Consider the following 1071431-nt stretch of genomic DNA (forward strand, 5'->3'; position numbering starts at 1 on the left):
GGAACCAACCCAAATGTCCAACAATGATAGACTGGATTAAGAAAATGTGGCACATATACACCATGGAATACTATGCAGCCATAAAAAATGATGAGTTCATGTCCTTTGTAGGGACATGGATGAAATTGGAAATCATCATTCTCAGTAAACAATCGCAAGAACAAAAAACCAAACACCGCATATTCTCACTCACAGGTAGGAATTGAACAATGAGATCACATGGACACAGGAAGGGGAATATCACACTCTGGGGACTGTAGTGGGGTGGGGGGAGGGGGGAGGGATAGCATTCGGAGATATACCTAATGCTAGATGACGAGTTAGTGGGTGCAGCGCACCAGCATGGCACATGTATACATATGTAACTAACCTGCACACTGTGCACATGTACCCTAAAACTTAAAGTATAATAAAAAAAAAAAGAGTATTTGTAGAATGAATGAAATGATATTGGAAATAGTGAAGTTACAATACAAAAAAAGAACCTTATAGTCTCTAAAGTTTTAACACTAATATGTTCATTTGATCCTAAAGACACCATTTTCATTCCTCTTTTATAGATGAGGAAATAGAAGCTTAAAAATTGCACTTAGACCAGACTTGAACTCACAGGACTCTTTCTACAGCACCTGGCTACCTTAAGCCTTGAGGCTTCATGCCCAACACTAATGTGATGAATTTGGGTAGTAAGTCCCCAGGATTAATAATTTCCCAATAGTGGTCTACCAGAACACAGGCAAAGCTCCCCTGGTGAAAGAAAAGTAGATCACAGGCTTAACTCGAATTTAAACAGTTCTCTGCCCCACCACAACCCCAATTTTTTTATTATACTTTAAGTTTTAGGGTACATGTGCACAATGTGCAGGCTAGTTACGTGTGTATACATGTGCCATGTTGGTGTGCTGCACCCATTAACTCATCATTTAACATTAGGTATATCTCCTAATGCTATCCCTCCCCCTTCCCCCCACCCCACAACAGGCCCCGGTGTGTGATGTTCCCCTTCCTGTGTCCATGTGTTCTCATTGTTCAATTCCCACCTATGAGTGAGAACATGCGGTGTTTGGTTTTTTGTCCTTGCGATAGTTTGCTGAGAATGATGGTTTCCAGCTTCATGCATGTTCCTACAAAGGACATGAACTCATCATTTTTTATGGCTGCATAGTATTCCATGGTGTATATGTGACACACTTTCTTAATCCAGTCTATCATTGCCCAACTTTTCTTTAGAGACAGGGTCTCACTCTGTTCCCCAGGCTGGAATGCAGTGGCATGATCATAGTTCACTGCAGCCTAAAACTCCTGGGCTCAGGCAATCCTCCCACCTCAGCCTCCTGAGTAGCTAGAAAAACAGGCATGCACCACCATGCCTGGCTAATTTTTAATTTTTGGTAGAGATGGGGGTCTCACTATGTTGATCAGGCTGGTCTCAAACTCCTGGCTTCAAGCAATCCTCCTGCCTTGGCTGGAAGGATTGTTGGGATTACAGGTGTGAGCCACTGTGCCAGTGCCCGACCAGCAGGGGTGCCTTTTAATGTTTCTCAGGTACATTCAAAGAGCACAAACATAAATCCACAAAAGACTTAAAACAAGTTTTTATTGTTTTAAATTTCAGAAATTGTATTTTTTATCTTTAAAGATCAACTTAGGTTTTATTTTCAATTTTTCTGACCATGCTTATACTTCGCTGTCTTCTTGAACACATGGAGAACGTTTATAAGTCTCTGTTTTCACATCCTTGTCTGTTAATTCTATCATTGTTTCCCTGAGAGAAAAACATCTGTTTTTCTGAGTCTGACTTTCCCTTTTTTGTTTTTAAGATGAAAAATTTAAGATTAATTACTAAGATCTCCTCTTGGGGTAATTAGTAATCTTGAAAGTTGCACTAAGTTATCAGTAGAGTATCAGAAAATAAGACCTTTGGAAAAAGATCTAAATATATTCAGCTCAATAGCACTCAATGCAATATGAAACCAGGGATGATACTGGACAGAAAACTTTAAGGAACAGGAATTCAATCCCTCATGTCAACATATGCATCAGACACAAACCATAATTTACCATGCACTGACTTCTTGTTTTTCTAAAGACAATGTTTAAAAGTTTGAGCTGAATTATATATTAGTGACAGAATTGCATTTCCACAAGTTTTTAATTTAAATAGCCTACATGTTAAAACAAGGACCTCTCAGATTTACTTAAGAGTTCTACATAAACACAAAAAATGTTCTAGACCAACCGTTTCAATTTTAGAGGCACCATGTGGACACATAGCCTTTAAAAGATATTAAAATTTTATAAAATACACATGCAGCTTAATCTTTACTTACTTGTTTTCAGAGCACTTTGTTTAAATAATTTTCTTCAAATTTGACCTGAAATAAGAACAGCTATCTCCACCAGTAGAAAACTGAGGCTAAGGCAGGACGAAGGTTAAGACTTGAATCCAGAGGTCCTGGGAAATTCCTTGGCTAATATTTTCACCAAGTTACAACTAAAATCCAGCTGCCACGGGTAGAGAGGAGTTTTGTCATTTGGTCATTTCAACCAAATTAAAAACTCATTGCTTTCACGAAGTTAAAATGGAATCCTGCTTAAGCCAGAGTCAGTCAAGATTCACTGAAGGTTTATTTACTTTTATATAGAAAACAGCCTAGATTTAAACAGTCTGCACTCATAAGATGGCATCACATCATGCCTGTAATCCCAATACTTTGGAAGGCCGAGGTGGGTGGGTCACCACCAGAGGTCAGGAGTCCGAGACCAGCCTGGCCAAGATGGCAAAACCCCGTCTCTACTAAAAATGCAAAAAATTAGCTGGGCGTGGTGGCAGGCACCTGTAATCCCAGCTACTGGGAAGGCTGAGGCAGGAGAATTGTTTGAACGCAGGAGGTGGGGAGGTTGCAGTGAGCCGAACTCCAGCCTGGGTGACAGAGAAAGACTCTGTCTCAAAAAAAAGAAAAAAAAAAAAAAACGACGGCATCACAAATGGGTTCTTGAAAACTATACTCCCAAGAGGATCCCACTGAGTACTGTGCATTTCTTCCACAGAATGTGGACTCTAACTACTATGGGCTTACGAAAATGCAACTGACAAACCATATACCCCCAAGCATGTGTAAAACATTACCCCAAATACTCATTCATTGGATGGATGTGGAAGAGACTAGTCCACGTCTGATTTTGTGTGTGAAGGACTATACTGTACCATCCATCAATTTTCTTATTTTAGCCAGGCACATAAATAACATTTTTATTTTACAGGTAAGGAACTTGAGTCCCAGAAAAGTTAAGTAACTATCCCAGGAAAATAATTGGTACTCAAACCTAGAATTGATCCCAAAGCCATGCTTCCAACAAAGTAGAGAAAAAAAACACCAAACAGGTGGATTGAAACTTTAAAGCTCACGAAACATCCCAAATGTGACATCCAAATCCTGTACATAAATATTTGTATGTAACATTTTGGAAATGGGCATGGTTTTCCTTTTCATAACCTCAGGTTTACTGCTTTAAACTGAAATACAACACAAATACAGAGCAGTGCACAAATCGTTAAGTGTACGGTTTCATGAATTTTCAAAACCTCAACACATCCAAGCAGCCAGCACTCTGATTAAGAAACAAAACTAGCCAGGCATGGTGGCTCACGCCTGTAATCCCAGCACTTTAAGAGGCTGAGGCAGGTGGATCACCTGAGGTCAGGAGTTTGAGACCGGCCTGGTCAATGTGGCAAAACCCCGTCTCTACTAAAAATACAAAAATTAACTTGTATTGGCGTGTTGGCACATACCTGTAGTCCCAGCTACTTGGGAGGCTGAAGCAGGATAATTGCTTGAACCCAGGAGGTGGAGGTTGCAGTGAGCCAAGATTGCACCACTGCACTCCAGCCTGGGTGGCAGAGTGAGACTCCGTCAAAAACAAATAAGCAAAACTATACCAGCCCTTTTCGTGCCATCATTCCTTATTTTTTTTTGGAGATGGGATCTTCCTTTGACACCCAGGCTGGAGTGCAATGGCGCAATCCTAGCTCACTACAGCCTCGAACTCTCAAGGCTCAAGTGATCCTCCCACCCCAGACTCCTGAGTAGCTGGGACTACAGGCTTGTGTCACTGCACCCAGTTGTTTAAATTTACTTTCTAAGGCAGCCTTTAGAGTTTACAATTTAAGTTAGATGTCTGTCAGAAGCAACAGAGAAACAATGTTTTATTCCCAAAAACCGAAATGAAAAAAGATAGGGTTTAAGGCTCAAGAGGTACATTTTAAAAAATTATCTTTATTTAGGTTTCTGATTCAGCACATGTATCAAAGACTAATCAACATAAAGGAGTAAATAAGACATTAATTGAAAGTCTTACATCTCTCTAAACTCTGACCAAGAATGTCAAGATTGCCACTATTACCAGAACTCCAACCTAGTCAAGTTGTAGACAAGCTATCATGAACAACATACAGTGTGCACAGATATGCAGAGGCAAAAGGCATGCTAGCGCTTGGCTCTCCTCTTTTCCTTGTTGACATCTTTCTGTTGGACAGTCCACTTTCGCTTTCCAGGCTAAGTTCCAAATCAAGTCCAAAGAAGGCTCAGGGGTCAACCTGACCAGATACTCTTCTGGAGGAATGCATTCTTAAACTGTTGTGCCTGCAACTTTGTTTTTGCCAGGATGAAGTTCAGACCGAGATGTACAATACAATCTAGATGACGGTGCAGACTAAGTCAAGAACTAAAGTTGTGCAGTAACCCGAGTTAAGGCATGAATGCAGACACACACATGCACACACACAGCACCCATGCTATCAAGACACAGGATTTTTTCAGTTGCCTCATGAGAGGCAACCTGGGCTTGGCAGTTAATCAGAACTGCTGAGCATTCCAGAAAATGCCCCCCACGACTTTATGCTAACAGCTGTGTGTATGTTTTAATCAAAAAATTAAAGAAGAAAAAAAAACCCTAAAAAACAAAGAAAAAAACAAACAAAAAATCACCAAAAACCTAGAAACCCCTTAATCTCTTACAATGGCTCTTGAGCATGGAACTCATGTAGCAGCATCAATGGCTGGCTCTTTAACAATTTGGAAATAAAAGGTTGTTTTACTATGTATTTCTTTGGTAGTCATCACTACAAAGTTTTCAGTGTTGGTTACCTATAAGACAAGTACTAGACAGAAGATCAAGTTACACAGAAATATTTCTTCTGTACTGATAAGATACAAATATTGAGCTCTCAAAGCACAAGTTACTATGCTTTTTCTTGCCTTATTGGGCATTCTCTAAAAGCAAGGCTTTGTGCAGGAAAAGTTCATGTCTACCTAACAAAGGGTGATACATGTTCTATTTTCCTACAAGTGAACAATTAACAAAAATTCACATTATCAATTATTTCTGGTTGAATTCTGTTAGAAGCCAATTACAAAGGGACAGTAGCACTTGGTGTCAAAGCCACTTTCTGGTCACACATTCATTCCATGGTTGCTAGTCAGTATCTCAGGAGCTCAGAATTTAAAACTCCTTTCAGTCAACGAAGGAGTAAGTTCAATTAAAGGCTTCCACTATCTGCCAAATTTCTAGAATTCTGTCTAGAGTGCTAGCATGCTTGATGAGAGAAAGCAGTTCAGAGCCCAAAGAGGTGTCAGGTATTAGGTAAGTTAATTTGGTTTTGTATAAAAGGCATGGTAATCTGGCAACAGAGTACTTATCCTATTAGCAGCACAGTGGTAGCCAAGGGTCTCTGTCTGCAAGACAGGAAAATGAAGCTACTGAAGCCCCTGTTGCTCCCACCTGCCTGCAGGACGGCTACTGATTTTACAAAGGCCTTCTGGGAGCCAATCCAGGGCTCACCTGGGAGAGTGGGTAACAGAATGGCAGGAACCATGTTCAGCCCCCATGAGAAGTGCCCGACTGAGGGAAGTCAGCTTCCCATAGGTGAGGGGGCTGTTGCCATTATGGGCTCAGAATCTAAATCTTACTGATCCCTAGTAGTAAGACAATTGCCAAGAAATTGTCCTAGCAGGTACTACCCAAGTGTTACAGGCTCTGCATAGGTCCTCAAACACTTTAAAGGACACGAACCATCAAATTCAAAAGAGTAGTGTTTGTTCTATCAGTTCTGAATGTCCACAGGGAGAGGCAACTAGATTTATGTGGAAAAAGTGCTGTTTGAAGGAGCTGTGTTTTATTTCGAAGTGAAATGACTTTGGGAACCAGAACATTTCTGCAGATGTCTGAATATCAAGAACCTATCTCTAAAAGGCATTTATCAGGAAATGTTCGCTCACTCCAAGTGCTTTTTAAAAATTCAACATATGGCAATGTTTTAATTTTTGTGCTTTCAAGAGGTAACTAAATCGATAGGAAGCTGAGGGAAGATCATTCCATTATGGACTTTCTTGTTTGGGTGCAAGACACTATCCACAGCATTGAAATCTATAATCTCATAAAAGATTCTTATAAACATATACCATATTTCTCCTATAAGAAAAACTGAGAACTGTACCATGAAGGCAAAATTTGTTTGCCTACTCTCAGAATTCCTTGGAATGGCAATGTACCAGGAGGGTGAGTGAACTGTTGGTGAAAATTCCGGGTTTGACATGGCCCAGTCTGATCACATCAAAAACCTAAAGCCTCAATGATTAAATGCCAAACTTCTTCCCTGCATCTGAGAACTGTATTATGATTATGTATATTACACATACATTATAAATAAAATTTATATAGACCTACAGTTTCTTCCAAACAATTGAGTGATGTTCTCAGTTTGGGGGTGGAAGCAGGAAGAGGTGAAAAAATCTTATTGTTGCTTTTACTCTCAAGTTCTTAAAACGCTAGTCAAACACTATTATCCAACAAGACTTTTTTTTTTCATTCTGTTAACTCTTAAATATGCATTCGAAGGCAAAAATGGAGGTTTCTATACTGTACAATATTAAATATCTACAATGTCATGGTTCCTTATTTTTAGGAGTGTGTTTAATAAAGAGTTGGCTATTAGAGATGGTTGTCACAAAACATGGACTCTTAAAAATTACTGATAAATTACTTTTCAGTTCTCTGATTATATCCAACAGATACACATTCTTGTCATAAAATATACATTCTCTAGTAAGTTATTTTCATCCACAGCATATATAAATATGCAAACACAGGTGGTAAAAATCACTTTACTACCAAAGTACAAAACAGCAACTGCTGAAAAACAAAAATTAAGATGTTGCACGTGTTAAGAAAAGAGTGACTCAGTGTTCCACTGCAAAGTGAAACCAAATGATTTATTTGTGCTAAATGAATGGAAATAATGTATTCAGAATATACTTCTTTGTACACTGCACTTGCTTATACTGGGTGAAATGAACAGCCATCAATGCTAATGTGCTACTTTCCTTTAGACCTTATTTTCTTTTCTGCCAAGCAATACAATATTTTCTGGCCATTATGCCAAGATAATGCGATAATGTCCATTTCAAATAGTATTTTCTAATGGTATTTTGCACCTTTAAAATATTTGTTCAAACTCTATTTTAAGAGAACACAAATGAAGTACGAAAGGGGGAAGCCGCATTGTTTTTGTTACAATCACACTGCCTTCTGCAGCAGAAATCAAATAACACATTCTAATTAGCCATTGAAACCACCGGTGAGTAGGACAACATTTATCGACTCATGTTAGAGGGGGCCAGGTTAAGTAGATTAACATTAAGGATAAAAAAGAGAATCACATCTTAATATACGATAATTATCCATCCCATTTATGTGGAGAAGGTACAGCCACATGATTCATTACTTTGGGCCATCTGTTTTACGAGAGACATGGATGTCAATAACACAATGAAAATAACCTGTAAAAAATGTATCTGTAGAAAGTTCTGTTAAACAGAAAATATGTCTTGGGCACTGATTCATCTAACTTTCTGTTCTACACTGAAAGCCAGATTTTCAAAGGTCTGAATTGTAGTGCTGAATTATTGGTATGTTTGGTAAACACTATTATAATGAGAGGAGGGTAACAACAGCTCAGTAATTTTCTGCAGATTCATGGAAAAAAATATAAAAAAGATATCCCTTTTTCTTTTACAAACCTAAAAGCCAGGAGAATGAAGCTCTGGGCCAAGCAAAAATTGCACACTGCTGCTGAAATACCAAATACCAAACAGCGAAGGTTCCAGCCAGGGAATGGACGTACATGAAGATTCAAGTAAAACACTGATGGAAAAAGTCGTCTGGTTAGTGTTGTAGACCCACAACACTGGCTGCATTTCTGACAAACATTTACAACACAATGGATAGTGAAGCCTAGATAACCTCAGTGCAAATAAGTCATATCCAAATATGCCAGAGAAGGAAGCCTTTGGCGTTGAGTAGACGGCTCCATTGGATGAGTCCCAACTTGAAATTCAGACTAAGCTCATGCATTAAGGCTGGGAGGAGGGGTGCGCCGAATGTTGCGAAGGAGTAGGCTGCGAGGTGGCTGCTGAGGGGACCGTGGGCTGCATGGGTGGCGGAGGTGGAGGCGGAGGTGGCTGGACTGGGGTCTGTGTGTTGGGAGATGGAGGCGGCGTGGGCCGTTTGAATTTGTCAGGACTGTTGCTTCTCCGTGGTGAAGGCCTCTGCAGAGGGGACAGGAACAGCAAGTCAGTCTAGGTACAGGTGGATCTCATTCTACCTAACACAGCCTGACTTGGCACTGGGGCTAATCAAACACTAACCAACAAAGACAAGAAACCAGGGATTTCTTTCTTCATCCCTACTGGTTTCTGAACTAGTAATAAAATTTAAATAAGGCAGTGTTTACACTTCCACCTATGAAAAAGCTACATAAAATTACTGCACAACTTGTGTTGAACAAACTGCTGGACTTGGGTCCTTCAACGAGAGCTGTAAAATATCCCCTTAAATCTTTCTTTCCGTGTGTGTCACCAATTCCCTCTATTGCTTATCTCCAATAAGTTGTCCACATCCTGAAAGATACAGCTCAACAGAAATGTTTCTATGTTTGAGGCCGGGTGCAGTGGCTCACACCTGTAATCCTAGCACTTTAGGAGGTAGAGGTGGGTGGATAACCTGAGGCCAGGAGTTCGAGACCAGCCTGGCCAACAGGGCAAAACCCCGTCTCTATTAAAAATACAAAAAGCAGCCAGGTGTGGTGCCGTGTGCCTGTAATACCAGCTACTCGGGAGGCTGAGGCAAGAGAATCCCTTGAGCTCCGGAGGCGGATGTTGCAGTGAGCAGACATCATGCTGCTGAACTCCAGCCTGGATGACAGAGTGAGGAAAAAAAAAAAAAAAGTTCCTACTTTTACATAAAGTCCATCAAACTGGCCAAACAGCTTCAGAAATACCTTAAGTGCATTCTTAGAATAGGGTTCTTCTTTAAAATATTATAATTTATTCTTTGAAATATTGGTATTTCTGTTATTGGAAATACCCTTAATAATACTCTCACTCTACTAGCTACATTTCTAATGGCTCTATTAGTCAACTATATTGCCGACTCTAAAGAAAAAACTCCCTTGGGTAGAGTTGGAACCAGATGCACTTAAGCTTCCTTGTAATTCGAGGAGAGAAAATTCTGAGTAACATTACAAACAAGGCTAACTTCAGGAAGAATACTGAAGGTCAGTGAACTGTGAAGGTGCAGACAATAAATATCTTTAGACATTATGGCAACCAACAATAATGCAAGGAGCTGGCCAGAGTTCAATCAAAGCACTGGCCAGAGTTCAAATTATATTTCACAAAGGGTAATTTTTCATAGGAAGTGAAGTTAAAGTTTTGTCTCCTGGGAAGGATTTTAGTTTCAATACCAGAATTTGGTATCAAACTGTTTAAGTCTCTACAGTTTCAAGGTGAACGGATGGAGGAGGCAGGAAGAAGGGCAAATGTCTAAGGGCACCGATCCTGTTCTCCAGAACACCAGTCGGTACCACTTTCAGGAGTAAAGTGCTGCTTCCTACCCCACGGACACTTACTGTGATACCATGGGATGTTCCCATGTGCTGCACGTGAAGACCCGGGGAATTGTAATAAGACATTCCAGCTCTAGTCAGTGAAGTTGGTGGCGTGAAACCAACCGTGTGACTTGCATATGATAGACCTAAAATATAACAACAAATTAAGTATCATTTTAAGCTCAACTATCTGGTGTCTTCAACTATCTAGGAGGTTTTAAATCGCAGTAGTTCTCTATCACCCACAAAAATACAAACAGATGAAAAGAATGATGGGCTCACTAAATGGTGTGGATAACAAGGGAAATAAATGTTAATTCCTAGGATAGAACAGAGAGCCCAGAAATAAACTCACACGTATATGGTCAACTGATCTTCAAAAAGGGCACCAAGAATACACAACGGGGAAAGAGAACAGTCTCTTCAACAGATGGTGTTGGGAAAACTGGATATTCACATGCAGAGGAGTGACACTGGACCTTATCTCTTACACTATATACAAAAGTCAACTCAAAATGGATTAAAGACTTAACTATAAGACCTTAAACTATAAAACTCTTAGAAGGAAAATAGGGGAAAAGCTCCCTGACATTGATCTTAGCAATGATTTCTTGGATATGACATAGGCAACAAAAAAAAAAAGCAAAAACAAATACGTGGGACTACATTCAACTAAAAAGTGTCTGCGCTAAGGAAACTTTCAGTCAACAGACTGAAAAGGCAACCTATAGAATGGGAGGAGATATTTGCAAACCATATACCTGGTATGGGGTGAATATGCGAAATACATAAGTAACTCCTATGACTCAAAGCAAACAAACACACTCAAATAGTCCAATGAAAAAATGCACAGAGAACTTGAATACACATTTCTCTAAAAAAGATACACAAATGTGCTAATAGATATATGAAAAGACGATTATCACCACTAACCATCAGGGAAATGCAAATCAAAACCACAGTGAGATATCACCTCATAACTGTTAAGTTGGCCATTATTATTTTTTTTCTTATTCATTTTTATTATTATTATTATTATACTTTAAGTTTTAGGGTACATGTGCACAATGTGCAGGTTAGTTACATATGTATACATGTGCCATGCTGGTGTGCTGCACCCATTAACTCGTTATTTAGCATTAGGTATATCTCCTAATGTTATGCCTCTCCCCTCCCCCCACCCCACAACAGTCCCTAGAGTGTGATGTTATTCCCCTTCCTGTGTCCATGTGTTCTCATTGTTCAATTCCCACCTATGAGTCAGAACATGTGGTGTTTCGTTTTTTGTCCTTGCGATAGTTTACTGAGAATGATGATTTCCAATTTCATCCATGTCTCTACAAAGGACATGAACTCATCATTTCTTATGGCTGCATAGTATTCCATGGTGTATATGTGCCACATTTTCTTAATCCAGTCTATCGTTGTTGGACATTTGGGTTGGTTCCAAGTCTTTGCTATTGTGAATAGTGCCACAATAAACATACCTGTGCATGTGTCTTTATAGCAGCATGATTTGTAGTCCTTTGGGTATATACCCAGTAATGGGATGGCTGGGTCAAATGGTATTTCTAGTTCTAGATCCCTGAGGAATCACCACACTGACTTTCACAATGGTTGAAATAGTTTACAGTCCCACCAACAGTGTAAAAGTGTTCCTCTTTCTCCACATCCTCTCCAGCACCTGTTGTTTCCTGACTTTTTAATGATTGCCATTCTAACTGGTGTAAGATGGTATCTCACTGTGGTTTTGATTTGCATTTCTCTGATGGCCAGTGATGGTGAGCATTTTTTCATGTGTTTTTTGGCTGCATAAATGTCTTCTTTTGAGAAGTGTCTGTTCATGTCCTTCGCCCACTTTTTGATGGGGTTGTTTTTTTCTTGTAAATTTGTTTGAGTTCATTGTAGATTCTGGATATTAGCCCTTTGTCAGATGAGTAGGTTGCAAAAATTTTCTCCCAATTTGTAGGTTGTATAAAAGAAAAAAAAAGGTAACAAGTGGTGGTGAGGATACGGAGAAAAAATCCTTATACACTGTTGGTAGGAATGTAAAATGGTGCATCCACTATGGAAATCAGTATGAAAATGCCTCAAAAGATTAAAACTAGAAGTACCACATGATCTAGCAATCCCACTTCTGGGTATTTATACAAAATAATTGAAATCAGGATCTCAAAGAGATATTAGCACTCCCATATTCACTACAGTGTTATTCACAATAGCAAAAATGTGGAGGCCTGGAGCGGTGGCTCACGCCTGTAATCCCAGCACTTTGGGAGGCTGAGGCAGGCAGGTCACAAGGTCAGGAGATCGAGACCATCTTGGCTAACATGGTGAAACCCCGTCTCTACTAAAAAAAATACAAAAAAATTAGCTGGGCATGGTGGCGGGTGCCTGTAGTCCTAGCTATTCGGGAGTCTGAGGCAGGAGAATGGCATGAACTCGGGAGGCGGAGCTTGCAGTGAGCTGAGATCGTGCCACTGCACTCCAGCCTGGGCGACAGAGCCAGATTCCATCTCAAAAAAAAAAAAAAAAAATGTGGAAACAACCTCACTGTCCATCAACGGATGAGCAGATAAAGAAAATGTGATATATATAGACATATAAAGGAATATTCAGTCTAAAAGGAGAAAATCCTGCCATATGCAACAACATATATTAACCTCGAGAATATTATGCTAAGTGAAATAAGCCAGTCACAGAAGGACAAATCCTGCCTGGTTCCACTTATATGAGGAGTTTAAATAGCCAATCTCATAGACACAGAGTAGAATGGCGGTGAACTGCTGCTCAACAGCCATCAAGTTTCAGTTAAGCAAAACGAATAAACTACAGAGAGTTGCTGCACAACATTATACTACAGTTAACAGTACTGTATTGTATTCTTAAAAATAAGAGGATAGATCTTATATTGAGAGGTCTCACCACAATAATGATTTTTTTAAGTCAAACCCTGTCAGGAATTCAACTGAGATTCAGGAAAGCAAAAGACATGAGAAAGAACAAGAATAAAGTGGAGAAAATCGAGCAAAGGAGTAAATATCAAATGCAAGAAAACCAGAAATGTCAAAAGATGTATCAACAATTGACCAAACTGGAGATAGATATTAAGTAGCCAATGAACTGAACCTCCTAGCAAAAAAAAAAAAAAAAAAAAAAAAAAAAAATCAACAAGAAGAAGACAGGGAGAGTGTGGGCATGAGTGAGTGAGAGAGAGAGAGAGTGAGAGTGTTGTGTGTGTGTGTGTGTGTGTGTGTGTCTCAGCCATAACAGCAAACAAAACCACTGGGAATATCACGACTTGAGAATATTCAATACAAGGAATGAAAGCCCTGCCAATGTTCCCTAAAAGAACCTGGTATTTAAGGAAGAAACAATCCCCAGTCCAATATAATGTTCTGTGTAGTCTTCATGTAGGAGTCCAGGATCATCTCCACTGTGTTTTAACATCTGTATGTCCAGACTCTCCTTACTGTTAGACAGGTTTGGATTGGGGTCCATATTTTGAGAACATCTAAAAGCGATCCTCACCTACATGTGGCATGTGAAGCCCTGCTCGTCAAGAGTCAGTGCAGAAGTCACCAGCCGGTCTGGGGAATTACTTGTTTTATCACTGCACAAATGTGGCTAGCTTTCTTTACACCTTTGAGTTCCCAACATCTACCACAATACCTTGCACAGGGTAGGTTCCATACTGGCAAAGTGAAAAGGGAAAACAGAGGAGCTGTCTGGGGAAATGTGGATAGGAATCACCTATTGACAATTACTCTGAACATACTATCAGCTATTAGAGGCCAAGCAATGTGAACTCCACTTACTGCTTTTCTGAATTACGTAAAAACAAGAAGCTGTTAAGTATGCTCTTCCATCTGTCTTTTTTGTTTCCATGACAGAGATATTCAGCCAAGCCTTCCTTTAGTTGTGCTATTATCGCAGGACTTTTCTGTGCCCTCAGCATCTAATACTAAAAGTTTATTTTGTGATTTGACTATGAATTAGTGATGCTTTCTATTTGACATATTTCCATTTCCAATTGTGGAGTTTTTATTCACATTTACAAAATGGAGGTCTGGGATAAAGGACAAGTCTTTGGGAACTAAGTGGTTTTTTAATGTGATATTTACTGGAATCACAAGAACTTTACTCATCTGGGAAAAGAAAGAAGTTGTTTTCTTTAAAAAAACATTGGAGAATAAAATCCTAATTTTATTTCTTATGAAAGTGATTACATTTAAGAGAAAGGCTATAAAATATAAAAGTGGGCTGGACGTGGTGGCTCACGCCTGTAATCCCACCACTTTGGGAGGCTGAGGTGGATGGATCACGAGGTCAGGAGTTCGAGACCAGCCTGACCAACATGGTGAAACCCCATCTCTACTAAAAATACAAAAACTAGGTGGGCGTGGTGGTTTGTGCTGATAAATCCCAGCTACTCAGGAGGCTGAGGCAGGAGAATCGCTTGAATCTGGGAGGTGGAGTTTATAGTGAGCTGAGATCATGCCACTGCACTCCAGCCTGCGCGACAGAGCAAGACTGTTTCAAAAAAAAAAAAAAAAAAAAAAAAAGTGGATCCTTGTCTTCAAATAGGGGATTCAGTTCATTTTTAAAAATATAGTCAATGTTCTAGTATTACTGAGTTAACTTTTCTGAAGGGTAATTATGAGTACTGCCTACTTACTTAAAAAAAAAAAAATCCTGGCCGGTCATGGTGGTTCATGCCTGTAATTCCAGCACTTTGGGAGGCTGAAGCGGGTGGATCACTTGAGGTCGGGAATTCAAGACCAGCCTGGTCAACACGGTGAAACCTTGTCTCTACTAAAAATACAAAAAATTAGCCAGGCATGGTGGCGGGTGCCTGTAATCCCAGCTACTTGGGAGCTGTAATCCCAGCTTAAACCCAGGAGGCGGAGGTTGCACTGAGCCAAGATCATGCCACTGCACTCCAGCCTGGGCAACAGAGCAAGACTCTATCTCGAAAAAAGAAATCTCCTTCTCTAGCTGTTACCAAGACTTCTGCATTTGGCTTCAAACTATATTCTGATGCTGCAGGTCAGTGGTTCTCAACAGTGAATATCAAAGTTCTGCTTGCCTTATCCCAAACCAATGAATCAGAATCTCCAGGGAGCTGAACCCCAGGGCAGCTGTGAAGAGAACTGCAGTGATTTTATTGCTCTTGATTCAGACCTCCATGCCTCTGTTAATGGTGTGCCCTAGCCTGAGAATGTCTTCTCTTTACCACAGCTTCTTCCTGCTCCCAGTGCCAATCAGCACCTCACTCATCCTTTGCAGAAGGCAAAGACCACAGAGTCTAGAGTCAGACTATGTTGGATCCTAGCTCTGACACTTGGCACTAAGTAGACAAGTTCCTTAATCTCATTGTGCTTTAGATTCCTGAGCTGTTCAATGGGAATACTGTAGCTACCTTGCAAGGTTGTCATGAGGATGAAAGGAGATAATATCACAAAGTGCTTTGAGAGTGCCTGGAAAAAGTAAGGGTTTGATGCACTTTAGCTCATTAACTCCTCTCAAAGCCCATCTCAAAAGCTCTCTAAGCTGGTCGCTCTCTCCTCTTTGAACCTCTTTTTAAACTATTTTACCTTGGGTTTATAAAAATTATAACTTTTTATTTTGAAATAGTTTACAATTCACAAGAAATTGCAAGAATATTACAGGGTTCCCATGTATCTTTCACTCAGCTTCCCCTGATTACACCCTACATAACAATAACACATTGTCAAAACCAGGAAATTGACATTGGTATAATATTAGTAACTAAGGCACAGACTTTGTGTGGATTTCATCAGCTTCCATGTGTGCTCTCTGTGTGCCTATGCATGTGTACAGCTCAACCATCCTTATCCTTCTACTACTCTTAACGCATCCTAGCAATGACTGATCTGTTCTCTATAATTTTGTCACTTTGTGAATGTTGTAGAAATGGTATCATATAGTAGGTAACCCTTTGAGATTAGGTCTTTTCATTCAGTTCAATGCCCTTGCAATCCATCCAAATTGTTCTAAGTGTCAATAGTTAATCTGTTTATTGCTGAACAGTATTCCATTGAATAGACATACTGCCATTTGTTTAACTACATAACTTTTTAAAGGGTATACAATATACACAATTTATGAAATTTATTACATTTAGCCTTGTATTAAAGTTTTTTTTTTTTTTTAAACCTGCTTCTGTAAGCCCTGCTGTTGATTATAAGCTCTTAGAGGTTGGAAATCATGTACTATTGATTTTTTTTTTCCTTAAGTTCTAATTATCATGCATCTTCACCCTCTGACCCAGGAATACAATAAAGGATAACCCCTCCCCACCAGAACCTAAGTTGAAATTGCCAAACCACAAACACCAGCTTACTAAATATAATACTATGGTTTTACATCAAGTCTTTGCTGGAATAAACTTCCCTTGCTTTGATATGGAAATGTATTAACAAAAGCCAAAATTCTAAGATTTATTTCACTGTCAAAACTGCAAACTTAAAAAATGATTAATTAAAAGCGACTCATGACTGAGAAAACACACTAAGCAATATAAAACAAGATACAAAAGCATTTCATAATATGTATGAAACCAACTACTTAAAAGAAAACTGCAAGGGGTGGGATAGGAGACACTTGAAAACACTAAAACATTAACACCGCCTTTGGATGAAAGAATTCTGGATGACTTTATTTCTGCTTTTTATACCCTTCTCACTGCCCCAAGTTTTAATATATCTTTGGCTAAAGAAAAAAAAAATTGTGGAAACAAATTAAAGGCAGGCACTTTTCCTTCCTATTTGACACACACAAGTTATATATGAAAACATCTTCCTTGTTAAAATTCAAACAATTTGGAAACAATATCCTCTTTAACTCTATCTGATCTGGCTTCTTTCCCTACCACTCCATCAAAAACTGCTCTAGCTAAGGTCAGTGGTAAGTTCTGTGCTGCCGGTCGCCATCACTGATCTCCACTCCTAATTGTACTTGACCTGGCAGCTAACCACTCCCTTCTTGGTGAAATTCTTTGCCTTGACCTCAGTGACATCATACATCAATTTTCTTTCCACTTTTCTGGTAGCAACTTCCTCATCTCCTTTGCCAGGTTTTCATCTTATACTTGACCTTACAGTCGCATATCCCACATTTAAGGAGTAGAGTTATTTCCATCTCCTTGAGGATGGAATATCTACGTATATTATCTGGAATTCTCTCCGTGAGGATCTGTGTCTTCTCCCTTGTTTATTTATTTAGTCATTTATTCATATCAGTATGGACTTTGGATATTTGTTTGATGTTTGAATTATATTTTATTATATTAAATAATGTTATAATATAGTAATTAATACTGCTCAAATTGTCCCAGTTTTGGTGTTTGGGAGCTCCTGTATCCCTCTGACATACCCTCATCACTTTGTTTTCTGGGCACTTGTTTACTCTTTTGCACTACAAGTTATCTCACCCAGCTCATCTCGTACATTCAGTGCCCCAGCTCTAGAAACATTCATTTCTCCAAGTAGCTCTAGTTCTTTTAACTGGATCGAAACCAATGTCTGTGGGGTACGTTCATTGCTATGAGGGTGCAGACCTATTTTTTAGACCTCATTATTGCCTATCCCTAATTCAGACACATCAAAACAGGCTAACTGGGAATATCCTTCATTATACTGCATAAAATGATGGACAAACTGAAAGATAACACTCTTCCTATATATAATTCATAAAAGCAGTCCAAATATAATAAAGATGATGCTCTTTCTTAGTTTTAGGCTATGTATTTTTCAAGTACATTTTCAATATGTAATTGCCAATATTTCAACAAGTTAGTGAAGTTAGTGAAAACACAAGATTTCCAATGTCAACCAGAAAAGGAGGAAAATTCAGAGCCAATATGTTTAAAATGGAAATGAATGCTATTCAAACAGCATATTTCCACTAAGGAAGTGATTAGATATTCTTAATGCTTACAGCCACAAATTTTTTCCAATAAAAACTAATGTGAAAAGAAAACTGGAATATTCAGGTTTTGGTGATCTACTATGTATAGCACTACAATGTACTAGATCAGAATAGAGTAATTCTGCTGCCAAATAGACAAAATCTCCTTTGGTGATGTTATAGAATTTAAAACAGGATAAAAATATTCTCATTTAGGCTAGCTGTAAGGAAAAAAAATCTAGGTGTTACTTATGACATAGTTTAAGAAAAGTCAAATAGCTTATCTATCCAAGCAAGCCCCACACTTGATGTAGGTCCCACTATGGGAACAGGTACAGTGAAAGTAAAAATTATGTAAATACAGTAAGATTTTCCTGAAGAATCTTTGTTAAAATAGAAGGAATATTCCTAACCAAGGTCTGACATTTGTTCTTTTTCTTTTCTCAATGATTGCAACAATCTCTTTAATCAATCGGAAATTACATGCCTCTAAGGCTTTACGTTTAAATAAATCAAACAGGGTATTAAATTATCTTTAATATGAATCAGCATCACCATCACAAAATAATGAAACAATCCTCCATTTTACTTCTTCTTGACTCATGACTTCCTTTTACATCAATAAATCAGAAGGCAAAAAAGACCTTTATCATGGTAATGAAACCCAAGTGCTATTTTGGGAAAATTGAGAGGCAGCTAGAAGAGAAGCTTCTGAAGAGAGATTTAATGGCACTGGAAGATGGAAGAAACAGGTTGGGGAACATCTTTTTGGCAAGAACAAGTTGTGATGATTGTGCCACTGATCTCTGATAGGAAGTCCTTCTGCTTTGGAATCAGCATCTTTACCCCTGCCTGACACCAGAGAGCACACTGGCCCATCGGTACAAAGGCGGCCACCCTTTGTGCTAGACTTTAACTTTTGATTGCCTCCTCTTAAAAAAAAAAAAAGTTAATGGCAGCACAGTGCTGTGAACTTTTGTTATCCTGATGCAACGCTGTTTTACTTTATAAAAACTTTATGCTGCCTTCCTTCAAAGCAGTCACCTCACTCTATTCTACTGCAAAACTCTGCCTCTGTCACAGTCCCCTCCATACTTTTCTCCCAACTCTGCTGAAAATCTGCTTACCAGCAAGCACAAGAAAATCAGTCTCATCATTTTGGTCACAAGATGTGATTCTTTGGCCCATCACCTTTTCTTTCCTCCCCCTACTCCACTGGCCACCCACTCCACCCTCTGCTCCTCTTTCTCTCTCACTGGATCAGCTACTTGCCTCCCTGGCCTGAGAGCCCCATGCCATGCTGGTATTGAGCCACAGAGCTCAGGAAACAGTTTTTGGGGTCAGATGGAGACAAGCAATCCTTTGAGGGAAAGGTTGTGAGGGCAAAGCCAGAAGCAGGCTGCCTGACAGAAGTTCGTTCCCTCTTCTGCAGCCTGCCTGCTAGGGCCAGGTCCCACTCACCAATCACTGGAAATATCAGGAGGCAGCTCATGCTAGAAAGAACACACAGGCTCTTTAAACAGATAGGCCCTGCCTTGCCACTTCCTGGCTGTGTAACCAGTAGTGACCCTCTGAATTGCTGCTTCCTCATTTTAACATGGGGAAAATGATGACTACATTAATTATTCTGAGGACAAAAATGAGATTAATGTATGTGGAATATGGTAAAAGAACCCATAAAAGGTGTGCTATGATGCATCTTGGAAATCTACCTAAGGCTTTTTTGTCTACCCATTAGCACTTAAAATCATAGTCAAAGACATTCTTCTTTTTAAAAGGTGTTTTACAGTCAAATTCCTTTTAGATTAAAAAAAAAAAAAGAAGAAGAAGAGAAACACCAGCTGACACTCTAGCATTTATGCTTAAAATTTTCAAACTCTTAGCCTTGAGAGTGATGAGTTTTTGATGTTTTTGAAAAAGACATGATTATTATCCCTGTTTCCAAGATTTTTATACACTAGAAGGGAACACAGTCAGGGTTGCCTATTCAATGTGCCAGGAATCAGTCACTGAAATAGCCAAAGACATATGCTCACCAGGTGATATAGGCCTGCTTGAACTCGGAGAAGGTGTGTAAGGGATCGGGCTGGACACAGTGCGAGGTCTTAATCCTTGTGCAGACATCTCATTAAAATACCTAAGAGGAGAGAGGAGGAAACGATAAAACCACCTGCATTTAAATAGGCCTTAGGAGAGTTTTTAAGAGAAAATGTTTGGGGTTCACACCTTGAGGTCAAAATCCTGAATGTTTAGAGTGATGTTATAGTTAAAAGGCATTTATAAAATGGACTCCTGAGTCACACCGCTCTGCTGTTTGACAAACCTCACTCCAAGGGTCACCAGTTGGGAGACCTAGGATGTTTTAGCTCAGGATGGAAGCCAGGTGAAAGAGGTGCACCACACCACAGAGAGGACCAGTTTTTCCTCCATCACACAACAGCTATGTTGAAATTCACCTCCACTGTCCCAAGAGTTACAAAGACACTCACATGTTAGTGGTGACATTTAAATTGTTATTTGAAACTCAAAACCAAGCAAGCCCTCTGAGATTTATGTCATCAAATTAAAGCCTACAGATACTTATTCCTATGAACTGAGTATCAACTGTTTACAAGCAAGCCCTGCTTAACAGACAGTCACACACTAGGATTTAATAAGCCTTGAGTACTGAACACCTACAGCAGGTCACGCTTAGTCACACCATGCTGAGTCTGCCTTTTTCCTGGATTCAGAAGTCACATCAGACCTGAAAATGCTGAAGTGTGATCATCAGGAACATCAGCTTACACTCTGTGAAATGAGCATGGTGCGCTGACGAGGAGAAATTGCTGCTTGAGAGACTTCCTGATAAACCATCCTGCACGAGCGACCCACCCTAGTGGCACCAGGTGGAACTTCTTGTACTCCACACATCCACTAGTAGACTAAGAGGCATCTTGTGGTCTCTTAAGTGCCGGACAATTTTCTTTCTCCCAAATGTAGTATCATTGTTCCTAGTAGGGAAAGTATTTATTGGGCAGCTGTGGATAATCTGACCTACAAAAGGTAGGGCAAACTTTCTGAAATGAATACCGGTTCTGGAAAAAAATATTTATCTGGAAGGCTGAAATTGCTTCACTATTGACACTGCAGTCAAAAGACATATTTCCTTAGAGTGTATCTTACCCCAAACTGGGTCCCAGATGCTATATATGATCTGTATCTGAAGATAGTTAATAAGCTATTTAGTATTCTAGCTGGCAGTTTTAGTCAAATGGTTCTTAAGGGATATAGATTTTAGGAAGAATGGGGAACTGTAGTTTTATAAGGCAAAGTTTTGAGAAAGAATAATCTTTATTATTTCCAAATGAAGAGGCATACACATAGGTATTTAAAATAGAATAACCTGTTACTGTTTTCCTTTTTTTCTCATTATAAAAATATAGACTTTCATTATAGATAATCTTAAATTTTTAACAATAAAGTCACTGTCCACAGCAAACTGATCAACAGCGTTGTTAGTCCTCTAGATCCATTCCATAATAGAAACAGAGTACAGATGTGCTAACATTGCCTACATGTTTTGGACAGCACGTATTGGCATCAACAGGCAGTACTACTCGTCACAGCCATGAGTAGGCCTGGTTTCAGACACTGAATGCCCAGTCCTGCTGGAGGGACCCCCAAGAATACTCAGTCTCACCTCTCACACTAAGATACCGCCCATGTAACGCCAGGGCATCGCTGATCCAGAATGGAGAATTTCCTTGCAGAAATGATCTGGTTCAGAGAAAGGTTAATTCTCTAACTTCTGGGTTTCTCTGCAGATTGAACATCTTTTTCCATTTATACTTGTTTGTTATCTTACCACTACCTTATCCCGAATTTAGAGAGGAGGAAGAGGGAAGAGAACTGGATGAGGCACAAATACTTGAGACCATTTCTGCTAGTTAACCAAAGGATGGGTCTGTTATTCCAGATCACTCACAGTGGGGCAATGAGGGGATTCATTGCTTAGGTTTGAACAGATGAATGCAATCCATTAGTTTTATTTTTTTTTAAGTGGCTACAAAAAGGCTCAAAAGTTATCAAGTGTGTTAAGGCAAGTCCTTGGGATTTCAACAACCCCCACCTGTGTCCCTACTGATTCTTTTCAACCTACGCATGCACTGTTTTCCTCGAGCTGCACTATAGCTTGCTTATCCTTATACAGTACAGGAATTAATATGTTCCCATGCTTTAAACAGATATGACACTGGATTAAACTAATTCAACAACAAATGCAAACTCTGCTGCTTCTCTAATATAACCCTGTCTCCATTTCTCTCCCCACCAAATGATTTTAGAGAGGTGATTTTTTTCATCTTTTTGTGTTTAAGGAAAATGTTCAATCTTTATCCCATTCTTGGCATCTACTATAACGCAGTGGCATTCATTAGCACAATAAATACATATTTAAGCCATCCCCTTATACACCTAACAGGATACCAAAGAAAACCTCTGTAGAACCTGGGTTTTATTTTTTAAACAAAAACAAGGCTCATAAGACATGCACACACCTTTCGTCGTCCATTTCTAAGCTGGACTCACTCTCGGAGAGCTGTCGACAGAGGGCTTCTCTTCTCTCCATCTCCCTCTGCAGCTTCCTCTGGAGCCTCAAGTTCTCTTCTCTCATGTGACGTTCCTCCTCCAGATACTGTGCCATTTTCTCTGAATCTGAAAAGTCAGAGTTTTCAATTAAACCATGTTTCATGCAATCATATCCAAATCTAAAAAAAAGGAGACTTCAGTTCAGCCCCTATGCCATAGACAGAGGGAATTGTTACAAGATGGTCTTTCTGGTCGGGTATGGTGGCTCACACTTGTAATCCTGGCACTTGGGGAGGCTGAGGAAGGCGGATCACCTGATGTCAGGAGTTCGAGACCAGCCTGGCTAACATGGTGAAACTCAGTCTCTACTAAAAATACAAACATTAGCTGGGCGTGGTGGCAGGCACCTGTAATCCCAGCTATTCGGGAGGCTGAGGCAGGAGAACTGCTTGAACTCAGGAGGTGGAGGTTGTAGTGAGCGAGACTGAGCTACTGCACTTCAGCCTGGGCAACACAGCAAGACTCTGTCTCAAAAAACAAAGAAACAAAAAAGATATCTGGTCTTTCTCATTCTCCCACACATAGATGAGATATGGATTTAAAGTTTATCTCAAGTATAAAAGTTTACCAATTATTTGCATTTAGAAAAAAATATAAAAGGCAGTGTTGGCAGGTTAGGCATCGTCACTCCCACTCATTTGCATTCTAAAGTGCTTTAAGTAGAAGAGGAAATGGTGGAATTGGAGTCTACAAGTAGCCACTACAAGAGCTCTTCTCTACATTGCCAGAGCTGGGAAAGGAGGGAGGCCCAGATTCTGCCCATGGGCTCTGCTCTAGACACCAGTTTGGCTGCCTCTCAACTCCAGACACAGCAAGCCATCTAGGGGAGCCTGTGACACTTGTTGGCATTCCCGCTGTGCACAGTGGTGGCGGCACACCAAGAACCACTGTACTAGAACATGTGATAACAGTTAACATTCTTTTCACGAGAATAGACATTGACATAGTAAACTAGAAAACTTCAGATTAATATTTCCAAGTCTAATTTGTGGTGTGTGTGTGGCTGTCTGTTACCCTGACTCACACACACGTAGCGGCAGAGGGCAGGTGAAGTCCTGTATATAGCTGGCACCTCTAGGGATGGCATCTTGCTTATGACAAATACCCCTTCCTCAGGAGCTCCCCCACAAATCCAGGTCTCTGCTACAGCACCCATCTCCCAGGACAGAGCTGACTAGCCCTGGCACTAGCTGTTGGACCCAGGCTGAGCCACTTAGACTACCTCTCCCAGGAATCTGAAATGGGGAACTGACATCTTTATGGGGATCCAGGGTCTGCTTCAGCTAAGTTCCCCGGAGCCATCAAAACTCTTGTCCTTCCAAGGTTATTCTTCACAGGATTCTGTGGCATACTCCACAACCTTCCAAAAAAAGAAAAACACGTCTTCCTTCCTCTTTTGACAACCTCCCCACCGCCCCCATTCCTTTCTGGTTTATCTCACACAGAATCTGCTACCAAGTAACCAGAATTATCTAATACAAAATGTGGTGTCTACCCATCTTCTTGCTTCATTTCTTTTCCTTGTCTTTGTCAATGAACTTGGGAAAAGTAAAATCTCCATATACTTCTCTTTTCTGAAAAGCAGCTACAAATTCAGTGGCCATGAGCACGTCTAAGAGAGTTTCCTGTAGGCTGCTGTTCCATATTGTCAGTTCGGTCCAAATTTAGGGAAGAAGGAGGGAGCTGAATGCCACAATGAGCATTTTTCTCCCACAGACTGACCCTATTTCAACTCTCAATGCCCATCAAATTAGTTTCAGTTTTAAGCAACTCTACAAAGGTCTGGCATTTTAGCCAATAAAGACTTCTGATAAGTATTCAATGATTTCCAAGACAGCATCATTACAGATATACAAAAGCTCTTGAATATCCTTATTTTAGAAATTCAAATAAAAATACCAAAATTATTAAACACTATTACGTGCACTAAACACTAAATCCCTTGGCTGTTTCAACATAGCCAGAAACCCCGCTGTCTAATCCAGACACAAAAATCTCTTTAATTGAAGGCATGCTGGGAAAATATTTACAAAGTACACTTTTAATATAAACGATTTAAATTATTTGATCCCAAATATGCAAGCATGCAGAATTTTTCACTTGGCTCTACAGGAAACAAAAGATTGACCCCTTGGAGTATTTGCTGTTTCTAGAACTAGAAGGGTGACTGTCAGAGCAAGCTGACTTTCTTTTCCATAATAGGACTCTTATAATGCCTTTTACAGGAAGGGTGCTGGAGACTACCATGAAATCCTTTGCAGAATTAACATTAGTGAGGCTCCAAGAACAATAACTTCAGAGAACATTGTCTTTCAAAGAAAAAATGGCAATCCTTTAGCATCGGGGAACTCAGCAGGGGGATCCTTAAACAATATATCTATAGATAAGAATGTCCCCTGCAGTGATCGGCTGGGAAGACTTCCTGGCAGTTCAGCAATTGACCTAGAAGACAGAGGCACAGAGAAGGCACCAGGTCCAACACCTCTGGGTGTCACTGACTCACACACAGAAGGCTGTCACCAGAGCATTCCTTGGCTGCCCCCTGCTGGCACACAGCCTCACCTGACCAGATTTGTTCCTATGAGTCCTCCTCCTTCCTCTTGCACACAGAACTCCCTAGTACTTAGGGGCCACAGCTTATATTTCCCCAGGTCTACAGCCATCTCCCAATATAGTAGGCCCTCACTTAACATCATCCACAGATCCTTGGAAACTGTGACTTTAAGTGAAACAACATATGTATGCCATAGGAACTTAACTCTTGTTTGTATCAGTTAGCCTACGGTAAAATTGGTTTGGTTATACAGAAAGTTGTTTCACTTAAAGTCTCAGTTTCCAAGAACCCAAGGATGATGTGAAGTAAGGACTTACTGTATTTTAGTCAAAGATGGTGTGAACTGCGGATGACTTCCACACAGATTCCAAAGAGGTGGCTCCCAAATGATCCAAAGATCTGCATGGCTTGCATTCCCTTCCAAGTTCACAGTTAGAAAATACCAGTGCCCAGACTATACCCCAAGCCAATTCAGTCAGAATTCCAAGGATGAGTCCTAGCCACTGGTCTATTAAAAGCTGGCCAGGCGATGCCAACGTTCAAACATTGCTGAGAACTGTTGAGAGAGAGGTTCAAGTTCAGATGCAGTCAAGCTTGGAGGGTGAGGAGCCACCTGCCATAGCTGCATCCAAAAGAGGCCCAGGTCATCTAACCTAAGGAGAATGCAAGGAATGGATGATGAAAAGTCACTAACACATCCTTTAGGCCCAATCCAATCACTGCAAGCAGCTAAGTGCCACTGCTGCTTCTTTAGTTCAGCTTTCTCTGTCCTCACAAAATCAGAAATAGCACTTACAAATGCCTCTGTTAGTATCTGCAGTCTCTTCAGACTAAACAGTGCAGTATGGAGATAGTAGTAAGCATACATTCTCCCCAAATTCCTTCTGAAATTTTTGCTAGGGGCACGATGGAGCAGTATAAAGGAGGAGGAAAAATGCAAACTGACAGCACGGGAAAAAGTTCAGGAAGGTGCTGAAAGATGTTTGTGTACTCACATGGTAAAAACTCAAAAATCTTAAAATAACTAATATTTGAGAACTATTTGATATATCTCATTTGATTTCCACCAAACACACATAGTAATTAACAACCTGAGGTCCACATCAGGATTACTTATATATATATTTTTTTAATATGCTCCTTTTTTACTCCATGGAGTAAGCCCAGAAACCTGTATGGTGCTAGAATAGTGATTCCCTAAAGATGTCCACATGCTAATCCCCAAAACCTATAAATGCTACTAACCTCACTTGACAGAAGGGCCTTTGCAGAAGTGATTAAGTTAAGGGGCTTGAGATGGGTAGATTATCCTAGATTATCACAGTGGGCCCAACATAATCACAAGGATCCTAATAAAGGGAGGCAGGGGAATCAGAGTGAAAAGAAGATGTAACAACAGAGGCAGAGGTGGGGTGGTACGACTGCAAGGAAGGGGCCACAAGCCAGGGAATCCAGGCAGCCTCTAGAGCTGGAAAAGGCGAGGAAACAGAGGCTCCCCAACAACCTCCAGAAGGATGGCTGCCCTGATGACACCCTGATTTTAGCCTAGTGAGTCCCATCTTAGAACTGTAAGATGGTTAAGTTTGTATTGTTTTGAGCCTCTAGGTTTGTGGTAATTTGTAATAGCAGAAATAGGAAAGTACTACACCATATTTCTCAAAGGCTCCAAGGATGATACTGATACACCATCCCAGATGCTCCACGGCACAAGAATTTGTAAGGAACTTCAGAGACGAAAACAAAGGTAGGAACCACTGAACTTTTTAAAATGCACATTCCATGTGGCCCAACAAATCCACTTCCTGGAATCTATCCTGAAGGTGTTCCTGCACAGGTATCAAACACGTGTATAGAGATGTTCATTGCGGTTGTAGCATAGCAACCAAAAAGGGTCCACTGGTATGGGACTAGTTGAATTATGGCATATTCATACAATCAAATACTATGCAGCCTTTAAATAAGGGATGAAGGCAGCTTTGTATGTATCAGCAGGGGAGAAAACTACAATGCATAGTAAGCGAAAAGAGAAAGGTGTAAATGAGTGTGCTCATTGTGTTACTACAGCTGTCCCTCAGAACCTGTGAATCCCAAGTATACCAATATGTGTGCATACTCAGGTCCTGTAGTCAGCCCTGAGGAACCCACAGATAGGAAAAGTCAGCCTTCCACATGTACAGGTTTGACATCCCATGAATACTGTATTTTCCATCCATCTTTGGTTGTGGATGCAGAACCTCCAGATACGAAGGGACAACTGTATTTATTGAAAAAAAAATCCACAATATAAGTAAACTAGCACAGTTCAAACCCGTGTTGTTCAAGGGTCAACTGTATGTGTATAAATAAGTTTATATACAAATATATCTGGAAGAATATAGTACAAATGTATAATTGTGGGAACAGGGTAGCTAGAGAATAGGAATGAGAGAAAGACCCATTTTTTCACTGCATACCTTTCACTGAATTATCTGTTCAAAAAAATAAATTTGAATAGCCAAAAAAAAAAAAAAAAAAAACCACAAATAGGAGAGACCCAAGAAACTACACAGGGACATAATCAAATATTCAGAAATCTAGTCCTTTGATTTTTCAACTCAACATCTTGGCCTCTTCCAAAATATTAAGTATAAATTTCAAAAGCATTTACTCTTCAAATAGCATGAACAAATGTCAGCTAAGGTTGAATGTAGTAGTAAGGAAGGTAAACACTACTCTCTGCCTTAATATTTTGAAAGTGCTTTGAGGTCTGCTGCAATATTTTTGTTAGCACAATCCTAGAGATAAACATGGCAGAGAAGATTAAAAATGTTACTTGTGATCCTGGATGTTCCTGAAATTACTTTAATTATTTTCTGGAAGTATTCTAAATGGTTTTGTTCTCCCCTACTATAACACTCAAAAAAAAAAAAAATTCCATTCCAGGATGATGAACTTAAGTAAACATGCATCAGTAATATATGAATTTAATTACTGCAAATTCAACAGTAATTAAATGTTGGTAATACCCTATATTTGGTAAAGTTATTAATTCTACAGGCATGAAACTAGTGAAACCAGAGGCTACGTACGCTGTAACTGAGCAGCTCTCAGTTGCTTCTTCAGCCGTTCCACTTCATTCTTTAAAAACCTGATGTGACGCATCATATTTTCTGGAGAATCAATCTCCATGGAGATATCTCTAGGCGATGGTGGAGCAGAGACGGGCTGGTCTAATTTTTCCTGCAGGATTCTTCATTGAAAAGAAAAATTCCAACAATGACTAACAGTTTTCCTTGAAAAGACAAAACAACATACTAGCTGGCAGGTTTGTTTTAAAAGCAAACTCCTGTTTACTGCCAGAATTCACAGGGTTGCTTAATTCCTCTGCCCATTTTACATCAAACTTCTGCCCTTACGTGGTGTCTCACTTCAAAGGGCAGAGCTGATTCTAATCTCCCTTTTTCCTTTTAAATGACTATTAAATGTTTTAAATTAAACAATACTGAAAAGTCTTTATTTAACAACAGGATCTGATAATTATGCCTGGAATACAGTATGCACTTAGAAATACCTGCTGACTCAATGTTCAACTTCTTGGGTTTAGTGCATGAAGATGCTGAGGAAATTCCATTTTCTTACGGCTTTTGATTGAAGCTTCTAAGCTACTATGAATCTCCTTGGAGGGTAAAGTAACACAGAGACTCAACTTCTAAAATTCCCTCCTGCAAAACTAATTGCAAGGGCATGGCAAACTGGACTAGCGGCCCTTTGCTTTTGGCCACAGCAAAGGTAAAAAGTTAAAAACAAAACCAAAATTGTTAGGTTAATAATTAGTAGTGCCACCTTCTTTACCAATTATTTTTATGTTGAAGGATATAAAATACTGATATTCAATAGCTCTGACCTACAAAATGCAAACTTCCATACTGTTCAACCCAATAATTTGGCACTAATACATGTAAAACCTCCAACTGCCTTTTACAAAGTCTTCCTTTGGCAGCAGATCTCTAAATCCCTTTCCATAGCTGCTGGGGTTTTTGTTTTGTTTTTGCTTTGTACCTTTGAGTTTGTCCAGGAGCAAACTGAGTTACCTCCATCCAGGTCTACCCTTGAGAAAACTAGTGTGTTAAATATTATAATGGTCCCTGCATTTATTACATAAAATGACTTTTCGTAATTCAACTTATTAGTACTGCTACAATAATACCTATCAGTAAAGCATAGTGGATATGATTATAACAAGTATTTCTTATAGATATAGCTCTAATTTTCACTTTTCTTAAAGCTATGTGGTATGCCTGTATTTTGCAAATGTAGACATGAACTCAAAACAATTACAAATATGCATCCAAACCAAATACTTAAGGAGGAAGGGCTCTGGGTAGCAAACAAAAGATCTTGGTGAAGTAGATTAATGACCATTTTTAAGAAACTCACTTTTTACACCCGTACACACATTCCACATACAGAATCTTCTTCCCATTCTTACAAGCCCTGCCTCACACACTCCAAAGTACTCAGTGCTTGAAAATAAGGGCTTAACTATCTTGCACAAAGAGGTTTAAGAAATGTTTGCTGTTGAGTGACATTCCACTTCCAAGTACATACATTTTATATAAAGAATCCTAGCCTTAAGTATGTAAAGGTATTTCTTTACAGTAGGTTTTAAAACAATTTTATTATTAAAATCTCAGGCTTCCTAAAGAAGTAAATTCCAGAGATGTATAAATAATAGTACGCAGTATACCCTATGTACTTTACAAAACAACTGAGGAAGCCAGTTCAATAAGGTGGAAAGTTGAAATTGCAACCATTCTTGAAAATACTTTAAAGGTGAACAATAGCAGCATGACTAATTCTCTCATAGCCTTGTAACACCAAATGAAAAGAAATTCTACTGGGACAGTATGATAGCAAAGAATAAAGAGGTGCCCAACATGGGAATAGTTCAGAAGGCTTTCAACATTTTTTTTCCTTTGGCCAATTAAAATGATGTGCATCACCAAAGAATTAAGGTGTCCTACTGCTATTCCTCAGTCACACCCAGAGCAGCAACACACACACACACACACACACACCCATACTGAACAGCAAGACTAAACAAACCGCTTTTCAGCTTCAAGCTTATCCATCCTTTTCCAGAGGCGATTAACTAGTGCTTCTTGTTCTTGTTCCAATGTATTTTCAAGGTCAATCTTCTCCCGTCTCAACTAAAGGAAGGAAAAAAGTGTTACCAAAGTGTCAGGCCACTTATACTTTGTTAATACATTTTTTGATTGAACAATTAGGACCCCTTTTCTTGGAGAATACTGCAAACATGTGGCCAATTTTCTGGCACAAACATATTAAGTGCATCTAGTTCTTAAACTTTGAAAAAAACTAGATAGGTTCATTCTTGGATGTTAATGCTTAATTGTTGTCTGGTACATGAAATGCATTGCTTGTTTCAGCATTTATTCAAGGCAAGTGGAAAGTCCTCCTTAGAGAGGTCTTTAGGGGAGTTCGGTGTACTAGTCATATCAGGACTTTTCTGGGCTTGTCCCTTACAGTTCTGGGCTTACAGTTATTCTTCCGGGCTTGTCCCTTACAGTAAGTCAGAAAGGTTATATTACTATTCATATAAATAACTCTTAAAAGCTCCCAAACACTCTACATACTGGCTAATGGAGATAAATAAACATGTACTAAGATATAAAAACACGCACAAAATATGATAAACACCAAATCCACAATACTGGTTACTCTAGGTTACTCTAAGGATTTAGGGAAGGAAGAAAATTTGATTTGGGGGAGGCTTTGCAGTTGCGGAGGGAACCCCAACAGTGTTCTATTTCAATGAAGCAAACATGGGAAAATTCAATTAATCAATATTGAGCAATATGTAATAAATACTGAGAACAATGACTGGATAATGGGGGCATAGCAGTGAATCAAGGAGTCAGGAATTTCTGCCCTCATGGATCTTCCTTTTAGTGGGGGTCAAGACAGTAAATGAAACAATTATATACTTGTGAAACAGTATGAAACAGATATGTAGAAAAAGAGGGCTGGTAAGAGAGACTGAAAGTGCAAGAGGTTTCATAGCAATGAGTAGAGGACATGTATTCTATCATTCTCCGTACTTGACATATTAAATAATTAAAAATTTTTTCTTAATGCAAAGAGCCTATGCTACTGCTTCCATGTTATTTCTTCAACCAGTGGCAATTCACCTTTCAATGGTTGAGTCAACAAATTATTCTTGATTGCACAAAGATGTTAATAGATTCCACATTTCCTTAGTGGGTCACAGAGGCAAGCTCCTCATCCAAAGATCCCGTGTGTATACATAAGGCAGAACCAAAAACATGAATAAAATGTAGTCTTTTAAAGCAATCAAACATCAGAAAATAATATCCAAAGTGCGGTTTTACTTTTACAGCCAAATGACATTCCCCTTTCTGAAACTCTTCGTAGCTTAGTCTTAAGAAGCAACAATCTCAACCTCCCGAGATGGTTAGTACTACCAACACCACCCAAGGTCCTTAAGGAGCTCACAGAGAGCAAAAGACTTGCCCATATTCACACAGGAGCACAGGACAGCCAATGAAGGTGAGCAGCTACTTGTTCCACATCTGAGCCAGAATGAATATGCATAAAATCAGCTGCCTCAGAACCTGAACAATCAAGACCTGAGAGGAAATGATATAAGGATAATGATATCATTATGTTCTAAGTTTAGAGAAAAAAAGGAGGTCTCAAACAGATGGGAAAAACTCTCCTGTGACGACACAGCTCTAGGCTTTTCTTTTCTCCTCTCAAAGCCATAAAAATAGCTGTAGAAACAACTGGCCATTTGAATATTTAAAATATTTCCTACAAACAGGTACAGTCACAAAACAGCAGCCAATGCATTGGGGGGAGACTCCTGTAATTACACTTCTGTCTTATGATCATAGACTTTGAGCCAAATGCCTAGGTTCAAATCCCAGCTCCATCAATCACTAGTTAGAAAATGTTGAGAAAATTACTAGATATAATTTTACCATTTGCAAAGTAAGGGACAAAAATAATGTCTGGCTCATTGGATTACAGTGAGCATTACATTTGTAAATCTAGGTAAACCATTGATAACTAATGGGCACTTAGAAAGCACTCAACACTTTTTGGCTATGATAATCACTATATCTGGATATCCGTTCTATTTCTGTTCCAGCCCTCCACAATGTAAGTCCTACAAGGGACTTGTCTTGTCTGTTTCATTCCTTAGTACATCCTCAGTATCTAGAATAACATCTGGCACCTTATAGGCCATCAATATATATTAGAGGGCTTATTTGACAAGTGAATAAGCCATGATTATGTAGCAAACTGGAAACAGAGCTTCAAAATATGTTGTTTTTGCATGGCAGAATTTGATTCTGAAGAACAGTTCAAGGGCAAAAAGGAGGAGGTGCAGGGTGTCAAAATAAGTCAAATATATTGTGCCGCAAAGTTGGGACCCCACTAACGTGCAAATGCTCCTCAGAATGTTAAACAATTCCTACCTGCAGCAACAATGAGAAATTGTGGGACCCTTATATGACTCCTATTAAACCTTGTGATTCTCTGCATTCATCATACACTTTGGCCAAGCTTTGAAGTACAATCCACAGTCATTTCTTTTCTTTTCTTGAGACAAGGTCTCGCTCTGTTGCCCAGGCTGGAGTGCAGTGGCACGATCATGGATCACTGTAGCCTTAACCCACTGGGCTCAGGCATTCCTCCTGCTTCAGCCTCCCAAGTGGCTGGGACTACAGGCACACACCACCACACCTGGTTAATTTTTTATTTTTTGTAGAGATGAGTTCTTGCTACGTTGCCCAGGCTGGTCTTGAATTCCTGGCCTCAAGCAATCCTCTGTCTAGGCCTCCCAAAGTGTTGAGATTACAGGTGTGAGCCACTGCCCCCAGCCTCAGAATTATGTTTATTTAAACAAATAACTATGAGGCATTTACCTTTAAGGATCCCAATTCCAGTGTTTAAAAGCATCATAGGAGGTAGAGGTAGTTGATAAGCAAGAAAAAAATTCAAGCAGGCATCATTTTGCGGTATGATGTCTAGTGGAGAAATGCATACTCAATTACTTTTAGAGTAAATACTCATAATACTAATCAATAACTCTGAGAAGCAAAATCAAGACAAAGCTGTCTTTACCCATATGTAACTAATGAGGCATGTGACTCTGAGCAGGTCACTCAGCTGCTGTAGCTCCGATGCCCTCATCTATGAAATGAGAAGTTTGGCCTGGATGATGCCTGTGGTCCCTTTCTGGCCTATCCATTCTGTCATTCCCTGCCCAATGTCAAGACAGTAGCTGTCTTCAGTCGGGGCTAGTTCCGTCACACGCATTTAGAGCCAGAAGCAGCATGGCAAATCATCATTTTAAAGCTGAGGAAACCACTAGCCTGCAAGATGACATGACTCAGGCAGTCATGCCACCAAGATAGGAACGGATATCGGTCACCATGGCAGCCAAAATTGCTGGGTCCTGTCCAACCAGCAAGTACAGAGGAACTTGAGGGAAACATGGATTTAGGGCAAATCAAGCTGTGGTTTGTGGGCCTATCTCCTTTGCCAACAATACTTGGGAGTAGCAGAGTTGGGGGTAGCTGATGCCAGGGAAATAAGGACAGTTTAGGGAGTCTATGAGCGATTTTGGAAACAGACGAGATCAGGAAACATGGGTTGGAGCTCTACGTGAATCTCGGCTCCTTCCTGGCATCTGTTGGTAGAGTTACCAGCTATCAATCTACTGCCCACCTCAGCAAACGTGGGCACCCTGAGTGTGAAACTTGGGTTTGCTGTCCCAATTTGCTCTACTAATTTATTTCCATGATGCAGGCAACACAGGAAGCCCCAGCTCAGCCGTGTGGATTCTCAAGTACAGTAGGTCCTTGAATGTTCAACGTCCTTTTATTATAATGTTGACGGGGGGGGGGGAAGCAGATTCTCAGTGGGGCCTCTGTCTATGTAGGGTTCACATGTTCTCCTTATGTCTGTGTGGGTTTTCTCCAGATACTCGAGTTTACTTCCATGTCCCAAAGATGTGCAATCGGCATGTCTACATAGTCCCTCTGGAGTGAGTAAGAGTGTGTGTATGAGTGTGTCCTACAATGAGTTGGTGCCCCATCCAGGATTGGGTCCTGCTTTGTGCCCTGAGCTGCCAGGACAGGCTCCAGCCACCCTTGATCTGAACTGGAATAAGCACGTTAGAAAATGAATGAGTACAAATTATTGTAAAATACAAATTCATAAAGTATATGCTAATCATACAAACACATGAAAATCAATGATGCAGTATGCAAGTATTCAGCAAGCCGCTGTAATTGTTACTATTTGCTTTTGAACTGTGAGTTGGGAGGAGGTGCTCCTTACAATTTTTACTTTGCAAACATTTATCCCTTGATTTAACACATCACTACTATGACCATCACTCACTGATTCACTAAAAATGGGGTAATTATACGGTTTTCATTAATCTTTAATATATGCATAACTCATATTTGTTTCAATATTTAATATCAGAAGTATGTTGGGTCTTTATTTAGAAGTGTGATAATGTTTTTGTGACCAGAAATATGTCATAGGAACTTAACTCTTGTTTATATCAATCAGCTTCTGGTAAAATTGATTTTCATATATGTTGTTTCACTTAAAGTCAGTTTCCAAGAACTATACTGACAATGTTAAGTGAGGACTTACTGTATTTCATTACATAGGCTGGCAGTGCTACAGGACTCTATATTATCTTTAACCCTGAAAAGAGCAGGGCCTCTTGTTTTTTCAGTTTTAAAAATCTCAACTTTTCAGCATTGTTGAGGAGCTCTGGCTGACATTAAAGAGCAGAGAAGTTAGAGGAAATCATATTGAGTCCCTTGGTTAATTTCCCCTGAAGTTCTTTATCAGTTTCCCCACCACTTCCTGCCCACCTAATTCCAAATCCTATATACTTAGAGCCAAAGTGAACATAACAGTTCCGCCAATTAAAACAGATTTTCAATGCTTACACTGTCCTGGTCATTGCACAAGCTCATAATATATGTTAAGTTTCCAGGGTAGTAAGTTGGAAATTCTTGCTTCAGGTGTAAAAAGCCAAGTGATACAGTGCTGTCAATATGCTGGTCTCTATCTGTAATAATCTCTCTTCCACATCCTTCCTAGTATCATCTGATCACTTTTTTAAAAAAATTGGTGTTCATGCAATACGTACCCCACTCATCCCTTACCAAACATCTAATTTTCAGGCTAACCCAAGCCCCGTACTGTGATTATTCTGCAAGCATCCAGCACCAAGGGATAGAGCTAATTTATTCATTGGAGCTGAATATTCATTGGAAAGACTGCTTTGTAATTAAGTCAGTTCAATGAACTGCCAAATTCTTTACTCCTCTTGAGTAGCTCTACTTTCCATTACAGGTTAATTAACATCAGACCAGGAGTTCTTATTATGTTCCCAAAATAAATTTAGAACTTCTTCAATGAATAAACTTAATATATAAAAATGCATCTGGCTTATTTGAATTCACAGCCGGTCCCACTTGTGTCTTCTCAGTAGACAGATCCTGACCAAAGAAGCAGAAAGGGAGTGGGCCAGCCCAGAGGTGGCTCCCAATGCTACCACAGTTCTTTCTTACTATTGCATTTTTCCATTTAAAGAGGACTACGATGCTGGGGTGGGAGTAAGGAACGTTTGGCAAAAAAAGCCGGATGAGAACTCTAGCTAAATCTAGCTCAGTTATAGGATTTTGAAAGGTTTTAGTGAACCTTTTCAATCTGCTTTGAAAGGTTTTAGTTTAAGGACCATATTATCATCATTACTATGGGAAAATCTGTTTTGAAACCCAAATATTTGATTTATAACACAAATTTTGGAAAGCAGTCCATTATAACTACGACATGTACTAATCCAGGCGTAATAAAGAAAAGGTAAAGCCTATGAAGTAAAGGCTATCATATAAATAGAACACAGTTTGCCAGGCACTTAAGCCTGGGAAACAGAGTGAGATCCCGTCTCTACAAAAAAAATAAAAAATTATTCAGATGCAGTGCCATGTGCTTCCAGTCCCAGCTACTCAAGAGGCTAAGGCAGGCGGATCTCTTGAGCCCAGAAGCTTGAGGCTGCAGTGAGCTATGACTGTGCCACTGTACTCCAGCCTGGGTGTCAGAGCAAGACTCTGTCTCAAAAAAAAAGAACGAATGAATGAACGAATGAAAGAAAGAAAGAAAAAAAAGAAAAAGATAGCAGAATACTTTAACAGCCACATTAACCAAACTCTAAAGTTGGCTAGATTTTTTTTTTTTTTTTTAAATAAGAGGCAAGTCCTAAGAAAACACGAGAGTGTGTTGGGGATTTAACACAACAACTTCCCAAAGCCTTTCAGCTTAGGTTATGTCTAATGCTATGTCTAAAGGCCATTAAAAGCTTAGCCCCATCTCCTATCACTTTACTATGTGATTTCATAGATGTTCAAGTGTTCAAAGTGCTGACCTGGGGGTACATCAACATCACCTGAGAAAATATAAGTACAATATTCAAAAAATAAATCAGTCAGAAAAATGGTCACAGTTTTGCTTCTACTACAAGAGCAGAGACAATCTCATTCCATCCTATTTTCCCATACACCTGAGTTAATCCAGATTGTACCTATATATTGGAAAGAAGTGACTAACAGAATTCATGAGGGGGCTATTAAAATACATCACGTGCATCTGACATGAAAATAGCTAAGAGCAATCCACAATGGTCCTTGACAAAGCCTTCACAAAGTAAAGCAATGGAGACAAGTCAGGTAAAACAAGCAATGTCTGTGTCAGCTGTCTGTTCAGGTGATCAGTGGAATTTTGCTCAGTCCTGGCAATTCTCCTAAGGTGGAAGACATCTGACCCTTGCATTCTGGAAAACTGTCTTTTAAAAAAAAGACAAAACAAGTAGTCAGTCTGTGTTACAGATAAACTAAGACAGGTGTTCATAGACCACAGAGTATCCCCAGGTGTCTATTTGATTAATCAAGCTGTGATTGCTTTCAGAATTTTAAGAACAAGTTCTAGGTCATCACACAGCTCATGCAATGCTGAGAACAGAAAGAGTTGAGGGAAGTCTGCCAGTGAGGAGCAAGGAAAAGGGGGAGGAAGAGTGGTCACTTCCTAGACTAGAAGATCAAAGTTATAATTGAAAAGAAACTTACCTACATATATCTAAAATACAGGAAAAAGGAGAAATACGCAAAAAAAATCAGAAAGAACTATACAGCAAGATAAATATGGTTGTCCCTTGGCTGAAAGTTATGCCGTTGATAATTTATCTTCCTATTTTTTCCTGGCCTGCCCAATTTCTTAATCAACATCTGCTATTTTTATTATAGAAAAAAACCCAGATATCTAATCTTAAAAAAACTGAGTTTCCTAGTATAATTGAATAGTACATCCAAAAACAGCAATCCATTAATATGGTATTATCTGGCATATTTAAAATACAGAATGAGCTAATCAACCTTCAGAAGAATAAATGACAGTGAAAGCTCAGTTATTTGGAAGATAGAATTTTCCAGATAGCTCAGAGTTTACTTTCTTTAATACAGCTTACATCTTTTTTCTTCTAAAAAATTATGTTCCTGTAAGAATTAGATTTGTTCTTTGAAACTGACATAATTTCAGGACAACATTAATATGCCATTATTAACATGAAAATGACACTATTTCATAACTTATCAGTTCAATAAATTTTGCTTTCAATGAGAAATAACTTTTGAAATAGACACACATTTAATTACTCAGATTAACACAGTTTCTAGTCTTAACATTTTCATCACTTTAACATCAACATAATATTACAGAAATTTGCATACTGGGTTCATTACTCGAGGGGATTCTTTTAACCGATAATTGCCGTTTAGGGAAAGCAAGTTTCACAGTATTGTGTATACATTCTTTTACTACATCAAGAGTTCAGTGGAGAAGTCCTCAGGAAAGAAATGACATCTGTAACTGTTGCAAATATACTATCAGATCAGTGGCTACCATCAGACTATTACCTAAAATAAGCATCTTGCTGGGTGTGGTGGTGCATGTCTGTAATCCCAGCTACTTGGGAGGCTCATGCAGGAGGACTGCTTGAACCGAGGAATTTGAGACCACCCTGGGCAACACAGTGACAGGGACAGGGGGGCAGAGAAATTCTAGGCAGAAAAGGGTAGGTCCCTGGCAAAACCCCATCCTCAAGCCAAAAAGCCTGAAACCACAGTCCAAAGTGAGAACTCATATCCCTGTTTTTCCACTCGAATGTTGCCTTTTCCTAAACCACCCATGGCCCTGTCCCACCCCACCCTATGCTTATAAAAAAAAAACAACCCCAGACTCAGCCGGTAGACAGGACTACAGCTGGAGGTTGGAGAGAAGCGGTTTGACTTCGGAGGGACAGCTTGCTGGCGTAACTTTGGAGAAGACTACAGGCAGACTTCAGGGGAAGATTACCTACCTGCCCCATCCCCTTTTCAGCTCCCCTTCCAGCTAAGAGCCACTTTCATCGGCAATAAAATCCCCCACATTTACCATCCTTCAATTCATTTGTGCAACCTCATTTTTCCTGGATGCCAGACAAGAGCTCAGGAGCTATGAGTGCAGATACAAAAGGCTGTCACACTGGCCCTTTGCCCTTGCTGGTGGAGGGCAGCCGACTCATGCAAAAAGGCAAAGGGCCCACTGAACTCTTAACACTTAAGCCGTCCATGGACAGCAGAGCTAAAAGAGTACAGTAACACACCCTCTGGGGCTTCAGGAGTTACAGGCACCCCCGCCTAGATGCTGCTACGGGGCCAGCACAGAGTTCGTTCCTGCCAGTACCTAAGCAGCCAGCCGGTGCCAGCACTTGTTCACTCCAGTTCCCACACTGGAGTTGAGAGTGGTGGGCTGAGTAAATGAGACACCCCTCTCACAACTACTGTGAAGGGGTCAGGGAAATATCCTGCTTCAATGGCAAGACTTTGTTGTCTCCCAACCCAAAATATTATTAAAGTTAAAACAAGCTTCTTTAAAAACAACAGGGCAACTTCTCTTGCCCTAATGTGATTTATCCAAAATGGAAGTTTTGGACAAACTTGATGTTCTTTATCCAAAATGGAAGTTTCCTTGATAAATCATTTCTTTCTTGTCATTACCACATTCATCCCACTTCCTTACATAGGGATGATGAGTTTATTTAGCCATTCATTCATTTGCTGTGTGTTCAGCTAGAGAGAACACCTAAGTCATCAAGCAAATTCTTGTTTTGATCATAAAGAAACAGACCTGTGCATTTCACAATTACAACTAGAAAGTCTCAGTACAGTATCCCTGGGTTTCACTGCTCTACTGCAGCAAACCACTGCCCTTCAATTTAACATGCAAGGTCTTTGTCCCCAGTGGGTAACCAGAAGATGCACATCATTGGATCATGATGAGCTGCCTCTCCTTTGACACAGGAAATACATTGAGTTTTTCCCCTTCCATCATGTAACATCATCTGTACAAGTTGACCTATATGTGGCATCTGATGCTTCAAAATAAAGTCTTACAAGACTTACAAGATGGAACACAGTGAGTTTTTCTATTTAATTGAAATTGAGTCTAGGAAAGGAATTCTGGGGGATTTTTTTCCTTTTTCATATCCTACAGAGAGACTTATCTGTGTCCCTTGACACAGCTCAGAGTCTATTTTCACAGGTCTGGAGTTGGCACCCCTAAGTTGGCTTCATCACATCCCAAAAAATGGATTCCAAAACAAATCAACTCAACAGACAGCCTCCTGAAGCTTCTTTTGAGTATGGTGTATTGACCCTAGTTTTCTCACTTCCAAGGCACAAAATTCCATTTATTTATCAGCTATTATCTGAGGTTTCTTCCCCACCTCTCTTGGACAAGCAGTGGGTGGGATGAATGCACCCAAGCTTCTCAGGCAACTGAAACATCACTGTGGATTCGCTATAATCAAATTCCCACCAAGCCGACTTCAGGGTTTACTATGATTATGTCTCCAATAGAGCTTATCTAAATGTGCAGACATAAGTTATGATGTTTTATTTTTTAAAAAGCAGGGCAGCCAATTACAAATCCACTTAAAAAAGAGAGGAAGAGAAAAGAGGAGGAGGAGGAGGAGAAGATGAAGAAAAACATCAATAGCTGTTTTTCTAGGGGAACGGCAATCTAGGTCATGTTTTCTCATTTTTGTACTTCTTTTTGTACTTGTTTTCCAAACTGTCTTGAAAGAACAATGGATTATTTGTACAATGCAAACGTTTGATTTGAAAAAAAATTCCAAGACTTCCATAATCTGAAATTTGTATTTATAACTAAACTACAAAGTATGCATGGTAGTCACTAAATTTCATTTCCTTAATGCAAGTGACTCCTCAAGGAACATGGTTGTTCTTTGTGTTTTCAAAATGGCACACAAAAATCGGTAGGTGCTCTACTCAGCACAATTTCATTGGATTCCTCTAGCTGTCAGAATCTGCAAGGGAAGCTTTTAGCATGAATGGAATTCTAAACAAGACCCAGTATGGTCACACTACCTGTGAATTTAAGAGAAACACCATTGATATGGTTTAGCTCTGTGTCCCAATGCAAATCTCATCTTGAATTGTACTCCCATAATTCCCACATGTTGTGGGAGGGAACTGGTGGGAGATAATTGAATCATAGGGGCAGTTTCCCCCATAGCGTTCTTGTGGTAGTGAATAAGTCTCACGAGATCTGATGGCTTTATCAGGGGTTTCTGCTTTTGCGTATTCTTCATTCTCTCTTTGCCTACTGCTGTCCATGTAAGACGGGACATGCTCCTCCTTGCCTTCTGCCATGATTGTGGGCCTTCCCCAGCTCCAAGGAACTAATCCAATTAAACCTCTTTCTTTTGTAAATTGCCCAGTCTAGGGTATGTCTTCATCAGCAGCGTGAAAAAGGACTAATACAACCATGTTTTACAGGAGTTAGTAAAACCACATCACCCAAGGATGCAAACTTGAATATGAGCCACTAGCCACTGAGTTCACTCATAAATCACAAGGACACAAAGATTATCTGTATAATTCACTAGAGTTAGTTGCTGTAGCTACTAAAACAAGTGGCATCAGAATTGTATGGGAACTGGCTATGATGTCAGTTTGGTTATATTTTTGAATGAATTGCCTTCTAGACAACCAAGGCAGAAAGGCCATCTTGTATCCTTAGCACTATCCTTAACTGTTTTTAACATCTTAAGAGCCACTATTCTAAGAACTGGAAATGTGAAAATTTTCTTTCCTTCCTGATAAGACTTTAAAATATACTAAATATTTTCCTGCTTAAGACAATGAATTTAAAAAATTTTGTCCTGAGGATTCAAATTCATTATTCTAAACCCTGGCCTCTGTGATTTGCTGCAGCTGTAGATGATGAGGGGCACTGAGATGAGTGAGGGTCACTCCCTGTACTGCCCCTGGAAGCTGGGGTCCCATCAAGCCCCTTTAAGTCATCCAGTGTCATCTAGTGGCTGAAGATAATCACTGAACATGGTTAGCACTGAGGCTTGCACAAGCCCTGGTAGAGCTATGTGGCTTCCTTCCATCTGGCATTCACTGTAAAGACAAGCCTAAACCCTCAAGTACACCACACAGCAGATACCAAAACCTCCTCTTACTCCATGACCCCCAAAGTAGAGGCAGGGAGTCAACTTCAAATCTCCTTCACAGCTCTTTTTCTGTTCTTGGCATCTTTACTCTATATAGTACCTGCAAATACTTTTTACTACCTATTTTCTCTCCTCATTTCTGCCTCCTCTCCCATCTCTGCTTCCCTGCAACATGGCTGAACATAGACCCACTTAACCAGTGGGTCTTTTCTCCTGCATCAATCTCAGAGCAGCTGCAGGCATTCTCTGCTGGCTAGGGGGCTGCTGTGCTATGGTGGGAGCACCACTACTCTCCTCCACTACAGTACTCTGCCCAGTGCATCCCTCAGCACTGGCCTCCCTGGACCAGGCTTCTCAAGGCCAGGGACCTCCCATCATCTTTCTTAGAAGAGTTTGTGACACACAGCAGACATGCAATACAGGTGTACTGGATTAATGCAGGATGCATGCCATACAAGGGCATCAACAGCAGCATGGGCAAAGAAGAAAGTTAAAGAGGCCAGATCACAAATGACATATGAGCATAAATATGTCCATACCTGAAGAGACAGATAACCAGTTCAAGGAAGGTAGTGAAACATTTGAGGCTTAAATGATATACACACTTATTTTCCTGGAAAATGGGTAGGGCAAAGGGCAAAGTACCATAGGAATTAGATGACATTTTTCAGTATAAATGGCAGCAGCTACAATTTTTGGAGAGCTAACAGATTAGAGTCACCAGGGATACAGTGTTAAGGTCAACCTTGTCTCGGCCCTCCTTCATCTTATAGGGAAGCTATTAGAAAGAAACAATTAAACAGAGTACTGAATGTTACAAGAGTAGTTCTGAATATTATAGAAATACCTCATAGCACAGACACCTAACTGACTGGAGGAGGGACGCTAGTAAGGCTTGAGCAGGGATAGGATAGAGGAGGGAGAAAGTGTTCCAGGCAGAGGAAACAGATCCATGAAGATCTGGAGGCACCAAAGCATTGGGCAAGGCAGAGCACTTTTTTCAAACTGAAGGTCAAGACCCATTACTGGATTTTGAAATTAGTCTAGTCTTTTATGACCTACATTTTAATAACAATGAAATATGATTAAATAGAAAATCAGTGCAAAGCATGTAAGTACCGTTTTATGAAAGTCATCACAGTGACACATACAATTATATATCATCAGTGACTAGGTTACCATATAAATGTATTTCTTGCTGTGTAGTCCACATTTGAATAATCCTGCATCAGAAAGAACTTTAGTACACATGGAGTGTGAGGACAGGCAGGAAGGACAACTAAGCCTCCCCAAAATATACAAATAAGAATTGCAACTGCTTCACAGAAGAGGTCAAATTGCATGCATGAGGCCACACTGTTTATTACAGATGAAAGGGAGATTTGAACCCAGGGAAGTTTCCCTAAACTACACGGGCTAAGATATCATTATAAATGGATGCTAATAAGCTAAAATTAATATACCAATCCTAAATCCAACCTTTATATATGGGTTTTAGTGCTATGGAAGAAGGGGGACATCTCAGATAAGAAAATATGTCCCTAAATTCCAGGAATAACTGAAAAAAAGACACAGGGCCAACTACAGGAAGGAAAAAGTAAGGGGTCTGGTACATGGTAGGCAATCCTGTTACACCATGTAAGTGTTAGCTGAATTAGATGACTAACCCTCCACGGATATAGTGCCCTATTTTTCTACAGTACTACTTAATAACCATGGAGTGTCTAAAACCCACGTACCGTATGCCACTGTTGTCTTCTTCCCCATCAGATAATTTTCAGAGCAGAGTACACAAAGGCCCTCATATCTGATGAGCTAAACTTCACTTATTATATAAACTAATGTGTGCCTTTTAATGCTAGACAAGTAAGGAAAATTTTCCCTAAGTGGCAGAACATATTATTCAGAATAAGATTTCTTGACATGAACAGAAAATTCCAAGTTCCAAATGTTCTTACCATTACCTAAGAAAATGTGAATAGCAAATAAGAGATGTATAGTGACCACGTTTGAAGAAAAATCTGCAAGTCAGGGTTTATAGGCACTGGCCACCAGTGTTTGTTTAGAAAGCCCCAATATCATTAAAGCCATGTTGACTAGATTAATCCAATTTACTAGACTAATACTGTGTGCTACAAAGACCACACAATTTTACATTATCCTGAATATGCTTTTTTACATCTGCTTATAAATTGACTTTTGGCATCAAGCATTTAAGATGCTAAATAAATGCCAAAAAGGTAACTAAAATAAATGATTAAGAACTAATGCAGGCTGTTTGAACAGGAAAGCAGTAGAGTTCTTTGAAGTATAAAAGAAAGATGACATTGCCTTTACTTTTGCAAAGGCTAAAGTCTTTCCAGGGTCTAAAAGACCACTAAGATGAGAACCAGGGGACCACGTTTGCCACTCATTAGCTGTGTGACTTAAGAAACCCTCCCAATCTCTCTCCGGATTTCCATTTCTGAAAAGGGAGCATGAGCAAGCTGGGCCACTCACAGGCCAAACTGATCTATCACTAAGCAGTGATTCCCACCAAGCCCAACTCTGCAGCAAACTCTGGAGGGAGAGGACATGAGAATAAGAGGCTGTTGTCCCAATTTCTAAGAGCAGAGCTGATGCCCCTACCCCTGGATTTATTTGTGATTTTCCCACTGTCTCATGTCCCCACTAGCGTCTGGGGAAAAAGGTAGTCTTCCCAACATCTTGGACTTCTAGCTCTACAATTCTGTGAATTATAATACTGCAAAACACCAACAGAACCATTTATAGCCCATAGACCTTCATGATCTAGCTGTGAACATTCCCTGTTTGAAGAATAAGTGGATTCCAGATTCAAGGCCTATGAAAAGAATGAATGATATCTGACTAATTGAAGTGTCCATACCAAAGGACTAACTTTCAGTGAGATAAACTTACAGTGAGGCCCTGCTGACATGTGAGTTAACTGGGGCCTTCCTAGGAAGAAACTCAGCCCAGTTAAGTTCTGCTTTACAGAGAACAGAAAGGAGCCAACTCAGAAACCATGATAACCCAAGCTCTACTTTCAAAACAAACACATCGTGACCAACTCAAATCTCTGGCAGAATGCCTTCCAATATCCCTTCTGCAGGTTCACCCACTACATGCAAAGTATGGATTATTTTAAAATTACATTTTGTTTCCACAATTTTAAGGAGAGTTACCATGTGACCCAGCAATTTCACTCCTTGGCATATGACTAAGAAAAATGAAAACATATGTCCACACAAAAAAATTATACGTGAATGTTCATAGCAGCATTCTTCATAATAACTAAAAGATGGAAACAACCTAAATGTCCATCAAACGATAAATGGATAATTGATGAGTGTGGTATATCCATACCATAGATGATTATTTAGCCAGAAAAAAAGAAGAGTACAGATACAACAGGGATGAAAACATTATGGTAAATGAAAGAAGCCAATCACAAAAGACCACATATTATGATTCTATTTACATGAAATGTCCAGAATAGGCAAATACACAGACAGAAAGTAGAACAGCAGTTGCTTAGAGGTTATAGGGGATTAGAGGTGACAGATGAATGGTACGGGGTTTCATTTTGAGTTCACAACAATGTCCTAAAATTGATTTGGTGATGGTTGCACAACTCCGAATACACTGAAAACCACTGGGTTGTACCTTTTAAGTGGGTGAATTGTAGGATATGTAAATTACATCTCACTAGGGCTGTTAAAAAGAAAGTGAACTGGTGAAAGGATTATTAAGTAGAGGGAACGGGTTCACAACTGGTTGCTTTGAAGTCAGAGCCCAGGCCCTGAACACTAGCCTGCGCTGCCTTCTGAAATACAGAGGACCACTCACCATTCACATGCCCAAACCTACACTTACTACTGATCTAACAAAGCAGTGGGACATGTGGGAGCATATGTGATAACTGCCTTCAAGTGGCTTATAGTTTAAAAGCATTGACTGTCAGTAAAGCAAAGACAAAAACTACATGTAAATCATGATAAGGCATAGTGTAGTGCATGCCTTTGCTCTTCTGACAATAATATAGAGTACAGGATATCCTTTATAATATAATATAGACTATAACATATACTACATCGTATCATACAATACAGATAATTCCAAGAGATGGGCTCAAGGGCTGGTCAGATCATATCCATGGAAACTAAGGGATTTATTTCTATTAGAGGGAAAAACCAAACATGCCCCCTAAATGCTGATTAAAATTATTTATAGTCAAAGAAAACACATTTAATTATCCCAGTCACACCCAAAGCAAAGTGGGGGAAATTTTTATGACAATGTTAAATTTTTCCACTTTAATTAAAACATAGGCTTCATATGCTGGATCTGAGGCTTACTTCTAGAATGGGCTTTGCATTAAACATATTTTATTGTGGAAATCTATTTCTTTACCATCGAGGACTGAAATAAGCCTAAAAGGTCACTAAGTTATTAACTTGGTATAGAGAATATACGCTTCAGACTTCATTTTAAAGAGGTTCAGCTACTAAAGTCTGCAAAGGGTCTTAAGACAGGGAGGCAGGACTTTTTCCCAGGAACAATAGGATGAGACTGCCCTTCTTTCTGACACTAGGCCACTACCTCCCCCTTGTGGCCATAGCTAAACCCTCTGGGTCACGGTCCTAGTTTCAAAGTCTCCTTTAGGAGCCTGTGAACAAATACCAGAGAGAAGCTATTATATTTAAAATATTGACAACCATCATTGTGAAGGGCATGGCCAGGCAAAGCTCTCCTAATACTAGCTTCTGTGAGGACTTCACTTGGTCACTTGGTTAACTCTTGATTAACAAGTAAATACTTGGTGTGTCAGGGACTTAAACACAAATCTTCGAAGCTTACCTTAACTTGAACAGAACTGGAGCTACTGCCTATCCTGGGAATTAAACGGGTGAAACTCAGAACAAAATGTTTTTAAACTGGTAGGGCACGGGGCATGGTGTCTGGTTAACTTAGACACTGAATTTAAATTTGGAAGATGAATGGTAAGAAGAAATTACTCGAGATGTATAAAATAGCCAGCACTTGAAAACTGAACTTTCATCACAGAAAGGATGACAACACTTTTAGGGTCATCATTCAGTGTTAGAAAACCTAGTACCATTCCCTGCTTTGCTACAGGTAAAAACAAGAATAACAGAATAACTAAAGTCAGTCTTACTTTAAGACAAACTCTAACTTCCCTTCAAACCTTGCAGCACGATCACTGTTTCATTCTCAGGTAAAATATTCAAACGAGAGCGGTCCTGAGAGTGACTGATGGAATGAGTTAACATGGAGTAAGGTGCACAGGGAGAAGCCTGAATGTGAGATAAATCAGACAACTTTAATGAGGCTTAGCCTAATCAGGGCAATCAGGATCTAAAATACAAACAGCTGGAAGATCTTCATCTACTGCATTTTACATGGAAACCCAGGTAGCAGTACACTAGCATCAGCCTCTTATAACTTAAGGGAACTAAAATTTCAGGACGCTAGCATGGGTGAAGGCATCGGGGAACACCGAGGCTAGCAATAATATAGTTTGACACACCCTGAATGGAGTGACAACAGCTGCCCAGAGTTCTCTGTGATAATGGGGCATACAGACCAAGTCTGGACTCCCAAGGCCAATGTTCCAACACCAATGCCTGCTGAGGGCAGAGGACAAAGGGATTGCGTGCTATTACTACTTCCCACCTTTGTCCCTTGTTAAGTTTGCCATTTCTGGTTTTAGTCTGTCCTGCTCTGTTTACAAATGGAGAACCTGAGCCCAGAGAAATTAATGAAGTTAATATAAGGTCATACAATCAGTCAGTGGTTGACTCAAGGTGAGTTACCAAGTCTATGACTCCATATTTGTACCAACAAGTCTGGACTGGGAGAAGAGAAGGCTCATGTAAGGTTGCCAATCAATCAAAGAGGAAAATGTTAATTGTTTATTCTGAAGAAGCTTTGAAAGACCAGTTTTAGTTCCATAGCAACATTGTCTTAGGAACTTTCACAGAAACTATCCTGTGGTCAAAAACATTCTTCTCCCTTTGCTTTGCAAAAAGGAAGCTGACATTTCCTGCTATAAATCAGTACATCACAACTTATCTCCTGAAACTTTATTAATTGTGGTTAAAAAAGAGAAAATGTGTGAGAGAATGATAGGAACTATGTAAACCTGTCAATGCTCACTTTAGAAATGAAGTCTCCACAGTGGGGAGAGAAAGCTGAAAACTACTTTTCACTTAAATTCCTCCAGGCATCTTAAAGCTTAAAAGAACAAGCTGAGAACGAGAAAATACAATGTAAAGGAAGAGCTACAGGTGCTTACCTGTTCTAATGTAAGTTGCTTAGAAATGGTGTCATTCTCCAGTTTTTTAATTTTCTTCATCAGTTTGTTGACCTGAAATTCCTGCTCTTGTTCAAGATGCTGTTCTAGTTCGGCTTTCTCATGCTGCAACTGGAAAATGAAAAACACCGAGATGTGGAAATCAGGCAACTCAAATGCCATGGAAACACTGGCTCCAAAAGGTGACTATACAAAGAAGCTATACCACAAAAGTTACATTACCCATTTTTGCTCAAATGTGCAAGTATATACCTAGTAATCTGTGCCTAACTGGTTCCTCTAACTTAAAACCAAAAGTCATAGGGAATGGAAATGCAATTTGTGTTTTGCAATATACTTTTTGCTACCTTTCAGGTTTTATACTATAGGCATACAAATAAATTTTTAAAAAATAGAAATTTCATACCAATTTTTATTAAATGAATTGCAGTTTATTCAGATTTGCATCATGTATGTAGACAGAGATGTCAAAATCACAGAACATACTTAGGTAAATTATTCAGAATGCTATTTCCAGTGTACAAGTAAGCATGCCTTCATAAAAATCAGCACAATTATTTTTCCATACAGAGACTGTATGCCACAGTTACTATATATTCCCTAAAAACCAAGAGGGAAAATGTTGGCTGGTCATGGTGGCTCACACCTGTAATCCTAGCACTTTGGGAGGCCAAGGCGGGTGGACCACCTGAAGTCAGGAGTTCAAGACCAGCCTGGCCAACACAGTGAAACTCTGTCTTTACTAAAAATATGAAAGTCAGCTGGGCGTGGTGACAGGCACCTGTAATCCCGGCTACTTGGGAGGCTGAGACAAGAGAATCGCTTGAACCCAGGAGGTGGAGGCTGCAGTGAGCTGAGATAGTGCCATTGCACTCCAGCTTGGACAACGAGAGCAAAACTCTGTCTCAAAAAAAGAATCTTATTCATGCAATTAAAAGATAAGGCTAAGGTGTCATTACCAGAGAAAATTTAAAAACAAAAACAAACCAAACTCCAACCTACAAAACCAAAGGAAAATAAAAGAAATCCAGTGGACCCATAGGGACTTGGGGAGGTTCTCATTAATAATCGCGCGTTATTTTTATAACACTCTCAACTGGGGGGGGGGGGGGTTTGTTGATCCACAGCAGGGGTTGGCCTGATGTTTCAGAATTAAGGGAAAAAAGTAAAAGCTACTAAAAACAATGAAGCACACAAAAGTTTTAGTTTTTGGCTGAATAGGACACTGCTCCCTAATTTTATGTTCAAAGCCATTTCTTTTGGCAGACACTATACACCAGGTTCTTCACATGCATTTAGACAGGCATGGTCACTTCCATTTTATATGTGACAAATCACATTATTAGACTGAAGCAATACAGCTGGAAAGTGGCAGAGCTTGGGACCCAGAACCCCAAACCAGTGCTCTCTCCCGCTGTATCACTGAGCAAAGCCAAGAGAGGTCGCCTTCAGACTGCTCCACCCATGAGCACCTACCACACCCTGTGCACCTGGAAAGCCAAATGATTAAACATAGAAAAAAAGCCACGTATGCTTGCCCAGGGGATGCAACGTTTCTTTGTAAACCCTCCTTAGGGTGGAGTGGACAACTGAGAGCTGAGGCAAGCCTGATCATCCTCAAAATGGCTACAAGTAACACTCTCCACATTTGACAGTGTCCACTGCCCTGAAAACACATACTCAGTTTAAGGAAAAAAAAAATTGTTTTGGCTAGGCGCAGGGGCTCACGCCTGTAATCCCAGCACTTTGGGAGGTCAAGGCAGGTGGATCACATGAGACCAGGAGTTCAAGACCAGCCTGACCAACATGGTGAAACCCTGTCTCTACTAAAAATACAAACAAACAAACAAACAAATAAATAAATAAGCCCGGTGTGGTGGCATGCACCAGCTACTCAGGAGGCTGAGGCAGGAGAATCCCTTGAACCCAGGAGGCAGGGGTTGCAGGGAGGCGGAGGTTGCAGTGAGCCAAGATCACACCATTGCACTCCAGCCTGGGCAACAGAGCGAGACTCTGTCTCAAAAAAGAAAAAAAAAAAAGAAAAAAAAATTTTAATCTGACGTAGTCTTCCAACACTGGAAATATTGACTAAATAGATGCTGTTTTCCTTCCAACTGTTTTTGATGTTCAAGGCCAAAAATAACCTCGTCAATCTTGCAGGGACCCAAGAGAAAAGCAGGTGTAAGGAGGTGCTTACAGTGACAAGTCTATATTTAGCTAGCTCTTTAAAACTCAGGTTCTGCAAGACCAAGCAGCAATTAAAAGAACTAAGACGAATGAATAGAGAACAAGAAGAGTTCCCAGCACTTTCGACAAAAAGAACCCAATGAAACAAGCATCGCTTAGGAGGAAAAATATAGCAAAGCATGTTCATCTGCGCCTAAGGCTTTCATTCAGTAAGCGTGCTGTGCTGTCTTCTATCTGCAGGTACTATGAGAATGGTAGGCGAGATCTATAGTTAACATATCATCCTTGCTCTAAAAATAGTTATGAACACTAAGCTTTAACAGTATCTACTAGTTATTGAGAGATGATAAGCTTAAGTCTTAAAACCTTTAAACTATTTGCATAGCTTTTTTAATATAGTAGCTATGTTTTCCTCCAATATGTTTTCAACTGCTGCCATTTTTATTTGAAAGAACCCTTCTTTTTTCTCAACATTATGCCTCTGCCCTGAGGTAAACTAAAACAATAAAGGATGTAATCTAACATTGAAAAATCTCTTGCCCACCAAGCAGCGTTTGTCATAGAATGTTGTAACATCTGAGGAAAGGCAAGGCTCTCACTGGCTTGCAGGAAAATATCCATATTTAGACAGATGGTCTAACACTGTCAGTAGCTTTAGGTACTTCCTTTAAGACTATAGATTGAACTAGTAACAAAGCCTAACAGAGCTCTCAATTTTAGGAGGCATTTTCCTCTCAAGAGCTGTACCCTAAGGAAAATTTGATGGTAAAGCTGTCATTACCAGAACTCAAGTAAGGTCACTGGGTTACACTAACCCATTTGGAAAATATCAAGCCATTCTGAGATCTAACTCTGTTTGCTAAAGATTCACAGTTTTTATCATCCCCCAAAGACAGTGCTAAAACAAACAGTTCTGCTGCCTGCTTTGTTCTGCCACCTCAGGTGACATGCAACAGAAGCAGAGCATGGAGTTCCTGAACAAAGACTAGAAACAGAAAATATAGTTCTTCCTGGAACAAAGAAACTGCCAATAAAAAGAGAAACACGGCCAGGCACAGTGGCTCATGCCTATAATCCCAGCACTTTTAGAGGCCGAAGCAAGAGGATCGCTTGAGCCCCAGAGTTTGCGACCAGCCTAGGCAACAGAGTGAGGCTCTGTCTCTACAAAAAAAGATTAGCTGGACACGGTGGTGCGCGCACCTGTAGTCCCAGCTACTCAGGAGACTGAGGTGAGAGGACTGCTGGAGCCCAGAAGGTCAAGGCTGCAGTGAGCATGAGTGCACCCCTGCAATCCAGCCTGGGTGACAGACTGCGACCCTGTCTAAAAAAAAAAAAAAAAAAAAAAGCTTGCTTGAGAGAAGCACAGAAGCACCTCAGTCCCCTAAAATCATGAGACAAGGGTTAAGATGAGCAAGAGGTAGGAGGCAAATGTGTGCATAGGGACCTTGAAGGACTAATAACTACAGAACTTGCCTCATATAGTTTGTCTAAGAAAAATTCAGATATTCTCTTTTAAACAGATACCATGTAAATTCAAGCAACGTGGCTCCAATAGGGTTTGAACCAACACCCTGAATTGACCTGCCTATTTTAAAGCTATAGCTCATGGCACCACAGACGTAAAAACCCTGGGAAGCCTGGTGCAGGGTGACTCAAGACTAGCTGTCAGTTTCACCTCTGATGCCCATCTTCAATATGGGCAAACTTTTCTAGGCACGACTTTAAATTTATAATCATAGGTCTTAATGTACTGTTACATGAACAATTTTAAATCTTCCAATAAAGTCAAAGATCCTGAACTAGAACAAGAATTATTCCATCTAATAATAATCAAGCATATTAATTAATATTTTGAAATGATACTTATGTGTCTGCCTTAAATATATATAAAGCTAAATGCCTAGGCAGATTAAATGGCTTTTTTCAAAAATCAATTTTCAACAAATACATTTTTTATATAAAGTCAATCTCAAAGATTATGGAACAGTTTTATAACCCTTATTTGTGCTATATGTTAACACTAATAAAAATATCCCTGTGGAATCAGAATCACATAACAATGATCCCTCAGCAGATCACATTTTCAACGGAATTAGGGTTATATAAATAAAAGTTTGTTCCTTGGGATACAAAAAGAAAAATATATTAACAGAACTGAAAAGGGCATAAATGAAAATGCAACTATATGCTCAACTATAAATCAGTATAATTTTAAATTCTAAGTCCTAAAGCAAGCATTTTCTTGTATCATCCACTGATTAGATATATAGTCTCAAAGCAAACTTCCAGCCCAATGAAATACACAAGTGTAGCATTAATTTGATCTTAAGCAGGCTAGCCTTAAGCATCATCCAATTACCAATAATTGTTGTGCTTATAATTTACAAAGGATTTCTGGAACCACTTCAATGAACCAGGCCTTTTACATAATAGATTCAAGAACTCTGCACCAAATGACTTTTTTCTCAATAAATTCTTTCTAGCAGGTAGAGGCATTGAAAATCATTTACCTGGGAGAACCTCCTCCAATAGGTACCACAGGTGCATGTGCACGCTGGATGCTGAGAGCACCTTCCCACCCAACATGCAGCAGGTTTGCTGGATCCTAGGTTTTGTAAAATGTCAATGTGCAGGTCTGGGCTTGTTGTCAAGTCAGTCCTTGCCAACCGAAGCAAGGCTTCTAGCCACTACCTCTAGGACCCAGCTTTTTCAAGACAACTTAAGAATAAACCAGGCCAGGCGCAGTGGCTCAAGCCTGTAATCCCAGCACTTGGGAGGCCGAGGTGGGCAGATGACCTGATGTCAGGAGTTTGAGTCCAGCCTGGCTAACATGGTGAAACCCTGTCTCTACCAAAAATACAAAAAAATTAGCCAGGCGTGGTGGCATGTGCCTGTAGTCCCAGCTACTCAGGAGGCTGAGGCAGGAGAATCACTTGAACCTGGGAAGTGGAGGTTGCAGTTAGCCGAGATCGCACCACTGCACTCTAGCCTGGGCAACAAGAGTGAGACTCTGTCTCAAAAAAAAAAAAAAAAAAAAAAAAGAAAGAAGAAGAAGCTTGAGAGGCCCCCAGCTTTGTTTTCACTAGTCAACTAATATCTGTTACCCACAGTACCACAACTAACATCCCTGGTTTATTGAAAATTACCAAGGAATGGAGCTACCTGCATTGGACCAAGTAAAGGCCACCCCAGGACAATAACTGCATTAAGCCATTAGACTGTCAAAAGCAATCATAATGTTATTAATATGAGCTTTGGAAAAAAGCTCAAAAATCTCTCTCAGAACATAGAAAGTCTCTCAAGAACCGACTTGTCAGCTGTGCTACTGAGCAGAAATTCAGACTCCCACTTCAAACTCAGTACTTCATCACTAAGGGCTTCTTGGGCCCACACTTATTCCCACCTCCTCCCCTTCTGTTACTGGTACCAGTATTCTGGGTCAATGCCTCACATCTCATGAGTTACCAAGGCCCATGAAGTCAGCCTCCATAACAGCTGTCACACACACACACACTCTCCTTTGTGTGTGCCATGTGCTCATGGCCCCAGTCTGGTTCAGGCCTTTTATTCCTTTTCCTTTGGGCTACTGCCAAAACCTCCTACTGGATCTCCCCAGGTCCACTGTAGATCATCCTAGCACAAGTCCTATTACTTCAATGTCCTGCTCAAAACTCTTCAATGGCTCCCTACTACCTGTGGACTAAGTCCAAACTCACTGGCATAACATTCAAGTCCTTCCATGATCCAATCCCTATGCAAGCTTCCCACGCCTTCCTCATACTATTTTCACACTACTCAGTTGATGTGACAGTCCAAGGTTTGCAAGCATAAATGCCTTCAGGGTTCATGCATGCAGCAAACAAAGAATGGATGGGTGTAAGCCAGGGAGTGGTAGCTATTGTGGTTAAAGGAAAAGCTCATGTCCTTTTCTGACTCTTGAAAAGAAAATCCCATCATGCCAACCAAACACTTTTGGTGACCATACTGGTCCGGGGCTTCTAGATCACAATACTTGCTAGTCATGCCAGATCACTCTTACAGAAACCATGCCACTCACTCTGCCCACATGCCCCACTCATGCTGTGCCTCTGCCTATAGGGTCTGAATCCCTCCCCTCAATTTACCAAGACTAGGGGATAGCATAAAAGACTTCCCCAATGCTTTCCCACAGGCCCTCAGCATAATGTGCACTCACCCTCCTTTAAGGGGTGAGAAGCACATTGTCATTCAAGTGCATTTTGATGTCCATTTCATGATGTGTTTCTGTATCTTTTCCATCAGCTACTTCTAAAGGCAGCTAATGCTTCAGGGCGATTACTACGTCTCAAGCACTTTATATACACGAACACACTTGATGGTTGAATCTTCATAACTCTACAGTAGAAACTGTTATCTGCATTTTGCAAAGAGTGAAATCACAGCTTAAAGGAATTAGGTGATCTGCCTGAAATTTCACACGTAAAGGGTAAATCCAGGGTTCAAACTGAGGTCCTTGGCTTCAAAGCCTTTGCCCTCATCTCTGATGTGTGCTGCCATCCTAGAACACCTGGGTACATTCTCAATCACTCTTTACAGGATTGAAAGCTCTAAGAAGGGCAGTGACTAGGATTTCCTTGATCCTACTCCAAAACATAGAAAATACATTGTGAATGCAAATACTGATTGAATAAATGATAACGTCCTCACTTCATATGGACTGTTTGCTCTAGATTAAGCCTGAGGATAAGCAAAACAACGGTTGGGGGTGGGGTGGATTAATCAAGATCTAGGACATTACCCATATATCATGGTCTGCCCCAAAGCCCCTGTTTCTCTTCCTGTTTATAGCCCCTCTCCAACTCCTAGACATAATCAATATCCTAATTCTTATGGTATTTACTTCCTTACATTTTTCCTAAAGTTGTTTTTTTAAACAACCTATGTATTCATTTACTTCCAAACATTGGTCTTGCTAGGTTTTGCATTCTTTCATATCCAGCTTCTTCTGCTAAATGAACTTGTTACTCATTGTGGTTTGTATTTTCATTGCTTCACAGTATCCAGCTATTTATACCACAGTCTATCCTCTCGACGGATGACAGGCATTTGGGTCATTTCTTTTCATTTATTTATTTTGAGACAGAGTCTCACTCTGTCGCCAGGCTGTAGTATAGTGGCGTGATCTTGGCTCACTACAACCTCCGACTCCCTGGTTCAACTGATTCTCCTGCCTCAGCCTCCCGAGTAGCTGGAATTACAGGCATGTGCCACCACACCCAGCTAATTTTTCTATTTTTAGTAGACACGGGGTTTCACCATGTTGGCCAGGCTGGTCTCAATCTCCTGACCTCGTGATCCCCCCACCTCGGCCTCCCAAAGTGCTGGGATTACAGGCATGAGCCACCATGCCTGGCCATTTCTAGTTTTTTATCATGATCAATGGCACAAAGAACATTCTTCTACATATCTGGTACACAGGTACATGTAATATGATATATACCCAGGAGAGAAACCACTGGGTCATAGAGAATAAGTATTTCCAACTTAATTAGGTACTACCAAATTGTTTTCAAATGCGTGTAATGATTTCAATTTTCTATCTGCAGTACATAAGAATTTATTAGTAGTCTGTTTAAATCATTTGCCATTTTTCCTCTGGGTTGTTTGCTTTCTTACTGATTTATAGTTCTTTGTCATTACATATGGTGCATATCTCTTCTCCCATTCTGTGGTTCATCCTTGCGTTTTCCTTATGATATGTCTCTGGTCCTCTCCTCTGGGCACACCTCCTGAGTAACAGCATTAATTTCCATGGGAATAAATAATTTCTAAAGAAAACACTCCCAAATTTATATCTCTAGCCCAGACTTCTCTGTTGAGAGTCAGAACCTCTGTCCCACTGCCTTGTCTGTTCTCTCCATATGGAAGCCCAGACATTGCAATTGAACTTCTGACCTTCTTACTCCAAACATACTCCACTTGCTGTCTTTTCCATCTTAAATGATGGTAACTATTCTTCCAGTCATTAAGACTCAAACCCCTAAGTCTTTCTTGATCCTTTTTTTCTACACCACTTCTAATCCATCCACAAATCCTATGAGGTTATTTCTTCAAAATGTACCCAGAATCCAAAGTTTACCATCTTCAGTACTACTTCCTGAATAATCCACTCCATCTCTTGGCATGTATTACAGAATATCCTTCTAATATGCATTGCTCCCACCTTGGCCCCCAATCCATAATCTCTTCATGACACAGCAACCAAAGCAATCATTTTAAGAGCTATGTAGGATCATTTTGCTACTCTGCTCAAAACCCTGTGGTGGCTCCTCCCATGCAGAATAAAAGCCAAAGTGCAGACAGTGGCTCCCAAACCTCTATCATATCAAGCCTCCAGACCCATTACCTCCCAATTTCATCTATCACTCTTCTCTCCCCATGACGTCAATCTAACCACACCAGTCTGTCTGCTGCTTCTCCAACATGGCAGGCACAATCTTACTTCAAGGCCTTAGCACTTTCCTATTCCTTCTGCCTACAATACTCTTCCCACAAAAATCTATTTGGCTAGCTTCTTCTCCCAGATTTTGCTTAAGTATTACCTCAATGACTTGAACTTACTTAGAACTTCAACTGTCCCTATGCCCTTTACAGTGTTCTATATCTTTCCATGGCACTTAATTCCTTCTCTTGGTTTTTGATGCTTTCATATTTTCACATTTAACTTCTTATTGCTGGTACACAGAAATACAATTTTTCATATGAGAAAACAGAATTCTAATCACTTACCTGTAGATTCTTAAGATTTAAAAGTTTTCCACTTACACAATAATAAGTAAATGGCAGTATTAGTTCCTCCTTTCAATCCTTACATCTTTTTCTTGCCTTTCTGCACTGGCTAGAAATCCACGACAACAATCAATATAGGTAAATGCAGCAGGCATCCGTGTCTTGTTTTTTTTGTTTGTTTTTTTTTTTTGAGACGGAGTCACTCTGTCGCCCAGGCTGGAGTGCGTTGGCGTGATCTCGGCTCACTGCAAGCTCTGCCTCCTGGGTTCAGGCCATTCTCCTGCCTCAGCCTCCCGAGTAGCTGGGACTACGGGCGCCTACAACCACGCCCGGCTAATTTTTTGTAATTTTAGTAGAGATGGGGTTTCACCACGTTAGCCAGGACGGTCTCGATCTCCTGACCTCATGATCCGCCAGCCTCAGCCTCCCAAAGTGCAGGATTACAGGTGTGAGCCACCGCGCCCGACCCCATGTCTTGTTCTTGATTTTAAAGGGAAAGTTAACTTTTCACAATCAAACACAATGGTTTGGGCAGCCTTTTTGTAAACACTTTATTTATGTTTGAGATGGAGTCTCCCTCTGTTGCCCAGGCTAGAGTGCAGTGGTACGATCTTGGCTCAATGCAACCTCTGCCTCCTGGTTCAACTGATTCTCCTGCCTCAGCATCCCGAGTAGCTGGGACTACAGGCGTGCACCATCACACCCCACTAACTTATTTTTGGTACTTTTAGTAGAGATGGGGTTTTACCATGCTGGTCAGGCTAGTCTTGAACTCCTGACCTCAAATGATCTGCCCATCTCGGCCTCCCAAAGTGCTAGGATTACAGGTGTGAGCCACCGTGCCTGGCCTATGTAAACACTTTTTTAAAAAGTCAGGTTTCAGTTCTATTCTTAGTTCACTAATTTTTATCATGAATTGTTACACTTTATCAAATCCTTTCTCTCCATCTATTAACATGATCATGACTTTTTCTTTTTATTCTGTGAATGTGGCAAATTACACTTACTGATTTTCTACTGGTAAACTAAACTTGCATTTCTTGTATAAACCCAGCATGGTCATGGTGCATTGTCCTTTTAATATATTGCTGACTTCATTTACTTATATTTTGTGTAGGATTTTTGCTCATGATTGAGGCTGTAGTATAATTTGCCTTTTCTGAACTACACTTAAGTTTGAGCTTTGAAGGTTATGTTACCCTTAAAATATGTTGGGGACCCATTTTTTTCCCTTTAGAATTTATGGAAGACAATTTTTTTTTTTTTTTTTTTTTGAGACAGAGTTTTGCTCTGTCACCCAGGCTGGAGTGCAGTGGCGCAATCTCAGCTCACAGCAAGCTCCGCCTCCCAGGTTCACGCTATTCTCCTGCCTCAACCTCCCGAGTAGCTGGGACTACAGGCACCTGCCACCGCCCCCGGCTAATTGCTTGTATTTTTAGTAGAGACGGGGTTTCACCGTGTTAGCCAGGATGGTCTCGATCTCCCGACTTCGTGATCCACCTGCCTCGGCCTCCCAAAGTGCTGGAATTACAAGCGTGAGCCACCACACCCGGCCTTTTTTTGTATTTTTAGTAGAGATGGGGTTTCACCGTGTTAGCCAGGATGGTCTCGATCTCCTGACCTCGTGATCTGCCCGCCTCAGCCTCCGAAAGTGTTGGGATTACAGGCGTGAGCCAACGCGCCCGGCCAGAAGACAAATTACTTTATCCTTGAATGTTTGGTACAACTCTCAATGAAACCATTTGGACCTGGAATTCATTGTTTATGAAGGCTGTTGATCTCTAATTCAATTTCTTTACGGGACAGAAGACAGTTTTCTTTTTCTTCCTCAGTCAGCTGGAGAAAGTTACGTTTTTCTAAGAATTTGTCCACATCATATAAATTTCAAACGTATTGCCCTATAGTTATTCATTAGTTTTTCACTTAACATTTGAATGTCTACAAGAAAAGTGATATGTTTCCAGTTTCCTGCCAAAGATTTCAAGGTTGGCTTTTACTTCTCTGAGTATAGTAAGCATGGTTGCTTTATAGTATACGCCCGGTAATTCCAATATTTGAAGAATCTGCGAAGTCCATTTCTTTTATTTCTAGTCACTTACATTCATGGAATCTCATATCTTCATGTGCATGGATCTTTAACTGTGGGCTGAATATTGTATTTGAAAATTTATCAGCAGGAGAAGCTTGTAGCCTAGGATGATAGTAACTTGCTCCAGAAAATTCCATCTCCTTTGGCTAAGCACCATAAGTCTGGGTTTACCTTAATCCAAAATCAAAGCCTTGTGTCTCTCATTTACCCAGCTGATGCAAAACTAGTTCACTCTTAGTCTAAGCATGCAGCCCTTCATGATTCCAGCTTGAGGTAGGGTTGACTGATCACTCTCTCTAAACTTTGACCAAAAGCAATCAACTGACTTCTGCAGCCCCAGCTCCATACAACGACCAAAACCACAATTTACTATCTCAGGTGTTTTTCTGGATGAATTCCAAGTGCCCTCTGAATAAAAGCAGCCTTGGGTGCTTCGTTCCCACCTTCCTTCAGATCTCTGCCCAACAGTTCTTCACCATCATGTTAATTATTTAACAAAGAAGGATTTTGTTAAGCTTTTGTTTATCTTCAGTGAGGTATGTCTGAGTGATCTAATCTGCTATTTTCTACAGGAAAAGCCACAATATAACTTTTATAAAGAGAAAAAATAGCTACGTTCTTCCAGAAATTAGTTATTTGTTATTTTGATTCCTTGTTAGCAACACTGAGGACCAGAGTCAGGCCCTCACTTCTGAGCAGATGGCTTCAGGATAATATCAGACTTCCTATCTACTTGGGTATATATCTAAAGGGTTAAGTTTGAGTTTCCTGGATTTCCAGGAGCATGATGCCACTAAAAGCATTAACATCTTTAAAAAAAATCTGGTTAGGAGGAATATTAAAAAAAAAAAAAAGCTCCATGGAAAAGATTTTTAAAGTCCTTGCAGGGCACGGTGGCTCATGCCTGTAATCCAGCACTTTGGGAGGCTTAGGCAGGCAGATCACTTGTGGTCAGGAATCCAAGACCGGCCTGGCCAACATGGTAAAACCCTGTCTCTACTTAAAAAAAAAAAAAAATACAAAAATTAGCTGGGCTAGTTAAAATTAGCCCAGTTACTCAGGAGGCTGAGGCATGAGAATCACTTGAATCACTTGAGCCCAAGAGACGGAGGTTGCAGTGAGCCAAGATCATGCCAGCCTGGGCAACAGAGACTATCTCCAAAAAAAAAAAAAAAAAGAGAGAGAGAGAGAGAAAATCCTTTAGGCTCTGGCATATTGAAAAATCCATTTTGTAAAAACTGGCATTTTCTCCTGAGGAAGAAAGAGTGTTTAGCCCAAAGAATTCATTCTAAGCTGAGGCATTATTGAAAATTACAATGAAAGGTCTCATCTTTCTTACCAAGTTTATGAGTGGAGGAAATAGGAAGGTGAGGACAGCAGCAGGATATAACTCCGTATTTTAAAGTAATTACTGACTGGGCTGACTGTAAATTGTTTAAAAATGAAATGCAAAACATTGTAACATTTAGAACTACAAAGTTTTAAAGTTATTTTAAAACTGTTCCTAGTGATAGCTAGGGTCCATCGATAGTGGGGCCTAGTATCCTTCAATAGACAAGATTTACCTTTCCAACTAGAAATAACAATATTTCTCCCATCTACTTTGGTAAATAAAGCAAGTTTAACTCCAGCTTCACCTAATTATTTTTATCTTTCTTTTCTTCTACCTTTGTTTTTCCCCTCTATCTACTTTTTCTCACATTTTATGTCAAAAAAGTCAGGATAGGAAGCTTCTGAGCCCTTACTTTTGCCCCTATGGGTTTTTTTTTTTTTTTTTTTTTTTGGGATGTTAGCACATCACATCTAGCCATAACCTTAGTACATGCACATGTGCACACACACTTTAAAAGAAACTCAGTAATTTCAACACTGAAGAACTACTTCAGTTTTATTGTATTATCTACTCATAACAAATTACATTGCAATGAGAGATTTTTGCCATGCTACTAACAGAATTCTGGCTTATAATTTGGCCACTGGTGGCTGTAGCATAAAATGCATTAAAAACAACTCAGTAGCTCTTTGTAGGCATACTGTGAATGCAATGTGTGAACCTCTTGCTCCTGAAAAGATCAGACAAAGCTGAGGTTCAGGTAATTTGGAATGAAAACAATAAGAAAAAGCTCTGTTCTGTTTTGAAAGCTATTTTGTGATAGCAAATTTCTCTGATCAGTATTAAGGGCCCTGAAAAACAAGCCAGGAGGGCCACAGATCTAGTCATCTAAATATAAAGGACATACTTCATTTAGATCTCTCCCCTAACACAGGGAGAACCAAGGTTTCATCTGAATGGATGCAATGGTGTCATAGTCTTGGCGCCTTTGAAATTAACTAAATGATATTTCATACATTATTTATCAGCTTGACATGTGATTTTGCTCCTTGCATAAACAAAATAATTTCATTGCCAACTTAGTGGCTTCGGAAACTTGAAGGGGAGCGAGGGTGAAGAGGATGCTTCAGATTCTAGTGTACATCCTGGAAAAGAAGAGAATTGGGAGTCTATACTCACTTCCTTTGCCTGCAGAAATGTCATGCTACTCAGAAAAAGAGTCTTTCAGGGGTTAAGTAAGCATACACTCTAGAAAAAAAAGAATCCAGTAAAATGGTATTAGGAGAAACCACTTCTCCAGAATTGACAGGACAAGTGAAAGAAGGCAAATGAAGTGCTAAGCCCTTTGTCCAGATGAACAGGCAGATCTGGAGACCTAGAAATTCTTCTTCCCAGTTTTATTTCTGTGTAAATGAGATAGAAGAATAATTCTGTTGCATGATATCCTTCTGAACTGCTCAGCTATAAATCATTTGGCAGAGGTAGTTTCAGCAGTTTTGCCCACAACTTCCTTCCTGTCCTCTCTCATCTTTCCATAGATGCTAGGAAAACTCCAACTATTTTAGTTCCAGGAAGCATTCTTACCTCAGGAGCCAAGTCAATAATAATAAAAATAAGCCGTATCATCTTAATAAGAGATCCAGGACTTTTCTTCTTAAGTATTTCAAACCATCAATGTGCCCCCTATTAGGATATGGCTACAATAATTTTTATTATAGTTAGAGCAGCATTATTTTCTCAGAATCAGATCCTATTTCAAATGTGAATTGAAAGTACCGTACTACAAATCTATTGATTATTTTAAGGTCTGAAATTTGCAAGCTGGATTAGATTGAAAAGATTAAGATATATGTAATATGCAGTACTCTTCCTACCCCAGTTGTAATCTATGGTTAAAAAAACAGTTTATTAACTTTTGGTAGTGGTATTTGTTGAGAAAAGTGTAGACAATCCAGAACAAGCTGAGTGTGCTCCCAAAGAGCAGAAAGCCAAGTTGATGCTTTGGCCCTGCATAAAAGCAGGTGGGAAAATCCACAATTGCTAAAACCATGATCAATCTCAGTGTCTGAGATAATTGATAAGTCTTCCAGTAGGCATTTGTGATTGGTGGTTAAGAGTTTGCCAGGGGAATTAGAAAATTTTTTTTTTTTTGAGACGGAGTCTCGCTCTGTCTCCCAGGATGGAGTGCAGTGGCGCTATCTCGGCTCACCACAAGGTCCGCCTCCTGGGTTCACGCCATTCTCCTGCCTCAGGCTCCCAAGTAGCTGGGACTACAGGTGCCTGCCACCACGCCGGGCTGATTTTTTTGTATTTTTAGTAGAGACAGGGTTTCACTATGTTAGCCAGGATGGTCTTGATCTCCTGACCTCGTGATCCGCCCGCCTCGGCCTCCCAAAGTGTTGGGATTACAGGCAGGAGCCACCGCGCCAGGCCTAGAAATTTTTTTTTAAATGAAAAGAAGTTTTACAATAGAGGACTAGTGGAGTGAATCATACAAAGACTGACAAGACAGTTAGGCTAATCATTAGAGCATTCTGATTATACTAGTTCTTAATGATGTGGGCAGTCAAGAATCTCCTGTCACTTGCAAATGAGCCTGACTCTGCAGGGGGGTTCAGTGCACTGCTGCCCATGACAAAGAGATGCTACTAGCATAGCAGGACTCTGAGCTCTCTAAGTCAAAGAAACAGAAGGAGGTGGTTTCAAAAGGTAAGGACAAACCAGGCATCACAATTTTTAAATTTCCTTTTCAAGAAATAAGATGTTTTCTAGTTACAAAAGTATCATGTTGCTGTTTCAGAATTAGAAGGACTAGGGCACAAAGAAAATAACATAACCTATAAGTTCAGCACCCAAGTATAATTACTCTATAACATTCTGGAGAATAGCCTTTTAGACTTTTTTTTTTTTTTTTTTTTTTTTACCCCTAATGTACATGTTATACAGCAGGTCCTCAAATAATGTCATTTCACTAAAACGTTAATAGGGAGTGGAGTTGATTCCCCCACTGGGGCCACTGTCTGTGTGGATTTCCTGTGTTCTCCCCACGTCTATGCGGGTTTTCTCCAGGTACTCCAGCGCCCTCCCACATCCCAAAGATGTGCACAACATGTTAACTAGCATTGTTTAAATGGTTCCAGTCTCAGCCAGTGTGAGTGAGTGTGCCCGTGTGCCCTGCGATAGAATAGATCCTGCCCAGGGCAGATTTCCGCCTTGTAACCTAAGCTACCCAGAACTGCCAAGACAGGTTCTGGCCACCTATGACCCTAAACTGGAATCACTGGGTAAGTAATTTTCTTACTTGTTCTTAACTAATCTCTTTTAAAGTATACATAGCTCAGTTTATTTTAATGTGTAACATTTAAAGTGTTTGGGGTCTTTATTTGGAAGTTTGGTGATGTTTTCGTGACCAGAAATATGCAGTAGGAACTTAACTCTTGTTTGTATCAATTAGTCTCTGGTAAAATTAGATTCATTGGCCAGGTGCAGTAGCTCACACCTATAATCCCAGCACTTTGGGATGCCAAGGCATGCAGATCACTTGAGGTCAGGAGTTCAAGACCAGCCTGGCCAATGTGGTGAAACCCTGTCTCTACAAAAATACAAAAATTAGCTGGGCATGGTGGTGGGTGCCTGTAATCCCAGCTACCTGGAAGGTGAACTGAGATCGCACCATTGCACTCCAGCCTAGGTGACAGTCTCAAAAATAAACAAATAAGATTCATTATATGTCATTTCACTTAAAGACACAGTTTCTAAGAACTTATCGGCAACATTAAGTGAGAACTTACTGTATAATAAATTCTTTCTTTGAGACAGAGTCTCACTCTATCCCCCAGGCTGGAGAGCAGCAGCGTGATCTCGGCTCACTGCAACCTCTGCCTCCCAGGTTCAAGCAATTATCCTGCCTCAGCCTCCTGAGTAGCTGAGATTACAGGCGTGTGCCACCACACCCAACTCATTTTTTGTATTTTTAGTAGAAATGGGGTCTCGCCATGTTGGCCAGGCTGGTCTTGAACTCCTGGCATCAAAGTGATCCACCTGCCTCGGCCTCCCAAAGTGCTGAGATTACAGGCGTGAGCCACCACGCTCAGCCTGTATATAAAATTCTGATAATTTTGCTCACAAACACTTCTTATAGGTTTTAATTACAAATAACGATTAAAGCACAACCTCTCTTCAAGGCATTCAAGAGTAGAATTTAGCTCTAATGTAGGTTCATGTTGAACTTACCAAAAGTAAGAGAGTTCTTTTTGGAACAATGTCTCACCAATCAGGTAGTGAATCCCATGGCCTGGGCTCAGAAAGATGTAGACTTCTCAGTCAAGAGTTCTCACGAGATAAAGATACAATTTTGTGTCTGTACTGGATAGACACAAAAGCAAGGGAGAAGAGCTGCATGCTCCCTTTTGTGTGTGTTTTCCTGTTGGTGAGGATGAACACATATGGAGGTGTTTAAGCCATCTCCCAAACTGGATCTTTTAAAGGGCAAAGGGATTTACTCTCATGTATCTTAAGCAAACTTGATTCTATTTTTTAAAGGTATTGGATACCCAACTTGGCCATAGCAGACAGGAAGGGACACGTCTCTTCTATAGCAAGTCTCATTTTGTTCTCAGGATCAAAAAATCCCTTTGAAATGCACATAAAAGCATTGTCCAATCACTATCAGAAATAACAGCCAAAGCACTCTGACAAAACAAAAATTGATCTGTATATAGCCTCTCAGTGGCCTTTGGGTGAAAAATGCTGAACACTTTCACAGTGAACAGGTCAATGCACCCATTTGTCTGTGAGTGACACTTGTAGCATGATTTCTCTTAGCAGGCTTTTTTTTAGCAAGGTCCTGTGCAGAAGCAAACATCCTAGAAAGCCATATTAAAATAATTACATAGTTGAAAAAGTCTATTGGTATCAATTACTCCAAGAATCTTCCAGATGGAAAACAGTATTTCCATGCTGGGTGGCACAAAATGTGGGCATTCAACAAAAGACTGGTTGAACCTATTAAGGAAATACATATTGGGAGCCTGAGGGATGAGTATCATAGGCTGAACAGCCCTTCCCCTGCTGCAGCTATGATATCCCTGAACTGGACAACAATAGAGGTCAGGTTCTTAGGCACTATCAAAAAATAGACATGTTGTGACACCTGGTGTCTAAAGCAACAGATCTCCTGTTATGCCTCAGAATGGCAACAGCTTCAGAACTTGCCAGAGACCTGAACCTAAAACTACCTGCTATCCATCCCTTTCAAACACCTAAAGACGAGGGGAAGAGAATGGGCATTATTGTTTAATGGGCACAGAGTTTCAGTTTGAAAAGGTTCTGGAGATGGACAGTGCTGACGGCTGCACAACAAGCTGAAAATGCTTAACGCCACCAAATTGTACACTCAAAAATGGCTAAAATGGTAAATTTTATGTTACGTAAAATTTACCACATTAAAATAAAAAGCCTAAAAACCAAGCTGGGATGCATGACAGATTGTCTCAGGGACATGCTAACCATCCATCTGTCCAGATTCTACAAGTTGAATCACCAACAAGCTACAGACCCATCTAGAGAACCCCAATGTTTTCACAGAATCACACCTTCATACTACGCCCTTTCTTTTGGCTGAGGGCAAACATAAGACATGCCCGCGTGAAGGCTAGGGCTACACATTGTATACCACTTTTGGAAATAACAGTTTATTTTGTTCAGTTTATATACTATTCAATCCCTTTAGAAAGATCCACTATCCACTGAAAAATTTTTCCAAGTTTTTAGTCTATGATTTTTTTTTCTCTTGACCAAGAACTACTGTTTTAGATATAAGAATTATGAAAACACAATCCCTACATTTCTATGTCATAGCATTATTTAGAGGATGCTTGGAGCTTCAATTTTAAGTTCAAGCCTTCTTACACCAAGTATACACAACTATAAATAACTTCCTTTGCTGTTGCATTATGTGCTTATGTTTTCATTCTTTTTTATGTTTTCATTCTTATGTTCTTATGTTTTCATTCTTTTTTAGTATCTTATTTTAAGGAACATCAATATCCTTAAAAGGTAGGTAGGTTACATAAGTGAACGAGAGGCCAATTACAGACTATACAATCACTCATACTGGAGATACATAGAGAAAAGGAACATGATCTGGCGAGGTCTTGACTGTCCTATAATGTACTTTGGTTAAAGACTCCAAAAAACAACCATGTAAATTGAAAAAAAAAAAAAAAAAAAAAAAAGGTTTCTTGCAGTGCCAAAAATTATGGCACCTGATTACACATACACCTAGGAAAAACAAACCATAATTACATCCCCATGATTCTAGAAGCACTAGGTAAAATAAGTCATTTAATGCTGCCCCAGTGAGACATACTAAAAGGTCAAACTAATCTTCTCCATCCATTTTTCTCTAAATCACAATGCAAATGAATAAACAAAAAGTTTCAGTACAAAAATTTTGCTATAAATCTCTGCTAGACAGTAATGCCTGGGTACCTATTCTTCACATTTCAGTAACTACCATATAAATCAAATTTTGTGCAAGATTAACAGTGTCTTTATTCAGTAATTAGGTAGAAAAATGAGACTAATAGAAAGACAGGGGTAAAAGCTGCCTGGAACATGTTATGGTCTTAACATTAAAGTTGCTACATCAGAGTTTCCAGTATCCTCTTACAGGATCATCTATGTGGGGAGGTAAGAAAAGAACTTAGGAAGATTTTTTAAAAAGCCTCGAATAACTTCTTATTACAACCTCACTAATATATATACTTCAAGCAAATTAATGAAATTGTTATTGATGATGTTAAAACATATGGGGGTGTTTCACAGACATCTAAAGACAAAATGGTAATAATGTTGATAATTTTATACCTGCTCACTATTTTGGACAAGCTATGTTAAATAATGAAAACTCAATATCCCACTTATTTTTAAGTTCATACTAACCCACAAACTATTGCCCCTAAGCAAATTTTACCTTGTACTTTACCAGTAAGCTTTGAAAGGGGGAAAAAAAAGGAGGGGGAGAGAATGAGCCTCTGAAGTAGAGAAATCAAACCTTCCTATATGTTTTGTGTGGCATCTTCTATATATTACTCGTGATCAACGTTGAGTTTTAATAGCAGTCTGATATTTGTTCAGTAACATATTACTCACCCATTTGAACACGGTTGATTGTGGGTAGTTTTAACTATCATGGATACCTTTCTACTTCCTAAAGATGTTTCACTTCATATCCTCATATTTTAGTGCAAAAGACCCACCTATGACTGCCAAAAAGTTTACGTACTTATTACAGGCTCAACATAAAAGGAGAAAAATTTCACATTTGGCATTAGTCCCCATACTTCCAAAATGCTACATTCAACATCTCATGCCAAGATCTTGTGCTCATCAGCAATTTTTTGGAAATGCTCGGGGTACAAAATAGCTTACCTAACATATGCAGATAAGCTAGAAAACCACAGTCTTGACTATTACACCGCTGCCACCCTTACCTGGTATTTTGAATCTCCAAAGAACTTAAGCTACAACCTCATCAGCAAATGTTACAAGCAAAGTGCTATATCAAAGTCATTTTCTCCTAGAAAGGAAAATAGGCAGGGAAGATGAGGGAGTAGAAAAGATAATTTACCTGCATCAATTTTCTGGAGAGCTCATTAGTGAGGAATTCTTCTTCTTTCTCATAATTTACAGCAAGGGTTTCTTTCTCCTTCTGCAAAGCCTGAATTTTCTTGAATAAAGTGTTACTAATGAATTCTTCTTCCTGCTCAGCCCTGGCTTGCTGTTTAAAAAAAAAAAAGGAAAGAACAAAACAAAACACATGTTAAGGAAACAGGAAATTTACTAATTGAAATATAGTTCTTATTTCCAGAAAGGGTACCCATTTTAAATAGAGCTCTATTTTTAGCTGTGAACCAACACACCCAAGAAATGCAAAACAGAGGAATTCAGCAGAGTCTACAGAAATGAATATCACTATTATGCCAAAGAGCCCCCCTTTACTATGTGTGGTCCTTATTCTTAAAGTGATATTTCAAAGAAATTAGCCAAGATCACATTGCAGTTTTTATGAAACTGTCCCAAATCAATAACCAGAATACAGAAAGATCCTTCTAATGTAGCAGACGGGTCCAGTCCTGTGCTATGGTACATCAATTCATGATAACTCTCACAGGTTGCTACATCTCCATGGTTTACAATTAAATATCTGGGCAACATTTTTTACTGGAGCAGAGCTCAACTCACTTAAAAGTAGAATTATATCACCTCCTTATGATGTCACTTAAAAGGTTTGGATAGGTTTGGATATGCCATTAAAAAGGCATTATGGGCCAGGTGCAGTGACTTACACATGTAATCCTAGCACTCTGGGAGGCAGAGGTGGGTGGATCACTTTGATCTCAAGAGTTGAGACCAGCCTGGGCAGCATGGCAAAACCCTGTCTCTATAAAAAATACAAAAAATTAGTCAGGCATGGTGGCACATGCCTGTGGTTCCAGCTATTCGGGAGGCTAAGGCAAGAGGATCACTTGAACCCGGAAGACAGAGGTTGCAGTGAGCCGAGATCATGCCACTGCACACCAGCCTGGGTGACAGAGTAAGATGTTGTCTCAAAATAATAAATAAAATAAAAAATAAAAGGCATTACAAATGTACATGGACACGTGTTCACTGAATAGCTGAATAATTACTAGAAAAAAAAAATTGCACCAAATGGCTGGAAACTAGTTATTAAGAGGTAGTGGAAATCTAGGGGTGAAGGGTAAAGGTGGGTGAGAGGGGCTTCATTTTTTACTTTATTTCCCTATTGGGAATTTTTTGGAGATGAAGTCAACGAGAGAGATTAGTGAATTGAATTTTAAAAACAGAAGAGAAGGGAGTCTTTTTTGAAGGCATTATTCAATGGAGATGAAAATATTCTTCTGTAGATACCCTCCTCTCTCCCTGAAAAAAATGTTTTAATAGATTAGGCTTATTATTATTCTGTCTAAACGGAAAAGCCTAACCATCTTTGAAGGAAATTAATCTTTTGGGAAAGGGCATCCATGTTTCAAACAAACTCAACTCTATTTAAATAACTTTTTAAACCACAACACTTTGATTTATACCAAATAATGCATTTGTTTTATCTGTCAAATCAAGGGAGGAAGAGCCACATGAATTCCAGGCCTCCAGAACCTGTTATTTATAATATTCCAAGAGAACCAGACAGGCAGAAGACGAAAGGGCACCCACATTAAACAATTACCACCTCTTACTGTAAAAGGCTCCGACAATCAATCCCAACTCTGGCAGTTTCGATTTCTGTATATACTCACCAGCTTCCCCAACATCCACACACTCTAATATCCACGGTTTCTGTGGAGTCCACCCTCCCTGCTCCCCATCACTGTGGCCCTAGAGGAGGTATGCCAGCTTCTGATACTGCTTGCTGAGCAATTCTACAAAGAGAGCCACACATAGTACACAGACTGAAAAACAGAGCTACACAAACACAAACAGTGGAGGCTTTGGGAGAAGGTCCAGTACTCACATTTTTAAAGCCATTCTGGGGTAGTCCAAGAGAGCTAAGCAACAAAGACAAAATCCTTCAGCTAATAAATCTGTATTACCAGCCAAGGCACCCAGTGAGCAGTCCATAGGTTCCCCCAGTGGTTCCCTTACATACCTCCTATTTCATTAACGCTTCTCAATGTCTTACTCTTTCCACTATAGTCAAGGAAAACTGCTGAGAACTCATACTTCTCCTCCCCCTTTAAATCAATCCCCACTTGCCTTCCGAACTCTCAAACTTCAGGATTTCACGCTAGTGCCATGGGCAGGAATCCAAAGTATTTATTTAAGACATATTTGACACATACATATCTAAGCCTGCCATCTATCCAAGCTACTTGTTTTTCTGGTTTTGACCGACAAAGTCCTATATGATTTGAATTCTGACTATTCTAAAAGTTAAAGAACAGAAAGGCTGAGAGGAACTGTAGTGCTCTTGCAGGTGATTCTAGACTTGGCATTCAAAAGGGTGTTTGCCATAAACTCATTTCATTATCAGATCAGACTCAACTTCTTGCACATTAACACACATTTAGTATTTTAGATAACTGGTAAATTTTATTATAAGCAGTAAAAGTGAAGTGGACTCAGAGACTAGGCAGATCACCTTTCCCTTTACACAGGGGCCTAGAAGTGATAAATAGAAAATAAGAAACTAAGAGATTATTCTTGTGAGAAGTTGAAAATCAACCTTAAGAGTTTATTTGTGAAGCCACCCCTCCCCAATTCATCTAGCTACTAAGTCATAGGGACAGGAGATTTCACCGTAACATAAAAAAGAACTTTCGGTAGAAAGTACATTGTGGCTCTAGGCCAGGCGCAGTGGCTCATGCCCGTAATCCCACCACTTTGGGAGGCCAAGGTGGGTGGATCACGAGGTCAGGAGTTCAAGACTAGACTGGCAAAGATGGTGAAACTCCATTTCTACTTAAAATAAAAAAAATTAGCTGAGCATGGTGGTGAGCGCCTGTAATCCCAGCTACTCGGGAGGCTGAGCCAGAGAATTGCTTGAACCCAGGAGGCGGAGATTGCAGTGAGCCAAGATCGTGCCACTGCACTCCAGGCTGTGTGACAGAGTGAGACTCTGTCTCAAAAAAACAAACCCCAAAAAGAAAGTAGATTAGTTGCTGAAGCGGAGGGGATGGGAATGACTGCTCATGGCTACACGGATTCTTTTTGGGGTGATGAAAATGTTCTGGAATTAGGGCTAATACTTTGTACAACCTTCCCAATATACTAAAAACCACAGAACTATATACTTTAAAAGGGTGAATGTTACAGCATGTGAATTGAATTATATCTTGATTTTTAAAAAAGGACTCATAATCAACACACTGTATTCACAGAGGACCAGTTTCCTTTGCATTTCTTCCCAAGGACAGCAGCAAAATGTAAAAATGAAGAGAGCTAGGCCTGCTCTAAATGTGCCTTCCAAAGATGTGTTACAGGTCCTGGGAGGCCGAGGCTTTGGCAAACAAAATTATTCACTGGTTTAGAATAGCTACTTATTTCTAAGCGAAGCTCATTAATAGAAAATGCCACTCTCAGGACCTCTGAATGAACATGAGAAACTGTTCTGGTGCAGCCTGTTAAAATCTGGCTAACTTAACAAAGGGTTAACATGGCCTAACACAGCTTTAATCACAGGGCTCCTTTAGCAAAGATTTTGCCAGTTCTTAGATCTAATTGGGGGGTGTTATTCTGCCTCTTATGGCATCTAAACACCCAGAGAAAACATCAGTACAAGATTTCCAGGTCCTCCAAACGTAAAACCCCAGCTCCCTCTTTTTCCAGTTGGTGCAGATCATCTAAGGAATGAGCATATAAACGAGTACAAAGGGCAAAATGCTATATCCAATACAGCCTTAGGTAAAAAAAAAAAAAAAAATTAAATGGATACAGTGTCCTGACAATATGCATAGAGTTAATTACCAGAGAATGAACCATGCATCATAAAAAAAGTATTAAGTGTCCATTTGACTTCTCCCTGCAGATTTCTCCCCATATTACACGCAGTATCATCTCAGTCTCTGTCTTAGTCCTGTTTATTCCCCCTTAATCCCAAGGCAAGACTTTTTATTTAAGCTGTAAAACAAATTACCTTTCCAAGGTATTTCCCCAAAATCAGCCAGCAAGGAGCCAGGTAGACAGTGGCCTACAAGCAAAGAAGCAAGCCCCAGGTACCATTCACAAGGCATGAAGGTGCACAGAGGGAAGAAAAAACAGGCTACCTCATGAAATCTCATTATCAGGTTTATCAATATATTTCCTTTTTACCTAAAATGCTTGCAAGTCTCAGCATATCTAAACACATCCCAATTCAAAATTAAAAATCCATTTCCAAAGCAAAATAAGTGAAGCAACATTTACCTATAGCTCTGTAAATTCTCAAATGAAAATGTGAACAAAAAAATTAGGAACTCTTTGAAGGAAGAAACATTTTCCTACTGTTTTCCCTTTTGTACGGTAGACTGGGAAAATCTGGAGGAAACAGAAAAATTTATGATATTTTCCTGTTCCATATTCAGGTTCTAGTTGCTATATTTAGAAATTTGGTATAATCATAATCAATTATTTGTGTAATTTAAAACATTGCCCCTCACCGAGCAGTAATCACTGTCTGTTAATGTGAGGACTAGACCACAAAGCGTCTCTTCATCATTCTTTTCCCATCCTACTAAAATCTAATAAAAAGGGAAATTAAAGGGAGAGTAGGATCAGGAGAAATTTACCAAGTCCTGTGGGAAAAATAAACACCAAAAAAATTACAGAAAATATTTTATCCTGAGTCACCACATATTTAGGCAACCACACTCTAAATTAAATTAGCATAATTTTCTGCAGATAAGGAAAACACAGTTTGTTCTGACCCACTGCTACCATGAACTGAGCACAAATTTGATAGGAGATTCTAATGTGATTGTTTATAGTGTTTCTGTTCTTTTATCAATGGCGTTTTGGAGATCAAGGGTTAGTACAGAAAGAATTTTAAAACCCTTCACAATAGCACTCAACCACTGAAGAGAAAATCCAAGTGCCAAAACCAAAATCACGTAGGGTGGTGCAATTCATAATCTATTAAGCATAAGAAAGAGAACGGTTCTCCAAAGCAAGAAATTACAAACATCTATTTGATAGCAGCCCTATGGATATGGTCAGGAGAAAGTTCAAGTGCCTACCAAGATAACACATTTGCACAGATTTTTTTTTTTTAAAGAATTACTTTTAAGTTAGTTGATGACTTGTTTTAATAACAAAGAATCATGAAACTAAGACATCCTGAAGCTTTAAGAGTCCAGGCAGGCTCTATTTATTATTCTCATTATTTAAGTTTACTAGTTTGTTGTCTAGTCACAAATTAATGATCTTAACATCTCAGTTTAAAATAGCATCTGAAACCACATTATTAGGATAGCAGGGACCACCCAACACACAGGCAACTGAATAAAAACTTGTTCTGTTTAAACTGTCCTTTCCTAGGTATACTACTGTACATAATGATTGTTGTGGGAGATGGTCAGAATTTAGCAGAATCCCTCATGACCAATGGCTGGCAATTCTTATAGGATTAGCTTGACTGTTGGTCACAGCAATGGGTTTATCAACACCAACCACTGTCCTGCAGACATCTGTTTAATATTTAAGTGCCGGTGCAGCAGGGGTAGGTAACAGATGACACAGAGGACAAGCCTGCATGTGCCTTTATTTTTTCTATTAGAAGAAGCAAGAAGAGGATTTCAGTCACATGCCTGAGAATTACAATTCTCCATTTAGTCTTTGGAAGCCCTAGACTAGTACACGCTTCCTCCGCATACTGCACACTAGCTCACAATAAAAGCAACTAATAGTTGATAACTGAAGCATTCATATTATTTACTCCATTCCAGTATTGCCAGCAAGTCACTAATATATACAGGGATTGGAGCAGAATCATTATTAGCCCTGGCAAATGCACTAATTCTGCCTCAGATACTAAGCCTAGGTCATTGTTACAGGACTGCAGAGCAAGAGAGAAAATAGCACCAAAGAGTGACTTTCTGGATAAGAATTCTTAAGTTACTAAATTTTACCAACTGTGGTTTCTCTCAAACCAGCTTTCATGAAAGACCAGGTAGTCGTCACTGCCCACCCCCATCTGCAGTGGACAGACACATGTCCTTCTGGGCATGTCCTAATGCACATGACTAGAACACAGCTTTGCATACACACCTCATCATGTCAGTTCAAAAACACTCAACCTGGTCCATACCTGGTTCAAGAAGATGGGTTCACTGGTCACTTACTTGGATACAGAGCAATGAAAAATTGCTAGAAAAGTAGCTAAATGTTTACGCTGGATTTATTAACTTATTTTCTTATGGGCAAGGGACACATAGTTGAAGTACTAGCCTGCAGACCACCCTTTAGAGGAGGTTTATAGACACTGTCAGACTTGACTCACACTGCCTGGTTTACAAGGTCGCTGTGCCTTTGTCCAGCTATATGACCCTAGCAGAGTCATAGAACCTCTTCAGGGTGCTGCTTTCTCCTCTAAAGTGAAAATAAGGGCAACTCCCTCTGGGTTAGTTGTGAAGATAAACTAAATAATTCACATAAAGAGCTTATCCTAGTGCCTTGCATGTGTTAGCACTAAAAAGATACAAAAAGGGTTAGGGAGGGAACATGAACACAAGGATTAATGAGAATACAAGGAAGGTTTCTGGAAAAAAAAATACATGTGTGTGCGTGTGTGTGTGTGTGTGTGTGTGTGTGTGTGTGTGTGTATGAAGGTAAAAGAATCTCATGTTGTGTTCTAAAACAAATCATACAAAAGACACAAACCACTATAAATAAGTTATAGCAGAAACAATCTATTTTGGATCCCATATATATGCACTAACTCCCCTAAATCCTCATCATTCACTAGCCTTCAGATATTCAAATTCTCAGAAACTATAAAATAACTTTATAAAACATTTAGAAAACAAAATATGATGAATGAGCAGCAAGAGACTAACACAAAAGATCAGGCAGGTTTGAAAAGAAAACAGAACTTCTTAAAATAAATGTTTAGATTCATCTTGGGTTTTCCATTTCAATAGCAAATCTGACACCACTGAATAGCAAAGCAAATAACCAAAGACAAACCTAACAATCCAAAATGTGGCACAAAGAAGCAAGATGATGGAAAATGAGAAAGATTATCAAAGCACATAGGAAGGAAAATGAAAAGATTTAATACACATGTAAGTAAAGACTAAGAAGACAAGTACAGAGAAAAAGAGGGAAAGAGTAACTGAAGACGATGGCTGGGAATTTCCCAGAACTAATGAAAGACATAAATCTAGAGATACAGAAACCACCTCTTTGGGAGGCTGAGGCGGGCATATCATTTGAGGCCGGCATATCACTTGAGGCCAAGAGTTCAAGACCAGGTGCCCAATGTGGCGAAAACCCATTACTACTAAAAATACAAAAATTAGCTGGGTGTGGTGGCGCACGCCTATAATCCCAGCTACTCGGAAAGCTGAGGCATAAGAATTGCTTGAACCTGGGAGGCAGAGGTTGCAGTGAGCCAGTTTTGTGCCACTGTACTCCAGTCTAGGCAACAGAGCGAGATTCTGTCTTGAAATAAAGTAAAATAAAATACCTCAAGCCACTCTGGGTGGAACAGTAAACCCTCCAATCCCAGAGTCCAGGCAAAAAGGCACTGCTTCAGCATGACAGGCATAAGCAAAACTGGTCTGTGTGTGATGCAAAGGTAGGAAACCCTCCCATCCCCAGGACTCAGACACAGATCCAATGCCCCCGAGGAAAGGCTGGAAACTCTTCTGCCCATATACACATCAGATTCAAGGCAGTTTGACTACCAGACGAAGAAAGGAAGAGGAATGCTGTGGAGACCCTATCTCCATGACCCAGGTACCAGGGCCTACCTTAAACTGGATCAGAAGAACTGAGAACCATTCCCCTGACTCTACAATGAGCCCAGATATGAGATCTAAACCACCAATGGTAATCTAATGCTGAAGAAGGGGCCAGGGCTAGATTATACTACAGCTCAGGCATTTGAGAACTACTAAAAAAGCTGAGAAAATAAAGCAAGAACACCGAGGAAAGTGGGGCACTCCAGGCACTATTTTAAGTATAAGGTAACAGCAGTTCACAGCTGGAAGAATTAAAAACCTGTGGTAGAATGAAGGAAATAACACAAAGACCCAAACCCAACTCAATTACTGATCAAATTAACTCACAATCCCATATACATGACCTAATAGAAAAAGAGGCGTGCTCATTTCCAGGCATAAAAACTACTGGGCGCGATGGCTTACGTCTGTAATCCCAGCACTTTAGGAGGCCAAGGCGGGTGGATCACTTGAGGTTCAGGAGTTCAAGACGAGACTGGGCAACATGGTGAAGTCCCATGTCTATGAAAAATTTAAAAAGTAAGCTGGGTATGGCTGGGCACGGTGACTCATGTCTGTAATCTCAGCACTTTGGGAGGGCAAGTTGGGTGGATCACTTGAGGTCAGGAGTTTGAGACCAGCCTGGCCAACATGGTGAAACCCCGTCTCTACTAAAAATGCAAAAACTTACCTGGCCGTGGTAGCGAGCACCTGTAATTGCAGGCACAAGAACTGCTTGAACTCGGGAAGTAGAGGTTGTAGTGAGCCAAGATCTCACCATTGCATTCCACCCTGGGTGATGGAGTTAGACTATCTCAAAAAATAATAAAAATAAATTTAAAAAAAATAATAATCCGGGTGCGGTGGTGTGTGCTTGTAGTCCACTTACTCAGCAGGCTGAGATGGAAGGATCACTTAAACCCAGAAAGGTTGAGGCTGCAGAGAGCCTTGATCGTGCCACTGCACTCTAGCCTGGGCAACGGAGTAAGACTTCATCTCAGAAAACAAAATAATTTACCTTGGTCTCTACTGGTCTTCTACACACAATGTCTGGCATTCAATCAAAAATTACCAAAAAAAAAAAAAAAAAAAAATCACAAGAATGTAAAAACAAAATCAAGATACAAGACAACAGAAAAGTCTCAGAGATGACCTAAATGTAGGAATTATCATACAGTGATCTTAAATAACCATGCTTAAGATGTTTAAAGATCTAATGGAAAAGGTAAACAACATACATAAACATATGGGAAATTTCACTGAGATAGAAACCAGAAGAGTTAAATGGAAATGACAGGAATTAAAAAACTAATTAGAGATGAAGAATTCCTTCAATGGGCTCATTAGTAGATTTGGCATGGCTTAAGAACCTTTACTCAGTAAACTGAAAGATAAGTCAACAGAAATTATTTTAACAAATAAATTGAAACAAAGAGTGATGGAGGTGAAGAACAAACAGATTATCCATGGGTTATCAAATGGTCCAACAATTCTTTTCTTCTAATACTCCAGTTACACTGGTAAGACAGAAGACTTGAGAAGATATGGCGAAAGTTTCTTCCAAAATTAATGAAACAGAATGAACCACAGATCCAAGAAGCTCAGAAAGTCCCAGTCAGGATAAATTCAAAAGAACAGAAAACAGACCCATCTCCCCAAATAATTATAACCAAACTAGAGAAAATCGAAGACAAAAGGAAAATCTTCAAGGCAGCCAGAGAAAAAGGACAGTATAAAAATAGTGAAAAGGCAGCCCTGAAACTGAAGGATACTTATAATACATTGTAACAAACAAGTGACTGGTATCCTACATAAAGAACAACTTGATAAAGAAATATAACCTCTGGCCCAGCATGGTGGCTCACCCCTATAAACCCAGCACTGTGTGACCCCGAGGCAGGTGGATCACCTGAGGACAGGAGTTCAAGACCAGCCTGCCCAACATAGTGAAACCGTGTCTCTGCTAAAAACACAAAAAATTAACCAGGCACGGTGGTGAACGCCTGTAGTCTCAGCTACTCAGGAGGTTGAGGCATAAGAATCGCTTGAACCCAGGAGGCAGAGGTTGCAGTGAGCTGAGATCATGCCCCTGCACTCCAGTATGGGTGACAGAGCCAGGTTCTGTCTCAAGAAAAAAAAAAGTATATATATATATATACACACACACACACACACACACACACACACACACACACACATATATATACACATACACACACACACACATATATAAAACCTCTGATGGGAAAATGACACAAGCAGGCATTTTTAAAAATGAAGATTAGAATGATAAATTATTAGAAGTTCATAATCACCCTCAGAAGTAGTTAAAAAGGTTTAAGATCACAGTATCTGACATCCCAGATTGACAAAAATTAACAAGTTTGATAATATCAAGTGTTGACAAGTATCAAGATCAGTGGGAATTCTTATATAACGTATATGGCAGTGTACATTGGTACAAATATTTTGAAAAACTAAATATTTTTGTACTCTACTATGTAGCAATTCTACTACGAGGTATATGCCCTACATAAAACTCTTCCATGTATAGAAGAAAGCAGTTGTAACATATTCATTGTGTTGTTGATCCTTAAATAAAATACTGGAAACACCCCGAATACCTACTCAGAAGAAAAACAGTATATTCACACAGAAAATTAAAAAGCAATGAAATCAAAAGAAATACATTAAATACAATATGAATAAAGCTAAGAAACACAGTATGGTGTGAAAGAAGCTGCAAAAAAAATACATTTTTTAATAAACTAAAAAAACAGAAGAAATGATATATTGCTTAGAGATAACTTATGAGATGAGGAGGTGGGAGGAACAGAATAGGAATGAAATTCACAGGTAGATGCAATGGTATCAGTACCATTCTTGAGTGGTAGGAATCCAGGTGCTCATTTTGTCATGCTTTATAACTTACACGTGTTATATGGTCCACTTTTGTTTGAATAAAATATTACATAATGAAAATGTTAAACAACGTTATAAATATAACTTGGTGGATAAATCATTTTCCCTCTTAGAATTCATAGATGTTACAATACAAAGCTCAAAAATATTATGCTACGTGATAGAAGCTTAATGCCAAAGACCACATATTATATGACCCCACTTATAGAAAATGCCCAGAATGGGCATATTTATAAAGACAGAAAGATTTGTGGTTGTGTAGGGTTGGGGCAGGGAAGGGTGGGTGGTGGGGAGAGGGATAGTGAGTGCTAAAACTAGATTATAGTTCAACTCTGTAAATATAATAAAAACCACTGAACTGTACATTTTACACGTGTAAATTTTATGGTATATAAAATTCTATCTCAATAAAGCTGTTTTTTAAAAAAGCATTCTCTATAACATGCACGCTTTTCATATATCAGAAATATCAATGAAATATAAAAATGTTAAATGACCTTAGAAAGCAAGGAGATACAGACTTAAATATATGACATAATTCAATAAAACATGAAAAAGCCCTAACTTTACATCACTATAACAATTCACTGTAAAAAATGGGGCATATCTAATACTTATCACTTTGATATATCTAGAAAAATAGCTAGCCCATCGTTCAAATATCATCTCTAATATAGTTACAGGCACATTCCAACTTATAAATGCTCTAAAAGTCACAAATGTTCTAATTTATAAGTTGGTTGTTGGGATAACATTTTCTATTGCAACAACATAAACTACAGTTAGTTCCCATGGCCAGCTTTAAAAAACTCATTCATGCCATGATGTAACTGAATTCTGCTATGAAATGTAGTCTGAATCTGGGTCCTAAAAGCAAAGATTCAAAGTAGAAGAAAGTTCCCCCCACCTTTAAGTATGGAACCAGTTTAAGGCATAATTTTCAAAAGCTACCTTGGTAGTTTCTTATTCTTCCTCTCAGAATTCTTTATCACCTACTGCTACACTTATCAGATGCAGAGTCCACTCAAACTGCTAAGTCCCTAACTCCAGTAAAGCATAACAACCAAACAATCCTTTCTCGAAAATAAATCATGCCCGCAAATCAGCAACCTTCTTTTCCTTACAAAACAAAGTTAGCACCTAACAACCCTTTCAGTGGGCAACTGAGAAGAAAGCAGACTGATCCAAATTATTAATATACTAAGATGTGAAAGGCTTTCTTAACCCTGATGATTGTTCTGCGGGGTGTAGGAGGGCAAGATAGGATCCCTGCCAGAGTATTTTCTGCCAGAACAAGCTTACTCAATCAGTTACCTATTGTTATGTAACAAACCATGCCAAAACTTAAGGCTATAAACAACAACAATGTACTGTCATTACTCTATGGGTTAATGGGTGGTTTCTTGGCTGGTTTCACTGGGCTCACTCACATGGCCGCATTCAGGGGGAGGTTCAGCTGAGACCCAAGATCAAAGCCAAGATCAAGGGATAGGAAACAGACTCCCACCTCTTAATGACAGAAACAGTATAGACCTCCTCAGATGTATGCATGATATATAAAAAAGAGATCAGACAAAAAAGGGCTGTGCCTAACAAGTCTCAAACCACACACATTTGTAAGAACAAGAGTCACAAACTACAAGGGAGCAATGAGTATATCGGTGTTCTGTGTTTGTGATTCACATCAACGATTAACTTAATACGCGATCTTCAAGTTGATCAAATTACTACCTCCAAAACGTTTTAGCTCAGAAGCTACTGGGGAAGTTCTTCACTGCCCTTGGAAGATGTGTTGTTAATTATGGAGGCCTCTAACCAGCTATTTACGAGAAACCTATCAATGTCCCACCCTCTACATCTCTACCTATACCTGACACCCGAGGTTTCCAACCCTGGCCCAGGGGCAATGACTAACACCTGAAGACCGGGATATAACATTCCAACAGCTATACATGCTTGGAAAACCTGCGGTGTTTCTCAGTTGCACCTGTGCAGAGAAAAGGAAGTAATCAAGCACCTCCTAACTTCAAAGAATCAACAGGGGGAGCTCTGTGATAAAGTGACCTCTGCAACAGAAAGTAGGGCCAATTACAGACAGAGATGACTGCCAAATCCAAGGCTCCTCCCACCCTTTCCCGGCAAGGTGCATTCCCCAAGACAGAGAAATCTTAAAGGAAATTAAAAACAACAAAACAAAATAAAAATCCAAACAAAGAATAAAACCCACTGGCAGTTGATCTCCATTTGGAGGTTGAATGATTGTAAATTGATTGCAAAAGAATATGATTCTAGCTGGGCACGGTGGCTCACGCCTGTAATCCCAGCACTTTGGGAGGCCGAGGCGGGCAGATCACGAGGTCAAGAGATAGAGACCATCCTGGCCAACATGGTGAAACTCTGTCTCTACTAAAAATACAAAAATTAGCTGGGTGTGGTGGCCCGTGCCTGCAGCCCCAGCTACTTAGGAGGCTAAAGCAGGAGAATCGCTTGAACCCAGGAGATAGAGGTTGCAGTGATCGAGACAGGGTCACTGCACTCCAGCCTGGTGACAGAGAGAGACTCCATCTCCACAAAAAAAAAAAAAAAAAAAAAAGAATACCATTCCAGATTAAATACTGGCCATGCATCATTCACTGTGTACCTACACCAGGAACCCTAAATTTCTAAATAAGTTCCTATGACTTCTGACATGGGCAGGGTGAACCTCAACACTAGCCCCAGAAGTTTATCTTCCATCTGCCTCCTCTCCCCACGCCCCATAATAAGTTCCCAACCAGAACTGCTGCCAAGTAGAAAAATAAGCTACAATCATTCGATTTCTAAAAGTTAACATCTGTGATGGAGAATCTCCTGCATGGGAAGCACCGTGTGGAATGTGACACTGCATACGACAGACACTGTCCCCACCCTGAAGGGGTATATAATCCTCCTAGCAATTAAAGAAAAGCAACATCATTAATCCATACATTTAGCAATTGGCCTTGGAATGATCTTGTCTTGGCTACATAAATAGCCTCAAGAATAAAGAGATTTAAAATGGGATTAAGCTGCACAGAGGAAAAAGCTAAGCATTTTTATCTACTACAGTAACAGAAGAAATACAAGAGACTACTCAAGGCCTAAGGTCTGGCACATAAGCATCCAAACACCTGCTGAATAGGGAGGAGCATAAACATACAGAAATATACCAGCTGTATATATGCATATACTCGTATAACACTGGACAATCATCCTTGATAATGGAGGAGAATGTTTAAGTATTGATTGTATTCCTGGCAACATGGCAGGCTCTTCCATACAGTATCACATCCATACACTGACTCCACACATTTCGGCCTCACGTCGTATATAGGGAAACTAGCTCAGAGAGGTCAAGCAACCTGCCTGAGGATCTCAGCTACAAAGTTATGAGGGCTATGATTCAAGCAAACCCTGGAATGGCTCCAAGGCTCCTAGTCCTTCTATGGTCTAAACTCAACAATCCAGTAACAATACCTTCCTCTGATCCAAAGGCTGCAGCATCATTCTCCAAAAGTCACTAACTTCCCACAAAAGTCAACATTATTTACGCTGCTGTCAGTGCCTGAACATCACAAAGCAGCTCATCTTCAGAATGACAAGCCCTGTAATTTGCTTTCTCAAACTGAGGGTAACTAAATGTTGGGTGACCAAGAGGTACTCTTTCAGACTTGCAAAAAAGCCACTTTCTGCTATCGCTGCCATCACTTCAAGTAGTAGAATACATATTCCCTGATGGCATACACGCCATACATAGTGTTCCTGTGTGTTGACAGCAAGCTTTTGTAGGGTAAATGCACCAGAGAGCAACAACTTAAGCATATCCCCAGAATGACCCATATGGCAGAGGCACCTGAATGTGTGTTCTGAGATAGGGAATTTGGGAGTGGCCAACCTGGAGGTTCACATCTTGTAGACCAAAAATAAAATTCTAAGCCTCCCCCAACCACCTGATGGACCCCTTCTCTCAGCCAAGGGCATTCCAAAGTTAGCCTGAAAAACTGATTCAGGCCATGATGGAAGAGAGGGTCACACATGCCTCATCATACCCTCCCTCCCTTTTTGAATTCAGGAAAAGCCAACCAGCATTAACATCAACATAGACCTTAAGTCTGATAAGAAACATTTATAATCTATTCTCTCTGAAGCCTGCTACTTTGGAGGCTTCATATGTATGATAAAACCGCAGTCTCCACAACTCCTTAACATAACGCAGACATTCCTTTCTATTGATAACTTTTTCAACCAATTGCCAATCATTTGTTTGTTTCTGAGACAAGGTCTCACTCTGTCACCCAGGCTGAAGTGCAGTGGCACTATCATGGCTCACTGCAACCTTGACTTCCCGGGCTTGAGTAATTTTCCCACCTCCGCCTCCGGAGTAGCTGGGACTACAGGTGCATGATACAATGCCCAGTTAGCTTTTGTATTATTATTATCACTATTTTGGTAGAGATGGGGTTTCGCCATGTTGCCCAGGCTGGTCTCGAACTCCCGGGCTCAAGCAATTCTGCTCATCTCAGCCTACCACAGTGCTGGGATTACAGGTGTGAGCCACTGTCCCCGGCCAAGAAAAATTTTAAATCTACCTATGACCTGGAAGCCCCCACTTTGAGTTGTCCTGCCCTTCCAGATCAAAACAATGTAAATCATACATGAATTGATTGATGTATTATGTTTCCCTAAAGTGTACCACAAACAAGCTGTACCACCTTGAGCACATGTCATCAGGACCTCCTGAAGCTTTGTTACAGGCGTGTCCTTAACCTTGGCAAAATAAACTTTCTAAATTGATTGAGACCTGCTTCACAGGCGTGTCCTTAACCTTGGCAAAATAAACTTTCTAAATTGATTGAGACCTGCTTCAGATACTTTTGAGCTCACAATCTGAGCTCATCCCATCCTGTGGAACATGCACTGTACAGAGGATTAAGGCCCTGAGTTTTGGGGTAAATGAAGGTTGCCAGGTAGAAGTTATTAAGGGGAAGGTGCTAAGTGAAAATTCTATACAAACTGCATGCTGTTTGCAAGGGTTGCTGTTTTCCTGCCAAGCCCACCACCACTGGACCGTGTGATTTTCCTGCCCAGCCCACCACCACTGGGCCATGCAGATACGTTGTCCAGCCCGCCGCCACTAGACCGTTCCTGTGATTAAGGTGGTTCTTCTATTCAGCTCACTGCCACTGGACACTCTTCCCTGGATGAAAGCCTCTAATAAAACCCCACATCTCATTTGCTGGCTCCAGGTCTCTTATTTGGCCTTTTGAACCTGGTGCCCTCCCTACTGAGGTTGATAGGGGTTTGGCATGACAACTCTAATTTAACTTTATTCTTCACGCTTTCCTCCCCTTCTCTTTCATGGCTCACTGTGCCTAAGCGTTACAAACAATATGGTTTATGATGAACACCTGCTTTCCTTTGAGATTCTGGAACTTTGGTACATGCTAAGCAGAGCCAGCCCCCAGTAAAAACCCTCGGCTCCAATGAGCTTCCCTGGTAGATGACACTTCACACGTGTGGTTACAATGCCACATTGGGGGAATTAAGCACATCCTGTGTGACTCTACTGGGAGAGGACTCTTGGAAGCTATGCTTGGTTTCCTCTGGACTTTGTCCCATGCACCTCTTTCTTATGCCAATTTTGCTTTGCGGCCTTTTGTTCTAATACATCTTAGCCATGAGTATTACTAGATACTGAGTCCTGAGTCTTTCTAGCAAATCACCAAACCTGAGGGTGGTCCTGGGGACTCCTGACACACCCTATATCTAAAAAGAATGCCTTTAACCTGTCTTTCAAAAGCCAATGGGAGCCATAGGAAAGAGCACACTTCATCCCTACCACGCCCTAATGATCTCAGTGTAGTGCTATAAACTATAGCCCAAAGTCTTCCAGTTAAGTGCAACTTTACTAAGAGGGACATGAGAGCACTTAGCCAGAAAAGCCTCCCTCAGATCTCCAGACTTAACCAACTGCCAACCTGTCGTCACCACCTGGACAGCATATAGGCACCTCCAACATAATCGACCCCAAACACCTCTCTGGATTCCTTCCCCTCTGTCCTAAGCAGTGAGACATGGACTTGCTCAGGCAAAAAAAAAAAAAAAAAAAAAAAAAAAAAACAGAAAAAAGAAAAAAAAAAAACAGAAACAAAAACAAACAAACAAAAAAACCAGCAAGAAGTAAGCCTTGGTTTTCTTTCCCTCACTACCCTTGTGCCTATTTAGCCCATCAGAAAGTCCTGTTTCTAATGGAAATAAATCTTGAATGTCTTTCTGGCCTTCTCATTGCCTTTGCTCCAGCCACTATCATTCCTCATCAGGCTTACAACAGCCGCCTACCTGGCCCTGCTGATCCTTCCACTCTTGTGCTCATACAACCCGTGCTCATTCTGCACACCCACAGTTTTAGAGATGGAAAACTGACCACTTTGTTACCCTGCTCAAACCCTCCAAAGGCTTCCCATCACACTAAGAAATAGTGATTCCTTGCCCTGGATCATCTACCGGCCCTCCCGTGGTCCAGCCTCTGCCTGCCTCTTGCCCCGACACCCACGACACTCCAGCCACTCCAGCATATCTGTTCCCACACATGCCACACTCATGATCCCTGTTGTGGTATCCAGGTACTAGCTAGATTCTCTGCCCCATAGCAGGCTGGCTACCTGTCATCTCAGATCCCCCTGAAGAGGCTGTCTCAGCCATCAAACCTAAAGAGCCCTCACCACCATTCACCACCCCATTACACTACCTTCTTTCCATCGAGGATGTATCTTGCCTACTGCCACAGAGATATCTTTTTACTGTTTGTCACCCCCACCAGAATGTAGGCTTATGAGCACAATCAGGGCCACTGGTGACTTCAGAACCTACAATTGTGCCTGGCATATGGCAAGTACTCCGATACTGGTTAACATATGGGCAACTCATTGAGACGTGGAAAAAGGCTTCTCTTAAACTCAACCTTTTCTCCCCACCCGCCTCTGCTGGTTAACTGAAGTTCAAAGCACTGAGTCAAGTTCTCATGACAGAAAAAATAAGGTACTATCACTGCTCTTGGAGGAGCTCAGAGTCTAGTAGTTCCAGATCCATCACCACTTTTCACACCCCCACATCCACTTGCACAGATGCCACTGATACCAAAACACAGCACTATACTTGGTAGCTCTAACTCTTCCATCCTGTCACCACTGTTGGATCATGAATAGAGCTGCAGTGGATGGTACGTGAGTGACCCCCAGCATTAACTTTCTTCATCCTCTTTTTGAAAAGAGGACTCTCCTACAATCTAGAGGACCACCCAGCTAGATTACATATCCCAGACTCCTGGACAGGTAGGTGGGGCTATGGGGCTAATTTCTGACAAACAGGAGATGGATGGAAGTGGTATGCAACTTTGGAGTCATAGCTTTTAAAAAGAAGCAGTTATCCATGCTGCTTCCCACTTTTCACAGGCTGGAATCGAACTAGAAGTTATAAGGCAGGTCCCACCACAATGGCAAGGCTAACATCCCGCAAGATGGTACAGCTATGAAATAGGAAGACCCCAGTGAACAACCTCATGGAGGAGTCAACCACCAGCCCGGGACTATTAAATGAGAGCACCATGAACTGAGCAGCTGTATTTGGGGGTCTCCCCATCAGCAGTTTAGCCTCTGCCATACACAATTCCTGAAATGAAAACTCATCAGTATGAGAGGAGAGTCAGTCAGATCTATGTTTAGAAATGAAAAGCTCGCCTGAGATACAGTAAATTGGAGAGGCAAAATGCTAAAGACTATGCACATTATGATCCCATGAGTGAAGTTTTATTTAACAAGAATATATAAATAAAATGCTTTCATGTATTATACATGAGGAGAGTTTATATTATATAAACATGTATAAGTATTATGTATATAATTGTAAATATTTTAAAAATTAATAGAACTGTGTCTAAGAAATGTTAACAGTGCCTCTGGAGTTGTTAAAGAGGCTAATCTGTCACACCACATTCGCAGAGCTAAGAACACCGCCTTGTATATACGAAGCACTCAAGTACGTAAAAATAAACATTCACCTTGTGTTTACATGTGTATACACGTACACACAAATCTCGGAGGGACTGCTTTGTAGGCAATGGATTCCCAAAGCTCAACATCAAGATTTCACTGGCATCACCTAATACTCATTAAAAAAAAAAAAAAAAAAAAAAAAAGTTGATGCACTACTGATGCCCAGACCCTTGCCCTGACAAACTGGGTCAGCTCTGAGGGATGGGGCCCCAAGGTTCCATTGAACAGTTTGGTTGGAGAGCCTGGAGCAGATAAAAAGATACAGCGCTAGCTAATCAGGAGACCTTAGCCCTCGTCCTGGTTTTGCTGTTAACTCTTAATTAACCTTGGCAAGCTACTTTCTTTCTTCAGCCTGCCTACATTTCCCCATCTGTAAAATGGGAGATAATATGAAGTCCTTTATGGCACAGCACACATCCTGCCTTGTGAGGGGGCAGGGGATCCACGCTGCTTTGAACAAAAATTCCCACTAAGTATTCCCCAAATTCAGTTGCTAATTGGCAAAAGAAAAAAAAATAGCACTCTGATTAAATATAAGGATACAAGTTCTCCTCCAAAAGTAAAAGGCTCCTCAAACAAGGGACTTAAAGGGAGGAAGAAGGGAAATGGATTACAGGAAACTAGAAAATTCTCAAGTATAAAGAAAATAAGGAGCCAATTATTAAAAGCACTGCTAATGTTATCCATCCCTTGTAACCTCTGTGCTTACACATTTTACAAAATTGGTTCACATTACACGCACACTGTATCCTCACTCCACTTACTAGATTTTAACTATCTCTATGATTAAATGTTCCTCCAATAATTTTTGATGTTGTAAACAACCTATCTCACTGATGTGCCAAAACCATCTCTCTACTGCCTGACATTCCTTCCAGTTGTTTCCAATGCTTCTGCCCTTTGAAGAATCGTTACAATGAACATGCTTGAACAGTCTGAGGCTGTGCTAGCTGGATGTTTCTTCCAGCAGATTCCCCAACCTTGGGTATCAGTATTCAGTTAAGATACGGAGACTTAAGCAAACAGCTGCCTACATTTGCAGCTACAAAGCTGTGTCTGTTTCCTGTGCTGTTGCAGGTAAGAAAATGGTAGCCAATTTACATCCTGTTCCTTGTCTCCTTGCTCGTGCGAAGGTGTCCAGGGGTTGGGCTTCTGAACTGACTTTCTATGGAAGCCAATTCCTCCGAAGAAGTAAAAGACACACTGCTTTAACTATAAGGCTGGCTTTGTGAGTTGGAGGTTATTGATGTATGAACATTTTCTAGTTTTCAGTGAGTAAAGAGGGACGGAAGGTTTAACCTCTAGCAAGGGGTTAACTTTCAGCATCAAGTTTCTATTCTAGTTGGACACAAGGATTTCATGGTCAAACTACATCTCACCACCTTGATACCTGGGGCTGCATCCAGTCAAAGAGGATAACTTTCCAGATGGGGGGGTGGGGGAAGGTAACAACATTAGAAAGTGCATAAGCAGTAACTCTTCCCTGCTAGAACTTCTAAGAAATATTGCTAAGCTGTCATTAGGAATTAAGGTGAAAATCTAGCACAGGTCCTCGATCCTTTAAACACAATTCCAAAACCCAGAAGACTGAAAACCGAAAGCTACATTTGGCAAGCAACCAAACAACTGCGTTCACTTGGTGGCAAGCCTGATCTGAATTGACATGAGGCTCTTTGCAGCTTTATCATCAAACTTAGCATGCCTGTTCACATGTTTTGCTGAGGTGGTTTGATGTGTCTGCTGTTTCAATCCTCTGGCGGTGCTACAGTATACGTGGTAGGTGCTCAGTACCTTTCCATAGCTCCACTCCCTTTTATGGGATGGACTGTGTCCTTGAAAAAGATATGTTCAATTCCTAACCCCACATACTTGTGAATGTGACCTTATTTGGAAATAGGTTCTTTGCAGATGTAATCAAGCTAAGATGAGATCACTGGAGTGGGCCCCAATCCAATACGACTGCTGTCCTTATAAGAAGGGAAAATACAGACAGAAACATACAAGGAGAAGATGACCACATGACTTCAGAGGCAGGAACTGAAGTGCTGCAGCTGCAAGCCAAGGAACGCCTGGAGATACTAGAAACTAGAAGAATCACAGAAGGATCTTCCCCGGCCAGAGGTTTCCAAGGGAGAACAACCCTTACCAACACCTTGATTTTGGACTTCTGGCCCCTCCAGAACTGTGAGAAAATTAATTTCTATTGTTTTATGCCACTCAGTCTGTGAAACATTGTTACAACAGCCTTGGGAAACAAACAGACCCAACTCCCACCACCAAAAAAACCTAAATTCTAAAACATATCTGGCCTCATGGGATAAGAGACTGTGGAGCTATATTTTAATATTTAGTATTTTAATATGCCACTTTATTCTGAATATTTCAAAGTAAATGCAGGTTTTTCAATCTTGGTTTCTGACAATGGTATTTACCTAAATTTGTGATGATTTTGTAATAGACTGCTAATTTTTAAAAAAAAAGAAGGACAGAGAACACATATGTAGCTTTTAAAATTATCAAAACAGAATAGTTAAAACAATCCAAGTACATCTTAAATCTTCTATATGAGAATGAATGTTCCCCATTCCTATGATGTTGAGGCAGTAGCACATTTAGACACAATACAGCTGTCAAAATCCCAAATGCTGCAAAATCAACCATGGTCAGTGAAGATCTATGACATCTAATACTGAAAGAAAACGAAGTGAAAGAATGGTGAAGCATGTCCGAAGCGTAGACATTCATTTCCTTACACATTTACCTAGCAAACACACACACACACACACACACACACGCACACACCCCTACATAGATTCCATATGCCAGAAGGCACAGGGAATATAATAAAACTATAATGAGACAGGACCTTACACTCTAACAGGAATGTAACAAAGGCACAAATTGATCTTCTCCCAGTTCTAAAATGTTTTCTTTGGCACTAAACTTGCCTTTTGTTCTCCTATCCAACCAAGACTAGAGTTTCTGTAATTTTATCATTTTTATCAAACATATTAAAATTATCACATTGAAATCCTCCGTTTACAGAAAGGTGGTTCATGGATTAACCAAAGATATACAGAGATCAATATACAAAGATATTCACAGAAATGCCATCCATACCAATGCAAACAACCAATTCACTAACAATACTCCTATTCTGCCAGTGAAGGCAGAATGCTCCCTCCTGCAAACTTTGCCTCAAGCTGTCTACATTTGAATCCCCAGAACCTATGAAAATGTTACTTACATGCAAAGGGGAATTAAGGGAACAGATAGAATTAAGGTTGCCCATCAACTGACTTTAAAATAAGGAAATTATCTTGGGTTCTCTGAATGGGACCCGTATAATCACAGAGGTCCTTTAAAATGGAAAATGGAGGCAGAGAAGAGATCAGAGTGATGCCTAATGATGACTTGACTTGCCATTGCTGGGTTTGAGGATGAGGAAGGGGCCATGAGATGCAGGTAGCCTCTAGAAGTTGGAGAGGCAAGAAAATGGACTCTCCTCTGGGACTTCCAGAAAAACTGCAGCCCTGTCACACTCTGATTTTAGCCCAGTGAGACCCATATTGGACTTCTAACCTATACAACTATGAGATGATAAATCTATGTTACTTCAGGCCACTACATTTGTAATAATTTGTTACAGCAGCAACAGGAAACCAATATAGGCACTAATAAATGACGGTGTATCCTGACAATGAAATAATATGTTGCCATGATTAAGAACAAGTGAAAATTGTCATGATACGTGTTCAGTTGGGAAAAAACATGGTGGGAACCACAACATGACCCAAATTTTGCTTTAAAGGTTCACACCAACCCTCAGATATGTTAGAAATGACTAGAAGCACATAAACCAGAATAGAGGTGGTTGTGAGGGATGGCACTGATGACCTATTATCTATATAATGAACCTGTTTTCCAAATTTTGTCCAAAAAATAGTTATTTATCATCACTAAAATATATTTAAAGTCTGGTAGAGATCTGCTCATCTAGGGTGGCTGTTACAGGGTACTCAGTGACTGAACCAGGAAAGATTTGGGAGAGGTGAAGTCTTTCTGAACACCAGAGGAAAAAGAAGGTTTGAAGGACACAGAAGTTCAAAGGTTCTTGTCCAGGTGAGCTTCAAGGACAAAGACCTTTTTTATGTTTCTATCTGTGAATGCTGAGTCCTGCATACAGTTGGCACCTCAAGCACTAGCAGTTCATCTTAAAGTTGCTGATCTGTTGAAAACTACATCACAAGTCCAAGTTGTACCTCCTAAGGAACCAAAAACTGTTTAATTCTCTAGTTACAACATGGCAAAGTTTGAGTTAGTGGTCTGCGCCGATGCTATTCTTCCATCAACCCTAATATTTTTAGTGTGTGATTCTGGAGAATGCAAAGGTTTTCAGGAACACATGCATCACATTAAGACAGAGACCTCTGTATGCAATTTGATGTTTAAGACCTACAAAGCAAGTTAACTAGGTAAACTAACGAAGACAAAAGCTCTGCCCAGCCCAAGCCTGCCACATGACATTCTGAATGTGTTTCATGATATTATGCAAAGGAAATTGCTATTTGGACATTAACCTGAGACTATATACTCCTATCAAAATACTAAATTCTGCAATCCCAAAAAAAATAACGGTTGTTAAAAAAATCTTAATAAATTCGCAATGCCAAGCACATGGCCAACAAGCCTACACACATACACGAGTGCATGCACAGATGTCTTTTTTTTTTTTTTTTTTCAGATCGAGTCTCGTTCTATCATCCAGGCTCACTGCAACCTCTGCCTCCCAGGTTCAAGTGATTCTCCTGCCTCAGCTTCCCTAGTAGCTGGTATTAAAGGCATGCACTACCATGCCCGGCTAGTTTTTGTATTTTTAGTAGAGACGGGGTTTCTCCATGTTGGCCAGGCTAGTCTCGAACTCCTGACCTCAGGCGATCCACCCGCCTTGGCCTCCCACAGTGCTGGGATCACAGGTGTGAGCCACCGCACCCAGCCTCACATATCATTTTTTTAAAAATCACTGATGCATTACATGCCCAGCTGCCTCACTAAATAGATTATTTGCCGTCACCATTCTGTCACCGTAAAAGTTTCTAACATTTTTGAAAAGGCTCCCTTACCCAGAAAGGATACCAGGCCCAGGTGTGACTTTTTTTTCCCTTAACTAGGCAAGGTCCACCAAACTTTTAAGATAAAGATAGCTGCCGTGTTATATAAACTACACCTGTTAAGGGGGAAAAAAAAAAAAAAAAAAAAGCTATCCAAAAGTAGCCCTGCTTCCAAACTGTCCTAGCAAAAAACCCAAAGGCCACTTTTACACAGCACATATACAGAACTCTTGAATAAAATATTAGCAGCATGAGCACAGCAATGTATTAAAATTAAAAAAAATTACAAGCTGGCAGAGTTTATCTCAGCAGTAAGTGGATAATTCAACATTAGACAATTGTATTTCATTACATTGAGATTTTTTGAATACAGTCATGTGTTGGTTAATGACAGGTTATGTTATGAGACATGCATTGTTAGGTGATTTCATCATTGTGTGAACATCAAAGTATACTTACATAAACCCAGATGGTATAGCCTACTACACACCTAGGCTATGTGGTATGGCCTATTGCTCCGAGGCCTGTACAGCACGTTATTATACTGAATACTGCAGGCAATTGTAACATAAGATTAGTATTTATGTATCTAAACATAGAAAAGGTACAGTAAAAATATAATATTTTAATCTTAAGGGACGACTGTCTTACACACAGTCCATCGCAGACTTAAATGCCATTACGCAGTGCATAATCATCTCAGCAGATGCAAAACATTTGACAAAATTCTGCTCATTCACGATGGCAAAACAAACATCCTCCATCTAGGCATCTACTAAGAGCTTTCCTCAGATAACGTATTTAATAAAGCACCAGAATCACTCCTGTAAAGTTTGAAACAAGAGTAGGATGTCTGCGATCATCAATATGACTCAACGTAGTACAGAACATCCTAGCTAATGCAGGAAATAGAAAGAAAATAAATGGAGGTGGTTCTTCTGTTAGGGCTAGGTTCCAAGGTTAGGATGTAAATGCGAAATGGCAGAAAGTCAGGTTCTCTTTGATTACGATACAGCTGGGGTAGGGTCAGGGAAAACATTTCTATAAAAAAAATCTGCACCAGTGGAAACCCGCACCAGGTCATGGAAACTGATGTGGCCATCTGAGGGAAGGAGACTGACTCAGGGCCTACAAATGTTTGTGGAGCAAGAGAGACAGTGGAGGAGCCAGCACTGTCTAAATTATCCCTCTCTTCTGTTTAGTAGGCATACACAACAGAATATGTTAAGTTAAATGTGAGTATGACCCCATTCTGTGGTAAGAGATTAAGAGATGCCAGAAAGGAAAAGACACAAAACTGTCACTCCAGACATCCACCTACAATGTGCAAGAAAACCAACCAATAATTGTTCATCAGGGTAACCAGAGCCAAGCAACAACAACAAAAACACAAAACAAAATCACTTCCAAATACAATGAGAAAGTAAAATTTTAAAAATCTTCACAATGGCAAGAGCAAAGCACCAGAGAAAATACTAAAAACCTGTAAATCCTGTAAAAGTGTTTTCAAAAATACTTGAAAGTGTTAAGAGGGTACACAACTAAGTTCGGGTATCTATGGAATTTAGATGCCATTTCAAAGCATTTCAATGGAATAAATGGCCATATACTGTGTTTAGACAAAATTAGACAGTACCTCAGTTCCTTAGTATCTTAAGGAATAAGAAGTTACTAAAGTTCAATCCTATTTTAAGAACACCCATATTATAAACTATAGATTTATGAAAAACAAGAGTTTAGAAATTTTTCTTGAGAAACAAATAAGTATCCAGGAGTTAATTGGATGCTCATAGCCAGACCTCATTATTACAAATATGCACAAGAAGCCCTACACTTGACAGCAAAATGTCTGCATTTCCAGCTCCCCCCTTGTTTATTTCATCTACTTGAATTGGTCTGAGTTTTGATTCCATTTATCCAAGCACTCCTCTTCACCTTCCTTCCCTTTCCTTTCTTGAATACTGTCAGGCTGGATACTGCAAGGGAAAACTCGCCATTTATATCAGCCAGTTTCACAATCTATCCCATGAAACCAAATGAGAAGGAATTCACAGCTGCAGTTTACGGATAAGGCTATGTAGCAAAACAGGGGTGCCAGAAATCAGAAGGTTCAATGCCCTGTTAGACAAGAAAATTAGAAAAGTATGTTCTGGTCAAGTCACATCCCAATCCATGTGAAAAGATTCAGGAGTCTAAGGTGACCCAGAATGTGACACACAAACCCCTACCCCTTCACAACCAATCATAACATTCAGCTTGCCAAAGTATCAAGTCTTCTACTCACACCCTGCCTTAAAAAGAGTCATAATGAGAGATTTCAGTGCCTCCATGGGGCATCCCAATGAAGTTTTTTTGGATGAAGAGCCCCCTTTCAGAAAATTTTTTTTCATAGGCAAGGAATTATTTAACAATTATGACTATTCATTTAGGCCAAGCCATAAGGGAAAGGAAAGGAAAAGATGCAGTTTGTGTGCTTGGAGGGAAGGGATATCTTCTTGGCCACCTCAAATCCATTTGAGAAGCAGGTACCGTATAAATTAGCAGTTATCATCTCACTGAGAGATCCAACAATTATTTCACAAGGGACCATTAAGAAATTTGGGTCACTATTATGATCATCCTCATTCAACAGGTAAGGAGTGAAGGGTCAAGTGTGATTACGCAATTGCCAAAGGTCCACATGACTTGACAAGGATTACCTAAAACCTTCAAAAGCAGTCCACACAAGGCAACCCCAGTCACTTAAGAAACCTGAAAACAAGGATCTAAAGGGTAATGTTCTAAATATACTTCCTGTTCAGAACACTTACTTAGTATCTTAAAGAATAAGAAGTTACTGAAGTTCAATCCCATTTTAAGAACACCCATATTATAAACTATAGATTTATGAAAAATAAGAGTCTAGAAATTTTTCTTGAGAAACAAATAAGTATCCAGGAGTTAATCAGATGCTCACAGCCAGACCTCATTATTACAAACTAATCTGACACAGCTAACTCACATCATTCTACTGTAGGAAGGACACAAGCAATCTCATTAAACATCTACACCAAACAAGGTCACTCTGAGACGATGACAAAGTGAGACAAAACAAGATCACTGTGAAACCCACAAAATACAAACATATCCCATCTCGGCAAAATTGAGTAACCACTACTTCTTTACTAATTACAGCTGTAGCCTGGCTCTAATCTGCCTTCCCTAAAGGTACTGAGATACCCAATCACAGAATCGCTCCCACTTTCTGAAAACACCCAATCTAAAAAGAACCTTTGCTTCCCTGCTTCCATCAACCCTTCCCAATATTACTCAACCAAAGCCCCAAGTTTCCAATAGGTTCTTTCTAACACCCCTTTCTGCTCTTTAATGTGTTTTCCCCTCAATGCAATGAACGATAAACCCAAGCTTGTTCAATATGTGCCTAGAGGTCTTTGAGGGCACAAATGATTCATCATTTTACCAATTTCCCTTTTCTTTCACCATCAGGCTCCCTCATACATTTACATTTTGATAAAACCGAATTTAACTTCATCTGCAAATAAACTTTTCAGGATCCTAGCTATTGCATAGAAGCATGCTACATCTATAAGAGAAAATGTCTCTGGCAGAGGCTCTGAGTGCATCAATATTTTTAATCCATTCTTTAAAAAATACCGAAGACATTTCCTTCTTAATATACAGAGAATCCTCTATACCAAGAACTCTGAAAACCAGGTAGCTTTTTCTTCTAATGCTCAAAGCATGGCAGACCACGATGACACCGAGAGGACCACATTTTCCAATTTTACAAGTTCTGAAAATACCAACTGTACACTCAGGGGACTTTACAGCCCTATAGTAACAAATGGTTTTGCCCTATAGTAACAAATGGTTTTTCTGGACACTCTAGGTTCTAAGACCCAATCTCAGACGGGAAGAGACCAACAATATAGATAAATCCCACAGACATAATGCTGGGAGAAAGACATTAAACACTTAAAAAGTACACACTGTCTAATTCCAGTTAAGCAGAGTTCAAACTCCACATAGTGGCTACCCTTGGAGGGATAATGGCCGGAAGGGGGCACAGTGGAGTCCAGGTATTAGTAATATTCTGTTTCGTGATCTGGGTGCAAGTTACACATGTGCCTTCAATCTGTGAAAATGAATCAAAATGTACACTTACCATATGTGTATAAGTTATACTCCAAAAAAAGTTTTTAAAAGGAAAAGATAAAGTGGTAGCATGTCACAGAGCAGCCTCCACTTAACTGAGGCTCTGAAAGTGGCATATGTCCACTATTTAGGCCAGTTCCTTAACCTCTCTGAGACACATCTTCCATCTGTAAATGAGGATAACTCTTATACTCACAGGCTCCTTTTGAGAGTTATGTGAGTTACTGCTTGTATTTAGCCTGGTGCACAGAGGATGGTGGTTCAAACCACTGATGTCCTGCTATCCAGTCTCTGCCCAGTGCCACCTCTGTGCAACTCAGGAAGGAACGATCAGTTCTGACATGATCAGAGATGACTACCTTTCTATAATCTGGCAGAGCAGAGCGTTGTCTGCCCGACCCCCTGCTGCACTCCCTTTATCTCCTCCTTCCCCAACCAAAGCCCTTCAGCCCCGCCCAGCAGGTCCCAACAGTCTCCTCAGCCATGTGCCTTCTGACTAAATCCACATCTTCCACCATAATAGCCATCTTCAACCAATATCTTGTCTACTGTTTTCACTGTATTATCACAGATGTCACCACTTCCTACCACTCACCACTGTTCCTGGGCCCCTGATACTGACAGTCACCCCAGCCCAGAGAATGAGAGGTCCAGGGCAATCCCCGAGAAGTGGGTGTGAGCCAGAGTGTGATGTGTCCTGTAAGACTTCAGAATGGTTTTAAGATGAACATCCCGGCAGCACATTCATAAGAAAAAAAGAAACTGTTGGGGCTTCACATGGGGGAAATTCCACCTTCTTTATCTTGGTGTCCCAGAAGGGGCATAACGAGGTGAGACAATTATGCCCCTTTCCTCTCTTAGGGATCAGCTGAGGGCCTACTAAAATTTCAGATTCATTTTGGGCTAATTTTTAATACATGAATTCATTCTAAAATTCACTGGGGGGTTCTTGCATAAATGTGTAAGATTTTAAAGGGAGAGGAGGCATGGATGGCCAGAGGAGAAAAAAAGTCCAATATTCAAATGAAGCCAAAAGTTGAAATTACACACATGCTGATCAACAGGTAGTATGCATTTTGAAAACTTCGCTGAACATCCTGGCTGCCTAAGCAGTTTTTGTTGCCCCAAAACTGAGGAGCTCTACTTGGTATTAAGACCAAAGAAAACAATTTTCTTGTGAGAGTCCCCATGAAGGGGACAATGTGTGATAGGGTAGACGTAACCTCAAAAATATCCTCACTCCACGTTCCTGTCCCTGGGAGGGGCACACTGAATACTTACGAATACTTAGGAATGAAGTGCTCTTGTATCCAAAACCTGCTTTCAGATGGTTGGGCAAAAGGGAACAGAAACAGAGAGGGAAGGAGAGGGAGGGAGAAGGAAAGCTGGGGAGAAGGAAAGGAAAGCCGCGGGGAGAAGGAAAGGAAAGCCAGGGGGAGAAGGAAAGGAAAGCCGCGGGGAGAAGGAAAGGAAAGCCGGGGGGAGAAGGAAAGGAAAGCCGGGGGGAGAAGGAAAGGAAAGCCGCGGGGAGAAGGAAAGGAAAGCCGGCGGGATGAAGGAATATGAAATGCCGGGGGGAGAAGGAAAGGTAAAGCCGCGGGGAGTAAGGAAAGGAAAGTCCGGGGTAGTAAGGAAAGGTAAAGCCGGGGGGATGAATGGAAAGGTAATGCTCGGCGGGAGAATGGAAAGGAAAGCCGGGGGGAGAAGGAAAGGAAAGCCGGCGGGAGAAGGAAAGGAAAGCCGCGGGGAGAAGGAAAGGAAAGCCGCGGGGAGAAGGAAAGGAAAGCCAGGGGGAGAAGGAAAGGAAAGCCAGGGGGAGAAGGAAAGGAAAGCCGGCGGGAGAAGGAAAGGAAAGCCAGGGGGAGAAGGAAAGGAAAGCCGGGGGGAGAAGGAAAGGAAAGCCAGGGGGAGAAGGAAAGGAAAGCCGCGGGGAGAAGGAAAGGAAAGCCGCGGGGAGAAGGAAAGGAAAGCCGCGGGGAGAAGGAAAGGAAAGCCGGCGGGAGAAGGAAAGCCAGGGAGAAGTGGTGACATGGAAGTGGTAACCTTAAACATTAGTGAAACTGGCCAGGAGCAGTGGCTCACGCCTGTAATCCCAACAGTTTGGGAGGCCGAGGCAGGCGGATTATGAGGTTAGGAGATCGAGACCATTCTGGGTAACACAGTGAAACCCCGCCTCTAGTAAAAACACAAAAAATTAGCCGGGCGTGGTGGCGCGCACCTGTAATCCCAGCTACTCAGCAGGCTGAGGCAGGAGAATCGCTTGAACCCGGGAGGCGGAGGTTGCAGTGAGCAGAGATCGCGCCACTGCACTCCAGCCTGGGCGACAGAGCAAGACTCTGCCTCAAAAAAAAAAATTAGTAAAATTAGGTGAGGGGTGTAAGGGTGTTTACCGTATTGATCGACTTTAACTGAAAAAAAAAGGTTTAATTCAGTAGGAAAAAGAAAAAAATGATATATTCGTACCCCCGAAACACAGTGAGTCCCAGGGACTTGGAAGGGTCCTATCAACTGGGTCCATTGCCCACTGTGGTCTCTCCAGTCTCTGTTCCATCAATGGACTCTGAGTCTTAGTCTTTGAGTTAAATACCATGTGTCTTTGCAATAAGCAGACAACACTGTCAGTTACGAAAAGGACTAAAGTATAGCAATGAGTGAAATGTGATACTGGAAGCTATGGGACAGGGAACAAGGAAAGGAAATAAACTCTCCCTTTTATGACCTCCAAGTGAAATGATGGTATCAATACCTTGCAAAGGTATTGCAGAATCAAAAACTAAGACGTACTCCGATGTCCCTGATGAGCCAACTGTCACACTTGATACAAGAAGCAATGCTAATACCATTCATGGCAGCCATCATCTCCCTCTCGCACTGTATTTAGAAGTCTAGACTTTTTCTTCTCTTTGCTCTTTTCAATTCTATCAGCTGAACTTATGTCAGCACAGGCTGATGACAGGGAAAAACTTAATGAATCACAAAGTTTTACTGGAAGGTTACTCAAAATTATAAATCCTATCCAACTGGACCATAATATTAAAAGTTTATATTCTTTTTGTTGGTTTCACGTACACAAATTGGAGTCAACTCAACTGATTATTTAATGAGGAAACACACTTTCCTCTAAAACTCCCTAAACTATATTTGAGAACAGAGGGCTAAGATCCCTATCACATATACTGATGGTGATCAGGGTAGAGCCTGCTTTAAGAAACTCTGTATGCAGTATAAACTGGATAAAGTTTAATGTATTGTTGTCAGAGTTCAAAACCCTCAAGTTTGACAGAAAGCCTCAAACTTTGAACAAATTTCCCAACATTTTCTAGCATTTTTACAAAGACCACCACCTTCTTATGTGACTTGAGAGAGTGACCCATACAAACAGGAGACATGTCTTTAATGGGCTCCAAAAACAGTTTTAAACTCCTAACATCAACCAATCTGTAGATTCTTACTAAGAGAAGCATTTGGTACTAAAAGCCATATTATCTCTGTTCTCTCACTTACTTCTAAGCCAATTAAGCAAAAGAGGAGTTTAATGTTAAGAAAGTTGACTAAGTTTCAGGAAAAAAATAAAGGTAAGTAACATGGCAATTTGTTCTAAGTAAAAGCAACCCCTTCAAAACAAACAAAAAAATAAGATGTTCCCTGCTACAGGACCAAAAAAAGAAGGCAAGAATATAAAAAGAAAGGATTTCAGGTCGAGACAGCGACGACAATAAGCAAAAGATGACTTACTGCTGCCCAAGTGAATACAAACAAAATTTCAAAAGCACATACTCTAAAAACTGGCAACTCTACTCCTAGATTATCCTACAGATAATAAAAACCATTGCTAAGACTTGTTAAAAACATTGTTAAAAGAATGTTTCCTTTAACTTGCTTTATAGAAAGAAGGAGACTGAAAACAATCAACAGAGGAAGAGTTAAAGAGAGTGCGCCCAGTTCCCAGAATACTTTACAGCAAGCCCTTGAAAAGAATGGGGCAATTCTATACCCAGTGCTGGGGATAAAACTCATGAGATGTGTAAAGTAGAAAAAAAAAATCAAGATATAGAACAGCATGTACAATGTGCTCCCATCGCTGGGTATCCTTTTAAGAGGACAATATAGGCACACACTTGTATTTGCATAATATGTATCCAGAAAAACACTTAGGGCATAAGGTGGCCCGGTGCAGTGGGTCATGCCTATAATCCCAGCACTTTGGGAGGCCGAGGCGGGCAGATCACTTGAAGTCAGGAATTTGAGACCAGCCTGGCCAACATGGTGAAACCCCATCTCTACTAAAAATACAAAAATTAGCCAGGCATGGTGACACACGCCTGTAGTCCCAGCTGCTTGGGAGGCTGAGGAAGGAGAACTGCTTGAACCCGGGAGACAGAGGTTGCAGTGAGTTGAGATCGTGCCACCGCACTCCAGCCTGGGTGACAGAGCGAGACTCCGTAACAACAACAACAACAGAAAGAAAGGAAAGAAAGGAAGGAAGGAAGGAAGAAAAGAAAAGGAGAAAAGGAAAGAAAGGACAGAGAATACGTGTGAATCAGGGAAAGGAAGAGCGAAATCTAGTTTGGATACATTTGTTATATCTACAATACTTCCATCTTCATTCTTTTTTCAATACCCCAGCCATGTCAGGAGGTTTGCTTAACAAGCAGTAAATTATTTTGCCACATCTAGATTTTAAAACACCAAGGCTGTTGGCAAAAACACATCCTAATGAAAAACTGTAAGAGAATGGATTAAAGTACCATTTTTGCAGGTCAAATTTATTCAACTAAAGAAAGTTCTAGACTGGCATGGTCCCCCGAATTTAAAAACCTACTCCTAATTTAAAAGCACATATGCCAACATTACCCCTTGAATTAAATTCAAGGAATAATTCAAGTCTAATTCAAGAGTGGTCTAATGCAGGTCCAATTCAAGATTCAGGACTGAGAGCCCTATCAGACCTGGCCCCACCTACTTCCAGCTTCAGGCCACATCCCGATCTCACTCTGACCACAACTCGTCTTTCAGTTCCTCAAACCTGCCCTGCAGTTCTGTCGCTTTCAGGATTTTTTGCATAGCCTCTTCCCTGGGCCCAGAACATTTTTTTACCAATTCTCTTCATGGTTAACTCCAAAAAAGATATACAGGGGATTGCAGCCTACATGTCACTTCAGGGAAGCTCCGTTGGCTGCCTTAAACTGGTCTGGTTCCCCCCATCATATCCTCCAAGAAACACATCTTTTGAAGGATTTATCACAGCTTCAATTCTATAACTGTGAAATCAGTTGTCTGATGTCTATTTCCAACCCCGCCCCCCGCCCCCCCAACTAGAATATCAGCTGCCAGAGGCAGGAACTGTCTCAAAACCTCTTAGCACAATGCATAGAACAGCCTTATATACAGAATAACCTCAGAAATATTAGCAGAATGAACAAAGTTTTGTAATATATACGTTATTTGTAATATCTGTGAGATGAACAAAGAAGACCGGCCAATATGAAAGAAGATTACATTTAAGGTCTGCAGCTTTAAATCTATCTTTAAGCAGGGGAAATGGAAAATACTGCAGAGTAAAATAAAACCACCAGATAAACAGAGCCCGAAACGGACCAGGATAGAAAAATAATGCCAATTACACTTGAATCCATTTAAGCAGCAGCTTCTGGAGGAAGAAGGAGGCTACAATAATAGTATCCAAAATAAACAATTCAGTAATTGATCAACTAGTCAGAGGAAATTATCCTAATTCAAGATCTCATATGAAATATAAAGTGTTATACAGACAAGAATGAGGAAAAAAGACACCAGGAGATGTATCTAATGTGCAGTTGTGAGTTCAATTGTTTATGCAATTTAAAAGAATATCTGGCATCGCTACTTCTACACACTCTTCTGAATCTGTCTTAAATGCACTATCATTTAAACAAAAACACAAAAGCAGTCTGTCCTACTTTTTTCCAAAGAAGTAAATATACAGAAAGGTTTTACCATAAAATGTTAGCAATATTTCCTGTAGATTATAAATGACATCAAGAAACCATAAAAATAAAAATTTTCACTGTGGCCAAAAAACACCAAAAGCCAAGTCAAAAGACAATTGACAGGTGGGAAATTTTTTTGCAACTCAAAATTGAAAAACAAGAGCAAGTCATTGTAACATATAGAGTTCTAAGAAAAATGGGTAAGAGAAAGACCAAGGTCCCCAAAGACAAACAAGAAAGGATATCAACTAGGCAGGTACAGAAAAAGAATACAAATGGCTCTTATAAACACAAGAAATGATGCTTATCCACCCCCTTGAGAGAAATGCAAAGACTGTACTAATATGTCACTGTCCATTTACCAGACTACCAAAATCCAGTTTGAGAAAACCCTCTGACAGTGTAGTATGGGGCCACATATCTCTCATATCCTACTAATGGAAGTGTAAATTGTAGAAGCAACATCTATTCGAATTACACATATATAGGGCAATCGACACAACAATGTCACTTCTGTGAATTTACCAAGAAAGGCAGCATCAAAAAGTGAGGGAATTCCCTAGAATCAGCTTGCTTAGCTAGGTGTCAATTCTGGCTCTCCTACTCTCTGCGGTATGACTTTAAGCAAGTCACCCAACCCTCTCTGAGCCTCAGTTTCCTGTCTGTAAACAAGGATAATATGCTACTGGCTACTTCACAAGACTGATGTAATGATTGAGTCAACATAAGGAAATGGTTGAAGAGAGTGGCTAGGAATTATCCCCTCTGATACACTCACCCACATACAAAATGACCTACGTTCAAGGTGACGGTGACATTTTGAGACAAAAGACTGAAAACAAATTAAATGCACAATGGTAAGAGATACCCACACAATGGCTTACCATGCAACTGTTAAAAAAAAAAAAAAAAAGAGAAGTATCCAAAATATAATTAAATGGCAGGGGGAGGGGCAGAACAGAATATAATATCATATACGCCACCTTTTGTGTTAAAGGGAAGGGGACCAAATACCAAGTGATGTCCTTCCTAGTCAAAAAAATTCAATTAAAAATATTTTTTAAATGGGGCATTATTTCAAATCTCAGAAGAAATATCATATGTACTCACAAATGTATAGACTAGTGGTTCCCAATTTTTGTTGCTGGGTCAAATGCGACATTGGAATTTCCTAGAAATTTTGGAATTGAATGCCCTTTGCTTGTAAGTGCTGAACTATCAGACCCTTTTTTTAACCTCCTCCTCTGCCAAGGAGCTAACAGAGGAGAAAGAACCCTAGCCTGGATGTGAGGCCACCTCCCTGGAAATGCCAACTGTCCCATTTACCAGCACTGTTCCCTGGCCAATAATTTAACAGCATTTCACCTGAGCCCCAGATCCTTTATTTTCTAAGGAGGTACACACTACCTACTCCCACAGACTTGCCGTGAGACTCAAATGAAATAATTTAGCTGAAACCACTCCATAGATGCTGCTCAAGCTGCAGATTTCAGAGCTGGAGATTCTGGGCAAAGACTGCTTGTTATTCTACCTGTCCAGAAAACGTGTCTGCACATACTGCTCACAGCTTCCTGTCTGGTGCTCTCCAGCCCTGAGTGGCTTCACACATAGCACCGCACCAGACTTTCTGGAAGCCATAGATGCCAGTCCATCTTCCGAGGGCATGACTCCCCACAGATGCTCAGACATTTCTCAGCTAGAAGCTTCCAGGGAAGGCTGGCTGCACAGGATGCCTCACTTCAGATTTCCTTATAGTAGAACCACATAAGCCAGGTCTGCTTCACACAGGTGAAGTGGTGACCTAAACTTTCTGCTGCTTCGTCATGGGGGCTGGGAAGCCAGTCTGCATACCTACTGAGGGCAGAACCAGCAAAACTGGGATGCTCGGAAGCTGGGGACCAGGAAACAGGGCAGCAGGTAAAAGGTCTCCAAGCCTGCTGTCAACAGCTTTAGGGAGGAAGGTTAGAGCTGGGGCCAGCAGCCTAAGGGCACAGGGCTTAATAGCAGAGGGGAGACAAGGATAATACCTTTGATCACAGAAAAGCCTGTGATGTTTACCTTTCAAACACTAATTTGCCAGGGGAAAAATTGCTAATTTTGTCTGGTATGATAATGGTATGGTGGTTATAAAGTCCTTATCAGAGAGGCAAACTGAACCATTTATGGTGAAAGCATTTTAAGACTATGTGTCAATAATCAGTGAAGCTGGTGGTTTGTGGATTCACTCTACTTTAGTATATGCTTGAAAATTTCCATAATAAAATAAGCTTAAACAAAATCCACTATCATCATAAAAATAAATTTCACAGCAGGGAAATGTGAGAAAAGTATTCTCACAGTCTGATTGCATGCCAGACAAGCAGGGCCACGAGATAAGGCCTCTAAGTCACTAACATGGGCAGCCATTTCTCCTCCCAGGGTATCAACATCCTCATCAGAGCTGGGGCCCTTGAATATCAGGGGACCCACGCACGCTTCACCCATCAAAACTAACTGGCACTGCCCATGAATTCCTTTTTAGGGCTATTGAGGCATCCCAAGATGCTCCCCACTGGCTACATGGTACATGCTCTGTGTCAGAAGCAGCTGGCCTGGAAGATATTCAGGTGCAGAGCTTCCCATCTGGCATTCCCTGCAGGAAAATGTGCATCAGCCATAAATGACAAATGACAACAGGGACACGTGAGAAAGCATTCTATGGGAGGGGCTTCTGAGGCAGGAGGAAGATGGATAGGAAAGACCTCAAACATCAATCCAGCCATTCTGGGCTGCATGGGATGCTACAAGTCAGCCTGCTGTTTCAAGCTGCCATGCCTTCATCCATGCTGATCCTTCTCCCTAGAATGCCCTTTATTCATGTTTTCCTGAGGGAATAAAAACCTTTGAGTCTTCCAACCTTCTGCTGTCCACAAAGTACTCAACAGCTGCCCAGGCCAAACACAGTCAGTTCCATATTCATTCATTTCTTCCTGGGCCAGCCCTGGGTCTGTCTGGCCCAAGATGCCTCACTGCCCTTCTCTCCTGCTCTGCAAGGTACAGGTGACCTCTGCAGGCTCCATCTCCCAGTTTCCAAAGTACGCCAATGAGATTCAGCCAATAAGAGGCACTAGCAAGAGATGGGAGGATGGAAGGGAGAACTCAGAGTATTTCTCCCCTTTCTCCAACTTGGGCAGCACCCACATCTCAAGGCCCAGGGGAGTTCCAACTTCTTGGTGACCGCAGCCCCTGGGCTCTGATGGCACTACCTCCTCCCTTTATCCTCCAGAGGGGTTGTGGGAGCAGCGTTCTGCTCCTGCTTATCCCTGGGTTGTCTCATCACCCACCCCACTTCAGCTTCTCAGCAACTCTACCACTGGGATGACCAATCTCTGAATTACATTCTTCTCTCTCAACTCCACATGGTTTGTTTTCACAACTCTAGAGCCAAACCCCTCACCTGGGGGCCAAATGCAAGCTGCCCTTCTGCAAACCCTAAATTCTAAACACACTTCTCTCAGGAAGCTGAGGCTCGTCAAGAAAGACATGACTGATGTCTCGTCCCACAGAGAAGGCAAGGCATAGATAGGCCCAGTTCTCCCAGTACCACTGCAGGCTGGCGAGGAAAGGAGACATAAAACAAGGGGTTTCGTAACATGTGGCCAAGTAACGGCAGATACCTGAGACATCCAGTCAACGATGGCTTTCAGAGAGGAGGAGACCAGGAAGCTGGTGTGGAAGAACAGGAACTGTGAAAGCAAACTGAGAGCCGCTGAGGAAGAAGTGGAGGCACCATCCTGAGAAGACTCCAAAGAGCCCCGCAAAAGGAGGGGATGCTGCCAAGGAGGGGATGCTGCGTCGGCTTCTTCTCAGACAGCAACCTGATCTCAGGTTTGTGGGGGAAGAAAACAGAAAAGGGAAGAAATGGGCAAGAAGCAAATCTATAATCATTGAATTGAGAAGGAAAAGGAAGAACTGTGCTGAATGCACCCTGAGAGCTTTCCTAAGTCACATCATTTATCCCCAAAACTGGAGAGCTAAGATACTATGATCGCTTTTTAGAGAAGAGGGCAAGATGGCTTAGAGGTTAGCTAAATTGCCCCAGGTTCACACAGCAAGGAAGGGGCAAACAGATTTTTGTTTTTTTTCTTTTTTATTTATTTATTTTTATTTTCTTTTTATTATTATACTTTAAGTTCTAGGGTACATGTGCACAACGTGCAGGTTTGTTGCATATGTATACATGTGCCATGTTGGTGTGCTGCACCCGTTAACTCGTCATTTACATTAGGTATATCTCCTAATGCTATCCCTCCCTCCTCCCCCAACCCCACGACAGGCCCCGGTGTGTGGTGTTCCCTACCCTGTGTCCAAGTGTTCTCTCATTGTTCAATTCCCACCTATGAGTGAGAACATGTGGTGTTTGGTTTTCTGTCCTTGCGATAGGGCAGACAGATTTTTAAACACAGGTCCTCTAGGTTTTAGGACTATCAAATAAAACACAGGAGGCCCAGTTAAATTCGAATTTCAGATCAACAACAAATAATTTTCTAGTATATATAGGTGCCATGCAACATGTGGGACATATGTATACTAAAAAATAATTCATTGTTTATTTCCAATTGAAATACAGTTGTGCATCCTGCATTTTTACTTGCTAACTGGTAATCCTACTTGGTTTCCAAGTGCTTCCGTTATTCCAAGTCAAGCCAAAGCACCCTAGGGTGGGAAAATCAGAAAGCAGTTAATGAATAAAATTGAAAGGAGGGAAAAATTCACACAGCCTAATAGAGAATGCTAATCTGCAACACATAAAATAAAGAAGCATAAAAACAAAAGCAATAGAAGCTATAGAAGACTTTGAGAACTGGGGAAAGAATACACTGTACTTATGGAAAGCAGTAAAGCCTACCGGTTTTCATTTGTGGCCTAACAAGCGAATCCCAGTTCCCTTTACACATCACTGTCAGGCAGCAATCACCCAGAGCTACAAGGCTCTGGGCCAAGTAAGAACCAACCACGGAAGGGATGACTGTCATTAGCACTAATCTTCCTTACCTGAAAAAGAGTTCAACAAGAAGGTGTTCAGACAAGTAGCAGAGAGGGAGGCAGAGAAACCAAAAGGCTCCAATAGTTTTGGCTAGAGGCCCCACAACTCTGATGGATAGACAACAGCAAAAGAGGGAAGGGCAGTCTTGAGCTTACTTTAACTTGTTTATTTACAATGCAAGCAGAGTTCATCAGATAAAATAGCCTCCTTGCCCTCTCTTACCATCCCAAAAGTCAATACAACCAAAATATTAATAGTAGTTTGGAGAAAAGCATGCTCCTCAATCTTCAAATGAAGTCCTCAGGCTAGAAAGCAACCCAGAGGCAACAAAGAAAAGAGGTCACTTGAGGAGTCCTTGGCAGAGAAAACTACTGCCTCCCACAGACCACCCTGGCCCATCACCAGGGGTTGTCCTTCCATCATTCGGCTACTGCAATCCTGCAAAGTCAGTCCATTTCAAAGATTCATGTTTTGGTTTCTGTTCTTTAAACCAGCAGCTAAGGAGAAGTGGCACTAGGGCGTTGCCCATCAAAGTCCACCTTCTAGAACCCATACCCCCATGAAAGAGGGTCAAAAGTCTCTATCAGAGAGGCCAGTTTTGACAGTCTTCTGTCTGCCGATAGTACTAAAGTCAGAAAACGTGTACTTTTTTAAAAAACACAATGGAAAGAGCTCTGTAACTGACCTATAGGGAAAAAAACCAGATCTTTTAGGAAGTGTGTTTACCTCCTGCAGTCCTGTTACTTTTACACAGCCACACAGACTGGTATAATCCTGGCTCACCAAACCCTTGGAAACCCACTCAGTTCCCAGGCATCCCCAAGCACCAGAGAAACATGGGTCGTTAGAAGCCAGGTTGCGAGGCTCCCCAACCTGCGGTGCACAGGGAGCTTGGTGCGGCCTCAACCACCCCCGCTCAGCTTTCAAGAGGTTATTTTTCTATCATAATCTTATAGGATTATCTAGAGCAGGACTGATTTTGAAATGTATTTTGGAGGACAATAGAAGGGGGTGGGGAAGTACTAATAATAGTTAATATCATTTTCTACAGGAATAACTCACACATTACCCCAAAACTTTCCTGTGTGTATCAATCTCATTTGATCTTCATTAACTGTGGGATGGGAGCAAGATTTGTGTTAACTCTACAGTCTCTCATAAGGTAAGTAACCAAGGCTCAAAGGCCCTAAATGCAATACAACTTAGCTAGTAGGGTAGCCAGAACCTAATTAATAAGCACATAAGTCCTGTAGGGCCTGAATGTCCTCTGCTGTGTCACACTCCTTTCACGTCATCCCGCTGCCCAGCACCAATACTGAGGGAAGGGGGTGGGGCCGCCCAGGAAGCTGACTCTAAAACTGAAAATAATTTCACAGATACTTATGCAGACCATTGCACAGCAATAAAAAATAACTCACTATATGCACTGCATGGATACTGTTTAATATTAGTGAAGGAACTAGGATAATCAAAGAATCCAGACACACAAAATACATTCTGTATAATTCCATTTATATGAAGTTCAAACACTAGCAAAACAAATCTATTAAATATATTGAGATAAATCAGAACAGGGTTACTTTTTGCGGGGGGAGGGATACTGACTGGAACAGAGCACATGACAGTTTCAGGGGTGTTGACAATTGCATGTATCCTAAGCAGGGTGGTGGTTACACCAGTGACTTCATTTTTAAATTCACTGAGCAGCCGGGTATGGTGGCTTATGCCTATAATCCCAGCACTTTGGGAAGCTGAGGTGGGAGTATCGCTTGAGCCTGGGAGCTGGAGATCAGCCTGGGCAACCATGTGAAACCATGTCTCTACAAAAAAAATCCAAGAAACAAATAGCTGGGCATGGTGGTGCACGCCTGTGGTCTCAGCAATTCAGGAGGCTGAGGTGGGAAGATCGCTTTGAGCCCAGGAGGCAGAGCCTGCAGTGGGCCAAGATCACCCCACTGCACTCCAGCCCGGGTGAAAGAGTGAGACTTTGTCTCAAACAAACAAATACATACATACATACATACATACATACATACATACATACATACATACATACAATGAGCACTGTTTGATAAATTTGTGCATTCAAAGTCTGTATACTTTAAAGTAAGTTATGGTTCTCCACCGAAGGCTTTACAAAGAAAAGTGAGCAGTTCCCAAAATCTATTCCACAAACTTTATTGAACAGCTGTGTTAAGGTTATGGAAAACACAAATGACCCTTCAAATGGTAGGGTCTTTACATGGCAGTCACCATGCAAGGTACCGTCCAACTGCTGTGTTCAATCCCCTGCTCTGCTGCTTACTGCGATCTTCAAGGGGTTGCTGGGACTCCCTGTGCCTCATGTCTTTCATCTGTGACACTGAGATCACAAAGGGTTGTCCTGAGGAGTCAATGAGTCCCTAACGGTAAAGGGTTGAGAACCATACCCAGAAACACCACAAGACTGCAATATGTGGCAACTGTTATCATGGAATAAGACAGGTCATCCTACTAATGATAAATAACAAGATACCTGCCTTCAAATATTTCATTAAAAAGACACAAATAAATGTCTGCACTGAGTAGCCAGAGTGGATTTCCAAGAGGCAGAAATGCTCTTACTCTTCCCCCGCCCTTCTGTAGTGAGCTCCTGAAGGGAATCCAGGCACACAGCCCAGAGTTGCCCAGCTGGTCACTGCTCTCCTCCCATCCTCATTTTTCTCGGCATTCAGGTTCTGCCTGGGTGTGGGAGGAGTGCCTTGTCCAATCATTACTCAGCCCCTACTTCTTTCAAATTAACTTCAATTTATCCTTTAGATCGTGACTAAGAAATCTCCTCATTCCAGAGCCTGCGCTCTCTAACTCTGCCTCCACTCCTGGATTGAATCAGGGGCCCACCACCAATGCCACCAGCACAAAATCATCCCAGTTGTTATATACAGGCACACTGCCTGGCATACAGCAGACACTCATGTTTGTTGAAAAAAATAAAAAAACCCACTTGTACTGTGCTAGTCAGGCTATTTTTAAGTAGAGATTGTAACATAAATGCAAAGGAAGAAACTGATTCCAGACTGGGATGGGGAGGGGTGGGGGGGAATCCATAAGGCTATGCCATGTGAAGAGGTGGCAATATCCTGGGGTAGCTGAACAGGGTGCAGGAGTGGAGTAGACCAAGGCCCAACTGGAGGGCAACTGAGCCAGGAAGGGGAGCACAGACTGTCCCCCATGCGATGAAGGAACCCTTCTCTAGTGTTATTTCTTTTCCAAGACAGGGAGTTTGCTACCCTGGCAACACTCCCTTAGGCCCAGCATCCTGGGAATTTGCTGTGGCAAAGGAGCAGCCCTGACTATCCTAACTGAACAGAACTGTATAGGAACTTCTAATAGGAAAATGCCCATGAGATGAAGATAAAACTGTCCCTGGGCTGTGCATGGTATCTTATGCCTGTAATCCCAGGACTTTGGGAGGCCAAGGTGAAAGGACGGCTTGAGCCCAGGAGTTCAAGACTAGCCTGGGCAACATAGTAAGACCCTCTATAAAAAATAATAATAATAGTGACCCAGGAGTGGTGGCACACATCTGCAGTCCCAGCTACTCTGGAAGCTGAGGTGGGAGGATCACCTGAGCTTAAGAGGTCGAGGCTGCAGTCAACAATGATGGCACCACTGCACTGCAGCCTGTGTGACAGAGCGAGACCCTGTCTCAAAGAAAACCGACCAAACAAAAAGGCCTGTCCCTAAATTAATTTATATGCCATCTTCCCACAGACTGTAGAAGCTCTGAGGTCAGACCTGGGCTCAAATCCCAGTCCCATCTGATAGTCATGGGACCTCAGGCAAGTGATACAAGCTTTCTGGGCCTAAATTTGTAGGCTTATGGCTATGGATAAACAGTAGTACTGATCGTATAGGACTGTGGTGAGGATTAAATGAGAGGATATACGCAAACCCCTTCCAATAGTGCCTAACCCATAGTAAGCACTGGATAAACATCCACTGTTATCACAGCAACACAAAAAGATTTGGAAGTGGGACAATGGTGGTGAATAAAAATTCTGTAAGCTTTCTTTTTCCTTCAAACCTTTTAAAACTCCGGTTTACCTTGCCTCAAAAGAGGTCTGGCTTTAGTCCTTGACGTTCTGGAGGCAATTTCTAACCCTTTCGAAGGTCATGCCTGATAAGAGTGTCTTTGTTTACCTGAGGGCGTTGGATCACACTGGAAAGCCTAACAGTGTGATTCAGCCTGAGCGCTTTAGGCCATGTGGTATCAGCACAGCCTACTCAGGGCCTGGAAACTGAGATCTGCCCTGTGGATAGGCGACCATGTCTATGTGATGAGCCCCAGTAAAAATTCTGCAGCCCAAGGCTTGGCCAAACTTCGCTGGTTGGCAATACTCCATGTGTATTGTCACACGTTGTTGCCAGGAAAGTAATGTTGTGCACACTCCACGGGGAGAGGATAACTAGAAGCTCCACAATGAAAAACGTTCCTGGACTCTGCCCTATATGCTTTTTCCCTTGACTGATTTTAACCTGCATCCTTTCCCTGTAATAAACTGTACCTGTGAGTATAAAAATAAGTAATTTAAAAAATAAAATTACAGTTTATTCCAAATGCTATCAAGGAAATTAAATGCATACATTTCATTAAAAATAAAAAATAAAAAGCAACCATGATCTGTGAAGTGTTGGGGGTAAGATATGGGGGGATGACCCTTCCCTCCTGGAGGACAAGCTCTTGCCATGGGTTATTCCCTCATCCAGCATCTCCACATCTGGGTGCTTACTGGCACCAAGCCCAGAGCTGGGCGTAGGGCTAGGGCACTGCACATTTGCTGAGTGACAGAAAAGAACCATATATGGGACAGCTAACAGGCAGTACAAACTTAAGTTAAAATAAGACATCAACACTTAAGGTCCAAATTTATAACTTCAAGACCAGGACAGTAAAAAGCAGCTAGCAGCTTTTGTAGACCAGAGTAAGTCTTTCTTTAAAAAAAAAAACAAACAAAAACAAGAACAAAAACAAACAAACAAAAAAAATTAAGTCACTAGGAATAGAGGTTTACCAGGGAGGAAAAAAAAATGGGTGTTATTGTTTAATGGGTACAGAGTTTCCTTTTGGGATGATGAAAAGTTCTGGATATGGATAATGGTGATGGTTGCAAAACACTGTGAATGTACTTAAAGCCACTGAATTGTACACTTACAAATGGTTAAAATGGTGAATTATATGTTGTGTATGTTTTTATCACAAAAAAAAATGCAAAAAAAGTCACTGGTACTCTTCTCTGGGTACCTAAGGTATTTCACAATATAAACCCCATGCATGCAAGGCTCAAAATGGCATAAAACAGTTAATATACTTTCCAAGGGACATAAACCCTTACCAGGTAGTGATTTGAACCTGAAGAAGTCTAACTCTACTTTATGGAGAATACACTTAAAACAGTACTCTTTGGTTAATAAAAACAATAAAATCACCTAGTCAATTTTTTCCTCAAAGATTAGTAGGGCTACTAAATGAAGTGAAGACACGATGTTTTGACTCAACGGATGTCTTTGTTTAGATAAACTCTGGTCTAGTGAAGAACTCCACCCCACAAAAAACATCTCTCAGTAGAATAAAAGTTATCATTTGAGTTGGTATATTAGGATAATTTTTTTTTTTTTTGAGATGGAGTTTCACTCCTGTTGCCCAGGCTGGAGTAAAATGGTGCAATCTCGGCTCACCGCAACCTCCACCTCCCGGGTTCAAGCGATTCTCCTGCCTCAGCCTCCCGAGTAGCTGGGATTACAGGCATGCACCACCATGCCCAGCTAATTTTTTGTATTTTTAGTAGAGAAGGGGTTTCTCCATGTTAGTCAGGCTGGTCTCAAACTCCCGACCTCAGGTGATCCGCCTGCCTCGGCCTCCCCAAAGTGCTGGGATTACAGGCGTGAGCCATCACACCTGGCCTATTAGGATAATTTTTAAAAAGTCAAGCTTGCATACAAGTAATTTCATGAGTTGAAAAGTTATCTATATGAAACTCCAGGTATAATTATTTTTCTCTCAGATCTGTCCCTTTTAGCCTCTCTAATTCAATCTCAACAAGCAGACAGCACAAAAGACTCAAACTGTTCACTTATAGAAGCAACAGGTGAAGTGTTTAACACAGGTAACTAGATTTCTAAGAATTTTCTTTAGGTCACCCATAATCCCTGCTGCTTTCATTCTTTTACTCTCGTCCTTCCTCCTATGGAAAACTTTTTGAATGATGACTTATGCCTGGCTGAACATCCCAACTCTGCTCTGCAGTACCAAGTGGCCTCATTTGATCCTCAGTGCCCTGAGATGCCCTGGTGGGTATTACCCAGATCACTTTGGACACACACCTGGCACCACAAGGCTGGATTGATCTGGAACAGATGCATGGAAGATTAGCCCATCAATCAGCACTGCTTTTGTAAAAAACTAGAATTCAAAATTTCCTATAAAATAGTACCTCTAATTTTACTGCAAGAAGTCTTTGCTTTCAGATAGTTTCGGATTAAAAACTTGAGAAATTCCGTCCATCCACCATTATTCCATGAAAGAAACAGGAATAGAGGGAAAAAAACCACCTAGATAATTTCCATGTACTGACAGATGCAGATTATGAAATTAAAATATCAATGACATTTCTTTTCAATCATCATCACATAAAAACAAAAATTAAAAACAAACCAAAAGCCTCCCAGTGCCACCTCAGCATAAATTGAGCAACAGCTCTCCCCATCTCTGCCTTACATAATAAACTACAAGCTAATTAAACTGTGAATGAATGTGATAACTTGTTACCCTTAAAGATATTCACAGAGATAGATGAACTTCATTTTGGAAGCTGGAAGGTAAAATTCCCCTCCCTGGGAACCCCTACAGGAGTCGGCCTAAGCTTCCCTTCCTGCATCCATGTGTGTGTTGGTTCCTTCTGCACTGCACAATCCCCAAGGCTGGAGAGAAAGGCTGTTTCCCTCTGCTCTGTATTCCCTACAGCACCAGGCCAGGGCCAGGCTGAATGAAAGTCAAGTGCAATCCTCGCTATGCTACCGGGAGAGCCCTAACATTCCTTTTGGATATTTGTATCCAGCACACAGTATTATAAGCACTTGACAGCTGAATCCTGCCTCTTTGAGGCTATATTTATTTTATTTATTACATGCCATTTTGTACCTTACTGAAGAAACAAAGGCGGGGGCAGAGAGGGGAGACCAGAAAAATCTCCCAGCAAAAAACAAATGAGTATTGTAATGAACTATAATCATTAAATTGCACTCCATATGTCTGATCCAGGAACCAATAAGTAAAGGGGAGGGTTAATTCTAAATGACCATCAATCATATTGTTAAGCCTTTTTTAAAAGAATACTTATCCCTAAAGAGAGAACCTACACAAAGTGACCTTTGCAATTTACTGGTATCAGGGTTGGAATAGACTTCACAGCTGTGCATTTCACAGCCATAAAAGATAAGAAAATTTGACAGCCTTGGAGAAGTAGGAAGAATCTGCAAGTTAACACCACCCCAAGATCCTCACAATTAAAAATATTTTCCAGAGGATTAGTTCCTCTGTCAAGAAAATTGCAACCATCACCAAGCAGGAACATATTGAACCTGTGAACATTTACTCTGCCAACTTTGACAATTCAATATACCTGAAAACAACCACAATGTGATTGAAAACAAAAAGCAACACCTACCCACTAAGGAAAAAAAGTATGCAGAGAGGACAGAAAAGATTACCATTATTCCTTACTCAGCCTGACTGCAGTTCAGTAGTTTGGATTAGCATTTTGAAGTGTAAACACAATTATTTCGGCAAGGCATGATTTAAGGAAAACACACACACACAAATACACTGTGGTGACACTTGTGTCTCTGCAAGACACAGCAGACGTAAGAATTCAACAATCCCCCTACCCTGTTTTCAGATGCTTCCCCCATCACTGCTACAGGTCACCAGTATTTATTTGCATTACTGCATCCCCCTGCAATGGGCCAGAGTTGTTTCCCAGTGGTGCATTTCAACATTAAAGAGTCATAGGAAACACCTGGAATGATCTGCCACCATCACCAAAACCAAGGCAGCAAATCTGAACACTTCCAATGGGGCTACTTTTTCCTCCAAGCCCTGCTCAGAAACACTTAGAAAGGAGAACCTGAAAATACTTTGTCCCCTTTCAGATAAAATGTTATCAGGAACACCCAGGTGTATGCTGCAAGGTAGCCCACATCACCCAAAGCTAGAAGGCAAGGGCACACTGATTGCAATGGTCCCCCAAAGTATACAATGCATCCATTCACATATCTGGTCTGTTTCATCAACTATGGTAAAGAAAGTGTTTGCTGTTGTGGCAGGGGAGTGGCTCTATGAAGACAAGGTCCCAGAGAGAGTGTTGGCACCTTCATCACAGAAAGAAACAAGTACATACATACCCGTGCCTCTGGAGCCAGCTCAACAAATTTCTGGGTGTTTCTCACATGCCAAGCACTGAGGAATGTGATGAACAAGGCAAATTCTGCCCCCAAAGAAATTTACACATGAACCGGGAAAGATCTCGATAGTCGAGTGTCAGTGACGTGGGGTGGGGGGGGTGGTGTCTATGGAACCACGGAAGTAGGTGCATACCCCAGTAGCAGGTGCATACCCCGGTGTGTGGCTGACAAAGAGGAAGTATCAGGGCATACCAGGAAGGGGTTCAGGTGGAGAAGGCAGTACAGTCTATTTCAACTGACAAGGTAGAAAAGAGGGGAGGAATACAGAAGAACATTTAAGGGGACGAGCGGCACCATTGAGGAGCCAGAGGAAATCTACTGAAGTTCTGGGTGCTAGTAGTAAAGGAGTGATGTGAGAGCTTAGAGAATGCACACTGGGCTAAACGCATGTAAGAGGTGTGGCTGTGAAGCAAGCAGGGCATTCCAATCATGCAGAGCCTGGTAAACCACCAGAAGGTTCACCTGGATCCAAGGACAATGGGGAGTCATTCAATATGTTTAAGCAAGCAATGGCTACCTTCAATTTTTGCTGTAGACCAGCCTCTCTGGTCCTGAACAAGAGTCACCACAAACCAGATACTGTGAATTCTCTAATGATTCCCCATCTCTAGCAAATAGGAAGCACTGTAAAAGACTGTCATGACCTTTAAAATTTCAGCTTTTGGCTGGGCATGGTAGCTCACACCTGTAATCCTAGCACTTTGGGAGGCAGAGGTGGGTGGATCACTTTAGGCCAGGAGTTCTGAGACCAGCCTGGACAACATGGTAAACACCACCTCCACTAAAAATACAAAACTAGGTGGGCATGGTGGCGCATGCCTGTAGTCCCAGCTAGTAGGGAGGCTGAGGCATGAGAATCACTTGAACCTGGGGGGCAGAGGTTGCAGTGAACTGAGATCGCACCACTGCACTCCAGTCTGGGTAATAAAGCTGTCACACACACACAAAAAAAACAAACGGTTTTTAAAAATTAAGTACAAATAGAGTATATGAAACACATAGAAGATACTTACAAATGTGAAAAAACTCGTAAATGCTGAAGAAATAGGAGAATGGCCTCTTTAAGAAGACTTGTGTACAGTTAGACCTAACTGTGAGGTCATATTTTCCTCAAAGTTGTGTCTAAAGTTGTGTGTTTCCATAAGAATCTAAGAAATACTTTTCTAAACGGGGGGAAAAAAGACATCACACTCTCATCGTCACATTTATAAAGGCAATATCGATTTGTAGCTTCAGAGTCTGACAAAAGTCTTAAAAATTGAAAATAACATATTAGACTTCCAGAGTAAATAATCCAAAATATACAACATCAACTATATGGCAGATTTTATTGGTTAATGAAACCATTACACTGTTGATGTTTAAAATAGCCAGGTTTTCTAATCATGCCAGACCAACATATTTTTCTATTATAACTTCAAAACACCTTGTACTTCTGTATTTCCCTTAACTTCTACAATAAAGGATTAATTTTACAGTCAGAGAGACACTTAAATATCAGTGATTTATTATAGGCCTTGATTTCCAAACCAAACACATACCAAAGGTCTGAAACTGCCTGGAAGAGGTACACACCCTAGAGAACCACCTGAGGCCCTGCTTATACACGGAGAATGCCAGCAACTAGCTGAGAACTTTGAAGCCATCCAATTACTGCCCACAATTGCATTTCCTCACCTTCTCTAAGACCACCACCCCACAATAACCCTCACTACACTGAATCATATAATCCACAATCACATTCTCACTCATAGGACAAACCAACAGATCTGGCCTAACATACAAAAGCTACTCAAAAAGGTGACTATGCATTTGTTTATTTCCCCTACTCCAAAAAAAAGAAATTATGATCTGTAATCAGTAGCCTGATTCCCCTGCTGACTTCATGGGGAAAATTGAATAATCACTCAAAATATTCTATTCCACTTTTAAGCCCCAAATAAAATGGCCTAGGGCAGGCTATAACTCACAGGTGCACTGGGCGCTTGTGGACACGACTGAAAGACTGCTTACTGTTGATTGTCTCCCACAGATGATGTTTACCACTATTATACAGATACTGAGAACACAGGCCCATGAAACTAGTCGTTCATTAAATGGGTAGTTTGACCAGAATAGCCGCTTACATACCAGAAGAGACCATTGGTTAAGAGCTTCTATTAGCCTTTGGACTTGGCTTTAAAAAGGGCATAACAGAGATATTACTATACACCTATTGGAATGGTCAAAATCTAGAACACTGACTACAGCAAATGTTGGTGAGCAACAGTAACTCTTTTTTTTTTTTTTTTTTTTTTTGAGATGAAGTCTGGCTCTGTCACCCAGACTGGAGTGCAGTGGTGCGACATTGGCTCACTGCAACCTCCACCTCCTGGGTTCACGCCATTCTCCTGCCTCAGCCTCCAAAGAGGCTGGGATTACAGGCATGCAACACCATCCCCAGCTAATTTTTCTGTATTTTTTTCAGTAGAGATGGGGTTTCACCATGTTGGCCAGGCTGGTCTCGAACTCTTGACCTGAGGTGATCCGCCTGCCTTGGCCTCCCCAAAGTGCTGGGATTACAGGCATGAGCCACCGCGCCCGGCCCCGCCAAAGCAACTCTTATTCACTGTTGGTGGGAATGAAAAACGATGCAGCCACTTTGGAAGACAGTTTGGCAATTTCTTATAAAACTAAACATACTCTTACCATATAATTCAGCAATCATGCTCTTTGGAATTTACCCAAATGAACTGATATCTTTCCAGACAAAACCCTTCATATGAATATTTCCAGCAGCTTTATTCATAATTGCCAAAAGGTGGAAACAACCAAGATGCCCTACAGGAGGTGAAGAGATAAATTATGATACATCCAAACAATGAAATACTATTTAACTCTGAACAGAAAACAAGATATAGGAGTTGGGGAACATGGAAGAAACTTAAATGCATTTACTAAGTGAAAAGTCTGCATACTGTATGATTCCAACTATATGACATTCTGGAAAAGGCAAAACTAAGGAGAGAGTAAAAAAAATCAGTGGTTGCCAGGAGTTTGCAGGGAGGGAAAGATGAACAGAGCGTGGAAGACTTCCAGGGCAGAAAAACTCTGCGTAATACTATAATGGTGGACACATGTCATTATACATTTGTCTAAACTCATAGAATATACAAGACCAAGTAAACTCTAGACTTTGGGTGATAATGATGTATCAACGTAGGTTCACTGACTATAACAAATGGACCACTATGATGAAAGATGTTGATGGTGGAGGAGGCTGTGCCCGTGTGAAGGCAGGGGTTACGTGGGAAATCTCTGTACTTTATGTTCAGTGTTACGTGAAGATAAAAGTGCTCTAAAAAAATAAAGTCTATTAAAAAACAAAACAAGTCGGGGGAAAAAAAGAGCCCGGCTCTTCCCCAGGGTGTGGCAAAAAGGCAATGTGTCTTCCTGAACTTGCTCAAGGAAAAAGAAGGCCACAATCACCTTTAGTGCCCAAGGACATGAACGTTAATATCATAATTAGAACTAAAAAGAGCCAGGAAGGCAATTACCAGAATTATGGTACCATCTTCCCTTCAAATTAACTAAAATAGTGAAAAATCTAACAAGGCCTTCACTTAATTATCAGAAACTTCCTAGCCTGCCACTAGCAAGGGTAATGCTTAAGTCAGCGATGTCAGGGATTGTACAGCTTAACCTTGACATAAACTACTTAAGTGTTGTTCAATGGACTCTACATTCACAGGCCCATTTCATGGAGTCACATAAATTTCTCCTCCCGCATTACATACCTGAGAGGTCAAACGTACCACCACAGAATCTGGATCCTAGGTCAGTTAACAAAACCTGCAAAATCTTGAAGGAATCTGTTTTCTGCATTTATCATTCAGCTCCTTAGTAACAACTGCCAAGTATTAGGAAACCAGGCGAACCACAAGCACTTTTTTATGTGTCTCCCTGAATATATTAGTCAGAAATTAAAGAAGAACTGAGAGGCTTCTGGTACTTGTGCAGTGTCATCTAAAACAATGTTAACTTTACTCATTAACACCACACGACATTTCACAAAGTATATTCGGTTGGATGTCAGTGTAGTTAAGGGTAAGTGCTAAGAAAGCAAGCCACCACCTTATACGCTCTTCTAGCCAAGTACTCAGAAGGCCTCTGATCTTAAACACCGGGAATGAACACATTTGTTCCTGCAAAGCCAACATGTTTAAGCACAATTTACAAACCTAGTTATAATACGGTCTAAGTGTCAAACAGATAACCCTTTCATAGTCTCTGCATCCCTCATTCCTCCCTCCCAAACAAAACCAGCCTGAATTGCCCACTGCATGCAAAAGGCTATTTTGCTTCATGCAAGTCTTACTACTTTCCATGGCTCACAGTCTCCAAGAGACTAACCCTCTCATTTACTAACTCAAACCTTAAACTGCCTCCAACAACTTCCCTCTCTTCTTAACCCCCACTCAGCAAAGACATCTCTGTCAGCGAAGAAAGCTGCATAGGAGGCTTGGAAGTGGCTGCCTCTGCAAATTCCCCGCCCCCCACCTTCCTACCAAAAGGGCACTTCAAGAACTTTACCATCTCACATGAAAGTTGCTCCAATTCCATTCTCCAAAATTGGATTTGAGCATGAAAAGTTTCTTTTTACAATCAACTGCTATTTAGGCTACTGATCACACTTAACTTGCAACTTGCTTTCTACACAAATTAAGAATGCCATCTAGTTCTCATGTATGAGCCAGCACTGGGGGTGTACACACGCGTGCGCACACATATACACAGCCTCCTCCACCGAAGGCATTTCCTGGCACAAGGGGCATCCTAAACTTGCTCCATTTCCAAGGTGTGACCCTCTATCCCCAAATTCATCCCTTTTTCTTCATTTCAAAGTTCAGCCTAATCCGCTATTTTGCAGCAGCTATGGCCATTTATCCCCCTTGATTTCTTGACATCATCTTCTCTGCTTCTGGCTGGGGAACTTTTGATTTGAATACAGTTGTCTGTGTGGGGATCCTTCATGTTAATGATGTGGTGAGCTGGCAGGGATGATAGGTGAGAGTACACAGTGTACTTTTTCTAGTTACGTTTCGCCTCATCACTGCTATAGGGGCCTTTCTAAACGCCTGCCACACCAGGAGAGAGACCTACAGACCCAAGCTTACCCGTTTCTGGGCAGCCTCCAGGGGACAGGTAGAAACAGAACAGATGGCCTGTTCTCCAGTATCTAGACTCAGAAGCAAGATACTTCTAACCACTCCACGAATGAAGCAAACACACGTACCTCTGGCTCAGCCAGGGAGTCACAGTCACTACCCTTCCCCTGGTTTCGGCCCCAGCCCTGTCCAGGCGTGGATGCTGCACTCTCCTCGCTGTAAACCGTCCACCCTCCCAACCCAAAGCAAAGAGCTTCCAACAGAGGTGGGAGCATTAGCGCCGTACCCGCCCTTCCCTCTCGATCCCGGCCAGAAAACTCCACTTCCCGGATTCCCGGCCACTCTCTCCCGCCCCCTCCCCGGGCGATCCAGCTAGCGCAGTCCAGATGCCAGCTTAGTGCCCAGTCCAGCTGCGAACCCCCACACTCCGAGCCAGGACCCAGTAAGAGATCCCAGCTTCCTCCCTCTTCCAGGACTGGGGTTCCCCAGATTCTGGACGCACCCCTCAAACATGCTAGGGCTGAAAAAAGTCCTACCCCGCCCCCCAGCCACGCCGCCAGCCTCCAGCCCAGCCCCGGAGGGGCCTCCTCTCCAGAGGCTAAAAGGGACCATGAATGGTTGCCACAGTAGCCTTCCCCCGCACCGCGCAAGGGTCCTCAGACCCCCGAGGAGGACAGACCCGCGTGGCCCCGAAGGGATACCTCCCTCTCCTCCCGGAAGCCAGCAGGTCCCCGCAGGGAGTGTGCTCTCAGAGGGTCCCCGGGAATCTGGGGAAGACTTGGGGGGTGGCTGGATTCGGGTGCAGCCCCTCCCGGGGCGGGCGGAGGTCGGCGCTGCGGCGCGTCCCCGGGGGGCACTCACGATGGTCACGCTGGCTTTGCGCAGGTCGCGGTTCTCCTCCTGCAGTGCCTTGCACTTCAGTTTGTAGGTCTCCAGCTCTATCTTCAGCACCTTGTTCTCTTGCTGCAGCGAGGCCAGGCGGTTGGTGAGCTCCTCCAGGCGGAACGGCGAGATGACAATGCCCCCCGACTTCCCACCGCCGCCGCCTCCCCCGCCGCCACCGCCGCCGCCCGAGGTCGACGAGCAGGACGACTGCATGGCGGCCGAGCTGCTGCTGTTGCCCCCCGCCCCGTCCGTGTCGCTCTCGCTGGCGCTGTCCGCCATGGCCGCGGCGGGCTGGGGAAAGGAGGAGGAGCAGCAGGGAGGCGGCGGCGACGAAGGCCGGGCTGCGAATGAGTGGGCGCCGGGCGAGCACAGGGGAGCGCCGAGCTGAGCGCCTGGCACCAGGGCGCAGACTCGGAGCGGCGGCGAGAGAAAGAGAGGGCGCTTCCCGCTGCCAAGGGACCTCCTCTGCCAGAGAACAGAGACCCCGCCCGGGCTTGGGCAGTATTGCACTGGGGCTCGCTCCAGCCGGGCTGGGCGCGCTCCCTAGGCCGCCCAGCAAAGCTGGCTGAAAGCTCCGGGACCCGCCCGCCGCCGTCTGGTGACCACGGGCGGGCTGGGAACGCGCAGGCACTGCGGGTGCGGGAAAGCCAAGGACTGCCCCCGCACCACCAGCTCGCCAGCCACACGTGTTCCAAGGGAGGGCCTCCGAGCCCCCTGATCTAAGCCCACGGCCGCCCAGCCTCTTCCGGGCTCGCGCCCGCCCCGAGAAAAAGGAAACCTGATGCCCCACCAGCCTCGCAGGTGCCGGGGACACGTGGAAAGGTCAGCCGGGCTCCGGCACCCATCCTCTACCGTGTTGTGGCCCCATCTTCCGCCGACTGTGTGTGCGCGTGTCTCCCTCTATCTGTTTCACACATACACGCAGTTTTATATTCTCAAAAGCAAGGTGTTTTTGACTAGGAAGGCTTGGATAAACCTAAGAGAACAAAGTTCCTCTACAAGAGGCCGAGGAGGATGAAACAACAGCAGCCACAGGTTAACCTTGTTAAGTAAGAATTTGCAGGAGAGACACACATCTCCTTTAATAACCTCATAAACCACACTGCGCTCAATTGTTTAAACAAGGTGCAACTGTTTTTTTCTTTTTCTCTTTGCATTTTGCAAACATTTCCAGCACATGTCTCGTAGTAGGATTAAGACAGTAACATTTACCTAATGAAGAAAAAAAAAAAGGAAGGCGAAACACTTTTAGTAGAAGATTGAAACACCTCTTTAAGTGCCAATTTTCCAAAGTAACTGCGGACATAACATTATGCTATACAAATAGTAATGATTGAGTGGGAGTGCAACATCACCCGTCTTTGCTATCCTCTTGCTCACTCCTAGAAAACTTTAGCATGTAAAAATAAAACAGTAATTACTGTAATGCGGTCTAATTCATGGTTCTAGCTTTGCAGTTTAAGAAATTAAAAATCAAAAACTTTTATTCCCCCTTCCTCTTCCCAAAGAAAGGCTTGCAGGAAATTGGCCCAGCAGGTGAGATGATTCTAAACACTTTGCCCTGTTGACACAAAACAGCTTTCACTTATGTATAAAAATTGGAAAGTGAAACTGACCAGACTAGTTTTATTACCCACGCTTAGTTAACATTACAACAAACACATGGTAATAGAAAATAGAAAAAAAAGTGTAATTTTTTTTTCTGTTGGGTTGAACTTTCTGAAAGATTTCTAAAGTGTTAGGAAGAAAGAAGAATGATTCTTATTCCCACTCCCTCATTATCTTTAAACCTAAATTTGATCTCATGATTAAACGGTGATTCAATGGCTCTTGGAAACTGGCACCTCAGAATAAACTCGAAAACACCAAGTGTTCCAAATGACATCATCTTTCACCAAGATGGCTGCTTTTAGCAAACAGCTTAAATGCCAACAGCAACTAAACCCCAGTTTCTCCCAGGTATTTTTTAGCTTAGTGCTGGAGGGCTTCTGAACTCTGTCACTGTTTGTATAGCAGGAGGGAGGAAATGCTTGGCTTTGCTCTTGAGAAACATATAGGCAATCTAAATCATTCTGTTACAAGTGATCCAGTTTAATTTGCACTGAAACTTAGTTCTCTCACTTTTTTGGGATCTAGTACATGAGACAATGAGTTAAATTGGAAACGGATTCTGGAAAGCTCACTTGAGGGTTGAAATGGAAGAGTAAAGCTAGCAGGGAGAAGCACCACAGGGGGAAACAGATTTAACAACATTCTTTCCCCTTTATTCAGCACTGTGATCGAATCTTAAGAGTAGGTCTGGCTGCCATACCTCACAAGTTTCTATTGCTCCCTATTCCATATTATCTTAAAGCTTCCACTTTTAGAGCTTATTGCAACAGGAACATTCCTTCCAGGCAGAGCAGGGGGCAAATTAACTCTCTCTTAGCGTCACCACAAAACTAACCGCCTTGGAAAGGCGGACTCACACTGCTTCAAGTCAGCAGAGGGGTGGAGTTTGAAGCGCCTGGTTTTCTTAAAGGGCCCAAGTCATGGTTAAGCTTAAGAATGTAGTGGCCTTCAGTGGAATTTGGAGGAAATTTGCATTTTGACATGGGACTTGTAGGTAGTAATCGTGGTTAGAAGACTTTAGGGAGAAAGCCATCTTCTAAAGCTTCCCTGCTGATACAGATGGGAATAAACTGGAGAATATTTTTTCACCGCGGTTTTTATTGTTATTGCAAAGCAGAAGCGTGTCTAATTTTCTACTTCTTGTAAAAGTGATTTCCCTTATAAACAGATCATTTATCACAACACTGGTTCCGTAATAGCATTACAATGGAAACACCAGTTACAAAACCAATAATATCATTATAAAATTCCTTCTCAGCTTTCTAGGGGAAATGAATCACAAGAACAAATGGTAGTATGTGCTGCCTGGAGGAAGAAGGGACAGATTTAGGTAATCACCTCCTTTGGAGAAATAATGAAATTTAGCTTTGCCCTCAATTTAAGCTGCAAAAACACATGAACAAAGGAAAAGAATACCTTGTAGTCTAACTGCAAGGCGCAACATCAAGATTTTTATTTGTCTAGTGCCATTTTTGCAAATCACTTACTCTATGGCCTTGGAACTTTAGTGTTTACAACAATAAAATAAAATAATAATGGCATAAATCATAGAGCAATTTTGTTAATTTTTAATATATATAAACAAATTGCTGTACATATCCAGTTACATTAATGTCAGATCTGAGTAATTTTATTCAAATTCTAAATGGATTTAGTTGTTGCAGGACCCACCATTACAGTTTTGAAAAAAATTAGGGTGAGCCAAGTATGAGCGGGATGTCACAGTGTCAGAAGTTGGATAGAAATATAGAAGAATGTGTCCATGTAGCCCTATCATTTCTCCTCCTTCTTTTTTTTTTTTAAGAGGCTAGGTCTCTCTATGTTGACCAGTCTCGTCTTGAATTCCTGGCTTTGAACTCCTGGCCTCAAGTGATCCTCCTGCCTTGGATTCCCAAAGTGTTGGGATGACCGGCGAGAGCCACTGTGCCCAGCCTAGGGCTATCATTTCTTGAAAAGTAGTTGATAGTTTCTTTATCTAATTACACCTTTAATTTAGAAGCTTTGTCTAGGTCTAGCAAGGCATTTCTGAACACTGACATTTGAGACTGGGTAATTTTTTGTTGTAGGGAGCTGTCCTGTGCATTGTAGGATGTTTAGCAGCCTCCCTAGCCTTTACCTAGTAGATTCCAGTAGTATGCCAGCCAAAAAATGTCTTCAGACATTGCCAAATATCCCCTGGGCAGCAAAATTACCTCCAGTTTGGAACCACTGAACTAGTAAAACAAAAGACAGCCCCATTTTGGAGTGGTTACACACTGATTAGATACCACTGAGTCACCAACAGAATTTCCTTCTCATTTTATCTTCTCAGTGTCAATTAGACAAGAGATCCTGGGCCCAAACAACCATATCCACACTTTATACTATTGCTGTCTTTAGCCACTCTATTTCTTTTTTTTTTTTTTCTTTTTTCTTTTTGAAGACCAAATTTCGCTCTATCACCCAGGCTGGAGTGCAATGGCACAATCTCTGCTCACTGCAACCTCCACCTCCTGGGTTCAAGCGATTCTCCTGCCTCAGCCTCCCGAGTAGCTGGGACTACAGGCACCAGCCACCACACCCAGCTAGTTTTTTGTATTTTCAGTAGAGACCAGGTTTCACCATGTTGGCCAGGCTTGTCTGAAACTCCTGACCTCAGGTGATCCACCCACCTCAGCCTCCCAAAGTAGGGGGATTACAGGCATGAGCCACCATGCCCGGCCCAGCCACTCTATTTCTACAACATGTTTTTTCAATATTTTACACTTTTTAACATTAAACTAGCCTTGCACATGCAACATCTCAACTTGTCAAGAGATCATGACTACAAGATTAATTACATATCTCATCCCTATGCTCCTGTTTTTATTCACTCATTATTGCTTCACAGGAACCAAAGCCATTAATACAGATGACAGTCTAAAGAAATAAGTCATCAGCTAAAGTAAATCATTTGAGAAGTAAGAATATCAGGCTGGGGGCAGTGGCTCATGCCTGTAATCCCAGCAATTTGGGAGGCTGAAGCAGGCGGATCACCTGAGGTCAGGAGTTTGAGACCAGCCTGACCAACATGGTGAAACCCCATCTCTACTAAAAATACAAAATTAGCTGGGCATGGTGGCACATGCCTGTAATCCCAGCTACTCGGGAGGCTGAGGCAGGACAATTGCTTGAACCCAGGAGGTGGAGGTTGCAGTGAGCCGAGAACACGTCACTGCACTCCAGCCTGGGCAACAAATGTGAAATTCAGTCTCGAAAAAAAAAAAAACAAAACACATATGATTTATGTGTCTGGAGCTTTGGCAGCCAGTAACATCTAAAACTTTGCCTGACACAGAACATCTAGAATTGCTGACCAGGAAATGCTGCTTTAATCCTATTCAATACACAGCAGAACTCAAAGAAAGTAAAGAGAAATCCCAGGCTCCAGTAGCAAAGAGGAAAATGAAACAACCCAAATGTCTGACTATAATACAAATCCTGTTGCGTTTGTGCAGTGGAATAATAACAGTAATGAGAATGAACAAACTGTGGCTACATGAAACAACATCAGTGAGCCTTACAAACATAATTATAAGCAAAGGAAGCCAGACACAAAAGAGTATATGCTGTATGATTGCATTTACATGCAGTTCAAAAATAGGCAAAATTCATCTATGGTGTCAGATGTCTGAATAATGATTCTTGTTGGAAGAAGGGAGTGATTGGAAGAATCCTAACAGCTTTCTAGTAATGTTCTTTTTCTTTATGTGAGTGCTTGTCACATAGGAATGTTCACTCATGAAGAGGTGTTGAGCTATATACTTATGATTGGTGTACCTTTCTGTATATACATTATACATCATTAAAATGTATGTATGAAAAAAGGGGAAGAGATAACCAAAAACCAAAGATGTAAACCTGGTAGCTTAAACTTGGGCAACAGGGACGGGTGCGGTGGCTCACATCTGTAATCTCAGCACTTTGGGAGGCCGAGGCGGGTGGATCGCCTGAGGTCAGGAGTTCGAGACCAACCTGACCAATATGGTGAAACCCCATCTCTACTAAAAATACAAAAATTAGCTGGGCATGGTGTCACGCGCCTGTAGTCTTAGTTACTCGGGAGGCTGAGGCAGAATTGCTTGAAACCAGGAGACGAAAGCTGCAGTGAGCCAAGATCGCACCACTGCACTCCAGCCTGGACGACAGAGCGACACTCCATCTCAAAAACTTGGGCAACAGCATTGTGGGTCTTATTAAACAAGGAGTTTTAGTTTAATATCCATCAAGAGCAGAACTTGAGGCCTTGGGGACATACAAGACAAGAAGATTTAACTAAGACATACACGGAATGCTGGAACCATCAAAAAGCTAAAAGCTACACCCACACCAAAAGGCTGAACTAAAGGGAAAAATCTCCATACCAACAATCAGGTAGAAAACAAGGAAGCTTGTTTGCCTTAAACAGAATTCAGAGTTTTGTTTCTTTTTTAAAAAACGTCTCTTTAGAAAAGTTATAACCCAGACCTAAGCCTGATGAAGTTAGAGGGTTCACATATGTACTTGATACTACCTACGTGGTCCAGAATTCTCCAAGATGGCATCTTATTTTGAAGGTTGACCTGAAATGGAAACTCTGAGTGACAGAAATGTTCAGTATCTTTTTTTTTTTTTTTTTTTTTGAGACGGAGTCTTGCTCTTTCGCCAGGCTGGAGTGCAGTGGTGCAATCTCGGCTCATTGCAACCTCCGCCTCCTGGGTTCAAGCGATTCTCCTGCCTCGGCCTCCCGAGTGTCTGGGACTACAGGTGCGCGCCACCACACCCAGCTAATTTTTGTATTTTTAGTAGAGACAGGGTTTCACCATGTTTGCCAGGATGGTCTTGATCTCTTGACCTCATGATCTGCCCACCTTGGTCTCCCAAAGTGCTGGGATTACAAGTGTGAGCCACCGCACCTGGCCACAAATGTTCAATATCTTGACTGTGGGGATGGTTACACAAATGTATGTATTTGTCAAATCTCCTCATACATAAAGAGTGAATTGCATTCTATGTAAAATATTCCTGAAAAAATAAACAGACTTTAAAAATAGTTGGTGCCGGAATAGTACTATATCTGCTGCACCTAGCAGAGGCAAACACAAATCCACCATGGAAGGACATAGTCTCAAAATGAAATGGGATTACAGTGGAAAAGTGTAAAACACACAGAAATAATCCATTTTTGAACAAAAATTAGCAAATAGTCAATAGTAGAATGATGTCCCACAACTTCAATCAATACAAGTGTTGGATAGACCTGGATTGGGAAAATTAAGTATGTTTAAAATAAGTGGAGCTATAAAAGAAAGAGTGGAAAATATAGAAAAGAAAAACACAGTCAAAATTAAAAACAAAACAGTCAGATTACAAACAAACCAAATAGAACACCTAGAAGTTAAAAATATAGTATATTAAAACCCACTTTGAAGCTATTTGAAAAAGCTAGCTTTATTTTGTTTCCTGCAGCAAAAAAGAAAACACACTGGAGGAATTGTGGGAGGGGGATTTGCACTTGAACTGGCTATTTGTAAGCAGGAGTTAAAAAAGCAAGGGTCAGCCAGGCACAGTGGCTCATGCCTGTAATCCCAGCACTTTGGGAGACTGAGGCAGGCAGATCATGAGGTCAGGAGTTTGAGACCAGCCTGACAAACATGGTGAAACCCCATCTCTACTACAAATACAAAAATTAGCCAGGCATGGTGGTGGCGCCTGTAATCACAGCTACTCAGGAGGCTGAGGCAGGAGAACTGCTTGAACCTGGGAGGCAGAGGTTGCAGTGAGCTGAGTTCATGCCATTGCACTCTAGCCTGGGTGACAAGAGCAAAACTCCATCTCAAAAAAAAAAAAGAAAAAGCAGGGGTCAGTTCTGGATCAGATATTGTCAAGAAATGGAAGAAATTTGGTGATTTAATAATTGATAAGTATCAGGAGTATTAAAGGAGGGCTAGAGTTATCACTGGCAAAAAAGCAGTAGTCACTTATATTAGTCAAGAGTAAGAAACTTAGTCATTTTTGTAGTTGCAAAGTGTCTTTTCTGTTCTGCTTTAACCATTGACATGAAGTATCCTTATATAGACATTTTCTATTCTGTTAGCATTGTTTTATTTGAGTTAGGAATATCATGATCTAGCTAGCAGCTGCTAGTTAGGAAGTTTTTAATTTTATCAAATGATTAAAATCTTAACCCCTTGAGGGGTAAATTAATCAGCAAATTAAACACAACTGAAGAAAGAGTTAGCAAAATAGAAGTTAGGTCTGAAGAAATTAGAATGTAGCAAAAAGACTTACAGAGATGGAAAATATAAGAGCAGATGAGAGATTCAGAGGATAGAGCAATGAGGTCCAACATACATATAATAGATATTCAGGAAGAACATAACATAGAGAAAGAAAGGAGCTGCAATATTTAAAGTGATGACATCTGAGAACTTTCCAGAATTGATAGAAGATATAAATGTTCATATTCAGGAGATACAATGAGAATGCAATAGAACAAATACAAATAAAACTGCATTGACAGTATTTAAGCATACACTGGTAAAATCTGTACACCAAACCCCCACAACACACAATTTACCTATTTAGTAAACCTGCACATGTACCCCCTGAAACCAAAATAACAGTTAAAAAAAATTGCTGGCCAGGCAAGGTGGCTCACACCTGTAATCCCAGCATTCTGGTAGGCCAAGGTGGGTGGATCACTTGAGGTCAGGAGTTCCAGACCAGCCTGACCAACATGGTGAAACATCGTCTCTACTAAAAATTCAAAAATTAGCTGGGCATGGTGGCGGGTGCCTGTAATCTCAGCTACTCAGGAGGCTGAGGCAGGCGAATCACTTCAACTCAGGAGGTGGAGATTACAGTGAGCCAAGATTGAGCCACTCTACTCTAGCCTCAGTGACAGAGAGAGACCCCATCTCAAAAAACAACAAAAAAAGTAAGTTTATAGAAATTACTACAAATTTATCAGGAAAGACAAACTGTAATTGAACCTACCTATTAAAACACAGAGATGATCAAATTGGAAAAAAAATATTCAGCCATGTGTTTTACAAGACTTAGAAGACACTAAAACCAAAACCTTGGAAAATTTGAAAGTAAAAGAATGAGAAATATATATTATGTAAACACCTACCAAAAAAACCTGGAGAAGCCCTATTAAAATAAGTTCCTTAAAGAAATAAAAAAACCCACTGTGATATAAGAAAGGGTAGACATCTAATAATTCAAAAAATAACCAGGGAAAATATAACAGTTCTAAGTTTTTATACACCTGGTAATATAGCCTCAAATATATAATATATATAAATATATAAAATTAACAGTATCATAGGAATAAGTTGACAAATCCACAATTACTGTAGGTGATCATAGCAGTTTTCTGTTGAAAAATTAAGCCAAAGAAAAATTTATAAGCATGTGGATGATTTGAACACTATTAACAAGCTTGATCTAATATACATATATAGAATTGCACTCAACACTTATAGAAAAAGCATTTTATTCAGGCACACAATATACAAAAACTGACAACAAACTTAGGCCACAAAGGAGGTCCCAGCAAAGTATACCTCATATGTATTAGGCATGTACCCTGTGCCAAACTAAATGCTTTAGTGCTTTGTATATATAATATGAAACAATATAACATTATATATAAAATCTAATCCTCACAACAACCCTACCTGGGTGGGCACTATTGTTATCCCCATTTTAAAGATGAGAAAACTCAAGCTAGAAGAAATCGCCGAAGTTTATCAACCAATAAATTGGAAGATGGGGTTTGAACTAGCACAATCTATAGATGTGCACTTTTTAGAAAAAAATTTTAAAGATACACACAAGCACATAGTCTCAACACCCTGAATTAATAAGTTCAGCTGTTTGGTTGTATTTCCTAGAATCTTTTCCTTTTTTCTAAAAGATATAGCACACTTATAGTCAAGTCCCCTTTGACAACCACTCACAGTTTGACTCCCAACTCCTCTTCTCCATGGGTATATATCCTTCAAGTTTACATTTTATATATTTTTAATAACCATTGCCACCATTAAAACCATACAATATTGCTTTGATGAGTATGCACATGTAAATGTGCATATATGTATGGTATCAATTTTAATAGTTACATGGAGAAGATAGGGTGGGCATTTTGAGTAGGAAAAAACAGCTTATGATATAAACCAAAAACAGTGAGAAATTTAGTGAGGCTGGAACGTAAGCTGTATGAAAGCAAGTGTCTAGAGACATAAATTGTGACCAGATAATAAAGCATTTTTTTTAAATACCGCACAGTAACAAGACTGGATTTTATCTTGTAGGAATAAGAACAGTTATTTTTTCTTTCTAAGCAAGAAAGTGGTATATTCAGATACTTTTAAGTAAAATAAAGACATCATAATGTCTTATCTCAAATAATGTTCCTATACAACCATAACACAATTATCCATAATACAATTAATAGTAATTTCCTTAATATAATAAAATATCCTATTGGTATCAAAATTTCCCCAATTATCTCCAGCATGTCTCCTGAAACTGGTTTATTCAAATCACATTCTAATCAAATACAACATTGCATTGCAATTGGTTCATCTCTTCAATCTCTTTTGTTTTAATAAAGCCCTCCTATCACTCTTTTCATGTCATTAAAATGCTGAAGACACTTACAGAACATCTCCCTTCTAGATTTTCCCCAACTTTTCCTTTTGATATTGTTTTAACTTTTTCCTCTGCCCTTTGTATTTCCTACAAAACAGAATTTAGGTCTAAAGCTTGTTTTGATTCAGGTTAAACATTTTTAGCAAGAATACTTCATAGGTGATGGTGTGTTCTCCACATTGTAATACATCAGAAGGTATATGATATCTGTTTATTGACTAAAAATGGATGCTAAGATTAATCACTGAGTTAAACATTGCAAGTCTCACCATTGCACTGTGGTAGTTTACGTTTTTCTCCCAGCAACTAATTTTTGGGGTGATGACTTGGCATTGGATACATTGTCATCCTGTCTCTCCTTATCACTTGACCAATGGCTTTAACATACATTGGTGATCCTAGTTTCAATCAGTAACTTCTTTCTTTCTTTCTTTCTTTTTTTCTTCCTTTCTTTCTTTCTTTTTTTTTTTTTTTTTTTTTTTGAGATGGAGTTTTGCTCTCGTTGCCCAAGCTGAAGTGCAATAGCGCGATCTCGGCTCACGGCAACCTCCGCCTCCCAGGTTCAAGCAATTCTCTTGCCTCAGTCTCCCAAGTAGTCAGGATTACAGGCATGCACCACCACACCCAGCTAATGTTGTATTTTTAGTAGAAACAGGGTTTCTCCGTGTTGGTCAGGCTGGTCTTGAACTCCTGACCTCAGGTGATCCACCTGCCTTGGCCTCCCAAAGTGTTGGGATTACAGGCGTGAGCCACCATGCCCGGCCTCAATCAGTAATTTCTTTAGGGGTTATAAAATGGTAATTTTCTAGTTTCGTTATTTCTTCTAGATGTATTTGCTGTCATTCCTTTGTAAAGTAGAGCCTTTTCTTATTAGCTGAGATTATTTAGTTGCCCTGATATATAAATCTTACTAAATACATACTTAGTTATAAATACTTAATTTATAGGACATATACTCTTAACAACCAGGCTATTTTGCCTCTGCAAAGAACCAGTATGAAGCTTTCTGATCATAATGCAATTGAATGAGAAATCATTAATAAAAATACCTGAAATAATATTTATATTTAGATTTAAAAATAGGTTCTAAATAAATTGTGGGTCAGAAGCAAATTGAACATGAAAATTGACCGATATTTATAAAAATAATAATCTTAAAGTAACAAAGTAACAAAATACCAGACAATGAGATTCAGAAAAAAAAAAGAGAAAATAACTATAAGGAATTTTACACCAAGAAATTAAAAAATGTAGACACAATGTACAACTTTTTAAGAAAAAATAATTTACCAAGAACAAGTAAAACACTTGAATATAACCATTGAATTAATTTAATCAGAAGTTTAAAATGTTCCTCCACTAAAAACACTGTCCACTGAGGTCAGAAAGATTTATGACAGAGTGCTACTGAACAATCAAAGAACAAATAATACTTGCCTTATGCAAACTGTTCCAGAGAATAGAAAACAAGGCAATAACCCACAACTATTTTATGAAAATAATATAAATCTAATACTAAAAACTGACAAGAGCAGTGTGAAAAAAAATTAAAGGCTATTAAACTGCTAACTGTTCACCAGAATTGTTCTCTCTTTTTGGGGGCATGCAACAAAACAATATTTCTTAATCTTCTTTATAGTCAGATGTGGGCATGTGACAATGTTCTCTATTGTGGAATAAAGTGGAAGTGATGTATCCCACTGACAAATATAGAGCATAAAAAACTCCAGCCACAGTCCTCCATGCTCTTCTCCTTTACGACTGACTGTAATGGTGACCCCCAAGGCCACCATAGAAGACACAAATTCAAGATGGCAGAGCCCCAGCCTGTGTCCCTGAGAAACTACATGCAGCAGATAAGATATTTACATTTCATATAACTGACAAAGGATTAGGATCCAGAGTATATAAACAACTCTTATAAGTGAGTAAAAAACAAAACAAAACAAAACAACCCATTGAGAAGACAAAGGATATTGATCAGATAATTCAGTAAAAGTAAACAAACAAACAAACAAACAAAAACCAGATGGCCAATAAAGAAATGCCAAAGTGCTCAATCTCACTAGTAACCACTGAACTCTAATGCAATACTACAGCCCTTGCTAAATTTTGTTTAGCAACAAAATTTATATCTAACAATAGCAAGTGTTGGTGAGACTAGGAAGCAACAAGAATTCTTTTCTTTTTTTTTTTTGAGACGGAGTCTAGCTCTGTCACCCAGGCTGGAGTGCAGTGGTGCAATCTCGGCTCAGTGCAACCTCTGCCTCCCGGGTTCAAGCAATTCCTTGCCTCAGCCTCCTGAGTAGCTGGGATTACTGGCGCATGCTACCACTCCCAGCTAATTTTTGTATTTTTGGTAGAGATGAAGTTTCACCATCTTGGCCAGGCTGGTCTTGAACTCCTGACCTCATGATCCACCCACCTTAGCCTCCCAAAGTGCTGGGATTACAGGCATGAGCCACCATGCCTGGCCAAAAACTCTTTTCTTTCATTCATTGATAATAGAGGTATAAATTGGAGAACAATTTAGTAAAATCTAATAAAGTTAAAAATAAATTATTTCTTATAATCCAGCAAGTCCATTCTTTGGTATACATTCTAGAAAACAATCACACATGTGCACAAGAAACATTAACAAGAATCTTTGCAGAATTTTATCTTTGCATACAGAGAAAAGCATAAAAACAAACAAACACCAGCAAGAGAATGGCTAAATGCAGATATACTATATAGCAAGAAAACCAAATTCTCTAAAGCAATATGTATGAACCTGGATAATTCTCAAAAACATTATGTTAAAGGTAACACAGGACAAGTAGCAGAAGCATAGTACAGAGGATATGCCTTACACAAAGTTCAAAAGCAGGCAAACCAATCATTGTGAGTACTTATATATGTAATCAGTATGTAAAGGCATACATAATGATAAACACCAAATTCAGGATAGTGGTTGCCTTTAGAAAGGGAAAAAAGTTGTATGGCCATATCACCCTGAATGTGTGATCTTGTTTGAGAGCAGAAGGTAATCAGGATTGGAAATGGTTAGTACTTGTATTGCAGGAATGAAGAAAGATGAAAACAGGGAACTTCGACTGAGTCTGTAATGTTTTATTTATTTATTATTTTTCTTTTTTTTTGAGGTGGAATCTCGCTGTGTTGCCCAGGTTGGAGTGCAATGGCGAGATCTCAGCTCACTGCAACCTCTGTCTCCCGGGTTCAAGCGATTCTCCTGCCTCAGCCTCCTGAGTAGCTGGAATTACAGGCATGCGCCACCATGCCTGGCTAATTTTGTGTATTTTTAGTAGAGATGGGGTTTCACCATGTTGGCCAGGCTGGTCTCAAACCCCTGACTTCATGATCTGCTTGCCTCAGCCTCCCAAAGTGCTGGGATTACAGGCGTGAGCCACCGTGCCTGGCCAATGTTTTATTTCTTTAAAAAATAAGTGTATGAAGGACCTGATATAAATATAACAAAATGTTAAGATTTGACAAGGCTAGATCGTGTATTTTAAGGTGTTCAATAATTTTTTTGCATGTTTAAAATGCAGTTGATCCCATTATTTATGGATGCCACATTCATTAATTTGCTTACCTGCTAAGATTTATTTGTAATTCCCAAGTCAATACCCATTGCACTTTTGCAACATTTGCAGATATGAACGTGGTGAAAAAATTACCACCCAATATGTACATTCTTACCTGAATCAGAATGAGATGACACTCTGCCTTCTTACTTTAGCTCTCATGCTGTGAAAAATGTCCTTTTCACAGTTTGTTTAGCACTACATTGCTATAGTTTGGATGTTTGTTCTGATGCAGGGCAGGTGAGTCCCCAGATTGGAGCTTATCCTGGGAGGGTTCCTGGCTTCACCCAGGAAAGAATTGATTGGTGTTAGACAGCAACTTATATTGGAGCAGCAGTGCACAGCAGCAGCAGAAATACTGCTACTTGCAGAGCAGGGCTACCCCATAAACAGTGTGCCCAGAGTAGCAGCTCAGAGGCAGTTCTGCAGCCATGTTTATGCCCACTTTTAATTATATGCAAATTAAGGGGAGGATTTTGCAGAAATTTCTAGAAAATGTGTGGTAACATCTGGGTTGGTTTGTTGCCATGGAAAAGGGTGGTAATTTCCAAGTGTTGCCATTGCAATGTAAGCTGACATGGTACTGGTGAGTATGCCTTGTGGAGGGTGCTTTCACCTCCTCCCTGTTTCAGCCAGTCTTCAGTCAGGTCTGCAGCCTGAGCCCTGCCTCTGGAGTCAAGTCCTGCCTCCTACCTCAGTTCCCTCAAACCTCATGTTGAAATTTGATCTCCAATATTGGAGGTGGGGCATAATGGGAGGAGTTTGGGCCATGGGGATAGATTCCTTATGAATGGCTTGGTTCCATCCATGAGAGTTGATAGTTAATGAGCCTGGCACCTCTCTCCCTTCTCTCTTTGCTTCCTCTCTCACAATGTGATCTCTGCACATGTTGGTCCCTTGTCACCTTCTGCCATAAGGAGAAGCAGCCTGTGGCTCGCACCAGAAGCAGATGCTAGTGCCTTGCTTCTTGTACAACCTGCAGAACCATGAGCCAAATAAACTTCTTTTCTTTATAAATTACTCAGCCTCAGGTATTCCTTTGTAACCACACTAAATGGACTAAAACATATGCATTTCACAATTTTGTGCTTTTTTTGGTAATTTCACTCTTTAAATAGCTCCCAAGCATAGTGCTGAAGTGATAGCTAGTGATTCTAAGTACAAAATGGCTGTGATATGCCTTAGGGAGAAAATATGATTGTTAGGTAAGTTACATTTAGGCATGAATTACAGTTTTCTTGGCCGTGAGTTCAATGTTAATGAATCAACAACATGTTAAGTAGGTGTGTTTAGATAGAAACACACATAAAACAAGCTTATGGATTGATTGGTTGATGAAAATAATGTGACCAGAAGCTTATTGGAGCCTAACCCTATATTTCCTCTAGGAGCAATGACTCAGTATTTACTAATTCTGTGTTTGCAGCAACAGTATAGAACATAACTACCATGAATAACAAGGATCAACTGCATTTAATTTAAAATAAGATAACATATGCTTCCAAGGAAGGGGCAGCCTTTCAAATTTTTTTCTCCCTGAAAAATTTGAAAATATATAAGAAAGAATACAAAACATATTCTAGGAAGATGCAGAGTAGGAAGCCCCAGGAATCTCTCTCTGCATATTGACAAAAATTGCACTAGCAGAATCTGTCTGATATAACTACTGTGGAACTCTGTAGTCTATTGAAAGTTTGCAACTACCAGAGGAAGGCTTAGATGGTAAATTGTAGCTAATTTTAGTCAATTTTAGCTTTTAGCACAGTAGCAGCCACTCATGCCCACACCCAGGCAAGTGTGCATGTGTTCCTGCAGCAGCTTGCTCTCAGCTTGTAGGAGCCAGGATGAACAAAAAGCATTCTGTTTTCCACATATTGAGGATTTGTGTTCTGATTGATGATTGCTGCTCTTGATCACTGTGGTACAGACAAGAAGCAGGCAGCCATCGTTTTTGCACTTCTCTCATTGTTTCAGGACTCTTTTCCTCCAGTGGAAGTGACCTCCAAAGAACTTAAAGGCCAGTGGCCTTTTCTTTCCCCCCTCATTTTCATTCTTTGTTTTTCCCCCTTTTGAGAGCCAGGCATTAAAGATTAGAACACTTATAAGACAACCATAAAATCTGGGAAAATTAGAAAGTGACCATGGATACCAAGGAGAAGATGCGGGCCCAGAAAAGACCTAAGAAGATCTTAAATTTATACCTCAGGCCTATCCTTGGCAAAGAGACACCCTCCAACAATCAAAAAACCCCCAAAACAATCTAAAAAAACACAATAACAAAAAGCAGCAAACCCTGGGAAGGAGAAAAATCTGATTTCCAGAATTACAACATTATTAGATTCAAATGTCCAGTTTTCAACAAAAAAAATCACAAGGCAAAACTAAAAAAAACCAAAAAACATAAAACAAAAATCACAAGGCACACAGATAAATTAAAAATGCATTGCTTGATATAGAAAAAAATAAACAGAAACTGTTCCTGGAAAGATCTGATGGAGGATCTACTAGACAAATATTTAAAAACAACTGCCTTAAAGATGCTCAGTGAACTAAAGAAGATGCAAAGAAAGCCAAGAAAACAATGTATGAAGAAATGAAAATATCAATTAAGAGATAGAAAGCCTAACAAGAAACCAAAAAGAAATACTGGAGCTAAAATGTTTAATAACTGAAATTAAAAACTCACTACAGGGACCCAAAGGCAGATTTGAGTAGGCAGAATAAATAATCAGGAATCTTGAAAATATGACAATGAAAATTATAGAGTCTGAGAAACAGAAAGAAATAAAATTAAAGGAAGAGAGCTGAAGGGACTTGTGGGACATCATCAAACAAACCAACATAACTAACATGAGAATCTCATAAGGAGAAGAGATAGAAAGAGGGGCAGAGAGAATATGCAAAAATAATAATGGCTGAAAACTTCCCAAATTTGATGAAACATATGCATATAAACATCCAAGAACCTCAATAAACCCCAAGTAGGATGAACTGAAAGAGACCCACAATAAGACACCTTATAATTAAACTTTTGAAAGAAAAAGTGAGAAAGTGGCGAGAGAGAAACAACATGTCACATACAAGGGATCCTTAATAACATTATCAGCATATTTCTCATCAGAATCTTCAGAGGTCGGTAGGCAGTGGGCCAACATATTCAAAGTACTAAATGGAAATAACTGCCAACCAGTAATTCTATATCTGACAAAACTGTCTTTCAAAAGTGAGGGAGAAAATAAGACATTCGCAGATGAGGGAGTTTGTGACCATGAGACCTTCTCTGCAAGAAGTGCTTAAGGGAGTTCTGCAGGATAAAATAAAAGGATATTAGTAACTAAAAGCTGTATGAAGAAACAGAGATCTCAATAAAGGTAATTACGTGGACAATTATAAAAGTTAGTATTATTATAATGGTTTGTAACTACATTTTTGTTTTCTATATGACTTGAGACTAATACATTAAAACATTATTAGATTAAAATCTAGTATTATTATAAATTGGTTTGTAACTTCATAATTTGTTCTCTACATAATTTAAGAGACTAACGCATTTTAAAAATCATTAGTTTATGTTTTGGGGTACATAATGTATAAATGTAATTTTGTGATATTGACAATTGAAAGTGATGAAAAACAAGCTGTAAAGGAGCAAAGTTTTTGTATGTTATTAAAGTTAAGCTACTATAAATTCAAATTAGAGCATTATAACTATAAGGTATTAAATGTAATCTCCATGGGAACCACAAATAAGAGATATTTGTACACTCAAGACTTTAGCAGCATTATTTTTAATAGCTAAAACATGGAAACAATCCAAGCGTCCATTGATGGATGAATGGATAAGCAAAATGCAGTATATACATACAATGAAATATTATTCAACCTTAAAAAGGAAGGAAATTTCAACATATGCTATAACATGAATGAACACTGAAGACATTATGCTACATGAAATAAGTCAGTCACAGAGGGACAAATACTATACGATTCCACTAATACGATGTGTTTAGAATAGTCAACACCATAGCGACAAAAAGAAGAGTGATGGTTGCCAGGGAATAATACAGCATTTCAATTTTACAAAATGAAAGGAGTTATGGAGATAGATGGTGGTGATGGTAGCACAACATTATGAATGTATTGAATATCACTGAACTGTGGTTAAGGTCATAAATTTTGTTATGTATACTTTACCACAATTACAAATTGTTTTAAAAAAAAAGAAAGAAGACAATATTCAGGTTGAGTCTAATCTAACTACAGAATGAGTTGGATTGGACCATATTTCCTCATTCTAAGATGTATTTTTATTATTTTATTATTTTTTATTTATTTATTTATTTTGAGACAGAATCTCGTTCTGTCACCCAGGCTGCAGTGCAGTGGCACAATCTTGGCTCACTGCAACTTCTGCCTCCCAGGGTCAAGCAATTCTCCTGCCTCAGCCTCCCAAGTAGATGGGATTAGAGGCATGTGCCACCATGCCCGGCTAATTTTTGTATTTTTAGTAGAGACGGGGTTTCACCATGTTGGTCAGGCTGGTCTCGAACTCCTGACCTCGTGATCCTCCCGCCTCAGCCTCCCAAAGTGCTGGGATTACAGGCGTGAGCCACTGCGCCCAGCCAAGATGTATTTTTATTTTATGCTTTTGGCACCTTCGAAACTGGAATGCATCCCACACAATCTATGGGCTCATTTAATGTGGACAGGTTTTTTTTATTCCCCTTAAAATGTGATCAAACTGATGATGGTTGTACTATTGCAGGTGTCTGGAATATAGGCAATATGGTCAGTTGAAGTAACTCTGATAAGCTGTATTGCTTGATATCCAGTGATTCCATGGAGTGGTGGGAGTGTGGTCTCTGATTGAGTAGACACGGGAATGTTCCACCTGAAGCCCTTGCTAGCCTCTGCTCTGCTTGGGCAGAATATATCATTAAGCTTCATCACAGTATTTTCCCCTTTCCTGATTAAAAACACAGGAGGAAAGAGGAAACAATCTCTGAAGAATCACTATTTCAGGTAGGAAAGGCTGAGGAATATATCAGCGTTTGGGGGTATCTGCAGATTAGTGGGAGTAAAAGAGTGGTTTTTCAAAGAGAAGAGAAAGAAGAGGAAGGTAAGATGGTATGAAGCCAAATCTTGGAATGTATCTGGTTTTACAATTTTGATTTTGGAACCATGTGAATGTTTTACAGAACTGAAACAAACAAAATAAAATATTTTACATAATTTAAAAAAACAACAAATTTCTAAAAGTCAAAACTAACCCAAACAAACGAATATGGGAATTATTGTATGTTCTATCTTTGCAACTCTTCTGTAAGTCTAAAATTATTCTGAAAGAAAATGTTTAAAAAATTACCTAAACAAATAATCTTAACTATGTTTTACGTTAGTGACATAATCACAGAGAAAATAATTTTTTTTTGAGACAGTCTCGCTCTGTTGCCCAGGCTGGAGTGCAGTGGCATGATCTCGGCTCACTGCAACCTCCACCTCCTGGGTTCACACCATTCTCCTGCCTCAGTCTCCCAAGTAGCTGGGACTACAGGTGCCCACCACCATGCCTGGCTAATTTTTTTTTTGTATTTTTTTTTAGTAGAGACAGGGTTTCACTGTGTTGGCCAGGATGATCTCAGTCTCCTGACCTCATGATCCGCCTGCCTCGGCCTCCTAAAGTGCTGGGATTACAGGAGTGAGCCAGTGTGCCTGGATGAGAAAATAATTTTTTAAATGTCTATATGTGGTAGGCAGAATAATGGTCTTCAAAGACATCCTCACTTTAATCCCTGGACCCTCTAAATAGGTTACATTAAAGTGGCAAAAAAGACTTTGCAGATGCAATTAAGGTTATAGATTTTATATCGGAAAATTAGCCTGAAATATTTAGGTGGGTCTGATCTAATCACATAAACCCTTTAAAGCAGAGAACGTTGACTGAAAGCAGAAGAAACGTTGCAGAAGTGGAAATCAGAGAGATTCCAAGCATAAAAAGGACTCAGTGTGCTGTGGCTGACACTGAGATGGAGAGACCCATTCCCCAAAACTAGAGGGTAGCCTCTAGGAGCTTACAGTGGTCCCAAGCTGACAGTCAGCAGAGAAATGGGGACCTCAGTCCTACAACCATAAGAAACTGATTTGTGTCAACAACCCAAGTGAGACTGGAAGTGGATTATTCCCCAGAGCATCCAGATAAGTGCCCAGGCTGGCCAACTCTTGATTTAGCCTTGCAAAACCTGAAGCAGAGAAACCAGCCAAGCCAACCTGGACTTCTGACCTATAGAACTGTGAGATGACACATTTGTGTTGTTTTACATTGCTAAGTTTGTGGTAGTATATTATGGTAGCAATAAAAAAGCAATACGCTTTAGAACACATTTTGGCTATGTTTTCCTGGAGGGATATTTTGTAAGGATAAAAAGAAGTACAAAAAATGGCGAAATGTTATACTGAGTAGTCTTATTTTAATAATTACAGTGGCATTGTTTTGAAACTTTTATCAATAAATATATATCAGTCATGGTTCTAGCAAGAAACAACAAACCTAAATTAGGAAAATTTGAGGAGAATTTAATAAAAAATACTACAGGTATATGGGTAGAATGTAGGGAAGCACACAAAGAGTGATGTAGGAATATACCTGAAGGAGCAAAGGACCTGTAAGGAGAGAACTGTGCAAACTCTGCTACCTGACAGAGTGGTAGCAGAGAGGTAAATGTTTGTTGAATGAGTGAATGAACTAATTTTGTTAAATAGCAGATCTGATCAAACTACCCATCCATAACGTATAAACAAAGAAAGCACTATGGATCTAATGCGAAAATACTTTCTCTAACTTGTCACTCACACCATCTTTACCCCCAGACTTTTTTCAATTGAGGTAGTTTGTCCCAGTTACTCATTTCTCTCTAATAAAAATACACATTTACCCCTCTTTCGCTTACCTTTGCAATACCCTGTCTCTGAGCAGAGTATATTTCCTGTCCCATTGACATAAGCAGAAACTATAGAGGTGTTTTCATGGCTTGGACTTAGCCTCTTGCACTCCAGTGATCCAACAAATATTGGTAGCTACAGGTTCAAAAAGACTGTAGAGAAGACTTAAACCCAACTTCCATTCTGGAGTCTAGTGCCTCAATCTAGAGCTATAGACGGTCATATGCAGTTGAACCCAGCTATGCCCAGACAAGCACAACAAAACTGGCCAACTTATAGACTCACACATTGATCCAGAAACATTGAGCTGGTGGCTCTAGCCATAGCAATTTAGCAAGAACAAGCAACAAAAGGCATCCAGATTGGAAAGGAAGAAATAAAAAAAACTCTTTTAACAGATAACATGGTCTTTCCTTAAAAAAAGTTTAAGGTATCCACTTAAATAAGGTATCCACTAGAAATTATTAATAAATAAATTTAAAAAGTTTGCAGAATTCTATATCAGTATGTAAAAATCAGTCATATTTCCATACACTAGCAATACAAATTTAAAAAAAAATTAATAAAGCAACTTTGTTTACAATGACATCAAAAAGAATAAGCACTTAGTAATAAATTTAACAAAAGAAGTGCAAGATTTTACACTAAAAACTGTAATACATGGCCGGGCGCAGTGACTCATGCCTGTAATACCAGCACTTTGGGAGGCCGAGTTCACTTTGGGAGGTCAGGAGTTCAAGACCAGCCTAGCCAAAATGGTGAAACCCCATCTCTACTGAAAATACAAAAATTAGCTGGGTGTGGTGGCACGTGCCTGTAATCCCAGCTACTCGGGAGGCTGAAGCAGGAGAATCGCTTGAACCCGGGAGGCAGAGGTTGCAGTGAGCCTCGCAACATTGCACTCCAGCCTAGGTGACAGAGCAAGACTCCATCTCAAAAAAGAAAAAAAAAAAGAACTGTAATACATTTTTAAGAAGATCTAAATAAATAGAAAGATGTCCTATGTTCGTGGATTGGGAGACTTAATATTGTTAGGATGGCAATACCTCCCAAATTGGCTAACAAAATCCTAGCTGCCTCTTTTCACAGAAAGTGTCAAGGTGATCACAAATTTCATATGGAAATTCAAGAGATCCAGAATATCCAAAATGATCTTGAAAAGAATAAATTTGGTGGACTCACACTTCCCGATTTCAAAACTTACTGCAAAGTTACAGTCATGTCATAGACAATGTGGTACTAGCATAAAGATAGACCTATAGATTAATAGAATAAAATTGAGAGTCCAGAAATAAACCCTTACATTTATATTCATTTGGTTTTTAAAAAAAAATGCCAAGACAATTCAGTATGGAAAGAATTCTTTTCTACAAATGATGCTGGGCAACTGAATATTCATGTTCAAATGGATGAAGCTGAACTCCTACCTCACCCCATATACAAAAAAAAAGAACTCAAAATAGATTTTAGACCCAAATGAAAAGGAATAAAACTTTCTTTCTTTTTTTTTTTTTTTTTTGAGGCGGAGTCTCACTCTGTTGCCCAGGCTGGAGTGCAGTGGTGCAGTCTTGGCTCACCGCAAGCTCTGCCTCCCGGGTTCAAGTGATTCTCCTGCCTCAGCCTCCCAAGTGGCTGGGATTACAGGTGCCTGCCACCATGCCAGGCTAATTTTGTATTTTTAGTAGAGATGGGTTTTCATCACGTTGGCCAGGCTGGTCTCAAACTCCTGACCTTGTGATCCGCCCACCTCAGCCTCCCAAAGTACTGGGATTACAGGTGTGAGCCACCACACCCAGCCAAAACTTTCTTTTAAGGATTCTCCTAAAAGAAAATATCTTCATAAAATTGTATTAAGCATTAAGGCCAGGTGCAGTGGCTCCCGCCTGTAATTCCAGCACTTTGGGAGGCCAAGGTGGGCAGATCACCTGAGGTCAGGAGTTCGAGACCAGCCTGGCCGACATGGTGAAACCCTGTCTCTACTAAAAATACATAAAATTGGCTGGGCATAGTGGTGGGTGCCTGTAATCCCAGCTATTTGGGAGGCTGAGGCAGGAGAATTGCTTGAACCCAGGAGATAGAGGTTGCAGTGAGCCAAGATGGTGCCATTGCACTCTAGCCTGGGCAATAAGAGTGGAACTCCACCTCAAAAAAAAAAATTTGTATTAAGATTGGTTTCTTAGACATGATAACAAAAGCACAAGTAAAACAAAAATAGATAAACTAGAATTCATTAGAATTTAAATACTTTTGCATTTCAAAGAACACCATCGAGAAAATGTAAAATAATTGCATAATGAGAGAAAATATTTGCAATTTATATAGCTAACAATGGAATGTATCTAGAATATCTAAAGGACTCTTATTACTTAACAATAAAAGAAAATTTCTCAATTTAAAAAATGAGCAAAGAAAAAAGAATAAAAGATTTACCTAGGCATCTTTCTAAAAGAAGACATACAAATAGCTAACAACACATGAAAAAATGCTCAATATCATTAGTCAGTAGGGAATTAAAAATCAAAACCATAAGATACTACTTCATAACACTGCAAACAAACAAAAACAGACATTATCAAGTGTTGGTTAGGAGGTGGATAAATTGGAATCTTCATACATTGATAGTTGGGTTATAAATTGGCAAACACTGGAAAACAGGTTGGCTGTCTCTCAAAATGTTAAACCTAGGGTTACTATAGTACCCAGTAATTCCATTTCTAGGTATTTAACAGAGAGAATTGAAAACATATATCCATACAAAAACTTGGAAACAAACGTTCATAGTAGCATTTTCAGAATAGTCAAAAAGTAGAAGCAACCTAAATGTCAATGTACTGATGAATGGATAAATAAAATGCTGTATATCCATACAATGGATATAGCCACTACAAGAAATTAAGTGCTGGTATATACTACGACATGAATGAACCTTGGAAACATTATGCTAAAAGAAAGAAGACATAAAATACACACATTGTATGATTCCATTTATATGAAATGTTCAGTTAGGGAGATCACAGGGGTAGAAAGCAGACTAATAGTTTTCAGGGACTTGGGAAAGGGAGGAATGAGAGACAAATACTAGTAGATATTGTTCAAAGTCACACACACACACACACACACACACACACACACACACAAAGGTAGGCTTCAGAGTTGTATTTGTTTTTATATGCATGTTCTCATATGATGAACAAAGCAGGGTATGTTAAGCCTGAGTGATTATTTTATGTATGTTTGTCACTCTATCTTTTCCTTCCTTCTTTCTTTCCTTTCTTCTTGCCTTCATTTTTCTCTTTCTTCTTTTCTTTTAATGTGAACTTTTCACTATAGATATTTTAATACAATAGAGATGACAATGGACTTCCTATTTTTTTGATAAATTTTATTTATTTATTTATTTATTTATTTATTTTTTTCTTTTTGAGACGGAGTCTCGCTGTCGCCCAAGCTGGAGTGCAGTGGCGCTATCTCGGCTCACTGCAGGCTCCACCCCCCGGGGTTCACGCCATTCTCCTGCCTCAGCCTCCCGAGTAGGTGGGACTACAGACGCCCGCCATTACGCCCGGCTAACTTTTTGTATTTTTTTTTAGTAGAGACGGGGTTTCACTTTGTTAGCCAGGATGGTCTCGATCTCCTGACCTCGTGATCCGCCCGCCTCGGCCTCCCAAAGTGCTGGGATTACAGGCGTGAGCCACCGCGTCCGGCCAAATTTTATTTATTTTTATTAGGCATTTTATTCCTTTTTTTTTTTTTTTTTTTTTTTAGATGGAGTCTCACTCTGTCGCCCAGGCTGGAGTGCAGTGGCGCAATCTCAGCTCACTGCAACCTCCACCTCCCAGGTTCAAGCAATCCTCCTGCCTCAGCCTCCTGTGTAGCTGGGATTGCAGGCATGTACAACCACACCCAGCTAATTTTTGTATTTTTAATAGAGACGAGGTTTCACTGTGTTGGCCAGGCTGGTCTCGAACTCCTGACCTTAGGTGATTCTCCCACCTCAGCTTCCCAAAGTGCTGGGATTACAGGTGTGAGCCACTGTGCCCAGTCAGCAAAAATTTTTAACTTTTATTTTGGTTTCTGGGGGTACACAGGCAGGTTTGTTAAATAAGTAAATTATGTGTTGTGGGGTTTGGTGTACAGTTTATTTCATCACCCATGTAATGAGCATAGTACCCAATAGGTAGTATTTCGATCCTCACTGTCCACCCTCAAGTAGGCCCTAGTGTCTGTTGTTCCATTTTTTGTGTTTATGCATACTCAGTGTTTAGCTCCCACTTATAAATGAGAACACGTGGTATTTGGTTTTCTGTTCCTGTGTTAGTTTACTTAGGATAATGGCCTCTGGCTCCATCCATGTTGCTGCAAATGACATGACCTTGTCTTTTTTATGGCTGCATAGTATTCCATGGTATACCACATTTTCTTTATCCAGTGTACTGTTGATGGGCATTTAGCTTTATTCCACGTCTTCACTATTGTGAATGGTACTGCAGTGACCATATGTGTGCATGTGTCTTTATGATAGAACAATCTATATTCCTTTGGGTATATACCCAATAATGGGATTGCTGGGTTGAATGGTAATCTGTTTTAAGTTTTTTGAGGTATTACCAAACTGCTATTCACAGTGGCTGAACTAATTTACACTGTCACCAGCAATGTATAAGCCTTCCCTTTTCTTTGCAGCCTCGCCAATATCTGTTATTTTTTACCTTTTAGTAATAGCTATTTTGACTGGTGTGAGATGGTATCTTATTGTGGTTTAGATTTGCGTTTCTCTAATGATTAGTGATGTTGAGCATTTTTTCATATGCTTATTGGCTGTATGTTAAGTTTTCTTTCTTTTTTTTTTTTTTTTTTTTTTTTTGAGACGGAGTCTCGCTCTGTCACCCAGGCTGGAGTGCAGTGGCAGCGATCTCGGCTCACTTCACGCTCCGCCTCCAGGGTTCACGCCATTCTCCTGCCTCAGACTCCCGAGTAGCTAGGACTACAGGCACCCGCCACCACACCCGGCTAACTTTTTTTTTGTATTTTTAGTAGAGACAGGGTTTCACCGTGTTAGCCAGGATGGTCTCAATCTCCTGATCTTGTGATCTGCCCGCCTCGGCCTCCCAAAGTGCTGGGATTACAGGCGTGAGCCACCGCGCCCGGCCCGGCTGCACGTTATGTTTTCTTTTGAAAAATGTTTGTTCATTTGACTTCCTATTTTTTAGACCGTACAGTGGATGATAAAATATACCCATCATTTACCTTTGACGATTATCATCAACAGATGGCCAATTTTGTGTGTGTGTGTGTGTGAGATGGAATCTTGCCCTGTTGCCCAGGCTGGAGTGCAGTGGTGCATCTTGGCTCACTGCAACCTCCGCCTCCTGGGTTCAAGTGATTGTTCTGTCTCAGTCTCCCGAGTAGCTGGGACTACAGGCGCGTGCCATCACTCCCAGCTAATTTTTTTTTTGTATTTTTAGTAGAGACGGGGTTTCACCGTGTTAGCCAGGATGGTCGCGATCTTCTGACCTCGTGATCTGCCCGCGTTGGCCTCCCAAAGTGCTGGGATTACAGGCGTGAGCCACTGTGCCCGGCCAGATGGCCAATTTTAAAAACTCAGTATCTCCGTTGATCTCTGTGTTAGTTTCAGAACTCTGAGAGACAAACGTGAAGATAGGATAAGATGCACAAGAGATTTATTGGGGAAAAAAAGGAAGGGAACTAGAGGGAGCTAACAGAACTGTCAGAATGAAATGCAGGTTTAACTCCTGTAGAGAAGAGAAGAGAGGAAGGAAAGTTGGGTAGGAAATGTCTTAGACCTCAGTGGAGTTTTCAAAAAGTTTCAGGAAAGCCAATGGGAAATTCTTAAGCCCAGGTGGCATGTGAGAAAAGTACCCCACTCCCTAAGAATAGGCCTGCCGAAGATCTCTGCTGCAAGAAGTCATTGACTGGGAATAGTCCATGAGAAACATGACCTCTGTGTAAACTGGTGATGAATTGATTTCAGAGCACAGCGGCTGGAGCTAGTCAATTGTGCTCTTGGCAGTGGAAGATCTGAGAGACATATTTTCATGACCACCATCACGCTTCTCTCACCCAAGTAATTATGAAGCAAACCCTTAGCATTATACAATCTCATCTTCACAGTTCTTTTTAGTGAAATCAGCCTATACCAAAATTTAGCAAAAGTATCTTGGGAGTGGGAGATGGGAAATAAAAGCAAACCTACAGATTAATTTCATTTTACTTATATAAAAACTTTCAATAAAATGTTAGCAAATAGAATTTAGTAGTAAAAAAAATTATAAAATAGGATTCATCTCAGGGATGCAAGGAAATTTATCAATAAAATTTACCACATTGGCAGTTCAAAGTAAAAATACAATAATAGTGGGAGATATAGAACTTATTTGTAAGATAACTCGTGAGATAACTTACACTATACTGGGGTGAGACAGGCAATAAACAAATAAACCTACAGTATAATGCAGGGATAGTACTGGTGCAGAAATAGCAATACGGGTTACCAGAAAAGAGGAAAAAGTACAGAAACGAACACAAGTTATACCTTGTGCATAACAAAAAAGGATTTCAAAGCACTTAGAAAATGATAGACTACACTAGAAACTGTGTTAGGATATTTTGCTAGCTACTTGGGATTTTATTTTTTATTTTATATATTTATTTTTGAGACAGGGTCTCACTCTGTTGCCCAGGCTGGAGTGCAGTGGCATGATCTCAGCTCACTGCAGACTTTATTTCCCAGGCTCAAGTGATCCTCCCACCTCAGCCTTTCAAGTAGCTGGGACTATAAGTGCATGCCACCATTCTTGGCTAATTTTTGTATTTTTTTGTAGAGATGGGGTCTTGCTATGTTGCCCAGGCTTGTCTCAAACTCCTGGGCTCAAGTAATCCTCCCACCTCAGCCTCCCAAAGTGCTGGGACAATAGTCATGAGCCACTGTACCCAGCCTCATTTGGAATTTTAAAAATAAATAGCTAGAACTACCTTATATCCTTATATGGAAATAAATTCCAGGTGGATTAAAACTTTGTCAACAGAGAAAAAACAATAAAATTACTAAAGTAAAATAAGTAAGCATTTATATTTTCTTGGAGGGAAGTTCAGTGACATGTTAAAAATTATAGAAACCTGATGAAAATGACAGCACAGATTTATGCACGTTAAAGAGTAAGAAATGTATACACTAAATACGGTATTTTACCTTGAGAAAGACTTGAAGTTTGGATGCAGAAATGGGCTCAGTAGAATTGCCTCTTGTGAATTCCTGTGTGGTGATCTAAGGAGGGTTTTCTGAAGTTAGAAAGTTTTAACATGAGATGTGGATGGGCCGGTTTGTAGCACACATAGTGATCTGAAGTAACTGGTAGATGTTTGATGTGTGTGCAGTATCTTTTGTGCATTCTTATTTGACTGTGTTCAGTTGGGTACAGTTTTCTAGTTACACCTAGTGTTTTACACAGATAAAAATCACACATAAACAAGCAAAAAATTGCCTTACACTCAAATTATTCTCTAATACATCAGTTGCATAGGAATAAATTCTCATTTTCAAAATAAGTGTCATAGCAAAACTGACAGAATAACAAAGATACCTCCACCTCTTCAAAGTAGCTCTGAGAAAATACATTGAAAAACTGTGGGAGTCTGATGGGTCGCTCAAGTCACTCCCTGTGTCCCAGGAAAGATTATGTGCCATGGATCTTCCTGGGCTAGAGTTCCATCTCATTTTCTTGAAGTGTATGCCTTTATCTACTTCTTTGTTAGAAAGGATGAGGTAGAATCAAACATGTCTTTGATATTAAGCTTCTGTGGTCCAAACTGAAAGGGAATTTTCTAGAGCAGTTTGTATCATCTGGAGAATTCTCTTTTTCGATTCATTGGTTTCCCAAGTTGTTCACTGTGGGCACATTTTTCTCTTCTTCCTCTTTCTTCCAAAAGTCATCAATTTCAAAAGAAATTTTACTAAAGTTCTCAGAAATGGCTAACCATTAGGAAATGATTTTTTTGTTGTTCAGAAAACTTTTAATCACAATTTTAAAAGGCTTTGAGTTCCTTATTCCCCAAAGGAAAAAATACTATAAGTCATATGTAATGTTGGCAGTATCGACACAGTATTTCCTTAGAGAGTAACACATTTTTGAAGAAAGTTTCTTAACATTTCTGTAATTCAGGAAGGAATGGGGTAGTCAGGAAAAGGTACCAAATGAACATAGGCAATTGAGTTACGCAGGTTTTGTTTTCAGTTTATTGTGATATAGTTATAATTTCAGGCCCCATAACATTGCCTGGAGTAAATATTTATTGGAGTCTATGACAAAATAAATTTTAGAGACTATATTGTAAGGAAAATGAAATATTTTTTCTCATCCATTGCCAGGTTTATGACTAAGGCCCTTATAACAAAAGACAAAATAACAAGAGAAAAGCAAATGCATTTATTTAATATAAGTTTTACTTGACATAGGAGCCTTCAAAAATGAAGACTCTCCCAAAGAGGGAAAGCTCAGTATTATTATGCTTAAGTTTGATGAAGAGGGAACAGTCATGGAGAAAGATGACTGGACAAAGGGTGTATGATGTTATGGTAATAAACTGGGGGTAATGTAGCAGCCTCATTTGTCAAATTATTCTCTGTGTTCCTTTCTTTAGAGATAAGAACATTCCTTGCCTCCACATATAGGATAGGCACCACTTACATGAGGGTCTTATGACCTACTTCAGGAGGTCAGGGAATTCTTTTATGGCCTGCTTCAGGGGGAAGGGCAGGAGAAGATCAGAGAGATCTTCCTGCTTCTGCAGTTTTTTCTCAAATGCCAAGCTGCCATATTTTGGGGTAGTGTATCCTGAAACCCATCAGTATATTCATCTCTACTGAAGTTTTGATTTGTTTCAACTATGGGAAACAATCAATTAATTGTTAAAGAAATACTGGTTCACTTTTTAACCTTCATATATTTATTATTATTTCATATATTTTTATTATTATTTCTGTCAATAACTTTTTATGATTTGGCTTCTTAAGATAACTTTATTGGATGGTAAAAGCACCAAACATAATATAATTTTATAGGTAATAATTTTTCATCTTTGCAAAAAAACTTCCACTAGTTCCAATTGGTTATTCATTCCTTTAATAAAGCAATATTTGATTCCTTAAATAATGTTTGGAAAAAAAAATGTTTGCAGCAGTAATTTATGGAAATGAATTACTAGCCACTTAAGTGCTGCTTTTTGAAACTTTGTTCTTGAAGAGGGTGAGTTTTCAGTTTTATTCTTATGTAATGACATAATAATTAGAGAAATAAATTGCATTTTGTAGATTGTAATTAAAATGTTGTTTTCCTCTTCTTTTATCGAGAAGATTAGAAAGAATTTCTTGCTTTTGGTTTGGAAATATTTACTCTGTTTGAAAGAATAGAAACTGTCTCCTTAAGAAAAACCATAAAAATTGCTTCTTCTTTTGAGACAGGGTCTCACTCTGTTGCCCAGGTTGGAGTGCAGTGGCACGATCACGGCTCATTGCAATCTCTACCATCCAAGCTCATGCAATCCTCTCACCTCAGCCTCCCTAGTAGCTGGGACCACAGTTATGCACCACACACCCAGCTTATTTTTTTTTTAATTATTCGTAGAGACACAGCCTCTCTATGTTGCCCAGACTGGTCTTGAACTCCTGGGCTCAAGCAATACTCCCGCCTAGGCCTCCCAAGGTGCTGGGATTATAGGTGTGAGTCACTGCACCTGGCCTCATTCTTTTTTTAATTAAAGGGAAAGAAATAAGCATTTACTTTGCCTGTATAAGAAGGAAATATAGTTTTGTTCCAGTTAATGAGAATAAATGCTCTTTTACAAAAGACTGCCAACTAATAAATGTAGAAGAGGTGATGTAATTACAAAGTCAGCATTCTGCACACCCTTCTGCCCCATGAAATAATAGACACAGGCAAGGGACATCAGTACATGCTAAATAACTCAGTGAAAGGTTGTTGGGAAACGGGATACTACCACGTTGCCAAAGCATTTCCCTAAGATAAACAGAAAACAGTATCTTTACTAGGAAACAACCTAACAGTTATCATCTTAAACAACTCACCTAATTTAGCAATACAAGTAATGGGATAGGGAAATATTGTGTGACTATTAATGGGATGCAATATGAACTACACAGTGTCATCTATGAAATATGTATGACAAAAATGTTTAACTCAAATTGAACCAGGTCTTTAGATGTAATAGGTCTTTAGATGTAATTTCCAGTTTATGGTAAATAAAGGTGATAGAGTTGAACACATCATAAACAGTAAATCAAATCCAGAAGGTAAGATATTCTACAACACAACTACCTGGTCTCATAAAATACTCATCATCAAAGAAGAGGTGGGGCAAGTACTAGATGAAAAGATACTTAAGAGACATACCAACCAAATGCAGTAGAGAAACTTGATTGCTTCCTACTTTAGAAGAAAAAAAACAGCTATAGAAGACTTTTTGAGATTGTTGGAGAAATTGGAAGGTTGACTGTGTATTGGATGATATAGAGGAATTAGTATGAATTTTTTACATGTGATAATGGTATTGTAGTTATGTAGGATAATTTTCTTACTTTTAGCAGATGCATGCTGAAGAGGTAAACCAATGTGTTGCCTATAACTTCTTTTGAAACGATTTCTCAAACAAAAATATAAATATGTATACAAACATACATATAAAAATATTTTTAAATGGCAAAATGTAAAAAAATTGCTGAATATAATAGTAGACATATAAATGACTATTGTACTATTCTTCCAACCTTTCATATTTAAAATTTTTCATAATAAAAACATGGGTGGAGGGGCAAGCTTCAATTTTTATTTTAATGAACTAGGCTTTATTTCCTACAGCCTGTATTACCATATCAGAGACTTAAGAATAAGTAGGAACTCTGTAGCCCAGAGGAAAATTGGCAGGGAGGTAAGGGATTTAGTCTGTTAGCATTGCATGCATCTATGGACCCAGTTCCTTGCATAGACCTAGAAGCTTTCTCTGAACGGAGGTAGCTCTTGGCATAAGTCCATGGGAGAAAATAATTCTCTCAGATGCTAAAATTATCTATGAATATAAATATAAATAGACAGGAAGAAAAGACAGGCTCAGGACTCTGAGGTGTCACCTTCAAGTGATTCTGTTGCTCTGGATCATTGCTCAGCTTGATAAATACTAGGAATCTTGGCCAGTTTTGAGTTGAAAGTACCCCATAGATATCATTGCAGCTTACTGAATTCCGGAGTGAAATGATCTTAAATAACATTAGTTTGAGTCCTAAGAAATTGCAGATATGTGACCATTGTTGACAAACAAAAACAGAAATTTCATGTGGTTCTACTCAGTACTTCACTCTCCTCTACAACATTCTTGACAAAGGGTCACCCAGTCTCTTCATACACAAGAGAAAGTTTCGAGAAGTTCATTTCGTTTTCAGACAGACTTGTTAGGATAGTCTTCCTTACATCCAGATGACATTTACCACTCTGTAAATACCAGCCTCTCTCCATTGGCCAGCTTGCTCCTTGACTCTTCAATTTTTTTTTTTTTTTTTTTTTTGAGACGGAGTTTCGCTCTTGTTGCCTAGGCTGGAGTGCAATGGCACTATCTCGGCTCACTGCAACCTCTGCCTCCGTCACTGCAAGCTCCGCCTCCCCGGTTCAAGCAATTCTCCTGCCTCAGCCTCCCGAGTAGCTGGGATTACAGGCGCCCGCCTCCACGCCCGGCTAATGTTTGTATTTTTAGTAGAGACGGGGTTTCTCTATGTTGGCCAGGCTGTTCTCAAACTCCTTACCACAAGTGAGCCGCCCGCCTCGGACTCCCAAAGTGCTGGGATTACAGGCGTGAGCCACGGCGCCCAGCTGACTCTTCAAAAAAAATTTTTTTTTTTAGAGGGAGTCTCACTCTGTTGCCCAGGCTGGAGTGCAGTGGCGTGATCTCCTCTCACTGCAGCCTCCGCCTCCCTGGTTCATGCCATTCTCCTGCCTCAGCCTCCTGAGTAGCTGGGACGACAGGTGCCCGCCACCACACCTGGCTAGTTTTTTTTGCATTTAGTAGAGACGGGATTTCACTGTGTTAGCCAGGATGGTCTCGATCTCCTGACCTCGTAATCCACCCTTCTCGGCCTCCCAAAGTGCTGGGATTAGGGCGTGAGCCACCGCGCCCGGCCTGACTCTTCAAATTTTTCAAAGCAGTTCTCATGCTCTGCGAAGTTTCCCCTTCTCTATATTAAACATTTATGGCTCCTTCAGCCATTCCTCTATCTAATACAATCTTAAGTTCTTTCATTATCATCTTTGAATTTCTCCTGGAGAAGCTTCTGTTCATCGATGACCTGGTGTTCCTCATGTTGGATCTATTGTTCTAGACCAGATCTATTATTGTGGACTGAATAACTCCTTGTTGTGGGGCGGCTGCCCTGTGCATTGTATGTTGCTTAGTAGCATCCTTGGCCTTTAAGGCTGGATGCCAGTAGTACCACTCCCTTTTCCCCTGATTTGACACCAAAAATATCTACAAATGTTGCCTGTGGGACAAATTGCCCTTAGTTGAGAATTGCCGGTCTAGCCACCAGAAAATAACATAGTTATTATTCCAAATGTAACAAATATTTAAATTTTCCATTGGAAAAGCAAGGGACTCTTGCAGTTTGGGAAGAGTTGATTGCTCTTTATAACAGAGGAAAGAAAATTTATAGTTTAAGAAGATGTGGTGAGGGTGAGAGGCGGAAGAGGGAGCATACTCAGAAGAAAGTCCTGTTTTTCTGCCTAAAGGGATTTCAGTACACAAATGTCTATCACGAGATTTTCAGAATTTGCTGCTGTGTTTATTCTGTAACAAATTATAATCAAGTTTACTATATTTTGGAAATCTTTGGGTCAGGTTGTATGTTTTGTGAACCAAAGAGGGAGGCTCAGTTCCTGGTCTGGGCTGATGTAGTGAAAATACAAACAAATTGTGTGCAACAGGAGCCCAGAGACAGTGGAATCTACAGAATTCTCATGGAGGACTTTGGCCTTTTGTGAGATATGGACTGTAGATTCAAACCAATCTGATCAGGTTCTTTTGGTTTTTCTTTCACCTCTCCCCGCCGCCTAGACAGAGTCTTGCTTTGTCACCCAGGCTGGAGTGCAGTGGTGCCATCTTAGCTCACGGCAACCTCTGCCTCTCAGATTCAAGCAATTCTCCGGCCTCAGCCTCTCGAGTAGCTGGGATTATAGGCACCCACCACCACTGCACCCTGCTAATTTTTGTATTTTTAGTAGAGATGGGGTTTCACTATGTTGGCCGGGCTGGTCTCAAGCTCCTGATCTAGTGATCCGCCCACCACCACCTCTCAAAGTGCTGGGATTACAGGTGTGAGGCACCGTGCCCAGCCTGTGATCAGGTTCTTAAGAGCCTGTGTAATCCCACCTGATATCCCTGTATTATGTACATCCTAACCATCAAAGCAGGGGAGAACTATAACCTCTCTTATTTAGATTTCTCTTTATATGAACTAGTGTTTTTCTCCCAGCCACATTACAGTGATGATTCCTTCTATTAATATATGTATCTTTTGTGAGAAGTATTATTTAATAGTCAAAAGAACTGACTCTGAAGTTAGACTGCTTGAATTCAACTATGGCATCATCACTTATCTCTGCTACTATGCAATGCTACTTCTTTAAGCTTCACTTTCCTCATCTTTAAAATAAGGACAATAAATCTCATGGGGATACTTCTGCGGATTAAATGAATTAGTGTACACAGCACATAGTAGAATCTGAAAAAGCATAAGCCCTCCATAAATGTTGGCTACTATTATTTAGTCTGTACTTATCTAAAAACTTGTGTTTTCTTCCACATGTGCTAACTATAATACTTCTATCATCCTGGGTTGTATTAGGCCATTCTTGCATTGCTATAAAGAAAACCTGAGACTGGGTAACTTATTAAAAAAGAGGTTTAATTGGCTCATGTTTCTGCAGGCTGTACAGGAAACATAGTGCTGACATCTGCTTATGGGGAGGCCTCAGGAAACTTACAATCATGGCAGAAGGGGAAGCAGGAGCAGGCATCTCACCTGGTGAAAGCAGAAGCAAGAGAAAGAGTGCGTGGTGGGAGGTGCCACATTTTTTTTTTTTGATGGAATTTCACTCTTGTTGCACAGGCTGGAGTGCAGTGGCATGATCTCAACTCACTGCAACCTCCACTTCCATTTCAAGCAATTCTCCCGCCTCAGCCTCTCGAGTAGCTGAGATTACAGGTGGATGCCACCACAGCTGGCTAACTTTTTCTTTTCCTTTTTTTTTTTTTTAACGGAGTCTCACTCTGTCGCTCAGGCTGGAGCGCAGTGGCATGATCTTGGCTCACTACAACCTCTGCTTCCTGAGTTCAAGCAATTCTCCCACCTCAGCCTCCCAAGCAGCTGGGATTACAGGTGCCTGCCGCTATGCCTGGCTAATTTTTTTTTTTTTGTATTTTTTAGTAGAGACAGGGTTTTGCCATGTTGGCCAGGCTGGTCTTGAACTCCTGACCTCAGGTGATCTGCCCGCCCCAGCCTCCCAAAGTGCTGGGATTACAGGCGTGAGCCACCATGCCCAGCCAAGTTTTGTACTTTTAGTAGAGACAGGGTTTCACCATGTTGGCCAGGCTGATCTCGAACTCCTGACCTCAGGTGATCCACCCACCTTGGCCTCCAAAAGTGCTGGGATTACAGGTGTGAGTCACCAGGCCTGGCCAGTGCCACACATTTTTAAACAACCAGATCTCCTGTGAGCTCAGAGTGAGAGCTCACTTATCACCAAGGCGCTGGCCCAAGCCATTCACGGGGGATCCACCCCCATAATCCAAAGAACCTCCCACAATTTCCCACCTCCGACATTGGGGATTACAATCCAACATGAGATTTAGGTGGGGACACATATTCAGACTATATCATGGGTTTATGCTGTGTTTTGTTTTAGTTTTGGGGTTTGTTTGTTTTGGCTCTAAGTGCAGAAATTTATATTCATCTCTTAATTTCATCTTGATGAGAGTATGCCACCTGGAAATCAGATAACTTTGGCTTCAATTTCAATCTACCTACCTCTTACCACAATTGTGAGAATTAATTATAAATAATATGTGGTAAAGACCAAGTCAGTTGTTCTCATCTGGGAGTAATTTTACCTCCCTGGTGACATTTGGCAATGTTTGGAGACATTTTGGTTTGTCGCAATTGGGAGCTGCCCCTAGTATCTAGTGGGTAGGCCAGGGATGCTGTTAACCATCTTACAATGTACTGGACAGCTCCTCACAAGAAAAAATTATCCAGCCCCAAGTGTTAATAACATCGAAGTTGAGAAACCTGCATTAAATTGAAAATGTTAGTTTTTATCTACTCCAGCACCAAACAAGCCTGATGAACTAATTTTGAATCCCGATTCTGTCCTTCAATACATTATCTCCTCCTCCCTGCTTTGGATTATGCTTAAATTTGCCCAGCATGCCATCCACATCTTCATCCAAAGTATTAACAGAAATAGTGTATAAGGACAAAGTCCTCAAGTCAGGTTGCAGTGGAGGCAGTATACATGGCCATTGAGCAGGAGTGCACTGATATGAATCTGCTGGAGTTTAATTCCCATGTCTATTGATTATTAACTACTGTGTGACCATGGAAAAGTTATTTAATGAATGTGTGCCTCAGCTTCCCTACCTGTAAGATAGAGAAAGAGTAATAATACTCCCATAGAGTTGTAGTGAGTGTTAAATGGAAGTAAAGCATGTAAAGCATTTAGTCTGATGACTAACCCATAGGAAGTGTTCAGTGTTAACCAATCATCGAATATTCTTTGTTGTTAATGTTGCTGTTGTTAGAGACAGAGTCTTGCTCTGTTGCTCAGGCTAGAGTGCAGGGCAGTGGTACGATCATGGCTTATTGCGGCCTCAAACTCCTGGGCTCAAGTGATCCTTCCACCTCAGCCCCCTGAGTAGCTAGACGTACAGGTGTGCACCACCATACACACCCAGCTAATTTTTTAAATTTTTTGTAGAGATGGGGGTCCCGCTATGTTGCCCAGGCTGGTCTCAAACTCCTGGCCTCAAGCAATCCTCCCACCTTGGCTTCACAAAGTGTTGGGATAACAGGTGTGAGCCACTGTGCCTGGCTGAGTATTCATTAGTTGTACTTGTTTAAGGAGTTGTATATTCCCTGCTCTGTAGCTCAATCAATAACATGATGATACTATTTGTCATATGCCTTGAAATCCTCTCATAATACACATTTTACTAAAAATATTCTCTAATGACTTCTTTTCTTTCCTTCCTTCTTTCTGTGGTTTTTGTTTATTTGTTTTTTGAGATGGAGTCTCACTCTGTCACTCAGGCTAGAGTCCAGTGGTGCGATCTCAGCTCACTGCAACCTCTGTCTCCCGGGTTCAAGTGATTCTTCTGCCTCAGCCAAGCAGATGAGACTACAGGTGTGCACCACCACACCCAGCTAATTTTTGTATTTTTTTTTTAGTGGAGACGGTGTTTCACCATATTGGCCAGGCTGGTCTTGAACTCCTGACCTCGTGATCCACCCACCTCAGCCTCCCAAAGTGCTGGGATTACAGGCATGAGCCACCCCGTCCGGCCCTTTCTGTGTTTTGAAAAGACAACTGTCAGAACTCCAGAAGCCTGAGCTTTTACTACCTTAAATGTTCTCTTTGAAATGACTGTAGGTGCTTTCTGATTTATGAGTTGAAAAATATGTGTTACAAATTTAATGAGACAATGCACGTAAACCACTTATCACTGAAATTGCCACATCCAATGCATTCAAAAATGTCAACTCATTGTTATTAAAAGTATCACTACTCTTTTTTTTTTTTTTTTTTTTTGAGACGGAGTCTTGCTGTGTAACCCAGGCTGGAGTGCAGTGGCGCGATCTCGGCTCACTGCAAGCTCTGCCTCCCGGGTTCACGCCATTCTCCTGCCTCAGGCTCCCAAGTAGCTGGGACTACAGGCGCCTGCCACCACGCCCGGCTAATTTTTTGTATTTTTAGTAGAAACGGGTTTTCACCGTTTTAGTCAGGATGGTCTCGATCTCCTGACCTTGTGATCCGCCCACCTTGGCCTCCCAAAGTGCTGGGGTTACAGGCGTGAGCCACCGCGCCCGGCCATTTATTTTTTTTAAAGATCTTATTTGGTTACACTGGATTTCTCAGTCATGAATATGCAGGATAGCAAGACTCTTCTTTTGAAGAGGTGTTCAAAATATTTTAAACCGCAAGTGCATCAGCCTGAGTTTCCTACTTGAGAGAAGTATTTGGGTTGAGAATCCTTAGAAAAGTGGCCAAGGGAGTCCAAGGAGGGGCTTAGGTGATGCAGGGGAAGGGCCACTGTCAAGGGATGGAGCTTGGATGTTGTAAAAAGATGGGGCTGGCCTTGGAGTTCTAGAGCCTAAGAGAAGGAAGACCTGAGCGATATAGGCAATCAGAGCTCCATAGAGAGGCAAGATTAGAGAGATGTAAGACCAAGAGCTGAGCCTCAGTCTCCCGCTGACCCCGCACCTCTAGCAGTGGCACAGTGCGAGAAAGCAGAGCTGACAGCCGCGCAGGCGCAGCGTGTACTCTTCAGGTGTGCCAGGACGACTGCTTCCAGAAGACACCGCGGGCCCAGAGGACGCTGGGAAAGACGACTAGATGCTTTCTGCAGATGCTAGTGCTTCATTGCCCGCTGCAACTGCCTTCTCCTGGGTATTGGGATCAGACAGTGGTGAGTCAATAGATGACTGCATCTACGAGTAAATAAACACACAGGGCTGATAGTCTGATGGCATCTTCAGAGGCACAGGTGCAAAAAGGCACCTGGCTGGCCTCAGGCTTGTCCACCTGGATCCCTGAGGTGCAGGTGGAATAGAGAAAGCCTCAGAGGCTGAAGAAGGTGATCTGCTGAAAAGACCAATTTTTATTTTATTTTGTTATATGATAAACCCATATGACGTAAAACAGCATTCTATCCATTTTAAAGGATACACTTTAAAATAAAATTTTTATTTTATTTTATTTTATTGTTGAAATAAATTTCAACAATAAAAAACATTTATTGATGTCTTACTGTGTTATGGTGCAACATTATGAATAAAATTCAGAGTCCTTATCCTGGCTTACAATGAGTTACTTTGACCTTCCTGCAGGATTGGAAAGTACTCCTTCTTCAAAATAGTATCTGTTCAGTTTAATTTGCATTTCATTTCCCTGGTGATTAGTGATGTTGAGCATTTTTTCACGTTTGTTGGCCATTTGTTTATCTTCTTTTGAGAAATGTCTGTTCACCTCATTTGCCCACTTTTTAATGGGATTGGTTTTTCCTTGCTGACTTTTTTTGAGTGCCCAGTAGATTTTGGATATTGGTCCTTTATTGGAGTATAGTTTGCAAATATTTTTTCCTATTCTGTAGGTTACTTATTTTCTCTGTTAATTCTTTTGCTGTCCAGAAGCTTTTTTGTTTAATTTGGTCCCATTTATTCATTTTTGTTTTTGTTGTCTTTGTTTTTGGGGGCTTGTTGGTCACCAGTTGGTCTAGGTGCAGCAGAGAGCATATCACTCAGCCCAGAGAAAGGGTGAGAATGCCTTTTACAAAGGGTAGTTGCATCTTGTTAGGAATAAGGTATTGCATGGAAATTTACATTATGTGTAAAAGGATGAGTAGCCAAAAAGTGAACAGTGCAGACTTTTAAACTATGGCTCTTAGCAGCCAATTTGCAGGAATCTCAAAGGGCAGAGGAATATTTGAAGTTTGTCATGTGTCAGCAAAACCAGGCGGTAGGAGATGCTGCGATTGTTATGACGAAACTTTAGACAAATTAAATTGAGCAAACTTTGGGTAAAGAATGATTCATGAACTGTGCAGCCTACAGAACCAGAACAGGTTCAGAGTGACTCCGGGGCTGCCACGTGATAAGACAACATTTATGTGCAGAAGATGGAAGTGAGAAATAGCTGAATTGGTTATTGCTTGGTGTTTGCCTTATGTCAACATGATTTTAACAGTTGGCAGCCTATGATTGGCCAAAACCCTGTAATTGGTACAAGAGTACCAATTATACATCCAGTTAGATTATTCTCACTATGTATGGAGAGACGTTTAGGCCAAACTTAAATAAGAAGGCAGCTTTAGTCTAAAATTAACAAGATAAAGACCTAAAGGAAGAGAAGCAACATGCATGGCAGGGGAATATCTAGGGGTTAGGGGAATGTGAATTCCAGGAAACAAGTGCAAGTTCCCTGAGACAGAAACATCCTAATGTGTTTGAGAAAGAGCCAGGAGGTTAATTTTATGGGGAGGGAGTAAGCAAGAGGGAGCATGAGAGCACTTGCATGCCACGGAAAAGATTTTGGATTTTGTTTTGAATGAGCCAGAAAGTCATTTAATGGTTTTTCCCCACCCCACTCTCCTTTGGGGTAAGGAGAAAGTGGACAGCGATGTAGATCAAACATAAATGGCCACAATTGTTGATGCCGATGATGAGAAGGTATGGGAGTTTTATTACATTATCCTTTCTTTTGTATTTGTTTGAAATTTTTCATAATAAAAATAAAGCAATCAAGAACCCTTCGCTGCTGTGTTAAAAGTACGTGGAAGAGGGGCAAGTGTAGAAGTAAAGGGGACCAGTTAGAAGGCTCCTATACTTATCCAGGGAAGGCTTGGGATGTTAACAGTGAAAGTGTTGAGAAGTGAGTGGATTCTGGATATATTCTTAAAGGGAGGAAGCAGAAAGGATTGGTTAATTAGCTGGTTGTGTTGCTGTGGGCATCCTGGGTGTTCCCAGCTACCCAGGAGGCTGAGGTGAAAGAATTACCTGAGCCCAGGAGGTCAAGGTTGCAGTGAGCGGTGATCACGCCACCAACGCACTGCAGCCTAGATGACAGAGTGAGACTCTGTCTCAAAAACAAACAAACAAAAGAAGAAAACGAAAGAAAGGGCTGCTTAAAGGATTTGGATGAGGAATGGGAGAGAAACAAGAATTAAGGATGACTGAGTACCTGGAAAAAAGGAGTACTATAAAATGAGATGGGAAAAAAAGGGGGATGCCTTATTTGCCATAAGCCTAGTCTTTTTTCATAAGGTTAGGTTTTTCTTTGTATAAGCCCTTTAAATAAGTTGGCTTCCAATAGGAAGCCACGTTTAAACATGGTCTTAGAGAAAAAAATGAAAAAGGAAGAGCTTTGCTATCATTAGTTGAGAATCCAAAGTTTAGTTTTAGTCTTGTAAACTTTTATATGTATATTAAAGTAAGTGTTGACGTCAAGTAAACCGTTAGGTATAAGAATCTGAGGATCAGGGGAAGGTCAGAGCTAGAGATATGAATTTGGAGCTGAAAGTATATAGATAGTATTTAAAGCCATGTGACTAGATGATACCGCCAATTCTAATTCTCTAATATTCTGTAATTATATTGCAAACAAAGAACCCTCTTTCTACAAAAAGGTTGCATGCACATATGTGCACATTTGTTTTGTTGTTTTTGTTGTTTGAGATGGAGTCTCGCTCTGTTGCCCAGGCTGGAACGCAGTGGCGCCATTTTGGCTCACTGCAACCTCCACCTCCCGGGTTTAAGCAATTCTGCTGTCTCAGCCTCCTGAGTAGCTGGGATTACAGGCACCCGCCACCACGCCTGGATAATTTTTGTATATTTAGTAGAGATGGGGTTTCGCCATGTTGGCCAGGCTGGTCTCGAACTCCTGATCTCAGGTGATCCACCTTGGCCTCCCACAGTGCTGGGATTACAGGCATGGGCCCCCACAGCCAGCCACACATATACACACACACAGACACACACACACAAACACAAAGTCAGTTCTCTGAATGTAGAAACAATAGATTATCTGAAAAATGTACTCAGAGCTTGGAGTGCACACATATTAATCACTTTTGTTAGGGTTTCCAAGTGTCATTTAATAAATTGTGTGGTCTTAGGCAACACCAAATGGAGTCCACTTGTTCTGGCAGCATGAAAGGAAATAATTTTACATCTTGAAGGGTACAATCGGAGATAAATAAGTCATTCTCTTTTTCAATATCAGTAATCTCAGCAGTTTCATTTAATATTAATTATGTAGTGTATGAATATGCTAGTCACCCTTCTAATAACCTGCCAGTGAAGATGCCCATAATTATTTAAAGCGAAAACCACATGTGAGAGCTATGAGAGTCAAATTGTACTTTCTCGAGTCTGAACCTGTTGAGTATTGTGCTCCATGGGTTCTTCTAGATTTTTTCCCCACAGATATTCTGTGTTTTCCAAACTGGCTGATTATTATAATTGCTAGCAATGATTCTTGGTTCCCACCTTTAGAAACTCCAAGTTAATGTGTCTAGGGTGGAGCAGAGGAATTTGTTTTTCACAAGTGCTCATGTTTGGGAAATACTGCTAAACAGTTTCAAGAAGCTTTTCATTCTTTCTCTCGAGATGTGCTTCCTAAGCCTCATTCTCCTGCCCTATTCCAAAATATTTTTTACTTCTGCTTTTCTTTTGCTGTTGGCAGCAGGGAGCCAAAATCACAGATAAGATGGGGTGGGCTATGGAGGTGCTAGGTTCAAGTTGTGGGGACTCTTCTAACCCGCCAAGTTACTCTCAATCTGGTCACCTTCCATAAGCCTAGGTTTCTCTTTGTATAAGTCCTTTATGCAAGTAGGCCTCCAATAGGATTTTGTTTTAAACACAATTATAGAGAAGAAACAGAAAAAGAAAGAATCTTGCTATCATAATTGAGGATCCCGCTACCCTCCTGAAGCCAGAGACAATTATTTAGATATTTTGGGAAGGTGAATTGTAGGGTTGACAAATAGAATAATTTTGAGGTTTTTTTCTTCTTTGAGGGGCTCACCAGGTAATTTTCTCCCATTCGAGATAATGAAGTTTCTGAATTCTATCTATGAATATCTTAGGAGTGTCTATGGATCTCATACTGGGAATCTCTGCCCAAAATCTATTTTCCACAGTCAAGCCAGAGTGAAAATGTGAAAAATATAAATCAGAGCATATCACTCCCCTGTTAATACTCTTCAGTAGCTTTCTCTTGCACTTAGAAACCAGACTTTCTTTTTCCTTTTTTCCTCTTTTTTTTTTTTTGAGATGAAGTTTCACTCTTGTTGCCCAGGCTGGAGTGCAATGGCATGATCTCGGCTCACTGCAACCGCCGCCTCCCAGGTTCAAGCAATTCTCCTGCCTCAGCCTCCCGAGTAGCTGGGATTACAGGCACCTGCCACTACGCCTGGCTAATTTTTGTATATTTAGTAGAGATGGGGTTTCACAATGTTGACTGGGCTGGTCTTGAACTTCTGACCTCAGATAATCCACCCACCTCGGCCTCCCAAAGTGCTGGGATTACAGGTGTGAACCACCGTGCCCGGCCGAAACCAGACTTTTTCAATACTTACCTTCCCCAAATCCCTCCACGAGTTGTCCCATGCTCACTTCTCATCTCATAACTCTCTCTTACTTTCTCCCTCCACTCCTATCATACTATAGAGCTACACACACTGGCCTTCTTTATCTACTTTAAGGCCTTTTTACTACTGTTTTCTGTACCTGCAATATCTTCCCTCAATCTTCACAGGGCTGATTTTCCTGTCATAGTTTAGTCTTAGGTATGATAGCACCTTTTTATTTTCTGCATAACACTTATTATTAGCTAGTATCTTTCTGTTTATTAACTTGTTTACTGATTTACTTTTTGTATTCTCTCACTAGAATTTATAAAACATGAGAACAGGGATCTTATTGGATTCAATGAAATACCAGTGTCTAGAATCATGTTTGGCTCAAGGTGCTCACTCAGTTAAGTATTTGCTGAATCAATAAATGAATAAACAGGAGAGAAATTGGCAAGACTGATAAGGACCAAACTGATAAAGGTGGCTATCTCAGGGATGGGGGTGGTGAGATTGGAGGGGAAGAGAGGAAAACGCTTACACATGTTTTACTTTATATTCTTTTCTACCATAAAAGGAGAGAAATGATTATATGTGATTTTAAATTTCCTTTTTGGGTTATAACTTATTTTTCAAATTTTCTAAAATAAACACTTTTTGCTTGGAAATTAGGAAAGTGAAATACAGTATAAATAGAGTATAATTACTTATCAAGTTTTGCATTTTTGGAGCATGGTAACCTCCACATTCTTGTACAAACACCATCGCTTTTTTTTTTTTTTTCCACAAAGGACCTAGTCATCTGTTTTGGTGTAAAGCCACATATTAGAATATTTTCTCAATAGGTACCTGTCTGGATCTTCTTAAACAATGCTAAGGGAAAAGCATAAGACTTAGTTGGTCTCCATGGTAACTAACTCACAGCCAAGACTGATCCCTGAGGATAACAACAGAAAATATTCCAGCACTGGAAAATTTTTAAAATTTCCCCCGGGTTGGGGAACACCCTGGGCATTTAGTTATCTGAGCATCCATCTCAAAAAACCTTCTTTAGTCAAAGGCTGCTTTCCAACTGTGATCTGAATCTAAACTGGGGAAGAACCTGCTATGCTGAAGCTGCCTCAATACAATAGTGTCCCCACTACACAAGTCCTCTCCTATCAAAATTTTACTTATGTTTTGCTCCTCAGAAAAGAAGTTAATTTTTAGATGGAGTGAAACTTGAATTCTGTATACCCCTCATTAGCCCTTATTTTATTCTGCTTTGTAAATATGACTCTTACATGTCTATTTATTTCCTGAGATACTGATGGAAAGACCAACTTATTTAACAAATATTAACAAATGTGATGGTTTTATTTATTTATTTATTTATATTTTTTGAGACAAAGTCTCGCTCTGTCACCAAGGCTGGAGTGCAGTGGCATGATCTCGGCTCACTGCAACCTCCGCCTCACAGGTTCAAGCAATTCTCCTGCCTCAGTCTCTCGAGTAGCTGGGGACTACAGGTGCACGCTGCCACGCCTGGCTAATGTTTTGTATTTTAGTAGAGACAGCATTTTACCGTGTTGCCCAGGCTGGTTGCAAACTCCTGAGCTCAGGCAATCTGCCTGCCTTGGCCTCCCAAAGTGTTGGGTTTATAGGCATGAGCCACTGCGCCGGGCTGTGATGGTTAATTTTAATGTATTACTTTGAGTGGCCCATTAGGCACCCAGATATTTGGTCAGATATTACTCTGTGTCTTTCTGTGAGGGTGTTTTTGGATCAGTTTAACATTTGAATCAATAGACTGAGTACAACAGGTTACCTTCTCTAATGTTGGTAGGCCTCATCCAATTAGTTGAAGGCCTAAATAGAACAAAAAGGCTGAATAAGAGGGAATTTCTCCTGCCTGACTGCTTTTGAGCTAGGACCTTGGTTTTTTCCTACCTTGACCTGAAACACGTGTGTGTGTGTGTGTGTTTGTGTGTGTGCATATACGTGTGTATACATATATACATATATAGCTCATATTCTGTTTTGCCAGAAAATGCTAATACAATAAATGAGATACTGTTATGTGTCAAGCCTTAGATGAGGAGATGGGTTCCCCAGCTGTCTAGCTTAAAAGAGATGATAGGCTAGCTCCAATGTGGTAAGTGCTTAACAAAATGTTATAATTGCCTAAGGAGTTGAGGGGACTTCACTGAAGAGATGACATAAGCAGGGTTGTGAAAAATGACACCAGATTGACAAGATTAAATAAAATAATTACTTGGTACATGTAACAACATGGATGAATTTCACAGTCATAATTTTGAGTGAAAAAAGTCAGACACAAAAGAGGATAGATGAATAAAGGTGCTATAGCCATCCTTGAAAAACAAATCCTTCCTAGCACTTTGGGAGGCCGGGGTGAGCGGATCACTTGATCCCAGGAGTTTGGGACCAGCCTGGACAACATGGTGAAACCTCCTTTCTACTAAAAATACAAAAATTATTCTGGCATGGTGGTATCACCTATATTCCCAGCTACTTGGGAGGCTGAAGTGGAAGGATCGCTTGAGTCTGGGAGGCTGAGGCTGCAGTGAGCGAAGATCATGCCACTGCACTCCAGCCTGGGTGACAGAGTGAGACTCTGTCTCAATGAAATACAACAACAACAATAAGTTCTTGATACTGAACTCAGGGAGAAAGCATCCCACATGTGACCATTCATTATGGTGTTAGCAGTGATATACCTGGTGTATATGATGCCCCAAGAGGATCTTTTGTTAACATGCCCCCCTCTATAAAAATTATTGTTTAATAATAATGTCATAATCAGTAAAAATTGTTTTCTTGCTATTTTAGCTTAAAAAACAATGAACAATTTAAAAATATATTCAGTTTTACAGATTCTATTACAATTTAGCAAAATATTTCATGTAGGAACTAAATTTACTCTTACTAAAACAATTACACTTCACAGTTAACATTGTTTAATTATTTTAAAATTTAAACAGAAATAAAAGCTCCAAATAGTCACATTGAATGACAGAATTGAAGTAACCTGTGTTCTGTTTGTTTTTACAATCACTTTTCTCATTGTTTTATTTTGAATTCACTGTTTAAATGCTGGAGTGTGTTGTACCATGGAAGTGGAGACAAGAACTATGTGTCAAGCAAGCTCAACTGTGGATCATTATGAACTTTTTCAAATGAAGGCATGTAGCTGAGACTATGTGTAATGAGCTAACTGTAGAAGTAGAGTTCTCCAAATTAACATATGCAAATAATAAAATGCTTAATTACACAGTAAGTGTTAATAATGTACTAATTTGATAATTACATGTATTACTAAAACTCAACAATAATAGCAGTTGTTTAAAACAGCAGTGATTAAACTTTTTGGTCTTAGAACATCATTGTACTCTTGTAAATTACTGAACTCTTTGCTTTTGTTTACGTTGGTTAAATCTATTGATATTTACCCTATTAGAAACTAAAACTCAGCAAAAGTATTAATTTTAAAATTAAGTTTACACCATAAAAATACATAAACTCATATTAACATACATAATATATATTTATGAAGAATAATTAATTTTCTGAAACAAAACAAAATTTAGTGAGAAGAGTGGTCTTGTTTTACATTGATGGAATTAGAGTCTCAAATATCCTTCTGCATCCAATCTGTTGCCATATATTGTTCTAAAGCAGATGAAACAAATCTGGCCTTACATGAATATGTAGTTCAAGGGGGGAGGGTATTTTAGTAGGCTCTTTAAATAATTGTAGGTATTCTTCTTTGACACTATATCAAAACTTGACAGAAGTTAGTTTCTTACAGGTTAGTTATAATGTGTTCTGAAACCATATAAGTGTACTTTTCATACTATCTCACATTAAAATCTGTTGACTTATCTTATATTCTGAATCAATCTTTTTACTCATGCCTGACTTTGTAGCATCAAGCATTGACAATTTGGAAAATATTACTTCCCTGGTTTAATTCAACTTTTCCACATGTTGACATATTTCTTTTTTTTTTATCAATATATACAAAAAGTTTATTTTAGAAATCACATATCTTTAAAAAATCACAGAGGATATAAGTTCTTATCCTGACCAGATAGTATTCATTATTTGAATGGCAGAGTGTTGTGTGGTACAATTAACGAGATGCAGATACCAAGTCCATATAATATTCCTGGCATTTACACCAGGCTCAAAACATTGTGACTTTTTTTTTTTTTAACTATACTTTAAGTTCTTGGATACATGTGCACAATGTGCAGATTTGTTACATAGGTATACACGTGCCATGGTGGTTTGCTGTACCCATCAACCAGTCATCTACAATAGGTATTTCTCCTAATGTTATCCCTCCCTTGGGCCCCAAGCCCCCGACAGGCCCTGGTGTGTGATGTTCCCCTCCCTGTGTCCATATGTTCTCATTGTTCAATTCCCAGTTATGAGTGAGAACATGTGGTGTTTGGTTTTCTGTTCCTGTGTTAGTTTGCTGAGAATGATGGTTTCCAGCTTCATCCATGTCCCTGCAAAGGACATGAACTCATCCTTTTTATGGCTGCATAGTATTCCATGCAAAGCAAACAAACAAACAAACAAACCCCCAAACCCACAAAAAACAAACCAAAAATAAAAAAGCCAGCTAATTTTGAAACACCTAAAACTATCTTGATCTTGTAAATACAGGTCCTGGAACTACAGATCCATTGCTGAGACTATTCCAAAAACTGTAAAACGTGGACATTATTTTAATTCATGAACAACTGAAAAGATCCAATAGAGTGCTGTGTAGTCATTTCAGTATGTGAGCCAAAGCAGAATAATAGGGAAATGTTAAAGCTCTGCTTTACAGTTTAATAGACTGAAAGCAAAAAGAAAGTCCGAAAAAAGAAGTGGGGAAATTTGGTTGGTAATGTTTTTGGTAGAACTGGTTATCCTTGTTACTATTTAGTGGGTGTCTTTTAGTCTTACAAGAGTAGCACTCACAGATGGCTGAGTTCAAATATCAGAGAATCAGAATGCAAAATACAACCGTAAATTTATACTCACTATGGACCAAAAAATATGTTTCTTTGAAAATCTGAGCTAAAACCCTGTGATTTAACATGTTAAGAATGCTTAAGATAATTTTACAGATCAAGGAGTTAAAACAATCCTCAAGGATGACTAAAGCAGAATTTTTACGCAATAACTTCAATAATTTCCTACAGATACTCCTACTCAGACCATAAGGTTTTTTTTGTTGTTGTTTGTTTGTGTTTAATTTTTATTTTTTTGAGATGGACTTTTACTCTTGTTGCCCAGGCTAGAGTGCAATGGTGTGATCTCGGCTCACTGCAACCTCTGCCTTCCAGTTTTAAGTGATTCTCCTGCCTCAGCCTCCAGAGTAGCTAGGATTACAGGTGCACGCCACCACACCCAGCTAATTTTTTTTATTTTTAGTAGAGATGGTGTTTCCCCATGTTGGCTAGGCTGGTCTCGATCACCTGACCTCGTGATCTGCCCACCTTGGCCTCCCAAAGTGCTGGGATTACAGGCATGAGCCATCGCACCCGGCTAGGTATTTGTTTTTTGGGATAAATATAAAGCAAAGTTTATGTTTGTATGGGGTATGAGTTTGTATGAGTTCAGGGTTCTCTGACTCAGCTAGAGCTGAATCCAGAGAAATATTGTCATCTTCTAAAAAGTTTCAAGAAAAATAAACCTTGTATCAATTGGTTAATTGCATAAATCTTCTGAGAATGCAGTTACTATGTGCATCCATGATGAGAAGTTACAGTTCATGCTGAAGAGAACTGAAAAGATTTAAAATCACCTAAGAACAAAGTCAATAGATATTAATCATTCGTGAAGATAAGCAACACCTGAGAGCAATAGCAAGCTGACTCAATTTGATTACATCGGATATATTTTCATTTGTTTCCCATGAAATCATAATCTTATCAGAAATACAGTTACTAAAGAAAAGTATTACAGGTAGTGGAGGATAATGTGGGCGGTATGATGAAAGATACTGTTCCTATAGTCAGGAAAAACCAGCCATTAATTTTATTGAAGTGAAAAATGTATAACATTAAAGTTGCAGATCTGGGCTTTATTATCAGAATAACATCATTTTGGATAGAATTGAGAGATTCTCTAAAATGCTATTGATAGACACATTTCATTTTATAGTAGCAAAAACACTATATTTATTAATATCATCACCAATCTCATCAGAAGAGTTTTCAAGCTCACAGCAGCTTTCAAGCTCACAGTAGCAGATACAAGTTTCCAACATGCAATTTAGGTTTAAAAGCTCAACTTTTAGATAACAGATATTTTAGTTCTTTTCCTTGAAGTGCCAGGCTTACTTTGGTCATTTTAAAGAAAATTTCTGCTGAATAACTAAGTCTGAATAACTACAGCCTATCAGTTGTTTTTTTAAAAGTCAAACTGGTGTTCCATAAAAAAAAAAAAGTGGCTGGATTAGCTCACAGTCAAATAATCACAAAGTGCTTTTCCTTGAGACAACAGAACTGCTTTATTTTCCATGTCATCACATAAAAAAGATGGGTATGCTAAGGTCCATATTTAATAAAATGTTTTATTTTAAAGTTAATTAATTCATTTTTTCCTAGCTTGAGGTATAGTTGATTAAAAGGTTATATATATATGTATATGTGTGTACTTTGTGAAAGGATTACCACAGTCAACCTAATTAATGTTTTCATCACCTCACACAGGCATAATTTTTTGGTGGTAAGAACATTTAGGATTTAATAAAGTTAAATGTTTTAGTAAATTTTTAAATTGTAATTGAAATTTTAATTAAAAAGTTAAATGACAATAATTTTTTTTTTTTTGTGTGTGATGGAGTTTCACTCTTATTGCCCAGGCTAGAGTGCAATGGTGTGATCTCTGCTCACTGCAACCTCTGCCTCCCAGGTTCAAGCAATTGTCCTGCCTCAGACTCTCTAGTAGCTGGGATTACAGGCATGTGCCACCACACCCGGCTAATTTTGTATTTTTAGTAGAGATGGGGTTTCTCTACTAAAGAGGTTGGTCAGGCTGGTCTCGAACTCCCAACTTCAGGTGATCTGCCCGCCTCAGCCTCCCAAAGTGCTGGGATTACAGGCGTGAGCCACCATGCCCGTCCATAAAAAAGTTAAATGATAATAAAATGTTTACTGCCTCATTAGATATATTTCTTAAGTAAAACTAGGTTTTTCTTATTGTTGTTAACTGTTCGTGTGTAGTGGTGAAGAATACAATGTATACTAGTATAATCTGTGCCACTGCCTTGATTCCTACTAAGGAATAAGTAGATTTAGTCACCATTGTCTTGAACCATCAGCGCACACAGTCAACACAATGAAAAAGGAAAACAATGTTTTAGTTATGAAAATATTCTGACTCCATGGACTCTCTGAAAAGATCTTGGATTACTCCAGATCTGTGGATCATACTTTCATTTAGAACTTAAACTAATAAAAGATATTTTTTCTAGATGAATATTTTATTATGATAATGTTTAGAATTCCAGTGCATGATAATAATAAAGTGCAGAGTGATTTTCAGTGAGTTTTAGTATTGCTTTTACATTTTCAGACAATGAACCCTTTTACTGTCTGCATACAAGGCAGACTTTCCCATTACCTTGCCCTTGGTACACCACTGGATGATGGCAAATATCTTCTCTCAGTTAGTGGTTTGTCTTTTCCTTCTCTGAACGGTATCTTTTGATGAACAGAAATTCTTAATTTTAGTGAAGTATAATTTGACAATCTTTTACAATTGTCCTTTTTATGCTGATCCCAAGATTGCATTCCTGGCATAAATCCCACTTGGTCATATTATCCCTTTTATATAAAGGAGAAAATATGTATATATAATCATCTCAATAGATACAGATTTTTTGTTTGTTTGTTTGTTTTTTGAGACAAGTCTCACTCTGTCACCCAGGCTGGAGTGCAGTGGCGCGATCTCGGCTTACTGCAAGCTCCGCCTCCTGTGTTCACGCCATTCTACTGCCTCAGCCTCCCGAGTAGCTGGGACTACAGGCACCCACCACCACGCCCGGCTAACTTTTTTTTATATTTTTAGTAGAGACGGGGTTTCACTGTGTTAGCCAGGATGGTCTTGATCTCCTGAACTCATGATCCGCCACCTCGGCCTCCCAAAGTGCTAGGATTACAGGCGTGAGCCACAGCACCTGGCCCAGAAAAATTTGTACATAAAATTTAATACTTCTTTATGAACTCTTAGTAATCTCGGAATAGAAGGAAGCTTCGAGGTTATGCTGATCTTATAAAATTAGTTGGAAATGATACCCTCCTCTTTTCAAGTCTCTGAGTTTTCTATAAGATTGGTATTATTTTTTGCTTAAATGTTCAGAATTCATCATTGAAGCTATTTTGATTTGAAGTTTACTTTGCGGGAAGGATTTTTAAATGAAGGAATCAATTTCATTGATATTTAATTTCATTCAGATTTTCTATTTCCTCCTGTATTAGTTTTGTTAAATTTTGTTTTTTAAGGAATTTGTCCATTTCATCTATTTTTTAACAGCTTTATTGAGATGTAATTCACATGTCATAAAATTCACCTATTTAAAGTATACAATTCAGTGTTTTTTTAGTATATTCTCAGAGTTGTGCAACCATTCCCACAACCTAATTTTAGAACATTTCCATCACCCCAAACAGAAATCTCATATCCATTTGCAATCACTCCCATTCCCAACCCCTAGCCCTAGACAACCACTCATTTACTTTCTGTCTTTATATATTTACTTTTTCAAGACATTTCTTAGAATATCTTGAAAATGTGCTGAGACAGCAGAAGTGCTGTATTTTTTCATTTCACCACATGAAAAAGATGGGTACAAAAGGGTACAGATTTAATAAAATGTCACTAAATGTCAGTGTATTTTCAAGGGGAGAGGAATTAGGCCATGCCTCTTACTAGGATGGGCAGCAAAGAATTTGTGGATGTATCTAATCCACCATACCAAATATACCACATCTGTTGGACCATAGTTCTGTTTTTATCTATTTGCATCTTTCCCAATTCCTCAGGTTGACAGATCCATATTTGCATCTTTCCCAATTCCTCAGGTTGACAGATCCATATTCTTCCAAACTTACCTCCAGTGTCACAAGGCCTTTCTTGAGTAAGGGGACACCTACATGTTGTTTTTTCTGTGATGTAGTTATAGACTACGTCCCTTAAAAAAAAGAATAAGCCAACCTCTGGCTGATGAACTATAAACCGTCTAAGCTGAGTTGATCTTTCTTTTTTGTACCATGACAGTGTGTTGTATTTATGCTTCATCACTTTTTTTTGCAATTATTTATGTATGTGGTTGCTGTGCTACTAAATTGACCTCAAATTCTCTGATTTTTATCTAAATGTTCTCAGTTTCAGGTAGTTAAGATCAGTGTAGTGAAAAGTATGCATGGGAGGAGGGCAAGAATTATTGCCTCAGGGTCATAAAATTGATTTTAAAAAAAGGGTGGTGGTGGTATTGGCTTGTGGCAGGACTGGATCCAGGCAAACAATGCCGAGTGGTATCCTTCTTATCTTCCTTTCCCTTCCCCCTTCTCTCTTTCTTCTTCCTCCTCCTTTTTTCCTCTCCCTTTCCCTTCCTTCCTCCTTTGTTTCCATCTGTGTGGTGGCTTCACTCCTGTAGGTGCTGTTCCTCCGAGATAGATAATTTGGCCATGACAGTACTAGGTTTCCAAAATGGCGTCCCCAGGGGTAACTGGAAGTCCTTCCTGATAGTTCCAGAGGAAAATTTCTGGAGCAAAGGTTCTGACTGAGGCCAGGGGGATGGAATACTGTGGTTGGCTAACCCTGTAGTGCTGAAGAAGGGCTTGTCTGTTATCAGAAGTGTGGTGGGCGATCGTCCCTAGTCAAAAGGCCACATTGAATTCATCTGTTTCTCCAGAGCTCTGTTGAGTTATTGGCAAACAGTAGGAGCTTCCTAAATGTTTATTGAAGAAAATGAATGAATGAGTAGAAATAAAAGAATGAATCTATGACTTGAAATGTTTTCCTTTTCGCAAAGAGGCTTTTGACCATATGACACACTCTCGGATGTTTCTCACTGACTACAGAAGTCAGGGATTTTGCTATTAACCATTTCATGGCCACCTCTGTGTGAGCTTACCTTAAAGGTACTAAGGCATGAAAGAACATGACTAAAATACCAAATCCCTTGGCTACCTTTGGGGTTTCATCTTCACTATAGGTCTGTTAGGTCAAGGGTTTAGTTAAGTGTGGTGTGTCCTCATGAAAGTTCCGTCTGGAAATCAAAGAGCTTCGTGGTGAGTCTGTGCTGGGGTTGGGGCTAAAACATAGCTTTGAGTCTCAGCAGCTTGTCATTATCAGCATGTGCTTGCCTTGAGAGCTATGGCAGTTTCTGGTGACTTTATTGCAGACAGCAGTCAATCCACAACTCCTCGCAAAGGCTGGTGATTGAGCAATAAGCTTTTTGAAAACTCTTCCTGAGATCTTTCATTCACATTCACTGTGTTCAGAGAGTAGAGAATTTCAAAGACCCTTCATCATTTCATTCTCACTAGAGGTTATTCCTTTTGTCATTAGTGAGAAAAATCACAGTCAGCGTCTTAGAGAAAAAGAGAAAGACAGGGTAAATGATTTCTGCAGCTCTCACACCTTCCCAGAATAACTCTTAACCGCACCAGCCAGGGCCTGGTACATTCTTTGTTTGTTTGTTTGTTTGTTTGTTTGTTTCCCCCTCTTGGTTTTATTTAGTTCTCATGTACTGTACAATAGTAAGGGAAAATAGTGAAAAATCAACCCACAGCCTCATTTCCTTTAAAAAGGTTTTCATGTTTTGATTTATTTTGATACCTCTCATTTGTATGCATTTCAGTATGAAGATGAAAATACCAATTAAGTTTTTCACTCAACTTTATTTCAGACCTTTCACCTCACTGTTTTATTTTGCTCTTAATGAATGTCTGTATTGTCTTCATAGATTTATTTAAAGGAACAACGTTATTGATACAGCTTAGTTGCTGTAGCCATTATAATGTTCCTTAATGTCATAAGAAGCAAAGCAGTCATTATGTCCACAGTAGCAAAAGGACAGAATCATATTTGTTATTTTTAAAAGCTGTTCTTTTTAAACTCTTCTGGTTTGAGAAGCATGTAACCATGAAGAGTTTGTTTATATTGTATGGATCATTCAGTTGAAAACTGCAAGTAATCTTTGCATTTAAGCATCCCTATTTTTCTTTTTTAGGAATTTTAACTGACACATAATAATTACACATAGTCATGGGGTACAATGTGATGTTTCTATAGATATATACATTGTGTAATGATCAAATCAGGGTAATGAGCACATTTGTCACTTCAAACATTTATCATTTCTTTGTAGTGTTAACATTCAAAATTCTTCTAGGTTTTTTGAAATATATATCACACTACTGTGCAATAGCACACCAGAACCTATTCCTCATAGCTAATTATAAATTTGTACCTGTTGACCAATCTTTCTCCATTCTCCCATCTGCCTTCCTCTCCCCAGTCTTTGGTAATCACTGTTCTATTCTCTACTTCTATGACATCAGCTGCTTAGATTCCACATATGAGTGAGATCATGTGGTATTTGTCTTTCTGTGTCTGGCTTATTTCACTTACCATGATGTCTTCCAGTTCCAACCCTGTTGTTGCAAATGACAGGATTCCATTCTTTTTTAAGGCTAAATAGTATTCAGTTGTGTATCTACATCACATTTTCTTTATCTGTTGATCTGTTGGTGGACAATTAGGCTGATTTTGTATCTTGGCTATTGTGATACACATAGAAGCACAGATATCTCTTGCACATACTTATTTCATTTCTTTTGGATATATACCAAGTAGTGGAATTGCTAAATTATACGGTAGTTCTATTTTTAATTTTTTTAAGGATCCTCCATACTGCTTTCCATAATGGCTGTAGTAATTTACACTCTCACCAATTCTCTCTCTACATTTTCCAATATTTGTTATCTTTTGTCTTTTTCATAGTAGCCATTCTAACTGGAGTAAGGTGATATCTCATTATGCTTTTGATTTGCATTTCCCTAATGATTAATGATATTTAGCATTTTTTCATAAGACTGTTGACTATTTGTATGTCTTTTGAGAAATGTCTATTAAGGTCTTTTGCCTATTTTAAAATTGTTTTTTTAACTATTGAGTTGTTTGAATTCCTTATATGTTCTGGATTCTTTTTTAGAACACATTGCCTGTCCTCTGTAAATGCTGTCATAGAAAAAAACAACATATTGATAACTTAGACTAGGTGCTTTGACAGTAGAGTTGGTGAGAAGTGCTTGTACTCAGGGTAGGTTTTCAGATAAAGCAAGACATTTGCTTATGAATTGGATATGGGGAAATGAAGGAAAGAGATAAATTAATTATGTTTGAAGGCCTACTTTGGTGTAGAGAGAAAGATTAGAAATGTTTGCCAAAAAAAAAAAAAATGGATCTCTTTTGGCTCAATGGGATAGAACTCATCTTTGAACTGTAAGAGAGCAAGAACCTTTAAAACTCACTGAGATACATATATGACTAAAAAAAATACCTGCAGGAATGGGTTCGGAAATGGTGGATTTTGGAACTTGTTAATACTTGTGATTGACAGGTCAGTGGGATCCATTGCCAAAGTGGTAGGAATCATTCTTAGGAAATTTTGATCACTACTGAGTCAGGTACATGGATACCCTGTAAATCTCACTTCTGATTACAAAGAGAAGATCTCTTTTCCAAGTCTCTACCAAGTAAATTATTTTCCTTGACAATTAAAACAAAAATTGCAGGCAGGGCACTGTGGATCACATCTATAATCCTAGCACTTTGGGAGGCTGAGGTGGGAGGATTGCTTGAGGCCAGAAGCTTGAGACCAGCCTGGGCAGAAAAATGAGACTCCATCTCTACAAAAAATACATAAATTGGCTGGATGTGGTGGCATGTATCTACAGTCCTAGGTACTTGGGAGGCTGAAGTGGGAGGATTGCTTGAGCCCAGGAATTCAAGGCTGCAGTGAGTTGAGATTGTGTCATTTATACTCCAGCTTAGGCAACAGAGTGAGAACTTGTCTCAAAATAATAATAATAATTGCTTTACTTACTTTTCTCAAGTTGACAAGTTTAACTCTACATTGTAGGTACTGAATGAAGGTCATTATCAGGAAAGACTTAGGTACGGGGAGGCTGATTAAGCACTTTGATGGGAAATTAGTAATTTGGAAACTATAAGCAAATATTGCACTGTGGCTCATTGTTTCTGTTCATGAAGGGATTTATTTTTGTAGAATAGGGCTGCCCAGGAGAGGAATTTATAAAAGCAAATTGTAAATGCTTACTTGATTTCTTAAAGACTATGTGATGTCAGGCAAAGCATTTACCATCTCTGGCCTTTTATTTCCCCACCTATGAAATGAGATTAGAAATTCCTGCTCTGTCTGCCTTATAGAAATCTTATGAGCTTTAAATTAAATGAAGATAATAATGATAACGCCATTACATTTGACATTTAGTAAGTACTTACTGTGTGCCAGGCATTGTGTTAAGCCAGACACCGTGCTAAATTTAGTGGCTTAAAACAACAACCATTGTATTTGCTCACAATTCTGTGAATCAGCAATTTGGGCTGGACTCCGCTGCATGGTATTTCTGCTTTTCTTGCCTGGGATCATGGATGTGACTGCAAATTATCTGCCAGCTCTGATGGCCTAACTAGTCTTCTCTTGTATGTGTGGTGATTGGAAATGGCTACAACTGGTTAGCCGAGGGGGCTTCAACGGGGAGTTTGTCTCTCTTCCATGTGATCTTTCATCCTTCTGTAGGTTAGATCAGGCTTCTTCACATGGGAGTTTCAGAGCAGAATTCCAAGAGGTGAGAGAAGCTGCAAGCTGCTTGTATTCTAGGCCTGGAATACATATCATTTCTACCATATTCTGTTGGTCAAAGCAAATCACAGGATCTAGGTATAACCTAGATCCATGGGGGAATAAAACATCACCTTTTGATGGGAGGAGTAGAAAAGTCACATTGCAAATGGATAGGTGTATAGGAACAGGAGGATCTATCATAGCCATCTTTGTGCACAATCTATTGTACTTGTCAACATACAATCTCACTTAATCTGAATAGCAACCCTATTATTCTCATTGGACAAGTGAGGAAACTGAGGCACAATGACTTGTTGAAAGTCACTTAGTCAATAAGTGTCTAAGCTGGGAGATGAACCCAGGCAGCCTGACTCTAGAGGCCATCCTCTATTTTAATGGTCTTCAAAATGGAAATCACATTGTGGTAGAGATTACTCGTGTTTATCTATATCCAGTTTTTGCCTTCTGGGGCACATGGAAACCACACTTCCCATCCTTTAGAATTTAATTGTGGCCATGTAACTTGTTCTGGGCCAATGAAGGCATTTAACAGCAGGTGTAAATTCTTCATTCTCTTTCATCCTCTGCCTCTGTGTCCCTAGAAACCGCTGGTTAAAATGGTGGAATTATAAGATAGAAGTAGACTGGATTGCCAAGTTCCTATTGGAAAGGAAGCTGCCTGACCTGCAGCAGAAAAGAAATAAAATTGCACGTGTTAAGCAGCAGATTTTCTGATTTATTATTTTAGTGAAGCCAGTTCTTTTCTAATACAAGCCTCATTGTATTATTGTGCTTATAAAGTGAATCTGTAATTATATAAAAATTGTAGTTAAAGGCTGGGCACAGTGGCTTATGCCTGTAATCCCAGCATTTTGGGAGGCCAAGGCGGGTGGATTATGAGGTCAGGAGATCGAGACCATCCTGGCCAATACAGTGAAACCCCATCTCTACTGAAAATACAAAAAAATTAGCCAGGTGTGGTGGCGCACGCCTGTAGTCCCAGCTACTCAGGAGGCTGAGACAGGAGAATCACTTGAACCCGGGAAGTGGAGGTTGCAGTGAGCCAAGATCACGCCACTGCACTCCAGCCTGGGCGACAGAGTGAGACTCCATCTCAAAAATAAGTAAATAAATTGTAGTTAAACAAAAAAGAATAAAGAAAAATTTAAAAGTCATTCTAAATCCTACTCCTCAGGGTCAACAATTCTCAATCTCTTGGCGAATGTCACTTCAGATAACTCTCTGTGTATAAAAATACACAATTTGTATAAATAATTTCATGCTTCCCATATTGTTAGGTAGTCTCCTTTTATCATCAAACAGTATTATTTCAAAATTCTTCTTAGTCAAATAAGAGAGGCGTATGTAGGAAACTCTTAATTATATAACACACAATAAGAAGGCTTTTGAGAATGTATGTAAGAGTACAGGTTCTGCATCAGAGTACTTGAGATCAAATCCTCATCCCATCATTGATTTAGAGAAAGTTACCTCATCATACTGTGCTTCAAGTTCTTCAACTGTAAAAGGAGGATAAGAATAGTAAGAATAGTACCTACTCCACAGTCAGGAGTAAATAAAATTAGGTTTTATTTAACATTTTGTACAATACCTGGCATGTTGTTGACATTCAATAAATGTTCATTTGATAACAGGGTAGCAAATTTACACATTCTATTGAAATGTGCAAAGAAAATATAGCTTCTTCCTTTTTTTTTTTCTTTTTTTTTTCAAACGGTCTTGTTCTGTTGCCCAGGCTGTAGTACAATGGCGCGATCTTGACTCACTGCAACCTCTGTCTCCCAGGTTCAAGCAATTCTTCCGCCTCAGCCTCCCAAGTTGCTGGGATTATAGGCATGTGCCCCCACACCTGGCTAATTTTTGTATTTTTAGTAGAGATGGGGTTTCACCATGTTGGTCAGGCTGGTCTTGAACTCCTGACCTCAAATTATCCACCTGCCTCAGCCTCCCAAAGTGCTGGGATTACAGGCATGAGCCACTGCACCTGGCCTACTTCTTTTAATAGATTTTTCTCCTAACCCTTTGCTGGATAGCAGGGTGTGGCTCATGGTGGTGGAAGAAACCATGTTACATTTTGGTTTTAAAATCCTTTCAAGGAAATATTTAATCAGTCTAAAGTCCATCTTTATAATGAGACTGTTGCCCCCACACTATGTAATTTTCTTTTAAAGATTTCTTTGTATAGGGTAAAAGCTTATGAGGTTTCCTGGTGACAGAGGAAATTTACCTGTTATCTTTCTTAATCTGTCTGGCCATGGAATGGATGATTAGTCACTGCACTGGCATCTATTGCAGGAAAACTGGTTCCTTTGGGTCTTTTGGTAAACAATGGTATCCGTTGCTGCCTTGACATGCCTGACTTGACATTGCCTCCAGTCACTGAAGGTCCTGAGCTTGCAGGCCTTCTTTTCCCAACTCTAGGCCTCTGCAATTCCAACAGTCTTCCCAGACTCTCCCTATTTCCTCACTGGCACACACAGGAACTTTCTAGATTCACTGCATACCATGTACAGACCATAGGGAACAAAGAGCACTACCTGCCTGTCCTATTTCTCTTCAACCCATCCACTCTAACCCTCTGCCAGAGGCTGGCAGAGTGCCTTGCATGGAGGTCTCATTCCAGTGTTTCAAAGTGGGAGTAGATCAAAACTCCCTCTGTTTTGGCTTTTTATTCAACCTAAGTAACAACCCTCTGCCATTCCGGCCAAATTCAGTTCACATGTCAGATAGCCTGCTTCCTTTACGTTTCCTTACTCTCTTGTCCATGCTTTTTAGGTGCTGATTGGGATAGGCCTTCTCCTTTATCTTCTTGTTTGCAGGAACTTCCCTTACACCATTAAGCTCCACTGCTCAACTTTGATGACAGAAAGGTTGAATCCCTACATGATAAGAAACTGCATGACTCTTGATATGAGAACTACGGGTCACTTAAGAACTAGAGTTAATTATAAATACAAATATATTTAATACTCTCTAATATTGCCCCATTATAATATTATCATTATCATCAGCATGTAGGACATGCTTATTTCTTTCTCAGTGCCCTTCGACTTTTCCTGTGATCTTGCATTGCCCACCACATTCTAGATTTTCTAGCTGATTTGCCTGTTAAAAGGCAGTAGGAAGGCAGTCCACCTGCTGTTTGCTTGGAATACAGGAAATGAACATCATACCATATGGGCTGTTTAACATCCACCCACATGGCCCCAGACACAAGCATCAGATCCTCTGGCAACTGTGGGCCAGGCACAACTGGGGTGGCTGCTTTACTTAGGAATGACATATTTTAAAAAATCTTCTTAATTAAATTTGTATCGCACTGAAACAAAATTAATTTTTGGTCTTTCTATTGACTACAAACTGACCGAGGGTCTCTCTGATTGTCCATTGTACATATAAGCCTAAAAATGAATAGTAAATGTTTATATCATTGGCAACTGCATAATTATCACTCTCACCTAGCAGTGCTGACCGTACATAGATTAAATAAAAAACTCTGAATGTGAGGCAAGGGGCTGCCACTGAGACCTTTCCTAAATGTGTACTCCTGCCTCAACTACCACACTTTGTCATTTATTTCTTTAAATCAAGACACAGTTTTTTATACCTTAATGTAAATGGGTTTGCCAAACAATTTAAAAGTTAATTTTTGTCAAGGGAAGGAAACTTAGGCTCCTATATCTCTGGGAGAATGAAGATTTATATACCAAAGGAGAGACAGGTATAGAAAAGGAAGTGTGGGGAAGCAACACAAACTTTACAGTTTATCAGAAGCAGGTGCTTAGGAGGAGTGCTATCTGGAAGAGAGGCCTACTGCATTGCCATAGCTCTGTAACAGGCCGCAAAGTGATCCCAGTTGTACAGGTCAGTTAGGGTGCTTCACCAGGTGCTTTTTCAGCTGATGTGGACCGGTATTGCCCCACAACAATTGAGAGGTGGTGGAAGCAGAGGGCCAGCATCTGCATGCTTGGGTAAACCTACCTAGTAAAGTTGAGATGGTATCTCTTGACTTCTCTTCATGGCTGCAGGCTCTCATTCTTTGAAACATGATCCCTTAATACCCAGCATGTAGCTAGCTGCAGGAATATGTCTGAATGAACTCCCTGCAGAGGCCAGGTGGGTCCTGTCAGTGCAACAATTATCAGCTGGACTTGGACACTATCTTCATATCTATCTTCATAGTTATCTATAGTAGTATATCTCCTCCCCATGTCTCTCAGATATACACAGGTATTCTCAATAAAAAGAGTCAAACGGGGAAGATATCTTAAGGAGGAGCTACTAAAAATACAAAAAATTAGCCGGGCGCGGTGGCGGGCGCCTGTAGTCCCAGCTACTCGGGAGGCTGAGGCAGGAGAATGGCGTGAACCCGGGAAGCGGAGCTTGCAGTGAGCCGAGATTGCGCCACTGCAGTCCGCAGTCCGGCCTGGGCGACAGAGCGAGACTCCGTCTCAAAAAAAAAAAAAAAAAAAAAAAAAGAGTGAACAGCAGAAAAGATCAAGGTAAGAGAGAGCTATCAATTGAGTGGAACCAGGAGTCAGAAAGAAGCTGGACAGCATCAGACCTGGAGAATTGGAATAGGCCTAGAACAGGCAACACAGGTATTGAACAATTATGGAGTGAATTCTCACAGCTGGGAGAATTTTATGAAGAGGGACCTGAATGTTTCATGGAGACTTTTCCATAGTGGAACCCTTTGAAATTAGAAAAAAAGTATGTATGTGTGTGTTTCCATAAACACATTGGTCTATGCTGTATATACGAATATACACTGGTTCTAAAGTGCTAGATATGGAAAGCCTGTTTCTTGTATGGCACTGGTAGTATCTCCTTTACGGTACTATCTGGAAACCAGTCCTTTCTGTCTTTTATGATGGAGTTTCCTCAGGGAAAATAAGCAACCTCAGGGAAAGAAAGAGAAAATATATAGGTAAGAGAGTGTAGAAGGGAGAGAGTAGCAGCATAAAGGGAGCAGAAAGGAAAAACCCAGCAAAACACAGTGCATACCTATGAAACAGAAATGGGGGTGTCAACCCTGCAGGAGGGAGAAAGCAGCCAGTTGCTGGGAAGAGGGATGTCACCATTGTTGGAATCTTGTATACAAGGGTGATATTCTGCAGGACCAGGGAGACATGCATTTAGAAACTTAGTCATGGCCAAAGTCCCGCAGAAGGAGTGACTGATAGTCACAGGAAGCTTAAATTGGTGGAGTGTACTCTTTGGCATTTTTCTAATTAGTTCGTGTTCATTAAATGATTCCAGAGTATAGTTAAGCTGTAGTACTTAGTCTGTGTAACAAATTATTCTCCCCTAAATGCCTCCTAAGAACCCTCGCCAGGTGCTGATTATGTCTCCCATACCTGAATCTAATGTGTCTGTCCCTCACCCTGATGATTTGCCAGAACTGATCACTGCTAGTCCCTCCTTCCAGAGAAACAAGGAGACAGAATTATTAACCAAACAGGAGGGCAAAAAGGGAAAAAAAGCCTATATAACACAAGAATAGATTACACTGCTGACCTGGGTTTCAGTTACATACAAATTGCATCTTCACAGAGGAGCTCAGCTCTTCAGGTTTAAATTAAACTTAGTCCAATAGACATTTATAGGGCACCTATTTTGTACTTGGCACTGGGCCATGTGGGAAAACAAACTGGCTTGGTCAGGTGCGGTGGCTTAGGCCTGTAACTCCAGCACTTTGGGAGGCAGAGGTGGGAGGATTGCTTGAGTCCAGGAGTTCCAGACCACCCTGGGCAACACGATGAACCCCTGTCTCTACAAAATATACAAAAAAATTAGCTGAGCATGGTGGCATGTGCCTATAGTCCTAGCTACTTAGGAGGCTGAGGTGGGAGGATCACCCGAGACTGGGAGGTTGAGGCTACAGTGAACTGAGCCATGATTGCACCACTGCACTCCAGCCTAGGTGACAGAGTGAGACCCTGTCTCAAAAACAAACTGTAAGGCATGGTTACTGCTCTTGAGAAGCTGAAAATATTCCCAAAGAGGCCAGTGTGAACAAGTATACAATAAAATTTGTAAATGAGAGAAAAATTCCTTGTGAGTAAAAATGCCAGGAAATTCAGAGAATGGAGGCACTAACTCAAACTGGAGTGAGAAAGCTCTGGGGAGAATTTGGGATTTGGGACCTAGGCCCTTGGAACATAAACCAGATTTTGAGGTGAGAATAAAAGAGATGAGAGCACCCAAATGGAGAAAACAGAATGATCTTATCAAGACAATCTCAGAACTACTGAAGAAGCTATTTGATAAAGGTAATCAGTAGGCATGAATCCCTCAGTGGACCATGAGTTCTTCAAGAGCTGGCATCATGGCCGGGCATGGTGGCTCAAGCCTGTAATCCCAGCACTTTGGGAGGTCGAACGGGGGAGATCACCTGAGGTCAGGAGTTCAAGACAAGCCTGGCCAACATGGTGTAACCCTGCCTCTACTACAAATACAAAAAATTAGCTGGGCGTGGTGGTGGGCGCCTGTAATCCTAGCTACTCGGAAGGCTGAGGCAGGAGAATTGCTTGAACCCCGGAGTTGCAGGTTTCAGTGAGCCAAGACTGCGCCATTGCACTCCAGCCTGGGTGATAAGAGTGGGACTCCCTTTCAAGAAAAAAAAAAAAAAAGTGCTGGCATCATGTCTTAGGCCTCTTGGAATTCATTCATTCAACAAATCTGGGTGTTGAGAATAAGCAATGAGTGAAACAGACAGCGTCTCTGCCCTCATGCAGTGCAGCTTACAGTCTTAATGGCAGAGGCAGACATAAACAATAGACAACTGGCCAGATGCGGTGGCTCACACCTGTAATCCCAGCACTTTGGGAGGCCGAGGTGGGCAGATCACCTGAGGTCAGGAGTTTGAGACCAGCCTGACCAACATGGCAAAACCCTGTCTCTACTAAAAATACAAAAATTAGCCGGGTGTGGTGGCAGGTGCCTGTAATCCCAGCTACTTGGGAGGCTGAGGCAGGAGATTCGCTTGAACCCGGGAGATGGACGTTGCAGTGAGCTGAGATCGCACCATTTCAATTCAGCCTGGGCAACAAGAGTGAAACTCTGTCTAAAAATAAAAAATAAAATAAAAATAAATTGCAGGAGGCTAGTTACAGACTTCTTTTGCTGGAAAGAAGAGAAAAATATCTACATTTTAGATTAATTTATTTCCACATCCAAAAAGTCCAGCTGAATGGACTCTGTGGAAGTAGTACACAAACATACATACCACTTACAAATCAAGCGGTCTGTAAAGATTATTTGCCTATGTTAACTTAGTGAGCCTGCAGCAAGACAAGTTCCTCTTTTTATTATTTCAGTGCTTACTACTCTTTTCCACATCATGCACACACTGAAGATGATAGTATTTGTCTGGCTCACTGGGGTAGAGGGAAGAGAGGGAATAGCCCTGGAGGTTCCACCCTCAGGCTCAAAGGGAGAAGTATTTCAGTACATCTCTAATCCATTTGGCTCATTAACTAGAAAGTTCTGTTTTATTTAATCACAGAAAAGTCTATTTTTGTAAAATACTTATAACCTTGATCTGTCCCTCCTACAAGCATCACCATCTCAGAGAATGACTACTCCACCTTTCTAATTGCTCAGGGCAGAAATCTTGGGATCATCTTTGATGCCTCTCTCTCTCTCACTTAGCATCCTTTCATTCCATTAGTAAATCCTGTTAGCTCTATATGGTCCAACACTTCTTACCACCTCCTCTGTGCTACAACCCTAGTCCACAGTCTTTTTGTGCCTGGATTACTTAAAATTCTTCTGTCTGGTCTCACTTCTTCCTCTCTTGCTCCTCTGCAGTCCCTTCTGTAAATAGCAGTGGGCACAATGCTGTTAAAACAGAAGTCTAATAATAACATATCTTCAAAATTCTCTCGTGACTCTCAATCTCACTTAAAGTGAAGTTCAGAGGTCTCACAATGGCCTGCAAGGCCTGCCCCCTAATGGCCTACCAGACCCTGCCCCATCTGCCGCCTCCTCCTTCCTCTCTGAACTCACGTTTTACCATTTTCTCCTTTGCTCAATTCTCTCGAGCTACTCTGGCTTACCTGTTCTGCCTTGAACACACCAGACAATTCCTGCCTCAGAAATTTTGCTTTTGATGTACTGCCTGCCTGCAATGCTCAGATATCTTCATGGCACTCTCTCACACCTGTTAGGTCTCAGTTTAAATGCCAGTTTCATAGTGGGACCTTCTTTGATCACACTATTTACCATCAGCTCCCACCTCCAAACTAACTCTGTTATATCCTATCCCTTTCCTCTATAGCACTTATTACTGTCCATTCTGTTTATTGTCTGACACCCTCACTGGAATGTAAGGTTCTTGAGGGCAGGGATTTTTTTCAGTTTTGTTCCCTGTTGTAGCTACAGTACACAGAACAGTACCCAACCTATAGTAAAAACTCAATAAATTTTTGTTGAATCGATGAATAAATTAATGAATGAATTCACATGTTACTTGGCTTTCTAAAACCTGAAGTTGTCAGTGTGATAAAAACTGTTTATTGTTTAGAACAAAGGCAGAGGACCTGGTTACAAGGTTAACCTAATGACTGTCTCTGAAATATTACAGTGTTAAAACTTTGCTAATGGATTATTTCCTGATGTTATCTGATCATTTCTTGTTCCATTATGATAATATAATGAAACATATCCAAAAGTGCCATGAAGAAAAATAAAGCAGGGAGAGAGGGCTTAGAGAATGATAGGACTGCTTTTTTAGTTAGTGTAATCAGGGAAGGCCATTTATCAGAGGCTGGAATGAAGGGAGGGACAACCCTCTAAAGGGCTGCGGGCAGAACATTCCAGGCAGAGTGAACAATGAGTGCAAAGTCCAAGCAGCTGGAACAAACTTGATGTTTTTGAGTAGCTGTAAGAAAGACAATGTGGTCAGACCAGAGTAAACATGCTGGAGAGTGGCAGCAGAAGGGTTTCAAAATGCAGCCAGAGGTCAGGTGGTGTAGGGGCTTTGATAAGGAGTTAGATTTTAAGTGTGATAGGAAGTCATAAGAGTATTTTGAGCAGGATAATAATATGGTCATATTTATGATTTTTTTATTTTTTGAGACGGGGTCTCACTCTGTCACTTAGGCTTGAGTTCAGTGGTGGGATCTCAGCTCATTGCAACCTCTACCTCCCAGGCTCAAGTGATCCTCCCACCTCAGCCTCCTGAGTAGCTGGGACAACAGGGGTGTGACATCACTCCCAGATATTTTTTGTATTTTTTGTAGAGATGGGGTTTCGCTGTGTTGCCCAAGCTGGTCTCGAACTCCTGGGCTGAAGCCATCCACCCGCCTTGGCCTCCCAATGTGCTGAGATTACAGGCCTTGGCCACCACATTCGGCTTGCTTTTTGTTTGTTGGTTGGTTTGTTGGTTTGTTGAGATGGTGTCTCCCTCTGTCACTCAGGCTGGAGTGCAGTGGCACAATCTCAGCTCACTGCAACCTCCCTTTCTGGGTTCAAGCGATTTCTGCCTCAGCCTCCCAAGTAGCTGGCATTACAGGTGCACACCACCATGCCTGGCTAATTTTTGTATTTTTAGTAGAGATGGGGTTTTACCACGCTGGCCAGGCTGGTCTCGAACTCCTGACCTCAAGTGATCCGCCCACCTCGGCCTTCCACAGTGCTGGGATTACAGGCATGAGCCACTGCACCCTGCCCTGGCCTGTATTTTTTATTTTAAGAGATCACTCTGGCTGCTGTGTGGAAATTGATAGTAGAGGCAAAAACCAGTTAGGAGGCTATTGCAGCAGTGTAAGTAAGCAAGGGAAGACAGCAGCTTGGACTAGGGTGATGGTGGTAGATTTGATGAGAAGTGGTTAGATTCAGGACCCAGGGGTTATTTATTTATTTTACCTTTTCATTTTGAAACAATTTTGATCTTACAGAATACTTGTAATAATAGTGAAAGGAACTTCAAACTGTATACACTTTAGAGGGTCTCACCACTAACTCTTAAAGTTTTGTCACATTGGCATTCTCTCTTGCCACACTCCCCGTTTTCTCTTTATTCACACACAGACTCAAACACACACATTTATAGATCCTTATCCATGTCAATATTTATATAAATTGTTTTCTGAACCATTTGGTTATAAGTTACATACATTATACCTCTTTACCTCAAAATTCTTTAGTGTGTATTTTCCAAGAACAAGACAATTCTCCACAGTACAGTTATCAATTCAGGAAATGTAAAACCAATACGATACTTGTATCCAAGCTGCAGTGCATGTTCCAATTTCATCAGTTGTCCCAATAACGTCCTTTATAATAAGTAGAATACAGTCCAAGACTTGTCTATTTTGTTGATTTTTACAAATTTATTACTTTGATCTATCTTTCTATTCTTCAGCGTAGTAACTTCTGATTTTTTTTTCCCCATCTTAAGTTTTTGTTTTTTTCCTAGTTTTTTGAGTTGTAGACTTGGAGATTTAATTCATTTATTTTTTGCTTTTTATTTTCCTTGATATAGATGTTTAAGGCTATGAATTTTCTTTTGATTATTGCTTTAAATCTATACTATTGATTTTTATATGAAGTGTTTTTCCTCATATAATTATCATTTTTCAGAAATTCTTTAATTTTTGCTTATATTCTATTTTACACGAGCTATTTAGTAGATTTTGCTTTTTAACTTCTAGTTTTATTAAATCATGATTTCAGAGTGTATTGCTATATATATATCCATATTTCCATAAAATATGGCTTATTTTCTCACTCTTTGTCTAATGGTCTCACTTTGTGCTGAGGGTGATATGTTAAAGGCTTCTATTATTACTGTTTCTGTTTCTTTTTTTTTTTTGAGATGGAGTCTCCCTCTGTTGCCAGGCTGGAGAGCAGTGGTGCGATCTCGGCTCACTACAACCTCCAACTCCCTGGTTCAAGTGATTCTCCTGCCTCAGCCTCCTGAGTAGCTGAGATTACAGGCATGCACCACCACACCCAACTAATTTTTTGTATTTTTAGTAGATGGGGTTGGCCAGGATGGTCTCGATCTCCTGAACTCGTGATCTGCCTACCTTGGCCTCCTAAAGTGCTGGGATTACAGGCGTGAGCCACAGTGCCTTGCCTATTACTGTTTCTGTTTCTAATTGTATCGCCTTAGTTTCTTCTGTGTCCTTTTTTTGGTCTCATTTAATACTTTTGGGGGCTGAATTTTATTTTGTTTGAGATAAGAATTGCAACCCTGCCTTTAAAAAACTTACACACAAACACACTTCAATTTTTAGAGCAATTTTAGGCTCATAGCAGAATTGAGTGGAAGATTTAGACATTTCCCATATATCCCCTATGCCTACAAATGCATAAGTCCCAACCTTTGTCAGCATCTCCCCACCAGAGTGGTACATTTCCTACAACTGATGGACCTACATTGAGATATTATAATCTCCCAAAGTCTGTAGTTTACATTGGGGTTCACTCTTGATAGTGTACATTCTGTGGGTTTAGATAAATGTTTAATGACATATATCTACCATTATAGTGTCATACAGAATAGTTTCACTGCCCTAAGAATCCTCTGTACTCCACTTATTCATCCTTACCTCCTACCTCCAACCCCTTGAAACCATGGATCTTTTTGTCCTCTCCATAGTTCTGCCTTTCTCAGAATGTCATACAGTTGGAATGTTATGGCATTCAGCCTTTTCAGATTGGCTCCTTTTATTTAGTAATATGCATTTAAGGTTCCTGCATGTGCTTTCATGGCTTGATAGCTAATTTTTTAAAGTGCCAAATAATATTCCATTGTCTGGATGTACGGCAGTTTAGGTATCCATACACCTACCAAAGGGCATCTTGGTTGCTTACACGTTTTGGCAATTATATATAGTCATACGCAGGTTTTTGTATGGACATCAGTTTTCGGTTAATTTGGGTAAGAACCAAGGAGCACAACTGCTGGATTTTAAAGTAAGAGTATGATTAGCTTTATAAGAAATCGCCAAACGGTGTTCCAAAGTGGTGGTATCTTTTTGCATTCCCACCAACCATGAGGGTTGCTGTTGCTCCCTATTCTTGCTAGCATTTGGTGTTGTCAGTGTTCTGGATTTGGGCCATTCTAGCAGGTATGTAGTGTTATCTCATTGTTGTGTGGGGTTTTTTTTGTTCTGTTTTGGTTTTTGTTGAGACAGAATCTTGCTCTGTCACCCAGGCTGGAGTGCAGTGGGGTGATCTCGGCTCACTGCAACTCTGCCTCTCAGGTTCAAATGATTCTCCTGTCTCAGCCTCCTGAGTAGCTGGGACTACAGGCACCCGCCACCATGCCCAGCTAATTTTTGTATTTTTAGTAGAGACGAGATTTCACCATGTTGGCCAGGCTGGTCTTAAACTTCTGACCTCAAGTGATTCGCCTGCCTCGACCTCCCAAAGTGCTGGGATTACAGGAGTGAGCCACCATGCCCGGCCTCGTTGTTTTAAGTTGCATTTCCCTGATGATGTATGATATCTTTTTGTATGTTTATTTGCCATCTCTATAGCTTCCTTGGTGAGGTGTCTGCTAAGATCTTTGCCCATTTTTTAATGCTTGTTTTCTTTTTATTGAGTTTTAATAGTCCTTTGTATATTTTGGATAATAGTTCTTTATCAGATATGTCTTTTGCAAATGTTTTCTCCTTTTGGTGTTATATCTAAAAAGCCATTACTAAACTCTAGGTCATCTAGATTTTCTCCTGTGCTATTGTATTAGTCCATATTCATGCTGCTTATAAAGATCTACCCAAGACTGGGCAATTTACAAAAGAAAGAGGTTTAATGGATTTACAATTCCACATGGCTGGGGAGGCCTCACAATCATGGCGGAAGGCAATGAGGAGCAAGTCACATCTTACATGGATGGCAACAAGCAAAGAGAGAGAAGGAGAGCCAAGCAAAAGGTGTTTCTCCATATAAAACCATAAGATTTCATGAGACTTATTTACTACCACAAGAAGAGTATGGAAGAAACTGCCCCCATGATTCAATTATCTGCCACTGAGTACCTCCTACAACACATGGGAATTATGGGATTACAATTCAAGGTGAGATTTGGGTGGGGACACAGCCAAACCATATCAGCTATTTTCCAGGAGTTTTATAGTATTGCATTTACATATTGGTTTATTTTCCAGTTTAAGTTAATTTTTGTGAAGAGTATAAGGTCTGTGTCTAGATTTTTTATTTTTTTGCATATGGACATCCATCTGTTCCAGCACCATTTGTTGAAAATACTATATTTTCTTCATTGTAATGCATTTATTTCTTTTTCTTTCTTTTCTTTCTTTCTTTCTTTTTTTTTTTTTTTTTTTTTTTTTTTTGAGATAGAGTCTCACTCTGTTACCCAGGATGGAGAGCAGTGGTACAATCTCAGCTCACTGCAACCTCCGCCTCCCTGGTTCAAGCAATTCTTCTGCCTCAGCCTCCCAAGTGGCTGGGACTACAGGTGTGCGCCACCACGCCCAGCTAATTTTTGTATTTTCAGTAGAGATGGGGTTTCACCATATTGGTCAGGCTGGTCTCAAACTCATGACCTTGTGACCCACCTGCCTCAGCCTTCCAAAGTGCTTGGATTACAGGCATGAGTCACCCCACCCAGCCACATTTATTAATGTAACTGATATGTTTGGCTTTGACTCCCACATTACTTTATATTATAGTTATTGTGTTTATTAGATATACTTTCTTTTTCTAAATGGTGTAACTTTGTGGCTCCTTCTTTAAACATTTTGTTTGATATTTAGGAAGGTTTGCATTTTTGTTCTAATGGTTAGCTTTGTATTTATAATTTAGATAGTGCTTAGTCATTTCTTGATTGGGTAAAGCTTTTCCTGTTGTACAGGAGTCAGCAAACATTGTCTGAAAGAGCTAGATAGTAAATATTTAGGTTCTATGGGTTAAGAAGCAAAACAGAGGCTATTAGGAAACTACTTATATAACAGTTTACAATATAATTGCTTAAAAATGTAAGTGCCATTCTTAGTTTACACACACACACACACACACACACACACACACACAATGGTAGCTGGTCAGGTTTGACCTATGTGCTGTGGTTTATTAACCCTGGCCAAATATATTTTCTAGGAAAGATCCATGAATAAATTATTCTGGAGTACTTATATGTTTAAAATTGTTTTTCTACATCTTAATGCTTGAAGCATAACTTGTGTGGATACAAAAGTCCTTGATATGTACTTTCTTTCATTGGCTTTTTTTAAAAAATGCTGTTCTACTGTTCTCATATTCATATTTTTGACACACTCTTGACATTTTGTGTCAGGTTTCCTATATACATAGTAGGACATTTCATTTTATAAATTTTGGATTAAAAATAGTTCTGGAAAGTTTTGATTACAGTTTTAAATATATAGTCCTCTTCCATTGTTTGGGTTATTGTCTTCAGGGTCTGCAATTATATGTATGTTGGATTATCTTTGTCTTCCCATCCAGCCACTTTTTTTCTGACCCTTTTTACTTCTTTCTTCATCTTATTTTCATTATCCTATAGGTGTTTTATGTTTGGTTGGTTTTGTTGTTGTTTTTTTCTTTTTCCTGTGTCCCTTATTACATTTTCATTGGACTCTATTCTCAGATACATTATAATGCATTCATTATTCTGAGATATCTGTCATTAAAAAACTCTTCGTTGTGTTCACTTGTTTCATTTCACTTATTCCTATTTTTTTTATTTTTTTGGAGACGAAGTCTCGCTCTGTCGCCCTGGCTGGAGTGCAGTGGCGCAATCTTGGCTCACTGTAAGCTCTGCCTCCCAGGTTCACGCCATTTTCCTGCCTCAGCCTCCCGAGTAGCTAGGACTACAGGCACCTGCCACCATGCCTGGCGAATGTTTTGTATTTTTTTTAGTAGAGACAGGTTTCACCATGTTAGCCAGGATGGTCTTGATCTCCTGACCTTGTGATCCACCTGCCTTGGCCTCCCAAAGTGCTGGGATTACAGGCGTGAGCCACTGTGCCTGGCCCATTTATTTATTTTTGACTATTTTTTTCTTTTTGATTTTAGTTGGTTTCTTTTTTCTTTTTCTTTCTTTCTTCTTTTTTTGAGGCAGAGTCTTGCTCTGTTGCCCTGGCTGGAGTGCCGTGGCAGAATCTTGGCTCACTGCAACCTCCGCCTCCCGGGTTCAAGCGATTCTCCTGCCTCAGCCTCCTGAGTAGTTAGGATTACATACACACACCACCACGCCCAGCTGATTTTTGTATTTTTAGTAGAGACAGGGTTTCACCATGTTGGTCAGGCCAGTCTCGAATTCCTGACCTCGTGATCCCCCTCCCTCGGCCTCCCAAAGTGCTGGGATTACAGGCATGAGCCACCATGCCTGGCCGATTTTAATTGGTTTCTTTATCTTCAAATACTTGTTTGAGGATATATTCAATTTGCAATGTTGTGTTACACTTTGATTTTGCTTCAGGGTTAGGTTTGGGTAAGTACATTTCATTAGCTGAAATGTTCAGCTTCTCAGTTTCTTTCATCTTCTTATGGTAGCTTCATATAGCATTGGTCTGATTATTTTTTAAGTCTAGGCATTTGTTGATAGGGTTTCTAATTTATGAGTGCTTAGTTCAGACAGCATAGTGAAATGTAATTTCTTTAATAAAATGTCTTAGTGGTGATGTCATGGAGGAGGGGAGAAGAGTTGGCATGTCTTGTAATTCTCTTCTGTTTTCATAGGATCCTTAATTTTTCTTCTTACTTTCTTTTTTCTCTCTGTGGCAGACATCTGAGGGGCATCACTACTTCTATATATTAATCTTCCTTTCCCCTAGAAGCAGTAATTCCTCTAGGCTGACATGTCTGATATCTCACTTTATTTATTTATTTTTTCAGAGGGAGTTTCGCTCTTGTCTCCCAGTCTGGAGTGCAGTGGCGTGATCTTGGCTCACTGCAACCTCTACCTCCCAGGTTCCAGCAATTCTCCTGCTTCAGGCTCCCAAGTAGCTAGGATTACAGGCGGCTGCCACCATGCCCAGCTAATTTTTTGTATTTTTAGTAGAGACGGGGCTTCACCGTGTTAGCCAGGTTGGTCTCAAACTCCTGATTTCAGGTTATCCGCCCACCTCAGCCTCCCAAATTGCTGGGATTTACAGGCATGAGCCACTGCACCCAGCTTGATATCTCACTTTCAAGCCCTTTCCTGTAGGTAGTGCTGTGTACTACTAAGTCCCAGATTTGTTTTCAGTATTTTAGCACTCAGTTTCAGAGTGTCTCTGTCTGAGGGTGATTTTCTCTGTGTTCTAAGTAGTAATCTCACTTCTTTCCTTTTCTCTTCTCTTTTCCACATAGAATTTTAACTCCCCTAACTTTCTGTATTCATAGGGTTGTAGCAGCAATGGAAATGCTATTGTAATTTTATGTTTATATCTTACAAGTAATTTGAAGTTGTTACAGTTGAAGGCATGGGTCATGTGAGACTTTATTTACACTTCTTCCACCTGTTAGGTTTATTATAGTTTGAGTGTGTCCCCCCGCCAAAGTTCAGGTGCTGCCAATGTGGTAATATTAAGAGGTGGGGCCTGGCCGGGCACGGTGGCTCACATCTGTAATCCCAGCACTTTGGGAGGCCGAGGCAGGTGGATCACGAGGTAAGGAGTTCAAGCCCAGCCTGGCCAAGATGGTGAAACCCCATCTGTACTGAAAATACAAAAAATTAGCCGGGCATGGTGGTGGGTGCCTGTAATCCCAGCTACTCGGGAGGCTGAGGCAGAGAATCCCTTGAACCAGGGAGGCAGAGGTTGCAGTGAGCTGAGATCGCACCACTGCACTCCAGTCTGGGCAACAGAGCAAGACCCCATTAAAAAAAAAAAAAAGAAGTGAGGCCTTTAAGAGGTGATTAGGCCATGAGGGCCCCTCCCTCCTAAATGCAATTTTGTGCCATTTTATAAAAGGACTTGATGTTAAGGGAGTTCCTTCTCTTTTGCCCTTCCATCTTCTGTTATGTGAGTATGCAGCAAGAAGACCCTCCCTAGAGGCTAGTGCCTTGATCTTGGACTTCTCAGCCTTCATAACTGTGAAAAAATAAATTCTATTTTTTATTATTCTAAAGAATAATTCTTTTCGTTATATGTTACCCAGTCTTAGATATTCTGTTACAGTAGCACAAAGTGCACTAAGCTGTGTAGATAGAAGCTGTATTTTAGGGCTGACTGAAACTCTGAGGATTTATTTTAAGATAGAAAAAAGTAGACTTGTTGACAATTTGGATATGAGCTTTGAGAAAAAGGGAAGCGTCAAAAGTACTTCTTAAATTATTGGCTGGCCAAATGAGGAAAAGGAGGTTGTGGAGGGGAATTGAGATAGAGGAAGTGAATAAAGATTTCAGTTTGGGATATATTAACTTTGGGAAATTTTTGAGACATCCAGTTGGAGATGTTGAGTAGGCAATTGGCTCTACAAATTTATATTCAGGGATAGGTTAGGACACATGTGGTATGGATATGATACATCTTTCACTCATTTTCTATTAAGAGAATTTTGAAAATGGATGCTTCTGAGTTGAGTTGGGAAACCATCTCTTTTAACCCCTAAGCTAAGTCTTGCTACCATTAGAAAAATGTGTTTTCCAGTTATGCTTTCTTCAGAAGATTAGCAGATAACTGATGTCTTTTGAAAAGTTTAAATGGTAAATAACTTTTAAAAATATGGTGCCTGTATTGTCTGGAAACATTTAAAAACAGAGAAAAGAAAAACACTAAATTCAGATGGAATCTTGCCACATAGAAATAATCACTACTGATATTTCTGTATATATTCCACTTTTTTGTATGCATATTTACAAATCAGAGACACACTTGAAATAAAACAAAGAAATGATAGATGCTTGAGGTGATGGATATCTCAATTACCCTGATTTGATCATTACACATTGTTTGCTTGTATCATAATATCACATGTGCCCCATAAAAATGTATAACTATTATGTGTTCATGATAAAGATGCAACCATGCTATTTGCTACGGTTCTTAACTTTGCACTTTTTTTTCCCCAAAAGTCAATGCTAAAAACCAAAAACCCAAAAAACCCACCAAAAAACCAAACCAAGTCAATATGCAATCTCACATTTCTGTATAATTAAATAAGAGCCTAAGGTCTGGATGATTCTTTACTTTTAACAAGAACTCCAGGTAATTAATATGATCAACCTCAACTTCAGCTTTTTTCCTGATGACTGCATATTATTTAAAAACAAAACCAAACCCTGCTATTTGTTTCTTCTTTCAGGTTAAATTATTCCAAGTGATTCCAATTAAGCAATCCTCATGTGTATCTCTTTAAGCTGTGACCAGGAAGATCTAAGAAGGTTCTATGGCATTTTGGAACTTTTCTCCCTGACTTGATTGTATTTGAAGTTTTGCCAAAATGAAAAATCAAGACCTGTGCCTTGGGGCAGAGCTGTAGAGCTACGTCATGACGCTTGGTTTTCATTTAAGACAGGGAGGCCATTCTGGAAATCAAACTTTAATTAAGCACACAGCTGGGAGTGGATAGGGGTCAAAGCCTGGAACTTGCCCCTCCTCCTCATACTACTATCCCAGGTGAGATGTATTTTCCTGGTATGATCCCCATTGCTGGCATGCCTGAACCTTTCCCCAGATAATTTCAGAAAGTGGCCTGTGATGCATGTTCTAAGGTAGGATTTATCTAATTTCTTTTGAATTGGTGAAGATTGTATTGGGAACTAGGGTTAGACTGTTTCTAACCTCAGGAGAGTCACTTCCATACTGTTCCAGCTGATAGCAAACACTGATAACAATTTCAAAGGAGGAAAATAAATGTTTAAATGGCAGTAACGTAGAAAAGTGCCTTGGTTTCAAAACATGTTGATAACTACTGCTCCTTTGTTATTCAGTTTTGCCCTCTATAAAAGTCTGCTATTATTTCTAGCGCTGTTTCCTGAGTAGTTTTCTAGTCAAGCAATATGAGGGATTAAAATGGTGCCTGGGGCGGGGGTGGAGGGGAGGGCAGGGGTGGGGGAGTCAAGCTGAAGTTTCAGTACCCAAGTCTCATTGTACTTTGCTAGGAATACCTATGGCATTAAAGTAGGAGATTTTCTTTTCTTTTCTTTTCTTTTTTTTTGAGATGGAGTCTCGTTCTGTTGCCCAGGCTGGAGTGCAGTGGCGTGATCTGGGCTCACTGCAGCCTCCGCCTTCTGGGTTCAAGCAATTCTCCTGCCTCAGCCTCCCGAGTAGCTGGGATTACAGTTGCCCGCCACCACACCCGGCTAATTTTTGTATTTTTGGTAGACACAGTGTTTCACCATGTTGGCCAGGCTGGTGTTGAACTCCTGACCTCAGGTGATCTGCCCACCTTGGCCTCCCAAAGTGCTGGGGTGACAGGTGTGAGCCACTGCACCCAGCATGAAGTAGGAGATTTTTATCTCTTAATATTAAGTGAAGTTTTGGGTCATCAAAAAAGAGGTGTGCATATATGTGCCTGTTGTGTATACACGCAGAGTGGAGATGTTGAAGCAGCTCTAGACTGGTAGAATCCAGAGGAAGAAGAGAGTGGGGAGTAGAGAAAGGGAAAAAACAGAGAACTATTAAAACCAATAGATGCTATAAAGTGCAAAGAACCATATTTTGTTTAGGACCTCCCTGCATCTTTAACTTTGTTATTCTCCATTTCAGGTTCCTGTGTGCTTCTGTCAGAGACATAATGTAATATTCTAATGAGTTTAATTTATTATACTCATTTATTCTATTATTCATTCTCCTCTTACTATTTTTTTTTTTTTCTTGAGACAGGGTCACGCTCTCTTGCCTAGGTTGGAGTGCAATGGTGGGATCATGGCTCACTGCAGCCACCATCTCCGAGGCTCAAGTGATCCTCCCACCTCGGCCTCCCCAGCAGTTGGAGTTATAGGCATGCACCACTACGCCAGGCTAATTTTTAATTTTTTTGGTATAGATGGGGTCTCACTATGTTACCCAGGCTGGTGTTAAACTCCTGGGCTCCAGAGATCATCCTGCCTCGGCTTCCCAAAGTGTTGGGATTACAGGCATGCATCACTGAGCCCTGCTGTTCCCTTATTCCACTTCTGAAAATGTGTTTTCAGAGGACAAAGATTTGTCTTTATTCAACACTGAATTTGTAGCACCTAGTAGGTGCTCAGCTTGTTGAATGAATGAAGATTTGAATACACTAAGCACATCGCTTACATGACCTCTTAATAATCTGAGCTTTACAATGTTTTGGACTAGAAACAGGACTTTCTCCCCCTTGTTATTGTTGTTATATGTATTTAAAGACAAAAACTTTTGGGTGACTAGTTTGAATTCAGGAGTTTAGGGTATGTATGGCATTTGGAATATGATCACTATATCACTAGGTATGTGCCACCATTCCATTATTTTTATGGAGTCCATACATTTCTCTGATACATGAGCTAGGAGTTGAAAACAGTCTATTAAGTTAGTATGCAACCTATTTTAGGACTGTTAGTCTCCACAGTCTGACCACAACTCTTTAAATTTGTCTGTCATTGTCAGTCTTCATTGTCTTAAGTCTAGCCCAGAGCTGCTACTCACTGTCAGCAGAATCCCAAAGTCAAAATGAAGAGTGTTCCAGAACCCATATCAAGGCCTCCTCATGTGGGCTCCTAACAGCCCAGCTTAGTCTGTTACTGCCTTCTAAATACAGCACCCTGGAGCTTTAGAGCTTCAATACTTCTTTTAAAGAAAGGTTAAAACTTGGAACAGGGAAAGTAGATGCATTCAGAGTAGAGAAACTGATAGGATATTTTTGGATGACAATTGGTTCATAAATTTTAATCCCTCTTCTCTGTTAAATCTCTCAAAGGAAATCTCTAGGTTTTGCACTCTTTGACTCTTATCCTCTGCTTAGTTTTGTCTTTTGTAAAGTATGTCCCCTTTTAAAAAATTATAAAAGGACACATTTGCAGTCTTGTTTTAGTACTCTGAAACCAGAATTGTTAACAGTAGGTTAACATGTGCATGCAAGATTACATTCTCCTCTGTACGTTACAGATCTGAAAAAGGGAAAAGAATTAAAAGAATTATAAATAGTTATACACTACTAATGTTCATCTATTTTTAAATCTATCATTCTATTTCTAAATTTCTTGATTTAGAAAAGGTTCTAAATTGCTTGATTTAGAAATAGAAAGTTTTTATACTTGCAAGCTTTTATTTTTGTCTTTCTTAGATTTTAATTATTCTTTGCAAAACTCAGAGTCTAATTTATTTGTTGCACACTGAGAAGGTAACATGTTATACCTGTTACATTAGAGGAAGAAAAAAAAAAGATAATACCAGAGGCAGGGTCTGCTGAATTAAAAGTGAAACATCCACATATGTATACTCACACTTGGCTGCTGGTAGGGATGACTCAGGAAAACTCATTTGAGAATCAATTTTACATAATAGCAAGAGCTGTTCACAGATTTTTGACCTGATAATTCCACTTTTTATTGGAGCATTTATAATATTTGGAAAAAATTGAAATATCCAAATATCAGAAAGTGTAAATTATGTAGTCGTATAAATTATATCTCTATTGGAAATAATAATATCTAGCTATTGAATTGTAAAGATCCTGCATGGGGCAAAGCCCTTTTTTTTTTTTTTTTTTTTTTTTTTGAGATTGAGTTTTGCTTTTGTTGCCCAGGCTGTAGTGCAATGGCGCAATCCCGGCTCACTGCAACCTCCACCTCCCGGGTTCAAGTGATTCTCCTGCCTCAGCCTCCTGAGTAGCTAGGGTTATAGGCATGTGCCACCACACCTGGCTAATTTTGTATTTTTAGTAGAGACAAGGTTTTTCCATGTTGGTAAGTCTGAACTCAAACTCCCGACCTCAGGTGATCCGCCTGCCTCAGCCTCCCAAAATGCTGGGATTACAGGAGTGAGCCACTGCGCCCGGCCCTGGCAAAGCCTATTTTTAAATGTAAGTGAATAAAGGAAATATAAAGTTACACCACTCTTATTCACCTGTGGAAAAAAATAAATACATTTGATGCAAACTAGAAGGAAATACTTGTTTTAGGGTGTTAGAATTAAGCATGGTTTTATTTTTTAATGTTTTTGTTTTTGAAATGGAAAAAAATTAAAAATGCTTATCCTAGAAGATCATGTGATTTTTTAGCAACTGTCTACACAAACTACATTGATATTGCAAAACTGGCATAAGCCTTTACTAGAAAACTGAAATAACAAATGCCTCTTGGTTACACAAAATATTCCATTTTTCAACTTCATTTATTCCAGCACTGCAAATGTTTGCAACTCAGCTTTTGTGACCCTCATAGTGTACATCCACTATTTTTGAAAGCTATTCAGAAATATTCAGAATTATATGTAGTACTGTTCAAGGTATATCCAACAACACTGTGAGGAAAATGAGGGCCCAGGTCACACAACTAGTGAGGGATACTTCATCCAGGAGTATAATATGTACCCCTTATTGGCCAACTTAAGGGAGAGAAGTTTGAGGAACACCAGCTGATATTACTACTAGGGGTACCCTTGGGAGACAGGGCCTAAGACAGAAAGGTGAAAACTCAGGGAAACCAGACAAAGGACTACTGGGTAACTAGGAAGGAGACAAGTCAGGACACAAACTAGTGGATCTGAGATTGATGCCATATTAGTCATAATCCTTAGTTTTTAGGGAACAAAAAACACAATTTGGACCATATTAAGTATAAAGAGACTGTACTGACTTATGTAAGTAGGAAGTACCTAACTTCTAAGAACTCAAATTACTTCAGAATTTTCTTTTCTCTCTGTCTCCATCTACCTTTCAGATCTGCTTATTTGTGCATTTTGGTTGGCCTCTCTCCTGTTTTATTTATTTTTATTTTAAGATATTTCTGTGCTTAAATTTTGTGGGTACAAACTAGGTATATATATTTATAGAGTATATGGGGTATTTTGATACAGGCATACAATGTATGATGATAACATTAGGGTAAATGTGGTATTTGTTTCCTCAAGCATTTATCTTTTGTGTTACAAATAACCTAGTTTTACTCTTTTAGTTATTATAAAATGTACAATTAAATTATTGGCTGTACTCTGTTGTGCTATCAAATACTAGATCTTATTCATTCTTTCTAACTATTTTTTTGTACCCACAGGCATCCCCACTCCCCCAGCCCCCACCCTTCCAGACTTTGGTAACCATCCTTCTACTCCCTGTCTCCATAAGCTAAATTGTTTTAATTTTTAGTTCCCACAAATAAGTGTAAACATGTGAAGTTTGTCTTTCTGTGCCTGGCTTTTTTCACTTAACATAATGACCTCCAGTTCCATCCATGTTGTTGCAAATGACAGGATCTCATTCTTTTTTATGACTGAATAGTACTGTATTGTGTATATGTACTCCATTTTCTTTATCCATTTTCCTGTTCATGGACACTTAGGTCACTTCCAAATCGTGGCTATTGTGAATAGTGCTGCAATAAATATGTGAATGAAGATATCTTTGATGTATTGATTTCCTTACTTTTGGGTATGTACCTAGCAGTGGGATTCTTGGATCATATGGTAGCTCTATTTTTAGTTTTGTGAAGAACTTTTAAACTGTTCTCCATAGTGGTTGTACTAATTTACATTCCCATCAACAGTGTACAAGGGTTCCTTTTTCTCTGCATCCTCACCAGCATTTGCTGTTGTCTGTCTTTTGGATAAATGTCATTTTACCTGGGGTGAGATGATATCTCATTGTAGTTTCGATTTGCATTTCTCTGATGATCAGTGATGATGAGCACCTTTTCGTATACCTGTTTGGCATTTGTATGTCTTCTTCTGAGAAATGTCTGTTCAGATATTTTGCCCATTTTTAATCAGATTATTAGATTTTGTTCCTATAGAGTTGTTTGAGCACCTTATATTCTGGTTATTAATCCTTTGTCAGATGGATAGTTTGCAAATATGTTCTTCCATTCTGTGTGTTGTCTCTTCACTTTGTTGATGATTTCCTTTGCTGTGCAGAAGCTTTTTAACTTGATGTGATTCCATTAGTTCATTTTTGCTTTGATTGCCTGTGCTTAAGGGTATTACTCAAGAAATCTTTGCCCAGTCCAATGTCCTGGAGAGTTCCCCTAATGTTTTCCTTTAGTGGCTTCATAGTTTGAGATCTTAGATTTAAGTCTTTAATTCATCTGGATTTGATTTTTGTATATGGTGAGAGATAGGGGACTAGTTTCATTCTTCTATATATGAATATCCAGTTTTCCCAGCACCATTTACTGAAGACTGTCCTTTCCCCAATGTATGTTCTTGGAATCTTTGTAAAAAATAAGTTAAATGTAGATGTATGGATTTGTTTCTGGGTTTCCTATTTTGTTTCATTGGTCTATGTGTCTGTTTATATGCCAGTACCATGCTGTTTTGCTTACTATAGCTCTGTAGTATAATTTGAAGTCGGGTAATGTGATGCCTCCATTTTTGTTCTTTTTGCTAAGGATAACTTTGGCTATTCCAGGTCTATTGTGGTTTTACAAAAGACCATCCTAAAATTTACAAATTTTGGGTTGTTTTTCTATTTCTGTGAAGAATGCCTTTGATATTTTGATAGGGATTACATTGAATCTGTAGATTGCATGGGTAGTATGGACATTTTAATAATATTGATTCCTCCAGTCCATGAACATGGAATATCTTTCCATTTTTTGTGTCCTCTTCCATTTCTTTCACCAGTGTTTTATAATTTTCGTTGTAGAGATGTTTCACTTCTTTGGTTAAATCCTAGGTATTTAATTTTATTTGTAGCTATGGTAAATGGGATTACGTTCTTGATTTTTTTTCAGATTGTTTACTGTTGGCATATAGAAATGCTACAGATTTTTGCATTTGACTTTCGTGTCCTGCAACTTTACTGAATTTATCAGTTCTAATAGTTTTTTGGTGGAGTCTTTACATTTTTCCAAATATAAAATCATGTCATCTGCAAACAAGGATAATTTGACTTCTGCTTTTCTAATTTGGATGCCCTTTATTTCTTTGTCTTATCTGTTTGCTCTAGCTAGGATTTCTAGTACTATGTTGAGTAATGGTGGTGAAAGTGGGCATTTTTGTTGTGTTTCAGATCTGAGAAGGAAGGCTTTTAGTTTTTTTCCCTATTCAGTATAATATTTGCCGTAGGTCTGTCATACATGGCTTCTATTATGTTGAGGCATTTTCCTTCCTTACCCAGTTTTTTGAGGGTTTTTATCATGAGGGATGTTGAATTTTATGAAATGCTTTTTTGGCATTAATTGAAATGATCTTACGGTTTTTGTCCTTTATTCTGTTTATATGGTGTATGATATTGACTGATTTGTGTATGTTGAATCATCCATGTATCACTGGGATAAATCCCACTCGGTCATGATGAATGATCTTTTTAATGTGTTGCTGAATTCTGTTTGCTAGTATTTTGTGGAAGACTTTTTTTTTTATCAATGTTCATCAGATATATTTGCCTATAGTTTTCTTGATGCGTCTTTGTCTGCTTTTGGTACTAGGGTAATACTGGCCTCATAGAATAATTCTGAAACTATTTTTTGAAATAATTTGAGTAGAATTGGTATTGGTTCTTTAAATGTATGATAAAATTAAGCAGTGAAGCCATCAGGCCCCAGGCTTTTCTTTGCTGGGAGACATTTTATTATGAGTTTAGTTGTAATGATCGTTACTTGTAGTGGTCTGTTCAGGGTTTAGATTTCTTCATGGTTCAATCTTTGTAGGTTGTGCATGTCTTGGAATTTATCCATTTCATCTAGATTTTCTAATTTATTGGCACATAGTTGCTCATAGAAGCCTCTAATGATTCTTTGAATTTCTGCAGTATTGGTTATCATTTCATCTCTGATTTTATATATTTGGATCTTCTCTTTTTATCTTAGTCTGGCTAAAGGTTTGTCCATTTTGTTTATCTTTTCAAAAAACCAACTTTTCATTTCATTTATCTTTTATATTGTTTTCTTCATTTCAGCTTCATTTATTTCTGTTCTGATCTTTATTATATTTTTTCTTCTACTAGCTTTGGGGTTGCTTTTCCAGTTCTCTAAGATGTCTCATTAGGTTGTGCATTTGAAGTTTTTCTTTTTTGATGTAGTCCCTTATAGCTGTAAACTTTCCTCTTAGTACAGTTTTGTTGTGTCCCATAGGTTTTGGTATGCTGTATTTCCATTATCTTTTCCTTCAAGAAATGTTTCTATTTCCTTCTTAATCTCTTCATTCACCCACTGGTCATTCAAGAGCATATTGTCTAATTATCATGTGTTTGTAAAGTTTCCAAAATTCTTCTTGTTATTGATTTCTAGTTTTATTTCATTGTGGTCAGAGAAGATACCTGAAATTGAATTTTTTTTGAATGTTTTGTCTCCTGTTTTAATTGGCTTTCCTCCGGGGAGGGGAAGGCTTTGCTATGGAGTACTCCAGCTTTGTCATCCATCTTAGAGACCCCAAAGAATAAAGGCTGCCCTTTCTCATTGTCCATATGTAATACATCAGAGGAGAACTCTGGCTAGATTTGAGATATGCCTTTCCTTAAGTGTGTCACTTATTGACAAGGGGCATGAAACATCATGATTAGCCAGGTCTGGGTCACAGGCCCATTCCACTTTTCCTGGAGATGAGTTGCTATCCTTGTCAGCCCCAGTACAACCATCTGACATGGTGGACTGGCAGCTTCCTAAAGGAAGAAGGTGTTCTTACCAGCAGAGAGGGGAAGGGATGTGTATTAAGTATCTAAGCCAGAAAAAGCTAAAGCAAATAAGCCAAATAAGAGAAGGAAAGGGAATACACCAAGATGGAATATCAGGTAGAACAGAGAGCGGGGATCCAGGCAAGCACTTGGCAATCACCTGTTGCAGCATCTGGACCCTTTTAAATATCAGTTGTCTTCCCCCTGGGAAACGTGGAGGAAGGCTTGATTTCTTTTTTTTCATAACCATATTTTGGTCAAGAGAAAGACTTTCAAGTGGAAAGTTCCAGTGGTATGGTCCTAGTTGAAAATCTTATCGTGGGTTTTGTCCACTCTATCTATGGATTGAGGTTTGTATAATGTCATTGCACTCATATGTTTGAAGATAATTTTTGGAAAACACAAACTTATGGAGTTCAGTTTGGCAGTCATGATAAACATTTTAATAGGCTTACTCATTGATGTAACAGTTTTACTTCTGAGAATTTACCTAACCAAAACGTTTTGTACAAATGTGTAAAGACATGCACAAGTATGTTTATTGCTTCATTGTTGTAAGATTGAAAAATTAATGGCACTAAGAGTTTGCCAATAGAAAACTGATTCATTTGTACAATAAACTACTAGACAGCCTTGAAAAAGGTGAAGTAACCATATATATATTAATGTGGAAAGGGTTCCAATATAAATTAAATAGAAAATAACAGGGCACTAGGTATAGTATATCCTTTGTGTGTATGTGAAAGTTATAGGTGTTTGCGTGTAGGATTGTGGGTATGAGTATATATGCCTTTTGTGGATAATGCCTGAAAGTATGCATAGCTGCCTTTAGGGGAGTGATATTTGGCTGGGGTGGGAATGAGAGGTGTTTTTTCCTAGTATGTTCCTGTATTGTTTTAATTTTTTAATGATCATGCATTATTTTAATAATATAAAAGGGTTTTAAAAATTGTGTTCAGTCAAATTTCAGAAGTGATAATAACTGCTTAAACATTCTTCGGAAAGATTTATTCTTTAAAAAAATCATTTTATGTATAGATACAGTGCCTGACTTGAAATTAGAAAAAAATACCTCTTTTACAGTTCATACCCACTCAGAGGTAAAAAAAAAAAAAAAAAAAAAAAAAAAGCCACTGGCTTGGGCAGATTTTTCTTTCAAGCTTTTAGTTCTCATAGTTTCCCCTAAGTAGCTTTGTATGACTGGTTTAGATGTAGCCCCCAAAGTGGTTATTTTGTCTATTTGATAAAATTCCAAATCCATTATTTCCCCTCTCTGTTGCACTAGGTTTTCATTACAAAACCTCCTTATGCTGCCAGCACTGAAGGGGCTGTTGATACTCAGGGCTACTGTGTTGTATAACTACCAGGTGTGCCTCACCTGTTATATCACATATGCAAATGATAGCTGGAGTTTGTGTACCTGGTGCCTGTGAATTGTATTTACAAGTGAATGTTTCTTGCTAAGGATGCTGTGCCTTGGATGCTGACTGCCAGTTGTGGTTAATAATATCAGAGCCATCTTTCTGTCTCTGATAAAAATACTGATACTAAGAATCTCCCCTTAGTGAAAAGTTAGCCCAGAAGTCATTGTGTATTATTGTAAAAACTCCCACTAGAAGTAGTTGTCTTAAAAAAAAAAAAAAAAAAAAAAAAGAGGGTTTTGCTAACCAGTGTCCTCTATGATTATAGAATTTCAGACAATGGAACAGAGCTCAGTGAACAAACTCGAGATAAGCTGGGGAAGACAAGCTATTTTACTTGTTTCGATTTCTTCCCTTTCTTTTATTCTGAACGCCCAGCTCCTGTAAAACCTTCCGTTTTCCTCCCCTCCCTACCTTGAGTGGTTCCCATGGCAACAGCAGTCTGGTGGGGTGGAGCAGTAGTGTGTGTCTGGGTCATTTGTAAGTTGAGTGTTTATGAGGTAGGAACTGTCTGTACTGCATTAGTCATTTGTATCTCAACATTAAAGTAGGTTGGCTCTCTTCTAATGAGGAAGTATCTGTTCTTTTAATATTCTGGCAAGCTTATGCATTCTCTTCCTCATACAAGTCATAGAGACAAATGTGTCACAGGATTTTGATCCCCAGGAGGTATATGGAGTGAAAGGAAACTTTGTGGATGAAAAAGAGGAACAGATGGGAATGGCAAGAATAGAAAACAGGAAAGAGTTTTCAATCTCTGTGAGAATGGTGGTAATTCCACAATGATTCAATCATATAGAGTAAACTATCACAAGTGAGCACTATCCACCCTCAGTCAGATTTTGCTTGAAAGTACAAATATTTGGTGGCTGTCCTTCCTAAAAGTTCTTCCCAGCAGGCTGTTAATGGGCCTTGACATCTTCATTAGCTGGTATTCCTTGAGGTTAAGACACTGACTGTTTTTGAAAAGGCAAAAGTGTGAGGGTGGAGGTCACATTTACATTTATTTTTATGCCTCCTGTGCCAGCTCCAGTGCCCTATAAATACTGAGTAAATGACCTGGCCAATATTATCACTAAGAATAGTTTACATTCTGTATTTTTAGCAGATTAATTCTAGTTATTTAATCATTCATTCAGCACATGTTTCCTAATGATGAAGATAATAAAGATAACTTTTGGCAGGGTGTGGTGGCTCACACCTGTAATCCCAGCACTTTGGGAGGTCGAGGTGGGCGGATCACGAGGTGAGGAGATGGAGACCATCCTGGCTAACATGGTGAAACCCCGTCTCTACTAAAAATACAAAAAATTAGCCAGGTATTGTGGCGCATGCCTGTAATCCCAGCTACTCAGGAGGCTGAGGCAGGAGAATTGCTTGAACCCAGGAGGCGGAGGTTGCAGTGAGTTGAGATTGTGCCACTGCATTCCAGATAGTGCCACTGCACTCCAGCCTGGGTGACGAGCAAGGCTCCATCTCAAAAAATAAAAATAATAAATATAGATAACTTTTATAGTACATGTACTATAAGCTGGGCAATTGTGTGTGCATTATTTCAAGCCTCAAAGCAACCCTATGGTAGGTACTGTTAGTATTACCATTTTACAGGTGAAGAAAAGTAAGCTTAAAGAGGTTAAATTAATTTCCCCATGCAAATGGCTCATAAATGGCAGAGGCAGAACTTGAGTGAGTCTTTCTATTGTGTAAAGTCTGTGCTTTAGGTCCCGTTGCTGTTGAGTGTTGGGAGACAATTTTTCATTGTTATCTTGCATCTTTTTCTTGTAATTTATTTGTTAACTGAGATGTTCTGTGAAGTTTCCTAGAGTTTGGGTTTTGTTGATTGCGTCCTTGAAGTATCATTTAATGTGTTTACTTTTCCTCTGTATTTTCTGTAAATTGGTAGTAGCATTATAGAAGCTTGATCAGATTCTAGTTTGGGTTTTTCTGGGGCAAATCTCCATAAGTGATACTGTGTTTTTCCATTTGCTGAGAGACATGATGTCTGATTGTCTCTCTTTTAATATTAGCAACTATTCATATTGAAATACTGGTTCAGCTACATTTTTGGAGGTTGTAGAATAGTGATTTTCTACTCTATTGATCATATATGTATTGTGTGTGTGTGTGTAAACCTCTTTTTAAATTTTATTTATTTATTTAGACAGGGTCTCACTCTGTCACCCAGGCTGAAGTACAGTGGGGCGATCTCAACTCACTGCAGCCTCCACCTCCTGAGTTCAAGGGATCCTCCCACCTCAGCCTCCTGAGTAGCTGAGACAACAAGTGTGCACCAACATGCCTGGCTAATTTTTTCTTTTTTATTTGTAGAGACAGGGTTTCGCCATGTTTCCCAGGCTGGTCTCGAACGCCTAGACTCAAGCAATCTGCCTGCCTTGGCCTCTCAAAGTGCTGGATTACAGGCATGAGCCACAGTACCCGGCCACAAACCATTTATTCACTAGAATACTTTTATAAAGAGAAACTTTCCCCTTATCTATTATTTGATTACCTAGCAGTACGCTTTCTTTAGGAAAGGACGGATGAATGCTTGATTCTTCCCCTTATAAATTTTCAAAATAATGAAATAGTTCTTAATCATCTTCCATGGTTATCAATTAACTGTTTTTTTATTATGATTATGAATTCACAGATTTAAATACACTTGATATTTTTCAATCCATTGCATTTATTCTTGTTGATGACTAACTCATCTCACTTTGATCTGTCATAGCCTCTTAGGTTCATTCCCTGAGTCATTTGACACACCCTAAGTAGTATGATAATTTCTTTTATCTCATATGGCAAGATGTTCCAGATTAGCTTTTAAAATTTCTTGCACCGACTAGGAATTGTCCATTTCTCCAGAGATCCCTTGTTCTCTTAACTGCAAAATGGTAATTGGAAACTCCTGGCTTTTATATTGATGACTAATTACAGGAAAATAATGTCTCTGATGGGATTCAGCTTATGGGTAGTCTGTTGGTGACCTCTGGCCAGAGTTATGATAGTAGCAGTGAGAATTTAAGAGAAAAGGATGGATAATAAAGAAGGCTCATGTTTCTTGTCCAAAAAGTAGGAAAAATTATTCATACTCCAGTAGGTTATTAGAATTAAATTACAGTTACACTACCTACTAGCTATGTGACCTTGGTCAACTTACTTAAGCTTTCTGTGCCTCCATTTCCCCATCTATGAAATGGTGTAATAATCTGACCTATCATATTTGGACTTGGTGACTACTTGGATAGGGAAGGGGAAAGAATATTTGATGTTTCAAATGAGAAGATTATAATTTTGTTTTCAAGTCATCATTGCTTGAAAACTTATGTAGTCTGCTTAATGTATTACATATATTATTTAATTTAACAGTGAAAGAGAGGGATTATTCCCATTTAAAGATGAAGAAATTGAGGCTCAAAGGAGGGGTCTCTGTGTGTGTGTCTCACTCATTTCTGGGGGGTTTTCTTGCTGCTCTCCCTTCCTTTCTCACACATAGAGTTAAGATATTGATGTGACCATTTTACAGAATAATGAAAATAACAGAGGCTTAATCAGGATTAAAGTTTATTTCCTTCATAATGATAGGCAAATGATCCGGGGATCTTCTGTTTTGCTGTTCCACCTTTCCTGGAGTTTTACCCTAATCCACATGTTTGAAATTGGTTTACCAGCACCCACTGAAGCAGGCAAAGGGAGTGGATGCCAAGTGGTTAGCTTTGAAGTAAAGAAGTTTTCAGAAGTTGCACCATTGTTCCTGTTCATATTTTATTTATTTATTTATTTATTGAGATGAAGTCTTGCTCTGTCACCAGGCAGGAGTGTAGTGGTGCCATCTCGGCTCACTGCAACCTCCAAATCCCTGGTTCAAGAGATTCTCCTGCCTCAGCCTCCCGAGTGGCTGGGATTACAGGCACGCACCACCACGCCCAGCTAATTTTTGTGTTTTTAGTAGAGATGGGGTTTCCCTATGTTGACCAGGATGGTCTCGATCTGCTGACCTCGTGATCCGCCCGCCTCGGCCTCCCAAAGTGCTGGGATTACAGGCATGAGCCACCATCCCCGGCCCCTGTTCATATTTTATTGGCAAATATTTAGCTACGTGGCGATGGCTAGGTGGAGACATGCTAGGTTGTATATCTCTAGCTGGGCAGAGGAGTTATATTACAAAAATATAGAAAGGATAAATGGATACTGGGGGGATATTTAGCAATCTTTCCACTCTTCCATTTCATATCTCTCTCCTCTGGAAAGCATACTCTAGTATTTTCTCTATTTAAGGGGGAGAAGAAGTCTTGGTTGTACAAAGAGAGAAGGAGACTTTGTTGTACAAACACACTGAACTTTTCAGGGAGGCAATTTTTATAGTTGTGGGATGGGGCCGATTGTGAACATCCCTGGGACAATATGTAAGTCCTAGGAACACACCTGGAGTTGGGGTGGTAGGTAAACTGGAGAGGTGCTGACAGCAAAATTTGGCTGTTTCACAAAGAACTGCCAAGAGCAAGATCTTTGTCTAAGCCCTGGTTTAATTCTAACTCTAAGCCTAATAAGTCATTCTGCCAAAAACATTTTATTTCCTCTAAGATTACAAACACTTGAGGTCAGTGAAAATGTCCTTATTATGCAGGGGTGAGTGCATTTTTTACAAATGACATTGTGCTTCAGAAGCAAGTTCTTCAACTCCAGTGTTTGCCAAGTTAAATAGTTCATTTATTAGAAATGAATTTCCAATATATTTCACCCTTAACTGAAATGAAGTAAGTTGGAATTCCTTTGTTCTTGCCAGGACATTGATAGGTATTTTCAACTGCTTTTCTGTGCTATTGGTATTTTTGTGTGTGTATGACTCTTCAAACTTGTTTGTTCTTGCCAGTGAAGCTTGAAGCAAGTGAGCATGCACATTAGTCTTCTGTAGTAATTGTTCACATATGGAGAGAACAAGAAACATACAGAACATTTTTATTTCCTGGAAGTTTTATTTCTAGATCCCTTATTTTCTGTCTGGATGAATGATTATTTTTGATATAAAGGAAACAAAGACCAAAGTAAGACATTTTTTAAAGGATTTAAGTGCTGCTATTGCTGTCGTTGGCCTGCAGAGAGGCATGGAGAAAGAATACTGATTGGCTTAGGGTGGATTCTAACTGCCACTTACTAATTGTGTGAATTTAGGTTAGTCACTTGACCTCTTCGAGGCTCATGATTCTTGTGCAAAAAGTAGGAAAAATTATTCATACTCCCATGGGTTATTAGAATTAAATAACAGTTATACTACTTACTAGCTATGTGACTTTGGTCAACTTAAGCTTTCTGTGCTTCCATTTCCTCATCTATGAAATGGTGTAATACTCCTATCGTACAGTGTTTGTGTGAAGTAAAGTGCTTACAATGGTGAACTCTATATAAATGTTAGCTATGGTTACTATTCCATGAATACGTAGTAGCCACCAGTGTGCACAGGCCTTGATTGGGACATTGACAAGGTAGAGAAGAGAGTCAGTCTCCAGCCTAGTTCTTCTGTGCAGGCCAGAATTCTTATCGGCTTCTGCATTTGCAGAAGACAATATGAAGGTTACTCAGAGGTGAGTTACACTGTTCTTGTAAGGATCTGCTGCGGATGCATCTGAGAGAATGTAAAACCATGAATTTTTGCTGAAAAAGTAAAAGAAAATTCTTAGAATGAAAATATTTTCTTGGGGTAAAACAAATGCCACAGATGTGTAAGTGGGAGCAATCCTAGAAATAGATTCCAGTGAAACCCATTCAGTGATAAGTTTTATTTCTTTTTAAACTTTTAATTATTTTTTTTTTTTGGTTTTATTTCTTATAGTCCTTGGTAACACAAGCCCCATCCTCCTCATGTGCATGATTTATTTTCCTCGGGTGATGAATGTTTCCTGGGATGAGGGGCCCAAACCTGTTAAAGTGATGCAGTTCTCATGTTAACAGGAAACAGCAGATAAAATGTTTCCTAGGGTACGGTTATCAAAGACCCTATCTCAAGATTTCACTCAATAGGCTGCCCAGAAACAGTCAATTCTTCAACATCCCCAATCCCCAAACTTTCTACTTTTGAGATTCAACATCTTCAGGGATGTTTAATTCAAGAAACAAGAACAGCATCTGATTTAGAAAAACATACTTTTTTTTTTTTTTTTTTTTTTTTTCTGAGACAGAGTCTCGTTCTGTCACCAGGCAGGAGTGCAGTGGCGTGATCTCGGCTCACTGCAACCTCCACCTCCTGGGTTCAAGCGATTCTCCTGCCTCAGCCTCCCGAGTAGCTAGGAGTACAGGTGCCTGCCACCATTTCTGGCTAATTTTTGTATTTTTAATAGAGATGGGATTTCACCATGTTGGCCAGGCTGGTCTTGAACTCCTGACCTCAGGTGATCTGCCCACCTCAGCCTCCCAAAGTGCTGGGATGACAGGCGTGAGCCACCACGCCCGGCCACACGTTTTTAGGTACAAAACTGTGTTGTCATTTCCCTTTTAGCTTTTTTTTAGTTCTTTCCTTGATCCTGGAAGAAGGTAGGGATTTACAATCACATTTTATTGGTACTTTTCTCTATCACACAGATGATAAATAAACGAGAAGCCGTTTGATCTATAAAAGTGAAATACACAGCTCATCCTTATCCAGCAGCCTGCTTGGACTGGTTCCAGCTGCTGTGAACTGCTAGGGCCCTGGAGTTGAAAAAGCAAAGCAAATCTCTTACACATTGTGGGCTTGGTTCTTTGTGGAGGGATAGAAACAACAATGACCTGATGGACTATTGGCTCAATGGGTGCTACTGAGGGCCACAGAGAGAGTCTGTTCTTTTATTGCCCCCAAGGAACTTTAATTCATCTGAATGTTGGAGTTCAGATTTTGTACCTATATTTTAGCTAGTTTTTGTTTTGGACTTTAATCAGAGATAGTCATAGCTTCCAGTAACTGACAAGGTTTTAACATTTTCTCATACTTTCCTACAGTCAATATCAACCCTCATGTGGGTCACATACACCTTTGAGAATCTGAAAAAATTACTAACTCCCTCCCCTCTTTTTCCACTGACGGCACTTACACACAAACACACAAAAGGCTTCAGAGTATTAGTGGACCCTCTGACCACTCAACTACTCAACTCTTTACAGATCCATGAATCTCTTATTAGATTATATTTTTCCCTGTGATTTTTAAAAAGCATATGTTTGAAAACATTGATATATTTTTTATTTTTCAAAAATAGAAGATTAGTTATTTTACCATGACCTTTTATGTGAAGATAAAATCAACTGAGGGTTTTTTTAAGAAATAAGATTTAATTTTAATTTTAGGACACCTACCTTTTAAAATTCTTAATATTTTAAATCTCAAATTTAGAAGCAGAGAAAGTTACTTCATATTCTAAAATCTATAACATTTTATAACTAAAATCCAGGAAATTAATTGAAACTGACCTAATAGTCCCATAGATAGTATTTGGATAAATATAGAAATTAACCCTTCTGGTCTTAAAGCTTGAAGTTTACATTTGTTATATCTGAGTTCCTTCCTCAGGAAATGACTTTCAGACCTCTCAAGAAAAAAAAAAAAAGTATCAAAATACTGAGACTTATCAGAATTTCAGGCTAAAGCAACCACATCCAGACAATGAGATATGGGATCCTCATCATGATTGCTTCTTTGCCCCTCCCTAGTTCGTATTTCCTTACACATTGTTAACATTTCTTCCCTGCTATATAAACCCCTAGTTTTTGTGGGTCAGGGAGTTGGATTTGAGACTGAGCTGCCTTGTCATTGGCTGCAACACCCAATTAAAATTTTCTTCCATGGCAATACTTGTCGTTTCAGTCATTGGCTTTCTGTGTGGTGATCAGCAGGACCTAGACCAAACCCCTGGTGTTTCAGTGATATAATCATTAGTTTAGTTTTCCCCCAACTTAAATTTTAATATATGTAAACTAATATGCCTGCAATATAATAGAATGGCATTTATTTTGTCCATTTAAGTAACCTCTAGTATTATATTAAAAGTTTTATGAGAACCATATTGATCAGATATTTTTGGTGAACTCCTGCTCACTTGTTTGAGCTGGAGGTGTGAAGGATTCCTTACTTTCCATTATCTCCTACTCATGTTCAGTGATGTTAACAGAATCATCACTTTGGGTTTTAGAAGGTAGTTTGTCATTGGCAGGCAGTTATGGGTATCTAAATCTTCCTTCTCACTATCACACTGAAAATATTTAACCTCTTAAGTGTTCCATTTAGGTGCTTCAGGTTGTTTGTGTGGTTTTTTTTTTTTTTGAGATGGGGTCTTGCTCTGTCACCCAGGCTGGAGTACAGTGGCACAATTATGACTCACTACAGCCTCAAACTCCTGGGCTCAAGTGATCCTCTTGCTTTTTAATTCAGTCTCCTGAGTAGCAAGGACTATAGGTGCATGCCACCATACTAGCCTAAGTTTTAAAGTTTTTTTGTAGAGATGGGATCTTGCTATGTTGCTCAGGCTAGTCTCAAACTTCTGGGCTGAAGAAACCCTCCTTCTTCCACTTTGCAAAGTGCTAGGATTACAGGCGTGAGTCGACTGTGCCTGGACTTAATGTTTTATGTCTAGGTATTGTATACTTGGGTGCCTTCAGGGTCTGGATTCCATCATGAAGATTGGCATCTGCTTTTTACTACTGCTGCATTGATATGTTATAGGCCATCACTTGCCTCCCTGTTCCTGCTGTGAATGGTGACACCAGGGCTAGTTGACCAACCAGTGAGACCTCATCTTTTAGTACATAATCATCACAAATCTTGGCATAGAGATAATGCTCAAAATAAGGATGTGAAGGGAGGGCAGAAATGAGTATGTGAGCAAATGTGCCTATTTATAACCTGAAAAACTAACTGGGGACATTGTTTCTTGTCAATATCTCTAATTTTTACTCCTGTCTCCCTTGGTGGATGCTATGGTTTGAAGGTTTCCCACAAAGTTCATGTGTTGGAAACCTAATCCCCAATGCAACAGTGTTGGGAAGTGATGCCTAATGAGGAGAGATTAAGTCATGGAGGCTCTGCCCTTATGGTTGGATTAATGTTGTTATCGAGGGAGTGGGCTCGGTATTTTGGGAGCATTTTTCTTATACAAGTGAGTTAGGCCTCTTGCTGTCTTGATCTTGGTCTTTCTTGCCCTTCTGCCTTATGCCATGGGATGACACAGCATGAAGGTCCTTGCCAGGTGCCAGCACTATGCTCTTGAACTTTACAGCATCTAGAATTGTGAACTAAATAACTCTGCTTGTTATTAAAAAGAAAATCTACTGGTCACCACTCCTCTGGCACATTTGGGATCCCCTACCAGTCATCACAGGAATTGTGCTTTGTGTGATGTCAAGTTGATAAAACTCCAGTTTTTTGTGAGTTAAGGATGCCTGTCTTCTCTGCTGTTAAGCTGACTTAGTGAGAAAGTTCATGGCCTAAGATCCTGGTCTTTCATCTTAGGTAGATGTGAGTTTAAATTTCAGTTTCAACACCTGCGGAAGCTAAAGCAACTCCATCTTGTATGCTAATCCACCATGTTGACTTCTGATTAACCCTAGTTCCAGGAATGCCTCTAAGATTTCTATTATATCATTTCCTGTGTAAAAGGATGTATTGACTCTTAGGTCTAAACATCCTTAACCAAAAATCCTGCCCTTATGCAGATTAACACAGCATTCTTGCCTTTCGCTATAACTATCCTACACATTACTCCCCTATGGTATGTAAGCCCTACGTCTGGAGGGTAATGGCATGGGGATCCACCATCTCATCTTGCCACCACCTGAGACGCAAGCATGGCTTCAGTTCTTAAGTCCCTATTAGGTGTTTCTTTCTGAGAAAGTGGCGATGTCAGTCTCTTTCTTCAACTTCTCCACTTTCTTGGACTTTGGGGCTAAGTTTGCACAGAGCTGTCCACCACGGAATAATACCTAATAATTCTGGCCAGGCATGTGGCTTACATCTATAATCCCAGCACTTTGCGAGGCCAAGGCGGGCGGATTGCCTGAGGTCAGGAGTTTGAGACCAGTCTGGCCAACATAGTGAAACCCCGTCTCTACTAAAAATACAAAAAAATTAGCTGGGCATGGTGGCATGCGCCTGTAATCCCAGCTACTCCAGAGGCTGAGGCAGGGGAATTGCTTGAACCAGGGTGGTGGAGGTTGCAGTGAGCTGAGATCGGGCCACTGTACTCCAGCCTGGGGTGACACAGCAAGACTCCGTCTCAAAAAAAAAAAAAAAAAAAGAGGAAAAAAAACCCTAATAAAAGTGCTACCACTTTTGCTGGGTTATTCTAAGAATTAAAGATAATGTATGTAAAACACTCTGAGGTACTCAATAAGTGGTAGCTGTTCCTACTATGACTTTCTAGCCGTATTCCCTATCTCTGAAATACTAAAGGGAACCAACAGGTGTTTGTTTGATTTGCTCAAATGTAAACTAGCAGAATATTTAATATTGGCCTGGGACAGCCATCATGGTATGGTAAGTGGGACAGAGAAAAAACAAGGGTTTCTGCCAATTGTTAATGCAGTTCTCATGTTGAAACAGTGCCCCTTTGGAAACACATTACAGTCGTTTAAGGACTAGATCATCCAAGGTGAAAGTTACTGTTACTCAGAAAAAAATGCAAGTGAGGTGAGGGGATCATTAGCTACAAGTGGAAGTTCTCACCAGTTTAGAAAAAATACTCCAGATCAGACTTTACCCGTGAGTGCAAATAGATTGCCTGTGATGGTTACAGTTATGGAGAAAATGGCTTCTTTGTATTTTGCAGCTTCACAGGAGACATAAGAAAAATTGATTTTTGCAGCTATAAAAACACAAAATCACGGTCTTTGCAGCAACATGGATACAGCTGGAGGCCATTATCTTAAGCAAATTAATGCAGGAACAGAAAACCAAATACTGCATGTTCTCACTTATAAGTGGGAGCTAAACACTGGGTATTCAGGGACATAAAGAAGGCAACAGTAGACACCAGGGACTACTAAGAGGAGGGGAGGGAGGAGAGCAAGGATTGAAAAATTAATAGTGGGTACTAGACTCACTCACTGCTGGATGATGGGGTCAATTGTATGCCACAACCATCGTGCAATATACCCATGTAACAAACCTGCACATGTACTGTAAAATAAAAGTTGAAATTATTAAAAAAGAAAAAGGAGAATTGATTTTGGGTTTGTCTTTCTTTCTTTCTTCCTTCCTTTTTTTTTTTTTTTTTTTTGAGATGGAGTTTTGCTCTTGTTGCCCAGGCTGGAGTGCAATGGCACAATCTCGGCTCACTGTAACCTCTGCCTCCCGGGTTCAAGCAATTCTCCTGCCCCAGCCTCCTGAGTAGCTGGGATTACAGGTATATGCCACCACGTCTAGCTAATTTTGTATTTTTAGTAGAGATGGGGTTTCACCATGTTGGCCAGGCTGGTCTTGAACTCCCAACCTCAGGCAGGTGATCCACCTGTCTCGGCCTCCCAAAGTGTTGAGATTACAGGCATGAGCCACCGTGCCCGGCCTATTTTTATTTATTTATTTTTTTCTGAGTGTGTGGGGGGGAAAGCTTAGTACTCTTTTCAGGATGCTGCTTTTATTAGTTTTAGGCTGGATTGCTTGGTCTTTGAGGCCCTACTCTGGGAAATTAAAGGCAATCTCTTCGTATTTCTCACATGGAATTGATAAGGGGCAAAGACCTGAATTTAGGCCTCATTTGGACACACTGTTCACATCATGAAAAGTAGACTCAATATCAGTCCTTGGAAAGATTTGGGGCAAATCTTTTCTGAACGTGCATATGAGCAGGCTATCTTAGCTATTTTTACTGTGTCCCACATCTGGAAGAGAAGGGGGCACAGTGGAATCCTGAGGGTTTAATTGTGACCCCAAACTGACTCTGTCCATATTTAAATTAAGTCCACTTGTTTTTTGTTTAAGTTGGCTCAGTACTATTTTTGCCCAAAAATCCAGGTGCTTTCTGGAGTACCAGTTGTTTTACTCAGTGTTTGCCCAAATTAGTCTTTTTAGGAAAGAGAGCATGTGGGGACTCAGACCAGGATGGACTGTTGAGTTATCCTTGGCCATGAACCCTGCCTCACATTTGCACTTTGGGACAAGGGCTCTGGGACAAAGTAGGTTCACACAGAAAACTCAGCTGGCTCCTTTCTGAATAACTGAAATGCTAAAGATTTTTGCTATCTGAACTGTTGCAAATGGTTTCTTTTCTCTCTTATCCTCTCTGTAGTTGACACAGATACAAAGTCTCTCTGTACTTGAGGGTCGATGGATGCTAATTTTCTCACTAATTAGCGAGTAGCTGCCAGGATCATTACATATGGCTGTGTAGGTTGAGCATGGCATAACTCCAAGGGATGCTATTCACATAACTACAATGTGTTTGGTGCCCCTGGAGTTGAGCACAACTGTGCCTAGAAGCCATTGTGTCTGCTTTAAATGCAGAGTAGCAGGGGTTTGCAACTCCATTTCTTATGGTAATTGCACTCCAGATGTTGCCTTTTTCTGGCAGAAAATGGTGGTTCCCATTTTTTAGTTTTTGCAGAACGGGAGCAGTCAGGGGTCCTTGCTCTAAGAATTCTAAGGATTATATGGTATCTCTCCTTCACAGCTGGTTCCCAGAAACCTTGATCCATCAGCAACAATTTGGTCCTGGCTCAGGGCCAAGCTGCTGAGATTCTGCAAGGTTCCTCACAGCCCCCTCTCAATGAATCAATCCTTTGGAGGACTAAGATGATAAGACACCTAAACTATTTTTTTTGGCTGAGTAGGGTGGGGGATAAGGCAAACTTTGAGATCCATGATCAGAGCTGGCTCCAGGCAAGGCTGAACTGAAACTGGTTTGCTTCCCACACCTCTCCATCCGCTGTTTCAAATTAGGGTTCTTTTGGCTAGAAGAGACCGAAATCCCAACTCTAAGTGGCTTAAATAAAGAGGATTTATTGGCTCACATTACTGAAAAGTATTTGTTGGCTTCAAGTGCTCAAATGATGTCATTAGAACCTAGCCACTTTCTCTCTTCTCCTCCTCTGCCCTCTTTTCCATCTCTCAGTTCTACTTTCCTATGCGCTGGCCTTATTCCCAGGCAAGCCTTCTGCATCTGGTGGTTTCCAGCACCTCCAGGCTTATGTCCTGCAATTTCAATAATACTAGAGGAAAGATAATTTCTCTTGGTAATCCCAGAGGAAAGGAGCTCAAAAGCTCTAAAAAAGACATCCTAATTCACACCAAACAAAAAGTACAACAAAAATATATGCCAACACCAAAGGATTGTGTCTCATGGTCTGGCTTGGGTTGTGGTTCATCACTGAATCAATTGCTATGGCCAAGGGAATGGAATCCTATGATTGGCCAGGTCTGAGTCATGTGTCCATGTGGTGGTTAGGGAATGTCTATCCTAAACCAAATAGACTCTGAGGGATGGAGGGTTAGTTGCTAAAGAAAAATCAAGATGCTGTCACCAGAAGAAGGAGGAATGTATATATTGACAACAAAACCAGAGTCATAAGGTTCAGGTCCTTTTCATCTTTTTTTCCTGAATCTATCATACAGGGTCAGTGGATTGGGCTTTTCACTGTGGACTCTACTTATATATGCCCTTCCTCAGATATATTTCCCTGTTTAGGGGTAACCACTGCCATTCATTAAGACTGTTTATACTGCTTTTACCAAAAGTCTAAAGGCCTTGTTAAATATCAATAAACATGTCTCTGCTCTTAACTTACTTGATCTTCCCATTACATACTGTTGACATCCATCTCCAATTAAAGTTGTCTCCTTTGTTGACTTTTATGACACTGGTATCCTTGTTCTCTTATTTTCCCTGATTTCCATAGATCTCTTTCCCTGATTTTCATAGATCTCTTTCAATGGCAGCACACTAGGTTAATCTACAAATTTATTAAACCACTAAACTTTTTTCCAGTCTTATCCCCATGATAGTCTTTAGATCTAGCATTTCTCCATCTCTACAGACACTTCATTGAAGCCCCATTATCTTTCATCTTTGATGTTGCTATCCCTTCTAATGGCTCTCTTTGCTTTTATTTTTATGCTTCCTTAAATCTTTCCTCCCAACTACTTCAGATCCTCTCAGTTTCCTCTGTTCTGTTCCCTACTTTTCTAAAGATAGTAATACCAGGTCCTCTATTAATTGACTCTAGATCTCCTCTCTAGTTTCATTTCTTCCTTGCTTTCCTCTGGATCTGTCACATTAAACATCTTATAGAGCCCATTATACATATTGCTTCAATCCTACATGTCTTTGCACATGATGTGTACTTCGCTTTTCTCCCACTTATCTACCTGGGGATCTCCTTTGGTCTTTCAAAACCATTTTCAGGCATCATGTCCTCTTGAAAGATTTTCTAACACCTTTACCATTCCACTCTGAGCAGAACGAATAGCTTTCTAGTCTCTGAATCAATTTATACATATGTTATTGCATATAATGTCCTATGTTTTAATTCCTTCTTTACATATATGACTTTTTTAAAAAACATGAGATTGAATACTTTTGGGTAGGACTTGCCATAGGCTCCACCACTCAATACTGATACATTAAAAAAAAAGCTGCCTCACACAGTTTCTCTTACCTTCTTAGCTACCAATGGCATTTGAGTTTTCATCCAAACTCTGATTAAACTATTAGTATGTAAGCTTCTTGAGGGTAGTAACCTTTGTCTTATTTGCTATGCTTATCAAATAGTAGTTACTCAATGAATAAGTAGATGAATGAGTGGGTAAAAAAGTCCATTGGATTGCTCAGAAACGCCTTACCTTTCATTATAGTCTTTTGTCAATTTAGCCACTTTGAGCACCATGATGGAGGTTAGATGGGATTCCTGTGGTCATCTCATTTCTAAGAGGTAAAGCCTTGAACTAGATATGGGTTTTTGAATGAGTCAGGCTAAAGCTCCTTCTTTCACAACACTTGGCCTCAATCACGGACTGGAAGATTTTGCTTTTAATACCTTGGCCAGTAACATGTATAGATTCTCAGCATTGTATATTAGTAGCCCTTTATATATAAACCTCAAGAAAACTGATCCAAGAAGACTGAAGAGCAAGTTCTAGAAACCCTGTGGGCCGGGAGTGCCTCTGTAAAATAACTTTTCACACTACTGAGAAGAATGTGAGAGGGAAAAGAATTAAAGAAAAAATAAGAAAAAATGTTCTCTTTCTCCCTCTAGCATCCTTTTGCTCTAATTTCCTAAGACCTTTCTGGCCTTGTCCCATGGCTTCTAGGTTTTATTCTTTTGTTTTAACACAGACATCGAATCAGTGTTTTTTATTGTTAGCCTTCGTTAAGTGTTCTCTGAAGATAGAGTATATAAATCAGAAACACAAAGGAAACCTTCTGTGAGGGAATCTTGGCATTTTGGGGAGGCTGCCAAACATCTAAGCCACCTTCTGTTTGGTGAGTCTGGTAGGAGGTGAGGGTTCCACCTTAAACTGTGGAAGTTGAAAAAGGCCAAATCCTTTAGACCGCTGACCACTAGGACACAACCTAAGTTCCTGAGCTTAGTCTGTCAGACCATCCCCGCCAGAACTTTGTGTCTGGAGTGAATGTCACAAAGAAGCAGGGACAGTTTCGGGTTCACACCAGTGCCAGCAGTGGTAGCATTGAGTGTCCTTCACAGTTGCAAGGTCTCCCTAACCAGGCTAACTGCAGCCTCGACCTCCCTGGGCTTCCTCCCAAATAGCTGGGACTTCAGCTTCCCGAATAACTGAGACCACAGGAATGTGCCACCATGCCTAGCTAATTTTTTGTATTTTTTGTAGAGATGCGGTTTTGCCATGTTGCCCAGGCTGGTCTTGAACTCCTGGGCTCAAGTGATCCACCAGTCTCAGCCTCCCAAAGTGTTAGGATTATAGGTGTGAGCCACTGCACTAGGTGATTTTTTTCTTACTCTTTTCCTCCTCCTCCTCGTCATTCTGTAGCCATCAATACCACTTCAGCTCCATTTCAGTTCAAGCTAGTGGATTACACTAGATACTTATATCTGAATCATGAATAATCAGCTTTCCTCCACATGGGATTGGCAAGTGTGACAAATACTGGTAATCACTTTGCACAGAATGCAAACATACCTAATACGATCCTCAGGGAATGTAGTTGCATGACAACAGCTTGAGACTTTAGACAAATGAGGGGATGTAAATATAAATATACTTAAAACCATTTTTTCCGTGCAGTACAGACAATAAGCAGACTTCAGATCTAATAGCAATCCACATAACTCAGTTTTAGAAGTCAATAAAATGTACTTAATAATGAGGTATCTTAAGCATTATGTGTTTTCTAAGATATAAACAAGTTTTACCCATTTTCCCCCTCTTTGGAGTAGGTGGTAAAGATGGACATTTTCAGTTCCATGTGTCAAGAATAGAAAGGCCTTTTTTGGTATACGTTTTGTTACAGTTTAATTTCTCTATAAACAATGTGAAATGTGTCTTAGTACTAATAGTTTTCAGAGTAGTTATAATGGGGCACATTTAAAGATAAAGAATGTTTTTGACTCACAATCCATTTGCTCCCTGCCATTTTTCTATCTTTTATTCCTACCCCACCAGGCTGCATTCCTGCCACAGTGCAAGGAACCTTTAAAATGACTTATTTGCTATGTCTGCATAGTGTTCAACCTGACTCTATTAGGGCCATGGTAATTTAATTTCTAATCAAAATTCTGTGTCTGACTAAAATAACAGCTACCATTTATTTTGAGGATCAATTATATGGTAGACTGGACAAGGATATATTCTCTTGAATCCTCAAATACCCATGCAAGGTAGGGTTAGTGTCCTAGCTATATATGGAAATAAAATTTGCCTACAATCCGAGTTAGGATTTGAACCCATATCTGTCACACTGAGAAGCCTGTGCCTGTTCACTTCTCCATACTTCTACCTACTTGCTTGATGTCTTCAGGAGACTTTGTGACAACAGAACAAGTTCCTTTTAACTAGTACTTAAATTAATCATTTTGTTGTTTTAAAACAGACTTAAAAAGAAAAAAGAAAAAAAAAAGAAAACTTATAGCACCCAGAAAACTAGAGAAATCAGAAGAAAATAACTCTTTGGAGTCTAATATTCCTACTTTCCCCTATTGGGTACAAAGTAGCAAAGAAATAAAAGCAGCAAAGCACTGGAATTAAGAATGTCTAGGCCAGGCGCGGTGGCTCACGCCTGTAATCCCAGCACTTTGGGAGGCTGAGGTGGGTGGATCACCTGAGGTCAGGAGTTCCAGACCAGCCTGGCCAACATGGAGAAACCCCGTCTCTACTAAAAATACAAAAATTAGCCGGGCGTGGTGGTGGGAGCCTGTAATCCCAGCTACCTAGGAGGCTGAGGCAGGAGAATCGCTGGAACCCAGGAGGCAGAGGCTGCGGTGAGCTGAGATTGCACCACTGCACTCCAGCCTGGGTGACAAAGCAAGACTATCTCAAAAGAAAAAAAAAAAAGAACACCTAGTCCCTTGGCCAAGAAAATAGTTGTGAAAAGCAAACAGACTTTGAATGATTTCTGATGAATCAGTGCCACTATACACTGTTGATAACAATAGCATTAAAAACAACCTGTGTTTTTGAGGCACTTTGTACTTTGCAGAAGACTTCGGAAGTCTAAAAGTGGTACCTTTAAGATGCTCCCAGAGTGAACAGCGCCACATTTGAAGGTGGCAGACCCAAGCAACAGGGAAAGCATTTAACAACAATCCTGAATTCTTTCCTGACTCACCTCCTATCCCAACTGCTTGGTTGCCAAACTCAGCGTTGCCTCTAGGTTAGTGCTGTCAGAAGCTTTCCAGTATCCTCATGAGAACACCCAAAGCCCGCCTTGACTTTGCTGCCTGCGATTACAGATCTTTAGTGTGGCATGGTCTCTCATCCATACCTGTAACTCAGCATGCTTTCTGGTTTGGGTCACTGCCCAGCTTGCACCCAGAAGAGGGAGTTCTCCCTTCCGATATCCTATTTTCTAGGGAATTCACTCATTTATGACTTGGTAAGCTTTGAACATTACCTCTTCATCATCCCAAATCGAATTAGATAAATCATCCAAGAACCAAAAGCTTCTTATCTTAATCAGTTGGCATAGTTAACTGATGTGGGCTCAACTCATAAAAATAAGTTCTGGATAGAAGTTTCCCATGACTCAACTGCTACTCCCCACCCAAGGTAGACACATATTTTATGACTCTGAACAACAACAACAAAATTTTCCCTTTTTCCTTGGAGCAGAAGTGGATTTAGAGAAATACAAATGAAATTGGAAACTATTATTCTAAGAGGGACCTTTCTACTTTAGAGAAGGGAGTCAGTGATTGACTTTAGAGAGGGGGAGCTGCATGGTAGAGAAGGGATAAAGTTTCTTAGGATCCTGCCTAAGGGGTCCTAAGGGTAAAGTTTCTTAGGATCCTGGGCTAGGAATGGAGCCCATTTGCCTTGGAGTGTGGGTGGGAGAGAGAAGACTGCTGGAGCCCTGAGGTCTTAGAAGCAGACTGGAGGCAGGACTGAAGTGGAGGGAAGCCAGAGTGGGTGTCCCCAGGCCTCTGCAGCAGCCTGTAGCATCCTAGAGCGTGAAAGGTTGTCATGAGCCTCCCACCTGCATGCACCACTACCCATAAGCCAGAGAGACCCAAGCAAGGCATTTTCCTCTGCTTTACCTCTAAGCATAATCCACCACCACTACCAGTAATAAAAAGCAGGTAACATTTATGGAGCACACTTACTCTGTGCCAGATATTTTTGAAGTGCTTTATATGGATGATCTCATCTTCACCATCTGTGGTTGGTAAAACTATCACCCCCATTTGCCAGATGAAGAAACATAACGGTTATGTAAATTGCCCTAGGTCATATAACTAGTACAGCAGGATATAAACTACATAAAATCATGTATGCACATGAAGCTCTGTTTTCCTTGTCCTTGAAATCTAAAAATTGGGACTGTTTTGAATATTAGTCTTACTCCAGCTGAATGGTCATAAATGCAATCTGGAAGGTTATAGAGAATAGGCCTTACATTGCACTCAAGTGCTTACTGTGATCCACATGGAATCATTCCCCACCCCACCCAAGAAAAACAGGAATAGTGATGGCTTCTCTACTCTGTTCAGCTCATTCTATTTAGTCCCTCACATATGATAGATTTTCCTTTTGAACTCTTGGGGCTGCCCATGCCATTGCTCTCACTGTTGCTGAGGAGCTTCTGCCCTCTATGGACTCCTTCATTTCTTTCCATCCCGATTCCTCCATCTCTGCTACACACCCACTCCTTTTTCTTCAAGGTCCAGCACCTGTTAACATTTAGCCTTTTTTGCACTGTCAAAAGTAACCAGCTTTGCAGTATTATGACAAAAAGGTTTCTGGCCCTTTCTTTGCTTGTAGTCACATGACAAATGTTCTCTTTAGTACAACTAGTTTAAAAGGGCACAGACCAAGAAGACATTGAGCAATTCTCCCAACACACACACACACACACACACACACACACACACACACACACACACACAGAATCATACAAATAACTGAGAGGGAAATTACAGAAACGAAATGTAGTTGTCTTGGTATCGGTGTGGGATTGGTTCCAGGACCCTTTGTGGATACCAAAATCCACAGATGTTCAAGTCCCTTATATAAAGTGATGTAGTATATACATATAATCTATGCATATCCTCTTATATAGAGGCATCCCTCAGAGATATTGCAGGGTTGGTTCTAGACCACTGTAATACAAATATCACAGTAAGTGAGTCGCACAAATTTTTTTGGTTTCCCAGTGCATATAAAAGTTACTTTTATGCTATACTGTAGTCTATTAACTGTGCAATAGCATAATGTCTAAAAGAGTGCATACCTTAATTAAAAAATACTGCTAAAAATACTAACAATCATCTGAGCCTTCAGTGAGTCATAATCTTTTTGCCTCAGTGTTGATGGCTGCTGACTGATCAGAGTGTGGCTGCTGAAGATTGGGGTGGCTGTGGCAATTTCTTAAAATAAGACAGTAATGAAGATTGCTGTATTGATTCACTCTTCCTTTCATGAAAGTTTCTCGGCCAGGCATGGTGGCTCACTCCTGTAATCCCAGCACTTTGGGAGGCCGAGGCGGGCGGATCACCTGAGGTCAGGAGTTCAAGACCAGCCTGATAAACATGGAGAAACCCCAACTCTACTAAAAATACAAAATTAGCTGGGCGTGGTGGCACATGCCTGTAATCCCAGCTACTTGGGAGGCTGAGGCAGGAGAATTGCTTGAACCTTAGAGGTGGAGGTTGTGATGAGCCGAGATCGTGCCATTGCACTCCAGCCTGGGCAACAAGAGCGAAACTCCATCTCAAAAAAAAAAAAAAAAGGAAAGTTTCTCTGCAGCATATGATGCTATTTGATAGATTTTTCCCACAGAACTTCTTTCAAAATTGGAGTCAGTCCTCTCTAATGCTGCCACTGCATTATCACCTAAAGTTTATGTAATATTCTAGATCCTTTGTCAGTTCAACAATGTTCACAGCATTTTACCAGTAGAATCCATCCCAGGAAAACCATTAAAAAGTTTTTTTTGCTCATCCATGAAAAGTAACTTCTCATCTGCTCAAGTTTTATCATGAGATTGCAGAAATTCAGTCACATCTTTATGCTCTACTTCTAACTCTAGTCCTCTTGCTAATTCCACCACATCTGCAGTTACTTCCTCCACTGAAGTCTTGAATCCTCATAGTCATCCATGAGGACTGGAGTCACCTTCTTCCAAACTTCTGTTAATGCTGCTATTTTGACCTCCCATGAATCATGAATGTTCTTAATGGCATCTAGAATGGTGAATCCTTTCCAGAAGGCATTCAATTTACTTTGCCCACATCCATCAGAGGAATCATTATCTATGGCAGCTGCAGCCTTATGAAGTATATTTCTTAAATAACAGGACTTGAAAGTTTAAGTTACTCTTTGATCCTTGGGCTGCAGAATGGATATTGTGTTAGGCATGAAAACAACATTAATCTCCTTGTACATCTCCATCAGAGCTCATGTGTGATGAGGTGCATTGTCAATGAGCAGTAATATTTTGAAAAAAATATTCTGAGCTGTGGGTCTAAACAGTGAGCTTAAAATGTTCAGTAAATTATGCTGTAAAAAGATATGCTTCATCCAGGCTTTGTTGTTCCATGTATAGAGCACCAGGAAGAGTAGATTTAGCATGATTCTTTTTTATTTTATTTTTTTTGAGATGGAGTCTCACTCTGTCACCTAGGCTGGAGTGCTGTGGTATGATCCTGGCTCACTGCAACCTCCACCTCCCAGGTTCAAGTGATTCTCATGCTTCAGCCTCCCGAGTAGCTGAGATTACAGGCACTTGCCACCACGCCTGGCTAATTTTTGTATTTTTAGCATAAACGGGTTTTCTCCATGTTGACCAGGCTGATCTTGAACTCCCGATCTCAAGTGACCTGCCTGCCTCAGCCTCCCAAAGTGCTGGGATTACAGGCGTGAGCGACCACACTCAGACTATTTAGCATGATTCTTAAGGGCCCTAGGATTTTTGGAATGGAAAATCAGCATTGGCTTCAACTTAAAGTCCCAAGTTGCATTAGCCCCCAACAAGAGAGCCATCCTGTCTTTCGAAGCTTTGAAGCCAGGCATTGACTTCTCCTCTTTAACTATGAAAATCCTAAATGCCTATTCTCCCAATATAAGGCTGTTCTGTCTACACTGAAAGTTTGTTGTTTAGTGTAGCCATCTTCATCAATGATTTTAACTGGATCTTCTAGATAACTTGCTGCAGCTTCCACATCAGCACTTGCTGCTTCGCTTTGCATTTTTGTTATGGAGACAGCTTTTTTCCTTAAACCTCAGGATTCCACCTCTGCTAACTACCAACTTTTCTTTTGTGGATTTCTCACCTCTCTCAACCTTCATAGAATTGAAGAGAGTTAGGGCCTTGCTCTGGAATAGGCTTTGGCTTAAAGGAATATCGTGGCTTCTTTGATCTTCTATCTAGACCACTAAAATTTTATCCATATCAGCAATAACGCTGTTTCACTTTCTTATCATTTTTCTGTTCACTGGAGGAGCACTTTTAATTTCTTCAAGGACTTTTCCTTTATATTCACAACTTGGCTAATTGCTTGGTGCAAGAGTCCTAGCTTTCAGATTATACTGGCTTTGGACATGCCTTACTTACTAAGCATAATTATTTCTAGCTTTTGATTTCCAGTGAGAGACATACAGCTCTTCCTTTTACTTGAACATTCAGAAGCCATTGAAGGGTTATTAATTAGCCTAATTTCAATATCATTGTGTCTCAGGGAACAGGGAGGCCCAAGGAGAGGGAGAGATATGGGGAACAGCTGATCAGTGGAACAGTCAGAACACAAAACATTTATCAATTAAGTTTACTGTCTTACATAAGAGTGGTTCATGGCACCCCAAAACAATTAAAATAGTAACATCAAAGATCATTTAATACAGATCACAGTAACAGATATAATAATAATGAAAAAGTTTGAAATATTGCAAGAACTACCAAAATGTGACACCAAGACATGAAGTGAGTGTGTACTGTTGGACAAATGGTGCTGATAAGCTTGCTAAATGCAGGGTTGCCACAAACCTTCAATTTTTTTTTTCTGAAGAGGAGTGTATGCAAAGCACAATAATATGAAGTATGCTTGCTGTATTAGTCAAGATTCTTTAGAGGGACAGAATTAGTAGGATATATATATATATATATATATATATATATATATATATATAAAGGGGAGTTTATTAAGTAGTATTAACTCTCACAATCACAAGGTCCTACAATAGACCATCTGCAAGCTGAGGAGCAGGAAAGCCAGTCCCAGTCCCAAAGCTGAAGAACTTGAAGTCCAATGTTTGAGGGCAGGATGCAGCCAGCACAGGAGAAAGATATAGGCTGGGAGGCTAAGCCAGTCTAGCCTTTTCACGTTTATTTTCTGCCTGCTTTATATTCTAGCCTTGGTGGCAGCTGATTAGACGGTGCCCACCCAGATTAAGGGTGGGTCTACCTTTCCCAGCCCAGTGACTCAAATGTTAATCTCTTTTGGCAACACCCTCACAGACACACCCAGGATCAATACTTTGCATCCTTCCATCCAATCAAGTTGACACTCAGTATTAACCATCACACTTGTGCTTTAAATAATCGCTAGGGCCTGTAATCCCAGCACTTTGGGAGACCGAGATGGGCAGATTGCCTGAGGTCAGGAGTTTAAGACCAGTCTGGCCAACATGGTGAAACCCCGTTTCTACTAAAAGTACAAAAAAAATTAGCTGGGCGTGGTGGCGTGCACCTGTAATCCCAGCTACTCGGGAGGCTGAAGCAGGGGAATTGCTTGAACGAGGGAGGTGGAGGTTGCAGTGAGCCAAGATCACTCCACTACACTCTAGCCTGGGCAACAGAGTGAGACTCCATCTCAAAAAAAATCTCTAGGTTAGATATAATACCTAATACAATGTAAATGCTATGTAAATAGTTGTTGTTCTGTATTGTTTAGAGAATAATTGACACAAAAAAAGTCTATAATTGTTCAATACAGGCGCAGCCATCTTTTTTTTTTTGAGACGGAGTCTTCCTCTGTCGCCCAGGCTGGAGTGTAGTGGCATGATCTCCGCTCACTGCAACCTCCGCTTCCCAGGTTCAAGCGATTCTCCTGCCTCAGCCTCCTGAGTAGCTGGGATTACAGGTGTGTACCACCATACCCAGCTGATTTTTGTATTTTTAGTAGAGATGGAGTTTCACCATGTTGGCCAGGCTGGTCTCGAACTCCTAACCGCAGGTGATCCACCCGCCTTGGCCTCCTAAAGTGCTGGGATTACAGGCGTGAGCCACTGTGCCTGGCCGCAACCACCCATTTTGTTAAAGACATTTTTGATCCATGCTTGGTTGAATCCACAGATGCAGAACACGTGGACTGGAGGGCCTGGTGTAGTCATGATGCTAGTAGGATTTTAGGTGGCTTTTTTCTTCTTTCAAAATATCCTTGATATTGTTATATTATTTCACTGGTAAAATATTAAGTATATTAAATCTATACACGTTTATTTGATTCATACTGGCCAGCTTTAATATATTCTATTTTATCCATTTCTTCTTTTCAAGTCCCTTCTGTCCCAGGATTTTCCCAGATGTCTGTGCAAATGGAAAACTAGGTTGATTTTGTTAAGTATCAATGACTTTCAAATGCAGTAAAGATGAATTGGGGATTTAAAAAATACATATTTCCATTTAAAGTCATTTTGAAACCAACCCAATTGCCCCATGGACTGTTCTATTTGATAATCATAGAAATTGACCCTTCTGGTCTTAAAAAGCCTGAAACTTACATTTGTTTTATCTGAGTTCATTCCTCAGGAAATGACCTTTAGGCCTCTCAGAAAAGTATGAAAGAACTGAAATCAGATCACCACACCAGATGCCGACCCCTAATTCCCCAAGATTGCTTCCTTGCCTCTCCCAGGTTCCTGTTTTCTTACACATTTTTATCTCTCTTGCCTGCCAAATGAACACCTGGTTTTAGTCAGGGAGATGGATTTGAGACTGAGCTCCCATCTCCTTGGCTGCAGCACCTGATTAAAGCCTTCTTCCTTGGCAATACTCGGCATCATAGTGATTGGCTTTCTGTGCAGCGAGCAGCAGGACCAAGACCGAACCCCTGGTTTTTCAGTAACAGGTTCTTCTACTCAGTATGAACACAGTAACCAGAAAAGATTTTCTCTGCTTTTACTGAAAGAATATTAAAATATTTCCTATATTTATAAATTAGATACTAGAAGACTTGAATGTGGAGAGGGAAGAAGAGTGGCCTGAATGCCAGACCCTACCACCCTGTGCCAAACACATCCTGGGATTAATGGAAAATCACTAAGATGGCCACAATTTCTTAGTATAGAATTTTTCCCTTACTCATCATGTAAAATACAACTGTAAACATAGGGCTTATGGGTCTCCTTGCTTGGAGATTCTGTCTTAATGGGCCTTGTATAGGCCCCAGAAATGATATTTTTGACAGGTACACTCCAGGTGATTCTTACGTCAGGGAACATTAGTAAATACTAATGTGACAAAAATAGCTACTATTTACTTGGTACTATTTTGTTCTAGGTATGATAAGTATTTTACAAGAATTATTTCATTTAAGCCTTATAACAATCCTCTTGATTTGAAATTATAAATTTTTTTTGCATTTAAAATTGACATGACAGTTTCAACTCTTCTTACACAGAAGCATTTATTTTGTTATTGTAGTAAAAGTTAGGGCAATTGTTTATAAGGTAGGGAAGTCCCTCATAATGCTGATATTTTAACTCCAATTTATGCCCAACCTACTCTTCTTTATCCTTCCTTGACTTTTTTCAGAGTGGCCTTCAGATTGGTGGTTTCTGAATAATTTCTAGTTCTCAGAAACTTTAATGGTTTCATCCTAATAAATGTATCCCATGTCCAAACCAATGGTACAAAAATTTCCCACTTAAAAAGGTCTTAAGAGTTACTAGAGAATGGAAAACCAGCCCTTGCTTTCCTGAGCCTTTGCATGTATTGGGAAAGTAGTTATTTAAAAAAATCTAATTATGGGTATGCATCTAGTTATGTATGACTGTACTAATAGCACTGGATCCGCCCAACTCTGCCACTGACTTGCTATGTGACTCCTGACACTCTTTGGTTTCTGCCCTGTCTACCTCCTAGGATGGTGAAATCAAACAAAAAAATGGCTGATAAAGAGGAGACAGAAGAAAGGAAGTGTATTATTACTGTTCGTAGAATTTTCTTTGGCCATATACAGTCTTCCCACCATATCCGTGGGCTGCACATCCACGAATCCAACCAACTGTAGATCAGAAATATTTTTTTGGGAAAAAAAAAACTGGATGGTTGCATCTGTCCTGAACATGTGTAGGCTTTTTTCTTGTCATTCACTAACTAGTACAGTATAACTATTTACATGACATGTACATTGTATTAGGTATTATAAGTAATCTAGAAATGATTTAAAGTATATAGGAGGGTGTGCATAGGTTATATGCAAATACTATGCCATTTTATATCAGGGACTTGAGCATCTGTGGATTTTGTTATCTCCTGGGGGTCCTGGAACAAATCCCCTATGGATTCTGAGGGATGACTGTATTAATAAAAGGAAGTGTATTTTGCAACAAAGTATGCTATGTTCAAAGAATTGGTTGAGCATACAGTAGGATGATAATCAGACAGTTGAAACACTGGGAGTGAGCTGTCATGGGGTAGGATGGGTAGTCCTCACATTTCATAGAGTATTTAGTACAGCAGAACAAATAAGGCATGATCACTTATCTTGAAGAGCTCACAATTAATAGAGAGGGCAGAGAGAAGGAAGAGATAGGAGAATAAACAATGCTGTTAAGCCACAGGGCAAGGAGAGGGAATCTAGAGAGGGGAGAATCTAAGTACTGCCAAAAGTACTCTTGTGAGGGAGCAGATTTTGGAACTGAGTTCCATCTCAGTTCCTGAGATCATTCCAGAATCACATTTTCTGAGAGGGTTTTAACAAAATATTTTAAAGGACCAGTGTGAGCCACATAAAGAATGAAAGATAATTGAGGGCCTACAGTTAGTAATAAACCCCAGTAGCTGCAATCTACTGAATGCTTCCTTTGTGTCAGGAACTTTGCCAATCATTTAACCTGCATCATTCAGTCTAATTCTCTGTATAATCCAGTGAAGTATGGATTATTGACCTATTACATGGATGAGGAAACTGAGGCTCAGAGAAATTAAGTGACATGTCAAAGGTCTTACCGCTAAGTTTTATATGATATTCAAAGGAGTTCATTCTTCAGAAGTAATATGATTAGAGGTTTTAAAAGAAATATATGCTCATGACCAAGCACGGTGGCTCACACCTGCAATCCCAGCACTTTTTTTTTTTTTTTTTTTTTGAGACAGAGTCTCGCTCTGTCGCCTAGGCTGGAGTGCAGTGGCATGATCTTGGCTCACTGCAACCTCTGCCTCCTGGGTTCAAGTGATTCTTCTGCCTCAGCCTCCCCAGTAGCTGGGACTATAGGCATGCATCACCACGCCTGGCCAATGTTTGTATTTTTACAAATACGAAATTATGGAGTTTCACCATATTGGCCAGGCTAGTCTTGAACTCCTGACCTTGTGATCCACCCACCTCAGCCTCCCAAAGTGCTGGGATTACAGGCGTGAGCCACCACACCCAGCCAATCCCAGCACTTTGGGAGGCCAAGGCAGGTGGATCACTTGAGATCAGGAGTTCAAGACCAGCCTGGGCAACATGGTGAAACCCCATCTCTCCTAAAAAAATACAAAAATTAGCTGGGCATTGTGGTGGGCGCCTATAATCCTAGCTACTCAGGAGGCTAAGGCAGGGAGAATTGCATGAACCTGGGAGGCAGAGGTTGCAGCAAGCCGAGATTGTGCCACTGCACTCCAGCCTGGGTGACAGAGCGAGACTCCGTCTCAAAAAAAAAAAAAAAAAAAAAAGCTATATTCAATTGTCAGAGGTAGAAATACCAGTTAGGAGGTTATTGCAGTTACTCAGATGAGAACTTAGGACCTAAGGTAGGGCTGTATGAATGGCGACAATTGAAGAGACTAGGAGATATGATGGACATGTTTTTGAACTGGATGGAGTAGCAGGGGGATTACCTGAGTGTTTCTCAAGTGTCTGACCTGGGCAAGAGATGGATGGTGATGCCATTCACAGAGAAGAGTATCTGAGCTGACTTCTTTTGAGGGGATGGGCATGTATTCATTTCTGGATATGAGGAGTTTGAAGAGCCTGTGGGGTATCTGAGTGGAGAGACCTTGAAGGCTGCTGATACATGAGTTCTGGAGCTTAGGGCAGAGATATGGTGGGGGGAGATAAAGACTAGGAATTGTCAGCACATTAATATTTACTAAAGTTTTGGGAATGGATAAGATCACTCAGAGTTTTGGTCTATCCCAATGGTAAAAGGATGGGTAGGAGAAGAGGATCTCGTTGGGACCAACTAATCAGGAGCACCTAGAGAAGTAGCAGGAGACCCAGCAAGAGGACTCTGAGGGAAGACAAAGGAAGAGAGAAGATGCTCAACAGGCTGAATGTTTAAAGGATACAAAATTGCAGCTAGAGGAGAAATGAGAAATAAGTTCTAGTGTTCTATACCACCGTAGGGTGACTATAGTTAACAATAATATATAGTTTCAAATAGGAGGATATTAAACTTTCACAACACCAAAAAATGACAAATATTTGAGATGATGTATATGATAACGACACTAATCGATCACTACATTATATGTATGAAAACATTGCTCTGTACCCTATGAATGCGTACAATTATTTGTCAGTTAAAATACACTTTAAAAATTCCTCTTAAATAAAAGATAAGGGCCAACGAGTCCTCATAACATTTTGATTTGCAGTCACAAAGACCTCAGGTGAATCCAGCTGGAGCGAGATACCTTTTTGCACCATCCCCTATACATGACTCTTTAGGTTCATCCATAAACCAAGTGGGAGGCAGTAGGGTGTGGTGCAATATGTGAATTCTAGTCTTGATTCTACCACAAGCTGTCTGTGAGACCTTGAAAGAGTCATTTAACTTCTCTGGGCCTTAGTTTGCTCATGTTGCCTCATGTCAGTCAGTCAACAATTAGGATTTCATAAGTAGTTGTTTCTTGTTCTGCAGTTGATCTTGATTAGCTTTTAAATCATGCAAATGACACACTCATCCAATGGCTTCTTTATTCTTATTCAACTGGCTTTAGAAAATGCATTTGGTGAAAACTATGCTTCACTTACTTGGGAGAGGGATGAGAAATTGCTTTGTTAAGGTTACGTGAAGATGGATTCCTATGGTACATGTCCAGAAAGATAGGTTTTCAAGCCCAGGTATATCTCCCACTTAACTCAGAAACACTTTTCAAATATGGACTCAGGTTCCCAAGCCTTAGAGTCTTGCATGGCGAGCCCAGTGTGTAATAGAGCCTTGCAGTCATTGAGCAGCTACTTTTTGCAAACATGCTGATGCGAGCAAATGCACACAAGATATGATTGATGAAGATGGCTGCTGAAAGCCGTGCCTACAATTCTTGTGATGTCTCTTAACGGTAAGTCACTCTTTTCCATCTTTGTTCCTCCTTTCTCCTCAAATTATGATCAAAACAAATTTTGCTCACACTTCTTTGGATGGCTTTATGCCTTCTAGCCTCTTATTCCTTTTGCCTAGACCTCCTTTCTTCACATATTAAAGTCATACTTGCTTCTCAAGTTCCAACTCAAATGCTGCTCTTCCACTAAGCATTCATTCATTAAACTAGTATTTACTGTGTGTCTAATATGTGCAAGGCTCTCTGCTAGGCCATTTCCAGTTCACTTCGTCAACCAATCCTGAGATCATTATGAAAATGGAATAATACTATTAACAATCATAACAGCCAACACATGTGGCACTTACTGTTTTGTGCTTTATACTAATATATGTTGTAATATTTTCTTGAGAAGAAAATGGTACAGAATTACAGGCTGGTACAAGTTCTTGATCTTGTTACTGGTTGATGCTCTGCATAGCACGGCTCTAGCCACACCAGCTTCTTCTTTCTGTTTCTCAAAAAATGTCAAGGGCCTTCTTTTCTCATCCTGTCTCATTTGTACTTATTGGCAGAGGGCTGCCAGGGAAGCTCCATCTCAGCTTCCAAATGTCACGCTCTCTATGCCTTCTTTGCATACCCTCTCTAGAGTATCTTGATTCCCCCCAATTATTCCGTCACATCACCATTTTTATTACCTTCATAGCATCTGCCACTATAATTACCTTGTTTATTTGTACACTTGTTTATTGTCCTTCTTATTCATTGCTGTATCCATAGCATTTAGCACAAGGCCTGGCACTAGTAGTCATGCAAACATTTATTGAATAAATAAATGAGGGATGAAGGGAAGCACAAATAAGTATAGCTTTGGATCAGTATCTTGTGAATGCTGTGAATGTCAAGGAAAACCACTCACATCTTCAGTGACTCACTGTAAGGTATCAAAACTTCAGTTTGCCTTTGAGGGTTGCTGTGCTTCCACCCCCAGTGAAGTCTTGCTGAGAAGAGCTTTATAACAACTCCCCCACCACAGTATTTCATGAGACTTCTGTTACTGTCAGGTGTCATCATAGTGTTTTTCCATTTTGTGCCAAGGACATGTGATGGGAAGGTTGTTAAAGTCATCTGGTATGTGTCATGGCATCAGATCTTTAGATGACTCTTTGAATCACCCAAGTACGCACAGCCTCTGCTAAATTGGTGTTAGAAAAATGAGCCATCTTTCTGGCTGAAATGAAAATCTTCCTGGTTAAACAATAACAGAAAAGAACTGTTCAGGCAGCCTGAGTGGCTACGTTCTATAATGGCTGCAACTCTTCTAACCCTAGTGGGGCAAAATGGTAGCTGCAATCTAAACTCTTTTGGCTTTACAATGGTCAAAAATCAAGTGCCACAGGGCCTTGTGCAAGGCATGATAGAATAGTAGAGACTGTAGAAAACTTGAGAGCACATGCTCCAACCAAAAACAGTGCTTAGTTAGCTCTAACAAAATACTGCAATGCAGGAATTCAGGCCTAGATTTGTCAGCTCTTCTGATTTTTCAAGAGAAGCTTGGAATCTGCATGAGGGGATGAAAGTGGGACATGGATGTATGGTGGGTATGGCTGTAAATCAAATTCAGCTCAAGTGGTATTTATTTAGTTTATACTGTGTCCAAGTCACCGCTCTAGACATATGTATGTATCAGGAATAAAAAGGAATAAGAGCTGAGACCCATGGACTCAAAAAAGCTTTATTCTAGTCATAAAACCAAGATATGTTCTGAAATAAATACAACGTAAGACTATATGGGGAGCACTATGTATTACATAAGTTAACATACTGTATTTTTTAGATCAGCTGAACTAAGGAATATGCTTAGTAATGCAGTCAATTTACATTCTGGCTCAGGTTTCTTGTCTCATTGCAGACAGGTAACAAGGGCTTCTCAGACTAAGCCCAGTCCATGGGCTACACTTTATCACTGGTCTAAAGTGTAATGAGAGAAAGAGATAAGGTGGCATGAGATGTGGTTATACAGGTAGGCAGGGAACCATACAAAGCCCAAATGGACTGGTGAAGTCTTCACTAAGAAGGCAATAAAATGTGAGTAAAAAAGCTTAAGTGACTCCTTGAGATCCTTAGAGTTCCAGGGTTTGAAATGGCGCATAGAGAAAAACCAAGCTGTATTGAGGTGGGGATAAGGGGTAGTCTGTGAATCCGACTCAGGAGTTATTTGCTTATGCACACTAGTCTCACAGGGTGTGATCAAAAATCATACATTAATAAATTTGTGTAGCATGATCTAAGAACGTGTCCATTTTGCAAATGCCAAGAGCTAGTGGCAGAGCTTGAAAACGGTGACCCACAGGCATGTTTCATTTGGCCCATACAATATTCTTAGGGAAAAAAAATTAGTTGCCAATATTTAGAAAACTTCAAAATCTGGCAGAGCTGGGCTTATATTCCCACAAGGCAGCCTCATTAGAAGAGGAATTTGCTTACCCAATACCCATCAGCCCTTAATGTCTTATACCTGACTTGTATATTAATTGGGGCAGTGGTTATGCCACAGTAACAAATGACTAAAACATCTCTGGCTTACTAGAAAGGTTTATTTCTTGCTCACATTGCTTATCTATGGTGGGTTGACTGTGGTTCTGCTCCACATCATCTTCACCCCAGCAGCAGAGCAGGGAGCAGTCTCTCTGGAGCATCACTGGAGTGAGGAAAGGGTACATTAACAAAAATACACTATCTCCTGAAGTATCTGCTGTTATTTCATTGCCCAAAGCAAGTTCCATGGCAAGGGTGAAGGCATTGGGGCTGGGAAGTGTAATCCACCCTCAGGGAGAGGCAGCTATTATTTATGTACAATAGTCTACAACAACCCCTTTGCTTAGATGACCTGCCTAGTCTCCACAGACACTTCAGTGTGACCACTCTGGCCTAAGGAACTTGAGAATCTAGTGTTATCATGGCCAGAAGCATGAGGGCTACTCTAAAGCTTACAATGCTACAGCTGTCACCACTACATCTGTTTTATTTTATTATTCTTTAGAGCCACATGTTCTTAAATAGGCTAATATTTCATAGGCTTTTCCCTAGATATTCTTTACTTATTTCAGGCTCCACCTGGGCAAGGCACACTATGATAGCAGTGTCAGAAAGCCAGGCTGTGTGATAGCTCTAGCTCCACTCTTCACTGCACTTAAGCACTGGCTTCCAGTGGGTGGGGTGTGCGCCCAGACTGAGCTATCAGATGTGTATTGCAGCATAGCTGAAGTCTAAGGCTTTACCATAAAGAACAGTTAAATGATTAGGCATGTGAAGCTCAACATTACAAACCGTCTGTATACCCAGCTCTGCTCATGGAAATGTGGAAAGCACAAGGCTTGTTGGAGAGCAAGGGGACTACCAGAGGATGTAGAGTTGAGTGCCACATTGTGAGGTATTCCTTTAGTTTACCAGTTGCCAGTGTGGACTGGCATCGGCAGGGACAGACTCTGTGAAGTGGTCTGATTTATGTAGGAGTTGACATATGGAAGGAGAACATCGTGCATGAGTTCAAAGTTACAACTGGTTTCACCTAAATTCAGAATCTCTGGAAGTCAAATGAGCTTATACAGTATTATAGAGTTGGTTAGCTACCTTTAAAATGTTTTTAAAGTTTTCTATTGAAATATTTTTGTCAGGCCTTGAGTCCCACTTAATTCTGACTAGCAGGCAGAATATGGAAGTGCAGTGGGGCTGGGCGGCTCACACCTGTAATCCCAATGCTTTGGGAGGCCGAGGCGGGCAGATCACCCGAGGTCAGGAGTTCGAGACCAGCCTGGCCTACATGGTGAAACCCCGTGTCTACTAAAAATACAAAAAAAATTAGCCGGGCATGGTGGCGAGTGCCTGTAATCTCATCTGCTTGGGAGGCTGAGGCAGGAAAATCGCTTGAACCCAGGAGGCGGAGGTTGCAGTGAGCCGAGATCACACCATTGCACTCCAGCCTGGGTGACAAGAGTGAAACTCCATCTCAAAAAAAGAGAAAGTGCATTGGTTACACTCAGCAGCCACAGGGCTGTTCCTCCCCATTCTACATGTCTTCTCACGTTCTTCAGCATGCACTCCCTATGATGTGCTGCGGTAGTTTTATTTCCACAAGTAATTCTACAGTTTCCTGTCCTGAGGAGCCCTAATTTAGATTTCACACAGAGGCTGGTGGTATTCTCCTCACTTTGACGGGAGTGGGTAGGGAACTGATGTATCCTGTGCCTGGGAGAGCACCTGGAAGGTGGTAGGCACTGAGTACATGTTGTGAAATGAGAAGAATGATTGGAGGGATGCATAGGTTTGGAGAACCACATGATCCATCTTTGTCTTCTCAGTTACATGCTCCTTTATTCCATCCTCCTCTTACTGGCATTGAGAGAGACGGGATGAAAATGAGGTAGATATCTGGCTTGCCAGAAAGAAGGATTTTAAACAGAATAGCATTCGTTTGCCTTCTTTTCCTTCCTCTAATGATATTAAACAGAGATGTGGGATAGAAATGAATAAAGTAAGTTGGATTTTAGAGGAAACAGGGAAAGGAAGAGGAGCTGTGGTGAATGGTGAAACACATTTACTCAGCAACACCAAGGTGGAGGCAACCAAACTAACTTTGTTATAGACAGGAAGGTTCATGATGGGTTCTCCACACTCTTGCCTGGTTTCTCAGTGGCCAGTCAGTGATTAGGATGAGCACCATAGCCCGTGGCCACAGGAAGGATGGCCACTTCAGCAGCATGACTGTGTGCTCTTTGCTCATGAGGTATTGGAACATCCATACCCCAATTACTAAGGACTCTTTGGCTAAGAAGGAGGTTGTGCAACTGGAATGGACCAGTGGAGGTTGGTGACACAAGTTAGTCCTTGGTGAATGAAGTCATTAGAATCAAAAGCTGTGCTTTCCTTCAATTTCCAAGTTGGTTGAGCCTGTAAAGAAAATGGTATAGAGTAACATTCCCTATTTACTGCTCCTTGCCCTCTGATGTTTGCTGACTCATTCATTCTTGCACTCAACAACTATTTCTTGAGCACTCATAAGGTGGCAAGCACCATCCTAGGTACTATAGATATAGCATAGAACAAAACAAAGTCCCTGTCCCCAGGGAGTGTACAGTCTAGTATGAAGACCTGGTGACATACGTCATGTGACAGAACATTTTTGAAAAGCTGGCAAGCCATCATTCTATCCCAGCTCTCAGAATTATGCCAATGGTTGAATTAGATGACAAAGGAGAAGCGGTAATTGAGGATGTTGGGGGAAATCAGGCAGGGAGATCACGTTTTTTGGGACATCAGAGTTCCATGGTGGTCCTAGAAAAAAAGTCCTCATAGGTATTGCCTCTGGTGTGCTTCCTGTGGCATTCTAAGGTGGTTCTTCTCACTGCCTTAGAATCCTCTGAGCATGTTCATCTCAACTTTGCTATGGAAAGCTTTTGGAATTGGTGAGGAGTCTCAGGATGTCCAGTTGGAAATGCAACCCTCAGGGCGTTTTACTCCCTAACTCAGGAAGCACTAGGGGCTGAAGAGTAAAAATTCTTCACTTCATGTTCACCTACTTGTACATATCATATGTAGCTAACAATGAATAAGTGCAGCAGATATAATGGTAAATTTCATTTTGCTCTATTTTTGAACTATCTGCATTTCATTCTATTAAAGAAATGAAAGCTGTTGGGCTTGTTACTAAGGATACTTATCAGAATCCGCTCTATTATTTAATTTTTGTATTGGTACATGTTTAGCCAGGTAACCGTGTAAAGAAATTACACCACTGCCTTCCACCTCTTATTAAAAGAACTCTTGAAAAGTTTGGTTCAAATCTCAATCTTGTAAATGTTTACTTCTGGACAATTTGATCAATTCATGAAACAGAAGCAGTGTGATATGCCTGGGAAATTACACACCTTGTAATATGTCACAGCCTCTTCAAGCAAATCAAGAATACCAAGACTCACTCAGATATGAAGTTAGTTTTTGGATCACTGGCTTCTTCAGAGAGACTCAGAAGATGCCTTATTATTTTTGTGATTTATTTCTGGGCTTCTCACATATCCCTGTCATACAGCCAAACGTGAGCTGATGCTGACAATAGTTTATTGGCCATGGAGAAAATCCTCAGTCTTGATGGAACTCCAGGATGATACCAAATGAACAGCGAGGAACATCAGGATGCCAAAAAGTCCTTATTTACAGAGGAAAGGAGGCTAGCTGCTTATGTGTTCAATGAAGTAATAGATGCCTCTTAAAGTATTGAAATAATACTGCATAGTGTATTGCCATAATTTGGCAATACAGTGATAGCACATTTTAATTTAACAAATTCAATAATTTAGTAAGAATATAAAATGAAAAAAACAGCAAATATCCAGAACTTCTCAATCATAATTCATTTTTTACAGTAATGTCAATCAATGAAAAGCTTAAATACATATTTATAAGCTGGCAGGCCAAATATTATGTTAGAAATACATAATGTCACATTCAATCTACATATACATGTATAAATATATGCATATACACACATATGCAAGTTAAATCTTGAATGTCATATTTTGGATACTTCTGAGTAAACTTATGACCTCCTGCTTGATCGGAACCAAAGCATATCACATATACCTAAAGTCAAATTTTTGGGCATATAAACACAACTATTTAATACCTAAACAGGTATACATCATTGAGTTTCTGGTTCAGGATAAACACCTTCTCTCAAAGACTGAGTCAGAAATTCGTAACTCTTAGATAGGAAGTTAGGACACCTATATTCTGATCCTGGCTTTACAGAGAGGCATTTTGGGAAAGTTTTTTTTTTTTTTTTTTTTTAAAAAAAAAACCTCTCAAGGGTCTAACTTTACCCATCATAAAATAATTTTGGTGCAAGGGTAGTGGCACATTTTATTTATTTGGGATACCATGCAGATGCAACCTAGCCCCATTCTTTATGCAAAGTAGATTATCCGTGCATTTCTTCTGCATTGATAGTGAATCCTTACTGGGGACAACTCACTCCATTTGGCAACAATCTTTAATGGACAGGCAATATATAACATTGCTGAAAGTCTCTTAGCACTAATTTAATTTTATAAAAGGATCATTACCATCAAAGAAAGACAGTACCTAATTCATAAAGTAGATATGAGGACTAAGTAAGTAAATGGAATGTGCTTAGAACAGAGAATAGCATGTAGTGAGCACTCCAGTTTTAGTGATGATGATCACAGTTACTACTATCACTACTACCATATGCTAAGCTGGTAACTAGAATAAAAGTTAAAACAGCCATGGTCTCTGCCTCAGTAGAATTTAGATTCACGCAGTGTATGGGTTGCAAATTCACAGTCAGGTTGTACAAATATAAGAAATGAGGCTGTGGCAGTGATACCTGTAGACCCCACACCTGGCTGGAGAGGGCAGGGACAACTTGGCTCTAGCAGGTTGTTACCTTCTGGGAATGAGGTCCATTGTTGCCAAATCTTGCTTTTTAAGAGATGTTAGCAACTTAATTATGTGAAATGTCCCAACTTGTAAGAATGGACAATAAATGTAAATTAATAAAACAAAACAAAAACAAGCTCTGTGGGCTAAAAGCAACTGCATGTTGATGGTTCCTAGAAGTGCCAGTCAACTTTTTGACATGCTGGCTATAGTATCTCCAATTCTTCACTTTTCAAGAAGGCCTGAACAGATGTGGGCAAAGCTTACTTGTCAATTAATCTTTAATTCTTGGCTCCCCCATGAAATGCACAGAATTTATAAGCTGGGAGCTTGCAGGGCACATATGAATGTTAGAGATTATCTCTTCAGTGACCACAGAGGCACAAAGAGGACCAATGGGGTGGATTGGCCAGGACTCATATGACAAGGGATTAGACAACTACCTTTTGCCAGAAAACACAAGGAGACTGTAGAGCACAGATAGGTGAAGAGTTTAACACAATTTATTTTATGCTTAAATAATCGACTAGGTCATCCAGTGTATGGTTTTTCATACATATGTCATTAGAGCTATGTGTCAATGAATGCTGATTTTATGTGAATATAATCAACAAATTAAAGAATTTCACCAAAACCCAAATAAAAATGCCCTTTAAAACACAGCAGCCTTATTAACCTAATATGACACTGCTAGAATGGTTACAAATGATTGGCTTACTGAAAGGTGTCTACATCTTATAGCCAGTACACAATACAGTAATAATTTTACAGCGTGCTGCCATTCTACTAGCTAAGGATTTCTGTTCAGTCCTTTTTAAATACCCCCGACTGGGGCCTTTTATGAGCACCATCCACCTCTAAAGCGGCAAGCATTTACCCCCTTTTAAGCACTAACAGATAGCATCCCCCCACCCCCTAAAGCAACTACCGTATAGGTTATTTTTTTTTGTTGTTTTTAGGTCATTTCATTGAAAAATTGGCAATAGCAACAAATATTAGATGAAGGGCTTTGTGTTTACAGATAAAATCTTTTGTGTTGCAGTATACTGTAGTGTTTGCAAAATTGGAAAAGATTTAATCAAAATAAGGTGATACACATGCATCAAAATATTAGTATTCTGAAGAAAAAAATTTTTCACAGAACTACAGAATTCCTCATTTTGGGAATTATTTAAATTTGCAGCAGATTTTAAAGATTTGTTTTTTTTTAAAATCAAGCTAGCAGTTTTGCATATACAAACATTATAATTGCTAATATACAAGAATCAGTGAAGAGTCACCCCCACCCAGAATCCCTCCCTCCTCTTCTAGGGTGAAGTCACTTGAGACCCCTATTTGTTAAATGCATTTGCAATATTCTGTTTGTGTTCTAAGAGGCAGTGCCTTATCAACATTTTATTCTATTTTTCTGTTAGAATTTATACAGTGTTATTATTTACAGCAAAACTATCGATGTTTTAAAAAAGAAACAAATAGTGTTTATACCCTGACAGTTTGGGTCCAAGAAAAATAAGGCGAGCTGTTGTAGATTTAGTAATTTTAGTGTTTCTCTGTGATTTGATCATTCCATCTCCTTCTGTCCCTTCTGATGGCAGGAATTTCTTCCTTTTGTAAATGACACCAAATTACTTGAGATAAACTGTTAACAGCATGGCTTCTTGTATATACACTGCATTGCTAATTGCACACGCGCCAATCCGGAAATGAAAGTGATTTCCATGCTCTGTAAATTGGCTCATGCTAAATTAAAATGTGGGTGGTTTTCTTTTCTTTTCTTTTTGCATAAAAAAAATCATGCCATTAATGTGTGGAAGCAGCGAACACACACACACTTCTCGGTGAATTTTTACTTCCTGCTGACATTTCTTCCACGAATTTCTCAATACTGGCAGTAAAAACTTATGATCCTGTGGAAAGAGACAGTAGATAGTGAGTTTAGCTTTCTTTTTCTTTTTCTTTTTTTTTTTTTTTTTTTTTTTTTTTTTTAAGACAACTAGTGTAAGCCTTACTTGCCATTCAATAGAAAAGTCTTAGGGAATAGAGGCCCTCCATTCCCTATGGGGTGGTTTAACATGATGCTGCTACCTGCTAGATGCCTTAGAGGACAAGGCCCTAAGGTGTACTGGAAAGCTCTTAGAAGGCAGTGAGCTTTTCTAGGTGACCTCCAGAGAGCCTTGCTTATTATTGTATCTGTGTTTTGTAATTGCACCAGACCACCTGGTTCAACTTTTTTTCTTTTTTGAGACGGAGTCTTGCTCTGTTGCCCAGGCTGGAGTGCAGTGGCCCGAAATTGGCTCACTGCAAGCTCTGCCTCCTGGGTTCACACCATTCTCCTGCCTCAGCCTCCCGAGTAGCTGGGACTACAGGTGCCCACCACCACGCCTGGCTAATTTTTTGTATTTTTAGTAGAGACGGGGTTTCACTATGTTAGTCAGGATGGTCTCGATCTCCTGACCTCGTGAGCCGCCCACCTTGGCCTCCCAAAGTGCTGGGATTACAGGCATGAGCCACCACGCCCGGCCCTCAACTTTTATGTAACAAAGTTGTGAGTTGTTTTTGAGTTGCCATGGACACCCCCAGGATGAAGGTCACATAATGTGAGCATGCCCAGATGAACTAAATATGCAACCATAGGAGGAACCTAAGTTCTCAGGCTGGGGAGCTAATTAAGAAGCTTATGTCTCATGGCAGGATCCAGTCAGATAGAGCCTTGGCGTCACCCCATTGCAGGATCCAGTCAGATCATGCCTCATTACCCTATGCTTCTGAAACATGACCCAGCCCCCAGCTTGGAGAGACAGATTTGAGTGGTTCCTCCTGTCTCCTTGTCAGTCAAGTGGCAATACACCTTTCTCCTGCAAAAACCTGGTGCTTTGGTGTTTGGTGTTCGACTGTCCATTGTGCACGGGCAAACACCCAGTTTGGTTTGGTGACAGTTTTAGACTGTGTTGGGAAGACCCTCTTCTAGTTCTGTCTGAAGCTCAGGTTATTCAGCTGCTTGGGGAAGCCATTTGTAGCCCTTTGGGCCTTAGTCTTATCTGTGAAATGAGGTGGCTGAGAGAGGTAATCTCTGAGACTTCCCTAAATATCAAAATGTAAGAAGTTTGGGACTTCCATGAGCAGAAAGGGCCAGAGATAAGGAGTCAGGATAGAGCATCTCAGCTATTTCTGAATGCTTTGTAAGTAAGTCTCTCACTTCTCCAAAAATTCAACTAATCTTTCAAAAGGAAGAAAAGCGTCATTACTTCATTACAATGAAATTTCTTTTCCATAACCAAATTAAAATTAGAGACAAACTTCTACCACTGCAAAGAACTTTCGCTTTTCCTGTCCATGTCAGTCATAATGGGATGAATTAATTGTATTTGAGCTTTTTAGTGGAGGCTCCACTGAGAATGTCTTGTCTTGCTGGAAGATTCCTGCATAAAGCATCTGTGTTTTATAACCAGTCTTACTGTGTCAAAATAAATCATTCTTTGGCAGAGGTTTTCATACTTTTGTGTGCTATTGTGGTATGAATTTGCCTTTTCCATAAAACAAAGTTCTTCCCATATATTGTCTCTCCTCCTTGTTTAGTGTGAAAAGCTGACAAACTTGCATGCCTACCTGCCTGAGAACAAGATACAGCTCCTATAGAAATCCTGAGTAAGGCAAGAACAATTTTAAGAATAACCCTGCTCACTCCCATATAAACAACAGACTATATTTGCAGATCTAGGACAACCTTTAGAATTCGACTTCTCTTGGGGCCCAGGAGTTCCAGTGACCTTGAAGATGTTTACTTACCTCAGACAAGTATCTTCCTCTTTAGATGGGTCACCTAGGACAGCCTGGCTTATGGAAACATGTTGGTAGAGCACTTCCTCTCTCTGCCCCCCTACAGGACCTGGCTTCCTTTTTAGTATTAAAAGTGCTACTGACCTCCATGCCCCAGGTCACTAATGCTTGGAGCCAAGAACATGAAAGTATCAATTCCTCCTATGTGATTTCAACACCCCTCCCCTGTGACTCTGCTGAGGTTCCAAAGAAGGAAAGTGACTCACTTGGGTAGATCATCTTGCAGAGGGTGGGCAAATCAGAAGATGATGATCAGGATTTTCTCACCTGTTTTTATCATTTAATCCTAATCTTGTAGGCACCAGGCTTCTTAGATGGTCCTATGATAATGTTACTACAGTCTCACTCCCTGCTTTCTCTAAACCCCTCCCCCTGACTTTTTGAAGCTTGATATATAATTTGTATATCATACTTCAGCTATTATAAATACACAGCTTCTTTTTTTTTTTTTTTTTTTTTTTTTGAGACGAAGTCTCACTCTGTCGCCCAGGCTGGAATGGAATGGAATGGCATGATCACGGCTAACTGCAACCTCCGCCTCCCGGGTTCAAGCAATTCTCCTGTCTCAGTCTCCCGAGTAGCTGGGATTATAGGTGTGTGCCACCAAGTCTGGCTAATTTTTTGTATTTTTAGTAGAGATGGAGTTTCACCATGTTGGCCAGGCTAGTCTTGTACTCCTGACCTCAAGTGATCCACCTGCCTCGGCCTCCCAAAGTGCTGGGATTATAGACATGAGCCACTGCGCCTGGCCTGGCTTGATAATTTTTAATATTTATGTAGATGTGTGATCATCACTACTTTTCTCCATGTCTCCTAAAAACCAATCCAACTTCCCAGGTTAATTTCGTAATGAGTAGCAAGGCCTTTCTCTTCTCACCTCAATCCAAGCAAATGTTATCTTTCTGGATATATTGGATATGTTTCTATCATTTAAAAAAATGCTGTGAATTATGCCCACTTATATTCCAGTGAGGATGTTTTGGGTGATTTTTTTTAAGTGGGAGTTAGTTCCTCTTATAACTTTTTCTTTTCTTGGTTATGCAATCAGAGCCTGTTGGCCCCAACCACACTGGGTACAGGAAGGTCATTCATTGGACAAAAGACTTTACACCAAGTACAATGTTGCATAAAAAGCATGAGAACCTTGGCTAAGTGACTGTGTACTTGCTATAAAAATATTGACACTTGGTATAAACTGTGATGACAGCGCCATCTGATGGGAAGGTGTGAGGGCAGAAGCCATCAAGATGACATTTCAGAAATAGAATTTTGACTCATCTCCCTTTTCTGGTTTAGATAATGGATATGAGATAGATGCAGTTGCACTTAGGAATCTGTCTTGCTTTGGGTTTTGTATGCCTTTCAAACCTAAAGGTGGGAGAAACTAAATCAGAAAACCAATCATTCCTTTTAGCCATTTCACTGTATTTTTAAGAAACATTTTAAAATATACGAAAACAGGGCCACGCACGGTGGCTCACGTCTGTAATCCCAGCACTTTGGGAGGCCAAGCCGGGGGCAGGGGAGGGGGGCGGATCACCTGAGATCAGGAGTTCAAGACCAGCCTGGACAACATGGTGAAACCCAGCCTCTACTAAAAATACAAAAATTGGCCGGGTGAGGTGGCAGGCACCTATAATCCCAACTACTCAGGAGGCTGAGGCAGGAGAATTGCTTGAACCCAGGAGGCGGAGGTTGCAGTGAGCTGAAATCGGGCCATCACACTCCAGCCTGGACAACATAGCGAGACTCAGTCTCAAAAAAAAAAAAAAAAAAAAAAAAACTTGGAAACAGCAATTCATTGGATTTTCATGGCAGCTGATACTTTACAGTTAAATATGTACTGCATACATCACATCTTCAAGTCAGCAGCATGCTCTGGTACAGAACTGACTTGTTTTTTATAGGCAAATGGACATACCTGTGGATTTTAGACCCTAATGCCTAGCTTTAAAAAGGGTCTCCTATCTTTAGTTTGGCATCTGAAGCTCTCTGGTCCAGCCCAATGAACCTTTTTTAGGCTTAATTCCCACTGTCCCTCACTGAAAAGCTGTTTTGCAATCTCCAGTGGTTCTCAAACTTGGTTGCACATTAGACTTACCTGGGAAGATTAAAACAACAACAATATCCAGGCCACATCCCATACCAGTTTATATAGAAGTTTTCGGGATGGGGCCAGCATCAAAAATTTTTTAAAACTCGATAATTTGAGAGCCAGTCAAATGTTCTGGAACAGTGCTTCTCAAAGTTTAATCTGCATTACACAGGAGTCTTTGAGTATAGATTCTGATTCAGTAGGTCAGTGTGTCTGAAATTCTGTTTTTGTTTTTTTTTTTGTTTTGTTTTTTGGTTTTTTTTTTTTTTTTTTGAGACAGAGTCTTGCTCTGTCGCCCATGCTGGAATGCAAAGGCATGATCTTGGCTCACTGCAACCTCCACCTCCCGGGCTCCAGTGATTCCCCTGCCTCAGCTTCCTGAGTAGCTGGGATTAAAGGCGCCCACCACCATGCCTGGCTAATTTTTTGCATTTTTGGTACAGATGGGGTTTCACCACGCTGGCCAGGGTGGTCTTGAACTCCTGACCGCAGGTGATCTGCCCGCCTCAACCTCCCAAAGTGCTGGGATTACAGGCGTGTCACCATGCCCAGCCTGAAATTCTGTGTTTCTAACAGACTTTTAGGCATGCTGATACTGTGGTCCACAGACTTCACTTTGAGGATCTAGATTACATGCCAGGTATCAACTACAAATTGTTTTCCAACTTCATTGTCTTTGCTCATGATTTTGTATCCACCTATACTTGCCTTCTCTGATTATCATCTGTGGCTAATTCCTCTTCTACCCTTCAAATTTGTTTCAAATGCCACCTCCTTGAAAGTTCAGATTTCTTTCCCTAATGAAATCCACCTTTGTAGTTCAACTCTTACTCATCTTTAAGACTTAGCTGTGTCATGGCTTAAGGAAAGCCTGAGCCCACTGAGGACAAAGAGGTCTTTACTCTAGTTCTTTGTTTCTCTCCCTACCCACCTCTCTCTTTCCCTTCTTTTCTCTTTTTCCTTCTCTGTAGTTACAGAAATCATGGACTAAGACTTTTTTCTAAACATTAATTTTAATTACTTTATGTAACTAAAATACACTACAGTGCAGTTTTAAAGTAATTCCCAATTCAGGTAGCTTTGTTTCTTCACTAATACCAATAAGTAGGGCTTTTTTGATTGTTCTTTTCTGTTCACTTGTGATTAAAAAGTATCTTAAGTCAAAGGGCTGGAAAAAAATACTGGAAAACTGTTCATTCGTGTTTTAGCAGTGAAAGAAAAACCTAACAGTAATAAAATTTTATTACTGTTATTATTTTTATTAGGTAAAGATATTTATTCTAAACTGTTCTAAAGTGGATTAGCTAATTTAATCCGAATAACCCTGAGGTACTATTATTTTTTCCATTTTGTAGATAAATAAAAGCTTTGTGGCTCTATTTTCTTATTTATTTTTTAATTAATTTAGTTCTTTCCAGATGGAGTCTTGCTCTGTCGCCCAGGCTGGAGTACAGTGGTACGATCTTGGCTTGCTGCAACCTCTGCCTCCTAGGTTCAAGCGATTCTCCTGCCTCAGCCTCCTGAGTAGCTGGGACCACAGGCATGTGCCACCATGCCTGGCTAATTTTTATCTTTTTAGTAGAAATGGGTGGGGTTTCACCATGTTGGCCAGGCTGGTCTCTAACTTCTGACCTCAGGTGATCCACCTGCCTTGGCCTCCCGAAGTGCTGGGATTACAGGTGTGAGCCACTGCGCCCGGCCAAAAAGAGAGCCACAAAGCTTTTAAATAGTGAGCTCAAGGTTACACAGCTAATATATAGTGGAGCCAGAACTGGAAATCAAGCCACCTGCCTCTAGCTCTTATCTTGAAGCCAAGGCTTTTGTTAACAGGAATTTTTTAAGGGTAAGAAAAAAAAGGCGGGGTGCGGTGGCTCACACCTATAATCCCAGCACTTTGGGATGCTGAGGCAGGCAGATTACCTGAGGTCGGGAGTTTGAGACCAGCCTGACCAACATGGAGAAACCCCATCGCTACTAAAAATACAAAATTAGCTGGGCTAATTTTATTTCTTAAAATAAAAAATATTATATATTTTTAAGAAAAATAAAAAATACATAATATAAAAACATATTTACTCTATATGAATTCCGGTAAAATATTCTGGAGGGCAGGGTCCTGAATTTGTAGTGAAGCAATTCAGCCCATAGCTCTGACTTCTGAGAATCAGAATCAGGAAATCCAGACCTGTCATTAACTGCACTCAGCCTTAGAGATTTTGCTCTCTCTTTGTCACTGTTCATTGCTTAGTAAAGAGGAATAAGGATACCTGTTGTACTAACTTCCTAGGGCTACTGTGAAAAACAAGTGATGTGAAATAGTGGAAACTTTTCTGAAGTGTAAACCACCATCACATGCAGAGGATTTCAGACACTGCTGTTCTCACTTCTCCCACTGTTATATTCTAGCCATCACTGGCTGCTGCTGCTTAGTCCACCAGCCTCTGTAATCCAAAGCTCTTCAAGGTTCTATTCTTGGTTTTTTTAATACTAGTAGCAATAGCTGACGCTTATTGAGTGCTTACTAAGGAGGGTCATGGTTGGAGCTCTGCGGAAGAGAGAGGTCAGAGGCAATTTTTTTTTTTTTTTTTTTTTTTTTTTTTTTGAGACGGAGTCTTGCTCTGTCGCCCAGGCTGGAGTGCAGTGGCAAGATCTAGGCTCACTGAAAGCTCCACCTCCCAGGTTCACGCCATTCTCCTGCCTCAGCCTCCCAAGTACCTGGGACTACAGGTGCCCGCCACCACACCTGGCTAGTCTTTTTGTATTTTTACTAGAGACAGGGTTTCACCGTGTTAGCCAGGATGGTCTACATCTCCTGACTTCGTGATCTGCCTGCCTCGGCCTCCTAAAGTGCTGGGAATACAGGCGTGAGCCACTGCATCTGGCTGAGGAAATTTTTTTAAACTCTGAAATGTTGCTTTTGAGGACTCAACTTTTGAGCCCCTTCTTGGCTTACTTCAGTTTTCTCCCTAGGTAATCACATCTGTTCACTGGTATTCAATACCCATTTCTTTTGTGATGATTCCCACATTTTTATATGCACAGCCCCAACTTTTCCTCAGAGCTTCGGACTTGCATATGTAACATAAATACTTGGATGTCTCATAGCATTTCAAACCCAAGTCCAAGCCTGAATGCCTGTCATTCTTCTTAAAACTCATTCCTCTTCCACTTCTGCTTCTTTCTCTATCATCCAGTTGCTTATGCCAGAAATCTAGGAGTCATTTTTGACTCAATGATTCTTCTCCACTCTACCCACCATGCTAATCTATCAAGTGCTGTCAATCTTCCCAGCTGAAGCCACCATTATGGCTTAGTTGAACTGAAGCAATAAGTTCCTAACTGGTTACCTTCATTTTATTCTTGTCCCCCTATCCATTCTCTAGATAGTCCGTGCTCTTGTGTTTTTTTTAAAGAGGGAAAAAAGACCAAGTTAGGTCCTTGCTTAAAATCCTTCAGAGGCTTCGAATTCCTCTAAACATGCACACAAACAATTATTTTATTAAGTTCAAGGGTACATGTGCAGGTTTGTTACACATTATTTTGCCACCCAGGTACTAAGCCTAGTACCCAATAGTTACTTTTTCCTCTCCTCTCCCCTCTCACCCTCAAGTAGATCCCAGTGTCTGTTTTTTCCCTTTTTGTGTCCATGTGTTCTCATCATTTAGCTTCCACTAAATGAGAACATATGGTATTTGGTTTTCTGTTCCTATGTTAGTTTGCTAAGGATAATGGTCTCTATCTATGTTCCGTTCCTGCAAAGGACATGCTCTCACTCTTTTTTTTATACCTGCATAGTATTCCATGGTGTATGTGTGTGTACATTTTCTTTATCCAGTCTACCATTGATGGGCATTTAGGTTGATTCCATTCTTTGCTATTGTGAATAGTGCTGCAGTGAACATACATGTGCAAGTGCCTTTGTGATAGAACAATTTATATTCCTTTGGTTTATACACCCAATAATGGGATTGCTGGGTTGAACGGTCGTTCTGTTTTTAGCTCTTTGAGGAATTGCCACACCACTTTCCATAATGGTTGAACTAATTTGCACTCCCACCAATAGTGTATAAATGTTTCCTTTTCTCCACAACCTTGCCAGCACCTGTTATTTTTTGAGTTTTTAATAATAGCCATTCTGACTGGTGTGACATGGTATCTCATTGTGGTTTTAATGTGCAATTCTCTAATGAACAGTGATGCTGAACTTTTATTCATATGCTTGTTGGCCACATGCCTGTCTTCTTTTGAAAAGTGTCTGTGCGTGGCTGGGCACAGTGGCTCACGCCCGTAATTCAAGCACTTTGGGAGGCCAAGGTGAGTGGATCACTTGAGGTCAGGAGTTTGAGACCACCCTGGCCAACATGGTGAAACCCCGTCTCTACTAAAAATACAAAAATTAGCGGGGCATGGTAGCATGTGCCTGTAATCCCAGTTACTCAGAAGGTTGGGGCATGAGAATTGCTTGAACCCAGGAGGCAGAGGTTGCAATGAGCCGATATTGTGCTACTGCACTCCAGCCTGGGCAACAGGTGAGACTGTCTCAAAAATAAAAGAAGAAACAAAAAGTGTCTGTTCATGTTCTTTGCCCACTTGTTAATGGGGTGGGTGGTTTTTTGCTTGTAAAAAGCAAAAATTGACAAACTGGACCTAATTAAGGAGCTTCTACACAGCAAAAGAAACTATCAACAGAATAAAGAGATAACCTACATAATGGGAGAAAATATTTGCAAACTATGTATCTGACAAAAGTCTAACATCGAGCATCTATAAGGAATTTAAATTCCCTTTAGAATGAAATCTAAATCCTTTCCTCTGGCCTACAGGGCTCTGAATGATGGTGTGTGTGTGTGTGTTTTAATGTTATCTTGTGCCTATCTTACCTACCACCAGCTCACCTAACATATTTGAAGAAATGAAAGATCACACACCAATCTTACATATTTGAAGAAATGAAAGATCATGCACTGATCTATCATTTCTTCAACTATGTTAGGCCTTTTCCCACCTCAGGGTGCTTGCACATGTTGTACCCTTTGCTTGGGGTCCTCTTCTTCTCCATTATTTTCATAATTGGTGCCACTGATGAGGTCTTAGCTTAAATGTCATGATTTCAGAGAGACCTTCCCTAGCCCCAAAGTCTAAGTACATTCTTACATTCTTTCATTGGATCCTGGACTTTGTATTTTCAGTGTTTAAACATTTGTCCCATTTCTTTTTCCCATTGCAGACTGGGAGATCCAGAAAGACAGGGACCATGAAGCATTTATTCACTATTGTATATCTAGTCCTTCCACTTTAAGCCAGGCAGATGGCCAAATATTCTTTGAAGAAATAAATGAAATGGGTTAACTTTTTGGCCTCAGGTAAAGGGCTGCCTTGACAAGCATGGGCACTCTTGCCACTCTTGGCTTACACATGGCTGTGAGAACCTGAGCATTTTCCTAGAGGAGGTTTAGAATACAGTATGTGTCATGCAAGTCTTTGCCATGGCTTAAATGACCTTTTATCTGGGGATCTTCCCTTGCCATGACCTCACAAATCAGCCCCCTTTTTTGGTATTTGAAGTAAAAATCTAGAGATTTAGAAATGAAGTCTTGCTTTGTTTAAGAAAAAAGAATAAAAAACTATGAGTCCTTTCACTGTGTAGAGTAAGAAGAAATTTACGACAGGTTGCTTTTGTGCTTGTATTTGATTCAGAATTTGCTTTTGGGTCTTTAATGATCAAATACTATTTATTAATATAAGTAGTAGTTAAGATCTATGTTCTAGATAAGTTCAAATTTTATTCTTTTGCTCCCTAGCTGTAGTACCTTGAGTAAATCATTTAAGTTTTCTGAACCTCAGTTTCCCTATTTTTTTAAAAAAGGGGTTGGGGGATAGTTGTATTTACCTTATAGCATTGTTTTGGGGATTTCCTAAGGTTATATATATAATTATTTACCTAGTGCCTGCCACATAGCAATCATTTCACAGAAGATGATTGTTATTATTCTTTGTAAATAATTTTAGAGAGATAGCTTAGTGTAACAGAACATTAGGCTGAGAATCAATAATCTTGACTTCAAGTCTTAGCTATACCAGTCATAAACTGTGTGAAGGCAGAAACATCATTTGAGCTGTCCGAGCCTTAATATCCTCATCTGTAAAAGGTCACAAGCAAAATTGCCTGACTTGCCTTAAGGCTTGTTGGAAGGATTAAATAAGACAAAAATGTAAAAGTACTTTGTAAACTATAAATCACTATATACTATGTACAAATCTTGAAAGTCATTGGCTTTTCTCTTTAAAAATAGGATGGCTATGACTCAATATTAAAGAAAAGCAGGGGCAGAGTTCAGATAGCTCAAAATTCAACTGCTTCTAAAATGGGAAATACAAATTTTGATGTTACCATCTAAGACTCAGTCATATTTGGCAGCATTCTACTTGCTTAGTTTTCTTTTTTTTTTTTTAAAGAGGCAGCCAGCATGACTATAAAAACTCTCAATATATTTGCAAATTGATTTTTCCGGAGCACATACATTCAGTCTCCTGGAATTCCAGGCAGTATTCTTGGACTCATTCCCTAAGTTCACTTACGGAAGGTAAACACTACCTGGAAAGTAAAATTAGGCTTGTCAAGTCACTGTTCTTTCAATCTGACACATTGTTTGCTTTAGCTGAAGTTATTTTCACATTCATATGAATCTACCCAACGTTCTCTCTCCTTTGAGTGGTGCAGCAAGTGAGTCTGACAACTTCTTTATAGGATGATTATTTAAAATTTTAAAACTTTCTTTATATTTAGTGAGCAAGCTGTTTTTAAATCAACACAGTCTAAAGGACCCTGGAAGCATAGCACTGTCATATTTTTTGGTGTCATTTATTCACAGGTATTAGGAATATGTCATTGTAGAAAATGGCTCAGCTGGTGTAGGTAACCCTTTTGGTTCTTTTCCACTAGGAGCCTGAGAATATGATTGAACAAGCTGCTAAACTTTAGGGGCATACTACAGATGACTGACCTCTTTTCTACTTTCGTTTCATTTTTCACTTAGAATTGCATAAATAGACGAATTCAAGATAACAAACTCATGCTTAGTATTTTGTGGATCTGCTATAGGGAGAAGTCTTTCACCAGGTTCAGCAGTAGGACATGCATAGGAGTGGGTTCATTCTAGCTACTGCTACATTGATGTCATCCTTCATTTTCTCATCTTGGATCCTTCTCATCCAATAAAAACCAAGTTGTGTTGAAATTTTTTTATTTAGCCATCCTCACTGCCAAGCTAGCTTCTGCAATAGTCTCTCAACAGGTTTTCTGTTCATCCACCAGTGCCCCTTCCAATTCATTAACAACTACCCTGCATTTAGAGCGAGTGATGCAGAACATATAAACTGGATCATACCACACTCTTGCCTAAAATCCCTTAGTGGTTTCCCACTGCTTTTCGGGTACAGCCCAGAATCCTTACAGGGATGACTGACTGCTACTCATTCTTTAAAATTCAGCTCAAACATCATATTCTCAAGGAAACCTTCCCCGTCACCTCCGACCCAGGTTAAGTCTCTGGCAAACAAGTGGACACTGGAGGCAGCTTGTTCGGGTTTGTATCCTAGTTCTGCCACTTTTTACTTATGTGAGCGTGGGCAATTTATTTAACCACTTTGGGCCTGTTTCCTCATCTATCAAATGGGGATGATGAAGGCCTTATCCAAGAGGGTTGGCTGTGAGGATTGCCTGAAGAGCACGCATGAAACACTGGGAAGAGGATGTGTAGTAAACATTCTTTCCAGAATGCTCTGCAGTTCTGAGTGGTCTTCTCAATGCCATTAAATGGTCATGTGAGAAAGTCTCACAGAAAGAAATGAAGTAAATGTTATACTGAATAAACAAATGATAAGGCTTGCGGGGAGGGAGAATTGAGAACTTACCTGGGCCTTAGTTAGCTCACACATAAAATTACAGGCAGTGAAACTAGATTACTTCCCAGTTCCTTCCCTCAGCACTCTGCATACCAGTATTCTGGCAAGCAGGGAACAGCAGATGCATGAAAATGAAAACTAGAATCTGTTTGCTCTTTCTTACTACTTTAACCTGTGGGGCTAAGAAGACTGGTGGTGAACTAAAGGAAGTGATTTTGCTTTACTTTACAGACTATAGAGGACTTTCTTTTTCACCCCATATGGCCTAATTGTAGCTAAGTAGAAATAAATAGGACAATGTAAAAGGAAAATAACGTGATCTGTAAAGAAAAGTCCAGGCAAATGTAAACAAAGCTCACTTACTAAACATTTAACTTAAAAAACAAACAACAGTGCCATTAACCTCCTATTTTTTCCTTTTGTTTCTATAAAACACCAGATAGATATGTCAGTCATTTAATTTAGACTTGGAAAGTCACTTATTTCAACCAAAATGATATCCTCAGATGCCGTTCTGCTAAAATGGTGAAAGTCTGGATCAATAAAACTCTGAGTATAACTGTAAGAAGTATTCGTTGCCAAATAGTCTTCCTGTTAGATTGTATAAGGCTATTGTATTTCATAGTGAGCCTTTACTCTTATCACTATTTATACTTGCTTCTGCAAACATAATTTACAATTAAATTGCTGCCTAATTTGTGAGGAGAAAGTTAATGGACTGTGAAACCGAAGTCAAGTTTCATTGTGTGTATATATGCAAACATCAACAGAACTTGAACAACTTCGTATTTGATTTTCAAAGCTGAAATTCAGTGAAAAGGAAAGGACGGGGAAAATCAGAATCACTTATTTAGTGAAAAATATAAGTTTCACAGGAATTTAAGTCCTACTGTTGTTGATATGAACACACCTCACCTTGACTGACCGTTCGCTGTTACGAGTGGCTCTTCTTTTCCACATGCCGGATTTCTTTCTTCGTTTTCACCTTAAAACCTTCTCCCTGCTTTGAAAGGAGTGTACATATTAAGATTTCACAGTGAAACAGTGTTAGTTATAAAGCAGTCCATTCTGATCCTTGGAGGCTGGATTAGGACAAGCGAAACAGTTTAAAGCATTTTGTCACTTCATGTCCAAAAATACGTACAATCTTTAGCTTAACCACACAGTTTAGCATCATCAAGCAAGCTAGAGAGCACTGTCAAAATGAATACAACATAATTGTACTTGACAATAATTCAGTAAGTTAGTGATAAATCAAAATAACGAGCAGCCTATCCATTTCCTATAGTAAGCTAAAAGAAATCAGCACCACAGCTCACAAGGCAGCAGAATTGTAAACAATCTGTTGCAATGAGATTCAGACTTCTTAGTTAAGTACTAATCCATGGAAATGCTGTTGATCTGAGGGACTTTTTTAAGTTAGTGGAATTGCCAATGACTTCCTCTTACTGTCAGACCAAGAAGGCATCTATTTTGCATAAACAAATCCTCTCTTCACTGAGCATCAGGAATACAGTTCCCCGAGAGCAAGGTTGTGGCACAAATACTCAGTTTTTACCCAATTTTTAACAGAAAACAAATGAAGCCTTTTCAATTTTGTGATTTGTACTTCTGATAAATTTTCAGTTTACTTTTTCTAATGTAAACATTGTCTATTGAAGTTTCTATTTTTAAATTGAAAAGGGTAGAGATCTGAGAAACAAGTGAAAAATAACCAGAGATGTTTTCTCTGAGAGAAAGGGGTTGACTGGAGGGATTCTTTAACTGGCACATTGGAAATGGGCTGTTATAAACCCAAAGAGGGGAACCCCCTCCTCAGACGAAGATGGAGGAATTCAGATTTCCCTGCAGAACATACTGGAAAGAGAAAATGTATGGATCCGATGTGCAGATCTTGAACTGAGCCTTTTGCCATTCTAACTTTTAAAGCCTGTGCTTTTGGAGTGCTCTCCGCCCCTGTCCCAACAGACACTCTGCTGAAGGCCAAGCCCTGGGTGGGGCTGAAGCACTGCTCTGAGGTTTGGTGGTGAATGGTGAAGGTTTTATCTTCTTTCTCCCTCAAACTGGCACATTCTGTCCCCTATAAATGACCTTATCTTTGTGAAAACTCTGAAGACAGTTAAAAAAAAAAAGTATGTAACAAAGAATGTTAGGAAGAAAAGTATTTTTCTTTGACCCTGATCAAATGCATAAGATGTCAAAAGCAGCAAACACTTCAAGCTGCCACACTGCAGATGCCAGCCTGTTAGCAGCAATTTCTAGGGAGTGCACAAAGCTTTTGTCCTCTACATTCTCTTTGGCAATCCCTCTCCATTACCACATCATCACGTTTTCTCTCTTGTGGGATAACAATTCGTCTTAATACTTTCCGAGTGATCTGTAGGAAGTAATGGTGAAAAGTAGAGATTTTTCTGTTTTAGGAGATGACACTACAGCACAAAAGTAGCAGAGTTTTTAATGCAGAAAATCTAAATTCCAAGAGAAGCATGAAATCTGAATGATGATTACTTTTCTGGTGATGAGGTTGCCTTCTTCATCAGTAAATTGTTCTTCTGTGACAGATTCACCAGGAATGTTTTTTGCTTCCTCTCCCTAAAGGATGTGGCATAAAGATTAGCAACATACTAGATGGAGAAATCTCCACACTACTCCAAACACCACACACATGCTCTGGAATTTTAGAGAAATAAGTTGTAAATTCTACTTGCTACTCCAGTGCAAGGGAAAAAGGCTGACTTCACTGACAGTTATTTAGCAGTCAACAACATTCAAGCATTAAACCTCAAGTATGTATAAGCGTGATGGTTAGCAACAGATTCCAGAAGGAAGAATTTGAAAATACATAATTATAGGATGCAGTTACACACTGTAAACCGAAAGGCTTCATATGTTGAGACAAATTTTAGCCAAGGATTAGAGCTCTGATTAGATCGTCTCACTTTAAGCACTGTTTCTTCATTAGTTCTACCGAATCTCTAGAGATTTTTGTGGATTGAGTTTTATCTAACTTGAACTAAGATAGTACCTTAGTTTGGGCATGATATTTATCACTCTGGTTTATTTAAAAATTCATTCACTAAAGATAATACACACATTTTTTGAAAGATTATGAGAAAAGTTGAGGGTACAGAGAGAATCTTGAAGACTGAATCTTTCATAGCTCTTAAGTGAGAATAATTGTGTCGGATATAGTACATAGTTTATACACTGAAGTATCTTCATTGCCATAGGCAAAAAAATAGATAAAATCAATACCAAGGGAATTTAAGATGATATCTTCTGATCTATGCACCCACAATCTATAAGAACACAAAGTTGTTTCGTAATAAAAAAAAATGAGAACAAAACAATAGTGTTTTAGTCTTTATTCTGTCATTTTTAAACCAGAACTGCTGCATCTCTATTGGCTGTAACATATGGCAGTCATAGAATGTGCTCACCATTGGCTGGCATTGACAAAATTATCAGAGTCACTATCTTTTACATTCCAGTAATACAGAGTTAGAATCTGGCTTTCTGATTTGTTATCTAATTTTGGAGGGGAAACTCTGAAAGGTCTCACTATGAGTTTTAAAAATAGAATACATTCTTAACTCTCCAGGGTGGGCGCCTATTTTCCTGTCATAGACAGCTTGGTGGATTTAGATGGCTCCATAGTATCTCTCCACTAGCTCTATGATTGTATAACACGACAAACTACTCAGCAGAAGTAGGACCATATCTGCAATACATTACCTTCATTTGTGTTTAACTTAAGATTTGTGCCACTTATAGTTCGGGAGAACAAGGATAAAGATCTTAAGGATGGACTAGTATTCCAGGGTCCTATTGATCTGTCAGTCAAACTTCTTACTGAAAAGGTGAAATGGATAATGCTGCTTGGCAGTGTACAGATGTGGTTTTGTTTTGTTTTAGGGAAAATGGCCAATCACAAAAACAGCTGCCTTCCTGGAAAAGTGAGATTCTAACTCTTTGTGTTACTGGCATGGAAAAGATAGTGGCTCTGATAATTTGGTCAGTGCCAGCCAATGGTGAGAACATTCTATGATTGCCATATGTCATGTGACCATATGTCACAATCAGTAGAAAGGCAGTTCTGGTTCAAAATAACAGAATAAAGACTAGAACACTATTGTTTTGCTAGCAAAGTTTTGTTCTCATTTTTTTTTTTTCTTATTACAAAGTGACTTTGTGTTCTTACAGTTTGTGGGTGCATAGTTCATGACAATGGGCGGGACATTTAACTTGTTTTTCCTCACTGTGGTATAGGTGGAATGAAAATAAAACAAGGTGTTGCTTGATCTTGTTTAGTGCATCTCCAATCTTGCTTATGACAAGTTTGAATCAGCGCAGTGAAGAGAGGGGAGAAAAACTGGAAAAATGTAGAGGTCTTGTGTAAATACACTAAAATTTGCAACACGTTTTTAATGGCAGTGTTATTTGTATTTTCTATGGTTGGTGGTTTCAAATGTTTGGAGAAAACCCAAAATTTTATTTTAAAAGTAAAGTCATAAGGACAGCAAAAAAAGCCAATAAAAAGTAATGAAAGTTTTCCTTATAGCTTAAACACGAATGACAAATATTTTTGAGCTAACTTTTGGAAATGTACACATCTTTGAGTGATAGACAATTAAAGAACCCAGGAAAATCCCTAAAATGGTATCCTATTGGGCAGGTACTGAATGAATCTTTTTGTGGGAAAAGATGTCAGTTAATTTTTGAATTGTTTGGACAATCTCTGAAAGGACTATGAAGTAAGCATATGTATAAGCATAGTGAATACATACAAGTATGTATTCATTGACTTAGATTCATTGACTTAGATTAATAGCCTTACAAAAAGCAAAACCTATTTATAAATAATAAGCCAAAATGAATAGGAGGAATAGATTAGATAGGAGTTGATTAAATAGATAGGAAAGACAGCAGGGAGTCATAAAATACATTTTTAAAAAATTTATCCATCTTTAATTCTGTCAACTATATTAGAGACCAAATGTTACCTAAGAGAGAGCTCTAAGGCCTCTCTTCAATGGGAGAAAGTAATCTCAATTTTTTTTTTTTTTTTGAGATGGAGTCTCGCTCTGTTGCCCCAGCTGGAGTGCAGTGGCGCGATCTTGGCTCACTGCAAGCTCCGCCTCCCGGGTTCATGCCATTCTCCTGCCTCAGCCTCCTGAGTAGCTGGGACTACAGGCGCCCGCCACCATGCCTGGCTAATTTTTTGTATTTTTTAGGAGAGACGGGGTTTCACCGTGTTAGCCAGGATGGTTTTGATCTCCTGACCTCGTGATCCACCCGCCTCGGGCTCCCAAAGTGCTGGGATTACAGGCCTGAGCCACCGCGCCCGGCCTCAATGAGGTTTTTAAAGTTCTTGAAAACACTTAGTATTTTTAAGTAAACAAAATTGTCCCCGTGGTCTTGTTGACAACATCATTTCTGGCAACCTCCCTTCCCTTCCCCCCAACCATTATAAAGGAAAATTATAGCACATGTGGTGTTACATTTTCACCTCTGGTGACGGTATTAATGAAAATTAACTGTACTTCCCTCTGGACTCCTGCTAGAAGCACTGCATTTTATAACTTTTATTTCTCTTAGAATTTTTGAATAAAATGGAAGAGTGACAATATGAAATGTACCAATTTGCTTTGATGGATACGTTAAAACTTGAATTGTCCAAAAATAGGATTGATGCGATATATTTTACAAAAAGCAAATACTAAGCAATATGAATAGTACGAAACCTACATATTTTACACACATATTTGTATATGTATGTAAAAACAATCTGAAGCTTGTGAAGAGTGGTTACCTCTGGGAAATGGAATGAACGGATAGAACTTACCATACGTTTGAACTGCCTGAGTTAGCAGAAACATACATGTAAGCTCTTATTTAGAAAACCAGTAAAAATGTTGAAAAATTGAAATAAAAATACAGTTGTACTATATAGTAAAAATTCAGTTATTTGAATTTTATGAAATTTCACAATAGTTTGGTTGTGTGTTGGTTTACAGTTTTTTACCTTTGCAGTTACTGGATTTGCTAAGCTAATAAGGTAAACTCACGACTGGTTAGTAACATAAATTGCTTCTAAGCATTTGAAACCACTGTATATTATCAAATTGTATAGAGATCAGAATTTTATCAGCACATTCATTTAAGTCCCATGACAAATGGGAGATTTTGTTGACTTGACTCATTCTATAGGAGTTTGAAAACATTAAATGTAAAAAAAAGGTTAAAACTTCATAGAAAAAGAATGGATCCACTTTGAAAGTAAAGAGAAAAATCGCCGTCACCTCATTTATTATACAAATGGAATTCTAAGAAGACAGATTTGCCCAGACTTTTGGCAATCCAATGCTTAGCATACATACTGCTTCCTCTGGGAGATACTTCCCAGCCAGAGCTAGCTCTGGGAGGGATGGAACCACCCCAGACTAGTTTTCAGAACTGGGATACTAAGTGCTAGGGGGCTTACTATGGCAAACAGTGTTAACTATGCTGGTTCAGTCCAGGTTTGGACAGCATCCATGAGGTAAGTCAAATTCCCAGCATTCCAGCCCCATCAAATGGTTCCCAGGAATGACAGCCCAATGCTGCCCTCTTCTGTGCTGCTGAAAAGATCTGAATGGTCAAATACCTGATTTAGCCTAGCAAAAAGGAATACTTTTTCATTTGTTCTGGAAGAGAATACACTTGTTCCTTAGTATCCACAGGGATTGGTTCCAGGACCCCTGCAGATAGCAAAATCTGCAGATGCTCAAGTCCCAGATATAAAATGGTGCAGTATTTGCATATAAGCTACACATATTCTCCCATATACTTTAAATCACCTCTAGATAACTTATAATACCTAATATAATGTAAATGCTATGTAAGTAATTGTTATACTATATTGCTTCTTACTTCTACTGTTTATTGTTTTATTTTCTCAAGGTTGGTTGAGTTTGTGCATGTGGAATGCCCAGATATGGAGGTCCAATTGTATAGTATTGAGGAAAAAGCACTTCACTAGAGGGCTAGGGATTAGGTTCTAGTCCCAGAGCTGCTGCTGTCTGGCTGTGTGATTTTGAGTAAATAAATTTATCTCCAATCTTCAGTTCTGAGATCTTGGAAACACAGTAATTTTAGTCTCAATGACCCATTTAGGTACTACATTCCCATTTTATGTTTTTGACAAGAGATGGTTCCCATGTCATATTCACCATATACTATTATAGTCCTCAAGCTCTTTTCCATTAGAAAGATAGATAGCAACATATGGAGTAAAGAGAAAAGCAACAGAAGTGTGACTCTTTGCAATTGCCCCAAAAATCTGAACAGAAAAATAATTTATAAAGTGTTTTTGTTATACCTATAGCTTCCAATGATGATTATAACTATTTTTTAGCCTTTGGTTTTTCCATCTCATATGAAAGATATCTCTCAAAGCTTGTTTGTGAATGATCCTATTGTTTATACAATGCCTTCCTCAGTTATAAAACCTATTCTCTGATGACTTCACTCAATCTCTCTAAAATTACATTAACTTCAAGAAGTAATGGGTCTGGGCGCAGTGGCTCACGCCTGTAATCCCAGCACTGTGGGAGGCCAAGGTGGGCAGATCACAAGGTCAAGAGATCGAGACCATCATGGCCAACATGGTGAAACCCCATCTCTATTAAAAATACAAAAATTAGCCGGGTGTGGTGTCGCACGCCTGTAGTCTCAGCTACTTGGGAGGCTGGGGCAGGAGAATTGCTTGAACTGGGGAGGTGGAGGTTGCAGTGAGCCGAGATTACACCACTGCACTCCAGCCTGGCCACAGAGCAAGACTCTGTCTCAAAAAAAAAGTATTTGGGGAGAATACGGACTCCCCTGTTTTTATGAAACCTACAACATTATAGTGGATTTTTGTCTTTTAAACCTAAGTTCTTAATAAATATGTTAATATGTTATAATCATATTTTAAGCTGAAAAACAAAGATAACTTACTCTAAGAAAATTACTTAATAGCTAACTTGCTGGTGCATATCTAGAATTCTAGGAGACCAAAGGAAATAGCCCTTATTGATTTGAGAGGTTTTGAAGTTATTGTTTTTGTTTTCTCAGAGAAAAACTTCTTTATCCCCGCCTTCCACTTTTTTTGCATGGCTATATTTGTTTTCTTTTGTCCTGGATAGAAGAAAGTCAACTTCTATCATGGGCAGCTATTATAAAGGAATGTGGTGGATTTAGATGTAACATTAGTATGTGATATGTTAAGCATAAAAGACAAGTTCGAAGCACTATGTGCTTTTTCTAGACCTTTCACTTTAAAATATCATATCTTGAAGACACTGATTATGAGAATAGCAAAAACTCAGAAAAACAGAATCAAGCATTCCCCCACCCCAACCCAGAGAACATGTGTGAGGTGACTGATTATGAGGATTTTATTGATAGCAGGTTAAATACTTGCAAATGTGCTAGACAGCAATAAGTAATTTGGCTTGCTTATATACATGGAATTTTCAAAGAAGTGATTCATGGTTTTTAAAGGAACCCTATTGAGCTTACAATTGATTTGCAGGATAACTCAAAATTTAGACAACGATTTATTTTCTTCCCTAATGTTTCCAGAGTCTTAGAAAAACTGTATTAGGGCAGATTTGGTGGAGTTTCTTCATGAAAAGTGAAAAGCACCAGGATTAAGAAATTTTGGACACCTGTGCCAACTTCTGTGCTTTCTGTTGGGTCTCTTGACACTTTGGGATTGGTTAAGTTTGATAAATGGTTTTCAATAGATATTCTCTTCCTCTTTCTCTCTAGGGCAGTAACCAAGAAGCCTCAAGTTATTTGGATCATATTCAAAAGTCTGCGCATTGAAAATGGCTTTCTAGTTCTCTGAACTCAATTATTCTAACCCTTAGAAAGATCTGATGACGAAGTAATGAAGACAAGGGGGAGACTACAAGAAGCATTCTGTGGAACCTTACTACGCAAAAGGTAAGTGCTTCAACAGACCTTTGTGAAGGAAAGACAGAATATTTATTAATAGTGTTTTCAATTGTGCCGTAATAGGGAAGAATTCTATTTTCCTTTTTTTTTTAAATTGACTCCTATACTTAAAAATGCAGCTTGATTTTTTTCTTGTGTGTTAGTAAAGTTAAACAAACACCTATTTCAGATTTTTTTTTTTTTTTACTTGACTTGCATTGTGTCACATATATCCATGCCAGGTTATAACCTCAAATTCTCAGCCACTGATTGCTTATGAAGAACTGGTTTTAATTTAAAAATTCTTAAGGCAGTAGGAATTTGAGACTGAGAAGGAAGCCTTTTAATTCTTTCATTCTCTTTCTTCTTTATCGTGCCTCATACCTTGTTACAGTTTCTAAGGTTTCAATTAAACATTTCATTTGATATGAACTACTGTGTCACCAAGACAGAATCTTTGCTCATTCACATAACACTTCTTCAAGGAAAGCAGGATACAAATGCCAAGAATTCTCAAATAAAACTACAACCGCCACATATCAAATAGGCCTATACAGAATACCATGCAACATGGCTTCTTTTCTTTTTGGTTGTTGTTTTTACAAGCTTTCAAGGGTGCAAAAAAATTACACAAAGCCATTTCATTATCAAGCATGCTGAAATTTCACAACCACAAGGAAGGAGTTTCTACAACCACAAGGAAGGAGTTTCTAATAGTAGAGCAATGCCACATAATGATCCAGCTACAGGATACCTTTATAATCAAACGCCGGCGAATAACTCGGGTAGTGACTCTCCGCTCTTCCTCTGAGCTTGAATCACTCTCACTGTCTTTCAAGTCCTGACAAATGCATTTTTAGTATAATTTTACCATCACACTTAAAATAAAAGACATTCTGAGAAGGGAAATCAAGAAAGAATTACACTTACTTGATGTTTTCTTCTTTTTTTTTTTTTTTTTTTGCCGACTAAAGAAAACCATGATGTATATTTGTGAGAGTCTTAAAAAAAATTTAAGTGGAAGAAAATTTTTGACCAGGATTCTAAGTGAAATTACTCTGTGCATGTGTGTGTGTGTGTGTGTGTACAGGTAAAGATCAAGGTAGTTATAAGTTATTAAAAAATAATTATGGAGACTTTTTGGCAGCAGAAACTACAATTAAATCATTCATATTCCTTTTAAAACTAGTTTAAAATCTATATTCATCTACCATGAAGGTGTATACCCTTGTAAATTGGGCCATATTTCATTTGATCTACAGAAAGAGGCATAATATTTTGGACTTCTATGAAATTTTGGTCAAATTTGACAACCTTATTAAAAGCTATTTTGAACTTTATTAAAAAGTAAAGAATCTAGCTGGGCACGGTGGCTCACACCTGTAATCCCAGCACTTTGGGAGGCCAAGGCGGGTGGATCACTTGAGGTCAGGAGTTCGAGACCAGCCTGACCAACACGGTGAAACCCTGTCTCTACTAAAATACAAAAAATAGCTCCTTAGGAGGCTGAGGCAGGAGAATTGCTTGAACCTGGGAGGCAGAGGTTGCAGTGAGCTGAAATCGCGCCACTGCACTCCAGCCTGGGCAATAGGGCAAGACTCCGTCTCAACAACAACAACAACAACAAGTAAAGAATTTATATTAGCATATTTTGGCACATATATTTATATTCAAGAGATTAATATCAGCATAATTTGTACCTAACACATAACTGGTACTGAGAAAGAATTTAATGAAGGAATAAATGTATGAAAGCTTGAAATCTTTTTTTAAAGAACTGATAATGAAATTAGAATATAAAATAGAATACCTTTCACAGACAAGAATATAGTTGCTGCACAAAATATTAATTTTTAGGCAATAAAGGTGGGAATCTGGAAAAACTACCAAGGGGCAAATAGTTCATAATTTGAAGGGGAAAATATCTTTAGCTTTCACTTAGATGCCATGGGGAAGAGTATTTACTGAGTGGTTAAATTTCTAAATTTTAATGGTGGAACTATGAAAATAATTCTGGTACTTTATCTTTGAAGTTAATTCATTACCTCAAATCTAATAGTCCCAGAGACAGAATTTAGTTAACATCCGCTGGAAAAATGAATTCCAGTATTTGTTTAAAAAAAAAAATAAAACTGCTATAGGAGGTACAGGTGTTAGATAAAATGCTTTATGAAATGTTAGTTGTATAGATAATAAACTAGGCCATCTTTTTCATCAACAGTAAACTTGACAAGTATTTTAAAATGTTAAACAGTACTATCAGCCTTGACTTTACAGGAAATTTCACCTCAACAAACCACCCCACTGAATAATATGGTTTTAAAAGAAAATCATAGCCACTATCCTTACAAGGAGTAAGAACTTGAACTAAGTTTGCTATTATTATTTTAAATTTTTCAGTAAAGGACAGTAAATTTAGGAGACTTAGAATGATTTAAGTATTGTGGAAGGAAGCTTTGCAAAGGCTCAAGAAGTCAGAAAGAGGTAAAAGGAATCTGTGTTGACGAAAGAAAAGAATTATTAGCATTCCAGGATTAATGGGTTGGATGAGGCAAAAGGGAAAACTGAATCTGAATTATCTGTACATGGAATCATAAGTTGAGGAAAGGTTTTCACTTGGGTGAATTCAAAAGTAGAAGAGCATCTATGTTAAAGCAAACACAAACAACAAACCTAGAGGTGATTATAGCATAATCCTACAAAAAAATCATGTGAGGCCAACCCCTTACATAAAGAAAAAGTGGCCATTTGGTCATTGTTTCAGTTTCCACTTTTTCCCTGGAATCTCTGCTAACCTTAAAGTGAAAATGGAGGAAGAATCTCAGGCTCAGGATTCCTTTTAGTGAATTATCTAGGAATTGGTAAAGGGGAAAACAAGGAAACCAAATGGAATTTTCTCAGTACTCTTTGCCATGGGTTGCTGCATGGAAACAGGTGGAAAATAGCAGAATTTTACCTTATAACAGCAGGCAGTCATCCGTGTAGGAGCCGCACCCGGACTTTTGACCTGATTTTTTAGGGGATAAAAAGGGGGCTGTTTTCTGAGATCATACATCAGATGACCTAGTTGGTTGCTATTATACTATGGTATAGCCACAAACGATACATCCTAAACATCTTTGGTTTTCTTGTGAGGTCAGGTTCATGTCTCCTAGAAGCTTTAACTCCATTATGGATTTTTTAGGTCATGAAGTCTTTCTGCATTATAATAGGACTCGAAACCAATATCAGAGGCACAAACTCATTTACAAGAAATCCTGAAAATGTTTTCTAATGGTAAATTATTTTCCATTACTGACAAACTCAGCTAAGTTTCCACTCAAGGTTTAAAACTAAATTTTCAACCGTCTTTATGCCAATGGCCAATATGATTTTCCAGTGGCCCATACATATGCACATGTACACACACAGCGGTGTTTATATGTGTTTGTATAGAAATTTGCCTTTAGAACTTTAACAGGCTTTTGCAGAATAAATATTCACAGGAAAAATACCACTATGTTATTGCTTCTCTCTATATTTTGTGGGATCATTTTAAAAGGAAACTTATCCAAAACTCACACCACTTAAATATACTAAAAGTCAAGTCAAAGACAGAAATCAGTATTCAAAACCACACTTGTCAGGACGGAGTTAAAGAAGGCCTGAAAAAGACTTAAAAGAGCTTAAAACTAAAACAAAACCATTAATAAAAATTTAGTGAAGGCAGTTATTAAATGAGCTGGAGATTATTTTAGGATATCATTTAAGCAACTGATTACCACCACCAAATCTTATATCAAAGCAACTTACTTACAGGGAAAAAAAAATAGATGATCTAGAACTAAACTTCCTCTTACTCTCCCTTCTAACAAGCCTGAAAATAGTCAGATATTGTCTGCAGAAGGGAATAGGAAAGGATGTGATTACTGATAAGCTGAGAATCAGCTCCTGAGCGATTGAGTTTGCTAAAAGTCTTCCTAAACCTCAAATCAATCTTGAACTCATTATTTCAGAAAAGACTTGTTTTTTCCTCCCAAAACACTAAAGTGGGTCTTCAGTGAACTGGATATGTCTCAGCGAAAACTGCAAGTGCTACTATTAATCTCTGTCTATTGCAGAATTGATGAAAAGACATAAAAATTGGGAGAGTAAAAAGCAGTAAAAAATGTAGGAAACAGAGCTGCTTTTTATTTTCTTATATCCACGTATGAGTCATCATTTCAGTTTAAAATACTTTTAATATCTAAAAATAGAGTAAACCTCAAAGAAAAAAATCTATTAGATTGTACCACAAAAGTACAAAGAACAAGCAAATCTATCACAGTGAGGTTTTAAAGTGATTAGAAATACATGTTAAGACAATCATCATCAACTTATATAAATTATAAAAATTATACTTCTAATTTTAAATTTCTAACTAACTGCTGTCAACTCACCTCATTTTAGGCTTGGAATTTCATCTCTTTAATTTTTAAAACACGCTTTCAGACAACAGACCATACAGAACAGAACTTAGATGGGTCAGATGCTATAGACTGTTTATGCCAAGGAGCCAGAAAGGATCAGAATGATTATCCTCCTCCCATAAGGAAGAACACGGAGTGGGAGTTAGGAAACCTAAATCCCAGATAAAATACTGGGTCTTAAACTAGTTACTTAACGTCTCTCTGGTTCTTGTCCCTCCTAAAAATGGCTAAACAGATACTTATTCCCTTTTCCTGCACCATGAATGAAGGTATAACGAAATGGCATACATTTTACTTGGAACTTTTTTTTTTACCTATGTGTTTAACTCAGTACTTTCTTTACCTCCACCATTAGTGCTACAATTTCACACATTTATAATTTAGAAATCGTAAAAAACCTTGGGCCCCCGGCTGCAAGATCAATCCAAAGAAGTAAAGCACCGATACTTTCCATTTCAATGACTGCTACCGGATGACCAGATGACGTACCTTTTGCTCAGACCCACTGGACCCCTCTTCTTCATGGAGGCTAAGCCTTGGCTTGCCATCTGCTGGAGAAGTCCTACTCATCTTTTTCATACTGACAGGCACACAGGGTTTAGTCTCTTCTATTATAAGCTTGCTGGTTTCTTCTAGAGATTTCTGATATGCTGCTAGTGGTGATGCTGGTTCTTCAACATGACCAGATCCATGTATTTTTGGTTTCAGAGTTTCCTTGGTACTCTGTTTTCCTACATCATTTTGGGATTCTGGAAAGTAAGATTTTGTCTTTGCTTCTGGAGTGATTTCTGTATGGCTTCCATTTGCTTCAAATTTGCCAGCTTCTCCTTTGAGATATGAGGTAATGGAATCTCTACACTGGTCAGGGCTGCAACAGAAAATTTGCAAATTCACAATGGCAAACTATGACTGAATATAGGTTGCAGAAACTCTAAAGTTTTAAGAACTGTGTCTTTTGCCTACTTCTGAAGGCATAAAATAGAAAAGTGTGAAAAGTGTGGCCACTGGATTTAAAATGTAGCTGGGCGCAGTGGCTCATGCCTGTAATCCCAGCACCTTGGGAGGCTGAGGCGGGAGATCACCTGAGGTCAGGAGTTCGAGACCAGCCTGGCCAACGTGGCAAAACCCCATCTCTACTAAAAATACTAAAATTAGCCAGGCGTGATGGCACGTGCCTGTAATCCCAGCTACTCAGGAACCTGAGGCAGGAGGATTGCTTGAACCCGGGAGGTGGAGGTTGCAGTGAGCTGAGATTGTGCCACTGTATTTCAGCCTGGGTGACAGAGTGAGACTCTGTCTCAAAATAAATAAATAAAATGTAAAGGGCTCTCATGGGTGCGGTGTCAGGAGGTGCTACACAGCTTCTAGACATCCCCCATATCTCAGTTGCCAAATTGCCTAGCTATGCTCTCGTCTAAATAAACAAACTGCAGTTCTACAGCTACTTGAATTCTATCATCTTGATGAGTGATCCTGAAAGGCTCATGGACATACCTAGAGTTCCAAGCCCACCAATCTTAAAGGAGAAGAGATTTCAGAACGCTTCTCTATCACCAGTAAAAAATAAACTGCTGGCCGGACTCAGTGGTTCTTGCCTATATTCCCAGCATTTTGGGAGGCTGAGGCAGAAGGATCCCTTGAGCCCAGGAATTTGAGTTCGGCCTGGGTGATGTGGTAAAACCATGTCTCTACCAAAAAACTACAAAAATTAGTGGGCACAGTGGTGCATGCCTGTAGTCCCAGCTACTTGGGAGGCTGAGGTGGGAGGATCGCTTGAGCCTGGGAGGCAGAGGTTGCAGTGAGCAAGGATTGAGCTACTGTACAAAAAATTGCGCCCTGTCTCCAAAAAAGAACAAAACAAATTCCTGTGGTCAAGACTGTGGTATTCCCCCAAGTACCCCAAATTCCAATTCTTTGTATATGTTTTCAGTCATGAATCCTGCCGTTACTTTTCCAACTCTAATACCTTTACTTGAATCTCATTTTTCTCTACTCTTGACCTCTGCTAATCTCACTAGTGATTTGAGGGTTGCACACCCTTTTCTACCTACTGAGAGAACTGTTTTTCCCTTAACTATTAAAACTCTTTCCTTTCCAATGCTTTCTTTTAAATTGACTTCTAAGTTTTTTACAAGTTTCAGTATAGACTATTTTTCACTTTTTTTGTAGCTTGCGTATTATTTTGAGCATCTTTGTTTATTACCGCTAGAAGGCAATAACTAGTACAATGCTTTATATGTATAATATATACTTATATATGTGTGTGTATTCCTTTAAATCAGATTCTGATTATCTGAACATACTTATTTTTAAAAGACATCCATAGCACACTCTATTCTTTATGTGTAAGGATAAACAATCCAAGCATACTGTGAAGATCCTGTAACATATAGCTTTATGACTTTGGTTTAATTTTCTATTCCCCAGTCCACATTGCTTGCCGGCGTTCTCCTACCCTGCATATTCTGATAACAGGAGCAAAGTGACTGGCATTTTCCTCCTTCTATGGAACCAGGGGATTCACTAGTGTTTTTTCTATATAATTCACTGGCAGAGCCTATATAAAACAAGGAATTTCAGCGGTTTAATAATGATGAACACCTTTCCTATATCTATTCCCTGATATGTAACTATAAATTGTGTGACTATATCTGAACATAGACATCAAAATTAGTACTGTTTGTCTTCTTTGCAACTGTCTCTTTTGTAGGCTGTAGATAAAGTTCATTCATGCCTGCAATTTTTCAAAAGTAGTTTTGTAAACTCCCTCTTTGGGAATTTTTATTGAGCAAGAAGCTTATTAATGACATAAAAATATAAAATATGGTTATGAAATAAGTTCTCTTGTGTCCAATTTAATCACTAGCTGGCACTGAAGTAAAATATATTTTAGTCTAATGTGTATGTAAATAAAAATAATGCCTAGTGCTACTGAGAAATTACTATTTGTGTCAGTCATTTGGTAGACATGATACATCCTCTCTTTTTCTATCTATAAATCTGTTTAAGGAAGGTAGTAGTATTCTTATATTTAAAGATAATTAGAGTGACATTCTTAGAGCTTAGAGATTCATCCCAAATCACAAACTACATTCCTAATGGTGGTGGGATTTGAAACTATGTCTCAGATTCTAGACTTTCACCTTTCTAGAGCAAGGCCAGTATAAGAATTAACCAAATTCATGACCAGGAAATTATTTTGGGTAAAGACAAATGTGACCAGGAAATTATTTTGGGTAAAGACAAATGTTCATCATGGCAATATTATTTGGTGTAAAAAACTGTGTATCTTTCAAATTATGAAAAATAAGACTCGTGGAAAAATAGAAGGATATGTAAAATCAGTTTTTCCTAGTATGGTAGGAGAATGGATGGCTTTTCTTTTTGCTACTCTGCACTTTTTACATTAAGACATTTAAAAAATCATGCGTAGAAGAAAATCCACCAAAATGTTATTGGTAGATGATGGGGTGTATTGATTTGTTTAATCTGCATTTTAAGTTTTAATAATGAGCATATTTATGTTTGCAGTTAGGAAAAAAACAGTAATGTTTATATTTCTAAATAACATGGACTTTCATTCATTATTCTTCTTATGTTTTTGAGACAGAGTCTCACTCTGTCACCCAGGCTGGAGTGCAGTGGTGTGATCTCAGCTCACTGCAACCTCCACCCTCATGTGTTCAAGCAGTTCTCCTGCCTCAGCCTCCTGAGTAGCTGGGATTACAGGTGCGTGACACCACACCCAGCTGATTTTTGTATTTTTAGTAAAGATGAGGTTTCACCATGTTGGCCAGGCTGGTCTTGAACTCCTGACCTCAGGTGATCCACCCACCTCATTATTTTAAAGGAACAATAATTACTGGCTATATGAAAAGAATCATACAAGTAATAAAGTAGAAAAGAATAGTATTCTAAAGTAAAGACAACGTATAAATCTTGGGCATGTATGTAAATTTTCTTGTATTTTATTTCAACAGTTTTGAGAATTAAATTTAAATTTAAATTCACTTTCCTTTCCAGATTAGCATAATGAACTGGTCTTTAAAGCAGGTTTTATCCCAGAACTAGAATGGTAATTTAGAAGAAGTCACCACTAAAAAGCATGTATTTAAGATAAACTATTAACAAGTAACCTGTGTTCACTTTCCTTTTTTTGAAACAGCCATACCTGTCATCCAGTCGATCTAGTAACCCACCAGTTACTCTTCGAGCTTGAGCGCAGGACTCTAGGTTTCCACTTGATGTCTCATTCTGCCAACCTGTAATTGAAGACATTTCCAGTTCTGCTTGCTGAACACGCTTAAGAATAGCCTGTACTTTTTCTTCTGTCATCTCCTCAGACTCTACTCCTTCTTCAAGTTGAATGTCCTCAAATAGAGATTTGAGTTTCTCTTCCATCATCTCCTCATCAGGACCAGATTTTCCTTTCTCCTGCTGCTCAGAGCTTACTCCTAGTTTTCTAGGCTCTGCTGGTTTAACATCTTTTGGGGACCCAGCCAAATTTCCAAGGTATTGAGGATACTCACTCAGACATACATTCTCCAACTGGCTCTCATCTACATCCACTGCTTCAGGCATTTCTGTTAAAGGCACTGAGTCTTCCAGTTTGCTGTCTTCTAAGGAAGCGTCTTCTGCAGTTACGACTGGAGGTCCATCTGCGGAATGCTCTATGTTCCCCTGGGAAGGCACTAGCCCATCACTCAGTCTACTAGGGGTTCTAAGGGGAGATTCTATGCTAGAGATATCACTAAAATAATCATCTTGCTGGAAAGGGGTAGGTGGTGTGTAGTGCAACCCTGTGGGGGTTTCCAGTTCCACTTGAAGGGAAGGATAACCTATGGAAGACAGTACATTTGGACTGACTGGAATGAATTAGAATACATCAAACAAAAACACATGGAATGACTAAAATTATATCAGGCATGAAAAATGTATGATGAATTACAGATTAATGTCAATAAATTTATCGGTTTAGTTCAATTAAATGTAACACAATGAAATAAAAAGCCTAGTGCAAACTCCAATAAAATAGAATACTAATTAAGATATCAATTGTTTCTGTTTTGGAAATTATGATACAATAAGTAAATATGCACACTAATCCAAAGTATGCAGACTAAATATATAAAGTTTATATATTTAAGTTTATATAAAGACCAATATAAAGTTAGTTGTCATTACATGAGATACTTATTATCTTTCTATATTTAGCATGCGAAGTTCATACTGTGGTGGACTGAATACAGCAAGCCACAAGAAACCAATTTTTATCATTAATTACCTACAACTTTTATATTAATTACCTACAACTTATTTTAAGAACTGTACATATGAGCAAAGCAACCTAGTTCTTCTTTCACATGAAATTATAGCACAGAAAAACGGATTTAATCTTTGGAAAGAAATGATTGTTTGTTAGATTTTAGAGCAGTGGCACTGGGAAAAAAATTTTAAACGATGTTAAGAAAAGGATTGAAAAAACAGACCAAGTTTAAAAGACTCCATGTAGTTTTAGGGTGTTGTACAAAAACAGATATGACCAAGATGAAAGGGTTGTGGAGTACATGAAGGTCTTGGTGAAGTCAGTGGTAGGGTCCACTCAGAACCACGAATCAAATAAACAGAAATGATACACAACAGAGATAGTAGGAAAACCATTCGCAGGGAGCACTCTGAATATTCACGACAATGCTATGAAACATAGAGTTTATTAACCAGCCTACACAAAAGGGGAGGGGGGAACGAATCCCTTGTTTTAAACATTGCTGCATGGACTATGGAAGCATTTTTCTGCCTCAGCAGAGAGAAAAGTCAACAATGGTCTGGTCATGGTGAGGAAAGGAAGTTTCATAAAAGTTCAACGAAGAGGAGAGACAGGAAAAAAGCAACAAACCACAGTTTCTGAATTGTTGGTCTACAAAATAAAAGTCTAATTTTTCCATCAGTCCCAGGTAAATACCAACTTAGCTGCTGTTGTAAACTCAAATTGCTATAGGTAAGTGAACATTTTTCAGTTATGGTCATCTATAAACCAGACTCTTGTTGAAAAGCTGGCTAAGATTAGCTGAGGTTTATAATCTGCCTAAGTGAAATTACTTCATATACATGTTTCTAAATTTCCCTAAGAAATTTTGAAAAAGGAATTTAAAAATATTAAGATACAGCAACAAAAAGCCATTTCATTTTTGACTGTATTTTAAGGATATTCCAATTTTAAAATGTTCAAATTAAATGAAGCTTTCAACACAACTACTTCTGTTGTGTTCTGGTGATCTTTTTTATTAGAGTTACTTAACAACTATTTTTTCCAATAAAGAATATTAGAAGAATGTATAAACTATAACTTATCAATAATTTAAAATTTGATAAGATGATCTATATTTATCTAGTGCAAAAAGCATGTGGTTACTAATATATGGCCTTGCATATAAGACAAGGCCTCAAAGGGAGCGTTTTTCCAAGGTTCTATGGTCTTTATAAACTTAAAAAGAACCGCTTTTTACTTCATTACCCATTGTGTTTGTTACATGTATAACAAGTATGCTTTAAATCTTTTGTTGACTTAAACTTTTTTTTTTTTTAAGAGACAGACAGTGCTTGGCCAGACTTAAACTTTTTAATAAGCAGGAACTTTCTAAGAATTTTAAGATTTTTTCCACAAAATATATGCAGAATTAGAAGTTAATTAGAAGTTTGTGACTCTTGTTAATCTAACTTTGCCAGTTTAAAAATGGAATACTAGAAAAATATCCTTAGTTCTTATTCCTGCCTCCACACCATCATCAAATTTTCTACTCAAAATTCATTATAGAGGCTGGGTGGGGTGGCTCATGCCTGTAATTCCAGCACTTTGGGAGGCAGAGGTGGGTGGATCACTTGAGGTCAAGAGTTCGAGACCAGCCTGGCCAACGTGGTGAAACCCCCATCTTTACTAAAAATACAAAAAATTTGCTGGGCACGGTGGTGCATGCCTGTAATCCCAGCTACTCAGGAGGCTGAGACAGGAGAATGGCTTGAACCCAGGAGGCAGAGGTTGCAGTGAGCCGAGATCGTGCCATTGCACTCCAGCTTAGGCGACAGAGCGAGACTTCGTCTCAAAAACAGAACAAAAATTCATTGTAGGAATAAATTTTCATTTGTGAGCCTAAGACAGGACTATTTTGAAAAACATAGGAAGATATTTATTATGTTTTTCTTAATATTTCAGTGAAGAAAGCACAATTTACATAATGAGGAAAAAATGACAAGATCATTATATAAATTAAGCTAATGTGAAAGAGGAATTGTTGTTAGTAACATGTATGCCGACTGAATTAGAAATTATGCTGCCTTTGATATACAATAGATCAAGCAGTTTTTCCAAAGAATAAATGGCAGCATATTCATGAAGTTAAAATAACAACGAACGCTAAATAACTAAAGCACATACTTGAATGATACATTAAATTTTTTCAGTGCACATTTAAATACCTGGTGCCACACAGTAAATTGCCATTTTACCTTACAATTTGTATACTATATGCTTACACTTTACTCAATACCTTGCTTATTTGATAAAAATGGCTCATCGTTTGTTTTACCTATATACGAATAAAAGAGGTAACTAGTTTAGGAGGGTTAATATAAAAATTAAAAGTGACAAAAGCAATGCATTCTCTAGATATTTAACTTTTATGAAATATTAGAAATACCAACTCTTTCAGATACCTTAGGCGTTCATACGTCATGATTTATATTGTATATTTATATTGTATATAAACAGAGGTATTTACCAAGTTTGCTCTGATATCAGAGTGTTTATTTGCAGACTCTGGCAGAGAAAATGAGAAACTAAGTCAAGCAAATCACAGTTTAGTTGCTTTTAAGTGACTGCCTTGTCTGACTGCACTTTCAAATTTTATCAAATGATTAAATAAATATGAACACTAAATTCGATTACCATCAACAGGGTCATGGAAAACATTGTTCTCATCTGCAAAACTTCTGGTGCCTGAAATATTTCCATAATCAAATATTGGTCCTTCTAGCAGTGTCACTATATCTATTCGATTAATTTTTGTCAAGACCGAAGTTAAGGCATCAGCTGAAAAGGAGAAAAAAAGGTTGAAAACCCAATTAAATTATGTTCTTTCAGTCAGCACAATATCTACACAAAGGCATGGCTTTTGCAGCCCTGCTGACATTTTAGCTCCTTCTTACTCCATCTCTGCAATCTCCCTATCCAGAGGACTCAGAATGCTCGCTGCTACAGGGAAGGTGTCAGAGTCTTAATCATCACTTTGTAAAGCTGTGTTCCACTGGAACAGTGCGGATGGGCCTTAAAATAACTAGATTCCTGTTGGCTATAAGGGGATCTAATAAAACTAAAGTTTCCTTTCCTCTTAGAATGTCAAAATAGGTCACCCTCATATTTGGTACTTAGCATTTTAATGACTTTCTAGGGTCAAGTTGACACAGGCAAACCCATAATAATTTATTCCACATTGTTGTGGGTTGGCACTTGCCAAAATATAGGACTACCACCCAATCCCACCAGCCAACAAAACCAAACCCAACAACAGTAGAGCCAACCAAGCTGAATAAAACTATTTGCTCCCCTAATATGATCCTGTCTTCCCTCTCTGCACATCCACCTCCAGCCATAGTGGTAACTTCGGAGTGTTTCTGATGACTGTGTCCCATGATTTAACAACTAAAATTATGTTTTCAGTTTTTATGGTCACAGAGAGAATGTCAGGCCAGATGCGAAAAATTCCCTGCTACTTGCTTTCCAAAAAGCTTCTGAAGAATAGAAGTTTAGACTGTTAACACTAAATTAAACAAGTATAACTTCAAAAGACTTGCTATTACCTCATGATCACTTAGTTTTCTATATTAAAGATTACAGAAAATTACAACACTACTTGGATGAACCTAACAGTTGGCTTATCTAAAATATTACATTTATGCAGTTTTGAAAGTTAAAATAATATAATTTCGGCATACTTGTGGCATTTTTTCCGTCTCTGGTAACCCATTTTTTTAATAACATGAAGCTCTGAGAAATTAAAGAATTTGGATTTTCCACACGTATTTGATTGATTTCATCCACTGAAAAATTCAGTTCCCTTGCCAGTTCTGTAGAAAAGAAAGAGAGTTACTAAGATTGCATATTCTACTTTTATCACACGTTTCATAAAAGTAATGCTCAATTGCCACAAAAAGAAAAGGGAATTTTATAGTCAAGCTCAAGTACAGCCTCAGGAATTAATTTTTATATACTTGGCTTCATAGCAAAGTAGTGACCATACACAGGCTGTGACTTAACTCTCCTTAGGTAATGACTTACAATCAGATTTTTTTTAGAGACCATCTTATAAAGATTTTTAGACTTAGGCTGGGCACAGTGGCCCATACCTATAATCCCAGCACTTCAGGAGGCTGAGGCAGGTGGATTGCTTGCACCCAGGATTTGAGACCAGCCTGGGCAACATGGCAAAACCCCGGTCTCCATACACACAGCAACAACAACAACAACAACAACAACAACAACAACAACACAAAAATTATCCAGGTGTGGTGGCACATGCCTGTGGTCCCAGCTACTCAGGAGGCTGAGTTGGATCACTTGAGCCCAGGAGGCAGGGGGTGCAGTGAGCTGAGATTGTGCCACTGCACTTCAGCCTGGGCAATAGAGCGAGACCCTATCTCAAAAAATAAAACAAGATTTTTGGAGTTTGCAAAGAGGATGTTGGATGATTGTTTTAATTCAGCCAAATTCTCTATAATTTGAGCAAATTACAAGATACGTAGAGGTATACAATTCATGTATATGGCACAAGAGATGCTGATAGGGTTTGTGCTAAGCAATCTTCATGAAGGTATCTTTTACTCACATAATATGCCACCCTCTATGCCTTCAAGTTTCATAAACTCCACACAGGAGGTTATATGATGACTCCAGGCCAGATCATCTTATATGATATGAAGCTACTTGAGTAAAAAATAAAAGGGAGACAGCTTTCTGTCCATCTACTCGTATACACTCAGATATACTCATATTCAATCTTGTAAATTGCAGAGTGTCTTTGGAAAGATACATATGATCTCACTATTAGTGGCTGCCTTGGAAGAGGGAAACTTAGGAGTCAGAGAAGGGAAGGAGACTTAGTTCCCACTGTATTTTTTTATATTAAAACAATTTATCAAGTGTGTATTACCTTAAATGATAACAAAAAGTAAGAAATGGGCAAAAATGATCCCATGGAAAAGGAATTGGTCAAGACTCTATCCCCCTTACAAAATACTTCCAGCAATTTTGCAAAATGCATTCAGAGGCTCAAAAAAGTCCATTATCTTTTGACCAAGTGATTCACATTTAGAAATTTACCCTGACAATATATGAGTTATATACAATGATTTATATACATGAATGTTCATTGAAAACAATCTGCATGTTGAACAAAAGGATAAGAGTTAATTTAAGGCAGTGGCTTGCAAACAACTGTTGTGATCATGGCCTACAGTTAGAAATACATTATATATCATGGTGTTTACATAAATAAAATCAGATCTCCCCGGAACAGAATTTAGCCTTAATACACTTAAACACAGTCATTTTCTTTTATATAATATTCCATTTAAAAACAAAAACAAAGTATGAACTGATTTCACATCTCATTGAAGCATTGTGAACCACAGTTAGAAAACCACCATCATAAGGTACATCTATTGGATATTTTTTTATGCATTAAAACCAAGATCAGAAAATATTTAATTTTGTAGAATGACACAGTTACAAATAAGCAGATTACATTGTATGTATAACATTATAAAACGTTCTTGTTTTAAAAAAAGCACATAAGATGTTAATAGTGGTTTCGAGGGACAGATATAAATTTTGTTCTCTTAAATGCTTAATATTCTTAATAATTATCATTGAGCATACAGTAATTCTAGTTAGAGAAGTTAATTATTTTAAGTTCTTCATCTCTGTGTCTTAAGAGACAATACTCCTACTGCCCAATAAGCCTTCATGACAAAACTGTATCCATTGTCTAGAGACTTAATAAAGAGCAAAGACACTGACACTAGGAATTTTAGGTTTATGGCTTTTCGTCTGGCTATTAAGCCACATCTCCAAAAATTTACTCTGACTGTATTTGCTTAAGGAAAATAATCTAACAGTTCTAGGCATATAATAATGCAAAACAAACATTTGCTCCAGTATATTTTCAGATTACAATGTCCAATGTTAAAATATAAAGTTGATATTAGTAAATATGTATACATAATAAATTACTGTTAACTCTCAACTGCCTACAAAACATTATTCAGACCACCTATCTATCTTTTCAGAACTCCACTCAGCTCCCAACCATTAGCAGTATACCTGAGAGCAGAGACTAGGTTGATGAAGAGAGGAGGGTTTGAAATGGGGTAGTGGTGGTGGGGGTGGACGGGGACTGAGGGCATTCAAAGGAAAAAAAAAATTAGATGAAACTGCTTCCTATTATCTAGTTTCATATTCTCCCATTAAATAGAGATAACTGTATGGAATGTATGTTGCTAATGGTATGCAGGATGAATTTAGATGTGATGATAATGAATATTTATTATTTGGCCATGCATTAAAAAATACACTTAACCTATAAAACTTAAAATTTCTCAGATTCATGTGAGGTAGGATTTTAAGGGTCCTGTTAAGCTCAAAATTACAATGCAGAATTGTCCAATTTGTCCAATTGATATGAAATCTCATCATCTTTTATTTTATTTTGTTTTATTGAGATGGAGTCTCACGCTATTACCCAGACTGGAGTGCAGTGGTGCAATCTCAGCTCACTGCAGCCTCTGCCTCCCGGGTTCAAGCGATTCTCCTGTCTCAGCCTCCCAAGTAGCCAGGACGACAGGCATGCACCACCACACCTGGCTAATTTTTGTATTTTTAGTAGAGACAGGGTTTCACCATGTTGGGTAGGCTAGTCCTGACATTAAGTGATCTACCTGCCTTGGCCTCCCCACAGTACTGGGATTACAGGCATGAATTTTATAGAATTCAACTTTTGTGAATTAAATATATTTATTTACATGTTTATCATATTTTAAAAATCACATTTAAAAATTTTTAATTCAAAATTTAAACTTACTGTCATTGTTTTCTTGTTTACATAGATAATGCAAATAATCCTTTCCCATTATCGAAGTGATATAAGATTTTTCTTTTAAATAAATATTTGGGCAGAAAAGTGAGTTTACTTAAAGAAGAGTATCAGATAAATAAACATAGAGTTTTATGTGTATATCGTACAAAATGTGAAGAGAAGTTCACAGTGAATGACTAAAATTTGTGCAGCCTAGGCGTGGGTTAATTGAACTGTTGCCTAGAAAACTGCCCTAAGGACATAAACCATGTGAAAGAATTTTGATTAATTAAGTCATAGGCCTTAGCTGTGTTTTCTTTTGTGCTACAAGATAAATTTGCTATTCAGTAGAAGGTTAACCTATATTACAGAAGTGACATTGTGAAGAAAATGCTTAAATTTAAGGTAAAATAAATTTAAATTTCTATTTCTTAGTGCATATGCATAGAAAAGGCTTTGGAAAAACACAGTATACAAGGTACAATCAGTATTTATCTCTGGGTAGATAAAATTATTGGTGATAAAAATGTTTTTTACTAGCTGCTTGTTTCTATTTTTAAAATATATATATTGAACTGCTTGTGAGTAAGACAAAGAAATGAAGAAACTAATTTGTTCCATTCAGGAGTGTATGCACTTACCTGTCCAACTAAGTCCCAGGTGATCGGCTACTATTGCCATCCTGATATCTGTCCGTTCACATGGACTCTGTGGACCTACGATTTACAATTTCTTAATTAAAATAATCATCAAGAAAGATACGATACTGGAAAATTGCTTTTAGCAGTACGCAGATTTTACAGAGAGACTAATGCTAACACTGTACACTGAAATGTGTCCTAGTCACCTACATGAACACTTCTTTGCACATGGCTCACTTGTTTTTCACCTGCATCAGGCCAAATGTCAGACTACATGGATGCTCAATGTAATGGGATTGAACATGCTGACGAGCTAGCTAGTTTAAACAGTTACAGAAGTGTCGTGTTGGTGAAAACACCATGATGGGATTTCAACATCTGTGCTTTTACTTTGACAGAATCATATCCATTAGCACATTAAAAAAGAAAAAAGAAGGTTGTTCATCTTGAATGACACCAATATCTTCAGCATGCTTCCCTAGCTGTCTACCGTGTAGTTTGATCAAAAGGCAGAAAGAAGAGTATATACGACAGCACATACAGATGACAATGACATAATGAGAAACTACGGTTAAGTCACTCCACAGGCAATCACAACAGTTCATGCACTAGGGTCTACGAGTTGGAAAGTGTTTACAAACTATGCTCGTTCTCCAGGATGTGAGCAGAGTGCTCGAGAGACCTGACTGCCTTCATTCTCACCAGTCCTTCTACTGCTCCTTTTCTCACTGCCGGCCTTTTCACTCTTTGATTTTAAAGGTGCTGCCTCTGTTTTCTTATCTCTAGCAGACTTCGTTGTAACCGAAGGCTGGCCACCCCGGGAAGTCTCGGACAACGACGTGTTTCTTGAGGTACTTTCTTCCTCATCGGACAACTCGGACTGCATCTTTTTTTCTTCTTCAGAGAGGCGGTCCACAAGCTTTAAGGTCTCACCACTAATTCCCTTAAAATATTCAATGGAATGTTTACATACTTCCTTGAGCTGACTTTTCCTAACTTTAACTGTGCAGCTGGTGGTGGTGGTAGTGGTGGTAGTGGTGGTGGTGGTGGCAGTGGTGGTGGTGGTAGTGACACAGGTGGATCTTACCTTTACTGGCAACTTGGATGGAAGCTGTTTGGCCTTGCCTTTCTCTGGCTGCCCTTGCTTTTGTGTGGCACATGCTTTTCTAACTGCAATTATGTTATCCCTGTGTGTGTTTTTCACTGGAATTCTGGACTTTACATCTACACATGAAGAAGTAGTAAGGGCTTTGGTTTTCTCGGATTGACTAACCTGCTTCATTTTACTTGCTTTAGTGTTTGACATATGGTTCGGTGGGAAGGTATCTTTTGGTGAAGTGGCCTTTATGGGAAGTTTGGATTTTTGCCTAATCCCTATCAATTCCTTTGTTTTTTGCTGTTCTCCAAGAACTTTCTGCTTATCTCTTACACAGTGTCCTTGTAGTACCCCTGTCTTTTTTCCTGATGAGACTTTCACTGGGTTATCTTTCTCTGTGGTACAAGTGGGTGCAGAATGTTCTGTCAGAACTATATTACTCATAATGTTATCTGTCTGTATAGTGGAAGAATCCAAATTGTTGTTGTTATTAAAGTTATCTTTTTGAAAATCATGTTTTTCATGGGGCCTAACGCCCATCTGGCTATTGGCTGTATTTGAAATCATTGTTATAGTTTCATTTTCTAATCCCTGACAACTGGTCATCACCGCTTCTATCTTATCTGTTATTTCTCCAGGGCCTTCTTTCTTCATGGTCATGGTGGATGCAGAAATTCCCATTTTTATAGGCGTGCGCAACTTGGGGTCAACTTTAGAGGTGTTAGTGGCTGCTGCTGATTTCTCCAGGGAGCCACTACTGGATGTGCCTTCCTGACACTCTCCGCTGGTCGGGATGCTGGGGTTAGGTTCCACTGTAGGTGTCTCTACATTTCTCTCTAGATTGGTTTCTACAGTGGTGTCCCCTGACTGTGGCTGTGGTGTGGCAGTGACCATACTTTTATCCCCTTCCCCCTGGTCCCCTGACTTCCCTTCAGAAGTATGCTCACCAATCTGGAAAAATTGGAGCCTCTCTTCAACAAAATCCCTCTTGCTCATGTCAATTGCACCACTGCGAGTCATCTCAAACATTTTTCCTTCATGAAATGGGAAGGGGTTAGGCTCACTAGTTGGGGTACTTTCATCAGTTGGCGTTCTGGCTGGCGTTGTATCAGGGGTTGTTGCTGGAGAGCGGTCTTCTACCGCCAGCCCAAATGGCTTAGTTTCATCTTCCCGTGATTTACTGTCAAAAACTTCATCATCCCCTCGGTTATTAGACCAAGGGTCAAAATCTAGACCTTTGGTAGCTACTGTTTTAAAAGGAGTGGCAAATTCTTCATCTACTTTGTAACTGAAGTAAGTATCAGGAAACACTGATCTGTCAGGATGTCTGCCTTCCAGTGTGAAGAACTGGGCCCCTGACTTCTGATCAGTCTTATCAGGAGTCTTTTCAGATGAAGAACTTTTAGAAGGTGGCTTGTCCTCATCTGGTCCCACCTTTCCCTCCTCCTCGATAACTTCAAGTTTACTTTGGCTAAAAGAGCGGTCAGCTGGCTTCAGAATGCCCTCTGTGTTCCAGATATCTTTCTTAATTTCCATGGCTTGAATTGGGAGTTTAGAATCACTCTCTGTCAAGCCATCATCTTCATCTTGCAGGTCATAGCCATCCAGAGAGTCGATCTCTGTGGCATCCGTGTCATGAGAAAACTCTGCTGTGGTGGCAATGGAACACTCTGTGATGGACTGGTCGTTGTTCCCATTCTGGGCAATTTCATTCTGAGGTGAATCAAGGCCAAGGCCAAATTCATTATCTTTTCCAGATCCATTACTTTCCAGTTCTTTCTGGTTGGAAGCCTTTTCAGCAGAAGCTTTGGGTTTTTCTTTTTGTTCATCGTCCACTTCCTTTAATTTGAAGGTATATTTTTTAACTGGGACTGGCTGATAAATAGATTCGTCATCGCTTGAATCACTGACGTCTGCCCCGGGAGGAACTGGTGAAGGTGGCTGCACTCTAATGACAGGTTCAGCCAGCTGGTACTTGTCATGCTCATCTTGCAGATTGACTTCAATCATGTCAACCTCTTTTTCTGGGAGATAATGATGCTTCTTATCTGACTCAATCTGGTCCGCATCCAGTGGTGGAGGAGGGGGAAATTCAATATAGGCAACTCTGTTATTTTTGGGTCTTTGGTTAGAGTCTTTGCTCACGTCATTAGGCATTTCACGCTCAACTGCTGTTTCCTCCACTGTAGTCTGCTTAAGGGAGGTTGACTTGGCCTGTTCCTCCTCCTCTGACTCCTCAGAAACCTCGGGAATTGGGCTGGGTTTGCCTGGTATATAAGCTATGAGCGAGTCAGGTGTCTTAGATGTAAATTCATAACTCACTTCCTCTGAACTGGGTGTTTCTGGGGTTAAAGGGCTTTTCCCAGAGCTGTCTAGAAAGGATACTTGCTCTAGAGTATCATCTTCTGGACTACCTTGGGGAGAAGGAGGTTGCTTTTGCTGTCTAGTTGTATAAAAGGTCCCCCTGGTTTCTTGTACTGTCTTACATTCCTGACTTATGATTTTTTTTACACCTCCTTGTTGTATCTCCTTTTCATATTGCTTCCCCACTTGTACAAAACTGACATAAACGGGTAAAGTTTTTATCTCTTTCCCTCCCTCTGTCTGGGCTAGTGGTGCGAGTTTTTCCAATCCATCAATGGGACTGTGGTCGAATACATCACTAGAGGGAGATTCCTTTCCTGGGCTAAACTCTAAAGAATCAGGAGATTTGGTGGGGGAGGTTTCGGTTTCCTCGAGAGGTGGGCATAAACCTACATAACTCTGGTGTTTGGAAACTTTGCTGATTTCTGAATAGGTAACTTTTTCATCTTCTATAGAATTAAAGTGCTGTGTCTCAACTGTCTCTTTACTCATGCTTGACTGGGACAATTTTTGTGATAGTTCATGTTTTGGAAATGCCGACTGTTCACAAAAACCATCGGGAATATTAGAAGACAGCATTCTCCTCTCATCAGCAACTCTGACGGGAATGTGTGACACTGCTGAGCTCTCGCTCCTCCTGGAAGGCTGATCAAGCAATCCGCCTGGATGGTCCCCTTCTTTCACAACATATTCCCTATATAAGACTTTTTTGGAGGGAGATTTTACAGTCATTTCTTTAATTTCTGAGAGAGAGCCGTTTGTTAACAATTTGCGTTCTCTCTCAGTCACAGACATAAATTCATTCTTTTGATCAACACTTTTACTCTCAGGGTGACCAATGTGATTCTCTCTTACATCATGAACAAGTACATGCGAAAGTTTTTCTTTCTGAGACTTATTGTTAGTGGCTCCCGAACTCTCCCATGTTCTAAAGACCTTTTTGTCCCATGGTCCCCTAGTTGCTAAATCTGAGGTTATATGACATGCCAAGTCTTTAGCCTGCTGCTCAGAAAAAGAGTCAGGCATTGCTTTACTTGACATTTCAGTTCTCTGTTTTTTCACATTATCAGAGCCAGAATCATTTACAACAATTTCGTTGCTTTGGGCATGCTCATCTTTGGTTTTTAATACCATAAAATCTTTTTGCACAGATACACTTTCATCTGGGAGGTCTATGGCCTTCTGCTGTTTTTCTCTAGCAAAAACTTGGTAGACGGGTAGCTTGCTCTCCTGTATTTTTTTAACTGGGATTCTGGACTGGCCATCTGACTTTCTGTCTTCTTGAGACATGTCCTTACTTTTTGCGTGTGTGCCTTGTTCAAATTTTAATCTAATGGAACTGAGTTTAGATTGTTTGAGCTGGAATCCAGACTGGGGCCCATCTGGTGCTTTGCTCTGTGAAATACTTCCTTTGGCTTCCACTGTGGACTTGCTGTCCTCAGTCTGTTGGGAGAGAACCATCTTCTCTGGGCTGCTGGGCAGACTGGGTGCCTTCTCCTCGGCCTTGGGGAAGCCTTGTCCATCAGGGCCATGCTGTCTTGCCTTAACCCACTCATCATTGGATGCCAGCAGTTCTGTCAGTAGCACTTTCTCAGGGCTGCTACTGGTAGGGCTTTGAGAAGAATATTCTTTGCCATTTTTAGGGCGTGCCTTTTTCTCTGGGGACTGCAGTTCATCATTTAGCTTTTCAGTTTTGTCACGAAAAAACTGTGACACTTCAGTCAGTTTTTCTTCAGCCTCCTTCACAGTCCTGTCCACCCTATCTTCATATATCAACTTCTCTCTACCTCTGTCTAATCTGTCCTCAGTAAAGCGCATCCACATGGCATGTTTTGGACTACTAACATTGCCAGAATAGTGCAACACTGTCACTTTATCAAAATGCTCATCTTTAGACACTTTACCTACACCATTTTCAGAAACATCTTTATAGATTTTGGAGAGAATTTCTTTTTTGGGGGCAGTGGCTATTTTTTCTCTGGACCGCTTATCAGACCCCTGTAACTCTGAGCTAGGGGGTCCTGCATGGTCTGTAACCGATTCCTCAGTATCAGAATGAGACACATCTAGCTTTTCTGACAGAAGCATTTTCTCAGCAAACCTGTAAGACTCCCCTCTTAGTTCTGACAACTCATCGTCATGGTATTCTATTGAGTGTTGACTCAAAAGCTTCAATGTTTTATAAGAGTCATCAGATATGAGTTGAGCAGAACTAGGGCGGCTATCTTCTTCTTGGGACACAGGAGTGTTTACTCTGGAAGACTCCAGATAAGAAGGCAATGACTCTTCAGCAGTAAGTTCTTCTTCTTCTTGCTGACCCTGTTCCTCTGAACAAGGAAAAGCATCGTGTTTTTCTGGCAGAAAATCTTTTAGGTTAATATCTCCCCGGGATAAGTCTTTCTGATATACATACATTTCTTTTTCTGGATGCTTTTTGGTTTCTCTAATAATGACTTCAGTGGGCTCAGCTTGGTTACCTTTTTCGATGTGGACTTCTATTATACGCTCCAGTTTGGGTTTCATTTGGTTGTCCTTCTCTGCATGCTGGGCTGAGGTTTCAGCAGCAGACTTGTGAACATCTGGAGACACTGCCGACTTATGTTCAAACAGACCTGCCAGTTCTTTGGAAGGATCCCGCCCGGACTGAAAGGCCTTCATGATGTCATGGACTGACATGGTTTCTTCAATTCTTTCAGATGCACCTTCACCGCCTGGTGGAGAATGATAAACCATTCTGGTGGTTGTGGTTATGTGAGTCTCTTCTTTAACACGCATGCCTTTGCTTAAAACCCGATTGTGGTCATCTTCTTCACTACTGGCTTTCATTTGAAATGCTTTAACCTTTTCTTTAATACTAGAGGTGGTGGGCTTTGGTTCCAATTCCATAAAAGTAGGTGAAGGTTTAGGTGACACAGGCTCCTCTGGTTGGGTCTGGGGAACATCCCCAGCTGAGGGATCATAGCTCCTGATAACATGAACCACTTCAGTTCTTGTTTCTGTAATGACAGGAGGGATGGGAACTTCATGAAAAAGTGGTTTAGGACCAGTGCTTTCAGCGCTTTGTGGGGCTGAAGGTGTCTTTTCACTTCTTGTTTCAAAGCCACTGTCAGACAAGGGACTTTTATCTTGGTCGTGTTGAGAAAAGTCATCAGGAGACTCTAAAATAGTATCTGTTCCAAAAAAGGAATCAGCCATTTTACACAATTCTTTCTCAGAGGTGGAAGTCCTCATGGAGGCTGGAGGCATTTTGAGTTTGTGTTCCTGCAAAGCAATTGCTGGTTTTAAAACTCTTTTCTGTCTCTCCTCACCATCCTTCTTTGCATCCTCAAACTTGTATTTTAAGTTTGTCAGTGAACTACTCCCAATATCATTTGTTAGGTAATCAATAACTTTGGTCAAGTTATAATCCTTTTCGGAGGCGGCTTTTGCTTTTACTTGCACTCTCTCTGGCAGAGATGGAGACTGGCTCGCAGCAGCTTGTTGTCTGGCTTCCCGGATTTCTTCCGAACTAAATTCTATCCAGTCATCTTCAGGAGAGTGTCCTTTGTCACTCTTTGGTGATTTGGGTGATCCTTTATTATCTACACATACATCCTTTTTAAGGATTTCACTAACTTTCACTAAGTCTTCCTTTACTTTCTCTACAATTTTGAAAGGTTCTTCATCATCTATTCTCCCTTCCTTTGGGAGTTCAGGTTGGAATGGCTTCTCCTCAGGCACATCTGTCTGTAGTATTGCGGTCATCCGCATTAGGTCCTCTTTCATTTCAGCTACATCTTTTAGTATCTCCTGACTGGAAGATAAAGAAGATGGTGTAGACAACTTAAGGGCAGAGGGTGCAAGGAACAAAGATGACTTAACTGGAGATGAAGTTCGACTGAAGTGAGGCTGAGGATGTGTCTCCGTAGTCAATGTTTTAATGGGTGACAGCAAGGCTGCTGCTGATTTTGTAAATGAATTAGAGTCTGGAAGTTTCTTTAATGCTGGTTCTGGCAAAACATTGACTACAGAGTATACTGGCACTGTTATAATTGATGAAGTTACAGATGAGGTAGTTGCAGATATTGACGACCCAAGGGATGTATAGAGTGCACTTGCGGAAGGAGTTCTTAGAGACTGAAAAGCTGATGGTGCTGCAGAAACATATGACCTGAGTGGGGAAAATGGCATTGCAGTCGTGGTAGAAAACACTTTCTCAACTGTGTCAGTGGCTGCACTGACCACAGAGCTCACAGAGTTTGTAGCAGAAGAAATTTTTTCCTGTAACGTGGCAGTGGCTTTGCATCCATTAATTAAAGTTGAGGATGATGGATATTTTAGAGGGGAAATAGATCCATTGACTAATGCTACCTCTGCATGTCCAGGCATCTGCTTCACAGGTGATGAGAGAGAAGATGCCATTGTAATTTTGGCTGATGAAATGACATCAACTGCTGATTTAACTGGAGACACCACTGACTTTAAAGGTGAAGATATTAGCGGTGCTGCTGATGTAATAATTGACTTAAATGGCAAACTTGAGGAATACATATTAATGTTTGATTTGGGGGAGGCAGGGGGTGTCATAGTAATTGATGACCTCTCCAAAAGAGACCCTGCTGTAGTCACTGGAGAGGTTCGAGAGGAAAACGTAGAATTGGATGCCAGCCCTTTTAAGGGCGTAGCTTCCGTGACTGCTGGAGCTCTAGCCAGGGTACCAGAGGAAACTTGGATATTGTATGGAGATTGTGACACCACAGTTTTTATCGGCGAAGACATTGTCCGAAAGGATCTAATTGGAGATGCCACGTCACTAATGGATTTAACTGAAGATGTAGTTGACGCGCCTAATGTGGATTTGATTGGAGAAGGTGTCGAAACAGACCATATTGATTTTAACGGAGAAGCTGATGGCGTATTAGAGGAAGAACTTGATAAGGAAGTGAAGCCTGACTTGGCTGGCCCAGGCACTGTAATCGGAGCTGTTGTCCAGGACTGGTATGGTCTTGTAGAAAAGAATGGCTTGTATGAGTAAGTGGTGGGGAGGGATCTTGTTGCTCCTGTACTCCGTTCAACTGTTTCTTAAATTTTAAAATGAAATCAAACACAAAAATCAACAAAAATGGTTGAGAAACAGAGAGACCAGAGAAAAAAATTGGTCAGTAAACTTTGAAATATTACAAAAGCAAGTACAATTGTTTGCATGATTTAGAATGGAAGAGGCAAAAGGAACAATTAAGAGGAAAAACAAATTTCTACAGACATAACTAATCTGAAGTTAAAAAAAAACAACTAAATAAAAAACAGAGTAATGTGAAATGAAAGAAAAAGCACATTGCAACCAAAGAGGCAAACAATGAAAAATAGAAAACATGAGGAAAGAATTAATGATGAGAAAAATAACCATAATGGAAAACTGTTCCCTACTTCCTATTGACTTTCTTATGTGTTGGTTTTGAAATATCAGTAGCCATTCTATTTTGCCTGTATAGGTACATGTTTGTTTCGTGCAACCATACAACTTTCATTTTAGTAATTTCTAATGTCCTCTCTCTCCTTTAGCCTTTCCATGATACAGATTGCACCTACTTAGAACCATTTCAATATATGTAGCTATACATTAAATATCTAAAACTTTTTTCCAAAACCACTCAAGCCTATTTCATGCAGAATCCAAAATAACTTTTAAGTGACAGGCAACTGATGTGCAAACTGTGAAGCCACTGGATTTTAAATCTGTATCTCCCATGCACAGTTCGGTTATGCTTTACACCCATAAAAAGCCAATAAGAGCAAGAAGTTTTCTGAGTCAGAATTTTAAACAAAAAAAACAAAGAAAAGGAATGTTTGCATTTATCTTTTCCATGCAGTATATTCCTTTTGATGAGAGGAAAAGAAAACATAATATGAAATGACTTTAAAATGCATGTGTACATATACACACACAAAGAAAAAAACAGAAAATATGGTTCATGGTTACCATAAGCAAGCAAAGCAACTGAAAACATTTTATCATGCACAATATATCATGGCAAACAAGCCAATGAAGTAATACAATTCGTATGCCATATTATGCACAATATATAAACTTTAAAGATACTTTCACAAGGGCATTTAGAAAGAAGAGTACACTTTTTCCATGAGATATGAAGTCTTGGTACCTTTTGAGATTTTAGGAAAATATTTTCTACTGCAAGTTATAAAATGACCTGCAACTACATACGTCCATGTCTGCAACTCTTCAATATGGATAAAAGCATATAGTTTATCTCAGATATTTTTTCATAACCTAATCTACATTTAATTTTCAAAAGCTATCATGGGGGACATCTAAAAACTACATTCATATTTTTAACACCCCATATTTAAGTACCTACAGTAGGATATGTGGGGTGTGTGTATATATGTTTATCAATTTCAAAGGTACCAATTCTGGTGCCTTCCCATAATATTCATGGGACTTATGGATATCACAAACACTGAAGCAGTCACGAGGGAGACCTACCACTAGGAAGAATGGATATAGTAATACCAGCATTTCTTCTGGCAATGGAGCAAGAAACACACAAATGAAGTAAGCACACTTGCTGGGGAGCACAAACACATACTTGGTCCTCTCTGCTTCTACAACTCAAACAAACCAAACTGGTCAGAGATTTGCAAGGCCTGCCAACGGCTAATGTTCTACATCAAAGGTGAATACAGTTTTGCTCCAAGAAAGCCCTGGTTCAGAATAGTGAAACTCAAAGAGAAAATGAGAATCTGCTTCAGCTTTTATGTTCTTCTTCATGCTGTGCCCGTGCCATTGCTACAGTCCAGTCTTTGGATTAGCAGCTACTCTCACAAGGGTGAAGATGGTCATTTCTAGTGTACATTTAAATTCAAACATTCCAAACATATCCTTTCCTAGGCTTACATATTATTCTAAAGAAAGTGGAAGAACTAAGGAAAAACTCGCCTATTCATTACCCCTTCTTGCCATAATTCTCAATATTATATTGCTGAACTCTTTTGGAAATGCCACGCTGCAAATGGAAGGTTTGCAGATTCCTTCAAATTCAATGATTTGAGCTTAGTCTGTGTCTCACAAGCATTTATTTTTGTAACTATCAGACACTGACAAAGCATCTATCCTTTACCACTGAAGGCTGGCTCTATCAGGCAAAGAAATCTTTTGAACCACGTCTATGGTTTTATACTTCGCAAGGAACAACCAACCTACCAATCAGTTACACATTTTATGCTTTAATGACATATATTTTGGGATCCCTTTATAAGAGGGAATTTCTGGATGTCAGGCACCGAACTAATCCAGAATCTTTTTCCTGGGGGGAAGGGGTTGGAAAGGCAGCGTGGTGAAGGAAAAGTGGCATTCACTTGGAGTTCCCATAACACCAGTTTTGAGACTTACTTTTCTTTTAGTCACTTCCTATTCCTATTCATTCCCTTGTTTACCACCCTTATGTACCCTTTCATAAAACAGAAAACTTCGCTCCTCTTCTACCAAAAGTCCAGGAACACAAGCTGCATACACCTTAGCTGGATCTAACCAGTAACACTATTATAAGTGGGAAACATTCAATTGACTTTGCCTTAGCAACCAGAATCAGATGGAAACTCACCTGCCTGAAGGGGCCTCCGACCTAAAGCGGCTGGTCCATTGAGCCTGTCCAAAGCTTAACGATGTTGCCTACAGGGTCTCAACCAACTACCCACTGAGGATCTCTAGGGCAAAATAGTATTCCAAAGAAAACTTCCCCAGTGTATTTAATTCTACTGGAAACCACCTAGCTACCTAGCTACACACACACACACACACACACACACACACACACACACACACACACACACACCCCTCTTCTGCTCTGTAGCATAATATGAGTTAATTTCAGCCCTTATGTTTCTGGGAGGATTTCGACATTTCTGCTAGAGGAGAACAGAGATCTGAGGAAACATTCTTGAATGTGGTAGGTTTCTTTCATTTCTCTTATATTCTCCATTTTGTATTTAAATATTGAAACTTCTCTAATAGTCAAGGAGCTAGGCTCCAGAAGATGACGCTAAGACCATCTCAACTAAGTGGTGCAGTAGTGTCCTGCCGCAGATCTTATATGCTATGCTGTTGGCCCATAAAAACAAGACTTCAGAAAAGGTGGGAAAAGCCAAAGATGTGACTCTTACTGGCAAATTTCCAGACCTCCTTGAACTTAAGAAACTGTGTCAGTGGGAAACAGCTAGGAATGATTCACTAATTAAAAAATAATTTTTGTATAATTTCCCCTCATTTAAAATGAGGAGAATGGTTAAAGTGGCACCAATATGTCAGTCAAATACAATGCTGAGCTCAATACCCTTAGTTCCTGCTGGTGGAGGGGGTTATCTTGAGGGCTGTAGAGATCACCAGAGGTGATGATTACAAGGATGATGGAAGGAAAGGGAGGAGGAGGCAGACAGAAAGAGAGAGAGAGAGGGAGAATATATAAACAGATAGGACTGAATGAATCTGTATCTTAATAAGTGCATGCCAGCTAACAATGAACCAAAACGATCATTGAGAAAAGAAAAGGGTCTAACTGGTCTAGTGAAGACCAGCCTTAGAACTGATATTTTAATAAAGGACAGGAGGAGAGGAAGTGAGAGGGAGGGAGGGAGGAAAGAAGAACTCTGTAAACAAGTGCTACCTCAAGAAGGTAAGGAAACGTGATTCTTGCAAAGTGGGAAGAAAAAGAATCGGGACTAGGATATGACAACCTATCTATACTGAGAAAAATGAGATGACAAAGTAACTTTATCATTTTTCTACCATTCCAAATATTTGAGTAATTTTTTTCATCTGAGCATAGATCTAAAGCAACATTCATATTTATCTCCTAGCATAGTTAATCAAAGTAAAAATCAAGGTTTTAAAAGAAAAGTAATACATGTTTCTAATTTAAAAATAGTTAATGGCTTTAAAAACTGTTTTGAAGTATGAGCTAGGGGCGTTTTTACCTCACATCTTCAACTAGGCACAAAATATTACTTAGGTTGTATGACAGGGTTTTCCTGCAGGCAATTTTTCTTTTGCCATTGAGTTTCCAAATGATAAAATTTGGTTTGTATAGAAAAAATGTCTCTTCTTATGAAAATCCACGTAGATTAGTAAATGTGTTAGGAAACTCACTCATTCCAGGCTCAGTCAAGTAGCTGTAGCGCTTACGTAAAGCTAAGGATGCGAAGCTCTGTCGTCTATCTGTTTTCTCAATCTGAAAAGGAAAAAAAAAAAGACAACTCTATTTCCAACTTCCCTGTGACATCTTCAGTTTTAAGACATTTTGTAGGATGGCATGTTGATAACTTGTTTATTTTCCTTCTTAGGAAATGTTAATTTCCCACTGGGATTTTGTAACCCCACCCCCCATGTCTTAACCAAAATCATCATTTGGCAAATTTAAGAGCACCAACACAGCAGACTACAGGGAAGTACAAGTAAAAGACAAGCATTACAGAGACTTCTGATGCTGAGCATTAAATTTTCCTGGAACTGTTCATATTGAAAGCACATATATCACAAAGTACACTCACTCTATGTGAGTACATTCAAGGGAGAAAGGCACACAAAGTTTATTATTCCAATTACTGCTGGGGATTCTGTATGTTAACAGGCATAAAGTGTAGATGAGGAGATTGAAAACAGATGAATGGTTTTGTTAGAAGTACTTTTTTTTTGGTGGGGCGGGCAGAGGAGGGTAGGGACGGAGTCTTGCTCTTGTAGCCCAGGCTGGAGTACAGTGGTGAGATCCCGCCTCACTGCAACCTCTGCCTCCTGGGATCAAGCAATTCTGCCTCAGCCTCCTGAGTAGATGGGATTACAGGCATGCAGCACCACGTCCAGCTAATTTTTGTATTTTTAGTAGAGACAGGGTTTTGCCATGTTGGCTAGGCTGGTGTCGAACTCCTGACCTCAGGTGATTCCCCCACCCCATCCCCGCCTCGGCCTCCCAAAGTGCTAGGATTACAGGCGTGAGCCACCACGCCTGGCCAGAGGTACTATTACTGCATCCTAAGGCTACTTGATTCTATTTATTACTATTGATGTGTGGGATTCAAAAACCTAATTATCATATAACTTAGAGAAACATTAGGAGACAACTTAATTGAACTATATTCTTAAAAAAATGGTCAAGATAAATTTCTTTAGTGAGAGTATCAAAGATTTATCAATAGCTAGTAAGCAAATATTTTGTATCACATACAACATAAGTTTATTTGTACAATAAAATTGCACATATTAAACGTGATCTTGATTTAAATGTTATAACATGCTGGATAGTAGGATATAGTTGATAGTAAAATAGGCACATGAAACTTTCACAAAATGTCTATTTGGCGGGTTCGAAGGTAGTGCGTTATCTCAGTTGACTGTTCTCGTCAGTCATAGATAGAACTTCCTGGTCCTACTCTTTTCCCCCTTTCTCACTATTGCACTTGACTTGTCTAAAAAAATTTTTAACGTTTATTTATACATGCCAATCTACCATATTTAAAAATGTTTAAAGACCTTCAGTTTCTGAATCATCAGCTGAATTATAATTTCGTTGAATATATTTAAGTACTCTTAAGTACGTGTGGAAGAAGAGTGAACCATTTAAGAAAAATATATACCCTTTTACCTACTTAAGACCTGAAAAATATAATTTATATGTTTCCCACACTTTAGCCCTCTGCAACTTCTGTCATACAGATTCAATTTCTATTCTACTTCTGATAGAATAAAAGCAGAAGTGTTTATATTACCTCATCATCTTGATCTGACTCTGTCTCCTTTTGGTTCCAAGATGCATTGCAGAGACAAGGAATATTATAATGGACAGCAGGGAAAAGAATATCAGGATATGAAAAGGACTGAGTAGGGAGCACAAATGCAAGCTGATTTAGAAAGCAAAGCAAATTTTAAAAAAAGCCAACAAAAAATATCAAGAACTGTACATCCATGGCAAATTAACATATGACGTTATTTAAAAGCATAAAAATCTATGCGCTACCAGCAGAAGCAAAAGCGATAAACAGAGAAGACTCCATCATACAAACTATAAGAATTTGACACCACATTAACAAGACTTAGGCAATCTACACGAGGAGACTAATACAACTTCAGTTTCAAGAGCTTTATTCATGTTACAAAGCATTCCTTAATTGCATACCAAAGGCCCACTTCTTCAAGACCAGGGAAAGACAATTTAAAGCAGTATTAAAAGATACCTTTTTATGTGCTGGCAGAGTGATATTTAAGTTGCAAACCGCTGTTTGAGGCAGTCCTTTTGTTGTCTTTGGTTCTTTCAGAAAAGACAGACGACCACAGGGCTCTTGGCTGGTGTCTCTAATCTAGAAGAATTTTGGTAGTTGATGGTTATAGAATGAGACTTATCTGAGGATTTTTAACTGTATAAGAGTTAAGCATGGTTGTTTTATCAAGCCCTATGAGAGGCAGGAAAGGTAAAGGGAAAAGATGATGATTACGATTATGCAGCAACCGGGGTGGTCACATCTGAACTCAGCAAGAGTTAGATGCCCGATTCCTAAACGCAGGATTGTTGTGTCTGATGATCTAATCCTGACAATTCATAGTACAGTCTGAGTTATGTGCATTTTCCTTCTAACAGTTTTTTTTTCTGAAAGCTCCAGCTTTTGCAACAGTAACAGCAAATAATAATGACAAAACAATTTTCCTCTCTCCTTCTGTTCTTGGAGAGAGAAGGTGATCCCTCTAGAACGTCCCTGGGCTCCACCAGAAATGAAAATGAAACTTGAATACTGTATTTGCATTTCATCCATTATTTGATTACTGAACATTAACCAGAAATAACACATTGTATTACTCTAAATTGTTTGGTTTTACAAATGTTTGCTTAAACATAAATGTTATTAAACTCTTTGAAAAATAATGATCCTTTTTACCAATTGTAAAGCTTTACTGGCTTGAAAGTATACTCTGGTAGAACCAGAACAAAATCTGACCTTATGAGTTCAGATTTGACGGGGTATTTCAAATTAAATAAATCATTAAAACCTTTTATTTTTATTCTCTAAGAGTATTTTTTCCCCATAATTCACAGATTCTCTGTTAAAGATGATTTACCTTGATGGAAAATGGCAGTCTATTTTCTTTGAAAGAATAAAAGTTAAAAACAAGTTGCTGTCCTCCTTTGGTAAGTGGGGCCAAATTTCCATAACAATCAACATAAATAGGTTTTCCTTCCAGAACCTTTTAGAGTAAAAGAAATAAACAATTTAATGTTAATCTGAGTTTAAAATATTTTGAGATTTTATGTCACGTAACGTTAAAAGACTGACGTTACTATGTTACACGTGTCTCTATTAGGCAGTTACTTCTGTGGTGCTATTTGCAACAAAAATAATGTTGTGTGCTTACAACTCACCAACTGTAATTGGAATCCATATCATGGACATATACAGAACAGAATTACACATTTATTTTTATTCTGGCAACTTTAAAAATATTTAAGAATGTGCCTGACATCAATCACTTATTCGTATAGATTTTGAAAGCTTTTTTTTTTTTTTTGCACTGTTAGATACTTACATGCTCACTGGGTTTGAAAAAGGAAAATCATAGTAATGTGTATAAACAGTGATTCTGAAAAGTAGGTAACTCAAGTGGCCACAGGAAAATGGAGACCATAACTTAAATTCATTAGTGCTATGTTTTAACCAGCTAAGACAGCCCCAGAGACACTTAAAATAATTTGAGTATTGGCCGGGCGTGGTGACTCATGTAATGCCAGCGCTTTGGGAGGCCAAGGTGGGTGGATCACGAGGTCAGGAGTTTGAGACCAGCCTGGCTAACATGGTGAAACCCCATCTCTACTGAAAATACAGAAAATTAGCTGGGCATGGTGGCAGGCGCCTGTAATCCGAGCTACTTGGGAGGCTGAGGCAGGAGAATTGTTTGAACCCAGGAGGCGGAGGTTGCAGTAAGCTGAGACCGCGCCACTGCACTCCAGCCTCGGCAACAGAGCAAGGCTCCGTCTCAAAAAAAAAAAAATTAAATTAAATTAAATTAAAAAAGATAAAAAAATTTGAGTATTAATCTATATCAAATTTTTTAAAGTAAAAGTAAAATCAATAATGCACTTGGTATTTTATAGTGAGTGCTATTAAGACCACAAAATAAAACCTCATATCTGGAGTACGTAATGAAATGAACTTGTTTTTGTGAACAAGGTACCTCAATATCTTTGCTTCTTGCGACTTCCTCAAAATTCTCTTGTTGCTCTAAAGTTTTGTCCACTTTGTCATCTGTCATGCAGAAACATCGCAAGGAAGATTCTACGGGATCATTCATTTTGGCAAAAACAACAAACTTGGCCATATATGGAACACATATCAATTCTCTGTACAGTTGCGTGGCTAACCCCACAGTTTCTAAAACTTGATGGCAGTCTGCAAGCCAAAATCTGAGCAAAACAAAAAACAGAAGTATGAAAATGTGGCTATTTAAAAGCCAAATCTTAAAAAGACTCACAATTAAAAAAATCAGAATATGTAAAGGAACTAACCCAAAACGTTATTAACTTGTTCATTTAAACAGCAAAGATGCTTTTTCGATGTATCAAACACAGAAACCCTCTGTTTGTTATTTGAGGATAATTTTGATAAGCAAATACTACGGATTTTTTTTCTCACAACAATTTTTTTTAGTATTGAACACAACAATTTTTACTTTCCAAAAGGTAATAAAAACTAATTCCTTACTGCTTTTTGGAATCCTTTATTTCCATACCTGGCTGAAACATTGGTTGTAAAGGAGACACAATCTTTTATAAACGTCAAAGGAGTTGTTCCTGTGATGTCTTCCCACTGAGCAGGCGAAGTGCCCCCTGAGAGAACAACAGCAGATATGTTGACTTTATCATGGGAGATGCTCCTTGTAAAATTTTCATCAGATCCTGTTCTTCTTTCTGCATAGCCACAAACTGGCAAAACTTCAACACCTTCAGTTTAATAGTGTGTACTAAAGGTAGTTTTCCTCTCTACTCTCCTTTTATACTTTTACCAGGCTTATTGTGATTTCCTTGTAAGATGATATTAAATTAAAAAAAAATTCCTTGTTTTTTGTCTGGGTACTAATGAATGGCTTAAACTTGGGGCAGCCACAATTTATAAGTATATTTTATAAATGCAATTTGTAAGTGCAAAGATTGGTTGTTTCAGATGGATAATTAAGTCTCTTACTCTTTTTTTTTTTTTTTTTTTTTTGAGACGGAGTCTCGCTCTTGTTGCCAAGACTGGAGTGCAATGGTGCGATCTCGGCTCACTGCAACCTCCGCCTCCTGGGTTCAAGCGATTCTCCTGCCTCAGCCTCCCCAGTAGCTGGGATTACAGGTGCCTGCGACCACGCCCAGCTAAGTTTTGTATTTTTAGTAGAGACGGGGTTTCATCATGTTGGCCAGGCTGGTCTCGAACTCCTGACCTCAGGTGATCCACCGCCTTGGCTTCCCAAAGTGCTGGGATTACAGGCGTGAGCCACCGCGCCCAGCCTCTTACTCTTTAAAAAGGTAAGAACTACCAAAGTTAAGAAACAGCTCATTCTGTACATGGCATTCTGTACAATTAATTACCGAGGGTAAAAAGGGGCATCAGCCATTAAAATTACTCCTCAGAGAACAAAAGAAGATCAAAAACAAAATCTATCTTTAATAATCTTGGAATTGCAGTTAAAAATCGGACTAGGATAATCAAAGGATGAATTGAGCTCTAGATTCCAGGTGCTTATCACAAAATGTGTTCTTCTGAGCCCTGAATGTTTAAACTCTCGGATTACACTGGCGAGTACAGTAGGTGAGAATAACCATGTACTGAACAATTTCCTATTACTAGTGCTCTGTGGGACATGTATTTTTCCCAAAGTCCACCCAATTTCCTTGTAGTTTAAAGTATGTTGCTAAGTCCATTACCTCTGTCTAGGTCACCAAGAAATTACCTAGATTGAATCTAGAAATTACCTAGATGCTCCAGTAGATTCAATGATACTTCTACTAATGCTAACCTTAATAGCAGGAAAGATGCTATCACTAAATTTTAAATGAGTCATGAGACCAGGATCTTGACCAGGATCTTCCCAAGAAATGATCCTTGGGAAACCAGAGATGAGGTGATGGACAAGTAAAATGTTTTGTTCTTTTATTTTCTCTTATAATGTTGGCATGGATATTTCAAAGGTTTTATATCTTTGTACACAAATATATCTTTGTACACAATCTTTGTGAATCAATAGGAAGTACAGCAGTGACTTAACCAAACCTGTAATGCTACAGAGAAGACGCAGATTGGGTGTAGTGTCCCCTTTGTATCCATTGGATACACCTTCTCCTGAGGGCGGGGGCACCGGAATGGTCATTGTGATTGGTTTATGGAATTTCCGTCTTCTTGGTTCCACAGTGACAATTGGGCTAAAAGTTGCTTTGTTTCCAAGGATCTTTTTCACAATTTCATCTGGAACAGGCTGGGCCTAGAGACAGAGAAAGGACTTTAAATGAAAGTGACTTTTTTTTTTTTTTTTCCCAATCATGAAGTTTACTTTTTAAGTGAGAAGGAAAAAAACAAAAACAGACAACCAAAAAAAAAAAAAAAAAACCCAGGTCTTTTTTAACCTTTCTTACTATTTTAGGAAAGCATGAATAAACGAAACCAAACACTATGACAGGAATTGGTCAGTCTGAGTATTTCCCCAGTAGAACACAAATAGCACTGGCTTGCAGGAAAGAGAGGGGATCCAGTCTCACGGCATAGAAGTTTCTTAGTCTAGTCCAGATTAAAGGACAATAAATGCTGAGTCCAATATATTTTAAACCTATGCAGGACATTCAGTAAAACCTCCTAAAGGCAACTCATACCCACATAAAAACCGAGGCTTTCAGAGTTAATAACAAAATGCATTCAAAATTTCAAAAGATTTCAATTCTAGTCTACTAAGCCTCTCTTCTACCACTTGGTTTCTTTTCTGTTTGGTAAAATAACTTGGTATGGGAGGCAGGTGAAGGGAGCTTCATACCCCTGAAATGTAAGGTGGTCTCGTTAGTGCTAACTACTTATTAAAGGTCATCTCAGGACTTAAGTATGCTTGGCTCAAAACAAACAAACAAAACCCAGTTAACTCCATTGGGCAGGAGAGTCCAGCCTCACAAGAAGAACATGAACCTTCAGTTAAACTATTAATTACAATATTAATAACATCTATTAAGTTACTTTAGTTCATTTTCCTTATTCAATAAAGAAAAAAAGAACTAAAGTCTAGCTGAAATAAACACAAGAAAAATCTTTTGATCCAAGATTTCCAGCCAGCTTTCCAAACCAAATCAAGTTCCAACTGGTTTGGATAAAACCCAGTATTTATGATTTACTTCAATCAAATGAAAACACTAAAGTCTGCAGGCTTCACTATAACTGATTTTTATGATGTGGCATATCATAAACCATGGCTTGGTATGTTGTTCCACATACTGAGACCAATAACCTATGATTTAAAAAATTATTTTTCATCAGAAACCAACTGAGACTTTTAAACAGAACAACCCTAAAATATGTACCTTATTTAACAAGCCAGTAAGCTAACTTTATACTTGATGCTTTTTATCTGAAATAGGTAAATGATTCCCCAAACGGCCTAATTAGCAGTATCATTAGGATGTTAGAATAACTCTTTCCAGAGCAAAACATGCACTCACATGCTCTCTGCGCATACTGAGGGAAACAACTTTTTGTGAACATTACCTGGAGGCCCACTCGAATTCTTTTAGTTAGGGCACCCTCTGGGAAAGATGCTTGAACAAGGGGCACTGTGGTGCTGCTCAGAATTCCACCTTCAGGACCAATCTGGTTGCTTTCCTGCTTAATCCGGGAAACCACTGCAAAATACTGGGGGAAATCTTTCGTGATAATCCTGCAGATACGCTTTTTCCCTAACTCTTCTGGGCTATCAAGTTCTGAAAAGACAAATGAAAGAAAATGCCATGAGAATAAGCATATCTACAACATACCTTAAGTCAAAATGATATATCTTTTTTTTTGAGATGGAGTTTCACTCTTGTTACCCAGGCTGAAGTGCAATGGCGTGATCTTGGCTCACCACAACCTCAGCCTTCTGGGTTCAAGTGATTCTCCTGCCTCAGCCTCCCAAGTAGCTGGGATTACGGGCATGCACCTCCATGCCCAGCTAATTTTGTATTCTCAGTAGAGACAGGGTTTCTCCATGTTGGCCAGGATGGTCTCGAACTCGCGACCTCCGGTGATCTGCCCGCCTCGACCTCCCAAGGTGCTGGGATTACAGGCATGAGCCACTGGGCCCAGGCAATACATCATTTTAATAGTCAAAATCATTTATACTCCATAGCCTAAACAGTTTTTATGATAAAGAGAAAATGGTAGTGACCATAAAATATTGGGTTTTGCAAAAATATTATAAAACTATTAATATAAGTATTTGTAGAAAATATTTTTACAGAGTGGGAACAAACATTTTCAAGAACTGACATTTTGCCACCTGTGGATAAATTCCCAGTTTTCAAGAACAAGAATGGGAATTTACAATAATTTGCCCCCAAGCTGCCAAAAGTAGAAATGAGTTAGGAAAAAGAAAAAAAAGTGAGGCCTCATAAGAAAGTGAATAAGAACTTAAGTATGCCTGAAAGTTCCAGAACTTCATTTAAAAACCTCTTTCAAATATTTTAAAGTTATCCAAATGTTTAGCATCATCATCACCAATTTCTTTGTGCCCACTGATGGCTCTCATGCGTGGAACTCAACCTGTCCACAAATGGATACATCTTCTTCCCTGCTGTCTACCTCCAAAAGTACTTTCCTCCATAGTCCTAACTCTAGGAAGGGTTTACAATCTGCTCATTCCTTCACTCTAATAGTTATGACTCAACTTCCTTAACAAATGGTCAAAGTCCAAGTCCAGTTGATTCTCTTTTGGACGTGGCTCACCCTCCTGTCACCCGGGTGTTCAGGCCCTGTTTTAGTTTGCCTAATTGCTAAGACCACCTCCCAACCAACTCACCTCTCTCACTCCAGTCCATCCAGGTTGTGTGTGTGTGTGTGTGTGTGTGTGTGTGTGTGTGTGTGTGTGTGTGTATGTATGTGTGTTTCAAAGCCAAATTTTATGCATAATTCTGGTGGGCTTCATTGGAATAAATGATTAAAAATTTTTATGGCATAATAAGTGTTTGAGATTAGCAAGAGTATTTTGGAAAAGTAGGTTTGTGACGGAGAATTTATCTTATATGATATTAAGATTTACTCAGAAGTACAATAATTAAACAGTTAAACACACACATATAGAAATATAAGAATTATACATAGGAATAGACAAATAGGTTGGGGGACAATAATAGAGAATCAAGAAATAGATTCAAGTTTAAATATGTATACTGAATATATATAAATCCACATATACTTTTATATATGTATTATGTATTTAAGTTATATTTAAATCAAGGTAATATATTTAAATTTCAAATAAGTGAGAGAAAGATGATTTATTTAAAAGATGGTATTTACATAATAGGAAATCTATTTGGAAAAACAAAGCTAAATCACATCTTATTGTATATAAATAAAAAATTACATTTGCTTAGGAGACAACTATTTTTAAAAATTAAAATCTGGCCAGGCGTGGTGGCTCACACCTGTAATCCCAGCACTTTGGGAGGCCGAGGCAGATTACGAGGTCAGGAGTTCAAGACCAGCCGGGCCAACATGGTGAAATCCCATCTCTACTAAAAAGTACAAAATTTAGCTGGGTGTGGTGGCATGCGCCTGTAATCCTAGCTACTTGGGGTGCTGAGACAGGAGAATTACTTGAACCTGGGAGGCGAAGGTTGCAGTGAGCCGAGATCACGCCACTCACTCCATCCTGGGCAACAGAGTGAGACTCCATTTCCAAAAAAAAAATTAAAATCTTACCAAAAAATTCAGGAAAATATGGTTTCGCTTTAGTTAGGGGAAACTTTCCTATACAAAACTGGAAACCCAGAAGCCTAAAAGCATAATATAAAAGGTAATATATTTGACTACATAAAAATGTAAAGATTTCCATGACAAAAAGAGTAAACTTGAAAAGCAAAAAGTAGACTGGAAAAATAGCCACACCTGACAAGTAAAAGATTAATATGCTCAATACCAAACGTATTAATAATAGGATGGCAGATAAGTCAATAGATGATAGCAAAATATTATAAACAGGCAATTCACAGAAGCTGAAAAATGGTCAATAAAACATATTACAATGTTCAAACTGGATAATTTACATGGAAATGCCAATTAGAATGAGATACTATCTCCCTCCACACCCACTTCTTGGATTAGCTAAAATTAAACACTAATCACATCTTGTTATCAGAGAAAAATTAAGGGAAATAAGTGCTTTCATTACTGCAAGTGGGTGTGAATGGCAATAATTTTTTAACAGTGTAACTGGGCATCATCTATTCAAATTGAAAATGCACCTACCCTGGACGCAGCAATACCATTTACTGACATCTTTTTTTTTTTGAGACAGATCTCGCCGTGTCGCCCACGAGTGCAATGGCACGATCTCGGCTCACTGCAACCTCTGCCTTCCCAGTTCTAGTGATTCTCCTGCTTTGGCCTCCTGAATAGCTGGGATTACAGGCACACGCCACCACGCCCAGCTAATTTTTGTATTTTTAGTAGAGACAGGGTTTCACCATGTTGGCCAGCCTGGTCTCAAACTCCTGACCTCAGGTGATCCCCCCAACCTTGGACCCCCAAAGTGTTGGGATTACAGGCATGAGCCACAGCACCCGGCAGCATTGCTTATAAAGACTAAAGCTTGAAAGAACTTGCATCTCTATGAATAAGGGAATGGTTACATAAGTAACAGTTTACCCATATCCTAGACATTCCTGCAGTTAGTAAACAGAATGATTCCAATTCATTCATTTACCAAGTTTTTACTGAGGGACCACCATGTAGAGCACTGATCTAGTCACTGGGGATAGGGTAGAAAGGAAATTAAAGTCACTCTCACATGGAAATTTTATTCTAATAGGGGATAAAGGGGGTAGATACATCACTAAACAAATATGAAGAAAAAATAAATCAAAGTGAGGGACTAGAATGTGACCAGGGAGGGTGGGGGTGGGAGGAGAGTTTCTCGTTTGAACAGGATGATTTGAGATGTGACACTAGAGGGTAGACTGGAGGGAGGATAGGAGGGAGCCAGACAAAGAGCGACTGCCCTGTATAACCTGCGGAAATTGCTGTACACCTGAGCAAGATGCACAGCAATGTGCACAGGATCATCCTTTATAGGGGAAAATGTAATCTGCACATTTTTGTTTTTTTTTTTTTGAGACGGAGTCTCGCTCTATCGCTAGGCTGGAGTGCAGTGGCACAATCTCCACTCACTGCAAGCTCTGCCTCCCGGGTTCAAGCACCCCTCCTGCCTCAGCCTCCCGAGTAGCTGGGACTACAGGCATGCGCCACCATGCCCAGCTAATTTTCGTACTTTTAGTAGAGATGGGGTTTCACCATGTTGGCCAGGATGGTCTCGATCTCTTGACCTCGTGATCTGCCCACCTCAGCCTCCCAAAGTGCTGGGATTACGGGCGTGAGCCACCGCGCCAGGCTACGTTTGTATATTTTTATAAGAAATATGTAGAAGAAACATTCTAGGCTGTTAGCAATGGTTACCTCAGAGGAACAGGAAATGGAATTGGGGAAGGAAGATGAGAAGAGGGTAGGGAACAGGGAGTATTACCCTTGGGTTGATATAGCTATGCTTGTTTTACCTATTAACAAAATAAAGGAAAAATTCCCAAACTTTGGGGGATGGGGGGTTGTTTTGTTGTTCATTACTCCTACAGGACTCTTTTCAGACCTCCGATACATACTGCACAGGTCCCCCTGTCCCTTCACTATTAACATTTCTGCCTCCTTTATCAGATACGTGAGGCTGAGATTATGGCTTATTTCAAATAGAAACTTGTAGAATGACAAAATGAATGATTAGGTAATTGGATCAATACATCTTTTTCATTTTACGGATCAACCACTAAACTCTGAGATGGGAGGATCAAATTATCAACTAGGAGAGAAACAGGGTTCAACCCAGATTTAAAAAATGAGCCACCAACAGAACTTTTATTATCAAACATTGATTTCCCAAATGGAACAATGACTATAGAACTATTTTCTTCTTTAATTAAAAAAGTAACTATTAGAAAAAAAAGGAACTGCAATTTTACTCCTTTTTGCCTCCTCAAGTATCTTCTTCTCTGTAAACCTAAACACTGAAATCCTAGTGTAGGAAAAGAAAAGAAAACAAATAATTTTGTTTTGTTTTGTTTTGTTTTGAAACAGAATCTCACTCTGTTGGCTAGGCTGGAGTGCAGGGGCATGATCTCAGCTCACTGCAACCTCCGCCTCCTGGGCTCAAGCAATTCTTCTGTCTCAGCCTCCCAAGTAGCTGTGATTACAGGCGTGTGCCACCACGCCCAGCTAATTTTTGTATTTTTAGTAGAGATGGGGTTTCACCATGTTGGCCAGGCTGGTCTCGAACTCCTGACCTCAGGCAATCCGGCTGCCTTGGCCTCCCAAAATGCTGGGATTACAGGTGTGAGCCACTGCACCCGGCCAGAATTTTTAAAAAGAAAGTTTTCCTACAGAAAAATAGGAAAGAATCAAACAGTTTGCTTAGGAGAATATTCTGGGGGAGTTTTCACCTATTCAATGTAACTGAAAGGAGATAAACGTTTTCCATAGAAAGCAAATATATTTCCCTCTCCATGATTTGGCTTAAGAGAGTGAATTCCTCAAGTTCATAACTCATGCTGCAACTGAGAAAGTTCTGATTATCTGTTTAAATCGCTATACAACATATCATCATCAGCTAAGCAGATATTTTTTCACTTCAGCCACAAAGATGTCATGTTCTCCTTCAAAATGGCTCAGGACTCCTTATGGTGCTAGCAATTTAAGAAGACAGATCATGAAATTACATCCTTCAAATGGGGCAGATTTCCTAATTCTGCTTATAACAAGCTGTGTATCCTGTGAGTATGAAATTTACTTGAGATCAGTCTAGACCCACCAGAGGAACTGAGGCATCTTTTGGGGAACTGGAAGTACTGTACACTTCTTAGCTATTTTTGTGTGTGAGAGAGTTCTGGGTATATGTGCACACATTTGTGAGGATTAAAAGTAGAAAGAAACAGCTATAACACCCCCGAAAACGATGACAGCACTGAATTGAGAAGAATTGCCACTTTGCGTGATAGAGGCAGGCTGACCACACTTAAGCTCTACTCTGTCACCTTTGATAAGGCATTAAAGCCACCCCAAATATAAAGTGAACATGTACATTTCAGATGCAGCAGACAAGTTGCAAGTGGAAATGCTCAGATTTCTAACTATATAAACAGAGAAGCTCCGAGGAGAAGCGATCAGTACCCTCCACATTCAAATTCTGACATATTTTATAATTTCCCAGCAGCTCAGGGACCCTCTGTGTTGTGTTCATTTTTTTTCAAAGCTTTTAGCAATTCTTTTGACACCATTAAAACTTGCATGGTTATTGACCTTCAATGTACATTTTAACAGTATTTTGAAGATAAGCCCCAACTCAAAGACACAACTAATGTGGGAATTTCAGGCACTGCTGTAGGCAAGGGGGACATTTAGTGTCTCCATGTACTATTCCTTAAATAGAATCACATGCACTGCCTTCTTCAACAGTCAGATTTCCAGGTGTCTACATGATGAAATGGAGAAACAGTATTCTATTTTTTTTTTTTTTTTTTTTTGGACAGGGTCTCACTCACTCTGTTGCTTAGGATAGAGTGCAGTGGTATAATCTCTGCTCACTACAATTTTCACCTCCCGGATTCAAGCAGTTCTCCTGTCTCAGCCTCCCAAGTAGCTGGGATTACAGCCATGCGCTACCATGCCCAGCTAATTTTTGTATTTTTAGTAGAGATGGGGTTTCACAATGTTGGCCAAGCTGGTATTGAACTCCTGAGCTCAAGTGATGTGCCCGCCTCAGCCTCCCAAAGTTCTGGGATTACAGGCATGACCCGTGAAAACCACGCCCAGCCTCTCTGGTTTCTTATAACCAGGTTTCATCCTGTTTGTGTGCTTAAGATATTTATAAGTTTTTTCTCTAAGAATAAAAGCCAAGAAAAATACAAAAATATACAAAAAGTATTACTTAAATATTCTTTTGTAAAGAAAGGCATAATCTCTTCTTCAAGGGCTGCAGTTGATGGCTAGGCTATGAAATTCTAGGATATTGCATAAGTCAAAAAAAAAATAAATGACATAGATAGTAGGTAAGTGTGAAAAGGCAAAAGGAGGAAGTAAAGCCATCAGTAATGTCACTACAGAATTCTTAGGATCTGAAAACTTATTACCTGACCATTAATAGGATTAGCATTAATAAATATTATATGTAAATAAAACCCTAGATAACATTTTAATGTGTTAACACATTCAACTCAAACCTGTTTTTTCCCTGTTTCTTGCTTTTAAAAAAGGAAAGTGAAATACAAAACAAAATATCCTTAGCTCAGTGCTGGAAAATAGAGAACGAAATCCCCAGACAGCTGGAGAGAGGCCCCAAGGGGGAAGGAGGCAAGGACCCTCCACACTCAGCTAACTCTCACACCCTGACTGTGGGCCGCATTGCTCGGCATCATGAGTACCTTCCCCTAAGGCTTTTGAGTCTAATAAAATTATTAGTTGTTTTAAAAATTAGGTGTTCTTTTCATAAAGAGCAAGGTAGCCATAGTTAAACTATATTAAATTAAATGATGTTTGATATTGAGACCCGGCACACAGCAGGTGCTAAACAAGCATCTACCAAAGAAATCAGCTGGGAATCAATGAGACTCAGACACTTTTCACATCAAACAACTGTACAGTTCTTTAAGTCTTGCTATAAAATATACGTACTAGTAGAGACTGGTTATTGTTTGTTCTTTTAGATTACTTTATTTTATTAGATACGAGGTTTCACTTTGTCACTTTGGCTGGAATGCAGTGGTATGATCATAGCTCATTCCAGCCTTGAACTTCTGGGCTCAAGCAATCCTCCCACTTCAGCCTCCTGAGTAGCTGACACTACAGATGTACATCACCACGCCCTGCTAATTTCTAAACTTTTTTTGTAGAGACTGGCCCTTGCTATATTGCCCAGGCTGGTCTTGAACTCCTGGCCTCAAGCAATCCTCTGCCTCAACCTCTCAAAGTATTTGGATTACAGGCGTGAGCCGCTGTGCCTGGCCTAGTTTTATTTTTATTAAAAAAAATGCATGTGAAAAAGTGGTTCTAATCTTCCTACTTTTTAATCCACAGTGAAATCTATTATGTCCATGTGTTTATAACTCAAATTACTGTTTACTTAATGAACATTTACACAAAATGAGTTTAACTTTCATAAGAATATAAACCTCTTTCTGGAAGTTTTGTATTACATATTTTAAAAGTATATCAGAGGCCGGGTACAGTGGCTCATGCCTGTAATCCCAGCATTTTGGAAGGCTGGGGTGGGTGGATCACCTGAGATCAGGAGTTCAAGACCAGTGTGGCCAACATGGTGAAACCCTGTCTCTACTAAAAATACAAAAATTAGCCAGGTGTGTCGGTAGGTGCCTGTAATCCCAGCTATCGGGAGGCTGAGGCAGGAGAATCACTAGAACCCGGGAGGTGGAGATTGCAGTGAGCCAAGATCATGCCACTGCACTGCAGCCTGGGTGACACAGCGAGACTCCATCTCAAAAATAAAGAAAGAAATAAAATAAAATAAGATAAAAGTATATCAGAGAAGTCAGATTTCCAGACAAATAGTAATAAAGCCTGATAATGTAAAAATGAACAGTGCCAATATTCTTTCTGGGATTGAACTTATATGTATTTAGATTTTAAAAACGGTCCTTACTAATTAGGTCAAAGAAGCAGCAATATATTACCAAGAATCCTTTGTTTTGTCCCATCCTATACATTACAGAAAAAAGCTCGACAAAATAATCTGCGGCACAAATGCAATGCCACTATCACATTCACATCTGCAGAGTTCCTAGCTCCTAATGCAATGTCCTCCAACCTGGCCAGTTCGTAAGAAACAATCGTACTACATGTTAGTACCACAGATTGCTGGGCTTCTGACTAGGCAGACCTGGAGTGAAACCTAAAAATCTGTTTTCACACTCTACCCAGGTGACTTTTTGACACATTTGAAAAAGTAATGTCTTGGTAGACTCTCATCCTGTACTTTGTCTTAAAAATTCAGAACCCAAATTGTTAAAAACATGACAACAGGACCCTATAAAAAATAAGAATGGTTTAATATGAGAAGAAAAGCTTATTGGCAAAAATAAATATTCATTACTTTTATATGGTTTTGTTTTTTAAAAGGATATTCTAAATAACTCCACAGCTACAGAATTGAGGGAGAAAAATGGCATAAGTTGCTGTAAAGTAAACAATAGAACATAAACATAAGAGCTTCTTACCTTTCAGGGTGATTCATAATGCCATAGACTATGAAAAGACCCTGAAATTCCTCTCTCCTCTCTCTTTTTAAAATCTGTTACTAAATTCTCACATACAAAAAGAGGATTAGAGGGAAAAGAGAAGTGAGTTCTGAAATAGGCAGTTTTGGCCAGGAGGAAGATTGAACTTTACACTTACTGAAGGTCTATTTTGTGTCAGGTCAATTATCATTTGGCCCACACAGCATTTTGGTAAAATAGGTGTCTGAAGTTCAGAGAGGTGAAGTGACTTGTCCAGATGGATTTAGCTCGTCAGTTTTAGAGCTTAGAACCTAGGTCTAGGAAAGGGGTGTTGGAAAGAGATGAAGTCACACAGACATGGACTTCAACCACTCTTTAACAGTGTCTTTGCAGACTACCTCACACGAGTGGTGGTTGATAAACGGATGAGTAATGAATAGATTTGCAAATGCCGTGGTCGAAAAGGTGACCTGACTTCTCATTGACCCATCTAAGCAGCAGGCCTGATTACAGAGCCACTAATGTTCTATAGCCTTCTTGCCTCATAGATAAATGATAAATTTCTTAAGCACCTTGTAACTCAGTTTATTTGTAAAAGGTGGGACAGCATTCTCTGTGACTGAGGCTTTGTTACAAACAACAAGAATCATAAAATGCTTTGCAAATATAAATGGTTATGGAGACCATAATACAACGAAGCATAAATAACATGACTGAAATCATGTTCTGACTAAATGGGTTACTCTTAACGCTTTCAAATGACCATCTTGATTAGTTTTTGCCTCACTCTTATGGGCACACAATTAAATGTCTCGATCACTTCGTTAAATGGGGACACAGCTCTGTTTCCTGTATCAATTTAGATTTCAAAGGCTACTTGTGACCTGGTCAGGGTGGAGTGTGAATAGTCCATGGAAGGAATACAAATGGCCTCAAGGTTTCCCAAAGGATGATTTGTGTATCAGGGTTAATTTCTAGTCAGGTGCAGGCTTTTCTCAGCTCCTCTAAGAATGGGGTATTTGATATTGAGAGGTGAAAAAGTAAAGGATTTTTAGAATGTTAGATTTCAAAAAGCAAGTTATGGGGTCTGTGGTAAGTCACTGTAGACAGGTGCCCAGGGTTGAAATATAGCTCTATAGTCAGTGCACCTGGACCTCAGGCAAGTTCCTGAACTTCTCTGAGCCATATGTTCCTCATCTATGTGATTAGGATGAGCAGTTTCCTCTGGGATGGATATGACAAAAAAAAATGACAGAAAACCACCCAGCACAATTCTGTTCACATAATAACTTAGAAGAGTTATATATTCTTTTCGAGGTCACACAGCTTTTGAGGGCAGCCAGAGAGTCAATCTGTAGCAGATCTAAGAAAATACACAAGTTATATTTTAAAAATAATTCTCTACAAAATATAAATATGAATTGCTATCATTTCCATTTCATTCCATTAAAGAAAATCACCAATTACTGAAAATTAAATATCAAATAAGTTGGGAGAAATGAAGAAAATAAAAAATAAATCTATAATATTCAACTCTAGTTATAGAATATGTAGAACAACATAGCATTGTAATATATTTACTGAACTAGTTTAGAAAACTACAGGCATTTATCCCTTTGGAATTAAAGTTCAGCTCCATCAAAATACACAAATTTCATAATAAGTTCACATAAGATGTTATAGGGAAAAATCCTCAAATGATATAACTTGATCCTTCTTCCTTGAAGTTAACATCATAGAGATCTTTTCAATGTTTTAAAAAACATTTATTTTAAAATAATTATAAATTCATGGGGCATGGCAAAGATAGTACGAAAGGCTCCATGCACCTTTTATAATTTTAGTGTTTAACTCATATTCTTATCCAATTCTGTCATCTGGTTTATATATATTTGGGTCAGCATTATTTCACATCTTTATTCAGGGTAGAGATCCTCTTTGCTGTTTAGATTTGCACGTGTAATAAGTGCTGATGATGCAGAATGTCTGGAAACAATGATATACCTGCTTGTTTTTCCCTCCAGTTTTAGCAGTCTATTAATATAATTTCTGACAATCATATATTTTTAAAGCTATTTTTAGAAGATTAATTTTTAATCATTATGTGCTTATGAGATATTACTTTAAAAATCAGGGACAAATGTGACCATTTTTTGAACTCTACCTTCAGTGTTGACATTTAAGATTACTTTGTACTCTGTGTGTAGAATGACCATAACCTGCCCCAGAGCCTTCCCCAGGCCCCAGACTTCCTCTCTCCATTTGGTGTAGCCTCCCTTCTTCCAGAAAGTTTTTCTCTCTCTTGGGTATGGGTCACTGGATTGAGAAAAAGTGTCACCAGCAGGGGGGGCATATGCCTGACACAAGTCATTCATTTCTCCGTTCATGCAACAGACTATGATGAACTGACAACTCTGTATCAAGAGTTGTTATATGCAGTGGGCATAATGGCTGTCAACAAGTCAGAGTTGGTCTCTGCCCTCTTGGACTTTTGCAGTGCACCAAGGAAGATATCAAAGTTCAAAGTTGCAGTTATGGTACTGTGGGTGTATTTACCAGTTTGATCTGAGTCTGGGGATTAGGGAGGGCTTCCTGGAGGAAGAGAAGTAGGGGACGTCTGGCCACACTGGAATAATCCTTCTAAGGTTTTCTTCCATGACTGCAGATTAAGAGACTTACATTTGTTTACTTTTCCATTTGTGCAAATAAAAACATGGTTTCAGGCAATTAGTCCCTATATGTCACTTTTTTCACCCCATTGTTTAAGCCATTACTGTTACATCTAAGGGAAAAATCAATTAATATGATTCTATCTTCAAAATCCAGGATCATAAATAGTGTCTTAAACACAATGAATCAATAACCTCGCATGAGCAGCAAATACAGAACACACTAAACTCCAAAAGCTTAGACCTGCAGTTTCTGGCACACTGGTCTCTCTGTTCACATCAACACTAAAGGTAGTGGAGGCTGATGTCCAACCTCGTGGACCTGCTTCACTGCCCTCAGAGGGCTAAAAGCTCTACTGTGCCTGATATGGGGGGTGGGGGGCAGGATGGCTTATGTCATTATTTTGATCCACTAATGTTTCATAAAGACATGTAATTTCTGGCAAATCCATATATGCAAATGCATTAAAAACCTGTCCTTATTAATGCTTATTTGCTTTGTCCTAATTTTCATTTCTAAACTAGAATTTTTATTTCTACTAGTTTGGGGGACTGTTCTGCTACAGTTTCCTTTCCTTTCCAACACGATGGACATCATTCAATTGATTTAAAATGCCAGTTTATGGCAATAGGCTGAAAGTCAGTATTTTGCTATGGTTTTTTTTTTTTTTTTTTTTTTGCACCCCAACCACAGTCCTGATTTGGTTAAATTGTATTTTTATTCTCTCCTTGGGAATTTTTCAAAACTGTTACTAGATTTCTCCAGCAGATGGTGCTGTGCACAACATAAAGCTACACATTTCACATCAGTGCTCAACTGCTTCTACAATGACTTAACACTATTGGTCTCATGGCAAAAACAATTAAATTATATTGAAATGAACCCAATTGGCAACTTCTGAGAAGTCTGTTTCTAAGATACTGTTTATGTAGTCAGACAGTAAATTTAAAAAATTTTCTGTTACATAGCAAGTACCAATTTCCCTTTCCTGTTTACAATAAAACAATAGTGTAACTATTCAATCTAAAATGTATTATCTTAAAAACTTCATTTGCTCTCATTTGAAAGTTCAGCAATGACAAGAAAATATGTTCCTAGCATTGTAAAATTGTTTGGGGGAACTTCAGCAACATTTTGTTCCAAGACAGCGATTGGGATTTTTAAATAATGGCATAATTCATATATACTCAAAGCCTTCCGTGTAATACTTAGGTAGCAACAATTTTTGTGTTAAAACAAAATAGATATGTAAAACAAAGCATACACACTGTCCAGAGAGGCACTGTCCAGTAAAAATATAATGTAAACTGGGTATGTAATTTTAAATTTCCTATAGCCACACTAAAAAATAAAAATAAACAGGTGAAATTAATTTTTTATTTGTTTTTTAGAGATGGAGTCTATGTTGCCCAGGCTGAGCTCCTGAAATCTTGACCTCAAGCAATCCCCCCACCTCAGCCTCCTGAGTAGCTGGGATTATAGGTACATTTTATTTAGATTAATATATCCAAAATATTACCATTTCAATGTGTAACCAATGTAAAAATTAATAATGAGATATGTATTTGGAGGAGGGTACTCATCCTCGCGTATCTGGTGTATTTTACATTTGCAGCATATTTCCATTTGTACTAATTTTATTTCAAGTGCTCTGTTGTTCCCTGGAGCTAGTGGCTACTGTATGGGACAGGGCAGGACTAGAACATTTCTGGAGCTTTTGGTTTGTAAATTAAGGACCTCTTCTACTAGAAAATTCCAGATCCAAGATAACAGCAAACTACAAAACACTCTTTGGGGTCTGACTTTGGAGATGTAACTTTAAACATGTTTAATTAAACTTTGTGAGTTTAATTAAAGGAAGGTTTTCATTAAACTTAAAAAGTTAATTCAGTTCGCTGCGTTATAATTTGGTGGGGGGAATGAATGTTTGTTTTCTGTTTGCAGCATCTTTTTCTTGGCTGAGAAAACAAAAATTGACAAAGACTAGAACAAAATCTATGTCTGCTGCCAAAGTTAAAGTTGTTCTTGTTGCATGATACCTTAGTGGTGATGGCAAGTTCTTCACACCCAGACCAACTGTCCTTTCTGTGATTCTAGCCTCTTCAATAGACCTTTGCTAATACACCTACTTCGTTAGCAAAACCACTGATATTTCAGTCCCTGGGCTTGCTGGTGATAAGGAGTAACTTTTAATTCCCCCTTATTTTGCAGCTACAGTTTTTCCTGAATACATACCATATTTTTTGTGTCATACAAAGAAACTAAGAGGTGTCTTCATTAGTAATGGACAACTTAAATACCAGCTGACATATATGTGGCTCTTTTGTTCTACACAAAGCACTTTCACAGGCATCATTCATTTGAGAGCATACAGAGGCAAAGGAGCAGTGCAGAGAGACAACTAGGTGTGGAGTCAGAAGTCCAGGTTTGGAAGACTAAATCTATTTACTGTTTCCGGGTGGTGGCGATGTTGAGTGTGTGTCATCATAATCAACGATGACCAGGGCTTTTACTAGCTGATGTAGTGTCTTTGTACGATTTGGAAAAGGGTGCCCACTTGGGGTGTATACAACCTTGTAGGTACACAGGTTGGCAACTAGATAGCAGCTTTGAGCAAATTAGAAGAAAGTACCCCTATGTCTTACAGGCCAGTGTCAGGGCAGATGGCTTGACAAGTGAAAAGGGCAAGATTTCAGACCCCATTTGCTCTCCTGCACAACTTACACGGCAGTTGTGACTATGACTAAACACTGATTGAGTGATTCTCATATATCAGGCATCAAGCTAGGAGCTTTACATATATTAGCTCATCTATTCCTTATTAGTTCACTATTAGGCATCCTCACTTTACACATTTAAACCAAGGCTCAGAGATTGAGTGCTTCATTACGGTCACACAACGAGTAAGCGGTGGAGCCAAGATGAGAAGTCTAGTCTGTGTAACTTCCATAAATCATGATCCCAACCACCACATTACATGGGGCAAATTATCCTGCTCCTTAAACTTCTCTTTCCCAGGAGTTATTCTACTAGTTAAATTTGATTGCGTACATGGAAAGGCTTCACACATTTTAACACACTATAGGAACATAAACTGATATTTACAATTGTGTTAATAAATCAGAATATTTGCTAAGATGATTTTTAAATACTTGAGTTTTAAGATTTTCAGAGAAGAACCTACAACAGGACTGGTTATAAAAGTGGCATGTAGATTGGTTATAAAGTAGCACATAGAATTCATCTATGGAGAAGGGGGTTGAAAAAGTAAACATTTATAACAAGACAGACATTATCAAGGGTCACTTGCCACAGATGACAGATAAAGCTTAATTGTTATGAAATTAATACGTTATATTAAATAATGGTAAGACAATTTATTTTTTTTTTTCTGAGACAAAGTCTTGCTGTCGTCAGGCTGGAGTGCAGTGGCGCGATCTTGGCTCACTGCAACCTGCGCCTCCCGGGTTCAAGTGATTCTCTTGCCTCAGCCTCCCGAGTAGCTGGGACTACAAGCACATGCCACCACGCCCAGCTAATTTTTGTATTTTTAGTAGAGACGGGGGTTTCACCATGTTGGCCAGGATGGTCTCCATCTCTTGACTTCGTGATCCACTTGCCTCGGCCTCCCAAAGTGCTGGGATTACAGGCGTGAACCACACTGCACCCGGCCTATTTGTCTTTTTTAAGGAAACCTTGAGTGACCTGGTCACTGGTTTAATTCAGGAACTATTTTTATCTTGTTAATTAACAGTTATTCAGTAGCAAAATGGGAGGGGAACAGAGAGGATAAAAGAACATAAAAAACATGAAACCTCCTAAACTGTGCTTATGCTTCTCTCTGAACTAGAACTTTGAACAGTTGTCCCTTCAAGGAAGAAGTTGGCTTTTTAAAAAGACAGATTTGGGATTTTTTTTTTGGCTGGTCTGCTTTTGAAGAGAGGAAAGTTCTGGTAAGAATGAAGTGTTTTTGGGGATATGAAAAGAGTGGCGAGAAGGGTTCGAGTTTGGCATACAATTTGATTAACTGAGCTTCAATTATAAAATGTGTGTAGTGGTTGCTTCATTACTATTAAGTTTAATACATGAAGAAAATCTGTGCCTTGAAAATTCCATCCTCATTTTTGCTCTAGTGGACTCCAGTACTTGATTCTTTAAGCCTGGAAGTATATGCATTTCCTTTGAATTGTCTAAAATGGAACCAAAGTTTATCTGGTCTTTAAAAATGTGGCAAGGAAATGCTATCCAGTTTTTCCAAAATAACACATAGAATCCAAGACAGAAGATTACATCATTGTTTCTTTACACCTTGGAAAACTATGCAGCCATAAAAAAGAATGAGATCCTGTCTTTTGCAGGAACATGGATGGAGCTGGAGGCCATTATCCTTAGCAAACTAATGCAGGAACAGAAAACCAAATACTGCATATTCTCACTTATAAGTGGGAGCTAAATGAGAACTTGTGGACACAAAGACAACAGACACTGGGGCCTACTTGAAGGTGGAGGGTAGGAGGAGTGAGAGGATCACAAAAAGTAACTAGTAGGTACTAGGCTTTGAACCTGGGTGAAAGAATAATTTGTATAATAAACACCTGCAATACAAGTTTACCTATATAACAAACCTACACGTGTAGGTTTGAGTTTGGCACTCAATCTCTCTGAGCCTTAGTTTAGGCTGAGGGAGGAGAATTGCTTGAACCCAGGAGGCGGACGTTGCAGTGAGCTGAGATTGTGCCACGGCACTCCAGCCTGGGTGACAGAGTGAGACTCCATCTCAAAAAAAAAAAAAAAAAAAAAAAAAAAAAAAAAAAGAAACAAAGAAAGAAAGAAAAGAAAAGAAAAGAAAAGAAGTAGACCTACATTTGGACCCCAGCCTTACTACTCAGTGGAATAACCTTAGATATGTTACTTGACATCTCTGAACTTCAGTTTCCTTATAAGTGGAATTAAAACCACCTGATTAGCACCCTTATCAGTAAAGTGGAATTAAAACCACCTGATTTGCAGTGCTATCCTTTCTTTTTAAATTTTTCACATATGAAGGCATTTATCAGTGCTTCATGAATGCTAGACACTCAACAATTACTATTCTCCCTCTACCTTGCTGTAAAGACATCTTTAAATTCATGGTTGGTGGCGATTGTGTCTTATACCAAACCTTTGGCATGACAATTTTTTCTACAGAACAAATATAATGGTGATAATAACTCATAATTATCAAGGGCTTACTATGTAACAAGGACTGTATTTCACATGTGCCTCACATAATTATTTTATTTATTCTCAACAATAACCATAGGAAGTTAGGAAGGTAATCTCCATTTTGCAGAAGAAAGACAGGCTCACAGAGTTCAATAAATTTGCCCAAGGTCATTCCTCAAGTACCCTACGGTTCACCTCGCTCCTTTGTTCACACCTTGAAACTCACTGGAGACTATGCTGAGTGCATTCCAAAAGTCAGTGAATTGAAAAAGAGTGGATCTTATGGAATATGAATTATATCTCGAATAAAGCTGTTGTTTAAATAATTCCTGGATTTGGAGTGATTAGGAAGTGAGTATAAAGGAAGAATTAGCTCTGATATTTTTCTCTCAGCATCAGACGTTATGGTGAGCCTGTTCTCTAATTTTTTTTTTTTTACATTTTTAAAGGAAAACTCTGCGTCAAACACCTATTCTCAAAACCAGACTATTCCCAATGTCTACTAAGAAAAATTGCTCTGGTTCTTAGGGTCAGACAGCCTGAAGAAGTTGTGTATGAAAAAGTGACATGCTCAGATATATACCAGTCTTACTAGGTCAAAGAATGAGACATTGAAACAACACAGACCCCAATAATTACCCTGAAACATTTTTTAAAGACTAATTATGGCCCAAGAGAAATCAAAAATTTATGAAGGATACTGAAATTATCTGGGAGAAACTTGAAAAAGCTGAAAGAGTCCAGAAATAATTCCAAAAATAAAATGTGAACATATTTTCTTCAAAATGCTCAGCATGCCTTGCATACTTTCCATTATTATTTCACCCTCTTCTTGCTCATTTTTGACTTAGAAAACTTTCTTTGGTATTGGAAAGATTGATGTATGTGATTAAAGATGGAATCATCAAAATACTTATACTTCTATATTACGGAGAATAAAGTTTGTTAGATTAAATGGAACTTCAGCATTATGATATAGAAAACAGCAACAAAAGCTGAAGAACTTGGGTCCTAGCTTAAAATACAAATGTGTGAAATTCAGGTCCTGTTTCATGTAATCTAGTCATTCCTTTAATTTCTGCCTGCAGACATTTACAGAACCAAGGAGCCATCATTATTACCTTCATCCATGCCATTAAGTAACTCGGTTAAATCTTCATTTTTGCTGTCAAACTGATGCTCCTTCCAAGTTTCACCATTTTCACTTCGAAGAACAATGAGTTCTCTCTCTTTTCCTCTCATGGACCCAAAGTGAGGGATTTCCACTATGACAGGGCTGGAAAAAAAATCCACATTATTTTGGTATCAAATTAAATATATTTATAGTATCATACTTAAAAAATGTTTCGTTAACAGTATTCATTTGAAAATCAGAGGTGCCACTAAGGTTGGGAATGATTTCAAAGCTGCAGAATCATTTGCTAATTAAAGAATATTTTCGAAGCCTGAAAACATGCCATCATTCATTCATTCACAAACAGTTCTTGGAGGACTACCATATGTTAGGCATAGGATTTAATGGGGGAAATTTTTCAGTACATATAAATAGGAATTTTGAATCAGAATGGAAACTTATTAAAGTAGACCATAAGAAAGTTGGTCCATTTTTAAAAGACACAATAGGTATATTATACAAATGCTAATGATTTAAAAGGACACAGTCATTTCTTTAAAAAAAAATTCTATAAAGTTCCTAGTTTGAAAGATGATTGCTATATTTTCTCCTTAGCAAGAAAACAATCAATATGTTAACGACTCCTCCAACAGGCAGATTCCATGCTTTTCATGGCCTGTACAGTTAAGACAATTCCTGTGTTTTTCAATTTGTGAAATGGTAGTAGGTAGCTTCCATTCCTGGCTCTAATATAACCTGCATAGGAATACTTACACTTTCTGTAAAAGTACTTGTTGGTTTGAAATTGTCACATAATGACACAGTAATTTTTGACAGTGTCCTTTTGCAAAGGAATGTAAAAGAATGGCTGCAAATTGAACATAGCCAATCAAGCCACGGGAAATAATTTTGTTAAATTTTAAAATAGGATAAATACTAAAAGAGATGAATGGAAGTAAGCAGACCACAATCACACACAGTTTATGTAGTTGGATTGTGCAGCTTTATTTTATGACATTTAAGTAGACAGTATCATTATTCTCCTACAGAGGTTGTATGGAACCCCATTTCTTAACCTATGTGTTTAGGTATATGTGATAACAGAAGATACAGGCTTAAGTAAGTAAGAGCAGAAAAAGGGATAGTAGTTGTAATGATCAAATAATATAAATAAAAACATGAATATCGATTTATTAGAAAAGCATTTGCTTCAAACGGGGATGATAAATATGGTCATTTTGCTTTTAGCAAAATCATAATTCATTCAAATTAAAGATTAAAAAATAATTTTTATAATGCCTTTATTCTTCAATAGGTAGAAACAAAATCAAGTGTTCTTAGCAGTATTAATAATTTCAAGATTAAGATATTTACCAGAGTTTTTAACTACACCTTATAATTAAACATTAAATTGTATTTATTTTTGAGAACAAGATACAATCTTTGCAGGTTAATATGTCAGATACTGTCTCTGTAAATATTTAAGGAATGTGGCTTTATGTATGATGTTCAATGATATTGGAGAGAAGGTATGAACAAGGGTCTTTGATCAAGGTGAAAGCCAAGCATAGCTTTTCATTAACAGGTTTCTTCATGCAGACTGCCAAGGCAAATACAACAATCAAACAGACAAGTGAACAAACAACAAATACCAATGCATTTCAGCTCAAACAAAACCAAACGAAACAATTTTATAACTTTAAAAGAATACTCTATCTGCTGCCTATTTAATTTTATTTAAATATCTTATTTTCCCAACACTTTTCAAAATCAGTTTACTTATTGATGACTTCTTCTCAAAGCCCATAAAAAATTACACAGTACTCATGTACTTTTAAAAGATCTAATTACACACACACACACATGCGCACGCGCACACACACACACAGGTGTACATACATGTAATTGATAGCAAATGTTGACTCAAAGCCTGCAAATACCTTCTCTTACACTGGGTTAAAGACTTTTGCTGTCTTAAAAAGTATCATATTCAGAAGAAACATTTCAAATAAAAGAAAGGTTTACAAAAGCACGAAGTTATGAAAGCAGAATGCTTGCAGTGAATTCCACATGCCTGAAAAGCACAAGATAGGTAGCGGTGCTACATTAAGTCAAGCCACTATGATTTTTTTTTCTTTCAGTGACACACATCAACTGAAAGCATTAAAAAAAACTTAAAAAATAAAAATAAACTTAAGACAAGAATCAGACCATGGGTGTGACAGAAAAAAATTGAAAATGGAAAAAAAAAAATTGTAGACATTCTGTATCTTGTCTATAAAGGTCCTACCCAATAAATTTTGTTCCTTGAGGCCCAAGCTGCAGGATTCGGCTAACCAAGCTCTCACCCTCATTTACAGGGGGAGGATTGGTAGGAAGATGCAGTTTACTGAATAACATCCATGCAGCAGAAAGAGAAACGAGAAGGGGAAATTGTGAACAAACTGTCAGTCACGACAGAGCCTGCCTGATTTGTACCCAAGTGCCACCTCAGAAAATGAATTAAATTCATTTTTCCTTTTTGTAAAATACCATATCACAATGAACTGTTTCCCAAAAAATTTTCTTTAAAAAGACATGTCCCCAAAGTAGCCATATATTCAATGCGGTAAAATAATTCCAGCATCTGTATTTTTTCCCTAGAATGGTGCCTTGACTTCTACAGGGACCACTGGGGTTCCGTGCACTTGCTGAGCAGAGAACATGCTTCTCGGTTAGTAAAAGCCTTGACTAGCAAACTGAGTTAAGAAAGTATCAGCCTATTAGCCTTTCACAGAATCACACAGCTTTGTGACCTTTGACACTTTACAAAAAGTATACTCAATCAGGTACAACTAAGCAGTTTTAAGAGTTATCTCCTTGAGTTAACAAGGGTAAAGAAAATCAAAGATGCATTGTGAGGGCCAAGGTTAAAATTGACAAAACAACTTACCCTAAAAATTGTGCCCCTGCAGGACCCATTTCTACCAGCCTACTGGCTAATCCCTCTCCTTCCACCATGGGGGGTGGGTTGGCCAGTTTATGTCTCTTTACCAAACGGCAGGTGATTCGAGTGGGGGCCGTACACTTGCGTGGAGGAATGATGATTCTCATCCCGTGATGACGGCTTCCTCTCATGGAGCCCCCTCTCGCGTCCACCATAAAGCTAACCAGAAACCTGAGGGGAGAAGATCAGAGGCCAATTCAAGGACGGAAATAAACTGTGCTCACAGCAAGTTTGGAAATTAAATGTTTAAGTTTATTTAAAGCGACAGACAATGTAGCTATCATTTCCTCTAAAGATAAATCAGAAGTCAATACAGTGGAGTCACATCAAACATGCATTTAACTTGTGCACTTTGCAAAAACTGAAACACAACTTGTTTTTGGTGGAACATGGCCCCCATAGAAAAGCCAACTACTTTACCAGGCTCAAATGGAAGGAATAAGGAAGGTTTCAAAACTGGAGTAAAATCGGTCTAGTAACAGGATTCTCATGCATTTAAAACAAAAAAACTGTGGTCTTTATATTCAAAGGTCATTTTAACTATAAGTGGTTTTTGCCATATGCTGCCATATGGTCTCTTACAAGTAAGATGAAACTCCACAGTATGTCTTGATATTTACGACTCATAAAATAAATGTATTTTTAATCATACCAACACTAATTTTTACTATGATGAAGCAGAATATAAGAATAAAAGCAGGAGATGACTAGATTTGCTACGGTGATTTTGATGGAAAGAGATTAAATGTTTTCAGTATAAATATGGGCTTAAAAGCTGTCTGAAATAACCTACATTTGAATATTTTATACAATGATTAAAAAAGTGGAACTTAGACTTTTAGAAAATGGCTCTAAATAACATAATTCTGTCATTGGCCTTTTATTAAAGCTAATAAGGAAAAAACTGTCTGCATGTATTAATAGGTATAGAACTATAAAGAAATTAACTGTTATTTTTGGGTAGAAGCATATTGGAATCACTGTCTTCTATCACATATGCATGGTCCCACTATCATCATCACAGAGTTATAACACAGTTATCGTTATCACAGAGTTATAAGTAAACATAAATCAATGAGTTCAATGTGTGGAAGAGTTAAGGTCAGACAGGGGAACACAAATATATCCCTGTATTCTAGTTTCCACGTATGAAAATACACAGATTACTACTAGCACAGTACAAAATGGTGATAATTAGAAAATTGTCGGAATTCTTAAAGTGTTTTTAGAAAAAAAAAGTCCCATCCATCAAAAATCTTTACTACTTTTTCCCCTAAAAACAATGCTAACATCCTGCAAACAGATTTTAAGACCTTGCATGGACTTCCTAGCTGGGGACCGTCTTCTGAAGAATGCTACCTCTTGACCTTGAAAGAGTGACCTTTTCAAGCAAACTGGCCTGTGATCCCCACAGGCAGAGGCAATGGGCTGGCGATCATTTTTCAGCCTATCAGATTCCTAGAACCAACTCTGCTCATCAGTAAGGTGGACTCGTCTTCATACCCTTTTGCTCATTTTGGATTTAACCATTTTACTCTGAATGAATTTATGTCTCTTACAACATTCTATCGATTTTGGGAGATTGGGACCACTACGATAATCAAGGTAAAAGGGGAAAACACTGACTCTCTCAAAAACAAAAAGAAAACAAAAATCACTCCTCCCTAGTCAAAGAAAAAGATACTTGTTCACTTGTACAAGTGTCGGGATGAATTGTTACCAATGCTAAAAGACATGAGGCTCACCTGAAATTGCTCTGGGCTGCCTACATTTTCTTAGACATACGTATATTTAACAACTACTTTTATTCAATAATGAAGGCAATATGGCAATATTATAAGACAAAAATCAAATCATTCCCTGCACTTCGTAGTTGTAACTACAAAAATCAATTTTTCATTAGGAATAATAGTAACAGAATGGATTTAAAACGATTCACGACAAACTCTGGGCTTGAAGATTCAGTTGTGTCAGTACACACATACACACATACACACACACTGGAATGTTTCCACTGAGAGGGGAATGTTTGCCCTGGCAACCGCTGAGTCTCAACAATATAGAGAGTAATTCTGATTGGGTCTGTCTTGTTCACTGATTGACCTGCAGAGCCAAGCACAATTCTAGCACAAAATAGGGACGTGATAAATGCTTACTGAATGAACCAATGAATAAAACTATTTTGCTTAGAAACTGTGTAGGTGAGACTCGGTTACTAATACTAATGGATTGATGGGTGGATAGATAGGTAGATAGCTGATTGGAGCTGAGTGGACTGAAGGTAGCGTACAGTTTATCAGATTAAAATAAAAATATCTCAGCTGTAAAGAATATCAGAACCAATGGAAAAAACACTAGTTAACATGATATTAACAACAAACTGGAAGAGTCTCTTTCTCTGTGTTCTGTATAGCACACAGTACATGGCTGGTGCTCACCAGCAACCATTTATTGTTCTGAGGTTCTCAACTTCATAGAGTCAACAGACTGAGGAAAAGTGGGACTATTCATTAAACAGGACATGGGTCCTATTATTTAATAACATTATAAAATATAGTGATTTGTTTTACAAACTCATGTCTTACATATTGTGTGAAAAAGTCATGCAACATAACTTATAGAACAAATTAAAAAGGTGATATATAATAATATTTGTATCATTAATATTTAAACTATAGCACAAATTCTACAAATGATCCTAAAACTAATACATGAATGTTTCTAGTTTTAGGAACAGCAGGATGACAAATGCTGATATACTACAGACATTGACACGATCTAACTATGGCAAAAATTCACATAAATTAAAAATACAAAAAGGATGGTTCACATAAAGGACACAGTTATCACCTTGAATCATACTGAGGAAGTGGAGAAGAATAGCTGCAAAATAATTTAGAAAGCAAATGGGAAGAATTAATGTAATATAATTAGAAGCAAGCAACAGAAAATGTCAATGACAAGCAAAGGAAAAATAAAAACCATCAGAAAATGAAACCAGGGCATCTGGCATTTGTGGGACAACCTAGAAAAATATCTGCCTTATGTAGCTGCATAAACTGCAAGGACCTGGCATCAGTGAAATATTTCTAAGTGCACACCAGGTCTATATTTTCCTTTTCAAATAAGCCCACACCTGCTGCCATTACTTTTGCTTTCCTGCACATGTCTATTGTCTCTCTTGTCTTCAATAACATTCAAGGTGAAGGGGAGATAACTTGCATACTCAAATACTTCATTGTTTTTAATGTATGGGAAAGTTCATTTCTGATTTTGTTATCATGTTTCTTCAACTTCTCAGTTTACTAAATTAAGCCCTAGTACCTTGTCTTTGATTTGTAGAGAATACAAAGTGATGGTTTCAGGTCTTTGAAATATGGCGGCAATTCATCAAGCGTGATTCAAAAAACTCTTCAACATCTTTGCTCCCTGAATGTATCCCAGATGTTATATAGTTTCCTTCTTGAATCTGATTTTTTCTTTTGCTTTTCCAATATTAGACCCATATGCATTGAATATAAATTATATAAATATTTTTAGCAGTTTAAAATTATAATAATTCAAGGTTTCTCTAATTGAGTTAAAGAAATGCAATGTTACTAACTCAAAAGCCACCATAAAGTTTATAATTTATGAAACACTTTCATGTCAATTATTCCCATTTGAACGATATTGTTCTGTTTCTCAGAATTGTAGTATTACAAAGCCAAAATCTATAACGGTATTTTAACCTGAAGCATTCCTCTGAGTCTGATTTTTTATTTGTAAAATGAGGATAATGAGTAATACGTATCTCACAGTATCATTATAAGGTTCAAGTAAATATAAATGAGACAATACATGTAAAAGATTTAGCACAATGCCAGGTACACGACAAGAAGTAAGTAAACGTTAGCTATTACAATTTATTTTAATTAGGAGCAGCAGCAAATACTTCATATAATATATGAAGCACTTCACAAAAGTTAATTGTTGTTAATTTATTTAATTCCAAAATAATCTGCCCTTGTCCTTGATCACAATTAACTTATGGCCTAAATGCCAATTTCAAAGGCAAAAACACCTTGAGATATTCATCATTTTAATGAATTATTTTGATTCTACTTATATGGATGTCAATTATCCCAAATTTGAATTACCCAAAGATGAAGAATCCAGTATCTAAAGATACACTAATTTATTAATTCAGTAATTGAAGCAGGTCCCCTTTTAGCCTCCTGCCTCGAATTCCATTGACCAGGGAGGCAGGATGAGGAGGCTACTCGGTGTGGTTTTTAACCACAGCACTTCCAGTGTAGACACTGGTATGTTTTTTTTTTAAGTAAATATCTTTATTCTTTTTATTCATTTTTTAAAATTACAATTTAATACAACTTAATTGTAATTTTACTTCAGAAATGCAGAGGCACCAACTCGAAAGTTCAAATTTATATATTCTTTTAAAAGGAAAATCACACAAATCATTTATCAAATCAAAGACCTGTATCATATGAGAAAAAAATGACAATACCAGAGCTTACTGCTCATTTAAAAACTAAATATTTGCTAGGTGTGGCGGCTCATGCCTGTAATCCCAGCAGTTTGGGAGGCAAAGGCGGGCAGATTGCTTAAGCTCAGGAGTTTGAGAACAGCCTAGGCAACATGGCGAGACTTCATCTCTATGAAAAAATACAAAAATTATCCGAGCATGGTGGTGCACACCTGTGGTCCCAGGTGCTCAAGAAACTGAGGTGGGAGAATGGCTTGGGCCCAGGAGGTAGAGGTTTCAGTAAGCTAAGACTGCACCACTGCACTCCAGCCTGGCTGACAGAGCCAGACCCAGTCAAAAACAAAAAACAAAAACAACTACTAAATATTTGAGAGAAATTCTTCTATTATTAAGGGAAGCACAAAAGTCAGTTAAGGTAAATTAACAGGCATACTTACATATTTAATTTTCTATTGGAAAGAAAAATCAGATACCTAGAAAAACTTCATTTGAATAGAAAAGTAAAACGGAGAAAAATCATTATGTTTCAAATTTTAAAAAACTTAAAAAGGAAATTTTCTGAAAAGGAAAATTAAAGACCTAGAAGATTAGAACAGCCAGGAAAGTTTGTTGTACTAGTAATTTCATTATTTTTCTAACAAAATTAAATTTTTCTCAAAAAAAAAACTCATACAGAATTACTTAGAAAAAAACAATGATTTACAAATACATCTCACATATACTAATGAATATACATTTCATACATGAATGTATTCATATATATGAAGCTTGTTGATGTGAATTTATAACTCTAAGTAATAAATGCACTGTTCATGTAGTAGGATAATGAAAAGTGACATTTAGGTTACTTACCCAGAATGAATGGGGCTTGAAACAAGATTGACATTGTCTAAGGTGTCTGCAGCCCAGCTGTAATGTCTAAGAGAATCTGAATCAAATTCCCTTGTGAATGTTAGATGCTGAAAAATAAAATGGTAAATTAAATTACATCAACAAACCATACAAGACTGATTTCTCTACACATATAAAATATATTTGTATTCCTCTAATTCCAGATAGACTTACATTCAACATAAATAATTTTTAAATTCTCCTCTATAGAAATACATTGAAATCTGAGTGTAATGTTAGAAAACAAAGTCTATTGATGTATTGTTTTATTTCAATCTTTTAAGAAAGCTCCCTGGGTAACTGACATGGCAAAGAAATATCACATAACTAACTCCAACTATGATTTTAAGCACATGTCACATTTTCAACATGTCTTCAAATTAATCCTATAACAACTGTAATTTTTTTTCCCAATTCTCAAAATAAAAAATGAAAAATTCAATCTTGATGACTTCTGGTTCCAAGTGGGGCGGAGTAGCTAGTAGCAGCCTAGTGCTTCTTCCAAGTAAGCCAGATAAAATACAGCAATTGTATCTGAATGCAGCAGAGGGCGGTTGAAGCATCGAGAACTAAAAGAACTACCAAACTCTGGGAGGGTGAACATCTTCAGGAGTTGAGTTGACTTTCTGTTGCCCATTTTTAACTTACAGGCTTTTGTCAGTTACCAGTGCAAACAGATTTGTACTTTTAACCTACAGGGGTCACTGTTGTTGAACAGAAAAGCCAGGAGAGTTTTGGTGGAGATTTGGGTGGCCTCAAGCATGCTACAGTTTCCTGCTAAGAACATTTGCTGAATTCCGAAGCTGTGCAGAACAGGAAGCTCAAAACCTAACCAGAAATATCTCTGAAGAGCATAATGGAGATTTTTGGCAGTAATGAGAAAATGACTTAAAAGTTTAGAACTTATAATGGGAAGAGATTTGAAGATCATACAACGATTTTAAATAAGGATGCTGGTGTGCTGGGGGGAAACCAGAGGTAGTGTGAGCTTTCACCAGGGCTGCAGACCAGCCTCATTTCAGCAAAATCTTAATTGAATTAAAATTTACTATTCTATTTGCCTAGCAGAGGGAGGGCAAACATTCTGTGAAGGAATATATCACCATCGGGTGTGTCCACAATTTTTTATACACCATGTCTAGCATAAAGTGAAAAATTGCCAAGCATGGTCAGAGTGTGTGGATAAAACCAGAAAAATGAAATAAAACCAAACCAAGCTAGAGAGACACTATAAATAGACTCCCAGGCCATCCCGATTCTGAGGTAAGCTAATAAGTGCTTTATAATAACTATGATTAGTATGTTTACAAAAACACAGGGAAAGATAGAGAAAATAAATTAAATGGGATAGAATGCTAGAATATACATAAGAAGGAATCAAATGGGCATTGGTTCAGTGCTAAATACAATGTCAGTTCTTTACTTAGACACAATATAAAAGAGGGTTAAGTTAGAGCCCTAAATGGAAAAATATACAAAATGAAGGATAGGTTAAAAAAAAGAAAGAAAACAGTACAAGATGTGGAACATTGAGAGATTTTAACATAGGTGTAAATTGGACCCTTAGAAATAGAAGAGAAGAAGAGAATAAAGTAGAAGCTGTATTTGAAAAGATAATGGCTATGAATGTGCCAATGTGATAAAAGGTATTAGCCCACAGATCCCCCACAATCTGCTGCCTACTGAAACCTCAGTGAAATGACAGTCACATAGTTAAAAATACAGACACAGAAAGGACAGAGAGAATAAGAGAAAACACATCAGCAGAAAAACAGAAGGATTGGCTAGAATTCTCTTTAAAAAGTGATTTGACCTTCATAATCCCCTCAGTTGTCAAATAATGATCCCCTGCCATCACTACCACCAACCCTAGCAGAAGACTACAGGCAGGAGACTAGAAGGCTAGAGGCACCATATTGAAAATGGGGATTGTACACTGAATATTCAGAATCGCACCCTTCCTTTACTGGTCTCCCAGACACAGCTGGGGACAGAGTTCTAGGCAAAAAATGGGAAGTCTCTGAGGATTCTGACCTGCCCATTGGAATTTCCCAGTGAAATGTTCTGGCTTATTACTTCAGTGGAAATCATGGATAACAACCTCTACACCATACAGAGAGCTTCCAATGAGCTTATTAATGAGTAGACAGCTGACCGTCACTAGACTGCTGAAAAAAGCATCCAGTATAAAAACAAAACAAACAAGCAAACAGAAGGAAAGCAAATTGCAGGAAACAGGCTTTTCAGGGAGAAGAAAACTTAAAATTATTCATTAATATCTAGAGAGAGATGAGATATTTTTACACCTATGAAACAATAGACTACTTATTAAAAAAAAAAGAAACATTTAGGGAAAAATAACTCTTAGAAGTAACAAATATATTGAAAAAAACCTTAGAAAGTATAGAGAAATTTTTAACTCTAGAAAATAGGAGAGAAAATACAAGAAAGCAAAAGATAAGTTCAGGAGGTTCAAATCCTCCCCTCAGTCTAAAAAAAAAGAAGTCCTAGAAAGAAAAAAAATTGTGAACAAAGGAAAATAAATCAAGGAAACAATTTAAGAAACTTTTCCAGAGCCAAAGACAGAGGTTGCCAGCGTAAAATGACCCAGTGAGTGACCAACACTATGAATACAGAACCCATTATGGTACATCATCGTAACATTTCAGAATTCGGAGACAAAGACAGGGTCTATAAACATGGAGAGAAAAAATGGTCACAGATGGAGGGTCTGTGTCAGACTTTTAACAGCAAAACGTGAAGGTAAAAGGCAATAGAGCAATTCCTTTAACATGCTGACAGGAAATGACTTCAAGTCAGAATTCTATAACCAGCTAAATTAAAAACAAGTATAAACTAGACAGATATTTTCAGATATATAACACCTTAAAAAACATATTTCTCATGCACTCTCTGAGGAAACTAATGGAAGATGTACTCCACCAAAGTGAAGGACTGACCCAAGAAAAGGGAGGGCATGGACTCCAACACAAGAGAAAACAAAGGGAATTTTCATGGTTATGATGAAGGAAGACCCAAGAGCACATCTGTGTGCAGTGGACCTACAAGGAATATGACAAGTAAGAAAGCTCTAAGCGAGATGAGGTAAGTAGACGAGACACATAGATCACCTAATGAATGTGAACACATTGAGAGATTTGTACAACTGGGGGAGAGTTTTGGGGTTGGACTATTGATATGCACAGAGGACATCAAGCAAGTGAAAAAACTCCAGGGAAAATAAAATATTGTGCTGGAAAGAAAAAGCAATCAGGTCAGGCACGGTGGCTCATGACTAATCCCAGCACTTTGGGAGGCTGAGGCAGGTAGATCACTTGAGGTCAGGAGTTTGAGACCAGCCTGGCCAACATGGTGAAACCCCTTCTCTACTAAAAATACAAAAAATTAGCTGGGCGTGGTGGCACGTACCTGTAATCCCAGTTGGGAGGCTGAGGCAGGAGAATCGCCTGAACCCGGGAGGCGGAGGTTGCAGTGAGCCGAGATTGCGCCACTGCACTCCAGCCTGGGTGACAGAGCAAGACTCCGTCTCAAAAAAAAGAAAGAAAAAGCAATCATAATATAAGCCACATATGTGAGTAACATTTACACAGGCATAACAAGATAAGCATCAAATACAGATATAAGCAAAATAAATTACAACTGTTTGCGGAAATGGGAGGATACGAAGTGTGCATAGGGAGGAAAAGTGTGGAAAAAAAAGCTTCATCTTTCATTTGGGGAAGTCAATAAATAATTCCTGAAATGGAGAAAAATCAACAAGAACAATATACATGCAGTATTTAGAGATATCCAAGCACATCATACGAGTTATCAAAAATTATTCCAAGCACTCGTCTCTGGAAAGCAGAACTTGGGGACTGAAGGTGTATATGGGGATTATGTTTTTTCCTAACAAGTGTGTCTTGTAGAATGATGTGGCTTTTTATTTAATTGCATAACTTTGGTAATAATAAAATCTAAATTTAAAAACTTACTCTGAATTACACAGATTTTTAAAAAATAGCCCTGAAGTCAAATTGAAAAATAAATTTGTAGAGCAATTACATGCAAGTCACTATCTCACCCACATCCTAGGAAAATGCAAACATGAATGAGGAACAGCTTTATCTGCATTTAATGAGCGAGGACACATCTAGTGAATGGGTGTGCAATTAAGCTTCTAATAAGAATCTACGGAACCAAGATTCTAACCCGTCAAAAGCAATAAACCATTTAGGAAAGTTCCCAAATTCTATATGGATTAACCAAATATGAGGTGTTGGTTTCAGTCTGGCCTCATTTAACAACAACTTATACTGACTTTTGGAGACCCAAACCAACAAACCTTCAGAGTAGGGCAAAACACTTAATACAAAGTAGTGATGTTCCTTTAATTTTTTTGGCATGAGTGGAGTGGAGGGCAAGCTACAGTTCCTACACTGGGGAGCCTAAGGTTATTTTTCACAAAGGTTCATTTTTTTAAAAAAAGTTCTCATAAATAAATAATATCATTCCTCTTTGGTAATTACAGTAAATTATTTACCTTTGGTACTCTTAGAAACATGCACTGGTGCCATTAATTATTGAAACAATGAATTATGTCTCACAAAAAGGTATCACTGCAATCATGTAATATTTATCAAAGCCAGAGTGTGCCAGGACATGGATTCCACATCCCTCTGAGTCCTTTCTTAACTTCTTTAGTCTTGCAACTCTGCCACTCATTGAAGCTTTGTTGTAACACGAACAAATCTCATACTTGATCAAAACAATGAGCTATATATTATTTTGAGCTATATGTCCCAATATTTGTCCCAGATAGTAACACTTAAACATGTTTTTAGGTACCTTAGTGCTTTCTCTTCTGAGTTTTGTGGTTTCCTCAGGTTTATGAGCAGACGTAACTCAATTTTAATAACCTAAATACAGGGAAACAAAATACTCTTCCTATGGCGCATCCATCTAAATATAAAATGAAGCAATTCAATGGAACCTACGGTTTTATACATAGATACTGAATTGGTATTTCATTTCCATGCTACCTGTCTGCGAAGACTTACTCCTACAGATTAGAATCTACTTAAAACCGAAATATAAAATTTCAACTATTCACTTATGTTTGTTCTGACATGTTACTGTGCATAGCACCACAGTACTAACAAAAAAACTTTGCCTCTATTTAATTACTGAACAAATACACATTTAAAATGATTAACAGGGCCAGGTGCGGTGGTGGCTCATGCCTATAATCCCAACACTTTGGGAGGCTGAGGTGGGTGGATCACTTCAGGTCAGGAGTTCAAGATCAGCCTGGCCAATATGGTGAAACCCCATATCTATTAAAAATTCAAAAAGAAAACTAGACGGGTGTGGTGGCATGCACCTGTAATCCCATCTAATCGGGAGGCTGAGACAGGAGAATCGCTTGAACCCGGGGTACAGAAGTCGCAGTGAGCCGAGATCGTGCCGTTGCACTCTATCCTGGGCGAAAGAGCAAGACTTCATCTCAAAAAAATAATAAATAAATAAAAAGAAATAAAATGATTAACAGAGATTCCATGTTCATGGATTGGGGGAATCAATAGTGTTAAATATTGTTAAATATTTAACAGTATGTCCATACTGCCCAAAGTAATCAAAGGATTCAATGCAATCTCTATCAAAATAATGATATTCTTCACAGAAATTTAAAAAAAAATCCTAAAATGTATGTGGAACTACAAAAGACTCAGAACAGCCAAAGCTATCCTAAGTAAAAAGAACAAAACTGGAAGAATCACATTATCTGACTTTAAATTATACTACAGAGATATAATCACCAAAACGGCATGGTGCTGGGAAAAAATCAGGCACATAGATCAGTGGAACACAATATAGAACCCAGAGATAAATCCATACATCTACAGTGAACTGATTTTTGACAAAGGTGCTAAGAACGTACATTGGAGGAATAATAGTCTCTTCAATAAATGATGCTGGGAAAATCAGATAGCCATATGCAAAAGAATGAAACTAGGCCCCTATCTCTCGCCATATACAAAAATCAAATCAAAATGAATTAAAGACTTAAATCTAAGACCTCAAACTATGAAACTACTAAAAAAAAATACATTAGGGAAACTCTCCGGGACATTGAACTGTGCAAAAATTTCTTGAGTAATACCCCACAAGCACAGGCAACCAAGGCAAAAATAGACAACTGGGATCACATCAAGTTGAAAAGCTTCCGCACAGCAAAAGAAACAATCAGCAAAGTGAAGAGACAACCCACAGAATGGGAGAATGTATTGACAAACTCTCCATCTGACAAGGGATTAATAACCGGAATATATAATGAGCTCAAACAACTCTCTAAGGAAAAAAAAAATCTAATAATCCAACTAAAAATAGGCAAAAGAACTGAATAGACATTTCTCAAAAGAAGACATACAAATGGCAAACCGGTATGTGAAAAAGTCCTCAACATCACTGATCATCAGAGAAATTTAAATCCAAACCAGAATGAGATATCATCTCACCTTAGTTAAAATAGCTTTTATCCAGAAGTTAGGCAATAACAAATTCTAACCAGGATTTGGAGAAAAGGGAACCCTCTTACACTGTTGGTGGGAATGTAACCACCACAGAGAGCAGTCTGGAGGTTCCTCGAAAAACTGAAAATAGAGCTACCATGCTATCCAGCAAGCCCACTGCTAGGTATATACCCAAAAGAAAAGAAGTATATCAAAGAGACATCTGCACGCCCATGTTTATTGCAGCACTATTCACAATAGCCAAGATTTGGAAGCAACCTAAGTGTCCATCAACAGATGAATAGAAATAGAAAATACATACACAATGGAGTATGTACACGCAACGGAGTACTGTTCAGCCATAAAAAAGAATGAGAGCCTGTCATTTGCAACAACATGGATGGAACTGGAGGTAATTATGTTAGCTAAAATAAGCTGGGCACAGAAAGACAAATTTCTCATGTTCTCACTGATTTGTGAAAGCTAAAAATTAAAATAATTGAGTTCATGGAGATCGAAAGTAGAAAAATTGTTACCAGAGGCTGGGAAGGGTAGTGAGGGAGTGCAGGGGGTGGAGGGTAGTGGGAATGGTTAAAATGCACCAAAAAAAAAAAAAAAAAGGAAGAATGAATAAAGGCAGGGTGCATGGCACATGTCTGTAATCCCAGCACTTTGGGAGGTCAAAGTGGGCAGATGACTTGAGCTCAGGAGTTTAAGACCAGCCTGGGCAACATGGCAAAATTCCATCTCTATAAAAATTGCAAAAAAGAGCCAAGCGTGGTGGTGTGTGCCTGTAGTCCCAGCTACTTGGAAGGCTGAGGAGGGAGGATGGCTTGAGCTGGGAGGTGGAGGTTGCAGTGAGCCAAGGTAGTGCTACTGCACTCCAGTCTAGGTGAGAGGGCCAGACCCTTTCTCAAAAAAAAAAAAAAAAGTATAAGACCCTAGTATTTGGTAGTACAACAGAGTGACTACAGTCAAAAGTAATTTAATTGTACATTGTAAAATAACTAAAAGTACATAATTGGATTGTTTGTAGCACAAAGGACAAATGCTTGAGGTGATAGATACCCCATTTGCCATGATGTGATTGTGCACTGCATGCCTGTATAAAAATATCTCATGTCACCCATAAATATATATGCCTACTATGTATTCACAAAAATTTTAAAATAAAAATGATAAACAGGATACCACATATGATGATGGTTAAAGATGAACTAGACCTGACTTTTAAGTTTTCTCAGCAAGGAGGGGTGTTGCCTGGGCTCAATGGAAAAGCTTGGCTTTGAAGTTGAGTCACAGACTTAGATTTGGAAATTGCCTTTGCCACTTGTTAATGAAAACACTTCTTTCCCACTCCCGATTTTTCCAGTTTGAAAAGACAACCCAGTTGTGTAACTATGGGCCTCTCCCTACCCCTTTATATTCATTTTAGCCCTGGAAATTAAAGTGATGTATCTGAATGATAGATTTGGGAAAGGTAGCCAGGAAGGTTCTGCTCAGATCCAGTTTTCAATCTATGGGCACAGAGAGTGAGCAGTCTCCTCTTCTCTCCAAAGCCTACTTCTGCAAAGAGTGTGCCTGGCCTGGGCCAGCACCACAGTCATTGGGTAGGGGAGTGTGCCTATCTCAGGGATTCAGTTAGCAGGCCCACGTGGCTCAGACACTAAGCCAGTCCTCGCCTGGCCTCCATCAGGAATAAAGGAGATATTTTGTCATTGACCTTTCCTTATCTTTACTTATTGAAAGCTCCTTCAGAGATGCCCCAGCATCACCTGCTGGTTTTGTGATCATTAGCAGATTACTCAACTTTTTTCAGTCTTAGTTTCTGCATTTTCAAACTGGGGATGGTTGATATGGAGATAAAAGAAAACATATACGTCAAAGTCTGGCACCAATGCAGTGCTGGTGTTGGCATGGAATTATCATAATGTCTCCTTATATGTGTAAAGCCTTCTATACTTTTCAAAAGACTTTCACTTATATTAGCTCATTTGTCACAATCTGATCATTTATGGTGGAAAACAGCAAAAATAAAAATATTCCAGTCCCAGCACTGGGGCATTATAGTAATACACATAGGATGCTTTTATCAAACCAATGGAGGCCATTCAAGAATGCATCTTATCAATGCCTAGGTCTTATTATTGACTCAAAATATTTACATTCCTTTGTTAACAGCACTACCACAACTTACTGTGCATCAGTTCAATGGTAAGGACTGACCTAGGCCCATACATTCATTTTTTGTTTGAGTTGTCAGAACCTATTAGCCCTGAGAGTAATGGAGCCATTTGACAGATGAGGAAAATGAGGTTTAGAAAGACTTCAAAAACTAGGCAATACGAAGTCAACACCTAGCACTGGGTGGCTTTAATAGAACACTATGTTAAAGAAAAATTCACACGGAATTTTTAATAATTTTTATTCCCATGTCAAAGATAATATGAATAAGCACATTACTTTTCATTTTGGAAGTGATGTCAAGGATTATTCAACTGAAAATGCACATTATTTAATGGAGTCCAAAGCCTGACTAATGATGATATCACCGTCTCCAAGAGCTTAATACTTTCCAAAAATAGTTTCTCACTAGTCCTATTCATCAGAGCAAAGAGGAGAACAAGTACACACTGGCCTTACAAACAAGGACACACCCAAATGCCCAGGTCTGGAAATAATTGTCCAGGCAGGGAAGGAAAGAGGCAGGGTCAAGAAAGTGTTTGCAAGAGAGAGAGAAAAAAAGGAGAAATCCAATTAACTCCAATATTAGTAATTCTCTACGTTGCTGACTGTCAACCTCCAGTGTTAGATGACATGAGTTAAGGTCCAGAACTAACCCTGCAAGTTTCCTTATCTAACAGCTCTACCATCTATGGGTGAAGGTGGTCTTGCAAATTAACTGGTAGCCTTGACAGGCTAATGTTAACAGCAACCAGGAAATCTCCCAATAACAGGTCACATGCAACACTCAGTGCAACAATTCTGGGAGATTGTAAATACAATTTAGTTTAGTAACAGTTGGATGATACAATCAGACTAGGAGCCACAGAAAGTAAAGGGCTATCAGGGATAACTTCACTCTACGGCCACAACTTGGACAGGGCCAAGGCAGAGGAAGTCATGTGGGTGTCAGTTCCCCACACGAAGAATAAGATGACTTGGGTTTGAATCAGGCTCTGTCACTCCATAGCCCAGTGACTGGCAAGTCAAAAAACTCACTGAATCTCCATTTCTGCATTAGGGTGACAGGTAGAAAATATTAATTGCCCTGATTCACTGTGAGAATGGAATGACCCAAGTAATGTGAAAGTGGCTTGAAAACTCTAAATTACCATGCAAACAAAAACACAGATGATGCTAATCTCATACCCCTAGATATTTATTTATTTTATTTTTTGAGACAGAGTCTCACTCTGTCGCCTAGGCTCAAGTGCAGTGGCGCTATCTGTGCTGGCTCACTGAAACCTCTGCCTCCTGGGTTCAAGCAATTCTCCTGCCTCAGCCTCCCCAGTAGCTGGGATTACAGGCATGTGCCACCACGCCCAGCTGATTTTATTTTATTTTTTTTTGTATTTTTAGTAGAGATGGGGTTTCACCATGTTGGCCAGGCAGGTCTCGAACTCCTGGCTTAACTGATCTACCCACCTTGGCCTCCCAAAGTGCTGGGATTACAGGAATGAGCCACTGTGCCCAGCCTACCTCTAGATTTTTAATAATTGAAGATAATTTATTTCTTATATTTCTATAATGTTGCATCCCTCTATGTAGATATTTAGGATAGCATATCCTTTTCACATCACAGGGAGAAGTCAGAGCTGCCTGCTGGATTAACAGAAATAATAGTGGTGTTTTTGCTTTGCAAAATACTTGTCTACGCATCGATTCTTCCCATGGCTAACATGCTTTACTCAGATCTGCTATGCTTTGCTTATTAGAGTGGCACTATTGCCTAGTGGCCAGCAGGAGAATGGGTTTAAGCACCCATCAGGTTTACAGTCCATTCTCAGCTCTACCGCCTAATAGCTGTGGACAAGCTATTTAACTGGACAAGCTAAACACTCCTCACAGCCCTAGTCTCCTCGTCTGTAAAGTGGTAATCATAATACCCCTTCCATTAGGTAGCCAAAAGCACGAAATGAGATGATGCATTTAATAAAATATTGTGGCAGGTAGTGTATTAAGTATTATAATTATTGTGACGTGCAGTGGATATTGAGTGAAATGGCAAACCGCGACCCAAATAGATAGTAGTAGGTTTAAACATCCAGCACTACTACATGGAAACACTTTTAAGAAATGGATTCCATAAAAGGAAACCTGACACAAGTAGTAAAATAAAATAAAAATTAAAGGCCTACTATAATAGAAAAAGCAGGTCTTTTTTCCCTTACGGTATTTATTTTCTTGAAGTCAACTATTATTACTCTTAAGACTTATTTTGAGAATAGCATATAAAGAAATTTCGTTCATTAAATTTCCGAATTGGATTGATTTCAAGACAATCTGGTTATGAACTCGAACAAAAGAAGGTGAATCAAGGTCAGAGTGGAAGCTGAGCGTGTCAACACCCAGCTTGAGACATCAAAACTAACTGCACTACCTTAAGGAAGTCACAATACCAACTTCTCTGCCTTAAAACAAAAAATCTGTAATCTTGCTGACCAATTGTTGAGAGGTGTTGAATGCATCACCTGAATAATGCTGGCAAAGCACATTGAAGAGAGAAAGCAGCATATTAAATGTCACCAGTCAAAGATGCCTATCTTCTAGGGGGACTATCTCTAGCAAATCTTTAATCTGAGGCTGGCTACCTTCTGCCACCATGCACGTTTCTGAGCACCCCCCTTAGAAATTAGCTTATGTGAAAGAAATAGCAAGGTTAATCTGCCGACGGGTGTGGGAGATGGGGGTGGGAGTGTGGGTGGAATAGGGTTGAGAGGTAGAGGAGGAAAATCTGACTGTTAGCATAGGCAGTCTTTTGGGTTAGGTATTCTTCTCCCTTCCTATTACTGAGGTAATTGAAAATGCTTGGATCTTGAAAATACGAGCAGGAAGTTTCTTCTGAAGAATGCTCCAATTTTCACACTACTTGCTAACATATCAAATTGTACATTACACATTATATGACTAAATGTATATGAAATCATCCTTAGCCTCAAAAAAGACCAAGTCCAATCCAAAGGAACCAGAATCCTTGGCTGTGAAATAAATGAGAAGAGTTATGGGGTGGAAGATGTGACAGCAGCCTTCCTGTACATGATGGCTATAATGAGGCCTCCAATATCACTTACAGAATTTTCTCCACAGTCAGCATTCAAACAGCCAGTGCAACTGTTGACATCATAGTCTAGTTAAGTCTTCTAAACCAGTCACTATTGAAGGCCTGCCACTAGTCCCCTCAGGAACAAACCATGTAGGCAAATCTGGTCTGAAAAGGAAGTCTTCAAAAGAAAGAAATCTACTCAGAGAGAGAACAGGGCCAAACAGCTGTCCCATTCCTCTCTTTTCACAGATGCACTGCCCCTAAGTCAACAGAACTACAAGGAAATGGAAGGTGTTCATTTTAGAGTGATCAATTGGCAAGGGGCTCCTTTCTAAAGTTTTTGTTTAGAAATACCCAAGTTTATCCAGGTGTGGTGGCTCACGCCTGTAATCTCAGCACTTTGGGAGGCAGAGGCGGGTGGATCACATGAGGCCAGGAGTTTGAGACCAACCTGGCCAGTATGGTGAAACTCCATCTCTACTAAAAATACAAAAAAATTAGCGAGGTGTGGTGGTGCATGGTTGTAATCCTAGCTACTGGGGAGGCTGAGGCATGAAAACTGCTTGAATCCGGGAGGTAGAGGTTGCAGTGAGCTGAGGTCATGCCACTGCACTCCAGCCTGGGTGACAGAGTGAGACTCCGTCTCAAAAAAAAAAAAAGAAAAGAAAAAAGAAATCCCCAACTTTATAGCATTCTCTTAAATCATAGTTCCTCATTTTCTCTTTTGTTAATATTGGATTTACTTATTTCTAGAGAGAAAGCATAAAATAATAGAATCTCAAGGTTGAATGGCACTTTAAGATGCTAGACGTTTTATGTTCCCATTGATATGTGGTTGTTCCTACCAGGTTTCATTACCACCAATAGCAACCACATTAGTAATGACAGAAAACCAAACTGAACTGGTTTAAGATACTCCCTTTCCAGGGATGGGGGAAGACTGAAATTAAATTGCTGGTTTATATGGCAAGAAAATCTGTATGGTGCTAACTTCAAGGTCGGTTGAATCCAGCTCAAATGATGGTAGGAATCATTGGTCTTCACATTCTACTCCCAGCAGCTTTGGACGTATGTCATCTTTATAGCTTAGGAACCCCAGTAGAGTTTCTCTTTCCCAAAAGGTTAGACAAAGTCTCAAATTTGAGTCTCACTAGATGGGCTCAGATTTCACTTTTTATCCTAAAGTAATTGCTGTAATCCAGGAGATAGGAATGCTCTGAACGGCCAGAATTGGGTCTCACTGTTGCAGAACAGGAGGGACTTATGCCCCTTCTAAACAACATTAGCTGAGAAATGGGTGGGGTTAGGGATTCGACCATCAGATCCAGGCACTGCCACGGAAATGGGTATATGTGGAAAGCCAAATGGGTGTATGCAGGCAAAACCAACCGACATCGATAAGTGACTTATGCTTTTCTCCCATCTTTGAATGACTCTATAAAAAATCATACTGAATTACATGTTTCTGCCTACAGTATATACATACCTTTTAGTCTTACAACTAATTCTGGTGTCATTTAAAGGAAGATAAACTAATTGGTTAGCCTGCTAAATATTTGTAAACTGATGTCATGCCTTCTACCTTTTATCTGTCTGAAGGTCAAATAGTTCCATTCCTGTAATGATGCCTTCCATGCCATAATTTTTAGTTTTTCATACTTTTTTTTTTTTTTTGGAGACAGAGTCTCGCTCTGTCTCCCAGGCTGGAGTGCAGTGGTGCGATCTCGGCTCACTGCAACCTCCACCTACTGGTTCAAGCGATTTTCCTGCTTCAGCCTCCCAAGTAGCTGGGATTACAGGAACGTGCCACCATGCCCGGCTAATTTTTTGTAGTTTTAGTACAGACGGGGTTTCACCGTGTTAGCCAGGATGGTCTCGATCTCCTTACCTCGTGATCTGCCCACCTTGGCCTCCCAAAGTGCTGGAATTACAGATGTGAGCCACCGCGCCCGGCCAGTTCTTCATACTTTTTATAATTGTTACTGAATATGTCAGTTCTTTTTAAAGCACATTGAATAAATAAAAGACTTTATTAGGATTAGAAATAAACGTTAACAAAGAACACTGTCTAAATATAATCTTTCATGCTAAAAAATACATCACGATGGTGGTTCTGTGGCCCAACCAAGAATACTAGCAAGTATAAAATCCTGGAGGAGAGACTATAAATTACGTGGACTCCTCAAGGGCCTTTTTCTTGCACTGAGCAATGCAGATGTAGAGTGTTCAGGATAAAATGAGGCAATCTGGAGCCAGATGGCCAGTGACTCTGCCACTTACAAGCTGTGTCCCCGGGGGTGAGTTACTCATGCTCTCTGTGCCTCAGTTTCTTCATTTTTTTTCTTTTTTTTTTTTTGAGATAGGGTCTCACTATCTTGCCCAGACTGGAGTGCAGTGGCGCAATCTCAGCTCACCGCAACCTCTGCCTCCCAGGCTCAAGAGATTCTCCTGCCTCAGCCTCCCGAGTAGCTGGGATTACAGGCGTGCACCACTACCACTCGGCTAATTTTTGTATTTTTAGTAGAGACAGGGTTTCACCATGTTGGCCAGGCTGGTCTCGAACTTCTGACCTCAAATGATCCACCCACCTTGGCCTCCCAAAGTGCTGGGATTACAGGTGTGAGCCACCGTGCCTGGACTCTTCATCTTTTTAATGGGGTTAACAAATTATTTCATAGGGATATTGTGAACTATAAACAACTTAATACTGCTAAATCACTTAGAATAGTTCCAGGCATATAATAGGAGCTCAAAATTAGCTGTTTTCACCACCACCATAAGTGTTACCACCATTATATCTCCTGACACTGAAGGTATCTAGTGAATAGCATTCCATTTATGTAATGAGCACTGTCTAATCTGGATCACACACAGTAATGTGTCTTAAGTACATTAGCTGTACCAGACAGTTGCTTTCAATAATTACATCAGAAGAAATGAAAGCACCATGCTATTACATTCATCCCAGACAATCAGGCTTCAGTTTAGACTCATCCCTTTATTTATTAAATCCTATTTGGAGAGGAATGGAATGTTTCCAAGCACAGGTGTTGCTCTCAGACAATCTGACACATACAAATCTGAGCTTATAAAACAAATACATTAGATGTTGACATACCAATACACACCAAGCTTCCAGTGAGAGTTGCCTTAAATCGGCAGTTACTAACTAAAGGTACACCTTAGAATTGTCAGGGGAACCCTTAAAAATACATATGCCCAAGAACCCAGACATGGAAATTCTGATTCTGCAGGCATCTTGCTTTTAAAAGAGCCACAGGTAATTCCATTGGGCACCCCCAGTTAAGAATACTGACTATGAATCAGTGGCTTTCAACCTTGGGTTCATTTAGAATTGCATGCCCAGTCTCTACACAGGCCAAAGAAATCAGGAACTGAGCAATCGTCTTTTTAAAAGTTCTCCAGGTGGCCGGGCATGGTGGCTCACACCTATAATCCCAGCACTTTGGAAGGACAAGCTGGGCGGATCACTTGAGGTCAGGAGTTCGAGACAAGCCTGGGCAACATGGCAAAATTCCGTCTCTACTAAAAAATACAAAAATTAGCTGGGCATGGTGGCACATGCCTGTAATTCCAGCTACTAGGGAGGCTGAGGCACAAGAATCACTTGAACCCAGGAGGTGGAGGTTGCAGTGAGCTGAGATCACGACACTGCACTCCAGCCTGAGTGATAGAGTGAGACTCTGTCACACACACACACACACACAAACACACACCCCAAAGTTCTCCAAGTGATGCTCGTAAGTGGTCTGGATTGAGCCATTGCTTTAAATAAAAAGATCTTTTGACAAATCCAAGACATGATTTCATTTACATATACATTTTCAAAAACATATCTTCAGGTAATTTTTGGCTAACAGAATTCTTTCATGTTTTCTGATGAAATTATTGCTGTGGAAAGGCTACATTTTGAAATTTATAAATACAGAGTTAGAGGAATGAAAGACAAAAACTAATGATTTTGTGTCACTTAATTCTAATAGAAAATGTTTAAATGCACTTCTGAAGTAAAGGGAAGGTAAAAGAATAGGAAGTTCATGATAACCTGTAACAAAACAGTCTACTGTTGATTGTCCAGGAGGGAATTAAGTGGATTAGGACTAAGTACTCAGGCTCAACAGGGGGTGGAGATGGCTCCACCTCTCCCACTCCCCTCCCCCAGCTCTGGCCTCCACATGTGCCTTCAGCCAGCACAGGTCCCTAGAGGGTGAGGTGGCAGTCCTGCACTAATCACCCTGGGTCTCAACTACACTTTAACTGTGGTTAATATGCAAACTGATTAATCAGCAGGATAATAAAGAGGCAACTGTACTTTGTATGAGTGAGATCTACTCATTGAAAAAGAGAAGTGTATGAGAGTTCATTTTTACTCATTTTTCACCTTTACTTGTCAGGGCAAATTTAACTGGGCAATGACAGTGCAGTTTTAAATCTGACAGTAAGTTATATGTCATTGCTTTGGGAATTCTAAATACTGAAAACTTCTTTCACGCTTTCCAACAAAATTATTACTGTGGAAGAGCTATATTTTGAACATTATAAATACAAAATTAGAGAAATGAAAAACAGAAACTAATAATTTTGTCATTTAATCCTAAAGTGTTTAAATGCACTTCTGAAGTAAATGCTTCCCATGAGTCTTGCACAGTGTATCTAGACACTTCTGTCTGCCAGCTTCTTCTTTGAGCAATTAGCCTTTTCCTTCTCCTCTGTATCTATAATTTTATTTATCTATAATAATAGACAGAGATGCATTAGCTTTTTTTAGTCTCAAAACTAGAGACTTAAAAAGTTAATGCACCTCTTTCAGGATTTTTCCTCCTTCCTCCAAGTTACTATTTTGAAATTGTTCACACAAATGAAAAAGTTGAAAAACTGTATAAAAAATACCCATGTACCTTCCACCTGGATTCAACAATTAACATTGCTATATTTGCTTTAACTTTATCCACATGCATTTTGGCTGAACTATTTGGAAATAAATAGTTGAATTAATGATTGCTTAATTCTGGAAAACTTCAGCATGCATACCCCAATATTCTCTGAGTAGGTCCAATAAGTAGCAGTGATAAGCTAAGAAAATTATCAATGCTAAAATTATCACTGCTAAGAAAATGATCAATGATTTCCTACATACACAGATATCTCCAAGACATTTTCAAATGCCCCCAACAGTCCCTAAAATGTCTTTATGACTCTCATTTCCCGCTCTGAAATCTCCTGCCAATTTATTCTGGATTTGCATGGATCTGAGTAGTGTTATATGCTTATTAAACATGCTGGTTCCACAAGGAATGCCTATGTGGGTATTCTGTGCTCATTAAAGACAGCAACTTTCTGTTTCTACATTATCAACTTAAAGTTTATTTTGAAAGATTTTCAGATGTCCTATGCTCTCCTTTCCTCTGATGGGTCTATAGAAGTGTTCATGATGTCCACAGAGGTATTTTTGAGTTGGAAGCAACAACTGACTACAAGAGCATCAGTTTCATCTCAAAACTTCTCTTTGTCTTCTATTTCTGTTCACAAATCCTTAGTTCTGAGTAAATGCTGCCCCCACAGTCTACCTGAGTAAGTAGGTCTTGGTAATGGTTAATAGGCAATGGTGTGAGAACCCTCAGAAGCCATTTTATAGCACCACAAACACTTGCATTTTACTTCAATGTTGATGTGCAGAAGGTGGGTGGTAGAGTAACTATGGTGGTAATAGTGGTGGTGGTAGCAGTGGTGGAGGTGACAGTGATGATGGTAAGGTCATGGTGATGGTGGTGGTGGTTCCAATTTCGGGCCCTTGACCCATAGCAAGTTAATATGCAGAAATATAAGCCACAATTAGGTTTGATCAGAAATTCCCTGGCACATGCTTTCTACATTAGCAAAGTGTCATTGATACCTGGGGAGTCTCCTTTCACCTGTGATTTTACGTTTTGTGGGGTCTCCTTAGAGTGTAGAGAATAACAGGCATTTTTATACTTACAAGTGGTATCAATATCTCCACTGCCATCTCATTTCAATTGGGAATATGAAAAGAGCAGGATTACAGACTGAAATAATGACCACAGCCAACCAAGCAGAAAATTTCAACCAATTCCTGGCAACACCTTATACCCAAGACTTAGTTTCATTATTTGAGACAAGTGCTTTCTCTAGTGCTAATACCCATTTAAAACCCATGACATGCTATTGCACTGAAATGGTTTGGCTGTGTCCCCATCCAAATCTCATCTTGAATTGTAGCTCCCACAATTCTCACCTGTTGTGGGAGGGACCTGGTGGGAGGTAATTGAATCATAGGGGCAGGTATTTCCCGTGCTGTTCTCGTGATACTGAATAAGTCTCACAAGATCTGATGGTTTTATAAGGGGGAGTTACCCTGCACAAATTCTCTTCTTGCCTGCCACCATGTAAGATGTCTCTTTCTCTTCCACAATAATTGTGAGGCCTCCCCAGCCATGTGGAACTGTGAGTCAATTAAACCTCTTTTCTTTATAAATTACCCAGTCTCTAGTATGTCTTTATTAGCAGTGTGAGAACAGACTAATACATGCACCTATAATCAATTTTTTTTTTTTTTGACAGAGTCTCGCTCTGTTGCCCAGGCTGGAGTACAGTGGTGCAATCTTGGCTCACTGCAAACTCTGCCTCCCAGGTTCAAGCAATTCTCCTGCCTCAGCCTCCCGAGTAGCTGAGATTACAGATGCCCACCACGACACCTGGCTAATTTTTGTATTTTTAGTAGAGACGGGGTTTCACCACGTTGGCAGGCTGGTCATGAACTCCTGACCTTAAGTGATCTGCCTGTCTTGGCCTTCCAAAGTGCTGGGATTACAGGTGTGACCCACCATGCCCAGCCTATAATCATTTTTAATAGAGTTTTTTTGTCTGACCAAACACTGAATAACCACTGTATTCACCTCTGTAAGGCCTGCTTATTAAGAATGTTCTAGAGAGTAAAAAGTAATAAAATATATATTGTAGGTTCCTATGAAGTACAACACACATATGTAGGTCTAGACATCAGCATCTGCAGACATGTGGGAGTCCCAAAAGTCTACCTATTGCTTAACTTCTAACTTGGCTATGATATGTGACTATCATTTATTCATCTGCTCCAATTCACGTTCATTGTGCAGTAAGTCAAAAAGCCCAGCATGATTTCACCAATTATTTACATTGTTTAAATATTATAAGCCACCTTTAAAAGTTTTATTGTCCAGATAGTTTCATCTGTCATTAAATCACTACTGTGCATACTTAAAGCCAGGTATTATCTGTGTAGTAATTATTCCAGGACCATCCTGAGCCCACATGCAGGAAGACTGTGTTACTGGAACTTCTTATAGTAACCCGCTATCTATTCAACCACAATTATTGGAAGAAAACAATTACACAAACACCAAATGCATGTAGCAGAGATTCTGGTAGAAAGCAAAATACTATCACATCTTCAGACACCCATCAAAGGCAGCTTTGAAGCTAAGGGAACAAAAAATGACCAGTCTCATCTTTACTTACTAAAAACAATTCTAACAAATTCCAACATAGATACACAGTTTGTTTAGCAAAATACAACATTCAGGCTGGGTGCGGTGGTTCACACCTGTTCCCAGCACTTTGGGAGGCCGAGGCAGGTGTATCACTTAAGGTCAGGAGTTCTAGACCAGCCTGGCCAACATGGTGAAACCCCGTCTCTACTAAAAATACAAAAATTAGCTGGGTGTGGTGGTGCGCCTGTGGTCCCAGCTACTTAGGAGGCTGAGGCATGAGAATCACTTGAGCCCAGGAGGCAGAGGCTGCAGTGAGCTGACATCATGCCACTGCACTCCAGCCTGGGTGACAGAGACTCTGTCTCCAAAAACAAACAAAAACATTCATGAGGTTAATACCAGCAACTTCAGCTACCAATGATTATTAACTCTCCTTTTAAAAAACTGAAATAGATTTGACCTAGAGAAGAGAAAGGTAACTACACATCTCCTAGGACTTTCTGAGTTCCTCTCTGATATTCCTATCTTCCTCACCTGCAGAAGACAGGAATATTTCTGCTTATAGTACAACTTATTTTTTTTTAACTGGCTAGTACCAGAAGATTTACAAATGTAAAATCAAACATGCAGAAATATATTTTTTGTCACAAGACAGAGAGCTTGATTAAATCATACAAATGTAAGTTTAATGGTCAAAGGCTATTTTGAAAAGAATGCATACCTGCTCTTTGGATGGCACAAGGAGTTCTTCAATCATCATGCTGTCCCGTGCATAGGAGCTTCTGTTCAAGGTGTAAGACCTATCCGAACTGAAGGAGCGGAGGCTGTTGTATTTACAGTTAACCATTCAACAGTGGTAGATGATGATGAGATGAATAAAAAAAAATTAATGCATGCAACTTTAAGAACAGGCAAGATGGCTAAAAATATCAACAAAAGTTGTTCTTGAAAGGACATAGTGAAAAGTAAAATCCCTTGTATTTGAGAAAATGTCTTCAGTGTAGACAACCTTATGATTAGAATTTGTTTAAAATTAGGCCAATTTTGAGAATATGAAATGCATGAAAACTTTGGATGTTTCACTATGAAGTTGAACTGACATGACAATTGAGAAGAACCAGATGATTCTAGATAGTTGACAGATTTTTCTAGGATGAGATCTTATGTTAGAATGTCTCCTCTTTCTGGTCTATGTCTACTTGACATGCGCTACTGATAAGAATTATGTCTACTTTAAATGGGTCTGTTTATAAGTCTTTGGGACTTACTGAGAACTCTGGTTTGTTGTTGCTACTCATAGAAAACATCAAGAAGGAAGTAGTGTTATGAATACACTTTGCATGATCCTTTTTGCCATCTTCCTGGCTTTGAGGAAACATTCATATTCCCTGCATGGTTATTTGGTCTTTTCTGCAAATATTCTTTCTTTGCTCTACTGTTGTCTTTCTAGCTCCTCCAACTGTTCTTTCCAGCCACTGTCAAATCCTCCATATGGCCCTTGAACTTCTCAGATGCAGGTACCCTGATGCCCTGATATGCCATCATCACAGTGACCTCTAAACTAAAACTCAATAGAGTCAGGGCCCTTGGGAGAACAGTTCTGCCATGTCACTCTCGTGACCTTGCATATATTCACATAAGTCATACAGGCAAAGACCGGAATTGAAGCTAATCTGAGTCTTCACAGAACACCCTGTGATCTTCCAGGAACTGAGAGGATGGAGGTTGGTGAGGAGCTTCCACGAGATCATCTGCTACTCACCTCCCCATCTCACCTGGGAGGCTGTCATGAGATAGCTTTCATCACTTCCTCTTTCTAATGATGTATGAGGCTTCCTATTCTGCTCTCCTTGGAATAGAGCTGCAGAATATAAAACCATTTAGCTGAAGTCTAGAATTGGCTCCTCGGCAATGGGGTATCCCATAACTAGCATTGTAGACATCCAGCCCCTTTTGTTCTGGTGTCCTTTTAGGTGTAGGGGACAAGGATCATGAGAAGCTAGCACCTTTCACTTCTTCTTTCACTGCCTATATAATTAAAAAACCATCTGGATCTAAAAGTGCCTTCTTGTATCTTTACCAGTTGAACCAGCCAGACTTTGGCTTTGGCCTTGCCTTTTGTGTGCTTGATGGGGAAATGAACAAAGAAGATACACATAAGAGGTAAATAAATGATTCTTTGCATGAAACAATTTCTTTTCCCCACTGCCTGCTATACTAAAGAAAATCAGAAAGTGGGTATCCTTTTATCAAGGTACAGAGCCTCCTGACATTAGAGGCCTCATTCTAAGTGTCTACACAGATAGGTACGTACATTCTTCTAGGATTGGAGCCTTCACTTTTATCAGAATCTCAGATGGACCTCTCTTATCCCCAAACAACCATCATTCTGCAGTCATTATTTAATGTATTCAGCAAAACTTACTAAAAGACCATTATAAGCATAATTCCTGCACAGAGGAACTTATCTAGTAAGCCACATGACTCTAGCCACTTGCACAGTCAGGCCCTCTGTGCCCAATCATGGGACCCATTACTCTCTTTTTTCCCCAGTTTCAATTGCAAGCCCTTCTTTCCGCCATTCCTGTTTCTATTCTCTTACCTTCTCTCAAATACAGTAGAAGCTTCCTAAGAGCAGGAATTCTCTAACTCAACACTGTCCAACAGAACTTTATCCTATGAAGGGGATGTGCTAAATCTGAGCTATCCAACAACAGCGGCTACTGAGCACTTGAAATGTGGCTGGTGTGAACGAACAAATGAATTTAACTAATTTTAATTTAAGTAACTATAGGTGGCTAGTGGCTACATTATTAGTGCAGCTTCTAAGTATTAATAACAATGTTAAATTTTGCTCCAGTGGTGTGATTTGAGAGTCGCCGGCCACTCTCTGCATTAGACATTCATTTCTTCAAATTATGGTCCCCATGGCATGATATGTTAACATTGGGGTGTATGAAACAGTTTTCTATGTAGACAAACACTTAAAAGTTTTAAAAAATAATTACCTATTCATTTTAATTTCATTTTTAAATGTATCTAAACTTTGTTGATACTTCTTAAACATCTCCTCCTTCTTTTAATTTCTCTATGAGTGCCAACTGCAGAACAGAGCCCTGAATTGGGAGCTATCAACCGAAAGGCCTAAAGATGTCTTCATTTTGCATAATGTCTAAAGTTCCTACTTCTGATCATTCCAGACCAATTTAAATTAGACATATGGAGTCAATTAAATCCATCAAGTTTCACTCGGAATCCTTAATACTTCGAAGTACTTTCAGCTGAAAATTAAAGATTATTTGCATGAGGATCTAGAAAACATTAAATTGTTTTCAACTAAGGCCAACTATTTGTAGCCATCAGTACACCCTAAGTGTTAAATATAGGAAGTGTTAGAAAAACATGCCTCAGAATTCTAAATTTATACTAATTTACCTAGCACAACTCAAATAAAACAGAAACCAGCAAACAAACAGCCCTTCACATCAGGACTTTTTCTGCAAACCCAGTGAAATTCCTTTAATTACTTCATGCACTATACAAAACTTGTTAAGGGAAAGAAATTCCTTAAGTATCTGGTAAATTTTGCGTAAGTAATATTTATTATATACTTTCTACTTTTCTTAAAATCAGAAAATTTTTACTGATGTTTCTAAAGCTTTTGAGCAGAAAAAAAGAAAGCACATCGCAGCACATCACAGCACATCACATTACAATGCTAAAGAAAATAAAAATGAGAGCATGAGCCAGGAGAAGGAAGAGAAACACTATAAAAGTGCCATGTCTTCTTACCTTATCTTGGGACTATTTTAAAGTAATTTTAGGAAAAAAAAAAAAAAAAAACAAGAAATAGAAAGCAAAAAATCAGACAGGGAAAAAAGAAAAAAAATGTTATGGTTGAATGAGTTACACATTTAATGTACTCCTTTTAAAATGTTACACTCAGAATATATTTTACTTGATAATACTCTAACAATGTGCTTAAAAATATTGGCTTTATAGATTTTTAAAAAATATTTGCCTCTGAGCATAACATGAGTCATCAAAGTAAAAAAAATGAGTTACATATAATAGCAACAAATAATAGTGCAATCAAAATTAGAAGTGTGAAAGCCTTGGAATTATATTAAGAAAAAAAATACAGTGCGATATTCTGGTTTCCTATGTCACTGGAGGTCAGCTACTACAGTTTTCTACATAAAAATGACTGATCACAAAATGTGTCATATATTATCAGAAGAACAGAAGGCAAGCTAGTTATTGGATTTCAAAAGCTATAAATCTCTACAATTTAAACAAGATCTACAGGATCTCAAGAACCTTAAAAGTTCTACATATTTTCCATTTTAACTTGTTGCTATCTTTGATCGCCTAAAAGATTGCATATTTTTTTAAAGTTATTTTTCCTCTTCCTGTTAATGACACCTGCTACAATAAGACTTTAAGGCCTTTTATAAATGTATTTATAAGGCAAAAGTTCTACCAAGCTATATGAGTTTCAAATTCCTACTAAAAAAAAGACTAGAAGAAAAATCAATTCAATATCCATACTGGCCACACCAACTACACTGAGAATAAACTCCAGGGTTTACTTTGTGGGAAGTGCCATTTACTATTAGACAATGAAACTTTCTACAACAGATCCTTAAACTATAGGAAAATGTCCTCAGGGCTCTGGCTTAGAAGGTTTAATTATTAGCTTTAAAATCCACACTAGGGCAAAGAAGTCTCCAAATTCTGCACAAGGTTCTGTTTCTTTCAACTAGTTTAAGAAAAGTTTGAGTCAAGGTTTTCCCATACAGAAGTTTTCCACTTCAGTTGTAAGAACTGAATTTGTCACCATTCCTGTCTGTGACTTTTGGTAAATCACTGTTATACTTCTTACATGTCCCTTGTAAACAAAATAATGGAACAGTTTTAGAAGAGATACTCAAACACTTGGTGGACAACTTTAATAAACAACATAATTTTTTTTCAAAAATGCTCTCTTTTAATCATGAATTATTATTTCAGTAACAGAGAATAGTGAACAATCTATACACATATTTCTCACTTATTAGCAAATAATACTTTCTTTCAATATGGAACAAAACTTAATTTTGAAATATGTGACTCAGATTGGTTCTCCCAGTTTTGTCAGTGAGCTCTTTTGCTACTGTGCTGGCAGCATGACTGCAAAGTGGGAAAAAAAAAAAGAACACACAATTAACATGTTCAATCACATGAAATTAACAACCGCAAACCACAAAAGAAAATAGCAGAGCATGTGTATTTGCGTCGAGAACATTTCGCTAAATTCACATCTTCATCCAAAGAACACATTTTGGGATAATGTGAAAAATGAACATGATTTTGATTTATGACAAATCATGGTTGTTTTAAATTAACTATGAAAGACAGCAACAACGAAGTACCTGGCAGAACGCGCTCCGAGACTAAAGCCCATGTAACCCTCTGCAGGCAGGGAATCATCACCCAATTCCTTAAGGTCCTGTGGCCCAAGATATTTGTCTGTGTCCCCGGTCATTGCATCTTCACCTGCAGATGTAGAGAGTAAGCCCACATCAAAAGCTTCCCTTTTGAAAGTGTCAGCTGTGGAGAAAATCACTCCTTTGGTTATCAGCAAATCCCCCAATATCTCATATTCACCTTCCCCTATCACCTGGATAATTTTTGAAACTCTCATTTAGAAGGAAAAGGTATAGGTAAAGGTTAGTACACAATTTCAAGAGTGAATTTAAGTAGCGGAAACAACTCCTGGTATTAAATACAAATCTGAAAACATTACCCGTATCCCTTTGCTTCCCTGTAAGCCTCAGCTGACTAGAAAGGTGGATGTTTTATGTCAGTTATAGTTTTCCTCACCTCACCTCACCCACGATGAGGGCAGCTTGTTTGAATGGACATGGATTACAAAATAAGAACCACCTCTTCATTACTGTTCTTGAAATTATATGTGGGAAGGAAACAGACATTTAAAAAAAAAACTGGTTTTCTCACACACAGGATTTCAGTTTGGGGCTTAAGTAAGAAACTAGCAAGTTATGTGAACTATAACTTGCTTGGTTGGAGAGCCTTGGAACACATCAATTTTGAAATGCTTCTAAACCTATCAAATTAACAACAGCCCAACTGTCCCAATGCTTGAAATCTACATGGAAAGCAACACAGCCTTCTCCAGAGATAATATGGGTGCTTTAGCACTTTGAAAGGACTATATAAATTGCTCTTTAATTATCAAGACAAAGAGTTAATTATGTGAAATACTTTTACCAGCTACGTATGCAAAACATGACATCATATGGAAAAACCACATTCCAAGAGTGACAAGGCAGGTTTTTCAATTGTCTTTTGCCCTCTGGGACATTTCCCATCCTTCTCAAAAGGTAGCACAGGCTGCAGAAAAGTTCCTTCCCCACACAGGCAAACTCTTACCCTCTTTCTGGACGCAAGCTTCACTGGCCAAGAGATTGCAAAAGTGTACATGTTGTGTTTTCTCAAAGGTAAGTGATTCATTCCCCCAGATATATTTTCCAATTCCTGCATTCGGTACTGTTTACATTTTCCATTCATTTAAACTCAGGAAACCGCAAGAGCTCAGCTTTTAAACTACCAATCAAGTCTAAAAATACACTGTCAACTACTGTTTTTGCAAATGTAAAAACTAAACAGATCAACTTTCTACTGCTGCTACCCAGTACCAAGAGATTATTTTAAGTAACTATTTACGGCTGGGCTATTTGCACATTCACTGCATCTCAAACAAAAACAGCACACACCAAGTACAACTCAAAGATCTTACTCTGCGGTAAAGCCATTTCCACTAGGCTTGGATGATCAAATGTTTTCCTGATGTTTCCAGGAATTCCTTAAGCAGTGATTTAGAATCAACCTCCAAAACAGCTCAAGGAAACCAATCCCTGGTTTGTATCCACTCTCTTCACCACCGCTGAATTCCTCTCAGCATCTTGATATCCTCGTAGGCAATTGAGGAATTATACATCTTTCCCCACTCAGAGTTCGAAGATTTTCAAAATTTCAGGCCCCCAAAAAAATCTTTTTAAAAAACCCCACTTAATTGAGGTTAAGATCCTTTTGACCACTTCGCAGACATCCTTTTAAAGCTCCTTCTGATTGGATTAAAAACTCCTCTGGCAAGCCTCTAGCAGGACAGAATGGTGACATAAATGCAAGCCCCTGAGTTATTTGTATGTAAATATGAGGACTGCTCCGGTGTAGACTTTCGGTAATTTGATACCAATGCGCGTTGCCTAGTCGGGTAACCAAGACAGCCTTCATGTAGGGAGAGAGCGAAGTGCTACATTTAATTAGGAGGTGATTCTTCTCAAATATGAATGAAGAAACAGCCAACCCAGGTAGAGGAAAAACATTAGAAGAAAACAAAGCAGTGGCCCAGGCGGGGAGTGGCATGGAGCTCCAGGCAAACTTTCAACTTTGTTCTCAGCTGGGAACACTGGGAGCCTCAGTTATTTATGGTCCCTGTCAGGTGGAAGGAGGGGAAAAAGAGAGAGGGAGGGCCTGCCCTTGAGTTGAGGTTGTGAAACTGGGGCTAAGGAAAGCAGCAGTGATTCCCATAACTCTCCAAGAGGCACTTTGCAATACACTAATTGCCGCTGCTTTTTATCAGGAGTTTGAAGAAGGGAGCAGAAGTGAGACAAGTTGGAAAAAGCAAATGGGTGTTCTGCTTTATTTTTGGCCCAAGTTCTTTCAACTATTTAATATGGAGGGACTCACTGGTGCTCCTTCGAGAGGTCCCTGGAGGAAGTGCAAAGCAAAGGGAGAACTGGGGTTGGCTGGAGAGGCCTCTGTTGCCCCAGATAGGAGGCAGGACTGAGGTCTGTCACTTTGCTGTTACATTGTTTCTTTCTCTCTCCACTAGTGGCCTTCCTTCTCAGCTGCTCCACCCTGTTTATGTTGGCAGTGAAGGAAAAAACTAGCAGGACTTCCCCATCTTCCATCTGGGTACACTGGAGAGGCCATTTCAATTGCTGTTTTTTTTTTTTTTTTTTTTTTTTTGCTTCCCTCCAGCCCCCACCGCCCCCGAGAATACCTGGAGAATTGGGCTCAAAAGTAAAGGGTTTAGAAACTGTCTTGCTGAAGTAAGCAGTCTTTTATAAGAGCACATCTATCCCCTTGGAATGTTACCTAAATATACAGGAATCTGAATCTGTAGAACCGATAAAGTAGGGGGAAAAATCTGTTTTCCCTGGATACATGCATAGATGAATGGATAAATGCATGATTCATATAATATTAGGATGCTATGACACCTGGTGCTTTACTCTGATCAGCCTGGCTGTAATCAACATGGGAAATACATGGAAATAGAAGGGAAGTCATTTATAATGTCTGGAACATATTGAAAACTATTCCCAAGCAGAGAATAATTTCCAACTCTAAAGAATAGAAGGGGAAGTCTTGTTTAAAGAGAAATGTCTGAATGTTCATCGACTTTTTAAGTCTGTATTTCGAATCGAAACTACAGAACTGAGCAAAGCGTTATTCAAATACTGTCATTCATTCCAATTTCTCAGCAAGGCCTATGATGCAATGTTCCTTCCACTGACTTCTTGGCTATTTTTCCTTCTTGGCTATTCTTCCACACCCACCTTCCCTCCTGTTATACAGAATTTTTTCAGTCCCTAGAAGTCCTTAAACTCTTTAGACTTTGAGCCTTTACTAGGGTGTATTCTCTTGATGGAAACTTTATCGTTTTTTCCTGATGAACTTCTCTAATCTTTGACTCTTTCTAGAAGCCGTCGCACCCTCTACTCACCATTAGGTGTCCCTCATCAGAATGTATTGCCAGTAAACACATCTGCTTAGTCTTTCCCATTGGCTGGTGAGATCCCCTAAGTTAGGAGCCATATTCTTCCTGGGCCAGGTATATTGGAAGTTCTCATAAATAATCTTGGAATCCATGACTGATAATAAATATAAGTTATTTTTATGTTTATCTTTTAAATCTACATGTCATGGCAACTTAGCACTCTTTTCAAATATTATGTTAAATGACTGGTATACAGTAAAATTTCAATGAAAGTAAGTTTCCATTATTCTTTAGCCGTACTTCTTAGACTTCAGAAATGGTCACTATGAAACAAAAAGAAGTCTGGGGTAGGAGTGGGAGTTGTCAACACACTTGGCCAAAGATTAATGAAAATAAAATAGCCTTATAACATTAAGTAATTATCCACTTAGCATTTTAGAATGGTGAGAACATTTCTTAAAAGACATGGAATTTAGAAATAAAAGCAATGGTATTCTTTTAATGCTGTTTTCCACAGTAGGTGCTCTAGGTTCAAATCCAAGCTGTACCATGTATTGACTGGGTGACCTTTGAAATACCATTTAACTGCTCTGAGTCATAGTTCCAACCTCTATAAAACTGGGGGTAATAAGTCTGCCTCTACCCTCAAGCCTCCTGGGGAGATTTAAATGAAATAATGCACAAAGTAAGGGCTTAATCAGCACGATTACTATTATTCTGTTGCACAATTTTTTCCAATGCCCAAATATCTGAATGCATGAACTCAAATAGCATTTAAATTGCTACTATTTATACTGGTAAAGGCAAAATCCAATTACAGCAGTAAAATGTCCCTGTTCTCCATTACTTATAAGCCAGGCATTGTGTTAGGAAAATTTGTTGATGGAATGAATGAATGAACAATAACAACAACAAAGTTCATTCACACTCCTTTCAATGAACAAAACATTCTATCATTATTATATAGTACAACACACTACTGTACCAAAGATTAGAAAGGAATGAGATGAATTGTATTGTGTGATTTGTTAACTTTCTCTAATCCACTATATAATCCAAACACATTTTGGCTAGTGGCAGCTTCTAACACGTGTGTATAAGCCAACCAAGGTAATTTATTAACAGATGACATGCATTTTATATCAGATATATTTAGCTTAAAAATGTTACCAAGATCACATATTTTCACTTACTAAAAAGGAGCTGTGTAGGTTTATGTTTTCTAAAGTTATTTGGTGCAGTGAAATAAGAGCTGTGTTATAGAGGAATTTGACTATTTTTAGGCAAAGAGGATTTTGGTAGCTCATCTTTAAAATGCCCGCCTCACCCTTACCTCCAATGAACTATGTTTCCTTCTATTCATGCCCTTGCATAGTACCCCTAAATTGAATCTGGGTTGGCTGAAATTTTGAACAGTAAAATTTGGCAAAGTGATTTTGAATGAATGAGTTTGTGTTCAAAGAAACCTTGCAGACTCCTCAAGTCTCTTGAAACAGTGGTTTGGGGGAAGCCAGTCCCAATGTAAGAGATCTGACTATGATGATAGCACCATGTTATAAAGAAGCTCAAGGTAGCCATATGGAGAGGCTGCTTAGAACCAGGGAAAGAGAGAGACAAAAAGAGAGTCAAAGAGAGAGAGAGAGAGAAAGAGAAATGCCCAGCCAACGCTCAGCTGTCGCTGCCATCCTAGCTGAGGTGTCAGACCTTTGAATGAAGACACCATCTTGGACATCTGGTCATGTTCCTCCACCTCAGCTGCTGACTGCAATCTCATAAAAGATCCCAAGACTCAGCTGAGCCCCGATTAACTCACAGAACCAAGGTAGATAATAAGACCTTAAATCACTGAGTTTCGGGGAGGCTGTAATTTTGTAATAGGTAACCAAAACAAAAATGAGAAATGACAAGGTCCAAAGGTAAACCAAAGAGGTCACACTCTGGTTGCCTAATGTATCACTAATAAATTAGAGTTAGCTCTGTAGTGCATTAAATGATGTGCATACACAAAGCCCAGGAGCACAGTGGCAAATGCCATTAGAGAAGGCCTCACTTAGTATTGACTTGATGCATTTCGAAACTTTTATCTTGAGCACTGATGTTCTTATTGTTAATCTACATCTGTCAATAAATTATCAGAGCCTACAAAATATTTAAAAAGAATACAAAACTCCCCAAATCTACCTGATCCCACCACTAACCAATTAATAAAAGCAGTTCAGAGGCATTTTACTTCAACTACTCAGCAATCTCCTCTTCCTAGTCCTCCCTACATCATGACTAGGCTGAAAGAAGAGATTTCCTACACCATAATCAACCATTCAAAGATCTGTCAACTTCGTCTGCCAGGAAAACAATACAAAATAGAAACAGGAACAAAGGAGAGAAAGAGAGTATATTAAATGATTATCAGGACTGTGGTGGGCCAAATAGGTGTGCCCTCATTCCTTTTTAGATTCCAAGTCAATGGTCCAGTACATGGTGTAATATACCCAACCCAACATCCTCACAATCTTTCATTATGCCCCCTAATGATCCTTTTTCATGTCGAATAAAGGAAATAGTTATTGGCCTAATATTTAAAAGTGTTTTCTTATCCTAGAAGTTATTTTCTCTTCTTTTCTTCCCCCACCCGATGTACTTTTCTTCTAATCTCTTTCCACCTTAAGACCATCACCAAGGAAAACTTCTGTCACTTTTCCATGAACTGAAAGCTGTTTTCCCATCTGGCTGGAGACTTCAGTCATAAAGTTCCTTAAGACAAGGATACCAAATTGTATTATTAGAAACTTTGCTCAAAAGTGTTTAATTCTTCTGTAAAATACAGAATCTCCCATTATAAAGTTTAAATTAATAGTTAATAGTACAGACCAAATAGTACAACCCTGCAAATTACATGGGATTAAGAAAGATTAGAAAGAATAAAGAGAAACAGTGTCTCTATACTCTACTGATTTACTAGGAGTTGATTTCTTAATAGAACTCAGCAAATAGTCTAATACACAAGAGATTAATGATCAAACTTGACTTAAATTTACTGTTGCTTATCCTTTAAAAAGTGATTTTCTTTGATCATACAGCAAAGAGAGGAAATGAAAACTATTGGGAAAATAAATCCTTTATTTCTAGTCAGCATTACAGAACAGTAGAATCAGATCAATTATAATTAACACTAATATTTATTGAGCATTTACTATGTTTTAGGCACTGTGTTTGGTGTTTTATATGTATTATTTAATTCTCATAATCTTATAAAACAGAATTGTTATTTCCATTTCAAAATAAAACACAGTTTAGAGTGGTGGAATAAATACTCCAAGATTACTTAGAATATACAGAAAATAGGATTCAAAATCAGTTGCTGTCACTCTAGAGCCCTTCTTTTAACTACCACAGTGCGCTGGCCATACAAAACTTAAGATGCTATTGAATGAATATTACAAGAAATTCGTAATCAAAATGTAAGCTCCTTGAGGGCAAGGGGGCTTTGTCTGTTTTGCTTCATATCATTGCCCAGAACAGAACCTGGCACATAGTAGGTGCTCAATAAATGTGGAATGAATGAAAGAGCAGTGATTGCCTTTCAAAATGGGAACTATATTTACTGGGGCAAAGAGGAGGGAGACTTACTTTTCACCGTAAACTCTTGTACCTTGGGAATTTTGTACCATGTGCATCTATTACCTATTCAAAAAATGAATAAAATTAACAAAATAAAACAAAACAAAATATAGGGACCACAGATCAGTCATATAAGCTCTATGTTCCATCCACCAGAAACAGTATTGTCACTTACATAAGTCTGCCATGTAGATACGAAGATGTGTTTGTGTACCAGTGGATATCCAGCAAGCAAGCAAAGGGAACACTCAATACTTTGATATTCTACCTTACATGCCTCTTTAAGAGATGGAACAGAAAAAGTGAAGTAACAAGGCAGGAAGAAGGAGATGCACGCTATTAATGTGGTACTTCTAGTAGTTTCAGGGGTACGTGTGCAGGTTTGTAACATGGGAAAACTGCATGTCACAGGGGTTTGGTGTACAGATTATTTCATCATCCAGGTAAAGAGCATAGTACCTGATAGACAGTTTTTCAATCCTCACCTTTCTCCCACCCTCCACCCCCAAGTAGGCCTTGGTGTCTGTTGCTCCCTTCTTCTTTCTTTGGAGACACAGTCTCACTCTATTGCCCAGGCTGGAGTGCAGTAGCATAATCTTGGCTCACTGCAACCTCTGCCTACTGGGTTCAAGTGATTAGCCTGCCTCAGCCTCCCGAGTAGTTGGGATTACAGGCACCCGCCACCAAGCCCAGCTAATTTTTGTGTTTTTAGTAGAGACAGGGTTCCACCATATTGGCCAGGCTGGTGTTGAACTCCTGACCTCAGATGATTCGGCCTCCCAAAGTGCTGGGATTACAGACATGAGCCACTGCGCCCGGCAAAGATTTATATCTCATTCAACATTTAGACGATAAATTCTCAGCCTAGAGAATCCAAATGACATATTTGCTCACATTACTTTTCCCTTGATCTCCTGATATTTTCATTCTCAAAAGAACAAGGAAGCAGGAGTAAGAAAAAGAAATATGGTAGGATTAGGATCCTGATCCCTCAAACTTGGATTCTAAAAGTCTAATTCTGGCCCAGAGTTACAGAATAGTTGATGGGAACGTTAGTTAGATGCCAGATCTGCATGTATTTCTCCTTTCATTTTTCAGTTTGGAGCAAGAGCTCGTGTTAAGTAAGGTTTCCTGTGAATATTCTGAGAGGTGATAAAAAGCACGAGGTGGTGTTTGGAGGATGGAATTGTGCCATCTGCTTCAGGAGGTTCCTGCATGTAGCCCAGGAACTTCTGTGTCAGGCTGGAGGACCCGCAAGCCTTGCACTGGTGATGCTGCAAGCCCAGCTCATCTCTGTACCTTCTGGCAGGACTGGAGCCTCAGAGAAAAACTGACAGTCCCGTGCTCAAGGTATACAATAGAGTGAGCATTCACTTCCTGCCCCCTTCACTCTCCACCTCTCCTCTCAGTAGGAAGAAGGAGAGGATTATTTATGGGGTGGGAGAGAGGGTCTTCACTTTAACCCTTTGTTTGCCATCATATGCTGGCCATGGTTGTCGTTCTTTCAAAACAGAAAATAAGTGCTAGGATATACTTTTGATATGGTTTGGCTCTGTGTCCCCACCAAATCTCATGTTGAATTGTCATCCCCAGTGTTGGAGATGGGGCCTGGTGGGAGGTGGTTGGATCACATGGGTGGATTCTCATGAATGGGTTGGCACCATCCCCCTGGTGCTGTTCTCGTGATAGTGAGTGAGTGAGTTATCATGAGATGTGGTTGTTTTAAGGTGAGGGGCACCTCCCCTTCCTCTCTCTTCCTCCTGCACCGGCCTTGTAAAGTACTGGCTCCCCCTTTGCCTTCCCCTATGATTGTAAGTTTCCTGGGGCCTCCTCAGAAGCAGAAGCTGCTATGCTTCCTGTACAGCCTGCAGAACCATGAGCCAATTAAACCTCTTTTCCTTATAAATTACCCAGTTTCAGGTATTTCTTTATAGCAGTGTGAGAATGGACTAATACAACTTTCTGGCTTTCCTTCTGAAAATGGGTGGTAATTATGGATTAAGTTGAGAAAATAGTTAAATAAGCATTGGGTAAACTAGGTAAATTAAGAAGGCCAAAGAAGCGTGTTCTCATTTTAAGGGATGCATGTGCCTCCTGTGGGATGGCCATCAGCAGCATTCTGCCTTCCTTTCCCTAGTTCTAGGTGCTCATGAGAGCCTGGCATTGTAGGTGGCCAAAAAAGAATCAGGTTTGAATGACAAAGTTTGCACACCTCTGAAAGAACAGCAAACTGCCATTATTCATTCCACAGAACAAATGACCCTGCTTAAGCTGTTTTTTTTTTAGTACAAACCAGTTTGATTCTTTTTCTACCTCTTCATAGAAAAACCTGAATTCTCTTTCCTTTCTGAGATGGGTTTGTTTATTAACCCAAACAAGATCACATAGGACATTTTTCATTGCTCCACCTGGAAAAGTTCCAACACTGAGTCATGCATGCTTACTTTAGAAACTATATCTAGCCTGGATTAAGAAGCAGTAAAGTGCCATACAGGTTTTAAAAAGAAGCACTTTTAGCCACAAAGAACAGAATAAAGAGAATTCAGGTTTTTCCTATGAAGAGGCAGAAAAAGACAATGTTGGGACAGACTCTAAAATTCCTTCATATTCTTTCTTATTAGTACTCCTTAACTCAGATACAGAAATTCCTTTAGTCCTCTAAGTAAGATCAAACACCATACTGACTTGGTCAAAGGAGCACTGAAGTCTAAAGACAGAATGCAGGTAGAAAGAAGTAAAAGATTACTTATACTGTTCTCATTATCTAAAATCTAAGCCACTTGTGAAGAAGACTAGACAATGAACTAATTGCTAGCCACAAACTAGCCCTGGAAAATCAGGCACAAAAATGTTGGTTCTCACTTGCAGAGAAACTAGGTAGCTAAATTCAAGGTGGCAGTATCATGACAGCTGATTTGTCCTATTCATTCTTCCTTAGCTATTTGTCTAGCCTCAACCCCAAATCCAGACTGCATTATTCTCACCTCTTCATTGCCTAGGCACACAAGGACCATGAGTACAATACAGGAACACGTTAATCACTGTTCCCAGGTATAAAGAAGTACCAGGCTCGTGTATAAACAGCGATTTTGGCCTTTTCTTTCCCTTACACCCAAATTGCCTATCATTGTGCCTGGCAATAAACATCCATTTATTGGTTTGTTTTGTACTTCCAACCTATACCCCAGAGATGTGTACACACAAGGCAAAGACACATGAGGCCTGTCCTCAGTTCTCATTCTCACTGGGGTTCTGACTCACCCCTCCCCATTGGGACATCTTTCCTGGGCTCCTCTCACTCCTCTTGCTCCTAGCTCCCTGTGCACCACCTTGTCTTCCCCTTGCTCATTCATTCTCACTGTTGTGTTCTCTGAGCTAATGAGAGGGCTACAGGGTGGTTACATTAGGACAACCTTCCACAGGAAGCAGGTCAGACTTTTCAGGTAGATGGAAGGGACAGACCTGATTTAGGGGGAAAAAATATTCAAAATTACAATTTGTTTGGGGCAAATAAAAAAAACCACAACAGCCTGTTGTTTGCAGTTAAACAAGCACACAATTCCTTGGCGTCTGTTAAATATTTCACAGGCTGCTCTAGCTGCTCACTCTATCATAGCTTCTTGGAGGAAAAAAATATACTCGCTGTGACCTTCCCTACCTACACTAGAACTCTTATCTTCTGTCTATATCCAGGATATTCCATATGGCATGGCAGCTGCTGAGGTCACCAAGGATTCCCATACCCCTTATTTTGTTTTGTTGTTATTTGAGACGAAGTCTCGCTCTGTCGCCCAGGCTGGTGTGCAGTGGTACGATCTCGGCTCACTGCAACCTCCGCCTCCTGGGTTCAAGTGAGTCTCCTGCCTCAGCCTCCTGAGTAGCTGGGATTACAGGCACCCACCACCACGCCTGGCTACTTTTTGTATTTTTAGTAGAGACAGGGTTTCGCCATGTTGGCCAGGCTGGTCTCAAACTCCTGACCTCAGGTGATCCATCCGCCTCACCCTCCCAAAGTACTGGGATTACAGGCGTGAGCCACCATACCCGGCCTCCTATACCACTTGTGCTCTTTTGATTGGAGCTTTCTAGGAAAGTTCCTCCCAGGCTTCCTCTAGCACCCACTCCTCAGGTTTTTTCCCCTTCATCCTTCACCACTCCCTTTCCATGTCCATTAGCATTCTTCTTCCTCTTATGTGTGCCCAGAGTTTTCCAGAACCGCTTCTCTTCCTCCTTGTGTGCTGCCCTGGGACCTCATCCGGTGCCTGGCGTCTGCACCCTTGTCCCCACTCCTGTGTGCTGAGCTCTTCTGTGGGGGCCTGTGCTTTCCTGTCTCTGACACTTTGACCAACAAGTTTTCTAAATATGAAACACCTCTTCCCAATCCCCATCCTTCTACCCGTGCAAAATTTCTGTGTGTCCAAATCCTATCTATTCTTTAAAATGCCTTTAAAGTTTGTTTTTGAGGTCTTTAATAATCTCCCTGTCTTTTTAATTTTCTTGTCACTTAATCTGTTATTCTCTCATGGCACCTGACATGGTTTGGATGTCTGTGCCCTCCAAATCACATGTTGAAATTTGAGCCCCAGTGTTGGAGGTAGGGCCTTGTGGAAGGTATTTGGATCATAGGGGCAGATCCCTCATGAATGGCTGGATGCCCTCCTTGTTGTAGTGAGTAAGTACTCACTCTGTTTGTCCACACAACAGCTAGTTGGTTAAAGAGACTGCCACCTCCTCCTCTCTCTCTTGCTCCCTCTCTTGCCATGTGACATTCCTGCTCCCCCTTCTCCTTCTGCCATGAATAGAAGCTTCCTGAGGCCTCACCAGAAGCCAAGCAGATGCTGGTGCTATGCTTGTACAACCTGTAGAACCATGAGCCAAATAAACCTCATATATATATATAAATTATCCAGTCTCAGGTATTTCTTTCTAGCAGCGCAAAACAGACTAACACAGAATCTCGAGTAGAAAGTCTAAGGTAAAAAATTCTAAATGCAAATTCCAGTTTCTGTAACTGTGTGAACGTGAGCAAATATCTTAAACTCCTTGAGACTGACTCCTTAATATAATTAGGACTAATAGTACTTTAAATTAGGGTATTAAATTAGGACATAATGGAAATTAGGAGTAAAAATAGTATTAATAATGCTGTTGAATACTTTGAGAGAAGTAACAAAGATACAGCACCAAGTAAGTAACATTTCCTGAGTTCTTACCACATGCCAAGTTCTAGGCTAAATGCTTTTCACATATGTCATTATATATACTTTGAAGGTCTATCCCCTCCAAATCTCTTGTTGAAATGTGATCCCCAGTGTTGGAGGTGGGGCCTAGTGGGAGGTGTTTGGGTCATGGAGGTGGATCCCCCATGAATGGCTTGTGCCATCCCCTCTGTAAAGAGTGAATGCTTGCTCTATTAGTTACCGTGAGATGTGATGTTAAAAAGAGCCTGGCTTAGTTAGGCTTTTAAGATTCATTCATACTGTTGTATATAATTGAAGTTTCCTCCTTTCCTCTCTCTTGCTTCCTCTCTTGCCACCTAACTCTCCTTTACCTTCTGTCATGAATGAAAGCATCCTGAGGTCTTACCAGAAGCAGATGGATGGGCAAGGACAGATACAATGCAGAGGAAAAAAAAAAGTGTTCAAAATTACAATCTGTTTCAGCCACCATGCTTCTTGTACAGCCTGCAGAACTGTGAGCCAAAATAAACCTCTTTTCATTATAAATTACCCAGCCTCAGATATTCCTTCATATGAATGCAAAACAGACTAGCATAGGTATTCAAACTTAACAATAACTCAACCATTATGGGGCTCTTATCTAAATTACCAGACAACATCTATATTAGAAGTACAAGGATTTGAATATCAGCTCCAGCACTGATGTTGTGTGACCTTAATCAAGTTCCTTAACCTTACTGAAACTTATTTTCCACATCTATGAAATGAAAATGACAATGGCTCCAATTTAATCATTGTGAGGGTTAAATTACATAATGCATGAAATGTGTCTAGCTTAATGCCTAGCACATAGAAAGATTCAATCATGGTAAATACCTTGTTTCTGATGGTGAGAGTATTAATTTACATGGAATCCTGAGGGGGGACAGAGACACAGGTAAATGTGTGGAATTAAGCCAGTAGATACATTCATGAATGAAGGTACAGATGTATACACCCTAAGACCTATGATAGACACCAGGACAACTCTGATCCTATGGCACTGACTAGTCTAGTTTGAAAGAAAATATAAAAAACTAACCATGAGTTGGCAAACTACAACCCATGGGCCAAACCCAGCCTCTTGCCTATTTCTGTAAATAAGCTTTATTAGTATCACACAATCAGGCCTGTTGATTTAGGTATTATCTCTGGTGGCTTTTGTTCTACAAAGGCAGAGTTTAGTAGCTGTGACAGAGACCAATATGGACTAAACATTCAAAAATATTTACCACTGGCTCTCTATAGAAAAAGTCTGCTGACTCTTGAAATTAATGACTAATAAAATGAGATGAGTATTAGGATGAAATAAAAAAGCATAAGTGAAAGGAGAATGGAAAGGGGTTAGCCAGGGACCATATCACACAGGACTTACTAATCATGGCAAACTACTGAAATTACTCTAAATGCAATATAAAGCCTTGCGTGGGTTTTAGTTTTGTATTTGTACTACTTTAAGGGTGTATTTATATTATTTGTGTGGCTTGGTTACTTTTGTTACAAAATACGGCAACCACACAGATGAGAATATAAAATATAAATATACATTTTAGCAAACTGTTATAAAATAAACACCATCCAGGTGAAGAAATAGAACATCATCAGCACCTCAGAAGACTCCCACATCCCCCACCCCAAACACAGGCCCCTCTTACCTCCTCAAGGTAATTGCTTTCTATATATTCTTTTCCTTCCTTAAAAATCTCAGTATCTAATTTTACAAGCATAGTTTATTGTCATCTGGTTTTGATGAATTCTGTTGTCTTCACATAATATACAACTCAGCAATTATACTCCTAGGTTTACATCCTACAGAAATGTATGCATATGTGTACCAGGAAACTTATATAAGAAAGTTTGTAACAACAGTTCAAACTTGAAACAACCCACATTCTCATCAACAGTAGAGTGGATAACTCAGTGTGGTACAGGCAGACAATGGAATATTGTATAGAAATGAAAATGAATGAAGTTCAATTATATGCAGCAGTATGAATAAATCTTAAAAGCCTAACTATAAGCTTTGGATGGTTTTAAGCTAAGGAGTGGAATAACATGATCCAATGTATATGTTTAAAGGCTTGTGTGGATGCTGTGGAGAAAGCTGAGTCTACTGGGTAAGAGAAGAACTGGAGATCTGTAAGGAGGCTCCTGCAGTATTCCATGTGAGAGATGTGGTGGCCTGGATGGGGGTGGTGAAAATGGAGATGGAGAAGAGAAGAGAGATTTGAGATGTATTCTGAAAGTAGGACTGATATGACTTGCTGATGGACTGGATAGAAGTGCTGTGGGAAGACAGATTGCATAAAACTCAGATTTTGCCTTGGGCGATGGAGCCATTTATTGAGATGGAGAAGGGTGAGAAAAGACACTATTTTCAAGGGGTATGTTTAGGTATCTTAAGGTGACTTAAGATATCAGAACCTAAATGAAAATGTACATAGCTGGATAAGTGGATAGTGTGGGTGATAATCACTATATAATTCTAATTCCAAAGACAGGATACCAATGATGGAACAGACTTTGCTTTAGAATAAAGGCCCTTGTCCCAGTCCACAGATCTTCTTCTTTAGCTGGTAATTCTTTTAAATTCATCAACTATTCCTTGAGATGCAGATATGCTTTGGGAGAGTCATTATAAAGCTGTTTATCAACTTAAACATAGCCTAGGACTGTCTCAGTAAAAAGGAGCTGAATGAAAGGAAAAGGTAGCATTGTCAGCAATCTTCATCTTGCTTCATCTCAGAAACCTGCTAAACTATCCCTTGAGTATGACTTCATGTTGATGCAACCGATCAAACATGTATTGAAGATCTCTGTGTACCAAGCAGTATACTAGGTTCTTGCGATAAAACAGAGAATAAGATTTAGTCTTTGCTTCTGGTATTTTAAAGTTACCATTTTGGCTTTATCCCTGAGAGATACAAGCAATTATGTAACATCGATTTGAAAGGCCAATTGTAAGCAGAGAAATCTTCAGGCAAAAGGCTAAATGATATAAGAGGTTCTTGTAAAACAACAAAATTTCAGGTGAAGAACAATTTCTGAAGCTGCTAAGAACAGTGACTTAATGAAACCAAACCCTTGAATCACCTGAGGGCAACCTGATCTCCATGGCCTCTTTCCAGATCTATTAAGCTAATAACATAACAGTCCTATTTATTTAGAATGATTAGGAAATTAGGGTAGCAGGAGAGTCCTAGACATTTGGCAAGAAGAGGTCCTAACTGGTCTTTTCCTGGTGGTCTTCTTCAGATCTACCTTCACATTTCCCAAAGTAATTCACCTTACTTTTTTGAGTTTTGGATTGTGTCAAGTCAAAATCTGTTTATTCCACCAGGCTTGGTGCCTCACGCCTGTAATCCCAACACTTTGGGAGGCTGGGGCAGGTGGATCACATGAGGCCAGAAGTTTGAGACCAGCCTGGCCAACATGGTGAAATCCTGTCTCTACTAAAAAATACAAAAATTAGCCAGGCATGGTGGTGGGCGCCTGTAGTCCCAACTACTCAGGAGGCTGAGGCAGGAGAATCACTTGAACCTGGGAGGCGGAAGTTACAGTGAGCCGAGATCATGCCACTGCACTCCAGCCTGGGCAACAGAGTGAGACTGTCTCAAAACAAAACAAAATGAAACAACCAAAATCTGTTTATTCTTTCCTAACGAGAATACACTGATACGTTTACTAAAACTACTGGCTTTTAGTTAAAATCTATTTGAAATTATGTTTATATTTATTTTACTTGAATTTTCATCTTGGTGTATATAGTTCTTTTGCCAAAAGAAACAGAGGAAGGTTCTCTAAATATTTATCATTATTGTAAAGGGGAGGAGAGGTAGAGAAAGATGGCTGAATAGAACACTCCAGTGATTTTCCCCTCACAGGAACCCCAAACTGAACAACTATCAATGCAAGAAAGCACTTCCATAATAACAAAAAAATTAAGTAGCAATCACAATACCCGATTTTAATGTAATATCAAGGATAGAGGCATTGAAAAGCTCAGAAAGACAGTCTTGCATTATCTACACCACCCCTCCCCCAGCCCCAGGCAGCACAGCATAGAGAAAGAATCTGTGGGCCTGGGAAAGAGAGAGCAAAATGAGTGTGCAACATTGCATTGGAGCTCAGCACTGCCCTGTCACAGTGGAACACAGTACAGGACAGAATTCTGCCAGTGCCCACGGAAGGAGCATTTAGGACAGTGCTGGGCCAGAGGGGAATCCTCCACCCCAGCAAGAGGAAACTGAGTCCCAGCCAGCTTCACCATTGGCTGACTAAAGTGGCTTGAGGCTCAGAATAAATTTAGGTAGCAATCAGGACCCAAGGAGTGCAGTCCTTGGACAAGCTCTGGTGCTACCCTGGTCTTGGAGGTTGTGATAGTTAATATTGAATGTCAATTCGATTGGATTGAAGGATGCAAAGTATTGTTCCTGGGTGTGTCTGTGAGGGTGTTGCCAAAGGAGATTAACATTTGAGTCAATGGACTGGAAAGGCAGACACACCCTCCATCTGGATGGGCACATCTAATCAGCTGCCAGCAAGGCCAGAATAAAAGCAGGTAGAAGAACACAGAAAGGACTAGACTGGCTGAGTCTTCTGGCCTCCATCTTTCTCCCATGCTGGATGCTTCCTGCCTCAAACATCTGACCCCAAGTTCTTCAGCTTTTGGACTCTTGGACCTACACCAGTGATTTGCCAGGGGCTCTCAGGCCTTTGGCCACAGACTGAAGGCTGCACTATTGGTTTTCCTACTTTTGAGGTTTTGGGATTCGGACTGCCTTCCTGGCTCCTCAGCTTGCAGATGGCCTGTGAGACTTTACCTTGTGATTGTGTGAATCAATTCTCCTAATAGACTCCCCTTTATATATCACATCTATCCTATTAGTTCTGTCCCTCTAGAGAATGCTGACTAATACAGAGGTGGTAGACTTCAGTTGTGACACCAGCTGTGGTGGCCAAGGGTGTGCCTGTGTCACTCATCCCCCAATTCCAGGCAGTGCAGCTCAGGGACTCTTTTCACTTGGAGAAAGGAGAGGGAAGAATACAGAGGGCTTTGTCATGTAACTTGGGTACCAGCTAAGCCACACTAAAATAAAGCACCAGGGAAACTCCTGTACCTCCTGATTCCATGCCTTTGTTTCTGGACAGTGTTTCTAGACCCACGCTGGACCAGCAGGGAATCCAATGTCCTGATGGGACAAACCCCGTTCTGCTGAATAGAGTGGCTTTGGCTTGGAATAAACATCAGCGACAGCCAGGCAGTAGTGACTACAGCCGTGGGGTGAGCCCCAGCACTGTGCTGGGCTACAAGGCTTTACATGTGACCCTGTGCAGTGCCAGCTGTCATGGCCATTAGAGTGACCGCATTATCCCTCCCCCAACTCCAGGCAGCCTGGTGCAGAGACTGACTTCCTTTGCCAGAAAGAGAGGGAAGTGGGAGAGACTTTTTACCTGGTAACCCAGGGAATTCTCCCTTATTTTCCCAAAATCTACCAAAGCTGTGTATCAAGGAGTCTGTAAGAGTTGCAGCATTCCGGGGCTTAGGGCACTCTCTAGTGCTGAAATGGCTGCAGTGACCATAGGCTTAGGTCACAACACTCAATCCCTTTTGAATTCTTGGAAAGTCCTCTCAAAAAGGATGGCTAAAAACAAGCCTATACTGTGAAGACTGGAATAAATACCTAACTCTTTAATGCCCAGGTATCAACAAATGTCTACAAGCATCAAGGACATCCAAGAAAACATTACCTCACCAAATGGACTAAATAAGGCATCAGTGACCAGTCCTGGAGTGATGGAGATATATGGCCTCTCAGATACGGAATTCAAAATAGCTGTCTTGTGGAAGCTCAATGAATCTTTTTTTTTTTTTTCGAGATAGAGTTTCACTCTTGTTGCCCAGGCTGGAGTGCAGTGGCATGATCTCGGCTCACTGCAACCTCCGCCTCCCAGGTTCAAGCCATTCTCCTGCCTCAGCCTCCTGAGTAGCTGGGATTACAGGCACGTGCCACCACGCCTGGCTAATTTTGTATTTTTAGTAGAGACAGGGTTTCCCCATGTTGGTCAGGCTGGTCTCGAACTCCTGACCTCAGGTGATCTGCCTGCCTCAGCGTCCCAAAGTGCTGGGACTACAGGCGTGAGCCACTGTGCCCGGCTTTTTTTTTTTTTTTTTTAAAGGGGTTCTCACTCTGTTGCCCAGGCTGGAGTGTAGTGGTGCAATCACAGCTCACTGCAGTCTTGACCTTCTGGGCCCAGGTGTTTATACCACTTAAACACTGCAAGTACTTGGGATCACAGGTGTATGCCACCATGGCCAGCTAATTTATTTTTATTTTTTATAGAGACAGAGTCTCCCTATGTTGCCCAAGCTAGCTCAATGCACTTTAAGATAACAAAGAGCAGAATTTTATCAGATAAATTTAACAGAGATTAAAATAATTTTTAAAAGTCAAGCAGAAATTCAGGAGTTGAAAAACTTAATTGACAAACTAAAAATGCATCAGTTTCTCAATAGCAGAATGGATCAAGCAGAAGAAAGAATTAATGAGCTTGAAAACAGGCTCTATGAAAATTCAGTCACAGCAGAAAAAACAAAAAAATAAAAAGGAATGATGCATACCTACAAGATCTAGAAAATAACCTCAAAAGGACAAATCTAAGTTATTGGCCTTAAAGAGAATGGAGAGACAGAGAGAGAGAGAGAAAAAGAGAGAGAGAGAGAGAGAGAGAGAGAGAGAGAGAGAGGCAGCGGCAGGGAAGGAGGGAGGGAGATCAGGGTAGATGATTTACTCAAAGAAATAATAATAGGGAACTTTACAAACCTAGAGTAAGATATGAATATCCAGGTATAAGAAAACCAAAAAACAAGCAGATTCAACCCAAATAAGACTACCTTAAGGTATATAGTCATCAAACTCTCAAAGATCAAGGATAAAGAAAGAATCCTAAAGGCAGTGAGAGAAAAGAAGCAAAGATACTTTCCCAGACAAACAAAAGCTGAGAGATTTCATGAAAAACCAGACCTATCTTATAAGAAATGCTAAAGGGAGTTCTTCAGTATGAAAGAAAAGGATATTAATGAGCAACAAGAAATCATTTAAATGCATACAACTCACTGGTAAATGTAAGTACACAGACAAATACAGACTACCCTAACACTGTAATTGTGGTGTACAAACCACTCATACCTTTGTAGGAAGACAAAAAGAGAAACCTATCAAAAATAATAACTAGAGCAACTTTTGAGATAGATAGTATAAAAAGATGTAAATAGAGGCAACAAAAGTCAAAAAGTGGGGAGGATGAAGTTAAAGTGTGGAATATTTCATTTTCTTTTTGCCTGTTTTTCTTTTCTTTGCAATCAGAACGAAATTGTCACCAGTTTAAAATAATTGATTATAAGATGTTATTTGCAAGTCTTATGGTAAGCACAAAAACCTATAATAGATATACAAAATATTAAAAGCAAGAAATTAAACATACTACAAGAGAAAGCACTTTTTTTCTTTTTTTTGAGACAGAATCTCATTCTGTCACCCACGCTGGAGAGCAATGGTGCTATCTTGGCTCACTGCAATCTCCGCCTTCCAGGTTCAAGCAATTCTCCCAACTCAGCCTCCTGGGTAGCTGGGACTACAGATGCATGCCACCATGCCCAGCTAATTTTTGTATTTTTAGTAGAGATGGGGTTTCACCATGTTGCCCAGGCTGGTCTTGAACTCCTGGCCTCAAGTGATCCACCTGCTTCAGCTTCCCAAAGTTTTGGGATTATAGGCATGAGCCACCGTGCCCAGCCAATAAAAAAAAATCACTTTTATACAAAGAAAGACAAGAAGGAAGAAAGGAAGAGAGGACAAACAAAACAATCAGAAAACAAATAACAAAATGGCATAGTAAGTTCTTACCTAGCAATGATAATGCTGAATTTAAATGGACTAAATTCTCTAATCAAAAGACATAGAGTGGCCAAATGGATTTAAAAACAAGACTGAACGATATGCTGTCTATAAGAAACTCACTTTACCTATAAAGACACATACAGGCTAAAATAAAGGATATTCCATGCAAATAGAGGCCAAAAAAGGAACAGGAATAGCTATACTTAGATGAAATAGATTTCAAGATAAAAACTGCAAAAAGAGACAAAGAAGGTCATTATATAATGATAAAGGAATTAATTCAGCAAGGGGATATATAAATTATAAATATATACACACCAAATGCTGGAGCACCCGTATATATAAAGCAATTATTAGAGGTAAAGAGAGAGATAGACCCCAATACAATAGGTGGGGACATTAACACCCCATTTTCAGCATTGGACAGATCATCTAGAAAGAAAATCAACAAAGAAACACTGGACTTAATCTACCATAGACCAAATGACCCTAATAGACATGCACAGAACATTCTATCCAACACCTGTAAAATACACATTATTTCCTTAGCACATGGAATATTCTCAAGGATAGACCACATGTTAGACTACAAAACAAGTCTCAAAAAATTTAAAAAAAAATTGCAATCATGTCAAGTCTCTTTTCTGACCACGATGGAATAAAACTAGAAATCAATAGCAAGAGAAACCTTGGAAACTATGCAAACACATGGAAATTAAACAATATGCTCCTGAACGACCATTATGTCAACGAATAAATTAAAAAGAAAATTTTTAAAATTTCTTGAAACAAAAGAAAATGGGAACACAACACACTAAAACCTACGGGAGACAGCAAAAGTAGTACTAAAAGAGCAGTTAATAGCAATAAATGCCTACATCAAAAAAGCAGGGAAACTTTGAATAAACAACTGAATGAGGCAGCTTATAGAATTAGAAAAGCAAAAGTAAGCCAAACTCAAAATTTATAGAAGAAAATAAATAATAAACATCAGAGTAGGAAAAATTGAGACTAAAAATATACTACAAAAGATCAACAAGACAAAAAGTTGGTTTTTGAAAAGGTAATCAATAAGCTTTTAACCAGACTAACTAAAAAAGAGAAGACCCAAATAAATAAGATCAGGGATGAAAACGGAGACATTACAACTGATAGTGCAAAAATTCAAAGGCTCATTAGAGACTATTATGAGCAACTACTATATGCCAATAAATTGGGAAACCTGTCAGAAATGGATAAATTATTAGACACATAAAGCCTACAAAGATTGAATCATGAAGAAATAGAAAACTTTAATAGACTACTAATGAATAACAAGATATAAGTAGTAATAAAAAGTCACCCATTAAAGAAAATCCCAGGACCTGATGGCTTTACTGCTGAAATCTACCAAGCACTTTAAAAAAGAACTACTATTAATCCTACTTATATTATTCCAAAAATTTGAGGGAACACTTCCAAACTCATTCTATGAGGCCAGTGTTACCATGATACCAAAACCAGACAAAGACACACACACACAAAAGGAAACTAGAGGCCAATATTTCTGATGAACACAAATGCAAAAAATCTTCGAATACTAGCAAACCATATATAACAACATAGTAGAAAGATCATTCAACATGATCAAGTGGGATTCATCACCCAGGGATGCAAGGATGGTTCAACATATGCAAATGAATCAATGTGATACATCATATCCAAAGAATAAAGGACAAATCCATATGATCATTTAATTAATGCTGAAAAAGCATTCAATAAAATTCAATATACTTTAATGGTCAAAAAAGTAGTATAGAATGAACATACCTCAATACAATAAAAGCTGTAAACAACAGGCCCACAGCTAGTATCATACCCAATGGGGAAAAACTGAAAGCCTTTCCTCTAAGATCTGGAGCAAGACCAGGACACCCACTTTCATCACCTTCATTCAACATAGTACTAGAAGCCCTAGCCAGAGCAATTAGACATGAGAAAGAAATAAAGGACATCCAAATTAGAAAAGAAGTAGTTAAATTATCCTTATTTGCAGATGATAAAATCTTCTATTTAGAAAAACATAAGGATCCCTCCAAAAACCTATCAGAACTGATAAACAAATTTAGTAAAATTCAAGATACAAAATCAACATATAAAAATCAGTATCATTTCTATGTGCTAACAGAAAATGGAGAAAGGAGAACCCTCATATGCTATGGGGTAGAAATGTAAATTAGTACAGTTACTATAGAGAAGAGTATGGAGGTTCCTCAAAAAACTAAGAATAGAATACCATATGATCCAGAAATCCCACTGCTGGGCATACATCCAAATAAAAAAAAGAAAATCAGTATTTCAAAGTGACATCTGCACACCCTTGTTTATTGCAGCACTATTCACAGTAGCCAAGATATGGAATCAACCTATGTGTCCATCAGCTGATGAATGGATAAAGAAAATATGGTACATACACATAATGAAATATTATTCAGCCACAGAAAAGAATGAAATTCTGTGTTTTTTGCAAAAACATGGATGGAATTGGAGACATTATCTTAAGTGAGGTAAGCTAGGCACAGAAAGATAAATTTAGCACGTTCTCACTCATATGTGGGAACTGAAAAAAAAAATTGAACTCATGGAGATAGAAAGTAGAATGATGGTTTCAGGAGGCTGGAAAGAGCGGGGATAAAGAGGGGATGGTTAATTGGCACAAAAATACAGTTAGCTAGAAGGAATAAGATCTAATATCTGGTAGCACAATAGGGCAACTATAGTTAACAATAATTTATAGTTAACAATAATTTATAGTTAACAATATATTTCAAAAGAATTAAAAGGGTGGAACCAGAATGTTCCAAACACACAGAAATGATCAATGCTTGAGGTGATAGATATCCCAATTACTCTGATTTGATCATTACACATTGTATAATTGTATCAAAATATCACATATACCCCATAAATATGTACAATTATTATGTATCCATTATTACAAATTAAAATATTCTTATTACCTTGTGATAGTTTCCAAGAACATGATTTGTTCCTTTTCCTTAACACACCTCCTTTTTTTGAAGCTAAAAATATGCATTCTTGGGTTCTATATATAAGAAACATTTCAAGTTGGAATAGCAATGAAAGAGATGATCTATGCAGTGTTGTTTGCAAGTAATTGATCACAACCAGTTACAGATCTATGTGTTCCTTCTCTACTCCCAGTGCTTTACTTGACTAGACTTTGGGGGCAGGGGAATGAAATGATCTAAAACTACAGAGTGTCAGACCAGTCTTCTTGTCCAGCTCTGCCACAAACCTCATTGGAAAGACCATTCAATGTGTATTTGGGCTTTCCTACCTCATCAGTGTAATGGCAGGAATAGACTTACAAGACTCCAACTTGCCCATTCAGTTCTTTGAAATCGGTGGATTTTAATTTACTGTGGCTTCCACTGGCCACCAAATTTGGCACGAAGCTGAACATGATTCTTCTTATCCCTCATGTCACTCTATTATCTGCTAAAATTTTATTGCTTTATTATATCTCAAACTTATACCTACTTGATATTATTTTTACATGTATACTTAGCCTCTTATTTTTCTTTTAATATTTAATGTCTGCATTTGATTCAGAGAGATATTTTTCAGCCCTATCAAATTTGAAAGTAGCTTAGAATTAGAAAATTCTTCCTAGCAGGAGTTTGCCTCACCAGCTGCTGTCTCCTAAACCTGTTCAGTAGAGTCATATTTCATAGAGCTGCCTCTTAGATTTTTACTTTGCATGGCTTAATTCCACTTCTCATTATCTCCCATCTATAGTTCTTTCGATCTGTAACTACACTCCAATCCACTAGAATTCTACAAGCTAAAATAACATTTTATACCCCCCTGCCCCAATTTATAAAATACATTTTATAGGCAGTTGCAATTTAAGATCAGAGTTGAACCAAAGCCAATGTAAAATCCCTTGGGAGGAGACGCCAAACTCAATCACTTGAACCTTAATCTCAATTTTCCCTCTTTTTCTTTCTCTCCTTTCTCTTTCTTCTTCCTTCCTTCCTTCCTTCTCTCTTCTTTCTTCTATACACACACTCTTTCATATTTTCAATTACAAAATATGAATTGCAAAACATAAGAATCAAACTAGCACTACAATCAAGATACTAGTTTTGTACGTATATTAAAGTTTTATGAATGTTATATGCATAGGTATTTTCTGGAACAGGAGACAGTAGAGCAGTAAGGTATCTACAAATGCATCTGACCCTCTGAGGAGCTCTGCTTAGCCCCCACCTGCCTAATGTGAGCTTAAAACCCTGCCTTGGACAAAGTTGCTTGACTTCTTCTACGGCTCTGCTTTGCTGATGCTTCCACCTGTGTTCAACTTTGCAACTTGGCCCCATTGTTCTCCCACCTTATTAAATGATAACATTGTCTAGTCTTGTATTCCTTAATTTTTATTTTTTTGAGAAATGAATCCAAACATTCTTTCACTTGCACTAGTTTCTCATAGTGTACAAAAGAAAGAGAAGACGATAAGGAGAAAGCAAAGAAGAAAAAGGAAAAGAGAATGAAAAAGAAGAGAGAGACTACTCTTGACATTTCTTCCTTAATATTTATTTTACTTTTGCTTTTTAATTTTTTATCTTATTTATTTTAAATTTTAAATATCTACTTACAGCAGATTATTTTTAGAATCAGATTAAAATTTTATTTTCCCTTATTACAAACTCATTTTCATTTTCTTTCTTGAGACAAACTGGCAGCCTATATTGCTTATTATTTTTATTTGCTTTTAAAAGCTGCTGTTATTCTTTAGTGTCTGGGGATACCAATGTGATGATCTCTCACTAGTTCTTGTAGATAGTTATACTCACAACATGCCTATGGCTTCATGGAAATGAACATTTGCCACAGCTGCATAGGAGCTTACTCAAATGGCCAACACTAAATCTAACTAAAATGACAATCAAAGCTCTGGCAAGACTATCAGGCAAATGAGTCAGAAGTTAAAATTATCATTCAAGTTGTAGGGGTCCTTTTAGAATCCAAATTTCAAAATGATTTGTTTTGGGATTTGCAGTAGTTAGAAATGCTAATTTATGCAGCAGAGGACAACATAAATACATAATAGGGCAAATGTGGCTTACTAGAGCTCTTGTAAGCAAAATTTAGGGACCTTAGCAGACAGTAATACTAATATGACTTGAATTAAAAGTGTATTATAACCTTAATCTTCAAAAATAGACTTTTAACATCTTCCATGGAGAATGCAATAGTCCTGCTATACTCTGCTTTGACGAGACTAAAAATATTGTGTTCAGTTCTGGTCACCTCAACTTGAGATGGCACAGACATATTGAAACATGCACAGGAGAGGGCGACCAGGTTGCTGAGGGGAACAATAGAAGGAGGTAGCAATGATATACCTGAAAAAAAAAAAAAACTAAAAAGAAATAGAAAAAGCATTTTTAAATATCTGAAAGATTGTCACACAGAAAAGGCAGCTTTTGTTCAAAATACTACATAGAATGTAGTCTTCCCATCAACTTGGTCAAATACACCAAAGCTTGAATCAATGAGTAGATGCTACAGGAAGTTCAATAACATGAAGGATTTTTAAAGACAGAATTGTCCAAATGGACTATGCAGCTTAGGAATTAAAGAATTCTCATTATTTGAAGGGCTTGGGCACAGGAGATCCTAAGCAGATGAGATTCCAGCAGATGTTTGCTCAGACTGAGTGACCTTTAAGGAATCCTTTTCAACATTAAATTCGGCAATACCACAAAATTAAAAGCCATTTGATTCCAATAGCCCTGGACACATTAAAGTAAGGGCCAAAGATTTTAAAGAAAAGATGCATAAAATGAGAATTTAAAATTGCCAATTTCAAATTCCCAAGCTGAGATAAACACATTTCTAGTTAAGTAACGAGGTCAATTAAATTCAAATTTCGAGATTCAAAATCTCCATTTTTGAAATTATTTGGTTATCCATATGTATAAGGCTGTTAGTCCATTCAAACTTGGCCTCTCATCAATGGGGATAATTTTAGATATTTCGTTAATGAACAGTAAATTTTTAGGTCTATGATTGTCATACCATGATTCCTAATAATTTCATTTGACAAACATACTTTTGACATCATGTTTTGTGTGTGTAAACATCTATGTAAGAATATCATTTTTTCTTTTATCTTCTGCACAGAAGTTACTCTGAAATGTATGAGAAGGCAATGAAATATAATATGACAGTAGGTATATTATTCTAAAAGTCCTAAAGACGATAACAAATATTATCCATTTGGGGATAGAAGGGAGGTAAATGTATAGCAGATGTTTCAGAGAAAAAGAAAGAAAACTGAGTAAAAGCCTTTAGCATTTATCAAAACAGCATTTACAAACATTCAGCCAGATCCTCCGAGGTCCCTAAATGACCAGCAGGACATTAGCTCACTGGGGTGTGCAGTCCCTGGCCACAATGCATTATAGTGGGAAGTCATTGATTGGATAACGAAAAGATTAAAGTGGCTTCAGACTAGGCAAGCTTTTCCACTATTTAGGTTCCCAATGAAATGCATGCAACTCAAAGAAAGAAATCATATGAATTAAAATAGGGAAGATTACTTAAAGGCAAAAAAAGACTAGCAACACTAAGACTAACCAAAAGAAAGCTACTACATGACAGGTGGCAAATGGAGGTCATAATAGGGTAGACTGTATTTGATGATCTCCCATCATTTGGGAGAGTCAAATGATGCAAGAAAAACAGTTAAATATAATTTTCCCATGGTAAATATTTTGTTATTACAGTGACACTCCAAAATGTGTCATCAGTACAATATTTACTCACTATAAAAATGCTTGTTTTCCAATGGACCTTTTAAAGATGCCATTCATTGATATATCTGTATATCATGACCTGGTCAAAGTATTGGTTTTTAAGCAAAACAGAAACCAATTTCTGAAAACACATAAAGTATAGCTACAATAATATTTTGATCTCTTTCATTAAATCATTATTGAAAATTTCTATTTCAAAAGTTTTTTTTTTCAGGTTGTTTTCATTATCATTTCAAGATCAAAAGCTGCTTTTTCTACAAAGTTTAGCAGAATGGGCAAATCTCAGGGCATTTAAAAGGATTTCCTATAAGGAAACTTCGCTTGTTTTAAAAAATATTGTAATCATAAACATTAACCAGTTTTCCCTTTCTAGATTTCAGATGCAAACAATAAAAGCATCAGTATTCTGTTCGATAGAAACAAAGAGAAGGCAAGTAATCCAGATAATTAGTGACACTTTTATATTTTAAAGTTAGGAAACAGGTTCAAGGAAAGAGGATTCAAAGAGACTTAAAAAGGAGAGCTAGTAGTACCAGATATACATTATTTAAATAATACACAAATTAATAATCTCAAGATAATATGAAAAGTTAGTAACTCAAGGAAATATTATATTTCAAAGATAAGAAATGAAAGATAAAGTTGGTAGTAGTTAAGTTTCATCACAATAAAAATTTACAAATACCTTCTTCAACATCTGAGATATATTCGCCATCACTGAGCATTTCAGGGGCATTGGCTTTACGAACTGCATGATTGAAGTGAACAATATAAGTGGATGAAAAATACATACTCTTGATATTACAACAAAACGTTTCAATATTCCTGATAAACATTTTTGCAATGGACTTTCTTCAGGAAACAAACAAAATACACAGTCACTTATAATTATTGTGAACTCAAAGAACATTTTCATACCTTCATCATCAGACATATCAAGAACTTCATTCATCGTTTCTGGAACATTCATTTTGTGCTTCTCTGTGACAGTCTAGTAACAAAAAAGCAGTCATTTTAGTGTGAGCAGACTGTACATTTTAATGGGTCTTTTCATTTATCTCTGAATTAATCAGTTTCTTGTGGAATGTATGTGTTGAATATCTTGAATCTCCCACATATAAAATAACATCAAAATTGTTGTCCCTTAGTGTCACAAAGGTTGTCACCATATACAAAGCACAGGAGTACAAAATGAAAGAATTCTAGTGGCAAAGTACCACAGCTTAAAAGATTTAGGTCTCTAATAAAGCTTTTCAAAGGAAAAGAGAAGATTCTGCCCCTCCTACTCCACTGCTATACTTTTTCATGGTCTGATGAATCTGCCGCCCCATTCCACGAAAGGTCTCGGCTGAAGAGAAGCCAAATGAGCTGCAAGAAATATGTCTCTATTACTTGTGCCAAGCTTTCCGTCTATTTTGTGTTCTCCTCTTATATGTACTTTTAATTCATAGGATAAAACAAAATATTAAAATAATATTTACAACAATAATCTTTACAATATTGTGTATGAAAAAATACTTAAAAGGTGATGCATTGGCAGATCATTTTAGCCTCCCCCAAAATTTAAAGAACAGTATATTATGCAGCAAATGCCTACTGCCTCTTTTACTTTCTCTTTGATAACTTAGATTATACCCACCCAAAAGACACTGTCAGCATCACTGGTAAGAAAATCTTAGATTATATCCATCCAAAAGACACTGTTAGCATCACTGGTAAGAAAATCTTAATGACCTTAGTTTAAAAGTGAGTTTTTTTTTTGTTTTGTTTTGTTTTTTTAATTCTCAGCATATGAGACACTAATGGTACAAGGGAAGATACACGTTTAAATGAGACAACTGAAAAAAAGCCAGGTTGTTAAAACTAAAAAAAGGTACAAATTCATAGTTTCTTAGAGATAATACTTGGTAAATGTGATTTCTACCCCTATCCCCAATTATTGTGTTGAAATCAACCATTATTTGATGTCTTTTCCAGCATGTAATACTGCAATGGAGCAGTTTTAAAAATAAACTTTTATTTTTAGAAGAGGTTGAGATTTATAGAATAATTGTGAAGATAGTATAGACAGTTCCCATATACCCCACACCAAGTTCCCCTTATTATTAAAATCTTCATTGATAGTATTATTATTATTTGAGACCAAGTCTCGCTCTGTTTCCCAGGCTGGAGTGCAGTGGCACAATCTCGGCTTGCTGCAACCTCTGCCTCCCAGGTTCAAGCGATTCTCTTGCCTCAGCCTCCCCAGTAGCTGGGATTACAGACGTGCATGGCCACGCCCAGCTAATTTTTGTATTTTTAGTAGAGACAGGTTTTCACCACGTTGGCCAGGCTGGCCTCGAACTCCCAACCTCAGGTGATCCACCTGCCTCAGCCTCCCAAAGTGCTGGGAATACAGGCATGAGCCACCGCGCCTGGCCTATTATTAAAATCTTTTATTAGCATGGAAAATATCACAATTAATGAATCAACATTGATACATTATTATTAAAGTTTATATTTTATTCATTTTTCTTTAGTTTCTGCTTAATGGCCTTTTAATGTTTCAGGATCCCATCGAGGATACTGTATGACATTTAGTTGTGTCTCCTTAGGTTCCTCTGGGCTGTGACAATTTCTCAGACTTTCCTTGTTTTTTTAAAAAAATTAATTTAAGTTCCAGGTTAAATGTGCAGGACATGCAGGTTTGTTACATAGGTAAACAAATGTGTGCCATGGTGGTTTACTGCACCTATGAACCCATCACCTAGGTATTAAGCCTCGCATGCATGAGCTATTTATCCTGATGTTCTCCCTCCCCACCCCCAGGCCCCAGTGTGTGTCCTTCCCCTCCCTGTGTCCACGTGGTCTTATTGTTCAGCTCCCACTTGTAAGTGAGAACATGTGGTGTTTGGTTTTCTGTTCCTCCGTTAGTTTGCTGAGGATAACAGCTTCCAGCTCCATCCATGTCCCTGCAAAGGACATGATATCATTCCTTTTTTATGACTGCACAGTATTCCATGGTGTATATGTACCACATTTTCTTTATCCAGTCTATCATTGATGGGCATTTGGGTTGATTTCACATCTTTGCTATTGTGGATAGTGCTGCAATGAACATACACATGCATGTATCTTTGTAACAGAATAACTTACATTCCTTTGGGTATATACTCAGTAATGGGACTGCTGGGTCAACTGATATTTCTGGGTCTAGGTCTTTGAGGAATTGCCACACTGTCTTATATGATGGTTGAACTAATTTACATGCCCACCAACAGTGTAAAAGCATTCCTATTTTTCCACAGCCTTGCCAGCATCCGTTGTTTTTTGACTTTGTAATAATTGCCATTCTGACTGGTATGAGAGGGTATCTCATTGTGGTCTTGATTTGCATTTGACTTTCCTTGTTTTTGATGACCTTGACAGTTTTGCAGTATACTAGTCAGATATGTCCATCAACTGGGGCTTGTCTCATAGTTTTTTTTTTTTTTTTTTTTTTTTAATAGACTGGGGCTGTATGTTTTACGGAGGAAGATCACAGAGGAAAAGTGCCATTTCATCACATTGTATCAAGGGTACAATACCATCAACATGACTTATCATTGTTGATGTTGATCTTGATCATATGTCTGAAGCAGTATTTGTCAGGTTTCTCCATTGTAAAGTTACTCTATTTCCCCCTGCTTCCATACTGTTTTCTTTGCAAAGGAATCACTATGTTCAGCCCACATGTAAGCAGTGGGGAATTATGTTCCACTTCGAGAGTGAAGTATTTTCATACATTATTTGGAATTCTTTTGCCTGAGAAATTTGTGTCTTCTTTTCCATTTATTGAATTACTTATGTATAATAGTATGAATTCATGGATAGTTATTTTACAGTTTGCACTATACTTCAAGACTATTATATTTATTTATTTTTGCTCAAATTGTTCCAGCTATGGCCATTGGGAACTCTTTTAGTTAATTCATATGTCCCTTCAACATACCCCCTACCATTGTGCCTCTGTATTAGTTTATTTACTTTTGTTGGGGGAGGGAGGAGCATTTCCTTACTTTTTGACACTCTAAGATGTTCCAGGCTCATCTTATATATTTACTGTGCTATCCTTAGATTCAGCCATTTCTCCAAGGAGCACTGTTTGCTTTTAGTAGAAAATAGTATTAGCAACCAATATCTGTGTGCTAGAGGTGTTCTGCTCCTTACATATGAAGTAATTGGGTATTTTAAACAATGCAGTTTTGATAGATACAATTCACATCTTTTGAATATCAGCTTCTATCCATTCAGTTTGGTATGCTGTTTTGATTGTAATCTAATTAACTAAACCGTCTTTCTCAGCATTGCCACATCATGTATTTTACTCACATGGAAAAGACATTCTCTTTTTGTTTTGAAAAACTGAAGTCTGTTTATAGAGTCAATGGCTGCTGGAGTCCCAGTAACTAGCTATACAAATATCATGCCTGTGGTGGAGGCTGAGCTAGAGTTATTAGCTTAAAGTCATAGACTCCACCCTGAATTACATCAGTCCTGTCTAAGCTAGTTTACATGTAACCGCTAAAGCAAGGCTGACAAGGTGGTGTCTCAGCTTGAGATAATGTACCAAATACCACAATGCTGGGCGAAGTTTTAGAGACTTCTCTGGACTCTTTTTTAATCAACGTGAACACTTCTTTTGGTGGAAGCCTCATTTTCTTCACTAGGCAAACTGGACCTTTCCAATTAGCATGCATAGTGTCTTCTCTCTTTTGCAGAAAGTCATCAACAAGGACAGCTGATGATGTTGAGAGTGAAAAGGCACTATTCCTGTACACATTCTGTCTTCTGATGGGAACCTGATGGAGCTCTGAGACCCTTCTCTGTCTTTCAGTTGATTTTTTGAAGTTGTAACTTAATTTTGTTCTTAACTCTACTTTCTCTTAAAGCTTTTTTTTGATTTTGAAGAAAAGTTTTGAAATTTTGTAATGGGTGAGAAAGCCATTTACATTCAACCAAATAAGATGTGTATTTTGAACTTTTACATGTCTCAAGTCTTTTAACATTGAAATAGAAGTATTAATATTATATATTTACTGCAATGACTTCAAATCTTTATAGCATTGTGACACTTGGCTATCGTTAAATAGTTTGTTCTCTTCTCCTTTCCTATCCTAGATAGAGCTACATGGGATATAAAATTAAAGGTAATAAACATTATTGGTTTGAACACTTTTTTTGAGAACTTAATGATAGATTTTAATATAATAAAATCCTCAAGAGGTGTATGAAAGCAACATGTGGAAATTTCTCTCTTAGACAAAGTATAACTTGAAGTTCGGAATGGGTGCTGCTTGACAATCATTGTTCTATTCCATTAAAACAACTGTTTTCTCTTTTGCAAATTACAAAATTTTTCTCCCGTAATCAGCAGGCTTGTTTTTTAGTTTCTAAAGACTAAGAATTATACATTGAGTAACACTGCCAGATAACTCAAACTGCAGGTAGTTACAGAGACCTTCAACCCATGTTTTTCACAAAAAGCAGTGGGTATACAAACTAATTTGCAGATGCTAACCATTTTCTCCTTCATGTTGGAAGGTGGTCGAAGAGAAAAGGGGACAGAGCTGATAATTCAAAATGTTCCAGAGTCCTATATTTACTTTGTTAAGAGTCAACCTCAGGTCTATGTGTTGAGTCATGGAGTCAGGAATAACTCAAATAAGCCTCTGATATCATGTAATATTTGCTTTTAATTCCAAAGTTACCAAATGTTAATGCTGTTCAAAGGTACCAGATGGGGTTGGAAAGAAATGACTTATCCTAGAGGCTGCAGCTTGTAAAAATGTAGTTGATGCAATAGGGCCTCCTGGTAAAGATCCACTTTAAATTTTAACAAAACAGCCTATTGTGTTTCTTATGAAAACTCCAATAGGACAGAAGATGAGTGACAGTAGCAGGCAAAACCAGTTCTGATCCCATCTGGAATTTTTTAAAACAATGTAAACATTTTTTTACAGGAATGATAATGTATCCATGTACCATTTGTGCATTAAAACATTTTTAAGGAACCAACTTAGAGTTTTCAATTTTCTTTACGCTGCCAAGGAAGGATGTTAAAAAATTTCTGCCTTCACCATCATTTCATTAAGAACTTGTTATATCAAAGCAAACAAATAAATAAATACATTTAGCTGTATATGGAAGTAAAAACTCTATAGCTACAGATGCATCTTTTAAATAGGTATTCTTAGTGTTTTAAACTTTTATTCATATTAGCAATAAGAGTTTTGCTATCCTGACTACCAACAATGAGGTGACTGTATTTTAAAACATGGTGCTTAGTTTATGAATGGGAAAAAATATTCATCTCAGAAAAACCCAAGAAAACTGGCTGAAAGCTGGCTCCTAGGGTAACAAGGTTCTGCATTCCTTACTTACAGTTGTGGTCATGGTCTCTTCGGTCACTATCTTCAGGGTGTCCACTACTGAGATGTAGCCGAGGCGCCGGGCAATGCCAAGGGCAGTATTCCCATTCTGGCAAAAGGAAAATGTGAGTGAGGAATTAGCAAGCCTTATTCCACATTTTTTTTGCTGATACAAAATGTAAGGTGAGTGTCTCATCAGACCCATCCCACTGTCATACACAAATAAGTGTTTCATTAGAGACATACCTTGCACAAAACCCACCTAACCTGTTTGTACAGCAAAGTCTGGGCAGCTACACATGCAATCCAAGAGGCTTTTTAACGTTCTAAGTAAGCAATCAATGAAACCAACACAATTTTTTTTTCTTACATGTGTACTTCCTACTAGGTGACAATGCAGTAGGTAGTTTTCACATATAAAACACTAATCATCTCTCTCTCTCTGAACAGCTCAGAACAATATGGTTATTGTCCTTCTTTCCTCATTCTACTGAATGCTCTGTTTATGCCTCTTCATGAAAGTACAATGAAAAACGTAAGAAGACACCAGAGTCCAGGCCCATCTATCTCCTCCCTCTTCTCCTGAGCTGGCCCTGAGCGCTTACCACAGTGAGTTCATTGGGGGAGGCGTTGTTCTGAAGTAAGACATTTATTATATGCGTATGCCCCTGCTGTGCTGCTTGATGTAATGGCGTATACCCATTCTGTAGAAGGAAGATGGAAGAGATGATTCTTAATTCCTTTGAAGCAAAAATAAATGATTCTGGCAGAAACAAAAAAGGAAGGAGCTTACCTTTGTTTTGGCATTAACTTTTGCAGAATGCTGGAGCAGGAAATTAACAATCTTGATATTTCCATAGTGGCAGCCCACATGCAGTGGTGTGTATCCCATCTGTAATTATTATTTTTTTAAAAAAGAAGCATCATAATTACACTTTTACTAACAGCTATCCTAAACAGAAGCAAAATCATTATTTAACCTTTCTTTTTGAGCTGGCAAAAGTAGGTTTTTTTCTTCTCTATATTAAAAAAATTGCCCTTGATAATTCTCAGCATAAGACTTAGGTATAAATTAAAATACCACTGCCCATAAAATTGTTAGCTCCCCAAAGTGCTTTATTTTTTATCAGGTCATCTTGTTCTTAGAACTTTTCAAGATACAAAGGAAAGATGGAACAACTGACAGCATAGACAAACTGATTCAGTGGCTTCTTATTCGGGGTCAGAAGAGCACTTTATGGAGACTTGACTTGTTTATTGAATACTTTCTGAAAGCTTTAAATCTAGGCAAAAATGAAGTGGCTAAATAATAACACATGGCAGGAGGTGATTATCAGAATGCCTGATAGAGATAGGAAGAAGCACAGAAACACTAAAAGGAAGAGGGAGGCTGGTGAGAGCTCAGGTGGTCTGAGAAGTATGAACTTGAACAAGGTATATCAAGTTAGTCTTTTGCCTTCCTACCTAGAGTCCCAGAGTTTGAAAACCACTGATTCACTGATTTAGACAAGAAATGGTTTGTTTCTCAAATTAGTATCCACTGACCCCTGAGGGGCTATAAGTTCTCTGTGTGTGTATATGTGTGTGTATGTATGTGTATACAATCTAGATAATTATTTTCTTTAAAATAAGGATATTCCAGATCCTTCTCTAGATGGCTGTGTTCATTATAACATACTACCCCGCAATTTCAGAGCCCCTGTTCATAATGACACAGGCAGTACCAGATCTCTGAAAGGGAGAACATTGACCTTTTATCACAATATTTCTAAACAGGAATGGGGGTGGGTGATCCATATTTTCAAGGGTCTGTATCTTATATGATGGCACTAGAGTCTTTATGGTGACCCCAGCAAATGAATACATTTGAATTTGAAAAAGAGATGCCCAAACCACAGTTGACTGCAGAAGGTGAAGATACCTTACCAGGGATGTGCTGCCCTAGAGCGGTGACTCTTGGTAGACTTTGTCTCACTAAACACACTGTCAGTGCACCCACACTGACCAGACTGTCCCTGGAAAGCTCACCATAACCACATATAGGAAACTGACTTACAACCTCTAACGCTACTGAATACACGATGGAAGATATTCCTTTTTGGTGACCAGAATCCATTTGCCTGCTTTGCAGGGTTCTCCTTTTCAATACAGAGGAACTCAGATACTGCACCCATGATCAGAATACTGCTTAATAAGGGAAGCTTGAAAATAATGTGTCCAATCAGTGCTCAGTACAATGGTTTAACTGATTGAAGTAACATTATTTCCAAGTTCAAAGAACTTCCCCTTACAAGTCAAAACCACGTGGACCCAATATTTTTTAAAAATCTAAATATTAAAAAATTCTTTGAGATTTTAGTCAATTTGCCTAAGTTATAATACAACCATTTCTAATAGTTGTTGAGATGGATGTGTTGATTAGGTATATATAGTTGAGACAGGGTTGTTTATTTATTTATTTGAGACAGGGTCTTGCTCTGTCACCAGGCTGGGGTGCAGTGATGGGATCATGGCTCACTGCAGCCTCCCCTCCTGGGCTCAATCTATCTCAAGTAGCTGTGACTACAGGCATGCACCACCACGCCTGGCTAATTTTTCTATTTTTTGTAGGGATGAGGTCTCACTATGTTGCCTAGGCTGGTCTCAAACTCCTGGGCTCAAGTGATCTTCCTGCCTTGGCCTCCCAAAGTGCTGGGATTACAAGTGTGAACCACCATGCCTGGCCTAAATATGTTAATGCACAGGTTCTATTCATCCTCATAGTTTCCCATCTCATTCTTATTAAAACCCTAAGTCATTATAATACAGTGTTAGGAGCTGTCTAATTCTAGTCTCCCCTATCCTCCTCATCCCCCATCCATACATCTTTTAGTCTTCCCACAATTCTCTCCCTTGGTCGCTGTGCTCCAGGACACTGGTCTTCCTGCTGTTACACAAACACTAAAGTGTTTTTTCAAAAATACATGGGCATGGCCAAGAAGATTGAACTTGCATTCAGAGAAATCAGATGTGGGCTCCTCCATTCATCGGGGTTAACAGCATTCCCATACAAAATAGCACCTCGCATAAATACGCTCAGAGAGGTGGGACATGAGCAATTCTTTCCAATCAGCAGTAACAAATTTTTCAAAGACTCCCTATTTTTTTCTTGAGTAGCTAAATAAGCAAACAAATAAAGAGCCATAGCCCAGGGAACAGAGCAGCCTCTACCTCTTTGTCATAGCTGCCTCACTGATAACATCATTACAAGCTGATTAGGTTTTTCCTTCCTTCCTTTGGGCAACACTGGATAGAGCTCAGCAAAACCCTGCAAAATGCATCCGAGTCTTTAACAGCATTCCTTCCTTTTTTCCTCTCTTGATTACCAAGTAGTAGATGTTTACATCCATTCACTGATAAGACTGCACTTCTGACTGATGAGAACGGGGGAAGGAGGGGCTCAGCAGCCAGGAGCCCGGGCCTCAGAGGCAGACTGGGTTTGGGACCCAGCTCTGCTACTTACTATCTGTGTGAATTTGGATAAGTTATTGAACCTCTCTGTACATTGGCTTATGCATTATAAAATGGACTTTAGTAGCAGTACCAAAGTCATTGTGTTGTCATAAGGATTAACTGTTAACAATTATTTCAACAGTGTCTGACACATAGGGTTAGCTATTATTACCTCGTGCTGAAAACAGTGCCTGGCATATCATCAGTGCTCAATAAATATTTTAAATCTTTGGTAAATTAATGACTGAAAATAGGAAAAGATCAGGCCGGGTGTGGTGGCTCACGCCTGTACTCCCAGCACTTTGGGAGGCTGAGGCGGGCAGATCACTTGAGGCCAGGAGTTCAAGACCAGCCTGGTCAACATGGCAAAAACCCTGTCTCTGCTAAAAATACAAAAAAAAAAAAAAAACAAAAAAAAACAAAAAACAATTAGCCGGGCGTGGTGGCATGTGTCTGTAGTCCCAGCTACTCAGGAGGCTGAGGTGGCAGGATCACTTGAACCTGGGAAGCTGATGCTGCAGTGAGCCATGATCATGCCCATGTACTCCAGCCTGGGCAACAGAGTGAGAGACTCTGTCTCCCAAAAAAAAAAAAAAAAGAAAGAAAAAAAAACCAGAAAGAAAAAGAAATTGTCATTTCTAACTCTGGCTCAGCCTATTCCGCTTCTGATACCCCTTATAATTTTGCTAACCAGGCCAGGCACAGTAGCTCATGTCTGTAATCCCAGCACTTTTGGAGGCCGAGGCCGGCGGATCACCCGAGGTCAGGAGCTCGAGATCAGCCTGCCCAGTATGGCAAAACCCTGTCTCTACTAAAAATACAAAAAATTAGCCAGGCGTGGCGGTGCCTGTAATCCCAGCTACTTGGGAAGCTGAGGCAGGAGAATCGCCTGAATCCGGGAGGTAGAGGTTGCAGTGAGCCAAGATCACACAACTGCACTCCAGCCTGAGTGACAAGAGCGAAACTTCGTCTCAAAAAATAAATAAATAAATAAAATAAACAAAAACAAACAAACAAAAAAAACCAAGTAATTTTGCTAACCATTTTTCTTTCCTCTGGCATGCTCATCTCAGCTTATAGACATATTTTTATGTTTCCATCTTAGAAACAAAAAGCACTCCTTTCAAATATTTCTCCTTTTCTCTAGGTTTCTATCCTTTGAAAACTAAACTTCTTGGAAAAAAAAATAATCTTCATTCACTGTTCCAGCTCATCCTCCCTACATTTCACCATCTCCACTGCTCTAGTAAAACTGCTTTTTAATATCCCAAGTGCCCAGCCATGCATGGCATGCATGGACTTTGAGCTTCTCTTATCTGAAACACCTTGACAGTTTTTCATAATTTGACAGCCCTATCATATTCTTTCCTGATTTCTCCTCTACCTTTGGACAGCCCTCCTTTGCCTCCTCCATCCACTGTAAAATGGAGTGGATCCCGAGGGTTTTGTCTTTGGTTTGCGCCACACTTTTCCTTGAGGATCATATCTACTTTCACAGTGTCAGCTAATACCTTGACTGTGATGATTCCGAAATCTGCATCTTTAGTCCAGCCATCCTTTCTGTGTCCAGATCAATATGTGAGTCATTTCTTGGGTTTTCCTACTTGATTGGCCCCCAGTAATCTACAATTCAACACACCCAATAGGAAACTCATAGTCCTCTTTCCCCAGCTGGCTTTGTCTCTCCTTTATTCCCTGTCTCATTGAATGGTACTTGTGATCACCCAGTTGCACAGGTCAGATCCTTAGTTTCCTCCTGAATTTCCTGCTTCTCCTTAGTCCCCATACCACACATGGTCTTCAAATCTTTTTTTTTTTTTTTTTTGTTTGAGATGGAGTCTCGCTCTGTCGCCCAGGCTGGAGTGCAGTGGTGCGACCTCGGCTCACTGCGAGCTCTGCTTCCTGGGTTCACACCATTCTTCTGCCTCAGCCTCCCGAGTAGCTGGGACTACAGGCACCCGCCACCATGCCCAGCTAATTTCTTTGTATTGTTTTAGTAGAGACGGGGTTTCGCCGTGTTAGCCAGGATGGTCTCGATCTCTTGACCTCGTGATCTGGCCGCCGCGGCCTCCCAAAAGTCTTCAAATCTTAGCTGTTTGTATGTCTTTTAATTATCTCTCTAATTTCTCTCTTGTTCTCAGTGTCTCATCTGCCACTTAGTTCAGGCCTTCTTTATTCTTCATTTGGATTTCACAATAGCCTAACTGACCCTGCTGCAAGGTTTAAAATCAACTTATTCTTCGCATTGCTTCCCAGGATCTTTGTAAACCAGATTGTTGATCTTATCACGTTTGTGTTTAAAACCTTCAGTGGCTTCTCAGTGCAAACAGGATAAAAAGCTGGACAGCTTAGCCTGGTACATTAAGGCCCTCTGAGATCTTAATTTTCTAGCAACATCTTAAGACATAATCCCCATTTTTCTTCACATGTTCCCATGATATTGAACAAGCTTCCTCTATCCTACCCACCTTTGTCAAAAATCTTAGTTATTACCGAATACTCTAAAATTATATATATATTTCTAGATATAGACCTGTGGTTAAAATCAGGCTTTGTAATAATTAGCTTTGGGACCTTATGCAAGTAATTACTTTTTCTGTGCCTCAGTTTCCTCATCTGTAAGACGAGGATGCTAATTTTACCAGCCTCATAGGGTAGTTGTAAGAATTAAACAAAATAATAAATGAAAAGCACTTAGAATAGTACCCGGCATAGAGAAAATGGGTAATACATTGTTTTATTTTATTATGATGATGACTTTGTTATTATAATACTATGAGTTTTGCTCTCTAAACTATGAATTCTATGAGGGCAAGGAATATATCTCCCAGGTAAGAATTTGGTGACCAGCAGGAAATCTACACATAAATGTGAAATAGGTAAGTATCACATAAGTTCTCAAAGCTTTTTATGCTTTTACACACATTTAAAGAAATCCAGTGTAACTCCTGATCCCTAATTAGTGTCCTCTAAGAATCAATGCCTTTCAGGGGTGGTCTAAATAAAATGCTTCCGGACATTATCCTTCTGAAAAGCAAAAGCAGTGGCTTCATCTCTATCAAACAACACTGATTATTATACCCTGTGGCACAATTTAGCTTAAACTCATTTGGTGAACTTCAAATGCAAAAGGGGGGTGGGGTATAAAGGGTCAGCAAACTGGAGGGGTGCGGGGGGAGAGGACTGCAAAGGCTGTTACCAGGATTTTCTAGTCTTCTCCTCATCAGGGAGAAGAGGTCTTGATATTTTTATTATTATTAATTATTTTTGCATGTAAGCCAATGAGTTGAATGGTATACATCCCACCTGTGGGCTGCTTGGGGATGTCTTCTTTACCAGTGAGAATGTGAACATTCCTGGGATACAACAAATTCCTTATTCACAAAATTAAGCAGCAAATGCAAGCAACCCAGCTATCTGCACTTCTGCTGTGCTCTAGTTATGGGACAATCATGGCTTCACTTCCTTTTGGTGGCTGTGACCTTTGCAGAGAAGAGAAAGGAAAGGAAAATAACTTGTAAAGGACAGAGAGATGCTTTCTGAAGTGAGACGCTCTGCTCCGTTTGTAAAGGGCAGGAAAGGTTACATGCTGCCAGATATCATACGGGGTACAAAAATGACTACGTGGCCGGGAACGGTGGCTCATGCCTGTAATCCCAGCATTTTGGGAGGCCAAGGCAGATGGATCACCTGAGGTCAGGAGCTTGAGATCAGCCTGGCCAACATGGCGATACCCTGCCTCTGCTAAAAATACAAAAATTAGCTGGGTGTGGTGGCATGTGCCTGTAGTCCCAGCTACTCAGGAGGCTGAGGTGGGATTGCTTGAATCCGGGAGGTGGAGGTTGCAGCAAGCCATTACATTCCAGCTTGAGTGACAGAGTGAGACTCCCTCTTGGAGGAAAAAAAAAAAAAAAGACTACCAACTGGGACCTGAGTTGGGCTGGGTTAGAAGGAAACTGTGGTGGAGTCCTGAGACTCGTACATCGAGGGGCTGTGTGTGCAAATGGAAAACAGATGGAGGCAGCACAGTACTTGTTTCTCTCCTCCCCGACCTGGCCTTAAGAATCCTCACCATACTCCCTGGCTGAATTTTAGGGCATGGCTTGGATGTGCTGGGGCAGAAAAATGTTGAGAAACTTGACCCAGACCTTGCCTTCTAGAGTTTTATATCTATAAAAAGGAGAGAGAACCTAAGAAAGTGTTTAAGTCTGTCTCTCTCTCTCTCTGTGTGTGAATAAAGCGGTATGGAATGAAGACATTTACCATAAAGTTGCAAATTTCCAAAGTCAAGAATTATTTCCCGATGAAAGTATTCAAGCAGCATAAGAAAATAAGCTAAATTCAGTCTCATTTTGGTGTCAATACCCTTTTATCTGGCTAATTTGGGGTAATATTTCTGTATTACTAGTTACTTCAATATGCCCATATACCTCAGAACCTGCCTATATTACATATAAAAATTTTATTCACAATATTTAGTAGTCATTCTTTTTCATGTCAAACATGGCATATAGAAAGAAAGCATATGTGGCTGGGTGCGGGGGCTCACGCCTGTAATCCCAGCACTTTGGGAGGCCGAGGCATGTGGATCACAAGGTGAAGAGATCAAGACCATCCTGGCTAACATGGTGAAACCCCGTCTCCACTAAAAATACAAAAATTAGTTGGGCATGGTGGCACATGCCTGTAGTCCCAGCTACTCGGGAGGCTGAGGCAGGAGAATTGCTTGAACGTGGGAGGTGGAGGTTGCAGTGAGCCGAGGTCAAGCCACTGCACTCCAGCCTGGTAACAGAGTGAGACTCCGTCTCAAAAAAAAAAAAAAAAAAACCAAAAAAAAAACATGTTAGAGTAGATGACACAAATGACACAAATCTGATATGAAGAAATAACAAAATTAAGCATATAAAGAAAATTTTCAAAGAAATGTGATTAATGTGAAGCTATATCTTTGATGATGACATGAGAAGTCCTATTTTGTGTGTGTGTTTGAGTTGTGGCATTATATAAGATTAATTAGCAATTTTTTTTTCTTTTTGAAATGAGAGCTTTCTCGTCTGAGAGAGGGAGAACACACGCATGACCGCACAGACCATTAGGAATTTAGCAAGTGAGTAATATTTAAATAAGCCTTAATTTATCCTGTTTCATAAATCATGCTGAACGAACGTAGAGGTCACAAATTACAAGTTTTTCTATTTGTCTATTTGTCTGCATTTAAAACATCCATCACAAAAACTAAGAAAGGTACAAGCTTTCACACTCTGCCCCGAAGGACACATTTGTTGTAAGGAGGCTCAACAGTGTTAATATAGGGGGAAATTACTGTGCAGCTAGAATCAAGTACCCAGGCCGTTAAAGACAAAAGTCCCTGGAATACGGCAACCGGAGACTTTAGTGTCCCTTGCATAAATAAACATTTAAAATACTACGTAGAAAAGAGATGATTAAAGGGTTTGTTCTCCTGATACAATTATAGTTTCTTCCTTACTGCAGTCACCAAATGGACACATTCTTTTCCGTGTGGCAAGGGAGGGCCGTATACCTTTGTCTGGGCGTCCACATGAGCCCCTTGGTTTACGAGGACTTCTGCCACATTCACTCGATCTTCTTGAGCAGCCAAATGGAGTGGGGTCAGGCCGCTCTGCAAAAGATTCAAAGGGCACAGTCATCGTACAGGAAGGAATGTCACACACATAGCCATGTTTGAGAAACCATTTGTGAATTCTAAGATGGTAAGCCGAGAATTTCTATGTTAGAAAAAACCTATGGAATAAATTTATATGCTTGGGAGGCTGAGGCAGGTGGATCACATGAGCCCATGAGTTTGAGACCAGCCTGGCCAACATGGCAAGGTCCCATCTCTACAAAAATTAGCCAGGTGCAGTGGCATGCACCTGTAGTCCCAGCTACTTGGGAGGCTAAGGCAGGAGAATTGTTTGAGCTCGGTAGGTGGAGGTTGCAGTGAGTTGAGATAGCGCCATTGCACTCCAGCCTTGGTGACAGGGTTGAATGAAACCTGTCTCAAAAAAAAAAATTATATGTTATACTGTCTTAGCACTGTGGCAACATGACTATCTGTAGGCTGCATGAAAAATTGTAGGCATACTCGAAAGTGTAAGAAATGGAGTGAGCCTTGTATACTCATCACAGACTTAGCAATTATCAAAGTTTTCCTATATGTGTTTCACCTATCCCTCTTTTCCTTTTCATTCATTTGTGGCAATATTAACACAAATCTAGACACTATAACATTTACCCCCATACATTTCAGTGTTCATCTACAAAAATTAGACTTTTTTTTTTTTTTACAAAATTATGCAAGAGTTTTAACATATTGCCAATGCCACTAGCTTTACCAAAAATTATTTAAATGATATCTGTTTACAAAGTGAACACTGACATATGCTGATAATATTTTCTCCATATTAATTCCCAAGGTCTAATGAATATTTTCTGTATGTCACTCTGGGTAGGAAAGATCGCCTGTGAAATGTAATGTGAATGCAAGATCATGACAATTTCCAGGTCATTTAGATGATGTATGGATTTAACAAGACTGATACAGTATTTGAAACTAACCCTATTAGAGAATTTGCAGAACACATGGTTGCTCTCATGACCAAGAAAAAAAATTACTAAGATTATACTCCGGTTTTAAAAAACCTCTTTAAATTGTAAAGCATTTTTTATAATATTTAAGAGAAAGTGAGTTGGTGTTAGTACTTTCAGATTTTTTGCTTTCATCCATTATGAGCACAGAAGTTAATATCTTAATCCTGGAAGTCTTTTCTCCCCCTCTAGCATCTGTGCAATGAAAATATCAGCCTGTCCTATTTGTCAGAGGAAAGGAGGTAATCAAAGGCAGTTTCAGGAAGAGCACAGAGTCTTCTAGATGTGAAACATTATTTATTCAGGGGTTGCTATTCCATCAGAGCAATTATGGAATGCAGAGAGAGTCAAGCTGGGACTTTTTAATAATGTTTATAGAATTTTGGAGGAAGCTCACTTGAACTGAATAAAGGGGGAAATGTGAAAAGGAGGACTGATGCATTCACTTGAAATTCAAGAAAAATAAGCCAGAGCCAAAATTGGCACCACCCAAACACTGACCTCATCACAGAACCATGTTCCGTGTTCTCCTTCAGAGGAAATAATATTGTCAGCCACAACATTTTGTGAGTGTCATGGTCACCTATTCTAAGTTTGAAACTTTTGACACTGAGGGTACCTTACTGAGTAGCTCTCAGCAAAGACTGAGAATGTGTTGTGGGCACATGTTGTCCCCTCATGCTCCCATGTCTAGGTGCCTGCTGCTCAGCTGGCTTACCCACTCACTGATGGAGTCACTTCAGGCTTCCCTGGCCTTTCTCTCTTCTCGTTTCAATAAAGGGCCAAGTTATTACATTTATGTGCAAACCTACTATGTGCTCACTTCTATTACAAATATCATAATCCTGCATTTAAACTCTGTTTTCTTGCTTGTCTTCCTCAAACCACTGTGAGCTTGTTGAGGCAAGTATCGTATCTTTGATTTTTATATAACCAGTGTCTAGCATCTAGCATTTAATCCACTCACTCATAGATTAAATCAGAGAAAAAAAATCAAACATTTTTCTTAGGTAGAACAGTATAAATTATATAAATAACATTTTATTTTTATATTCTTGGTTATAATTCAAAAGATTTTAAAAAACAATATGAAGGTAACCACAGCCCTGTTTGAGTTCAGAAGTTACCTGTTAATCTTTTATGGCATTTTGATCATTGCTCATTTTAAAAATAGCACTTAGGGCCGGGCACAGTGGCTCACGTCTATAATCCCAGCACTTTGGGAGGCCAAGGCGGACGGATCCCCTGAGGTTGGGAGTTTGAGACCAGCCTGACCTACATGGAGAAACCCTGTCTCTACTAAAAATACAAAATTAGCCGGGAGTGGTGGTGCATGCCTGTAATCCCAGCTACTCGGGAGGCTGAGGCAGAAGAATCGCTTACACCCTGGAGGCGGAGGTTGCAGTGAGCCAAGATTGCATCATTGCACTCCAGCCTGGGCAACAAGAATGAAATTCTGTCTCAAAAAAAAAAAAAAAGGTATTTATTTGAAACAGAGAAAACATCAAATTAAAATAGCAACATCTCTGTTTAATATTCTTTCAGTTGTATAAAAAATATAAGCATTGGGGTCTGCAAAACCTATATGGGAAAATAGGAACATCAAAAGCAAAATTGAATCAAATCGAACACTAGCACCTCAACAATAACTTGGGGTTCATGATCATTTTTCCTTAAAAGTACTGGGAAAGTGCTGGTTACTAGTAAGAAAAAAGAAAGTAAAAACAATAAAGTGTTTAGTTCAACATAAATTATGAAAGCTAAATCTTTTTTAATAGTTATTTTTTAGCAAGGAAATAAAATGTAGTGTTATGTGAGAAGAGGGAAAGGTAGGCAGGAGAAGGGAGGAGGGAACAGTGAGTAATTGATGCTTAAAACACTGGCAGCTCAGGAAAAACTGACAAAAACTGAGAGACAGTTCCTTATTGAATAATAAAAAGTTTTGCTGCTTTTCTGTTTTCACATCAGGGCATATTTAGTGCTTTATACTGAAAACGACAACGGAGAAAGGATGCAAGGATTTACAAATGCCTTCTTATTAGATAGTTTCTAATGAGAAGTTAGAAGTTAAAAGTATTAGAAGTTCTCAGAAGTTCCTTAAGTTCAACATGCTAATGGAAAGCCAGTTGATCTTTTAGAATTCCTTTAGGAATATCTCTGCTTGTGTATCATTTACTCAGGAAAGTGGCCAGAAATTTCCAGGTTTCCCTGGTTTGCTATATGTCTTTGAGTCTTTAGAATTCCTTTTGTTAATTTCCACTCTACTAAAACAAGCACTGAGAAAATTTTTGCCCTAAATATTTTTAGCCTAAAATCACCCTATGAGGCTAAGATGAATTCAAGGCTGGGCATATATTGTACCAGTTGGCTGCAGGATTTTGAAGAAACAAAGTCAGTCACACTGCAGTTTGGTATCAAACCTACTGGAAATATTCAATTTAAACCAATTGTGAAAGTACTACATTGTTTCTGGAAGAAATGATGAAATACAATATTATGGGCTCACAAGAGAAAATACACTCTGATACCAGCATGTGCTTCAATTTGGGAAACACAAGGTCCTCTTTGTCATAAAGACAAATTGAGTTTTGAGGCAAGCCATTACAATTCTGGTCTCTAAATTGGTATATAAAACTATAGAAAATTCAAAAGATCAAACAAATCTTAACTATAATGACGATTATGAAATTGCTTTTTGATTCCCATTAATGCTGAGACATGCACTCCTAAAAGGAATGTTTAACAAGAAAAAAATAAAATTAAAAAAATGTGTTTGCTCTGTAATGACCAAAAAAGATTTTCACAATACTAAAACTAAAAAAAGATATCCCTGGTCTCCTGTATATGTCTTTTGGTCTATAGAATTTGTTAAATAATAACCTTGAGAATTCAGATTGTTATGGAGTAACCTTTTTCCAAAACTGTAAAAACTCCAAAATTAAAAAAACGATTTTTTCTTACTTAAAAGTGTTGAATGTTTTCTCAGTGTATCCTCAAAGCAACTCAAGAAGTCAGTATTGCTATCTCCATGTACTAAAGGACAAAACTGAGGCTCAGAGAGGTAATATAACTTGCCTAAATGACACAGGAAGAATCCAACTTAGGATTCAAACTCTCTGTGATTTCAAAACACAGGCACACGTGTTGAAAGTATTTAAATTACTTGTTATTTGTCAACATAAGACTATTGCTATTTTGCAACCCTACTCCAATATCTGAGCTAGGCCTGAGAAATATCACAGCTATGCCCACACCCAGCAGGCAGAAGAGAAGCTAAATGCCAGACAGGGGAGGTTATCAGAATCTGAGGGCCCTTTTGTGTGGTTTCCTATTATCTGAAGATTTAGAAACACCTGTCTTGTGTTTTGGGTCAATCTTAATGAGCAATTCAGCAAACCTAAATTTGATACATACAGGGAGAGGCAGTAACTTCATTAACAAGTTTCTGGTTAATTGTCGGCTGAACTTTCACTTTGCTTGACAAAACTCTAGTCTTTTCTTCATGAATAATGAGCATATCAAAGATGACAGCATGGGTGTTTGAAGAGTTTAGGGAACAGTCTTCACAAGTTCCTTCAAAATTGCCAACAACTTCTCCTATCTACTCCATAAAATAGCTACTCTAAATTTGTTATTAAAATGAACTCACGAAGGCAGCAATGTTTCCCATTTCTCTTTGTAACCTAGAACTTAAAAACGGATGAGCAAGGAGCAGGACCCCAAACATGTTTGTGAAATAAAGCAAAGGGCTACAATTTGCAGCTTCTTCTTTGCTATGTTATGGTGAAGTAACAATGGTGCTCTTTGAATTAACATTATAACAAAACTTTATGTTACTACAAAAACTTCCTGGACTTCATTTTTATGGCTATGTGTACATAGAGCCACTTCCATATATACTCATTGTCTGACTGAATTATCTGAATTATTTATTTACCATTATCTTTCTGTCTTTTTTTTTTTTTTTTTTAAAGAGACAGGGTCTCACTCTGTCACCCAGGCTGGAGTATAAAGAAGCAATCAGAGCTCACTGCAGCCTCCATCTTCTGGGCTCGAGCAGTCTACCCGCCTTGTCTTCCCAAAGTGCTAGGATTAAATGCCTGAGCCAGAGCAACTGGCGCATTGACCATTTTTCTTATTGTTTAAACAGATTGTTTCCAAATTTTTGCTCTGTTAAGTAACACTTTGGTAAACAACTTGGTGCAATATTACACTTTACACATCCTATTTGACTCAGATCTTCTGTGAATTCTTAGTGACCTTTCTGAGGGGTGAGGTTTTGGTGTGCTGCATGCTTTGTCAAGAAAGAAGTGGGTTACCTTATTGCTCAGGTTCACATTCGCATTTCTACCGAGGAGCAGCGACACCATGTCCACGTGCCCTTCCTGAGCTGCGAGATGGACGGAAGCAATTCCTTGCCGGGTAACTGCGTTGGCATCAGCACCATATTCCAGCAGAGTTGTCGCTATGTCCATCTGGTTCTTTTTGGCAGCGATGTGCAGTGGCGTATAACCATTCTGTCAACACAAATCACTTGGTCACATGCCCAGGAACAAGATAAAAATGTGCACAGTGCATTTTCAAATAGTTTATGTCTCTTTCTAGTGGTTTTCTATGATTGCTTAAGAAATCATGATTAAGTAAGCAAATACTGGTAAACCAAGTGGTACATGAATATAGTGCCCTCATGTATCCTGCATTCCTAAGTAGGGAAAACATAATTTAATATGGACATTTTATTTATTTTATTTTATTTTATTTTATTTTATTTTATTTTTTGAGACAGAGTCTCACTCTTCGCCCAGGCTGGAGTGCAGTGGCTGGATCTCGGCTCACTGCAAGCTCCATCTCCCGGGTTCACGCCATTCTCCTGCCTCAGCCTCCCGAGTAGCTGGGACTACAGGCGCCTGCCACCATGCCCGGCTAATTTTTTGTATTTTTAGTAGAGACGGGGTTTCACGGTGTTAGCCAGGATGGTCTCCATCTCCTGACCTCGTGATCCACCTGCCTCGGCCTCCCAAAGTGTTGGGATTACAGGCGTGAGTCACTGCGCCCGGCTTAATATGGACATTTTAATCAAAAAGAGTTAGAGCATTATTGGTTTTCCAAAAGGAATATAAATTTCCCTTTTACAGGAAATTATGTTACAACATGCTCGATAATTACTTGCTTTATTTAAATTGAGGACAGGAGGAAGAAGCAACAAACAATCAGTTATCACTAGGGCATGTTCAGAGCCATTCATTCTTTTATTTAAAAAAATACCTTTAATTGCCATCTACTGCTTACAAGTTGAAATTTTTAATGTTCATGGAAGTTAAGACACTACCATCTCTCCTCATTTGGCCTTTTGATTTCCTCTTTTACAAAACCTGTCTTCATGCTGGTCTGTCATCCTGCATGTCCCCCAAACAGAATATAGTCTCATGTTTCTCTGTCTTGCCTTACTCTACAAGAATGCTTTTCCCCAACATGCCCAGCAGCCAGCATCTGTCAGCTGAAAATTCAGCTCAAGGGTCACACCCTCCATGAGGTTTTTTATTTCTTCCCATCCCTCAAGCCTCAACCCCTACCCCCAACCCTGACTGACTCTTATCAAAGTCCTGGGGATATTTAGTGGCACTCTTTTGTTTATTTATCTGTCCCCTCCTACTAAATATACATTTCTTAAGGGCGTATATTGTGTTATATTTGTCTTTGTATCTCTCTAGTGCCTCACAATAACTGCCATGTATTAATTACATGAAGAAAGGAATCCTCAGGTTTTGAATCAAGAGTACTAGAGCTTTCAGCATATTCTGGCATCCTTTTCTTGGCTGACCCCTGATACCCAGAGAGAGACAATCAAGATTCCCTTGATAAACTGTTAGTCAGCTGTGCCTCAGGAGCCATCAGGGTCTTCTGCCCCAAGAAAGAGTTTTGGGGGATGTTGCCCTGGTTCACAGTCACTTACAAGAAGTGTAAGATTACACTTTGACATGGACATAAACCTGAGTATGTAAAATATGCTAATGACAAATCAGAATGATTTTTTTCCATAGACAGGAAGATTTAGAAAAAGAAAATAGAATCTAAGAATTTATATTTGGAAGTATGATCCAAATCTTGACAATGGATCAGTCACAATCTTTTTGAGCCATGTGGAAGGATCACAAACAACACAGAGGGTTTTGAGGGGCTGCTGCACCCAGTACTCAGCCATCCTGCTGCAATGAACCTCACATTTAAGTCACTGGCATGTCCAAGTCCAACAGCATTCCTCACTTGACAAACCCTTATATCAACCCATGAAAGTGGAAATGTCACTTCTAGACTCTTCTGAAACTAGCCTCTGCCAAACTGGATGAGCCAGGGTAAAAGAAGATTTTATATCCCTATTTTTAATTTTGACCTATTGCCATCTGAAAACCCCAGCTGCCCTGAGAAGCATTTGGCCCTCTGCTGGGACACACCCTTCAGAGACTGATGCCCGCAGAGCCAAATGCAGAGCTTTGGTCTGAGCCCAATGCTACAATAAGTGACCAGCATAAAAGAGAAAATTCACAAAGCAGCACTAAAATAGGAAATATAATTAGTCAATGTGTCTAACACTAACCTAACTACTTCGAGTGGTAAAGGCAAGATAAACTCAGAATTTAGCTTCTTATCATGCATCTTCTCTTTTTGCTTTTGCTATTGATATAATATTCAGGTTAGTCACTTCTCAACCCCCTAACAAGGTAAGGCAGCTCACACATGAAAATCTTACTTACTTCTAATGCCACCAAAAAGAATCCTATGTCCTAAAAAAATGTTTTAATCAAGAGAGCTGTGGCAGTCAGGCATGGCGGTGCATGCCTGTAGTCTCAGCTACTTTAGAGGCTGAGCCAGGAGGATCACTTGAGCTCAGGAGCTCGAGACCACCCTGGGCAACATAGGGAGAGCCTGTCTTTAAAACTCTGAGAGAGACAGAGAGACAGATACAGGGAGAGACAGAGACAGAGAGAGAGACAGACAGAGACAGACTCAGCTCTGTAATATATGCCAATTACAGACAAATTACTATTATTGCTCAAGGATTTATCTTGAGCTCCTTACCTGAGATACAAAGGAAAGTATAAAGCAAGGGAAAAGTGACTCAGGTATTATTTTAGTATGAAAAGTTAATCTCAGAAAGACTTAAGAAATATCTTCAAATAATAAGCACATTTATCTTGAGGCTTATAATGAATTTTCTAAATTTTCTAAGTTGTTTCTACTTTGTGAAAAGTAAAAATGATTCTCACTTGCCATACTAAGAAAGGCAGATGCATCTATCAAAAGAAAAATTCAACAGGGAGTGATTCAACTGTAGAATAATTCTGACCTACAGGGTTTTTTCCCTCTTGATGTAGAGGACCAAGTGCTTGCCACATGTGCTTTTGCATTTCAAAATTAAAATAAAAGCAAATGCAATTTGAAATTATCAAAAGTAATATATAGCATTTAAATCATATTTTAATTTTTTTCAAGAACTTTCACAAATATACTGATCCATATCAATAGATATGTTGCACATTTTATGGAAGAGAAACCTGATAAATAATACTTAAAGCTCACTATCTCTTCTACAATTAGTATCCAGGTTATGCCTGAACTCAAGCCAATCCTCTTGCCAGCATAAGGTCCTGCCACAGGAAATAGATTGGACTAAAATAGATTAGAGCTGCCCATCTACTTTTCAGTACCCCAATTTCCTGAAACCTCATCACATTTCTAGGACATGTATGAGTAAGACAATACATTGGCAATTTTAAAAAAGAGAAGAAAGGAGAAGAAAGGGTAAGGAGAAGGCATCACATGCTCTAAGAAAAAGGACAAAGGATGTGATCTGATGATGAGTTAACATTGAGGTTGCTGCTGTCACATCCATGTGGTAATCATGCCCTATTGAGGCTCTGTACCTTATCTCTCACCACTGCCGGAATTCAGGAATGCCTGAGCTTCCCTGGAGTAAAGAAGGCAGATTGCCTACTCTGTATTTATTCTCCTTTCTTTCTTAGTGAAAACAAACAAACAAACAAACCCCCAAACCAAAATACAAAAAATAAAAGCAAAACAAAACAGACAAACTTCTCTGGTAGTGTGCTTAGCACTATTTCTCAACCTTTTTTTGCACATAGAAGTGGCCAGTGGGGTGTAAGGAGATGTGGTTTGGTGGAACTTCTGGGAAAGCCTTGTTGTGCTGACTTTCTTGCTGCCTGTGGCTTGAAAGTAAATTTGGCAACCCAGTCAACAGTCTTTGGAGGGAAAAGCCAAAGATTCACTGCAATTCCTGTTAAAATATCAACCTCATTTTTCACAGAATTAGAAAAAGCAATCCTAAAATTCATACGGAACCAAAAGGGAGCCCAAATAGCTAAAGCAATCCTAAGCAAAAAGAACAAAGTTGGAGGCATCATATCACCTAACTTTAAATTATACTACAAGGCTATAGTAACCAAAACAGCATGGCACTGGTATAGAAATATATGCATATATCAGTGGAACAGAACAGAAAACTCACAAGAAAAGCCACATTCCTCCAGCCAACTAATCTTTGACAAAGTTAACAAAAACAAACACAGAGAAAAGGACATCCTATTCAATAAATGGTGCTAGGAAAATTTGATAGCCAGATGAAGGAGAATGAAACTGGACCCATAACTCTCACCATATACAAAAATTAACTCAAGATAGATTAAAGACTTAAATGTAATACCTGAAATCATATGAACTCTAGAAGAAACCATAAGAAAAACTCTTTTGGGCATTGAACTAGGGAAAAAATTCACGACTAAGACCTCAAAATCAAATGCAGCAAGTCAAAAAATAGACAAATGGGACTTAAGTAAACTAAAAAGCTTCTGCATAGCAAAAGAGATAATCAACAGAGTGAACCAGGTACCATATAGAATGGGAGAAAATATTCACAACTATGCATCTGACAAAGAACTAATATCCAGGATTTATGAGGAACTCAACTCAACAAGAAAAAAAAAAATCCATTAAAAAGAAGGCAAAGGACACGAACAGACATTTTGTGAAAGAAGACCCACAAATGGCCAAGAAGCATATGAAAAAATGATCGTCATCACTAATCATCAGAGAAATGCAAATCAAAACCACAATTAGATACCATCTCACACCAATCCAAATGGCTACTATGAGAAGTCAAAAATAATAGATGCTGGTGAGGATGCAGAGAAAAGGAAATGCTTATACACTGTTAGTAGGAACGTAAATTAATATAACCTTTAAGGACAATTGTAAGGAGATATCTCAAAGAACTAAAAATAGAACTACCTTTGACCCAGCAATCCTACCACTGGTTAGATACCGCTGGTTAGGTATTTCCCAAAGGAAATAAATCATTATATCAAAAAAGATACTTGCACTCGTATGTTCATTGCAGCACCATTCACAATAGCAAAGTCCTGTAAAATCAACCTTTGTGTCTACCAATGGATGATTAGATAAAGAATATGTGAATATGTGGGATATATACATTTTATTCTTTTTTATTATTTTTTTGAGACCGAGTCTTGCTCTGTCACCCAGGCTGGAGTGCAGTGGCGCGGTCTTGGCTCACTGCATCCTCTGCCTCCCGGGTTTCAGTGATTCTCCTGCCTCAGCCTCCTGAGTAGCTGGCCACCATGCCCAGCTAATTTTTGTATTTTTAGTAGAGAAGGGGTTTCACCATGTTGGCCAGGATGGTCTCCATCTCCTGACCTCGTGATCCACCCGTCTCAGTCTTCCAAAGTAGTGGGATTACAGGCGTGAGCCACCGCACCCGGCCTATTTTATTTGTTTTTATAGCTGAGTAGTATCCCATGGTGCGCGTGTGTGTGTATACAGATATATATACATACATATAGTAGTATTCCATGGTATGCACATATTGCATACCATGTGTGTATGTGTGTATATATATATATGTATATACTATATGTTTATAGCTGAGTGGACTATTACTCAGCTATAAAGTCTTGTTTGACAAATATAAAGCTGGAAATAAGTTGTATATAATTATATATAATTATAATATATACAATTTATGTGCGTGTATACATATATACCAACACACATAAATACACACACACACCCCATGGAATACTACTCAGCTATAAAAAAGAATAAAATTATGTCTTTTGCAGCAACACAGATGAAACTGGAGGCCATTATCTTCAGTAAAATAACTGAGAAAGTCAAATACTGCATGTTCTTGCCTGAAAGCGAGAGCTAAATGTGTGCACATGGACATAAAGAGTGGAATAATAGACATTGGAGACTTGGAAAGGTGGGACGGTAGGAGTGGGGTGAGGGACAAGGAATTCTCTAATGGGTACAATGTACACATTTTGGGTGATGGTTTCACTAAAAGCCCTGTATTCAGCACTAAGCGACATATCCATGTAACACAACTGCACTTGTACCCCCAAATTGATTTTTTAAAAAGTCACAGGGAACTTGCCTCAACACCCTATATCAACATCAACAACTGCCCTGTCTACCTCCTGTTTGTGCCATGAGAAAATGGAGGCTCATCAATTTAAACCATTGTAGCTAGGACTTTTTTTTTTTTTTCCTAGCAGATAAAGCCAATACCTAAAATTATATGACTGGCTTTGCTTAAGATTAAAGTCTAGAAAAAGTTCCTGACCAGTACCACTGCCCTGAAGACAGGGATTATTGGACATGTGCCAGAGATGGCATTACCCAGGCTCTTATGGAGGCAATTGTGTATGGAAATGAGAATCAATGTCCCATTAGAAAAGCCTGTGTTTAATTGACTATAAAAATATGCCTGAGGCTAATGGAATGTTATAAAGAATTATTTAAAGGATTGCTTTTCTTTTCAAATCTTTGTAAAGGATGTTTTGCAGATAGAGAACTATGAATACTAAGTCTTGTTTGACAAATGTAAAGGAGAAATCAACTAGGAATGTACCAACTATTGCCCTGTTTAAGAGTTATTTGTGCGCCTAGCACAGTAGCTCATGCCTGTAATCCCAGCATTTTGGGAGGCCAAGGAGGGCAGATCACTTGAGGTCAGGAGTTCAAGACCAGCTGGCCAACATGAAGAAACCCCATCTCTACTAAAAATACAAAAATTAGCTGGGTAGGTGGTACATGCCTGTAGTCTCATCTATTTGGGAGGCTGAGGCAGGAGAATTGCTTCAACCTGGGAGGCGGAGGTTGCAGTGAGCCAAGATCGTGCCACTACACTCCAGTCTGGGTGACAAAAAAAAAAAAAAATTATTTGTGAGTAGAAAGAGAGATTGGAGTCATTTGCTGCACTTACTGCTTTATAACTTTGGTCAATTTTACACTGCTTTTTGTGCCAAAATTTTTATTCTCATCCAAGGAAAAAATAGTTCACTTACTAATTATTTACTTGTTATCTATGAAGGACTTGGGGTTATTTATACATAAGAAAAGTAGGGGCTGGGCAAGGTAGCTCACCCCTGTAATCCCAGTACTTTGGGAGGCCAAGGTAGGAGGATCACTTGAGGTTGCGAGTTTGAGACTAACCTGGCCAACACAGTGAAACCCTGTCTCTACTGAAAATACAAAAATTAGCTGGGTGTGGTGGCACACACCTGTAATCCCAGCTACTTGGGAGGCTGAGGCAGGAGAATCGCTTGAACCCAGGAGGCAGAGGTTGCAGTGAGCCAAGATCGTGCCACTGCACTCCAGCCTGGGTGACAGAGCGAGACTCCGTCTCAAAAAAAAGAAAGAAAAAGAAAGAGAAAAAGAAAAGTAGCCCAAAAGCACAGAGGTAAAAATGAAATGAAATAAAATGTACAACCATTAAATTCCTTACAAATTTTTCTCCTTAAAATTATGCTAAAATACACATAACAAAATTTCCCATTTAAAGTATTTTCCAGTGTACAGGTCAGTAGTATTAACTACTGTGTATTCACATTGTTCTCCAACCATCACTATTATCCATCTGCAGAACTTTTTAGTCTTCCTAATTGAGACTCTATATCCATTAAACATTAACTCCCCATTCCCTTCTCCCTCTACCCTTGACATCCACCATCCTCTGTCTGTCTCTATAAATTTGACTACTCTATATACATCATATAAGTAGAATCATACATTTGTCCTTTTGTGGCTGGCTTACTTAGCACAATGTCTTCAAGATTCCTCCATGTATTATAGTAGAGTATGTCAGAATTTCCTTCCTTTTAAAGACTAAATAATATTCCTTTGTGTGTATATGCACAGTGAGTATATGCATTCATCCATCAATGAATATTTGCATTGTTTCCACCTTTTGGCTGTCATGAATAATGCTGCTGTCTTTTTTTAAATTAAAGTTTTATCAAGTCACATTGTGGTTTTGTAATAGAAAGAATGTTTGTCAGGGTCAGAAACTGTGGAGGGGAAAGCTACATTTAGATTAAAAGCAAGTTTGGGAGTTTGATTTTGAATTTTAGATTTCACTGGGTATAATTCTGGAGAGGATGGGGCAGAAAATGATCGAAAGTTTCCAGGAAGAAATATCTGTCGAAGATAACATACTCTCTAAATGGAGAGAGTACCTAAAACTTGATCTCTTAGGGTATCTAAAGTAATCTAGAACCCCAGTTCATTCATCTGTGTATACAATGATGTGATCTAAACATTAGGTTTAAAGGAGAGCACTGCAGCTGCCCCAACATGGATTAGCAAATCAAAGATGTAAAAAGCATAAGGGAGGCCGGGCGCGGTGTGTCACGCCTGTAATTCCAGCACTTTGGGAGGCCAAGGTGGGTGGATCACAAGGTCAGGAGATCGAGACCATCCTGGCTACGGTGAAACCCGGTCTCTACCAAAAATACAAAAAATTGGCCAGGTGTGGTGGCAGGTGCCTGTAGTCCCAGCTACTCGGGAGGCTGAGGCAGGAGAATGGCGTGAACCCCGGAGGCGGAGCTTGCAGAGAGCCGAGATTGCGCCACTGCACTCCAGCCTGGGAGACAGAGCTAGTCTCCGTCTCCCTCCAAAAAAAAAAAAAAAAAAGGAGAAGGATCATAAGGGATACTCAATGGTCCTCCAACCAATAGTGTTTAGCGAAATAACTGAACAACACTGAAATGGTTTGCATCATTTCAGTGTTCTCTGATCATAGCCACCTGCTCAACAATAGGAAGCTTATTAAACCAATAGCACTCTATTAACCTGTCTTTAAGGAAGCTCTTCTTTATGATTTGTCCCTCAAATTAGATTACTAAAATAATAATATAGCTATATACCCACTCAGTTTCTCTTTTCTCAGAAATCTAAGTTGTCTACTGATCAAAAAGGCCCTAACAATAAAGATCCTCCTTAGCAATAATAAAAACACACATGTAAAACCTCTCAACCTATTTTACTAAATGCAAATAAACAACTTGAAGGCAATTATGTGGCCAGAAAAATGTAACACATGTTTCATAATTCTGACAAATCAGAACTTTCTTACTTCCTCAGGCTGTGCTTATGTTTTTCATCTGGCTAAAGAGTGTTCCAGCTCTCCTTCCTCCAGGAGGTCCTGGATTGCCAAAGACAATCAACTGACAAGTAAATATTTCCTGAGTATCTACCATATTAGCAGACTAAATCACTGAAGGCACAGATGTCCTAAGGTGCTTCTATTTCTGTGATTTTTTAGTGGTGCCTAAACTAGGAGGGTGCTCCTGCTGAAGCAGAAGTAGATGTGCAGATAGAGACTGATAGACCTTACCCATCAGTCTCCTTAGGCTGTGGAATTATAGGTACCTTTGCGGCTGCGTGAGGTGAGGCTCCTTGGTCCAAAAGCAGAAGGGCCACTTTCTGATTATCGTAATGTGCAGCTACATGCAGTGGTGTTAGCCCGCTCTGAAAACACGTGCAGAAACAACAACCAGTGTCAAAGGTGTCTTAAAACCAGAGGCTTAGATTGAGGAAATGAAATTAGATTGGATACGACATAGGGCATATTTACATTCCGGTTTCCACAGTACTTGGACCCCAGCATTTACCTTTTATTTCCCAAGTGCTCTTCATCCTAGTGGGACTTAAATATTTAGTTATAATTTGAGTGGCTATTAGTGAATATTAGCAAGGGTGTATTTTGTTATCGTGGAAGTGGCCTGCTTCAGGGTGGCTGGTGACCTCTTACCTTCCCAGCAGCATCTGGAGATGCACTTTTCTGTAGCAGGAGATTGGCGACTTCAAGCTTTCCATATTTTGCTGCCACATGAAGAGGAGTAAATCCTTTCTGAAAAAAAAAAAACATAAAAATAATGAACAATAGAAATGACATAAGGAAAACACACACAAAACCCAAACCAAACAACAAACAAACAAAAAGATATGACATAAGGGCACTGCTTTCCAGAACTGATTAATTATTCTATTGATGATGAGCAGTGAAGTCTGCATTTAAAGTCCAAGACTCACAGATAAGAGTTCAAGAGCCTTCTTATTGACAGGGTGTGAGCATAACATACCAGGATACCTAATCTTTCTCCCTTCTGCTGACTGAGCCATGACATGCTATTGGTTCTGGAAGTCTTCAGGTATCTCACCAGGATGAAGTTGGAGAGCTGGATCTGGGGCTTATTCTAGGGCTGTTTTCAGAGTTTCATATTGTGGGAAGAATAAGTTATAGGGTCCCAGACTCAGTTTGGAGGGCTTGGGAAAATCCAGGGCAAGTCTGAACCTCTCACAATCTCACATCACCAGACCAGCCACTTTTCTTCTTCTTTCCCCGTTTCTCCATGTATACACAATCCTTATGTGTCCTCTAGTCTTCAGGAGGAGGAGTGAGAAATTCTCTCACCTTTGCCACCAGAGGTGAACTGAATAATGACATGGTTTTAGAATGACGACGTCTATTCTGTAGGTGAACTGAATAATGACACATGGACAAATATGCAACACTTGGATATTAATAGCTGAGTGGCTGGCTCCCTCAGACTTCCAACTCCTACAAGAATCTGTGTATCAACCAGCCAATCAGCACACTGTTGTGGGGGTCCCAATCATGAGTCAGGGATTACGGGGTCATCAGCACATTTGACCTCATGAGACTACAGCAAACTAAAAGGAATGTGCAGCTGGTATGGTGAAATGCCTGAATACTCAAGACCCTATCACCCATTATTCTGTTTCACATCAAATGAGCTTCCTGAACTTGCATCTCAACTCTACTGAAGAGCCCAAAGAATCACAAGAAATGAAATTTGAGGTAGTCATCATTTATCCCGATAGTTTTCTATTTGTAATTGTCTTCTATATTGATTACACATTAATCTTTCTTATCTGCATCCAAATAAAAGAGTGCAGTACCAGTTACTAGCTTTGGAAGATGCGCCACAAGCCAATTCATCTTGCTATCACACTTGCAAGGCTTATGTAGTATCACAAAAAAAATGAGCTCCAAATTTTGCATTCTGCACATGCAGAACAACTGTTTATGTTAGGGTATTACTCTAAGGCATCAGAGTTGAGATAAAAATAAATCAAACCATAAGTCAGACAAGACAATAATGACACAAAAAAGAACAAGAACAAACAAAAACAACCCCAAGAAAAATTCACTGCCAGTTTTGCAAGTATTATAAAAGCATCTACCAACCGAGCTGTGATAATGTGGTTTGTGTGCTTGGCCTGAGCATTTTGCTAATCTGTGGCTCTGTTTTTAAACTACCATTTAAGGCCACCAAATAATTTACAAGAAATCTGACTCTGGATATCAGTAAGGTTTCATTGGAAGATAACATACTAAGAAACTTAAGGCAAAAAACCCCCCACAAAATACTACCAGTTACCCTCTCCCACCACAGAGCTTTGCTGGCCATATTAATGACTACTGTGGGATCGCAAGAATAGATGCTGTTGTGCAGCTTCTGGACCTGTTACTATGCGGGGAAACGTAAGGAAGATGTATTTGGGGGGACAGAGCAGGATTCTGAGATTTGCTTTCATACCTTTGTTGTTATAGATAAAGACGCTCCATGATCCAAAAGGAACGCGGCCACATCCTCATGCCCCTCTCGGGCGGAAAGGTGAAGTGGGGTGTACCCAGAAGTTGTGGCTGCATTTGGAGATGCCCCTTGCTGCAACAGCTGTTGTACTATGTCTGCTTTCCCCAGTCGGGCTGAAATGTGGAGTGGTGTTTGGTCATCCTAAACAGCAAGGTAGAAATGTAAGGCTGATGAGCTGAGGAAACAATGGTGCCTTTATGAAAAATTCAGGGAATATTAGCTGCTTGATGTAAGAGGTACAATCAACTTTTTGAGTCAATGCTAAAAAAACTCATTTGTCTTTTTCTTCAATGCTCAGAAATGAGGAGATGGTAGCTCTAAGCTAATTAAATACCTGTGGAGAGTGACTCATTAATAAGAAAACCATGAAATGCAGTTGTCTATAAATTACACCCCACCCACACCTGCCACAGAGAATCAAATTTGAACTTTAATTGCTCCTTCTTTGGGAGATAAGAGAATGTATCCTAGTAAAACTCATATACCTGGGAGGGATATTATACCTCCACACCAGTTATTATGCACTCACATGGAATGAATTATTTTGTTGGTTCTGCCTTCCCATAGACAAAAGCAGAGTGTGAGGAAGGCAGTGTGGGGTTGCGCAGTATACCTGTGCAAAGGCTCCCAGCTGAAGGGTCAGCAGGGGCTGATGCCCTCTGCTTGCCAGGCTGTGCATCCTGGCAAGGGCTGCATCTGTCTAAACTGGAGAGCCACCTCACTACAATTCACCCAAGGGCAGGAGGTACTCACCAAGTCCTGATCCCCTAGGGTCTTATCCCCAAGTGGGAGGCGCAAATCATCTTAATTTGCTCAAAGATCCCTGTGGTAGTCCTCTAAATAGAAATTCTCTACTGAATTGTGATAAGGTTCAGGTAAATGGTTTAAGTAGGAAAGGTAGAGAAACGAGGCTAGAATAGAGGACACCATTTTGGAAGAATAAGGAGGATGAGGGTCAATGTCAAAGTAAGAGGGGCTATCTAACCAGTAGGAAGCATGAGGAGTTAGGGAGATGCTGCAAGGGAGAAGAGGAATATTGAAAGCAGAAACGAATAGGTGCCAAGGAAAAATCTCACATACTGCTACTACTGCCACCCCTTACTTGAAACTAGAGACTGCAGACTTGTGCAAATGTATATTTACATATTGTAGGTTGAAATTAAGTGGTTTATGATTCTGGACCTGAACTGCCATTCTGATAGCCTGACCGAACTATCTATCCCAATAGCAGCAGATAAGTGGGTTTCTCCTGCAGGTGAAATACGAGGCCAATTCTGAAGTGGCCATACAGCTTGTGTAGAAAAAAAAAAAAATCCCCCATTTTCCTTTTGTGGCTGTTGACAGCTGACTTATAAGTCAACCAGAAAAGCTCAGTTATGCTTCTAGGTTGTGATTGTTCTAGAAGCTTTGTGCATAAGCCCTTCTCCACGGAGTGTGAAGAACTTTGGACCAAGTCTAGATTCAGTCCCCAATCTGTTAGGGACTAGCCGTGTGCTGACAGTTTCAGGCACAAGTTCTCATCTCATCCTATTTCATTTTGTTAAATAATAGAATGAACAAATGTGCAGGGAAGGGATTTTTTACAATGTTACTTGGGTAGGGACTTTTATCATTGGAGGTTTTTCAATATTTTTAAAGTATTCTTGAAAGACTGCATGTATATACTTAAAAGTTTTATGAAAATCCAACAGTTTTTCCTCAATTTCAAACACTTGTCAAGTATTGCGCATACCTTAGCTTTAGCTTCTACCTGAGCTCCGTCTTGTACCAGATACCGCACAACTTCAGCTTGGCCGGAGCGAGCTGCCATGTGCAGTGCTGTTTCTCCTCTCTGGGGAACATGAGCCAAAGTAAATTAGCTGCAGCTCTGAAGAAGAGTAGTGTATTTTATTTGGCATAAAGCTTATGATGGACTTTTTTCAAAAATAAAAAATAGTCCTAAGCACTTCCTTATTGAAAAGATAGGAAATCAAATGCATGAGAATTTCACAGGAACCTGGTCCATGAGGCAAAGACTTTGGCATAAGCCTCGGGAGTCTTGTCACCCACTGTGCCAGGGGTGCTGCTCAGTAACCTACAATGTGGCCTCCCTCAGGGCTGGAAAGGTCAGTGCTCATAGGAGCCAAGCAGGGGGGTGAGTGAGTGCAGCTGGGCAGGTGTGGAGTGCTTGAGAGAGCCCACACCTGCGCTGAAGCAGGCAGCCAACCCCCCACCCCACACCCCCCACATCTGCAGCTCGCTGCTGTCACTGTGCAAGATGCCAGCCTTACCATGCCACACCATGCAACTTTTCAAAAGAAGTGGCAGTCTGGATTTTATACAAATTTTCTAACTCTTAAATATTGACCATAAATTCAGAATTAAAAACAAAACACTACATGGGCAACCTAAACATAGCCAAGGGCTGGATTTGGCTTGTCAACAGCCGGTTTGCATTTCTTGTTTTATCTGAACAGATCAATATCTTAGTCTTTGGGCATTTTTCCCAGTGGGTCATTTTCTTTGCCCTGGACCACCCTCCCCCTACTTTTTCACCAAATAGATTCTAATCCAGATTACTTCTTTACTTGATTAAAAATGAAAATGGTATTAGAAACAGATACACTGAAATGGACAAATAACAAAAATGAAATATATTCTCTCACATAGGTGATGCTCACTTTTAAACTGCCTTTATAAATTGGTCTTTGCTTTATAGGCCACCTACTTCCATGGAAGGACACGTGAAGACAGATTCCACAGGAAACTGGTGGATTGTGTTTACTGGAAAGGTGCTGAGGATGTCATTTAGTATATTACTCAGTGTTCCCTTTACGAATGAAAACATTCTGTGCAATTAGTACTAGGAAAGACTGTATTTCATCTCAGAAGCTGGCCTATTTCTATCTTTTGGTTGTACTGCTTGGGGCTGCTGGAAGATGCACTCTTACTGGGGAGCCCCACTCTCAGGGTAAGCGTGCAGGGCCTCCTAGCTTGCCCCTTCTGTGCCAGGATGGTGCTTGTTTTATTGTTACTTCTTTAATGCTCATGAGTCCAATGAGTGTTATTATGTCTATGGTCTGTTGTGCTAATATTATGATGTCAAATTTGAAATTCTATAAAACAATGTCAAATGCCACATGCAGATCATGGGTGGTAAGTTACCACTCTGATAGCTACTCTGAAGTGAGCCTCATGGTTCCTACAGAGCAATGTTTAGTGTGGGAAAAGAATACCATCGAGTAATCTATGAACACAGAATTCCATGGGTTTGCTATAACATGGTGAAGCACATTAAAGAGAGACTACCTTGAAGTTAGTTGAAATCACTTCTTTTTTTTTTTTTTTTTTTTTGAGACAGAGTCTCACTCTGTTGCCCAGTCTAGAGTGCAGTGGCATGATCTTGGCTTACTGCAACCTCTGCCTCCCAAGTTCAAGTGATTCTCGTGCCTCAGCCTCCTGAGTAGTTGGAATTACATGCATGCACCACCACGCCCAGCTAATTCTTTTTCGTATTTTTAGTAGAGACAGGTTTCATCATTTTGGCCAGGCTGGTCTTGAATTCCCGTCCTTAAGTGATCCACCCATCTCGGCCTCCCAAAGTGCTGGGATTACAGGCGTGAGCCACCATGCCCTGCTAAAATCACTTCTTTGTATAAACGACGATAGTATCTAAACAACCTCTCCAACATGCGGTACTTTTTAATGTTTTTGTTGTAGAAAAATACCCCCCATACTTTATTTTTTATTTATTATTTTTTTTGAGATGGAGTTTCACTCTTATTGGCCAGGCTGGAGTGCAATGGCTCAATCTCAGCTCACCGCAACCTCCGCCTCCCAGGTTCAGGCAATTCTCCTGCCTCAGCCTCCCAAGTTGCTAGGATTACAGGCATGCGCCACCATGCCTGGCTAATTTTGTATTTTTTAGTAGAGACGGGGGATTCTCCATGTTGGTCAGGCTGGTCTCGAACTCCCAACCTCATGTGACCGGCCTGCCTCAGCCTCCCAAAGTGCTGGGATTACAAGCGTGAGCCACCGTGCCCGGCCACACTTTATTTTTTAAAACATAATATCCAGTAGTAATGCACCTGTAAGGTTAATGAACGTAGTTCGTAAGTCCTAACAATTTGTGGCCAACTAGAGACCGAGTGTATCTTGCCTTTGAAGTAAAGGAAACAAATGTATTCTTGAACTTTCTTCTTTTAAGTAGTCATATTAATTACATATTAATTAATTATAATAACAATAAGGCCGGGCATGGTGGCTCATGCCTATAAGCCCAACAATTTAGGAGGCCAGCGCAGGAGGATTGCTTGAAGCCAGGAGTTCAAGACCAGCCTGGGCAAAATAGTGAGGCCCCCGTCTCTACAAAACATTTAAAAATTAGCCAGGCATGATAGCACATTCCTGTAGTCCCAGTTAGTTGGGAGGCTGAGATGGGAGGAGCACTTGAGTCCAGGATTCAAGGCTGCAGTGAGCTATGATTGCACCACTGTATTCCAGTCTGGGAGACAGAGCGATACTCCAACTCTTAAAAAAATAAAAAATAAAAAAAGTAGATAAAAACCACCTTTGCCAGTTTATTAAATACTCACAATGGACCTCCTTTGTTCAAAGAATACTTACCACATTGGTGGTGTTTGGTGAGGCTCCATGATGCATTAGTTGTGATACAATATTTACATGCCCCATGAAGGCAGCAACATGGATTGGGGTAAGGCCCGACTAAGGGGAAAAGAAGAAAATGGTGGTTTGTTGGCTTAGCATAAAAAAGGTTTGTCTGTGAGCCTGCCTGCCTGTCATCCATCCACCCATCTAAATCAGTTTAATGATCGGATTAGAAGACATCAGGACATTCACCATTATGTTACAGATTCTATATGGTAAATATATAAACATATAATCATCGTTTTCCTAAAGCAAATTCTGTTACTATGAAAGACTTATGTCATACCTATTAAAAAAGAAAAAGAATTTATTTCATACTTTTAATGTAGATCTTTGAAAAAATTGATAAATAACTTGAAGGTTGTTTTCCCCTTTACTAATAAACCTTCCTTATCCATATGTGTGTGTGTAGAAGGAGGAGAGCTGTGATTTCATACATACTAGTAAAAAGTCAACTTTTATTTCAGATCCTATTCTGGGCTTTAAAGAGGATTCCCATTTATGTCACATATAAAAGAGCAGGGTACCTAACACAAAGCTGTTTCTTTAATAAATGAACAAATCAGCATTAATAGTTTCAAACATTTAATTGTTTAACTTTATGGGTATTATAAATTAAAGCAATCTAAATAAAGCAAATATTACAATGGTCACTAGACTAGACTTGAATTGCTTCAGATCCTATGCACACATACATATACATAAATGTACATAGACCCCAGAATACTCTTCAGCGTAAAGCAGAATTTATTGATTCCAGGATATTTTATATTGAATATGTCCATGATTGTGAGATTTAGAGTGAATAAGAAAGATAAAAATCTCAAGTCATTAATATTTTAAAGAGTATAATTTACTCGTGCTTTTTATATGAAATGATTCCATTTTAAATTTTTCAGTTTAATTTAGCTTACAACATGAACATCATAACTTGATAAAACATTTTTTTTAGTATGTTTAGAAAAAGCTAACCTGTTTTTTAAAAAAGGGACAGAAGGGGATAATTAATCTCAGCAGAAATTTGAGAAATGTCAAAAATATATGAAAGGAATTCTATACAATCAAAGTGAGGTAAAAGACAGAAAAGGAATAATTCCGGCTGTCCAGAATTCAAAAAGTGAGAAGAATGGAGGACAATTAGGAAAATGAGAATTTTGTTATAGTCTTGGCACCTTTTTCCATCAGCAGGGGGAGTAGTTAGAGCTTGTGCAAGGCAAAATCTTGGTCTGAACTGCCTTTTAAAGCTCTTAGGGAACAGAGAGCTGGATTACTGGTTGATATCTCTGGACATTTACTCAAACATCAGCCAAGAATTTACTTTTATTTTAGAGCCTATTCTTATCTCTAAGAGGGTTCCTATGCACTGAAAGTAAACTTTCTATTTTATACTTAAAAATAACAGGTTGCCTAATATGAACCCATAAGCCTGACAATATGGCAAATCAGTATTCATATTGTCAACCATTTAATATTTTAAAAATTCTAAGTGTAAATCTAGGCAAATATTCCATTTGCAGGCAAGAAACTGAAGCCAAGCAACAATCACTAGACTAGACTTTAATGTTTATGTTTGCTTCAAATCCTATAGTTAAGCATCAGGCATTCAACAAAACTTTACTGAATGATCTGTGTATGGGCCAGACAGTGTGGGTATATGAAGACCAGTCAGACTCAGCCCTGCTTCCAAGGAGCCTTCAGCCTCTGGGGTTCTTGGGGGTGCCACTGAGTCATAAGTCAGAGAGCTGGATAAGGGCTTTGATGGAAATATGCACACGATGAGGTGATGGTTCCTAGAAGGAACATGTAGTCCAGGCTGGGGAGTGAGCGGGGGTTTCCTGAAGAAGGTGGCCCAGATCTGGTTCTAAAGGACGTGCAGGATTTGCCTGGCCAAGGGGGTGTGACACACAGAGGCAGAGACATACGGAGGCAAACAAGAGAGTGTCTAGTCTATGGAAGTGCCAAGGGTTAGAATTAGAATTAACAGAGATCAATCAGAGTGCTAGGATGTAGTGAGGTGGAGGTTGGGGGTCTGGGACAAGTCTGAAAGGGTAGGTGTCAGGCTTGGTTTGCTTTGTAGAAGGCACAGCCCTGATTCTGATGGATCATTTCTCTGAGTTCTGAGTTGGTTCCTATGAGAGAAACTTAGGTCTAATACTTTACTAACCTCAGCAGCTGTTTCATTAATTTTGAGTTTTAAGACAGAGTAACCCTTACTTGAGAAAAGCACCAAGGTCGTCTTGTGCAGGGTTTCTCAACCTCAGCACATTTGACATTTTGAATCAGACGACTTTTTGTTGCGGGAGACTGTCCTGTATACTGTAAACTGTTTAGTAGCATCCTTGGCCTTGACCCACTAGAGACCAGTAGTACTATCCAGTTGTGACAATTAAAAGTACCTCCAGACATGACTAAACGCCCCTTGGGGGACAAAACTGCACCCACTAGAGAAGTACTACAGTATAGGATTTGATATAAATTATGCTTTCTGTGAAGGTGCCCTTCCCCTTAAGCATGTGTTTTAGGTTACATTTCTTGACATGGTGATACATTTGCATCAAACTCACCCACCAACATGTTTGTCTGCTTCTCCTAGGGACTGGCAGCCCTCTTCCTAAAGAGTTCAGAATGCAGTCTATGGCCATGATATGCAAACAAACTAGCTGGTCCCTGGAGATGGCCCTGGGGCTCTGGCTGCTAAGGCTATACTCTCAGTATCTCAGGACTCCCAGAAATCTTAACTCTTCTCACCTCGGTTACAGCTTGGATGGATGCACCGTGTTTCAGAAGGAGTTCCATTACTTTAATTCGATTCTTCTTGCAGGCAATATGAAGAGGGGTAAAGCCATTCTGCAAGGGACAAATACATATACCTGCTTGACTACATTCCATCAAAATCCAGTTTCACTGTGTGCAGTAAATAGTTTTGCTAAAATGATGTGTGGTAAATTGAAATGAACAGAAAGTACCAGGGTTAAGCAGCATGTAGATTCTATTCTAGAAGTAGTCCAGCTGCCCTGGGAACCCAAGGTACCCTGATAATTGTGAACAGGAAGTGAATTTTTATTACACTCTCCTGGTTAGCTGAGGTAAAAATGATCATTCATTTCATTATTTTATTTTGGAATTCACTCTTCCAAATATGTCTCAGGCTGGGTGTGGTGGCTCACATGTGTAATCCCAGCACTTTGGGAGGCTGAGGTGGGTGGATCACCTGAGGTCAGGAGTTCGAGACCAACCTGGCCAACACGGTGAAACCCCATCTCTACTAAAAATACAAAAATTAGGCAGGCATAGTGGCGTGCACCTGTAATCCCAGCTACTTGGGAGGCTGAGGCAGGAGAATCACTTGAACCCAGGAGGCGGAGGTTGCAGTGAGCCGAGATTGTGCCATTGCACTCCAGCCTGGGCAACAAGAGCGAAACTCTGTTTCAAAATAATAAATAATAATAATATGTCCCTCCTCTACCTCATTTCAAATACAGACTGAAAACGTCTGGCCCCAACATTTGTCCTCACAGCTCCACTTCACCAAGGTTTATTCTGTTCTCTTTGCTGTGTTTTAGGACAACTACAAGACCAGCTCTAAAACGTTTTGATTTCTTCTCTAGCTTTATGCTTCAAGTAGGTGTTTACTCCAAGCATGCAGAAATGTAAATAACCCATTATTTGAATCATTTTGTTTACTATTTAATCTAATAAAAGAATCTGCTTTTTAATAAATTATGTCCTAAGTTGTCCTGCCTGCCGATTGAGACTGTGGCACGTATTTCAGCTGCCAGTGGAGAACTATAAAATACCAGAGTCCACTGTAAAAGCTTAGGTCAAAGTCACTGCAGGTGCTTTCACCGAGGCTTCTCAGACCATTTGGCCACAGTCCATCCCAGGATGACTGGCTACAACCTCCATATGTTGTGAAATCTTCAGAGTCAGAGGAAAATGAGAGTGGGAGCCCACGCCCTGTTTTAGGACTTATTTTTTTCTTGTATGGAAAAAAGAGTCATGACTGCTAATTTCCTTTCCTCCCTTCTCAGAATTCAGACACATTTGATAGACTGGGTGGGTCAACAGACTGATCTTGAAATGCTGCTTTGGTAAAAGGTTTTAGAATTATAGTGGCAAGGAGGTGTCTGGGGTCTGGAGAGTTTCTCTTTCGTCATTCTTTCCTGTCCACTCTGAATTTTAGAGCCCACAGAGTACAAGAGGTGGTACGGATCTATCCAGACAGGATGACCGCACTCTTTGGAAAGGGGCAAAAACCCTTCCTAAAAGGGTCAATTGGATGATGACAACCTTTACCTCAAAATTGCTAGTAAACTCACATGTTTTCCCTAAAATTGGGTGACTTATTTTTTCCTAAACTTGGGTACTTATTCTGAAATAGACAGCTTACTAATTTGGGACCATTTATTTTTGCAAAGACAACAAGTACCATCTTGCTGAGAAAACCAAAGTACAGCATAGCTAAAGGTTAAAAGAACAAATTAAAGTGAAGCCTATAAACTGGACCAAAATTCTGATTGGCAAACGGAAACAGAAGATTACAGGCAATATTTCATTAACTTACAAGGTTAAGATATATAAAATTTTAGCTCACAAATTCCTAGACCACTTATGTTTCAAATAGAGTTTTTTGATAACTTTGCCTTGTTTTCAGATCTCAGAATAAACTTTTAATTCACAGAATTATAAGTTTATCCACAATAAGACGACGTTGGCCACCTTAGTCTTTTTATAATTGTATAGTCTTTGGGTTCATACGGGAATCACTTATGTGACCATAAAAACATTAACAGTTTGGCTCCCTCAGCCTTTCTCATGTCAGAAATAGAAAATTTTGTAGACTTTCCTGAAGGATATTTGAAAAAATTGACAAGAAGTACACTTTAACTAGCACCTTCTATTTTAACCTCCTCAAAGCATTCCCTTCACATACAGAGGCAGCACGTTGTGAGCAAGACAACTGAGGCTGGACTCGCTGGTTGAGCCACTCACCAGGGCTTTGGCATTGGGGTTAGCTTTCTTATCCAAGAGAACCTTGGCAACTTTGTAATGGCCACAGTGGGCAGCCACGTGTAGGGCAGTCAGGTAGTCATTGGTGACATCATCCACGGGTACATTATGCTGGAGGAGAAGCTGGACGCAGTTTAAATGATCCCCTTGTGTGGCCATGTGCAATGGAGATAATCCATTCTGGAACACATAAAGAAATCAGAGTTCATTCTTTTACCTTTTAAACACAAATGTGCAGAACACAAAGTGCAAATATAAACAGATAAAAACTCCAGTTCTTCACATGAAAATACCTTCTATTTGTAAAAGCTTTTGACAACTATTTTGAACTACAGCTATTTTTAAAACTGGTCCTCCCAACTGCTTATGCCAGTCAATAACAAGTTGTCAAGGATAATGTCTTTTCCCAATTTAATAGAAGTGAGAATTGCAGCATGGGTCATAACTTAGAGGCATATGAATTTTACTTTTCTTTTTCTTTTAAATAGAGATGGGGTTTCACTCTGTTGCTCAGCTGGTCTCAAACTCCTGGCCTGAAGCGATCCTCCTGCCTTAGCTTTTCAAAGCACTGGGATTATAGGTATGAGCCACTGTAATTTGGCCAGATAGGAATTCTTAATATTTAAGACTAAAAGAAAAAATGAAGGTAAGAACAGTGGTATTCATTGGACTGGTATTAATTTTGTCCTTAGAGATTACTAACACCCAATATTGAAGACTATACTGATTTGACTTTAAAAAAGGTCTGAATGTAACGCATTTCATCTCACATCAAAGAAGAAAGGAAAACTTTTCCCTTTTCTATCAATCTGGTGCCCCCATGTGTCTATGATGAGGAAAGGCAAGGCATTGACAAAGCCACTAACTAATGCTTGACTTGTTAGTTTAAATCAACTGGGTTCAATAACACAGTTAATCACGTGCAGTAGGAGCGAGTTGAAAATTCATTTAAAGAGCAGAGAGAATAAATAAATAGGGTCAAAGGTAAATAAAACCTAGAATGACACTGGCACTCAATATGTTTCCTAATGAAGGCAAAACAAGCTATGAAGATGTCAGTCCTTTCTTTTAACTATGATGGCGAAGTGGGGGAGCCTGGGAAATTCCTAGAGAATTCAATTATCAAGAGAGGCTCTATCAATTATTGTAACATAATTTAACATATATTAGGGAAAAGTAATTTGACAGCAAATTCAGTTTCTAAAAAAATTGTCATCAATGAATTTTGACAATGACAGATCAAATATGTACCAAGGAACCAGAGGTTTCTGAATCCTCTGAGCCAAGTTATTTGCTCTGAATTTATCAATGGATGACACAAAGAAGGAGTTCAAGATAAGAAAAAGTAGTATAAGCTCCTTGTTAACCATTCTAACGGCATTATCCACTCTCTGACATATATTTCAACTATTTGTGTTCCGTGAAGGCAAGAGGTACATGGTTATTATTTTTTCATTGCCCAGAAGAGAGCTTTGCATATACAGAAAGAGCTCAGCAAATATCTAGGTCAATTTAAAGGCCTCGTACACTGTCAGCCCATCAGGATATTTCTGCCTAAAAAATTTCCCTCAAATATTTTAAACCGTAGAAATTAAGGTGCAGGAAAAGGTAGGAACATTTCCCATTTGAGATACTGCTACCCACGAGCATATGGACTGCTTTATTCCTGCCAAAATATTCTTTTGCTTTATGTTTTGATACAGTCTTAGAGGAAAACATGAAGTAAACAAGTGAACAAACAAAAAAATCCCACAAAATCTGAGAGAACAAGTAATAGTGGAGAGTAAAAATGGGAGGCAGTGTCAATAAAAAAAAATTCTCTAGCAATGCAAAAACACAATGATTGTGTGGATGGGAAACTTAAAGATAATTGGAGAAGGACAAGAAAACAGTAAAGAAAAGATCATCTGCCCTATGGAAAGAGGTGGTATTACATATGGTGCCTGAAAATATGGAACCAATGTGATGGGCTTTCTTAGCTCAGTAAGATGAAATTCTTGAAGAACGGGTCAGATGGCCTTAAGGCTAGGAATGTACTCATTCACTTAATAGTCATTCAACAAATATTTACTGAAGCCCTACTGTGTTCTGCGCATGAAAATAGGTGCTTGTGGGTATTGCACTCAACAAGGAAAAGTTCTTGCTTTCATTCTATTGAAGAGAACCAGACAGCAAGCAAGTAAACAAGCATATAATTTCAAGATGGTGTTAAAAGCTCTAAAGAAAATAAAATATGGCCAGATGGCACTGGCAGGAGGTGGTGAAGATGGGAGGGGTAAATCGTGAGAAAACGCCTGTCTATGAGGAAGACATTTGAGTTGAAGAATATACGGGGACCACAGAGATCTGGAACAAGCTGAGGGAACTCAAACCAAGCAAACAGGAAATGAGAACAAAGGCGTATTCTAGGAAGTAAAAGAAGGCTGGTTAGCTAAAAGATGGCAAGGAAGGAGCAAAACCGGAGGAGATGAGGAAGAGAGGTGGTCAGAATCTGTTAAGAAGTCTATCCTCAGTGCAGAGGGAGACTTCTGATCAAACACAGCAGGTGTAATAGATATATGTATCCTTCCTCTCCCAAAACTCCACCAAAAAGCAGTAATGGATTTAAAGGGTAAAATCTAGAAGGGCACACATGTGTGTTTCCTTTTCCATTCCCACACACACAATGGGGAAGAAATAAAAAACCAGATGAGGGTTGTCTCCAAACTTCAGAATATGAAAAGAGGATTTGAGTGTGGTAATTCATCCAGCTGAAGAGAGAGGCTGAAACCTAAGTGTCTGAAGCAGTAGAATCAGTGCTGTGCTGACAAATGTTTTAACACCCAACTCCTGGAAAAAGAAAAGCCCCAGTGTGTAGCACTACCCAATTTCCATGCTGTAAATCCCCCCACAATAACCCATTTCAAGCCGTCCATCTGATGTTACTGAATGGGGAATTGGAAAGAGATGTACACAACCAGCTCATGAGCCGATACAATCAGGATCCAGCACACTGCTGGGAATAAAAAGACAAGCTGATTTGCCTCTCAAATCCCAAAAAGGCAAAGGCTGTGGAAGCGTAGTACCTCAGAAGATAAAGTGAGACTTGGGGCTGCAAATAAGATTGGTTCAAAGACTGTGTATGGAGCCGTCAGGTCTCCAGGCCCTTCCCAACTCAGCAAAGTCAGGTAACTGCCTCCTGCTAGCCTGAAGGACACCAGAATTAGTGTCTGGAGAAGGTGAACTAGAGAGATTCAGACTCAAGGGCCCAGGCAGAACAGAGGGCAGTGACGAGGATCTGGACCAAGAATAGGTGATCACAGAAAAAGGAAGGAGAATGGAGGCGTTAAGGATGTGGTCTCTGGAGTTGGGCTGCTTGGGTTCAAATCCTTGTTCTGCCACTAATTGGGATATTTTGAGAAAGCTACTTTACCTCTTTGGGTTTCAGTTTCCTCATCTATGAAAAGGGAATAACAGTAATACCAGTATCTCATTTAACGAGGATTAAATGAGTTAATATGTGTAAAGAACATAGAGCCTGATAAGCAGTAATCACTATGTAAAATATTGCTTATCATTATTATGATTAAAGTATGCATAAAGCACAAGACTGGCAGCCTCTTTCCCCTACTCAGAATGTATTCACACATGTGTGCACTGCAAAGGTTGGTGGATTTGTCTCTCAAAAAACTATACCGCCTAAGGTAAAGGGAACCTAATTGTGACATTAAAGAGCCCCTCTTAACCACTGCCACCTGATCAGCACTGCCTACACTCTTTAGAGCTGCCACTCACATGTTTGTGCCTGACACAATTAGGTACAGCCATTGTGGGAAGCCTTCATTGTAAAATACAGAGCCAAAAAAAAAAAAAAAAAAAAAGGAAAAAAAGGAAATCTGAGGAATTAGGGACATTTGGGAAACAGAAAAACTAAATTAAAAGAAAAGTTATCTCAAATGTTCTCAGAAAGGTAACAGAAAAAAATGTACCCATTAAACAAGAACAGGATACTTTAAGAAAAGAAGCTATCTGATAACAAGAAAATGTTCTTGAAAATTAAAAGATTGGAAGAAAAAAATTAAGAAGATTTCTCAGAAAAAATCCAAAGCAATGAGATGAATAGGAGAAAAAATATGAGCAACTCTCTGATTTTTAACATTGGTCCTTACTGCTCTGAGAAAATGAAAATCAATTTGAAAGAGAACAATGGGGATTAATGGGAGGGTTTTTAAGCAGGAGGCTGACATGATTTGGATGACAGTTTATATGGCCACTCTGACTGCAAAGTGGGAACTGATTTGTAAAGGAGCAAAAAGGGAAATGGGGGACCAACAGGAAGCTACTACAGTGGTTAGGTGAGAGATGATAATGTGGCTTAGAAGATAGCAGTGGAGGGGGAAAGAAAATAGATATGGGGTATGTAAAAGGAAAAGAACAAATAGAATCATCAAGATAAGAAACACTCAAAAGGCCAAGATGTCATCATATACAATGAAAACATCATGGCTGTTTAATTCTGTTAGACAATACCCTCAACAGCTCACCAATCTAAACCCTACGTTTTAAATGAGTGATGGAATTGTCCAGACCATCTCAACCCTGTCTAGCCTTCCTAATATTGTTGAGGAAACACTGACCAGAGTGAAGACAGAAATAATATGTGCTTTTGTTGCTTTGATAATGTTTAGAGATTAAAGCTCTTAGTAAAGCTTAGTATCATTTCCAAAAAAATCACTGGTTTAATTAATAAAAGTAGTAGTGACAATGAGGTGGTTTACATGTCTCAAAATTTATTTGCAAATATTCTCCTCTTCAAATGATGTCAAATGGTTTTACTATTAAAAAAAAGTCTAAAAGAGAGTCAACCATTAATTTTTTTCAGGCAATCATCATGTGTTCCTTTCAGCTATGTCAACATTCCCAAAAGCCCAATCAAGGTGCAGTCTTTCCAAAGTTTCCAGTCTTTATCAGCTAAGTGATATCCTTGACCTCCTTAAAAGTCTATGAACTCTCAAGAAGTAAGCTGAGGTGCTGAAGATAGCCGGCACCCAAACGTTAGAGAGTGTAGAACTTTAGTCTTTCTTAACCTGACAAGCAATTATTTCTGAGCTATGAAAATTTCACAGAGTAAAATCAAGCAGTAAGCATTCCTGAAACACAACAAAAACCACACACACACAAACAACTTTGTGGTATAGCACATTCTACATAAAATCTTAATTAGCCCAAACTTATTCTGAGGTTCTATAAAGATCTGGTGAACATAACTACTCTGACTGCTACATTGAAAATGTCATTTTCTATGTGATTCAAAAGGCTAGATCATATAACCATCAAAATAAATACAGTCCAATGTCCAGAAACCTGAAAAGAAATTACCTTGGTTTTTGAAAGAATGGGGGCAGCTCGATCAAGCAACATTTCTACCACCTGCTCGTGGCCACTCCTTGCTCCACAGTGCAGTGGTGTCAGACCATCCTGTTGAACAAAGGAAACATCACCAATTAAATTTGACAATAAATTCTATGAGTGCAGTGTACTTCTTCAAGATCCAGCATGGCACCCAACATGCTGTGGTCAAGCGGGCTTCAAACATTTGCTCATTTATTTCATAAAATAATTCCTTATTTTAGGTTGAAAACTACATTTTTTCATAAGTTTAAGTAGCTGCAAAGTATGTAATTTCCCACAAGTTTGAATATTGACGTTTAAATATATAACTTTTCCACTAGTCTTTTGAATAGCCAATAAAATCTAAGTACTACAAGTAATTTGATGCTCACCATTAACAAAAACACATGAATAAACTCTAAAATAGAAATTTGTAATAGAAATTCTACATTGGTTCTTTTTCCATTCCATTTCCCCTACATAATTTTATCTTAATGTAATTTTATGCTTGAAGGTTTTTTATTGATTACTACATATTTCTCTGCCATGAAATTATATAAGTTTAAATTTAAGAAAGGTTGAAATATTTCCTGACAATACATTCCTCTAAGTGTAAAAAACAAATCACCTGACTGGATTATTATAATTATTTGAATATAACCAATCAAAACAGCAAAAATATATAAAAAGTTTTGTGACCATTCCACAAAAACAATGTATTAAAAATTTCTCTTTTAATTAGATATGCTTTTTTCACGACTAGTTTATGTATCTGCTAATGAAGATTAGTTATTGCTAGAATAAGACAGGGTTCAGCATCAATATTAGCCCTGATTTTTGCTTTTATACATATTAGTGCTGAGAAACCTTGTTCATGTAGACTGTTGTAGTAGAGTTACGAATTCTCTGAATTCCATGTGAAAAATTACTTAATGATCTTTTTTTGTCTTTAAAATCTTTTTGAAAAATTTCTGCTAAAAGAAAAAAATGGGATACATGTGCAGAACGTGTAGGTTTGTTACACAGGTACATGTGTGCCATGGTGGTTTGCTGTACCTATTGACCCATCCTCTAAGTTCCCTCCCCTCACCCCCCAGCCCCCAACAGGCCCTGGTGTGTGTTGTTCCTCTCTCTATGTCCATGTGTTCTCATTGTTCATCTCCCACTTATGAGTGAGAACATGAGGTATTTGGTTTTCTGTTCCCGTGTTTGTTTGCTGAGGATGATGGCTTCCGGCTTCATCCATGTCCCGGCGAAGGACATGATCTCATTCTCTTTTATGGCTGCATAGTATTCCATGATGTAAATGTACCACATTTCCTTTCTCCAGTCTATTGTTGATGGGCATTTGGGTTGGTTTCATGTCTTTGCTATTGTAAATAGTGCTGCAATAAACATACGTGTGCATATGTCTTTATAGTAGAATGATTTATATTCCTTTGGGTATATACCCAGTAATGGGATTGCTGGGTCAAATGGTATTTCTGGTTCTAGATTCTTGAGGAATTGTCATACTGTGTTCCACAATGATTGAACTAATTTACATTCCTACCAACAGTGTAAAAGTATTCCTATTTCTTCACAGCCTCCCCAGCATCTATTGTTTCCTGACATTTTAATAATTGCCATTCTGCCTGGTGTGAGATAGTATCTCACTGTGGTTTTGATTTGCATTTCTCTGATGATCACTGATGTTGAACTTTTTTTCATATGCTTCTTGGCCGCATAAATGTCTTCTTTTGAGAAGTGTCTGTTCATATTCTTTGCCTGCTTTTTGATGGGGTTGTTTTTTTCTTGTAAATTTGTTTAAGTTCTTTGTAGATTCTGGATACTAGCCCTTTGTCAAATGGGTAGACTGCAAAAATTTTCTCCTATCCTGTAGGTTGCCTGTTCACTCTAATGATAGTTTCTTTTGCTGTGCAGAAGCTCTTTAGTTTAATTAGATCTCATTTGTCAAATTTAGCTTTTGTTGCCATTGCTTTTGGCGTTTTTGTCATGAAATCTTTGCCCATGCCTACGTGCTGAATGCTATTGCCTAGGTTTTCTTCTAGGGTTTTTATGGTTTTGGGTTTTACTTTTAAGTCTTTAATCCACCTTAAGCTAATTTTTGTATTAGATGTAAGGAAGGGGTCCAATTTCAGTTTTCTGCATATGTCTAGCCGGTTTTCCCAGCACCATTTACTGAATAGTATATCCTTTCCCCATTGCTTGCTTTTGTCAGGTTTGTTGAAGATCAGATGATTGCAGATTTCTGAGGTCTCCGTTCTGCTCCATTGGTCTATATGTCTGTTTTGGTACCAGTACCAGGCTGTTTTGGTTACTGTAGCCTTGTAGTGTAGTTTGAAGTAAGGTAGCATGATGCCTCCAGCTTTGTTCTTTTTGCTTAGGATTGTCTTGGCTATATGGGGTCTTCTTTGATTCCATATGACATTTAAAATACTTTTTTTCTAATTCTGTGAAGAATGTCAATGGTAGTTTGATGGGAATAGCATTGAATCAATAAATTATTTTGGGCAGTATGGCCATTTTCACGATATTAATTCTTTCTATCCATGAAGATGGAATGTTTCTTCATTTGTTTGCATCCTCTCTTACATCCTTGAGCAGTGGTTTGTAGTTCTCCTTGCAGAGGTCCTTCACATCCCTTGTTGGCTGTATACCTACGTATTTTATTCTCTTTGTAGTGATTGTGAATGGGAGTTCATTCATGATTTGGCACTTATCAGTTTAAGGAGTTTTTGGGCTGAGATGGTGGAGTTTTTTAAATATAAAATCATGTCATCTGCAAACAGAGATAATTTGACTTCCTCTCTTCCTATTTGAATATGCTATTTCTTTCCCTTGACTGATTGCTCTGGTCTGAACTTCCAACATTATGTCAAATAGGAGTGGTGAGACAGGGCATCCTTGTTTGTACCAGTTTTCAAAGGGAATGCTTCCAGCTTATGCCCATTCAATAATGATATTAGTTGTGGGTTTGTCATAAATAGCTCTTATCATTTTGAGATATGTTCCATCAATCCCTAGTTTGTTGAGAGTTTTTAACATGAAGGGATGTTGAATTTTATCAAGGGCTTTTTCTGCATCCATTGAGATAATCATGTGGTTTTTGTCTTTGGTTCTGTTTATGTGATGGATTATGTTTACTGATTTGCTTAAGTTGAACCAGCCTTGCATCCCAGGGATGAAGCCGATTTACTCGTGGTAGGTAAGTTTTTTGATGTGCTGCTGGTTTCGGTTTGCCAGTATTTTACTGAGGATTTTCTCATCGATGTTCATCAGGGATACTGGTCTGAAGTTTTCTTTTTTTGTTGTGTCTCTTCCTGGTTTTGGTATCAGGATGATGCTGGCTTCATAAAATGAGTTAGGGAGGAGTCCCTCCTTTTTAATTGTTTGGAAGAGTTTCAGAAGGAATGGTACTAGCTCCTCTTTGTATTTCTGATAGAATTCAGCTGTAAATCCATCTGGGGCCTGGGCTTTTTTTGGTTGGTAGGCTATTAATTACTGCCCCAATTTCAGAACTCGTTATTGGTCTATTCAGGGATTCAATATCTTCCTGGTTAATCTTGTGAGGGTATACGTGTCCAGGAATTTAACCATTTTTTCTAGATTTTCCAGTTTATTTCCATAAAGGTGTTTATAGTATTTGCTGATAGTAGTTTGTATTTCTGTGAGGTCAGTGGTGATATCCCCTTTGTCATTTTTTATTGTCTATTTGATTCTTCTCTCTTTTCTTCTTTATTAGTTTAGCTAGTGGTCTATCCATATTGTTAATTTTTTCAAAAAAACAGTGCCTGGGTTCATTGATTTTTTGGGGGGTTTTCACGTCTTTATCTCCTTTAATTCTTCTCTTAGTTATTTCTTGTCTTCTGCTAGCTTTTGGATTCATTTGTTCTTGTCTCTCTAGCTCTTTTAATTGTGATATTAGGGTGTCGATCTGAGATCTTTCAAGCTTTCTGATGTGGGCATTTAGTGCTATAAAATTCCCTCTTAGCACTGCTTTAGTTGCCTCCTAGAGATTCTGGTACATCGTCTCTCTGTTCTCATTGGTTTCAAAGAACTTCTTGATTTCTGCCTTAATGTCATAATGTTTACCCAGGAGTCATTCAGGAGCAGGTTGTTCAATTTCCATGTAATTGTGTAGTTTTCAGCGAGTTTCTTAATCCTGAGTTCTAATTTGATTGCACTGTGGTCTGAGAGACTGTTGATTTCAGTTCTTTTGCATTTGCCGAGGAGTGTTTTACTTCCAATCATATGATCGATTTTCGAACAAGTGCCATGTGGCACAGAGAAGAATGTGTATTCTGTTGATTTGGGGTAGAAAGTTCTGTAGACGTCTACTAGGTCCACTTTATCCAGAGCTGAATTCAAATCCTGACTATCCTTGTTAATTTTCTGTCTCATAGATCTGTCTAATACTGAGAATGGGATGTTAAAGTCTCCCACTATTATGGTGTGGGAGTTTAGTCTCTTTATAGGTCTCAAAGAACTTGTTTTATGAATCTGAGCGATCTTTTATTGGGTGCCTATATATTTAGAATAGTTAGCTCTTCTTGTTGAATTGCTCCCTTTACCATTATGTAATACCCTTCTTTTTCTTTTTGGACCTTTGTTGATTTAAAGTCTGTTTTGTCAGAGACTAGGATTGCAACCCCTGCTTTTTCTTTTTCTTTCTTTTTTTTTTTTTTTTTTTTGCTTTCCATTTGCTTGGTAAATTTTTCTCCATCCCTTTATTTTGAGCCTATGTGTGTCTTTGCACATGAGATGGGCTTCCTGAATAGAGCACACTGATGGGTCTTGACTCTTTACCCAATTTGCCAGTCTATGTCTTTTAACTGTGGCCTTTCGCCCATTTATAGTTAAGGTTAGTATTGTTATATGTGAATTTGATCCTGTCATCATGCTGCTATTTGGTTATTTTGCACATTAGTTGATTCTGTTTCCTCATAGTTTCATTAGTCTTTATATTTTGTCATGTCTTTGCAGTGGCTGGTACTGGTTTTTCCTTTCCATATTTAGTACTTCCTTCAAGAGCTGTTGTAAGGCAGGCCTGGTGGTAATGGAATCCCTCAGCATTTGCTTGTCTGTAAAGGATTTTACTTCTCCTTCACTTATGAAGCTTAGTTTTTAGCTGGATATGAAATTCCGGGTTGAAAATTCTTTTCCTTATGAATGTTGAATATTGGCCCTCAATCTCTTGGCTTGTAGAGTTTCTGCTGAGAGGTCCGCTGTTAGTCTGATGGGCTTCCCTTTGTAGGTTACCTGGCCCTTTTCTCTGGCTGCCCTTAACAGTTTTTCCTTCATTTAGACCTTGGAGAGTCTGATTATTATGTGTCTCGGGGTTGATCTTATCATGGAGTATCTTAATGGTGTTCTCTGTATTTCCTGAATTTGCATCTTGGCCTATTTTGCTAGGTCGGGTAAGTTCTCCTGGATAATATCCTGAACTGTGTTTTCCAGCTTGTTTCCATTCTCCCCATCTCCTTCTCATATTCTAGTAGTAGGTCCAGTCTTTTTATGAAGTCCCATATTTCTTGGAGGCTTTGTTCATTCCTTTTCATTCCTTTTACTCTAGTCTTGTCTGCATGCCTTATTTCAGCAAGGTAGTCTTCAAATTCTGATATCCTTTCTTCTGCTTGGTTGATTTAGCTATTGATACTTGTATATGCTTCATGAAGTTCTCACGCTGTGTTTTTCAGCTCCATGAGGTCATTTATGTTCCTCTCACAACAGGTTATTCTAGTTAGCAATTCCTCTAACCTTTTATCAAGGTTCTTAGCTTCTTTGTATTGGTTTAGAACATGCTCCTTTAGCTCAGTGTAGTTTTTTATTACCCATCTTCTGAAGCCTACTTCTGTCAATCTGTCCATCTGATCCTCCATACTTAATGATCTTTCACCCAAAATTCTTCTCAATGATCCGTCACAGGACAACTTTATTAGGTCTTTCATTTTTGTGGGCAGCAAGGGGTTTATCAGATCATTAGAATCAGGCAGTTATCAGCAGAATACCAATATTTTGAATTTTTCTGCTTGCCCCCGCCACCTCAGGGGTTTTTGCACCCTTGGGCAATGTGCGTGAGAGAGAGCTAGGCTTTTCTTAGTACTAGGGCAGAAGGAATGTGTGTTAAAGGATCAGTGGGAAGGGAGACTCTGCAGGAAGTTGAGGAAGTAGAGAGTTATTCACTTAAAACTAAGTGGCCCCAATCCCGCTGGAGAAGTTTTCACAAGTGTTCTTGGTTTAAGAGTTCCCCAACTTGAAGATCCCTGAGACTGGTACTTAATACCTACCCTAAGGATAATCACATTAAAAAATACAACAAAATTTGATTCAATACGTTCATGTAACTTTCTGGATTGTGTGAGCAGATATTGAAAGTAAGCCTAATTATTCTAATGTATAAGCAACAAGATACAACCCTATTTCTAAACTACTAGCCAAATCTCAATAGTATTAATGTTATTTAAAAATAACATTTGAATTGCAAATAGTACATGGCCTAATTTGAACATTCTTTGGAGCACGTTTATATCTTCTGCCTTTTATGTTGATTTAAAACATTTGCTTTTATAAACCAAAGTAAAGCAGCCTTTCAAGTGAAAACAGCATTTTACTATTAAAATAAAATCTGGAAACATACAAAAAATAATGTCCAAATGTCTACTTCATAATGTAAAACCTGAAGACATCTGATGGAGAAATAATATACAATAATCACATCCACTTTCCACCACCTACACAAAAAACATTTCATACAGACTGCAGTACAGTGATTTTTTTTTATGAACTAAAAGGTCAAAATTGTTTCATTTTCTCTTCTGCAGATTCTAAGTAAAAAATGACAAAATATGCATAGAGATGTTTGTAAACCAAAAATAAATGTCTAAGGCCCCGAACCATCTGAATGGACCCCTCCTCTCAGCCAAGGGCATTCCAAAATTAACCTGCAAAACTACTTCAGGTCATGATGGGTAAGGGAAGCCAGGCATGCCTCATTCTGCCCTCCTCCTTTTCGGAATTACTGATAGAACAGACTCTTTAAATCTGATAAGAAACATTTACAATCTATTCTCTCTGAAGCCTGGGAGGTTCAACTGCATGATAAAACCTTGGTCCCCACAACCCCTTATCATAACTTAGATATTCCTTTGTATTGATAATAACTCTTTCAACCTGAATAACTCTTTCAATCAGAAAATCTTTGAATCCATTGATGACTTGGAAGACCCTCTGCTTCCATTGTCCTGCCTTTCCAGATGGAAGCAATGTACATCTTGCATGTGTTGACTGATGTCTTGTGTCTCCCTAAAATGTATACAACCAAGCTGTACCCGAACCACCTTGGGCACAGGTTCTCAGGATCTCCTAAGGGCTACATCACGGGCCACCAGTCACTGATATTTGGCTCAGAATAAATCTATTCAAATATCTTACCAGTGTCTGACTCTTTTCATCAAGAATTTCAAACTGTGCTCACACAGAAAAATAACTATTTTAGCTGCACTCATTCATCCTTGAAAATTATCTTCCACAAAGCAAAATGCTACATACTGAATGCAAAGTGTTTGGCTAAGAGCAAAATCTATCTCATCCATCAACTCCTTAATCCTTTGAGGTATACTGTTTCTTCTTACAGATACATATTTTTTGTTGATTTTGCCTTTTTTTTTTTTTGAGATGGAGTCTCGCTTTATTGCTCAGGGTGGAGAGCAATAGTGTGATCTCAGCTCACTGCAACCTCCGCCTTCTGGGTTCAAGCGATTCTCTTGCTTCAGCCTCCTGAGCAGCTGGGATTACAGGCGCCTGCCACCACGCCTGGCTAATTTTTGTATTTTTAGTAGAGACTGAGTTTCACCATGTTGGCCAGGCTGGTCTCGACTTCCTGACCTCAGGTGATCCTCCCACCTCAGTCTCCCAAAGTGCTGGGATTACAGGCGTGAGCCATCGTGCCTGGCCTGATTTTTGTCTTTTCAAAAGAAGTTTTAATTATAAAAAATGTCAGACATATTGCAGATTAACATAGACAGAATATTATAACGAACCTCTGGGTACCTAACTCAGCTTCCACAATTGTCACCCCATGGTCAGTCATGACTCATCTATATACTGACCAAAAGTCAAACCCTTTTCTTGTATTATTTTGAAGCAAATCCAAGACATCATATTATTATATCCTCATGATTAGTGCTATAAGAGTATAATATTGATTTGATAAATAGAGATTCCAAGGTTCAAAGAAGTGAAATTACTCATTCAAGGCTGCACGCACCAAATTTAGAACGAGGCTTGGACTATGAGTGCTGGCTCTACAAGACAATCAAGGCATGTCTTCAGAGGGGTTACTAAGGCAAAGTCCCTGTGCTCACACTTGCAGCCACTCTTAGCCTTCCCTTAGCTACATTCAGAAGCTGCTACCTCTGATCTCTGATGTTTGTTTACTAACAACATGTGGCATCTAAAGACTCAGTAGGGAAAGGTGACATTTCACCAGTGGAAGAGCTGTGAAGTATTATATTCTTTAGCCATTGTTCCTTTAATCACCTTGCTTCCATGACAAAGTCAGCTGTTTCCCCAAGGTACAACTCATCAGTTCTAGCTGAACTGCAAAGAGCTACCTGAAGCACAACTCTTTCAACTGTAGTTTTCCTTGTAGTATTCTGAACACTGACTTCAAGTGTCAGTCTCCTTTGGATCTTCTACAGATTCAGTCTAGCTCTTTTCAAAGGCATGTAGCTCTTCAAGTAGCCAAAATTGCTGCAGGAGGGATGCCTCATCAGGAAGCTGCACAAGATATCAATGATGCGACTGCCTGGCTGCACAGGCAGCGCTGGCCCAGCTGCTGGGACATTGACAGGTCAGTGGAAAACGAGTGCCTAGGGTGAATGTAAGATCTTTAATTAGCATCACAGTTCTTGCAGTCATGAAGATGGGCAAGACCAGCTGATCCACAGTGGGACTGAAAAGTACCTGCCATTTAATGATTCACACTTAATTCAGTTAAAAAAAAAAAAAAGAGGAGGAAAACTAGCAGGCATTTGTTCCACTTCACTCCACTTTTTGGTTAAAAAAATAAATTTTGAACTCATTTCTTTGGCTTTGAAGCTGGTGTGGCCTATCACTCACTTTCCTGACACACGGTTCTGATTTAGGATGCCATTCTGTTCAAAATGATCTTCACTAACTGTCATTCACAGTTACTCCTCAGTCAAGTCTAAATTCTTCAAGTTAGCATTCAAAGTCGTCTAAAATCAGTTCCTGCTATACTTGGTCCAACTTGGCCTTTCCTGATTCCCTTAACTTATACTGCAATTAACAAACTCTCTGCAGCTTCTGATAAGAGTCCCTCCGTTGTTTTACTGTCTTGCCCACGCCATTTCATGTACCTGAGAGTTCCTTTCCCACTTCCTACAGGATCCTTACTATCTTAGAGCAGAGCATTTCTTTGAAATCTTTTCACAAATTAAATGGAATCTTTCTACCTTCCAGACTCCTGTCTTATTTTCTATACCTCTTTTGGGGGACCTGTAACTTTTTACCTAGTATTTTCTTTACCTGTGGGCACACATGAATATTTCCAGTGACAAAGATGCTCTTCCTTGACTTAACTCTAGTCAAGCTTCTCTGAATTCTCTTCTCATCTAGACTTTTGGCTTTCCATATGTTAGTGTCTGCTTAGTTCAGTTTTAGCAAGACTCCTACTGGATCAGTTTAATGAAAATCCCAACCCTTTCTATTAGATCAAATTCCTTATCTCCCACCCTGCCACTCTTATCAATCTGACCTGCCTTTGGCAATAATCTTGTCAAGTCAGTTTAGCCAGAAGTGCCCCTACCCTTGACATTTCCTCTTAGTAATTTTCTATTTACTGACCTCAACCCTACTCCTTGGCTATAAATTCCCACCTTTCCTTGCTGTATTCAGAGTTGAGCTAGATCTCTTTACTACTATAAAATTCCTTTGTAGTAGCCCCCTTTGGATAAAGTCAGCTTTACTGTTTTCTTACAAGTATCATGAATAATTTTTTAATTTAACACTAGTTTATCTCTGAGGACAAGATTACCAGCTTAAGGGATAAATGAATCTTACAGAGGAGGTAACTTAGTACTATGTCCATGAAAGTTGCCTAATAAAAATTACTGAGTAAATGAATGAATGGAGTGAGTGAATGAATGTGTTTTCAGGCTAGTGAAAAAAAATATTTTCTAGTTAGTTGTTTAAAATTATTTTCCTTGTTATCCTTTTTGTTTAAGAGTAGACTCATTTTGTCTACTTCAGTAGCACTATTAAAATACCTTATTTTTCCAGAAAAGTAAAATTCTCGATAGAATAAGTGACTTGTAAATTGGGATTTGATTTAAGGATGTGACTAAGTCTCTTAGCTTTCAGAATTTGTTCTAAATAAGATTTCCTTTTTCTACTCAGAATACTAATAAGCGTAATAAAAGAGCTATGGTTGATACTGTGCTTTGCAATGTAGCAGAGAACTGGCATATTCATTTCCCTAAAATTAGAGCCACGCTTTTTTTTTTTTGAAGCGGAATAAGGATTCTTACTTGCCTCCAACCCCTAGAAATGTATAATTAATGAACAAAGTCACTTAGAATGAGCTGGAGACCAAAAAGCAGTTTTTCAACTGCATAGAATAGTGTTGATCTCCAGTTGAAAAATGCTAGACAAAGGCAATTTCGGGGGATTGAGGGAGGGGGTGCCTCAAGAAAGGCAACATATGCAGTTGGACAGGAGAGAATGAGAGGGATGCTGAGTTGCCATAGTAACATTACGGAAGGGAAATGAAATTGCATGGGGTTAGTAATATTTTCCAATTCCCTTGATTTTTAAAGCACTCACATAATGAACAAGTTTCCCTTGGGCAGAATTCTAAAGCAACACAAACTGGCTAGTCCAGATCTCATATTTCATTTTAGTGACAGTAATCTTATTAGTGAGGAGGGGAACTGCACGTTACTCGCCGGACAGAATGCTCTCATGTTAGCCTAAGAGCAAATCCTTGTACATGCGAAGGTCAAAAGACTTTCCGGTCTGATTTTTCTGAAAAGCATGAAGCAGGATGTTAAGGCATCACACCTAGGACTATGAAACCAGAATGTGTCTTTAGCAGGTCAAATTTGCTCAGTGTCACTGAAGTGACACAAATTCGTGGTTTGGGAAATATTTTCAAGAAGAGACATATTTATTTTGATTTGTATCCTTTAGGATACTCTTTCTTTTCTTTTTCACCAGCAAAATAAATAAATAAATACAAACTCCTCACTCTAGAGAAAGAAAAGGAATTCAAGCAGAGAGAACTCTGCAGATAGATCATGGCTGTAGAACAGGATATAATCTTTAATTAAAAACTGAAAACAATGAAAAAAATGTAGAGAGTCCTTCAAGAGAAGAGAGCTATGATGATAGTGAAAGATAAACTAAAGGGCATCACTTACAGTCTAATAGCTAAGCTCTTTTCTTTTCTTTTTTTCTTTTTCTTTCTTTTTTTTTTCTTTTTTTTTGAGACAAAGTCTTGTTGTCACCCAGGCTGGAGTGTAATGGCACAATCTCAGCTCACTGTCACCTCTGCCTTCTGGGTTCAAGCAACTCTCATGCATCAGCCTCCCAAGTAGCTGGGATTACAGGCATGCCCCACCATTTCCAGTTATTTTTACATTTTTTGTAGAGATGGGGTTTCACCAAGTTGGCCAGGCTGGTCTCAAACTCCTGGCCTCAAGCAATCCTCTCACGTCAGCTTCCAAAAGTGCTAGGATTACAGGCATGAGCCACCGCACCCAGCCAGCAAAGCTATTCCATATTGGCATTTTCACCAAAAATTTGGACTGTGTCCTCATTTTTTTTGTGTTAGGCAGTTATCGAGATAGCCTAAGAGGTGAAATAAAATTTTTTGAATGTCCTCTATGATATAGGCACATTATAATTGTGATCTTATTTAATCTTTGCAGCAATTCTATGAGAAAAGCATCAGTAGCTACATTTATAGATGAGAAAACTTCTCCAGGGGATTCATATACCTACTCAAGGTCACATGGCAAGTACATAGAGTAAATAGATAGAATTAGAATTTACATTCAGGATTGCCTCCCTTGGAAGGACTGGGTTCCTTCTACTATGCCAAGCAACCTCTTCAAAAAATATAAGCAGTCAATGTTCTATTTAAGATTAAGAGTTCATTTCTGCCTTTTATATATAGGAGGGAAAATACATTAATTAGCTTCCTTGTTCTACTGCCATACCGCCTATATGTTTAAATGAAAATAAGGTAAAATCCTTTTGTGTCCTCTCTACTTGGAAAACTACAGCCTTCATTCTGAGACTAGAACACACCCTTATGTTATTTGTATTGTAGTTTTCCACTCTGTTCTTTGTGTTTATTGTCCCTCGTTGCTTGTCTCCTTTTGTGCTGGAATTATTTAGTATACTAATCATTGAAACATTATATATATCATTGGCTGTCTTCTGATTTTTTTAGTTAATTTTTTTTGGGGGGATAGTTGTTTTATAAATTAAAATGTGTATCTTTAACTTACTAGTGTGAATATTATAATATTACAAATTGTAATTCCTATAATGTAATAAGATAATTGTATATCATATATATTATATATAATAGAGAGTGTATATAGTATATATTATATATAATATAGAGGATATAGTATATATCTAAATAGTATTTACTGTAATATATATTATATATTATATACTATATGTGGTAATATATAGTATTATATATGTAATACTATATATACTATGTATATATACTATATTATATAGTATATGTAATACTATATATACTATGTATATATACTATATTATATAGTATATGTAATACTATATATACTATGTATATATGCTATATTATATAGTATATGTAATACTATATATACTATGTATATATACTATATTATATAGTATATGTAATACTATATAATATAGTAAATTATAGAATAAATTATAGTATAATATAGTATAACATATATAACATACTATACAACATATAATATATAACATACTATAAAATATAGTATATATACATAGTATATATACTATATATATACATATACTATAGTATATATACATAGTATATATACTATAGTATATATACATAGTATATATACTATAGTATATATACATAGTATATGTATATATACTATGTATATATACTATATATAATCAAAAGCAAAAGTCACTATATATTATATATAGTATAGATAATATATCATAATAAATTATAGTATAATATAGTATAACATAATATACTATATTATATAGTATATATAATACATAGTATTCATTATATAAATAGTATATTATAAAGTAATATTAATATTACATATATACTGAATTAATATACCACTTTATGTATAACAAGAATTCTGCCATATTATAATTATATTTACACTGTTAGTTTTATCTTTTGTGCTATAGCATATATTTTATTTCTACATACTATTACATATCATAGACCTCACAATAGATTGATATTTTGCTTCAACAATTGACTTTTAAAGAACTTAAGAAGAATAATATTTTATTGTATCCACATATTTCCTACTCCTAGCTGTTCTTTCCTTTATGTAGATCCAGTTTTCTTTTTGGTATCATTTCCCTTAGATGGAAGAAATTTCTTCAGTATTTTAGTTCGTCTGGGCCTGATGGTAACAAAGTTATGTCAGCTTTCGCTTGTATGAAACAGTCTTTGTTTTGCTTTTATTATGTAAATATAATTTTTAGTAGATATAAATACCTTTTTTACTAGATATTTATATCAATCTATGTAAGTAGATTGCTAGATATTTTTCATTCAGAACTTTAAAGGTGGCCCATCATTTTCTGACCTTCAGTGTTTCTGATGAGAAGTCAGATAACATTCTTATAATTGTCTTTCCCATTCATGATATGTCTTTTTCTCTGGCTACTTAAATTTTTTTCTTTTTGATTTTTTGACTCTTTGTGTGATATGACTCTGTGTGGTTTTCTTTGTATTTATCCTCTTTGGGGTAGGCTAAGATTCCTTGATTTGAGTGCTGCAGTTTATGATCAAATTTGGAAGTAAATATAAACTTATTTTATGCCCCATTCTCTTTCTCCTTTGCCTGTTGGACTACATTGTATAGATTTAGTCGACTTGCTATTATTCCACAGGTTACTGACATAGCAGTGTATTTTATTTTTAATCTTTTTTCTTTCTGTGCTTTAGTATGGATGATTTCTATGACTTGTGTTCAAGTCCTCCAATTTTTTTCTTCCTTTGTATTCAATCTGTTATTTATCCCATGTAATGATTTTTAAAATATTTCTGATACTGTGTTTTTCAATCTTAGGATTTCCATCTGGTTCTTTCCCCCGCATTATACTCGTTTCTCCTATAGCTTAACATATTTATCTTAGTTATTTTAAATTCAGCAAATTTCAACAGTGGAGTCATCTGTGGGTTTGTTTCTATTATCTAACTTTTCTTTTGACTGTCGGTCATATTTTCCAGTTGACTTTGTTTAGTAATTTTAAAATTACATACTGGGTATTATGTATGATATGTTATAAATAATTTGGAACTTACAGCAGCTTGGTTTTGTCCAGAGCTGATGACTTTTCCCAGCAGAAGGCTTAGTCCAATGCATGCTATTCCATCATAACTTAATGCCAGAACTCTCATATATTTGAATAAAAATAGGATATGTGACCTCTGCATATTACGCCATCATAGTTTGTATTTCTTTCTATCATGCACCACTTACGAATATTTCTTCTATGAATACATGAGAGAATTCTTGACTTTCCAGTTGGTAGATACTGAATAACCTACTATAAAATATGATTTTGGCCAGGTGCAGTGGCTCATGCCTGTAATCCTGCACTTTGGGAGGCCGAGGTGGGCGGATCACGAGGTCAAGAGTTCGAGACCAGCCTGGCCAATATGGTGAAACCCCGTCTCTATTAAAAATACAAAAATTAGCTAGGCGAGGTGGCGTGTGCCTGTAATCCCAGCTACTCAGGAGACAGGTACGAGACTCACTTGAACCTGGGAGACGGAGGTTGCAGTGAGCTGAGATTGCGCCACTACACTCCAGCCTGGGCAACAGAGTGAGACTGTGTCTCCAAAAAAAAAAAAAAAAAAGATTTCAAACATACAAAGGTGCTTTTATATGCTTCTTATAAGATGTTACATGTTTGAAACAATTTAGTATTCATAATTTACAAAACACTAATAACTTCTTTTATCTTTATCTTTCCTTTGAGGAAGGAGGGTAATTAAAGATGGTTATAGTTGACAGCTATAGGGTAATTTTGTGTCTAACTGATGTAGAGCTATTTAAAAAAAAATTAGATGTGAGCATTACCAACATACATTAAGAAACAGTAGGAGAAAAAGCAGACAACATTCTGACCATTAGCACTTGGAACCACATAGCAATTATCTAAAATAAAACTGTCCTGAGCCTATTTTGTTGACTCTTCAACAGAACCAGGCATACGACATTTATTAGGTTGGTGCAACAACAATTGTGATTTTTGCCATAATACTTTTAGATCTCTAATTTGGCAAGGGAAATGAGGTTTACAATGTAGTGTAAAAACTTTAGGAGAGGGAGAAAAATAAAACAAAAGATGCTCCCTCCATGTTCTCAGAATGCTTTGCAACTGTAAAAAACATTCTTTCCTTCAAAGATATTCTCTCGTGTTTTGAAAGCTAGTGGCATTTCATGATTACTGGTCCTTCTTTTAATCTAAATAAATATTTTCAATTAACTTGTAATTTTTTGACATAAAAATGAAAAAATTGATATATTTTTATATGACATGAAGAAACATTTTCAGGCTAGTTTCAACTAATATAGAAACCCAGGGTCTTCTTCACTATTTCTAATGTTCTTGTCAACATATCTATTTTAGAACTCAAGGAGGAAGTACTGTTTTAGAATTTCTTTTTCAGAGAGACTATTCTATGACTTTGAAATATTTAATATTTTATTCAAGGATTTATTTTTAACTTTGGACAATCACATCCCTTGAAATATAATCAAAAGCAAAAGTCAGTATCAATAATTCTTTTTTCTTAGTATTTAACCTGAGAAACAGAATCAGTTACATTTCTGGGAAAGCATGGGCTGAAATTATAGTACATCCAAATGTCCCCTGACACCTTCCCAGGCAGTAAAAATTTAACAATTGACAGATTGGAAGTGCCTTGAAAACACTTCATCTACCTGAGCATAAATACTTCTTTATTCTTGTACATAAACCGGATGCCATTAACTTCAGTGGAAAAATTACGTTACCATAGGACCAGTATAAAGTCAAGTAAATTAAGATGTTTTGACAAATGTAATATTAAGAAGTATATCTTATTTCAATATATTCAGCAAACACTTATTAGGCATTTAATATGCACCAGGAAGTGTGCTAAGTATGCTAAGTGTGGCAGACACTAAGATGACCACGTGCATCTTAGAGTTAAGGTGTAGCTTTGCAAATAATACTGTGGTAATGGGTTTCTCTGAGGATGCAGGCAGTGGCAACTCGCTAGAAAGGCTAGAAGTTGGGAGGGGCACAGTTAGAGTAACATTCTGGCAATGAGAGTATTGTTATTACCAACACTACCGGGGATTCTGCATCTTCTCTGAAGCACTAAATACAAGTATAGCTGCTTTTATTATTAGATGGAGAGGAGTCAGTGAAAAGAGATAGAGAACTCAAGTCTCAAAATGGTTCGGATTTAGGGTCTATATTGAGTCTCTGATTGGTCTGTGAATTGATGCAGAGCAAACTAAAAATGACAAGAGACCATCCACTGCAAAGTATCTTCCTTCAACATGTACCAAATACTCACGCTAGCTTTAAAGAGGGAAGAATTCAGTGGAAAGAAATAGGGGCCATTCTCAGCAAAACATTTTAGTCTATAAAGAAACGAAGCCATTGTGATCTTGTTGAAAAAATGAACTACATAAATCATTTTAAAATTAGAAAGCTGCATATAGACCAGATTGACAAATATGCCTTGATAGGTGTTTATATCTCAGCACATGTCCCACCACTATGACAGAGATTCTCTATATACTTACTATCAACAGGAACATGAGTTAACAAGCCAGTTGATATTAATTAGCATTATGGAGCTGGGAAAATGGGAAAGACTTTCCTGAAATGAGGTAAATAGAAACATGAAGGGTTTGGGGGCTGGGTGCGGTGGCTCACGCCTGTAATCCCAGCACTTTGAGAGGCTGAGATGGGCAGATCACGAGGTCAGGAGATCAAGACCATCCTGGCTAACACGGTGAAACCCCATCTCTACTAAAAATACAAAAATTAGCCGGGCGTGGTGGCGGGCACCTGTAGTCCCAGCTACTCAGGAGGCTGAGGCAGGAGAATGGCTTGAACCCAGGAGGTGGAGCTTGCAGTGAGCCGAGATTGCGCCACTGCACTCCAGACTGGGCGACTGACAGAGCGAGACTCCATCTTAAAAAAAAAAAAAAAAAGAAACCTGAAGGGTCTGTAATTCATCATATCCTAGCTAAACACCTCTAAGAAGATTCATGTGCAATCATCCTAAATTTTACAATAACTAATTATTCTTAAAGTTACAATTTCCAGTGCCCTTCCAGCTGAGAGAGTGAGATCTTCAGGAACAACTTTCTATCTGTACTGGCTGGAAAACTATGACTCAGAAGGGTGAACTTTTCTCAGGTCACAATTTCACTACTTGCTAGTCACACTTAAGATTACAGATCAGGCACTAGGGTGAAATTAAATTCACTCATCTGCCTTTCCAGCTGGTAATATCTTGCTCTGATCCTACCTAAATTACACTGAACACAATTCAAGTTTACATCCTTGAATGAAAGAGCTCTAAGAATCTTCTTTTAAACTGAATCCTCTATTCTGTGAGCACCCAGGCAGGGCACAGAGCAATAGGAACAAGGTCCCTTACAGTGCTGTCCTCTGAGGTGAAATCCAGTGATGCTTTCCTGCCTCTAAAACACGGGGGATAAGTGTGTACCAGATCAGATTTATTGAATGCAAGCAAGGTTGCCACAATAGTAAGTACTTGGTGGGAGGCAGATGGATAGATAACGGTATCTATTTTCTCAGGGGCTACCGGACTGGGTAGTTAGAACTTGTTTTTGTGACAAATTCTCCTTTCTATTTTTAGGCTTGCCCCCATGGCTTTCTGACATTTTAGCCCGCTCCTTCCCTTTCACCCACACACCCAATCACTACTTCATCATTTCAGCAGGAGAGAAGGGACATTTTGATGAAGAGAACACAAAACAGTTTACATATTTCAGGTATATACTATAATTTCTCCCATTTAGTCTGCCAGAAATTCAGTCTGCCCAACTGACACCCTTCCCCCAACCCATTCCATTCAGGACAACTGCAGAAGAAAATGTCAGGCTTTTCTGTTCTCTGGTTCTCCATGTCTTTCCTTCACATAATACAGGAGGAATGTAAATCCAAGTCAAAACTGAGTGGGAGGTACAAAGGAATCTGTATCTTTGTCGAAAATAAGACAGCCCTTCGGAACAGGGAGGCAAAGTGGCACAGAAACCAAGTTGCACACCAAACTTTGCCTATGTAGATTATTTCCTATATTTGGTACTTTCATCAGAGGAATTTGTATGTTTTTCTCCTGGCCCTCCCCTGTGACCCTCTATGCCCTCTAAAGATGGGGCCTGAACTTCCTATGTATCCTTTTCTCCTCCCATTGAACGAAATAGGACATGTAAGTGTTTGACAAATGATGAAAAATGACTGACAAATCATTTTGCTGTTCTGTTGATTGACTATATCACCAGAGAGAGAAATAAGGTAATTTCCAATCCATATGCCAACTGAAATCTGTATATCCGGGCACCTCTTCAAGCTTCTCTTTTCTGCGTGTCTTGGTAACCCTCATTTCCCTTTGCAAAGATTCCTCCTCTTTACAAATGTTCCTTTTTCTCCATGTGATAATCAGGCAACAGATGCAATGCATCTCTACTTTTTATTCCTTACAACTCCTTAAATAGCCTGCGCTTTTTAAATGGCAGAAGACCCCTGCCATTTAAAGCAATGGTTCTAGCATTCTTTACATACTGATAATTGCTTCTTACTGGAATGATGCAAAATCAGTTCAGTAAGACCTATATTCAATTTACCTCTCCAGTAAGACAGTCATTTAGGGGTCGGCCTTCCTTTCTTCCCTTTTCCTATTTAGAAAGTTTGTTTCTTTTAAGGTACATACATGGTTTCCAGGTTCAATGGTAATCAAGAAAAAGAAGTCTAGGTCTCCTGCCTATGGCTGGGCTGTCTTAGGGTCAAAGTACAGAATACAAACTAGACCTTTTGTTTCATAAGGGCAGGGGAAGTGTTGTGGTGTCTTGCTCTGTCACCTGCTATGTCTGGCCCACAGTAGACACTCGACGATCATCTATTGGTTGAGTAAATAAATGCAAGGAATAAAAAATGAAGTAGTAAATCAAAGCACTACAGAAATTAAGCTGAGGTTACCAGGCCAGTTTTAGGATCATGGAATCAGAATTTTTAGAAGAAGGAAGCACAGGATTGCAGGAGTTGCAGTTACAAGAAAACTACTTAAAACCCTTCGATAGATGGATGTTTGTCGTGAGACCATCTTTTGATTAGATTGCTTCTTGCACAAGAAATATTGAATAAGAAAACCCGTGGCTAGAACTTTAATACTAACTGGAGCTCTGAGATATACTAGCAGTGGCTAGAATTTATTTCTGCCCTACTTTATGCCAGCACAGTTTACAAACATTATCTTGATCTTTGCAACAACCCTACAAGGTGGCCATTAATTTTCTTTATTTTCAGATAGAGAAAGGACAATCAGTAAAGTTAAATAGCCTACCTAAGTCAGCTAGCTAAGTTTAGAATTTGGATTCAAATCAAATTCTAAGTCTTGGTTTTTTCCCCTACCCACAATGCATCACTCCAAAGAAGCAACATGACATAAACACCTAGATTAGACATATTTGTGGGTTTTTATAATTTTTTAATTAAAAAATGTTGTTTTGTTTTGTTTTAGAGACAGGGTCTCACTCTGTTGCTGAGGTGTGATCAAAGCCTACTGTAGCCTTGAACTCCTGGGCTCAAGCGATCCTCCTGCCTCAGCCTGTTGTACAGCCAAGACTATAAGTGCATGCCACCACTACCAGTTAATTTTGTTCTCTTTTATTGGTAGAGATGGAGGTTTTGCTGTGCTGCCCAGGCTGGTCCCAAACTCCTGGACTCACGTGATCCTCCTGCCTTGGCCTCTAAAAATGCTGGGATTATAGTTGTAAGCCAGTGGGCCCAGCCTTTAAAAATTTTTAATTGTGGTAAAATACATACAACATAAAATTTACCCTCACAATCCATAAGCAGACACTTCAATAATGTTAACCACATTCACACTGTTGTGTAACAGATCTCTAGAACTTTTTCATCTTGCAGAACTAAAACTCTATACCCATCAAATAACTATTTCCTCTACCCCCAGTCCCTGCCAACTACCATACTACTTTCTGTTTCCATGATTTTCACTATTCTAGATGTCTCAGATAAGTGGAATCATACAGTATTTGTCCTTTTGTGACTGGTATATTTCACCTCAGCATAATGTCCTCAAGGTTCATCAATGCTGTAGCATGCAACAAGATTTCCTTCTAAGGGCCGAATAATATTCCATTGTATTTTAAAATTTTTAAATTCATTCATCTGTCCATGAACATTTGGGCTGCTTTTACCTCTTGCCTATTGCTGCTATGAACATGGTTATGCAAATATTTTGAGATCCTGCTTTCAATTATTTTGGACATATACCCAGAAGTGAGATTGCTGGATCATATGTTAGCTCTATTTTTAATTTTTTTTGAGGAAGCTCCACACTGTTTTCCATAGCAGTCACATCATTTTACATTTCTACCAGCAGTGCACAAGAGTAGACAGATTTGTTTCTAAATAGAATAACTTGCAGTTTTAGTATCAAACTGACCGAACAGCTTAGCTTACAGTGTCTTGAAAATTAAATGCAACAAGAACTCTAGAACTTTTAAAGCCAGGTACCATTTAACTGTGAATTAAGTATTTATAAATATAGATGGATGGCCATACCATTTTAAAAAGAATAAAAGTAGCAGTCATTTTCCAAGAGACTATAACAAATAGAACAGAAAACAAAGCTCATGTTGTATCAGTGCAAAGGTATCAGGAAAAGTATTCCTACTTCCTGAATACAAGTAGAAGCAGGTACATAAGTTGCACACTTACCCTGGTTTTGGCATCGATTTTAGCTCCTCGATCGAGCAATAGTTTTACCATATTTGCATTTCCTCTTTTTGATGCAACATGTAAAGGAGTGATGTCATTCTGGGAAGAAGAGGAAAAAGTACAGATTTGATATTTTTGGTTTCAACAAAACGTTCCTTTCTAAACTTCCCCCAACATATCCCCATTTCCCCCTCTCCTTTTCTAAACATCCTTTATGAACAGTGTGCTTCCTAATACTTCTGACAGGAATTTTCTTCAGAAGGAGACTTTAAAAAGGAATGAATTGTAAGGGAATCTGTGAGGCAGGGTCCAAGTTAATTTATTTCAATCACTTGAGGTGACTGATGGATGAAGTGATAATTTGTTTTTTTGCTCAAAAGTCCTGCATTTTTAAGTCAATGTATTTTTCTATAATTTGAGTGATACATACTGGCTAGTGAGTGGTTGACTAACAAGTAGCTGATTAAGTCAGTACAGACTCAGTTTAAAAGAGTGTCATGTGACTTGGAGCCTTTCCCAGGTTCCAGTGGGAGCATCAGGTTGTCAAGGAGAGACAATAGGAACTCAAACTGGAAAATCTGTTACTTCTATACATAGTCACATAACATCCCATGCCCGTGGTGCTTAAATGTGTTTACAGGCATTTGTTAGCAGTCTCATGAAAACTGTAATGCTTATTTGACAAATATTTGAAGAATAACCAGATTGTTAGGATTATCTGAAATTCTAATTGTGTTCTCCTTGATTTCAGTGGTAGGCTACCATAGTTATTCTTCTCTCCAAGCATCTTACAGGCGCTATGATTATTTCCAGACTGTCAAGGAAATGTACGCATACATCAAAAACAATTCCCTGATTTCTTGTTTTTTTTTTTTTTTTTTTTTTTTTTCTTTTTAAGTGACAGAGTCTCGTTATATTGCTTAGGCTGGTCTCAAATTCCCGAGCTCCAACGATCCTCTCGCCTCAGCCTCCCAAGTAGCTGGAACTACAGGTGTGCACCACCATGCCTGGCTTCTTATTCTTGTGTAGCAGCAATATGAGTTTAAGTTCTGCTGTTCACAAAGAATCAATTACATCATAAATGAACTAGGCTCACAGGGATTATGTATTTATAATTCGATAACAGAAACAATATAGTAGCTATCAAGTATTGATCACTTCCTGCATGTCAGGGACTATGCTAAACTCTTTACTACTTCATTTAATTCTCACAATCCTCATATCATCATACATAATCTGAATTACAATCCCCATTTTACACATGCAGAAACAGTTGGCAGAACCAGGATTCAACTCTTCAACACTTAAACTCTTGAATGCATGATTTTAAAAAACACAATAATGAAAAGTTCCAACATACACAAAGTTTGGGCAAAAAAACATAATGAACTTCAAGTGCTCCTTACCCTGGTTCAGTAAACATCAACCTTTAGCCAATATTATTTCTTTTATGCTCCCTACTGTTTTTTTTTCTTTCTGAAGGAGTTTAAGAAGAGGAGAAAGAAAATTCTTGGCATCATGTTATTTTACCCATAAATACTGCAATTTAATTATCTCTAACAGATGAGGACATCTCAAAAAATCACGATACCATTATCATAATGAAGAAAGTAAAAATAATTCCTTTATAGCACCCAAGACCCCCTCCATGTTCAAATTCTCCCATTATCTCCAACTATCTCCATTAGTTTGCTCAAGTTGGAGGGTCGACATATTGCATTAGGTTGAGTCCTTTAAGTCTTTCTTAATCTCCACAGCTCCTCTATCCCACCTTTTTCCCCCCGTGTTCATTTATTTATTGAAGAAACTGGGTAATTTATTGTGTAGACTCTTCCACACCTGGATTTGACTGATTGAGTCCTCATGGGGAGTTGTTTAACATGTCCTTTTCTCCCTGTATTTTATGTAAACTTTTCTAGTTAAATGCTTTTAATGGTTGTATGGTTAGGGTTAGGTTTACAACCTTTCCACAGATGGAAAGGTTGCACATTCTCTTTGCTCACTATTCTTAGATGCTAAAATATAAATCTTAAATGAAAGAAGAAAGAGACCTGAGGAAAACAAATTTCTCTTAGTAATGCTGGTGGAAAGTAAACAGACCAATATTGCTGTTACCCAGGGTATAGGCAAACTTTGTCCGCAAAGGGCCACATGGCAAATATATTCTGCTTTGCAGGCCATACAGTCTCTTGCATCTACTGAACTCTGCCATTGCAGCACAAAGGCAGCCATAGGCACATGCAATATGTAAAGAAATGGGAGCGGTTGTGTTTCTAAAACTTTATTTATAAAAACAGGCAGTGCGCTGGATTTGGCCTGTGGGCAGTGGTTTGCTGACCCCTGCTCCAGACCTACCAGCTTGCAGCTGCACAGCTTTCGACTGTGTATAACAGGTTACAAAAGAGGAAGTGAAACTATAGGCTGTGCCTTTGGGCACGCTGTGGTCTTTTTTGGTGTGGAGGACTATTTGGTTTGAGTGAAAGCTGGCAGAAGGAAATAAATTTCATGACGACTTTCAGATCTGCTTATGTCTGTTTTCTGAGTACAAGTGTGTATTGCTCTAGTGACCCAAGCGGCACAGTGGATGAATTCTAGAGCTGAGACAGCAGATGGAGGGTCAGGTTGGGAATAAAGGAAACACCGACCAATAGGAGAGCTCACTGAGCCCCAAGTGGGACGTGACACGAAGACCTCATCACTTCCCAGTGTGAGTAAGGGCTGGCATGCCATTTCCCTTTAAAACTATGCCCTCACTGGTTGAGAAAGACTTAATTAACCTTTATCACAAACAGGCTAAGTTTAGTAAGAGGAAGAAGTCTGTTTCTAATTTCACTCTCTTCCATATTCATGCACTCTCTCATACTGTGGATGTGTAGATGACAAAAAGGTGCCTTGAGTTTCTTTTTTTTCTCTTTTTTTTAAATTTAATTTAATTTTATTATTATTATACTTTAAGTTTTAGGGTACATGTGCACAATGTGCAGGTTAGTTACATAGGTATACATGTGCCATGCTGGTGTGCCTTGAGTTTCTAATTCTCACATTTTCTCCACCTCTCTGGCCCTTCCTAGAGAAATACTTTATATTCTACAGCACTTAAACAGCGTTGTAAAGGACCTGAACTTCTGTAATTTCATTTTACCCTCACAGCAATCCACTGAAATAGGATAAATATCATTAACCCTATTGGATAAAGAAAGTGAGGCACAGAACTGGTAATTTGCAGATTAAGAAACAGCTAATCAGAGGCAGAATCAGGATCAGAATTTGGGCTCTAGACCCTCAGGCTGTGGTATTTTCAGGCAGGATTCAGAAGACGTTTGTTTAAAAACCCTAGCTTCTCATCTCTGTCAAATGCAGCTTCCAATAAAATGCAATCACTTTTTACTCCTGAATCATATCGTAGATGCCTCTGTGAAGTAGAAACAAATCAAAATGAAAGTGGTACCTCAGGGCCACTCAACGGACTACTCATATTTTGATTCCTCAGCTAACCAATAAAAATGTATCATGCCCTACTATGAGTAACGCTGTGAGCTGCACTTCCACTGTCTAAGCAAGCAACAGAGTTAAGAAATCCCAACATATCAAAGAAACTCAGTGATGTTAGAGCTCGAAAGCCTGCCTAAGAGAACCCTCATTTACTGCTGGTGAAATGTAAATTTGTACATGCTTGCTAGAATGCAATTTGGCAGTCTGTACAAAGAGCCTTCAAATCCGTCACCATACATACAGGGCAGAGTTTGGCTGCTGTGGTGGAAAGGGCAGGAATGTGGAGAAAGACACAGCCTTGAACCCAGACACACACCCTAAAGACTGAGTCTGAGCTTACATGAAAGACCCCCAACCCCTAGCACTAGCCTAGCACAGAGTAACAAGCAAGAGTAGTCAACTGCTGAGGTAAGGCAGGAGTGTGGGGAGACCTCCTCTGTGCTGCAGGTGTGCAGAGAAAGCTCAGGGTGGAGCACTAACACTAAGCAAAATTCTCTGATGCCCCAGACTCCACCCCAAGCAGAAAGCAATGGCAGCCTTCCACTGAGGAATCTGAAGCCTGAAACAAAATGTAAACTCAGCTCAACTCCTGCCAAAACAGGCTCCACCTCTCACATTTGCAGCACAGAAGAAAAAGTATGAGTATGCTCATTTCCAGGTAAAAATATTATTTAACTCAATCTCTCCCCTCCTACACACAATATCCAGTGTTCTATCTAGTAGGAACAACATGCATGAAAAATAGGGAAGTGCAGCAAAGGCATGGGATTCTTAGCAAAGAGTCAAATGGAAACATTTGATAAGAAAAATTGCAATATCAGAGTAAATTGCTTTGTGGGCTCCTCAATAGACTTCACACAGTTGAGGCAGGATCCATTGAACTTACAGATATGTCACTTTAAGTTATTTAAAATAAAAACATTAAGGAGAAAAAAGAGTGGAAAAGAAAGAACAGAGCCTCCAAGAGCTGTGGGATGATACAAAACAGCTAATGAGAGCTGCATAAGGAGAAGAGATAGAATGGGACAGAAGACATACTTGAAGAGATAATGAATGGTCAAGAATTTTCTTGGAGTGATGAAAGGCAGAAAAATACAAATCCAGAAAGCTCAGGAGATGCCAAGCAAGATAAACAATAAACAAACTCCAACTAGACACAATAGTCAAATTGCTGAAAATGAAATATAAAGGAACAATCTCGATGGTAGCCCAAGGAAAAAAGACACATCTCATACAGAGAACAAAGATAATAGGTAGAGTGGCCTCCTCATCAGAAATTATGCAATCCAGAAAAAAAGAAGTGACATCTTTAAATACTGACTGTCAAATAAGAATTCTACACCAAATGAAAATACCTTCAAGGAGTAATAAAGACTTTTTAAGGTAAACAAAAGCTAAGAGAATTCATCATCAGCAGACCTGCAATACATAAAATGTTCAGTTCTTCAGATAGTAGGAATATGACAGTAAACAGAAACTTAGGCCTGCACCAAGAAATGAAGGGCTCTGGAAATGGCAAAAAATGAAGGTAAGTAAAAGAGATAACGGATGGTCCAAAGTAAAGACAAAAACAACAAATTGTGGGGTTTATAATATATGCAAAAGTAAAACGTATGACAACAACCACACATAGATGAAAAGGAGAAACTGGAACTATACTGTTGTCAGGCTCATACCATATTTGAAGGTATACTGTGATAAGTTAATGACATGGAAAACATGGATGTATTATTAAAGATATCAAACTATGAAAAATAAGATAAATTTTTATACATAAATATATATGCATTCTAAAATATATTGATCCAAATATATATGTATGTGTGAATATATACACATATATACACATATATATACACATATATATACATATATACACATATATACATATATATACATATATACACTATATATACACACACATAAATACATATATATACACACATATATATACATATATATACACATATATATACATATATACACATATATATACATATATACACATATATATACACACACACATATATATACACATATATATATACACACATATATATACACACATATATATACATATACACATATATATACACACACACATATATATATATATATATATATATATTTTTTTTTCTTTTTGAGATAGAGTTTCGCTCTTGCTGCCCAGGCTGGAGTGCAATGGCATGATTTCGGCTCACCACAACCTCTGCCTCCTGGGTTCAAGCAATTCTCCTGCCTCAGCCTCCCGAGTAGCTGGGATTACAGGCATGTGCCACCACACCCAGCTAATTTTGTATTTTTAGTAGAGACGAGGTTTCTCCATGTTGGTCAGGCTGGTCTGGAACTGCCAACCTCAGGTGATCCACCTGCCTCGGCCTCCCAAAGTGCTGGGATTACAGGGGTGAGCCACCACACCCAGTCAATTTTTTTTGAGACGGTCTTGCTGTTGCCCAGGCTGGAGTGCAGTAGCACAATCTCAGTTCACTGCAACCTCCATCTCCCAGGTTCAAGTGATTCTGCCACCTCAGCCTCCTGAGTAGCTGGGATTACAGGTGCTCACCACCATGCCCAAATAATTTTTGTATTTTTAGCAGAGACGAGGTTTCATCACGTTGGCCAGGCTGGTCTTGAACTTCTGACGTCAAGTGATCGCCCACCTTGGCCTCCCAGTGTGCTGGGATTATAGGCATGAGCCACCATGCCTGGTGAGATATTAATCCAAACGTTAACAATTTCTTTCAGTAATGAGATTATAGATGACTTTTTGCTTCTTCATGCTTTTCTAAAAAATTTCTACATGTACATTTGTACAGTGGAAAGATGGTTGTATTTTAATATTGCCTATTTGCAGCCCACTACCACCATCTGTTTCAACTCTCATCCCTTGCTTTCTATACTCTGAATGCCCCAGAGAGGTTTAACTTAGCCATTAACTTCCCTAATATGTAAACTTTGAAGGAACCTGAGAATATCCTGCACCTAAAAATATGATGATTTTTTTTCCCATTAAGGTAGAATATTAAGTATGGCTAGAATTAAAGATCTATATGCACTTTGTGAGAAGAAGCATGAATTAACATTTAGATAAAAACAAATTCAACCTGGAGTTTTGAATTTGACCTGATTTAGTTCAAACAAAAAAGTAAATACGATTGTAATTTTATATATATTAGTTTCTTAATACAATGTTTGTTCTTGTACCAAATAAATTTTTTCCTGTTCATTCAAAATGTTATAGAATACATTAGCATTTGGGAAGTTTCTGAAAGACCTCTGAGTTCATTCAGTCTAATCACCTATATTACAGGTAAGGAAGAGACCAGGGAGGAGGCTAAGTGATTTACATGGAGTCACAGAGCTTGGTGCTTGGCCAAGACCCCAGGTTTCCCAACTCCCAGGTACTACCCCTTCTATTTCACTAAACTCTTTGGGTTTATTTATAAACCACTATTTTCATCACCGGCACAATAGCATCTTATTTAACTTAACTTTCCCATCAAACTACTCAAGGTAATATTTATTCACTCTAAAAAACTTAAGTATACATATGATTAACCAATACTTTTTTTTCTCTAGTATTTACTTCTCCTTAATCCTTTTTGAAAAATGGTGGATAAAGACAAAAAGGGAATCACATGTATACGCAGATGCATTTTATAAACAACAAAGGGAATCGGCTATACATACATTTATATAAAGCATTAATGAGACCTGGATAAATATTCAGAAATTTGACTGAGCAAAATTACAGTACACAGCAAGTTTAATTCTCTCAAATTTCTAGGCCAATAAATTAATTAAGTACTTAAGAAAACAACATGGATCACTGCTATATCCTCTAATGTGTGGATTTTTGTTCTTATGTATAATACCATTTCTAGCCCTTTTTTCTTTTGTAGTTTATTCACTTTCTTCCATGAGGATCTCCTTCCACCTCGATTTTCAGACAAGGTTTTTAGTCTCTAACCTACTCCTGGAAGGCCCCTACAACTGAAGTTAGAGGATAAAATTCCAATTTAGAAAAGATTTTGCCTTCTACTTTTAGGAAAAAGAGAAGCAAATCACCCAGAACAAACTAAGATCACTTATGATTTGTAAAAATTCAATATATTCCTTTACAACTTCATCACACCGCTCTACAGTAATATATGGTATTATATGTTACATTATATCATATGATATACTTTAGAATAACTCTTAAAAGGTCATCTAACTCCAAAAATAAAGATGACTTTTTACAGTACTTCCTAAACTATAAAACTGGCTTAGAAATGTACAGAAAAATTTTAATAATGAATTGGGTAGGGGGAGAAATTCTATCCTGGTTATAACTTTATTTCAGTCCTGTCCTTAGCATATGTCTAGTGGGAAGCACATTTCATCAGGAATGAGAAGACAAGGCCCCACTCTCACTCTTCTACACCCACTTTCATGAGAGCTGATACTGAGAATGTGCCTTATCCTTAATGAACTTATCTCCTCATCTGTGCGGTGGATACAATACCTCCACTGCCTCCATCACAGGGGTGTCAAGAGGAGACATGAGATAATTTGTATTAAAAGAAGGACATTCACAGGTATTTCATATCTTTTGTCTCATTTAATATACACAACAACCCTAGAAAGAAGTACTATCGAATGTTTTTCTTTATTTTACAGATGAGGAAATCTGTGAAAATCTGAAAAATTTGATTTTTTGAAGACCCTAAAAATGAAAATACCTTGCCAAAGGTCACAAAGCTCCCATCAGTTGTCTAACCCCAAGTTCATATTTTTTTCGCTAGACCAGGTCATGCTGTCACCGTACTTACTTTGTAGTGTACTAATATATACTTATGTCTTACTATTTTTGCATTTTTGGAGCACCTAAGAGTGTGTTAAGAGAGAAACATTGCATTGTGGCAGGACAGGACAGTGGTTAAGGGCTAGATTGCTTAGGTTCAAATTCCAGGCCTGCCCCATACTAGCTAATTAACCTTAGGTAAGTTTACTTAAATTCTCTGTATTGCAGATCTCTTATCTGTAAAATTAGGCTAATAATAGTACTTACTCATATCATAGTTGCTATGGTTTGAATATGCCCCCCTAATTTTATATGTTAGAAACTTAATCTCCAAATTCATATGTTGATGGAATTTGAAGGTAGGGTCCTTGGCAGGGATTAATGATTAGATAAGATCATCAGGGTATGGCCTCCACAATGGGATTGGTGGCTTTATAAGAAGAGGAGAAAGACCTGAACTGGACATGCATACTCTTGTTCTCACCATATGATGTCCTCCGCCATCTTGACAAGGCCCTCACCAGATGCAGCCCCTCAACCTTGGACTTCCCAGCCTCCTGAACTATAAGAAATTTTTTTCTTTATAAATTACAAGTCTGTGGTATTCTGTTATAGCAACAAAAAATGGACTAAGACAATAGACTGTCATGAGGATAAATGAGTTAGTAAGTGTAGAGTCTTAAGAATGGTGCTTGGCATTTAGTAAACATTATAACAATTAGATGTTATATTATTTGTATTACTTATTATACAGACATTTAGAAATGTATGAAATGACTGCATCTCACAAGGATATTATGAAATAATTTGGGTAGAAAAGACATGGCGATCTAAAGTAAGCCTTGAAAGATAAGGTACTAAATCAGGTGGATCTTATGAGGGATGCAAAGGGTCTTAGAGGAGCATGAGCTCAGAACAGGCTGTGTCTGTGAGCCATGCTGGGATCAGGAGCAGCTGAGAGGAATGGGAAGCTCAGGCAAAGCTGGAGTTGATTTAAAATGATAGACATATGTGGTATATAACATGATCTACATGATAGAATATGATAGAAATATATGGGTACTATTGATGTCAGGGACCTGGAAAAACAACTGCCTCTGCTGGGAAATGTGGAATTGCTTGCTTATTTCTTCTTTCTCAGTGTTTCTGAAAAACCCAGCCAAATTTATTTCATGAAATAATCATCAAAACAGGGGCATGTCTGCAACTGCCCAAAGTGAAATCAGGGCCATTTTCTATATTACTTGTGATAAATGGGAAACTTTTCATTTAAATACGAAAAGGATGTATGTGAATTACTGATGTCTCCCCCAACCCTCCCATGTCTCATCTCTTCTTTAAAAATGTCTGGGAGAGGTTATCATTAAGGGAAGAGTTAAGTGGATGATATCACTCAAAATCTTGTAGATAATGAAAGATTAACTTATACAGCCTTTTAGTTTGGTTCCTTGACATGCTCCCACTGAAGACAAATTCTAAAATAATAAAAGTTGAGATGGAATCCAGTATCTTCTGCTAATTCTTACCACTTGTCATAATTTTTGTCACAAAGTTACTATTATGATTAAAAAATAAGTCGAAGTGGCATAACAAATTGAAGATCCAGATTTCAGTGTGTGATTTACATTTAAAACACATACATTTTAAGATTTTTATGTTTTCTCATTCTATTTTCTTATACTTTGGCATTATTTCTAGTATATATAGAAACGGAAAAATGATTAGTGAATACGTTCACAGAGAAAGCACAGGAAATACACGGAAGCAAAGATTACTACCATCCTTGTTCACGCTATAAACATATATCTTTTGAAAACTCTTTTAGCCTCTGAGGGAAGAGGTTGCATCTGCTAACTCTCCAGCACATAAAAGGTAATCAATAAATGTTTGATAAATTCTATTTAACAGTCATATAGGTTTTGGGCCGGGCGCGGTGGCTCACGCCTGTAATCCCAGCACTTTGGGAGGCCGAGGCGGGCGGATCATGAGGTCAGGAGATCGAGACCATCCTGGCTAACACGGTGAAACCCCGTCTCTACTAAAAATACAAAAAATTAGCCGGGCGTGGTAGCGGGCACCTGTAGTCCCAGCTACTTGGGAGGTTGAGGCAGGAGAATGGCGTGAACCCGGGAGGCCGAGCTTGCAGTGAGCCGAGATTGCGCCACTGCACTCCAGCCTGGGCGACAGAGCGAGACTCCGTCTAAAAAACAAAAAACAAAAAAAAAACCAGTCATATAGGTTTTGATACAATGTAGAAAATTAGAGAACTGAATTTCTGTTCCCTTTAATTTTCTTAAGAGTATAAAAACATATTTTCTGTAAGTTTTTATTATCTTCCACTGAAAGTTTTCTCTAATGGTTTATTTTTATAATGGCATTATTAAGATTGACATATAATTTTCATCATTTTAAAGTGTACAATTCAGTGATTTTTTTATTCCATTCATAAGGATGTGCAATCAGCAGCAGTATCTAATTCTAGCACATTTTCATCATTTTCAAAAAGGAATCCCATACCATTAGGTGGTCACTTCCCATTTCTCTGTTTCCCAAGCCCTTGTTAACTACTAACCTACTTGTTGTCTCTATGGATTTGCCTATTCTAGATCTTTCACACAAATGAGATTATATAATATGTAATCTTTTGTGACTGGCTTCTTTCACTTAGCATGTTTTCAAGGTTCATCCATACTGTAGTACTTATCAGTACTTTATTTCTTTTCATGAGGATGCCAAGTTTTTAAATTCCTTAAGAATCCCATAAAACATATGCAAACAATGATAACTTCCAATGATAAGGATTTGAGATTTCAAGGATATACTCAGGAAAATTTCTAATATTTGAATAGACTGATAAGAAAACACTCCAGCCTTCCTAGTCTGACACTATGTGCAGGACATTTCTTTTTAAAAATTTGACTTAGATGACCTATTATTAGTGACACAAGTATAAAATAAACTCAGAAACTTCCTTCATACCATAGTGATCATTATTAAGATAACCACTAGGCCGGGCATGGTGGATGACACCTGTAATCCCAGCACTTTGGGAGGCCGAGGTAGATGGATTACTTGAGGCCAGGAGTTCAAGACCAGCCTAGCCAACATGGAGAAACCCTATCTCTACTAAAAATAGAAAAATTAGCCAGGCATGGTGGTGTGTGCCTCTAATCCCAGCTACTTGGGAGGCTGATGCACGAGAATTGCTTGACCCTGGGAAGCGGAGCTTGCAGTGAGCTGAGATTGTGCCACTGCACGCCAGCCTGGGCAACAGAGAGAAACCCTGTATCAAAAAAAAAAAAAAAAAAAAAAAAAAGAAAAAAGAAAAAAAGATGATCACCATTGTAAGTTTTTTTTTTTCCTCTTTCTTCATGAGACTTTAATTAAATGAAATAGGTCTTTTTAGACAAAGTCCTTTTCTCTTTTCCAGTTTTGCTAACTGTTTGCTTATTCTACACCAATTTTTCTCTGTATGCTTTCTGGATAAGGAGATTAAGTCCATACTGGATTTGCTGAGACTGACACCGAAGATACTGATGCCAATGACATTTCCTTAACCTCACTGCTCTCAGAGAGACCAACTAATCCCATTTGATCAGACACCTGATAGTGCTGGCCTTCCCAGGAAGCAGCAGCAAATGCTTGGATGTTTGCTGTTTGTTGTGAAGTCAGGCTCTGAGTGTTGGGATCTGTTCTAAACTCAAGAGCCTTATTTTCTTTTAAGGACAGTACAAGGCTGTTTATTGTTAATCCTGTCAGAGGGCTCCCTTTGAATTAATAGAGGATGGCTCATCAACAATTCAGATAAGGCACAGCCAGGTCTTCCTTCGGTTCTCAAGTGAGTTAGGGGGAAAGCAGACCATATTTAAAGATTCCCACACCTGCTTCTCCCCACACACACCCTCAGCCAATACACACAATCTCAGGAGTTGCCAGAGGAGAAAGACTAGGATGGAAGCTGATCTTGGATCTCCTCCCTTAATTACAAATTCTCTTCCACCTTTGCATGATTAGATGTTACAGATGACTGGGTCTTTGGAGCCAAGTGATTTTCCTATTTATTTATTTGAGATGGAGTCTCGCTCTATTGCCCAAGCTGGAGTGCAGTGGCATGATCTCGGCTCAATGCAAGCTCTGCCTCCCAGGTTCACGCCATTCTCCTGCCTCAGCCTCCCGAGCAGGTGGGACTACAGGTGCCCGCCACCACGCCCAGCTAATTTTTTTGTATTTTTTAGTGGAGACGGGGTTTCACCATGTTAACCAGGATGGTCTCGATCTCCTGACCTTGTGATACACCCACTTTGGCCTCCCAAAGTGCTGGGATTACAGGTGTGAGCCACTGGACCCAGTCAGAGCCCAGTGATTTTCAATATACGCTTTAAAAATTTTTTTAATTTAAATTGTGGTAAAATATACGTAACATAAAACTTCCATTGTAACCATTTTTAAGTGCACAGTTCAGCAGCATTAAGTACACAGCATTCTGCAATCAGTCTCCAAACTCCTTTTATCTTGAAAAGTGAAAAACTTTATAGCCATTAGCTACGCCTATGCCCCTTTCCTCCCAGCCCAGGACAACCACCATCCTACTTTTGTCTCCGAATCTGACTACTATAGATATTATAGATACCTGTGTTAAGTGCAATCATAGTATTTGTCTTTTTGTGACTGGCTTATTTCACTCAGCATTTTATTATTTTTTTCTTTTTTGTGGTGGGAGGAGACAGGATTTCACTCTGCCGCCCAGGCTGGAATGCAGTGGCGCGATCTTGGCTCACTGCAACCTCCGCCTCCCGAGTCCACGTGATTCTCCTGCCTCTTACTTCCAAGTAGCTGGGATTACAGGTGCACATCACCACACCCAGCTAATTTTTGTATATTAGTAGAGATGGCATTTCACCATGTTGGCTAGGCAGGTGTTGAACTCTTGACCTCAGATGATGTGCCTGCCTCAGCCTCCCAAAGTGCTGGGATTACAGGCGTGAGCCACTGCGCCTGGCCAGCATAATGTCTTAAGGTTCATTCATGCTGTAGCATGCATCAAAATTTCCTCCCTTTTTAAGGCTGAGGAATGTTCCAGTGTATGGATGTACCACATTCTGTTTATCCATTCATCTGTTGGACTCGGCTTGCCTCCACCTTTTGGCTACTGTGAATAATGCTGCTATGAATATCCATGTACAAATACCTCTTGAGAACCTGCTTTTCATTATTTTGGGTATATACCCAGAAGTGGAACTGCTGGATCATACGTTAACTGTATTAACTTTCTGAGGAAATGATGAGCTGCTTTCATTGTGGTTGTATGAATTCACATTCCCATCAACAATGTACAAGAGTTCCCATATCTTCACATCCTTGCCAAGACCGGCTATTTTCTGATTTTTTTTGATAGTAGCCATTTTAATGAGTATTCCATATATGCTTTTTAAATATATATTTTTTCAGGCTACATTTCAGAGTTTCCATAATTCCATAAAAAATAAGAAATTTGGGGGCACTAAAGATTGACATAGTAAATGCCTAATTCCTGTAGAAATTAGTTAGAAAAAGAGTTCTGCTACAAAAAAAAGGACACCACTGATTTTGACCAAGAAACTATTTGTTTGACATGAGAACAAACATAATTAAAATGGAAGAAAATTACCAGTTATGGGACCTCTACTTTGTGCAGGCTCTATGAAACATGCCTCATCTCATTTCATCTCCATAACAACACATGAAATAGATGCTATTAATGTCAGTTCACAGAGGAGCAAAGTGAAGCTGGAATGGGTTACAGGTAACATGGCTAGAAAATACCAGAGCTGAGGTTTGACCCTGAGCTGTCTGATTCCCAAAGCTGTGCTCTTTCCTGTGGGTCACAGAAGAGAAAATATATCCTGATAGTGAGTCTCTTCCTAACTTGGGCAAACATTAGCTCCAGCTCTGAATCCAAGTAGCATAGTCTCTATACAGAAAATGTTGCCGAGAAACAATTTCCAGCCAAAAGGAAACAGCATATTCAGTGACAGCAAAAATAGTTAATGTCTAAAAGAGTGGCTAGTTCAACTCTTTCATTTTAAATAAGAACTCATGGTTTTTCTTTATATTTCTTTAAAGATGTCACTATCAAAGCTCAATCAAAAGTAGCCTGCTATCTGTTTTACAGTAAAGAAAGCCCCTCCCAGCTAGAAAGATCTATGAGTAGAGAGATATATATAGCAGTTGAATGGAAAGGGGCATTTAAAACTCAATTGTGGAGGAATCAATTACTTACTCTACTTTGAGGAAAGTTATTTTAACATTTGAAACAATTTAGAATATGTTGATCTAATGATATTAGATTTCCTGAAATGTTTCTAATGAATTTTATAACTTCAATTAAAAAGTCCATCCCCTTTTGTTTTAACATTCTGCCATCAAAAATTCTTAAAAAAGTAATGGGGATTTATATTACAAATTTTCTATACTCCTGTATCACTTCTGACAAACCTGGAACTAAATTAATTTCTGTTTTGAATATTTTTTCTTACCCCCGCAGAAAGTAAATCACTCTTGCAGGCTTCTGAGATATCAGTTAACTTGAAATTCTTAGTTTCTCAGGTATCTTGCCTTCACTTGATCTTTTAACAAATTAGATGCTGGAGTTTCAAACATGTCAAGAAATGAAAACAATGTCTTTGAAGTTTCTAAAGAAAGATGGTTTGGAAATACTAAAGTCAGTCTGTGCCAACAGCTTTATCTGTGGGCAGCACACATGTCCTAAGGAGCTGGAGCTACTCTTCTAGGTGCCATGAAGACCCCAGCTACCATCAGTGGCCGATACCCCATCCTCAACGAGAATGAGGCAATGAGGCTGCCCACTGAGCACCGTGCTGACTCTCCCCACAACCCAGCATGCCCCACCAGCTCCACAGGTCACGCACTGAGGCGTACCAAAATGTGTTAGAAGGTCTGGATTCACACCTGTGTTCTGCCACTTTATTCTTAGTAGGGCCCAAGACAAATGGGGGCCTCACTGACTTATCTATAAAATTGTATATTTTTTGTGAATTTCATATGATGGACTATACCTAAATGTGTTTTGTAAGATGTAAGACATAAAATAAATTCAAGGCTATATTAAGGGGTTATCAACACAAAAATAATTGTTACAAGTAAATGATTTTTAAAGACTTCCATGACTCAACTTTGGGCAATTTATATAGAGAAACATTTTCATAACATAGCATTGGTCAATATTTTCTAATCTTGCCTGATCAGAAGAATCACCTGAGGAACTTGTTAAAAACACAGATTGCAAGTCCCCAGTGCAGAGTTAATGATTCAGAATCTATGGGAAAATGTGGCTGAGACAAACTGGGAAAAACCAGTTGAGAGGTCTTGACTTAGAAACTGTTAGAACATTTGCTTTTATTTATTTTTTTCTTTTTTTGAGATGGAGTCTCGCTCTGTCGCCCAGGCTGGAGTGCAGTGGCACAATCTCGGCTCACTGCAAGCTCTGCCTCCCAGGTTCAAGCAATTCTCCTGCCTCAGCCTCCCCAGTAGCTGGGACTACAGGTGCCTGCCACCACGCCCAGCTAATTTTTTTGTATTTTTAGTAGAGACGGAGTTTCACCATGTTAGCCAGGATGGTCTCGATCTCCTGACCTTGTGATCTGCCCTCCTTGGCCTCCCAAAGTTCTGGGATTACGGGCATGAGCCACCGCACCCGGCCTGCTTTTATATTTTAAACTAAGGGGACCTCACTCCTTTTAGAGACAAGCCTGCCTTATATTTCTTACCAGGAAATATATATCATATGCTTTTGTCATAAGATCATCAAGTTTCTAAATGTCCAGAGTCCATTTCAAAGCCCGATTATTTAGGGATTCAAAAATGTATTTAATTTATCTCACAAGCCTGGCCCAGGTAGAGACCAAATCACCAGCCAGAACACAAGAGGCTGCTGTCAATTCTGGTTTTCTTGTGATGATATTGGATTACGTCAAAGCCCAAACACACATTGCCTTTGATGTTACAATATTATGAACTACACAGTTTTTTATTGTCTTTACTGTATCTTAGCACTAGCTCCACTAGTTTGTGTGGCTTTGTACAAGTTATGGAACTTCTTGCTTCCTAGTATAAAATGGAAATCATATCCACACCTCATGAAATTATGAATAATAAATGAAATACTTGCTACTGTACCTGGCACCCAGTGATACATGAAAGCTATTAACTAAATTAGTTTGAATTTTGTGTTGTTTTTTCCACCTCGTATTTCAAAGTCTTAGCAGTGGGAGCTGAACAGAGCCTCAGGGTCTTCTGACCAACCGCTCTCTGGGGTGCATTGCTGGGGGATGCTAGACACTTTCTGAGGAGCATCTCAGACCAACCATGGATTTCTGGGCCCTTCCTTCCCATCCTGGGACACCTCACTGCTCCATTTCTTGGCTGTAAAGAGATGTTCAATCCAGCATGTCTGATGGGTGCATCACTGGCCTTTCGGTTGGGACACTGTTATTCGTGTGAGACTGACCCATGCATTGAAGGAGCCTAAGCCATCCTGGGCCTCTCCCATTACATGCCAACCACCACTGTGACAACCAAAAATTCCTCTACAAATTTTCAAATCTTTTAAGGCAGATGATGCTCCTTTTCCCTCCACTGAAAACCAGTGGCTCTGGCCAGACTCCACAGAGGTCATCAGCAAGTAGAAGTGCATCATACTAGGGGGCAACATGCTGCCCCTGTCGGTACTTTTCTTTCTGTGACTGGAGTCAGCCACAGCTTGTAACTTCAGTTTCCTGATTTCCCCTTCATATGTGTCATAATTCACCTTATACACTACTGCCATCATTCTATCCACTTAAAGACCTGCAATAAGTAACTCCCTCTACCTGCAGGATCAAGGCCAGTGCCTACAGCCCAGGCTGGTATTCACTGAGCCCCTTCCCCACCGGGCTGGACTCTCATAATTCATCTTCAGTCTCATTTCACACCTGCATCTGGGCTTCAGCCTCCTTTTCTTGGAGCTGATCCCCATTTCTATATTTCCATCACAGTCTAGCTTTGCAACTTTTTCCTACCAATTATCTGGTCCATGCTGATCTTCTATCTGAATTTATTTTCTTAGAACTTCTTGCTTAAGTTTGGAAGAGGGCCAATAAATGATCGTGCCTGTGTCCAAAGGGGCTGACACCTGTGCAATCCTTCAGTTCTATGAACCCTAACCTCTACACTCTAGGTACCCCTTTGCCCTTTCTGTATATTCTTCAAACCACCAGAGGAAGAAGAGCAATGTTTTTTTCACTGCTGTGGAAGAACTGCAGTGCTCAAGGAGGGGACCAGGATTCATCTGAGCAGATCCAAATGCACTGTCTGATGACAGGGAGTGTGGACAACGTGCTGGAACATTTAGCAGAGCATCAGTCTGGGGCATGGCAGCCCCTAGCTGTTATTTTCACTGAATGGGGGAAATAAAAATTCTACAGCTAATGAATAATTCTCTTTTAAAGTGCAAATGAATAAAGTGAGTTTTGCCAACTCCTACCTTAATAGAACTTCATTTCACACAATTTCAAAATAGGATTTTTTTCGGGTCATTTAAAAATGTTCTCAGAGCAACAATTCTAGAGCAGCACCCCAGGCGGCAGGGCACATATTCAAGGAGAAAAAGTGAAAAACCTTCCAATTTCCATGATTTCTTTTATTGGCTCTCTTATTGTCTCAGTGTCATTAATTAACAGTTTCTTATTTCTCATTTATTATTTCTTATTTCTTATTATGAGACTTTCTCATGCTGACAAATAGCACCACAAACAACATAATTCATTCTGAGAAGCCACATTCCTGACTACTTCTGGATGTACTTTAGAGGGCTACCTTGGTGCCATCGACCTGACCTGCGTCATGCTTTACAGGGGAACGTGACTTGCAGTGACAGCGTCCCCTCCTGGATGCAAGCAGTGACAACCATCACCATGTCTTGAGCCCTTGCCCATGTCTTGTGGGCCAGGCACTGTGTTAAGCAATTTCTGTGGATTATTTCATTCAATCATCACATTGATAGCATTAGGTTCTACCATTGGACCCATTATATGGATGATTAGGCTGAAACATAAATAACTACTCAAGAGCACCAGGATAAGCTGCAAGGCCAGTGTGGGACTCCAGCATTCTGACAGTGCGGTTTACTTTGCCACTGTCCCATATGTACTCTATTGTGAAAGGGGGAGGGAAGCTGAAGACTACCTCCATTGCTGTCAGACAAGGTGGTTGGGCAGAGGACAAGGGCTTGGGGTTGGCTGATGTCTCTCTCATTTGGCTAAAATAACTGTAGGCCAGGTGATGAAGGGACTTGCCCTGGACCACATTAGTGATTGATGATACAGCCAAGATAAGAGTCCAGAGTCCAGCACGTATTCCTCCCCTCACTCCACTGTCACTTAGAAATGGCACCTCTGTAGGTGAGGAACATAGATCCCACTCCACACGGGAAGATGTCAATGAATTCAAGTATATAAATGGACATCAGATAAAAATACTCCTTTAAAAAATGTATGTAAGAGATTCTCCTTTGATGTGGCATTCAGGAAAAGGCAGAAATGAGATTGCACAGCATAATTATAAGAGCAAATCTATGTAAACATGCATCTCCTCCATTCTGTCACCTTACAAAAACTTACTGGTTTTGTTCCTCCTGAAATGTTAATATCACCATGGCAACAAGAATATGTTTAATGCAATAGACACATGGCTACTTTCCCATAACTCATATTCCTTTGCTAAGGCTCTCAAATCCCCATTTTCATGGGGAGGTTTACATAACCCTTAAAAGAAAGAAAAGAAGTCTTTGTCTTTAATGCTGTTGAGCCTATACTAGGAGATAAACCTATTAAAAAATATGTACCAATAAAAAAGAAATGTATGTGTGTGTGGTCTCTGTTGGGATAAACATTCAAATGCCAAAAAAAGTCTGCTATAAGTGGTTTTTATTTTCTCACTTGTGATTTATTGTATTTTGTTTAAAGCATGATTTGTATAATAAGAGGAAAATATACAGTCATCCTATGGTATCCATGGGGATTGGTTACAAGACTCCTGAGGATGCCAAAACCCATGGATGCTCAAGTCCCTTATATAAATCAGCATTTGCACATAACCTACACACACTCTCTGTACACTTTAAATGATCTCTAGATTTATAATGACTAATACAATATAAAAGTCATGTAAATAGTTATTATACTATATTTTAAAATTTGTATTCTTTTTCTATGTTGTATTCTTTTTTATTGTTTTTTTTTTCCCCCCAAATATCTTCCATCCATGGTTGGTTAAAACCATGGATGTGAAATCTAAGAATGTGGAGAGCCGTTAGTATTTTAAACATATGTTTGCAAATGCATCACTACACAAACCAAAGTAGAGTCTCCAAAAGCCCTACACCCTTGTAAAACCATCAGGAGTTTGCCACACTCTTACTGGAGCCAGGCTCACCTCCTCTCCATGCTCCAGTAGCTGATGTCCTTTCTAGCATCTTCTGGTGGTCACTTGGGGCCTTCACAGCCCAGAGCCTGAGGCCCTGCTTAAAACACTCTTAATTTTGAACAAAGCTTGGCGATAGACTTTTAGCCTAGGCTTAGCCCAGTTAGCCTAGGCCTGTCTTCCAAGGTCATCTACAGAGCTGAATGCAAAGTCTCCTTGCTGCTCAAATAAACTTGCCCCTCTGCCTCTGACATTGGGTTTGGTGCACTGGTCTAAAATTCTATTAGTATCCTGTGAATTTTTCCATCTCCCTTAACGCAGCTGAGTTTAGTTTGGAAAGCAGCTCCTAGACCAGGAGAGATTCAAGTTGAAGTAACAGGAATTTTGATAGGCTAGGGAGAGGAAAGCAGGTTTGTATAGGTGCTGGGTGACCAGGAGTGGTGGACAGGAAGGCCAAGAAGTGATTTATTCATTCATTTTTGAATTCAATAAATATATACTGAGTCCCTCCCAGCACCAGGTACTGGGCTATACTCCAGGGATTCCAAAATGTGTAAGATGACACAGGTCTGTTCTTGGGGAATTCAAAATCTGCATGTGAGATGAAAAACAGGATGTGGGAGAGAGCTATATTTTATTACATTTTTACTTTAGCCCTCATAGGATTGTTATGACAATAAGTGTAAAATGCCTAATAAAGAAGCTGGATAATAAATTATAACTTAAAAAATCATTATTACTATAAATATCACCTGCAGAAGTAAAGAAGGGAATGGACATTTACTGAGCACTTATTTCGTAGCAGGCAGAATTGTTGATGTTTTTACATTCATTGCCTTCTAGGTGAATGAAATGCAGCTGAACATTTTGGTGACTCTATTAATATGTCAAGGAAGGTAAATAGAAAAAAGGCTATCAGGCAGCAAAAACAAATCATCCTCTGAAAGACTGAGAGAATTAAGTTCATGTTAAAGTCACTTGCACAGAGCCAGGCACATGGTAAGCACCTGGGGACCAAAGGAAAACCTAGAGACAGAGGATGACTAGGGCATCTCAACTTTCCAGGGGCTTAGATAGCAAATAGAGTGTGCAAAATGGACAATAGCAGATAAATAAAATTATATTTGAGGCCTAATGTGAGTGGAAGTACAGGCTGTGATGCTCACCTATGGGGTCAGGGACTAACCATCTTCCTTGAGGGAAATGTTGCATTTTCAGATCATTATGACATTGAAGGGAAGGAAGGCCTAAGATGGATGGTGTCATGGCTTCATTCAAAATAACTTTCTATGATGATGGACATGCGATATATCTGTGCCATTTAATAAGACAGTAGCCACTAGCTATTGAGCACTTAAAATGCTCTTGAGAATAAAAAAAAATTTATTTAAATCAAAGCTAGTTCCCCAGGTTAGTGGCTACTGAAGTAACATAGCCCAGGTGTAGAGAAAACAGACTTTCCTTCCTCACTGGGGCCCAGAGGTGGTTAAGAGGCCTGGACTCTGGCTAGGAGAGATCTGGTAAAGGGGTTCCCACTTGGGGGAAATGAGATAGACTCTGCAACACAGTGGTCTCCGGGGGCTCAGAAGGGGTCACCAGACGAACTCCAAGGAAGGGGGCACAGCCTGTGGTCTTTGGGGACACTGTTACAGAGGACCTATCCTTCAGCTTTGCCTTTCTGCTTTCAACTCCTTTCATCAATTCCTGAGTTTTTAGAAAAGTCCTATTCAGCATTATAGCCTAGATGCAGCTATGCTTTGGGGACTTACGGGAGAAATTGTATTATATGGTTTGGCACCTTGGTGCCTGAACAAATTGGTAGTGTAGGGACTAATAAAGTACTAAGTATTCACACATTAGTAACAAGTACTAATGGTAGAGTAGGTAACTCAAGTCTGAACCTTCAGGTCCAGCTTATAGTAGATGCTCTATAAATATTGCTAAATTGGATTGAATTTAGAAAAGAAATCCCCCAGATAATGCTCATCCATGGATACTGTTTTGCTCATGCATGTGCTAAGCCATGTTGGCCTCAGGTTTGGACAGAACATAATTCTTTTAAAAAAATAATCTCAACCTTTATATTCAGGAGGTATATGTGCAGGTTTGTTACGTGGGTATATTGCATGACACTGAAGTTTGGTGTACGAAAGATCTCATCACCTAGGTTGTGAGCATAGTACCCAATAGGTAGTTTTTCAACTCTGCCACAACAGTAGTCCCCAGTGTCTATTGTTGTCATCTTTATGTCCATGAGTACCCCACATTTAGCTCCCACTAGTAAATGAGAATACGTAGTACTTGGTTTCCTGTTCCTGCATTAATTTGCTTGGGATAATGGCCTCCAGCTGCATCCATGTTGCTGCAAAAAACATGACTTTGTTCCTTTCTCATGGCTGTGTGGTACTCCATAGTATATATGTACCACATTTTCTTCATCCAGTCCACTGTTGATGGGCACCTAGGTTGATTCTGTGTCTTTGCTATCATAAATAGTGCTTCAATGAACATGTGAACACGTATTTTTTGGCAAGACAATTTATTTTCTTCTGAATACATATTCAGTAATGGGATTGCTGGGTTGAATGGTAGTTTAAGTTCTTTGAGAAATCTCCAAACTGCTTTCCAATTTGTGGCTGAACTAATTTACGTTCCTACCAACAGTATATAAGTGCAGAAGAGAAGTCTAATCCTTTTATTTTTCCACCAACAGGCTTAGTAGTTCAAGTATCTAAAAACATTGCTCTCATTTTATCCAAACATTAAAATATCTTAAATAAAGTAACCCTTTGTATGATTTAGTAGGGTTCTGAATGTGGTCCAATATCGATCAAAACCTTGTATAAAATACCCAATATTTGAAAAAGGCAGCCCAATGGACATGTTAACCAGTCACTGATCTGTGCCATACATGCCAAGTTCTTTCCTACACAACTAGATCATCATAAAGTTAAGTAGCTGGGCCACAGTCTCTCAGCTTCTCTGGGCAAGGTGCCTTCACAGATGGAGTTATAGCAGTCATAGGCAGTAGGAAGTAGAATTGAGCCTTTTGAAGTATAGTAACTAAAGATATTGCTAACTATTTAATTCTCTGTTCTTAAGGATTCATATGATAAAAATAATGTTTGAGTTATTTCACACAAAAATTGTCTCTATAGGTAACTACAGGATTTCAGTTGTCAAAAGTGGAAACTCTATTATCCATGCTTCCCTTTCCACTATATATATCAAAGCTTTTAAGGCCTATATTTATTTTCCATTGTATTTACTGGCTCATTCCTGCTGCTTGGTAACATTTACTTTTTTGGTTCCGCCCTTCACGTCTGTATATTTTAATCTGTAAACCACCCGAAATCTTTTTGGAAACAAATGAGGTATAGAATCCAAACACATAAATCCCTAATCCTTTCAGAGATCAAAACAGAAAGTGCTAAATGGCAAGACTAACAGAAGAATGCTTTATTCAATTATCTTCTCAAAATGGGAAGTTGAATAATAATTTACAAGAGAAAGGCCAATGACAAGAGTGAAGATTAGATTAGGTGGTCCATTGTATTTGATGAAAAAATTCAGCCAGCAAAGTATTAATCTATCTTATTCAATCAATAAAGGGAACTTTGCAGGCAACCACATAATACAATTTGGCCTTTTGTTACTCTAGTGCACAAATGCTCCTTACTGGAATGACAATCAGTACTAGCTCTAGTATGTTTTAGTTACATTCTCTTTCCCAAGAGAGCTAGAATGATTTGCAAAGAGAGCAAGGGTCATGCATAAATTCAGACAGTGTCAGTGCCATCTCAGCAGACTCAGTTCAAAGAATGAAGAATGCTGACGCTGCATTGCAGCATTCAGCAGCTACTACATTAACTCCCTGCAGCAGACCCATGAGCCTGAATAGATCTCCAAGGATAATCCAAAAGGAAATATTGACGATGTCAGACAGGATATCTTACATATACCTAGTAAAATTACAATGCAAACATCATAATAAAAATTGAAGGAAAGGTGTTATTGAAACAGTTAAGTATGCTATAAATCAGTTACCGGAACTGCTACTCAGAAGTATACATTCACCACTGACTGGGACCTGCTTTACTGCTGCATGAATTAGTTGGCACTACAAATGAATACAGAAAGCAATTCCTTCTATTGTTTACTCCCTTCAGTCACATCGCCTTTGTTTCTACCTATTATCTGCTTTGGAAAGGAACATCTATTGCATGCAGGAAAGATTCCAGAAGTGTTGTCATTCTTCCTCTTCCCCAGCTCTCTTTGCTAGCAGGTGGTCACTCTCTGGGACATTCCCTCAGTCTACAGTGCTATAAAGAACTGCAAGACTTTATCTGTCATACTTCTTTCTTCACTGATTTAAATCTTCCACTCCCTACTGTATTTTGTCACAGGCAGAAAACAGAAATTGCAGCCCCCCAAGACAAAGGGTGCTGCTGTTTTTTAATCTACTTCTAACCACCTCATCAATACCTCTCTCCAAACCTAGCTCTGAAGCATATGATTTATGGTTACAATTTGCAGCCAATTCTTAGCAAATGAGGCTTAATAATGCTCCCTTTATTGCTCTGACTGGATACAATTTGATCCTGTCTGCATTCAGGGGCCTCTTACTTTCACCTGCTATTTCTGTTACCTTCTTGAGAGAACTATGACCTAGAAAGACTCCTTGGAAGCTGGGAAGGGAGAAGCCTCTGTAATATGAAAGTGGAGATGCTAGATTATTATACAACAAAATTGCTACAGATGTGGGACCTCAAATGGATTGCTTGAGGCAGCTGGCAGTTGCCTCAGTTTAAGCTCTTTAAAAAGAGTTCTCAGGTACCCTAAAGCCAGTCATCAATCACCCACTGCAGAGAGAAGCATAGCTCATTTGGGAATATGCAACAGCCCAAGCCTCCTATTAAATAAAATCAAATTCCACCACAGCCTTCAGCTCAGAATGCTATTAGACCTCATTAATTAGGAAAGACTGGGAAAAATGCATTTCTGAATCAGTGAAAAGTCTGAATTTTAACATATTTTAAACAAAAGCACAGTGTAAGTATTTTAAATCATATATGGTAACTCAGGAAGGTTAACAACGTGGGTCTGATGTCTCCACTGATTTTTAATCAATAAATAAGCATCTTTTGTCATTACCACAGTCATTGTTTTAATGCAAATGAACACTTTAGAATCACTTGGAAAAGTCTGAATATACTGTAATATGTCCTCTTAAATTGCTTAAACATTTCTCTAATCCTCTTGTTTTTAGCAACATCAGAAAATTTCTGAACAAAGGCACAAAGACAAACTTCAAACACCACCCTGACATAAATTTTCTGAATGTCCTAATTAGAAGATGTAACTTAATGAGGTTTTATTATGCTATGAATTACAGAAATAAAACCAGAAGAATGCATCTTGAAATGAACTTCAGCTTCAACACTGACATACCCTGTTTATACTTGACTTAAAGAAGGGCTTAGCTTTGTCCTTCAAAGTGTCAAACTAGGCCTTGGATCTGCCACATCAAGGATGTAGTTAACACAATAAGAAAAATTGTGAATAAAACTGACTGACGCTCTCCAGTCATTTAAACTGATGAAGGCTTTCGGCAAGCTCATGACAACAGGATAGGAAATAGCTTTTCTATTAGTACAATCTCAGCCCTTATTAATTTTTATAGAACTAACAAATTATAAGAGGGAAAGTAAAATAAACCCCTTTAAGTTACCTAGGGGAGAGAATAGTGGTTAAGAGCTTTGGGGCTGAAATCCTGCCTCTTCCAACCTGCTAGCACTGTGATCCTAAAGCAGCTACTTCTTATCTCTAAACCTAGGTTTCTTCTTCTGTAAAATAAGGATAAACTGTACCTTTCCTTATATTAGTATACGTGAGATAAAATGCATAGCCTGGCATCTTACAGTCAGGAAAGACTTCAGAAATGATATTATTTTTACTGCTGATGCAACTACCACTGTACTGCTGTTGCTAGCATTATACACTATCTCCCTATCTAATCTAGTTTCATTTCTCTTCTAAGAAGTGAGGGTTCAGCAAAAAATAAGACTTCAAATGCTACGTTCAAAATAACAGTGCTGCTTGATATTGTGTAGATGTATGTCCCCACCCAAATCTCACGTTGAAACGTAGTGTCCCATGTTGGAGGTGCAGTCTGGTGGGAGGTGATTGGATCATGGGGAAGGACTTCTCATGAATGGTTTAGCACCATCTGCTTGGTGCTGTCCTTGTGATAGTGAGGGAGTTCTCATGAGACCTGGTCATTTAAAAGTGTACAGCACCACTCTTCTTGCTCTCTTGCTCCTGCTCTGGCCATGTGATGTGCCTGTCCCTGCTTCGCCTCCTGCCATTATTCTTAAGTTTCCTGAGGCCTCCCCAGGAGCCGAGCTGGTGCCAGTATCATGCTTCCTGTACAGCCCGCAGAACCAGGAGCCAACTGAACCTCTATTCTTTATGAATTACCCAATCTCAGACACCTCTTTATAGCAATGTGAAAACAGACTAATACACTACTGCCGCTGCTGTTAGTGATGATACTACATCAGGCACCGGCTGAGTGATTTACATATGCTATCTCTTTTAATTTTCAGTGACGCAGTGAGGGAGAGGTGATATTTTATAATTGTTTATTTAATTTCATAATTCATATTATCTCATCTTATAAATGAGGAAACTGACAGACACAGGGAAAAAAGTGAAAGCCAAAATTTGAACCTAAGGAGTCTCAGAGTCCAGGATTTCAGCCACTACTTCATCCTGCCTCCAGCTTCACTTGTACTTCCAACAGTGTTTCTGATGGTCAAGCTGAACACCAGTTTTTAAATTGAGAGCAGTGCTACTATGTTTGGATGTCCAACCTGCTGTGCAGTGGGCCATATGACATTGTAATTCCTTTCTTCAATGGATATGAGCTTACTCAGGTTACACCAACTTGTTACTCATTATGAAAGTTTGTAGGGGACAGAAGATAAAGGCAAAAGATGGTCTCATTATTTGGATTCTGTAGTTTAGGCCTCACCCAGGTATTCCAGAACATTCCCATTGTAAGGTCAAGACCCTGATCTCTAGAGCACTGAGTGCCATCTGACCAATTTCTAAGGGTTTCAGAAATTTTAACTTAGGGAACTATTTGTTGTCCCCAGCCACGATTCCTTGAATCACATCTTCTATATATGCATTTATAGATTTATTTATCATCCATCCCAGCTAGCATTCCTGATCTTGGTTTACCTCTCCTGCTAGGAAACAGGCACACCTATGTAAAATCAAGAACATACACTAGGATGAGTAGAAATCATAGCCTTCACTGACTGGAAGGACTCTTGGAGAAAATTTGTCCCAACATCCTCATGTTGGGGAAAGAGAGTATAAAATAGTTGCAAATGCTTTAAAGGTATTACACATTGCTGTGCTCTTACCCTTGCGGTGAAATCCACAGCAGCCGCTCGGTTTAACAGCAACGTGGCTACATTGATATTTCCATAGTGAGCAGCTATGTGGAGCGGAGTGAAGCCACTCTGTAAAGAAAACATAGCAGACATTCAATTGATTCCTGCCAGCCCCCTGCCTGACAGGCAAATATCATAACCCTGCCCAAATAAAAATGAGGAAGCAAAATATGCTGAGGTCTATGTTCCATTCTGTACTAGGTTTCGATCAGTGCCAATTGCTCACAGGGTTTCTAATAAACCCCAAACTTACAGGCAGAAGAATAGCCAGGGAGGAACCAAGGGTGGAGACTGAGCAATTTTAGTAATCCAATAACAGAACTATATAAAAGCCAACATTTCAAGAAATTAAGATAGAGATGAGAAAAATCTTTATAGCTGATAGCTTGATTAGTGCCGCTGTTTTATTACTGACGATAGAATTGTGCATTGAAACTCAAAATTCAATTAGTTTATATATTTGATATAGATTCATATTACTGAACAGTAAATGCCAATTTTCATGACAAAAGCAGTTTTGGGGGGAAGACGTACTACCACAAAGTTGGTTTTATATAATGGGCAATTGTATTCCATGAAGAATCCACAAGTTAATCTCTTTGTTAGCCAATGCCTATTCAATAACACATGTTTTTGGATTGTTCATACCAAGGTCATTTTACTTCCTTAAAAAATGCTAAAACATGCAGCGATTCACTTAGTCCCCAAAGATTGAAACCTTATAGGAACTAGATGCATTTCTAATTTGTTAGCAAGCTTCTTAGCCATGCTAGCTATCTCACTGAGTCTTGTAGAAGGGTGGGTCATATTGACACCATTCTGAAATACCTTTCCTTTTGCTGACACCACAGAGGGTAAGTGTCATGCACAACCCTAAAAAACGAGTCCTGGATGAGTAGAATGACAGGGTTGTCTGCAGCTTTAGATATAGCTGATAAACATCTAAAGTGTCCAGACTCTTCATCTCACACAGCTCTATTGCAATACCCTTAAGAGTCAAGGATTCCTCATCTCTTTCAAACACCAGGTTCAGCTGCAGAAAGCCCTGGTAATCAAACTACTGCTATCTTATCTGGCACATGCTCCTTTGGGGAGAGGAGGGATTGGGGATAAAGCAGGTATCTAGCCTACAGAAGGCGATGCAAAGAAGAAGGGAGAGACATGAGGCAGCAGCACTAAGTCATGGGAAAATGATGATGCAGATATAGACTACACGTATATGCATATATATATATACCTCTGTTGTTCTATTCACCACCATCTAGGTTAACACATTTGGAAGCAAAGAGGAGGAAAAAATGAACGGTTAGTTCACTATTGGTGATATGGATTGCAGAAAGCTCATGACAGCTAAGTAATGAGGATGGAAGCTCTGATGAAAGCACAATAGGCACAGAAAGAAAGCTAGACTGAATGATGGGCTACGCAACGGCCTAGTCCAAATGTCACATTTCCGTCACAGAGACTTTCAGGTACCACATGTCAAGACGATGGGAATTTTTGGCTGCGGCTCTCTTGCTGCTGGCATGCTTTCCGCAGCTGATCTACGCTCAGTGCCTGGCCTGTCATCTTGGGTATCAACCAGAGGTTTGTTTGTGTACACTGTCTTCAGTATTTTGTAATTTTTCGCCCTGATGTTTGAGCTGAACTGTTGAATATATTCCAAAACTATATTCAAAGGAAAGAAATGATCACTGCATAGAAATTGATTTCTTCTGAGGTGGCCTCCCTTTTAGCACGCATAGGGCCGCATTCCCCTCACCCCCCAACTTCTCATGTGAAGGGAGGCTGTGCCTTCAGTGGCTAGCTCAGACACACATTGTTCCTCCCTTCAATGAAGTTAAAGGCATGGCATAAGCTTGCGAAGAGGGAGACCGGGTGCTCTTAAAGGTTGTGTGTCTAACACCGGAGAGTTGCATGACAGGCCCGTGTCCCTCGTGCCTCACCTTTGATTCCACATCTGCATTGTTGTCATTCTGCAGCAGCAGGGCGGCGGCTTTCGTGTCGTCTTTTCGGGCCGCGATATGAAGAGCTGGGAGACGCACTTTTCCTTTGGTGTCATTCTCTAGCAGGAGCGAAACGACTTGGTCGTGACCTTGTTGCAAAGCCACTGCCAATGGTGTGAAGCCATCCTGCAAATAAATGGATGGGTCAAGATGGGCTCCAATGAATATTTTCTTTTTTATTAAATTAACAAATAAGAAGGCAACCAAGTGACCAAGCATCAATTTTTGTTTGGGATTATTAAAACTAACAACATATTTGAATGGACAGAAATGTGAAAGATATTTTCAAAAAAAATTTATCTATACAAAGTAAAAAATACTAAGAAATTTGTAATAAGTTCATGGGTTTTGGTTTTCTTTTCCATTAAAAATTAATATACATTAATTGGGAAAATTTTGAAAGTGTACAAAAATACTACATATAAAAGAAAAAGTTGCTATAATATCAATATTCATAAAATAATCTCAGGGCCAGGTGCGGTGGCTCATGCCTGTAATCTCAGCACTTTGGGAGGCAGAGGCGGCCAGATTGCCAGAGGTCAGGAGTTCGAGACCAGCATGATCAACATTGTGAAACCCCGTCTCTACTAAAAATACAAAAATTGGCCGAGGGTGGTGGATGCCTGTAGTCTCAGCTATTTGGGAGGCTGAGACAGAGGAATAGCTTGAATCTGGGAGGTGGAGACTGCAGTGAGCCAAGACCATGCCATTTCACCTGTGTGACAGAGCAAGACTCTGTCAAAAAAAAAAAAGAAAAAAAAAAATCTCAGGCTAAATCCAGGCAAAGTTTTCAAAGGAGATCATTTAAATAAGATGTAAACATTTCCACTGATTTTTAAAAACTGAGATGTATGTCTGTCTGGTTCATTACTGTGCCCTGTTGCCTCGCATATTCCTGGTGCTGTCAGGATAGGTGAATTCATGAACTGTACTCATTGTTGCTTTATGAAAGATCTATAGAGGCTAAGGTCTCTAGAGCTAAGAGAAAGACTCTTGGCTTCTGTGACCATTGAGAGAAGACAACACAAAGATCATGCAAAACATGACTCTATATATTTATTCTGGTTATTGTCTTTTTTCTTTTTAAATTTTATTTTAAATTAAAAATTATAAATATTTATAGGGGTACAAGTGATATTATGACTTATGAATACAATGTGGACAAATCCAGCTAAGTAACATCTTCATTACCACACTTATTTTTTTGTGGTGAGAACATTTGAACTTTATTGTCTTAGCAATTTTGATATGTACAATACATTATTACTAACTCTGTTAATCAAGTTGTGCAATAAATTTCAAAAAAAGCAAAATAAAAACAAAAACTTATCCCTCCTCATTGACCATTACCTCCTGTCTCCCCATTACTCCCAGTTCCTAGCCTCTGGTAACCACCATGTTCCTCTCTGCTTCTAAGAATTTGATTAAAACACGACTTTAGAATAAATTCAGACATAAGTGCACACATACATACTCTATACATTTTGACTCTCCCCTTTGTGTTGCCCTGGGACTTGATAAAGGGGACACAGCTACAGATTTCACTGCAGTGAAATTAACTTGTGGATTACCTAGAGTTGTTGAATGTAGAAAAAACAGCACAGGGTAGAAAAATCCTAGGACTGGCTCACAAATTGTAATTCTGCAAAGGTTTCATTATTATATACTCAAAAGGGCATTTTTTTTTTAACTAGAGAACTGGCATGCAAGTTACTTATTATTTTATTTGGGTCATGATATTTTATTTCTGTAGTCCCATGGTAAAGAAAAGCATTTGGAAAACACATAGGAGCACATATGCACCAAGGTCTTCCTAAAACATCCCTTTCAACATTCCTTCCCTTGCTAGCATATGGAGAAAGGCTCTCATAATTCATCTGACTGAATGCAAATCAGCATACTTATATCCAAGATGTGCAAAACATTGACCCAAAGCACTTAAGGGACATTATTGCTCAGTACTGTCCCCTATAAAGTCCTTTCTGCCAGTGTCTGTACTGATTATGCACGTACAGACTTCACTCTCCTCTGACACCTGTACTCATGCTATTTCCCCCACCCTGAAATGCCCTCTTCTTTTCTCTATGTATACAAATCCCCTCTACCCTCCATGCTTCAAGATCTGGCTTAAATGCCACCTGTTTCTTTTAACTTTACTACCAAAGACAGCAGGAAAAAGGAAAACAATAACATAACCAAAACAACTAGAAGGTTATTCCCTGAAGCCTTAAGAAAGATAACAAACAGGGAAAGACTAGATACATCCAAGATGTCACAAAAACGATATCATAGGTTTACACTTAAAGACAGGAACTTTAGGATATAACAAGAAAAGTAGTCTACATGTCAATGTAAATATATATTTTCATTTTCATAAAGGTACATACATGTATCTAATGTGTACATGTGCAAGCAATCGGGTAAAATGTTATCTCTAGGGAAAATTAACAGAGATTTCTTGCTTCTTATTGTACTTTCTCATTTATGTAATGTATTACTTTTGCAAAAAAAAGAAAATATGCATTGTTTAAATAAGAGTGTGGCAAAAGGAAAATTGTGTTTTGAGATTTAATTTTGCATCTCACTTAAAAAACCTGAACAAAAGCTAAGGGGTAAAAATGACAGTCCACTTCTGCTCTGAAACCAAACAAAATGGCTACATTTCCACTGATGAGAATTTTAAAATTCACAGGACCTATACATAAAGGAAACTACTTTGTACCAGAAAATAAACTGCAACTGAGCCGATTAGCAGTGACAAGAATATGTTTCCTGCATAAGCCAATTAAAGACACAAAGATACCAGCTCTAAGGTGTTAATAGCTAAAATTAGCAGCTCCAGATTTTGTTTCAAAACCAAGTTTAAATGGTGTGGTTTGCTTTGTGCAGTTATTCTTCAGAGAAAAATGAGCAGAAAGGAAATGTGATAGAGGCTACTGGAAAAAAGGTCCATCCCCTGGTTGCTCAAGGATATCCAGTACCTTATGAAGTGTCTGAAACATAATAGGTGCTTAATAATTACTCATGGAATAAACGAACAAACAAATATACTGTGTGCTTCAGAATCGTAATTAGCAAAAGGAAGATTATATATAGAGAGAAAAGATATGAGATGCAGTACACAGTAATACAAAAACGTTTTAAAAACCACAATTATACTTAAGTCTTGCTACATATATACAAGATTTGAAGTGTGCCAGGCTTACTGAAAAAAATACATTTGAAAGAATTTGGCAATATCCCATCGTGTAGTGAATTAAAGATTCTATTAAAAACTTGCTATTTAAAGGATCCTTTAATTGCCCCCTACTGTTTGTTCTGTAAATACAGACTTCTCTATAAATAACACCAATATTATTGCTAATGAGAGAGCAATACAGTAATTAGAATATCATTTGAATAAAATGTCTTATTTCCTGTTGTTGTTCTTATTCTCCAATTCCAATAATCCAAAAGAAGAGAAAAAATTCAAAGGTTCAAACATCTCTAGGTAATTAGATGTTGTTTATATAGCAATATAACAGCAACCTCCCTGAAGACATGAACGTGACTTAATAGACACCATGTTTCTTGTTTTTTCCCTTAAAACTACAAAAATAACATGAAATTAAATCAATGTAAAAGAGTAAAAACTTTAAAATATATATCCTTTGCTAAAAGACTGAAGTAGTGATTTGAAGATCTCACGTACTATTTTTCTTTAAGTTAGCTGTAGGGCTTCTTTTGGGGCCTTGAAAACTTTAAAAAGTACTAGAGAGCTCTGAGAGTTACTGGTAATTGGTTTACAATCTAATTCTAATCTATTAGCAGTAAATTGGGGTTATGTTTGCTTCTAAAGGAGAGATACTTAGTGATCCGTACATCACAGTGTGAAAAAAGAGTCCTACGCCATCTTCACAAAGAAAGCTATGGAATCACTTTCATTAGGTTATTTACAGTACTTAATATTTCCATCCAAAAAATGAGGATGGGTTTTCTCTTAACCAACAGTCTCTGCCTGTCTCTATTTCCCCTGTCCGCTAGGACACAATGTGTGTATCGTAGTGTGCTTAGAATAGCTACTCTTGAGTGTGAAGAGAGGCACCGTTCTCTGCCTAGCAAGTTTGTTCTTTTTTGTTTGTTTAGAGACAGGGTCTCACTGTTGCCCAGGCTGGAGTGTAGCGACTACTCACAGGTGCAACCACAGAGCACTGTATCCTCAAACTTCTAGGCTCAAGTGCCTCCTGTCTCTACCTCCTGAGGGGCTGGGACTACCGGTGTGTGCCCTTGCACCCGGCTAAATGTTTGTTATTTTGATATCAACCAGTGGTTATTTCCTAACTAGCTTTAAGAATACTATTACAAAAATAGTACATTCTCATGATAAAAATTCCCCAAAGCACTGATGGGTATAAAATAAAAAAATATGTATAAAAATTCCCAACAGTACTGATGGGTACAAAGGCTCCCTCCGAATTCTCAGGGCAAACCACTGGTAACAATCTACTATGGACATTTTCCTATATCAGTACATAGAGCCTTGCCTCGTTTTTAACAGTGCTAACAGCGTGTTATTGTATAAATATATGAACATTTACTAACAGGTTTCTTTTTTCTTTCCAAGCCAAATAGTTCTGAATAAACAGGATTCTTATTGGTGTAAATTTAGATTCTGATTTTTAAAAATTGCTATTATTAATTGTGTTGACAAACATCCTTTATACTATTTTTGCATCCTAATGCAAACATATCTATAATATATATTTGATATATCTAATATTTCTATAATATAACTTTTTAGAAGTGCAGCTGCTAAGTAAAAAGGCTTGTAAATACTAGTTTTTGATAGTTACTGCCAAATGTTCTGTAAAAGTGTTGTAACCAACAATCAATTTCACCAGTATTGTAGGAAAGTTCTGGTTTCCTCTCCCCATGAAATTTTTGTTTTTAGTCTCATGGGCAAAAGATTAGATCTTATTTTGTATCTGACTAATAAATTAGTATTTGACTATAAATGAGGATGAGAAATTTTCATATATTTATGTTTGTTTGTGTATGTTTTCTGTGAGCTATCTCTTAATTTATTTAGTGGTTTCCCTAGAAGGTATAATCTCAAAAACTAAGTGAGATTAGATGCAGTTTATCTACTGCCATCTTTTCTGTGCTATTCAGGAAGCACATCAGCATGCAAGCAAGAGTAGTGGTTTATAATAGGGATAACCCTGCATCTGCCCTAATTCACTGTGTTGTTAGAAATAAAAAATACTCAAATATTGATCCTTTATTATTAGCAATAGATATCTGGTGACATGCTTAAGTGATTCCAGTCTTCCATCCAGATTAGTTTAAAAAATAAACAACATTACCTAAGACAGTGCCAATGGCCTAAATAACTTTCTATTTTTAAATAATTATTCTATTCTAGACAGCAAAGATTTTTTTTCTTCAAATACCACATCTATTTAACACTTAAAAATGTGTAATAGTTTTGGCTGGGCGTGGTGGCTCACACTTGTAATCCCAGCACTTTGAGAGGCCGAGGCGGGTGGATCACGCGGTCAGGAGTTCAAGACCAGCCTGGCCAAGATGGTGAAACCCTGTCTCTACTAAAAGCACAAAATTTAGCCATGTGTGGGTGGTGGGCACCTGTAATCCCAGCTACTCGGGAGGCTGAGGCAGGATAATTGCTTGAACCCGGGAGGCGGAGGTTGCAGTGAGCTGAGATTACGCCTTTGCACTCCAGCCTAGGTGACAGAGTGAGACTCCATCCCCCCTCCCCCCCCCCAAAAAAAGTACCATAGTTTTATTTATAACTATGAATTAAGTCTAGTTAACTTAAAAAATACAAATTCAATCATTATAATTAGGTAAACTTAAATTTGGAAAAACAATTTAAAACTAATGTTTTATTGAAAAGATAGTTCACATCAATTACTCCAAAACAATGATTGCCTTTGCCTATAAGCCAAAATTGTAAGAGACAGAAAAGAATTCTCAAGCAAATACGTTAAATATTAAAATAATAGCATAATTATAGCATAGAATCGGGCATTTAAGAGTAGAAAGAGTATCTATGCAACAGAAGATTTGTAAAAATTAAAAGTAGACTTATAGTAATGTATTTCATAAAACTTATGAACCCACACATTAATATAAAACTTCAATTGAAATACTAGTAGGACAAATTCACAACTCCAGGTTTTCAAAATGCCCTATAAATACGTGAACTCACCCACAGGAAAAAAACAGTATCTTACCTCTGTGGCTAGGCTCTGGCTTGCACCATTGTCAAGAAGAAACTTGACAACTTCCAGGTGATTTTCCTGGGCTGCCATATACAATGGCGTGAAACCATTCTGCAAAATAAGAAAAAAAATGTTTGTCTGCAGCTTTCCAGAGACAATCTATTTTTCCATGGTACTGATGATTTATGCTCCAAGAAGTGCTCACATACAATAACTTTAATAATACTTTCATATAGATATAAATATTTATTAGAAAACCCAAGCACCATGGCTTAAGCTAAATTCCTGATCTGTGTAATTCAAAATTATATTTCATAATTCATAATTTGAGTATAGCTCATAGTTAATAGTTCATAGTTAATAGTCCAAGTATAATTCAAAGCAATTTACCCACTTTAAAGAAATAAGTACACTCACTTAGTCATCAACCACTTATTGAGAGTCTACCATGAGTAAGTATTTTACTAGATGCTATGAGACTATGAAGAAAAACACATTTAGTCACTGTAGCTCCCAAGCATCAATTATCTGTTTTAAATAAACATGTAATATTTTCACACAAAAGTATCTGAACTAGTTTTGACTAGTTCAGGGAGGAATTTATATTAATCTCAAATAGCTTCAAAGCTTTTCAAATAGCTTCAAATAGCTTCAAAGTTACCACAGATGTGGTCTTTAAGAGCAAAAAAGAAATGCCGATTTGCATAATGGTATGATTCAATCTAATTCACAGTCTGTTTTTTGTAGGCCTCCTTTCTTTGTGTTTTTTTGCTAAGGTAGTTTAATGTTCAGAATACATATATGGATACATATTACATGTACATACATATGCACATATATTTAGTTTGAATGTGTCTGTGTGCCTCTCTGAAATGTGCATCAACTCTCAAAGAATTTGGATTCAAGCAAATTAATATGCATATTACATCTTTTCCTACTAAAAAAATGTTGTATATATATTTTTTCTCTAGAATAATGTATTTCATATCTATGAAATACTATACTATTTTAAAATCTTATTGCAAGATATAAGCATCAAACAATTTTCAAACTATAATTCTTTTATTATTATTATTTTGAGACAGGGTCTCGCTCCATTGCTCTGTATCAAAATAATAATAATAATAAACAAATGGAGTGCCGGGGTATCGTCACAGCTCACTGCAGCCTTAATCTCCTGGGCTCAAACGATCCTTCTGCCTCAGCTTCCCAAGTAGCTGGGGCTACAGGCATGCACCGCCACACCTGGCTAATTTATTTTTATTTTTTATAGAGACTGGGTCTCCCTGTGTCACCCAGCATGGGCTTGAACTCCTGAGCTCAAGCCATCTGCCTGCCTTGGCCTCTCAAAGTGCTTGATTATAGGTGTGAGCCACTGCACCGAGCCAGTAAATTCTTTTTGAATATACTTTTCAGAATGCAGTTCTATTTAACTGAATGTTCCAGAAATTTTACTGTATACATTACGCAATTTCAAAGAATAAAAGTAAATATATTCTAAACTACAATGTTACCAAATATTCAACCTTTTGTGATTCAAAAAGTTTAGGTTCATTATTATAAATATCAACTACTATATGATCACCTTACTTATCCATAAGTTCAGCCTCTGGCAAACACACTGCTTTTGGCTTATAACTGAGAATTAGAAAGTAAGTTAAAAAGATCCTCAAGCAGATAAATGCGATGCCACATAACAAATCCACCATAGCTATGTACTTATCAGAGAGTTCCTCTATTCTACTTCCTCTATTTGGCACAGAATTGTAACAAGTTAGGTGATCTAGTTGCCAAGCTCAAGATTAGAAACACAAAATTAGAGGCAGTGGAATGCAACATCACATTCAATCTTCTTCCTTTTAAATTGTCTACCTGATAATATCTCTGGAGCCCACTGTTACTCTGTTTTATCATGAAACATTCTACCACATTTAAACATGAAGCATGGAGTACTTGGAACACTGTGGGATTTGTGTGTGTGTGTGTGTGTGTGTGTGTGTGTGTGTGTGCATGCCCATAGGTCCGTGTGTCTTTCATCTTTGTCCCTCTTCCCAGTGCTATGACGCTATGAGTGAAATTCAAAGGGAGTTTAGGATTATCCTCATCATATTGCTATTTTCTCATTTTCTAATTGGACCAAAATGAAAGATCATTACATCCTTAGTTAATTTAAATATTCTTTAAGCAACAAAACAAGAAAAGAAAAGAAAAGGCCAAAACCAGTATGGCTTTTTCTCATAGCTAAACTAGGTACTAAGCATCTATCTTCCCTCATCAAGTGCTCTCTCCGAAAGCTGAAACTTCCAGAGGGCAGGTTCAGATTTTTAGAAGTTTTTTGTTGTTGTTGTTGTTGTTGTTCTTGTTTGTTTTTTTTTTGTTGAGACAGAGTCTCACTCTGTCGCCCAAGCTGGAGTGCAGTTGTGAGATCTCAGCTCACTGCAACCTCCACCTAACAGGTCCAAGAGATTCTCCTGCCTCAGCCTCCCAAGTAGCTGGGACTACAGGCATGTGCCACCTCGCCCGGCTAATTTTTGTATTTTTAGCAGAGGTGGGGTTTCAACATGTTGGCCAGGATGGCCTTGATCTCCTGACCTCATGTTCCATCTGCCTCAGCCTCCCAAAGTGTTGGGATTACAGGCATGAGCCACCACACCCACCTTTTTTTTTTTAATTCCAAAATAAGTGTTTTTCTTTCAGACATGAATATCAACAAGATATTTATGTCAAGACAAGTAATGTCAGTTCGTTCTCAATGTTGGGGTGGAGGTCTGCTGTGGCCCAAGATTGCCTAAGAAACACTAGTCTATCCACACATCTCTGGCTCTAGTGAGTGTCCACTGTTCTCACAGTTTCCTTCCAGAACCAACCATTTCAGGATCCATGAAGAAAGCCCAGACTCAGGCACTGGGTTTTAAGGTAATGCTTTCTTACAGACCGGGAGTTTCTCAAGAGTTATTCTTAAAAGGCACAACTCTGAAATCACTCTACATGCCCTGTTTTATGATGACAGAAACTGAGATGCACAGAATTAGGACTACTTAGAAATATTTGTAGACAACAGCCACAGCAAGATGCAGCCCTATAATTCATTGTTTTCCTTTTCCACAATAGCTTTCTACTTTCTTTTTGAGTGCTTGCCATCCTAAGATTATTACCTGAAAGTTGGTCATTTTCTGAACAGTTACATACTTCCTTGTTTTTTGATTTTTAAAATATTTGTTTATTAATATATAATTTGCATATCATAAAGCTCACCTTTTAAAAGTGTACAATTTAGTGGCTTTAAGTATATTCATAAAATTGGGCAACCCTTCCCACTATCTAATTCTAGAATATTTTCATCACCCCAAAAAGAAGCCCTCTATACTCCTTAGTGATCACTCCCCATTTCCCCCTAGTAACCACTAATGCACTTTCTCTCTCTAGTTTTGCCTATTCTGGATATTCTATATAAACAGAATCATATGATATCTGTCCTTGAATGGTCTGATACTATTTCTTTAATTTTCTTAAGAGATAGTGATATGATTTGGCTGTGTCCCCACCCAAATCTCACCTTGACTTGTAATAATCCCCAGGTATCAAGGGCGGGGCCAGGTGGAGATAATTGAATCATGGGGGGGGTTTCCCCCACACTGTTCTTGTGGTAGTGAATAAGTCTCATAAGATCTGATGGTTTTATAAATGGGAGTTTCCCTGCACAAGCTCTCTTGCCTGCCACCATGTAAAATGTGACTTTGCTCCTTATTTGCCTTCCACCATGATTGTGAGGCCTTCTCAGCCATGTGGAACTATGAGTCAATTAAACTTCTTTCCTTTATAAATTACCCAGTCTTGGGTATGTCTTTATTAGCAGCATCAGAACAAGCTAATACAGATAGGGTCTTGCTCTTATTGCCCAGCCTGGTGTGTAGTCGTGTGATTATAGCTCACTGCAGCCTTAACATGGGCTCAAGCGATTCTCCACCCTTAGCTTCCTGAGTAGCTAGGACTATGGGCATGCACTACCACATCTGGCTTTTTTATTTGTATTTTTGTGGAGATAGGGTCTCACTATGTTGCTGAGGCTAGTCTCAAATTCTGGCCTCAAGTGATCCTCCTTCTTTGGCCTCCCAAAGTGCTAAGATCACAGGCATGAACACTGTGCTTGGCCTTCTTATGCTATTTCTGCTATCTATATTGATAAAATGTTTTTGGTGAGTGTTTCATGGTGGAAATTTCAATTTTACAGTGGTCATTTGTAGTGCATGGGTGTTTGTTTTATTTTGCTTTAGTTTTGGTCACCAGTGCCCACACACCCATTTCCCCTTCAGGACAATGTCACCCCTATTTTCTTTCAGAGAATTACCTATTCCCCATTATGCAGGTAGGACTTGTCCTGGATGGACTGAGACAGAGAAGCTTGCCCTTCATTAATTACAGGGTAGACACACATGCAGGCTATCTTCTGTTTTCTCTTTTAGGTCCACCCTTGATTCTCCCTCTCCAGTCTTGATTGACCTGTAGGAACCAGGTCAAAGGGTAATCCTACTCTCTTTCTTCTCACTCTGTTCTCCCACTCTCCACCCCAGCTATTGGGTTTCCAAAGCTTTCTGAAAGATTCTTTAGCTTTCTATTCTCTGTGTTCCTTAACTAATTCCAATAAATTCCCTCTTGTGCTTAAGTTAGTTTCTCTCCCTGTAATTCAAGTAACACCCCAAAATTACAAATTTTATGTCTCAAGAAATGGTCAAGACATGAGAACACATACATAACCATTTAGTTATGATTCTAGAGAGAAAATTAGAAGTGTTCTTTGGAAAGAGCGAATAAAAATATTGCCATCACTCCCTAGCTCAAAGAGGTTGAGGCATCATTAACTCAATGTGTTGTCATTAGACAACCTAGAGCCATAACTGTTTGCTGTGAAATGGCACATGGATTGGGAGAATGGTCAGATTTCAAAATAAGAGAAAAAAGTACACCACTGTTTTTATAACAATTTCCTAACTTAGAACATTTCCAAAACAAAGGTAGCTAAAAAGGAATATATGGGTGCCCAATTTGCATTTTCTTTTCTGTAGCAACAACAGATTAAATTCTCAAAAGGCAGAGCAGCTTAAGATGGAACGAGTATGCTGTTTGAAGTCTGATTTTATCCAATATATTCAATACCTTCTGCTCTGAATGTTTATAGTGGTGCTATTATAAGCATGCAAATCTGCAGACTTATAATTTTGTAGATAGTACTGAGGCATGCTGTCTAATACACATCAAAATGAAATAATAAGTATTCCTATGACTTCATTTGGAAAAGGGCTTAAATTTCATCCATGAAATTTTTCTACTCATTCTAGTTTTCTATGGCCAGCCTTTGCACATCATAAAGTGCTGTTTTTAACTAAGATGTTAAGGGTATGGTGAAAGATTTGCATTGATTCATATACGTTACTAATTTTCATGAAGGTCAGTTAGATTAGAGGTGCAATATAAGGTCACAGAGGCTCAATCTGAACCATAACCAAAGTCCCATACTTGTACTGTCTAACTTTGTCAGGATCCGACTTTCCCACCATAGGGAATATCAGAGTACCCAGAAAGACCAAGGAGGCACTGGCTAACCTAAAGGGTCTTACCTTTGCAAATGCCACTAGAAAAATCTGTTCACTAAAAATACTTTGGTAGTTAAAATATTATTGGAAACAGACTTTGCTTCTTTATAAATTCAGTTGGTATTTTATATTATAAAGACAGAGAAGGAGAGAAGAGTGGGGGATGTCATTTGACTGTGCAGTTTGAGATTTTTTCAATAGCAAACATTGTTAATCATTGTTGATACATCTAATATAAAGTATTAAGGACTTAATAATAGAATTCTTTATAATCACAATTTAGTCAACTCAATTTCTTTCTCAGAGTAGGACTAAATGATTACTGGAATGTTAAGTACTAAAAGAAAGAGTTAACTTGTTAAGACCTAAGATCAAGGCAATGACAAAAATTACTTTAAAATCTACAAATTCCTAGTTTATAGAGCCTTGGTTTATAAGATGAGAACTTGATATTGCCCAATGTCATTTTTATATTTAAGATAAGGAGAATTTTTATAGTAAAGAAGAGTAAGGGGCTCTTTTTACCCTATTTTTTGTTGGCTATTAAATATCACTTACAGGTTAAAATTTCATGTCAACAGAGATGCTGTCTTGAATATTAATATTTCTGTCCTGTTTTATGTGCTGCTTCCTAAATGGAGGTGACATCATTGTTTGTTACTCTTTATAACAGTTCCTACTGAAGAGTTGTTACCAGGAATTATCATTGAAACTCCATTCCTCTGCAGGGTCATCTCATTACTTATTCCATCCACAGAACAATGCAGTTCAGAAGGCATATGAGGGCAGGTGTTCAGATGAAGGGGCAAATGCTTTGCTGTGCCATGTGTGGCTGGTAATTCCGAGCACAACTGTAAGTAACAGGGAATTTCACATGTTCTTCTGCCTTACTGCATCATAGGTGTGGAATGCGTATAAATTGAAATTAGAACTAATTAGGATTTTATTTCAACTGCAGTTTCTCCCAAACATTGCCGAGCCAGTTTAAAACCATGGCTACTCTAACCATTAATAGTCAATAATGGATGTGATGTTTGAAAGGAGGAGGTTGATTAGGTTGATTTTTTCCTCCCTTGAGAAAATAATAAAAGAAATGAAAATGGATTAAAGAGTTTTCCCACTATCTCAGAGCCTAAAACTACCTAGCCACATTTCAGTAAAATATTATTGGGGTATTTTGAAAAACATCCGTTTAAAAGCATGATGCTTCTATTGTAGTAAGCTGGTCTGTGTCTCTCTCAAAGTACCATACTTGTTGCTATTCAATTTTACATCATTCCTTTCTGGAAAAGCATTATTACTCCAAGAGAACTCTCCTAGGGAATCAGAATAATTGGCATAGATCATGTAACAGGGATCTAGAATTAATTTAGAGCAAATATACAAGAACCATGCAGTTGGAAGCACTGTGCAGTTCCTTTTCTTTGACTCTGACATTTGATGGCATCAGAGCTATCACTGCTATGTCGGTAGTAAGCAGGGGAGGAAGTCACTACAATTCTGTGAACCCATAAAACAGAGGAGACTCCCAATATCCAAAGATAATCATACTAGAAAATCCTGGTAAAATCAAGTGCATTTAAAATGGAGAGCAAAAGGCCATAGTAAATAATTTTGTAAAGTTTGATTCAGACTTACTCTTAAAAGATAAAACTGGAAATTATAAAAATAGGCTTATATGATTTAATAAAATGTAAGTTATAACTGGATTCATATATGTTCTCAGAATGAACAAAGACTAAACCAAGTGTTATTTTTCCCAACAAAATGATATATGTTGACATTCTTCACTTTTTAATTTTCATAGCATAAGCAAAAAAGACCATCTTTTGGAAGAAGTATTTGCCATCCAAAGATCTCACTTATCTTTTTGTCTTCATTTAATCTATGTATTTTCAAATCATTCTTATATGAAACCGCTAACAGGAAATCATCCTAACTTTTCACATGCTTCCTAGCCTAATACTGCCAGAGTGTGCCATGTACCCACAGCTCAGCTGTGCACCCAGAAGTTCTCCAATATCACTTTCCTTGACTTCAGGAAACTTAGTGTCTTTGTCAAAACTTGCAGTTTTGTTCTGCAATCAATTTGTTCAATATCCAACACCCCTGGGGAGACAATGACAAATAAGGATGGAAGTCAGCATTCGACTGGAAGGAATGTTTGAGTGGGAACCAGTTTTAAATGTGGTCATGTCCTTAGTGAATATTTTTGAATTATGATGATGTTTGCTTTCCTACATGACCTGTCTGTGGAGACTCAAATAATGAATACTTGAATAATGAGGACCTATATTTTTAAACATAATAAAGCAAAGTTAATTCTTTTAGATTCAAAGTCTATCAAATGATAAATGATAACCTATTGGTGTTCCTCTTAGAAATTCAATGAAAGACCATGTAAGATTTATAGGAGGACCTATGTTCATTACAAAGAATCTGAAAATTTTTATTAAACTTGAGGACTTTTAAAGTTCCTTCTGCCTGTTTTTAAAAAGATTGAACCTAAGCTAGCATCATAAAATAGTGTAAGACCCTGCATTACAGATACCCTTTAAACATTTGTGTCTATGACTAGTATCTTTTATAGATAGGCCGCTTTAAAAATCTCTCTCTCACACACATATATATTGCAAATGAAAATACATATGAATTTAAATAATCTGCAATAATTTATCTTTTTGAGACAGAGGCTTGCTCTGTCACCCAGGCTGGAGTACAGTGGTGCAATCTCGGCTCACTGCAACCTCCACCTCCTGGGAACAAGTGACTCTCGTGCCTCAGCCTCCCAAGTATCTGGGATTACAGACACCATGATGCCAGGCTAATTTTTTTTATTTTTAGTAGAGACAGGATTTCACCATGTTGGCCAGGCTGGTCTCAAACTCCTGCCTCAAGTGATCTGCCCGCCTTTGCCTTCCAAAGTGTGCCAAATATAACTTTTTAAATATAGTTCTTAAGTATTCTGTTCTTAGAGGATATGTGAACTAAGCAAGCACCTGACCCAAAGAACATTGTTTGTAAATGATAACAAAATGTCTGTGGCATGGAGTTGTAGGCTTACCTGAGATTGTGCATTGACATTGGCTCCATTTGTAACCAAGACTTTTACCACCTCTGCTTGCCCAGCCAAAGATGCGATGTGCAATGCTGTGTTTCCTTTCTGTGAAATGAAAGTCAAGATATATCAACTCATCGATCTTTTGAATTTTCCTGTTCTCCCCAAAGAGAACAAATTTGACAAATATCTTATGAGATATGTGCCCCCATTCTTACTGAGGGCTGAATCCTCACAGAACATGGCGAGTGGTTCAAAAAGCATTAAATATGTGATACTGACCTTTGTAGCTGCATCCACATTGGCTTCTCTCTGCAGCAGCTCAGAAACAACCTCTACATGGCCTTCTTTGGAAGCAAGGTGGAGAGCGTTCAACCCATTCTGATTAAAAGTAAAGGAAAAGCTCTACTCAGCAGGTTGAAAATAGAGCAGTAAACAACCGACCAAGAACTCCTGAGATATTATAAAGTCCCACCTGATGATCACTTGCATGTATGCTGTGCAGGAACTTGAATCTTGAATTAGGAATCAAAGTACTTCAAAACTGGATGGGTTGTTCTGTTATCATTATTTACTAAATTTTAGAAATTAATTATTAAGGGACATATGCTGACATTTCTGAATGTTCCTCTAACAGAGAATAATTTGACAATGACAAGCTGATAAAATTCAATGGAAAAAAACCCCACAAATAAATGAAGTCTTTAAGGAGCTTGAAGTCTGGATTTTTAGAATTTTAAGTAAAAAATTCAATAATAACTCCAGCTAACCTGATTGCAAATGTTGATGTCAACTCCATTTTTTATGTAGTCGAGGGCCTTTTCAAGGTGTCCAGCTCGAGCTGCTCTTAAGTAACTTGCATTGGCATCAGACTAAAATAAAAAAGAAACACATTTTGATGAAAAATGAAGCTAATATGCATGTTTATAAACTATCCAGCTTAAGGTCCAAACTAAAATAATTGAACTCTTTTATTTCTAACATGAAAATATGAATAAAAGTTCTTTGTAAAAAGAACCAAGAAAAGGACACATTTTTTAAAAGTTAGTTTCAAGGGTACAATGTTATCCCTTGTGTGATGTCAGAATTCCTTCTGAATTGAGAGATAAAATTTCCTATAAAGTATAGGCACCTTAAATCAACACACAATTTCCAGAGGGAAAAGAGAAATTCTATAACTTATTGATAATTACATTATGAAGACCCCACTATTTTCTTGTAGCAGAAATGTAACATCTATTCCTTTTATCCATATCTACCACAGCAATTTTTTCCATTAATGGATTCAAAATGGCATTATTCTTTTTCTTCTTAGAGACAGGGTCTCACTTTGTTGCTCTGGCTGGAGTGCAGTGGTGCAATCACAGCTCACTGCAGCCTCGAACTCCCGGGCTCAAGTGATCCTCAGCCTCAGCCTCCTCAGTAGCTGAGACTATGGACATGCGCCGCCATGCCAGGCTACTTTTTTATTTTTTAGAGACGGGGTCTCACTATGTTCCCAGGCTGGTCTTGAACTCCTGGCCTCAAGCAATCCTCCCACCTTGGCCTCCCAAAGTGTTGGGATTATAGGCATGATCCCAACTTAACCCATTATATGTTGTACTTAATAGTCTAACAGATATTTGCAGGCAATGATGTTCTACTGGATTTTCCTACAGTACATAGCCATATGTAGGAGCAGCAGCAGAAAGAAATACATATACAATTTTAGAACAACAAGACATGTAATTCACTCATTGAAAGCTTGCAACATTGAACTACTGCTAAACTCTAACATCTATAATTTCATAGTTGAAACCACCTACTATTGAAATCTCTGATAGAAAGATGGTGAGAGGAAAGACACTGCAAAGCTGGGCCTGCAAAATTTGTAAAGAAGTCTTGCTTAATACAGTACAATACAAAAGCAGGTTTTCCTGAAAGAGCAGCCAAAAACATCTTGTCACCAGTTATAAATGCAATCATGCAGGGTATGGCTTAAAAGAGAAAAGTGTCTTCTTTCAGCAATATGGTAAACACCGCCTTCAAAGGCTTTGTTCATGCCGCCTCATCTGTGAAGCCTGCCCAGACCCCCCAGGTGGAGTTTAGTTTCTCAGTGCTCCCAGCATTAATTTCATTGAACTCTCTTCGTATTTACTACACAACATCACAGATTTTGGTATACCTGTCCTTCTTCCACCCTAAATTATGAGCCCCTTCAGAATAAGCAGAGGAGGCAGATTAAGGAGTAGGCAACTGGAAAGCAGCCAGGATGCCAGTCTTTAAGAGAGGAATGCTAATTCTTTCATGGAAATGTAATTGAGAAGAAGAAAATTCTACCCCTCAGAATGGTCTTTGGTTCCAGTGTGGGTCAATTCACTAAGAGTCAACTTGCTCAGAACCTCAGAGGAGAGGCCACTGCCTCTGGAGTCACCTGCCCCCTTCTCTTTTACAGTAATGAGCCTCTCTCAATCACTACTGTGCCTCTAAATTGGGGCTTCTCAGCCTCAGCAGTATTGGCATTTTGATCTGAATAATTCTTTGCTGTAGGGGACTGTCCTGCTCATTGTCCAATGTTTACAAGCATTTTCTATTGACCAGGTGCCAGTGGTATCCCCCATTTGTGATAACTAAAAGTGTCTCCAGAATTGCCAAATGTCCCTTGGGGGAGGGGGCAAAGTCTTCCTAGTTGAGAACCACTGCTTTAAATAAACAGTAACCCAACTTACATAAAGATTGTACACTTGAGGAGGCTTAACTCTTTGGCCTGTTTGGGTTGCCACAAGCCTTGTCTCAGCACAAGGCAATGTGACTCCATGTAATATTCATCTTACTGTTTCCCCCGCAACTGGAAGCATTCTTGGCATATAGCAAGTGCCTGTAAGTTTTTTGTGAATGAATGCATCAACAAATAAGTAAATTGGGTGGAAATAACTATTAATTAAAGTATTGCCTGGAATAATATAGGAGGCTTTATTAGCAGCAGCAGCAGTTTAAGTTGAGAATCTGATAGATACAAAGGTGAATACCAGAGATTATAAACTAAGTCACCGAGTCAGGTGTCTGAGAGCACACACAGCTATTACTTAAAATAACATAAAATTGGAATTTGAGATAAGCATGAAAATCATTTAATCAGAGCAGAGGGTTAAGCAGATGACAAAAGATAAAAGTTCAACTTAAACAAAGGACAAATAAAAGTTTCCAGGGATTTAAAGAAAAACAGAATGCAGTTTTTAAAGAGGTTCACTATTTAGAGGTTAGTTTTTTGTTTATAAGTTCAGTTAGAACTAAATTAGCCACGCAAGGATGGCTCATTGCACCGTAAAATATCATCTTCTTTGTGCCTGTTCAATGACTTATCAGTGAATTTGCCCAGAAGGGCTCTGATGCCGTTCTGGGAACAAATGACATCAGTCTGCCTGGATATTTCAACTGCCAGAGATAACAACTGTGAGTTAAGCATCCCAAACTCCAACATGGAGTACATAACAACAGCGGCTAAAGAAGTTAAAATAGAGGTATTATAATTCAAGAAAAAAGCCTTTGAATTGATCGCATATCTGGAAAGATTTAATAATTCCATACACTGTCCATTTTGCTCTCAAGTTTCCTCAGAATTTTCCCATCCAAACCTCTAAAACAAAACAAAATCGGTATAAAACAAATCTTCGAATTCAGTGGTTCTCTACCTATTTGGGATCTGGATTCTTTTGAGACTAATAAAGGTGATGAATAAATTATCTTCCTTCAACAATTGCACACACACACACACACCAAATCTACATCTGCATACACAATTTGCACATAATTTCATGTGGTTCAGGAGTGCTAAGCTTGCTCATGAACTTGCATTTAAGAACTCCTGCTCTACTGATACAAAATTCTCTGGTGGACGCCTTCATTATATCTATTTCATTCAATGACCCTGATATCAAACAATTCTCTGAGATAGCTAATTGACCACCTCAGAATTTTAGGAAGTACACGCAGAAACAGAAATTAATTTTCTTCACTTTCCTTGGCCCTGTTACGTATCAACATGCTTACCACACCAAAACCATAACAACCACCCACTTCAAATAAAAAGGGGGAAAATGTAGAGAAAAAGCAAGAAGAGGCGAATGAAGACTGCCCTGAAGAAAACTTACATCTTAGGAAGAGACATTACAAAGCCCACAGAAAAAGAACCAATAAGTTCCTCCTTTTACTCTTAGCCACCGGCAAACAAAACAGCCACCACTTCCTCAAATATTTGTTGAATGTCTACTATGTGTTAGTCATTGTGTCAATATCTGGATACACATTGGTGGAACAAAATAAATGTGGCACAAATAATGACTTATTTGCTTTCATTTCACAGCTTCTTACTCTCTCTCCTCTAAAATAACCTTGCATAAGTGGCAGGGCAAATATTGGATTCTTAACCATTTTCCCACCAATTTTGCCCATAGAGAATATATTGCTGTTTATATCCTTCGTGTAAAAAACACACTATTTTGTCCTAGACTCAGTATCAGTGGGTTGTATCTCACTGCCGTCATTTCATGGAATAACTAGGAGTTACTCAACACAGTCTATAGCTGGTTTTTTTAACCTTTTGATAACCTTGTATCAAAATAATGCCTCTTTTGATGCTATATCTAAGATGCATCCAAAAATGTCAACAAATTACTATGGAGGAAATTAGGTTCAAAGACAAGCTGGGTGCAGCCACATGGAAAGTCACACAGACAAAGCCACTGCCTAAGGAATTAGTTGCACAAAAATGAATATGAACAGGTTGTTCAGCACTTTTTTTCCTCTGGGTGACCAAAATCTGAGGAATTTGGAAATGAAAGTTTATTTTATTACCATTTAATGTCCTGTCTACTTAGTCATTTTACTAGAAATATGAATCATGTATGTTTTTCAAGGAAATAGCTTCACGGATAGAGTCAAGCATTATTATGAATTAATCTAGTAACTCAGCATCTTTACCGGCAGTGGAATATTGATATTATTCAGCAGAAAGCAGTTATTGGAAAGAATAAGCATTTTCAGAGTGCCAACCTCAGTAATACTTCATACCTTTGACTATAAGCTAGACATGATTATAAGCACTTAATATTAACTTAATTATATTATTCATCACTTAATATGTATTAATTTTATAAGTCCTTATATTAATTTATGTAATCCTTATAACAGTTCCATTAAGTAATGTAGTGGGTTGAATGGTGTCTCCCCAAAACTGATGTTCATTAGGAACCTCAGAACATGACTATATTTGGAAATACAATCTTTGCAGATATAATTAGTTAAGATGAGGTCACACGGGATTAGAATGGGCCCAAAATCCAATGACTGGTGACCTTATAAGAAGAGAAGTCACATGGACACATAAGAGAGATGATGGCCAAGTGAAGAAAGAGGCAGAGACTTGACTTACGCTACCTCAAGGCAGGGACCACCAGAAGTGGGAAGAGGCAAGGAAGAATTCTGCCCTAGAGTCTTTAGAGGAAGTGTGATTCTACTGATACCTTGATTTTGGACTTCTGGCTCCAGAACTGTGAGATAATACATTTTGATTATTTTAAGCCACCCAGTTTGTGGTGGTTTACTATGTCAGCCCTAGCAAACTAACACAAGTAGGTACTATTACTAGCTCCATTTCATAGATAAGAAAATTGAGCTGCAGGATGAGTGACTTTCCCAGGGACACAGAGCTTGTGAATGACAGGGATGCAAACCCAGTCTGGCTCTGGAGTCTAGGCTGTTAATCACCATTCTAAGAAAGGGCTTAATACATGTTTGGTCTATTCCAAATGAGAATTCTTAGCTCATTCATTCATTCGTTCATTTTCCATCAGTTCATCCATTTGTCTCTCCATCCATTGAATTAACTATTTTAGGCACCTTCAGGTATATCTTCCATGGATCAGAATTTCCTCATTAAGTTTATTATGAGACTCAAGATCAGGCTAACAGTGGATCACCTGAAAAAATGCAGACTGGAGACCCAGTGAGTACATAACATAGCTCTGCTCCTTTGCTTCTAAACTTTTCTGGGGGGCGGGGGCAATCTCAGGAGCCTCTTTCTACTTGATGTGCCAAAAAAATCTCTAATCTTTCCCCATTACCTCATCTTCCCAGCTACCTGTGAGCCATGTGAAGGGTCAGATGCTCCTTCCTGTAAACTTCAAATTCCTTTTTTCTACTGGTGCCCTGTCTTCTGCCTACCAACATAGAAAACAAAACCAAAAATACAAAAAAGTTTCCTTCCACTTTTCTACCCAGCACCCCCTTGCAAGTGATGATCGCCTCTATTTCCCAGTGCAGTGGACTAGGTAAGAACCAAAGCACTGGAATCACACAGCCCGAATCTGCATTTCAGCTATTCTACCTCTTAGTGTTTGGTAAGTTTTTAAAAATATCTATGTACCTCAGTTTTCTCAGCTGTCAAATGAGAATAAAATAACCTACTGTTAGGATAAAATTAGATAACTCAGGTAATTAACAATGTGAGTGCACAGCTAGGCACTCAATTAAATAGATGTTTATGAGTTCTCCTTTAAATATCAAACATTTTGAAAGACTGGTGTAGGTTCACACTGACTTATATCCTTAATACTAATTCATATTTGCACTTCTGGCAAAACAGTTTCTCTCACTAATCAATACTGTCTCTCTGTATAAAATCACCAATGACCTTCCAGTCATCAAGTTCCATGACTTTTAAGTTTCTCCTCTTGTAATGTTTGACAGTACCAATCACCTTCTCTTTCTTGAAAATCTTCCCTCGAGCTTTTCTTCTGTCATCTCTTTGTTCACTTCCTTCTGTGCCTCACTGCCTCAACCCATCACTGAAAATGTTCAGAACTCACATTTCTTTCCTTCCTGCATGCTCTTTCTAGGTGACCTCATTGCTTCTATGGCTCCCACTATTCTCTCTAAGCTCAGCACTCCATATCCACGTAGTGCTCATCCTCACCCCAAGACATTTCCATGTCCCACAATTCCCTCACTCAACAACAGCAAAAACAGAAGTGTGCTGAGATATATAATGCATCTGCCTGCAACCAGACGCTAACAACAGAAATATGAACAATAGATTTCCTTGTTTTTATTTAAATATCCGAAGATTATCCTAGCCACCCAGGCATGCAATCTTGGTGTAACTCTCTGATTACCTTTTTTTCTTCACTCTCTCCCTCAAACCCCCTTCCAGAAAGTTATGTGTACACATCTGATTCAATATTCTGTCTTAGGGACTTTTTTAGTTCTTTCTCATTTTTTAAAAAAAGTATTTATCTGATGCATATCATACATTTAAAAAATACATAAAACATATATGAACAGTTCAAAGAAAAATCATAACATAAACACCCACATACCCTCTTTTCAGCTCAAGAATGCAAGTTACAAGTGGATTTGAAGACTCCCAACGAGTCCCTTCTTGAGTGGTTCTCCTAAGGCATCCTCTGTTTTAGTTAATCACTCTCATGCCTTTCTTTATAGTTTTAACATTTATGTACCCCTCTGTAGGCTAAATATTATGTAATTGACTTAGTCTTAGTACTTAAGAGTCTTAGCACTCTATATAAGTAAAATTATATATTATGTATCATTCTGTCTTTTTTTGTCTAATGTTGTGTTTCTTAGAGTCATCCATGTTGACATGTAACATGTGGGTAATTTATAATTGCTAACATATAATAGTCCATTATGTGATTATGACATAATGTATTTATCCACTGTGGAGTTGATGGATGTTTGTCTTGTTTCCAGTTTGGACCCTCTATGAAAGATACTGTCATTAATATTCTGGCACTACTTGGGGTGCATAAGGGCAAGAGTTTTTTAAATCTTAGGATCATAAATGCTGGGTCACTCAGTATGTGCTTATTCAGCTTTACTAGTTAATTTCTAGTTAATTGCATTTCAAAGTGATTGCACCAATTTACATTTCCCTGGCTTGTGACTGTTGCTTGTGACCTCATATTCCTTAGAAACTAATCTTTGGTAAGTCTTTAATGCCTGGATTAATGTTGTCATATTCCAAAGAGAAATTTGAGATTGGTTCTGCCAGTTGCCTAGAGGCACTATCAACCCAAGATTACTTTAAAAATAAATGCTTGGCTTGAGGTTTTTTGTTTTTGTTTTTGTTAAGACTACACGGATAAATTTAGATCTCAAACTGGTATAGATATGAGGGATTCCTTGTGGTTACAAATTCTCAGGACAGACTTTTTTCCCTTCCATCTGGTGACAAATGGGGAGAGGAATATTTTTCCTGTCTCTTCTGTATGGTGGGTTTATTTCCTGTCCATTCTTATACTGGGGGCTCACCATTTGGAGCCCAGGTTAATGTGGGGTCTCTTATTAGACTATCCACCTTGGGCATGTCCTAGGCTTTGTCTCCTGTACTCTGTACTCATACAACCAAGTAAAACAGTTTTTGCTTTCACATATATATATTTTTAAATCTCTACAGGCCTCTTACTTTTAAAGTGCTAGTTCAAAGATGTACTTCAGAAGACTTATTTTTATTGTTTTCCTAACTTCTTAGCTTTCCCTACAGCTGAAAATATGGTCACTTTCTTTTTCCTCATTCATCCTTCTCCCTGGCCAGTTCAGGCCCTTACTGTATAATGTCCAGATCATTTAAAAAATCTCCAGGAGGCTGTAGTTGGCACTAGTTACTCTGCTGGAAGCACTGAACAGTGTATAAAGGTCCACTGAGGGTTCTAAGAAAGTCAAGATAAGGAAAATAGCTGCAATTAAATGAGTGCCTACTATATACCTGGGACCTCACTAAGCATTTTACATGTATTATTATTATGCACTATGTCTTACTATACATGCATTATCATTTATTTCTTAAGTATTCAATCAAAACAGGAATCTCATTACAGAGGCAGAAACCTAACTTTCTTAAAAATTAAGTGGCTTGCCCAAGGTCACATAACTAATAAGTAAGCAGCAAGGAATGAAACCCAAGTCTGCTTGATAGCAAGCCCAGGCTCTTCCCTCAACACCAGGGGTTTTCCATTTGAGTTCTGTGAAGCCCAAAAGTTTAGAACCACTGAGATCAAGGGTAGGGCTCACTGAGCAGAGTTGTGTGTGCCTATCTTCAGTTTCGCCCCCAATAGGTCTACTCTTATCTGTTTAATAGATTGCTGTTTTATACCATATCTCATTTGTTCAAACGTTGTTGCTTTTAAACCATAATATCCAATCCACTTCTATGGCATAGGCTCACAGGCCCTTTAAAACCTGTCCCAAACACATACTTCCAGCCTGAAACAAAACATGAATCAACACTAATCTTGAAAGCAACCTAGATATCTTTTTATTCCTCAACTGCCCCCTATAATTTCCTGGCACTGTGACTTCACCCAGGACATTAGTAATAACAGTAATGCCCGGCTAGTAATGCTCACCAACCCTCCTCACTTTCCCTCCCCGACCAACAGACGCACCTACTAAATTCTGGGTCCAGCTCAAAGATCCCTTCATATTTGCTACTTTCCCTGATAAACACTAGGCATGATCCCTTCTCGCTCTGGACTCCAACAGCACTTGGTCTGTTCTGCTTAGGATCACATATCCTACAGAGATGGATGATAATCTTTTTTAGGGTAGGTCTTTGTCCTAATCTAGCTGTGCATACTGGAGCCTGAATTCATGGTAGATGAACCTACAGAAGTTCATAAAGTCAGAGAAGCTCATCGGGAAGGGCCATTTCTGCATCCTGTTACAGCTGGGAAAACAGCCAGTAGGAGGAGGCAGGATTTCAACAGGGGATTTGGTCAGTGGAGAATAAAAGGAAGAAAAGGTAGGTAGAAATAAAGAGCCAGAAAGGTTTGAGGAATTGTGAATAGACAGTCTCTATGCAAAGGGGATTCCCCTGGGACGGGGGAGTAGGCGAAAAGGACAGGTTCAGGAGAGGTTTGGAACACCAGATAAATCTGATTTAACTTCGCCATAAAGATACCAGGAGGAAATAAAGAGTTTTGAGGAGTGAAAAGACATCATTGAAAGCTATATATTGACCCAATTAACTGATGTCAGATTTGAGTGTGGGAGAAAATGGAGATAAGATCTGTGGGTCCTTGTTGTCAACCCCACCGTGCCTCAAGGATCTCCCAGGTAGGAATAACACACACACACACACACACACACACACACACACACACGTCACAGCCAAGGGATTCAGATTCGATTGGTCTGAGATGGGATGTTTTGATCAATGCTGCTCAAACTGATCTCCTTTGGTGGCACATTAAGTTCTCCTTCACCAAAGGAGAAAGCCACTGAAGTAGGTTACTGTGAAAATATGGTTGTATGTGACAATGTGATAAGAAGACCTAGGGGGGCTAGCTGTGGAATGGACAAGAAAGTGATATAAGAGGCATTCTGAAGGTATACTGACAGACTTCTAGTTTAACATACAAGATTAAGATCTCAAGGCCAGATTTTAAATTCTTCACTTCATAATTACCTCCCCCGACCCTTTTTCATCTATGCCCTGCCTTTTTTTTTTTTTTTTTTAAAGAGATGGGGTCTTGCTCTGTTGCCCAGGCTGTATTCAAGCTCCTGGGCTCAAGCAATCCACAGCTTCTGGCTTATGCCACCCTCTTTCTTCTTCTCCCCTCCCCCTTTCTCTTTCTCTCTCCCTCCCTCCTTCTTTCTTTTTTTGAGACAAGGTCTCACTCTCGCACCCAGGCTGGAGTGCAGTGGCATTATCATGGCTCGCTGTAGCCTCGATCTCCCCAGGCTCAGGTGATCCTCCCACCTCAGCCTTCCAAGTAGTTGGCACCACCACACCTGGCTAATTTTTGTATTTTTTGTAGACATGGGTTTCAGCATGTTGCCCAGGCTGGTCTCAAACTCCTAGGCTCAAGTGATCTGCCTGTCTCAGCCTCCCAAAGTGCTGATGTAAGCCACAGTGCCCAGCCTTATGCCCCCTGCTTTTCATAGCCAGAAACTAAAGATGAGAGGCTTTGCTTGGTAGCACTGAGAAGTAATTTTTGGTGAACAAAGTAACATGAGTTTGAAAATTATTCTCCATCAGAAACGGGACTTGAACTTTTCAAAATCTAAAATGTGTTTATTTAGAATAAGATAACGTCCAACAAAAAATTAGTCTAATGACTTGAAAGGCCCATTCTTCTGTGTTTAAGGCTTTCGTGTGGGACACAGGGCTGTGGCTCTGCCCAAGCACATGAGAGGGGAGCCAAAGGGTGGATTTTTTTTTCCTATGAGACTAGAGCTGAATCACTGGGACACGGCCATCCCGATTGTGACCACTCAGTTGCCAGATATTTTAGAGTAAGATATTGTGCACTGATATTTTTATAGATATCTTGCACAGTGATCTAATTTCCCACCGATTTCAGAAGAATGCAACCAATTACACAAACGAAAACAACGGTGACATTCATACTATAATCTGCCGTCTGTCAGTAAAAACCTTGGATCTTTAAGAGATTGATATTTCTCTTTTTAAGAGATTGGTCTATGTCAGCAAATGCATTATTTTCAAGTATGTGTTTTGGGTGTGGAGATCTTAAATAAAGGGGAATTTTATGTGCCTTTTTCATGGTAAGAGCTTGAAAAAACTTGAACCCTTTTAGTTAGGAAAGACCTCAGATTATTAAGCTTTTATTCTTTTTTTTTACTTAACTGTTATCCAGTTATTAGAAATAAACCAGCATTTCTCATCCATAAATCAGCCAGAAGAGGAGTAGAGAGGGGGTTACTTAACCAATTAAAAAAAATGCTTCTAAATTTCTAAAGGTGGTCTATATTAGTAATAATCACTGTCAAAACTAACTGAAGTAAAAGGGGCTTGCTCCTCAGATTCCCTCTGATAGCTACAAGGCTGCCTTTGCATGGATTTTGCTTGGAAGTACCCTCAGTTCATCCCTGAAAATGAGGTCACTGACCCCTAACACATGTTAGGCATGGTTAGCATCTTTACACTGGGACCTGTGCCAGAAAGGCCCCTGCTGGTGCACATTTCAAACCTGCTGGGGTGTCTGTGCACAGTGGCCACTCTCATGCTGAAAGGCAAAACAACATTCCCAACTTTATCTTTAAATAGAGGGGAGTGGGAACCAGTTAAAAAAAATACAGTGCTGGCAGGCTTTTGTTTTTGTAAAGGCAGTGTTTTCAAGAGATTTACCTTGCCATATGCTGATAAAACATACCCTCATCCAGTCTGTCCACTATGATCTGGTTTACATCAAAAGGAGGATCTAGAATTCAGGCCGTGGGGGTATTTTTTCTCACTCAGAATTCAGACCCCTAAAAATTCTCTTGGAGACTGATTAGCAACAAAAACAAATATAGAGAAGAAAAAAAATTTTCCCATGGGAGGAAAAACACATGTCAGGTGCTGGTGGGTGGGTGGGTATTTCTAATATTCCTCAACATAGACTTGATTATGTTCAGCTGCAAAATAGGATCTGTGTTTGTCTCAAATTTTCTGATAATATAAAGTAAGATCTTAAAAAGCCAGTTTCACTTGTCTCTTAGAGGATATAAAATCATAGGTATCAGGAGAGGAGAATTTGTGTCTTAATAATATGAGGTCAATATAGTAACATTTTGTCTTGATTTGCACCAGGCTATGGCCAACTATTTTGACTTCAAACTATTTTGACTCAAAACTTTCATTTTCCTTACACTATGGAAGTTGCAAGGTATCTTACTGTGCTGCAGACACAAAGTCACTACGCTGTATTAGGCAGAAAGCCATAAATGATGTAAGGAACTGGTAGGATGATTTGACTAGATGACAAGCAAGATCCTCCCTGCCCTAAAAGCTCCATGATATTATGCAATGCACAAATGCTTCCACTGCTAATGGTAAGTGTTTAATTTTCCAAACAAGCAAAGACGGAGCAGTGTTAATAAAAGTTCTATTGTGGCCAAAGTACCTAACCCAAGATGTGAAAAGAAGTATAGCCCTTTATCCAAGATACATTTCTTTCTTTCTTTTTCTTTTTTTACCCCCAGACAGTCTGTCTCTATCACCCAGGCTGGAGCTCACTGCAACCTCCACCTCCCAGGCTCAAGCAATCCTCCCACCTTGACCTCCCTAGTAGCCAGGTCTACAGGTACAGACCGCCACGCCTGACTAATTTTTGTAATTTTCAGTAGAGACGGAGTTTTGCCTTGTAACCCAGGCTGTTCTTGACTTTTTGTGATCAAGTAATCCACCCATCTTGGCCTCCCAAGTGTTGGGATTACAAGTGTGAGCCACTGTGCTCAGCTCAAGATGTTTTTCAAATTTAAAATGAAAACGAATTATTCAACTTTATTTCATTAGGATATTTTAGGACAGCATGAGTTTGCCTTTACTTGGGTTAAGCTATACAAGAGGAACAGACAGTTCAACCTTAAAATTAATAAAATGTTTATATTTGGTTATTCTGAAATCTAAAGATTCAAATAAATAAGTAAGCCTGGAAAATAACCGCAGATGGAGAAACCATTTCTGAAAAGTATGTTTTGCAGGTGTATTCATTACCAGACTATTTTGAAACCTCCTCTGTGTTTGAACCTGTTTCTGATTACCTCTTGAGACAAAGAAGCATGAGAGAAATAGTAATATCTTGCTCTGGAAAAAAAAAAAAGTCTATCCATTGCATTCTCAGGGCTAAGCAATTCAAAACATACAGCAGCCCTGGAGAATTTTTTTTTTCTTAATACACGCTAATGGAATGTTAATATAAGGAAGATTTAGTCCTTTGGAAAAGTGTAATCATGTTTATTTCAGGGAATTATTTTCCCCATTGAGTTAAAATAAGATAGTAATCAAAGGTTTAATAAAATAGCAGTTAATGGTTTCTAATCTGTAAGTGTTCTAGATGCCAGCCTTCCCAAAAATACCTAAAGTATTTTTCATTTGTTTGGGAGAAGGCATGTGCTGAACAAAAAAAACATAAAGCCACTGGGGTCCTAGACTTTCTTTCTTTTTTTTTTTTTTTGACGGAGTCTCACTCTGTTGCCAGGCCAGAATGCAGTTGTGCAATCTCAGCTCACTGCAACCTCCACCTCCCGGGTTCAAGCGATTCTTCTGCCTCAGCCTCCTGAGTAGCTGGAATTACAGGCACCCACAACCACGCCCGACTAATTTTTGTACTTTTAATAGAGACAGGGTTTCACCACGTTGGCCAGGCTGGTCTCAAAACTCCTGACCTCAGGTGATCCACCTGCCTTGGCCTCCCAAAGTGCTGGGATTACAGGCATGAGCCACCAAGCCCCGCCCAGGGTCCTAAACTTTCTATCAGTCACCCCCTCCTCTCTTTTTGCTTTGCTTCATCTAGCTCATCTGTCTCAATTATTTCCCACATGAACATGTCGTTAAGAAATTCTCTTTTGCTTTCCTGCGAGCCAAGCTGCCTAGGAAATCCTTGATGCATAATCTATTCTTCCTTGTTTACCAGAGAGAGTGGCTGCTTTAAACATCCCCCTCCTGGAGGGATCCGCTGGCATTCATCTCATCACGCCTTCATTTATCATCTTGTGATAGCATTAGTCATTTACATACATACCCTCGGCTCACCTTAACATTAAATAATCTCATGGTTCATAGCGCTGAACTAGTAAACTGGTAAGCAAAGATAGAGTAACGATTAACTCTTAGTCTTAATAAACAACTTGCTTTGTATTGAACAAAAAAATACATACAATCCTATCTGTTATACACATCTTATATTTTGGGGTAAGCAGTGGTCACCGTATCATCTCTATCAAATAGATAGAAAACTGAAGCGAAGAGAGGTGTGATTTGCTTAACTAGCTAGAGAAAGTGCTGAAAATAGAATTTGGGTTCCCTGGCTTTAATGTTCTTCCTACCACCTAATGATACAGAACAAGAATGAATTGGACCCACTCCTCACATACAAAGAAGGCTAAAAATGACCGACAACTTTGTCCCATTAAACATAAAATGAAACGAGATAGTATTATGCAGTTAAAATCTGGCAGTCTGCGGAGATCCTTGTTTATAAAACAAATTCCAATTTTTTGCATAGCTTGGCTACACAACAACCACCACAACACAAACTGCTGAGTCCCTTAGAGAGGTACCTCATAATACTGAGATATTGCTATATTCCGCTCAGGAAATACATAGCAGTAACTTCTGGCATTATACGTGGTAGATTATATAAAACATGACAACTGTTTGCGATTTTTCCATTTATTTGGTATGTTATGAATCAGAACAAGGATTTCAGGCCTTCATGCTTAAGGATCCTTATTATGTAGGAGGCATTGGCATGAGTCCTAAAATATTTAATCCAAGCAACTATTCACATTTTATATATAGCAACTGAAAACAGTGATAAGCTAAAACTGGTCTAGGTAGCAGAGAGAAGAGAAAGTATTTGAATAGATGAACATTTTCCCAACAGTTTTTTTTTTAGACCAGGAAATAAACAGCTTGATTTTTAGTGTGCATAGACTTAATACTGCAAACATAACTATTTTCTTGCAATGCATAAATATACTCTATATGGTGCGAATCAGATAGGAAATTACAATACAGTGGACTTCAGCTTCCTGGTCAGATAATTAGAGGCCTGAGGTTTAAAAGCCCAGAGGAGTTGAAGGGTGAGGCCATGGCACCAGAGGGAGAGGAGGCATTAGCTAGTGAGTTCTTGAATTTATCATCCTAAAATGTTGGCCACCAGCTGATGCAGCTGGAGCCTTGCTAGAATTGTTGGTAAATGAAACTATGTGCCTTTTTTGGGAGGTAGGGGGCTTGCAGGGAGGATGGTTTCATGCTGATTTTTTAAAAAACAAATATACCAAAATGCTATTGTTCTTTTCACTTAAAATGTTTCATTTTTACTTAAGTCTGTAATCAACAAAGGGATTTTAGGAGGCCTTGCTGAAAATATAGCTAAAGAAGTTCTTATTTGAATGTATAAAAAATATTTTTAAAAACAAGGTTAGCTCACTAGAGAAGTCAGATAGACAGATAGATAGATAGACTGATTTGGGATTGTAAATAATCTGTAAGTGACATTTATATTTTTCCTTGACTAGATTTGGAATTGGGAGGCTTAAACAGCTTTACATTAAATACAACAAAAGGGCAAAATATAGAAAGAGCACATACATAGACACACAAGAAATCTTTCTAGAAGTGCGAAGGAAACATGTAGTAAAGAAAATAAGGAAGGACGTTATTTTCTATAACAAAAAATGAAACAAGGAAGAGTGGACTTTACCCCAAATTTAAGGTAACCGCTGGACTCTGTCATTATAAGTAGTTATAACATGGAAGGTGACTTTCCGTTATGTTACCGTCTAACAGCTAAAATGTACTACGAGGGTTACTAGGAGCAAAGACTCCTATTTAAGGAGCTATGTGATATGTGTTTTCTAAGTATTTGCAGATAGATCTAGACTAATATGTCACTTTCTATTGGCAAGTCAATGTAGTTTAGTGATTTCAGAGTTCAGACTCTGGACCCAGGATGCCTAAGTTCACAACCTGACTCTGCAATTCACAAAGGATGTGACTTTGGCCAAGATACTTAAACATACTGTAGTTAAATTTCCTCATCTGTAAAATGAAATTAGCAGTAAAATTTAACTCAGAGGGCTGTTGATATTAAAGGAGATAATACATGCCGAGCAGTTAGAAATGGCATGGCACACAGTTGGTCCCCAATTAACATTATCCTTTATTAATTATCACTTTAAAATTATTTTAAGTTAATATTCTAGTTTGTTTGGCTACAATTATAACCATGAGAGTCAAACAAACATACAGGGACTGAACCCACGAACTTGACCTCATTTGCCCAGTGCTTTCAGGAAGTAAGGGAAGCAAACAAAGCAGAGAACACTCACATTGTGATCTGTCTACAGCAGCGGTTCTCAAACTTATTACTCAAGGTACCTTTATACTCCTAACTATTATTGAGGAACCCCAAAGAGCTTTTGATTATGAGGATTATAACTATTGTTATTTACCACATTAGAAAATAAAGCTGACAATTTAAAAATTAATCATTAATTTATTTTAAATTAACAATGGCAATCTTGTTACATGCTAACTTAAAATATTTATCTTATGAAACATAACGGTATTTTCCAAAACAAATAAAAAAGATGAGATGAATGGTATTGTTTTACGAGTCTGCAAATCTCTTTAATGTACGTATTGTTTTGGTTGAAGTAGGTCAAGGATACCAGTCTTCAGGGTACTCTAGAAGGGTCTCAGGGACACCCAGGGGTTCTTGATTGACCTCATGATACAAAGGCCTAACACCTCCGAAGAGAACATTTAAGCAAAAGGCAAGACTGAGCAGGAAGCAAAGTCTAAATAAATATAGTGCTACTATTTTTGCAAAGTACAGATCAGGATCACTCTAATCAGTACCTATTCATTGCTTTTCTGCTACCTTGCTTTAGTTCTCCTAGAGTCTTTCCAAGTGGCTATGTCCACACAGTCGAAATACTTGAACACTAATACACTTCCCCAGTGGATGACACTGTCCATAGGATGTCCACTTAAGGTCCTTAGAAATGACATGTGACAAATAAGCAACAAATTCCATTGCAAGTGATGCTGCCAAAAAGATAGCATGAGAATTCCTTAAGGACAACTTGTCATTGTTGCATAAACACAACTACAGATACAAATCCTCTGTTCTGGGAAACTTCTACATGGAAAATGACAGCCTGATTCTGGTCACTAAAATGGAAAGTTAATTAGAGCATGTTCCTTTCAAACATTTTTAAAAATATTTAAATATTTTAAAATAGTCTCTTGTTAGGACTAACTGGTAACTAGAAGGCCATGATTATGAGAGGCTGTACCCTTCAAAGATGAAGTTTTGCTTAAAATCTTAACAAATATTTATTGAATACATATTATATTCCAGGTTTTGGGGATCAAATAATGAGCAAGTCACAGTCTGTGTTTAAAAGTCTACAGTAGGGCTAGGTGCAGTGGGTCATGCCTGTAAATCCCAGCACTTTGGGAGGCTGAGATGAGAGCCTAAGAGTCTGAGATCAGCTTGGGCTGAACATAGTGGGGCCCTGTCTCTACAAAAAATATTTTAAAAATTAGCTGGGTGTGGTGGTCTACACCTGTAGTCCCAGTTACTCAGGAGGCTGAGGTGGGAGGATCGCTTGAACCTGGGAGTTCAAGGCTGCAGTGAGCTGTGATTGTGCTACCGCACTCCAGCCTGGGCAACGGAGTGAGACCTTGTCTCAAAGAAATAAATAAATAAATAAAAAAGTATGCAGTGTTCAAAATGTATCTGATCTTACAGATACAAGTGTTTTCAAAATATGACAATAATCACTGAATTACAGAAGTATGTAAATTTACAATATATCAAAATGATGTTGAGTTAGAATACAAAATAATCAATAATTCAAGACTAAATAAAGCTGAAACATATCCAGATTCTGAAAAGCGATTTTTACATTATTGGCTTCTACTTTTCAAACTGGTTGCCATCACTCACCGTCACTTGACTAAAGAAAAAAATGGCATTCACTACCCAACATTATTCTCTGGAAATGTTTGCGATCATGAATATCTACAAAGATATTCTTACAAAAATCTTACTTACAAAAGTAAAAAGAGACTCCTAAAATAAAAGAATTAAATTCCTTACAGAGTCTTATGCTTAACGAGTGATTATTAGTAACTATGAATATTTCCCTGAAATACACTGAAATTTATGTTATATTATCTAATTATATATTTATCAACAGTCCAATTAGAAGACACAGTTTAATTTTTATTACTAGGTTTTGCAATATATTCTGAGGATCATGATAAAACATTTAAAAAATAAACATTTGCATTAGGATAGAATTGGCAAACGTATTTACTTTGCGACTAAAAATGTCTTAACATTATAAAGAGAATGACTTCGAAAAGATATCTCATTATATTGTAAATTCTTTTTGGTCTTACAGATAACTTAAATTTGATTATCATCCAAATTTATAACCGACCTGAGGTAGCATCTTTATATTGTCACACAGAACAAATTTAGTTGGTAAGTAAATATTATATTTACTACATAACTAAAAGTTTCCATTTCAAAACAAACACTATAATAGTCTCAGCAGCAAAAGACAAGTTTTGTGATTTCTTTTTTTGAGTTTGACTATATAAAATATCCTACTTGCCCCCAATTTTCTTAAGTGAAAATCAACAATAAAATGAGGGATTCCTCCAACAGTTAAATATGTATTTATTACTGGATCAATCATTGAAAAATATATATATAACATAGGAAACATCCAAATTCAAAGATTTTCTATTTGGCATTATAGGGTAACTTCACAGGATTTAAAATTAATGCACATCAGTTGCTGTTGAATGATCTTATTATTAGCTACCTCTAAAATGCACACTAAAATTGGATTACATTTGGGCTTTGTTCAATATTAGAGTCTAGGTTTTTTTCATGAGCATTATTGAAGAGTTAAACTTTAAAGTTAACTTTTCATCAATCATTTATGTCAAAACTAGTTCTAGTTCTTCCATACAGAAAATCTCTAAACAATACTGTAAAAACCACAAGCCGAACAGAAGCAGCAGGAAGTATTAATGATCATTCATGAAAATGCAATTATCTACTATACCCTCTTTGCAAGGATTTTGTCCATAGTTCAGCTCATGCAGATAAAGTGTTCAGTCTTCCATTCAAGTCAGAGATGAAGGCAGGAGAGGAATAATTCTACATTTTCCAGCAAAACCCAGTACAGCAATAGTATATGCTACTCTGTTGTGATGGAACTTCTATATGATTCGTATCGGGTCAGTACCCTTCCAGAGTTACTGCTTACGGCATGATAATTTCAAATTCAGTCTGTCATTTTATTACACGTTTTTTCAAACAGCATGCCCACCAAAACAGAAAACACTGCACATATGGGCTGAGATCAAATGCTTTCACCATTTAGTTGATATATTCTGACAGGAGGCAGAAACAAGATGGTCTACTTTTATTTAGGCTTTCCTTTTGGATCTCAGATTTTTTAAGTTATTAATTAATAAAAGGCCAGAACTCTTCAGGTACATTCTTTAAGACTCGTTACAGCAAGCCTTATTGCTCAAACCCTTCCCAGCAATGAGTATTTCTCAAAGCTGTCTAACTATGTAATTTATGATCATGCATATGCAAAGTTTTCAAATCCACAACTAATGGAACAGAATACACATCAAAATTTAACAGTACAGTTTGAAAGTTTTGGATGGGTAAGTTGATTATTTTTAGAGTGATACGATTTTTAGGACTCACTTGCCAATATGCTTATATTACTAGTAAATTACAGTTGACATTAATGTCTGGCATTCATGCACAATCTTATAGCTTTATTACGAATCTCAAAGATTACCCTTAAAAACTCTTTCTCTGAGACACACAGAATGTTTATAAAATCTCACTTGATTAAAATTTCATAATTGTACATATGCAATATTGCCACATTCCATAAAGGTCACGAAAGGTTAATATTTTCGCAAAAAATATTCTGTCTTTAAGAGTACAAAGATGAAAACTGAATCCATTTAAAATAAAGATAAAAATTGTAAGTTTTCCAAATTGCTTTTTGTAACACTGTGAAATGACAGCTGTTTTCTCAAAACCATTAGCATGTTTGTCCACCTGATATTAGAACAAGCAACAATGTCCTCATTTTTATGATGTCTCGTTCTAGTCATTATGACTATTTCACTAAATGTTTAAACACAATATTCAGGAATCTAAGGTGTTCTCAGAGTTAGATACACTGATGTTAACTGTGTAACATCACACAGTTAGATGAAAGGATATAGGTAGAAACAAGAGATCACATGACCATTTTCAACCATACCATGATCTACATAGCATTAGGTGAATCCCTCAGAATCAAATACTTCAAAATTTCACAAACATAAAGCAAATATTTACTCCCTTTATCTACACAGTATCCCTTAAGGGGGAGATGGCTTACTATGCCAATTCTTTAAAATTATTAAACAAGATGACTTATTTATATCTATGTGCAATTCTATTAAGATGGAAATAAAATTACATTTTCCAACTTCTAATTACATCCTTCATCTACCATTTATATGAGTTTCAAAAATAAATTTTAATTCTATGTTTTCTCCCCAACTGTAAAATTTCATATTGCCCCTTGTAATTAATACATCAGAAAAAGCTGAATTTTAAAGCTGTTGGATTTCTCTTGAAAAAAGTGCAACCATATAAACCTTTTTACGCTCTTGGATTTACCAGGCTTTTCCTGCACTCCTAATCGCCCCCTGTCTTTTTGTATTTTGTTATGCATCCTCTTAAGGCAGGCCTTAGCTGAACTCACTCCAAATTACATCACAGGCAAAACATATCTAGAGTCCGGATCGGAACAAAACAGAAAGGACAGTCCATTGTCCTACACATATTTAACTCAAGTGATCCGTAGTGCAAACAGGTTAATTTGCTTCCTACCCAGCAACAAACATTTTTTAAAAGGCACAACTATTCAGGGCAAAACAGAACTTCTATAAGGAAAGTACATTTCATTTAGGAGCTGTAAATGCTTACTTGTTCTGGGAAGCTCTCTCCCTCTTCCACTGCCATTCTCTGTGGCCAAGTAAGAAACCTGATAACTCAATTAGTTAACACTTTGGACAGAGCATCACATCTAAAAATATCTGCCTTCGGAAATGTAAAGGTTTCCCCCACTTCCTAGGAAGGAGGTAGGAGCTGGTCAGAAGCAACTAACTAGAGTATTTAAATGGAGGGTGGGCGGGGCAGACAAGAGTACAGAATCCGCCTGGGCCCTTATAAACAGCATAGTACCTCCCAGAATTCCCCACGACTTACCATATTGGCTCTGTGGATTTAGTCATGATATGTGGAATACCGAGAATAGCAGGGCAATCAGCTGGGGATTGTACCCTGGCTTTCTGGCTGCTTGGAATTACTCATGAGACCAGCTTTTGTCATTCTGCTTATCAGCACTTTCCTCTGTACTCACGCTACTCTGACATTCCTTCTAAAGACAATACCACCATTTTCTCCTCTGTCTTTCTGGAATCCAGTCAGGCTTGACTTTTATTATTGGGCTTTTTAAACTTTTAATTTCCTTCTCTGTATTAGCTTTTCTAATGAATATATGTCTGCGTAGACATGTATACCTACAGTTATATACACACTCACACAGACACACATGCACACTCTGAGGGCATACTTTACTGCCGAGGAGAGTTACTTTACTAAACCAATTTCCTTTTGTCAAAGGGCAAATGCAACTGATGATCATCTTTTTAAAAATACAGCACTATGCCAAACTCATGTGTATAACCGGGTGGGAGAAAAAAACCAAACAACTCATTGAATACTTCCGATATATATATATATATATATATGTATCTGTGTGTGTATATATATATACACACTATATATAATCTATGTGTGTGTATATATATACTATATATGTATGTATGTATATATAAAGTATATATACATATACACACACACATGCACGCACACATATACACACGCACACATATACACACACATACATATATACACACATACACACACGTGTGTATATATACATATATATACACACACATGCACGCACAGATACACACACACACACATACATACATACACACACACACACAATATACATTTTTTTTTTTTTTTTTTGAGACAGAGTCTCACTCTGTCACCCAGGCTGGAGTGCAGTGGCAGGATCTCGGCTCACTGCAATCTGTGCTTCCCTGGTTCAGGCAATTCTCTTGCCTTAGCCTCCTGAGAAGCTGGGACTACAGGGCCCACCACCATGTCTGGCTAATTTTTGTATTTTTAGTAAGGACGGGGTTTCACCATGTTGGTTGGCCAGGCTGGTCTCAAACTTCTGAGCTCAAATGATCTGCCCACCTCAGTCTCCCAAAGTGCTGGGATTACAGGCATGAGCCACTGTACCCGGCCCAGATAAATATTTTTTACTTAGCTTTTTTCAACTAATACAATTCAGCTTTTCAGATATGCAACACTTTAGGCAACTTTTTACTGTTCTCACACTTCAGATAACTTTCTACTGTTCTTACACAAGAATCAGAGCCCTAAAGAACCCATCATTATAACAACCTTCATTTATATTTTATTTAGTACAGTTCTAATCAATAGTTCTCTTAAACCTTTAAGGCTTGAAGGAACATGACCATGGTAGGCTCAATTAAGCTTCAGAAAGATCAGTGTGTAAGTCTATTCACTCAACACATAATTTACACAGAGACTACTAAGTGCCAGACATTATTCTAGGTACTGGGGTACAGTGGGGGAGGAAAAACAATGAATAAAACTGAGAAAATCCCTATTTTTTATGAAACTTATATACACCAGCAAATGTGGGAAGACAGATGACAAACCATAAACATAATAAATAACTTGTTGAATATGTTCAAAGTGATAAATACTATGGGAATAAATAGAGCATGGAAGGGGGAATCATAAGTGTGTGTTTAGGAAATGGGTATATAGGCTTTAATAGTGGCAATAATGTCACAATAATGTAGATGGGGAGGATTTTATACAAAATATTATGTTGAACCATATGAAATTGCCATTTTTATAGTTTAAAACCAAGCGTATACCAGCAATTTTATGTGGATCAACATGATATATTATATCAGCTATTCATTATTATAATATCAGATATTATAATAACATTTATCAAACATGCAAGGCACTATATTAATTTCTTTACATACATTATTTTAGTTCTCACAGCTATGTTGTGAAGCAATTTCTCTGTTTGTGAGAAAGAAGCTAGAGTTCAGAGAGATCAAGAACTTGCCAAGGTCAGCAACCAGTAAATAGGCAGTATTTATATCTAATTCTACATGATTCTAAAGATAAGGCCACACGCTGGCAGCAAATAGTAAACGTATGTCTTCTTGACTACCATAGTATTTTAAAATAAATTTGAATTAGCAAAACAATTTTGAGCAAAAACAACAAAGCTAGAGCTATCAGACTACCTGGCTTAAAAATATATTACAAAGCTATGTAATCAAAACAATCTGGTATTGGCCAAAAAAACAAAAACAAACAACAAAAAAAAAAACCCAGACAATTTAGAACAATGGGACAGAATAGAAGGCCCGGAAAAAAATCTGTGTGTCTAGTCAATCGAACTTCGGCAAGGGTGCCAAGAATGCACAATGGGCAAAGAATAGTCTCCTCAGTAAATGGTGCTGGGAAACCAGGATATCCACATGCAGAAAAATGAAATCAGATTTTATCTAACACTGTATACAAAAGTTAACTCAAAATGGATTACAGGCTTAAATGTAAGACCCCAAACCATGAAACTATAGAAGAAAACACAAGGCAAAAGTTCTCATAACATTGATCTGGGCAATGATTTTTTGCATATGATGTCAAAAGCTCAGGCCACAAAAGCGAAAATTATTAAATGAGACTACATCAAACTAAAAAGCTTCTTCATAGTAAAGAAAACAATCAACGAAATGAACCAGCAACTTAGGATTCAGAAAAAATATTTGTGAACGATACATGTAATAAGAGGTTAATATCCAAAAAATATAATGAATTCATACAACTCAATAGTAAGAAATCAAACAACCCAATTTAAAAAATGGGCAAAGAACCTGAATAGACATTTTTCAAAAGTTGACTTCAGGAAGGCTGGTGTGTAAGTCTGGCCTTACAAATGACCAGCAGATATAGGAAATGGTGGTTGACATCACTAATTATCAGGGAAATGCAAATCAAAACCACAATGAGCTATGACCTCACACCACTTAGAATAGCTATTATTAAAAAAACAACAGATAATAAGTGTTGGTGAGGATGCAGAGAAAAGAGAACCCTGGTACACTGTTGATTGGAATGTAAATTGGTACAGCCATTAAGGAAAACAGTATGGGAGTTCAATGAAAAATTAAAAACAGAACTACCTTATGATTCAGCACCCCACTACTGGGTATATTGCCAAAGAAATAAAATCAATACCTCAAAGAGATATTTGCACTCCTGTGTTTGGTGCAGCATTATTCATAATAGCCAAGACACAGAAAAGAACTAAATTGTCTGTTGACTAATGAATAAAATGTGGTGTATATATGTGTGTGTGTGTGTGTGTGTGTGTGTGTGTGTATAATTAAACACTATTTGATCATAAAGAGAGATAAATCCTGCCATTTGTGACCACATGGATGAACATGGAGGACATTATGCTAAGTGAAATTAGCCGGACACAGAAAGAAAAACATTGCATGATCCCATTTACATGAGGAATTGAAAAAAGTCAAGTCTATAGAAACAGAGAGTAGAAGGGCTAGGAGTAGAAGAGAAAATGAGAAGATGTTGGTCAAGGGGTACAAAGTTTCAGTTATGAAAAATGAATGAGTTCTGGAGACTTAATACACAGTAATGTGAATATAGTTAACCATGCTTTATTATACTTGAAATTTGCTGAAAGGGTAGATCTTAATTGTTCATAACACACACACACACACACACACAGCAAAAAAATAACTATAAAAGGTGACAGATATTAATTAGCTTGACTGTGATTATTTTACAATGTATATGTTATCAAAACATTGGCTGGGGGTGGTGGCTCATGCTTGTAATCCCAGCACTTTGGGAGGCTGAGGTGGGTGTATCACCTGAGGCCAGGAGTTCAAGACCAGCCTTGCCAACATAGCGAAACCCTGTCTCTACTAAAAATACAAAAATTAGCTGGGTGTGGTGGCGCGCACTTGTAATCCCAGCTACTCAGGAGGCTGAGGCAGAAGCATCACTTGAACCCCAGAGGCGGAGGTTGCAGTGAGCCAAGATTATGCCATCACACTCTAGCCTGGGTGACAGAGTGAGGCTCTGTCTCGAAAAAAAGAAAAAATTGAGTTATATACTTTAAATATATACAATTTTTGTTAATTTTTACCTTTATAAAGATGGAAAAAATATTGAAATTATTTGCCACTGTTTGAAAATTGAGAGACTGCACATCAAAATCTAGAGTTCCAGTTACAGGTTGTTCATTATTCACTGCCCCTCTCCTCTTTCCCACCCCTGCTTCATTCATTTATGTATACAATCACCATGCACAGGGTAGGCACTTAGTATGTGCTGGAAACTATGCTTTAGCAGGGAGGCCTGGAAAACCATCACCCTGCTTGCTCTGTGCCTGTTTCTCAATTGACATACAGTGAGGTGGAGCCAGTCCTCTCTGGAAAATAGCAAATCTGATCTGCCTGTGGCAGGCACAGTGGGTGGGGGAGATAGTCAGAAAGGGAAGAATTGCCATGAGTTGATGCTCTGGAGAAGGTGAGGCTGGCTTAAAAAGTCTTCACTATCCCCATGCCCGGCTTCACCCAATTCAGATCAAACTCTTCCATAAACTTCCAGGACACACCCCAAGCTCAGCTAACTTCCCTGAAGCTGCAGATTTTGTTCTGATGAAAATTGCTGCGTTTTTTGGTCTGTTCTTTATGTCTGTGTGGAGCACCTTTGCTTTATCAAAATGCTGAGGGCCAGGAGTCCAGGCCTGGGGGTCTGTCCCTCAGATCTTGTAGGCAGACCTTAGTTCCAGCAACAAAAACCAGAAAATAAGATGTCTGGCTCTAGGCAGGACATTCGTGTCCTCCTATCCACCGAGACCTCCCCTAGGAACTCACTTGGGAGTTTAATCATGCTTACTGGCAAGATATTACTCTGCACATTTAATTTAGCCCTCTGCTCTCAATTTTTTAATCTCTGTCTTTAGTGAGAAGAGACAGCAGTTGGTTATCGTCTTTTTAAACACTCCATGCTGTTACTGAGTCATTTCCCTCCCCACAGTCTTCCCCACTCCAGGATAAATAATCCCTACTCATTCAAACTTTCTGTGGTGCTCTTGAGAGAAAAACACTCTACAATTATACGAAATAAGAAGACTAATAATTCCCATAATTGTGTCTTTCAACCCACCCCCTGGCCAGGACATTTTGTTTCTCAAACTACTGTCACTCATCTCAAAGATACTGCAGCAGCAAAAGGAGACGGAGGCAGAAGCTGAATCCCCAAAGGGTGAGCCCAGGCAGATGGGGAGGCTGGTGGAGCCTGAGCTGGGACTCTGGTGGATGGACTGAAAGTGCCGCTTTCACAGTCGGATATGGCGTTAACATTTTCCATCTCATTTGATGACAATAATACGCCCTGCCTCAAGGAAAGTCAATATGTAAAAATACATTTTTTTTTCACAGAAAATAAACTGAAGAAATCACATAACCTCAGAGCCCATTTAACTGAACCCCTTCCTTTTTAATTATTTCAATGGTTTTTGGAGTAAAGGTGGTTTTTGGTTACATTGATAAGCTATTTAGAGGTGGTTTCTGAGATTTTGGTGCACCCGTCAGCCAAGCAGTATGCAGTGTACCCAATTTGTAGTCTTTCCTCTCTCACTCCCTCTCAACCTTCCCCGTTGAGTCCCCAAAGCCCATTATATCACCCTTATGCCTTTGTGTCCATCATAGCTTAGCTCTCACTTATAAGTGAGAACATTTGATACTTGGTTTTCCATTCTTGAGTTACTTCACTTACAATAATGGCCTCTACCTTCATCCAAGTTGCTGCAAAAGACATCATTTCACTTCTTTTTATGGCTGAGTAGTATTCCACGGTGTATGTGCATATATATATATATATATATATATATCTATCTTTATCCACTTGTTGGCCGATGGACATTTAGGTTGGTTCCATATCTTTGCAATTGTGAATCGTGCTGATATAAACACGTGTGTGCATGTCTTTTTCATATAATGCCTTCTTTTCCTTTGGGTAGATACCCAGTAGTGGGATCGTTGGATTGAATGATAGTTCTACTTTTAGTTCTTTAAGGAATCTCCATACTGTTTTCCATAGTGGTTGTATTAATTTACATTCCCACCAGCAGTGTAAAAGTGTTGAACCTCATCATTTTTGAGATGAAGAAACAAAAGCCCAGAGTGATTGCATGATGGCATATTGTGAGTTGATATTGCTGTGTCTAGAATTCATAACTGTATTCCGTGAACAAGCATAAAGACTTAGGGTATTTATGAATGGTCCTCCTGCCCTGGCCTCCCGAGTAGTAGGTGTGAGCTACCACATCCATCTAATTTTTGAAATTTTTTGTATAGACAGGGTCTATGTTGCCTAGACTGGTCTCAAACTTCTGGCCTCAAGCGATCTACCCGCCTCAGGCTCCCAGAGAGCTGGGATTTAGGCATGAGCCACTATGCTCTGCCCAGCTTTTACATTTTTAAATGGTTGAAAAAAATCAAAAGACGAAAAATATTCTAACATGTGAAAATCATATGCCATTCAAATTTCAGTGTTCACAAATAAAGTTCTATTGAAACACAGCAATGGTCATTTGTTTACAAATTGTCTATGACTGCTGTCATACTACAATGACAGAATTAGCAGTTGTCAGAGACTGTTTGGCCAACAAAACCTAAAATATTACTCACCTTTTCAGAGAAAGTTTTCTGACCACTGATCTAGAACCAGGAGTTTGGCAGTCGTGGCCTCATGATATAGTTGTAAACTTTTTGTTATTTTTTTATAGAGACAGAGTCCCAGTCTGTCACCCAGGCCAGAGCGCAATGGCATGATCATAGCTCACCACAGCCTCATCCTCCAGGGCTCAAGCAACTCTCCCACCTCAGCCTCCTAAGTAGCTGGGAATACAGGTGTGTGCCACTATGCCTGGCTATTTTTTTTTTTTTTAATTTTTAGTAGAGATGAGGTCTTGCTAAGTTGCCCAGGCTGGTCTCAAACTCTTGAGCTCAAGCAATCCTCCTGCCTTGGCCTCCCAAAGTGCTGGGATTATAGACACAAGCTTCTATGCTTGGCCTATGATGTACTTTTAAATGAAAGGCTGTGGACTCCCATGAACCTAGAATGTTGTGTGATCCTGAGATTGAAAAAATGGTAGAAACCACACATGCCCCAGAAGAGTCCACTTACCCATTAGCTTTATATGACCAAAAAAACCCTACTATCTTTTCATGTAATAATTTAAAGCATTAATATCCTCTCTAGCCACTCTTTGTGTGTCACACATGAAACGCTGAGCCCCAGGACCTGGATTCTATATAATTTGCTCTGTTCAATATTCAGTAAAACTATGAAATGCTTTTTAAAAAAGAAAATGTGACAACAGCATTTATATCACTGATGTGACTCCTGAAAACTTGTAGTAACAAAATGTGCCCTTTTTCTTGTTTTCTCCCTTCTTTCAAACTAAGGCCATGACACAGACATTATTCAAAGGAACACATGGAAAAAGCAGCTCATTGAGCCTGTAAGAGGGCAAATGATCTAATCTACAAGGAAGCTTTTAAGCAGCCAATTAATCTAGATTGACTGTATTCAATATTTCCTGTGATCTTCATTAGAACATATTCTACTTTCCTTTATCAGCCAAGATAACAGATAAGACAAAGGATAAAAGAAAAGTTTAGAGACCCAGTTTTGACAGGAGACCCTTGACTTTGGAGGGAATCTGGCTTTTTTTTTTTTTTTTTTTTTTGAGATGGAGTCTCGTTCTGTTGCCCAGGCTGGAGTGCCGTGGCATGATCTCGGCTCACTGCAACCTCCGCCTTTCAGCCTCCCGAGTAGCTGGGACTACAGGCGTGCACCAGCACGCCTGGCTAATTTTTATAATTTTAGTAGAGATGGGGTTTCACCAGGTTGGCAAGGCTGGTCTCGAACTCCTGATGTCAGGTGATCTGCCTGCCTCGGCCTCCCAAATTGCTGGGATTACAGACGTGAACCACTGTGCCTGGCCGGAATCTGGTGTTGGATGTCTGTTGTTGGGACCATGAGGTCAAGGACTCAACAGGCTGAGGGAGGGGAGGAGGGAAAGTGGTTAGGGAAGCTGTTTCCAACTGCATTTTCTCTCCCATCCCTCAGGTCCTCAGCCCCTACCATCCAAAACCCAGCGATACACTGTCTAGGCAGGGGCACATGACAGTTACCTTGGAGGTTGCTTTTACTAATATGACTGATTCTAAGGTGGGAATGACCACTTTACTGAGCCCCCAGGAGGCCTGGTTTATCCCTAATAGAAAGCAGTCATAACTCCCCTGGCATTGGATGCCTGGGGGAACTTTTGCTTCGGGTGCTGTTTTTCCCACTGAGTTCATAGCTTCCTACTCACATTTCCCTCAAAATCTTGTAATCCAGGAGAATTCGAATAGTTGAATTCACACATCCTATCCTGCTCCCCTTCCTTAACTTTTGCAAATGGCCCTAGATGCAAATGAGGCCAATAGAAATAAGAAAAGATACAAAAGAATAAATCATGTGCAATAATAATGCCTTCAGGACTTCATACGTGTGTTCTTGACACCTGCACACTTTACAGCTAAGACATAAAAGGTGCTGTCCCTTAATGATGAAAGCATGCTGATTTTTATAAGCCCAAATCACATTAGGAAAGCCACTTTATTTCTTGACGATCAAACTGTGCTCAGTGTAGCCTGAAGAAACACAATGATGAGATATTTCTTCATTATTTCATATGTTCTTGAATATATAAATGTGAAGCATGCAAAACTCACAATTGATTATGAAATGATTACTTTTTTCTCCTTCTCTGAGGGGCTCCACTGAATGATAATATTCTTAGCTAGATGAACTTGACTATGTTCATTTCTGCTGTCATGCATAATAAGGGCTTGGAGGATTTTGAAAATGTAATGAACTCTGTGGGGTTTGATTAGCAGAAGAACAAGACCTTTAAAGTTGATGAGCTTACAGTTGTGCATTTGACATTGACACATTACTCCAGGGGGGTGTTCTGAAACTATGACACCAACACACATCTCTGGAGATGAATAAGGAGGTTGGAATAACTTGCAATAGGTAGTTTTGTCTGCAGTTTGAAAATTAATATACTCTGTTTAAAATACTTGTGATTAAAGAAAAAACAGCTGTAGAAATATACCAATCCCTTTAAAAATTATCTATTTAAAGCATCAGAAAAAACAAACAAAAACAAAGGTAAGAAACAAAGGAATAAGAGTTACATATGCAAAATCAATCATCCCAGAATCAAGCATTTAGCAGTTTTATAACTGGCATTTTATCAGGCATATATCAGTGAAATCAATTTCTTTTCTTTTCTTTTTTCTTTTTTTTTTTTTTTTGTTTTGAGACAGGATCTCACTCTGTTGCCCAGGCTAGAGTGCAGTTGTGTGATCATAGCTCACTGTAACCTCAAACTCTTGGACTCAAGTAATCTTCCTGCTTCAGCTTCCCAAATGGCTAGGAGTACAGTTATGTGCCACTATACCCAGCTAATTTTTTATTTTTTGTAGAGATGGGGTCTAGCTATGTTGCCCAGGTTGGTCTCAAACTCCTGATCTCAAGAGATCCTCCTGCCTCGGCCTCCCAGAGTGGTGGGAATATAGGTTTGAGCCACTGTGCCATACTGCAGTTTTTTAAAAAGTCATTTCATGAGCAAAACAGATACACATGTGCACACTCACCCGCAGGTTTCCAGGAATCTTCAATAATTATTTGATTCTAATTGCAGTGCTTTTATTCCAAGTTTTATTTATGGATGACAGATCTTCATCCACAAATAAAAGGAACAAACTTAGATCCTATTTCCAAGCACTGCTTTTGTAATAAACAAATACTCACACGCATTTATTATATGAATGAAAAGCACTATTATTCCAGAAAATTGTTCTTTGGACAAAATTATGCATGATTTGAATACATGAGAAAAAAGAGTGAATAATAGTTTAATGCAAGGAACTAAAAATGCATGTATTAACAAAAGTTCAGGAGATAGGAAGAGAACAAATTAATAAATCAATGTGACGGTGCATTAAGAAGAAAATCTAGACTTAGGAGCCGTAATGCCTATGCCAGACAGATCTGTAATCAATTCTAACACAAGTAACTCCCAATGTCTAAAATGTGTAGAAATAATATAATTATTGAAGTTACCTCCTCCTTTCTACTGAAATAATTTTTTTCCCAGAAATTCAAAAAGGAGGTAGAACTAAATATCTTCATTCATCACTCCTCTCTGCAATGTCCTTTTCTTCAACTCTATAAATCAAAAGGTCAAGTGGAGCAAGTCACATCACGGTCCACTACTCTGCAGAAAGGACTGGTGCATGTCATGTGTTTCGTTTTAAGGGAGAGAACACTTAATGACTCCAGCCTGCATTCCAGCCACCTTTAATCTCCCTCAGGCAAAGGATGAAGGGGGATTGGGGAGGAGTAGTCAGTTATCAGAGATAGGAAACAAAAAGAACTTCTCTCATTAAAATGCCAGACTTAGTGGAGAAAAACCATCTTCTGGTGGTGGTTGTTCAATTACAAAGACTTGTGGAAGTGTCCCTCTGCCTGCTTCTTTATCCCCTAAACCATATTAGAGGGCTGTTGGCTACTGGGTCAAAATAACATGCAATGAAACAGCACACAGATGAATGAAGAAGCAAGGAATGAAACTTTGTCCTCAGATGGGTACTGCCGAACTAGCCATCAAGAAAGGGCTGTTCAAACCTCCTAGGCTGTTATGTGTAGCCCAAACCTTCTGAATATTCCCAAGTCAAACCACTGAAATGTAACCCTACTTTGCTACACTAAATACTAAATGATTAGTGAGTTCCTCACATTCAGTCAATTAACTAAATAGTAACTAAGTAATTGGGTATATGGAAGCCAAAAAAAAAAAAAAAAAAAAAGAGAGAGAGAGGGAGAATAGTCCTAGTTCCTTCTAGAAAATTTTACTCCAATTGGGAGAATGGGGGAAGAATACTTCCCTGTTTTCTTTTTATACCTGACCAAATTCTCTGGTCTGGTCTCACCTAGTACGTCTCCCCTCTGCCTCTAATTTATGCTCCAGACACACTGACTTCTTATATATTCCTCCTAAAGGCAATTGTATTCCTCCCTCAGAGAATTTGAATTTGCAGTTCCCTCCACCTGGAATGCTGTCTTCCTCCAGATCTTTCAAGGCTGCTTTCTTCTTATCAATAGGTCACAGAATATGTATTGCCTCCTGAGAGGGGCTTTTCCTGGCCACTCAATCTAAAGTAGGTCTGAAATCACTACCATATCACCCTTATTTTCCAGGTAATACCATTTAATCAATTTCTCACTTATTACTGGTTCATAGTTTGTTTCCTACTTGCCTCCAGCCCTGTAGAATTTTAGTTCTTAAAAGCAGGACTTTTGTCCATCTTGTGAACAGTACCAGGAACATAGTAGATGCTCAATTAATATTTAAATGAATGTGAGCAAGCAGAATTCAGAGTTTGCGGGCAGGAATAAAACAGGATAGACTTGAGCTGGTTTTTGAGAGTAGTTAAAATTGCTAAAGAAAGATAAACATATCCTAGGCCAAGGGAAGAAGTCAAGCAAAATGAGTTCTGGAAGAATTCTCCATGGGAGCAGCTTCAGGGAAGGAGGAGAAGAAAACCAACAATTACTGAGCCCCAGTTCTGAGCCCAGTGCTGGGCTGGGTGCCTGAATGTCACAGCTAGAAATAATAAATCTCCTTATCCACATAAAGAGGCCTGATGGATGGTGACTGGCACAGGGCTTGGCACAGTGAAAGCTCTTGATAAATGTCTGTTGAATGCTAGAAATGTCTGCTCCTTATTGATGTGTTTACTGATGATCCAGAGAGGTAGACATGACACATGGTCTGTTCCTACCTTAAAGGGGTTTGGCAAGGTGGACACAGTCCTCTTACCTATGGACATTGTCAAGTCATAGCAATTCTGTCTTGCCTTCCAACTATCAAACATTGAATCTTAGGCCTAGATGGGACCTCATAGTCAGTGGGACCCAATTTTCCTGATAATGAACCCATACAGGAAAAACAGCTTGTTCAAAGTCACACAGCTTGTTAACAGGTTTCGCATCTCCCTTAATTACAATCTTTATTAGGGTTAAAAAAAGCTAATTAATTTCCAATATTCACAAATAAAGAGATTTTATGAGTTCAGATTTTTGCCCCTTCTTTCAAAAATCAGATGTTTTAAGCAAAGCTAAGCCTTCCTTTCCATGCAGCAACAACTGGCTGCATCAGAGCCACAGCTATGGCCTAGAGCTGGGCATTTTCTCTGCAGTTTGCTCTAGTTCTCCCTAGCCTTGTCTTGGTAAACAGTGGACTTTGCAGTTCCATGATTGAGAGCCATCAAGAGGCCAAACTGAAGACATCTGAGGCCTCCCCAGTGTGCAAAATAGGGTGGTGCTCTTGCTGGGAAGGCCAGTCCCGGTAGCTATGATTAATCTTTAGGGACAGGTGTCCTCTTCACCTTTGCTCCTTTTTCACAGAGCACAATACCTGAGATATGTCTGCAGAACTGACCAGAACAGAATTGAGCACGTCTAGTCTGGAAATGGCGCTTACTCCCAGGACCCTGCGGATAACATGAGCTGCAACTTTGTTAGGGTCAACACCACTGTCGAAGAGATATCCTCAAGAGAGTTTGGAGATTCAATCAAAGTTAAAGGAAGCCAGTAACTTCTGAGTAATATATGAGTCACGGGGAAAAGGAATAAGCATATTTATGAGAACCATGTGAATGTAATATTGTAAAATATAATTGAGATTGCAAAAAAAAGAGCCTCACTTGACTCAAGTATGTGCAGAGAGTAAGGAAAAAGTGCTGACTTCATGATATCATTAGTTTGTCTTTCCTGCAGGAAAGGATGAGCTGGAACATATAGATCTTCTGCTGTCCACAGCTTATCTCTTTGCCTGTCCTCCAGGGCCACTCATTTCCTCCTTAACTTCAGTCATCAATCACTCTATTTTCTTGAATCTTCAGTTGGTCTTTTCCTGAACTTGGCTCTCCTGCAACTATCAGCGCTTTCATAAAATATTCTTTTCTCCAGTTTCAAACCAAGTTCATTAAACTCAGCTACCCTAACATCCTCAATATTTACAGAAATGTTTAGCAAAAACAAAAAGTCCCAAATGAAACACAAGAATAAATAGTCCAACAGTTGACATTGAACAAAGTTTATAAATCACCTCTAATTGATGACAATATCTCATCTGTAACCTTGTCAGAGAGATTTATCCTGAATATCTCAGCTAAAAAAAATAGCACCTCCAGCCTGCATCACCCATTACCCTTGTCCCTGCCTCTGTTTTGTTTTTGTTTTTTTTTTTTTTGCTTACTGGCTCTTATCTCTATCTGAACTTATATGTAGCTCTAGTAGTTTATTCTCCATCTCCCTGCTAGAGTGTGCACTCTTCTAAGACAAAAAGTTACCTATTGGTTACTGTGGTATTCAGTAAATATTTTTTTGAGTGATTGAATAAATAACATTTACTACAGTGGTGATTCTGATTAGGATGATATTTTGAGAGAATCAAGTTAAAAAGCAAAAATTTTCAAAAGTCTTAGCTTTCATCAAGTGATGTCCAGTTACTGTTTTCAGTGTAGACAGAAACGCATAATGCTAATGCTATTAACTGAACACGGACAATATATTCCAGGCACTGCACTAAGCATTTTGCATTCATTTTCCCAGTTAATTTTCACCATACTGTAAAAAGTCATTGTTATTCATTTTATAAGCAAATCACTCAAGGGCTCTTTACTACTGTGTTATACTGGAGAGAGCTTGCAGGACATTAATCTCAACAGGAGTTAACCAAATTAACCCTTAAAATAGCAATTTTTCAATTATGTTATGTAAATAGAGCCAGGTCTAGGCCAGACAGGAAATGCAAATGAGGGCACACTTCTGGGAATCTGTGTTATATGAGTAGTACATGACTCATCTGGAAAGAGGATAAGCGTATTTCTGTGGAACAATCCCATGAATATACAACTGTAAAAGCATAACTGGGACTGAAAACATGAGCTTCACTTTCATCAAATGGGGAAAATTTTATGCAGAAAGTGTAGACCCTGATGAGTGAAGGTACAAACTCCATTCGAGGAGGACAGCACACACCTGGCTCAAGTTGACAGGTGCAAGAATGTGGATCTTCTAATAGTTCAAGAAAGGCTGTAAATCTGGATGTTTTAAAATGCCACTCTCCAGTTATTATATATTGGCAACTAATTTAAAAAAACTGGACATAAACTATGAAGGGAAGATCTAAAAGGAAAACGCTTGTGTTCTGGATCTCAGAGTTAAGTTAAAATTCACATGATTTTAAGTCTAAAGGTAAAGTTCTTACGTTGGCTTAGACTTCTGATACCACACAATTATAGAAATGTAGACGAATGATGATATCTTTCACTTTCTCATGGTACTTTCCATTAGAGTGGAATTTTCCAGTTTACGCAGCCCATTATCCACCCTTTTATTCTTTCCTAGTGTGGCTTAGCACTTTATAGGATGGTAGGGGTTAAGAGAGGGTCCAGATGAGTTTAAAACAGTCAGAACTGTAGGGCCAGAGATAGAGGGTGTAAGTGCATAAATAAGTAGTAGCTATGAGTTCTTCCTCTGATAAACAGAATGGATTCCCAACTTGACATTGTTTTTATATTTCCTAGAATATTAGGTTTTTATGTAAATTCTTCTTGAAAGTATTTTTATATTACCGTGTTTTAAAGTCTATGTAACTTTCACTGAGGTGTGCAAATGAAATCCACAGTAGATCACTGGTTAAATCCAGTAAATGCAATGACCCTTCCAAGAACCCAAGAAGAAGTTGGGCATAGAACCCAGCCAGAGCTCACTAAGGTTGCAATGATTCAAGCACTTATCAACTAAAAAGTAAAAACGGTCCAGAATCACTGATTCTGCCAAAAGAGCTGTTAGAAATGAGTCATTTGTTAAAATACTAACAATTAAAATGGAAATGAATTAGGAAATTGTCTAACCTGTCCACCTGTTACTGTGGAGAGAATGTTTTGGTAAAATTTAATCTGAAGATTTAGCTTCACTTGTTTAATTTTTTTTCCACAGGATTTGGGAAAGTTCAAAATATATATATATATACTGCCACTCTCTCTAACTTCTTCCTCATCTCAGCAATTCATGGCAGATTTACTGTGCCACGAGTGAGCTGGCCCCATTTGCTACCATTCTCTTCCCAACCAGCATGTTAAGGATTTATTTTAAGTGTTCCAGCAAGATTCTGCCAGCAAATATTATGAGCGATAAGGTGATAATTCAGTGTATTCTGATGGTTATATTTCAGGAGTGTTTGAAATCTCCTCAGCTTTTACTCTATGTGCTAAGGTGGGCTAATTGCAATGGAAATAATCACGAAAAATGCTTTTGGCTCAGCAGACAGCATTTCCAGAGACTCAGGGCTCCCTCAACATCAAAAACCTGCCAAAATCAAGGTTCCCCTGTGCCACAGCTTCTGTGGAGAGAGACAGGGAGGACTTGAGAACTCCATACAACTTGGTGAGCTATGAGGACATGCTTGTTAATCCTTGGATTCTCCTAATCTGCCATCAAAGGCAGGCTCTGGGGCAGCCTGGTGCTCGCCCTGTGAAAAACTGTTCAAGTAAGCAGAGACAGAACAAGAAATGCTAGGTAAATGTATGACACCTTAGCAAACTAGATGTCCTCACACAAACAAAAAAGCAGGAAGTCTCATGGTTCCCTATGTTAAAAGTCAGGTTAGGGGCTGACAACCTGGGTTTAAAGTTTGCTTGGCTCCTTCCTAGCTCTTAATCTTGGGCTAGTTACTCAGCTTCTTTTCGTCTTCTGGAGTTACTTCTCACTTTTTTCATCTTAAAAATGAGCATAATAACAGTTTTATTTGACAAGGTTTCTACAAGGAATAATTTAATATAATAAATGTAATATATACAATGAGGTTAATTAATGTATATAAAGTAGGCACTCAACAAATATTAGTTGTAATTTCCATTGTTATTGTTTACAAAAAGGAAGAGAACGTGGTTTTATAATTGTCCTTTTAGAGACACTGCAACCCTGTCTCGCATATGCCTATATCGTAAGTATAGTTTAACCATCCATATTCCATATGTTTTTATTTTTATTTTTATTTTTTTTTATTGAGATGGAGTCTTGCTCTGTCACCCAGGCTGGAGTGCAGTGGCACGATCTCGGCTCACTGCAAGCTCCGCCTCCCAGGTTCACGCCATTCTCCTGCCTCAGCCTCCCGAGTAGCTGGACTACAGGCGCCCGCCACCACGCCCAACTAATTTTTTGTATTTTTAGTAGAGATGGGGTTTCACCGTGTTAGCCAGGATGGTCTCGATCTCCTGACCTCATGATCCGCCCACCTCAGCCTCCCAAAGTGCTGGGATTACAGGCGTGAGCCACCGTGCCTGGCCCCATATTCCATATATTGTATGGACTTGGATTTGCACATGGCAAGGGCAAATTCCATCCATATACATGCATACTAACTTTTATTGAATACCTGATAGGTTTCAAGTACTTTGTATACTCAGAGTCCTACTCAGATGCCCAGGCTGGAGTACAGTGGTGCGATGTCTGCCTCCTGGGTTCAAGTGATTCTTGTGTCTCAGCCTACTGAGTAGCTGGGATTACAGGTGTGCACCACTGCACCTGGCTAATTTTTAAGTTTTTAGTAGAGACAGGGTTTTGCCACGATAGCCAGACTGGGCTCGAACTTCTGGCCTCAAGCTATCCCTGGCTTTGGCTTCCTAAAGTGCTGGGATTACAGGCATGAGCCACTGTGCCCGGCCCCTACTTGGATGCCTTTTTAAACTCCCTTGTGTCCCCCATCCTCCTTAGCCTGCTTGATTTGTTCTCATAGCACTTAGCACCTTCTATTACATCTCATAACTTACTTTTGTATGTATCTATTTTTAAAAAATCACTAAATATATGAAATTTGACTTAATGCCCATAGCATGTCTGTAAAGTAAGTATTATTATCTCCATCTGACAAATGAGAAAAGTTGCCTGAAATAACATCATCAGATATATGATGAGTTGTAGCTATGGCCCCAAACATCAACTCATGAGATAATTTTTTTTTTTTTTTTTTTTTGAGACGGAGTCTCGCTCTGTCACCCAGGCTGGAGTGCAGTGGTGCGATCTCGGCTCACTGTAAGCTCCACCTCGCGGGTTCATGCTATTCTCCTGCCTCAGCCTCCCGAGTAGCTGGGAATACAGGCACCTGCCACCATGCCCAGCTAATTTTTTTTGTATTTTTTAGTAGAGACGGGGTTTCACTGCGTTAGCCAGGATGGTCTCGATCTCCTGACCTCGTGATCAGCCCGCCTCGGCCTTCATGAGAGAATTTTGACATATTCATAAGATTATAAAAAAAATACACAAATGCTCCAAAGAAATGCCATTTACTATGCACAATTTATAGAAATGGTTTATTTTGGGTTATCTGTACCTATTTCATAATTTGTAAAATTTTAAGTTCTGGGATACATGTGCAGGATGTGCAGGTTTGTTATATAGGTAAATGTGTGCCATGGTGGTTTGCTGCACTTATCAACCCATCACCTAGTTATTAAGCCTGGCATGCATTAGCTATTTATCCTGATACTAGCTCATATGTTTAAATAATAGTTTTTCAATTATCTACTCAACACCCAGCTTTATAAACATTTCCTAGAGTGCCCTTCTTAACAGTTCACAGTGCATTTTCACTTAGACTATACAACCAATAATACATCCTTCCAAAAATTTAATAGATTAAAATTTGAATTTCCAAGATCAGACTCTCAAATCAATGGCTGTAGATAATGGGATCGACTTTACCTCACAAGCCAAAACCAACAGAGCTCTGACTTACTGAACATCCTTCATGACCACATACAAATTGACTCAAAGCAAAATTCAATTGTAATATACCAGACCAGGTAGCCTCAATGTCACAGGATTTAGTGGTTCTCTGAACTCTGGGAAGCAGAGTGCAAATTGCTTTTGTGTTTCTGCATGAGGCCATTGGGGAGAGGAGGGGGGATCATAATTCAACAAATTAAGAACCATCACTCCAGAACACCAAGAAGAAAAGGTCACTTCCTCGCCACCCTGCCCCCTTTCAAAACATTATCTCTTTTTTTAAATCTCCCTCTTCATGTTATGACACAAAACATCATCTCTTAATGCTGATAGTGATAGGATACTTAAATAACTGGATTAGAAAATTGCCAAATGCTATGATAATTTATGGAAGAAAACTTTCCTGAATCTAAGAAACACTGACAATTTCCCCAAGTGCCCGGTGGCATTTTAGGTTGCTGTGATCCTAAGTATGAATCCATTTGATACCACTGAATTCTGAAGAACTCTTCACTAATCAGCAGCGCCTTGCAGAGCCTAATGTACTTGGTAATGAGGACTTGCACTCTTGCTTGTTCACTACAGAAGACTGATGAGCTGGCATTGTTGTTGCAAATGATTACTAATTACTTCAAAATATTGCTGGACTGTAAATTCTTGCCTTTGAAAAAAAACACTGTTCACAGGCTGCTATAACAGACACTTGCAAAGGGCAAAGGGATGGTTCTAGTTCCAAGGCTTTGTTATGTTTTATTTCATTTGATCATCACTAGTACCTGAGATGTAAGGTACTCTGGGCAGGTTTATTATTATTATCCTTCTTTAATAGGCCAGGAAACCAATGCTCATAGAGATTAAAAACCTTTCCCCAAACAGGTAGTTGCACTAGAACTAGGCCTTTTAATTTCTAACTTGTTCTCATTAACGTAGTCTCCCATCATGACAACAGTAATAAGACAACACGACAAATGCCAGCCTGGGGAAAAACAACTGGATAGTAAGATAGAATTTGTTATAAAGAAATATATCGTCTATTCTGTACCCAATATTTACTATTTAAGCACATATTTTGCCAGTCCCCAAGATGCTTTAAAACACACCCATTTATTGATTCAACAAGTACCTAATGATCACTCACTGGGCACCAGGCACTACACTCCATGTTAGGGATTCAAGGAATGAAACCTTGCCTCAACCCACAGGTAACTGGCAAAGTGTTTAGAAACAGCTATGCTGTGAAGACTTCTTTCTCTACTTGGCCACAAAAATCTAACAAAATGTAAAAAAAAGTTACAGTATATTGATTGGCCTAAAAGTTCTATCTCTATCTTGCCCATAAACCATGCCTCTTCACCACTGATTATGACTACTTATAACCTAAATACTGTTATCTCTTTCCCTAGTCACCCCAACTTTCCCCATGACATTCCAGACAAGAGTTTCTCAAACTGGTACTCCAGAGGAATTCCTGGAGAAAAGGGACCCCAGTTTCCCTCAGCCTTCTGTGTCCCTTCTTCATATAGATCATGTCTAACTAAGCTAGGCTGTCCTTCCTTGAATGCCTTAAAACTTGTTTCTCCTCAGTTCCAACCACTTTCTTTCCTGGATTAGAAGGAGCTGGGCCTGTGCCTAACTTGTGGCAGCAGCCCTACTACCACCTACAATTTCTCTTTTGGAGTAACTTGGAACCATTTGCTTGACTTTGTCTCAAATCTTCCATGTGCTTTGCCCATGATGGGTACCTTAAGGCATAGAAATGCAAGGCTGGATAAAGGAGGGAGCTCACGGCTCCAGCTCTCTCTGGTCTTGTATTCAAAAAAGCACCATGGGCCTGGTATGGTGGCTCATGCCTCTAATCCCAGCATTTTGGGAGGCCTAGGCAGGTGAATCACTTGAGGCCAGGAGTTGGAGATCTGCCTGGCCAACATGGTGAAACGCTGTCTCTACTAAAAATACAAAAAATTAGCCGGGCATGGTGGCACATGCCTGTAATCCCAAATACTCAGGAGGCTGAGGCGGGCATGAGAATCGTTTGAACCTAGGAGGTGAAGGTTGCAGTGAGCTGAGATTGTGCTACTGCACTCCAGTCTGGGCAACAGACTGAGACTCCATCTCAAAAACAAACAAACAAAGCAATATGTTTGAAGGCTCGCTGTGTGCAGAGCACAGGAATTGTCTTGGTGGTTACAGAAATCTGAAGGGAACACACAGAGCATGGCACCACCTATAGAATGACTTCCCCATCTATTTTGGATGGGATAGTTCGAGTTGAGAGAAAAGGTTTGTTTGGTGCACACCAGTATAAAATACCACCAAACAGGGTGTTCTCAATCTGTGGAATACAATCCCTCCCTTCTCCACCACCCCATTTGCAAGAGTGACTTCATGCAGCAGTGATTCAGACTCTCTACTGGGTATGTGTAGGGTGACAAAATCCTCCCAGCAAGCTCTGTCACTAAGTCCCCCAGTCTGGTTGAAAATCACTATTACAGAGAAACTTTCTAAGCTTCCTTAGTAAAATCAGGACAAAAAGGTATTCCTTCCAATTACAATGATGCTATTTTGAACATTAAAAGTGGAAGGTGTTATACAAACATAATAATGATGTTATATAAAATCATAGTTGGCTGGGCATGGTGGCTCACACCTGTAATCCCAGCAATTTGGGAGTCTGAGGCAGGAAGATCACTTGAGCCCGGAGTTTGAGACCAGCCTGGCAGCATGAGACCCTCTTCTCTACAAAAAATTTAAAAAATTAGCCAGCGTTGGTGGCACACATCTGTGGTCCCAGCTACTCAAGAGGCTGAGGTTGGAGGATCACTTGAACTTGGCCGCTCAAGGCTACACAGAGACATGCAGTAAGACCCTATCTCAAAAAAAACAAAAGGAAAAGAAAGAAAAAAGAAAAGAGAAGAGAAGAAAAGAAAAGAAAAGAAAAGAAAAGAAAAGAAAAGGCATAGCTTACATGTCTTGGAACTCACAGTATAGCCTGGGAGAAAGACAGGTAAATATATGTGGACATGACCCAAACGGAAAAGAGTATCTTCCACTAACTCAGGGCTTACTCTCGCTAGGCATTCTACTCTGAACTCTGCATGTATTAGCTCATTTAATTGTCACAGTGTCCTCGTTAGATAGACACCACTATCAGTCTCACTTTATAAGTGCAGAAACTGAAATTAGAGAGGTCATATAACTTTGCCCATGGTCACACCGCAGAAGTGGGTGTCAAAGCTGGGGCTGAAATCAGCAGACTGACTGCAGAGCCCATTCTCTAACCACTGTGGAGCCCTGCCTCCCCTTTGTTGATCATCAGGGTCATGAGAACAGTACATTTATTGACCCTGACAGTAATTCACTTAAAGTGATTCTGGACATTTCAATTTTTTTTCAATATACCCACATGAATAGATAAGTTTCTGTAAATCTGAGCACACAGAACTCTTGCGGTGGGGGGTGCGAGCTGGCAGAATCCATTACTAAAAATGATTCCCTAGTTTTTGGACCTCCCTACTTTTGTAACATAATATTTTACTGTAGTGCCCTATGGTGATAAACCTTGAGTATCTAAAGTTGTCTTAGGATTATTTTCTAGTTGTATAAATATTTTTATAATAAAGACATTTGGTATAAGCTTGATGGGTTCTTAACTAATATATTAAGTAATTACAAAGATTCATTTTTTTACAAACTTTTAAGCTATTTTAATAAAATGGCTATAGACCTCACTATACTTCTATTTATCTGTGCATTAATAAAAACCTGTTAAAATTTCTTTAGTACTTCTGAAAAAGTCTAGTCAAATAAGATCACTAAAATTACCAGAAAAGCTTTGAAATACTGATTGCAGATTCATTTCAAAGTAGATTTAACACCTTTCAGGATCTGGTGTTTAAATCATGAATGTCTTCACCAACTTCAGCTCTGAAAATATAAAAATTTTAGCCAGTGCTGGCTATAGTTAAACAGTAGTGGTATTATTTGAAAAAATAAAAATAAAAAATATATTGTCAAAAAAAAAAAGACATTTAGTCTGGAAAAAAGCACATTCATCCTCCCCAAGCATTCTCTGTAGCATCCTTTTATCCCTTTCTTCCCCAAGGCCTTTTCTCATTAATCAACTTTTTTAAGCATCCGTGCAACTCTCTTAGCAGATTTTTTTGTGTGTTTAATGTATGTCAGACTCTCTTTTAGGCATTGAGGGTACAGTGACAAACAAAACAAATGAACACTGCTTTTCTTATAAAATTGTCTGGATACAAACAATTTTGAAATGTCAAATATTATACTATTCCAGAGGGTGAAAACCTATGGGGGGGAAAAAAAATCTAGTGGTTGAATTTGGGGTATATTTTAAAGGCAGATCTGCTGACTAATTGAGTATGAGGTGTGAGCACAGATTTCTGACCTGTAACTGGAAGAAGTTCTTCATTTACTGAGACAGGCAAGACTATGGGAAGAGCAGGTTGGGCATGAAGATCGTGAGCTTGGTTTGGAGCTTGTTATCATTGAGATGCCCATTTGACATCTATCTTTGGATATCCCCACAAGCAGACCTTGAGACACACATTTGAGTGCAAGTAATCTACCCGGGAGATGATCCCAGGAAACATCACAGGGAATTGAAGTGAGATGGGTAAGAAACGGACTCCAGTAAAGGGTGTATTAACAAGCCAGTTGATACCATAGGCAACTGGAACTCAATCTCTCTGGGGAACTCTGAGAAACAGAAGATACCTCAAAACAAATGTCTGTGCAGGAGCATAGAAGTCCCTGAGAAGTGAACGAGCTGGAGCATTCATCCTTTAGCTCCCATCAGTCACTGGTTGACAGCAGCTTATGGAGGGAGTTAACTCAGCCTCATACACAGGCCAAGTAGGCTGACTAGGCTCTAGTGCTAGAGAAAGCCTTCTGGCTAAGTTATAAATATTTACAACTGGAAGTCAGGCCAAAATGCATGGGAATTGTGCATTCCAAAGCAATATGGATGTTACAGCAGCATTGTTTATCCCGACATGTGGGTGGTGATTTTCAGTAGGCTATTAGAGATACACACACACACACCTCTAGAGTTTAGGGTTTAGGGGAGATGTCTCCAATGGAAATATAAATTTGGTAGTTATCAATATATTGCCAGGTTTTTTAAGCCATGAGAGTGGATGATATGACCAAGGGAAAACGAAAAATGGACAAGGGATATCACCTAATGACTGAGCTCATGGTTACGCCAGCATTCAGAAGTTGGAGAGATGAAAAAAGATCAGACTGAGAAAATGTAGCTAGCAAGGTAGGAAGACAAGCAGGAAAGAGGTGTCCTAGAAGTGAAGTGAAGAACATGTTTCAAAGAGGGGGAGGTGGTCAAATGTGCCAGATGCTCCTGCCAGGGCAAGTCAGACCAGAGCTGAGAACTGATTGAAGCATTTTGTGGTAGAGAGGCCACCTGTGTTCCTGCAAAAGCAGCATGGATGATGTAGTAAGGGATAATGTCGTTTAGAGAGGGTTCGTGAGGGACCCAGAGAAGAGGCTTGGAAGCAATGAATGTGAGCAACTCAAACATCTGACTATAAAGAGGGACACAGAAAAAGAGGTAGTAACTAGAAGAAGACAGGGGACAAGCATGTGAGATACTAATGGGAACCACCCACTACAGAGAGAAATATGAAAGCAGAAAGAGAAGGGAGAAATGCTGGAGTGATGTCCTAGAGTTGGCAAGAATAGATGAATCTCATGTACATGTCGAGAATATGTCCTTAGACATGGACAGTTGGTGCCAGGACAGAAGACAAAGTGCAAGTGGAAGGTGAATATGTGTGGCAGCAGGGACTTATTAGTACCATCATTAGCTGAGTGCTCATCTGGATCTCCAGTTTAAGATTTTACTTAGAGTGACCTAGGGAGTCTGCTCCTGCCAAGAAGAAATATTTTCTCTCTGATTACAATATTGCTCAAATTATCTCATTTCATGTTTCTGTTTCTCAGTGACAGTGTCCCTTTATTGGGCTCTCATTAATTCCCTGAACTTTCAACCTGGAAGGAGCCTAAGTGAAGGCTGTTCTCAGTCTCCCTATCTCACAGAATCCATGCAATCCCTCTAGAACATTTGTGGTAAATGGCCAGTCAGCTGCAGTTTGAAATCTTTCAGGAATGAGAAGCCCAGAGACCCGTAAGTCTCCTAATTTTTTTTCTTTTTTTGGAGCGCTCTCCCTTTGCCTGCCTAGACCATAAAATCTTTTCCTACTCTCACAATTCTAGAATATTCTCCATGCCACTCAGCGATTCACCAACCAAGATTATCTATTAAAAATATAAGGTCATTGAGCAGTAAAGTTGTGTTTATTGTGGCCACTGCTATATCCCTAGTGCCTAGAATAGCATATAGTAGTTGTTTAATAAATATTTGGTGAATACTGAAATGAGGTACTCCCAGCAGCCTCTAGATTGAGGTGGATATTCTTGCTGTTAAACAAACAGCTCATATTCATATCCTAGGCTGCTCCCTAAAATTATTTGATTTCCTTAGGGTTTAACTCTTAGCCCGTCACTACCCATAATGTACTCTGCTTACCCTGGTTAGATGGTGAACACTTGAACCAAGCTAGGCTAATCAGACATTTCTTCTCTGATATTTGAATCTTAATGACAGCAACAATGAATCTGAGTATTGTTCAGCTTCAGCTGTACCAGTGGAACTGCCCAGACAAGACCATCTGAGATAAGGTTACTGTTATTCCTATTTCCTTGGTCTCTGGACCTGTCCTGCTTCTTGCTCCCATCATAGAGGCACTGAATACTTCCCTATACATGGTTTTCACCTCTTTCTGTGCCTGTGAGAAGATTACATCTCTCTGCAGTTAGCAGGAGACAAATGTCCACTTTTGGCCAATGGGTGGTAGGTGGAAATTATACATGTCCTTTCTCAGCTGGAACACTTAACTGCCAGCCTGAGACCACCCCCCTGCCCCTCCACCACCAACCCAGGGCTTTCTTTCCTAGCTGCAATGACCATAAAATTGTAAGATGGTTTGGATCAAACTATGAGGAGTGGATTTTCATGCTCCCCATTCCTGACACCTAAAATGAGCAACACACTTTTACTGATTCTCTGTTTTCCAACCCTGGGTCTCCTGCTCCCCTTAGACACAAGCTCCTGGTATCTTTCAGAAAATTATCCTTTGTGAATGCTTATACACTGTTGGTGGGAGTGAAAATTAGTTCAACTATTGTGGAAGACAGTGTGGCAATTCCTCAAAGACCTAAAGCAGAAACATCATTTGACCCAGCAATCCCATTACTGGGTATATACCCAAAGGAGTATAAATCATCCTTTTATAAAGACACATGCACACATACGTTCTTTGCAGCACCAGTCACAATAACAAAGACATGGAATCAACCTAAATGCCCATCAATGATAGACCGAATAAAGAAAATGTGGTACATATACACCATGGGATACTATGCAGCCATAAAAAGAACAAGATCATGCCCTTTGCAGCTCACGGGTGGAGCTGGAGGCCATTATCCTTAGCAAACTAACACAGGAACAGAAAACCAAATACTGCATGTTCTCACTTACAAGTGGGAGCTAAATAAAGAGAACACATAGGCACAGAGAGGGGAACAACAGACACTGGGGCCTTTTGGAGGGTGGAGGGTGGGAGGAGAGAGAGGATCTGGAAAAACCACCAATGGGTACTAGGTTTAATACCTGGGTGATGAAATAATCTGTATAACAAACCCCCATGACACAAGTTTACATATATAACACACCTGCACGTGTATTTCTGAACTTAAAAGTTAAAAAAATAATAATAAAAATAAATTACCTTTTGCTTAAGAAAGCCAAAGCTGGTATCAGTTTTGACACAAGCCTCCATGTGTCATTTGACTCAAGATCAAGGGGGAAGTTCTGATGATTGCCTCTAACAATTTTCAGTGAGAGCCCGTACCTTACTTTTACCTCCAAATCTTTCTCTATCCTGATGTGAGTATCTATCATTGCTTTTTTTTCATACCACGTCTAAATATTTGAACTTGAAAAAGTATTTTTCATCTCTGGGTTCTAACGCTTCCTCTCCCTCCTTTCAGTCATAGTCTCCCTGGAAGACTCTCTGACCATCGCTGCCACCTGTTCTCTAAATGATCAGCCAAATCTCACAACCCCTCTCAGGGACCCTCCTACTGACACTCAGTGATTTAAATGAATAGGTGGATGTGGATTCCCTGTCTTCTCTCCTTATTAAAAAGTGAGCTCCCGACCGGGCGCGTTGACTCATGCCTGTAATCCCAGCACTTCAGGAGGCCGAGGCGGGCGGATCACGAGGTCAGGCTATCGAGACCATCCTGGCTAACACAGTGAAACCCCGTCTCTACTAAAAATACAAAAAATTAGTCGGGTGCGGTGCGGGCGCCTTTAGTCCCAGCTACTCAGGAGGCTGAGGCAGGAGAATGGCTTGAACCCAGGAGGCGGAGCTTGTAGTGAGCGGAAATGGTGCCACTGCACTCCAGCCTGGGCGACCGAGACTCCGTCTCAAAAAAAAAAGTAAGCTCTCTTAAGGCAGGGACTGGCCTCATAAAGCAAGTCAGATCTTTATTTTTATCGGAGCATGCAGCTTTCCTAAACATTCGGTGGGATGAAGGCATAAAAGGAAGAGCCAGACTGATTGATTCAAGTGTGGCATCAATGGAGGGCGAGGTGACAGTTATGACCATCCTTCACTTCTATGCCTATTCTTTCGTAGGTTCTTGGGCTACTGATATTCAGGGTGCACATGGATTTAGCAAATAAATACTTATGGAGATTGACTGTCCTCTCTCTTTTGAGATAGGAAGGGGACAAGACACATTTTCTCTTAGGTTAAGATAGCAAGCTGTTTTTTGTTTTTTCTTTCTAAGTGGACAGATACAATACATATTAATATGTAAATTTAGAACAGTGGGATGGTTGGTAAATACTGCCTATACAAAAACTTACTTTTGCACTGACTCCCACATTCTACTAATCTTTTCCTCTCCTTATACCGCAGTAAAACTGTCTTCTAGATCTGGAGTCCCTCCCTGTCCTCTTAAATGGTCCAGAAAAGAATAAGGGTGAGGATATGGGAGAGTGCTATGGGATTTCTTGGAAGTAAAAGAGAGGCTCAAAGGCTGTGTCACTTTAACTAGTAGACGTTCCTCACTCTTCCATGCCTTCTTTCTTCTGTTTGATATCTTTTTAGCATCATAGGATAAAACCTAAAAGATGCCCTTGACTCTACAGCTCCGCAGCCTGGCTGATCATCAGAATTAACAGGTCAGATTTAAAAAATGCCAGTTCTCTAGGGCCACTCATTGGACTTTCTGCTTTAGTAGGCCTAGTAAACTGTATTGTTAAAGCACTCTTCAGGCAACTGGAGTCTCATCCAGGTTCGCATACTACTGTTTCAGAGTCAAAATGATTTATTTTTAGAAAGGTGTGTGTGTGTAAATGGAAGTTTGGTAAGTTTGGCTGTATTTTACATACTCTTGGGTTGACATCAATTAAATAAACTCTTTAGTGAACATATTCTTAAAAAAAAAGAATCCCTTCTAAAAGGTATCCAGTGGTTTTCAAATTTGTCTGTTTTGTCTATTCAAACGTAGGCTTGATTCACTTAAACTAGATATTTCCAAGATAGGGAACTCAAGTCGATGCAGTGGTGACTTTTCTGAGAGACAACAATTGAAACAATGGAAGCAAATACAACAAGAAATAGAAGTCTAAGTGACATTTTTAATACCTTCAATCTCTCTTATTGAATTATGTAGGCTTATGAAATCAGTTATAAGATGGTGGCAGTTTTAGATGGTCAAAGACAGAGTTAAAAGTGTTATTGCTAAAGAAATAACATTAAATTTGGACAAATATTTACCATTAAATATTCATTGCATCTTTATTTATACTTAGGAGCAATTGTAAGCAATGCTCAATAATAGAGAAGTGATTAAATAAAAGGATTATATCTCTATGGTGGAATGTACTGCAGGCATTAAATCAATGTTTATGTACCTCTACACAAATAAACTAGAAAATCTAGAAGAAATGGATAAATTCCTGGACACATACACCCTCCCAAGACTAAACCAGGAAGAAGTCCAATCCCTGAATGGACCAATAACAAGTTCTGAAATTGAGGCAGTAATTAATAGCCGGCCAACCAAAAAAAGCCCAGGACCAGATGAATTCACAGCTGAATTCTACGAAGAGGAATTGGTACCATTCCTTCTGAAACTATTCCAAACAATAGAAAAAGAGGGACTCCTCCCTAACTCATTTTATGAGGCCAGCACCATCCTGATACCAAAACCTGGCAAAGACACAACAACAAAAAAAGAAAATTTCAGGCCAATATCCCTGATGAACATCAATGTGAAAATCTTCAATAAAATACTGGCAAACCAAATCCAGTAGCACACCAAAAAGCTTATCCACCATGTTCAAGTTGGCTTCATCCCTGGGATGCAAGGCTAGTTCAACATATGCAAATCAATAAACGTAATCCATCACATAAACAGAACCAATGACAAAAACCACATGATTATTTCAATAGATGCAGAAAAGGCCTTCAATAAAATTCAACATCCCTTCATGCTAAAAACTCTTAATGAATTAGGTATTGATGGAACATATATCAAACTAATAAGAGCTATCTATGACAAACCCACAGCCAATATCATATTGAATGGCCAAAAACTGGAAGTATTCCGCTTGAAAACCGGCACAAGACAAGGATGCCCTCTCTCACCATTTTTATTCAACATAGTATTGGAAGGTCTGGCCAGGGCAATCAGGCAAGAGAAAGAAATAAAGGTATTCAAGTAGGAAGAGAGGAAATCAAACTGTCTCTGTTTGCAGATGACATGATTATATATTTAGAAAACCCCATCATGTCAGCCCCAAATCTCCTTAAGCTGATAAGCAACTTTAGCAAAGTCCCAGGATACAAAACCAATATGCAGAAATCACAAGCATTTCTATACACCAATAATAGACAAACATAAAGCCAAATCATGAGTGAACTCCCATTCACAATTGGTACAAAGAGATTAAAATACCTAGGAATACAACTTACAAGGGATATGAAGGACCTCTTCAAAGAGAACTACAAACCACTGCTCAAGGAAATAAGACAGGATACAAACAAATGGAAAAAAACATTCCATGCTCATGGATAGGAAGAATCAATATTGTGAAAATGGCCATATTGCCCAAAGTAATTTATAGATTCAATGCTATCCTCATCAAGCTACCACTGACTTTCCTCACAGAATTGGAAAAAACTACTTTAAATTTCATATGGAATCAAAAAAGAGCCTGTATAGCCAAGACAATCCTAAGCAAAAAGTACAAAGCTGAAGGCATCACACTAGCTGACTTCAAACTATACTACAAGGCTACAGTAACCAAAACAGCATGGTACTGGTACCAAGACAGATATATAGACCAATGAAACAGAACAGAGGCCTCAGAAATAAAGCCACACATATACAACCATCTGATCTTTGACAAAACTGACAAAAACAAGCAATGGGGAAGGGATTCCTTATTTAATAAATGACGTTGGGAAAACTGGCTAGCCATATGCAGAAAACTGAAACTGAACCCCTTGCTTACACCTTATACAAAAATTAACTCAAGATGGATTAAAGACTGAAACGTAAGACCTAAAACCATAAAAACCCTAGAAGAAAACCTAGGCAATACCATTCAGGACATAGGCATGGGCGAAGACTTCATGACCAAAACACCAAAAGCAATGCAAAAGCCAAAATAGGCAAATGGGATCTAATTAAACTAAAGAGCTTCTGCACAGCAAAAGAAACTATCAACAGACTGAACAGGCAGCTTACAGAATGGGAGAAAATGTTTGCAATGTATCCATCTGACAAAGGGCTAATATCTAGAATCTACAAAGAACTTAAACAAACTTACAAGAAAATAAATCAAAAAGCAGGCAAAGGATATGAACAGACACTTCTCAAAAGAAGACATTTATGCGGCCAACAAACATGAAAAAAAAGCTCATCATCACTGGTCGTTAGAAAAATGCAAATCAAAACCACAATGAGCTCTCACGCCAGTTAGAATGGCGATCATTAAAAAGTCAGGAAACAACAGATGCTGGAGAGGATGTGGAGAAATAGGAACACTTTTACACTGTTGGGGGGAGTGTAAATTAGTTCAACCATTGTGGCAGACAGTGTGGCGATTCCTGAAGGATCTAGAACTAGAAATACTGTTTGACCCAGCAATCTTATCACTGGGTATATACCCAAAGGATTATAAATCATTCTACTATAAAGACACATGCATATGTATGTTTATTGCGGCACTGTTCACAATAGCAAAGACTTGGAACCAACCCAAATGCCCATCAATGTTAGACTGGATGAAGAAAATGTGGCACATATACCCCATGGAATACTGTGCAGCCATAAAAAAGAATGAATTCACGTCCTTTGCAGGGACATGGATGAAGCTGGAAATCATTATTCTCAGCAAACTAACCACAGGAACAGAAAACCAAACACTGCATGTTCTCACTCATAAGTGGGAATTGAACTATGAGAAAACACGGGCACAGGGAGGGGAACATTACAAACTGGGCCTGTCAGGGGGTCGGGGGCATGGGGAGGGGGAGCATTAGGAGAAATACCTAATGTAGATGATGGGTTGATGGGTGCAGCAAACCACCATGGCATGTGTATACCTATACAACAAACCTGTACGTTCTGCACATTTATCTTAGAACTTAAAGTATAATAAAAAAAAATCAATGTTTATGAAATATTAAATGATCTGATAAAAATGCCTAGGCTGTAATGCTAAGTAAAATAAACAAGATCTGGAATTATTTTTATAAATATGTATCTACATGTGTTATACACCAAAATTAAACAGAAGATTGGAAAAAAAACAAAACAAAATGAAACAGTGTTTTTCTCTGGTTGACGAGTTAACAGACGACTTACTTTAAAAAATTTCGACAATGGGATTGATTAAATTTTTTAAAAGTTAAGATCTCAATAATTTGGAGGAAACCCCCCTGTGAAGTTAAAACAGCCTAATTAAAAAAAAAAAAAAAACAAAAAGACTCTCATTGCAGCGAACTTGCAGGTCATTCTTCAAGCTTGCTTGAGGCCTAGAATCTCCTTCCTGCCCATCCTTCTTTCAAGGCAAATCCAAACAGGTCAGTCTTTTTGACAAACACACTGTCCTTGAGTTAAAATTTGCTAATCAATAAAACAAATTAATTTTCTCCAGGAGATTTAAAAAATAGTTTATATTTTAAACTAACACCTATTAATTTATTGCAAGAAGCAACCAATTAGAACTGAAGACCTGACTTCATTCAGAAATGAATATTAAATATTAAATTACCTTTGCAGAGAAACCATTTTAAAGATAAAATCAGAAAGAAATTGATTCTTTTCTCCCTTTAATTAGGTAACATCTTTTTTTCTTTTTTTTTTAAACTACAGACCTAGTCTCTGAGTAATTCATTTGAACAACTCATAACATCAGGAAATTTATCCATATGGCTAACTCAATTTCTTTTTGTCGCGGTTTAAGCCCATTTTCTATTGTGCTAACCTCAGCAAAAAAGGACATCAGCTAGTTACCATTCTCCTCATGATTAAAACTAATTAAGACATCCTTCCATCTCTGTCATTAGAAGCACATGCAAATGGGCATGTTTCCTTAATTTCTGATTCTAAATTGAGAAAAGTATAAAGAAGCAATTCTGGGCTTTATTCAGAACGACTAGCAATTTCCTGGTGAAGACATATGTAGCTTAATTATACGCATAATATTTAATACAATGTGTCAAGAAAATAGGACACAATTTCTTTTTAGAAGCTCACCTCATATCAAGTACATATTCTAATGCAAAGTATGAATTTCACAAAGGGCTGAGTATGTAGGTGTTGGCGCCACTGTTCTGATGTTAGCACCCAGCACTTATTTTTCTAACTTTTAGAAAAATGTTTACTAATTTCTGCCAGTTGCACCCCTTTGTAGTCACCTCCCAGTTGGCCCAGTGAGAGGGACACATGGAGGGGGACAGAAGGGAATGGCAAGGCTGCTGTAAAGTGACAACTGTCAGTATTGCCACATTTGTTTGGCAGCAGCTACTGAGGAGGAAGAAAAGGAACACAACAGATATTTGGGAAAGGCCAAAAATAAATATATAAATAAGAGCACCCTATTCTAATTTCTAAACAGTATTAAATGAAGGCATCAGTATATTTTGATGGCTCTGTTCCGCCTCTGAAATTGCTGCTATGTGGTTTAATTTTGACCATTCCAAGAATCGATGCTTTAAGATAGTATCAGATAAATCACTGAACCGTAAAAAGTGGTTACAAGACAAAAATAATGGATCTGTTGGGAGGATTAATAGAAATAAGAATAAACCACACCATTCCAGTATTCTAACATTAAGCAAATTTTAGGCTAATTAGCAGGGTCTATTTAAAGTGTGTGTACACATATATACCCTTTTCAGGCATTGAAGTATAAAAACATACAATTTTATAGGTTATTTAAAGTCTCTTTAATCTTTTTATTTTGATAAAGAACTATAAAATGGGACATATGGATATACATCTAAAGTCTCCAAATTTCCATAGTGTGTTTTTTGAGCATCTTTTTATTATTATTATACTTTAAGTTCTGAGATACATGTGCAGAATGTGCAGGTTGTTACATAGGTATACACGTGTCATGGTGGTTTGCTGCACCCATCAACCCGTCATCTACATTAGGTATTTCTCCTAATGCTCTCCCTCCCCTAGACCCCAACCCCCCGACAGGCCCCAGTGTGTGATGCTCCCCTCCCTGTGCCCATGTGTTCTCATAATTCAACTCCCACTTATGAGTGAGAACATGCTGTGTTTGTTTTTCTGTTCCTGTGTTAGTTTGCTGAGGATGATGGTTTCCAGCTTCATCTATGTCCCTGCAAAGGACATGAACTCATTCTTTTTTACGCCTGTGTAGTTTTCCAGGGTGTATATGTGGCATATTTTGTTTAACCAGTCTAACATTGATGGGCATTTGGGTTGGTTCCAAGTCTTTGTTATTGTGAATAGTGCTGCAATAAACATATGTGTGCATGTGCCTTTACAGAATGATTTATAGTCCTTTGGGTATACACCCAGTAATGGGATTGCTGGGTCAAATGGTATTTCTAGTTCTAGATCCTTGAGGAATTGCCACACTGTCTTCCACAATGGTTGAACTAATTTACACTCCCACCAACAGTGTAAAAGTGTTCCTATTTCTCCACATCCTCTCCAGCATCTGTTGTTTCCTGACTTTTTAATGATCGCCATTCTCATAGTGTTTTTAAAGAAAATTTTCTTTTCTACAGATGAACCCAATGAAAACACATATTATCCTGTTATTCTGAACCTGGGATACTATTTAGTTCTAATTATATTTTTTTATTTACTTCCATCAGTTGTCCACTAATGATGTATACATGTATTGGTTAGTTGTGTTTCATTTCCTACCTATGTGCTCACAGGAATTTCGGCAGAGAGCAGAAATTAACACTACACTAAAAAAGGTTAAAAATCCCAGGTGATGGCAATTGGGTAATCTCTATTAGTCTGTTACATAGACTCTTCCACAATGTCTGCAGTCTTGAATATGTTGGTTACTAATTATCTTATACTTTTTCCCCTAATAAAGATTTTTACCAACACTTAATACAATGAATATGGGCTTCACATGTTTATTTTGACCACATAAAATAATCTTTGTAATTTATTTAATTTGAAACTGTACTTCAATGACAAATGTTTCCCCTGATAAAAGTGATCTATATTAATAGCACCCAAAAGCCACCACACCACAATCCTCCCTTCCCCCCGCACCTCATAAAATATTTACTACCGTGGTTAAAATTTGCACTCTTAGCAAGCCAGCATCACTGTACTTTATTACATATCTGCCAGTTAGAGAGGTTCAAGTCTATCTAGGTGCAGAGGAGCAGAGCTGGAAGACCCAGATGAGTTTCCTGGGCTAATTTTCTGATTGATCCCAAGTTGCTGGGCCAGGGTCTCTCCCCTTGACTCCAGGAGGTTTAAGGGAAAGCAGTGGCCTTGCATAACTTCGCAGCAAGTTTTCTAATGTAAGATGATGGATTTCTGAAGTCTTTTATGATGCAGTAAAATTTTTCTTAGCTAAAAAAATGGGAAATGTTTTATCCTAAAATTGAGAACAAGAGCCCAGTACAGTCCCCTTCTAGTGATAAATTTATTATAACTTAGCATCTTATGGGCATAAAAATAATAATCTAAACTTGAGTTTTTTATTATTAAACTGGACTCCATGGGACAAATTCAGGAGATTCATGAACCTCAAACAATTATGTGCCTACTGGGTGTTAACGTATATCTGGAGTGGAAGGTGGAGTCTATCACTTTCATCAGGTTTTAAGAGGTTTGAAACACTGTACTGGCTTTATACGACCTTATATTTATATTCCCACTATTAGGCTAGTTTCAAGGAGACACTTGACACTGGGGCTAGGTCCTCTATTTCAACTTACACCATGTTGAGAAAATGGATTTTAAGAAAAATGTGCATGCGTGTGTATGTCTGGGGGTTAAGGAAATAGAAAAAATGATTACAATCCACGGTATGGAATGCTTCCCGAGTTTGCAGTAGAGACTCCTGGATGCTCAAGAACAAGAATGAGGTTGTGGCTAGTAAGGGAAGCGAGGGTTACTAATAAGAATCTTAAAGACAAGCTCTACTTCACATTCAATCTCCAAGCAGCTAGAAAAAAAGTTTTTGTTTTCTCAAAGGAATAAAGCTACTGTGGGACATTAAAAAAAAAACTGTAAACACATGATCTCTGCATAGTAGAGGGAATTTTTTTCTGGTAGGCTTTAACCAGGAGGTTGTTCTTTTCTAGACCATCTATAAAATTTTCTCTTCTGCAAATGAGAAGTCAGGCCTGGACCATTCCTGCTGTTTGGCAGGGTGAATGTGGCAGGTTGGCCCACCTAAATTGCAGCCTTTACAAACAGCTGCAGAATAGCAAACCAGGGCAAGACATCAAACTATATAAACACAGGCAATGAAGGCAATTTTGGAACTTAGGATTTTGAGCAACTACAGATGGAGTGATCAGAATTTTAATGAGCTCATCGGTCTTGACTTAAAAACTAACCTTAAAAATGGGCAGGTATGGCAGGACATCATCCATATCATCATTTATTATTGTTTCTTGAGGTAATAGTATAATTGATTTGTAAATTTTTAATTCATCTAATCCTGTAACAACCCTACCTAGCAGATTCTATTATTATGCCCAATTTACCAATGAGGCAAACAAAGCATAGAGAGGTGGAGACACTTGTCCAAAATTACACAGCTACCTCTAGGTGGCAGAGATGGAAAGCCAGCCAGGCTTAGATACAGAAGCCAATAGACGAGAATTTTAAGGAGCAATAACCGTAAGTGCCCACTATAATTCAGAAGCCCAGTAAGAAAAAGACCAGAAAATATTCTTCGGATGCGGAAGTTTGATGATCACTGGTGCATTATTGAGAGGATTTTTAACATAGTTTGGCGGGGGGGGGAAGCTGGTGCCAAGGAGCAGGCAAAAGTCACATTGGGGCAGGTTGGGGAGTCGAGGCCAAACTAGAGTACTCTTGCAAAAGGTGAGGTTAAAAGGGGAGAAGCAGGCATTGGAGGTCCTGGGGGCAACTAAGGCTTAATTAGGCTGGGAGAGAGTTGAGCATATTTGCAGGAGAATGTGAAAACTCTTGAGAAGGAGAAAAGTTTAAAATGTAAGAGTGAGAGGGAAGAGATGAAAACCCAGATTTCACTTTCTCATAACGTACCCCTCAATTCAGTAAATCATAGCAACTGATAGCTCACAATACAGAATGTAAACTGTAAGCCCTGGATGCTCTTCTCCCAGTGCATTTTTCCTGCAGGAATGCATTTCTTTTTGCTAGGACACAAACACATATACACACAGAAAAGCACAATGCCAAAATGGTCATAGTAGTTGCATATTTCGGGTATGGTGGAATCTGGAGATCTATCTATCTATCTATCTATCTATCTATCTATTTACATATTTAGCTAGCTGGCTTATCTATATTTTCTAAAATGAATGTGCATTTTAAGAAAAAGCTATCAGTGGTTTACTAAAAAAAGAAGTTAAATGTGCATTTTACGTAAGACAACTGTAAATGAATAGCCAGCATATCTACTGATGCCAGATGATGCTTTTAACTAGCTCAGACCCCTTTGAAGATTGAGAGCACCTTCACAGAACAAAGTGTATATTCAGTAAGAAAAGTACCCAATGTTTAGACAAAGAGAAGGACTCGTCCCTCGGACCATTTTGTGTGCATCTACATTCTCTTTGCGGTCCAGCAGATGAGGATGGCACCTGAATGATGAACTGACCCCTGAACCTGCTGGCCTGGCCTCTTGGTTTTCAGGCTGCAGAAAGGAATTGCTGCTCAGTGGCTTGTCATCAAGAAAAAGGCTTTAAAAAAAAAAACAAACAGTGGAAGATAAAGAATTTCTGTTGCCAAGACCAAATTATGCAGTGGGGCTCTCTGGGAAGACAGTTGGGCAGTGTGGGGACACTAACAGATGGTTTAATTATGAGTTGGACTTCGCTTTGGTTATGAAACAATAAGATAACAATGAACTTTAAAGTCCTTAAGTCCAGATGATCAAGTAAAATAGAAAATACTAGTTCCCCAGCCCCATGATTTTATCCTCTCCTCTTCCACTGCTCAAGGTAGTTCCATGTCTTCCATGTAGTTTTTTCTTTGCTGCCCCCATCTTGCTCCATTCTGTTTTCTGAATTCTCCATTCTTGCCAAGCCCTATAATCTAAGTTCTGATCCTTATACATGACCCTCTCTGTTTTCCTCCAAACATCACATTTTCCCACCATTTCTCCTTTCTCTTTTCAATCCCAGACTCCTACTTTCAATCATAGCATTTTCTCTTATCAGGCTCCGACTGAATACTTTCCCTATTAAATTCCATGTCTCCTCTTTGACCCCACAATCTCTTGAGCTTTCCCCTAGTTTGTCTTCTTAGTATGTTTCCCCTTCACTCTCAGTGACGTCTCTTTTATCTCATAATTGGCAAGCATGCAGCTTGCCCCAAACCAGAAGTGCCTGATTCAATTCCACAGCTATCCATTAAGCCCCCTAATATATGTTAGGTAGGTGCTAAGGCATACCACAAATGAATAAAGCAAGATATTCCCTGACTTCACAGTTTTATAAACATAGGTTAACAAGTAATTCTTATTACTCACACATCCTGGTGAGTGCTATAGTAGAAAAATATATTATTGGAGTACCATATTAGGAAAAAGCATTTTGTATATGACTGGCCAGTGAAGAAGCATTGAATTTATCCCATTATCTGATTTTATATTTGATTTTCCATATGACATTTCATTTGGCTCCACTTTTTAACCTCAGTCCCACTGTTTACAAATGCTTGAATTGCTGTTGTGAACTATGAGGAAGAAGCTGGATGCCTGACCTCTCTCACCTGTACTGAGAAAGATGTACCTGTGTTCCTGTTACTCTCTCCATCTCTGATTTCTTCCCGAGTCTTGGCTCCCACTTCTCTGCACTCTGAGGTTCAGTATAGTGTGAAACAGAGTACTGATTGACTTAAAGTACAAACAGTTAACTAGTATAAAGATTGGGCAATAGGCTAGAATAAACCTTCCCCCATCCAGCAGGCATAGAAAGCAGTACTCAGGTTAATTCAATACTTTAGCCAGTACTTAGACCATTTGCATCAGAATTACCTGGAGGACTTGTTTAAAACACAGATTACTGGGCCCCACACCTCAGAGGTTCTGATTCAATACACCTGGACTGGAGCTCAAGAATGTGCATTTATAACAAGTTCCCAGGTGATGCTGATGCTGCTGGCCTAGGAGCCACACTTACAAAATTGATATTGTAAGAGAAATGGGCTATAAGCAGACATTTCTCAAATTCAGTAGAATGCAGAAGGTCAACAGCATCAGGACACGTGCATGGTATGTCAACATGTATTGGGCAATGGAAATTCAAGGATGTGTATGACGTTGTGTCCCCCCAGCCCTTGTGGGAACTATTGCCTCCCCAATTCATCATCTCCCATGGTGATTTATAAGGTAGAGGAGACTGGGCTGAAAGTTCTCCCCTTTGATAAAACTGTGATACTGCTTTTCTAAATAAATCCCTAATTCAGGCTTGCCCTTTAAACACTTCCTAGAATCTTTTCCCCCATAGCGGGAGTTTAATCCCACATCTGTGGGAGTTTAATCCTCTGCATTGTGATGAAAATGCAATCTACTCAGAGGCCAAACATATTTAATGTAGAAAAATTTTAGTTACCTGAAAGTTTTGTTTGTTTGGTTGTCTCCAAATAAATAGGAGCCGTATTTGGGTCTGGAAGCCATGAAGTCTTGGGGAGAGCTTCACAGATGTTTGGTGGGTTTCCAAAGACAATTAGCATATACTCCAAGAGTGGAGTGAAATAGAATGTGTGCTTGTTTCTTTTCTTTGTTAGTACCAAAATAGATTTGTGTTTATTTGATAGAAAAAAAAAATTCTAGCATGATTAAAAGGTTCAGACATTAAGTGGTACATTTTGAAATTGCTGCATAGCTATATGGTTTCCACTAACATCTGTGGGAGTTTAATTTTCTGCATTGCGATGAAAATGCAATCTACTCAGAGGCCAATCATATTTCTGGATTGTGGAATAAAATTAAAATGTTAATAGAGAGATAAAGCATCAGCAAACCTTAGAATCCTATAACTCTTCTCTGAGGAAAGGATGGATACCATACGATAATACCTGTACATGTCTCTCTTAATTATAAACATGTCATCGTGTCCCATGCACATACCTATTTCACCATAATCCTCTCATATGGTCTCTGAATCAGTTCTCCCTGTCATGTAAAACAAGGACAGGCACTTCATCTGAGCAGGCTGTATGTGTTATCAGAAAAATATATACAAAGCTAAGTTTATATTCCAACTTTATCAGTCTATCACTTGAGGCCATTTGAGGCTTTTCAGTAAGGAGCAGAATATTTTCTTTCTCTATAAAATGCAAAACAAATGTATCTTACACTGTTTTTGAAAATAGTAAATGAAATAATAAAACCAGAGTAGCTCTTCTGATTTGTCCAGACAACTTTCTCCTCCCAGGGCAGGATTGAGGCTTTTGGTGAACAGAAAACATGAGTAGAAGTGGAGGTAAAAATACTAGGAATTACTGGAGCGGCAAGAACAGCAGCAGTAGCGGTACTAACTAGAATTTACAACGCGCTTGCTGTTTCCCAGCTCTCTGCCAACAAATATGACTTTTTGCAAATTGGAAAATAATTGTCACTTCCTCAAGAAAAGGTACTGATGATTACATGTATCTATGATGACAGTGAGCAGATTGATGCCTCCCTTGAAATGTGCAGTGTAGAAGTCATGCAATAGGAAGCTGCAGCCCTGGCTAAGCTTTCTGCATACTTTCTCATTTAATTCTCACAAAAATTTTCCATGTATGAAGAGGTACTTTTTAAAATTTTATTTTAGAGACAGAATCTTGTTCTGTTGCCCAGGCTAGGGTGCTCTGTTGCCTAGGCAGAACCTCTGAGGGTGAGGCCCAGTAACCTGTGCTTTAAACAAGCCTTCCAAGTGAGTCTGATGCATGCAGATATTTGAGAACCACTGGTCTAAGTATTGGTTAAAGTACTGAATTATCCAGAGTACTGAACTATAATGGCGTGATTATAGCTCATTGCATCTTTGAACTACTGGAGTCAGGCAATCCTCTTGCTTCAGCCTCCTAAGTAGCTGGGGCTACAAGTTGTATATATCCAGGGCCAGCTAATTTTTGTTTTTTTCTTTCTTTCTTTCTGAGGCAGAGTCTCACTCTGTTGCCCAGGCTGGAGTGCAAGTGGTGCAATCTCAGCTCACTGCAATCTCTTCCTCCCGGGTTCAAGTGATTCTCATGTCTCAGCCTCCTGAGTAGCTGGGATTGCAAGCATGTGCCAAAACACCTGGCTAATTTTTGTATTTGTAGTAGATATGGGGTTTCACCATGTTGGCCATGCTGGTCTCGAACTCCTGGGCTCAAGCAATCCTCCCTCCTCAGCCTCCCAAAATGTTGGAATTACATGCATGAGCCACTGTGCCTGGCCAGAGATACTATTATTACCTTTTCTTACAGATCAGAGAAGATACTATAGAGGCAGTAGTACAAACGGTGGCAACGCTGAGCAGCCAGCATCAACTAAGCACTTAATCTGTGCAAACACTGATCTAAACACTTCATGTGCAAAATTTTGCTGTATCCTCACAATGACTCTATGAATTCTATTATCGTAACCATTTTACTGATAAGAAAACAGAGGCTTAAGGAGATTAAAAAACTTGCCCAAGTTTTCAAAATGAGCAAAGTATTAGATCTGGGACTCAAACCCAGGGTTATTTGACTCCAGTGCAGAACTTCTAAGCCGTCATTCTGTGTTGGCTGTCTCTTATCCCTTCTAGAGTCTGCTCAAAGCCACTGCCATCTGACCACTTCCTCAGTCATTGATGCTGCTCCTGAGAATTCTGATCTTTCTTTTCTCTCCAGTCTTGACATGGGCTACTCAACTCTACATTGTTATTACTAAGCATCTGGGACATTCTGATTTCTTGAGAAAGTATAAAAAATGAATCAAAGCCAGTAGGGAGAGTTTCTGAAACTCAAATCTGTTCTTCTGGTGATTAGTCATGCTCTACTTTATAAGAGCTCATGTATCTTCTGGCTTATGTTGGTTACCTCCTCAATTATTATTATCATTATTGTTATTTGCATTCATGCCTTGTCTTCTGATTAAGTTTTTCAAGGGCACAAAACAGGCCTTATGTTTCCCTAGATTCTTCCCAGAAGCTACCAATTAGGGCTCATAATTAATTGATATAAGTAGATAATATCAGAGGTCCCACTAAAATAACCTAAATATGAATATTATTTTTATTCAGAGAACTCCAAAAGAATTGTATTCATGGTCTTGTTACATGGCAGGCTTCTGCTTTGCACTTTATCCACTTATGTGCCTGTCCATTTTTCCCAAGTAAAGAGGGGGCATTTAAGGGTAGAGATCGTGCCTGGTTCCTTTTTGTGTTCTGTTCTGTGTTTGGCATAGTGCTTTAAAGAGAGTCAGCACTGAGTGATTGGTTTTTGAATGAATGGTTATGCAAAATACACAGTTTAGTCAAAAGAAACCTAATTTTAGGTTAAAAATGTTTAGATTGGTTTTTAAGTAGACCACGATAGGGTTAATTCACAAGAGGCATAGGTTTTTTGTTATAATATCATATTTTAGGGTAAATGGTTGTCATCTTCCCAAAAAAAAGAAGTATCTCAATGGTGGTTTAGCTGGAGATATCTTCCAGAAAGATAAATATAAACCAGCTTCCTACACATTCATGAGAGGGAGTGGGTTTGGAAGCGAACCAAATTTGTAGGAGAAAAGGTAGGAAAGTTTCATTTGGTAAAAATTAATAAATATTTTTATTAAGCATCTACTCTGTGTTCCATTTCGTGTGCTTGCCTAGACTTTGCAGTATGCTGCAATATGACAAAACCTTTGTCCTCAGGATGGTATATTTTATCTTGAGAAGCATGAATCAGACTGAAATTAAATATCTCCTACACTGCAGTATTCCAAAAAAGTCCTTTCCAAAATAAAAAAAGTTTTTATTTCAGTAGATAAGAATTCGGATATTGAATCATAAAATTTTAAGAACTGGAAACGCACTTCAGGGGTTTTCTTATTAAATGAGTCAATTTGTTTTATTATTAGATGGCTCTGCTTTTCAGAAAGAAAATATCTTCAGAGGGGAAGGCTGGTTAAGGTTACTACTTCTAGGACAATTTGGAGGAAAACTTAAGAGAAACCAAGCATTTAGGAAACATGCATATCACCATCATATGATCTGATAAAAGACAATCAGTGAAGGGACACTCTGACTGAGGCAATGGTATTGGCAGTACTTAATTACATCATGGATCATACACATTAGCTCTTTGAAACTAATACGGTAGCTGAGAGAAAATGTATTTTCTTGGGTCGAAGTCAGGGCTAGGATCTCAGTGAGCAGTGGTTCACTAAGTCTGAGCATTGAACCAGACAAGTTAGGTAATAGGCTGGATGTAGAATCTAGGCAGAAATGAGGTCATCTGGATCTGGAATCGAGAGATCCTATATGGCAGTGCTTTCCAAAATATTTTCTACATAAGATGAAGTCATTGAGATAACTTGTGAAAAAGGGGTTCCATGACCCAGTACATTTGAGAAATGCTATATACCAATCCCTCTCTTGAAGATTAACAATTCTCATTAGAAACTAAAGGCTTTGATGAGTTCTACAGTCGTGTGTTTGTTTACTCAAGTGTCTCCCAAACTTACTTTGCCATGTTTTTCCTTAAAAACCTATAGAAAACACTTTGGGAAATGTTCTTATGATACAGTGTAAGGCTGCAGACCAAACACAGGCAAGCAATCAAGGACAGGAGGACACATACTCGTGGGTGAGTTATTAAGTCAAAGATCAGTCCTATCCCTTTATTCTGCAATGAATAATATTTATACAATCATCCTATTGCAAACACTATTTCCAATTTTCAGAAGCAATGTATATATACATTATTAGATAATTTATCACAGTAAAATAAAAATGTCAATAATCTAAAGTTAGTGGTTTTGCATTCAGCATAACAAATAAAATAAAAATTAATGGTTTATCTGAAAGAGGAAGGGAGGGAGAAAAGGGGGAGTAGGGAAGTGGATATCCATTTATTTTACATAGTACTCTCTAAGTTCAATGAGTAAAGACTTAGGAATTTAAAGTTATAAACGTAATCTCTGGAAGAACCAAAATTTCAAAAAACTAAGTGATAAACAATTGGGAGGAGCCAGAGGAAAGAAAGGGGAGTATAAGTAAGCTAAATCCTCATCTCTCAAAGCAGGTTGCAATAAATGGTTATCAGAGATGATACATAAAGAAAATATTTAAGAGTTGGGAAGGACTACCAATATATCTAAACCCAGAAATGATCAGAAATGGCTCCTCTGAGGAGTGAGAATGGAGACAGATCTAGAGGTACCTTTCTCTAAAGTTTGAAATTGGATTTTATGTATTAAGCAGTCATAAAGAGAGGTGATGACAGCGAGAATACAGTTGTGGGTGAAGTTTCTGTTCTTGTAAGAGTCGTGTTGAACTCCAGCATACATGACAGTCACCTGGAGGGCTTGTGGAAACACTGCTGGACCCACCCGAGCATTCCTGGTTCAGTCTGGCTGATGCGGGGCTGGAGAATCTATAGTTCCAACAAGTCCCCAAGTGATGCTGATGTAGTTAATCCAGAGACCACATTTTGAGAACCCTTGCTACGGCAAGTGCCAGTTCTGCACATCCATGGACCTGGGCCTATATTTTTCTAGCATGCTTACTCCTTTTTGAACATGTGAAGGGGAAAAGGGAGAGGCAGATCTAATAACAGCCTAGTACTAAACCAGCTCATAGAAGCAGGCCTTGCCTGCCCGCCATTGCCATTTTCACCTAAATCACTTGCTTCCAACATCCAAAATCCAACAGGTAACAAATGAAAAGAGAACACTGAAAATCACCTGTGAACTAATTTCAGGCCATCTAATATCATGTCTATATCTTAAGCATATTCCACATTAGTTAATGTTCCTAATTTCATATTCCATATTAATTCTTAATTCTGTATTCCACATTTCTTGGATGCTAAGACAAATGTGATCTGAAAAGGTACTTTTATAGCTGTAGAAAACTGAAGAATAAAACAATAATATAGTTACTAATCCAGATTATCCCGATGCCAAAGATGCTATGGGAGTGCCTAGATTTCACAGGAGATGTGAGCAATACAGACAACAGCTCTGTTTGAGGAACACTACAAAGACGCACAGCAAAGAGGTATAAAAAAGCGTTCTGCATCCCCAAGGTATTCCCACGCACACGGGCCATTATAAAGAACACTCCTCTTAAAAATGTTGCCACCACCCTCCTGAAAATATCTTTCATATTTGTTATTGGCACTAGGTACACAACTTCAAAACTCTTAAAAAATGTTAGATCAAAATATATGGCTATGATATTTTACCAAGAACAAGATTTCATTAGAATATACAACATTGAAAACAGAGCTTAAAAAGTGACTATCAGTGGGAGGTACTTCACTTATTTTGTAGCCACAATAGAATCCACAGATATGTGTATCAATCAAATTCACTCTGTGATCTGCAAATTCAAATGAAATATTTGGTTAACTTGGAAAGATGAGATTTAAAGAAATGTGTTGCGTGTGAACACACAGAATGGAAAGTAGGCATCATTTTGGGACACATTCATTCTGAAAAGGCTAACAGAACTTCTGACATTTGTATAGTTGGGTCTTCAAATACAGGCCCAGGTCCATGGGTTTGCTAGTAAATGTCCTTTTGTTTTGCCCCTTTCTTGCTGCATAAAGCTCAAAATATTGAATCAGCAGCCAATATTGTGAAACAAAGCCCAACTAAGGATGCTGTACATGTACCTATGCCTCAACTGAGCATTAAACTAGATTCATGGTGCTATTTGTTTTATTACTGTAGAAACAAAAAACTGCATTAACATTTTGAAAATAAGCAAATGGGGTCTGAAATATTACCTCCCAGCACAATTTATCATTTTTCATGTAACTCATTCTAGGTTTTTCCCATTTCGTGCATGTGTGTATGTGTGTTTTAATAGTTGGCATGCCATATCCCTACTTTTGTATTTGCTTCTAAATTATCTTATCAGTCACTCATCTTATTGGTCATTTAGATTACCTGTTACCAACATTTTGCAAATATAAAGAGTACTGAAAGGGTAATTTTTTAAGTGTAATTTTCCCTTTCCTGTTTGATTCATTTTCTTCAGATAGATTCTCAGAAAGTTTTATGGCTTTTAACACATAGTACCCAACACAAAATGGCTGAATTATATCCATTTAGGTGTATTACTTTCTTATCTGGATGAACTATGTTAGCCTTTTAGAAAGTAAAGAAGATAAGACAATACTAAAGCTCCAGTTCATTCATCCAACACATGTTTATTAGGAATCTGCTCTTCTCTGTTCACTGCTCTAGGTCCTCATGGATCTTACATTCTTGGAGAATATATTCATTAAAAATCACGAGTCTTATATTCTTAATAAAAATACTCTTTAAAACTGCATCTCACTTCTTTTCTGTAAATTATACTGGAGGCAGTGTTAAGAGGAAGCTGTTTGGACAAATGTGGTCCCTTATTAACTAGCAATTGATTCTAGGAGCATAGACTGATATGGGGAAGATGCCAGGAAGTCTAAAAACTAGTTCAAAAATAATTAAATCACTCAAGTAAATTTGGGAGTTTAATATATAATAGAGGTGGAATTTGAAATCAGTGGGGGAAAAGGTAGATTATTCATAATGATTGGGTCGAGAACATGTGGTTGGCCACTAGAAGAAAAAACAATGAAGCTAAGTTCCTTCCTCACTCTTTGTAACAAATACAACTTAGATTTCTTAAAAATACATGTATACAAAATAAAACCAGAAAACAACTGGATGAAAACATGGATAATTTTGCTTTGAAGCAGGAAATTCTAAGTAGGAGAAAAATGCAAAAGCCACAGGGAATGTATAATTTATACTTTTGTGTACATGAATATGTAACAGTTCTATATGGCACACAAAAAAGGTTAAAAAAAAAGAACAAACAAAAGGAAGTATATGCAACTTATACAACAAAGGCTGCTATCCATACAGTACAAAGAACTCTTAACAATTAAGGAAACCCTTCAATCAAAACTATCTGCAAAGGACATAAAATGAAATAGGCATACAAAAAAGTACTCAAACTTATAACTCTTTATAAATTCAGATAAAAACAATATTATTTTTCCTACTAAATTAGTAAAGATTAAAATATAATAAATGCCCCACATTAAGGAATAATAAACCTCCCATGTTAAGGAATACAAAGAGAGGTTATCACACATTGTTAGAGAATTATCTGCTTGCAGGGGATGGGGGCAATTCAGCAATTACTGTTGATGTTTTACATGTACATACATAACCAACTCTCATACTTTGGAAATATATATGCAAACATATATACACAAAAGTACACACACAGAGTAAGCTATGCCTCATGTCTTTTGCCCTAGGCCCAGAGTAACTAACTTCATTTTACCAATCATACAGACTTATTCTTCTGGAAAACACTGGTGGCTTGAATTATTTACAGAGAATGGGTGTTCTGAGCCTCACTGATCTCACCCTTTACTCAACCACTATTACGTCATGTTGTTTAGGCCCTGATATTCTATCTTTTATTGTTTCCTAATGATTTCATACATAAGAGTCTTTTAAACAACTTGAGACCATCTATTAGTAGCTTTTTTAGTTTCTATCTAGTATGTATGTACAGTACTGCATTAGCAAGAAATATATGATATATATATATATATATATTGCATTAGTACTACCTAATGCAGTACTGTACATACATACTAGATACATGTTTACTGAATGATTTGCACACTAGCAGGTGTTCAAAAATGTCATGGTCTTCAAATATAACAATTTATACAGGATTCCATGATTATAAACTGTACATAGAAAGACTGCTTGCTTAGTCTCTTTACCAAACCCCCCTAGTCTAGAAGAGTTTATGTAGATTTTTAAGGGAACATCAGCTTGATTAACTCTTTGCATGCTGAAAAGGTTAATTTCATCACCATGAAACTACGTAGATAGTAAGGTTTTCCAATTTTTGCTTGTGTATCTGTCTTTCTGCTTGACTATGAAGCACTTCCTTGGGATTGGATATTTTCAGAGCATGTTTCCAGAAATGTGAGTCAAATCCCAAGACAAGTATTTGCTGTGTGATGTTGGACAAGTCACCTAACACCTCTGAATCTCTGTTTCCTCATCTGTAAAATGAGGATAAAAATATCCTACAGGGTTGTTTTAAGGATGAAATCAATTGAAACCTATCAAAGTGCCTGACACTCAATAAATGGTAATGAATGAATAGTTAAGTTCCAAATTGGTGAATTGATACAATCATAAATCTATTGCTTTTTTCTTATATCACTAGACCTATTCGTAATGATATAAAGAGGTGTACCTTAAATCAATGGTTGCAACACTTTGCTATGCATCAGAATTTCTTTGTTAAGACACTGATGGCTGGGACTCACCCCCTGAGAATTTATCTTTCCAACAAGTTCTCAGCTGATGCTGATTCTGTTGGCTCAGGGACCAAGTTTTGAGAACCACTGCCTTAAACTCTCAATAAAGTGTGCCTGTATTTGGACCGCAGCTTTACAGCATGAGAGCATCAGATGGGCTCTGAGTCTCAGGTGTGACTTTGAACTTCTTAGCCCCAACCCCCAACCCCTCACCACCACCATGCTTTGCTTTGTTTGCTTGCCTTGTACTTGAAGTGTCAGCCAGAAAGTGGACTTTGTTTCCTACACTAATTTAGGGCCTTATATTCTCTCCAGCCTCATTGGCAATAGGATGAGGATGGATCACAAATTCTTTAAAGGGCCAAAGGAGGCTCCTCCATCTTGCCTCTGCTATTTCATACCAAACAGACTCATATTTGAGTCTTACATCTTTGAAACCCCAGCCAGCCCATTCTAAGTCTAGGTGACACAGAAACCTGCTGGGATGTAGGGTTTTAATTATTCATATCTATGTCTTATCTGTCATATGAAAGAAAACCCTATCACTAGCCAAAAAAAAAAAAAAAAAAAAAAACACAAAAAACAAAAAAAACGAACTAACTGGCTGTCTCAGGAAGCACTGGCATTTGAAAACCTCCCGGAGACAGCAGTAGATAGTGACTAAAGACACAGACTTAGGGTAAGATCGACTTGGGTTTGAACTTCAGCTCTGAAACAAATTAGATATTTAACTCAAAACAAGTAATTTAACTTCTATTAGCCTCAGGCTTCCCAGCTGCTAAATACAAATACATTACCCACTTCAGAGGGTTGAAAGATTCATTATAGTGTCTGGCATAGAGTAAAGCCCTTGTATTTGGTAGCGGCTAACAGCAGTAGTGGTGGTGTGGTAGTGGTGGTTTTTACACTCATGATACATTATATTTCTATTTTATAGAAGGGTACCTTTAAAAGAAAATGTGATTTCATAAGCCACACAAGAAATCAATTTATAGTAGTCTCATCCAGACCATATAGGACCACATTGTCTGGTACAGTAAATGATATGCGCATGATAAGGTCTCCATAATTGTACATTGAATGAAAGGGGTATATCCATTATCTGCTAAAATATCTTAGACTATAACATCAAAAGACAGAAGGGATGCTAAAGCAATGTGTACATCTCTCATACATATTTATAAGCTCTCTACTGCCATTTCAGCCTCCCCAGCATGAACTGTACTTGAAGAAGCCCTGCTCCAAGGGTGAGTAAGTGGTAACAAGATGGGCTCATGAGAAACACAGAGAGGGAAGAGCATCAGTACCGCCACAACTTAGTTGAGCAACAGCTGCTTGAAGGAGAAAAATGCAGAACATTTTTGCTGCAAACTGTTTAGTGTTGCATTTTGCTTTTCATTTGCTACTTGAACTTAACCTTTCATTCAACTTGTGATCCCATGAATTCAACCAGAGAAATCAGAAAAAGATCTTTTTCTGCAAGATGTCTACGTAGACAGCTTGAATTCTGGATTTCATCAACTACTAGAGAAAGAGTACAAAAACCTCATGTGTTATAGCTCTGGCAGGAAATTCAAAACTGAAGCAAATAGGAATTTTAGCTCTCATGAAAATAGTAAGCAAAGATTAGTTAAGGATAATCGGTTGATGCTAAGGAAGATAACTGCTTAGTAAACAAATCCATGAAATATTCAGTGCATCTAGAACCACATTTTTTTTTAAACATGAAAAACTCCAAAATGTATGAAAATCTTAATCCTTACCCTTGACTTGTAATCATTGCTCCTCATAAAGAGAGACTCAAAATAACTCAAATTCTTTGGCTACGAATAACTCTATTTATCTGCAAAAAGCCACATGAACCCTAATTCTTTCTAAGCACAAAGAAACAGAGGAGAGGATATATAAATAGTAGCAATCATTGGAACAAAAGTTGAAATGAGGGTAGAAATAGAGACTCCCACCCTCTGTTCTCCCTTCTAATAGGCACAAATATTCATGGAAGAATAAGAAACTTCAGAGCAACATGGGTCTCTGGACAAGTCATAATTTTTAGAAGTGAGTGGAGACTTAGAGGGAACAGTAAGACAAGAAAATAGCAGGGAAAGACCATAAAGTAACGGACTTGTCTAGTTAATAAGCATTTTCCTGGAAATGAATGGAATAGGATACAATGGTGAGAATACACACCTAATAGCTAACATATCCATTTCCTATATATTTCAAGTCGAGTGATAATCACAGTGATGGCCTCATTTATTCAGCACTTACTAAGTGCAAGGCACTACACGAAGGAGAGGCAAAGGCAGATAATGCTTTGTCCTTGATTTTAAGAAATTTACACTCTAGGAGGGGAGATAAGACAATGTATTCAATGTATGTAGATATCTATAATATGCATAGTAGAATACATAGTCAACAGCCAATAAATGTAGGCTAGCTAATTATCGAGCAAAATGGTAGCTAAAGGTTTTGGCTTTAAGGAGACCAGTTGTATACAGCAGTGGAGGGGATATGGGGGAGGGAATGAATTAGGAATGAGACAGCTTAAACAAACAGAGGAAAGAGCTATGGTTTAAATAAATGTGGTTGAAAAACTTCAGGTCACGAAAAGCTCAAGCAATATGGGGTCTTCTAACTCTTGTGATGTTACAAATGTGGGCAGACAGGACAGATAAGAAGTAATTTACAGAAGCTATTCCAAGTTTGTCTCATGTAATGAAGCCAGTCCCTTAGCCTGTTCAGGCCAATCCTCTCAATCCTATTTCCCCAGGAAAGAGACTCAAAAATCTAACCAAGAGATTCTCTTAAACCTCAGCTCTAATCGCTAAAGGAAAAGCAGCAGCTGTGGAGATCTACAAATGTAGCTGTTGCCAAGATAAAAGCAACTGAAGGTTGCTGGTACAGGCAGAGGGGAAATACCACAGTGTGAGCAGTTTTTTAGGTCAGCCATCAAAAAGGAAAAGGATCCCAGGAAAGGTGAGCTGGGTTCCACAGGGTCTCAGCAGCCCCTGGCTCACCAGGTGGACAAAGGTAATGATGCTGCTGCTGCCCACCATAGAGTTCCCTGTGCCCTTTGATACTTCCCAGGGCCACTGACCTGGCTGTGTTCCAGGAAGAATAATTTAGCTCCAATTACTTAAAACTGCTTTATTGGTTTCATAGAGAAAAAAAAAAATCTCCTAAGCCGACTTTTATAAAACCAGACAATACCATTCAGGGGGCATATATTTCCTCATTTTTTTAAAGAAACAATTGGAATTTAAACAATGACAAAGGCCAGGCTTACTTCTTTCTGTTCAGTGAAAATCTTCCAATTCAGTGCTTCCAATAGTTACTATGACCACAAACATTTAAATAGAAAAGATCCATTTAGAGATTCAGACTGAGAAAGTTTTGCTCCCAATAGTTAATAGGACCACAAGCATTTAAATAGAGAAGATCTATTTAGAGATTCAGACTGGGAAAGTTTTTCTTTGGGGGCAATCACTCAGAAAATAAAACAACAAGGGGTAAAGTCCTGGTTCCCCTTCCTTCACTATCTTCTACCCCCAAATCTGCCCATAACCAGTCAATAACCCCTCAGATGCACGCTAATGGCAGTCACCCAGAACGTACATCTGCTGTGTTTATGAGACTTGCTTTGACATAGAACTGCCAAGTCTAGAATTATTCACTTCAGTGCTATCACAGACTGCTCCATCCCAGGGCAGGAGCATTGGGGAAGTTCCTTATTTGAAGAAGAAAAATAAAAGACTACTCATTTGCATTTTTTAGTCCAGCTTCTTTTATTAAAACACAAACTACCGGACCATGTAAAGGTGTTAAGTTCTATTTTGAACTTTATTGGGAAACTGTATGACAGGCTCAGGTAGAAGTGCAGCTACCTACAATTCAGACTCTGAAACAATCAAGACAAGTCACAGGGAATTTAATGGGGACTGGGCAGCCACAGATGGGCAGAGGATCACTGCTTAGGCCATCGGGGTCTCAGAGAACAGTTCAGCAAGAACCCAGAATGTAAAGGTACACCTCCCTGTTACTTTTAAAATTTCTTTCTAATAAGGATTATAAAACAAGTACCTCAGATAACAATGCATTAAAAAGACCAAGAAATGCATTTAGAATGAAAAAAAAAATACCACTATAAAAGTATAAGTGCACAATGGAAATTTATTCTCATGTTCATTTGAATTCTGTATTAAAATAAATAGCAAGGCCAGCACGCAGTGGCTCATGCTGATAATCCCAGCTCTTCAGGAGGCTGACACAGGCAGACACCTGAAGTTGGGAGTTCGAGACCAGTCTGGCAAACATGGTGAAACCGTGTCTCTTCTAAAAATACCAAAAATTAGTCAGGCATGGTGAGGTGCTTGCAAGTCCAGCTACTCAGGAGTCTGAGGCATGAGAATTGCTTGAGCCCAGGAGGCGGAGGGGTGCAGTGAGCTGTGATCACGCCACTGTACTCCATCCAGCCTGGGTGACACAGCAAGACTCCGTCTCAAATAAATAGCAAATTGAAAAACAAAACAGAAACTCTTTCTCACTTGTGATAATAAAGTCCTTGCTGAAGGTTTGCCTTTGGACTTCATTCACTCATGCACATAAACACAGATGCTAGTCCTGAACACGCTATGGGACTGGCTAAAGTAAGAGCTCTCATTTAGACAGATGTATAATCTAATTTCAGTTACTGCAGCACTTAGAAGTTCAAGTTAATTGGTAGCTGTGGAAGTATGATACCAGATCCAAGGAAACTATGGTGTTTGGCATACATTGGTATTATCATGGCCCCTGAGAGCACAGGTGAGAACTTCCTATGATGTTCTTCAGAATAACTCTACACCATCCTTGGACTCTCTTTCAACTCTTCCAACACATGTTTCTCCTCTCCTTACTTTCATTCCCAAAAGAACAGAGGGTAAAGTTCTTAGCAAGTAGAAGATGTAAGTGTTGAGCCATTTACTTTTCTATTTCTACTTAGAAACTAAAATTTGAAGACTCAAGGATGGTAAGTTCTATGTTGTGCTATGTATATGTGCACAGTACAGTTAAATTATACTTGTATTTAGCGTGAGTAAATGGAACTAGACTCTCTTAGGAGAGGGAGGGAAAAAAGAGGCAAAAAGGGATGGAGAAAGAGAGAGAATATGAAGAAACAAATGAAAAATAGGAGGTGTGAATTTTTTGTCTTTTTCTTTTGTTGAGACAGGGTCTCACTCTGTCACCCCGGCTGGAGTGCAGAGGCGTGATCTCGGCTCACTGCATTCTCCACCTCCCCAGCTCAGGCCATCCTCCCACCTCGGACCACAAATAGCTGGGGCTAAAGGTGCACCATCACACCTGGCTAATTTTTGTTTTGTTTTTTTTTTTTTTTTTAGAGACTGGGTTTCACTATGTTGCGCAGGCTGGTCTCAAACCCCTGAGCTCAAGCGATCCACCTGCCTCAGCCTCCCAAAATGCTGGGATTACAGGCATGAGCCACGGTGCCTGGAGGAACTGTGAATCTTAAATCTAGTATTTCTTTAGTCCATGAGTTCACCATAACTCTTGTAATATGCACTGTAATAAGCCATGAATAGAATATCTTTTCATTACTTATTTTAATTATAAGCCCCTGTGTCAAACTTTCCTTGGTTACCCCTGCCTAACACAGGTCTTTAGATTCTCATACTATTTACTGCCTATAGGATTTCCTGCCACACAATCTTCCTTTTGTCATTAATTTTGCTCATTAACAGAAACTGAGCCTACTCTCCTGTGAGGGAACTCTGTTTTGAAGATGCTAGATGTAGTTAAGACCTTTGGCCCACTGCCCCAGCTGAACAGCCGAGGCAGAAGATAACAGGCGCCATCTCTCATTCTATTCCCTGCATGTGCTGTTGCTTGTTCTGGGGAAAGGGGAAACCAGGAACATTCAGTAACCACTAAAGGAATACAAAGATCACACGGGCAGTTTTTAGAATGAAGACCAATTCTAAAATAAACATTGCCTCAGAAACCTACTGTTTCACCCCACTAACCTTTGACTCAATTCTCTTAGGATTCCCCAGGGAGATCCCAGCCTGTTAATTTTCCCCAGTAGTTGTCAGCAGGCAGGGCCAGCAGAGCTACGTGCATTGTTATCAGCTCAGCCTGTGACCAGGCACGAAATGGCTGTGCTTGGCTTGCGCATCTCCATATCCACGTGCAGTCCATGATGTCATGGAGGCCGTGTTGCCTCCTGCACAGCATTGTATACTATCTATCAAAGTTGAATAAATAGCCCAGTTTTCAGTTCCATCCCACCTTCTCCAATACAATCAGCTAGACTTGACCACTGAGTACTTTGTGAATTGTGAATTGTTTCAGAATTGTGAAAATCAAGCCTTAGAGTTTAGGCGATTCTTCCCTTCCCCCAAGATGCATGGCACATCTGCCACAAGAAATGTGAGAGAAGATCTGAGAAACCTTTAAGTCTGAGTGCTTCCCAAGATGCATGGCACATCTGCCACAAGAAATGTGAGAGAAGATCTGAGAAACCTTTAAGTCTGAGTGCTTTATGCCTTTTGATAACTGAATGGTTCTCCAGGAATTATAGCTGTCTTTAAAGACACAAGATGGATTACATCTTCACCTGCTTGAAACGCTGTCTTCAGTAGTAAACTGCTTTCATTACCACAAAAAAAGACAGATACTATCTTCAAACTCAATAGAATACTGAATTTGATATTGTCTAGTAAGTCCTTAATGAAAAATAACCAAACCAGTGTTGTTTTTTAATAACACTTTCCAAATAAACCAGAGTTAAGAACAGCAGTTAGGAAACCGTTTGCTGCCATTTCACTTGCAAATCCCAGAAATAAAGAACATATAACATAAAAATAGCTCTTGCCCCAGTTCTTCCTGGCTCTTGCTTACTGATAAGGAGAGGGAAGATAAGATGCAAGTTGTGTTTAATGTTAATTCCTTGTTTTTATCCTATTTTAGAAGAACTACCCCCCTACAATGCAGTTGTATAAAAAGTGGAATGTTATTATAATACACGTTTATCTTATGCTTATGAATTTTTAAATATAAGAAAAATTTTCTTTTGTATTTTTTGATATTGATGGTTTTGAATTTTCCAGAGAATTCCACATTTGGTATTTCTGCTAAATAAATACCCTGAGTCTGATCATCTCCATAGTTAACTTTACAACTAAAAGATTTTGTTTCCTTGCTTAATCTAAGGACAGCTTACAAATTTATTTTATCAAGACTATTTATAGTATATAATTTAGCCACTTAAGAAATAGTACATAAGAAAAAAGACTAGAAGGAAATATGCTACATTGTTAACAATGTTTAATCCCGGGTATTGAGGCTATTCATGATTGCTATTTTCTTCTTTTTATAATCTGTATTGCTAATTTTTTCTTTCAATAATCTACATTTCTCATAATTTTCAAGATTTACAAACCAACAAATGAAAAACAATGGTATTCTCCAAAAAGTTTAATTGAAACAAAAACAAAACCTTATCAAAAAGTCAACACCTTTACTTCCTTCTCAAAGACCTAAAAGGGAGGAAAATCAGTGATCATTTTTTTTTTAAACCTAAGTTTAGCTTTTGTGCCACTGTCTTGAATAGCCTGTTCCCTCGGGATCCTTTAGTGGCACCACTAGTTTTTATTGGATTGTCATTGCCCATGACCTTGTTGGACAGAGCTAGGAGATTGGGCAAAGTTCTTCCATATGGCTTTATCACTTTTAGTCACTATGAGGTATCTGAAGCCAAAAATAGTTTGGAAAACATTGCTCTCATTGAGGAAAAAGACAAGCTGGCTGAACAACCAAAGGCTCCCCCTTCTAACCTACTCACAAAAGACCATGAAGTGCTCGCTCACCTCCACGGTCATAGTGCAATATTCCTTTGTTTGTCGATTATAAGGTGCACTTCAAACCTTCCCCAACATCTCCCTCCAGGCTCCTTTTCTTAATGTGCCTACAATTAGTCAGTCGTATTTTGCCACCTCACAACTTTAAACAAAGTTCTACATTTCAGACACAAGTGGAAAAATGAGGCCAGTAAGGATTTTCTTCCTTCCTTCATTTATCCTTCCTGTCTTCTCAAGATTCCTTTCTTGCCCTGCCAAAAAGGACAGGGCAGAAACAGAAGCCAGTTATTTCGGAGTGTTTTTCAGGGCAATTTAATGTGGGCATCGTGGTAGGATTCAAAGATCTTAACAGTCTAGTAACAGCAACACACACATAAGAAGTTCACAAGAACGAACAAAATATGTGCCGGGCTGCTTATGTGAGAGCCCAGGGAAGTAGCAGTAAGTAGAATGCACGTTTCCAGTAGAAATAATCTGAGGCATGGTGAGCACTGTAGTCTCCTTAGACCTCTGGTTTAGCCATCCTGCATGTGAAATGTCTTCACACACTTCCCTGAGAATGACACCCTCTGTTGTTAAACACAATTTTCACAGGAAATTTGAGTTCTGAGTTCACATACATAGATTTCTAAAGTCATCTGGGAGCTGAGAACTGCCTCTGTGCATGTATCTATATACTGGATTCAGTCTACATATACAGTCAGTAATAACCCTACTGACTCTGGAAAGATTGTATGCTCAGAGGTTTCCACTTGCTCTATGTCCCCAGAAGGTGTGGCATCTACTGGCTTGAGGAGAATGACCATTCCAATTCCTCCCTTGGGGACTCCTAGCTCATGAAGCTCCCTCAGAGAAAAAAATCCCTGTCTATCCAACTGTGCAGTAGCTGGAGGTTAGAACACTTGCACATTGGCCCCAGCTAAATGCTTTGGACTCTATTGGATTGCCAACCATCCTCCCGGAGAGATTTCCAGGAGCAGTCTCACCTCACCTAATATCCAAGGTCCCCTTGATCACTATCAAAAGTCCATGTTTCCCAGACACTTACTATGCTTTCTTTTTCATTTCCTTGAGATGGAGTCTCACTGTGTGACCCAGGCTGGAGTGCAGTGGTGCAAACTCAGCTCAGTGTAACCTCTGCCTCCTGGGTTTAGGCGATTCTTGTGCCTCAGCCTCCCCAGTAGCTGAGATTACATGTATGCACCACCACGCCTGGCTAATTTTTGTATTTTTAGTAGAGATGGGGTTTTGCCATGTTGGCCAGGCTGGTCTTGAACTCCTGTCCTCAAGTGATCCACCCGCCTTGGCCTCCTAAAATTCTGGGATTACCGGCGTGAGCCACCGTGCCTGGCCCACCAGACAATTACTATGTTTTCTGATCACCCTACTATTCCTATCCTCATCACTGCCCTTGGTCACTGGTGATTACATTCCATGGCCCATCGTTTTTACTCCACTATTGATCCTGGCTTTCTTTGCAGCTTCAACATTCAGGTAGTGATGTTTCTGAGGCTCTGGCCTCTTACATCCTTGACCTCCTTCACTCCAAGGCTCTTTCTCCAATCCACTTCAGCCATACACTGGTGTGGGCACATGCTAAATTTAATCACCAACAGCTGCGTCACCTCCAAAGTAACTATTGTGGGTATTTCCAGTTAACCATTCCCTTGTGTCTCTTGGCTCACTTGTTCTGGTATTCCATTCCATACAGACCTTCATATCCAGACTCCGCCTATCCATCACCTCCCTCTTATCTTCCACTATCGATCACCTCCCTCTTATCTTCAGTTTCCTCCTTATCAGCTTATATTCTATGACCTCCTCTGTAATCACTTCCTTTATATGCTTTGCTCTCAGCATTTCAGCCATACCTTCAATATGTATAAGGAAATCGAGTTGCACAGTTGAATAATCCCAGAGAAAACCACCTGACTTTGCTGACTGGGCATACTTCAAATTTGTTACTATGAATCTTGAATGGACCCTCAACAGTGCCAGAAGGTCTTATAAACTTACTTAGCAAATTTGCTTTTTCAGCCAAATAAGAAAATTATTTCATACCTAATCTTTCTCCATTCTTTAAACCCTCTTCATTTTTCACTTCCAGCCATCCCTCATACTTCATAGAGAAAATGGATACGATGTGATGAGTACTACTTCATCTCTGACTGCCACTCTGCCAACCTTCTGAATCTGTTCCAGGCACCCTACTCTCTCTCCTTCTGCAATGGCAGAAGCATCCCTGCCTTTCTCTAAGGCCAACCCTTGAATGTGGGTGCTAACTTCCTCACATCATTCTGGGCTTCTCTTGCCCTCTCAAAAACTCAGCTTTTGCCATTATCTCCTGTCCCTTTTACATTGTCAATTTCTCCATCTCTACAGTCATCTTCCCATCAAGGAGATGCTTTTCCTATCCTTCTCATACTTAAAACATGCATATGTATACACACACACACACACACACAAACACACACACACACACACACACCCAAAACTTCTCTCTTATCCCACTTTTCCAGCTACTATGTCATTTATCTGCTGCATTTCACCATAAAATGCTCCAATATATTGTTTTACTTCTTTATCTTGCTCCTCTCTTTAACCCACCTAGCAAGACTGCCAGTAACCTACATCTTACAAAGCCATTATGTAGATAGGGCATGCAATCATATGTCAGGTATTCCTTGAGCACCTCCCTTGTATCAGACACTGTTGGTTGGCCACACCCTCCTTCACAAATCACTTTCCTCCCTAGACAATCATGCAGGCTTACCTGGTCTTTCCCCTGCCTCACTGTGTTTTACTTCTCAGCCTCTCATTTGGTTTCTCTTCCTTTTCTAGATCTCTAAATGATGGGGTGCTCTGTGCTCAGTCATCCTCTATTCTTTAGTTTCCCTCTCACTGAGTTCCATTGGTTTAAAATTCAATACACTCACAGATGGCTGTCTCATGTCTCAGATTTAGGCTCCTGATTGACATCCCTACTTGTATATCTGACTGACTTGCTGATGTAGCTACAGCTGGCTGCAGAACAGACCCATCAAGGTCAAATTTAACTTCACCTGCTGCCATTCTTTCTGTTCACTTTACTTCTAGAACACTGGCCACCTTTCTGAGCCTAACACACACCAGCTTAGATCAATCCACAGGGTCTTTGCACTTGTTGTTCCTTCTGTTTGATAAACCTTTTTTTTTTGGAAAAGATTTTTTATTTTAGTAATTCAGATTATAACTCAAATGTCATCTCTTCTGAGAGGTCTATCCTAACCACCCTAAATAAATAAAGCAACTCTTTCTAGTTACTACCTACCCACCTTAGCCGAGTGTACCTTCTTCACACATTTATTTGGACCTGCAGTTATCTTATTGGCTTATTGTTCACATGTTGATTGTTTGACTATCTCCACTAGCTATAAGCCCTATTCTTGCAGGGTCTCATGCTGTCTTATTCACTACTGTAACCCTGGTGTGTAAAACAGTGTCTGACACTAGGGAGGTGCTCAAGGAATGCCTGATGTCTGCTTGCATGCCATGTCTACATACATGGTAATGAGAAATAACAGTGGTTCATAAAGACATCTGGCTCTCCTCTTTTATAAGCACCTGCTGCCCTCACTCTCCCAATTTGATTGAGACCCTGTGATGTCAGTGGCCTCAATAGCACTCCTCTCCAGCTAAAGCATATGCCTCACACCTTGGTTGGAAGTGTTAGTCAGAGTGGCTCCCTTGGATCAATTTCTCTCTACAAATATATACCAAGCCCAACTTTGGCAAAGAGCTAATAACATCTTTCCAATTCACACATAAATTAACTACTATTATTTACTAAAGCACCCTATCATATACCAGTCAGTTTGAGGTTCTTTTAAGCATTTGTCACATGTATTCTTAAGTTCAGATTATATTTTATTGGTGTGATTTATGATTTCCTTAGAGTAATTTGATCTAAATCCTTACTAATTGGTCTTTTAAAAATCCCTTTAAAAACAAAGCTATTTGGGCCAGTTGTGGTGGCTCATGCCTGTAATCCCAGGACTTTGGGAAGCTGAGGCAGGAGGATCGCTTGAGCACAGGAGTTCAAGGCAATGAGCCATGATCATGCTACTGCATTCTAGACTGGGTGACAGAGAAAGCCCCTGTCTCTAAAACTAATCAAAGGATTATCAATCAGTCAAAGCTCTTTTAAGTCACATGCCAATTTGAATGAAGAGTTCAGCCATACTATCTAAAATATAAAAATTCTTAACCATTATACTAAGTAATCAAATTAGACCAAACTTAAAGGATTAAGCACAACTCTACTATTCGTTTCTAAAATTTCTATTTGGCATCAGTACTCTCCAAACTTCTGAACTAGTATAATAAAATAGTACATTAACTGATTCCTAAAAGATATCTAAAATATCTAGTGTTTTTAGGATCCATAAAATAGTTTTGATAGTTATAGAGCTTCTTAACCACAGTTTCAAATCTTGTTGCATCTGGTACTCTGTGTGTACATGCGTGCCTATATGTGTGCCTGGCAGAGTGAGAGACAACTGCGCTTTTAGGCTTACTTTATTTGCCTGTTTTGACCAAAATCTGAAGGAATTAAGTGAGGATCTACTTTTATCAGAAACAATTCTTTTATTCCAGGGAGCTAAAAGAATAAGAGTGCTCAGCTAAAAGGTCAAGAAACTTACAGTGGGACATCTATTTCATTTTGTTTTTAATAAAGTTGGTATGAAATATTTCTTACTATGTGAAGAGAAAAATAAAGAGTACTATCTAGGGCCTGGAGCGTTGGCTCATGCCTGTAGTCCCAGCACTTTGAGAGGCTGAGGCAAGATGACTGCCTGAGCCCGGGAGTTTGAGACCAGCCTGGATAACATAGTAAGACCCTGTCTCTACAAAAGATTAAAAAGTTAGCTGGGCATAGTGGTATGCACCTGTAGTTCCAGCTACTGGGAAGGCTGAGATGGGAGGATTGCTTAAACCCAGGAGGTTGAGGCTGCAGTTCACGCCACTGTACTCCAGCCTGGGTGACAGTGAGACCAGTGTCAAAAAAAAAAGTACTGTCTAAAATACTCTCTTTTCCTTCTAGTGACAGGATATCCCGGGAGACAGGAGCTGGATTTATTGAAGCTTAAAGATTTTTTTTTGAATAAAAAATCACATTTAACCTTTAAATCTAATCGTGTAAAACCCTTATTTAAATAGAGAAACAATTATATTTCTTGATTTCTACCTATGATCTACCCATGAAAGAAAAAGGAAGATTTACACAGAAAGATTATCAATTTTTTTCTAAGAAAGATTGGTGAAAATGAAAAATGCCACACCTGCTTAAATTATTATTAAAAACAATAGACCAGATAGATTTTCTGAATTAATACAATGTAAAAATCTTTACTAGTCTGAAAACTCATGCAGGTTTTTATCAACAAGAAGATGAGAGATACTGGACATATTCCAGAATCAAGACATTGGATCAATTCTATTTTTTGAAATCTTTCTTCTGGGGTTTTCTTTTCTTTCTCGACTAAGGAAGCTGTTCAGTATTCCACAGAATTAATGTGTACCTTTACCTTTCGAATATATTTTCCACTTGAGTTATCGGAATTTTGCTACTAACAATTATTCTACTTACCAAAAAGCAGGGCAATACAATAGTATGAGTGAACTGCTCTCGGGAGTTTTCACCTGTATTTGTGGTTAACAGTAATAGTCCTTTGATACACTAGAATTTCAAAGTGAGAGTTTTAAAACCACTTCTTCAAAGTTTCTATGGTGAATGCTTTATTAATTGGAATGTTTAGGGAATAGAATTGTGAATTTAATTTTCGGTTTAACTCAAGACTTTTCAGAAAATACCTTTTGTTTAGATCTTGATGTTGAAAATATTTCATCAATGTATTATTCCACTTGTATTTCATATAGTTCAGTCACTTTATTCAGTAAGAAAGGAACTGGCAGGAGTTTGTAGTCAGGGATATCATTCATTGTAGTGGAACAAGGTATGGGGGAAGTGGAAGAGATGTAGTCCAAGAAATATTCTGAGGATTATTATTTACAATATATTCCTAGTTATAGTTCACTTTTTGTCCTGATTTTCCATTCTTGTGAATTAGAAGAGAAAGGTCGTTAATCCAGTTTTATTGTTAATTTGGGTCAAGTAAGTTGAAGTTTTGTACATAGTTCTTCAGACTTTTTTTTTCATTAACCTAAAGCATTTTTTGGGAAAATTATGTTTTGTGAAAACTGCTTTTTCTTATTGGAAAACACATACACACGGTTTCAAAAATAAAACAATACAAAAAACTTTAAGGTTGAAAAATGTTACCATGAAGAGATAATCATTATTTAACATTTTGGTGAACAGCCACCCCTATATATGCATAATTTCAGCTTTGTAAGCAGAGAAGGTTACTTCTCACATACACACAGCCTACTTGATATGCCCCACAACATATCTATACTCTCAGGATGTCCTATGTGGTCACTTTTAATGATTCAATAGTGTTCCATTATCCATTTAACCTAACTCCATAGTGAAGAGCTGGAATGTTTCCAAATTTCATTAAAAAACACTGCTAGAAAAAAACAAAAAACAACTTTGTACATATATCTTTGCACACTTGTTTAACTATCTTATTTGGGTAAATTCCAGGAAGTATAAACTATATTTTGAATTATATGCCTATTCAGACATAACCAAGAATAATTCCTATGAATAGATATTTTGTACATTTTCTCGTTTCAGAAAACCGCACTGATTGTTATGCTGAGCTAAGATTTATATCATCAAGAGACTAAATGGCTATCACTATTTAAAACTGTGTAAGAATTTTAGGAAGGCAGAAAGCTTACTGTCCCAAATGAGAATACTTCTATCGCACGTGAGCCTGCAGGGGTTTGGCCAAAAGCTCCCCATAGGATCTTAATGAATACGATTGAGTGGTCAGGGCTGTGGTTTTGCATTTCATCAGGGAATGTCCAGGGACAAGGATGGAATGTCAGGTGGAAAGGAGAGTTCCTCATTCAGCACTCTGCATACCTCCAGCAGCTGGCTTCAGGTAACACTGAGAGGATCCCCACACATTGATTCATTTCTTAGCAAACCTTCACTGAGCACCATCTCTCAGGTACCATGGGCGGTGATGGAGCCCTCGCCCAGAGAGCACACTCAGTCTAGTTGATGATGACCGCAGAACCAGGTGGATTCACAGAGAAAAACTCTGTCTGAGGAATTTGGGAAAGGCTTTACCCGGGGACATTAGAGCTGGTCCTGGAGAGTAGATAGGGTGGGCTATCCTGGACATAGATGACTTGTTCTCTGTTCATCCATTGGATATTCCCAAGCCGTTTTCTTTTGCTACCCTTTCCAGCAGAAATGCCAACTACTTACTTTTCCAGTCTCCCTTGCAGCTGGGGTTGCGGCGGGCGGGCGGGGGAGGGGGGCGGGGGGCGCAATACAACATGCAGTTCTGGCCAGCGGGATATAAACCCAGGTTGGTTGTGACTTCTGGGAAGGCATCTGCTTTTTTTGATAAAGGCACTGAATAGCTGGCCCTGTCGTTCACTTCTTTCCATCTTGAATGCAGATTTGCAGCATGGAACGAAGGGAGCGAAGGCCAACATCACTAAACCGAAATAGCACCAGCAGCTGTCTACCTTCAGATTGCTTGTTTTGTGGGGGAAAAAGAAACCCCTCTTTGTTTACCTCACTGTTAGTCAGACGCACTGCTATTTGTAGCTAAAGACATTCCTAACAAATATATCACTCCTCCAACCACTTGTATCTGGATAGAGGCAAGAAAATTAGAGGAGAATAAAGGGCCCAGATAGGGCAAAATAGGGAAGATTCCATAGAATTGAGAATGTGCAACTTAAACAACTATCTGAGGTTCTCAACACACGACCCTTTCTAGGTTGGGGCGCGTGGCTAAGTGTACAGGGCAACACTTCTCCGACTGTGATGGCCCCAAAGGGCATATGAGTATGTTTTCATTAGAAATTATAAGGGCACAGCCCAATAAGAAATTCAAAACATTACAATTTCCTTAAGTCACACCAATGTCAAAAGTACCAAAACAAAACAACCTTAACATGAATCACAGAACAAAAGAGTAAATATGATGTACATATCAAAAATGAGAATGAAAAAGGCAGTACAACCAGGAAAATGGAACATATGCATATAATGTCCTTTCTAAATCCCTTTTCTTATAGAAAAACATCGTAAGTTTTTATAAAAAGATAGGATTAATTTATTTTTAAGCTAACAACAAAGGTGTTACCAGCCCACTGTAGTTAAAAAAGAGGAAGGAGAAGTGTTTTTTTTTTTTTTTTTTTTTTTTAACTTTAAGAGAAAACAGGCCGGGCTCAGTGGCTCAAGCCTGTAATCCCAGCACTTTCGGAGGCTGAGGCGGGCAGATCACTGAAGGTCAGGAGTTCCTGACCAGCCTGGCCAACATGGTGAAGCCCTGTTTCTACTAAAAATACAAAAATTAGCCGGGCATGGTGGTGGGTGCCTTTAATCCCAGCTACTTGGGAGGCTGAGGCAGGAGAATTGCTTGAACCTCGGAGGCAGAGGTTGCAGTGAGCCAAGATCACACCATTGCACTCCAGCCTGGGTGACAGAGCAAGACTCGGTCTCAAAAAAAAAAAAAGAGAAAATGATTAAGGCTGCTCAAGTGATCTAGAAATGATGTAAAGAGGTATCTCAAGAGAAGAGTTAATAATAACAATGGATATATTAGTTTGCTGAGAATGATAAACCATCATTCTCAACAAACTAACACAGAAACAGAAAACCAAACACCGCATGTTCTCACTCATAAGTGGGAGTTGAACAATGAGAACACATGGACCCAGGGAGGGGAACATCACACACTGGGGCCTGTTGGGGGGTGGGAGGCTACGGGTGGGATAGCATTAGGAGAAATACCTAATGTAGATGGTGGATTGATGGGTGCATCAAACTCCATGGTACGTGTATACCTAAGTAACAAACCTGCACATTCTGCACATGTACCCCAGAACTTAAAGTATAATTAAAAAATGGACGTAATTTGTTAGAAAAATAAGACAATATAGCCATAGAGCCTACTAGTAAACTGTTTCCTAATGTAATGAGAAAATAAGGTAACAATTTTTAATGTGGACAATTTACAAAACTGTAAGTAAATGGGGAAGAACTGTATGTTTTAAACAAATAACAAAAAAAAAAGGAAACATAAATTCAGAGACATTTTCTATATTTCCAAAGGGTAAAGACAACATCCACCTTTTGTGGATTTTTTTTTGAGAACAAATACCCCCAAATTACCACACACTTAAATGTGAAATATTTGTGTAATACATTTCAAGGAATGAAAAACACAGACTTTAAATTCCAAGTCAAGGCTTTGGCTATTATTTGCCATTTTCCCTCATCTTGTATGGTGCCTAAAAAATAGATGCTAAAATATTTATTGAAAAAAGGAAAGAATAGAAAATGAGATGAGGGAAATGAAAAACTTCTTATATTAGCAAGATATTCTTTATAAAGATCTTTTAGCCTTTTCTGTTACAGAGATATCATTCAATGTAAAAGATACATAAGTTGCTAAATGATATTCAAGAAATCAAAAACTATAAAAAATACTTTCTTATGAAGTTATAGATCCCCATGCTTTGAAGATTACTCCCAAATTCCACTTTAAATTCTATTAATCCAAATCTGATAACACCTATCACCATTTTCCTTGAGCAGTTTTCATGTTTGTTGTAAAATAAATCTCTAAAACAATAAAGGGCAATCAATCTGCTCTTAAAAGGGAAAATTGAATTATATGATATTGCATGACATTATAAGCATTTAACAGTTATTAGAAGCATTTCTCTCTTGGTTGTCTAGTGTTTAAGAAATACCTGCTGTTGACAAGTATTGAGAAACTTTAAAAGTCTCAACCAAGATTTAATCAGAAGTATACTCTTTAAATGGAACGAGAGAAAAACATCAGGGACTTATTTAGCACTTCTAAAACAATTTACGTTGACCATTTCAGGAAATTTTTCCAATGATCCCCTTGAGAGACGGATTATTGTTGTCTCTATCTTATACATGAGGAAATTGACTGAGGTTAATTAACAAGCCCAAGGCCACACTGTTAGTAAGCAACAGAGGTGAGACTTAAACACAGGAAATCCAGGAATCCTACTCCAGAGCTGACTGACTCCTAACCACCAAGATAAACTATGATTGTGTCAGCAGCAGTGAGAGTGGTAACAGTAATAATAATATGACAATAAATTACCATATACATACAGCTGTTGAAACAACTTCACACACATTTAATCTCTGTAAGTTGTACCAAACCTTAGTCTCTCACCTGTTAAGGGCAAAATACCTGTGTTTTAGGACTAAAATATTAGGCCAGGCATGGTGGCTCACACCTGTAATCCCAGCAGTTTGGGAGGCCAAGGCAAATGGATCATCACTTGAGGTCAGAAGTTCGAGACCAGCCTGGTCAACATGGTGAAATCCCGTCTCTACTAAAAATACAAAAATTAGCCAGGCTTGGTGGCACGCACTCCCAAGCTACTTGGGAGGCCAAGGCAAGAGGATAGCTTGAACCCGGGAGGCGGAGTTTGCAGAGAGCTGAGATCATGCCACTGTACTCCAGCCTGAGTGACAGAGACAGACTCTGTCTCGAAAAAAACAAAAAAATTAAACCACTGTACTTACAAATTCTTTGTTAAAGCCCAACTGCTCTTTCTCTGTTTTTACCTTAGTGATAATGACCCTGCCAGGAAAGGAGGCACTTTCAGCACCTCCTCCAGGTCTCTGTGATACAATCTGGTTAGGCTTAGACCTTTCTTTCCTGCTTTCACCATGGATATGTGCCTGAAATGGTTATTCTAGCAGAATAAGAGGAGATACTAGACTTTTCCTGTTTAATACATTGAAGGAAGAAAGAAGGGGGAAGAAGAGAGGCAGGAAGTGAGGGGGCTTGGGGAGGAAGGGAAGGAGGAAAGAGGGGAGGCAGGGAGGAAATCACTCAGGATTCAGAGTAACTTGGTAGCCAACTGACCTTGAGCAAGTAGTATAACTTCTGTGAAAATGACACTATCCTTTTTCACAGAGTTACAAGGATCAAATGTGATAATGTACATGAAAGTCCTTTGTAAATAATAAATCAATATGTACCGCTTAAGACTTCAGAACTCTTATTTTTTCGGTTTCCCCTTCAGTGTCCTTGGAGGTCCTTCTCAAAGCACTGTATCCCATCCCTTTATCCAATGAAAAAACGTGCTCTATTATCATTTTTATTCTTACTATATTTACCTAATTATAGTACTGCGTGAACATTTTATTTTACTCTCCAAGGAGAGAATATATATCCTCCTTTCCCAACATCGTTCTAAAGAGATTAACCTTGTTAAAATTTTCTGTTACACTTAAGTTAACAGAGGCAGAAATACCACAAACATGAAGTCTTCAGGGAGAGACAAGCATTAGAGTTTCCTGGACCCTGGATTCCTGTTAGATGTCTATTACTGAGATAGATGGCACAGACTGCCTTACATAACCGTTCCTACCAAATGGGAGCTTGGCGTGACATCTGACGGAAGACTTGCTCCTAAAAGAGTTTGTTTAAATTTTTCATCAGACTGCCTTTATGAAAAATTGAAACAGAATATTCTCCAAGTGGGGGAACAGTTTGCTAAAAAGAGGATTAGAATTTACAATTACCTTCTTAACTATCTTTATAGGACTCTATGCTTTCTATGCCTAAAATGTCAAGCAAATGTTTGGCTTTGAAATTAGAGAAAGAAAGAAATGAATTCTTCCTCTAGCCAGAGAAGGAGGCTTTCACTTTTACATGCCTTGGTTGGCAATTTCCCATTATTAAAAGCTTTTCTCCTTCAGGCAGTGGGGAAAAATGTGCTAAAACAACAATCGTTGCCTTGCCTCTGGGGTGATCATCAGCACACTGCAAAAATGCCTTTTGTTTTCCTTCTGAAGGTGATTAGGCTGGTAGGGTGATAGAAGCAGAACTACAGCAGAATTACCAAGCTGGGAACCCATTCATTTCCCCCTGCTGCACTGCAGATCTTTCTGACCCAACTCCTGTGTCCTCAGTGACATTTAAGTATAAAAGGCGAGCTTTCTCTTTAAAATGGATGCAGCAGTTGAAAGCACTGATGAGGATAACCATCGCTTTCAGAAATTAAATATTATAATTCTCTTGATCCCCAATATTAAAATGTTTCAGTCCTGGGTGTTTTCAAGAGAAGGGGGAAAATCTGTATTTCAGATGGTGGGAGCCTGCTGTGAATGCAGATGGAAATTTTATGGCTTGTCTAATGCTTGTCTATTTTAATAAAGAGAATAAATTACAACAGCAGTGCAATTTCATTGTATACTCCACGTGTTGCAATAATGAAATACAAGTAGCCCTGTATCCTAGAATTGTGTATCTCACTGCATTGTTCAGTTTATTACAACCTTGCCTCTGAAATTTATTTATCAAGAAGAGCACATTAACTAAAAGAAGGGAAGAGAAAATCTCTAGGGGCAATACATGATGCTATACACTAGTGCATGTACACACACACACACACACACACTTTCCAAGAAAAAGAACAAAAGTATTGTCTGGCTACCATGAGATCCAAATGACGGAGCTTCACATTTCATGCAACGGCACATAGTCATGGAGAAGGTACGTATGTGGGGAGTATTTGACTTGATCTCCTATCACCCCACAGAGGCTGATAGATACCAAGGCAAACATTGCTTCTCCAAACTCAGTGCGGGGGGTGTACTGAGCTGTTTGGCTTTATTCATGATGTTTATTGATTGTTCTTACTAACTTTACATGTATTGATCATCTACGCCCTACACAAAGGGAGTATACACCACACAAAGTTAAGGTATAATCATGATGGATTGGCAGCAATTTTTTAGCATAAGTGGAAATTAAAATAGAGCCAAATGAAAACAAGAAAGAAAATTACTTGAAATATTTTTGACAGGCTGGAAACTGACCTGCTCCTCCTTTAATAACAATTAGACACAGAATGCTGTCATGTGTTTTAGAAGCAATAGAATGGAAATCTGCATGGCTGAGTTTTAAATCCCCATTCACGTACTTCTGAATAATTCTCTATGGAGAAAAAAACTCCTCAGATAAAACATAGTTTTGAAAATCCTTTTTGACATGTCAGTCTGACATATAACCTCTAAGAATTAACATTAAGATCCAACCTGGTGCTGGAAATCCTAACGCTGACTGCTTCAAGTAGCAGGGGGATACTGACTATAGAAGGGAATAAAGGAACTTTCAGGGCTGATGAAAGGTTCTACATCTTGTGGAAGGAATAGGTTAAATGACTGTGTGCATTTGTCAAAGCTGATTAACTATACCCTTAGGATCAGTGCATTTGACTGTATCTAAATTATACTTCGGTTTAAAAAAAAACTCCCTAGAAACAGTAAAAACTAACAAGATCTAAGCACAGAGTTCCTTTCAGAATTTTCTGGACATATAATTGTAAAGCAAATAAGCAAATAAAATGAACATCTTTGGCTGCACATTTACACGAAAGCTGAAGGATTCCTTGTGCCACATGTCTCAGATTCAGTGCCACACTTTACTAGGACATTACCATAAACAGTTTATTGTTATGAGATGAAAGTAAACATTGCCGAGAATGCAACTAGAAGCTCAACATTATTAAATTGCAAGTTCAAGCTAACGTTCTGGGCTATTCATTCCTGTTATATTCCCCATTCTGACAAGAGGGACTATGGGACTTCCTAGTCCTATCTGAAGTCAATGACCCAGCTGTGGTCTACAGCACAAAAGGCTGAGTCTAAGAAGGCCTCTTGCCTTAGAATATATGTATGCCTCATTTTATGATAATTGAATATGTGACCTCAAACACAGATACAACAAGACACAATTATTCTTATTATAAAAAGATTTCTTTACATTGGTAAATGTCATTGTATATCTCACAATCATTCCATCCAGGGAACTTCCTGTTTAACATAACTATTTGAGCAGTAGATACCTGTTTCATCTTAAAACAAAATGAACTGTGAACTGTTCTCTCTCATGTTTGTCTACTTCGACTCTTATCTAAGATAAACTCTTATCACGTTAGATATCTGTTTATTTATTTCTGCTAGAACTATTAACTGCCTATACTGATATACAATGTCAGGTTAATGAAATTAAACATACAGAGAGATTTACAAACACACATTAACACAAACTACAAGAAGAGTTAGAAAATTAGTCTCATGGATTTTGGGGTAACGGCATTCTTTACTGGTAATTTGAGATTTTAATATTAAGGTGACATTTTTCATTAAAATATTATGTACACTTCTTCAGAGGTATTTTATAAAAAGATCAGCCAAGTGCATTTTAATGTTCTTGCAAAAATCTTTAAAATGTAGCTTCAAACTTTAAACAATCTTTCAATAAAGGTAGCACATTTCAGACAAGTGAAACCTAGTCCATGTTGTTTAGACTTAGCTTGGCAACTTTTCCAAGCATTCTTACATCTAAGTGTAATCGTGCCTATTTTTGTTAACAAAAAGATTTGAAAGGAAAAACTATTCTCATGTAAAATTGTTTTTCAAGATGCTTCCTTTTTCATTTCTCTAAACTTCTGAAAATTAAACTTTTAATGCTATTACAGCATGTGAAAAAGAAATGGATTATATTAATCATGCAGAGCTTACTGTGGATGATTTTCTTCTAATTTTCCATTTTTTAAAAATCGCTATGAATAGCATTGAAAAATTAATTTAAAAAGAAAAAATATATAAAAATCACTATTCAAATATTGCTCTCAAAGTAGAAGAATGCATTAAAACATGACACTGTTTTGAAGGCCCTATCATGAATCCAACAAATACTTACAGCGCAGTAAATGGGAGAACACAATTATAACATCACAGTTCTTATCACAAAGATTGCCATAGTCTAGATCTGAGAAGGCTTTTAATTAGTATTTCTAACATTTATCATGCCCAGTGAATGACAGCTTAGACAAAAATCAGTGGCTTCAACACTTCTCAAAATTATTCAGTAATTATTCTCCAGGTTTCTAATTCATCAGCTTGGTAGATTTCCGTGTTCTCGGATGTTCCAAATCTAGAACTTCAGCATTTGTGAGCTAGCTCTGAAAACTCAAGCTAAACATCAACCTGAGATAACATTTCTTACTTTGCAAACATACTGTTAATAGTTGAAAGTAATAGGGGAAATCGGGAGGAAAGGAGGGGGCATAACCTAAATAAGTGGAAACCAATCCCTGTGCATTCCATTCTCAATACAAGGTATCACCACATATTGGTTACAGACACTCACACATGACATCACTGACAGGTTCTTTCGGGATCCTTCCTTTCTCTTCCAACCACATTCAGTAAGTCATCATGTCCCATTAATTTTCAAAGCATTTCTATCTGTGCTCCCTACAATATCTGCCACACTTCTCAGTTTTCAAGACTCCTTCAATCTACACATCTGTCTCATCTCTACCCTCTGCCCTGGTAGATGTGCCCCTTCATAAGATCTCCAAAAGAAGACATACGAGTGGCCAACAAACATATGAAAAAACGCTCCACATCACTAATCACCAGAAAACTGCAAATCAAAACCACAATGAGGTCCACCTTATACAGTCAGAATGGCTATTGTTAACAAGTCAAAAAATATCAGATGTTGGTGAGGCTGCACCTTATACATTTTCTATATCAACTGTAAGACTATTTTAATTATTTTAAAGTTGTCTGTCTCTCTTAATAGGCTGCCAGTTCCCAAGGGACTGGAAGCATGTTTTATTTTTTTGTACCCCTGGAGCATAAAAATATTTGAACCAAAATGTTGAAATATTGTTGAATCAAAACATGTATGTTTCATATTCACTGCACTACAACAAATACTCAAATGTTTCAGAATTTTGTTCTTTTTATGTCCTTCTTATGGGGTAATTCTCCAGTCAAGATAATTCTACATACTTGCTAGTATCTAAGGATTCAGTCCCTAAGAAGCCAACTGTTTATTAAATTTGTTATTCTGAACTATATGAAAATCAGCCTTTCATAAATTTTAACACATTACATAACTTGTTCCTTTCTGGTATCCAAACTGATATTAAAATATTTCCATCTGTTCTAGTGAATTTTAGTGAAAACTTCTCCGATGAAGAAGGTGAGAAAAGAAAGCAGAAACATAAATAGAAGGGTGGAAGCCAAGTGGAAGTAGAAAAAAGAGAAAGCAATGTAGACCATAGGGTTGTTCCTTAATCAATATTTAGAATATAATTTCTAAGTGTGAGGCATAAGGTAATGGGAAATACTACAATGGAAAACACAGACGATAGAATATTAGAGGGAAAAAGCTTTCACATCTTTATAATTCTACACTTTACCGCTGTTTATAAATGTTGCAGTATATCCACAAATCAGTTAAATTCATATATTTCAAAGCCAACCAAGAGATAAAACTAAAAGTTAAAGAGGAAGAAAAAAATTTATGTGAAACAGAAACAAAGTTCCCATGAAAATGGTCTGAATGGGCTCTCAACTGCCTTCTCCCCAAAACAACTGTGACTTTGGCCCCTTTTACCAATTGTGGCAACAACTGTGGATGTACTACATCAATATATTATGATCTAGACAATCCACACATGAAATAGTGTCAATTCTAGTTATCTCATGATGGCTAAGAGAGGATTTAAGGGGTATCACGATTCTCTGTCTTATGAAGACCAGCTAAAGAAACAGGGAGCGTTTAACTTGAAGAGAAGCAGCAGCACCAACATATCACTATCTTTATCTATATAAATAGCTGGCATATGGGTGGCCATGACAGGGTGCTAGGTTTAGTCTCAAAATAAGAGAGCATGTTCTAACAATCAGAACTGTTCAGCAATGGGGGCTATGTTCAGAGATAGGACATTTCCAGTCACAGGCAATTCATAAGCAGAGACTGACAAAGCATAGAGCTGTTGTCAAGGAGAGGCTGGCTCTGCAGAGGCCCCGGCTTACTGACCTCAACAGTCCCTTCCATCTCTAAGATTCCTTGACTCTAGAGCCTCTTTGGGAATTTTCCATACAACTCTGCCCTTCGAAACCGATGTATTTATATAAATCCTATAGATTTAAATTCAGATGTCTACAGTAGCTTTTCTTTTCACTTAAAATAAATGAAATCATCCATTTACTCACTCTAATGAAGTGACTGAATCATGTGTTTTCATCTGCAGCCTATAAAGTCATTAAAAATGCATTAAATATGATTTGAGTGATTGGTATAAAAATAGAGGCATGATCAGTAGATTTTTTTAAAACCAGTATTTATTGTAAAGCAATTTGAAATCATGTTTGTCATCTCCATCATATGAATTTGAGTAAAAAGTGATCCTCTTGCACATGCAATATTTTAGTTACATAACTTTGTAGCATCCCCCATCATTTTCTAATAAAACAATGGTGGGCTTTCTCTGACTGGGACAGGAAAAAATGAAACTAGAATTAAATTAGAAAGTAGTAATGTTCTTTATGTCTATTTATGTCCAATATCTCATCGGGTAGAAGGTGGCCAGGCCAGGGGCCTCTTGTGTGGGGAGAAGATTTAAATGTCCGTCCCTTGGCTAAGGCAGTATAGGCAGGGGAAAGTCAAAGTTGGAAATAATCAAAATAAGAATGCAAATGAATAAGAAACAAGATCCTGGGAGTTGAAGAGAGATAAAAACAAGGCAAGAATTGGGTCCTGGGTGAGACCCTAAATAATGAAAGCAGGAGTTGGTGTGCCCAAAGCTGAATTTTATATACTTTCATATAATCGATTCACCATGACATGACATGGGGAAGATGTCACTGTACTTAAACAGTCAGGAGATGGTAGGAAATTTAGGTAGGAATAAAGCCTATTGATGACACTGGAAATTACAAAATGGGAAATGGACTCCTAGAGGAAAAAAAGTGATCTCATAGTCACAGATGGAAGGCAAGGTCACGGAAGGCAAGCAAGGCTGAGATGGTTTTAGAGACAGGTGGCATGGAGGATCTCTCCCTTGCTTTACAATTTGCCCCACCACACTCCATGAATTCTAATATGCTCTTGGAGTGAGGGATATAGCCGTCCTTGTTCTAGCACTGAAAGTGGAATCCTGGGAAACCTTTCAGTCCTGGGCAAACCAGGCCAGGTGCTTACGCTAACCCCAGATGAACCTGATGAAGCCTCTTCTCTCATCAGTTGAGAGTCACTGGCCTAAAAGAATTGCAGATGAGTTAATGAAGGCTGGAGGAAAAGTACAGAGCCCTGGGCAGAGAGCTGTGTACCCACTATCATTTCTTCATTCTACAGGACAGTGTCAAGGGAGCTAGAAGAGGACACACTGTGATTTGTAGTCCTGCCCAAGTGCTCCTTGTATGCCTTGTGCTCCAAGTATCCCTTGTGCTCCTACTGTGTCCTGCAGTAGGAGCACAAGGGATACTACTGGAGCTGGGAAGGACTCTCAGGACCAGTGTCAGGGTCCTCGAGATAAAACAGACAAGGAAAGGGGATCCGGCGGGCAACCTTAGGGGCCTTGCCAACATTCCAAATCAATACCTGTGACTTTTCATCAGATGTCTTCAGAAAAACTATACTTCCATGTAGAGTATCTTTGGTTTCCTGAGAGATACAAACAGTTGTAAAATAATAGTTAAGATGAAAGAAATTCCTTCCAGCTGGATAAACTAGCATTTCAGGAAGAGGGTGAGGCAGGAGATGAGCCCCAGCAGTTGGAAGGATTTGTATATATGAGATAGAAGGAGTGATTGCAGGCAGACCAACACAAAGACCCACAGTGACAAAGTAGGGTATGCTCTGGGGATGGTGAAAAGTAGAGTTATTCTCACCAGAACTAAGGTCAGCTAGTGGATTTTTGGAAAATGAGTTCCAAATACCAGCTCTGGCTTAAAAATGGAGGACCTGGAATATCATGTTAAAAACAAAACAAAACAAAACAAAAATCACCAGAAACCCAGGAGAGTAGAAAACAAGAACACTGTGGGTTTAGGAAAAAGATGAAGTGCTGTTGTCCTTTGTGGCATTTTTCATAAAAACAAAAATGAAAATAAACTGAATATAGAAAAATAAGAGATTCGTTGGTACTTTTGGTACACTCATAAAGTAATATGCTATAGATCCTTTGAAAATTTAAAGAAATATATTTATTGAAGTGGACATATGTTCATTTTTATGTTCACATTATATTTTTAGTGGAAAAATGAGGTTACAAAAAAGGAGGTACTATTATTATCTCATCTTCATTTGGGAAGAGGAAAAAAGGGAAGAGAAACAAAAGAAAGAGAAGGGAGGAAAGAAGAAGTGACGTATATACACGCACAGAAAAACATTGAAAAAATCTATTTCAAAATGGGAACAGCCATGTTTCTCTGGGTGATCTTTGCCTCTCTAGGTTTAATGTGGTTTCTACAATGGACATCTATTTAGATGTGAGAAAAAATAAGTCCAAAGAATACACAGAATGCTCTAGTACATTACAAGTAATCAAGCACGAGTACTAGGGGCACAACAGGTATTAAACACTGTCAAAAGCTCTGAAAGCAGTCTTCTTTGCATTGACAGTTAATATTTAGCAAGAAAACCCAACAATTCATGGTTTGCCTACTTCTAATTGTCCCTGAGAAACTGCATATGAGCACTCTTACCAGAATCACTAGAACTGAACTTCTGCTGATGAATTTCTTCCAAGTGGTTTTTGCTCTGGGAGTCAAGCAGCACTGCCAGTGGGAGGCCTTTAGTGAGAACTCAAAGGTAACCCATTAAGGCCTGCCTGGGGGGGGAGGGGGGAAGGACTGGTTTATCACAATTTAGAAAATCTCCCAAGCAGGCCGAGGCACCTTCACTGACTGTCGGGGTGCTGGTGCAGAAGCAGCTGGAGCTGCACTGGTTGATCTGGGAAATACCACCACACTTCGCTAGAACCCAAGCCTCCTGCCCCACGTTTAATGCCTCCATAAACCACATTTCTTCCTACTAGAAATTTGGCTCTGGTTTTAACTGTCCTTTCTGGAATACATATTCCCTACTTCCCCCAACATAAACACATACAGGTATTTATCGTTTCCTTATTTATTTACCCTCAGCTTGTAATTCACTTTAGCAAATTTACTTTGCCCATTTTCACTGATGACTATCACTAAATATGCTTAGCATAAAATAAACCCTCATTTCTTCCAGGTGGACAAGGGAATGAAGAAAGGAGTGGGGAAGTGGGAGGAATTAACATTTGTTGAATCACTGCATTGGGATGGCCACTTCATGTTCAATTTAATTTAGCCTTCATAGCGTCTCTTCATGGTAGGCATTATTATGGATGAGGGCACAGGGGCTCAGAGAGCTTAAGTAACCGACTTCACACTCCACAGAGAAGTAGTAGTAATTGTGTCAAGATTCAAACCCAAGCCGGTCTGCCTCCACAGCCCATGCCCAGGCCCTTTCCCTTATTCCACAGGGCCTCCAAAAATCTGTTTTCCTATTACTTCAGAGATTCCTGGTAGCACTTTAAAAAACAGGCTGGATAAAGCTCTCTGCACAGGCACAATGCAGATCGTATTAATAATTTAGTTTCCACTAAAGCTGAAATGGAGGTCTAGGAAAACAGGTCAAAGCTGAGAATGCCAAATGAACATGAGTACCCTCCTTTCCTGTGCCACAACAGAATCCTAACTAATCCACCAGAAAGCAGATAAGAACATAATGTCTATCAGATGCCAAATGGATGGCTATATAATTATTTGAATCTTATCCTACAGAAAATCCACTGAAACATGTTATGTAAAATCAAATTACAGCCTGCCGCTGAAGACAAGGCTCTTCCATGGAGAGCTCAGGAAAAGACCAGAAACTGGACTCATATGCTTTGGAGCAAGAGAAAATTCATGCTACCTTAGCCACTGGGCAGGACTGGAAAATCAAGACCAGCACTTGCATTGGCCAGGCCATGACCCAGTCAGCAGTGTAAACACATATTTTAAATGCATTCATGGTCACCCTCAAAGATGCAATTCAGCAAAGATGAGGCACACTCAATATCTTTTGAAACGAATCAGACTGGAATTGAGGAGATCAGGATCACTAATTCTATAATAATGAAGACAAACGAATGGGTGAACTTAATCTGCCTGGATTCCTAGTATTAATATATTAACTGTAGTTGGAATAAATGCAGATGGAATAAATGTGCATAACAAAGCCATTTATTTTTAGATGGCAAAGAATGGCTCCAGCTGAAGAGGCATAGTAAAACAGGGATCGTTAACAATGGCCATGCTTCAAAGGAAAGAAATTAATTACGGGCAGCACTTTTAAACATCAATATGGTTATCTTCCTGTTACTTAAGGACAGGCAAATGTATTTTGAGGGTTGACAGAGCTAAGTAAATATACCCATCATGTTATTGAATCGGGGTGCAGTGGCCAAGCCACTGAACAGAGGGACAGCAGGTCCTTGCAGAAGAGGGGAGGGAGCAGGGAACAGTGTGGGGATTCAGTGACCTCTGAAGCTGTGTTCCTTTCAGCATGTCCTGTCTCCTTCACCCCTAACCAGCCAGGTAGCAGATATGTGGCCAGGATTTTAAAAACTGGACATTTCAAGGGGTTACTAGAAGAAAACAAAATGCATTGTTCAAGGTTATGATTTTGACAAATGTTGCTTCCCTAGACTATTGTAAATACACAGTGCCAATATCAATTATGAGCTTTATGCACCTGATTCAAAATAGCTTTGTGCTTTTGCAATAATATTTAACATCCCCATGTAATATTTGAAGTTAAAAACATAAAGCTTCAGTCATGCACCATTATTTAAAAAGCACTTTTTAGCTAGTTTTACTACATAAAACAAATGAGCAATACTGGTGATGATGAGGGAGAGATAAAAATTACATGACATAAAAATCATTTATATATAGAAAATAAAGTAATAAAAATGAAAGTAAAAGCCTTCTCCAAATGCATGAATCTTATATGACTGGTGAATAATCTGCGAACAGAATAAAGGCCAGGGGCAGGGTGCCTTAGAGTCTGATAGCCATGGCTTCAAGTTCAGCCTCTGAATTTATCAGTAATAGTGATAAAAAGCAATTTCTAAGCCTTGATTTCCTCATCAGCAAAATGCGAATAATGTCACCTTACTCAGAGGGTTCATTTAACTGTTATGTGAGACAACAATGTTTGACACCTACCAATTATTTTTATCGTAAATTGAACCTAACTTTTGCTAGCAGGTTTCCTATCAATCCAAACTGAGGTTTGCTAGCAAAGTCTAAAAGCATCTGTTTTTGTCTAATCAATTTTTTGAGAAATTTAGTAGTTTTTGCCAAGCCCCCTCCTCAAATTCAACTTTTTATTCATTGCTTCTATTGTCAAGGAGGAAAACAATCCCCATCACTTCGTAAGGCCTGTGAGACTTTTCTATCCTGATAATAAGAAAAGAATGTGGTAAAGTCCAAGGTGACTCATTTCTAACATTTTGTCTGTATCATCAGCTGAAGTAGTTTTTTTGATGCTGGTGTTAATTTCTTACCATTCTACAAATTGCATTTAATTTCTCATCTAAACTCTAAAAATTAGTCTGTTTTAAAGCCCTGAGTGAGATATTTAAAGCCAGCTTTTTCCACAGTTTTCTCATAAAAATGATAAGCATAAAATAAAAGGTGCTGGCAAATGTGGGAATAGACTCATTTCAAAAAGCAAAAAATTGACACTATCAGACTTAAAATATACTACAAACCTATAGTAGCCAAAACAGCATGATACTGGCATAAAAACAGACACATAGACCAATGAAGCAGAATAGACAATGCAAACTTTAATCCACATATCTACAGCCAACTGATTTTTGACGAAGGTGCAAAGAACGCTCATTGGGGAAAGGAGAATTCCTTCAATAATTGGTGCTGGGAAAATTGTACATCCATATGCAAAAGAATGAAGAATGAAACTAGACTTTCCCTTCTTACCCTACATAAAAATCAGCTGAAAAGGAATCAGAGACCCAAATATAAGACCCCAAATGATAAAACTACTAGAAGAAAACACAGGAAATACTGTAGGACATTGGTTTGAGAAAATATTTTATGACTAAGTTCTCAAAAGCACAGGCAAAAGAAGCAAAAAGAAACAAACTTGATTATATCAAACTAAAAAGCCTCTGCACAGAAAAAAAAAATAAAAAACAATCAACAGAGTGAAAAAACAATCTACAGAATGGGAGAAAATATTTGCAAACTACTCAGCTGACAAGGGATTACTATCCAGCATATACAAGTAGCTCAAACATCTCAACAGCAAAAATCCCACACAATCCGATTTAAAAATGGGCAAATTATCTGAATAGACATTTCTCAAAAGAAAACATACGACAAATATATGAAAAATGCTAAACATCACTAATCACCATGAAAATGCAAATCAAAACCACAATGAGGTATCATCTCACCCCAGTTAGGATTGCTATTATCAAAAAGACAAAAAAATAAAAATAAAAATAACAAATGCTGGCAAGAATGCAGAGAAAAGGGAAATTTTATACACTGTTGGTGGGAATGTAAACTAGTACAGCCAATATAGAGAACAATATGGAGGTTCCTCAAGAAATTACAAATAGAACTACCATATGATTCAGCAATGCCACTACTGGGCATTTATGCAAAGGAAATAAAATCAGTATGTTGAAAAGACATCTGCACTCCTATGTTTTTTTGCAGCACGATTCACAATAGCCAAGATATGAAATCAACCTAGGTGTCCAAAAACAGATGAATGGATAAAGAAAATGTGTACATATACACAATGAAATACTATTCAACCATAAAAAGGAATGAAATCCTGTCATTTGTAGCAACATGGGCAGAAATGGGGGACTTCATGTTAAGTGAAATAAGCCAGGAACAGGAAGTTACACACTGCATGTTCTCATTCATACGCAGACACTAAAAAAAAAGTTGATCTCATAGAAGTAAAAAGAACAGAATACTAGAGGCTGGAAAGGTAGGGGAAAGGGAGGTATAGAGGAAAGATTTGTTAAAGGATACAAAATTACAGCTAGATAAGGGGAGTAAGTTCTAGTATTCTGTATCACAGTGGGATGACTACAGTTAATAATATATAGTTTCAAATAGGTAGATGGATGATATCGAACATGTCCAACACACAAAAAAATAAATGTTTGAGATGATAAATATGCTAATTATCTTGATCTGATCACTTTACATTATATTGAAACATCACTACTTACCTCATGAATATGTACATTTGTCAATTAAAAAAAATCGAAGAACCCCCCCCAAATCAGCTGACACAAAGTGATTTTGCCACTTATCTTCAAAAATACAAACATTGGGAATTAATCATATTTATATTTTTTATTTTAGCATTAATAGAATTATAGTACTGTTAAGGTAGAATACATTTCCAGTAAATGAAGTAAAAGTCATTTGAAGTTGAGTCAATTTATTTATTACATCCAGTAATATCACCCTCCTACTATCTACATCCCGTTCTGTAATGTTCTTTAGGGGGAAAGAGATAAATCACAAAAAGGATTCTATGTGAGATTTCCTAGGGGGAGGAACCCTTGCATGGCATTTCATGGTCCAGGAAAGACTCATCTCGTGGAGCTCAGTATTCTGTAAAAACGATGCTCTCAGTGTGACATAGAGGCAATTCCAGGTGTGAAGAGTGGTGGAAAAAGCACAGGGCTGGAAATCAGACCAACTGGGGTTTGAATTACAGCTTTACACTTACTAACTGTGAAACTTTGGGCAAGTTTTTGAAACTTTCAGAGTATAACTTCCCTAATCCAGAAAACTGGAAAATAATATCCATGCCATGAAGATTCAATACAATGATCTACGTCATGCATGTGGTAGAATGCCTGGCCCACTGTAGTCCCTCAATGAATTATAGCCCAACAAATAACAGGACAGGTAAATTCTGCTTCATATACTTTTGCTGTTGGATGTATCACTGGGTAGACCTTCCTGCAATAAAAAAATCACAGAGGGTCTATGATGAAAATGTCTAAGGAAAGATGTCCAGGTTTCAGACTCACTTCTTCTGTTTTGTTTAAGACAAGTGGGAGCGTTTGAATACACTGATAATTCTAAGTGGCAGTTATGGAAGTGGGCCAGTTTGGTCAGGTGAAGGTTAACTAGCTATATGTGATTGAAAATTTTAGAGGCTCTTGCAAGTAGCAATCAGATCGCAGGGAGAAGGGAATCCGCCGATAAAGGAAGACAGCCACTGGGCCACCTTAGGTTCAGAAACCAGGTACAACAGATAAGTCTACATTGGTCAGATTATTCATTCCTCTCCCAGTCCCCGACTGTCCCAAAACTGTAACAATGCCTCTATCATGGACACTGCCTAGATTGGGGGATAAATTGGTTGGTAATGAATCTTATCTTGTATAAGTAATATTTTGTTCCTTCTACATAATCACAATACATAAACTATATAATGAAGATTTCTTCATTCAACCCAAGCAGTCTTTTTTTTTCCTTTTTCAACATTTATGTTTGAATGTGCAAAATAAAGTTCATTTATTAAAGGAATCATTTGATACTTCCTCTGTCTGTACATAGGGTTCTTAAGCTTTAATACCTGCCTCAGCAATCATTTAGCTACTGAGATAAGCTAATTAGTACTATTGTTAATGAATAGAAAAATGTATTTAACATATGAGTCTTCAGGAGTATTTCTCAAAATGACAGATTTAATTCCCTGAGGGCTGTGGAAAGTTTGCAAAGAGCTAACTGTGGGACTTAAATGGTTGTTTGGGAATGACAGTCTCTTAGTAAAACTTCATTCACTGTATCAATTCAGCAAATAATTTCGAGTGCTTATAAGGTGCAAAAGTTGTTAAAAATATTCCCTCTTTTTCTCAGTTCTTCCACGTCATTCTTGACTACAATCCCTCAATGACATTTAAGAACCTGTACTTTAGGAGGGGAAGCTGGAAACTTGCTAAATACACTCTTTTTATGCAAGGAACCTGGCAAATGCATTTATTTGCAGTATCTCTACTCTTCACAACATGTATGTAAAGAAAAAATAGTATCCCTATTTGATCAATGTGCAAACTGAGGCCCAAAGAAATTTAGTTCATGGCCACACAGCTAATTAGTAGCAGCTTCTCTGTGAACTCACATTGAGCCTCAAGGCCCATTCTCTTCAATACCATGAATTGTAATGCTTAGGCCCAGATACTTCCCCACATCGCTCCTTATTGCTTGCCTGTTTTATTAATGTTTCTAATCTTCTATTAAACAAAATTTACCATGTTTTCATACTTTCTTTCACTGTATAGATGTCTTACAAAATTGTACTTTATTAGGGTAAAAGAATGCTATTCATCTGATTGGTTCCAAGACAAGGTATTTCTGATTTCAGGGGTACCTTCATGGTACCTTACAAATGCCTCAGTGTCTCTGACTTTCAGTACCTACAAAATCTTGAACTTCCTTCCTTCCAACCCTCTTAGGGCCTAGTTCTATTTCCCCATTTTTTACCATGCAGTCCACACATCCTTCTTCTCCTGTGGTGATGGTATTAGTAGACTTTTTTTCTTCTGCCAAAAGGTAAGCTATATCCAGCAGATATGAATGGTAGTCTCTGTTCTTCCCATTCTAATGAGATACATCTAAGTTCAGACAAAACTGAGGATATGATCCTAATTAATCAGAAAGTCACCCATGACTGAGAAATCATTTACCAGAACCAATTAAATCTAAATTGAAATCTATATATTTTATAAGCACCTCCCACATTTGACAATAATGGACGATCCCATTTCATGACTCCACTTTGGTCCATGAAAGCAGAATCCTGGGTGAATGGAATAAGTACCAGAAAAAACTCTGACGTATATGTGAATGATTCAAGCTTGATGTCCTCTGGTTTGCTTTTAACTCTTCTACTTTCAATTCACATAATATAAACTAGAACAACAATTTGGGCAAAACTATAGCAAATTGCTTGTTATTTCTTGAAAATAAAATTTGAATTATGTGACTGACAATATAATGTTGTATTTAGATATTCTCCTTCGATATTTAACCTATACCTAAATCTATATATATATATATATATATATATATATGCCAATGCTTTTATTGTTTTTTCAGTAAATGGATTCTATTTTAAAATTTTAAATGCAGAAGTACACTAAGTATAAAGGAATATACAAATCTAGATTTTGCAGTTAAATTTAAATGATTTATTAAAATTTGAATTAGTAAATAATTTAACTTTCAACATCTCAAAAGTGATAATTTTTTTCTTGATGTAAGAATTCACCCTGGATGTCCATTAATAAGAATCACCCTTAAGAAAACCTCTCTTGTAGAGGTTTTGATGGCCCAAGCAAGAAACTTACAACCACACAGGCCTTGGTTCCAAGACCAGGTATTTCTGTGACCTGAGGCAAGTTGCATAAACAAACCTCAACTTTGGTTAATGACTCAGTACATTGGCTAACACTAAATACTCACACTATAGTCCGTTTATTCTTCTGTTCATTTGTCTGTACATTCTGAACAACAACAACAACTGCAACAACACTATGGCTTTTACTTTGTGCCAAGCACTGTTTTAATATTAACTCACTGAAACCCCATTACAACCCTATCCTAAGCACATCCTACTATTACATCCATTTTGCAGGTGGAGAGCCTGAGGCACAGAGAGACTAAATAACTTCCCCAAGGTCAACAGCTAATTGATAGTGCCAGAATCTGAACTCAGACAACCTTACTCTATAGTTCACACTCTTAATCATTACATGATACTGCCTCTCATACACTCATTCACCACCCAGCAAGCCCCAGTTTGGTTGTAGTAGATAATTACACCATCTCCAGCCTCAAGGAGCTCATAGTCTCTTGGTAAGACAGACATGTAAACACATAATTATGGTACAGAATATCAAGTATGCTAATTGACCATGCTCCCTGGAGACCTGGAGTCCATATACTCAATGCAGCAGGGAACAGAGCAAGTTTCCTTGATCTCATAAAGATCTACACAATCTTCTACCATAAAAGTCCAGCTGCTGCAGTACAAAACCTTACTCTTGCCTGGCATCTTAGGGTGTCAGAGATACCCAGGTAATTAGGAATGGGGAAAGCCTGTAAAACATCAGGAAGCACTGAGCTTCAATAGCAAGAAATAACAGTATAGTTCATGTCTTTAAAAAATCTGTTCTCAAACCCTTATATTGTGGCTGACCTTAAAAGAGACTGCTAGCATCTCATTACAATAAACCCAGTGGTTAAATACAGAACCCAAAGTCCTTTGACCCAAGTTCAAGCCTAGGTCCACCAATCACTAGCTATATGACCTCAGACAAGGTATTTTTAAGCCTTAGTTTTACCTACAAAAATGGAGATGAAAATAATGCCTGCCTCATAGGAAAGTCATAGGGAAGAAAAAAGAATAACCCATGGGAATCCTCTGCACATTGCTGACATACAACAGGCATCTAACACACTGTTATGTTGTCATTACACAATGTGTCTGAGGATTTGAAATCCTTGTGTTGGTAATTTTCATTTCTAACTTCCAAAAAATTTTAAAAAAGAATCTTAAGAAAAAACATTAAAATTTACTGCAGAGGGTAAGAAAAACAGACACTACAATACTGAATTAGAGACATAAAGCCTGTCGTTTAAAGTTTCACATGTCTAGAAAATAGCTTATTACTTAGAAGATTTTCTGAAACAAGCCCACTTTGATGTGTAGCTGTGAAAATATTAATGCCATATACTACATACCTTGTATGGCACAGTAGTTAAGAGCACAAGCTAGAGAGTTAGACTGTCCAAATTGGAATCTTAGCTCTACCACTGTCTGACTAGGGTGAAAATTTGGGCAACTAGCTTCAAGGCTCAGCCTCAGTCTCCTTGTCTGTAAGATGGGGATAATAAAAAAATACTTTCTCTTCTCAAAGGGTTATTAGGAAGACTAAATTAGTCTCCACCTATAAAGCAATGTAATACCCTACCTAGTGTAGAATAAGTGGTCAATAAATGGCCTGGGAGAAAAGACATGAATCCAGGACATTTAATTCTTCCTCTTCCCCTTCAAGCCAGGAACTTGGCAGTTATCCTAGAATCCGATCTCTCTCTCACATCCTGCCTACAATCCATTGCCAAGTTCTACTGAGTCTTCCCCTAAATATCTTTGGTATGCAACACCCCCTCTCCACTGGCATAGTCTCCACCTTGGTTCACACTCAGCATTTCGTGCCTGGATCCCCATCAGAGCTTCCTGACTGCTCTCCCTGCTGCTGCTGCTACAACACGGATGCTTGAGTGATGGCTCTACCCCATAAAGCTATTCACAGTCCTCTCTTCTACCACCACCATTAAGGTCTCTCCCCGCTTTGAGCAGGGTGATTTCCAAACTATGCAAGATGGCATATGAAGATCTTCATGCTCTGGCACCTGCTTACTTTTCGTGCCACACACTCAGGTCCCCTTTGCTCCAGGAATTCAAAAATACTGTTTCCCACACAGCCTAATAGTCTCTCCTACTTCTGTTACTTTGGGCATGAGACTCCTGTTCTTCTGCTTGACTATCTTGCTGACTCCTCCTCCAAAGCTCAGCTTCATTGAGATTCTCCTCTGAGTGCATCTGAGCCAGGTGAGGGTCTTTCTGTGGGCTCCTGGGGCTCCCTCTTCATTCTCTATGGAGGGTGATTAGTGGCTCTTATCTTTCTCCTTCCCTGCCTCTTCTGGGTGTTACTGTAGTGTTGCCACTATGCTTTGATTGGCTTTGTCTCCAACATTTGATGCAATGCCTGATCCACAGAAGTCACTTAATAAATGTTTACTGAATGAATACATGAATACAAGAATGAAGCAATGAATATTTGTTCCTGCTCTGTCACTGATTAACTGTATGTTTGACATCAATAATCAGAAAAGATGTTAATCATGGAATTAATTGTCATTTTATCCCAGTATCTAGCACTGTGTCAGGCGCATGTATAGAGAGAGATCTACCTACCTACTTACCTATCTGTTGAGAGCAAACTCCAAAATGTTTCCTTTTTTAATATAAATTTCATTAGGTCACCTCAAATTTTTTGACAGGACTTGGTAAATATATACAAGCATGTATTCATATACTAACAAAACCCACTTATGGAACAAATTAGGGTCAATTCTAGTAATATCCCTCACTGTTGAAACGTATTTTATAGTGTATGTGGGGAGAGGGCATGACACGCAGGTAACATGGTACCAGAAGCCAACAACGACAGTCAATGTGCTAGGACTGCAGCCTGACCACAAAGAGAGCACGTGTGACTTCAGCCCATCATGGCTTTATGGTAGGATGAGCCACCTACCAACCACTGCTCATGGACCAGGGCCCTGCTGGGAGCAGGGGATATAAACAGCTCTTCTCAGCTACTTGCTCAGTCAGGGCAGGGATCTAGTAATAACCCACCCAAAGGCACTCTATCTACTTTTGGCATGCCTCCCACTGGTTGCCAACCTAAGCGGCCCGTGAGCAGAGAAGTGTGAAGGGAAAAAGATATGGCAGGGAAGGGCAGTGGGAAAGTATGGCTAAGGGGCATTTGTAAGTGCATTGATAAGCACCTTTTAAAGAAGATACTCATTCAAACTTTTTTTTTTCAAGCCAGACAAATTAGTAATAAAAAAGTAAAGTTTCATCCACCTAGACGCATTTCCTTTCAACAAATAGGAAGATTTCCTTTTTCTTAACACTACTTAAGTTATGTCAAGAATAAAACACATCTTTATTAAAACTCAACTAATTATAAATTCCTAGAAGTTCTGTACTGCTTTTTTTTTTTTGGACTGGTAATCATGTACTCATGATTAACATATTCAAAATAGACCATATGTATAATTCATTGAGTTTTTAAAAACTTGATGAAATGTGAATCCAATGTTAAGTCTACATATGTATTATGATTTCATGATAACACATAGTGATATCCCATACTATACGATTCTGTGTCATCACACCTAATCAAGAAAGCTTCGTCTTTGGCCTTGCTCAAACCTGAACTGCAGGAGTGTCATGGACCAAATTCCTTATTTTATAAACTAGATACTCTTTAGGATTTTCCCAAGCTTTTGAGCGTATCCACTATTACTTTTATGTGATTAAAAGCTCCTGGCCCGGTGTGGTGGCTCACGCCTGTAATCCTAGCACTTTGGGAGGCCTAGGCGGGTGGATCACCTGAGATCAGGTGTTTAAGACCAGCCTGGCCAACACGGCGAAACCCCATCTCTACTAAAAGTACAAAAATTAGCCGGGCAGGGTGGCGGGTGCCTGTAATCTCAGCTACTAAGGAGGCTGAGGCAGGAGAATCATTTGAAGCCAGGAGGTGGAGGTTGCAGTGAGCCGAGATCATGCCACTGCACTCCAGCCTGGGCAACAAGAGTGAGACTCCATCTCAAAAAAAAAAAAATCCTATACAATATTTCTGCATATGAACAAGAGCAACTATCCCCATAATAACCCACAAAATATTTAGAAGCAGCATTTTTTATTGACATGAGGTCTACAACATGGAACGAAGTAGCCCATAGGCCTTCATCAGGATCTTAGAAAAAGGTGGGGATAAAGAAACTCAAAGTCATAACAATTCACTTTATAGAGGAATGAGGGTCATATATGGCTATGCCACTGAAGGAAATCTAGAGTGTTTTCAAAATAATTCAGTCTTAACTTTGTACATTACAAGTAGTATATGAAATAATTGGACTATGAATATTATATCTTCTGTAATACACTGTATCTTACAGAATATACCTATTTTACTATGTTAAGAATTAACAAGTACAACAGCAATGAAAGTGTTATCCATGAGCCAGTTTTAGGATCTACTCTGTGAGTGTCCTGAGAACAAAACATTTAAATCCACTTGCACATTTACAATAGCGATATTGATATTTCTCCTTGTTCCCTTCTGGTTGCTAAGAGATTTACATTGGACAGACTCTGTTGTACTGGTAACAAAGCACTTTGGTCCACAAAGCATTTGCTACAGCTCATTGAGTCCAGAAACTCCCTCTGCCTCACCCCTTCCCTATTTTGCTTCCAAGTCAAACAGGGACCCAGGCACAAAGGTAACAGATCTGTCATCACTGCTACCGAAAACTGCTGTACATAAACCTAGCTAGCCTAACAACCCTAAAATATAGTGTCAATATTAATATGACACCATATCTTCATACAAATATATGTACCTTTTCCATCTTTCTTAGAAGCTAGTTTATCACGGTGGGGGTAGGCAGAGATGTATGGACAGGGGGCAAGTGGTAGTGACCTACCCACAGAGAAACCTCACACAATAAAATTAGACCAGAATCTAGCAAAGTATGGCAATTTCATAACAACTGTGCTGTGCAAGGCTTTGAAATACGCCTGCACACAATTTCTTAACCCAAGTTTGTATTTTTATGAAAATATATTCAAGAAGTTTATTTACAAGAATATCAAAGTAGGAACTATCTATATTTAACATCTTGCAGTGAAACAACTGCAGCTCTCCAGCTTCAATCTCAAAGTCAGCTATGCAACAAAAGGCAGAGAGTCTTCTATAGATCCTAACTCTGAAGAAAATGGCAAAGGTACCAGGAATATTCATGGTCACTCCTGAAGAGGGGTACATGTGGGAGATGCAATCTGCATGTCATTTAGAAAGCACATGCCTTACTGCTCAAATTAAGGATATCTTTCCTTTGGGAATTTTCACAAAGACACATAAAAATGCTTTATGACCTGCCTTTCCTATTCAGATCACAGAGTTTTAGTCAATTTTTATTAATTATCATGGAGGAAAAGTGCTTTGGGGTCTTACTCCCAGCTCAGTACCTAGGAGTCATATTTAAGGGCACTCTAAGTACTCACGGGCTATAATAAATCACCACTGACCCAGAATATTCCTCCTATTTTCCCCCTGCCTTGGAATATCAGTAAGGAATCATCAATGCCCATGCTTTGATCTAAAGCAATCAGTGTTGAAGGTTGCAGGTTACTGGAATTCCTGCGTTCAGGATAATCACTTTCACCCAGCAGGGAAAAACAAACCTCTGTGATTTCAGCTTTATTTAACAAAAGAAAGTTATTTCTAGCAGCTTATTTCCATTGCACAACTTGACAAAAAGCACCTTATAAAAATAAGAGGCAAAAGGAAAGAAAGAGGAAATAAAAGCAAAGCAGGAAATGACTTTTGTGCTACTCCTCTAAGGTCACAGATCTGCCTGGGAAACGCACGCATGTGACACAGTTCCAGCACAAAAGCTCTTTTTCCACGAGACAAACCTCTAAGAAGTACAAAGCCTGGTTCTCTGGCCTCTCCCTCTAACCCAAGTCACCGCAGTGCATTTCACCTTGACTGGGCTGTGAAGAAACTACTTTTGTAACTCCCTCACAGCACCTTTCCATGTCATGGAAACATGCCCATGCCTATATAAAGTGAAGCACACTTTCCGCATAGCCCTGCAATCACCCCACAGGAGAAAACCGTCCCTCTTGCCTTGCCCATCCTATGGCCATGTTCTGCCATAGGGTTTATCATCTGTTCCCAATTTACACACCCAATTTACACTCTACCCAGCATGTAAAAATAACCCTTAATGCTTCTAACAGATGCCAGAGGGAGATTAAAACAAAAAGAATCCAGGCAAGATATATGCTCTGGCATACATAGATACCTTTTTCTTCCGATCCCGGGACCGTTTGCGGTGTTTCCTTTTTTTCTCAGGCTCTTCTTCAGCATTGATTTCTAAATCCCTGTTTTTCTTTAATTGTGAGGCTGCATGAGCCATAATGCATTTAAAAAGATCCTCTCAAGCACACACGGCTTCCTTGTAAAAGGTGATATCCTCAGGCACCTCTAATCAGGCTTACAGCAGCATTCCAATCACTAGAGAGAAAGCTTTGACTAGAAGCAGGAAGATATTCACAATGCAAAGATGCTGGAGAAGCTGAAGCTTTTAAAAACCCAAATGATGGTGTCCGGACTTCATCCTACACCTTCCTCTACCTGAACCTTTACAGGAGAGTGCAGCCATCGTAATGCATTTACCGTAGTGAAGAAGACAGCTGGGACAGAGGAAGCTGTATTATGGCTGTATCCCCTGCCACCAGCTGGAAGTGTCTAAGTGATTCCTCGGAAGGGGGAATGCTGCAAAGGATGCTTCTCCAAAGGGGAAGAATCAAGAGTCACCACACATGCAGAAGCAAAAATCCAGCGCTAATTCTGAAAACCTATTTTAGAATCCTTTGAAAAAAAGAAAAGGCTGCAATTTATACATCACCACTAGATCTACACGGAGAATAATTTAACCCCTGATAGAATGGAGCTGTTCCTACTTTAGTTCAACTGCTGATGGTGACAAAATATATAAAATAAGATTTCAAAAAACACACTAAATTTTGCTATGGAGATCCTGACTGCATTACAGGGAAAACAATGCATGTATTGCCTGTCTCAACAGTGCATCCTTTATGCTGAACTATCAATCTAAATGCATTTTGTGGGGAGGACTACAGAAGGGCTTGTTGTCTTTTAAAAACAACATGCTGATTACAACACATCATACAGAAAGACGTGAGCATATTGGTGTATGGAACAGATGCCTGATTCATAGGAGGTTCCCCAGGACTCTCCTCTCATGGGGTCTGAGGGTCAGGAATCTGTGCTGTAATCAGTGTTTCTGAGTCACTGAAATGCAGATTTGCTTTCATGTTAGGGTTTGCTTCAATCACCTTACTATTTTTGCCACCTGAGTTCTCAATGACTGCAGCCTCTGAATATTCATTATGTGAAGTGAAGCAGCAGCAGTGCTCAAGGCCTGCTGGGGTGTCTTCTGCTAGGATGCACACACCGGAAGAAATCTAATAAGTCGGGAGTCATTTGCACACATACTACACAGTATTCACAGTAAGCGCTTTAGCAAGAAACTGCTGAAATGTCAGGCTGGGCCTAAAACATATGAGACCTAGTAAAAAAAAGAACACACACACACACACACACACACACACACACACACAAACAACAATTTCACCAAGAAAATGAGTCAGAAAAAAAAAAAAGATGTTCTGATGAAAATACTTTGTTAGCATGTGTGCTTCCGATACAAAAGTCCATAACTTTGGCGGTCGGTGCATTTGACTTTGTAGGGCTGAAAGTGTAGGTGTGTAAAGGACACAGCACCAAGTCCAATGCATCATGTGAGGATTTGGTTGGGGTTCTCTGGAGCTGTTGTTTGTCTGCTTCACAAAGAGTGCCAAGTGTGAGTTCCTGCAAACAACTTTTACTCACCATACTTCTAGATTTGGGGTTCAAAGGTCTTTCCTCTTTTCCTCTTGTAGGACGCTTTATAGTCTCTGCGAAGCAGTGATAAAAATGGGAAGGGAAAGAATCAGGGACCATGGCATCCCATTCCTACTACCAATGGACTGCGCACTTCTCTGAGGCCTCACGGTGAACCACAGGGAAACCACGCTGGTCATAGAGTTACCAAGGGCCTACTATGTGCACCGATGCTCACATGCTTGACTTCCACACAAACTATCTTCATGAAGAAAGAGTTCTGGAAAGTTTCTCCATTGCCTATGAAACCATACAAAAATGGAGAAAAATGAAGGTGGGGGATTAAATGTAATTCAGCTCCAAAAGCAGATGAAAGGTATTTGGGTCTTTGTAGTAAAAATGAGTGTTTTTCTACTAAGATATTTTACTGTATTAGTAACAGCTGGGGCAGAGTAAAAATTAAAACTTCGTATGCATTTTCCCAATATAAATCGTCTTATACTTTTGAAAAACGTTCATACAATTTCTTTTATTTTCAGCAAGTTGAAGAGAACAGCCAGCTAAAAAGCTGGCGTCTTTCCCACTGGCTCCTGGATCATCTTTTCTTTCTTTATAGACGCTAATGATACTTTAAAATATATTTAGAAGTGTGCTTGATCAAGTAACTTCTCCGTCTGAGGCTGGCAAAGCACTATACTTTCTCATTGATTTCTATCGGCAAAAGTATAGTTGGAAATTAGGAAAATAAGCCACAGGTATTTTTCAACATACTTCTCTCTAGAATAACTCTTTGCTTCCCCCAAATGTTCAGAAGTTGAGAATGTGTCATGGCTTTTTAGGACTCTATAATGTGACTTTTTTGTTGCCTTGGATTTTCCCTTATCTCAGTAAGTGGTTAGCCCATCAAAAATAAATCCTAAGGTATAGCTTGCTCAGATTACTTTTTTAACAGAAAATGTGATCTTTTATCTTCCATTTCTAAACTAGAACTTTGAACAGTGACTCTACTAAGAAAGGCAGCCCTGTGGGTCCTAGGTTTTGACTGTGATATTACTAAAGGCTAAATCCCTTTCTCCCTACACAGCAGACATCCTGACAAGTAACTCTCAAGCTCCTTGTGTACTTATTCTCAACACAAAGGCATTGACTCAAGATAGCCACAAATGCCAGTTTCCCCCCAAAACTGAATTGACAGTTTTATCAATAGTTCCAGAAAGCCTTTATTATAGCTGAAATGAAAACATTAAAACAACTTTTAAAAACTTTATTCCTTGACTAAAGTTTTATCAAAAATGTCCACTTAAATTTCAAGAACTTATGGTCATTTGGGAGATTAAAAACTGGTATGAATCTTTAAAGTACAACCAATCGTCCAACTGGTACAAGCTCATGTGTCTGAGAAGTGGGGCAGATCCCTGGTAGCAACAAGAATGAGATGCAAACATGGCCTTAGAGGAAACAACAGTACAAGGTCCAGTCAGGCCGACGGTCACCTCCCTCTACAGCAACTTCTCCAGTCCTACTACTTGCCATTGACCATGAGAATGTTTACATAGGATTTACATAGGATGGGCGTGGCCCATGCACGGAATGTCAAAGCTATTAAAAGCTTAGGGTATGCCGGGCGCGGTGGCTCATGCCTATAATCCCAGCACTTTGGGAGGCTGAGGTGGGCAGATCACTTGAGGTCAGGAGTTCGAGACCAGCCTGGCCAACATGGTGAAACCCCATCTCTACTAAAAATACAAAAATTAGCTGGGCGTGTTGGTGTGCACCTGTAATCCCAGCTACACGGGAGGCTGAGGCATGAGAATCACTTGAACCTGGGAGGCGGTGGTTGCAGTGAGCTGAGATCACACCACTGCACTCCAGTCTGGGTGACAGAGCAAGGCTCTGTCCCTTGGCTCCCCACTCCCTCCCCCAAAAAAGAAAAAAAAAGCTAAGGACAAAAATTCTTAAGTGACTTCCCTTTCTCAAGAAAAAAAGAAAAAATCTGTTCTTGTTTTATAAAAGTCCCAGGTACAAGAATTCCTAAGCCATGCTTCCAAAATGTAGTACAGAGAGATCTTTCAAATTTTTATTAGCTGAAGAAATCATTCTTCAAATAAGTCCTACAGGAAAGGTACTTATAATAAACATAACAGCGGAGCTGCATGGCTGAATGGAAAAATGGTATCCTGGAGCCCCAGCTCTTTGGCTCTCCCAGCCCTCCTCCAGAAGGCAGCTTTGGTGAGCACAATTTGAAAGCCACCATACTGCCCCAAAGAGTCTCAGTGTTTTCCCTGCTTGCAGCTTTGTTACTAGAAGTTATGTCAAAAAAGTGATTCTCCCTGCTAAAAATTGTCCGAAATAATTTTTTTTAATTTATTACCAGAACTAACAAGTTTCATGTAGAGTGCTTCCCGCCTGGGCATTATTAGAGCATGAATCTTCTATAAAAACAATAAAAATATCTTTCCATGTTGGGCATATGGAGTAATGGGCATACTCCAGATAACATCTAATCCAGGAATCAAACAATTGTGACTAAATATTCCACCAAAAATAAAGCCAAATCAGTTCATTAGGATGCCTTAAAGACTTTAGATATCACAGCCAAGTATTTCTCCCCGCTCATTTTTCACATACACCTTTCCAGGATTTCAAGAAAAGCTCTAAATATTAATTCAGCCAATTAATAACTTGACTACTCTCTCTTGTCATTTCATGTTGTGTGTCTACCTTGTTGAGCTGAGTTGACACACAAACTAATAACAACATATGCGGTTTCCACAGAGATGACACTGTCACTTGGGGATTTTGAAGTTACAAGAGCTGTGCACATTTAAAAAATATTACACTGTACTATAAAGAAGGAGAAGATGGGGAGTATATAGAATAATGGAAGATGGAAGTAAGAAAGAAACTAAAGAGAGAAATGGTTCCAGGGCTGCCAGGGAGGGTGTGCCTCCTCAACCCTAATCCAGGTTCCTGGTAATGAGGCAAGTGTGTGTTTTGATGAAATGAGAACGACTTCATGCTGCACCCACTTCAGTTTTCTCAGAAGCAGAGCAGCCTCGCCATAAGAGATAGTCAAAATATTTCTTCTTCACAAAGAAATCCGGATCCACGATCATTTCATTAATTATTGGCATCCTAGATGATATCAAGAGACCTAGAGCAGGTTTGGAACAAGGTGAAGGAAAAGGAAAGAAAACAAGCGCTAAACTTGTCAATGGTTATAAATGACAAAATAAAAAACACACCTGGAAAATTTTTAATTCACAGTCTCATATTATTTTTCACTTTTAGATGAGACATATGAAGTTCTTAAAAAACTGTGACTGGATAGCATTGAGGGACTGGTAGCCATTCATACACCCCTTGTAGGGGGTGGCACCTCTGGATAACAAGCACTGGCCTTGGTGCCATCTGTCTTAGCACTTAGTCTGCCCTCTTTCCCCATCTATCTGACTATCCAGCTTGACCTCAGTGCTGGAGAGAGAGCCAGCTGGTCCCAAGCATGCCAGCTGCCTCTGTGACCTCACATGGGCAGACAGGAACAGGCACATGAGGAGGCTTCCCCAAGGTCTCTCCATCACACCCACACTGGCCTGCAGAGAGGAGGAGATCCTCCGTTGCACACAGAAGGCCCCCACAACCATATCTGTGGTGTCTGTTTAACCCAAAGGAGTAGACTGGTAGTGCCTGGCAGAGTTCTGAGTGCAAAGCAGGCACCAAGAGAGGAGTGGGAGGAAGATGAACCACATGCCACTTCCTCTCTGTGCTCTGGCTCTTGTAAAAGGAGGCAGCTGGACCAGATGACTTCGATGACAGTCCTCACTCTTCTAGAATACTGTGATTTGATGTGATAGGAGGGTTTGGGTGTTTGCAAATTTAAAAAAATATATAAGGAAGTTTTATTCAAGCAGAGTTTATATATAATCTGCACTGGCCAATACAGTAGCCACTAGCCATATGTGGCTACTGGTAGGGAAATGTGAGTAGTGTAACTGGAGAACTAAATATTTAGTTTTATTTAAAATTTCAAATTAAAATTGATATTCAATTCAGATACTAGAACACATGCAAGTGTGTTTGGAACAATTTGGATATGCAAATCTACTTTTCTAACTTTAAATTTTATGATATAACATACAGATCAAATATTTCTGACAAAAATTTTGCATCCAAATTGAGACGTAAAATACATAACAGGTTACAAGATTTAGTACCAAAAAATGCAAAGTAGCTCAATGATTTTATATATTGATTCATGTTGAAATAATATTTGGGATGTGTTCAGTTAAATAAAACATATTATTAAATTAATTTCACTTTCTTAAAGCTTTTTAAATGTGGTTATTCGAAATGTGAAATTAGATGCATGACTTACACTCCATTCCTACTCGACAGCACTCGTCTACATAAAGAACTTACACAGTACTAACAAAAAGAGAGCCCGATCTGTCAGAAATTGTCTTCCTGAAGGCAGGTGTTTCATCAAACAAGCAGAGAACACTTAGCAATCAACTACTATGCCTCTTTCTTTCTTTCTTTCTTTCTTTCTTTCTTTCTTTCTTTCTTTCTTTCTTTCTTTCTCTCTTTCGTTCTCTCTCTCTCTCTCTCTCTCTCTCTCTCTCTTTCTTTCTTTCTTTTGTAGAGGTGAGGCATGAAGATATGTCCTCAGGCACTTGTGCCGAAAGAAGCATTCGTGTGCTCATGGACGTGTTCCCTCACCCTGCTGGTCACTGTGTTCAGCACCAGGGACATATAGAGAAATGAGACTTGGTCCTTGCCCTCAAGTTTCCATGGGCGAGAAAGACAAGGACACCAATAATTAGAACACACAGACAGGTGCTACAGAAGCAGGGATGGGGTAACGTAAAACAGAATGAAGAGGTCAGCACTCAGCACAATGCTTTCTAGGTCAGATCTCTTTTCGCTACCCATGAAACTTACAATTTCACAAGTGACCCCTTGATATTCTAGTCAACATGCCCAACTGCTCATAACCTGAACAGAGAATACAAAACTCCCTTTACGCCCTGGCTACTACTGTTAGTGCTGGTGATACAATGGGGAATGAAGCCGATAAGATCCCCTTTTCAGAAGCTTCAATTCTTGAATATCGAGCCAGGGAGTAAACAAATAAAAAAATGAACAAGATAATTTTAGATAGTAACAAGTGCTATGAAGAAAATAAATTAGTATGGGTGAATTGAAAGTGACCAGATAGGGAACAATTGTTTTTGAACTCTCTGCTTCCTTCCATGTTTACATTCCCCAGGAAAAATAAATCAAGACAGTGAGGAGCCAGCTGAATCAGGTATTTCACTCTATTAGGGTAGTAATTCTCCAAAAATTGCCCTCTAAACCAAGAAATTCATTTAATAGTGAAGACTGACTGGTTTCTCAAGTAATGTGTTCAATTCAAATATACTTATTACTGAAGATAATAGATATGCTTTGGTAACACTTATCTCTTAAACTATTTGTATAATTATAGTTTCCATCACCTTTATTAACTTATAGCTTAATAACAATTCAAAAAGACTGATAAAGTATAACCACTGAGTAATGAAATAAATTCTCCTGTGTACCTTGTGGAAATAAGTCTTGTTGTTTCATAGTCAAATGTAACATTCTATGAAATGATTTCTTCTGATAATTCAATAAACTCTCGTAATTTAATGTCTATATAGTAATTATATTTAAGCTGGCCAAAAGGAAATATAATGAAAGTAACTAAGTAAGGCAAAATAGCTCTTACGCCAACTTTGTCGCTAAGTAGCTATGAGACCTTACAGAGACCTTATCCTACCTAGTTTCTGTTTCTGTATCTGTAACATGAAAGGAATTCTTAACTCTCCCAACATACACGCTGTGATGCTGAAATACAATTACAGTAAGGATGAAGTGATTGATTTTTGCATCCTTTTATGTTAGTGAGTTCTGACCAAGATGTAAGGAAAGCAAATTCACTTTCAAAACATTTCTTTCAAGAAGCAACTTAAAGGCAAAGGTACAAAGGAGATTGTATTTGAAGATTCAGGAGACTGTTGGCCCAGGAATCATTTGCTGACTCTGTGTAGGAGGAATGGAGCAGCACATATAAGAAAGCAAAGGATCTTATCTCTAGAGAATGAAGCATTTAATTCGTTGATTTAGGAGGTCATACTTATAGTAGGATTAAAAAAAAAAAAAAACTAAACACTACTCCAGATGCTATAATGAAAATCAGTCAAATTTCAGACTAAAACTCAGATAATAATTCTTTAGCATATTGTGGAACATATCCACCATGCAGAAATTTAAGTCTAACAAAAAGACATCTTATTTTCTTGGATTTAGCAATGAACTGACTTCCTGCCATGGAAAGGGCTACATGTAGAGTTTATAGCCTCATCCTTCTGTAGAGTGGAAATAACACCTGCTTCTTCCCTATCTTACTAGTGTGTTTCAATAAGCAATGTCTATGAAGCAAGACGGACATCACAGAGAACAAAAACATTAACACGCAAACACAGGACATCATCTTGTTGGGGAGACAGTAACACAGATTGGCACTCAGGGTTCCTGAGTAGATTTGGGATTCACCCTCTTCCTACTTGTCCTTGAACTTGGCAAGTGTTAGCAGGTTTTCTCTTTCATGTTGTTTTGGAAGGCAAATTGGAATCAGACTAATTGAGTTTCATGTTATATGTTCCACAACTTTGCAACTTTTTCCTTGCCCTTCCATTAGATCATGCCAATATAATCACAAGAACGATTAAAGTTTGAATATTCAAAACAGTCTGTCTGGAATATAAGGTCCTATGTTTTGGAGATAAAGGTGATGAGGTCCTTTCAAAAAATACAACTCGAGAACAATTTTTTCATTCTTTCCCAATATCTTTTAAAAAGGGGCTGAGAGTGAACAGCATTGTTTGTAATACTGTGAGGTATTCGTTGATTCAGGCAGATTTCATCCTACTTATCTTTTGTATCTTCTAAGACATGAGTCAGCAAACATTTTTGTAAAGGGCCAGAGAGTAAATATTTCAGGCTCCAAAGGCCAGGTGGTCTCTATTGCACCTAATGGACTCTGTGAAAAAGCAACCAGAGACAATATGTAAGGGTATCAAAATGTCTCTCTAATCCAATAAAACTTTATTTATGGACATTGAAATGTGAGTTTCATATAACTTTCAGGTGTCACCAAATATACTCCTTGTTAATTTCTTTCTAACCATTTAAAATGTAAATAACATTCTTAGCTTACAGGCTATACCAAAATAAGGCTGGATGTGGCCTGCAGGCCTGTTTGCTGACTGCTCTTCTGAGGTAGCACATTGTTAATAACATATCATTCTGAGGGTCTTTGGGAAAGGGTGAATGGACAGCATGGTCAAAACCTGATGCTTGGAATATTTATGTGTACATACATGTATATGTGCATACCTGTATGCATATACACACAGGTATATGTGATATGCATACATGTATGTATACATGTGTGGATGTGTGTATTCACATAATACCCATGAAAATTTGTCCTCTGGATTTGAACATGATCACTGACATTTCAGTGATGGAAAAACGTATGTTGCTATGTACATTTTCTATACCATGTCCACACAGATAACGTTTCTTTAATTCACTCATTTAACAAATATTTATTGGGTACCTTCTTTAATGAAGCAGCATAATCCAAACATTATTTAAGACACCCAAACTCAACAAATGGTCAGCAAGCATAAGTAAGAAAACAATTTTAAGTAGTACAGGTGATTGCATATGGCATTCACTCAATGGTCATCTTCCCTGGAGTGAACCTCTAACAGTGTCATAAACACAATGCCCTGTATGCAATACATAGCATATCTGGTTCACTATGTCCAGTTCCTCCCCTAGGGTGGGGAGAGGGCATAGGAAGTTCTGATGCTTTATATTTTATTTGTAATTTCCTATTATATACGACACATATCTTACTTCAATTACTTTGTAGAGCACATAAATTACTTCAATTACTTTTAGGGCAACACATGGGAATACATAAATATTTATGGGGTATCGCCTATGTATGTAATACTGTACTAAACCCAGTGGAAAATTAAAGAGAAAATGCATAATCTTTTTAAACATCAGAATCATGATTACAGACTTACAGGCTTCTTTTTGGCATTATTTCATTAAAAAAACTAAACTTGGAGGTTTGTCAACAGTTAATGAGTGTTGCAAATTTTAAACAATTATCTGGCCATTAAAGATGTGGAAGTTATGGAAAGAACGAGCTCAGGTCTGTGACCTAAAAGAAACTCTATCTACTCTGAAAGTGAATACATTGTCCTTTAAGAAATGTAAGATGCTTGTTCCCCTTCTCTCACCCCATCCTCCTCCCTCCCACCACGCATGCACAAAATTGTTATTCAGAGAAAGGGAAGGGCCAGATGGTTTTGGGGATTAGCAATGAGGAAAGGCCCAAGTTTCACCTCAAGGTTGTTATTAAATTCTAGCGCAGATTGGCAGGGATACAAAACCAGGGCCATCGGAGAGCTCTCTGGGAGTCTTGGTCCAGTTCCTAATGAGCAGGTGTTGACATGTAACAAGCTGCCTGAACAACGGAGCTGCAGGCAAGGAGCCGCTACAGTTACCCAGGTGGACTGAATCTGCCCCAGTGCTTCCGCCGGCACAAGAAAGCTTGCACTAAACTCCGTACACTTAGCCATCAGTAATCAGTATCTAGGTTTTGCTCCTTCCCGCAACAAACCAAATAATTTAATGAAAAAATTTAAATTGTGGTCTTTTCTGCAGAGGTGGTGATATCGCAACACTTTGCTCCACTCTAAAAATTCTTTCCAGCATACATCTAATTTAAATCAAATTTAATTTGGGTTACAGAAAGTTTCAATATCCCTGGGCATTACCGAGTGTCCGTTGCATTAGCCCTTTTCTAGATGAAAATTAGCTTGAACAATCTATTCAATGAAAACAAAATATAAATCAAAACCTCCAATACAGTGTGTGTGTGTGTGTGTGTGTGTGTGTGTGTGTGTGTGTGTGTGCAGCCATGGCACTAAAATCTAGTAAGATTTGGCTAAAGTCTGTACTACACCAGTGATAACAGTGGGATTTGCTAAATAGAAATACCATTTTACTACAGATGTGTAATGGATATTACTTTGTCAGTGAGCTCTTCAGTCAGACTGGTGAGACAAGCACAGGATAACAACCAGTGGTTTAAAACAGATGCGATATTTGTGTCTATTTTTAACAATAATTTTCTAGCCAATTTGAGTTTTTAAAAAGATTTCAGATCCTATGAATAGGAGTTATGGGAAAGGAATAAGAATGCTGATTCGGCTTCCAACCAAAATCTTTTACAAGTCTTTCTCACAGTAATGTCAAATAAAAAAGAAATCATGCTTATTTAAAAAGAATTGCCCCACTTTATGAGTACTTGTGAGTATTAACAGCAGAAACAACAATCCTAAGGTAACTACTGCATTTCATGATAGCATATTCTATCAAGGTGGCAATAAAACCAGTCTTGGGGATAAGCAGATCATTCCAAGGTTTTTTTTTTACATTACAATAAAAACTTTATTTATAAAAGCAGGTGCAGTCTGCAGGTGCAGTTTGCCTTTAGATTCTAAAGAAACAAGTCTTGCTTCAGGTTAGGGGAATTTCCTGTCATATCTTGAATTATATTTTATTTATTTTTTAATTTTTAAGTTCTTGGGTGCATGTGCAGGATGTGTAGGTTTGTTACACAGGTAAACGTGTGCCATGGTGGTTTGCTGCACCTATCAACCCATCACCAAGGTGTTAAGCCCAGCATGCATTAACTATTTTTCTTAATGCTCTCCCTCTCCCCACCCCACTTCCCAACAGGCCCCAGTGTGTGAAGTGACTCTGCAGGCTTTCTAAAGCTCAAGAGCTCTTCCTGCATTGAGGGTGGCAACAAAAAAATAAAAATAATTTTGAAAACTGTGGCTGTGTAGAGCTTTTCTGTAAAAGCCATTTTTATTCATTTTTCCTGCCTTCAACATATATTCATTCTAAAAATTTCAAATCGTGGATTTAAAAATCAGAAGAACAAAAAATATACATTATGCTAAGTGAAATAAGTCAGTCACAGAAAGACAAATACTGCATGATTCCACGATATGAGGTATCTAAAACAATCTACTTCATAGAATCAAAGAGTGGAATGGCGGTTCTCAGGGGCTGCGGAGAGTGGGAAATGGAGGTTACTAATCAATGGGCATAAAATTTTGGTCAAGCAACATGAATAAGCACTAGAGACTTGCTGTATATCTTTGCACTGATAGGCAATGATACTAAACTGTACTGTACACTTACAAATTTTGTTAAGAGTGCAAAGATCATGTTAAGTGTTCTTAACCACAATAAAATAAAATTTTAAAACTGCCACTCAAAAAGCACAGGATAAATAAAAGGAAAATTTCAGCTAGGAAGAATTTTTTAAAAATTGTATTGCCACTATTCAGAAATGAGTACCATTAGTATTTTGTTGTATATTATCCCAAGCATCTCTTTATGTTTATATGTATTTAAATGTAACTATTTTACCAAGAATATAATCATTCAAGTAGTTTTACAATCTACTTTAAAATGTATTATGTGTTAACATATATAATGAATATCCATGCAAATCACTAAGTCCTCTTCTATAACTTTTAAAAGGTTGTATAATATTCCATGTGATGTACATGTCATTTTTTAAACCAGTCCCTTTCTATTACACATTTAGATTGCCTCCAATTTTTTTTATGAGAGAAACAATGCTATAAATGGCCACTTATCACCAGATGAGTTCATATACCCATTAAGTAACTTAGGATAAATTTCTGGAGGTAGATTTCAGGAAAGGTGAAATCAACCTGACTTAACGGCTAGGCTAAAATATATACTGAAGAGACTGGTGGAATTAAACTGTATTTCTATCATCCCATTCCCAACTCTACTTATATATTCTCTGTCCAAGAATTTTCTGTGACAGTTGGCAGACAGAATGGGGACCGGGAGAAATATATTATCTATGCTATGTTTCATTTTACTTACAACTTATTAACAGCTGTAAATTATTTAAAACCCAAGCTGTTTTTTAAACCCAAAGTCAAAATATTCACGATAATATTTACCAGTGCCACATTTTGAATTATTCAAGTATTATGGATCATAGAGCAGTAATATTGATCAAAAAAGAGCTTAGAACTATACTGGTTTGGGGTTGTGTGGATAACCAAAATAAATGATTTATAAAACTAAGAATATAAATAAAAAAATGCATAAGTATTAACGGGGTAAATGGTTTTGATGAGACACCAAAGAATTTACTGCTCAGTAAGGCCTGGGAGGATGCCTGAGGATTACTGTATCATAACATTGATGGTAACATTAGACTACTTACATGAACTGTTAAATTCATAACAAATGGTGTATACATTTGTAATATGCCTTAACATGCAGGAGACTGAAATAAATGATCCTATATGCACACTCACTTGGAATTGTTGGTGAACTATATTTTTCCTCCCTATAAGTCTGAGTTGTTTATGTGACTGGCTTTAGGCAATATAATGTATAAAAAAGAACAAAAGCAATTTTGCACTAGTCCAAGCCTAGGCCTCAAGAGAATTTGCACACTTCCATTCTGTTTAGGAACATGGCCAAGCTACCATGTCAAAAAGCCTGGGTTAGCCTGGTAGATAATCAGAGACATGTGGCCCATCACCCCCCACCCCAGACAACAGCCAGCCAAGCCCCAGCAGCAGCATCACCTAGCAGACTGGCAGGTAACCAAAGACGCTATTTGTGGGAACCTGCCTGAACCATAAGAACTGCCTGGCTGATTCCAGCCCAGTGGCCAGCCTACAGTTACATAAGTGGTTATTATTTTAAACCACTAAGTTTGGGGTGGTTTGTTATGCAGTGCAAGTAACTGATACCAAAAAAGGCTGAGAATATGAATCACAAATACTGGGCATAAAAGAGGGACTATCACTACAAAACATATAGATAAGAAAAAGGAAAGTAAATATTATGAACAACTTTATGCTAATAAATTGAAAATTTAGATAAAATGAATATATTTCTCAAAAAATACAACTTATCAAAACTGACACAAGATGAAAAGGAAAATCTAAGGAGCCTATGTAGAAATTGAAATTACTACAAAAACAATCATTACAAAAACAATTACACAAAGAAAATTCCACACCTATATGGTTTTGCTGGTGGTTTCTATTGAACATTTTGGGGGAAAAATCAATATCACACCAACTGTTTCAGAAAACAAAGCAAATGAGGACACTTCAATTTGTTTTATGAGGCCAGCATAACCTTTGCACCAAACCTAGTAAGCAAATTACAGATATGCACACATACACACCCCAGACTGATCTCTCTCATCAAGAGAAATGTAAAAATGCTTTACAAAATATTAGCAAAATCAAATTTAATAAAGTGAGGCTTATCCCCGAATACAAGCTTCATTTACACATAATGGTGAAATATTGAATGCTTTTCCTCTAAGACTGACAAAAGTATTGGCCCTTTTTAATTTTTATTTATTTATTCATTTAATATTGAGATGGAGTCTTGCTCTGTCGCCCAGGCCGGAGTGCAGCGGCGCGATCTCGGCTCATTGCAAGCTCCACCTCCCGGGTTCACACCATTCTCCTGAGTATTGGCACTCTTACTATTTCTATTCAACATTATACAGGAGACCTTAGCCAGTATAATAAGGCAAAGAAAAGAGAGCCACAAGATTGGAGAGGAAGAGTAAAACTGTCTCTTTTTACAAATGACATGATGGTTAACACAGAAAATCCTAAAGAATTTATGAAACAACTCCTAGAACTAAAAAGTGTATCTTGCTTGGTTTCAGGATACAAGATCAACATACAGAAATCAGCTGTATTTTGTATGATGGCTGCAAATGATTGGAAAATCGAATTTAAAAAAAGAACAATTCTACTTTTTAAAGTATCAAAAACCATAAAGTACTTTGGATAAATTTAATGAAAGACATGTAAATCCTCCACATTGTGAACTATAATCATTGCTGAGAGAAATTAAAGATCTATATTAAGGTAAAAATCTACTACACTCAAGGATTGAAAGATCCAATATTATTAAAATGAAAATTCTCCTCAGAACTGTAGATTCAACATGATCCAATCATAACACCACAAGTTTTTTTTTAAAAAAATAGACAAACTTATTATAAAATTTGTATGTGAATATAAAGAACTTTGAATATCCAAAACAATCTTGAAAAATAATAACAAAGTTGAAAGAGTGACACTACCTGAATTTAAAATTCACTATTACAGAAAGACACAATAATCAAGACAGTATGGTACTGGCATTAAGATAGACACAAAGATCAATGCAAGGGAAACAGACTTACACTTATATCATTGATTTATTTTCAACAAAGGCACCAAAGCAATTCAATCAGGAAAATCATTTGAAAAAATCATGTAAAACAACAGAATACCCATATGAATAAATATAAACCTCAACTCCTACTTTACACACTACAAGTAATCCAAGAAAAATCATACATCTAGACATAAAAACTAAACTCTAAAGCATTTAGAAGAAAACATAGGAAAATATCTTCACAACCTGGGGGTAGGCAAACATTTCTTAATACAGTATACAGAATATAGTAGTTACAAAATTTAAAAAAAAGTTAGACTTCATTAAAATTTAAAGCTTCTGCACTTCAAAGCCCACTGTTAAGAAAATGAATAGGCCACGAGTGGAAGAAAATATTTTCAAGAATATATCCGTCCAAGGATCAGTGTCCAGAAAATATAAGTGACTCCAACAAATCAAAACAAAAAGATAAAAAACACAGTTAAAAATGAACATAAGACTTTAACAGACACTTACAAATTGGTCAATACATACAGAGTTGGGGACTAATGCAAATGAAATCTGACATGAGATATTACTATCATCTACCAGAAAGGCTAAAATTAAAGACTGACAACACCAAATGTTGGCAAGGATGTAAAACAACCAGAACTCTAATACGTTGTGAGTGGAGGGTGTGAAATTGCACAACCACTTGGAAAAAACATTTGGCAGTTTCTTATAAAATAATACAAACACCTACCCTATAACCTAGCAATTCCACATCTAGATGTTTCCACAAGAGACAGAAAACATATGCCCAAAAACACTTCTATAAGAATGTTTATGGAAGCTTTATTTGGAACAAAAAAAATAAAAGCCCAGATGTTAATTAACAAGTGAATGGATAAACAAACTGTGGTGTACTCATACAATTAATCTTAAAGAAGGAAAAAACCCCTACTGTTACTGAGCATATTATGCTGAGTAAAAGAAGCATTTCTCAAATGAGTATATACTGTATGTTCCATTTACATGAAGATCTAAAACAGGCAAAACTAATCTATAGTGAAAAAAATCAGAACAGAGGTTGCTTCTGGGAGTGGAGTGAGGTGGGAATTGACTGGGAAGGGAGAAAATTTTCTGGGGTGATAGTAATGTTTTGTGTCTCAAAAAGATCTGTGTTACCAAGTATATGCTTTTGCCAACATTCATCAACTGGTACATTTAAGTTTTGTGCATTCCATTGTATGTAAATTTTACCTAAGAAAAAAGTAAATAAATACCTCCAATTAATGACAACATATAAGCTAATGTGTTTAGGGTGAATTTTACTGACATCTATGTATCGAAATATATAAAAAGAAAGATAAATTAATGAATGTATAGAGAGATTGACAGAATGTATATAGGTAATAAAACAAATACAGCAAAATGTTAATCGTAGAATCTAAGGGCAGGTATGTGGGCATTCATTGTATATTCTTCCACTTTTTTTGTTTTACATTTGAAAATTCTCCTAACAGCATGTTGGGAGAAAAAGCAACCAATACTACATGGTAGACCCTTTTTCAGTTTACATATAATTTTCATATACAACAGGTTACATTTTTGTAACACTGTACATTAGACAAGGCCAGCAACATTATCTCTGTTTTCTTGTGGAAGAAACTCTCAAAGAGGACCTTGCTCAAAGTGTCAGGGCAATAAAAGGGGTCAAACTTTTTCTGTCATCAAACTTTCTGTAAGGGGCTATATAGTAGATATTTTAGGCTTTCCAGACCATACATAATACCACAACAATTGAACTCTGCTTTTGTAGCATGAAAACAGCCATAGATGATACGTAAATGGACATGGCTGCATTCCAATAAAACTTTATTTACAAAAACAGGCAGGCACTAGATTTGGGTCATGGGTTGTAGTTTGCTGACCCCTAGATCAGCAGCCCCCAGCCTTTTTGGCACAAGGGACTGGTTTCATAAATGACAATTTTCCCACGGATGGGGAAGTGGGTGGTTAGGAGATGGTTTCAGGATGAAACTGTTTCACCTCAGGTCATCAGGCATTAGTTAGATTCTCATAAAGGGCAAGCGATCTAGATCCCTCACATGTGCACTTCACAATAGGGTTTGTGCTCCTCTGAGACTCTAATGCCACTGCTGATCTGACAGGAGGTGAAGCATAGGCAGTAATGCTGGCTCACCTCCTGCTGTGTGGCCTGGTTCCTAACAGGCCTACAGACTGGTACCAGTCCACAGCCCGGGGGCTGAGGGCTCCTGCCCTAGATAAGTTAGGTTTTCTCATTAAAGATTATCAATAAAAGGACTGACTTAGAGTCAAATTAATCTGGTTTTTCCTATCACTTGGGTTTATTACGACAAATAAATTAGCTAACTCTCATAAAGTAACTAGCACAGTGCCTGTTTTATAGCAGATAGTTGGTAAATTTTAGTTGTTTTTGTCTTTTTTCATTACCTTGCCTTTTCCTCATTCACCATTTTTTGCCACCAAATCTTTCACCCGGGCAAATTATAACAGGAAAGCAAGCCGTTTAATGTCATTTGACCAAATTAATCAGCCATAATAGATCTTTTGTTCAGTAAATCTATAATAGTTGCACTATAAATGGAAATATATCATTTTCCCTGCATTTTCTAGGCAAACTTTCAGATAGAAATTCATTGAGAAGCCTGCAGATTTTCTACTCTGTTGTATCACATGAAAGTCCCAGTTACTCTTTCTCACACTAAACTAGAGCAAACAAATTGGTTAACCCCTGCTTTTGAGTTTCTCTCAGGTCACTTCCATAATCCACATTATTTTATTTATTTCTTGGTGCCAAGCTGTGTATTCAAAATCCCACTGAAAATTGATCTTTTCTTGAAGTATGTGGCACCCCTAAGCTCTTATTTCTGGCCTCTGTCCAAATACCTTGAAGGAAATGGAGGCAGGAAAATGTTAGCGATAATTATAATTTATTCTCCTCTACAGAATTGTGAGGATGCAAATTATCCAACCATTTCTCACTTAATTAATATATCATTGGACAAAGTTGCGAGGGTATATGTGAGTGTTATGTTACAAGGGAAGAGATATCTTCCACCTTCTTTAATGGCTTACCAAAATAATACCATCATAGCAATAATAGATCCATTTAATGAGTATTATGTGCCAAGCACTGTGCTAAGTAATTCATTCATTCATTCATTTATACATTCATCAATGTGTACGGAAAAGCTGCTACATGCCAAGATTTATATAAACCATCTTATGACTTTGTAATTCCTGTTTTATAAATTGTGTAAACTGAGGCTCAAGAGAGATTAAATGACTTTCACATAGGGCTCAGAAATGGCACAGATCAGATATAGCAAATTATCTGAAGACTGTCAATAAATATTATGACTGGATATTTTATGTCACACATTTAATGAATTTCTGCCCCTTTGAAGCAATGCAAAATGATGCTACACTTTTCTATTATGTTTGCCCCATCTCTGCCACTTGATTATTTCTGTGAAGAATGAATGAGGAAGCTCACACCTTAGCCTGCCCTGACTGTGTCTCCCATACTCTGCACACAGTGGATAACCGATGATAACTTTTGCTGACTTGCCCCTACCCCTGCTGCCATCTGCTCAGGCAACTTACTTTCCAACCCACCTTCTATGTGATGTTTTCTCATTTTCTTTCTGGCTTCTCTGGAATAAATCCATGGAAGGCAATAGAATAAGGAATTCCCTTTCCTAAGAAACACTCTTACCATTTTGAACTTTCTGTTACATTCTATCAGCCTGACTGCTTATGATTTCTCTGTCACTGTGGTATACTTTGGATCTGTGTCCCCACCCATGTTTAATTGTCACCTCCATCATGTTTAATTGTCAACCCCAGTGTTGGGGTGTGGCTTGGTGGGAGGTGATTGGATCATGGGGACAGAGTTCTCATGAATGGTTTAGATCGTCCCCGCTTTGTACTGTAGGTGAGTGCATTCTCATGAGATCCGGTTGTTTAAAAGCGTATGGCACCCCCTCCCCAACCTTCCTCCTGATCCAGCCATGTGAAGATGCTCGCTCCTGCTTTGTCCTCTGCTTTAAGTGAAAGCTCCCGGAGGCCTCCCCAGCCATGCTTCCTGTACAGCTTGCAGAACAATGGGCCAATTAAACCTCTTTTCTTATAAATGACCCAGTCTCAGGCATTTCTTTATAGCAACATGAGAATGAACTAATACAAACTGTAACAAGAAAGAATAACTCTAGAGAAATGAGCAGTAAAGATCTCAACATAAAAGAAAGTATCAATCTCTTTACTCCTTTGGGGACCAAAGTGCTATCTCAAGAGATCCCTTCCCGAGTGCATACACAGAAAACGCTTCCGTCACTGGGCCTGATATGGAGGCTTTCCTCTTACAGTTGGGTTTTGGCTTTCTTTTCCTCTTCTTCCCCCCTCCCAAACCCCTCAGCCAGGCTTTTATATGAACTCAACTCCTTCTGAGTAAAGATGTGGTTCTGAGATCAGTTAATAACACTGGGCACATTAACTAATTAACAAGAGTAAGGAGTTCAGAAAACAAACAGTCATGGAGCAACGCTATCATTATGTGGCTTCTGCCTGACTCTCCTGTCCTCCTTAAGCAGGCAGCGATGTCAATATATCTGGGAAGGCAAAGTGAAAATCCTTACTACAAGTTGCCTGCTGAGTTCAAATTTCTTTTTCCTAAATTAACAGAAATAGCTAGCACTGCAGTGAGGGTTACAGCTGATTTCTCCGTTTTATGGGTTTCATTAAAAAGAAAAAGCCTCCCTTCATGCCACGTATTATCATCTTGCATTGCTTGCAAGTTCAGTTCATGAAACTTGCTACCCAAACCAAAAGCAAATTTCCCATTTCTGGAGAGACCAAGAGATAAACAATAGCATTAATTTCACCTTTCCCACCAATTGGAATTGGTCTCCATTCTGAAATGAAGAAGTTATTGCAAATATTCCTGCATATAGCTCATGGCGGAGAATATCAGTCTATGTGGGTATCATTTGTTTAAAAAACAATGAATTCTTTTCTGATTAAGTAAAAAGATGTATACATAAAGAAGTTGGCTGATTCACTTTCCACTGGTTAGTTTTTTAAAAAAAGAAAATGAAGCTTACAAAGTAGCTTTTGCAGAAGAGTTCCTTTTGCAAAAGGAGTCGGGCTCCTTCTGTTTCTGATGCAGAACAGCTTGCTTTCCCACTGAACATTAGAGGCCATCCAGTCTCCACTTTGGGACTTCTCCTCTCCCACTCTGTACTCTCTGCCTAGGACACCTCATCCATGCCCGCAGCTTGAAGGATCATCTATGTGGAATGACTCACAGCCTAGACCCCTCCTCTAGCTTCTGATCCCAAAATTCAACTCTCTGTTTGATGTCTTCCCTCGGAAGTATCAAACTCAACAACATTTAAAAATATATGATGTGCCTCCCACGAGTCTACCAGTGTTCTTAGCTCAGAATGACACCATCTTCTGCCACCTCCCTTTTATCACGGATCACGTGCTCTGAGCCCTAGTCTCTCAGCTTCATCATGTCTAGGCTCATCTCACTCCATAGGTGCATCCCCTCTGGTCCACTACCAGTCCCTCCACTTCCCCTCTCCACCTAGATTATGCCTCCACAGTCTCCAAGAATCAGCTCAAGTATTGAATTTTGATATTCTGATTGAGTAAACTCCTAACCTTGTAGGTTTCACGGTATCACACACCTTGCTTCAAAGTAGTAGGCAGGCCAGGTGTGGTGGCTCATACCTGTAATCCCAGCACTTTGGGAGGCTGAGGCAGGAGAATCACTTGAGCTCAAGAGTTTGAGACCAGCCTGGGCAACATAGTGGGACCCCACCTCTTTATATAAAAAACTTAAAAAGTTAAAAAAAAAAAGACATTACTCATAGTTGCAACTTTACATGCTTTTTGTGTGATTTCTCCACACCAGGTGTTTAGCTCCATGGGGGGAAGGGGCAACGTCTGTTTTTCTTTGCTAATGTGTTCCATAGAGCTTAGAGTGTTTGATACTTAATAGGTGGTTCTCCTTAAATATTTGTTGGAAGGATGGAGGGAGGGAAGAAGGAAGACGTAACCAAAAGAACATTCATTCTTACCAAACTTTGGTTGGTGTAGCAGAGACTGGCTAGATATTTTTCAAACAATTTTCATGATCCTGGGTGAAGCCATGTGTCTGAGGATGAAAGGGGATGCAGATTGATGTGACATGTGGCACCTCCAGGCCTGGTCCTTAAAAACCTCTCACCCAATTTTTTTTTCTTTGAGACAGGGTCTCAATCTGTTGCCCAAGCTGGAGTGCAATTGTGCAATCATAGCTCACCGCATCCTCAAACTCCTGGTTCAAGGAATCCTCCTGTCTTAGCATCCTGAGTAGCTGGGACTACAGGTGCACACCAGAATGCCTGGCCAATTTTTTTTTTTTCATTTTTTGCAGTGACAAGGTCTCCCTATGTGTTGCTCATGCTGGTCTTGAACTCCCGGCCTCAGGCAATCCTCCTGTCTCTGCTTCCCAAAGTGCTGGAATTACAGGCGTAAGCCACTGTACCTGGCCTCTCCCATCCAATCTTTATCCCTCTCCTTCCTTTTTCTTCTCCTGGCTTTTGACCCAGCTACCAAGGATCCACTGGGGGAACTCCAAGGAACTGGTGGATAATGGAGCCCCAAGCTGGAAGGCGCTTGGTTTCCAAATAACTGCAGCCTCTACACCAAGCCACATTGGACTGTGACGTGAACCAGAAACAAACTTTTATTATGTTAGATTTGGAGGTTGTTTGTTTTAGCAGTTAGGTTACACTGACTCACAGAATTAGGAAGAGGAGGGACAAAAATTAGGCCAGTTATGTTCGGGGTTCAGAGGTAAATATCTTTCAGAATGTACAACTGGTTAGCAATAACTGTACTTTCTGGTCAAGGCAACCTAAACTGAGAAATGCTAAACTTCTTTAAGCCAGATGAAGTTGTTGTGCTATTAAGGATAAGTAGATGTTTTCTTGATGGTTCTTTTGTGTGTATGAGAAAATAACAACAGCAACTAAAAGAGAACCACTTCTAATAGAGCAGGTCTGGGGAGAAGGGAGCATGTGGCAGGCAGTCTGCTTCTCAGTCTCTGGAGGGGTGGAGGTGGGGAACACTGGCAGAGAGCCTAACTCCAGCTGGGGCAGGTACCTCTGTGCCCCTCTCACCAACCCTGTAGAAGTAGGAATAGAAATGAATTAAGCAGCACCACAGTGGACTAGAGAAGGGCCCAGACTCCAGGACCAGACTGCCTGGATATGAATCCCAGCATGGTCACTTACTAGGAAAATAACCTTAGATAAGTGACCCCATCTGCCTGTGCCTCAGTTTCCACATTTCTAAAGTGTAGAAATGAGGATATAGAAGAAAGTACTCATGAGATTTTGAAATGAAAGAGTATTTATAAAGTGCTTAATCCAGTAAGTACTATATAAAAATAAGGAGTCAAATTTAAAAAAATTAGAAGACAGCCAGGGCAATTAATCCCAGCTGCATACTGCCTAGTTCTAATGGATCCTGCAATCTTTCTTGAAGAAAAGCTACCTTTGAATCTCTAAAAGGCTTATGAACACCATAGAAGAAATAAGAAAGTAAAGAGCCATAAAAGTGGCTCGTAGAGGGTATGTAAGGAGGGGATTCCTCAATGGCTGCTGGTTAGGAAGCAAGTGGGAAGATGTTCCCAGCCACCAGGTAGACAAACTATGTGTGTTAATTTTTTTCGTCAACTTGACTGGCCGTGCAGGGTGCTCGGGGTGCATTATTCTAGGTGAGTCTGTGAGGGTGCTTCCGGATATGATTAATGTTTGAATCTATGGACTCAGTAGCGTAGATTGCCCTCCCAATGTGGATGGGCCTCATCCAATCCCCTGAGAGCCTGAAGAGAACAAAAGAAATTGATCTCTTCCTGCCTGATTGCCTGAACTGCTACATCCATCTTCTCCAGCTTAGTTCTCAGACCTTCAGATCCACATTGGAATCTACATCATCGGCTCTGCAGGTTCTCAGGCCTTCGGACTGGGACTACATTACACCACTGGCTTTCCTGGGTCTCCAGCTTGCAGATGAAGATTGCAGGACTTCTCAGCCTCCAAAATCAAGTGAGCCAATTTCTGACAACAAATCTCTTTCTGTGTATATTTTCTATTGGTTCTGTTTCTCCAGAACACCCTAACTAATATGCTGTGTGAGTGTTAAAAAATCTCACTGTCAATTACTCACTAGCTATTAGGAAGCTTTAGCCATAGTAGCTCTCTTAGAGCTGAGACTGTCTGTAATTTTCACTATGGTAGCCCCATTGCTAATTACACCCAGCACAGAGAGAATGTGCAACAAACATTTTACTGATTAATTTTCTCTCTTTAATGACAATCAGAACTTTCTATTTAGAATTATGATTATTTCAATGTGTGTGTCTTATTTCTCCCTCTAAAGCCACTTGAGGACAGAGTGCACACCTCATTTATCTTTTTATTCCCACCCAGCATGCTATCTGGTACATAATAAGGTCTCAATAAATACTTGAAAGAGTTGATGAATCGATAAAAGGTTGGATCATCCACTAAAGTCTACTCATTAATAATCCTTCCTTCTAGTTTCAGAAACAATAAAACCTGACTTTACAAAACTGAACTGTAAAGTGTAAAATAATTATCACCTTTCTATGACACTAATATTGAGCCTTTTTATAAAAGAGAATTGTAGCAATTCTAGCCACTTCTTCCTCAGTAAAGTTTTATGACATTGAATGAAGACTTTATTTTGGCCAATTTACTAAAGGCAATATTAAGTTCATAAAAGAAGTCTATTTCCTCTTCTGATGCTATGGCACATAGTATACAAGTGAAGAATTCATGAAATGAATGAGAATGAATATGAAACTGTGGGCTACCACGTTCCTTTATGTTACTACCTGTAAAACTTCCATGCCAGTGCCTCAGCTAAAGCTCTACAGAATAAGTGCTTGAAAAGATGACAGATAAAATTTTTATTATACTGACAATCTTCTCTAGTTCCCAAGGTAGTTATTGAGTAACTTCTCTTCTCTATGGAGACAATATGAAAACCTCTAAGACCTATTACTTGAATTCCAAAACAATATTGCTCAACATCAAATATCACATTAACCTTTGGGAAATCTGGGAAATTCTGCAAAATAAAATAAGTAATCCTACAGAAGTCTGGGGAAAAATCAATTTTACCCCAGAAAAAAAGGGACTCGAAATGTTCTATTCAGAATCATGCAGAGTATTTAATTGATATTTCATAAACTAAAACAGGTGGGCTGTAGTGACTCATGCCTGTAATCCCAGCACTTTGAGAGGCTGAGGCAGGTGGATCACTTGAGCCTAGGATTTCAACACCAGCTTGGGCAACATGGTGAAACCCTATCTCTACAAAAAAATGAAAAAAATTAGCTGGGTGTGGTGGTGCTTGTTTGCAGTCCCAGCAACTCAGGAGGCTAAAGTGAGAGGATCACTTGAGCCTAGGAGGTTGAGGATGCAGTGAGCTATGATGGTGCCACTGCACTGCAGCCTGAGTGACAGAGTGAGACCCTATCTCAAAAACAAACAGAAAAAACTAAAACACTCTCTCAAATGCTCTGTAATTCATGAAAGTTGAACATAAGAGGAAATATTGATATTACAATATAGGCACTGTAATTTTGTCTCCAATTTTTAAGACATTTGTGATTTGAAAAAAGTGGTTTCAATTAGTCTCACATCACAGAATCAATGGCATTTTAAGTTACCAGCATTTATATTTATCATGTAAAACATGCCCACAAGAGATCTGTTCTGTAGAATAGATTCAATCCTGTTCCCAGCAAGTCCACTAACCCACTTCCTGCTGGGGAGGGCAGCACTGAACCAGAGCCTGTTGTGTTCAGCCATTCAATACACTCCCATATCCATGGGGACTGGATTATGAAACATAACAGGAATATACAAAATTTCTCAGGAACATGCAACTTTATAACAATGAAGATCGATCTTCAGTGCAGTTCAAGGAACACAAGGCGTATCCACAAATAACCACAGTAAAGGACAAGCTTGTCTAATTAATTACAAAACAAAAAAGGTGGTATATACAAGAAGCTGTACAATTTTTTTGAGGGAGATCTCCTTTGGAGATAGGGAAGGAAGCCATGGTGGAGGAACAGGTATTGGAAGGAGGGGAAGGTTTAAATAAATATGCCTTCTCTCCTACGTGCCATGGACTACCAGAGAAGGGTAGATGGTTCAATGCTGGCAAAAATCTTACTTTATATATTACTGGATGTCCAAACAATATGGTTCCATCGCTTTTTTTGGCTGAAGTCATAAAAAGTTGGTGGCAGCTACCTTCACCTTTCAGAGTGAGCTAATAGACACCTGAGCAGCATTTGCCAAAGCAGTAGCCTTAGCGTTCTCACCTTCAGACTGTATTAGAAAGGCTGAGAGGAGGCACTGAAGATTAGAGAGGAATCATTTGGAGATATTATCAGTATGCTGTGACTAATCTCCACCCACAATGACTGTGAGAACAGAGTCGAGGAATTTCCTTCGAGGTCCTCTGGAATTCCAGGGGCTGAGTGGACCAGTCCCTGACACACGCCTGGGGGAATCTCCATGCCAGAGGCTTTGGCTATTGAAGGGAGGCAGCAGGAGAAAGAAAAACCAGATTGTATTGTCAGCTGCCTACAATTCCGTGCCCCACCTGCAGCAAGGCCAGAGGGCACAGGTGTTTCTTGTGATCAGCTGTGGGGCATGGGGTAGAAAGAGACAGTCTGGCCTGGAGCTACTGAAAATCCTGCCTACAAGGACTTGTGGAAGGAGCATCATGCCTCCGTTATTCCCAGAGGCCGAGGGAGGAAAATGAGCAGACCAGCCTGTGTTTTTGGAAGGAAACTCCTAAAAACTACAATCATTCAGAGGCAGCCTGGATCATCTGCAAAACGTAAAAAGAACCTTTAAATTCCTCTTAAATGACCAGCGGGAACTACTGCCAGATGACATCAGTGGTCGTCCCCGCCTCTGCTCCCTCCACCTGCTGCAACCCGAGTGTCCAGAGTTAGCCACCTGTGGGAGGGAGGATAAATGTGCAGCAGGAAAGTGGGCACAAAACCTCGATGTTCCCACACCCTGCTACAGGCTTCCAATCAGGCTGGAGCTGGAGAAGGGAAGAGGCTTGATCATCCAATGAAATTCTGGGTTATTATTATTATTGTTATACTCAAATGAACCTGTTAATTTCCTAAATGAAAGTATTTTTTGTGACCAAAAGTGGCCAGAGGCTGTTTGTTATAGGAGAGTCATGGGGCTTTAAGCCCTAATATTTCACCCAAGCAGCAAAGAAAATAGTACCTGACAAAAAATTTTAATGGGCAATAGGTGCATTGAATAAAGTTCCTGTTCATTCAGATACTAGTACACTTACATATGGCATTGGTAAAAGCAGTAATAGTTTATATTTTGGTTCATTGTATGGTCTGAATTTGTGCCCCCCACCCCCCCGCCATTCATGTGTTGACATTCTACCCCTCAATGTGATGGTATAAGGACATGAGGCCTTTGGAAGGTGATTAAGTCATGAGGGTGGAGTCCTCATGAATAGGATTAGTGTCCCTATTAAAAAAAAATAAAAAAGACCCAAGAAAGACCCTCATCCTTTCTACCATGTAAGGACACAATGAGAAGACACCATCTATGAACCAGAAAATGGGCCTCAGACACCAATCTTATCAGCACCTTAATCTTGGATTTCTCAGCCTCTGACACTGTGAGAAATAGATTTCTGTTATTTATGATCCACCTAGTTTGTGGAATTTTGTTACAGTAGCACAGATGGATTGTTTCTATTAAAATAGAAGATGGATAATGAACAACTATTGTTACATGGAACCACACAGATGACTCTTAAAAACATGTTAACCAAAATAAGCCAGACACATGTATCTGTGAACATGCTAAAAATCATTAAGCGCATGTTAAATGGGTGCACTGTGTGGTGTGTTTATTATATCTCAAATGTGGTGTTTTTAAAAAGCCAAACCAAAGAGGACATCCAATATGATTTCATTTATATGAAGTTCTAAAGTGACAAAATTCAGTATCTGTGGTGCTTGGTGAGTTGTGGGGAGGAGACTAACTGAGAAGTGTTACATTAGGAAACTTTTGGAATGATGGAAAAGTTCTACATCTAAGCTGTACAATATAGAAGCCATCTAAGGCTATTTACATGTATTAACATTTTTAGAATTAAACAAGTTAAAAATTCATTTTCTCAGTCACACTAGCTCATTTCAAATGCTCAATAGCAACATGTAGCCAATAGCTACCATATTAGACAGCATAGAACATTTTTATCACCACTCAGACTTTTACTGGGCAGTGATGTTCTGTATCTTCATTCCACTGGTGGTTCCAGGGGGTCTCATTTGTTACAATCCATGAAACCGTACACTTAAAGCTGAGTGTTTTAAGATATATAAATTACACCATAATAGAATTGACTACAAAAATGGTTTTTGAGAGAAAATTGTACCAAGAATAAACTGTTCTCCAAGACTTGGAGAATGAGTCTAAAGGGAAGAAGATGGTGGTAAAGAAAGGATGGCTGAGAGAAGCGGAGGCTAGGAAAGATATCCAGATGAGGCAGGAAGACCTAATGGAGGATAACACTCAGCAAACAGCAGGCAGGAAAGAACTGCATTAACTGCACAGTGCTGAACTGACAAGAAAAAGTTTGAGATTAAGCAGAGATCTCTGGGGAACATGTGTGCTCAGGGAAAAAGTGAGTCCTTGATATTAGACATAAAGGTTCTGGAAGATGTCATGAGTAAAAATGAATCATTAGGCCATGATCCAGGTGGTTTGAGAAACAGCAACTTGACGGGGGGTCAGCTGAGAAAACTGAGTGCCCCCAGGGATAAAGAAAAAGTTATAAACCTGGCCACTGCCTGAAACCTGGAATGAAAACACATATAGAGGCTGATCTGACTATCCAGCTAGTTTACTAGTGCAGGCCTGGTTTCCTGGGAATGGAGGAATTCTGTATAAGGTTGGTGTTTTATAAAATAGTCCTGATCTCAGAAACAGATGTCTGAGCAGGCATTGTTTGCAGCTGGTTGCAATTGAACAATGGATGAAGAAAAAGATATAAGTGAAAGGTGATGTGCCACCTATGAAGTTAGCAACCTGCAGAAAGAATGGATGAAAATCTGCAGGAATTGCTGTGGTTTTCATGGAAAGCTAGCTGGTACTACTGGAGGGACACAGACTGGCAGGTGGATGATGTCACAATTAGGACCAACAGAAATAAATCAGATCCTACTCCCTAAAGAGAATTCTGGGGAAGGAACATTAAGAAAATGGGTACCAGTGTCTTTTTCTTGAATACCCTTGGATCCCCTGCTTAGTAAACAGGCATTCATGTAGACACACTATCAAGATAATCACTCAAAATAAAACATTTATTAATCATACTTGAAAGGTTTTTTAAAAAAATTTTGCTTTTACCACATACACATTTCTATTTTCTTGAAGTGAAAACACTTCAAGAAAAGTTACCACCTACTATTTGTGAGATCTACATCTGACTAATAAGAAAGGACAGGTGATTTTGCCTGTGGCATATTTTTTGATCTGTTCCTTCTCCTTCAGTTGTCAGAGCCCTAGTTCTGACTCATCATTCCTGAGATGGACTATTGCAGCAGCCTGCAAGCTGTCTTACCTCTAATGCCGGCCTCCTGATATGCACTGTCCAGGTCACAGCCAGAATGGTCCATCTGAAGCACCACTGTGACTATGTTTTCAAAAGCTTCCCCAACTCTGACTTCCAGTAGAGCCTCAATAAATATACACCACACTGACTCACTGTTCCCATTGCTTCTGCCTGGAACCCCATTCCTATGTCTCGTTAGGTGGTTAACATTCCCTCATCTGCTACACCTGCGCCTAAGTATCATTTCCAGCAAAAGCCTTCCCTAATCACCAGGCTGCCCAAGTACCCTTTGTCTTTGCTTTCATAGCTGCAGTTATTGCATTATTCATATTTCCTCTATATTTCTTGAGGAAAAGTGGGTTTTATTCATTTTTTAATGCCTAGCACCCAAACTGTGGATAATCTAAAGAAAATCTAACAACATAATAATAATATCAAAATAATAAATATAATGAAAATTGGGTTGCCATATTAAGTAAAATATAGGACTCTCAGTTAAATCTGAATTATCAGATAAACAATATTTTTTAAAGTATAAATGTGTCTCCAATATTGCATGGGACATACTTACGCTAGAAAAAAAAAAAAGCCTTGTTTATCTGAAATTCAATTTTAACTGGGCATTCTGTATCTGACTTGGGAACCCTAAACAGAAATTTTAAGAGAGCCTAAAAATTATTTAATTCCTGTATTTATTTAGGGTGACCTTTTCAAACGTATAAAACACCCTGAGTTTCATAAAATTCTGTTTTCTTAAACTGATCAAAACCGAGATTCTAAATCTATATTCTTTTGAAGGCATAGTGTTAGAGTTGTATTTGTAATATTTACAATACATATTAAAAAACAATTCTCTCCTAAGTGTTTTTGATTTCAAAAACAAAGTACAAGTTTTAGGTTGAAATTCTCAATTTGATTGTCTTAAATGGCTAATGTGTGAATCCAACCTCCTACTGAATATAAACCTGTTTGTTTTTAAATGAAGTTTAAAGTTTTGGAAACATTTACAAATGTCCCACAAGCTCATTTTAAAAATCCATTGGAAAGAGATGAATTTAAAGAAAAAGTACTGGGTCAGGAGTTTGGAAACCTCATTTCAGCTTCATCTTAGTCATTGGCTTGAAATGGGAGCTTGGGCATGGCACATCACTCATTCTTCCCATCTATTATATGAAGAGCAAAAATTTAAATGATCTCAGAGGCCCCTGCTCCTACTCTGACAGTCTATAACTGTATTAAGCCAAAGACATGGGCCCTGGTACCACAGGCTCTAAGTTAGCATACCTGGCCCTATCCTGCATCTGCTAGAAAATTTGCACATATAAAGAGCACCTGGCCTCCTGGGCTGGCAGAAAAACTCCATGCACCACAGTTCTTAAGCCTCTGAACTTTACATTCCTTCCAATGTTCATCTCATTTTGCTAAAACAGGACATCATCAAAGACAAGAATGTCAGAAGCAAAGTGTCTGCATTGATATGTTGGATGCCCTCTTGGCCTGTTACATTCAGGAAGAAACAGAGTCCCTTCTCCTGCCTACCTAAGCCTGCCTTCTGATTTCTAATTTTTAGTCCAGGGACCTACCTTTTTAAAAGAGAAAACAGACACCTGGAATGAATCCTAACTTCAGGTGAGGCCACACTTTCACAGGGATGCAGACCTCAGTAAAACATCAAAACCGAACTCGATAACTCCAGTATTCATCTGTGGTAGTCATTTTTTTACATCCAACCTCTCTGGGCCTTGCTTTTCTTTTCTCTACATATCTTAGAGTATTTCTGCTAGCAGTCATTACCTTTGTTTTCCTGTTAGGATTCAATCTCCACTGTAGCAAATTAGCCAATGACCTCTCACTAAATAACAAAAACCAAACATCTGACACGGATGATCTCCAAATAACAAGTCCACTTTGACGCCATTAAGCAAAACATTGTACTGGCTACTCCCAATGGCAGGCAGAAACAAACAGCTTTGCACACCAGAGCAGCTCTGTTTATATACCATAGGGAAGACCTAGTGAGCTGTCTGGAGCACTCACCTAACATGGGTTGATTACTTTTTTTTGACTACCACACAGAGGCATATTTTATCACCCAATTTATTAAATGTCCATGCAACACTATTTAAAAACAGAATAAAGTGGCTCCCAAATCGCTTGTACTATTCACTAGCTCTTTATTGGGTCATGTTTAAGGCACTGACCCACGTTGAGAGCCTGGACCACAGAAAGCATCTTCTCTCAGAAACTTACAGTCTAGCTGAAGAGAGAAGGAGCTTTATGAATAAGCATCAGAAGAGAGAGAATGACCCCAGGCCTTTTGGCACAGTCTTTCCTCTTCAAAGAGGTAGATCATACAGCTACTGAGATGGTTACTGGTCAGCTTATTAGAGGAATGCAATGAGATCCCACCCAGAGAATAAAAGTAAGTGTCCCACTTAGTGGGCATATATTAAAAAAAAAAGTTTCTAGGACAGTATTGTGCCTTGAATTAGTCTGTGTCAAAATGAACCATTATTACACCTGAAATCCTGTTGTCCCCTAAATGAACAGTGTTTACACATAAGATGCAGATTCTGAGCATCTGGCTATCTTCTGGCTTGGGAGGAAGAAAAGGAGAGATCCCTTTTATAAAAGGGAATAAAAAGTTACCTTAAGTGGTTCCTCCAAAAGTTAAACAAAGAATTACCCTATTACCTAGCAATTGCACTGCTAGATATATATCCAAAAGAAGTAAAAACAGGGATTCAAACAGATACTTACTTGTGAAATATTCATAGCATTATACACAATAGCCAAAAGGTGGAAACAGCCCAACTGTTCATCAGATGAATGGATAAATGAAATACAGTAATTACATACGATGAATACTATTCCACCTTAAAAAACAGTAAAATTTTGATACATGCCACACAAATGAAACTTGAGCACATGTTAAGTGAAAACACACACCAAAAAATACTGTATGATTATACTTATATAAAATACCTAGACTAGGCAAGTTCACAGAGAGAGAGAGATAAGAGATTTCCGGAGCGAAGAGGAGAATTGGCAGCTATTGCTTAATAATAGAGTTTATGTTTGGGGTGATAAAAGAATTTTGGAGATAGATAGTAGGGATAGCTGTACAACATCTGAATATAATTAATGCCAGTGAATTGTGTACTTAAAAATAGTTTAAATGGCAAATTTTGTTATACATCTTTTATTACAATAAAAAAGTGGAGAAAAAAGGGAAAGTCTTAATAAACGTGGGGGAGGAAAGGAAAGGTTGCAATCTCTGAGTACTCCATGTAAACTAGAGTGACACAATGAGAGTGGGGAGGGGGCAGTTGCACAACCTACCAGCCTGTGAAACTAGAGAAATCAGGTTTTGATTTCTCAAAGGAAAATCAAGTGGAGGACAATGAGGGGAGGGAGCGCACAATTACTGCCAGAAGGTACTGGAGGTAGATAGTGGCATGGTCTTGTGACTGACCTCCCTTGACTCCCTAGGAGTTCCCCTCCCATCCTCACCCTAAAAAGCAGGCTACCATAGATCTCATAAGTAGACAGGCACTCCAAGGGTGTGTTAATCAGGCACAAGTAATCCCACTAGATCTTTTCAAGTGTGTAGTTAAAATCCAACCACACTCTTACATTGTAAACACAGCATTTGTATCCTCCTTCAGAATTGGTCATTACTGTATAAACAAGTGGTATCAGTCAGGTCTGTATTCAAAACCTACAGGCTTTAGTTAATTAGGGGATACTCTGGTGACCAAAAGGAAGAAGTTTATTGAAATGTGGCTTTAGTTTGGAAGGCCCTGACCCCAATGTGGATTGTTAAAACTAAGGGTATAAAAATTTTACATTTTTATAAGTAAATAAAAGGTCTTAGACAAAAGTTCAAATCAGATACTATAGAGCAGGAATTTGAACATGGCTTGAGTTTTAGTGATCAAGAAGTCTATTTGCAGACTCCGATTCTTTGCTTGCAGTAGTTTTTAAATGTTGACCCTGTCTTGTCTTTTAATTTTGAACAACTTCCACCAAAGTCTTTCCCCAAAGTTTCTACCATTAATTATCCTTGGCTAAGACTTAGAGCCACAGATTACTAGTTACTAAAAAGCCACAAGGAACAAAAATTCATTCATTCTTCCATTAACTTATTCATCTATACAGCTGCCAACAAATACCTGCTGAGCATCTTCTATGTACAAAATTATTCTGCTTCACATGTTATTAGCAATGTAAATTTTAACTGACAAAGACTACTCTAGACTTTTGATTTGTCAAGAGATATAGATCCTCTTGCTATCCAAGTTCATTGAAGTAATCATAAAGATCTGCCTAAAATATTAAAATCTATGCTTCTAGGGACACGGGGTGACACGTCTTTTTATAAAGTTCTTATCTTTTGGATTTCAGTTCTACCTGGATTCAGCAACACATTATTTTATTCATTTCTAGGTAATAAAGCTTCAGCAATCATTTACTTTAATAATGCCTTTCATTAATTTGGTTCATAAACATAGCCTATTTCTTTTTTCCCTCCTAAGCTGTAATGGCATTTGCACAGCTGTTACAAGGGAAGTTTTAAAAATGCAAATAAGAATTAGGTAGACTGCACAAGCTAATAAAGAGAGCTTTGCCAAATATTAAAAAACGTTCTCAGTCAAAATAATCATACTAATGAAATAGAAAGCTCATGTGGGAGTGATTTTCAGTAGTTTTAAAACGTGAAAATTTTGCTTTGACTTTTATACATACGGAGAAAACAGAGTACATGTTACCAAATCGGAATACATGCTTTCCACGGCATTTCACAATGAGGCACTATTGACATTTGGTGAAGGACAATTCTTTACTGTACAGGATAGTTCTGTGTACTGAAGGGCAAAGTGCTGTTACTACCCCTGACCTCCACCCACTGATCCCAGTGGTGTCCCTTCAGTCACCATGACAATCAAAACACCTCCAGATAATTTTAAAAGACCCATAAGGAAGTAGTTTTTGTCTACGTGAAAACCAATCTAGTGAAATTCTCCCATGAATATGTCCTAAATATACTTTTAGGGCAAGAGGAGCACCAAAGAAGACAATCACTTCCAAAAAACTTGCTTGTGGTCTATTTCCACATTAGGTATCTGCACATCACCTTCCTTTATTGACAATCATTGATTTTTAAATAAAAGAAATAAAAAGAAAACAATATCCATAGCTGCCTCTGAGTCAAAAAGTCTTAATACAAGGTGGAGGTAGGGCAGTCTGGAATATCTATTCTGCAACAATGATTCTCCATCTTTTTTTTTTTCACAGCACACTCTGCTATTTTTATTACCAGGACTTTTTAATAATCAAACTATAACAATATACTAGCTCAGAACATCTAGAATAGTATCTGTGGTTGTCACTCTTCATTGCAATAACCTTCAGGCTGGAGTCTCTGTGGACAACTGCCTTGACTATATCCCTTATGTACTAATAAAACAAAGTTCTTGTATATCCTTATTAAAAACTCTTTATATTTACCAATAGCTTCATGTTACCCAGCATTTTCTCTCTTAAATAAGAGCAAGTTGGTCCCCACTCTCCACTGTATTTCATGAACAATTAAGTCAGCCAGGATGCTACCAGACAGGCATGCCAATAAATGTATGAAAACCCAGAATATACACTTTATACACTGATCTAAATTTGGTAGTATCCCTGTGCAAGGTTTATGTATTCTAGAGTGCCACAGCACGCTGGTTGCAAACAACTCTCCTACCATTCTTTCATAAAAGTTACCTCTGATGGTGGTTTTAAAGAAAAATAAAGTTAATTTTGAGATTCACATAAGCGTTTTAATATTGGCAAATATATATTATTTCCTTGGGCATTCCAGATTTTGTCAAGGAATTTTACATTTTGAGAAGTTGTGCTTGACTGTCAGCACTTTGCTATGCTATGATAAAATCAGAGGACAACAAAAGTTTGATTTAAGGGCTTGGTTAAAAGTGTTGAATTTAAGTTACCCCTATCTGTGAGTCACTATACTTAGGGTGACCACACATCCTGGTTTTGGCCAGCACAGCTCCAGTCACATTTGTCCTCTCAAAATAATTGTTAATAGTGTTCCCTTTCATTCTCAAAAGTGTGATAAATCATACCATCACTCTCATTATACTGAGAGTCTATGAGAGACATTTGATAAGGTCACCAATAAGAGAATCTAGAAAACTAATTTTAGGGAAAAAAATACCAATCAAGTCTTTCATATTTGTCAGTTGAACAATTGTGGAAATAGTGACTCTTTAGTATAGACAGTATTCAAAGATAGAGATGGAAGCTAGCTCCAAAATAAAAATAATCAAGAAGGGCATACGAAGAAAATTCAGGTCAATTACACCAAACATTTTTGAGCTCTTCCTATATTAATATGCTTGGGTTCAGGAAATAAGAAAAAAGTTATTTCTGCCCTTGAGAACCTTACAATTCCACCCTTACGATTTTCTGGAATAGACAGAAATTAAAGCAGAATTGTGGGATACATTGTAGTGTGGCAGTTAGTTCCCTCAATTTCCTAGTTCTGAGCCTTGGGAAAGATAGTGAGTTGCTCTGAAAATGATTTTTATCACATGAAAAATCTAGATGATAATATCCCTCTTATAGGTTGATTCTATTCAACTGACCTTTTCTAATTGCCTGAGTGCCAAGTATGAGGTGGTTGCAGGGATTACATGAGATGCTAACAATGGTAAACAATGAAATTTAAAGACATTACTTTGTAATCAATTTCTTCTTTCAATTGTATACACAGAAAGGCATATATGACCCCTAAAGAGGGGCCTTTAGGTCAACTAGAGATGGGAAATGAGTACGGTTCAGGGCAGAAATGCACAGAAAGGAAGACACAGAAAAAGGAAGCAGCAAAGATATGAAAAGGTGACACTATGTTCATAGGGTGCTTGTGGAAATTCAAGTAAGGTGAAATACATTTCAGGGTAGAGAGTGACAAAAAGGGAAGCTGGAGAGCTGGGTGGGGCACGTGATGGAGTCTTTGTATATTCAGGTAGGAAGGCTGCATTGTTCCCGTGGGCAAGTGAGGGAGCTGCTGAAGGGTTTTACTGCGTAAGTGACAGAGTCAGACTTGTGTTTTAGACCAATAATTTTGGCAGCACTGGAAAGATGGATTTGAGTTCAGAGGACAACAACAAAAGAACACAAAAGGAGTTTGGGAGCTACTACATTGACAAAACTATAAAATAAGTATTCGGAAGAAATATTGGAATACGTAGTGATTCTGTTTCCCTTTCCACTTCTATTGTCAAGTTCTATGTGTTTAAACAATAGATTTCTTGCTGCAGTTATGGCCATTAGTAAGTAGAAAAGGTTTTGCCTTTCATTTCACCTCTGCAAGCCAAGCTGATTCAACAATGCATCCTTCATCACATGCCATTAATCTTGGCTAAAGCCCTTCCTTAAGTAAACAACCAACCCTGATGATACAGCCATAATCTGTGAATTCAAGATTTTGTTCCCAAGGCAGGCAGTTTCCTTGCCTAAAAAATACATAGCAAATAGATCATGAAAGATTAAGGAAGCTAAGATGGGCTCCTCTGGCATGACAGGGAACGGCTGAGGTAAGTCAGCAAAAGCTACATAAAGGACTGGGTCTTGGGCTTAAAGTTCAAATAGGCTTAGAGATAACCAAGGGGTAAGAAGAGGAAGTAGAATGAGTGTCAGTTACCAGAGGATTAAATGATATTAGTATTGTTTAGTCTTTGCCAATTACCACGGGACCTTGAGAAAGCCCTTTAGGTTCTCTAGGTCTCAGTTTTCTCATCTGTTAAAATGGGTATAATATGAATCATCCTATTTATATCTCAGGTTTGGAAAGAAGAAGAAAAAAGAGTACTTGACTAAGAACAAACCTTGGAGATTATCTGGGGAAGCAAAAATATTTGAAAAAGCTTGAAGTGGTATACAAATGTTTACCAGTTTTTAACTACCTTTCTTCCTCTTCAGTTGATTTGTATTTTCAGCTTTCCAGCCCACCACATTGTCTAATCCCTCTTGATCTCCCCTTGATTCCTGCTTCCAGTTTGGCCAATAAAACTTCTGTTGTATGGTTGATGCCTTTTCATCATAAGCTGATTGCTCCTCTCTCCTTTCTCCTTGTTTTAGCATAAATCTATATTCCATCTCACCTGCTCCCAAAGCTGCCATGTCCCTAAATTTAGTCACAACCTCAAGTTGCGATACTACTGTCTTCTATAATTTAATAACCTATACAAAGCCTCCTGTGTTTCTTTCTCATCTCATAATTGCATATCTCATTATGATAACTAATACAAAGCCAGGACTTTGTCTTACAATTTCTTTAATCCCAATAATTTAGATTGAACTCATGGGCAGGAGACGCAATGAGTCATTTGGCAAATCTTTGCTCAAAGTTTTGTTGAATCATCCAGATGATGAAATCTGTTGCTTTAGTTCCACAGGGATGTTGAAGATAAATGTGCTAATATGTAAGAAGTGCTTTTAGCTCTTATAAAAAAGAAACTCTATCAATCCAAGAGATTATTATTTCAGCTGAAAGGCCGTCAAGCATCTTCCCACAATTACTTATTTATAGCTTTAGAAGCTTTTAGCAAAGCAAAAATCAGCATCTTCAATTAGGTCACCCAAGTTCCAAAATTATGAAGTATAGAAGCCAATATGTAACGAACAGCTAATGGGAATAGATCCTATGAAAAACTGTAGGCATTGTATAGGCATCTTAAGGAAGAGGCTGAAATTTAAGCAAAATCACACCTGATTTCCAGTGAGACTCAATGGCAGTGAACTTGGAGCCTCAGGTTCTCTTCTGTAAAACTGAGAGGACCCAATCTGATGCTTCGAATTCCTTTCCTGCTCTGACAATTCTATGCCACCAGGCTGGCAAAATTGCAAGTGATAAAGAAGGTGTTATCACATGGAAAACAACTGAGCATTTGCTGAAGTTCATGAAGAGAATAATTCACAGAGTCAGAGCAATATTTATACCCAACATTCCAATTTAGGTAATTAATTCAACAAAATGCTACATGTAAATCAAATAAGCAGTCAGAGAATATCAAAATGGATAGGAGTAAACATTTCTTTCTGGTTCAGATTAACTAGTGAAAGGTACTGAGAGAAAGAGAAAGGGAGAGATAAAGAGAGATAGACTAACTGACATATCCTGACTCTGACCTGTATATGTGTGGGCATCTGATGTGAAAGCCCAGGGATGTTCACAGTCAAAATAGAGTAAACAGTAAAGTAAGCTTTCCTGACATTCTTGGTGAGGAACCACAGAGATAAGAGAAAACCAGAAAGTGGTTCTTTTAAAAGCACTTTTGCCTAAATAGGTCTCATGACAGAATATAAGGTTTCGGGCCCTAAAAAAAAAAACCTCAGGAGTTCAAACTTGGTAAGTGAAAGAAGTGGCACATATCAGAATCAAGTTAGTGTCAGATATCTTTCAAAAGAACATTATCCAATATGAATGCCATTTTGATTATAGTTACCACGGACATTTTGTGATTTAAAAAAATTAGAGAAGGGCATGAAATTTTAATGTTTTTGAAAATATAGGTGGGTTATTAAAAAAGGTAAACAAAAATACTGATGCCATCCAATCTTCATGCACAGAGAGTCAAAGCAATTTTCCCAAGGTCACCAGGTTAGTTGGTGGCTTTGATGTAGAGCTAGACTAGAACCCAGATTTTCTGACAATGCACTGAACAGATGAGATTACTCAAGTATCTGAGAAGGACACATTTGAGTAAGCAGTTAAACAATGCACAGTTACTAGGGAGCATCTTAACACCTCAGATCTTCCTTGAGGAAGAGGCTGGCATGCACTTTAGAAGGCAATCTGTACCATAACCTGTCTAGCCCCAGAGCCCACATCAGCAGTATCCTGCACTTATCTTTTCCCAACTGCTTCATTTCTTCTAATACCCAATTCTGAAAGGTTAATTAAATAGCATTTCCATGCAGTGAGTCTAGGCAGTGAGCTCTTCATAGTTGTTTATAGAGTCCCTCAAAGACCTGTATGGGTCATCACTGAATTAAACAAGCACATCAAAACATGAAGTTCAAACAATGAGGCTGTCTGAAACATGACCAAGCACGAGAATAACGCTTCTATCAAATTCCTAAGTGTGGAGCCAGGCCTTGATTCTGTGCTCATCCTTCCTTTGAAAGACGGTTAGCTTCTGAAAACACAACTCCTCATTTTACATGGTGCTGTGACTAGCTTTAGTGGCTTAGCCCAAGAAAGACAAATTAGGACACTATGAAGATTGAAAGATTGAAAATAAGCTGCCCCTTACAATTTCCTATTGTTCATGGTTATTTTTTAAGTGACTTGATTGCTTCATCACTACACCATGACATCGTTCCCAGAGGAGCCAGGGACGTAAGGCAGACGCCACAGCCCTGATAACAGTGACTTACTGAAAATTCAAGCAACATTTGTTTTTAGAAACTGCATTGGCATTGAAATCACATCTTAAGACTCAAGGAGGAGCTAGATAGGGAATATGTTGGGTTTCCCTGAATAAATCAGTATTATCTTCTCCCTTGAATAGAAAGGGCAAGGTAATTTCCAACAAGGTTTCCATGGACATAGAACGAACTCTGACCTCTTGGGGACCACATCTACTTGTATTAAATATGCATAAGCAAAGGAGAAATGCTGGCAGAAAGGTTTTCTAGATTTGGTAGGAGAAAGACATGTCTTAACTTGCCTTCTGTGTTGTGAGGAAGATAATTCACAGAAGAAATTAGAAATATGATTTCCTGTCAAATCTTCAGGAATAAGGGCTGCTTATTTTAAATGTCTATGTGTTATTGGATAATATAAATAACTTATGTATTTGGAGCCCAAAAGTTCAGTGTTAAAATCTAGCTTTAATTCAACTGCCAAAAATAAATGTGATTACAGGACCCAGGGACCCCATCTCAGGTATTTTATGACAGGCAAAAACCCAAGGGAATTCCAGAGCCTGCTGATATGAAAGTCACATGGTTTTGAAGTTATGATGCTGAATCTCTGTAATCCATCAGATCCAACTATTTGACAATTGTTGAGTCACTTATAAATAACACATCTTGAGGTGCTTTGTTATCTTCTCTCAAGCAGCCTATCTTCCTTCCTGTTTCTCTGTAAGTCTAGGAGAAAGTAAGAAAGAAAGGAAGTAAAAGGGACTTATATAAGGAGATGTGGAATAGGAAAGAAAGGCAAGGAGAAAAAGGGGGAAAAGAGGGTACACATATTCCAAGTAAAATAGGTACTCTTACCCCAAATAGAATGGATAGAATTTTCTCTAAAAAGCCTTTACAGATTAGTAAAGATTAAGAGTTTATTTTTGTAGGAAAAATAAGAAGTGAGTATAAGAAAGTAAGCATGATTTTTAAGCTTTTGGGTGAATGTGTTGACAGAATAGAGATGAACAGTGGGAACATTGGTTCAGCAGAAGGCTTTTGGCCTGGAAGGACAGTTCTTGGTTTTGGCCCTGGCTTGGCTCCCAACTGGCAAAAATTCACTTAGCTTCTCCACAGTTCAGGTGCTTCCTCTATAAAAATGGACAAAATTCCCTGTCCTACTTTCATCACACGAGTGCTGGAGGATTAAGTAAGCTAATCGATGCAAAATTTCTTTAAAACACTAGAGCTCTATATACAAACATATTATTAACAGTATATATTATTCAGTAAGTCATCACTTTGAATCTCATATTTTAATGTAACATTTAAATACAAACCATTACTTTGATCCTCACACCGTTTTTCTAAAAGAAAAAAAGGAAGGTTTGGAAATTGTTAGTCCTACTTGACTGTGGTGACTGGTAAAAGTATATTTATCCTATGTGGATGCAGATATGCTTATATACAAGTAGTAAACAATCATATGAAGTTATATTTTTGGAAATTTTACTTGAGCTTTTTTATCTGGCTCATCAAAAAATATAATGATCATTTCAGAGTCCATTATTTAAAGTTTTTCTGAACAATGCATTTAACTAGCACCAGTGTGGTAGATGGCTCATAGGCTTGGAAGTCTGGGCAGAAAGTCTGCCTGAAGGCTGAATGCCAAGAAAATCAAAGAGGGAGAACTGGAATGTTTAGACATAGGAGTGTGTGGGAATACCAGCCCAGAATTCACTGGTCTGTACCCTGTAATATCTGCCTTCAAATAGTCCAAAGACCAAACATTGTCATTCCCCTAAAGATGCCTAGAATGAGGTGGTATCGGTGGTCCATAGAGTGCAAGAGAAATGACTAGCCATCTGTTCATCAACTCCAAACTGGCAGGGCTTCTCTATTCTCAGAATCTGCTCTGGTGAAAAATGAGGTTAAATTCGGGGTGACGATGTAATTCTTTGTTCAAATCAGGACACTATTAAGATTGAAAGGGGGTGCTATCAATAACTGCACCAGGGTAACAGAGCTGAATGATTTGTCCCAGGCAATCGATGGGTATGGTTATCCTAGTTACACGTATTACTGCTGTTTTTTACCCCAGAGAATTTTTTTATTAGCATAAAATACACACAGTCAACTTGTGGGTAATGAGAGAAAAATCATGACTTCTTATTTCCTCATTTCTCAGAAGGCTAAGTTTTATGGAGTTTTAAAGGCATATTTCATAACACAAATAGGTGTGAAATAAAAAAAAAACTTGGATTTGAATTCTTACTCTACTATCTCTTAGCTGTGTAAGCCCAGGTTAAAGGAACAGCCTCTCTGAGACTTAGCCTCTTCATCTATAACACAGGGAAAGAAATGTAAACCTTATAAGTTTGTTTTGAGGATTAAGTTAATGCATGTAAAGCAGTGGTTCCCAACCTTTTTGGCACCAGGAACTGGTTTTGTGGAAGACAATTTTTCCACGGACCAGGAGAGGGGGATGGTTTTGGGATGATTCAAGCACATTATATTTATTGCGTACTTTGTTTCTATTATTAATACATTGTAATATACAATGAAATAATTACACAACTCACCATAATGTAGTCAGTGGGAGCCCTGAGCTTGTTTTCCTGAAACTAGATGGTCCCATCTGGGGGTGATGGTGATAGTGACAAATCACCAGGCATTAGATTCTCATAAGGAGCATACAGCCTAGATCCCTCACACACATAGTTCACAGTAGGGTTTGTGCAGTTCACAGCAGGGTTTGCTCAGTTCACAGTAGGGTTTGTGCTCCTCTGAGACTCTAATGCCGCTGCTGATCTGACAGGAGGCGGAGCTCAGGTGGTAATGTTAGCCATGGAGAGCGGCTGTAAATACAGATGAAGTTTTGCTCTCTGGACAACTGCTCATCTCCTGCTGTGCAGCCCGGTTCCTAACAGGCCACAGACCACTACTGGGGAATAAGGACCCCCGAAGTAAAGTATTTATCATAATTATTATTACCATCATTAAAATATAAATTACTCTCATAAGTGGGAGTTGGACAATGAGAACACGAGGACACAGGGAGGGGAACATCACACACTGAGGCCTGTTAGCTGGTGGGGGGGCTAGGGAAGGGATAGCATTAGGAGAAATACCTAATGTAGGTGACGGGTGGGAGGGTGCAGCAAACCACCATGGCAAGTGTATACCTATGTAATAAACCTGCTTGTTCTGCACATGTATCCCAGAACTTAAAGTATAATTTAAAAAATGTAAATTCCTAGGACAACATCTAACACAAAAAGGTCCCACATTCAGCCATATACATCTAAACAATTCTTCGTGGTGTCTTTGCCCTTCTGACTCATTCCTTTCCATCTGTCTGTTAGCCTGTTTTCCATGCCACCTGGATCACAAACTGTATGCCTTAACTCTATCCTACCTATCTCATGAAATGAAATCAGAATTCCAAACATTCAAAGAAGCCTAAAATGTGTCTGAAGAGGTGATCAATAAACATTATTCTGATGGCTGTTTGCCATCCCTGTTTATAAATAAGTACTTGACTTGCAAAGTGGATATTGGCAGTATCACATTAAATAGGCCTAATATCCATACAAGTCAGAATAACTGTTCCTTCTTGCAGGAATTTGGGGCTGCATCAAATATTATAACAATTGCTATTAACATATGAATGGTAATTTTTCATCAAACCAGCTGGATCTTTCTTTTCTTTTCTTCCTTTTGTTTGCTTTATATGAAGGTATCAAGAGTTTGGTGCCCCCAGTAGAGGGCTCGTCTCTAAGGTATGTTGTATTTTCTTGGGAATAAACTTTTAGAGAGTTCACACAAAGGTATTCTCTGAAGGACATTAGGCCACAGTATCTGATGACCATAAACTCTTACTTCCTAGTTCCTCCCTTGATTCAGGGTGACACTGATAGCAGAAGATCTCCTAACACATATAAAGGTAAACATCCTTATTGGCACTTTTAATGCAAAGATATCTACTGTATTCTTTATTAACTCTAGGAATTGACTATCCATGGAGTATGTCAGCTCCCTTCTTAAATAATGATGACAAAATAATAAAAAGGGATAACTTTTAGAACACGGAGTTGCATTAGAAAAAGCTGAACAAACATGAGGCCAAATATTACAGCTCTTGTACATTCAGGTGGAGGCCTAGGAGGAGGCCCAGCATGGGTACAGGAATAAAATGTTTCTCAGCATTATTCTAAGATCTTGCAGTAATGAGGAGAGCATGACAAGTTCTTACCAAGTGAAATTATCCCACTGTGGCTCTGCTGCTGTTCTGAGAAAGTCATTTACAGAATAAATATCTTCATGAACAAGTTGAAAATTTGACCCAGGTTCCTGTTCCCGCATCAGCCCACTCCATCATCAAGAGTCCCCTTCCTTTTTCCATCCTCAGCCAAAGGTTGGCCACAGCGATAGAGTCCCTTTGAGACCAAGACAGTGGGATCATGATGACAGAGACTGCCCCCAGTGCTCTTTAAAAACTGTTCCACTTCAGGTGCTAATCACAGTCTAAATGGCCAGAAATGATTGATAAAAAAGAAACATTAAAACAACAAAAAGACATACAAAGAACAACACTGAAAAAGAGAACATAAGTAACACCAGGCATGGTGGTTCTTGCCTGTAATCCCAGCACTTTGGGAGGCCAAGGTGGGTGGATTGCTTGAGGTCAGCTGTTCTGACTTTCTCAGAACAGCAGCAGAGCCACAGTGGGATAATTTCACTTGGTAAGAACTTGTCATGCTCTCCTCATTACTGCAAGATCTTAGAATAATGCTGAGAAACATTTTATTCATGTACCCATTGAGTTTGAGACCAGCCTGGCCAACGTGGTGAAACCCCGTCTCTACTAAAAATATAAAAATTAGCCCCAGGTGTAGTGGTGCACAACTATAATCACAGCCATGTTGGGAGGCTGAGGCATGAGAATCACTTGAATCCAGGAGGCAGAGGTTGCAGTGAGCCGAGATCATGCCACCGCACGATCGTGCCACTGCAGCCAGGGCGACAGAGTGAGACTCTGTCTCAAAAAGAACGAAAGAAAAAGAAAAAACAAATGTTTAAGTTGCCTAGGGATGACAAAGGAAGTAGGGAGGTGGAGGGCAGAGAAGGGAGCAGGAACCAGGAAGAAGGCTTGAAATAATCGAATTTTGCTTTTACAATATTTTAGAAAAACACTCTTACTACATCATCGAGATAACCACCCAGAGTATATCCAAGTTCTTGATCTATTTCCAAATTCTGAGTACATATATCAAATGCAGCTCGAATGAGTAGTGCTTTCCTTGGAGGATCCTGCCAGCAGGATATGCATGGCCTGCAGAATAACTCTGAAATCTCTTACTATGCATCATCTCCAGCTGCTGAAACTTTCTACACTTGGCATGTGCTAAACAGATTTTGTAGAAATTCACAGCAAGTACCAGCTATGTTTATTACTCATTAGCCTTAAAAAAGTCAACTGTGTCATAAAAGTGGAACAAACAGAATATACAAGCAACTAATTTTAGAATACTTTATATAACAATAAGGAAGTCCTTGATTAAACATTCAAAACCTCTATGGAATATCAAAAATGTGTTTGTGCTCTCATATTTCTTGATTAAAGAAAATGGTTTTACCTTTGCTTGTGAATATTCATCTTAATTTTAGTATAACATACAGATACTTGTCAGCTTATAATTTTGATTTTCAAAAATTTATTTTCATATTAATGGCCCTATAGCATAGCCCATGTTTTCAATATTCAGAAGGAATATAGTCTACTTATTATACTATAGGTAATTAGAATATGGCATTTAAATCAAATCACACATTGAATAGAGTACATGAAGTCACTATTTAAAGAAAATTAGTGATTTTAACAAAACAAAATAACAAAGTGAAAACATTTTTAATGTGAGTTATCTTCCAATTTGTTTTCTTTAAAAAATTAAATCCACTTGATCATCAACTCCTAGTTCAGAATTGTATATAGAGAGCCTTAAATTCTTTGGCAGGTTCATCTTGAATGGAATTGTTAACAGCATATGGCCTTCCTGCACTGCCACCCTGTGGAATATTCAGAGAAAACAACCAGACTTGGAAAAGCATAAACTTAGGAACTATGCTCCCAATCTGCATCCCAGAGTACGACTAGATCTTTTTATTATTTAGTACAGTGTATGCATTTTTGCAGAAGCTCAAATCAAATGGTTTCAGAATCTATACACCTGCAATAACTTTACACTTTAGAATTTTTCAGAGCATTCTCCAAACTGAAAACTCAGTGAGGTTTTATTTTTGATTAATGTAAAAATTTGTTTTATGTGAACTTGAGTTTCTTTTCAGCAAGTATGCTCACTTTTTTTCAAAGAGGATTATGTATAAGGCTCTGTGAAAATGCCCAACAGAAGTAAATGAAAAAGTGTATTGGGCAACGAACTATAAGCATAACTCTGAAAAGAGGGTTGCGATTATCTGAATACTACACCTTTTCCTATGGACCAACCTCATTCTTGAGAACGGTGTTACTTTAACAGTGATCATTGGAATAAAATGTCATAATGCATTGCTCAGTATTTTGTTTTTAATATATTGTTTCTTTGTATTACAAAACAGTATAGGATTACGGGTTGAATCTGTTTTCCTTTGTTGGTCATTGGAATGTATATTTTTGAAAGTTTGTACACTTTCCTAAGAAAAGTTGTTTCCTACTAATTTGATGTAAATGATATTTTACATTGGAAATAATAATCCATTTATCAAAACAAGTGTATAAACTGTTGCCTTAAAAGACAAATTTAGTTCTGTCTCCATATTATTTTCTCTTACTTCCAGCACATTTTCTTTTCTTAGAACAATCTTTCCTCTAGGTGAGTCCTAATCACCATATAGACCTTTATCAAAAATCTTCCTTGGGCAAAAATTATCTTTTTTCCTTAAGATGAATTTTCATTTTAAAAAATATATAATTCAGATATAATATTCTCCCATTTAACAAAGCTATAGAATTACCACTATCTAATTTCAGAAAATTTTCATCACTAACCAAAACAAAACAAAAACACACGGACCCAAAAAACCTCATGCCCATTAAAAGTTATTCCCCATTCTCCTCTCTTTCAGTCCTGGTCAACCACTAATCTACTTTCTGTCTTTCAGGATTTGCCTACTCTGGACATTTCATATAAATGTGAACATGGAATATTTGTCCTTTTGTGTCTGGATTCTTTCATTTGTCATGTTTTTAAAGTCTCATCGGCCGGGCGCGGTGGCTCACGCCTGTAATCCCAGCACTTTGGGAGGCCGAGGCGGGCGGATCACGAGGTCAGGAGATCGAGACCGCGGTGAAACCCCGTCTCTACTAAAAATACAAAAAATTAGCCGGGCGCAGTGGCAGGCGCCTGTAGTCCCAGCTTACTCGGGAGGCTGAGGCAGGAGAATGGCTTGAACCCGGAAGGCGGAGCTTGCAGTGAGCGGAGATCGCGCCACAGCACTCCCGCCTGGGCGACAAGAACGAGACTCCGTCTCAAAAAAAAATAAATAAATAAATAAAAAAAATAAAGTCTCATCAATGTAGCATGAATCAGTACTCTAGTCCTTTTAACAGCTGAATAATATTCCCTTGTATGGATATATTATGTTTCTCCGTTCATCAGTTGATGAGTGTTTAGACTGTTTCCATTTGTTGGCTATTATCAACAATGCTGCTATGAACATTTGTGTTCAAGCTTTTGTGTGGAAGCATGTTTTCAATTCCCTCAGGAAAATACCTAGGAGTGGAATTGCTGGGTCATATGGTAACTGCTTAATTTTTTGAGGAACTGCCAAACTGTTTTCCAAAGTGGCTGCACTATTTTACATTTCTACCAGCAGTGTGTGAGGGTTCCATTTCTCTACATCCTTGTCAACACTTGTTGTATGCCTTTTTTATAGTTATTCTAGTTGGTGTAAAATGATATCTCATTGTAGTTTTGTTTAGATTTCCTTGATGGCTAAAGATGTTGAGAATCTTTCATGTCGTTGTTGGCCATTTGTATATCCTCTCTTGATAACTACCGATTCAAATGCTTTGCCTATTTTTCAATTTGGTTATTTATCTTTGTATCATTGAGTTGCAAGGATTTTTAAAATATATTCTAGATAAAAGTCCCTTGACAGATAGGTGATCCGCAAATATATCTCCCATTCTCCAGGTTGTCTTTTCACTCTGATAATGTCCCTTGAAGCACAAAAGCTTTTTTATTTTGAAAAGTATAATCTATTTTTTTCTCTGGTTGCACACGGTGTCACATCAACACAATCTATTTTAATCCACAAATATTGTGGTGGATTTAAACAGAAACAGAACAACAGATTTAATCAGGACATTGCAGAGAATCAGTTATCACATGGGGTCTGTCAAATCTTCATCTAGTCTGTTGTAGACTGGAGTCAGAACGCACAGGACCCCATGTAGCCTTCAGGCATGTGGGCCTTTCTTCCACCTGGAACACTGCTCCTCTTAACCAAGCCTCTGGTTGAACTACCACTGATTCCAGAGTGTTTAGACCACTTGTTTGGGCATTACAAATTCACAATTACTATTTAAATGTGGTGGAAAGTGAACACAGTCTGAGATTCATGAACACAGGCAGATGGTCCTGATAGAGGAAGTTAGAGTCCTAGAGGACTCAGCGCTGGCCAGACAACAGATGGGGTGGGATTTCTGGGTGCCACATTTTATGAAGGATTAAAAAAAAATTGAAATGCCACTAGGCAAAGGTGGACAGGATATTGACAGGTGGGAGAAAACAGCTGAAGACACTTCAAAGAAGAAAAGATACAAGAAAGACCTTTAGCATGTCCTTAACTCAGCAGTAGGGCTGTCATGTAGGGGAACCCTGCAGTGCTGCAGGGGCCAGGGACCCAAAAGCAGAGTTACAGAGACAGGGACTCAGGATCTGATGTAAAGCAGTTTTAGCACAGTGCCTGGCACTGAAGAGGGACTTAATAACTATTGCTAAATAAAGGAATGAATGAACAGATTCAAGCTTCCAAACAATGCAAGTGGCTATCCAAAAATTTAATAGGTTCCATGACCCTGGAATGCTCGAGCAGAAGGATATGGTAGAAAGGATTCCTACAGTGTGCATAAGGGGGAGAGGGGAACAGGGATATAAATTTAGTAATCTCCTGACCTAGAGCAAAGCACTCACATCAAGATTTCACATTAGATCTTTTCACCCTAATTGTCCTGTCAGATGAAGAAACAGACTTAAAAGGATTAAGCAACTTATGCAGTACCTCACAGAAAGTGAGACTTGATTTGAAGTCTGCCTCCAGAATGTAGGTATTTCTATTTAACCACACCATCATGAGTTGGCTCAGAGGTTCTTATACACTCCAAAACTCTATGCTTTTATTAAATTTCTAGCAATTATTATATAACAGCAAAGAGTTATTTACTATTTTTTCCAAATGGAAAAGCTGAAGTGTCCATTAAAGCTGAGAGGAGGCCAAGCTTATCTTAGCCAGAAATTCATGCTGACCCTTATGTATGATGGTCATACCTAATTTTCTACTCTCCAATTCCTAAATTAGCTAGTGGTTTTAGGAACACACCTAGCTTAAACATAACTTTCAATACACCAGGTTGCTCTTGCCCAAAGTTTTATATATATATAAATATGTATGTATGTACATATAAATACATATATATATATGTATGTATGTATGTATTGAAGAGTGAGGCTTGGATGGCCAGGACAGGCATTAAAAATGAGAACTCCGTTGTCTGAAATAATACAGCCTCAACTCCACTTACAATTAGGCCTACATTGAAAGGATGGGATATGAAGCTTCTATGAAAATTTACTCTCCCACCTTCCCGCTCCTCTGCTAAATCCCTTTGAAGACCTAACCTAGTTCCCACATCCCAGCATCCAGTACTTTAGTTGTTAAAGCAATAAAAAGCCCAGTTTAAAATGCCAAGTGTGGGGAAGAGTAAGGCAAATGTGAATGCCTAAGCCATTTCCAGCTATTCACAACCTCACAATGATTGGATGATTAGGTGTTAGATGAAAAAAATAAAAAGTTTCTATTAAGTGAGGAAGACCAAATAAGTGATCAGTACAAAACCTCAATGGAGCCTTGAGCGGCCAGCAGTAATGACATAAGGAAGGGACGAGCAAAGAATAATTGTGTTCTCTATAATTTACCATAAGGGAAAGTGCATCAGACCTCTGAGATATTTCCCCTGATAACATTTTGATTCTGATTCCCTCAAGAGCAGATGAGCTGATCCTTTGCTGTGGGGAGGGAGAAAAGCAGGAAGAAAAATTTTTAAATCACGGAAAATCCCTTTGGCCATTTCACAGAATGAACATCTCTCCCCTAAGAGTCTTAAAACAAGGTGAACCTAGTCTGTCATTCCCTTTCAAAGTCTCATGGATGTGGGAACCCCTGGGATTCTACTGTTTAAAATAATATTTTTTTCTCATAACATGATCCTAAACACAAACCAGCCAATCCAACTGAAGAAAGAAAGAGCTATTCCAAAGCTGCAGGCAACGTTTGTACTGTTGAAATTATTAAGAAATGATAGATTATCTAGGAGCCTTTCAAGGTGAATTTTGATGAGCCTTGACTTCGAGACCTTAGCCACTGAGTAAGATGTGGCTCCACTGTAAAAATGACTCAATGTGGTGGCTCCCTGTAGCTAACTTCTGTGAACTGCTAGAGAAGGGAATATCTTATTTATCAAAAATATTGCATTAAACAGAATCCTGTGGTAGAGACTGGCAAAAACATTTTGTTATTTCAAATAACACATAATAGGCTGGGTACAGTGGCTCATGCCCGTAATCCCAGTACTTTGGGAGGCCAACGTAGGAGGATCGCTTGAGGCCAGGAGTTCGAGACCTGCCAGGGCAACAACACAGTGAGCCCTCATTTCTATGAAAACAACAAAAAAAAATAATTTAAAAAAAAACAAAAAACACAGACCGTGTTTGAGAATTTATATATGAAGTTGTGTAAACCGAAAGCAGCCACCATGGGACATTTTAAATTGTTAAACCCTTGTGAGCCTCAGGAATGCCATCCAACTGAGGATACACGCAAACACTAGATGGAGGTGGTTCTCCAGGATGAAACAGTTCTAGAGCTGATTCTGACTACAACTTGCTATGTGGCTTTGGGTAAGACATTTCACCTCTCTGGGCTTTAGTTGCCTTCTCTGAGAAATAAAAGCATTGCTTCCAATGACATCTGAAGTTCTTGGATCTCTGACAATTCATGACTGTAATTTTTTCCTAAATTTCCACTTTAGCTAGATATTCCTCCTTCCAGCAGCTGAAAAGCCTGTGTCAAAACCTAAACCAAGTGTAGCACATTTCACTTCATGGAAAAAATTAGTTAATTAATACATTCTGCACTCTGAGTTTTTCAATCTGTACAAAGTACATTTCAATATGCCCTTCCCTGGTGCGTGCCCCCAGGAACCTTCCATGTTACACAGAATGCTCCGTTGCCAACTAGTATTCACAAGTCTGGCTGTTACAACAATTCATGCAAAAAATCAGAGTAAGAGTAGAAGGAGGATAAAGAGAATAACAGCTTAAATAATGTTCACCTCCTTGCCCTTGACTCGGTGGAGTTTCTCAAAGTGTGGTCTCAGAGCAGCTGTACGAAATGATCTGGGATAGAAGTGGCCTAGTGTAGTAGTCCACTCTCACCCTGCTACAAAGAATAACCAAGACTGGGTAATTTATAAAGAAAATAGGTATACTTGACTCACAGTTATGCATGGCTGGGGAGGCCTCAGGAAACTTACAATCATGGTGGAAGGGGGAGCAGGCATCTTCTTCACAAGGCAGCAGGACAGAGAAGAATGAGCAAGAGTTCTTCAACCAAGAGTTCTAACCACCAAACACTCATAAAACCAGCAGATCTCATGAAAACTCATTAACTATCATAAGAACAGCATGGGGGGAACCACCCCCATGATCCTCTCACCTCCCATCAGGTTTTTCCCTCAACACCTGGGGATTACAATTCAAGATGAGATTTGGGTGGGGACACAAAGCCAAACCACATCATGTAGGAAACAATGCAGAGTACTGAGACTCCCACCCAAGGATTCACTGACCCAGGATCTTTAGGAGTGGGGAACAGGAATTTGCATCTTTGTCATGTTTCTTGAGTGACTCCTTTGCACAGTTTGAGAGCTCCCAATGTTAAGAGACTTACGTAACAAAAGGTACATAAATTTCATCCAACCACCCAAATTAATGTAGGAAGTAATGTGTGTGAGGTGGCATATAGCCTCAACAATTGGAACTAACAGTAGATACATTTTAAATGGAAAACTAAAAAAGGGTAGTTCTTCATACGCCAGTTTTAAAATACTGAGTTTGAGGAGCTTGTGGGACTTCTGAATGGCACTCACTCTGGAGACAGATCTGAACTGGCAATGCTGATTTAGGAGTATTGCCTACGGGCAGGAGGGTGGGCAAGAGAGAGAAGGGAAAAGAAACAGAAGGCAGGAAAAAGTTTAGAAAAGATGTTCACCAAAATATTAACCGTTGCCAGTCATGTCTGGGTGGTAAGATGGATTGTGAGAGACTATTTTCTTTATAATATCATTCCTCTTGCATCGTTCAGATTTACTTTTCAATGAGCATTACTATTTTTATCAAAATATCATTCCACTCCTGATTTTAGAGATGAGAAAAACTGCCAAATAGCCTGAGAACATGCAATTTCTTGAGATTTAGAAATCTAGGATTGTTATCCTAATACACTTTCTAAAAAATCTAGGTGAAAGCATTACTTTTATTAACAAAGAATGAACTAATATATAATAAAACCTCTGACTCTTATTATCAGAAGCCCATTTTTTCCTCTGGATATTTTGTTAATATGTAAAGTTTCTGAAGCTTGATTTCTACTTCTCCTATCTTGAATTTTTCTCTTAGAAATGCTGTGTGTAGGTCCTATACATGCACAACAGCAATTACATGGCTGGAATTCCTATTAAAATCTGTTTCATGCTTAAACAACAAAGGTGTAGAAAATGTTTATATCTGGCATAATAAGTAAAATTATATTTACAGTAAGTACAATAAGATCACTTAATTCCTACTCATTTGTTTTGTTGCTATTCACAACACTTCCCTCTAGTGTTCATACAAGTACATAAATTTCAGCGAAGCACCAGACACCTAGATTTTTATATATGGTAAGCTTAAAATTCCAAGTATTTATCATAATTTGCTTATTTTAACTTTCTCTGCCATATAAACTAACCAAGAGAATTTGGGATATATTCTCTTTCCCCATGGTCTGCAGCCATGGGTTATTTTTCACTCAGCAGAATTTTAAGACACATTTTGCTTAAAATTTTGCACTGAAGAGCAAACAAATACAGTTGTCTCTCTGCAACCACGAGATTGGTTTCAGGACCCCCTGCAGACCCCAAAATTCAAGGATGCTCACACCCCTGATGTAAAATGATGTATCATTTGCATATAATCTATACACATCCTCCCATATACTTTTTTTTTTTTTTTTTGAGATGGAATCTTGCTCTGTTGCCCAGGCTGGAGTGTAGTGGGGCGATCTTGACTCACCACAACCTCTGCCTTCTGGGTTCAAGCAATTCTCCTGTCTCGGCCTTTCCAGTAGCTGGGATTATAGGTGCACGCCACCACGCCTGGCTAATTTTTGTATTTTTAGTAGAGACAGGGTTTCACAAAATTGGTCAGGCTGATCTCAAACTCCTGACCTCAGGTGATCCACACACCTTGGCCTCCCAAATTGCTGGGATTACAGGCATGAGCCACCACGCTGGACAATCCTCCCATATGCTTTAAATCATCTCAAGATTATTTATAATACATAATACAATGTAAATGCTATGTAAGTGGTTGTTATATTGTGTTTAATTTGTTTTACTTTTTATTATTGCACTGTTATTTTTCACTGTGTTTTTTCCCGAATATTTTCAATCTATGGTTGGTAGAATCTGCAGATATGTAACCTATGGATGTTGAAACCACAGATACAAAAGGCAGACTGTACTTAATAAATTTTAACTCAGTATTGTATTAGGTATTACATTAAAAGAAAAAACTGAAAACTCTTTCATGATTCACTTGGAATAAAGTATTCTTCATTCAATCATTACTGCGTAACTTCTTCTTGTTTTACACATTATGCTAAATTTCTTACATAGATTATAGCATTTGATCCCCCACAAACTCTATGCAGCAGTTGTTGTTATCCCCATTTGACAGATAAAAAAATTAAAGCACAAGCAGGTGAAATGATTTCCCCAAGGTAACATACTTATAGAGACAATTCAAACTTAGACTGCTAAATCAAACCCAAGGATCAATGTGAAAATAAATACATGTAAAGTTATACAGTTAGGTACTCAACATTATCTGTCTTCAACTTAGAGCTTCATGATATTATAAACATTGCATCAGCACATCAAGTTTCAATGAATGCTTTTTTGGAGGAGGAGGTCTTAGAGCTCAGGTCTTAGAGCTGAGCATTAGAGGATGTCTGTCTAAACATTTTCTGAGTTGACTGTTAATTGAAAAGTATTTATTGTATATCTGCTTTGAAATAGGCATTATGGCTAAGCTAGTACCTGGGTACTATAGGTGAGGAAAGAGGAAGGTTAGTTTAAGCAGAAAAACATAAAGGTGGGAAAACATAAAGGACATTTGTTAGAATAAAATGTGTGTGTGTGTGCGTGTGTGTGTATTAAGAGTAGGGCTAGGAGTGGGGTGTGGGCTGAGGATGGATCACTGCTGTCTCATAATCTAGATGAAAAGCTTCACTTTGTTTTTTCTGGAATCTGCATCATATTCCTTCTGGGAGCCTGAGAATAGTGAAAGTGAAAAAAGATTTTGCACCACTCTGGCACAAAAATAACAAATCACAGATTTCTGAAGTGGCCCAATCGTGTTTTTCAATGCTTACTGCCAACATAAACTCCTTCATTTCAGAACCCCCGGCGTGACCCATTGCTTTTTGCCCAATTTACTTCAAGTTAAAATGCTATTTTTTCCTAGGGAATATTGTACTAAAAAAGATGACTAAAAATAAAAGCCTTTGACATTCCAAGGAGAGTACCCCAGTGTGATACTGACAGATGCTTAGTGGCAACCAGAAAATGGATGTCCTTCTTGGCTAAATATATCACAAAAGCCCTGCTTAGTTCAAGCTTCTTCCTACTCTTCAAAGCTTTTGTTTAATAGTGAGGTTACTTCACTGATTCTTTTAGCAAACATTTCCTGATCCTCTGATAGGTGCCAAGCAAGATGGCAGCTGCTGCTTATTTGGGAGCCCATGTCCATCGCAGATGTACTAATATCAGAATCTACTCAAACCTACATTTACCAAGGTACCTTGGGCTCTTGAACTCACCTTCAGTTAACCAGAGGCCCACCTCAATGACGCTTATGCAGATTTTTTTAGGATGAAAATGTCAGAATTTTCATTAAAAAAACATGAAAATATATATGTATCTCAAATGTTAGCATGGGCACTTCTCAGTAATGGGATTGTGTTTATTTTCTTCTTTTGGCTTATTTTTTTCTACTTCTTACCTTATATCCATTTATTGTGTATCACTAGCACTAAAATTCTGGCAACTGATTATGGTATCAGAATTAAAACAGTTAACCCCAGCTAGAGAGCAAAACTGAATAATTCTGAGGTTAAAATGCTAAGTGATTCCAAATCAATCTCCAAGCTTGTACATTTGAACTCATTCACATGATATAATGCTCCTGAAAAAAAACCATATATATAACATATAAGTGTATATATAACATATATAATACATAAAACATTATATGTATATATAACATACGTGTGTGTGTGTGTGTATATATATATATATATATAAAGACTAATGAAAGGAGATACAGACTGGACAAAAAGTGGCTATTAACACTTAAAAACAAAAAGTAAATGTTTTCCATTCACCCACTTTTCTGCCTTTTAATTTCTTTTAATTCCAGCCATAAATCCTTTCATCTAAAATACAAGGCTTTCCATCTCCACAGTGTTTGGAATTTTAACTGAATTTCATCTTGTGGCTAATTTTTGTCACTAGAGGGAGTGGTTGATCTTTTTTTCTTTTTAAGCAAGTTCTTAAATTGCTAAGAAAACATTCCTTTTTTCTTTAGTATGCTTAATTTAATGTACAGTTTTGAATTGTGAATACATGGTAAGAGTTGTGGGTATTTATGAAGTGTCTGAAGGGCCTTCTAATTTTCTATGTTTTTGATTACAATTTTGTAGCTACTCCTATTGAATTCAGCACAATTCTGAGGTTGGTAAAACTTTTTTTCTTGCATTTTAATTGTTCTAAAAATGAACTCTTTCTGCTAATATCACAATTATATAGCTGTAAAAGTAAAAGTAATGTAAGAGAAAGTCATTAGTGTTTTGAGAGAGAGTTTTATCCTTTAATAAACGATTTTGGAGTAATTCTGAAGGCACAAAAATTAATGCAATATTCTAGATTACAAGAAAACTAATTATTGAAACTATGTTTTAAAAAACGATAAAACAGTTCTTGGCCTGGTACAGTGGCTCACGCCTATGCTTGAGCTCAGGAGTTTGATACCAGCCTGGGCAACATGACAAAATCACATCTCTACAAAGATATACAAAAAATAGCCAGGCATGGTGGTGCACGCCTGTAGTCCCAGCTACTTGGGAGGCTAAGATGGGGGGATTGTTTGAACCCAGGAGGCAGAGGTTGCAGCGAGCCGAGATCACACCACTGCACTCCAGCTTGGGCAAAAGAGCAAGACCCTGTGCCAAAAAACAAACAAGCAAGCAAGCAAACAAACAAACAAAAGCTCTTAGCATATACTTGGATCATAGTAAATAGTTATTAAGCTGACAATAGTGATTTAAAAAAAAAAATCAGGGCTCCAGGATTAGTCAATCTTTAGTTTGTCTGGTATATCTTCTACTAAAAAAAAAAAAAGGAGCGCTGAAATTCAGATGTAAACACCATTTATATTTGTACAAGTCTCTCTATCAAAGGCAGGTTTCACACATTACCAGCCAACAAAATTCCCTAAATAACTGCAATAACAGTTTTAAACAAGAATTTCTGGGTAACTCCCAATCAGAATGGTAACATAAACAGTGCACCACAGTTCTTAAGCTTTTTGGCCAGGCCAGGTCATCAGGGAAATTTTAAGGGGCTGCTGCAGAATTGTATCTTGTTTCCCAGGCCTGTTACCAGCATGTCAATCAATGACAAAAATACAGACAATGAAAGTAGACAAAGGCTTTCTCAGATGATCACAGAATATGAAAAAGAACATAAAAATATAGAAAGCTGTGTTTTATGTCTGCCCAATGTAACCACTGGCATTTGTCATCAACATTTTTCTCCATTAGTGCTGTTCTTAAAATTACAACCTGTTTGTTCAGAGGAGCAAAAGGAAGGGAAAGCAGAAAGCAATTTGTGACCTGCTTTAAATACCCAGCTTGAAATCACAGCAAATCTGGTGCCTTGATGCGTTGATGCCGGGGTACTTTTGATGATGGCTAGCCATTTAGAATTTTAAGCCATGGAGGATTTTGTCTTTCTCAACCACGAAGAGGTATATTTTAAAGAGCAATTTTTCTTGCCTGTTGTGAAAGAAAACCTTCCCAGGAAGCAAATACCTCCTCCGTCACATTGGAATGCACTCATCCAGAGCCAACTAAGTTTAAGAAAATTGCATCTCAGAGCATGGTCCATTATGCCCTGCAAATTTACTCTTCTCCAAGCCTATGCACCCTGACCAGGGATCAACTGGCACTAATTCTGGGTAGTGCCTGATATTGCTAGTGAGCCCCCCCTTCCTCTTCATCTTTTTATTCCTACAGTCAGCATGACTTAGTATGAGTTCCCAGTTTACAGATGAATTAGAGGTTTGGAGACTTTCTGGTGTCTTCTTTGGGTTCAAAGACATTCAGTGACAGAGCTTTATCCAAACAAAATATTTTACTCCTTTTTATCTCTCTCCTTGTTTGTTCTTTTGAGCTTTTCCATACAGCCAAGGGCAGATAACATGTACAGGCTCTGAAGCTTGATACCATTTTTCCAAATAGCAATGCCAAGGTTGCTTTCAAAGGAGCTCCAACTTAAAAAGTTTATTTGGAGGTTTATCTGTGCGAAAGAGGCTAGGATACTACAAGATATTTTTATATTATCAAGACAAATGGTCTCACCCAAAACTACCATAACCAATGAAAATGCCTTTGAAAAAAATAATACAATGGCACCCAAGAAGTACCTGGAAGTGAAGCACCACTTAAGATGAGCTTACTTTGACATTTAATCATTGCATTTGATCCACAGATTACTCTGGGTCTTGTATGTAAGAAGTACTACGGAAGCAGGAAGTGTCTGCTTAAAATACAGACCTTCATGGGTTAGCGAAGGTATTAGGAAACAAGTTCCACAAGTGACAGGAAATACCAGGGGAGTGAGAGACTGAGCACTCTCCTAGTGCCAACTGCTCTGCCAAATGCCACACGGCCACATCCCAGGCATCTGTGCATATTTGCTTCCATTTCAGGGAAGGGGGTGACTTGTGTGTTCAAAGACTAGAGGGCTTCCCTCAGAGAGGAAGAAGAAGAAACCCCATAAGAAAAATGAGGAATTTCATTTTCAAGCATTCTAAAAACATCACAGCCTGCGACAAAGGGGTATCAGGACAAATGGAGAGTAGAGATAAAGTATCCAACTGAGGGTGTTGAGAAGGATGGTGATGGTTCAGGAAAGGCAAAAATAGAACCATTTCTAAGACTGCTAGACAGGGTAATTCTTCCCTCAAAAGCTTACTTATTGAAGGACACTAAAGTTTTTGTTTGTTTGTTTGTTTTCTGGTTAAAAGGAGGGGGTCCGTGCTACTCCAGTAGTAAAAGCATCTCAGTTCTTGTCATTGACATTAACTGAAATAAATGATGTCTGCATGTGGGGGGGAAAAAAAGCAAACAACAAGGGAATTCCAAAGTCATTGTGAGAAGGGGTGTTCCCTGGGCAAAATGCACCATGCCAAGATTTTCCTGCTGAATGTCAAAAATGACATTTATTCCTGACCTTTATACCAAACTAGTCTCTTGCCCTCTACCTTATTCCTGTGAATGAAATGAGGGACTTGGAAGTTGTTTACTGAAATGGGATGGCCTAATATGGTGGAAAGAAGCCTGGACTAGCAGTTGGCAGGCCTAGATACGCAACCCTCCTTGAGTGACTTAACCTTGCTGTGTCACTTACCTAAAAATTAAGGGGTTGTGACCGATAATTTTAAGAATCTTTTCCTTCTCTAAAATCTTATGGTTTTGTTCCCCTTAAAGGAATGACATTCACAAATATAGGGACCCTTAAAATGATTGTGCTCTAGAGATTAATGAAGGAGGGGCAGATAGGCTCCCCCTGCCAGAGGGAATCCTTTCTGACATCCTTTGCAAAGCCCATTCATTCACAACATAGCAGCTTAGATGAGACTCACTTTCATACACCTGAGAATCCAGAGAAGAACAGGCAGGGAAAGTCTGCAGCATTCTGCAACTGCAATCAGAGATGGCCATAATGACCACAGCCTGTGCGCTAATGTCTATGTTCTACGACTGCAAAATTGGGGAGATTCATTATTATTTCTGGGAATCGGCAATCAGAGAGACTCCGAGCACTGAAGAAAAGCCAAAATAATTATATGAAACTACATCACTCTGGAGAAAAATAAAATGTCATCATAACATTTTCAGAATTTATTTCTTCATTAGAAAGTCAGGAAAATTAGGGTTCTCACATCCTGTCTTTCCTTCTGACTCAGACTGGAACATGTGAGAACTGCCCTGGCAGAGGAACAGAAAAGCAGGGAGGCTGGTTAGATGCATTTTACTGACATTTATTGGTGCTCCATTTTCTGTTTTCTAAGACAGTTAGTTGACCTATTTACACAAATTGTTCCTCTTCTTTTACTACTTGCCTTCTGCGATAACCTGGTAGGATAGAATGGCTAAGTCTTAGTTACCTGCTTCGTGCATTTTCTCTACTCATCAGTTTAGAGCGACTCCCCAGTCAACTCCATGACCTCAACCTAGCCAGTTGGGGAGAACAGCAGGATTCTAGCATGGCTTATTTTGCGTTTGCTGGAAGCAGATTCCTGCCCTAAAGGAAGAGAGGAATTGATTACTAATTCCTTTGAGATATCTTCTTTTGAGCTGTGGCTCCTCTCCAACTGAGCAAACACAAGAGTTATTGTAACCGATATTCACAGATTATTCAGAGATAAAATTTTGGCCAATGGCTCCAACCTTGTCCCATGAATCCCTGGATGCCCGACCTTTTCACAGGATGCCAATTTGACTGAAGCGCTGACCTTTATCTCTTCATTCATAACAAATGTCTCATCTCAAAGGGTCAGTAAAATGACCAAGAGGCAAATTTCAGAGGAGGTTAGAAACATGTGAAATAGTCTCTGAATGAACATGCCTTGGCCCTATGCTAAAATAAGCATGGGTCTCTCTGGACATATAAATGCTAGTATAGTAACAAGGTGGCTAGAGGAGAGTTCCAGGTCCTAGGAGACAGTAGTCTATATTTCTATGAAAATATAATGCCAGCCACATATGTAACCCATACATTTTCTAGTACCCACATTAAAATATAAAAAATAAATTTTATTAATAGATATTATTTAGCCCGATATATCCAAATCATTATTATTTCAACATTTCAATATTTAAACATCCTTTTTTGCACAACAAATGTTTGAAATCTGGTATGTGTTTTGCACTTCTCAATTCAGGCTAGCCTGAATTGAAACACTGAAACATATTTCAAGTGTTCAGTAGCCATACGTAGCCAGTGGCTACTCAGTTGGATGGCAGAGGTCAGTCTGGGATAGGAAATTTCGTCTCATTAAAAAGTATTCACATAGTACCATTAAAAAATATTCAGATTGTACTTAAGAATTTAGGGTACAGGCTCAGACTCCTGGGGTCCACCTATTAGCTGTGTGACTTTGGACAAGATACTCACCTTTCTAAACCTCAGTTACTTTCCATAAAAGGGCCTAATAATCATACCTGCTTTCACAGAGTTGATGGGACAGAGGAGGCTCAGTAAATGTGCATTGGCATTACTCTCTTCATTTATTTACCCTAATCTATTTACTGAGAGCCTTTTATGGATTAGGTGCTCTGAGAAATAAGACAACTCCATATATTTTCCAGAATACAGAATATTCCTTTGGCCTCAAGGGACTCAAAATCTAGCACAAGTGATGGCTGTTTACACAACTAAGTAATAGATGGTTAAAATGTTAAAATAGAGGTAAACATAAAATGGTCTAAAAGTCTAGAGAACCAAAAAATTTAGTGGTGCGATGGAAAGAAAAGAGGAAAAGAGAAAAGAGAGAGAAAAAGATAAAGAGGCTGGGCACAGTGACTCATGCTTATAATCCTAGACTTTGGGAGGCCAAGGCAGAAGAATTGCTTGAGCCCAGAAGTTCAAGACCAGCCTGGGGAACATAGTGAGACCCCATATCTACAAAAAATAAAAAATTAGCTGGTCATGGTGAAGTGCCTGTATTTCCAGCTACTTGAGAGGCTGAGGCAGGAGGATCACTTGAGCCCAGGAGTTGGAGGCTGCAGTGAGTTGGGATTACACCACCGCACTCCAGCTAGCCTGGGTGACAGCGGGAGGCCCTGTCTTAAGAAAAATATATAGAGAGAATGAACAAGCTCTGATTTGCGGTGTTTGCCACTTTCCATGATGTAAATACTCCCATCATGGCTGATTTCGAGCTGCCAAAAGTATTACTGAATATTTAACAATCAGCAATCAGCTCTTTCTAGACAGTATGAGCTAGCTCCAGCACACCCCTGGAAAAATTTCAACTTACAGGAAGAAGCATTGTTAGCCAAAGAAGTGGGTTAGCAGCCCAGCCTGGAGAGATAAGTAGGAGAGGAAAGAGAACTTACAGTAAAGTAGAAGAATGAGTCAAAAAAATTAAGAGGGATGAAAATGCATGATGAATCAAAAAAAGCGTAAGTTCTTCGGGCTGGAGTATAAGATGCCTTAGAGGATAAAACAGGAAATGAATCTGGAAAGATGGCTTAGGATCACATCATAATGAAAATGGAATCAGGAATAGGAGAGGAAAACAAGAAATTTACCAAAGCCACTGAGTTGGAAAGTAACAAGAAAAATGTAGCACTTCATATTTCACAGAACACTTAACGTGAATTTTCTCACTTTTTCCTAATACAGACCTATGCAGTAGGCACTCCTGCAGTGGGTTAAATACTGGCCCTCCAAAAGATCTGTCCACTTGGGAACCTCAGAATGTGACTTTATTTGGAATAACGGTCTTTGCAGATGTAATTAAGGTAAGGATCTTGAGAAGAGATTATCCTGGATTAGGGTGGACCCTGAATCCAATGACATGTGTCTTAACAAGAGACAGAAAAGGAGAGACTTGGAGACACAGAGGGAGAGGCACGGGAGGAAGGTGAAGGCAGAGACTGGAGTGATGCATCTGCAAGCCAAGGAACACCGAGGATCCCCAGCCACGCCGGAAGCTAGAGGAGAGGCATGAAAGAGAGTCGCCCTCAGAATCTCCACAAGGAACCACCCTTGCACATACCTTTGTTTCAGACTTCTGGCCTCCAGAAGCCTGTAAGAACACATTTCTGTTGTTTAAGCCACCCAGTTTGTAGTCACTTGCTATGGCAACCCTTGGAAACTCATATAGCCTTTAAAAAGAGATGAGCATGAAATTGAGGCTTTAGAGAGGTGAAGTTACCCTTTCAAAACCATTGGCCTAGAATTTGGTGAGGCCAGAGCTGGAACTCAAGTCTTCTGGCAGCTGGTCTAGTGCTCAGCTTATTTCACATGGCCTTGCCTTTTGAAGAACACATGGGGATCCAGGAAAAGTGTAGAAGCTACATTAGGCTGCTTCACGCTAGGGAGAAGCAAAATGTAAGCTTCACTTCCTACCCAGAACACAGAATCAGACTTTTTTGTCTTTTCCTTAACATCCCCAACTGCCTATACCTATGAATGTGTTTACAAAGAACCCAGACCAGGGCAGTCAGCTGGGGCCCAAGGACTAGCTGGCATTATGGTAGTGCTGGGCCTCTGGGCAGCTCCAAATGTGGTTGTCTTTGGGCTGTTTGTTCCCACGGCTCACGCTCTGTGGGTGTGTGTGGAGCTACCCTTAGGCCTAGCCTGAGAGAGAAAAGTCACTTGAGGAACTGAGTGATTTTTGCCACCACTGAAGGATTTGACAAGTGTATACCAAGGGTTTCCACTGTCTTCAAGGACACTGAACATACCCTGGAGGACCTGTGGAAAGGTTACTTCTAGAAACAGAGTGGAGTCTCACCAGCACATGGATGTGAGGCGCATTCGCTCTGTCTCGCTCTATAAACTCTGCTGAAGTACTTCACCTTCTGGGGGGAATAAAATGGAATAATATGTTTCTGTAAATTCACTGAAAATGTTATCTTTACATTTCTAGACATCCCCATGACCCTAGGGGTAAGAAAGGAGACATCCAGCCTCTAGCGGTGCACACAGTGCAAACCAGCAGAGTGGACTGATCAGCTCTGGAATTCTTTTTGCCATTCTTTCTCCAGGTACAAATTTCAAGGAACTGTTTCTTGGCTATTCATGCTGCCAGGGCTGTGCCCTTATTGATTTCAGTGTAACCACCACAGCTATGTGCACCCTCAGCACGAGAGTTGCTTCTATTGTGGTTTCTTCATAGCAACCAGGGTTGTTCCTTTGGGATGAGGTTCTAGCAGGAGGCAAGAATGGCTGCTCCCACCTCAGCCTCCGCACTGAGAAACTGTGCCTGGCCATACCCTTTTAGTATTATTGATACCCTATCTTCAGTGAACTAAAGAGGAACCTTAGAGAACCCGTCTTCCTCCCCTTCGATTGCCTTAAAAGGAGGGGGAACCCTCATAATAAATCTTAATATCACTAGAGTAAGGAATGCCAACTGCAGTTCAGAAAGAGAATCTTCTCATATGAAGAGCTTCCAAACTTTATAAAGATACTCAGAAATTCAAGCTCCATCCAATTATGTGAGTTTTTACATTTTTAAAATAATATTTCCAAAAGTTCACCTTTGATTTAAATTGTTTGCAGGTTTTCCTGCAGATTTGGGTGTCTCTTACTTCTCATTTGATTTCTCCCTTTATTAGTTGTGCTGGGAAGGCTTGTTTGTTCTGTGGCTACTGGAAAGTTCCACATAAACTGAATTCAAGCTATGCAGGTGCTCACAGCTTTTAGAGAAGAATGCCATCACATACACCTGGACACCAATCATCCCAGCACACTTCCTGTGATGCCCAAGCACTGCTGACCAAATCAGTCAGACATCTTCTCTGCTTCACATGGCAGCAGGGGCTGAAAGAAACTCTGCAAGTCCAATTTGTAGTTTTAAAGAAAACTAAATTTATGAAAATGATCTCTAGGGGAAGTTGCACAGTGGAGTGGAAAGAACACAATCTTTAGAAACAGACTTGAATTTGAATCTCAGTTCCAGGATTTACTAGCTATGAAAGCCTGGGCAAGTTGCTTAACCTCTCAGCCCATTTAATCCTGCATAAGGAATCAATAATAACATGCAATCTACAAAGTAGCTTCGAGGACTGAATTGCACACTGCTGGCAAGTGCCAGCACAGACCGGGGGCTCTTTTCACCCTCTTTCACCACTCTGCACAGATGCTTTCTGGAGAAGAAAATTCTATGACCTACTTCCAAAATCTGCTCTAACTCCTTCAAGTTAAGAATTCTTTGTTGAATTTAAATACATTTTCCAGCCATTTAAATAGTCTTCGTGGTGTTCTGTTCTCAAAGAAAATTAAAATGTGTCCCAAACGTATCTGTGCATGTGTGTGACTACAAAATCCTCCATGTCTTAGAGACTTCAAAGCTAAACAGTAATGACCTTGGGATTCAGGTAGGATCTAGAAGATACACATGAAAAAATGGCTGAATAAATGTCTGAGAAGTTAAACTCCTCATTACTTTTGTCTTTGTTTTCTTCTGTACTCTGACTGAAAATGGACCTTTTTTTTGACACTGGACCAAACTGATAGGAAACAGCCTCTCTCTCTAAACACACAGGCACACACACACAGACAGACACACACACACACACAGAGTGTGTGTTAAATAGAAATCCCCAATTGTGATTGTTTCTGAAGTCATAACATCATTTTTCAAATTTTATGCCTAAATATTAGCAATCGTTCTATATATTCCCATTATAACTCCCATATGACTTACTAAAATTTGGTTACTGTTGGTAACTAGAAACTGAAAATAAATGAAATATAAATTTACAGCCAGATGAAATATGACTGGTTTATAGGTTTCTCAACATTTTAAGTTAAACAATGAATCAAACAGCTGGCATATTTTTTCCTATATGCAAATTAGGCCTTTTTAAAGCCATTCTTGTCTACCACTTTCTTCCCTTCCCTTTTGAAAGTGTAGATTTAAATTCACAAGGAACTGGATGCTTCCTTTACATTTTTGTTCATCTACTAAATTATAAGAGTTGGATTATAGGTGCTGAACTGTTATGTTGACTTGGAGTAGAAACTTCTCAAGAACTGTGTCTTTTGATAACGTCGTTCTGTCTTCCTCGACATTAAAATGTACTGTTCTGTATACACTGGAAAATGAGAGAGGGAGAAAAAGAACAATCCACAGAAAATCAGTAGAAGTAAAGCACAATCTAGGATGACACTTTTCTCCTTCTCTTTTCCTATCCACCGACTGCCCTCAGGCTCCTGCCTTCAGTTTCTATTAATGCCAGCCCAGCCTCTTAGAATCTCTCCTGTGTCTCCCGGCAGCTTTAGAGCCCTGTGAAATTGTAACCCCAACATTGATAGGGACAGGAAGAGCACTTCCTTTACAATAGGGAAGAAGGCCAGGACAGTCAGTTTACAGGATGCCCCCTGCCAAAGAGAAGTCCCATTCAAAGCACCAGGACAAAAATAGGCCACCCTTTGGCTCTGCCTGAAGTAGGACATCCTGGGATGACGTTTTTATTACATACACAAAAGGGTTCTGCTGTTCAATTTGACTCTACCTGCAAATCAAAGATAAAATAATTTATCTCCTGACTTGAAGTTGTTCGAGTTCACAAATAAGCTTTCTGGGCTTGAAGCGCTAATTGAATGGGTTATTACTGGAAAAATTCAGTCACAAAATAATCTGAAGTTAACATAGTGAAACCTTATATAGCACTGCAACTAAGTTCTCAAATAGTTTTTTATCACTCAAATTGAGCAGGGGGAAAGTAAGATCACATTCTTAAATATGAAAATGTTGGACATTATTGTAAAAACTCCATTTCTGTAACATGTGGCAATAAGTAAATAAGTAGCATTCTTTGGTGTGGTGTGCCCAAACATTTGAAGTTTTTGCTGTTAAAATGTTTTTAAAGAAGCATAACAACTTTCAAACAAGATCTTAATAAGAAACTCCAATGCATAAAACAGAAAAAAAGAGGTTTCTGGTTATGAAAAATATTTTACAAAATCCAATCTCACTACCAAATTTACCCACTACAAAATTAGTTAGTGAGAATAATAAGGTTGCTTTTAATTTACTCCCAAATTTCAAACTAGGCATTATAGATAATAATATTTGTCTCAGCGCTGCATGTTTTCTTTTTGTTTGCAGAATACTGAAACATTCCTGATTAATACAGATGACTAATTTCAAAGAATAACAGTTCTCAATTTTTCACCCTCTTATGTCAAGATATTCTTCAACTAAATATAGGTAATGAAAATCTTTATTCAAAGTATGCACAAAACAACTTAAGCAGCAACAAATAATAACGCACTAGGGGCCTTCAATGTACTAACATTTTATATTTCATTGCAGTTTTCAACAGTTTATAATTGGTCACCTTAAAACTATTATATGTTCATTGTTTAAATAGTTTAAAATGTTTCCTTTACTTTGCCTATAAATATAAATCACTTGTCTACATCACACTCGGAAATTACATTGATTTTAGTCAAAGAGGTGACTATAATTTTAATTATGTGCCTGTCTCATCGTTGTATATATTTCAAATTCTCTACATTTGAGGCACCGTGATCCCATTCATAGGCTAACCCTATAGGAGGCTTTGACCATTTTTGGCCCTTATCAGCCAATGTCAACTCAGTCTCGGCTATTCGTCTAAGAATAAATCCTTCTTAGGTCTTCATAGAATCAGTCCTTCCACTCTAACTTCAAGAGTCACTCCCCTTGGGAGATGCGATGGATGATATGGGTGAAGGTATGTACAATGAGATTATTAAACAGTTCCCTCTTCAATCTATCCAACCAAGTTCTGTGTGACCAAAGGTGAATCTGTATTATAAGCACCCTAGGCAGAGAAAGCCAGGTCTCCGTAGCTGATTTAATTCAGCATGTCATTTTTAAAGTAAATGTCACACATGTGACAGAATTTGGAGGTCCACCTATATTAAAAGGCCTGAATCAACTGTCCTCCCAATTAGTGGAAGATACCTGCCGTGGGGTTTTCTTCTGAGAGGACATCTTTCTTATCCTGCATCTAACCAGGGAAGTAAAATGCCTGTGAGAGCCGGCAAAAAAATCCAGTCAGGAGTCAAGCTGCCAGCGCCCCCTTTGGGGAAACATAGCGCATCTTCCCTAGGAGATTGAGTCACTCACTTTCTTGGAATGAATCACTCTATTTCCTATCATTAGTCAAAAATATCTCATCAAGCATTAGTTTCTATAATTTACACTGTAAAAACAATGGGCCTATTTTCCCCATGAGTAAGAAAATTATATTACAACACCAATCAATGGTTTTTCAAACTACCTCCCTCCTACCCTGATCTCACAGAGGGAGGAAATACACCCTGTCCTGACACTATTCGCCTAACTGAACTAACCAGCAATGACGCTATAATAACGAATGAGACTGCAACTGCCAATTGGAATTTTGATGATGTCTTCTAACTGTATCCTAATAATTCCCTACATTTGAGGCACTGTGATCATCAATAGGATGGTCCCATAGCAGGCTCTAGCACCATTCATTCTTGACCCTCATCAGCCAAAATCAACTCAGTCTTAGCTGCTAGTCTTCCTTTGGTCCTGTACCCAAGTTCCTCTAAGACTCAAGTCCTGGCTTATGAAAGCCTACTTGGGGATTGCCACCTGACTTCCAAATCGCAATCTCCAACACTAGATTTTTGCTTCCTGCTGCTAGGTCTGGTTAACCTTAATTTATTGTTTGACTGCTCTCTAACACTGAATAGGATTCTTCTTACTGCTCCTCTCTCCCTTGAGCCTGGGCCATGTGCTTAGTTGCCTGCCCGAGTCTTCAACTATCAACTATAGTTGGGACTTTTCTAGTCTTCTGGCCAAAAGGTCAAACATTGGTGGGTCTCCATTCCTGGAGTCAATCTAAGGAAGGGGCATATTTCTTAGGAAGTTGGGCCTGTAAGACAGCCTTAAGTCTCTCTACCTTGACTTTAACCATGGTTTGTCATACTCAGAAGGAGCTCCTGAGCAGAGGGCAATAATACATCACCCTCTCCATAGAAAGAAGCTAAACATGTGCAAAGTTAGAGCTAAACTGTGGATACCAGGAATGGGTAGAAATGATGGGTATGGTAATTGAAAGGAGCCTACAAATTCCTATGAACAATAAATGTTGTCTCTTACTAAGTAAGTAAAAGTTGCCCTCATAATGGAGAAAACCATTAGGATCACTGTGCTAATGTATGGATGTTGAAGGAAATGAGGAGAAGATAAAGGCTCTGCCAGTTCTGGCAGAAGATGAAGTCAGGTAGAACAGAAGCCTGGAATTTATAGAATAGATTGCTAATATGTTCTAAAATTGTGTTTATATCCCTTTTGCTCTCCCTTGGTGTTTAGCAAGTTCCAGTGGTCTCTGTTGTGTTAATGGAACCAAAAAAGGGGATTCACCCTTCAGGTCGCCCTTTAAGTCATAGGATAAAATGATCATCAGTGTCTCCTTAGAGTATTGGAAGAGGAACATGAAAGGATGGAGCCTCATGGGGAAGGTGAAAATGACAGGAAAAGAGTTAGAGTTAGGGCCTCCTGATTTCTTTGAGAGAATATTCTCGAAGATTCTAGGCTCTGCTTATTAAAGCAAACAACCCCTCATTCATGTCTGCCTTATCCTTGGGTCCTTACTATTCCTAGTGTGGTATATCCTGCCAGAAACCATTTAAGTCTGAGAGCGAATCAGTGACATGCAGTGGGCGGTAGTGTAGTAGAGTAGAGAGAAGACATGGCCTGAATCAGGAACAGGCACAATCACGGGTCTGTTGTGCCATTTCACAAATGTCTTGGGTTAGTTAACCTGTCTCTTTCTATTCTAATATGTAGAATAATATACAATCTTTTTCACCCTTTTTATAAGGAATAAAAGGGGTAAGGATGGAAAGTGCCTTCAGCTATCTAGCACATAGCATGAACAAAAAATGTTGGCTGTTATTATTTCCCATACATAAAAATTGCCCAGGGAAGTTGTGATGTTTTGTGCACAAAAATCTCTGACTCGGCATCCTGCAAGTACAGATGGAAGTTACTGGGAAATGAAAGTGTACTCTCTCCTTTCATGTTCTTTCATTTGAAACTAGCTTCTCCCACAGTAATCTCATATTGCCATCAAAGTAACTCAAGAAAATGAGATTTGCTAGCAGCCCAGGTACTCCATAATTCCATTTACAGGAAGGTACATTCCAACATCTCTTAGGGAGGGTCCTAATATGTGTCTGGTACACCTTAGGTTACTGTGATAAGTAATAATTAGGCACCCCTCCAGACCCCAAAGACATTCACAATCTAGAGGAAGAAACAGGCAAATACCAGCTGATTATGACCTCATATACAATGGTTGTATGTAGTAACAGCAGTACTGAGAAAATTCAGCAAGAGCACAAGGGAGAGAGAGACTGGTTCTGACCTTTGGGAGCAGAAGAGATGAAAACAGAGGTTACTTTTTCTTGTGAACTTGCAATATTATTTTGGATGACTAGATGAGAGAAAGGGAAACAGAAAACAATAAGCTCAAGTAAAAATATCTACCACATAGCAATGGATAGTTTAAGGGAATAATAACAGAAGAAAGTTATTAACATCAGCCAGATTTACATGAGGCTCCCAATTATTTCATTGGAATTACGCCTGTGTGAAGACGATGGGGTCATGCTTGAGGGTCTGCAAATGATGTAGTGAAAGTGAGAAGCCTTACTTACGCTATTCAGACCTAAAACATCAAGGAATTTATGAATATGCATCACCTTTAAAAAAAGAGAATTGGATTGGCCTTAATGCTCCTAACAAAAAATGTTGATGACATTTATTCTATGTAAAATATGGGAGAGTTTTTTAATACAAAGTTAGGACACTAAAAAGTACCATAAAATATAATACATCGAAATGAGTGATAGTGCATATCCAAGAGCCTAAACTGAAAAGTACTCAACTGTGTCTTGACAGAATCGGCTTACGAGGAACAAATATATTCCGTTTCCAAAGGATAGACATGTTATATACAGAACAATTTGAGATTGTGTTCCTGTGACAGGTAAAAGGTTAAGTCTCTTGGTCTGAGGGTGAAAAGCTTTGAGCGTATTTTCAATGTTTCCTTTATCTGAAAGTCACCCACATCTGTCATAAACAGCACACCTACCTGTCTCATTCACCATATTTCTCATTTCAAAACCCTGTATGATCTGGCAGGTCGGGGACACTGCCACTGGTTCCTGTACTAACTAGGAACTTCAACCTGACAATCACATAATGGATGTGGTGAGGCACTCTGGACATTGTCAGATACCTGTTGCTGCTACCTTTGTTAAATAACGACCTCAGAGTCTTTACTCAGCTATTTTTTTGCAACTGCCTGGAACCCTCTTCTACTTTATTAAGATCATCTGCTTTCAATGCTGATGCATCATTCTAGGTCTTTTCTCTTTCTGACTGATTGCTTCTTTTGTCAGCTTTAATTAATGATGCCTGCTGGATTTTAAAACTGTTTCCATAAAGATTTCCCAGTCTTTCTCACCCAGCAAGTAAAATGCAGCTTCTTTCTGGAATATGACCTTAATGAACCAAAGGCATCTCAGATCACTAGCCCTGAGTTCCTTCAATGGGCTCCTAGTAATTTACTGTTTTTAGGAACTTACACACACTCTCCTAGACATTTGCCAATCTCCTTTGCCAATATTTTCAGTGCTTCCTTTATCTGAAAGCCATCTGTCTCCAATCGGTCTTTGTAAAACTTCCTTGTGTCTCTGAAATATACCACAGCTCTGGTGGCAAGAGCTTCAAAAGCAGAGTCGAGCATATGAGACACAAGCCTGAGAAAGCTGGAACAGCTCAGCTCAGAAAAGCAGATGGCAGAATGGTTTTCTCACCTTTGCCCTCTAACATCTGAAACATGAAGACAAAAGCCAGCCTAGAACACACCACCAATTCCTTTGAGCACACCCACATGAAATTCCCTATTCCTGAGCTTAGCTGTACGATCCCTTCACAAAAACTGTGATTTATCTAAAAAGAAGCCAAGCAGCAGAAACACCTAAGCTGCTAATATATAGGGAATCACTTGCCGTCAGGAGCAAACCCTTTGGGAAATAACCACCTGTCTCCCAGAGGCAGATACAATGACTCAGCTGATGAAGAGGCCAGAAAGGCAGTATTTAGGAAAGCAAGAATCATTAGAAACTTGGGGAGAAAATACAAGTTTGCATGGAAGTTACATAAGAAATTTAAGGCACAAAAAGATGATTGCCAGAGTCAGCCAAACAGATACATTTTTCCTAAGTCTCTTGAATATTTCTTGGAGAACTAACAAGGTATCTCCCGTGGCATTCAAATTAGACTGGCTGGTGTTCTCAGGGTGTTCTGAAGGCCCTGTTCTGATTTCACCTCAATGTATTATTTATTTTGTGTCATTTTATATCTGAATTTATGTTAAATTTATACCATCACTAATATTCTGAAATATCTAAGAAGTTGAGGAGAAAGTGTCTTAGTTCTCCGGATTGTGAAAGTATTACCACCAAAAAAATTGTACCTCAGAGTTCTTATTGTCCATAGTCCTAAGAATTCATTTTATTCTCATATTTTCCACATAAAGACACTAACAACTCAATGCAGACAGAACCATAAATTTAAAAGTTTGAATGGACACTTCAATTATTGCTGAATTTTATTAAAATACAAATCTATGGCATAATACTGTACATACATGAGATATGACTCTATAATTCACAATACCATAGAGGATTTTGAGTGAGAAGTTTGAGTAATTCTGTTAAATAATTTCACTTTGCAGAGAAAGACACTAACACCCAGAAAAGTAGTGACTTCTAGTGGAACACTGGCTGGAAGCAGGGATGCAATTTAAGCACAGGTCACAAAACTCAAAATGCATGTTCATTTTCAACTAAGCGTGAATCTACCCTGAATGGCCACACTGGCCTTTATCATATGCTCTCTCTCAGCACGTCACATCCTATCACAGGCTGCTCATATTTCATTAAAATAAAGGCCCTGGTTTCTGGTCCTTTTTTCTCAAGGGGAGAGCATCCTTTCTCCAGTATTAGATCTGAAGAGAAAAACTCTTTTCTCAAACCTAAACCACAATCAATGAATGCTATACTTACCATGCTACTTCTTTACACTACCAAATAATAATAATTAAGATTAAAAGAACTAATGCAGTTTAATAAGTAATGCTTTACAGTTATTAAAATAGTCACCCTACATATAACTGGATCAAAATGATATTTTCAGTGCATACATTTGTTGGTAATGGATAGGAACATCCAAACATGTTATGAAGCACAGATAGGTACATCAACAAGCAGGGTGAATAAAGACGGCCAGGGTGGGCCCAATAATGCATTTGTTTAAATTGAATCTGTATACATAAGACATACTTTGTCTGACTTCGTCTAGGTGTATGCCCTGACTTCAACATTCCATCAAAAATTGCAGCAAAACCATCCTCAGGAAAAGGCAATCACTGACTTGAGGACAAGTTAATAACAAGACAATATAACTATTATTTGAACGGCTTAGTATCAGGAAAAGTGTTTGAAATGACTCCCCTGCAAACTCGGATTGGGCAAGGTCGAAAATCACGCAATCAAATATAAATTCACACATTTCACCCCTGACAGAGTAAAGAGATTGATATGAAAATAGCTTCTCCTCACATTAATCCCTCTTCTGCAATCACCAAGTCAGCACTGGATACCTCCCTGCCACAAGACGGGAAGAAAGGGGAAGTTCTGTACAATGCTGCTTAGATGCTGAAAGAGGTAGTCAGCGGGTGGGGGACCCAAGGGGACTGAAGAAGAACAATGGAAGTACAGGTTTACGGATGGGCAATTTGTGCTTTGAGAGAGAAACTAGAACAAAGAAGAGATTTACTAAACTAGCTAATAAGGAGGGGCAAAATGGGAAGATTTGGTCAAGAGCTGGCAGAAATCAGTGCTTTTCCATGATTGGAAGGCCAGGGTCCTATATTCTAGATAACTGTTGACAAAGTTAAAAAAACAAACAAACAAAAAAAAAAGGTTTGATAAATGTGTCCAACTCCAAACTACCAAAAGGAGAAGACTCGTTTTAATGAGGCCCCTATTTCTTACAGGATAGTCTCTGTGATATTCTGATTCTCTACAGACAATCTAGTCTATATTTTTGGAGACATTCCCAAATAGTAACCCCAGTTTTCTTTGATAACCCTGAGTGTAAAAGCATGCATGCTAAGATCTGTTCCTTGAAAATGTTTACTGCTATATACGTGTTTATATTAAGAGTTTAAGTATTTACAATTTCTTAAAGAGTTCTAAGACTTTGAATCATTTCTCCATTTTAGTCTTGTTCTTCCTGTACAGACTTCCTTTTTCCCCTAAATTTCTCTAAATGTGATCAGATCAACAAAAAATTTAGCTTTTTTTTTTTTTTTAAAGAGATGGGCAGTCATGTACTGTTAGTTCTTTATTGGATTTATAAATCTATCCATAAAATAAAATCAGTGGTTTTCTACTTAGGATGCACTATAATATCATGTGGGGAGATTTTTAAATGTATCAGTACCTAGGCCTCACCCCCCGAGATTCCAACTTAATTGGCTGGAGTGATGCCCAGGCATTGAAATTTCTTAAAAACTCTCCAGGTACCCACATAGAATGTATAACCAAAGCTAAGAATTTCTGTCATATCTCTGTTCTTTGCTATCTTCTTTCCCTAGGTTCTTTTTTAAAGTTTTATTTATTTTTTTATTCTTTGAGACAGGGTCCCACTTTGTCTCCCAGGCTGGAGTTCAGTGACACGATCATGGCTTACTGCAGCCTTGACCTCCCAGGCTCTGGTGATCCTCCCACCTCAGTCTATCCAGTAGCTGGGACTACAGGCTTGTGCCACCATGTTCAACTAATTTTTGTATTTTTTGTAGAGACTGGGTTTCACCACCTTTTTCAAGCTGGTCTGGAAGTCCTGGTATCCAGTGATCCATGCGCCTTGGCCTCCCAAAGTGCTGGGGTTACAGGTGCAAGTCACCACACCCAGCCTCCCTAGGTTCTATAGCTAAGAAAGTTCTTTCCTCTTTTGGACTTGTTCCATAAGTTTTCTTAAACCTTACATTTATCCCTATTAAGAGTCATCTTTTGACCCACTTTTTCAGATCTTGTTATGGTATTTTTGGCAGTCAATATATTTTCCGTCTGCCTAGATTTGAGGGGATGACCACTGTGTCTGTTTTATCCTGGCCACTGACAAAAACAGTGGCTAGGTCAAGGCCCAAGACAGAACCCTCTGGCATGTTTTTGTAAAGCTCCCTGTCATCTTTGGGTAAAATCACTCAACTATTTACCATTATTTCTCTTCCTTGCATTTCCCTATCTTTTCCATAAGAATATCAAGAGTGATCATATTGAACATACATTAAAATTCTCTGATCTATCAGGTTAGTGGCCCTGTTGCAAAGGACAGTCTGATATAACTGTTCCATTTTATTCTCAATGGTGAACATTTTACAATCTTGCTTAAAAAAAAAAACCCAAACCAAATAATTTTCCAGGAGATTTTTTTTTGAGACAGATAATAGATTTTCTTTACACTTTTCATTTCTACTTTTTTTTGGAGCCTTAAATTTCATGAACAAATATAATAAAATCAGCTCAACTCTTTCTCCTCTAGAAAGATTTTTTTTTGTGTGTGGAGGAAGGGAGCTTTTTGTATATCATGCTCCAAGGGGAATGATGGCTACATTCCACCAAGAAGACATTTTTAACTCTCTGCTGAGGAGCTAAAAATGCTGTCTTCTTTGCCAAGAAATGTAATCCACTAAAACTATGAAATGGTCCAGAAACACTGAAAAGATTAGCATTGTTTCACACAGAGATTTCTCTCCACACTGTATGAAACTTTGTGCCTTCTATGTGGGTACTATAGGTATATACAGTAAAGAAGAAACAGCTCTAAGTCTGCAGAGAGATAATAATGCCAGAGATAAGGGTGCTAATCGGTGCTGTTGTCGCCATTCATTAGAACAACTTCTATCACAGAGCTAATCAAGAGGTGAGAAAAATGTTAAGTATTTATTCAGGAAAGAAAAATTATATGTATTAGATTATTGGTTTTCTTCTCATCTTTACATTTTTAACTATAAATACTTTTATGTTTTGCTTTAAAATGTGATGCTTCAAATTAACACATATCTTTTTCCTAAAAAATATTTTTTCTGAAAACAAGATAATAGTAGACAAAGTAATAACCTGCTATTTATTCCAAGATATCTGACATAATTGGTCAAAGATTCACAAAGCCTTGTCTGTGGACAGGGAGATAGGCTGTCTCTATAAGAACACTCTCTAACTAAAACATCTTAAACATTACCTAACTAAAAGTGATCCACATGCAGAGAACCCCCGATGTAATGTGCTGAGAAACTACTGTTTGTCAAAGTGTTTCTGATTCTTTTCTTTAGCATACGAAGATGGAATATTTTTGCTCTATTTCTAGCTTTCAAAAATTATGTTTAGCTCTACTTGGTAACCCCCAATATACTGTCAAAGTGCCTCATGTCAAATATTCAACAACAAAATTATAACACAAATGTCACTTTTAATTAGGTGCAATGTGTGGAACTAATTCTATGCTCATGATATTAAAAATGCGAAGTCACCCTAAAGCATCAAAAAATGCTCATAAAAACATTTCCTTAGCCTGCTGCATTCATTATCTAGAAATCAATGAGCCACACCCTTAGGCCTTCCAAAGCAAATGTTTCAGGACTCTATTTTCTAACTATGTTTCTGTGATAAACCAGATTCTCATGAGAAGTTCCTGCTCCAAGCACAGTGGCTTACACCTGTAATCTCGGCACTTTGGGAGGACGAGGCAGGTGCAATCACTTGAGCCCAGGAGTTCGAGGCCAGCCTGGGCAACATGGTGAAAGCTGTCCCCACAAAAATTAGCTGGGCCTAGTGACACATGACTGTAGTCCCAGCTACTCAGGAGGCTGAGGTGGGAGGATCACCTGAACCTGAGAATTTGAGGCTGCAGTGAGCCATGATTGCCCCACTGCACTCCAGTCTCCAGCCTGGGTGACAGAGTGAGACCTAGTCACCAAAAAAAAAAAAGAAAGAACAGAAAATAAAAGAGAGAGAAGTTCTTCATTTACTACTGAGACTTGTGTAGGAATTTTTAGATCCTACGTCAACTATAAAAATTCCCATGCACATTGCACAAAATTACAGATCAATATGTATGATTTCCAGTTGCCTGGAATAACATAAGTCCACATCTAAATGACCAGCAAAAATAAATATAGTCCTGATCAGTCATCATGTCTGTATCCATAGGGCAGGAAACTGTACAATTCAAAAGAAAGGAGAGACATTCCTCTTGAAGAGTTTTGGGAGGAAATTAAACCAGAGTGAAATGAGTAAGAAAGTGTGACTAGAGGGATATTGAAAGGCTAGGTCACTCTGCCACTGAGGCCAAACATTGCAGGATTCTTCCCTTTGTTAGAAGCCAGGGACATCTTCTCAAATGATTTCCGAAATAAACTCAATAGTAAAACTTGACAGAATGCTTTACAGCAGTGTAAGAATTCCTAATAGGAATAGTTTTCTTTTTCTTTTTTTTCTTTCTTTTTTTTTTTTTTTTTCAAAAAAAGAGGACTTAGGATGAAGAGTTAGGGTATTTCATTGGGAAAAGTCTAGCTATTTGTGAAATTAAGCTCTTTTTCTGGCTATAGTAGAAACCAAATATTAAGTAGAGCTGGAACTACCCTAGAGATCATCTCATATGAGCCTTTATTTTATAGAGGCATTAAGTAACAATTCAATGATTCACAGTTAGTTGGAGAGTTGGGAGCAGATTCTAGCCAAGAGCTCTTCCTCCTGCATCACACCATGGTCCTGCCACTCACTCTCTTCGTTTCTCTTGAACACTTCTATAATTATGTAAGAAACAACACATGGGTCTATTTATGAAAAACGGGTATAGAAAATAGATTATCACTGAACTGGTTTAAGTAGGGCCTTTGATAAAGAGGGCATAATTGTCTTCTAGTATCTGAAGGACTAGCTTCGGAGGAGGCAGTAGATTCATTTTCTTTCTCTTCAGTTAGAGTCCTGTGGCTCAAGATTTTGGATCAGGATAAGAGGTGTTTCTAATAATGACAAGGAAAAGAAAGAGACATTTATTAAACCCTCACGATGCCAATAACGCCCTAATCACTTTACATGTTTGCCTTGTTTAATCTTCAGAACAATGGTGAAATAGGTTTTATTATTCCTATTGTAATGATATAAGAAGCCTCATACACTGCTGGTAGGAATGTGTAGCTGCTTTGGAAAACAGTCTGGAAGACTCTCAAAAGGTTAAATATAGTTACTATTTGACCTAGCCATTCCACTCTAAGATATATACCCTCCAAAACTGAAAACACTGGTCCACACAAAACTTGTATATGAATCTTCCCAGCAGTAATTATTCATGGCGGGCAAAAAGTAGAAACAACTGAAATGTCCTTCAGCTGATGAATAAACAACATGTATATATCTCAATGGAATATCACTCAGCCATTAAAAGAATGAAATACTGATGCATGCTACAACATAGATGAACCTTGAAAACATTATGCTAAGTGAAGGAAGCCAGAAACTAAACACCACATAATGTATGATTTTGCTTATGTGAAATTTGCATAATAAGCAAATGTGTAAAGTAAAAACATACATCACTAGTCACCTATAGGGCTGGGAAATGGAGGGGTTTCCAGGGTAATGGAGGGTGCCTGCTAATAGGAGTAGTGTTCTTTTTGGGGGATGAAAAAGCTCTGGAATTAGATAGTAGTGACGGTGACACAACTCTGTAAACATACTAAAAACCACTGAATTGTATATTTTAAATGAGTCAAATGTATGGTATGTAAATTATATCTCAGTAAAGCTATTAAAAAGAAAATATGGAGAGTGAAACTCAGGAAATATATGCAATTCATTCAAGATTAAAAATTTATTGGCTGACTCAAAATGCAATTACTTGGCAATTTAATACATTATCAGCTTACTACCCCTATGAAACAGAAAATGAACAAACTTTCATAGGAGAAAAGAGCAAACTCAAACATTTTCACGTAGCCACTGCTTAGGCTTCAACACAGCAATTCATTAACATATAGTTGCTCTTCCACTCCCCATACTGCCACTCTAGAAGTTTCATTTCATTTTGATAATAAAATTATTCCACCAACGCTTATATCCTAATCCTGAACACATCTTTAGCAGGATGTGGGAGGTATCAGATTTTTAAAGAAGTAAGGCTCCATTCTTTACAGAAGGTTTTTGAAAAACTGGCAAACAGGTTTACGTTTATGATATTTAAATATCAAAATTGTTAATAGAGGCATATTTAGCCACAGGCTGGCACTATTAATCTTTTATGAAAACATCTTTCACCTAAATATTCACAAGTAACATTTAAAATACATTCTTTTTTTATAATTAAAGAGCAAAAATTATTCAATTATTTTATATTATTCTTTTCGAACTAAAAAATATTTCCCAGTAAATCATGTGAAGTATGTACTTAAACTATTTTTTCAGAGAAGAACAGGTAATAAAAGAAAAAGGAAAACAGTTTAAGCAAACAAACTCGATTTATTCCTTGGAAATTTTATAGACTGTTTATGAATACATAAGTTGGAGAAACCTAATAAATACGGAGCTGCAAGTCATTGAAAGGCAAAGTAACTGAACTTACATAAACACAATGTGAAATTACTGAGACAAAGTTAAATTTAATATTTCAAGATAAAATGGAAAAAACATATAAAAACTTTTTTTTTTTTTTTTTGAGATGGAGTTTTGCTCTTGTTGCCCAGGCTAGAGTGCAGTGGCATGATCTCGGCCCACTGCAATCTCCGCCTCCTGGGTTCAAGTGATTCTCCTGCCTCAGCCTCCCAAGTAGCTGGGATTACAGGCATGCACCACCACGCCCAGCTAATTTTGTATTTTTAGTAGTGATGGGGTTTCTCCATATTGGTCAGGCTGGTCTCGAACTTCTGACCACAGGTGATCTGCCCATCTCGGCCTCCCAAAGTGCTGGAATTACAGGCAGGAGCCACCGTGCCCGGCCTAAAAACTTTTCAAAAATATGTAATTTAGCACCATACATGCTTGAAGTGTGTATTGTCTATAAATGTGTGAAGAAATTATGAATTAAGTAAAAATGTGGAGAAGCTCTCATTTGTGAATTTTGAGTATCAAATTTCTGAAAGAAAAAGGAACAGCAATAATTAGGCTGTACTCATATTTAAGTATGGGTGTCTGATATTCTACAAATCTACAATTTTCAAGTAAAATAGCAAAATCACATTTTACATACTGGACTCTCTCTCCTCCTATTCCAACCAAAATTTTTCCCTGACCAATCTCTTGTTTACCATGATTACTGATTCATACACAAGGATATTCTAGCCTGGTTTCCAGTCCCAGCTCTGTCATTTACTAGATGGGTGAACTTTGGCAGATTTTGCTTTAAAATGCAGCTTTAAAATAAAGACAACATTAAGGTGAGAATAAATGAGATGATGGAATGAAAGAACTTCAGCATAATATATTATATCACTCAATATACACTGGTTATTGTGATTTGTTATTGCACACCATGCATTAATAAAAGATAGGGCTAAAATGAAATACTGAGACAGACTTGTCTTTTTAATATTCTAATATTTCTTTGCGGTCATATACAAAGTGGTGTGTGCATGTATGTGTGTGTGTATATATACACACATGTATATATGAGAAGTATATATAGGACCACTATATATATACCACTTTTAGTGTGTATATATATATATATATATATACCACTTTTAGTGTATATATATATATATATATATATACCACTTTTAGTATATATATATATATATATATATATATATACCACTTTTAGTATATATATATATACCACTTTTAGTATATATATATATACCACTTTTAGTATATATGTGTGTGTGTATATATATATATACACCACTTTTAGTGTATATATATATACCACTTTTAGTGCATATATATATATATATACCACTTTTAGTGTGTGTATATATATATATATACCATTTTTAGTGTGTGTATATATATATATATATATACCACTTTTAGTGTATATATATATATACCACTTTTAGTGTATATATATATACCACTTTTAGTGTATATATATATATATACCACTTTTAGTGTATATATATATGGTGGTATATATATATATATATATGGTGGTATATATATATATATATATATGGTGGTATATATATATATATATGGTGGTATATATATATATATATGGTGGTATATATATATATGGTGGTATATATATATATATGGTGGTGTATATATATATATATATATATATGGTGGTATATATATATATATATATATGGTGGTATATATATATATATATATGGTGGTATATATATATATATATATATATATATATGGTGGTATATATATATATATATATATGGTGGTATATATATATAGTGGTCCTATATGCCATTTTTTATCTCACACTGAACATGTGCTGAATATAATATTTCTCTTCCAATTGTAAACTTTTACTAACATTAAAGACTGGCTATCAACACATTATCAATTAGTCACATCCTTTCATTTATCAGATTGGAAAATGAATCCGTGCCAATGAAACCCATTCTCTCACCAAATTGACTGTGCCTCACATATGGAACTGTGGTCTCATGGACATCAAGCTTTACAAGTTAATTGAATGGTCAAAGATAACTTCTATAATAATCTATTTATCTGTGTGTAATTTCATTCCCCAACTTTAGACTTAGTGATAGAGAAAACAGGGAGCAGAATCGGAGTTGAATAGTTTTCCTCTTATAGATGGGAAAATATTTACAATAATCTTCCGTGTCAGTCTACAAAGTTTTTCGGCTTTCCTTGGTTTCCAGCTAGTCGAATCAGAAAAATCACAGAAATGGTGGGATATGAAGCATTTGAGCATTGAAGAACTTACAATATCACAGGGGAAATGTGTATTTTACAGCTCTTTGTTGTTATTTTAGTTGGATAGAAATTCGTCATTTTGGGTAACTGTGTGGGCCTCAGCTGTTCAATTGCACAACTACACATTAGGGGAGCTATGCTTGGTAAATTAAGTTAGATAACCATGACAATAAATAAACCACAATGATTTCTTGCAAGTCAACATTTTCTGCCATCATGCAGTACTTTGCATTTTCCAATAATATCAATGCGGTATTATGTTTAAGCAATTTTATACTCTTTTTTTGAAACAAAAAAAGCCCTAGCAATTCACTGTCTCCTAGTACAAAAATAGAGAATGTCAGAATTCGTTGACTTGAGTAGAAGAAATACACATTTGAGGTGGTTCAGATATCAGGCTGTTGGAGGACAATCACCCCCGTGGCTGGTCAGTGATAGGCACAGGATAGACGCTGATGTTGACTTTGGTAACAATACCCAAAGCCCCGCTCTTACTGCAACCCTTCCAGAAAAGAGGACAACAAAGAACCACACAGACCAATAGTTGGGAGTGGGAGGAAATGGAATAGCACAGAGTAGAGAGGTAATCTAATAAAGAAGCCAAAGAATAAAAAACAAACAAACAAAAAACAAGTATAAAATAATAACGTTTACAGAGAGAACAAAACTTGAAATAAGTGCAGTTAATAAAATTAAAAGCAGTCATCCTTTCCCACATCCCCCAAACAAACCCTTTTTCTCATATTTTTCCCTGACTTGCAATCCTCTGACTTTCTAGGATATGTCTTTTATCTCCCCTGGTGCCCTTATTATTTCTTCACAGCACTGATTTTTAAAAACCACATTGAAACAATATCAATATTAGCACTGCTCTAGCCTTTTGACATGTGTTGTCTCATTTGACATTTACAAAAAAGACCCCAAATCACACCATACAGATAATTTACACTGACAAAAAATAGTAATAAATGCAATTAGTTTGAAATTCCAAACAATACAGAAAAATACAAAAAGCAAATTACAAGCCAATTGGTCCCTATCTTCAAGGAAAACAAAGCCAAGAGTTCTTGCGCATAGTCCCAGAAAACAAACAAACAAAAACGTATATACACAGATATACAGTGTGTATGTGTCTGTGTGTATTACCTTTTTGTTACTGTTATTACTTTTAAGAAGATATTCTGCATAAACCAGTTGGTATCATTTTTCCAGTTACTGGTATACAGTATACTGGTCTATGCTGAAGATCTTCCCATGCAGATATATTTACACTTATTAATGGCTGCCTGGTATTCAGTTGCATGGATGTACCAACAGTCATTTGTTGAATGCCTTATAGGAAGACAAAGCTGCAATGATGATTCTTATACATTATCATGAGGGCTTGTTTTTATGAGGATATCTACTGGATACATTCATAGCAGTGAAATTGTTTGATCAAACACTATATACCTTGTGACAATTGAAAAATATTGCCAAATTGCCTTTCAAGAATAACATTTTAAAACCCCCATCATTATTATAAGAAATTAATAATTTTTTACCTTAGATACATCAAAATACTTTTTACCCAAGGCCTGACAACAAAATTCTATACTAAAATGCTAAACAGGACTGGAAAACATACATGCATCAAAGGAACAAGCTGAGATGAAAATGTGCTTTCATTCAATGGAGCTGCCACTAGATACTGGAGCTTTCCTATACCGCAAATAAAGGCCCTAGAGAGAAGAGTTACAAAAAGGAGCCAAAAGCAGATTAATAATAATATTAATATTTGATAAGGAGTCATTATCAGTGAAAGCCCTTGTATGCTCAGAATTTATTTCGGGGAAATTTAATAGAAAAAGTTTTAGAGAAGGAGAACTTAGATCTTATCAGATAGAGTGGCTCTAATTTAGCATTTCAAGTGAAGCTTATGACAAATGTCAAGTAAGACTTGGAAATAAAGATTTTCAGAAGTTCAAGGCAAAGACTAATTGAATGATCTGCAAGCAGACATACATACGTGGTTAAGCACCACTGCAATCCTCTTTGCAATTACCTAGCAGTGCTGAAATCTCAGGATAGCACTTTGGTATCAATAGTCCTCATGCTATTATTTGAGACTAACTCAAGGTCAGAAAAAAAATCCCTTGATAATTTATATCATCACATAGATTTCCAGTAACAATTCAACCTTCAGCCAAGAACTAAGCCATCACAAAACACTGTAGTGCTAAATAATTTACTGTATTCATTAGGAGAATTCAGGGGCATCTTAATGTGTTCGGATAAAGGTTTCTGTGATTAGAAAAGTTCTGGAAATGCTTGATTTAATAAAGCTGAATAGAGTTGGGTTTTTGTTTAGTTTTCTTTTTCAGCTATGGGACTTCTCAGAGCTCTATTTCAGAGAGTGAGATATAGTTGCAGCATTTTATAAACTTATCAGAACAATGAATTCTTTTCCTCTTAAAATAATTCATGTATGTCTTAAGAAGCAACATTGTTACTTTGTCAACAGAGACTGGGTCAGGCAACAGCAACCGCACAAGCATTAAGGATAGGATTATGTCCTACTCCATCCCTACTGCTCACACATTTCTTGACACATGGTAGAAATTGACTGAATATCAGGTGAATGAACAACTTATCATAATAAAGAAAAACTGAGATTTTAAACTTATACAACATTTGTAAAATCATAGCATTCATTGCCTATGACAGCATCCTCTTCTTCATGGAGCTCAAAGATTCAGGAAAACAACCTGAAACACCTGATAACAAGGGCAGCAACCTACAGTTCCCCCGTCCTTCCCCACAGGCAGCTCTAAGGTAGGAATTATTTCATGCATAAGTAACAGAACACACACTTGAGAGTATTTTGAGCACAACTGAAGAATATTTCATGACATCAAAGAATGTGCACAGAATATCAAATAAAAAAAGATACAAACCTGAATATAAAACATGATTCCAATTTCGTAATATCCACAGACATGTCTATAGACACCCACAGACATTCACACTCATGTATTTAAATAGAAAAAATTCTGAAAGGAAATGCCTAAAAATATGTTAATAGTGATTTTTGTCTGAGTGATGGATTACCATTGTTTTTTCTTTGTATTTCTATTTTCTAAAAGTTTACAAATAACATCAAGAACTTACATTTATTCATTTTATAAAGAAAATCCAGGATATAAATCTATTTCCTAATGCTTCAGAAACTTCCAGATGCCTAAGTATTCTTTGTCTTAGGAATTACATTCTATATTCAAATGCAAGAGTATAAGTCAGGATTTTACATTCACTAAGATGATCAGAAGACATAAACAAGGCAATAATGCGCATCTCAAATGTGATCCTATCATGAAGATAATAAGAAGATGAGTATGAAGGACCCCTTAAGAAAAGGACAACTTTCCTATCCTGTTCATTTAGGAGCACTAGGTAATGCAATTCACTGAATGAATGACTAACGTGACTTCTCAACCTCAATAGGCTTGGGGTGAGGAGATTGAAGCATAAAAACCCAAGGGCAAATGTGGACATCTTCCTAGAGCGCTGGTTTAACTTAGGGAGGGTGAATGGTAATATGACTTGGCAAATTACCCTTCTATGAAAACAATGACATATGACAGAGTGGAATGCAATGTTTACATGAACTTTTTGAATAAACAGGCTAGGTGCAGAGGCTCACCTTTGTAATCAGTACTTTGGAAGGCCAAGATGGGAGGATTGCTTGAAGCCAGGAGTTCAAGACCAGCCTGGGCAATAAAATGAGACCCTGTTTCTACAAAAAAAAAAAAAAAAAAAAGCCAAGCATGGTGGTGCACACCTGTAGTCACAGCTACTTGGGAGGCTGAGGCGGGAGGATTGCTTGAGCCCAGGAGTTCGAGGCTGCAGTGAGCTATGATCACACCACTGCACTCCAGCCTGGGCAACAGAATGAGACCCTATCTCTAATAAATAATAAATTAATAAATTAAATAAATATTTCCAAAGAAATTTCAAGCTTGCTACAGTTAGTAGCAGATAGAAATCCACTATCCTTCAGCAGTTTTTCAAAAAGTCCAGGTAGTGCAGGAAAGGGACAGGAATACTACTTACAGAGAATGGACATGCTCAAACTTTATGGAGACAGTGCTTCCACGCACAGGCAAACTTAGAGATCTTTATGGGATTCTAATGCCAGAGGGCAGGACCAACATTCTTTAGATCACTGAAGTCACTCTGAAGAGAAGGCTGCCAAGAAGAGGGAAAGGATGAAAGATGCCTCCGCCTCTCTCTGAAAATGGGGGTCAGTGATAGGAACAATGGGTTGAATCAAAGGAAAAACAAATTTCCCAGCTTATATTAAAAACTTAAAAAAGATGTGCAATAAAACAGTTAAGATTGGGTGATTTTAAGATCTGTGATTTCATACTTCGGCCTCTAGCAATTGTGGCCTTTCAAATAGTAATCACACCTGAGTTTTTCTTTTGGCTAAGAATAAGACTGAATAAGAGTTTCTGTAGCATTTAGGGTGTTTTCCAGTATGAATTTAAAACCTAATTATTACATATGCAAGTCTATTTGTTTTTTAAATATTCCATACTCATTTTGAAAACAGCACACATCTCTGTGTGTGTGTGTGTATTCACAGAAAAAAGTATAGAAGAATATATACTACTATGTGATTAGTAGTTATTTCTAAGTAGTGGGAATGTAGGAGATTTTTATCTTCTTCATTATGCTTTTCTGCATTTAAATTTTTTCTGCAACATTTTTATATTTTAAAATATCTAAAAGAGAAATTGTTTATCATCTATATAATATAAATGTTATCTTGTTAACCCCAAACCTTTAGTCTTACCTATTGAAATGTGTGTCATTCAGGAGCTACCATTCACATCCAATCAGAAATTTAAATAAAATTTATAAAACTTGCTGGCAGCACTGAAAGTAGCACATTCATTTGAAGGATTTGGAAGGACTAACACACATATGCCACTATATAGTAATGCTGAATGAAAACAAAGCAATGATATGAATCTCAACTTTTTTATAAAAGCAAATGGATCATACCGATAGCCATCTATGACCATAATCCTTATCAGAAAAATACACGTCAACTATGACAGAAAAAGTTTTACCATCTCCCCATTTTATATAAATCTGAGTTGAAAATGATTATACTGTAACTATAGTTACTGATCATAGACAAGTGTTGCATTTCCTGTTCACTACTGTTCCTTGCGTCCATAAATTTTGGCTTCTGTTTGTCACATCAGCTCTATAGACATGTTTTAGTCCTATTTCAGAGCGGACAATAGAAGTCTGATTTTACCCATGTGGGAGAAAAAGCATCTCTAGATCTGTATTATACACAATTTTTCCTACCCCAAACAAAAGCATCTGAACAAAAACCTGTTTTGTAAAGAAAAGCCAAATAGTTTAATTTTGAAACAGTCTATCAGATCAGGAAACAAAACCCAGTTATAAAATTTAGAGGGATTTTTTTTTCTCCTCAAAGGAGAGAACATATTACTAAGTGATAATTATTCCCACTACCTACTGGTATATCTTCACTAACTAGAGAGCCCTTCTCAAAGACTCTGGCCATATCCCACCAGCCTGTCTGGACACATTTCCACTGGTCTCATGGGACGGAGTCGCTTTCGAAAAAATCTGGTTCTGAAGCAGCCAAGATACACCAAAGACACACACCATGCTGATAGATATATTCCAACTCCACCTAAAGCAGCGCTTTAAAAGTAAGGGTTTATAATCCCAAAAAGATCATCTCTAACCAATGTACAAAAAAGAAAACAACTGAAAGAGAAATCTTGGTTAAATCAAAACAACAGGACTTAGCAGAAACCTCTATGTTTTATTGTTGTTGTTTTAATAATATTTTGTCTTCAACATTGAAGCCAGGAGCTAAGAGAAATGAAGTCATACCTACATGTTTGTTATGAATCTGGTAACTGGGATCTCAGAATAAAATAACAAATAAAGTATTTTTAAGAAGACTTTAATGGAGGAAAAGAGAACAATGAAGTTCCAAATTTTTTCTCCAAAATCATGTTCATAATGAAGGAGTTAATAAAGTTGAAGGAACAAAAGGAGGAGCCTTTAGACATATCAAATGCTCGAAATATGGCAGCCCACATGTGACTTGATGATGTAAATTGTATAGAGGATAAACAATAATATAATTTCTGTAGGCACAGCACATTATAACATCCTTTTTTAAGTGATTTTAACTTGTTTGCCTTGGTTACCTAAGAGAACGATCAGGAAATAACGAAAAGTAGGTAGAAACTATTTTCTTTCAGCTAACAAAGAGCTTCATAGAAAACTATAAGCTCCTACTCTGCTATTTTAAACTACATTATGCAATGCCAAAAATTATATGTAGGCACTAACCATATGTTTTTGATAAAGTTTAAGGGGGCAACTTCCAAAATGTAGCTTTACTCTAGTGGTGAGAATACTGAATTTACAGTCAAAATTCTGGATATAAATTGGATTTACAGCCAAAACTCTGAATATGAATTGGATTTACAGCCAAAACTCTGGCTCTGTTATTTCATAGACTGTATCAACCTAAGCCAGTCAATGGACCGTCTGGAGATTCAGTCCTTTCATTTGTAAAATGAAGTCCTTGTGTAAAAATTAAATTGGATTACAGGTACTAAATGAAAAACAACAATCATTTTCGAATTCTAGTTGAAAACAATTCAGTCACAAATAGAGAGAAGTTTTTCTCCTAAATTAACATGCAAAACTGTTTATGAGCATCTTCCAGCTTCGAAATTGCTAATGGTGGCACACTAAAGGAAAGAAAGCCTGCAAAAAAATCTTCTAGAACACCCACCAAAAAAGGTCACTTCTATTCTTAAGTAAAGCATGTGCAATTCCACAATTCTGCATCCCACAGGAAATTACTGCTTAAAATATATACTTATTTTAATTTCAAGAAGTGGGGAGAGAGTGAAAGGGGCTTTGATGCTAACATTTTTGAAAAAAATTAACATCTTTCTGGAGACTTGATAATTATGGGATTTAATTTGTGGGAAATAAACATGGCAATGAGTAAGAAGCGTAAGGGGAATGGCCAATTTCTGTCTGGAAAAAGGAAAGATCATCATTCTCAACTGGAACAAGATCTTGCAAGTCCAAATACCTGAATTATATAGAATAAGCAGCAAAATGCAACACTGAAAGTCAAGGAGAGAATCACAGAAATTATATTTTTCTGTACTCTTGAATTATGTTCTAATTTCTAAAGCAAAATGAGTTGGGGCTACGAAGTACAGGTGAATGCAAAATATACATACCTACTGACAGACAGACAGACATACACACACACACACACACACACACACACACACACACACACACACCAGGTAGCATGAAGAATAGTGGAAAACAAAGTGTTACAGGGCTATTAAAACCAACAAGCACAGTAACATAATAATAAATGTTAGCTCCAGTTTGGTCAAGTCAATCTAAAATGAATAAATAAAAATACATAAATTTAGAAAGTTCTTAGAAAGCCCAGGAAGTTCCCACATAAAAATTATATAAATGACTGAGAAAACAGGTAAGCAAAAAAGGATAATAGAGTTATTCTAAAAAACATTTACCAAAAACCTAATTGTATATCCCTGTTCTTTCCACAGTAAAGAAACAATAAAACTAAGAAAGAGGTTGCAAATGAACAGATTGAAACATTTTTATGTAATCTATTAATTATCCTGCAGGAAGGACATTCCTAGGATAATATGAAGTCAGGTGACTTTGTAAAACTTAAAATATATAATTGACAAGTATGTAAAAAATCAACTATCATTACCCACTAAGTGAGACTTCCTTTTAATGAGAAATTAAATGCCAGTCTTCATTTGGGCAAACGGAAACGGGGAGAATGAATTCATCATTAATCTTCAAAGAGATGAATTTCTTTCCTGATATAACATTTATAATAAGAGGTTCTCCAGAGTCCAACCATGAAGCAGTCAACAATTAACATTTTTAAGAAACAAACCTGAAGAGGTTATTAGTCTGACTCAATGGGTTTTTCATGGTCCAATTTCAAGTTCAAAATCAAAACTTCAGAAAATTGCCATTTCTCATACTTCCTGATTTTGTTCGTAACAGTCACATATTTTTCTGCAATGCTAAAAAAATCTGTAGCTATTTCAGTAGGTTATATGATAGATGATTTTAATACAATAGTAAAAACAAAAACTGAATGGAATGAAGAATGACTAATGGAACTTTGTGAAATTACCATTATAGCTGTGTTTCAAATCTGACAGCAAATATTTAAAGACAATTGAGATGAAATAAATGGTTATTCTTTCAAGAGTGGGTACAGATCATTAATATAAGCCAATTATTGCTGAGAACAAAGAAATACTGTACAAGAAAGATATAAATTTCTGATAATTTTGTTAGCCTGAAAAGGAAGGTGAAAGGAGAAAATGATGTTTTTGAGCTAATCACTTTCATTGACAGAACTACTACTGTGTTTTTAAAGAGAAAAATTTGATAAATATATTTCATTAACACAAATCATGGAAAACCAAATGGAGCATCTTAGTGGTTAACAGCATAAGCTTTAGGGTCAAAAGACCTGGATTACAGTATCTCTGAAACTTAATTTCCTCACATAAAATAAGGATTGTAATATCTACCTTAATAACCATAAGGGTTATTATGAAGTCTGAACAGGGTAGCTAATGAAAAGTATATATTATAATGCTGTTCTTGGCATACGAACACGGTGGTTATTTTTATTGTCATTATTGTTGATATTTTTCAAAGAAAAGGCAGCTGTTCCCAAACCACGATCTCATCTTTATTAGCCAAATTTTCTAAATACATGGAACTAAAGCCTCTTCTAAGATTTATTTTATTTACCAATATTTAACAAGCTGAACTTTGGTTGTCCTAGGAATCGCTTGAAATTTAAGTAATAAAAGCATCATAGCAACTGAATGATTTTTTTCCTTAATAAAAAGCGTACTGTCATGCACCACATAACGTTTCAATGATAAACCACATATATGATGGTGGTTACATATTATAAAACCACATTTTTATACTGCTTTTTCCTATGTTTAGATAGATTTAGATACACAAATACCATTGTGCTACAACTACCTACAGTGTTTAGTACAGTAACATGCTGCACAGGTTTGTAGACTAGGAGCAATAGACTATACTATATAGCCTAGGTGTGTAGTAGGCTATACCATCTGGGTGTGAATAAGTACACTCTGTGATATTTGCATGACAAAACTGCCTAGCTGCATTTCTCAGTACTTATCCCCATTGTTAAGTGACACATGACTGCATATTAAGAGGATTAGCTGACTCATTTCTGGGTTTTGAGAGTTTTTGAAATCCTAAAATCAAATTACAGAATTATATGTCAGCTAAAAATTTTCAAAGTCATCCAGTGAAATACATTTCTTTACTATGAGGCTATCATGAAACTGAAACACCGAGAAGTGGAGACACTCCTATCTTAGATACCTCTTTTTATAGGCTGGTAGCATATAAAGAGACAGCCAACTATGTTGGTCGAAATCATCCTTCAAGGTTCAGTTCAAACACAATCATCTCCATGAAGCCTCATACACAGCCAAAATTAACCTCCAGAATTTCACAACGCTTTTGATTACTTACCACACATTAACTTGTTTTCAACATGTTTATGACAAACCTCTTTCTCCTTATAGATTACTTGAGGGAAGGGGCTTGGTCTTGTTTATGTTTGATTGCTCCCATTACATCATATACAGTAACTATTCAGTACATTTGGAGGTTAGCAATAAATACAAAAAGCTGGCGGGCACTGCCTTGGTGAAACAAAACTATTGTTCAGGAAATGTGGCCACTTATGACCCCTGACACAGCAGTGTTGATTAGATGAGTAGTGGTAGAGACAGGAAGGGTCAGGGACTACTCCTAGAGTTCCAACATGAGCACTTGACTCATGACAAGGAAGGAAAGTTCTAGAGAAGAGTCAATTTGGGGTGATATGATGAGTTCAATTTGGTCTTGTTCAGTTTAAAATGTCCATGAGAGCTCAAGACCTATTAGGTTTACAAGTAGGGATCATCAGCATTTTAAACATGTTTAAAGCCATGGGCACAGACGAATGCTTACGGAAAAAATATCTTGAAGGGGAAGAGGAGAATGAAACTAGAAAAAAATTCACACCTAATGAATGAGATTACAAAGTAACCTAATTTGTGGCCCAGAGATCTGGGAACATTCAATTTCAATTGGAAGAGGTGAAAGAAAAAGGGATGTGAAAGCTAAAACAAAACTGATTGTTGGTCAATTTCCAAAAAAAAAATCAAGTCAATATATTTGTGCATCTACCATTCAGTCATTCAGCAAATATCTCTTAAGCACTTTGTTAGAAATTGGAAAGACAATGATAAATAAGACAGAGTTTACCAAAGAAGATAATGAACATGGAAATAAGGCAGGGGGAAAGGTTTTCACAGAGGGCTCCCTGGCCAACCAACTTGGTTATTCACTACTTTTGGTAGTTTTATCTGCGAACTACAGATAAAAATCACAACTTGATGATACTTGCCAAAAAGTCACTCAAATAATCCCCCAAGCTCTGTGCAAACTCTGATAGTAATGCCCTTTTTAGGTTAATTTTCCTTTGGGCAGCAAATTGCTAACAAAAGTTTTGGATCCTTTCATGCATCATTATAGATTACCATGTTCATTTATACATCAGCATCTTGTAAATTTGGTCTGTTAGGATCAGTTTTCATGAACTAGACTGCCAGTGCACACACCGACAGATGATTCCGCTGGACTTCCGAAGCTTAAGTCCCAGATCTTAGAAGCTAATGGCCTCCCTGAGATATTGCATCTTGTGAATCTCTGACTGAGTAAACATTCAACCTCCCTGGTTATTCATCTCTATGAAACTTTCTTTTAAAGATTAATCAAAGTGATCTTAACAAGCCTGAACAACAGAGGATACTGTTTGTCAAACAGTAGCAAGGAGTACTTTACTGCTAAATGCTGATCTTTCTACGTGCCTGTGTCCAATCCCAAATTGTCATGATGAAGATTTTTGGAAATCCTACTGAACGACTGGCACAAGGCAACATGAGCACATGTTTTCAAAGTGATTTCACTGTATCTGCCAGCATGACTAATATCCAGGCCTTTAGCCAAAGCCAGCCTTACATTCTGCTGCCTGGCAGCAGCAGAATGGAATTGAGCAAAATTCCGTAGTTCCTATTGGCTATGAACACAAGGAAGATATATATATATATTTGAGATAGAGTTTTGCTCTGTTGCCCAAGCTGGAGTGCAGTGATGCAATCTCGGCTCACTGTAACCTCCACCTCCCGGGTTCAAGCAATTCTCCTGCCTCAGCCTCCTGAGTAGCTGGGATCACAGGTGCCTGCCACCATGCCCGGCTAATTTTTTATATTTTTAGTAGAGATGGGGTTTCACCATGTTGGCCAGGCTGGTCTCAAACTCCTGACCTCAGGTGATCTGCCTGCCTCGGCCTCCCAAAGTGCTGGGATTACAGGCGTGAGCCACTGCACCCGGCCACAAGCCAGATATTTGAAATTCCTATTAAACTGGAGAGCAAAAGCCGTCATACCATACTTTCATTTGCATCCTAGCACAGACACCTAAACATTCATATTGTCTTTATCCCCAGTGAATTGCAAAGGCCTAGGGTTTCCCCAGAATTTGGGTTTACAGTACACACTCCCTGAGCGATATTCCTTAAAACAGGCATGTCCAGAAGCGTCAGTGGAGACTGCTATGAAATCCTGGCATCGCTCAAAAAATAGAAGTCAGATTAGAGTTCCTGGCACTGCTCTCCTTTTCTGTTCTTCAGTTCTCATATTTCCTCCCACTCCCCATATTGTTCCCTTGATTATGAAAAGTAATGCCTTCTGTCATCTCCTGTTGTTTCTTAATTCCTACCTCAAACTCATCAGCCTTGCTCCCCTTGTTGCTCTGACTCAAATGGCAAAGCTCTACCTGCCCAACAATAATCACAGGGCATTGGACCTGAAGCATCTGCACTATCACCTATTCCAAACCCCACATTCATAACAGGGGACACTGGTGTCCAGAGAAATTAAGTAAATTGCCTGAGAGCAACAAACTGATTTCTGCCAGAACCCAGATCTCCTAATTCCCAAACCAAAGATATTGCCAGTTTCTCCTTCAGCTAATCTTCAACCATTTTAAAATAAAATCTCCTTCACCAGATTTACAAGTGTTCTGAGATACCTACCCAAAATAATCAAAACTACTCTCTAACAACATTTTTTTTTTAAGACAGAGTCTCACTCTGTCACCCAGGCTGGAGTGCAGTGGCTGATCACAGCTTACTGCAACCTCGACATTGTGAGCTCAATAGATCCTCCCACCTCATTCTCTCTAGTAGCTGGGACTACAGGTGCATGCCACCATGTCTGGCTAATTTTTGTAATTTTTGTAGGGACCAGGTTTCACCACATTACCCAGACTGGTCTTGAACTCCTAGGCTCAAGCGGTCCACCTGTCTTGGCCTCCCAAAGTGCTGGGATTACAGGTGTGAGCCACTGCACTCAGCCTTCTACCAACATCTTAAGAAGACTCATTTACTAAAGTAAAATAAAAAGCAAAAAGACTTAAGATTTCATCCAAAAGATTCTAATCCTTAATAAAAGAAAAAAGAAATAAAAGACAACAGATTATGTTATAGAATCATGTTCCCAAAGAAAAATTAAAGAACTAAGCACAGGATTTTCTAAATGTTGAGCATCAAGGAAGAACACATGAGCGTCACATCGTTCTCGTGCTTAATGTGGATATGTCAGTGCTGAGTTCTGTTAGATACATTATCTTGTTTAATCCTTGTAACAATTTATAAGGAGTATTTTTTATCTGAATAGTGTAAATGGAAAATTAATGAAGTTATGTATCTTGTTAGTCCCAAGAATTGGTTATTAAGTGGCAGAGCTGGTGTTTGGAAAAAGGCCTGTTTGAGTCCAAGGCCCAGGCATTCAATCATCATAAAACACCTGATCTCTGGAGGACAGAAGCATGAAATACCATGATTCATACTAAGCAAAGAGACTTCTATCTGTAATATCTCTATTTAAAAACTTTAATTCCAAAATAATGAAAATATCTAACACTTCCAAAATATTTTTGCATGTAATGGGATTTTCATCAAATATATAGCCATAGAAACCAAGGTATAAGTCTGTAAATAACTACTTGTCGTTTTGCAACCCTTGCCGCCCATTTTCTTCTTTACTCAGGCTCATGTTCCTTCAAAGATAATTTTCAGCATGGTTAAAAATAAGATGACAAAGACCTTTGATCCAATGGGTTCTGTTCAGCTCTTTTTGTATGCTTAGGAAAGTTAACTGATTTTTTTTCTCTTTGATTTTATATCAATGTGTAATAGCAATTTTAAAATGACACAGAGCATATTTTGTTAGGCTTTCGCTTTTAATGACAATGATTTCGAAGCCTGAATGTTTTCTCGACCTCCCCCTCCAGCCCCCAGGAACTCATGGAGCCCTCACCATGGGCCCATGTCAGCTACACACTCCACGTGCTTGTCTATACCGCCGAACAAGACCTTATGAGAAGGCAAGAAGAGAGTCTCTATTTATTCTTAGGTCACAAAGGGCTTGAATAGGCTTGCAAAAGATATGACAGTCGGACAGAACAATGTCGAGGTACTGTCCACAATATACAGATAAGCAAAGTGACTAGTTGACTTGATTAAGCTAACATTGTTAGAGAACAAAGTTAAGATAAGGAGCCTGGACTTCCACCTTCTGATACCATGTGCATTCTTTCTGGAGATACCATTTCCCTCCTTATTAAACTCACATCCTAAATGAAGATAAGCAATAATAAAGTATTGCTAACATTCACCACCAATGATGCTAAATAAGGAAATACTGAAAATGCATAAGCCATTCAACAGAGATCTAAGATGGAAAAACCTGGAAAAGAAAAATAATAAGGAAAACTGAAAATCATTGAGGGGGATGGAAATGAGAGACAACCTTAGATGACGGTTGTGTCAACTGGGCTTATAATGAGAGTAAAGCTTTATCAAGTTAATTAGTAAAAGACAGGCACAAATCTAGGGTATTCATTATTCAAATCTTGACTCTTCCAATTGGGGAAATTTGAATGAATGGGAATTAGATGATATCAAAGGATTATTTTTTAGATGCAATAATGGTAATCTTGGTTATTTTTAAAGTCCTATCTATTAGAGATATGTGGGAAAGACTAAAGAAACAAGCGTGGCAATGAGTTGGTCATTAAGCTGGGTGATGGGTAATCAGTGGTTCATTACATTATTCTCTGTTAAAAAAAATCTAGGCTGTTAATTATCAGAAAGAATTGAGTGAAGAGCCTGGTAAGACACATAAAGGCAAAACAGGAATGTCTAACTACATAGTCTGTGGAAGGACTCACTTGTTTTCTCCTGATGATGGACTCAGCATTACTATTGCACAGGCGAAAACAAAGACAGAATCTAAGCAACTTCCACCTATCACACATTAGGCCACTGAACTGAGTATTTCCCATTCCTGACTCAAAGTTAACCTTTTCAAAAATTATGATATGGTTTATATTTAGAAACTAATTTAAGATGAATCCAATGTTACTTTCCTTTTATATCAAGTAAAATAATGAATTTCAAAGCCACATACACACACATATGTGTGTCTGTGTATTTTGGCGTTTCTAAAAATGACATTGACTTAACTAGATCATTGATATAATTAAATCCGATATTTCCTTGATGACCATGAGAATCATCAAAGAAAAATAATAAAGTACCACTAATCTCAAAAATTAATATAGTAAAAAGAGTAAACAGAATAAATGAAGAATTAGGACACCCAGGTAATAGCACCAGAAAAACCTCTTGCTAACTCAAGCAAGTCACTCAACACTCGAGTCGGTTTCATCATCTGTACCATGACTGGATTCTATTACATGCTACACAAGATTCTTCCAGTTCTAACATCCTAGAGGCTGAAATCTGTTTCTTTCCATGTCTACACCTGTTCAGGATCCCAGTGCTCACCAGAGATTATGACACCTCCAATTTTAGGAAGGCTACAGTCTCGGCAAGTCCTACTGATGGAACAGCAAAAAGAAGTCTATTTCTAGCTTTTCTCATCGGATGTGAATGAAGCCATGCAAACAGGCAGGGAATCTCGGAGATATGTTACAGTCATGTGGAAGGGATTATCCTCAGGGAAGGCTTTAACAATGTGATCAGTTCTGTTGCAGGGATTATGGGGTTCTAGGGACATCAACAAGGGACACTAAACCTCTGGGAGAGGGCAGGAGGCAGGTAGTGAAGATGCTGGTAAATCAGCCAAGCACAGCTCTCTAAGGGCGGGGTAGGTGTCCCCACCTGGTGTTCCCATTGTCTTTGTGATCAAGTCTCTGTACATCTGCCATACTGATTTAAAATTAGGTGTGGGCATTGTTGTGGCAGAGCGTGTGGCTTTCTTATTGTGGTGTATCTCCAGCTTTCAGTGTCTAGCACACTTGAGTTGTATTTGCTGGGACAACATAGGATGGCTTGGAAAATGTCAGCATGATGGGCACATTGAGAACATTCTATCTAAAGCAACTGTAAATTTTAAAGTAATACATTGAAAAACTGGCTTTTGGGATACTAAAAATGGAGGGGATTGGGAAAGTTATAACTAAGAGAAAGTATAGAAAGATGATGAATGAATGAGATGGAAAAATGAAGGAAAAAAAGCAAAGAGGAAACCAGTGGAACAGGAAAGGGGTGCTTGAGAGCCTACTCAAAGAAAAACTTCCCTCAAAAAGAATGGAACGTCATGTTTCATAGGCTGATGCTCCAGTTTTACCAACTGGCAAGAGACTGACCCACACACTAGAAGCAGTATTTCTGAACACGAATTCCCTGGAAGTGGTACAAATACGTGCAATGAGAAAAATAATTAGCAATTTCATAATTAAATCTCATTGATCCTCTAATAAAAAGAATAGTGAATAAAAAGTTGCTGATTAGTTTTAAATAAAATATTAAGCCTCAATTAAAATCTACAGTTATTTGTGGTCAGGCGCAATGGCTCATGCCTGTAATCCCAGCACTTTGGGAGGCCGAGGTGGGTGGATCACTTGAGGTCAGGAGTTCAAGACCAGCCTGGCCAACATGGCAAAACCACATCTTTACTAAAAATGCAAAAAATTAGGCTGGGTGTGGTGTGCGCACCTGTAGTCCTAGCTACTTGGGATGCTGAGGCAGGAGAATCACTTGAACCCAGGAGGCAGAGGTTGCAGTGAGCTGAGATCATGCCACTGCACTGCAGCCTGGGTAGCAGAGTAAAACTGTGTCTCAACACAACAACAATGAAACCTATGGTTATTTGTAACAAAATTGTGGTCACATTTTATAAGCACGTTTGAGTTCCAGACTTTCTGATTTTATTCTCCAATCCCTCTGCAGTCAAGACTTTATTCTTAAGACATTCCAAGCCATGGAATCTTAAGCTAAGAAATAAAAGTTTAACAATATATATTAAAATAAACTAAACTAATAACTGAACTGCTCTTACTGATATATTCAATTAACACTAAAAAATGTGTCCCTCCAATTTTCTGTAGTATATACAGCAATGCAATTTTAAAAGATACGTTTCAAACTGGACTTTAATTCTTAAAAGTTATATGCTAAATTTTAGTCTGTTTTATAATAAACAAAAAATATTTTTTACTTAAATTCCACGCTATTTATGCACAATGCTGAACTTTTAAGTTGAGGAGCCATATGTAATTATTCCCAAATTTAATAACACAAATATATTATTTGTTCCAAAAGTTAGAGCGATGAGCAATTAAAGGAAAAAAGAAACTTAAAAAGAACCTAATTCTTGAGAGGGGAAAATAACTAAACCAAATAGTAAGAACTCTATACTATCAATATTTTTTTGGAAAATATCTGTATTTTATTAATCCTGCATTACTCAGAATATTTAGTGTTTAGCACAACACCTGGAATCATCCAGTACTTTGCATTAAGATAAGAGAACAGGGAGTGGTATGAAGGAAATAAACTACGCAAAGAAGAAAAGTAAGATATTTAGGAGTCCTCACAAAGAAATCAAATATCTCAGGTAACCACGTTGGCCCCAATCTTCATTAAGCAAACACTAAAGCAAAGGAGTTTCCTAATAGCCTGAAAGAATAAGCCAAATGAGATAGAAAAGACATCAATAATTGTTGAGCATGACAGATGGGCAGGACCATTAATAAATTAATAAGCAGTGATTCTTAAATTTTAGTGCACCTGAGAATCACATAGGGATGGTGGCAGTGCAGAGGGAGGAATACTTGGTAAAATGCATATCTCTGGGTCCCAGCAAAGAAAATCTGACTTGGAAAGTATACTTGGTAAATCCCAAGAGTCTCTAGAAACTAGACCTAAGATCTGCATTTCTAATATTAATAAATTCCCCCAGATAATTCTGATGATGTTGCATTTTTTTTTTTGAGACAGAGTCTCGCTCTTGTTGCCCAGGTTGGAGTGCCATAGCGCGATCTCGGCTCACCACAACCTCTGCCTCCAGGGTTCCAGCAATTCTCCTGCCTCAGCCGCCCGAGTAGCTGGGACTACAGGCATGCTCCACCATGCCTGGCTAATTTTGTATTTTTAGTCGAGACGAGGTTTCTCCATGTTGGTCAGGCTAGTCTCGAACTCCCTACCTCAGGTGATCTGCCTGCCTTGGTCTCCCAAAGTATGGATTATACTTTTCAAAACCCTGGGCATCTCATCAAACTTTCCTCCTAGAAGTTGAGAACAAACACATATGAATAGAAGTCAGGTTGAGTGCTTTTTCTACTATACCAAAATAAAGTAAGATACAGGGAAAAAAGAGGTGTACAGAGGGTAGAGAAGCAGAAACAAATACTAAAAAGTGTTTAATTAAATGAGATAGATGCCATTTGGATTTTCTTTGCATGTCAGCCAATTAAAATGTTTGCCAAAAGTAGCTTGATTTGAGAAAAATCCCTTAGGCCAAGTTTTGTTTTGCTTCAAAGTCTAAATGCTTGGACAAGTTTACACATGCCCTGGAAGAATGGGAAGGTGAACAGGAAAGGGTGGGCAGACGAAGAGCTCCTGAAAAATATGTTGAGAAATATTTTTTAAAATGTTTTGTAATCATTTTATTGAGATGTTATTCACATCCTATACAACTCACCCATTTAAAGTGTAAATTTCAATAGTTTTAGTATATTTACAGAGTTGTGCAACCATCATAATTAATTTTAGAATATTTTATCACCCCCAAAAGAAACCCCATCCCCACTAGTAATCACCCTGTTCTCCCCTTTCTCCCAGCCCATTCTCCCAACCATGAACCTGCTTTCTGCCTCTACAGATTTGCCTATTCTGGGCATATCATATGAATGGAATCATAAATCATATGATATATTGGCCTCTTGTGTTTCACTTCTTTCACTTTGTTTAATGCTTTCAAGTTTCATCCACGTGATAGAAAATATTGGTATTTTATTCCTTTCTTTGCCAAAAAATGCATTTTTCAATCAAATGTTTAGAAAAGATGAGTCTTGATAAAAGCTGTAGTTTATTCATGCATTAGACAACTGTACCATATGTTACTGGAGGATGTTAAATTGTTTAAATCAAATAATTAATCTTATTTGCTATGATTTGACATTACCAAACATAGCCTTGGAAATTTTGCTCATTTTCATGAATAGATTTCAACCAGAAATGGATATGGTATCCTACTTTTATTCAGATAAAATACATTTAATTTTTTTTCTAGGCAAAATTATAGCACTTTTATTACAAGTGGTTACTTTGGAAGCAAATGACAATTTTCACAATGACCATAGTCCATAGTCTCAAGAAATGTATAATCCAAAAGAGGCAAACAACATAAACATGAATAATAGTACTTCAAAGCAAAATATACATGTGCAGTTACCCTGTGCCAAGATAGCTTCTCCAATGCACAGTGAATTTAATCATTGATATTCCAAAATACCAACCCTGAAAGTAGAGGGACATTTTACTTGTTCATTGATACATCCCAAGTGCCCAGGAGCCAAGACTAATACACTAGACATAGATTAGCTTTTATGCTGTTAGTTATTATTACATGTTATGTATTACATTATATTTTATTTATTATGAGTAGTTTGTTTTACAAATAAGTTTTATGAAAATAACTCACTCATTTTAGAAACACAAAAAGCAGAAAAATATAGAAAAATTAAATTAAAACCATCTGTGATCATATAACTCAAAGAAAAGCCACAGTTAACATTTAGCACATTTCCTTCTAGTTTTTCTGTAAACATAAACAGGTATATTAATTGGTATTACTATACATAGTTCAAATTCATCTTTCACCATGACTGTGTTGCTTTTCAATATAATTCATGTATATACAACAAAAGGCTCTTTAAATATTAATATATATTTTTACAGTCATATTTGCATAATTTTCTTTAAAATATGTATGTATCCTGGTTCCACAAAAGCATGTGCATGCAAATAAAGAACCAGCCTTTTAAAAATAATGTAAACATATCTCCATTAATGAACATCCTAAGAACAAACCTTCTTCACAGGAAAAAAAGCAAAGCCCTCCTAGAATCTGAAGCTATGCTCATATGTACTGAACAGGATAAAAACATTTTCTTGCCCACATTTATTCATCAGGGAACAGGCCATAACAAACTAAGGTGACCTTAACAAGATTTGCTTTGGTGATATCAGTTTCTCCTTTCTCCAAAATTCCCTGCCTAGTGCACACTCCCCACTTAACCCCTGGAACCCACTGCCTTCTGCTGCTCTCCCTCCCTGAAATCAGAGCGCATATGTAGGATGAGCCCAAGCTGGAGGCAGCAGCCTGGACTACTTACTAGTCACAGTTCCATCACCTTAGATGAACCATTTTATTATTCAAAGCATGAATGTCTCAGCTATAAAAGTGAAAGCTCTACACCAGTGGTTCTCAGAGTCTTATCTAGATCAACATCATCTAAAAACTTCTTGGCACATTCTCAGGGTCTTTCCCAGTCCTACTGAACCAGAAACTCTGGGATGAGGCCCAGAACATTTGTTTTAACACACACCATGCTTCTGATGCATGAAAAAGTTTGACGACCACTGCTCCGCACTTCCTCAAACCTCCTGCACCTCCTCCATCCTTAACCCTCACTAAAAACTGTTGTCCTGCCTTCCTACTTCCCTGTGAAAAATCAGGAAAGAAGACTTGGGTAGACTCAGAACATCATGACCAACCAGCCATTATCATTTACAGCTACACATCCTGTCTTTATCCATGACTGTTCTAAAGCTAGTCCCTCCACCTGTGCACTCACTCCCATCCTCTCTCCTGCTCAAGCACATTGCTTCACCAATTCTCCCTTCTCTCTTATTCATCAATACTTTTCTTCCACTGGATCATTTTATTTAGCATACAAACTTGCTGTTATTTATTCTATCTTGGAAAAAAATTCCTGGGCTCCCACTTCCCTTGCTATTGCCACCATTTCTTAAAAATAGAGGCATGACTGGCATATAATAAAATGTACAGATTCTAAGTGTTCAGGTTAGTCAGTTTTGATAATTGTCTAAACTTATGTAAAAATCACCCAAAACAAAATATAGAGCATCTCCATCCCTCAAGAAAGTTCTTCCCTGTCCCTTTCCAGTAAATTCTGCCTCACATGCTCAGGCCACCACTGATCTGATTTATAGAACTAAGATTAACTTTGCCTGTACTGCAACTTAATCTAAATGGAATCATATATTATATACCCTTTTGTATCTGGCTTTTTTGTTCAGTATAATGCATTTGATGTTCATCTATGTTGTTGCATGGTATCAGTTATTCATTTCAATTTTTAATTGTTGATTAGTATTTCATTCTATGAATATAGCACACTATTCATCTATTGGTGGATATTTGGACTGATTCTAGTTTTTTAATAATATGACTAAGGTTAAAATCAACATTTGTATATTAGTCTTTTTGTAGAATGACTTGTGTTTGATGAAGAAACATATAAAGTGAGGGATCGACCTAGGTGAGTTATTGTCTTGCATAAATCAACTGTTCTTAAATTGCAGACTTGGCAAAATGCAGGAAGAACCTCTTTCTTAAATGAACTAGATAGCTCAATCAAAAACCGTGCCTCTGTGAATGCAAATCATAATAACATTTTCAAGGCATTTGAGAGAAATGTTGACTCATTTCTTTACCCATAAATACTTTACCAATCATTCTTTCTATTCCTTTCTATCCACATACTATCAACACTTTGTGCCTACTGTGTTGAGGACTAGATGTGAATAAGAATTGCTCCAGCCTCAAGGAAGTTTGATATAGTTGGGGAACTTAGACATGAAACACAGTGCAGTAAAATATCTTAAGTGCAAAATAAAACTGTGTCCAAGGTAAAATGCTTCCCAAGAAAAGATTGATCAAATGATTGAGACACAGTACGGTGTAGTGCTTAAGAGTACTGATCTAGGAGCCAGACTGCCTAAGGTCAAATCTCAGTTTTACTCCTTGGTACCTCTGAGTCCTTGGGCAGGTAGTTTCATCTCTCTGCACCTCTGTCTCCTCATATATAAAATATGGATATAAGAGTGCCTACCTCACAGTATTTTTGCATGGCTTAACATGTGGAAAGCACTTTGAACAGTGTCTGGTGATATATACGGTCATGCACTGCATAATGATGTCTCAGTAAATGACAAACCTCATATACAACTGTGGTCCCATAAGATTATAATGGAACTGAAGATTTTCCATTGCACTAATACCTACCATTGTGTTATTATCTTCTTACACTATTCAGTACAGTAACATGGTATTCAGGTTTGTAGCCTAGGAGTAATAAACCACACCATATAGCCTGGATGTGCAGTAGGCTATACCATCTAGCTTTGTGTAAGGACATGTTGTGATGTTCACATACAAAATCACCTAACAATGTATTTGTTAGATTATATTCCTCTCATAAAGCAATGTGTGATGACTGCATTAGCTACCATCACCATCACCATGATTCCCTCATCCTCAGTTCTCCTGGCAGAGTAAAAGAGTTGTGAGGTCTTTAAAAGGGGATAATGATTGTCCTGAGACATAAAAGTAAATGAAACAGCATGAGGATAGACACTGTCAGAAATGGCACCGTGGGGCTGGGCACAGTGGCTCACACCTGTAATCCCAGCACTTTGGGAGGCTGAGGTGGGTGGATCACGAGGTCAGGAGATCGAGACTATCCTGGCTAACACAGTGAAACCCCATCTTAACCAAAAATACAAAAAATTAGCCGGGCATGGTGGCGGGCACCTGTAGTCCCAGCTACTTGGGAGGCTGAGGCAGGAGAATGGCGTGAACCCAGGAGGCAGAGGTTGCAGTGAGCCGAGATCATGCCACTGCGCTCCAGCCTGGGCAACACAGTGAGACTCTGTCTCAAAAAAAAAAAAAAAAAAGAAAGAAAGAAAGAAAAAAAAAAGAAATGGCACTGCGTGTTTGGGGGAAAATAATAAGAAAAGCTAACTGAGCCGGGCGTGGTGGCTCACACCTGTAATCCCAGCACTTTGGGAGGCCGAGACAGGCAGATCATGAGGTCAGGAGATCGAGACCATCCTGGTTAACACGGTGAAACCCTGTCTCTACTAAAAATACAAAAAAAAAATTAGCCGGGTGTAGTGGCAGGCACCTGTAGTCCCAGCTACTTGGGAGGCTGAGGCAGGTGAATGGTGTGAATCCAGGAGGTGGAGGTTGCAGTGAGCCAAGATTGTGTCACTGCACTCCAGCCTGGGCGACAGAGCGAGACTCCTTCTCAAAAAAAAAAAAAAAAAAAGAAAAGAAAAGCTGACTGAATTGTAAGTTTCAAAGATGAGGGCACTGGGAAAGGCACGACTCATTTACATGCTAAAGAGGTAAGATTTAGAAGGTCCTGCTATATAATGGCTAGGAATATTGCTAGACTAATGGGAGTTGCTGACAGTAAGCAGGAAGTGTCAAGATCAGATATAACTTTGGGATGTTCTCTTAGTAAATGTGAAGAAGAAATTGCACGTGGGGAGCAGCATGAGTGGAGATGGAGAGATCAGTTAGAAAACCATGCTTAAGATAGAAACAGTAAGAGCCCTATGGGAGGAGGCAGCAACATGGAGAGGAGGAGAAGAATGAGCACAAGAGAAGGGAAGGAAGAAGAAGCAACAGAATTTGGTTCCTGACTCATTCAGTGGTCATGGATGACCCTTAGGGTTGTAGTTTAAATGACTCTCCAAGTTGGTAGTAGGGGATTGAGACTTTTAGGTAAAGAGATTAATGAACTAAATTTTGGACTATATTGAATTTGAGATTGTGCTAACAGTGTCAAGTTGAGTTTTTTTAGAGAGAAATTGTGTGTTCCCACATCTCTATATAGCCAACCCCAAAAAATGGGTTGGCTATATAGAGATGTAAGAACTACATAGCCAACCCCCCAAAATGGGTTGGCTATATAGAGATGTAAGAACTATCATTACACATAAAGGTGGTTAAGACACAGAATTGGATAAAATCACACAGAGAGTATACAGTAAGAATGAGAGATTCTCAAACACAATCTTTGGTAATACTAACATTTTAAAGTTGTCAGAGAAAGAGGATAGTGGACACTGTGATTGACTGCCCAACTTCCCTTCCACCTTACTACAAATGATCAGAACATATTAATCATGATAATATCATTTCCTCTGCTAGCAACTAGGAGAGATATGGACCCAGTCAAGGCCAAAGATAAGTATGGTGGGAGACTTCTGGGGAATTTTTCTTTGTTTATAGAAACAGAAAAAACCTGACCTTTAGTGAAATTGCTGAACTAATCTATCAACCAGATCCAAAGCCTGTCCTGCAGATTTTGGACTTTTGGTTATATGAGAGAATAACTGTCTTTAATGTATGAGACTATTTGAGTCAAGATTTCTATTACTTGAAGTGGAAAACATGCTGATAGAAAAAAAATGTATCCACACTAGAGATGGAAAAAAATCATTAGAATGGAAATGGGAAAAGTGTGCTTTTATTGAAACCAAGAGAATAAACTTCAATATGGAAAGACAAGCTTAAGAGATACATTATCTGACCTATGAAGGCACTGCATGTGTGTATGTGTGCTTATATAAAAACATTATTTATGCTGATATATAGTTCTATGTATCTCAATTTAGGCATTCTTGTGCTATCACTTTTGATCATTGTATTAAAATATTCATGATTAAGAATAATAAAAATCCTAAATACTTGCCTGTTCTCTCTCTACAGTAGAACCTGATGCTTGACATATAGTTTGCGGTAAATATTTGTAAAATGAATGCAAACTGGTTCCAACAAGGTAAGGTGTTTTCTTTTAGCCTTATTTTTAAAAAATTGAGTGACCAGTTTTATTTTTTATTAGTTACTATAACAGATCCTCTCTCAGTTACATTCAAGACGTATACACTTTAAAATTCAGGAATGTTATATGTTTCTGGGAACATGATTTGATTTTTTAAGTATTACCACATAAAGTTAGTATTATGAATGACATAGCACAGATTTGATGGTATATCGATGTAAATATATACTTATAGATACAGCATAATGCAAATGATTTGTTTCACCATTCTAAAGCATTACCACAGAATAAGATGAATCCTACAGGGATTAGCAAAGGATTTACAAGGCTAGACAACTCTAGCTGTACAAGGAACCAAGAAATCTAACAATACCTTTTCCACAAAAGATCAGATTAATAGCAGAAGGCAAGCCAGAACATGTCATCGCTCATCACTCATTCTTTTGTAAAAAAGAGAAACTCTACCTCCTTTAAGAAATGTTCACAAAGTAGCAAAAAGTTCAGGTCAACAGCAAAGTACAATTATTTTGTAGTGTAGACTGGTGGGGCAATTTTAAGAAGCTTTTCTAAAGTTTTATAAACCAAGACTAAAATTTCAAAGTCAATATCATCTATAACTATAGTAAGATCCCTGAGGTTAAGGCTCATGCTATAGTTCTAGAATGCTACTACTCAAAATGTGGTCCAGGGATGAGCAGCATTGGCATTACATGGTAAGATATTGAAAATCAGATTCCTGGGCTACACCTAGACTTACTGAATCAGAATTTGCATGCTGACAACATCCATCAGTGCTTGGTAGACACATTACAGTTTGAGAAGCACACTTCTAGAGTATCCTCCATTTGACCTCTGGCTTGAGTTCTCATTGAAATAATACAGAGCCCATCATTCACAAAAGCTAGTCTCAGAATTCGAGTGCAATGCTTAATTGCTCATTGTGCACAAGGGGGCTCCAGCAAAAAGCCAATAGTCTGACTCAGGACAAAACAATGTTATGAGAACAGCCTTTATGAAGCAGTATGAAAAATATTGGATATAACTTTTAATACTTAGACAGAAATTTCTGTGATCCTACTGCACATTCTAGCATATAGGGTAGAGGAAAGAGAAGAGGAAATCAATTTGCAATTTTATAATTATAATATTAAGTGGGGCAAAGAGAGTTAAAAGATGTCAGCCCTCAAGCACAGAGGCAGCAGTTAGTTGTGATTTTTTTATAAGACTCCCAAAGGCTTGTCTTCAATAATTAACTTGTCTTTGCAAATCCCTATTCAGAAAGGCATTTAATAAGTGTTCTTATAGCTGATGTAGTCTAAATTAAGGACAGATTACTGGTGTGTGCATTTTTCATTTTTCTTTTTTTTTTTTCTCTTGTTTCCAATGTCAAGAATGGCAAAATTGTCTGCTTCTAATTTATATAGCTAGGGTCAACATAGTGTCTGGTATATGATGGAGCTCAATATGGAATGAGTAAATTCAAACAAAAATAAATTTTCTTTTCTCCTGTTGAGTAATTTATGATTTAGATGTGGATACTACCAAGGTTCAACATGGAACTCTACTTGCTGTATTCCCAGTCACCCATTGAACCCAAGAGTTTCCTAAGTTACTAAATACTAAGCAGTACTTACCAATTCAAACAAGTATTGGGGCATAATAAAAATGTCCTTAGACTTTCCCGTGTATTAAACCAACCTACTCATAACAGACTCTGTAGTACTCATGATGACAGAATTGTGAATGAGGCCCTTTCCTATGTGTTGAGCAATTAGGTTGCTTCCAAACAACTGAAGATAAGCTCAAAACAAACCATTGGTAAAACAAGCCAGGCAAAATTCAATGTAATCTTCTTCCTATTTCTTTATCACTTTTATTTCTTCATAGAATACTACATAACATTTCGTCTCTGGGGGAATTTAATCTGCTCTTTTTTTTTTTCCAAAACAACTTCAAGAAGAAAATCTTCCATACAAACATTAGCTTTTCTTTTTATTATTATGGCTCAATTTATCCAACTTTAATTACTTTAAAGGCAAAGTACTTTCTGTCCAAGATAAGAGACTTGTTCAACTCTCATTTGGTATTCTCTGCATAACTTTTTGAGACCGAAAAAAAAAAAAAAAAAGATCACCCTAATTTACAAAGGAGAACGTCACAAGGCATGGTAAGGTTGAACTGCTTGGCCGGGAGGTAGGTCAGAGGCAGGTGGGAGAATAGGGCCTGAGTCTCCTATTTTCTACCTATTTGTACCACATCTTTGTATCTTTACTATTTACCAAAATTATACAGACTACCATTGGTGTTCAATTCTCTCTGAAAAGGACTTGTTGCAGAAAGCATTTATTTTTCTTTTTGAATACAGTATCAGTTTTAGAAAAAAACAAAACAAAAACAGGCTGGGTGTAATGGCTCATGCCTGTAATCCCAGCACTTTTGGAGGCTGAGATAGGAGGGTCACTTGAGCCCAGGAGTTTGAGACCAGCCTGGGCAACATGGTGAGATGCTGTCACTATAAAGAAATTTAAAAAATCAACCAGGTGTGGTGGCATATGCCTGTGGTCCCCAGTTACTCAGGAGGCTGAGGAAGGAGAATTGCTGGAGCCCAGGAGGTTGAGGCTGCAGTGAACACTTCAGCCTAGGTGACAGAGTGAGACCCTGTCTTTAAAAAAAGAAAAAAATGGCCCAAGTAAGTTGTAATAAATATGTGCCTAGTATCAATCTTCTTAATAGCATAGTCAGAATAATTGTAGTTGTTCTGGTACCTGCTTAATTACATTTAAATATGCTTAACCCCAAAAGCCAACAATAGAAAACACACAAAGTGAAGTCCCAGGCAGTCATGTATTCACACTTTGTACTTCAGAGTTTGTGAGATAAGCCATAAAAATGCACAAAGCAAAATGCTGGAGGAAATTCAACATATACATGATTGATTTATTAAGCTTTTGTTTTTATTACATTTTGGCACACTTCCTGTACATGCCTCTCAAGATTCTTATAAGGAACAAAGAGAAGCATTCTTTGCTTGGTATTCTTTATAATAGTATTTACAGACTAAAAATGTTCATTTGATTGGCACTGTAGCCATCTATTTTAAAAATAATGCTCAGATCCCCTTCGCAGTTTTAAAAAGCTACTCAGACAACTTTGATGCACAAAGTTTGAAAAGTACTGTCCTAGATGATAACACAGAGATATAGATGCACCATACAAAGCACCGCACACTCACAAACAAAATATGGTTGCTATAAATCACCCACAAAATTTCATTTTACCCCTGTATCTCAGAGAACAGAACTTTCAGCATCTCTTAGGAAAGGAAAGTATTTTTAGAGGTTTTATCTGCAGTTATGTTTACCTTTTGTTGGAACATCCATTATCACCGTCGGACTCCTGACAATCCACCCACAATCTCTATCTCCAAATTGCCTCATCTTCTGTTCTCATACAAGGTTTTTTCTAAAAGCCTTCCTTCCCATTTCTACCTCGCTGCCCCCAGACCTTTTTCTCCTTTCTGTCTTTGAATCACTGGGTATATTCAACCTTCTGTGATTAGAACAACTGTTCTTCACATTCTCTTGATCTTTTATAGCTCAAAGCTAATTTCATAAGAAAACAAAACAAAACAAAAACCCTCCAATTTACAGAGCACAGTTTGTGATATGCAGTTCAGTAAATATGTTGACTCTGGGTTTATTGAAGAGAATACCACAAAACTTCAAGCTTGAAGTTAGCTTATTTTTATCTTTTGACTTCATGACCTTTTTATTTTTATTTTTATTTTGTAGCAGGGCCTCACTCTGTCACCCAGGCTGGAGAACAGCACAATCACAGCTCACTGCAGCCTTGACCTCTTGGGCCAAAGCAATCCTCCTGTCTCAGCTTCCTGAGTAGCTGGCACCACAAGTGTGCATCACCATACCTGGCTAATTATTTCTTATTTCTCGTAGCGACACAGTCTCACTCTGTTTCTCAGGCTGGTCTCAAACTCCTGGCCTCAAGTGATCCTCCCATCTTGGCCTCCCAAAGTGCTGGGATTACTGCCTTGATAATATTATAGCCAATGATAATATATTTTTAATGCACACACTAACTCTTTCAATCAACATTCTATCCCATTCCATTGTCTTTAACTGACTTGACTGATTTTGTCATGTAAACTGCCATTCAAATCATTACTATTGTATGTCATTAAACTACAAAATTGTAAGGTGGCCATCAGGCATATTTGTAAAACAATCAATATACCTATGTTAAGGATAAAGATTTTATAAGTCCTTCACACTAATTCAATAAAAATGATTGATTTCAATCTATACTTGTCACATCAAGCAATTAATTAAAAGTCCAGTCACATTATCTTCTCACAGTATCTTAATCACAATTTTGTAAAGTGGCAGTTCTTTTAACCACTGTTCGTTTATTTGTTGTTATAGTCAAAGTACCCATTATATTGTCCTCCAGGATGTTGCAGGGGAGAAAAGACAGATTAAGACACATTCTCGCCCTCAGAGGTTCTAGTAGCCTCAATATGTCCATAAAACTTCATTAGAGTCCTGGCTACTTGACAAAAATGCATGTTCTTCCTCAAAAGGGTCATGAATAATGCCATACACTTCACTTCTAAAAAGTAACAGGAATCTTATTTATAATACACCATGCGAAAATAAAATTAGCTAACTCATATTCAGCTGCATGTGGGCACCTGCAGGTAGCAATTACCAGTTGTCTATAAAGTATGACTTATAGTGCTCATTATTCTTATAATACATATTTTTATAAGTCATCAATAAAGGAAAAGAAAACTAGAGCTCAACTTTTCAAAAAACTATACACAATAGGTAAAACATTATGCAATATCACAATCAAGGGGTCAAATTACTATCCACATAACACCAATTTCATTTTACCATTTCTGTCCAGATTAAAATGTGAGAGATACGGAAAGAAAACACCACATTCATAAGGGATACTTAACACACAATGTTTCGCTAACATGGGTGCATCTTCCCATTCCATTCCTATTCCTACAGAAGAGCCAGACACTGACAGGATCAGAATGCCACATTACTAAGAGGCCAACTCAAAAATAACAAAAAGGAAGGCTTGGCCATGCTTGGTGAAATGTTATAAGCCCATTTTAATGTTTTGTGGTAAAAATTTGAAACGCACACATAAGAGAGTGTTGTATAATTTACTACTCTGTACCCATTAGTTGGCTTCACTGAGTATCAACACCAGGACAATCTGCTTTGTCCATACTGTTCCCAAACCCCACCCCCAAGCCCCATCCTATATCTACTGAATTATTTTAAATAACTGAAATAACTGCTTAAATATTTACCTTTCACATCTTTCAGAAACACTTAGGTTGACTAAATATCATCTAATATAGAACAGAAAACTATGGCACTTATCAAAAGCCAAAGAGCTTGACTAAATTACCTGAGCTCCTGCTGCATCAATTATTGAGCAGAAAATGCTACCACCTTGGCTTGGTTGATGTCAGGTCTTAATAATATCTTAGGTGTTGCACGATCAGAGCAGTTCCAAGAAGAATGATCCTTGCCCTAAATCATGTCTTCCCATGCCCATTCCCCAAATCGGCCTTACTAACTAAATTTTCACTATAAGAATTATTCATCTGGGCTTTGTAAACTGAACTCTAGGAAGGGGTAACACTTTAAGCAACTGTCAATCATGCATACCAAACCTCAAATTTGGCTTTTATGGGTAACAGCTAGTTAAGCATGATGAAGAAAAAAAGAGTTTCAATTTGTGGAAGGTATTAGGAATATAACTGAAACAGGTAATGTGAGGAAACCAGGTACCTTGTGCACAAAAAGAGGTGGGTGGAGGAGGGCTGCAAAGGCTATTCAGTTGCTTAACCTACTCTAGGCTCTATCCCAACAGTAAGTGCAGATACTCTAAAATAACAGTTGAAAATACAGTGAGGTTTTGAGATAACAAAGCCACCCTAGAACAATGATTCTCCAAGTGTTTTAAGAGGATCACTGGCACAGAAGCAACTGGGATAATGTTTTAAATTATCCAGGTTTCTGGGCCCTGCCTCATCCTTAATCTGAACCTCTATCGGTGTGATCTAAGAATCTGCATTTTATAGCAAGTACTTCAGGTGATTCCTACAATGCCAAAGTGTAAGAACCACTGCACTAGAGGGTATTAATATTTTTCCTTCAAGGCCCAGAATTCTCACCTTGAAATCTGTCACATACATACATAATATCATATTTCTCAATTAAATATTTGATTGTGGTAATTATATCCTGTTATTAAACAAATATTACCATTTGCAAAGTGCTATCTACCTTGAGATATGCAAGCAAACCATATAAATATTCTGCCTTCCAAGTCCTTATAGTCCCAAGTTAATCAACCATGTCATCAAATTGAAACATTAAAAGGTAGGAAAAAAATCACCATCAAGAAACAAAGAAGCTGCTATACTCAAAGGTATTCTTTAACAACAGGTAAATTCTCTGCAAGCCCAAATCAACATAACCCTGAGAGCTTTTGACTTTAAGACAACCCAAGGAGGAATAGGGCAGAGAGGACAGTGGGCTGAGAGCAGGCAGGAGGTGAGAGGAGGAGGACGGAATGAAAACATCAGTGCTGAACACTCATTCTGATTTGAGTCCTAATAGAAAGCACACTACATCACAGGGAACTCGCTTTCTTAAAGAGGGTGTATTTTTCTTTCCAAATGACAAACCACAGTGCTGACAAAGTGAATGTATTTCTTCAAGTAATGAACAGCACCTAGAAAATGAAAACTTGGCCGGGTGCAGCGGCTCACGCCTGTAATCTCAGCATTTTAGGAGGCCGAGGCAGGCAGATCACTTGAGGCCAGGAGTTTGAGACCAGCCTGGCCATGATGGAGAAACCCTGTTTCTACCAAAAATACAAAAATTAGCTGGGCGTGGTGGTGCACACCTGTAATGCCAGCTAGCTGGGAGGCTGAGGCAGAAGAAATGTTTGAACCCTGGAGGCAGAGGTTGCAGTGAACCGAGATTGTGCCACTGCACTGTGGTCTGGGCCACAACAGTGAGACTCTGTCTCAAAAAAAAAAAAAAAAAAGAAAAGAAAAAGAAATGAAAACTTGTCCTTTAAAAGAGGACACAGTTTGAGACCAGCCTGGGTAACATAGTGAGACCCCAAGTCTACAAAAAAAAGGAAAAAGAAAATTGAAAAATAGCCAGGCTTGGTGGTGCAAACCTGTAGTCTAGCTACTGGGGAGGCTGAGGCAGGAGCATCGCTTCAGCCCGGGAGTTTGAGGTTGCAGTGAGCTATGATTGCACCACTGCACTCTTTAGCCTGGGTGACAGGGTGAGACTCTGTCCATTATGCAGGGAAAAAAGAGGATACATTTTAACATCTCCCCAAATGACTACAGGATACCCCAAATGACTACAGGATACCCCAAATTTAAGCAAAATAATGGAAAATACTTTGACCAGAACTTCTGACCAGCTAGAAAAGTTTTAGCTCAGGTGACAAAGCTGTCTGAAGCCTCAAGAATGAATTGATGGTAGCCTAGGTACTAGAGCTACAGGGACAGTTCATGTAGTTACAGCCCCTGTAGCAGCAACTCTTGGGCCACAAGATGCAAATACTTACTCTTGCTTCATGGTAACATATCACACTAACAAACAGATGCCAATAATAAGCCCCTTGATTGAAAACACATTAGAAAAAAGAGTATGTGGAAGCTAACAAGTGGCTCCAGTGCTGGACAGACCTGAGTTATATTCTAGATCTTCCGTGTTCTAACAGTGTGGCCCTGGTCCTCAGGATAACAGTGGCACGAACTATATAATCGTTGCCAAAGCTCAATGACGTATCTATGTAAAACATTTGGCAGAATATCTGGCATTAAAGAAAGCTCTTGTCGGGCATGATGGCAGATGCCTATAGTCCCAGCAACTTGGGACACTGAGGCAGGAAGCCCGCCTGAGGCCAAAAGTTTCAGGCTGCAGTGCGTGATGATTGTGCCTGTGAATAGCCACTGCACTCCAGTCTGCGCAACATAGGGAGACCCTGTAGGAAGAAGGAGGGAGGGAAGGAGGGAAGGAAGGGAAAGAAAGAAAGGAAGAGAGGGAGGGAGAGAGAGAGAGAAAGAAAAAAGAAAGAAAAGAAAGAAAGAAAAAAGAAAAGAAAGAAAAAAGAGAAGAAAAGAAAAGAAAGAAGGAGTAAGAGAAAGGGAGGAAGGAAAAGAAAAAGGAAAATAAAGAGGGAAAGAAAGAGAGAAAGAGAACAAGACAGAAAGAAAAAGAAAAGGAAAGAAAAGGAACGAAGGAAGGAAGTAAAGAAGGAAGGAAGGGCGGGCAAGCAAGCATACTCTCTGGTTCAATTACTTATGCATACTTAACTCTGTAATATGTGACCTTATATAAACTTATATTAATATATATTTGTAATTTACCATCCATTTATACTCTCATACATAAACAATCAGCAAGTAGGTTGAATGGATTCTGTTGACATGCTGCTCTTTAAACTTTTTAAATTTAGTGTTTATCATCAGAGGACTTTGGCATACAAAGAGTAATTCTGTAAATTAAATAACGGTCATTAGCCAAAGAAATCTAAACTCTGAGAAAATGCAACTTATAAATTTAATTCTCTGCCAGAATTTGCTATGAAGTTTTTAATAAAGGGAACAACCATTAGTTACAATCAATAATAAAACAGTAGAGGTGACATTTATTGATCATTTCCTAAGTACCAGAACTATGCAAGCACTTTATATGGATTGTCTCACTAAATCCTCATAATAGCCCCATAAGGCCAAGGTCTATTATTAATACCATTTTACAGATTCAGAAACTGAGGCTTCTCAGAAAGTTAAGTAAATTTTCTAAGGTCACATGAGCAAGAGGCCACCCAATGTGAATCTGGAGTTTGGGCTGTTGATCACCAAGCTACAGTGCCTGGAACCCAGGACTGAAGCTCAGTATCTCTTTACTCCTCATCCACTCTTCCTTCTACAGACCACAGAGCCTGGGATAGGCATTATCAACATAATTCAGTTTATTAGAAACCAGAGGCAATAATCCCAAGATATCTCATATTCTCCTTTTGAAGTTCTCCACTTCTACAACAGAATTTGGTCTTTACAAGCTGTTTCCCAGGTGTCCAGAGCCCAAGAAAAATTCCAAGATGAGATGTTTGTCCAAGGTCAAGACATTCTTTGGATAGTGCCTACTGAGATCATCATCTCGGTTTAGGTGACAGTGAGTCTTATATATGCGTTATTTTTCCCAAGTAATGTGATACCTTGATTTCTCTTTAATAAACATTTCCAGAAAGACCAAAAAGAATGATTCTAACAGTGAGAATTTCAAGCCCTATGACTAGAAGTAATGGAGATGTTGAGTTAAAAATACAAAAGTATAAGAGGGAACCAAATGGATACAGCAAGGTCTGTAAGCAAACCAAACACATATCATAATTTCTTGTGATCTGTTTTACTCATAAAAGACATACATTGGATGTTTATCCAAAACCTAAAAACATGATGCTTTAATATAGAGATGGGAGTAAAACCTTGATGGACATCAAAGCTCCAAATAGTAGGTCTATCTCAGTAAGAGTTCACTAGAGCATGGAGATACTTGCTCACAACAGGGGCAATGTGAGGGCAGCAGGTTCAGTCTGACTGGCCATTGACAGTTTATGACAGGCATGGTAGGTGCAGCTTTCTTTATGCATAGCCAAATTTAGAGAAATTAAAGGGTTCACTTTGTCTCTGGTATTTTTCATGCATCAATTAATTGAAGTTTACTCCCATAAGGATTTGATTATAATAAAGACTTATTGGGTAGGAAAAGGCTTTTTTCCCCCCCAGAATGTAATTACTTTTGAATATTGCAGCAAGAAGTCCATCTGAAGAGTGGAATAAAATGACATTAGTTACTAAACAAATGTGTTTGGGATACTGAGAGAATGTATCAAAACCTCATCTATGAAGTATTCTTGTTGAAAATATTAAAATAATAGAATCCCTCAGATTCAATTTCTAGTTTGCATGAAGTATGGGGGATGGAGGAACAAATTAAAAAATACAACTAGGATGAAATAAGAAAAATGTAGAATACAGAACATTCTATAGGACCCCTGGTCAAATTTCATCAATATCAATGCCAAGAAACAGAGAGGAGGGAAAAGTAGAAATTGTTCTAAAATTTAAGTCTTGAGAGATATAACAAATGCAATGAGTGGAAACTGACTTGAATTGAGATTCAAACTAGCTACAGAGGGCATATGTGAGCCATAAGGGAAACTTGAATGTAAACTAGGGATTAGAGCATATGAAGGGATCATTATAACTTTTCTATGTGTGAATATTGTTGTAGTTATCTAAAAAAAACTCCCTTTTTTAGACACGTATATGAAGCATTTAAAAGCAAATGATATGTCTAAGATTCATTTTGTAATATTTCAGCGCTCTCTACCCCCAATGACAAAATAGCAATATGGCAAAGTGTTGAAGCTTGCAAGATGGGATTTATTAAATCATTGTCTCCACTTTTGTGCGTGATTTTTATAGTAAAATGTTTTCTTTAAATAGAGATAATCTAGAATTCCAAATATATAAAACTATTATACATAGTGTTAATCAACATGAATTATAAAATGCATGACCTTTAAAAATTATAGCATAAAAGATATATATATAAATTATATTTTTGAAAGAGTTGACATTTTACTTGCAGACTAAAAAAATTCACTCATCTCATTTGCCTAATATTTTATATTAAACATTAATCTTTTATTTCATCTACCAAGATATATTTTGTCTTTAATATTTTAGTTCTTGAAGACTAATTTTTGTTCAAATTAAGCATTAGCAATTGTTCTTCTGGAAATTACAAGAGACCATATTTTTCATCAGGGAAAGAACCGGAAGTTCTTCCTGATCAAGATTCTGAATTCAACCTTACATTTACTGGCATTTCCAAAGCTATGACATCTTCAATTCCTTATGCTACAAAATCCTTTTGGCAGAGGAGGATCCAGAGGTACAATGAACACCCCAAGTCCTCATTTCCTCCCACTCCAACTCTTTCAGAATATTCCAGTTTCTTTTGGACCCCATAAATTTCCAGCATCTGTATTAAAAAACTCTGAAATAAGTTAGACTATTTTTAAAAAGCTCTTTTTTTTGATTTTACAAAACCTCCAAACTGTATTTTCCAAGCACAATTAAATATATTGCGATCTCAAGCAGATCAAACAACCTATTGTGGTTTACACAGTAAAATGGCGAATATCACTGTGTGGGGCAGGTTCAAATTTGTCCAGCCAGCCCTCAGAAACAACTTGCTTCTGCAGCCACCTGGATCAAGTTTCTCCACCCAATTAAGTATTCATACTCACAATAAACCCCCCAAACCTATTTTCTCAGAAGAGCACAACAGAAGAGAAAAAAGGACTGGGTGATTATTTTATATTTTTTAAAATATAAAAAATAAAACTGATGAGAGTGCTCACTGATGCAGGAAAATATGCAAATACAGTTATTTCCTTCCCATCCAGTTGTATTATTTTACTAACAAAAAAGTGCTGTTCTTCTATAACAGCTATTAAAATGATTCTGCTCCTACAAGGGAAGCAACTCAGTTAACATCAGCACCCTTTAAAGGACTATGCAAATGACACATAATGCAAACAAAATCACTCAAGAAAATCCCAAAGTGACTCTAGAAAGCTTACCTGGGAATAACAACTTTGGCTATTTCCGAACTTCTATTAAAGAGAAAGATGTGGCTGGGGCATCTTTCCAAAGTTTGGGGACTCAAAAATGTGTTATGATGTGAACCATATACTCCAAACATAAACACAATTCACTGTATATTAAGCTACCTTTAAGTTTCACGGGCTTCTGAAGAACCTCCAGTTTTGCCAGGATTAAAGGCTCTGGATTTTAGCAGATGCAGACATGACTCTGCTTCTAATCAGAATTAAATACTTGTGTGACCAGGAGTATCCCAGTAAAATCCACGATATTTGAAACTAGTAGTATGATGCTTATTGGGTCAAAGCATAATGTTGATTGAGATTTTAATTTCTGATGAATAAACTATAAAGAAAATTTACAAGATTCAAGGTCCAGAAGGAGGTAAACTAAAAATTTCACAGGTCTGAAGTTCGTGCCCAGTTCTCTCAAGGCCTCATCTTGAAAGTTCTTACATCCAAATTTTTTTTAAAAGGACATTTTCCCATTAGCAGTGAAAGCAGTTACTTTGCAAATACTACGTGGGAAAAATATTTTATTTATAATTCATAATCCCTAATTTATGAAATGTGAAATATATTAATTTGTTGTGAAAATAACCACCATTATAAAATGGCATTTATTCACACATCCATCCAGCATTTAGAAATGGGTTGTTCAAAGAAATGGTAGCTGTTTAAGATGATGGATATGCTAATTACCCTGATTTTATCATTACACAAATATATACATATATGGAAACATCACATCGTGCCTTCTAAAATACGTACAATTATTATGTATCAATTTTTCTAAAAAGAAAGAAATGGTTGTTTAAAAACTTGTATGAAACTTGGTGCTTTGGTGGGGGGTATATATTTGTTTACTTTAACAATAATCACTGCCAAAAATTAATGCGTCACAATGGCATAATAATTATGAGTTAAAAGAATCATACCACCTAAACATATTCACTTAGAAAAAAATCAAAATGAAATAGGTTAGCATTTAGAATACTCGTAACATTGAGCCACTCAAATAAAATTTCTAAAGGTAATGACAAGATTTCTATACATTTATCCCAGATGAAGCTATAATAAATAGGAAACCAATGAATCCAGGTACTATCTAAGTATGCCAATCTGAAAACACACTTAGGCATATTTCAACAAATACTTTAATGCAGTATCTGTTTTCCAATAATAAATGAAAAGAACAGCAAAGAAAACCATCAAGAATTTATATTTAAGTGTAATTTTTCTTAATTTTCAATTGTTCAGAGTGAAAAAGTAATAACCATTCTCAATGTAAAGAAATAGCCAACTAGTAAATTAGACTTCAAATTTTACCAAAAAAAGCAAAATGTTACTAAACTCCTAGAGAATTAAGAGTAATGAAGATATTAAAAGGATTTAGCTATAACAGTCCTATAATGTTTTTTAAAAGCTACTTAATACTTTAAAAAGTCTATAATGACAATGTATTTTTCCAATAGTAAGTTGAATAGGAATCCACATTCCTATTTAGCTTAAAATGCCTCTGGACTTCCTTCTAAATATAGATCTAATATTTGAACATCAAAATAGTAAATACAGTCTTCAAATATTTAAAAAGGAAACTCCAATTACACTTCTTTGATTAGAACTGTGAATTTTTTTAAATAGAAGTCTAATAATACTGTAGTCTTTAGGCAACTATTAATTTAGAATGTTTTACTTTGGGTGGGACTTCAGACCATTCTTTCAGCCAAGTGTTTTTCTTTTCTCTAAGCTACAAAAACCACTTCATGACAATTACATCACTATAGTCTGGTGATTTTCTAAGTTTCATTCCAAACTGGCCAGATGTGAAATGCAATGTGCTGTGATGCAGATGCATTGAAAACACCAACAATGCCAAATGATTTCAGGCTTTTGGTAAAAATTATTCTCCAGAAGCTCACCCAACAAGCTTGCAAAGTGAATCTCATTTTTCATTATTTCCGCTTTGCAGGGTAGAGATGCTTACTAAACCAAGAGAGCCGCTTTTGGAGGAAGACGGGAGTCAGGGAATGAAGGGAGGGGGCAACTTGATATCACGAGCTATGTTTAAAATGGAAAACCAGCACTTACCCTCTCTCTTAGGACACACACTCCAACAGCATCCATGGCACCTGCATATCAGTATTTTTGAACTGCCTTGAGTTTTAGTCCACAAAATGGCAACATGAGTAAGAGCCAGACAGGAAGCATAATAAGCAATGGCCAATGCCAAGTTCACTTACCTACAAAAGGAAAAGCAGAGGTTTAAATCTCTCTAATCATGAAGGCACAATTACCTCTTCACATCTCTACTAATTAGCTTTGACTTAAAGCAGATTATGTGACAAAGAAAAAGACAAATATAACTGTGTGGCCTTTAATAACACTGCTTGAAAATAGAAGGTCCCTTCCCCCACCTACAATCTATAAATTCTTTGACAGATACAAGTTAATTAGATGCAGAAGTAGAATATTTTCTTTATGGTGAGTTCATAAACAATTGATTGCTCTTCAGTTTGTTGAAGACAATAAAACAGGTGATTGAACCAGGAATCGCTTAAGATCTTGAGGATGTTTCCCAGGAAGTGTCTAATGATTGTTGCTGGATCAGTTGCAACTCTTTCTTTACAGGACTAAATGGTGCTAGTTATTGCTGGGAGTTTGCCAATGTAGTTCTAGGGCAACTGGCAGCTAAAAAAGCCGTAAATAGAGCAGCAAATACCATCACTGTTCACTACCCTGCAGTTTTCTGCCCTTAAACACTTTGGTGTGCACATCCTCAAAAGTATATTTTAAGACAAACATTCCTCTTGTCTTGAGACATAGGAAATATGCAAAATAGTGAAGCACCAAGGACATATAACTAGCAAAAAAAAAAGTCAACATAATCTCCTCTAACTCTAGCACAACTAGTATGCATGAGCTCACATATTGTGTCAAATACCAAAGCATTTTACATGTACAAATTCACTTAATATTTTAAACAATTATTTGAGGCATAAACTAGTAGTATCCTCATTTTTTTTGTAAACAAGGAAGAAAAAGAAGAGTTAAGAAACTTGCTGAAAGCCACATGTTCAAGAATGGCAAAGCTAGAATAAAGATATGTGTGCTTTGTGGGATTCATATAATGTCTGTATTTTGTGTATTATTGTCAACTCAGATTTCATAGATTCATGAGTTAAGACATAAAGTTCTTTCCCTCATGGGATTCATTTTGACATGTTTTTGAAAGACTTGAGGAAGAGTCTGCAATTGTGCACTTCAAAAAAATCAAAATGATAACAGTATGGTTTTATAGCTATTTTCTCCAAGATAGTGAATATTATTCCCTTAGAACAAACTATTAACAATCAGTCTTTGGTAGAAATAAAACGCTTCAGTGGATCAAAGTTTGCAAAGTATCAAATTATTATTTGTCCTTAGATGAATTATCTAAAACCAGTCCCACTAAAGTTTCTTTAAGGATTGTTCATAGGACTGATACCTGATATATAAAATATGAGATAATACACATAACATAACCTTCTATAGTCAATGGCATCAGACCTCCTTTCAAAGCATCCCCACATGGAAGCAGTGTACTCACTCCCCTGTAGTTACCATCTCTCATTTTTTAGAGCTGTCTTCAGACATTATATGAATCCCACAAGGCCATGGTCTCTTTATAACATTTTGATTTTGACTTAAAAACCATATTATTTAGTGGAAGTAGTCCTTCATCTAGTATCAAATAACTTTTTATTTTTGAAAAGTCAAATCTCCCCTTACAAAATATTTGCAATCATTAAGGTTATTGCATAGACACATAGGTAAGTGATAGGTAGACAGAGCTTTCATATATATATCTACATATCAAGGCAAGTATCCCTTGAATACAAATAGTACTTTCTATCGTGAAGACTCTGAAGGGCAAAGTATTCCTTTGAATGTTCTGGCACATGCGTGGTTTTCTCCCTCCACTAATAAACTTATCTTTGGGGCCAATCATATAAGGGATCTGATTCAAAAGTCATTGATTACCCACCATGTGCCAAGTACAATACTAAGCATTTCACCTATGTCAGCTGATTTTAGTTTAGCAAATATCCTCTTTAAAATATAGTGTAATTCTTATTTTACAGATAAACAGATTTAGAAATGTAGCGTCAGAGCATGGCACAGTAGCTCACGCCTATAACAGCACTTTGGGAGGCCCAGGCAGGCAGATCACTTGAGGTCAAGAGTTTGAGACCAGCCTGGCCACAACATGGTGAAACCCTGTCTTTAGTAAAATATATTAAAAAATTCAGCCAGCCATGGTGGCAGATGCCTGTAATCCCAGCTACTCGGGAGGCTGAAACATGTGAATTGCTTGAATCTGGGAGGTGGAGGTTGTAGTGAACTGATATCGCATCATTACACTCCAGCCTGGGCGACAGAGAAAGACTCTGTCTTGAAATAAATAAATAAATAAAATAAAATAAAATAAGAAATGTAGCATCAGAGGTGAAAGCCCACATGGGTCTCCACTGGGATTCCAGCCTATGCCTCTACACTGTAAGACATGCTTTGGGCTGCCTGCTTCCATTTGACTGCATGACTATCTCTGCTTTATAAGGAAAAAGTGATATATGCATCTACAGAGTGAGAAAACATTTTTTTAAGGAGAAAATAGCATTCATCAGGTCTAGTTAACTTCTGTTTCTTATGACTATATTTTAGATCTGTGTACCCCATGTTATTGACTGCTCTGGATATCACTTGAACACCGGTATGAAATTAAGCAGGCATATTCATGAGCCAATTTTATTTCAAATAGAAATGGTCACAATTGTTTAATCCTTATTTATCTCCTTTCTACTCTCAATTTGTCAGCAAGAGAATGTTGGCCAATAAAAAACAGGTCTGCAATGGGTATTTTGTTACTATGACTTACTATGACTTTAACTTTTAGCCGTGAAAGGATAAAAGAGGAATATGACAAGAAAATGAATGCGACTACAAAACTGAAAAGGCAGCTCCAAATAATTGTAGAATTGTGAATTCTACAAGATTAAAAAGTAACTATTGTGTTGGAAGAGCAGTAGTACAATCTGTGCTTTGCCCTAACAAAGTTCCATCTCTGAATTACATAATAAAAGCTATTGGCTAGAGATAAAATAAATACTTAATGTGTCTCACAGAGGGTATCCTTAATAAAAGGATTATTTTATGCAAGTAGCTCTTCATGTGTCTCAGAATATTATTTTCAAAGCATTCACAGATGACTGCAAGTGGCCTCCAGCCTCTTATGACACACATTAAGAGACAAGACCTCAACTCTCTATGGAATACTGAAAGGATAAGCTCAGTTCCACCAGTACCAGAAAGAACTCCTGCTTCCCCCACTTTTCTCGCACTATCAGCAGGACAATGGGGAAAGGCATTTTTTTTTTTTTTTTAAGGAGAGGAGACTTTGCAAATTGTGCAGTACACAGAATATTTTCCTATCTAAAGAGAGATTCAAATGCCTCTGGTAATGACAGAATTTCAGAGACATTTAAAGGTCTCAATTCTTGATGTAAACATTGAGTCAAGATTGAAATAGCTATCCTGAAATTATCTAGGTTTTGGAAACTTTAGCAGCTCTCCACAGAGCACAGAGTGTCCTTCTTCACTGTGGCAACACTCAGGGAATCCCCTTTCCTGGACAAGAGGCACACATCACATGTTTCCAGGAACTTTCGTCTTTTCCATCAATTAAAAAAAAGTACAAGGTGCAGACACCAGTCTGGGTCTTATCTTGTATAGGAAAAGTTCATTTTCATCTCCCAGAAGTCAGGGAAGTAAATAAAACAAAACAAAAACCAAAACCATAAAAACAGAATTGAATAGGGTCATTTTGCATCAATGGTCTTAGTGCAGTCACTAAAAACCAACACTCTCATGTCTTCAGCTGCTTTTACCCCCTGCATCAAACAATGCAAATAATCCTTGAAAAGCCTTTTTAAACTAAAGAATAAAGAATTATAAAAGGAAATGTTCATCCAATTAGTGAAAAAGCACTACTGATTTTAAGTGTTTAAGATACCACCAATTGGGAAAGTATCATGATGTACATGACAGGGGTTATTTTTCATACTGAGGAAATAGAAAAAAGATCTTTCTGCAGGAGAAAAGAAAATTCTTAAGCAAAATCAATTATTCACTGCAGTGCAAGGAAAACGATTTTGCTGCTGGTCCAGGATGCTATCAATTTCCTGGCTTCAGACATTCTTACTCTCTTCATTTAATGGGAAGATGATTCTTTCAAAACCTTATGGCAATCTGGAAAAATTGTCCTTGAGGGAATAAGATTTTTTAGAATATTACTGACTATGGTTCTGATGCAGAACAAAGAAATATTAGCCATAAGAAAACTACTTCTGTGTTATCATTTGGATTAAATATATGCTAATGAACAAGTAGAATTAAGAGCTGCAGGAACGGTTAGAATATAGCAGTAATGGTGGCCTCTATTTCAGGAGACCCAGGGAATTCCTGCCAGGTAAACTCCAAGTAGAAATAACAAGGAAGGCATTATTTTCCATAATTTACGTGATTCATATTTATTTTCATTAAAAACTTGCACTTAGGAACTGCTGAATCATGAACAACTTTAATGTTAAAAACACAGCTGTGTCTCAATGAGGAAAAATAAAAAATTGACAGAAATCTGAATTTGTTTCAAGAGGTTCATACCTTTATTAGTGTTTTTCCTCTCTAAACTACGTGTCTTCCTCCCTCATGAGATTAATAATTGAGGAGAGGAATTCATTCATCTTTGTATTTCTAGCATCTAAAATAGTGATTGATCCATAGGTTATGTTCAATATTGCTCAGTAAATGAATAAAGACACATCTAGGTGTGAGTAGCTATGGTGGAAACAAAGATTATAAGATGTGGTCATTACTGTCAAGGTTAACAAAGTAATTGGGGATATTTAAACATAAAAATCCAACTACCAGTCAAGATTCTACTTTATATGAGGGTGTTTGTTCCAATGGTGTTACTTACTATCCATGGGGGTTCAGACTAATGAGATACCACTCTAGGTTGGCAGTGAGAACCAGGGAGACTTTTTTGAGGAAGTGAAACTCAAAAAGAAGTGAAACATTGAAGGGAGTTGAGTCTTAATATAAGGGAAGTTTGGTTAGAATAGGTGGTTAGTGTGAGTAGGAAAAAAAGAAAAGGTTGGTAAAATATGAGTCCAAATTTGAAAGTCTTATGGCTTCAATTTGACAACAAATCAATCTCTCCCTAAATATACTGTACTGTTTGCCCTCAACATACTGTGAAAAATTAGAGACCCTATCTTTTTAATATCTTTTAAAGTAATGCATAGCATATGGAAGGGGAAACATGTTTAACAGACATTCTTATGCATAGCACTATCTCGGGTAGTCATAAGAAACAAGTAATTATTAATGAATTAAAATAGCCTTACATATAAACAATTGAACCCTGAGCAACATGCGTTTGCACGGAGTGAGTCCACTTATACACGGACCTTTTTCAATAAAAGTTACACTGAGTGGGTCTGCCTCTCCTTCCCCTTCCTCCACCTCAGCCTTTGCTGCCCTTGAGACAGCAAGACCAACCCTTCCTCTTCCTCCTCAGCCTATTCAACCTGAAGACGAGGATGAAGATCTTTATAATTATCTACTTCCTCTCAATGAATAGTAAATGTTTCCCTCCTTATAATTTTCTTAACCTTTTCTGTAGCTTCCTTTATTATAAGAACACAGTATATAAAACATATGCAAAATATGTGTTAGTTGACTGTTTACATTATCAGTAAGGCTGCCCGTCAACAGTAGGCTATTAGTAGTTAAGTTTTGGGGAAGTCAAATTATACACAAGAGTTTTTACTGTGCAGGGGGTCAGTGCCCCGGCCCCCTCTCTGTTCAAGGGGCAACTGATCAGCAGATGGATAAAATAAAAATTCCAAAAAGAAGCAAACCCTATCAGGAGTGATATTTAAAATGTAATAGCCAGTAAAGTTTAGGTATTAAGCAATCAGAATGGCCCAGGTGAACTGGGCTTAGAGTTCACCTGGTTGATTATTGGCTCCAGTTCTAACATCTCCTTTCTCAAAATTACCTATTATCAGCTTTCTGTTCTTTACATTAATCTTGCAGTTGGATCCCCCCATATACATCCTTTAATCCCTTCAAATAAGCTCTTTTCTATTTGAGTTTTCTTGAGTGAGTTTCTCTTCTTTGAAATCTAAAACAAATAGGAAAAACACAAAGCAAATTGATGGCCTATATATATCCCTATCCCTCACTGCATGTCAACGTTATTCTGTGACTGTCCTTTCAGGGGCCTTTCTTCTTCGAGATTGGCAATAAAATGTTCTCCTAATGAAGAAAATAGAACCACTAAAGGATAAAAAACTAGTGAATATGTTTCCAAGTTGCTTCTATGTCAACTTATCTGACTCAAAAGTGATTTAATAAAAATAAACACATAAAAGTGTATCAAATAAGCTGTTTCTCTCATATTTCATATAAAATGACAAATTTTATTGTAGAGAGTTGTGTCTTTGGTTGATAACTAACTAGATCTCTAGGCTCTAAATAAAACTGATAATTTTAAAAAATATACTATTGCCAAAATTTACATACACTATTGCCATCGGATAAATAAATGTGAATATGTTGCACTTAAAGCTAAATAGGCTTAATAATATGTAGGAATACTAGAGCTATACTATAAGAAGTTCTGATCAGGAAACTATATAGGTAATGTGTTATATTAGACATTTTGGGGTGATGCAGGTACAGATACTTCCAAAAGGCATCTGATATCATAGGCAAACAAGGGCAGAAATTATTAAATCAACTTAGCAAATACTTCCCAGTGTTCTTATTACTTAGGGAATGAACTGAGACTGCAGGAAGCATTGACCATAAGCACTCCCCAGTGGTTCTAGCCCCTGCACATTCAGCAGGGTCTGGGCTGGCCTAGCATGAAATGAAGAACCTCCAGGCAAAAATCACAATTTTATAAGAAATGCTATATCCAGAAAGAGGATCTTCATGATTACACAGGAACTTCTCTGGCCTATGAGAAGAAGGGAAATAAGTTTTCAAAATAAAGCAGTGATAGACAAGGCCTAGAATAATGATTAGTTAACTTTAATAAAGGGCTTTAATGTAATTATAAATCATTATTAAAATATATGTGCCTGGGATTTACTTGAAGCTGTTGTATATTATAGTAGTTAACCAGCAGGGTATTTTAGAGCCACCATCATCTCCTTCAACACCAAGTTCCATCCTTGCTCGAGTGCCACCAGGGTTCGTGGTTACAGCCTTGGGACATGAGAAATTGTTATTTCCTCATATTCTACCTTGCTTAGAGTTAGGAATCAAAGAAAGCAGCTAAATAGAGAAAACCAGAAGCAAACAAACTGACAAACATTAAAAGCTAAAATCATGTCATTATACTAGTAAAAACTATTCATTCCACTGGTATCTTTTGGAACCAACTATGTACCAGGCCCAGTGCTAAGTGCTGGATAAACACCAAGTAAATGCATTCTCTTATAATCCAGAGCTTGCAATCTAGTAAGGGAGATAGATGACCTCAAGCAAATAAATCAGTGTGTCACTACCAGTTGTGGTCAATGCTTTGAACAAAATTGACAGGGGCAGGGATAATGTAATAAATAGGGAATTGTGATCCCTATTTATAGGGGATAGAATAATGGAGAATGTAGTAGGGACCTACTAAGTGTGGCCAAGGAGGAGGTGAAATTTATGTGAAGGTCACCTCCCTCCAACAGTCATCTGAGGACTCAATTCCATAACAATGAAGATGTAAATGAAGAACAGTCATAAAATGTTTATAACAGTAGCCCCCAAAAAGAGAAAAAGGTATCAAGAACCTTGGCTGAAATAGAAGAAAAACCTACTTGTAACACAAATCCATGGGACTGAGGGCACAGGTACTGGGAGCCAGGATCTGTTCTGGGAAATCTCATTTAACAGACTTAAAACTACTGACAGTACCCCTGGAAGAGAGAGGGACAGAGTGGTGGGAAAACCACAAGATTGGCATCAGTAGAGCAGCTTCAAGCTTGGTTTTCACTGTAACGTCCTACTTTAATTAGCCAAGTGTCTAATATTTTGAAAGACTGTAGCAACTTACTCCTGTAGACAAAATAATGAGGCTGCTGTTTTGCCAAATATTTTCTCACCATCTCTAACCACTCCCATCAGAAAATGGAGGAAAAAAAAATTAGGAGTAGTTAGTAGTGAGCTCCTATGATCCCAGTTACCCAGAGGATCACTTGAGCCCAGGAATTCAAGGCTGCTATGAACTATGATTGTGCCTGTGAATAGCCACTGCACGCTAGTCTGGGCAACATAGCAAGACCCTACTTTGTACATTTTTTTTAAAATGCACCAACACTCCAAATATGTAGGTTTAGCTGTCACTAAAGGGATCACAGAGCAGAATTTTCTTTTTCCTAAAGAGAAGGGAGACAATGCTCTTCTTAAAACCTCTGTGAAAAATAGCCTCCTTGATCGTTGCAGACTAAGGAAAATACTGTAGAGCCACGTTCCATGGAAAGAGCTTTGGAATGGAGCTGCTCTGGCTTTGAATCCTGGACCTCAATTTATCATCTCTGGGTGGTCTTGGGCAAGTTATCTGACCCACTCTGATTCTTAGTTTTTTCTGTTTGGTTTTTTGACAGTCTCGCTCTGTCACCCAGGCTGAAGTGCACTGGCGCGATCTTGGCTCACTGTAAACTCCACCTCCCAGGTTCAAGCAATTTTCCTGCCTCAGCCTCCTGAGTAGCTGGGACTGCAGACACGTGCCACCACACTGGCTAATTTTTGTATTTTTAGTAGAGTCGAGGTTTCCCATGTTGGCCAGGCTGGTCTCAAACTCATGACCTCAGGTGATACATGCACCTTGGCCTCCTAAAGTGCTGGGATTACAGGTGTGAACCACTGTGCCCAGCCGATTCTTAGTTTTCTTAGCTATGAAACTGGTAGGCTTGTGAAGATGAAATGAGATTACCCATCTATGGCCATACCATCCTGAACATGCTCCATCTCATCTGAAACGAGGTTACCCAGAACATGCACCCTTTGTACAATTTGAATTTGGGGCCACGTGTATGTATTTATTACCTGCCCAAAACAGCTAACGAAATAAAAAGACAGAAAAGTAAAAGCTATAACTACAAGCCTGGCCAAGTCATAACTTTCTAAAACTCAGTTCTCTCATTTACAAAATCTAGAAATAACCTCTCAGGATTGTTGTGGGGACTCACACAAGATGGCACATTTCAAAGTACTTTGTAAACTGTAAAATATAGACCAATATAAGACACTATTATTAAAAAAGAGAGAAAGAGAGAGAGAGAGAGAGACAGAAGTGCGCTCTGTATAAAACAAGATGACTCTCCCAGGGTAGAGACAAATCAGCCACTGGGGCCTCCCTCCCCAGCAGACAGTAAAGGGTAACTGGGAAGGGAAGGCACAGGAACCAGATAACCACCCCACTGGCTAGCTGTGCAAACTCAGCCAAGTTGCTTAACCTCGCTCTGCTCCTATTATGCATCTCATCATAAACATGAGAATAATACTACATCTCAGAGAAGTTGTGCAGTTTAAGTGGCATGACTCACTGGCTTAGCAAAGCCCTGAACAGCAGAAATACTGAATAAATGTAGCCAAAATACGTTAGCACCACGCTACCCTAGAGGTTGGCATGGCTAAAACTTACTCTAAAGCCTGGGGCAAGGACATCATGGAAGAACTTGTTCCATGCTGCCAGAAGTTTCTGGTGTTGTCATCCCATAATTTATGTAAAATGCACCTACTTCTTCTATCTTCAGATGACATGGTGCATATCAGCAAATGTCAAAAGAGAAAAAATAGCAAGCTCCTACTTCCCGGCAGATGAGATGCTCCCAGTGACACGTAGCAGGCCTATACTGTTGCTGCTCTGGCCTCCTTGAGCCACAAGCCCCCTAACGTTACTACAGGAAGCTGGATTCTTCAGATACCTATGAAAGGCACACACCAGGTTTTCTCACTCTTAGCCCATCATAAGAATCACCTGGGGTACTTGTTAAACATCTAGACTCCAGGCTCTACCTCAGAACTCCTGAATCAGAATCTCTAAGAGCCCTGAGAATCTATACCCCAAATGAACCTTAGGATCAGGCCTGTTTAGGATACAGTGTACTCAGAAGCGTAGCTGACTACTAGACACCGATGGTGATTCTTTATCACTTTCCCCTCCCTTCCAACTCCCAATCTCACGGCTTGTGAAACCATTATCTGCAGATTCATAAACACACATACACACTTACTAATTAACTTTAATGACAGGAAAACTATTTTCACCTGAAGACTACCAAGGGCTTGAATACAAATTTTTTTGATGGAAACAGCTTTTAATTATCCAAACCAATATGCAATTCTGGCTTGCGATGCCTGAAGGCATTTTGATAATTCATGACTTACCCAAACTGATAAAAAGAACCCAGCCATGGCGTTGCTGGGAAGCACTGGGAGGCGTCCCCATCTCTTCCTTGGCTCAGATCCCAGTCTCCTTTCTACCTGGTTTCCTTCTGCCTTAGGGATGAGCAATGAAGTTATTTCCCCTTTATAATAAAAGCCTTTTCTGTAGATGCTGGAGAGCACAGTAAGAGAATATTACCCTTGCTTCCCTCCTTGCTGTAGGCTAAAAAGTAGGAAGAATAAAGAAAAAGTAACGTTGCAATATCTATGGAGCTGAGAGGAGCCCCTGGCCTAGACCCAATGCCCCGGGTGAGACATTAAAGAATGACAAGCTCCAGCAAAGAGGCTGAGAAAGTTGCTTTTGTGGCTTGAGGCACTTACTGGAACACAGACTAGCTCCTCTGTCTATCCACTCACCAAATATCTCATAGTGTCCTGTATTTAAGACACTAGACAGGTGTCACAGGAAAAATCCATGTTCAGGCAAAATCCCTGCCCTCCAGGAGCTTATAGCCCAATGCTGGTGGAAATGTTAATCCAAAGGAAGGATAAATGACAATATGTCCCAGAGGTTTGGAGGAGGAAGAAATCATTTTCTGCTAATTGAACTGCAAAATACCTTGGACACATTTATCTTGCCCCAGTTCCTCATTTTGCCAGTAGAGAAGCTGCCTCTCACTCTAAATTCTGATAACCTAAATAGGTTATTGGAGAAGACAAGTGCTTGAAAATGAACTAAGAACAAGCCTCAGCATTCATCCTAGGTTTTCTAATTTCAAATAAGTCAACAAATGTATATTCGACACCTACTATGCTCTAGGCCCTGTTCTAGATACTGGGGACACTGGGCAAAAAGAATAAATCACTGCCTTCAAAGAGCTTATATTCTCTTGTTCATTTTATTACACCTGACCACAGTAAGAACCAAGGCATAGAATCATAAAGATAACACTGGGAAATACGGATGACATCAGAGATGATGGTTTGTATATGTGTGCGTATAGGATGAGGAAGATGGGTTAGAGGGTTGATCAGTTATTAGATTATTGAAATTTTTGTCATGAAGTGATCAGATATTATGCTCTGATCATGAGTTTCAATTTTAACACAAGCAACACAAAGTCAAGTAACTCTATTGTATATTATGGGCCCAAGATTCAAGCTCAGGTCTGTTGATGTAAAATTCCATTTTAGCGGTACATATACACATGGAATACTACATAGTCATCAAAAAGAATGAAATCATGTCCTTTGCAGCAACATGGATGCAGCTGAAGGCTGTTATCCCAAGCAAATTAATGCAGAAACAGAAAACCAAATTCTGCATGTTCTCATAAGTGCGAGCTAAACATTGGGTATACATGGACACAAAGATGGGAACAATAGAATAGACACTGGGGACGAAGGAGGGAGGAAATCAAGGGTTGAGAAACTACTTATTGAGTACTATGCTCACTACCTGGGTGATGGGACAATTCGCATCCCAAACCTTAGCATCATGCAATATAACCATTAACGAACCTGCACATACACTACCTAAATCTAAAATAAAAGTTGAATTTAAAAAAATAATAAATTTTGACCATCTCCGTTCCATTCCAATCCATTCATAGGAATGAAAAGAAGTCATGAAATAAGAAACATTTCAAAGGATTAAAATATGGCGATGAAAAAGTTACCTTCTAAGAGGCCTGCTCAGTTTGCACACAATTCCAGTATGCTAACAATCCTTTAATTGAACTTTTGTCTGTATATTCTCCTGACCATCTAGGTCATAAACTTCTCCAGCAAAGGCCCAGTCTTTTCTATTTTTTGTATTACTCCCTAGAGTACTTACTATGGTGTTTCTGCCCATTGTTGTCACTCAAATCATTTTGATTGGCAAACAGAAATTATTTGTCCTTCTAAAAACTGTTTGACATGATTCCTTGGCAAAAGTGAAAATCAAAAACAATTTTTACATATTAATAGACCAATTATACACAGTGACATGTTTCGAATTCTTTGAATTCCTACTTTGCTCAAAAGTCCTAATCATTTTTCCATTTTACAATTTTTGTCTTAGTTTTTTTTTTAATTTGATTCATAGACTAGCTCAGCACTCTATCTTGAGTACTGTTTCAGCAGCCAACCAGCCATTATAATCTAGAAAATCTGTTATCTCAAAAATAAAAGTAGTTAGAGTTGTCAAGTGTTATCTATTTTGTCACAACATAAATAAATCATGCCTAGGAGACTAGGTTATTAATTATGGACCTTATTTTATTTACTGTGTATCAGCTTTAAAGAGGTTATTTCTCTTCTTTGTAGAACATCTATATGTTACATCAGCTGAGTTCTAATTAATCTGCCTTATGAGTCAAGTTGCAACAGTATATTATTTTAAGAATGAATTACATCGTATTGCAACTAATTTTTTTAAATACCTAGTACAGTTTTCCATCCTTTAAAGGAATATATTATACATTATGTAATGCAAAAAGCTAATGTGTCTATAGCAAAGAAGTACTCTACCTAGAAGCTATTAGCTACTTAGGCTCCTGATCAGACTGGGGAAAAAGCATAGTGGTATTAACTGTCTTACAGTTTAAATAAAGCCTGGAGTTCTGAGCAATGGTTAGTATCTGAGCACAAAATATAATTAGAAAATTCATGACAGGACTGATAAAGTTTATTTGTAATCATGATGAATTACCTTTGTAAGACCCATAGGTAAAATTAAAGACCAATACAGACAGTAGCTGCAACATTGGATAATGCTGTGGAATTAAGCACCCTAGTCATTTTAATGTTTTACATTTGAAACATCATTTGTGGTTTCTTAGAAGCCATTCCAGGGCCCAATTTGAAATAACTTTTTTCCTTTGTAATGTAATTGATCAAAGTTGTGAAAAGGGTTGCCTTAACTTAAAGGCCATCCTACCCCAAAAAAGCAATGACAAAATCTCCCATTTTCTAAATCACTTTCAATACATCACTGTCTTCTGGCTGTAGCAGATAATGAAAGCTACTAAAATATCAACAATGCTTCTACTTTAGAATGGCAGCAAACATAACCTCAGGAATAATTTAAGCATGGAGGGATGGAGGGGAGACTAGGTAGCATTGCTGCCATTAAGGGACTAAGAATACCTTGGGCAGAGAAGTTTCTTCACTTTGAACACAGTGTGATTAATCAGGGTAGTAAGAAAATGTCAGCTCCAAGGGATTTGGAAAATGTGAGCAGTTTTCAGAAATAAACCACATGCCTAAAAATCAATGCAATTCCTTGCAGCTGAGCCCAGCTGAAGGCTATTGTCCTTATCTAGTTATCAGGAGTTGCTGCCTGCCTCAACCCACAAGCGCCTCCGTTTAGCCAGGTGTTTCCAATTTTATGCTTAGTTTCAATGCTCACGCTGGGGTTGTTTCCTGCTGACACAGGATGACATAATGGCTCTGACACAAAGGGACTGCTAGGGTTCCATATTGAGACTTTTTTTTTTTTTCTGTAGCCAATGCATGCTTTTGGGCCAGATTTCTGCTTGGAACATGGCCCTTTTCTGTCTCCTTTGCTAGATTAAAAAAAATTCCTTCCCTATATCCCAGCTCCTTCCCTATATTCCACAATTGTTGCTTGTATAAATCTTTGACCTTCTACCTGGACCCAGGTTTTAGATCTGTACCCATTCTCTAGCTTTGGGCTATCTGAGCTGACACTCTAACCTGCTGGGTTCCAGATCCTCTGGTCCAGCATAACTGCAAGTTGCTACGTACTTGTCTAGGAGGTTTCTAATCCTATCCACTGGCTGAATTCCTATCCTCTCCTAAATGGAGATAGTAATATCCATTTTATAATCCTCATAAGGCTTTATAAGGATGATATGAGTTAAAGGATATTTTTAAAGACTAAAATGATGATTCTTCTATGAATATGAAACAGACATGTTTCAAAGATCTTATTGAAATCCTTAAATTAATGAGGAAACCAGTAAGACATTACAACCAGTTCAAATAGCAGACACATACACGGACAATCTGAAATGCTGAAATGAATTAGAAGACACAAAACCTCTTCTACAAGAAAGATGGGTGGTGTCAATTGAATCTTCATAGATAAAATTTATTTGCCTATCAGTTTTCTATAGCCTATGTTAAAGATAATGAAAAGAACACACCTCTAGAGAATTAGATAACCAAGAACAGTATACTAGACATCACCTAACGGTCCATTAAAAAGATATCAAGTAATCTACTTTTGCCCATTTCAGAGTCTTTAACAGCCTTTCCTGGTATATGCAGAAGTAGATTTGTGCCAAAGAATTTTGAGAATAATATTTATGTACCAAAAGTAGTTCGTCAGAGATACACATTTTTCTTTATTTTATTTTATTTTATTATTATTATACTTTAAGTTTTAGGGTACATGTGCACAATGTGCAGGTTAGTTACATAGGTATACATGTGCCATGTTGGTGTGCTGCACCCATTAACTCATTATTTAGCATTAGGTGTATCTCCTAATGCTATCCCTCCCCCCTCCCCCCACCCCACAACAGTCCCCGGAGTGTGATGTTCCCCTTCTTGTGTCCATGTGTTCTCATTGTTCAATTCCCACCTATGAGTGAGAACATGCGGTGTTTGGTTTTTTTGTCCTTGCGATAGTTTGCTGAGAATGATGATTTCCAGTTTCATCCATGTCCCTACAAAGGACATGAACTCATCATTTTTTATGGCTGCATAGTATTCCATGGTGTATATGTGCCACATTTTCTTAATCCAGTCTATTGTTGTTGGACATTTGGGTTGGTTCCAAGTCTTTGCTATTGTGAATAGTGCTGCAATAAACATACGTGTGCATGTGTCTTTATAGCAGCATGATTTATAGTCCTTTGGGTATATACCCAGTAATGGGATGGCTGGGTCAAATGGCAGAGATACACATTTTTCTACTGATAAAATAAGAGCATGTGGTCATATACACTCTTTGTCACTACCATTAAAAAATAAAAGTTGTTGTAAGATTAAATGGGATGCTTACATTCTGAACAATGATACCGGGTAAAAACAACAAGCATCTACATCTGCACACATATGTATAAACATACACTGGTCTATTCAAAAGGTGTACAAGCCTTTGGCCAGGTCTTTTCTTGTATTAAATTAAAGGAATGCTCTGGTGCTCTTATACTCACATTCTATTCCTTCTGGCCTCTCCCACTTACTCATTCCACCACTACCATCTAAGTTATCTCTAGGTCCACTAATGTCCTGTCCTATACTCAGTGGTATAACCAAAGAGTTACAGACTCCTGATAATAAGAATCTCCTGGACTAAATCAAATCTTGTCTCCAAGAAAAGGTCTTGGGGATTTTAACCAGCCATCCCAGGTAATTCTAATTATCAGGCAAGTCTGAGAAACACTAGGTTAAGCAGCAACCTGGAACCTGGCTATGAAGAGAGTAATCCACAGAAGAGTATAGACCATTGATACGGTTTGGCTCTGTGTCCCCACCCAAATCTCACTGTATAGCTCCCATAAGTCCCACAAGTTGTGGGAGGGACCCAGTGGGAGATGATTAAATCATGAGGGCTGGTCTTTCCCATGCTCTTCTAGTGATAGTGAATGAATCTCATGAGATCTGATGGTTTTAAAAATGGGAGTTTCTCTGCACAAGCTCTCTCTTTGCCTGCTGCCATCTATGTAAGATGTGACTTGCTCCTCCATGCCTTCCACCATGATTGTCAGGCCTCCTCAGCCATGTGGAACTGTAAGTCCATTAAACCTCTTTCTTTTGCAAATTGCTCAGTCTCGGGTATGTCTTTACCAGTAGCATGAAAACAGACTAATACAACCACAAAAGCTGCTGACTAAAACCACATGTTTCATCATGCCTGGGGGGTGGCGGATACTGAGATTGGGGTCAAGTGAACTTGATTTGTCATAAACTCCCACGACGACACATGTACAAGGATGAAAGGGAGCATCATGTGAAAAGCATGAGGAGTCCATGAACCCACAGTTCACTTGATGAACTGGACCCATGAACAGAAATATTGTGCAATGTAATCATTGAATACCCTAAGCTGAATCAATAATTCAGCACTGTATTTTGTCAGTTTTTGCTTATTCAAATCATTGTGATATTTGATATCAAAACAAATTATTTAAATTAAGTACTTTATTTTCCCTCCTAATAATTTCATCTGACATTAATTTCTTTGTAGAAATTCCAACCCATAGGACAGTTCTTTCATGGGCAATTGTAGGAGAAACTGGTTAAGTCTAAAACCACAACACAGTTTCCATATGTAAACAGAAGCGTCTCATTTTGAGAAAAATCTCAGAAGATTCTATTATAAATATAAACATCCATCTTGAAAAGAGACAGGATTTTTAACATTTTCACTCCCAGAAACCATGTAAAAATGTCAAAGCTGATTTTCAATATTAATAGTCACAGCTGTCCTTCAGCATCTCAGAAAATCCATGTAAATGCTCTTTATTGATATGACTATAAGGTATACTAGGAAAATTGCATTTAATACACATGTTGTTTCAATAATATATAAAATTTAGAAGAGTTGAAGGAAACTATTAGTTCCTTTTGAAAGAAAGAGAACACGGTATTTAAATAACTCATTAGGTGTCTTAGAAAGATATTAAGTACTTGCTGAGAGCCTACTATATGCGCTAAACTGCAGTGGTTACCAAGGAAATAAGAGACGTGGGTTCTGTCCTATATGACTGTAGTCCTTTCTGGGAGGAGACACACCAGACTTTGTCAACTATTTTTATTTTGCCAATATAAAAGGATTCCTGTCCCTTTACCATGTATTTTGGTCCTATCTGTTCAAACTGTGAATTTGGACAATCACTTAACTTCCTTGCAACATGGAGGGAATAGAATGCCCACATTATTCGTGTTATTGTGGGGAACAAATGCATGCGAACGCACTTTGTAAATGATGAAGCACCTGGCAAATGCTAATTCCTGTGAGTTCACTTATTCTGCGCAGATGTGAAAGCTCTAACATTATTTGCAGAAAGGGGAGATGGTCCAGACTGCCTGATGCTGCATCAAGGAAAACCAGGCCAAATGGATTTAAGCTCTTTCAGAGATTGCAGAGAAAGGATATTTGAGCCTTAAAAAAATCTAGAAATAAAATGTAATGTGAGCTAGCCCAGGTTTACATGGAACTTGTCAGAAACTCTGACTCCTCCAGGACAGTACAAAACAAGTCAACTATGAAAGAATTCCCCATCCTAATGGTATTTTTCACTTGCATAATTCCCTTAGTTAACAGAGTCCTCTCAGTGAAATCCAATACACTCATTCTTCACACACAGTTGACAGAAAAATTAGAAGGCCTTTTGAAACTGTTATTTTCCTCAGTATACAAAAGACGTATTTGATAGATTGTTCTCTGAGTACTGTAATGTTGGTTTCCTACGAATGATTTCATCAATGTTATTGGAACAATGAAATCAGTAGCAACTTTAAAAACAGTATCAATCTCAGCTGAGGCGATTATAAAATATAACATTATCCCTAATACTCTGCTTCTATACATTGGAGTCCCTTTTATTGTGTGTTCCATCAAACAGACATTCTTTGAATTTTACAGTGACTCATAAAAATGTCAGGAGTGATTATTCCAGATCGTTGTGACAAAACAGCTCTTTAGTGTAATACGCTTACCCATCAAGAATTTGAAACAAAAAAGGCATTGTGGTAGGAATATATTAGGATCATTCTAAAGAGGTTGTTAGGATAGAGATAATCAGCTTTTCCCAGTGCCAAATTAATATTTTCTACAACAGATTTCCAGAAAATTATGTCAATGCAGTGGAAAAGAAATGAGAGACCCACATGGTATATTTAGAAAAAGACTAGTATGAAGAAATAAAAAAATGTAGGTTGATAAGAGCCCAGGCTCAGTGCAGTTTATTGTTTTTGCCCCTTTTTAATGCTCATAGAGAAAACAAAATGCAAACTGGACAGTTAGTGAGTCTCCAAACCCCAAATCTCACTCAAGTGAACAGCACTAAAAATTTTGGTGTGTCTCCCTAGAAGTCATTTTCTGAATATATGTATTGTGTGAATGTCCATGTTATACACACACACATACATACACGTATATATACATACATGTATACATCTAATAAATATCCATGTCTTGCTTTTTTCACTTAAATATATAGATATTGGAGACCATTTCCATAGCGTGCTAGATGGGCAGTTAAATTAAAAAAGAAATTGTAGAAAACAAATGACAATTAACTTCTAAGTCAATGGCTCTTAGCACTGACTGAAAGCTAGAATCACCTAAACACCATTTAAAAAATACTTATTTTAGGGATCTACCCCAGATCAGGTATCTGGATTCTTCAAAGCTCCCTAGGTAAGCCTAACATTCATCAGTTGCTTAAGTGCTAGGAAGATAAGCACCAGATCTCTTCAACATGCTTCATAAGATCAATGTACACTATGTAACCATACGCAGGAGAAGTCTTTTGTTTTTAGTAGTCCATATTGATTGCAGGAAATTTAAGAACACGAGAGAGAGAGAAGGGTTCAGAAATACACACCCACATGAGTTCTTAATAAATACCACCAGATAAGCCAACAAAACAAAAATAGCATATAAACCTGCCTAAGGCTAAGAACCTTAAGAAAATCAGATTTTTTTCTGAAAGTATTACTAAAAGAAAAAATTTGCCTTTCCATAATTCAAAGTCCTCCTCAATTCAAGTAACATTTTCTCTGAAATTCATTCAAAAGAGCATTTATTGAGCAGTTGCTATGTGCTACATATTGAGCATACAGAGAAAGGAAATAATCCCTGTACTTCAGAAAGTTACCATCTCCTTCAGTGGTTTTCAAACTGTAATTTTGCCTGCTAAAGGCTCTCTTGCAATGCAATCTAAATGAAGGGTGGATATCTTAAGCATTTCAGGGAAAAGCTGATTCAATTCAGATGGCAAACAAGATTAGAGCCCAAATTCCTATAGGTCTGTCTGCACTACCTGAGGCAGCCAGTCACCCTAGACATCACCAAGGAACCCCTAACTGCTCCAAAGAGCAAGTAGGAGAGTGCTGTAGCCTAGTAAACTGATGGCTGTCACATCAACCTTCAGATTAAACGAAAGTCTAGAACAGTGCTCACCAAGATGGGATACATGCAAAACGATCCATAAGCAAACAAAAAGAAAATACTAAAATTCTGAATAACAGCCTTTATAAAAGTCAATGTTTTTTCTTTTTTTCTTTTCTTCTTCTTCTTTTTTTTTTTTTTTTGAGACAGAGTTTGGCTCTTGTTGCCCAGGCTGGATTGTAATGGTGCAATCTCGACTCACCACAACATCTACCTCCTGGGTTCAAGCGATTCTCCTGCCTCAGCCTCTCGAGTAGCTGGGATTACAGGCATACACCACCATACCTGGCTAATTTTATATTTTTAGTAGAGACGGTGTTTCTCCATGTTGGCCAGGCTGGTCTTGAACTCCCAACCTCAGGCAATCCACCCACCTTGGCCACCCAAAATGCTGGGATTACAGGTGTGAGCCACCTGGCCCTGCAATGTTTTTGAATTTTAAAATGTAAATAATTTATTTGTACAGCAGTTCATTCAGAAATCCATAATTACATTAGGTTGAACTGTATGAAACTGCCATTTTTACAAACCAAAATATTTGCAGTTTTATACGGCTCAGCCTAATATGTATTATTAAAAATTATATGCATTTCATATGGTTCAACCTATGCATTAGGGTTTTGAAACTTCAGCATTATTGACATTTTAGGCTAGATCATTCCTTGCTGTGGGGTGATGCCCTGTGCATTTAGGATGTTTGGCAGCATCCTTGTCCTCTTCTTCCTAGATGTCTGTAGCACCACTCCTCACCCTCCTCCCCAACCACTGCAGCAACCCAAGTGTCTCCAGGCATTGTCAGTTGTCCCCTGGGGGACAAAAATCATCTCCTGTTAATAATCACTGATCTATATTCAGTACAGATGCTGAGTTTTTACTAGTGAATGATTAAAATAGTTTGGGGACCACTGCCTAAAGAACTGAGATGGTTGACATTAATGTTTATAATAATGCTGAGATACTAACCCAATATGGACATTTGCATGAATTTCACATTTGAGTCATCTGTTAAAGATATGATGGGTTCACCATTACCATGAACATTGTGATCTACCAACCCTCAAAGGATACTCACGACAGTACCATGCCATGCACAGAAGGTATGTGCAAAGAACCATCAGCAAGGGAATGCACAGCAGTTGCTCTCCCGAGATAAAGTGGGGGTAGACAATAAGGGTGAGAGAAAACATGTCTGCAAAGTGCCAGAAACAACAGTCATGTATATATGCCAGGCTAGCATGCAGTCATCAGGCCTGAGTGTGCTTTTCCCAAGCAAAGGCTTTCAGAAGGCTCTGAAACATTGGATCACAAAATGTTCTCAAATGCCTAGGCATAAACACAATGAGAGTGGCAATCAGGACTGTCTTCACAGATGCACATGGTGGAAGAGGCTGTCAGTTACCAACTGATCTATGTGCCACCCCCACACATCGATAGAAGTTTAGTCAATACAATTTATTTTGAAAATTAAGATTGATTATATATGGACATGTTTGGGGGCTCAGGTGCACGCACTCCAGAGTGTTGTAAATACATACATATAGTAAGCTGGTTTTCCTCCTATCAAAAGCAAGAATGGCAAAGTTCAAACACATGTTTATTTATTCACATGCTCTGAACGAAGATTTATTCTAAAAGAAAAGAAAAAAACATGGCTTACAAACACCAGCTAACAGCTTTTAGTCATGAATCTGTTAGTCTTGGTTCTGATTAAGCACTGGCATATATGAGATGTGACAATATAGCATTTAGACATTACATTAACACCATCTATAGGCAACCCCCAATCATCTTACTGTCTAAACCAATATATAAGATACATGATAGACATTTTCAAAGGACTTATTTAAAAGCCTCAGAATTTGTTTTCGTTCTCAGGCATTAATATTTTTGGATATTGAGTGGGAGGAAGTGTGGGAAGGAGGGAATTCTCAAAAGGCATTGAATAAATGCTGGCATTAAAAAGGAATTGGGATTCCCCCATCCCACCCCCTGCTTTTGAAGGAGAAGGAAACAAGACTCCAGTCTTGAGAACGTCTCCCTCTGGCCTGACCCCTTGCAGCCAGCTGGCCTTTGCCAGAACCCTGCCTCCTTTCCCCCCACCACAAGACAGAAGCCAATCTTGGTGCCCAGGCAGTGGTTTCTGTTGGGTAGATTTTTAGGAGATGATGACTTGAAAGGAGATGTTGGGATCTTCCTATTTAAGTCAGTCCATGAAAGGAAGCTCACAAGAAGCCATCAAAATTTTTCTTTGTTCTTTTTTAAATTTTTGAGCATCTGGAACCCTGTTTATTTAATCAAGATTATGACTGTTCTACATAAGGGAAGAATCAAGAAACTAAATTTAATGATAACTAAGTTTAACTAGAACTTATAACAGGCGAGGCACTTCTAAATATTTTATGTGCTTAAATTTTATTAATCCTCAATTCTGTTAATCTTCACCAAAAAAAAAAAAACCCTATGATATAGGTACAAATTTTATAGATAAGAAAACTAAGGCACTGGGGCTGACTAGACTGCAGCAAATGAGGCACCTCAGGCACACGGGCAGGATTCTGAGAGTGGGCGCCTCTGTAAGTTTGTTGCCCTATGTGCCTTCCTCACCTTACCCTAAAGCTGACCCTGCTAAGGAAGGTGGGATTTGAGCCCCCATGGCCTTGGGCACCCCTAACCTGAAGACATTCATAAGGGAACGCACACACAGGGTTTTGGATCTTGGAAGAAGTGAGTTAACACCTTAGCTCCACTGTTTGCTAGCTCTACACCTTAATTTCTCAGAGCCGGATGCTGTTTTGTGTGGTGGATGTGGGGGTTGGGTGGGGGACATATCCACCTGGCGTTTGCCTCCTAATCATTGAATCTGTGAACACCTCAAACCAAGAACATGGCCTTGAAGGTGCACTCAATAAATATTACTCTCCACCCTTCCTTACACAAGAGAACTCTTCATTTAATACATTAATGGTAATTTTTAAAATTATATTTTACATTGAGCAAAACTAAACTTTGTCTTTAGAATCAGTGAGAATACAAATAATGGACAATGTTCAGAAATCGATCTCTTCAGGAGTGAATGGAGAGGATGAGGTGATTTGCTCAGATGTGATGTTTTTGGACTTTGGGTGGCTGCTTGTTATTTGTGGACTCCATGACTGGCAACTCAATTATGCCCAAAAATAGAGGCTGTTTAAATAGATTATGAGACAATCATGCAATGAGTACCACACAACCACGCACAAAGAACCAGGGAGCCTTCTAGATACTGAAAGGGAAAGATTCACACAGTATATTAGGTGAAAACAGCAAGGTACAGAACAGGGAATGCTAGGATTTTAATTACAAAGGAGGTTCAGTGTGTATATATTTATATACATGTGCCTTTGTAAACATAAATATCTCTGGAAAGATACACAATTAACTGTAATATTAGTTGCCTCTGGTGAGGGAAAATCAGTGGCTGTGGGCCAGAAGAGAGAAAATTTACTCTATGTCTGTTTATACATTTTATTTTTCTTGTTTTTTGAAATAGCTGATATATTCACATAATTAAAAGTTATTAACTTTTAATTTTAATATTCATATAACTTTAATATTCACATAATAAAAGTTAATAACTTTTATGTGAATATATCAGCTATTTCAAAAAATAAGGAAAATAACAATAAATAGGGAACTTTAGTGAGATTGGTACAAGTCTTGGTGAGCTCATGGAAGTCAAGCCTGACATTTATTTGGGAGCTCAGAAGTTCGTATTGCAGTTTTCTGTGTCAGAGTGCTGAGGTCCAAGAACCAGTATCACCTAGAAGTCTGTTAGAAAAGCAGATTCCTGATCCCATTTCAGACCTCTTGAAAAGATATCTCTAGGAATGGGGCCAGGAATCAGGCTTAAGAAGCCCTCCTGGTGACTCTAATGTTCACTTATGTTTGAGAAGCACCATCCAGATCAGTAATTCACAAACACTCTGCAGACTGGCTGCAGACACATCTGGAAGGTGTATTTTAAACAGGCACCTGGGCCTCAGATTAGACTGAATTTTAGTATTGCAGGTGAAACACAGGAATGAATATTGTTTAAAAGCCTGATTCTGACACACAGCCAGAGCTTAGGAACCTCTTTCTAAAATCAAAATGGGCTGTGATCAATTCAAATGATTTTTACTGAGATTAATCTGCATGTTGCAGTCTAAAGAGACCCAGTTGCATACTTACTTCTCACAATCAGGCCTCTCTGTTGAATGTATGTGTGGCCATCTTTGTGCAGCCGACCAAATTTTAGCAGGCACCAGAATGCTAAATGGGGTGCACTCTTTCATTTACACAACCAGGGTGCTGCTGTACCTCCCAGGACCTGGTAGCAGCTACATTTGGTTGAGTCCTATCTAAATTGAGTGGCAAGGGTCCAGGGCAGGCAAGAGCCGAGTTCATGAGAGCAACACTTCTCAAACCTTTAGAGTCCCAGGATCAAGTTCACACACAAGAAATGCTGGAGGAACATTTCTAGGACTTGCATTCCAACATGATACACTCTATTTTATGACTTTTGCTGGATGAGAAGAACTGTTTGCAGCCCTTGTTAAAACACAGATTGCGCTCTCCCAACTGCAGGGTTCTCATGCAGTAGAGACTGGGGGTCGTGGTGATCATTTGGTGATATGGATGATGATCTCTTGGTTCCAGAGCTTTCAGAAACACTTCTTTGGACCACAGGTTTTCAACCAGAATGCTATAGGCCCTTTTCAAGCATGCTGACAAATATGATCACCAAGTATAATAAATGTTGCTATAACTGAAGATGCATAATGTTATGGGTGTAGGTGTCAGACAGACCTTTGAGCTGAGCAAGTTCTGCTGGGAAATGTTGGGCAGGGAACAACCTGGCGAGGGTAATTCTAAGAGGAGTGGCTGAATGTTTAACAAGTACCCTCAGGAGGATGTAAGAAAGCCTGCTCGGGGCTGCAAACAGTTCTTCTCAGCCAGCAAAAGTCATAAAACAGAGTATATCATGTTGGAATGCAACTCCTTGAAATGTTCCTCCAGCATTTCTTGTGTGTGAACTTGATCCCGGGACTCTAAAGGTTTGAGAAGTGCTGTTCTCATGAACTCAGCTCTTGCCTGCCCCAGACCCTTGCTGCTCAATTTGGACACGACTGGACCAAAAGGAACTGGTACCAGGCCTTGGAAGGCACAGCGGCTCCCTGGTTGTGTAAATGAAGGAGTGACTAAGAACAATAGAATTTATGAGGACTCAGAACTTTAGAGCTGGACTGGATCTGTGTGATCCTGAAGAATCCCATCATGTTTGGATCAAGGAAGCTGTCGCTCAGAGAAGGGCTCAGCACCCTCCCAGGAGCTGGACAGAGGGTTTATTTCTTCTCCAGAGCAGCTGAAGAAGTGCTCCAGGCTCTCCAATCTTCTAAATCCCAGGCTAGGCACTCTTCTTCTCCAAAACACTCCTCCACACATGCCAGTAACTACTTCTCAGAGACAAAAGATGAAGCTAGTGGACATTACAGCCTAGTAGTATCATGGGAAGTAGAGTTATCAACACTGGAAAAAGCAAGTGGAGGTTGAGGGTGAAGAGGGAACAAAGTGCACAATAAAACTGAATCAGTTTCTGACCCCATTATTTGTAATGCATGTTCATTTTGTCATGAGCTGGGCCGAATTATTTTTAGGGAATAGCTGTCTTATATTCCAAAGGTAAATGTATAATATAAGATTAGCTGGTAGAGAAGAAAGTTAAGGAAGAATATGGACTATTGTTCTCAAGCCTCTTTATACCATCTACCTTTATTTATCTAATTGTAACAAAGACTTAATTTAAGAAATTATTCCATTATCCATTAGAATATCAACAAGATTTATCTTTGTAATATGGTAACACTGGATATATTAAAATATTTAATAAAAAATTAAGGTGTTTTATTTCTATTGTTATATTTAAGCCTCATTCCAGTTGGTTTCTTTCCTCTGCTTCTTCTTCCTGCCCTGACACACCTGAGGATTTATGACACAACCTTTTCACTACGGAAGTGATTCTCAGAAGGCCCATATTAGAATCTTTAGTTGGTGGTGTTAAGAGTCACCGCTCCGATATTTCAGAATAGTAACAATAACAACAGAGTGCTGATATTTATGACTAGATAAGCTAGAGACCTCTGTGGTTCCCCAAATTCACGGATCCCTCTAGCACATAATTTCCTTCCTAGGTGCAAACAAATAATATAGGACAGTCAGAGTGCAATGGTTGGCACGTCCTGAGTGGGTGGCTAGGTTTGTTCACCAAGTGAATTGCTTCTGCGCCTCAGCCTTCCAGAACTCCAAACGCATTCATGTCTCAGCAGAATTGCAAATTACTCTGGATCACTTGGGAAACACTGAGACTCTCCTGTTAAATCTGTGAAGGTCAAGAGTCAACTACACGGTAAAAGATAAATGGGTGTTCTAAATTGCAATAAGTCAAAGAATTCTTCAGGATATATATATTTTTTCTAATTGAAGTTGCTTCAAAGGGTCCTATGCATAAAATATATTGGCACTCAAGAAAAATAATACATCTCATTACTGTAGGGCAGGGCATGAAGTCTGCAACAACCTAAATTTCCTCCAGGATATACACAAAGCTTTCACTTCTCAGAAGCTTGTCAGTTCTACCTGAGAGTGTGATTATTTAAAAATTCTAAATTAGCGTTATTAGTATATGTGAGAAAACTGTAATTAGCCTGAAATCATAGCCATAAGCCAGCTGTAACAGTTAAAATGGCAATTTTCTATTTTCAAGTATGCGGAAAATGCATGTTTCTTATTACCACAACTGGTAAACTATTGGCTTGTGACAAAAGTCCCAATGCTATAGGATGGAAAAGTACTTCCCTAGCTTTTCAGCAAGAAACAAACTCAAAACAAAAATCCCCAGCAGGATCACCTAGTGTCAATCAGCCTCCACTGTTAAACCTTCAGGGATCCTTAAAACCAAACCTAATTTCATCACAGCTGGGTAAATATTCATACAACTGCTGGAAGCAAGTTGGGCTCACTGCAGCTACGGCTCCAGAACTCCTAGCTTGAGACATGTTTTTCTTTTTGTGAAACTATTCAGCATTGCCACTAGCAATACAGGTCACTGTAGACTGGCAGCCTTAAATCATAGCACTTGTAGATTTAGAAACATCCAAATTTATTGGGCTCTAATGTTTGCGGTTTCACAGTCACTCAGTATCAGTGGGCTTTTCAATTTAGGTCAGAAATGAAACCAATATACTATATGAGCCACATCCAGAAAGGGAAATTCCTCACTTTTCATTTCTCTATTTTATAGCAATGAAAAATACGTTCACTCAAAATTTCTGATTTGGTGATGCCCAACAGAAATTGTCCTGTCTCAAAATAGTCCTTTATTGCAGAAGACTCTGAAAGCCCCTTTATCTGAAGAGATCGTTATTTTCCCTTTGAATATATGCCAAATACATACTGGTGGGCTATATATAGTAGAAATAATATTCAGGCAGCCTAATGTTACATCTAAGAAAATTATGTACCCTCCACAAGACTTAGCAATAAAGAGGAGGGGCTGTAATTTCTTGGCTTGTTACTGATCTTACCTCAGTCAAGGTTGAATGGAGTTTACTCTGTCCACATCATGCATTCTTGGTGAGGGTGTTAATTCCCCTCACAGGGCAAATATTGGTTCTGGGGTTGGGGGAAGAAAAATCTTATTCATTGCACATTATTTTTATGCATAAAGTACAGATATACATATACTACATAAAGAGATAAAAAGTAGATCTATAGTACTAACATTTCACTGTGGGGAGATGATTAGAAAAAAAAATTGTATACAGAAGCCCCTTAAGTGAGCAATGATAATGAAACAATGGTTGCTCTAAATATCGGCAAAGCAACTGTTTGAAACCTCCAGCTAAAAAAAAAAATCACAAATAGTATTTTGGAAACAATATTGGTTGTTTAAATTCAAGATTTCGATAACAATCAAATTATTTTCTCTTTGAGGATAGCCATTGCAAATTGCAACTAAGAGAAAAAGAATTCTATGTGGTTGCAAATATTTTACAAAATGCTTGTGATCTTATTAGGAGTGACTAAAAACTACTTTCAACAAGTTTATCTGGTTATTTTTCAGGAATTCACAAACTATTTCTCTCTCTTATCAAACCCATTATAAAATGCATATGTAATTATTTCTGTTGAGATGGTGATCACTGATTTTATAATTGCAGATGAAAAATGTGACAATCCTACTTTAAAGATGTAACAATCTGCATCCCCTTAGTTAAGCTTTGGAAAGCTTGTTTTGCAGAAGAGTGCACACATATTTTAAAGCATGCATGAAAAATTGAACAAGCTGTGTAGTTACAATGATGTAACAGCAAAAAATTAGAGAAATGCCACCTGAAATTCATCCGCTTTCCTTCTTTAAAATCCTTTTAAATAAAGTTTTACAAACTAAACATGGAAACATTGCCTTCATAAAAAACTTAATAGAGTATGTTTCTAAAATAGTCTACATGATCAAGGAGAGGAACGTTCTTTTCTGAGTATCCTGAAATATACCCAACACAAGTTCATATATGATTCCTTTTTCAGGGATCTTCTCATACGACTTCAAGAAAAGGTGAATCACATAAACAAAAAAACACGTCCACTTCTACTGAAAAGAGGGCTAAGCAAGATGCATCCACCCAGTTAACTGTGGTTCGATGGGTGACAAAGCTTTCCACAACGGAGTCTGACTCATCTCTAATAAGTCATCTTCTTTCTTCTAGTTTCTTCTTCTTTAAGTAATAGTGCACCCAAGAGTATAAGAGCCAAGAAAACAGATCTGCTGTCTATAAAAACTTTTAATTTTATTTATGCGAGAATAAATCATGCTTGCAAAAAGGGACTGGCACTTTTCTAAATTAAAGTAATCCCAATAATTGTAATCAAAATTCTTCAGTTGGCTGAAACAAAGCCAGCAGAAGCATTAACCTAAATGTCTGACCCACCAACAGCCAGAAATTGCTACTGTTGACATTCAGCTTCAAGAAAAATTGTACGGGAAAAAAATGTCAAAAAATTCACAATTCAGTGGAAGGATTTGAAAGAAATGAAAATTTAGAGGGAGGATTTTAAATTCCACATTCAATTAAACAAAAGTTTTCTTTTCATTCAGAGACTGTTATTTTGTAGAATGAAAACAGTTATCGTATTTGCTGAAATGCCTTTGTTATAGCTACTCAGTTCTTCTAACAGTTGGTATAAGATTTGGGGAGAAAATATAAAAAAGGATGTGTTAAACAATTCAGCAATTTAATGTGATGCATACCTAGTTTTAGATTTTTCATGTATTTCTTGAACATACTAATTATTTTAAGATTGTTGTATGAAAAATACTTTTAAAGTGGACAGTAGAGATCATTTTCAATTGAGAACCTCAAACCATCACATCATACGCACAGAAAACAGAGGGATTAAGTGGTGGGATTAAGTCAAATATCTACTAGATATCCCACCTAATTATTCAGAGTCACTCTTAGTATATATTGCAATATTATATTCACAGTACCCCAACTCACTGGCTTAAATGATAAGCCTGCTTTTGAAATTTATGGAAGAAAATGGAAATTAATTTATGTCATGGAAAAACTATATTCATTAATTTCTGTATCATAAAAATAAGGTATTGCACAAATGAAATAAATATTCCCAAGCAGGCTTATTTCACAAATTAAAAATTCATATTTGATTTTCAAAAATATGGTAGAATTGGAATATATGGCTTATTGGCTATAGGCTATAACTTAAAAAAAATCTGAATCTTAAACCACACAACATAATGGAACAAACAAGGTGACATTTCATTTTCCTTTGTCACTGTTTCATTTGTGTACAATGACTAAAATGCTCCTATAATGTGTGATTCATGATGAGTCATTCTTATAAGGGAATACATTTAAAATGTATTAGTGTAATGAATAAATTCTCGGTTCTTTTTTAAAATTTGAGCACATCAAAAATAATTTCAGATAAATGTCATTTCCCTCTAAGCAAGGCAACTGTGGTTATACTTAATTTTGTGTTATTCCATATCCATGGGGCCGCCAACCATAGTTTCATATTTGGGTTGGGTCATATGTCCCTTGATAGTTGTTTTTAGAAGTAGAGAAGATATTTCAGGATGATGATTAAAACTGAATGAGGCAAAGAAAAGGGCCAGTGGTGAACAAGGATAACAGATAAGGGAAATGCATTCTCTACAGAATTCCAAATTTGTCCACCACTAAAGAAAAGTCTTATACACTAGACTTTTCTGTATAGTCAGGTGTACAAAAATCTTAAAAGCCAAATCCTCCCAGTTACCTGTTTGTCAGCAGGCTTCATGCCACATTATCTTTTCCTTCCTTGGAAAAGCAAATCAACTCTTATTAATTCTCTCTGCCTGGAATACTTGCCTTCTGGCTCCCATGTTGCCTCTTAAAAGCCTACCTCTTCATCAAGCCTTTTGCTTTAATCACTCTACTTGGAGGTTTGTTCAAGTATCCAGTCATGCATATAGCCATTCAACAAACATCTATATACTCTATTCTATATGCTATGAAATCCACTCGACACTAGGCCAGATATGTAGAAAGAATGCTCACACACATTTAACATACACCATGGTTCTGCAGTTATTTTTTAGTGTGACTTTTTCTTCTGCATTTAAAACTTCTAAAGGCAGGGGTTATCTTCTCCCATATAGAAAATAGTAAATATATATTTACTACTGAATGAGACACATACCAAGAGCATCCATTTTAATAACTTTTACACTTTCTAAAAATAAATGGTATGTTTAAAATTATAAGCTCTATGCCATAGTTATTGAAACAATGGCTTCTAATGAAAATATTTAGCCTATGCATTTCCATTTTTTTGTTGTTGGTTGTCTGCATTTCACTGACCCAAGCTGTTTCCACGAAGTTCTTTAAACATAGCGCACAGTAATCTCTCCATTAACAGTGAGTGAATAAGTAGTAATAAAAGCCAAAGGAGGGCAGATGCAGAGTAGCACAGCATTTGTTCTCTGATAATACATTTTCAGAGATCTGTTACCAAGGGAAGCATAAAACAGGATATGAGTAAAAAAAAATGAAACTACCATTAATACTTGAAATGTCACAATTATGTCGACATTATCTTGAAATAGAAATCTATGAAAATAGAACTATTATTGTTAGAAATTTCATGCATATAAAATTGATCCACAGGAAGTTTTAAAAAGCAGATATACACTATAATACCATTGATTTTTCTTGGCATGGTCCTTTGTTGTACCTTATGAAGAAATAGCACTTTTGAGTTGGAACTAAAAGTTCCTTGTCAACTGCAAATAATTAATCCTAGGAGCTAGGCATTATTGAGAGGAACCCCAGCAAAGACATGAGTTCTAGAATGAGCTCCATTGTCTACTAGGTATTTGATTTTGAACAAAGCATACAACATCTCAGTTAATATATCTACCAAAGAAGATGGTACCTAACTTGCTCACCCTATGTGGTTTCTACGAGATTAAATTACAATAAAACTGTAAGCAGTTTGAAGGTAGGCGTGCCCTGTTTAAATCAAGAGGTAGTGAAATATATGGTCTCCAAATAAGAGAAGTAGTCAAATGTACATATAGGACAAAACAGCTCTGAGAGAAGCTGAAATGTACAATTTCACCAGCCACTAAAGTCCCAAGAGACAGCCTCTGCAAGACAAAGAGGTGTCTTCTAGGTCTGTCCACCTGGGTCTTCACCCACCATGTATTTATTGAGTGCCTGCTATGAAATCAAGCCCTATTTCAGGCCCTGGTATTATGGCAATGAATATGATAGATACGTTTTCTTATACCACGAAGCTAATATTCTAGTGGGAGAAAAAAACAAACAACAAAGTAGCTCAAAATTAAGTGCCTCAAAATAATAATACAAAATCAAGAGAGGAAAAGTCATGGACAAGGGGTACATTTTGGGTGGGTGGAAAGGCCTCTCTGAGATAGTAACATCTGAGAAGGAGGAAGTGATTGATAAGAAGAAAATGACAGGCTCCTTCACCTTCATTCCCTAACTATACCAGGAGTGAACACATGACTACACAGACCAATAAAACATTCTGCCCTAGGAAATCTGGAACCACGACTCTAAGACAGTTGATCTTGTTAAATGCTTGATGGCCTTGGGTGGCTTGTTTCCACTTGATGGGTCGAGATAATTGATCATCCAAAAAATGAATGAGAGCAGAGAGACACAGAGATGAGAAACCCCAAGGTCTTGGGAAGATGAAGTCACCTCAGTTCTATATGGCTTTTCAGTTCCTGGTTCTAGTCTTTTCTGAGGGACGACTGTGTTTTAAGCTCATGGGATCCATGAAATTCATCTGGATCTTTCAGATAAATCCCCTTCTTTGGTGTAAAGTAATCCAAATGGGCTTAATCTTTCTAAAACATGGTTATTACAACTGGGTTAAATTGCTCTCTGAGCTCCATCTGGAAGCACATTAGGAAACCATTTACTGAGTTAATCCTAAACACGGTCAGCTAAGAGAAAGCATGGTACAGTGGGGAAGGTACATGGATGAAGATGGCCATGACAATGAGATTAAGAGACACCATGGTGAGAGCTTCACAAAGCCACACAAAGGACGGTTTAGAATGTCTCTAAAACTCAAGAGATTGGGCAAATTATTGCATCTTGGCATTTTGAATGTGGAGCTGATGAGACCTATCACCAACATAGCCATTGGGTTTAGGCTTTACTTGGTTTCCTAAAATAATTCTACCTTTAAAAAGCCTGTCACGACAGTGACAATTTGCTCATGTAAAGGCTTCAGTTTTTTTAAATGTGCATATCAAAATTTCACTCCAAGTATATTGTAGAAATATTTGCAACAGCATGTATAAAGATATTTATTACTATAGTATCATCTAAGTGAAAAATTGGAAATAACAAATATATATCAAAAGGCAACTGGTTTACTAAACTATGATATAGTCATAATGGAACATCAAATAGTTAAAAAGTAATCTAGTAATGCTACATGTATTGGCATGCAACCATGAGCAAAACACACTGACAAATGGAAAAAAAGGAAACCTTCAGGAAAGAACATATAATATTATCTTAGGTCAAAAATAAGCACGTATGCGTGCACATTTACATATGTAATGAAAATATGCAGAGAAAAGTCTGTATGACTCTCCTCAAAACTCTTCATTGAGATTTCATCTGATGGTGATTAAAGCGGGATTTTCATTTTCTGATTTGTTGGTCTCTATATTGTTCATATTTCTTGCTAGTAGGCATCACTTTTCTAATCAGTAAACCAATATTGGTATTAAGCTCAATCTATGCCTGTGCAGAAAATAAAAGATAGGTTTAAAAATATAAAAATGGCAAGCAAACTCAGATTTAGAAATGTGAGATAATATTACGTTTTCTTTCTTTTTAAACTGCTCTGCAATACTGTAAAGAAAGAAATCTAGTGATTTTTACATCTTGTTCATAGAAGCCAACAGTTTTGGAAAAACACAAAGTGCCGAAAGTACTAAAAATAACCCCCATACCACCACAGCACCCAGCTTTCACTCAACTCCCTTTGCTATAAATAGCTTAAGAATAACACCCAGACTCTCTAGAGTACTCCTAAAAGTGTGGCTAAAGATGAAGTCTCACTACTTACTAGGCTAGAATATGGTTTTGGCAAACGAGGGAGTTCCTTTGGGGAAGGAAAATGAGGATTGTCATAGCATCCTGACAGGCTTTTCCCAAAAAGCTAAATTGGGAAATCACTGTACTTGGCTTAAAAATAAAGCAGAGACTTTTATTCAGGAGCAGGTAACTGAATTATTGCTTTATTTGTGATGATCCTTTTATTTTGGTACAGTAGGCAAAGTTCCTTGTGGGAATCCTTCATTTCTGAGCACTAAAAACTAAAATCTGCTTCCTTGGGACTGAGCTGCCATAGATTAGCGTGCTCTTAATTTGTAAACTAATTTGTAGTTTGAGAATAGGATGCTTGAGCCAAGAAACATCCTCTCACGTCCCCTCATACTAGTGAACACCACTCACCAATTACCAACCCTTTGGCTGTAATTTTTTTTAATCCTTTATCTTTTTAATCCTTTTATCTCCTTCCTGTGAATTTTGGACTCATTTGATGGTACTTCCAAAAAATATAAAAAAATTATATATATGTGAGTCCTACATGAGTCTGCACCCTCAGAAACTGTCCAGTTCTTTTATTGAGACTGAGATGCTGTATTACAGTTACAATAGCAGAAATTTACCCCACATCCAACCTTAATCTTCCTTACTTTGGGAATGACATTCCCTCAATACACCACTTTACAACATGAAAAAATGCTAAGAATGTTTGGATTGGCTGTATTCTCTTTTATAAGCAGGGTTGGGTTTTTTGGTTTTATTTCGTTTTTGTTTTTCTACTAAGAAGACAAATCCCGCAGGTTTATTAATTTTAAAAATACCTTATAGCAGATGTGGATAAAAAGAAAGGGGAAAAAAATCACAGAAAGAAATCCAGAGCCATTTGATCAATAAAGTACATTATTTATTATTTCAGGACACTAAGGATAATATAATGCATATTTCTTCATTCTGCCCTTGATTAGTCTTTGGATGGAGAGAGAATTAAAATAATTAGATAATCAGAGAACAAAACCAGAACGTGAGGTTTATCTCTCCTGCCTTGAAATCTCACCTTTCTAAAGGTTAAGATTCCCATTCATTCTCTGAGTCATTAATTCAAGCTGTTGAGAGCCCACTCGGCGCAGGTTGAGGTTTGAACCATTACGTTTTCTTTTACTTATTTTAATGATGTTTAAAGCTGTGGGAGCCAGAAAAATGTACAGCAACAACACTAAGGTAATTAACACCCTACATACCCAACATGATTCAGCTTGTCCTTAGTATGGTTTTGTAGCTGTCACTGAAACCAGTAAGTATCCAATAAGTAATCTTTCTAGTAAAATGTCATATTTTAAATAGTCCTTAAGGGATTGTGCTATCTATATTACTTAGAATCTCATGAAACTAAGAAACACACATTTTAACTACAATGAAATATATTTTTCCCTTTCACATTGACAAATATCAAAAAGTCTGACAAATATATGTGAAGGCAGAGCTGTAGGGAAAAAAGATGTCCCATATATGACTGAGAGGAAATATGGGACAATTTGGGGGATACTCTGTGGAAATTTGGCAATATCTATAAATTTAGAGTATACATCTTTTGCCCCTAGATTCCTGTTTCTAGGAATGTATACCACAGAAACATTGATATGCACAAAGATATACATATAAGATATTTACTGCAACATTTGTAAAAGCTAAAGATTGGAAGTGACCCAAATGTCTATTAATAGGCAAATGGCTAAAGTATTTAAATAAAGTAAGCACTCTCATATATTGACTTGAGCTGTGGTGAAGAGCAAGGTATCTCTTCATGGAAAAGGTCAGTTCCAGGGAAAAAAAATACAGACAGATAGGCACACATACACGCATTTTTGTATACACAGGCTATCTCTGAAAGGGAATTGACAACAGTGATTGCCTCTTTGGGGAGGGATTTCTCTGTTACTGGATAGGTACCCACTATTTATACATTTTTATTTTTATGTCATGCACATGTATTTATTCTTAAATATTTTTAATCTCATAAAATTTAATCTAAAATTTTCAATCATTCATTTCCTGAGATATAAATTCCATTTTCTCACAATGCCCACCTTCTCCCACCTACTTAATTACAATTGTCAAAACCTTCAAAGTTTACCTGAAATCCCAGCATGGTGCTTTCCCTAGTCAATCTGTCCAGACTCAATTCTTTTCTCTTCTAAACTTCTATAGGACATAGAGTTTATGCTTCAATTTGACTTAATAAGCTACTTGTGTTATTGTTTTTGTTGCTTCATTTACCATCCTTTCAATAAGAATGTAAACTCCTCAAGGGGAAAGACAATGGAATGTGAGACAGGGCTATTCCTCTCTGCCTGGCTTGCTACAGTGCAAAACACTCAGTAGGATCTAGACACTGGTATGTTGTATGCTCAGAAATTTGTAGAAAGCAAAATGTACTGTATAGAAAACACCGTCCAGAAGGCAACCCAGAGAAGGGGGCAGGCATCAGTAAATATCCATATATGTTTTATTCTGAGAGCCCACTTAATGTGTCCTGGCAGGAAATAGTCTTGTTATAGTTCAACCCATTTTGAGATAATACCCTTTAACTCAACAGACTATCTGATGTTGATGCTGTTATATAAGAGTTTTAAATTAGAATGTAATTATGGTCTCTGGGAAGTAAAGAAGAGTAAAGAAAACATGATTACTGAATCCTAAATGTATAAAATAATTTAACATTCTCCTTTGCCACCCCTGCTGCATTTCTGCTTTCTTCAGTACCTCATTTGAAATATGGCTTTCCATTTTTCCCCTATATTTAATCACCATTAATAACCTTCAAACTCTGACAGGTTAACAAATTCTTCCTTTAAAACATAATGACTTTGCACTGAACTTCAAGTTATCTCTAACTGGCAGTTACACATATGAAAATATTATTAGACAGCTCACTCTAAAGTGACAGATTTAGATTTTAATCTAAAACAACACATACAGATATCAAAATAATGTAAAATTAGTAAGTTCTAGCCATATTCTCTCATTTATAAGGCTGTCTTGATCATTTTGTTTGTGTTAATCTATTGTACTCCTTAACCTAGGACAGTTGAAGAAGTCTAAATATTCATCACCAATGTTTGTAAATTTCCATATAGCTTTATCTCAACAAATAATATTTTAACACAAATCCATTTAAAATCCCCAAGTAATTCAGTGGTAGATGTGTAGTTACATGACTTGCTAGTGAATTAATCATTTTAGGGCGTGGACAATATTTTCAGAAATGGAGTGTTGTGCCATGTTATCTTGGCTAAGATTGTCCCTTCTTGATTCTTCCCCGGAAGGCTCTTGTAACAAACGCTGATGTTTTAAAAACGTTAAACAACCATAATCAGTAAGTACGAAAGACCCATAAAATAGTAAATCCAAGTCATGACGAACAGTGATGATGCTAGGGTGGGAAGAGGATTGATAAAAGACTGTAAAGGAAACCTAGGGATGCTTTTAGAAAGACATGATCAGCAACATCAGATGGAACCGAAGAAGAGATGGAAGCCAAATCATACAAGAAAGATACCAAAGTTGTGGGAGAGAACAGAAAAGAGAGACTTGAAAACTAGCAGTGTCAGAAATTATTTGTCCAGGGATTGCAATTTCATCTTGTTTTCCAGCTATGTATCTCTGGGGAGCATATTGGTGTCTTTTATTGAACTAAATGTTTTGTGAAGGTACTTCCAGAATTGAAATTCTGTGGTTCTAATCAAATGAAAAAAAAAAATAGTTCTACAAATACTTCATAGAGTTTCTAGTCAATTTTGTGCTAGCAAGTATTATAAACCTTGGTTATAAAACTTGAAAAAAAAATTCTAGAAGCCTTCAAGCCTGCAAGTATGATGGCAAGAACAGTTCTTGTAATTCTCATGAATGTGTAAGATTTTCAAGGGATTGAAATACTAGATCTAGTCTAAAATATTTATCAAGTCAAAGGAAAGAATATTGTATATCTAGATCTGACTCACAAGGTCAAAAGATCAGGATAGACATACAGAGGGCACTATAAATTAAAATCTGGTTATATGATATTTAGATTTTCTTAAATTAAGGACATTGCACAATGGCTGTATCACCTCAGTTTATATCACTAAAATTATATAATTGTCACAATGCTAAGCCTGTGCTATCAACCACTTACAAGAAAAGATAATGATATAATGAGTTTTCAGAAGGAGGCCTCAGCCCAGAGGGACTGAGAGATAACTTGCTCTTCAAAACAGCATGTTAATTTTTGCCATGTCTTCCAGAAAGCAAGACTCCTCTGCAGAAGGCAAAGATACAACAGATAATAATAACCCACATCTGGATAGTATTTTTATTATTTAGAGACAAGGTCTCACTCTGTCACCCAGGCTGGAGGGCAGTGGCACAATCATAGTTCTCTGTGGCCTCAAATTCCTGGGCTCAAGCAATCCTCCCACTTCAGCCTCCTGAGTAGTTGGGACTACAGGCATGCACCACCATGCCTGGCTAATTTTTTCATTTTTTGTAGAGACAGGGTCTCACTATGTTGCCCAGATTGGTCTCGAACTCCTGGTCTCAAGTGATTCTCGTGCCTCAGCCTCCCAAAGAGCTGAAATTATAGGCGTGAGCCATGGTGCCAAGTCTGGATAGTCTTTTTATAATTACAAGGTACTTCCACATTCACAATTATAGTTACCATGCAATATTATTGCAATTCTTTATTCCATTTTTATCCTTCTGAAAGCAATTGAATTTACAGCTTATCACTGAAATTAAAAGGATCTACAGAAATGACTAGCCACTTAAAAATTTAAGGTAAATACTAGGAGTTTTGCATGACTTTAGAGTAAATTCTTATTCCAGTATATTCTGTACTGATTTTAACTCAGCAATAACCAACATTCCATTACATTCAACTGCTCTATTTATTCCTGCAATTTCACTTCCTTTAGACATTGTGGCCCCTCCTACAACAAGCAACTGAGCTTAATTTCTGCAAAGAGGTGGAACGTACACACAGAGGAAAAACAATAATTACATTAAAACAATAATTTCATTAAAAATGAAACCATATTTAATAAACATTCAAATTAAAAGAAAAGATCAAGAAAGTTTATAACATCAGGCCACTCTATGAGAGGCAGATCCTCTCATAGTGCTTCCCAGTGCCAGGTGACATTTTAACTCATAATCCTCATAGTGATTCCATAAGGTAGATAATATTAACCTCATTTTACAAAAGCTAAAATGGAATCACAAAGAGGTAAAGTGATTTGTCCAAGATCACACAGCTGGTAAATGTCAGCCTGAACTTGAAATCAGGCATACTTTCAACTACTACTAATGTTGTCTTTGCTTCCTCATCTTGTCAGTTTGTCAGTTCCCTCAATGCAACTCTTTTTTTTTTTTTTTTTTTGAGAAGGAGTCTGGCTCTGTCTCCCAGGCTGCAGTGCAGTGGTGTGATCTTGGCTCACTGAAACCTCCACCTCCTGGGCTCAAACAATTCTCCTGCCTCAGCCTTCTGAGTAGTTGGGATTACAGGCACCTGCCACTATGGCTAGCTAATTTTTTTGTATTTTTAGTAGAGACAGTGTTTCATCATCTTGGCCAGACTGGTCTTGAACTCCTGACCTCATGATCCACTCGCTTCGGCCTCCCAAAGTGCTGGGATTACAGGCGTGAGCCATCGCTCCCGGTCCTTTTCTTTTTTCTTTTCTTTGTTTTTTTAAGACAGAGTATCGCTCTGTTGCCCGGCTGGAGTGGCGCGATCTCGGCTCACTGCAACCTCCACCTCCTGGGTTCAAGCGATTCTCCTGCCCCAGCCTCCCAAGTAATGTAGCTGGGATACAGGTATGCGCCACCACGCCCTGCTAATTTTTGTATTTTTAGTAGAGAGCTGGTCTCGAACTCCTGACCTGGTGATCCACCTGCCTTGTCAGGGGAGGGTGGGGAGGGTGGTGGTGGAGACAGACAGAGAGACAGAGAGAGAGAGACAGAGACAGAGACAGAGAGACAGAGAGAAGGGGCGGGAGGTGGGGAATAGGGAGGAGAATTGCCCTTATCAAGCAAATTAACTACATTTTTAGGAAGAGGATAGAACAAAAGACAAGCAGTTACCTATTCAAACTCTTCAAAGTAGTATGAAACCCTGTTTTACAAACTGATCTGCAAGCAATATAGAAGGTTGTAGCCATCTGGACATCATAGCCCTAAGTTTTATTTAATTTCTAAGAAAAAAAACTACATAAATTTCCTTTCAGTAGAAATTATTAGTTAAAATTACAAGATACTGCAAAGGAAACACACAAGTCTGAAACAGCATAATAAGCACCATTTGCTCTGAGGACAGGTTCTCATCATTTTCTCCCAAAGAGGAAAATTTTCCAAAGTATTTGAAAACGTTCACAGAGAACTTTCATAATACCCAACAATAAATAACACATAGTTTCAGAAAATATCAAAATACCTGTCTTATATAATCAAATGAATTTCAAACCCATTTTTAAATATTTCCTTTTTTTTTTTTTTTTTTTTTTTTTTTTGAGACAAGTCTCTGTCAGCCAGGCTGAAGTGCAATGACATGATCTCGGCTCACTGCAACTTCTGCCTCCCAGGTTCGAGTGATTCTCCCACCTCAGCCTTCCCAGTGGCTGGGATCACAGGCACCCACCACCATGTGCAGCTATTTTGTGTGTGCGTGTTTTTTTTGTTGTTGTTTGTTTGTTTGTTTGTTTTTTAGTAGAGACGGGGTTTCGCTATGTTGGCCAGGCTGGTCTCGAACTCCTGACCTCAAGTGATCTGCCCACCTTGGCCTCCCAAAGTGTTGGGATAACAGGCATGAGCCACTGCACCCGTCCATATTTCCCAAATATTTTAAGTGTGAAAGTTCAAAATAAGGGTTGGGTCCTGATTTATTAACATTCCTCACTTACAGACTTAAGTAGTTAAATATACCTTACTAGTTCCCATTGATTGCAATAGTTTATTCCTTCATTCTAATGCATAACTAATTCCTAAAATACTATAGTATAGGATTATTATAATTTACATTCTATGTAAATTATATGGTTATAAACCATAGAAAAATTTCCCATTCCCAATCTCATTTAATTCTTACAACAATCTCATGAGGTAGACAAGACATCATGCTATCCCACTATTATGGCTAGGAAAGCTAAAGATGAGAGTTCAGGGCTTTCTATAATAAGAATTTACAGCTTCTGCTCACTTAATCCACAACTTGATACCAAAATCCAAATCATATGCACAACAGAAATGTGTAACTGTTAAATTCCTCAATTGGAATATTGTGGGCATTTCCAATTCCCATGGAAATTAAGTAAGAAACCAAGCCTTTATTACCAGTCCTTCTGAATGACAGAATTATTAAGGAAACCAAGGTAATCAATAATTGCTACACAAATGAGTGAGAGAAGGGCATGTTTCATACACACACACACACACACACACACACACACACACATACCATCATGTTGACCAGGGTGTACACAAAAACACCATGGTTTTCCAGGAAATGTTAGACACCATGAGTTTAAAATATTTAATAACATTGAAATAGGTTTCAAAAGCTGTAGTTTAGAATATTAATAATTAATATTTGGCTTACTGCTTATGATTCAAACTTTACAACAGGGATAAATGTTGTATAATGTTCTTGCTATTAACTTACTGCAGTTTAATATTTTATTCTTATTCTTCAACAGTATAAATACTATAACACAACATTTTTCTTACAACTAATGTGCGTGCTGTTTAGAGAACAATCCCCTTACTTCTACCTCTGGGAAAAGGCCTAGTACTTATTTCTAAGGTACATAATTAACTGAACTAGTGCTTATAACATATTTTAACTCACTGAAGCACTTAACTATATTCCAGACACAAAAAACATGAATCTGCCCAGAATTCTAGGCAATTTGGCCACTTAACTTGGATTTTGTTGAGGACTATCAAATTTATTACTTCAGGAGGAATGGAAATTATATGTTGAAATTGTTTTATATCAAATCCAAATATGAATATCATAATTGACATTTGGAAATATAAATGAAAGAGGAGATCCAAAGCAGTACATATACAGGTACATAGAAGGCATTTTGAAAAAAGACCTGTTCTGTGAAATGGCTTTAATGCATGATGGACTATTGATTGAAAGTTGTGAATTCTTTATAGAGTCACTAGGTGGCATATTACTCTGGGTTGTTTGCCCAGGTACCTAGAAGGAACATGCTATCAAGAAGAGTAGAAGACATGGAATGCCTTCAAAGAAATAAGCAAGAGTATTTACCGTGCTTCCATAAGGAAGTTTGTTTTCATTGAAGTGAACTAGAATAATTCAAACTGAAAGAACAGACCTGTTCAGTAACCTGCCATTTCATATGAAAATTATTGAAACTAAAAATCACAACAGTAAAATCATATATAAATCACACCATTTTTGTTATTAAAACATGATAAAAATATGACATTCATATCTTTATATAAGTATATATTTTAATATATTGCATATTTATGATTATATAAATGTAATAATGTGTAAAAATATCCATGTGTCTTAGGGATGCATAGGCTTGATTAAGACACATAAGCAGCTTTTAGATTCCTTTCCTGTAAGTAACTAAGAAGCATTTGCCATGTGTGATTCCTTTAAAGCTTGATACAAATGTATCTTGAAATTTTTCAGGTGAATATATCATTTTTATTAGAAGAAAGGGAAAATATATATGCTTAGAGTTTTTAAAAGAGTATAGAAAAGATGTAAATTTCTAAAAAGTCTAAAACACTAAAAAGAATTTTTTAAATGGCTATATAAATTTCTTCTTTTATTTGTATTTTTCTGGTATTTTCATGACAAGGTATATTTCTTGTATTCTTAAAAGACAGTAAAATACACTCTCTAAAAAACATAAAACAAAATGGCAGCATGAAAGTATAAACATTAAAAAATAAATGATATTTAACTTTACAATTATGCATCTGCATTTTAAATTCAGCAGAAAAGCATGAACACAGCGCATTCTGGCAGCTAATATATCTTTGGAGAAGTCATTGCTATAATGAAGTGAATTTTACTTTGCGAGTTTTTCATAAACTGGGAAGTTTTTTTGTTTTTGCTTTTGATTTTTACTCATACACTAGATTTTATGCCTTTTTGTAACTTCTGCTTAATACATCAACCATATCATTCCAAATATTATGCAATGTCTCTTCAGGAGTGAGGCTTCCATCACTTCAATATATCTACAATTTACAAAATGGTTTAGTGTATCCTTATCAAGGATTTTCTATGCACGAAAGTTAAGTTAAACATATCCTATGTCTTCAATTGCATATTTTACCAATGTCATGATACTGGCTCTATTTTCAATATATCACACAATAAAGTGCCTGGTTTGGATTTTTTGTTTTCTTGCTTTTTCAATATAACAGGATTTTATACATGAATTTAGAATCTGAATATTCAAGGATATCTATCACTGTAATATTTTAAAAGTGCGGATTCAAAATGAAAAGGCATGGTCAATACATTCAATAACAGATCAAAGAACAACTGTTTTAAAAAATAAGAATCAGATTGAAAATAGTAGAAAGGGCCATTATTGATGAAACATTTACAGAAGGAATCCAAGTGAGAACCAATTAATTTTTCGGCCATTCAATTATGTTTCTACTTTTGATTTTCTCTTACTTACAAATTTAAATTAGTACACACTGCTGACTTTTGGGATGCCATTTACAAATTAACCCACAAAAATTTAAAAGAAGATATGTATGTACAAACAAACAATACTATTAAGTTTCTTATTTTAGTGATGAAAATAAATTATTTCTGAGCTTTGAATTTTGATTTGAAGTGTTATTTACTACTATGTTTAATCACATGTAAGATGCTATTGCTTATGAAATACTATTGCTTATGAAATTTAACACAAAGAAAAACACTGTCAAATTATGACTGAATTGATTATCACACAAACTTTCAAATTTAGTCTTTTTGAAAAATTAGGCTCATTTATATAGAGACTTTTATCTCATATGACCTTTATATGCATGTAAAACAGGAAGATAATAAGTAAAATAAACTGGTTAAGGTATTCTTAATACTTCTTCATATTCAGAGTCCTACTCTTTTAAGTCATCAGTGACTTGACTTCAAGTCATCAATGCCTTGTTTCACATGTAACATCAACCTCTGTGCCATCAATATGGGAGATGATGCAGCATTTCTTAATGTGCTCCACAACTGTCTCCAGGAACTTCTTCCAACCTACTATCTGAAAATTCCTTTCTCAAAGGATCTTTGTTTGTTAACTAAAATTTTGAGGCATTGCAATCATACTACCTGCAGTAACAACCAAGCCTGCACACATGAGAGCAATGACAACTTCATCAAGGCGGCCGCCTGGACAATACCAAGGATAAGACTTTATCAATTATAAGATACACTCCAATTTCAGAGACAGCAAGATATTATATCACTTAGAACTGAGAAAACATGATATTCATATTCATTTCTTGTTAATCTACAATTAGAAATAGGAGTCTTCATGTATCTTCTAGTCTATGATTATAAAACGTAAGCTAGTTTTTGTGCTGCTCTCAACTATTTAATGAGATTGAATGCATAACACTTTTTAAATATCCATGTCTCAGATTTCACAACCTACTAAAATATACATATGTGAGATTTCAACAAAATACTTTTATTACAACAATAAATATAAACATCACCGGCTTTAAAGTTTTATGGATAATTACAAAGTACAAGCATATGTTTTTGTTAAGGATCTTGGACACCTTGTGAATTTGGTATTGCACTTTAGTGAAGATTTACTTACTACTGCTGTTCATGTATCAGTCATGAACTCTCAATATGTGAGATTTGAACTGTTTTTATGAACCTAGTTTGCTGTAGAGTCTTGGAAATTTGCTGTATGTAGTAATAAAGTGTAAATAACTAAATCTACTAAAGCTTTGCTAAATCTACTAAAGCAGGTGTTCCTGCTTCCTTCACTTTGTGGTTGATACGGCTTGGCTATGTCCCCACCAAAATCTCATCCTGTAGCTCCCATAATTCCCACATGTTGTGGGACGGACCCGGTGGCAGATGATTGAATCATGGGGGTGGGTCTTTGCCGTGCTGTTCTTGTGATAGTGAATGGGTCTCATGAGATCTGAAGGTTTTAAAAATGGGAGTTTCTCTGCACAAGCTCTCTCTTTGCCTGCTGCCATCCATGTAAGATGTGACTTGCTCCTCCTTGCCTTCCACCATGATTGTGAGGCCTCCCTGGCCATGTGGAAGTGTAAGTCTAATGAACTTCTTTCTTTTGAAAATTGCCTAGTCTCAGCTATGTCTTTATCAGCAGCATGAGAATGGACTAATACAGTGATAATACCAGCTGATAAATTACAATTATTGAAATTTAATTACACCGTCTAAATGGCAAACTTCCCTAATACGGGGAGGTGCTAAAAGGGCAAGAGAGAAGATACTAGGCTTTGGATTCTGAAAGGCTAGAATCCTTGGTCTGCCTTATACCCACTGGGTAACCTTAGACACGTTTCTTAGGTTAAGCTTGATCACTAGTGAAAAAACGAAGAAAACACTTCATTGGTTTGCTGTAGGACTTAAGAATGAGATGACTTACATAAATCTCATAGACTATACCCAGCACATAGAAGGGATCCAGAAAATATTAATTTCGTCTTCTATTTTTCTGATATAGTTAATTCATAATATATTTTTAATAAAATAAATACCTGCTGATATGTACTAATTTGGAAATCTGAAATTCTACCTCCATTTATAGCACCTGAGCTGCTCAGGTGTTATCCAGATTTTTTCAGCTACGGTCTCTGTATTCCTTCTATTACTCAAAATTATCTCTTCAGTGCCTTGGGGAACACAATGCAGCCAGTGCTCATTAAATCATTTTTCTAAGAGGCATTGCCTGGGGCAGGGGGAGGAGGTGCAGGTGAAAACTGAAATCAGTATTTGAACAATTAAAAGAGTAAAAAAATTTTTTTTGAAAACCAATAAAGGAAAAGAAGATAGGTATATATTAGATAAACATTTACCACAAAGATTCTCTGCATAGGAACTCAGTTGCAATGTTCTGCTCAGTGATAACTGATTATGGCAACTAGCCCTTTATAACACAGTTCAAAACAGTTACAGACTTGGAGTCCAAGGACTGAGCTGGTTGATTGGTTGGTTGTTTCGACCCATGCTAAGTTTTTAAATAAATATTAGTTTCAATATATCAGCATCAAGAGCTTTCACATAGAAATTAGATTTCTGGCTTTTCTTAAATAATCATTAAAAGTTGGCAAGACTGGCTCCAATTTATTCAATTCTATTACTTCTTTGGCTTTTGATTTATATGAATTTGCCACCAGGGTTCAAAATAAGCTTTCTCCCCTTTTTCGGATACACCATAGCACAAAATGCATCTTTAAGTCTGTGTTCTTCCTGGTCTTAAGCTATGCTTTTTATTTTTTTCATGTATTACCCTTTTCAAACCATATCTCTTAGAGCCCTTTTTCTAAGTAAAATTCAAAAGTAGTCAACCCATGAGACTGTAATCTCCCTGAGAACAGGGACAGGACTGCACCCAGGGAACCCAGGACAGCATGTTGCACCATAAACGCAGGTAAGCACAGGTGGTCCTGCTGGGCTCCAAACTGGTGGCAGCTCAAGGAACGAGCCTATAGTGCAAAATCCTAGCCTTTCTTTGCTGTAGCATCTTTTTACAAATGATATCTGCTTGCTGCTGACCAACTTCAAAACGATGAAGCCAAAAATTGCAATGGTATCAGGTTTTGTAGCACAAAAATAAAGGAAGTAAATGAATGCATTCTAAAGTAGATGATGAGCCAAAAACCACTATGAATTTCATTTAAAAATCCAAACTTCGTCCAATAGATGCTGACATCTTCATGTGTCAAGGTGCATTCCAAAGAGAATTTTCTTCTATTACTTAAAAATAATAGCAAAAACCACAATACTTTTGCAACAACCTAAAAACAAATTTAATTTCCTGATAAAATCAATCATACATTACCATGTATATTTGTCATCCTGATAATTATACACAGTTTGAATAATTATTAGACACTATACAAAAGTTACATTACATCATATTAATGCCATGAATCAATATACTGTGTCACGTAAGACCCTAAAAGAGACTTAGGGAAAAATGTATTTGGAAATAAAAAGATGAAATAGCTTCCAAGTTGATTCTCTCCGCAGAAATATTCCCAACTTTTCAGCTTTGTAATTCTTTTGTTTTAAAATGGAACCAGAGTACAAAATTCTTACAGAAGCAGGCTGGGAATAAGAGACACATTTACAAGAAAAAAAAGACAAAACTTCCAGTTATAAACAAATTTAAAGCAAGAAATTTTAAGAAAATGTTAAGGAGATCAGATTTTATTGGAATATATCCTATTAGAATTGAAATTACAAAACTTGGCCAGGCATAGTGGCTCACACCCATGATCCTAGTATATTGGGAGGCTGAGGCAGGAAGATAGCTTGAGGCCAGGAGTTCGGGGCCAGCCTGGGCAACATAGTGAGACTCCCATCTCTATAAAAAATTTTAAAATTAGCTGGATGTGGTGGTGTGTACCTTTAGTCTCAGCTACTCAGGAGGCTGAGGTGGGAGGATCACTTGAGCCCAGGAGTTGGAGGCTGAAGTGGGCCATGATGGAGCCACTGTATTGCAGCCTGAGTAACAGAGTGGGACCCTGTCTCCAAAAATTAAAAATGAAAAAAAAAAGAAATTACAAAATTTTTTAGTTATAAATAAATATAAGGCAAGAACAAATTTAAAAGCATTCGGGTATGAAGGCTACATTGTATTTTGAATCTGAAGACCATAAAAGAAACTTGGGTGGTTCTTCTGAATAGGTCATTCTAAATCTTCAATATTGTAGCATATGTCATGACTAGAAAGTACCCCATGGAGTAACATCAGTTTGGACCGGTAGACTGTGGAATAATTTGCACTAACTGCATATTTTTATAAGGTTGGGTACCAGCAAAAATGAAAATAAAAAACCTACCCCAACCAAAAGAGATCTGGGTCCCTGATATGTGGGAATTTTCCCGTGTTGTCTGTAAAGCTCATGTGACTCATGAGCAAATACGTTTCCTCCACTTCTCTCATTCCTGCAGTGATCAAGGCAGTAAATAATTGTTTGATGTCAACTTCCCCATTACAGTCACATATTCATCAGGCCTTTATGAAAGGAAATTCCCAGTGGTATAGCTCACCTGGTACTGCCCAAAATCGTGGGCCAAAGCCTTGGCTGCAGTTGTCAGTCATAGCCCACCTGCTTCAGAAACCTCTTTATAACATCGCTCAGGGGCATCCTCTGACTCCAGACATTAAAAGAGAATCAACTGAGGATGACTGAACTTCTACTAGAAAATGATAATTACATACTATTTGAGCCATGGTTAAGTTAACCAATATGCAGAACAGAAGGCATATATCTTAAACCTCTGAATTACTTCTCTTGAGAAGAAACCTTAAGCCAGCTGTAGCTAAGTGCACCATCTATTTTCCGGCCTGCTGTAAATTTTTTTTTTCTGGACTACTGTTCTATCTTATGCCCTCTGTTCTGGAACAGTTGACATGTTGTGTTATGGGATGTAACAGGAATTGCAAGTCTTCTCAGTTTTGCCACTGTTCAAAGTTTATACTTCAATTACAAAGTCCTCAACAGGAATGTGACCAGAGTGATTTCACTTGTCTCCAGTGCTCTGGAATGCACCTGCTGCCATTGACTAAAAACTCATGCAGGTATCCCCTCTCTATTTGCAGCAGAACAGTGTCACTGTCTTTATCCACACATCCAGTCCCACTATTTCCATATCTCTATGATGAATATATACAAAATTTTTACTATATTTTACCCAAAATCTTCCAAAAGAGTAATATGTAATGTGACTAGATAAGTAATAAAACAGTAAAATATTTAATACAATAAAAATCAAAGTACAGAAATCTATCAGAGGAGAACAGCTTGGCAGTTCCTGGATAAGTTAAACATGGAAGTATAATACTAGGCCATGGACTGGCACTGGTCTGTGGCCTGTTAGGAACTGGGTCACACAGCAGGAGTGAGTGGTGGGTAGTGAGCATTACTGCCTGAGCTCCACCTCCTGTTGGATCAGCTGCGGCATTAGATTCTCATAGGAGCATGAGCCCTGTTGTGAACTGTGCAAGCGAGGGCTCTAGGTTGCTCTCCTTATGAGAATCTAATGCCTGATGATCTGAGGTGGAACAGTTTCTTCCCAAAGCCATCCCCCTCCCCCACTGCTGTCGTCTGTGGAAAAATTGTCTTCCACAAATCTGGTCACTGGTGCCAAAAAATTTGGGGACCACTGTACCATATGACCATTGATTCCACTCCTAGGTATATACCCAAAAGAACTGGAAACAGGTGTTGAAACAAAAACTTATACAGGATGTTTGTTGAAACTTTATTGACAATAGGCAAAAAATAGAAACAACCCAAATGTCCATCAACAGATGGACAAAATGTGGAACATCCATACAATGGAATATTATTCAGCTAAAAAAAGAAAAGCAGCACTAATAAATGTGACAACATGGATGAACATTAAAAACATGCCAAGTGAAAGAAGCCAGACACAAAAGGACAATATTGTATGACTCCATTCATATGGAACATCAAGAATGGGAAAATACATAGAGAAAGAAAACAGATTAGTAGTTGCCAAAGCCTGGGGAGAGGGAGGAATTTGGAGGGACTTAATGAGTACAGGGCTTTTGTTGGGGGTGTGAAAGTTCTAGAACCAAAGAGTGGTGATAGTTGCTCAACATCATGAATATAGTTAATGCCACTAAACTGTATATTTAAATATATATTGTAACCAATGTATTTTGCAATATAATATATAATTATTACAATAGTAAATTTTATGTTATGAGTATTTTGTCACAATTTAAAAAGAATGACAAATTGCCCATGACCTACGTGTAAGCAATTGACAAAATGCCCCAGAGGGAAATTCTATAAAAGGCCCAGACATAAAAGGGTCCAACTACTTTGACATTAAACGGGGTGTTCTTTTAAAAACGATTTTAAAATTCAAAACACTTCACTGCATTGTTGTTATTAAATATAATATAGGATGGCAATTGAAATTCTACTTGAAAAGATTAGGAAACGTTTCTTGTTTTCTTTGCATCTCAATGATAAAAATACAAAAACTAGAACACAAATTAGTAAACAAGGTGGCTGTATTGTTAGAGACACTGTAATGGTAGAGATGTTGAATGGAAGACAGCAACTACAAAGAAGAGGTTCTCCTAGGCCTTTGCACCTTCTTCAGCAAACACACAGCAATGCAGCAAACCCCACCTATTACCCATTGCTTTGAAAAGATGAATTCAATACCTTTTATAGAGTAGTACTCTCTTAAAACCCATAAGGGTCACAAGTATCATCTCATTCAACCGCATTTCTGATATTAGAAAATGGGAGTTTCAGTTCAATGTCACACAGTAAACTCAATGAACATTTTTATATTTTCAGGTATATTGTCTTAAAATACAAACAGTTGTGGCAATTTAAGCTTGTAAGATTGTAACAACTTGAAGTAGGTGCTAGGTATTCATGGCAGAAAACAGTGATATTTGTGTGTGGTCATATAAATGGCAATGGGAAATTCCACATCACCTGATTCTGAATCTCATATTCCTTGCAGCACACTACCTCTTGCTACTATTACATCACAGCCAAGACAACTAACCAAGACTTTGAACCGCTCAGTGCATAGTTCTCTCTTATATACCACCCTATTCCCTCCTCCTAAATAAATGAGAGTGCCAAGGATTTTTAGAACACAAATATGTGTAAAATATACACTATTATGCTAATATACTTATGTTAATAATCCAAATCCTATCTAACATGTATCATCAGAAGTTAATCTTACACAAATATATTAAGAACTATCTCTGCCAACTTTTATGATTATATAATTCAGTATGTTCTGTAAATTTGTTCCAGAATCAAAATTTCCCTAGAGATAGAGTAAATATATAATTTTCTAAAGCAATTTATAAGATAATATTTGTACAGCTCAAAAGACAAATTTCTAATTTTCTTATTAGGGAGGAAGGAACCAACATTACATATTACTTTTACCATCATGGAACAAATTATTCTGATTTGTAAAGAAGAAAATAAAGCAAGTCAGATTAGGATGGCAAAAATTCTGACTTGGGAGACAAGGACCTGTATTTATAGGCCCCCAAATTTCCTTTCTTATCAAATGTGATAAGTAGCACAAAATCTATTCTTATGCTAGCAATGCTTTTAACACTAATGAGAACAATAGTTACTATATGCTCCATGCCTTCTTTTTAAAAAAAATTTTCAATAGGTTTTTGGGGAACGGGTGGTGTTTGGTTACATTAATAAGTAGTAATTTCTGAGATGTGGATGTACCCATCACCCAAGCAGTGTACACTGTACCCATTGTATAGTCTTTTATCCCTCACCACCCCCCAACCCTTTCCCCAGTGTCCCCAGAGTCCATTGTATCATTCTTAAGCCTTTGCATCTTCATAGCTTAACTTCCACTTATGAGTGAGAACATAAAATGTTTGGTTTTCCATTCCTGAGTTACTTCACTTAGAATAATGCTTTCCAATTCCATCCAAGTTGCCGTGAATGCCATTATTTCATTCATTTTTATGAATGTGTGCCTACTTTTTGCTAAAAACTGTGCTAGCTACTTGACATATACTGTTTCTAATCCTTACATTAAGGCTCTAGGTAGACAAAATATCCCTATTTTACAGAAACAAGGACTTAGAAAATTTAAGTAATTTAAACTTTGAATAGCTTTTAAACAGTTGTACAGAATTCAAACTCTAATATATGTGATTCCATTCTCTGCTCTTTCCAGGTCACCGTGCAGAGTATTTTTCTTTCGACCACAAGCCCATGATTAAAAAATGTTTTGAAGAATCTCCATGTTAAAGATTCTAGAAAACTTCTATAAGTAGCAGACAAAAGGCATATATTGACACATTAGTTTAATACAACCACATCAGTACATCAATTATCTAAAAAGAAAAATGTTAGCCTGGCCAACATGGTGAAACCCCATCTCTACTAAATATACAAAAATTAGCCAGGTATGGTAGTGGGTGCCTATAATCCCAGCTACTCAGGAGGCAGAGGCAGGAGAATCGCTTGAACCTGGGAGGCAGAGGTTGCAGTGACCCAAAATCACGCCACTGCACTCCAGCCTGGGTGACAGAGAATCTGTCATTCATAGATAGATAGATAGATAGATGGATAGAGAGAGAGAGAGAGATAGAAAAATATAATTGGCATATTTATAACTTATATATAATATCTAGAGTTTACCTCCAAAAAACCTTTTATACAAAGATAAGGTATTCGGGTTAAAAGCACTTTCATCAAGTGGACTATTAAAAGAAAATTTGTCATTTAAGCAATTAAAATTAATATTTTGTAGTTTTTACACTCTGATGATATCAAGGTCATTCCTTCATTTTTAGAGCTTTGTTCTAGAAATTCCCTAAAATAGCAAAATTCTATGAAAGACAGTGAAAACTTCTCAATTAAGGACTAATGTGTTGGTATAAGTTGGTACTAGCACCTATTTCAAGCTCGTTCACATAATTGAATTCATCAAAAGCCATATGTGGCAATTTTTTTAAAAGCTGGAATCTAGAGCATATTGCTAGTCTAACTTTATAAGTGCCCTGTACATTTTTAAATTTTAACTATAAGACATTTAACTTTAATTTTTAACTTTAAGACATAGAGAACAGTTACGGAGAAAAAGTGCTGCTTAATGGGTCAGAACAGGGAACTTCAAATGTCTGAAACCAAGCTGTTTCCTGAACTTCTCTATTTGTCCAAAACAGATTCAGTGAAATAACACCACATTTGTAGTAGGAGGAAATCCATTAAATTTCTGATAGGCATCTCTGTTGGGGGATAGGGATGAGAACCCATAAAATCACAACCACAGTTGCTTTTGTTTTTAAAAAGAAACTTTGAAGTTAACTCATAAATATTTGCTTGAATACACGATTCACTTAATTACCTGTAATTATACATAAAATCTTTTTCATTAATAGACCACCGTGGTTCAACTTCTGTATTTTTGATGTTCCTGCTATGTTAAAATGAACTGGCTTGAAAAAACAGAAATCATCACTCAAGATAATATGAAAATATTCCAAAGAGATTTTTCAACTTTGTAAAATGCCAAGGTAAATTATCTAGTGGCAAAATCACTGTATGTAAAAACTAAATAAGTTAGCATCATGAAAATAACAATGGGAAATTGCACAATGCTCTCAGAAATTATGTGGAGGTTAAGCTTTGTTTCAAGGAATTAGCGTGGTTTGCTATAATTATTGCTTAATTTTTCACTAAGTACACACAAAATGCTGACATTAAATATGACACAAATGCATGGAGTGGTGCAGCCTGTATTCCAAGGTAATATTTCATAAGCTTCATTGATATCATTTGCAAAAATTATCATGCATAAGCATCATATCAAGGTTTAAGTTTCTGATGTACATATTTTTATTTCCGTTTTATTGAGTAGACTGGGTACCAAGGGGGAAAGTAATTGTTAAATGGAGGCTTGAGAGATGTGGTTTCCTGCAAGAAGTTTTAAAATTCCTCACGTACATAAGGCACAGTGGCTAACAAGGAAAGTGGAAAGTAAAATAAAAGTTCATCATTCATTCACTCAGCAAAAATTCACAGGATGCTGTACTGTTCAGGTATCATGTATCCCCAGCTAACACCCTAAAATATTTTTCGTGACGTTTAAAATTCACAAAACATTGGTTGGATTCTGGGAAGAAAAAATAAAATAAACATTTGAGGAGTGTGTGAAGAAATCTTTAAAGTTCATGCCAACTGGGACAGTCCATGATGAGGTCAAATGATGTTTCTTCCTCAGAGCCTGAGCACCACAAGGCCTTTCCCAAGCCATTCCTTTCTCCTGCAGTGTCTTCTCTCCAGAGTGGACCCAAGTCCCTGTGGTGACTGAGCACACTCACCACTCAAGAGTCATATCAGCCAGACCTTCCCTGGCTACTCTGATCATGAATTGTGTCTGAGCCCTAGCCTCTCTCCACTGTAGCAGCCTCTTGTGTAATTTTAACTAGTGATAACTAGTGATAGTTAGCATTAGTTATGCACTGTGTATGTTTATTGTCTGCCATGTTCACTCATGTATTCCTTGCACCTAGAATAGTAAATGCTTAAAACAAAGGAAGGAATCAATGGTATGGCACTGGGGCAGAATCAAAATGATAAAACAGACCTATTAAATAGTTTTGCATCATTACGCTTATTTTAAAACACCCACTTGGTAGAAATGCCCAACAAACATATCTCATGGAATATATAACTTAAAAGACTAGTGAGTTAGAAGTGAAAGATGAAAGTTTTAAGGTTGTCTACAAAGACAGCCTGCATTCAGCAAATTGCTTAATGTTCCAAATTTCACTATCAAAACTCTTCTTATGCATTAAAACTTCATAATTGATTAAAGTTTTGTTTTTCTTATGGGTGCTGTTAAAGCTAGTATATTAATGGCATCTCTAAAAATGTTAACAATATGTCTTAAGGGAGCATTTGTTTCGGGGGGGGCATCCGTGGGGTAGGGGGATGGAGTCTCGCTCTGCCTCCCAGGCTGGAGTGCAGTGGCGTGATCTTGGCTCACTGCAACCTCTGCCTTCCAGGTTCCAGCGATTCTCCTGCCTCGGCCTCCAGAGTAGCTGGGACTACAGGCTCACACCACCACGCCCAGCTTATTTTTTGTATTTTTAGTAGAGACAGGGTTTCACCATGGTTTAAATACGCTTTGTTTCTGTTACTTCCCTGGTGATGACAGAGGATTTCAGAGACAAAGGTTGTAAAATCAATAGAGGTTGAAAGAAATTTCTAGATTTTTAGCTATTAACATAGCCATGGGATAAATTACATCATCTAACAGACAGAAAAAAAATGCATTAAAAACTTAAAAAAAATTAAAGTGCATAAAAGTCATATCCATAGATGGGAATTTTTGTTTGAGACAGATGACAAAGAACTCCATTGTATGTGCTAATCGTGCAATATTAATTATTCATATGATTAACATTATTTTCTTGGCAAGCAGGTACAATGACTCAAACAACAAAGTCTATATCCCCCCCAAAGTCTATATCCTTTCTTTCAGAAAATATATACCAGAGTTATTTATTATAAACTCATCAAATGATTATGAACAACAAAAAATTAAGAATTTCAAGAATAGTAATCAGGACTCTTTTTTTCCTTTTGTTATTGATAAATCACAATTCATTAAATTCACTGGGTTTTTAAAAAACCAAGCTTTATAAATATCATCTTGAAAACCACCTGGTCCAAATGTTCAGATTTATGATTAAGCAAGCAGTTTTCTGTTAGAGTGCTTCTAGAAATATTTTTCCTACCAAACTGAAAACTGCACTACAGACCTTTGCTATAGTGCTTGGCATTACAGAGCACCACTTTATCTGGAATTTATTAAGGACAAAAACAAGCCCCTTTCCTCTCACCCCAAGCTAACCTTACTGGCTCCCAGTCCCAGCTCAGAACTCAATACAGATTCACAACCCATGATCTGAAATCCTTGCAGCCAGCCAAGCTTTGGAATTCAGAACTTTTTCATCTTAGAAAGGTATGTATAAATATTATGAACATCCCCAGCAGTGTCTTGGGGCAGCATCCCATAAGCAAAGAATTTTTACTTTTTCAGCAAAACATATGAATACTCACACTAAGTAGGATGAATAAAGACTATAAATAGCTTCACGTAGGTCAGATCAGGTTTTGCTACCAAATGTGCTCAGGTCAGGTCAGATTTTGCCGCCAAAGAAGTTAAGGAAAAAATTTCAGTTTTTCATTTTGGATTTTGAAATTATGGAGAAGAGATTTTCAGTACCTCAGTCTGAAGCCATGCTCAGAGTCTATGCCCCAAGGCTACTATATATAAAATAAATTTATATCATGTTTTTTCCATCCTTTTTATAATAAAAAGCTTGAAGAAAATCTCCAGTAAATCTATCTCACTAAGTTTGATTTTTAAAAGGTGATATTATACTACAGGTCTAACATTTTATGAAATTCTGATATCAAGAAGTAATATCCCAGGTTCATCCAATCTCTCCTTACAAAAAGAAAGTTCTAAGTGCACAATCACCTTGTGCAAAGACAACATAAAAATTTTTGTACTAAAATAAGCAAATTCCAATGCTAAGTTCAAAAAAAATCATTTCAAATTAAGTACTGGAGGAGTCAAAATTTCAGTTTCATGGATGTGTATGCACAAGACATTGAATCATTTTGAATGCCTACTGACTATAAAATGGATAGCATTTATAAAAATAAAATTAACAGCCCAGCAGAAAACATTTTTTAAAAAATTTATAGCTATGTAAGACTAAGAGAAAAAAATTCAACAATGATGTTTAAAGTAAAATGGAAAAGGATTAACATGCCTCTTGATATGGAGTGTATCATTAGAAGAAACAATGCACTGAACACGTGACCATGCTCAGTACACCATTACTCAAATCACCTGCTCAACAACAAAAGACTTCAAAAGGTTATTTGCCTGTAGAGCAGTAGCAATCAAATTAAGCAATGTCCAAACACGAGAATGAAAATTATAGGTCAATGAAACTGCCGTGTGCTCAAGGTCTGCCAGCACACCACCAACTTAGTAAGAGGGCATGGTGTGTTTCAAGACACCCTAATCAAAGACTCCAGGACCAGATAAGAATACAATATAATTCCAGCAGCATTAAGAACAGGGAATGAAAATTAGAAATGGACATTCCTTTGACTCGCCCTTAAAAAATGAATGTATGTTTGGATAATGTGAGATTCATCAGAGAGGAAACAAGTACAGCTCTCACACATAAGGCAAAGCTATGGTGGTCTGGTAGAAAGAAAAAGAAAGAATGAGATACAGTTACGAAGTCTACCCTTAGAAGAAACACAAACCATAAACACTAGTTTAAATAAAGTAAGTTAGTTTTTATTCTTAAGATGGAAAAGGCAGCTGAACTGAAATAGTGAAAATCCTTTTTCTGACATTCTCTAAAAAATAAGCAAACTCACTGCAGTGGAATTCCTTACCTAGTAGAATCCTAAACATATAAACATTTTTCTCCAATTTGCCCCTTAAAAAATAATCACTAAATGAAGCACTCAAGGGACCAAGTCTTCAGTAATCATTGACAATGAAAGTATATATTCTGGGCCATGGTCCAATGGAACATATAGTCCTACGAGATAAATGATGGTACAAAAGTAAAGACCTGGCCTTTCTACCAAATAGTTGGGATGTTTTCCTGTGAAGTAGTGGGCTCCAATGGCATCAGAGACCAGTTTCATAGAACACAATTTTTCCACAGATGGTGGAGATGGTTTCAGGATGAAACTGTTTTGCCTCAGATCATCAGGCATTAGATTCTCATAAGGAGTGCACAACACAGATCTCTTGCATGTGCAGTTCACAATAGGGTTCACACTCCTCTGAGAATCAATGCTGTCTCTTATCTGACAGGAGGTGAAGCTGAGACCGTAATGTTCACTTGCCTGCCACTGTGCGGCCCGGTTCCCAACAGGGCAGACTGATATCAGTCCACGTCACAGGGGTTGGGGACCCCTGCTATAAACTATGTCTGACCTTAATACTTCCCTGCTCAAGTCCTTTTGGGAAACCCCAGGTCGAAAATGATGTTGTTAACTAAAATTTCTTGGGATGGTCCTTGTTTTCTTCTTTATTGTATCTTGCCGTAACTCACCCCTGCACTCTATAGTCCAAATATACAAACCATTGCTTAGATTCATAAGCTTACACCAGGCAGCTCTGAATCATTTTCTCTCTCATCTCACACTCTCTAACTGGAACACTCTTATCCTCTGTCATCTGGGAAACACATATCTTCTTAATCTCAATGTAAGCATGCCTTTGACTATCCTTTCATGACTTCATCCTCCAAATGGAAGTTACCACTCCCTCCTTTCTGCCACCAATAAAGCCTGAATTCAGCTTTATTTGATTCCCTTAACACTTTCTACACAGATTGGTTTAACATACCAGCACGATTCATTTTATTGTGCTTTGCAGATATTGCATTTTTTACAACTTAAAGGTTTATGGCAATCCTGCAATGAGCAAGTCTATCAGTGCCATTTTTCCAACACCATGTGCTCACTTTGTGTCTCTGGGTCACATTTTGGTAATTCTCAAAATATTTCAATTTTTTTCTTTATTATTATATCTATTTGGTGATCTAGGATCAGTGATGTTTGAAGTTACTATTAATATTGTAACTGTTTTGGGTAGCCACAAACCACATCCATATAAGATGGAAACCTTAATTAGTAAATGTTGTATGTGTGTTCTGACTGCTCCACTGACATGTTCTTCTCTCTCCATCTACCTGGGCCTCCCTATTCCCTGAGATACAATAATATTGAAATTAGGCCAAGTAATAACCCTACAATGGCCTTTAAATGTTCAAGGGAAGGAAGGGCCACACATCTTCCACTTTAAAGCAAAAGCTACAAATGATTAAGCTTAGTGAGGAAGGCATGCTAAAAGCTGAGACAGACCAAAAACTAGGACTCTTTCACTAGTGAGCCAAATTATGAATGCAAAAAGCAAGTTTTTGAAGGAAATTAATGTGCTACTCTAGTGAACACATGAATGATAAGAAAGCAAGATAGCCTTATTGCTGCTAGGGAGAAGGTCTGAGTGCTGTGGATAGATCAAACCAGCCACTAGCCAGGCATGGTGGAGCTCACACCTGTAATTCCAGCACTTTGGAAGGCCAAGATTGGAGGATTGCTCGAGGCCAGTAATTAAAGACCCGTGTGGGCAACATTGTGAGACCTCATCTCCACACACAAAAATAAAAAAGTTAGCCAGTTGTGGTGGAGCACACTTGTGATCCCAGCTACTTGGAAGACTGAAGTGGAGGATTGCTGGAACCCAGGAGTTTGAGGCTGTGGTGAGCTATGATCATGCCAATGTGCTCTACCTTGGGCAACAAAGAGTGAGACCCTGTCTCTTAAAAACAAAACAAAACAAAAACCAGCCACAGCATTTGCAGAGCATGGCCCCGACTCTGCAATTCTGTGAAGACAAGAAAGTTGAGGAAAATGCAAAAGAAAAGTTTGAAGCTAGTAGAGGTTGATTCAAGAGGTTTAAGGAAAGAAGCTGTCTTCATAACATAAAAGTGCAAAGTGAAGCAGCAAGTGCTGATTTAGAAGTTATAGCAAGTTATCCAGAAGATCTAGCAAAGAAAACTGATGAAGGTGGTTACACTAAACCACAGATTTTTCAGTGTAGGCAAGACAGCCCTATACTGTAGTGGGAGAAGATCCTACCTAGGACTGTCACAACTACAGAGAAGTCAATGCCTAGCTTCAAAGGACAGGCTGACTTTCTTGTTAGGTGCTAATGTAGCTAGTGACATTAAGTTGAAGCCAATGCTCACTTACCACTCTAAAAATCCTAGAGTCCTTAAGAATTATGCTAAATCTACTCTGCTTGTGATATATACATGGAACAACAAAGCCTGGATGACAGTACATCTGTCTACAGCATGGTTTGCTGAATATTTTAAGCCTACTGTTGAGACCTGCTGGCCAGAAAAAAAATTTCTTTTTAAAATATTACTGCTCATTGACAATGCACCTGATCACCCAAGATCTCTGATGGAGATATACAAGCAGACTAATGTTGTTTTCAGGCCTGCTAACACAACATTGATTCTGCAGCCCATCATCAAGGAGTAATTTCAACTTTTGTGTCTTATTATTTAAGAAATGCATTTTCTAAGGCTATAGCTGCCATAAGTAGTTGTTTGTCTGATGGGTCTGAGCAAAGTAAATTGAATATCTTTTGGAAAGGATTCACTATTCTAGATCCCATTAAGCACATGTGTGATTCTTGGGAGGAGGTCAAAATATCAACATTAACAGGAGTTTGCAAGAGGTTGACTCCAATCCTCATAGACAACTTTGGGGGCTCAAGACTTCAATGGAGGAAGTATTAATAACGGCAGATGTGGTGGAAATAGCAAGAGAGCTAGAAACCTGAAGACATGATTGAATTGCAAGAGAACTAGAAACCTGAAGACATGACATGCCTCATGATAAAACTTGAATGGATGAGGAGTTACTTCTTATGGATGATCAAAGAAAGTGGTTCCTTGAGATGGAATCTACTCTTGGGTGAAGACACTATGAACATTGTTGAAATGACAACAAAATATTTAGAGTATTACATAAACTTAGTTGATAAAGCAGTGGTGATGTTGAGATTGACTTCAATTTTAAAGAAGTTCTACTGTGAGTAATGTTATCAAACAGCATTACATGTTACAGAGAGATCTTTCACGAAACGAAGAGTTTGTCAATGTGGCAAACTTCACTGTTGTCTTATTTTAAGGAATTGCCACAGCCACCCCAACCTTTGGCAACCACCATCCATCAATAGCCACTGACATCAAAAAAAGAACTTCCACAAGCAAAAAGATTAAGACTCGCAGAAAGTTCAAGTATGTGCATTGCCTTTTTAGACATAAAAAACACGTACTTAATAGATATACTTAACAGACTACAGCATAGTGCAAATATAACTTTTATATGCACTGGGAAACCAAAAAATGTGCATGACTTGCTTAGTTGTGATATCCACTTTACTGCAGTGGTCTGGAACCAAGCCTACCATATCTGTGAGGTATGCCTGTAGCTGGCTCTAGCCAGTAATTGAAGGCTCTCCCCTATGTAGCATCTGCTAAGTGAATTGAATTAATAGAATTTCAGTCAGTATCACATGATTTATTAAGCACACCTAAGTTGTGAACCTGGATAGTATACCCTTCTTTGGATGCTGCTATGGACAAAATTGTGTCTCCCCTCAACCCCCCAAATTTATATGTTAAAATTCTAACCCCCAATGTGACTGTATGTGTATGTTAAGGTTAAATAAGGTAATAAGGATGAGGTCCTAATATGATAGGATTGCTGGTCATAAAAGAAGAGCAAAAGATGCCTCTCCTTCCACAGATACACACTGAGGAAAGGCCATGTGAGCACATAGCAAGAAGATGGTCATCAGCAAGCTGGGAAGAGTGTCCCCACTAGGACTAACCATGCTGACACCCTAATCTCAGCCTTTCATTCTCTAGAACTGTGAGAAAATAAATTTGTGTTGTTTAAGCCACCTAGTCTATTGTATTTTTTTAATGTCAGTCCAAGCTAATACAGATGCTAAAGAAAAAAAATCTTTAAGTGTCACTTCCTACATTTTATTCTTGGCAGCTGGTTAAAATAAGCACTTCTGCAGTATAATATCAGAGGGGGCAATATGTTATCCTGTGTCATCTCTTCTATAGGATCAGTTACTCTACATCAAGCTTGAAATTCCACCATGATGACCACTTCGAGGTTAGGTGTTATCATTTTAAAAACTTTAAAAAATACGGTCTTATTGATTATTTTTATTTTACTTTCCTAGTATCCCCAGTAGCTGCCTCAGGTACATGATCCCCATTTTATAGAAAAAGAGAGTTTGATTCATCTATTCAAGACAAGATATCAAGTTAGAAGCAACATTACAAGAGCACCCAGGTCTCTTCAAGCAAATCCTTCTTTGATAACTAGCATAAGTTGACATAAACAGCTATGGAATATGGATACACACAGACACCCTCTTCACATTCCAGAACAAAACACAGAAATTATTAGAAAAAGCATTTCCTAACACCAACTTGAATCATTATATTCCTGATCAAAATACAAAAATACTATGCGCTAACAGAGGAATAATATGATTCCATCACATTTACCTTGATGACTCCATATTAAATGTCTCAAGAGAGACTTTATACCCAAATGCCCTAAGCATGTGATCTGTTTTTCTGAAAACACTCAACACCAACACATAATTTTAAAGGCCATTTTAAGATAGATTTTTTTTATGGAAAATGATGTCACACTAAATTTTGTTTTAAAATAATTCCATATGTCACTAGGAAATATTTTGAATGCTTGGGGAGCTTGTTGCCACAGAGTTTGGCAGGTTGCCTATATTTCCCACCTGAAATGCTTTTATTTGACCACACCCTCCCCTGCTTCAGTATAGGTCATCTGGAGCACCCAGAAAACTTATGGAATATTTGCTTCAGAATAAAAAGGTATATATATATGTATACATATTTTTCAGCAACAAAATATTGTATCCTTTTTCCAGAAAATATGGGGAGAAAAGGCCTACTCCTTTGAAAGATATCTACTTTTTGATATGTATCTGCTCTAACACTGAAAATTCTTAGTAAACTCTGATCAGTAAACTGGTAGAGATAATTCAATGGGACATTTATTTAGTGTCAACTGCATACAAGGCAGCATGCTGAGTGCTTTTGGAGGAAAATATCAGGAGGTTCAATGTGGTCAAGAGAATAAAGTAGGTATCTGATAGCTTGAAAAAGAAGCAGAATGTGTTAAGTGTCCAGACAGTATAAGGTGCTGTGTTCATCCAGAAGACTAACTTCCAACTAGGGAGAATCAAGACATTTCAAGAAGAGGGCAAGATATGGGTTTGACCTTCAAGGATGGGTAGGATGTCACCCAGTGGGCTGGCACAGAAATGCATTCTCAATGGACAAAGAACAAGCATCAGAAGAATGATTTAATTCAGGGACTGGTAAAAACCCTGGTCTGGATAGAGTCAGATGTGAATGAAATATAATGAGGGGGAAAAAAACAGAAATGTGGGTACAGGTTAGACTGGAGAGCTTCAGGCCCTATGGTCAGGAATTTGGTATTCACTGAGCAGGCAGTAAGGAGTTTAGAAGGTACTAGACAGAGGGTGATGATCAAAGCTTTCATTAAGAGTGCCCTAGCAGCAGTTGGGAGAGTGTGGAATGAAGGAAGAAGGGCTCAAAGCAATTGACTTTATATTGTGCTCTGAGCAGGATAACCTCATATGAGGAGACATGGAACACAGCTGGGAAAATTTCAAGGTAGAGAGAGGGGAAAAAAAAGCCCGTGTTAAAGGATTCCACATAAAAGCTCGATGATTTACAACGAATCCAGCCACTGCTCACTCTAATATGGATTGCACCGTCGTGGTTCATGTGTCTGTCTCGGCTCTCTATGACACTCTATGTTCAGAATCATGGTGGAGCCTGTCAAGACACTTAAAGCCATATCTTATAAACATGAGCAAACCTGACAGGTTTTTTTTTTTTTTTTTTGAGACCAGTGCCACTATGCTAGGCATTAAACAAATCATTTGTGCTGTGCAGCTGAGACCTGCTCCCTTGGGAAATCAGACTAACACCTTTGCAACATCATCAACCCTTGCCAAGGCAATGTACAAGAAGTCAAGGCTGACTTAAAACCAGTCTGCACAGATTCACTATCTGGAAGACATTGAACCACTGCCCTAGAATGTTGGCATGTACATAGACATGACCTCAGAACAGTCTGCTGGTAGTAGGTCCCTTAAGAACATCATATTCAAATTAACCTTTTAATTAATAATAAACAGATTATGAACATTTTTTTAAACGCCTGATATATTCCACGAGTAGCTGAAATCTTTATCTTCTCTACTATAGCCACCATTCTGTATGTGTCCACTGTCTGAGCATACATTACATTGGGCCAAGGAAGCATTTTAAAGAGGTAAAATTATATATGAGTCCTAGTAATTAAAATATTATATCTGAAGATTTTGACTATAGATTTTAAAATACAGCACACATTCTCCTTAAATATCTATGAGCTATAATCCTATTTTAGATATTTGTTTTTCTTTGTTACAGATGCACAACTGTCTTTTCCATTGGTGGCACACCCTAAAACCAAGACAATTTATAAATCACAATGGATCAAAACCAAATGACAGATCTAGAGAATTATCTTTTTTCCCCATTTCAAAATGAATTAAAAAGTTAGGAGCACCTTTGAAGATATACACATTCAAGAAAACCAAAATGAATCTACAGGTTTACCATAATCATCTATTAATATATTGATGATTCCTCAATTTACATGGAAAACAAAATTAATTTTTTGGATTATAATAGACAAACTGGGTATATGGCTGTATGACTGCAGGGTCGAATGCAAACCTGAGATCTGTCAGCCATAAAGTGATCAATAATTAAAATGGAGTTCACCTCCATGCTGTAATTTTAAAGTATAACTATAGGTTTCTCTAAGTTTCCCTAAAATATATGTTAAAGCTAAACATCTATACCATAATAATATTCATTAGTAATTATACCCTGTTGATTAACGAGCATTCTGTGAAATTTAAAGGAGAAAAAAACACACCCACCCACATAATTAGGACGTGTTTACTTAATAATCCTGAATATCACTATGAAAAACACACCACGTCAGTGAAATCTAAATGACTGTATTTAACTGTTTAAATATTTTAGCAGTGTATCCGAGTTGTGATGATTTTCCTCCAAGACAGAACACACCCATTAATAGACTGGAAAAACAAAAGCATTCAGATTCTAGCAGCTTCTTAAAAATCTAAAGCCAATCTCTTAAAAATTCAGCCTAAAGATCACTTCCTCCCCAGAGCCAGAGAACAATGAAGAGAACATGTTGCTTATTCATTTCTTACCTTTTTTCCTTTCCTTTTCCTATGAGCAGGTTTTGCATTTTTCTCCTTTGGTTCTTCACTCATCTTTCCTTTAAATCAGGTGAGTTTATAAAAGACAGATCACCGCCGGTATTCCAACATCCAAAACCACGGCAAAGAGTCAAAGCATTGAGACCAAAGTCCATTTACGGGTGCTCCCCAGGCAAAGCAGCCGCTGCTTAAACCCAGCCCCTGCTGCTGTCAGAGAGACGCGGGCTGCTAATGTAGCCCTGTTCAGCTTTCCTCAGGAAGAAACTGGGTGTTCTCTATATCAAACAGTCAATTATTCTTCTAAAGAAAATCAATATTTTAGCCTTTCATTTTTAACTAATCGTTACCCTGAGATAAGGTCCTGACAAGACTTTGTTGCTTGTTCCTCCACAGTGATTTGAGCCTGGAAATGGTGAGAGAGAGAGAAAGAGAGAGAGAGACACACACACACACCCTCACACACACAGAAATAAGCTACAGACTGCTGACAAGTCTCCGAAGCCTTCCCAGGGGCTGATTTGCTGCTTCTAGCAGGCTGGGAAGCTGAATGTAAATTGCTCTCCGTGCTGCTAGCCTCCCATACTAACACATGTGTTGAATGCATCAGGGCATACCGGAGGAGGCAGTCGGGAGAGTGATAAAAGATCAGGTTACTTGGTCTGTAAAAAAAAAATTCAATGATTCAAACAATAAAAGAGACCTACCACTACTGGAGAAGTCACATCACAGGCTAGATTTTCTCCATGATTACTCTTTTTTTTTTAATGTGACATGCAAAAAAGATGCCAATCTTCACCTAAGGATTTCTAATGCAGGGTTTATGACGGAAAGCCCCATACCCAATTTGCCATGATTCATATTTAATCATTGGTTTCCTTCCATGAATATACCAACCAACCAACCAACCAACTAACAAGAAACCCTCCAGAATATTCAGGAAATACTAAGAGCAAAGCTGCTGTCTCTGTGGCAGAAACATTCTGTGCTTCTTGACTGTGTTTAGGGCAGTGCAGGTCTCAGATCACATTACACACTCCCCAGCTGCCCTGGCCACACACTGTGCCCACACTCCCCACTGCACGCCATCCTGAGCCCCAGGAATCTGGTTATTTTCTGAGTGTCTGGGGTATTTCACACCTGGGTGGAAACCCCCTCACCATGCCTTCCATCCATTTAAACACAGCCAAATTACTATTATGAGCTGTCATTTAAGCATCTTTAGAAGCATGCCAGATACATTCTGATTCAGGAAAGCATAAGGTTCTAGGAGCAACCACAGACAACCACTAAGATGAAAACAGAGCACTTTGAGCAGATAACTGACAGAAGTACAAAGTGAGAGTGGGGTAACAAGTGGGAAAGGGAGAAAGAAGGGGAGAGAGGGTTCAGGTCCATTCCTAGGGGCTGGGAGCCAGGAATAAATCATATCAGTTCCACACACAGTAACATTGTTATTCAGGAGACATAGCATTCAAATGAATATTAACTTTTTCAGGAGAAATGGGATTCAAATGAATGTAAAACACAGCCATACAGGAAAAAACAAGTCACAGAGGGCTAATTTTTCAATGGTATGTGTGGGGGACTTAACAGTGGTTGAGGACATGACGCTAAAATATTAAACCAAAAGAACAGATCTGTTGAGGCTGAAATCGTCCCCATTTTTTACCTAGCATATAAAGGGGGTTTGTGTCCATATTCAACCAAGATTCCTTCTCCTACACCTGAAACACCAGTCCCAGAGAAAGACATGAGTTAGAGGGATGCTTAGATGCTTTACCCAGGGCTGAGCAGGCCAAGCATAGGGATTCAAGTGACACGCTCAGAGAGCCACGTGGATTTTACCAACCACAGGGCAGCTATTTGAGCTAATTTCTATTTGAGGTGTGCGCATTAATTATAATAATACACATCTCAGTAAGTCTGGGATGGCCAGAATTCTGAATGGTGTTGGGCATCTAATCATCATGTTCTACATTTCTGCTCAGACACTGAACTGCTATTTAACCACAGTTTCCATTTTCTGCCACTATTCAGTAACATTCCTCTTGTCATGCAATATAAAAGGCAGAACATCTCAAGACGGCAAAATAAACCTTTCAAGTTCTTCAGTGATTCAACCCTTGCTCATCTTCAAAACACAGGGAAATCTGGGGAACTGGCAGTACCTTTACTGCTTCTACCGCTCATTGACTTCAATCGGGTGAACCTTGTTTATTAGTCGTGTGTCTTTTGAGGGATGAGGATGAGGTAGGTGCTTTATACAAATTCTTCATAAGCTGAAGAGTCTAAGCAGGTGGATTCAATTTTGACTTTCCCACCTAAATCTTGACATTCTTTACTAGGTAAGCAACAGAGATAGTACATCCACCTAAAGTAATTTGTCTATAGTAGATTCCAAGCAGTAGGATTTACCTCCCAAAAGAAGCCTTTGTCAACAACTATTTACTGACTATCCAAAGAACATGGGCCTCTTTCTTTAAAAACAAAAAGCAAACAAAAACAACTGAGGGGGTATAAAAATTGAGATTAAATTTAGTTCATTTACATAAAAATTTACAAGTTAATTGGGATTATAAAATATACAAAATACAATTAACATGATATGTCTGGCCAAGGGCATAGCACAAGAATATGTTTGAAGAAAATGTCTTTATAAAATTCTTTTTAAACTATAAACGGGTGTTTAAATTAATGTAAAATTTAGGAAATTGATCGAATAAACATGAATTGGCAGGAAATGAATCAACCTGTGACTAAGGGTAGTTGTTCGCCCATTTCTTTGATAAAGCATGATCTTGGCTGTATTCATTTGTATATGTAAGGTTCGTATTACAAGCTGAAGTGCTCTCTGCTGGTTGGATGGAAAAAAAAAAAGGACGTTTGAAGACTGGATTATACGGCAAAATTCTACAAAAGATCATTTTAAGAAGGAATTATTCTTCCTGATGAGGAACTTGTGACTTTGAATAATATTTCAAGATGTCACATTGTTTAATCAGGTCTGACAGAAAACCCAGTTTTGAAGAATATGTTTAAAATATGTCAAATTATTTAGATAGCAAAATGTATCATTTAAAGTTATAATTTAATAATAAAACTATGTGGCATATAACATGTTTTATGTCCATTTTCTGTAACTTGATAAGTTCCAGACTTTTTAAAAGAAACAAAGAATTACATCTCTGAAACTGTGTTAAGGCCAAAAGAGCTCCTATGCTAGAGTTAAGGCCTTAAATCATCACAAAATCAATAGTAATTTAATTTCTAACAATGTAAAAACATATCTTCACTTTATAAAATAGGGCAAATTTCATTTAAGGGTTGAAAAATTAAAACAACTTACCTTTAATAGAAAAGGTATTAGTTATTATTATTTAATGATGTTTCTCTACACCTCTACTCTAGAAATACGCATTCAAAGAAATAATGATTGTTTTAATATGCCCAAAGGTGTGCCAGTGCATTTTAAATTAAAATTGCTCTGTGTAAAAGAGTAATTTGATTGACCTAAAAACAGTCTAGGGGTGATTACTTGTTTCAAAAATGTTAAATGTTAACTACTTTGCGGCGGTAATCTCTTTTCCACCCAAATTATAAAATTCCCTCAGCTCTTGGGGAAGTTAAATTTAACCTCAGAAAAAACATAAGCTGAATACATGGAAAATATCAATTTGGATGCAAAGCTCTATCAGTTCACCAAAGAGGAAAACACGACTGGATTATAATGTTCCCACACTTAACTCCACAGAATTCACTGCCTACTTAGAGTTCACTCCCGATAGAAGTCATCACAAACTAGTTGATACAGATCTGAGACTGTTCTATTTTTAAATTAAATAACTCGCATAAGAGGACACCAACCAGGGCCAACTGAAGTCTCGTAGAACAGATCTATTTTTAAAACAGAAAGTAGCTTGCCATAGGAGAAATAACAGGGTTGGGGTTATTAGGAAGCAAATTTTTTTAAGCTATCTTCCGCATAAAATTCACTTGAAAACACTAACACTGAATACAATTGTTTGACTGACATGAAGGTATATCACATTAAAGGTAAAACAAAACGAAGCAACAACCTTCCATTGATATTCAGCAGAAATGCCTATATGAATAGGCTAATTTTATTTTTAAGGTTAGGATGTCATGCACTTACTGTAATTTACACTGCTAGTTGGCAAGTTAAAATAGTTACTAAATCTTACTAACAGCATTCCCTTGATACCATTCATCAATGTTTAAAATACTTGTAAAAGTGAAAGACAAATCCACAGGCAAATAAGCTGTTCTTTCTGAAAACAAAGGAATCTTTAGAGCTAAGTGAAACACTGAGATGCTGTGCCCTCTTCCTCCACCTGTGGCAAGGGTTTCCCCTGAGACACCTAGCCAGTTCACAGCATAGCTGGTACCAGAAGCAATTCTACCAACTGCTCTGAAGAGCTTTCTTTGCACTACACCAGTATCTCCCAGAGAATGTCAAGTTAGCAGTGAAATTTGAGATGATATTCAATGGTAAACAAACTTGTCCTTAATAGTTATGTATTTACTTTCAATTTGAAAAAGAAAAAAGTAACTAGGCTCCATCAGGTGCATTTCATGAAAACTTCCCTGTGGGGTTTTGGTATTTACTTTGCACTACTTTGTGCAAATGCCATCAGAGAAGGGAACAGTACAAAGAGAGTGAGAGGGAATAGGTGGCCATTCTTCTTCCCACAGAGCTGGCATTGTCTTAGGCTAAGGATGGTCTTGTAGTTAGTTCCACCACATCCACCAGTACTCTTTCATTCTCCTGCTTGCCCACTATCTCAAGTGATGTTCCTGGGGCCCTAAACTTCTAGGCCATAGAAAAGATTTACAAATACTAAAGCCTCAGCGTATAATTGTATTGATATGGTTTGGCTGTCTCCCCACCCAAATCTCATCTTGAATCCTATAGTTCCCACAATTCCCACCTGTTGTGGGAGGGATGGGTGGGAGGTAACAAATCATGGGGGCAGGTTTTCCTTGCACTTTTTTTATGATAGTGAATAAGTCTCATGAGATCTGATGGTTTTATAAACGGGAGTTTCCCTGCACAAGTTCTGTTACTCTCTCTTGTTTGCCACCATGTAAGATGTGCCTTTCTCCTTCCACCATGATTGTGAGGCGTCCCCAGCCATGTGGAACTGTGAGTCCATTAAATCTCTTTTTCTTTAGTAAGTACCCAGTCTCAGGTGTGTCTTTATCAGCAGCATGAAAACAGACTAACACAAGTATGTATAAAAGTCATTAAGTTTTATAAAATGTCTTGGTATTTTTAATGTGATGAAAGCATCTGAAGAAACATGTTCTATATATTAGGCTTCTAGTCTTCTTTGAGTCTTCATATTGAAAAATGATCACAGTGACATTGGTACATCTTCTTACAGCAACTGGAAATTCAGATAGGTGTGGGGCATAAGGTGAAGCAGAATGAGATTGTGAATTGAGTTGCAATTTCCAACCCATCCTCAAATATCTACAATGATTTTTGCCATATCTAATGATCATTTGTAAATTAAGATAGAAATTTTTAAACCTAGCTTAACTGTAAGCAATACTCTTTGTGACAGTATGGTTTTGATACACTAGATTCATTTTTGACAATGCATTGAACACTTCAACCAGGTCCATAGCAGGATTTTCCTGTTTTGTTCCGAGTTTTCTTTCTTTCCTGGTTATTCAGCCATATGCCCATTAAAATACAATGATATAATAAAAGTATATTAGTAAAATAGGGAGACACAGAATGTTCAAAGACACATAGCTGTTAAATGCATGGTTTGCTTTTTGTTTATTTACTTCCTTGAACCTTTGCATTTTTGTTGGTATGGTTTTTTGAGCAGTGTAATTTTCTTTCACTGGGCTAACAATTTTCTCTAGAGGCCCAGTGATATTTACATGACAGATATACATTCTTTTGTGAGGTGAGGAACTGATGAGTCATTCCTTTGATCTTCCCTAAATCCATGTGTTTTACTTAATAATAATAAAGATCCTAAATGATTTTAAAAGAATGATGATGATAGAATCTAAAGATATTCCCTTGCTTTGTAAAAGGTAATTTCCAGCAATGCTCATATTAAAATGACTAAGAACTAAGGCTGCTTATATTTGAGTCCACAGTGAAATGGGGTCAGTAGTTCTGCTTGGCTTTCTTTTATTGCTGTGGAAAAGTCGTACAAAAGATGGACAGATACAGCTCCACTGGAGTTCTTTATTATCAAATATCCATCCAACACAGCAGCTTTCCAACTCTCCATATTCCAACAACATAGAACTATCAAGACCCTTATTTGTTCATCTCCTAAAATAAAAGGGATTAGAAAAGGAATTAGATTTCTTAAAATTTTAACTTAAATGATATTTCCTAGTATCTTAAAACTTTTTTCTAATCTTAATGGTACCTTGCCTAAGACCAACATGATATAATGATGAGTACGTCTGGATATCTCTTACCTTTTATTTGGTTTTGCTTAATAATTGTTGGCATAGATGCCTGAAATCATTTGTTCAAGGAACAGGAGAAAAAAAAATGAGCTTAAAAGATTTTTCTGGCCGGGCGCAGTGGCTCACGCCTGTAATCCCAGCACTTTAGGAGGCTGAGGCAGGCGGATCATGAAGTCAAGAGATCGAGACCATCTTGGCCAACATGGTGAAACCCCGTCTCTACTAAAAATACAAAAATTTGCTGGAAGTGGTGGCACGCACCTGTAGTCCCAGCTACTCAGGAGGCTGAGGCAGGAGAATCGCTTGAACCTGGGAGGCGGAGGTTGCAGTGAGCTGAGATTGTGCCACTGCACTCTGGCCTGGCACCAGAGCGAGACTCTCTCTCAATAAAAAAAAAAAAAAAAAAAAAAAAGATATTTCTAGTTGCAAAATAAATAAATAAATAAATAAAATAAAGGAGAATAGGAGAAATTACAATGAAAGAGGAATGAGTTATTGAAGTGGGGAGTTTATGGAATGAAGATTATGCAAGCTGTTCTAAGAAGCTCCTGCCTTATTTGTACCCTCACCTGTGACATCAAAATATTGCCTCAGCCCCATGATCAAAAATGATACTGACATTAAAACCAGGACCAGGTTCTAGCCAATGATATTTTCATCATGTCATTATTAACCCTCAGAGTAGTTGGAAGTCATAATTATAAAGTTAAGGTAAAATCCTTAATTTTAAAATAAGTGTATACTGATTGTCATATAGTCTTCTGGATTTGTCATGGTCCTTGACCCAAGTTTCTCCAACCAAATAACTGAGAACACATATTCCTCTTAAAGTGACAGACTGCAGGACGTCAATCCTTTTATAATTATCCTTTAATTATTTGTAATATTGATGCTTTTGACACACAAATATGCCCCTAATCTTAAATGATTCGTACATTTAAGACATGGTAAAATGATTCAGAAAATCCTATAAGAATCAGCAGTGAAAATGACATTCCTCTGGAGTTTACCATTCATTATCAATCTAAACATTCCTCAATGAGGTATAAGGATGTGTGTTTGCTTATAACCTCATCAACATAAGTTAGCAACAATCTTTTGTCATATTTACCAAATTGATAAGAAAAAAATATTATGCTGTGTTTTAATTTGCATTTCTTTGGCTGGTAGAACACTCTTCATATTTCTTCACATTCTTCATATTCACTAATAACGTCCATTACTTATTTTCTATTTTGTAAATTTTATTTTCATAACTATGCTTAGTCTATCAAGATAATCAATGAGGATGGACTTATTTTTAAGTCTAAGAAACAGAGGACTAAAGAAGACACAGCCTCTATTCTAAATCAAAGTGAGAAATGAATAAGTGATTGGAGAGCCACAGGTGATATCTAAATAAGCTTCTATAAAGTCCTGTTCAGATGACAGCCAGCATATAAACACCATGGTTTCTTTGGTATACTGTCTTTAGCTAACTCAAACCTACCACTGCTATTATAAACATATTCAAATTTTGCCCTTTTCTAACCACCTCTATAAAAGAATTTTAAAATAAGAATTTTCCATGTAAATTAAAGTTAGCTTGAGACAATGATTATATGATTCTGTATGAAAATTTATTTATCCTCTGGGATTATTCACTACAAAATCCTCCAAAGTTATTAAGAAATCTCTCCAAATAATTAACCTCAGTATACAAGTATTCTTTATTATTTAACTCTTGTAACATAGTGTATAAAATTTTTTTTTCACTAAAACAAACCCAACTTTTATACTGACTTTGACTTACAAACTAAAGATATGCTCACTCAGAAACTGAAAATGTCCCCAAATAACTGAAAAGAACACCTTCGCAGGGAATCTGGTCTAGCCCAGCTGGCCAGGCATTTTTCAGGCTTGAAGGGTGGAAAAAATTATGAAAGAAATGAACTACAAGCTTGCTTTCTCTACCTATAAGGGAGAAGACAGAGTAGTCAAAGAGGGTCACATCTAGGTCCAGGCAAACTTTTATCGTCTTTGAAAATGCTATCCCCAATATTCTGATGCAGTACAATATTCTGAAACTTAATAAACATGCATAGCCTGTAAGCTCCTGGAACAAAGCTTATATCAACTCATATGTATGTCTTATGTGCCAGCACAGGGCCTGGTACAGACGAGGTGCATTATAAATACCATCTGAATCAACAAATTGACAAGCAACAGAGTTACAGAGTTTTGTGTCATGCTGGACATTGTCCTACACTAAAAGTGTCATTCTGTCTAAAAACTGAAGCCCCATTTTACACTTTGATGTGGTGTGAGAGACAGCATTGACATAGAAACCTCAGCAGGCCATTTCTCGCACACCACCAAAATATAAAGGTCGTTCATAATGTGCATTTATCTGATGATTAGGGGTACCAAGCATCTTTACACACATCTGTTCAACATTTGTATGTCTGCTTTTGAAAACTGCCTATCCAGGTATTTTGCCCTTTTTTTTTTTTTTTTTTTTTTTTAAGACAGAGTCTCGCTTTGTCGCCCAGGCTGGAGTGCAGTGGCACAATCTCAGCTCACTGCAAGCTTTGCCACCCGGGTTCAAGTGATTCTCCTGCCTCAGCCTCCTGAGTAGCTGGAATTACAGGCACCTGCCACCATGCCTGGCTAATTATTATTTTTTTTTTTTTGTAGTTTTTAGTAGAGATGGGGTTTCATCATCTTGGCCATGCTGGTCTTGAACTCCTGACATCGTGATCCATCTGCCTCGGCCTCCCAAAGTGCTGGGATTACAGGCATGAGCCACAGTGCCCGGCCATTTTGCCCATTTTTTAATCAGGTTATTTGCTTTTTTGCTGATGAGTTGTTGGAATATATTTTAGGAATTGGAAGCCAACATGAGAAAAGGCTGCAGCTTACTATTCACAATAGCAAAGACTTGGAACCAACCCAAATGCCCATCAATGATAGATTGGATAAAGAAAATGTGGCACATATACACCATGGAATACTATGCAGCCATAAAAAAGGATGAGTTCATGTTATTTGCAGGGACATGGATGAAGCTGGAAACCATCATTCTCAGCAAACTAACACAGGAACAGAAAACCAAACATGGCATATTCTCACTCATAAGTGGGAGTTCAACAATGAGAACGCATGGACACAGGGAGGGGAACATCACACACTGGGGCTTGTCAGGGGTTGCGGGGCTAGGGGAGGGATAGCATTAGGAGAAATACCTAATGTAGATGATGGGTTGATGGGTGCAGCAAACCACCATGGCACATGTATACCTATGTAACAAACCTTCATGTTCTGCACATGTATCCTGGAACTTAAAGTATAATAATAATAATAAGAAGAAAAGGCTGCAGCTTATCCAGAACCACAAAGTGACCTTGAGGCAGTACATCTATCTGAGGCAGTACATCTTCCTGAGGCATTTCTACTGAAGTTCCAATTGTTTCCTGAATTTTCCTTCCTTCCTCTCTTTCTGTCTGAAACTCAATGATGCCCTCATATAATTAGATTTGTACACATTCCCAATCCAGTTTGACAAATATTCATTATTCCTGTAATATGTGCCAGAGTTGAGCAAAGGGCTGAAGAGGCCAAGGTCACCAAGGCCCAATGGGACTTCAGGCAGATGTACCACCTCAAGGTCACTATGTGGCTCTGGACAAGCCACAGCCTTTTCTCATGTTGGCTTCCGATTCCTAAAATATATTATTTTTATATAATATATTATATAAAATATAAATATATTGATTCCTTCTACATTTTGGATATGAGCCCATTTTCAGATGTATAGTTTGCAAATATATGTTCCCATTCCGTAGGTTGTCTTTTTGTCTGTTGACTGCTTCCCTCACTGTGTAGAAGCTTCTTCGTTTGATCTTATCCCCTCACTCCAGTCACAGTGGCTACTATCAGAATAGCAAAAGATAACAAGTGTTAGTGAAAATGTGGAGAAAAGATTGCTGGTAGGACTCTAAATTAGTACAGCCATTATGGAAGGAGCAATATGGAAGTTCCTAAAAAAATTAAAAATAGGACTACCATATGATCCAACAATCCCACTACTAGGTATATATCCAAAGGTTATAAAATCAATATGTTGAAGAGATATCTGCAATCCTAGCTCATTGCAGCACTATTCACAATAGTCAAGATATGGCATCAGCCTAAGTATCTATCAGCAGATAAATGGATAAACTGTGGTACATATGCACAATGGAATACTATTCAACCATAAAAAAAGGATGAAATCTTGTCATTTGCAGCAATGTGGATGAATCTGGAGAACATTACCTGAAGCGAAATAAGCCAGGCACAGAAAGAGAAATACTATGAGATCTCACTCATATGTAGAATCTAAAAAGTTATTCTCATAGAAGTAGAGAGTAGAATAGTGGTTACCAGGGATAGGGAAGAAAAGAGGGAAGGGGGATAGTGAGACATTGATCGACGGTATAAAGCTATAGTCAGATAGGAGGAATAAGTTCTGGTGGTTTATTGCATAGCAGGATGATTAGAGCTAAGAACAATGTATTATATATTTCCATATAGCTTACAGAGAGGTTTTTTGTTTTTTGTTTTTTGTTTTTTTTTGAGGTGGAATCTCGTTCTGTCACCCAGGCTGGAGTGCAGTGGCGCTCCAGTTCTGTCACTCAGGCTGGAGTGCAGTGGCGCTCCAGTTCTGTCACCCAGGTTGCAGTGGCACGATCTTGGCTCACTGCAACCTCCGCCTCCGGGTTCACGCGATTCTCCTGCCTCAGCCTCCTGAGTAGCTGGGATTACAGGCGCATACTACCATGCCTGGCTAATTTTTTGGGTATTTTTAGTAGAGACAGGGTTTCACTATGTTGGCCAGATTGGTCTCGAACTCCTGACCTCGTGATCCACCTGCCTTGACCTCCCAAAGTGCTGACATTACAGGCATGAGCCACGGCGCCCAGCCACAGAGAAGTATTTTAAATGTTCTTATCATAAAGAAGTGATGTTTATGGTGATGATATGTTAGTTTTCCTAATTTGATCTTTACACAGTTTACACATGTATGGAACCATCACATTGTACCCCCAAAATATGTATGATTATGTGTCAGTCATTTTTAAAAAGATGATGGTTCTTATTATCTTAAACCTTCCCTTTCCTTAACCTTAGCCCATCTCATCCTAATTATGACCAACTCCCTCTACCTCCACTTCTTACCAGAAGTTCAGAGGTAGGTGAGAGGAAGATTGGGAATTAGGGTTAAGAGGTCCATAGGCTGGACCAATTACTTGGTTGTTTTTAAGCTAAATAGTAAATGGCTTATTATTAAGATGACATCAGAATAGCTATCTGGTGTCAAAACTACGTCATCAAAATGTCCTTAGCATTTTGATTATGGAAGGAACAATAAGCACGAGTCTGGGTGTAATGGCTCATGCCTGTAATTCCAGCACTTTGGGAGGCCAAGGCAAAAGGATTGCTTGAAGCCAGGGGTTCAAGGACAGCCGAGGCAACAAAGAAAGACTCTGTCTCCACCAAAAATTTAAAATTAGCCAGGTGTGGTGGCAAGTGCCTGTAGTCCCAGCTACTCAGAAGGCTGAGGCTAGAGGATCACTTGAGCCAGGAGTTTGAGGCTGCAATGAGCTATAATTGCACCACCATACTCCAACCTGGGCAATAGAGCAAGACCCCATCTCCTAATGAAAACAACAACAACAACAAAAATGAAGAGCATCAAAGTGTACAAAAGACACATAACAAAGCCATGTAGTTCCTCTAATCTACACCTTTCCTGAGACATTTCTACTGAAGTTCCAATTGTTTCCTGAATTTTCCTTCCTTCCTCTCTTGTTGTCTGAAACTCAATGACATCTTCACGCAGTTAGACTTAGACATTCCCAATCCAGTTTGACGAATATTCATTAAGTCTCTAGTATGTGCCAGAGCCAAGCAAAGGGCTGATGAGGCCAAGGTCACCAAGGCCCAGTGGGACTGGTAGATGTACTGCCTCAAGGTCACTATGTGGCTCTGGACAAACCTCAGCCTCTTCCCATGTTGGCTTCCGATTCCTAAAACGAAGGGGCATTGGGTATCCTTCAAGATCTCTAAAGTCCTGTTTTAGTTCTAAAATTTTCTGATCCTGTGACAGTCCCTATTACAGCAGCCAGCATTACCCTAACAAATACTGAAATTAGTACCTTCAAGCGAGATCCTGCCTAACAAATATCTAAAATTGGCCTAGCAGTCGGGCAGCAAGGAAATTGATGCTGCATGCTGGAGAGTTAGAGAGCCTTGATGTATACAGGTGGTGAAACACTTGGTAAACCTGGCCTGCAGTAACTTGAAAGGCGGACTGCATGCTTGTTGTGCCTGTAAGTTTTATGTATATTGGTTGTTATTGTCAACATTTGGCAAAGTTTTGGAAGCAAGAGATGAGCTTAGGCAGAAATTATGAGAAAGTTTAAGTATAGGATAGAGAACATTCAGAAATTTGGGGACTTGCAGAAGTGAAAAGGCTGAGTGCCCCCAAAGACCCCAGACAGTAAGATAGGATACTGAGAACAACTTTGAAGGAAAAAACCCATTGAGATTTAGCCCTGGAACAAAGGTCAGATTAAGAATACGCCCTTCTCCCTATCACTTCAGGTGACATATAATAGCTACCTCTAAATGAGAGATATAGCCAAGGGAATTAGGAAGTAAAGGAAACAACAAGGTTTGTAGTTATACCTTGACAGACCTTTGAGTGAGGTTATTGGCAAATGGAACTAACTGGAAGAATATAGATTAGACATGTACCAAGGTGAAGAACTGTACTACTAGGCTGGGTGCAGTGGCTCACGTACGTAATCCCAGCACTTTGGGGGGCCAAGGTGGGTGGATCACCTGAGGTCAGGAGTTCAATACCAGCCTGCCTGACACAGTGAAACTCTGTCTCTACCAAAGATTCAAAAATTAGCTCGACGTGGTGGCGGGTACCTGTAATCCCAGCTACTTGGGAGGCTAAGGCAGGGGAATTGATTGAACCCCAGAGGCAGAGGTTGCAGTGAGCTGAGGTCACACCATTGTACTCCAGCCTGGGCGACAAGAGTAAAACTCCGTCTCAAAACAAAAACAAAAACAAACAAACAAAAAAAAGACTTTGACATTTTGAGTGTTAAAAAAGGGAAAAAAAAAACCTTAGAATTTCCAAAGTTACCTTCAAACTTGCAAGGGTAGGAAGCAGAATGCAAGAGGTGTATAGATTCCAAAGATGGTACAGTCTTCAATAATCACTTTAAATGTGAACGTGGATGAAAATGGATAAGAAAGAATTTTCCAGAGTAGTGACAAGGGCTACAGAGAGCAATCAGCAGGGAATTGTTCTCAGAGGGTAGAATTTGAGTCTAATCGAGAAATTTCTTTCAATGTCAGAGCAGAAACACCTCATAATGTATACCCAACAGTAGCCCAAAATTTCTATGGACCAGTGACAGCTGTGGCTCACCTTCGTTTTTCCAAACGGGAGTTTTTTTGTGGTTGCCTATCTTTACCCCACCACTATATATTTATTTAATGTGATGGAAGATACTATACCTTGAGCCAGATGCAGTAACCAACTGAGACTTTGGATTGACTCTGGAGGAGTAGGGGAGGGCACATGATTTGCAGTGACAGAAGAGCTGGTTTCTGGCAGAGACAGCTTGACATCCAACCAAGATGTGTGCTCTGCTTCTACAATATATTGTACAATGTGTATTCTATACAATGTACAATATCTATACCATAGATATTGTAGCCAGGGGCCACATTTAGTACCATGTTGCTTTGTGGTAGGACCACATGACTAATTCTCACTAATAAAAAGTAGAAATTGCATGTATCACCTCCAAAACAAAGTAGTTAAAACGTAGGTATCTGTCCACTTTCCTTTTTGTATTTTTCCACTGAAAGTACAGGATTCTGAGCCACTAGGGGTTACGGCAGCTGTAAGATAAAAGGCTTCTGGGTCTGCAAATTACTGCATGGAAGACTGTCTGCCAATATATTAGATGTATTAGTCCATTTTCAAACTGCTATACAGAAATATCCAAGACTGGGTAATTTATAAAGGAAAGATGCTTAATTGACTCACAGTTCTGCATGGCTGGGGAGGCCTTGGAAACTTACAATCATGGTGGAAGGAGAAGGGAAAGGAAGGACTTTCTTCACATGGCAGCAAGAGAGAGAAGAAAGCATGTGTAGAAGGAACTATCACTTATAAAGCCATCAGATCTTGTGAGAACTCACTCACTCTCAAGAGAACAGCATGGGGGAAACTGCCCCCATGGTCCAATCACCTCCCGCCAGGTTTCTCCCTAAACACCTGGCGATTACAATTTAAGATGAGATCTGGGTGGGGATACAAAGTCTAACCATATCATTAGGTGAAGATAAACTTGAATTACATTAAGCCACTGAGATTATGGCTACTTTCATTAGAGTTTCCCTAACTAATTCCTTAGGCTTAAAACTCGAGATGCCCAGGTGTGGTCTCTAAAAGCATTTATTCACCTCCAAAAACCTTGTAGAAATGGCTGATTCAAGATCTGGAGCGGAGAAATGTAAGATGAGCCTAGAACATCTTGGCACTACAGAAAGCAAGGAAGCTGTCAAAATCCACTGCAGTCATGGACTCAGTGCCAACTTAAAGAGGCTTCCAACTAGCCAGAGTGAGGCATCAAAAACAGTAATAGATAGAATGGATTAAAATACATTTAGCATGTTTAAATCCAGAAATTATAATAATACTTTAAAAAATACCCCAAAACATTATTTACCTTTAGAGGATACCTCAGGGAACCAACAAACCAAACTACTTAATAAGGAAAAAATCAAATATTAATCCTGTCTTTACTTTAGAAACTGTACCTCAAAGTAACCAAATTGTTGATAAAAGCAAGTTTTTCTATGTCAAAATATTCCAGGTAATAAGTTAAGAAAGAATGACAGTTTTAGAATTTTTGTGATCCTAATGAAATGATGGATCAAAGCAATCATCATCAATGGCTGCTAAACCCATTAGCTGAAAATTTGATAGGGAATTTTATAATGGATGGATGGTCCAAGCTAATAATGCACAAACATGTTCACCAATGTTAACATCACAAAAAGAGAGACAGCTAGACAGCATGTGTTTCTACAGGAAAGCACACAATAGCACCTATGAAATATTCCTAGCAAAAAAAAATTAAATATAAATCTGGTTGAGTTTCTCAGTTTTTATTATTATTATTATTATTATTATTATTATTATTATTATTTGAGATGGATTCTCACTTTGTCACCCAGGCTGGAGTGCAGTGGCGCGATCTCAGCTCACTACAACCTCTGCCTCCCGGGTTCAAGCAATTCTTCTGCCCCAGCCTCCCAACCGGCTGGCATTACAGGCGAGTGCCACCATGCTTGGCTAATTTTTGTATTTTTAGTAGAGACAGGGTTTCAACATATTGGCCAGGCTGGTCTCGAACTCCTGACCTCATGATCTACCTGCCTTGGCTTCCCAAAGTGCTGGGATTACAGGCGTGAGCCACAACGCCTGGCCTGTTTCTCAGTTTAATTATTATTATAATTATACAAGAAATGCAGGAGATAGAGGCACATGATAACCAATATCACAGGGATGCAACCAGCAAAATCTAAACTGTGAGAAATTCTAAGAACAAATTACCTAATTCTCTCAAAAAATATATTACAAAGGGGCTGGGTGAGGTGGCTCATGCCTGTAATCCCAGCACTGTGGGAGGCCAAGACAGCCCAGGAGTTCGAGACCAGCCTGGGCAACATAGTGAGACCTTGTCTCTACAGAAAATAAAAAAAAACATAGTTGGGCATGGTTGTGCATGCCTATAGTCCCAGCTATTCAGGAGGCAGAACTCAGAGGATGGCTTAAACCCAGGATGTTGAGGCTGCAGTGAGCCATGTTCGCGCCACTGGACTCCAGCCTGGAAGGCAGAGTGAGACCCTGTCTCAAAAACAAACACCAAAACAAATAAACAAAAATATATTACAACGGGGAAAGGGGAGAAAGAGGAGGTCTGTTGATTAAGAGACTTAAGCCTATCAACCAAAGGCAACATGTACATCCTGATTGTAGCCTGACTCAAACAAGTCTATTATTTTAAAAAATAATTTCAGAAATACAAACATTTAATGTTTCATGATATTAAGATTCTTAAATTGTTAGTGTGTGTAGCATTTTATTAAGGATACTGAAATTACTTATGGATTGTCAATGATTCTAAAATTCTACTTTCGGGTAAATGGGGATAGAGTTACAAATGAAAAAGAAATTAGGTACCAGTTAAAATTGTTGAAGCTAGACTAAAGGTTACATGGAGGTTAATTATCTTATTCTAATTTTGCACATATATGAAATTTTCCATGATAAAAAGTTTAGGCAAAATAAACAATATCAATCTCATAGAAGCTCTTAATAAGTCTGATCCTAAAATCCAAATGCCTAGTAAATATTTATGCATCTTCTATATGAAATGGCATCATATAAACATGGTTTTTGTGCCTGTTATAATCAACTAAGTTACTGATAGACTTTTTTTAAGTTCAAGGTAGCACGTTGACTTGGCTCATTAACCATGTGATGACAACTGAAGTCACAGATGACTGTGGCTTGAAGCAGGATAAAACTGGCAACATACAGCATGAAAGAAGAGAGCGCCTTAATCTCCATGGCAATGCCTTCATTCCATAGAAACAACAAAACTGGTTTAAAGAAAAAAAGGCATTGGTATGCCCAACCAGAAATAAAATAATCTTGTAATTCTTTCCTTTCAACAATTTTCATTCTGAAAGGTCTTAGATGGAAAAAGATTCCATTGGCTATTATGGATAATTTATCACCACCATTTTTTAAATGTACTATTTCAACAAACTTCCTTTCAGTATTGCTAAATTGCGATTGGTTTTCCTCTCAACCAATCCTAACTGAAGAAATAGCCTTCCTTTCAATTTCCACAATTTTGCCCCTCTCTAATAATTGTTTGCTGCTACTTGGATTTCTAAAAACAGTAGGTGTAGTCTTCAAGCCACAAATTCTTTTTTATGTTTACTCTGGATACACTTTATAAAAAGCACATAATGAAAATACACTTTAGACAAGTTTGATTTATTCTATTTCTGTATTTCTCCTTCCAGGTGAGGATCTGAGAATAGTCCAGAACTATTTACTGAAGAATTCATGGCCAACTCTTGGAATCCAGTAACATAATTTAGCCCTGCCCTATCCAATATCGTAGCCACCAGTCATATGTGGGGATTGCACCCTTGAAATGTGTTGAGTGTGAATAGGGATGTACTGTAAATGTAAAATACACACTGGACACTGAAGACTCAGTATGGAAAAACATGTAAAATATCTCTTCAATAATTACTTATACTTACTACATGTTGTAATGATAATATTTTGAGTATATTAGATTAAAATGTTATTAAAATTAATTTCATCTCATTCACTTTACTTCTTTATGAGGCTATTTGGGAACTACTTGAAAAGAAAACTGGCCAAGATAAATGGAAATGTCAGTCAACCCACACAAATAATTGGGAACTGAGTGTTTCAGATTTAATGGTTCTAGTTTACTATGTTTTCAAGATCAACTTACAAGTGAAGAACAACATGAAGAATGGTTATATATATCTGCAGTAACATCATAAGTATAGTTCATGAGTCTTTTGCCCAGCCTTTCTCAAAAGTCTTTGTGGCCATTTAGTAGACATGGACATTGGGAAATCTGCAGATACTCAAGTCCCTTCTACAAAACAGCATAGTATTCGCATATAACCTACTCACATGTTCCTGCATACTTTAAATCATCTCTAGACTACTTTTATAATACCTAATACAATGTAGATGCTATGTAAATAGTTGTTAAACTATATTGGTTTTTTACTTGTATTTTTATTGTTGTATTGTTATTTTTTATTGTTTATTTTTCCGACATATTTTCAATCCACAGTTTGTTGAATACGTGAATGCAGAACCCGTGGATACAGAGGGCCAACTGTAGTTAATGACATTGAAGACACCATGCATAAAGGTGCTGAAAACTAGCAGTTATCCCAGATACCTCAAAGGACACAAGTGTGCCAGAGAGCAAGAGACACAAAACACAGGGGTAGCAGCAGGTTATTCACAGAAGTGATGACTGGGGTTGGCGTCCAGCAGCGATCATGACCAGCTCCATTAGTAAAGTCCTAACTGGACATTTTCTGGGGCATGACCTTGGCTGTATTATTTAGCTTGCCACATTCTTCTGCTTCTGCCATAATTCCAAGCCTTCTTCTCCAGGCTTCCATTCAAATCTGCAAACTATCCAACATCCGTTATTTTTTATTTTTATTTTTATTTTATTTATTTATTTATTTATTTATTTATTTATTTATTTATTTATTTTTGTGGCAGAGTCTTGCTCTGTCAGCCATGGAGTGCAGTGGTGCAGTGGAGCAATTATGGCTTACTGCAGCCTTGACCTCCCAGGCTCAAGCAAATATTCTTCAAATGGATGATTTTTCTGCTAAAGTTAGCCAGAATCACAACCACTATGGAGAACAGTTTGTAGGTTCCTCAAAAAACTAAAAATTGAACTACCATATGATCCAGCAATCCCATTGTTGGGTATATACCCAAAAGAAAGGCAATCAGTATATCGACAAGATATCTGCACTCCCATGTTTCTTGCAGCACTGTTCACAATAGCCAAGATTTGGAAGCAACCTAAGTATCCATCAACATATGAATGGATAAAGAACAGGTGATACATATACACAATGGAGTACTATTCTGCCATAAAAAGAATGAGATCCAGTCATTTGCAGCAATGTGGATGGAACTGGAGGTCATTATTTTAAGTGAAATAAGCCAGGCACAGAAAGACAAATATTACATGTTCTCACTAAGTTGTGTGATCTAAAAATCAAGTCAATTAAACGCATGGACATAGAGAGCAGAAGCATGATTACCACAGACTTGGAAGGATAATGGAGGCTTGGGGGAGAGGTGGGAATAGTTAATGGGTACGAAAAAATAGAAAGAATAAATAAGACCTACTATTTGATAGCACAACAGGGTGACTATAGTCAATAATAATTTAATTGTATATTTTGAAATAACAAAGAATGTAATTAGTTTGTTTGTAACTCTAAGGATAAATGCTTGAGGGGATGGATACACCATTCTCCATGATGGGCTTATTTCACATTGAATGCCTGTATCAAAACATCTCATGTACCCCATAAATATATACACCTATTATGTACCCACAAGCTTTTTTTAATAATTTAAACATTTAAGAAAAAAATAGAAAAAAATAAAGTTAGCCAGAATCAGTTTCTTGTTTGCAACCAAGAACAATATTTTGATTTCAGATTATAGAATGTATAGGACAATGAATTAGACAGTAAACACAAAGATTACCATCCTTGAGTGCACACCATAACCAGCCTACTACATGTGAAGCAAGGCATGGAGAGATTGGAGAGGAATCAAGTGAATAATTGAGTAACTGAGTTAATACAAATTTTGGCTGGGCATGGTAGCTCACGCCTGTAATCCCAGCTCTTTGGGAGGCCAAGGCGGGTGGATCACCTGAGGTCAGGAGTTCGAGACCAGCCTGGCCAACATGGTGAAACCTGTCTCTACTAAAAATACAAAAATTAAACTAGCCAGGCTTGGTGGCAGTCACCTGTAATCCCAGCTACTCGGGAGGCTGAGGCAGAAGAATCACTTGAACTCAGGAGGCAGAAGTCGCAGTGAGCTGAGATCACGCCACTGTATCCAGCCTGGGCGACAGAGTGAGACTCCGTTTCAAAAAAAGAAAAAAAGAAATTTAGACTGAATTACTTCAAGACAGACTAGAGTTCGAGAGTATTCCCCTCACACACTCCTTCTGACGGTTCTGGTAGGCTCTTTGAGCTGTTGACTGGCTAAATATAACAAGAAGTTATTGATGAAAGTAACACTCCACAACGAATCCAGAGAAAACACACCCTAACCTTCTTTCCAAAGGCCCATATCCTGGTGGAGAGAAGGGGTAGAAAGAAAACTCTTTCCCTTTTTCTTCCCTCTTTTTGAAACCTACTTAGAATTTCTGTTAGTCAAGAGGCATGAATGACCCCTAATGTCTTTGTTGAGATCAATATCACATAGAAGTTTTTAGAGTTGCCAAGGGCTACCTTAAAGATAATTAGCAGTGGCTAGAAAGATAACTGATATTTAAGTGAATACAGCAATTAATCTTAAGGATCTTTAAGCACCTATTAATTAACTCTTATTATCATAGGTCCTCCATATCCAAGGAACTGATGACCATTTTCCCCCAACCCTTTTAAGACATTCTGTGCCTGTCCTGTAGCTGGGAAGTAAAGAAATTTGTTTTAATCAAAACATACAAATTATTACCTTATGTAAAATGTTATCCATGGATTTCTACCCCAGGATATCGTGCCTTGATCTCAAAGGACTCACTATAAAGAGAATTAAGTACTTAAGGGCAGGTAATATAGAATAATAAAAGGCAGCTTTAGGACAAATAGCCTCCAAATCTTTTTCATGTAGCAAATAAAACATTTTAATCCATAATTAGGAAAATTTTTTTTTAAATCATGACCTTTGAGGTTTCTATTGCTTTCTGGACATTCTCAATATTTCTAAAAGTATGAACAATGTTTATTCATCTCCTTTAGGGCCTTTAAGGCTAGGAGGCCAAATGTGTATTTACTACAAGAAAATTAAATATGTACCAAAGGTAATTTTGATGAAAGGGCTCTAAGAAAAATATCTCCTGTTCAAGGGAACTGTGGTGAAGTGGATGGTTGCCTCACTCAAGTTTTAATCCATTAATTTTTCTGCTGACAAAAAAAGCTACAAACAGGAAAATGAAGGTATCTACATGGGTTTCTGTGAATGAAATGCCTGTAAGCTTTGACTTAAAAGTGGTTACAGTGAAAGCACATACTTACACATTAAAAATAGATGGCCTGGAACCAATATCTATTTTCCACATGCTCTAAAATGCAAATTAGGATAAGTCACATGTTTACGTAGTCCCATTGAAGCTTCCTTCCCTACATCATTGCACTGGGCAAATGACCGATATTCATAGAAGAGATTTATAGAACTAAAACTTATTAAAGAATTATCTGTTTTAATTTTCATAATTTTCATATGAAACATGAGAAAAAATTAAAATAATCAGTTTCTCTTCCTCTTCTCTCTTTCCCTGTTCATCTACCCATATAGAAATCTTTCTACCTACCTTTCTATATCTTTCCCTATAATCCTCTCAATGTTTCTTTGTAAAGATTGTTATAGCAGGGACTATAGCCACAAAAAGACTCACACAATCTTAGGCTAATCCCCGGACTACAGCTTTCACACCCATCATACTAGGCAACAGTTATTAATACAGTGTATGCTACTTGGTCCTTCTGGGGCTTTCTCTAAAAATAATACATTTTTCAGTTAAAGACCTTATGAACTTCTTCGAAAAATCTGGATTATAGCATGTACCTGATTCTTTCCAGTCTTATTCTTTCAAAAATATATTATTTAATCATTCATTACATTTAATAACATTGTGCAAATTAATGTTAACTTACTATCATAGTTTTTGCATTTCAACCTATAAGGATAAGGATATATGCCTATTTTTACACACACACACACGACTATATGTGAAAAAAATATATATAAGAAAAGTAAAATGTAGACACAGCAAATTTTTTATGAGTTTTGCCATTTGTGATCTGTAATTTATCTGCAGAAAATTTACATTCATAGTAATGTTGGTTTTTTTCAGGCATTCCTTTGTGAACTATTGCTATGTTATAGCAATAGTTTCACTATGATGAGGTCTTTGAGAGGTTTACAAGGGTTAGTCCTGCTGGTTGTGCCTGAGTAATGCATGTTCTCTGGCTTCCTCACAATCACCTTGCAGGGAATGATGACTGTTCTTTTCAGGCAGCCATTAGCAATTTCAGGCTGATTCTGGCTTAATGGGATCCTTTAGATTACTGCTACTTCCAACAAGGTAAGTATCCCCTGAAGTCTATGGTGTCTGAAGGAGTGAAACATTCTAGAAAAATAAATAAAATGTTCAGACCTTGATATGAAGCACAGAACCTGTCAACTCAAACAAGTCCCTGGAAAATCTATTTTTTTTAAAAATTGATGAACAGTAGCAGGTAAAAGAGCTTCACGTTTTTGTAACTGTCCCATGGCTTCTTCTTGCCCACAGCCCAGGGAGAGCTAACTTATCAAGATAGGAGAATTGCAATAGTGAAAGTTTAGTACATGTAGAGTCAAATAAACATGAGGCTGGAGTTTTATTACTACTCAAATCAGCTTCCACAAAAATTTGGAGGCTAGGGTTTTTGAAAGAGAGTTTGGCAGGCAGGGGGTTAGGAAATGGGGAATGCTGATTGGTTATGTTGAAATGAAATCATAGGGATTGGAGCTGTCTTCTTGCACTGAGTCAGTTCCTGGTTGGGGCCACAAGACAAGATGATCCAGTTTACTAGTCCAGATGGCACCAGTTGGTCTATCAGAATGCAGGGTCTGAAAAATGCCTCGAACACCAACCTTAGGTTTTACAATAATAATGTTATCTATAAGAGCAACTGGAGTAGTTAGAAATCTTGCGGTCTCTGGCTGTGTGACTCCTGAGCTATAATTTCCAATCCTGTGGCTAATTTGTTAGTTTTTAAAAGGAGGTCTGGTCCCCAAACTAGAAGGGGGTTTATTTTAGGGAGGAACTGTTATCTTTGTTTCAAAGTTAAACTATGAACTAAATTCTTCCCAAAGTTAGTTTGCCTGCAACCAGGAATGAACAAGGGTAGCTTGATAATTAAAAGCAAGATGGAGTTGGTTAGGTGAGATTTCTTTCACTGTCATAATTTTCCTATGTCAGATTTTTCTCACTATCATAATTTTTGCCAAGGTAGTTTCATTTTCCCCAGATATTGCCAACAAGAAAGTAAAACAAAAACAAACAAAAAAAGGCACAAGAGGCCTGATTGACAGTTCACACTGAATCCTTTCCCCGTAATTCTTCAGCTTGAGGCTCTTAACCTTTTTAATATTCCTAACAGCACGCCTGCAGTATCATGTACAGCATCCCTGCTAAGAGGCTCAGTGAGGAAAAGAAGAGAAATTTGAGAAATGTGGATTTTACCCGACATGAATAAGACTATGATACAAATAAGAATATAACACTTCTGGGATTGTCAGTTTTGCACATGTGAATTTGTTCTACATATTATATGTTCTCTTTAATAATTAGATACTGGGAAACTGTGCTGAAGGAAAAACAAATGCTTGAAATAGATCTTTAACAAGCTGTGAAATGGCTGAACACTCAACAATAATGAAATCACCAACACTGAAATTAAAATTTACCCAAATAAATCCACTGCTATGAACATTAATAAGAACAATATTTTATATGTCAAATATGCATGCCCTAATCAAACATGGCAACAGTCGCATACACAGTTGCAGCCATTACCTTACTATACGCTATGGTAGAATCAACTCTTATTTTTAATATTGTGTAAGAAATAATTTTCCAGATTGCCTATCCACTAAACCTGATAGGATTTTAGAATACATGTTGAGAAGTACCGATAGATTTGTCCACTGGATACTTTAATGGTCTTAATATAAAGTCAATAGTATATTAGACATGTTTCACTTTAAGCAAATCCAATATACAAAAGTACATTTTTGAAACAAGTAAATTACAAGAAGACTACTTAAATCAAAAAATGAATTCATATCAGGGAATCCACTGAATATAGAATTCTCCTGATTAAAAAAATGCAACTATTTAAATGTAATCTTTGAAACTCTTTTAGGATTCCCATCACTAATGTGAGTGCCCCCAAATAAGAAAACAGAAGCATGAAATCACCTGTTCCCTTACAAACTTTCTGTAGACTGGGACATTAGAAACCCCAAAATTAAATCAGATTTATAAGAAACCAAGTTTTTAAAATCAGTAAATTATAGAAAGACTATTTACATAAAAAATTGAATCCATACCGCATAAAAAGATTCAATCAATATGAAATTTTCCTGATTTAAAAAATGCAGTTATTTTAATGTATTCCTTAAAAATTCTTAGCATTCCCCTCCACTAAAGCGAGCCCCCAAATGTAAAAAAAATAGAAACCATTAAATCAACTGTTCTTTTACAGAGTTTTAGACCAGGAGACTACAAACCAAAAGCTCATCTCAGAAATGTCTATCAATATTTAGCCAGAGGAATCCCTATGAATTCTCCCTCCTACCACACATGTTCTTTCTTCTTTTGATCTGCAGCAGTCAGATTAGGAATTACAAATGAGATGGGAAGCAAATAAAACAGACTGCCGAGATATCATAACATGAATGTAGCTTATGGGATTCTGTTGCCTTGTTTAATTGATTCAAATATACATTAGTAACCTGTATGCAAATCAGCAGGCAAATATGTTATCTACCTATACTACTGTATGTATTTAGCAGCCTCTCTGTTCAGGGTACCTTTCAAACTTCCCAGTGACCAGTCAAGCGATGGGCACAATCCCTGGTTATAACAGGCAGGCCAGAATGAGTGCTGTCATTTCCCGCCTCCTTCACCTCCCCCAAGGCTTCTTGTCATCTCCCTTTGCTTAAATTAAATTCTACACACCCCTGAAGAATCAGCTCAAATCCTAGATGCCATAGAATTTCTCAAGAGTTTCAATAGAGCTTTCTTTCCTCTTTGTTCAAGCAATGTAATCAAAAGATCAACATGATTCATAATGGCAACTTTTGGTTTTGTTTTTTGTTAACTCAAGGAGAATAAAATCTCCTTGAGCAATAGGAACTGCAACCCTTTCTTAAGAATAACAAGATAAAATATCAAAATATTCTTATAAGGACTGAAGCAATTTTACATATTTCTTCTTGTTTTCATAATTTTAAAGTATATATTCTAAAGTGGTTCACGAAGCTTGGTTCCTTTTTCTGAACTTCACATAATAAAATAGCTCTAATACTTTCGGTAAGGTGATGCTAAAGAATATTCAATACATAGAGTTAATTATATTCCTAAAAATAAATTTGGGCAGAAGTCTTTGTTTGAAACTAACAGGTTGTGATAGAGAAATCCATTTCAACTTACAGCATCTTATTCTTTAAAAAAGAACAACAACAACTGGGGATCCAGGAACATCTGTTACATCGTAGCAGAAACTAAGTTAGCTGAGTGTTATCAAATTAAAGTGCAGTTACACCTGCCCTAATAATCAGACAAGAGCCATACACAGTGTATCAACAACATCCCTTTGTTTAGCTTTGGTGATATCCATATACTTACGCAGTATTCTTTAAAAGTTTATTAAAGAGACAAATATTTCCCTTCTCTTTAACTCCTCAGTTCCTTAGCAAATCCTTCTTTCTAGGATACAAAAATAAATTGTACCTATCTTGCCTACTTTATCTAAAAATATTAAATTGAGCCTGACTAATGAAGTTTTTGTTATATTAACAATAATGTTTCTTTATACAGAAAAGATTACCTTGGAAATGTAAAGCAAAGCAAGTGTATAAAATTAAACTCCAAGTGCTCATGAAAGGAATTGCTGTATTTGATATAAGTCAAAATGTCAAAATTGTGACTATATTTAGTTATTCATTCCAAAGAAAGCTTTGTAAAACCCTTTATCAAAAAGTATTTTGCATGAAAGTAACGGTACAAAATTAAATGTTTCCTCAGTAATCTCAAAGTTAAACATCAATGTATGGTTGAACCTATTCTGCTTTGCTAAATAGTAACATCACTATGACATAAAAGCAATTCATAGTGAACATTACATCAGAAATATTATTACTAAAATGAGAATTCCCTGAGGATGAATGATTAAATAAATAGGAAGGCTAATCCCTCAGTTGGAAATTAACTGTTAAAGACAAAGTTTTAACATTGTGTGTCTGGTAGTTATTTGTGTTGTTGTTGTTTTTCATGTTGAGACAGGGTCTTGCTCTGTTGCCCAGGCTGGAGTACAGTGGCACAAACATGGCTCATTGCAGCCTTGACGTCCTGGGCTCAAGCAATCCTCCCACCTGAGCCTCCTGAGTAGCTGGGACTACTGGCACACACCACTGTGACTGGCTAATTTTTTTTTATTTTCCATAGAAACAAGGTCTCACTATGTCACCCAGGCAGGTCTCAAGCTCCTGAGCTCAAGTGATCCTCTCCCCTTGGCCTCCCAAACTGCCGGGATTACAGGAATGAGCCACTGAGCCCAGCCTGTGTTTGGTAGTTATGACAGACTCATCAGATGGTAAAAATTAAGAGCCCACTAACTTGGTAAGCAAGGTTTCTCTTCTACTACAAAATATGTTAACTAAGTTATAATGGACACGACTCCCTAACTTATTCCTAGTGTGTTAATGTGGATATTCGATACCGCGCTTCTTTTAAAGTATTAATTAAAAATATAAAGTCAAATACTTTTAACATTACTCACATGAAAGGCTATTTCTATGTGAGGCAGTTTATATAACATCATCACCTTATCTTTTCTATTGATTCCTTTCTGCAATAATTTATTCCATTTCATCTACTAATTCTAACAGTTCTAACCGCACAATATTTCCCAATCTGTCTACTTTTGTCCATGTCACTGTTACTGCCCTAGTACAACCCATCATCTATCTCTCACAAGGACTCTCACAATGATATCCTAACTGGTGTTCTTGCTTCCTCATCTCTCTCCGTAATCTATTTTCCATACAGCAGCTAGAAGATTATTTTAAAACACTCACGTTTTTTAAAACTCATGTCCCTCTCCTCTGATTAAAGCCATCTAGAGATTTCATATAAAATTCAACTTTGTCTGTAAAGCCCCACATGGACAAGGCCCTGCCTTCCTCTGTAACCCTTTCTCTACTTCTCTGTCCTCTCTTCTACAACTCTGGCTTTCTCTTTGTTTTTTGGTTTTGTTTCGTTTTGTTTTCGCACAGCAACCATTTTATTAAATAATTAGAATGTACCAAGGTCCATATTAAATACTTTACATTCTTTCTTTTACTCCCTTCCGTCCAGCCTATTAGACAGCTTTAAATAACCCCAGTTTGTACACTCAGAAAAATGGCTTAAATGACTTGCCTAAAATTATATAGGTAGCAAACAATATTTGACTCAAAAGCTCCTACTTTTAACTGGATTTTAGTCTTAGTTGTTCCAAGTGCTAGGAGATAGTGAAGAATTTAGGATTCTGTACTCATACAGTGTCTTGGACAATGACACTGTTTTCAGTTGAATTTAATCAACATTTGTTTAAAATCTACTTGTGTCTGACCTTCTCTTTATTCCTGGAATTTGCCAAGACTACTCCTAATTCCAGATTTTGCTGAAATGTTCTTCTCCCAGGTTTTCATATATCTGATGCTCCTGCATACCCAGACTTCAGTTTAACTGCCATCTCCTGAGGACTTCCATGATCACAAAACTTACAGCAGTCCCTAAATAGTCATTATGACCAAGTAATTCACTAGCACTTCACCCTGCTTTCTGGTTTTTTTCTTCAAAGCACTTACTACTCTCTAAAATGATCTTTTCCATTAATTTTTAATGTGTTTATTCTCTGTGTCTCCCACTAGAAATATGAACCTTCTCATAGCAGGCATCTAATTTGTCTTTCCACCAAACCATGGTGAGAACATAGCAGAAGCTCAATAAATAATCTGCTAATTGAATAAAGAGCCCCAAAATATGTGAGTGCATACTGAAGTTTTAAGTTACAAGGTTATATGTAACATTTGATTAGATATTAGATATTAATGATTTCAAAAACATAGTTCTATGAAGGACTGATTATTTAGTTACCTGGATCAAATAATTTGCTGTCAGGTAAGTAGCTTAGCCATTCTCATCTACGAATATAGATGAGAACAAAGCCAATAAGGTAGCTCATTGTTTATTTTGAATTCAGCTATCTACACAAAGCATGCCAAAAATAAACTAGAAACATATTTGAAAACAAACAAAAAGAAGTTTCAGGAAAACTAGACAGAGGTGTCCCCAAATAAGAAATATGTATGAAGGGAGAGGTTAGATTTTGGGAAATATCTTTTGGAACTCTAAATCTAATTTTTATCTGGGGAGAACTAATAGATGTCAAAAATAGACTTTCACATGTCTTGCAAAGTTCAATGGATGATTACAAAGTCATTAAACATTTATACAACGCACACACACACACACACACACACATACCCGCACACACACCCAACATCCCCCTCTCAAGGAAATGGATCTTTAACTTCCCACACCTTGAATATGGGCTGTACTCACTGCCTTGTTACAAAAAAAGTAGAGTATGGAAAGAGAGAAAAAAAAAAAGTTATAACGCAAAACATGGCAAAAATTGCCTTGTTCAGGTCGTCAAGGTTAGCAACATCAATGGTAAGTCACGATGACAGCAGATAATCTTGTTATTAGTGATAAGAATGGTACTTCAACTCTGTGGTCAAGCTCCCAAGACCCATAATCCCAGTGTCACCATCAGAAAAATTTCAGACAACCTCAAATTGAGGGGTATTCAAACCATCTAACCAGTATCCCTCAAGACCGTCAAGGTCATCAAAAACAAGAAAAAACTGAGAAACTAGCAGACATTAGAAGAGGTTATAGGAGACCTGGATAATGGGTGGGATCCTGGAACCAAAAAATAAAAAAGGACATTAGGGAGAAACTAGTGAAATCTGAATAGAGTGTGGAGTTTAGTTAATAAAATATAATGTGGTACTGATGTTGATTCCTTCATTTTGATAAATGTGTCATGGTAATAGAAGATGTTTACAATAGGGGAAACTGGGCATGGAGTCTGTAGACTCTGTACTGCTTTTACAACTTTTCAGTAAGGTTGAAATTATTCTGAAAGACAAAGTTTACTTTTTAAAAAACAAAGCAATTCTATATGCAATAATCTCAAATATATTTATTGATATGCTCAGTGAAGTACAGCGTATATAGATGCAGTCATAAAAAGCCTGTGTGCACAAACTTGCTTGTGCATAAAATCTTCCTTTAAAGATAGATGGATCACTTTTGTAAAATGTAGTAGTAATAGCTTACACTGGAATAGTAAGAGCAGCATTAATACAGGGCTTACCATGTGTCAGGCATGACTCTAAGTGTTATATATGGATTAACTCATTTATTTCTCACAAAAATCCATAAAATCAGTATTATTATTTATGCAGAAGACTTTCAGTTTGACTACTGGCATTATTTACTAATGTGTTGGGCATTTCTCCTGGTCACTTACAGCCTCTTCAGATGAAATTTCACCACTTAAACTATGACTTCTTTTCTTATCCTCCCTCCCCACAATATAATGGAAGGTTGGCAGTGGGCTTAGTCATTTGGCATCTTCTGTAAAAATTTACCATTCTATTGATAACTAGGCCACATGGAAAATACACATTTGAAACTCACTTGTCTCCGCTAATATGCACGCTTAATACAGTTTGAGTGACATATATCAATTGGAATTATCCCCAAGGATACCAACCCTAGAGACCTTACCATTTGAAAAGGGTATATCATAACCTCATTTTAATATTAAATTTTAGATTTTATGTCAATGGGGCCCATGTAATCAGAGGTTCTTAAATTGGGATATATGGACCCCTCCAAATGGGTCTGTGGATAGAGCTTGGATGGGAAAAGTACATCTTTATTTTCACAGGCATCTCACTGAAATATAGCATTTCCTTCCATTATAAATACGGGCATGATACAAGTCACAGTAGTATTCACAGATTACATTTAGGCAGATATCTCCTGATATGACCTAAATCATCATGATATCAAAAATATACCTGGTGTTAGACCCTCTCCTAGATCTCATTACCTAATGCAACACTAATATATAGCTATTACTTTATTACAATTTTTAAATTTTTCAATAATGATTTCAATATAATTTCTTATATTTCATTTCACACATTTAAATTTTTCCTTCTTATAGGTTCATCAGGCTGCTAAAGGGATCTAAAAAAAGGGGGTCAGAATGAGAGTTTAGTACATGATGCAGAATGTATCTGCTCCACTCGTCTTGAAACAAATGAAGGGCCCTACTCAGCAAATGCTTGTGTCTTGAAGAAGTGAAAGAAATCAGCATTCCCAATTCATGTTTTATGGTTTGATTTAAAATGGTTCATTCTCCACTTTTCTATGAATAACTCAAAAGGAGTTTGGAAACTAAGACAAGGTATCAGGCCTTTTTCCAACAGCCATTAGTGCACTGACATAGCATATGCAAACCCCCAGCAGTGACAGGGCCCTAACTAGAACCTCACTTGCTCTAGGAGGGCACAAATGGTAAAGACAGCTCATCCTGAATGTTTTGAATCACATTTTCCTAAAATGTGAGTGTGGCATCATGCAATGAAGTGCTAAATATTGACTTTAAAAGGCAAAAGAGTAAAAAGGATCTTCCTATAGTAGGCCAAATTAGGAGGGAGAAATGCAAATTATAAAGTTTATATGCAAATATTATATCCCTGAATTTCAAAAACATTTACATCAGTTTCAATGTTCTGTTTCATTTCTTCAAATAATTTAAATAGAAAGCCATTTGCAGAAAAAATGCTAAATGCTATTTCTCAAGCATTAAAATTAGAGATTACCATAATGAAATGTTGATTATCACAAGAAATACTTCATCAAACATGTTACGAAAACCCATATCCAGTGGCTATGGAATTACAAGCTATTAGTTCAAGAACCCAGACTGCAATTTTGCCAGATACTGGTATCAAGTTAATTGATATGTAGTTTCTGCAATCCATCTTTTCCACTTTTGGGACACTGGACAAGAGCTGTCTCATTTTAGTGTCCCCATCTCTGCTTGTCTATCTGTAAGAATACAGTGAACAGTTCTGAGGCACACTCCTCAGTCTCACTCAATACACATCCATGTATAATTGAAAATAGATAATTTAAATATAAACATTGGTTACAAGCATTTATTCAAGCATTTGTTTAAAAACTGTTCATTAGTATTGGAAAGGCAAAATCTGTAAAGGTTAAGAGGGATTTAAGTAAAAGATGGCTCCAAAGAATTCAGCTAGAACAAATCCTGACCATAAAGTTTTAAATGATCTTGTATTCATTCAGAGATGACTTTCAAGGTCAAGAGGACAAAGGCACGGTAGGTTCCGAGTCACTGATTTATGTCAAAGAGTGCACAATAAGTAAAAATAAGCAGTGGAAAGAATGCAAAGCTACATGTATGTTTTCTTAATAAGATAGTAGCAAAAGCAGTATTGTGACATCATCATGTTTTTATAAGAATTCTTTTATTTGCTTCAAGGTCTAATTCAATACCTACTGCCTTTGAGGTGGAGCTCACCTTTTAATGTAGCAAGATCAAACCAAAATGCCTTCAACAAATAAAGTTTCTCTGGAAAAGGCATTTCTACAAATAAAAACTTCCCAAAAGATGTAAACAAACAATATCAAACACAAAAGTTGACAAAAAGAAAACACACATAAAAGAAAATATTGCCTCTAATTTGATTGCTGGCTTGTGACAAAGCTTGTGAACTCCTCTCCTGGTTGCATAGCAACGAATCTAAGCAGCAGTTCTAGCCTGTAAGAAATTTCCATGCCAGAGCTGTGGAAATAGAAGCTAGCTACTCAGTATATTTTTCAAGGTTACCTAAATTTGCAAAAAGTAAAAAAGGAAAATAGAATAATGCTTTGGGGGTTTCCAGAACCAAAGATGTGGAAGGAATTTCTCCAATGCCCATCTATAACATTTTCAATGAGTGGCCACCACCTATGCTCAGAGGAGATAACTCCCATATAGGAAAGAAAGGCTCCAACACTCATAGATAGTGTGCTTTATTATTGAAACAAGTAAGCTCCAAACAACTAAATCACCAAGTTCAAGAGCCAGAAGGTAGAAAATGGACCTTCTCTCCATAAGCACCAACATTGTAGTCCACTTGCTGTGCTGCTCCCTAGATGGCTATTGAACAGCAGAATGAGATTTAAGTTTTGCTGCCTTAAATTTTCCAGTAAACACATGATTAGAGCTTAATCTTTTAGTATATTCCACCATTCTTGTAAATGGCTGATTGCAGTCCCGTTCAAGTCCCTAAAATGGGCAATTCGTTTCCATAGAGCCTCATTTTAAAAGCTTGAGCCTGGTAAACGTGATCAGTAAACTGAACTGGCATCAGCACAACTGATAGCCACAGACCAGCTTTCAGTCTCTCTCCTTTTAGGTTCTACGGGAAACACATAAATGACACACATGACAAGATGTGATCTGTCTACAGACTCAAATGCACTTAAAGAAGGGAAAGCAGGCCAGGTGCAGTGGCTCACACCTGTAAATCCCAGTACTTTGGGAGGCTGAGGAAGGAGGATCACTTGAGGCAGGGAGTTTGAGACCGGCCTAGGCAACATGACAAAATCCCATCTCTACAAAAATAAAATAAAAATATAAAGAAATAAATAAATAAAAAGGAAAATAGAGACACACACAGAAGGATTCATAAGCATTTATGAACTAGTTTTAGTTTCTCTATACTTAGTTATAGATTCTATCCATTAGTTACAGATTTTATCCATTCATGTTTAAAGTCCAGGCCACCAAGGAACAAAGCTTGCTTGCTTCTTACAAGGAAACTATGTGAATGGGAGCATGTGGTCTCTTAAAGGAGTTGAGTCAAATAATGGGATGATGGAAAAATCAATGGACAAAGGCCTGTGCTGTATTCATAGGCAGGTCAATATGTGGCTTTGTGCAAGTCATGTAAGCTGAGATTCAGTTTGTTTATCTATAAACTTGTATTAATAAGAGCTTCTCTGCTCATTTCATAAGGATGATTTTTAAAAATCAAATAATTTCAAGTAAAGTGACAGAAAGCATTTACAAACTTCTGAATACTCTTTATGACTTCATGCAAAAGTTCCTGCCTTCTAAAGTCATGTTGTAGGAGTGCCATATTGGTACTGACAATTTCTAGAGCTTCAAATTATCAGTCGAAAGTGGCAAATTTTAATTTATTTCTGTCTATAAAGAAGTTCTTGGAAAAAAATAAAAATGTAGCTTTATTATTAGACTTTAAGCCATCAGAAAATTTAGTGTTAGCAGTTGATGAGTAGCAATATTGACAATTAGAAAAGGAACATACAAATGAAAGGTAGTCAGTCTCTTCTCAGTTCCCTATACTTCCTGATTTTTAAAAATGATGCATTTCTTAGTTTTTCGATGCTGAATTAGAAAAATAATAAACACAGTTATAAATTTGGGTTGAGGAACATTTTCTTTTGGAACACAGTTAACAGTACAATACTAAAAATAATTTAAAAGTTTTTTATTAATCAAATTAATTGGTCTCATGAGATTTTTTTTTTAAAGTACACAGGATCCTTTCTAAAACATACATTTCTGTAGAGAGAAAAGTCTTCCCTCATTTGGTGATTAAAATATTATGTTTTCATTTTAAAAGTATGGCTTGTATATAAAAAGCACTTATATAGCTGTTGAATTAAAAGTGAAAGAAGAGTTAACAAGTTTTAGACACTGGGGAGTATGTCTAAGAGCTGATTAAGGTAAAACCTTGCTATGCTTGTACTCATCAACTGTAAGCCTTTGTTTGGCCACATTTGACATCATTGGAAAAAACTGTTGAGTTTACTTTAATAAGGTATCCTGGTAGGAAAGGCCAGTCTTTATCAGGGAGCATGGAATTCACAGAAGAGAGGAGTCTGAGAAGAAACACATTCCCTACCCAGCCGAGAAGTGGTTCCTTCTATGGCTGTAAGCCTTGACTTGCCACATTACTCATTTCAGCTTCCTGCACAATTTCAAAAGCATCCCCTATGTCATGATAAATGTTGTGTTGAAATCATCAACAGCTAAGTCTACTAGCAAAATGTGACTCTCACTGCTCCCCAGATCCGGCAGGAAGAACACTTGCACATAACAGATGTATGGAACACACCCAACAAGCTGTTGCATATTGAGTTCAAGTCTTATCTCATGCAGAGGTATCAAGGAAATGAGAGGGCTTAAACCTTCCTTTGAATTGGAACAGATAAAGGCCTATAAAGAAAAATAGTCTTTATGTAAGAAAAGGCTTATTTAATCAGCCTTCCTGTCCATATATATGCACTCATTGAACACAAGAACTTTAGAAAGCATTATCTTCCAGTCAAGATGAAGAGAACTCATATTTGCTCAGTGATGGCCTGTGCTATGCACCATACTGGGTGTTATAAACCATCCCATAAGGTAGGTATTATATCTATTTTGCAGATAGATAACCAGAGCTCAAAGAGGTAAAGTGTCTAGCCCAGGGACACACAGACAGTAAGGATTGGGACTAAAATTTGAGTCTGAATCAGTCTGACTTTCAGGCTCACCCACTTTACCTTACACCACATACTGCCTCCCTTTCTAATATAAAAAAAAAATTACTAACGGAGGCTGAATCCAGCCCAGAATACCTTAATCATTGCAAAAGGCTGCCTATCGAATCCTGGAAACTTTCCATTAAAGAGCAACATATTTACATGCCAGAAGGTTTTAGCATATGCTCTATCTATATCATTTCCAAGTACCTATCAGCATAGTGCTCCGGAATCCTGACAAGGCTGACATCTTAATTGCTGACTCTTTCCACAGAAGGTTATACATGCTTCAAATTATAGCTAGATATTCAAAACACTGGATCAAAGTTGAAATAAATAAGTGAAGCAAATAACTGTCACCAATATGTCTTTGCTGGTTAGAATGCAAATCTAGCAAATAAAAAACTATGGTGGGACATAGGAGGTAGGGTACAAGTCAGAGCACGCAGATGAGTAGCCAAGAGTGAGGCTGTACCCAAAAACCAGAGAATGGTCACAGAGAGAAGAAGCTTATGGCTGAGGGAGAAACCTACCTAATGTCGTTATCAGCCACAGTGACCTCCAGCTGATTGCCCTGAGAGTGACCAGCTGGGACCAGCACTTCAAATGTCATACCTGGAAATCCTTGACGAATTTTTCTGTTTTCCTTTATCCAGATGTATCAGCAGGCAGCATGGCCCTGGGTGGGGCATGATTTGGGGACTCACTGAAATCTGGGTTCAAACAGAGCTTTGCTATATACCAACTACTTTGAACCTCTGCTCCCCCATCCATAAATTGAAAGTAATCAAGCCAATTTCACAGAATCAGTAGAGAATCCAATGAGTTAACATCATATAGCACATAATGGCCACTCGGTAAATGTTAGCTCCTTTACTCTTGTTTTTTACTGCACCATTTGAAGTAATTAAATATCAGCAGACTGGCCATAAGCTCAAAATACAAACCACAATCAGCTACATCAGGAAGTCTTTTTCTCCTTTGTGAACCTAAGAATATATATATGTCCTACTTTTCTATGGCCTGAGAAGGAAGCATTTTTTATTGCAATAACGTCTTCAGTTGGGAGATACAGACTAAGTAGTGAGTGATATGCATTATACTTTATTGTGAAGAGAGAAGCATATCATTGTAGCTTAGAGAATACAGTATTTATCATGTCAAAGCTCCTCCCCCTGGGATGAATTAGCAGAGTAACTCCCACCAGAGGCTCAGCAGGCATCTGAGACTTTCTAGATCTCTAACTTACATCATTATATATTCTAAACAAATACACATGCACAATGTGAGTTTGTGTATGCAAACATATATATTTTACGTCTAGGAATATCCAGATTACATATGTTTAGTGATAGTACACAGGCTAGATAGACAAATAAAGATGTATTATTAAAGACCAAAGTAAGATTAACATCCTCAAATCCTGTTCCTCTATTTCGGATCCCACTGTTAGAATATCTTAAATGTGGAGTATGTGACATGTGAGTCAGGGAGATGGGCATAGGAAGAAACCTTGACCCTTTTGAAACTGAACTGTAAAGCATCTTTTCCTAGCTCCATCACCAAGTTCTTGTCTACTGCTTTACTATTATACTTTAACATTTTTTTAAGCCCTCATGATTTTCTATGTTTTAGCATCATCTTCTTAAAACCTGCTACCTGGAAAATGGGGTTAGAATGCCATCAATTGAAGAAAAGGAAAGAGGAAGGAATGACTGTATAGTAGTGGTGGTGATCATTGAAATTTATCAAACGTACTTGCCAAGAACTTTTTGAGAACAGTACATTCTCAGTTAATTATCCTAACAACCCAGTGAGATAGATACCTGTTATTAATTACCTTTAGAAATGAGAAAATTGAGGAATAAGGTGGTCTAGTAACTTCTTCATGATTCCTAATGAGTAACTAGCCAGCCAGACTCCAACCAAGTCATTGTCATTGCAGAGCTCTCACTCTGAATTACTAGGCTATACTGCCCTCCAGATGGAGGGAGCTTGTGATCAAGAGCTATTGCATTACCCAAGTTAGGACCACAACTTCCATCACAGAGATGAATATTGTAGAGTAAGAATTTACCTTAGAATCCCAGGGTGCGTTTAGATGTGACAATAGATGTAGATGTGACATGAATAAATCCATAAAAGGGTCTACCACAAAGGGGACTTCTTTTTTCCTTTTTTTTTTTCCTTGCCAACTATGGTAGATTCAAAAGGGGACTTCTATGAGAGTTACAAAACAGTGAGATAATATGACAGAATATGAGATAATATGACAGTGACATATTACACAATGCAGACTGCTTGAAAACCACTGCACTGCATCAAAGAAATAAGCATTCATGGATACCTTACCATATCATAACCCATAATTGCATCCAACAACATCTGTGCTAGACTGAAACACATTTATACTGGATGATCTCTTGCCTTAGAATTTAAAGCCTAACTTTAGCTTATCTTTCAGCCATATTTACCCCCCTAACAAAAATATGATCCTTAATTGTGCCTAACTATATTTTCTAAAGATTTACATATTAGAAAACAATTATACAGTTAACAGTTCCAGCACAGTTGGAAAACAATTGTTTACTAGATTTTTAAATTAAACTTTAAGGGTTAATCAGAATATAAAGAGAATTAGAAGGCAAAGGGAGTCTAGAAAAATATTCACCACCAAAATGATAAAGGAATAATAGTATTAATATATAAAAAGCTCATATAAATTAACAAGAAAAATACTAATACTCTAATAAAATAATACCCAAAGACATGTACAGACAATTCACAAAAGAAGTCATTAAATATTTACGAAGCATGAAAAAATATTCTATCCATTAGTAATCAAAGAAAGGCAAGGAGGGCCCCTTTTGTAGAAAGATTGCTTCCTGCCTGTAATCCCAGCACTTTGGGAGGCTGAGGTGAGCAGATCACCTGGGGTCAGGAGTTCAAGACCAGCCTGGCCAACATGGTGAAACCCTGTCTCTCTTAAAAATACCAAAAATTAGCTGGGTGTAGTGGTGGGCACCTGTAATCCCAGTTACTCAGGAGGCTGAGACAGGAGAATCGCTTGAACCTGGGAGGTGGAGACTGCAGTGAGCCGAGATTGTGCCATTGCACTACAGCCTGGGCAACGAGAGCGGAAAAAAAAAAAAAATGCTTCCCGAATAAAATCTTCATGGTTGGTCTCTAAATATTGTATTTTTCTAAATGAAACTTTACTAACTGCCAAAATCTTGAGTCTAATAACCAACCCAAACTTGAAGAGATCACTGTCATATTTTTAAGTCATTTTCCAGGGCAAATAATATCCTCACCACAGACTTGAGCAAAGCAAATTAAACCTGTAGGAAAAAAATAAATAAAATGGATGATTCTTCCACCTTCAGGAAGAATCAGATGTCTGCAAGAAAATACTGTGATAACAGACTTCGTTTCTGAAATCTTTAACAACTTAGAGTGGCTCTAGAAAACAGAGGGGCAATTGAAAAATTAGATTTTCTCAGGGGCTAAAGGATGCTAAACAGTATGCTTTGTGTCAGCATGAGATAAACAGCTTGTGGCTATGCATCTTTCGGTCTGCCAAACCAGAATTCTAAGCTAGTGGGCTCGAAGCTGGTGTCAGTTACTTGTAATGTGATAGCTAGATGTCAGTTAACTAAAGTGATCATTCATAAGATAATTTCTATATGAGTAAATTATATACTTTTATAACTATTCTTAATATTTTATTCTTCCATATGCAAATATTTGCATTTCTAACACATTTGTTAAAGGGCCTACAGTAACACTAGTCTCCTTAGAACAGAAACCAATACAAATACATCTTCCTCAAACATCACAGAAAGGTGTTTAGGGACCGATACTCCAAAATGAAAACAGGAGTCTTTTCCTCCTACAGAGCACACACCTTCAAGAAGGGCTCACTTGAATCAGCAGAGGAAGGACACACCTGGCCGCCCGCTGGCTCAGTTGTGAGGATAAATAAATGCCAGAGGATGCAGTCAGAGTGCTCGCACTTCTGAACCTAACAGAAGGCAGTCTCCCCACATACAGACCTGCAGGGCAGCCTCGCACTGGAATAGTGGTAGCCCTGACTTCTTCTGAGTGTAGAATGAAAACAAACTTTTGCAAGCAACCAAAATCACCCACCCACTTTTAGTCAGCCTCATTGTAACCCATACCCTTACACTGGGCATGAGTCAATTCTGACAGTTCTTAGAATTGTGTCATTGGGATTCAGACTTTGCCTGATATGCTGCAGCATTGTTCCTGATGACTCATATTCCACAGTTCAAAGACAAAAGAATTCTACAGATAGGCTCACACTTTCCTTCATCCTTTCTATTAAGTAAATCGAATGCCCTGACAGCACACCTATCTATAGATGTCAAGTCACATTTACAGGCATCTAAATCAAAGGCTTGCCTAGGCAAGTGTTTGGCATACAAGATCTAAAAAGTGACCTCGGTTTCTTAAATGTTGCCACGGGAGTCATATTCTATAGAGACACATTATCAAAGCAGTGGAGAAGTGGGGCGAAGAAATGGGGAAAGAATCAGATACTACACAAAATAAATGGTTTTCCTTTTATTTTTATTGACACTCTTATCTCATTCAATTCAGAATTCATCCAAACTACCTCTTCAATTTGTACCCTATGAAGTGTACACTGTCTCATTACCTAATCCCAGGAGGATTTTAATATTTTAGCTGAGTGAGGATATTCAATAACAGAGATTCTGAAAAAGGATTCTGCATTTTCCGCAGAGGCCCCAGACATTTTGCTGGCAAAGAGGGTTGGACCATTAAGTGACAGGAGCTGCAGGGGCTGAGTGGGTGCCAAGCAGCAAGTTATCTCTGTCGAGTTCAGAGCTCTCACATCTGAAATGGACATTCTTTGAAATTATGACAAGAAAGAAAGAAGGCAAACTGAGCAGACAGGACAGTCAGGGTTCCAAAGCACTGAGGCAGATGAGTATATACCAGATGGGTTAAAGGCCAAAAGAGATGCTCCCAAGATACCAAAAATGTAAAATAGAAGATACTTTTAAGTTGGGGATAAAAGGTATCAACTCTCACCTCTTTTTGCCTCACTCGGTATTTTGTTGTTGTTGTTGTTTTGTTGGTTTTTATTTCATTTTATTTTTTAGATGGAGTCTCGCTCTGTCTCCCAGGCTGGAGTGCAGTGGCGCGATCTCGGCTCACTGCAACCTCCGCCTCCCAGATTCAAGCAATTCTCCTGCCTCAGCCTCCCCAGTAGCTGGGATTACAGGCGCTTGCCACCATGCCCGGCTAATTTTTTGTATTTTTAGTAGAGATGGGGTTTCACCGTGTTAGCCAGGATGATCTCAATCTCCTGACCTCGTGATCCACCCGCCTTGGCTCACTCAGTTTTAATCACTCACCTAACTGAATTCCTGGTGGCGTTGGAGCCTCTAAAGAAATCATTTCAGCCTGGTATTCCCAGTAGTCTTTGTATCTTCTGGCATCACGGGCACAGAGTCAGAATTTCAGTAAAGACAGCATTTATACCATATATAAAAATTGCTACAGAAGGTAGCATAACCACACATTCATTTCAGAAGCTGTTTAAATGGCTGAAGGCTATAAATGAGGTTGGACTGTGCACAAATATGTGAGTAAAACAGAACAAGAAAGTCCTAAATCCATATATGAATAGTTGTTTCATTCTTGTAGAAGGTTTAAGATAAACTAAAATATTGCAATCTTGAGATATGACAGCCTATATTTTTGTTCTTCATCAGAGTATTGTTGAAATTCATGTTCCATTCATTCTAAAAATTGTATTAATTATTAACTTTACTAGATATAAATTTCTAAAACATAGAGAATGCTTTTGAGTAACCACAGAATCCTGGAAATATAGTAGGAATGGGAGAAATTGGGAGGATTTTATTTATCCAATTATATCAAATGAGTTTGGGATAAGACCTATAAAAGCCTATATTAGCTTTGAAATTATGAAGACCTTTATTTAACTATCTGAATAGCCACTAACTAGATCTATGCTCCTGATAAAGTTAGTTAACGTATGGCTCCATTTTTAATCTTTAAAGGATTAAGATAGTTTTACTTTTGCTCCTTAAAATTATTGAGAAAGTAAATACAATAAAAATGGAAAAATACTTTGATAGGTAGAACATATCATATGGCTAAGATAAAATTGTGTGCCTGACCCAGATAAATCTGACTTTAGCTTATTACTGGTGACACAGTTAATATTGACCAGCAACATTACAACATCCTGCTGGAACCCAGCTAGTATCATGATGAGCCTACTGAACCAATGTCAAAGTCTTACTAGACTACATTATCATTCTTAGGAGTCCTTCATGAAAAAAACCAGCATCACTCAGTCCTTTCACTGAACAAAAACAAAAAAAAAAATCATTTTAGGAAGACAATTCAGACCGGGTACCATGGCTCACGCCTGTAATCCCAGCACTTTGGGAGGTCGAAGCAGGCAGATCACCTGAGGTCAGGAGTTCGAGACCAGCCTGGCCAACCTGGCGAAACCCCATCTCTATGAAAAATACAAAAATTAGTTGGGCATGGTGGTGTGTGCCTATATTTCCAGCTACTTGGGAGACTGAGGCAGGAGAATTGTTTGAACCCGGGAGGCAGATGTTGCAGTGAGCTAAGATCATACCACTGCACTCCAGCCTGGGCAACAGAGCAAGACTCTGTCAAAAAAAAAGATAATTCAAGTGTACCACAGAATTGTGTAGCGAATATGTTACAGAAACAAAATAACTAAAAGACCATAGATAGAAAATAGAATTATAAGTTAATTAATAGTTAGTTTAATCATATGAAATAGCTGGTGTTAGACTATTTTTTACTTACCAAAATGGCAATTTCACAAAATTCAGCCTAGTAAAATATATACATATGAATGCGGAAGACATCTTAGGAAAAAATAATAATAATGTGAATTATATTGATATTTATTGAGCTCTTATTATGGCACCAAGTTAAACGTTTTGTTTCAATAAATTCTCACAATAAACTTATGAGGCAGATACTATTATTCATCTATTTCTATATGAAGAAAATGAAGCAAGGAGAACTGACATTCTAATGCAGTCTGTCCTAACCCTTACCTGACCCTGCTGGTTGAAAAGAATAGTGGATGGCATGAGCACATGGAAAGATGAATGGTGATGACTCCAGGAAGATGAGAGGCCAAGAGGGAGAGAGTTGAAGCATTTACACGTCACTATATAGGGGAAAGGTAGCCTGCATAGCCCACTGAGCAGAATATCCTTCAAGGTTAGACAGACATATCAGGTTACCATAGCTAAAGCTCTTTCACTATTAAAATAATTGAAGTGACTCTCCTTTTTCTAATTCCAGATCTAGAAGCAAACATCTGATCATAATTGGACTCCCATGTAGACTTTTCGGTTTAGCTAAATCAAACATTTAATTTTCATGGCATTATCAATGGAGAAATGGATGCTGTATCAGTCTCCAGGGGGTCTTGGTTACTCTGTACCTGCCATTAAATCAAGCCTCAAATGCACAGCTGAGAAGCAGATGTGAAACACAACTAATAGCACCAAGGAATTATCCTACCATGAGCACAAGTCCGGGTGACCAGGTTGCTCCACTAGGCGAGAGTATAAAAGCCTTCAAATTGTTCTCTAGTTAAATAAAAATAACAACAACAACAACAATAAACTGGTTTAAAAGGACCATCTCCTGTAAATAATTCATTCAACTCTATGTTTATAATTGTAAGAAGAAACTTGTCCACACAAAATAATATATTTGTTGAGTTTAGTGATAATTTTCATTACCTTTCTAGAGCTTCGTGAATAATCTGATCCAAAGCCACCCTAAAAAAGTAAAGAAACAAACATTTAGCAAACATGAAAGAATTCCATATATTTACCATGACGGTGATTTACACATGCACATTATTAATTGACTTATAAACATAGTAAGTTCCTTAAAAGGGGAGAACACAAAGTAAAATAGAGGAAATAAGATGAATTCTAGTTTAAAAAAAAAAAGACATCTGCAGGAAATGCTTAGATAACTACAAAATAAAGAAAAGCAGGGACACCAAATCAATAGCATCAATGGTTTAAAGAGAATTTTTAAAAATGAAATTGTGCCAGATACATTAAAAAAGTATGATCTTGAACTTGAAATGAATATGCCAATGAGATGCAACTGTAACAGTAATAATAAAGGTAATTTAAAATTTTTTTCCTCCGCATGAAAATGCTGGCATCAGAAAACATTTTCCCATATAACTTTCTTGCACAGCTATTATGAGAAATCCATTTTCTCCCAAACTTCATTACTGTAAATATTGTTTACCAAGGGTCAGAATAGCAAGGCTTGTAAAGCCAAAAGTCTGATTATGCAAGAGATGACATGGTTCCTATAATATTATTACAACCTCAAAATAGAAAACCAAGGATCTACTCTGACTACAGGAACTCCAAGATGAAGATTAAGGCTGACTTTCTGTTTTTACAAAATGCTAACTTTATTCCATCAGGGAAGAAATACCTTTAGCTCATTTCCTATCAGAATATAGTAATATGTGCAATATGCAAATTATTCCAACTGGTACTGAAGTTTAAATACGTAGAATGTAAAGAAAGGAACATTCTACTTTGAAGTTAACTCTAACTACACTTGTGTACATTTCATTCGACTCTATCAAAGGCTATTCAAATTGACACCATAAAAATTATTTCATCTTGTCAGCTTTAAAAAGCCCACTATCAAGTCATACAGAATTAAATCTGCAATTTCATGTTTCTATTTGAGCTTCCAATAAAGAAAAAAATAGAAGGAAATTAACATTTCTAAAACCTTAACTTTATTCCTGGTGTCTCAGCTACATTTTCTTATTTAATCTTCACAACTTCTAAAACAGTAAATGTAATAGCTTTGTATAATCATAAAAGCAATGCACATTCATTACAGAAAATGTGCCAAGCACAAAAAATGAAAATCAATCATAGTCCTACCATTAGAGGAAAGTTAATATTTTGTGTTGTTCTCTTTCAATACACACAGTCTCACATATACAGTGTTTTAAACAAGATTGAAATTATTTCACATATACAGTATATCTTGCCTTTTCCCCTTAAAATCATATCATTTTTCCACATTATAGTCTCAAAATGTGGTCTTGATAGTTGCATCCTAATCTACCTATTTACATGGCAAGATTTTTTCAAATACTTCCTAGTATTTATGATATACATTTTTGTCTAGCACATCTAACATTGTAATAATCTCCTTGCACAAAAATCTTGACTTTACATCTGCTGATTTCCTTAAGAGAAATTCGCCAAAATGGTATTGTTGAAGAAAAGGAACAAACTTTTTTCATGGCACTTGCGTATCATGTGCCCACCAAAAGGTCAAAATCTATAGATTGCTCATCAAAAGAACAATTCACAGTGTAGGCAAGTGCCCATTTCTCTAAACATTCACAAATATATCTTAGCATTTTCATAAAATGCTTTTTTATTTCATAGTGAAATGGTATGTACTTTTTATTCGAGTTATTTTTTCTTGTTATTACAATGAAGCAATTTTTACAATCTATTGCAGTTCTTCCCCTTTATGCCTTTGACTGTCTTTACTCAGGATGTTTGTGGGTTTCTATTGATTTATAAGAGCTCTTTAGAAATAAGGCTATTAATCATTTGTGTATCATAATTATATAAATATTTTCATTTGCTTTCCCAGTCCGTTATTTGCATTTAGGTTTGGTTTATAATGGTTTTGATGCACAGAAGTTTAAATTTTATGTAATGAAACATATCAATCATTTACTTGGGGATGTCTGCTCTGGGCTTCTATGCTTAGAAAGTTCTTCCTCAATCCAGCATCAATTAAATAGCTACTTATGCTTGTCCTCCCAGTCCCTATCACTATCTTTTACCCTTGGCTTTTTTTTTAACCCATGTGGACTTTATCATAGGTATAACGTGAGATGAGTACTTACTACAGTTTTTGACTACCACCTCTCACAGACTTTCCCCAGCACCACTGGTGAAATCATTTATTTCTTCCTGGGTCATCAGTGCAAAATTTGCTTTGAGGCACACCTGAGCTCTGATGTCAGTTTTTGACACCTGGGCAAGTCTAGCTTGTCAATATCTATCTTGCAGCCTTGTTGTAAGGATTAAACCAGATAATGTACAGAAATCCCTTCAGTGCCTAGCACAGCATAAGTGCTTGATTAAGCCAACCAGACACTAGATTCAGGGCTGTTCATTTCTCTTCCTCTGATCCATCTGTCAATTCTTGTGCTCACAGTATAAACTTTATAGAGCACACAACATTTGAGCAGAAAAGATACTCTGAACTTCTTTTTCAAAAAATGTTCTTGGCTATTTCTACCTGTTTGTTCTTTACACAGGCCCAACTCACTTTTCATTACAGTTATTCTTCAGATGCTCTTTTCCTGCAATTCTCTCTCTCATTTTCTTTTTTGCACATCTTATTACATAGGCCAGAATTTCCAAAACAATGTTTAAAAGTAATAGTAAACACAGATATTCTAGTCTTTTAACTGATTAAAAGAGCAAAGCTTCTAGAGGCTCATAATTGAGTTTGATGTTGACTATGGGCTTAAGACAGGTAGTCTTTATAACATTGTGGAAGCATCCCTCAGTTCTTTATTTTATGATATTAAATTTTTTTATCTCCTTCTCACAGAGGAAACTGATTTTTAAAGCAGTAATATGAGTTGCCCAAAGTCATGCAGCCAGTACATGGTGGGGCCTGAATGCACACCCACGTTATCTGGTTCCAGTGTCTATTTTCCATTGCAACCATGCCACCATGCTATAATGTAGTCAGTCTCCAACCCAGTTATATGCTTTGTCCAAAATTTATATATAGCCAAAAAGAATTGTTGTTTAGACCTTATAAAACGTCTTCTAATAAAAGTAAAGCAATAAAGCATGGCTAGTTTATTAGCTTACCTAAAGAAATGTAGGTCACTCATTATTATCTGTAGAAATATTTTAATATTCATCAATATTTCTATGGGAAAGCAAATTAGTAGGAGACACCAGAGACACAGGTGGGACTTCTCCTTAGTCATCCTCTAAGCAGAGAGAATAAAAAACTCTCATAGCTTTGGCCACTGGAGGTACAAACACTGAAGCAGAAAAGAGTAGGACTTTGAAGCAAAAGAGAAACTCTTGGAGGAAAAGGGTTGAGTTAGCAGGTAAGAAGGAGATGGTGGTAAACAGCAAGGTAGAAGGAGAAAACCAGAGTGAAATGTCTCTGTGGCACCCCCTGGCCTTCTCCTTCTTTCTCATACACCCATTAGGGTTGAAGGTGTCTGTCAGAGCAAATGCCAAGTATAAATAAGATTTGGCCCATCCGCTTTCCTTTTCATGACCACCAGCCAAACTCTGATCCAAATGTTTCTCCTCTACAGCTCACCACATTATGGAAGGGCAAGTTTGGCTCCTATTCACCTGACCCTAAATAAATACATGTCTTTCTGTGCTACTCTAGGACAATTTAACTTTAGCAACTGTTGAAAAATTGACAGGAAATTAAAACCAGAAATAAGAAAAAAAATGTCCAGTATTAGAAAGCTTCATAATCAAAGTTGACCCTATAGTGGTTCCTAGAATAAAATTACCCAGGCCATCCTCTTTCTTTAGGTTAGTTCTGCCCTCTTCTGGAAGAGCTCCTTCACCCCCAGGCTTTCTCCCATCTCTCTAACAGGAACCTCAGATCCTGCCCCTCCCAAACCTCTCTGTACCGCCAAAACATATAGATCCTACCCTCTTTTCCTTCCCCATGCCCAGGCCCACTCCCAAAGAGTCTTGAGTCTATCTTGCTAAGACCTCATCTGATAACCAAGTCTTGAAAAACACACCCACACCCACCTTTTCTGATAACCAGCTGCACACCAAGACCCTGTTCCTCCCTAACCCTGCCTCCAATCTAAGTTCCTCTTCCCAGATCTCATTCTGCCAAGCAGGTCAAAATCATATGCTATGAGGTAAAGTGATGTGCTTAAGTAGAATCTGAATAAACAGAATTAAACTAATTATAATTAAATTTAGTGGAATACAATTTAAATAGAAAATATCTCTTTTGCTTTGCCCTTTTCATAGGCCAGGCCATATATTCAGGTTCCACAGAAAAACAAAAATGCTTGGTTCTTGACTCCTGTCTTGACATTAGTAAAAATGGAAAGCACAATCATGTGCCTAGGGCTCTCACATTTTATCTTCTTTGGCTCACAATCCTGTAGAGCCTCAGGGGAGATGTTATTATTTTTATTTGATAAAAGATGAAACTGATGAGCAAAGAAATGAGCGAATTGCCTGGAGTTACACAGTCAGTAATGGAAGCAACAGAACCTGAACCCAGGACTTCTGTTGTCAAATGCCAAGTTCCTCCTGTTTGCCGAAACTGATGCCTACAGTCTCCAGAACCATTAGTTACCAAACATTTACTATTTCTACTAGAGCTACAGAAGCAATCATGGTTCGTTTCTCAGCAATTGCTCTCCAATAAGACTATTCTGAAGTCCACAGTAATTACTTTGAGACTGTGTTACACAGTCCTTGTTTCTTCCTTGACTGAATAATCTCTTCTGGTAACAAGCCAGGATATATGGGCCAAATCATGCCTGCATTTATAAAGCCAGGAATGGGAATTATAATATTACTACAAATGCTAAATTAAAAAGATTGAACACTGTTTATAATAACTATATACCATCTTATAAATGATTTATTTTAAATAATGACCCTGTTTCCAAGGAGATCTTGCATTGGTGACTTTCCATATCTGACATATTTCTTATTTTACATTTCCAGCTAGTCAATGTGTATGATAAAAAAGAATTATTCTATCCATAATTCAAAATGCATCTCCATCAAAGGTGTTTATTATATTTGTGTGAAAATCAAGTTTAGTTATATTAGGACCATCCATTTAAAATAACTGCAGTTAATCCTTGTATCTGTCAGGTACTGTTCTAAAGAGTTTACAAACATTATCTTATCTAATCCTTACCTAACAACCCTATGAGGCAGGTACTTTTATTACCTCCATTTTACATAAAAGGAAACTGAGGCACAAAGAGAATAAGTAACTTACCCAAAGTTACACAGTAAATAAGTAACAGAGCCTATATCTGAACCCAGGTTGAGGGACTCCAGAGTCCAGACAGTTTCAATAACTTGTAGTTTCCAGAGGCTCATTTGATACCAAGGATTAGGCATGAATTTAAATGTTTTTATATTGACCACTAGAATCAAAGTGTGACATCTTGACAGCCCACTTAAGAAACCATTAGTTGTGTTATTGCTTTTTGTTCTTCTTTGAAGTGGCTTTTTTGTATTTAGCAATAACGCTAATTACCAAGACCACTTGTTCTTTTAAAGTAGTGATTTTTTTAATGAATAAAAAGAAAATGGATACCTTCTCTAATAACAAGTAAAACAGCCTTTTGGAGTTACTGGGCATTTAATGTATGCACAGCATAAGCCATATTTGATCATTTAAACAACGTGAGGTAGGAATTAGTATTGTTCTCATTTTATAGATGAAGAATCTGAGACTTAGAGAGATTGACTAAATTGCCCGAAGTTACGCAGCTTATATACATTGCAAAGACAGCATTCAAACCCAAGTCTGTCTTCAGAGCCCTGCTCCTAGCTGTTCTGTGACCTGCCTGCAATCTGCTCTACTGAAATAACACTGGTTAAATTAGAGAAAAGCAATTCGGTCAAATATTTCTCCACTGCAAACGATGCCAGGCAATGCAATGCAATGCAATGCAATGTGTTCGCTTATACCTACAAATGCACCTGCCAAGATGTTGAAGAGAAGTGCCTACTGGAATGCAGCATTCTAAAAAGGACCTTTGAGAGAGAGAGGTGCTAGAACAGTACTATTTATCTCACTCATTTACATAACTAAAATTCTAGATTGTTTTGTCCTGAATTTGACATTTTATTTTTAATTTCCTTAAAGAAATGTCTACTACAGAGCTCAGAAAGTACAGATCTCCAAATATATCATTTTAAACACACTTGAATAAATGAACTGAGATGATTCTCATTTACAATATTTTTGCATTAGAGAGCAGTGAAACAATTTGTCACTATCACATCAACATTCCAGACTCTCCTGGGGTCGTGTAATTCATGGCAGGTTTGAGGAGCATAATATCAACCAATTTGTTGAGAAAAGTCATCATCCACTTGTTGAACTCAGACCAACTAATACAGTTAGAATTAACTACTAGCAAATTCCAAGTAACACATTTATTGTTAGCAATTTTTATCTAGTTAAAAAATATTTCTAACATCATCTATGTTTTTTTCAAGATGATATTCGAGCAATATAATGAGGCTCTGTAAAGAACAAAGACAAATACTACCACTATGGATCCAGGAGCAGGTCTGATCCAATTACTCAGCTGATAATATAGTGGCAACTCAAATCGTAAATTTTAACAGTCAGATAGGAGATGTTTGAACCCTGGCCTGGAATAACAATGCAAGATCAAAGTCAATTCAAGCAAAATGGTGCTGAGGCTTACTCAATCTAGTAGTAATCACACAGTGGTGAAGAGTGCAAGTTCTAGAACACGCAAACCTGAAATATTGCCTGTTTCCTCATTTATGATGGAATAATGATTATGCTGCTACCTAAATTGTTGTTAGGATGAAATGAGGTGATGGATGTAGAATGGGTGAATGCTTGATAAATATTAGCTGTTGCAGATGTTATCAATTTAGCTCTCCAATTTCACAGACATGTTTGGAAAGCCAGAAAGTTGGTTTGGAAAGCCAGTAAGTTTGTAGGTAGGTTAACTAAACCTACAAAAAATAGGCCTGAGGCTTTTTTTTTTTGAGGTGAAGCCTTGCTCTGTTGCCCAGGCTGGAGTGCAGCAGCATGATCTCGGCTCACTGCAATCTCTGCCTCCCAGGTACAAGTGATTCTCCTGCCTCAGCCTCCTGAGTATCTGAGATTACAGGCATACCACCACACCCAGCTAGTTATTGTATTTTTAGTAGAGATGGGGTTTCATCATGTTGGTCAGGCTGGTCTCAAGCTCCTGACCTCATGATTCACCTCCCTCAGCCTCCCAAAGTGCTGGGATTACAGGAGTGAGCCACCGTGCCCAGCTACCTGAGGCTTTAAAGTCACTTCTAAGAGAGAAACTGAGGACAGGAGCTACTGTTGTCTTGTTTACCACTGTATCTCTTGTACCTGACATAGCATCTGATAAATACATGCTCATTAAATACATGCTGAATCATTATATGAATGAATATATTAAAAGAGCTATCTTAGTAAAATGCATACTAGAATCCTGGCAGGGAAGAAAATGGGCTTTTAAAATGAGAGAGAGGAGAGAGCATAGATCTGAAGTTAAGTGAATCCTATCAAGTTATTTTTCACATGGGACCAACGGAACCCAGTCAAATCCTTTAGGTTAGATTCTACAAAATCCCTGATCTATATGTAGTGTCAAATGCTGCATACTGACCAAAGAACGCAATGCTAGTGTTTACGTGCTCAAGTGAATTCAGTTATTTAAAACTCCTCAAAAGAATTTCCCCTAACCACCTCAGCCCATACAGAACTTAAGAGGGCTTATTACAGAAACTATTCATTTGGCTTTAATACAACAGAGAAGCCACCATTTTAAGGAGTCTGTACTTGTGACAGTAAACATGTATTGGGTCTTCCCCCAGAAGGTAGGATTTAGATTCTCCCCATATTCCATCCCTTCCAGATTCAGGCATGATCTTGGCTTTTACAGGAAATATGAAGAGGAATAAGGTACGATCTTTACTCTGGAGGCACTTACTGTCTTAGAAAGAGCATAAGGCAGGTACAAAAATAACTGTAATGCAAAGCCAACCGTAGCAAGTGCCACAGAGATGTACAAAGAAAGGGATCCAAAAAGGAATCAAATAAATCTATTTTAAGCAATTAAGCTTTTTTGACAGTGAGGGCACTATCATACGCATGATACCACAAGGATGGGTTGGAGTTTGAATGGGCAAGGACACAGCAGATAGATAGCAAGGGGAAAGGCCAGGTAGGAAAACATAGGGTGATTAAGTAACCTGGGACCACTTTGACATTTTGTTAGTTTATGGGGCCAAAAAAGAAAATATTTATAATAAAAGCCACCTGAAAAGTATGGAACATAGGGACAAAAATGCATTAATAAGATATCATAGGTTGTTGAGCAGGAAAGTGACAATGACTAAGACTATTCATTAGAGAAATTTACCTGGCAAGGATATTAAATGGACTGGAGAGGGAAGTAGATGAAGGACCTCAGCAGTAAGGAATTAACCTTGCCCAAAGAGAGGTCTGGTCTTCACTCTTAGCACTCAGGCAGTAATCTCTAAGCCCTTGGGATATCCTGCAGGAAAAGAGTGCCTTTGTTCTCTTTGGGGCTATAGGCCACCTCTCAGAGTCTATGCAAACAATGTGATTTATATATGGTAGGGTGCCTGTGGCTACATGGTATCAGGAGCAATCAACAATATCTCTGTGACCAAACACGCCTGTGTGACTGAGTCTCAGTCACATAACTCTGTATGTTCTCACTTATGAGTGGGAGCTAAACACTGAGTACACATGGACACAAAGAAGGGAACAGACACTGAGGCCTACTTGAGGGTAGAGGGAGGGAGAAGAGCAAGGATGGAAAAACTACCTTTTGAGTGCTATGCTTGTTACCTGGATGGTGAAATACTCTGTACACCAAACCTCCATGATACAATTTACCTACATAACAAACTTGCACATGTACCCCTCAACCTAAATTAAAAGTAAAAAATAAAAATAAAAATAAATAAATAAAAACTACTCATCACTGCAATCAAAGCTAATGGGGATGTAGGTGATATATTTAATACAGTCGATAAAGTACAAAGTATTTTTAAAAAAACTCTGCACACCAAGGCTTGGGTGTGCTTCCCTGGTTGGCACTACCCATGTATGTTGTCACACACTGTTGCTGGAAGAAGTGGCATCATCCACACAACTACACTGGGAAAGAACAACTGGAAGCTTGGAGCTCTTCTAGACCCTGATCTGTGTTCCCCAGTCTTCCCTTGCTCGATTTGAATCTGTATTCTTTTGCTCTTATAAACTGGAACTGTGAATATAATAGCTTTCAGAGTGCTAGGAATCTTTCTAGCAAGTTATTAAACCTGAGGGTCGCCTTAGGAACTCAAAAACTTACAGTTGGTGTCAGAAATGAACATGGTCTTGGGATCTTCCTAACTTTACACCAACCAACACAAGAAACCCTCCGCAACAGTGCATGAGATTATAGTGGCTTTAAAAAAAAAAAAAAAAAACTGGTGGAATTGAGGAGGCATGAATGCTAGAACTTTATAGAAAACAAACAAAAATGGGTAGAGATCTGATAGATACAGGAAACTTAAAGGAGTTTTCCTGAGAGAAAATAATCAATTAAATGGTTAGTAAATGAAAGTTGAGAACTAAGAAGGAAGATCTAGTTTGAGGAGAACAAGGTGAAGCAGGGGAAATGAGAAGTACGCGTGACTTCAATTCCTTCTTCCCTGTGCACACACACACCAATACCCCGCTTGAGAGGTGAAGTCTGTTCCTTTACCCTTTGGCATCTTGTCTGGCCAACAGAACACGTACCCACCATGTGCTGTAGCCACTTTGAACCTAGCCTTTAAGAGGACTGGCGGGCCCTGCTTCCTGCCTCTTGGTACCCTGAGCCACCATATGAAACAGTCCAAGCTACTCTGCCAAGAGAGGGAGCCACAAGGGGAACACCGAGGCACCAGACTTGGGAGTAGAGAAGACATCTTGGACGTGCAGAGCAGTGGGGACTTTAGATGGCTGCACACACACAAGAGACAAGAACCCCACAGAGCCATGAGAGATGATAATGCATTGTTGTTTAAGCCACTGTGCTTTGGGATAGTTTGTTATGTGGTAATAGACATTTGAATTGCAAGACAGTAAATATAATTCACCTACATCATTGTCCCTAGCTAATTTCTTTATTTAGAAAGTATGTGATCACCTAAGATAATGGAGGTCAGAAGAAGAACTAATTAAAATCCACAAATGACGCAAAGAGCTTGACAACATTCTATTATGTGGCTACAGATTATCAAAATCAGTTTATTTCCCAAAGTACCTAATTTATGTGTTAAGGAGCCACTAGGCTAATGTACTCAATTACATCTCTGATTATACCTGGCTCATCCTCCCCACTTATTTCCTATCTCCATTATTTCTGGCTTATTAATATCTACAATCTCATCCTGTTTGATAAATTACTGGCAAGCTCATGTAGTTTTGTTTTATTTGCCGTGATACTAGAAGGTAACACACACACACATATCTTTATCTTAGGTTTATTTTGCTGTTCTAAAAGTTTTTCAAAAGAATGCATGGTTCTTATAAAATTAGGATATTTTGACCCTAAAAACTGAGATGAAATATAGATTAAAGTAACACCTAGGACATTAGTACATATTTTTAAAATGCTGAATGAATAAATAAACAGAGCAATGACATTCAAAGCTGTCAACTTTTATATGAGCACTTGTTCCAGGAAAATAAGGGTTCTTATATTTCTTTATTGAACAAGAAAAGAAAAAAGAACAAGAAACATCTTCTTTTGGAAGACGGTCCCTTTGGGAGACTGATGAATCCTCTGGAGCCCTTCTCAGAATAGTGTTTTTAAAGGCATAGAACAAAACAGGGCTGGTAAGGAAGACAAACAAATTGAAATACCATTATTTCTCCTGACCTCCATTATCTTGGGTGATTACATACTTTCTAAGTAAACAAATTAGCTAAAGACAATGACATCATTGAAATATATTTACTGTATTGCAATATCACAGTTTTAAGACATTTTAAAAAACAAATTTGTGATAATATATTTGCTTCTTTATTAATGCATTATATTGTACAAATAGTAGGTCTAATAACAACTATAATTTTTAAATAGTAAAGAGCATAAATAATACTTCAAGACATCTTCAACAAAGATAATGAAATATAATAGTATTCATAATTACTACAGTGACAAAGTCACAATTCATACTACTGTGGTTTATGCCTATGTTCATAATTAAAGAAATAGCTAAATTTTCATTTAGGGATTACTGAAATGAATATTTTTTACCATCCAAGAAGACCTTGGAAATTCTCCTCACAGCCAGTTGATTTAAACCTTCTGCATTAAAGCCCTGGATAGGTCTATTGTTAATTACATTGAATTCACAGTTCTTCCAAAACATTGAGCCTTAGTGCCTGAGAGATGCTAGTACCCTGACAAAATTTAAAAGGTAAAAGGAGACACCTGCTTTAAAAGACAGTGGGAATGAGGTTAAGAGGTAGAGTTGGACAGGGTTAACAGGTCCAAAGGGCCTAGGGCTATATGCCTATTTGAAGTTTTAGCAGTATAATACTCAAGTTGAAATACTAGCATGTAGTCAGACTGAGGACCAGCTGGGGAGGGAGACCAGGACAGGAACAGAATGGTTTTCGAGAAAACCACATAGAGGTAAAAGCGGGATCATGAGATTGGAGGAAGGAAATAAAAAACCCTGGAAAAGATAGGAGGGAGAAAGAGAACAGAGCCTTGGGATTTGCCATATTTAGGGAGAGAAGCAACGGACTGAAGACAGAGAAAGGCCCGAAAGTAGTGAATAAAAAATAGTAAAAGGTTCATTCAATCCAGGGTCACATCAGAAAAGAAACAAGATAGTCTGAATCAGAGGTGTAGATTAGCTGTGATGTCCAATTTAAACATACAACACTAAATTCATTGATATTAAAGGAACTCATAACATGAAATTACATAGCAAATCAAACTGCAATTTCTAGAATGAACTGCACTTATCTTCTACTTAATTCTTCCATTCAGTATTGACTCAAGATCTATCAAGGGGAAACAAAGACAGTTAAAAGGGGGCTATATACCATAACAAATTCTACTTGACGTCGTTATTGTCCGTCATTAAAAAAAAGATAAAAAATAAAAATAAAAAAAAGGCATCTGTATTCTGCTGCCAGAAACCTCTACACAGGGAATAAAGGTCTTAATGATCAAGGCTAATTAATCATTGTTGGGTAGGCTTGATAGGAAATGGAATCTTGGTATACAGTATAAAAGACTACTAATGTTATGTCAAAGTCTTACATGCAATTTTTTAAATCTGAAAAACATGAAAGAAGCTAATTAGCTATGATATCGTTTATCTGACTTATTTGACATGAATTAATCTTTTATGTGGTCAAGAGTCTGCCCTCTGATCAGCTATGATCAGTTGGATGACTCTGAACCCCAAACTTCCTACTTTTTTCTCTTTAATTAACATACACCTGAATAGTACTTTTTGTATATCAGACCCAATTCCAAGCCCTTTACAAATTTAAATACATTTAATCCTCAAAATAACGCCATAACATCACTAGTGTTGTTATCTTCATTATACGAATAAGGAAACTGAGCCCTGGAGAGGTTAATTAACTTGTTTGAGATCACAGAGCTAGTAAATGATCAAACCAGAATTCATGCCCAGGGAGTCTAACTCCAAAGTTCATGCTTTCAAGCAGGACACTCTGTTGCCTACTGCTCAAAGATATCCTGTGACAGAGAAAACGAACGCACACAATAATATTTGTAATGTATTCTCAACAATAAACCCTTAATTTGCTAAATGCCAAGGATTTCATTTTATACTTTTCCTAAATTCAATACTCTTATCCTCAATTGATAATATCCATTAAGTTACTAATTCCCTTATCTGTAAAACTATCAGGACTATGTCAGATGCCATTTATAGGTGAACGTCATTGTTCCAGAACCCCATAGCTTGGAATTCAGGGTAATTTGCTCTCATTTTACCTGAAGCTACTCTTTGCTAAAGGTTTTATGACCTGACAACATCATGGATTAGAATATCTGCTTTTGATTTCTATCAAACCCAACATACCTCCTCTATGCAAGCTGCACCTGATAAAGCATTGTTTACTTTTATCTTTTTCTCTCAAATCCCCCATGATCATCCAGGAGCAATTCATGTGTTCTCTGATTCTCTGAAGTGCTGAATTATGACCCTATGATTCTGTGCTTAGCCTCTGCTGCAGAAAGGAATAGCTTTACATGTCCCACGGGAAACCCCAGCTTCAGGAAAGATTGTTGGAGAGCTCCCAGACAAAATGGTTTCAAGAAAATAAAACAATGGAGTCCCAACATCATGTATTGCCACAATTTCAGAGGAAGAATTGGCAAGTTAAATAAATAAATAAATAAACCAGATCACAACATTAAAATTGTAAAACTTGAAGTTCACTCATGTTTAAAAAAAATCGTTAATATACATGGATCTAATTTGCTGACTTGTTGTCATAACACTTTTCCCACTTAATGGTGTGTCACTCTATGAAGTTAAAAATGATTATTTGTAGACAATTGACATGACATGCCTAACATTTCCAATTGGTTAGGAATTTCAAAGTGATTGCTAAAGGATTGAATATATCAAAATGTTTTTGAGTAGTATGCTTAAAACTTCTCTTCAACTTAGGTATTTGCCATTTTATTGAAAATAGTTTCTCTGCTTTTTTGTTGTTGTTGTTGTTGTTCTTTTGAAAAGCCACATTGAGCAACGAGTCACCAGGTGATTTCCCTTCTTTATTTCTGAGTTCCATTTCAAAGACAAAAAAAAATACTCTTCCTCTTCTTTATCTTCTAACATGTACCTGAGCTGCTAGGGTTCAAGGTTGTTAAGGAGACCATTAAAACAAAAACGTATGCTTATTTGACAAGGAGCTTTATTACATGGAAGTTTATATCCATGTCAAACATTTAAGGCAATTTAAATTTTTAGTATCTCCAGAGACCAAGTTAAATGGCTGCTAAAAACTAGCTTTTTAGAGCAGTTTTCAATTTCTATTTAATTTATTTGAATAAAAGGTAACAAGCATCATATTTAAAATATCTGTTGAAGTTAGCTATCAAAATATTATGTTTGCTTTATTTTTCTTTATTGGATCACTAAATAAATATCATTCAGATTCACTATCATCTCAAGCTAGATGATATTGAAAAATACATAATGGCGGATTGTTGCCATAGTAACTCCTCTACAACCACACATTTTCTATGGCAACCCAGGCTCCACAGAATACTAATGAAAACCCATAGCAACAGAGAGTCAAAGAGGTGATGTCTAGAGACCAAATAGCTCATGTAACATTTATTACAAATGTTATGGATGCTTTTGTATATTTAATAAACAAAATCAGTGTTCAAAGGCAATATTAGCTAGAAAATATAAAAGACATATTAAAAATCTTTTATAAAAAAAGAATGCCTCTGGTATTTAAAGAATCTACATCAATATAATAATAAATGTGAGAATATGTAATTTATATTTTTTTAAATACAGACTCATACTTTTTTATGAAAATGGATATACCTTTCCCCAGTTGCAAAAGATGTGCATGCTACATTGCAATGTGAACCCTCAAAGCAATTCAATAGCACTTTGTTTAGATTTTATTTTTTATTATTTGATTTTACTTTATTTTAACATTTTCCTAGTTCCTATTCTTTTCAAGAGTCCAGCTATGTAACCTCTGAAAGCCTTGGGTTCTCATTTGCAGGAGGATGTTGTATTTAAAGGACATTAAAGACTCCATGATTCCTATTCTATCATTTACCAGCATATGAATTTGCATAAATCATTTAATCTGAGTGTCAGTTTCTTATCTGTCAAAGGGCATGATATCTCCCTCCTCCTCATTACCAATTTGCTGCAAAATGTGCTAGATATAAAAAAGCACTCTGTGAAAAAAATTAATACAGCTAAAGAAAAAAACTAAAATGTTTCTTTACATTTTTATTTTAAGACATTAGAGTTAATTATAAAGATCCATTTATAATCCATGCATATTATAAATTATTTGGATGTACAATTATTTATTTTGTACCTACCATGTTACCAATTGTTGCTGCAACAGCAAGGTGAACGAGATAGGTAGGTAGGTCCCTGCATTCATAGAGCTTATGTTCCAGCAGAAAATGTTAGAAAATAAGTAAGTAAACAAAGGCAATTAAGAAATGTGAAAGTGCTGCAGAGGAACTAATCAGAGTGAAGTGATTAGAGGATTCTTAAGATGTGGGCTAGTTTGGGTCAGGTTGCAGGTCAGTGATCTGGGAGGAAGGAAGGGGCTGTGAAATTGAACTTTCAGGATAAGGAGCCAGCCATGGGAGGAGATGGACAGCCAGGCAGCAGGACAGCTGTTATAAGACACTGCAGTAGGAAAGAGGTTAATATGTTGATAAAAAAGCACAGAGGTCAGTGGGGGTAAAGAGCATAGAACACGGACAGGATAATGTGGTATGAAAACCTAGACGGAGAGAAAGCTAAAGCTGGACCCTGTTTTTATGACTGTGTGGACAATGGATTGCACAGAGGGACCAGAAAGGAGGCTACAACGTCACCAATATGAGAGATGATGGTATGACTTGTGCCAAGGACGTGGCACTGCTGACAGCAAGAAGTGAACATAAATAAGATCTACCCTGGAGGCAGAGAAAACACAATTTGCTGCTGGATTTGGGTACAGGAGATAAAAGCAAGGGGGAATCAATTATGACTCCCAGGTTTTTGATAAGAACAACTGGGTGGCTGATGATGCCATCTCCTATGATGGGAATTATGAAGAGGTGAACAGGTTTGGGATGGCAGGAAGAGGTGGACTGTGCCAGGTAATCAGGGCTCTATTTTGTACTGATCTGCCTGTTAAATATTTTCCCAGTCCAAAGTCATAGATTTCCTTATAAATAGTTAATACTGGCCGGGCATGGTGGCTCACGCCTGTAATCCCAGCACTTTCGCAGGCCAAGGTGGGTGGATCATGAGGTCAGGAGATCGAGACCATCCTGGCCAACCAAGTAAAACCCCATCTCTACTAAAAATACCAAAAAAAAATTATCTGGGCATGGAGGTGCGTGCCTCTAGTCCCAGCCACTTGGGAGGCTGCGGCACGAGAATTGCTTGAACCCGGGAGGCAGAGGTTGCAGTAATCCAAGATTGCACCACTGTACCCCAGCCTGGTGACAGAGTGATACTCCATCTCAAAAAATAAAATAAAATAAAAATAAATAAATAGTTATTACTATTTCATTAATTGTTATCCATAAATATAAAACCTATAGCAATCCAAAAAGACTCTTCTTTCAAAACATGCATCAAAATTATACACGGAAATTGTTAAATCATCAAAAGTATAAAAGTAGATTAGACAAATAATACTTGTGTGATAATGAAATAACATAGGGAAGAATACAGATCTAGAGCAATACATTCAAACTTTGGAAAATATGGAATAGCTTAGAGAAAATAAAAATTACCTCTAATCCTATCATCCAAAGATAAACCATGTTAATATTTTGATTAATACAAGTCGAATTTTTTTAATCTTGGAGTATTTAACTATTTATGGTAAGGCTACCTAAAATAAAAATTTACATTTCAAAAAGTATTGAAATGAACTAGGGGATTACAATTTACACCTAGATATTATCAAGTGCCTTAAAGTCTAGTCTCAGCCAAGGAATGCAATTAAAGACACAGGAATGGAACCAGTTGGTGGGGAGGGCTCAGCCAACCTTTGGGATGCTGGTGTTTCCCATCAACTAGTTCTCTGCTATCAACTGCTAACTTCAAACCCTGTATCTACAAAATCAGACATTCAGCTCAGATAAAATAAACTTAAAAAATACCATTTAATGTTATGTTATCTTGGGGCCTTATAATTGATATGCTACCTATTTATTTAGGTAAAAACCAAATTGCTTTCATCATCAGCAAGGCATTCATCCTTTAATCACATTTCAATCTCTTCTAATTTACTTATAAGACAACACTTACATATAGTTTTTAGAATTCTATATTATAGCTCAAAACATTTGCTTTCCAAAAATCTTGACTGTTAGCAAAAAGAAAAAAAAAACAGATTTAGGAAAGCATAAAGTTTAAGATGACAGGTCTTTGTTTAAAACTACTTATTCTTGCCAGGGCATGGTAGCTCGTACCTGTAATCTCAGCATTTTGGGAAGCCAAGGAGGAAGACTCATTTGAGCCCAAGAGTTCAAGAGAAGACTGGGCAACACACTGAGACCCTGTCTTTACAAATTTTTTTTTAAAAATTAGCTGGGCATGGTGGTTCATGCCTATGGTCCCAGCTACTCAAGAAGCTGAAGCAGGAACATCGCTTGAGCCCAAGAGTTTGAGACCAGTCTGGGCAACACAGTGAGAACCCACCTCTATAAAAAAATTCAGTAACATTAGCCAGGCACAGTGGCTCATACCTATAGTACAGGTCCCTAGGAGGCTGAAGCAGGAGGATTGCCAGAAAGCCGAGGCTGTAGTGAGCCATGGTCGTACCACTGCACTCCAGCCTGGGTGACACAGCAAGACTCTGTCTTCAAAAACAAAAAAATAAAAAACAAAAAAAAAACCATACTTATTCTTGCTTTGATAGCTGACTTTATTGTAAAAATTAAAGCTGTAGGAATTTTTAAATATTCTATTTTGAGGTTATTGTCTCTATTAGGTATTTCCAGATAGACTAGTGTATATAGAGATTCTATACTTAGCTCCAATTTGATAAATTCAAATAAAAGTTATGTTTAAAATTTTATTATTATTCACATTGGGTTTAACTAAAATTTTCTTTAAAAATTCTGAAATGCAATTTCCACCTAAATTAAATCCAAGTTTAGCAGGTATGCAAAACAATGCAGTCATCACAATACCTACTGAAAATAATCACTATCATGACATACAGCAAAGCTTAAGACATTTTATTGCATGCAATAATTGCACATTAAATAATGCAGAAAATATGCCTCCCAAGACTGAAACAAAAATGTAAATCACAAAGACTTCCTTAAAGTTATTTTTAAGTGTTATCATATGGCTAGGAATAATTTATTTTCTAATAATAGACTGCTGGAGTTTTTTTAAGCAAATACAATGAATCATCATATAAGTTAAAAATAATGAACATTTATTGATACAAAGGAAATACTAGTTCCTAGAGAATATCAAAGCATGTAAACCCTATGCAATATGAACATATATATTTAAGGAAATCTAAACAAATGTATAGATTTGGATACAAAATGTGGTCATGATTTATTGCTTTAAATTTTAGCTGGCCAATCCAATAAAATCAAACAAGGATTTTAAAAAAATAGAGCTGGGCAGGGAGGTCAGGACATTGGGTAAGGGTATTCCACCTCTTTGGTTTTCTGGATAACTATAGGTGATATTTACAAATATGCAACATGGTAAAGGAAATCATTGGCAGAGCAATTTCCTAAACCTCCACACCACCTGAAGCATCCATATTGGGTTCTCTCTTTTTCTTTCATTTTCTCTTAAGTTGAAAATCCACGCTTGCCACTGAATATCTGCTGTTGTTTTTGCCTAAGAAATATTGCCAATGCTTCCTGCCTTAGAGCCAAACACAAAAGAGAGGGTATTTTAACATAAGACGGACAAAGAAATAGAATACATATCTCATGGAACTTGTGTAAACTCCAATACTTTGATCAAAATAAGAGACATATCTCAATTATAATAAAGTCTGCATGGAGTTCAGGTGTAACTATTTGAGTGGAGAATAGTTCACTTCAATTGATTCACTAATTCTGTATAATGGGATATAACAAGCTTTACAACCCACAGAATAATGTAGAATCCTTGAGATTAATTTGGAAGTTTTTTACCTACTATTTCTGTTTGGGTTTTGTTCAGCTGGTCTAGCTTGGTTGGGTGGAAATCTCTGAAGGCACATGATAATTCAACAAGAAGAGGAAAATAGTACAAGATTGTCAAGTATTTGTATTTCAAAATTCTCCCCTAAACCAACTTGTTTATGATTTATACCATGAGTAAAAAAATGAGCTAATAAGAAATATTGAGAAGTGAAGCCAGCTGGACTTCCTGGGTCGAGTGGGGACTTGGAGAGCTTTTCTGTCTAGCTAAAGGATTGTAAACGGACCAATCGGCACTCTGTAAAACAGACCAATCAGCACTCTGTAAAACGGAACAATTGGCACTCTGTAAAATGGGCCAATCAGCTCTCTGTAAAATGGACCGATCAGGAGGATGTGTGTGGGGCCAAATAAGGGAATAAAAGCAGGCCACCGGAGCCAGCAGCAGCAACCAGCTCGGGTCCCCTTCAACGCTGTGGAAGCTTTGTTCTTTTGCTTTTCAAAATAAATCTTGCTGTTGCTCACTCTTTGGGTCCACGCTACCTTTATGAGCTGTAACACTCACCGAGAAGGTCCGCAGCTTCACTCCTGAAGCCAGCGAGACCGCGAACCCACCGGGAGAAACAAACAACTCCGGACGCGCCACCTTTATGAGCTGTTAACACTCACCGCGAAAGTCTGCGGCCTCACTCCTGAAGTCAGCGAGAGAACGAACCTACCAGAAGGAAGAAACTCCAGACACATCTGAACATCTGAAGGAACAAACTCCGCACACACCATCTTTAAGAACTTTAACACTCACCACAAGGGTCCGTGGCTTCATTCTTGAAGTCAGTGAGACCAAGAACCCACCGGAAGGAACCAATTCTGGACACAATATGATTTACTGAATATTAAACAAAGGTTTATGATACTATTGGGAGCTCACGCATTTCTAAAACCTTAATGATTCAGGAGTTAAACTTCAGGTTTATTTCAGTTTTCTTAACTCTCTATCCTATCTACACCTCCAGATATAGTCTTGGTGGAAAGACCTCTCATCATTTAAAAGGTGGTTACACCTAAATTCTTTTTACCTATCTGTAGAGAGTGGTCTTTCTGAGACTTCTTCAGATTTAATATCTACTGATTTATCTGTAATTTGAATAAACTCATGTAATTAGAGTCCCAGCCCGGCATGAATCTTATTAGAAGCAGTTAATATAAATGTGAGAGCAGCAAACATGCCTAAAAAAAATCTATAAAATTAGATTGAATAGATAGAAGTACAACAACCAAGGGCCACTCCTTCTAAGGCCTGATAGACCTAATATCAATAGTTTCTGAACACCTTATCAGTTTGTACCTGATTTCATACAAGTGGTTCCAAGTCATTCATAGAACATTTCACATATGACCTCTATACTAGTAAAATCCAAACTATGAGGAGGTATTTGCCCAAAACTCAAGCACAAGTCCATTATTCAGGACTTAAAATGTTCGTAGTCATTTTAAAAAATAAATTATTATAGCTTAAACCCTGGATATTACAAAAAAAAAAAAGCTCATTGCAGCCAAAAATACCTGAAGAATCAGATTAATAGTGCTTTAAACAAAAATTATAACACACAGCCCCAGACAGCCTTTTCTCCCATCTCACATTGCACAACAGGTAAAAGCCTTAAAATTATGGCATAAGTAGAAATAGACAAAGGCCAGGGATGTCCACAAGCAGGACAACTACTCTGATTTTAACTCTTGACATTTGAGAACTCTTAAGGAAATATTTCACAGCCATATAAGCATCTTATTTTAACTATATTCATAGTGAAACATTTTAAGCTTCAATATCTGCTAAGATAAATGAAAAGTAGCCCAATAAATTCTGCTTAGAAATTAAGTTGACACATCATGGTGAGAAGAGAATTAGTTTAAAAACTAAAATCATGCTTATTAAAAGAATCTTTGGCAAGCTGGAAATTTAAATCATTACATAATATAGCTAAATGTTGCTTTTAATAGGCAACACAAATTTAATTTCTATATCCACAATGAAGAAATTTAGCTTCTCTTTTTCTAAAAAAAATTTTAACCCTTGCTTATACATTCAAAACCTAGATCTAATCGTGAATATAGAGGCCACTTTATACACCAAGAAGCAGTGGTTCAAAGGGGTTAGTGACTTGACCAAGATTGCTAAACCTATTAATTCCTAAGCTAAGCTGGAAAAAAATCAACCTCCAAAGTCTCAATTCCTCTGTTCTTAACGTTGTCCAACTTTCTTCTCTTCGTGTGATGGCTAACTTTGCATCTGGTTTTTCAGTACAAAATACCTATGATTTGCTTATGTTTTAATAAGGCAGACAGCTAAGATGAAATCTTCACCCTGAGAGAGCCTGAGTTATTAGTAAGAGCCCAGACAGAACATCCATCCAGGAAAAACAGCAGATTCTGTGTTCAGCTCAAGAAAGACTGCTTCAGGCAGGGCTATGCCTGCACTGAAGTGCAATGTCTACTGCTTAGATGACAAGAAAGAATCAACACTACTGAATTTACAAGAACAGACAAGGCATCAACCTACTCTCCTAAAAAACAAGCAACAAAAAAGAGTTGCTACCATATTTAGCTGCTGGGTGTTAACTCTCAAATGAAACAGAGCCCATGATATGAAAAGATTTGGGAACATTTGTAAGAAGTAAGAAAAACAAAGCCAATGGTAAGCAGTTGAACTTTACTACATTTAAGGTTTCTGCAAACCCATGAAATGGAGAAGATAGGGCAGTGGATTTCACTTGCTCAAGACCATGCAGAACCCTTCATACCTGTTTCTTACTTTCAAATTCTCCTTTATTTCCTACTACATTCTCACTCCAAACACGCCCATAGTGCCAGCTAAACCATGGAGTGCCTATGCCATGTTGTTTCACATTTCAGTCACCTTAAATAATCCATTCATCTTTCTAATATTTTTTCTCTCTTTAACCTTATTAAAACTGCTTTTCCTCAGATACTTAATGAAAAACTTTACAGGTTCTTCCTAGGCAGAATTTGATCACCCTTTTCCCCATGCTACTAAGTTCCCCAATTTATCACATTCTGGTGATTGGCTTACCATCTCTCTTCATAACTCACTTATGAGCCTTTAGGGGAGAAGGTTGTGCTTGATTCTTCCTGGCAATGGACGTTGCATAGCAATTGCATTTGATACACATTCACTTAAAGAAGAAAATAGACAGTGCTATTGAGGGTGTGCCAAAATAAGTACTTTCATACAATGCCAAAGGGAAACTGGTACAATCTTTCTAGAAAGTATTTAGCAATATATTTGTAGTATCTTACTACTCTCAAATTCTTCGAACTAATAATTCCACCTTAAGACATATATAACAAAGATATAGCTGGATATATAAAACAAAGATTCATGTTCAAGGATTTTTAACATGGCCTTCTCTGACATAGTGAAAAACTGGAATCAAGTATAATATTCTAAAAATAAGGGAAGAATTAAATAAATCATGGAGCCTCTTCAGGGTGAAATGAGATTATAAGAGATGACATGAGAAAAATACTATAATGTTAAGCGAAATATGCATTTATGAAATAAACCCAACTACATAATATTTCTTATTCCTATTTCTAACCCTAAAAGATTAACTGCTATAGGAATTTCCTTTCTGATGTAAATTAAAGAATATTTGTAACAATGTTTATTCAGACATTGAAAAACAAGCAGCTCTGACTTGTGATCCCTAAGTGAAGAGGGAGGAGTGAGTTCAGCCCTGAGTGCTCATTTTGCCACACCCTCAATAGGTTGGCCCCAACTTTCTGAGAGCCAGTTTCAAGCCACAGTGCTGGAAGGAAGAACCCCAACATAGTGCAACAGTCGGAAATAATTCCAATTTGTGAGCTGAGTACAAGACAGGAGTGAACTGCACTGAAGGTTCCAAAGATCTGCAAAGAAGTTCACTGCATCATTAAATGAGTACAGATCTATGCATGGATGAGGTGAAACTCCATGAGGTAGAAGAAAGAACCAGTAGGCTGAAAAGTTCCTAGAGATTACACAGGTTTACAAATAATTCATGTTGCCATCAGCCAGAGTGGAGAGACTTTGTAATACATGCGATATTGGGTAGACCTCAAGAAGGTCATGCCTTAGTAGTAGGGCTAAATTAGCCTGAGAACAAGCACTACTCTGGACCTGCCATAACAAAACTTACAAGCAGCTCCAAAAGATTAAACTGATCTGCAAGTAACAACTACATAACAGAGCAAAAAATCCAATCCTGTTTAAAGGAACAAAACAAAATCCAGCATTCAACAATATAAAAATCTTAATGCCTGATACCTAATCAAAAATTAGCAGACATACAAAGAAGCAGAAAAAAAAATCCATCAAAACAGAAACAGAAATGAGAGAGATGATGGAATTAGCACATAAAAATGTTAACAAAGTTATTTAAAATATTATAAATATTCTCAAGCCTATAAAGGAAAATACAACCATAATAAAGAGAGAACTAAAAAAAATATAAACACCCAGATAAAATTTCTAGAACTGAAAATATGCTCAATAACTTCTAGAGTCAAATGTAGTCTAGATGAGCTTAACAGAAAATTAGACATCATAAGAACAAAAGATCAATGAGTTTGAAGACAGAAATACACATTATCCTAAATAAAGCACAGACAGAAAGATGATTGAAAACGTGAACAGAGTATCAGTGACCAGTGGGACAATATCAAGCAGTCTAACATGTATAATTGTAGTCTCAAAGAAAGGGGGGAGAAGTACAAATATATTTGAAGAAGTTATGGCTGAAAATTTTCCAAATTTGATAAAAAGCCTATAGATTTTAGAAGTTCAACAAACCCCAAATAGAATAAAAATAAAGAAAACCACACAAAGATACATCATAATCAAATTGCTGATAAAGAGTGATAAAATGATAAAGAAAATATGCTAAAAGCAGACAGAGACAAAAGGACACATTAAGTAAGAGCAAAAATAAGAACGACAGAAGATGTCAGAAACCAAGCAAACAGGAAGATAATGAAATGTTAGCTTCAAAGTTCTGAAAGAAGAGAATTATATAGAATTCTATATTCAGCAAAAATATATTTCAAAAATGAAGATGAAATAAAAAGTTTTAGACCAAAAAGAAAAAAAAAAGCTTAGAGAATTTATTACCACTAGACCTCCACTAAAAGATGGAAATTTAATTCTTAAGGTCTTAGAAGAGAAATGAAGCATGCCCAAAGCAGCAAATATAAGAAGTAATTTTAAAAATATTTTAATCTATTAGCAATATTATATATATTTATATTTTAAGTTACTTTTTAATGTAAAAATAACAATTACATATTATGGTGTTTATAACATGTAGAAGTAAAATATGTAATAACCTCATAAAACAATGAGATGAACAAATAGAAGTACACTGTTGTAAGATTCTTACATGGGTGGTATATTAGAATTTGAATATATAATGATATTAAATATACATAGAGCAATCCATAGACAAACCACTAAAGTAAATAACTACTAAAGATAAAACACAGAAGTATTTCTAATAAGCTAATAAATGAGATAAAACCGAATCCTTAAAAATAGTCATTTCTAAAGAAGAATGGAAAACAAAAACAGAACATATGGATCAAATAGTAAACAGATAGCAAAATAAGAGATGTAAACCAAATCATATCAGTAATTACATTTACCATAAATCATTTCACATTCCAATGAAAAAGAAAAAAGTATCAAGCTGGATAAAAAAATAAGACTCACCTATATGCCTTCTATGAGAAATCTGCTTGAAATTTATAGACACAGGTTAAAAGTAAAATGACGAAAGAAGATAGATCATACAAATACTAACAAAGACAAAAAAAAGCCAAAAAGGCTAAATTCATATGAGAAAAGTAGGCTTGAGAATAAAGAATATTATCATCAGTAAAAACAGGCATTTTATAATTGTGGCAATAATCAATAGCTTACCAACCAAAAAGAGTCCAGGACCAGATGGATTCACAGCTGAATTCTACGAGAGGTACAAGGAGGAACTGGTACCATTCCTTCTGAAACTATTCCAATCAATAGAAAAAGAGGGAGTCCTCCCTAACTCATTTTATGAGGCCAGCATCATCCTGATACCAAAGCCGGGCAGAGACACAACCAAAAAAGAGAATTTTAGACCAATATCCTTGATGAACATTGATGCAAAAATCCTCAATAAAATACTGGCAAACCAAATCCAGCAGCACATCAAAAAGCTTATCCACCATGATCAAGTGGGCTTCATCCCTGGGATGCAAGGCTAGTTCAATATATGCAAATCAATAAATGTAATCCAGCATACAAACAGAGCCAAAGACAAAAACCACATGATTATCTCAATAGATGCAGAAAAGGCCTTTGACAAAATTCAACAACACTTCATGCTAAAAACTCTCAATAAATTAGGTATTGATGGGACGTATCTTAAAATAATAAGAGCTATCTATGACAAACCCATAGCCAATATCATACTGAATGGGCAAAAACTGGAAGCATTCCCTTTGAAAACTGGCACAAGACAGCGATGCCCTCTCTCACCACTCCTATTCAACATAGTGTTGGAAGTTCTGGCCAGGGCAATTAGGCAGGAGAAGGAAATAAAGGGTATTCAATTAGGAAAAGAGGAAGTCAAATTGTCCCTGTTTGCAGATGACATGATTGTATGTCTAGAAAACCCCATTGTCTCAGCCCAAAATCTCCTTAAGCTGATAAGCAAAGTCTCAGGATACAAAATCAATGTACAAAAATCACAAGCATTCTTATATACCAATAACAGACAAACGGAGAGCCAAATCAGGAGTGAACTCCCATTCACAATTGCTTCAAAGAGAATAAAATACCTAGGAATTCAACTTACAAGGGATGTGAAGGACCTCTTCAAGGAGAACTACAAACCACTGCTCAAGGAAATAAAAGAGGATACAAACAAATGGAAGAACATTCCATGCTCATGGATAGGAAGAATCAATATTGTGAAAATGGCCATACTGCCCACGGTAATTTATAGATTCAATGCCATCCCCATCAAGCTACCAATGACTTTCTTCACAGAATTGGAAAAAACTACTTTAAAGTTCATATGGAACCAAAAAAGAGCCCGCATCGCCAAGTCAATCCTAAGCCAAAAGAACAAAGCTGGAGGCATCACGCTACCCGACTTCAAACTGTACTACAAGGCTACAGTAACCAAAACAGCATGGTACTGGTACCAAAACAGAGATATAGATCAATGGAACAGAACAGAGCCCTCAGAAATAACGCCGCATATCTACAACTATCTGATCTTTGACAAACCTGAGAAAAACAAGCAATGGGGAAAGGATTCCCTATTTAATAAATGGTGCTGGGAAAACTGGCTAGCCATATGGAGAAAGCTGAAACTGGATCCCTTCCTTACACCTTATACAAAAATTAATTCAAGATGGATTAAAGACTTAAATGTTAGACCTAAAACCATAAAAACCCTAGAAGAAAACCTAGGCATTACCATTCAAGACATAGGCTTGGGCAAGGACTTCATGTCTAAAACACCAAAAGCAATGGCAACAAAAGCCAAAATTGACAAATGGGATCTAATTAAACTAAAGAGCTTCTGCCCAGCAAGAGAAACTACCATCAGAGTGAACAGGCAACCTACAAAATGGGAGAAAATTTTTGCAACCTACTCATCTGACAAAGGGCTAATATCCAGAATCTACAATGAACTCAAACAAATTTACAAGAAAAAAACAAACAACCCCATCAAAAAGTGGGCGAAGGACATGAACAGACACTTCTCAAAAGAAGACATTTATGCAGCCAAAAAACACATGAAAAAATGTTCACCATCACTGGCCATCAGAGAAATGCAAATCAAAACCACAATGAGATACCATCTCACACCAGTTAGAATGGCAATCATTAAAAAGTCAGGAAACAACAGGTGCTGGAGAGGATGTGGAGAAATAGGTACACTTTTACACTGTTGGTGGGACTGTAAACTAGTTCAACCATTGTGGAAGTCAGTGTGGTGATTCCTCAGGGATCTAGAACTAGAAATACCATTTGACCCAGCCATCCCATTACTGGGTATATACCCAAAGGACTAGAAATCATGCTGCTATAAAGACACATGCACACGTATGTTTATTGCGGCACTATTCACAATAGCAAAGACTTGGAACCAACCCAAATGTCCAACAATGATAGACTGGATTAAGAAAATGTGGCACATATACACCATGGAATACTATGCAGCTATAAGAAATGATGAGTTCATGTCCTTTGTAGGGACATGGATGAAATTGGAAATCATCATTCTCAGTAAACTATCACAAGGACAGAAAACCAAACACTGCATGTTCTCACTCATAGGTGGGAATTGAACAATGAGATCACATGGACACAGGAAGGGGAACATCACACTCTGAGGACTGTTGTGGGGTGGGGGGGCGAGGGATAGCATTAGGAGATATACCTAATGCTAAAGGACGAGTTAATGGGTGCAGCACACCAGCATGGCACATGTATACCTATGTAACTAACCTGCACATTGTGCACATGTACCCTAAAACTTAAAGTATAATAATGATAAAATAAAATAAAGAGGCATTTTATAATAAGGAGTTAATTTAATGAGAAGATTTAATAATAATTTACAATGTGCATGTGTCCAATAACAGAGCTTCAAAATATTATACATGATATAAAACTTGATAGAACAGAAAATTCAGCTACATAATTAAAACATACACACACATACAAAAACAAATGTATTATAATAAAATGTGAAGCATTATTTTCACTCTTATATTTTCCTGTATTTTGAGATTTTTTTCAATAAGCACATACTCAATGTTAATAATCCTGGTATCCTGGCTCCATCTTATTTTTAATCTGTCAGCCCTTCCTTGACCTGGTGACAGACCGTGATGGTTAATAGTGAGTGGCAACTTGATTTGAAGGATACAAAGTATTGATCCTGGGTGTGTCTGTGAGGGTGTTGCCAAAGGAGAATAACATTTGAGTCAGTGGGCTGGGAAAGGCAGACCCACTCCTAATCTGGGTGGACACAATCTAATCAGCTGCCAGCACAGCCAGAATAAAGCAGGGAGAAAAATGTAAAAACGTGAGACTGGCCTAGCCTCCCAGCCTACATCTTTCTCCTGTACTGGATGCTTGCTGCCCTCCGACTCCAAGCTCTTCAGTTTTGAAACTCGGACTGGCTCTACTTGCTCCACAAGCTTGCAGACAGCCTATTGTGGGATCTTGTGATTGTATAAGTTAATACTTAATAAACTCCCCTTTATATCTATCTATCTATCTATCTATCTATCTATCTATCTATCTATCCATCCATCCTATTAGCTCTGTACTTCTAGAGAACCCTAATACACAGACTCTCATTTTACCTTCTAGGGACCAACCTTTCTCACATGGTAGAGCTCTCAATTTGAGTGACTACAACCGCTGCCACAGTGATGGGCATATCCACATAGCCCAGATTGACATGTGACCCCATCTCCCGAAGCCCAGTGGTTAATCCACAAATGGAACATGACTCAAGCAGAGCCCATCAGGTTTCTTGTTCAAGCATTTGTATGGATACTGGAAGACATGTTTATCTGAGGGACTTGTAACCCAGGACCAGGAAAGAAAATCTTTATCATTCCCAGAGAATGTGTTCCTAGAACAAGAGCCTACCAAGAGGGAAGTTGTGCTGAGTATCAAAGAGAAAGAAACATAAATGTGACAGTGCTATTTGAGTCCCTATCCCCAGCCCTGTATGCCTAAAAATATCCCCTCCTGGCCCTTTTAACTACATTAGCCAATTATTTTCCATCTTTTGTTTAAGCTAATTTGAGTGTGGTTTCTGCCAGAGGAAACCAAAAGAACCCAGACTAATAGTAAATGAGTAATGTAATGAATGTCTGTTTTGCTTATCTGTTGGAGAAGAGAGTAATGAATGTAAGATGACTTCTCGTCTCTTGGTTTTATCTACACTCACCATGCAGGTATTGGCTTATCAGGCATGGTCAATCTCTTGATAGAAGTGCCCAGAGAAAATAAGGAGAACATAGCATCTGCCCAAACCAATAAATATACAAGGTAGATTCCACTAATTATTTCAGCCTTTAAAATACAGTTTTACTCATATTTTAAAATGTTTTCAAGTAGCATGAAAAAGGAATCTTCAAAAATTTCTGCTCTAGATTCATGAAGATTTTTCCTTCATGTTATGTTTCTAAGTAAATACATTCATCACTAAATAAAAACCACTACGTTTTAAATTATTCTTTGAACCAAATGAAGGCATAATTGTCTTTAAAAGTACCAATTTTTCTATTGGAAAAAAAATGCAGCAAAGAGATTTATGAGTCTAATCACCATCACAACAGGATTCTTAAAATTGCAGCTTGGTTTATGGGATTGATTACACTATTCTTGGCAAATAATTCTCCTCCAGCCACACACTGATCCTCTTCAACCTCCCCTTCCTCTTCTCCTAGATTAGATAATGGAAGAGATCACGTATCTTACAGAAAAGTATAATTGTGAGTCATGTAGTAGGGAGGTATTCAATACTTATGCCAAAAGACAATTTTAAAATCAATAAGAAAAACTATCCAAGGAAGTTAATTTAGTTAAAAGAAAAAAAAAGCTGAGATTCAGGCCTGAATTACAGATAGTTTTAGTTTAAAAAAAAAAAAAACGATGAGTCATTGCTGCTCTTCCCTGATGTTCAAATTTAAACATAAAACTCAGGTATATTTTTAGGAGTAATTGTCGTCTACATGGTTGCTTAGGACTAAAGTTTTATTTACTGTAAAAATTTATGAGGCTTTTATACAAATATCTTAATGCTTTTTCCATTTAATTTTAGATATTTCTGGAAATGTGGGTTAGGATGTATATAATTGTCATATATCCTAAGAAAATCTTTCCTAATGAGATTTTTTTGATGCCCAGAATTTGAAATCCTCTTTTGTCACCCAATTTATTTTGTCCACAATTTTCTGTAGGCATTACAAAAACAAAACAAAATAAAAATGTGCAAACATTCTATTAAAAAATTATTGATCTTTAAAAAGAAAGCTAAGCCACTTCTTATAAATCCACTTGTTATTCTAAAAATTGCATTTTGACATGAGTAATTTTTCTCAGAATGATATTTTTACCAAAGTTATTGGTCTAGTAATTTAATATATAATCTATGACAATGAAAAGCTAAGCTTTAGAAAATAGGAATAGGCCAGGCGCAGTGGCTCACACCTGTAATCCCAGGACTTTGGGAGGCTGAAACTGGGTGGATCGCTTGAGGTCAGGAGTTCGAGACTAGCCTGGCCAACATGGTGAAATCTCGTCTCTAATAAAATACAAAAATTAGCTGGCCATGGTGGTGGGTGCCTGTAATCCCAACTACTACGGAGGCTGAGGCAAGAGAATTGCTTAAACCCAGGAGGTGGAGTTTGCAGTGAGCCAAGATCACACCACTGCACTCCAGCCTGGTCAACAGAGTGAGATTATGTCTCAAGAGAAAAAGAAAAAAGAAAATAATAAAAAAAAAATGTTTCTGAAGTTCCTGAGGCATTTATTAAACACAGTTGATCTTATGTTCATAGCAGCCTGATCTGTCCGAAAGATTTTGCTAAGAATTAGCATACAAAAACAATCAGGTAGTAACAGTCTCCCTTCTTGCGGAGCTTACAGTCTAGGAGGGTACACATGGTTACACAAAATTGTATTTAATTAGAGTTGTGATAAATGCTCTGAAATAAATGCAACATAAAATGAGAACTTGTTACAGGAGGAAGATCTAATATCAACTATGGGGAAGAGAAGGAGCTCTTAGGAAAGTGGCATTTAAACTGACACTGGGTTGGGGGCCTTCAAGAGAGTACCAGGCAAAGATTACAACATGTTCCAATATCAGCAGGCAGGGAGCCAAGGTCTTTTGTGGAAATGAAAAAAAAGAAAAAAAAAGCTATCTGGTTAGAGTACAATGAGTGAGGGAGAATGGCTCAAGATTGACGTGGCAACATTAATTACTTGGGCCAGAAATACAGTACGGTGTTAAGGACTTGGGACTTTATTCTTAAGAGCAATGAAGAAACTTGGAAGTGTTCTATGCAAAAAAGTAAGATCACTTTGGAAAAGCTCTTTCTGGAGAAATGTGGAGAAGGGATTAGTAGAAGGCAAGTCTAAAGATAAGAAAACCAGATAAAAGACAACTGCAGTCTGGACTAGGTAGCTCATGCCTACAGTCCCAGCTACTTAGGAGATGGAGGCAGGAGGACAGCTTGAGGCCCGAAGTTCTAGACTAGCCTAGGCAACATAGCAAGACTGCATCTCTTCAACAACAAAAAGACAACTACAGAGATCCAGTTCCAGGCTCAGGGCCTGTGGCATCCCTGGGGTAGGAGCCTATTATGGAGAGAAGTCACTGGTTTGATTATAGGGCATAAAAGAAGGATGTCAGAGATTACCGTGACCTGAGGAACCCCAACATTTAGCTCAAGAAGAAGAAGAGGAGGAATTTAATGACTATTAAGCAGTTACTGCTGGAAAAGGAAGGGAAAATGTGAAAATGTAGAATGCTATAAGCCAAGAGACCCCAGTGTAGAAGTTGCTAAGGACAAGGAATATGAGCCCTGAAATGTGTCCCTGGGATTTAGCAACATGGAAATCCCTGATAACCTTCACAGAAGTTTCACATATGAAACTTTCTAATATAAATTATTCTATGTAGCATGGTCATTGGGGTATATTTGTATATGTTGCATGTGTTTGTGTGTGTGATGTATATAGACATTACAGACTTTCAGGGCTTTATGAAACAATGTTTTGAACAGAAAGCACAATAACAATAACATATTTGAATCATTTTTAAGCGAAAACACTGATGAGCAAGTAGGTGAGCAATTATGTGCCCGGCACTGTGCTGAGCAATGTTTAGAGGAGAAATAAAAGGTATAACATGTTATGCCTAACCTTAAGGTGTTAGCTATGTGGTAGGCAAAGCCAAGACACCTGAAATGATGTAATTTAGGTTATAATCAAGGAAGAAATTGCTCAGATCTCATTTAAAAGCTTTTTGGTTGAAAATATACTTTTCTAAATGAAATATGAAGTCATTTTGCCTTAATAATGCCAAATTGCGGCTGCAATACAATGTCCTCAGCAAAGTTTTATTTCATGTACAACGCCATGCTGCCATCTACTGGCTATTGCTTGAATTTTCTTTGACAGGTTTTTTAGTCATATCACTGGACAACTTAATTGACGATTTACTGGGACAGTAAAATATATTTAAAATGCCCTATAACAAAATTTAAACACAATATAAATACTTAGATGATACAGAAGAATCTCAATTTAAATAAAATTTTAAATTCATAGTGTCTAAAAACAGTAAAAAAAAAAAAACTTGCCTTGTGAAAAAGTTTTATAATATGTCCTGTATGGACCTGGAAAAGGGAGGACAAATTCTATCTATAATGCTGTTCATAGATATCAGTTGCACAAGGAACAAGTTAGGGTCTAAAAACACGTCATTGTATAGCACAGAATAGAGGAAAACATTTCCCTTTTCAACTGAAACCACATTTTTAGGAATAAAAACAGGTTTTTCAAATTTTCAAGACAGAAACAAAATTTGCCTTTTTTTTTTTTTTGAGACAGAGTCTCACTCTGTCACCAGGCTGGAGTGCAGTGGCGCGATCTTGGCTCACTGCAACCTCTGCCTCCCAGGTTCAAGTGATTCCCCTGCCTCAGCCTCCCGAGTAGCTGGGACTACAGGTGCCTGCCACCATGCCTGGCTAATTTTTGTATTTTTAGTAGAGATGGGGTTTCACATGTTGGCCAGGATGGTCTGGATCTCTTGACCTCGTGATCCACCCACCTCAGCCTCCCAAAGTGCTGGGATTACAGGCGTGAGCCACTGCGGCCAGCCTCTTTTTTTTTTCCTTTTTTTTTTTTGAGATGGAGTCTCGCACTGTCTCCCAGGCTGGAGTGCCATGGCACCATCTCAGCTCACTGCAAGCTCCACCTCCCAGGTTCAAGCAATTTTCCTACCTCAGCCTCCCGAGTAGCTGGGATTACAGGCATGAGCCACCATGCCCGGCTAATTTTTTTTTTTTTGTATTTTTAATAGAGACAGGATTTCACTATGTTGGCCAGGCTGGTCTCGAACTCCTGACCTCATGATCTACCCCTCTCGGCCTCCCAAAGTGCTGGGATTACAGGCGTGAGCCACCGCACCTGGCCTGGGAAGTTTCTTTAAAATCTTGTTGGGAGGGCTGGGCATAGTGGCTCACACCTGTAATCCTAGCACTTTGGGAGGCCGACAAGGGTGGATCATGATGTCAGGAGTTCGAGACCAGCCTGGCCAACATAGTGAAATCCTTGTCTCTACAAAAAATACAAAAATTAGCCAGGTGTGGTGGCGTGTGCCTGTAGTCCCAGCTACTCGGAAGGCTGAGGCAGGAGAATCACTTGAACCCAGGAGGCGGAGGTTGCAGTGAGCTGAGTTCACGCCACTGAACTCCAGCCTGGGTGACAGAATAAGACTGTCTTAAAAAAAAAAAAAAAAAATTCTTGCTGGGAGTAGATACTGCTTCTGCTCCTCTTCCCACCCCAGATACACCCCTTCCAGCTATTTCCAAGCTGCTTCTGCTCCTGCTCCTGCTCCTGCTCCTGCTCCCCCAAAACCAAGGAGAATCTGCTAGTCATATTGGCCACAGCCCAAGGCAACCATAACCTGCAGGGTGAGTGTACCTTATGAAGGCACAAAGCTGTGCTCCCACGACTCTTTTTCTTGGTTCCATGCATCAGCGAGTATAAAGGGACATAATGTCCTTCTTAGGAACTGGCCATTCCTGGCTAATTTTCTGTGCAGAACCACCTAACCCTCTGTTCCCAAGACAGATTCAAGATACCCCAACATAGCTTCCCAGTTACTAAGAGAGAGCATTTTGCTTCTTGGATTGCCAGTATTCTGACATATGCTCTCCCAGGAACTCCACGGGGAGGAAAAGCATAGAGCAAGTCTACCCATCAAAAAACCACCCACATCAACACCAACTCCTAATAAATACATTAAAAACTGTATTATCAAAAAAAAATACTTTTTAAGGTACACTGTCTCTACAGTTCTTTAATAGTATAATGATTTTTACCATAGTAATCATTTAAGCTATAAAAGCACAGGCATCTTAATATGTTTATGGGAACAGTACTTCTGATAACATCCTAGATAAGTATCTTAAGATGAAATACCAAGGGTAAGAACTATTATAAAAGTTTAGCAAAGTCAGTGAATTGCTTCAAAAATGATATCTTATGTGAAATCAATTCAGCTCAACATATTTTTGATACACATCTTTGAAATCTAGAACTAGTTCTCCCAATTGAGTAGGCGGTTGTTTTCTCTAAGGCAGAGCCTTTTAAACTACAATCTACTGAGCCCTAGGAGGCCCCTGAAGGTGCCTTAGGAGAGAGCTTTTAGCCACCTCACTACAGCTTCAGCCTGAGCAGCTCTGCGTTTATATGTTTTTATGCTCTTGTATGTTTTATCTGTTAATCATTCTTGGGCTATTCACAAACACTCCATTTCTCTTTCTTCTAGGTTCATGATAGGATTATATCTCCCTGCCTGTTCCCTTTGAAGTTAGGGTTGGCTATGGGACTTGTTTCAACCAATGAAATGTGTCACCTTCAGATGGAAGCTCTAAGAGACAGTTCATGATCTGTCACCTTGCCTTTTGTTCACTGCATGAGAGCACATGTCTAGATGAAGTCTCCATCAGCCTGGGTCCCTGAGGGTCTAGAATGAGCAGAAATCTCCTGCCAATTCCCACTAGACAGAAAGCATAAGCAAAAAATATGCACTGATGTACAAAGCCACTGAGATCATCGAGTTATCTGTTACACAGTGCAGCCTATCCTTCTGACTGCTAGATAATTTGCTAAACTTATGCTCTAAGGAAGGGATCAACAAACAGTGGCAAGGGGCCAAATCCAGCCTGTTACCTGTTTTTGTAAACGAAGTTCTGTTGGAACACAGCTGCACCCATTTATTTACATATTAGCTAGGCTGCTTTAGAGCTACACCAGCAGAGCTGAATAGCTGTAACAGGGACTGAATAGCTCACAAAGTACTATCTACTACTTTACAAAAAAAAAAAAAAAAAAAAATTTACAAGCTCCTGCTTTAAAGTCCCATGCTAGCTAGGTGCTGCTAAAGAAAACTAAGGTGAATAAGATCCATGCCCTTTGACATCAAGTGCTGAATCAGTCAAAATAAACATAAGAAAAAATTTGCTCCCTACATGAAGTACAATAGACATTGGCATGCATAGTTCTAATATGCATAATTGTGACAATCCTCTGGCTTCTGTGAAAGATAATGTGAAAAATCTGAAATTTTATGGAGGGAAGGCTTTGAATTAGAGGATGGAGAGACTGCTTTGTAGACCAGACACTAATCTAATAATGGACCCCAGGAGGCTGTTTGCAGCAATTGTATCTCATCACAACTTTGTTATTCTCCACTCAGCTTCAAAGTTTTCAAATAAACTGTCATGAAAGGTCAAAAATATTATGTATCTGGGCCCAGCATGGTAGCTCATGCCTGTAATCCCAGTACTTTGGAAGGCCAGGGCAAAACAATTGCTTGAGTTCAGAAGTTCTAGACCATCCTAGGCAACACAGTGAGTCCTCCATTCCTACAAAATTTTAACAACAACAACAAAAAATAGCCAGATGTGGTGGCACACACCTGTAGTTCCAGCTACTCAGGAGGTTGAGGTGAGAGGACTGCTTGAGCACAGAAGTTTGAGGCTACAGTGAGCTGTGGTTGAGCCACTGCATTCCAGCCTGGGTGACAAAGCAAATCTAAAACAATATATATATAGATATTGTTTTATATATATGTGTGTGTGTTTATGTATATGAATGTGTACACACACGCACACAATGTACCTGTCTAAAATTAGCCCTGAAATAAAATTAGCTACTACTGAAATAAAATTAGCTGATAGAAGTAATGAAGTCTTAGAAACTGTTTTTAGCCAGAAAACAGATACTTTGTGTGTTCAAGGATAACACATCAAGATCAGCAGTCATTCCAGCTTTTGACATAGGGAGCCCACTACACTCTCCTATAGAAATTGGTCAAACTGTTTCAGCAAGGGCCTCAGTCAAAACTAACAGAGCTCCTCACATAAAGCCCAAAACTTTAAAGAAATTCATAAAGACATTTAATTTGGCAGATTGAGGACATATACAAGAAACATACTTTTTTGAGTAAAATGCAAATGAACTTCATGTTCTATTTTAACAATAACATTGTGAATTAACATGCATGTTTTTGCTATATAATGCAGCACAGATTAGCAATTTAGATAGACTTTGGGGCCAGACTCTCACTTCAAATATGAGCTCTGTTATTTATTAGCTGCCTGTCCTTGCTGTGGATTTCCTAACTCCTCTCTGCCTCAGTTTTCTCACTGGTAAAATAGAGATAATGAGAGTATCTACTTTGTTGGGTTTTTATGATGAAGACTTATATTTGTGGTAGTGCTAAGAATAGTGCCCAGCATATAGGAAGCACTATACAAGTGTTTGCTAATTAAAGGTACCCAACTGTCCTCCCTTCCACTCTAGGCACTCTGACCTCTCACACACAACAAAACAAACACTCAAATAGTGCTCAGCTAAAAGACTGCTAGTCTAAAAACTAGATACTAAAATCTTATAAAATATAATTTTAAGAAAAAAATATTAAACTTACTGATAGTTGTTTAATTTCTGCCTATAAAAATAACAGAATTTTTCTGGAAGAACTGGTATCATCTTAGTGAGTTCAAAGACTATACTAATAGTCTGGGGACAGTGGCTCATGCCTGTAATCCTAGCACTTTGGGAGGCCAAGTAATCCCAGTGTTTTGGGAGGCCAAGTAATGCCAGCACTCAAGTAATCCCAGGTGGGAGCATTGCTTAAGCCCAGGAGTTCAAGACAGAGCAAGACCTCGTCTCTACTAAAAATAAAAATAAAACAATTAGCCAGGCATAGTGGCGCACACCTGTAGCCCTAGCTACTCAGGTGGCTGAGCTAGGACGATCACTTAAGCCCAGGAGATCAAGGCTGCAGTGAGCCATGATTGCACCACTGCACTCCATCCAGGGCAACAGAAGGAGACCCTGTCTCAAAAACAACAACGAAAACTATACTACACTAATGAAATTAAAAGAAGGAGAGATAAAGAACTTGAAAAAGGTCTTATTAAGAAAAAGAACCTTAAACCCTTAATCAAAAGCCAAGGAGAAAAGGAAATAGAGGCAGAGGCATAAATGGGGGCATGATCGTGTAAAGAGTAACAATTAAGAACAGTATTAGTCAAGTACTGAAATTCCTTGGGAGGTTTTTATTGAGGAGGGAAGACACCAGCTTGTTTACCATATTATTGTTTGAGGAGGTGACACCCTTCCAGGCAAAATGTAAAAAAAAAAAAAAAAACTAAACTGGGCAAAGAAATGGGACCACGAAGGTTCCAGTCTGATAACTTTGAACCAGGAAGTAGTTAGAAGTCGAAGCAGAGGCAGGATAAAGAACGAAACCAATATCAAAAACTATACTACAGAAAGACTGGGCAAGGGCTCTCTAGAGACCAGATAGGAGGTGGAGTCTGGGTACGTTCTACAAAGTGCAGGCCTTTACACATTTGCAGTTCCCCAAACACCACTCACGATGGTGAGCCTCTCCTGATGTGTTTATTTGACCAAATATATATTTTCATTTGTGAAGTATCTTTTCTTCGGTTGTCTTGTTATAATTATAAGAGACCTCTATAATTTCTAGGTACAAGTTTTTAGATATATATATCATAAATATTTTCTCCTATTCTGTACATTTTCTGTTTTCTTAATATTTTTCAAGAAGCAAAAGTTTTTATCCTGAGAGTACCCACTTGACGAATTATTCTCTCTTGTAGTCATGCTTTTTGTGTCCTGAGAAATCTCAGACAAGATCACAAAGCCAAGGTCACAAATATTTTTCTTCTAGTTTTCTTCTAGAAGATTTACAACTTTAGCTTTTATATTTAGGGTTACAATACGTTAGGGTTAGTTTTATAGTATGGTATGGGGTAAAGACTGGTGTTAATTTTTTTTTTCCCATACAGATTTCCCGTTGTTCCAGTAGTATTTTTTTAAAAGACTTTTATTCCCCCATTAAATTGCCTTGATATTTTTGTTGAAAATTGATAATATATGTTAGTCTTTAACTGGACTTTCTATGTTGTTCCACTGATGCATGTATCTCTCCTTTCTCCAATTCTGTAGCTTTATAGTAATCAGGTAATGTGACTCTTTTGTTCTTTTTAAAATGGCTTTTGGGCTGGGCGTCGTGGCTTATGCCTGTTATCTCAGTACTTTGGGAGGACAAGGTGGGAGGATCCCTGAGCCAAGAGCTCAAGACTAGCCTGGCTAACACAATGAAACCCCATCTCTACAAAAAATACAAAAATTAGCTGGGTGTGGTGGTGCACACCTGTGGCCCCAGCTACTTGGGAGGCTAAGGTGGGAGAATCACTTGGGCCCAGGAGGCTGAGGCTGCAGTGAGCCAAGATAACACCACTGCACTGCAGCTTGGGTGACAGAGCAAGAACGTGTATCAAAAACAAACAAAATTGCTTTGGCTATTCTAGGTTGAAATGTTTATGGGCATTGCACTGACACTATAGATGAATTCAAGGAGAAAGCTGAGTCTTCCAATTCATAAATATATCTCTCCATTTGTTTGAGTGTTTTTAAACTTCTTTCAGCCATGTTTTTGTATTTTTCATTGACAGATCTTGTGCATCATTTAATATTGCATGTTTTTGAATGCTATTGTAAATGAATCTGTTTTTGTATTTTATTTTTAATTGTTTATTGCTACTATATAGAGATACTATTGATTTTATATATTTTTCTTATATCCTGCAACCTTGCCAAATTCACTTCTTAGTTCTAGTAGCTTTTATACATTCCAGGGATTTTCTACATAGACAAGTATGTTGTCTACAAATAGACAGTTTTACTTCTTTCCAATTTGTACATATTTTATTTTTCTTGCTTTACTACATTAATTAGGATCTCCAGTACCGTGTTGAAAAGAAGTGAACATTCTTGCCTTCTGCCCAGTGTTAAGGGGAAAGAATTTAGTCTCACCATTAAGTATAATGGTAGCTATGGATTTTTCATAGATGTCTTTATTGAAGTTGAGGAAGTTCTATTCCTTATCTGTTGTGAGTGTTTATTATGAATATCAATGGTGTTAAATGATATCATACTATTTTCTTCATTTATTAAGATGATCATAAACATTTTCTCCTGTACATTATTGCTATGGTAAATTACATCGATTTCTGAATGTTAAACTTGCTTTCCTGAAATAAATCCTACATGGTCATGACATGTTATCCTTTAAAAAATATATTATTGGGCTTGTTTCTGAAGAGTTTTTGAAGTTCTTGTATATCTGTGTTCATACAAGATATTGATTTATAGGTTTTTTTCCTTATAATGTCTTTAAGTATCAAAACAATTATGAATTTAGAAAATGGATTGAAAAGTATTCCTTCCTCTATTTTCTCAAAGAGTTTGTGTAGGTTTATTATTATCCCTCTTTTAAATACAGTCATACACTGCACGTTGACATTTTGGTCAATGACAAACCACATATATGATGATGATTCCGTAAGATTTTAAGGGAGCTGAAAAACTCCTATATCCTGGTGACATCATAGCCGTCATAACAGCATAGTGCAACACCTTACTCACAATTACTCACATGTTTGTGGTAAGACTGGTGTAAACAAAGCTACTGTGCTGCCAGTCATTTGAAAGTATTGTACAATTACATACAGTACATATTACCTGATAATGATAATAAACAATTATGTTACTGCTTTATGTATTTACTATAGTATACTTTTTAATCATCATTTTAGAGCATACTCCTATTTATTTAAAAAAAAAAAAGAAAAAAAGGTTAACTGTAAAAGAGCCTCAGGCAGGTCCTTCTGGAAGTATTCCAGAAGGCACTGTTATCACTGGAGATAGCAGCTCCAGGCATGTTGTTGCCTCTGAAGACCTTCCAGGGGGACAAATTGCTGAGGTGGAAGATGGTAATATTGATGATCCTAACCCTGTATACACCTAGGATAATGTGTGTATTTGTGTCTAGCTTTAAACAGAGACGTTTAAAGAGGAAAAATAAAATGAAAAATATTTTAAATAGAAAAATGTTTCTAGAATAAAGATACAAAGAAAAAATATTTTTGGACATTTGTACAATATGTTTGTGTTTTAAGCTAAGTGTTATAAAAACATCAAAAATTTTTTTAAAATTAAAAAGTTTATAAAGTGAAAAATTTACAGTAAGCTAAGGTTAATTCATTATTAAAAATACAAATATTTTTATAAATTTAGTGTAGCCTAAGTGTACAGTGTTCATAAAATCTAGAGTAGTGTACAGAAATGTCCTAGGCCTTTACATTCACTCACCATTCACCCAGGGACTCACCCAGTGCAAGGACTTCCAGTCCTGCAAGCTCCATTCATGGGAAGTGCCCTACACAGGTGTACCACTGTTTACCTTTTAGACACATATTTTACCGTATCTTTTCTATGTTGAGATACATAAATACTTAGCATCGTGTTACAATTGCCTACAGTATTCATTACAGTAACATGCTACACAGGTTTGTAACTTAGGAGCAACAGGCTATACCATACAGCCTAGGTATGTAGTCGACTATGCCATCTAGGTCTGTGTAAGTACACTTTATGATACTCGCACAATGACAAAATCACCTGATGAATTTCTCAATGTGTATCTGTATCATCAAGCAATGCATGATTCTGTTTGATAGAACTCACTAGGAAACCATCTTGGCCAGGGGTTTTGTTTGTGGAAAGGTTTTTACGACAAACTTAACATTTTAAATAAATGTAGGTCTAGTAAAATTTGCTATTTCTTTTTTTGTCAGATTTGATCATTTGTGTGGTTCAAAGCATTAGTACCTTTCATCTAAGTTGTTAAATGTATTGGCATAAAGTTGTTAATGATATTCCAGTATTTTCCTTCTAATGTCTGTAGTATTTGTCTTGTTATTCTCTCTTTATTTTGTGAAAATGGTAATCTGTGTCCTCTCTATTTTTTTAAATCAGTCTAGTTAGAGATTCATCAATGCTACTATCTTTTAAAAAAAAATCCACTTTTGGTTTCACTGATTTCCCTCTATGGTTTGTCTTTTTGTCTATTTTACTAATTTCTAGTGTAATAATTATTTCCTTCCCTCTGGTTGCTTAGGGTTTACTTTGTTTTTCCTTTTCTAGTTTCCCAAAGTGTGAATGAATGAGCCTAGATCAATGATTTTGCAGTCTTTCTTTTCTAATAGAAACATTTTAAAGCTATAAATTTTTCTGTAAGCACTGCTTCAGCTGTACCCTATACAACTTATTTTTTACAAACATTGATATGTGGTATTTTTATTATCATTGAACTCAAAATATCTAATTTCTTTTTTTTTTCTTTGAATCTGGTACCTCTCATGTCGCCTTGACTGGAGTGTAGTAGTGCGATCATAACTCACTGCAGCCTTGATCTCCTGGGCTCAAGAAATCCCCCTGCTTCAGCCTCCTGAGTAGCTGTGACTACAGGCACATGCCATCTTGCCTGGCTAATTGTTGTTGGTGGTTTTTTGTTTTTTGTTTTAAGAGATGTATTAGTCCGTTTTCATGCTACTGATAAAGACATACCCAAGACTGGGCAATTTACAAAAGAAAGAGGTTTAATGGACTTACAGTTCCACATGGCTGGGAAGGCCTCACAATCATGGCAGAGAGCAAGGAGGAGCAAGTCACATCTTATGTTGATGGCAGCAGGCAAAGACAGAGAGCTTATGCAGGGGAACTCCTCTTCATAAAACCATTAGATCTCGTGAGACTTATTCACTATCACCAGAAAAGGATGAGAAAGATCCGCCCCCATGATTCAATTACCTACCACTGGGTCCCTCCCACAACACATGGGAATTATTGGAACTACAATTCAAGACAAGATGTGGGTGGGGACACAACCAAACCATATCAGGAGACAAGGTCTTGTTCTGTTGCCCAGGCTGGTCTTGAACACCTGGCCTCAAGTGATCCTAAGATCTCTGCCTCCCTAGTCAGTGAGATTACAGGTGCATGCATCATGCCTGGTCTAATTTCCTTTTTGATTTCTTCTTTGACCTATGGTTAATTAGAAGAAAGATATTTAATTTCCAGGTATTTGGGGGTTTTCTAGATATTTTCTTGTTATTGATTTTAGTTTTATTTTATTGTGGCCAGAGTACACATTCTATAAGATCTCAATCTTTTGAAATCTATTGAAACTGGTTTTAGGGCCCAGTATATGGTCTATCTTGTGGAATATTCCATATGCACTCAAAAATAAGGAGTATTCTGTAGTTGTGTGTCGTGTGGTGTAAATATCAATTATATTACAATGGTTATGAATATTGTTCTAATCTTCTATAGACTTCCTGATTTTTTGGGTTTAATTATATCCAAAAAACTTCATTACTAAGAGATGTGTCTGTAACTATTATATGATTATATCTATTTATTCCTTTAGTTTTCTCCTTTTAGTCTCATATATTATGAAACTCTGTTACTAGGTACATATACATTTATAAATGTTACATCTTCTTATTTTGACTGTTTCATTATTATATGCTGCTCATTGACTCTAATTTTACTCCTTATCTTGAAGTCTATAGCCATTCCAACTTTTTTTTTTTTTTGCTGTTTCCATGGTGTATTATTTTCCACCCTTTTATTGCCAATGTAATTGTATCCTGTTATTAAAAATGCATCTTTGGTAGAGAGCATTACTTGGTTCTTGCTTTTCTTATATAGTCTGACAATCTGCCTTTTCATTGGAGTGTTAACATTTAATATAAGTATCCATGTGACTATATTTAGGTTTGCCTTTTAAAAAAAAAATGTCTCATCCTTTTTGTTCCTTTATTCCTTTTCTCCTGCCTTGTTTTCTATTAATCAAGTATCTTTTTAAAACTCAATTTTATTGCCACTATTGGCTTTCTGCTGTATCTCTTCATTTTTTTTAGCAGTTGTTCTAGGAATTAAATATGCATCTTTAAATTACCCTTTTCTAATTATAGTTGATACTGAATTCATCCAGGTAAAATATAGGAACCATGTAATGGCATATTTCTACTGACCTCCCCCCACACACATCCTTAGAACTATTATTGTCATTTATGTTATATTTATATATATTATAAACCAGAGTTATAATATAGAGTTATAATTTTGTTTTAAGCGATTATAGCTTTCGTATTTACCCACATATTCACCATCTCTGGTGCTCTGCATTCTTTCCTGTGGATCCAAGTTGCAGCTGGTATCATTTCCCTTCTACCTAAATTTTTTCTCCTGAGTATAGGTCAAATGTTCTTGTTTCTTTGTATGTCTAGTGGGATAATATATGTAGCAACTCTGGATTGTGTTGCATTTCTCTAAAGATTATTGGTCTTTCATCCTAATAGGCAGTTGACTGGCCTATTAGGGGAGGGGAAGGGTAGGGAGGGAAGGAGGGAAGCAGAGGAGAGGTGAAGAGGTGAGAAAGAAAAGAGAAAGAGAGAGAAAAAGGAAAGGAAAGAAAAGGAAAGGAAAGGAAAAAAGAAAAGAGAAAAAAGAGGCAGGCAGGAGGAGAGGAAGGGGAAGGGACGGGAGGGGAGGATCTTGTCAACAAATACTACTAAATAGTTCGAAATCTGTATGGGAAAAAATTAACAACATTCTTTACCTCAAACTGGACTAAAAAATTAACTCTAAATGAATTGTAGCCCTAAATATAAAAGCTAAAGGTATAAAACTTACGAAGAAAATATCTTTGTGATCTTGAGTTATGCAAAGATTTCTTGGGACACAAAAAGTAGAATTAATAAAGTATCTATTTTTCCAGCTCTGATTTCTGATCCCTGGTACCTTTAGCAGCAAAGCTGCAGTTTTGACATAATTATGGCAGGGAAAATATACTATTGGGCCAGAATGACACAACTCATCATGTTGACCCCCTTCAGTCATAGTTCTTTTTCCCAGTTCCATTTGCTCTTTTCCAGTTTCTTTTCTAGTTTCTATCTGCTCTGCGACACTTTCCAGTATCTGTAAATAATTGTAGTTTCTCATTTTTAATTATTACTTTATTCTATTTTTATCATTGTTATCTGCAAGAGAGTTTGTGTGACCTTATCACCTCTCTGCTTATGCTGGAAGTAGTCGGCAGTTGTACAACTTTAAAACTCAAAGATACATAATTGTTATTTGGCCTTTCTGAAACACCATAATCACTGTACATATAAACATTTTTAATAAAAGAGTATATCCTTAGTTTATCATAAATTTTTTATAAGATACAATAATCATTAAAGTGACTAAGGAAAAGACTGCCCCTTGCTTTAAGGTACATTGTTGTAAATATAAAATCTGTGGGGAAAAAAAATGCAAGTAGGAAAAGACAACTGGCTGCCTTCTACACAAAGGCAAATTAAGATCTAGAAAGCTTAAAAAATGGGACAAGGTATATAAAGGAATCTGATAATGGGCATCCTTTGTTTCTATGAGACTTTGAAACAAATAAGATAAAATATTACCAAATGTTCTCTGTAAGCTTTTAGGATTTGTTTCTACTCTACTAATATGATCAGTAATCTGCCTGTTCTTAAAATTTGGTAATATTAGAGATTGATTTTCCTATCTAGACAGAAAAGCAGGTAGGTAAGTAGGCAGGTAGGTATATATGAAGGTACATAAGTATATTTTTCCTTGTGAACTCCCTGGACTCATGGATTATGCCTTTCTTGTGGCACCTGTTTTTCTGATTAGACAGTTGCTTGTATATTAAATTTTGAGCTGTGTCAGAATAAGAACCCTCTTTTATTCAACGTCCTATTCACTGAAGCTCCTACCACATGCAGGCACTAAAATATTTCTTGAATATACATACCTCTGCATGAATATGTCAAATATTTACTGCAAAGTTAACATGTGTGTGGCACTGCTCTAGGCACTAAGGATGCAGAGAGTCTTCAAATAGCAGCATCTCTCCCCTCAATCAGGTGAGATACTGTCATACTTATCACTAAGTAAAACACCTGTCAAGTCATAATTATTGTTGCAACAGTAATCATAGTTTGTATTTATGCATATACTTATCATTTCTGATGCTCTTCATTTTTTCTGTGGATCCAAGTTGCCCCTGTTGTCATTTCCCTTCTACCTGAAAATTTTTTCCTGAATATAGGTCAAAAGTTCTTGTTTCTTTGCATGTCTAGTGGGATAATATAGCAACTCTGGGTTGTGCTGGGTTCCTCTGAGGATTATGGCAGAAATGCGATGGAATAGGGAAAAATATTAATAGTTCTCTGGGGTAGAGGCTGGAAGGATTCCTGGAAGAGCTGGCATTTAAGTTGGTCCCTAAAGTGGAAGTAAGATGATTCTCCTACACAGAGAAGTAGGGATAGGATGGGGGAGCATTAGAGGCCAATAACATTGTATGAGCTCAACAGTGTGACTCTGTAACAGTCATCTCAGGAATCAAGAAGTGATCTTGCCTAAAGCCTTGAGAAAAAAAGGAGCAAACCTCTCAGAGTTTTAAATACACACTCACACACACACACACACCCCACATCTATAAGACATAACACATAATGTACAACCAATCAACTTGGAAACTATATCAAGAAGTTTAGGCTTAGTTCTCTAAGAACTATGGAACCACCAAGAAAGGTTTCTAAGTGGGTAAGTAAAATGATCAGAAAGATGAGTCTGGTGGCAATGTGAAAAATAAAATATAGAGGAAGAAGTAATGGGGCTAGGGGTAGAGCAGGGAGAGGAAGTGTTTTGGTTTTTTTTTTTTTCAAACACTGTCAATGACGGAACCATAACCAGTATCTAGGTTACAGTTTTATGTATACTTGCCAAAATTACATATAAACATATAAGCAAATATTACAAAAATAGTATATTTATACTTCCAATTCATAATCATAAAACTAAAGAAATTGTTTCTTAGAAAGTGAAAGAATGAGAGCCAGAAATAAAACTACTGTAAATTCTAGGCATTTCTTTTTCCCTCTACCAAGGTAATGCCCTTCGGGGAGTCCTTCCAATTCATAAAATGCACCATGCCCAGACATACAGATTATAAGGGCCTAATCATTTGCCCTTCTAGTTTCCTTTTCTTTAGCCTATACAAACTTCATTGTTTTTACCTGTGTATTCTACAGCTTTGTTTATGGATAGCAATTGACTCCAGGAAGATTCCACTAACTTTTATCCTATATTTTATCTTTTTCTATTGTCTCTTTACTTTGGATTTTAAGCCTCCAGCACCGTGATGGCCTGCTCACTGTACACGACCTTGCAGACTTAAAAGTCTCAAGCAGCCATTGCTCAGATGAATGGCAAACATTTTGTTTCCAGGCGTAGCTGCAAGAAAAAGCATCTGAAAATGGCAACAAGAATGATGCCGGCCACCCACTGGGAGGCCCTGAGCACCCTCATCTTCATCTGGCTCCGTTGGGCTACAAAAGCATTACTACTTCCTCTAAGTTAAATTTTTGTGAGCTGACTCAAACACTAGTATGCACTTTCATCCCCCAAACAAAGCCAGACGGGGATTTGAACCAGATCGTCTGGTTCCAGTTTTAGCTCTAAGCTGCTATACTACCAGGCTGTCAAGAATAGGAATCAAGGCTAAAGAAACTATTTTAAATCAATTTGATGAGATTTTTAAATTAGATCAGTTAGAATATATCAAAAAAGAATATAAATTATAAACAAATTATGAAAAATTTATAGACACTTTTTATCTATGACTACTATTGGTCGTTTTTGAGTTTATTTTGGAAAAAGAGAAATAAAGGATGAAAAAATGCCATGTCTAGCCAATTACAATTGTGGGATTGTCCTGCAATGAGAAGAAAATGCAAAAATGTTTTCAACTGGCACACTGATATATTGTGATCTGAAACATAGTATGTGCCCACTTCATATCTGATAGATATTTTTGTTAAGTACTAAAAAATAAAAAAGACAAATGTATAACATGGAAATTATATATGAATTCAACTAATACTTTGCTAATCTTTCTACAACAAAATTCTGGGGAAAATCAACAAAAATAATAGCTATATGATCTCTAGAGCCAAATCCTTAACAATCTTAGGATTTGTTAGAACCAAATCCTAACAATCTAACCTACTGCTAAATATGTGTATATATTTCTAAACACATTCATTATTGTCTGTCACTTTATAACATGTAATCTGAATCATTTATTAAAAGAAACATATAAAATATACTGACCGATTTCTTAAGCAAGTTTTAATTAGAACAAATACCATTATCAATCCCTAGCAAATGTTTATATCTATGTTTTATACACTGAAACATAAACGCAAGCTTCAAGAGGACAGGAGCCTGTTTTCTTCACTACATTATCCCGAGTATCTAGAGCCAGGTCTAGCATGTCGTTGGTGCTCAAAAGATATCTGTTGAATGGATGAATATATTAAGAGTACAGTCTGCTATTAAACTGGCCTTTAAGATAAACAATTAAACTATCCCAGAACTTTATGTTTTATTCATTTGGTTACTGGGAAATTTACAGAACACTTGTGTAAGACTTCAGGAGCTATACAAATAAGCCTTACATAAAGTCCTTCAAAAGTCCTGAAGAGCAAACTACTTGAGGAAATGAGTCAAACAACCTAAGAGTTCATGGTAATACCAAGTCTTTTCTCCTCCATGAACTCGCCTCACAAAATCAGTCCCCCAAAATGAGCAATTCACATAAAAGTAATGTGCTAGCTATGCAAAGAACACACATTCCCCCATCAGATTGCTGCCATTAAAGCACTTCGTATTGTACATTCTTGGCCACCAGGAGGTTTGAAATTCTGATTCAAGAAACTACTACAAGCATTTTGTGGGGAAAGGGCCACTGATTTTTATACAGTGGTCATAGGGAGAAGGCAGAGGCAGATTCCACTGAGAAGGCTCCTTGTTGAAGCTACTGGCTAATAGAAAGGGTCCCCAAGCCCCTCGTCTCTTGTTTCCACCCAAGCAGCTCTACCTTGACCAGTGTTACAAGGCTCAGCTGAAAGGAGATAACATTAAACCACAGTGAGTCAGCTCTGTCCAGGGCTATGACTTCCTCACATCTGCTTAAGAGCACGAAGGGAAAGCAGAGGTAGTGACAGTGGTCCAGGCTTGGAGGGAAGCCCCAGGGTCTCAACCCTTAGACTCCATTCCTGTGACTTCAGTCACAGCACTAAAACTGAGTTTTCTTATTCACAGAATACGTCTGATAATAGCATTTCCTCCTACCTTCATGATGGTGTTAAAATACTCAAATGAGAACTTATATGTAAAGGCACTTTGAAACTGTAAAAGTACCATTTAAAGTAAATTATTTTAATTCTTTCATCTTTAGTAGGTAGCACATTAACTTATTTCTCCAAATTAATACATACAAGATTATTTCTGTATAAAGCTTTTGAATTTACAATGAGCTTTCACAAATCGTATTTTATTTATTCTTGCAACAATAAGCATGAGGTAGTTAGAACAGAGCAGATCCTAATATTTTTAAGTAAGAAATGAAATGAGACAGATGAAAGGGCTTACTCAAAATCAAATGCATCTTATCTGCCGAATCATGTAGCACTCTTCCTCTTATTGCATCCTGCCTGTCTCAGAAGGCAAAACAAACAGCCTTCCTGGGAACATAAATGCAGTCTACTGTTTACCCACCCACTCAGCTTCCCACCGCGCTGTCAGGGCGCAAAGCAGAAAGAGGACACGTGAGATAGCACGAACCCTGATGGGAACTCAGCTTAAAATCTGATCCAGCACTTCCAAGAATTTCTAGATGGTTCGGATGAATAAAGAAGAAGAACTTAGTGTCAAATTTCTTGTACTAATACTGTCAAGTTAGGGCAAACTGTAAAAGAGATTTTATTATGGGATAATTGTATAATTGTACATGAAATAATAGTTATCACATTCTGTGAAATAAGGAGACAAAAATTGAGAAGCAATGACCTTGTCTTAAATCTGAGACACAAAATATTACACCAAATAAAGATATATATGTGTGTACAAAGATAGCAGAGAACACTCCAGAAAGAAACATTTAATCAAATGAGTTGAGAATCGGTCACCTTGATACACCAGATGGTCCTATTGTAAGCTTGTTTCATGCAAAGTTAGCCATTGAAAGTCTCAAAGCACAGAGAAACCAGAATAAATTAGCTCAAAACAAACCAATGCAGGCCAAAATGGTTAGCAGAAGGCTCATGAGTTAAGACAGAAATAAAATCTAAAAAATAATTGACCCCAAGATCCATTTAAAAGCATAAAATGCAAAATTCTAACAATGACCTCCATTAAATAAGGTACTGATCCATTATTTTCAGAAGGTATTGCATAGATATTTGCTTCATGTCATATACAATAATTCTCAATTAAATCACAAGGTAATAATTAGTTCTGAATGAAGTTGAAATATTTTCAAGTGCATAGATGCTAAATGTCGATTAAGAAGAATGTAAGAGGAGTAAAATGTGAGGGATTTAAATTGCTTTTATATCCAATATGCAATTTAGTTTAAAAAGAATAAGCCTTAAACCATAGAATCAATTATAAATTTTTACAGGATCGTGTTACAAAATTGAAACACAGAAAGTACTTCCTATCCCGAATGGCCAGCATGCCTCAGAGGAAAGAATGAGCATGTTGCCTATGATGACTCAGCTGCTTCCCAGCCCCATTGGGTACTCAGATTAGAACCCTGTAGAAGTAGCTTAACGATGCGAACCCTCTGCCTCCTCATCAATAAAATGAGGACAATACCTTCTTGAGGAACACTGGGGGCACAAAACACTGTTAAAAATTTATTTTTAAGCATATTAATATTTAAAGAAATATACAAGGGTAATATTGTCCACTCTTATTTTGTTTGAACTGCCAGAGAATAGAACAAGAGACCAAAAACATCAAAACGCAGTTATATTCAAAGAGCATTTTCTAAGATGCTAAAACATGCTCGTCATTGTGCCTGATGAGCACTAAACAAAATCTAAATGTGCTGGTTCTTCTTTGTGTCCTCAACAACAAATGTGTTGTCTGGCATGTAGCAGATGCTCATGAAATACAGGCTGAACAAATCCTTTGACACATAAATCCTGCTCTTGAGGCTACTACATTGTCGTGGGGAGAAGGGTGGTATTCTAGACAAAACATACTTAAACTCAAACTTGGACTGTGTCTTCAGTATCTGTTTTAAGATAAATACAGTTGATATTCCAGGAATTTATGAAAAATAAAATAGCAATTCTATTAAGTGTATCTTGAGATATTTTGTTAAAGTTATCCAGTTTCTCCATCCTAATCCCAGCGTAATTTCTGCCAACCTAGTATCACAGAATAAAATAGCAGTTCTCAACCACCGTGTAATAACATAGTCATGTACTTGAATCAAATAATGTTACCAATAATTAAGTATTATATTTTTTAGTGACTTAATATTTAAATATTAGAAGAGCCCACCTCACACTCATTAGGATCACTACTGGAAATAAACACAAATTAACAAGTGTTGGTAAAGATGTGGAGAAATTAGAACATGTATGTGCTATTGGTCGAAATGTAAAATGGTGCAGCTGCTGTTGAAAACAGTATGGAGGTACCTTAAAAAATTAAACATAGAATTACCATATTATCCAACAACTTCACTTTGGGTATAGACCCCAAAAAATTGAAAGCAGGATCTCAAAGAGATATTTCTACACCTATGTTCATAAGGGCATTACTCAAAATAGCCGAAAGTATAAGCAACCCAAGTGTCCATCAATAGATGAATGGATAAATAAAATGTGGAATGGAATATTATTCCACCTTAACAAGAAAAGAAATTGTGACACATGCTACAGCGTGGATGAACCTTAAAGACATTATGTAAAGTGAAATAAGCCAGTCACAAAAAGACAAATACTGTATGACTCCACTTATATGAATTATCTAGAGTTGTGAAATTCACAAAGACAGAAAGTAGATGAGGTTGCCAGGGGCTGGGAGGGGAGGGGGAATAGGGAAATGGAAGTTGTTGTGTAATGAGTACAGAGCTACAGTCATTAAGTCAGCGTAACATCCATTTGCAACATGAAAAGAGTTCTGGAGATGAGTGTTTGCACAACAGTGTGAATGTACTTAGTACCTCTGAACTGTACACCTTAAAATAGTTAAGATGGTGACTTTTACTTGTATTTGACCACAGTTCTTAAAAATATATTAATAGGTTTCTTAAGTGTAGAAAACTTAAGAGAGAAAAAAGAGGTGTGCATATATTACCTATTCAAAAATTATATTGTAAAAAATAATGTAGACTATCTTCAAGATTATCTCTATAAGTCTATCATTCTCATTCACTGAATTCCAGTGTGATTTCTGGAGAAGGAAGGAAAAAGGTGGCATTTCCTTCAGGGTGCCTAAAACTGCACATACCCCATGGCAAATCTTATTCAAGATGATAACTCTTCTCTTAAATCTTTTAGTTAATAATAGCTGGAGCAATTTTGAAAGACTGTAATGCTTAGATGTTTTAATTTTAGAGTTACTACCAATTTAGAGTTGTCAGATAAAATAGAGGATGCCTGTTAAAATTAAATATCAGGTGAACAATGAATTCTTCATATAAGTATGTCCCAAATACTGCAGGGAGTATACTTACACTACTGTAAAAAAAATTGTTTGATATTCAAATTTAATTATGCATTCTGTATTTTTATTTGCTAAATCTGGCACACACACCAATTTCTTCTTAGTTTTTTTCCTGTGGTAAAACTTTATATTATATTATATTATATCATATTATATTATATTATATTATATTATATTATATTAATTATATTGAATTGAAGAAAAGTGTAAGAGCCACCCCATTCCAGAGATAAGCCAGGTTTTAGAGATATAAAAGAATCCCCCATTTCCTACTAAGAGAATGTAGAAAGGCCCACTCTTAAAAGTCTAAGGAACCAAAAAAGAATGTTCTTAACTACAAATAAAGAAAACCAAAAATGTGTTATAGACATTGAAATAAAAAACTAACACATTAAAAACAAGTTTTGCTAAACACAATGATTCTTACCACTGTTTGAGTATCAAAGAAACCAAATGATATAAAAATTCATAAAAATTAAAACTGTCCATCTCTAAAGAGACATCAAAGTCATCGTAGATATAGGAAGCCAGATAATCTTCTGGAAATATTTCTAATGCATATTTTTACACTTTACAACCTTGTCATTTTTTTGTTCCCTTTGTAACCTAGCTTGTCTTACTCAAGCTGTCTCCATTTCCTCCACTCCTTCCTTTCCTTTCCAGTGAGTACATGGGACATCTCCAGGGCCTCAGAGTGGGTTTGGAACCTCTAGGTTTGTATTGACATGTAACATGGTCAATCCTCAGCTCAGTTCTATCCTCAATAATTTGTATCAGTGTCCCTTATTCTGGAATGGCCCTGAATCTCTCTCTTTCCTGGTTAGAGCAATGTTTCTCAATATTTAGCTTGCAACAGAATCACTCAGAAGGCTTGTTAAAAACACAAGATTTTAATAAGCTTGCTTGGGTTCAGATTGCTGGGAACCATCCCTCAGCTTGGATACAGTAAGTCTAGATTAGGGTTTTAAAAAATCCACTTCTAGCAAATTCCCAGGTGACTTTGATGATGCTGGCTTGCAGAATCACACTTTAAAGACCACTGCATTAATATGTGCAATCCTGCTCCTTGACCGATTCCAAATAATCTCACTCACTTTCTAAAAAGGAAAAGAAGGAGGAAACTCAGAGGAGAACGTAATTCTCACCCTCCCCCACAGCAGGATGGACTAGCCATAGGAGCTGGGAATAACTCATCAGACGAAGGGCTAACTTAAATCTGGCCTGCCCTCTCTCCCAGTTACTCATGAGCAAATTAAGATCTTCCATAGAGAAGGTGCCCCTGAAACATAAGAACTACTGAGGAAGTAGCTATTCATAGGCCTGGGGACCACTGCAGTGTGGCACTGATTATAGTACTTAAGGGGCACAGCAATCCACAGAGGCCATCCGACTCATGGTTATAAATAAGTACCAGCTTTACAATATAAAGATCTGGCAGACTGTTTTCACATCATTGGCATCGGGGGTGGGCTTTTCTTGCTACCAGGTGCCAGGAATTTCTTAATCATAGGGATATTACTCATTCCTGCTGGATAGAAGAAATGCAGAGAGAACAGAAGGGACTTTCTCTTCCACTGGGAGATGGGAGGAAGTTTCAAGCAGGTGCACATCAGCCAGGCTCAGCTGTTACCCTCCAGAAAGCTTTGTCCAAGATTCTTTAAAAATTCTTCAAATGACCAAGCACGGTGGCTCACACCTGTAATCCCAGCACTTTGGGAGGCTGAGGCGGGTGGATCACAAGGTCAGGAGTTCGAGACCAGCCTGGCCAAGACGGTGAAACCTCATCTCTACTAATAAATACAAAAATTAGCCGGGCGCGGTGGCGTGCACCTGTATTCCCAGCTACTTGCCAGGCTGAGGCAGGAGAATCGCTGGAACCCAGGAGGCAGAGGTTGCGGTGAGCCAAGATCGCGCCACTGCACTCCAGCCTGGGTGACAGAGTGAGACTTCATCTCAAAAAAAAAAAAATTATTCAAACACAAGAATTGACACTGTGACAGCTGTGGGGGTCAGCAGTTCTTCACTGTGATCTCCAGGTTTTGAGAAAGGGGCTAAGTGGTCAGACCTATGTTGTCTCCACACACGTGTCAAACAGGTTTTTCTCCTTTCAGGCTGGATTGAGGATTGAACTGATTGTATTTATGAGCTACACTCAGGACAGGGCCCTGGACCAGCCTCTTCACAATCACATTCGCTTCTGACAAATGTCGGCACAGAAGTGCAGCGCTAAATAACTTGACAAACTTTTCTTTTGTTCCAAAAGCTATTTTTCAAATGCATTCTAGCTGGCAGCCACTTACACCCATTTTATGGGATCCATTCTTCTTCTGATTATCTACTGGTGATTTTGGTTTTTTTGCCTTAAGAAACACTCCAACTTTCAGAGGCTTGCACCCTTTACTCAGCGGTTGGGTACCGCTGGGTCCCTAATCCCACTTCAACCCACTTTTGTCTGGCTTCCATCCTCACCACTTCACTGGAATGTTTTTATGATGCTGCCCTGGGGAATCACTAATGATCTTCAGGTTTCCAGATCTGATGGATGCCTTTCTGACCATATCTTAGCCTCCTTCTCAGCAGCCTTGAACAGTTGACACACTACATCCTGAAGCCCTGCCTGGCCAGTTTTCCATGGCACCACATACCTCCTGGTTTTCCTTGACTCCCCCTCACTTTCTTTGGTTGACTTCCTCTCTATCGAACCTTGAAATGTTAAATATTTCTTGGAGCTAGGTCACAGGCCCTCTTCCTTTCCCTTTCTATAATCTCAGCCTAGTTGATTTTACTTATTTTTTACTTTTTTGAGACAGGGCCTTGCTCTGTCACCCAGGCTGGAGTGCAGTGGTGTGAATAGAGCTCACTGTAGCCTTGACCTCCTAGGTTCTAGTGATCCTCCCACCCCAGCCTTTCAAGTAGCTGGGACCACAGGTGCAAGGCACCATGCCCAGCTACTTTTTTTTTCCTTTTAGTGGTAACAGGGTCTCGCTATGTTGCCCAGGCTGGTCTCAAACTCCTGGGCTCAAGGGATCCTTTCGTCTCAGCCTCCCAAAGTGCAGGATTACAGGCATGAACCACTGTGCCCAGCCCTAATTGATTTTAAATATCCCATGGCTGCAAATACAATGAATATACTCTGACCTCCCCCCAAACAACTGAAATGTACATCCAATTGTTTACTCAACACCTCCCATACCCTAACCTCTCAACCCTAACATGCCTAAAATCGACCTCCTAATTTTCCCTCCAAGCCAGTTCCTCCACCCTCCCCTGCTAGTCTTCCTCATCTCCATAAATTGCACCACCACCCTCAGAACTGCTCAAACAGGAAACCTGGATTTCATTCTGGATTCCTCCCCTTTCCTCACACCTCGCTTATCACCAAGACCTGTAGATCTGAGCTGGGTTATATATCCCAGATCCACTCGGTTCCAAACCACCACCTCTAACCTAGCCTAGGCTCATTATCTAACTTTTGGATTACTGCAATAGGTTTCTCACTGGCCTCCCTGCTTCCACTCCTTCCCTCCATAAGCCGTTTTCCACCAAGAGCCGGAATATCCCTTTTATAAAGCACCATGTCACTCCCTGGCTTTAACCCCTGGAGTGGCTTCCCGTTTGTGACACAGGCTGCTGGTTGCCTACCCCCACACCCAGTTTCCCTTTCCACTAAGTAGCAGGGACACGATATTTAGTTGGTACTATTTGTCCAAAATAAAATGCACTCTCTCCCTTGAAATTGAAGAAGGGCATGTGCCTAAGGTCTGGCCAATTGACTCCAAGTGGGAGTGTTGTGCGGCACTTCTGAAGGCCACTGAAGGGGATTGATCAGTTGGGAGAAGTCCCTGTTTTGCTGTTTTACATTTTCCTTCTTCTTCTGACCTACAGCAAGGATGTAACAACTGAAGGTGTAGCAGCCATATGAGGACACAATGTAACTTTCAGGGTGAAAAGTCATTGAAGCCAAAAATAGTTGAATAAATAAGTAAATCAATAGGAACCTGGGTCGGAAATTACCCTGGATTTCCTACCACATGACTCCTTTCATAAGAGAAATAAACTCTTATCTTATATAAACTACTCTTTGGTTTCAGTCACATGCAGCTAAATCTAAATATAAATATACCATTGCATTTGTATTAACAATCCAACTCTGTGATCCACAAGGTTCTGCATGATCTGACTCCGCTTACCTCCCCACCTGTCCCTCACCATCCTCTCTTTTCTACTACATTTCAGTCACCTTGGCCTCCTCTGGATTCCTCCAACCGGCCAAGTGCTTTCCTTTCTGGAGGTCCCTACACAGGATCTTCCCTCTCCCCTCCCAGCCTTTCTGTGACTGGTTTTTAACTCATCCATCTGGGCTCAGCCTAAAGGTCACTTCCTCTCAGAGGTCTTCCCTGGTATCTCAATCTAAGTGGGTCCTCCCATTTACACTCTAATTCAGCACTTCCTTTGTGTTTGTCATAGCACTTTTTGCCTTTGTAAATCTTTTTTGTTATTGAACTTATAAGGGTGTATATATGTAAGTGTTCCCCTGGCAGGGCTGCAAGCTGCAAGGTAGGTCAGGAATGTGTGCCTATATGTCTGTTGTTCACTATTGTACCCCAGTATGCAGCCCAGCCCAGGACACTGTGGAAATGCAGCAGTGTGCCTTATGAGGTTAAGTTATAAGATATTGCAATCTCCATCTTACTCTCTAGGACCACTCACAGTGGGGAGAATCCAGCAGCCATGTTGTGAGGATGCTCAAGCAGCCCAATGGAGAATTCCAATTGTGAGGACTTTCAAGCACCCTATAAAGAAGTCCATGTGTTGAGAAACTGTAGCCTCCTGCAAAAGATCAGCACTGGCTTGCCAGGCTTACAAACAAGCTTCTCTGGGTCATGTATGCAGATAACTGCAGTCCCAGCTGACATCTTGGCAGCAACTTAGTGAGAGATCATGAATCGGAAACCCCTAACTGAGCTGCTCCTGGATTCCTAACCCACAGAAACTGTGTGATATAATAAATACTTATTGTTCTAAGCCGCTAAGTGTTGGTGTAATTTGTTACTCAACAATAGACAATTATGACATTGCGATAAATAAAAAAGATTTGGTCTCCAACCCTGGTTTCTGGGACAGAGCTCCTAAAACCCTTGTAATTTCCTGAGCAGAGGTGCTAGATGCATCTTTTGTTTTGATATTGGGTCTTTGACCCCAATTGCTGACACAGGGCCCCTAATTCCTTGGAATTTCCTTGTTGATAGGAACATCTTCTGTTCTAATGAGGTGACTCTTAGAGGGCCACTAAATGGGGTCTGATCACTGGAAGGACCAGGCCATGATTAGAAGCTTGGAATTTTCAGCCCTATCCCATCCTCTGGGAAGAGGCAATGGGCTGGAGATTGAGTTAATAAGCAATCATGTCTACATGATAAAAACTACATAAAGTTCCCTGAACTACAGGGTTTAGGGAGCTTTCAGCTTGACAACACATCCATGTGGCTGAAGGGTGGTGCATCCCAACTCTATGAAGACAGAAGCTCCAGTGCTCAGGACCCTTCCAGACCTCACCCTCTGTATTTCTCCAACTGAATGTTCATCTGTATCCTTTATTAATATAATAAACCAGTAGATGTGTTTCTCTGAGTTCTGCTGGAAGCCATTCTAGTAAATTAATCAAACCCAAGGAATGGGTCCTAGGAACCCAGATTTACAACCAGTTGATCAGAAGCATAGGTGACAATCTACTATCTGTGATTGGTGCCTGAACTGAGGGACAGTCTTGTGAGACCTTGCACTTAACCTGGAAAAGCTGACTCTACTCGAGGCAAGCAGTGTCAGAATTTAATTGAAGTATAGGATGCCCAGTTGTTCACTGGAAAATTGGTTGTTAGTGGGGAGAAATCCCCACACATTCTGGTCACAGAAGCATGATGACTGTTCACTGTTCACTGTTTAAGAGAAGAAAACATGTATTTTTTTTTCTGATACAACAAGCAATATATATTTCTGTAAAATTTGGTAAAAAAAAAAAAAATCACCTCTGCATGTAGATGAGGACCATCTATCTAAAACCTATAAAAGGTAAAAGAGTTCATGTGATAGAATGATCTAATAATTCTTGAATATTTAGAAACTTCTACTGTAAACATGTTTTACTCAAAAACATGTTTTTTTTTCTTTTTCATAGGCACAGAAGAGGAAAGACATTCATGAGAGATTAGAAGGTCCCATTCCTTCTCCTTGACAAGCTGGAAAAACCACAGAATAGGAAATAACTCATGGGATTAGAGATCTAACTTTAATTTTTACCTCTCTTCAGACAAGATTTTTTTTTTTCTTTTTGAGACAGAGTTTCGCTCTTGCTGCCCAGGTTGGAGTGCAATGGTGCAATCTCGGCTCACTGCAACCTCTGCCTCCCAGGTTCAAACTATTCTCCTGCCTCAGCCTCCCGAGTAGCTGGGATTACAGGTGCCTGCCACCACACCTAGCTAATTTTTTGTATTTTTAGTAGAGATGGGGTTCCACCATGTTGACCAGGCTGGTCTCGAACTCCTGACCTCAGGTGATCCACCCGCCTCAGCCTCCCAAGGTGCTGGGATTACAGGCATGAACCACCACGCCCAGCCATCAGACAAGTTTTTAAATAAGGTCTCACAAGTGTTCACGGTAAAAATAAAGATTTTCAGGACACAAGTATCTACTAAACTCTAACCTTCTTTTGAGTGCTGCTCTATTGGATCTCCTTCCTTCTGCACTCTTCAAGTTACCCTCCTCTCTCTTCCCCTAATGTGACTACAATGGGGGAAGGAAGAATATTCAGAGGAGTAGTCCAATTAGAAGCATGAGTTGAAATCAGCATGATGCAAGGTGTTTGGTGGCATAAGACGCACTACATAGGCTGTCTCTACACTGGGTGCAAAGAGTCTTCACTGCTCAGATACGGTCAAGTTCAGTTCACCAGGGTAGGAAGCAGTACATGAGTTTGGGCCAAAGCCTACTGGAGCCATAAATGTTTAGTAGCCTTCCTTGATTGCGGGTTCCAAACTAAAGTCCATACATCCATTCTCAGAGTATGAGAGTTCTTGTATTAAAAAAAAAGAAAAAGTTAAATATTGTGTCTTCATTCCAATAATTTTTTTTCTTTACTAAGGTAAACTTTACTACAGTGAAATAAAATGTTTAATTTGATGAGTTTTTATAAATGTGTCGTATTAGTCTATTTTCATTGCATAAAGGAATACCTGAGACTGGATAATTTATAAAGAAAAGAGGTTTATTTGGCTCATGGTTCTGCAGGCTGTACAGGAAGCATGGTGCCAGCATCTGCTTCTGGTGAGGCCTCAGGAAGCTTCCACTCATGGTGGAAGGTAAAGGGAAAAACAGGCATGCCACAAGGTGAGAGAGGGAGCAGGGAGGAGGGAGATGCCACACCCTTTTAAACAACCAGATCTCACGTGAACTCAGAGCAATAACTCATTCATTACCATGGGGAGGACACCAAGCCACTCATGAGGAATCTGCCTGCATGACCCAAGTACCTCCCACACAGCCCCACCTCCAACAATGGGAATTACATTTCAACATGAGATTTGGAGGAGACAAACATCCAAACCATATCATGTGTGTACCTATGAAAATAATGCCCAAGTCAAGATATTAAAAATTTTGACTATCCCCCAAAATGTATCTTATGTCCCTTTGCAGTGAATCTCCCCCATAGAGGTAACCACTGTTCTGATTTATATAGCCATAACAATTATAATCTTTAATAAATGAACACATATATTCTGAGTCATCTGGATGACCGTCTCATAACTGATCATTGTGCCTATTTTATCTTTACAGTCAAGTTGATATGAGGTAGTAATATTTCAAATATTTGTAAGCCAATTAAAAAAAAGAGAACAAAAGCATAAACCATATATTTGAGTCCTGGTATCAGGGGCAAGTTGACCTCAAAAGAACTCATGCCATAATGGCCAGAACCACATTTGCATTGCAAGTAGCAATTTATTTGCAGCAACATATCATTATCATTGTTTGTGGAATTTTTAAATCAGTTTTGGATTTTACAGTTGCATAAGAGTTATGAGCATAAAACATTCAGGTCAAGTTTTATGTTTTTACATATTTAAGTAACATTAAATAAAAATAATTTAAGTCAGCATTGACAGGCCACAATAATTTCCTTTTAAAAGGAGTCAGTACATTAATCAAGTTTGAAAAACATTGCTCTAGCCTACATATTTATCCTATAAGGATCTAGGCTACCTCCCTTCAAAGATAAAAGGATTCAGGGTTTGAGGTCATCACTAAATGTTTGCAGCCAGACTAGCATCACTCACTTCTTCCACCCATCTTCCCAGTTTTCTGAAGCCTAATTCAACCCAATATAGCCAAGAACATCTGTGACCATTCCAGTCCACACAATTTGTCTTCTAAATTTGTGCAAAAGATAGTATAGATCTGTGTTTCTCTGAGAATTCCTGGCTTCCTCTCAATACCTAAGTTCTATAGCATGCACAAAACTGATGATTCATAAGTATTTTTTGAATGAATGCAAAGTAGTCCTGTAGAAATAAGAAGTTCCAATGAAACAAGTAACATATACTAAATTTGAGTGGTTACTTTCTGAAATTAGACCAGAATAGTATCTACATATAGGACAGAGCCAGAGTTCATAAAATGCCTAGAATTGTACACTAAATTTTGTTTATAAATATGTGCATTGTTCTCAAAAGAGGCAGTATCACATTCTTCAGATTTCAAATGGACTCCAGTCCCAAAAGGTGATAAGAAATAAAAAAGATATGCAAAGGTCAATTCACCGTCACACTTCTCTACACATTTGGGGCCACAGTTCTTCAGGAACATAGCCAACAAAGAAGTTGAAATATTGAGATAATTGGAGAATGAAAAAAAAAAGAATCTACATTTAAAACCATAACTTAAAAGTTAAATTGCACCATTTATATATCTAAACACAGGCTCTCTTCAAAAATAAGAATATTCCACTTTTTCTACCTCATCTGGACATTGGAAATTATACAAATTATGACTACCTCAAAAAGGCTTATTTAATTTTAAGATAGAACACCATAAAACAGTCAAAAAAATAAGTGAAAATACTATAACAAAGCAAAATAGTTGATGTTGCAATTTTTAAAAGCAAAATTTCCATTACTTGCTCTACTAAACTAACAGTAGATAATTCTTGCAAGTAATTTGAAAATGTTTTACCTTTTCTCAATAGGAATGAACTAATAGAAATTGGCTTAAAAGGATATATGTGTTCATATGTCCGTTAAATTTTAAAATATGAATTAGACCATCAGTTTTACATACAAGCTTATTATTCTACATTTTCTATAAATCACTACAGGTATATGCTAACTGAATTATAAATTAAGGTCTGTTATATACATTTTCAGTAACCTGTTGTCATGACACATACCAGTACTTTGTCATATTTGCTGAAGAATTCATTTCTGTGTTTCTAAAGCAAAAATAATACTCATCAATTATAAAACACTAACACAAATACATTTCAATCTCAGAGTAAAATATAGTCATAGGACTCATTAAGGATCATTAATCATCATGATTCCTTCAATGTCGTGTTGAAAAGCATTAACTAGAGGGGGTACAAAATATTAGGAACTAAAGATGCTTAACTATGATGAAAGGACGGAAGCAAAGTGATTCCTTATTCATTCAAAAGCATGGGGTAAGGAGAATGAAGAGAGGTTGGTTAATAGTTTCAAATATACGGTTAGAAGGATAAGTGCTAGTGTTCTTTAGCACAGTAGAGTGACTACAGTTAACAATAATTTATTGTATATTTCAAAACAGCTAAAAGAGAAGACTTGGAATGTTCCCAATACAAAGAAATGATAAATGCTTGTGTTGATGAATACCCTAAACAGCCAGACTTGATCACCACATATTCTATGTATGTATCAAAATACCACATGTATCACATATGTACAATTATTATGTACCAATTTTAAAACTTTTTTTAAGAATCTGAGGGTTAAGTGATTTTGTTATCAGCTCTGCTCATACCTGAGGACAGGTTCCCAGAGCAGAGGGTGGCCAAGACCAGGTGCCCTTAAGTGGAATAGTACAGTTACAGTTCAGAGAAAGTACAACAGCAATGTTCCTAAATAACCTAGATCAAAGAAACAGCAACATTCTAACTATCTTGTTCTTTCAAAGAACTGAATGACCACAATTTAGTGAGACACACTGACTGTGAGGCAGTCAACTGGAGAAGGAATTAAGACAAGAAAAAGAACTATATGTATTTATAGTTATACGGTAGTAAGAACATATTACATTTTTCTAGATTTAAATCAGTACATGCTACTGCCCAGAGATATTAGTCTTACAATATATTATGTCATTTAAAAGTTTAACATATGTCAAAAGAAAATCTTTGGTTTAGAGGCTGCAGAGATATAACTTTTTAAAAAAACTGATTTTAAGTATGTCATTTAGTTTTCCTACTCTAATAAGCAGTTTACAAGGTTGCAACCTTACCATTCCAGTTTTCAAAGAAATAAGTATATTTGAAACATCTGAATTCCTTAGATGTGCAGATGGTTATGGAAGATTTAAAATTATTTATGAACGATAAAAGCACTGGCTTTTTCATTGAAGCATTAAGTTTGATCTCCAGAGACTCTCAAATTCCAAAGCTGTTTCTCACAACCTCACCTCGAGACTGAATCCCAAACTAATCCTTTCTCAACTACCCAAAAAAAAAAAAAAAGAAAAGAAAAGAAAAGAAAAAGAAAGAAAAACCACCACCACACTACTAGCTTTTCCTTACATGATACTCCTTTCAAATGCTAGATCCTGCTAGGCTTCTACTGGTCCTTTGTCACAGAAGTCCAAATTCCATCCCAGCTGCCCAAATCCGCTCAGACTGCCCTACTTACTAACAGTACTTTGCCACACTAAGCTAGGGAAGAAATGGAAATGAGGCCATTATCTGTAAGCTGGTGATTTTACCCTCACAGATGGAGAACAAATGATATAAAACACAGACTGAGAACAAGGCACGGTAACTTAGAATAATTTTCTTACATTCCAGGTACACAAAGGCAATGATAAAAGCTCTAAGAGTTAGCTTGAATATTTCAAAACCATAACAGAAATTGAATTTTAAAATTTATTAAGGTTGCAGAATCCAACAAGAAAATACATTGATAGGGCTTTGGTGAGAATTAAATTGTCAGCTTAGTAAAATAGGTTATCGTATGCTGACTGTTGTATTGGCTTTAACATAGGAAAAAGGAGAAAAACAAATGATTACTTAAGAAACAATTTAGTGGGCAAGGTTTCAAAACATTGGGTCAGGGGAATAAAAATAAGAGAGTTTGGCATAGCTTTTAAGAACCGCAAAAGCCAAAAGTCTAGATAAGATTATATGTACATAAGCAAAATACAAGGCTTACCTTAGTATATAAACACAATATGACTTTATTTTCCTTGGAATTAAGAAAATATTTAATTTATAAAATGCTTCAAAAATTATTTACTAGATTATATCAAATATTATTCCTAAATAAAATCTACAAAGGCTATTACAGATAATGTTAACAGACCACTAGCAAACTTTTATTTTATTCTGCTTTAGTCAACATTTATATGTTATAGTACTCATTTATAGATTATTGAATATTAAGACAAAAATAAGCAGATGACTAAGACCTCACAGTTTCAGAAACAAAATATTTGGAGGCAAATTAATGCAGTTCTGTAACTTTTCTCTTTAATGTTCAGAGGCTCAGAAGAAAATAAAGAAATACACCAACCATAGGCTTAACCCAATGCTTAGACTTGGATTTGGAAGTTAAGTTACCTGGGAATAGTCTCAGATTGGGTTTTAAAGGGTTGAATGGCTGATCACAGAAAACAGGTTGAACTGAAAAGCAAGGGTGGAGATCACATAGCAAAGGCATTTGAGGAACAAGAAAGATGCTTGGTAAAGAGAGTGCTCAGGGTGGAGACAGCACTGTGTCCTCAGCCTGGTGAATAGTTAAAACATGGGTCTCTGGATTATACAACCCGGGGGGCAATGATCTGAACAAGGGCCACAAACTGCATATGAATGCCAAATACCAAAATTGCTGCATGGACAGGGCAGGCAAAGAGCTTAGTCTGAGAAATACTCTGGTAATGTATAATTGGGGCCTGAGTAGAAGGGAGATACTGTTACAGTACGTAGTTAAGCGGACATAAGCAGGGCAGGAGAGGGCCCCCCTCCCACCAGGAATGTCAGGCAACCATCAGGTGATGGTCAGGCGGTTGTTAAACAGTTTCTCTAAAATAAAAATTGGTTGCAAGCTGACCCCAAGTAAAGGCAATCTCCCAATAGATAGAAAACACCTGAAGCTGGTGATTAGCAGCTTTCCATTAAGATTTCAGGAGTTGAGTGAGTAGGCTCAAGCATGCACACTAGGAGGCAAAATGGCAGTTTAACCAGTATATGACCTTCTTCTGGGAATGCTTGACTGGTAAGGAAAAAATGCCTCAAACGAGCATGTGCGCAGTTTGGTAAACACACTGCACATGTGCCCCTCTCAAGTGCTGGCAGGCCACCGTGCATGCGGATAGCCTACCCCAAGAAAGAATCAGGGGAGAAGAAATGCAAACCTCGGAACCATGCCAATGTATAAAAACTCCACGTCAAGGGTTGGACAGCGCACTTGAATCTCTCAAGCCATCCACTTGGCCCTCTTCCAAGTGTACTTTACTTCCTTTCGTTCCTGCTCTAAAACTTTTAAATAAGCTTTCACTCTTGCTCTAAAATTACCCTGGGGCCCAGCGTGGTGGCTCATGCATGTAATCCCAGCACTTTGGGAGGCTGAGGTGGGCGGATCACTTGAGGTCAGGAGTTCAAGACCAGCCTGGTCAACATGGTGAAACCTCTCTCTACTAAAAATACAAAAATTAGCCAGGCGTGGTGGTGGGCACCTGCAGTCCCGGCTACTCAGGAGGTGGAGGCACAAGAATCGCTTAAACCCAGGAGGCAGAGGCTTCAGTGAGCCTAGAGCATGCCACTGCATTACAGCCTGGGAGACATAGTGAGGCTCTGTCTCGGGAAAAAAAAAAAAAGGAAAGAAAGAAAGAATAAAAGGAAAAAAAAATAGATTTTAAAAAATATAAAACTTGCCTTGGTCTCCCTGCTTTAAGCCCCTCAGTTGAATTACTTCCTCTAAGGAGACAAGAATTGAGCTGCTGCAGACCCATACAGATTCACTGCTGCTCGCACCACAGTAATGGGTATGCCTTGAGGCCAGGGACAATGCAGTGAGGGCCAGCATGGCCCAGTGGCTCTGAGTTACAGAGGGAGGGGCAGTGGGGACTGCAGAGGCCTCCTTTCAAAACCAGTTACCTCCATGAAGATGTCACTGAATATCTAGTCCATGCTCTCCTGGTTTTCTTCCTACTTCTCTAGCCTTGCCTAACCTCAGTCTCCTGGGAATGGTTCTAAATAGGTGTTCCCAACAGGCCTTCTCCATTCACTCTACCTCCTCTTCCTCACACAGGTCAATTACTATGTACAGGTAAATGTTTCTCAAATCCGTGTCTCTGGCTTAAATTTTGTTTTTAAACGCCAAACCACCGGGTGACTCCATTTAGATGTCTTGATGGCGCCTCAAACTCAGCATGACCAAAATTGAATTTATCTTCCCCGTTGATAAGACAGCAGGGTGCAGTGGTTAAGAACCTGGGTCTTGGACCAGTCTGCCTGGTTTGAATTCTGGCTCTACCAGTTTCTGGCTATGTGGGGAGGTTGTTAATCTCTGCATGCCTCAGTTTCTTTAACTATAAAATAGGAAAAATGAGTAGTAACTATCTCATAAGGCCACTGTGAACAGTTAACAATATAGTATCTGTAAATCACTTAGAACAGTGCCTGGTACACATGAAGTGCTTTATCTAGGAAGTAAATAATAATATTTTTCCTCTTCACTTGGCACTCTCTAACTCAGGGGAAAGTTAACCAAGTGAAAACCTGAACATTATGTTCAACTTCTCCCTCTCCTCTACTTTCCAAGTCCAAGTCCTGCCAGTTCTACTTCCTAAGTATTTCTTGAAGATATTTGCATCTCCCCATTTCTACTATTCTGTTGAAGTTTGGTCTCTCATCATCTTGTTTCCAAATCTTGACCTCCTCCCACCTACTTTTCAGACAATAATCAGAGTACAAATCTTATCATGTGGCAAAGTCCTTAAATTCCTTCAGTGGTTTCCCACTGCCCTCAGGTCCAAGTCCAAAACCATTAACACGACTAGCAAGGCATTTCCTGAGGTGCCCTTGCGAATTTTTCCATCTCAATTCTCACCACCTCCCACATGGGCACAGGTTGAACTTCCAGTTTTTGGAAAACATCATGATCTCTTGCATCTCCTAGATTTTGCAAACATCATTTTCTCTGGAACACTCTTCTCCCTCCTCTTTACCTGGCTAAATCCGAATCATCCTTCATTCTCAATGTATAGTTCCCAGCAGCCTTCCCTTCCTATCCAGCCCCACCAGTCTCAGGTGCCCCCACTATGCCTTCCAGTAGTATCCTATGTGGCTGCATTCATTGCTTACACCACCATAGTATAGGTATCTCCAGTAAACCGTAAATTCCACAAAGACAGAGACAAGAACTGTCTTGTACACTAGTATGTCTCCAGTGCAGGGCAGACTGGCTCCGACTTGGACATGGAAGTAAGTTACCATGGGACTGAGTATACATATATTAAGACCTTGATAATGAAGATGGTTAAAAGACAGAGAAAGGACAGGGATCTAGAAAATGCCCCTAAAAGATAACTACCAGCTGGACACAGTGGCTCACGCCTGTAATCCCAGAGACTTTGGACACCAGGGCCGGAGAATCACCTGAGGCCAGGAGTTCAAGACCAGCCTGGACAATATAGCAAGACTCCATCTCTACAAAAAATGAAAAATTAGCTGGGCATGATGGTACCTGTGGTCTTAGCTACTTAGGAGGCTGAGGCGAGAGGACTGCTTGAGCCCAGAAGTTCAAGACTACAGCAAACTATGATCATGCCTCTGCAATCCAGCCTGGGTGACACAGCAAGACTCTGCCTTTAAAAAAAACAAAATAATTATTAGCACTCCCACGTTCTAAATGAGAAAACGGAGGCTTAGACAGCTTAAATAACTTGTCCAAGGTCAAAGTCACACAACCAGATTCTAGAAGCCACATTACTAACACTAATCCATGCTGTTTTCCAGTGGAAGGCACGTGCAACACCAAATCGGACATCCTGGGCTCTAATCCTGATTCTGCCACTTGATACCTGTTGATTTAAAACAAGAAACAACTTCTCCGAGCCTCATTTTTTTTTTTTTACATCAGTGTGGTGTTATGATATATATTGGATTTTGGCCCAGTTCCTGGCTCCGGACTCCCATTGCCCTTGTTACAGTCTTTTGTTATAATATTGGGTGTGTTAGGCCGCAGGCACAGGCCTCTTACCTTCTCCTGCCCTCCTTTCCACTGCCCCAAGGAAGGACTCCACTCTTCTCTGCCTTTCTGACTGAGGGTCTTAAGACCCTTCCTGGTTAGGGTCCTACCCCATACCCTGAGGGAAGGAATGTTGATGTCCTGAAGCTTCCATGAAAACTCAACAGAACTGTATTGAGAGAGTTTCCAGAGAGCTGAACACCTAGAGGTTCCTGGACGGTGGTGTGCCAGGGGAGGGCTTGGAAGCTGTGTGTCCCATACCTGGCCCTATGCATGTTTCCATCTGTATCTTTTGTAATGTCCTTTATAATAAACCAGTAAACACAGGTAAATGTTTCCCTGAGCTCTGTCAGCTGCTCTAGCAAATTAATTGAACCCAAACAAGGGTTCATGGGAATCCCAACTTGAAGCCAGTTGCTCAGAAGTTCCAGAGGCTCTGACTTTCAACTGTGGGGGAAGGAAGGGGTGGTCTTGTGGGACTAAGCCCTCAACCTATGGGACCTGACACCATCTCCAGGTAGACAGTGTCAGAACTGAATTGAAGGACACCAGCTGGTGTCCAGGCTTGGTATATGAGGAAAAACCCCCGCATCTTTGGTCACAGAAGTCTTCCATGTCGATGACTGCTGTGGGGGTCTGAGAGCAGAGAAAACTCACGGTTTGACAAAGTTTCTCCCTACATATCAGTTAAATTGTTATCACAACATCTGTTTAGTAAGATTATTAACATAAAATAAGTGACAACTGATAATTTCTGGCCTTTAGAAATTATTCAATAAGTGCTGAAACTATCCCACAATATCTGGTACAGTTATCAACTTTGAGCAAGCATGAGGCTTTTTGGAAGAAACAGAATAGTAAAATAAGTCAAATCCATGCTACCAAACTTCATAATTAATGGGGGACTGACTGCAGCCATATCACCCTCTAACACAGGATGTAGTACTTTGTCCTTATCCCCAAAAGGGAAGCTGAACTAGAAACATGATTATGAATTTCACTTTGAAGATATTTCACAAGTGGGGTTTCCTTTTAGAAACAAAGTTTGCCTTCTTCCATATCCATTCTAAAAGTCAATTTGCTCGAAATTTATAGACAGCAAAATCCACCTGATTGCTCTCCTTTTATATTTTTCTAAACTCCCTTACACTCCTTTCTTCAGTTTCCTTTCTTCAGAAAACAAGCAGCAGCCTTGTTTCCCAAATTAACATTGAGCTTCAGAGAATTTAAGTTGCCGAGCCAGAACTACACCCAGGTCTTCAATTCCCATGTCAATGTTCCTGTCCATACATGACAACCACATATAAACATTTCTTTTAATTAAGAAAGGTAGGCATGCAGGAAGAACAGAAGGATGGAAGGACAGACAGATGAACAGATGGACAGACAGAAGGAAGGAAGAAAGGTAGGTTTACTTCAGATAATCTTACTCTTTAAAACTCATGGAAATACCGTCATTCTCTAAGAATACTTTTAAGCTATGTGCCCTTAATTTTTGTTTATGTGTTTGTTTAGTCAATGTGAACCAAAAGAATTATATATCAAATGATTACATGGGGTCAAAATAGGTGGGTGATCATGGATGAAGCAAGAAAAGTATTAACATTAAATAAAGAAAACATGAATAATAATTATCTTGGAAGGGAGGGAGAAGCAGTTTGACATCTATGTTAATCCTTGGTAGTGATTAGGGGCGCGCAGGCAGGGGGTGGGGTCTGTTGCGTGGAGCTGCCGGACAACCACCATTAGGACAGTCTGGCGCGTCGCGCCCACCTGGCGCTCAGGCCTCCACCACCGCCCATGCCTCCCTGGTGCCAGCGAACAGGTATCAGCACACCTCCCCAGCGGCTGAGAGAGACGTTGAGTGAAGGGGAGGGAAGGATGGTTAGTCAATCTTATAGTTGGATCACCTACGAAGAGAAGTCCTAAGGCAAGAAGTAGAAAGCGTTTCAATTTGGGACATTTATTTGCAGCTGGAAATGGGGAATGGACTATCAGACCAGACTTCTATCCTGTCCAGTCTGCCTTCATTTCAATCCTTCCACATTGTTATGCTGGGTTTGGACTGTGCTGGAAAGACAACTGTCTTATACAGGCTGCAGTTCAATGAATTTGTAAATACCGTACCTACCAAAGCATTTAACACTGAGAAAATTAAGGTAAACTTGAGAAATTCTAAAACAGTCACTTTTCACTTCGGGGATGTAGGTGGTCAGGAGAAATTAATGCCACTATGGAAGTCATATACCAGATGCACAGATGGCATTTTATTTCTTATGGACTCTGTTGATATCGAAAGGATGGAAGAAGCCAAAACTGAACTTCACAAAATAACTAGGTTATCAGAAAATCAAGGAGTCCCTGTACTTACAGTTGCTAATAAACAAGACTTGGAGAACTCATTATCTCTTTCAGGAATTGAGAAATTGTTAGCAACAGGTGAACTGAGCTCATCAACTCCTTGGCATTTGCAGCCTACCTGCGCAATCATAGGAGATGGCCTAAAGGAAGGACTTGAGAAACTGCATGATATGATCATTAAAGAAAAGATGAATATCAATACCTATTATATCTGTGTGGAGGAGGTTTTCTCTGGTCTGATTTTGACAAATGGAAAAGTGTCTACAGCCTGGTTTGCCTGTCTGCCCTCCTGGATGCTATTAAAGCTTTGTATTGTTCAATGATCAGATGCCTAACTCTGTTGATTTGTAGAGGATGAGTAAATGCATGCTTCTTAAAGTGGTATCTTCTCCCTATCCCACAAATCTTTTGGTACTACCATTTGGGGAAGCCAAGCAAGGATAGTAAATTGACCAGAACACAGTTGTAGAAATTTGACCTGAAGTTAGTGAAATAAAACTCTAAAGAGTGAAAAAAAAAAATGTGGACATGGTTCTTAATGCCCCTCCCTCAGTTATTAGAAAATGCTCATTAAAGTTCTGGACTAAGAATGTGTTTTAAATCATTTAGATTTACAAAGCCGTAAAGTACAGTCAAATTATTAGCCTTTGCTGAAGATTTACAACAGGTTTATTATACAGAAATAACCCGCGCTCATGAAGAGAAGGCTGGCAAATCTTCAGCTAATCTAAAAAACATTGGCAATACATTTAAGAATGGATAATATTTGTAATTGAAAATGGGAATGGAAAACAAGGACCTAGAATGAAGACCTTGGGAATTAAGAGCAGGACTAGACAAACTATGAAAGAGACTGAGGATTCATTTCCATAAGATGATAGTTGGAACTGTGAATGCTAGCAAGATCTGCAAAGAAGAAAATGTAAAGAACAGAGGACTTTTAATGAAAATGTCAAACTCACCAATTAAGTGCATCTGCTCCAAACACAAAAGAATGGGAGGTAATATATAAACATATAAATAGAATAACAAAAAATACAGAACAAAATAATAGAGCAACCCTAGGTATAAACAGAAAAACTGTTCTTAGTAAAACTTTTCTCACAGATCAGTTCTCTCCAAAATTGATCTATAAACTCAATTCCAATTAAAATAAAAATCGAATTTTTATGCAAATTGACAAACTGATATCAATTTTTTCAGAAGAACAAGAATAGGTAAGATAATTTTAAATAAGTGTGTATGGAGGTCACTATTAGACATCAAGAGTGTTTACAAACCTTAGTATTTAAGACAATAGGTAAAATACAAAGAGCCTTACAGGAAAGAAAATGAGTGAAGAATATAATTAGGCATTTTATAAAAGAAGAAATTGAAATAACACTAAATATATTAAAAGTTGTTCAATCTCATTTTAAATTAGGAAAATGTAGCAAATTAAAGCCACAGTGAGATTCATTTCACAACCAAAAATTGACAAAAATTTAGAAACCTCATTATTTCAAGTGGTAAAAGAATATGAAGAAATGTCATCCCTTACCCATGCTTGTGGCATTTGGAGTGGGATGAAGCTATAAAATTCATTAGTACTAATATTTTGCAGAACAATCTGGCAATATCTTGTATAGTTAATGATGTTCATATATTTTACATAACAAATACTTGTATAGTACTTTCTATGTGCCAGGCACTATTAAAAGTTTTTTATAAATATTAACTCATTTAATCTTCCTAACAACTGTAGGTATTATTACATTTTTACTTTTTATTTTGGTGTAATCTTAGACCTCATGTACACAATATGAAATCAATCATTATCCTTTGTTCATGACACAGTCTCTTCATAGGTCCATTTTTGAACCACGTGAACTCATTATTTTGTTAATTATGTTACAGATGTAACAAGCATGCATAAACTTAGTATTCGATAGGAATGCTAGGATCTTCACAATAACCTACCTCTACCCATATACAATCATGCACCCTGCAAAATAGAGTAAAGTGTAACAATGTTTCAGTGAATGATTGACCACAAATATGATCATGGTCCCACAAGATTATAAATATGCTATTTTTACTGTATCATTTCTATGTTTAGATACACAAATACATCCATTGTGTTATATTTGCCTATAGCATTCAGTACAGTAACATGCTGTACAGCTTATAGCCTAGGAGCTATAGGCTACAGCCTGGGCGTGTAGTAAACTATATCATCTAGGTTTGTGTAAATTCACTCTATAATGTTTGCACAAGGATGAAATCTTCTAATGACACATTCTTCAGAACATATCCCTGTCATTAAGCAACACACAACTGTATATATCGCAGTCCATCCCCTCTCAATAGTTTATTAATATTTATACTGCAACCTAGGGAATGAAAATATTTGGAAGCCATATCTGATAAAGGATTAATCTCCAAAATATATAAGAAGCTCTTGCAACTCAACAGCAAAAAGCAAATAAACACCTAGGAACCTGATTTTACAATGGGCTAAGGGCTTGAACAAGCATTTTTCCAAAGAAGACACACAGATGGTCAACAGGCACACAAAAAAAATGCTCGACATCACTAATCATTAGGGAAATTCAAATCAAAACCACAATGAGATACCGCCTCACATGCATTAGGCTGGTATAAAAAAAAACACACACACACACACACATGCACAACAAGCATTGGTGAGGAGGTGGAGAAACTGATGCCCTTGCACACTATTGGTCACGATATAAAATAGCACAACGGCTATGGAAAACAGTTAAGGAGGCTCCTCAAAAAATTAAAAATAGAACTACCATATGAACCAGTAATCACACTTCTGGGTATTTATCCAAAAGAATTGAAATCAGGATCTTGAAGAGATATTATCAGTTCTATGTTCACTGCAAACTATTCACAATAGCAAAGATGTGGTTATATAACCTAAATGTCCATTGACAGATAAATAAAGACAATGTGGTATATATATATAGAATGGAATACTATTCAGCCTTAAAAAAGGAAATTCTGCAATAGGCAACAACATGGATGGGCCTGGAGGATATTATGCTAAGTGAAATAACCCAGTGACAGAGACACAAACATTTCATGATTCCACTTACATGAGGCACCTAAAATAGTGAAGTTCATAGAATCAAAGAGTGAAATGGTGGTTCCTAGGGGTTGGGAGGAGAGGAAAATGAAGAATTACTAACTTTTTTTTTTTTGAGACCTTTCCTTACCCAGGCTTGAGTGCAGTGGCGTGGTCTCGGCTCACTGCAACCTCTGCCTGCCAGGTTCAAGTGATTCTCATGCCTCAGCCTCCCCAGTAGCTGAGATTACAGGCACATGCACACCTAGCTAATTTTTTGTATTTTAGTAGAGACAGGGTTTTGCCATGTTGGCCAGGCTGGTCTTGAACTCCTGGCCTCAAGTGATCCACCCGCCTCAGCCTCCCAAAGTTCTGAGATTACAGGCATGAGCCATCATGCCTGACCCAGAATTACTATTTAATTAGCATAAAATTTCAGTTACGTAAAATGAATAAGTTAGATCTGCCATACATTGTACTTATAATCAATACTCTATTGTACACTTAAAAATTGTTGAGGATAGATCTCATGCTAAGTGTTCTTACCACAAGGAAAAGCTTTAAAATTGATATAGCTAGATTTTATTTCTGTCAGCTGCTATATAATATTCCATTTTGTGAATATACCATAATATAAATGAGGAAAGCAAAGCAAGAGGGATTAAGTCACTTGCCCAAGGCAAGGCAGCTATTAAGATATAAAATCAGGCCGGGTGCGGTGGCACATGCCTGTAATCCCAGCACTTTAGGAGGCCGAGGCGGGCGGATCACGAGGTCAGGAGATCGAGACCATCCTGGCTAACATGGTGAAACCCCGTCTCTACTAAAAATACAAAAAATCAGCTGGACATGGTGGCATGCACCTGTAGTCCCAGATACTCAGGAAGCTGAGGCAGGAGAATCACTTGAACCCAGGAGGCAGAGGTTGCAGTGAGCCAAGATCGTGCCACTGCACTCCAGCCTAGGCGACAGAGTGAGACTCCGTTTCAAAAAAAAGAAAAAAAAAAAAAAGATAAAATCAGTATTTGAACCTAGAAAATACTTTCAGTATCCCTGTTTTAGCCACTATGTAATGCTGACTTTGTTTCTAATGTAATGGGATAGAAACAAATAAAATGTTTGTCAACAGAGAATGGAGGTCTACATAGAGGTATATTTGGCTAGGAACAGTGGGTCACACCTATAATCTTAGCACTTCGGGAGGCCAAGGCAGGAGGAGTGCTTGACCCCAGGAGTTTGAGAATAGCCCTGGAAACATAGTGAGACTGTAACTCTACAAACAATAAAAAATTAGCCAGATGTGGTGCCACGTGCCTGTAGTCCCAGCTACTTGGGAGGTTGAGGTAGGAGGATCACTTGAGCCTGGAAGGTCGAGGCTGCAGTGAGCTGTGGCCATGCCACTGCAGTGCAGCCTGAGCAACAGAGTGAGACCCTGTCTCAAAAATAAATAGATAAATAAAGGGGTATTTATCAAATGAAATCACTTACAGCAGTTAAAAATGAATGAACTGGCTGGGTGCGGTGGCTCAGGTCTGTAATATCAGAAGTTTGGGAGGCTGAGGCAGGTGGATCACTTGAGCTCAGGAGTTCGAGACCAGCCTGGCTAACATGGCAAAACCCCGACTCTACTAAAAATACAAAAATTAGCTGGGCATGGTGTCGAGTGCCTGTAATCCCAGCTACTCAGGAAGCTGAGGCAGGAGAATCGCCTGAACCCAGAAGGTGGAAGTTGCAGTGAGCCAAGATCATGCCACCATTGCACTCAAGCCTGGGTGATGGAGCAAGACTTCATCTCAAAAAAAAAAAAAAAGAATGAACTAGAGCCATTCATTTTGTAATTTATATTTATATAGATTTTAGATTTATATAGATAAAACTCAAAATTATGTTGAGGGAATAAAGAGTACAAAATTGTATGTATAGTATAAACACAGTTATATGATGTTTGAAACATATTAAATACAAAACAATACTCCACATTCTTTATGGATGCAAACATGCCATTGTAGTATACAAACATGCTTGAGAATAGCAAATTTCAACTTGAAGGTAGTATCCTGGGCATGTAAAGAGAAAGAAATCAGATTAGAAAGTAGTACAAACTAGGATAAATAGTATTTAAATAATTTATTTCTTAAGAAATATCTGAGGATCGTTCCAAGATGGCCGAATAGGAACAGCTCCGGTCTACAGCTCCCAGCAAGATCAAAGCAGAAAACGGGTGATTTCTGCATTTCCAACTGAGGCACCTGGTTCATCTCATTGGGACTGGTTGGACAGTGGGTGCAGCCCAAGGAGGGCGAGCTGAAGCAGGGCGGGGCATCACCTCACCCGGGAAGCACAAGGGGTCAGGGGATTTCCCTTTCCTTTTCCTAGCCAAGCCTTGACAAGACGGTTCCTGGAAAATCGGGACACTCCCACCCTAATACTGCACGCTTTTCCAACGGTCTTAGCAAACGGTATAAGGAAGTCCAAAGTAGTTCTTATTTGTACTGTTACAGAAAATAGTATAATTTATTGAATTTTTTATGACAGGCAATGTTTTTTTCCCTAAGTTTTAGAAAACTTAAAACTTAATACTTAATACTTTAATACTTTTATGAAACATAAATTTTTGAAAAAAAATAAATGAGGATTTTGTTGTGCTTCTAACTAGCTGGTGCTTCAGCATTTTTAAAATATGCCTACTGGACAAATCTAGGGCTGCTGCCACCACCATCGTCTCCCAAATCTCTGGTAAAAATAACCAAAAAATAGTTAATACAACCTACCAACCATGTATGACCTACCACCTCCTTTGAGTGATTTAACCAAGAGCTACGCACTCAGAAGTCTTCAGAGTCCAGGCCGGAAAATGTAAATGTGTGAAGCTTTGGGGCTACAGCATCGATAGGAGCTGTTACTGAGTGTTTCTGCCCCCATGAAAAGGCATTGCGAATTCTAATTTTATTTAAATATCATACTGGGCTATCACACAACCTGTAGGTTAAATCTGCCCATAGACCACTATTTTTTAACTCCTGGATTAAACCCATACAGATTTTCTTCACCATAAAGAACTCTATTAATAACGTCACTGAACAGGTCAATTGTGTATGTGTGTTTAATTCTTTTTAGTGCTATAGAGTCAATTTATGGCATCTACCCACAGATCTGTTAGGTCAAAGTCAGCTCTCCTACGCTCCATGGCAAGTCTCCCCATCTTTTACATTTCTTGACACATAGAGAAAATACTGGGTACTGTGCTCAGTAGCTGGGTGACAGGATCATTCATACCCCAAACCCCAGCATCATGCAGTATATCCAGGTAACAAACATGTACCCCCGAATCTAAATGAAATTTGAAAAAGAAAAGAAAAGAAAATACTACTTGAAATTGCACTCTGGGTGAGTAGAAAAGGCTGCTCAGTGCTGTAGGCAAATTGCCAACTCTGAGACTGAGAGGATCAATATCTCTGAAACTCATTCACGAGGGTTATTATGAGGATTAAATTAAAGAACCAACGTAAAGCATTTAGAATCGTACCAGGCACACAGAGAAGATCCACTAAACGTTTGCCACTTTTCACTTACTTAAACTAACGGCATGTCAAAGGTAATTTCTTAAAGGACATTTTGCCCTACAGAGGGGAGCCCCTGCTGCTCACAAAAGGTAAGGTGAGATGACCTTTTTCCCAGCCAAAATATATGTCTGGATCCTTGACCTTTTATTATAAAAGGTCAATTATACCTCTTGCATGACTAACAGATTACTTTTCTAACACAGCAATACCAAATACAGTATCTGCATTTTAATTCCTAACCCTGGGCTTTCACCTGCTCTCCTCTTTCCCTCAAGAGCTGAGCTGAGGTTTTTTAAATTTTTAAGAATGAATAATTTAAGGCTGTGGTTCTGAAATGTTTTCTGCCAAAGCACATGCATGCATATACACGTGTACCTGTGCCAAAAACTGATTTCCACCAGGAAAAGAGTTCATTCCTATCTCTTAAACCCAGTAGGAGGGGTTGTCAAGAATAGATAGCCTTAGCTGGTAATGAATATGCCAAGTAGCCCTCTATTTCTCATCACTAGCTAAATTCAAGCCATCATCAAGTAGACTGAACAAAGCTATGTGAACCACATTATTTAAGATACAAATAGGTGTTATGGGACAGAATTAAAAGCCAATGTGTGTCAAGGGATTTTGTTGTTTGAGTGACCAACCATGTATCATCTTGCATAAAACATTCTTGTGAAGACAATATCAAATCACTGGGCAGTGTTCCTACATAAGCAATACTGGCATACGTTTTACAGAGCACAGGAGCTCTGCCTCTGCTGACACCCAGCTGCTGTACATCTTGTTGTTAGACAAGACCAACGTAGCCCAAGGTGTTGGCCTTTCTGTCATGGGCTGCCTCAAATGAGGGTCTTCAAACTGGGGCTACTAGGTGTAACCTACAAGGTTCAGGATGACAAATCTGAGCATAGGTATTTCTGTATATCTATTTCTAGGTTCTCAATTTCCATTTCTAGTTTTCCCTAAAACTGATCTATTAAGAATGTATGGAAGTGTCACACATTCTTCTCCTCTTGTCATAATTCCTGTCTGCCCAATTTACCAATAAAAGTGCAAACCTCTTTTCTACTCTGAATTTTTCTAGGGTGCGTGGCCTCAGGGTATAACAACCACTGGGACTCCAAATAAAGGGACAATTCAAATTTTACTGCAGTCAACTTAATAAGGTAAAATCAGAAAGAAATCAGACTCTAACATCTGATTAGTCAATCCTTTTGAAAGTCAGATATTTCCAATTCTTTGCTTTGAACAAAGCAGAAGGAGAGCAAAATTCAGGTGTTAGCTGATAGCTGATTGTTAAAAGTGATTTTTGATAACAGATTGTTTTTGTCATATGATATGGAAGCAGGTCAAAGAATTGAATGACACTTACAAAAAACAAAAAAATTATTTTATTACCACTTATTAGGCATGTGATGTAGGCTTCTTAAGATTATAATAGGGGTGATTTCTGCATTTCCATCTGAGGTACCGGGTTCATCTCACTAGGGAGTGCCAGACAGTGGGCGCAGGTCAGTGGGTGCAGTGCACCATGCACGAGCCGAAGCAGGGCGAGGCATTGCCTCACTCGGGAAGCGCAAGGGGTCAGGGAGTTCCCTTTCCTAGTCAAAGAAAGGGGTGACAGACAGCACCTGGAAAATCGGGTCACTCCCACCCCGAATACTGCACTTTTCTGATGGGCTTAAAAAACAGCTCACCAGGAGATTATATCCCGCACCTGGCTCGCAGGGTCCTAAGCCCACGGAGTCTCGCTGATTGCTAGCAGTCTGAGATCAAACTGCAAGGCAGCAGTGAGGCTGGGGGAGGGGCGCCCGCCATTGCCCAGGCTTGCTTAGGTAAACAAAGCAGCCTGGAAGCTCGAACTGGGTGGAGCCCACCACAGCTCAAGGAGGCCTGCCTGCCTCTGTAGGCTCCACCTCTGGGGGCAGGGAACAGACAAACAAAAAGACAGCAGTAACCTCTGCAGACTTAAATGTCCCTGTCTGACAGCTTTGAAGAGAGCAGTGGTTCTCCCAGTATGCAGCTGGAGATCTGAGAACGGGCAGACTGCCTCCTAAAGTGGGTCCCTGACCCCTGACCCCCAAGCAGCCTAACTGGGAGGCACCCCCCAGCAGGGGCAGATTGACCCCTCACACAGCCAGGTACTCCAACAGACCTGCAGCTGAGGGTCCTGTCTGTTAGAAGGAAAACTAACAAACAGAAAGGACATCCACACCAAAAACCCATCTGTACATCACCATCATCAAAGACCAAAAGTAGATAAAACCACAAAGATGGGGAAAAACAGAGCAGAAAAACTGGAAACTCTAAAATGCAGAGCACCTCTCCTCCTCCAAAGGAATGCAGTTCCTCACCAGCAATGGAACAAAGCTGGATGGAGAATGACTTTGACGAGCTGAGAGAAGAAGGCTTCAGACGATCAAATTACTCTGAGCTACGGGAGGACATTCAAACCAAAGGCAAAGAAGTTGAAAACTTTGAAAAAAATTTAGAAGAATGTACAACTAGAATAACCAATACAGAGAAGTGCTTAAAGGAGCTGATGGAGCTGAAAACCAAGGCTCGAGAACTATGTGAAGAATGCAGAAGCCTCAGGAGCCGATGCGATCAACTGGAAGAAAGGGTATCAGTGATGGAAGATGAAATGAATGAAATGAAGCGAGAAGGGAAGTTTAGAGAAAAAACAATAAAAAGAAACGAGCGAAGCCTCCAAGAAATATGGGACTATGTGAAAAGACCAAATCTACATCTGATTGGTGTACCTGAAAGTGACGGGGAGAATGGAACCAAGTTGGAAAACACGGCAGGATATTATCCAGGAGAACTTCCCCAATCTAGCAAGGCAGGCCAACATTCAGATGCAGGAAATACAGATAACACCACAAAGATACTCCTCGAGAAGAGCAACTCCAAGACAAATAATTGTCAGATTCACCAAAGTTGAAATGAAGGAAAAAATGTTAAGGGCAGCCAGAGAGAAAGGTCGGGTTACCCTCAAAGGGAAGCCCATCAGACTAACAGCGGATCTCTCAGCAGAAACTCTACAAGCCAGAAGAGAGTGGGGGCCAATATTCAACATTCTTAAAGAAAAGAATTTTCAACCCAGAATTTCATATCCAGCAAAACTAAGCTTCATAAGTGAAGGAGAGATAAAATACTTTACAGACAAGCAAATGCTGAGAGATTTTGTCACCACCAGGCCTGCCCTAAAAGAGCTCCCGAAGGAAGCGCTAAACATGGAAAGGAACAACCAGTACCAGCCACTGCAAAATCATGCCAAAATGTAAAGACCATCGAGACTAGGAAGAAACTGCATCAACTAACGAGCAAAATAACCAGCTAACATCATAATGACAGGATCAAATTCACACATAACAATATTAACTTTAAATGTAAATGGACTAAATGCTCCAATTAAAAGACACAGACTGGCAAATTGGATAAAGAGTCAAGACCCATCAGTGTGCTGTATTCAGGAAACCCATCTCACGTGCAGAGACACACATAGGCTCAAAATAAAAGGATGGAGGAAGATCTACCAAGCAAATGGAAAACAAAAAAAGGCAGGGGTTGCAATCCTAGTCTCTGATAAAACAGACTTTAAACCAACAAAGATCAAAAGAGACAAAGAAGTCCATTACATAATGGTAAAGGGACATTCAATTCAACAAGAAGAGCTAACTATCCTAAATATATATGCACCCAATACAGGAGCACCCAGATTCATAAAGCAAGCCCTGAGTGACCTACAAAGAGACTTAGACTCCCACACATTAATAATGGGAGACTTTAACACCCCACTGTCAACATTAGACAGATCAACGAGACAGAAAGTCAACAAGGATATCCAGGAATTGAACTCAGCTCTGCACCAAGCAGACCTAATAGACTTCTACAGAACTCTCCACCCCAAATCAACAGAATATACATTTTTTTCAGCACCACACCACACCTATTCCAAAATTGACCACATACTTCGAAGTAAAGCCCTCCTCAGCAAATGTAAAAGAACAGAAATTATAACAAACTGTCTCTCAGACCACAGTGCAATCAAACTAGAACTCAGGATTAAGAATCTCACTCAAAACTGCTCAACTACATGGAAACTGAACAACCTGCTCCTGAATGACTGCTGGGTACATAATGAAATGAAGGCAGAAATAAAGATGTTCTTTGAAACCAATGAGAACAAAGACACAACATACCAGAATCTCTGGGATGCATTCAAAGCAGTGTGTAGAGGGAAATTTATAGCACTAAATGCCCATAGGAGAAAGCAGGAAAGATCCAAAATTGACACCGTAACATCACAATTAAAAGAACTAGAAAAGCAAGAGCAAACACATTCAAAAGCTAGCAGAAGGCAAGAAATAACTAAAATCAGAGCAGAACTGAAGGAAATAGAGACACAAAAAACCCTTCAAAAAATTAATGAATCCAGGAGCTGGTTTTTTGAAAGGATCAACAAAATTGATAGACCGCTAGCAAGACTAATAAAGAAAAAAAGAGAGAAGAATCAAATAGACGCAATAAAAAATGATAAAGGGGATATCACCACCAATCCCACAAAAATACAAACTACCATCAGAGAATACTACAAACACCTCTATGCAAATAAACTAGAAAATCTAGAAGTCATGGATAAATTCCTCGACACATACACTCTCCCAAGACTAAACCAGGAAGAAGTTGAATCTCTGAATAGACCAATAACGGGCTCTGAAATTGTGGCAATAATCAATAGCTTACCAACCAAAAAGAGTCCAGGACCAGATGGATTCACAGCCGAATTCTACCAGAGGTACAAGGAGGAGCTGGTACCATTCCTTCTGAAACTATTCCAATCAATAGAAAAAGAGGGAATCCTCCCTAACTCATTTTATGAGGCCAGCATCATCCTGATACCAAAGCCGGGCAGAGACACAACCAAAAAAGAGAATTTTAGACCAATATCCTTGATGAACATTGATGCAAAAATCCCCAATAAAATACTGGCAAACCGAATCCAGCAGTACATCAAAAAGCTTATCCACCATGATCAAGTGGGCTTCTTCCCTGGGATGCAAGGCTGGTTCAATATACGCAAATCAATAAATGTAATCCAGCATATAAACAGAACCAAAGACAAAAACCACATGATTATCTCAATAGATGCAGAAAAGGCCTTTGACAAAATTCAACAGCCCTTCATGCTAAAAACTCTCAATAAATTAGGTATTGATGGGACGTATTTCAAAATAATAAGAGCTATCTATGACAAACCCACAGCCAATATCATACTGAATGGGCAAAAACTGGAAGCATTCCCTTTGAAAACTGGCACAAGACAGGGATGTCCTCTCTCACCACTCCTATTCAACATAGTGTTGGAAGTTCTGGCCAGGGCAATCAGGCAGGAGAAGGAAATAAAGGGTATTCAATTAGGAAAAGAGGAAGTCAAATTGTCCCTGTTTGCAGACGACATGATTGTTTATCTAGAAAACCCCATTGTCTCAGCCCAAAATCTCCTTAAGCTGATAAGCAACTTCAGCAAAGTCTCAGGATACAAAATCAATGTACAAAAATCACAAGCATTCTTATACACCAACAACAGACAAACGGAGAGCCAAATCATGAGTGAACTCCCATTCACAGTTGCTTCAAAGAGAATAAAATACCTAGGAATCCAACTTACAAGGGATGTGAAGGACCTCTTCAAGGAGAACTACAAACCACTGCTCAAGGAAATAAAAGAGGATACAAACAAATGGAAGAACATTCCATGCTCATGGGTAGGAAAAATCAATATCGTGAAAATGGCCATACTGCCCAAGGTAATTTACAAATTCAATGCCATCCCCATCAAGCTACCAATGACTTTCTTCACAGAATTGGAAAAAACTACTTTAAAGTTCATATGGAACCAAAAAAGAGCCCGCATCGCCAAGTCAATCCTAAGCCAAAAGAACAAAGCTGGAGGCATCACGCTACCTGACTTCAAACTATACTTCAAGGCTACAGTAACCAAAACAGCATGGTACTGGTACCAAAACAGAGATATAGATCAATGGAACAGAACAGAGCCCTCAGAAATAATGCCGCATATCTACAACTATCTGATCTTTGACAAACCTGAGAAAAACAAGCAATGGGGAAAGGATTCCCTATTTAATAAATGGTGCTGGGAAAACTGGCTAGCCATATGGAGAAAGCTGAAACTGGATCCCTTCCTTACACCTTATATAAAAATCAATTCAAGATGGATTAAAGACTTAAATGTTAGACCTAAAACTATAAAAACCCTAGAAGAAAACCTAGGCATTACCATTCAGGACATAGGCATGGGCAAGGACTTCATGTCTAAAACACCAAAAGCAATGGCAACAAAAGCCAAAATTGACAAATGGGATCTAATTAAACTAAAGAGCTTCTGCACAGCAAAAGAAACTACCATCAGAGTGAACAGGCAGCCTACAAAATGGGAGAAAATTTTCACAACCTACTCATCTGACAAAAGGCTAATATCCAGAATCTACAATGAACTCAAACAAATTTACAAGAAAAAAACAAACCCCATCAAAAAGTGGGCGAAGGACATGAACAGACACTTCTCAAAAGAAGACATTTATGCAGCCAAAAAAAACATGAAAAAATGCTCACCATCAGTGGCCATCAGAGAAATGCAAATCAAAACCACAATGAGATACCATCTCACACCAGTTAGAATGGCAATCATTAAAAAGTCAGGAAACAACAGGTGCTGGAGAGGATGTGGAGAAATAGGAACACTTTTACACTGTTGGTGGGACTGTAAACTAGTTCAACCATTGTGGAAGTCAGTGTGGTGATTCCTCAGGGATCTAGAACTAGAAATACCATTTGACCCAGCCATCCCATTACTGGGTATATACCCAAAGGACTAGAAATCATGGTTCTATAAAGACACATGCACACGTATGTTTATTGCGGCACTATTCACAATAGCAAAGACTTGGAACCAACCCAAATGTCCAACAATGATAGACTGGATTAAGAAAATGTGGCACATATACACCATGGAATACTATGCAGCCATAAAAAATGATGAGTTCATGTCCTTTGTACGGACATGGATGAAATTGGAAATCATCATTCTCAGTAAACTATCGCAAGAACAAAAAACCAAACACCGCATATTCTCACTCATAGGTGGGAATTGAACAATGAGATCACATGGACACAGGAAGGGGAACATCACACTCTGGGGACTGTTGTGGGGTGGGGGGAGGGGGGAGGGATAGCATTAGGAGATATACCTAATGCTAGATGACGAGCTAGTGGGTGCAGTGCACCAGCATGGCACATGTATACATATGTAACTAACGTGCACATTGTGCACATGTACCCTAAAACTTAAAGTATAATAATAATAATAATAATAATAAAGAAAAATAAATAAATAAATAAAACAGACTTTGGAGTGAATTAAAGACATTCACAGTGACCTGGATGAGATTGGAGACTATAATTCTAAGTGAAGTAACTCAGGAATGGAAAACTAAACATGGTATGTTCTCACTGGTATGTGGGAGGTAAGCAATGAGGACGCAAAGACATAAGAATGATACAAGGGAATTTAGGAACTTGAGGGGAAGGGTGGGAGGGGACGAGGGGTAGAAGACTACAAAAAGGGTGCAGTGTGTACTGCTCGGGTGATGGGTGCACCAAAATCTCACAAATCACCACTAAAGAACTTATTCATGTAACCAAACACCATCTGTACCCCAGTAACCCATGGAAAAATAAATAGATTAAAAAAAAGATTATAATAATAAAAACAAACAGGAAAAGAACTGCTGAACCCTGTTTTATTCAAGTAATAACTAATATTCAAAGAAGACATGTAAAAAGTCTCACCCATCTCTTTAAGAAATGCATTTCCAATAAAATTTTACTTTTTAAAAACATACAATGATCAAATCTTTTAATACAATTGTGCTACTTATATAGAATTTATGCTGTTAATTGTAATAGAAACTGAAACCAATAAAAAAATTCTTAGCACTTAAAGCCTATGTTCATAGAAAATTTTTAAACAATTATTTTAAATCAATACACGTTATTACCAAGAAGCATAATATAATGATCAATTTTTTAAAATTAGTATAAAAATATATTTAATTAAGATGTAATTCCATACAGGAAGAGGAAGGAAATATACATTTAAGGAGAGAAGAAAATGTAAAAGTTGGCTCTCAAAGATCTTAGTTCATATATTGTTTAATGATGACCAGAGGTCTTAAATTGTTACTTTATTTTAATCTCATTGGAAAAATTTTAAATAATGATGTAATGGTATCATTTTAAAATAACATATTTAACATAAACAGGAAATCACATCATCAACAACTGTTTAAATTCGTGATACAAATGTTAGATGTCGACTACAAAATGTACAAAGAGGCAAATAGTTTTTCAAAATTCTTTTAGGGGATGTAAAGATCCCACTGGCTTAGATGCTCATATAAATGTTGTTATCAACTGTAGACACCTCCAGCATACATTTCTATACCATCACCTCTCTTTCCCATACCCACTCCTCTCCCAGTCAGCTTCTGGGGACTTTTTGATTGTTTTTGGTTTTGCTTTTAGTGGGCTAGGGTAGAGAGCATTTTGCTTCCTAAAGATACATGCATTAAAAATAAGTTGAAATAAACTACAAAAGATAAACTAGATATCAATGACCTAAATAATTCCAATACAGATAAATACAATTTATAAAGCAATAATTCTCAATTTTCCTGCTTATTACAGTAAGTTTTATGAGATGTCTTAAGAATTAAAGTGTTCACATAATTTAAAATGCCTAAATCTTAAATAAGTAATATAAAACACACTTTAAGGATAGGAACGTATACAAACTGGAAATTTTTTTAAGTTTTTATTAATTTGTAGCAACCCCTGAAAAAATTTCCCCCCTGGAATTAGACGTCAATTCTGAAGTTGATTTGGAAAAATAAACATATAATAAGCCAGGGAAACCCTGCAAAAGAAGATGGGGCAGAGGTGGCCAGCTGTGCAAGATACTAAAACATATTATCAAGTCTCTAATATTAAAACAGTCTGGTATTGAAACAATAATAGGCAGACCAAGCAAGCAAAATACAAAATCCAGAATTACTTCTAATTGCAAATGCAAATTTAATATTTGATAAAGATAGGCTTTCACTTCAGGGAGGTAACATTTTAGCAATTGAATAGAAAGAATATGAATTAGACCCATTCTTCTTATCATATACTAAGATAAATTCAAAATGAATCAGAGATTTAAATGTAAATATGGAAGCCATCTAAACACTAGAAGATAACCTGAGTGAGTTCTTCTATAATCAAGGAATGGAGAAAACTTTTCTAATTAAGATCCAGAACCTAAAAACAATAAGATAAAGATAAATTTTAATAGTAAAAATAAAAATGTATATGGCAAGCAGAATAATAAGCAAAGTAAAATAAATGACAAGCTGGTAAAAATATGATTTACATCACAAATGAAGGGATTATTTGTTATACATAAATAATTTATAGAACAATAGAGAAAAAAGATATTGTTTAAAATGGTCTAAAGAAACAGTTGAGTGAGAAAAATTGCTCTTACTTATATGAAAAAAAGGTTTAACATTTCTCATAAGAGAAATGAAAAGGAAAACTGCCAATATATGATTATTTTACTCATTAAATTGGTAAAAATGATGTCTGATGACATATTCTGGGCAAGGCTGTGAGAAAAAAAAACATTTTCATATGTGGTCGAGAATATAAAACAGTACAGTCTCAATGAAAGGGAATTTGGCAATATTTGAAGGAGTGAAATACTCATTTGCCCTTTGGCTCAACAATCTTGCTTTAGACATTGATCTCAAAGATACACTAGAAAAAAAAACATGAAAAGATACACAGTGGGGAAAAAAGAAAAAAAATGAAAAGACGAGGCAATTCACAGCAGGACTATTTATAATAGCACAAAACTGGGAATAATCGAAATACTCATGAAGAAATGACAAGCTAAATAAAATTATGGTACATTCAACACAATAGCATTTATTGCTGCTGTGACTTAATCTCCAGGCTATATTAAGTAAAAACAGCAAGATGGGGTAAGTATGTATAGCATGCTACATTTATCTAAACAAAGGAGAAAGTGGCAGACAGCCCCTTCTCCGCTGTGCTGCCCATTGCACCCTTCCAACATATCTTTGTACTTTCTCTAATTAATCTGCCCTCCTTTATCTACAAAACAACAAAAAATAAAAAAGGGGATGCAAGTATATATATAAATGTGTATCAAAAGTAGCCTATTACGTTTAAAACTATGAAAAAATTAAACCATAAGCTCTAAAAATGGTTAATTAAAGGGGAAGGAAATAAGATAGAAGGAAGAGATACAATTTACATAATTATAAATAAAACTTTACAGCAGAAATTCCTAAAAACAAAAATTAGGCTGGGTGCAGTGGCTCATGCCTATAATTCCAGCACTTTGGGAGTCTGAGGCAGGAGGACTGCTTGAGGCCAGGAGTTCAAGGCCAGCCTGGCCAACATAGTGAGTCTCCATCTCTACAAAAAAAAGTAAATAAAGAAATTAGTCAGGTGGGGTGGCACACATCTGTAGTCTCAGCTCCTTGGAAGACTGAGGTAGGAGAATCACTTGAGCCCAGGAGGGTGAGGCTGCAAAAAGCTGTGATTTCGCCACTGCACTCCAGCCTGGGAAATAGGACAAGACCCTGTCTCAAAAAAAAAAAAAAAATGTGGCCAATTGGAGGCCTATCCATACAAAGAGGGACTATGCCAAATGACCTTACAACAAATAATTTGTACTCTATATCCTAAGTGAGATATATGCAAAAGCAAAAAGAACTGGATACAAAACATTGTACAGTAATCATATTGTTGGTGGTAGTGCTGGTATTGTTATTTTGAGACTGTTGGGTATATACTGTGGGATAAATCCAATGAGTAATTATTTGATATTCTGGTGTTACTATTCTTTGGGTCCTTGAGAAATGTGATTATTGGTGTGTAAAAAAAAATACAGATGTAAGATAGAAGACTAGTGATCTAACTCATTATTTTGAAAACTTTCTATATGAACTGTACCAAAAGATAAGCAAATAGTGGATATAAGAGATCTTCTCTTATAGAAGCATTTCGGCTAATAAAGAAAACGAACTATGGGTTTAGAAAAGAAGAATGAATTCTATAATCAGAATATCATCATTTTGTAGTTCCAAAACTTTTGTGGATCTGTGAATTTTTCAACAGTGGCTAAGATCACAAAAAGAGACAACCAGGCAAGTCATTATTTTGCCTTCACATGGAAGAATATACCACAATCTAAAAAGAAGTCTTACAAAAAAGTATCCAAGCTTGAATCTGATAGAGCTTCTAAATCCAACTACAGTTTACAGGAAACACAGGGAATAAAAGAACTTATTCAATGATACCACAGGGATGCAATCAACAAAGGACTTAGTTTCCTTGACAAATAAATTGCCTGAAATACAAAATCCAGAAAAGCAGAAACCCACAGATTAAAGACTCAGGAGATATATCAACTAATCAAAATGTATGGACCTTCTTAGGATCCTAATTCAAGCAAACAATTAAAAAATATTATGATATTTATAAGACATTTGGAAGCTTGAACTTAGTGGATATTTGATAATTTCCAAATGGATTGGAAAAATATTGAAGAAATTATTATTGAAAGTTTAGGTATGACTGAAGATTTAGGTATTGTAAGGTTAGGTTTTTGGGGTTTTTTAAATTTTTATCTCTCAGAGATACAAGTGAAATATGTGGGGCTGAAATGTTAAGAAGTCTTTCATTTGCTTCAAAATAATACAGGAGAGAGGAAAGTAAGGTATAATGAAACCAGACTAGTCATGTGTCTATAATTGTTATGGTTAGTGACAGGTAGATGGGAGTTCATTCTACTACTCTGTCGGATTTTGTATGTTTTAAATTGTCCACAATGAACAGTCAACCACAGCGTTTGGTTTCTATCTTCAAACACCAAATTTATTTTGATGACTATTTCCTGGATATAAGCTCTTCTTTAAAACAATGATGCTACAGAATCTAAAAAGAAATAAAAAGTATACATTTTTATTATGAAGTATTTCAAAAATACCGAAAAGCATAATAGAACCAACAGCTATGTATCTACCACCTAGTATAAAATATGTAAGAAATACAATGTTACCTCAATTGTATTTCACCCTCTGTGCACCTCTTCCTGCCCTCCCCAAAGGTAACCACTGTTTTGAATTTAGTGATGAGTAGTTCCATATGTGTAGTAGCTAGTCTTCAAAGACAGTGTTCCAATGAACACCTCCAGGTGTTCGTGCCCTTGTGCAGAACCGTCTCCTTGAATTGGGGTTGACCTTAACACCGGCTTTTGATCTGATAGGATGTGGTGGAACTGATACTGTGTGACTTCTTGGGCCAGGTCATAAGAAGCCCCGCAACTTCCACCTGGGTTGCTTGGAATACTTGCTCTTAGGCCATTGCTTTTGGAACCAGCTGCCACACTGTGAGAAGCCCACATCACATGGAGAGGCTATGTTCTCAGCCCTTATATCTTGCCTCTTATATCTTATTGCCTCTACAAAAGTTAATTCTACATTGCCAGATAAGCATAAGCTTAATAATACAGGCATGGTATCAAAATCAAACATAGGCTGTTAAGCCTCCAAGATGTTTTAAAGTCACTATCATAGGTAATGTCAAGTACAGTGTTTTTTAATCATTTCACATCCATATCAGTTTTATTTCTCTTTTTAGACTATCTCAATTTAATACCAGCTGAAATAAACAACAGACCTATAATACATTTTAATCAATCCAGATTGAATATTTAGCTTGCATAAATAGCAGCAATCAACATATGCCTAAATTCTGAACGAAGTTTAGTGTAATTACACAAAAAAACAAGTATCTGAGAAATAGAGCTTTTAGAGTAAAAGGCCTTTATATGAAAACTCAGAGAAAAAAAAATAACCCCAGGAAAAGCAATAGATAATGGGGGTGACGTTAGAAAAACCTAAAGAATTTTAATAACGTTGTCCTCCTGACCTTTCCCAACAAAGAAACACTACAAAGAGGAAGTACAAAGGTCATTCTAGGAAATGAGTGTGAATGAAAGGAGAATCCAGATGCATCAGACTGTTAATGTTCTACTCAGATTTCAAATTCATTTTAATTCAGCAGGGGGTTAGCCAGTAATTTTCCTTTAACAATACTATGCTATCATGGTGGGACAATTACAACATGTTTTATTAATAGATCTCCTAGCACTCCAAGTTAGGTGCAAACAACTGAAAAATAATCGTGTTTTAAAGTTAGAACTAGATCATAGGTGGTATCTATCATTCTCTATATGAATCAATAGAATCTTCAGAGTTGGTAAAATGAAATATTTTTAAAGCTTTTAATCTTTATTAGGAAAATGAAAGCCAACTAACCCATTCAGGGACAAAACATAGCTTTCCTAGAAAAGCTAAAAATAAATGAATTACTTAATTTTCAAAATATGCTATGAATATCATTATTTGACAGATATTATCTCTAATGCTTGATTATTCAATATTAAAGGCTGAGATTTCTCAGAATTTAATCAAGTTAGATTTTTATAAGACTGTAAGTCTGTTGTCTTTTGAGTTAAGTGAGAATTCTTTCCCTAACATACCTTAGTTTCTTTTTAAACTTCAGTACCTGTTTTGATTTATGTCCATAGAAGGGAAGACAAGTTACTTCTATAACCATTGACTTAAATAAATAAAGGTGATGATGATAATAATAACAAACACTTCACCTAACATTCACAGAGTAACAGACACTATATGATTTTTAAAATAATATTCACATTTAATTCACATGAGTATCCAATGAAGTAGGTATAATGTTATTATTCCTGATTTAAGATATAGGAAATTCAGCATATAGGAAAACAGAGGCTCTAAGTTATGATGAAACTAACTCAGGCACTGGTTCCAAAGTCTATGTCCTTAATTAACCATGACACTCAAATGTCTCTAGAATTTATGACACGTTTCCTTACTTAAAACTTAGATAATGGCATAGAGTAGCTGTGTTTCTTCCCCCACAAAATATGAATGTACAAAACCCACTAAAACCCCCCTTCAAGCAAGCAGCATCTATCTGTACAAGCCCATCTATTATAAGGAAAAGCTATCACCAGTGCTATTATGAACCACAGTGATTTAACCTTGGGTATCATTATACATTCCCAGTTTTGTTTTCTACTAGAGGTTTTTTTTTTTCTTTCTTTTTTTTTTTTTTTTTTTGAGACAAAGTTTCACTGTCACCTCCATTGAGTGCAGTGGTGCGATCATGGCTCACTGCACCCTCGACCACCCAGGCTCAGATGATCCTCCCACCTCAGCCTCCTGGGTAGCTGGGACCACAGGCACACACCATCTTGCCTGGCTAATTTTTGTATTTTTTTGTAGAGACAGGGTTTTGCCATGTTGCCCAGGCTGGTCTTAAACTCCTGGGCTCAAGCAATCAGCTCGCCTTGGTGTCCCAACGTGTTGGCATGAGCCACCGCACTGGTGTGCACCACTGCACCCAGGCTACTAAAGGTTCTTATTTTCTGATTCTCTCTTGACAGAGCAGAAGCATGGCCATCTTGCACAAGCACCACCATTGTAAAGTTCCCCTTGATCAAAAACCACCTAAATGCAAAGGGCATCAGCCTAATGGCTAAGGTCAGCATGACCATAAACCACAAATGATATCTCTGACCAGAAACATTCCAACCATAAGATAAACCCCTCCCTCACCAGAGACATGCCAGCCCCAAGGTAACCTCCCTCCCAGCCGGAGAGATGTCAGCCCCAAGATAACCTCCCCTCTGACCAGAGATATTACAACCCCACCATAAACTTCACCCCAACACAGAAACATCCCAAGCCTGTGATAAGCTCTCTCACCAATAAATACTCTTAGTCTGTAAGAGAGAATGCTCCTAACCAAAAAAAAAAATCAGGCAGAAGCCCCTCTCAGGTGTATACTTCCAAAATAAACCTGTCTTTGACTGTTGAGTCGCTTTTTTGTGTTTCTTTCCTCTTTCTTTAACTCTTACATCTCTCCTTCGTATTTTAGAGTATAGTAGGGATAATGTTTGTGTAATAAAGCTTTACATGTTATGAGTAGTAAGATTATCTTTTCCTATGGCCTTCATTGTTCTCAAGATGGCCACAATTACTACTATTATTTCCAGTAGACAAATTGTTCAGGTTTATTAGACAATTAACAAAGTCAAGTCAAACAACCTGTAGAACACATAATAACTAATTAAAGCACAGTAAGTTCAGGTCTGTAAATGAGTTTGAACTTGAAATTCCCTGGCATACTTTGAACATAATTTGACTATATATTTGAAACCAAAGCAAATGAAGATGGTATATATTTGTGTTCATATATACATGCTTATGTTTCAAACCTAATAATAATATATAAATGTATGTTTATATGTAAATATTCCTTCACTCTAAATTCTAGGAGTTCATAATCAATAATTACAGTAATGTCACTTTTTTGCCAAAAAATAATTTTTAAAAAACCAACAATCGAACTCTAATCTTATAGTCAAAAATCACTGAATAATTTGGATCATGTAAAATCTAATTTTAGACTACAGATGTCCTAATATGAAATTATTAACAAGCTACATAAAATCGTTCAATTTTTGAAATCTGAATCCTCAAAAGCCAATCAATATGAAACCTTACATCAAAATATGACATTTTAACCACTCACTTTAAAGCCCCATTTGTCACATTTCAATTGAGTTAAGAGATTGGCTACCTTGCTTGAGTTAATACAAACACAAGTGTGGAGCAGGTATGTAAAATTAGAGCCTCAGTTGTAAACTTGATAAAGTGATTTAAATCTAAAATCATCAAGAGAAAACACTATAATAATTAATAGAATGTGGCAGAACTACAGATACTCTGACTTGGGCCAGTGTAGAATTTTTCCTGAAACTCCACAAAATACAGTTCTGATACACTTAGACATGATTATAGATTTATATGATTAGATTATATATTTAAATATATAAATTTAAATTTTATATAGATTATAGATTTAAAATGCCAATTTTTAAAAAATTCAAGTTGATTTTGAAATAATTTCTTGCATATTATGAGTTTTTTTAAGCTGGCAATTTGTATGTTTTGCTGTTGGTGTTTTCTTTCCTAAACAAAAACTTCATTCCAGAAGTTTTATTGCTGCAGGAATTTTCCTTAGTTCAGCTAAAGACAAGGTCCTTGTCACAGAACCACGAAAAAATTAGGCTCACAGACAATTTGAAGGGTGAGAAAAACAAGATTTATTCAACAAAAAGGAAAAAAAGGGAAACAAGGACACTCTGCAAAGTCAGAATCCTGCTAGTGCGCTTCCCGCCTCACAAATTGAATCCCAGGTACTACACCCTGGGAAAGGAGAGGCCAGGCTCCTCCCCACTGCAAAGGACATGAACTTCCCATGTCTCCACCCCGTGTGCATTCCTCCCAATGTACAGGCTGTCAGAGGTTCTGCCAGGGAGCCCTTCCCACTTGACTGTCTCATTATCAATTTACCTCTAACCTTGCTAAGATACCCAAACCTTAGTCAAGTCCAGAATTCCAGTAATCCACCAGAGTTTAATTTCCCATCTGTCTTCAAAGTTCCTTTGCTGCTGTAACAGGTAGACAATCCTGCCTACCTACAGAGAAATCCTCTCTTCAAGTCAAAACACAAAGCTGAATGTAATTCAATGCATTCCATGTTTTTGGAATGTCACAGGTACAACACCAAAGGTGAGAAAACAAAATCCATGAGAAGAAATGGTCAAAACAGAACCTCACAGGGGAGAATATATTTAACATAAGCCCTGAAGAATGAGTTGAGTTTCAAAAGGTAGAGATTTTTACCTCCAAGAGCCCCACAAGTTTCTCAGAGCAGATAGAAGAAAACCCCTCTCACGAGTCCAGCAGGGGAAGGGGAAAAGCAGCCATTTTGAAATACACCCAGAACATTCTGTTTTCCTTAATAAAGAGTTTCCTCAACGGAATCTGATTTGCCAGAGCCTAACTGACTTGGGATTTACCAGATCCTAACCCACCTGAGGGAAAAGAAATACCCAATTCCAGTACCCCCTAGCATTTCTGTCTCACCTAAGGGGGAAAAGAAAGGCTGAGAAGCACTTGTGAAGGCACAGCTCAGGAGTACAGGCACATTAAAAGACTGAGTGAGACCCAGTCAATCTGGCTTCTGTGTAATAACAGGAAATTACACCTGAAAGAACTGCAAGCCTCAAGCCTTATTTAAGAAAGAGTCTCTAAGGAAACCTCAAAGCAACAGGAGAGACAAAAACGAAGATACTATAGGATATTTCAGCCACCACACCAAAGCTACATCAAACAGTAAACACAACCTGATTTCTAGCAAGATAAACACAAAACCTCACAATAAAGGCCTATTGATTTCAGTGCCTTGTACACAATTCATTGTGTCTGGCTATCAAAAACAAAACAACAACAACAACAACAACAAAACTTGCAAAGAATGCTAAAAGGCCAAAAGCAGTTTGAAGAGACATAGCAAGCATCACAGCCAGACTCAGATATGACAGAGGTGTTGGAATTACTAGACTGGAAGTTTTAAGCAAGAGTGATGAATACACTAAGGGCTCTGTATTAGACTTCTCCAGAGAAACAGAACCAATAGGATATATCTATATCTATATCTATATCTATATCTATATCTATATCTATATCTATATCTATATCTATCTACATAGTTTACCCTTGAACCACATGGAGATTAGCCTAGGGCACCCACCCTTGAGCAATAACAAATTTGTGCAAAACTTTGATTCCCCAAAACTTAGTTACCACTAGACTACTGTTGACTGGAAGCCTTACCAATAACATAAATAGCTGATTTGTATACATTTTGTATGTCATATGTATTATGTACTATATTCTTACAGTAAGATAGAGAAAATAAAATGTTATTAAGAAAATCATGACCAGGTGCAGTCTGAAGCAGGAGGATCCCTTGAGCCCAAGCGTTTGAGACCAGCCTGGGCAACATGGCGAAACCCTGTCTCTACGAAAATAAAAATAAAAATTAGCCGGGCATGGTGGCACATGCCTGTCATCCCAGTTACTCAGGAGGCTGAGATGGGAGGATTGCTCAAGCCCAGGAGGTTGAGGCTGCAGTGAGCCATGATTGCGCCACTACACTCCAGCCTCACTGACAGAGTGAGACCCCATCTCAAAAAAAAAAAAAAGAAAAGAAAAAAGAAAATCATAAGGAAGAGAATATATATTTATAGTTCCATACTGTATTTATCAATATCATAGGTTTACAACATCTGTTTACAAGATGAATCATCTGTCTGAAATGATGGGCAGCCACAGCTGTAGACCTCAATCTAAGGTACATATCAAGCAACTCAACTTTTTCTTTTGATAACCTGACTTTTTTCTGCTTCTTGGGAGCACTTCCAGCATCACTAGTGGCCCTTTGTATGGGTCCCACAGTGTTACTCAAGGTTTATGGTATTGCACTAACCAGAGTGAAAAATACATAAGAACTATAAGAGAGCACTTTTTACTGCAATACACAATTTACTGGAGAGATGAACTGCTCACACAGAGATGATTAGCATCACAGGGCACTTTAAACAGATACTCAACACTTGAGCTCACCACAGTAGCAACAGGAAATGACTACAAAATTATTACAGTAGTTCAGTATGTAATACAGGTAATTTTTATAGAGTTAGGATTTAATACTGCATCTTTACAGTTGTTTACCTTTCTCTCAAGCGTAAATGGCACCATGAATGGTCTGTGTTTATAAGTTTTGATAAATTTTAACTTTTTATAATAGAGTTTCCTATATTTTATGATAGTAAATGATAAAACAGACCAGCATCCACATATATTTTATGCATTCATAAAATACCTTTTTCTTAATTTTTTCAATATTTCTACACTACATGGTTCATCTGTGAGTGTTTTCAAATTGGTGTAAATCTCAAAAATCTTTTCCAATATATTTTTTAAAACAAGCCATATATAAGAGGACCCACACAATTCAAGCCCATGTTGTTCAGGGTCACCTATATAATGGTTTATTACAAAGAATTAGCTCATGCAATTATGGAAGCTGAAAAGTTCCACAATGTGCCATCAGCAAGCTGGAGACCCAGAAAAAATGGTGGTGTAGTTCAAAGGCCAGAGAGCCACTGGTGCAGATTCCAGTCCAAGTTTAAGGCCTGAAAACCAGGTGTATCAAGGACAGGGGAAGGTTGATGTTCTGGCTCAACTAGTCTGGCAGAAAGCAAATTCAGCCTTCCTCTGCCTTTTTGTTCTATTCAACCCTTCAACAGATTGGATGATGTCCACCCACAATGGGGAGGGCCAGCTACTTTACTAGGTCTACCAATTTAAATGCTAATGTCTTCCAGAAACACTCTGACAAACACATCCCAAAATAATGTTTAAGTAGCTAGTTGAGCATCTTTTGGCCCAGTCAAGGGGACACATAAAATAACCATTACATGTTCTAATGGGAAAAGTGAACAACACAAAAAATAGATGGGTAATGTAAGCAGAGAGATGTAAACTCTAAGAGAGAATCAAATGGAAATGTTAAAAATAAAAAACACCACAAAGGATAAATGCTTGAGGGGATGGATATCCCATTCTCCATGATTGGATTATTACACATTGCATGCCTGTATCAAAACATCTCATGAACCCCAAAAATATAGGCATCTACTATGTACCCACAAAAATTAAAAATTAAAATTGAATAAAAATAAATAAATAAATAAATAAATAAAAATAAAAAACACTGTAACAGATATGAAGAATGCCTTTAATAGGCTCAGCTGTAGACTGGACACAGCTGAGGAAAGCATTAATGAGTTTCAAGATGTCAGTAGAAACTTCCCAAAATAAAATACAAAGAGAAAAAAGAATATTTTTTTAAGAAGAAATCGAATATTCAAAAAGTGTGAGACAACTACAATAAGTGTAATAAATACATAATGGCAATGCCAGGAGAAGAAAGAGAGAAAAGAACAAAAGAAATATTTGAAGAGATAATGACCAAAATTTTTCAAAATTTAATGACAGACACCAAACTACAGATCCAGGAAGTTCAGGGAAAGCCAGCAGAATAGATACCAAAAAATCTACATCTAGACATATTATATCTAAATTGCAGAAAATCAAAGATAAACAGAAAAACTTTGGAAGCAGCCAGAGGAAATAAACACCTTACCTAAAAAGGAACACGGATAATAACCACATTAGATTTCTCTTCAGAAACTGCACACAAGCAAAACAGTGGCATGAAATATTTAAAGTGTTGAAAGAATAAACCCTCAACCTATAGTTTCACTTCCAAGAAAATTATTCTTTAAAAAGGAAGAGAAATAAAGACTTTTCTGGACAAAAATTGAGGGAATATGTCACCAGAAGACCTGCCATGCAATAACAGTAAGCACAGTGGCATATGCCTGTAGTTCCAGCTATTCAGGAGGCTGAGGTGGGAGGATTGCCTAAGCCTAGGAATTCAAGGCCAGCCTAGGCAACATAGTGAGACCCCCCCAGTCTCTAAAATAATAACAAGAGTAACAAGGTATTCAGTGATTATAGTTTATTTGGTGATTATAGCTTGTAATTCAGTGATTATAGCTTATCCTGCTGGATCTGTTAATTTACCAGTAATTTAGAGATCCTGCAGGATAAATCAAATGAATGACAGCAATATTATAAGGGATGAAAGGGAGGAATTGGATAGCCTCTGTTATAAGGCACTTGTATTATTCATGTACTGGTGTGGTATTATTATTATTTGAAAGTAAACTTGGATTGGTTGTTAATGCAAGCCCTAGGGAAACCACCAAAATATTTTTTTAAAGAATACAATTTATATGCTTAGAGAGAAAATGGAATCATATAAAGTGCTCAATACCAGAGAAGAAACAGAGAATAAGGGCAGCAAATACAAAACAGTGAAAAATATGGTAGATATTAACACAACTAAATACTTTAAACACAAAGGGTTTAAATGCACAAATTAAAAGACAGAGACTGTTAGAATGAATTTAAAAAAGAACACCCAACTATATGTTGTCTATAAGAAACCCACTTTAAATATAAAGAAACACATAAATTAAAAGTAAAAGAATGGAAAAGATACACCATGCTAACATGAATCAAATGACAGCTGATGTAGCTATATTAATTTCTTAAAACGCTGACTTCAGAGCAAGGAAAAATATCAGGGATAAAAAGGAGCATTATATAATGATAAAAAGATCAATATTCTAAGAAGACATAACTATTAATATGTATAGGTCTAAAAACACAACATCAAGATATGTAAGGCAAAAACTAAAAGAACAACAAGGAGAAACAAATAAATCCACAAGTACGGTGGAGACTTCGACACCTTTTTATCAGTAATTGACAGATCCAGCAGGCAGAAAATCAGTAAGGACATAGTTGAAGTAAAAAGCACCATTAAGCAACTGCACCTAGTTGATATTCATGGAGTACTTCATCTAACAACAGCAGAATACACATTCTTCTCAAGTTCATATGGAACATTCCCCAAAACAGACCACTTTCTGAGCCACAAAATATACCTTAACAAATGTAAACAATAGAAATCATACAAAGTATGCTCTCACACCACAATGAAATTAAGCTATAAACAAGTAATAGAAAGATAACTGAAAAAAATCTCAGCATAATTGGACATTAAACAATACACTTCTAAATAACATGTGAGTCAAAGAAGAAATCTCAAGAGAAATTAAAAATATTTTGAACTAAATGAAAATAAAGATGCAACTTATCAAAACCTATGAAATGCAGCAAAACCAGTGCTTAGAGGGAAATTTATAGTATTGAAGAAATATATCAGAAAAAAGACAAAGATCTAAAATCAATAATCTAATCTAAGAAACTACAGAAGTAAGAGCAATGTAAGTGTAAAGCAAGCAGAAAAGAAGAAATAATAAAAATTACAACAGGCTGGGTGCAGTGCTCATGCCTGTAATCCCAGTACTTTGGGATGCCAAGGCGGGCAGATCACCTGAGGTCAGGAGTTCACGACCAGCCTGGCCAACATTGTAAAACCCCATCTCTACTAAAAATACAAAAATTAGCTGGGTGTGGTGGTGTATGCTTATAATCCCAGCTACTCGGGAGGCTGAGGCAAGAGAATCACTTGAACCTGGGAGGCAGAGGCTACAGTGCAGCCTGGGCAACAGAGTGAGACTCCGTCTCAAAAAAAAGAAAAAGAAAAAGAAAAATTACAACAGAAACCAATAAAATTGAAAATGGGAAATCGATAGAGAATATAAAAAAAAAAGCTGGGTCTTTGCAAAGAGCAATAGAATTAATAAAGCTCTAGCCAGGCTAACCCAGAAAAAGAAAAGACAAAACACAAATTACTCATATCATAAATAAAAGAGGGGCCACCATTATTGATCTCATAAACATCAAAAGAATAATAACAGAATGTTATTAACAGCTGTATGCCTATAAATTTTATAACCTAGATGAAGTGAATCACTTCCTAGAAAGACATTTTGAAATCTACTAAAGCTCAAATAAGGAGAAACAGGTAATCTGAATAATCCTTATCTATTAAAGACATTGAATCAATAATTAATAACCTTCACAAATGGAAAGCATCATTCCCAGATGGGTTCACTGGTGACTTCGACCAAAAATTTGAGAAGAAAATACTAGTTTTCTACAATCTTTTCCAGGAAACAGAAGCAGAAGAAAAACTTCTTAGCTCATTCTATTAGGTCAGCATTACCCTAATACCAAAACTAGACAAAGACATTACAAGAAAGAAAAACCACAAACCACTATCTTTCATAAACACAGATGTAAGAGTCCTCAACACATCAAATCCAGTAATGTATAAAAATAATCGTACATCTTGACCAAGTAAGATTTATTCCATGTATGCAAGACTGATTCAACATTTGAAAATAAACTAATGGGATTCATCACATCAAAAGGCTAAAGAAGAAAAATATCAATAGATGCAGAAAAAGCATTTGGCCAAATCAAATGCTTAATCATAATAAAAATCTCAGTACACTAAGAATAGAGGAGAACTTCCTCAACTTGATAAAGAATATCTACAAGCTACTCAAGAAGCTAAGGCCAATTGCTTAAGCCCCTAGAGTTTGAGACCAGCCTGGGCAACATGGTTGCCAGGGGTTCATGGGCAGGAGAGAGGGATAAATAAGTGGGGCACAGAAGATTTTTAGGGCAGCGAAATTATTTAGCATAATACCATCACGGAGAATACAAGCATCATACATTTGTCAAAACTCATAGAACTGTACAACACAAAAAGTGAACACTGATGTAAACTATGAATTTTGGTTAATAATCATATATGAATATTCTTCATCAATTCTAACAAATGTATCACTTTACCCAAGGTGTTATTAACAGGGGAAACCATGTATGGGGTTAGGGGAGGTGGGATATATGGGAACACTCTACATTTTCTACTCCATTTTTCTGTAAACCTAAAACTGCTCTAGAAAATAAAGTCTACAATTGTTTTAATTTGGTACAAATTCTATTATATATATTTACATATACAAATGTGTGTGTGTGTGTGTGTGTGTGTGTGTGTATAAAATTGCTTTGTAAAGTTCGTGAAAGCAAACACGGTGTTTGATTTACCATTATAAATCAAGTACCCCACAAAATGCCTGGCACAAAGAGGTGTGTCACTGTCAGATAAATTAAAGGAACAATGCATAAAGGAACACAAGCTCTGAAAATACACACATACAGACACACATAATATCTGGTGGTGGGATAAACATAAATCCAAGATTTTACATAAGAAATGAATTCATAGAATCAGCATAAAGTATCTAAGACCCTTCCTGGGTAGATAAGGGTGGGGAGAATATACAAAGAGAACAATTTAAACAAAAGCACAGAGACAGGCAGGAGGGTATATTTGGGTCACAGCAAGAGGAGTAACTTCTGGAGACTTTGTATTTCTTTCTAAAACCAGTATAAAAGTTATTTCAGATAGTTATTTCAGATATTACAGTAGTAATATTGACTGTTGATAAAATGTATTCTTAAATGGTAGGTTTTGCATATTTGCAACTCTATTCTACCATGAATGTTACGATTTTTGTTCTACGATTTTTTTTAATTCAACTTTACAATGGCTTTCGGCCAAAACCATTAAGGTTCTAATCTGAAGATCACAGGTTTGAAACTTAAGGACCATGCTGACCAATCAGCTTGACTGTACTCCTTAACAAGACTCTTCTTCAAGAAATATTAAATGTGTATGTACAAATTAAGGTAAATCTAGCTTCAACACTAGAAAATGTGTTTCAAGTGGATGCCTTTCAGGTGGTCAGTTAGAAATGTCATGCTCTCATCTGAAAGGTAATACACTATTGCTACATGTGATACATATTCACATATTCAAGTTTTTCTTGTGTACCTATTACCAGACATGAATATTACATGAAAATAATTCCTATTGAGAATCATTAATACTATCGCTCATAAAAATTGTATTTTAACATCAAAATCCAAGAAAGTTAAAAAAAATGTCGTTCTAGTATAGAATTAACTTTAAAAAATTAACTTTCTTGCCCTCTCAAGAAAAACTGCTTAGGGGGAAACAAAAACATGTAGGAAAAAAATGATTGCTACAATCAGAGTATTGCTTCTCATAAATAAAAGCAAGCAACTGGAGAAGCAAAATGTGTATTGCCAAAGTATGCACTTAAATATAGGTTAAAAAAAAATTTCAAAGACAGTAGGGACAATTCTTCATGAAACTCTAGTCAAGAAAATAAATCTCAATCTTCCACTCAAGTCATGGATTGTTCTCTATTTTCTCTTACAATCTCACACTCAATTTAAAAAAAAAATTTAGGCAATTTAAGAAAAATTTTTTTGTCACCGAGGCTGGAGTGTAGTGGCACATTCACAGCTCACTGCAACCTCCACCTCCTGGGCTCAAATGATCCTCCCACGTCAGCCTCCCAAGTAGCTAGAACTACAGATGCATGCCACCATGCCCGGCTAACTTTTTTTTACTTTTAGTAGAGATAAGGTCTTGCCATGTTGCCCAGGCTGGTCTCAAACTCCTGCGCTCAAGTGATCCTCCTGCCTTGGCCTCCCAAAGTGGTGGGATTACAGGCATGAACCACTGTGCCCAGCCTTCATCAATGTTAAAAAGGAAAAAGCTGAGAGTGGAGATTTCCATATTCAATCTTCATTTAGTAATAGATTACACAATTGTAACCAGAAGCACAAAGTGTAGCTATGAAACAAGAGTAGCCAGGCTCATAAGAAACATCTAAAGAGCGGAGACCCAGCAATTGCTACTTATACAGCCAGTGATTTATAAGATTATCAGGTATTAGCTCCTCCTCACTTTATCCCTTGAGGATTTTTTTATTAAGCCGGTATTCCACATTTTACTTTTACATTGACCAAAAGCTTACAATCACAATGTAAAGCAATGTGAGGCTACTTTTCACCAATCACCCTGGCAAAGGTAAAGAAAAAATAATACCATGCTGTGAAAAGTTTAGAAAGTGAGCTCTCTTCTACACTGTGAGATGTAAATTGGTATAACCTATTAGAAGGAAGAAGTAGTGGTACTCAAAAAATAAAGGGTGCATAAAACTGTCAAAATATCCACACCCTTTGCTCACATTCCACTTCTGGTAACTTATGCCTGGCAAGGGTTCTGGGAGTGAGGAGTTATTAGTCTTCAGGGCAATGGCAGAGTCTAGTGTAGACACAGCCCCACAGCATCAAATTCAGCTGGGAGCAGCCTGTCTCTTTGAGTCCAGTGTGCCATGTTATTAAAAAGGTTCATCTCTATATTGAACATGGATTACCTAAGCAATATGTAATAATAAACATATGTGAAATCTTAAAGCATAATAATAAAAAGAACTTACTATGAACCAAGCACTGAGCTTTACAATTTAGTGTTTATAACAATCCTATGGGAAGTTAATAATATTTATTATGCCCATTTTCCTTAAAAGAAACTGAGATACAAGTCAACAAAATCAAGTAATGAAAACTCAGATTAGTCTGACTCTGAAAGCCCTTCAACTTCATTACCACTCATGAAAACTATTTGTAATGAAAGGTTTGAAAGTTACCAAGAGACTGAGAGATTGACACCAAATTGGTGAGATTTGCATCATTTAAAGAAAAATTTCAGTCAAATTAAATTTAGTAGAGTTTATTGGAGCAAAAACCAATTTATAAGGCAGGCAGCCCTCAGAACCAGAAAAGGTAGAGTGAGCTACCAGCAACATGAGCAGTCAGTATTTATAGACAGAAAAAGGAAATAACACACAAACAGTTTCATTGGTTACAGCTCAACATCTGCCTTACTTAGGCAGGATGCCATCAGGCATTTGCCTTATATGGACATTGTCTGATCAACTATCAGCCTGTGATTGGCTGAGACTCAGCTGCTGTGATTATCTGAGACTTAGCTATTTGTTACAAGAATATATGCTGTTTGGTTGTAGTTTGTTTACATACTAAGTTAGGTTGCAGCTCACTACATGCAAAGACAGTTTTAGGCCAAATTTAATTTAATAGCATTCTTGTTGTTGTTTTAGAAGTAGAAGAGTTGGTTTTGTTGGTATTTACCTGAACATGACTTTGATTTTTCAGTAATAAACAACCTTTGCTTTTGTAATTTAAAAAACATTATTTTAAAACATTTAAACTTTACAGGCAAAGTAATAATTTAAAATGGGAGGAGTCGACGAAGCAAGGAATGTATTCACCTGAGCAATAATTTGAAATGGGAGGAGTCAATGATACAGAGAATTTACTCACCTGAAATTAAAAAGGATGAGGACAGGGCTACTTAATTTTGGGCTTCAAACATAGAAGGAAAAAAAAAAGTATTCTTAATTTTACTCTATAAAAACATGTTTGTGCTACCAACATCTCAACAAAAACTATATGCTCCAGCTCAGTTCCAAATGTAATTTCTAAACAGTAGGACAATATACACATCACCAAAAACCTTAACTAGGGATGAGAAGTATTCCACAAGGACAATTACCAAGCCATTTTATTTCACTTAAAAAAATTTTTTTTATGGCCACCCCATTCAGAGAGAAACCAAGCCATTTTAGAGAGTGGAATTCTGTGACTATGTGAATAAGAAGCACTCGTAAGACCAAATGTACAACAAATGATAGTACACAAAAGTTATGCAAAGAAAAGATACCCAAGAGAAAAACTGCTCTCTGCTTTTCCTTCAACCTAAATTTTTTTCTTGTGTTTTACTTTATTGGATTTATTACAAAACACATGCTTATTTTAATATATCAAACTATACAGCAGAAAGAAAAGCTAATAAATCTTCCTCCCCTCAAAATTCCATTCCCCTGAGACAACCAAATCCTTGAACGGCCTCAATTCAGACAAATATTGTGACTTCTTTCTTTTGCTTTTTGTTTTGTTTTGTTTTTAAACTAGTATTATGCAATACTCACTGCTTGGTAACTTGCTTTTTTGCTTTACTATTTGTAGCTCTAACTCACTTTTAAATTATCACTTTCCATATAATGAAGAAACCATAAATATATTCAACCAGTCCCATAAAGGTAAATTTAGTTTGTTTCTGGTCTTTTTGCTTTACAAACACTGTTGTAATAAGCATCCTTGTAAATATTAATATATCCTTACATATTAATATTTTCATTTCTATTGCAGGAGTTCCCCAAAGTGGTTTGCTGTAACAAACAATAAGCATGTTTTTATTTTAAGAGATTAACCATTTGCCTAAGCTTTCCACCAAAAAAGTTGTACCAATTGATGCTCAAATCAGCAATATTTGGAAGTGCCCATATCCTCAACATTATAAAGATTTTTTATGTTTGCCAATCTGAAAAATAAAATGCTATCAAATGAAAATTAGTCATTTTAGTCTTTTATGATTTGTTAATGTATTTTTTATACATTTATTAGCCAGTTACTTTCCCTCTTCTATGAGGTGTCTATTCATACCCCAGAGCCATTTATCCTTTTGGTACTTTGTCCTTTTCTTCACAATATGTACAAGTTCTTTGCATAATAGAGATATAATATCTTGTCACATTTTAAATATTTTATTAACCTTTCTTCTGACTTTAATTATGATGTTATTTGCTATATTACTTGGTTATACATTTTATAAACCAATAAAAAATATATGGCATTGATTTTGGTGCAGTAAGCACATTATGGCACTGTTTGCTTTATGCATGAGATCACTGGAATCTTCATAGACTTTAGCTGCTATCTATCATAAGCAAATAGAAGAGAGATTAGCTTCATTTTAACATCAACTGATTATATCAATGATCTCTATTTTTAAGATCACTTTAAAGAAAAATGTTGAACGAATTCCCATCATTTTATTACAAGAGGATGAGAGAAGAGGAGGAAGTTTAAGCAAAAGAATCTGATGTCCTTTTGCAACAGAGAATTTGTGAGAAATGTCCCTTCCTTACAAGGATAATACACAGTAGAAATGCATATTATTAACATATATTAGCACAGATATTACACACACATAGTAAAACTCAATTTTAACAGTAGATGCTCACAAGATGGTAGCTATGTGCGAGACACTGTTCTAAGTGCTTTCCATGAAGGATCACATTTAATTCTCTCAACAACCCTATGAGATATGCACCCTATTTAAAGATGAGGAAATGGGTCTTTGAGAAATGAATTCAGTTACCCTTGTCACACAGCTACTATGAAATCTACTATACTATGTTATTTAGCAGAAAATTGTTGCAGGATCAAAGCTTCCAAAAATACAGAAATACAAAATACTATTAGGTTGGCGCAAAAGTAATTGTAGGTTTTGCAATTAAAAGTAATTATATTATAAAAGTATAGTCTTGCCAGATTTCTAACACATTTGCAAAATCTTATATATCTATATCTGACTTAAATATAAGTATCTTTGAAGGTTTTCTGTTTGTTTTCAGACAGGGTCTTGCTCTGTTGCCCAGGCTGGAATGCAGTGATGTGATCACAGATCACAGCTCAGTGCAGCCTCCACATCTTGGGCTCAAGCGGTCCTCCCACCTCAGCCTCCTGAGTAGCAGGGACCACAGGTGCACACCACTATGCCCTGCTAATTTTTGTATTTTTTGTAGAGATAGGGTTTTGCCATATTGCCTAGGCTGGTCTCAAACTGCTGAGCTCAAGCAATCTGCCAGTCTCAGCCTCCCAAAGTGCCGGGATTACAGGCATGGGACACCAAGCCCAGACCTTTTGAAGGTCAAAGTGACCTTAATACTGTCCCACAGGAGATCATGTTAGTAAATACCATCCAACCAAGCATTTTTATGATTAACAGCTGTCAACTGAGCACCAGATGTGCTAGATCCTAGATGTGAGTAAGCAGATATAAAAATATCCAATTAGTAAAAATACCCTCTAGAAGTCCATTGTCCAGTTAGTTAGGGAAGAAACAGTAATTAAATAGTTCCAATAAGCTGTGTGAAATGCCATGACTGCAAAATATACATGAAGTACTATAACACTATAGAAGACAGACTGACTGTCACCATCTGCAGAAGACCATGAAAGTTGCCCAGAAGAGGAGTACTTGAGCTTGTCTTGAAGGAAGATTTTCCAGGAAGAGAAAAATGAGAATGGCACAAATTAGCAGAGAGAAGACTTGTATGTAGAGGTGGAAAAATGCAAAGGCAGACTGCATTTAAAGAAAGGTTGAAAAAATAAGTATAGCATGGTCACAGGATCAGATGTTTCACAAAAATAAAGAGTAAAACTGTTTTGGGTCAAGATGGCAAAAGATATTCTGTACAACCCCCTAAGACGTTTGGACTTTATCCTATTTATAATGGGTAATCATAAAAGGTTTTTAAACAGAGGAATGACATCATATCTTTGTTTTGTACATATAAAACAAAGATTGGATTCAATGGACATTTGTGGAGTAGTATTAAAATGATTTGTACTTCATTCCATGAGACAGGGAGAAAGGTCTTATTAATGACACCGATATCTAACTTGGGCAGACAATGATTACTAACAGATAAAAGCTGCTTCAAGAATCCACATAAATGCACATTAAGGTATTTACTCATCCCTGCAGAGTCCTCATCAATTTCTAGGCAAACCTAGAGCTTAAAATTAGTTTAGTGGAGGTTCTGCAAAATAGCATGTACTAGTTTTAATTGACACCTTCATCATAGTTCATATCTCAAAGCATGGAGAATCTTTAAATTGGCTGAAATCTTACCAGTTGGGAGGAAACTCTGCAGAAGTGACTTTGCCAAGTGTACATACATTTTGAATGATAGGCTGAACCCAAATTTCCCAACTCAGAGAGCAACTCATTACACTGATTTTTCAAACATCTGAATAATTTCTGGCTGATCAGTTATACACATTGAGACAGACTTAAGTCTCCATGGAGACTTAAGTGGACATCCGCACCAACCTAAACTATGCCATTTCATACCCCTCGCACCCCACAGCAGCTTTTCAATCCACCAAGACTCTGCAAAATGAAGGATAGGGCCGCAAAGAAATTTTAATTATTGCTTATGCACCTGTTCTGTTGGATTCAGTAGACTAAGAAAGCATAGTTTCTGGCATACCTGATGTTTAATAAAATTTAAAATTGCCAGCCAGGTGTGGCAGCACACCTGTAGTGCCACCAGCTCAGGAGACTGAGGCAGGAGGATCATTTAACCCCAAGAGATGGAGACTGTAGTGAGCTATGATCGCACCACTGCACTCCATCCTGGGCAACAAAATGAGATCTTGTCTCTAAATAAAAAAATTAAAAATTAAAAAAAAAATTAATTGCCAAAACCTCAAAGACAGGCTAAAAATCCCAAATCTCTTAAGATGTCAAATTTTAAAGTGTTCACTTATCACTGAGATAGTATTTGCTATTATTTATCATGTTTGGCAAGATGCTAAAGGATATGGTTTGGATGTTTGTCCCCTCCAAATTCCATGTTGAAATATAACCCCCAACGTTGGAGGTGGGGCCCGGTGGGAGGTATTTGGATCATGGGGGCAGATCCCTCATGAAGGCCTAACACCATCCCCTTGGTGATGAGTGAGATCTCACTCAGTGAGTTCATGGGAGATCTGGTTGTTTAAAAGAGTTTGGGACTTTCCCCTTCTCTCTCTTGCTCCCTCTCTTGCCATATGATATGCCTGTCTTTGCCTTCCAGCAAAATTGGAAGCTTCCTGATGCCTTAGCAGGAGCAGATGCCAACACCGTGCTTCCTGTACAGCCTGTAGAACCATGAGCCAACTAATAAACCTATTTTCTTTATAAATTGCCCAGTCTCAAATATTCCTGTATAGCAACACAAAAACTAACCCACTAAATTACTTCAATGGAAAAACTACTACATTGAAAAGAGCAGCTCATTTTTTAAAGAGTACATTAAAAATATATCAATATTTTCACATAGTACTAAGCAATTTGAATTAATTACCTAATCATACAATTTGATCCTTATGACTTGACAGGAAGTAGGAATTATTATTCCCAGGCTGCAGATAAGGAAATCATCTCTTGAATCTAATCATGCTCTTGAATCTAATTTTCACCACTTGCACTCTGGACATTCTTTGTATCCCTTCTTCAAGATCACAACACCTTCCTTTTCTGAGTATTTCATTTCATTTGTGGAGAAAACCAAAACATAGCATTGAAATTCATTCTTTGATGTCAACATTTCATTGATATTTATAAGAGGCACATTTAGACAACAAAGTGTTAGTGTAGATGAGACTCTTACACAAGAGCTAGGCCTTTCCTTGCATTTTACAGATAAACCTGAAACTCTCACCTGTATGCCACTCATAAACAGGTGGACACTGGGGTCAAAGATGTAATCAGTTTCTCTCCAGCTTCTATACCTATCATTAAAATAATTGGGTGACCTTCTTTTCTCAGGAGAGTTCTCCTACTGAATACCAGCAACACCTCCACAGTAGCAATGGGTAGACACTCAAAGGCTGACCATTTTGAGTTGAACTTTTAACCATTAGGGCCCCTTTTTTTAAACGACCAAGATAGCTGATTTTACAAAAATGTGCAGCATACATAAAACATAATTATAGCCATTTTCTATAACTATCATCTCAGAATTACAAACAGTGAGTAGAAAGGGAAGATAAATTGAAAAGCAATCTGATGATGTGATGACTAAAGCTGGGATCTAAGTGATGTGAGGTCAAGAGCCAGGAAACACAGGCAGCCTCTAGCAGTGGAATAAGGTAAAGAAATGGAGGCTGGGCGCGGTGGCTCACGCCTGTAATCCCAGCACTTTGGGAGGCCGAGGCGGGCTGATCACGAGGTCAGGAAATCGAGACCATCCTGGCTAACACGGTGAAACCCCGTCTCTACTAAAAATACAAAAAATTAGCCAGGTGTGGTGGCGGGCGCCTGTAGTCCCAGCTACTCGGGAGGCTGAGGCAGGAAAATGGCGTGAACCCGGGAGGCGGAGCTTGCAGTGAGCCGAGATCGCGCCACTGCACTCCAGCCTGGGCGACAGAGCAAGACTCCGTCTCAAAAAAAAAAAAAAAAAAAAAAAGAAATGGATTCTCCTCTAGCGCCCCCAGAAGGAACATAGCCCTGCTGATCTACGGTGGACTTTTGGCCTCCAGAACTGTACCTAGTAAATCTGTATTGTTTTTAGTCCCCTCTACTACAAAAAGGTGATCTATTATACTTCAAAGTTAACTTGGAAAACAAGTATTACAATAGAATGTGATATATTTGCCCTCTTCCCCCCAAAATTTACATATCGATATCCTTTAAGGATAGTATACACATAGCAAACTATTTTTAGATACAATAGGATACTGAGCACCTTCTAAATCCATGAAGTATGATAAAGATACAATACTTTAAGTATCACTTTAGAATTAAATATTTAGCATATTACATTCTAATTCTGTAAAAACTGGTAGTACTATATGGCACATCAGTCTCTATTATCCAAAACGCAAAATTAACAAGGAACTTAATTTTTAAATTCACACTAAATCAAGTGTACTGTCTTGTAAACATTTTAAAAAGAAAAAGATATTCCTCTGAAATTTCACTTGAAACTTTAGAAAACCAATCCAAATTTTATTTCACTTGGAACATCCATTCCATATAATGATAATGTGAGGATCTCTTTGGTTAAGCCTTGTGGTAACAGAGTTAATCACAATAAAAGGAACTCAAACAGTATCAAATAACAACGTGTTGTCTAGTTTTGTTTAACTTCACCATCCAGAGGGTTGAGTTAACTATACTTCCCGGTTCATGGCACATTATCATTATTTTCTTTCTTTATTCCTTTTCATCTCCATAGCCCACTCCCATGCTCTGGATCCCACGCAGGCAGCCATTCTAACGTGTTTAAGGAGTATCTTTATGTAAGATGTACTTTATGTAAGTACTCTTACAAAATGTGCACTGTGCTGGGCTAATGAATTTTAAACTCACATAAAGGATTTAATGTTTATGTACTTCACACTCTTATCTTTTCACCAAGCACTATATTCTTAAAATCTATTTGAATTCCTTATGTTTATCTAATCCTTTGCTTCTACAGCTACAGACAACTCCATGACGTGCACCCGCCATTTTTCCTCTCCCCCAAGCAATGCTCACTCAGTTACCTCCCATTCCCCTCCACCACTAATAACAGAAGTAAACAACCTTGGACATGTCCTCTTGGGGACCTCTGGTACACATTCCTGTGTCCACCTGTAGGAACGGAATTGCTGGGTCACAGAGTAGATAACTAGTCAATTTGCTTAAGTAATGCCAGATTGCTTCCCAGAACAGCAGCCCCCATCTGTGCTTCCACCAGCACACGCAAGGCTTCCTATTTATTCCCTCCTTCCCTCATTTGGCTTTGCTATTATACTTCTTAGCTCCCTAAGAACCAGGAATAAGTCTACCTCAGAACCTTGCTTTTCTTTTCTTTTCAATAAAATGAGACTCTCTACTTCAACTACCTGATATGGTTGTTGTGAGACATGAATACAAAGAAATAACATGAGAGTACTTTTTAAAATATATAAATAGCTGCTTACAAAGGTAAGCAATTAGTGTTATTTTTGTTCTTATAATGAAAGTTTCTAACTATTGTCCCCCCATCCCAGCCCCAAAAAGAAAGGAGATAAGTGAATGAGCCTAAAGCTTGGAAAATGAAATTTTCCGAAACATAGGGAAACTGAAACAGAATGGGGAAAGTAATTTTTCTTGTTTACTCATCTATGCATTTATTTCATCAAATATTTTATTAAGAACTATGTACCTGGCCCTCTACTAGTCCTAAAATATAAAAAATTGTACAGCAAATATGCACAAAGTTCACATCCAAGTTTTCCATGTATGCCTTGAATTTTGTAATTACTTCAACAATGTAATTACTTCAACGATGATAGCTTCTGGTATCACAGAAGAACAGCTCCTATTTATTGATCATCTACTATATCAGCACATCACATAGCTTCTCTCAGATACTTAGAACAATCCCACAAGGTGGATGTGATTACTTTAATCCTTCATATAAAAAAAAACAGACACAGTTAGGTGATTTGCCAAGTCAAGCAATTAAATTGTACAGCCAGAAAACCCCAGCTCATTAAAGTCCAGGTTTCTCCTTTCCACTCCATCTAATTTCTGCCTAAAACATAGGTTCAAAGTTATTTGTAGCAGTGTCAGACATAAGGATATGAACAAAATGTCATAGAAAGTACAAAAGTGGACACAAGGTTCAACAGTAAACACTACCATTTATTTATTTAATATTCATCATGTACCAAGTGCTCTATGTGCATTAGTTATAATCCTTATACAAATATTGTAAAGGAGCTGCTTCATCTCCATTTTAAAGATGTGGAAGCTGAGATTCAGTTTACCAAGGTCATGCAGTTGCTACACCAGTAAAATCCAGACTAAAACATAGCTCTTCCTAACTCTAAAACCATGGTTTTGTTTTTGTTTTTTTCTTCTTTGCTGTAAATGGGTACTTCCTATTTGAGAGTGATAGAAATTTTCTAAAATTAGTTTGTGGTGGTGGTTGTACAACTCTGTAAATAAACAAAATTCACTGAATTGAGCGCTTTAGATGGGTGAATTCTATGGTATATAAATTATATCACAATAAAGCTGTTTTTAAAAACTTGTTTTCCTTCTGTAACTATATTTTCTTTTACAAGCTTGTAAAGTCTTATTTAACATCAACGTCTTTTTTCAATCAATATTCACATTTCATCAATAGTTACAATTGCATTTAAAAAATTCTCAGATTAAGTAAATACCAAAGGAACAATTTCCCCAATGGATTTTCCTCTACCCTACCATTCTGATCTAAAATCTTTCATTCCCTAGAGATGTGAGGTAAGACATGAATATTTTCTTACAGAGTTAAGTACATACTAACCTTAGATCCTACAATTTCAGTCTTAAGCACTTACATACCCCCGCCCCAAGCAAAAGAAAGGGAAAGGATTTTTGTACAAATATATTCTTGGCATCTTTATTTGTCACAGTCAAAAGTTGAAAACAACTCAAATGTCTGGTGAATGGACAAACTGTGGCATGTTAATGCAATGAAATACTACTTAGCAATAAAAAGGAATAATCTACTAATACCTAAAACAACATGGATTAATATCAAAAACATTATGCTCAGAGAAAGAAGCTAGACACAAAAATGTATACATAGGCAAAACTCATCTATAGTGAAAGAGATCAGACTGGCAGTCTCCTGGAGGGTTGGGAGTTTAACTGGAAAAGAACTCAAGTAAACTTCTCAGTTTGGCAAAAATATTCTATTGTGATAGGGTTTGATAACTGTCAAAATTCAACAAATTGTACACTTAAATGTAGTGAGTTTTATTGTATGTGAATTATACCTCAATAAAGGTGATAATTAGACATGTACACATACCAACACATACACAAGCAAAACAAGAATCTATTATGCTTAACTTGACATCCTTAGAAACAGGGTCTTAAAAATCATAATCCATCATCCTAACATCAAATAAGCCAGTTACAGACCTCAGTTCTCTCATATCTAATCTAGGTATTTAAGGATCTACTTGGCATTTATTTTGTTCTCAGTGGAAAAAGAGAGACCTAATCAACTATTCTCAGTGTAAGAGCCCTTTCCCTACTTAAAAGTTCATTGAAACAGTCTGCTAAACTATGACATTTTGAAAAGTAAGAACTAGTTATTTATCTGTGCTTCCCCATGTGTGCCTGATACCTGGTGTCACATAAGTTTGAAAAAAAATAAACCGTTCATCCAACTAAAAATGAAATCTGTGCATCTCACTGTACGTAAGTGGTGTGCTTACCAATTCTGTGCTTCTCTTTCCAACTCCATGTTCATCGCCTCTTGGTAACTTGAAATCAGCCATAGTAAAGGTAGGAATCAGCAAATGCTACAAATCAGGGCTTTTTTTCTTTTAGGGACATTTTACCAGCCTACCACTGATAATATCTCAACTTTTTAAAAAAAGAAAGAAAACCTCAAGGACCCACAGAGGCCAAGCAGTTATTCTCAATTGTTCTCCACCTACTACGGGAAATGTTTCCGTTCTTCTACACCCAAGTCCTTGTTTTTTGGTGAGTGTTCAATTACCAGCCGAAACTCACTGACATGTCATCTTACCACTTCCTGTTGGAACTAACAAATGTTTGTTGTCTAAGATGCCATCAATCGTAGGGAGCACAATTGCTTTAAAATAAGATTTTCTGAGAAAACGAAATCATTTTTTTAAAAACAATAAATGTAAAAGTTCCCAACATTTGGAAAATTATTCTAACATTAGGAATTCCAATGTGAGGGAAAAAGTGTTTCCTAGAAACAAGGAAATGTATCACTTATTACTAATTGTCTATAACTCTTTCAGCATTTAAATTTTTTTAAATCGTAGACTGTTATAGTTGGAATAAACCTTAGAAATACTTTTTTCCAACCCTCTCCTTCGTCTAGTGAAGAAATGGAAGCTCAGGAAGTGATACATTTCTGAGGTTACAGAACTAGTTAGTTGGAGAACGGGGACTTCATTCCTTGACTCTTGGTTTTACTACCATTGGTCTCTCCATCAGTTACCAGACAAAGGTTCCAATCCAATTTCAGGTTACCAAATTACAGCTTGTATAGTCTTCCTGAAGGTCAATTTCATCATGTATAAAATGCCAGGGGTGGTGGGTAACAATACTTACCCTCTAGTTTATTGTGAAGTACATAGTATCTACTGTGAGAGGCATAATAAATCATGGTTGTTATTATTACTAGACAATGCAGTTGTATTTTCAAGATGCATATGTCTTCTCTATCTTGGATTATATACTTCTTTTTACTTAACAGTAAACCCCATGCTTTCACTGTGTACCTAAGAGTGCCTTTTACAAGATAGGAGCTCAAAAGTACGTGTTGTTTAAATAATGGAAGCTGTTACTAAATCTGAATGTCAGGTCCTTATCATTTTTAGATTCTTAACTTAACAAACATTAATTGGAGTTAATGTGTATCAAGCCCTATGTTTGATGCTAATGAGCAACACTGCAGTCACATAGCTGCTTTTTGCCAGATTCCCTATAAAGCATCATGACATGAAAAAAGTGGGGAAAGAGAAGCCCTACACTTGTAGAGCATATCCTCAGCATGAAGCCTTGACATCCCCCAGAGAAGTAGCACAGCCCAGAAATGAAGCTAGATGACATAATAGCTACCAATAAATCACCATAGTTATCTTCAAAACACATAGGAAAATAGCCTTTCCAGTTTAGCAACACATAGTTCTTAATTCAACAATGGCATTCAAATTAACTTCAGTTCTGGCATTCAAATTAACTTCCCCTATCAAGCCAGGTCCAAAATATATGTTAGGGCCAATTTTTCATTACTTCCCTTCTCTTAACATCATCTGAAAATGACAGCGCCAAAGCATCATCTGATCAAAAAACACCACAATAATTTATTTCATATTTTAAAGCTCTAACTCCAAACACTAGATCATTTAGCCTCAGGTTATTAATATACATCAAATACTAGAAGCAGTTTGTTCTAGGAAAAATACTACCATCTACTCAGAACTGAAAACACATAACTTTCATCTGATTGCTTTCTTCTTGTCCATCACACCACATGACACTTGGTAATTAATCCATATAAGACCTTCCTAAGAGAGAAAATTCAGGAGTAATTTCCATAAAACTTCAACAAATTACTTCTATTTTGGTACCACTGATCTCACTCTCATAGTCAAACAGGAATCTGATCAACTCCTGGAAAAATCTATGTCCTTTTGAATGGACAAACCCTTTGGATGATTTTGTTTGTCCACCTTCAAACATGCTGAGACAAGTGTCTGGGATATATTTCAACCATGCATGTAGATTTTGGAAATGTTACCACATTTTTTAGAGTCTAATCAGGAAAAAAGATGCATGGTCCTCAAATAAATACTGTACTTAATGCTAAAAGATTTTTGTTTTTGAGACAGGGTCTCACTCCACTGCACTCCACCCTGTCACCCAGGCTGGAGTGCAGTGGCATGAGTATCACTTACTGTGGCCTCAACCTCCCAGGCCCAAGTGATCCTCCCACCTCAGCCTCCAGAATAGCTGGGACTACAGGCACTTGCCCCCATGCCCTACTAATTTTTTCATTTTCTGTAGACACAGGGTCTCGCTATATTACCAGGGCTGGTCTCGAACTCCTGGGCTCAAGTGATCCTCGCATCTCGGCCTCCCAAAGTTCTGGGATTATAGGCATAAACCACCATGCCTGCTCTAATAGAACTTTCAAATTATAACTAATAACAGCTGATCTTTTAATACTTAAAACACATGTCTAGGAGAAAGTAGACTATATTAAAACAGCTTTTAAAATTGTATCATGGATAGAAGGCAAATGAAAAATTTTAAGCTATTTTCACATGTCGACAAAGGATGAAAATAAAAAATTGCAATTAAATGGCCCTATTGTTCCAAGTACCTTAACATTAACCCAGCATCTGACTGGCATTCACATTTGCAAGATCCAAGGATATAGTTATGTGAACAACAGCCCAGTCAATACATACAGGGAAAAGTTACTTCAGATCTGATTAGATCTTTAGTAACCTTGATCTTTCTAGAAGTATAAACTTTAATAATGTGAGTTTGGGGAAGCTGTATCAAGGCTAAACATTCCAATTAAAATTCATTATGTGTTCTAACTCAGAATCAATCTTGTGTAAAAGTGTCAGATAGTTGGACTTGTCAGTTTCAGGTATTTACTTCATTCAAAAAGGTAAAAATGCCATTTACCTAGGCTAGAATTTTATATAATCTCCAATTTGGATTATACAGATTCCCTATAATTACAATAACACATCCGACAAAAATATACAGACATTTTGTGCATAAAAATGAATAACTTTAAATAAAGAAGTAATTAATTGGAGATTAACCTGGGGAAAACTGCTGAGAGTCCATAACAATTATATTCTTCTCAGTTATCAACATATTATTCTAGAGTTAGGCACACTTATTTCTTTAAACTCATGAACACTGTAAAAAGAAAAAAAAATTAAGTACTGAAAAAAAGAAAACCACAGATATACATACACTAATATAAACACCACCACAAAAATGCAAACAGATTCAGAATCCACACTGTTTCCTTGGATTCCAAAACACACCATTGGCCTTTACATTGTCTGAAGGATCTTGAGCTACAATATCTGCTATGGAGTGTAACACATCACTGTGAGATTATGAAACATATTTATTTATGTCTTAACAAAAAGAACACTGAGAACCATCATAAATAACAATCTAACTACAGTCCAAATTCAAAGCTCACTTATTTATCCTCCACTGATTTGAGAACTAAGAGAAGTTGGCCCTCCAGATATTAGTAGCTGATTTGGAGATATTCAAAGGATTGTTTTGCTTCAGTCAATTTTTGTTTCAGAACTGTGGTTTTAACTTTACATTCACTTTCATTACAGAAATTTGCTTCCTTAAACACGCACCGGTTTGAGCCCAGGTCAGCAGATGACAAGGCTGCCTGAACTGCTAAAGCAGCAATCTGTGTCCAATCTGAGACTGCCTCCCTATAAAGCCTACCTGCCCTGACCTACCCTCCTGGAATGAAGTCCCATGTAACCCCAGGATGACTCTTCTATGCTTTTACGAATAAGAGAAAGTGACCTCTTCCAAAATTAGACAACCCACACTCTCAAGCAAGCAAAATCAAAATCAGAATCTAGGTAGCAATCAAAACCACCAATTGACTTGGTTGAAACTTCAGAGTCTTCTTTTGAAGACTTCTCATTGATTCCCTGAGGATTTTTAGAGACGACAACTAAAGGAAAAACATGGCATGGGCAAGATTTGTGTTTCAAGGGCAATTCTACATAACTTAAAACTAGGTGAACTGTTGTTTTCAAGACGATTCAAATGTGCCTCATTTTTAAAACATGTAGTATTTATTCTTCTGCGAAAATAGTTAATGCAAGCCCACGATTTAAAAAAAAAACCAAAAGTCCTAAAAGGTATGTGAAAGGTAAGGGTAAGTCTCCCTCCTCACCCTCTCATTTGTCTCCCCAATCCCCCTTCCCGGGACGACTACTGTTTCTCAGGAACCTTTCCCTAGCCATTCTATGCAAATGCAAACATAAGCGAGTGTTTTAAACCAATTATGCCACATTATACACACCGTGGCAGCACCAAAATTGCTATTAAACGCCTCCGGGCGTAAAGGTGGCAATCTGCTGAGGGGTGTGGGGTGGGAAGAAGGAGACTATCTTGATGCAGCGGTTTTGCTCGTCAGGCAACCGATTTCTACTTCTTGTTTTTGTTTGCATGCCTTTACAAGGCTCTCGGAGATCGGAGATCGAAGAGAAGGTAAATCCACCAAAGCCACCCCCTGGCACTGCCACGATAGCCACCCTGCTCTGCACGTTTCTGTCTCAATCTATGAAGTATGTTCTATACTTTCATGGAGTTAAATCGACTCACTTTCAAAAAAGAAAACAAAACAAAACAAACAACAACAAAAAAACGCCTAACTCTGAAGGTAACTTTCAGAGTCTGAAGGTAACTTTCAGAGCCAGGTGATTTCCGAACCAGGTGATTTCCTCCCCGCCAAACGTGCAGCCTCTGCAGCCTGCTTCAGTCGTGTCCTTAGGAAAGGTTCAGCCTGGCACGGAGTTGGAGGGGCGAGCCAAGAGCAGAGAAGCCCCAAGACGAGAGACCGAGGTGAGGGCGTCCTGAGCCCGGGGCCCGCTTTTCTTTTTCCAGACGAATGTTTCCAAGCAGAAGCCCCAAGTCCTCGGGCCCCCCTCTCTCCTGGGGATGCTCCAGCACTGGGACCGAGTTCGAGCTCTCGCCTCTGTCCCGGGCCGCAACTTCCAGGCGCAACTGGACTCCCACGATCCGCAGGAACCGGGTCCCCTCCACTCGCCCTCCCGGAGCCTCGCGGCGCCGCCTGGCACCCCCAGGAGGGCAGGACTCCTGGGGCCCCCCGGCCCGGGCCTCCCGCCCGCCCGGGTCCCCGCATGCCCCTGGGTGAAGGCAGCCGCAGGTAGGGGGGCGGCGCGGCGCTCACCTGGGCAGGAGCGGAGTCCTCGGTGCCCGCGGGAGAGGAGGAGGCGGAGGAGGCCATGTTGTGGGGCTGCTGCTGCTGCTCCTTCCAGGAACTCCAGTCTCTCCTCCCCGTCCCGCTCCTCGGGCCTCCAAACGTGGGACTTCTTGGGAAAAAGTTCGGCCGCGGCTCAGGAACACCAAGCGCGGCCCCGCGACGCCCGCCCAGCGCGGCCTATCCTCCTCCTGCTGTGTCCGCTGCGACCGCCAGGTGCCCGCGCGGGCCGGTGCGCCGGGGGCGGGCCCGGCTCAGGTAAAGGCGCGGCTGGGCCGGAGGCCGAGGCTGCGCTGCACCCAGCTCCCGGCGATCACATCCAGTCGGCCAGGGCCCAGGGGCCAGGGTAAGAGGAAGACGGCCTTAGGGTGACTAGGAGCAGCAGAGGCAGCTCCAGGAAGAGAGGGAGGGCGAGTCCTCTTTCCTCCGGGCTGCTGAATAGAGTTTCATTAGCCATCCCCATAATAATAATAATAATAAAATAACATGGCTTAAGGGAATAAAATCATCTTTAGGCAATTTTGTTTTTGCATTTTTATTATTATTAATCTGTAGCATGCGATCTATGTAAAAGCAATGTTTCCCAGGCAGATAGCTTCCGAGCAATGCCCCCAGCCTCCCTTCCACCCCGCCGAGGTCCTGGCAGCACTCAGATTGCTTCAGCTACGTGCCCAATGAAAATATTAAACTCTGGAGCTGTCCGGGGTGGGAGGGAGGCACTGAGCCTGGTCCAGCAACAGAATGGGGAGCAGGGGACCTCTGAGCGTCCTTGTTTCTAGGAGCTCATATGATAAGGGTTTTGCTGCACTCCTGTCCTGGACAAGGCCGGCGGGATAGGTGGATATCAGGCCACTGCCCCCACAGAATTTACTATTCTACTTGGTGTGGGGCGAGGGGAGAAATTGCCCTCACGTCATGTCTCCTAAAGGGAGGACATCTCACTTGGAGTCACGGAAGATAGGTCTAGTCGGTGCACCGAGCAGGGCCAGGGCATTAAATGACTGTGAATCACATAGTAAGAAATGGATTCCTTTTTGCATTCTCTTTCAGTTCTTCTGTATACAAGGAGAAAGTATTCTCTCTCAAACAGTAAACTCCCTTTTATCACAGAGCAGGCTCCAGGCTCAAAGCCCTAGGTAAGCACTGGTATCTAACTGGAATTTATAACATTGTTTCATTTTCATTGTTTAGTTCCATTGTTTATTGTTACTGTTATTTTCTATTTAAGGCAAGTGAAAGTGGGTTTTCTATTTAAGGTAGGGATCCAGAAGTTCTTTCCTAGCAAATATATATGTTTAAAAAATATTTTAAAAGGGTAATTGTCCAGGTGGGACTGGGATAAGCAAAATTTCAAAAGGTAGGCAGGGAATGACTAAAGTATGGGAAACATACTTTTACCAACAAGTAACAACTAAATACTGGAATGACTTTATTACCAGAGAACACTGCAGTGAGTTAGCTATGTCTCCCATCTAACACCTTGCTCATTTTCTCCGTAACACACATTAAACTGAAATAACATTTATTGGGCATTAGCTCTGTGTTGGACCCTGTGCTAAGCACTTTATTCATGTGGTCTCATTTAGTCTTCACAAAACCCTTGCAAGACAGGCAGCACAATCTGGAAACTGAGTGTCAGAAACATTATTTAGCCAAGGTCACACACTAATAGAGTAACAATAACTCTTTAGGCATTCTTAACATGAGCTTTATAAACCACTTCAGAATTTAGCAAGTCCATAAACCCCTTAAAATTTTATGTTAAATTCTGTGTGCTATTTCATAGGGAGAAAGCACATCATCTTCATCAACTTTTCAAAAGGATTTGTGTGTCCCCAGAAAGTTAAGAACCACTGTCATCATTATTTCCAAGGCTATCCTATGCCTTGGATTTTAAGGTCCGTTGGGGCAAAAGTCCTGTTTTCTTTTATCTCTCACTGTGCCTAGCCTAGTTCTCTATTCCCTCAGGCACTCATAGGAATTGGTTGCCCAAATTGAATGTGTGAAGCAGACAATAGAGACTACAAGGGCCAGGTGCTAGTGGCTTGGGAGACGCATCACCTTGGTAAAGCCTGCAGAGACACAGGTATTTTACAAGCCAACTCCCTGGCACCGATACAGCCACAGAGCCATCTTAAACAAGAGGCAAGCAGCCAGCCAGGTAGACAATAGAGGGAGAAAAAAACTCTACAGGAAGTTAGCACAAGGAGCAGCACCTGGGAGAGAAGCTCAGAAAGGGGTGCTTCCCTGCAGAGCTATTCCAGGCAAGTCTGTTGATCTGGCTGTCTGTTTCTGAGAAATACTTGTATTCCAGAGCATCAAAGACACTTCCCCTCCTCCAGAGGCATACTGCAACACAACTGAAAAGCTAACTGGAAGAAGTAACTGACAGTCTGGCAACATCTCTCCTACCTTTAAAGATTAAACCAAAAATCTTTCCATGCAGCCTAAGTTTGTCTCTAAGTTTGTCCTCCTCTCTGTTTCTCTTTTCACGGCCAAGTATCTTGAAGGGATAGTAGTTGACACTGCGGTCCCTTTTTTCTCACTTGCACACTACTTTATTTATAGTTATCAGGCTTCTGCCCTTCCTCAGCTACTGAAACTTCTCTTTTCAAGTTATGGTTGATCTCCTCTTTGCCACAGCCATGAAAGACTTTTCTAGACCATATCTAGGTTATTTTTTCAAGATCATTTGGTATGGCTGACTGTTATCTCCTCCTTAAACATCTTCTAGGATTTTGACCTCCGTCTGCCTTATTTCTCACATCATGCACTATCTCTTTGTGATCTCGTTCACATTAAGGCTTAGCTATCACATAATGACTCCCAAATCCAACTAAGACAATTTCCCTGAATCCCAAACCCAATTTCTTCTCATCCAAAAGGGAAAACATCATTTCTCCTTTCCTACCCCCAAGGACAGCAGAATCATGTACTACCAATGCTCCCTAGCCTAGCACCACCAAGCAAGCAAGACCTTGAAGTCAGGGGAGGAGACTCTGCCCCCCATCTCCCAATCCAATCAGATATTGAGCCCTTAAATGTCCCTTCTTATACATCTCCACTACATCCCTGCCTTTGATTCTCTAATGGCTATGACTTATTGAGCAATTACTATGTGTCAAACCATGCCAACTTGCATTTTCTCATCATCTCTTACCCGGACAACTTCAATATCCTCCTAATTTTGTGTAGTGTATCAGCTCTGTCCAATCTTATGATTTGTCTAAAATTTCAAATCTGTTCATATGTTTATACAATGGTAAATAACTACTTAGTAGCTCATTCTATCTTCACAATAAGGGTTAACTCAGCATGGGTCCTTGTCCTCTTCTTCCACTGGATCTCAGTTACTCTCCATCACCATTTCCATCTCCATTCCCTTCTCCCTCTACCTCAGGCAACACACACACACAGCCATTCTGAAATACTTGCAGTTCCCCACAAACACCAAGGCCATTGTCTTTCTACAAGCCATTTCTTCTGCCTAGAAAGCCCTTTTCCCCATCCTCCAGTTCTCTGTTTCACCCATCTTTTCTGCCTGGTTAACTCCTATTCATCCATCAAGACTCCTCTCAGAAAATACATCTTTGAGGAGGCCTGACTCTTTTTCTATTACAATGTAGTTTGTTGCCCTTTGTTCTGCCAAAACACCCTGCAGCATACCTCTAACAATTTTGAAGAATATGTTCCCAAACATTTTCTGCAATTCAGAAATCTAAACAATTACAAAAACTGGAAACCTAAACAGAATTGATATGAGGTTATTTATAGTTTTTATCCCATTTAGTGTGACTAGTTCTATGTCTTAACTATGAAGTACTTCCCCAGGCCCTTTTACTGGTATTATGTGATATATAGTGTGTATACCATATCACTATTCTAAAAATTCTGAATCGCAAACATATTTGCCTTCAGGGGTTTCAGATAAGGGTTATAGACCTATATAACCATTGCCTTCATTGCCTGTGTGCCATTTTAATCATGTGCTTCTTGATGCTTTGACTATCTTTTTCATGTCCAAATCACCATGACCTAATGCAGTGTCTGGCTCACTCAAAGTTTGCTGAATAAAGGGTGTAGTTATGAACTTGGACTGTATTTCGTAGAACTGATTCCTAAGGTTGAAACCTGACACCTCCCCTTGCTTCCCAATCGATTGTTCCTCCTTTAGGCTACTATACCTTGCATGCATGTCACATTTCTAACTGTAGAATAATTGTTTACACTTCTGTCTCTCCAGTGAGATTGAGCAGGTTAAGAAGAAAGATGATGATATATTTACTAATCTTTGCATTTCTGAGTTTGCGATGCCTAACACAACGTCAGGCACATTATACACGCTAGGAATCCATTCTGTTAAATGATAGAGGTTAGAAAGGAAGAAGGGAGAGAGAAAGAAAAGAAAGGAAATTTTTTTGTTGTTTGTTTGTTTAAGATGAAGTCTGGTGGAAGGTGAGTTAATCTCTAGAGAACTGTAACATTGGGTTCCAAACTCAGTCACTTCATAGCATTTGTCTTTTTTTTTTTTTTGTCACCCAGGCTGGAGTGCAGTGGTACAATCATAGCTCACTCAACTTCCTGAGTAGCTAAGACCACCAGCAATGAGACACCCCACTCAGCTAATTTTTTGATTTTTCATAAAGACAGGGTCTCACTATGTTGCCCAAGCTGGTCTCAAATTCCTGGGCTCAAGCAACCCTTTGGCCTAGGCCTCCCACAGGGTTAGGAATTACAGGCGTGAGCCACCAGACCCTGTAGTTTGTCACATTCTTGCACCACCTTTGTTACTTAATGTTTTTATTTACATTAATTTACTTTTTATCTAAGCACATATTTTAACCCTTATCCCATTTTATTAAAGGGAAGCTGAGGTACAAGGAAATATAGCCACTGAGTCAGGGTCACACAGACCATGACTGGCCAATTAGAGCCACCAGATTTCTGTCTGTAGTCATAGATCTTCCTTCCTAGGCATCCACTGTTTGAAGCTGGAGATTCTGGTCTGTTCCTCATGATGACACTGTGGTCATACGGTTAGGTCCCTCAAATGGTGCGATGCATAAGCCTCTGGTGTTTCAGTTAGACTCCCCCCAATTTGGACAAATTTGGTCAAACTCTAGTCGTGTTTCTTGTAGTGGATAAATGATCAGAGCCTCCCCAACAGTCCCAGGCTGGCTGACCATGGACAACAGGACTCTCACTTTACTTGGTATCATAAGGAATGACATAGTACCTCACATTTACTAGTTTGTTATAAAGGATATTACAAAGAATACAAATGTAGAGATGCATAGGGCAAGGTATGGGGGAAGGGGTGTAGAGCTTCCATGCCTTCCCTGAGGGACCACTCTCCAGAAACCTCCGCGTGTTCCGCTATCTGGAAACTCTAAACACATTTATCTTTAAAAGAAACTTTCTCTTAGTACCTTAGGAAAAATCACTTCCACTTACACTAAACACACAGGATGAAAACATTATTATACATTTCTTGTTTTATTCTGTATTCTGTCTCAACCCCTCTCTGTTAGAAAGAAAACTTAGCAAGCACTAAAGGGGCATGAAAACCAGAACTGGATGCAAACTTTCTCCTTGAAATTATCAGGAGGGAAAGAGAAGCAAAAAAGTAATCACGTATTATGTGATTCAATATTATTTAATCCCCTGTCCTTAAGCCACCTACTGTTATCAAGAACCATCAGTAGAAACGGGATTGAACTTTTCTCTCTCTCCCTCACTCAGCTTCTGAATTTATGACATTTCCCCATAGCTACACAGAGACACTATTCCTTCCAGAGTAGTTTCTACTATAATTAGACACTAACAGTTATGTTTAAACAGCAGAATTTTTTTACCTGACCATTAGCAAGAGAGAAAAGCTGGTTTTTTACGTAGTATCTGTGAAATCTCCAAGAAACAAGGAAACAAGAGTCAATACAGAAAGTTTTAGCCTGTGAGAAATTTTGTGTAAAGTTCAAGAGATGATGTTTAATGAATGTGTGTTTCTTTCACAAAAGTAGTAATAGAAAACATTTCTCAAAGAGATATATATTTGTTTACCACAAGCCGTGGGGAGTATGATGGTATGTAGAAATATGTCCCTTAATTTGTGACTTTAATGAAGGAAAACAGCTCACCAAGCGCAAAGTTGAATCAAAATGTTTTCTCTCCTGTGGCTTTTGGCCTTTCCCCTCCAGTATGGTCTCAACTGGGTAGAAACTCATATTTTTAAATACACAATAAATATCATGGCTTAGCAATCTTTTTATCAAAATCAAGTGGAATGAGAGTATAATGTTTATTTATCAAGTTAGTTTTGCAATCCCATGTAGAATATGGTTAAGTAACTTATTTTAGTGTCTATTTCCATTTCTTAATCCTTTAAGTTTTTCTAAAACATTTGAAAGGAAATAGAGATTATCTGATATATGCTGTAAAATGACAAACATTGTCTGACTCAACATATTTGAGATAACCAATTGTTGATTTTAAAAATCCAGTCCCAAAGTAGCTTATGAAATAGGATAAGAAACTTCATATTAGAGTTACAGAAGACAAAATAATCAGTGTGATTCATTCTACTTTATCTCCACATTTTGACTGGAACTTTTCATCACTTCTTTTTATTCACTTTGGTCTGGGATTTCAAAAACATTTAAAGTGATGGCAATATGTATAATGGTAATATCAATCTTTAAAAATACACATAAAAAGTTAACATAAAGGAAAACTAACTGATTAGTGACAGAAAATAAACTGGTAACTTTTAGCCACTTATAAATAAGAAAAAGCAAACTTTGTTACCTTTGCCTGAATTCCCAGTGAATTGAACTGTGTTGGTTCTAGTTGCGCGTGTTTGGGAAAGAAAAGGAAAGAGAAACTTTATTTTGTTCATTGGCATGGCATCTAGGATGCAGGGGAAGAGGAATAAAAAAAGTGACACCTTCAGAACAGAATTTGGGGGAATAAAGAGGGCCAGACTTTCAATTAAAATATTTTCATCTGGCCAGGTGCTCTATCTCACAGCTGTAATCCCAGCATTTTGGGAGGCTGAGGCAGGTGGATCATTTGAGCCTAAGAGTTTGAGACCAGCCTGGGCAAAACACCATCTCTACAAAGAAAAAAAAAAAAAGAATTAAAAATTAGTCGGGCATGATGGTGCATGCCTGTGGTCCCAGCTATTTCCAAGGCCGAGGCAGGAGTATAGCTTGACCCCCGGAGGTGGAGGCTGCAGTGAACTGTGATTGTGCCACTGCACTCCTGCCTGGGCGACAGCCAGACCCTGTCTCAAAAAATAAAATTTCATTTTTATTTCTTCCCACATAACTCCTGTTAGTCCTTTCTCGTTTCACCCTTTATTCTCCCCCATTCTGATTCTAAACCAGAATCAGCCTCTCTCAATTCATACATGTTTTCATCTTATTTCTGAACAAAGGGAAAAAATAATCTGGAAGGTACTTGATCTACTCCATGCATGCTTTGATTCTAGTGCCTACGGAATTGCCTGCTTTAGCCTTTGTATTTTGTAAAACTGTTTCTAATGGCCTTGTATGGAACTTCTTCACCTAGGAATTCTAATCATATACTACTTACATGATATGAGTCTTGAACTTCAAATCTGGATTTTTCTATTTAAACCAGAAAGTAAATAAATGTAATAAAAATAGAAACATACCAACACAACTCCCCAAAACTATGTGCAGCAACTCTGGCTACACTCTCAGAGAGACCCCAACATTTTTGGTTACTTGGACATCCTGTAACTGATCATTTTATTTTGCCACACGCTTCCCCTAGCACACTCTTTCAAGTACAGTATATAGCTTGCTTAAATTTCACATTGAAAGTTTTGGAAAGCCATATGAAATTATTCCAGATAGCTGCAGGTTGCTAATAAAACCATAGTTAGGGATCACCAACTTAGTAAAAATTGAAACTAGAGAAACAGTCTTCATAATCTTTAGCCGAGGCAGTCCCTTCTTTCCATATTATCATCACTTTCTGTTCAAAGCACATACTTTTCATGCTTCTGTGTATAGTTAAACATGTTTCTATACTCCGAAAAGTTGTCATATCCCAGAGCCATTCACATCATAATTACAGTAGAGTTGAACATTTATATTAAAATTGTTCGCAGATGGCAATTAAGGTACTAGAAAAATTAATCTTTTTTGGAATGTTTCTTACAGATGGAGATAAAGTATTTTGAGGAGGGAGGAGAGTGTATTTCTTCATTTACACAAAGATACTCATATGGAGCTGGGGGCAGTTCTTCCCCAAAAGGAAACATTGAACTCAAAGTTCCATGTAAGCAAGGACTGTGGCTGTCATGTCTACCATTGTATATCCCAGCACCTAGCACTGGACCTAGTATAAATTTTGTGCTAAATTAATATTTATTGACTGCATGGATGAACTCTCTATTTTATTTATGGTTCTTCCAATTTATTGCTATCTGTTTTCCATTACTTGCCTTCTCTTACCCTGAAATTATGCATCTGGAATGAAGTATTTTAATAAAATTATTGATGAACATAATGGAAATATGGGGCATTATATAAATATTACATACTATTGGTTGATTTGTGTGATGATGACATTTGAAGTTTATTTCAGATGCTTCCTTTTATTAATCATGTCTTTACAGCCGGGGTCTTCTCTTTGGCAGAGCACTTACAAAATATAGTGCATGACACACCACTAATGTTTCTCTGAATTATCTGCCTCCTTCTTGTACAGATACATCTCATCTCTCTTACATTCCTTCTACCCTCTACTGTTCATTACAATCTAGATCAGGGATCAGTAAACTTTTTATTTTGAGGGCCAGATTGTACATATTTTAGGCTTTGCAGGCCATTAGAGTTTCTGTTGCAACTATTCAACTTTGCTATTGTAATGTGAAGGTGGCCATAACTAACAAACAAACATGGCTGTATTCCAGTAAAATTGACCCACACAAACAGGTGAATGGGGCATAGTTTGCTGACTACTGATCCAGATTGCTAGCACACTATCCTTTCATTTTCTAAAATATCACCATGTACTTAGTATATGCTGGGGATTATCACACTTAGTCCCCAGAACAAATTTCCAAGAGGACATGATTATACCCTTTTTATAGGTAAGGAAATTTGTGCTTAGAAGGCTGATTTGATCAGCTTCACCTAGCCAGTGGGTCAAGTAGCCTTGTCTGTCCATATGACAGCCCCATCTCCTTTCAGTGGCCACTGTCTCTCACATGCAGTGCTTCCATTGTCTCCTAATTTGCCTCCTTGTTTCCCTTCCTCCTACCTACAATTGACTCTTCTAGCAGCATCCAGAATGATTTCTTAAAATGTAAATTACATCATGTGGCTTCCCTACTGAAAACCCTACAATGGCTTCTCTTGCCTTTGAAGTTGAAACCAAACTCCTCACCCTGCCTACAGAGTCTGACATTGTGTGGCCCCTGCCTGCCTCTCTGACCTCATCTTTGCCCTATTGTTCTTCTCCTGCAGGCCCCAGCCACACCAGCCTAAGTTCTGTTTCTGAGCCATGCCTCGTCCTTTATGGCCGCTGCACATGATGTTCCTTCTGCCCAGATCATCTTCCCTGCTCTTCCCCCAAGTCCTCGTCATTTGCTTTCTTCTTGTCATTTGAACCACAGCATCCAAGTCACTCCCTGCCCCCTGCCCCCGACCCCAGAAAAGCCTTTCCTGATCCTCCAATCTATGCTTTATCATCAAACAGTTTTTTTTCTCTGCATAGTGTTTATTACTATGTAGATTTGCTATTGTTCTTGACCTGTCTACTTCACTAGAATATAAGCTCTATAGAAGCAGGGATCTCTTTCTCTCTTATTCACCACTATATTGACTCTGAGTATCCAGTAGCACTTGGCATATAGTAAGGACTTAAGAATTATTTATAAATATCTGCTAAATTAATGTTTATTAACCAAACTCTCATGCTCTTCTTCACATTTTACTGCCTCAGGACTGGCTAAGGCCATTTCCCATGACACACATCATAGCATTTCTGGGGGGAAGCATTTGGTTTGTGTTGTTCCATTCACATCCCTTAAATTATAGTCCCACAGACATAGCAGACAAAAACAAAACACACAAACTATGTTTGGCCAGTTCAATGAACAAAGATGAAGATATGCTCCATTTAATGAATAATACCTGTAAAAGTGACAGCCCCATCTTGATGTGGCTAGAGTATGATTCTCCAGACAGGCAGTCTTGCTGAAATGATTTAGCTTTTAGTGTCATTCTTCAAATGTCTCATTTAAAAATGAAAAAGTTGTGGTCTAAAAGAGAAATAACTTTTATTTTATACAGAATTCAGGGGAAATTGACAAAATTTCCCCATAATTATGCCCTGTCATAAATAAGGCCATGTGTTTCTATGAACATATATGATTATAAGTTCTTCAAGGGTAGGGACCATGTCTCTGCTTTCCCCTTGGCACTGAACACACAGGATATTTAATAAATACTCCAATGTCTTAAGTGAAAAATAAGGGGGTGGGGGACAGTTGAAGTGATTGATTTCAAGGCAGATTCAGACTCTAAATTCTGAGGCTATTAAAAGGAAATGATAAGCACTTGTCTTGTAATGCTAAACAGTATGATGAAAGGCCAGGATAAATATTTAGAAGAACTACTCTAAGGCCCTGGATAAATAACTTCAGCTTTTTCAATCTCAGTTTCCTTATCCACTGAATACAAAAAAGGATTGAATTATATGATTGTTAGGGTATCTTCCAGTACTGACATTCTACGGTTTATGATTTCATCAAGACTTTAATCTCAGAAGGCAAAAAAAAAAAAAGCCTGAAATATAGTTAAATAAATTATGGCTATTAATATGAAACACCATTAATATAAAAAAAATTAAAAAGAGCAACCAGAATATTTGGAGATGCTTGTAACTATATCTTCATTCACTTAGTTGCTCATTCATTCGTTAAATGATATGTATTTGAATTCTTTTAGGCATTTTACTAGATGTTTTGAGAGGACCGAAACTTAGGAATATTTATCAAATACCCAGTACATGATGAGCTTTAGGAATATTTATTAAATATCCAGTACATGCTGAGCTTTAGGAATATTTATCAAATACCCAGGACATGCTGAGCTTCCTAAGCAGAGGGGAGAGAGAGCATGAATCTTAGAGTGTGTCTACCTGATTCTAGTCCAGGCTCTACCTCCAACTTTCTGGTAAGTAATATTTTTCAAAGATTTGGTTTTCTTATCTGTTGTAAAGGAATTGGATTTACTCTCTGAGCGTCCTTGAAGAGCTGATAGTAGACACATAGCTGAATAGAAGGCCTGGCTCTTGCTTCAGAAGGAATATCGCTTTGCCCACACTGAGATGATTGCACCCATAGTGCTTGGGAAGGAACATGCCTAATTCGGTGCTCCACAATATGTGCTTGGTGCCCTTTGCAAGAGCATGATGAGTTGCCCACAATGGTTTTAGATATTTAGATGCATCCCACTTAGAAATAAAACTTGAGGACATTAGGACATACTGGTCAATGAGTGTCATTCACCATAAAACTGTTTCTGATTACACACTGCACAGCAAACTTGAGATGCTCTAAAATCTTAGAGCTCATGTATGAAATAAAATTGATAGTGGTTTCCCAAATTAGAGAACACCTTGAAACTTTATATGGCATAGTCAATAATAAGTCTGAAGCCAAAATAATTTTTTCTAAACAAATTTGGATCAACTCAGAGGAAAAATTGAATTATCTTTTCATTTTCTCTATAGAAAATATTATAAAACTGTTGTCAAGTTTCAGCCCTCTCAAACTCTGAATTCTCCCTTGAATATATCAGTATCAAAGAAGAGAAATATAGAGAAGGCAACAGTATTATAAGGGGTGGCTTCTCAAAATGCATAAGATGGGGCCTGGGCTTTAATGAAAAGGTAGAATTCAGAAATTACTAAGTGGATTCACAACTTAGGAAGAGATTACAGAGTACCTCATCTCCAAATGCATGTCATATTCTAGGCATGCCAAATGAGTTTCCTCTACTGTGTTACCTCCAATTCATTGGTCTGAGTTCAACGGAGAGTGCCACCATCCATTGGTGATGCCTGTCACAGGTCAGAGATGGGGTGAAGGGATCATGTGTATCACATGCTTGCCTCACCTGTTCAACTCTCTCAGGGATGTGAGAAAATAACCAGAGACATTTGTTTTCAGGAGAGGATCCTCCTTCTTCCTCCCCAAATCCTACTGCCTGTCAGCTCCTCTGCCTCTCAGACACCAGTATGTGTGTGGTAGAAGGTGAAGGCATAGAGGTTTCTGGGACGATGTCAGTGCATGCAGAGAGATGTGCATAGGGGCCTTTAAAGGGCGAGAGGGAGAAGATCGCCTTGAGAGGATGCCAGGTGAAGAGAGGCTCAATCTAAGAGGGCCGGACCCTCTATGCATGCATTTTCTCCACTCATTATTCTTTCGGCTACAGCCCCTTTATTTTCTCATTTCTGGAAATGATCAGGTATGTCAAGGGAGGAGGATAAAGAAGCAGAAGAGCATATGCATGGCTTTGAAGCTCTTCAGGGACATGGGGTGTGGAAAGGCCAAAGGGGCCTCTCCATCTGCTGGGCCCTAGGCCACCATGCCTGTGGCATTGCTCCACGTACACTCTGATGGGCAGCCATAGTCATAGACATAAACATACAATGATATCAATAAAAGCCAACACTAAGACTTTACTATATGCCAAACACTGTGCTAAGTACTTGGGGGTACATTTTCTTTTGATCAGAAACAATGTAGCAAAATGGAAAGAGTTTGTGAGATCAGGCCGACCTTGGTTTGAATGTGTGTTCCATCATTGATCACTTGTAGGATTTGGTATAAAATAGTTCATTTCTCTAAGCCTCTATTAACCTATGTATGAGAAGATATTATAATAATACCTACTGTGAATTGTTGCTATAGTGATTTGGTAGACTTTGTGTAAAGCGCTCACCACATAGTAGACCTTCACTAAACAGATATGATTGCTCTCATGGTTATTATTATCACCATTGATTCCTGGTGAGATCCTGGAGGAAATGATTATCAGCTGCCAGGGATAATTAGACCAAAGAACATCCAGGAAGGTTATAGACACAGGCTTTGTTTGGAGGTGCTGGTGGGTCCTTGTGGCCAACAGGACAGATAGTAGAGTCAGAAATGAATGATCCTGACCCATTGCAATAGCAACAAAAATGTCCTCCCAGGGCCTTGATAAGGTAAAGTGTATGTGGTCTTAGAACGAACCTGGCAGGAATTCAGGGAACAGAGGAGGTAGGCTTGGACAGGTCCTCTACCTGCTCCCGTTTTCCCTCACCTCCAGCCCCTGTTCTCCTGGTGCCTTGTGCACAGCTGACAGTAAGCCCACAATAACTTCTACGAAGCATCCACAATATGCCAAGCCTTGGGCTGAACCCATTATCTACTAAGACAGAGTGCCTGTCAGAGATATTGCAATTTGAATAGATAATGGAACTCTCTAAGATCTAAAGAAAGGCAGCTCTAATGTTGAAGGGCAGGCAATGTGATTCATTGGTCATCCCTCTGATTTACCAGCTATAGCCATCCCCATTGAAAACTTCCACTTTGGGGATCAGGAGAGTGTCATGCTGTTCTAAGCTTGATGTATCCATCTTTTATGGCTGCTGTAACAAACTATCATAAACTCGATGGCTTTTAAAAAAGCACAGATATATTATCTTTCTGTTCTGGAGGTCAGAAGTTTGAAATGAGTTTAAAGGACTAACATCAGGGTGTCAGCAGGGCAGGTTTCTTTTGGAGGCTCTAGGGGAGAATCAGTTCCCAGACTTTTCAGCATCTGGAGGTTGTTCTCACTCCTTGGCTCGTGGCCTCACATCATATCACACTTTCTCCCCAACTTCTGTCATCACACGGCCTTCTCTTCTGTAGTCAAATCTTTGCCTCCCTCTTAGAGTAATACCTGTGATTACATTTGGAGCCTATCTAAATAAGACGGGATAATCTCCACCATCTCAAAATCTTTTTAAGAATACTCTTTTAAGAGATAATCATATCTGCAAAGTTCTAACACCACAGAAGGTAACATTCACATGTTCTAGGAATTTGGATCTGGATATCTTTGGGGTTCATTATTCAGCCGACCGCACCGTATGTTAAAGGATGGCATGAACTGCCTCATTTTGACACATTTGAGCAGACCCTTTAGTGTTCAAATGAGGTATGTTCCAACCCTAGAGCCAGATCTTATCAGTGTTCTTGCTCAAGGAAGTTTCTAGAACCACAGCACTGCAAGAGGCTTCTGAGAATAAATCTAAATTCCTCATCTTATAGCTGAGAAGACTGAATATTTGCAAAATGCCATGCAGTGACTCGCCCAGGTTATTCAACCAGACTAGAGTCCAGGTGTTTACACTCCAAGTCTCCTGTACTCTCCTTGATTTCTTTAGAAAGCTTTGAATGTAACTGTTTCTTGATAAATGTCCATAAGTTTCTAAATAAGCAAATGTTCTCTCTTTTGTGGAAAGACTGTGGCAAAACATTCCTATAAAAGCCAGTGCAGCTGGAAATTCACCTATCAGAGGGTAGAACAACCAAAATGTATGTGTACTATAGTGTTGTGTATTTTTGTTTGAGTCCATGAGCTTTGTTCCATAGCTTTGGAAATGTTTCATAGCCTATTCCAAGCTCAGCTGGCATTGCTGGCAGGATGGAACTTGTCAAGACACATTGATCTTTTGGAGAAAGGAGGAAATAAACCCACGATCCTGCAGTAGGTGGGCACCCTACCTCAATCAGATTCACCTGGAGTGCTTTTTTCTCTGCCATTATACCTTATGGCAGTGGTCTCAAGATGAGATGACCAGAGCAGAAGCATTATCTGAAACTTGTTAAAATGCAAATTATTGGGCTTCACTCCAAGCTGGATTAGAAGTCTGAGGTTAGAGCCCAGCAATCCATGTTTCAGCAGGCCCTCCAGGTGACTCTGCTGTAAGCTAAAGTATGAGAACAACTTCCTTAAAGTAATGCCAGTTTTCTCAGGGTGAAGAGGGACGGTGGGCAGAAGGAAAGAGTGAGAACACAGCTGGCTTCCCAAGTAGAGAAGGACTGTGGAAATGATTATGGTTGAGGATGTTTTCTTTTCAGGTGTGTTTGGGTGGAAAACTCTATGACTGACTGGACAAAAAGCATTCACTGGCAGCTGAACAATAAAAGGATGGAGGCATGCGCATAATACTGTGTAATGCATTCAGGAAAACTCAGGAGTGTGGTTTGGGGTGACAACAAGGAGAATAATTCCAACCAGTATGACAGAGAGACTTGTACTATAGAGAAAAAAAGATCTCACTTCCCAGTAAGCCAGAGACCTGAAAAATAAATTAAAAAAAAAAAAAAAGTCTTCTCTGAACAAAGGAGTAGGGAAAGAGAGATGGATTACCGGCAGCAAAATCATTAAAAGAGAAACTGGCAATCTATTGGGTAACAGCAACAGAAAGTTGTTAAACTGGTTAAAAAACAAAAGAATTTAGGAGCTTTTTGTTGGAGACTGCCCTGAGTTCGATTTGTCATGGTGGGGTGTGAAGTGCAGTGGCAAAAGGACTTCTTTCTCCTCTTAGGTCAAGGTGTGAAATATGGAGATAGGATACAGCACTCTTCAAACTTGCCAGAAAGCAGAAATTCCTCCTTATGCCTGATGGGACAGAGATCTAGCACAATGGTTCTCAACTGGGGGCTATCTGTCCTCTAGGGCACATTTGGCCAAGTCTGGACACCGTTTTGATTGTCACAGCCTTTAGGGTTGCAACTGGCATCTAATGAGCAGAGGCCAAGGATGCTGCTAAACATCCTACAATACACAGAGTTAATATTATTATTCTCCACAAGGATTACGCAGTTGCAACATAAAATTAAAAAGCTTCTGCACAGCAGTGGAAATATGAGCGAAGAGACAACCTACCAAATGGGAGAAACTATTTGCAAACAGTGCATTTGACAAGGGATTAACGGCCAGAATACATTAAAAACTCAAGCAACTCAATAGCAAAAACACCAAATAATGTAATTAGAATGTGGATTGAAGACCTGAAGGCATTTCTCAAAAGATGACATACAAAAGGCCAGCAGGTATATGAGAAAATGCTTAATATCACTATTCATTCCAGGAAATGCAAATAAAAACCACAAGATATCACCTCACCCCAGTTAGAAGGCCTATTATCAAAAGGAAAAAAGTAAATGCTGATGAGGATATGGAGAAACAAAAGCGCTTGCACACTGTTGGTAGAAATGCAAAGTAGTACAGCCATTACGGAAAATGGTAAGTGGGTTCTTCAAAGAGAACTACCATATCATCCAGCAGATCCCATTACTGGGCATTTATTGAAAGGAAATGAAATCAGTATGTCAAAGAGGTATCCTCACTCTTGTATTTATTACAGCATTATCCACAGTAGCCAAGATATGGAATCAACCTAAGTGGCCATCAGCAGATGAATGGATAAAGAAAATGTAGAATAAATGCACAATAGAATACTACTCAGCCATAAAAAATAAAATTCTATCATTTGTGGCAACATGGATGAGCCTGGAGGACATCATGTCAAGTGAAAGCCAGACACAGAAAGAAAAATACTGCATGATCTCATCATTCGTGGAATCTAAAAAACCTGATCTCACAGAAGTAGAAAGTAGAACAGTGGTTACCAGTGGCTAAGGAGAGTAGGAGGAGGGTGGGAGGAGGAGAGATGGTCAACAGGCACACAATTACAGTTAGATAGAAGGAATAAATTCTGGTGTCCTATTGCACAGTAGGGTGAAAATAATTAAGAATATTATATTGTATATTTCAAAATAGTGTGGTGGCTTACGCCTGTAATCCCAGCACTTTGGGAGTCCAAGGCAGGTGGATAACCTAGGTCAGGAGTTCGAGACCAGCCTTACCAACATGGTGAAACCCCATCTCTACTAAAAATACAAAAATTAGCTGGGCATGGTGGTGTGTGCCTGTAATCCCAGCTACCAGGGAGGCTGACACAGGATAATCGCTTGAACCCAGGAGGCAGAGGTTGCAGTGAGCCGAGATCGCGCCATTGCACTCCAGCCTGGGTGACAGAGCAAGACTCCATCTCAAAAATAAAATTAAATTAAAACTAAAAAAAGAAAATAGCTAGAAAAAAGGATTTTGAATGTTCTCACCACAAAGAAATAATAAATATTTGAGGTAATGAGTAAGCTAAATACCCTGATTTGATCTTTACACAATGTATACATGTATAGAAACATCATACTGTACCCCATAAATATGTATAATTATTATGTGTCAATTAAAAATAAAATAAAACTTAAAAGAATTGCCTGTAGTCCCAACTACTTGGCAGACCGAGGCAGGAAAATCACTTGAGCCTAGGAGTTCGAGCCTCAGTGAGAAGTGATCGTGCCGCTGCACTCCAGCCTGGGTGACAAATAAATAAATGCATGAATACATAAATAAAGAATTATCCAGCTCCAAATATCCATAATGCCAAGGTCAGGAAACCCTGGTCAAGGGTAAAGCGCCAAGCCAGCACCATCTCTGTCACATGTTAAATATCATGAGGAAGCTACAGACATGAATTTTAGCTTAATGCAGATGCTCCTTTACTTACAATGAGGTTTCGTCACAAAAAACTCATCATAAGTTGAAAATATTGTAAGTCAAAAATGCACTTAATGTATTTAAGCTTTCAAAGATAATAGTTTAGCCTAGTCTTCCTTAAATATTCTCAGAACATTTACATTAACCAACAATTGGGCAAAAGCATCTAACATAAAGCCTACTTTATAATAAAATGTAGACTTGCGTATATCGCTAGCCTGGGAAAAGATCAAAATTCAAAATTTGAAATACAGTTTCTACTGAATGCATATTGCTTTTGCACCACTGTAAAACTGAAAAGTCATAAGTTTAACAATAGTAAGTCAGGGACTGTTGGATATCAGTCTTCTTAATGAAAACTTCATGTCTGCAGGCAGTAAAAGTTGTACTTTGGAGTATTGAGGCTGGGTTCAAGTGACTGAGGAGCACAATTTAAGTGATTGGGAGCCCTGGGGATGGTGACAGAGACAGAAGTAGAGACTGACTGCTGGACACAAAAAAGAGAAAATCAAGTAAACAGGTCAGATATGCGACCCCTAAGATTCTCCGGCTCAAGGACACTGGCGCCCTAACATCCAGTCACCTTATCCCTGTTCTTCCCCGGTGTGTGGGTAATGGATGTCTTAACATTAGCAATTCCAGCCTTACAAGGGGTGGTAATAGAGGATGCATATAGCTTTGGGATGGGAAATGTACGATTTAGCCAACCATTCTGAACATCAAACACAAATTACGCCCATCCTGAATCACTAGCACGATTTCGTCATTTAACTAGCAAAAGTAATACCTATTCATTATAAAAGAAGCCCTGTAATAAACTTCTCCATAACCTTGCCTGATGAAAGATCCAAGAGGCTACTATTTTGCACTTAATGTGCGCCAAGAATGCACTGTGTATTAAACATAAAGATCTACCTACTTCCTGTCCAAGATTGCCCCAGGCTACCAGCTGTTCAATTAAGAGAGATATGAAAATAATTCACTAAAGTCATAGAAGAAATAAAAATCAGATCATACCCATCTGATCTGATAAAAGGTACCATCTCTGGTACCTTTTCCCCAAATTGTTCATATTTAAATATAATCCACCCCCCATCCCCCCGACACACACATTATTTTTGCTTACTTCAATAGATAGTGATGATGTAAAACTTCCTTTCCAGGTAAAATGTAAGTTTATTGGATTACTTTGTTGATTTTTACTGCTCTTCTAATTAGAGTTGAGTAACAATTCTATGTCTGTCTTAATTGTTTTTAACCCCTTAATTAAAAATCGCCTGGAATTTAATTAACTGCTAATTAATTCCTCCACTCTAACAAGCAAAGTGGTTGAGATAAATTTAGGATATGGTTTTCAGTATTTAAACTGAAATTAAAGCAGTTGTAATTTTTTTGACAGTCTCGCTCTGTCGCCCAGGCCGGAGTGCAGTGGCATGATCTCAGCTCACTGCAAGCTCCGCCTCCCGGGTTCACGCCATTCTCCTGCCTCAGCCTCCCGAGTAGCTGGGACTACAGGCACCCGCCACCGTGCCCGTCTAATTTTTTGTATTTTTAATAGAGACGGGATTTCACTGTGTTAGCCAAGATGGTCTCGATCTCCTGACCTCGTGATCCCCCCGCCTCTGCCTCCCAAAGTGCTGGGATTACAGGCGCGAGCCACCGCCCCCGGCCTGTAATTTTTTTTAAATGGATGATTTGACTAAATGAACTCAATCCTCTATCAGGATGTTTTTTCCCGGGTCCTTACCTGGTCACTTGCAGTAATTTTACTTCCACCTCTGGGCACCACGAAGAATAAGCCTAGGCACTTCCCTTGTTTTTAAAAGGTTTTTAAAATTGGAAGATGTCATATATTTATGTTGTCTGAAATAACAAGGGCTAAAATTCCGTCTGGATAAAAAAGACATTATTTTGAGGCTTGTTAATTTTTCCCCCGTCACTGAATAATGAGTCGTCATACCGAGGAAATTATTCTGACTGTGTTTGCACATGGCTACCAGAGTCAGTGAAAGGAATTCATGTGCCTAAGCCAGAGCAGAGGGAACTGGCCTACTCACAATTACTGCAATTACTGTTAATGTCAGAAAACAAAGATGTGATATGTAACAAGATCTAGCGTTCCACTAGATGTAACTGGTCTTTCTTTTTCATCTTGTACACTCACATAGGCTTGCACTTCTCTCTGTGCACAATTTCTAAATCCTCCTTCTCCTGGCTACTTTGAGAGACCCATCCACATAGAAATGATTAGGATTCTTACCAGAAAAGTACTTTCTCACAATTTTAATGGATAAAGTAGACTTCCCTTGACTTCAAGCTCCTATTAGAAGTGTCGCCTGGTTTATCCTCCTCCTGTCCACCCCCTTACTGTTAGCCTCATTCCTACTCATCCTTTGAAACTCAGTGCAGTCCACAGCCACCTCCTCTGGGAAGTCTTCCAGGATACTCCATCCCAGTTGGAATGAGTTATTCTTCCACTGGCTCTCAAGCAACTTGTGTGTTCTTCCATCTCTTTGTAATGAACCAGTGACTAGACACACCCTTCCACTGCCTCCTGCTCCAGCCTGAGTTCCTTACAATCATAAAGTGTGTTTCTATCTTTGTACACTGGGTGCCTAGAACACAGCCTGCTATGTGCTAGGCACTCAATACATGTGTTATAAATTTTCATTGGCAGGCTTAGTGGTAGGATAAAAAATTATACCTCAACTATACAGTACAGAAATGCATGACTGTCAGAAACATGGACTTCAGAGTAATATGTCTGGACAGTTGTTTCTGACAGGCAACATAGAAGGAAAGCAACCTGTATGATTAGGAACCATCATACTAGATCATATCCAGAGGGCCGCCAAAGCTGAACCACCTCACCAGCTTTCAAACAAATTCATTCATTCATCCAGCAAACATTAAGTTGTGTGTTACAAGCCAGGTGCTGAGCTAGTTTGCGGGAATCCAGAAATTAAAGAGAGTGCCAGAGTTGCCAGGATTGTATAGTTATATTGAAGTGAGATAAGAACAGGTGCCTGTGGAATGTGAGAGCACAGTCATGGTGGTTACATGTTTTAGCGTCAAACCATCTAGGTTCGTGATTCACAACACTGATTATATCCACGTGACCTGGACTAGGTACATACCCTCACTAGGCCTTGGGATTCTTATCTGTAAATGGAAATAGAGTAACTCCTACTTCATGATACCGTTCTGATTATTAAATTATGTAATTCTTGCAAGGTGCTTATAACAATCCCTGGGACATGGTAAACAATAAATGTCAATCCTTCTACTACTGATATATGCTAGTAGTAGCAAATATGGAAGGACATACCGCTGAATGAGTAGAGAGAGGACAAGGGACGGTGAGAGGTAGTATTTTTTTATTTACTTGATACATTAAAAAAAACTTGTTAGCTTTATTAGAAAACAAAAGTTAAACAAAAATCACCTGTATTTTCAAATTAACATTTTGGTGTATTGTTTCACAATTTTTCATTTGCATATATAGAGATCATACTATGCATACTATTTGGTATCACATTTTCCCACTATGACTTAATAAACATGTATTTACATCATAACAACTCCATGTATTCACTGCATAATTGCACATTATTGTGCTGGATCAGTTGCCTATCACAATTATTTTTCTTTGTTCTACTAAAAGCAACACTGTCATGAACGTCTTTCTGTCTCTCTGCCAGTTATCTGATAATCAACTGATAATTTTGTTTATGTTTCTAAGAGGTGACGAACACACAGCAATGGTTAAACAGTTTTATTTCAACAGATAAAATATTTGCATATTTCAAATATTAAAACAATATCAAAAATCATAATTAAGATATCTTGTTTTCACTCACCTTGCTTTCTATTTCCTCCCATTATAGGAGACTGTTTTAATTAGGTTCTTATGTAACTTTTTAGTGTTGTTATGTAAATAACAGCAAATACTCCACATATATTCTTATTTTCCCATTTCTTACACAAAAGCTAGCATACAATAATCACTGTTCTGCATCTTATTTTATTTCCATGTAACAATATATTGAAGATGATACCATTTTGGTACAGAAAAAGTTCTCTCTCTTTCCCCCTCCTTCCACCCTTGAACCTTAATTTTTAATAGTAGCACAGGATTGTTTGGAGAAACTACAGTTTATTTAACAAGTACTTCATCGATGTAAGCTCCCTGCTGTAATTCCTAGAGTAGGTTTGGATAGATTTGATGCTGCCCTCTCTACCCAACTATCCGCTTGTCACCTATTAATGGCAAGGACAGGAAGAGCAGGTCAATAGCAAACTGCCTGGATTATTCCAAACCCAGGTAGACAGTGAGTATCTTTCCCAAGTCTAGGTTCTTGATTTCTAGGGTTCCTTCCAACAGCAACATGAGTATGAGAGACACTTAGAATCACAGGCTTTATTAGTTTTCACTGACTCTGACCAAAAATAGTGGGACAAACACAGGTGCATAGTACCATAAAGCTCTCCCAAGTGCAGGATCAAGTTAATCCTGTATATACATACAACATTTCCTTTCCCTTCATGATTTTGTTCATTGTTTGCAGCAAAGACCCCCTCCCAACATCATCCCCTTACTTTCTTCCAAGGATATGGTGACTAGTCCAAAATCCCTAATTATTATTTATTTCATTTGCATGTAGGTTTTCTCATTATGGAATAATTACCATAAAATGATGACCCCATTGCCAGGCCAACAAGAACTGGATACTAGACAATGAAACTTTAACTAACAGTTCTATTTCCTCTCGTTGTTTTGCTTCTCACTCTACAAGGCTACTCTGTCTCATATTCTGGCTGACCTTCTGTTTCTCTTGATGTTACTGAATTTATTGCCTCCATTTTTACCACCTAACTTGAAACTTTCTCCTCCACCAAGCCAGATTTTTGCTGAACCTTCTTACTCGACAAAGAGTAGGTAAAGTGGGTAGACATTCCAGATAGAGAGAGTGCAATATGACATGTTTGAAGAATCACAAGTTATTAACAGTAGCACAGGATTATGTTTTGAGAAACTACAGTTTATTTAACAAGTACTTTACTGATGTCAGCTCAGTAAAGAAGATATAGTAAAGAAGTAAAGAAGAAAGAAGAAGGTAGAATGGACATGCTGAATTAGATGTGATTCATGAGGAAAAATGGTCATCAAGATCAACATTGAGATTTCTGCCACGGGCAAAAGTGGTAACAGTTACTAAGATGGACAGACTGTATTTGGTGGGGGAAGATATTGGAGGTTAAGGTGCCAGTGGGAACTCCAGGTGGAGCAGTCTAGTATGTAGTAAGCCTAGAACTCAGAAGAGAGGTGAGGATTGCAAATATGGTTTAGACAGCATCATTGTGTAAGTGATAGCTGTAATCTTGGGGTTTGATGAGACCATGCAAGGAAAGAGAATAGAGTGAGAAGAGTGCCCGGGACAGAACCCTGGGACCCATGGTGGAGAGAAAAGAAATTAGTCAGTGAAGGAAATGGGGGAGCAGAAGTCAATGGTAAAACGGTCGGGCATGGTGGCTCATGCCTGAAATCGGAGTACTTTGGGAGGCCGAGACGAGTGGATCTCTTGAGAGCAGGAGTTCAAGAACAGCCTGGCCAAAGTGGAGAAACCCTGTCTCTACTAAAAATACAAAAAATTAGCTGGGTGTTGTGGCGCATGCCTGTGGTACCAGCTACCTGGAAGGTTAAGGCATGAGGATCGCTTGAACCCTGGTGGTGGAGGTTGCAGTGAGGTGAAATGGTGCCACTGCACTCCAGCCTGGGCAACACAGCAAGACCCTGTCCCAAAAAAAAAAAAAAGTAAAGTAAAAGAAATTAATGATAAGAGAAAAACGATAAGAGAGGCTGGTAGTGGAAAGAATGCATCTATCAAAAAGAGTTTCAAGAGAAAAAGTTTTGGCAATAATATTGAATGTCTCATAGAGGTGGCATAAAATCATATATACATGTGTGTATATATATATATATATATATATATATATATGTACAGAAAATAAGTACTTCTTGTCTGACTTTTCTGTGTGTATGCATAATGAACCAAATAATTTTTATTTCTGTAGAACATGATGAACTTAATTTCAAATTTCCTTTATAGCCTTACCTTCTATCTTCAATCTTTGTTAAATTGTCAATACATGTTTGTAATTGATTTGTAAGTAGCATTCTTGTGCCACCCCCAGTCCAGTTTATAACTATTTCAGATTATTCCACTGCAAAAAAATTTTTTTCAGCTTTTTATAATCTTGAGTTTTATTTATTTTCATTTGTTCAAATTTATGGGGCACATGTGAGCTTTTGCCACAAATATATAATGCATAGTGATTAAGTCAGGACATTTAGGGTATCCATCATCCAAGCACAATACATTTTTGTTTAATTATAGCCACCCTACTCTACTATCAATTCATTCATCTGTCAACTGTTTGTATCCTTGAACCCACTTCCCTTCATCTTCCCTCCTCTCCCCGACTCACCCTTCCCAGTCTCTATCTTTCTCCCTCCATGTGATGAAATGCACTATAAAATTATTTATTGGATCCTTACCAAGTGCCAGACCCTATCCTGGTCCCTGTGGATGCAAAGATAAACAGTCTCTGTCTCCAGGCTCACATAGTTTGCATTCTTATCTTCTTAAATTAAACAACTAGAAGTCGTGAGGAGACTGGGGAGAAATGCTGGATCAGATTGTAGCACAGAAGAGCTTTGCAGGTGAAGAGCAGAGACAGCAGATGCGGACAGACTAGTCTTAAGCAGTTGCTTCCCCACCCCTCCCCCTTGATACTCCTGGGCTCAGTTACACACTCCTGCTTTCAGTAGAAGCGGTATTTCCACTGAAGGCAGCTTCATCCAGCCAGTCATGGAGGGAGGAGTGCTTTTCTGTGCCTGGTACTGTCTCCCCCAGGATTCCTCACACTTCCTCAACACCTAGTCAGGGATGGACTTTAGCTTTTCCCAGCATATGAAGCAGGCACTACTTCTAGAACATAGGATCTCATAGGCTAAAACAAGCAGATACCTATTTATAAAGAAAAATAGCAAGTGATTACAGACTTCCTCATAAGCAATGTTAGAAGAGACAATGAATTCAAAACAAACCTAAAACATGTATTAAACAAGTAAGAGAAAAAAATACATATAGTAAAAAAAAAAAAAGACAAAATTAGTGGAAGTTCCGATTGAGGAATTCTCAACAAAGGAAGAAGGAGAAAAAAAAGCTAAAGAAAATACAAAGATAAAGCTAGGTGATAAGAAAGAGTGTAATTGTCAACATCTGGGTAAAAGGAGTCACCAAAGTAGAGAAGAATAGAAATAGGGAGGAATAAATATTTAAAGAAATAAAGAAGACAAACTCCTAAAATTAAAGAAAGATGAAAGACCTAGGATGAAATGGTCTATAAAGCCCAAAACATAAGAAATAAGGGGAAAACACACTTCTCCTGGATCTACTAAGTGAAAAACTTAAATATCACATGAAAAAGAAATTCTAAAAGCTTATAGAAAGAGCAGATATGTTTTTTAAAAAAAGGAAAATGAGGAGCCAGCGTGGTGGCTCACGCCTGCAATTTGGGAGGCCAAGGCAGGCAGATCACTTGAGGCCAGGAGTTCGAGAACAGCCTGGGGAACATGGTGGAACCCCATCTCTACTAAAAATACAAAAAAAAAAATTAGCTGGGCATGGTGGCACTTGCCTGTAATCCCCTCTACTCTGGAGGCTGATTGACACACGAGAATCGCTTGAACCCGGGAGGCCAAGGTTGCCGTGAGCCGAGATCGTGCCACTGCACTCCAGCCTGGCAACAGAGTGAGACTCTGTCTTAAAAGGAAAAAAAAGGAAAATGAATCAGGACTTAGAATTTTTTAAACAGCTAAAATATAAGGATCTGGCAAAAATATTTTCAAGCATAAAAGACCTCAAAAAACTTAGCGCACAAAATTCTACCCTGAGAACAATTATAGATAAAGCACTCAAATAAAAGACAACTCTAGAAAATATGAAAGATACATATGAAGTAAAGGTCTTCAAATACTGGGTAAAGTTTTTGGTGTTTAAAATTTCTACATGAGTTTTCTATTACCGTTATGACAAATTAACACAAACCTGGTGACTTAAAACAATATCAGTGTATTACCTTTCAGTTCTGTAGGATCAAGTCCAATGCAAGTCTTACTGGGCTGAAATCAAGGTAGGAGAATGGTATCATTCCTTTCTGCAGACTCTAGGGCAGCAGTCCCCAACCTGTTTGGCACCAGAGACTGGTTTCATGCAAGATAATTTTTCCATGGATGGAGGTGGGTGGGGGGTTGGTTTTGAGATGAAGTGGTTCCACCTAAGATTCTCAAGCATTCCACCTCGGAGTCTCATAAGGAGCATGCAGCCTAGATTCCTCGCATTCACAGTTCACAATAGGGTTCGCGCTCCTATGAGAATCTAATGCCAGCGCTGATCTGACAGGAGGTGGAGCTCAAGTGGTAATTCTCTTCCCACCTCTTACCTCCTGCTGTGCAGCCTGGTTCCTAACAGGCCATGGTGTGGCCCGGAGGGCTGGGGACCCCTGCTCTAGGGCTGAATCCATTCTTTGCCTTTTCCAGTTTCTAGAGGCTGTCCCATTCCTTGGCTCATGGCCCTGTTCTCCATTTTCAAAGTAGCAACCTTGATTCTTTCCAATCGTTCTTCAAAATGGTCACCTCTGACTTTGACTCTCTGACCCCTTCTCCTACTTTTAAGGATGCTTGTGATTAGATTGGGCCCACCTGGATAATTCAGGCTACTCTCCCTGTCCTCACGGTCCTTAACCTTGATCACATTTGCAGATACCTTTCTGCCATGTAAAGTAACATATTCGTGGGTCCCAGAGATTAGAATACAGTTATCTTTGAAAGGCTGTTATTCTGCCTACTATAAATCTGTACAGTACAGGAGGGGAGAGAGAGAAATATCCACAAATACCCCAAATTTAATATTTTATATATTAAGGGATGTAAGGACCTGTCAAAATGGAAAGATATATAAAGAGAGGACGAAAACAGGAACACTGAAAAAGTGTTACATATTTAAATAATAAACTATGATTATAGAAATAGTTACATATATTAATAATTACAATAAATTTAAGTGGACAAAACTTACTAATTAAAAGAGATTGTCACATTGTATAAAAGCAGAACTGAGATCTAGAAACCTTACTTCATCAAATCTAACATGCCATAGAATGTAAGATTTATATTATGTAAATCTAAGGAGAAAAGAAGAAATGCTATCGATTAATTATGACAAAAGCTTTCTGATCAGTTAAACTTTATTTTATGCTAGCTTAAGGGGCTCTTTTACTTATATTTAGACATATATGTTAATCATATATAACTAATGTACACATAGAAAGTAAAATAGAAGCTGGGGCCGGATGCAGTGGCTCACGCCTGTGTAGTCCAGCAGTTTGAGAGGCTGAGGCAGGAGGATTGCTTGAACTCAGGAGTTTGAGACCAGCCTGGGCAACATAGGGAGACCTTGTCTCTATTTTATTTTTTTTTAAAAAAGAAAGTAAGTAAAATAGAAGAAAAAAAATTAATTAAAGTGTTTCTAAAATTTCATCACATCCACTCAGCTCTCATGAATCACCTTTTTATTTCTCATTATTATTGTTCATGTTATCAAGAGCACTGGTAATTCAGCACTTTCTAAAATAATCCATAAAATAACTAAAAACCATTGGTTCTGTGGTCTTAAGACAACCTTGCGATTATGTGGAGCTAATTTATTTTGTTTATTCTTGCTTTATGAATGTTGCCAAACATATTGGATTCACACCTTTCTCCACTCCTTTCCCACAAACCATTTGAAACTTAGGGGCTAAAAGAGCCCTCAGTATGCTCTTCTGAAATTTGATTCTAAGCTACTGACACCCATTCTTCAAGTTTTGATATGCTTGGGCATGTACAGGCAATGACAACCATAATGCTTGTGCATGTACAGGCAATGACAACTATGTCACAAATGCCACCTGGCTGACAGAGATTGTAACATTCCATTAATTATAACATGCATCTTGATTTCAAAGTTGTCCCAATGCCAGATTTGATATTTATCTTAGACTCCATAAAATAATGCATGTGTCTTTTACAAGGATACAGAGCTTGAGAATACAGTTTCAAATACAAGAAGGAAAAAAAAGTAACAGACTAACATTAACTAAATGTAAGTTGATAAAGCAATGTAGAACTGCACTGTCCAATAAGGTAGGCACTGACCACACTCCAGGCTAGTGTAAATTGAGATGTGCTTTAAGTGTACAATACATACCAGATTTCAAAGACTTACCACAAAATATAGAGAATATACAACATCTCATTAATTATTATTATACTAATTATCTGTTTAAGTGATAATGTTTTGAATATATTGAGTTAAATAAAATGTATCATTGGCCAGGCACGGTGGCTCATGCCTGTAATCCCAGCACTTTGGGAGGCCGAGGTGGGCAGATCACCTGAGGTCAGAAGCTCGAGACCAGCCTGGCCAAGGTGGTGAAAACACCTCTCTACTAAAAATACAAAAAAAATTAGCCAGGCATGGTGGCACATGCCTGTAGTCCTAGCTACTTAGGAGGCTGAGGCAGGAGAATTGCTTGAATCTGGGAGGCACAGGTTGCAGTCAGCCAAGATTGTGCCATTGCACTCCAGCCTGGGTGACAGTGCGAGACTGTTTCAAAATTTTTTTAAAAAATGTAATATTAAAATTGACTTAACCTGTTTCTTTTTACCTTTATAGTGTGGTTCCAAGAAAATTCAAAAGTACACATATGCCTCACATATTTCCATCAGACAATTCTGATATAGGTTTTAAGAACAAAAGCATTATTAAGAAAAAAGATGGTTGCTACATAATGATTAAAAGTTCAATTCACCAAGAAGTTATAGAAATACTAAATACATAGCAGCACAATAAAATATTCTAAAAAATATGAAGCAAAATTTGATAGAACTGCTGGTAGAAATTAATAAATTCAACTATCATAATGAGAGATTTCAACACATTTGTCTTATCTATTGATAGATGAGGCTGTCAGAAATTCAACAGTGCTTTCAACCAAACAAGGATTGAAAATTAAAAGAAAAATTCAACTATGATAAAGAGATATGAGTAATACAAATAATGAGCCTGAACTTAGTGGACATATATAAGATTCTGCTTTAAGTTTAAACAATTTTAAAATGATAAATGAAGAATATTTACAAGTTTTAAAAACACACTTCTAAATAACCCTGGGTTAAAGGGAAAAAATTATACTGGAAATTTAAAAATAAAATGTAGGATACTATAGGTGCTTCTGCTTGGAAGCCTGGAGTGACAGGTACTAAATTTATCCCCCCCACCACCTTAAAGAATTATAAAAAATAATAAGATAGACAAAATATATGAGACAATACTTTTCAAAACACTCAACATCAGGCAATTTAAGACAGTGATCCAAGAGAGATAAGAATCAAATGGGTTAAACCCAGTGATTGCCCCAGTTCACTGTCTTGAGACAGCCTGGTGCAGGAAGGGGACCCAGGCAGAGCCAGTAAAATCTCTGAGTTGAAGAGACAAAGCTGAGAATCCAGAGAGACAAACCCAAAACTCTAGCATTCACAGGACAGAGTCCTGAGGAGGAAAGCACAGAACCCCCTGCAAATGTGAAGCTGGTCTCCCTTGAGAATTCAGGTGAATGAACTACAGAGGGCAGGAAAAGAACCATTGTAATGGTTAATTTCATGTGTCAACTTGACTGAGCCATGGGGTGCCCAGACATTTGGTTAAACATTCTTCTAGGTGTGTCTGCGAGAGTGTTTTTGGATGAGATTAACATTTGAATTGATTGTCTGGGTAAAGGCAATGGCCCTCCCTAATGTAGGGAGAGGTTGGGCCTCATCCACTCAGTTTAAGTCCTGGCTAGAACAAAAGGTTGAGTAAAAGGGAATTTCTCCTGCCTGAACTGGAATGTCAGTCTTCTGATTTTGCTCAAACTGAAACATCAGCTCTTCTTGGTTCTAGAACCCCCTTCTGGCTTTCAGACTGGAAATTATGCTGTTGGCTCTTTTGGGTCTCCAGCTTTGCCGGCTGCAGATCCTGAGCCATTTCAGCCTCCGTAATCATATGAGCCAATTAACACACACACACACACACACACACAGACACACACATACACATCCTATTGGTTCTGTTTCTCTGGAGGATCCTAACTAATACAGCCACCCCAAAAGATTAAAGGGAGTAGTACCTGCTGCTCACCCAAGGCCAGGAACAGTGTCTGCTTCTACCTGCCAGAGTAGAAAAACTCATAATTTCTGGGACAACCAAAAGAGTAACCAGGAGGGTCTTGCCTCAGACATGGGGAATAATTAGCTCTAGACTAAACACAGCTCTGGTTCTATCTATTTTTTCTCTTACAAATCATAAAAGCAGGACTGGAAAGGATCAGAATGTTTCCAAGGAAGTTAATCTGCACCTCAGAACAAAGTTCAGAAATATTTATAGCAATACAAAAGGATCCGGCCCCCAACAAGGTAAAAGTAATGCCTGATGCGGTAAAAATTACTGCATGCAAAGAAACAGAAATTACAGGCATGGAAAGAAGCAGAAAAATACAACCAATAATGAAGAGAAAAATCAACTAAGAAGGAAAATGAAATGATACAGATGTCAGAATTAGCAGACAATGATATTTAAACATTTATTTTTACTGTCTCTATACATTCAAAAAGTTAAAACCCTGTATATCGAATCTCATAGTATACAGCAAAAATGACATTATGAGGGACATCTTTAGATATTAATACTTATATTAGGAAAGACAAGATACTAAATGTTAATGCATAGGAGGAGAGAGATAATACAAATAGAAGCAGAAATTAATGAAATATAAAATTATAGATACAACGGAGAACGTTAACAAAGGCAAACATGGGTTCTTCCAAAACAAACAGGGCAGGCGTGGTGGCATGTGTCTGTAATCCCAGCTACTCAAGAGGCTGAGACATGAGAATCGCTTGAACCTGGGAGGCAGAGGTTGCAGTGAACCAAGATACTGCCACTGCACTCCAGTCTGGGCAACAGAGCTAGACTCTGTCTCAAAAAACACCAAAACAGAAACAACAGTAAGAAAAAACAAACAAAGATAACCTTCTGGCAAGATTGTACCAGAAAAAGGAGAAAAGTCACAAATAAATAGTATCATGAATTAAAACAATGTATAGACCTGCTGGAGATATAAAATGTAGTAAGAGAATACTACTATCACCTATGTACCAACAATTTGAAAAATTGTACCCAATGTAAAAATTTCTTGAAAAATATAACTTAATAACCAAATATTAGCACAATATCTGCTTCCAAGCTCATTCACTAGCAGAACTAGTTCATTGCTGGCTCTTGGAAGGAGACTAGTTTCTCACCCAAAGGCCACTCCAACCATGGCCTAAGTGTTCTCATGGCATACTGGCTAGAGGGAGAAGAATTAAGACCCACCTCATGAGTGGAAGAGTATTAAAGAATTTATGAACACAACTATAAAATGGAAAAATTTATATTTAAAAATTTTATTTTATTTGAGACAGTGTCTCGCTTTGTCCTCCAGGCTAGAGTGCAGTGGTGCAATCATGGTTCATTGCAGTCTCAAACTCCTGAGCTCAAGCAATCCTCCCACCTCGGCCTCCAAAGTAGCTGGGACTATAGGCACATACCACCACACCCAGCTAATTTGTTTGTATTTTTTGTAGAGATAGGGTTTAATGATGTTGCCCAGGCTGGTCTCAAACTCCTGGGCTCAAGTGATCTGCCCTCCTTGGCCTCCCAAAATGCTGGGATTACAGGCGTGAGCCACCATGTCCAGCCTAAAATGAAAAGATTTAATTAAAAATTACAATTAAGTGAAGTGGGCCACCTGAATCATGTCCCTCTTGACAGAATACAATGTGAAATGCACAACTTCACTATTAAGTATCCTTACCAAAAATGCATAACCTGAACTTAATCAAACCTACCAGACCAGTATACAACACAGAAAATATTGTATGCAATACAGGGATATTGAAACAAGTTAAATGACCCCAAGAAGAAATGATCAGATAAACTTACCACGTGGGAACCGTTTCAGAACAACCAGCTTAAATATATTCTCACAAAACACAAACAAAACAGAAGATGGAAGACTATTAAAATAGAGATATAATAAACAGATTCTAAAAGACATTTTTTTGGAAAAGTATGGATATTTGAATGTGGATAATATATTAGAGTATTATGGAATTAGTGTTACTTTCCTAGGTTTTGATAGTGGTGTTTGGTTATATAGGAAAACATCATTCTCAAGAAATGCAAGTGAGGCATTTGAGGAAGCCATGATGTCTGTAATTTACTTCAAAATGGTTCAGGAAGTGGGAAGAGAGAAAAGAAGAAGAAGAAGAAGAGAGCAAAGAAAGAGAAGGTGAAGAAGGAGGAGAAGGAAGAGGAAGGAAGAAGAATGACAGAAGAGAAGAAGGAAGAGAGAAGAGAGGAGGAGAGGAGAAGAGAAGAGAAATCAAATTTGGTCAAACGATAATTGGGGAATTTAGGGTAAGGGTATAAGAGTTTTATTGCTACTACTCTCAACTATTTTGAGGTTTAAAAAGTTTTAACAGCACTTTGGGAGGCCGAGATAGGCGGATCATGAGGTCAGGAGATCGAGACTATCCTGGCTAACACGGTGAAACCCTGTCTCTACTAAAAATAGAAAAAATTAGCTGGGCGTGGTGGCGGGCACCTGTAGTCCCAGCTACTCGGGAGGCTGAGGTAGGAGGATGGTGTGAACCCAGAAGGCAGAGCTTGCAGTGAGCGGAGATCGTGCCACTGAGCTCCAGCCTGGGTGACAGTGCCAGACTCCATCTCAAAAAAAAAAACAACAAAATTTAAATAAAATTCAAGGGGACTTTTTAAGACTATACATTTTTAAGGCTATACAGATAAGACAAAACTAAATAAAAAGGTAAGCAAAGGAATGATGATTCAAGATGGCAGCAGTTACCTGAGGTTTGGGCAGTAGTCAAATGAGATGATGCAAAGAGGAGCACACACACACGTAAGTTATTGTTCAGGATCCAGTTTTAATGTTGGGTTAGGGTTTCATGGGTGTTTATTACTTTATTACTATAAATTAATAATTATATAAATAAGGATGCCCGTAAATGCACCAATAGTGACAATGTGTCACAAACCAAGGATTACATTAGTCCACTGCTGTGTTCTTATGTAACCCCCTGCCTAGTCCCACAAAAGCACTGAAAATAAACAACCATGTATCTTGAGTGGAAAATTCTAGTGATGAGAGAAAATCTGGACCTACAGCTATATAAGAATAAGTTCTAAAGTGTCTCATCCATTTCATCTGAAGCTAATGATTGTGATGTTCCAAGAAAAATGGACAACTATTTTAAATACTCTACTATTAACCAATGATTCAACCTTCTCTAATCATGTTCTTATTTAAAGAAAATGATACACTTCTACTGTGATTTAGGGAGATATTGGTGAGAATGAAATCATCATTCAGACACAACAGTATAAGAGGACAAAATATATTATTTCTATATATCAAAATTAATGTTAATAATATTTCAAGTAATTTATCATCTTAATACAGTGCCATGTATTTATTTTATTGCACATAAGAGGAACATTGCATGCAGGTAGAGAAGCTCGGCTTTGAAGTCAGGAAAAATCCTAGGTTCAAGTGTCCATTCTGCCCCTTGCTAGCTGTCTGGCACTGCACAAATTATCTAAACTCTTGAGATGTCGGTTTCCTCATCTGAAGCTGGCTCTGCACCAGCAGAATTGTTGCATCTTTAAACATAGTCCATTTAAAGTACTTAGAATAGTACCTGGCACAATTTTAAATATTATAAAAGATGGTTATTATTACCATCTGGAAACATTTAATTTCTTTTTCTGTCTGACTACCTACCTACCCACACAGAGACACACACACACACACGCATCCTACTTACTGACAAAGTTACACTATTATCAGAAGCTTAAATAACAAAACAAATGTAATAAGTACATGTTGCTCTAAAAATGAAAGGAACGTAACACTCCTTAAGACTCTCTTCCCTTTTCATTAGGAAAATTAGGGTACTTTTCACTAGATGATCTCTAAGGCGTCAACAACTTTAACATTTTATTATTCTATAACTCCATGCTTATTGCCTTTGCGAGTGTTTAGAAGCCATTAGAATGAAGATGAGTTTAGTTTTAGTTTGGGGTTTTCTTATGTTGTTGTTGTTGTTTTGAGACAGAGTCTCACTCTCTCACTCAGGCTGGAGTGCAGTGGTGCAATCTCAGCTCACTGCAACCTCCACCTCTGGTGTTCAAGCAATTCTCCTACCTCAATTTCCCAAGTAGCTGGGATTACAGGTGCCTGCCACCACACCTGGTTAATTTCTATACTTTTTGTAGAGTCGGGGTTTCACCATGTTGGCCATGCTAGTCTCGAACTCCTGGCCTCAAGCTGCCTGCCTTGGCCTCGCAAAGTGCTGGTACTACAGGCGTGAGCCACCGCACCTGGCCTTTTGTATTTTTAAAGATGGAAGAGGATGTTCAACTACAACGTTTTCATGACTGAACAAGTTTCTGAAGCTTCTACTTCCTGCAGTAGGACACACCCATTTGAAATATGGTAACACACTGTACTTCTGGTATGGACAAATTCCATTTCAGAATTCTGTTTGCTCTGCTGGCCTCTTTGCACTCCTTTCCTTAAGCTATTGAGGAAGGTACTTAATAAATCTTTTTTAAATACTATAGCTTACTCCAGAGATATTTCATTGTAGATATGATAGCAGATGCATTCTAGGAGTCTCAGTTTCCTCCCTCCCTCCCCACCTCCTTTCCTTCCCTTCCTTCCTTCTTTCCTTCCTTCCTTCCTTCTTTCCTTCCTTCCTGCCTTCCTGCCTTCCTCCCTCCCTCCCTTCCTTCCTTCCCTTCCTTTTAACAATATAAAGTAATAGAAGAGAGTTACTCAGATTAAAGTATTAATATAGTGATCTTTGGACTGAAAAATTGTAAGGTGTTAGCTAAGTGGCAATGTCTTGAAGTTGTAAGTAAAACATTATTGACGGTATATTAACCTTTTTGTGTGTGGTCATTCTAAAAACAACATAAAACTAGTTGGAAGAAGTGTTTTTAAACGATGACACATCCCATAACACTAAGTGAACAATTCTGTATCTGCTTACTTTTAGTACAAGTTCTTGCTTTTACAAACTTGCTATCACAGTATGTGTCTGTGTATGTGGTATTTGATTAAGAAAAGTACCCTAATTTTCCTATTTAACCATTTCCCGATTAGATTCTAGGCTGGCTATAAATTTTTATTAATTTAGAAAATGTTACAATGAACTTTTTCAAGTATATGGTTTTATACATATATAATTATTTCCTCATGATAAATTAACAGTAAACAAAATACAAGTTGAAAAACAAAACAATATATGCAGTATAGATCTTTATTGCTTATTACTTTCCAAAAGTGTATGTGTATGTGTGTGTATGCTAAAATATAGCAATGTATATAATATAGCAGTATCTATTTTAGGATATTATCTGTAGATGAGTATACCAAAGAAATGCCTTCCCAACTTAAATTACTTAACCAAGAGTGCACACCAGAATTAACTTTTACCAATCTTTTTTTTTTTAATATAATCAACAAGAGATTTGGATGTAATTTTCAGCATTCAATTTAAAAGAAGGTTTTCAGTTCAATGCCATAATGAGTTATTGGTTATTGTAAAAAGGCTAAAGGCCAGTCAGCTTTCTGATTTTGTCAGTCCAGCTTTATTGTCTTCTAAAAATTGATACCTTGAACTTACTAAACTGTCTAGAGCTATAACCCACTAAATGTACTTGTCATATTTTTCTTAGCCATGGAGTAACTAAATTAAACTTGCAACCATTACAAAATATAGACAAGAAGATAGTTAGCCTGTAGCAGGTAGGGAAAAATAGCAGCCTATTTTACCAATTTGTCTCTACTACCCTCTAGTGGAATCACAGTCATAATATCCTTACGGCATAGCCTCCAGATTAAACACACACACACACACACACACACACACACACACACACACACAGAGTAATTTATCGATTTTAGCTTTATAGAGTTGGTCCCAGACTTAGATGTTAATGAACTCCTAGAGAGTATTGTCTTTTAAATGGCATTCTTGCTCCTCTCTCTTCCCACACTAATCCTTTCTGAAAGTACTGTCAGATTAATCTGTATAAAGGGAAAATTTGATTCTATCATGTCCCTGCTCAATCAAACAAAAAGAACCTTCCATTCTTCCCATTGGATTGCTTGAAGTGCTGCTGGTAAACTCCCCATGGTGGCTTCCAGAGCTCTTCACAATGTGAATCCAACTCTCCTTCCATTCCTCTAAGCCCTTCAGCCCCTGTACCCACCCTACCCTCCAGACAAATCCCACTCCTGGATGTTATCTCACCCCTCCCCATGTTTCCCTCTTTCTGCCTGGAGTGCCACCCACCTAGTCGACTATCTCCACCCCACTGACTTCCTTCTTCCATCTCTACTTGCCAAAGTTGTGCTCATCTTTCAAGAATTACTTCATATGCACTCTGTTAAACTGTAACAAGCTCCTTTCATCAGTCCCAAGCAAGCCAGGTGCCTTTATGACACTGCATAGGCACTGTTGCATATGCTGTTCCCTTTGCATGGATGTTTAATCCAGTCCTACTCTCCCTCATTCCCATCTGAAAGGATAACATCATCTTTCCTTCCAAACCCACCGCAGGGATCACACTGCCTTCCCAAGAGTTATTTTCCTTTCTCCTGTGACCCCATAGCAATGTATGCAACTTTCTGTTCCAGGACCCACTATGCGAGCTATTTTTGTAAGAATAGATAGTAATCAATGAGATTAAGAAAAAGAAATCATGTGTGAAGAGCTTACCTCAGGCTAAGCACTGATCTAAGTAAATGTTATCTGGATAACTCATTTTATGACCAAAGCGTTACAACTGGGTACTATTATTATCAACACTTGAGTGGAGAAGGCACAGAGAAATGAAATTATTGCCCAAAGTCACAGATGAGGTAAGGCAGGAGCCAGGAGTTAAAAAGATTTGAGCCCAGGTGGTCTCTAGATCTGAGCTTTTAACCACCATGATGGCACACCCAATTTAGAAGGGCCCTTTGTCATGATAGCACAGCCAACATGCCTTTTGAGTCTCTGGTTTAGGGATTGGCTGTGGAAAGAAAATATGATTCCAGGGTTAAGAAGAAGTTTTGGTTTTGTCTTGTTTAAGAAAAAGTTGATTTTTCTCTTTAAATTATTTTTCTTTGTATGTGTCTCCCCACCTAGATTCTGAAGCACAGAAGGGCAACCTTGTATCTTAATCTTGTTTCTGTAGCCATTGTTTAAGCTAGTGCTTGGGGCATAGGAAAGGCTCTAATAATGTTATCAAATGTTGTTGACATAGCAGATGAAATATTTTCCTTTTTGTCCCATCTGGATGTGACCTCTTTTCTTTGTGTCCCCACTGCACTTGGTTCAAAAACCCAGCCGAAGGAAGATAATTGGTGTAAAGGAAGTATAATCATTTGTTGCATTATTTCTTATCTCGTCTCCTCTCAAGCTCCAAAATCTCACAAATAACCACTAAAGAACTTACTCATGTAACCAAACACCACCTATTCCCCAATAACCTATGGAAATTTTAAAAAATTAAAAAGAACAGGTAGTCTAGTTCATCTTTGCATCTTTAATGGTCCTCAGATAATGCCAGGCAAACAGAAGACACTCCGTATTTGGTGAGTGGAACTGACACAATTTGGAGCTTTTGTATAGTGTTATGTGTTGTACTTCAGCAGCACATCCCTGCTATAAAATGATGCACAGCACAGAGCCAGATAAGGGATGTTCATAAGGAGGCCCTCAGGCACTACAAGACCCTGAAGTACTCATCTCATTTTTGAGAAATGTCATTGTAGCTTTGCTCTTTGAAATTTGTTAATTATAGTAAACATTTAAAATGAATTAGAATATTTCATGATGTTAAATCTTCAGGCCTGTTTCGTTTCAGATGACAGAATAGTGAGTTAAATTAGAACTTCATTTGTTTAACACCATTAGAAAATGAACTTTTATATGAATTCCTTAACTTGCTGATTAGAGATCTAATCATAATCCATTGCCTTTGTTCAGTGGGATGACTTTGTAAAGATAAAAACTTAACCACTTCTCACTCTGCATTGAAGAAAGGCCTATCTTAGGCATAAGTAGTATTGTGATCAAGTTTAAGGGACATCAGGAATCCATAAAAAATACCTAAGCAATTCAACTACAATGACTGCCCTGATCATTTCTCTCAGCTTCAACTATATATAAAATTGTCCACAGGTTAGATGTACTATATATAAAATTGTCCACAGAGTTAGATGTACCATGATTCTAATGAAGCTTAAGTGTCCCTCTCATGGCTCTGAGAGGGACACTTAGCAATATGCTCATGTAGTCATGTTTTTGTAAAATGTATATAGTAAGATATTTTAACTACAGTTGATTAAAGCTGCTGTTTGTTTCCACTTCAATTCCCTATCAGTCACATTTCCCTACCTCTTCAATGGCATTGAGTGACTATGAACATTTTTGAGGTTCAGCCCAGGGGAAGTTGAGTTAAGGATACATTGCTGTGATCTAAATGTTTATGTCCCCTCAAAATTCATAGTTGAAATTCTCATCCTCAAGGTAATGATATTGGGAGGCGGGTCTTTGGGAAGTGATTAGCTCATGAGAAAGGACCCTAAAAGAAGCCTGAGAGTCCTTGCCCCCTCTACCATGTGAGGTTCGAGTGAAAAGAGCTGTCTATGCAGAATCAGGCCCTCACTATACACTGGACCTGCCAGAACCCTGATCTTGGACTTCCCACCTTCCAGAACTGTGAGAAATAAATTTCTGTTGTATATAGCCACCTAGTCCATGGCATTTTGTTATAGCAGCCCGAGTGGACTAAGACATACTTTAGATCGGAATTAACGGTATCCAGATGTTTATCCACAGCACTTCCAAGTTATTGCCAGCAGTCCTAATGTAGGCACGTCTCCCAGGAAACCCTTTCCACCTGCTCTGCAAACTCTCCTGGCATCTGGAAGTGAAGGTGTAGGGTAAAAGATCTTAACTGAACCAGAAGTAAGTAAGTAGTGGGTAACAGAGGAGAAGCTAACCTGTGGAAAGTTCTTTCAATTATCAGATGTGGCTGGGCATGGTGGCTATGCTTGTTAATTCTAGCACTTTGGGAAGCTGAGGTGGGAGGATTGCTTAAGCCCAGGAGTTTGAGACCAGTTAGGGCAATAAAACGAGACCCTGTCTCAACACCACCACCACCAACAACAAAAAATTAGCAAAGTGTGGTGGCATGTGCCTGTAGTCCTAGCTATTCAGGAGGCTGAGGCAGAAGATCACTTGAGCCCAGGAGTTCGTGGTTACAGTGAGCTATGATTGTACCATTGCACTGCAGCGTGAGCGACAGAGCAAGACCCTGTCCAAAAACAAACAAACAAACAAACTTAGATGTATAAAATTATAAGCAGATAGGACTTTGATATTCATCATTACCTCATGTAAACTGAACTTCTCTTGCATCAGGAATATACTCATTAATACACCATAAACAATTATAAAAACATAAGATAATTTTTGGAATCTGGAATATTAGGAATCAACAAATTAGGATTACCATAAATCTTGCATTTGTAGGGCACACACTTAGAGCAGCAGTACAAACAGCTCAGATGTGAAATAAATATTTTCTCAGATTGGACAGAAATTCTAAAAATTTACATGATATGACCAGTAATGACATAGGAAGCCAAAGAAACTTTTTTGAAATGATCAATCATACAAAACCAGTTTCGATTAACCATGCCAGAGGAAAGACTAAATTATCTTTTTTCTCTATATAGAAAATATTATAAAATTGTGTCACGGAAAAACAAAGATGAAGGAGCTTGTAAGGTGAGTAGATAACAAAACAGTTAAAATATGATTCTAAAAAATGTAGCTAAGAAAAGTAGGACAAAAGGCATTATAAAGAGGTATCAACTAATAAAAATATAATTTGTGGATTTTGTGATTTTATATGATTTTACAACTTAAAAAAATTCTATAATTTTGTGACTTCTTATTCTCAATACATATTCCCCCTCACACTTAATTTTGGATTCCTTTTCTTAAAAGGGATCCCTTTCTAAGTTTGTTCCTGCTGCTGTAACAAAACACCGTAGACTGAATAATTTATAAACTATCACAGTTCTAGAGACTGGGAAGTGCAAGACCAAGGCACCAGCAGATTTGGAGTCTGGTGAGGCCTGCTCTCTGTTTCCAAGATGGTGCCATCTTGCTGCAGCCTCACGTGGCAGAAGGGCAAAAATAATGGACTCTGGGTTCTCACATGGAAGAAGAAATGGAAAGATACCAGCAGCTCTCTGCAGCATCTATTATAAGGGCATTAATCCCATTAATGAGGGAAAAGCCCTCGAGGTTTAATAATCACCTCCCGAAGGCCCTACCTCTTAATACCATCACCTTGGGGTTTAAGTTCCAACATATGCATTTAGGAGGGGCACATACCTTCAAATTATAGCAATCCGCAAGTGATATACACTTCAGGCCCTATGGAACCTACACTTACCCTTGGCCATATCCAGCCACGTGGATGTCCCACAGTACTTCACTATCAATATGCCCAAAGTGATGCTCCATGCCCCATAGCTGCCCCTTAGCATCTCTCTAGAACAGCAGGACCCTCAGCCTGTTGCAAAGCCACACACCCAAGTCATCCCTGATGACTCCTTCTCCCTTTTTTAACCCAGTCCCAGCTCCTAAAAATATCTCATTGTCATTTCTTCCTCTTGAAACTGACATCTCCCCAAGTTCAGCACCTGCTGGGACTGTTGCAGAGCCCTCCATTGTCTGCTGGCTCTGATGCTGCATCACCAGCCCTCTTCATGACTTTTCCCCCCTAACTCCCACTTATGACCATGTCACTGCCTTGTTCACATTTTTTTGTTCAAGTCCAACGTCTAATCCAAAACTTTTAGCATGACCTTGAACATTACCTTCAAGGTATAGATATTATTTAACTACCTAGCCTAATGTTTATGACCCTTGCTGAGCACCCAGATTCTGTTTATGTTCAGCGTACTGAATTAATTTCAGTCTACAAACTTGCATTGTTCTTTCTTGTCAATGGATCAAGCTCTCCACCTTCATTTGTCTTCTTGGCAAACTCTTTTTATTCCTTAAGACTCAGTTCAGTCAACTTTGCTATGAAGCCTTGCCTGATGCCCTCTCCACTATGTTCTGCACACAGCAGTCTTCACCATATTGCATTGTAAACATTTGCACCCCACCTAGGTGGAAGATCCACAGCTACTCACCTGTTATCCTTGATCCTCATTAGTCCCAAGGTTGACATATGAATCTCTTCTCCCTACACCATGCCCAGTTTCTAAAATTCCAATGAGAGATTAAGGTGGGTTGACATGTATGCATTTAAAGTACAACTACCAACAGGTTTAAAGTGATCTCTTTCTCTTTTTGTGGGGCGAGAATGAAGATAGGGGGCATGGAGGTTGTATATGACAAACTTTTATTATCTGTATTTTACACTTTGGATTATTTCTTAAAATTTACAGAAAAATCACATTACTTTTATAATCAGAAAAACACCCAACTCTGTCATAGCAACGATAGTTCAGTATTTTCACTTGTGGTGAAAAGACCTGAATCTATATATCTTGTATTTTCTGTCACTTTCCTTTCTGAATTAACATGAAAAAGGATAAATCTTCTTCTTTTGCATACATTTTCCGGCAACTTTTAAATTTTTTTTTTCTTTTTATATATTTGTCTGTATAGAGACAGGGTCTTACTATGTTGCCAAGCTGGCCTCAAACTCCTGGCCTCAAGGGATCCTCCACCTTGGCCTCCCAAAGTGCTGGGATTACAGGTGTGAGCCACTGTGCCTGGCCAATTTTTACCATTTTTATCCAGTAGCAATGGAGGCCTTGGCAAGACTGATTCATTCATTCATTTATTTATTCGTTCATTTTTGGGCTAGGGTAGTACATTCACGTGGCTCAATATTCAAAAGATACAAAACTCTCCTTTCCACCTCTGTACCAGGTCACTCTTGTATTCCACAGAGGGCACATTTTTATTAGTTTCTTCCACCTCCTTCCCGAAGTGTATTTTCTTTTCTTTTCTTTTTTTTTTAGAAGGAGTCTCGCTCTATCACTAGGCTGGAGTGCAGTGGCGCCATCTCGGCTCACTGCAACATTCGCCTCCAGGGTTCAAGCGATTCTCCTGACTCAGCCTCCCGAGTAGCTGGGATTACAGGCATGTGCCACCACGCCCAGCTAATTTTTGTATTTTTAGTAGAGATGGGTTTTCACCACGTTGGCCAGGATGGTCTCGATCTCCTGACAACGTGATCCACCCGCCTTGGCCTCCCAGAGTGCTGAGATTATAGGCGTGAGACACCGCGCCCGGCCCGGAGGTGTATTTTCAAGCAAATGTTCTCACATTTTTCTTATCTAAAAAAAACACTTGTCTTGACCTGGGCTGCCATAACAAAATGCCATAGACTACGTGCCTTAAACAACAAAATTTTATTTTCACTCAGTTCTGGAGGCTTGGTGTGCAAGTTCAGAGGGCGGGCAACATCAGGTTCTGGCAAGGGCTGACTTCCTCACTGACAGGTGCCTTCTCATTCTAACCTCACATGAGAGCAACCAAGCTCTTCAGCGTCTCTTCTTATAAGAGCACTAATTCCATCACGAGGGCCCCACCCTCATGTCCTCATCTAAACCTAATTACCTCCCAAAGCCTCATCTCCAAACACCATCCCAGTGGGGTGAGGCCTTCAACGTATGAATTAGCGGGGTGGGGGGACAACAAACATTCAGACCATAGAAATACGTAAATATAAGAAACAAAACCAAAAAGACTTATGTGCAATACCAACTGATCTTTTCTTTTCCTTCCAAAATGGAGTTTACCAAAATACAAATATGAAGTTTTTCAGAGCACATACCTTCCCCTGCTCTCCTCTGCAGTTTTTTTTTTTTTAATACCACCTCTAGGGTAGTTTTCCTAAAATATGGTTCCAAGGCTGTGTGTACCTCTCCTGCTCAGATCCTTTGGAACAGTGTTCAGCGCTCATCAGGATTCTGACTGTAAACTCCCTTCTCTGACTTTAACATCACAGGATGCAGTACTCCCTACATTCTACCATGGGGGGCACCCTGAATTACCTGGGTTGACTTTCTGGCCTCTGTGCTCTACTTATACAATTTCCTCTGTATGGAAGGCCCACTCCAGAATCCTTTCCCCAGCCTTTGTTCAAATGTCACTTCTGCTAGCATTAGCAGTTTCCTCCTCTGGGTTCTCACATTGCCCTGTAACATAAGTTACAAGGTAAGTACCAGAAGAGAATTCCCAATTATCATCCTGCTCCCCTACCCTCAACACCTCCAGCGGTAACTGTATCTTATTCATTTTTGTGTCTATGAAGCACAGTGTTGCACTTTGGAGATACTACATAGAAGTTGGCCCAAAGGGTAATAAACTGTATTTGCCAAGATGATAGCATGGATTTACAATAACCTCTGAAACTTTATAAAGAAAGATGATTGAGTTAAATTGATACACCTAGCATCACAGCTGTGGAAGCTTGTGGTCTTCTTTATGTTAAAGGTAAAATGGATATAATGAATTAGTTGCCATTTTTAGATGATATAGAAGTTGAATTCCTCTTAAGCCTCTCAAAGAGAAAGACATATTAAAATTCATTAAAACCAGTACCATAAACTGCACAGAACAGCCTGGTTCCCTAGAGCACTTCTCTGGGGCAGTGAGTTTTCATTTAAAAAATGAAGTTTGGATTTTAAACATAAGTTTTAAAAGTGATTAGGCTCCAGCAGGAGTTCTTAAATTCCTACCTACACCATGACTCCCAAATGCTCTGCCTCTGTTGCCTAGGAACAAAAATTGTCAAGGTTGAGCCAGATGCAATGTATAACACCAGATGATAGATGCAGCTCATTGTGTTAAAAGGTGTTAAACACTTAAGTGCATGTGATATACTCTATATCACAAGGGTAAGGAAGTTCCATTCCATATCCTGATTTGGGTCTTCTAATACATACTTGTAGTGGATGTGGTAATCAGTCTTTGTTCTATGTCCCATTAGGATCAATGCAACCAGAAATCCTTAAAATGGATTTTTATTATGTCTAGCTCTGTTTTACTGTTCTATTTGTTTATTTTAAAAAGATTTTAGAATGGTGTTTAGGTTGGGCTGGTGGCTCACGCCTGTAATCTCAGCACTTTGGGAGGCCAAGGCAGGAGGATTGCTGGAGCCTAGGAGTTGGAGACCAGCTAGGGCAACATAAGGAGACATTGTCTCCGCAAACAAACAGAAAAAAAAAAAGTAAGAAAGAAAGAGAGAAAGAAGGAAAGAACAAGAAAAAGGAAAAAAAAATTAACTGCAGTAAGTGCAGAAATCTCTCTCAAGGATATGATGGATGGCAATGAAGACAGAGTTTTTGACACTGGATTATTTAAAGCATAATTTAAGCCTCTTTCTCTCCCCTCATAGAATTGTGAATTTTTGTGTTTTAATTATATTTAAGCCAGGCGTGGTGGCGAGTGCCTGTAGTCGCAGCTGCGCTGGAGGCTGAGGCCGATTGCTTGAGCCCAGGATTTGGAGGCCAGCATGCGCAACATAATGAGACCCAGTCTCTAAATGCATGCCTCTCTCTATATATTTAAAATTCTGATGTGAAAATATTTTAAAATTTAATACATTTCAAATGTTTTTAATTGTATAATAAACAAAATGTAAATAATAAAATAATTTAATATTAAATTCAAAAATGAGGTAGAAACAAAGCACAGCGATATAAATAATAAATTTTCCTTTACATTTTTGAGGCGGTCTTTTGAGTTTTCCATTTCCTTCTTAAGGTCACTGAAATGTGCTCCTTGGAGCCAGCCCGCAAATCACGCATTTAGAAAAACATAACTATACACTCCTAACCCTAAGTATTAGAAGTGAAAGTAATGGAATCTCGATGTAAACACAATATCACTTTTTTGATGAGCTATTTTGAGTATAATAAATTTGAACTGTGCCAATGCTGGGAGAAAAAATTTAAAAGAAGAACGGAGCGAACAGTAGCTTCCTGCTCCGCTGACTAGAAACAGTAGGACGACACTCTCCCGACTGGAGGAGAGCGCTTGCGCTCGCACTCAGTTGGCGCCCGCCCTCCTGCTTTTTCTCTAGCCGCCCTTTCCTCTTTCTTTCGCGCTCTAGCCACCCGGGAAGGCCTGCCCAGCGTAGCTGGGCTCTGATTGGCTGCTTTGAAAGTCTACGGGCTACCCGATTGGTGAATCCGGGGCCCTTTAGCGCGGTGAGTTTGAAACTGCTCGCACTTGGCTTCAAAGCTGGCTCTTGGAAATTGAGCGGAGAGCGACGCGGTTGTTGTAGCTGCCGCTGCGGCCGCCGCGGAATAATAAGCCGGGTACAGTGGCTGGGGTCAGGGTCGTGTCTAGGGGACGGCCGAGGGCCTCGGAGGGCGAGTATTGAGGAACGGGGTCCTCTAAGAAGGCCGGACTGGAGGTCAGGGATCTGCGCGGGGCCCGGCTGGGCCTCGGGGGGCGGTGGGCAGGGCCTTCGCCTGGGTCTGGCCGTGTGAGCCACACTGGGCTGGCTTTAGAGGGAGGCTATGGGAGCCCAGCCTGGCGGGGTTAGGCGGCGTGGGGGTGGGGGTTCGGGGCTGCAGTCATGAGTCGAGGTCGGCTGTTCTCAGGAACTGCCTGAAGAGGCTTTCGGGTCTTGATTGAAGCAAAATCCGCTCCCCCACGCTGAGCGCCTGCGGAGTAGCAGGCTCTTTCCTGGGCCCGGCCCCTGCGCGCCCTGCCATCCCGCCTCGGGGGTGGGAAAGTGGGACCGCACCTGGGCCAGGTACAGGCGCGGGTCCCTAGAGCCAGGCCGCCCTGAGAAACCGATCCTGGAACTCGTGGGCCTTCTTGGGCTTGCTCTGCCCACGGCCCCGGCCCACCTGGAGCTGTTAAGAACAGTCAGCCCAGGCACTTAACTCTCATGAGCAGTGTAGTGCAGTTTTTTTCATTTAAAAAGATACATCTCTGCTTCTTTCTGGATTGATTTTTCTTTGAAGATGAATGTGAGAAATAGAACTTAAAGGTCTATTCTGAGTGTGCTTTATAAATGATTTTATCATCAGTGATGGGTGTTAGAAAAATCTAGGTAATTATGCCTGGAGTTCTGACGTTTCATTGGCAAACTTCAGAGGAAGTCTTGAACTTCTGGTTGTCAGCTTTTTTTTTTAACCCATTCATTGTGATTCAAGTATACCGTTTTTCTGCTTAGTCCTTGACATTGTTTAGGTTATAATTAGAATTTTATCTGTGGAATTGCACTTTTCATTCTTTTGTTTTACGGTGCTTAAGTGATATTTCCTACTCTTGGAAAAAGTACCTTGAAAGTCTTGAGCATGTTTGTCTGTGACCTCAGCAAGCAGAGGAAAAAGATTAAAATTGTCACGTGGGCAACTGTAAACACTTAAAATGTTTTTGTCGTTTTAAACAAAATTTTCCTAATGAACAGTCTGAACACATTTTAGTTCTGTCCTCATAACTTTAAAAAATAATGTTTTGAATAAAATTAGGAGTATCATAAAGCGGTATAAATTTGTTGAAATATTTGGGTATAACTTTGGCACACGCAGGTACTACTTTAAAGTGTCACAAAAAGGGAACATAATTCTGGTTTTTGTTTGGAAAGAATAGACAAGTTGATACCTGAATTTGAGGGTTATTTTGATTGGAAGAAGCTAAATACTACACTAGTATAGAATATACACGTTTCCAATGTCTCAGGAGTCAAGAAGGATGGAAAGTTATTGTAGGAGTCCTTACCCTTGTAAATATTGTTTGAATGTAATTAATATTTATGGAATACTTATGCTGCAGTAGGCACTGTGGAAAATGCTTTACATATAGTGTTTCATTAATGCTTAAAACTACTCGAGTTAGTGGCATGTAATTAAGTCAGTTTTTCCTTCACTTTAGGATCTACCATACCCATTGACTAACTATGGAAGATTATACCAAAATAGAGAAAATTGGAGAAGGTGAGTGGTTTTAGTAAAATAAATTTTATGGAATGATTTAACAATGCTACAACTTCTGTAATATGAACACATTTAAATATTTATTAAAATTCAACCATTAAGTTGTCTTGTAGTACCAGTGTGCATTAACATATGTTCTTTACTTAATAAACGCAAATTTGCTCACATTTCAAGAGAATTGAAATTACCGAATCCCTAATGACCGTTCGCCTCACCCCCATAGTCTTACAGTCTTCTGATACTAAACACTTATAGTAGTACTTGTATTTTGAAGACACTATTGATAACTTGCATGTGTGTTGAGGGGCAGAGGTTAGGGCTGCAGAATTATGCTAACTTCATAATATATTTTTAGTTTTAGTCTCTTTCAATTGTTTTTAGGATGATAAATATTTTTATCCAGACTTTATAGACTGGTTACAATAATTGACTTAATCTAATTTAAATAAAATTTCTATTTAGTTACCCTAAGTATAAATGACCTGTCATATAGACATGTTTAAGCTATTCTAAAATTATAACTTATGTATATAATCCTTCCCTTTCTGTGGTACTTGAAGGAATGTTTAGATCTATATATGGCACAAATGAGGGGTATATCCCTTCGCCTGTTCCTCGACTCCAGCAGAACATTCTCGATTCTCCAGGTACAAAATAATTTGCTAATAGAATCCAGTTTATATAGGTTCTGCCAGAAGAAAATTCCCAACTATATTTTTAATGTGATCAAAGACCCCACTTGACAAGAAATAGTGAAAAACAAGGGGGAATACTGGAGGGAATTTAGTGGAATAGGAGTGACAAGTTAGTGTGGTGTTCGATTGGAGGTGTGTGTGTGTATACATATATATATATATTTTTTTTTTAAATCACTTAAATACCTCATACCCATTCTACTAAACAAATTTTGCTGCTGAATTAAAAATATGTGATTAGTATGTCTAATGCTGTGTAGTGTGTTTCTTAAATTCCCAGAGAATTTGTGTTGGTTTTAGTTTGGCATAAAAAGAGACCTTCTTAAAGTATAAATATATTTTTCTTTAAGATGATAGAACTCCAAACATACAGGAGACTGCAGATTTGACTTCTGAGAAAAGTACTTTAATTGCTACTAGAAATAGGAGCAGTTAAAAGAATGTAATTTTAAATTTAATCCATTACATACATGTAAGTCATAAGACTTCCATTCTTTATTTCTAGCAGTGTGACAGTGGTAAACCCTCTTAACTTTTCTGGATCTCAGTTTCTGCCTCTGCAAATGGTGATAATTGGACTTAACACGAAAGATATGATTCAATTGAACAATATTATGGAAAGCATTTGTTATGAGCGCTTTAACTCAGAAAACCTTCAAATGTTTATCATTTGAACATTGTATTATTACTATGAACACTGTCTCCAAAACCATCTCTTCACCAGCTCCATCTAATGCCACTTAACTCTTAATTTGGATTTCTTTGATGTCCTCAAATGTATCCTGTGATTTGGCCTATGAGTTTTGGCAATGGCTGTTCTTTCTACCTGGAGGCCAGTTTCTACTGGCTTCATTTTTTATCTCCTCCTCTAGTCCAAGAGCATTTTGTAGTTCCCTTTGCATCATACCATAGGATCCTTGAGGGCTGGGGTTTTTGTCTTGTTCACAACTGTTTGCCCACTGCCTATCAGTAGTGCCCAACCCACAGGAGATAGCCAAATAGATAATAATAACATCTGTTTTCCTTGTTTGCTCTTCTGAACACTGTTGTTTCTTTTTCTGGCTTGTATTGTCATTTCTACTCCAATGCCTGATTGTTTTGGATTATGTGCTGGATATTGTTTTGGAAAAAGGAACTTGTGGAAATAAATGGAGGCCTAAATGATTCACACAGAATTTTCTTTTGGTTCTGCCAGGTATCTGGTTAAAGTCTAGTATTAAAATACTACTTTAAAAGTTATATTTTTTCCCCTCAACTTTTCATTTTGAACATCTCCAAATCTATATTGAAAGATTTATGCAATGAACTTGTAATATTTTTACCAAGATGTTGGTGTTTTGTCATGTTTACTTTATTATCTGTATGTATGTTAGCATTATTTTTTATTTTTTTCATTGACATTAATTCTGATTTAGAACAGTCTCTGCCTTTTCTCTCACTTGACAGTGAGTCTTGACAACCTAATTCATTTCTTAAATACCTCCAGACTTTACTATTTTAAATATTACAAAAATTGTTCTCTGGTTTCTTCTGAATTACAGAAATCTGAGTGTTGTGATACTAATCTTTGAAATCCTTCCTGTCTTAAGAAAATGTCTTTTTGGATCATAGAGTAGCAGTATCCATGATGGTGGAACCTTGCCTGGCATTTAGTAGGCATTTGATAAATACTTGCTTAATGAAGGTTTTCTGCTTAAGGGCCTCCATAACTTGATCATATCCTACATATTTTTCTTTTGTTTCTTTTTGTTTCCTGGGATAAATCTTCCATTAGACTTAGACTGATCTCCTTCTAGGCTTACCTGTGTTAATGATTTTTGCCTCCTTAGTTATTTATACTTAGTTAAATACCCTAGAGTATTTCTGTCTTTAGAATTCTTAGTTCATTTTGGAGGATATGCCATGTATTTCAAAAATAATTTTGGATGATTAACCAATAGAAAGTTCTGCTTTGTTTAACCCCTCTTCCAGTAGTTCAGTGAGAAGTGATATTATCTCTAAAATTCAACACATTGAGTGTTGGCCACTGGTTAATTGTTAATTCTGAAAATTATTTAGGATTAGATGAGATTGTACACTTGAGGGAGAAGAAAGGATGCTAGAAAAAAAATTAGTTCTGAACTTACCATTAACTGTTTATGTGACTGTATTATGCAAGTGACTAATTTTCCTGAGATCACTTAAACAGTATGCCAGATGATTGTGCTACTGGTTTACCTACTTTTTGTGTTTAATGAGAGCTGAATTTACATCCAAAAAAATGTAGATTTTAAGTATATGAAGGTTGCCTACTTTTAAGGATGGCTGTGAGGATTAAATATAGTCAATTCTCCTTTAATGTAGAGTAATTTTGGTTATCAAAAAGTTATACATTAATCCACAATTTAATCAAAATAGTATAAAATGACTCATGTCAGTTTATAGTTTTAAAATGACACCAGTATTTAAGAAAACATAGACTTTTGTATAGAGGTTCTGTCAAAAAAATTAAGCTTAAGTAGCATCAATTTGCTACTGCTCAAACTGCTTAATTTTTTAACCAAGCAGTTGGTAATTTGTTGGTTGTTAGCCTTTTTTAAAATATTGCTACTTTCAGAGAAACTCATAAAAGCTATAGAAGAGGCCTTCTTCCTAGAACAGTGCACTCTAATCACTTTTGAAGTTAAACCAATGCCATGGAAAGCAAGCTATTCAACAAAATTTTGTGTGTACTTAAGGGGTTCAGGACCTCCCTAAACTCCAACTCGAGTTTAAAAAGACTTATCTAGGGAATTCAGCCACGTATATGACAGATTTTAGCTAGTCTTCTCCCTTATTGCCATTTCATTCCCTGTATCCACCTCCTCCCTCCCTGCTATCCCTTATAATTGATATTGTTGCTCATTACCTGAAGCCCATATATCAAAATCAGTATTTTCATCAACTTGCAAATGGGTGTGAGGCTTTCCTAATATGTAGTACATACAATGTGCTTTATTAGGTTTAATACACAAACACCTGGTCTTTTTTCTCCATTCTTTTGAGAATGAGGACTGTTGACTGTATTTTGAGATACAGATAAAAGTGTTTTGAAAAGCATAAAGCACTCTACAGTATTTTCTGAAAGTGTCATAATGACTTTTATCAGTAATATTTCCTGAGCCCAAATTTTTACACTATATTTTATGCCCACTTCGTTGCAGGGTAGGATATTGACAGAAGGTTAATTTTAATTTGCAAATGATCTATTTTGTTCTGTAAAATATGCTGGAACATTAATGGTAATTTAGATGTATAGAAAACTTGTGATGACTACATGAATTTTATTTTTAAGCCATACAGATTGTAGTTACTCTCAATTTCTTTTTGGAAGCAATGAGGGTATGAGTAAGATACTTCCCATATGGCCACACCAGACATTTCTATCATGTGACCCTTATGGGATTCAATGATCTTGAAATCCTTTAGTTTGACCAGGTGCGGTGGCTCACGCCTGTAATCTCAGCATTTTGGGGCGGCGAGGCAGGTAGATTGCTTGAGCTCACGAGTTCCAGACTGGCCTGGGCAACATGGTGAAACCCCATCTCTACCAAAAAGACAAAAATTAGCCGAGTGTGGTGGCATGTGCCTGTAGTCCCAGCTACTTGGGAGGCTGCCGTGGGAGGATCCCCTGAGCCCAGGAGGAGGAGGTTGTAGTGAGCCTTGATTGACCCACTGCACTCCAACCTGGACAAGAAAACAAGACCCTGCCATAAGGAAAAAAAAAAAGAAAAAAAGATCTTTAGTTTGTGGGGTGTGTCACACAGCATATTATTTACTTTGTTTCAGGTACCTATGGAGTTGTGTATAAGGGTAGACACAAAACTACAGGTCAAGTGGTAGCCATGAAAAAAATCAGACTAGAAAGTGAAGAGGAAGGGGTTCCTAGTACTGCAATTCGGGAAATTTCTCTATTAAAGGAACTTCGTCATCCAAATATAGTCAGGTATGTTGTAATATCTGAATGTAAGCCATTTTCTGCATGCTATTTCAAATATAAATTTCAACTTGGAAATCTTTACATTTGCTCAATTTCTTGGTCTAGCCTTACTGAGTGGACTAGAACCCTATTTTTGGTAGTTGAGAATGCCGCACATATGTAAAAGAGAACAGGCTGTTAAAGCAGGAACAGAGTTGGAGGAGCTGGGTGATGTAGATTAATATTTGGGCCTAGAATAGCAAGGTAAATTGGCCATGGGAGTAAAGCCGTTTTCATAGAGCTTTGTCAACTCTCTCCTACTTGGGGAGCTCTAGTTCCTGAAGACCCTTTAGTTAGAGTCTTAAGAAAAGTAGCTAGGTCAAATGAAAAAGATTTTTTTTCCTTAAAGTATTTGCATTGGGTGTTTTTGGAGACCTGTCTTCCTAACAGTCCAAGTTAAAATCTAATTGTACTTGGCTGGGGCTAGAGATTGGAAGTAGCTTTTAAGGTCAGATACCACTTTAAAATTTATTTGTATAATTCACTTCAGTGAAAAAATAAGCTCTCAGCAATTAGTAGCCAACCTAGATATGTTCTTTTGAATACAGGCTCCTTATAAATAAGCACCTCCTGTACAAGGCTTAATTTTAAATAGTTGCCCTGAGATTCCTTTCTTAAATTTGAGTTTTGAGTCTCTTCCATTAGGGAAGCTACTACGTCTTCCCCAGTTTTTATTATAGCAACTGAAATTATGGAAGGAGTTTTATTTTGTGAAACAGAGGTCAAAAATGTTTGCTGGATTCTTCTCTCATATATTTTTTTTCCCCAGTCTTCAGGATGTGCTTATGCAGGATTCCAGGTTATATCTCATCTTTGAGTTTCTTTCCATGGATCTGAAGAAATACTTGGATTCTATCCCTCCTGGTCAGTACATGGATTCTTCACTTGTTAAGGTAAAAGCTTAACTAATTTTATTAATATTTATGCACTGTGGATATAAAGGGACTATATATAGAAGTCCCTGCATTTTGTGGGAATATGCTTGGAAAAAGTGTTAGAATAAGAAAAAGTATTTCATTTTTCTCCCTCATGGTTAGTTTATACAGGTTAGAGATACCCATGTTATTACCAGATAGTGTTTCTAGTAAGTAAAAATTAGTGCCTGAGATAACATAGAACTGGTAGGTATTGTTGGAAGCTAGGGTAGTCTGGTCTTTCTTTGGCTGTCAGATACATGTAAAACAAAGTAATGAAAGCCTAGGGCAGAGTGGTGGTTGTAGGTGTTTTATTCCAGTTTTGAACATGTTTTGGTCAATTTATTGTAGACATTTATTATATTTCAGGTAAATTATAAAATTGTATAGTTTTAAGTACTGAAGTATATAAAAGTGTCTTATTCTTGCACCAGTTCTACCAAACCACTCTGCAGAGGTAGCGCTGTTAGTTTTATTTGTAATCTTACACTTGTATGTATGTTCACTTTGTATGTATATAAAGATTTTTTTTTTTACACAAGGTGGACTTATTTGCATATGTATATATACATATTTTCCCTTTTTTGTGTAAAACATTATCAAGACGTAGATCTACCTATGTCTATTTACATTTTTGATATAATTAAACCACTTCCATATTGATGAACATTTAAATTATTTTCCAACTTGGTTATTGTTGCTCTTATTAACAGTACTGCACTGAATGTCCTTATAGATATTTATCTTCGTATGCAACTTTATAGGATAAATTTTTAGAATGGGAATGATGGATTGAAGATGTTTATTTACATTTTGATAGATATTGCCGGTTGCCCCCTAAAAAACTTGTAGCAATTTACTCTTAAATACTCATGGTGTGTAATACTTATTGTTTTAGTACATCATTGCCAAAACTTGGTTTTATCAATCTGTTAACTATGTGAAAAAGGCATATTAAGATTGTTTTAATTTTATATTTCATGACAATTTAACACTTCATATTTAGCTATTATAAACCGCCTATATTTTCGTTAGGATACGTTCTTTAACAATCTTGCATGACTTTTGGACTTTCTGCTTTTATGTCTTGCTTAAGTCTTCCTCACTCAAAGATCGAATGTATTAGAATAATACATGTCAGTATTTTTCTGGTAGTTTTAGTAAGTCCTGTCTTCCACACATACTTTTTTTGTCTTAAATTCTGTATTAAGATTTATTTTGACTTAAAAACTGGGATACAGATTCTGCTTTATCTTTTTCCAAATGGCTAGCCAGTTGTTCTAACTGGTTTTATGTACAGGCAACAATGGTTTTACTTACAATTTTTCAGTTTTACAATGAAGCAGAAATGATGCACATTCACTAGAAACCATACTTCATTTACCCATACAACCATTCTGTTTTTTCACTTTCAGTACAGTATTCAATAAATAATGAGGTATTCAACACTTCCAACTATATGCTAATGTAAGTGTTTTGAGCACAATTAAGGTGGGCTACGCTTAGCTACGTTTGGTAGGTTAGGTGTGTTCAATGCATTTCGACAAGGTATTTTCAGCTTAGAATGAGTTTAACCAGATGGATCATCCGTTTTGTTTTGTTTTTTGAACACCACTTGTCCCTCTAAGATGGAGCATCTGTATTACTTTCCAATTTCAAACTGTAAGTCATTTTTCTGTGTACTTTGTTTTTGTAATATCCATGCTACTTCAGATGTCAATGACATTGTCTTTGGCAACAAATGTCTTGTAAAGCACTTTTCTCTGAACTAAGCAGCATTTTATGATAATTTTATCCATTGAAATATATAATCATAATATCTTTGCCATCACTTTTAGAATCTAATTTTTTCAAGAAGGAAATGAATATGTAAAAATGAAAGATAGAAAAGGCCAACTGTATTGAAGATACAAAATAGAGTTGGTAGCGGTATATAGAAGAAAAATCAAGAGGCTTCTGTGTAGAAAACCAATTTGTAATTTAAGGATCGGGGACCAAAAATGTTTAAAGACTAAATGTGTTCACATTACTATAGATATGTCTATAAGGTGAAGATTCTTTTCTTAGGTATACAAATGTGATGTTGTATATAAATGGGCTTCCCACCCACAAATGCTTATTAGCCTAAAATGGCCTGAAAGCTCTAGTAATTAAATTATTTCTCTGCGTCCTAATTTTTTGTCTTTGAAACAGATTATTTAGAAAATCATGTACTTCGCTTAAGTTTCTAACTTTTACTTGCTTTTTCCAGAGTTATTTATACCAAATCCTACAGGGGATTGTGTTTTGTCACTCTAGAAGAGTTCTTCACAGAGACTTAAAACCTCAAAATCTCTTGATTGATGACAAAGGAACAATTAAACTGGCTGATTTTGGCCTTGCCAGAGCTTTTGGAATACCTATCAGAGTATATACACATGAGGCAAGTGGAATAGTGGTTTTTGATGGCTTTTGAATGTGTGTGATTGCTAGATTATTTTCTGTATTTGTGAAAGTCAAGAAATAACTCAATAAAAGATATCTACTCTGTGGCAGTATCAATTTATTGCCTCTCAGCTCCAAATTCATTGCATGCTATGTGAAAATGGAACTGAAGCCTTTAAGTATTTTTTCTTTACCAGCTGCTATGTTGTTAAGGTAGAGGGTACTAGAGGGACATGGCAGGAGGAAGGAGTTTTCCTAGCTACAGTTTTTACATTTTCATTATTTTTTACTTTATTTATTTACATCATTCCCATCCTTTGTTGTACTTTAATTCTTTATATTAAACTCTCCCCATTCAAATCACCACCTTGGTTTCTGTCTCCTGACTGAACCCTCCCTGATTATAGTCAGATTGATTCAAAGACAGGTTTTGTTCCTTAAGGTATATTATTTCTGATACATTTAGGAATTGCTAACTATAATTTATGTTTGATCTGTGTTATATTGCTGACTTGGCATTTAGTGTTTCTGAAGGAAAGGGAACATTGTATAATAAAGGATTATTGAAAGGCTGTCTTCTGTGGAGTTGTCTACCCTTGACCCAAAGACTGTCTCCAGATCAAAACTAGTAACAGTGCTCATCTGATTAGATGTCTTGGCTGCTTGTTAGTCTTTATCATTTTTTTACATGGCTATATAAATAAACTAAGATTATTTTGTTTTCTTTGTCTTAAACAAATGCTATTGACCTCATTAGCTTTGTTCTAACAGGCAATATTTTTACCATATGATAAATATACTAAAATGGTTGGTTAGTTCTAGATCACTAATCTGTTATTTGACTTATTCACGTTTTTTAAATAATTTAAAAATCATTTTTTATCGACGCATTATTATACATATTTATGGGGTACAGTGTGGTATTTGGATACATGTATGCAATGTGTATTGATTAAATTGGGGTAGTTAGCATATCCATTGCCCCAAGCATTTATTATTTCTTTTTGTTGGGAACATTCAAAATTCTTTGTTTGGGCTATTTGAAAATTTACAGTAAATTATTGGTAACTGTAGTCAGCTTACAGTGCTGTAGAACACTAGAGCTTATTTTTCCTTTTGAGCTGTAATTGTATCCATAAACCAACTTATCTCTGTCTTCCTCTACTAAGCCCTGAATAACCACTATTCCACTCTATGGCCATTAGATCAACTTTTTACGTTTTCAAATATGAGTGAAAACATGTGGTATTTATCCTTCTGTGCCTGGCTTATTTCATGGCTCATCCTTGTTGTCATAAATGACAGAATTTCATTCTTTTTTTATGGCTGAGTAGTATTCTAGTATTCCATTGCGTGCACGTATGTGTGTGTACACTACATTTTCTGTATGTGTGTATGTATACACCACATTATCTGTTGATGGAAACAGGTCGATTCTGTATCTTGACTATTGTGAATAGTGCTTCAATAAACATGGGAGTGCAGATATCTCTTTGACATAATTGATTTTATTTATTTTGGACATATACCCCCAGCAGTGGGATTGCAAAATTATATGGTAGTTCTAGTTTGTAGTTTTTTGAGCATCCTCTAAACAGTTTTTCATAATGGCTCTACTAATTTAAGAGCCCACCAACAGTGCGTAAAAAGTTGCCCTTTCTCTGCATCCTTATCAGCACTTATTTTTTGTCTTTTGATGATAATTACTCTAACTGGGTGTGATAGCTCATTGTGGTTTTGATTTGCATTTCCCTGATGAATAGTGATGTTGAGCACTTTTTCATATACTTGCTGGTCTTTGTATGTCTTTTGAGAAAGTTTTATTCAGATTGTTTGACCATTTTTAAAATTGGATTCTTACTATTTTTTTTATTCTGGATGTTAATTCTTTGTTGTATGAATGATTTGCAAATAATTTCTCCCATTCTGCAGATTGTTGCATTATTCTGTTATTCTGTTCATTCTGTTTCTTTTGCTGTGCAGAAGCTTTTTAGTTCGATATAATCCTGTTTGTCTATTTGTTATTGCTGAGACAGGGTCTTTCTCTGTCACCCATGCTGGAATGCAGTGGCGTGAACAGGGCTCACTGCAACCTCAACCTCCTGGGCTCCAGTGATCCTTCCACGTCAGCCTCCTGAGTAATTGGGCCCATACACAGGCATGCACCACCATGCTAGGCTGATTTTTAAATTTTTTAGAGACGGGGCTGTCAGCATATTTCCCAGACTGTTCTCGAACTCCTGGGCTCATGCAATCCTCCCGCTTTGGCCTCCCAAAGTGTTGGGATTATAGGCATGAGCTGCTGCACCTGGCCTCATTTGTCTATTTTTGATTTTGTTTCTTGAGCTTTTGAGGTCTTATCCATATGATTTTTGTCCAGATCAATATCAATAACAGTGTTTCCTCTGTTTTCTTCCAATAGTTTCATAGTTTAAGGTCTTATTTAATCCATTTTGAGTTGATTTTTGTGTATGGTTAGATATAGGGGTTTAGTTTCATTGTTCTGCATGTGGATTATCCAGTTTTTCCAGCACCATTTATTGAAGAGATTGGCTTTTCCCTAGTGAATGTTCTTGTCATCTTTCTCAAAAATGAGTTGACTGTAAATACATGGATTTATTTCTGGATTCTCTATTTTGTTCTGTTGGTCTCTGCGTCCTTTTTTATACTAATATCATGATGTTTCGGTTACTATAGCTTTGTAATACATTTTTGAAGTCAGGTGATACGATGCCTTCAGCTTTGTTGTTTTTGCTCAAGATTGGTTTAGCTATTGTGGGTCTTTTTTGGTTCTATATGAATTTTAGGATTTCTTTTTATTTCTGTGAAGAATGTCCTTGGTATTTTGATGGAGATTGCACTGAATTTGTAGATTGCATTGGGTGGTAATATGGTCATTTTTATATTAATTCTTCCAGTTCATGAACATGGGATGTCTTTTTTGTATCTTCCTAAATTTTTTTCTTCAATGTTTTATAGTTTTTAGTGTAGAGATTATACATCTCATTTGTTAAATTTATTCCTAGGTTTTTTGTACCTATTGTACATTAGATTGCTTTCTTGATGTTATTTTTCAGCTAGTTATTGGTGTATAGAAACTATTAATTTTTGTATGCTGATTTTGATTTTGTATACTGCAACTTTGTTAATCAGTTCTAAGAGTTTTTGGTGGAGTCTTTTAAGTTTTTCTATATATAAGATCATCTCTGCACACAGGGACAATTTGACTTCTTCCTTGGCAATTTGGATGCCCTTTATTTCTTTCTCATGTTTCTTATTCATGTTATAATGGTACTGTTAGTACCATCTTAGCAAGTAAGCAGTACCTGCACTTTGTTCAGTGTCACCCCAAATCTATTATCAATGGGTTTGGTTTTTCAGTGGGGGGAAGATAAGGCTGTATAACTGTCTTGATCTTTAGTGATTTGAAAAGCAAAAAAATATTTATTATGCTTTTATCTGTTTTGTCTTCTAATGAATAGAACTTAGAAATGAAATATTTATCTTCAATTTTGTGTACCTTTAATTGACTTAAACAATATTATTGGTGGCAGTCATACAACCTTTAAAGGACAGCCCTAATAAAAATATAAATGTTTAAGTGTAGGTAATTTTATGCACCACATTTATTCATTGTAAAAATTTGCTTTTTAATAGGTAGTAACACTCTGGTACAGATCTCCAGAAGTATTGCTGGGGTCAGCTCGTTACTCAACTCCAGTTGACATTTGGAGTATAGGCACCATATTTGCTGAACTAGCAACTAAGAAACCACTTTTCCATGGGGATTCAGAAATTGATCAACTCTTCAGGATTTTCAGGTAGCTATTAAAAACTGAGATAATAAAGGTAACATATATGTAACAATGAGATTACATTTATGCTTTAAGAAATTTTTAATTTCCTGTTTTTTAGAGCTTTGGGCACTCCCAATAATGAAGTGTGGCCAGAAGTGGAATCTTTACAGGACTATAAGAATACATTTCCCAAATGGAAACCAGGAAGCCTAGCATCCCATGTCAAAAACTTGGATGAAAATGGCTTGGATTTGCTCTCGGTAAGGAGTGCCCTTGATACTGACTTTCAAATTATTGATGATTCTGAATATATTCAGTTCTTTGTTTTGCCTAGAAAATAGGAAGAACACTAACATTTTTGAGCTAGGTGTCTGTTATGTACATTGTATTATACTAGCTTCATTTTAGATATCAGGAGGCACTAGTGGCTTTGAGAGGAGGATTTAGCATTAGTTTTTGTTTTTTATCTGACAGGTAGCTATGGATATTCTGAGGGAGAAGCCAGGATTAATACACATTTTTTTTTTTAAGTTGCTGAATTGTAGTGGCTCTCCTTTCTAGCATTTTTGTCACTATTGAGCCCTCTTAGTTTATGCTAGACGTGTTTTTCTTATTGGTTGATATTTTAAATTATTAAAGCCATCTTCTGAATAAGCTTTATTCGCACTTTGTACCTAGTTTCTCCATCAGAAGGATCTATTGCTATACCATTGTATACATTTTCTCATTGGTCTTCGGGTTACTTTCAGAGTGTAAAGACTCCTTATGCCACAAAATTAAGCTTAGATTTCCCCCAAATCAAATACTATAAATCAGATTCCTTAGTCTAGCCACAATTGACATATCTTGGAGTGGATAAATCTTTGTTGCTGGCATTGTTCTGTGCATCATAACTTGTTTAGTGGCATGTCATCACTGTCTTCTACTCTCTAGATGCCATTAGTATACTCTTCACAGTTAGGACAACCAAAAGTGTCTCCAGATATTGCCAAATGTCTCCTGATGGGCAAAGTCTATCCCAGTTGCGAACCATTATTGTAAATTAAACTTGGTTTCAAATTTGAGCTTTATTCCTTAGCTCTGGGAACTTGGGCAAGTTACTTCCCTTCGAGCCTCAATGTCCTCATTTGTAAAATGACATTAATACCTACTTTTAGCTGTGGGAATTGAGTACCATGATTTATACAAAGCAGTTTGTATGGTGCTGGTTACATGAGAGTTCAGATGGTAACTAGTTAGTAAAAAATCTCTAGTGTGCTTGTTGATTTTATTTTATTTTAGTATTTCTTAAAGATCAAATTTAACATCAATCCTAAACTTTATTTAGCTTTTTCTGGCGCGTAAACTAACATACTAAGTTGTGTGACTATAATTCATTTAGTGACTCATTTTTAGCTATTTTTATAACACATTGTGCTATGGGGGGTTTTGGAACTTGCTGGAAGCTACATCAGAAACTGCCATAGTTAATTGCCATTTCAAGAATGTTGTAAATAACTCAGGTGGCCGTTTAATTCTCAATGTAAATATAATTAACTAGACGTCTTTCCTATATTTGTGTCTCAGTTTTAAAGCTATTTCTGGATGCTTGAGTCTTACCGTAATTGATAACAAAAAGAGGTTATTGAGAATATCTATGATTTACAGAGTAAGTTATTCTAGACCTCAAGAGTGAAATGTAGGGGAGGAGACATTTGTGTGTTAAACTAATGGAAATGCTCATTTAATAGATATTCACTGAAAGTATTAGTTTTGGTTTATTGCTAGAAAAGTTGAGGTTTTATGGAGATTTTTGTAAAAAATGGTTTATTTCCTAAATAAATATCTCTTTTTCTTTTTTCTCCCAGAAAATGTTAATCTATGATCCAGCCAAACGAATTTCTGGCAAAATGGCACTGAATCATCCATATTTTAATGATTTGGACAATCAGATTAAGAAGATGTAGCTTTCTGACAAAAAGTTTCCATATGTTATATCAACAGATAGTTGTGTTTTTATTGTTAACTCTTGTCTATTTTTGTCTTATATATATTTCTTTGTTATCAAACTTCAGCTGTACTTCGTCTTCTAATTTCAAAAATATAACTTAAAAATGTAAATATTCTATATGAATTTAAATATAATTCTGTAAATGTGTGTAGGTCTCACTGTAACAACTATTTGTTACTATAATAAAACTATAATATTGATGTCAGGAATCAGGAAAAAATTTGAGTTGGCTTAAATCATCTCAGTCCTTATGGCAGTTTTATTTTCCTGTAGTTGGAACTACTAAAATTTAGGAAAATGCTAAGTTCAAGTTTCGTAATGCTTTGAAGTATTTTTATGCTCTGAATGTTTAAATGTTCTCATCAGTTTCTTGCCATGTTGTTAACTATACAACCTGGCTAAAGATGAATATTTTTCTACTGGTATTTTAATTTTTGACCTAAATGTTTAAGCATTCGGAATGAGAAAACTATACAGATTTGAGAAATGATGCTAAATTTATAGGAGTTTTCAGTAACTTAAAAAGCTAACATGAGAGCATGCCAAAATTTGCTAAGTCTTACAAAGATCAAGGGCTGTCCGCAACAGGGAAGAACAGTTTTGAAAATTTATGAACTATCTTATTTTTAGGTAGGTTTTGAAAGCTTTTTGTCTAAGTGAATTCTTATGCCTTGGTCAGAGTAATAACTGAAGGAGTTGCTTATCTTGGCTTTCGAGTCTGAGTTTAAAACTACACATTTTGACATAGTGTTTATTAGCAGCCATCTAAAAAGGCTCTAATGTATATTTAACTAAAATTACTAGCTTTGGGAATTAAACTGTTTAACAAATAATGCTGCTCATTGTGATTCTTACCTATAAGCAGCCTAATTTGAATTATTTGCTGCAATCAAGAGAAGTGTACAATAGTTTTATTACTTTTTTAGTGTACTTCTATCCTTTTTCCAACTATATCTCCTCTATTTTTCCTCCTCGTTAACAGGCTAGAATGTGCATTCCTGGGTTACCGATTTTTACACTCAATTGGATGTGTAATGAGGGATCTATCTAATCCATCTTGTCTTGGAAATTTTGCACTCTAGAAGAAAGTGTGTCACTTTCTTCAGCAGCGAGACCTTTTAAGATTGGTGGTTTGGTTGTCCTGTTCTGTGGTCTTTGGTGGAAGCCAGTTTGTTGTAAGAGAATGTAGAGCTTATTAATGTAAGTCATTTGGGGTTATATTGTGGAGGGTTGTTTAGGATTGCATGGCAGGAATTGGGTAAATGAAAGGTAACACTAAAGATTGGAGATGGTATAATGGCATATCTACAGGTCTGTGTTTCCTTATCTGCGAAGTGAGACATTGAAATAGATCTGTTTTGCAAATTGTGGATTGCAACCCTTTAGTGATTTACGACCAGCATTAATCACTAACCCCTTTCCTACCCCAGTGTAAAACAGAAACTATCAGTGTATCCTATATAATTATTTACTTATTTATTTTTTCAGTAATATATAGATACATGGGTGATACAAATGTTTGGGGCCTTGTAGATAATGTAGAAACAGCATGCAACCTCACCGCTCTTGCTCCACGGAGTCCAAGTGTCTGAAAAGTTGATAATACATCAAATTAGAACTGACTTGGTAGACCAGGGAAATGAGATAGCTGGTAGGACACTGTCATCACTTGCTATAATGAGTGACCTACTTTTGATCCTATGTCAACTTCAGTGACTAGGTGAAAAGCTACTGAATTGTGTCCTCATCTCAAATGTATTTTTAAATTAGTTTGTGCTGTGGTACTTCTGATTAATTTTAAAATGGAGCTTGTCTCTAGGCCAGTGACCCTTAAGTCTGTTATGTGCTAGAAACACCCAGAAGCTAATTCTGGCACTACTGTGAATTCAGATTTTGAAAATTGGGAAATGTATCCCAATAATGCATTTTTTCAGAAGCTTGCCAAGCTGATTTAGATGAATTCCATTGTCATCAGTAGTGGTGAGTTTGACCATTAGGGGCCTATATCTGGTTTTAGTTGTCTTAAAACTTAATGACATCATGCAATATTTTTAAAGTTACTCTATTTCTCTTTGAGTTTGTACTCTTTAGTGGAGGGGAAAAAGCTGCATATTTCATACGTATACCAGTATAGGCTTCATATATGTGAGCACAGCAATGAAGTCTTTACTAATTTATTTGGGCATGGCATATATAAATTAAAAGTTTTTGAAAAAATGGTATTTGAGAATTTAATAAAATGGCCCAATAAAGGGTCTTTTGGGGAGTATAGATTAACAGGGTGAAATAGTTTTTAATTATAGTAAAATATTTTAAAGCGCTTGAGGAGACTTGAAAACAGAGTTTTTTTTTTTTAAACATTAGTTCCTTTGGCAAACTGGTTCATATGTCAACTTCGGTCTCATTCATGTTTAAATAATTGCCATATTCAAACGAGTCAGTGAGTTTTCACAGGACCATAGACTCATTTTGCACTGTGGACCAAGACGTGTGTGGGATTTGGAGTGAAGAGAGTAGAGGGCATTGTTTAAATGGGTTTGGGACAATATGGCTAGAGTGAAGCATGACTAATGGGGACAATGAAAAGATAGAGGGGTAAATTAAAGCTGAGAAGACTGAAGAGAGAGGTATTTCAGACTAAAAAATAGGGCCCAGGAGAAGGAAAAGGTGGGAAAGTGATGGTAGTGGCATGGATTGTGACTTTAGTTTGTTAGGGGTAGGAGATGAAATTTAATGGATTTGGAAGCAATAGTACACATTGTCATCTCTGTGCCATAGTATAAATTGTATGTGTCTAAGATGCCTTAAAATTTTCAAAAGAAATGTACCTGGGCTGGGCACAGTAGCTCATGCCTATAATCCCAGCACAGTGGGAGAATCGCTTGAGCTCAGGAGTTTGAGACCAGCCAGGGCAGCATGGCAAGACCTCATCTCTTTAAAAAACAAAGTGTACCTGAGAGTCATGGACTAAGGAACCACAAACAATAGCATTTTAGAAGCAACAGCAACATTTTAGAATCAATAGCTGCATTTTAGAATGCTGAAGATCAGTGGTTTTCACACTTGGATTAAGATCTCCTGAAGAACTTGTTGAAACAGATTGCTGAACCCATTCTGGTTTTCGATTCAGTGGGTCTGTTGTGACCTAAGAATATACTTTCCTAACAAGTTCCCAGGTAATGATGCTGGCGGTTAAGGGACCACACTTTGAGAAATCACTACATAGGCAGTTCTTAGAATTACAGAGAGCTAAACAGAGGCTCAGCCGTTTGGTCAGCTTGCCAGGTTTGTAGACAAAGCACAGAAGTACAGGAGGAGAAATCAAAGGTCAGGCTACATTTAGAGGCTGAACTGGAATCGGAACATAAATCTTTCATCATCATCCCTGAGAAGTGTGTAGTATAATGTGAAGATTCCAGGCTTCAGAGTCAGATAAGAGTGGTTCCCAGCTCCACCATTTCTGTCTGTAGTCGAACAAGTCAGTCAGCGTCTCTCCTCTATTGTGAGCACATACTTGTAGGTTTGACATGAGGGATGGAGATAGGGTTGCTGAGCATCCTGCATATATAGGACGTCCTAAATGTCCTGCATTCAGCTTTTTTCAATACATTACGAAAATTGGGCAGTTACAGCTATTGCTTTGCAACAGTAATTGGCACTTAAATCCCTTAAATCAAGAGTATAGGTAAAGTGCTTGGCATGTGATAGTATCTTTTTCCTTTGAACTCAGCCCTTTTTCCTTATATTACCTTTTATAACTTTTTTTCTTTCATTACACATAGGCACATTCATTTTCTCCGTTACTAAAGCGTAAGTCCAGTGAGGGAAGGGGCCATGTCTTTTTCATTCTTACTGTCTTTGTCTAGTATCTTGAGCCTTCGATCTAATTCCAGTCCTTAATGTCCAAAGGTAGAGGCACCTCACCTTCAGTAATAGCTACTAATTGCTGCTCATCCATTAGGAGCTGCCACTATGCTTTATATACATTTTCTTTTTTTTTCTTTCAACCATATCAGGGAGTGGGTGCCTTCATCTTACAGAGGTTGAAACTAAGGCTCATAGAGATTAACTTGTGGAAGGTCACAAGGCTAGTAAGTGCCAGATCATGGGATTTCAGAGCTTTCTGAGTTGAGACTGTTCTTTCTTTGCATCATATTGGTTCCCAAGGCAAATCCCTAAAGAGAATGTGTATTTAGTTTCCAAGGCTTAAGAAAGAAACAGGCAAATGCTAAAGTCAATGCAGGCCGGGTGCAGTGGCTCATGCCTGTAATCCCAGCACTTCTGGAGGCCCAGTCTGGTGAATCACCTAAGGTCAGGAGTTCGAGACCAGCCTGACCAACATTGTGAAACCCCGTCTTTCCTAAAAATAGAAAAATTAGCTGGGTGTGGTGGCAGGCACCTGTAGCCCCAGCTACTCAGGAGGCTGAGGCAGGAGAATCACTTGAACCCGGCAAGCAGGGGTTGCAGTGAGCCGAGATCATGCCACTGTACTCCAGCCTGGGTGACAGAGCAAGACTGTCTCAAAAAAAAAAAAAAAAAATGCAATCCAGACAGGCCAAGAAGCACCAAGGTTGGGGTTGCCAAAACCAATAAAATAGGACAGGCCTACAGACCTCTCATTAGCACTGAATCTCCAGACAAATCATCAGAAACCTGCCTCAAGGTTGAAAAAGCCAAGGTCATCAAAGTAAGATGCAGTTTTCAGTCCAGCTGGTTTTCCTATCTCATTTAGGTAGCAATATCCCCTTTTATGTGTGGAATTCTACTGCTTGTGGTCCTCATGGGGCTTTAAATGCCGGCTTTCCACTCCTTGTTCACAAGGGTGACCCAGGTGGAATCCGTCACAATATGCCATAACCCAGCAGTAGTAAATTGGTGCAAGGCGTAGGCAAATGACCTCACAAGACACAGGGCCCTTTTTGCTATAGAAACGTTGAGAATGAAGTTTAGGAGACTAGGCGTGGTGGCTCACACCTGTAATCCTAGCACATTGGGAGGCCAAGGCAGGAGGATCATTTGAGCCTAGGAGTTCCAAGACCAGCCTGGGCAACATAGCAAGACCCCTTCTCTACAAAAGAGGAATGAAGTTCTGCCAACCTTGCTAAATTGGGATGACATGACTGGAGAGCCTCAGAAACATCCCTATTCTGGAGCTAGCTGAGACGAGAAAGATTCCTAGGAGCATGATGTCCTTGGTCTGGTCCTGAGGCCCTGGTTCCTGCAATACTGCCTTACTATTTGTGAGCTGCCCAGTATTCCTCCTAGGTGCAGGAGGGTATGTGTGTATGTGTGTGTTGTCTGAACCTACTTTCAGTTGGATTTCTGTCATTTAAACCTCAACTAATAGTAACTAATAGTTAACGAGTAGAGTCCCAATGGATACAGCTGTCAATACGAAGACAGCAATTGGGTAAATAATTTTTAAAAACCCTCATTTTAAGAACTCTTGTAGTTAGAAGTCATTTCATAATTAAATTTCTCAAATTCCTTCTTTAAAAGCTTTTTGTGTATCGCTCACACTTTTTTTTGTTAGGTGTTTTTTTTTTGGTTTTTTTTTTTTTTTTTTTTTTTTTTTTTGAGACAGTTTTGCTCTTATTGCCCAGGCTAGAGTGCAGTGGCTCAATCTCGGCTCACTGCAACCTCCACCTTCTGGTTTCAAGCGATTCTCCTGCTTCAGCCTCCCAAGTCGCTGGGATTACAGGCGCCCACCACCATGCCCAGCTAATTTTTTTTGTATTTTTAGTAGAGACGGGGTTTCACCATGTTGGTCAGGCTGGTCTCAAACTGCTGACCTCGTGATCCACCCACCTCGACCTCCCAAAGTGCTGGGATTACGGGTGTGAGCCACTGCTCCCAGCCTAGTTACTGTTTTTAACTGCGACTTCTAGTATTGGTTGTGTATGAAGTTACTGATATAAATAAATTTTATGCTTACTGATCTTTCAAAAGACCTTTTTAGTACAAACTTCTGGGGAATGTTTATATATGGTACCTACTCTTTACCAGTCAAGAGTAGAAATCTGTAAAATACAGTTTTCTACAGGCATTCATTCCTTATTATGACTTCAAAACCATGCTCTACTTCTCTGTTGAGGAAATAATGCAATTACAAAAGCAGAATGTATTTGGAGAATTCATTTGCTAATGAGTATTAGTAGTTCTTTATATTTCTAAAGAGCTTTATAGGAATTAAGGGCCACATGCTATTTCAATAGACAGAAGCTTCCTATACTCTAAAAATTCTCTGAACTATAAAACTACAAGAATAAGTACACCGTAACACATTCTTTCTAATGCAGAGAGAAAAGATACATTTCCCAACTGAACATAACCATTTGTCTCAATGGTTTTGGTATCATGACAAATGTATTTATGTGCAAGAAAATATAAATGTATTCTTCATGAAGTGTGTTCACTGCTTCTAGGATCCAAATGGGAAGCAGAGCATTTGCTCCATCTTAAATCTTGCTAGAATCTGAACAGTTTTAGAAATGTGCTTTGGCTTCTTGTTTAAAATACTTCTCATGCACAAGCAGTAATAGAAAATGGCTCAGAACATAAAAAGATTGCAATTTCCCAGATGAACACAAAATGGTAACTTTTTGACCAGTCAACATTGGTCTGAAACCCCATGAACTAGCTGACAAATGTAATGTTTGGGAGCTCTTAATTACCCATGCTAACAGAAGGTCATGGCAGCTAGAATAACCCCCAAGAGCAAACACCTCACCTCCATTGCACCAAATTTTGGCATTCACTATGTAACCCACCTGCTTTTAGCAATAAATCTCATTTCCTACTTAGTGAAATCAAAATTTTAAAATTGAATTGGATGTTGAACATCATTCAATGCAGTCTTTATTTTCCCAGTGAGGAGCCTTCAGATCTCAGCAACAGTGATAAATAGAACCTGGGTTTTCTGATCTCCAGTTTAAAAAGATTTCTACTCTGTTTTAGATAGGCATCATGAGGTCAAGGAAGAAATTGTGTATTTTGAGGATAAAATATCCAGGAAAAAGAGAATCCAAATGACCAGTGAGGAGAAAATAGAAGAGAAAGTTACATAGAATGGGTTTTCAGTGAAATTTGAAGTGTAAAGGCATGCACAGTGTACAGTGCAAGTAGCTATAGACCAAGCATGTTGCAATGCTAAGTACTAGGTGTGTTCTCTGTAAAAGCAACAATAATTTTCATTCTCTACCTTTCTTGGGAGGGTAATTGGAGATTTAACTCAGATACCACAGGTATTTTTAAATAGCCATAGTCCAAACATAGCAACAAAAAGCTAACTTTATCCAACTTCAGTTTAATTAAAAGCATGTACCAGATAAGATTTATTGTGATAGTTAATATTGCATATGCATAAAGTCACTGGCACAGAAACATCTAACGTATGTATAGCAAAGGAAAAAGGCAAAGAGCTCAACTTCATCTCTTTTATCGTTTTTTCAGGAGAAATATCTCATGCGTTACCATGTTTGGAATATTTCCTAGCATGTGCAAAAAGCAAGGAATAAACAATAATTCAATGTGCCTAATGGCATAAAATAAAAGGATTATTCACAAACAGAAAACTGGACTTTTGAGCAGATGTTTATTTAAATACAAACAGCAACTCCTACTTTTCCTGTTATCTCCAATTATGTGATGCAACATTTTTAGCAGAAGAAGTGCTTTTTAAAAACAGCCTTCCAGGGAGTGAATAAACAATACTATATTTGGCTAGCAGCTGCTTTTGGAAAATGAGATGTCAGCAAAGCTGAATATTGTTTAAAGAAAACTAATTATCCAGCTACCTTTGACTTGGATCAGAGTAAATAAAGCACTTCCTGATTTGCACTGAAATGTTTTGTCTAGAATTTAAATATTAGGTATTAGTCAGATACTTCTCTTCTTCCTTCGCTTGCCTTGTGGACCCAATGGATTTAAATAAGTACCCTTTGTGTTTGGTTGTGCTGCCAGTACCCCTTTATGTTTTCTGGAGTGCCTAGCATTTGTTGCTTCTTTTCTTATTTGCCATCCACTAGTTATTGTGTTAGGTGTAAAGCAGTGTGTTTATGGTTACATTAAAATCTAGGTAATCTATGATAATATAGGATGGTTGCATTTGTATACATTTAATTATGCAAATGTAAAATATATATTTTATGAGTAATTTTTAAATTCTATTTAAAAATTATGTGTAGAATTTGAATGAATGTAAATACCCTCCATTTTTGAAAATTCATTTCAAGGTTAGCAAGCCAAAGAAGCTGCAAACTGGTTTATACTATTGCCACATGGCACTTTGGCCAGTAAAGAGAAATTCCTGCAGCCCTTTTTCAGGGTTGCATGCATCAGCCTGCAGTGTCCTTGGATCACAGCTCCTGCAAGTACCTGTGGTGATACCTTTCTACTTGTTTTAACATTTACTATAATTTGAAATACTTTTATATTCTAAAGCAATCTCACCTGAGCACTCATTAAGTGCGGGTGACATAGTGGGCCTGAGAATTAGGAAATTTTGAAGAACTTGAGATGTTATTTTAATGTCACAAAGAAGGCCAAACAACTTCCATAGTACATTTTACAGTGAGCAATTCATACAACAGTATACAACAGTGATGATCTTGAGAAAAATAAAAAGCTGCATTAAAATACACATATACAATAGTTACAGATTTCAAGGAAGTGTCTCCCTACTTAATACTTTACTGTGGAAAAATTTGTGTTGAATTGTGCAAGTTTTTCAAGAATATATTCTCTCTATAAAATCTGGTATATGATATTCATGTAAGGAGTGTTAATAGAAAACAATTCTAAGACAAGCAGAAATTTAATGGTTCTATAAATGTTTGTTCATCCAATGAATATTGAGCACCTATTATGAGTCAGATACTGTGCTAGGACATGAGGACATATTAATAGTTTTGAACTTAATAGGTTTATACTTCTTTACCTCCATTCATGAGAGATTATATGCAAGTGAATACATGTAACAGGATCTTAGAATGGAACTCTTCCTGCCTCAGTTTTGACTAAAGACAATAAGGTAATTTCCAGAATTCCATATCTGATATACATATTTATAAGGAAATGGCTCTAAGAACCTGTCCCACTACTTGTAGGTTCAGGATAAGCTACATAATTTGTGGGGCCCAGTGCAAAATGAAAGTGCAGGGCCTCTTGTTAAAAAACTATTAAATTCCAGATAGCAACAGCTGAGCATTAAACCAAGCATAGGGCCCTTCTAAGTGCCCTGTGTGACTGCACAGGTCAGACATCCATGAAGTGTCACCCTGCTTGGATCCTTCAGCCAAAGAAAGAAAATGAAAAGGGCATAGAGTGAAGAAGGGAGATTTGGGGGAGGGTGATTTTTGGAAGCTGTTACATGCTTTTAGAATGCTGCCATCTAACACATGCTCAATGGAGAGGGCTTCAAAGGGACCTCTTGAGGAGCTCTGAAACATGCCTGTTTGAAGTCTCATTTACGCTCAGACTCGCCTGGGGTGTAAAGCCTACCCAAACGATCTACAGGACTGTCAGGAGAATGCCACTGTGGTAGAATGCCACTGCTCGCCTAGAGGTGATGGGGGCAGGGGTTAATTGCCTAACCATGTTGGGGCCAAGAGGGAGAGAGAGTTGGAAAGGGGAAGTCTTGGGCCAGTATGCCCTTGGCAATTGCATCAAGTCCTGCCTCCAAAACAAAGATAATAGAGTCTCTTCCTACCATTTAGAGCAGCCAGGCCCGCATCACTCATACTCCTCCAAGCTCCTTTGTAAAATTAAAATTTAATGTATTATGAAATATTTTAAATGCAACATTATCAATAACTATACAGTGACCTCATGTATCCATCACTCAGTTTCATTATTATTACATTTGAAACCCTCAATGTCTCTCTCCCTGATTACATGCCCCTTTTGCCCTTAAAATAAAGATTGATTTCTTTATTCTTTTTCAGCTTTTACAATCTATCTAGCTATCTGTCATCATCATATTGCATATAAAGGGTATTACACTACACATTTTGAAATTTATTTGTCTGGCTCTGCTTTGTGAGAGTTCTCCATGTTGATAAATGTAGCTATAGTTCATTTGCTTTCACTGCTCTAGGGTATTTCACTGTGTGACTCTACCACAATTCATTGATCTATTCTGTCGATAGACACTTGTTTCTCATGTTTTGCTTTTAAGAACAATGAGGCTATAAGTTCTAGTGTATATGTCTCCATTTTCTTGGGCAAGGTTGTGTTTGTTTCCTTTGCAGATCAACTCCTTGCCCTTATGCTGCTCTGCTCTGTATCTCGGGACCAGACCCACATGGGTTGCATTTCCCAGGCCCCTGTATCTACCCGGCTTGTTTTTCAGTTTAGGCACTGGTGGGAGAGGGGAGAGAGAAGCCAGAGTGCTTGGCTCCGTATCTGCCAGTCTCAGATGGCCTCATTCTGCACATCTAGCACCCACTGGACAGACCCACCCCAGTTCTATCCTTCTCTCAGAAAAGCCAGTTAACTCCTGGTGGGGCTACCCTTTTGTCTTAGACTGGGGTGCCAGAGGTTTCCTGAAGTTGCTCACTCCTGGTTGCCTCGCTGACTACTCTTTGACTTAACTCTTTCAATTCCCAGATAACCTATTCTGTGGATTAAACCCCTTCTGTTTCAATACTTGGAATGATTTTTTGTTTTCATGGTTGTAGGTATGGTTGTATACATCTTCAACTCCAAATGACTCTCCACACATGCTGATTTAGACCTCTGCCTGCAGTGTGTAAGAGTTCTCGTTGTTATAATCTTCACCAATATTAGGTATTACCACACTTTTTAGGTTTTACTAATCTGACTGGCCTGAAGCAATATTTCACTGAAGTTTTCATTTCATTTCCTTTATATATTATTGACCATTCAGGTTTTCCCTTTGGTCAATTGCATGTTTGCCCATATTTTGATTGTTTGGTTCTTACTGACTTACAGGAGTCACTTATATCTACAAGCAAATCTTTTGTTATATGTGTGGCAAATATCTTCTCCCATTCTTGGTCTTGTCTTGCCATTTTTCAGTGATATCTTTTCACAGACAGAAGTTTCTAATTTTAGTGTGGTTCTCAAATACTTTTAATGTTTCCCTGAGTGGTGCAGAAGATTGCTGATGAGACAGGACCCTCCAATCATGAGCTAACCTGTAAACCAGGCGTGTCTTATCTGTGTTGACAAGTCTTCTGCAACCCAATCCCCTGGACAGGGCATGTGCAGAGAAGTGGTTCATAGCTGGCTAGCCAAGGAACACAGATGGCTGGACTCAAGAAACATCAGGCTCTATTTGCTGCAGATCCCAGCCAGGAGACTAGAGGAGGTGTGGCTTCACTAGGGGCAACTTCCAGGCTTTTCTAGCCTAACTGTACTCCAGGTTCAGCTGAACTCAAGCCTATAATGGGAACTTGTTTCTCTCCATTTTTACCGAGCCTGGTTTGGAAAGTTTATTGGATAGGGCAAGTCCCTGAAACGTAACCAGCTCCATGCAATGTGGCCAACTGGCAGCCAAGAGCCATGCTGAGTTGGAGCAGAGAATACACCGACACTGTATGGCCAGAGCCTAGTGCTGCCATGGGAAGCCTAGAGAGCTGAGCATGACTCCTCAGCAGGCTGAAGAATGAGCTTAGGACCTGCCTGATGCTTCCCTGGCTGCATAGGCTTGGACGTTCGTCTCTCCACTGGCAATGGCAGCCTCGAGTATAAACCCACTGCGAGGACTGACTCCCCAGAGCAAAGGTCAGGAGCTTGTGTAACGTGTATTTTAGAACAGTTATACTTGCATATGCTATTTTTAAAATTCAAAGAATATAACAAAAAGAACACAAATTCTTAATTCTTCTCATCAGCTGGGTTCTCACCTCTCACTCCCCTCTCCAGCTCCTTAACATTTTCTTTATACAAACTCAAGCAAATTTGAATATATCTTGTTATACTTCCCAATTTTTATACAAAAATAACATACAGGCAGTTTTTAAAAAAACTACAGATTTAAGTGATGTTTAATTGATAGTTTTTAAACTCAGGTTTTAATTTTTAATTAGATATTTCCTGTGAATTGACTATCATTTGGATAATTTTTCCTTATCTCCTATGACAATTTTCAAGTTTTCTTTTAAGAGTCTGTGGTTAGTCACCAGTGCAAGACAAGTAAGTCTGGGGTGTCTTTGTTTTTATTATTTCAGAATCGGAAAAGTTTATATGTGTTTGGTAAAGAAAATTTGAAGAAAAGAGAAACCACAAAAAAGAGTAATCCTACTACTCAGAAATATGTAATGATGACTGTTATTGTGTTTAGGACTCTGGTACTGTATAATAGATATCTTGAATGTCCCAATAAAACACAAACAAAAGTAACATTTACTTTAAACTGTAAAGTGGAGAAGCATTAATTTACCATGAAATCACAAATGTTCAAAATTTCCAAGTTCATGGGTGACAGCAATGAGATGTGTTTGTCGATGTGTATTAACTTGCTCTCTCTATATTTTATTTTTATCTATATATCCTCTTTATTTTATTTTATTTTATTTTTTTTTTTTTGAGACAGGGTCAGGCTCAGGCTGGAGTGCCGTGATGGCTCACTGCAGCCTCCATCTCCTGGGCTCAAGCTATCCTTCCTGCCTCAGCTTCCTAAGTAGTTGGGACTACTGGTGTGCACCACCATGCCCGGCTAATTTAAAAATTTTTTGAAGAGATGGTGGTCTCACTTTGTTGCCAAGGCTGGTCTCGAACTCCTGGGCTTAAGTGATCATCTCACCTCAGCCGCCCAAAGTTCTAAGATTACAAACAGGAGCCACTGTGCCCGGCCTTATTTTATTTTTAAAAGGAGTCTTAAATAGAGATACATGTTGATTATGTGCATAGTATAAGGAATTTCATCACCCCTCTATTCAGTGCAATGTACTTCAACAAGTATGTATTCATTACGATTGTAATAGTAATTGTTTACATTGATATATAATACCATAGTTTACAAAAGTCATTTGCTTTTCTCAACATTCCTTTGAGGGAGGTAGTACTATTCTCATCGGTTGGATGAAGAGACTGAGGGTAAGAGAGGTGTTAAGTGCCTTGAGGAGTTGGTGGTTTGGACTCCAAGTCTAATTTTCATTCCACTAGACCACGCTGGGAACAGAAGAAAGGAGAAATGCCCTACATTCCTAGGCCTCTTTAAGCTTACAATGTAGTTGATGAGACAAGTCTCAAAACCATTAGACACCCAGATAAAAATACTTAGCCTAATGGAGGAGAAGATGCCCGTCCTCATCAGTCCCTAAGCACTCTCCATTTTGCCAATTTGCACTGCTTCTCCCTGTTGCCTTTCTTGATCTTTAAGCATATATGATACCTGCCCAGACCCTGAAGGCCTTTGAAGGAGAGCTCCTGATAAGATATGGGGAGGAATTTGGCTGAGTTCTGGTCCCAGGAGTTCTAAATTGCAGGCAAGGCAGAAGCTGTGCATTCTACCTGCGATGGAGACTTTTCACTGACAGGTGAGAGTTGCATCTTAATTGTGTTTTTCCTGTGGCTTAAAAATGTTTTTCACATATTCAATCATTCATTCCTTCATGTTTGATTTAAACAGGCATCCCTGAGGACCCAGTATGTCCCCTAGGGCACTGTGCTAGCCCTAGAGGGAGGCAAGACAAGTAAAGCATGGCTTATCTTCTTAAGGATCTCTATTTCCATGTCATTCTTCTGGTTACTCAGGCAACAGACTTCAAATACAGCATTAGTAGATAATATGCAAGCCACACTTTCAACCTAGACACTGAGGGACAACTCTATAAAAGCATCACTTCAGTGTCACATAAGCCAAGAGTTTTTCATCTCTTTTTGAAACGACAATCACTCTTTTAAAGACAAAGTCTCTGTTCTGGGACCAGGATTTAAGGTCATGGTGTCGAACATGAGGTGCAAAAGACAATCCACATAAGGTACACGAAGAAAATATTGTGTCTTCTTTAATCTTTCTTTTAATGTATCCTTTTAATATTTCTATTATTGGGAAGATGTTTTGTATCATGTGTAGTAAGTTAGTACAGTAGCATATACATATGCTTTATGAATAAATGAATATACATATATTGTGCTGTGTGCTCAATAGCATTTTATTGAGGAGGCGGGCACTCAAGAATTTGGAGTTTACTGCTCCAAAGCCACAGCTACACTGCCTCTTCTTTCCAAACAGCATATAAAACTCTGCTGAAAAGCTCATTTGGGAAGCTTTCCAAAGTCAGTGAGTTCAGATTTGGCCTGATGGCTGAGGAGATAATTAAATAAGGTTTCTAGAATGGTGAAGTTTGAATACAACATGGTAAAGTTCTGTAGACTGTGCCAAATCTTCTCTCTGACATAGACGAAGGATAGATTTCTTCTTACCTGGATATGCCCTTTCCGTCAGGATCCAGAGTTTTAAGAACTTACTTTCTTTTCTTATTACTTGGAGAATCCATTTTATTTTTATTTTGTTGTTGGAGCTCTTCTCCACAGTTACTTCCCAGCCATTTTCCCAAATGCCAGACATCATCACTGCTTCCTGTAGCCCTGTTCCTCTTCTAGCTGGAGTTGGAGGAGCATCAGTCGGGGTCCTGAGTTCCCCTCTCTTATACTGCCAGACATTTACATTTGGCTTAAAATGTCCAATAGAGTCCCCCATTTGTCAATTCCAGAGAGCATTCTACCAACTTCACTGACAAGTGTAAGTTCTTCTCATTAACCTAATCTGTTCATTGAATATTCTTTACCTGCTTTCTTGCCCAGGAATCCTTTCTGCTGTGCAACTGTTGATGTCTGGACTGAATATTATTTTTCACTTTCATCTAAAGCAAGCTTGTCCAACCTGTGGCCCAGGATCGCTTTGAATGTAATCCAACACAAATTTGTAAACTTCCTTAAAACATTATGAGGTTTTTGTGGGATTTTTATTATTATTTTTAGCTCATCAGCTGTTGTTAGTGTTAGTGTATTTTATGTGTAGACATAAAGACAATTCTTCCACTGTGGCCCAGGAAAGCCAAAAGACTGTACACCTCTGATCTCCAGTGTTCTCTTGTCTTTTTCTTCATTCTGCCCCTCCCCACACCTCAGTGGAATAATCATTTATGGCTTCTGCAAAATGTAGGTTGTGTTTAACTAAAAACAAAACAAAACAAATCTATGATAATTCAAAAAATACTTAGGTAGAGAAAGCGGATTGTCATGATCTGAACTGCAAGAAGGTCTTTAAAGACAGACTCTTCTTAATCTTCTTGATGTATCATCAGGCTCATAAAAATCTCAACTTCGTATGACTGTTCTAGGAAACCATCTTGTGCAATGCAAATGTTGTGTAATGCAGTGTAGTTGAAGTATCCCTTTCCTCCAGTTCAGGCCATTATGAAAGCCTTTGCTTGGAGTGTCTGTGTTTTGATACGAAATTTGGGAAATTGCCTCATCTACATCAGAGATAAACTAGATGATCCTTGGAAACATCCACTCCTGGCTTTAGAGTGTTAAGAAGGTTGAATTTATCAAACCCAGGGCCTCCTGGGGACAAAGGTAGGCTGGCAAAATAGCTTTTGGATAGGTCATTCAGAGTGATTGTTTCTTCCAAAGCAAACGAGGAATTCCTGTCCTTGAAGCCCAAGCATAATGACATGTTAATAACATATATAATTAGATGGGGAAGGCTAACTGTTGTAAGCAATAGACCCTATGGCGTATAGTGGTTCAAACACAGTAGAAGTTTATTTTTTGTTCTTTTTTTTTTTTTTTGAGACGGAGTCTGGCCCTGTCGCCCAGGCTGGAGTGCAATGTTGTGATCTCGGCTCACTGCAACCTCCGCCTCTCAGGTTCAAATGATTCTCCTGCCTCAGCTGCCCGAGTAGCTGGGATTACAGGTGCCCGCCACCATGCCCAGCTAAGTTTTGTATTTTTAGTAGAGACGGCATTTCACCATGTTGGCCAGGCTGGTCTCGACCTCCTGAGATCATGATCTGCCTGCCTCAGCCTCCCAAAGTGCTGGGATTACAGGTGTGAGCCACCGCACCCAGCCTATTTTTTGTTCTTACGACAGCCCTGGACAATAAAAACGATGGCAGGATGGCTTTCCTGCAGCAAATCATTCAGGGATCCAGACCGGTGATGCTCTAGCATCTTCAACTTGTGGCTTCCAGACTTTCCCCAGGAGGTGTCTCCATTGCAGCCATCCAGCAGGCACATGAAACATGGAGAAATGTGCAAGGCCAGGTCTGGACGTGTTGCCCCTCACTTCTGCTCACATTCTACTGCTAGAACAGTCACACACCATGCCTAAGTGTAAGCAAGACTGAGGAATGAGGGCTAGTTACACACGGAGGAAGAACAGGAGAATGTGAGTGCCGGTCTCTGCCAGAGTGCCAGTATATGCACTCTTTTGCTCATGGAAAAATTTATTTCAAAGTCCCCCTTTACCAACCACTGAGAATCAATTGTGTATTCAGAGGTAGCTCTGGGATCACCACAAGCCTCTTCTAATAAGAGTTAATTGTCACAGAGTTGATTTGGGTTTTCAGATGATCGGCAAATCTCCATTGGAGGAAGGAGCAGGGGTGACCTCTCTGGAACTGTACAAACTGGTTCAGCCCGTCTCCTCGCCTGAGCCTGTGATTCAGTGCTCCCAAGTGTCTGAAAAGCCCATGTGCACTGCTTCTTATGTGATCAGGGGAAATTCTGGTCTTATCTTCACAAATAAAAATAATTATTTTGCTAAAATTGCCCACTTGTTATCTGGAAAGACAGCAGGAATCACTTAGCAGGAAGGGCCCTAGGAACACTGCCACAAATACAGGCCAATAAATGGGCAAAAGTAGGGAGACTTTCATCTTTTGGAGAAACTAATACATAGGGCATCAGCTGAGTTTCCATTTCAGTGCAACTTAAGCCTGAGTGATAAAAGCAGCAGTGTTCTGTGAACCTTATATTACATAACCCTCATGTGATTCAGGGCTGCTATTTATAGTTTTCCATTGTGTGGGACTCTAGACTGGGTTACAGGGATGCAGCTTCCTCTGGACTCGGTTACAAGGATGCAGGAGGAGATCAAAATGTCTCTGCAGTTGTACCCAGCTTCCAACTAGCTTAGGTCTTTCATGGCTGTTTCTGTTTTATTGTCCAACTTAAGTTTTGGCTTCTACTTTACCCTGTACTTGATTGTTCGTTCATTCATTCATTCATTCACCAAATACTTACTTAGTGCCTGCTAGGCACTGAGAATAAACAGTTGAGTAAGTCACTCCTTGGATGGATGTAGGGAGTGGAAAACTGACTCCTAGAGCCCATCCAAGACCAATTAGAACTGTCTGGGTGGTGAGTTCTGGGCATAAGTGTAATTTAAAATCTCCCTAAGAATCCAATGCACCGCCAAGATGGAGAACCACTAGATTTGTAGATCCTGAAGCCAGAGGAGTGTATGAAATGTAATACTCCAGGGAGGAAGACTAGGAAGATAATCAAAGAGAAAGTGCTAAGTGGGTGTCAAAAAAACCGTAGAGGGAGGATTGAGAAGTTGCTTGATACAGAGAAAGAAGAATAATTTTGTTGTCAGATCAATATGTGGTGCAATTTCAACCTTTTTACTTTTTAGCTTTGTGTGATTCTGGAAAAGTCATTTAAACTCTGAGCCTTTGCTTTTTCATTTAAAAATGAGGATAATAAGAATCTTCATATCCTAGGATTGCTGTGAGCATCTAAGCAGAGTCTGGTGGGCAACAAATCTCAGTTGTTTTTGTTATTATTTGGAGTTCAGGAGGAGAGATCAAGAACAGAAAGGTGGACAATTTAAAGGTGATTTTGGGTCCTGCGGGAAAGTTGGGGAGAAGGCCATTATTATTATTTTTATCTTAAAACTAACACAAAAATATTGTTAATTAGAGTGCCAATTAAGATAAAAAGAAAACTTCATGTGTTTTTAAAAGGCTCCTTTTTTGGAGGACATGTCAGGGAGTGCTCAAACCTCCCTGGGGATCTTTCACTGTTTTCTGCTATTAGGCGAACCCTAGCAGGCAGGTGGAGAGCACAGCTTTGAGCATCATGAAAGGTCTCACCATTCTGATTGGGTGAAAGCAGCAGACCCTTTGTGGTTGAGCCATTCAGATACCATTCTTTCTGGGTATTTAACTAACCACTGTTAGCACTTTTTGTTTGTTTGTTTGTTTTGTTTTGTTTCTGTTTTTGTTTTTTGAGACAGAGTCTCGCTCTGTTACCCAGGCTGGAGTGCAGTGGCGCAATCTCGGCTCACTGCAACCTCTGCCTCCTGGGTTCAAGTGATTCTTCTGCCTCAGCCTCCTGAGTAGCTGGGACTACAGGCACGCATCACCACGCCTGGCTGATTTTTGTATTTTTATTAGAGACAGGGTTTCACCATATTGGCCAGGATGGTCTCGAACTCCTGACCTCGTGATCTGCCCGCCTCGGCCTCCCATAGTACTGGGATTATAGGCATGAACCACCGCACCCGGCCTGTTAGCACTTTTTTTAGTGATCGACTGTGCATACATAAGCAGAAATGTATATTCAGTATATTCCTTTTTTTCACTTATAACACAGTCCTAAGCCCTGGTTTTTTTCTTTTTTACCTTGACAATATATCTTGGTGATTATTTATATCAACCCATAAATAGCTTCTTCATTTTTTAAATAGCTACACAGTATTCTTTAACGTGGATGCATTATAATTTATTTAACCAATATTCTCTTTATGGGTATTTATGATGTTTTTAGCCTTTTGTTATTTCAAACGTTGCTGCAGTAATAGGCTGTGTACATATGTCATTTTGTACGTTTGAGAATCTTTTGAACTATAAATTCCTGGAGGTGTTAATAGCTGGGTCAAACGGTACATGCATTTACAGGTTGCTCTTCACAGAGGTTTCTGTTGTATCGGGCTCTAAACCTAATTCCCACTTCTACTGGCAATGTAAGAGAATGCCTGTTTTCCCGCGCTCTCTGCTACAAAGTTTGGTTTCCGCCAATGTGCTTCGTGCGAAATGATAACTCCCAGTAGTTGCAGTATGCATCTCTTTGATTGTGAGTGATGTTGAACTCCTTTTCATGTTTTAAGATCATTTGAGTTGTCTTTTCTGGCAAGAGTTGGTTCATATTCTTTGTCTAATTTCCAACTGAGTCATTGTTCCTTGTGGATTTTTAAGAATTCTTTATATGTTTAGGAAATTTAGCACTGTGTCTATTGCAAATATATTCTCCCTTTCAGTTCTGTCTTTTCTCTTTTGACTTTGATTGTTTTGCGGAGTTTTGTGGCTTCTGTGTTTTGTGTATGTTATAAATAAAAAGATATTATTCACTTTGAGATTATTAATTCTTTTTAAATTTTTTTAATTTTTAAAATAAATTAAAAAAATTTTGGGTCAGTTTAGCCAGAAGAGATTATTAAATAATTCTTTCTTGGTTTCTTATATCACTCATAACATGCTATTTTTTACATTAAAAGTTTTGCACCATTTGGAATTTGTCCTGGTATAAGGTGTGAGGTTTGGGTTCCAACTTTATTTTTTTAAATTAATTAATTAATTTTTTTTGAGATAGGGTCTCGCTCTGTCACCCAGGCTGTATTGCACTGTGCAATCTCGGCTCACTGCGAACTCTGCCTCCTGGGATCAAGTGATTCTCCTGCCTCAGCTTCCCAAGTAACTGGGATTACAGGTGCATACCACCATGCCCAGCTAATTTTTCTTTTTTCTTTCAGTAGAGACAGGGTTTCACCAGGTTGGTCAGGCTGGTCTTGAACTCCTGACTTCAAGTGATCCACCTGCCTCGGCCTCCGAAAGTGGTGGGATTACAGGAGTGAGCCACCACACCCAGCCCCAACTTTATTTTTAAATGGCCATCCAGGCTGGGCACAGTGGCTCACGTCTGTAATCCCAGCACTTTGGGAGGCTGAGGTGGGTGGATCATCTGAGGTCAGGAGTTGGAGACCAGGCTGGCCAACATAGCAAAACCCTGTCTCTACTAAAAATACAAAAATTAGCTGGGTGTGGTAGTGTGCATCTGTAATCCCAGCTACTCAGGAGGGTGAGGCAGGAGAATCACTTGAACCCAGGAGGCAGAGGTTGCAGTGAGCCGAGATCGCACCGCTGCACTCCAGCCTGGGCGACAGAGTAAAACTCCATCTCAAAAAAATAAAAATAAAAAAATGAAAATAAAATAATAAAATAAAATAAAATATAAGGCTGGGTGCAGTGGCTCACCCCTGTAATCCCAGCACTTTGGGAGGCCAAGGCAGGTGGATCACCTGAGGTCAGGAGTTTGAGGCCAGACTGACCAACATGATGAAATCCTATCTCTACTAAAAATACAAAAATTAGGTGCGGTGGTGGGCGCCTGTAATCTCAGCTGCTTGGGAGGCTGAGGCAGGAGAATCTCTTGAACCTGGGAGGCAGAAGTTGCAGTGAGCCGAGATCGTGCCATTGCACTCCAGCATGGGCAACAGAGCGAGACTCCATCTCAATAAATAAATAAATAAATAGCCATCCAGACACTCTAAAACCCTTAATTGAATAATCTATCTTTTCCTCATTAATTTGAGATTCTATTCCTTAACATACATTAAACCTCTATGATATGTGAAATTTCCATATGCTCTTGTGTGTATTTTTTAGACTTTCTATTCTTTTCCATTGATCTCTGTCTATTCACCCATCAGCATTACATATTTTTAATCACTATAGCTTTAGAAAATACTTGAATTTCTTGTTTGAAAAAAAATCTCATAATTATTCTTTTTCAGGGTTTTCTCACTCACTCTTGTTTATTTTTCCATTGGAACTTTAGAATCAACTAATTCAGCTTAAACCGTTAACATTTTCTTGGTACTATAGTACACTTATTGATTAGCAAGGAGAAGCCTGATAGTTTTATACGTGTTACCTTCACAGTGTGGTGGTCCTGACCCTTGGTTAGTGTGATCCAAGATCACCTATCAAACATACCACTACTCTGCCTAAGAGGCCAAGTGAGGGAGGGGGAAGAGGGACAAGCTGAAGTTTACCCGTGCCACTGCATCCTGGGGAGTAGCGCAGGAAACCTCTCTTCCATGGAAACATGAGCAACAAGTGGACTAAAGATGCTCACCATGACACTGGACCTTGAAGAGCACCTAATGGGGATTCTTCTTCAGGATATATTTCTACGGCTCTTAAAGGAATTTGGTCTTATGATTCTGAAGATGTGGGTCATTAAAAGTGTGTGTAGATAATTTCACCTGCTGAAAAGGACAGTGAGAGGCAGGTATAGTACAAAGAACATGGGCCCAATAGAACTGAGTTTAAATCCAGCTCTACCAGTTTTGTGATTTGGGGCGCTTAACTTCTCCAAGCCTCATTTTTCTCACCTTTATAAATTCATTGTGGAATTGTCAGGATTATAATTAATATGTCAAAATTCTAGCACAGCACATGGCATATGTTAGCTACTGAATAGTCAGGTGTACATTTTGCCACCAAAGACAAACTTGAATTATTTTATAGTCTCTCTGAAGGCGTTGGAAAATCTCTGCTGCAGAGAGTGTCCCCGTAGACCCCAGAGAGACCTCCTGCCACCCATCAGCTCCATGGAGAAAGCACCTAGGAGACAGGACAGGTCTTTATATTTCCGGGATTCCAAGCACTTCAATGCTCTCAAGCATTTGCTGTTGTCCCTCCTGTGATTCACTTAGGTTCTCTCATCTCAATGCATTTCTATGCATTCCACTTGCAGGAATTTTTTTTTATGTTTGTGTCATCCCAAGAGGGAGATATCCTATATACAAACAAAGAGAAATTTGATCCTTTAAAAAGTCCTGAGTGTTTTTCCTGATTATGATTTTAACATATGCTTAGTTAAGAAACAATGAAAAAATAGTGAAAAACAAAATAAATGAAAACATGAAACCGAAAATATTTATCAGTGTGTATATTTCTTTCTGGGCTTATTTCTATGTCTACACTTTCCACATGAACCTTGATATTGACGTTTACATCCACACTTGTGTAGGTATTCACACCCATGTAGCTATTCATATTGATCTGTATATAGGATCATACATTATACATAATTTGGTGTATTGCATTTTTAACATTATATCATATATTTCATGTTATGCAACATTTCTGGTAAACACAATTTTTGATTACTGTATAATATTTTGTGTATTTTTCTTTTAAAAGTCAAAAATGATGCAAGCAGATTTTATCTGCACTGACACTAGTTAGTTAGATAAATAATAACCCCACACTAGATAAAGAGTGTGGTGTTATTATCTATACATTTCTGTTTAAATGTTATACAAGTGACATAAAGAAACCAATTAATTTCTGAATTAGAATAATGAATGAAAGCCCATTTAGAGTCATTGTTTCCTGTCACTTTTTTAGGAAAAAGATTTCAATACTTTTCAGACATTACTGAGTGACTTGCACAACACTTTTTATGAGGAGTCTAACGAAAGCCAAAAGCAAGAGTTATGTCGCTCCTTTTGTTTCCAGAACACAGAGTGTTTATCCTTTCTATGGGGGCGAAGTTGAATATTTTCCATAAAGCAAAACAACATGGAAATCTAGAGCAATTTGAGCCAAATGGTAAATAAAAAGCAAGTAAAGTAAATCAAGAAATGCTTGTGGGAGAATGAACTAGGTCACTTCTCTCATCCCACTGTGACATGTTTTGCAGTGTCTTCGGTGGTTGACCACTAGATGTCACTATGGCATCTTTAATCCTAACAGTCATGTAGCTAGCTGGGGGTGGGGAAAGAACAAGAAGAAAGAAAATCTTACAGTTCTATGCAAAATGGAATAGTACTTTTTTTTTTTTTTTCCGGCAGGCAGCCAGGCTAATAAAAAAAATTTTTTTTTAAACCAACACTATGAATTGAAAAGGCTTTCAAGAAACATCTGCATAGTGAAACTGTTAACTCCAAAGAAGTCCAACATCGTATTTATACTGTATAAATTAAAATGGAAAATAAAAACCTGTTTGGGCCAATGTGCAAAATCTCCAAAGCAAGAGAAAAATACTTCTGAAGTCAATCCGTTTTCAAAAATGATAGCATTAAATATGGAGGATGTAAGAGCTGAAAACAACTGAAATCTGGCACAGTGGAGCTTCAAATAACCAGTTTCCAAAAATGTGTATTCTTAATTGACCACATTTCCCTTCACACTCAAATTTTAGGAGAAAGAAACAAATCATTTTAAAAAGGGCAAACTCCTCTCGTGTTACTTGGGGAAAATGATTTTCAGAGATGACCTGCACAGTCAGCAGTGCCCCTCCATGTGACACATCTGTAGGTCAATAAAGGAGAGTTGATGTTCTCAATCATGATTCTGAGGAACTGAAAGTTCCCTGGTCATCAAAAACACTATTTCTTTATTTACACTGAAGGCAAAGAAGTACTTGTAAAAAGCAGGCACACATAAAATAAATCCTGGGATTTGAACGGCCACCAATTGGATGGTCTCCCCGGCTCGCCACCTTTATGTGAATGTCCATAATGCATCCCTCCATCCACAAGGTCTTGGTGTGACTGGCATACGATGTGGCCTATCCACTGACCTCCTGGGTGGCCAGTAGCCTGGCCAAAATCTCTTCCTCAGGAATTTGCAGTTGAGTCACTTTAGTCTCTCTCTAGATGACAGGACAAACTCTGCAACTGCTGGTCACCATATTTTCCATCTTGTGGACCAAGATGCAAAACAAAACAAAACAAAAACAGAGGTAAGAATGAGTGGGCACTGAGGAAGCCTTGATGGCATCCAGGTGTATGGTTCCAATTTGTCTGTTACACCTAGAGTCAGCCACTCTTGGATTCCAAGAGAAAGCCCTCATCGTAAATAATCATTTGTTCAACCAAATGATTCTGGTGGTTGCAATTAGTCGCAACCCAAAGAGTCTTAATTTATGAAGAGACCTTTCAAGATAAACTGTAATTTTTCCTCTTTGCACCTCAACTCTCCTCTGCTCTCCAACTCTCCTCTTCCCCTATCATTTATCCAGGCATTTAGGTTATGGGGTACTTTATTCGGTGCTTTGAACTAGCTCTCCTGGCTTGTTGAGGGACAGTGGGGGTGATCCAGAAAATCTTCAAGGAATGCTTTGAAAGATGACTTTCAGCATTCATGATCTTTGGTTGAACTGTATCTGTAAATCAGAACTTTACAATAGCTGTTCCCAAAATTTGTTCATTAGAACATTAATTCTGAAAATGTTAAGAAAAAAAAGAGGATTCTATAGTAAAATAAGTTTGGGAAAAACTGCAATATATAACCCCCTTCTGGAGACTCACAATTCATGTTAATATATTAAAGGCTCTGACAAGTCATGTGGTTTCAAAAGGAATCTGAAGTTGTTTAGCCTGGGATTTTACAAGCATATGTGATAATAGATTTATTTTGGGGGGTTACTCCTTATTTACAACATTTTAGAATGTTACTTAAGATGTTTGTTTAACTCTGCTTTACAGCCAAACTGAGTTTGAGGTGGGTCCACTTTGGGAATTTTGATACCAAAGACCCTGCAAAATCTCAATGTCTCACCCGTCTAGCCCTTAATTAGTGAGGCGATTAGTCAGAAGATCTGGAGAATGGCCCAGACATCAGTGCTGTGGGAAAGACTGCCTCGTTGCTTCTTTTGAAGCTCCTACATTTCCCAGAGTCCTGACTCAATGCCCTGATTTTATGCCTTTTGCAAAATATAATATACACAAAGAGGTGGAGTTTCACAAAGTGTTTCACACGCTTACTGTAACCAGCACCAGGTCAAGAAACAATATTCCTAGCTCTCAGAAGCCCCCTGTGTCTCTTTCAGTTATCCCCACCCCCATCTCAACTCCCAAAAGATAACCACTACCTTTAAGCCTTTTTTCCCCAACTAAACGGATACATCCTGGAGGACTCGGGTCAACCCTTGATCTCTTTGTATCCCAGCAGTGTCCTGAATAGGACTTAGTCAGTGAAGGAGAGTTAACTGCTCATCTACAAGCATGAACCACAAAAGCACAGCTGCCCATCAGACTCCTTTGTAGGTTGGTAGAAGACCCTGGAGTCAGGCTGCCTGGATTCAAACCCTGCCTTTATGACTGGTTACCTATCTGACCATGGGCAATTGCTTCATCTTTCCAGACCTCAATTCCTGATTTGCAGAAAATCTACTTTATGGGAATGTTGTAGGAATCAAGTGAAATATTAACAAAAAGCTCCTTGCAAAGAGCTGGCCAAATAGTAAATGCTCAACACACACTTGTTTCTCAGATTTGTCGCCCCTAAATGTTCCTTCCACATCCCATGTTCCCGTTGTAAGTCAGCCAAGAATGAAGGGGTCAAGTTAGTCTCACCTGCAATTTTTTGTAGAAGAGTGAAGGCAAGTGTCCACTTATAGGCTGGTGCCAGTGACTCTTCAAGCTATGACGCCCCTTCCTGTCCAAGCTATGATCTTCTTCCTGTTCATGCTCAACGAATGTAGGTCAAAGGGCCTTTCTAGGTGATTGCTTGAAATAGAGGTGATGAATTTTTACAAGCGGGGTGGAGAAAGATGTTTTCTGCCCTTATTAAGCCTACTATTCAAAGAAGAACTCGGCAAAGTGGTAAATGGTACACTTACACACATCTCCCACACATTAAGCAGCTATATAGTAAGATATTGGGATTGGATTGGTTGCAGTTTTCAGTGTTTCTCAAACTTATTTTGTCTGAACAAAGAAAGCAAGAGCTTTTTAGGAGCAGCTACTTCCAAGTAGGGAGCTGAGGGCTTACATATGTTCATCAATACATTTCTCTGTGCTGTTATTAGCATAATCCAGAACAAGCTTTCAAATATTTTGAAATCAATTGGTGTGTGGGATAATTCATTTATTCAGCCATTATGTCTTGGTCACTGTGGTAGGCTAATCCCTGGACATGTCAATGTTACTTTCATGGCATTTATATTCTCATGTGGAAGATAGACAATAAATAAATAGATAGATGCACAATCTTCTGTCAGAAGATTCTGCACGCTGTATACTAAAAATAAAGCAGGTGGCTGAGGCCCAGGGAACCTGGGAGCAGTCAGGGGAATGGTAGAAAATGAGTTGAGCAGGCTATGAAGGGCTCTGCAGTGGGTGCACTATGAAGGGGTTAAAGGCTTAGTATTTTATTCTAAGTATGGCTTTAGGAGTTTTCAGTATGCTTGAGAAGCCAGTAGGTTCACCCTCAAGATGTCCTGCGGGCTGACTGATGTTCCTGTCCTGATTTAGCCCTTAAGTCACTCTGTGACCTTGGGAGATTTCCTTGACCTCTCTAGATTTTAACGTCCTTAGCTGGGGTTCAAGTAACTATAATTTATAAGGTTCTTCCTCTTAAAATAAGAAACCAGCACTCGTAACCCCTTCCTGAACAGGAAGACATTAATCAGAAACACAATGGCTCCTCTGGCCAAGATGATCTTACTCAGGACCACTAGAGGGAGGCCAGTGAGGCCACCTTTGCAGAATTGAAATGTTAAGACTGAAGGCATGTTGTTAAAAAAAGCTCTTGCTCACTTTTATGGTCTGCTTCTAATTAGATATAGGGCTAGACTCTAAACCACACACACGTTTTCAGCCAACCCTAGAAGGCCCAGGCCCCTTTTTCAATCTCAAAACAGTCAAGCCACAAGCCACAAGCAATGAGCTTTCAGACCAGAGGAGAGGCATGAAGAATCACAGATTCAGCGTCTCGCCCCTGACCATGGCATCAAGGACCTACTCAAATTGAGAAGCAGCTTCTGTTAACATTCCTTGTGAACTGCCCCAACTCCTGATGATTAAAGAGCTAAGATACGACTCACGGGTCTCTCAATTCTTCCAAGAGTAATTTTATAATTTATCTTTTCCCTCTAGGTTCAGTGTTAGAAGCTGGTAAAACATCCTCTTTCCCCTACATCAAAGTGGAAACAAAATAATTTGGAGTTCATGTAATGAAAACCTCAATTTCAGGGATCTAAAGGCCCTTTTAAGAAAAATCACAAGGAAGGAGGTAAATTCTGGAGGCACTTTTAGCTCATACGGTTAATGCAATATAAGAATATAATATTAACCATTAAGAGAATTTTCTTTTTCCTCCACTTCATCCTTCTAACACCTTCTAATGCCTAAATCCAAAAACTGAAGATGGTGAGGTTTCCAGAAATGTATTCATTTAGTAAACTTAAAAAAAAAAAACTCCTTATTTTGACATAATGTCTAACAGAGAAGTTTTACAAATAATACAAAAAATTCCTGAATACCCTTCTCCCAGATTCCAAATATAAACACTTTATGTTTACTCTCCTCTCTTCTCACTCTCTCATATTGCTTTCTGAACTATTTGAAAGTGAACTGCAAAAGTTACACCCTTTCTCCCATTGAGTGTATATTTCCTAAAAACAGGAACACTCCCTTACGTAACTGCTGTACAATGATTAAAATAAAGAAATTAATATTAAAACAACATACTGTCCAGTCTACAAACTTTATTCTGATTTTTCCAATTGCCATAAATATTAGAACAACATATTGGTAATCTATAGACTTTATTCTGATTTTTTTCCAATTGCTGTGTGTGTGTGTGTGTGTATAAAATTTAATTTTTTTAATCTAGTAAAAGAAGTTCCTGGATAATATGTGGCATTCAGTTGTCATGTCTCTTTATTCTCCTTTAAACTGCTTTTGCTTTGTCTTTCTTGATATTGACACTTTTGAAAAGTACAAGCAAAATATTTGGTAGAATGTCTCTCCATTCGGGTTTGTCTAATGTTTCTTCATGGTTAGATTCAGGATGTGCATTTTTGTTAGGAATACCATGGAAATGATGTCGTGTCTTCTTATTGCCTGACATCAGGAATAATGTTTATTTGCCCAGTCACTGGTGATATTAACTTGTATCACTTGTTAAGGTGGTGTAAACATATAAAAACTCATTATGTATTAGGAAATATGCTAGGCTAATGGTTCTTAATCTTTTCATCTTAGAAATACTTTACACTCTTAAAAATTATTTTGGCTCTCAAAGAGCTTGTATTGATGTTAGTTATAGCTATCAATATTTACTGTACTATATTAGAAATTAAAACTGAGAAATTTAAAAATATTGATTAATTTGTTTGAAAGTAACAGTAATATGCCTATTGCATAGAAACATGAACAACATGTGCTTCATAACAATAACTATATTTTCCAAAACAAAAAATACCAGTGAAGAGATTGTCATTGTTTTGCATTTTTGCAAGCTTCTTTAATGTCTGGCTTAATAGAAAGTAGCTAGATTCTCATATTTACTTCTGGATTCAGTCTATTGCAATATGTTTTTTGGCTGAAATATACGAAGAAGAAAACATACATCTGTAATCGGAAACGGAAGGACTATTTTAGAAGCCTCGCAATTGTGAATAATGTTTTATGATACTATTTCAAAACTCAATAAGGCAGTGGTATCTTAAAAGTTAGTTACAATGTAAAATATGAAACCATATCAATGAACATTTTGTTAGCTGTTAACATTAAAGTCCACTGGTTTATTGTGCACTTCTTTTACTAGGCATGACTTTTGTAACATCATACATTGGTCATTTGGAAAATATTGGCTCCCTGAGTTGTACATATCATCCAAATGTTGCCACTTCTTTATACAATCACTGAAAATAAATCATTTGTTAATATCACCACTGATCTCTTAGAAAGCACTTAAGTATTGGGAAGCTGTGACATTTACAGGGATACATACAAATTTCCAAAATTTGAGTTTTCACTTTAAGATCAAATTTTTATTATTGGCAACAAATATTGTTAGTTGTATTCTTTGAAGTCACAGGTTTCCTTTGTTGATTTTGAGAAAATGTCCTCTAAATTCCCAAGTCTGAATAACCAATGCTTGTCTGTCAGTTGTTCTTTCAAGTAAAAATGATGTTACATGAAGAAAGTGACGAGTTCAGCTCACAACTCAAACAATTGCACAAACGCTTTTCCTGGACAACCATTGTGCTTCAGTATTCAGCACAAGTGCTTCGTGCACTTTCCCCATTTATCACACAGACTATTTGAAAAGTTAGGCAGCCAAGGGTCAACGTTTAGTACAATTAATACATTTTTACTGCTTCCTCAGGGACATTTTAAAGTAAAACCTGAATTTCTTTTTTAAGCCCAAAGTGCATAGCACTGAAGATGACAATGGCTGCTAGTAAAGTTTGGTTATCACTGCCTTGATTAAGGTGCCAGCAGTTTTACACGCTGTTGCTTTTGAAATATGTGTAAATATCAACACAGTGAAAAAGGCAAATAATGTCTTAATACCATTGTAAAAATCTTTTTGACCTAAAAGTGTCTCAGAGAAGCCTGGGGTCTAGGGACCAAAACTTGAAGAGACAAAGAAACACTAACATCTATATATTATACAAGTTCCGTCCTCCAGGAACTCAAAACCTAGTTGAAGAGGCAGACCAGCTGACCAAAAGCCATTTGAAGGAAGAGTCCAGATGTATATTTAAGTTATTGGTAATATTTCACTTCCTGTTTTGGGTTGTGAGTTCAAGGGAGTTAGTTGTACTATAAACCTGTGCTGTGTAATATGAATGTTTAATTTGTTCATTTGAAGTGTGACTAGATCTAACTGAGATACACTCTAAAGGTAAAATATATACCACATATTGTTTTTATATGCAAAAAAGAATGTAAATATCTCATTTATAATTTTTATAATTGATTAATGTTGAAGGGATAAACTTTCAGATATATTGGGTTACATAAAACATATTTAAATTAATTTTGTCTGCTACTTTTTACATTTAAAAATGGAGCTATTAGCAATTTTAAAGTTACAAATGTGGTTTGCATTATATTTCTGTTGGGCAGTGGCTTGTATTATATTTCTCTTGGGCAGTAATGTAAATAAATACACAGATGAAATAAAATACTGATTATAAAACAAGGCCAAGCATAGCAGTGATAATAGTGCATTCATTACAAACCAAGGATTATTTTTCAACTGATTTCATGCATCCGAGGTCAAGGGTGAAAAAGAATTTTATATAAGTAGTGTGGTAAAGCTTATTTAAATCATTTGATAAAGATAGAGATTGCTAAGGGAATACAGAGGTGAGCAGCCACCCAGCCTTGGGAGGTCACAGAGGCTTCTGAAAGAAAGAGATGTGTTGGTTGCAACTGAAGGAAAATTAGAATTTTTTTTTTTTTTTTTTGGAGATGGAGTCTTGCTCTGTCGCCCAAGCTGGAATACAGTAGCATGATCTTGGCTCACTGCAAACTCTACCTCCCGGTTCAAGGGATTCTTCGGCCTCAGCTTCCCAAGTAGCTGGGACTACAGGCGTGAATCACCACGCCCAGATAATTTTGTATTTATCACACAGACGGGGTTTCACCATGTTGGCCAGCCTGGTCTCAAACTCCTGACCTGATGTGATCTGTCCACCTCAGCCTCCCAAAGTGCTAGGATTTCAGGTGTGAGCCACCATGCCCAGCTAGAAAATTAGAAATTCTTCAAGTGAATCAGGTGCAAGAGGGGAGATATGAGGAGAGTACTCCAGGGAGAAGGAACAGAATTTGCAAAGTTTTAGCCATTGCTCCATAGCCCACTTGGGGAACTCCAAAATTTATAGGGGCTTATTGTGATACTATTACATCACCACCTGCAGCTATTTACATAAAGTTCTGTTTTCCCTGAGGCACTTGTATATAAAAGAGAAGATTTATTTTACTTTCCTGCATTTCTCTAAAGAATCATGAATTTAAAACTGGGTATTTAAAAATCTGGGAAACAGCTTGGGCTCATAGTAAGAGATACTTTGCAATTACTATTTAGTTTTACACACACACACAGGGTTTTGCTTATCTGCATCTTGCCAAAAATTCAACCTTTTGCTCCAGAATAGTAACAACTTGACTCCATAATGCTGAGAGCTGCACATGACTCTCAGAAAGAGGGAAAGTGAAAAAATAAAAGTCTGCAAAGGCATAAAAATGATACTAAGTTAATTTTGCAGTGACCTCACATGGATGTTATGGTTGATGCCTAACTGAGCAGGGGGATCCCAGAGCGTCAGAATTGGAGAGGACATTGATGATGAACAATTTTCCAGCCCATTCGCTACCCTGTCAATAATGAGAACAGTCCCGAGTGAATGTCGGAGCTAGGATTTAAAGTGGTGTCTGGACCTTTAACTTGACCTCTCCCCTTCTTGGATGAAAAACATGTCTGAAGTCCTCAATCTTTCCAAAACTAGAGACTAGAACATCCTCAGTGTGAAAAAAGCATACCCAAAGCCCAAACCAACTTCCTGAGCTCCACAATTTACTTTCAAGACCATCTCACTCGGGCAGCACCCCGCAAACACGGTCCTCATTCTCTGTGCTTGTTTAGGTTTGCCTCACTTCTGCTGGGATGTAGGCGCTATGAGAGCAGGGGCTTCACCTGCCCTGTCGGTGGCTGTATCTTTAGGGCTGGGAACAACCTTTGACACACAGTAGGTGCTCAAAACGTGTTGTACTTGTTTAGTGTATGGCACAGTGTAGTTCCTGACTGGTGACCTATGCCAAAATTGTTCTATTTGGCATAATTGAGAATGATAATGAGTCTACTTAACCCAGATGCTCTCTTTTCCCCAGGAGGCTAAGTGAGCACATGACTCACTAACTGGTCTTCAGTAGTTAACCCATCCCCAACACTAGTGAAACCGCTTCGTAAAGATTATGACAGTGAGAGGAATCTAGCATAGCTGACTCCATCTTGCTTCTCGCCTCAAAGGCTGGTTGTTCTCCCCCATTCTTGGCCATAGGCAAAGCTGACCATGTGAAGATTTAATTTGTAGTTTAACTTTGAAGCAAGAATGATAATAGTCTTTCCCTAAAACTAGCCCCCTCCTTGTTCCAGGATGAAAGATCACCTTTGTAAAACTAATGAAAGGCCACGATATTAGGATTATGGGAGAAGACTAAATTCTGCTAAAATGTAGGCATAATTCCCATAATCCCTGACTGCTCAGGAGTCCTGTGGCCAGAGGTCACAAAAACTGTGACTTCCTCAATTGCTCCTACAGATAACATTACTATTATAGAGTCTAAGAGCCTAAGATTGCTTTTTTGAGATGTTGTTCAGATTTTTGCATGCTGGCAACCGACTGACCCCACCTGGACCTATGGCTCACGACTCAGTCAGCCCTGTGGCTCCCACCCAGAGGTGGACTCAGTGCACAAGGACCATTTTCCAGAACCCTATGATTGCATCCCCAACCAATCAGTAGCACCCTTAGCCGCCTGCCCACAAAACTATCCTTGAAAATCCCTAGCCCATGAACCTTGGGGATACTGATTTCAGTAACAACTGTCTTCTGCCTGGCCCAAGGCATGTTACTTAAACTCTGTCTTTACTTCAATACCGTGGTCTCAGTGTATTGGTTTTGTCTGTGCAGCAGGCAGGAAGAACCCATTGTGTGATTACACTGGAAGAGAAGAGCTGGAACTAAAAGCCATTCTGCTTGTCTTCCAGCCCCTCCTTTCCTCCTCCTCATGATAATGGCCATGGACTCAGTGCCTCCTCAGTGCCAGGCACTTTACAAATGTAATTTCTAGTCCTTACTTCAACCCTACAAGATGGTGGTAATTAATATTGTCATCATCACTGTTTTACAAACAAGGGAACTAAAGCTCAAAGAGTTGATGCCACTTGCCCAAGTCCATACTGTTAGTGGTAATGGATTTGTCTGGGATTGGAATGCTGCTCTGTGTCACTCACCCCAAAGTCTGGCCTTACTCTTCCATCCACAGGTAATCTGGTCTCAGATTCTGGAATGCAGGCAGCTTGAGGAGGAGAATCAGTGTTTTGGTGATACCTGGAATAAAATGAAAGTGAAGAGCTAGCAGTACTTTGTACCATGACACTTCCTGGGCACATACCATGGGCCAGCACCACACTAAACACGTTATTGGGACATCTCAATTACCAGTGGGCACAATTTATAAGGAGAGAAGAATCTTGGGCTTGCAGAAGTTGTTTGTTATTATACACCTTCACGCTTTGCTCTTTTCACTTTATGGTATATAATAGTGACTTCTCTGCTGTGCACCACACCTAGTTCTAAGTGCTTCATGCATATTAACTCATTTAATGCTCTCATCAATACTGCGAGGCAAGTTGTGTTATTATCTCTACTTTATAAATGATTATATTGAGACACAGAGAGGTTAAGTGATTGTCCAAGATCACACAGCTAGTAAGAACCAGATTTCAGACTTGGGCAGTCTGGCTCCAGAGTCTGTGTTCTTATTCTCTACTCTAAGCTGCCTTTCTGATATTATATATTACATATTACATATAAAGAAAATATATCATGAATGTATAATGCAGATCACATATTAAAAAATCAATTGTCTTTTATATTATGTGAATTATATACCTTCTGTATGGAATGTTAAATGCCTACCCTGTCAGTACATAGAGGGCTGTCTCACTTTTTAAACATCTGTTTAAACATCTGTGTAGTACTCTGTTATGCCAGTGTTGTGTAATTTATCTAACCAGTCTCCTATTGATGAACATTTTGGTTGTTTCCAAACCTTTTGCTATAATAACAATGATAACAACATAGAATACAGTAATTATGTACTTATATATAACATAATTAAAATATAATTTATAATTAGAATAAAATAATGTCATAAAATAAATGCAATAAATATCCAGTACATGTTTATTTCTTGCGTGTGCAGTCTATCTGTGAAATAAATACCCGGAAGTGGAATTACTGAATCAAAGGCCATGTGCATTTGTAATTTTGATAGATTGTGCCAAGTTGCATTTCAAAGGACTTGTACCCTTCACCATCTCCACCAGCTATAGAGCACATTGTCTATTTCACCATGGCCACACTCCCATAGTGCTCTGTCATAAGACTCATGCCCTTAACCACTGCACCATACCGTCTCCCGAGGACAAATTAGTGGGAAAGCTGCGTGAATCCAGTGAAAACTAAGTTATGTAAGAAAAGGTCAGAAACTTGACCTTGAGTCAAATGTCTGGCCAGAAGTACGAGAAACCAGAAGCAAAACAGAAGGTATTTGATAATGACACTCAAGGGAAATTTTATCAAGACTTTTATGCCAATGACTCAGTCCTCGTTCTGGGGAGCCTGGGTTTCTAAACTGTTCTCTTCCCTTGTTGAGAAAGGAAGGTAGTTGAATTCCAGGAAATACCACTGAATTCCAAACACAGACAGGAAATGTGTTATCTTCTGACAAAGGGGAAGAACTGGCTGTCTGCAAGGCTAAAAGCCCTCTGAGCTTATGTGGGATAAAATTGTCTTTCTGGTTCTAATTCTGGTGACCTAGTTGAGTGCAGGTTTCTGGGAGCTGATCAAAAGGAAATAAGCAAGACCCAGCTTCTCCCATGGGCAGCAGCCTCTACAGGGGTGCAAGTGAGGGTACAGGGTATACAGATGGCCAACAAGTATATGAAAAAATGTTCAATATCACTAATCATCAGGGAAATGCAAATCAAAACCACAACAAGATATCATCTCACCCCACTTAGAATGGCTATTTATCAAAAACACAAAATAAATGCTGGCAAGGATGTAGAGAAAAGGTGACTCACATGCACTGTTGGTGGAAATGTAAATTGGTACAGCCATTATGGAAAACATTATGTAGGTTCCTCAAAAGGCTAAAAATAGAACTACCATATGATCCAACAATCCCACTGCTGGGTATATACACAAAGGAAAGGAAATCAGTACGTTGAAGAGATATACACTCTCCTATGCTTATTGCAGCACTATTCACAATAGCCAAGATATGAAACCAAACTCAGTGTCCATTAAGGGATGAATGGATAAAGAAAATGTGGTATATTAGTGGTTACTAGAGGCGAGGAAGAGTAGGGGTGGGATAGAGAGAGGTTGGTTAACAGATACAAAAGTATAGCTAGATAGGAGAAATAAGTTCTAGTGTGCTACTGCACTGTAGGGTGACTATAATTAACAACACTTTATTTTATATTTTCAAATAGCTAGAAGACAGGATTTTGAATGTTTCCAACACAAAGAAATGATAAATGTTTGAGGTGGTGGAGAAATTAATTACACTGATTTGATCATTACACACTGTACACATGTATTGAAACATCACTGTGTACCCCAGAAATATGTATCATTATTGTGTGTCAATTTAAAAAGTTTATATACAGAAGAAGAAAAAAGAATGAATTGAGCCTCCACTGCTGATAGGAGTTAAAATCAATCCAACCTGGATGGCAGTTTGCTAATACAGATGAAGATTCCAACAGTGCAATTTTATTCTTGGGAATTTACCTTGAGGAATTTACCTTGAGGAATTTACCTTGAGGAATTTACCTTTCATATTTCATATTTTGAAATATGAAAAAAGTTGTTGACCAAAATAATTACAGCATTATTAATGAATCTAAAAATTAAGACATAATTTAAATGTTTAGTAACAGGGAAATAGCTATATAAATTAGGGTATATACACATAATACAATATTATGCAGCCATTAAAAATTTAAGTTGGCCGGGCATGGTGGCTTACACCTGTAATCCCATAAATTTGGGAAGCCGAGGCAGGAGGATTGCTTGAGGTCAGGATTTCTTGAACCAGCCTGGTGAGTGAGACCCCGTCTCTACAAAAAAATTAAAAAATTAGCCTGGCATGGTGGTGTGCACCTATAGTCCCAACCACTCAGGAGGCTGAGGTGGGAGGATCACTTAAGCCTAGGATTTTGAGGCTTCAGTGAGCTATGGTCACCACTGCACTCCAGCCTGGGTGACAGAGAAGACCCTGTCTGGAAAAAAAAAAAAACAACTTTAAGTTATAATTTAAAATAGGAACCCATGTATCTGCTTTATAATTTAAATTATGCAAAAAATATGCTTAGAAAACTCTAATGAAATTTACTAAAATGTTAAATGTTAGTCTTTGGGTGGTTGGGATTATGAGAAATTTAGTATCTTTTTCTTCTAATTTTTATAGTGAGTATACATTTTTAAAAATTAAAGATATATTTATCTAAAAACAGTAGATTAAGGACTTTACATGTATATATTATATATATGATTAATTGCATTTCAACGTACGTACATGATTAATATAACTATGTGTGAAAAAAATGGGTTAATTTTCTGAACCACTAGTGAATTAGTGAGAGGTTGACTTGGAGCTCAGTATATATAATCGCTAAAGTCAGTACCAGGAGTCAATAAAATGCTTCAAGGGGTCCTGTTGGAAGTATTTTAAATAATTAGAGGTTCATTTTAAGTAGCGCAAGTTTCACATAAGCAATAACAGATTCAATAAAGCCCTAAGAATTTTCTCCTTTGCTAAGAATGGTAAACTCCTGCAAATTCCACTTATGTTGTTACTTTGCTTGACAAAATATACCCTCACAGAAAACTCTCAGGTCAGTTTCAGACTGGACCAGATTGGCTCCAATTGGATAATTAAAACTTAGTAAGGTTTTATTATTCATATACAGTATTTTTGTTTAAAGCTTGCTTACTAAACTTGAATCTTTTCTTAGGGTAGCTATAGGGGGCCCAACTCTATAATCTGTACACCTAATTTAAATTTTGTTAGTTATGTTTGTATATTAGTCTATTTTCTGTCGCTTATAACAGGATATCTGAAACTGGGTAATTTATAAAGAAAAGGAATTTATTTCTGACAGTTATGAAGGCTGAAAAGTTCAAGTTCAAGTGGCCACATCTGGTGAGAGTTTTCTTGCTGATGAGGGCTCTCTGAAGAGTCCCGAGGTGATGTAGGGCATCACATGGCAAGGGGGCTAAACATGCCAGCTCATGTCTCTCTTCCTCATCTTATAAAGCCACCAGTCCCAATCCCATGATAACCCATTAATCCATTAATTCCTTAACCCATTAATCCATTAATCCATCCATGGATTAATCCATTCATCAGGGCAGAGCCTTCATTATGCAATTATTTCTTAAAGGTGCCTCTTCTTGATACTGCCACATTGGGGATTAAGTTTCAACATGAATTTTGGAGGGTACAAACATTAAAACCATAGCAGTTTAGTATCATTTGCTAATGGCTTTGTGAGTAAGTGAGATCTTACCTCTTTTTGTTTCTCTGGAAGGCCAGGGTTTGATAGACACTTGTTGAACTAATTTTAACCATGGGCCCAATGCAAGGGCTGTACTCTGGGGATTTATTGTAAATTATTAAAAAAAAAAAAAAAAGGATAAGGAACATGCTCCAACACACAGCTTTTCTATAACAGGGGAGAGGTAACAGTTTAGGGATATTTATTGTACCTATGCTATTTATCATGTGCTGTCCAGGTGCTAGGGATGCAAAGATGAATAGGACATGGTTCTTGCCCATGCTGCCTTAAGCAAGTAGCATAATTTAGTTAAGTGGACTGAATATGACACAATAGGGCATAGTGAAGACTATGGCAAGCAGGAGAGGGCTTTCCAGATTTAAAGGCTTTGTTCAAATCTTATCACTGGGTCCTCTAACTTTCGAGACACGCTAAAAAATGAATTTTTACATTAACTCTCCTGATTTTAAAATGCTGTTGACTAATTTAAAGTTTTAAAAAATACCATGACTTTGGATTAAAAAAAAATTTCATTAGGCTACATTGCAACTCTGGGTCACTGAATAGCCAAGGCAAAAAGAACAAAGCTGGAGTCATCACGTTATCTAACTTCAAACTGTAACACAAGAGTATGGCAATCAAAACAGCATGGTGCTGGTATAAAAAAAGACATATAGAACAATGGAACAGAATAGAAAGCCCAGATATAATGTCGCACATCTACAACCATCTGACCTTTGACAAAGTCGACAAAAACAAGCAACGGGAAAAAGATTCTCTATTCAATAAATGGTGCTTGGGTAACTGACTAGCCATATGCTGAAGACTGAAACTGGACCCTTCCCTTACACCATATACAAAAATCAACTCGAGATGGATTAAAGGCTTAAACCATAAAACTGTAAAAACCCGAGACGATAACCTAGGGAATGCCATTCTGGACACAGGCCTTGGCAAAGATTTCACGACAAAATGCCAAAAGCAATTGCAACAAAAACAAAAATTGACAAATAGGACCTAATTAAACTAAAGAGCTTCTGCACCGGAAAAGAAACTATCAACAGAGCAAACAGCCTACAGAATGGGAGGAAATACTTGCCAACTATGCATCCGACAAAGGTCAGTCTAATATCCAGATTCTATAAGGAACTCAAACGAATATATAAGCAAAAAACAACCCCATTAAAAAGTGGGCAAAGGACATGAACAGACACTTTTCAAAAGAAGACATACATGCTGCCAACAAGCATATGAAAAAATGGTCAACATCACTAACCATTAGAGAAAGGCAAATCAAAATCAAAATGAGATACTTCTCACACCAGTCAGAATGGCTATTATTAAAAAGTAAAAAATAACAGGTGCTGGCAAGGTTGTGGAGAAAAGGGAATACGCATACATTTCTAGTGGGAATGTAAATTAGTTCAGCCATTGTGGAAAGCCATATGGCGATTTGTCAAAGAACTTAAAACAGAATTACCATTCGACCCAGCAATCCCATTATTGGGTATATACCCAAAGGAATATAAATCTTTCTACCATAAAGACACATGCGCCTGTACAGAAAACCAAATACTGCATGTTCTGACTCATAAGTGGGAGCTAAACATTGAGAACATGTAGACACAAAGAAGAGAACAACAGACACTGAAGCTTACTAGAGGGTGGAGGATAGGAGAAGGAAGGGAATTAAAAAACTACCTATCAGGTGCTATGCTGATTACCTGGTTGACAAAAAATAATCTGTACACCAAACCCCCATGACATGCTACTTACCTATATAACAAACCTGCACATGTATCCCTGAACCTAAAATAAAAGTTAAAAATTAAAGAACTGTGGGCCACATTAGTGCAACTTCTGTCTTTGGGAAACTGTCTTGTTGAATGACAAAGCACTGATAATCTGTCTAATTGTAAACCAATATAATAATACCTAGCTCACAGGTTTATTAACTATATTAAGATATTGGGTGTAAAGTATTTGACAAAATGATTGCTGTTAGTAATTATAAATTGGTGATAAAATTCATGTGTCAAGGATAGAAGGAATCAGATGATGGAGTTACAGATGTTCAGGGAGAAATCAGAGAAAGTTCCCCAAAAGTGGTGATATCTGAGCACTGTTTTTTGTAACAGCTTTACTGAGAGATAATTAATATATCATACAATTCACTCATTAAAGTGTACAATTCAATAGCTTTATTATATTCATACAACTGTGCAAACATAACCACAAATAATTCTCAAACATTTTCATCACCCTGAAAAGTAACCTCGTACACATTAGCAGTCACCTTCCATTTCCCCCAATCCTTCTAGCCCCAGTCAACCACAAATCTACTTTCTGTTTGGACACTTAATGCAAATGAAATCATACAATATATGGTCCTTCGTGACTGGCTTCTCTTACTTAGCATAATGTTTTCAAGAGTCGTCCATGTAGTATGTATCAGTATTTCATTCCTTTACATTGCCAAATAGTATCCTATTACGCGAGTATACTACATTTTATTGATCTGTTTATTAGCTGTTGACCAACTGGGTTGCTTGCACATTTTGCCATTTATGAATAATGCTGCTATGAACATTCATGTACAAATTTTTGTGTGGATATTTTCATTTCTCTTGGGTATGTACCTAGGAGTGGGAATGCTGGGCTAAGCATTGTTTTGAATAATAAATAGGAGTTTTTAAGCTGAAGAGGCAGGGAAAGTCAGAGTAGGGAGAAAAGAGGGGTTAGAATTGGGAGGATGTTTTGTATTTTTAGTAAAACCATGAGGTCTAAAATATAAAGGCATATGCAGGAAACTCATAGTGGTTCTGTATGGAGAAAGTGGTGAGAAATAAAGCTAACAAAGAAAGCAGAGTTCAGGCCATGGAGGAGCTTCTTGGCCTATCCTTTCTTTGGAAGGTACTCGGAGCCATTGAATGCTTTCAAGAAAGGCAGGGCAAGATCACTCCGGAAATCATGTAGAGGGTGGGTTTGGTTCCACAGCCGGGATTCTTCCTGGCAGGCATCTTTGGTCAACGTCTTGCTACCCTCAGAGAATTTTACTCTTCAGAGCGCTCCACCTTAAATATTTGGACTGGCTGCTTGTAATCAAAATAGTGTAATACAGATTTATGATATGTGATGTATTTATAACATGGGCAAGGGAGTTTTAAGTTAAACCATTTTGTTTTCTAAAAAGATATTGCAAAATTGAGCAAGTTTTATTTATGTTGGTACAAAAATGTGTTTAAATTAAGTTTTTGAAAATGAGTGTGCCAATTGCTTAGATTCTTTTTTATTTTTACTTTTTGCAGTAAGAAATATTCATTTCAACCAATAAAAAGTCTACCAGAATGGTAATTGAAATGGAGAAGATGACTCATGATTTGAACCTGAGTTTTCTGAAATTAAAATTCCTTCTGCATTGGCAGCTCTTACAACAGAATATTCTGAAGGTACTCCTTGTTTATTCTTGGTTGAAGGACAAGAACCTGAATTGAGAAGCTGTCATCTGGAATGAATAGTTTTTGTGTCCCTATGGTATAAGAACTGTTAGATACTATTAAGAATGTTGTGTATTTCCTCTCTCAAAGCTGCAAATATTGGCTATGACTCTCTTCTGAGTTTTATTTAATATGTTTTCCAGTCTTTTTCAGTTATGGGCCTTCAAAAATAATATTTCTCCATGCTGATTCCAAATTGAATTTGTCTTACTATTAAAACAGCTTGTAGTTGCTTTTTAATTTCCTAACTCACTTGGTAAACATCAGAAGTGGAGCAGTATGAAACGATTTGGAAAAGTTGTATAAAGCCTTCTATTTTCTAGCATTTAGTTTATTGGACTTGCTTCCTTCCTTTTGAAATGAAATAGAAGTTGGGAAAGTTTAAAACGCTATCAACATACATCCGGTCCAGAAATATGTATTGATTTGTGTGTATCAGATACCACAGGGGTATCAGTATACTATGATATAGTGTCAGATACTATGGGAGGCATGGGGGTCAAGATGACAAAGATAAAGGCCCATTTAACAGAGTTTACAACCTGCTGGAGGAGATGAGAAACATGCACAAATGACTGCTGTGAGACAGTAAGGCAAAGTCTGGGAGTGGCACAGTTGCAGCGCATAGGGATGTAGCAGTGACAGCAGTCCTTTGGGACTACTTCCATGTGACACTAAATGATGGGGTATGTTCTGAGAAATCCAACCTTAGGCGATTTCATCATTTTGCAAACATCATAGAGCATGCAAATATAAGCCTGGATGGTATAGCCTACTAGACACCTCAGCTATATGGTAAAGCCTATTATTCCTAGGCTACAAACCTGTACAGCATCTTACTGTACTGAATACTACAGGCAATTGTAACACAATGGTCAATATTTATGTGTCTAAACATAGAAAAGGTACAGTAAAAATATACTATGAAAGATAAAACATGGTACACCTGTATAGGGCACTTAGCATGAATGGAGCTTGCAGGACTGAAAGTTGCTCTGGGTGAGTCAGTAAGTGAGCGGTGAGTGAATGTGAAGGCCTAGGACATTCCTGTACACTACTGTAGATCTTATAAATGCTGTACACTTAGGCTACACTAAATGTATAAAAAGTTTTTGGCCAGGCGCAGTGGCTCATGCCTGTAATCCCAGCACTTTGGGAGGCCGAGGCTGGTGGATCACCTGAAGTCAGGAGTTCGAGACCAGCCTGGTCAACATGGTGAAACCCTATAACAAAAATTAGCTGGATGTGGTGGCGGGCGCCTGTAATGCTAGCGACTCTGGAGGCTGAGGTGGGAGAATCGCTTGAACCCAGGGGGCAGAGGTTGCAGTGAGCCGAGATCGCGCCATCGCACTCCAGCCTAGGCAACAAGAGTGAAACTCCGTCTCAAAAAAAAAACTTTTTTTTTTTAATAAGAAACTAATCTTCGCTTACTGTAACTTTTACTGTATAAACTTTTAACATTTTTAAAAACTTTTGACTCTTTTGAAATAGCACTTATCTTAAAACAAACACATCGTACAGCTGTACGAAAATATTTTCTTTCTTATATGCTTACTCTATATGCTTTTTTCTATTTTTAAAATATTTTATTTATTTTTCACTTTTTAAACTTTTTTGTTAAAAACTAAGACAAAAACACACAAATTAGCCCAGGCCTACATAAGGTCAATATCATCAAGATGTCACTAGGACGATGGACTTTTTCAGCTCCATTATAATCTCATAGGACCATTATTGTATATGCTGCCCATTGTTACACACATTGTTATGTGGTGCATGACTGTATTGTTTTGGGTGATTTTATAAGGGTTGTGCGGAAAAGGAGTCTGTGATTGAACATGTTAGGAAGCATTCCTTTATTTTTATTTTTATTATTATTATGCTTTTAGATGGAGTCTCGCTCTGTCACCCAGGCTGGAGTACAGTGGCATGATCGTGGCTCACTGCATCTTCCGCCTCCCAGGTTCAAGCAATTTTCCTGCCTCAGCCTCCCAAGTAGCTGGGATTACAGGTGCACGCCACCACACCCGGCTAACTTTTGTAGTTTTAGTAGAGACGGGGTTTCGCCATGTTGGCCAGGCTGGTCTTGAATTCCTGATCTCGGGTGATCTGCCTGCCTTGGCCTCTCAAAGTGCTGGGATTACAAGCGTAAGCCACCATGCCCAGCCAGGAAGCACTGATTTAAACAAAATCAAATGGGGAGTGCCTAAGAGGTTCTGGGTTCAAATCCTGTTATCTTTCCTTTTTTTTTTTTTTTTTTTGTTTGAGAAGGAGTCTCTCTCTGTCTCCCAGGCTGGAGTGCAGTGGCACGATCTCAGCTCACTGCAACCTCTGCCTCCCTGGTTCAAGCAATTCTCCTGCCTCAGCCTCCCAAGTAGCTGGGACTACAAGCACGCGCCACCACGCCCAACTAATTTTTGTACTTTTAGTAGAGACGAGGTTTCACCATGTTGGCCAGGATGGTCTTGATCTCTTGACCTTGTGATCTGCCTGCCTTGGCCTCCCAAAGTGCTGGGATTACAGGCGTGAGCCACTGTGCCCGGCCTAAATCCTGTTATTTTTTAATTACCCATTGTGAAATTTTGGTCATGTTATTTAACCCTAGAATTTCCTTATCTACGAAAACAATCTATTCCATAAGTAGTAGAAAGGATTATATGAGACGTGTAAAACATTTAGAAGAGCTTGCTATAGAGTATGCCCTCAATAATGAGTATTCTGGCTGGGTGCAGTGGCTCACGCCTGTAATCCAGCACTTTGGGAGGCTGAGGCAGGCAGATTGCCTGAGCTCAGGAGTTCTAGACCAGCCTGGCCAACATGGCAAAACCCCGTCTCTACAACAAACAAACAAACAAACAAAAACAAAAATTAGCCAGGCATCGTGGTGCGCATCTGTAGTCCCAGCTACTTGGCAGGAAGCTGAGGCAGGAGAATCGCTGGAGCCTGGGAGGTCAAGGCTGTGGTGAGCCATGTTCATGCCACCACACTCTAGACTGGGTGAAAAAGTGGGACCCCAACTCTTTAAAACAACAAAAAAATTATTCTTTGATTGTGGGACTTCTCAGAACCCAAAGTGCTAATATGCATTCTGAACTGAAAAGTGAGAGAGAGAGAGAGAAATCATGCAATTTATTTCAAACACTTAAAAAAATACAGTGTCTCAAAGGCTAGTGTTCTAAGGAACAGATCTTGAAAACCCTAGGACAGGAAGATTAGAGATAAAGAAGACAGCAGTTGAGCTGGGCATTGTAAGAAGGAAGTGACTTGATCAACTAAAACTGGGGTACAAAGCATAAAAGAGCAAAAGCAAAAAACAAAGCGTTATTATAATTGAGAGCAGCAAAAATAGTTTGTAGAAGTTATATTTGTTCCCAGGGGGAAAAAAAATGCCTCCTTGATGGATAGGAAAGAAGCCAAAATGATTGCAGTGAATAGCTACTGTTTTCCCCCTTCTTCGGGTAGCAGCATCAGAATTTCCTTGGGGAAACACTAGAGGTGAAGAGGTGGATATACTGTGAAAGGGCTGCAGCTAAGACTTCAAACAAAGTCCTTGTGTTGTAAAATGGGCAAAAGTGAGATACTTTATCCTCCATTGGTTAAGACCACTGTCTCTTTTTGTTCTGACCTTTCCTCATTCACCCTTCCATTGTGTTTGAGATATTTAGAAGGGCTGTTGGCCTATTTTTGAATCCATTTGAGGGAAGTTGAGTTGGGAATCATACATTTAGTCTCAGTTTAATGGATATATTTATATGGTTCACAGTCACTTCTATGACAGTTCAGTTAGTGCTGGCATCCTAATGTAATTCCTGACTTCCAGAAATACCCCTGTTATCCTGTGATGACTGCCTTGTTGTGATGAGCGGACACCGACAGGAAACTGGTTAATGAGAATCATCTATTCTAAGAATATTTAATATCAGTCCCTGGACAAGAAAACTTGACATGTCTGGAAATCTTCCAGCTCATATGGAGAAGAAATTTGAGAGATTCCAAACTTGGCAGCAATGATAAAAATACACAGAAAAGTATCAATAACAAGTTGTGAAGCTGAAAGAACATTTAAAAGCCATCAGTAACCAATGAAACCTCAAACAAAAGGCCCCGACGAATTCTGATCAGCGTGGTAGAGGAAGGACTGAATTATCTATTTTCCTTAAAATATGATACTTTGAAGTTATTGTTGTATGAAGAAGTGATTGAAGAGTATTCAGCCAAAAAATGTAGCGGGGAAAGAAAAAGCCATTATGGACATAGGTCAGGGAGGATTTGGTGATGATTGTGGTATTTCTTAGCTTTTCTGGATCTGTGATTTGTTATTTCTTTTCTTGTTTGAAATATTTGCCTACAATATCTAGTTTTATATTTGTTGTTTTCTATTCTTTTTCTTAAAAAGGGCTCTGCAAACTGAAAAAGCTTTAGAACTCACAAAACTTGATCTGCCTCTGGGAATGGTCCTTGTCATGGCGCATGGTGGAGTCCAGGTGGGGCTGATTCCATCCCAGGCTCTGGAAGGGTAAGTCTTTCCAAGCTGGCCAGTGGAGCATTGCAATCAGCTGGTTTGAGAGAATGAGTCAGGAATGGACATGTGACATGATCAGAGCCAGAGACTCAGTTCTCTGGTTTGTGCCAGGAAGCCAGTTGGTTGGGAGGCAGACCCTTCCCTAAATGTGCAGGGCACAGGTGGAGGCTTTGTACCATGTGTCTAAAAATGATCAAGACACCAAATTGGTAATCAACATATAATCTTTCTAATGTGACTAGTATAATTTCATAAGGACAGAATCAAAATATATGTTTAAGGTCATGATTTTTATATGATTGAAAATTATCAAATAGTCAAAGACAAATGAATTAAAATTTTGTGAACATGATTGGGCATTCTGTTAGTAGGCTGGCAATGATTAGAGGGATAATAAACACACATGGGCACACACATATATCTCAAATTATTACGTAATTATTTCATAAAATGTATTTTTAAAATTTATAACAGCAAAAATAACTATTTTATACTCAAGATTTTACATACTTTGTTCTATTTATTACAATATTACAATAATGATCCAATGAATTTTTAAAATTTGAATATATTTTCATCAAAAGATACAGAATTAAGGTAAATGCATTTTAAAGAATTAGCAATATTTTTCTGTTTTCAGTTGTTTTGCTTCTAAGCTATGTCTATTAAAATAAAATGTAAAATGCATATTACAGATAATATAAAAGTGTAAATGAAAGGTATATGAATATAGCTTAAATTTCAAAATAATTTTGAAATTGAAATTCAATCTTATTAAATAAAAAAGATTCACAATTCCAGTGTTCAATATTCTTCTAGTTGCCATGGTATTATACCAGGATCACATCTTGTGCACAAAGCAATCTAGACACATTGTAAAAAATGTAAGGTTGATATGAATTCTTTAGTATTATAAAATGTCTCTCAGCTATAATGTGCAAATATTAGAAATATTTCTCTAATTGTTGGCTTGCTCTGTAGCCAAAGTTGGGACATGAAGAAACACACAAGAAAAGGGTACTTGGCAGTACTGGGAATTAATATTTCATTTGCAAGATTCTATTGCATTCATGCTAATTGATAGAAAGGACTGGACAAATGAATTAATTTGTCTTTTTTTGTACCTCAACTCTTCCTCCTCTCAAATCCCCTCACACTTCTAATCAGTGTCCGTCTCTGACATCGTCAGCAGGATAACTCACAAGATTTCATGGTGTTCAGATACAGGTGAATTTGAGGACACAGAACGAGGGATGGGGAGAAGCATTTCCCGGGTGTCTAAAAGTTGTGATTGATAAGAATGGATGTTTAAGACACTCTCTAATGAATATATACATAGCATATAGTTTTGTGTGTGTCTATGACAAGTGGAGTCTAAAACCAGAAGACCCAGAGAAGAAATAATACCCTACAGGACCATTCTGTTGCTACGCAGAATTCCCAGGGCTCAGTCTCCTAGGTGACTTCTTCTCTCCATTGAGGGGATGGGGAAGGCGATCCTACCCCTCACCCAGGCTGCTTCCTGAGCGAGTTTCTTCTCTCTCTCACTATTTGTCTAATCTCTTTCATGACAAGTATTTAAAAAAGGCTTTGACTCTAATTAGCTTCAGAGTTCTGCCCCTCGTAGGGGGTAAGAATCCCCTAGTCAAGGAATTATGAAGGTTTGGCAATCTGCTTAAAACACGAAGAGAGGGCCAGGCGCGGTGGCTCACGCCTGTAATCCCAGCACTTTGGGAGGCCGAGGCGGGCAGATCACGATGTCAGGAGATCCAGACCATCCTGACCAACACGGTGAAACCCCGTCTCTACTAAAAATATAAAAACAAAAATTAGCTGGGCGTGGTGGCGGGTGCCTGTAGTCCCAGCTACTCGGGAGGCTGAGGCGGGAGAATGGCGTGAACCCGGGAGGCGGAACTTGCAGTGAGCTGAGATCGAGCCACTGCACTCCAGCCTGGGAGACAGAGCGAGACTCCGTCTCGGAAAAAAAAAAAAAGGAAGACTGCCAGGTGCGGTGGCTCACGACTGTAATCCCAGCATTTTGGGTGGATCACTTGACATCAGGAGTTCGAGACCAGCCTGGCCAACATGGGGTAACCTCATCTCTACTAAAAATACAAAAATTAGCCCGGTGTAGTGGCGGGCGCCTATAGTCTCAGCTACTCGGGAGGCTGAGGCAGGAGAATCGTTTGAACTGGGAGGCAGAGGTTGCAGTGAGCTAAGATCGCACCGCTGCACTCCAGCCTGGGCGACAGAGACTCCATCTCAAAAATAAATAAAATAAAATAAAATAAAATAAAATAAAATAAAATAAAATAAAATAGGAAAAGAGAATAATTCAGGAAAAACGAACAGAAATTAATATATCAATAAATTATCCTGCCACAGTGACAATGGCGACTTGCTTTCCAAGTGGTGGGAAAATAAGTTTTAGTTGTTTCTTTTATCCCCTGTATCTCAATAGGGGCCAATCATTCTGGAAACCAGCTAGAGAAATGAGAACAGATATTAAAGAGAAGACTCCAAAGTCCTACCTGAGAATAACACAGCTTCATTGAGGGCCTGCTGACAAGGAGCAGGGGGCGGGGGCGGGGCCAAGACCTGGAGATTTTCTGTCCTAGAACTTCTTCCAGAAGCGTAGAGAGACAGTTGTCTCCATGAAACAGGTATTGTTAAATAGGACAGTAGCTGAAGCAGCCAGGTTATATATTGGTGAGCCTAGCATGAAAAGAGAGAATGTTTTGCATAAGACTGAGCAGGCATAATTACAATATGGGTTAGAAGAGTGGTAAAAAAAAGTTAGGTCCAGAGGAAAATGTATCAAAAGTAAATTGTAATTTTATGTTGTGAACTAATTGGAAGCTTCAAATGGCAATTGAAATTCTTTCTGGGCCTTAGGGAGATGAGGCGGCCTTCTTCAGGATGTTTGAACTTAATTACCAGGTGCAGCAAAGGCAGAATAGATTTTGTAAAATTACTTAAAATAATTGTGTTGGGCACCAGCAATAGTTATATTTATCTAAAGGCCTTAGCACAACTTTCAAGTTGAAAGGTAATTTGTATCATTGAAAATTTAGTAGAATTTCAGTGCATCTACAGATGAGTGGAAATAATGTTTGAAAAATGTGTTCTGTACCCTGTCAGGAATACATTTGAGTTTTAAAGTGTATATGGATGTTTCTTTAGTGGTATAGTGGCAGAAAACTGTTTTTATGTTCTTAAAAATATTTTTAAATGCTAAAAGTAATATAACAACATTACAAAGTTTTAGAAAAATAGAAAAAAGTCATGTATAATCTTAACAGCCTACTACAAGAACTCATCTTTTCTTTTTATAATCCTTTGTGGGCATATGGTTTCCATATTGTTATGCAATTTTGTATCATGCTCTTTTTTCCCTTATTATAAAATAAGCATTTTCTTATGTTTTTACATACCCCATATTTTAATTTAAAATTTTAATGGCTGCATGGTATTCCTTTTAGGAACTGTGCCAAAATTAACTTAATGGCAGTCTCTAGGATAAAACACTTAGATTGTTTTCAATTTTAGCTATTAAAATAAAAATGCAATGAAGGTACTCATATGGGAAATGCCCCCCTTTCATCTCTTGTCCTGGCTCCAAGTTTTGAATTATTTCTATGAAGTAGGATTAGTGGGTAAAAATGGGGATAGGACATTTTCTTGGCTCTGGATATGAATTGTTTTTTTTTTTACTAAAGGGTAGTGACAATGAAATAAAATGTTACAATGTTTCAGACCAGCACATTCATCATTGTACTCGCTAGCATTTTGTCTTTTCCCTCCCTCCCCTCCCCTCCCCTCCCTTTCCTTCCTTCTTTCCTTCCTTCCTTCCTTCCTTCTTTCCTTCCTTCCTTCCCTCCTTTCTCTCTGTCTCTAATTTAATACAGCTCTCCTTTCTGTTCTTTTGTGAGCAGAGTTAAATGTTTTTGCATATGTTTATTTCTTCTTAGGTCTTTTATGAATTGTATTCAGGATCTAAAGGGTAACCTCTCAAACATGGACCTAAATTGAATTGATGACAAGTTCATTAAAAGTTCCTGAAAATTTGTTAGATGAAAGTAATTACATGCCCAACTCAAGTGAATGAAAATAAACTTTTAGTTATATATGAATCAGAAATTAATATTTCTGGCCAGGCACGATGGCTCATGCCTGTAATCCCAGCACTTTGGGAGAGCAAAGTGGGAGGATCACGAGCTTAGGAGATCGAGACCATCCTGGCCAACATGGTGAAACCTTGTCTCTACTAAAAAGACAAAAATTAGCTAGGCATGGTGGTGGGCGCATGTAGTCCCAGCTACTCGGGAGGCTGAGGCAGGAGAATCGCTTGAACCTGGGAGGTGGAGGTTGCAGTGAGCCAAGATTGCACCACTGCATTCCAGCCTGGTGACAGAGCAAGACTCTGTCAAAAAAATAAAAATAAATAAAAAAAAAGAAAGAAAAGAAAAAAATAAATTAATATTTCTAATGAGGGTTATTTAATAGTTTCAGATAATGATTTTCTCTGGTTACCTCAATCCAAACTAATTTCCTTCAAAATGTTAATAAGTCTGGATTTCGTGAGTTCTTTAAAAAAAGAGAATAAAAACATTTAAAAATAAGGATTCACAAAAAAGAGTTCTGTGATGACATAATTTGTGATATAACACTCAAGGGGATAGTGGGCAAAAAGAAGAACCTTTCCTCTTTGTGACACTAAGAGTGCCTAGACAAATTGAATCATATAATCCAGTATCCCCAGTTTGTATGATTTCCCAAATTCTGTTCCAAAGGACCTGACTCCAGCCTCTTCTTGGAATTTATAAAGCACATTAGCTAAATAAATCTGTTTAACAAATCACTTGATCATACAGTTTACATTCTTCATGGGCGTGGTCATGAGAGATATGGATGCTTTTTGCTTTGAAAAGAGGAAGACTTGCTCCTTTGACTCTGCCCCTTCCTACCCTAGAAAGCCAAATGAGTAGCAAGGGAGGTGTGGGAACAGGGGGTGCTTATCTGGGCCTCAGGGAGAAGACTTCGTTGCCTTGGGTTCATGGCGTTTTGCCTTTTTTGGTCATTAAATGGTAAGATCCATAGCAGTGGTTAAGGTTGAGAATGCTCAAGAAGTACATAATAAAAATCCACGGGATCTTTAGACAAATGTAATAGAACCTCTAACTATTTTTTATTTTCCATCTTATTTTTTGGATGTTTCCATTTCTATTGTAGAGTAGTATATGTTTATAGTAAGTAAACATATATTAAGGGAAAATGCTGACATTTGGATACTAGTGATCTAAGATGGGAAAGAATAGGTTGTGGGCTTAAAAGAAAATAAAGAGGATATTTATTTAAAAATATTCATTCAGCAAACAATGAGCGTCAAATATCCTAGGCACTAGTATAGAGCATATAATAATAAGCCAGGGTCCCTGCCTCCAAGAATTTTAAGGACTTGAGCCAGAGGGACAAAAGATGTTCTAGAAACTCATGTGTAATCAATGTAGCTCATCAGGCAAGAACATTCAGATTTAGAGCATGTTTTTACTTGGAGTTTTCTCCCATCTCCAATCTATGGTGGCAGCTAATGACTTGTTAAGAACCCTCTTTTCTGTTCATCTCTTTCTTTTCCATGTCTTTCCATATTAAAGTTATGCACAATGATGCTTGACTCTAAAACCCATGATTCTCAAAGCTGTGTGCACTTTAGAATTGGTATAGCTAAAAAAAAAACCCCACAAAACCCAGAGTGTACACATTTCTCAATCATTGACCAGATTTCTATAATGAGAAGGAAAACAAAAAATAACTGGTCTAGCTAAGAGGTTCATTATTATGTGATTTATCTGGTTAATTGATATCCACTTGGGGTCATTTAATGGTATATTTGCTGGGACTCCTATAACAAAGTGCCACAGACTGGGTTGCTTAAACAACAGGAATTTATTGTCTTATAGTTCTGGTGCCTAGAGCCAGAGAGGAAGATGCCAGCAGTGTTCCTTCTTTCTGTGGGCTTAGAGACAATCTTTTCCTGGTGCCTCATCTAGCTTCTGGTAGTTTGCTGGCCATCTTTTGCATTCTTTGACTTGTAGATGCATCACCCCAATCTCTGCTTTCACCTTTATATGTTTTTCTCCCTGCATCTATCCAAATTTTCCCTTTTTAGAAGAACACCAGTCATATTGAACTAAGGCCCACCCTAATAACTTCATCTTAGTTTGATCATCTGCAAACACCCGATTTCCAAAGAAGATAATCTTCACAGGTTCTGAGGATTAAGGCTTCACCATCATTTTGTGGGACACCATTCAACCCATAGCAGATGGTTAGAATATGCTGGCAGATGGAAGGATGGCTTGACAAATGCCACCATGATCTACAATGATTTTATGCTACAATATTTTATATTTCAGACTTAATCAATCTGCCTTCTTTACAGGGACCATTTTGTAATATGTAATTACATTTATATATGCAATTCCATGTAGATAAAGAGTGAGTATTGATGTGATTTTGACGGCGACCACGCAATAGTCTGTAATTCTATTTGGTGGTGTCTGAGTTGTGCCTGAGCTCACCACTCCTGCATGGTATCGTTCATGGATTCTGACCATTTTGGAAGGGCACATTTCCCATCTGATTCTGTTAGTTCAGATGACTCCAATCCTCTCAGCTCCAGGCAACTAGTTCTTATAGTTCTAAGTCTTATTTTTTGAGATTTACCTACCCCCTGGGGAGTTCATATTAACTCCTTATACTTCCTCTATGTTGGCCTCTAGATTGTCCTCAATTTTTCTGAGAAGATTTTATGATATGCTTGAAAACACAAGGCTCATGCCTATAATCCCCACATTTTGGAAGGCCAAGACAGGGGGATTGCTTGAGTGCAGGAGTTTTGAGACCAGCCTGGGCAACATAGGGAGACCTCATCTCTACAAAAAATAAACAAATAAAAACAAACCAGAAGGGAAGCAGATATACAGAAAAACAATCTGATAACATGGTCCCTAAATACTACTTCATGAGTTGGGTGCAACACAATCATTGGGGGGAAATAAATATATTGATTTCAGACTCCATCCACGGAAATTCTGATTCAGCATGCCTGGGATTGGGCACAGAAACATGTGATTCAGGAAACAGGAATGTAGGGGATGTAGCTTGCTTATCATCCACTTCCTGTTTAGCTCCTCTTAGTGACAGAAGCCATCTGTCCCACTCTATCTAGGGGTTTTCTCATTCATGTTGGGACTCCTAGAGGTCTAGATTCTAGACTCCAAGTCTTAGAAAGACCTGAGAATCCCCAGGGTGGCAGTGTGGTGTAATGATTGGGAGCCTGAGCAATGGATTCTGCCTCTGGCTAGCTGGCTCACTGTGGGCTTAACCTCTGTGGGTCTCAGTCTCTTCAACTATAAAAGTAATAAGAGCTGTTTTCTAAATTTGTGAGCTTTAAATGAGTTCCTACATTTAAAGCACTTATGATAGTACTTGGCACATATCAGTCTCTCAATCAATCTTGTTCTTGCTAACATGATTATTTTCCTACCCATCTAAGGTTTAATGTCTAAATTCCAGTTTCTGTCTAAGGAGCTACCTCATTCTAGGAGACTTACAGTAGGAATTACATGTTTGATTTCAAATACAAACTCTTGCCATTGGACAAGTTAAACCTTCTCTTTACTCCTCATCCAGTTTGGTATGGACTTACCCTAAAGCGGCAACAAGAACACCATATTAGAATGTATAAGGTCATGTGTCTATAATCAGCATAGGAGGTACAGTGGTAGGGCGTTTCTTCCTTATAGCTGCAGTGGTGGAGTCTGAGTTGGTCTACAGATGCACAGGGAGACCCTGGGTAACTCAAAGCACCGGAGTGAGCTGTAGACTTTCCCCCTTAATCATATCCCATTTGTCCAATTCATAGCATTGGGCTGCGGCTTTTGTCTTGCATGCTAGTTCCATGCTGGAACTGGAGTCCTATCCAGGGCCCTGCCCATGTGGCTAGAACTCACCCCAGCCACTCAGGCTACTGCAGCCTGGCTCTCTAGGGTAATGAATCCTATCCTTGCTGTCTCAGCACTAGTTTCAAACTTACTGGCAAAAAAGGTGGTAAGTGAGGTGGGGAACTGCAGAGGGTGGTTGGTGCCTCAAGAGATTTGGGAAGCTGTGTGTTGATATTAAAAATGTGTGTATTGATAGATATGGAAAATGTCATGAAAATACATTGCCATCACAAACACAGAAGTGCATAAGGCAAGACATATATGAAAGGGACAATTATTTTTATGTTAGAGGAGACATATTACTCAGCTCTCTCTACAATTATTATCCTTGCTAAGGATTCTCTGGGAATCCTGCTATCTGTGACAGGGACTTCTCTTTTCCTACTCTGTATATCCTTTATTACAGTCTCTACTACACTGTGAATTTGTTTACTTGCCTGCCCCTTCAAAGGGCTGTGGCAAGGCCCTTAAGGATTCATCTTTACAGCTCATCACCTGACACAGTGCCTGGGACTTAGTAGGTGCTCAATAAAAGTTTGCAAAACAAAAGATTTAAGTAACTAATTTTTTTATTAAACCATATGAAGATATCAAAAATTAAAAATAGCAAAAAAATGGAAACCAAAAAAATCATCAACATTGAGGGGTGGCTAAGTAAATCATGACAAGATTTACTTATGTGACAGAATTTCATGATTTGAATAATAATGTTTTCAAAAATATTTAATGACACAAGATAATATTAATCTATTATTAAGTTAAAAAGCAGTGTATAAAACTCTGTGGTGTCATCCCATATGTTAGTATATAAAACATAATTGTGTGTATATATTAGATGTATGGGTCTAAGAAAGGAAAACAATGTTACTGGTGATCATCTCTGCTTGGTAAACTAGTTGTTATTTTCTTTGCAGTATTTTATCTTACAAATTTTCTGCATGTATTTTTTTCCTTTGTGGATTTGTGTAGAGAAGTATGCGTGTATTTTTATGTTCTGAGAGAAATCGAGAGATGGAATTTAAAAAATAAAATACAAGCTAAGAAAGCCTAGTGAAGCATTGCTAAGGCTGTTCTCATGGGGTGGGGGAGGGTAAAAAGAGGGATGAGATCATTTATTACTTCAAGATTAAGTTAGAAATTTGTCCTCAGGATCTCCAGGCTTTAAAGGAACCCTCTGCTGGCTCCTTTCTGAAAGTGATTCCTTGGAATCATGCCACCTGCTCCAGGATGACCTGGGTCAGTCTGGCTCTTGCCTCATGAGGGACAGCAGCTGTTTGCAATTTTTGCTGTGTTCTTCCTGTTACAAGCCAAGGTGTTACAAAGAAAGAACTCTATACAGAGGTGTCCTCAAGGGGTGGCCCCCTCTCTTTGTCCCACCAAGGCAGATTCCTTCTCCTGAGGTGTGGGCAACCTCACAGCGGGGCAGAAAATATAACACAACCATGTGTTGTGCAGAGCAGTCTGTCTGGTCACAGTTCAAAAGCCTTTCAAGCAAAAGTTTCTCATTTATTATAGAAAGGAAAACATTATTGCAAAGATTCTTAAATGAGGGCTAGTGAACCATGTTGAGGCTAACTTAAAAAGGGGTGGGGTTGCAAAATTGCCCCTGCTAGAGGAAGATGAGGAATGGACTGGGAGCATTTGAAAGCCGAGGTGACCTAGGAGAGCAGGGGTGGAGGCTAAATTTATACTCGGCATCTAGGTCATGCTGACCTGCTTGGGAAAGGGAATTTGAGAGGAGGGTTGAGTGATAACTGTGAGGCCAGTGCATAAATAAAAGTGGCCTAGGCCAGTGCTTCTCAGATTTGCACATGTGCACAAATCACCTGGGATCTTAAATGCAACTTCTGGTCCAGCAGGTCTGAGTGGGGCCTGAGAAGCTGCATCTCTAGCACGCTCCCACGTGATGCTGATGCGGCTGGTCCATGGACCACACTTTGAGAAGTGAGGGCTTAAAAGCTGGGAGGCGACACAAAAAGGGCTTTGAGGGGCTGAGAGGAGTGCAGTTTACCTTGTTGTCTGAGCACACGAGGCCGGTTGGGGAAGGATTTCCTAGTGATAGCAAAAATCATTTGATCAGGTTGGAAGGGAAGCCATCTGTTTTCAGCCAGTAGTATTTGGGAAGCCCTGTGGTGTGGTGGAATAGAGATCAGGATTTTGAGTCACATTGACATGAGTGTGAATCCAAAGGAGCTTGGTGTTTATCTTCTAGGGGACAGGAGGCTTTGAAGGGTTTAAGTTTCTCCTGGTCAACGCATTCCTTAGCCTGCTGGCTAAGGGCCTCATGCATGCTTGAGACATAGCTGGAAGCTTCAGTGGAAATGGCCCACCGCCACCCTCCTGGCCCAGTTGAGGGACACTTCCTGGCCAGAGCCACTTGCCCAGAAAGGAAGAAAGGTTTGCAAAGCCCAACCTCTAGCCACAGTCAGGGCACACACTGGACTCAGGGCCCCTTCCCATAACGAGGCTGGCTCTCTGTTCTGTGTTATCAGCATCTTGCACCCTTGATACTCAAACTCGGGTCTGCAGACGAGCCATGTCTGTATCACCTTGTTAGAGACTCAGAATCTTTGACTCCATCTCAGAGCTTCTAAATCAAATCTGCATTTTAAGAAGATTCCAAAGTGATGTGCATGCACATTAAAGTTGGAGAAGTACTACCTCACATAACTCTTCCATCAGCACTTTTCAGGCCAGGGAAAGAAAATTAATAAATTAAACAAGTGCTTACATAGCCTTACTGTTGACCAGGCAATGTTCTAAGCACCTTTCAAATATTAACTCATGTAGTCGGCCATCAGCCACATCACTGCACTCTTCTCTTGCCTGAAGCCTATGTCACAGCCACACTGCAGTGTCCAGGAGGGCAGTAGGTGTCCTGTCATGTAGAACTCTAGCACCTGCCTGGCCAGCTGGGAGGTGACTTCAGGCTCTTCCTGGGGCTCAGCAAAAAGCACAGCCTATGGGGGAGATTTGCATGTGAGGGGCTGTCTTTGTGGAATCATCCTTTCTAAGCATCTTGGAAAGCGTTCTGGGTTCTGATAGTGATTGCATTCTAGAAATGGGTTGGTAGATTGGCTTTCATCATCTCTTTCTCTCTAGCCATTCTTCAGACTCTAGAGGGAGGGGAAAGATAGCTGTTTGAAATCTCAGATCAGGACAATGGGGTGAGTCTCTGGCATGGAAAACCACCTACTTGGGTTTTCTATGCCAGAGACTCACCCATTGGCCTGATCTGAGATTTCTGATCTAAGTCCACTCTCAGGGTGTGGACTTTTGGCCATATCAGGCCATGGTTTAGATTTTGGACTCTGGAGAAAGACTTCCTGGGTTCAAACCTGTGTCTATCACTTGCCAGTTGTATGGACCATGGATAAATTACTTAACATCTCTGTACCTCAGTTTTCCCAACTGTAAAAGGGACATATAAAGTACCTACTTTATAGATGTGTGGTGAGGATTAAATGAATTAATATGTGTAACATACCTAGATGCACTCAATGTTACCAATTGTTGTGGTTCTGCCCCAAGTCAGAGTTCACATCTCCTTCATCCTGATAGGGCTGGATGGCTGTGCTATTCAGGAGGCCTAGAACTAAGCTGGGGATTCCAGGCATGTCCCCAGAATTGAAGAGGGAGTTGGCAGAGGAATTAAGGCTGCTTTCCTTTCCTACTGCTGGTGTAACGAATTACCACAATTTGGCCACTTAAAACAATATCAATTTACAGTGTTACATTTCTGGAGGTCAGAAGTCTGAGATGGGTTTCATTAGGCTCAAATCAAGGTATTGGCAGGATTGAATTTCTTTTGGAGGCTCTAGGGGAGAATCCATTTCTTTGTCTTTTCCATCTTCTAGAGGCTGCCTGTATTCCTTGGCTCATGGCCCCTTCCTCAAGCTTCAAAGCCAGCAGCCTACCATCTACAAATTTATGCTGCATCATCCAGTCTCTGCTTTGGTCTTAACCCCTCCTCTCCTGTCTCTCATTCTCCTGCCTCTTTCTTTCACCTATAAAAACCCTGGTGACGACAGTAGGCCCACCTGGCTAATCCAAGATCATCTGCCTATCTCACAATCCTTAACTTAATCACACCTACAAAATCTGTTTGGCTATGTAAGGTAACATCCAAAGATTCTGGAGATTAGGATGTGGACATTTTGTGGTGAGGGGCATTATTCTGCCTACTACAAGGGCCAAGGAGACTTAGTAGCAGTTTACTTTGCCTTTATTAATGCTCAAAAGAGATTGGTAAGAAGCTCTTGGATAAATGTCCGACATTTATCTGTGCTGAGCCCTACTGTAGGTACCTCCCATTGTTTTTACCATTTAATTTGCATAGAAGCCCACTTTACAAATGAGGAAACAGAAGCCAAGAGAGATGAGGATGCTACTCCAGCAGTAGGGCTGGTATTTAAACTCAAGTGTATTTGGTTGCAAAGCGCATCCTTTTCACACCACAACATGCATTTCATTTAGAGTAAATAGAGCCCAGTGGGGCATGACTGTTTAGAAGGCTTAATGTCCTCAATATAATCAATTTTTACAAATATTGTTTGAATATTTCTGCAGCTGGGAGCTGGCCAGAGCAGAATTTGTCAGTAGCCTTTGGAGTCTCATTTAACTAGAGCAAGAGAGGGCTGTGTGAGCACCCTGGGGAGGAGGTCTCAGTTTACTGTGGGCCCCTCTAGGGCCTCATCTCAGAGCCCCATGGTTTCCAAGGTAATGTGGCCCAGAAACCCAGTGCCCTGCACTATGTGACCCAGTTTGATGTCCAGCCCAGGGCAGAATCCTTTCAGATAAGTAAATGAGAGCATCTCAAAGTGAGCAAACCACTCTACAAAATCAATTCTACGCCTCTGGCAGCAAAGCTTTTGGCATTAAGAAAATTAGAAGAGTTCATGAATAATGGAGATCACACTAAATGGCAGGAGAGAGAGAAACATGGTTTGGTAAAAGTACTCTTTTGTCACCATAGCCCTTGGAAGTGGAACATTTAAGAAAACAAACAAACCTAGGCAAAGGCCCTCCCAGATGGGATTATGAGCAGGGCAGAAGTCCCAGAAGAGATGATGATGGAGGTGCTCTTGTACCGTCAGGGGACAGTGCTTCGCATATACTCACATCAGTCCTCTAATGTTCTTTGGAATCACCCTGCTTGTTGATGTCACCTACCTCCAAGTTACTTGAGGAAGACACTTCAAGCCCATCACTGCTGCTGGTGGCTCCGTGATTATGTGGCTGATTGCCAAACACCCTATATGCCAAATGCACTGTATTCCCAAAGAATGGGAAGAAAGTAGTAAGATTCACTGGTTCTCCAGAAAAAAGAATAAAGGCCGTGATTTGTAGTGTTTTCCAAATTCTATGGTGCAAATGCTCTCATCCTGGCTGATTTCAAACTACCAACTTGATGTCAAATGGCTTGCAAAATTCCTGACAATTTAACAGTTTATTCTCTTAACCTGGTGCAGACGAGCACCAGCACACCACTGAAAGTAAGTTTTCACTTTGCGCCTATTTGACATTCAGGAGCCCTATTGTGTGTTCCAGAGTCCACTGTGAAAGCAGCCACTTGGTTTCTGCGCATAGCATTCTTTTCCCTAGGGGCCCACAGCAAAGTTCTTGGGGGCAGGCTGGGGCAGTGCTTCCTGCCTCTGAGCATCTGACCATAAACTTACCATTTCAGGAGAAAACTTCCTGCGTGTATATCACTTGGGCAAATAGATACCTGATGGAGTCTCCAGATCCTCCCTCCAATCTCACTTTAAGTTTAGCTAGTTCCCCAAAGTGGCTGATCATCAGAATTTCATGAAGAGCTTTCAAAAATATAGAATCCTGGGCTGCCTCTTTCTCCAGTGAATCTGATTTGGAAAATCTGTAATTTTCAAATGTTCCTTGGGTGATTATAATGTTGAAACATTTTGGGGAGTCACCACACCTTGCTACTTTCAGAAAGAGGTTAGAGAGGATAAACTTAAATGGCCCTTCCAGAAAAGTCAAAGCCATCAAATCCTACCATTATCTGGGGGTGATGTCCTTAGAAGAGAAGCAGCGAATCCAAGGGATATGTCCGTATCTTCTTTCTCCCTGCAGCAGGGCAGGCTTAGGAATCCAGTGGTCAACACACCACAGTCCCAAGACAGCTGCCAAGCCCGAGTGTGGCAACTGCCTAAATTAGTAGCTCTGAGCCATGTAACACCCAGTGCCAAAGGGCTGTGGCTGGACTAACCCGTGGCTCTGCTAACCCTGCCCTTCTCCCCTGTTCTTTCTCCCCAAGTCTTCTATACTGGATCCTGGTTGCAAAGCTTGCTGCTCAGAGTCAGGCCTTGGATACTAGGTTTCTCCAAAGGGAAGAGGCATTTTCTTCTGAGCCTGGCCCAAGAGAAAATAACCTCAGAGACAAGCAAAAGATCTAAGGTGGCTGCAGTGGGAAGAGAGAGGGAGGGGTTCATGACACCTCACTGACATATACAGTCAACTTTTGACATAAGTGGACCCATCGGTTTTGTTTTGCTTTGCTTTCCTGCCTTGGTATCTGTAATTCATGTAGAATGCTTTGTTGTGGAAATGAAATCAGTTGTTCTCTTGGCCATTGTGGCTGGAATTGGAGACTGTCATATGAAACAAAAAGCAAATGGCCTTTGGCCCTGCCCAAGAGAGGTGCTTTGTACCCGGTGACATTAAACTAACTCCACTGTATTTTATCTGGGAAAGATAAATGTAGAGTGGAAAATGAGAGGGCATCTCAGCTTGGAGGTCAGTCTCTGGTGCTGCTGTGCCCCTCCCTGGTGCTGTGAACCACATGCATCCAGAACTGAAAGTGAGACTTGGGATGACCGCATCCATTCTCCTCCTATATGGTGTGCCTAAGGATCCTTGCAAGGAAACTCTCACTGCTTGCTGGGATCTGTAGGCTCTAAATGCATTTCTGCCCTGTGACCCTGAGGAACTTGACTAAATTAATGGATACTCACCCCTAGTTTTAACTCATCAGCCAAGTATTATGATGCTGACTCCCAAATTCTCCAATCCTACAGTGCCTGAGGGCATGTTTGCCTAGACCAGGATGAAGGGGGAGTCTCAAAGTGCCAACCCAGGCTATAGGCCCTGCTGTGAGCAATGAGGTTTAGAATAGCAATACTGTGTACAGGAAGAGGCTTAGGGCTGGGAGTGGGGATGGTAAACACTGAATGGAGCCTGGGTAACACTCTTTCTCCAGCCTCAGTCTCTTTGTCTCTAATCTGCCCTTCCCTGAACTCCCAGTATGTTCTGTTCCAAACACACTCTCATTGATTACCTAGGGTCTCCAACTGTGCTCACTTTGATGCCTCCTGAAAGATGAGGGTGGCTTTACATGAGCTCAAACGTGCCTTCTATCCTCCTAATTTCTGCATTTGCTGCCAAGACACTTGAGGGCAGGGAATAGGTTCTCTATGTTATTATCTCTCCTAGTGATCTATCTTCTAAACTGGGATTATCAGAGAAACACCTACATCCAACTGGCCTCTTGCCTCCCTAGAGAACAAAGATGCAGCCTCAGAGCCCACTGGTGCCAGACTCAGGGCTCATCTACTCGCTACCTGTAAGTGCAGATTACAACGCTGGTGAACTTTGGATGACTCCAGAATCCCATCACAGGTTAAACTTTAGTCAACTAGCCAAGGGAAAGTGAGATGCACATTTCATTAAAAGGACCCCAGGACCTAACACCCAGGCTCTGTGCACATAGTGATAAGAGGGATTTGTGGGTGTGAGAGACAGTTTGCAGGTACCAACTCAAGTAGAGAACAGGAGGGTTTGTCAGTAATGAAGAGAATTAGGGCGGACAGCAGACGGAAATTCCTAAGAGTAGGTGGCCAAGGAAACTGACCTTGGACTCAGTAGCCCTACATGAACTCTATGTGGCCTGGGGCAAGTCACTTACATTCTCCAGACCTCAGGATCCTTATACCTAAGTGTGGGGTGCAAAGGAAAGAGTGAATGAGTACTGAAGCAAGTTCAAATCCCCGCTCTGGTGCTAGTTGCATAAAATTGGTAAGTAATTTAGTTTCTCTGGGTCTGTTTTGTCAGTTGTTAGACAAAAGAGAAGCTAGATAGCAGAGCACTGGAGAGTGGATCCAACATTCAGACAGAAATCTGGGCCGCTTGCTAACTTTGTAACCTTGTGTAAATGATGTATCCTCCTAGAGCCTCCCTCTCCCCACTCAAAGCAGGGTTAGCACCAGGGTCTTGTAAGGACAGTGTAGGGTCATAGTAAGTGGAAAAGAAAAAGATGGTTGGGCTCTGGAAGTCACCTAGTTATCTCTTCCTACTTTCAGGTTCTAGCTGGAGGAGAAAAGATACAAGCAGCCAAAACATGATCACTGTTTCAGCGATACTAGTGGTGTAAGGTGCCCTGGAATCCTGAATTTCAGGACTCTCTGGTGAAGGTGAATTGGAGACCTGGGCCTGGGGCCCTGGGCCAAGTGACAGCCTCCTGCTGCCTCTCAAACCCAGGCCTTAGCCCCTGCCTGCGGGGTATTGGGGCACAGTGGGCTCCCAGCATCCCTACCTGGCTGGCTTCAGGGAGGGCCGGGGCTTTCTCACACATCTGGTACATAGAGAAGGGCCTGTGAGAGAATAGCAGCCTGTGGGTTACCTCTTGAAGTCCCAACCCAGAGAGTCCTGGCCCTTTCTGCACTTCCTCAAGGCAAGGGAGAGAGAAACTGAGCAACCTGGTCCAGTGAGTATCCTGCTGACACCAACCAGGTTGGCTGCTGCTCCACAGGGAGGAGTAAGTGTAAATCAGGGGTGTC

General features: G+C 38.4%; 3 protein-coding genes, 3 long non-coding RNA genes and 1 pseudogene across 15 annotated transcripts, besides 28 other annotated features; 3 read left to right on the forward strand and 4 right to left on the reverse strand.

Annotated features, from left to right (window-relative positions):
- On the reverse strand, window positions 4242-122051 carry CCDC6 (coiled-coil domain containing 6). Its single transcript, NM_005436.5, has 9 exons — window positions 121617-122051; window positions 68048-68197; window positions 48020-48148; window positions 30147-30250; window positions 28130-28290; window positions 22417-22573; window positions 19915-20015; window positions 9968-10092; window positions 4242-8606 (listed from the first exon to the last, which is right to left on the reverse strand). The coding sequence occupies exons 1-9, from the start codon at window positions 121917-121919 to the stop codon at window positions 8412-8414; spliced, it is 1425 nt and encodes a 474-aa protein (NP_005427.2). The 5' UTR covers window positions 121920-122051; the 3' UTR covers window positions 4242-8411.
- Window positions 5427-5928: an enhancer, noted in NCBI's record as "NANOG hESC enhancer chr10:61549690-61550191 (GRCh37/hg19 assembly coordinates)". NCBI's record gives its function as "activates a minimal SCP1, AML or CMV promoter by ChIP-STARR-seq in naive H9 embryonic stem cells {active_cell/tissue: H9 hESC(naive)}" and the evidence as "EXISTENCE:reporter gene assay evidence [ECO:0000049][PMID:30033119]".
- Window positions 18670-19171: an enhancer, noted in NCBI's record as "H3K27ac hESC enhancer chr10:61562933-61563434 (GRCh37/hg19 assembly coordinates)". NCBI's record gives its function as "activates a minimal SCP1, AML or CMV promoter by ChIP-STARR-seq in primed H9 embryonic stem cells {active_cell/tissue: H9 hESC(primed)}" and the evidence as "EXISTENCE:reporter gene assay evidence [ECO:0000049][PMID:30033119]".
- Window positions 47986-48280: a silencer, noted in NCBI's record as "tiled region #6982; K562 Repressive non-DNase unmatched - State 14:Gen5'". NCBI's record gives its function as "represses a minimal TATA promoter and a strong SV40 promoter by Sharpr-MPRA in K562 cells {active_cell/tissue: K562}" and the evidence as "EXISTENCE:reporter gene assay evidence [ECO:0000049][PMID:27701403]".
- Window positions 63116-64056: an enhancer, noted in NCBI's record as "OCT4-NANOG-H3K27ac-H3K4me1 hESC enhancer chr10:61607379-61608319 (GRCh37/hg19 assembly coordinates)". NCBI's record gives its function as "activates a minimal SCP1, AML or CMV promoter by ChIP-STARR-seq in naive H9 embryonic stem cells {active_cell/tissue: H9 hESC(naive)}" and the evidence as "EXISTENCE:reporter gene assay evidence [ECO:0000049][PMID:30033119]".
- Window positions 88486-88780: an enhancer, noted in NCBI's record as "tiled region #3861; HepG2 Activating DNase matched - State 23:Low". NCBI's record gives its function as "activates a minimal TATA promoter and a strong SV40 promoter by Sharpr-MPRA in HepG2 cells {active_cell/tissue: HepG2}" and the evidence as "EXISTENCE:reporter gene assay evidence [ECO:0000049][PMID:27701403]".
- Window positions 91681-91730: an enhancer, noted in NCBI's record as "active region_3388". NCBI's record gives its function as "activates an Ori minimal core promoter by ATAC-STARR-seq in GM12878 lymphoblastoid cells {active_cell/tissue: GM12878}" and the evidence as "EXISTENCE:reporter gene assay evidence [ECO:0000049][PMID:35858748]".
- Window positions 96529-96578: an enhancer, noted in NCBI's record as "active region_3389". NCBI's record gives its function as "activates an Ori minimal core promoter by ATAC-STARR-seq in GM12878 lymphoblastoid cells {active_cell/tissue: GM12878}" and the evidence as "EXISTENCE:reporter gene assay evidence [ECO:0000049][PMID:35858748]".
- Window positions 96809-96958: an enhancer, noted in NCBI's record as "active region_3390". NCBI's record gives its function as "activates an Ori minimal core promoter by ATAC-STARR-seq in GM12878 lymphoblastoid cells {active_cell/tissue: GM12878}" and the evidence as "EXISTENCE:reporter gene assay evidence [ECO:0000049][PMID:35858748]".
- Window positions 106968-107057: a silencer, noted in NCBI's record as "silent region_2385". NCBI's record gives its function as "represses an Ori minimal core promoter by ATAC-STARR-seq in GM12878 lymphoblastoid cells {active_cell/tissue: GM12878}" and the evidence as "EXISTENCE:reporter gene assay evidence [ECO:0000049][PMID:35858748]".
- Window positions 120764-120993: an enhancer, noted in NCBI's record as "active region_3391". NCBI's record gives its function as "activates an Ori minimal core promoter by ATAC-STARR-seq in GM12878 lymphoblastoid cells {active_cell/tissue: GM12878}" and the evidence as "EXISTENCE:reporter gene assay evidence [ECO:0000049][PMID:35858748]".
- Window positions 121514-121793: a silencer, noted in NCBI's record as "silent region_2386". NCBI's record gives its function as "represses an Ori minimal core promoter by ATAC-STARR-seq in GM12878 lymphoblastoid cells {active_cell/tissue: GM12878}" and the evidence as "EXISTENCE:reporter gene assay evidence [ECO:0000049][PMID:35858748]".
- Window positions 121824-122163: a silencer, noted in NCBI's record as "silent region_2387". NCBI's record gives its function as "represses an Ori minimal core promoter by ATAC-STARR-seq in GM12878 lymphoblastoid cells {active_cell/tissue: GM12878}" and the evidence as "EXISTENCE:reporter gene assay evidence [ECO:0000049][PMID:35858748]".
- Window positions 122346-122640: a silencer, noted in NCBI's record as "tiled region #3982; K562 Repressive DNase matched - State 1:Tss". NCBI's record gives its function as "represses a minimal TATA promoter and a strong SV40 promoter by Sharpr-MPRA in K562 cells {active_cell/tissue: K562}" and the evidence as "EXISTENCE:reporter gene assay evidence [ECO:0000049][PMID:27701403]".
- Window positions 123686-124479: an enhancer, noted in NCBI's record as "NANOG-H3K27ac hESC enhancer chr10:61667949-61668742 (GRCh37/hg19 assembly coordinates)". NCBI's record gives its function as "activates a minimal SCP1, AML or CMV promoter by ChIP-STARR-seq in primed H9 embryonic stem cells {active_cell/tissue: H9 hESC(primed)}" and the evidence as "EXISTENCE:reporter gene assay evidence [ECO:0000049][PMID:30033119]".
- LINC01553 (long intergenic non-protein coding RNA 1553) lies at window positions 173712-176408 on the reverse strand. Its single transcript, NR_024340.1, has 2 exons — window positions 176346-176408; window positions 173712-175463 (listed from the first exon to the last, which is right to left on the reverse strand). It is a non-coding gene; the product is annotated as a long intergenic non-protein coding RNA 1553 (long non-coding RNA).
- Window positions 218873-219619: an enhancer, noted in NCBI's record as "OCT4-NANOG-H3K27ac-H3K4me1 hESC enhancer chr10:61763136-61763882 (GRCh37/hg19 assembly coordinates)". NCBI's record gives its function as "activates a minimal SCP1, AML or CMV promoter by ChIP-STARR-seq in naive H9 embryonic stem cells {active_cell/tissue: H9 hESC(naive)}" and the evidence as "EXISTENCE:reporter gene assay evidence [ECO:0000049][PMID:30033119]".
- ANK3 (ankyrin 3) lies at window positions 241793-949023 on the reverse strand. 5 transcript variants are annotated; one of them, NM_001204403.2, is made up of 44 exons: window positions 948758-949023; window positions 830681-830719; window positions 495033-495134; window positions 494545-494643; window positions 494269-494367; window positions 485626-485724; window positions 479330-479515; window positions 477354-477452; window positions 450183-450281; window positions 428907-429005; window positions 423531-423728; window positions 421287-421385; window positions 418497-418595; window positions 415624-415722; window positions 413835-414032; window positions 412022-412120; window positions 411640-411738; window positions 402210-402407; window positions 396824-396922; window positions 388583-388681; window positions 388395-388493; window positions 387803-387898; window positions 382319-382391; window positions 382086-382148; window positions 354459-354582; window positions 349766-349868; window positions 329720-329826; window positions 324325-324549; window positions 321400-321554; window positions 303642-303853; window positions 302172-302379; window positions 300652-300748; window positions 300097-300325; window positions 298987-299112; window positions 298110-298232; window positions 296032-296113; window positions 283430-283504; window positions 279652-279783; window positions 278606-278749; window positions 275193-275501; window positions 274835-274925; window positions 271153-271531; window positions 258167-258254; window positions 241793-245321 (listed from the first exon to the last, which is right to left on the reverse strand). In NM_001204403.2, exons 1-43 carry the CDS (start codon window positions 948812-948814, stop codon window positions 258186-258188), a joined length of 5586 nt encoding a protein of 1861 aa, NP_001191332.1. In that variant the 5' UTR covers window positions 948815-949023; the 3' UTR covers window positions 241793-245321; window positions 258167-258185. The 5 variants fall into 5 exon arrangements, with proteins under 5 accessions (NP_001191332.1, NP_001191333.1, NP_066267.2 ...); NM_001204404.2 differs by lacking the exons at window positions 830681-830719; window positions 948758-949023 and adding exons at window positions 361463-361516; window positions 787960-788451; NM_020987.5 differs by lacking the exons at window positions 275193-275501; window positions 830681-830719; window positions 948758-949023 and adding exons at window positions 284132-291943; window positions 297645-297671; window positions 604920-605370.
- Window positions 243995-244496: an enhancer, noted in NCBI's record as "NANOG hESC enhancer chr10:61788258-61788759 (GRCh37/hg19 assembly coordinates)". NCBI's record gives its function as "activates a minimal SCP1, AML or CMV promoter by ChIP-STARR-seq in primed H9 embryonic stem cells {active_cell/tissue: H9 hESC(primed)}" and the evidence as "EXISTENCE:reporter gene assay evidence [ECO:0000049][PMID:30033119]".
- Window positions 247123-247232: an enhancer, noted in NCBI's record as "active region_3392". NCBI's record gives its function as "activates an Ori minimal core promoter by ATAC-STARR-seq in GM12878 lymphoblastoid cells {active_cell/tissue: GM12878}" and the evidence as "EXISTENCE:reporter gene assay evidence [ECO:0000049][PMID:35858748]".
- Window positions 289475-289614: an enhancer, noted in NCBI's record as "active region_3393". NCBI's record gives its function as "activates an Ori minimal core promoter by ATAC-STARR-seq in GM12878 lymphoblastoid cells {active_cell/tissue: GM12878}" and the evidence as "EXISTENCE:reporter gene assay evidence [ECO:0000049][PMID:35858748]".
- Window positions 290105-290154: an enhancer, noted in NCBI's record as "active region_3394". NCBI's record gives its function as "activates an Ori minimal core promoter by ATAC-STARR-seq in GM12878 lymphoblastoid cells {active_cell/tissue: GM12878}" and the evidence as "EXISTENCE:reporter gene assay evidence [ECO:0000049][PMID:35858748]".
- Window positions 344932-345117: a silencer, noted in NCBI's record as "fragment chr10:61889195-61889380 (GRCh37/hg19 assembly coordinates)". NCBI's record gives its function as "represses an EF-1alpha promoter that drives an FKBP-Casp9 reporter gene in an ReSE screen in K562 erythroleukemia cells {active_cell/tissue: K562}" and the evidence as "EXISTENCE:reporter gene assay evidence [ECO:0000049][PMID:32094911]".
- Window positions 345416-345991: an enhancer, noted in NCBI's record as "OCT4-NANOG hESC enhancer chr10:61889679-61890254 (GRCh37/hg19 assembly coordinates)". NCBI's record gives its function as "activates a minimal SCP1, AML or CMV promoter by ChIP-STARR-seq in naive H9 embryonic stem cells {active_cell/tissue: H9 hESC(naive)}" and the evidence as "EXISTENCE:reporter gene assay evidence [ECO:0000049][PMID:30033119]".
- Window positions 345566-345860: an enhancer, noted in NCBI's record as "tiled region #4517; K562 Activating DNase matched - State 5:Enh". NCBI's record gives its function as "activates a minimal TATA promoter and a strong SV40 promoter by Sharpr-MPRA in K562 cells {active_cell/tissue: K562}" and the evidence as "EXISTENCE:reporter gene assay evidence [ECO:0000049][PMID:27701403]".
- Window positions 473833-474334: an enhancer, noted in NCBI's record as "NANOG hESC enhancer chr10:62018096-62018597 (GRCh37/hg19 assembly coordinates)". NCBI's record gives its function as "activates a minimal SCP1, AML or CMV promoter by ChIP-STARR-seq in naive and primed H9 embryonic stem cells {active_cell/tissue: H9 hESC(naive and primed)}" and the evidence as "EXISTENCE:reporter gene assay evidence [ECO:0000049][PMID:30033119]".
- Window positions 515986-516280: an enhancer, noted in NCBI's record as "tiled region #14495; K562 Activating DNase unmatched - State 1:Tss". NCBI's record gives its function as "activates a minimal TATA promoter and a strong SV40 promoter by Sharpr-MPRA in K562 cells {active_cell/tissue: K562}" and the evidence as "EXISTENCE:reporter gene assay evidence [ECO:0000049][PMID:27701403]".
- Window positions 573801-573890: a silencer, noted in NCBI's record as "silent region_2388". NCBI's record gives its function as "represses an Ori minimal core promoter by ATAC-STARR-seq in GM12878 lymphoblastoid cells {active_cell/tissue: GM12878}" and the evidence as "EXISTENCE:reporter gene assay evidence [ECO:0000049][PMID:35858748]".
- On the reverse strand, window positions 794187-828014 carry LOC124902430 (uncharacterized). Its single transcript, XR_007062150.1, has 2 exons — window positions 824935-828014; window positions 794187-794290 (listed from the first exon to the last, which is right to left on the reverse strand). It is a non-coding gene; the product is annotated as an uncharacterized LOC124902430 (long non-coding RNA).
- ARL4AP1 (ARF like GTPase 4A pseudogene 1) lies at window positions 899713-900891 on the forward strand (annotated as a pseudogene).
- Window positions 948988-949117: a silencer, noted in NCBI's record as "silent region_2389". NCBI's record gives its function as "represses an Ori minimal core promoter by ATAC-STARR-seq in GM12878 lymphoblastoid cells {active_cell/tissue: GM12878}" and the evidence as "EXISTENCE:reporter gene assay evidence [ECO:0000049][PMID:35858748]".
- ANK3-DT (ANK3 divergent transcript) lies at window positions 949048-957331 on the forward strand. The gene is made up of 3 exons (NR_184155.1): window positions 949048-949133; window positions 949838-949923; window positions 956977-957331. It is a non-coding gene; the product is annotated as an ANK3 divergent transcript (long non-coding RNA).
- Window positions 951637-952137: an enhancer, noted in NCBI's record as "H3K4me1 hESC enhancer chr10:62495900-62496400 (GRCh37/hg19 assembly coordinates)". NCBI's record gives its function as "activates a minimal SCP1, AML or CMV promoter by ChIP-STARR-seq in primed H9 embryonic stem cells {active_cell/tissue: H9 hESC(primed)}" and the evidence as "EXISTENCE:reporter gene assay evidence [ECO:0000049][PMID:30033119]".
- Window positions 952138-952638: an enhancer, noted in NCBI's record as "H3K4me1 hESC enhancer chr10:62496401-62496901 (GRCh37/hg19 assembly coordinates)". NCBI's record gives its function as "activates a minimal SCP1, AML or CMV promoter by ChIP-STARR-seq in primed H9 embryonic stem cells {active_cell/tissue: H9 hESC(primed)}" and the evidence as "EXISTENCE:reporter gene assay evidence [ECO:0000049][PMID:30033119]".
- Window positions 993826-1010347, forward strand: CDK1 (cyclin dependent kinase 1). 6 transcript variants are annotated; one of them, NM_001320918.1, is made up of 8 exons: window positions 993826-993954; window positions 995636-995697; window positions 1000200-1000356; window positions 1001159-1001282; window positions 1003555-1003725; window positions 1007385-1007548; window positions 1007643-1007784; window positions 1009372-1010347. In NM_001320918.1, exons 2-8 carry the CDS (start codon window positions 995661-995663, stop codon window positions 1009468-1009470), a joined length of 894 nt encoding a protein of 297 aa, NP_001307847.1. In that variant the 5' UTR covers window positions 993826-993954; window positions 995636-995660; the 3' UTR covers window positions 1009471-1010347. The 6 variants fall into 6 exon arrangements, with proteins under 6 accessions (NP_001307847.1, NP_001163877.1, XP_005270360.1 ...); XM_005270303.4 differs by lacking the exon at window positions 993826-993954 and adding an exon at window positions 993973-994163; NM_001786.5 differs by lacking the exon at window positions 993826-993954 and adding an exon at window positions 993973-994065.

The sequence above is a fragment of the Homo sapiens genome, chromosome 10 (genome assembly GCF_000001405.40).
Source record: "Homo sapiens chromosome 10, GRCh38.p14 Primary Assembly".
In the NCBI taxonomy this organism is placed as follows: domain Eukaryota; kingdom Metazoa; phylum Chordata; class Mammalia; order Primates; family Hominidae; genus Homo; species Homo sapiens.

Coding starts and splice junctions, on each gene's coding strand:
- CCDC6 (NM_005436.5), bottom strand. CDS start 121,919: ATGGCGGACAGCGCCAGCGAGAGCGACACGGACGGGGCGGGGGGCAAC. Junction 22,574..28,129: donor GAGAGCTGCTCAGTTACAGC/GTACGTAGCCTC, acceptor CTGACTTTTCAG/ATTCAGAGAAAATGGCACAG. Junction 10,093..19,914: donor AAGCAGGCCTATATCACCTG/GTGAGCATATGT, acceptor GTTATATTTTAG/GTCTATCATATGCAAGTCAC.
- ANK3 (NM_020987.5), bottom strand. CDS start 605,033: ATGGCTCATGCAGCCTCACAATTAAAGAAAAACAGGGATTTAGAAATC. Junction 388,494..388,582: donor AAGTTAATGCCAAAACAAAG/GTAAGCTCCTTC, acceptor TTCCTTCTACAG/AATGGGTATACGCCATTACA. Junction 283,505..284,131: donor AAGGAGCAGTAGAAGGACTG/GTGAGAATGAAG, acceptor TGTAAATCGTAG/GTCCACAGAGTCCATGTGAA.
- CDK1 (NM_001320918.1), top strand. CDS start 995,661: ATGGAAGATTATACCAAAATAGAGAAAATTGGAGAAG. Junction 1,001,283..1,003,554: donor TGGATTCTTCACTTGTTAAG/GTAAAAGCTTAA, acceptor TGCTTTTTCCAG/AGTTATTTATACCAAATCCT. Junction 1,007,785..1,009,371: donor ATGGCTTGGATTTGCTCTCG/GTAAGGAGTGCC, acceptor TTTTTCTCCCAG/AAAATGTTAATCTATGATCC.